At 47.5% G+C, this 1,153,433-nt stretch overlaps 7 protein-coding genes and 1 long non-coding RNA gene across 28 annotated transcripts in view; 5 read left to right on the forward strand and 3 right to left on the reverse strand.

The window, feature by feature from the left end:
- AZIN2 (antizyme inhibitor 2) overlaps positions 1 to 10,230 on the forward strand; it is a 25,533-nt gene extending 15,303 nt beyond the window's left edge. The window contains exons 9-11 of the mRNA XM_075336181.1: positions 7,309 to 7,421; positions 8,864 to 9,078; positions 9,957 to 10,230. Coding sequence (XP_075192296.1) covers positions 7,309 to 7,421; positions 8,864 to 9,078; positions 9,957 to 10,095 — 467 coding nt within the window. The 3' untranslated portion in view covers positions 10,096 to 10,230. The remainder of the gene's footprint in view (positions 1 to 7,308; positions 7,422 to 8,863; positions 9,079 to 9,956) is intronic.
- Positions 10,231 to 34,880: 24,650 nt separating this feature from the next.
- NDUFS5 (NADH:ubiquinone oxidoreductase subunit S5) lies at positions 34,881 to 48,012 on the forward strand. The gene is made up of 3 exons (XM_075334150.1): positions 34,881 to 34,973; positions 40,050 to 40,267; positions 47,804 to 48,012. Exons 2-3 carry the CDS (start codon positions 40,052 to 40,054, stop codon positions 47,900 to 47,902), a joined length of 315 nt encoding a protein of 104 aa, XP_075190265.1. The 5' UTR covers positions 34,881 to 34,973; positions 40,050 to 40,051; the 3' UTR covers positions 47,903 to 48,012.
- A 54,529-nt stretch (positions 48,013 to 102,541) lies between these two features.
- On the forward strand, positions 102,542 to 621,614 carry MACF1 (microtubule actin crosslinking factor 1). 20 transcript variants are annotated; one of them, XM_075336189.1, is made up of 101 exons: positions 102,542 to 103,070; positions 143,546 to 143,771; positions 243,029 to 243,090; positions 246,216 to 246,305; positions 247,058 to 247,135; positions 247,235 to 247,327; positions 257,561 to 257,727; positions 257,814 to 257,926; positions 258,011 to 258,117; positions 258,201 to 258,320; positions 258,408 to 258,503; positions 261,075 to 261,202; positions 261,288 to 261,381; positions 261,896 to 262,050; positions 270,524 to 270,791; positions 289,163 to 289,291; positions 289,480 to 289,557; positions 289,701 to 289,862; positions 289,974 to 290,078; positions 290,188 to 290,283; positions 291,696 to 291,821; positions 291,908 to 292,060; positions 301,924 to 302,078; positions 302,159 to 302,285; positions 302,364 to 302,547; positions 302,631 to 302,794; positions 302,876 to 303,054; positions 315,130 to 315,268; positions 315,352 to 315,545; positions 315,629 to 315,791; positions 324,037 to 324,120; positions 324,209 to 324,316; positions 324,397 to 324,495; positions 324,823 to 324,960; positions 334,374 to 334,462; positions 339,326 to 339,461; positions 342,279 to 346,535; positions 357,846 to 358,004; positions 375,390 to 375,605; positions 375,731 to 375,880; positions 389,694 to 389,903; positions 391,618 to 391,767; positions 392,200 to 392,433; positions 395,553 to 395,756; positions 397,685 to 398,215; positions 398,322 to 398,498; positions 398,590 to 398,713; positions 398,993 to 399,201; positions 400,517 to 400,834; positions 401,064 to 401,230; positions 401,310 to 401,466; positions 402,834 to 402,951; positions 416,760 to 416,822; positions 416,917 to 417,152; positions 425,384 to 425,513; positions 425,750 to 425,949; positions 427,022 to 427,517; positions 427,608 to 429,079; positions 462,472 to 462,633; positions 464,812 to 464,982; positions 466,813 to 466,979; positions 468,188 to 468,347; positions 468,625 to 468,951; positions 472,420 to 472,504; positions 472,585 to 472,826; positions 480,082 to 480,288; positions 489,984 to 490,103; positions 490,402 to 490,509; positions 490,602 to 490,820; positions 491,099 to 491,302; positions 493,106 to 493,337; positions 494,623 to 494,849; positions 494,938 to 495,060; positions 508,591 to 508,692; positions 508,881 to 508,982; positions 509,090 to 509,263; positions 510,551 to 510,706; positions 523,064 to 523,261; positions 524,527 to 524,655; positions 524,924 to 525,094; positions 525,207 to 525,362; positions 525,463 to 525,669; positions 525,877 to 525,996; positions 526,162 to 526,331; positions 565,563 to 565,722; positions 565,807 to 566,001; positions 566,110 to 566,238; positions 566,325 to 566,468; positions 566,667 to 566,855; positions 592,381 to 592,492; positions 592,717 to 592,880; positions 592,978 to 593,140; positions 594,059 to 594,213; positions 594,303 to 594,377; positions 601,852 to 601,869; positions 603,739 to 603,856; positions 606,787 to 606,843; positions 609,150 to 609,361; positions 611,521 to 611,631; positions 618,073 to 618,187; positions 620,358 to 621,614. In XM_075336189.1, exons 2-101 carry the CDS (start codon positions 143,570 to 143,572, stop codon positions 620,591 to 620,593), a joined length of 21,351 nt encoding a protein of 7,116 aa, XP_075192304.1. In that variant the 5' UTR covers positions 102,542 to 103,070; positions 143,546 to 143,569; the 3' UTR covers positions 620,594 to 621,614. The 20 variants fall into 20 exon arrangements, with proteins under 20 accessions (XP_075192304.1, XP_075192316.1, XP_075192318.1 ...); XM_075336201.1 differs by lacking the exon at positions 606,787 to 606,843; XM_075336203.1 differs by lacking the exon at positions 468,625 to 468,951.
- Positions 155,433 to 242,348, reverse strand: LOC142291569 (uncharacterized). Of its 2 annotated transcripts, none has more exons than XR_012750510.1 (3): positions 242,265 to 242,348; positions 213,232 to 213,374; positions 155,433 to 155,490 (listed from the first exon to the last, which is right to left on the reverse strand). It is a non-coding gene; the product is annotated as an uncharacterized LOC142291569 (long non-coding RNA). The 2 variants fall into 2 exon arrangements; XR_012750509.1 differs by lacking the exon at positions 155,433 to 155,490 and adding an exon at positions 185,116 to 185,488.
- A 360-nt stretch (positions 621,615 to 621,974) lies between the features above and the next one.
- Positions 621,975 to 775,659, forward strand: VAV1 (vav guanine nucleotide exchange factor 1). Its single transcript, XM_075334151.1, has 27 exons — positions 621,975 to 622,326; positions 664,746 to 664,862; positions 688,952 to 689,010; positions 689,124 to 689,189; positions 694,731 to 694,851; positions 696,557 to 696,649; positions 696,776 to 696,844; positions 719,657 to 719,760; positions 721,837 to 721,936; positions 725,972 to 726,067; positions 726,148 to 726,216; positions 733,374 to 733,460; positions 742,460 to 742,545; positions 746,882 to 747,014; positions 747,950 to 748,059; positions 748,590 to 748,691; positions 748,781 to 748,872; positions 753,428 to 753,453; positions 754,479 to 754,518; positions 757,285 to 757,421; positions 760,096 to 760,161; positions 762,484 to 762,515; positions 763,667 to 763,783; positions 763,890 to 763,977; positions 765,815 to 765,926; positions 775,037 to 775,188; positions 775,302 to 775,659. Exons 1-27 carry the CDS (start codon positions 622,123 to 622,125, stop codon positions 775,353 to 775,355), a joined length of 2,532 nt encoding a protein of 843 aa, XP_075190266.1. The 5' UTR covers positions 621,975 to 622,122; the 3' UTR covers positions 775,356 to 775,659.
- A 31,423-nt stretch (positions 775,660 to 807,082) lies between these two features.
- FUCA1 (alpha-L-fucosidase 1) lies at positions 807,083 to 883,325 on the reverse strand. Its single transcript, XM_075336204.1, has 8 exons — positions 882,853 to 883,325; positions 879,657 to 879,791; positions 879,418 to 879,555; positions 871,081 to 871,186; positions 847,617 to 847,817; positions 825,384 to 825,574; positions 825,209 to 825,308; positions 807,083 to 808,954 (listed from the first exon to the last, which is right to left on the reverse strand). Exons 1-8 carry the CDS (start codon positions 883,200 to 883,202, stop codon positions 808,814 to 808,816), a joined length of 1,362 nt encoding a protein of 453 aa, XP_075192319.1. The 5' UTR covers positions 883,203 to 883,325; the 3' UTR covers positions 807,083 to 808,813.
- Positions 883,326 to 980,880: 97,555 nt separating this feature from the next.
- LOC142289814 (general transcription factor II-I repeat domain-containing protein 2-like) lies at positions 980,881 to 982,716 on the reverse strand. The gene has a single exon (XM_075333742.1). It carries the CDS (start codon positions 982,714 to 982,716, stop codon positions 980,881 to 980,883), a length of 1,836 nt encoding a protein of 611 aa, XP_075189857.1.
- Positions 982,717 to 1,089,371: 106,655 nt separating this feature from the next.
- GALE (UDP-galactose-4-epimerase) lies at positions 1,089,372 to 1,134,567 on the forward strand. The gene is made up of 11 exons (XM_075334152.1): positions 1,089,372 to 1,089,479; positions 1,093,139 to 1,093,271; positions 1,103,591 to 1,103,706; positions 1,108,814 to 1,108,927; positions 1,110,751 to 1,110,927; positions 1,111,888 to 1,112,001; positions 1,112,405 to 1,112,471; positions 1,129,812 to 1,129,897; positions 1,129,989 to 1,130,066; positions 1,130,241 to 1,130,355; positions 1,133,260 to 1,134,567. Exons 2-11 carry the CDS (start codon positions 1,093,151 to 1,093,153, stop codon positions 1,133,316 to 1,133,318), a joined length of 1,047 nt encoding a protein of 348 aa, XP_075190267.1. The 5' UTR covers positions 1,089,372 to 1,089,479; positions 1,093,139 to 1,093,150; the 3' UTR covers positions 1,133,319 to 1,134,567.
- Positions 1,134,568 to 1,153,433: the final 18,866 nt, after the last annotated feature.

Consider the following 1,153,433-nt stretch of genomic DNA (forward strand, 5'->3'; position numbering starts at 1 on the left):
GGATCCTTCCGGCCACAAAGCCCTGAGGCCGGGCTCCATCCACAGACCCAGAACGAACCTGATGGATGTCGAGCATTGGTACAGTCAGGGACATGGCCCTGCATCTGTCAGGTACTCGGTGTCCCCGGCAGGCACAGAACGCTCCAGACTTGCTGGGCGTTATAGTGCGCCGGGGACATAAGCAATGGGGTTGTGTCACCTTAGTTATGGCTGGGTGACGGGTTATGTGTTTGGGAACTAGCGCCGACCGCTCCTGCGGCGGGGCGCAACTGCGACATGCAGGGCGCCGGGGACAGAGCGCCGACCGCGCTTTTACGGCGGCGGCGCTCCTAACTTTACTTCCCGGCTTTTGCGGCCTAGCGCCGCTTCGTTCCCGCCTCCGCCCTGTCAATCAGGGCGGAGGAGAGACGCTGTGCAATGGCCAGCGCCGGGGGCTGGAGCTTGATTTACATGCTCCAGCCCCCTCACGAGGCACAGTGAGAGCACGCTTTCCCGCTCTTCGTTTAGGAACGCCCAGAGCCGCCCCTCTTCCTCACAGGACGCCGGTAGCCATTATTCATGCGGTCCGGCTGGGGACAGGCAGGCAGGCTCTGGGAGACTCAGACAGGGCGTCTGGCGGCCACACACCCGCTCTGAGGCGGGCGGTAAGCAGGCTGAAAGCCCCTCTTGTGCCACAGTGATTCTATTTGTGTACTTTCTTCTGGTGCCATATAGATATTGTATATATATTTGCACTGTAGGGCGCTTCTTGGCTATAGACCCCATATTGCGCTGAGGAGACAGCAACATGTCCTCCACAAAACGCAAGGGTCCCAAGGCGCGGGCTGTGTACACTGTCTGTACTGTTTGTGGGACTGATCTACCGGCAGGCTCCACTGACCACCATTGTGTGCAATGTTCCGTGCCTGTAACGCTTCGTCAGCCGGAGGTGGCAGTAGTAACCCAGGCAGAGACGCCTGTAAGTCCTGCCCCAGTAACAGGGACAGATTTTGCAGTTTTGGCTGGTCAGATGGCTGTCACTATGACAAAAATCCTTGAGGCCTTGCAAACCAGGCCAATTACTCAGGCTCCGGACACGGCTGTGTCCTTGCCCCCTGGTCCCCCTCAATTGGAGCGAGTCTGTACTTCAAGGGGCTCTCATGTATCACAGGCTGATGGCTCTGACTCAGATGACGGCCCCAGCCAGCCCAAGCAAGCTCGCTTAGACAGACCCTCCACATCATCACATTGTTCAGGGTCTCACAGGGATGAGTCTCTCTATGATGAGACTGAAGAAAGTGGTCAGGTTTCGGACCATGAGACCACTCTCAATTTGGATACCCCTGATGGTGACGCTATGGTCAATGACCTTATTTCGGCCATCAATAGTGCGTTGGATATTTCTCCCCCAGCTCCCTCAGCAGAGGAAGCTGCTGCACAGCAGGAGAAATTCCATTTCTTGTATCCCAAGCGTAAATTGAGTGCCTTTTTAGACCACTCTGACTTCAGAGAATCTATCCAGAAACACCACGCTCAGCCATACAAGCGTTTTTCCAGACGCGCTAGGGATACACGTTATCCGTTTTCCCCTGACGTGATCAAACGCTGGACCCAGTGTCCAAAAGTGGATCCCCCTATTGCCAAGCTTGCGGCAAAATCTATAGTCGCGGTAGAGGATGGCGCTTCACTTAAAGACGCCAACGACAGACAGATGGACCTTTGGTTGAAGTCTATCTATGAAACTATCGGCGCGTCGTTTGCCCCTGCATTCGCGGCCGTGTGGGCACTCCAAGCTATTTCAGCTGGGTTGGCACAGGTAGAGGCTGTCATGCAGCCAGCAGTGCCAAAGGTGTCGACCCTAACCTCACAAATGTCTGCGTTTGCGACCTACGCTATCAACGCGGTTCTGGAATCTACGAGCCGTACGTCGTTGGCGTCCGCCAACTCCGTAGTGTTGCGCAGAGCATTGTGGTTAAAGGACTGGAAAGCAGATGCTAGTTCCAAAAAATGTTTAACCAACTTGCCATTATCTGGAGATAGACTGTTTGGCGAGCAGCTCGCTGAAATCATCAAACAGTCCAAGGGTAAAGACTCGTCCTTACCCCAGCCCAGATCAAACAAACCTCAGCAGAAAAAGTGGCAGCCGAGGTCTCGGCCCTTTCGAGGCTCAGGCAAGGCCCAATTTTCCTCATTCAAAGGGACGCAGAAAGAACAAAGGAGCTCTGATTCATGGCGGGCTCACTCACGACCCAAGAAAGCAAACGGAGGAACCGTTTCCAAAGCGGCTTCCTCATGACTTTCAGCCGCCTCCCTCCGCATCCTCGGTCGGTGGCAGGCTTTCCCGTTTTTGCGGCATTTGGCTGTCACTGGTCAAAGACCGGTGGGTGACAGACATTTTGTCGCGCGGGTACAGAATCGAGTTCAGTTCCCGTCCTCCACCTCGGTTCTTCAGAACCTCCCCACATCCCGACCGAGCGGATGCCCTTCTGCAGGCGGTGAGCTCACTAAGAGCAGAAGGAGTGGTAATCCCTGTCCCCCCTCAGGAACGAGGGCGAGGGTTTTACTCCAATCTCTTTGTGGTTCCAAAAAAGGACGGCTCCTTCCGTCCTGTTCTGGACCTAAAAAGGCTCAACAAGCATGTGAACGCCAGGAGGTTCCGGATGGAATCCCTCCGGTCTGTCATTGCGTCAATGTCTCAAGGAGATTTTCTGGCATCAATAGACATCAAGGATGCGTATCTCCACGTACCAATTGCTACAGAGCACCAACGTTTTCTACGTTTGGTAATAGGAGACGAACATCTTCAGTTCGTAGCTCTGCCATTCGGTCTGGCGACAGCCCCACGGGTTTTCACCAAAGTCATGGCGGCAGTGGTAGCAGTCTTGCACTCCCAGGGACACTCCGTGATCCCTTATCTGGACGATCTACTTGTCAAGGCACCCTCTCAGGAGGCATGCCAACTCAGCCTGAATGTTACGCTGGAGACTCTCCAGTCTTTCGGGTGGATCATCAACTTTGCAAAGTCAAATCTGTCACCAACTCAGTCTCTAACGTTTCTTGGCATGGAGTTCCATACTCTATCAGCGATAGTGAAGCTTCCGCTGACCAAGCAGAGGTCACTACAGATAGGGGTGCGGTCGCTTCTTCAGGGCCAGTCGCACTCCTTGAGGCGCCTCATGCACTTCCTAGGGAAGATGGTGGCAGCCATGGAAGCAGTTCCCTTTGCGCAGTTTCATCTGCGTCCTCTTCAATGGGACATTCTTCGCCAATGGGACGGGAAGTCGACATCCCTGGACAGAGAAGTCTCCCTTTCTCAGGCGGCCAAGGACTCTCTGCAATGGTGGCTTCTGCCCAACTCATTGTCACAGGGAAGATCCTTCCTACCTCCATCCTGGGCAGTGGTCACGACAGACGCGAGTCTGTCAGGGTGGGGAGCAGTCTTTCTCCACCACAGGGCTCAGGGGACGTGGACTCAGCAAGAGTCCACCCTGCAGATCAATGTTCTGGAGATCAGAGCAGTGTATCTGGCACTTCTAGCCTTCCAGCAGTGGCTGGAAGGAAGGCAGATCCGAATCCAGTCGGACAACTCCACAGCGGTGGCATACATCAACCACCAAGGAGGGACGCGCAGTCGGCAAGCCTTCCAGGAAGTCAGGCGGATTCTGACGTGGGTGGAGGACACAGCATCCACCATATCCGCGGTACACATCCCGGGCGTAGAAAACTGGGAAGCAGACTTCCTCAGTCGCCAAGGGATAGACGCAGGGGAATGGTCCCTTCACCCGGACGTGTTTCAGGAAATCTGTCGCCGGTGGGGGGTGCCGGACGTCGACCTCATGGCGTCTCGGCACAACCACAAGGTCCCGGCATTCATGGCGCGGTCGCGCGATCAAAGGGCTCTGGCGGCAGACGCCTTGGTCCAAGATTGGTCGCAGTTCCGACTCCCATATGTATTCCCGCCTCTGGCACTCTTGCCCAGAGTGTTGCGCAAGATCAGATCCGATTGCACCCGCGTCATACTCGTCGCCCCAGACTGGCCGAGGAGATCGTGGTACCCGGATCTGTGGCATCTCACGGTCGGCCGACCGTGGTCACTTCCAGACCGGCCAGACTTACTGTCCCAAGGGCCGTTTTTCCATCAGAATTCTGCTGCCCTGAACCTGACTGTGTGGCCATTGAATCCTGGATCCTAGCGTGTGCAGGATTGTCTCAAGGAGTTGTTGCTACCATGAGGCAGGCTAGGAAGCCCACGTCTGCCAAGATCTACCACAGGACGTGGAAGATTTTCTTATCATGGTGCTCTGCTCAGGGAGTGTCTCCCTGGCCATTTGCATTGCCTACTCTTCTTTCCTTCCTACAATCGGGGTTAGAAAAAGGCTTGTCGCTTGGCTCACTTAAAGGGCAAGTCTCGGCACTATCAGTGTTTTTTCAGAAGCGTCTGGCACGTCTGTCTAAGGTGCGCACGTTTCTACAGGGGGTTTGTCATATTGTACCCCCGTACAGGCGGCCGTTAGATCCATGGGATCTGAATAGGGTACTAGTTGCTCTACAGAAGCCGCCTTTCGAGCCTTTGAAAGAGGTTTCCTTTTCTCGCCTGTCACAGAAAGTGGTGTTTCTAGTGGCGATCACGTCTCTTCGGAGAGTGTCTGAGCTGGCAGCACTGTCATCCAAGGCTCCTTTCCTGGTGGTCCACCAGGACAAGGTGGTTTTGCGCCCCACTCCAGAATTTCTTCCTAAAGTAGTATCTGATTTCCATCTAAATCAGGACATTTGCTTACCTTCTTTCTGTCCTCATCCGGTTCACCGGTATGAAAAGGATTTGCATTTGTTAGATCTGGTCAGAGCAATCAGAATCTACATCTCCCGCACGGCGCCCTTGCGCCGCTCCGAGGCACTTTTTGTCCTTGTCGCTGGTCCGCGCAAGGGATTGCAGGCTTCTAAAGCCACCCTGGCTCGATGGATCAAAGAACCAATTCTGGAAGCCTACCGTTCGGCTGGACTTCCGGTTCCATCAGGGCTGAAGGCCCATTCAACCAGAGCCGTGGGTGCGTCCTGGGCATTACGCCACCAGGCTACGGCTCAACAGGTGTGCCAGGCAGCTACCTGGTCCAGTCTGCACACTTTCACCAAACATTATCAGGTGCATACCTATGCTTCGGCGGATGCCAGCCTAGGTAGAAGAGTCCTGCAGGCGGCGGTGGCTTCCCAGTAGGGGGGCGCTGTCTTGCAGCTCTGACAAGAGGTATTTCTTTACCCACCCAGGGACAGCTTTTGAACGTCCCAATTGTCTGGGTCTCCCAATAGAGCGCTGAAGAAGAAGGGAATTTTGTTACTTACCGTAAATTCCTTTTCTTCTAGCTCTTATTGGGAGACCCAGCACCCGCCCTGTTGTCCTTCGGGATTTTTGGTTTTGTTTGCGGGTACACATGTTGTTCATGTTGAACGGTTTGTCAGTTCTCCGATGTTATTCGGAGTTAATTTGTTTAAACCAGTTATTGGCTTTCCTCCTTCTTGCTTTGGCACTAAAACTGGAGAACCCGTGATTCCACGGGGGGTGTATAGCCAGAAGGGGAGGGGCCTTACACTTTTTAGTGTAATACTTTGTGTGGCCTCCGGAGGCAGTAGCTATACACCCAATTGTCTGGGTCTCCCAATAAGAGCTAGAAGAAAAGGAATTTACGGTAAGTAACAAAATTCCCTTCTTTGTCTTGCAGATTTTAATAAAACTGCAAGGGAAAACACATCCCAGCATAGTGTGAGAATTCTGAAGTGTTGTGCACACGTTGCAGGATTTTGTTTGTTTGTTTTTTTTTTTCCATGCAGAAAAAAAACTGCACCAAGCAATTGACATGTCAATTGTTTCTGCATTGTTCTTCCTATCACAGTGAAAAAAAACAAAACAGGTTTTCTCCGTAGCTTTTTTTTTTTTTTTTTTTTTTTTTTTTTTTTTTTTTTTTTTTGCTAAGATGCAGTTTGGGATGCACTGCCAGCATTGTTGCCGTTCTCTGGTGGCTTCTCCCTGATAGAGTTATGGATATATCTAATATATATTACACTTAAATATGGATGCAGTAAGGCAACAGGTATCTGCTTCATGATGCCAATGATTCTAGGCAGCATGAGCCCAATGTCAGGTTCTCTTTAATTTACGCAGCGTTTAGCACTGCAGAATAAGCGCATGTGTCCTGCATCCCCAGCACAATTTATGAATGAATGTACATAATCTGTGCGCACGATTTTTTTCCTTGAACGCAGCGATTTGAGTGTTAAAAATTTGACAATCACTGTGTTAAAAAAGCAGCATGTCACTTATTTCGTGCGCTTTGGATGCAGCTCCCATTCTGTCTATGGGAGAGGCAGCATCTATAGCGTATGAAATCGGCTTTTAGGGCTAATGCGCACGTAACTGCTGAATATTCTGCAGCGATTTGACAGCACATGTGTGCGTCAAATCGCTGCAGAAATACTGCATAATGGATGCAGGGTTTATTTGTAGAAAAAAGCCGATTTTTTTTTTTTTTTTTTTTTTTAACGCGCTATGGCTGCTGCCTCTCCACCATAGACAGTGGGAGCTGCATCCATAGCGTACGGAATAATTGACATGCTGCTTTTAGGAACGCACGGATTTGGGTCAAAATTTTAGCACCCAAATCGCTGCGTTCATGAAAGCTTCATGCGCATGTATCATGCACAATCTTCATTGTGCAGAGGACGCATGCATTTCCGCAACATGCGCATAAGCCCTTATTCTACAGATACACTACATCCATTATGCAGTGTTTCTGCAGCGATTTGAATCACACATGAGCTGTCAAATCGCTACAGAATTTTCTGCAGTGACACAACGCAACAAGCGCACGAGCCCTAATTGGGTTCTTGGCTTTAATATTATTCTATCCTTGAGATGGGTCAGTCAGAGCTGGTACTGCATGTCTCTGCTGCTCAGCCCTATTAAAGGGAGTTGGACTGAGCCTTGTTACCCGGTTCGATGTGAATGTGCTTGGTATGTAAACTGAACCCCCATTCACTTGATCAGTTGATTGGTGAAGGCTTGACACCTTCATCAATCTGATCTTCATATTGTATCATACTTTTACGAAATCTCCCACCAGTGCTATATTTTTAATGTAATATTTTGTGGCCTAAAAAAGGCACAATTAAATGTGATTATCTATTTGTATATAGTAGCAGACATTAGCTTAATAGAATGATTGTTCTATATTTTAGTTATTCTTGTGGCACAGTTGGTAATGGGATATTTAGATCAGATTTCCTTATGATCTTATTTCCTGTCCTTTAATTGACCATAACTTTTTGTTTTGTTTTTAGATGAAGAATTTTGTCCTAACAAGAATATCATGTATTATGTTAATGATGGTGTTTACGGGTCGTTCAACTGTATCTTTTTTGACCATGCTCATCCTAAACCTATTCTTCACAAGGTATGTTGAGATACATTTCTCTGCCTATTTTGCATGGGTGATGCCTATATTTAAAGCTGGTGAACAAATGTTTGTTTTTTTGTTTTTTAACATGGGAGTACACAAGACTTAAGGGGGCTTTACACGCTACGATATCGTTAATGGTTTATCGTCGGGGTCACGTCATTAGTGACGCACATCCGGCATCATTAACGATATCGCAGCGTGTGACACTTATGTGCGATGTAAAACGATCTCAAAAGCGGCCAAAATCGTTTGCCGCGGAGAGGTCGTCCTAAAACAAAAAAATCGTTCACCTCTCATTAGCGATGTTCGTCGTTCCTGCGGCAGCACACATCACTGTGTGACACCGCAGGAGCGAGTAACATCTCCTTACCTGCCTCCATCGGCAATGCGGGAGGAGGTGAGCGGGATGTTTATGTCCCGCTCATCTCCGCCCCTCCACTTCAATTGGCCGCCTGCTGTGTGACGCCGCACGACCCGCCCCCTTAGAAAGGAGGCGGATCGCTGGCCAGAGCGACGTTGCTGGGCAGGTAAGCCGTGTGACGGGGGGCAGCGTGATTTTTTTGTGCGCGCGGGCAGCTATATGCCCGTGTAGCACAAACGATGGGGGCGGGTACGCACGCTAGCGATATCGGTACCGATATCGCTACCGTGTAAAGCCCCTTACTGATGTGCACTGCTAACATTTATATCAAGATTACATTCCACTGACACATGCTGTATGTTTCATGACATGTGGCGCTCTTATTTGATAAGGAGGCTCCCTATTGAATGGAGTGGGAAGAACAACATTCTTGGCCTTCTCTCCATTCTTTGAGACTGCCACAGAAAGCCACCAAGTACAGTGCTCTGCTTTTACTGGCAGTCTCATTATCAATTAAATACATGTGTGGTCGATATAAATGACTGGCACATGACTTATTTCTTCCAAAGACAATACTAAGGACCAGGGGACATACACTGAGTGGAAGAAAAGCGATTCCGACAGCTAAATAGGAAAGGGTTCTTTACAGTTAGAGCAGTCAGACTGTGGAATGCCCTACCACAAGAGGTAGTAATGATACTATAACAGCTTTTAAAAAAAAAAAAAAAAGCAGGATCATTTCTTCAGTGCACACAACATTGTTGGTTATAAGTGACTTGGGGACAAAATGTATAATTAGTGGAGGAAGGTTGAACTAGATGGACCTAGGTCTTTTTTTTCAACCTATGTAATTAATGGAATTAAAGTCTGAGCTCTACAGAGGCCCATTTTTGGTATTGCTGGGGTCTAAGTGGCCAAATCCCCACCAATCAGCAAGTTATTCCATGTCGTATGATTAGGAGATAACTGATCATTTGTAATTTTGGGAATAACCATTTACATTTTTGCAAGCTTGCTTTAGAAACATTGATACTCTAATCTCTTTTGCTAATTAAGTCCTTTATTTTCTCATCAGAAACCCTCTCCAGATCAGCCATTCTACAATAGTAGCTTGTGGGGACCAACATGTGATGGCTTAGATCGCATAGCCGAGCATCTTCAGCTACCGGAGCTCCAAGTTGGTGACTGGCTCCTGTTTGATAACATGGGAGCTTACACAGTGGCAGCCTCCTCTACATTCAACGGCTTCCAGCAATCCCGCATTCACTATGCAATGCCACGGGCAGCCTGGTAAGATTAGTACATTCCCCCAAGCAATTGCATTTGTGCATCTTTCATTTGCGCCTTATTCTGTTAATTTGTGCCTTTTTTTTAAAGTCTACTTTTATATTTTTGCTCGTGGGTTGGTGTGGGGTTTTTTTTTTTTTCTACAAACTTATTTTACTCAGTGGCGTAAAAAGCACAGATGACTAGCGTATTGTTTTTTTGGATGTGGATCAGTCCAGAGTGGTGCAAATTTAGCACTGCTGTCTATTATGCACATGGAATAACAGTCGTGAGGTGCATGTCATAAATGAAGATGGGGCATTTTGCCATTTGCTGAAATCATGTCATCTTTTGTAGACACAACAGAACATAATGTAGATATGGAGACCTGAATTCCAGTGATATATCAATTACTGGGCTGCTTTCTTTAGTTTTGATTATCCCCTGCTGATAAAACAGTGATTTATCATTAGATGACTAATGAACCAGGTAGTCCTCCATATTTGTGAACTCCATATAGCCCCCCCCCGAACCGCACCAATGACTGGCAGCTTTCTACCTATGCACAGTGTACACGGAAAGCTGCCAATCAGTGGTATGGGCGGGGTTATACAGAGCTCAGCAGTCAGAGTATTGGTAGATCTGCAGTAGATAAAACAGGGATTTTTAAATGGGCTGCTTGCTCGGCTTTGAAAGCGATCCATCACTGGCATCAGAACTTTTGTCTCTACATTAGGCTGCTTTCAGATGGGGTAGAAAATAAGCAAACCTGGTGACAGTCCCTTTAAGCCAGCAATATGTTAACCATATTCTAAAATGTACTCCTGAAACAATGTGGTTAAGGTTTAGTTGAAATGAAACCTCACAAAAACCTAAACTCTATTGTGATCTGTCTTTTCCAGGGAAGCTGTTCAGCTGCTGGAGAAAGGATTATATCAAGTTGAAGAGAAGGAAACCATTTGTGCACCAATGTCCTGTGGCTGGGAAATCTCCGATACTCTTTGCTTACCTCCCGCATTTGCACCAACCAGAATCATCTGAGCTTCTCCATTCTCCGTGTGTCCTGTAGTAATACGTAGATGCAGTACATGTTTTTTGTTTTCTGAATAGCATGTGGGACCAATCTTGGCCTTGTTGTTTTTAAGTATGCAACATAAACTCTCTTAAATATCAAAATACATTGCCCTGACTTTTGTGTTACTGAAGTAGAAATGTAAGGTTGAAATTGTATTTAATTTTAAATAAATATTTATGTTTTTATTTGCATTTTTTTTTTTTTTTCAATGTACTTTCTAAGTGTATTCTATTCAAGAAGTACTTTGGCTGTATGACACATTGATTCAAGGTTACTGTTAGATTTGAGACCCAGCGCAGAAAGGTTTTTCATGTGATACATTGAGACGTACATCTATGGCAGTACAAGTGCATCTCAATAAATTAGAATATCATCAAAAAGTTAATTAATTTCAGTAATTCAATACAAAAAGGGGAAACTCATATTATATAGTCATTACAGTGATCTATTTCAAGTGTTTATTTCTGCTAGGCTATGTGCGCACTTTGCTTTTTTTTTTTTTTTTTCTGCGTTTTGGCTGCGTTTACAACTGCACTGTATCATTGACAAAATGCATGCGTTGTGATTCCCCAGCAAAGTCTATGAGAATAATGCAAAATCTGCGCGCACTATGCTTTTTGAAACGCAGCATTTTGATTGTCAAAAATTTGTCAAAAGCCCATGCGTTTGAAGAAGCAGCATGTCAATTGTTTTTGCCATTTTGGCAGCGTTCTACACCCATTAAAATCAATGAGTTGTAGAAAATCGCTGCCAAAATGTGAAGCAGTGTGCTTGCATTGCATTATTGTTGCGATCCGCATTTTTTTTTTTTTTTTTTTTTTTTTTTTTATTTAACATAACAAAGGAGGTCTCTCATCTTTCTCTCTGGGTCGGTCTCTATCTCTCTGTCCATGTCAGTCTCTCACTCTCACCCCCTCTCATGCTCATCGATCACCGGCGCGACGCTGCACGGCGTTCACACTGGCTGCTTTTCTTTTGAAAATGCCGGCCGCTCATTAATCCATTACGTATTCCCTGCTTCCCCCGGCGCCTATGATTGGTTTCAGTCACACACGCCCCCATGCTGAGTGACAGCTGTCTCACTGCAACCAATCACAGCCGCCGGTGGGCGTGTCTATATCGAACAGTTAAAAAAATAAATAAATTGGAAAAAAAAAAAATGCGGTCCCCCCCCCAATTTGGATACCAGCCAGGGTATTTGGATACCAGCCAGGGTAAAGCCACACGGCTGAAGGCTGGTATTCTCAGGATGGGGAGCTCCACGTTATGGAGAGCCCCCCAGCTTAACATCAGCCAGCAGCCGCCTGGAAATGCCGCATCCATTAGATGCGACTGTCCCGGGACTTTATCCGGCTCATCCCGAATTGCCCTTGTGAGGTGGTAATAAGGAGTTAATGGCAGCAGCCCATAGCTGCCATGAAGTCCTAGGTTAATCATGGCAGGCATCTCTCCGAGTTACCTTCCATGATTAACCTGTAAGTTAAAGGATTTTTTGGATGTGCGCTTATTTTCTTTATTTGGAATGAAATACGAAAAAAACACCCTCTTTCACCACTTTAATAACCCCTCAAAAACACCTCCAGGTCCGACGTAATCCACGCAAGATCCCACGATTCTTTCAGCTCTGCTACATCGGAAGCTGACAGGAGCGGCAGTAGAACACCGCCACTCCTTGCAGCAACTGAAGTGAGTAGCTCGATCAGCTGTGCTATCAGTATGGTTACTCGCGGCCACCGTTCTCAGGTGGAGGACTGCAGCTGTGGCCGTGAGTAACCTGAGTGAAAGCACAGCTGATCGCCCGGCTCACTGCAGTCCCTCGGGATTTGCAATCACAGGTGAGTCCTTCACATGTGACCGTAAATCAAGCCGAAGGTCTGACATGTGCTCACAAATTCCCCTGAGTGACTGCAGTGAGCCGGGCGATCAGCTGTGCTTTCACTCAGGTTACTTGCAGCCACAGCTGCAGTCATCCACCTGAGAGCGGTGGCTGCGAGTAACATCAGTGACAGCACAGCTGATCGCGCTACTCACTTCAGTTGCTGCATGGAGCTGACAGGAGCGGCGGTGTTCTACTGCTGCTCCTGTCAGCTTCCGATGTAGCCGCGCAATGACAATGAAGTCGGGTGAAGTTCATGCTGATTGCGCGGCACTGTGTCGCAGCCAGCCATGCTCTTTTTGACAGTCCAGTCCCACTCGGCTCTGCTGCAAGTCTATGGGGATTCTGCAGAGCCGAGTGGGACCGCACTGAGAAAAATGTGTGTTCTGGATGCTTTTACCACTCTGTCTATGGCAGAGCAAGCATCCAGAACGCATGAATTCTCCAGAAATGTGTGCACGTTGCGTTCTGCCGAATGAGTCCCAGAACGCAGCTTTTTCGGCTGTGTTCAGAGACGCACAGGCAGTGACTTACACGCTGCGGAATTGACCGCAAAGTGCGCACATGCCCTTAATGTTGATGATTATGGCTTACAGCCAATGAGATGCACCTGTATAACCATGGTTCTGTGTCACAAGTATATTGCTGCTGATTCTGGCATGAGTTATTGGGCATGGGGAAAATTATAAATACCTTTTAGATGTGGTTACTGCAAACTAATGAACATCTGGAACCCAAATTTTCCTCATCTAATGCAATTCTACGGGAAAAAAATTTCAAATAACTCATATTTACCCCAGCAGAAATTGACATAGTGGCTTTCAAAAACACAACACAATAAAAGTCTGTTTATGCTGTGTTAAAAATAGTAGGCAATAAGAGTTCCATGACTCCTATCCCCTTTGATGGACCTGTAAGAAGCTGCAATTTTTTGCACAATGAAAATACACAGCGTCAAACACACCGAATACTCGTTGTGGGAACTACAGTAAATCTTCAAGGGGCTTGTCACAAGTGGATGTGTTTAACACTAGAACTACTGGACTCGTGACACCTATATAGAAATACATGGTGCAAAGTAGTCAAAATGACTACCTCAGTAGTTCTAGTGTTAAAATAAAAATGTCCCTGTGCTGAAATCATGTGATAAATGTGCACCTACTGTGTAATGACAGTGTTTGGCCATGCAGGGCTGCTATAGTTCATTTGTCTGCATAACCACACTTATGATAAGAGTATATAGATACAGCAGTGGCTTGAGGCTGGTGCTTTCTGACGTAAAACCTTTCTCTTTGTATTTTAGTACAGGAGTGAGTGTGCGCTTATAAGGCTAGGTTCACATTTCCGTTGTTTATTATCAGTCACAATCCGCTACTCTGATAAACAACGCAATCCATTTGGCAGATTCCGTCGTTTCCCATAGACTTGTATGAGCGGCGGATTGTGACTGATGCCCTTGCGTTTCATCCGCCACCCGACTGAACAGTCGTGTAACGACTCAACGTCAGGCGGCAGGAACGCAGCTTGTAACGTTTTTTGAGCAGCGGAATCCTTTTGATTTCGCTGCGCATGCTCTCTCTCGGCGGCCGAACAATCAGCTGATCGCCCGGCAGCCACCTTCTGTGAGCGATCAGCTGATCTCCCGGCCGCTGGCTTTTGAGAGCGATCAGTCACTCTCAAAAGCCGGCAGCCGGGAGATCAGCTGATCGCTCTCAAAAGCCTGCGGCCGGCTATTGTGAACGGTCACTCATTTTACAACGGAATCCGCTTTCTCGTGACAATGAATTCCAATTCTTGTCACCCGTTGTACACACAAGCATCAAGCAATGCATGTGACTGATGCAAAGCAACGGAAATGTGAACCTAGCTTGTCAGTGACATAAGCTCAGTTTCTGCTGGAGCCCTTAAGGCCCCGTTACACGCAACGATGTACTGTATCTAACGATATATCGCCAGGGTGATGGATTCCATGATGCACATTTGGCGTCGTTAGTGACGTCGTTGTGTGTAACAGCTTCGAGCGAGTGTTAGCGATCAAACATACTCACCTGATCGTTGACCACTCGTTCATTTTCATAAAATCGTTGCTGTTGCAGGACGCAGGTTCGTCGTTCCTACAGATCCGGGAGCACTGGGGCACCAGCGATCATAATATGGTAAGCTTTAACGTAATATTCAATAGAACATTTCAAAGGGGAAATTCTAAAACCTGGAATTTTAGGAAAGCTGATTTCAACAAATTAAGGGAAGAGCTTAAAGGTGTAGATTGGGACAAAGTCATGGTAACTGGGGATACTGAACATAAATTGGGAAAGTTTAAGGATATACTACTAGAGTACTGTGAAAAACTTATACCCTCTGGTAATAAAATGTCCAGGAATAAAAAGAAACCACTATGGATAAATAAGACTGTTCAAAGTATAATAAAACAAAAACAAAGGGCGTTTAAAATCTTAAAGGGTGAGAATACAGAAATAGCATTTCAGAAGTATAAAGATATCAATAGGAAATGTAAAAAAGAAATCAAACAAGCAAAACTAGCTACTCAAACAAAAATCGCCAATGACATTAATATAAATCCCAAAATCTTTTATAAATACATTAATGCCAAAAGGAAAACAAAGGATAGTATCGGCCCCTTAAAATATAATAACATGTTAGATATAGAGGACAAACAAAAGACTGAGATATTAAATAGGCATTTCTCATCTGTGTTCACCAAGGAACTGACTGTACCAGGGATCATTCAACAAGTGAAAAATCAAAGTTCCCCACCAGATATAATTAATTTAACACAAGATGAAGTGCGCCTACGTCTGAGTAAATTAAACATTGACAGGGCCAGATGGCATTCATCCACGAATATTGAGGGAATTGAGCTCCGTAATCGACAGACCGCTGTATCTCATCTTTTTAGACTCGCTTGTAACAGGGTTGGTGCCTCAGGATTGCTGATGTGGTACCTATATTTAAGAAAGGTAAGAGGGTAGATCCAGGCAACTACCGTCCAGTAAACCTGACATCAGTAGTATGCAAAGTTATTGAGGGCATTTTAAGGGATGACATGCAAAAATATATTGCAGAAAATAATATAATAACTGACAAACAGCATGGATTCATGAAAGATAAGTCATGTCTAACCAACCTGTTGGGGTTCTATGAGGGGGTAAGTGCAAACCTGGATATTGGTAATGCAGCTGATGTGATTTATTTGGACTTTGCAAAGGCATTTGATACTGTATCACATAATAGCCTTATACTAAAGCTCCAGAAGCAAGGACTAGGGGAAACTATATGCAACTGGGTAAGGAATTAGCTAAAAGATAGGAAACAAAGAGTAGTCATGAATGGTACATTCTCTAAATGAGCTATAGTCAGCAGTGGGGACCGCAGGTATCTGTGCTAGGACCGATTCCTTTTAATCTCTTTATTAATGACCTTGTGGATAGGATTGATAGTAAAGTGTCAGTCTTTGCTGATGACACCAAACTATGTAGGATATTAAAAACTGACCTTGATAGTACAATATTACAAAAAGATCTGGATAAGATGTCAGAATGGGCAGATACTTGGCAAATGATATTTAATGTTGATAAATGTAAAGTAATGCACCTTTGGGTTGGGTGTTCTTATTACAAATAAGCTGAGCAACAGCACTCAATGTCAAGCAGCAGCTGCTAAAGCAAACAAGATTTCTTTGTCGCTCCATTGGGAGACCCAGACAATTGGGTGTATAGCTTCTGCCTCCGGAGGCCACACAAAGTATTACACTTTAAAAGTGTAACCCCTCCCCTCTGCCTATACACCCTCCCGTGCATCACGGGCTCCTCAGTTTTATGCTTTGTGTGGAAGGAGGCACACATCCACTCATGCATTCTCAGATTAGTTATATCGGTTGGAAGAAAAGAGGACCCCCACGGGGTCCCCGGCATGTTCCCTTCTCACCCCACTATGTCGGCGGTGCTGTTAAGGTTGAGGTACCCATTACGGGTGCAAAGGCCGGAGCCTCATGCCGTTTTCCTTCACCATCCCTTAGTGGCTCTGGGAAAAGTGGGATCCTGACCGGTCATCCATTCACTGGGACCGTGCTCCCTCAGCAGCCCCTGTGGGAATCTGCTGGACAGGAGTCTATTCATCCTCAGGGATCGGGCCCTGCATCTATAAGGTACTCTGTGTCCCCATGGGGACTGTGCATGGAGCGCCTTCTTCCCGGACGCTGCAGCAGCTGCTGATTTGTGAAGACCGGCGGACTTCCGCGCCGACCGCACCTGCTTGTCGGCCGCGGTCTTAAATTTAGTCCCCGGCTTCATCGCGGCCTAGTAGCAAAAATCCCGCCCCCGGGCCTGCCTGTCAGGGGTAAGGGCGGAACGGCCGGCCTGACGTCGGCTGTGAGGGCCGGAGCATCCTGTATGTTTCCTCCCCCCTCACTGATCACTGTGGGGACCCCAGATTCCCGCACTTTTCTAGCACCGCCCACGGCTCCACTCCTCCCCTGAGAGCTCCGGCAGCCATGTTTTTGGCATTCTGCCGGTGGAGGATTATCAGAGAAGAGCTCTGCAGCTCTGGGAGACCTAAGGCAGGGAATCTGGAGGACACACACTCCGCTTTTTAGCGGTCGGTAAGCCACACCGGTCACCCGGTGCTGGTCCCCCCCAGGGTGCTGGAATAGATACGTATTTATATACATATTTCTGTTCGGTCGGGCTGCATACTCCTTCCCATATACCCTCAGTGATCACTCTCCTAGGAGACAACAGCATGTCGTCCACAAGGAGCAAAGGTGCTAAGGCACAGGGTTTTTTTGCGACCTGTACCTCTTGTGCGGCTATGTTACCTGCGGGTTCCACCTACCCTCACTGTGAGCAATGCTCGACCCCTGTTTCGCTTGCTCAGCCGGAGCCTCGGTCACTAGTGGGCCCCTCGGCTCATGTAGACCCCCCTGCTCCCCCTGTCCAGGTGGCAGGGACAGAGTTTGCTGCGTTTGCTGAGAAACTCTCTGAGTCACTTTCACAATCCATGGCTCAGTCTATGGACAAATGGTCTGCCAAGCTGCTAGAAGCTTTGCAGTCCAGACCGGTCCTTACTCAGGCCCCGGTCCCCGTTAGCTCGTCGCCTCCAGGCCCCTCTCGGTCCGCGCCGCAGCGCGCTCCCAGGTTGGGCCCTAGGTCCCACGCGGAGGACTCCTGCCCGGACCTCAGTCCCAGACCGACTAAGCGGGCCCGCTGGGAATCTTCCCCGACTTCTTCACGCTGCTCGGGTTCCCAGCTCGAGGACTCTCTGGAGGACGAGGCGGACGTCGCAGCTCAGGGCTCTGAACCTGACGTTGCCCTCAATCTTGATACACCTGAAGGGGACGCCTTAGTAAATGATCTTATCTCGTCCATCAACCAGGTGTTAGATCTGTCTCCCCCGCCTCCACCTGTAGAGGAGTCGGCTTCTCAGCAGGAGAAACACCAGTTTCGGTTCCCCAAACGTACACGGAGTGCGTTTTTCGATCACTCTAACTTCAGAGATGCTGTCCAGAAGCCCAGAGCGGTTCCGGACAAGCGCTTTACTAAGCGCCTTACTGACACACGTTACCCCTTCCCCTCTGACGTAGTTAAGGGTTGGGCTCAGTGTCCCAAGGTGGATCCTCCAGTCTCTAGATTGGCGGCTAGATCTGTGGTATCGGTGGCAGATGGCTCATCGCTAAAGGATGCCACTGACAGGCAGATAGAGCTCCTGGTGAAATCCATCTATGAAGCCACGGGCGCGTCTTTTGCCCCGGCCTTTGCAGCCGTGTGGGCACTACAAGCTATCTCAGCTTGTCTGGCTGAGATTAATGCAGTCACACGTAATTCTGCTCCGCAGGTTGCGTCTCTGACTTCTCAAGCGTCAGCTTTTTCTTCCTACGCCATGAACGCAGTCCTAGATTCTGCTAGCCGTACAGCGGTGGCATCCGCTAATTCTGTGGCAGTCCGCAGGGCCATGTGGCTGCGCGAATGGAAGGCAGACTCGGCCTCCAAGAGGTTCTTAACCGGTTTGCCGTTTTCTGGCGACCGATTGTTTGGCGAGTGATTGGATGAGATTATTAAGGAATCCAAGGGAAAGGACTCCTCCTTACCCCAGTCCAAACCTAAGAGACCTCAGCAACGGAAAATTCAATCGAGGTTTCGGTCCTTTCGTCCCTCCGCCAAGTCCCAATCCGCTTCATCCAGCAGGCCGGAGAAAGGCCAGAGGAACTCCTATGCGTGGCGGTCTAAGTCACGCCCCCAAAAGGCCGCCGGAGGCGCTGCCTCCAAGGCGGCCTCCTCATGACTCTCGGCATCCCCGAACCGCATCCTCGGTCGGTGGCAGGCTCTCCCGCTTTTGCGACGCCTGGTGGCCACATGTTCAAGACCGATGGGTGAGAGACATTCTGTCTCACGGTTACAGGATAGAGTTCAGCTCTCGTCCTCAGACTCGTTTCTTCAGAACCTCTCCGCCCCCCGCTCGGGCCGACGCACTTTTTCAGGCAGTGGTCACTCTGAAGACAGAGGGAGTTGTGATCCCTGTTCCCCCTCAGGAACATGGTCGCGGCTTTTACTCCAACTTGTTCGTGGTGCCAAAGAAGGACGGATCATTCCGTCCCGTTCTGGACCTCAAACTGCTCAACAGACATGTGAGCACCAGACGGTTTCGGATGGAATCTCTCCGCTCGGTCATCGCCTCGATGTCACAAGGAGACTTCCTAGCATCGATCGACATCAAGGATGCTTATCTCCATGTGCCGATCGCACCCGAACATCAACGCTTCTTGCGTTTCGCCATCGGGGACAAACACCTTCAGTTCGTGGCACTGCCTTTCGGCTTGGCGACAGCCCCACGGGTGTTCACCAAAGTCATGGCATCCGTTGTGGCGGTCCTACACTCTCAGGGCCACTCGGTGATTCCCTACTTAGACGATCTCCTAGTCAGGGCACCTTCTCGGGTGGCGTGTCAACACAGCCTTACAGTCGCTCTGGCGACTCTCCAGCAGTTTGGGTGGATAATCAACTTCCCAAAATCCCAGTTGACACCGACCCAATCACTGACTTACCTCGGGATGGAGTTTCATACACAGTCAGCGGTAGTCAAGCTACCGCTGGACAAACAGCTTTCCCTGCAGGCAGGGGTGCAATCTCTTCTTCGGGGTCAGTCATACCCCTTGAGGCGCCTCATGCACTTCCTGGGGAAGATGGTGGCAGCGATGGAGGCAGTGCCGTTCGCGCAATTCCATCTGCGGCCACTCCAATGGGACATTCTCCGCAAATGGGACAGGAGATCGACTTCCCTCGACAGGAACGTCTCTCTGTCCCTTGCAGCCAAGACGTCTCTTCAGTGGTGGCTCCTTCCCAATTCTCTATCGCAAGGAAGATCCTTCCTACCCCCAACCTGGGCTGTGGTCACCACGGACGCGAGCCTGTCAGGGTGGGGAGCGGTTTTCCTCCACCACAGGGCTCAGGGAACCTGGACTCCGGTAGAGTCCTCCCTTCAGATCAATGTTCTGGAGATAAGGGCAGTGTATCTAGCCTTATTGGCCTTCCATCGGTGGCTGGAGGGCAGACAGATCCGTATACAGTCGGACAACGCCACTGCCGTCGCATACATCAACCATCAGGGCGGCACGCGCAGTCGTCAGGCCTTCCAGGAAGTCAGGCGGATTCTGCAGTGGGTGGAGGCCACAGCCTCCACGATCTCCGCAGTTTACATCCCGGGCGTAGAAAACTGGGAAGCAGATTTCCTCAGTCGTCAGGGCATGGACGCGGGGAATGGTCTCTTCACCCAGACGTGTTTCGAGAGATCTGTCGCCGCTGGGGAACGCCGGACGTCGATCTCATGGCGTCACGACACAACAACAAGGTCCTGGCCTTCATGGCACGGTCTCAGGATCACAGAGCTCTGGCGGCGGACGCATTAGTTCAGGATTGGTGGCAGTTTCGACTGCCTTATGTATTTCCTCCTCTGGCGATGCTGCCCAGAGTGTTACGCAAGATCAGGTCCGACTGTCGTCGCGCCATTCTCGTCGCTCCAGATTGGCCGAGGCGATCTTGGTACCCGGATCTGTGGCATCTCACGGTGGGTCAACCGTGGGCGCTTCCAGACCGCCCAGACTTGCTGTCACAAGGGCCGTTTTTCCATCTGAATTCTGTGGCCCTCAACCTGACTGTGTGGCCATTGAGTCCTGGCTCCTAGCGTCTTCAGGGTTATCTCAGGATGTAATTGCCACTATGAGACAGGCCAGGAAACCAACGTCCGCCAAGATCTTTTACATATCTTGGCGGATCTTCTTATCCTGGTGCTCTGATAATGGTTTTTCTCCCTGGCCGTTTGCCTTACCCACTTTTCTTTCATTCCTTCAATCCGGAATGGACAAAGGTTTGTCACTCGGCTCTCTCAAGGGACAAGTATCGGCGCTCTCCGTATTTTTTCAAAAGCACCTGGCCAGGCTTCCGCAGGTCCGCATGTTCCTGCAGGGAGTTTGCCACATAGTCCCACCTTACAAGCGTCCGCTGGAACCCTGGGACCTTAACAGGGTGCTAACGGCTCTTCAGAAACCACCTTTCGAGCCACTGCGGGATGTCTCTTTATCACGTCTTTCGCAGAAGGTGGCATTTCTAGTGGCAGTTACATCACTCCGAAGAGTGTCGGAGCTTGCAGCGCTGTCATGCAAAGCCCCCTTCCTCGTTTTTCACCAGGATAAGGTGGTTCTGCGTCCTGTCCCGGAATTTCTCACTAAGGTGGTATCCCCTTTTCATTTCAATCAGGATATCTCCTTGCCTTCATTTTGCCCTAATCCAGTTCACCAATGTGAAAAGGATTTGCACTCTTTGGATCTGGTGAGAGCACTCCGGTTCTACGTGTCTCGCACGGCGCCCCTGCGTCGTTCAGATGCACTCTTTGTCCTTGTCGCTGGCCAGCGTAAGGGTTCGCAGGCTTCCAAGTCAACCTTGGCTCGGTGGATCAAGGAACCGATTCTTGAAGCCTACCGTTCTTCTGGGCTTCCGCTTCCTTCAGGGCTGAAAGCCCATTCTGCCAGAGCCGTGGGTGCGTCCTGGGCATTGCGGCATCGGGCTACGGCTCAGCAGGTGTGTCAGGCAGCTACCTGGTCTAGTCTGCACACTTTCACGAAACACTATCAGGTGCATACCTATGCTTCGGCAGACGCCAGTCTAGGTAGGCGAGTCCTTCAGGCGGCGGTTGCCCACCTGTAAGAGGAGGCCGTTTCGGCTCTTTTTATCGAGGTATTCTTTTACCCACCCAGGGACTGCTTTTGGACGTCCCAATTGTCTGGGTCTCCCAATGGAGCGACAAAGAAGAAGGGAATTTTGTTTACTTACCGTAAATTCCTTTTCTTCTATTTCTCCTATTGGGAGACCCAGCACCCGCCCCTGTGCCCTTCGGGCTGGTTGTTCTTTTGTGTACACATGTTGTTCATGTTGAATTGTTCTTTTGGTTCATGGTTCAGTTCTCCGAACATCCTTCGGATTGAATTTACCTTAGACCAATTTATAAGTTTTTCCTCCTTCCTGCTTTTGCACCAAAACTGAGGAGCCCGTGATGCACGGGAGGGTGTATAGGCAGAGGGGAGGGGTTACACTTTTAAAGTGTAATACTTTGTGTGGCCTCCGGAGGCAGAAGCTATACACCCAATTGTCTGGGTCTCCCAATAGGAGCTAGAAGAAAAGGAATTTACGGTAAGTAAACAAAATTCCCTTCTTTAGGGTGTATAAAAATAGCGATAAGATCCCGTGATCCCGACGTATTGTTACCCCTCTATAAATCACTTGTAAGGCCACATCTGGAATATGGGATCCAGTTTTGGGCTCCACATTTTGAAAAGGACATTCAGAAGTTAGAGTTAGTTCAAAGGTGGGCAACTAGACTACTACAAGGAATGGAAGGTCTCCCATATGATGACAGGTTGAAAAAGGTAGATATGTTTAGCTTAGAAAAAAGACGTCTCAGAGGAGATCTCATTTATATGTATAAATACATGTGTGGTCAATATAAAGGACTGGCACATGACTTATTTCTTCCAAAGACAATACTAAGGACCAGGGGGCACTCACTGCGAGTGGAAGAAAAGCGATTCCAACAGCTAAATAGGAAAGGGTTCTTTACAGTTAGAGCAGTCAGACTGTGGAATGCCCTACCACAAGAGGTAGTAATGGCAGATACTATAACCGCTTTTAAAAAAGGGCTGGATGATTTCCTCAGTACACAAAACATTGTTGGTTATAAATGACTTAGTGACCAAATGTAGAACTGGTGGAGGAAGGTTGAACTAGATGGACCCAGGTCTTTTTTCAACCTAAGTAACTATGTAACTATGTAACATCGCTATGTGTGACACCGCAGGAACGAGGAACAACCTCGTACCTGCGGCCGCCCACAATGAGGAAGGAAGGAGGTGGGCGGGATGTTATCTATTGGGCGGCCGTTTAGTGATGCCGCTGTGACGGCACACGAACCACCCCCTTAGAAAGGAGGCGGTTCGCCGGCCACAGCGACATCGCTAGGCAGGTAAGTCCCGTGTGATGGGTCCTAACTATGTTGTGCACCACGGGCAGCGATTTGCCCGTGACACACAACCGACGGGGGGCGGGTGCTTTCACCAGCGACATCACTAGCGATGTCGGTGTATGTAAAGTCCCCTTTAGGCTATGTGCGCTAAGGGTTTTAGCGCGGATTTTCTGCAGAAAATGTCTTAACATTTCTGCAGTCAATCCCCCAGCAAAAACAAAACAAAATGCTATTTTATTATTGTTTATAATTTATACTAAACATACGGTACTCATTTGGTTGATAATTGTCTAACCTGTGTGGACCGTATCCAATAAAGTAACCCCCATGTGTGAAATAACGTATGTGAGCTGATTCAGGTCCTATAAGTTTTTGTCAGTGGGTTTGCACTATATTCCAACCTGACTCATCCCACGTTACTCCACACATAGACCATACGTTCTTGACAGTCTGTACGGTGACTACTTTTGCCACCCATTTGTATGTTGTGATTACTTTGGGGGGTTACCACAGTTTACTCACTGTTATTGCATTTTTCTCGCCCTAATTTTCTTATCCTTTCTCTTCTGTACATGTAAATAATTTTTTAATCAATAATAAAAATTATTGTTTTTATAACATGAGCTTCAGTACCTTTTTGTAGCTCTTAAAAAGCAATACATAACTAAAGGTTCAAATGGCAAGTGCTAATTGTCCATGGGTTATGGGTAACTGACTAGCCACACTACACCAGTGTTGGTTCATTGGTTGTCCTTCATTAGACATCTATTAGTAGATAATAAAGGTTGTGTACTAGGAACGTCACAAGACATGCCTTTTTAGATATCCTCTGACACAAACTTCTAGCCATCACAGTCTGGGTTGTCCACGTTCTACTCTGCAGTGACATTCTAAAACGGCATTGTATATTAGAGTAGCTGCACGCAATTGTCCAGCTGCAGGAGCAGGGATCTGGATGTCAGACTCCCCATAGACAAGGCAGCAGGGGCATATCTAGGGGACGGTATTTGGGCCATTTTCCCGTGCACAGCCACCAGGAAGGCACAGTCAAGCCACCTGATGCAGCGGTCCAAGGTGTCACTAAAGCAGCTGCATTTTGCCACCCCCCGCAGTTTAATTCGATCATTCTCCGAGCTGACTCTCAAGCTAGACAGCTAGATTAGAGAACACACCAGCTTCCAGCTTTCAATTGTGCTCGCTTTTTTCAGATTTGAGCACATTTGAAACCCTGACTGCTGGCACTCCCAAGTTATCTGATCACACTGTTGACATCAGTCTCTTGAGCCTCATCGGTGTGGTAAATGTCAATATGGTAAACCCTCAAATGGAGCTGAAGAATCAGAACACATTGTAATGTAATTTATTGTGAGGAGACAGTATAGGGTGCAGAGGATAAGTTTGTTGTTTGCAAGACAGTATGGGGAGTGGGGAATGTGTGAGAAAACAGTATGAGAAGTAGGAGGGAAGTAGGAGGGAAATGTGTGAGGAGACAATATGGGTATGAAAGGGGAAATGTGTAAGAAGACGATATGGGGAGCAAAACGTATGGCGAGAGAATAGTGTGAGGAGACAGTATGTGGGGAGAAAAGTATGATGGGGCACAGGATAGATACTGGGTAGGGGCCAGTATAGCAGGGCACAACAAGGAGGAGACAGTATGCCAAGGAAGAGGAATGTGAGACAGAGCACAGTATAGATACTGGGAGGTATAGGGTAACACAATGTGAGAGGACAGTGTAAAGAGGGGGCCCAGTATGGTTAGAGAAGACAGTAAAGAGAGTAAGTACACTGACTAGCAAACGGGTAACAATGTTTTGAACTTTTGACTTTCAGACTCCATGTCTCACCATCCACTACAGCTTAAAGCATGATTAGAGGTGCTGGATTGGCCCCCACAGTCCCAGAGCACAACTAAATCAAACCCTTCAGGAAAAACCACAATGGATGGCATGAGCATATTTTTCCCAAATTCCTGTTCTGTTACCTGCCCTGACACAGCCCGTGGCCACCACATTCTCCATCATCCACAGGAAGCAGACATCACCCTGTATCTTCCATTTGTCTTCCCGGCCACCACAGTCCCTATCATCCGGGTGCAGCTGGCATTGCCTGGCAACTTCCGTTCTATGTACATTGTCCAAATGTTTCCCCACCCCGGCCAAAGTAACTGTGAGGTTAGTTCCCCTCGAGTCCCCATTCTGGAAAAAAGAGAAAGAGATTTATTTTCCAAAACGGGTTCTCTAGCGGAACTAACCGCACAGTTACTGAATAGTGCACAAGGAACAGAAGTTGCCTGGCTATGCCAGTGGCACCCCAAAGGATAGGGACTGTGGTCGGGAAGATTAAACGGAGTGATGTCTGCTGCCTGCAGATGAAGGGGATTGTGGAGGCCGGTGTCATGTCTCCACCGGAGTCCGCTCCTGCGACTTCTGCTCCAATCGCTAGGTGACGCCGTGTTCCCGCCATGGATAGTGCTGGTGATGGGAGAGGAGTCAGTGCCCGTGGCTCTGCTGAGCAGGTTCCGCTCATCCACTAGGCTGGGTTTCCCTGGAACCTGCAGTACCACTGGCTGACTGTAGGTGGCATGTGTCTTCCAGCTGAAGTTGCCATCATTCACCTGCAGCCAATGGGAAGACACCACACCCTTTTTATTCCCCCTCCTGTCATCTGACCACTGCCAGAGATAGTCTGTATTCCTGTTTGTATTTTGATTCCTGTGCGCTGACCTTGCTTGTGTTCTGACTACCCTTCTGCCTGTCGTTTATGTACCTCACTGCCCGATCCGGATTTGACCTCTGCTTCGTTTTCTGATTACGTCTTTGTCTACAAATTCTGTCCCTGTTCTGCTATTCCTGGTTTGACCCTGCCTGACGATTACTCTCATCAGACTGCAGCCTTCCACAGGTAGTGATCTCCAGGGCCCTGTGTAGTACCAAATCCCTGTATAGGGATTAAAGGGTTTCAGGGTTCTGGGGGTCCTGCTTGGTGAGTGGCTTCCCTCTAGCTTGTCCATTACAGCCCGTCTGAGTCTGTGGATCCAGGCAGGCGTTACAGCCGGGAGCTGTGTTAGGCAGGTAACAGAACAGGGAGTTCAGCATTTAGCTTGAACACCCGCGGTACTTAATTAAGCACCAACCATTCCGTGCACCCCGATGCTTGATCGAGTGCCGAGCATGCTGCGTCATCACTGGGTACTACATTTATATTTATGTTAGCATTAAAGGGGTTGCCCAGGTTTGTGATGAAAGTCCGCAGTCACTGTATGTGACTACAGACCTCTGAATTCTCATAAGGTGCACTTTGTCAAGATTCTTCGGTGAGCAGGAGGCCATGTAACTGCAAAGATGCAATGTGCATATATGCGGCAACGTGCTAACTAGATGTGTGTTGACTAGCTCAATTCACTTGCATTCAACAAGGCTGCACATGTTGTAGCCGGAAGTATGAAAATCGCAAACTGTGAGGAATCAGAAATCTGCAGAACTTCATCACAAGTGAATCTAGAAAAAACTTTGTACACTACAAGCCAAATCATAAAGAGATCTCTCTTAATGAATGCATATACAGTTAGGTCCAGAAATATTTGGACAGTGACACAATTTTCGCGAGTTGGGCTCTGCATGCCACCACATTGGATTTGAAATTAAACCTCTACAACAGAATTCAAGTGCAGATTGTAACGTTTAATTTGAAGGTTTGAACAAAAATATCTGATAGAAATTGTAGGAATTGTACACATTTCTTTACAAACACTCCACATTTTAGGAGGTCAAAAGTAATTGGATAAATAAACCAAACCCAAACAAAATATTTTTATTTTCAATATTTTGTTGCGAATCCTTTGGAGGCAATCACTGCCTTAAGTCTGGAACCCATGGACATCACCAAACGCTGGGTTTCCTCCTTCTTAATGCTTTGCCAGGCCTTTACAGCCGCAGCCTTCAGGTCTTGCTTGTTTGTGGGTCTTTCCGTCTTAAGTCTGGATTTGAGCAAGTGAAATGCATGCTCAATTGGGTTAAGATCTGGTGATTGACTTGGCCATTGCAGAATGTTTCACTTTTTTGCACTCATGAACTTCTGGGTAGCTTTGGCTGTATGCTTGGGGTCATTATCCATCTGTACTATGAAGCGCCGTCTGATCAACTTTGCGGCATTTGGCTGAATTTGGGCTGAAAGTATATCCCGGTACACTTCAGAATTCATCCGGCTACTCTTGTCTGCTGTTATGTCATCAATAAACACAAGTGACCCAGTGCTATTGAAAGCCATGCATGCCCATGCCATCACGTTGCCTCCACCATGTTTTACAGAGGATGTGGTGTGCCTTGGATCATGTGCTGTTCCCTTTCTTCTCCAAACTTTTTTCTTCCCATCATTCTGGTGCAGGTTGATCTTTGTCTCATCTGTCCATAGAATACTTTTCCAGAACTGAGCTGGCTTCATGAGGTGTTTTTCAGCAAATTTAACTCTGGCCTGTCTATTTTTGGAATTGATGAATGGTTTGCATCTAGATGTGAATCCTTTGTATTTACTTTCATGGAGTCTTCTCTTTACTGTTGACTTAGAGACAGATACACCTACTTCACTGAGAGTGTTCTGGACTTCAGTTGATGTTGTGAACGGGTTCTTCTTCACCAAAGAAAGTATGCGGCGATCATCCACCACTGTTGTCATCCGTGGACGCCCAGGCCTTTTTGAGTTCCCAAGCTCACCAGTCAATTCCTTTTTTCTCAGAATGTACCCGACTGTTGATTTTGCTACTCCAAGCATGTCTGCTATCTCTCTGATGGATTTTTTCTTTTTTTTCAGCCTCAGGATGTTCTGCTTCACCTCAATTGAGAGTTCCTTAGACCGCATGTTGTCTGGTCACAGCAACAGCTTCCAAATGCAAAACCATACACCTGTAATCAACCCCAGACCTTTTAACTACTTCATTGATTACAGGTTAACGAGGGAGACGCCTTCAGAGTTAATTGCAGCCCTTAGAGTCCCTTGTCCAATTACTTTTGTCCCTTGAAAAAGAGGAGGCTATGCATTACAGAGCAATGATTCCTAAACCCTTTCTCCGATTTGGATGTGAAAACTCTCATATTGCAGCTGGGAGTGTGCACTTTCAGCCCATATTATATATATAATTGTATTTCTGAACATGTTTTTGTAAACAGCTAAAATAACAAAACTTGTGTCACTGTCCAAATATTTCTGGACCTAACTGTATACAGTTAAAAAACTGTTTAAAATGGGGAACCACTAGATGGCACCATAGCAAGGAGATAGGCAAGCTGTCATACACAGAAAGTTAATGGTTAGATATCACACAAACTGACTAAAAAGGGGGGGTAGTTGGGATCTATTAATAAATTATACCTCATCGACAAATAAGTGTTAATGCTGACAATTACTATGCTACGTAAAGATACAAAAAAACCATGCAAAAGTCACGGATATGAGTAATCACATATCCACCATGTGATGTGAAGTATCATATAATAACCATAATCGTAAGCACTAAATTGAATGTCAAAAGGAAATAGATCTGATTCAGATTCAATACATGACCAGACATTCGCATATGGGTAGAAAACTGTCTCAGTAATGATCGTCTGCATAGAAAAAACACAATGAGAATGATAGTCACATATTAAACAGAAAACAATACCCATGGGGTAACGTATGTGTATGAGATAGATACCACATGTATAATGTGCAAAGGAGCTAACCTGCTACAGAGAGTGGTGTCAGCACACCGATGTGTTTTGGTGTTCAGCCTCCTTCTGTTTTTTTTTTACAGTTTGTATTTATGTTTATACATTGATTAATAAAGAGATCTGTTTATGATACAACTCAGTGGCGTAACTAGACTTTGATGGGCCCCGATGCAAAGTTCAGACCTGGGTCCCCCCCCCCTCTCTCCACGTACTCTGATACTTGGGGTACAGGATAATGACGCTGACACTTGGCTCTTACCCTCTGCACCCAGGTTTCCCAAGAGCTGAAATCCCTCTATCAGCACCCAGCTTTCCTATGTTCTGATATTTATCTTGTCCTCGGCACCCAGCTTCCCCATGCTCTGCTATACATCTGTCCCTCAGCACCCAGCTTTCCCATATCAGAGCATGGGAAAGCTGGGTGCTGAGAGAAGATGTATAGCAGAGCATGGGAAAGCTGGGTGCTGAGAGAAGATGTACAGCAGAGCATGGGAAAGCTGGGTGCTGAGGGAAAGAGCCTTTTTCCATCAGCACAAAACGTTCCCATCTCCTGCTTTGTCCCTCTTTGTATATAGTTCTCCAATTAATATAATGGCCCCCACATAGATTTCTATATAGTATAAAGGGTCCCACAAACCCTTCATATATATATATATATATATATATATATATATATATATACAGTGCCTACAAGTAGTATTCAACCCCCTGCAGATTTAGCAGGTTTACACATTCGGAATTAACTTGGCATTGTGACATTTGGACTGTAGATCAGCCTGGAAGTGTGAAATGCACTGCAGCAAAAAAGAATGTTATTTCTTTTTTTATTTTTTTTTTGAAATTGTGAAAAGTTTATTCAGAGGGTCATTTATTATTCAACCCCTCAAACCACAAGAATTCTGTTTGGTTCCCCTAAAGTATTAAGAAGTATTTCAGGCACAAAGAACAATGAGCTTCACATGTTTGGATTAGGCTGGTTTCACACTACGTCTTTTTAACATCCGTTGAAAACGTTATTTTAGCGGAAGTACGGATCCAGTGCAAATGCGTTTTCATTTCAATGCATTTGCAATGGACTCGCGTCCACCTGCGTTCACGTGCGTTTGCGTGCGTTATAGTGCGGATCCGGTGACTTGCAGTTTTTTAACATGTTTCAAAAACGCTACTTGTAGCGTTTTTGAGCTGCGTCAAAATACTGCAAGTCACCGGATCCGCACTATAACGCACGCAAACGCAGGTGAACGCTGGCGTGCTGATAGACAGGATCCTGCTTTTGTACTGAGCATGCCCAGAAAGTACTGAGCATGCCCAGAACCAGTCTCGCGTGATCTGTCTATCTCTCCTCCTCCCTCCCTCACCCTCTCTCTCTCTATCTGTCTTTCCCCCTTCCTCCCTCCCTCCCTCTCCCCCACCTGAGAGCTGCGGACACTCGTAACCAAGGTAAATATCGCGTAACCACTTCTGTTAGTTACCCGATGTTTACGTTGGTTACGCGTGCAGGCAGCCCTGCTCCTAGCAGCTGCAGACACTCGTAACCAAGATAAATATCGGGTATCCAAGGCCGATGTTTACCTTGGTTACCAGCGTCTGCAGCTGTCAGAAGCCGGCTCCCAGTCTAGCTCCCCTCACTCCCGATCACATGACTCCAATGCCCGCCCCTAAACATCCAGTGCAGGATCCTGCAAAATAACATATGCGTTTGCATACGTTATTTGCTGTAAAAGCAGGATCCGTACTTCCGCTAAAAAAACGTTTTCAACGGATGTTAAAAAGACGTAGTGTGAAACCAGCCTTAATTATCTCTTTTTCCAGCCTTTTCTGACTAATTAAGACCCTCCCCAAACTTGTGAACAGCACTCATACTTGGTCAACATGGGAAAGACAAAGGAGCATTCCAAGGCCATCAGAGACAAGATCGTGGAGGGTCACAAGGCTGGCAAGGGGTACAAAACCCTTTCCAAGGAGTTGGGCCTACCTGTCTCCACTGTTGGGAGCATCATCCGGAAGTGGAAGGCTTATGGAACTACTGTTAGCCTTCCACGGCCTGGACAGCCTTTGAAAGTTTCCACCCGTGCCGAGGCCAGGCTTGTCCGAAGAGTCATGGCTAACCCAAGGACAACAAGGAAGGAGCTCCGGGAAGATCTCATGGCAGTGGGGACATTGGTTTCAGTCAATACCATAAGTAACGTACTCCACCGCAATGGTCTCCGTTCCAGACGAGCCCGTAAGGTACCTTTACTTTCAAAGCGTCATGTCAAGGCTCGTCTACAGTTTGCTCATGATCACTTGGAGGACTCTGAGACAGACTGGTTCAAGGTTCTCGGGTCTGATGAGACCAAGATCGAGATCTTTGGTGCCAACCACACACGTGACGTTTGGAGACTGGATGGCACTGCATACGACCCCAAGAATACCATCCCTACAGTCAAGCATGGTGGTGGCAGCATCATGCTGTGAAGCTGTTTCTCAGCCAAGGGGCCTGGCCATCTGGTCCGGATCCATGGGAAGATGGATAGCACGGCCTACCTGGAGATTTTGGCCAAGAACCTCCGCTCCTCCATCAAGGATCTTAAGATGGGTCGTCATTTCATCTTCCAACAAGACAACGACCCAAAGCACACAGCCAAGAAAACCAAGGCCTGGTTCAAGAGGGAAAAAATCAAGGTGTTGCAGTAGCCTAGTCAGTCTCCTGACCTTAACCCAATTGAAAACTTGTGGTAGGAGCTCAAGATTAAAGTCCACATGAGACACCCAAAGAACCTAGATAACTTGGAGAAGATCTGCATGGAGGAGTGGGCTAAGATAACTCCAGAGACCTATGCCGGCCTGATCAGGTCTTATAAAAGACGATTATTAGCTGTAATTGAAAACAAAGGTTATTCCACAAAATATTAAACCTAGGGGTTGAATAATAATTGACCCACACTTTTATGTTGAAAATTTATTAAAATTTAACTGAGCAACATAACTTGTTGGTTTGTAAGATTTATGCATCTGTTCATAAATCCTGCTCTTGTTTGAAGTTTGCAGGCTCTAACTTATTTGTATCTTATCAAACCTGCTAAATCTGCAGGGGGTTGAATACTACTTGTAGGCACTGTATATATATATATATATAAAATGCACCTCCATTGTCCTCCATGTATTATAATGCATTTCCCATAGTTCTCCATGTATTATAATTCACCCCATAGTCCTCCGTATATTATACTGCAGCACATAGTCCTCCATGTATAAAGTAGTCCTCATAACCCTGCAATTATTATAATGAATTTCTCATAGTTCATGTATTATAATTCACCCCATAGTTCTCCATATATTATAATTCACCCCATAGTTCTACATATATTATAATGGACCCCATAGTACTCCATATATTATACTGCACCACATAGTCCTCCATGTTTTATAATACACCTCCATAGTCCATGTATAAGGTAGGTTCCATGGTCCTCCATATATTATAATGTAGCTCCCATAGTCCTGAATGTATTATAACACAATCCCACAAAACTTTATATTGTATTATGCAGCCCCATACTTCTCCATATATAATGCACCCCTATATTCCATGTAAAAGGTGTCCTTCATTTTGTATTATGCAACCCATACTCTCCATGTATAATGAAGCCCCCTAGACCTACATGTATAAGGTGTCCTTCATGTTGAATAATGCACCCCATAGACCTCCATGTATAATGCACCCCTAGTCCAACCATGTATAAGGTGTCCCTCATGTTGTATAATGCATCCCCATAGACCTTCATGTATAATGCAGCCCCATAGACCTCGATGTATAATGCAGCCCCCTAGACCTCCATGTATAATACACCCCTATAGTCCATGTATAAGGTGTCCTTCATGTTTATTATGCAGCCAGCCTCCCCAGGCCTCCATGTATAATAATGCAGCCAGCCTTCCCAGGCCTCCATGTATAATAATGCAGCCAGCCTCCCCAGGCCTCCATGTATAATAATGCAGCCAGCTTCCCCAGGCCTGCATGTATAATAATGCAGCCAGCCTCCCCAGGCCTCCATGTATAATAATGCAGCCAGCTTTCCCAGGCCTCCATGTATAATAATGCAGCCATCCTCTCCAGGCCTCCATGTATAATAATGCAGCCATCCTCTCCAGGCCTCCATGTATAATAATGCAACCAGCCACCCAAAGCCACCATATACAATAATACAGCCAGCCTTCCCAGGCCTCCATGTATAATAATGCATGCAGCCTCCCCAGGCCTCCATGTATAATAATGCATGCAGCCTCTCCAGGCCTCCATGTATAATAATGCAGCCAGCCTCTCCAGGCCTCCATTTATAATAATGCAGCCAGCCTCCCCAGGCCTCCATGTATAATAATGCAGCCAGCCTCTCCAGGCCTCCATGTATAATAATGCAGCCAGCCTCTCCAGGCCTCCATGTATAATAATGCAGCCAGCCTCCCCAGGCTTCCATGTATAATAATGCAGCCAGCCTCTCCAGGCCTCCATGTATAATAATGCAGCCAGCCTCTCCAGGCCTCCATGTTAAATAATGCAGCCAGTCTCCCCAGGCCTCCATGTATAATAATGCAGCCAGCCTCCCCAGGCCTCCATGTATAATAATGCAGCCAGCTTCTCCAGGCCGCCATGTATAATAATGCAGCCAGCCTCTCCAGGCCTCCATGTATAATAATGCAGCCAGTCTCCCCAGGCCTCCATGTATAATAATGCAGCCAGCCTCCCCAGGCCTCCATGTATAATGCAGCCCCCCCAGTCATTTGGCCACCGTGTACTCACTAATTTATATAAAAAAAAACAACAAGTACTCACCTCTCTCCTTGTTCCCCCTCTGCTCTGTCCTCACCACTCTCCTTGTTCCACCGCTGCTGTCCTCCGTTCCCCCCGCTGCTCCAGTCAGCGTCCTGCCACCCTGCATGCCTCAGCACAGCAGTCGCCCAGGATGAGACTGATGATGCATGCAGCAGCGCAGGCCGCTCTATGCTTTATCATTGCTGTGCGCGATGACGGGCGAGGGGGCAGCAAGTCATTTAGTGGCCGCGTGGTCTGTGAAAGAACAGCACAGCTCCTCTCTCACAGAAAGGAGCTGGCTGCTGATCTGCAGGGCGGCCACAGGCCCCTAACTTGCCGGGCCCGGTCACAATGGCGACCTCTGGGACCACAGTAGTTACGCCTCTGATATGACTCGTAGTGAACAAAGTTTTTTGTAGGCTTCGGGTGTTTTATTGTACTGAGTCACATTGATTGCCATATCTGTATATCTCAGCACAATGTTGGTACACATTTACACTGTGTCAGTACTGTGACTGTATATTTTTCAGACCTTCATCATAACCCTTGTTAATCCATTTAATTAAAATATTAAGCACTGTAGCATTCCCAATCCTAACAGTGTGTAATATGTTCACTGTCAAGATTTGGCTCTGCTTACCAGGTTCTGGTGGTCATCACATAATCACTTTAATATGATTTTCATATTTACGATCATATACTGACTAGGTTCTCTTTCTTTCAATGAAGCAGGGACTGTAGTATTGCACTGAACATTGAGAGAACCATGAAGAGCAGCTTGTCGGCAAGCGACCAAGTGTGCAGATCCCATAAAAGCGGTCACATGACCTCCTATAAGCTTTGTATAGCAGGGGGCATCAAACTGAATTGTTGCCCCGGGTACCGGAAAACCAAGATCCGCTTTTACCTTCTCTATCTAAAGCTTTGATCAAGAGTTGTGTGTGTGCACTATTGGTGCTGCCCCCATCCCCCGCCAAAGGTCTTCGCTAAAAAATAAATTATTTGAAAAAGCAGAGGCAAATCCGAAATGAATGTTACAGGCCCCACACCCGCTTGGGAAAGAAACAAGCTATCCAATATATACAAATAATTGTTATGGAAGGGGGAACAAAAATTAAAAGCTATTTTAGTGGTCGTTTGTGATTATGAAAAAAACTGTGAAAAACAGACACGTATTTGCTTTATATTTTTACCAATGTTGTCAAGAATTAGGCCCAATGTATCACTAAAAAGATGCAGAATTCCGTGAATATCCTAGTGAGAATGTTTTTACAGTTCTTTATACCGCATGAATGAAAAAGATAACACTAAGGGGGTCTGGTCACGAATGGGGGCAAAATGCCCGGTCTTGAACTGGTTAAAGCCCCTTAGGCCCTGGTCATCTTTCCTAACAACTCACTTCCTGCCATTTTATATCCCATCTACTTGATAATTGCCAGGAAATAAGCAAAGTTATTCAAGGCTTCTCAGTGGTTTTAATGTTATGGCTGACTGGTATTGTGTGAGAACCGCAATACCGCGATCCCACCACTAGGGGGCAGTGAGATTGCTCAGGCCTGCGCGGGTATCAGTATACTGGCATACAACACTGCGCTGACCGCGGTGCACTGCTGCTCCTAGCCGCCTGTACGTCTATTACGTCATGCCAGCGCCTCAGTCCTCCACTCGGCAGGTGGCGCTGTAGCAAAACAACTAATGCGCAGCTCCAGCAGTAGCGCTTTAGTGTCTGGGCTATCTGCAGTATCATTTTATACATGCACGATATTTAGAAAACGACTCTATACATAGTTCTAGTGATTTCACATTAAATAAATGAGAAATAAGTGTGTATATGTGTGTGCCCAAAACAAACATGGCAGCTGCTTTATTCGTCACGTGACAGGCGCTGTACGGCTGCCAGTGTCGTGAAGCTGCAGGAGTAGAGGACGTCCGGGATCCCTACAGGTGACAATTGTACCCGGACTGATAATGCAGTATAATATTAGCGCCTGTATTTCTGAGTCATTCTCTGGGCTAGCCTGCGGTGTGGTCTGTGCTGTGTCACTGACAGCAGCATGCAAGTGTCGCCATGGTGGACGTGACCCTCTGCTGAGCAGGGCACATGAGGGGTCTGTGGGACAAGGGTAGATAGCTTAGGATGCCGTAAATCAGGGTGGCCCACCCCCAGGAGCCAGGGCACCGTGTAATGTAGCTGGTGCCTTCTTTTTTTTTTACCAGACAACTGTAAAATATACTGTCTATATGCATTCATCCATCCAGGCACTCTAGGCTGTGTTCATTTTCACACCTAAGGCCATTTTCAGGTGAATTCTGCTTGAAATCCACCAAAAAGCCCTTAGGCCTCCTTCACATGTCCCTGTCTCCGGTATGGGTGGCATCCATTTCCACACTTACCAGAGACACATTCACATGCATAGTAACTAAAGTCATTGGGGATCTTCACACCTCCATGTTTTCACACAGAATGACGTGTGTCCTTGTGAACCACTCGCGTGTACTTTTTTTCCCCGGCAGCACATATAAAATATGGATATCCGCATGACACGTACCGGAAAAACGGATGATCTTGATAATATTTATTCACTTATATAGCGCCATTAATTCCACGTGCTATACATACATTGGCAACACTGTCCCCATTAGGGCTCACAATCTAAATTCCCTATAAGGGCTCATGTGCACGTACCCGCTGAATATTCAGCAGTGATTTGACAGCACATGTGCGCGTCAAATCGCTGCAGAAACACTGCATAATGGATGCAGTTTTTTTGTACAAAAAAACCCATTTGATGCTCTATGGCTGCTGCCCCGGCCATAGACAGAGGGGAGCTGCATCCATAGCGCACGGAATAATTGACATGCTCATTTTATGAACGCACGGATTTGGGTCAAAATTTTAGCACCCAAATCGCTGCGTTCATAAAAGCATCGTGTGCACGTCTCATGCACAATCTACATAGATTGTGCAGGGGATGCAGGACGCATGCATTTACACTGCAGTGCTATACGCAGCGTAAATGCATGCAATTACGCATGAGCCCTTAATATGTTTTTGGAGTGTAGGAGGAAACCGGAGGACCTGGAGGAAACCCACGCAAACATGGGGAGAACATAGTGTCTCCTTGCAGATGTTGTCCTTGGTGGGATTTGAACCCAGGACCCCAGCACTGCAAGACTGCAGTGCTAACCACTGAGCCAAATGGTTTATTACGTGCAAAGATAAATAGTCTGTACAGTTATTTAGCCGAATTATTAAATAACAGTAAGGTGATGTGGGGTCCCCCTCTTTTTCATAATTAGCACAGGTACAGCAACTGCAAGTTGCAACCCTCAGCTGTACCTTGGCTGGGTATGAAAAACAGAGGGGATCCCACACAGTTGTTTTTTTTTGTTTTTCTTTTTTATTATGTAAATAAATAATTTTAAAAAAACTGCTGTGTGGTCCCTCCCATTTTTCATTACCAGGTACAGCAGACAGGTGGGGACTGGTGATATTTGGCTTTTCCCAGCCTAAAATAGCAGCCTGTAGCCTCCCCACCCATTTGATGTGCCATATCTAACTTTGAACCTGGCTCTTCCCAATTGCCCTGGTGCGGTAGCAATCGAGGAAATGATTTGTGGGGTTGATGCCAGTTGTGAATTGACAGCTGGCATCAAGCCCTGATATTAGTAATGGGTGAGTGTATATCAGACACAACAATTATTAACCCAGTAGATGTAAATAGACAAAAACACAAAAAAACTATTTTATTTTAAAAAACAAACAAAAACACCCCAGAGACTCTAGCCCTCATTCACAAATTTATTACGAAAATGTAAAAAAACATTGTGCCAACGAATCCAAACTAGTCCAGAATAGCGAACCTAAAAGACATAAAAGAAGAGAATTAAAAAAATAAAGACAGGACACAGTCCCTCATTCACTAATTATTCCCAAAAGAAGCACAAGCAGCTATGACGAAGTCCGCATGGAGGTCCAACAATGTTCCCCGATTTGGTGGCCCAGCCTATGAAGAACATTCAGAGAATGAACAACCTCTGCTAAAACAACAACCACTGCCTGCTCTCGCACTGTGGGCCATGAGAACCGCTGGCGGCAGTGAACTGCGGTGACCACATGGAGCCGGGTCACACAGAACATAGCCTGAGATCCGCCAGCAGCTCTGACAAGCGGTGACATCATAAGGTCACCGCAGTTCACAGCAGCTGACTCTTGAGCTATTTTCCGTGTGACCCAGCTGCTGTGAATTGTGTTGACCTCATGATATCACCGCAGTTCATTGCTGTCGACGGTTCACACTTTATGTATGACCCAGCTGCTGTAAACTGTGGTGACCTCATGACTTCACCGAAGTTCACTGCCGATGCCGGCTCACTCTACATTATGTGTGCCCAGCTGCAGTGAACTGTGGTGACCTCATGACGTTATCACTCATTGCTGCCGCCGGCAGTACTCACAGATCACAGCATGAGAGCCGGCAGTGTCCGCTATTCCAGCCTATGGGGTTCATTCTCTGAACATTTTTCATAGGCTGGGACACTGAGTTGTGGGACCTCAGTGTGTATTACGTAGGAACTTAAAGGCTTTTTAAAATATTTTAATAAATGGGTAAATGAGGGCTAATGTCGGGGGGTGTTTTTTTAAATAAAATATTTTTAGGTGATATTTTTTTCTATTTACATCTACTGGATTAGTAATGGGGATGTCTGATTGATGCCCACCCATTACTAACACCAGGGCTTGATGCCACCTGAATTCACAGTTGGCATCAACCCCATAAACCATTACCCCCAATTCCCACCGCTCCAGGGCAATAAGGAGGAGTCAGATTCAGCTCCAGAATTGGCGCGTCTAATGGATACCACTTCGGGGGCGGCTGCGGGCTGCTATTTTTAGACTGAGAAGGGCCAAATAACCATGAGTCTTTCCACCCTAATAATACCAGCCCCCAGCTGTATGCTGTACCTTGGCTGGTTATGAAAAATGGGATCCCCTCTATTTTTCATACCCAGCCTAGGTACAGCTGACAGCTGAGGATTGCAGCCCGCAGCTGCTGCTTTACCTGTGCTGGGTATGAAAAATAGGGGGAAGGACCCCACGTCATTTTTTTTTCCTTTAACTATTTATTTATTTGGCTAAATAGCTGTACAAGCGATTTATCTATACAGATATACGGTATCTAGTATTACACATCCTTTACACATAAAAAAACCCATTCATTTCAGTATCGTGTATTTTTTCGGTAATTGTTACACAGATGTCACAGGGATGTGTCACCTATGGCACACGGATGACACACACAGACAAAATGGACCGTGCAATACTTGCATTTTTTTCCATATACTGTGAAGGGGGCCTTAAAGGGGAAACCTAGTATTTTATTATTTTTTTTTTACACTGAGCCTAAGAATTAACATGTAGGTAGTTGATAAGCACCTGCCTGTTGTGCCCCTTGCTGGTTCTCCTCTGGCACAAAGCTGTTACAGACCACACCTGCCAATGATTCAGCTGCTTCTGCTGACGTCACTCTGACGGAGCGGAGGCTTTTTTTCCTGCTCTGCTCTGTTAACAGGTTGGGTCCGTTGACGTCATGCAGATTGACATCCGGGTCCCAGCAGCCTAACTGAGGGAAGTCAGCTGTCAATTAGCATGATGCCAGCAATCAATCACACCCCACTAACAGAGCAGCTCAGAAGAACTGATCTGTTGATGTGGCGCAGCTAAATCACCGGCAGGAGCGGTATGTAAGCGCTCTCTGCCAGCGCCGGTTACAACAGGCAGGTAGTTAGTTGCCTCTGTTATGTACTCCAAGCTTGTTAGTTTTTTTTTGGTGCATAGTAAAAAAAAAAAAAAAAAAAAAAAAGGTCGCAGGCCACGCCTTTAAAAATGCTATAAATGAGTGGACAGCTACACTGCAATGTAAAAATGACTTGCTGTATACATGTTCAGTCTGTTTTAGCTTCTTGTAACTGCTTTAGGCTTTGAAAGCCTTGAAGCAGCTAAAAGAAGGGAACTGACCACTGTTCAAGCGGTCTCCATTTGGAAGCCGCTTACAAGTTTGTATATACACTAAAAAATTAAGATGCTTAAGTTTTGACTTAACGCGAGACTGCTCTAAAACGTTTCAACTTTTAACGTTCTCCAGCCATTTTTGCCTGGGTCTGACAGAGTAGGACTGGGCCAAGATCTGTGCACAGCACTCGTTGCTCCTGATTCATTAGAAGGCATACACCGCTTCATGTATCAGGAGTGTCTGACTGCAGCACATCTCCTCATGATCGGCGTGAACAACACCGCTCTCGCTGAATCGGGGCCTATTTATACAAGCTTTATCTATACTCTACAAATGTCCAAAGTGATTTCATTAGTGACATGACATGTCTAGGCTGTAGTTAGGTCTGTGTGTGCCAGTGTATTCTCGATATGGACTTCACTGTTGCAGTGATTCATTATATCAGTATGTTCAGATCCTGTGGCTGGGGGACAAAAACACTGAGTCCTTGATGTAGCCCCACAACAAAGTCACAAGGTGTTAGATCTATTGATCCTGGAGGCTAGTGCAGCATTGAGACAGCAAATCACTGAAGCAGTGGAGTCCATATCTGCGGATACACTGGCATGCATCTGCACAGACCTGGATTACCACCTTGACATCCACCATGTCACCAGTGGAAACCACTTTGGACATTTGCAGTGTGTAGATTACACTTGGATAGTGTGTTTTTCATGTTAATACATTGGTATTACTAATACCGTGGCTATAGTTTTTCACCATCATAATTTATTCTCCTGGTTATACAGGAAGGACTTATACTTCTCCTTCAGCTTTGGCTCAGAAACTGCATGTGTGATTCCAGCTGTCAAGAGGTCTTTCACATGTAGGACACAGTCTTCCTAATTGCCCCGACCACTGACAGTGGGGTGTTAGGCTGTATTTTTGATCACATCTTGGGTTGTGCATGTGCCTTGTATACTATGCTACCGTATTAATTCTTATCCTTGGTGCTCTCACTACACAGCTATGCCTTTTATCGATCTTCAGCGCAGGTTGGGAATTGATATTGACAAATGGATGCTGCTGCAAAGTTCTGAGCAACCTTTCCGGCACAGCAGTCGTTGCCATTCTTTTGAGAAAGACTGGGTAGAGTGTGTACATGGCATTGGACTCATCCGAGCAAAGAAGGAGTGTAAGATAGAGTATGAAGACTTCCTTGAGTGCATGCACAGAACCAAATTGGTAAGTGAGCTACATGTTTAGAGGACATGAGATTGTGGCCAGTAGGATCCAATATTTTACCATGGTAAACGTCCTTTATAGGACTTCAAGGGATGTAATGTCTTAATCTACTACACTATTTCTTGCCTTTTTTTTTTTTTTTTGATGATGCGAACAGGCAAAACTGGTATAACCATAATGCTTCACACAATTTCAGTATATTTATTTTAGCATATAGGTTTATATGTTTGTTTTCTCTCTTTAATAAAATTATCTTCTGAATCTGCTTTAATCATGTAAAGGAAATAACTTAGGGAAGACATACATTTCAACATTATTTTCCTACTATTTCCCAACCTGTTGTGCTTTTCATGTCTCCCATACGATGGTAGCTTGAGATGCAGGCATGCGCCCTTACTGGAGTAAGCTGTATACACACGGATTTCTAAAAGGGAAAGCTAACACCTAGTTCTCAAGTTATTCAGAGGTGGATCTAGGTTTTCCAGCCCCCGGGGTAAGAATTCAGTTTGGCGTCCCTCTCCAATACACAGCTTAAGCAGTTAAGCAGCACAATTAGTCATTTTCTGACAAGCTACTCTTCCTGATTCTCTCAATGTTCAGTGAAATACTTCAGCCTCTGCTTCATCGAGAGAAGCCTGAAGAGAACCTAGTGACCATAAGTATGAAAATTGCATATGAGTGGTCATGTGATAACTGCTTGGAATTGGCAAGCAGAGTTGAATCCTGACAGTGAGCATATTACAAGCTGTTAGGATTGGGCATGCTACTGTGCTTAATTTTATAATTAAAGGGGTTGTCCAGATTTGTGACAACAGACTGCTGAATGCTCACATCTTGTGCACTGTATGCTGTCAGGATTCTCACGTGTCGGTAGGAGGCGGTCACGTGACTGAAAGTATGCAATTTGCAAATAGAAATACATCACCAAAGCTACCATCAGTAAATGAATACATCACTGGAACCACCATCAGTACAGGAATACATCACCATAAGTAAAAGGAATCATCACCAAATCCATTGTTAGTACATGAATACATCATCAGAACCACTATCAGTACATGAATACAGTACCAAGCTTACTACAGTGAGCAATTGTAATGTCAGGTCAGCCTCATCTACAATTCTATCATACAAACCACCTGTACAATTTCCATTGTGTCCTTGGCAATGGTTAGGAGATACTGAGAGTTGTTATCAGACTACAGACCATACAGGAACCATAGTACTGATGAGTCGCAGTCAGTATCACAAATAAACATTTACATCCAGGTAACTTATTAACTTATTAGTGACATCTTCTATGTTTGGAGTCGTTCTTCTTTTTTTATTCTCCATTTGGTCCAGACTCCATGATGACTTTTTCTTCTGGTCTTCTACAGCATATCCCAACATAATGCTCTTAAAAACAGCAGCTTGATTATACTGCCCCTGAATAAAAATATATGCGGTACACTGTGACCTTGAATTAATTGCTTCTGGCAGAAAATATTCCCACACTGCTCCTCTTTTGGTACATGTCCTCCACACTGTCTTCTCTTTTCCGTACTGGGCTTCTTCACACTGTCTTCCCACACTGTGTCCCCTCTATACTTCCCAGTCTATAATGTGCATCCTTTTCACTCTCCCTTCTCAGCATGCTGTCCCTTTCTTGCTGCACCCTCTCATGTTGCCCATTCTCTATCCTTAACCACACTACCTAGTCTCTATACTGTGCTACTTTTATCCCACCATACATTTTTTCCCCATAATGTCTCCTCACATATTTTCCTCCCCATCCTGTCTCTCCACATATTTTGCCTATTCCCCATACACTTTCTTCTTACTTCTTTTACTGTCCCCTCACATATTTCCCTCCCCATCCTGTCCCTAAAAAATAAGTTTCTTTACAATTCTGTGGTTTCTTCAGCTCTCTTGGAAAGCTCACTAGACTGACTTTCACTGCGTCTATGTGACAGCAGCAGCGTGATCAGATGAGCTGATCACGCTGCTGACGTCGTCCTGATCCTGAAGTGACAGTGGTTAGGGTTTCGATTTTACACGTTTCTGAAAGAATTCCGGTAGCTGGCATGTGGTATCTTGTCTCACAGATGGTTCAAAGAAAAGCCAAATCCTAATCAGGGGTGGCAAAATGCAGCCGATGGGGAGACACCTTGGACCACTGCATGAGGCGGCTTGATGGTGTCCCCCCATGTTGGCTGCACCTGGGAAAAATAACCAGCGTGCACTTATCCCCCCCCCTTAGATACCCCCTTTATCATTCCTAAATATTCAAGAGGCGTAATAGAGGAACTGAAGGATTTAATAGGATTGTGTCCAAGCCAAAAACAATGGCACTACCCAGACATTCTCTTAGGTCATATTTCCAGGTTTTGCCGCTAGGGTCAAATTTTCTGCACCATGCTTTTCAGTATTGGTATGCAGAACTGGATGGAAATAATACTTCTAAATGAGAGCACATTCTTAACAGGAATCTGTCAGTAAACTCAACCCTCTTAAGAAAGTTTAATAAAATGATACCTTGATATCTGCGGTCCGATATCTTATTCCAGAGAAATACAAGTTTTTCTGAAAGGCAATCTGTCAAAACGTTTTTGCTAACCCATCTGAGAGCAGCATAATGTAGAGACAAGAGACCCAGATTCCAGCGATGTGTCACTTACTGAGCCGTTTGCTGTCATTTTGATAAAATCAATGTTTTCTGCTGCAGATCTACCAATTATAGAGAGCTTATGAATATACTGGACTACCACCTGGTAGCACGCCAAGTAGTCCTCTAATGATACAATCACTGTTTAATCAGCAGGAGATTATCAAAACTACACTAAGCAGCCCAGTAAGCGACACCACTGGAATCAGGATCTCTGTCCCTTTATTCTGCTGCTCTCAGATTAGGTGGCAAAAACCAGGTGACAGATTCCTTTTAATATGCTGTTAACATCTATAGCCTGGACCAAAACATTTTGGTGGAGATGTACAAACAATTTCAGAGATTACATGGCAATGTTCTTCAATAATTCACAAGAGGAGTGTGGGCCCGGCTTGCAAGCTTACAATTTATGAGAATAGGTTGTCAATATCACATAGGTGAGAGTGCCAGATCCTCACCTATCAGCTGTTGACCGCTCCGGCAGCGGCTGGATGTGAATATTGAACAAAGTTGCTTTGTACAGTTCTGCGTAATCTGTAGTAGCCTCTGCCGCATATCACAGATCAGCTCCTATGCAAAAAAATAGAGAATGATGTGCATCATCTAGTACATATTCAATGGAGCAATACAGTTCAGCTCCATTTAGTGATTACGTCCGGCCACCCCCACGAGCTATTCCCAGCGGATTGGTTGGGGGGGCCGGATTTGAGTCAACATTCTTATATTCATGACCTATCTAAGGATAGGTATAAATAACATGATAGACAACTCCTTTAACAAATTGGAGAGGAAAAGTAACATTAATAGTCTTGTGAGCTGTGATGAAATGTAATTAATAATGAGATTTCGAAGTATATACAGATGAGGCATTTCTTCCGTTGACTCAGCAACTCAAATAAAACCAATCCCTTAGGTTTATTTACATATATTATTAATCCCGATAAAGAAAGGAGCGGCATCTCTATTTGCTATAAAGCTCTACCTATTGCCATTACCATTACAATCCCTAGACGAATTGAAGGATGAAAGAAGGAGCTGGGAAATATTAAACATTGAGATAATCAGGAAAGTGTTTTATCGATTATATTTAATACTACAGATAATGGCTTAGTTCAGGGAGGTGGATTGGTCATGCAGTGCCCCTAGAGGGGAATTATAGCCCATAAATTTAAATGTTACCATTAGAGATGAGCAGACCCGAACTTTAAAGCTAGGTGTTTGTGCAAAACACAGACTTTACAAAAAAAAATAAGTGTTTGGGTTCTTTACGTATGAAGACCACTCAGTGCTCAGGTACGCTCGGTGCTCGGCCCAGTGCGAGCCACTTGCAGTGTTTGAATGGCTCGCACCGAGGGTAACAACAGCGTTTTCGGATGTAGCGTGTACAAGAAAAAAAAAAATCTCCACCCTCCCCACCCTGGAAGTGATCTGATTCTGGTTGGCTGTATGTGGCTGGAGAGCTGAACTGCCCAATCACTAACTTCCAATGAGGTGCAGGTCCAGAACAGAACTTTACATAAAGTCTGGTTGATCCAACAGAACCTGAACTTCCACGGGTCCGCTCATCGCAAGTTACTTTTGAGAAGTTCATCTTTGCCCAAGCTTAGCTGGTAACTAGTTGCATAATCCAACAAGAATGACCAGCACATCCACTTTAAATAAAAACCTTCTTTATTAAAAATCTAATCTAGTCTATTGTACTTTTTATACCAATGTAGTAGATTTTCAATAAATAAGTACGTTTTTCTTTAAAGGGAACCAAACATCAGGATTTTCGTGTATAAGCTGCAGCCAGTGCAGTACTGGCACTATCATGCACAGTGTGTACATACCATCATGGGGCAGCTCGGGTGTTTAGGCAGTGAAATACAGCTTTATAAAGTTTGAAATTTCGTGCACTTTTTGATTGACGTGTGCACCTCTGCAGATAATGTCCAGTCGGGTTATGCAGGAGTTCCCCGCCCCCCCACCAGCCTGTTCCTCCCTCTCTCCTGATGTCCGGGCGGGTTATGCACGTGTTCCCCGCCCCCCCCGCGCCGCCTGTTCCTCCCTCCCTCCCTCTGGCTGTATGTAAATATCTAATCTTCAGAAACATGGCGCCGGAGTGGGCCTCTGCGCATAGCGCTTATCTCCGGCGCCATGTTTCTGAAGCCCCCGCATTACACAACTTGGTGTCTGAGAGGGCGGTGCATGCGCCCTCGTTTCTTCACAGCCCGTTGTGACCGCGGGATCGCGCGCGATTAGAACAGGACAGAACAGCTGACCGGAGGACGCGATTACCTGCTGCTCCTGTATCGTGCCGCCCCAGGACACCGGGCCAACACACCAGCCGGTGTGACATCGCTGTGGCGCCGCCCTCTCAGACACCAAGTTGTGTAATGCGGGGGCTTCAGAAACATGGCGCCGGAGATAAGCGCTATGCACAGAGGCCCACTCCGGCGCCATGTTTCTGAAGATTAGATATTTACATACAGCCAGAGGGAGGGAGGGAGGAACAGGCGGCGCGGGGGGGCGGGGAACACGTGCATAACCCGCCCGGACATCAGGAGAGAGGGAGGAACAGGCTGGTGGGGGGCGGGGAACTCCTGCATAACCCGCCCGGACATTATCTGCAGAGGTGCACACGTCAATCAAAAAGTGCACGAAATTTCAAACTTTATAAAGTTGTATTTCACTGCCTAAACACCCGAGCTGCACCCTAATGGTATGTAAACACTGTGCATGATAGTGCCAGTACTGCACTGGCTGCAGCTTATACACGAAAATCCTGATGTTTGGTTCCCTTTTAAAGTGGATGTGCTGTTCACTCTTTGGATCATGGACTAGCGCCCATAACAAGACTAACGCCCATAACAGGACTAGTGCCCATAACCATAACAGGACTAGTGCCCATAACCATAACAAGACTAGCGCCCATAACAGGACTAGCGCCCTTAACCATAACAGGACTAGCGCCCTTAACCATAACAGGACTAGCGCCCATAACCATAACAGGACTAGCACCCTTAACCATAACAGGAGTAGCGCCCTTAACCATAACAGGAGTAGCGCCCATAACAGGACTAGCGCCGATAACCATAACAGGACTAGCGCCGATAACCATAACAGGACTAGCGCCGATAACCATAACAGGACTAGCGCCCTTAACCATAACAGGAGTAGCGCCCTTAACCATAACAGGAGTAGCGCCCTTAACCATAACAGGAGTAGCGCCCATAACAGGAGTAGCGCCCATAACCATAACAGGACTAGCGCCCATAACCATAACAGGACTAGCGCCCATAACCATAACAGGACTAGCGCCCATAACCATGACAGGACTAGCGCCCTTAACCATGACAGGACTAGCGCCCTTAACCATAACAGGACTAGCGCCCTTAACCGGACTATCACCCATAACCTTAACAGGACTAGCGCCCATAACCATAACAGGACTAGCGCCCTTAACCATAACAGGACTAGCGCCCTTAACCATAACAGGACTAGCGCCCTTAACCATAACAGGACTAGCGCCCTTAACCATAACAGGACTAGCGCCCTTAACCATGACAGGACTAGCGCCCTTAACCATGACAGGAATAGCGCCCTTAACCATAACAGGACTAGCGCCCTTAACCATGACAGGACTAGCGCCCTTAACCATGACAGGACTAGCGCCCTTAACCATAACAGGACTAGCGCCCTTAACCATAACAGGACTAGCGCCCTTAACCATAACAGGACTAGCGCCCTTAACCATAACAGGACTAGCGCCCTTAACCATAACAGGACTAGCACCCTTAACCATAACAGGACTAGCGCCCTTAACCATAACAGGACTAGCGCCCTTAACCATAACAGGACTAGCGCCCATAACCATAACAGGACTAGCGCCCTTAACCATAACAGGACTAGCGCCCTTAACCATAACAGGACTAGCGCCCATAACCATAACAGGACTAGCGCCCATAACCATAACAGGACTAGCGCCCTTAACCATAACAGGACTAGCGCCCTTAACCATGACAGGACTAACGCCCTTAACCATGACAGGACTAGCGCCCTTAACCATGACAGGACTAGCGCCCTTAACCATGACAGGACTAGCGCCCTTAACCATGACAGGACTAGCGCCCTTAACCATGACAGGACTAGCGCCCTTAACCATGACAGGACTAGCGCCCTTAACCATAACAGGACTATCGCCCTTAACCATAACAGGACTATCGCCCATAACAGGACTATCGCCCATAACAGGACTATCGCCCATAACAGGACTATCGCCCATAACAGGACTATCGCCCATAACAGGACTATCGCCCATAACAGGACTATCGCCCATAACAGGACTATCGCCCATAACCATAACAGGACTAGCGCCCATAACCATAACAGGACTAGCGCCCATAACTATAAGGGATTGTTCATATCTCTTGAATGCTACGGCTGATTAAAAAAAAATAAAAAAATTCAGGGGAGCAACGGAAGTAAAATAAGAGCAAAATTGGCCAGTTTTGACATTGTGATTGGTCCTCTAAATTGTAAGACTGTTTTCCTCTTGTGGCAGAATGAAGGAGGCCCCATACAGCAGCCATTAATACTCTGCTGTACGTATCTTCCTACATCGGCCTCTGCTGACAGGAGTGGTGTGTGATCTGCAGGGAGTGATGGTTGAGGTTGATGACTGTACTCAGGTTTATTTAGTCATCACTGGGTGGAAGCATCGGTGGATTGTGAGGGCTAATTTTCATATTGACTTGGTGACGACATTTTGTTTGTCCCTGAATGATTTGTACGGGTTTGCAGAGGATTATGTCACTTATGTAAAGATTCTGGGTGCGGGTGATGTAGAGTATAGCTTCATGTTCGCCTACTGAGCAGTGCTATTAATAAAAGTGTCTTCCTTCCAGCTGCAACGCTTGAACGTCATTAGAGAGCAAAAGGAAAAGTTGGAGAAAGAAGGAAAATACAAAGCTCCGGATTTCAGTCAAGATGCAAATACCCCATAATCATCAAAGAAGTCATTATTGCGTCCTTTTTCATTTGTTTCCTAGAAAATCTTTATTCAGAGGCAACCAAAGGGCCTCTATATATTAATAAACTGTACACACAAGTCTCACTTCTGTCCATGTTGTATTATTTGATATATTTGGATAATATCTAAAAGCTAATAATAAATGTAGTAAATCAAGCCTTCATAAATTTAAGCCAGGTCTAATCCCAGCTCCAGAGACACTGTAGTCACTCCTTCCATTTTAGTGGTAAAAATTCTGACCTTCCCCTGTCTTTCTCACGGTCATGAAAAGCAGACCCTTCACTTTCCTAGTATTCAGTCTTGTGCTGTCACTCTGTCCTTTATGCTTTCCCACTCATTAGAGAAGACACTTCGCTTGTCTAGTGGTCACAGTCTTCTGCTGTTCTTTAGTTATTCCTCCTGGAAATGGAAAAAGAAATTGACAACCGGAAGGATATACCGTAGTTGTCAAAGTGTTTGTCACTATTCACTTTGACACGGTCTGCTGATTGTCCTATCTACAATGAGAATGGTAAGTGCTAGTTGTCAATTTACACATTTCCATGAGAAATGATTTACAGGGTTCTAAAAAAGGTTACAGAAATGACAGGCTGCCATTTCTTATTTATCTCTTGGATATTTACTACCAATCCAACCTCATACCATTAGATTGGAGGAGCATTAATACAGCAATGCCCAAAGACGACTGCAGGATAGTGACCTGCATCGCCTACCGTGAAAAGTACATATCAGTAATTGGGTAAGTACATATTGTGTTACTATACATACATGTAAGTACTGTATAAATTTTGAAGTGCACCCTCTGCTGGTCATTCATCTGGTAGTCCATATGCCTGCCTAAGGCTATGTGCCCACGCTGCGGAAAATGCGCGGATTTTGCCGCGGATTTCTCGCTGAAAAGCCGCGGATTTCCCGAAAATCTGCAGCTCAGGCACTTCCCAGCCATTTCTATGGCATTTTGGAAATGCTGTGCCCACGCTGCGGATTTTTCCGCAGCGGATTTCGTGTGGATTTTGATCCGGAAAAATCTGCAACATGTCAATTATTGTTGCGGATTTTCATCCGGATTTTGGCTTTAAAATTGGGGGAAAAAAAAAAATCCGCATCAATTCCGCGGTAAATCCGCGGCAAATCCGCACCTTTGAAAAGGTGCGGATTTTGCGGGAAAGCTGCGGATTTTGATGCAGAAAAATCCGCAGCTACATTCTCCCATGGACACATAGCCTAAGTGGTCAGACGCTTTAATAGGAGTCAAAAAAATAAACAGAAGAGCCAATGCAAATTAACTTCTCTAGAGAAAATAAATGTTAAAATGCAATAAAAATAATACAATCTAATATATATTAAAATATAATATATAAAAAATAAACTACATCATAATGATAACGTAAAAGATAGGAAACTTTGTTACAGAAAAAATTCCAGTGGTTTCTTAATCAAATTAATGTGCCTCCCAGTTATGTAGAAAACCACCAAAAAGTTACCTCTAATGTATATATTTCATTAATCTCATTAAAATAGACACTATTAGGGTGCTTTCACACATCCGTTTTTGCCGTCAGGCACAATCCGGCAAAAAAACTGATGCAACGGATCCGGCGAAGAAAAAACTGATCCGTTGCATCAGTTTTTTCCATGCATTCCTTCCGTTTTTTGACGGATCCCTTGTACTACTGAGCATGCGCAGTTAAAAAAAACGGATCCGACGTTGGATTCCATCATATGCCGGATGATGAAGGATCCGGCGCCCATAGGCTTCCATTAGACAACATGCCGGACAGCGCCAGAGACAAAAAACACTTCATGCTGCGTCCTTTCCGGCCACCGGACTAAGACATTTCGCTGGATCCGGCGGACGCCGCATGCAACGCAAGGCCATCCGGCGCTGATACAAGTCAATGGGGAATAAAACGAATCCGGCGCCAGATCTGTTTTATCCGTTTTGTGCCGGATGTCCAGAATTCTATTTATTAAGGCGGAATTTGATCCAGAAAAAAAAAAATTCTTACAGGATTGTTTTGTGAGGCACTCTGTGAAACGTGGATATATAGACATTGTTATTCCTTGCCGTATATATTGACAATAAGAGCGTATTATCTGGATTTGCCCCAGAAGCGCTACCACGCTAGGAAGAATTTTTGTACAAGATAAATTGGATATTAATCCCTTGGTCATAGTCCCCTGGCCAGACGAGCTATTTTTGTCTTTGTATTGGCAATATCTACCTATGTGTCGTCTTTACAAATCCCCTGATGGTCCCCCTTTTATTGCGTTAGGAAGGGGGGGGGGCGCGTCAGGAGATTTGAGGGTGCCTATTTGGTTAAGTAGGCCCGTTGACTCCTTTACTTAAATTAATCTATTAATTTCTCTGGCTAGACAGTGAGTACTAGTTAGAAACCATAGTATATTTAACGCAATTTTTGTATTTTGTGCATGTGGTTTGTCTTTCACTTACTTGTACGCCTGGTTCTAGTGGTGGATACACTGCTAGCTAGTGACAGGGATAGTGAGGGTCAGCTACCTGGAAGGGGGATGTCCAAAAATTTATGCCACCCTCCCTCGGTAGGAAGGGCAACTTAGGGTGTAATTTAGCATATCCGATTCTATCCTAATAATTCATTATTAATTGACTATTCTATCCCCTCACTATATTCATCTGATACTGGCATAGCATTCACTGGCACTTATTTATGTTATGTGAGAAGATACTTATAGTGTCTATTTTAATGAGATTAATAAAATATATATTTCAGAGGTAACTTTTTGGTGGTTTTCTAGTAATATACCTCATTCTAATAATTGTTGTGGTTTGGCCTCCCAGTTATGTGCAAAAATTCACCTGGAAAAAGGATATACAAACAACTTGGTAGGGAAGTGGGATAAAATCTTTTCCTTGAGATTGCAAGAAATTAATCAGAACAGAATCCATTGTAATCACAAGCAGGACCGGCGTCAGCACCCGGCAAACCCGGTCAAATGTCGGGGCCCTGGGCTGCCAGGGGGGCCCACTCACGGTGGCAGGAGTTGCGCACTGCTACACAGGGGGGCCCGATGGCCGTCCTGTCACCGGCCTCCTCCCCCCGCCGAGGATCGCACTTTCAATTGTATTGGTTATCTAGCTCTGCACTGTGTTATATAGGGGCTGTGTACTACATGAAGTTGCCTAATGCTAGCTGTCTCTGCACTGTACTATATAGGGGCTGTGCACTACATGAGAGTTCCTAATGCTCTCTGGGTCTGTACTGTGCTATATGTAGCTGTATACTATATCAGGGTGCCTAATGCTATATGGCTCTGCATTGTGCTATATGGGGACTGCTTAATGTTATGGGGGTTGAATAGTGCCATATGGGGGCTGCATAGTGCCATATGGGGGCTGCATAGTGCAATATGGGGGCTGCATAATGCTACATGGGTCTACATAATACTATATGGAGGACTATGGGGCTTCATAACACTATATGGAGGAATATGGGGGCTGTATACTACTATACCCCAGGAGTTGTATGTCCCCTCCACCTCTGTGCTGTATACCCCCTCAGAGCTGTATGCCCCCCCACCCCAGAGCTCTATACCCCCAGAGCTGCATGTAATCCCCCAACTCAGAGCTGTTTGTCCCTCCACCCCAGAGCCATTGCCCCCCTCTAGAGCTGTATGCCCCCCATTGATATATACCCCTTTCCTCAGTAATATGTATGCCCCCCAGTAATGTGTATGTCCCCAGCCTCTCTTGTGCTGTATATACAGCAGTGTCAGTGTGCTCTCTGTGCGGCCATGTCTATTAGTGATGGCCACCAATCAGCATGGCACAGACACGTGCCCAAGAGGAGCTGGATGGACACAAGCGGGGAGGTGAATGAGGCTGTTGCCAGCTTCCCAATATTAGAAATATCTCTAATGTGTCTGTGTGTGCATGTATGATGTGTATCTATGTATGTCAGTGTATATGACTGTGTCTAGATTTATGTCTGTTTATATGTGTTTTTGTGAATTTGTCTTTAAATATGTATGTGTACGTATGCCTGTATGTGTATGTATCTGTGCATGTCTATTTGTGGATAGGGCCCACTGTGACTCTTTCGCCCAGGGCCCACAAAACCTGGAGCCGGTCCTGATCACAAGGAACCAACAAGTTACAGTAACATTTACACCATGTAGTCAGCAGCTCACGTGCTTGCTCAAGAACAAGCTGTGTTCTCCAGCAGGGTGGATTTGATTTAAATCTAACTGATTTAAATCACGATTTAAATCACTAGTCAGTAAGGCTTGATTTAAATCAGTGATTTAAATCAAAGTTTCTACCTAAACTAGTTCTTGCTACTTTAACATGCAAGTAGATGAAGATTTTTAGAATCACTTTGCACGCATGCCTGCCTTACCGATAGGCGAAGGAGGTTCATTAAAATATTCCCAAACTGGGTCTCTTTTACGGCCTGCTGCCATTATAAGGAAAGAATGTAATAAACCTCAGATCGTACACACAAACAGATCCAGACTTGTCTGTCTGTGGCTATGCTGTAGTATTGTGCTCAAAGTTTCACTTTCATTTTCTTGTCTGCTTGCCCTTCCTCCTCCTCACACTTAGATTCACATTCTTCTTGTGTTGTGCAGATCTATTCCACTCCAAACAATCAAACATATTGTCTAACTTCTTGGACTTGGCACTGAAGGGGTTGATTCTGTATTCATAGGTTTGTAGAACAATAGGATTAAGGTCTTTTTCTCAACTCTGTTCATGTTGTAATATTTTTGCCGTGAAGAAGAGGCTGGGACCTCTGCGGAGTCAAATTCAGTTTTGAGAACTACGTAAGTAAAGCGAGCATCTGTGATAATATAGGAGAGAAACTGCCCACTAATCCTACAGAAACCTCTGGAAGGGCATGGCATTGTGAATGTTACACATATACAGCCTTTATTCTACTGAGTTAAACAACTCGGCTTTATCTCATGATGCAAAAACCTTTGGATGGTAAAATATTTTCTTCAAAAAGCAGTTTATTGAAAAAAATCCGATTTAAATAAAAAAAATACGATTTAAATCAAAAAAATACGATTTAAATCAAAAAAATCCGATTTTTTTGATTTTTTTAAAAAAAACATTGATTTTTATCCACCCTGTTCTCCAGTATTGTATGGTAACTTACTAAATATATCATTACTAATATCTTATACCATGTGTATTCTACTCCAATAATAAACTTATTTAAAGGTTTTATACCACCTAATCTGAGAGCAGCTTAATGTAGGGGCAGAGATCCTGATTCCAGCGATGTGTCACTTACTGAGCTGCTTAGTGTAGTTTTGATAATCTACTGCTGATTAATTAGTGATTTCTTTGTCGCTCCATTGGGAGACCCAGACACTCGGGTGTATAGCTTATGCCTCCGGAGGCCACACAAAGTATTACACTAAAAGTGTAAAGCCCCTCCCCTTCTGCCTATACACCCCCCGTGCATCACGGGCTCCTCAGTTTTTATGCTTTGTGCGAAGGAGGCTGACATCCACGCATAGCTCCACAGCTTAGTCAGCAGCAGCTGCTGACTAGGTCGGATGGAAGAAAAGAGGGCCCATAACAGGGCCCCCAGCATGCTCCCTTCTCACCCCACTTTGTCGGCGGTGTTGTTAAGGTTGAGGTACCCATTGCGGGTACACGGCAGGAGCCACATGCTGTTTTCCTTCCCCATCCCTTAATGGGCTCTGGGTGAAGTGGGATCCTAATCGGTCTTCAGGCACTGGGACCGTGCTCCCTCCGCAGCCCCTGGGGAATCTGCTGGACAGGAGCTGGGTATCGTCAGGGACAAGGCCCTGCTACTGTGAGGTACTCTGTGTCCCCGTGGGGACCGCGCATGGAGCGCTTGTGCCAATACACATTGCAGCACTGCTGGGTGTGTTAGTGCGCCGGGGACTACCGCGCGGCCGCGCTTATTGCCGGCCGCGCTTATAACTTTAGTCCCCGGCTTCTGCGGCCTAGTATCGCATATTCCCGCCCACAGGCCTGCCAGTCAGGGGAAGGGCGGGACGCTGCACAGATCGTCAGCGCTGAGGGCTGGAGCATACATTAGTATCCTCCTCCCTCCTCACTCAGTATACTGGGGCACTAGATTCCCGCACTTTCTTGGGCACGCCCACGGTCCCCTCCTCCCCACAGAACGCCGGCAGCCATTCCTGTCAGCGATTCAGACGCTGGAGAGGAGAGACAACACAGGGAGACCCAGGCAGGGAATCTGGTGATCACACAACCGCTCTGAGCGGTCGGTAAGCAGCACCTGTGGTGCTGGCCCCACTGAGTACCGAAGTGTATATATATATATAGGCTTATAGGCTATACATTTGCACTGTACGGTCGCTCTGTTGATTTTTGGCTATATACCCTCCTGGATTGTTCTCAGAGGAGACAACAGCATGTGCAGAGTGTCTGAGCTAGCAGCGTTGTCGTGCAAAGCCCCTTTCCTGGTGTTTCACCAGGACAAGGTGGTTCTGCGTCCGGTTCCGGAATTTCTCCCTAAGGTGGTATCCCCCTTTCATCTCAATCAGGATATCTCCTTACCCTCTTTTTGTCCTCATCCAGTTCACCAATGTGAAAGGGATTTGCACTTGTTAGATCTGGTGAGAGCACTCAGACTCTACATTTCTCGTACGGCGCCCCTGCGCCGCTCGGATGCACTCTTTGTCCTTGTCGCTGGCCAGCGTAAAGGGTCACAGGCTTCCAAATCAACCCTGGCTCGGTGGATCAAGGAACCAATTCTCGAAGCTTACCGATCTTCTGGGCTTCCGGTTCCCTCAGGGCTGAAGGCCCATTCTACCAGGGCCGTGGGGGCGTCCTGGGCCTTGCGGCACCAGGCTACGGCTCAGCAGGTGTGTCAGGCGGCTACCTGGTCGAGCCTGCACACTTTCACGAAACACTATCAGGTGCACACCTATGCTTCGGCAGATGCCAGCCTAGGTAGGCGAGTCCTTCAGGCGGCGGTTGCCCACCTGTAGGACGGAGCCGTTTACGGCTCTATTATGAGGTATTATTACCCACCCAGGGACTGCTTTTGGACGTCCCAAGTGTCTGGGTCTCCCAATGGAGCGACAAAGAAGAAGGGAATTTTGTTTACTTACCGTAAATTCCTTTTCTTCTAGCTCCAATTGGGAGACCCAGCACCCGCCCCTGTTCCCTTCGGGCTGTTGTTCTTTGTGTACACATGTTGTTCATGTTGAATGGTTTCAGTTCTCCGATATTCCTTCGGATTGAATTTACTTTAAACCAATTTATAATTTTTTCCTCCTTCTTGCTTTTGCACCAAAACTGAGGAGCCCGTGATGCACGGGGGGTGTATAGGCAGAAGGGGAGGGGCTTTACACTTTTAGTGTAATACTTTGTGTGGCCTCCGGAGGCATAAGCTATACACCCGAGTGTCTGGGTCTCCCAATTGGAGCTAGAAGAAAAGGAATTTACGGTAAGTAAACAAAATTCCGTTCTTTATCATTAGAGGACTACTTGGCGTGCTGATTTTATCAAAATGACAGCAAACAGCTCAGTAAGTAACGCATAGATGGAATGGGGGTCTCTCTACATTATGCTGCTGTCAGATGGGGGAGCAAAAACCTGTTGACAGATTTCTTTTAAAAGGTAAAAAAAAGATAGAACTTAGACTTTAGAACTTTTTTTTGTTATTTTGGTGTCAGACTTTTTTCTTATGAAGCTATGCACATAGCTAGACGGATACCCTTAGAGTATAAAGGATGGTATATACAGGCACATCTAAGCAACGACTATGGGGCCGTGAAATAGGGGAGATGACATGGGAAAATGGAAGTTAAAAAGGCAGTATCGCGTTTCACAAGTAAATACTTGGTTTTGGCTCCTAGGCCCACAACATGGCTACATGACGGTTGTTTTGGTAATTCAATCATGAGGCCTTTGTCTTCTTAAACGCTTCCTTAGTACATGGAATGTAAACCAGGCTACATATTGTACATAATCCACCTTATCGACTCACTAAACTGGATACATGGAGCTGGCTTTATCTGCTGCCGCATGATGATTACTTGACTTGAAAAGTCTAAAAACCTCTAGAAGGGTAAGTAAGGGCTAATTTACAGGCTGCAGTGTTTTTGGTTCAGTAAATCACACATGGTGCTGCTAGCTACCTGAAGGGGAGGTGGAGGACACTGCATAGCCAGTCTCCAAACTTTCACTCTCATAGTTGATTCAATGTAACAAGAGTAATATAATTGCCTTACTCTGTCTGTCTCGCTCCAAAATGACGTCATTACAGTGACAACCGTCGCCACAGCGCGTGCGCTAAAGAGCCTGCAACCAACGGCTCAGCTAAGGCTCCCTGAACACGTAACCAGGGTACACATCGGGTTACTAAGCAAGGCGCTTTGCTTAGTTACCCGATATTTATCCTGGCTACGTTTGCAAGGAGCCAGCGCTAAGCGATGTACGCTGGTAACCAAGGTAAATATCGGGTAACCAAGCAAAGCGCTTTGCTTAGTTACCCGATATTTACCCTGGTTACGTGTGCAGGGAGCCTAACTGAACAGCCCGAACTACGGGCCGACGCCCGACACTTCCCCGCTCGGCTCCGCCCTCCGCACTCCGCATGTATACACTGAACACACACTCACACACACACACACACCTGCATAGTCACCAGTCCCCAGCCATGCAGTCCCCGGCACTGAAGTCCTCAGCGCTATGGGCCCGCTCGGCTCCACCCACCCCGCACTCCGCCCCCCGCACACATTAGGCTGCTTTCACACTTGCGTTGTGAGGCATCCGTAACAGTGCGTTGTGTGACACATGTGACGGATGCGTTGCAAATAGTGTGCTAATAAAGTAATGGATTCCTGTAAAAGACGTTTTGCGGGTTTTTTTTGTTTGTTTTTTTTAATGTTTCGCCAGGAAAAGGAGATTTGCGGTCGGGAGGAGAGAGAGAGAGAGCTAACCGCAAATCCCCTGACTGACCGCAGTGAGCCGCGCAATCAGCAGTGCCGTCACTTAGTGACTCGCGGCCACATCTACAGTCCTCCACCCGAGAGCTGTGTCCGCGAGTTACCTGAATGAGGGCACAGCTAATCGCGCGGCTCACTTCAGTTGCAGCGTGGAGCTGATAGAGAGCGGTCGTGTTCTACTGCCGCTCCTGTCAGCTTCATGTAGCAGAGATGAAAGCGTTGTGGGACCTGTGTGGATTACGTCGGACCTGGAGGGGTATTTAGGGGTTTAATAAAGTGGTGAAAGAGGGTTTTTTTTGTCTTTTATTCCAAATAAAGGATTTTTTCGGTTGTATGTGTTTATTTTCTTTAACTTGCAGGTTAATCATGGAAGGTATCTCGGGGAGACGCCTACCATGATTAACCTAGGACTTAGTGGCAGCTATGGGCTGCTGCCATTAACTCCTTATTACCTCGATTGCCACCGCACCAGGGCAATTCGGGATGAGCCGGGTAGAGTCCCGGGACTGTCGCATCTAATGGATGGGGCAATTCCGGGCAGCTGCCAGCTGATATTGTTAGGCTGGGGGGCTCGCCATAATGTGGGGCTCCCCTTCCTGAGAATACCAGCCTTCAGCCGTGTGGCTTTATCTTGGCTGGTATCAAAATTGGGAGGGACCGCACGTCGTTTTTTTTTAATTATTTATTTTACTGCACGATATAGAGCCGCCCACCGGCGGATGTGATTGGTTGCCGTGAGACAGCTGTCACTCAGCGTGGGGGGCGGGTCTGACTGCACCCAATTAAAGGAGCTGGTGGGCGGGGGAAGCAGGGAATAAGAGATTGAATAATGAGCGGCCGGCATTTTCAAAAGAGGAGAGGCCGCCGGAGCTTTGTGACAGCCATCCAGCGCCATGCCCGTGATCGGTGAGTATGAAAGAGGAGGGGGGAGAGGAGGGAGAGAAACCAGGAGTGATTTTAAACGATTTAGATCGTTCTGCTGGACTTGCTGAGCATGCTCAGTAGAACGTGACGGATTTTGTCAGCATATTCCGCTGCTTAGCGCATAGCGGCGGAATCCGCCACCATAGACTATCATTAGACACCTTGGCGGATACCAACGGAATCTGTCAATGTGCGTTCTTTTAACGACCCAAAAAACGCTACATGTAGCGTTCCCTCCGCCCGATGCTGCGTCAAAATAATGGCTCAGTGTCGTCCAATGGATGCAACGCAGACACTTGCGTTACAGTACGTCGTCAATACAAGTCTGCGGAGAATAGTGCAGTGCGTTAACGGACTGCACTATTCTCCATAGTGGCGGATTGAGCTGCACGCAAGTGTGAAAGCGCCTGAACACACACACACACACACTTGGATAGTTACCTGTCCCCAGCCATGCAATCCCCGGCACTGACGTCCTCAGCGCCGTGGCCCCGCTCGGCTCCACCCACTCCGCACTCCGCCCCCCGCACACATTACTCCGCAGGGCCACATTCACAGCATCAGCATATTTTTACTTATCTTTACACTGTTCATGGCCTTCTTTCGTTACAAGCCATGGACATCATTAAACATTAGATTCATCTATTAAAACTGTTTGTTTTTTCTGTTGTTTGTCATTTTAAAACCAATAAACAATTATAAGAATACTAAATTAAACCTAACCCATCCAGTCCATTCATTATCTTATTATTCAATCTGCTAACCTTCATACACATTCTAGACTACCTGATACGTTAGAATCGGGCCACCTTCTAGTATTTTATATTCGTCTTGAAGAGTCTGATTTTTTTTTATTTTATTAGAAATGTTGATTTTGCTATGATCACAAATGTATCTCCCGATATGATCATTTTAATAAATACTTGCATTTGCTGTGAAATATTAATTATAAAACAGCTTTTGATATAATGATGAACTATGCCGTCCCTCTGTTATTTCTCCTAGAAATGTATAAACTATTTGACAACTGCGTAGCTGGGTTTGCCCTGGTCAATGGGCATGTACGTACACAATGTGACACTGTCTTCCATTCATTCCTGAGACCACAATATTATGCTGTGTAAGTGTACACTTTTACTATGGGAATGGTAGCACAGTTTTCAATCTATACATTTTCAGAAGAATAACAAAGGTAAAGATAAAATACTTTAGAATCTTTATTTTAATGTAAATGCACGTATTCACTGAAATAGTCAGCAGCAGGGCTGTGGAGTCTGTCAGCCAAAGCTCCGACTCCTCAATTTCCCTGATTCTGACTCCACGACTCCGACTCCCTCATACATGACTCATGTTTGTGATAAATTTACTGTAGAAAAATGGTAAGATCAGGCTTTTAATCATTATTATGATGTAATAATCAAGCTGTTTAGATAGAAGTTAAAGATTTATTGGAATCCAAGTTTAGAACATAAAAACTTAAATTAATTGTAAATATGTAATACACGATGCAGTAAGTGGGGAAAAAAAGTTTTCAACAAAAATAACAGAATAACATTTGTGCAGTCTATGAATTTGTTATAAGAAGTAGAATTGCCCCTTCAGAGCCTCCTTCACAGATGACCTCAAATCTGACCTAATAATTTTAAGGCTAGAGAACAACCTCTCTAAAGTACCTTGGGTTGGAGGCAAAGCCGTAACCACATGGGCAACATCTCTAACAATTTCCGGGTATAAAGGATTGTCTCAAGCACAGTCAGTATTAATGAACAGTTGAACTCCTCTACTTCTTGGAGAGCAAGAGAAAATTTTTGCTGAAATATGGTCAATCTGTTTGCTATTGGAGTGGGATCTTTTTCCCTGCGGCAACCAGGGCTGTGGAGTTGGTAAGCCAAACCTGCGACTCCGACTCCTCAATTTCCCTTGCACCAACTCCAACTCCGACTCCACAACTCCGACTCCCACATATATTGCTTATATTTAAGTGAAAAATTTATTGTACAATGTGAACCATCAGACAATTAATCATTTTTATGATAAAATAATCAAGATATTTAGATAGAACATAAAATATATTTATTGGAATACAACTTTAGAACACAAAAAACGAATACATTGTAAATATGTAATACACTATGTAATATAGATTACATATAGTATATACTGTATACAGGGCTGTATTTTGCCTTCGTGCTGCCCTAGGCACTTTAAGTGGTCGCGCCCCTTAGTGACAACGTAAAACTGAGTTTTCGCACACGACATCTGTTTAAGGCAGATCTACTCTGTAGCACACTTTAAAAAGTATCAATAAGAAACTAACCCCCCCCCAATGGGAATCACCACAGGCACATCAAAACATAGCATGAGTATAAAATATTCCCACCATCCCCAGTTATATACTGTGACTGTCACACTGCCCCTAATAAACTAAAACACCACTCTGCCCTCCCTTATAAACTACTGTATATCCACCACACCTTCCTCGATTATGAAATATGATCTGTACATTGTGAGGAGGGAGCAGCATGATGTGAGGACAATGTCCCATGCATGCTGCCCCCTCCTCACAATGTCCCATGCATGCTGCCCCCTCCTCACAATGTCCCATGCATGCTGCCCCCTCCTCACAATGTCCCATGCATGCTGCCCCCTCCTCACAATGTCCCATGCATGCTGCCCCCTCCTCACAAAGTCCCATGCATGCTGCCCCCTCCTCACAATGTCCCATGCATGCTGCCCCCTCCTCACAATGTCCCATGCATGCTGCCCCCTCCTCACAATGTCCCATGCATGCTGCCCCCTCCTCACAATGTCCCATGCATGCTGCCCCCTCCTCACAATGTCCCATGCATGCTGCCCCCTCCTCACAGTGTCCCATGCATGCTTCCCCCTCCTCACAATGTCCCATGCATGCTGCCCCCTCTTCACAATGTTCCATGCATGCTGCCCCCTCTTCACAATGTCCCATGCATGCTGCTCCCTCCTCACAATGTCCCATGCATGCTGCCCCCTCCTCACAATGTCCCATGCATGCTGCTCCCTCGTCACAATGTCCCATGCATGCTGCTCCCTCCTCACAATGTCTCATGCATGCTGCTCCCGCCTCACAATGTCCCATGCATGCTGCCCCCTCCTCACAATGTCCCTTGCATGCTGCCCCCTCCTCACAATGTCCCATGCATGCTGCTCTCTCCTCACAATGTCCCATGCATGCTGCCCCCTCCTCACAATGTCCCATGCATGCTGCCCCCTCCTCACAATGTCCCATGCATGCTGCTCTCTCCTCACAATGTCCCATGCATGCTGCCCCCTCTTCACAATGTCCCATGCATGCTGCCCCCTCTTCACAATGTCCCATGCATGCTGCTCCCTCCTCACAATGTCCCATGCATGCTGCCCCCTCCTCACAATGTCCCATGCATGCTGCTCCCTCCTCACAATGTCTCATGCATGCTGCTCCCTCCTCACAATGTCTCATGCATGCTGCTCCCTCCTCACAATGTCTCATGTATGCTGCTCCCGCCTCACAATGTCCCATGCATGCTGCTCCCTCCTCACAATGTCCCATGCATGCTGCCCCCTCCTCACAATGTCCCATGCATGCTGCTCCCTCCTCACAATGTCCCATGCATGCTGCTCCCTCCTCACAATGTCTCATGCTTGATGCTCCCTCCTCACAATGTCCCATGCATGCTGCTCCCTCCTCACAATGTCTCATGCTTGATGCTCCCTCCTCACAATGTCTCATGCATGCTGCTCCCTCCTCACAATGTCTCATGCATGCTGCTCCCTCCTCACAATGTCTCATGCATGCCGCTCCCTCCTCACAATGTCTCATGCATGCTGTTCCCGCCTCACAATGTCCCATGCATGCTGCTCCCTCCTCACAATGTCCCATGCATGCTGCTCCCTCCTCACAATGTCTCATGCATGCTGCTCCCTCCTCACAATGTCCCATGCATGCTGCCCCCTCCTCAGTGTCCCATGCATGCTGCCCCCTCCTCACAGTGTCCCATGCATGCTGCCCCCTCCTCACAGTGTCCCATGCTTGCTGTCCCCTCCTCAGTGTCCCATGCATGCTGCTCCCTTCTCACAATGTCCCATGCATGCTGCCCCCTCCTCAGTGTCCCATGCATGCTGCCCCCTTCTCACAATGTCCCATGCATGCTGCCCCCTCCTCAGTGTCCCATGCATGCTGCCCCCTTCTCACAATGTCCCATGCATGCTGTCCCTCTCCATGAGCTCCTAATGCTGCCTTCCTCTTTTCCATAATGAGACCTTCATGTTGCCCCACTCATGCTAAGACCACCACACTAACGCTTATGCTGAGACCCCCCACACACACACTACCCCACTCTTGATATTGACTCCCTACACTATCCCTCATCCCTTGTCCTCTGTCTCTAGCATTAGCCCCTCTCTCCCACTCCCCCAGCATCAGCCTCTCTCCCCCAGCATCAGCCTCTATCTTCCCTCAGCATCAGCTTCTCTCCCCCAGTCTCAGCCTTTGCCTCCCCCCAGCCTCAACCTCCCTCCAGCCTCCCTCCAGTCTCAGCCTCAGCCTCCCTCAAGTCTCAGCCTCAGCCTCCCTCCAGTCTCAGCCTCAGCCTCCCTACAGCCTCCCCCCAGTCTCGGCCTCAGTCTCCCTCCAGCCTCCCCCCAGTCTCAGCCTCCCTCCAGTCTCAGCTTCTGCCTCCCTCCAGCCTCCCCCCCCCCCAGTCTCAGCCTCCCTCCAGCCTCCCTCCAGTCTCAGCCTCCCTCCAGCCTCACCCCAGTCTCAGCCTCCCTCCAGCCTCACCCCAGTCTCAGCCTCCCTCCAGCCTCACCCCAGTCCCAGCCTCTGCCTCCCTCCAGACTCCCCCAAGTCTCAGCCTCTGCCTCCCTCCAGACTCCCCCCAGTCTCTGCCTCTGCCTCCCTCCAGCCTCCCCCCAGTCTCTGCCTCTGCCTCCCTCCAGCCTCCCCCAGTCTCTGCTTCTGCCTCCCTCCAGCCTCCCCCCAGTCTCTGCCTCCCTCCAGCCTCCCGCCAGTCTCTGCCTCTGCCTCCCTCCAGCCTCCCCCCAGTCTCTGCCTCTGCCTCCCTCCAGCCTCCCCCCAGTCTCAGCCTCTGCCTCACTCCAGTCTCAGCCTCTGCCTCCCTCCAGCCTCCCCCCAGTCTCAGCCTCTGCCTCCCTCCAGTCTCAGCCTCTGCCTCCCTCTAGCCTCCCCCGTCTCAGCCTCTGCCTCCCTCCAGCCTCCCCCCAGTCTCAGCCTCCCTCCAGTCTCAGCTTCTGCCTCCCTCCAGCCTCCCCCCAGTCTCAGCCTCCCTCCAGCCTCCCCCCAGCCTCAGCCTCCCTCCAGCCTCCCTCCAGTCTCAGCCTCCCTCCAGCCTCCCCTCAGTCCCAGCCTCTGCCTCCCTCCAGCCTCCCCCAAGTCTCAGCCTCTGCCTCCCTCCAGACTCCCCCCAGTCTCTGCCTCTGCCTCCCTCCAGCCTCCCCCAGTCTCTGCCTCTGCCTCCCTCCAGCCTCCCCCCAGTCTCTGCCTCCCTCCAGCCTCCCCCCAGTCTCTGCCTCTGCCTCACTCCAGCCGCCCCCCAGTCTCTGCCTCTGCCTCCCTCCAGCCTCCCCACAATCTCAGCCTCTGCCTCCCTCCAGCCTCCCCCCAGTCTCAGCCTCTGCCTCCCTCCAGCCTCCCCCCAGTCTCAGCCTCTGCCTCCCTCCAGCCTCCCCCCAGTCTCTGCCTCTGCCTCCCTCCAGCCTCCCCCAGTCTCAGCCTCTGCCTCCCTCCAGCCTCCCCACAGTCTCAGCCTCTGCCTCCCTCCAGTCTCAGCCTCTGCCTCCCTCCAGCTTCCCCCCAGTCACAGCCTCTGCCTCTCTCCAGTCTCAGCCTCTGCCTCCCTCCAGCCTCCCCCCAGTCTCAGCCTCTGCCTCCCTCCAGTCTCAGCCTCTGCCTCCCTCCAGCCTCCCCCCAGTCTCAGCCTCTGCCTCCCTCCAGCCTCCCCCCAGTCTCAGCCTCTACCTCCCTCCAGCCTCCCCCCAGTCTCAGCCTCTGCCTCTCTCCAGTCTCAGCCTCTGCCTCCCTCCAGCCTCCCTCCAGTCTCAGCCTCTGCCTCCCTCTAGTCTCAGCCTCTGCCTCCCTCCAGCCTCCCCCGAGTCTCAGCCTCTGCCTCACTCCAGCCTCCCCCCAGTCTCAGCCTCTGCCTCCCTCCAGCCTCCCTCCAGTCTCAGCCTCTGCCTCCCTCCAGCCTCTCCCCAGTCTCAGCCTCTGCCTCCCTCCAGCCTCCCCCCAGTCTCAGCCTCTGCCTACCTCCAGTATCAGCCTTTGCTGCCTCCCCCCCCGCATGCGCAGATCTCCGGTCTGCATTAGAGACACTCCCACGCTCCTTATGAATCCACTTATCTGCTCCAGTGCCCGCCGCCATCTTCCTGGCTCACGTGAGTATCCTCTTCTGACACCAGCTTCCATCACGGCGTCATCCGCGGCGTCCTGCTGTGAGCTCTGCATGTGACGTCCACACAGCAGTGGACGCAGCACAGAGGAAGGAGCTAATTGACGCGCGCCTGTGACCCCGGAAGTGCAGGCGCCGGCAGTTCCGGGGTCAATCAGCTCCCTGTGCTCGGTAGCCACAAAAAAAAAAAAAAAATTTTTTTTTTTTTTTTTTTTTTGCTGCCAGAAGGTGCCGCCCCTCACAATCTGCCGCCCTAGGCACCGGACCACGGGTGCCTAATGGTAAATACGGCCCTGACTGTATATATAACACTATGTAATAAACTATGTACAGTTTGGTCCAAAAATATTTAGACAGTGACACAAGTTTTGTTATTTTAGCTGTTTACAAAAACATGTTCAGAAATACAATTATATATAATATGGGCTGAAAGTGCACACTCCCAGCTGCAATATGAGAGTTTTCACATCCAAATCGGAGAAAGGGTTTAGGAATCATAGCTCTGTAATGCATAGCCTCCTCTTTTTAAAGGGACCAAAAGTAATTGGACAAGGGACTCTAAGGGCTGCAATTAACTCTGAAGGCATCTCCCTCGTTAACCTGTAATCAATGAAGTAGTTAAAAGGTCTGGGGTTGATTACAGGTATGTGGTTTTGCATTTGGAAGCTGTTGCTGTGACCAGACAACATGCGGTCTAAAGAACTCTCAATTGAGGTGAAGCAGAACATCCTGAGGCTGAAAAAAAAGAAAAAATCCATCAGAGAGATAGCAGACATGCTTGGAGTAGCAAAATCAACAGTCGGGTACATTCTGAGAAAAAAGCAATTGACTGGTGAGCTTGGGAACTCAAAAAGGCCTGGGCGTCCACGGATGACAACAGTGGTGGATGATCGCCGCATACTTTCTTTGGTGAAGAAGAACCCGTTCACAACATCAACTGAAGTCCAGAACACTCTCAGTGAAGTAGGTGTATCTGTCTCTAAGTCAACAGTAAAGAGAAGACTCCATGAAAGTAAATACAAAGGGTTCACATCTAGATGCAAACCATTCATCAATTCCAAAAATAGACAGGCCAGAGTTAAATTTGATGAAAAACACCTCATGAAGCCTGCTCAGTTCTGGAAAAGTATTCTATGGACAGATGAGACAAAGATCAACCTGTACCAGAATGATGGGAAGAAAAAAGTTTGGAGAAGAAAGGTAACGGCACATGATCCAAGGCACACCACATCCTCTGTAAAACATGGTGGAGGCAACGTGATGGCATGGGCATGCATGGCTTTCAATGGCACTGGGTCACTTGTGTTTATTGATGACATAACAGCAGACAAGAGTAGCCGGATGAATTCTGAAGTGTACCGGGATATACTTTCAGCCCAGATTCAGCCAAATGCCGCAAAGTTGATCGGACGGCGCTTCATAGTACAGATGGACAATGACCCCAAGCATACAGCCAAAGCTACCCAGGAGTTCATGAGTGCAAAAAAGTGGAACATTCTGCAATGGCCAAGTCAATCACCAGATCTTAACCCAATTGAGCATGCATTTCACTTGCTCAAATCCAGACTTAAGATTGAAAGACCCACAAACAAGCAAGACCTGAAGGCTGCGGCTGTAAAGGCCTGGCAAAGCATTAAGAAGGAGGAAACCCAGCGTTTGGTGATGTCCATGGGTTCCAGACTGAAGGCAGTGATTGCCTCCAAAGGATTCGCAACAAAATATTGAAAATAAAAATATTTTGTTTGGGTTTGGTTTATTTGTCCAATTACTTTTGACCTCCTAAAATGTGGAGTGTTTGTAAAGAAACGTGTACAATTCCTACAATTTCTATCAGATATTTTTGTTCAAACCTTCAAATTAAACGTTACAATCTGCACTTGAATTCTGTTGTAGAGGTTTCATTTCAAATCCAATGTGGTTGCATGCAGAGCCCAACTCGCGAAAATTGTGTCACTGTCCAAATATTTCTGGACCTAATTGTAAGTGGCAAAAAAACAGTTTTCAACAAAAACATACTAAATTACATTTCTGCAGTCTATGAATTTGTTCTAAGAAATAGAATTGCCTCCATCAGATCCTCCTTAATTGATGACCTCAAATCTGACCTAATAATTTTAAGGCTAGAGAATAACCTCTCTACACTAACTTGGGTTGGAGGCAAAGCAGTCACCACATGGGCAACATCTCTAACAATTTCCGGGTATAAAGGAATTGCCTCATACACAGTCAGTTTTGATGAACTATTGAATTTTTCTATTTCTTTGAGAGCAAGTGAAAAATTTTGCTGAAATACGGTCAATCTGCTTGCTATAGGAGACGGAGTGAAACCTTTTTCCTTGCGGCAACGCTTTGCCTGCTCCATGTTATCCAAATACTTGTCAAAGTTAAACTCCTCATCTGATGAGGATGAAGATATACAAGACAAAACAATCACTGATCTCGGGGAGACCAGCCAGAGAAAACACTGCCGGCAGCCAACGAGGGCACTCAGTACAGTGAAATCCTAGGTGCATTGCCCCCTGGGAAATATGCAAATCAAAAAGTCTGTGGAGCCTCTGTTAGGAGTCTCAACACAGAAACTAGCCAGATATCCCTCCGGGAAGGACCTAGCCAAGGAGTGGCTCTTTTTAGGAAACCACCATAACCACCATATGAAGTGGCCCTTTTAGTCACTATCTAACTCTTTGACAAGTTTAAAGATATGACAAGGGAAAAACCAAGGCCAGGTATCCATCCGCAGACAGCTGTTTCGGGGTATTGCCCCTCATCAGTGTAGAGTAGGATTCTGGCAAGGTGGGAGCAATGCCTAGTAGACCGACAAGACAAAACAATCACTGATCTCGGGGAGACCAGCCAGAGAAAACACTGCCGGCAGCCAACGAGGGCGCTCAATACAGTGAAATCCTAGGTGCATTGCTTCCTGGGAAATATGCAAATCAAAAAAGCCTGTGGAGCCTCTGTTAGGAGTCTCAACACAGAAACTAGCCAGATATCCCTCCGGGAAGGACCTAGCCAAGGAGTGGCTCTTTTTAGGAAACCACCATAACCACCATATGAAGTGGCCCTTTTTAGTCAATATCTAACTCTTTGACAAGTTTAAAGATATGACAAGGGAAAAACCAATGCCAGGTATCCATCCGCAGACAGCTGTTTCGGGGTATTGCCCCTCATCAGTGTGGAGTAGGATTCTGGCCAGGTGGGAGCAATGCCTAGTAGATCAATAAGACAAAACAATCACTGATCTCGGGGAGACCAGCCAGAGAAAACACTGCCGGCAGCCAAAGAGGGCGCTCAATACAGTGAAATCCTAGGTGCGTTGCCCCCTGGGAAATATGCAAATCAAAAAAGCCCGTGGAGCCTCTGTTAGGAGTCTCAACACAGAAACTAGCCAGATATCCCACCGGGAAGGACCTAGCCAAGGAGTGGCTCTTTTTAGGAAACCACCATAACCACCATATGAAGTGGCCCTTTTAGTCAATATCTAACTCTTTGACAAGTTTAAAGATATGACAAGGGAAAAACCAAGGCCAGGTATCCATCCGCAGACAGCTCTTTCGGGGTATTGCCCCTCATCAGTGTGGAGTAGGATTCTGGCCAGGTGGGAGCAATGCCTAGTAGACCAACAAGACAAAACAATCACTGATCTCGGGGAGACCAGCCAGAGAAAACACTGCCGGCAGCCAAAGAGGGCGCTCAATACAGTGAAATCCTAGGTGCATTGCCCCCTGGGAAATATGCAAATCAAAAAAGCCCGTGGAGCCTCTGTTAGGTGTCTCAACACAGAAACTAGCCAGATATCCCACCGGGAAGGACCTAGCCAAGGAGTGGCTCTTTTTAGGAAACCACCATAACCACCATATGAAGTGGCCCTTTTAGTCAATATCTAACTCTTTGACAAGTTTAAAGATATGACAAGGGAAAAACCAAGGCCAGGTATCCATCCGCAGACAGCTGTTTCGGGGTATTGCCCCTCATCAGTGTGGAGTAGGATTCTGGCCAGGTGGGAGCAATGCCTAGTAGACCAACAAGACAAAACAATCACTGATCTCGGGGAGACCAGCCAAAGAAAACACTGCCGGCAGCCAACGACGGCACTCAATACAGTGAAATCCTAGGTGCATTGCTTCCTGGGAAATATGCAAATCAAAAAAGCCTGTGGAGCCTCTGTTAGGAGTCTCAACACAGAAACTAGCCAGATATCTCTCCGGGAAGGACCTAGCCAAGGAGTGGCTCTTTTTAGGAAACCACCATAACCACCATATGAAGTGGCCCTTTTTAGTCAATATCTAACTCTTTGACAAGTTTAAAGATATGACAAGGGAAAAACCAATGCCAGGTATCCATCCGCAGACAGCTATTTCGGGGTATTGCCCCTCATCAGTGTGGAGTAGGATTCTGGCCAGGTGGGAGCAATGCCTAGTAGACCAACAAGACAAAACAATCACTGATCTCGGCGAGACCAGCCAGAGAAAACACTGCCGGCAGCCAACGAGGGCGCTGAATACAGTGAAATCCTAGGTGCATTGCTTCCTGGGAAATATTCAAATCAAAAAAAGTCTGTGGAGCCTCTGTTAGGAGTCTCAACACAGAAACTAGCCAGATATCCCTCCGGGAAGGACCTAGCCAAGGAGTGACTCTTTTTAGGAAACCACCATAACCACCATATGAAGTGGCCCTTTTAGTCAATATCTAACTCTTTGACAAGTTTAAAGATATGACAAGGGAAAAACCAAGGCCAGGTATCCATCCGCAGACAGCTGTTTCGGGGTATTGCCCCTCATCAGTGTGGAGTAGGATTCTGGCCAGGTGGGAGCAATGCCTAGTAGACCAACAAGACAAAACAATCACTGATCTCGGGGAGACCAGCCAGAGAAAACACTGCCGGCAGCCAAAGAGGGCGCTCAATACAGTGAAATCCTAGGTGCATTGCCCCCTGGGAAATATGCAAATCAAAAAAGCCCGTGGAGCCTCTGTTAGGTGTCTCAACACAGAAACTAGCCAGATATCCCACCGGGAAGGACCTAGCCAAGGAGTGGCTCTTTTTAGGAAACCACCATAACCACCATATGAAGTGGCCCTTTTAGTCAATATCTAACTCTTTTACAAGTTTAAAGATATGACAAGGGAAAAACCAAGGCCAGGTATCCATCCGCAGACAGCTGTTTCGGGGTATTGCCCCTCATCAGTGTGGAGTAGGATTCTGGCCAGGTGGGAGCAATGCCTAGTAGACCAACAAGACAAAACAATCACTGATCTCGGGGAGACCAGCCAAAGAATACACTGCCGGCAGCCAACGACGGCACTCAATACAGTGAAATCCTAGGTGCATTGCCCCCTGGGAAATATGCAAATCAAAAATGTCCGTGGAGCCTCTGTTAGGAGTCTCAACACAGAAACTAGCCAGATATCCCTCCGGGAAGGACCTAGCCAAGGAGTGGCTTTTTTTAGGAAACCACCATAACCACCATATGAAGTAGCCCTTTTAGTCAATATCTAACTCTTTGACAAGTTTAAAGATATGACAAGGGAAAAACCAAGGCCAGTTATCCATCCGAAGACAGCTGTTTCGGGGTATTGCCCCTCATCAGTGTGGAGTAGGATTCTGGCCAGGTAATGAGCGCCCTCGTTAGCTGCCGGCAGTGTTTTCTCTGGCTGGTCTCCCCGAGATCAGTGATTCTTTTGTTTTGTTGGTCTACTAGGCATTGTTCCCACCTGGCCAGAATCCTACTCCACACTAATGAGGGGCAATACCCCGAAACAGCTGTCTGCGGATGGATACCTGGCCTTGGTTTTTCCCTTGTCATATCTTTAAACTTGTCAAAGAGTTAGATATTGACTAAAAGGGCCACTTCATATGGTGGTTATGGTGGTTTCCTAAAAAGAGCCACTCCTTGGCTAGGTCCTTCCCGGAGGGATATCTGGCTAGTTTCTGTGTTGAGACTCCTAACAGAGGCTCCACGGACTTTTTTGATTTGCATATTTCCCAGGGGGCAATGCACCTAGGATTTCACTGTATTGAGCGCCCTCGTTGGCTGCCGGCAGTGTTTTCTCTGGCTGGTCTCCCCGAGATCAGTGATTGTTTTGTCTTGCTGGTCTACTAGGCATTGCTCCCACCTGGCCAGAATCCTACTCCACACTGATGAGGGGCAATACCCCGAAACAGCTGTCTGCGGATGGATACCTGGCCTTGGTTTTTCCCTTGTCATATCTTTAAACTTGTCAAAGAGTTAGATATTGACTAAAAGGGCCACTTCATATGGTGGTTATGGTGGTTTCCTAAAAAGAGCCACTCCTTGGCTAGGTCCTTCCCGGAGGGATATCTGGCTAGTTTATGTGTTGAGACTCCTAACAGAGGCTTCCCGGACTTTTTTGAGGATGAAGATATGGCAGCAGTAGCACTGTCAGGACCTAAGTCCTCTTGCACCTGGCAGTCCTGTAGGCCACTCATCCTAACTTCTACCTCAGTCAGAGCTTCTTTTCTTTTAGTAAGCTGTTGATTATCAAGCAGTATATGATGAATTGAGTCCACATAAACAGCTGCCAGAAAAATTTTATTTTCCAATAGCTGTGTCTCTCTACGTTTCATTGAAGCAGAAATGCCATCTGCGATTAAACCTCCTCTTTGGGACAGGCAAAATAGCAAGTTCTTCCACTCCCTTATAAAAATGCCAGGAGTTAAATCCTCAGCTTGTAATTTTTTATTCACGATAAATGGGTGATTAAGCAATTTCTTCAATTCAGCCACCTTTGTCCATTGACCTTCATTTAGGGTTACCTGAGGGTTCACCATATATATATATATATAAGAAATTGTTTTAGTTCAAGCAATTGCTTAATCATTAAATAAGTGCTGCCCCACCGAGTGGTTTGATCGACAATTGCCCCTTTCCCCAGCATGTCTCTTCAAGATGGAATTAATTTTAGGGGTTCTGGCGGCAATAACCAATTTCCTCAATTTTCCAATTGAGCTGAGCTGTCACTGAGGTTACTCGCGGCCAACGCTGCATACAGCTGATCGCGCTATTCCCTTCATTAGCTGCGTGGAGCTGACAGGAGCGGCGGTGTCTTCTGCAGCTCCGGTCACCTTCACTTAGCAGAGCTGGAAGCGACGCTGGACCATCCTGGAGTACGCCGGACATGGAGGGCTTTTTTGGGCTTATTAAATTGGTGAACAAGAAATTTGTTAGTGGTTTTTTTTCTAATAAAGGATTGTTCGGGTGTGTGTGTTTATTTACTGTAATTTACAGATTAATCATGGAAGGTATCTCGGGGAGACGCCTGACATGATTAATCTAGGACTTATTGGCAGCTATGGGCTTCCAATAACTCCTTATTACCCCGATTTGCCAACGCACAAGGGCAAATTGGGAAGAGCCGGGTACAGTCCCAGAACTGTCGCATATAATGTATGCGGCAATTCTGGGCGGCTGCTGACTGATATTGTTAGGCTGGGGGGCTCCCCATAACGTGGGGCTCCCCATCCTGAGAATACCAGCCTTCAGCCGTATGGCTTTATCTGGCTGGTATTAAAATTGGGGGGACCGCACGCCGTTTTTTTTAATTATTTATTTATTTTACTGCACAGTAAAGACACGTCCACCAGCTGCTGTGATTGGGTGCAGTGAGACAGCTGTCACTCAGCGTGGGGGGCGTGTCTGACTGCAACCAATCACAGGCGTCTGTGGGTGGGGAAAGCAGGGAATACGAGATTGATTAATGAGCGGCCGGCATATTCAAAGTAATTGTTGCCGCGTACTCTCTGCACAGCTGTTCCTCGCCGCGCTGGTGATCGGGGAGCGGTAAGTATGAGAGAGGGCTGCTCACTTCAGTCACTCGGGGGATTAGCGGTCACTGGTGAATCCTTCACAGGTGACCGCTAATCAGTACGCGGCACACAGACAGAGCCGCGGCATGACAATGAAGTCAGTTGAAGTTCACCCGAGTTCATTCTCATCGCGCAACTCTGTCTGCTGTCAGCCGACATGTATCAACGACATTGTGCAACACACAAACGGACATTCCACACAGACATTCCAAGTACACATACACGGGCATTTTACACACAAACACGGACATTTTACACGTACACACGGCTCGCATACGCCATCACACCGATGCCATACGTACCGTAGAAACGCCCCCAAAAAAATGGAACACGGACCTGAAAAACGGACCGTGTCACACGGACGTTTTTTTGCGGAAGTGTGTTTTAGGCCTGAAGCATTGTCCATTACAATAGCAAGAATCTGTTCTTTTTTGAGTTCGTAATCTTGCAGAACATTTTCCACTAAGGCCTGGAGAAACTGGCTGGTGTGATGAGCGTTAGTATCTTTTACTGCCAGTGTCTTGGTAACAATGTCTTTGTTGTCACAAACATATCAAATATTAATGGCAAAATAGTTCACTCTGTGTTGTGTGCAGGCATCACTTTTAAAAAAAAACATGAAGGGGGGCGTGGCCTGGCAATGGAGGAGTGAGGACGCTGACTTCCCTTGCTCTCGTGCTCGGACAGGCCCTGGACCCCGTTTAGGAGACACATACCCGGCTCTACCTCAGCCAATGCCGGCTAAGAGAAGCAGCAATAGCGGCAGGCCCAAAATAGAACATCGGATACCGGCTCCTGCGCGCATAACAAGATATTTAAGGAGCTCCACCGGACCAGGCCGAGTGTCTTCCTCACCTAAAATGGCGGCCGCAGCACTCCGGGAGACATCCGCGCCGCCCGGCAGCATGGAGGAGGGCGGCATTATCACACAGCCTCAGCTGCCCAGGGCCCTTTCGACAGCGGCGGTGGTTGGAAAGCAGAGCAGCGGCGGTAATGGGCCCGAACGCGGCGAGGAGGCGCAGCACAGGGGAATCCCCTCCACTCACATAATGGCGGCAGCTGCAGCGCCGGAGACCCACCGCCCGAGGGACCGGGAGAAAACAGAGCAGCGTACAGAGCGGGACGCCGAAGGCCAGGATGGGGGTAAGGCTCTGGGGAAGCCCCTGATAATGATGCAGCCAGCCCAACAGACTAACAGGGGGAATCAGCAGCAGGACTATAACGACATCCCCCATGGGGTACCCTATGAGCGGGAAACACTAGAGGAATACAGGGAGGCATCGCTCAGTACAGAGCAGTTAAGGCTCAGGAGCCTTGGTGATGAGCCACTTGTTACTGCTGTACACAGTACATTAGAGGCCCCTCTAATCCCTGCTCCCTGTAGTGCCCGGCCTAAACGGATGGAAAGGGGACCTCCGGTAAACGCCCTAGACACGGTGGGGGACTCCTATATAAGTGAAACCTCATCATCCCCTGAAAGAGGACGGATACCAGCTGCCCTCAGGTCTCCTCCACACAGTCCGGAAGATGGAGACATTGGAGAGAGGGGATCAGAGATATGTGTCTGGGATGATCTTAAGGCCCGTATCCGAGCTATCCCAACTAGAGAAGAAATGGAGGATTACATCAGCAGAATGGAGGCTTCATACAAAGCAGAGTCTAAGTCCATGAGAGGAGAAATGCAGCAGTTAAACGTACGCATGACAGCTTCCGAGACGTGCTCAGCCTCTATGTCTGCACAGCTTTCCCAACAGGCACAGACTCTTGCGGCACAAGCTATCCAAATAGAGAACTTGACGAACCTGTTAGACGATTTAGAGAACAGGGGCAGACGTAATAACATCAGGATACGGGGTATCCCCGAGTCCGTAGCCCCCCAGGACTTGGATGCATCATTAGGACGTCTGTTCAACTCCATTTTGGACCTACCAAGGGATTCCCACCTGGAATTGGACAGAGCACATAGATCTCTGGGCCCCAGACCATTGGACAATGCTAATCCTCGGGATGTAATATGTAGAGTCCATAAGTATAAAAAAAAAGAAGAAATCCTGGCCAAAGCTAGGCAAAGGGACTCTGTCTTGTTTAAGAATACACCGATCCAATTACTCCCGGATTTGTCTAGGCACACTCTACAGAAGCGCAGGGCCCTGAGACCTCTACTGGACGTTCTACGACAGAGAAATATTCTGTATTCTTGGGGTTTCCCCTTTAAACTACAGGTTCGACATGCTGGAGGTTCTCATGTGCTCCATTCTCTAATGGATATTCCATCCTTTTGTGCAGCCCTCGGATTACCGGTCGTTCATATCTCAGACAAGGAGTGGCCACGAGTGCACAGCCTCCCTGGAGAGTCAACCACCAACCCTCTACCGCGACGAGAAATTACTCGTAGGAAAAATCGGGGCTCACAGCGAAAGAAAGGGGTGGAAATGACACCAGCTGACTGTGAGGGGGAGTGAGATCATCCCACCCTTTCCAGTCTTGGACATGTTGTTGAATCCAGATCTTGCAGGCCGGTTTAGAGTTGATTCAGAATTTATTTCGGCTAAGTTCTGACCTGAGCCATCAGTCTCAGGAACGTAATAATAGCTAAATATTTTTGATGTCTTACTAGTTAATTACTAACAGTTATTTGAAGTTCAATGATAAGTGGGGTGAAGGTGTGTCGTCCTCAAATATTGTTCTAGTTTAAAATACTTCAGTTTAAGGGGTCTGGGGCCTGTTCGGGGGAGACGGGCCTCTTTTGAAAGACTACTCCCCACCGGGGTTCTACACGCTGCGGGCAGGTGTAGGTTATACTGACCCCAAGACCACGGCCTAATACTATTGTTGAGGGCCTATCTTCTTTTTCTTAGTCTTTTTCTTCCCTTTTCTTCTTATTTCCTCTTTTACATTCTTTTTTTCTTCCTCTTCTCTTTTTCCTTCTTTCCTCTCTTCCTTGCTCCCATCTATAACTAGTCCTATCGCTAACTCTCCTTAGTAGTTGTACTACCTCTTCTCCTCTCTTCCCTTCTGCACATCACCTCCCCCCCCCCCCCTTACCCCCCCCCCTCTTCCTCGCCCCTTTCTGACAATAATAATTTCCTGTTCCTTGGGGGACCTATAGACGGGGAGATGGAGGCCCTTAGATTATGTTCACTCAATGTAAGGGGATTCAATATCCCACAGAAGCGCTCGCAGGTCCTTTACTCCATGCACAAACAGAGGACACAAATTCTCCTGTTGCAGGAGACGCATTTCAAAACCGGCAATATACCAGCATTTAAAGATAGATTCTACCCCGTATGGTACCACAGCACTAACCCGGAGGCTAAGTCTAAGGGAGTCTCTATAGCAATACATAAACAGCTTGCGCATACGATCATTGATACATGCATAGATAGCCAAGGTAGATACGTGTTCCTCAAATTGAGGGTATTCAATATGGTGTTTAGCATTGCTAATTGGTATCTTCCAAACAATAACCAGGTCTCTATGTGCAGATCTCTCCTGAAGACACTGGCGGACTTCGCAGAGGGGACGCTGCTTATCGGCGGGGACTTTAATTTTACCCTAAATCCAGCAGTAGACTCCTCCTCTGGAAGAGGCCCAGGTCGGCGTCGCGAGATGGGTTCTTTGAGGCGGGACCTCCATGCCCTCCAGCTGATAGACATTTGGCGCATTCTGAATCCACAGGGTAAGGACTATACTTTCTTCTCCCCCCCACATAATACATACTCTAGAATTGACTTCTTTTTGGTGGGACAGCGAGCCCTTTCTTGGCAACCGATAGCTAAAATTGGAGATATATTCTGGTCAGACCATGCCCCAATTTACTTGTCCCTACAGATCCCCCCTGTCACTCAGCGCCCATGGACATGGAGGCTAAATAGCAATCTTCTCAAAGATAGCATATGCCAGAAAGAGTTGCAGGACACAATAGAGTCCTTCGTCCAGGTACATAAAGGAGATCCAACATCACCTCCGGTCCAGTGGGAAACATTGAAATGCGTCCTGAGGGGAGTGCTGATTAAGCACGGCTCCAGACTTAAAAAAGAAAGGACAGAGGAGGTGAACGGTTTATTGCAGCAGATTCACCGATTGGAGCTTCGGCATAAGCAGATGCTCGCCCCAACGGATATGGCTGACCTTATTCAAAAGCGAGCTGCGCTTAAGGACCTTCTGGACCGGAGGTATTTGTATCAGAAAGAACGTATGAAGCGATTCTTTTATGAGGCGGCAGATAAATGCGGACGTCCTCTGGCACGCATGCTACATCCCAGGGCTGCCATTTCATACATCCCATTTATCAAGACACAGAGAGATGGGAACACACACGATCCAGGGGAGATCCTTGAAGTCTTCAAATCATACTATGACAAGTTATATAACATTAAGGGTCAGTTCGCGGACCTCGCCCCAACGGAATTAGGGGAAAAAATAAGAAAATATGTAGGAGATACTGCCCTCCCCCCTCTGGATGTCTTGCTTTCTGGGGCTTTGGAGGAGGACATTTCAGAAATAGAGATAGGTGCCGCTATTCGACACACTCCCTCTGGTAAATGCCCGGGACCGGATGGATTCACCCCGGCTTTTTATAAACTGTTCGGAGCACAGTTGGCCCCAATTATGGCCAGAACGTTTAACTCCTTGGATGGAGAGGTTGGATTCGTTCCTCAGTCCCTAGAGGCACACATTAGTGTAATCCCCAAGCCCGGGAAGGACCTAGCACATGCTGCAAATTATCGACCCATATCTTTGTTGAACATTGACATTAAACTTTTCTCTAAGATACTGGCGGACAGATTGGCGCCCTTGCTGCCCCCGAGTATACATACAGACCAGGTGGGCTTTGTCAAAGGCCGTGAAGCCAGGGATAATACCATCAAGACTGGACTTCTGGTAGCGAAGGCCAAGCTTGAATCAATCCCCATGGGCTTATTGTCCATCGATGCAGAAAAGGCCTTTGACCGGGTCCACTGGGGATTCATGAGAGCAGCCCTAGATCAACTGGGATTGGGTCCCAAGTTCCTACAAAAAATCTTTGCGCTATACTCTGGTCCGACTGCCCGGGTCCGGATCAATGGTATGTTGTCCTCCTCTTTTGCCATACAGAACGGGACCAGACAGGGGTGCCCTTTGTCCCCTCTGTTATATGTAATTGTTATGGAACATTTGGCGAATGCCATTAGGAAAAATGAGGATATCCAGGGGATTAGATGTGGTTCAGTCCATCATAAAGCGGCATTGTACGCAGACGATTTATTATTATATGTCAGTCAACCCCACACCTCCCTACCATCATTGATGAAGGAACTTGAACGATTTGGCCACTTAAGTAATTTTAGGGTCAATTTTTCTAAATCGGAGGCCTTGAATATCTCGTTACCCCAATCAGAGGTTAGTCGGATCGCCTCCAATTTCCCGTTCAAGTGGAAACCTGAGGCAGTGAAGTATTTGGGGGTGTACATTCCGGCAGATTTATCTAAATTATACACGCTTAATTACCTAACCCTGCTAAACCGAACAATTAAAAATCTAACATCCTACAATGGATTGAGACTATCGTGGTTTGGTAGGATGAACGTGATTAAGATGGACATTTTACCCCGTTTTTTATACATTTACCAAACTGTCCCTATAATACCCCCAAGTGGGTTTTTTCAGAGCCTACGTTCAGCTTTGGTGCGCTTTGTGTGGGGGGGGAGGAGGCCTCGGATTGGGTTGCGCTCCTTGACTCGCCTAAAGGAAAAGGGGGGAGCTGGACTCCCTGACTTTAAAACATACTTCCAGGCCTCAGCTCTGGTCCGTGTGCTGGATTGGACTTTCCAAAACAAACATAAACAATGGGTACAGATAGAACAGACAGATATTCCAGTCCCTCTGGGCCATCTCCCCTGGATACCACTACCAGACAATTCCATGATGGGTTCGGCACCGAAATACACAAGGGACACCCTCAAAGTTTGGCACACAGTATCAGGCAAATTTGCTCCATCAAACACTCTAGGCCCCCTGTCTCCTCTCTTTTCTTGCCCTTCTTTCTGTCCTGGTTATCGGAAGAGCGCTTTTCTCGGATGGAGGGCAGTGGAGGACACCCGCGTTGGAGACATTCTCGTGGATGGTAAGCTGCCTGACTTTCAGGATATCAGATTGCGGCCCATGGGGAGAGGAGTGCAGTGGTTTGAATACGTACAGCTGCGGTCGTTTCTCGCTGCACGGGAGGCAGAGGGCCTGATCCGCAGAACTCTTACTCCACTGGAGGAACTGTTCAAAAGGGGGGACTCCCCGGATCATGCAATCTCCCTCATATATAAGGTCCTCATCGGACATGGGGGAGCTGATAAGACAAACTACCAGCTGGCTTGGGAACGGGATCTGGGGGAGACCATCTCACAGGAGGAGTGGGCGAAAAGTTTCTTATTCAGCCACAAGATGTCAATTGCATGCTCTGCCCAGGAGAAAAATTATAAAATATTAACACGATGGTATCAATATCCGTCAAAGCTTCACGCGATCTTCCCACAGGTCTCCCAAGTGTGTTGGAGGTGTAACAAGGAGAAGGGCACCATGATTCATATCTGGTGGGAGTGCCAGCTGATAAAACCCTTTTGGACTAAGGTATTTGACAACTACCGACTCATAACTGGGAGACAGGTGGTGAGTTCTCCTAAAATTGCCCTACTTTCCATTTTGCCACAGTCAATCTCTTACCACAAGAAAGACATCCTGAGATTCTGCATAACAGCCGCCCACTCGGTAATTCCAAGACATTGGAAAACGACCACAATTCCTCCAATCACAGAATGGTATTCGGAAATGACCGATATCTACAGAATGGAGGAAATGTCGGCTGACCTCTCTGGATATGGAGCTAAGTTTTATACAACCTGGAGTGAGTGGATGAGTTTCCATGACTCCACGGATTTCCATAAGCTTTTTTAAGAAACCTGAAATGGGTGGACAGGGACACCTGCTTGCGCGGAGAGATATGGAAGGAGGAACAGGGGCTTCGGCTTGACCCTTGGTCACGGGTCCCCCAGGTGACCTCTTTCCCTTCCCCTCCCCCCCTCCCGCCCCCTCTTCGCCCCCTCCCTGCTTTCTCTTTTCTCTTATATGTATCTTTTATAATGCTCTTTACTCATTCATATCCATAATCTTGTTGGAGTCTTTAATCTCTCTGGAAGTGACGAACAATATAATATTTCTTAAGATATACTGTCCTAGTGACCCAGGAAGTCCAAATGTAGTCGTTTGTGGCTACATTCCTTGTATTGCATGAACTCAGCTACAGAAGGTCATGGGGATACGGGGGCACTGTTTGGAATGGACAGAGGGAGTTGTGTCTTAGGACACATAAGGACATAACTAAACAGTTCAGTACATTTTTGTGTTGGAAATTTGTAAATGTTTTCAATATATGCTCATGATGTTTATTGTAATTATGAAAAAATACTTAATAAAAAAGATTGAACATAAAAAAAAACATGAAGCGTTTTTTAAGATCTTCCTTTTGTTTAAGGACTTCTTCAATCACTAATTTTCTAATGCTTTCTCTTTCCAGAGAAACACAAAGTTTACAGGCTATTTCTCCATTAAGAGCTCTAAAAGCTGGTTGTACAAATAATAATAATGGCACACCGTCCTTCACAACAAGCTGTATGAGCTGTCTTTTAAACATATCTGCTGTCATTGTTAAAGTAACTTTGTCACTTATGAAATATCTTGTTAATGATATTTGAGATGCTCTTTCCTCTACCTTTGTCTGGCAGGAAGTGCTGGGCACTGGTTTCTTGGTGCTGCTGTTATCTTTCTCAGTCACAGCTTTGAAAACGTCTGGGTGGAAGCGTTGTAAATGTCTTTTTAGATTGGGAGCTCTTGTAGGAGCATTTTTATCACTGCCTGAGTATGCACTGATTTTATCATCACAGCATTTGTTTTCATCTGGGTCACTTGTCATACACTTGTCATACATTGACACACAAAATATTTTTCATCTTGAGTCACTGTGAAATGCTCAAATACAGCTGACTTCATAGGCTATGTACTCACGGGAGATTAAGCCTGCGGATTTATCTGCGGAAAATCCTCGGATTTTCTGGATTTTCCACATAAATCCACAGGTTTCAGCATGTACAGACACTCCCCATGTTATCCTATGGGACATGAGGAGTGCTGTGTCCATGCTGCGGATACGTGCGGCTGCGGATGTCCCGCTGCAGATACAAGCGGCTGCGGATGTCCCTCAGCCGCACATAATTGCATGTCAATTATTTATGTGGAATTACCTGCAGAAATCCTGGCCCTCCACTATGGAGATAGGGCCAGGACTTTCGCAGGTAATCCACATGAATGTCCGCAGGTTTTCTGCAGCTATTTTGCTGTACTACCGCAGCTAAAAATAGCTGTGGATTCCGGCGAAAAGCTGCGGGAAACCTGCGGCCGTACCTGCGGATATATCCGTAGGTACAAACTTCCGTGGGCACATAGCCATAGGGAGCTTCTTAGGCATTTTGTAATCATATAAATTCACTCTCAAAATAATTTTGTCCTATAAAAAAAAATAATGTATATTATAATTCCAGCAAGAACAGGGAACCATGTACAGTGGGGAAAATAAGTATTTGATACACTGACAATTTTGCAAGTTTTCCTACCTACAAAGAATGGAGAGGTCTGAAATTGTACATTTCACCTGTGAGAGACAGAATTTAAAAAAATCCAGACAATCACATTGTATGATTTAAATAATTTGCATTTTATTGCGTGAAAAAATACGTATTTGATGCAATAGAAAAACAGAACTTAATATTTGGTACAGAAACCTTTGTTTGCAATTGCAGAGGTCAGACGTTTCCTATAGATTCTGTTCCTATCAGTTGAAGTGTACCTGTGACGCCCTGGAGTCCGAGGTAGTCACACATAGAATAGGCCCCCGCATAACACCATCCCTCACAGGGTTACACCAGCCAACAAAAGCCCAGTCACCACCCCCCCCCCGGGGTAGGACAGGCACACCAGTGGGCGGGACCAGGCGGATGGAGAACGCCCACTAGGGGTCTAGAGAACCCGGGGGCGGGAAAAGAGAGAAATTGATTAAGTTTGGAGTTCAAGGTGGAGGTTCCAAGTTGGAGTAGAGAGTGTGAGAAAAGTCTGAGAGCAAAGGCATCGGGGTTGGAGCCCCGGCATTCTGGCTAGGTGGCAGACAGTGGTCAGTGTCTGACAGGAGATGGGAAGATGGCTGCCGGAGATCCGAGGTGGACCGGGACAGGGTCGGAGCCCGCCGGTACCGACACCGGAGAACCGACCTGGAAACCGTGCACAGCGGGGGTACTTGGATCCTGAAGCCAGGACCGGAACCAACGGCCTAGCTAATTAACCAATTGAGGGCAGGATTATAGGTCCTGTCCCAACCAAAGTCCCAAAAGCAGACAACAGCCCACCGCGGGGGATAGGGCATCCGCCAGGGCCCGGTATATCCCATGGGCCAGCGTCAGTAGGCAAGGCTCCCAGCAAAAGTACCCGGAGCAGACTCCTGTGTTCCACACCGGGAAGTTCACCACACCACAAACACAGTGCAGAGGAAAGTGACACAGACCATCACCCCAGGTGAGGGACCAGAATACACCCGGCCGCGGAGCTCCGGCCACTGGCACCTTGGTTACCATGGACTTGTGTGATTTCTTCAATAGTGAGTACACCAACATTCCCCGGTCCGTCCGGGCACGCGGCCCCTGCAATCACTATCCTCAGCACAGAGACACTGGGCCCCGGGGCATCCATCTCTATCCACAGAGGGTTAACAACAGCTAGCTGCCATCCCAACGCCCCGGGTGCTCCCTAATAGCAGCGGTGGTACCCCAATTTGCCACGCACCGTGGGTGGTGTCACGGACTGTATACAATATCCCAACATACCAACAAATCCCTTTTTATTTCGAAGTGTCCGCGAGACCCCCGGGTTTCGTTGACCCCTCGAGCCACACCGCAGATCCGGATCCGAACAGCCCGGCTCCTGACGTCGGGGCGGTACATACCTATGATAAAAATTTCAGACCTCTCCATTCTTTGTCGGTGGGAATCGACAGTGTATCAAATACTTATTTTCCCCACTGTATAATTTTAGATAGAAATAAAACAAACTTTGCATAAATCAATAGTACAGATGACAAATCTAAAGTTTGTAAAATGTCATTAGATAACTTTACTTTGAATTTCCAATCTCAGGCTTTTATTGGGTACAGCTCACTAAATGTTTCACATCAGATTGCTTCAGTCTATGAAGAGGGGAGGAGGGAGGGAGCAAAGAAACTGATAACAGAGCTAATAACTTCTGTACCTCTGTACCTATACTGTGTTCCAAATTATTATGCAAAAAGAGTTTAGGAGTGATAAGGTTAGAAATGTTTTGTTTGTCATTTAAACTCATTGATGGTGATGTGCAGGGCCGGATTATAGGCGGGGCTGAAGCCCAGGGGCCCCCACCAAAAGAGCTTCTAAGGGGGCCCCCACCATACTTGGCACTAGGCACCTGTCAGCATTTTTTTTTTCACACCCTCTCCCCTCTGCTATGTGCTGCGGCCGTACCCAGCGAGGGGCGGGGGGGGCAGCTGCCCCCCCTAGAAGCAGGGGCACGGTGTGGTGGGCCGCTGTCTGCTGTCCCCGCTGCGCTCCTCTACACTGTGTACATGCCAGGCACACTAGCAGGAGCAGGAGGCAGCGCGCTGTGCCGGCGCTGCTGTGTGCTGTGTGCCGGCATGTACACTGCAGAGGAGCGCAGCAGAGCCGATCACCGCAGCTTCCTCTTTCCGTTCCTATTCAAATGTATTTGCGTCTTTCAGATGTAAATACATTTGAACAGCGCGCTGGGACTGGGCCCCGCCCCCGACGTGCAGCAACGTGATGAGATCAGCACCTTGCTGACGTCATCACAGTGCTGCCGGCGCCACACTGGGGACATGAGGAAGTGAGCGCTCCATGAAGGAGCTGAAGAGACAGGTTTAATTAATGGGGATGAGTGAGGAGGGGCATAGGACACATAACGGGGAACATTTGTGAAGGAGACACAGCTCTGTGACAGGCAGAGGAGGAGCACTGTATTCCGAGGGAGGCAGGAGTGTGTAGTGATGGGGCAGTGTAATTTGTGTGTGTAGGGGGTGAAGAGGGTTGTATTGTGTGTGGGGGGAGGGGTAATGGAGGGTGCATTGTATTGTGTGTGGGGGAGGAGTAATGGAGGGTGCATTGTATTGTGTGTGTGGGGGGAGGGGTCATGAGGGGTGCATTGTGTGTGTGTGTGGGGGGGGGAGGGGTAATGGAGGGTGCATTGTATTGTGTGTGGGGGGGGGAGGGGTAATGGAGGGTGCATTGTATTGTGTGTGTGTGGGGGGAGGGGTAATGGAGGGTGCATTGTATTGTGTGTGTGTGGGGGGAGGGGTAATGGAGGGTGCATTGTATTGTGTGTGTGTGTGTGTGGGGAGGGGTAATGGAGGGTGCATTGTATTGTGTGTGTGTGTGGGGGGAGGGGTAATGGAGGGTGCATTGTATTGTGTGTGTGTGGGGGAGGGGTAATGGAGGGTGCATTGTAGTGTGTGTGTGGGGGGAGGGGTAATGGAGGGTGCATTGTAGTGTGTGTGTGGGGGGAGGGGTAATGGAGGGTGCATTGTATTGTGTGTGTGTGTGTAGGGGTGATGGGGGGTGCATTGTATTGTGTGTGTGTGTGTAGGGGGTGATAGGGGGTGCATTGCAGTGTGTGTGTGTGTGTGTGTGTCAGAGCTGTGTGTGTAAGAAGCAGTACTGTGTGTGTGTGTGTGTGTATATATGAATTAGAGCAGTCTGTGCGCCCCCCCCCAGAACTATATGGGTTCCCCAGAGCGCTATGTCACCCATCCCAGTAATGAGTACACCACCAGAGCTGTTTGCCACTCCAGTAACGTCTATGCCCGCTGCCCCTCCTGTAATGTATATATTGTAGCGCCCAGCCCCTCCTGTGATATGTATACAGCAGTGCAGTCATGTGTGTTAGTGACAGCCATCGTGAAACAGCCACATGTCCTGAAGGAGCTGGACAGAAACAAGCGGGAGAGGTGAGTGAGGCTGCTGGCGACTTCCCCATATTAATACCTGTAAGGGCTCAAGCGCAAGTAACTGCTGAATATTCTGCAGCGATTTGACAGCACATGTGCGCGTCAAATCGCTGCAGAAACACTGCATAATGGATGCAGCTTTTCTGTACAAAAAAAGCCGATTTCATGCGCTATGGCTGCTGTCCCCGCCATAGAGAGAGTGGGAGCTGCATCCATAGCGCACGGAATAATTGACATGCTCATTTTATGAATGCACAGATTTGGGTCCACATTTTAGCACCCAAATCGCTGCGTTCATAAAAGCAACGTGCGCATGTATCATGCACAATCTACACAGATCGTGCTGGGGACGCAGGACGCATGCATTTACACTGAAGTACTATACGCAGCGTAAATGCATGGAATTACGCAACGTGCACACGAGCCCTAATGCGTCTGTGTCTGCATGTATGTCAGTGTATATGACTGTGCATATATTTGTCTGTTTATATGTATTTTTCTGAATTTGTCTTCAAATATGTATATACGTATGCCTGTATGTGTGTGTGCGTGTCTGTGTGTGGATGGGGCCCACTGAGACTCTTTCACCCGGAGGCCACAAAAACATGGAGCCGACCCTCGCTGCCTTAACATTGGGATCAATAAAAAATATGTGAGTAAAGCGGACTTTACACGCTACAATATATCTAACGATGTGTCGGCAGGGTCACGTCGTAAGTGACGCACATCCGGCATCGTTAGTGATATTGTAGTGTGTGACAGCTACGTGCCACCATGATTGTGCGTTAAAACGTTGATCGCATACACGTCGTTCATTTTCTAAAAATTGAACGTCCGGTTGTTCATCGTTCTTGAGGCAGCACACGTCGCTGTGTGTGACACCCCGGGAACAATGAACACAGCTTAACTGCGTCCTGCGGCACCCGCCGGCAATGCGGAAGGCAGGAGGTGGGCGGGATATTTACGTCCCGCTCATCTCCACCCCTCCGCTTCTATTGGCCGGCCGCTGTGTGACGTCGCGGTGACGCCGAACGTCCCACCCCCTTCAGGAAGTGGATGTTCGCTGCCCACAGCGAGGTCATTTGGAAGGTAAGTACGTGTGACGGGGGTTAATCGTTTGTGCGACACGGGCAACAAATTGCCTGTTACGCACATACGATGGGGGCGGGTGCGATCGCATACGAGATCGCATGTGTAATTGAAACGTGTAAAGCAGGCTTAACTCTACTTTCTGTGTATTAGTGACGGCTGTGAGTGATCCTGGACTGTGTGTGTAGTGTAGTGCTGTAAAACTGAATGTGGCAGAACAGGATAAGATAAATCTTCATTGGATTTATATCTAAATGCTACAGCTATCGCGCTCTACTGTTATGGCTAAAAATGTTAACGTTATGGGGCCCCCACCAGATTTTCTGCCCAGGGGCCCCCACCAACCTTAATCTGGCCCTGGTGATGTGTGTCAGGGCTCTTTATATCACTGAAAGCAATTGCAGATACCTGTGCACATTAGTCTGGCAGGTGTGTCCAAATAAAGGCAAGACTACTTAAGAAGGCTGTTCCACATTATTAAGCAGCCTACATTTTTTGCCAAAATGGGAAAGAAAAAGGATGTGTCGGCTGCTGAGAAGCAACCATGTAACAAATTGTGGAGTATTTAGGTCAAGGCATGACTACAATCAACACTGCCAAGACACTTCATCACACAATCAAGAAGTATGTAGCTGCTTCACAGCACACGCGTGTGCGTGCTGATAAGGAGAAATTGAGGACTCTTTCCAACAGTCAATTGCATCAGGTTAAAAGAGCAGCTGCTAAAATGCCTTGTCATAGCAGCAGACAAGTTTTTAAAGCTGCTGGAGCCTCCAACGTCCCCCGAACAACAAGATGTAGAGTCCTTCAGAGGTTTGCAGCTGTGTGTAAGCCATCCTGTCGACCACCTCTATCCACTGCACACAAGCAGAAACGGCTCCAGTGGGCTAAACGATACGTGAAGACTGACTTCCAAACTGTTTTGTTCACCGATGAGTGCCGTGCAACGCTCGATGGTCCAGATGGATGGAGTAGAGGATAGCTGGTTGATGGACACCCCATGAAAACACGACTAAGGCGCCAACAAGGAGGAGGTGGAGTAATGTTTTGGGCTGGAATCATGGGTAGAGAGATTGTCGGCCCCTTTAGGATCCCTGAAGGGGTAAAGATGAACTCCATAATCTATGTGGAGTTTCTAAAACAGCACTTCCTGCCATGGTTCAGGAGGAAGAACCGTGCATTCCGCAGCAAGATCATTTTCATGCATGATAATGCACCGTCTCATGCTGCAAATAACACATCTGCATCTCTGGCTGCTATGGGCATAAAAGAGGACAAACTTATGGTGTGGCCACCATCTTCCCCTGACCTCAACCCCATTGAGAACCTCTGGAGCATCATCAAAAGGATTGTCTATGATGGCGGGAGGCAGTTCACATCTAAGCAACAGCTCTGGGAGGGTATTCTGTCCACATGCAAAACAATTGGAGCACAAACCATCCAAAAACTGACAAATTCAATGGATGAGAGTTCAGAAGCTTCTTTCAAACAAGGGGTCCTATGTGCAAATGTAACATCACCTAGAATTAAGTTTTGACTTGAAAACTGTTTGATTTAATCTTGTAATAAGCTGATAATGCTTATAATTTCACAATTGACCATTTTGTTTTTCAAAATAAAAATAAAAAGGTTGAAAACTCTATTGTGCATAATAATTTGGAACATGCATTTTGAGTGCATTTTGATTTTTTATTATTTTTAAAAATATACTGTTTTCATAGGCAGTTTGATCAAAAACATTTCAATTATATTCAAATAGTAGATGACTGGAAAATAACAATGACTGCAATTCATAAATTTAATTTAGGAAAATATGAAAAAATATTTTTTGCATAATAATTTGGAACACAGTGTATACAAGTTCTCATCAATCCTGTTGCTGTATTTTCCCTGTATATTGTATGTATATTGTATAGAAGCGATCCTCCCAAAAGTACATGAGCTCAAAGAAAAAACAAACAAGCATCCAGCATACAGAGAGAACATACAGTATACTGGACTACTGATTTATGCACAGTTTATTGAATGTTTATGCTTTAAGAAGTAATGACCTTAATTTTGTCTCCTGTTCACTCTAGCAATTCTCAGATGAGTGCAGCCTTCCTTCTTTCTGAGTGTGGTTACTTTTTACCTTTGCCTGTAGAGGAGGAGCTTCACTGGTGCTCAAGTGCAGCACAGACTTATCTCAGCTAAGACAAAGCCTAGATCCTCAGGCTACATACATTCACACAGCATTTTTGCGGATCCGTTTTTTGCAGTGAAATGCAGTGACTCTGGGCATCCCAGCAAAGTCAATGGGTTTCACGATAAGACATTCAGACATATCGTTTTGTGAGGATCCATTTTTCACAGAGATTCTCATAGAGAATGAACATGTCAGTTTCTGTGTCGTTTTTCTAATCTGCTTTTTCTATTGAAAATATTATCTATGAGCTCAAAAACCTTTCAGGTGATGTGGTTTTTTAAAAAGCTGATCTGCTTTTGCAGCTGAAAAACGTATCCTCAAAAAACGCAGCAAAAACTCTGTGTGTGAATGTAGCCTTAGATCAGGAATAAAACAGAGATTTATAGGACATTTCATAACTTTCCCACATTCCTATGAAAAAATATTCAGCACATTCTGCATTGAACTACTGTACCCAATTTATTATATATTTTAGGAGTCGGAGTCGGTACATTTTATACCGACTCCGACTCTGACTTCACCAAAATGAAAACCGACTCCGACTCCACAGCCCTGGCGGCAACACTGCTTTCTCCATGTTATCCAACTACTTTTCAAAATTAAACTCCTCATCTAATGAGGCTGAAGATACGGCAGCAGTAGCACTGGCAGGATCCAAGTCCTCTTGCTCTTGGCTGTCATGTAGCCCACTCATCCTAACTGCTACCTCTGTCAGAGCTTCTTTTCTTTTAGTAAGCTGTTGATCATCCAGCAATATATGATAACTTGGCTTCACATACACAGCTGCCAGAAAAATTTTATTTTCTAATAGCAGTGTCTCAATCTGCAATTAAGCCTCCTCTGTGGGACAGGAAAAATAGCAAGTTCTTCCACTCCTTTATAAAAATTCCAGGAGTTAAATCATTGGCTTCTAATTTTTAGTCACTGTAAATGGGTGATGAAGCAATTCCTTCAATTCAGCCACCTTCATTTAGTGTTACCTGAGGGTTGGCCATGTCTACAAGAAAGGGTTTCAGCTCAAGCAATCACTCAATTATTAAATAAGTGCTGCAACCGAGTGGCTTAATCGACAATTGCCCTTTTTCCAGCAGTCTCTTGAAGATGGAATCAATTTTATGGGTTCTTGCAGCAATAACCAATTTCTTCACTTTGCCAATCACAGTTGCAGCATGTCCTTCTTGCAGACTATCTCTTATTGCCGGCTGCAGCATGTGCACAACACAGCGAATGTGATAGGAGAGAGATGTGAAGCAACTTCAACAAGATCAATTAACTCTTAAGGATCATTTTGCTGTTTATTGAAAGTTTAGACTTGCTTTAAGAAGTTCTTACCTTAATCCTACTTTCCTGTCCACTCTAGAGTCTCTAGCAGTTCTGAGAAGATTACAGTTAAGCTGGGTTTACACACTGCAACATCGCAAAGGACATCGCTGTAACGTCACCGGTTTTGTGACGCAATAGCGACCTCCCTAAGTCTCTGTTAAGTCTCTGGTGAGCGTTCAAACAGGCAAACCTGGCCAACAACGCAACAGCGATCCGGACCTGCAGAGCGACCTAGCTGGTTGTTGGGGACGTTGATAAGCAGCCTTTTGAAAGGGAAGTTGCTAACAAAGTCGCTGCAAAGTCTTCACACACTGAAACTTCATGCTGCACAGCGGGAAACAAAGGACCTAGGAATGGTCCTGAACGATTTGTAACAATTACAACTTCACAGCAGGGGCCGGGTCACTGATAGGTTTCACACACTGCAACATCGCAAACAACATCGCTATTGCGTCACAAAACCGGTGACGTTAGAGCGATGTCGTTTGAGATGTTGCAGTGTGTAAACCCAGCTTAACTCTTTGTATTTTTTTTTACTATTATCTGTAGAGGAGGAGTGTCATTACTTATATCATGTAGCTGAAGTGCAGCTGTGACGCCCCGGACTAGTCGGGTCATCCCAGGTAGTCACACACAACACCACATCCCTTCCCGACTAGGTGACAGCAGCCAACCTAGAAACCCTTGTCACCACCCTCCAGGTTTGATGTCCACACCAGGGGGGGGTAGAGCCAGGTGGTTGGCTCCGCCCACCAAGGAGTTCACGGGCCTGGAGGCGGGAAAACAGACACACTAGTTCAAGTGCAAGTCGAGAGCAGTCAAGTTTCCGGGCAGTCCTGTGTCCAGGCTGCCAACAGACTACCAGGTGGCTGGGTCGGAGCCTAGTCGCCATTGGCAAGGAGGCAGACGGTGATGGCTGCCTGCAGGAGACCGGGAATGCGACCGGTGGAACAGTAAGGGACCGGGACAGGGTAGTGGCCCGCCGGGACCGAACCGGGGAGCCAACTGGATACCGGAGCACCAGGCAGGGTACTCAGACCCAGTACAAAGCCCTGAACCGACAAGGCCGAGTCGAATCAACTGATTGCGGACTGGACTTAAGGACCTATCCCACACAAGTCCCTTTAGAAGACAACAGCCCAACCATACAGGGTAAAGCCACCGCCAAGGCATAGAGACACAAAGGGCCAGCGTCTGCGGGCAAACGGGCTCCTCCGGCATATGCAAGTCGGGGAGCGGACTACCGGTGTCTAGGCATAGGAGTCAAACATTTACACACAGAGGTGCAGGAGAATGGCGGAAACCACCAACCTATTCAGGGAGAAGCTGCAGCCGGTTGCAGACCCAGTTCATCACTCCATTTGGTTTACCAGAGACTCCAGTGTCTTGTGTCAGAGTGAGTACACCAGTGCCATCAGGCACCGCACCGCACTGCACCGCAACACTTCACCCTGCACCCTGGCCCTCGCTTACCGGGCCCCGGGACCAACACCCCCTACCCACGGAGGGGTCAACACCTAGCTGCGCCATTACACCGCTCCCGGGAGCCACCATACCTTCACCGCAGCGGTGGTGTCTACAATCACCACAACTCGTGGGAGGCGTCATGAACTATCATCCCAAACTAAACCACCGCGGCCCGGCCGTGAGACTACTCACCCAAATCCCCGCGTGTAGCGCCAACTCCCTTGCAGAGCGACGTGACCCCCGAGTCCGTGAGAGGCTCGAGCCACCACCCGCAGTACGAGCACGGATCCGAGAGGCTCGGCGGTCGCAGCTGAGCCCGCGGGGCGGTACACAGCACAGATTCATCTCAACTAAAAACCTAGATCCTTTGATCAGGAATAGAACAGAGATTTATACGATAGTTAATAACTTTCACAAATTCTTATGAAAAAATATTCATTACATACTGTACTGTACAGCTGTACCCAATTTATTATATATTTTAGGAGTTGGAATTGGTCAATTTTATTTCGACTCCACCTCCATGACTTCGACTCCACAGCGCTGGTCAGCAGGCCCCGCTTGAGGGCAGCATAACATTCTGCACAACTCCCCTGAGCTTCTCCCTGGGTGGCATATGGGTGCAGTGAGTGACTGGCAGGTAAGATGATAACACTCACTATAATGAAGCCAGCTTTGTCATCTCAGTAGCTGCTAATGCAGAGCACAGCAGCTGGCGACAAACACATTGCTCCTGCTGTTCTCTGCATTCAAAAATATTGAATCGTGTGATAGAATATATATGGGGAAGATTGAATGATTGGTATAGGTTTAAGGATCTGAACCCCTACTGATCTGCTTGTAATTATAAGTGCACAAAGATGTGACAAAACTATATAAAATTAATTTTATAGTTATATTATTAAAAAATTCAAATACCCTCCCACACACCGAAGACAAATAGAGTAAGAAACATAGACCAGACTATAGGATATCCTGGGTATGGAACCCTAAACAAGAGTCACCAATAGGGGTTATTATCCATGACAGTGTTAGTGGGCAATCTAATTATTCCTCAGAGGAGGCTGTCCACCACCTGTCAATGGAGATATAACAATAAGGTTACATGCACCTTAGGGTTTGAGTGGTGCCCCCATTCCACGACGACCGTCCCTCCAATCTGTTCCTAATCTCCCTGTAATGATATTGTGTGACCTTACTCGACTAATACATATATATTGCACTCAAATCCATATATTATTTAAGCTGTCAATCACTTATCTGATAGGAGCATTCAGGGCAGCATTCTTGTGGTATTAACTCTTCTTAGGTGCCTAATAACACCCATTTTTGTTAATAATATAACAATAAAATTCATTTCAACTATAGAATTAGGAAGATTCTATCATAAAGTTAATTCACTGCCTTGTAATTAATGCTTTTGAGGTCTTTATGCTAATTAAAAAACCTTATAAAAGCCTAGCTACTCTTTAAAAGGAATCTGTCACCACACCAGGTTTTTACTCCACCATCTGAGAGCAGCATAATGTAGAGACAGAGACCCTGATTCCAGCGATGTGTCACTTACTGAGCTGTTTGCTGGCATTTTGAAAACATCAATGTTTTCTCTGCTGCAGATCTAGAAGTTATGCAGGAGCTCATGAATATGCTGGACTACCAGCAGCACAACAACAAGTCCTCTAATGATAATTTCCTACTGATTAAACAGTGATTTTATCAAAACTACACTAAAGCAGCCCAGTAAGTGACACATCGCTGGAATCAGAATCTCTGCCCCTACGTTATGCTGCTTTCAGATTGGGTGAAAAAAGCCTGGTGACAGGTTCCCTTTCAATACATATACTTGGGGAATAAGAAGTTCAATACTGGACTGGTGGAAGGCACTCGGTGAGGGCTACCGGGCCACTGGTTAAGAGGAGCAAGATACTTGCCCAGTGTGATGGTGTCGCGGGCGGAGGAGGGGACGCTGCGCTCACCCACTGCTCGGGTCCGGCTACTGCTGCTGCTGCTCGGTGGTGGCTCGAGCGGTGGGCCAGACCCCGGGGACTCGAACGGCGTTCCTCGCCCGTGAGTGAAAGGGGGTGGTTTGGTTTAGGGATATTGTCCGTGATGCCACCCACGGTTGTGGTGAGATTGGTGACACCACCGCTGCTCTGGACGGGGATCCCGGGAGTGATGACAGGGAGCAGCTTGGATGTTGGTTCTCCCCTCCATGGGTAGGGGGTTGGTTTTCCCGGGGCCCGGTGAGGGGTAGGGATGGATGGCAGGCGGGTTACGGGGCCTGGTGAGGTGCAGGGTCGCAGGGGCAGCGCTGTGCCGCACGGCACGGTGGTACTCACTCAGCCAATGACGAATGCAAAGTCTCCGGTAAAACAAACGGCTGGATGGACGGGTCCCACAGACGGCTGCGGTGTTTCTCCTCCCGGCAGGTTGATGGTGACTGCCTTTCCCTGCACCTGTGTAGTGTGTACGGTTCCAATGGATTCCCACCGGTAACCTGCTCCCCAGCTTGGATGGGTGCTGAAGGAGCCCCTTTTGCCCGCAGGCTCTGGCCCTGGGAACGTTAGCCTTGGCAGTGACTGTGTTTCCCTCTACGGTTTGAGCGGTTGCCTTCAATCGGGTCTTGACTGCTGGGAAACCCCGGAGGTTCCCTTCGCTAACGGATTTGACAAATTCAACGGCGACTCCTAGCCTTGTCGGGATCCGTAAGCCCTGCCGGATGGTGCTGGCTTCTCTTTGTTCATCGGCCCGGTACCGCCGGGCCAACGCCCGTCCACGGTCCTTACGGCTCACTCTAATCGGCCTCTCCTGCAGACAGTCACCACCGTCTGCCAACCTTGCTGTACTATCCGGGCCACACACCCGGACCGCCTTCAGTCTGCTCCTCTACCACTTTACTTCCTCTCACTTCAAACTCTAAACTCTATCTGTTTCTCTTCCTTTTCCCACCTCCAAGACTGTGAACTCCTCGGTGGGCGGGACCAACCGCCTGGCCCACCCCCTGGTGTGGACATCAGCCCCTGGAGGAAGGCAACAAGGATTTTGTGTTTGGCTTCGGTGTGCCTAACCGGGGTGTGGGGTGTGTTGGTGTTGTTCTGTGACGACCTGGCTTGTCCAGGGCGCCACATTCCCCCTTAGTAAAATGCAGACCGTCCGCGGGCTGCCCGTCCATCACCGGTTTTATTTTAACTGTAAAGATAAAACGGTAAAACATGTAAAACAAACATTTTGCATTCTTCCCACATCGGGAGGCACATTTCTTAAACATTTCTAACGGTTGTCTTTATTAACGGTACGGCTTCCGCTCTCTCCCACCCAAGCAACCTGGCCCTGATGCTGCCCCTAAGCAAATGGGCAGCACCCCTTGTCCCCAGTCCAGCACCAAGTTGCCCGAGCGGCTTCTGTCCCTTTCAGGGGACCCGCGTCCATGGGGACCCCTGAACCCCCCGGAGGATCGCCACCGGTTACGGTAGTGGCGGGTCTGGGCCATCCCTTTCCTCCAGGCCCCTCCTCCCAAAACTGCCTCTCCGGAGGCGGTCACAGTTTCAAGCCAACATTTTTATTTACATACCACAAGTTCGTGGTTGCCCTGCTAGTTTTTGGGCTTGTCCGTAGCAGTTTCTACGCATTGGTTTACATACAGTTCCCACGGGGACAACAGTTGCCGGCAACGACCGGTTCAATCAGGTTAGTTAATCAGGTGAACTTTCGGTTAATTATTCTTATCATTCACAAAATTTCAAACTGGTGGTCCCAACGGGGACAACTTGCAGCGGGGCTCCACTGCCATCACTCTGACTCCTCGGTGTCGGCCAAGGGAGGGGGCTAGGTAGATGCTCGGGCCTCTTGACTGCCCCTCAGCTTCGCATCCAACGCGAACCACCCCCTCTCCCCGCAGTGCCTGGAGTACTGCACCAAGTCTCCCGGCATCAGGTTGCGGCCCGGGTGATCCTCTGGCAAATGAGCATTGACGTCCCGTCGGGCCACAAAAACTTCGGCCTCCAGGCCCGGTTCATAGATAAAACCATAGCCCCGACGGACGTCAAACCTCCTCACTTGTCCTTCATAGAGTGGGCCCCGGACACGGAAGGTTGCTTGGCGAAGGGTTTCTTTCTCCCGAATCGTGCGGGCCACCAGCTCCGCCTTCATTCTCTCCCTCTCGGCAATCTCCAGGCCCAGCGATGTCGGTTCCCTGTCCCAATACGGGGCCGCTGCGAGCCCCTGCGCATGGGTCGGGCCCCGCGAGACCTTCTGGACACTGCCCACCACTGGCAATCTGGGTGGAAGGTCCCGCGGTGACTTGGCCTGGGGTGCTGCCTTGCAGCGGCAACCCGGCGCAACCTCAGCTGAGGTGTGGGGAATGGGCACAGGGGTCCTCTCCCGCCAGATCTCCGCCTCCTCCTGCATGAGACGGGCTACCGGGGCGGATGCGGGGTCAGGCACGATCAGCGGTGCCTCCGGTACAGTTTCAACGACGGGCTCGGCCTTCGGCGTCTTCCAAGGAAGCGGTGCTGCATGGTCACGGGCCTCGGCTACAGATCGGTCCGCCTGGGCGGATGGGCGGGGTTCCGCTACCGGTGGTGAAGGTCACCTAGTGGCGCGGCAGCATCAGCCAACACTGGTAGCGTGGAAGGTAGCAGGGCGAGCGGGTGTAGACCGGGCCCCTCGGCCGCGATGACCGACCCACTAGGGGTACAGGGGCGTGGGTCACTTACCCTCTCCTCCAAGACTGCCTCCACCTCGTGTCTCCGTATGGCCACCACCACCTCCGCCATGTCGGCCTCCCACTCCTCCAAGAGGAGTTGCATCCGAATCTGCAGCCGCTGTTGGAGCTGGGCGGTCCGGACCTCCACCCACACCGCGGTTCCAGGCGCAGGAGCTACGGTGCTACGGGACGGCTGATACATCGCTGCGGCGGCCTCTTCCAGGAACAAAAAGATGGCCGCAGAGTCCTGGCGTCCCTGCTTTTATAGCCGCGGGCTACATGCCCGTCCACGGTCCTTACGGCTCACTCTAATCGGCCTCTCCTGCAGACGGTCACCACCGTCTGCCAACCTTGCTGTACTGTCTGGGCCACACACCCGGACCGCCTTCAGTCTGCTCCTCTACCACTTTACTTCCTCTCACTTCAAACTCTAAACTCTATCTGTTTCTCTTCCTTTTCCCGCCTCCAGGCCTGTGAACTCCTCGGTGGGCGGGACCAACCGCCTGGCCCACCCCCTGGTGTGGACATCAGCCCCTGGAGGAAGGCAACAAGGATTTTGTGTTTGGCTTCGGTGGGCCTAACCGGGGTGTGGGGTGTGTTGGTGTTGTTCTGTGACAACCTGGCTTGTCCAGGGCGCCACAATGGCAAACCCATGCTACACCACAGTCTGGGAGCCGTATTACAGCTGCATACATATGGGAGTCATAATACAGCAGTGTGAACGGGCTTGTATGTTGATACCTGATAAGAAAAGCAGCCGCCAACTCCTTTTGGGAAATTAAACTACAGGAAGGAGTGAACCTCATGTTTCTCCATGTACATCTGTTTTCTTCACGTCATAATGCACAGTGATGGAGGCAGGGGCGGACACAGACTGTAGGGGGCCCCTGTGCAAGAAATCTTTTCGGGCCCCCCCTTCATATCACAACAAAATGATGTAAACATATAGATTCTACTGTTTATTCCTAGTTTAGGACACAACTGCTAAATCTAAACAATAAATAAGTTCCATATTTGCCAGCTGAATGTAACACAGAACAGTCCTGCCGCCTTCTATGTTAGGCTATGTGCCCACAGGAGAAAATATCTGGATTTTCCAGATAAATCCGCAGGTTCATGCAGGTAGAGACACTCCCCATGCTATCCTATGGGATTTGGGCAGTGCTGTATCAATGCTGTGGATATTGCGGCTGCGGAAAATGTTGCGGATTTCCCGCAGCCGCGCCTAACTGCATGTCCATTATTCATGCGGATTCTCCTGCGGATTACCTGCCTTTCCACTATAGAGATACAGGGTGGAAAATCCGTTGGAATTCCGCACGATTTCCGCACTTTTTGCGCATGTTTACCGCAACAATTCCGCAGATATACCGCAGCGATGGATAGCTGCGGATTCCGGTGAGTTGCTGTGTGAACCTGCAGAAAAGTCCGCAGGTACGTTCTCCCGTGGGCACATGGCATTGCTGGAACTTCAGCGCTGTCTCCAATGCTTCTATTTACATTGCAGATGGCACAGCTTGAATGCTCTGTGTATTTTGCAGCTTGTGGGAAATGGTTCCACTTGCGTATGACTCGTGCAGTTTCACATCGGTATACCCAGCACGGCGCACAGTCTCCTGATAGGAGCGGGTCAGCTGCATGTATTTCCATGTAGCTGAGGTGTTCATGTCAGGAGAGTGTGCGCTGTGTCGGGTGATACCGATGTGAGACTGCACGAGTCATATGCAAGTGGAACCATACCCTGTCAGTGGTATACGGCTCAAGAGTCTGAAACCAGTGATTGTCTGCAGCGGTCACATGGGGCACCTGGGCTGTGATGTCTGCAGCCATTGTAAATAGAAACATCAGGGAATGGAACACTAGAGCTGTCAGGTGCAAGAATGATGAGATTTATAGTTTATTAAGGGATTGTCCAGACAAAAGGTCATTACCTGGAGGCCAGATTCTGTAAAAATAACAAAATAAATTGCATTCACCTGCTATCACCCCCCTGGATCCAGCGCCGGCCGTCATGTGCTCTGTGCAGCATTAATTATGTCACTGTTCTATGGGACACAAGACCGCTGCAGCTTGTGATGCCTGCAGTTCAAGTCACCTGAGCACTGCAGCCGATAATAAGTTGCAGTGGTTGTGTGACTGGTAGAACAGTGACATAACTAACGCTACTCAGATCACAGGACGGCCTGCGCTGGTGTGGCGCCCTGGACTAGCCAGGTCGTCACAGGTACTACAACACACACCCCCACCCTGAGACAGGCACATCAGCCAGACACAAAATCCTTGTTGCCTCCCTCCAGGGGCTGATGTCCACACCAGGTGGGGTGGAGCCAGGCGGTTGGCCCCACCTACTGAGGAATTCACAGTCCTGGAGGCGGGAAAGGAAGAGAGTTCAGTTAGGGAAGTGCAAGTGAAAGGAGTGAAGTAGTAGTGGAGGAGTAAACTGACCGTGTCCGGGTGTGTGGCCCGGGCACCAAGAGCAAGGTTGGCAGACGGTGGTGGCCGTCTGCAGGAGAGGCCGATCGACGCGGAACCGTAGGACCGGGGACGGGCGGTGGCCCGCCGGTACCGAACCGGGGAGCAAAGTGAAGCCAGCACACACAGGCAGGGCCTACGGACCCCGACCAGGCTTGGAGTCGCCATTAGAGGTCAAATCCGTCAGTGACCGGAACCCCAGGGGTTTCCTAACAGCCAAGACCCGATTGAAGGCAACCGTCTGACCAGCAAAAGGAAATACACCTACCGCCACAGCTAGAGTTCCAAGGGCCAGAGCCTGCGGGCAAAAGGGCTCCTCCGGCACATATACACGCTGGGGAGCGGGTTACCGGTGGGAATCCATCGGGATCAAACATACACAAAGGTGCAGGGAAAGGCAGCCACCACCAACCGTCCGGGAGAAGTCACAGCAGCCGGCTGCGGGACCCGTCCATCCAGCCGTTTGGTTTACCAGAGACTTTGTGTACGTTTGTGGCTGAGTGAGTACAACCGTGCCGTCCAGCACCACGCTGCGCAGTCCAGGCGACCCTGCACCTTGCCAACCCTGCCTCCCCGTCACCTCACCGGGCCCCGGGACCACCAACCCCTACCCATGGAGGGGGGAACAACATCCCAGCTGCTCCCTGCCATCGCTCCCGGGATCCCCGTTACCAGCAGCGGTGGTGTCCAACCTCACCACAACCCGTGGGTGGCGTCACGGACCAAATCCCCAAACCAAACTACCCCCATTCACTCACGGGCGAGGAGTGCCGCTCGAGCCCCCGGATCCGGCCCACCACTCAAGCCACCGAGCAGCCATCGCAGCAGCGCCGGACCCGCCCGCGACACTGGATCCAGGAGGGTGACAGAAAAGGTGAATAATTTATTGTTAATTTTACAAAATGTAACCCCCATTAGATCCTTTTGCCAGACAATTTCTTTACAGTATATGTATTGTATTTCACACAACTCCTTTAAAAGAAACCTGACAGCGGATACCCATGAGCCGTGGGCAGCGTGTACCAGGCAGTAGCTGTCTGATCACAGCCAGGTATGTGAGACCCTGACAGCTGATACCCATGAGCCATGGACAGCGTGTGCCAGGCAGTGGCTGTATGATCACAGCTAGGTATGTGTGACCCTGACAGCGGATACCCATGAGCCGTGGGCAGCGTGTGCCAGGCAGCGGCTGTATGATCACAGCCAGGTATGTGTGACCCTGACAGCTGATACCCATGAGCCGTGGGCAGCTTGTACCAGGCAGTGGCTGTATGATCACAGCTAGGTATGTGTGACCCTGACAGCGGATACCCATGAGCCGTGGGCAGCGTGTGCCAGGCAGCGGCTGTATGATCACAGCCAGGTATGTGTGACCCTGACAGCGGATACCCATGAGCCGTGGGCAGCCTGTACCAGGCAGTGGCTGTATGATCACAGCCAGGTATGTGTGACCCTGACAGCTGATACCCATGAGCCATGGGCAGCGTGTGCCAGGCAGTGGCTGTATGATCACAGCCAGGTATGTGTGACCCTGACAGCGGATACCCATTAGCCATGAGCAGCGTGTGCCAGGGAGTGGCTGTATGATCATAGCCAGGTATGTGTGACCCTGACAGCGGATACCCATGAGCCGTGGGCAGCGTGTAACAGGCAGTGACTGTATGATCACAGCCAGGTATGTGGGACCCTGACAGCTGATACCCATGAGTCATGGGCAGCGTGTGCCAGGCAGTGGCTGTATGATCACAGCTAGGTATGTGTGACCCTGACAGCTGATACCCATGAGCCGTGGGCAGCGTGTGCCAGGAAGTGGCTGTATGATCACAGCCAGGTATGTGTGACCCTGACAGCTGATACCCATAAGTCGTGGGCAGCCTGTACCAGGCAGTGGCTGTATGATCACAGCCAGGCATTTGTGACCCTAAAACGCTACGGAGATTCAGAGAAAAACATTAATAGATGTCGGGGACTGAGCCGCATCAAATACTAATAGGACAGATGTGATGTCTGATACAGGCAGCTCGATCCACGGATGACATGCATCTGCGGTCAGGATCCTTGTAAGCAGCTCTCTATACCACAGGAGGGTACAGAAGAGAAACAGAGGAAATACAACAAAAAAACAGCTGCACCATAGACATCATTAAAGAAGGTCTTACTAATTTGTTTACTGATGGAATATGTGTATATGCATGTAGTGTCATAATATACTCACCTACCGCTGCTGTCTCTGGTGACCAACGCTGTTATGCTCCTCTTCTCAGTGATGTCACTGCTCTCCAGTATCTAGCGCTGTTCTGCTCCTCTTCTCAGTGGCGTCCCCGCTGTCAAGCATCTTCAGGTCACACTGCTCTGCAAGACCTGAAAGTGACTCACAATGTAAGTCTATGGAGCGTCAGAAAGATGCACTATAGGCTTTAATTGTAAAAGACTTCTGGCTCAGAGTGTAGTGTGACCTGAGATACTGGAGAGCGGTGACTACACTCAGGAAAGCAGAAGAGCAGCGGTAGGTGAGTATATAAATACACACACTACGTTACTTCCACAGACACACACTACATCAGTAAAAAAGTGAGTAGGAGGCTTCTGTATATGACTGTATTCACGTATATGCTCACATGCGACTTCACCACATCGGCCTTTCTCACACTTGTAATGTAGGTAATATAATATGAGCATATAGGTGAATACAAGGATGTATACAGATAAATACACGGGCATCACATACACTTATGTGCAGAAATACATAGACATGACACATATGCAAACATATTAGACATATACAGTAGATGAATGAATGGATAGATAGATAGATAGATAGATAGATTAGATAAACAGATAATAGATAGATAAATGGATAGATAGATAAGTTAGATACAAATATAATAGATAATACATAAACTAGATACACAGATAATATATAGACAGATAGATAGATATGTGATAAATGGATAGAGGGATCTTGTCTGTGGTGCAGCCTCCTCTCCTCCTCCTGGGGCCCGACTGCTATATTTTCTTGAAATTTTTCCAGTGCAGGAGGGAGAGCAGCTCAGGGATGAGGGAGGCAGGGAGCCATGTCTGCTATACAGCACAGGCCTGCACTGCTGGAGACGGAACTGTGGGCGGAGCCTCCCCTGTCTATGAGAAATGACGTCATCCGCTGCGCCCCGGCCGGCAGCTTCTGCAGACATGAATCCCTTCCCTCCTGCAGGCCCCTAACAGGTGAGGAAGGGGCCCTGTGTCAGCTCAGCATAATGATATGCATTCAGCTGATCGGGCCCCTGCCCTGTTAGTGTTCAAGCTGCCGCTGGCAAAGGAAATCCCCATATGTTTTCAGGCCCTGGGGGCCCCCTCCCGCTTGGGGCCCCTGTGTGAGTGCACATGCTGCACATGCGGTATGTCCGCCAGTGGATGGACGTAAGGAAGCAAAAGAGCCTAGGCTTCTGTCTTTTTACATTGACATTCTGTCCTCACAGATTGATACACATCAAAGAAGCCACATCTTCCATAGGCTTTAGGTCATGCCACTAGATGGTTTGTCATTCACTGGGGATAAGATCAGCAAATGGCAAAAATAAACTTTTAGCACGAGGAAATTACTTCAAGATTATTTCGGAAGATCTCTTGGGAGTAGATCAGTGCTGATTTATAACCGTGAAGAATTTTACAATAGCAATGTGCTCTATGATGGCAAAACCAACCAAGGACTAAAGGGGGTGTTATATGCAGCGATATCGCTAGCGATATCGCTGGTGAAAGCACCCACCCCCGTCGTTTGTGCGTCACGGGCAAATTGCTGCCCGTGGCACACAAAGTTGTTTGGAGCCGTCACACGTACTTACCTGCTTAGCGATGTCACTGTTGCCGGCGAACCACCTCCTTTCTAAGGGGGTGGTTTGTGTGGCGTCACAGCGACGTCACTAAGCGGTCGCCCAATAGAAGCTTAGGGGCGGAGATGAGCGGCCATAACATGCCGCCCACTTCCTTCCGCATTGCCGGCGTCCGCAGGTAAGCTGCAGTTCGTTGTTCCCAAGGTGTCACACATAGCGATGTGTGCTGCCTCGGGAACGACGAGCAACCTGCATGCTCAACAATCATCGATTTTTTAAAAAGGAACGACATGTCTACGATGGACAATAAGGTGAGTATTTTCCATCGATAACGGTCGTTCCTTGCTGTCACACGCAATGACATCGTTACCGATGCCGGATGTGCGTCACAGAATCCATGACCCTGGTTAGATAAGTCATTGCGTGTAACGGGGCCTTTAGGCCGGAGTATAAGATGGTATGCATACACTGCTTAGAAACTCTATGAAGGATCTTGTGTGGGAACTCATTTTGGCCCTGTTTGCACCTTTCACACTAGTCCTCACTTCATTCAATGTGGTTCTCATGAATATTTGTTCCATCTTATTTATTTATTAATTTATTTATTTAATTTTCTTATGTACTGCTATTAATTACACAGCACTTTGCTTCTACCTCCAAACCAGGTTGAATTGTACATTCTGATGTTATTGGACTGAAAGGGGTCTATATAATTTTCTTGCACAGGGCTCCTCTTCTGTCTTTGTCCTCCAGTGGAATAGTAGATCTAGATATGTGCACTCCTACTTACTATCACGGCACCTTCATACTACAGCTAGCCATTTCAGAAATTCCTAATTTACAGGTAAGACCTTGAGTGGGCATTATCTGACAAATTGGGTCCACAGTAGAGTAGTAGTCATAAAAAACCAACACCCTTGGGCACACTGACTAGGCTGGGCATTAGACATTAATGTACAGATTTATTAGTATTTGGGATGGTAAGAGATGCCATATCTGTATGTGTCCTGATGACAGCTGCCAGTCATACTGGGCACACAGCACTAAATATTTACATGCCATCATTTATCTATTACAATGGTTACAAATCCTCATGGCTATGATTCTGCAGAGCAGCAGTACAGCAGGAAGCCATGGATTATTCCAGTACATGGCAGCCTCAATAGTCAGTGAGAAGGTATGTGCAGGCTACAATGGACTGGGCCATCCTTTCCATGTGAGAGCCCTCCGGGTGAGTGTGCCCTCCGGGTGAGTGTGCCCCTCACCAGCCCTGGCAGCTGCAGAAGATCTGGGTGAGGCTCTTTGTACAGCAGCTCCTCCCCATCGGGTGCACAGCCCGGCACAGTGGGGTGGTCTCTGTGTCTCCAGTCCTGGATATCCTTTCCTTCAGGGATTGTGTTTTATGTGTGCCTACATTCTGGATGTATGTGCCCTCTAGCCCTGATCTGAGGATGCCGCTGTGGTGCTGATGATGATGAGGATGATGTCTTCATAGGCTTCTCTCAGTGTGGATGGGAGCTGCAGGTTTCCAGTCTCTCTCCCTGGATCTGTCTTTTCTTCTTTCTGGGCTGGGGGCAGGGTCACTTTCATTCTGCTGCACATAGGCTTCTCCTCCCTGCATCCTCTGGACACTGGCTCTGGCTGTGGATGTCATCACTGTCATCAGGCTATGGATGGGAACCTCTCTCCACCTGTCATTTGCTTTTAAGGTTTTCCCTGGATGCCATATTTTTCTCTGTCTCCCTGGATGTGACACTGTTCCTGGCGGTCTCACTGGATGAGACTCTGGATGAGATAGTCCCTTCACGCTTGGATGTCCCTTTTCTTTGGCGATTGCTGCACAGATCCACAAATTCCCCATAGTTTCTGTTTCCCTCCTTTTACAAGGGGGTAAGTGGGTAGTCCTCATATAATTGTAAAATCACGCTGCCATTTGGGGGGGGCACAAGCTTCATTCTACCATCACTTACCAGGTGTAACCATATGTAACTATGCCATATATACAGCATCATACTAGCAACATGTCTCCGTCAGGTGCCACATAACCCATAAAGCATGAGAAATTAACATTACCACATAACAACCTTGTTCGCACATATATACATGTGTGTATATATGTAAAGTAATATACATATATATATATATATATATATAAAATATACATACGTTTGTGTATATAGATATATAAGGTAGGTGTGTTTGTGCATGTGTGTGTTTATATATATATATATATATATATATATATAAAAAATAAAAATAAGAACAGCATATATATATATATATATATATATATATATATATATATGTATATAAAACCAGCCTATTTTCCATTTAGCATCATTTTATATATATATATATATATATATATATATATATGTGTATATATATATATATATATATATATCATCATAATAATAATATGTAGCATGATAATTCCCTCCACATTATTATCATATTATTACTAATACTGCAATATTTTGGAACAGGTTGTATGTTGCAATCTTCATACAGTGTGTTTTTGGCATGTATGCCACGTCATGGCGTCATGCGGTGCTTTTTATCAGCATACCATTCATTGATAGTGTCAGTATGTGATAAATCTGCCCTGCTGCCTTTATTCTCACCTTTGCGTATGGATTGTATCACCATTCACAATCACTAACATAGATAATGATTGGCTATGAATGGATTTAATAAAGAAGATGTGAAATACAGATGCTTGTACTCCAGGTCACCCGTCAGAGTATCCATACTATAGTCCACAGCTAAGTCCCTGGAGAGGGTTTCAGGCAGGATCTAGTGCAGAGCAGCATAATCATTGTATATGATAATGGTTACAGCGACACAGGGAAAATGCATATCCAGTCTTCATTATAATACATTAGACTATGATTGTGTGCAATACTATTCAAAATATGTCATCAGGGAACCCACACAGTGTATTCCCAGAGGTAGAAGCCTCCTCTGAGATTGGTTGGTTACTGAGCTGATCCAGCTATAAGCAATGTCTCCTCACATCCTATACTTGCTGCTTCCAAATCATGGGTAGCATTTAATGTATTTTCATCACAGGTGCAATCATTGATTTAAACCCCTTTTAAAAAGGAACTTCCGCTAAAGCCCTATAGTGGTGTGTAATTTCACTATGCTGCCTCCAAACCTCCCAATAATGAACACCATTGAGGCCATCTCTGTTGAGTACAAAGAATAGGTGGGTGTCACAGCGGTTTGACCGCAGCACACCTATAGCATATCTGAATGTAAATCAGCGTGGACAAGTTTTAATGAAAAATGATTATTTCTTCCACATGATTAAAGTACATTAGAACCTAACTGTTCTTTTCTGTAAGCTACCTGTTGCTCCAACTGAAAAAGAACATTCCTTACCTAAAGCCTTTATGTTAGAGGCTTGTACACAATTCCTCAGTCTGTCGCTGAACTTTATTCAGATGATTATTACTGGTAAGGAAATCATTTTTAATTTCTTCAAACTGGACTTGTTGAGAGGAACTTGACGGAAGTCAAGCTTTCTTATTGAGGGTTACAGAAGCAGAGATCTAGGGTTTATATAATTGGGTCTGCACACTGAAAAGCTGACATGGAGTGAACATGGTAGTCATAAGGTAAAATACTGCCATGTCTAACAAAACTCATTATGCCAAAAATATATATATATATATATATATATATATTTTTTGTCCTGTTGAGGCGCTGTGCAAAATGTTTTCCACAATTTGTAAAGCTATCCCTAAAACTATTCGCCAATGCTGTGGCTTCACAGGAGATAAGGTTCTTGGAAGCTTATAGGTGATCTGTTCAAAGTAACCAAAAATCCACACCGGTCCCAAAAATTGCTACTCTACATGTTGACCATCAGTGAAAATGGGGCCAGTCATGCAGTCAGTCTCTATTGAAATGAATTGGAGTTAGACCATTTAGTGGTGGCAGTTTTTTTTTGTTCCAGCAATGGACATCCTATAGTTCCACTAAACTGAACAAGAGATCCTACAGAGCACTGACTCCAGAACTACTTTCTGTTCTACATAGGGCCATAATTGGTTCTCAATATTCCCCCAATTTCATTAAGACTGTTTATTGCTAATTTCACTATGAATCTGATAAAAACACAAATGACGGCTGCTCCTGTACATGACGTATGTATGGGGCTGTTGTTTAGGGGAGAATACGTCTATACAAACAGCACCCAATTAAGTATCCGGTAGCTTTTTCACGTGCATGAGGCCTTAAAAGCCCATGGACTGACTTGTTCCCTGTATTGCAGGGAGTCCCAACTACCCGATCCTAATGATTAGAATGCCACTGACTATGTAATGACTTATTGACACTGTATTAGCTTTACCTGGAGTTTAGGAACCTTCCTCTACCCCATTGCAATACCGATCTGTACAGCACTGATCCTACTTAATACTTAGAAGCCTGCATGCTTTGCTCTTTTCCAAGAGATGATTGTCATACACTGTCTGGCAATCTACTAACCCATTACAGCATTTTCAGAAAATTGTACAACACAAATGCAGTGTGAACGCTGGCCTTATACAGATTCCAAGAGGTTATAAAGAGAGAACGAGATCAATTCGAGAGTCAGTAGAGGCTTACAAAGTGTTAATTTGAGAATCAGCATTAAGAGGGTAATTAAAAATGTAGAAAAGGCTAAGGTGCCTGAACTTAGGGGAAAGACCTGATTGTTCAGCATTTATATGGAGTTCCCTTTTAATTACAGCTCAAATTTAGGTCTTAAGCTGGCCATACGTTAGATAATTGTCAGCCAACTATTGTTCAGCTGATAGTATGCTCTTCTTGGTTTACCTACACAGTGTCCTCTATGACAGCCACTACTAATATAATCTGACAGCGACTTGTCTTTACACTGAACAAAATGATTGAGCTCTTGAATTCCAACCACCTGATCCTAAGGTCCCATGCACATGTTGAGTATTTGGTGAGTTTTTACCTCAGCATTTGTGAGGCCACCTGCACACATTGAGTATTTGGTGAGTTTTTACCTCAGTATTTGTAAGGCCAAGTGCACAAGTTCAGTATTTGGTGAGTTTTTACCTCAGTATTTGTAGCCAAACCAGTAGTGCGTAAAAAATACAGAAGTGGTGCCCAAGTTTCTATTACAGTTTTCCTCTCATTGTTCCACTCCTAGTTAGCTTACAAATACTGAGGTAAAAACTCACCAAATATTCAGCGTGAGCACGTGGCCTGATAGGTGTGGATATGAAATACATTTCTGAGATGGTAAAACTCAAAAACTCATGAGGCCTTATGTCCCTTTATGTCATTTGGCAGAAAGGGGATAGTCGGGAGGACCTCATACTGAAAGTTCAGCCAACTTTTATCTAATGTGTATGGTGGCATTTAAGGAAACCATTCACAGGAGGTAACTGGCAGTAAAACACCAACAGCTATCTCTCCCGACTCACAATACATGAAGGCTTGGCTCATCCAAGTCTTCAACTAAGGCTGGACTCACACAAACGTATGAAAAAATGGTCCCATTCTCATCCAGGAGAGTAGGACAATTTTTTTCTCACGTGTCATCCGTGTGCTGTCAGTATGCTGTCACTGTGCTCTCAGTGTGCAATCTGTTTTTTTCTAAGCAGCTATTAGTCATTTGCAGTCATTTATTGGACCATTTACAGTGTTCTCTGCTACATGATAGAATTGTATCCATAAAAATGGACGTCACTAGGATTTTTTCTCGCACCCATTGACTTGTATTGGTGAGTCTTGGATGATTTCGGCAGCAAATCGCAGCATGTTGCGACTTTTCTCTCATCCAGAATTTGGATAAGAAAAAAGCTGACCAACTGCTCTAACTCATTGACTAACATTGTTCCGACTGCAGTACGAGATTTTGTCGCATTACACTCGTCCGAATCATACGCTCGTGTGAGCGTACCCTAACTTTAATCTAATACAAGGCCTTTAGCTTCATATATAAATGTAGGAAATTGTCACCAACCAGGAATGTACAAAAAATTTCCAGTTGCATTGTGTGAATAAGAAATAGAATTTCCCTATTTACTTTCAAGAAATCCCTAGCTCTTGTTCCCCCACAAACCTTTTTTTTAAAAGCACATATGAACTATAAGAGCCTGAACAAGCAGTATATGAATAGAGCCTTAGGGCCTCATACACGCATAAGAACACAAGGGTGCTGAGAAGGCATAACTATTTCTATGACTGTTAGGCCGGAGTCACTCTTGCAAATGACTTGCACGAGTCTCGTATCGGCATCACCCGACACGGCTGCATACTCTTCTGACTGAAGCAGGTCGCCTGCCTGTATTTTTATGCAGCTGAGACGCTCCTGTCCAGAGAGCGACAGGCCGTGTCGGGTGATGCCAATACGAGACTCGTGCAAGTCATTTGCAAGTGTGACTCCCGCCTTATTCTAAATGTGCGACAAATTTGTTACACAGCTGTATGAATGAGGTATAAATCGGTAATGCTTTGAAGCATATGTGTGGCCCCAAACCATCTGAATACATACAGTGGGTACGGAAAGTATTCAGAACCCTTTAATTTTTCACTCTTTATTTCATTGCAGCCATTTGGTAAATTTAAAAAAGTTAATTTTTTTCTAATTAATGTACACTCTACACCTTATCTTGACAGAAAAAAAAGCAGAAATCTAGAAATTTTTCCAAATGCATTAAACAATAAAAACTGTATTCAGACCCTTTGCTCAGACACTCATATTTAAGCCACATGCTGTCCATTTCCTTGTGATCCTCCTTGAGATGGTTCTACGCCTTCATTTGAGCCCAGCTGTGTTCAATTAAACTGATAAGACTTGATTTGGAAAGGCACACATCTCTCTATATAAGACCTCACATCTCACAGTGCATGTCAGACCAAATAAGAATCATAAGGTCAAAGGAACTGCCCAAGGAGCTCAGAGACAGAATTGTGGCAAGGCACATATCTGGCCAAGGTTACAAAAGAATTTCTGCAGTACTCAAGGTTCCTAAGAGCACAGTGGCCTCCATTTTCCTTAAATGGAAGAAGTTTGGGACTACCAGATCTCTTCCTAGATCTCGTTGTCCAGCCAAACTGAGCAATCGTGGGAGATGAGCCTTGGTGAGAGAGGTAAAGAAGAACCAAAAGATCACTGTGGCTGAGCTCCAGAGCTCCAGAGATGCAGTAGGGAGATGGGAGAACGTTCCACAAAGTCAACTATCACTGCAGCCCTCCACCAGTCGCGCCTTTATGCCAGAGTGGCCAGACAGAAGCCTCTCCCCAGTGCAAGACATATGAAAGCCTGCAAAAAAACACATGAAGGACTCCCAGACTATGAGAAATAAGATTATCTGGTCTGATGTGATGAAGATAGAACTTTTTGGTGATAATTCTAAGTGGTATGTGTGTAGAAAACCAGGCACTGCTCATCATCTGCCCAATACAATCCCAACAGTGAAACATGGTGGTGGCAGCATTATGCTGTGGGGGTGTTTTTCAGCTGCAGGGACATGACGACTGGTTGCAATTGAAGGAAAGATGAATGTGGCCAAGTACAGAGATATCCTGGAAGAAAACCTCTTCCAGAGTTCTCTGGACCTCAGACTTGGCTGAAGGTTCACCTTCCAACAAGACAATGACCCTAAGCACACAGCTAAAATAACAAACGAGTGGCTTCAGAAAAACTCTGTGACCATTCTTGACTGGCCCAGCCAGAGTGACGCACCCACATGGTTCCTGGGTTCACCACTCATCACTGGGCTGGTGATGTTCGGGCTTGTCACGGCGGCCTGGCCCGGTTCCGTGACCCCGTCGTTGTCACTAAAGAGGATGGTGGGGTTGGGGGATGAAGGGAGTAGTTGTCTCGTGACGCCACCTGTGGTATGTGGATATGAGGGAAGCCACCGCTGCGGAAGGTCTCTCTCTTCTGGGGTGGATGGTAACGCAGCTCGGATGTTGCAGCTCTCCGCAGGTAGAGCTAGGCTCCAGGGAGGATGATGGTGGTAGTAGTAGCTGATGGCGCTGGAGTGCGGGGCGCCGGCAAGGATGGGGACGACACCAAGAATTGCGGTTCAAGTTCTTTACTCACTGTAGTATCATCAACCTTGGAGTGCTGGTTTCCTTCATGATGGGCTTCAGTCGATCCCGGATAATTCGGGGGTCACCGCCGGTGTAATGAAGGATGAGCCTTTCTCCCAGAGTTTCCTCCACCCCACGTTTAGAGGGCTTGGGCTGAGCTTCCAGCTCCAAGCCGCGGGTGCCCCCGTTTGCTTCCTTCCTCAGTGGTGTGCTGTTGCCTGGACCGAGATCCCGAATTTACTCCTTGCCTGTCCTGAGCGGACTGACTATGTGTGAATGTTGCTCCTTCTTCCCCCCGTGTAGCTCCACCTCGCAGGTGCTAACTAGTGAGTGCAATATCCCGTTCCCATGACATCCGCCTCCAACATCTACTCTAGCCAACCCCAGTGGTTGGCTACTAAGCTGTGTGTATGGATGAAATGTGATCACACCGGCAATGAACCTAGTCCTTACCCGGAATGAATACCTCACCTCAAGTGAGGCGCAGTACCCTGTGGCGACTGAAGCCTCAGGGGCGCCACAAGAGCCACGACCTAAACCCAATTGAGCATCTCTGGAGAGACCTTAAAATGGCTGTCCACCTACGTTCACCATCCAATCTGACGAAACTGGTGAGGATCTGCAAGGAAGAATAGCAGAGGATCCCCAAAACCAGTTTTGAAAAACTTGTTGCATTATTCCCAAGAACACTTTTGGCTGTACTAGGACAAAAGGGTGCTTCTACTCAATACTGAGCAAAGGGTCTGAATACTTATGACCATGTGATATTTCAGTTTTTAATAAATTTGGAAAAATTTCTACATTTCTGTTTTTTTTCTGTCAAGATGGGGTGCAGAGTGTACATTAACGAGAAAAAAATGAACTTTTTTGAATTTACCAAATGGCTGCAATGAAACAAAGAGTGAAAAATGTAAAGGGGTCTGAATACTTTCTGTACCCACTGTATATGCCTGTCTGTGTCCGGTGACTATATTTTCCATGATTGATAGATGATGAGTGGTGTGTAATGCGTAAACAGAATGATTAAAGAGGTCGGCCACTTTCTCTTAATGGTCCAGCTTTCCTCACACACTGACCAGCACTTCTGTCCACAAAATGGCTGCTGGTAGAAGAGTATGTGACCAGACCAGTCCATCAGCCTCCTTCAATTGAAAAACATCTCACATGGGAAAACTGCTTCTCTTTTGGAGGACGCTGGTGGACAGGTGTGATCACATGCTCTTCCATCAGTAGTCATTTTATAGACAGAAGGGCTGGTCACTTTCTAAAGAAAACTGCACTAAGAGAAAGTGCCCAACTCCTTTAAGATCTTATAATGCGCTGTGTGGCCATCTCTAGACCACCCTTTATATTGGCAGAAGTGGGGTCATCAGACCCTGGCAGTGCAGAAACAAAGAGGGAAAGTGACTTTACATGAAGATCGCTATTTGCTTACTAGTTTATGGGTGTAGTGAAAAACATGACTATTTGAACAACTCACATTAACTAAAATGGAGAGACCTGCATGCACGGCTCTTGCTTTTTGGAGTGCACACACAGGAGAAGGTGACACCCATCCTTCCATTCAGTCGGATTTTTGGATGTAGAACCATTATCTTTGATTGGCCTGAAATGTATTAGATGGTAATGACCCTTAAAGTTGCGTTTCGAACAGAGGGATCCAGCGTCTCAAGGAGAATTTGAAAGCGTTAAAAAGTGAAAAACTTTATTGTATCCATTAAAACATCCAAGAGTGGACACACAAGAGGCACATAGGAGCAGGATAGAGGATATTTCCTACGCGTTTCAACCTATTAAGGTCTTAATCATGGAAGGCATTCTATGATTAAGACCTTAATAGGTTGAAACGCGTAGGAAATATCCTCTGTCCTGCTCTTATGTGCCTCTTGTGTGTCCACTCTTGGATGTTTTAATGGATACAATAAAGTTTTTTACTTTTTAACGCTTCCAAATTCTCCTTGAGACGTTGGATCCCTCTGTTCGATTTGCTATTTCAGCCCGGGTCAGATTCTGGAGTGAAGAAGGGTGAGCTGGAGTATTTCCTCACATTTTCCTTTAAGTTTCGTTCAATTTGACACGGTGACCCTCGACCAGAATAGTTTGTGTAACTCTAACTCAAACAACAAGAAGTTTTTAAGTCCAGCAATACCTTTGGCCTGTCCAATTCTGCTACTGAGAAATCAGCTTTTAAATTGGTATGCAAACGAGTCTGTAAATTTTGTTTAAAAGGTTTATTTCTATTTTCTTAATGGAGTAAAATCAAGCAACTTTGCAATTTAGTTTTATCAAAGTTTGCCCCTTCTCCAGATATCTTTAGTTTTTTCTTTTTTTTTCTTTAGTGCTGGTTATCAATGGACTGGCCACCACTGCCGTGTAGAAGCGGTGGATGTACATGCACAGTGTTTACTAGTTCTTTGGTGTGGAGCTTGTAAGCACTGCATTCCCATCCAGCTCCAGTCCACTATGATTCACGGCACATGTGGGTTATCCATGTGCAATCCGTGATACATGATCCGTGATTGCACATGGGGATAAACTCACCTGTCCCCGCTCCTGCTGTCCATGGTGCTGAACTCTTCGGCTCTGCTGTGTTTCTGGCTGCAGCTGCAGCTTCTTCCGGATCGCGGTGTCGTGCATAAATGCATATGCATGACCATAACGAGCCGGCGCGGAAGCAGCAGCCAACTTAGGCCGAAGACAGCTTCGCTGGAGATGGTGAGTACAAAAAGCTTTTTATTTTCAACGTCTTGTTTTTCTGGTACGGGTTTCTCAGATCCCGCCATAGTGTGGTCCGTGGGACAGCAGTGATGCCAGAAAAAACGGACATGTCTCCATGCGGAGCACACAGGCACGCGTGTACACCACACGGAGACACAGTCAGGAAAAAATCAATGATGTGTGCGCAGACGCATTGATTGTAATGAGTCTGCGTATGTCCGTGATTCTGGTACGTATAAAAACTATCACATACGTACCAGAATCACTGACGTGTGAAAGAGGCCTTATGGTGAGTGACCACGATCAGGGTTCACAGCGTTTTGGACGCAGTGTGTTTCGCTGCGTCCAAAATGCTGTGTTGTACAGTAGAATCACAGTGTAAGGATTTTATAGAAATCCCATGCCCACTGTGTTTTGCTTTCTCCTCAGCGTAAAATGACATGAGGCGCAGGTTTTCCGAGCCACATCATGTCAATTTATGTTGCAGAAATGTCAACTATTAAAATACATTCCATATATCAAAGTATTACTTTTTTTATTATATGATACTTAAAGGGATTTTTCCATTCACAAAGTTAATTTTAATGTTGATTTTAATCAATAGATATAATAATACTAATAATAATTTCCACAATTTGTTGTGTTTAAAAAAAAAGTTCCTGTGCTGAGATAATCTTATATATGTGTCCCTGCTATATACTGTGTAATAGATGTGTCTTACTGTGCAGATCAAACCACATCTCCTGGGCAGGTGAGAAAGCAAAAAATTATAAAGACAGGAGAGAATGGGATCATAAAGAATACTTTTTCTGAGGTAAAACATTTACCTGCATGTTTTTGTTCAAATGAAAGTTTATTAGAATAGCAGAAGAGAATCAAACAATTGCACAGCACGCAGGCTGAGGGTACATATTGTTCTGTCCCCACTTAAAGGCGATGGAAGGTGCGTAGTTGTGAGAGGTTGTGAGAATCTTACCTTCGTTTTTCCTATAGGTGGGGAAGACAGGACCAGAGCGCTCCAGAGTGAAACATGCACATGCTGAGATGAAACAATGGTGGTTTATTTTCTCCAAAGGTTAGGACATGCAGAGTGCAGTAATCCAAGTACTTGGCATTGTAATTCTCCAGTGATGCTTGCCTCTGTAGCTACTACGTGGTCAGAAGACTTTGCTCCTAGTAGCTCCAATCCAATAAGGGATGTTGTTCTCACAAACTCTGGTTTGGAATGAACCTACCAGGATGTGATGCAAGAGGGTCATCAGACACTCCCATGGGCTGGACAAAAGAAACAGAGGAGCCGAAAGGTCTGACCAGTAGATGGCAGCAGAGACAAGCATGAAAAACATTAAATAACAGTTTTAACTAAGACAAATAGAAACAGCACACTCCCCGTCTGAAATTCACTTTGGGGATTTCACTATTGAGTCCATAATACAACCTGAAAGGAAAGGCATGTTAAATGCAAAAACAAGCTCAATTGAGTCCAAAACAAGAAGGATGGCTCAAAGTTCAGGTCCGGTAGCGTTCATCCTGTAGGGACGCTCTCTATGGGCAAAAGCAGAACAAGTTCGTGGATTGGCCTTGCAAAGGTCTTCGTCTTACCTTTCCTGATGACCTTTAGCTCCACCTTCCGAACATTGCCGTCCTGACTAGGCAGTATCCTAGTAATTAGTCCCATAGGCCAGTCAGTCCTTTCTGTGGTCTGATCTTTCATAAGGACTAGGTCTCCTTCCTTGAGGTTCGGCTTGGGATGTCGCCACTTCTTTCTTCCTTGAAGAATGGTGAGGTATTCCTTCCTCCATCGGTTCCAGAAGTAGTCAGCCAAGTATTGAACCCGTTTCCAGTGTTTTTGTTAAGTGTTCGCGTGGGTGAACTCTCCGCTGGGCATTACCGAGTTGTCAGTTTTTTTGGGTAATAAGAATAGTAGGAGTCAATATGGTTGGTGTTTCTGGATCCATGGTCACCAGCACAAGGGGTCTTGAATTGATAATGGCTGAGACTTCAGCTAAAAGAGTGACTAGAGTCTCATGTGTGAGTCTTGAGGAATTAACGTCCATTAGCATGGAGTTCAAGATGTTGCGTGAAATCCCGATCATCCTCTCCCAGGAGCCTCCCATGTGAGAACTGTGAGGGGGATTGAAGATCCAGGTGCAACCTTTCTCTGCCAGCTAATCTTGGATAGGTTTGGTGTCGATGTTCAGTTCTCTACATGCACCGACGAAGTTGCTTCCACGGTCAGACCTCAGCTGTTTCACTGGTCCTCTGATGGCAAGGAACCTTCTCAAGGCGTTGATTAGGCTGGAGGTATCCATGGACTCTAACACCTCAATGTGAACGGCTCGAACACTCATGCAGATGAATAACACAGCCCACCGCTTGCTGTTTGCTTGGCCTCCGCGAGTTCTGCGTGTGGACACCATCCATGGTCCGAAAATGTCTAGGCCCACGTAGGTGAAAGGTGGCTCTGTAGAAAGTCTGTCTGTAGGCAAGTCAGCCATTTGCTGGTACAGTTGTTTTCCTCTCGCTTTACGACAGTGCACACAATCATGTAGTATTTGTGCTACACGTCTCTTCATTCCAATAATCCAGAGGCCTGCAGACCGTAAAGCACCTTCTGTAATTTGCCTGCCTTGGTGTTCAGTCTTTTCATGGTGGTGTCGGATCAGCAAGACTGTAACATGGTGTTTGTTGGGAATGATGAGAGGATTTTGTTCTGCAACTCCAAGATGATCCAAACAAGGAGCCTCATGGTCATAGCTTAGAGTCTCATTGTGGGCAGCACTCCAAGATGAGCCTGATTTAAATGACCACCAACTCTCAGTAAGCCGAAGCTGTCGATGACTGGGTTTAAATTGGCGAGATGACTTCTTAATGGAATCTGCTGTTTGTTGTATAAACACTTCCATTCTATGGCGAATTCACTTTGTTGGAGGTGGCGTATTATGAGGGACTCGCTATAGGAGATGTCCTCAGCAGAAAGGGGTTTGTGGCAGACATGCCAGCGATAACAGTCTTTGTTTTTAAGGTCCGTATGATAGCATCTGGCGATGTGCACTAACCTAGCGACAGTCCTGACGAGCCTCATCCAGCTGGAGAAACGTTCAAAACGTTGGCAATCGAAGATGGACGTTTTTTTCTGCACTGGTGGCCAGGGTATTGACTTCAGCTCGGACATCTGGATCGTTGTCTGGATCTAGGATGCTGAAGGGTTCCTGGACACCCTCTTCTGACTGTCTCAGCAGGAACTCTGGACCTGTAAGCCAAGAAGAGTTAGCAAAAGAACTTTTAAACATAGGTCTAGTTGCGTGATCTGCTGGATTCAGTTCAGATGGTACAGGTTCTGCTAGGTTGTTGGAGACTTCCTTGTCCATAAAGGCGACGCTGTGTTCTCTCATTGCAAGCTTGCTGTTCATAGAATGCTGAAGAGAGTTAAATCTGGTCTGAGCTTGAGCTCGGTTGTTTGGGAGTCTTACCCTGGTAGATTGGAAGGGTAATGGAGAGACCCAGTGGTTGGTTTTGTCTTTAGAAAACTCACAGTCCATTATTCCGATGAATTCTCTGTCCTCTACTGACAAGGCTACTTTATCGTCGTCCTTGGTTGTGTGAAAGACTGATCTTCCCAAGTTGTCGATATGCAGAGAAAAAGTGATGTCAGGTAGCTGTGTTGTGTCTGGAGACTTCTCTTTCACTCCATAGTGATGAGGACATGGCTTTAAGCAGGTTGTGCGCCCATCTCCATGCACATAAGTCTTGAAGGAATCAATTTCTGATCGATCAACACGCACATTTCCTATGACTACTCATCCCAAGTCCAGTCTCTGGGCGTATGGTGCATACTCAGGCACATTACACTGCTGTCGCACCTTGTGTACCCTTAGATTGTCTCTGCCGAGCAGGAGTAGAATCTCTGCGTTATTGTCCAGAGGTGGGATAACACTAGCGAGGTGTCTTAGGTGTGGTTGATGAAATGCAGCTTCTGGGGTAGGAATTTCATTCCTGTGGCTGGGTATTTGGTCACATTCAACGAGCGTTGGTAGAGGTATTTCAGTCTTCCCATTGATAGGAGAAGCAATGAATCCCTGGGCTCTTCTGCCGCTAGTCTCTATGCGACCCGAGCAGGTGTTCAAGGTGTAGGGTTCTGATGGTCCATTAATTCCGAAGGCTTCAAAGAATTTGGTTCCTGCTAGGGACCGGTTGCTTTGGTCGTCTATGATGGCATACACCTTCATTGCCTTTTCTGGATGTCCCTCGGGATAAACCTTGATGAAGCATATTCGGGCACAACATTTCTGTGTTTGGCCCTCTCCACATACCTCTGAGCATGAGCAGGAGACGGCTGTGGTGGTGTCAGTCTGATTCTTGGGCTCCCCGCCATGACTTGGAGTGGGAGTGGTGGTGACTGCAGCCGGTGTGTCTCTAGCTAGCTGGGTTGGGTGCATGGCTGAAACGTGTTTTTCACTATGACACTCCTCACACTTGACGATGGATTTACAGTCCTTGGCCATGTGCTCAAGTGATGCGCAGCATTTGAAACAAATCCCAAGCTCTGTGAGGACTTTCTTGCGCTCTTGTAGGGTTTTGGATCTAAACCCTCTGCACTTGTTCAGTGAATGCGGTTTTTTATGGATGGGACATTTTTGATTGAAAGACTTATCTCGTGATGAGATGGTGTACTGTTTATCTGTGCATGCTGCAGGTGATGGTAGCTCAGTCTTCCTAACACTCACAGTGTTCTTAATGTCTCTGCGTTTGTGTATGGCACCTTCATACCTTGATGATGATGTTGCAGCTGCCGAAGTGTTGAACTCTAGGAAGTTGAGGCTGGGGTCGTTCCTCATCTGGGCCTGCTCGTCGATGAACTTGCAGAACTGAATAAATGGGGGAAAGGTGACGTCATGCACTCTTTTGTACCTTGAGACTGACGTTGCCCATTTCTCCTGCAGACTGTATGGCAGCTTCACCACGATTGGGTTCACTCCATGGGCTGTATCCAGGTAGCACAGCCCAGACAGACGAGGATCTCTTTTGCTGAGCTCCAGCTCCATGAGCAGATCACTTAGGTCTTGAAGCTTGTGGACTTCTTTAAGGTTGATCTTTGGGATGTCCTGCAGTCTCTTGAATAGGGCTTTCTCTATTGCTTCTGCGCTGCCAAAGGTGCGTTCCAGTCTCTGCCATGCAGCAGTGAGACCTGCTTCTGCTTGTCCCACATAGACGGTTCTGAGGCTCTTGATACGGTTTGTAGAGCCTGGGCCCAACCACTTGATCAGGAGGTTGAGCTCCTGTTCTGCAATGAAGTTGAGATTGGCGATGGCTGCCTTGAAAGTTGCTTTCCAGGCCCTGTAGCTCTCTGCACGATCATCAAATTTCGTGAGACTAGTGTTGATTAGCTCTCTGCTCACCATGAACCTGGCAAAATCAGACATATCTGATTTCTCACCACTTGTTGCCACGACGACTCGTGATGCCCCTGGGGCGTATGGGCTACCTGGCGTGAATGGATGAGATGTTCCCGGGTAAAATGACGTTGCTGCAGGGTTGAGCTGTGGTTTAGCCTCTGTAGATTCTGATGACCGCTGCTTGAGCTGTGGAAGTGGGTCAGGAAACACTTGGATGCCATCTTGCCATGGTGACTGTGTTTGAGAGGGCACCTCTTGGTGACTGTTATTAATTTGCTTGGGTGCTTTAGGTGGCACTGGCACTGGTAGAGGTAAGTTGGAGGTTTCGGTGTTGTCGGCTTGGACGGTACTGCAAACTGGGGTTGCTACAGGTAACTGATTCAGTACATAGTCTCTTGTGCGATCAACTGGATTGTCTGCTTCCAGTGGTGGCGAGTCAGCTGGATCAGGACCTTGGATCAATGCTTGCTCAAGTAGTGTCACTTTAGCTAGCGCAACTTCCTCTTCCATCTGTGACCGAAGAATCTTTATCCGAGCCTCCGCTTCTGCCCTTGTGGCTTCTGCTTTAGCGGCTTCTGCTTTTGCAAGGGCTTCTGCTTCTGCCCTTTTGGCTTCCGCTTTAGCAGCTTCTGCTTTTGCAAGGGCTTCTGCTTCTGCCCTTTTGTCTTCTGCTTCTACCCTTTTGGCTTCTGCTTCTGTCCTTTTGGCTTCTTCCTCTACTTCTCTTTCTGTGAAGGAACGTCTCACCTTGGATTCCTCTGCTCTTATGCAGGCCTCTAGTATCCTGTCGCTCAGGGCTGAGCTTCTTGAGGATGATGACCCGGATGACCGAGAGGAACGTCTAGATGACGTTGATCGGTGTGATCTGGTTTCTTGCTGGTGAGAGATACGGTGTTCGGCCTTGTCTATGGCATCTTACACCTTGGCATCTCTTTCCTTGTCTACCTCTTCTGCCTTGCTCAGGTCTGAAAGAGCTTCATCAATTTTAGAGTCTTTTAGAAAGGTAATGTACCTTGTTGACAGTCTCTTGTATCTTTCATGAGCTGTGTTCAGCCGTTCCAGAGCGGCTTGTAAGCATGCGGCATCACCTGATGAGGATTCAAGTCTTGACATGTAATAGGTGACTCGTTCCCACTGTTCTTCCAGGTGTTCACATGACTCATCTTTCATAGTGTGATAGTTTTCAGTGACTTTTATCGTGGGTTTGGAAGAGCGCTTCGGTCGGACAACGTGGTCTGCTGAAAGCGTAGGCTCTGCCTCCTGGGCTTCATAATGGAGAGTATCAGGTTGTATTTGCTCTGTTTCAGCAGTGGGGGACTGTCCAAGGTCTTTTTCGGCCATTTTGATTTAAGGTGTACTGTCTCTTTAAGAAACTTGACTTTTGAATAGGGGTCCAAAAATTGTTGTGCAGCTCTGCAAGGACTCCCTGATGAGATTCCCAAGGTGTCTTTAGCAAAACTTGGGGTTCGCAGTGCAATGATGTGCAGTAATGAGGTATAATGTACTGCAAGTCTATAGAAGTGGTATGGCTAGAGGGAAACAGCAGGTGCATAAACTGTCCCTTTACAATGCAAGCAGAGGTGACACAGGACGTGGCAGATGGGAGAGCTTCCCCTTAGGCTTGTCCAGGCATGCACTGTGCAGGCAGACTAGTGCACAAGGCTTGTTGCTAGGCAGATTACATGGGAAGTTACAGGGTTCTTAGGGATCTGTAGCCGGGATATTGAGCTCTTAAGCAGTCTTCTGACTGTTCTGTCCCCACTTAAAGGCGATGGAAGGTGCGTAGTTGTGAGAGGTTGTGAGAATCTTACCTTCGTTTTTCCTATAGGTGAGGCAGACAGGACCAGAGCGCTCCAGAGTGAAACATGCACATGCTGAGATGAAACAATGGTGGTTTATTTTCTCCAAAGGTTAGGACATGCAGAGTGCAGTAATCCAAGTACTTGGCATTGTGATTCTCCAGTGATGCTTGCCTCTGTAGCTACTACGTGGTCAGAAGACTTTGCTCCTAGTAGCTCCAATCCAATAAGGGATGTTGTTCTCACAAACTCTGGTTTGGAATGAACCTACCAGGATGTGATGCAAGAGGGTCATCAGACACTCCCATGGGCTGGGCAAAAGAAACAGAGGAGCCGAAAGGTCTGACCAGTAGATGGCAGCAGAGACAAGCATGAAAAACATTAAATAACAGTTTTAACTAAGACAAATAGAAACAGCACACATATCATAAGCTAGCTGCTAAAGAATCACAGTTCCGTGTCTACACCTGCGCCACTGGCGACCAAAAATAACAAGTACAATTTGTATTTATATGGGATAGGAAGAACAAATTGAAAAATAAAAATAAATAAAGAAGATGAGGTGGGAGAAGGATTAGAGACAGTAAAGACAATAGGAACGTGGGAGAGTAAGGTGAAAGGGGGAGGGTACAAAGGGTTCCCACTCGACTGGACGTCCCCTCCTACAACAAAACCACATTTTCAAGGTTAGCCTTCCAGGTACAGAGCTAAGAGAAGTAATGGACGATTACGTGCCTCTCGTGAATTCATAGACCCATACTGGCAAGTCCCTGAACATAATCCACGGGGCCCACGTGGCATCAACTTTGTCCTTGTTGCCGAGTGTCAGAGCTATCAAGGACTCCATCCTGAGAATCTCGTTACACTCCACTATGAATTTATCCCGTGATGGGATTCTAGGTTGCTTCCAATATCTTGGAATTAGGTTTCTGGCAGCTGTTAAAAAATGTCTCAATAAACCTTTCCTAAACTCTGGAGCAGAGACATTCCCAAGGGACAGGAGAGCTAACTCTTTTGTGGGCTTGATTTGCCTCAAGGATAGTTTATTCCCTGCTTGTTTTTAAAAAATGTTTTATCTCAAAGAAAGAATAATTTACAATCCCATGCTGTAATGTTTGTATACTTTTTACTTCCTCCCCTGCCCAGGAGCTGTGATGTGATCAGACCATGTCCCTGTACGGTCAGACACGGCCATTACACAGTACATAGCAGGAGCACATATATAAGATTCTCTCAGCAAAGGAACATTTTTTAACACATCCAATTGTGAAAGTTATTATTATTCCAAGATCTATTGATTAAAATGAGCTTTGTTCGTTGGAAAGCCCCTTTAAGCTCTATTCACATTACATTGGAAACCCCTTTTTGGTCAGTTTCACGCTTTTGAGCCAAAGTCATAAGCAGATCACATGTAATGTGAAATATAGAGGAAAGACTTTTGTTTCCTACTGAATCCACTTCAGATTTTGACTTCAGAAGCTGTATCAAAAGTGCAGTGGTAACTTATAAAAAAAAATGCTTTCTATGGAACCAACCTAACTGGATCTGGTTGTGACACAAATTTTCTTCCTAGTGTCCTGTCTTGGAGGAATATTTTTAGACATTCATGTAAATACTATATCTATGAACTATGGGCAGCATTAATCAGAATCCAGCTCTTGCATTCCAGATAGTTATGTTTTGTTTTTTTCGTTTGTTTTTTTTATAGACAAACATGGTATAAAAAGGGTCAGTCACTCAGAAAGATGAAATTCAACTGTTTAGACATTCATATAGGGGACTTAGCCCTTATGTTATAGAAAAAAGTTTTATTACATGTATGTGCGCACTAGGCGTTTTTTTCACGCTGCGTTTTTATGTGCGTTTTTGTTGAAAAAAAACGCACCCGCGGCTAAAAACCGCGTCAAAAAACGCATGCGTTTTTGCCGCGATTTGGTGCGTTTTCTGCTGCGTTTTTGCTCACTGCGTTTTTAATCAGTGCACAATGCCATTAAAGATTGTTGATGGAAAAAAAAAAAAAAAAAGGTCTGATGTCATTTCCTTCTTCAAAATGTTCATTGTATGCAGGAGAGCAGACAGCTGCAGAACTAGTGTATGGAGGAGAGCAGACAGCAGCTGCAGAACTACAAGGCTCAGCATCCTCCATCCAAGACTGTATGCAGTTTTTTGCCCAAAAAGAAAAAAAAAATGACATGGGCTTCGCCATATTTTTGTATGCTAGCCGGGTACAGCAGGCAGGTACGGGCTGCCCCCAACCCCCAGCTACCTATTTGTACCCGGCTGGGAACCAAAAATATAGAGAAGCCCTTTTTTTTTAATTATTTCATGAATTTCATGAAATAATTAAAAAAAAAAAATGACGTGGGCTTCGCCTAATTTTTGAGTCCAGCCGGGTACAACTAGGCAGCTGGGGATTGGAATCCACAGTGCAGGGTGCCCAAGATTTCTGGGCACCCCCACTGCGAATTGCAGTCCGCAGCCACCCCAGAAAATGGCGCTTTCATAGAAGCGCCATCTTCTGGTGCTGTATCCAACTCTTCTAGCTGCCCTGATGCCGGGTGGCTAGCTAGGTAATAATGGAGTTAGGGCTAGCTGTATATTATCAGCTGGCCCTAAGCCCGAAATTCATGGTGTCACGCCAATATTAGACATGGCCACCATGAATTTCTAGTAATGATAAAAAAAAAACAACAACACACAGAAAAATATTTTTATTAGAAATAAAACACAACACAATTAGTGACTCCATCTTTATTGAAATAAACCCCCCTCCGCAGTAATCCTGGGTCAGGGTCCCGCGCCGTCCAATCTGGATCCAATATCATCTGATCGGTTTGCTGGAAGGCAAAGCGATCAGATGATGTGTCAGGATCAAGTGCCTGAATCCCATCACACATCAGCTGATTGTATAAAAGCCGGTTATACAATCAGCTGAAGCATCAGTGCAAAAAAAAAAAAATAATACTCACTTATGTGCTGTGCTGATTACCGGCAGCTCCTGGAGCGATCGATTGGACAGGAGTCTGATCCCGTCCGATCGCTACAGGAGCTGCCGGTAATCAGCTGATGAAGTCCCCTGACGGCAGGATCAGCTGATAGCCGGCCGGGCGCGAAAAAGCCGGCGAGACTACGATCAGCTGATGCGTCAGGTGACTGCATCAGGTGATCCACCGCCAGGTCCTGCAAGCAAGGTCCTGCCCCGGGGAGACTGCACACAGCCAGAGCGGCGGTACCGGGAGGAGCTGGGAGCGGGCATGGCACCGGGACCCTGCAGACAGGTGAGTATATATGACGTTTTTTTTCTACTGTTCACTTTGGTTTTCGCCGCTGCCTCCACCTCCCGCCCAGACATGGCGCCGCACGGAGCTGACATGGCACCGGGCGGGTTGTGGACGCAGCGGTGACGGTACCGGGAGGATTCATGCTTCTGTGTTTACCAACAGAAGGAATCCTCTTCCTGTACACGTCACTGTAGTACCCACCCCTTGCGTTTATAGCTGCGTTTTTAGTCATAGAAACGCGGCTATATGCGTTTTTCATTGCGTTGTTGAACATTCATTGAACTCAATGGGTGAAAAACGCAGTGAAAAACGCAGAAATAATTGACATGCTGCATTTTTGTGGTCACCACAAAAACGCAGCTAAAAAAAAACGCTGTGTGCGGACAGCACTTATGAAAACCCATTGACATTGCTGGGGAAGCAATGTCACTGCGTTTTCAGCACAAAAACGCGGTAAAAAACGCCGCTAAAAACGCGGCAAAAACGCCTAGTGCGCACAAGGCCTAAAGGATATGGTTTTGGTGCACCTTTGACGTAGCTAAGGACTATGTTTAAAGAGAACCTGTCACCAGTTTTGGGGCCTATAAGCTGCGACCACAACCAATGAGCTCTTATATACAGCATGTTAGAATGCTGTATATAAGAGCCCAGGCCGCTGTGTAGGACATAAAAATCACTTTACAATACTTACCTAAACCAGTCGCTGCGGTGGAGTTGAATCAGAGAAGCGTCTCTGTTCTCCGGTGCTGGCACCTCCTCTTTCGGCCATCTTTGTCCTCCTTCTGAAGCCTGTGTGCATGACGCATCCTATGTCATACACACTCGCCTGCGCAGGACCTCAGTGCCGACGAGTGTGTATGACGTAGGACACGTCATGCACGCCAGCTTCAGAAGAAGGAGAACAAAGATGGCTGAAAGAGGAGCCGCCGGTCCCGGAGAACAGTGCCACCCAGTTGACCAGTCTGCACCGGAGCGACCTCCTAGGTGAGTATTATAAAGTGTTTTTTATGTTCTACACAGTGGCCTGGACTCTTATATACAGCATTCTAACATGCTGTATATAAGAGCTCACTGTTGGTGACCGCAGCTTATAGGCCCCAAAACTGGTGACAGGTTCCCTTTAAGTTTCTACCCCTTCAATTACAATACATGGAGATTTACAGTACTCGATTTGGAGTGCTACCTGATCTAACTCCCCAACCTTGCACTTACTGATACTGGAGAGGCAGAGCACCTGCATACACAGTGTCCACGTTCTCATCTTCCTCTCCTGTGTATACCTGCAGCTGGCTGCACACAGGACCACACAGCAGAATTTGGCTGCTATATACAGGAGAGGGGAATGAGAACGCGCACATACTGACATTTGTCTCATTCTCACTTCCGTCACCTGTGAACATGATACGCCGCTGCTTTGTGATTCTGTAGCCAGTTAGCGGCTGGGGAGTTAGATCACTAAGCGCTCCAAAGCAAGCACTGCCATCACCATAAGCAGAGGAACAAAGTATTGTAATTGAAGAGGCAGAAAGGTGCACCGAGCCCTTGGCCAAACGAAGGGTGCACCGAATTCCTCTCATTTACGTATGTAATACAATTGTTTTTCAATAAAAAATAAATTACAAAAATCTACTCTACAGTACCAGTATCATTTTTATAGGGGCTTTGTGAAGCCCCGCAAGTATTGTGTCGGTGCATTACCTTCAGGGACTCCACTCGGCTGGATCTTGTCACAGGTAGGAAATCTTCTATTTGTCGTGACGCCACTCTCAGAATTGCGGTCAGTGGGGACCGCCACTGCAGATTAAGGGATGCCTGGGGCTGATGGTGGGTGCAGTCAGTTGTAATAGCCTCCTGAGAGTGAGGCAAGCCCCAGGGCCCTGTGTGGGTGTGTAGAACCACAAGGCGCAGAATAACTCCACACAAGCAGGATGTCTTTCAGGGGTTTTACTCACAGTTGATGGCAGGGTGAGTAACCCGGGCGTAGCTGGGATGAACCAGGCTGGAACCAGGTATCCTTCAGGCTGACTTCTGATGGTGACTACCGACTCGCCTTCCTTAGCCCTTAGTGGTTTGGGGTAACCCCGACTTTTAGTCCCTATGGGGGTCACCCAGGGAAGTTGCTGAAGCCTCTCTCCCCTTCGTTTGCCGTTTGCTTGTTGCCTGGGCCAGATCACTCCAGCTGCTTGCCTCCTGTGAACTATGGGCCCTAACTGTGGCTACGTGGCTGCGGCTTTTGGGTGTTGTGGTGTGGGCTTTGAGGGCCCCACACCGGCAGGTTTAGCAAGGAAAGGTAGATCTATCCCCGCTCCGGGATCTGCCGCCCGTTTGGGCCTGGTACTCCCTAGCAGTCTCCTTACTTCCCACTCCGTGCTCTCTCTTTAGCTGAGATGGATTTCGGGTAGCACTCCTAGGTGACCGTTCTCCCCCGTCGGTAGCCACTGCGCGGGCGCTGTCAGACTGCAACAGCCCCAGGGGTAGGGGTCAGCTCCTCTCGGAGCTCCCTGGACTCTGCACTGCACTGAACCGGCTCACTGCTCCTCCTCTCCTGTTCTTGCCTACGCCACCTAGCAACCAGGCTCTCTTACCACACCCCTTGAGAGGAGATGGAGGCTTTTGGCCCCCTCCACTATTCCAGTGAAGGTGAAGGCTTTTCCCCCTCCTGGGATCCCCAGGGGTCCTCTCATAGGTACATGTGTGAGACCTGATCACTATGCGCCTGTGTAGTCACACCTCGGTCAGCCTTCTGGATTACCTGTATTGTACTGTCCCCAGCATGGGTGCAGTACTCAGTGGTGCCTGACCAGGTCAGGGGCGCCACATTCCCCCTTAGTTATCACCAGCACGTCCTCGGGCTGCAAGACAACATTTTAAAATGCATAAAACATTAAAACATGTAAAACATTTTTAAAAGCACCAGGTACCATACATCACCACCCTCCACCCACAAGTCCGTTAACCCACCCAAAACCCTCTCACGTTGGCCGCGCCTTCAGCCACTTCTGGCAGGATGTAGAGGCGGCTTTCATGGGCTGGTGGTCTTCAGGGTATACCTGGCCTGGTGGATCCGCGCCTTCAGCCTCTTCTGGCAGGATGTAGAGGCGGCCTCCACAGTTGGTGCTGACCAGGTACCCTCTTTGTGGTGGAGAGCCAGGCCCCATAAACAGGCATGCTCTCTGGTTGCAGGTAAGCCAAGGCCCTATATACGGACGTGCCCCCTGGTTGCAGACGAGCCAAGCCCCTAAACAGGCTGACTCTGGTGGTGGTGGTGCCCTCTGGTGTAACTATTTACACTGCGAGAGTTTGTGGCTATAGCCAGTTCATAGCCTTAAGGTTCATTTCTCACATGAGTTTATGTGGGCACATTCTTAAACTTGTAAAACGTTGCAAAACAAACTTTTTCCAAACTGGTAACTTGCTTTACTTTACATGAACTTTATGCAGACTCCTCCTCACCAGGGCTTGGGCCTGTAGGGCTGCGGCACCTGTTGTTTCCTTGACCTTTTTCTTCATCTGTGGTAGTCTCGTCAGTAGGTCCTTTGTCTTTTCTTTCTTTATCGCTGTCTTTCCTTTCTTCTTTAGGACATGGTGCTACATCTAGCGCATACCAGCCTCTTTCGCCTTGATGCATGGTAAACTGCACTGTGTCTCCCATTCTCAGGTTTCTTCCAGGATGTCCTCTGGGCAATTGGGCTCTGACGTCTCGTCTATTGACAAAAATGCCCTCTTTCATACCTGGTGCCACTATAAAGCCATATCCGCTCTTCAAGTTAAAGTCTTCCACAACTCCTCTACAAAGGGGTCCTCTGACCTGTGCTTTGGCTCTTCTCAGGAACCGTTTTTCTTCTAGGTCTCGGGCCGTGACTTCTCTCTGCTCTGGGGATGGCGGTGCAGGGAAAGACTGGGTTCTGCTACGGCGCCGTGTCTTGCAGGCTGGATTCTGCGAGGTACAGCTTACAAGCTCCCAGGTGAGGCTTTGGGGCAGATCTTCGTCAGCAGACGGTGCTAGGTCTTCCTCGTCCCAGCGGGAATACGGCAGCATCTCTGGCTCGGGGTATGGATCCACTGCTGGTGGCTCCTGAGTCAGCTCCTCAGCTTCCTGGCCTCCCCTCCCCCTTAGTTCTTCTGAGCACTCCTTTGGTGGCAGTGCTGGGGATGGACTTTCATCAGCAGGCCCAGGCGGGGGACTCTTTGGCGTGGTTGCTGCAGGGGTTGCCGGAATCCTCTTGGGGGTGTGCGGAGGGAGCATGTACTGATCCACCATCTCCGGTGGGAACTTGGCCTCCATATCAGCCTTCAGCTGCCAGTATGCAGGGTCCTCCCCCAGCGTGGGCTTCCTAGCAGGGACCTCCTTGGACTGGGGAGCGGTGTCTGCTCTGGCCTTGCAGGCCGGGGAAAATGGTGATGCAATCTTATCTTGGCGGGCCGCGCCTGACATGGCGGCGGCCTGGATCGGCGTCGCTGTCGCGATGGGATCGGTGCAGGCTGGGCTGGGCGTCGCTGCAGCGATCGGAGCTTGGCGGGCCGCACCTGGCGGGGCTGCGGCCTGGTTCAGCACCTCACTTGCGGTGCGGACGAGCGTTGCTGCTGCGGTGGGGTCTCGGCGGGCCGGGCCTAGCAAGGCGGCGGCCTGGGTCAGCGTCACACCTGCGGCGTGGATGAGGGTCGCGGTGGCAGCCGGTTCTTTGCGGGCCGGACTGGGCGTCGCTGCAGGGACCGGGTCTTGGTGGGCCGAGCAGGGCATCGCTGCGGCGGCCTGAGCTTGGCGGGCTGCACCTGGCGTGGCTGCGGCCTGCTCCAGCGTCGCCGCGCCGGACGCCTCTTCAGGGACCGCGGACGTGGCAGCAGGGGTCGGGGCACTCGCGCTGGCAGGGGCATCACTGGACTCACCCATCGGTGGCAGCATCGGGGTCTGAGTCGTCACCGCCCGGTCTGGCACTCGGCGCGCGGCTCTCCCTTCATAGGCCTGAACCGCCGCGGTCATCCACAGAAACTCCGTCCGTCCCTCTCTGATCAGCCTTCCGACCCTGGCCTCCAGTTGATCGCAGAACTCGGCGAGCTCCCGGCACCACCAGGCAGCGGAGCCCGGCTCTGGGTCTCTGCATTCAGACGCCATTTTCTCTAGCAACAAGCTGCTGGCTTCTTTTCCGTTCCGCCGTCTCTGGACGCTTCCGCTCTCTTCACAAGCGAGGTCAGAACTCTGCAGGGGATCTCTGGGTAGCCACACCTCTTCGTGGGCGGTAACTTCTCCCAGCGCGGGCTGCTGTTGTTTTTCAGCGCGCTTTTCATGGTGGCAATATGGCGGCGCTTCCAATTTTTCAAGCGGACCGCCCAGGCACATGGTCACCTGTCTAGACAGGTCTAGTCCTTATCCTGTTCGTGACGCCAGATGTGAAGCCCCGCATGTGCAGTGTCGGTGCATTACCTTCAGGGACTCCACTCGGCTGGATCTTGTCACAGGTAGGAAATCTTCTATTTGTCGTGACGCCACTCTCAGAATTGCGGTCAGTGGGGACCGCCACTGCAGATTAAGGGATGCCTGGGGCTGATGGTGGGTGCAGTCAGTTGTAATAGCCTCCTGAGAGTGAGGCAAGCCCCAGGGCCCTGTGTGGGTGTGTAGAACCACAAGGCGCAGAATAACTCCACACAAGCAGGATGTCTTTCAGGGGTTTTACTCACAGTTGATGGCAGGGTGAGTAACCCGGGCGTAGCTGGGATGAACCAGGCTGGAACCAGGTATCCTTCAGGCTGACTTCTGATGGTGACTACCGACTCGCCTTCCTTAGCCCTTAGTGGTTTGGGGTAACCCCGACTTTTAGTCCCTATGGGGGTCACCCAGGGAAGTTGCTGAAGCCTCTCTCCCCTTCGTTTGCCGTTTGCTTGTTGCCTGGGCCAGATCACTCCAGCTGCTTGCCTCCTGTGAACTATGGGCCCTAACTGTGGCTACGTGGCTGCGGCTTTTGGGTGTTGTGGTGTGGGCTTTGAGGGCCCCACACCGGCAGGTTTAGCAAGGAAAGGTAGATCTATCCCCGCTCCGGGATCTGCCGCCCGTTTGGGCCTGGTACTCCCTAGCAGTCTCCTTACTTCCCACTCCGTGCTCTCTCTTTAGCTGAGATGGATTTCGGGTAGCACTCCTAGGTGACCGTTCTCCCCCGTCGGTAGCCACTGCGCGGGCGCTGTCAGACTGCAACAGCCCCAGGGGTAGGGGTCAGCTCCTCTCGGAGCTCCCTGGACTCTGCACTGCACTGAACCGGCTCACTGCTCCTCCTCTCCTGTTCTTGCCTACGCCACCTAGCAACCAGGCTCTCTTACCACACCCCTTGAGAGGAGATGGAGGCTTTTGGCCCCCTCCACTATTCCAGTGAAGGTGAAGGCTTTTCCCCCTCCTGGGATCCCCAGGGGTCCTCTCATAGGTACATGTGTGAGACCTGATCACTATGCGCCTGTGTAGTCACACCTCGGTCAGCCTTCTGGATTACCTGTATTGTACTGTCCCCAGCATGGGTGCAGTACTCAGTGGTGCCTGACCAGGTCAGGGGCGCCACAGCTTCAATTTCAACTTTGTGGGTGACAGACTTGTTTTAAAGCACATCAAGGGACAATGTGCCTAGCTCCAAAGGTATGTCGCTGAGCCTATCGCCACCTATTCATCTAGGCTGACAGTTCTCTTACTATGTGTCAATCTAGCTGAATAGGCAATGAGACACCGCCTGTGACATACCTTTGTGATTAAACAGCTCATCCCCGGCCATGCTTTCAACTGGCCAATAGAGGGATTATTGCTTAAACCTCAAGTTATCAGCTGTTATCACTATATAGAAGCTGCAGGCCTTTTAATACATAGTTGTATTGTGTCCTACACAGGAGAAGCTGAGTCTAATAAAGATAAGTTGACTTAAATAGTTGATATCCAAAAGAAATATTGTTTTAACCAATGTTGGGTTTAATAGAAATATAATAGAGAAATATACATGTATATTGATTTCAGAGGCAAGGACCTTTCTCCAGCAGCCACTTTAGTCCATATTTGTAGGTCCAGATCCCTATGAACCTCCTCCTACCTGCTGGCATCCTCAGGGCGTCTTCTGATAAGTTGTGGTGTGATGCACTCATGACATTGCACAGTAGTCTGATTTTTTTTCAGAAGACCTCATAAAAAATGAATGGAGCATTGCTCCAGATGCCCAGCCACTGCTCCATTCAGACCGGTCCCTGTACAACCCCATTCTCCAGATCAGTAGATGTCCTAGCCGTCGGACCCACACCAATTAGCATGTTACCACATAACCTACAGTCAGGTGAAAACTGCTAAAGAGTGGAATAACCATTCAACTAACTGGGTGCTTGATGCCATTGTAGCATTAATAGCCAGGCAACTTATGTGCCCAGCAGAAGTGCTAATGGTATATATAGATGTGGATAAAATTGTACGTACCCTTCTGTGAAAGTCAGAAAAATCCACAATGGTCATTGTAAGAATTTGAAATGACAAAAGTAATTTTCAATTTAAATGTATTGAATGTCAGCTAATAAAAGTAAGAGCACAGCGAAAAAGAATGTCCAGCACTACTGACTACAGAGAGTAATACCAACAGCATAAAATCACCACCTGGAATGAAGAGCTGGTGTGCCGCCCCTGCAGCGGTCGAATCGCTCTTATCCGGGGGTTGCTGCTGTGGCTCGATGGTCTCCGGACCCGGGGGCTCACAGCCACTTCAAATGAAAAGGGGGTATTTCCAGGGAATAAGAGTTTGTGACACCACCCGTGGTTCGCAATAAGGGAAGTACCGCCGCTTTCGATAGGCGTACCCGGGGGAGATGGAGTGTGGCAGCCAGATGACGTTCCCTCCGCGGGTAGGGGAGGCCCCGGGACTCTAGATGATGGAGGTGGAGGGGAGCGTGGTGCAGATTGGAAGCAGGGGAGGACAGCATACTCACTCAGGCAGTGTTGGTAGTGCTGCGACTGCAAAGCAGACTCTGACACAAAGTTAAACCAAGTCTATGGGTGCCGCTGCCCTCTTGGGGGAGCTCGTCCGGGTGTCTGTCTCCTTTGGTACTCCCGGATGGTCCGGAGCGTGCCTCCGTGCACAAATTTTGGAATGTTGTGGTGGCCCGTTGGCTTAAAGCTGTCCAGGTCTCGCTCCCTACGTGTTGGTAGTGAAGCTGTGCTCTCAGGGGCTCACGCTTGGGATTTTTGCAGGCTGCATGGATTAGAAAGCCCTATCCCCCTAGTTGCGCTAGTGCCCCCAATCTCTGAGCTTCCTGGGGACAGTACGTGAAGACACTATCCTCCACAGGCTAATTGCCGAGTTGCCTGAAGCTACTCCCCGACCTAGGGTCCTGTACCCCACCGTGATTTTGGTCCCGGACTGGTTATTAGGCTTGAGATGCTCCTCCAAGACCGGGTCTAGCACCCAGCCTCAATACCTGCGACCCAACCAACTACATACAGGGGGCCACTACACTCTCAGCCCCTCACTCCTTGAGGGCTAACACTCTTCTACCCACTTCCCTTCCACCAGCCTACCTGACCCCTAGGTGGGAGGTCCTATTCCAGTTAGGCAGCCCACTGGTGTGTCTGACAGGGTGTGGTGTGAGGTGTGGTTGGGATTTGGATGCGGATGGAGGCAGTACCATATGTTGTGAACCCAGAACCAAGAGGGGTTGAATCCTGCACCACAGAATAAAAAGGGTGCAGTACCCTGTGACACCTTGACTAGTTCAGGGGCGTCACACTGGGACATGAAAAAAGTAGGGGGTGCCAGTCACAAGACCCATAAAGGTACAATCCACTAAATCCTAGAAGGAAGAGAGGCAATCACCCAAAAAAAATGGCAATGTCCTTTATTTCATGTAGACGTACAAGGGTAGGGAGAGGATGCGGGAAGTGAGGATGACGGCTGCCGTTTCACGCTTAGAATAGAGCTTCTGTGGTGAATCCGTAGAAGCACTATTCTAAGCTCATTGGCCTCGCTTCCCGCATCCTTTCCCTACCCTCGTAGGTCTACATGAAATAAAGGACATTGCAATTTTTTTGGGCGAGTGCCTCTCTTCCTTCTAGGATTTGGTGGATAATAAAAATAAGACATTGCTTTAGGGCGGCTTTGCACGTTGCAACATCGCACGTGCGATGTCTGTGGGGTCAAATCGAAAGTGACGCACATCCGGCGTCACTTTCGACATCATAGTGTGTAAATCCTAGATGATACGATTAACGAGCGCAAAAGCGTTGTTATCGTATCATCGGTGTAGGCTCCGACTTTTTCAAAATTACGCTGCCGCGACAGGTACGATGTTGTTCCTTGTTCCTGCGGCAGCACACATCGCTGTGTGTGAAGCCGCAGGAGCGAGGAACATCTCCTTACCTGCCGCCGGCGGCTAAATGGAAGGAAGAAGGTGGGCGGAATGTTTACATCCTGCTCATCTCCGCCCCTCCGCTTTGATTAGTCGCCTGCCGTGTGACGTCGCTCTGACGTTGTACGACCCGCCCCCTTAGGAAGGAGGCGGGACGCCGGCCAGAGCGACGTCGCATGACAGGTGAGTTGCATGTGAAGCTGGCGTAGCGATAATGTTCGCTACGCCAGGAATCACAGGATATCGCTGCTGCGACGGGGGTGGGGACTATCGCGTGTGACATCGTAGCATCGGCTTGCGATGTCGCAACGTGCAAAGCCCGCCTTAGAAGGGTACCAACAATTTTGTCCACATCTGTGTCGCGGGCGGGGAGGACGCCGCCGCTGCGCTCGCTCGCTAACGTTCGGGTCCGGCGCTGCTGCGGCTGCTGCTGCTCGGTGGCTCGAGTGGTGGGCCGGATCCGGGGACTCGAGCGGCGCTCCTCGCCCGTGAGTGAAAGGGGTGGTTGGTTTGGGGGTTTTAGTCCGTGACGCCACCCACGGGTTGTGGTGAAGATGGGCACCACCGCTGCTGGTGACGGGGATCCCGGGAGCGATGGTGGGGAGCAGCTGGGATGTTGTTTTCCCCCTCCGTGGGTAGGGGTCGGTGGTCCCGGGGCCCGGTGGTGTGACGGTGAGGCAGGGTTGGTGAGGTGCAGGGTTGCAGGGACAGCGCGGCGCGGTGCTGGATGGCACGGGTGTACTCACTCAGTAAGAGATGCACAAAGTCCTCGGTAAACCAAACGGCTGGATGGACGGGTCCCGCAGCCGGCTGCAGTGTCTCTCCCCGGACAGGTGATGGCGCCTGTCTTTCCCTGCACCTTTGTGTACTTGTTTGACTACGGTGGATCCCCAACGGTAGTCCACTCCCGGGGGAATGGATGCCGGAGGAGCCCGTTTGCCCGCAGGCGCTGGCCCTTGGGTCTCTAGCCTTAGGCGGTAGCTGTATACCCTCACAGTGTGGGCAGTTGCCTTCTATCGGGTCTTTGGCTGTTAGGAAACCCCTGGGGTTCCGGTCACACTCGGATTTGACTATTGTCGGCGGCTCCAAGCCTGGTCGGGGTCCGATGGTCCTGCCTGTGTGTTCTGGCTTCACTTCGCTCCCCGGTCGGTAGCGGCGGGCCAACACCCAACCCCGGTCCTACGGTTCTGCATTGCTTCACCACTCCTGCAGACGGCCACCATCGTCTGCCAACCTTGCTGTCAGTGCTTGGGCCACAAACCCAGACTCCCAAGTGTCTACTCCTCACACTTGAAACTCCAAACTCGTTCTGTCACTTTTCCCGCCTCCAGGCCTGTGAACTCCTCGGTGGGTGGGGCCAACCGCTTGGCTCCGCCCCACCTGGTGTGGACATCAGACCCTGGAGGGAGGCAACAAGGATTTTATGTTTGGCTGATGTTACTGTCTAGTGGGGGTGGGGGTGTTTGAGTGTTACCTGTGACGACCTGGCTAGTCCAGGGCGCCACATTCCCCCTTGGTGAAATGCAGACCGTCCGCGGGCTGCCCGTCCATCACCGGTTTTATTTATTTTTTTTTTTCAAAACTGTAAAAACATAAATAACATGTAAACATTTCAAACATAAGCATTTTTGTTAGGTCACTTAAACGTTGCACATATAAAAACACTTTTAATAATGACGGACGGATGGATGTCTTCCGCTCTCCCACCCAAGCAACCCAGCCCTGATGCTGCCCCTAAGAAGTGGGCAGCACCCCTTGACCCCAGTCCAGGTTCAGGCTGCCCGAGCGGGAACGGGTAGGGTTACTCGCCCCCGGCTGTCACTTCAGGGGACCCCACGTCCAGGGGGACCCCTGACCCCCGGAGGATGGCCACCGGTCCTGGTGGTGGCCGGGCCCCAGCCTGCTCTGCTGCGGGCCCTTCCTCCAATCTGCCTCTCCAGAGGCGGTAACGGTTTCCATCCCACAAAACTATTTACAAGCCCACCAGTTCGTGGGTGGTCTGCCAGTTCTCGGCCATGTTCATGAGCAGTTCCTCATGTGTGTGGGGAAAACACACAGAGTCCCTTTGGAGATAACTTGCCGGCAACGGCCGGAATAATCACTGTAGCTAATCAGATGATCTTCTCGGTTGATTTTTGTCATTCATTCTGTTGAGGGTCCCAACAGGGGACAACTTTATGCAACGGCGGACCGCTGCCACTACTTGAGGTCGTACTCGTCTAGGGCCTCTTCCAGCTCAACATCCGGACGGCTTGGTGGAGGAGGAGGAGGCTGGGGCCGCATCTGCTCACCGCAGCTCTTCCTTTGCTTAACGTCCAGGGTGAACCAGCCCCTCTCCCCGCAGTGGCGGGTGTAAGTTACCAGGTCGCCCGGCAATAGATCGCGACCTGGGTGGCCCGTGGGAAGGTGTGAGTTGACATCGCGGCGGGCCACAAACACTTCGGCCTCCAGGCCCGGCTCGTATATGAAACCGAACCCCCTCCGCGTGTCAAACTGCCGGACTTGGCCTTCATACACCGGGCCCCGCACCCGAAAGGTGGCATGACGGAGTGCATATTTTTCTTTAATCACTCGCGCCATTACTTCGGCCCTCTGCTGCTCTCTGGCGGCAATCTCCCGACCCAACTGGTTTGGTTCCCTGTCCCAATAAGGGGTGTTGGCAGACCCCTGCGCCCGGGTCGGGCCCCGCTGGACCGCACCCACACCGGGGCCACTACCGGTACTCTCTCGTGGGGGTCCTGTGGTGATGTGGCCTGGACTGCTGCTTTGCAGTGGCGGCCCGGCGCAGCCTCAGCCGAGGCGGGGGATTCAGGGACAGTTGGCCTCACCGGTTGGGCCTTCGGGCCGGCAGCGGCCGGTTCTTCCACGGCCGGGCGGACTGTGGAGCCGGGACGGTCTCAGGTGCGGCCACTTCCGGGGTCGACGGCTTCTCGTCGCGGACGGCTACTTCCCGCGGGGCCTTCCATGGCAGTGGGAGGGCACAGGCCGTTCCCGAACAATGCCCCCAGGCCGGTCCTTTAGGGCGGACGGGTTGGATTCCGCTACCGGTGTTGGGGGTAGCGGACCGAGCGGAGGGGCAACAGCAACCGGTACGGATGGCGGGGGAGGCAGGAGGGTGAGCAGGTGCAGGCCGGGCCCCTCAGCCGCAGTGGCCGGTCCTTCTCGGACACAGGGGCGTGGGTCGCTCACCCGCTCCTCCAACTCTGCCTCCACCTCGCGCCTCCGCACGGCCGCCGCCACTTCCTCCATCTCTTGTTGATAAAATGAAGACAAAAAGTTTTTTTCTTTGCAAAAAAGTGATTATTTATTTGATGGCGACAAAAGATGGTGGACGTTTCGGCCCAACGGCCTTTATCATGTATAGTCGCTCCACAAGAGGGCTGTTTTAGAAGAGAAGAAAATAATGGAGCAGGATGGAAGGAGTACCACCAAGAATAGTTTATGATACAAGATTTTCCAGAGGATGAAGTCTAGAAGCAGGTTAGATTTCCTTTGGCTGGAAGGAATTCGTGTACATGTATTCCAATGAAAGAGATTTCCAGCTTTTATCTTTATATATTCATGTGAATCACATAGAAGTTTAGGTGGTTGTAAGAGGACATGTAGATAAACACCATCTGATAGAGACTCCTGCAGACTTCTCTCATATGGAGGAGGAGGTTTTAGACATTGGTGGGGTGGATATTTTCCTTCTGCACGCCACCTTCCCAGGATATGGCCGTCAGACTTACGCTCCCCGGTCGGTACTGGCAGGCCAACGCCCGACCCCGGTCCTACGGTTCCACGTTGCTTCACCACTCCTGCAGACGGCCACCACCGTCTGCCAACCTTGTTGTCAGTGCCTGGGCCACAAACCCAGACACCCAAGTGTCTACTCCTCACACTTCAAACTCCAAACTCGTTCTGTCACTTTTCCCGCCTCCAGGCCTGTGAACTCCTCGGTGTGTGGGGCCAACTGCTTGGCTCCGCCCCACCTGGTGTGGACATCAGACCCTGGAGGGAGGCAACAAGGATTTTATGTTTGGCTAATGTTACTGTCTAGTGGGGGTGGGGGTGTTTGAGTGTTACCTGTGACGACCTGGCTAGTCCAGGGCGCCACATTTGTATATACGTCACTAACGTTTTTATATAAGTATAATATGAGAAACACATCTCACTCTCACCAACAAGCACAAGTACAATTATTTTTACTTATGATTCATTACAGTGGTTTGACCACGCTCTGGTAACCAAAGATATGATTTCAGGTGAAATACTCTATAATATGGCATCCAGTATTTTTTTTTTTCTATGATGCTCCATAATAAAAAAAAAAAAAAAGCTCCATGTGCCTTGTTATAAAATCAGAGTACATGGAAGCACAGCATTAGCAATAGTGTGTTCTAGACATGTACTCTGAATCTTGTATACGGTTATGTGCTTCAGCACTAAAACTGCTGTGTTCAATGGCCTCCCTGCACTGGAACAATACTATAATGGTATACTTTTAAAGTGCTATAGATTTTCATTCCCTCAGAACAGAAAAATGTATAACTATACTAGTAGGTTAGCCACGATCAGATTTAGTCTGTGCTCACACGTGCGTAGATTTTCTCTTCTGAGACAATTGGATCAATTATGTAAGTTGGATAAAATTCTGGATTAGTTGGATAAAACTCTAATCAGAGTGTCATCCTAGTGCGATCGGACTCCCACGGAGGGAGAATCGGGGAGCAGGTGATGAGAAAATAGAGAACACAATATCCCAATTTTCTCCATTCTGTGACTTCGTGGACATTGGACAGCACTTGGATGTCATCCGAACGCAGTTCAAGGTTTTGCAGGCACCCATAGACTTGAATGAGTGCACGCTGTCCGGTGTACGCTGCCATTCGCATCATGCTGTAATTTTTTTCCTCATGAGAAAAATTATGCTGACTGGCACTGCTCCGTAGACTAATATTGATCCAAGTGTTATCCAATGACACAATTGGAAAGTGCTTGCCCAAGTTATACCCTCGCGTGAGCGAAGCCTTAAGCGTGCTTTACACGAGACAATAAATTGTGCGATAGCACAATCGATCGTACCCGCCCCCATCGTTTTTGCGTCACGGGCAATTAGTTGCCCATGGCGCACAAACTCGTTGAACCCCCGTCACACATACTTACCTTCCGGACGACCTCGCTGTGGGCGACGAACGTCCACTTCCTGGAGTGGGTGGGACGTTCGGCGTCACAGCGACGTCACACGGCAGGCGGCCAATAGAAGCGGAGGGGCGGAGATGAGCGGGATGTAAACATCCCGCCCACCTTCTTACTTCCATTAAGCCGTCAGGTGCCGCGGGAGGCAGGTAAAGCTGCTGTTCATCGTTCCCGTGGTGTCACACGACGTGTGATGCCACGTCAACGATGAACAACCTCCGCCATTTTAATTAAACAATTTTATGAAACCTAGCGATGAGTACACGACTCACGATTTGTGAGCGTTACTGCGTCGCTAGGAGGTGTCACACGAGACGACGTCGTGCCGGATGTGCGTCACGAAAATTGTGACCCCGACGACATATCGCACAATCTATCGCCTCGTGTAAAGCCCACTTTACTGTCTCTCGGTGCCCTCTTTTCATCTAAGCACTGGGGCTTTAATTGCAGTAAATTAAACCAAGTCACCAAATTCAAAAAAATGTAATGCAGGTACTTTATAAATTTGGCCGATGCACGTGCCCTGTTTGCAGCACCAGATTTATTCCACAAAGCTGTGACAGTTACCTACTTGTACAAGATAGAAGCTGCGCTAATAGTGATGGCTGCTGTACAAGGTGACTTTGTAAAATGTTATTATTAGTGGAGGCGGCAGCACAAGTCTAAGCTTAGAGTTTCTCGCTTTTTAAATATATGAATATTGCACAATGTTATAGCAGCTAAGGTAATTAGCACCCACACTTACAGTATACAGTCAGGTATGGAACCACAATGGTCCTTTATGTATATAAGCGTTCCTACATGATTATACACGCACATGGCACATTATCTGCTAACACCTGCACACAAATAATCTATATTCTTAGTAAAGTCACAAAAATGGGAATCTGAATGCCACATTCACATGTTGAATATTTGGTGTTTTTTTTTCCTTCTGAATTTGTAAGGCCACATGTGTACCGTCCCGCGGGCTCGGCTGCGACCGCCGAGCCGCTCGGATCCGTGCTCGCACTGCGGGTGGTGGCTCGAGCCTCTCACGGACCCGGGTTTCAAGTCGCTCTGTAAGGGAGTTGGCGCTACACGCGGGGATGTGGGGTGTTTGGATTTGAGGAGATAGTTTGTGATGCCACCCACGGGTTGTGGTGATCGTGGACACCACCGCTGCGGTGAAGGTGTGGGGGCCCCCGGGAGCGATGTAGTAGCGCAGCTAGGTGTCGACTCCTCCGTGGGTAGGGGATGTTGGTCCCGGGGTTCGGTGGTCCGAGGCCCGGGTGCAGGGTGTAAGGTTGCGGTGCAGCGCGGTGCTTGATGGCACTGGTGTACTAACTCTGACACAAGACACTGGAGGCACTGGTAAACCAAACGGAGTGATGAACGGGGCCCGCAGCTGGCTGCAGCTTTTCCCAGGTTAGGTTGGTAATGTCCGCCTTTCTCCTGCACCTTTGTATGTGAATCTTGACTCCCGTACCTAAGCAACGGTAGTCCTCTCCCCGGCGTGTATCTGTCGTAGGAGCCCGTTTGCCCGCAGACGCTGGCCTTTTGATCTCTGGCCCTTGGCGGTGGCACTTATCCGGAATGGTTGGGCTGTTGCCTTCAATCGAGACTTAGGTGGGAATGAACCCCTGAGGTCCAGACCGCAATCAATTAATTTGACTATGGTGGTGGCTTCTAGCCTAGTTCGGGGTCTGAGTACCCTGCCTGGTGCTCCGGTATCCAGTTGGCTCCCTGGTTCGGTTCCGGCAGGCCACTACCCTGTCCCGGTCCCTTACGGTTCCACCGGTCGTCTTCCCGGTCTCCTGCAGGCGTCCACTACCGTCTGCCTCCCTGCCAATAGTGACTGGGCTCCAACTCAGCCACCGGAGTAGTCTTTGGCAGGCCTGAGCACAGGTCTGCTTCTGGACACAACCTCCCTCCTTCACGGTCAAAACCACTCTCTCAACTCACTTGAACTTGACTACTAGGTTCCCGCCTCCAGGCCTGTGAACTTCTCGGTGGGTGGAGCCAACCGCCTGGCTCCACCCCCCTGGTGTGGACATCAAACCTGGAGGGTGGTGAGTGACAAGGCTTTTAGTTTGACTGCTGTTACCTAACTGGGAAGGGGGGTGTGTATTGTTGGTGGGTCTACCTGGGACGACCTGGATAGTCCAGGGCGTCACACATGCACACGGTCAGTATTTGGTGAGTTTTTTACCTCAGTATTTGTAACACCACATGCACACGCTGAGTAGTTGGTGAGGTTTTTTTACCTCAGTATTTGTAATGCTACGTTCACATGTAAAGTATTTGGTGAGTATTTTACTTCAGTATTTGTAAGCCAAAACCAGGAGTGGTTAAGAACTACAGAAGTGGTGCGCGTGTCTCTGTTAGTTATACTTTTCTTCTGATTGTTCCACTCCTGGTTTTAGCTCACAAATACTGAGGTAAAATACTCAAGTACTCAATGTGTGCACGTGGCATTACAAATATGGAGGTAAAAAAACCTCACCAAATACTCAATGTGTGGATGTGGCATTACAAAAACTGAGGGAAAAATTCACCAAATACTCAACGTGTGCACGTGGCCTGAAGGGGTTGTCTTTGAGTTTAACCCCTTCATGACCTTGGATGTACCAGAACGTCCAAGGTTGTCTCTGTCCTTTTAATGCGTGGCGAACCCGCATCTTTCCCTGTACGTTTCAGCTGATCTCCGATCCACACGCGCCTGTTGATCAGTTAAATACCGCTGTTAATCTCCGACAGTGGGACTTAAAGAGCGCTGGTGGTGAGCGTGTCATTGCAGCAGCCATCAACGGCCCCTTGACATGATCACGGGGTGCTGATGGTTTGTCATGACAGATGGGGGTGACTTGATTACCCCTGTCACTGTCATGACAGACTTCCTGTTCCCTCGGCGTTCACAGGAAGTCAGTATTTTTGTTGTTCAGATCGATGCTGGAATATCACTCTGATCAGCATAAGCGATTAGAATGTATGAGCTTCAAATCCCCTAAGGGGACTATAAAAAACAAGAAAAAGTGTAAAAAACCCCCCAAAAAAACGAGTTAAAATCCCCCCTTTTGAACCGTTGAAAATAAAACAATACTAATAATAAGAAAATACACATATATGGTATTGATGCGTTCAGAAACGCCCGATATATCAAAATATAAACTAAATTAATCCGATTGGTAAAGGGCATAACAAGAAAATTAATCAAAGGGCCAGAAAGTGCAATAGGAAGCAATCAAAACATCATATTTACCTCAAAATTATATAATTAAAAACTTCAGCTCATGATGCAAAAAAATAAGCCATCACTGAGCCGTAGATCCTGAAAACCGAGAACGCCATGGGTGTCGTAAAATGGTGACAAAAGCGCACATTTTTTTTTTTTTACAAGTTTCTGAAATCTTTTCAAATCACTTAAATAAAAATAAAACTATACATGTTTGGTATCTATGAACTCGTACTGATCTGGGGAATCATAACGACAGGACAGTTTTATTAGATAGTGAACACGGTAAATTAAAAAAAAAACCACAATCGTGAAATTGCACTTTTTTTGCAATTTAGCCGCACTTGGAATTTTTTTTTCCTGTTTTCCAGTATAATGGTATGTGCCCACGATCAGTGTTTGCAGCGTTTTGGATGTAGTGTGTTTTCGCTCTGCCAAAACGCAGCATTGTACAGTACAAGAATAGTGGATGGGATTTCTAGAAATCCCGTGCCCACTGTGCTTGTTTTTTTCAGCAGCAACCACTGACCTGCGGTGCAGCTTTACAGACCGCAGCATATCAATTGTTTGCTGCGGATTCGCATGCATCCTCCATATGGAGAACACAGCGAGGAGCCCGCAGCGCACTGAACTCTGATCGTGGGCACAGTCAGCTGCGGTCTCCTGCGGAGGAGACTCACAGGCCCTTAGGTCAGGACCCGCTGCGTCCAGGACGCTGCGAGTCCTGATCGTGGCACATACCCTAATATGTGGAAACTCAGAAACAACGGAGTCATATTCCAGATTTTTTAATATAAAATATAATTTTTATTGAACATTCATAAAATCACAAAATGTGCAGACAACAGTATATTAGAGGGGAAGATAAAGTGCAGGAAAAAGGGAAAGCAAATACCCCGGAAAATAAATATAATCTGGGAGCACGGATCCAGTATATATATTGCACATGCCCAAAAAGGTGGTTAATAGACTCAATGTAAATAAATATGTTTGAAAAAAATATATATATTGCGCTATGCTACGGATGTTGGGGGAGGCCTTGTATAGATGTCTAGCACATGCAGAGTATATAATTTTATATAGGCTCTCACTCCCACAAAACGGGCATAAGCACAATAGAGGATCATGTATTAAATCAACCACTAGGGACAGTTTACATGCAGTAACACAAGGATCAATCATGCTCACCCATAGTGACTATTCTGGCTGGTAGATGCTGTCCAGGGGCACCAACGCATGTTTCGAGTTGGGCTTCCTCAGGGGCCATCAATATGTGGCAGAATGAATGGTGTAATTTAAAAATACAACTCGTCCTGCAAAATAGGACCTCATATGGCTATATTGACGGAAAAATAAAAAAGATGGCTTTTGGAAGAAGAGCAAGAACAAATGATAAAAGAAACACAGAAAATCACTGGGTGTTAAAGATGGAGGCAGCAGCAAAGCTTTAAAAAATAATTAACAAAAATGCACACATTACTTACTAATCAGATTTCCCGCTGCTCTGCACCAATACGTTCCAGGGATGATGGCTGACCTCAGCGATCACCAGCCATGCTTGCACATTCTATGGGACAATGAAAGCTGCCCATATTTCCTTTTAAAACCTTACCCAATGGTGAACAGTTGACTAATATCTTTCAGAACAGTATTCAGATACTGTATTGTGTTTTCAGCTGGTGGATATAATAATCGGACAATTGTTATTGCTTGCCACAATCCATAATACACCGTTTTTCAAAACTTTTTTTTTTTTTACCTAATCCTTTAATCTGCTAATTTACTCACTATAAACTGCACATCATTATCACATATCTTCAATATAACACATATTTGTCATATGCTGTAATGAAAAAACTGAAGTGAAAGAGCACTTGGAGCATGTTCTCCGTTTCCATTTATAATGACGTACTGTGACTACTAATGACGGACGTCTCTGACTAATGTCTGAGGATTAAAATAGTGAAATGTGGCACAGCATGTCAAATGTTGCGCAGCATGTTTTCCTCTCATTTACAGCCTTATTGACACTGACATTTGCCAATATTTTGTACTGGAAAAAAAATATATTTTGTTTTTATTTAACAAATATGGTGAAACATGTTTTGCTTCAGAAAGCCAGAACTAGGCAGATATTTCTGTAGTATGTAGTATTGCATGGCAGCTATTCAGAGGATTCCCCCAAAAAAATGAGGTTCGAAGTCAGGACCCATCTTTCTAACGACCATATGACCTTAAAGGGGTTGTCTCTATGATGCAACTTCTTTAATAAAGCCCCTTATTGTTACGATGGAAAAGTAGAGCATATGTGCACCTGGTCAGTCATGCAAGATGTTAAAAAGTCTCAAACCACAGACGTTTTTGTGGAATTGTCAAATTATCACCTAATTTTGGGCTGTGGTCAATTGCTGGTGTATCAAGGTGTGCTCCACACAACTAACCTGGTCCCATAAGCTTGAAAAGTAATGCAATGGGTTCAACCTAGGACTTCTCTTTATATGTACGATCTCCTTCACACCTTCACTCAAGTGTAGGTAGAAAAAAAGATGTCCAGTTCTTCATTATTCCACGTCCACGATCTAGTTTCCTGCCTCACGTATTTCTTATTTTCTGACACATCGGTCGCAAATAACCCATTACTATTGGATTGTACTATTCAAGTTGGAATTGTGTAGTAGAGGAAACGGCCTTGTCAAAAGCTGTAATGATGAAACTCTGAACCAGGTATCTGACCTCACCACCATTTTTGTATGTACAGTACATTGTAACAAGTTTTTATCCCGTGAGGGTATTAAAAGCTTTTTTTTGCGGTAAACTAATCTCTGCGTAACTTCACCACCGGGATGATGTGTGCTTTTATATCTTATATTGCTATAAGTGAGAGTAGAGGTGCGTGAAACTTACATGATGGATCCAACATGGATTAATGGAGAAGTGGACAGCCGATTAATACCTAAGTCTAGGTGTGAATGGGATCATCAAGTCCCATCAATTTACAAATAGAGGACTTTGAGGATAAGTCCTAAATTGTGAACACTGCATTCTTTTCAATTGACTTTTATGTTTAACCAACTTAGATGTAATTTCCAGTGGGACTTTTAATCAAACGTTTTATCATGGTTGCAAATATCAACTGCTCACCATTGATTGTAGTTTTAATGCTTCCATATCTTGACTCTTAAGTCTATAATACTTTATCTTAATTGAAGAGGGACTTGAGGCTCTTTCTTCAGGTTGCTAGATCATATCATTCTTCAGCGAGCTATAGAATATTCTCCAATAACTAATAGGCAATGTTTTACTTTATAAACAATGGAGAAAGGATTATGTTTTATAGAACATTTCATTTATTTCACAGTGATATCCATACTTGCAAAGAGACATGTCATCTTCAGATGAAGAAACCCTCAGTGAGAGGTCATATCGTAGTGAGAGGTCATGTCGGAGCGAGAGATCTGGAAGTTTGTCCCCTTGTCCTCCAGGTGATACTCTTCCTTGGAATTTGCCACGTCATGAACAGAAGAAAAGGCAAAGCAAGGACTCAGTTTTGGATCCTGCGGAGAGAGCTGTGGTTAGAGTAGCAGGTGAGTACATAATCGTACATAGTGCTGGAGTACCATCTGCTTGTCTCATAGCTTGCCCTTTCTACATGGAACCAGACTCCAGATCTGTTCCTTATAGATGGGACAATTGGACACTAATGTCATGCATGATGCCATAGTCTACAATGATTGTCTACATTTTGAGATTTCATGACAGAGCTCCCCACACACCTTAGATGGCTGTCAGGTAAATATTCATCTGGCAGTTATCTCATCCATCTCTCCCATACACAGGAGCACACACTTGGCTGACTGTTCCTGTGTTCTCTATGAAAGAGCTGCTACCTGACATCTCTGGTGGTGGCTTATCTCAATCTCTTATTTCTGAAACTGGACATGTCAGTGCCTTAAGGCCCCATCACACACAACGAGATCAGTTTCTGTGATGCAGCAACGATTTCGCCAGCGATCTCGTTATGTGTGACACCTACCAGCGATCAGGCCCCTGTTGTGAGATCACTAGTCGTTGCCGAGTGGTCAAGACCATTTTATTCAAAGGCGATGTCCTGCTGGGCAGGACGCATTGCTGTGTTTGACACCTAGCAACGACCTCCTAACACGGTCCCAACGCCTGCCGAGATCGTTATACAGGTCGCTGATTGTTACTGCGTCGTTGATAAGGTCTGACTGTGTGACATCTCACCAGCGACCTCCCAGCGACTTACCAGCGATCCTTATCAGGTTGCATCGTTTTCGGGATTGCTGGTAAGTCGTTAAATGTGACGGGGGCTTTACCTTCCCCAACAATCACCTGTCCGCTGCCCCCGTACAGATTACACCTTTGTCCGAAGACGTCAGTATTTGTTGGTTTGGACAACGTTAGTCTAATGTGTATACGGGGGAATTTACAGTGGGCCTCCTGCCTACCCAGACCTTACCCTGAAAAACACAGCATGTTGGCCAAGATTGTTATCAGCCATTTACGCCCAGTGAATGCCGGAAGGATGGACCCATCTTGCTTTAGTGATTCTGATTTATATGTACATTATCATGGTGAAACTGCATATGTGAAAACAATTCAGTATTGGCAGGTGGATCCATAAAGGGGCATACAAGGGGCCTCTCTAAGAAAACACCTTATAACACTGATCTATTGAAGTTTTAATTTGACCTTTAGGTCTTTTATTTTGTTATCATAGGAACAATTGCTACAGTACAGTCACGTTACTGCTTTGGGTGAAGCACAAATCCTCCCATTTAATGGATAGGGTGTTTACAATTGTCCTTGTCAGAGAACTTGGCAGTGAAAAAGTTATTGCAATTTTTTTTTTGTTTCCTTGCCAAAAGATCACATCACACTATAAAGAACAAAAGGATTACGCAAAGTATTGGCTGGTGATGATGTGCAGAATGTCCTGTTTATGGCTATGTCATTCATAACTTACCTGTGGTGGCATGTATGCATATACACAGACATATCCTTTAATACCTGACATGAGGCAGTGTTGTAGAGTTGTAATAAACCATCTTTCATACATAAAATATATTCTTCACATTCCTGTACCCTTGTGTAATGGAGCACCCCACCCTGTTATGGAAGGTACGTTTCTATGGACTAGGACTGAGGAACAGGGTAATCTAAATAGTATGTATGGTAAGAGGTGCCGGCAACTGTTTTATAGAAGCGGTAGGATATTTAAGTAGATGCAGGCTGATTTTGCATGATCTGTTTCCATGGCAACACAAAAGCCTGAGCAGCCATTCTTCTAGTTGCCATGGTAACCGAGCTTCCCTCTCCTGTTTCTGAGGAGGGGGAGGAGATCCTCGGCCTTCCCTTCTAGCCTTTGTTCTTAGTTGGCCAATTCGAGATTCTCTCCTCAACTGATTTACACAGATCCCTGCGCAAAACGTGATTAAGCAAAGTTGCCCTCCATTGAAGCACTTAAGGAGGGAGTATTATACAACATTGCACCGCTTAACTATTTTTCTCTTCATACTCTGCTTTTTGCATTAAGGGCATGGCCTCTATATTAATATAACTGTCCTTACCCGTCTAGGATGTCTCTCATGAGCCTTAGAAAGGCGTGAATAAAAGGGAATCTGTCAACAGGTTTTTTACCAGCTAATCTGAGAGGAACATGATGTAGGGTCAGAGACCCTTATTCCAACAATGTGCCACTGGACTGCTTCCTGTAATTTTCATAAAAAATAAATATCTAATAATATACAGTTAGGTCCAGAAATATTTGGACAGTGACACAAGTTTTGTTATTTTAGCTGTTTACAAAAACATGTTCAGAAATACAATTATATATATAATATGGGCTGAAAGTGCACACTCCCAGCTGCAATATGAGAGTTTACACATCCAAATCAGAGAAAGGGTTTAGGAATCATAGCTCTGTAATGCATAGCCTCCTCTTTTTCAAGGGACCAAAAGTAATTGGACAAGGGACTCTAAGGGCTGCAATTAACTCTGAAGGCGTCTCCCTCGTTAACCTGTAATCAATGAAGTAGTTAAAAGGTCTGGGGTTGATTACAGGTGTGTGGTTTTGCATTTGGAAGCTGTTGCTGTGACCAGACAACATGCGGTCTAAGGAACTCTCAATTGAGGTGAAGCAGAACATCCTGAGGCTGAAAAAAAAGAAAAAAATCCATCAGAGAGATAGCAGACATGCTTGGAGTAGCAAAATCAACAGTCGGGTACATTCTGAGAAAAAAGGAATTGACTGGTGAGCTTGGGAACTCAAAAAGGCCTGGGCGTCCACGGATGACAACAGTGGTGGATGATCGCCGCATACTTTCTTTGGTGAAGAAGAACCCGTTCACAACATCAACTGAAGTCCAGAACACTCTCAGTGAAGTAGGTGTATCTGTCTCTAAGTCAACAGTAAAGAGAAGACTCCATGAAAGTAAATACAAAGGGTTCACATCTAGATGCAAACCATTCATCAATTCCAAAAATAGACAGGCCAGAGTTAAATTTGCTGAAAAACACCTCATGAAGCCAGCTCAGTTCTGGAAAAGTATTCTATGGACAGATGAGACAAAGATCAACCTGTACCAGAATGATGGGAAGAAAAAAGTTTGGAGAAGAAAGGGAATGGCACATGATCCAAGGCACACCACATCCTTTGTAAAACATGGTGGAGGCAACGTGATGGCATGGGCATGCATGGCTTTCAATGGCACTGGGTCACTTGTGTTTATTGATGACATAACAGCAGACAAGAGTAGCCGGATGAATTCTGAAGTGTACCGGGATATACTTTCAGCCCAGATTCAGCCAAATGCCGCAAAGTTGATCGGACGGCGCTTCATAGTACAGATGGACAATGACCCCAAGCATACAGCCAAAGCTACCCAGGAGTTCATGAGTGCAAAAAGTGGAACATTCTGCAATGGCCAAGTCAATCACCAGATCTTAACCCAATTGAGCATGCATTTCACTTGCTCAAATCCAGACTTAAGACGGAAAGACCCCCCAAACAAGCAAGACCTGAAGGCTGCGGCTGTAAAGGCCTGGAAAAGCATTAAGAAGGAGGAAACCCAGCGTTTGGTGATGTCCATGGGTTCCAGACTTAAGGCAGTGATTGCCTCCAAAGGATTTGCAACAAAATATTGAAAATAAAAATATTTTGTTTGGGTTTGGTTTATTTGTCCAATTACTTTTGACCTCCTAAAATGTGGAGTGTTTGTAAAGAAATGTGTACAATTCCTACAATTTCTATCAGATATTTTTGTTCAAACCTTCAAATTAAACGTTACAATCTGCACTTGAATTCTGTTGTAGAGGTTACATTTCAAATCCAATGTGGTGGCATGCAGAGCCCAACTCGCGAAAATTGTGTCACTGTCCAAATATTTCTGGACCTAACTGTATTTATTCACTTATATAGCGCCATTAACTCCACAGCGCTATACATACATTGGCGACACTGTCCTCATTGGGGCTCACAATCTAAATTCCCTAACAGTATGTCTTTTAAGTGTGGGAGGAAACCGGAGAACCCGGAGGCAACCCACGCAAACCCCTTGCAGATGCTGTCCTTGGTGGGATTAGAACCTAGGCCCCCAGTGCTAACCACTGAGCCACCGTGGCGATATATATATATGATTGGCAACATTGTTAAGCTGTCAATCAGTGGTGTGGGTGGAGTTATACATAGCTCAGTAATCAAAGGGCTGGTAGTTTTGCAGCAGATAAAACAGTCATTTTATAAAAGCTGCAGCAAGCTTAGTAAATGATACATCACTGGAATCAGGGTCTCTGCTACATCATGCGGCTATTAAATGGGATAAATAATACTGTGTCGCCCAGGGAATGGGGTACTCGGTTCCGGGCAGTGTATAACTGGGGAATGTCCCTTTGGTGGTGGCTGTTACCCTGTCCCGTGCCCTGGGTGTTTTTTAATGGGGCGTATTTACAGGGGAGATTAAAGTCATTTGTGTGACGGCACCTGCGGGTTGCGGTTAATATTGTGGAACCGCCGCTGCTTAAGTGGTTACTCCCAGTGCTGGTGGTAATGGCAGCTGTGGTGGTAAGCCCTCTGCAGGTAGGGCTGAGCCTGTGAGATGTATGATTAAGTAATAAGAGAGACCACACCGTAGATTGTAAACAACAGTCTCTTCTCACTCGTGGGTCCTTGGACAGCTGGTTCAGGTCTCTGTACTTCCAGTGCCAGTTGAGGACTCGGTTGCTCTGTCCCCGGCACTCTCAGTGTTGTTGGGTTCCCGTAGCGTGGAGCGTTTGGGCCCCGACTGTCCCTTTGTGGTGCAGTCTCCTTCTCCATACAGTGGGCAGTGTGGACCCTGTAGAGCAGGTCTATGTCCGAACCCTGATCCTTGCTTTACTGCTGGTGCCCCCGGATCTGTGGGTCAGTGAGGTCCGTGAAGGTCCCCTCACTGTGCAAGTATTTGCCAGGCCGTCTGAAACTGTTGCCTGACCTAGGGCTCTGTGCCCCATGCGTGCTCTGGTCTTAGCGGTACTCGGGTGTACCTGCCCTGGCGACCACTCTCCTATGCCCCCGGGTCACCATTACACGACCCAGCTCTCAGGCACGTCCGTGCACTTCACTGTGCACCACTGTTCTCTGACTCTAGACTGACTACTGTTCCCTCCCACCAGGCTGTCTAGTTCTTTGGTCAGGCTCTGCCCTTTAGGTGGCCCTTCCCCTTGTTTGACTAGTCATTGCCCCCTGGTGTGGAGTGGTAACTAGGAATTTTGTGTGTGTGGATGATTCTGGCACTGGTGTTCCAGGTCTCAGGGGGTAGGTCCTGCATCCCCGTGAGGATGCAGTTCCCTGTAGTTCCCTGAGTGGTTCAGGGGCGCTACAAAACCTGGTGATAAATTTTCATCGATGTGATTTTGTTTTCCTTGTAAGAGCAATGAGAACATGGCACAAAAAGTTTGGAACACTACTCCAGCGTATTTTTCTTTTTCAGATCTGGAGTGGTGCTTCTCATCTGAATCCTCTGCCCCCAGTATTATTTTTACCCTCCGACATCTTCATCTATTATCAGCAATGCTCTGGTCCATCTCAAACCAGTTTGTGACCTAACAACTGCTTCAGTGATTCATGGAACACTCCGGAGGACATAACTAAATGCAACTCTATGAGAGCCTCATTCTGGCTTTGTTCTGGCTCTCATAGAGCTTGTGATGTAATTTCTCACTACCAGATAGTCAGAAGTTGCGTTCCCAAGATTGCGCTGCATGACCAGAGTGATGCCAAAACAAGGTGCAAACAACAGAAGGTGAGTACAAGAGGCTGATGATAAGTCTTTGGCTTTACCCAGAAAGAAACGACATCGGATGATGAAACTTTACATTTATTCCACATACTCTCCACTGATGTCAACACACTTCTTACATCAGTATTCCAAGTTCTGTAAGCCTAGCAAAAAGAAGGATTTCGGTTGTGCCTAAAATCAGGCATCCAAAGAAGCCATGGCATCAGAAAAGGTGGGAAATTTGGTACCCTTAAGGTGTTTCTTCATTTTTGGAAACAGATGATAGTTGGAGTGAGCTAGATCTGGTGAATACAGTGGGTGGTCAACCAGCTGGAAGCCCAGCTCTGCTAGTTTTGCCGTGGTCACTTGTACAGTGTAAGCGTAGGCATTGTCTTGCAGGAACAAGATTCCTTTGGACAGCTTGCCGTGCCTTTTGGCCTTCAGAGCTGCCTTCAATTGGTCATAAACTTCAATGTAATACCTTGCATTGATGGTGGAACCCTTTTGAAGGTAGTCAACTAGCAGCACACCCTCCTTATCCCACAACACAGGCGCCATCACCTTAGTGGCTGATTTTTGCACCCTGAACGTCTTTGGACGAGGAGAACCACTGTGCCTCCACTCTTGACTGCTCCTTGTTTTCAGGGTCATACAAATAAATGCAAGTCTCATCCATAGTGACCAGTCAATCCAGGAAGTTCTTATCTGTCTGGAAACGCCGACAAATGGACTGGGAAGTTTTCACTCGCATGCTTCTCTAATCAGTTGTCAAACATTTGGGGACCCACTTTGCAGATAGCTTCCTCATGTCCAAATGTTCATGGATAATGACACAAACATGTTCACAGGAAATCCCCATGATGTCTGCTATTGCTTTAGCTGAAATTCATCGATTCTCCAGTATGAGGTTGTGCACAGCATCGACGATCTCCGGAACAAGAACCACTCTCTGTCGTCCAGGACGTTCCTCATCATTGGTGCTGACGTGGCCCATTTTACATTTGGTAACCCGGTTCTTAACTGTGGAATATGAAGGGCATTGATCCCCCAATATCTGCGACATATCACCATGAATATCCTTCGTAGACTTTCCTTGCAGAAACAAGAATTTTATCACTTCTCTGCTCTCAGTTGCTGTGAATATCCAATTAGACTCCACCATTTGTTTTTCTCGCATGCGTAGAAAACTGTTGCCATAAGCAACAAACACAAAATTTTGAAAACATATATTAAACGCATAAGGCTCTCATGTGATGTAACATTCGTTACCATTAAAACAAAAAAGATCACAAAGCCAAAGACTTATCAGCAGCCCCTCTTATAATACTAGGAGAAGGGACCTTAAATTAAAAGTATCACTCCAGTGTTGAACAAAAAAAATATGCTTGAGTGCTGCTTTAAATGAATATAAAGCATGTTTTGTTTAACATATATTATGCACTAAATTTGCTTGGATGGCGTGTTAACCTTGGGAATTGTTAAGCTGGTGAGATTTTGTCCCATCATTTGAGAATAGTTGTCAGTGACCTCATAAGAGCTATTTTGACTTTGTATATCCACTTTAGTTTGGATTTTATGCAGCCTTGCTATGTTATCTCACATAGGTCTGACATATGCAGGATTCTTTTTTTTTCTGTAGCAATGTATCTTTTCCCATTTCATTATGTGTTTGCAACCTATCCCTGACGGCCTGCTTTCATCAGGATTATACATTATTATTACCATGTTCTCCTTAATATGTTAGAAACATCTGTATGTCACCTATCATTTATTTTTGGAGTACAAAGTAGACAGATTTATTATATAAATGTATGACATGCTGACAAAGTGGGCAATTGTTGGTGTATACTATAAGGCAAAAATTCTCAAACCATGGCCCACGGGACCCTGGGGTGTGCCTCGCAGTTGTCTGCTCAAGCAAGTGTCATTCTCAACTGTTCATCAGGGGAAATGATTACTTATAGGGATGATCGAATATCACAAATATTCGGCAATATTCGGCTTCGCGAATATCTGACGAATAGGTCGCCGCTATGTGAATATTCGATGCGCAAAAGTAAGTCTATGAGAAGCCCGAATAGTTGCTATTCGGCAACTATTTTGGTTTCCCATAGACTTACATTGCGCATCGAATATTCGCAAATAGTCGAATCTAGTGGCGACCTATCCTTCGAATATGGGCGTTGCCGAATATTTGAGGTATTCAATCATCCCTAATTACTTATTATAGTGACTCAGCAAAATAGTAATTGATAAGGGGAACTCAATGCAAAATTACTTTTAAAGGGGGCATTATTGCTTTGTTAGCAACACTCAACCCATTATTACTTTAAAAGAGCACTTGAGGCTTTCCTACTTTATAAGGGGGTTATTGGTACATAAGTACTTTATAAGGGGGACAGGAGTGGACACAGGCTAAAGGAGGTTCCTGTGCAAGAACACTATATGGGCTCTTAGAGTCCATCAGCTCATCAAAAAGCACAATTCCATCTGCTTTGAAGGTGGACGTGGGCCCCCCAGGGACGGACATATCATGGTGTAACTAGGGCAGCCGCTCAAGAGCTCAAGAGGTTAGTGAGCCCATTTCAAACTCCAAAGCAGGTGGAATTGTGCATTTTCATGAGCGCATGGGCTGCAGGCGGCCTATATATTGCACAGGGGCCCTTTTCGGCCCGTATTCACCAGTGAGGCCTCCTTACATTCTTAGCCCATGTGCAGCTGCACAGGTTGCACCGATGATGATATATACACCCCTGATGTGGGAACTTGTTAGATGAGTACTTTATAAGGTGAAAGAAATACTTTAAAGGTAATCTGTCAGGTCCCTTTCACCCTCCAACCCAGCAGCATTCACATGTGTATACCAAAATTCCCTGCCTAGCCAGTCCTGTATAATGCTATTTACTTAATCAATGTTTTGGGTTTGTGTTTTTTTTTAAAAAGCATTTATAAAGTGTGCTGTTCCTATGCTAATTGGGGCCTTGACTAGTCAAAGGGGCATTACCTCCCCTGGCAAATCGGCCCTTTTTCCATGTTATCACAGCTTCTGAACGTCATGGACAGTGCACTTCTCTGAAGATGGGATACATACACCTGGCTTCTGAGGCGCACTGACACTGCACAAATGAAACACACACATATATTAAAAATTTACAGGAGCTATGAATGACGCCGGTTCATGGAAATCATGATATCATGCCCACAGGGGCGTGAGAACATGGAAAGATGGCCAACTAGTCTGGGGAAATAACATCCCTCAACTAGTCAAGGCCCTAATAAACATAGTAACAGCACACTTTATAAATGCTTTTTTCAAACATTCATTTTAGTAAATGGCATTATACAGCGATGGTTAGGCAGGGAATTTGGCATAGAGATAGGGAGTGCAGGGTTCAGCGTCAGGCGAGTGCTAGGAGGTAACAGCTCCTAACATCCCTAGATAGGTCCTTCCCTCTGTGCGCCGATCACATGCCAAGGCTGTGCTTCCCTCTGTGCGCCAATCACGTGCCGAGGCCCTTGCTGACTCTAAACACACCCTGGATAATGAGGGTCAGTGAGACTCTAGTCTCACTAGTACAATAAAACAACACAAGGTAGGCAAGACGAATGGGTGGGGAATTACACAACAAAAAGCACTCCAAGGTTTTGCAGCAATGAACTGCGCAGCTGCAATAGAAACAACACTACAGGTAAGCAGCGACAAGCTTCTTCAACATGGTCAGCATACGTTTGACCTGGCATAGGGAGAAGTAAGGAGAGGATATTTATAGTAGTATGGAGTGGCTGCAGCTGAGCTTACAACTACCTGTTAGATCACTGCAAGATAGAAATTAACTTTTAACCCCTTATGTATCAGATGGATTTAAATATGCTCCAACTAAAGGGTAAATTGCTAGCGGGCACTAAAGTGGATCTGTGATCCACAATGCACTGTAACCTTCTGATCCCAGATTGCCCCAACATCACATCAAGCCATGCCACACTTGTGACAGTTGCGAAGATCTTGAGACAACTCACTGGTTTTACCCATCATGAGATGTTTCTTCTGTGTCACCTTGGTAATGAGACACCTTTTTATAGGCCATCAGCTGAACCAGCTGATATTATTTTTCCCTAAGTGGCAGGATTTCTAATTACTGATAGATTTCAGTTGGTGTCATGACTTTCTATGGCTTTTCGTGCCTCTCTTTCTTCATGTGTTCAATACTTTTCCCCTATGTCATTTCTCTTTATTACACATACTGTAACTTAATTTATTGACATCTATGGTTTAATTTCTTTCCCTGTGTGGATTGGATGGGTTGTTACAGACATTTGGTGAGAAAGTCATGTCATTAGCACCTTTAGAATTATATTTACTTAGAAAATTGATGACATGTTCTATACTTATTTCACCCACTGTGTATAGGTGTAATTATATATATATATATATATATATATACATATATACAATATGTATATATTTATACACACACACACACACACACACACACTCGAATATAAAAGGAAGCAACAGCGGAACCTTGTATTACGAGCATAATTGGTTCCGGGAGTGTGCTCTTAAACCAAGTTACTCTTATATCAAAGCGAATTGTCCCATAGGAGATAATTGAAACACAGACAATTCGTTCCACAGCCCAAATGTATTTGCTGTAATTATACAAACTTATTACAGTGATACAAAATGTACTGTATTCATATAAAATTACAGTGCACTATTACTAAATACTGTACAGTACAGGAAAAAAAACAAAGCAAATTAAACTGCACATTAGCTTACAATAGAATTGTTGTCTGCGAGAGGTACAGTATAAGCAATGTGCTGTACAGGTTAGCCGAAAGAAAGTACAATACTGTATCCATAAATGCAAATTGATTGAAATGCTATATAGTATATACTGTACATTGGTATACAGTACATATGTACAGAAAGTTACCTCCAGATCGGGTCAGAGCGCGGTAAAGGGACAGAACCGGAAGTGTGCACGGTGAGTATTTACTCTTCTTGCAAAGCATTGCTCTTAAACCAAGTTACAAATTTGTAAAAAGCTTTGCTTGTCTTACAAAACACTCTCAAACCAAGTTACTCTTAAACCAAGGTTCCACTGTATCTGCTTTTCTGCTGATGTCAGTCATATTACACGCATGGAGATTGTTTACTGATAATGACAAAGGTCTCATGGGTGGGAGCGTAAAATCTATCAGATGAAGGAAATGTTTGTATTTGTTCACAGTGGTACCACGGCTTCCATTTCAACAGCAGATGAGAGATCTCATATGATCCATTATAAAGTGCATTTTTCAGAAATTCCTGCAGATCTCATTATTATGACTGGTCCAACAAGTTTCCATTTTTTTACTGGATTGAATAATGTAGCTTTCTATACTGTACCGGTATCAGAATAACCATTAATGGACCATTCTTAGGGTTGGCACCAATATGTTATTAGGTGAGAACCATCTGTAGCTTCCCCCTCCATCCAACAGATTAGAAGGTGCACCCTTTAATGTTTATTCATCCATAGCTAAAAATAAATAGGGCTGATCTGCAGTAAGAGCCATATGAATGGATGACCTGCACTACCTGGTTAAATATTGAAAGGGACATCATGCTCCAAGTACTACTGCGGCCCCTTTGTTACTGATGAAATTCTATGTGGATAGAAGAGGGGCGGAGCTCTTCCTCTAACTCCACTCTCTGCCTTTAGCTCCTCCCTCCATCATAGAATCTCATCAGTAACACTCCCATCTCCTATCTCAGTAATGGGAATGTCCTCTCTGAATACAGATTTTACCCCAGAATAGAGAATTTTGATAATTAATGACTGATCAATCTGGCAGAGAAAAGCAGAGTCCTCTGATAAAATATATTACAGAGTTGATTATTTTCCTGTGTACTATTGATTTATGAAGTAAAAATTAAAACGATGATTACTCTTTAAAAATGGGCTTAGTACATGACTACACTTACTGTAAAGGGTGCGTATACAGGCATCAGACGCAGTGATCATTCCTATGATCATTATAACTGAAAATCAAAAAGGGCATAGAGATGAGAGCTTAATGTAAACGGCATATAGCATAAATTACATGATATTCCTGCATTTGTGATACTAAATTAATGATTTTATACTCTGTTATCTATACATAATAGTCTAATGTGTATTATCTAAGAAAAAAAGCTGCATTACGTTAGCATAGTGGATACATTTTGTGGCAGGAAACAGATTAAAAAATATCATTTACTCTTAAAGAGCAAACTGCAAGACTCAACATGTTATTACTTTTTGCGTTAGGTCTCTCATGTTGTGGAGTTGTAAGGGGATCGGTATAGAAGCTTCCTTTATTATGTCTTTGATCCCTTGTACTTAATATTAAGTCCCCCTATTAATGTGTTTTCTTCCAGAAGTCATTACACAGATCCTGGAAACACCTATATAATAGACAGTAAACAGAGATTACAGACAGGTGTGGCTCTATATTGTTTGTACTAGTATTTTGCTTCATTCTATGCAGCTACTTGTGGAATGGATCCTGTATATTATAGAGTGAATTAATATGCAGATGGCAACCAATAAAGAATAATTGCATATAGTGTGTTGTGGAATAAAATGCTGCCTGATGTTCAAGAATAGTTGGTGATTTCTTGAAACGTATTATTTAGTGTTGATTTTTCTTTTGCAACCATCAAAAACATTTTATAGTTCATTTGTCCACTTTTTCTGTCCGTGTGGCATCTATTTCTCGGCATGAGCCAACCCTTGTGTATTCACAATGTAACACCCCTGAGACACTGAGGGCACTACAAGGAACTGCATCCTTTTGGGGATGCAGGACCTACCCCTTGGGACCTGGAGTACCAGTGCCGATACCACCAAAGCACAACCAAAATCCTAGTTCTCCACTCCACACCGGGCATAGAGGGTTAACCATGTAAGGGGATGGTCGCCATGGAAAGGAACGAGTCCCTGGGATTAGCCAGCCTAGTGGGAGGAATTATCCAAGAGGTAGAGGAGGAAGCAGGTTTAAAATACGGCTCCAAACCACAGAAAATCCAGATGCTGTTAGTAAATCCCTTTTTCTTTTATTTTTTAACACAGGTCTACGCGTTTCGAGGACATATCCGTCCCCGTCCTCAGGACAATGTACAGAGAAAAACTATAAGTATCGTATAGTTTTTCTCTGTACATTGTCCTGAGGACGGGAAGGATATGTCCTCGAAACGCGTAGACCTGTGTTAAAAAATAAAGAAAAAGGGATTTACTAACAGCATCTGGATTTTCTGTGGTTTGGGGCGGCATTTTAAACCTGCTTCCTCCTCTACCTCTTGGATTATCTCTACACTGCGGAACCGCTGCCTTCCACGTTCACTACTTGCCTTCATAGGGGTTGTGACTTGCACAACTCCCCCAGGTGAGTGTTCTAACCCACACTTACCCCCACGTGTCATACTGGGTAAGACCCTATTTGCGCCTTATTTTCTCCACAGCTCTTCTCACCATTTATAGTGGGAGGGATTAGCAGTCAGTAGAGAGTCTAGAGAAGTGTGGCACACAGGAGAAATGACCGGACTTGCCTGAGCTGGGTCTGTGCAACGGTGACCTGGGGGGCACAGGAGAGAGTTTGCCAGGTCGGGTACAGGAGATATCGCTGGGACCGGAGCTCGCGCGGGGCACAGGGCCCTAGATCAGTCGCCAGTCCTACACGACTTGATAAATACCTGCCCGGTGAGGACACCTTCACTGAACCAAATAATCCGGGGGCAGCAGAAGTAAACTAGGATCGGGGCTCAGACACTTACCTCCTCACAGGGTCTGCACTGCCCGCCGTACGGAGGAGACTGTACCCCAAAAGTGACAGTCAGGCCCCAAACGCTCCACGCTATGGGGACCCAACCAACTGAGAGTGCTGAGGACAGAGCAACCTGGGTCACTACATTGGCACTGATACTCCAAGGGACTTGAACCAGCAAATCCTGGGTCCAAGTGAGTAGAGACTGTTAAAGACAACCCGGTGTGGTCTCCGTTATTGTCCCTCATCATCTCCCAGGCACAGCCCTACCTGCGGAGGGCCTAACACCATTGCTGCAATCACCACCAGCTCTGGGAGTAACCCACATTTAGCAGCGGTGGTTTTCTATCCTTAACCGCAACCCGCAGGTGGCGTCACATGACATTAACTCTATTCACCCCTGTAAATACCCACTTTTACAAAAGAAGCCCCAGGGCATGGGATCGGGCAACGGCCACCAGAGTTCCTATTTGTTACCGCCTGGGACCGAGTACCCCCTTCCCTGGGCGCGACAACAACACTGTCTGTTATTAGCCATTTCTGATGCGATGGCCTATTACATTTTAGACACCCCAGACGATGTAGACATTTTAACATCATATTGTCTGTTATCACCACCCATATGATGTCATCACAAGCACTGATACTTTTATGGAACCCATCAGCCTTTCTCAGATAACCTGTTCCAGTGATCTCACTAAAGCTGGCCATACACATTAGACGGCTGTCAGACAAATGATGCTCAGGCTAATCATTCAGTCAGGGCTGCCACTAGGAATTTTAGGGCCCCTGACTGGCATAATTTTGGGGCCCCCTTGAGACTCCACCCCAGCTCCGCCTCCATCCCTGCTCCGCCTCCACACCTCACACACAAGCCAATAAATGAAGCGTGAAGGGGTCCCCCTTCTGTTGGGGCCCCAGACTAGAGTCCTGTTTGTCCCCCCCTGGTGGCGGCCCTGATTCAGTGGACAACCTTCTCAGCTGACTCTCTCATACACAAAGGCCCTGGTCTGGTTAAACATTCCTGTGTTCTCTAGGAGAAAACTGTGGGCTGCCGTCGACCTCTGAGAGAACAATGTGATCAGCAGTACGAAATCGGACATACGCAATTGACATCTCTCCTGATCATTGGTCAGTTATTAGACTGTCGATTTTGGCAAGTTTGGCCAACATTATGTAGTTTGTGTATTGGGGCCTTAAGGAAGTGAGGCCAAGGCAGTGATGGGAGCATCATCTGCTATAAAACCTGAAAGAAGACGAATCATGCCTGTTCATGGGCGACCCCAACTTTCAGGTGCAAAAGATGTAACTTGTGATATCACACATTTATGTCATCAGTGGTGACATCACTAAAACAGCGACGTTTTTGCCATGGTGTTATTAGACATCACAGCCCCCATTATATATTATACATTTAGCAATTTATAACTTTTAGTTTAAATACTTTCCACAGCCTTGGGTGGTCGATTTCACAAATTGTCAATGAACAGGTCTAAAGAAAAACAATTGTAATGTGTTAACATAATTTTAATTTTTCCTATATGCTGTGGTTGATGGTGTTGTCAAAATATAAATTATAAATCAAAAGGTAGTTTATTGTATATTGGCATGCTACAGCGCCCATTTTGTATGCAAATCAGTGAAAAACATTCAGATCAGCATGTATTTTTGCTGTAAAATTAAAAAGGAACCTGTCAGCGTGTTTTTGGACCATAAACCAAACACGTTTATGTTAGGTCACGGTAATGCAAATTAAATCTATACCTATTCAGCTCCTGGCCAGAGAGAAGTCATAAATTGTTTGTGATAAGTGAGTATATAGACAAAGCAATTGGGAATCACAGTTGCTACTTTATGAGGAAACACATTTCTCTACTTAAGATAACACATTTCCCTGCCTGAGGAAACACAGAAGTATTCTGTAGCATCTCCAGTCCTTTGAGCTTATATTAAATCAAGTTAGTGAGATAAGAGCTCCAACGGCCGGAGCTTATATGTCTCTGACTTTGATTTATGATGAGCTCACAGGATTGGTGATGGGGTAGAAACACTCACTCCTGTGATAAACAGTCAGGGAAATGTGTTACCTCAGAAAGTAGCAACTGCTGCTGTCACCCCAGAAAACAGTCTCTGCTGTTTTGTCTGTATACTCACTTATCATAAGTCACTTATTTATCTCCCTGTCCAGGAACTGTGGTATGTGCAGATTCTGAACTGGATCAGCTCTGCATGGTCTTACACAGCATATAGCAGTATATTATATTAGAAACACACCTTTAAGTACTGATGACAGTCATGATGTGACTGTAGGATAGAAAGGGACAGGGGGCCCCTATACTGTCCCTAAAGCTGGGGGACCCTAAGCTTTCCTTGTCCTCAAGGTTATCAATAATGGTGGACATGCAAGAGAAGTAAGGCAACAACAAAAGGACAACAAGGATTACCACCACAACCGCTCAAAGCAATGACACACAACAACCACCAGTAAGTCTGGATCAAACTATCTTTCCAGTCCAGTATAGACAAGCTATAGATGGCACTAATTGAAGTGTCCAGCCAGCATATACAGTATGGGAAGGGAGTGAATAGGACTTGATCTCCCATACCATGTGAATAAAGGAGATTAACAGGCAGACCAGCAGATATTAACTCTTTCTAGCCTGCCTAAGAACTTCAAGTCTGTGGGTCGACATCCAAGTCTCCCTACACTGATCACAGACATCAGAGAAGGCAGAGTGCAAGAATCTGGAGTTTCCACAGATTCTGACACCACCATGACAGTCGGTGATGCTTGCAAAAGCCTCCTTGTGACAATGACCCAGCGAGATCAGGACTATGCAGCGGCTCTGAGAAGACAACAGGTGCGAGGAGTGACTGCACCTGCACATTGGTAGAAGCTGGTCACTCAGATAGGAGTGACTAAAGGCCACTTGACACGCAACGACATTGCTAACGAGATGTCGTTGGGGTCACGGAATTCGTGATGCACATCCGACCTCGTTAGCGACGTCGTTGCGTGTGAAACGTACAAACGACCGCTAACGATCAAAAATACTCACCATATCGTTGACACGTCGTTCTAATCTCAAATATCGTTGCTGCTGCAGGACGCAGGTTGTTCATCATTCCTGCGGCAGCACACATCGCTGTGTGTGTCACCGCAGGAACGAAGAACAACATCGTACCTGCGGCCGCTGGCAATGAGGAAGGAAGGTGGTGGGCGGGATATTCCAGCTGCTCATCTCCGCTTCTATTGGTCAGCTACTTAGTGACACTGCTGTAACGCCGAATGAACCTCCCCCTTAGAAAGGAGGCGGTTCGCCGGCCACAGTGACGTCGCTAACCAGGTAAGTACGTGTGACGGGTCCTAGCGATGTTGTGCGCTACAGGCAGCGATTTGCCCGTGACGCACAACCGACGGGGGTGGGTGCTTTCACCAGCAACATAACTAGCGATGTCGCTGTGTGTAAAGTGGCCTTTAGAGTGACCTGTCAGCCAGGGAACTTTACACTATTGCAGGTAGGGAAAGATGGAAAGACGACTGAAAGCTGTGGGTAATAATAATAATTTAATAATTTTATTCATTTATATAGCGCTATTAATTCCATAGCACTTTACATACATTGGCAACACTGTCCCCATTGGGGCTCACAATCTAGAGTCCCTATCTGTATGTCTTTGGAATGTGGGAGGAAACCGGAGTACCCGGAGGAAACCCACGCAAACACGGGGAGAACATACAAACTCCTTGCAGATGGTGTCCTTGGTGGGATTTGAACCCAGGACCCCAGCGCTGCAAGACTGCAGTGCTAGCCACTGAGCCACCGTGCCAAGCCCCTTACACTTGCGCCTTTAGTGCTTAAAATTTGGACATGGGATAACTTTGGAATGGAAGCAAGGATTACAGAAAAAGAGGGTATAGATTTAATCTGCATTACAGTGACTTAACATCAATGTGTTTGATTTATGGTGCAAAAACCTGCTGGCAGGTTCCTTTGAAAAAGCACTGTATGAATAAAGACCAAATGATGTATAAATTTAAAGTATAGATCGTTCCCTGATTTTTTTTTTTTTTTTTAGAGATTTGGTCCTGTGCTCCCACACGTGTATGTATCTTCTGCACCATGGACGGATCTGAGTAAATCCATGTCATGTACAGTATACACTGATATGTCGTAACATGGTATTCGAGATCCTGTGATGTGGATCCCAAATACGCCTGAGTGCATTAGGACTAAGAAACATTTCCTTCTGTAGTGCCTGTGCATGCAGGAACGGCATAGCATTAGTTCAGCCTGATGGCACCTAGCTGTAAGGAAGTCGAGCACAGCTGAATCATTCATTGACTCATCCTTTTTCTGATCATCTCAGTAGGTGAACCATTAGCATACAGCATGATTCAGATTTCTGAGGAAATCTTTTTTTATAACTACAAAATACTTTAGTCTTTATGTGCAGAAGAATAAAACAAACGCAAGACAGTAAGTCTATGTGAAGAATCTGTACCTCCTCCACACACTAATAGACAAACAGAAGGGAATCATGTGATAGAAGGGGTTATGATATGACAAGGAGGGATTAGAGCGGTGACTTTACAATATTAAAGGATGCTCCCATGCAAGTTGATGCCTTGATTGTCATTAAGTAGATATCAGCCTACCCTGTGATCACCTTGTGAAAATTGCAGATTTTTAGACTTGGAATTTTTTCATCCAGTACTTTACAATATTTAGGAATGGAAGTTTGAATTTTTTTTTCCAGGTACTTTAATTTCCACCAATTTTTTCCAGAATGATGCCCAAAAAGTTGTTGGCAACCTTTTTGCTGCAGTAACAATAGTGGCCATTTGCATGCGTTCTTGAGATTGTAAGATGTTGAATTCTTGAAATTTCAAAGAAACATGGACTTTATATGTTGTTTTGAGCAAAAGGGACATTTCTTGCAGTTTTAATATACTAGACATAAGGCCCTTGGTAATCTTACCCTGCCTTACTTCCAAAACAATTCATGTAGGTGAATGGGACTAATTGTTTGTCACTCCATTGATAAAAGTATTGTGTTGGACTGGAATATTCCTAATATCTTGCATTCCATACTGCATTTAAAGTGAATCTATCAGCAGGATATTGCATTGTAATCTGATAGCAGCATGAGGTAGGAGCAGAGATCCTGATTCCAGTGATGTTTCAAATAAAAATCTGTGTCAAGGGTGGTATGGAGATAACAGGGGACTGGGGCTCCTAGACAGGCACTCAGGCTAGGGGGGCCCTAACTATGCCTGTTCCCAGAGATACCTCTGAAGGTGAGGACATCTGGGACACCTTCCTAGCCCTGCTCCTGGCCAGCTCTGATCTATTACTTCCTCTCCCTCCCCAGGAGAGGGCTGGGACAGGAGTGGTTAAACCCAGGGGTGGGATTCAAATTTTTAAACAACAGGTTCTCTGTAAACCCTGCCCATTCTGTAACCACACCCATTCTGTAACCACACCTATTTTCTTAGCCACACCTATTTTCTTAGCCACACCTATTTTGAAACACTTGACCCGGCCATTTTTTGCAATTTTGACCAGTGTCACGTTATGAGGTCATAACTCTGGAACGCTTCAAGGGATCCCAGTGATTCGGAGATTGGTTTTTTTGTGACATATTGGGCTTCATGTTAGTGGTAAATTTAGGACAATATTTTTTGCGTTAATTTGTGAAAAAAAAATTCAAGAATGTTATTAACCGTTCAGGTGCTTTACAGGAACTTAAGGGGGCTTTACACGCAACGACATCGCTAACGAGATGTCGTTGGGGTCACGGAATTCGTGACGCACATCCGGCCTAGTTAGCGACGTTGTTACATGTAAAACGCACGAACAACCGCTAACGATCAAAATTACTCACCATATCATTGACACGTCATTCTATTCTCAAATATCATTGCTGTTGCAGGACGCAGGTTGTTCGTCGTTCCTGCAGCAGCACACATCGCTATGTGTGACACCGCAAAAACGAGGAACAACATCGTACCTGCAGCCGCCGGCAATGAGGAAGGAAGGAGGTGGGCGGGATGTCCCGGCCGCTCATCTCCGCCCCTCCGCTTCTATTGGGCGGCCGCTTAGTGTTGCCGAACAAACCTCCCCCTTAGAAAGGAGGTGGTTTGCCGGCCACAGCGACATCGCTAGGCAGGTAAGTATGTGTGACGGGACCTAGCGATGTTGTGCGCCACGGGCAGTGATTTGCCCGTGACGCATAACCGACGGGGGCGGGTGCTTTCACCAGTGACATCGCTAGCGATGTTGCTGTGTGTAAAGTGGCCTTAAAGTAATGTGGGAGGAAAAAAAAAAAATGAACATTTTACTTTTTGCAACAACAATGTTAATTTAGCCTCAAATATTGAATTTTCACAAGGATAGCAGGATTATATGGACCCCAAAATTTGTTAAGCAATTTGTTCTGAGTACGCTGATATGTAGCAAAAAACCACTGTTTGGGCGCACGGCAGGACTTGGAAGGGAAGGAGCGTCATTTGACGTTTTGATTGGAAAATTAGCTGAAATCGTTACCACCATGTTGCGCTTGGAAAGCCCCTAATGTGCAGAAACAGTGGAGCTCCCCCACACGTGACCCCATTTTGGAAACTAGATCCCCCATGGCATAAAAAAAAAAAATCAGGCCCACGCACGGATGTCCTGCAAAAAAAAGGGCGGGGGGACTAGGTGGGATGGAAAAAAAAGAAGTACTGTCCAAAGTAGAGTACGGACGCAGGACGCTTCCTGATCAGGTAACTAATTGTTCAAGTTTTGTCTTTGTGTTTTTCTTTTTTCGTTTTTTTTTTTTTGTGCACCCTAAATAAAAAAAAACAAACAAACTCAAGCCATTATGTACCTGATCAGCCAATCATGTAGCTGATCAGCACTTGGCAGCAAGCAGGTGGGGTGGAGAGGGAGTGGGAGGTTGGATTGGGGATAGTTAGAAAAGAGCCCTGAAAAATACTTACCGGATGGATCAGAACAGCAGGAGGATCACAGGAGAGATGGAAGCAGATTGATGAGGCAGCAGATGGGGGGGGGCAACAGATGAAGGTGAGCAGCAGATGGGTGGAGCAGCGGTGGATGTGAGAGGGCGCAATGGCTGCAGGAGCAGCGGTGGATGTGAGAGGGCGCAACGACTGCAGGAGCAGTGGTGGATGTGAGAGGGCGCAATGGCTGCAGGAGCGGCAGAGGATGGGAGAGGGCGCAACGGCTGCAGGAGCGGCAGAGGATGGGAGAGGGCGCAACGGCTGCAGGAGCGGCAGAGGATGGGAGAGGGTGCAACGGCTGCAGGAGCGGCAGAGGATGGGAGAGGGCGCAACGGCTGCAGGAGCGGCAGAGGATGGGGGGAGTGGGGAGGGTGGAAGGGGATTGGTGATAACTACCTTAGGCAGCAGGATCACAGCAGATGAAGGAGGCAGCAGATGAAGAAGGCAACAGATGAAGAGGATGGGAGAGAGCGAGCAGCAGATCGGGGGAGGGGGGCAGCGGATGGAGGGGGGGCAGCAGATGGAGGAGGGCAGCTGTGGATCGGAAGCAGTGACTGCGGTGGCTGAAAGGCGGCAATGGTGGCTGAAAGGGTGCAGCTGAAAGGCGGAAGTTGCGGCGACTGAAAGGGGGCAGTGGTGGCTGAAAGGGGGTGGCTGAAAGGCGGCAGTGGCTATAATTTACCTCACCAGCGCCATGCTCATACCCGCCCATAATCTCACGCCTGCGCATTTAGCTCACCGGCGCGAGCGAGGGAAGCTAGGTTTTCTGCTCTGCCTGCGACCTAAGAAAATCTCGCATTGCACTCGGACCAATGTTAATCAATGAGGCAGCTCCCATCTGCTATTTTTTTATCACTCCAAATCGGACTGGAAAAAAAAAATAATAAAATCGCAGCATGCTCCGTTTTTGTGAGTTTCTCGCGCAAGTCTCTTCAATGTAAGTCTATGGGTACATGGGAAAAAACAGATATCACACGGACGGCACATACACCATCCTAGTGACATCCGTTTTTCTCAATAGATTTCTAGCAAGTAGCAGAGAACACTGTAAATGTTCCTGTACATAACAGTACATGAATAGCAGCTGCTGAGGGTAAAAACTGATTGCACACTGACAGCACACTGACAACACACTGATGAAATGTGAGAAGAAATCGTACGACTTTCTAGCATGAGAATCGGACCGATTTTACATTTGCAAGTGTGATTCCAGCCTAAAATAGACGTTTTTTCCCCCCCATGTTTTTGGTGAATTTTTGCGGGGGTTTGATGTGGTTTTGGTACAGATTTTCCCCCACTCATTAGTACGAGTGAAATCTGCAACAAAAACACTGAAAGAATTGACATGGTGCAGATTTAAATCTTTTCCAAATCTACAAGTTAAAAATGAATGAGAATCTTGAAGTATTTTTATGGCATTGGAAAACCCTTTAAGATTTTGTGATAAATCTGTGCAGGAAGAGAAAAAAATTGCAACAAATTTGCACAGGCCCTTATAAGCCCTATCAACTTCTTCTCAGCAAGGTGTGTGTGTGTGTGTGTGTGTGTGTGTGTGTGTGTGTGTGTGTGTGTGTGACTTTTTTCTGAGCTTTTCTTTTCCTCACTTCCCCATAAGCTGGAGATTCATACAGCACTGCAGCATGGTGTTTGAGGGAGGGGGGGGGGGGAGCGAAGGATGCAAAATAAGGCAATGGAGTATATTACAAAAATTCATAACCTTGCAATTAAATTAAAAAAAAAGAGTTTAGTTACTCTGAAAAGTCAAGTTTTATCGTATAACCTTCTTACATAAGTTCAGTGAAAAAGTTAATGGGGTTTTCTGGTTTTGGAAAAAACCCTGCCACTCGAATGTAGTTTTTTTTTTTTTAAACAAACTTTGCTTTATGCACTCTCCCCGAGTCCAGTCTGAGTGTCCACAAGTGTTCTTGGTGTCACTACACTGCACCGACAGACCTGCAGCCAATCAGTGAGCTAATTGTCTCTGAGCAGGTTGTGCCATTTCAAGAACAGTTGAGTCATGCGGTGTTCAGGTTCATATTCGTGGGGTGCCGCGGTGGTGTCGGACTCTGTTCCCATTGCAGAGTCTGACAGGCAACCTGATCTCTCCTAGTTGGTCAGCCGGGTGTCGGCTCAGTCTTTTCCACTGCTTTCCAGTCCTGCAGGAGTTAATTCCTGTCGAGTGGTGTGCGGCTTCTTGAGACTCGGGTTGCTAATTTCTATTCAGCTGTCTGCTCCCTATTTAAGGCTGGAGAGTTTGTTAGTTGGTGCCGATAATAGCTTCAGCGATTCTGGTCTTTGTGGCGAACTTATTCTTGGTGACCTGTAGTTTGCTGTCTAAGTAGTGTGGAGTTTCCCCGTTGTGTGTTTACTTCCTTTTGTATACCTTATTCCCTCCCGTACACGTGTAGTTTCTCCTTTGTGTGCAGTGTGTACGAGGTTTGGTTCTTCCCCTTGTTAAAAGGGGCGTTCGGGTGCCATGGTAGTCACAGCAGAAGTCTGCTGTTTGGCCGCAGCGCAGCCCTGGGTGTTGACTCTGCACCATTTACGCCTCTTTAGTGCTAGGGAAGGTTTGCTGGGACTTATGGTGCGGGACACTTACTTTCAGGCCAGAGCCCAGGGCTAGTTCTCTCTTCAGGACCGCTTCCCAGCTGCTGGTTACAGCAGTACCCTCAAACACCACATAATGACAATTCTTTCTAACCGGCAACTGTTCTTTACTGTACAAAACAGAATCACATCTTCCATCACGCCTTCGGTGGGCACATCCTTCCTTAGTTATAGAGATCATGCAAGTCATTTGCCATAACGTCTTTATTTTATACTCTGGTCCCCCAACAGGGTTACGGATAGCAACCAGTGGTACTCTTAATTTGTTGGCCAGTCACTTCCCTGGTACTCGGGCGTCTGAGCCCCTTATCCCCTCTCTCAACTTCACTCTGTCAGGCTGGTTTCAGACGTCCGTGTTTTAGGTACATGTGACATCCGTTTTTAACACGGATGTCACAGGTACCCATGTTACCCTATTGTGTACTCACACGGCCGTGTTTTCACACGGACCATGTGGCCCCGCTATTTCACACGGAGACGTGCCCGTTTTTCCTCCGGCAGCATGGGTGTCACACGGACCGCACACTGATGTGATCCGTGTGACATCAGTGTGGCACGGACCGGAGAAAACATGGGTTTTTAAATAAAAAGATTTTCTATATTTACCTCTCCCCAGCGATGCTGTCTCTGGCTCTGCTGCCTCCCGCTCCTGACCCCCGCTCATTATATTCATTGATTATTCACTCCACTGAAGAGCTGGGAGCAGGGGCATCACGGTGATCGCGCAGGAGACAGCACCGCCGAGGACAGCATCGCTGGGGACATCGCTAGTGACAGGTGAGTATGGTGACAGGTGTGCCAGCAGTGTGTGTGCAGGAACGTCCAGGAGGTCATCGGATTTTTTGAACTCTGATGACCTCCTGATGACACCCCTGCGACAACTGCAGTACAGCAAGTGTCACGATGGTGATTTCCAGGGGTTCATCTCATCAGAGTTCATTGGGAACTCCGATGACCTCCTAGATGTCACTGCACAAACTGCTGTATACTCACCTGTCACCAGTGATGTCCCTGGTAGTGCTGTCCTCGGCTGTGCTGTCCAGCACTTTCCCTGCGATACTCCGTTCAGCTTCCAGATCTTCGGGCAGTGAATAATCAATGAAAATAATGAGCGAGGGTTAGGAGCGGGACACAGCAGAGCAGAAGACAGCATTGCTGGAACAGGTAAACATAGAACATCTTTTCATTGCAGAGACACGTGTATTACCCGGTACGTGTCACACGTATGCAAACATGGATGTCACACACGTGTGACCATAACCATGCATGTGACTGTTACCTGATTAAACACAGACGTCTGAAACCGGCCTTAGGCAGACTCAAATAGTGATCTGAATATCCCATCACACCCACAGGGATTTTCGGCAATAAGCTAGGACCGGTCTCTTCAAGGACAGCACTCCTCTGTATCCAGTTAGTCAGTAACTACTCCCGCCATGGGCGCCCACTGACCTTCCGCTGATTAAGGGGGTTCATGGGTATCTGCCAGGGAGGTGACCACCATTCAGGTTGTCCGGACTTCACCCGCTTGGGACGTGATTAACACAGCCCACTCTCACTAGGGCCCCAGGGGTCCGGCACTAGGATTCGACCCAGTAGGTCAGACTAATCAATTCAGTTGGGGGTAGTTACATTCACTCTCCTCAGAGACTCTCCTGCCTCTTCCTGTGTCCCTCTCCTTTTTGTTATCTGGACTCCTCCCTTCCATTAACCCTCTCTAGCCCCGAGTACTAGGAGGAGTTGCCAGCCCAACGTGGCCACCTAGTTGCTGCACACATATTTCACCAATATATAACATCACAGTACACCTTATGCATGAAAGATTTGCAGGTTTGCGGTAGGCAGAGCCCTACACTCCCATACTGTCTGTGTAATTTTGTGGGGTTTGTTATGGTGTGTCTAGCCCGCTCCAAGGGTGGGGTTTGGGGGGTAACAATAGGGCTCAGACAGGAGTGAGGGTCACGCTGGGGGCTCAGACCTCACTACCATCAGGCGTACCTCTGAGTTAAGGACAGCGCAGGGACCCCAGTCTGAGGGCCAGTATAGCTGTCCCTATTTAGTAATTTCATACACTGTGATAAGCTGCTGACTTCATTTATTGGCTGCAGTGCTGTTGACATGAAGTCAAATTCCCAAATATCATAAGATTCACTGTGGAGTACTGTTTAAAGGGATTGTGCCTTCTGAACAACCCTTTCCCATATGCTTAAAATATGGGCATCATATCAGGGATCCAGGGAAGGAAACCACAAAAAGTGGCTCCTGCTTTGATGGACTCCATCCATGCATTATAGTTACTTACTGATTCCCTATCCTGTACTAATTGCTGATCACCACAGTCAAGGATGATGGAAGCAAAGTAATAATTTTTTATTAGTTAGTACACCTAAAAAAGTTTTCGTTACCCATCCCAAAATGCTTGCCTTAGTGGGTCCTTTAGATTAAACATGGCTTTATGTTTTTTTTATTATTGTATGTATCTGCAGGGACATGAATAATATCTGACATACAAATGCATAAACTGTTCCCGGCAGTGTTTTATATAACATGAATTATTTCTTAATAATAATTTTGCTATTCTGCCCAAACCTATTACTTTTTATGTCTGAGTCTACACAGCGGCATATATCATGCCACAGCAATTCTCATACAAGTATCATGCCCAATTTCTTTTCTACTATTGTAGACTATTGTAGAGCTGCAATCTTGTTGCAAGACAAAAACAAATAAAACAAACAAAAACAGACAAATCTCAGACAAGTTGCATTACATTTGAGGCCCAGCCTCGCAGTTGGGGAAAACCGCAGGTTGTAGTGCAAAACCATAGGAAATCATTGGAGGGGGGGGGGTGTCAGGAGCCAACTCAACAATCTAGAGGGGTTCTCCAGCAGGAGAGGAAGGGAGCAGTCGCATCTCAGGGGTGCTCCGGTGGGAAGGAGGAGAAAGTTCATACGGTTGCCATGAGGAGAGTGAATCTGCTCCCCTCAGAACAGACGCCACGCAGGGCGGCAGGACCCTAGGGAAGCTCATACTCCACATTGGTTTTCCAGAATCTGCCTGGATGGGGAAAGTTTCAAGCTTCCCTGACCACACAGTGCCCGACAGCGCAGTGCCAGAGAGGATCTGGGGTCTTGCATCAAGCCGGACCCCAAATCTGAACCACGGCACCTGCAGATAGGGACAAGAGTACATCTCGTGAAACCCAGGGTCCCCTCATAGCTTCAAGCCAGGGGATCCACAGACAAACGTTACAAGGAGAGGACCCACTGAACACCAAACCGGACTGATCTCTAAAGGGATTCGGGTTCGATGGAGCCCATCATAGCAAGTGACCGGTATTACCTGGGTGAGCGGCACTGTACAAAAGTGAGTAAACAACCTGGAACCGCAGCCATAGACTCTGACTCTTTATTACAGATACTGCCGCTCCGAGCCACCATTACTACTCCCCTCATCTTCCTGTGGCAGCGATACCACCCATCGCTGCTATTACCAACTGCCTCAGAGGACAGCGACAGCAGTGGCGGCCCATTTGCCGCATACAACAGGTGGTGTCACGACAAACACCTCACAACTACCCCCAACACCTCTCCCCTGCCATCTTCTGTACGCCTCGGGGCAACGGATCCGGGTTAGGTCGCCCGTGACCATGACAATCGACGGCCCTGTGATGAGTAGGTTAAATGCACCTGCCCCCTGGGGCGCTACAAATACACAGTATTATGGCCCCATAGCTCCTGAATACAGTACAATGTCACCTACAGCTAATATATATACAGTCATATGAAAAAGTTTGGGCACCCCTATTAATGTTAACCTTTTTTCTTTATAACAATTTGGGTTTTTGCAACAGCTATTTCAGTTTCATATATCTAATAACTGATGGACTCAGTAATATTTCTGGATTGAAATGAGGTTTATTATACTAACAGAAAATGTGCAATCCACATTTAAACAAAATTTGACCAATGCAAAAGTATGGGCACCCTTATCAATTTCTTGATTTGAATACTCCTAACTACTTTTTACTGACTTACTAAAGCACTAAATTGGTTTTGTAACCTCATTGAGCTTTGAACTTCATAGGCAGGTGTATCCAATCATGAGAAAAGGTATTTAAGGTGGCCACTTGCAAGTTGTTCTCCTATTTGAATTTCCTATGAAGCGTGGCATCATGGGCTCCTCAAAACAACTCTCAAATGATCTGAAAACAAAGATTATTCAACATAGTTGTTCAGGGGAAGGATACAAAAAGTTGTCTCAGAGATTTAAACTGTCAGTTTCCACTGTGAGGAACATAGTAAGGAAATGGAAGAACACAGGTACAGTTCTTGTTAAGCCCAGAAGTGGCAGGCCAAGATAAATATCAGAAAGGCAGAGAAGAAGAATGGTGAGAACAGTCAAGGACAATCCACAGACCACCTCCAAAGACCTGCAGCATCATCTTGCTGCAGATGGTGTCAATGTGCATCGGTCAACAATACAGCGCACTTTGCACAAGGAGAAGCTGTATGGGAGAGTGATGCGAAAGAAGCCGTTTCTGCAAGCACGCCACAAACACAGTCGCCTGAGGTATGCAAAAGCACTTTTGGACAAGCCAGTTACATTTTGGAAGAAGGTCATGTGGACTGATGAAACAAACATTGAGTTGTTTGGTCATACATAAAGGCGTTATGCATGGAGGCAAAAAAACACGGCATTCCAAGAAAAGCACTTGCTACCCACAGTAAAATTTGGTGGAGGTTCCATCATGCTTTGGGGCTGTGTGGCCAATGCCGGCACTGGGAATCTTGTTAAAGTTGAGGGTCGTATGGATTCAACTCGGTATCAGCAGATTCTTGACAATAATGTACAAGAATCAGTGACGAAGTTGAAGTTACGCAGGGGATGGATATATTTCAGCAAGACAATGATCCAAAATACCGCTCCAAATCTACTCAGGCATTCATGCAGAGGAACAATTACAATGTTCTGGAATGGCCATCCCAGTCCCCAGACCTGAATATCATTGAAAATCTGTGGGATGATTTGAAGCGTGCTGTCCATGCTTGGCGACCATCAAACGTAACTGAACTGGAATTGTTTTGTAAACAGGAATGGTCAAATATACCTTCATCCAGGATCCAGGAACTCATTAAAAGCTACAGGAAGCGACTAGTAGGCTGTTATTTTTGCAAAAGGAGGATCTACAAAATATTAATGTCACTTTTATGTTGAGGTGCCCATACTTTTGCACCTGTCAAATTTTGTTTAAATGTGGATTGCACATTTTCTGTTAGTACAATAAACCTCATTTCAATCCAGAAATATTACTGAGTCCATCAGTTATTAGATATATGAAACTGAAATAGCTGTTGCAAAACCCCAAATTGTTATAAAGAAAAACGGTTAACATTAAGAGGGGTGCCCAAACTTTTTAATATGACTGTATATATATTAGATACACACAGTATTATGTCCTGACAGCCCTCTTGTACACAGTAGGATTGCCCCCACAATCCCCCATATACACCATATGATATCCCCCCACAGTGCCCTATATACAGTATTATGACCCCCCACATAGTAGGATGGCCCCACATCTCTAAGTATACAATATGATGGCCCACACAGCTCTGTATACACAGTATAATGGCCCCACAGCTACGTATATACAGTATAATATTGCCCACAACTCCTTATATACACTCTGATGTCTTTCACATCTTCCTATATACAGTATTATGTCCCGACAGCCATTTTATGCACAGTATGATTGCCCACACATTTTCCTATATACAGAATGATGTCCCCCACAGCTCCCTATATACAGTATCATGACCTCCCATATAGTAGGATGGCCTACACATCTGCCAATATACAATATGATGGCCTCCACATTTCTGCATACACAGTGTAATGGCTCACAGCTTCCTATACACAGTATAATGGCCTATATGCAGTATGATGCCCCCCACAAGTAATGAATAACAATAATAATAATAAAAAAAACCCTACACCTAGCCATGTTCCCCAGTGTGTGGCCTAGGGCTTGGCGTAGCAGGTATGATTTAGTAGACTCCTGTCTCAGATTCATAGCCAATGGCTTTCTCCTCCACCATTGTACTCAACAGTACTATCTGCATGCTGAGTATTCAGATACTGTTGACATAAAGACTTCGGACAAGTTCCCACAGACTCAGGGGCCCCATAGTGGTCTGCTGCTATGGACAGCTCTGAAGTAGAGGCTGAGGCCTACTGGAGGATTCTTCAGTCTGAGGCTGGTTGGGCCCTTAATGTTTACTGGCACTAATATGTGCTGTGCAAGTGATTACTCTTCTGGTGCAGAATGATGTCCTTCTGTCTCTTTCTGAAGCTGTGTGACCCCCCAGCGTGAGCTTCAGTAGATTAATCTTATTCAAAGACTATAATGCGACTGAAGATTAATCACTGATCCCTGGAGAGATTAAATCAGTCAGTGTACATAATTGTCATTCATGGTAGCATATCTTGGAACAATATATTTTTTGTAACTAACATAATAAAATCCTCTTTGCATCAGATCTAGTGATCAGTGGGTACCTCTGGAACTGATGTGTTTATTAGTCCCCACTAGGGAGTGGATGTTAGTGGATTCCTCAGTATGCAGCACAGCATCATATTATACACTGTATATAACTAATGGGAAAGAAATGCAGAATTCAGTGCTGCTGATAGGACATATTGTCAGGACACATTTTTAATATTTTGTGGCGACTAGAATAGCTGACCCTAATACTTACCCCCTTCTGCTGTTCAGATGGTAATCTGGGATTAGGGTTAATATGACTCCTAATATTTTAATAAAATAGGTATGCAGGTTCTGCATATGTAATCATACTGCTTGTGTTGTTTTGGTGATTTGCTCATATTTTATCTTGTCGGGTTGATCAAACTCTGTGGAAGTGTTTGTTGCTGTCATATGTCATATTTCACTATAACGTTTATGCCTGTCATGTTAGTGATTAGGGAGATTTTTAATCTATTTAAATTATTTTAATATGAGCCTGTAGATAGACCAACAATTTGTTGTTTGTTTTTTTTTTTTGCTTTTTTACTTCGTATGACCATATGAATCTTTGCTAAAAAAAAAACAACAAAAAAAACCCCCACATGATTGACTTCTAAGAGAAAATATGCTTGCAGTGCATGTGAGGCGCCCGTGCCAGCAGCCACCGCTGCTCGGGTCCGGAGGATCCCTCGAGCCACAGACACACACAGCGGGTCCGGACCCGAGCAGCGGCGACATGCCGAATAAAAAGGGGGGACGTAGATGTACGGGCTAGGTCGTATTAAGTTCGTGACGCCACCCACGGTGTGTGGTGAGGTGGGACACCACCGCTGCTGTTGTGGGACACCCGGGGGAGATGTAGTGGCAGCTGGATGTTAACCGCTCCGTGGGTAGGGATGGTTGCCTCGGGACCCAGTGTCTTTGTGCAGTGTATAGCGATGGCAAGGACCAGTGCGCCTGGACGTGCGAGGGTATGTTTGGTTATTCATAGCAAATGAATCACATGAGTCTTTTGGTATACCAAGGTGCTGGTGGCCGGCCGCCGCAGCCGGTTACATTCAGGTCCCCCGCCCGGGCTGGTGGTCGCTGTCTTTTTCCCTCTGCACCTGTTTTGTGTATCGTGGACTGCCTGGTGTGGAACTCAGGAGTCCGCTCCTGGCTGGCTGTGGCCTAAGGAGCCGTGCCCTCAGACGCTGGCCCGTGGGATCTATGGGCCCTGGCGGTGGCCTTATCCCTATCAGTGGGCTGTTGTCTGCTTTAGGGTCTTTGGGTGGGACAAGACCTATAATCCTGTCCTCAATCGGTTAATTAGCTAGGCCGCTGGTTTCGGTCCTGGCTTCAGGGTCCGAGTACCCCCTCTGTGCTACGGTTTCCGGGTCAGTTCTCCGTGTCGGTACCAGCGGGCTACAACCCTGTCCCGGTCCACCTCAGATCTGCCGAGCAGTCTTCCCATCTCCTGCTGACGGAAACCACCGTTTGCCACCTAGCCAAAGGCACCAGGGCTCCAACCCTGGCATCGTTCAACTTGAGCTTTTCCTCCTGCTGGGACTACACCTAGCCTCCAATCCTCTCCACTTGAACTCTAGATTAGACTGTTCGCTTAGCCCGGGGCGGGAAGAACAGGGGCTGTCTAGACCCCTAGGTGGGTGTTCCCAACCGCCTGGTCGCGCCCACTGGTGTGTCCATCTTTCCCTAAGGCGGGGTGACTAGGGTTTCAGGTCGGCTGTGTGTTACCTAGGTGAGGGAAGGTGTTATGTGGGGGCCTATCTGTGACTACCTGGTTTTGCGCTGTTTTTTCCCCAGATGAAAAAAGAAGCAAGATGTCGATTCTAAGGCTGGACTCACACGAACGCATGAAAAAACGATCCTATTCTCGTTTGCGAGAGTAGGACGATTTTTTTCTCACTGGTCATCCATGTGCTCTCATTGTGCTCTCTGTTTTTTCCTCAGCAGCTGTTACTCATTTACATTTACAGTGTTCTGTGATACATGATAGGATTGTATTTAGAAAAACGCATGTCACTAGGATGGTCCGTGTGACATCCGTTTTTTCCTTGCACCCATTGACTTGCATTGGCGATTCTCGGCTGTTTTACGGATGAAAACGCAGCATGCTGCTACTTTTCTTGCATCCAGAATTTGGATGCGAGAAAAGCTGACCAACTGCTTTCCCTCATTGATTAACATTGGTCAGAGTGCAATGCGAGATTTTCTGGCATTGCACTCGTCCAATTTTCACGCTCGTGCGAGCGCACCCTAAGGCTGAGTTCACATTTCCAGTAATCATTGCTTAGAACGGATCCAGCAGCAATCCGTTGGTAAAAAAGTTGCGCAAACACAACTTTGTCTGTTTTGAAATTGTCTTTTTACAGAATCCATTTTGTAATTTGGGAGTTTATGGAAAATGGATCCGTTAACAGATTGCTATTTATCTTCCATTTTAAACTGATCCAGTAAGCAAAAAACGGATCCATTAATGGATACGTTTCCCATAGACTTCAATGTTAATAAACGAATCCAACAAAAATAAAAACATTTTTTTTTCATAAAGTACAAAAAAGTTGTGTTTGCAGAGCTTTGTTGCCAATGGATCTCTGCAGGATCCGTTCAAATGGATGATTACTGGACATGGGAACTTAGCCTTAGGCGGGCTTTGCACACGACAATATCGCAGGTGCGGTTAAATCGAAAGTGACACACATCCGGTGTCGCTCTCAACATCGTAGTGTGTAAAGCCTTTTACATACGATTAACGAGCGCAAAAGCATCGTTATCGTATGATCGGTGTAGGGTCCGACATTTCCATAATGCCGCTGCTGCGACGGTACGAAGTTGTTCCTCGTTCCTGCGGCAGCACACATCGCTGTGTGTGAAGCCGTTGGAGCGAAGAACATCTCCTACCTGCGTCCCGGCCGGCTATGCGGAAGGATGGAGGTGGGCGGGATGTTTACGTCCCGCTCATCTCCGCCCCTCCGCTTCTATTGGCTGCCTGCCGCGTGACATCGCTATGACGCCGCACGACCCGCCCCCTTAGTAAGGAGGCGGGTCGCAGGGCAGGTGAGTGCATGTGAAGCTGCCGTAGCGATAATGTTCGCTACGGCAGCAATCACAAGATATTGCAGCTGCGACGGGGGCGGGGACTATCGCTGCAGCGCCGGTAACACATTGTTACCGATGTCGCAGCGTGCAAAGCCCGCCTTAGAGTATGCTCACACAATGATTTTTTTAACATGATGGTCCTAGCTGAAAACTAAGTTTTTAGTGCACTTTTGGTTTTTATTTTACTTGCTGGGGCATTTTTCTGTTTCAACTGATTCAGAAGTTGGAACATTTTTTTTTTCAAGCAGAATTACCTAAAAGAACGACAGTTCTTTCTTTTCTACTTGCGAAAAAAACAGCACAAAGTATAATATAGGTGAGTTTTTCCATCAACATCAATTGGAAGCTTATTTGACATTCATATCAAAGTTCAGGTAAAAAACCCTCTCTGTGAACATACCTTTAGGGTATAAGACACTTATGGAAAATGCTGGCAGTGGTGTTTTTCTACCTCTTCCTTGACGTCTTTTGCAGTAGCTATACCGTCAATGTTTTTTTTCTAAACTGTGTGTTGCAATAGTGAACGGCTTCCAAGAGAAAGCCGCCAGAAAAATGGTCAATTCAATTCTGTTAACCGCGTGTGGCTTTGGAAGTCTGAAGTGGATAAAAGAAGTATAAAAAGCCTGAACATTGCTCTACCTATGTGCACGATTTTTGCTGGGCTTTTAGCACTTTTTCAAGCCTGCGACACACATCCGTGCCGCCGGTACGTGTTTGCCATTTATTGCACGTACCGGCGGCACGGAGACACGTTCAGCAATGCTACCCTATTGTAGCAGGCACACACACTTAAAACAACACGGAACGTGTGTCCGTGTGCGTTTGTACGTGTGTGCGTTTTTCTACACACTGACATGTCAGTGTTTTCTCCGGCAGCACGGGTGTCACACGGCCCGCACCCGTACCACACGGATGTAGTGTGGATGCGGTCCCGTGTGACACGCGCCGGAGAAAACACACGTGTCAGAGAAAAAAAAACCTTAACTCACCTTCTCCAGCCCTCCTGTCTCTGCCGCTGCTGCCTCTTGCTGCCGACCGCCGCTCATTATTCTCATTTAATATTCACTTCACTGCGGCCGGAAGCAGCAGCAGCGGGGAGACGGCAGGGCTGGAGACCGAAGATCAGCACCACGGACAGCAGCAAGGACCACGTGAGTATGTAAATAACCTGTTTGTATGTTATCACGGATAGCATGCGGAGAACACACGTGGCCCGCACGTACCAGACATGTACTTACCTGCACGCAACACACAGGGGAAATACGTGTCTCGCGGCACGTGCGTGATTGTCACGTGAGTGTGGCAGAGGCCTCAAGCTGAGTCTCCCTGAAACCGATATATACCCTTAGGTGGTTCAAAAACCACAGCATTTTCAAGCAGAAACTTCTTGAGAAAATTGTTTTTTCTGAAGCGGATCCAAAAATCAGTTTTGGCAGAGATTATTTTATGAATCTTTTTGGAGCCTTCTGATTTAGCAGTGCCTTGTTTGGAACGGATGCCATAAAGAAGTGACAAGAACATTTTCTTTTCTTGTTTCAACAAGCATTTTTCAAGGAAAGAAAAAAAAAATGCTAAAAAAATTTAACAAAGTGGATTTTTCATAGAAAAGAACAGGAAGAGTTCCAAGAGTTTTTGAGGAATATATTTTGTAGTGAATTCACTTTTAAAAAATAAAAAAAAAGAGTGAAAAGCATTGACTCCTCGCCCTAAGCCTTATTAGAGTATGTGGACCCAATGTGTTTTTCAGGTGGATTTAGCTTGAAATCTGCAATAAAAAAGGTCAGAAAATTCTGAAAAAAAGTGAACATACAGTGCCTACAAGTAGTATTCAACCCCCTGCAGATTTAGCAGGTTTGATAAGATGCAAATAAGTTAGAGCCTGCAAACTTCAAACAAGAGCAGGATTTATTAACAGATGCATAAATCTTACAAACCAACAAGTTATGTTGCTCAGTTAAATTTTAATAAATTTTCAACATAAAAGTGTGGGTCAATTATTATTCAACCCCTAGGTTTAATATTTTGTGGAATAACCCTTGTTTGCAATTACAGCTAATAATCGTCTTTTATAAGACCTGATCAGGCCGGCACAGGTCTCTGGAGTTATCTTGGCCCACTCCTCCATGCAGATCTTCTCCAAGTTATCTAGGTTCTTTGGGTGTCTCATGTGGATTTTAATCTTGAGCTCCTTCCACAAGTTTTCAATTGGGTTAAGGTCAGGAGACTGACTAGGCCACTGCAACACCTTGATTTTTTCCCTCTTGAACCAGGCCTTGGTTTTCTTGCTCTGTGCTTTGGGTCATTGTCTTGTTGGAAGATGAAATAATGACCCATCTTAAGATCCTTGATGGAGGAGCGGAGGTTCTTGGCCAAAATCTCCAGGTAGGCCGTGCTATCCATCTTACCATGGATGCGGACCAGATGGCCAGGCCCCTTGGCTGAGAAACAGCCCCACAGCATGATGCTGCCACCACCATGCTTGACTGTAGGGATGGTATTCTTGGGGTCGTATGCAGTGCCATCCAGTCTCCAAACGTCACGTGTGTGGTTGGCACCAAAGATCTCGATCTTGGTCTCATCAGACCAGAGAACCTTGAACCAGTCTGTCTCAGAGTCCTCCAAGTGATCATGAGCAAACTGTAGATGAGCCTTGACATGAAGCTTTGAAAGTAAAGGTACCTTACAAGCTCGTCTGGAACGGAGACCATTGCGGTGGCGTACGTTACTTATGGTATTGACTGAAACCAATGTCCCCACTGCCATGAGATCTTCCCAGAGCTCCTTCCTTGTTGTCCTTGGGTTAGCCTTGACTCTTCGGACAAGCCTGGCTTCGGCACGGGTGGAAACTTTCAAAGGCTGTCCAGGCCATGGAAGGCTAACAGTAGTTCCATAAGCCTTCCACTTCCGGATGATGCTCCCAACAGTGGAGACAGGTAGGCCCAACTCCTTGGAAAGGGTTTTGTACCCCTTGCCAGCCTTGTGACCCTCCACGATCTTGTCTCTGATGGCCTTGGAATGCTCCTTTGTCTTTCCCATGTTGACCAAGTATGAGTGCTGTTCACAAGTTTGGGGAGGCTCTTAATTAGTCAGAAAAGGCTGGAAAAAGAGATAATTAATCCAAACATGTGAAGCTCATTGTTCTTTGTGCCTGAAATACTTCTTAATACTTTAGGGGAACCAAACAGAATTCTGGTGGTTTGAGGGGTTGAATAATAAATGACCCTCTGAATAAACTTTTCACAATTTAAAAAAAAAAAAGAAAAAAAGAAATAACATTCTTTTTTGCTGCAGTGCATTTCACACTTCCAGGCTGATCTACAGTCCAAATGTCACAATGCCAAGTTAATTCCGAATGTGTAAACCTGCTAAATCTGCAGGGGGTTGAATACTACTTGTAGGCACTGTATGTCTATGTAAAAATGACTAGTGCATATATTGAGGCTTTTAAGAATTTTTTTAACCACAACTTGTTTCCAAAAATGTCAAGCAAAAGAAATAAGTGACTAGGCCATTTGTCAGGCTTGTCCTGCTCGAAGAATACGCTTTGTTTTACAAGTCAGCACAAAAGACACCCGGAAAACACTTGGGTGGCTTTGAGAGTTTAGCTAGTGGTTTCTTTGTTGATGAATGGAGAGAAAAAAAAAAAAAAAAGTCTGGAAATGCTAATAAAAAGATGACTAAAAAATGATGGAAAACCTTATCAGTGCACTGGCTGGTACCATTGTCGTGGCAGCCATACTACACTTGAAGAACATTGTGTATTTGCCTCTAGATCTGTAGCTGCTAAGACATAATGTGTGGCCTCATTTGGGGGCATAATAAGGCAGGAGAGTGAATTTCCACAACTTTTGTGGCACCATAAGGCAGGATATTGAGTTTCTACAGCATTTGGGGGTGCCATCAAGTGGGACATTTAGTTTCTGCAGGTTATGGGACACATAACTCAGGACATTGAGTTTCCACAGCTTTTGGGGGCAGCATAAGGCTATGTGCCCATGGGACAACGTATCCGCGGATTTTGCCCTAGGTTTGTCCGCAGGTTTCCCGCAGCTGCTCCCCGGAATCTGCAGCTATCCATTGTTGCGGGATTCGAGCATTTTTGTTGCGGTAAACCTGCAGAACAAGTGCAGAAATACCTCCGGATGTCCTGCCCTCTATCTCCATAGTGGAAAGGCGGGACAGCTGCAGATATTTCCGCATGAATAATTGACATGCAGTTACGTGCGGCTGTGGGACATCTGTGCCGCCTCTACAGCAGTTGGACTGCTTGGATCCGGGGGTTGCTGTGGCTCGAGGGTCTCCGGACCCGGGGGCTCGCAGCCACTCGAAAATAAAAGGGGACTATTTACAGGGGATGTGTTCGTGACGCCACCCATGGTTTGCGGTAAGGGGAGTACCGCCACTGATGATGGGAGTACCCGGGGGAGATGGAGTGGTGCAGCCAGATGTCATTCCCTCCACGGGTAGGGGAAGACCCCGGGATTCTGGATGGTGGAGGCGCAGGGAAGCGTGGTGCAGACTGTGCAGCAGGCAGGACGCAGGGAAGGGGGGTGGGGGGGAAAGCAGCGTACTCAGGCCGTGTGGATGTTGGTGCAACCATTAAGTAGACTCTCACACAGGAGTAAACCAAGTCTCTGGGTGCCGCTGCCTTGCTGGGGAGCTCGTCCGGGAATCTGTTCCTGTTGTTATTGCTGATGGTCCTGACCTTCCTCCATGCACTGATGTTTAGACGTTTCTGAGTGACCCCTCGGCCTGAAGCTTTCGGGGTCCGTGCCAAAATCCTCGGGTACGTTGTCCCGTGGGCACATAGCCTAAGGCTGGATATTGAGTTTCTACAGCTTTTGGAGCCACCATAAGGCCATGTGCGCATTTTGCATCCAGTACCTTGCAGAAATGAACAGAATTTGTCAATGTCAAATTCGGTTTGGACCACAAACGCAGGAAATACACGTGTTTTTATAGCGTTTTTGCTGCGTTTTACATGCATTTTCTGTGCTTAAAGCAGATGCATTTTCAATACAAATACACAACTAAATAAAGTTTAAACATTCAAACACTATGAAAAAAATGGTAATAAATATCATGCTTTAAATCATACACAAAATAGCTAATTTTAATAAAAAGATGAATGTGATCTAATATGTATAAAATTACATTAAATTATTGTTTCTCTTTTTTTTATAATGTCAAAAACACAAGCTTTGATTTTGTCACAAAAGTATGCATTTTGCATCAGAAACGCATGTAAAACGCCAGGATTTTGATTGCGTTTTGATCATGATCATTTACTTTAATGTTAATAAAACGCTGCCAAAATGGCAGAAACAATTGACATGCTGCTTCTTCAAACGCAGGGATTTTGACAAATTTTAAGCAACTAAAGCGCAGCGTTTTTAAAAGCATCGTGCGCACAAGAAATCACAATTTCCCATAGACTTTGCCTGGAAATTAAAACACGTGCAATTTTGCATTAAAACGCTGCAGTTCAAAACGCTGCGGAAACGCATGAAAAAAACCGCAACGTGCGCACACAGCCTAAGGCCCTTTGCTATTCATATGAGGTTTCTTTAGTTTTCCCTTTTCCTGGAGAGGTTTTGAAAAACAAGGAAGAAACGTCACTTGTTTGCAGCGGATCTTGAAGGAAACCTCTCCAGAGTAGAACGTGGCCGGACAAAACAGAAAAACCTTGAGAAAAAACTCTGCAAAACACTTTAGGAAAAGGAACATTCCCCTAAAACAAGAGCGTTTCCGCTTGGAAAAACGCATGAACATAAGGCCCGGAAAAGGAAGGCGTTTTCTCCAGTTTTCTGGTGTAATATACCTTCAGATGCTGCACAGAATAGCAAAATGTGCACCCCCCATGGTGGTAATGAACTCCAGGCCCCAACCAGAGAGACACTGGTGCTGGGGGGCTCTGCAGGTGTGAGGCCCCTCATTCATCACCTGCTCTTCCATAGCCTGGCATGCACACCGGCTCTAATGACCGTGTGTAAGCTCTCAGTGTGCCCAGACCCGGCTGGTGCGGCGGGTGAGCGCCTCCGGTGATCCTGGAACGACAGGTAGAGGTCAAAAGAGTTCCCTGAGTGAGTGACCTGCGCGCTGCAGTGCCGCGGACGGCCGCTAGATGGCGGCGCTCTCCCGGCACTCCGTGCGCCCAGGCGCCACACTCCCGGTGTAGTACCCGAGAGCTCGGCTGGGTGGCCCCTTCCCTCGATGCTGCCTGGGCGGAGACAGGAGCCGGAAGTCGGATCCACAGGCACCGGACTGACCGGCGGGCACCGGGACACTGCGGGAGAGTAGTTCGCCATGTCCGGGTATATCCCGGGACAGCTCCCGGTGGATCGGAACCAGGAGCATGAGTTTGTTCGGGCATATGAAGGAGTGCTGGAGAGATATAAAGGTACACGGTGTGGGAGGGAGGAGGCACAGCGCTGGGCACTACTGGGCTGCCCGCAGATGGTGACAGCTCCGCATGACAGGCTGCTGATGTGACAGCAGAGCATGTCCGGGCTCTGCACAGCTCACACACTGGGGGACAGATGTAGCAGAGCTGATGTGTCATTTAACCCTTTGCCTCCACTTTCTGCATAGTCTTACCATGGAGGCCCAGTGCTTAGCACATTGGGGTCCTGGGATCAAATCCCACCAACATCTGCAGGAGTTTATATGTTCTCCCCTTGTTTGTGTGAATTTCCCCCCCACACCCCAAGGACATACTGATAGGGAATGTAGATTGTGTGCCCCGATGGGGACAGTGATCACATCTATAAAGCGCTGTGGAATTAATAGCGCTATATAAGTGAGATAAATACATAGAATCACGTGACAAGCTCGCCTCTGCTACATCAGTATGTGGCTGTATGTGCGCACCGTGTCATGGGGTGGCTCGCTCCCCACCTCTATCCTTAGGCTGTTGTCTAGGTCAGGATGCCCCTTTACAGGAGCCGGTAAGCTCATGTTACCCATGGAAGCAGTGCTGTGGCTATGTATGCACTGGCCCTCCTATATAAGTGTGTATGTGTGTGTGTATATATAATATATAAATAAATAATTTATGTGTGTTTATATATTTGTGTGTATATATACTGCATATGTGTGTGTCATATATATATATATATATATATATATATATATATATATATATATATATATAAAAGACACACACATATGCAGTATATATACACACAAATATATAAACACACACATAAATTGTATATATATATATATATATATGTATATATGTGTGTTTATATATATATGACACCTTTTATATCTGCAGTGTGTGGAACACGTATGCAGATGAGGCATGAAGTGCAGTGTGGGCGTGTCTGTGCCCGGGTAGAAGCTAAGTGCACTGACACGCCCACACTGCACTTCATGCCTCATCTGCATATATCTTCCACACTAGATCTCTCACAATCCGCATAGCGGATCTCTACAGGGAGGGTATCGTTTTTATAGGGGGCATTTGCCTATACAGACATACTTCCATGACAGGTTCTCGTATTACACCAATGTTATGTTTCTGTGTGACGGCCGGTGTGTTAGGGTGTAACAGTGAAGTGTTCAGTCAGCCATGGGTGTAACAGTGATATGGGAAGGAAAACATACGGTAGCGTAGCATGGGTGTAACAGCTGAGACTAAGGGGCAGTTGTAGGGTGTGCCGGCATGGAGCGGAGTTCTTCCAGCCGGTAAGGGTTAAGTATTTGTGCCCGTCCTGACACCACCTGATGTAGGGCTGTGATGTACAGGCCCGGTCTGAGGCTTGCTAACAATAGGGTGGCTCATTGCCAGTAACCTCTTAATCATAAGTCTGGTGACGCGTTATAGGAATAAGGGAACACCGCACAATCTGCAGGGGGGGAATATGGGGGACGGGGCGTAAGGTAACTGCAGCCTCCTTATCTGTGGTCGCCGGTATTTCAGGGGTTAAGCTGCTCTCAGGTTTCCGTCACCTTGGATTTCTTTGGCCTGTATACCTGTAAAATACACCACTCGATCTCCAGCACTCACTTTTCTATATTCTTGTGACTTACAGCAGGTTATTTATTACCCAGCGTAAAAACCTCCAAGAAGCTAACAGAATCCAGGTACGGGCTCATAGGATGTATTCTACCACAGCAGCCGGTATTGGGCATCTGTTCATGCCATTTTGGCCACCAGTCTTTTGTTGTATACTGGGTACCGGCTGATATCTGATTGGTTACTGCGATGGATATTGCTTACCTTTTTTGCATGATGCTGTGTTGGTGCCTTGTAAGTTTAGTGGTAACTTAAGGAGCACTTGTCACCAGACTTAGCTCCTTATTTTAGGACGTGAGTCTGAGGAGGCCTCACTTTACATGGCCACTAACAAGTTGTAAAAGGGCTGACATGCCCACAACGGCATACAGCAGGGGGACTCTTTTAGTTTTGTGCACCCAATTTCTGTTTAGTTTTTTTTCATCTTGTAGGTTAATGTAATAAAATAAGTGGTCTTTAATGTGAATCTGTCACCTGGAGAAACACCCTTTAGTATGTACAGTACAGACCAAAAGTTTGGACACACCCCCTCATTCAAAGAGTTTTCTTTATTTTCATGACTCTAAAAATTGTAGATTCACATTGAAGGCATCAAAACTATGAATTAACACATGTGGAATGAAAGACTTAACAAAAAAGTGTGAAACAACTGAAAATATGTCTTATATTCTAGGTTCTTCAAAGTATCCACCTTTTGCTTTCATTACTTCTTTGCACACTCTTGGCATTCTCTTGATGAGCTTGAAGAGGCAGTCACCGGAAATGGTTTTCCAACAGTCTTGAAGGAGTTCCCAGAGATACTTAGCACTTGTTGGCCCTTTTGCCTTCACTCTGCGGTCCAGTTCACCCCAAACCATCTTTATTGGGTTCAGGTCTGGTGACTGTGGAGGCCAGGTCATCTGGCGTAGCACCCCATCACTCTCCTTCTTAGTCAGATAGCCCTTACACAGTGGAGGTTTGGGGTCATTGTCCTGTTGAAAAATAAATGATGGTCCAACTAAATGTTCAGTATGCCTTCAATTTTGAATAAATCCCCAACAGTTTCACCAGCAAAGCACCCCCACACCATCACACCTCCTCCTCCATGCTTCATGGTGGGAACCAGCCATGTAGAGGCCATCCGTTCACCTTTTCTACAAAGACACGGTGGTTGGATCCAAAGAACTCAAATTTGGACTCATCAGACCAAAGCACAGATTTCCACTGGTCTAATGTCCATTCCTTGTGTTCTTTAGCCCAGACAAATCTCTTCTGCTTGTTGCCTGTCCTTAGCAGTGGTTTCCTAGCAGCTATTTTACCATGAAGGCCTGCTGCACAAAGTCTCCTCTTAACAGTTGTTCTAGAGATGAGGTGTGTCCAAACTTTTGGTCTGTACTGTAGGTGCACAACATGTGGTCCAGGTGCCACATGAGGTCGGCCATGCCACTCTATGTGCCCCCCAATTAACTGGAAACAGGAACACTTCACTGTATGTTACTACTAACTTGTAAGTGAAGAATGGTGCCTGGACAGAAGCAGAGATGGGCAATATTTCCCATATATCAGGAGAATAGGGTCCCTTGATCCGTGTTTGGCACTGACGGAATAACTGAGTTAGCCGTGGCCATTTATGCATGGAGATATCTCGACTGTAGTTCATAGGAGTGGTAAAATGACAAACCGTTAACGTAACACCCATCATCTTTAATGGAGAAAGTCACATGTATGCAGGGTCTTCTCCTCTAATGCTAATTCTTGGTATTGCAGATTGTACAGGGACGTGAATGAATTGCTATACAATGGTTTCTGTCTAAGTTGGCAGGTTTGCCTAAAAGGTACCTGACACCTCTAAAAAGCTATGTACCTGCAAATCTAGGGATAATCTGCAGGTAAATGGTGTTTAAATACAGTTTAGCTGCCTTACTGAAGCAGCGGCTACAGGGAGAAAATGAAGATTTATTCTCCCTGCAGCCACTTGCTTTCAGTCTTTGGGGCTGTGCAGGGAGCAGTTACCTCTCACTACACTGTGAGCATGCTGTTATTGCACACCAGTACATTGATTGACAGCCCATGCTGTATATGCTATAGAACAGGCAATCAATTTGCTGATGGGAGTTCCCTGCACCATCACTATCACTACAAGTGAGCGGGTGCAGGGCGTATAGAATTTAATTTTCTCTCTGTAACCATGCTTCCAATGAACCTGGCAGGAATGATTTAAACTCCATTTACCTGCATGTCACCGCTATATTTGCAGGTAAATAGTGTTTATCTAGGTGACAGGTTTTCTTTAACCCCTTAACAACCTGTGCAGTGCGCATCGGTGTCATATGTTCAAAGCAAACTCAGGAGACGAGCTTGCACCATCCCCAGCAGATGATGGCTGTGATATTCAGACATCTGCCACTAACTGCCATAGGTGGAGTCAAGCTCTGTCCCTATTAACCTGTTAAATGCCAGTGTCTGACAGTGGCATTTATCACGCGCAGATAGGAGGCATGCCATTCCACATTCCATTCACAATGGGTTTTTTGTTGAAGACCCCCGTTCCTGTCTTGATGGTGTTCTTATGAAGACCATCCTGTAACTGGCCTTCATAATGGACTATGATTTTTTTTATCGTTTTACCGGCGGCAGACTATTGTGAACGATCAGTTGATCGCTCACAGCAGCCGGTCGCCGGGCGCTCAGCTGATTGCTCACAGCAGCCGGTCGCCGGGCGCTCAGCTGATTGCTCACAGCAGCCGGTCGCCGGGCGCTCAGCTGATTGCTCACAGCAGCCGGTCGCCGGGCGCTCAGCTGATCGCTCACAGCAGCCGGTCGCCGGGCGCTCAGCTGATCGCTCACAGCAGCCGGTCGCCGGGCGCTCAGCTGATCGCTCACAGCAGCCGGTCGCCGGGCGCTCAGCTGATTGCTCACAGCAGCCGGTCGCCGGGCGCTCAGCTGATCGCTCACAGCAGCCGGTCGCCGGGCGCTCAGCTGATCGCTCACAGCAGCCGGTCGCCGGGCGCTCAGCTGATCGCTCACAGCAGCCGGTCGCCGGGCGCTCAGCTGATCGCTCACAGCAGCCGGTCGCCGGGCGCTCAGCTGATCGCTCACAGCAGCCGGTCGCCGGGCGCTCAGCTGATCGCTCACAGCAGCCGGTCGCCGGGCGCTCAGCTGATCGCTCACAGCAGCCGGTCGCCGGGCGCTCAGCTGATCGCTCACAGCAGCCGGTCGCCGGGCGCTCAGCTGATCGCTCACAGCAGCCGGTCGCCGGGCGCTCAGCTGATCGCTCACAGCAGCCGGTCGCTGGGCGCTCAGCTGATCGCTCACAGCAGCCGGTCGCCGGGCGCTCAGCTGATCGCTCACAGCAGCCGGTCGCCGGGCGCTCAGCTGATCGCTCACAGCAGCCGGTCGCCGGGCGCTCAGCTGATCGCTCACAGCAGCCGGTCGCCGGGCGCTCAGCTGATTGCTCACAGCAGCCGGTCGCCGGGCGCTCAGCTGATCGCTCACAGCAGCCGGTCGCCGGGCGCTCAGCTGATCGCTCACAGCAGCCGGTCGCCGGGCGCTCAGCTGATCGCTCACAGCAGCCGGTCGCCGGGCGCTCAGCTGATCGCTCACAGCAGCCGGTCGCCGGGCGCTCAGCTGATCGCTCACAGCAGCCGGTCGCCGGGCGCTCAGCTGATCGCTCACAGCAGCCGGTCGCCGGGCGCTCAGCTGATCGCTCACAGCAGCCGGTCGCCGGGCGCTCAGCTGATCGCTCACAGCAGCCGGTCGCCGGGCGCTCAGCTGATCGCTCACAGCAGCCGGTCGCCGGGCGCTCAGCTGATCGCTCACAGCAGCCGGTCGCCGGGCGCTCAGCTGATCGCTCACAGCAGCCGGTCGCCGGGCGCTCAGCTGATCGCTCACAGCAGCCGGTCGCCGGGCGCTCAGCTGATCGCTCACAGCAGCCGGTCGCCGGGCGCTCAGCTGATCGCTCACAGCAGCCGGTCGCCGGGCGCTCAGCTGATCGCTCACAGCAGCCGGTCGCCGGGCGATCAGCTGATCGCTCACAGCAGCCGGTCGCCTGGCGCTCAGCTGATCGCTCACAGCAGCCGGTCGCCGGGCGATCAGCTGATCATTCGGCCGCCGAGAATGTGTGAGGGGTGCGGAGTGCAGGGTGGGTGGAGCCGAGCGGGACCATGGCGCTGAGGACGTCAGTGCAGCGAGGAATGCAAGGCTGGAGACAGGTGAGTGTGTGTGTGTGCGTGTGTACATGTGGAGTGCGGGAGGGGGCGCAGCCGAGCGGGAAAGTGTCGGGCTCCCTGTACACGTAGCCAGGGTAAATATCGGGTAACTAGGTAAAGCACTTTGCTTGGTTACCCGATATTTACCTTGGTTACCAGCGTACATCGCTTAGCGCTGGCTCCTTGCACCCGTAGCCAGGGTAAATATCAGGTTACTAGGCAAAGCGCATTGCTTAGTAACCCGATGTTTACCCTGGTTACGTGTGCAGGGAGGCGGAGAGAGCATGCACAGCAAAATCCTAATGATTGCGCTGCTCAAAAAACGGTACATGCAGCATTCCCTCCGCCCGACACAGCGTCAAAATAACGACGCTGCGTCGTGCAGCAGATGCAACGCAATACCATCCGTTGCTATCCGTAGCTAATAAAAGTCTATGAAGAATATAATGCTTTCCTGCAACGGTTACCGTAATTCCTCAAGGCTGCGGATAGCAACGGAAGCCGTCCAACGCAAGGGTGAAAGTAGCCTTACAAATATTGGAAAAGGGTCACAAGCACATATTTTTATTTTTTTTTTTTCAAATTTCCATTTTTTTTTTTTCAATTGCTTAAACCCCCACCCCCCCATGTAAGTTTTGGTCTTGCTGTAATCCTACTTACTTGGAGAATCCTATTTTCCAGGTAATTTTTACTGCACTATGAACAGCATAGACACAAAACCCCCTAAAACAATTGCAAAATTGCAATTTCACCGCAATTTTTTTTTTCTCAGTTTCTAGAACATTAAATGGTAAAATGGATGATGTGTTTCAAAATTCCTAATTCTAAGCCTCATAAATTTTTGTTGGTGAAAATATTAGTTATGGCTCTTGGAAAAAGGTGAAAAAAAAACCAAAAGCAGAAAATAAAATTGCCAGATCCTTCGGGGCTCAGAGTTAAGTTGCCAATTAGTAGGTATGTTGGCTCATTGGAGATTGGGTTGGCTGTTGAGCGCACAACGTTGGTCAGAGCAATATTTGCTAGAAATGTTCCGTTCCTTACCTTTTACCTGTATATTGTGCATTTAGCGTTGTGGCGGTCAGGGAGTGTTACATCGAGCGGCTCGCAGCTCTTTCCCGCTGTGACAGCTGTAGTTTGGCAGGCATGTGACTGCGCTGTGTAAGTTACTGGGCCGGGCCGGGCCGGGCCGGGCTGAAGCTGCGGCAGAATGTCTTTTCTATGTGATATGTTAGTCTAGGGCGAGTTGGAATTCGACATTTGCATGGAATCTGCTTGCAGTTTACTATGTGGGACCCGGCGAGCATGGCAGGTGTGTGCCTCCTCACACCGTACATAATGATATAGTAATATACAAAAGGAATTTGTCAGACCTGCTTCTTAAAGCTTCGAGGTGTCTGACATTGAAGGAGTGGCAGGACGGCTAAGGTGTGTGTGCCCCCAGGGTAGACGCGGAGAGGGTAAATCAGGCGTGCCCCAGACACTTGCTTCCTTCCTGCGTCTATCTAATCTGTCAAGGCATACGGGGCCGAGGTGCCATCCGATGGTCTCTTCCAATTGCAGATAGTCATATTATTTACTGATCGGCGTCCCTTTTAGGATGTATTATTACTATTCGGATGCATCACCAAAGTTAATGGCCTGCAGAATAATATGCACAGGTCATCAGATCATTTGCCATAATGATGTAGCTGGGAATCCCTGAGTCAGAAGCAAAAAGGCAGAAACACTAAAGAAAAGCAGAGCGAGGATTATACAGTGACCATCCGGTAAATACCGGGGCTGGCACTGCTGCTGGGGGCCGCATCACTTCACAAGACCATCTGCTCTCAAGATGAATTTTAATACAAATGTGTCATTGCGAATAATTTTGTCTAGTTTGCTTCCTGTTGAAAAGCACAAAAAAAGGATGCCACATCTGCCTGGAGGTTTGCCTTTATATTGTTGGAGTTCGCTCTTATAAACACTGCACGTATTGCCTTCAAAAATTCATTGTGAGCCAGTCATTTGTGAGAGGCTGTGCAAAGACATTTTATGGCAGCCATGAGGAAAAAAATGCTATAGAGCTGGAAGGACGTGTTCATTTTATATTTCTGTTACTGTTCTGGTAGTATAGCCACAATTCTGACCCAACTGTCTACAAATAATACTGTGCTTCTGGGCCATTAGACCCACAATCAGGCTGGGACTAAAGGCTCTGTTACACGCAACAACATCGCTAATGAGATATCGCTGGGGTCACGGAATTCGTGACACTCATCCGGCCTCGTTAGCGACGTCGTTGCGTGTGACACAAGCGACCGCTAACTATCAAGAATACTCACCAAATCGTTGATTGTTGACATGTCGTTCATTTTCAAAATATCGTTACTGCGTCCTCCGGCAACGAGGTGGGAGTGACGTTAATGCGGCTGCTCTCCGCCCCTCCGCTTCTATTGGTGGCCCGCTGTGTGATGTTGCTGTGACACCGCACGAACCGCCTCCTTAAAAAAGAGGTTGTTCGCCGCCCACAGTGACGTCGTTAGGAAGGTAAGTTGGTGTGACGCGTACCGGCGATATTGTTCGCCACGGGCAGGGATCTGCCTGTGACGCACGAACGATGGGGGCAGGTGCTATGTCGCTGCGTGTAAAGCAGCCTTAAGGGGACGTCCCAATGATCAGTGTTAGGCTATGTGCGCACGTGTGCGCTCTGCACGGCACCTAAAAGGTGCGCTTCAGAGCGCAGCTGAAAAGCTCCGTTCTGAAGCGCATGGTGCCGGCGAGAACGTGCGCTCTGCCTGCAGCTCCTTCCATAGACAGAGCAGGGGCTGCCGGCAAAGCGCACGGAAGATGTGACATGTCACTTCCTAGAACGCAGCGATTCGGGCAGCAGCCGAATCGCTGCATTCTAATATGCCACGTGCGCACGGCCCCTGCACAATCTCCATAGACTGTGCAGGGAACGCAGGACGCATACAGTTACGCTGCGCTACAAAGCGCAGCGTAACTGCACGTGCGCTACACGTGCGCACATAGCCTTAGGCTGCGCTCACATCAGCGGTATTCCTATGGAATTGCGGCTAGATGCAGTCACGTGCAACGCATATGACCGCATCTTGCCACGATTCCATTGCAAATGAATGCAACTGAAACGCATTTGTGCCGGATCCAGCATTCCGGCAGAATACCGCTGATGTGAGCGGCGCCTTACTCGCATTACAAGCAAAGTGGATGGGATTTATTAAAATCTCATGTCCACTGTGCTTCTTTGTTAAGGTGCGGAAACTGACCGGCGGTGCGTGTTTGCATTCTGCAGCATCTCCCTTTCTGTTCTCGGAACACTCAGTTTTCTGTCCGGATTTACCCTATAGACTTGCATTAGATATGGATAATCCAGTAATTAGGTGAATAACTTACGTGCGTTTTTGGTGCATTTGCGCAGTGGAAACGCACTAAAAGCGCATGTAATCTGCATTAATAATGTCAATACCAGGAAGTTTCAAAAGCAAAACCGCGATACCAAATAAAGACCAAAAACACATCAAAAACGCAATAAAAGTGCAGTGTCAAAAGCGCAATGAAAAAAAAAACACATGTAAATTAAAATGTGGAGATGGTGCCAAAATTTTGTAGCTTCAAGGAAATGACGACTTTAAAAATAGAAAAAAAAATCCAGCATGTCCTGGTTAGAAATACCCTGTTAATCATTGTCATCATCTCTATTTTTAAAGTTATGAGCCTTCTACTGCAGCATATGTATATACATAGATACATAATATTTAGCACTAAGCCTGTGTACTAAATGTCATGTATACTTCTCTATATGTATATACATAATATTTAGCACTAAGCCTGAGTACTAAATGTTGTGTATACTTCTCTATATGTATATACATAGATACATAATATTTAGCACTAAGCCTGTGTACTAAATGTCATGTATACTTCTCTATATGTATATACATAATATTTAGCACTAAGCCTGAGTACTAAATGTCGTGTATACTTCTCTATATGTATATACATAGATACATAATATTTAGCACTAAGCCTGAGTACTAAATGTCGTGTATACTTCTCTATATGTATATACATAGATACATAATATTTAGCACTAAGCCTGAGTACTAAATGTCGTGTATACTTCTCTATATGTATATACATAGATACATAATATTTAGCACTAAGCCTGAGTACTAAATGTCGTGTATACTTCTCTATATGTATATACATAGATACATAATATTTAGCACTAAGCCTGAGTACTAAATGTCGTGTATACTTCTCTATATGTATATACATAGATACATAATATTTAGCACTAAGCCTGAGTACTAAATGTCGTGTATACTTCTCTATATGTATATACATAGATACATAATATTTAGCACTAAGCCTGTGTACTAAATGTCGTGTATACTTCTCTATATGTATATACATAGATACATAATATTTAGCACTAAGCCTGAGTACTAAATGTCGTGTATACTTCTCTATATTTATATACATAGATACATAATATTTAGCACTAAGCCTGTGTACTAAATGTCATGTATACTTCTCTATATGTATATACATAATATTTAGCACTAAGCCTGAGTACTAAATGTCGTGTATACTTCTCTATATTTATATACATAGATACATAATATTTAGCACTAAGCCTGAGTACTAAATGTCATGTATACTTCTCTATATGTATATACATAGATACATAATATTTAGCACTAAGCCTGTGTACTAAATGTCATGTTTACTTCTCTATATGTATATACATAATATTTAATACTAAGCCTGTGTACTAAATGTCATGTATACTTCTCTATATGTATATACATAATATTTAATACTAAGCCTGAGTACTAAATGTCGTGTATACTTCTCTATATGTACAGTTAGGTCCAGAAATATTTGGACAGTGACACAAGTTTTGTTATTTTAGCTGTTTACAAAAACATGTTCAGAAATACAATTATATATATAATATGGGCTGAAAGTGCACACTCCCAGCTGCAATATGAGAGTTTTCACATCCAAATCGGAGAAAGGGTTTAGGAATCATAGCTCTGTAATGCATAGCCTCCTCTTTTTAAAGGGACCAAAAGTAATTGGACAAGGGACTCTAAGGGCTGCAATTAACTCTGAAGGCGTCTCCCTCGTTAACCTGTAATCAATGAAGTAGTTAAAAGGTCTGGGGTTGATTACAGGTGTGTGGTTTTGCATTTGGAAGCTGTTGCTGTGACCAGACAACATGCGGTCTAAGGAACTCTCAATTGAGGTGAAGCAGAACATCCTGAGGCTGAAAAAAAAGAAAAAATCCTTCAGAGAGATAGCAGACATGCTTGGAGTAGCAAAATCAACAGTCGGGTACATTCTGAGAAAAAAGGAATTGACTGGTGAGCTTGGGAACTCAAAAAGGCCTGGGCGTCCACGGATGACAACAGTGGTGGATGATCGCCGCATACTTTCTTTGGTGAAGAAGAACCCATTCACAACATCAACTGAAGTCCAGAACACTCTCAGTGAAGTAGGTGTATCTGTCTCTAAGTCAACAGTAAAGAGAAGACTCCATGAAAGTAAATACAAAGGGTTCACATCTAGATGCAAACCATTCATCAATTCCAAAAATAGACAGGCCAGAGTTAAATTTGCTGAAAAACACCTCATGAAGCCAGCTCAGTTCTGGAAAAGTATTCTATGGACAGATGAGACAAAGATCAACCTGTACCAGAATGATGGGAAGAAAAAAGTTTGGAGAAGAAAGGGAACGGCACATGATCCAAGGCACACCACATCCTCTGTAAAACATGGTGGAGGCAACGTGATGGCATGGGCATGCATGGCTTTCAATGGCACTGGGTCACTTGTGTTTATTGATGACATAACAGCAGACAAGAGTAGCCGGATGAATTCTGAAGTGCACCGGGATATACTTTCAGCCCAGATTCAGCCAAATGCCGCAAAGTTGATCGGACGGCGCTTCATAGTACAGATGGACAATGACCCCAAGCATACAGCCAAAGCTACCCAGGAGTTCATGAGTGCAAAAAAGTGGAACATTCTGCAATGGCCAAGTCAATCACCAGATCTTAACCCAATTGAGCATGCATTTCACTTGCTCAAATCCAGACTTAAGACGGAAAGACCCACAAACAAAGCAAGACCTGAAGGCTGCGGCTGTAAAGGCCTGGCAAAGCATTAAGAAGGAGGAAACCCAGCGTTTGGTGATGTCCATGGGTTCCAGACTTAAGGCAGTGATTGCCTCCAAAAGATTCGCAACAAAATATTGAAAATAAAAATATTTTGTTTGGGTTTGGTTTATTTGTCCAATTACTTTTGACCTCCTAAAATGTGGAGTGTTTGTAAAGAAATGTGTACAATTCCTACAATTTCTGTCAGATATTTTTGTTCAAACCTTCAAATTAAATGTTACAATCTGCACTTGAATTCTGTTGTAGAAGTTTCATTTCAAATCCAATGTGGTGGCATGCAGAGCCCAACTCGCGAAAATTGTGTCACTGTCCAAATATTTCTGGACCTAACTGTATATACATAATATTTAGCACTAAGCCTGAGTACTAAATGTCGTGTATACTTCTCTATATGTATATACATAGATACATAATATTTAGCACTAAGCCTGTGTACTAAATTTCATGTATACTTCTCTATATGTATATACATAATATTTAGCACTAAGCCTGAGTGCTAAATGTCGTGTATACTTCTCTATATGTATATACATAGGTACATAATATTTAGTACTAAATGTCGTGTATACTTCTCTATGTCTATATAGACCAATCTGCACCAAATTTGCTGGATGGTTAAGTCCTAAACCTCAGAAGGTTTGTAGACCAGGTTTTAGCGTTCGTGGACGATGGACCAACCGTTCTCAACTTATTTGCCAAAATAAAACTGAATATAAAAGGAAATATTAATTTACAACCCAAGGACTGGACCAATCTGACCCAAATTTGCCACACACAGTGAGTGAAACAAGTATTGAACATGTCACCAATTTTGTAAATGAATATATTTCTAAAGATGCTATTGAAATGTATTTCTCACCAGATGTTGGTAACAACTAGAGCTGATGGAACGCCCAAAAATCTGGGATCGGCGGATCACTGCCAGATTTTAAAGAGTCCGATCCGCTCCGGAATCCGGTGCCCATATAAGTCAATGGGGACCGGAATCCGGAGATTAGAAACGTTTGTGGAAGGGCTAGGGGGCTTGGAGTGAGCGCGGTATATTCACCGAGGCGCTGTCATGGCGGCACATTCCTTCCGGGTCACGCTTTTCCATTCCAGACCAGAGCTGACAATTCCATATTCATTGTTTTGCACGCCCGCCGGCGCGTGTAATTGGTTGCAGCTAGATGCGCCCCCACCCTGATTGGTTGCAGTCAGCTGACATGCTGCCAATCAAAGGCGCCAGGATGGCCGGTGGGCGGGGAAAGCAGTGCAAGTGTCTGCGGGTCAGTATCGTGGTAAGAAAAAAAAACATTTGGCAGCACAGATATAGCCCACGGCTGCAGCCCCAGCTGCCGGGCAGTATCTGTGCTGTGTAGCCAGTCACACGTGCGAGGCTTTGCCGGGTGATTCCATGGAAGACTCGAGTCCCTCGCATGTGTGATTCCGGTCTAAGAGAAATCGCATGCGGCTTTTTTTTTAATTAATTAAAAAAAATTACGACGTGCGGTTCCCCCTAATTTTCATCCCCAGCCAAGATGACGCCGACTAGGGGCTGGTATATTCTCAGCCCGCAGCTGCTCGGTATTGCCGCATCTATTAATGTGAAAGTCCCGGTGCATTAGTGGCTCTTCCCGGTGGCCTGATGCGGTGCCAATCAGGGTAATAGCAGGGGTTAATAGCAGCACACAGCTGCTACTAAACCCTAGGTTTGTGATGGCTCAGGCGTCTATCAGATACCTGCATCACAAACCTGTAAGTGAATGTAAATAAACACAGACACAGAAAAAAATCCTTTATTTGAAATAAAGTTCAAAACGCGCCCTCCTTCACCCCTTTATTATCCCCAACACCCTGCAGCTCCGGTGTAATCCACAAGACGTCCCACGCCAACACATCCAGCTCTGCTTCATGTCATAGCCAGCAGTGTAGAGAAGACTGCCAGCTCTGAGTGTAGTCTATTACTGAGCCGCGATAAGCGATGACTGCAGCAGAGACTGTAACAGGCTGGGGGCCGCATCAGGCTGCAACCAATCATAGACAAGAGGACGGCCGGTGGGCGGGGAAAACACGGAAAGCCGTGTGTATGCGATACAGTACAGGAAGTGAATGCTTGACCCGGAAGCAGTGTGACGCCATGACACAAAGTCTCGGTAAATATGAAACTCTCATTTATTACTTGTTTTGTTTATTTTTATTAATTGCCGAATCCGGATCATGCACCCAGAATCCCGCGCCCGGGTCCGACACACAGATAGCGCTGAAACCGCGCGGATAAGGACTTTTTACAGTCCGGATCCACTCAACCCTAGTAACAACCCATCCAATCCACAGAGGCAAAGAAATTGAACCATAGATGTCCATAAATTTAGTGAGGTGTGATAATGAGAAATGACACAGGGAAAAAGTATTGAACACGTTTACTGAAATAGATTTCATACTATGTACACAAGCCTTTGTTGGTGGTGTCAGCTTCAAGATGCTTCCTGTATGGAGAAATTAGTCGCATGCATTGCTCAGGTGTAATTTTGGTCCATTCTTCCACACAAACGCTCTTCAAATCCTGGAGGTTATGCGGGCTCCTTCTATGAACTCTGAGCTTTAGTTCCTTCCATAAATCTTCTACTCAGGTCTGGTGATTGGCTGGGCCATTCTAGCAGCTTTATTTTCTTTCTCTGAAACCAATTGAGAGTTCCCTTGGTTGTGTGTTTGGGAGTATTGTGTTGCTGAAATGTCCACACTCGTTTCATCTTCATTGTGGTAGATGGCGGCAGGTTTTTATCAAGAATGTCTAGTTACATTTGTCCTTCCTTCAATTTGAAGTTTGCCAGTGCCATATGCTGAAAAACAGCCCCACACCAGGATGTTCTCACCTCCACTCTTCACCGTTGGTATGGTGTTTTTGTGGTGATTTTGTAGTACCTTTTGGCCTTCAAACATGGTGTGTATTATGACATCCAAAGAGTTCAATTTTGGTCTCTTCTGGGCAGACTATACTCTCCCAGTATTTCACATGATAGCCTTAAAGTTTGCTCAACAACATTTAGACAATGCGCACACTTTATAGATCCAAATCTGCATGTGCTAGCAGGAAAAAGCGCTGCAGATAAAGTGTGTTTTTGCCACAATTTGATGTTTTTTTTTTCATTGCTTCCAATGGTGAAAACGCAAAAAAAAAATGCCGATAGAATTAACATGCTGCAGATTTTTTTCAGCAAAAAAATCTGCACGGAAAAAATCCTGGAGGTGTGCACAGCACTTCAGAATTCTCAGACTGCTGGCATCAGGATTTCCTTGCAGATATTTGAAAATCTGCAAGAAAAAATGCTGCAAAAACGCACCGTGCGTACACAGCCTTAATGTGCTTGAACATGCTTTCTGGTCTGCAGTAGTCTTCTGCGGTGAGCGTGCATATAGGTCAGGGAGCGTGAACGCATTACTTGTTGGCTCTGAAACAATTGTTGATTCAAGGGCTTTCTGTAGCTCTCCATAGGTGGTTCTTTTGGCTCTTGGACAAGACTTTTGATAATTCTTTTCACTCTGCTGTCTGAAATCTTGCGGAGGGCAGCTTTTCGTGGCCAGTTTATGGTAAAATGGTATTCTTTCCACTTCCAGATTATGGCCCCAACAGTGCCCAGTGGAAGGTTCAGTGGTTTAGAAATGTAACAATGAGATTGTGAAGGTCTTGAGACAGCTCACTGGTTTTACCTATCGTGAGATGTTTCTTGTGTGGTGCCTAATGAGACACCTTTTTGTGAGCCATCAGTTAAAGCAGCTATTATATTTTTGCCATGTCATTACTCTTTATTACATATCTCTAAGGACATCTATGGTTTGATGTATTTGCTTGTGTGGATTGGATGGGTTGTTACTGACATTTGGTGAGAAATTCATGTCAACAGCACCTTTAGAAAATTGGCGACTTGTTCAATGCTTATTTCACCCGCTGTAAGTAAATTTGGGAAATTTGGAAGGTTTTCAACTAGGTTTCAGCTCTCTGGGACCTGCTGTTCTCAACATAATCACCCCAAAAAATGGACTACAAAAGTGTTCTTGAATTAGTTGCCAAAAAAATCAGAACACAACAATTTCTAATTTACAACCAAACAATTGGACAAATCTGCATCATATTTGGCATATAGGCAAATCAGGCATTTCCAAGAGTTTGACTGGGTTCTAGCACACATATACAGTGGCATGGAAAGGTTTGGGCACTCTGGTCAAAATTGTTGTTATTGTGAACAGTTAAGCAAGTTGTAGATGAAATGATCTCTAAAAGGCACAAAGTTAAAGATAATATATTTCTTTTGTATTTTAGGCAAAAAAAAAATATATTCTCATCTTTTGCATTTTAAAAATTACAACAAGGAAAATGGGCCAAGGGACACCCTTGGAAATTTGGGTGCTCAGAGAACATTGACCAAGGTTTCAGATCTTAATTTGTCTGTTAGGGTTATGTCTTGTTCACTATCCTCGTTAGGAAAGGCCAGGTGATGCAAATTTCACAGCTTTATAAAAAAGCCAGCATCCTCTAACCTTTAAAACAGTAGCCATGGGTTCTTCTAAACAGCTGCCTAGCACTCTGAAAATGGTGGAGGCCTACAAAGCATTTGAAGGCTATAAGAGAAAGGCAAAGCGTTTCCAAGTTGCCCTTTCCTCAGTTTGAAAGGTAATTAAGAAATGGCAGTTAACAGGAACAGTGGAAATCAAGATAAGGTCTGGAAGACCAAGCAAAATTTCTGTGAGAATTGTTCGTAAAATTGCCAGAGAGACAAATCAGAATACCACTTTACTGGAAAAGACCTTCACGAAGATTTAGCAGACTTTGTAGTTGTGGTATATTGGTCTACTGTTTAGAGACACCTGCACAAATATGGGCGCATAGAAAAGTCATCAGAAGAAAACCTCTCGAGTCCTCACCATAAACCTCAGCATCAGAAGTAATCAAAAATATATGTAAACAAGACTGATGCATTTTGGAAACAAGTCTTGTAACTGATGAGGTTAAAATAGAACTCTTTGGCCTCAATCATCAAATGTGTATGTGGAGAAAAAAAGGGCACACAATTTCAGGAAAATAATATGTCGCAAACCATTAAGCATGGGAGTGGCTCAATCATGCTTTGGGATTGTGTTGCAGCCAATGATGGCACATGGAACATTTCATGGCTAGAGGTAAGAATGGATTCAATGAAACGTTAAAAAATTTGTGATGCAAACATAACACCATCTGTCAAAAAAACAAAAAACAAAAACAAAACAAATAAAAAGCTGATGTTGAAAAGAGGATGGCTTCTGCAAATGGATAATTGTAAAAACAGGTCAAAATCCCCAATAGACTACCTCAAAAGGCACAAGCTGAAGATTTTGCAATGGTCCTCACAGTCCCCTGAACTGATCTGAACATCATTGAAAATCTGTGGCTAGACCTCAAAAGAGCAGTGCATGCAAGGTGTGCCAGGAATCTCACAGAACTGGAAGAGTTTTTCCAATGAAGAATGGATGAAAATCCCTCAAACAAGGTTTGGAAGACTCTTGGCTGGCTACAAAAAGGATTTACAAGCTGTGATACTTGCCAAAGGTGGTGCTACTAGGTACTAACCATGCAGGGTGCCCAAACTCTTGCGTCTGTCGATTTTTATAATTTTTTGTTAATTTTAAAAGATGAAAGAAATATATATAATTTTCAGTTTTTATTTATTTTTTTTTGTTGCCTGAAATAAAATTGTCATATTTAACTTTATACTCTTTAGATACTGTCATCTTCAACTTGCTTAACTATTCACAATAATAGTAATTTTGACCAGGGGTTCTCAAACTTTTGCGTGCTACTGTATGTACATAACATCTAGTATTCAGGCTTATGTACATAAGAGTGGCATGGTTTACCAGGAGGTGCAATTGTATTATGTGTCGTACATACAGATAGTTTTGTGTGTGTACATACTGTATATACACCGTGTGCAGAATTATTAGGCAAGTTGTATTTTAGAGGATTTTTTTTTTATTGATCAACAACTATGTTCTCAATCGACCCAAAAGACTCATAAATATCAAAGCTTAATATTTTTGGAAGTTGGAGTGGGTTTGTTTTTTTTTAGATTTGGCTATCTTAGGAGGATATCTGTTTGTGCAGGTAACTACTACTGTGCAGAATTATTAGGCAACTTAATAAAAACCAAATATATTCCCATCTCACTTGTTTATTTTCAACAGGTAAACCAATATAACTGCACAAAATTTAGAAAGTTGGATGCATGTGATGGAGCATTGTCCTGCATGAAAATCATGTTTTTCTTGAACGATACCGACTTCTTCCTGTACCACTGCTTGAAGAAGTTGTCTTCCAGAAACTGGCAGTAGGTCTGGGAGTTGAGCTTCACTCCATCCTCAACTCGAAAAGGTCCCACAAGTTCATCTTTGATACCAACCCATACCAGTACCCCACCTCCACCTTGCTGGTGTCTGAGTCGGAGTGGAGCTCTCTGCCCTTTACTGATCCAGCCTCTGGCCCATCCATCTGGCCCGTCAAGAGTCACTCTCATTTCATCAGTCCATAAAACCTTTGAAAAATCAGTCTTGAGATATTTCTTGGCCCAGTCTTGACGTTTTATCTTATGTTTCTTGTTCAAAGGTGATCGTTTTTCAGCCTTCCTTACCTTGGCCATGTCCCTGAGTATGGCACACCTTGTGCTTTTTGATACTCCAGTAATGTTGCAGCTCTGAAATATGGCCAAACTGGTGGCAAATGGCATCTTGGCAGCTTCACGCTTGATTTTCCTCAATTCATGGGCAGTTATTTTGCGCCTTTTTTTTTCCAACACGCTTCTTGCGATCCTGTTGGCTATTTGCCATGAAACGCTTGATTGTTCAGTGATCACGCTTCAAAAGTTTGGCAATTTCAAAACTGCCGCATCCCTCTGCAAGACATCTCACAATTTTGGACTTTTCAGAGCCCGTCAAATCTCTCTTCTTCTGACCCATTTTGCCAAAGGAAAGGAAGTTGCCTAATAATTAAGCACACCTTTATATAGGGTGTTGATGTCATTACACCACACCCCTCCTCATTACAGAGATGCACATCACCTGATTTACTTAATAGTTGGCTCTCAAGCCTATACAGCTTGGAGTAGGACAACATGTATAAAAATTATCATGTGATCAAAATACTCATTTGCCTAATAATTTTGCACACAGTGTATACACCCACACAGTCATGGTCAAAAGTGTTTGCACCCTTGAAATTTGTTCCAGAAACTAAAGCATCTCTCCCAGAAAATTATTGCAGTTACACATGTTGTGTGATACACATTTATTTCCTCTGTGTGTATAGTTACAACACAAGAAAGCAGAGAAAAAAAAGACAAATTGGACGTAATTTCACATAAAAGTTCAAAAATGGACATACAAAATTATTAGCACCCTCAAGTTAATATTTGGTTGCACAGCCTTTGGAATAAATAACTGCAATCGATCGCTTTCTATAACCATCAACAAGTTTCTTGCAACTGGAATTTTGGACTTTTCTTTTGCAAACTGTTCCACTTCTCTCATATTTGAAGGCGCCTCCTCCCAAGAGCAATTTTAGGATCTCTAAAGGAGATCTCTAAAATGAGATCTCTAAATGTGATTTAAATCCATACTCATTGCAGTCCACCTCAGAATTCTTTAGCACTTTGTTAACATCCATTTCTGGGGGCTTCTTTGAAGTATGTTTGGAGTCATTGATCTGTTTAAAGACCTATGACCTAGAAGGCAAATCCAGCTTTCTGACACTGTGGCTACTGTGTTCTATTTTTTTTTTATTTTTTTTTTTATAGGCCCCATTTCGTTTTCGCTAAACAGTAGAATGATGTGTTTTACCAAAAAGCTTTTTCTTGGTTTCCTCTCTCAACAAGACTATTTCCCAGAAGAATTTTGGCGTGCGCACGTCCATTTTGCAAACTGCACTCTAGCTTTTTTATGTCTCTGTCAGAAGAGGGGTCCTCCTGGGTCTCCTGCCATTGTGTTTCATTGCATTCAAATGTGAACGGATAGTTCACATTGACACTGTTGGAACCTGAGCCTGGAGGACAGCTTGAATTTCTCTGGACCTTGATTGGGGCTACTTATCCACCATCCGGACTATGCTGCGTTGCAACCTTTCATAAATTTTTATCTGCCGTCCACATCCAGGGAGATTAGTTACAGTGCCATGGGTTGTAAACTTCCTGATTATGTGCGTACTGTGGAAAAAGGAACATCAAGATTTTTGGTGATGGACTTGAACCTTGAGATTTGTTGATATTTTTCAACAATTTTGGTTCTCAAACCCTCAGACAGGTTTCTTCTTTTTCTGTTCTCCATGCTTAGTGTGACACAGACAGATGTCAACTTCTTCCCTTTTTTAGTTGGTTTCATATGTGATTTTTATATTGCCCACACCTTTTACTTGCCACAGGTAAGTTTGACCGAGCATCACATGCATGAAACAGTTATGTACCCACAATTTTGCAAAGGTGCTAACAGTTTTGTCTGGCCCAATGTCTGTGTGTTCCACTTTAAATATGGAAAGCAGAAAGAAGAAAAGAGAACTGCCTAAGTACTTGAGAACCAAAATTGTTGACAAATATCATCAATGTCAAGGTTACATGTTCATCTACAGAAAACTTGATGTTCCTTTGTCCACAGTGCACAACATAATCAAGAAATTTACAACCTATGGCACTGTGTATTATCTCCTTGCACGTGGACAGCAGAAAAAAAAGTTGATGAAAGGTTGCAACACAGGATAGTCCAAATGGTGTCTTAGCAGTCCCAATCAAGTTACAAAGAAATTCAAGCTGTCCTGCAGGCTCATGGTGCATCAGTGTCAGTGCAAATTATCTGTCAACATTTGAAAAAAATGAAACACTATGGCAGGAGCCTAGGCGGATGCCACTGCTGACACCGACATAAAAAGCTATCTGCAGTTTGCCAATATGTACATGAGTAAGCCAAAATCCTTGTGGGAGAGCGTCTTGTGGACAAAGTAGACCAAGATAAAGCTTTCTGGTAAAGCACATCATTCTCCTCTTTACCATAAATGGAATGAGCCCTACAAAGAAATGAACACTGTACATACAGTCAATTATCAAAAACGAAGAAACTTCAGCTCTCCCCTCTTCACTCCCAAATCTTACCTCCGGTGCACGGAAACACCCTGACCTGGGTGAGAACACATGAAGAAAGGAGAAATTCCAGCAACTTCAGGAGAAAATAGAATTTTCTTAAAAAACAGATTCTTTATTGATCATAAAAATATTAATATTCCATCCAAGCAAGACACAAAATAGAGAGGCAAGACAGAGGAGCTGTTTCCTACGCGTTTCAACCTGAATAGGTCTTAATCATGGAATGCGCAGAGGAAATCTCTAAGACAGTATTTAAAGTCTGTGCACAACAAGAACAGGTTGAATTGATTGGATGTGTTACCACCCAGCCCATTTAATGTGGAGAGCACAGAGAAGAGAAAAAAAAAAAGAAACAGAGAATAGAAACTGAGACACTGCACTAAAAAGTCAGCACAACAACAGAAAATAAAGGAAAAAACACCAATATATATATATATATATATATATATATATATATATAAACTGATTAAAAGCAGAAGTAACCAGAGAGATCACATGATAAGAAATATATATATGTCCGGTATAATCTGTAGAGAAGGGGCTCTTTAAAGACAAGAAAGATTTTTTTTCCTCCTGACATCTAATGGATGCGACAATTCCGGGCGGCTGCTGGCTGATATTGTTAGGCTGGGGGGCTCCACATAATGTGGGGCTCCCCTTCCTGAGAATACCAGCCTTCAGCCATGTGGCTTTATCTTGGCTGGTATCAAAATTGGGGGGAACCGCACGTCGTGTTGTTTTTTTTTTTAAATTTATTTATTTATTCATTTTACTGCATGATATAGACTTGCCCACCGGCGGCTGTGATTGGTTGCAGTGAGACAGCTGTCACTCAGCATGGGGGCGTGTCTGACTGCAACCAATCATAGGCGCCGGTGGGGGGGAGCAGGGAATACGAGATTGAATAATGAGCGGCCGGCATTTTCAAAAGAGGAAAAGCCACCGGAGCTTTGTGACAGCCGTGCAGTGCCGCGCCCGTGATCGGTGAGTGTGAGAGAGGGGGGAGAGAGAGAGACCAGGAGTGATTTTAAACGATTCAGATAGTTATGCTGGACATGCTGAGCATGCTCAGTAGAACATGATGGAATTTGTCAGCGGATTTTGCCACTTGGCGCATAGTGGCGGAATCCGCCAACATAGACAATCATTAGACACCTTGGCGGATTCCAACGGAATCTGTCAATGTGCGTTATTTTAACGACCCAAAAAACGCTACATGTAGCGTTCCCTCCGCCCGACGCTGCATCAAAATAACGACTCTGCGTCGTCCAGCGGATGCAACGCAGACACTTGCATTACAGTATGTCATCAATACAAGTCTATGGAGAATAGCGCAGTGCGTTAATGGACTGTGCTATTCTCCATAGCGGCGGATTGCGCTGAACGCAAGTGTCAAAGCGCCCTTATCCCGCAGGTTGGGGTCACATGTCAGGATGATGGCTGCACCATGATGGGGGCACATCACAGCATTGGGCCACATCACAGCATCAGCATATTTTTACTTAACTTTGCTCTATTCATGGCCTTCTTTCATTAGAAGCCATGGACATCATTAAACATTAGACTCATCTATTAAAACTGTTTCTTATGTTGTTTGTCATTTTAAAACCATTAAACAATTATAAGAATACTACATTTTTAGCTATATATGTGTGTGTGTGTGTGTGTATGTATGTGTATATATATGTGTGTGTGTGTGTGTATAGCGAATGGTCCAGTCTACTATGTTAAGGAATACTAAAGAATGTTTTCGTGGTTTGTCTGATCTTCTATAGCGTCATGTATTTGCAGCCGTGCGTATTGTTTGCCGTCATGTTCTATATCCTCATGTCGGCACTTCCTGCAGTTACTGCTGCCTATGTGCTGGATCATGGAAGCAATTCAGTTTCCTGGAGGCAAATATTTTCAGTCTTACTGTATGTTTGCATTTTCCAGGTTTTAATTCTTGCGTTAAAGGAATTGTTTAACCTGTTATATTCCTGTAGCCAGCTATTCGAGAAGAAATACCCTTTTAACTGGCATGCGGTGCAGGGGTAACTGTCCCAAATTCTATTTACGTAAAACGGGTTATTTCCAATCAGGAATACGGACGTTACACTAAGGACTGGTAGGGAAGGAGTCTGTAGTTCTTTTTCAGGTAGGTGCCTTTTTGATGGGGACTTTTCCAGTTCCCGGATGTTGCTGGCGCTCACATGGACAGCTGCCAGAGCAGTTGTCTGCGGGACAGCATAATCTCAGGCATGTTGCAGGGACTTGTCATATCCTGTATATCAGAAAATAGAACCGGTGTAAGGAAACCATTGTACACAGGAAGGGAAGCTGCCTGTACACAGCTATGGGATTACAAGGCTGTATGCACACAACCAAGCTTTTCAAGAGAATGACCCTTCAGGAAACACCAGAGGTTTTTTCCTGAGGCGTCTCTTGTCGTAGTTTTTTTTTTTGTTTTTGTTTTTTTTGGGAGGGGAGGGGGGGCATTGCCATTATTCTTTCCAGTGTTTTTAGCCGTCTTTTTTCCAGACGTGTTTCGAACTTTTTTTTTCAACTTCACTCTCAGCGAAGAAATCTCTAGCCGTTTTTGAAGCAAAGTGCTGGCAAAATGCTCATGAAGACAAACAGGCGTCTTTCAGAGGGACCTTTTGATCCTTCCCATTGACTGCAGAGCGTCTTCAGAACAGAAGCTGCCTTGTCAGGTCACTTCTTTTGGCCTCTTAAAGGGCACCTGTCAGGTGCAATATGCACTCAGAACCATGAGCAGTTCTGGGTGCATATTGCTAATCCCTGCCTAACTGTCCCTGTATACTCTAACATAGATAAAGAGATCTTTTGAAAATGTAGTTCTAAAGATCTTTTATCTTATGCTAATGAGCAAAGGGACTAGTCCCAAGAGTGTTGTATCCCCCAACTAGTCCGTCCTGTTAGCATGTTACCACGCCCACAGAGGTGTACTAACATGCTAATCAATCCAGCGGTGACGCGCGTACCTGTGTTCGCTATGACCGCGCTTCTGAATGCCAAGCACTTCCGGTCATGCGCAGTATGAAGCCGGGTGTACGTCTTCCGGCTTCAAAGAGGTCTCCTGGGCATGACCGGAAGTGCCCGGCATTCAGAAGCGCAGTCACAGCGAACACAGGTGCGCGCGTCACCACTGGTGATACTGAATTGATCAGCATGTTAGTACACCCCTGTGGGTGGCTAGTTGGGGGATAATACCACTCTTGTGACTAGTCCTTCGCTCATTAGCATAAGAAAAAGGATCTTTAGAAATCCTTTTTCTAAACCTCCCTTTATCTATTCTAGTGTATACAGGGACGGTTAGGCAGGAATTGGCAATATACACCCAGAACGGCTATTTGTTCTGGGTGCATATTGGACCTGACAGGTTCACTTTTACATCTTTGGAAATGTGAAGTGGTTAAAAGATGCTCAAAAAACTGAACATATTATCATCTAGTCATTTTTACATAGAAATGTAAAAAATGTTTCTTTTGAGCATTTTTTTTAAGTTGGTTTCTGAGCAGAACTTGCCTAACATAGACATTGTGTTCACATACCCAAAGATGTTTCGCTCATTGCGAGATCTGATAAAACCTTCTTTTATGTAATATTTTATCCAGTTCTCTGAAACTAACCAGGAGGGTGAAAAATTGTTATGCTGTAACCATAGTGGCACATGTACTGTATAACCCCTTCTATTGCTTCACTGTGTTATACTAGGCCTTGTATTGTCACCACATTGTATTAAGAGATACATGCGCGCTGACTTACAAGTAATGTATCAGTGTGCTGGTAAATTTGGGTTTCATGTATCAAATGTGTCTTGTCAATAAAAACCTGCGATTAGTTTGAAAACTGAAATTTATTTTTTTTTTTCCTTTTTATGTTTTTTGTCAAGAATACGATATGTTATTTTTTTTTCCTTCTTCTAAAAGCATGTTGATACATGAGGCCCAGTACGTTGCCTTATGAGGGACAAATAAAGACCGATATGAGGCCGTGTTGCCACATAGCATGAATGCTGCGGGTTTCTTTGCGTGCAGAAAATCTGCGTTTTACAATTCTAGCAAAGTGGATGTAGTTCATGAAAGCTCATGCCACTGTGCTGTTTTTTCGCTATAAGCTTCTATGGGAAACCTGAAACTATGCAGTTGCATTCTTAAAGGAGTTGTCTACTACTTCGACTACCCTTTCTCATTCCTCATGTTTCCCCCCCCCCATTAAAATAAAAACACATACTCAACTCTCGTACTAGCACAATGTCCGCTCTCGTGTTCCCAAGGCTCACGTCAACTTGTGACATCATGCGCCCCCCCCGAGCCCAATCACCGCCGGATTCTCTCTCCCACCTTCAGATGCATGAGTAATCAACACGGGGTGAGATATGCGGCTGGCCGCTCACTTCCTGGTAATTACTTTTACTCGTAATTGGCGTTTTGTTGCCACATCGAGGTTGTTCCACCATCAGACAGTGAGATTGGGATAAGAAAATTATCAAGAAACTACCGTATTTTTCAGACCATAAGGCACATCTAGGTTTTAGATGTAGAAAATGTTGAAAACAAAATTTGAAGCAAAAAAATGTTATGATGTACTGTTATGGAGGGGATCTGCTGCTGACACTGTTATGAGGGTATGTCCACTATCCTGGACCCCTTCCAGGTATATATGTCTCTAATCCTGGTATGTATGATCCTCATAACGGGGCCATCTTGGTAAATATGTCTCCCATCCTGATATATATGATCTCCATCATGATCCAGTCTTGGTATACATGTACCCCAGCGTGGTGTATATATGGTCCCCACCATGTTCCCTATCCGGGTATATATATATCCCCCCATCCTGGTATATATGCCTACCATTATGCCACATGAATAAAAAACAAGCGATTCTACCTCAACTTTAATCCGCTCCCCCGGATGCACGGCATCCTCTTATGATGCTAGCAGCTGACTTCGGCATGTAAGCAGGGCAGTGCATGACAACACTGCCATGCGCCCCTTGTTACACGCCGTCATCAGCTACTGGCTAATCCTAAATGAATATTCACTGCTCCTCACAACCGGGATTATGGGCATGGGGAGCAGTGAATATTCATCTTCTTTAATAGATGTTCTCCCCAATCACTGCAGTAAGCTGGCGTCTGGATTAATCAGTTGGTTTGCTATTAAAGAAATGTAATATTCACTGCTCTCCATGGTCATAATCCCTCCCATGTCTCGCCATCGGCTTAGTGCCGAAAGGTGGGTGGGATTATGGGCGTGTGGAGCACTTACGGTAAATATTCGTTTTCTTTAATAGTGGGCACACATGTTTGCTCCCATCGCCGGCTTCCTGCAGCAGTGACCCTGCTCCTCTGATCTGATCCACCACTGCTACTCCCCTCTCACCGAGCCAGGCACCTCTGGACTATAAGACGCACCCCCAACTTTGAACCCAAATTGTGTGTGTGGGGGGAGTGCATCTTAAAGTCCCCCAAAACATTTTGGTGAATTTTTTTGATGAAATCACATAGTCCAAAAGGGCTTAATGAACAATTTAATTCTGCTAGCTTCATCCAATTCTGCTTTTTCTAACATTTTCCCAATATTTTAAATCAGCCTTTTTTCTATGGACCCAAGTGGCCATTGTATGTATACATAACTAGTCCGTCCTCTTAGCATGTTAGCTACACAATCCAGCGGTGATGCGCGCACCTGATGAAGAGACCTGCATAGTCTCGAAAGCTTGCTATTATTACCATGTTTTCAGTTAGCCATTAAAAGGTATCAACCACTGAGGACTTCAGTTGTTTTAATCAATTTTTTATGTATTATTACACCTTCAATATTGACCTACTACTCTCTAGGCCTCTGGCCCTGTTAAACCAATTATTAATGTGTGCATCTCTCTTTTTATCCATTTGAGTGTATTTTGTCTAGTTTTTGTTTTTTTCTTTTTTAATAGAGAATTAGAAGTTATTGCTTAGGGATATTATTTTGTGGTCTTCACTCTCTTAGATCCCAAAAGTAATACACCGTATTTTTCGCTTTATAAGACGCACCCCCAAATTTGGTGAAGGAAAAGGTAATATTTTTTTTTTAATGTTAAATGGGGTCCATCTTATAATGCCAGTGTCCCTCTAACAAATCATATAGGGTATATGTCCGTCATAGCCCCCCCATCCTAAAATTAGCTTCCCTTAATCTGGATATGGCCCCCTTATATTGAATATAGCCCCCTTGTGATGGCACACATTCCCCTGTGCTGCCCATGGCCCCTATAGATCGCACAAGTCCCCCTGTGTTAGATATCGCCCTCATAGTGCTGCCCATGGCCCCTATAGCTCGCACAAGTTCCCCTGTGTTAGATATCGCCCCCATGGTGCTGCCCATGGCCCCTATATAGATCGCACAAGTCCCCTTGTGTTAGATATCGCCCCCATAGTGCTGCCCATGGCCCCTATATAGATCACACAAGTCCCCCTGTGTTAGATATCGCCCCCATAGTGCTGCCCATGGCCCCTATAGATCGCACAAGTCCCCCTGTGTTAGATATCGCCCCCATAGTGCTGCCCATGGCCCCTATATAGATTGCACAAGTCCCCCTGTGTTAGATATCGCCCCCAGGCTGCTGCCCATAGTAAAATAAAACACTCTTTCCTTACCTCCTCCAGCGTTTATCTCCCTCCTGTCTCCCTCGTGCTTCTCTTCCTCTACTTCCTGGTTCTCAGTGCGGTCATGTGATCGGCACAGCACACTGAGATCTGTGCGTGCCTGATCACAGTGGAAGCAGGGACACCGGGGAGAAACGCTGGAGGGGGCAAGTAAAGCTTTTTTATTTTAGAATGAGTAGCAGCATGGGGGGCATGTGCGATCACAGGGGGGCACAGGCTTATATAGTATGCACCGCTTCCCCAGCCCGTCACTGCGGTGCGATTTCAGCACCACCAGAGATGGACAGCGGCTGTGCACATTATATGAGCGGGAGCAGGAGATCAAACGCTGCCGCCACAGCGTTCACCTGCCCCCAGCAGCGCCCCCACCTCCCCTGGACCCTGCAGTGTGTGTGTATGTATGTATGTATGTATGTATGTATGTATGTATGTGTATATATATGTATATATGTATATATATATATATATATATAATATTATATATATATATTATATATATATATATATATAATATATATATATAATATGTGTACGTATATATATGTATGTATGTATGTATGTGTGTGTATATATATATATATATATATATATATATATATATATATATATATATATATATATATATATATATATAATGTATATGTATGTATGTATGTATGTATGTATATATATATGTGTGTATATATATATATATATATATATATATATATATATATATATATATATATATATATATATATATATATATATATATATATATAATATATAATTACACACACACACACCCTGTATATTCGGCTTATAAGACGCACCCCCTACTTTCCCCCAAAATTTGGGGGCACAAAAGTGCGTCTTATAAAGTGAAAAATATGGTACTTTTTTCTGGTTTATTGATCTAACTAGCTCATAAACTCATGCAAGTCTGAATATGTTATCATACTATAAATATATACTCAGTGGGTACAGAAAGTATTCAGACCCCTTTACATTTTTCACTTTGTTTCATTCAAGCCATTTGGTAAATTAAAAAAAATTCATTTTTTTTTTTTCTCATTAATGTACACTCTGCACCCCATCTTGACAGTAAAAAACCCCAGAAATGTAAACATTTTTGGAAATTTACCAAACAAGAAAAACTGAAATCACATGGTCATAAGTATTCAGACCCTTTGCTCAGACCCTCACATTTAAGTCACATGCTTTCCATTTCCTTCTGATCCTCCTTGAGATGGTTCTACTCCTTCATTGAAGTTCAGCTGTGTTTTAATTATACTGATAGGACTTGATTTGGAAAAGCACACACCTGTCTATATAAGACCTCACAGCTCACAGTGCATGTCAGACCAAATGAGAATCATGAGGTCAAAGGAACTGCCCAAGGAGCTCAGAGACAGAATTGTGGCAAGGCACAGATCTGGCCATGGTTACAAAAGAATTTCTGCAGTACTCAAGGTTCTTAAGAGCACAGTGGACTCCATAATCCTTAAATGGAAGACGTTTGGGAACACCAGAACTCTTCCTAGATCTGGCCATCCAGCCAAACAGCAATTTTGGGAGAAGAGCCTTGGTAAGAGAGGTAAAGAAGAACCAAAAGATCACTGTGGCTGAGCTCCAGAGATGCAGTAGGGAGATTGGAGAAAGTTCTACAAAGTCAACTATCACTGCAGCCCTCCACCAGTCAGGCCTTTATGGCAGAGTGGCCCGATGGAAGCCTCTCTTCAGTGCAAGACATATGAAAGCCCGCGTAGTGTTTGCAAAAAAACACATGAAGGACTCCCAGACTATGAGAAATAAGATTCTCTGGTCAGATGAGACGGAGATAGAACTTTTTGGTGATAATTTTATGTGGTATGTGTATTGAAAACCAGGCACTGCTCCTCACCTTCCCAATACAATCCCAACAGTGAAACATGGTGGTGGCAGCATCATGCTATGGGGGTGTTTCTCAGCTGCAGGGACAGAGCAACTGATTGCAATTGAAGGAAAGATGAATGTGGCCAAGTACAGAGATATCGTGGAAGAAAACCGCTTCCAGAGTGCTTTGGACCTCAGATTTGGCCGAAGGTTCACCTTCCAACAAGACAATGACCTTAAGCACACAGCTAGAATAACAAAGGAGTGGCTTCAGAACAACTCTGTGACTATTGTTGACTAGCCCAGCCAGAGCCCTGACCTAAACCCTATTGAGCATCTCTGGAGAGACCTGAAAATGACTGTCCACCAACGTTTACCATCTAACCTGACGGAACTGGAGAGGATCTGCAAGGAAGAATGGCAGAGGATGCCCAAATCCTTGAAAACCTTGTTGCATCTTTCCCAAGAAAACTTGCTTGACTATATGGAGACACCAACTCATTAAACCTATAGGTGGTATTATGACATTCCATCCTAAATCCACAGGCATTAATGTGAAGGTGGTCCAAACTTCAGAGCCAAAAAAGCTTGATTCTGTCTATTATCACAAAGTATGTATAGATCTGAAAATAAGGAGCGCTGATAGTGTAACACCAAAGAGGTCAGTGGGGTATACCTGGAGAATTATACACTCACCTGGATTAGTTGTGACAGTCACAACCACTAGTGCGCATGAGATAATGGCGTCTGCTGCAGCCCCACGTGGATGAGCATATAAGATAGTCTTGTTGTTGATATATTGGTCCTGAGGAAGAGGTTTTACCTCGAAACGCGTAGACCTATGGAATAAAAGAATACTTAATCAACATTATACGTCTTCATTTGGCTGATGCGCGGCATTAACCCCCTTCTCTGTCCTATCTTATATTATCACAAAGTAGCATATTTCTGTAAATTAAGGGGGTTGTCCACTCTTGAGGACAATTTATTTACTTATGGTGCACAGTCTTCTGTCCATGGCCTTTACAAGGCCCGCAGTACCCTTCTGTGCGGCCCCCAACCATCTGCATAATGTCTGGCAGTATGTTGCTGTCATGTAGTAGACCAGCAGTGCTGTGTAGCACTGTAAGGCCAGGTAATTATTAATAATGTATTAATTTTTAGGCCCTCCACATTTTGTCAGAATGGATCCTGACTTCTATAAATCAGAAGGGTGTAGATGAGAAGAGGTCCCCATGCACGAGTGCTTTTATTCATTGGGGAGCCCTTCTGCCATTTGCTATAGTGCCACGTCATCCTGGAATTGGTACTGAAGGTCTGTCACCTCTGACATCCAGGGACTGAAGTTGGATTTTGGGGTTTCTTTAGGAATGAATGAAGAGACTAAACAATAGGACCTGGTCAGGAGTCCTGGTGAAATGATTGGGCTGGTAGTGGTCTTAACATATTCCTAATGAAGGGGCCAGTGCAGCTTTGATGGACTGGTTTCCTTGGTATGGCTTTTTGGGGGACTGGTTTTACTGGCTCGGCAACTGGTTGTGGGACACCCAGCAACTGGTTTATAGATTCCCAGCTGTTCAGTCTCTCCCTCAACTGGAATTTCTGGTGTCTGCTCAATTTGTTTTAACTCTTTGTAATTTTCAAATACTTGAAACAACTGCATGCCATAAAATCCAAGACACCATTCATGTATTGCTGCATTTTTGCCTGATATTTGAGCAGAATTTATATAGCAGTATAATACACATGCACTTCTCAAAAGCGAAACTGTAACACCAAAGGAAAAGCATGAAATTATGGAAATCCCAGGATTGATAGACAAGTTATATGCAAATAATATATGGAAATAACATATTCAGAATATTTCAATGTATTCAGTATTGAGAATGAGCCCCACAGACAGAAATACATGCACTTAACTTTAACACCTTGGCATGCTGTCATTGAGAGTATTAAAGGGAATCTGTCACTTGATTTTTGACACCTAATCTGAGAGCAGCATAACGTAGGGGTAGAGATCCTGATTTCAGTGATATGTCACTTAGGCCCCTTTCACACATCAGTTTTTTGCCATCAGTCGCAATCCGTCGATTTTTGAAAAAAACAGGATCCAGCGCTGGATCCATTTTTTTTCTCATTGACTTGTATTAGCGACAGATGGTCTCACGTTTCATCCGTCGTGCGACGGATCCGTCGTAAAATGTTTGTCCGAGCGATGGAGCCGTCGTCCACATGAACATTTTTTGTCTGCGTCGAAAAAACCAGACCGTGATGGATCTGTTGTTTGTTATAATAGAAGCCTATGGGCGCAGGATCCGTCACATGACAGATTCTGGTGACGGATCGTTTTTTTTTAACCGAGGATGCTCAGATGAGGTGTAAAATCATTTCTGGTCAGAAAAAAAACCTCTCCTCTCTCTTATGTTTTCAATAACAACCTTTCCCATGAACAAAAAATGCTATGACTGATCCGTTTTTTTTTTTTTACTGGATTCGTCGCATCAGTTTTTCCACAATCTGTGATGGATCCGTCGCATGAGTCACAAAATGGATTGTGAATGATGGCAAAAAACTGATGTGTGAAAGAGGCCTTACTGCGCTGCTTAATGTAGTTTTGATAAAATCCCTGTTTAATCAGCAGTAGATTATCATTACAGGACTACTTGGCCCTCTGCCAGGTAGTCCAGCATATTCATGAACTCTGTATAAGTGCTAGATCTGCAGCAGAGAAAGCATTGAACAGTAATGTTCTGCTCTGCTGAATTCACTAATTCACTTGGAGAAACAAATTCTCAAGATCTGCTGATAACTTCGTTTACAACTTACTGACTGATGACTTTCCAGATGAGACCAATGAGGGACAAGTCTGGGGACGCTGCAGGCCATGGTAGCATGTTTAGGCCACACAGATTGCTTACAGTAGCACGAGCAACATGTGACAACGCGTTGTTTTATTTAAAAATGGCTCCTGAGACACTTTGGAGAAATGACTGTAGTTCTGGTTACTCATTAATTTAACACAGAGTTGTTAGTGTAACTAGTGGTGTCCGGCTACCGTACATTATGCCACCCCACATCAAAATCCTGGGGCTAGCACCGGTATGACTTCATGGCGTGGCCAACCTGACACTGGAATGAATGTCTGTCCTCCTCAGCGATGAGTCCAGCTTTTGTCTCGAATGCAGTGATTGCTGCAGAATATTCTGTAGACCATGTGGGCAACGCCATGAAGATGTCGTATTGAGAGGAATATTGTGCTGGTGCTTTTTCCGGGACTATTATGTGGGGTGACAGTAGCCGGACCCCTCTAGTCTTCATTCCAGGTACACTAACAGCTCGGCGTTAGAGTGATCTGGTGTCAATACCAGTGACACGGCCATTTATCAGTGATAGCAGCCAAGAGGTGTAAGAGGTACTTTGCACGATGCGACATCGCTAGCGATGCCGAGCGCGATAGTCCTCGCCCCCGTCGCTGCTGTGATATCTTGTGATAGCTGCCGTAGTGAACATTATCGCTACAGCAGCTTCACACGCCCTTACCTGCCCTGCGACGTCGCTCTGGCCGGCGACCTGCCTCCTTCCTAAGGGGGCGGGTTGTGCGGCGTGTCAGCGACGTCACACGGCAGGCGTCCAATAGAAGCGGAGGGGCGGAGATGAGCAGGACCTAAACATCCCGCCCACCTTCTCCCTTCCGCATAGCCGGTGGAGGCAGGTAGATGTTCCTCGCTCCTGTGGCTTCACACACAGTGATGTGTGCTGCCGCAGGAACGAGGAACAACATCGTATCTCCTATTGGTGCGACATTATGGAAATGGCCGACGCTACACAGATCACCGATTTATGATGCTTTTGCGATCGTTTATCGGCGCATCTAGGCTTTACACGTTGCGACGTCGTTACCGGATGTGCGTCACTTTCGATTTGACCCCAACGATATCGCAGTAGCAATGTCGCAACGTGCAAAGTACCCCTAAGTGTGTGGTACTCATACTGAATACTCAATAAATCAAGATGTTTTGAACATTTAGCTTCCATTTTTCCTTATTTACATATCATTAACATGTCTATCCAGCCTGTGATTTCCATAATCCCAAGACTTTTCCTTCTTCGTGCTGGTATTACAATGTTGAGGAGTGAATTAGATGGCTAGATATAGCTATACAATAATGCAGTGGTCTTACAGGGCTAGAAGGAACATGGCTCCACTTCTCCTTCGGCCTCGTCCCTTCTGTGTACTGGGAATTTACAGGAAACTATGCTGTTTGTGGAATCCTAGTTTATCATTCGACATGTCTGGTTATGTTTTACGTTATTAACCCATTACTTGCCAAATTAGAAATTTTCATTTTTTTTTTATTAAATGACAGATTTTTAATGAAAAAAAATAAAAATGAAATTTAAGCAAAATTAATGAATGTAATGTATAAATTAATTTTAATTTAATGAATTTTAAGCAAAAGATTAGACATCCCAAAAAAAGGACATTGGTAGATGATAGGTTAATGCTCACCCTAGGCCCCATCTACATGCAGCCATCAAGGATGAGTGTTTAAAACAGGGGTCGGGAACCTATGGCTCGCGAGCCAGATATGGCTCTTTTGATGGCCGTATCTGGCTCGCAGACAGGGCTCCTACCTGTCTATGGGAAGGATCAGGGCCGGCGCCAGCACCCGGCTACTCAGGGGGGCCCGGTGGCCGCGCTGTCACCGCCCCCCGCCGAGGATCGAGCTTTCAATTGCATCGGCATCGCAGGTGCCGATACAATTGAGAGCAATGATGAGAGAGTGAGCGGCGCGCTCCCTCTCTTATCATTCTCCCCGCTGTGACTGTCGGCGTTCTTCTGACAGCTCTGCAGCGAGCGCGGTGATGTCATCACTGCGCGCCTGCTGAGAGGTCAGCGAGCGACAGCAATGGACGATGCGCCGAGGAGACCAGATCAGCGGGGGAACGAGAAGTGAGCCGCCCCTCTACTGACACTGGGCTCCCCTGACTCACAGGCCGGCCACTACACAGCGGCACTAGTACACATAGGGGCCCGGCAGCCGCTCTGCGTCTATGTGTAGTGCTGCTGTGTAGTGGCCGAACTGTGAGTCAGGGGAGCCCAGTGTCAGTAGAGGGGCCCCTGACCTGGAGAGGCCACCAGCCGTGTCTGTCGCTGCAGGAGTGCTAGTCCTGACCTGCACAGCAGACGGAATCTCCATCCTGCAGGACCTGCGATGATGTCACGCCCATGTGACTATGTGGGAGGAGACACAGGAGGCCGGGCAGAAAGCAAGATACTGAATCCTGAAGGAGATAATGGACACATGATGACTGGTAATAAGAAAAGAGGGGACATGAGGGGGGGCTGCAGGGTGAGGGGCATATGAGGGCTGCAGACTGTGACAGAAGCATGTGAAGGGGTGCAGAGTGTTTGAGAGGGGTAAGTTGGGGTACAGGCAGGGTGAGATATGTGAGCAGGGTGTGTGAGATATGGGGGTGTATTGTGTGTGATATGGGGGGTGCAGGCTGTATGGGAAGCAGGGTATGTGACATATGGGGGTGTAGTGTGTGAGATCTGGGGGGTGCAGGCTGTATGGGAAGCAGTGTGTGTGTGTGTGGGATATGGGGGGTGCAGGCCGTATGGGGAGCAGTGTGTGTGTGTGTGTGTGATATGGGGGGTGCAGGCTGTATGGGAAGCAGGGTGTGAGAGATATGGGGGTGTAGGCTGTATGGGAAGCAGGGTGTGTGAGATATGGGGGTGTAGTGTGTGTGATATGGGGGTGCAGGCTGTATGGGGAGCAGGGTATGCGACATATGGGGGTGTAGTGTGTGGGATATGGGGGGTGCAGGCTGTATGGGGAGCAGTGTGTGTGTGTGTGATATGGGGGGGTGCAGGCTGTATGGGAAGCAGGGTATGTGACATATGGGGGTGTAGTGTGTGAGATCTGGGGGGTGCAGGCTGTATGGGAAGCAGTGTGTGTGTGTGGGATATGGGGGGTGCAGGCTGTATGGGGAGCAGTGTGTGTGTGTGATATGGGGGGTGCAGGCTGTATGGGGAGCAGTGTGTGTGTGGGATATGGGGGGTGCAGGCTGTATGGGGAGCAGTGTGTGTGTGTGATATGGGGGGTGCAGGCTGTATGGGGAGCAGTGTGTGTGTGGGATATGGGGGGTGCAGGCTGTATGGGGAGCAGTGTGTGTGTGTGATATGGGGGGTGCAGGCTGTATGGGGAGCAGTGTGTGTGTGTGATATGGGGGGTGCAGGCTGTATGGGGAGCAGTGTGTGTGTGGGATATGGGGGGTGCAGGCTGTATGGGGAGCAGTGTGTGTGTGTGATATGGGGGGTGCAGGCTGTATGGGAAGCAGGGTGTCTGGGCCACTGACAGATACAATTGCTCCAGCGGTCACTTAGTACACAAAGGAGTGTTCCTATCTGCTGCACTAAGCCACCGCTGGACCTAAACAATAATTCGCTGTAAAATAATAAAATAGATAATTGACATAACTGACAATGCGTTGTGTGACATGTCCAATATTCCAGCTTCTTTCTTCTGCGAATGCCTCAAAGCTGGCATTCTCTCAACATCAGGTGGGAAGAATGCCAGCTTCCAGTCATGCGCAGGAAAAAGAAGAAGCCAGACTGCTGGACTGATGTCATGCATCGCAAGTTCACAATGTAAGTTATTTATTTGATTTTTTTACTGCTAATTACCATTGTTTCAGTCCAGTTGTGGCTTTATACAGCAGGGAGGAGCATTCCTTGCTGTACTAAGTGAACATTGGAGCGAATGATCTGTCAATGGCCCTTTAAACATATTGTACGGCTCTCGCGGAATTATATTTCAAAATATGTGGCGTTTACGGCTCTCTTAGCCAAAAAGGTTCCTGACCCCTGGTTTAAAACTACACCATTAGCACCATTTTAGTGGTTTTCTTGGGGAAACTAAACCAAGTTTATGAGGTGTTAGGAAAAGTAGATATTTTGCAGCTACTCTGAATAGTGGATTATTATGGAATATTGCAATGCTGTCCCGAACTTTTCATTTAGGCTAGGGTCACCCTGAAATCACAGCGACACATTGCAGCAGTGGATGTAATCATTCCTTATGGTGTTGCGTTGCGTGTGACACACTATGACTCTGTTATTCTTATATTTCCAAGTGTAAATTTTTTTTTGCTGGTGGCAAGTTGCACACAACACACTTGCCATAGACTTCAAAGCAAGTCGTCCGCGACTTGTTTGAGAACGGTCATGCGACATGTCACAGTGTAGCCGCAGCCTAGGAAACTTTATTCTATCATTATTCGCTTCTCATATTAATAAATGTAATGAAAGTAGTGGTTTTGCATTTTTCTTGAAACTACACCATTCCCACCCTTCACATTATAGCCATTATACCCTTAATACAGAAACCTACATTTGTATTTATAGAATTTTTGGACACACGAGAGCAAGATTATTAGATGCCACTAAAGCTTGAGCCACATTATTTAGTCCACAGTCAGACGTGATACATTTGTTACCGGTTTTTCGCATTGGAAACAAAGTAGAGAATAATACATGCGAATGGCTTTTTAAAAACGTCTCTCCTACATAACTGGATATTTGGGAAAATTTCTGGCCTATTTTTGGATAGGTGATCAATATCAGACCACTGGGGACATCACTTGGGGATGGACGGCTTTTGCACAACCATGGCCAGTCAGGCAGAATTTTCCATAAGTGTTGTGCTTGGCTGACCAAGAGAAGAGCTGCTGACCAGCTGTAGAGTTATAGCTGCTGCATACTCTCTCCTCTCCTTCACTCATCCCCACCATCAGTGAACGGAACAAATAGGAATCTGAAGGTCCGTTATTGGCTTTCTTCTTTAGCCTGGAGAGGTGGTTAATTATTGGAATTAATTAGAAAATATTACTTTCTTTACTGACTCCTGACAGGCTTCTTAAATGTACCTTTTTATGGTCATAGACCACCTCAATGTCCTAGACCTCCAAGGATCCTGGCATTAACCCCCAGGGGTTCTGACAGTCCCTCTCTACTGCCCCAGACACCAAAGATTAAAACATTAACCACTGTTTCTGGATGTCCTTGAATGTAATAGCATACACTCTGGGTTACTGATGGCAACTACAGCATGAGACCGAGTTTCTCCCAGTACGTCTTATAGGGAACCTGTCAGGTCTAATATGCAGCCAGAACCACGAGCAGTTCTGGGTGTATACTGCTAATCCCTGCCTAACCGTCCCTGTATACAGTAGCATAGATAAAGGGATCTTTAGAAAATGTATTTCTAAAGATCGTTTACCATATGCTAATGAGCGCAGGGACTAGTCCCCTGGGCGTTGCTTCCCTTAATAGTCAGCTCCATTAGCATGTTAGTATACCCATGTGGGCGTGCTAACTTGCTAATGAATGTGCAGCGTCACAGTATGATCTCACTCACCTCTACGCCGCCATCGCGTCCAACACTGGATTTCGGCTCCGTGCGCATGAACCCGGAGGTTCGGTCATGCGCACTACTTCAGTTTGAAGCCAGGATGCGTACACCCAGTTTCATAGTGCGCATGACAGAAACTCCAGGATCATACGCACTGAGCCAAAATTCACCGTCAGACGCGATGGTGCCAGAGAGGTGAGTGATATCATCCTGTGACGCTGAGTATTTATTACCATGTTAGCACACCCACAGGGGCGCACTAACATGCTAATGGGGGCGACTAGTAAGAGAACCAACGCCCAGGGGACTAGTCCACTCGCTCAGAAATATACCATAAAATATCTTTGGAAATACTTTTTTCGAAATATCTCTTTATCTATGCTAGTGTATACAGGGACGGTTAGGCAGGGATTAGTAATCTACACCCAGAACTGCTTGTGGTTCTGGGTGGATATTGGACCTGACAGGTTCCCTTTACAGAGTTAGGCTATGTGCGCATGGTGTGTTTTTCGTGGCGTTTTTGCGCGTTTTTCGCGTTTTTTCTTAAAACTGCATGACTTTCCTTCCCCAGCAAAGTCTATGAGTTTTCATTTTTGCTGTGTGCAGAGTGCAGTTTTTTGTTTTAGGTGCGTTTTTGTGGTTACCACAAAGATACAAAATGTCAATTCTTTCTGCGTTTTGCCAGTGTTTTTCACCCATGGAATGCATTGGAAAAAACACGGCAAAAAACGCGCAAAAATGCATGCGGTTTTTATGTTTTTTACCGCTAGTGCGGTTTTTTTTTTTTTTTTTTTTAGCGGCCAAAAATGCACAAAAACGCTGCACCTTTGTGGTCACAAAAAAAAGGCAACGTGTCCCATCTAAGCTATTCATGACTGCTACAGAAATATCTATCTGTATCCCGTGCACAGAAGCGTTCAGAAACAGCCGAGTGGCTCGCACTATGCGGTAACTCCCATTCATGTAAGTAGAAGGAAACATATTGCAGCCCGCTCGGCTCCATTAGGCACTGTATTCTTGCTAGAAGCAATGGTATATCAAATTGTGGAAAATTCCTTTATATTTTCCGACCTACTACTGTATTTACCAGCCCGATAGAGCACTAAAGGCTTTTCTTTTGTCCTGTTGGGTGAATGGCGCCCAATGTATATGTTTTACCAATACACATGAACGCAGGGCTTGGACACAGTGTGCACAAAGTCCCAGCCATTTGTAAGGGATTGTACTGGTGGTTCTATAGTGGAGAAAGCTGATTTTCTACTGTGTAATGCTAATGGCGTTAGAGGCAGGTATGTTGGAGATTAGGCCTAGTCTATGGTATATTTAACTGTACTGATCTATGTAGTTTGGGGCACATTAATGGGTGATTTATCCTGTTTTGATGGTGGAGATATTTAGGAATCCCCCCCCCCAATATTAATTCTTATACAAATCAATTCATGTTTTTTTGTTTTATTTTATAAAGGCCATCTCCACTTTAGGATTCATTCTCAGGTGTTCTTTGATATTCTCTTTGCTTGTTTTATTAGGAACAGGCAAACGTAGTTAATATAAAAAAACAATCCATTGTATAAATGACGTAAGCAGAAGCAGAGGGTCTCTATTAATTGTGGGGTCTGTCTGCGTTCTGCTGTGTGTCCATCTTCTACATGATGCTCCTTTCTAAGGAGACACCTTCACTGAAATTGGATTTCTAACCAAACCTTTGTGATGGATTATTTATTATTGAATGTTCTCAGTGAGAGGAACACAATTATAATCTTGTGATACCTTTTAATGGCTAACTAAAATAAAATAAAGTGATGTTACAAAGCAAGCTTTCGAGACATCTCCGGTCCCTTCATCAGGCATGGTATGGATGTAACGTTCTCAGACCTGTATCTGAAGCCTAATTTCATTCTTTGTATCACTTCATGAGGCTTATTTCTATAGACTTCTAGTATTTGAGCTCTTGTAGCATTTGGGAGGGCGGCTCTTTGGGGATCATATACATACCCGTCTATAGTATAATCCTCGTCTTTCACTGTTAGCATCTCTCCTGAATCTGCCAGCTGTCCGGGAGCAGGTGAGGAAACCCAATCTCCCAGCCGCACTTGTGTTCTGCTATGACATGTGTGGACCGTTTCCTCCCGATATTTCACTTGGTCCTCTCGTTCTTAATGCTGGGATGCTCCCTGGATATCGGACGTGCTTAGTTATGTAGACTAGGGCTAGGTATAGTTATATACCTTGTTAGTGTAAAGTTCAAGCTGTAAAAGTTTGACTTTGATCTCGATCTGTCGTAGAGTTACTTGGAGCATATTTTTGCCCCCATCATCGCTGAAGTCTTTGTGTGACCTGCGGTGCACAGTGGCCGTGTGTTTGCATAGTGTGGGGGTTGGAGCACACCGCTGACTGTACAGGGATCATTTACCTCTGGGTGACATAGGTGCAGGTTCTCTCCGAATGTCCAGTGCATTCTTCTACTGGTGATGACCATGAGTATCTCGAACTACAGGAAGTTTCTACAGGACCTAAACAAGCTGAAAGGTATGTACATATAACAGCACCCTATAGGTATTCTCCATAGAGGGCTGTATGTTTCTGGAAGGAATTATTCTCCAAAGATTTCTGCATGTTCTGCTTATTACAAGCTTCTCTGTTTTATTCCATGTTTTTTAGGGCTCATTTGTACAGGTCATGTATATACACTATATGATTCCCAATACAGGGGTCAGCAGCCTGCAGCATTCCAGCTGTTCTGAAGCTACGTCTCCCAGCATAGCCTGACAGCCAGCTGGAATGCTGCAGGTTGCTGACCCCTGCCCTGTTATATAGGCGTACAGCCTCCGTGCACCGCTGTGCAGAACACACAGAGCAGTTCTCCTCTGGAAACAGTGCTTCCATGGGAGAATACGTCCACACATAAGTCACCCGATGGCGCATGGAGCACCTAAACCTGGGGTACATGCGGGGATACACTAGGTTCTGCATCTACAACACAAATATGGCTGCATGCATCAAAGCTAGGTGTAATCGTCATAATTTAACAAAAAGTGGATTGTTTCAGCTAGTTTTGCTTTAGTTTATTGATTGATAACTGAATTATCAGTGTTGTCTTCTCCTCCCAAGTAATGGTATAGCATAACGAGCGCGTCAGTCAGCGTGACCTCAGGTGACGTCTACCTTACCTATAGATATAGCAAGGTCCTGCCTGCAGAACAATATATCCGGCTGTACTACTATGCAGCTTTCATGCCGTCTGTCAGTTCTCCGGGGTCTCGTGTGTCATCTGTGGCTGTATCATCTAACTTTCCTGAGCTGGCCGATGTCTGCTATTTTCCCTTTTGTTAAATCTCTGCTTGTTCTTATAAAAGGCATCCTGAGAGCTGAGGTAATGGCTGCTGTGTGTTACAGGGTCAACCCAAAGTAACACCACTAAGAAATTAAAGATGTGTCTAATACAACAAACTGTGGCTATAATTTACAGAATATTATTACCGTGACTGCATGCTCCATTCTGTGCAGCTTCTGTGGCCCCATAGCAGTGTGCATTCTCGTTATTGCATGTCGTGTCATGTATACATACACTTTGTTTATACCTCATATTTGATTCTTCATTGATTGTGGAAGGTTTTTAATTACTACCTACTAATGTACAATATTCTTGTGTATGAATAATCTTCTTTCACAACCAGCTACCATTATTCAATGTTTCCTATCTTTTGTTAGTACTATTGCTTCTATTTGCTCCCACTATCTGTCTCTATGTAGCTCTTCCTGTTTAATCCTGCGGTGGTTCCATATTTTGCAGCCATCTGACCCTCCGGTGCCTTTATGTGCTCCCACTATCTGTCCCTCTGGTGCCTTTATGTGCTCCCACTATCTGTCCCTCTGGTGGCTCTGTGTGCTCCCACTATCTGACCCTCTGGTGGCTCTGTGTGCTCCCACTATCTGACCCTCTGGTGGCTCTGTGTGCTCCCACTATCTGACCCTCTGGTGGCTCTGTGTGCTCCCACTATCTGACCCTCTGGTGGCTCTGTGTGCTCCCACTATCTGACCCTCTGGTGCCTTTATGTGCTCCCACTATCTGACCCTCTGGTGCCTTTATGTGCTCCCACTATCTGACCCTCTGGTGGCTCTGTGTGCTCCCACTATCTGACCCTCTGGTGCCTTTATGTGCTCCCACTATCTGACCCTCTGGTGGCTCTGTGTGCTCACACTATCTGACCCTCTGGTGCCTTTATGTGCTCACACTATCTGACCCACTGGTGGCTCTGTGTGCTCCCACTATCTGACCTTCTGGTGGCTCTGTGTGCTCACACTATCTGACCCTCTGGTGCCTTTATGTGCTCACACTATCTGACCCACTGGTGGCTCTGTGTGCTCCCACTATCTGACCCTCTGGTGGCTCTGTGTGCTCCCACTATCTGACCCTCTGGTGGCTCTGTGTGCTCCCACTATCTGACCCTCTGGTGCCTTTATGTGCTCCCACTATCTGACCCTCTGGTGGCTCTGTGTGCTCCCACTATCTGACCCTCTGGTGGCTCTGTGTGCTCCCACTATCTGACCCTCTGGTGGCTCTGTGTGCTCCCACTATCTGACCCTCTGGTGGCTCTGTGTGCTCCCACTATCTGACCCTCTGGTGGCTCTGTGTGCTCCCACTATCTGACCCTCTGGTGCCTTTATGTGCTCCCACTATCTGACCCTCTGGTGCCTTTATGTGCTCCCACTATCTGACCCTCTGGTGCCTTTATGTGCTCCCACTATCTGACCCTCTGGTGGCTCTGTGTGCTCCCACTATCTGACCCTCTGGTGCCTTTATGTGCTCCCACTATCTGACCCTCTGGTGGCTCTGTGTGCTCACACTATCTGACCCTCTGGTGCCTTTATGTGCTCACACTATCTGACCCACTGGTGGCTCTGTGTGCTCCCACTATCTGACCTTCTGGTGGCTCTGTGTGCTCACACTATCTGACCCTCTGGTGCCTTTATGTGCTCACACTATCTGACCCACTGGTGGCTCTGTGTGCTCCCACTATCTGACCCTCTGGTGGCTCTGTGTGCTCCCACTATCTGACCCTCTGGTGGCTCTGTGTGCTCCCACTATCTGACCCTCTGGTGCCTTTATGTGCTCCCACTATCTGACCCTCTGGTGGCTCTGTGTGCTCCCACTATCTGACCCTCTGGTGGCTCTGTGTGCTCCCACTATCTGACCCTCTGGTGGCTCTGTGTGCTCCCACTATCTGACCCTCTGGTGGCTCTGTGTGCTCCCACTATCTGACCCTCTGGTGGCTCTGTGTGCTCCCACTATCTGACCCTCTGGTGCCTTTATGTGCTCCCACTATCTGACCCTCTGGTGGCTCTGTGTGCTCCCACTATCTGACCCTCTGGTGGCTCTGTGTGCTCCCACTATCTGACCCTCTGGTGGCTCTGTGTGCTCCCACTATCTGACCCTCTGGTGGCTCTGTGTGCTCCCACTATCTGACCCTCTGGTGCCTTTATGTGCTCCCACTATCTGACCCTCTGGTGGCTCTGTGTGCTCCCACTATCTGACCCTCTGGTGGCTCTGTGTGCTCCCACTATCTGACCCTCTGGTGGCTCTGTGTGCTCACACTATCTGACCCTCTGGTGCCTTTATGTGCTCCCACTATCTGACCCTCTGGTGGCTCTGTGTGCTCACACTATCTGACCCTCTGGTGGCTCTGTGTGCTCACACTATCTGACCCTCTGGTGGCTCTGTGTGCTCCCACTATCTGACCCTCTGGCTCTGTGTGCTCACACTATCTGACCCTCTGGTGGCTCTGTGTGCTCACACTATCTGACCCTCTGGTGGCTCTGTGTGCTCACACTATCTGACCCTCTGGTGGCTCTGTGCTCCCACTATCTGACCCTCTGGTGCCTTTATGTGCTCCCACTATCTGACCCTCTGGTGGCTGTGTGCTCCCACTATCTGACCCTCTGGTGCCTTTATGTGCTCCCACTATCTGACCCTCTGGTGGCTCTGTGTGCTCCCACTATCTGACCCTCTGGTGGCTGTGTGCTCCCACTATCTGACCCTCTGGTGGCTGTGTGCTCCCACTATCTGACCCTCTGGTGCCTTTATGTGCTCACACTATCTGACCCTCTGGTGGCTCTGTGTGCTCCCACTATCTGACCCTCTGGTGCCTTTATGTGCTCCCACTATCTGACCCTCTGGTGGCTGTGTGCTCCCACTATCTGACCCTCTGGTGGCTGTGTGCTCCCACTATCTGACCCTCTGGTGCCTTTATGTGCTCACACTATCTGACCCTCTGGTGGCTCTGTGTGCTCCCACTATCTGACCCTCTGGTGCCTTTATGTGCTCCCACTATCTGACCCTCTGGTGGCTGTGTGCTCCCACTATCTGACCCTCTGGTGCCTTTATGTGCTCCCACTATCTGACCCTCTGGTGGCTCTGTGTGCTCCCACTATCTGACCCTCTGGTGGCTGTGTGCTCCCACTATCTGACCCTCTGGTGGCTGTGTGCTCCCACTATCTGACCCTCTGGTGGCTGTGTGCTCCCACTATCTGACCCTCTGGTGCCTTTATGTGCTCCCACTATCTGACCCTCTGGTGGCTCTGTGTGCTCACACTATCTGACCCTCTGGTGGCTCTGTGTGCTCCACTATCTGACCCTCTGGTGGCTCTGTGTGCTCACACTATCTGACCCTCTGGTGGCTCTGTGTGCTCCCACTATCTGACCCTCTGGTGGCTCTGTGTGCTCCCACTATCTGACCCTCTGGTGGCTCTGTGTGCTCCCACTATCTGACCCTCTGGTGGCTCTGTGTGCTCCCACTATCTGACCCTCTGGTGGCTCTGTGTGCTCCCACTATCTGACCCTCTGGTGGCTCTGTGTGCTCCCACTATCTGACCCTCTGGTGGCTCTGTGTGCTCCCACTATCTGACCCTCTGGTGGCTCTGTGTGCTCCCACTATCTGACCCTCTGGTGGCTCTGTGTGCTCACACTATCTGACCCTCTGGTGCCTTTATGTGCTCACACTATCTGACCCTCTGGTGGCTCTGTGTGCTCCCACTATCTGACCCTCTGGTGGCTCTGTGTGCTCCCACTATCTGACCCTCTGGTGGCTCTGTGTGCTCACACTATCTGACCCTCTGGTGGCTCTGTGTGCTCCCACTATCTGACCCTCTGGTGGCTCTGTGTGCTCCCACTATCTGACCCTCTGGTGGCTCTGTGTGCTCACCCTTCTGCCCCTAGGAAGGTTCTATTTGCGCCTTCTGTTTGAATCTTTGGTGACTTTGTGTGCTTCAACTCTCTTACCCTATAGTGGCAGCCTGACTGTGATGGCTGTATGTACTCCCACTTGCTGACCTTTTCTGTCTGTTCTTCTACCATCTGACCCTGTGATAACTGTTTGTCTCTCATTTACTTCCACTTTCTCACCCTTGGGTGCCTCTGTGTGCTCCTACTGTGTGATCTTTTGGTGGCTTTATGGGCTACCACTTTAATTCCCTTCCCCATGGCTTCATATTCTCATACTATCTGACCCTCTGGTTGCTTTATGAGGTAGCACTTACTCTCATTCCCATACCCCCACCTTCTAGCAGCTCTGTCTGCCTCTTTTTCTGACCCTCTTGGCTTTATGTGCTCCTACTGTCTAGCTCTCTGGTGGCTTCACATGTTCCTACTGTCTGACCACTTGGTGGCTCTATGTTTTTCAACTGCTTGACACTCTGGTGGCTTCATGTGCTTCTACTATCTGACCCTCTTGTGGGTTTATGAGCTATCACTGTATGGCTCCCTGGTGGCTCTGTGTGTTCCTATTGTCTGACCCTCTGGTGGCTTCATGTGATCTTAATGATTGACCTTCAGGTGCATTCGGTGTATTCCGACTGTACTATCTGACGCTCTGGTGGCCTTATGTGTTCCTACTGTCTGACTCTCTAGTGGCGTCATGTGCTTTTACTCTGACTGCTTCATGTGTTCCTACTGTTTTGACTGGTGTATTCAATGTACTCCTATTGTCTGACCCTCTGGTGGCCTCATGTGTTCCTACGATTTGACCCTCTGGTGGCTTCATGTGCTCCTATTTTCTGACGGCTTCATGTGTTCCTATTGTTTGACTTTCTGGTGGTCTCATTTGTTCCTACTGTCTGACCCTCTGGTGGCCTCATGTGTTCCTATTGTCTGACCCTCTGGTGGTCTCATTTGTTCCTACTGTCTGACCCTCTGGTAGCCTCATGTGTTCCTATTGTCTGACCCTCTGGTGTTCCTACTGTCTGACCCTCTGGTGGCTTCACGTGTTCCTATTGTCTGACCCTCTGGTGTTCCTATTGTCTGACCCTCTGGTGTTCCTATTGTCTGACCCTCTGGTGTTCCTATTGTCTGACCCTCTGGTGTTCCTATTGTCTGACCCTCTGGTGTTCCTATTGTCTGACCCTCTGGTGTTCGTATTGTCTGACCCTCTGGTGTTCGTATTGTCTGACCCTCTGGTGTTCCTATTGTCTGACCCTCTGGTGTTCCTACTGTCTGACCCTCAGGTGGCTTCACGTGTTCCTATTGTCTGACTCTCTGGTGTTCCTACTGTCTGACCCTCTTGGCTTCATGTGCTCCTACTGCCTGACCCTCTGGTGGCTTCATGTGCTCCTACTGCCTGACCCTCTGGTGGCTTCATGTGCTCCTACTGCCTGACCCTCTGGTGGCTTCATGTGCTCCTACTGCCTGACCCTCTGGTGGCTTCATGTGCTCCTACTGCCTGACCCTCTGGTGGCTTCATGTGCTCCTACTGCCTGACTTTCTGGTGGCTTCATGTGCTCCTACTGTCTGACCCTCAGGTGGCTTCACGTGTTCCTATTGTCTGATCCTCTGGTGTTTCTTTTGTCTGACTCTCTGGTGTTCCTACTGCCTGACCCTCTGGTGGCTTCATTTGCTCCTACTGCCTGACCCTCTGGTGGCTTCATTTGCTCCTACTGCCTGACCCTCTGGTGGCCTCATGTGTTCCTACTTTCTGACCCTCTGGTGGCTTCATGTGCTCCTACTGCCTGACCCTCTGGTGGCTTCATGTGCTCCTACTGCCTGACCCTCTGGTGGCTTCATGTGCTCCTACTGCCTGACCCTCTGGTGGCTTCATGTGCTCCTACTGCCTGACCCTCTGGTGGCTTTATGTGTTGCTGTCTGACATGTTGGTCTTTTGCTTTTCTTTGCATTAAATACTGATAGCTTTAGTCAGCTGTCATATTTTCAATTACAAGTCTATTTTCCCTTTCTCCCTCCCCTTCTTGTAGATATATCCTGTGTGCAGGCCTTCTTTTTATCTGTGGCCATTTTTGTGTGCATGGTTGATAGGGGAGCTAGTACTTATCCTCTACTAATTTATATTGTGCCTATCTGAAGGCTTAATATTTGGGAGCTCTGTGGACTTTCTGGTGTCTGTCACTTATTTGTGCACTGGTGTGAGCAGTGTCCTCTATTTTTGTCTGCGTCATGTTCACATGTTGCTTCTTCTTTCTATGTGGCTGGTACTGTGGGCGTCTTACTTTCTCTCCTGTTTGTGGTATGGCCTCTCTGGTGTCCTCTGTCACGTGCTGTGACATACACGGCAACACAAGGTGTCCCTGTGCGATAAGGACGAAGGCGCTCCTCAGCAGTAACAGGCTTCAGTTATGTCAGTGCTAGAAAGTACTGTTTTATAATGGAAACATGTAGGCTGTTTTCCCCTTACATTATAGTAATGTGCTGTAGAAAGAAAACTACTAATCAGACTGATGGACATATTGACTATTTCTTCCCCCTAATAATCTGAACCCTTATATTACACCATGATACAATATTTTAGCAGTTGTGGAGCGCCCCTAACCCTCTCATTACATCCAAGTACAGATGTTTACTTCACTCGCTTATCACTAGGGTATAAAAAAATAAATTTAATTTAAACCAACTTTTCACGACCGTCCCCGTACACGTTTACCTAATAAATAAGCATTATTTCCTCTGTTTTAGGATGTTCTGTGAATCAGTATGGGTTATTTTGCTCTGTCCTAGGGGCACAGCAGCTAAAATAATGGCTGTGCCTTTACTGTAGTGGGATTTTTGATGTCCACCATTCTACAGGACAAAATAACTATACTTTGGGCAGAATGGGTGACCAGACCCTAAGTTAGGCTAAGTTCACACACTGCGTTTTTTTGATGCTGCGTTTTTGTGCGTTTTTTTTGCCGCAAAAAACACACAAACGCACCCGCGGCAAAAAACCACGGCAAAAACGCATGCGTTTTTACTGTGTTTTGGTGCGTTTTTTTGCTGCGTTTTGCTGCGTTTTTGCTCACTGCGTTTTTATGCGTTTTTTTATCAGTGAATTGCCATTAAAGATTGTTGAAAAAAGGTCTGATGTCATTTCCTTCTTCAATATGTTCTTCATTCTCCACTAGTGTATGTAGGAGAGCAGACAGCTGCAGAACTACAAGGCTCAGCATGCTGCATCCAGGACTGTATGCTGGAGGGAGAGTCAGGGGGAGCAGACCTACAAGGCTCAGCAGACTCCATCCACTAGTGGATGCAGGAGAGCAGACAGCAGCTGCCAAACTACAAGGCTCAGCATCCTACTTCCAGAACTGTATGCAGGATTTCTTTGCCCCCCCCAAAAAAATGACGTGGGCTTCGCCATATTTTCGTATGCTAGCCGGGTACAGCAGGCAGGTACGGGCTGCCCCCAACCCTCAGCTGCCTATTTGTACCCGGCTGGGAACCAAAAATATAGGGAAGCCCTTTTTTTTTTTTTTTTTTTTTTTATTTCATGAATTTCATGAAATAATTTAAAAAAAAAATGACGTGGGCTTCGCCCAATTTTTGTGTCCAGCCAGGTACAACTAGGCAGCTGGGGATTGGAATCCTCAATGCAGGGTGCCCAAGCTTTCTGGGCACCCCCGCTGCAAATTGCAGTCCACAGCCACCCCAGAAAACGGCGCTTTCATAGAAGCGCCATCTTCTGGCGCTGTATCCAACTCTTCCAGCTGCTCTGATGCCGGGTGGCTCGCTGGGTAATAATGGGCTTAGGGCTAGCAGTGTATTATCAGCAAAAACGTAGCAAAAAACGCACCAAAACGCGGAAAAAACGCATGCGTTTTTGTGCGTTTTTGAGACAAAAAACGCAGCGTAAAAGAAACGCAGTGTGTGAACCTAGCCAAACGCAGCTATATTTGCATTTTGCGATTTTCATTGCCTTTTTGAACATCTCATTGAACTCAATGGGTGGAAAACGCAGTGAAAAACGCAAAAATAATTGACATGCTGTGTTTTTGTGGTGCCCTAAAAAAAAAAACCCGCTGTGTGCAGACGGCAAAAATGAAAACTCATAGACTTTGCTGGGGAAGCAAAGTCATGCAGTTTTCTGAGCAAAGACGCACCCGAAAAACGTGCAAAAACGCAGCGAAAAACGCACTGTGTGAACTTGCCCTTACACTGGCTGTAATGTCAGACTCAGATTAAGGTGAAAGTAACGCCTTTTCTGGGATAAGCAGAAGGTTTTCCCTGCTCAGAAATCCCTTTTATTGTGTCTCTTCTGACCCTACCTCCCCCCTTGGCTTTATGACTAATCTTGAAGTTGAGACTTGCCGGTGATGACGCCATTATTCCAGATGGATACAAATGCCTGATACGGCCTGTACATTGTGCATTTCCCTAATATATGCTGTGTAATCCCCTGATCTCACTGTGCCTGTTCTTGGTGACGGAGAGATGATTTTCCTGGTAGAGAGCTCAGAGAATGCGTATCTTGGTGACTACACAGCACTTGTATTTCCACTTGTCACCAGCAGAGAGCCCTGTTGTACTAACGAGCGTTATTATAAAGTGTCACAGTATTTACAAATACAGAAAGCTGACTTCTTTCCCGTAATCTACCTTCTCAAAAGGGATCTCCAGGACAAAAGGCATATCTGTCAATTGATGGATTAGTGCTGTGGTAGGTATCAAAACGCCTAGACCTGTGCTGGACCACGGGGGACCCCCATTAGCTTCTCATAAGCCAGATCAGTTACCCATATTTTGCACTGACTAGGGGCAATCACCCTGAAACACTGTGTCTGCAAATTGGGATTCTGATCTGGCATATATCCTAAGGCTGCTTTCACACATCCGGTTTTAGCAGTGCGGCTAAATCCGGCTCTAAAACCTATGCAACGGATGCGGCGAAAAAAACCTGCATCCTTTGCATAGGTTTTTACATGCAGCCCGTCCGGGTTTTTTTTGCCGGTTGCGGTACGCTACTGAGCATGCGCAGTGCAAAAAAAAAGCATGTGGCTGCTGGATGCGGTTTTTGCCTCATCGCGCCGCATCCGGCGTCCATAGGCATGCATTGGAAAAAGCGCTGCATTGGCTAAATATGCCGCATCCGGCAAAAACCGGACCGAACGCAAGGCCATGCGGCACAATCCGGCACTAATGAAAGTCTATGCGGAAAAAACGCAACCGGCGGCAAAAAAAAACCGGTTGCGTTTTTTCTGCAAAGACCCGGATTGTGCCGCACAGCAAAAAACTGATGTGTGAAAGCAGCCTAAGTTATATGAAAAGGCTTGTCAGAAGGCCACTTTTGACTTTTAGGATTGCTACTTCCAATAGGTGGCGCTAGAGTTTCTCCTTTCCTGGAGAGACAATTTGAATAGACCTATGCTGTCATTAAAACAAAAGGTCCACACGTGCAGCTCATCGGGGGTCAGGCACAGGGCCCCAGCTGTTGGAAGTCTAGATGTCTATAGACGTATAGTGCAGGACATGTGGATCAGGGTAAAGATCTGAACTGTTGCGACAGATGTCTGCCTGAGCCGCAGTCTTGGCCTTAATCTTTGGCAGAAAATTGTAAATGAATGCGTGCAGATTGAAAATAAAGTGCATTAAGTGACATTTATTGCAGTTTACCCAGACAGTCATCTGGCAGTTTCATGATTGGACTTAAAGGGATTGATTCATGTTCATTAATGGTTAAAATTGCAAAGTGCCTGTGAAAACAAGCAACTTTACAAATTACTTCATATTAACAATTTTCTTTGTACTCAAGAACAGAGGGAATTTTAATTCTATTTGGTTTTCAGCTCATGCCTAAAGGCCACTTTACACACAGTGATATCGCTAGCGATGTCGCTGATGAAAGCACCCGCCCCCATCGGTTGTGCGTCACGGACAAATCGCTGCCCGTGGGACACAACATCGTTAGTCCCGTCACACGGACTTACCTGCTTAGCGACGTCGCTGTGGCAGGCGAACAAACTCCTTTCTAAGGGGGCAGTTCGTGTGGGGTCACAGCGGCGTCACTAAGCGGCCGCCCAATAGAAGCGGAGGGGCGGAGATGAGCGGTCGAAAAATCCTACCCACCTCCTTCCTTCCTCATTGCCGGCGTCCGCAGGTACGGTGATGATCCTCGTTCCTGCGGTGTCACACATAGCGATGTGTGCTGCCTGAGGAACATCACCGTACCTGCAGCTGCAACGATATTTGAGATTAGAACGACGTGTCAACGATTAACGATATGGTGACTTATTTTGATCGTTAGCGGCTGTTCGTGCGTTTCACACGCAACGAAGTCGCTAACGAGGCCGGATGTACGTCACGAATTCCGTGTCCCCAACAACATCTCGTTAGCGATGTTGTTGCGTGTAAAGCCCCCTTAAGTCTCCAAGATCAGGAGCCTGCTCCAGCCAGCTTCAGTGCCCAACTCTGCTGTCATGCTTATAGCATTTGGGGACCATGTTGGTGGTCTGAAGTTTCAACCTTAAGGAACGCACTGCTCCCAGTGCATCCGCTGGTACCCATATCAGTGAGAAGTTGTCAGTCATTCAATAAGATATAAAAATAACTAAGATGTAGAAATGAGAATTTTGGAAAACTCTGATGCATGTTCTAGAATTTGATGGATATGTTTTATATCCAACAGTGTAGCCATCTGATATGTCTAGTTGACATGTCTGAGATGATGCTGTAAGAAGACCCCTCTATGCGCAGACGTGTTGTATTAAAGGGAACCTGTCACCACTGTTTTGGCGTATAATCTGCGGCCTCCACCACCGGGCTCTTATATACAGCATGTTAGAATGCTGTATATAAGAGACCAGGCCTCTGTGACAACATAAAAATCACTTTATAATACTTACCTAACGGTGACGCGGTTGGCCATATGGGCGTCTCTTTTGTTCGGTGCCGGGGCCTCCTCTTTCAGCCAGCTTCGTCCTCTTTCTGAAGCCTGTGTGCATGACGTGTCCTACGTCATATACAGTCGCCGTTCCTGCGCAGGCGCACTACAATACTTTGATCTGCCCTGCTCAGGACCGGAATGCTGGTGAGTGTGTATTACGTCAGACGCGTCATGCACCGCGGCTAGAGAAGAATGAGGACTAAGATGGCCGAAAGAGGAGGCACCCGCACCGGACAATGGAGACACCCATATGGGCCACTGCGCGACCGTTAGGTGAGTATTATAAAGTGTTTTTATGTTGTCACAGCGGCCCGGGCTCTTATATGCAGCATGTTAGAATCCTGTATATAAGAGCCTGGTGGTGGTGGAGACCGCGGCTTATTAAAAAGATTATGTGACTTTTTTCCCTTCTTCTGCATTGCATAAGCTAATGTAATAATGTACTATTTATTCCCATCTCCAATATTCTATCCTTATATGTAGTAGGTGTAGTAGTAGTAGTAGTAGTAGTAATAATAATAATAATAATAATAATAATATTAGCAAATACCTCCAATTAGAAATGTAATATAGTTCTTCTGATTCACTATGTCACTTACCTCATGTGCAGGGCATTGCAGGACCTTTAAGGCGGGCTTTACACGCTGCGACATCGCTACCGATATATCGTCGGGTTCACGTCGTTAGTGACGCACATCCGACGCCTGTAGAGACATCGCAATGTGTAAATCCTAGGTGCGACGATGAACGAGCGCAAAAGCGTAAAAATCGCTGATCTGTGTCACGTCGTTCATTTCCATAATGTCATTGCTGCTGCAGGTACGATATTGTTTGTTGTTCCTGCAGCTCCACACATCGCTGTGTGTGACACCGCAGGAACGACAAACATCTCCTTACCTGCGTCCACCGGCAATGCGGAAGGGAGGAGGTGGGTGGGATGTTATGTCCTGCTCATCTCCGCCCCTCCGCTTCTATTGGCCGGCCGCTTAGTGACGTCGCTGTGACGCCGAACGCACCTCCCCCTTGAAGTAGGGATTGTTCGGCAGTCACAGCGACGTCGCCGACCAGGTATGTGTGTGTGAAGCTGCCGTAGCGATAATGTTCGCTACGACAGCAAGCACCAGATATCGCATGTGCGACGGGGGCGGGAGCTATCACGCTCGACATCGCTAGCAATTGCAGCATGTAAAGCCCGCCTAAGTATCCATGGTTATGACTACGCATATAGTCAGTTAGTTGCTAGTGGTCATAACCATGGATACCTAAGGTCATGCAATGCCCTGCACATGAGGTTAGAGACATGGATATTAGGAGAACTATACTACATTTCTAATTGGAGGGGTTTGCTAATATTATTATTATTACACCTACTACATATTGGGGTAGGATTTTTGAGATTGGAATACCCCTTTAGTCATAGGACAACCTAAAATCTAGCCAAAGTTGATATTCTAGCCATGTGACAGCACCCCCTGAAGTTCTTCTGATGTTTTTCTCGGAATGTTGACCTCACATCCAGCGCTGGTGAAAGAAGCCTCTTCTAGGTGATTGATACTGACTGGCCTCCACAGTAGCAGGTTTGGCCTACAATCAGGTTATTGGACCGAGCGACTGAGCACGTATGATCACGAGCACTGTACATATTGGGTGAACGTTCTAAGTGCTTAAAGGGACAGTAGGGGAACCCTAGCAAGTGGATAGCAATGATAACTAGGCACAAGGGCATATTGTAATTATTTTGTGTGATACAATAGAGAGCTGTAATATTGCGTCTTGAGACAACTCCTCAAAGTTCTGGAAGTTTTTTTTCCTGTTGCTATTCAGTGACTCCTGCACCTGTCATTCTATATAGATAAGACAACCTGAAAATCATTGTGCAAATATTATCTACGATACTGTTCCTAGGGCTAAGACACTGTTAGGAAATGGTTTTAGATACGTTCCTGGCGTGTATGACAAGCAAAAGTGTCTGACCTACACACTGAGCATATCCATATGGCCCCATTCACTCAAAGTCTGTATTCAGAATAGTTCATTGGACTTCGCTATTCCATGGAACGGTACACATTAATTAAATGTATACAGTGTTGCGTACATTTTTTTTTAACAATGGGAGCCCATGAACAGAATATCTCTCTGTATTCTTATGCAATGGGATATGTTGCAGCCGACCAGTATATAGCGAAAAGGAAGCTGAAAATATGATATGAACATTGCCTAATACTATAACTGCTTTTGGGACGTTGTATCCAATGTACAAGTGCATCTCAATAAATTAGAATATCATCAAAAAGTCAATTTATTTCAGTAATTCAATACAAAAAGGGAAACACATACATTATAGAGTCATTACACACACAGTGATCTATTTCACGTGTTTATTTCTGTTAATTTTGATGATTATGGCTTACAGCCAATGAGAAGCCAAAAGTCACTATCTCAGAAAATTAGAATACGGTATTATATAAGACCAACTGAAAAAAAAAAGGATTTTAAACTCAGAAATGGTCTACTGAAAAGTCTGTACAGTAAATGCACTCAATACTTGGTTGGGGCTCCATGTGCATGAATTACTGCATCAATGCGGCGTGGCATGGAGGCGATCAGCCTGTGGCACTGATGAGGTGTTATGGAAGCCCAGGTTGCTTTGATAGCAGTCTTTAGCTCGTCTGCATTGTTGGGTCTGGTGTCTCTCCTCTTCCTCTTGACAATAACCCATAGATTCTCTATGGGGTTTAGATCTGGCGAGTTTGCTAGCCAATCAAGCACAGTGATACTGTGGTTATTAAACCACGTATTGGTACTTTTGGCAGTGTGGAAAGGTGCAAAGTCCTACTGGAAAATTACATTTCCATCTCTAAAAAGCTTGTCAGCAGAGGGAAGCATGGAGTGCTCTAAAATTTCCTGGTAGACGACTGCTCTGACTTTGGTCTTAAGAAAACACCGTGGACCTGCACCAGCAGATGACATGGCTCGCCAAACCATCACTGATTGTGGAAACTTCACACTAAACCTCAAGCAGCTTGGATTGTGGCCTCTCCACTCTTCCTCCAGACTCTGGGACCTTGATTTCCAAACGAAATGCAAATTTACTTTCATCTGAAAACAACACCTTGGACCAATGAGCAACAATCCAGTTCTTTTTCTTCTTGGTCCAGGTAAGATGCTTCTGGCGTTGTCTATTTGTCATGAGTGGCTTGACACAATGAATGTGACAGTTGTAGCCTATGTCCTGGATAGGTCTGTGTGTGGTGACTCTTGAAGCACTGACTCCAGCAGCAGTATGTGGCGCCCTGGCTTAGCCAGGTCGTCACAGATAACACACTAAAACACCCCACCCCCACTAGACAGGGACAACAGCCAAACAAAAACCCTTGTTGCCTCCCTCCAGTGTCTGATGCCCACACCAGGTGGGCCGGAGTCAAGCGGTTGGCTCCACCCACCGAGGAGTTCACAGGCCTGGAGGCTGGAAAAGTGTCAGTTAGGAGTTGGAGAACAGTTGAGGAGGTGGAAGTGAGAGCAGTGAGCACTTGGGTGTCTGGGTAGTGGCCCAGGCACTGACAGCAAGGTTGTCAAACGGTGGTGGCCCTCTGCAGGAGTGGTGGAACAACACAGAACCGTAGGACCGGGGACGAGCGATGGCCAGCCGGTACCGACCGGGGAGCGAAGTGAAGCCAGCACACACAGGCAGGGCCATCGGACCCCGACCAGGCTTGGAGCCGCCAACAATAGTCAGATACGAATGTGACTGAAACCCCAGGGGTTTCACAACAGCAAAAGTCCCGATTGAAGGCAACCGCCCACACCGTGAGGGTATACAGCTACCGCCTAAGGCTAGAGACCCAAGGGCCAGCGTCTATGGGCAAACTGGCTCCTCCGGTACCCATACACCGGGGAGCAGACTACCGTTGGGGATCCACAGTAGTCAAAGGAGAACATCAAGGTGCAGGGAAAGACAGCCGCCTTCACCTGTCCGGGGAGAGACACTGCAGCCGTCTGCGGGACCCGTCCATCCAGCCGTTTGGTTCACCGAGGACTTTGTACCTTTCCTGCTGAGTGAGTACACCCGTGCCATCCGGCACCGCACCGCGCTGTCCCTGCAACCCTGCACCTCACCAACCCTGCCTCCCCGTCACATCATCGGGCCCCGGGACCACCGACCCCTACCCACGGAGGGGGAAAACAACATTCCAGCTGCTCCCTACCATCGCTCCCGGGATCCCCGTCACCAGCAGCGGTGGTGCCCATCTTCACCACGAACCGTGGGTGGCGTCACGGACTAAATCCCCCAAACCAACCACCCCTTTCACTCATGGGCGAGGAGCGCCGCTTGAGTCCCCGGATCCGGCCCACTGCTCGAGCCACTGAGCAGCCATCGCAGCAGCGCCGGACCCGAGCGTTAGCGAGCGCAGCGCAGTGGCGTCCTCCCCGCCCGCGACAAGTACACTCGTGAATCTGCCCCAAATTTTTTAATAGCCTTTCTTAACAATCCTATCAAGGCTGAGATTCTGCCCCTTGCTTGTGCACCTTTTTCTACCACACTTTTTCCTTCCACTCAACTCTCCATTAATATGCTTGGATACAGCACTCTGTGAACAGCCAGCTTCTTTAGCATTGACCTTTTGTGGCTTACCCTCCTTGTGGAGTGTGTCAATGACTGCCTTCTGGACATCTGTCAAGTCAGCAGTCTTCCCCATGATTGTATAGCCTACTAAACCAGACTAAAGGACCATGTTAGATGCTTAGGAAGCCTTTGCAGGTGTGTTGTGGCAATTCTAATTTTCTGAGATAGTGACTTTTGGGTTATCATTGTCTGTAAGCCATAATCATCAACATTTACGGGAATAAACACTTGAAATAGATCACTGTGTGTAATGACTCTATATAATATATGTTTCCCTTTTGTATTGAATTACTGAAATAAATTAACTTTTTGATGATATTCTAATTTATTGAGATGCACTTGTATTGTACGTAAATGGTGGGCTCTACTTATTGTACAGATAGTGTCCTGACACATACACCTTTTATACTTTCTGCATTGATAGCTTCCCTTTGGGACAGCTCTATCATCAGAAAATCAGGTTGCCATTAGCAACCAATCAGATTACACTTTTCATTCTTCACAGACTCTTTGGAAAATGAAAGGTGGAATCTGGTTGCTAAGGGCAACTGAGTCAGTTTCACTTTACACCATGTCTGTTAACGCTAGTGCACATACTACCCACCTACTTTTGGACCATATATACCGTATATATATATATATACACACAACTTTTGTGACTAGTTTTTTCATATAAGGGTTTTTCTATAAATTTATTATTGTATTTTTTTTTTTTTGCAATTTTCACACTGGCCACCGGGGCTTATTTTGGGCTCATACATCCAGTTCTCGAAGGCTATGTTAACATGTTCAGTGATATTCGGTTTGAATGGATCCAGCAGCAATCCGTTGGCAAAAAAGTTGTGCAGTTTAACTTTTTTGTCTGTTTTGAAAAAATTGATTTTTGCAGGATGTTTTTTTTTTTTTTTTAACATGGAGTATATAGAAAACAGATTTGTTAATTGATTGCTATTTAGCTATCTGTTTTTCACAATATCACAACTGACCCTGCAAACGCTCCCTTGACAATGATCTTAGCGCAAGCGCATTAGACACTTAAGTTCAAAACATAGTCGAGGTCCGACCATTGTAGCTATGTACATATGTAGTTTCCTGAAACAAAATGAAGTATGAGTATGAATATAAAAAAAAAAAAAGATGGTTGGGGTGAAAATTTCAAGATTTTTATTTTTATGTTCTAATACAAATTATGATATGTAAAAGAAAAATTGCCAAAAATATATATAAAAAAAAAAAAATTCAAACAAAAAAACATAATTTAAGGGGAATCTGTCAGGTGATTTTCTAGTTCAATACTAATTTATCTTTAAGTTGGGCTGAAGGAGACCTTTCAGGATCAGTAGGTTTTATTGCTCTACGTTCTCTTGTTACCTTGTTGTAAGCTCCATAGAATTCAATGGGACATAGTAACTAGTCAAGCATAGATACGTAAATACAAACTGCATATGCCCTGCTCCCTCCTCCCACCTCTCAGTGCTGGCATCAGTGAAAGTAAATCAGAACTGAGTATGTACTGCTGCCCCCATCCATACTCCCTCCCAGCAGTGATAGTGAATACACTTTGAGGTGGGAGGAGGGAACAGTGAATATGGAAATTGTATTTCCTTACACTTGACTAGGGTGCAGTAGAGACTAAATTCTATGGAGCTTACAACAAGCTAACAGGATAAGCTAGAACAATAAAACTTACTGATCCTGAAAGGTCTCATTAAGCCCTATTTAAAGATACCATTAGTATTGTACTACAAAATCACCTGACAGATTCCCTTTAAAAATGTCGTTTTCTGATGATAGCATCCCTTTAAGGTTCCCATACAGCTTAGATGATTGATGGACAGCTGTCTTTCTTAACTCCCCCATGCACATGACTGTCTGAGCATGCATGTGTTATCGATGGGGAGAGTGGAGTAAGCATCTGCCATACATTTTTCAGCTGAATGGCAAGATTGGAGGCCACCATACACTTTAGACGGCTGACTGCTTTTATCTCATGTGTATGGCACCCTCCATGAAACATCACGGAGGCTACTACCAAACACTTCTGTTACCTTCTGTATAACTTTGGATGTTTCCGTTATTGGCGTGTACAGGAAGTGATAAGGGGCTTATAAAGGATATGTGTGTGAATGCATATCAGCAGTGGTGTCCCTAGCAGTGTATGGGAGATTACCATGCTGGCTTCTAGTTATTTATATGCTTCACTGTCTGGGTGAATCCGATTATTACTTGGTTCTGGCTAGAAGGGCACAGAGGGCATTAAGGTATAGTGTTTCTGCTTGGTAGAAGACTTGTATAACCTCTCCTATACAACTCTATGATGACAGATGGATATGTGGCACTTTGCGGTGTCCTTGTGTGGAATTTCAGCTTTTGATAAGCTGGACAGAGGAGGACGATCTTGCCTTTTCCCTCCCTCCCATAGTGCTCATTCTTGTCTCCTTACATGACATGGGTCTGTTGCTGAGTTTGGACTGATGTAGGAGGTAAGGGGAGGAATAAGGTGGGCTTACACGCTATGTCCCAGCTGGGGAAGAGGCGGGTGCATACCTGAAGATGATGTGGAGTTCAGGTGGCCGCAGGCTGGAACAGCTTCCTGACATGGAAAAGACACCTCACAGAAGGAGAACACCTATCTCCGGCATGCCTAGGATTGGCCTTTCTGCGCCCTAATTTCAGATCTCACGTGGGGGCTCCGGGCAGGATGTGGGAGGAGCACTGCATAGAAGAGTAGCTACTGCCGGATCCTGCGGTGACAGCCCCCCTAAATGAAGGCAAGGTGCAGCAAAAGACTGCCATGTGGTCAGTTTGGCGGCCAAGACCATCCAGTCCTGACCTGGTGTCCCTGATGTGCTGCATGGGTCAGTATACCGTCTGCACAGTTGGGTTGGGTGTATTCAATGTGCTCGGCTTGTTTCACTTCCCCTACACCACAGTATATTTAGCAATAATCCGTTTGCTGAGTTCACATCCTCAGTACTGCATGCGTGGTGATGCCGGGGCAGAGAACTGACAAGGCGAGCCTATCCTGTGTCTGTGTGGTGTTGTGCCATACCTGCTTCAATCATTTCTCGCTTGTCAAATGCTTCCTCCATACCCCACACCCAATACACAATCTCTTATCTGTGCCCTACCTCCAAACTGTTTTTGGATTATTATCAGCTAATCCTGGCAGGGAATGGGCTGCACTAGGAGTTTGCTGGATTAGGATAATCTCTTGCCGGCGGAGGGTGGGAAAGTGTCCCCCCGGGGTTAGAGGTCACAAGCACCTGTCATTTTGACTTTTTACTTAATTATTTTTTTTTTCCTTGCAGATGAAAGAGACAGAGTGCAGAAGAAAACATTCACCAAATGGATCAACAAGCATCTCATCAAGGTAGCCGGCTTCTCGTCTGTTGTTTGGTCATTTAGCTAAAGTTTGGTATTGTTTTTGTCATATATTTTGAGGTTTTCCACTGTTTTTGGGGTCATTCTTTTTACACTCTTTATGTTTGATATATTAACATCTCACAACCTCAAGTCCAAAGTAGCAAGGATAATCAGCGTAAAAGGTAATGCAAATCTACATGTCTATAGGTAACGATAAGCTTGTGGCTTCAATGGCAGGCGATGGATCTCTCCACCAAATAAATGAACAATCAAGTAGTATGGCAATACTAGTACTGAAAGCCAGATAACGTATGCTTAGAAGGCATGAAACAAAGGTGCATGTCACAGTAGCCAACAAAGCTCCTTAGCCCAACCTTTGTCTAATTGGCTTTTTTCCTATTCCAGTTTTTCTGCTTCTTGCTGTCATTCAATAGATCCGTCATCACTTCTATCAATTGGCTTAAAATCTCAAATAGAATTTGTGCATATGGTAAAGGGAATCTGTCAGCAGGGTTTTACCACCTAATCTGAGAGAGAGGGGCAGAGATCCTGATTCCACTGGTGTGTCACTTACTTTAGAAAAAATTCCTGATTAATCAGCAGTAGATTATCATTAGAGGACTACTTGACCTGCTGCCAGGTAGTCCAGCACATTTATGAGCTCTGTATAACTGCTAGATCTGCAGCAGAAAAAACATTGATTTTATCAAAATGACAGCAATCGGCTCAGTAAGTGACACATCGGTGGAATCAGGGTCTCTGTCTCTACATTATGCTGCTCTCAGATGAGGGAGCAAAAATCTGGTGACAGATTCCCTTTAAGTATTTGCAGGAGATATTTATGCACCAAAATGCAGAGTTTTATAGTACAAGCAAAATAGATGAGATTTCTGAAATCTCGTGCACATGCAGCTTATTTTTTCCTTGCAGTTTTATTGTTGCAGCATGAAAAATAAATTCATTTTTTTTAATCATTTTTCACCGATTCAATTGAATTGGAAACACATGCATGAAAAACGTATTTTGCGCCATTGAACTTCTACACATTATCAGTGCAGTTTCTGGTTTGTAATGGTCTTTTAGCTTTTAGGAATTAAGGCATTGGGCAATTGCCTAGTTTGCCCCCTTTAACACACCCCTACATCAACACAGAAAAGTAATGGAAATCACATGGATGATCGACACATTAACTAGTTCATGGCTGGGCCATTTCCCTCCATTCTTTAACAGTCACATTTTCGTATTTTGACATACATACAGTTATGCACCTTTAACTGCTCTAAACAAATAGTAATAAAAAATATTCGACCCCAGATACCTGTGGGGGCGGGTTAGGGGGGAAAGAAGGGGAAATAAAATAGGAAATATGGGTCTACTTTGCACATGATTTATTTTTTATAACCTCAAAGAATCGAAAAAAAAAACCCCATTTTAAATTGCATTGCCCTTTTCATCAAAATTAATACTTTGTTATATATACACATATATGTGTGTGTGTGTGTGTGTGTGTGTGTGCATGTATATATGTGTGTGTGTGTGTGTGTGTGTGTGTATATATATATATATCTATAATATATATATATATATATATATATATATATTATATATATATACACATACATATACACACATATATGTATGTGTGTATATTATATTTTATATATATATATATATATATATATATATATAAATATGTATATATTTTATATGATATATATATATATATATATATATATACTTTAGATGATGTATATGATATATACAGGGTAGTCCAAAAGTAGGTGGACAGTGTGTAATAGGGTTATATATGTGTGTGTGTTCTAAAAAAAATAACCCTTGAGCAGCATTTTAATATATGAATACTGTATTTTTATTTCCGATTTCCCTTGTAATTGTGGCTGATATATTATCCCCAGTTACAGGGGAAATTCCGCCTCCTACCTGCACAACAGAGCTGACGGGGTCTCGTAGTACCCAGCTGCTCTTACTCCCTCCCTACATGATCACTGGGTATGGAGGAGGAATCATCATATTAGTGCTTCTTAATCTGGTTCAGCATTGTTTATTCAGTGATTGAAAAGACAGACATGGTAATAAGCCATGTGAGGAGTCTGCCTGCATCTGACATTAAGCTCTCTGCCCCCACAACTGCACAATCTGACGCAAGTTGTCTACTCTGCATTGACGTTTTAGAACCTCCATGCAAGTTCGAACTGCCCTGACGTTTATAGTCCATGAGCTGTCCAGAAGTAGTAAATCATATGCAACTAATGAGAAACTGGAAAGAAAATTTTCAAATCCTCTCGATTTATTCAGTATCAACTATGACCATCACTTGCAGAAATTCAATCACTTATACACCTTGACATGCTATCTATGAGGTTATGAATGATTGTCTGAGATATGTTCTGCCACGCTTAATCCACTTGGGCACATTGTCCAATATGTGCTTAATGGTAGACAAGTCTGAAGATGCTGCAGGCCATGTTACCAAATTTTGACCATGCAGGCTGCTCACAGTAGCACAAGGAACATGCGGCCTGGCACTATGGTGTTGAAAAATGGCTCCTGAGACACTTTGGAAAAATGTTTATACCACTGATACCACGACCAAGTCAATGTAACACCAAGCTGTTAGTGTACCTAGTGTGCACCTCTTGTGATTATTCCAGTTCGCTATTGTTCTAACCACTGGGACACCCAACGTGGAACAGTACGGACCTCTCAGCCTAGGTGTGTAACGATCTGCCAGAGTAATAAACCAAGGCCTTTTAGTTCAAGGATTCTGTTACTCTCAATTTGCAACTGGTGGCAAAAACTGGCATGTCAGCAAATGGATGACGTTACACAATTATCCCTCAAGACTTAATCCGATTTTTGAGGTTTCAGGTGACTAAAATAATTTGTTTTCAAACTTGCTTTTTTTGCCCCTCCGATACGCCACAGATTGGAGGTAGGTGTTGGAAAATTTGAGGGGTCTGCTCATTTCAGAGCCTAAACCAGACCATGAAAATATTTTTTTTTCAAGTTATCTTTGATACTACTACTGTACTCCTGCCATTTCTAGCAAAATAAAATGAATACTCCTTTATCTTACATTCTCTTTGTTCTCGTTGTTTTCCTTCTAAACAGGTTCGCAAACACATCAACGATCTTTATGAGGACCTGCGGGATGGACACAACCTTATCTCCCTTCTGGAAGTCCTGTCTGGTGTCAGACTTGTAAGTATCTGTTATTTGCTACCTTTGTATTCTCTACCATCAAATGCTCCGTTGTTTCCTCACAATTTCATTGCCGTGTCCATCAGAACAAGGACCCTGAGGCTCCTCGGAGCCTGCGACGTATTCCATCCCACCGCCTGTTGATGAGGGAAGAGTCTGAAGACAACCCTGATGATGCTGTATGTCACTAGGGCGGTCACAGTGCCAGATAACCCAGTGAGGAAGAAATCCAGCACTGGGTGATCTGGTCACTAGCACTACACGGGATGATGGGAGGTGGATGTGTGCTGTGTGGTTTTCTTACAGCATGAGCATGAGGGATCCCCAATAACTACGACTAGAATGACAATAGTTCACAGTGCCTCCATCAATCACTCACTACAAGGGTTTAGTGCATTGGCTTCCAGCCTTGTATCTGAGGAGGGACAAGGCGTGTGGTTTTCTATAACTCACCATTTTTCTTTTCCTATCACAATTTACTACTGAACTCCCAGCTTCTCTCATCTCTAACCTGAGAAATCCATTGCAGCATCTTCATTTGCTTCCCATCCATTCAGTCTCACGATTCATCACCTTCCTTTCTTTTCTAAGTCCTTCTATCTCCTCTGTTCAGATGATACCATTTCTTTTACATTTGTACATACTAACGATTCCTTCTAACAACGTCTACAGTATTTTTCTGCTTTCCATGAACTCAGTTACTTCCACCTTCTAGTTTAGCTTTTACTAAATATTCCTCTTTACCTTCGCAGCCTAGGGAGAAGGGCCGAATGCGTTTCCACCGGCTCCAAAATGTGCAGATTGCTCTGGACTTCCTCAAGCAACGTCAGGTAAAGAAGATAACAAAATGAAATGCTCACCTTTTGTTTATAAAGTTTTTGTCCTATGGAGAAGTACTACATTACTAAGCATTTATGATTTCTGTTTAGGTGAAATTGGTTAATATCCGGAATGATGACATCACTGATGGCAACCCAAAATTGACCCTTGGTTTGATATGGACAATAATCCTGCATTTTCAGGTAAGTTCAAGTCTTGGATATTCTGTATGATCTCTCAATAAACCAGCATCAGAGAGAGCGAGAGAGACTGTAATCCCACTAATCTGGAGATCTGGTGATTCCCTTTGTGCTACAGGCTGTGCCAAACTTGGCCATATTTTCTATTGGGAAAGCAGAGTAAGAACATGGACCCTTTAAAATTTAACACTTAAATGACCCTCCTTCCATCCAGGGAAGTGGTACCTGGACACCACCTTACTGTATATGTTAGTAGGGGCTAGGCCGGTCAGCTGGACACTATGTATATTGAGAGGCACTATATGCAAAACAATGAATGTGGAAATCGAGATTAGTCTTTTGTGAATTTCATACATCATGTGTAGTGATGAACGAACTGTTCGGTGCTCATAACAAGCATTTTGCTGCTCAGATGCTTGGGACTCACTTACCGAGTATAATGGAAGTCAATCGGAAAATCTTCCGGGAAAAATGCTCGAGTTACCCCTTAACTTCCATTCCATTGCAGTATAGTTATACTCTGTAAACCAGTACTGACCACCCGGGCATCAAAATGCTCATTACAAGCACTGAACAATTCGCTCATCACTAATCGTATGGTTTATGTTGTTACTGTTACTTTTTGGTATGAAATAAAGATGATGTACTAATGTTTTTATCGTGCATAAATTGGGCTTTATTCACATTTCTGTTTGGACATTCCAAAATCCATACATTGCACTAGCATTAGCTATGAGAATTTTGTAAAAAATCTTTGTTTTTTCATATAACTCCACTGATGGGAACATTTTTGTTGGGGGTAGGGGTGGGATATAGAAGTGGGGGCGGGAGGGGTGGTTGTTGTAAAACCTTTTGATATTTACAGTATATTTTCTTTAAATTCTCTGGTACATAATGAGATCTGTGCCCTATATAGGAGTTTGTTTTTTATATACCTTCAATCATTTACCGTAGCTTTGCTATGGCCATACAATGGTGTCAGGCATAGTGATGTACAAACGTAATGCTACTCATTGCTCAGTCTCTACAATAATACCAACAGTGCTTACACTGTTGCAGACATAATGCCTTCCTTACAATAGTGCCAGTGATAGTGGCTTTCACAGAATAGTGACGGTTGAATTAGTACTCATAGCCGAATACCATGCAATATGATAACCGTAGCAGTATGGACGTGACGATACATATATACTATATATATATATATATATATATATATATATATATATATATACATATATATATACAATGTGTATCACATGAATGGCCAACGCATGTTTTGCAGATGGCAGGGGCAAAAAGGATGGATCATGTTGAGATTCCAAAGACAGATTTCATGCCTAAAACCTACCAGAAATGGCTGACGTTCCGTAATTAACACAAGTGTGAAATGGGATATTTTAGACCCTATTTACATGTAGTGGGGACAAACTTGGTGTGGAATAATGTTTAAGTTCCACACAAAAAAACCACAGATTTCCCCATTGAATAACATCAGGGCTAATCTGTGAGTGTTTCTAGTGACAAAAATCTGATTTTCAGTCTTGATTTTTGCAAAAAATTGTTCCATTTGACATAGTCCAATTCGATACATGTAATCACACCCCTCTGGATTGTAAAGTGCTGTGGAGTATGTTGGCACTATAGAATTAATATTATTATTATTGGAAGTGCCAACCAAATCAATAACCATATATTGGTACAAATAATAAAAAATTGTTTTCTTTGTCGCTCCATTGGGAGACCCAGACAATTGACAATTGGGTGTATAGCTTCTGCCTCCGGAGGCCACACAAAGTATTACACTTAAAAGTGTAAACCCCTCCCCTCTGCCTATACACCCCCCCGTGCATCACGGGCTCCTCAGTTTTTATGCTTTGTGCGAAGGAGGCACACATGCACGCAAGCTCCACAATTTAGTCAGCAGCAGCTGCTGACTATATCGGATGGAAGAAAAGAGGGCCCATAACAGGGCCCCCGGCATGCTCCCTTCTCACCCCACTCTGGTCGGCGGTGCTGTTAAGGTTGAGGTACCCATTGCGGGTACATAGGCAGGAGCCACATGCTGTTTTCCTTCCCCATCCCTTAGGGGCTCTGGGTGAAGTGGGATCCTAACCGGTCACCAGGCACTGGGACCGTGCTCCCTCCGCAGCCCCTGGGGGAATCTGCTGGACAGGAGACCGGGTATCGTCAGGGACAAGGCCCTGCTCCTCTGAGGTACTCTGTGTCCCCTTGGGGACGGCGCATAGAGCGCCTGTGTTATGGACGCTGCAGCAGCTGCTGGGTGTGTTGGTGCGCCGGGACTACCGCGCTGACCGCGCTTGTTTGCCGGCCGCGCTTATAACTTTACTCCCCGGCTTTTGCGGCCTAGTACCGCATACTCCCGCCCCCGGGCCTGCCAGTCAGGGGTAAGGGCGGGACGCTGCACTGGACGTCAGCGCTGAGGGCTGGAGCATACTTCGTATCCTCCTCCCCCCTCACTGAGCACCGTGGGGCACCAGATTCCTGCACTTTCTGAGGCACGCCCACGGCTCCCTCCTCCTCTCAGAACGCTGGCAGCCATTTCTATCAGCACTTCTGACGCTGGAGAACTTCAGAGGGGAGACAACACCGAGCTCCACAGCTCTGGGAGGCCCAGGCAGGGAATCTGGTGGTCACACAACCGCTGCAGGCGGTCGGTAAGCCGCACCTGTCACTAGGTTCTGGCCCCCCTGGGTGCCGAAGTGTATATTTATATGATTATATTGTATACATTTACTCTGTACGGCCGCACTATTGCTTTTGGCTATATACCCTCTCTGATTGCTCTAAGAGGAGACAACAGCTTGTCGTCCGCAAAAAGCAAGGGTGCCAAGGCACAGGCTTACTTTGCAACCTGTACCTCATGTGCGGCTATGCTACCTGCAGGTTCCACCTACCCTCATTGTGTGCAATGTTCGGCCCCTGTGACACTCACTCAGCCGGAGCCTCTGCCACTGGTGGGACCCCCGGCCCAGGTGGAACCACCTGCTGCCACTGTCCAGGTGACAGGGACAGAGTTTGCAGTATTCGCTGACAAACTGTCTGAGTCTATGGATAAATGGTCTGCTAAGATACTAGAAGCTTTGCAGTCCAGACCGGTAACACAGGCCCCGGGCACAGTTGAATCATTGACCCCAGGCCCCCCTCGGTTGGAGCAGCAAAGTGCTCCTGGGGCGACTCATAGGTCCCACGGTGAGGACTCCGACACGGACCGCAGTCCCAGACCGGCTAAGCGGGCTCGCTGGGAGCTTCCCTCGACTTCATCACACTGTTCAGGGTCTCAGCATGAGGACTCTCTGGAGGATGAAGCGGATGGGGCAGATCAGGGCTCTGATCCTGACACCGCTCTCAACCTTGATACACCTGAAGGGGACGCCATAGTAAACGACCTTATAGCGTCCATCAATCAGGTGTTGGATCTTTCTCCTCCAGCTCCTCCGATTGAGGAGTCAGCTTCTCAGCAGGAGAAATTCCATTTTAGGTTTCCCAAACGTACACGGAGTGGGTTTCTTGATCACTCAGACTTCAGCGATACAGTCCAGAAACACCGAGCTTTTCCAGATAAGCGCTTTACTAAGCGCCTTAATGACACACGTTATCCCTTCCCCCCTGACGTAGTCAAGGGTTGGGCTCAGTGTCCCAAGGTGGATCCTCCAGTCTCTAGACTGGCGGCTAGATCCATAGTTGCAGTGGCAGATGGTGCATCACTCAAGGATGCCACTGACAGGCAGATAGAGCTCCTGATGAAATTCATCTATGAAGCTATTGGCGCGTCCTTTGCTCCGGCATTCGCAGCCGTATGGGCACTACAAGCTATCTCAGCTTGTCAGTCTGAGATTAATGCAGTCACACGTGCCTCTACTCCGCAGGTTGTGTCCTTAACCTCTCAGGCGTCGGCGTTTGCGTCCTACGCCATGAATGCTGTCCTGGACTCTGCGAGCCGTACGGCGGTAGCATCCGCCAATTCAGTGGCAGTCCGCAGGGCCATGTGGCTACGTGAATGGAAGGCAGACTCTGCTTCCAAAAAGTTCTTAACCGGGTTGCCATTTTCTGGCGACCGCCTGTTTGGCGAGCGATTGGATGAAATCATTAAACAATCCAAGGGAAAGGACTCGTCCTTACCCCAGTCCAAACCAAACAGACCTCCACAACGGAAGGTACAATCGAGGTTTCGGTCCTTTCGGCCCTCAGCCAGATCTCAATTCTCCTCGTCCAACAGGCCACAGAAGGGTCAGAGGAACTCCGATTCATGGCGGTCTAAGTCACGTCCTAAGAAGACCGCCGGAGGAACCGCTCCCAAAGCGGCCTCCTCATGACTCTCGGCCTCCCCAAACCGCATCCTCGGTCGGTGGCAGGCTCTCCCGCTTTTGCGACGCCTGGTTGCCACATGTCCAAGACCGATGGGTGAGAGACATTCTGTCTCACGGTTACAGGATAGAGTTCAGCTCTCGTCCTCCGACTCGTTTCTTCAGAACATCTCCACCCCCCGAGCGAGCCGATGCTCTTCTTCAGGCGGTGAGCACTCTGAAGGCAGAAGGAGTGGTGATCCCTGTTCCCCTTCAGCAATGGGGCCACGGTTTTTACTCCAACTTGTTTGTGGTGCCAAAAAAGGACGGATCTTTTCCGTCCCGTTCTGGACCTAAAACTGCTCAACAGACACGTTAAAACCAGGCGGTTCCGGATGGAATCTCTCCGCTCCGTCATCGCCTCAATGTCCCAAGGAGACTTCCTAGCATCAATCGACATCAGGGATGCTTATCTCCACGTGCCGATTGCACCAGAGCATCAGCGCTTCCTGCGTTTCGCCATCGGGGACGAACACCTTCAGTTCGTGGCACTGCCTTTCGGCCTGGCGACAGCCCCACGGGTCTTCACCTTCAAGGTCATGGCAACAGTGGTAGCAGTCCTACACTCTCAGGGACACTCGGTGATCCCTTACTTAGACGATCTGCTTGTCAAGGCCCCCTCTCGGGTGGCATGCCAACACAGCCTGAACATTGCTCTGGAGACTCTCCAGAGATTCGGGTGGATCATCAATTTCCCAAAGTCAAAATTGACACCGGCCCAATCACTGACCTATCTCGGCATGGAGTTTCATACTCTCTCAGCGATAGTGAAGCTTCCGCTGGACAAACAGCGTTCACTACAAACAGGGGTGCAATCTCTCCTTCGAGCCCAGTCGCATCCCTTCAGGCGCCTCATGCACTTCCTAGGGAAGATGGTGGCAGCAATGGAGGCAGTTCCTTTTGCGCAGTTTCATCTGCGTTCACTTCAATGGGACATTCTCCGCAAATGGGACAGGAAGTCGACGTCCCTCGACAGGAACGTCTCCCTTTCTCGGGCAGCCAAGGCCTCCCTTCAGTGGTGGCTTCTTCCCACTTCTCTGTCGAAGGGGAAATCCTTCCTGCCCCCATCCTGGGCTGTGGTCACGACGGACGCGAGTCTGTCAGGGTGGGGAGCGGTCTTTCTCCACCACAGGGCTCAGGGTACCTGGACTCAGCCAGAGTCCTCCCTTCAGATCAATGTTCTAGCGTCTTCAGCGTTATCTCAAGAGGTCATTGCCACTATGAGACAGGCCAGGAAACCAACCTCCGCCAAGATCTACCACAGGGCGTGGAGGATCTTCTTATCCTGGTGCTCTGATCAGGGTTTTACTCCCTGGCCATTTGCCTTGCCCACTTTTCTGTCCTTCCTTCAATCCGGAATGGAAAAGGGTTTGTCTCTCGGCTCCCTTAAGGGACAAGTCTCGGCGCTCTCTGTGTTTTTTCAAAAGCGTCTAGCCAGGCTTCCACAGGTACGCACGTTCCTGCAGGGGGTTTGCCACATAGTCCCTCCTTACAAGCGTCCGCTAGAACCCTGGAATCTGAACAGGGTGCTAACGGCTCTTCAGAAACCACCCTTCGAGCCAATGAGGGATATTTCTCTTTCACGCCTTTCGCAGAAGGTGGTCTTCCTAGTGGCAGTCACTTCACTTCGGAGAGTGTCTGAGCTAGCAGCGCTGTCATGCAAAGCCCCCTTCCTGGTGTTTCACCAGGACAAGGTGGTTCTGCGTCCGGTTCCGGAATTTCTCCCGAAGGTGGTATCCCCTTTTCATCTCAATCAGGATATCTCCTTATCTTCTTTTTGTCCTCATCCAGTTCACCAATGTGAAAAGGATTTGCATTTGTTAGATCTTGTGAGAGCACTCAGACTCTACATTTCTCGTACGGCGCCCCTGCGCCGCTCGGATGCGCTCTTTGTCCTTGTCGCTGGCCAGCGTAAAGGGTCGCAGGCTTCTAAGTCAACCTTGACTCGGTGGATCAAAGAACCAATTCTGGAAGCCTACCGCTCTTCTGGGCTTCCGGTTCCTTCAGGGCTGAAGGCCCATTCTACCAGAGCCGTGGGTGCATCCTGGGCTTTGCGGCACCAGGCTACGGCTCAGCAGGTGTGTCAGGCGGCTACCTGGTCGAGTCTGCACACTTTCACGAAACACTATCAGGTGCATACCTACGCTTCGGCAGATGCCAGCCTAGGTAGGCGAGTCCTTCAGGCGGCGGTTGCCCACCTGTAGGAAGGGGCCGTCTTACGGCTCTTTTACCGAGGTATTCTTTTACCCACCCAGGGACTGCTTTTGGACGTCCCAATTGTCTGGGTCTCCCAATGGAGCGACAAAGAAGAAGGGAATTTTGTTTACTTACCGTAAATTCCTTTTCTTCTAGCTCCAATTGGGAGACCCAGCACCCGCCCCTGTTCCCTTCGGGCTGTTGTTTTTTTGTGTACACATGTTGTTCATGTTGAATTGTTCTTTTGGTTCATGGTTTCAGTTCTCCGAACATCCTTCGGATTGAATTTACCTTAGATCAATTTATAAGTTTCCTCCTTCCTGCTTTTGCACCAAAACTGAGGAGCCCCTGATGCACGGGGGGGTGTATAGGCAGAGGGGAGGGGTTTACACTTTTAAGTGTAATACTTTGTGTGGCCTCCGGAGGCAGAAGCTATACACCCAATTGTCAATTGTCTGGGTCTCCCAATTGGAGCTAGAAGAAAAGGAATTTACGGTAAGTAAACAAAATTCCCTTCTTTATAAAGTGATGAATGGCTCCACACACTACAAGTACATGCAGTGGGTCTATAATAATTAATAAATCTTCTGCAATGTTTAGTTGGGCCATGAATTTATTTTCCGGATTAGATTTGTGTCTCTTCGCAAATTGACAATATAGTGTTTTGAGTTATCGCATATTTCTGATTTGCCAATTACATGATTGATGTTTCCCCTGAATAGCGTCCCTCCCGACCCATCCCTTTATGGCTACTACAACACAGCCCAATTCACTGGTCTCCAACACAATGACCGATCATACATGGTCATAAATCTTTGTAGCTAGAATACCCGCTAAAAGAAGACCCCAGATCAAAAGGGGCCAGTTGTTATTATTTTGTTCTTGCTGCTCCCTTGTGTATTTTTTTATTATTTCTGCCATATGGTAACTTTTCTATTTCATGCAAAATGTAATGTTTTTTTACCAAGGGGCATTGCTCATAGGATGGTAATGCAGAACAGCCTAAAGACACGCCCCAGAGGATCATGTGAGCTATGCCCCCTTGGCAAAAAACATAAAGGTTAGCAACAAAATAAAAAGGCCATGTCTAATAAAAATAATAATAGTAATATTAATAATAATAAAAAATACTCTGAGGAACAGCATAAATAGATGAAGAGCAAAAACTGGTTACTTTTGATGCAAGGATGGGTACAGTTCATATTTTTGCTTCACTGCACAATTAAATGTGATGTATTGATTATAGGGAACCTGTTAGGTCCCTTATGTGGTCTAACCTATAAGCAGGGTGATGTGTGGCCTAAAAACCCCTTTCTACCCATCCATGTGGTGTAATATTGTGTAAAATTTAATTTATAAAAAAAAGTTTTATAACTTACATGTGCCGTATGTAAATGATCAGAGGGACTAGTCCCTTGGGCGCCACTTCGCCCCGTCTAGTTTGCTCTCTTTCATTGGTTGCACGCCCCTGTGGGCGTCATACCATGAATTTACATGAGCAACTTCACCGTTAGCTCCTGGAATCCCGCATGTGCATATTTTTCATTCGCGCAGCCTTCTTAGCTGGGTGTACGCTTGTTGATTTCAGAAGCACACTGTGCATGACCTGAACACTCCTGCGTCGGGTGTTTGCTTAGCGGCTTTAGACACGCTCTGCACATGGTCAGAAGAGCAGGAGTCTTTAGGTCATGCACAGTGTGCTTGTGAAGCCAACAAGCGTACACCCGGCTAAGAAGGCTGCGCGAATGAGAAGTGCACACACGCGGGATTCCAGGAGCGTTCGGTGACGTCGCTCATGTAAATCAATGGTATGACACCCACCACGGAAAGAGGGCAAACTAGACTGGCCGAAACGACGCCCAAGGGACTAGTCCCTTTGCTCATTCACATAGGGAACATGTAAGTTCTAAAACAATTTTTAGAAATTCATTTTACACAGTATTACAACACAGGGATGGGTAGGAAGGGGTTTTTAGGCCACACATCACCCTGCTTCTAGGTTAAACGCATACGGGACCTGACAGGTTCCCTTTAACACCAGCATGACATATAAGATTTGATGAATGCATACCATGCAGACACTGTTTTCTACATTGAGCTGTACCTATAGAGACCGCTTTGCCGCCTTCTACACACCACAATGGTCATGTATAATTAGTGCAGAAGATAGTAGATCTGGTTCTTGCTTCTGGTCAGAATATATACGTTGGTAGAACGCAAGGACAACCATCTATTTGTGTTTGATGAATAACTCTTGTAATGATGTGGTTTAAAGGCAGTAACGCCCTGCAGATATACCCATTATAAATTACTATTGGTCCTTCTGAAGTTAATTTATAGATAGAGCATTGTGGATCCTTTGTATAGGCATCACTCTGCTTCTCTGGCTTTTTATTGCATGGCTCTTGCTCCCCCTCCCTTCCGAGCACTCATCCCCCTCCTCTCCTCGTATGGGGTGGGGATAAGCCACCTCACTAATACAGAGATGGGTCCATCCAATCAGCGGTAGGCTTGGTGTAAGGTGCCTGTGATCTGAACACTGCAGAGAGATGCAGGGAGATGTCTCAGTCTGTAAGATGTCTGTCTGAAGCAGGCATCAATTGCGGGATGAGAGGGAGGATGTGTGCTCCTTCTCTAGTGACATGTCTAAATTGCAAGCAGAAGGTGGTGCTTCGAGGAGTGGATCCTTTTTTTATCTGAATGCACGTATTGTATGTACTGTATAAATGCACTGGAGACATGGGGAATTCTGTCAGCTGTGTGCGGAAGCCCAAGGAGAAGAGACCGGGGAAGGAGAAGGAGCCTCAGTCTGGAAAGAAAAAGAGACGGTTCAGGAGAAAGAAAAAAGATGAGGGAGCTAAGCAGGAAGCAGAACAAATGGATCAAAAGAACGAAGACAGAGAAGAAGCAAAGGATGTATCAAATAATACGTGTGCCTCTACTGAAGATCCTGAAAGCACCGGTAGCATTCCTAAAGAAGATGGGAGAGTGCTCCAGGTCAGAGAGACGTTTCATGGCATGGTGCATAGAGCTCAGCTGCTGAATCCGATATCGACTCCACAATCCCCACCATTAGGGACCACTGTCATAGCTCGTATAGTGGACAACCCAGCAGAAATGAAGCAGCGATCCTCCAGCACTATGGTGGCTTTTGACTGGGGTGGGAATAGCCGAGCTATTCTTCTGCCTATCAAGGATGATGACCTGGACAAGTCTGTTAGCTATAGGACTAGCACTGGTGAAGAAACTAACCTTGGATTGTCCTCTCTGGCAAAGGATAAAACAGAAAGGGGTGTACCTGTCACCCTGTCATGGGGTCCGGAGCTCTCATCCTCAGGGTATGGCAGCGAGCCCTTATCTCAGCTGGAGCAGGTGGGATTTCACATTTCGGACTCCTTGCTGTTGTGTTGCTTATGTCTTGTATAGCATATCTTGCCATTTCTTTCTAGTAAGTGTCCCATAGAGTGAGTAGCACAAGGTTTTATATTGCTTTATCTGGATAAATTGCTGATTTGCTGGTTATAAATGTAATTGTCAAGGCTTGGGAATGATCAGTAAACCGTGCGCGTTGTTAAGTGCAGATATTCAGAGCGTACAGCTAGTGCGAAAAGTCACACTTCTCTGATTAATGCAGCGTGAGGCAAAGAGGTTTATGATCTATTTCTTTCTACAGATCTCCGATATTTATGTCAGCGGAGAATCAGGAGATATGTCTGCCAAGGAGAAGCTGCTCCTATGGACGCAGAAGGTGACAGCAGGATACGTTGGGGTGAAGTGCACCAACTTTACTTCTTGCTGGAGTGATGGCAAGATGTTTAATGCCATTATTCACCGCTACAGGTTAGTGATCTGCGTGGACCAAGCAATACTACAAAGCGCTGTGTAAGAAGATATTATATTGTACCCATTGCCTGTTTTTCTTCCAGACCTGACCTGGTAGACATGCAGAAAGTGGAAATCCAGAGTAACCGGGAAAATCTGGAGCAGGCATTTGAGATAGCGGAGAATCTGGGGGTAACCAGATTATTAGATGCTGAAGGTTTGTACAATCATCTAATATTGTCAATACTTGAATATTAATTGACATGGCCTCTGCTTCACATACTTATATATTTAACCTCAGATGTGGATGTGGATTCTCCTGATGAAAAGTCTGTGATCACATATGTGTCTTCTATATATGATGCCTTCCCCAAAGTCCCAGAAGGAGGAGAAGGGATCAGTGCCACTGTAAGTGTTGCGCATTTTGGTCCCTCCGCTGTTTGCGGGTTTTACATCCTACGGCTCACATCTCGTCTGGGTCCTTCTTACAGGAAGTGGACTCCTGTTGGCTGGAGTACCAAGAAAGAGTGATGTCACTTACGCAATGGATCCGTCAACACGTACTTCTGATGTCTGACAAATCATTTCCTCAGAACCCTGTGGAGTTAAAGGTACGGTTAATTTCTGCTGAGAATTGGAGCATACTTTTTATAGTGCATAGTGTACTTGCTCATTATTTTATATGTTTTTACTTCTAGGCACTTTATAATCAGTATGTACATGTGAAAGAAACTGAAATTCCAGCAAAAGAACAGGAAAAGGCCCAGATCCAAAAATTATATCAGATGTTACAGGTATGAATTGGTTAATTTTTATGCGTCTACAAGTATAGAAGGGTTTAGTTTTTTCTCTTGTGTTTTTTTTTATTGCTTCTGAGGATGTTAGATCAATAATTTTTGTCTTTTTGTGTTATTTTGCCATAACCAGCCTTTTGGGGGTGGGGTATTAGGGGAGGGGGTGGGTATGGGAAGTATTAGATTATATCTCTGCCATACTCGCTTAAAATGGCCATATATTGAAATATGTCTAGATTGTTTATCCTTAGGACCTTCCATGTGTTGCTTAATTTTAGAAAATTGAAGAAATTGGTTATCATACATATATTACATAACGATGTATTTGTTTTTTTAATACTTGGTGGGGGGGGGATGAAATCTTTTTAAAGGGGTTGTCTTACTGTGCAACCGTCTTTTTAATGTTTATTTTATAAATCAATAGTACATATGATAAGAAGCGAATTTGTAATATATGTTATCAGAGGAATCTGCTTCTTTCTCTCCTAGAATTGATCAGTCATTATCAATATTCTCTATTCTGGGGTAAAATCTGTATTCAGCATGAACTTTCCCATTACTGAGATAGATGTCTGGTGTTACTGAGGGGATTCTATGTAGAGACAAGGAGGGGCGGAGCTCTGCCACTAGCTCCTCCCTTTGTCTTTAGCTCTTCCCATCATAGCAGCAGTTATCAATGAAATTCTATCTCCTATCGACATTTGATGTAAGTTTACGTCATGGTTGGGAAGGAGTTCACGCAAAATAGCATCAATTTCTGTCATTGAGATCCTGGCGGCATAATCGTCGCCGGGAACTTGCCATAACTTATAGCACTTCCCCTGGCTGTTTAACCCCCTAAATGCCACTAGTGTTTGCAAATTTTATGGGGCAGGGAGAGGGAATGCCCTCCCTCTCCATCCTGATTGGGATCCCCACGACGTGATCACAGGGGCCATATTGTTGCCATGGCAACCTAAGGATGACATGACTATTACTGGGTCAGCCAGCTACGGCAGGGCTATTAGATCATGTGAGAAGTATGGTCTAAGAGGCCTCTGCTAGTGCAGAACGGACAGGTCTAATGTATTACAGGGAAGCTGTCACCAGATTTTTCATTTATAATCCAAAACTACCATCTTCAGTTGTGTCGGTGCTGTACTATATAAAGGTGCATAGCATTCCCTTACTCTCCCTGTATACCCCCCAAATACCTTTTGAAAATCTCCCTTGCGGTTTGTAAATCTTTCACTCTAGTTCGATGGGCGTGCTTGCGGTCTGTCCCTCCTTTCTGCGCTAATAGCCATCCTCTCTTTATGATTGCCGCGTGGATGACTCCTCCTGCATCATCCATATAGCCAGGTGAAATCTTGCTCCTGTAAAGAGCCATCGCTGGCTCACGCAGGCCTCAATTATGTATTAGGCTCTGCCTGCAGTAGGGCTGAGCAATGTGCGCCTGTGTCAGCCAGTGACGGCTCTGCGCAGGAGTGAAATTTCTCCCAGGAGGCGTCATCCACGTAAATAGTAACAAGAGGAACCGCTATCAGCGCGGAGAGGAGGGACAGGAGCAGCACCAAGGACGCCCATCGAACCGGACCGAAAGATTTAGGTATAGTGCTGGAGAATACAAAAAGGTATTTGGGGGTATACAGGTAGAGTAAGGGGATAATATGCACCTTTATGGAGTGCAGCACAAGTGCTGCTGAAGGTGATAGTTTTGGTTTATACATGAAAAATTTGGTGACCGGCTCCCTTTAATGAAAACAATATACCAATAAATAAGTATATTTATGTAAAAACTAAAACAAAAAAAAATACCTATTTGTTATTGCCGATCTATGAAACTTTAACATCAGTTAACCCCTTCAGCGAGCACCATAAAAAAATAAAAAAAACCTCTTTTCATCATAGAGTAAAAGCTACGCTCACAAATCCAAATACCCCCCCTCCGTTCTGGACCCCACATTTGATGTCCCCATGTTTTGGGATTGTTGTAGTGAGGAGAGCCTGCTTAATTTTACGGAATGTGTGTCTCCAGAAGGACGAACTGGACACTATAATGTACGGGCACTACAATGTACTGGGCATGACAAGGGCTTATTTGTAATTTTTTATCATGCCACATTCACTGCATTTGACTCCATGGGTATTCTCCAGAGACAAAATCGTCCTTACAAACATAGATGGATTCCCAGAGGGCTGTAATTTCCAAAATGTGATCACTTGAGGGATTTTCTACTTTTCTGGCACTTAGGGGCTTTGCAAATGAAGTCCCCAAATGTTTGGAAAATATATGCTCCAAAAATCAAGTGGCGCTCCTTCCTTCCTTCCCAAGCTCTGCAGTGTGGCCAAACAGTGCTGTACAGTCACATGTGGGGTAGAGGCAAAGCTGCTTATTCTAGCGTCATGAGAGCGCGCTTAGTTCAGGACATTGGTGTGATCATGCCACTGGTCAATCTGCAGGAGCACACCGCTCCTGGCAACCAGAAGGCAGGGGAGCAATATGCTCCTGAAGATACAACATGAAAAATTCCTTTAATTATTTTACATTATTTGACGATATTCCTTTTTTCTGCCTTTTTTTTGTAAAAGACCTGGATTGAGTTTGGTCGAATCAAACTTCCCACATCCTTTCATCCTAATGATGTGGAGGAACAGTGGGGGAAGCTTATACTATCCATGATAGAGCGAGAGAAGGTTCTCCGGCCAGCTGTGGAGAGGTATGTGCTTCTATGGACTGTCTTGGCTTTTTCTTTTTCTTTTCTACTCATTACGATACAATACCTTCTTCTTCTTGCTTAATAGGCTTGAACTGCTGTTACAAATTGCAAATAGGATTCAGAATGGCTGTCTAAGCTGTGAAGAGAAGCTGACACTGGCAAGGAATACACTACAGTCTGTAAGTGCGGGTAGAAGCTGCAGCAACTCTACACCGTAGCAGTGTGTGTGTGTACATGTGTGTGTGTGTGTGTGTGCGCGCGTGCATATATATATATATATATATATATATGTATATGTATGTATGTATGTATGTATGTATGTGTGTGTGCATATATATATATATATATATATATATATATATATATATATATATATATATAATGTATATATGTGTGTGTGTGTATATATATTACATACACACATTAGTGTGTGTGTGCGCTACTAGTATTTACAGGATACGCTCTTGTAAAATGTTAATAATTAGTCAGGTGACATCATGCTGTCAGTTATCAGCCTTTTATGTCTGCTTTATGTGCAATGCACAGTGATGCGTACCACGTAAATGGGTGGGTATAGTTTTATGAATAACACCGATTTCATCTCCGTGTATAAAAGTAATTGAAAACAAGTTGTTTTTTCTCCACAACAATCATTGACTTATTTTCTTTTGACTTTTTGTGTGTGTCCATTAGGATGCCGCTAATGTGGAATGTGGGCAAAGCACTCAACAGGAGATCGAAGTGTTGCAATTCCTTCAGGAAAGTGAAAGCGTTCTCCGTCAACTTCAGGCAGACGTTCAGATTCTGCGAGATGAAAAGTATTTCCAAGTGGATGAGCTTGCCTTCAGGTAAAGTCGAGCTTTACAAATGAATTGCACTATGTTGATTTTATATATGTATGTATGTGCATATGTATATATAATATGTCTATATATTTACAGCGGGTGAAATAAGTATTGAACACCACCAATTTTCAAGTTAAATATGTTTCTGATGGTGATATTGACATAAATTTGTCACTAGATGTCAGTGACAAGCCATCCAGTCCTCACAGGCAAAGAAATCAAACCATAGATGTCCATACATTTAGTGATGTGTAATAATGAAAAATGACACAGGTAAAAAGTATTAAAGGGAACCTGTCATCAGAAATTTGGCTTTCAACCTTAATGTTTCCCCCTCTGCAGCTCCTGGGCTGCATTCTAGCAAGGTTTCTGTACTTTTTGTGCCCCCTTTTAAACCAAAATAAATACTTTATAAGACTGTACTTTTCGGTTTGAAAATCTTGTAAATCGTCCATAGGGGCGGGCCGTGTGGCGTCCATTGCTGTATCTTACGCCGTCCCCCATGCTCCAAATCATCCCTCAGAACGCCGCCCACTGCGCCCGAAGTCCCGTGCATGCCAGGACACCTGGTGACGTGGTCGCACGCACGAGAGTATGGGCGGCGCTGTGATTGCATCGCAAGTGCCCGCCCATACTCTCGTGGGCACGCTCTCCCCTCTGTACGTCGCTCAGATCCTCTCCGCTTCTCCTGTAGTGGCCTGCTCCGCTCCTCCCATCTATTTCCTGCTGCAAGGTACAATGGGAAGGAGGTGACGTCGGGCCGGCGCAGAACGCTGGAGGCAGTGGGGAAAGGGCGGGCACGAGAGTATGGGCGGCACTTGCGATGCAATCACAGCGCCGCCCATACTCTCATGCCTGCGACCACGTCACCAGGTGTCCCGCCGTGCACGGGACCTCGGGCGCAGTGGGCGGCGTTCTGAGGGATGATTTGGAGCATGGGGGACGGCGTAAGATACAGCAACAGACGCCACACGGCCCGCCCCCATGGATGATTTACAAGATTTTCAAACCGAAAGGTACAGTTTTATAAAGTATTTATTTTGGTTTAAAAAAGGGCACAAAAAGTATAGAAACCTTACTAGAATGCAGCCCACGAGCTGCAGAGGGGGAAACTTTTAGGTTGAAAGCCAAATTTCTGATGACAGATTCCCTTTAAGCACACTTATTGAAATGTATTTAATATTTCATACAAAAGTCTTTGTTGGTGATGACAACTTCAAGTTGCTTCCTGTATGGAGAAATTATTCGCATGCATTGCTCAGGTGTGATTTTGGTCATTCTTCCACACAAACAGACTTCAAATCCTGAAGGTTCTGTGGTCTTCTTCTATGAACGCTGCCATAAAATTTATGTCCTGGTCCGGTTATTGGCTGGGCCATTCTAGCATCTTTATTTTCCATCTCTGAAACCAATTGAGAGTTCCCTTGGCTGTGTGTTTGAGATCATTGTCTTGTTGAAATGTCCACACTCGTTTCATCATCCTGGTAGATGCCAGCAGATTTTTATCAAGAATGTCTCGGTACATTTGTCCATTCATCCTTCCTTCAATCATATGACGTTTGCCAGTGCCGTATGCTGGAAAATAGCCCCACATCATGATGATCCCACCTCCAAACTTCACTGTTGGTATGGTGTTTTTTGGGGTCATGTGTAGTGCCTTTTTGTACCTGCTGATTTGAAGTCTTTCTGTAGCTCTCCACAGGTGGTTCTTGACTTTTGGACTACTCTTCTGATTATTTTCACCTTCCTCTCTGAAATTTTCAAGGGAGCACATGATCATGGCCAGTTCATGGTGCAATGATGTTTTTCCCATTTCTTTGTCGCTCTATTGGGAGACCCAGACAATTGGGTGTATAGGCTATGCCTCCGGAGGCCGCACAAAGTATTACACTCAAAAGTGTTAAGCCCCTCCCCTTCTGCCTATACACCCCCCGTGCTCCCACGGGCTCCTCAGTTTTTTGCTTTGTGCGAAGGAGGTCAGACACGCACAGCACAGCTCCACAGATTAGTCAGCAGCAGCTGCTGACTATGTCGGTTGGAAGAAAAGTGGGCCCATATAGGGCCCCCAGCATGCTCCCTTCTCACCCCACTCTTGTCGGCGGTGTTGTTAAGGTTGAGGTATCCATTGCGGGTACAGAGGCTGGAGCCCACATGCTGCTTTCCTTCCCCATCCCCCTCAGGGCTCTGGGTGAAGTGGGATCCTATCGGTCTCCAGGCACTGAGACCGTGCTTCATCCACAACTCCTGTGGAGCCTGCTGGATAGGAGCCGGGTACAGTTCAGGGACATGGCCCTGCTACGTGAAGGTACTCTGTATCCCTGTGGGGACCGCGCACGGCAACACCTCAGCTTTGCTGGGTGTGCTAGTGCACCGGGGACCGCGGCGCTGACCGGGTTAAACTGTGCCATTACACACTCAGCGTCGCTGAGTGTGTTTATACGTAGGGGCTACCGCGCTAACCGCCGCTGCCATGGGAAACTGCGGCGCGGCTGGGACTTGTAGTTCGCCGGGGACTTCGGCGTCGGCCGCGCTTTTACGGCGGCCACGCGTATACTCGAGTCCCCGGCTTGCTTGCGGCCTAGTTTCCCTTTCTCCCGCCCTCAGCCCTGACAGGCAGGGGAAGGGCGGGACGCTGCACGGAACGAGCAGCACTGAGGGCTAGAGTATGATTTCCATACTCCACCCCCCTCACTGTGCACAGTGTGAGCACCTCGGCCACGCCCACGGCTCCCTCCTCTCGTCAGGACGCCGCAGCCATTCCTGTCAGCTCCTCCGACGCTGCAGAGAGGGATTAACCCTGGGAGACCCAGACACGGTCTCTGGTGGCCTCATAACCGCTTTAGGCGGATGGTAAGCAGCACCTGTGGTGCTAGCCCCATGGTGCTGTAGTGTATTGATACATTATTTGTTTATAGTATATATTTTACACTGTATGAGCACAGTTCATTCTGGCTATATACCCTAGTGTGTTACTCAGGGAAAACAATAGCATGGCGCCCACAAAAGGCAGGGGTGCCAAAGCACAGGCTTATTATGCTGACTGCGTCGCTTGTACGACCCAGCTGCCGGCAGGTTCCATTGACCCTCATTGTGTACAATGTTCGGCCCTGTGACACTTCTTCAGCCAGGGCCTCTGCTAAGAGGGGCCCAGGGGGAGCCACCTGTTGACACTGTCCTAGTGATGGGGACGGAGTTTGCAAAACTCTCTGAGACTATGACTAAGATACTAGAAGCCTTGCAGTCCAGGCCGGTATCTCAGCAAAGGGACTCTGTTGAATCATTGTTCCCTGGCCCCCCTCAGTTGGACCAACAATGTCCTCCCGGGGTATCTCATACATCCCAGACTGAGGGTTCTGACTTAGACCCCAGCCCCAGACCGACTAAGCGGGCTCGCTTAGAATTTCCCTCGACATCATATTGTTCAGGGTCTCAGCGGGGGGAATCTCTGGTTGATGATGCGGAGACAGCTGATCAGGATTCTGATCCTGAGGGCGCTCTCAATCTTAATACTCCAGACGGGGACGCCATAGTGAACGTTCTTATTGCGTCCATCGATCAAATGCTGGATAGTTCTCCCTCAGCTCCTCCGGCGGAGGAGTCAGCTTCTCTTACACCGAGTATGTTTCTGGACCACTCTGATTTCAGAGAGGCAGTCCAGATTCATCATGCTTGTCCAGATAAGCGGTTTTCTAAGCGCCTTAAGGATACACGTTATCCTTTTCCCCCTGACGTGGTTAAAGGTTGGACTCAGTGTCCCAAAGTGGATCCTCCAATCTCCAGACTGGCGGACTTGCAGTGGAAGAGGGGGCCTCGCTCAAGGATGCCACTGACAGGCAGATGGAGCTCTGGTTGAAATCCATCTATGAAGCTATCGGAGCTTCTTTTGCCCCAGCGTTCGCAGCCGTATGGGCGCTACAAGCTATCTCAGCAGGTCAAGCGCAAATTGAAGCAGCCACATGCACGGCCGCGCCACAAGTGGCATCCATTACCACCCAGACCTCGGCAATTGCGTCTTACGCTATTATTGCTGTCCTGGACTCTGCGAGCCGTACGGCGGTCGCGGCCGCCAATTCGGTGGTACTCCACAGGACCTTGTGGCTACGGGAATGGAAGGCAGATTTTGCTTCCAAAAAAGCGCTTAACCAGTTTGCCAATTTCTGGCGACAGGCTGTTTGGCGAGCGTCTGGATGAAATCATCACACAATCCAAGGGAAAGGATACATCCTTACCCCAGTCCAAACAGGACATACCCCAACAGAGGAGAGGGCAGTCGAGGTTTCGGTCCTTTCAGGGCGGGGCAGGTCCCAATTCTCCTCGTCCAAAAGGTCTCAGAAAGAACAAAGGAACTCTGATGCATGGCGGTCTAAGTCACGTCCTTAAAAGGCCACCGGAGGCGCCGCTAACAAAGCGGCTTCCTCATGACTTCGACCTCCTCTAGTAGCATCCTCGGTCGGTGGCAGGCTCTCCTGCTTTTGCGACACCTGGCTGCCACAAATAAAAGACCGCTGGGTGAGAGACATTCTGTCTCACGGTTACAAGATTGAGTTCACCTCTCGTCCCCCGACTCGATTCTTCAGGTCATTCCCGCCTCCCTAGCGAGCCGAGGCTCTTCTGCAGGCGCTGTGCACTCTGAAGGCAGAAGGAGTGGTGATCCCGGTTCCTCTTCAGCAACTGAGCCACGGTTTTTACTCCATCTTGTTTGTGGTCCCAAAGGAGGACGGGTCTTTCCGCCCGGTCCTGGACCTGAAACTGCTCAACAAACATGTAAAACCAGACGGTTCAGGATGGAATCCCTCCGCTCTGTCATCGCCTCAATGTACCAAGGCGATTTCCTTGCATCAATCGATATCAAAGATGCTTATCTCCACGTACCGATTGCTCCAGAGCCCAGCGCTTCTTGCGCTTCGACATAGGAAACTAACACCTGCAATTCGTGGCACTGCCGTTCGGCCTGGCAACAGCCCCACGGGTTTTTACCAAGGTTATGGCTACTGTAGTAGCGCTCCTACACTCGCAGGGTCACTCGGTGATCCCGTACTTGGATGCTGATCAAGGCACCCTCTCAAGAGGCATGCCAACGCATCCTCGACGCTTCCCTGGAGACTCTCCAGGGTGTCGGGTGGATCATCAATTTTCCAAAGTCAAATCTGACACCGGCCCAATCGCTGACATATCTTGGCATGGAGTTTCATACCCTCTCAGCGATAGTGAAGCTTCCGCTGTTCAAGCAGTAGGCACTACAGAAAGGGGTACAATCTCTCCTTCAAGGCCAGTCACACCCCTTGAGGCGCCTCATGCACTTCCTGGGGAAGATGGTGGCAGCAATGGAGGCAGTCCCTTTCGCGCAGTTTCACCTGCGTCCCCTTCAATGGGACATCCTACGCAAATGGGACAGGAAGCCGACGTCCCTCGACAGGACCGTCTCCCTCTCTCAGGCGACCAAAGCTTCCCTTCGGTGGTGGCTTCTTCCCACTTCGTTATCGAAGGGGAAATCCTTCCTACCCCCATCCTGGGAAGTAGTCACGACGGACGCGAGTCTGTCAGGGTGGGGAGCGTTTTTTTCCCCACCACAGGGCTCAGGGTACGTGGACCCAGCAAGAGTCCTCGCTTCAGATCAACGTTCTGGAAATACGGGCAGTGTATCTTGCCCAGAAAGCGTTCCAGCAGTGGCTGGAGGGCAAGCAGATCCGAATTCAGTCGGACAATTCCACAACGGTGGCATACATCAACCACCAAGGCGGCACACGCAGCCGGCAAGCCTTCCAGGAAGTCCGGCGGATTTGGATGTGGGTGGAAGCCACGGCATCCACCATATCCGCAGTTCACATCCCAGGCGTGGAAAACTGGGAAGCAGACTTCCTCAGTTGCCAGGGCATGGACGCAGGGGAATGGTCCCTTCACACGGACGTGTTTCAGGAGATCCGTTGCTGCTGGGGGGTGCCGGACGTCGACCTCATGGCGTCCCGGCACAACAACAAGGTACCAATGTTCATGGCACGGTCTCAAGATCCCAGAGCTCTGGCGGCAGACGCCTTAGTTCAGGATGGTCGCAGTTTCAGCTCCCTTATGTGTTTCCTCCGCTGGCACTGTTGCCCAGAGTGTTACGCAAGATCAGGACCGACTGCCGCCGCGCCATCCTCGTCGCTCCAGGCTGGCCAAGGAGGTCGTGGTACCCGGATCTGTGGCATCTCACGGTCGGCCAACCGTGGACACTACCAGACCGAACAGACTTGCTATCTCGAGGGCCGTTTTTTCCATCTGAATTCTGCGGCCCTCAACCTGACTGTGTGGCTATTGAGTCCTGGACCCTAGCGTCTTCAGGGTTATCTCAAGACGTCATTGCCACTATGAGACAGGCTAGGAAACCAACGTCCGCCAAGATCTACCACAGGACGTGGAAAATTTTCCTGTCGTGGTGCTCTGCTCAGGGTTTTTCTCCCTGGCCTTTTGACTTGACCACTTTTCTGTCCTTCCTTCAATCTGGACTGGAAAAGGGTTTGTCGCTCGGCTCCCTTAAGGGACAAGTCTCAGCGCTCTCTGTGTTTTTCCAGAAGCACCTAGCCAGGCTTCCACAGGTACGCACGTTCCTGCAGGGGGTTTGTCACATCGTTCCTCCTTACAAGCGGCCGTTAGAACCCTGGGATCTAAACAGGGTTCTGATGGTTCTTCAGAAACCACCATTCGAGCCAATGAGAGATATTTCCCTCTCACGACTTTCGCAGAAAGTGGTTTTTCTAGTAGCAGTCACTTCTCTTCGGAGAGTGTCTGAGCTAGCAGCATTGTCGTGCAAAGCCCCTTTCCTGGTGTTTCACCAGGACAAGGTGGTTCTACGTCCGGTTCCGGATTTTCTCCCTAAGGTGGTATCCTCCTTTCATCTTAATCAGAATATCTCCTTACCTTCTTTTTATCCTCATCCAGTTCACCAATGTGAAAAGGATTGGCACTTGTTAGATTGGGTGAGAGCACTCAGACTCTACATTTCTCGTACGGCGCCCCTGCGCCGCTCGGATGCACTCTTTGTCCTTGTCGCTGGCCAGCGTAAAGGGTCACAGGCTTCCAAATCAACCCTGGCTCGGTGGATCAAGGAGCCAATTATCAAAGCCTACCGTTCTGCTGGGCTTCCGGTTCACTCAGGGCTGAAGGCCCATTCTACCAGAGCCGTGGGCGCGTCCTGGGCTTTGAGGCACCAGGCTACGGCTCAGCAGGTGTGTCAGGCGGCTACCTGGTCGAGCCTGCACACTTTCACGAAGCACTATCAGGTGCATACCTATGCTTCGGCGGATGCCAGCCTAGGTAGACGAGTCCTTCAGGCGGCGGTTGCCCACCTGTAGGAAGAGGCCGTTTTACGGCTCTATTATGAGGTATTATTTTACCCACCCAGGGACTGCTTTTGGACGTCCCAATTGTCTGGGTCTCCCAATAGAGCGACAAAGAAGAAGGGAATTTTGTTTACTTACCGTAAATTCCTTTTCTTCTAGCTCTAATTGGGAGACCCAGCGCCCGCCCCTGTTTTTTTGTGTACACATGTTGTTCATGTTGAATGGTTTCAGTTCTCCGATATTCCTTCGGATTGAAGTTACTTTTAACCAGTTTATAATTCTTTTTCCTCCTTCTTGCTTTTGCACCAAAACTGAGGAGCCCGTGGGAGCACGGGGGGTGTATAGGCAGAAGGGGAGGGGCTTAACACTTTTGAGTGTAATACTTTGTGCGGCCTCCGGAGGCATAGCCTATACACCCAATTGTCTGGGTCTCCCAATTAGAGCTAGAAGAAAAGGAATTTACGGTAAGTAAACAAAATTCCCTTCTTCTGGGTTATGGCCCCAACAGTACTCACTGGAACGTTCAGTTTTGTTAGAAATTCTTCTGTAACCAATGCCATCAGTATGTTTAGCATCAATAAGGTTGCAAAGATCTTGAGACAGCTCACTGGTTTTACCATCATGAGATGTTTCTTGTGTGGCACCATCGTAATGAAGCACCTTTTTATAGGCCATCAGTTGAACCAGCTGATATTATTTTTCATTAAGGGGCAGGATTCTTTTTTAATTACTGATAGATTGCAGCTGGTGTCATGACTTTCCATAGCTTTTTGTACCTATTTTTCTTCACGTGTTTTATACTTTTCCCCTGTGTCATTTCTCTTTATTACGTATCACTAAATTTGTGGACATCTATAGTTTGAATTATTTGTCTGTGTGGACTGGATAACGTGTTACTGACATTTGGTGAGAAATTCATGTCACTAGCACCTTTAGAGATACTTTAACTTAGAAAATTGGTGATCAATACTTATTTCACCAATTTTATATACCCATCTATTTACATAAAGCTGTAGCATAGTAATATTGTATCTGACATGATCTGTCAGTTTAATATATGTCTGCAGCTGCTTTTATGCTGTATAATAATTTCTAATTGTATACTACTTGTATAATTAATACATGCTGTAAGCTCATTTTCTTATTTAATTTTTTAGAGTTCTACGGATTCAGGACGAGCTTCTGACACTGAGACTGGAATATTCCAACCTGTACAGAAAAGGGAATTTCATCGGTGCAAACTTGCAAACCTCTGTGTCCCTTAACACTTTTTCCCAACAAGGTGTTCACACATCAGCCACTTCTTCCACATCTTGGTTTCGGAAACCAATGAGTCGGGCAGAGCTTCTTGCTTTATCCTCATCAGAAGATGAAGGCAGCCTCAGATTTGTTTATGAGCTCCTTGCCTGGGTGGAAGAAATGCAGGTACTGAACATACAAACACTAATTCAAGTAAATGACGCTATACTATACGGGTATATAATGAATGTTAATTTAGCATTCTTTTATTAAAGGGGTTGCCAACTACTGTTGGATCCACAATGGTGTGTCTTCACTGCTCCTTACTATTCTTCTTTGACTATACTTGCATTGGCTGCTCTGCCAGTATGCATGCATCGCAGTTCGGTAACATGACCCTTTGTATTCTTTTCTTCCTTCTGTATTCTTTTCTTCCATCCTTTTCTATTCTGTCCAATATGCCCTTCTTCTGCGCTCTGGATTCAGTTTGGATGTAAGAGAAAGTTCAGTTGTCACAGAAGGCGGTGGGAGAAATCCTGCATGCTGCAGAACCCCCTCCCGAAACGGTGGACTTCCCTGTTACATTGTGTCCCATTCCAGAGCCTGGAAGATTGGCATATGGGATGGAACAGAAGAAGAATACAAACAGATGTTCTCTTGACCCTGGCTTAAAAGCTGAAGCACATAATATATTTAGAGGTACATGGAGGCAATCTGAGGTGGAATCCTGTTATGTCATCACCCCACCAACCCCCCATACTTACTTTTACACCTCTGGTATCTTTAAACATTGTGGACCAATTCAAAACTAAAAAGTCCTAGATGCAACTGTTGAATAGTTAAATTGAGCTATGTAAAGCTAAAGAAGTTTTCCAGTATGGTATACGTGAACTTTTCTTCATGTTATCACCCCTTTCCAATCTTTTTCTGATTGACACATTTGTGGATTTTTTTTCTTCTAATGGGATAAGATGGTAAGCAGTTGCATACCCGGTTGTCTTAAGGCCCAGTCACACACCATGACTTATCAGCGATCCCGACAACGATACGACCTGATAAGGATCGCTGGTAAGCCGCTGGTGAGATGTCAGACCTTACCAACGACGCATTAACGATGAGCGACCTGTATAACGATCTCGGTGAGCGTTGGGACTGTGTTAGGAGGTCTTTGGAAGGTGTTAAATACAGCGATGCGTCCTGCCCAGTAGGACATCGCCTTTGAAGAAAATGATCCGGACCGTTCGGCAACGACTAGAGATCTCACAGCAGGGGCCTGATTGCTGGTAGGTGTCACACATAACGAGATCGCTAACGGGATCGCTACTGCGTCACAGAAACCGTAACTCAGCAACGATCTCGTTAGAGATCTCGTGTGTGACTGGGTCTTTACTCCTAATCATTTGTTAACTTTAGTTAGTGAAGTTTACTGCTAGTTGGATGGCAGAATTCACCTTCAGATTTGATGATTTTGTGGAGATCTAAAATATAAACAAAATGAATGTGTACTCTCGAGTAAGTAAATAGCCATAGAACATATAAGTAACATGGTAAACAAGAGAATGGGTGGACTGCAGTACCAAGATGGGTTACTAAACTTGGGGTTATTCAGTTTGGAAAAGCACAGGCTTAGGGGTGATCATATTACAATGTACAAATATGAGAGGACAGTACAGAGATCTTTTTAATGATCTTTTTACATCTAGACCTGCGACCATTGCAAAGGAGCATCCACTACATCTACACGAAAGAAGGTTTAATCATAATCATAGAAGCAGATTCTTTACTGTAAGAGCAGTGAGACTATGGAACTCTCTGCCACATAATGTTGTAATGGTTGATTCACTACTAACATTCAAGAGAAGGGCTTGGATGCCTTTTTGGAAAAATATAATATTACTGGTTATGTGCACTAGATTCTGTGATTGGGCGTTGATCCAGGGAATTGGTCTGATTGCTGTACGTGTAGTCGAGAAGGAATTCTTCCCCTAATATGGAGCTTACTGTCTGCTCCATGGGGTTTTCAATCAACATGTTAGGCTATGGGTTGAACTCTATGGACTTAAAGGGAACCTGTCAGGTGCAATATGCACCCAGAACCACGAGCAGTTCTGGGTGTATATTGCTAATGCCTGCCTAACAGTCCCTGTATCTAGTAGCATACATAAAGAGTTCTTTAGAAAAAGTATTTCTAAAGATCTTTTATCTTATGCTAATGAGCAAGGGCACTAGTTACAAGGGCTTTTATGCCCTGACTAGCCGCCCTCTTAGCATGTTAGTACACCTACAGGGGTGTACTAGCATGCTATTCAATGCAGCATTACCAGCAGTGCCGCGTGTACCTGCGTTCGTTGTGACCGCGCTTCTGAATGCCCGACACTTTCAGTCATGTGCAGTATGAAGCCGGGTGTACATGTTCCAGCTTCAGAGAGGTCTACTGCACATGACCGGAAGTGTCCGGCATTCAGAAGCGCGGTCACAGTGAACACAGGTACGTGCGGCACCACTGGTTATGATGAATTGAATAGCATGTTAGTACACCCCTGTGGACATACTAACGTGCAAACAGGACGGACTAGTCGGGGGATATAAACACCCTTGGGACTAGTCGCTGCGCTCATTAGCATAAGATAAAAGATCTTTAGAGATACTTTTTCTAAAGATCTCTTTATCTATGCTAGTGTATACAGGGATGGTTAGGCAGGGATTTGCAATATACACTCAGAACTGCTCGTGGTTCTGGTTGCATATTGCACCTGACAGGTTTCCTTTAAGTCTACCTTCAATCTTAAAAACTATGAAACTCTTGACACCGTTTTTAATCAAAAAAGCATAGAAGCCATCCCACCACAATAAGGTTTACTAAGTACCGTGTTATTTACATTTGCAATTTCTATTTACATGCTTACTGCAGGGTATACGCGTATTTTGTTTATCTTAAGTTTTGTCAGTTATATGGTCACAGTGTGAACATGCTCCTACACTCTGCATAGCTATCAACTTATGCTCTTGCTTATTTTGGTTTTGATTTCGTGAAGATATGTGCTTGTTATCAAAGGTATGAACTAATTTTTTGGGGATATTGTGCATATCATACACTGCTCGACTTAGGCCCCTTTCACATTGCGCTTTTACTTACGTTCAGTGGTCCCGTAGGGCCTTTCCCCCACACCGCAAAGCGTGTTTTGGACGCATGCGCCGACAGGGCCATTGACTATAATGGAGCAGAATCCGGTAGTGTGTGCTCTGTCTTGCTCCATTTTTGGGCATATACGTTTTCTGCAGGCGGACACCAAAACCTAGTTGACTACGTTTGGGTGTCCGTCTGCAGAAAACGTACATGCCCGAAAATTGAGTAAGACAGAGCACACGCTACCGGATTCTGCTCCATTATAGTCAATGGCCCTGTTGGTGCCTGCGTCCGAAACACGCTTTGCGGGATGGGGGAGGGGCAGTTCGGACAGATACCCCGAGGGGACCAATGAACGTAAGTAAAAGCGAAATGTGAAAGGGGCCTTAGACTTTAGTTCATAACCGGTAATTGAAATGCCAGTTTTGCAAACATTAACTGTTTGACGTTCAGTTGTATTAATGGGCACAACTGTGAAGGGCTGGGTGGCATTTCAACAATATTCTCAGTATCTACATTCAGAAAATGAATGGCCATTGTATTATTATTATTATTATTATTATTATTATTATTATTTCTTCTTCTTTTTCATATCTATTCTATATCTTGTAAAAATGGCAAAAAACTGATCTTGTAGGAATCCAACTTTTGTTTCCTAAAGTAATAGAAGAGGCCAAATGTATATGGTATTAGTAAGTTGCAGCATAACATGCAATAGCGCTCTGCTGATATGCAGTGACGTACAATTCCACTTTCAACAGGCTTATAAAAACATTAAAGGGCCACTAAATCGAAGCAGGAAGCTTACGTAATAAAACACCTCTGGCATTTATTATGGCGAGAGATGTGTGTAGATGTTTTTTTGAGCTTTCCTTGTATAGCTGATTATATTGGCTACTTACATGACATCATTGATTGCCGAGTTAGGTGTAGTGTTTCTCTTAGGGCCTCCGTATACAATAGTTAGCTGCCAGCTGAATAATCATTTGGCCAGTGGCTTGCTCTCCCAACTCCTACATACACAGTGCCTTCTTTGCTGCCTTTCTTGAAACAATGCCAGGCTCCAAAAGCTTTTGCCTCACTGTGTGTGCAAATTCACCAACATCTGCCTGTTGTCATTCAAGAGCAAGCTCTGTACTTTTGTTGAACAGATCCAATAGCTGATCCATCTTTGGATCGTTTCACACATCTGCCATTTCTTTATCGTTCCTATGGGAGACCCAGACATTGGGTGTATAGCTTCTGCCTCCGGAGGACACACAAAGTACTACACTAAAAAGTGTAGCTCCTCCCTCTGAGCATATACACCCCCTGGATAACCAGATCTAGCCAGTTCATTGCTTTGTGTTCAGGAGGCATACATCCACACATGCATTCTCATCTGATTTTTCATTTTTGGAAAGTTTTTGAAGAAAAGCGGGTCCAAGCCTGGACTCCCGGCATGTCCCTTCTCACCCCACTGTGTCGGTGGTGTTGTTAAGGTTGATTCCAAGGCTGGAGCCTTACATGCTGCGCTCCTTCACCATCCCTCGGGCTCTGGCTTGAAGTGGGAGCCAGCACGGTTCTCCTTGCTTTGCAGGAGACCGGTCTCCATCCGCAGCCCTTCAGGATCCTGCTGGACGGAGCACTCATCCCCAGGGACTTGGAACCCTGCGTCTCAGCAAGCTAAGTACCTGAGACGTTTATATTCGGGGGGTCCCGGTACTTTATTATGGTGGGAGAGTGTGCTGTGTAACTTTTCTGACATTTCCGGCCGGTTCTCTGGTTGTCGCCTGAGAACCGCGCCGATGGTGCCTGCGCGCCGGCCGCATCGCTCAAATTTACTTTCGATTTCACTGCCCTCGCATGTCAATCATGCAGAGGGACAGTGCGGCTCCGCCCAGCGGCCGTTCGGCACAGGGGAGGGACACTCCTCTCTGAGTACATGTCCCCTCCCCTGTAAGTCTCCTTGGCCCTCCAGATCCCGCTCTCAGAGCAGGTCCCGCCCCCTCTCCTCGCTCCGGCGCCATTTTATCAGCGTTTTTCTCTGGATCAGCGCTGGCTGCAGCATCCCTGCTAAGCTGCTTGGGGGTCCGGGCTGTGGGATCTGGAGGGCACACAAACGGTCTGGTAAGCCACAACCTCCGGTTGTGGACCTTCTTATATACTCTCTGGGGGTCATTCTGGCTCAGAGCCCCCACTCCAGCAGCATGTCTCACACGAGGAGCAAGGCTGCAAGGCTGTACTCAGTATGCACTGCATGTAAGCTCGTGCTGCCTGAACCGAGCACATATCCACATTGTGATGCCTGCTCTAACCTGACAGTGCCTCAGCCTGGAATCGCACCCACAGTGGTCCCTCCGGCTGCTCCGGCTTCAGTGGCTGAACCTCCGGCTTGGGTAGAATCCTTCTCTAGGTCAATCTCCCAGTCTTTTGCCGACTCCATGGGACAGCTGTCCCGGACTTTGCTGAACATGCATCAGCCCCCTTCACAGGGTGCCTCTGCTGCTAGGGCTCTCTCAGCGGAGCTCACAGAGGATTCTTCATCTGGTCCCAGACCCCGTCCTCCTAAAAGGAGACGCAGGGTCCCCTCTCCTTCCTCGTCCTGCGGCTCTGATTCAAGAGCTGACTCGCAGGACGAGGAGGATGCCTTTACTGGGGGCTCGGAGGCTACCTCCATGTGCCCCATTGATCTGTCCAAAAGTGACTCAGATGTTAGTGACTTGATTGCGTCCATTAATTCTGTACTGGACCTCAATCCGCCAGTATCAGAGGAGCAACCCTCTCTGGCAGAAAAGCACCAGTTTACCTTGCCTAAGAGGACAAGGAGTGTGTTCTTTAACCACTCCAGTTTTCAGGCCACTGTGACCAAGCCTATGGCCTGTCCTGACAAACGCTTCCCAAAGCGTGGTTCTGATGACTGTTTTCCCTTTCCACCTGAGGTTGTCAAGGAGTGGGCTCATTCACCAAAGGTAGACCCTCCGGTGTCTAGACTCTCAGCCTGGACCGTTGTATCAGTGGCTGATGGCACCTCTCTTAAGGATTCCACTGACCGCCAGGTTGACCTTCTGGCCAATTCTGTATATGAGGCGGCAGGGGCCTCGTTCTCCCCATCTTTTGCAGCAGTGTGGGCTCTCAAAGCCATCTCTGCTTCTCTAGAGGAGATGCATTCCCTCACCAGGGAATCTATGCCCGAAATGGTTGCCTTAAAGGGAACCTGTCAGCAGAAATGTCCCCTAAAACCTAACAGATTCCCCCTCTGCAGCTCCTGGGCTGCATTCTAGAAAGGTCCCTGTTAGTATTGTGCCCCCTTTCTGACCAAAAAAAAGTGTTTATAAAGTTGTACCTTTTTGGCTTCTGATTCTGTAAATCCGTCACGGGGGCGGGCTGCCTGATGGCCGTTATTCTGCCCCCTGGTCCTGTATGCCGCCCCCATCGCTGATTTCAATACTTCTGGACGCCGCCCACTGCTCCAGCCATCCCCGCGCATGCCCAGTGCCCATCTCTCGGGGATGAGCACTGTGCCCAGCGTCACCGCTGGTGACGTGCACGCAGGGTTAAGATTATGGGCGGTGCTGTGATGTTTATTCCTAAGCAACCGCCCATAATCGCGGGACCGCGCTTTCCCCCTCGGCCTGCTTCTTTCTGCGCAAGCGCGCTGCTGCTGACCTCACTTCGCCTCCTTCCCATCTTGCCCCGAGGCAGGAAATAGATGGGAAGAGCGCGGAGCAGTGACTACACCGAAAGCGCGGTCCCGCGATTATGGGCGGTTGCTTAGGAATAAACATCACAGCACCGCCCATAATCTTAACCCTGCGTGCACGTCACCAGTGGTGACGCTGGGCACAGTGCTCATCCCCGAGAGATGGGCACTGGGCATGCGCGGGGATGGCTGGAGCAGTGGGCGGCGTCCAGAAGTATTGAAATCAGCGATGGGGGCGGCATACAGGACCAGGGGGCAGAATAACGGCCATCAGGCAGCCCGCCCCCGTGACGGATTTACAGAATCAGAAGCCAAAAAGGTACAACTTTATAAACACTTTTTTTCGGTCAGAAAGTGGGCACAATCATAACAGGGACCTTTCTAGAATGCAGCCCAGGAGCTGCAGAGGGGGAATCTGTTAGGTTTTAGGGGACATTTCTGCTGACAGGTTCCCTTTAACTTCCCAAGCTTCAGCTTTCTTCGGCGCTCCATTGGGAGACCCAGACGATTGGGTGTATAGCTACTGCCTCCGGAGGCCACACAAAGTATTACACTAAAAAGTGTAAGGCCCCTCCCCTTCTGCATATACACCCCCCGTGGATCACAGGCTGCTTCAGTTTTATGCTTTGTGCGAAGGAGGTCAGACATCCACGCATAGCTCCACTGTTTAGTCAGCAGCAGCTGCTGACTATGTCGGATGGAAGAAAAGAGGGCCCATACTAGGGCCCCCAGCATGCTCCCTTCTCACCCCACTTTTGTCGGGTGTTTGTTAAGGTTGAGGTACCCATTGCGGGTACGGAGGCTGGAGCCCACATGCTGTTTTCCTTCCCCATCCCCCCTCGGGGCTCTGGGTGAAGTGGGATCTTACCGGTCTCCAGGCACTGAGACCGGGCTCCATCCACAGACCCGGAGATCCTGCTGGATATGGAGCTGGGTATCGTCAGGGACAGGGCCCTGCTACATTAAGGTACTCTGTGTCCCCGTACACATCGCGCACACACACACCAGCATTGCTGGGAGTGCTAGTGCGCCGGGGACAACAGCGCGGAGCGCTTGTGCTATTATTCACTGCAGCTTAGCTGAGTGAATTTATGTGTTAAAAACTGCCGCGCCGGCCGCTGCGGGGTGTTTTACACTGTGGCGCGGCTGGGACTTGTGGTGCGCCGGGGACTTCCGCGCTGGCCGTGCACATGGACGGCCGCGCTTATTACTCGAGTCCCCGGCTTTGCTGCCTAGTTTTCGCTTCGTTCCCGCCCCCAGCCCTGCCAGTCAGGGGAGGGGCGGGACGCTGTACAGACAGTCAGCGCCGAGAGCTGGAGTCTGCTTTGCATTCTCCAGCCCCCTTCACTGGACACAGTGGGACGCCAGTTTCCCGCTCTTGTCTGGGGCACGCCCACGGCCCGCCCCTCTTCACAAGACGCCGGCAGCCATTCCTGCACGCAGTCTGGGCTGGAGAAGGGAGACAAGCTCTGGGCAACCAGTCACAGGATTCGGGCGACCACACACCCGCCTTTGTGCGGGCGGTAAGCAGCACCTGAAGGGCTGACCCCACTAATGCCATTTGTACTTTATGCCTAGATGGCTGGACAACAGCAGCAAAAAAGCAAGGGTGCTAAGGCACAGGCTTTCTATGCTGCTTGTACTGCATGTGCTGAAGTGTTCATTTGTACTTTCTGCTTGTATGCTATACACTGCACTGTACGGTCGCTATTCTTGGCTATATACTCCTAGATGGCTGGACAACAGCAGCAAGAAAGCAAGGGTGCTAAGGCACAGGCTTTCTATGCTGCTTGTACTGCATGTGCTGAAGTGTTCATTTGTACTTTCTGCTTGTATGCTATACATTGCACTGTACGGTCGCTATTCTTGGCTATATGCTTCTAGATGGCTAGACAACAGCAGCAAAATAGAAAGGGTGCCAAGGCACAGGCTTTCTATGCTGCTTGTACTGCACGTGATACTGTTCCACACGGCAGGTTCCACTGTCCCCATTGTGTGCAATGCTCCCCTGTAGCACTTGGTCAGCCGGGGTCTCTGCTAGAGGTGGCTAAAGGAACCACCTGTGAACCCTGTCCAGGGACAGGGACGGAGTTGCAGTTTCGGCTGATAGGTCTGTGACTGTGACTAACATCTTAGAGACTTTGCAGTCCAGACGGACCATGGGCAATGTTGATACGCCCTCATTTGGAACAAATCAGTGCTCCGGGGGGGTCCCATGCATCCCAGGGCGCAGGCTCTGACACGGACGACAGTCCCAGACAGTCTAAGCGAGCTCGCTGGGAGCGGCACTCGGCTTCATCACTGGTTAGGGTCCCAGCGGGACTCTCTGTATGATGAGGCAGACGTAGCTGATCAGGACTCTGATCCTGAGACCGCTCTCAATCCGGATACTCTGGATGGTGACGCCATAGTGAATGATCTTCTAGCGTCCATCAAGGGAATGTTGGATATTTCTCCCTCAGCTCCTCCGGGGGAGGAGTCAGCTTCACAGCAGGAGAAATCCCTTTTCAGTATCTCAAGCGTATATTGAGTACTTTTCTGGCCACTCTGACTTCAGAGAAGCAATCCGGAAACACCACACTTATCCAGATAAGCGTTCTCCAATCGTATTAAGGATACACGTTATCCTTTTTTCTCTCTGACGTGGTCAAGCGCTGGACCCAGTGTCCAAAGGTGGATTCCCCTATCTCCAGGCTTGCGGCTAGATCCATAGTTGCAGTGGAAGATGGGACTTCACTTAAAGATGCCATTGACAGACAGATGGTCCTCTGGTTGAATTCTGTCTATGAAGCTATCGGTGTGTCGGTTGCTCCGGCATTCGCAGCCGTATGGGCATTCCAAGCTTTTTCAGCTGGTCTTGCGCACGTGGACACTGTCACATGTACATCTGTGCCGCAGATGGCGTCCTTAACCTCGCAATGTCTGCATTGCGACTTACGCTATTAATGCTGTCCTGCACTCTACGAGCCGTACGTCGGTGGCGTCCGCCAACTCCGTGGTTTTACGCAGAGCCTTGTGGTTGAGGGAATGGAAAGCAGATTCTGTTTCCCTAAAAAGTGCTTAACCAGTTTGCCGTTATCTGGTGACAGACTGTTTGGTGAGCGATTGGATGAAATCATTAAACAGTCCAAGGGTAAGGACTCTTCCTTACACCGGCCCAGATCAAACAACACCCAACAGAGGAAGGGACAGTCGAGGTTTCGGTCCTTCCCAGGCTCGGGCAGGTCCCAATTGTCCTCGTCCAAAAGGACTCAAAAAGCTCAGAGAGGCGCAGATTCCTGGCAGGCTCAATCACGCCCAAGGAAGGCAGCCGGAGGAACCGCTACCAAGGCGGTTTCCTCATGACGTTCAGCTCTCTCTCTCCGCATCCGCGGTCGGTGGCAGACTCTCCCGCTTTGGCGACATTTAGCTGCCACAGGTCAAAGACCGGTGGGTGAGAGACATTTTGTCTCACGTGTACAGGATGGAGTTCTGTTCTCGTCCTCCGACTAGATTTTCAGAACTTCCTCACCTCCCGACCGAGCCGATGCTCTTCTGCAGGCAGAAGGAGTGGTAATCCCTGTTCCTCCTCAGGAACAAGATACGGTTTTTACTCCAATCTGGTTGTGGTACCAAAAAACGACGGCTCTTCCGTTCCATTTTGGACCTAAACCTGCTCAACAAGCACGTGAAAACCAGGCGGTTCCGGATGGAATCCCTCCGCTCCGTCATTGCCTCCATATCTCAAGGAGATTTCCTAACGTCAATAGACATCAGGATGCTTATCTCCACGTGCGGATTGCTCCAGAGCACCGGTGTTGGCTACGATTCGTTATTGAAGACGAGCATCTTCAGTTCGTAGCCCTGCCCTTCGGTCTGGCGACAGCCCCACGGCTTTTCACAAGTTCATGGCAGCAGTGGGAGTAGTCCTGCACTCTCAGGGTCACTCTGTGATCCCTTACTTGGCGATCTACTTGTCAAGGCACCCTCTCAAGAGGCATGCCAACACAGCCTGAACGTGGCGCTGGAGACTCTCCAGAGTTTCGGGTGGATCATAAACTTTTCAAAGTTAAATCTGACACCTACCCAATCGCTGACATATCTTGGCATGGAGCTTCACACTCTCTCAGCGATAGTGCAGCTCCCGCTGGACATACAGCGTTCACTACAGACGGGGGTGCAGTCTCTCCTTCAAGGCCAGTCACACCCCTTAAGACGCCTCATGCAGAGGCAGTCCTTTTCGCGCAGTTTCATCTGCGTCCACTTCTATAGGACATTCTTCGCCAATGGGATGGGAAGTCAACGTCCCTAGACAGGAACGTACCCCTTTCTCAGACGGGCAAGGACTCTCTTCAGAGGAGTCCACCCTTCAGATCAATGTTCTGGAAATCTGGGCAGGGTATCTTGCCCTGCAAGCCTTCCACCAGAGGCTGGAAGGCAAACAGATCCGAATTCAGTCGGACAACTTCGCAGCGGTGGCATACATCATCCACCAAGGCGGAACACGCAGTCGGCAAGCCTCCCAGGAAGTCCGGCGGCTTCTGATGTGGGTGGAAGACAGAGCATACACCATATCCGCAGTTCACATCCCGGGCGTAGAAAACTGGGAAGCAGACTTCCTCAGTCGCCAGGGCATGGACGCAGGGGAATGGTCTCTACACCCGGACGGGTCTCAAGAAATCTGTAGCCGCTGGGGGAGGCCGGACGTCGACCTAATGGCGTCTCGGCACAACAACAAGGGCCCGATTTTCATGGCGCGGTCTCACGATCAAAGAGCTCTGGCGGCAGGCGCCTTAGTTCAGGATTGGTCGCAGTTCCAGCTACCCTATGTGTTTCCCCCTCTGACACTGTTGCCCAGAGGGCTACGCAAGATCAGCTCCGATTGCCGCCGCGCCATCCTCGTCGCCCCAGACTGGCCGAGGAGGTCGTGGTACCTGCATCTGTGGCATCTCACGGTCGGCCAACCGTGGGCACTACCAGACCGGCCAGACTTACTGTCCCAAGGGCCGTTTTTTCCATCTGAATTCTACAGCCCTCAACCTGACTGTGTGGCCATTGAGTCCTGGATCCTAGCGTCTTCAGGATTATCTCAAGACGTCATTGTCACCATGAGACGGGCTAGGAAGCCGACGTCTGCCGAGGTCCACCACAAGACGTGGAAGATATTCTTATCTTAGTGCTCTGCTCAGGGAGTGTCTCCCTGGACATTTGCATTGCCTACTTTTCCTTCCTTCCTGCAATCTGGTTTGGGAAAAGGTTTGTCGCTCGGCTCCCTTAACGGACGAGTCCCAGCGCTGTCTGTATTCTTTCAGAAGCGCATAGGGCGACTTCCTCAGGTACGCACGTTCCTGCAGGGGGTTTGTCACATTGTCCCTCCGTACAAGAGGCCGTTAGACCCATGGGATCTGAACAGGGTACTAATTGCTCTCCAGGAGCCGCCCTTTGAGCCTCTGAGGGATGTTTCACTTCTCGACTTTCACAGAAAGTGGCCTTTTTGGTAGCGGTCACGTCTCTTCAGAGAGTGTCCGAGCTCGCAGCGCGATCATCCAAAGCTCCCTTCTTGGTGTTTCACCAAGACAAGGTAGTGCTGCGCCTGATTCCGGGGTTTCTCCCTAAGGTGGTATCCCCCTTTTCATCTCAGTCAGGATATCTCCTTACCTTCCTTTTGTCCTCATCCAGTTCATCGATATGAATTGGATTTGTATTTGTTGGATCTGATGAGAGCGCTCAGAATCTACATTTCCCGCACGGCGCCCCTGCGCCGCTCGGATGCACCCTTTGTACTTGTCGCTGGTCAGCGCAAAGGGTCGCAGGCTTCCAAATCCACCCTGGCTCGATGGATCAAGGAACCAATTCTTGAAGCCTACCGTTCTGCTGGGCTTCCGGTTCCATCAGGGCTGAAGGCCCATTCTACCAGAGCCGTGGATGCGTCCTGGACATTACGGCACCAGGCTACGGCTCAGCAGGTGTGCCAGGCGGCTACCTGGGCGAGTCTGCACACCTTCACCAAGCGTTCTCAGGTGCATGCCTACGCTTAGGCGGATGCCAGCCTAAGTAGAAGAGTCCTGCAGGCGGCGGTTGCCTCCATGTAGGGAAGGGCTGTTTTTACAGTCCAAACTTGAGGTATTAATTTACCCACCCAGGGACTGCTTTTGGACGTCCCAATCGTCTGGGTCTCCCAATGGAGCGCCGAAGAAGAAGGGAATTTTGTTACTTACCGTAAATTCCTTTTCTTCTAGCTCCAATTGGGAGACCCAGCACCCGCCCCTGTTCCTTCGGGATTTTTTGGTTGTTCGGGTACACATGTTGTTCATGTTGAATGGTTTCAGTTCTCCGATGTTCCTTCGGATTGAATTGTTTAACCAGTTATTGGCTTTCCTCCTTCTTGCTTTTGCACTAAAACTGAAGCAGCCCGTGATCCACGGGGGGTGTATATGCAGAAGGGGAGGGGCCTTACACTTTTTAGTGTAATACTTTGTGTGACCTCCGGAGGCAGTAGCTATACACCCAATCGTCTGGGTCTCCCAATTGGAGCTAGAAGAAAAGGAATTTACGGTAAGTAACAAAATTCCCTTCTTTTCATCCTATGCCATGTCTGCCATGCTGGAGGCTTCTCACCGCACTGCGGTGGCTTCGGCTAATTCCCTCGCTATCCGCAGGATCTTGTGGCTTCGAGAGTGGAAGGCAGATGCTTCTTCAAAGAAGTACCTTGCTGGGCTCCCTTTTGCTGGATCCAGGCTATTCGGTGAACAACTGGATGAAATTATTAAGGAAGCTACTGGCGGGAAGAGTACTTCCATGCCACAAACTAAAACCAGGAAACCTGCCCAGGGTAGGAACCAGTTGAGGTTTCGTTCCTCCAACTGGTCATCCTCTAAGCCCTCGGCCTCGTCCACTAACTCAGCCAAGGACCAAAAACCCAGCTGGCGCACAAAGGCGCGTCCACAGAAGACCGCAGGAGCTGCTGCCACTAAGGCAGCCTCCTCTTGACTATCTGGCCGCGCCAGCAACGTCCTTAGTCGGTGGCAGGCTCTCCCACTTTGGCGACGTGTGGTTTCAACACTTCTCCGATCAGTGGGTGAGGGATATCATCTCCCACGGCTACAGGATAGAATTCTCTTCCAGCCCGCCAAACAGATTTTTTCTGTCAACTCCCCCCTGCTCCAAGGCCGCCGCCTTCTCTCAGGCCGTGGCATCCTTGCAGGCCAACGGAGTAATTGTACCGGTTCCCGCCCGGGAACGGTTCAGAGGTTTCTACTCAAATCTCTTCCTAGTCCCCAAAAAGGACGGTTCCTTCCGGCCCATCCTGGATCTCAAGCTTCTCAACAAGCATGTTCAGGTGCGTCATTTTCGCATGGAGTCTCTGCGATCAGTCATTGCCTCAATGACCCAAGGAGATTTCCTGGCATCCATCGACATCAGAGATGCCTATCTGCATGTGCCAATTGCAGTTTCACACCAGCGTTGGCTACGTTTTGCAATCGGAGAGGAACATTTCCCATTCGTGGCTCTCCCCTTCGGGTTAGCCACGGCCCCTCGAGTATTCACCAAGGTCATGGCAGCAGTGGTTGCGGTTCTGCACCTCCAGGGGTTGGCAGTGATTCCTTACCTGGACGACCTTCTAGTCAAGGCTTCATCCAGCGCAGACTGTCAGCGGAGTGTCTCGCTCACTCTCGCCACTCTAGCCCAATTCGGGTGGCTTGTCAATTTGCCCAAATCCACTCTGACTCCAACCCAGAGGCTCACGTACCTAGGGATGCAGTTCGAGACTCTGCCGGCACTTGTGAAGCTGCCCTTAGTCAAACAGCAGTCCCTCCATCTGGCGGTGCGCTCTCTGCTGAGGCCCCGCCGTCATTCCATCAGGCACCTAATGCAGGTGCTGGGTCAGATTGTGGCGTCGATGGAGGCTGTTCCCTTGGCCCAGTTCCATCTGCGTCCTCTGCAGCTGGACATTCTCCGCTGTTGGGACAAGCGGACTTCCTGCTTGCACAGGCTAGTGGCTCTGTCGCCACAGACCAGGGGCTCCCTTCAGTGGTGGCTTCAGCCCCTCTCTCTCTGTCTCAGGGACGCTCCTTCCTGGCCCCGTCCTGGGTGATCCTCGCCACGGATGCCAGTCTATCCGGCTGGGGAGCGGTATGTCTCCACCACCGAGCACAGGGCACTTGGACTCCGTCCTAATCAGCCCTCTCGATCAATGTGCTGGAAACCAGAGCTGTGCTTCTAGCCCTCCTAGCCTTTCACCACCTTTTGACGGGCAAGCACATCCGAGTCCAGTCAGACAACGCGACAGCGGTTGCCTACATCAATAACCAAGGCGGGACACGCAGCCGCCTGGCAATGTTGGAGGTTCAACGCATCCTTCAATGGACGGAGGACTCCAAGTCCACCATATCCGCAGTCCACATCCCAGGCGTGGAAAACTGGGAAGCAGATTATCTCAGCCGTCAAACCGTGGACAGTGGCGAGTGGTCCCTGCATCCGGCAGTGTTTCAGTCAATCTGCCGCAAGTGGGGCACTCCGGAAGTGGATCTAATGGCATCCCGGCACAACAACAAGGTTCCGGTTTACGTGGCTCGCTCCCACGATCCTCAGGCCTTTGCAGCGGACGCTCTGGTTCAAGATTGGTCCCAGTTTCGTCTGTCCTACGTGTTTCCCCCTCTAGCTCTCTTGCCCAGAGTTCTGCGCAAGATCAGAATGGAGGGCCGTCGGGTCATCCTCATTGCTCCGGACTGGCCCAGGCGAGCTTGGTACCCAGACCTGCTCCATCTGTCCGTAGAGGTGCCGTGACATCTTCCGGACCGTCCAGACCTTCTCTCACAAGGTCCGTTTTTCCGCCAGAATTCTGCGGCTTTCAGATTGACGGCGTGGCTCTTGAGTCCTGGATCTTGACGGCTTCTGGTATTCCTCCTGAAGTCATCTCCACTATGACTCGGGTTCGGAAGTCTTCCTCGGCAAAAATCTATCACAGGACCTGGAGAATTTTCCTGTCCTGGTGTCGCTCTTCCGGCCATGCTCCTTGGCCTTTTTCCTTGCCGACCCTTCTGTCCTTTCTACAGTCTGGTCTGCAGCTAGGACTATCCCTCAATTCCCTCAAGGGACAAGTCTCGGCTCTGTCAGTGCTGTTCCAGCGGCGTATCGCCCGGCTGGCTCAGGTCCGCACCTTCATGCAGGGCGCGTCTCACATCATTCCGCCTTACCGGCGGCCCTTGGATCCCTGGGACCTCAATTTGGTCCTCACGGCCTTGCAGAAACCCCCCTTTGAGCCTCTTAGGGAGGTTTCTTTGTCTCGTCTTTCACAGAAAGTGGTCTTTCTAGTGGCCATAACTTCCCTCAGGAGAGTCTCTGATTTGGCTGCGCTCTCTTTGGAGTCACCTTTTTTGGTTTTTCATCAAGACAAGGTGGTTCTCCGTCCGACTCTGGACTTTCTCCCTAAGGTGGTTTCTCCTTTCCACCTTAACCAGGACATTTCCCTGCCTTCCTTTTGTCCGGCTCCTGTTCATCGCTTTGAAAAAGCGTTGCATACTCTGGATCTGGTGCGGGCGCTCCGGATCTATGTGTCTCGCACCGCTGTTCTTAGGCGGTGCACCTCTCTTTTTGTGGTAACCACAGGTCGGCGTAAGGGCCTCTCGGCTTCTAAGCCGACCTTAGCTCGTTCGATTAGGTCGGCCATTTCCGATGCCTACCAGTGTACTCAGGTGCCTCCCCCGCCGGGGATCAAGGCACACTCGACCAGAGCTGTCGGTGCCTCTTGGGCTTTCAGGCACCAGTCTACGGCTCAGCAGGTCTGTCAGGCTGCCACTTGGACTAGCCTGCATACCTTTTCAAAGCACTACCAAGTGCATGCTCATGCTTCGGCAGATGCGAGCTTGGGCAGACGCATCCTTCAGGCGGCTGTCGCCCATTTGTGAAGTTAGGCTCCGCCTACTTCTCAGTTTTTCTGTTTATTCCCACCCATGGACTGCTTTGAGACGTCCCAATGTCTGGGTCTCCCATAGGAACGATAAAGAAAAAGAGAATTTTGTTTACTTACCGTAAATTCTTTTTCTTATAGTTCCGTATTGGGAGACCCAGCACCCTCCCTGTTGCCTGTTGGCAGTTTCTTGTTCCGCGTGTTATCACCGGCTGTTGTCGTAGACAGAGGCTCCGGTTGTTCCGGTTCTTGCTCTGTCTTTACTTGTGGGTGGCTATTCTCCTTCAGCTTTTGCACTAAACTGGCTAGATCTGGTTATCCAGGGGGTGTATATGCTCAGAGGGAGGAGCTACACTTTTTAGTGTAGTACTTTGTGTGTCCTCCGGAGGCAGAAGCTATATACCCAATGTCTGGGTCTCCCAATACGGAACTATAAGAAAAAGAATTTACGGTAAGTAAAATTCTCTTTTTCACGGATTACCGGAGTGTAATACAGTACAATGGCATCGCGGCAAGCTCCGGTCACATGCTTTGGTCACATGACAGGATAGGTTACCGCAATGCCATTGTACTGTATTACACTATACTGGAGTGTGCCGAATGTGGTAATCCGGTGAAATGTCGGATGTGTGAAACAGCCCTTTAGGAGACAGTCTTGGCGATTGCTTGACTTTCTTGGGGTTCCTGAAGCATTGTTAACTTCAACTTAAGCTCTCTCTTCTACAGTAGATGATTTGTTATATTACAACATCTCGACAGAAAAAAAGTGGTACTTGACCCAAAATTAATAAAACTATTTTTTTATTGAAGTATTACAATCATATTAATAAAGCAAGAAGTCAATAAGGATAACTTCACCACACATAATTATAGTATAATAAGCATACAAATAATAATGCCAATTCACAGCAGCCGGTCGCCGGGCGCTCAGCTGATCGCTCACAGCAGCCGGTCGCCGGGCACTCAGCTGATCGCTCACAGCAGCCCGGCGCTCAGCTGATCGCTCACAGCAACCAGTCGCCGAGCGCTGGAGCTGATCGTTCGGCCGCCGAGAATGTGTGTGGGGAGCGGAGTGCGGGGTGGGTGGAGCCGAGCGGGGCCATGGCGCTGAGGACAGGTGTGTGTGTGTGTGTGTGTGTGTGTGTGTGTGTGTGCGTGTGTGTATGCCTGTGTGCATGCGGAGTGGAGTGCGGGAGGGGGCGGAGCCGAGCGGGGAAAGTGTCGGGCTCCCTGCACACTTGGCCAGGGTAAATATCGGGTAACTAAGCAAAGCACTTTGCTTGGTTTCGCGATATTTACCTTGGTTACCAGCGTACACCACTTAGCAGTGGCTCCTTGCACACGTAGCCAGGGTAAATATCGGGTAGCTAAGCAAAGCAGTTTGCTTGGTTACCCGTTGTGTACCCTGGTTACGGGTGCAGGGAGCCAGAGAGAGCATGCGCAGTGAAATCCTAAGGATTTCGCTGCTCAAAAAAACGTTACATGCTGCGTTCCTTCCGCCCGGTGGAAGCAACGCAGCGTCGGCCAGCGGAAGCAAAGCAGGTACTTTTGGCACAATCCGTTACCCATACAAGTCTATGTGAAACAGCGGAATCCGTTAACGGATTCCGCTGTTTTCCAAAAGGGCGGATTGTGAAGGAAGGAAAACAACGCAAGTGTGAAAGTACCCTTAAACGTTTTGGCCACAACGGTATGGGGCCTTTAGTCTTATTGAAAAATGAAAGAAAGTATTTCCTATGTGACTCACTTATTGTTATTTCCTATGTCATTCACTTATTGTAAAGGTATTAACTTTGGATTGCAGACAGAATATGTAAATCAAAGCGTTGTGTAAAACTCAGTCCTTTTTTCTCCTCCAGTTAAAACTGGAACGTGCAGAATGGGGCAGTGATCTTCCAAGTGTGGAGAGTCAGCTAGAAAACCAACGCCAAGTACACACCAGTGTGGAGGAGTTGTCCTCCAGTTTGCGAGAAGCGAGGAGTTATGAGGTGGGTGTGTAGAAATGTATTCCTAAGCCACACATCTATATAATAACTTGGAGTCAGGTCATTAGTAATGCTTTATGTATAGGGTCATCTTTTCTATTACTGGAGCTTCCACCTACATGTTCTTATAAGCAAAAATGCACAGACATGGCATATAAAGTAATGAGAATGTCACTCTTGTTTCATTATAGGTTAAAATGTCTCCTAATTTCCGCAGCAGTTACAGAGAGACGTTAAACAAGCTTGAAATCCAATATTGCAAACTAAGGGTAAGGAGATATATGGCATACAACCATGAAAGTTTATTTTTCCAGCTTCTAAAGTGACCTCATAAACTTGGATATGTCTTCTTGTAAAACAATAAAGAAATATTGAATATAAAGTGACATCATTGTACTGCTGTTCTGTATAGGAAACATCAAGCTCCCGTTTACGCCACTTAGAGAGCCTCCATAGTTTTGTGTCCCGAGCTACAGCACAGATCATCTGGTTGAATGAGAAGGAAGAGGATGAGCTGGCTTACGACTGGAGTGATGGAAATTCCAACATGGAGATGAAGAAGGATTACTTTTCTGTAAGTATCGTGTGCCTAATGTGAATGCAGGTGATGCTTTGGGATTGGATGTAGTACATCCTGTGCACATTATTACTGATCAGTTGTGTGTTTCCTGTCGCTCTTCTCCAGGAGCTTACACTGGAGCTGGAGCAGAAGCACGAGGTCATTCAGGCTTTGCAAGAAACTGCTGAATTATTGTCACTGGAAAATCATCCCGCAAAACAAACTGTGGAGGTATGTAGGGAGTCAGATTGACATTACACGGATAATGTACTCTATATAGCCTATGAGAAAGCCAATTTGTCAATTTTACCAACGGTCTCTCTCCATGTGTGTATTTCAGGCATACAGTGCTGCGGTTGTCTCCCAGTGGCAATGGGTACAGCAGTTATGTTTTTGTGTAGAGCAGCATTTAAAGGAAAATTCTGCGTATTTCCAGGTAAGTTATTTGCCGTTTGTATAAAAAGGGTCGATATTTTATTTTTTTCTTAAAGGGAATCTGTCACCAGGATTTTGCTCCCCCATCTGAGAGCAGCATAATGTAGAGACAGAGATCCTCATTCCAACAATGTGTCACTGAGCTGCTTGCTGTAGTTATTATAAAATACCAGTTTTATCAGCAGAAGATGCACTAGAAGACTAGTGAAAATTCTATCCTGTAGTCCTCCATATTCATGAACTCCGTGTAACCCCACCCCCACCACTGATTGGCAGCTTTCTGTATACACGATACAGAGGTGCGGTTACACAGAGCTCAGCATTCAGAGAACAGCTATATCTGCAGCAGATTAAAACAGTGATTTTTATAAAAATTTTAGCAATCAGCCCAGTAATTGACTCATTGCTTGAATCATGGCCTCTGCCCCTATGCCCCTACATCATGCTACTCTCAGAAAGGACAGCAAAAACCTGGTGACAGATTGTCATTACTGCTTGAAACGAAAAAAATATATATTGTGTGTGTGTGTGTGTGTATATATATATAATATGTGTGTGTGTATGTGTGTGTATATATGTATATATATATATATGTATATATATATGTATATATATATATATATATATATATATATATATATATATATATATATATATATATATATATATATATAATGTCACACACATCCACACCCACCCACGTATCTCTCAATACTACTGATGCTGTCTGCTCTTTTTTACAGACACTTCTCTTAAAGGCAATCTGTCCCCAGGCATTGATCATAATTCCAGCAATGTCACCTACTTTGCTGGTAGCTGCAGTTTTGATTAAAAGCTGTTTTATCTGCTGCAGATTTATCTGTTCTCTGAATGCTGAGCTCTGTATACCCCAACCACACTACTGAATGGCAGTTTATGATGTACACTGTGCATAAACAGAATGCTCAGAGGTGGAGGCGTGGTTGGACTACCTTACTATAGGCCAAGTAGTCCTCTATATGTACTCTCCTGCTAATAAAAAAAAGTAATATTTTACAAACTACACTAGGCAGCCCAATAAGTGATACATTGCTGGAATTAGGGTCTTTGTCTCTACATTATGCTGCTCTCAAATTGTGTGGCAAAAAATTGGTGACATATTCCCTTTAAAATAGGAGTCATTGGGGGTAACAGCGCACTCCAGTGCTTATGAATTCAGTGGAAAAGAACTTGTATGCCCTACGCCTGTTCTTCTGTTTAGCAGCAGTCGTCGGTCTCCAAGGCAATGAGCTGTAAACAAAAGAAAAGTGTTAACATATTCAGCCATTCTTGAAATATTAAGTTATAATTTGCAAATGCCATCTGTCAAAACCCATTCCTGATGTCGGGATGGGGAACAGACCTTAATGCTAATCTTTCATTGTTATCCCACAGTTCTTCAGTGATGTGCGCGAATCAGAGGTTTATCTGAAAAATCTCCAGGAGTCAATAAAAAGGAAATATTCCTCTGACCGCAATACAAGTATGAACCGATTGGAAGACATGTTGCAAGACTCTATGGTTAGTCAGGATTTTTACCTGTTCGCCTTTTAATATACCCCTTATGATGTTGTGTTAATACCTTGGCCTTTCTGATCTTTTCTTAGGAAGAGAAAGAACAACTCATCCAATCCAGAAGTACTGTGGCCAGTTTGGTAGGGAGATCCAGGAACATTGTACAACTTAGGCCTAGAAATCCTGACCATAACCTGAGTGGAACCCTGCCCATCAGAGCTGTGTGTGATTATCGGCAAATTGAGGTAGGAAACATGAGCGTTCCAAGAAAAGTTTCTCCTCTGCTGGAGCTTAATGGGGTGGTTCACCCTTACTCATTATTGGCCACAGCGATATTATGTTGAGACACAAGGCTTCTCTCAAATACCTTGTGTTGCCAATACTGCCTGTGAGAGGCGCTATTGCAGACTGCTGTTCCCCATCGCCTCACCCCGAGCTCCGTGACCTCGGGGATCCGATGATGTCACGTCAACGTCTTCCTCACCTCACATCACCGCGGTCAGCGCCAGTCTCAGTGAGTAACTCGTCACAGCGCAGCACCTCCCTGCTCACTCCTCCTTTGCTTGCAAAGTGCACAAGCAGGAGGGTTGCTGGGCTGTGATGAGCGGTGAAACTCCGCCTACAGCCCAGTGATTCACAGGGACTTGGGCTGCCGCGGTGATGTGAGGTAAGCTGGAAGTTGACGTGATGTCACCGGATCTCCGAGGTCATGAAGCCCGGGAGTCAGTCAATGGCGAAGAGCTGACTGCAATAGCACCACTCACAGGCAGTATTGGCAACACAAGGTATTTGAGAGAAGCCTTGTGTCTCAACATAATGTCGTTGTGGTCAATAATAAATGTGGGTGAACCACTTCTTTAAGGTTCCCACAAACGTTAGACTAAAGTCGGCCGAATCCTTGATCGGCCGAATCCTTGATCGGCTGTCCATCTATTGTGTACGCCGCTCTGTCACCTCTCTGGTGCCTTGGGTTGGGCAAGTTTGAAGCCACCCATACATGTTAGACTAAAGGGTGCTTTACACGCTGCGACATCGCTAACGATATATCGTCTGGGTCACGTCGTTAGTGACGTAGATCTGGTGCCGTTAGCGACATCGCAGCGTGTGACACCAAGGAGCGACGATCAACTATCACAAAAACGTCAAAAATCGTTGATTGTTGATCGTTGACACGTTGCTCCTTTCCATAATATCGTTGGTGGTCCATGCCGCTGGTTGTTCGTCGCTTCTGCGGCGTCACACATCGGTACGTGTGACACCGCAGAAACGACGAACATCTCCTTACCTGCGTCCACCGGCAATGAGGAAGGAAGAAGGTGGGCGGCATGTTCCGGCCGCTCATCTCCGCCCCTTCCCTGCTATTGGGCGGCCGCTTAGTGACGCCGCAGAGACGTTGCTATGACGCTGAACGCACCTCCCCCTTGAAGGAGGGATTGTTCGGCAGTCACAGCGACTTCGCTGATAAGGTACCGTATTTTTCGGACTATAAGACGCACCGGACTATAAGACGCACCCTGGTTTTAGAGGAGGAAAATAGGAAAATAAAATTTTAAGCAAAAAATGTGGTCATCATACACTGTTATGGGGCGAGGATCTGCTGCCTACACTGTTATGGGGGTAATGTCCCCAAATTCTCTACCAAGGTGCCGCATCCTGGTAATGATCCTCCTGCCTTGTATATACAGTATTTCTTTGTCGCTCCATTGGGAGACCCAGACAATTGGGTGTATAGCTACTGCCTCCGGAGGCCACACAAAGCATTACACTTTAAAAAGTGTAACCCCTCCCCTCTGCCTATACACCCTCCCGTGCATCACGGGCCCATCAGTTTTTTAACTTTGTGTTGAAGGAGGCACACATGCACACAATGCTCCACATTTTAGTCAGCAGCAGCTGCTGACTATTTCGGATGGAAGAAAAGAGGGCCCTTTACAGGGCCCCCAGCATGCTCCCTTCTCACCCCACTGAGTCGGCGGTGTTGTTAAGGTTGAGGTACCCATTGCGGGTACAGAGGCTGGAGCCCACATGCCGCTTTCCTTCCCCATCCCTTAGGGGCTCTGGGTGAAACGGGATCCTATCCGGTCATCCAGGCACTGGGACCGGGCTCCCTCCGCAGCCCCTGGTGGTATCTGCCGGACAGGAGACTGAGTATCGTCAGGGACAAGGCCCTGCAACTACAGGTACTCTGTGTCCCCTTTGGGACGGTGCATGGAGCACCTGGGCCTCGGACGCTGCAGCGCATGCAGTGTTGGTTTTTTGTACGGGACTACCGCGCCGACCATGCCTGCTGGCCGGCCGCGGTTTCTACTTTAGTCCCCAGCTTTTGTGGCCTAGTACATTGAACGCCTGCCCACGGGCCTGCCAGTCAGGGGCAAGGGCGGGACGGTCGGGCTGACGCCGACAGTGAGGGCTGGAGCACACATAGCTGTCCTCCTCCCCCCTCACTAATCCCTATGGGCCACCAGATTCCCGCACTTTTGTAAGTCCGCCCACGGCTCCCTCCTCCCCTGTGAACGCCGACAGCCATGTTTTAACACATCCTGCCGGTGGAGGACGTCTGCTGCAGCTCTGGGAGACCCGAGGCAGGGAATCTGGTGGCCACACACCGCTGGAGCGGTTGGTAAGCCACACCGGTTACCGGTGCTGGTCCCCCTAGGGTGCTGAACTGTATATAGATACATTATATTTGTATACTTTTCCGGTTCAGCTGTATTGTTAACTTGTGGCTATATACCCTCAGTGATCACGCTCCTGGGAGACAACAGCATGTCGTTCACAAGGAGCAAGGGGGCCAAGGCACAGGGTTATTTTGCTACCTGTACCTCTTGTGCGGCTATGTTACCTGCAGGTTCCACCTACCCTCACTGTGAGCAATGCTCGGCCCCTGTGGCACTCGCTCAGCCGGAGCCTGAGGCACTAGGGGGTCCCTCGGCCCAGGTAGAACCACCGGCCCCCCCTGTCCAGATGGCAGGGACAGAGTTTGCTGTTTTAGCTGACACACTCTCTGAGTCGCTTTCTCATTCCATGACTCAGTCTATGGATAAATGGTCTGCTAAGTTTCTAGAGGTTTTGCAGTCCAGACCGGCCCTTACACAGGCCCCGGGCACTGCGGGATCACCCCCAGGCCCCTCTCGGTCTGCGACTAAGCGTGTTCCTGGTGTGGCCTCTAGTTATTACGTGCAGGACTCCGGCACGGACCGTAGTCCCAGACCAGCTAAGCGGGCTCGCTTAGAATCTTCCCCGACTTCTTCACGCAGTTCGGGGTCTCAGCTTGAGGATTCTCTAGAGGAGGAGGCGGAGGTCGCAGCTCAGGACTCTGACCCTGATGTTGCTCTCAATCTGGATACACCTGAAGGGGACGCCATAGTAAATGATCTTATAGCATCCATCAACCAGGTGCTAGATCTGTCTCCCCCAACTCCGCCTACAGAGGATTCGGCTTCACAACAGGAGAAACACCAGTTTAGGTTTCCTAAACGTACACGGACTGCTTTCTTCGATCACTCTAACTTTAGAGATGCTGTCCAGAAGCACAGGGCTTTCCCGGACAAGCGCTTTACTAAACGCCTTAATGACACACGTTACCCCTTCCCCGCTGACGTGGTTAAGGGTTGGGCTCAGTGTCCCAAGGTGGATCCTCCAGTCTCTAGACTGGCGGCTAGATCCGTAGTAGCAGTGGCTGACGGTGCATCGCTCAAGGATGCCACGGACAGGCAGATAGAGCTACTACTGAAATCCATCTATGAAGCCATAGGCGCATCTTTTGCCCCAGCCTTTGCAGCAGTGTGGGCACTCCAGGCTATCTCAGCTTGTCTGTCTGAGATTAATGCGGTCACCCGTACCGCTGCGCCACAAGTAACATCTTTGACTTCTCAGGCGTCAGTATTTGCATCCTACGCCATGAATGCTGTCCTGGACTCGGCTAGCCGTACAGGGGTTGCATCAGCCAATTCTGTGGCAGTCCGCAGGGCCATGTGGCTACGCGAATGGAAGGCAGACTCTGCTTCCAAAAAGTTCTTGACCGGTTTGCCTTTTTCTGGCGACCGACTGTTTGGCGAGCGATTGGATGAAATTATTAAGCAATCCAAGGGAAAGGACTCGTCCTTACCCCAACCCAAACCAAACCGACCTCAGCAACGGAAAGTTCAAGCGAGGTTTCGGTCCTTTCGGCCCTCAGCCAGATCCCAACCCTTCTCGTCCAACAGACCACAGAAGAGCCAGAGGAACTCTTCTGCATGGCGGTCTAAGTCACGTCCTCCAAAGACAGCTGGAGGCACCGTCTCCAAGGCGGCCTCCTCATGACTTTCGGCCGCCCCAAACCGCATCCTCGGTCGGTGGCAGGCTCTCCCGCTTTTGCGACGCCTGGTGGCCACATGTCCAAGACCGATGGGTGAGGGACATTCTGTCTCACGGTTACAGGATAGAGTTCGGCTCTCGTCCTCTGACTCGTTTTTTCAGAACATCTCCGCCCCCCGAGCGGACCGTTGCGCTTTTTCAGACGGTGGACACTCTGAAAACAGAAGGAGTGGTGATCCCCGTTCCCCTTCAGGAACGCGGTCGCGGTTTTTACTCCAATCTGTTCGTGGTGCCAAAAAAGGACGGCTCATTCCGTCCCGTTTTGGACCTAAAATTACTCAACAGACATGTGACAACCAGGAGGTTTCGCATGGAATCCCTCCGATCTGTCATCGCTTCGATGTCCCAAGGAGACTTCCTAGCATCAATCGACATCAAAGATGCCTATCTCCATGTGCCGATCGCTCAAGAGCATCAACGCTTCCTGCGTTTCGCCATCGGGGACGAACACCTTCAGTTTGTGGCACTGCCTTTCGGCCTGGCGACAGCCCCACGGGTCTTCACCAAGGTCATGGCATCCGTCGTAGCGATCCTTCACTCTCAGGGCCACTCGGTGATCCCTTACCTAGACGATCTCCTAGTCAAGGCACCCTCACGGGTGGCTTGTCAACACAGTCTGACCGTTGCTCTGGAGACTCTCCAGAGGTTCGGGTGGATCATCAATTTTCCAAAGTCAAAATTGTCTCCGACCCAGTCACTGACGTACCTCGGAATGGAGTTTCATACTCTCTCAGCGATGGTCAAGCTGCCGCTGGCCAAACAGCGGTCGCTGCAGACAGGGGTGCGATCCCTTCTTCAGGCACAGTCGCACCCCTTGAGGCGCCTCATGCACTTCCTGGGGAAGATGGTGGCAGCAATGGAGGCAGTTCCATTTGCGCAATTTCATCTGCGTCCACTCCAATGGGACATTCTCCGCAAATGGGACAAGAGGCCGACGTCCTTGGACAGGAACGTCTCTCTGTCTCTGGAAGCCAAGACCTCTCTTCAGTGGTGGCTTCTCCCCACTTCTCTGTCGAAAGGAAAATCCTTTCTGCCCCCATCCTGGGCTGTGGTCACGACGGACGCGAGCCTGTCAGGATGGGGAGCGGTTTTTCTCCACCACAAGGCTCAGGGAACCTGGACTCCGACAGAGTCTTCCCTTCAGATCAATGTTCTGGAGATAAGGGCAGTGTATCTAGCCCTCAAGGCGTTCCATCGGTGGCTGGAGGGCAGGCAGATCCGCATACAGTCGGACAACGCCACGGCGGTTGCGTACATCAACCACCAGGGCGGCACTCGCAGTCGTCAAGCCTTCCAAGAAGTCCGGCGGATTCTGCTGTGGGCGGAGGCTACAGCCTCCACCATCTCCGCGGTTCACATTCCGGGCGTAGAAAACTGGGAAGCAGACTTCCTCAGTCGCCAGGGCATGGACGCGGGGGAATGGTCTCTCCACCCGGACGTGTTTCAAGAGATCTGTTGCCGCTGGGGAACGCTGGACGTCGATCTCATGGCGTCTCGGCACAACAACAAGGTCCCGGCATTCATGGCACGTTCTCAGGACCACAGAGCTCTGGCGGCGGACGCCTTAGTTCAGGATTGGTCGCAGTTTCAACTGCCTTATGTATTCCCTCCTCTAGCAATGCTGCCCAGAGTGTTGCGCAAGATCAGGTCCGACTGCCGCCGCGCCATCCTCGTCGCTCCAGATTGGCCGAGGCGGTCGTGGTACCCGGATCTGTGGCATCTCACGGTGGGGCAACCGTGGGCGCTCCCAGACCGACCAGACTTGCTATCTCAAGGGCCATTTTTCCATGTGAATTCTGCGGCCCTCAACCTGACTGTGTGGCCATTGAGTCCTGGCTCTTAGCGTCCTCAGGGTTATCTCATGATGTCATTGCCACTATGAGACAGGCCAGGAAGCCAACGTCAGCCAAGATCTATCACAGAACTTGGAGGATCTTCTTAGCCTGGTGCTCTGAGAGGGGGTTTATCCCCTGGCCGTTTGCCTTACCCAGGTTTCTTTCCTTCCTTCAATCGGGATTGGACAAGGGTTTGTCTCTCGGCTCTCTCAAAGGTCAAGTCTCGGCACTTTCCGTGTTTTTTCAAAAGCGTCTAGCCAGGCTTCCGCAGGTCCGCATGTTCCTGCAGGGAGTTTGCCACATAGTCCCACCTTACAAGCGTCCGCTGGAACCCTGGGATCTCAACATGGTTCTACGGGCTCTTCAAAAACCACCTTTTGAGCCGCTGCGGGATGTCTCTCTATCACGTCTTTCGCAGAAGGTGGCATTTCTAGTGGCGGTTACTTCACTCCGTAGAGTGTCAGAGCTTGCAGCGCTGTCATGCAAAGGCCCTTTCCTGGTTTTTCACCAGGATAAGGTGGTTCTGCGTCCGGTCCCGGACTTTCTCCCTAAGGTGGTGTCCACTTTTCATCTCAATCAGGATATTTCCTTGCCTTCATTTTGCCCTCATCCAGTTCACCAATGTGAAAAGGATTTGCATTTGTTAGATCTAGTGAGAGCACTCCGGATCTACGTGTCTCGCACGGCGCCCCTGCGCCGCTCTGATGCGCTCTTTGTCCTTGTCGCTGGCCAGCGTAAGGGGTCGCAGGCTTCCAAGTCTACCTTGGCTCGGTGGATTAAGGAACCGATTTTTGAAGCCTATCATTCTTCTGGGCTTCCGATTCCTTCAGGGCTGAAAGCCCATTCTACCAGAGCCGTAGGTGCGTCCTGGGCATTGCGGCACCAGGCTACGGCTCAGCAGGTGTGTCAGGCGGCTACCTGGTCGAGTCTGCACACCTTCACGAAACACGATCAGGTGCATGCCTATGCTTCGGCAGATGCCAGCCTAGGTAGGCGAGTCCTTCAGGCGGCGGTTGCCCACCTGTAAGAGGGGGCCGTTTTACGGCTCTTTTTATCGAGGTATTATTTTACCCACCCAGGGACTGCTTTTGGACGTCCCAATTGTTTGGGTCTCCCAATGGAGCGACAAAGAAGAAGGGAATTTTGTTTACTTACCGTAAATTCCTTTTCTTCTAGCTCCTATTGGGAGACCCAGCACCCGCCCCTGTTCCCTTCGGGCTGTTTGTTCTTTTGTGTACACATGTTGTTCATGTTGAATTGTTCTTTTGGTTCATGGTTTCAGTTATCCGAACATCCTTCGGATTGAATTTACCTTAGACCAATTTATAAGTTTTCCTCCTTCCTGCTTTGGCACCAAAACTGATGGGCCCGTGATGCACGGGGGGTGTATAGGCAGAGGGGAGGGGTTACACTTTTTAAAGTGTAATGCTTTGTGTGGCCTCCGGAGGCAGTAGCTATACACCCAATTGTCTGGGTCTCCCAATAGGAGCTAGAAGAAAATGAATTTACGATAAGTAAACAAAATTCCCTTCTTGTCTCTCATCCTGCTATATACCGTCATCCTGCCATATGGCCGCATCCTGCTATATACTGGCATATGGCCGCATCCTGCTATATAACCCATCATTGCATATGCGCCCATCCTGCTGATATGACCCCATCCTCCTCAGATGACCCCATCCTCCTCAGATGACCCCATCCTGCTCGCATGACCCCATCCTCCTCAGATGACCCCATCCTGCTCGTATGACCCCATCCTGCTCGTATGACCCCATCCTGCTCATATGACCCCCATCCTGCTCGTATGACCCCCATCCTGCTCGTATGACCCCCATCCTGCTCGTATGACCCCCATCCTGCTCGTATGACCCCATCCTGCTCGTATGACCCCCATCCTGCTCGTATGACCCCCATCCTGCTCGTATGACCCCCATCCTGCTCGTATGACCCCCATCCTGCTCGTATGACCCCCATCCTGCTCGTATGACCCCCATCCTGCTCGTATGACCCCCATCCTGCTCGTATGACCCCCATCCTGCTCGTATGACCCCCATCCTGCTCGTATGACCCCCATCCTGCTCGTATGACCCCCATCCTGCTCGTATGACCCCCATCCTGCTCGTATGACCCCCATCCTGCTCGTATGACCCCCATCCTGCTCGTATGACCCCCATCCTGCTCGTATGACCCCCATCCTGCTCGTATGACCCCCATCCTGCTCGTATGACCCCCATCCTGCTCGTATGACCCCCATCCTGCTCGTATGACCCCCATCCTGCTCGTATGACCCCCATCCTGCTCGTATGACCCCCATCCTGCTCGTATGACCCCCATCCTGCTCGTATGACCCCCATCCTGCTCGTATGACCCCCATCCTGCTCGTATGACCCCCATCCTGCTCGTATGACCCCCATCCTGCTCGTATGACCCCCATCCTGCTCGTATGACCCCCATCCTGCTCGTATGACCCCCATCCTGCTCGTATGACCCCCATCCTGCTCGTATGACCCCCATCCTGCTCGTATGACCCCCATCCTGCTCGTATGACCCCCATCCTGCTCAGATGACCCCATCCTGCTCAGATGACCCCATCCTGCTCATATTATACCCCCATCCTGGTGTATGTCCGCATCCTGTGGCACATAAAAAGAAATAAACGTTCATACTCACCTCAGCTCACCTCACTCCCTGCAGCATCACTCGTCCTCCGGTCCGTGTCAGCGGCAGCGCCACTGAGTGGTGCCGTCCCCATTCTCCTGCAGCATCACTTGTCCTCCCGTCTGTGTCAGCGGCAGCGCCGCTGAGAGGAGCCGTCCCCGTTACCCTGCTGCATCACGATCATCTCCTGTGTCTGTGCCGGCTGCGTGTGGACACGTGCGCACAGCGATGACGTCATCGCTGTGCGCGCAGCTAGTCTCCACCCAGCCGACGGCACAGGAGATGATCGCAAGGTAACGGGGATGGCTCCACTCAGCGGCGCTGCCGCTGACACAGACGGGAGAACGAGCGATGCTGCAGGGGAACGGTGAGTACTGTACACTGATTCACTGCTCCCCGCGCTGATGATGATGCGCGGGGGGCAGTGAATACAGCTGCACATTATCACTCCAGGCCGTAGTTGCCAGGGGTGATCATGCGGGCCGGCTGATTATCCCCCGCCCATCATCCCGCCCACCTGTCAGTGCCTGCTTCAGCGCTGAGGGATGATGGGCGGGGGATGGGCGTGCATATTAAATGAGCGGGTCCACGTGGTCACGGCAGGCTGCTACAGCCTGCTCGTGTCCCCGATGACCCGCTGTACCGCAACACCCTCATTCCCTGCAGCCACATTCAGACCATAAGACGCACCCCCCACTTTCCCCCAACATTTGGGGGGAAAAAAGTGCGTCTTATGGTCCGAAAAATACGGTATGTGCGTGTGACGCTGCCATAGCGATAATGTTCGCTACGGCAGCACTCACCAAATGTCGCATGAACAACGGGGGCGGGTGCTATCGCTCGCGACATCGCTAGCAAACGCATGTAAAGCACCCTTAAGGTCGGTCGAACTCGCCAATATCGTGAAGTTCAGGCAGCAGTCTAACATCTACAGGGGCTTGGGGAAGTCAGATTTCAGCCTGTGAATCCTTTTGTTCTGCCTGCGATAAGCCGCTGTCAGAGTATGGGAGACACTGCCGAGATTGCTGCCGGCTGAGCCATTGTTTGGCCGACAGCCATCTAAGGGTTTCCGTTGGGGTTCATATAAATGCCATACACCTTTGTTCTCAGGAAGACAAACCGCAGTCTCTTCCCATTGAAAATGGGTGAATGCTCAGCTGAGCTGAACATTTCTGTGAATGCTGGAGTTGGGAGAGATGGTTGCCAGCTTTGATGGAGATTTAGTTTTTATGACACTGATAACTCTTTCTGCTCAACAGATTACAATATGTAGGAATGAAGAATGTGTACTTGAAGATAACTCTCAAAGAACAAAGTGGAAAGTGATTAGCACAACTGGAAATGAAGCCATGGTGCCATCTGTGTGCTTTCTCATCCCTCCACCCAATAAGGAAGCAATAGATATGGCTGTCAGGTGAATACATTGTCTAGGTATGCTTATGTCACTGCTGAATATTTGGTTACTGTCATTTGACGATACTTGAATGTTTGCAGGGTGGAACAGCTATACCAGAAAGTAATGGCGCTTTGGCATCAGTTACATGTAAATACGAAGAGTTTGATATCCTGGCATTATCTACGCAAAGATGTAGACTTAGTGCAAGGATGGAACATGGACAAGGTGAGATGTCAGTCTTAGATCACAATGTGATAACATGGTATCTACTGAAATAGTTTCTAATTCCATCTTCGTCTTTAGCTCAGGGTCTTGCCTTTAGCAGAACGTCTTCAGACGCTATCCAGTCTCCAGTCACATCTGGATGATTTCCTGGAAGACAGCAAAGACTCTCAAATATTCTCATCTACGGATCGCCTCAACATGGAGCAAGACGTAGACACCTGTAAAGAACAATGTAGGAAGATGGTGGACCTAATAGAAGCTGGTGAGGAATAGAGCCGGCATGGAGAAGCATGGTAACATAATCTGACGCAATGTAACACCTCTTTGGTATTTTCCTCCTTTCAGAAGACAAAGATGAGTCTTTAGCACAAACCTATTTATCAGAACTCCACAATATTCGCCTGCACTTAGAAGACTGTGAGCAGCGGCTGGTGAGGAGGTTACAGAATCCCTCTGGATGCGATGGGGATGCTATTCATGAAAATGCTGTTAAAATATCGGAGCAAGAGGTTTGCACATGTCCAACAAATACATGGCTAAAATGTCCTGATATTTTTACTTAAGTTGTTTTATTCTTGACTGTATTTTAGAGAATGCAAGAGGAGCTAAAAAGGTTAAAATCTGAACTCTCACTGGTTTCTGAGCGTTGTGACCATTTCTTGCATATGTCTCCATCTGGCTCCAGTACCCCCAATGTCCGCTCACAGCTGGACCTTCTAGTAGGGAGGATGGATAAAGTCTATGGCTTGTCGACTGTATTTTTGGAAAAGTAAGTGGTTGTCGCCAAGTAATCTAAATATTGCTTTCATTAATATGGTCTATAATATTTTATGTACCATTTAGTATGTGAGTTTCCTGGGTCTACAGACTGTTTTCCATGCTCATATACTCTTCTAACCTCACCTGCTTTTCAAGTGTGTGCTAGAGAATAATACCAGAAGACGTGTTTTCTTGTCTTCAAATTAACTAGCCAACATTGCCTCCTCCATGATTCGTTCGTTTTCACACCTCTGCTATCTAAATTTTACAAAGCATGTTTCAGAAGGATCAAACATCTCACTTAAAGAATACTTAAAGGGAATCTGTCAGGTGCAATATGCACCCAGAATCACGAGCTATGCTGGGTGTATATTGCTGATCCCTGACTAACCGTCCATGTATCTGGTAGCATAGATACTTTTTCTAAAGATCTTTATTTCTAAAGTTCTTTTATCTTATGCTAATGAGCGAGAGGACTAGTCGCAAGGGCGTTAGTTCCCCTTGCCAGTCGGCTCCATTAGCATGTTAGTATACCCCTGTGGGTGTGCTAACATGCTAATGAATGTGCAGCATCACAGGATGATCTCTCACCTCTCTGCCGCCATCGCCGCCCGACCCTGGATTTCAGCTTAGTGTGCATGACCCCGAAGTTTGGGTCATGCGCACTATGAAGCTGGGTGTACGCGTCACGACTTCAAACTCATGTAGTGCGCATAACCGAAAGTCTGGGATCATGCGCACTGAGCTGAAGTCCAGGAGTCAGACGCGATGGCGGTGGAGAGGTGAGTGAGATCATCCTGTGACGCTGCATTCATAAGCATGTTAGCACACCAACAGGGGCATACTAACCTGCTAATAGAGCCGACTAGAAGGGGAACTAACGCCCAGATGACTAGCCCTTGCGCTCATTAGCATAAGATAAAAGATGTTTAGAAATACTTTTTCTAAAGATCTCTTTATCTATGCTAGTGTATACAGGGATGGTTAGGCAGGGATTTGCAATATACACCCAGAACTGCTCGTGATTCTGAGTGCATATTAGACCTGACAGGTTCTCTTTATCACCAGTCTGTGGTTTGTCTTTTTTTTTTCTTTTTTTTGATTGTTTTATATTTAAAAGGTTACTGACAGCCTAGATGGAAAACCAGCAGGTGGGGAAGGCGTGTATATAAATGCTAGGCCCCGCCATGATGCACGAGCATCTGTACTTGGTTTGAACAGTCATTCTGTGCTGACAGTCCCTATAAATGTCTGGGCATTCTGGTTGCTACTCCGTCACTGTATTGTCGCCGAGATACACTATCGTGTATTTGTGGGAGAGAGGATATGGCTTTCGGAGACAGGTGTAATCCCCATAGAAAAGGTTTATTAGTCTTTATCGTCCTGATCATTGTATAAACAGCGCTAAGCAAGTGCTGAGTATGCTGATGGCACTTTCTTCATCGTTCCTTTGGGAGACCCAGACCATGGGTGTATAGCTTCTGCCTCCGGAGGACACACAAAGTACTACACTCAAACGTGTAGCTCCTCCCTCCTAGCATATACACCCCCTGGTAGCCAGTCCTAGCCAGTTTCAATGCTTTGTGTTCAGGAGGTCACACACACATGCATTCTCTGATTTTTGATTTTTTGGATTTCAAAGATTTGGAAGAAAAGCGGGTCCAGTCTGGACTCCCGGCATGTCCCTTCTCACCCCACTGTGTCGGCGGTGCTGTTAAGGTTGATTTTCCAAGGCTGGAGCCTTCACATGCCGCGCTCCTTCATCATCCCCTGGGGCTCTGGCTTGAAGTGGGAGCCATCACGGTTCTCACTGCTTTGCAGGAGACCGGTCTCCATCCGCAGCCCTTTCAGGATCCTGCCGGACGGAGCGCTCACCTCCCAGGGACCTGGCACCTGCGTCTCACAAGCTAAGTACTGAGACGTTTTTACCACAGAAAGTGGTCTTTCCAGGGGTCCCTTGTACTTTATTATTGGGGAGAGTGTGTTTTTATGACTGTGTTAACATTTCCGGCCGGTTCTCCAGTTTTCACTGGAGAACCGCGCCGATGGTGCCTGCACGCTGGCCGCATGTTTAAATCTAGGCCCCGGCTTCGCCTGAGGCCTAGTTTCGGTTTTCACTGCCCCTGCATGTCAGTCATGCAGAGGGACAGTGCGGCTCCGCCCAGCGGCTGTTCAGCACAGGGAACGGACACTCCTCACTGAGGAAAGATTCCCTCCCCTGTCTACCTCATTTGCCCGCTCTCAGAGTAGGCCCCGCCCCCTCTCCTCGCTCCGGTCGCCATTTTCTCAGCGATCTCAATGTCTGCATAGGCACAGAGATACCACATTGTGACAAATGGGGGCCTAGGCTGGGGGACTGGAGGGCACAGAAATGTATGTTAAACGGTCTGGCAAGCCACAACCTCCGGTTGTGCAGCTGCTTATATTCTCTGTTTATATACTCTGCTAGGGGTCATTCTGGACAGAGCCCCCACTTCTGCAGCATGTCTCACATCAGAGCAAGGCTGTTCTTAATATGCACTGCATGTAGACTCGTACGGCCTGTACCGAGCACATAAACACAGTGGTCCCTCAGCCTGGAGGCTCATCAGTGGTCCCTCCAGCTGCTCTGGCTCCGGTGGCTGAACCCCCGGTTTGGGTAGAATCCGCTCTTTCCAGGGGACAGCTGTCCCGGACTCTGCTGAGCATGCATTAGCCCCCTTCTCAGGGCGCTTCTGCTGCTACGGCTCGCTCAGCAAAGCTCACAGAGGACTCTTCTTCTGGTCTCAGACCCCGTCCTCCTAAAATGGAGACGCAGGGTCCCCTGTCCTTCCCCGTCCCGCAGCTCTGATTCACGAGCTGACTCACTGGACGAGGAGGAGATCTTTACTAGGGGCTCGGACGCTACTTCATGTACCATTGATCTGTCCGAAGGTGATGCAGATGCTAATGATTTGATTGCGTCCATTATATTTGTACTGGACCTCCATCCGCCTGTATCAGGGGAGCATCCCCCTCTGGCAGAAAGGCATCAGTATACCTTAAAGAGAACAAGGAGTGTGTTCCTTAACCACTCCAGTTTTCAGCCCACTGTGACCAAGCCCAGAGCCTGTCCTGTCAGACGCTCCCAAAGCGTGGTTCTTATGACTGTTTCCCCCTTCCACCAGAGGTGGTCAAGGAGTGAGCTCATTCACCAAGGGTGGTCCCTCCGGTGTATAGACTTTCAGCCCGGATAGTTGTATCAGTGGCTGACGGCATCTCTCTAAGGATCCCACTGTACATTAATTCTGTACTGGACCTCAATCCGCCAGAGTTTACCTTGCCTAAGAGAACAAGGAGTGTGTTCCTTAACCACTCCAGTTTTCAGGCCACTGTGACCAAGCCCAGGGTCTGCTCTGACAAACGCTTCCCAAAGCGTGGTTCTGATGACAGTTTTCCCTTTCCACCAGTGGTGGTCAAGGAGTGGGCTCATTCACCAAAGGTGGCTCAGCCCGGACCGTTGTATCAGTGGCTGATGGCTCCTCACTTAAGGTTTTGCTGTCCGCCAGGTTGTCCTTCTGGCCAAATCTGTATGGAGGCGGCAGGGGCCTCGTTCTCCTCAGCTTTTGCAGCAGTGCGGGCTTTCAAAGCCATCTCTGCTTCTCTAGAGGAGATGCATTCCCTCACAGGGACTCTATGCCCGAAATGGTTGCCTTAACTTCCAGACTTCAGTCTTTTCATCCTATGCCATGTCTGCCATGCTGGAGACTCTCACCGCACTGCGGTGGCCTCGGCTAATTTCCTCGCTATCCGCAGGCTCCTGTGGCTTCGGAAGTGGAAGGCAGATGCTTCTAAAGAAGTTCCTTGCTTGGCTCCCTTTTGTTGGGACCAGACTATTCGGGAACAACTGGATGAAATTATTAAGGAAGCTCTTGGCGGGAAGAGTTCTTCCATGCCACAAACCTAAACCAGGAAACCTGTCCAGGGCAGGAATCAGTCGAGGTTTCGTCCTTTTCGTTCCTCCATCTGATCGTTCTCTAAGCCCTCGGCCTCGTCCACTAGCTCAGCCAAGGATCGTAAACCTAAATGGCGCACGAAGCCGCGTCTTCAGAAGACCGCAGGAGATGCTGCCACTAAGTCAGCCTCCTCCTGGCTATCTGGCCACGCCAGCAACGTCCTTGGTCGGTGGCAGGCTCTCCCACTTTGGCGACGTATGGTTTTAACACGTCTCCGATCAGTGGGTGCGGGATACCATCTCCCACGGCTACAGGATAAAATTCTATCCAGCCCGCCAAACAGATTTTTTCTGTCAACTCCCCCCTGCTCCAAGGCCGCCGCCTTCTCACAGGCCGTGGCATTCTTGCAGGCCAATGGAGTAATTGTACCGGTTCCCGACTGGGAACGGTTCTGAGATTTCTGCTTAAATCTATTCCTAGTCCCTGAAGAGGGCGGTGCCTTCCGACCTGGATTTCAAGCATGTTCAGGTGTGGCATTTTCGCATGGAGTCTCGGCGATCAATCAATGACCCAAGGAGATTCCCTAGCATCCATCGACATCAGAGATGCCTGTCTGCATGTGCCAATCGCAGTTTCACACCAGCGTTGGCTACGTTTTGCAATCGGAGTGGTCCAATTCGTGGCTCTTCCCTTGGGGTTAGCCACGGCCCCTCGAGTATTCTCAAGGTCGGGGCAGCTGTGATTGCGGTCCTGCACCTCTAGGGGTTGGCAGTGATCCTTTTTGCCCTGGACGGCCTTCTAGTCTGGGCTTCATCCAGTGCAGACTGTTAGCGGAGTGCCTCGCTCACTCTCGCCACTCTAACCAATTCGGGTGGCTTGTCATTCTGTTTAAGTCCACTCTGACTTCGACTTAGAAGTTCACGTATCCAGGGACGCAATTCGAGACTCTGTCGGCACTTGTGAAGCTGCCCTTAGTCAAACAGCAGTCCCTCCGCTGGCGGTCGATGTCGTTCCATCAGGCACCTAATACAGGTGCTGGATTAGATGGTGGCGTCAATGGAAGCGATTCCCTTGCCCAGTTCCACCTGCGTCCTCTGCGGCTGGATATTTTCCGCTGTTGGAACAAGCGGACTTCCTCCTTCCACGGGGTGGTGGCTTCGCCACAGACCAGGGGCTCGTTTCAGTGGTGGCTTCGGCCCCTCTATCTCAGGGACGCTCCTTCCTGGCCCCGTCCCCACCAGGATGCTAGTCTATCCGGCTGGGGAGCAGTATATCTCCACCATGGAGCGCAGGGCACTTGGACTCTGTCCGAATCAGCCCTCTGGATCAATGTGCTGGAAATCAGAGCTGTGTTTCTAGCTCTCTAAGCCTTTTACCATCTGTTGGCGGCCAGGCACATTCGAGTCCAGTCAGACAACGCGACAGCGTTTGCCTACATCAACTTCCAGGGCGGGACACTCAGCCGCCTGGCAATGTTGGAGGCTCAACGCATTCTTCAGTGGACGAAGGACTCCTAGTCCACCATATTCGCAGCCCACATCCCAGACGTGGAAAACTGTGAGGCAGATTATCTCAGCCGTCAAACCGTGGCTCCACGATCCTCAGGTTTTTGCGGCAGACGCACTGGTTCAAGTTTGGTCCCAGCTTCGTCTGTCTTACGTGTTTCACCCTCTAGCTCTTGCCCAGAGTCCTGCGCAAGATCAGAAAGGAGGGCCGTCGGGTCATTCTCATACTCCAGACTGACCCAGGCAAGCTTGGTACCCTGACCTGCTCCATCTGTCCGTAGAGGTGCCATGGCATCTCCCGGACTGTCCAGACCTTCTCTCACGAGGTCCGTCTTTCCGCCAGAATCCTGCGGCTCTCAGATTGACGGTGTGGCTTTTGAGTCCTGGATCTTGACGACTTCTGGTATCCCTCCTGAAGTCATCTCCACTATGACTCGAGCTCCGAAGCATCCTTTGGCCTTTTTGGCCTTGCCGACCCTCCTGTCCCTTCTACAGTCCGGTCTGCAGCTAGGACTATCCCTCAATTCCCTTAAGGGACAGGTCTCGGCTCTCAGTGTTGTGCCAGCGGCGTATCGCCCGGCTGGCTCAGGTGCGCTCCTTCATGCAGGGCGCATCTCACATCATTCCGCCTTACCGGCGGCCTTTGGAGCCCTGGGACCTTAATCCGGTCCTCACGGCTTCCGGAAACCCCCCTTTGAGCCTCTTAGGGAGGTTTCTTTGTTTCGTCTTTCACAGAAAGTGGTCTTTCTAGTGGCCATAATTTCCCTCAAGAGAGTCTCTGTTTTGGCTGCACTCTCTTCGGAGTCACCCCCTTTTTTGGTTTTTCATCAAGACAAGGTGGTTCTCCGTCCGACTCCGGACTTTCTCCCTAAGGTGGTTGCTGCTTCCACCTTAACCGGGGCATTTTCCCTGCCTTCCTTTTGTCCGGCTCCTGTTCAACGCTTTGAAAAGGCGTTGCATACTCTGGATCTGGTGCGGGCGCTCCGGATCTATGTGTCTCGCACTGCTGTTCTTAGGCGGTGCACCTCTCTTTTGTGCTGACCACTGGTCAGCGTAAGGGCCTCTCGGCATCTAAGCCGACCCTGGCTCGTTGGATTAGGTCGGCCATTTCCGATACCTACCAGTGTACTCAAGTGCCTCCCCCGCCGGGGATCAAGGCACACTTGACCAGAGCTGTCGGTGCCTCTTAGGCTTTCAGGCCCAGGCTACGGCTCAGCAGGTCTGTCAGACTGCCACTTGGATTAGTCTGCATACCTTTTCGAAGCACTACCAAGTGCATGCTCATGCTTCGGCAGATGCGAGCTTGGGCAGACGCATCCTTCAGGCGGCTGTCGCCCATTTGTGAAGTTAGGTTTTGCCTACTTCTCAGTTTTTCTGTTTATTCCCATCCATGGACTGCTTTGGAACGTCCCATGGTCTGGGTCTCCCATAAGGAACGATGAAGAAAAAGAGAATTTTGTTACCGTAAATTATTTTTCTTATAGTTCCGACATGGGAGACCCAGCACCCTCCCTATTGCCTGTTGGCAGGTTTCTTGTTCCGTGTGTTTTCACCGGCTGTTGTTGTTGTAGACAGAGGTTCCGGTTGTTCCGGGTTTTGCTCTGTCTCTACTTGTGGGTGGATGTCCTCCTTCAGCTTTTGCACTAAACTGGCTAGGACTGGCTACCAGGGGGTGTATATGCTAGGAGGGAGGAGCTACACGTTTGAGTGTAGTACTTTGTGTGTCCTCCGGAGGCAGAAGCTATACACCCATGGTCTGGGTCTCCCATGTCGGAACTATAAGAAAAAGAATTTACGGTAAGTAACAAAATTCTCTTTTTCTCCTCCATACACAGTGGTCATGTAATCGCTGTGGGCAGTTGCAGGTCATATAACATACTGACCGCTCTGCTATGCAGACTCCTAGCTGCGTTTTCTCTGTCACTTTGACTAATATACCAGTCCTAGTTACAAGGAAAATAAGATGAAAATTAAAAAAAAATAAATTAATGATAAATAAATGAAAATGCCCCTGTCAATCCATATCATTGTTTCTATTCCTGCTTCCATAAAGAAACAAGAAAAGAAAACCCATCTGATATAAAAATAATTGTTACAGATTGGGTAACAAAGTCCTAAAGCTATTTTTAGTGATCTGTGTGGTCATTAAAAAGTTAAAAACAGACACTTATTTCCCTTATTTTTGTCACCAATATTGCACAATGTCTTCCAAGAAAAAAAAGCAAACCGTATAGTGACCTAAAAATTCTGCCTCGTTTATCATGACAAAGGACACAAAAATGCCTTATCTGAATGAGAAATAAATGGCCCAGTCTTAAGGCCCCTTTACACACTGCAACATCGCTAGTGATATCGCTGTATCGTCACTGGTTTTGTGACATAATAGCGACCTCCCCAGCGACCTTGTAGTGTCTGACCCGTATCAGAGACCTGGCCCCTGCTGTGAGGTCGCTGCTCGCTACAAGTCATTCAGGACCATTCTTTGTTCCTTTGTTTCCCGCTGCGCAGCATGCATCAGTGTGTTTGACACAGTTACAACGACATTGTTAGCGACCCAGCCCATAGGCGTGCTAGCGTTCCATTTCCAGCTAGGTCGTTCTGCAGGTTCAGGATCGCTGCTGCGTCGTTGGCCAGGTTTGCCTGTTTGACAGCTCACCAGCGACTGTTAGAGACTTTCCAGCGATCCCAGCCAGGTCGAGATCACTGGTGGGATCGCTAGAAAGTCTCAGTGTGTAAAGGGGCCTTTAAAGAAAGTAAGAAAGCATTGACGAGCCTAATGATTCTGCACATCTTGATAAAGGGAGTTGTTATCCTTAGGCATCAACCTCCCTTATCACATGATATGCCATGGTCAATAAGCATTCCAGTTTATACAGCTTGGAGATGGAAAATACTTATTTGCCTAATAATTCTGCGCACAGTGTTTGCCAAAAGTGTCCTTTTGGCATACCCTGGAATGATGTGTATGCGGTGGCATACAGTTAGGTCCAGAAATATTTGGACAGTGACACAAGTTTCGCGAGTTGGGCTCTGCATGCCACCACATTGGATTTGAAATGAAACCTCTACAACAGAATTCAAGTGCAGATTGTAACGTTTAATTTGAAGGTTTGAACAAAAATATCTGATAGAAATTGTAGGAATTGTACACATTTCTTTACAAACACTCCACATTTTAGGAGGTCAAAAGTAATTGGACAAATAAACCAAACCCAAACAAAATATTTTTATTTTCAATATTTTGTTGCGAATCCTTTGGAGGCAATCACTGCCTTAAGTCTGGAACCCATGGACATCACCAAACGCTGGGTTTCCTCCTTCTTAATGCTTTGCCAGGCCTTTACAGCCGCAGCCTTCAGGTCTTGCTTGTTTGTGGGTCTTTCCGTCTTAAGTCTGGATTTGAGCAAATGAAATGCATGCTCAATTGGGTTAAGATCTGGTGATTGACTTGGCCATTGCAGAATGTTCCACTTTTTTGCACTCATGAACTCCTGGGTAGCTTTGGTTGTATGCTTGGGGTCATTGTCCATCTGTACTATGAAGCGCCGTCCGATCAACTTTGCGGCATTTGGCTGAATCTGGGCTGAAAGTATATCCCTGTACACTTCAGAATTCAGCCGGCTACTCTTGTCTGCTGTTATGTCATCAATAAACACAAGTGACCCAGTGCCATTGAAAGCCATGCATGCCCATGCCATCACGTTGCCTCCACCATGTTTTACAGAGGATGTGGTGTGCTTTGGATCATGTGCCGTTCCCTTTCTTCTCCAAACTTTTTTTCTTCCCATCATTCTGGTACAGGTTGATCTTGGTCTCATCTGTCCATCGAATACTTTTCCAGAACTGAGCTGGCTTCATGAGGTGTTTTTCAGCAAATTTAACTCTGGCCTGTCTATTTTTGGAATTGATGAATGGTTTGCATCTAGATGTGAACCCTTTGTATTTACTTTCATGGAGTCTTCTCTTTACTGTTGACTTAGAGACAGATACACCTACTTTACTGAGAGTGTTCTGGACTTCAGTTGATGTTGTGAACGGGTTCTTCTTCACCAAAGAAAGTATGCGGGGATCATCCACCACTGTTGTCATCCGTGGACGCCCAGGCCTTTTTGAGTTCCCAAGCTCACCAGTCAATTCCTTTTTTCTCAGAATGTACCCGACTGTTGATTTTGCTACTCCAAGCATGTCTGCTATCTCTCTGATGGATTTTTTCTTTTTTTTTCAGCCTCAGGATGTTCTGCTTCACCTTAATTGAGAGTTCCTTAGACCGCATGTTGTCTGGTCACAGCAACAGCTTCCAAATGCAAAACCACACACCTGTAATCAACCCCAGACCTTTTAACTACTTCATTGATTACAGGTTAACGAGAGAGACGCTTTCAGAGTTAATTGCAGCCCTTAGAGTCCCTTGTCCAATTACTTTTGATCCCTTGAAAAAGAGGAGGCTATGCATTACAGAGCTATGATTCCTAAACCCTTTCTCCGATTTGGATGTGAAAACTCTCATATTGCAGCTGGGAGTGTGCACTTTCAGCCCATATTATATATATAATTGTATTTCTGAACATGCTTTTGTAAACAGCTAAAATAACAAAACTTGTGTCACTGTCCAAATATTTCTGGACCTAACTATCTTTTTTTTATGTTTTAGGTTTCAATACCTACTATGATACTCAATTAAAGAAATATATGTCATGTATGCGAATCTGTAAATGAAGTTTAAAGCACCACTCCAGCATATTTTTTTTATTTACATTTTTTTACCACCAAAGTGATATCACTAATGCATGTTCCCTGCCCTTTATCATAAAATATCTTATGCTGTTGCTAAAGGCCCCGTCACACTAAGCAACATCGCTAGCAACATCGCTGCTAACGAACAACTTTTGTGACGTTGCTAGCGATGTTGCTGTGTGTGACATCCAGCAACAACCTGGCCCCTGCTGTGAGGTCGTTGGTTGTTGCTGAATGTCCTGGGCCATTTTTTAGTTGTTGCTGTCCTGCTGTGAAGCACAGATCGCTGTGTGTGACAGCGAGACAGCAACAACTAAATGTGCAGGCAGCAGGAGCCGGCTTCTGCGAAGGCTGGTAACCAATGTAAACATCGGGTAACCAAGAAGCCCTGTCCTTGGTTACCCGATATTTACCTTTGTTACCAGCCTCCGCCGCTCTCACTGTCAGTGCCAGCTCCTGCTCTGTGCACATGTAGCTGCAGGACACATCGGGTTAATTAACCCGATGTGTGCTGTAACTAGGAGAGCAGGGAGCCAGCGCTAAGCATTGTGCGCTGCTCCCTGCTCTGTGCACATTTAGCTGCAGCACACATCGGGTAATTAACCCCATGTGTGCTGTAGCTAGGAGAGCAGGGAGCCAGCGCTAAGCGGTGTGCGCCGCTCCCTGCTCTCTGCACATGTAGCTGCAGCACGCATCGGGTAATTAACCCGATGTGTGCTGTACTAGGAGAGCAGGGAGCCAGCGCTCAGTGTGCGCTGCTCCCTGCTCTCTGCACGTGTAGCTGCGTGAGCTGGTAACCAAGGTAAATATCGGGTTGGTTACCCGATATTTACCTTAGTTACCAAGCGCATCATCTTCCACGCGGCGCTGGGGGCTGGTCACTGGTTGCTGGTGAGCTCACCAGCAACTTGTGTAGCCACGCTCCAGCGATCCCTGCCAGGTCAGGTTGCTGGTGGAATCGCTGGAGCGTCGCAGTGTGACATCTCACCAGCAACCTCCTAGCAACTTACCAGCGATCCCTATCGTTGTTGGGATCGCTGGAAAGTTGTTTAGTGTGACTGGACCTTAAGGCTGCTCCGGACCTGGTCCGCCATCTTGTGACTGTCCAGAAGTCAAAGCTAACTATCACAAGCTCTCTATGTAAGTCTATGAGAGCCTCGTTCTGTCTCACATTGACTTACATTGTGGCGTGACTACCAGTCCACCCAGCAAACACTGTAGTAATCCGGCAGATCATAACCAGCAGAAGACAACCGGGGTAGCAGAGAGACCTGAAGAAGATGACGACTGGTAGGTACTTTACTACAGGCAGAAAACTGACTTTAGAGATCTCACTCCGGGCGGCATGGTGTTAGCACTGCAGTCTTGTAGCGCTGGAGTCCTGGGTTCAAATCCCACCGAGGACACCATCTGCAAGGAGTTTGTATCTACTCCCTGTGTTTGCGTGGGTTTTCTCCGGGTACTCCGGTTTCCTCCCACACTCCAAAGACATACAGATGGGGAATGTAGATTGTGAGCCCCAATGGGGATAGTGTTCCTGATGTATGTAAAGCGCTGCGGAATATGTTAGCGCCATATAAAAATAAAGATTTATTTATTTTTTTATTTATAAACAAAACGCAGGAGTGGTGCTTTCCAGACAAGCTTGCACTCCATTCACTTGTACTTCTTCCAAGAAGCTTTTAAGCATGTTTGTAAAGTACTTGAAGACTTTTTTTTCTGTAAACTCATGAGTCCAGTACATATTTTAGTTTGAAACACTGGCACGAGCTAGACGTGGTGGTGTAGGACTTATAGGATCTGACACAAAGGCACTGTTGATGATGTACTTTGTAGTGTTTTGTGTAGGCTTTTATTATGTTGGTAGTAATGGCTTGAACTCTGCCCCCTATTATTGTATAGTCCTGTGACTCTATTATTCTAACCTCTTAGACTGAAGACTGTAGACATGGTTATCCGGAGCCTGCAGGGTGCAGAAGGTCTTGTTAAAGGCTTTGAGACCCGGCTAAGTCAGGAAGATACCATTGCTGCAGATCCGGTTGCTATTCATTGTCAACAAGACCTATTACAGGTAGGTGCAGTATACATTTATTTTGGGTAAAACTTGTAAAGATTTGAAAGAGGATTGATAGGGATCCGCCTGATGTTTTACAGCAATGGCTGAATGAAGCCATAGACAAAGGGAGTGTCATTTCCGCCCTGGAGGAGGATGTCGCCAAATCAAAGGAAGTAAGAGATCGCCTAAATCAGCGGACTCAAGAACGCAGTCTTGATGTAGATCAATATCAAGAAAAGACAGTGAAGCTTCGCGAGCGGTGGAGTGGCGTGCACACTCAACTGGAAACACGGTATTTGCTTTCTATTTTATTTTCGAGAGAATTAAATTTCCACTCATTTACTTACTTACCTCGTCTCCTTTTAATGAAACCAGACAATCAGAACTGGTCGCAATACGAGAAGTATTGAAAAGTTACAGGGGGCACCATGACAGTTTAATCCAGTGGATAGAGGCCACAAAATCACAGCAGGAAATGATGAAGCCTGGACAGTCAGAAGACAGGCGAGTCTTGTCGGAGCAACTAAATGAACAAACGGTAAGTTTCGGCAGACTGGAGTCAGTTTTGTAGTATAAGGATTGACACCACTCGTTATGAATTTGATAAACTGGAGTCTCCTCGCCCCCACTCCGCCACTATGGCCAGAGCTCTGAAAAAATGCATTGAAAGCGCCACTGGACGCAACATTTTTGCACAGCTTTCTGTTTCACTAAGTTTTTGCAACTTTTCATAGCGAAGTAGTTTATCTAGCCTTTTTTCAGTAATGATCTTGTGTATTTAAAGAGGTTTTCAAAATACTAATGTCTGATAGGACCAAAAAACAATTTTATTAAATCAAAATGGTTAAAATAGAAAATCCCATGACATGCAAACACATAAACAGATAGCCGATATTGATTGAGGCTGAAGGAGGGGCCAACTTGCCATTCAATTGACCCTACCTTGCCGCAGAGGTTGGCACACTAAAATGACGTAATGGCGCCCCCTGCTCAACAACGACTATCCGTCAATGACGCTGCACTAGACTAGAGTGCAGCTAGTCTAAGGATATGGGGAATGCAGGGAAAGCCTCAGTCAATAAATAGTAGGTGACTATTTAATAATGAAAAAGCCTCCTAAGGTGTGCCGATGAGCAAATAATTATGAATCAAACATGTGTTCAGTGTACCATACTGAAATCAGCGAAATGAACATGTACATGTATTATGTAGAGGTGAAACAAATATATTCCACCAACAAGTACCTGCTATGTTAAATAAATAAATGAGAACCTGAACATCCAGGAGTACCCTGGCCCAAAAAGCAATCCAGTGTATCAGAGCACACTAAAGAAAACCAGGAGGCATAAACAATTAGTCATCCCTACATCAATATACCCTCAAATGAGGAACCATAATATGTGCAACAAATGACCTATCACATTACTGGCCCCATTAACCATGGTACTTAGCTAGTTGCTGGTATTCATGTTTTGGGCATGGTTATGTAAGACATGAATATGATGGGTCATTTCTGTCCAGCCGTCCGAGTGTGTCTATCAAGGACTCATAAAATGTGGTAGTGCTAAGGCTGACAACTCTGTGCTTGGCTGGGTAGATTGAGTATTGTAGGCCCACCATTCTCATCCTCTCTCTTTTTTTTTTTTTTTTTTTGTTATCCAGAAATGGATCTTTTCCACTGGACCTCTAGACTGGGGTGGAACAGAAAATCTCCTTCTTCCCATATTTCTCAGTAGTGTCGTGTATTTCTTTGGCTTTTCTCAAAATTGTGTCCTGGTGTTTGCAGTTTAAATTTATTTTTTTTTTTATCAGGGTAGGCCTGTCCACCAGTCCTGGTCTCGAAGGGACCCTGTGAGGTCTCTCCACAACAAACAAAGGAGTAAGGACATCCGTGCCGAAAATATTCAGTAGCTGCTTTGCAAAGGAGCCGTCCGGGTCATTCCCCTCAGCCTTTTTTGGGGACCCCGACCAACCTAATATTATTGCGCCTCTGACGATTTTGCAGATCATCAGTTTTAGCACTTAGTTCTGCAAGCGCTTGCTTGTGTTTCTGTATATCTCTGTGGACTGGTAGGAAAGCATTTTCCAACTCACTCTGCCTTCTATTGTAGGGTACCCCACCGCACCCTTTTCATGTCATGGCAAATTATACAGATACAGTAGACTCCTGTTTATGGCTGACTTGTCCCAGCTGTGTGTTGATATTAAAATGGCACTTATTATGGCTGTTCCCTTTGGGAGCTGCAACAGAACCATCATGACTCTGAGGGAATGCGTCTGTTAATGGGTGATCTGCCTCCTCCTCCAAGGATAGTGCCATAAAACCTGACCCCTCATCGGTCGTTCCCCTCACACGGTGCTGCAAGCACTGACATTTTGAGTAAAGTGTTGGTGGAGGTAGACTGCGGAGTGAAGTGTTCCAGCCGCACAGTCACATCCCTGGTAGTCACATCTGTTTGCATCTGCCCGCCTGCAGAGCGGACGCCATCTTAGATTTTGGCTAGCATCGCGGTTTTCTTTCTCCACCGTTTTTTTGAGCATGTCATGACGCTACCACAGCCCAGAGAACAATTCTCTGGAATTCAGGCACTTCAGGGTAGCTGGTGAGTCCTTTGTTGATCTTTTCCTTTATCTCAAAATGGTCCGTTCTGGATGAGTGCAGAGGGAGCTCAAGGAAGGCACGTCTCACCACATACAATGTTTGGCCAAACCCCATTTACCAGCCTTCTTAGCAATCTAGTACATAACCACCAATTCTCTTGAATTCTTTAATGACTTTTATTGGCATGTCTAAAGGAACCACTAGGGGTAAAATTTAGGCTATATGGTTCAGATTTAGAATATAAAGTGCGCTGGGCACACATTGCAGTCTTTTTCTTTATCGTTCCTATGGGAGACCCAGACATTGGGTGTATAGCTTCTGCCTCCGGAGGACACACAAAGTACTACACTCAAAAGTGTAGCTCCTCCCTCTGAGCTTATACACCCCCTGGAGAACCAGATCTAGCCAGTTTATCGCTTTGTGTTCAGGAGGCATACATCCACACATGCATTCTCATCTGATTTTTCATTTTTGGAAAGAGTTTGAAGAAAAGCAGGTCCAAGCCTGCACCCCCGGCATGTTCCTTCTCACCCCACTGTGTCGGCGGTGCTGTTAAGGTTGATTCCAAGGCTGGAGCCTTACATGCCGTGCTCCTTCACCATCCCTCCTGTGCTCTGGCTTGAAGTGGGAGCCAGCACAGTTCTCCATGCTTGGCAGGTGACCGGTCTCCATCCGCAGCCCTTCAGGATCCTACTGGACCGGAGCACCCATCACCAGGGACTTGGAACCCCTGCGTCTCAGCAAGCTAAGTACCTGAGACGTTTATATATTGGGGGTCCCTGTACTTTATTGTGGTGGGAGAGTGTGCTGAGTGATTTTTATGACATTTCCGGCGGGTTCTCTGGCTGTCGCCTGAGAACCGCGCCGATGGTGCCTGCGCGCCGGCCACACCGCTCAAATTTAGGCCCTGGCTTCGCCGGAGGCCTACTTTCGGTTTCACTGCCCTCGCATGTCATTCATGCAGAGGGACAGCGCGGTTCCGCCCAGCGGCCGTTCTGCACAGGGGAGGGACACTCCTCACTGGGTACATGTCTCCTCCCCTGTAAGTCTCTATGGCCCTCCAGATCCCGCTCTCAGAGTAGGTCCCGCCCCCTCTCTTCGCTCCGGCGCCATTTTCTCAGCGTTTTCTCTGCGATCAGCCCTGGCTGCAGCATCCCTGCTGAGGTGCTTGGGGGTCCGGGCTTCGGGATCTGGAGGGCACACAACACCGCTCCAGCGGTCTGGTAAGCCACAACCTCTGGTTGTGGACCTCTGTATATACTCTCTGGGGGTCATTCTGGCAGAGCCCCCACTCCAGCAGCATGTCTCACACGAGGAGCAAGGCTCCAAAGCTGTATTCAGTGTGCACTGCATGTAAGCTCCTACTGCCTGAACCGAGCACCTATCCACATTGTGATGCCTGCTCTAACCTGACGATGCCTCAGCCTGTAATCGCACCCCCAGTGGTCTCTCCGGCTGCTCCGGCTCCTGTGGCTGAACCCCCGGCTTGGGTAGAATCCTTATCTAGGTCTATCTCCCAGTCTTTTGCCGACTCCATGGGACAGCTGTCCAGGACTTTGCTGAACATGCATCAGCCCCCTTCACAGGGTGCCTCTGCTGCTAGGGCTCTCTCAGCGGAGCTCACAGAGGATTCCTCATCTGGTCCCAGACCCCGTCCTCCTAAGAAGAGACGCAGGGCTCCCTCTCCTTCCTCGTCCCGCGGCTCTGTTTCAGAACCTGACTCGCAGGACGAGGAGGATGCCTTTACAGGGGGCTCGGAGGTTAACTCCATGTGCCCCATTGATCTGTCTGAAAGTGACTCAGATGTTAGTGATTTGATTTGCGTCCATTAATTCTGTACTGGATCTCAATCCGCCAGTATCAGAGGAGCAACCCTCTCTGGCAGAAAAGCACCAGTTTACCTCGCCTAAGAGGACAAAGAGTGTGTGTGCAAGAGTGTGCACTCTTTAACCACTCCAGTTTTCAGGCCGCTGTGACCAAACCTAGGGCCTGTCCTGACAAACGCTTCCCAAAGCGTAGTTCTGATGACCGTTTTCCCTTTCCACCTGAGGTGGTTAAGGAGTGGGCTCATTCACCAAAGGTAGACCCCCCGGTGTCTAGACTCTCAGCCTGGACCGTTGTATCAGTGGCTGATGGCACCTCTCTTAAGGATTCCACTGACCGCCAGGTTGACCTTCTGGCCAAATCTGTATATGAGGCGGCAGGGGCCTCGTTCTCCCCAACTTTTGCAGCAGTGTGGGCTCTCAAAGCCATCTCTGCTTCTCTAGAGGAGATGCATTCCCTCACCAGGGAATCTATGCCCGAACTGGTTACCTTAACTTCCCAAGCTTCAGCTTTTTCATCCTATGCCATGTCTGCCATGCTGGAGGCTTCTCACCGCACTGCGGTGGCTTCGGCTAATTCCCTCGCTATCCGCAGGATCTTGTGGCTTCGAGAGTGGAAGGCAGATGCTTCCTCAAAGAAGTTCCTTGCTGGACTCCCTTTTGCTGGGTCTAGGCTGTTCGGTGAACAGCTGGATGAAATTATTAAGGAGGCTACTGGCGGGAAGAGTACTTCCATGCCACAAACCAAAACCAGGAAACCTGTCCAGGGTAGGTATCAGTCGAGGTTTCGTTCCTTTCGTTCCTCCAACTAGTCGTCCTCTAAGCCCTCGGCCTCGTCCACTAACTCAGCCAAGGACCAAAAATCCAACTGGCGCACAAAAGCGCGTCCACCGAAGACCGCAGGAGCTGCTGCCACTAAGGCAGCCTCCTCTTGACTATCTGTCCGCGCCAGCAACGTCCTTAGTCGGTGGCAGGCTCTCCCACTTTGGCGACGTGTGGTTTCAACACGTCTCCGATCAGTGGGTGCGGGATATCATCTCCCACGGCTACAAGATAGAATTCTCTTCCAGCCCGCCAAACAGATTTTTTCTGTCAACTCCCCCCTGCTCCAAGGCCGCCGCCTTCTCTCAGGCCGTGGCATCCTTGCAGGCCAACGGGGTAATTGTACCGGTTCCCGCCCGGGAACGGTTCAGAGGTTTCTACTCAAATTTCTTCCTAGTCCCCAAAAAGGACGGTTCCTTCCGGCCCATCCTGGATCTCAAACTTCTCAACAAGCATGTTCAGGTGCGGCATTTTCGCATGGAGTCTCTGCGGTCAGTCATTGCCTCAATGACCCAAGGGGATTTCCTGGCATCCATCGACATCAGAGATGCCTATCTGCATGTGCCAATTGCAGTTTCACACCAGCGTTGGCTACGTTTTGCAATCGGAGAGGAACATTTCCAATTCGTGGCTCTCCCCTTCGGGTTAGCCACGGCCCCTCGGGTATTCACCAAGGTCATGGCAGCAGTGGTTGCGGTTCTGCACCTCCAGGGGTTGGCAGTGATTCCTTACCTGGACGACCTTCTAGTCAAGGCTTCATCCAGCGCAGACTGTCAGCGGAGTGTCTCGCTCACTCTCGCCACTCTAGCCCAATTCGGGTGGCTTGTCAATCTGCCCAAATCCACTCTGACTCCGACCCAGAGGCTCACGTACGTAGGGATGCAGTTCGAGACTCTGCCGGCACTTGTGAAGTTGCCCTTAATCAAACAGCAGTCCCTGATGCAGGTGCTTGGTCAGATGGTGGCGTCGATGGAGGCTGTTCCCTTTGCCCAGTTCCATCTGCGGCCACTGCAGCTGGACATTCTCCGCTGTTTGGACAAGCGGCCTTCCTCCTTGCACAGGTTAGTGGCTCTGTCGCCACAGACCAGGAGCTCTCTTCAGTGGTGGCTTCGGCCCCTCTCTCTGTCTCAGGGGCGCTCCTTCCTGGCCCCGTCCTGGGTTATCCTCACCACGGATGCCAGTCTATCCGGCTGGGGAGCGGTATGTCTCCACCACCGAGCACAGGGCACTTGGACTCCGTCCGAGTCAGCCCTCTCGATCATTGTGCTGGAAACCAGAGTCGTGCTTCTGGCTCTCCTAGCTTTTCACCACCTATTGGCGGGCAAGCACATCCGAGTCCAGTCAGACAACGCGACAGCGGTTGCCTACATCAGTCACCAAGGCGGGACACGCAGCCGCCTGGCAATGTTGGAGGTACAACGCATCCTTCAATGGACGGAGGACTCCAAGTCCACCATATCCGCAGTCCACATCCCAGGCGTGGAAAACTGGGAAGCAGATTATCTCAGCCGTCAAACCGTGGACAGTGGCGAGTGGTCCCTGCATCCGGCAGTGTTTCAGTCAATCTGCCGCAAGTGGGGCACTCCGGAAGTGGACCTAATGGCATCCTGTCACAACAACAAGGTTCCGGTTTACGTGGCTCGCTCCCACGATCCTCAGGCCTTCGCCGCGGACGCTCTGGTTCAAGACTGGTCCCAGTTTCGCCTGTCCTACGTGTTTCCCCCTCTAGCTCTCTTGCCCAGAGTTCTGCGCAAGATCAGAATGGAGGGCCGTCGAGTCATCCTCATTGCTCCGGACTGGCCCAGGCGAGCTTGGTACCCAGACCTGCTCCATCTGTCCGTAGAGGTGCCGTGGCATCTTCCGGACCGTCCAGACCTTCTCTCACAAGTTCCGTTTTTCCGCCAGAATTCTGCGGCTCTCAGGTTCAGGGCGTGGCTCTTGAGTCCTGGATCTTGACGGCTTCCGGTATCCCCCCTGAGGTCATCTCCACTATGACTCGGGCCCGTAAGTCTTCCTCTGTCAAGATCTATCACAGGACTTGGAAAATTTTCCTGTCCTGGTGTCGCTCTTCCGGCCATTCTCCTTGGCCTTTTTCCCTGCCGACCCTTCTGTCTTTTCTACAGTCCGGTCTGCAGCTGGGACTTTCCCTCAACTCTCTCAAGGGACAAGTCTCGGCTCTGTCAGGGCTGTTCCAGCGGCATATCGCCCGGCTGGCTCAGGTCCGCACCTTCATGCAAGGTGCGTCTCACATCATTCCGCCTTACCGGTGGCCCTTGGATCCCTGGGACCTCAATTTGGTTCTCACGGTTTTGCAGAAACCCCCCTTTGAGCCTCTTAGGGAGGTTTCTTTGTTTCGTCTTTCACAGAAAGTGGTCTTTCTAGTGGCCATAACTTCCCTCAGGAGAGTCTCTGATTTGGCTGCGCTCTCTTCGGAGTCACCTTTTTTGGTTTTTCATCAAGACAAGGTGGTTCTCCGTCCGACTCCGGACTTTCTCCCTAAGGTGGTTTCTCCTTTCCACCTTAACCAGGACATTACCCTACCTTCCTTTTGTCCGGCTCCTGTTCATCGCTTTGAGAAAGCGTTGCATACTCTGGATCTGGTGCGGGCGCTCCGGATCTATGTGTCTCACACCGCTGCTCTTAGGCGGTGCACCTCTCTTTTTGTGCTAACCACAGGTCGCCGTAAGGGCTTCTCTGCTTCTAAGCCGACCTTAGCACGTTGGATTAGGTCGACCATTTCGGATGCCTACCAGTGTTCTCAGGTGCCTCTCCCGCCGGGGATCAAGGCACACTCGACCAGAGCTGTCGGTGCCTCTTGGGCTTTCAGGCACCAGGCTACGGCTCAGCAAGTCTGTCAGGCTGCCACTTGGACTAGCCTGCATACCTTTTCAAAGCACTATCAAGTGCATGCTCATGCTTCGGCAGATGCGAGCTTGGGCAGACGCATCCTTCAGGCGGCTGTCGCCCATTTGTGAAGTTAGGCTCCGCCTACTTCTCAGTTTTTCTGTTTATTCCCACCCATGGACTGCTTTGAGACGTCCCAATGTCTGGGTCTCCCATAGGAACGATAAAGAAAAAGAGAATTTTGTTTACTTACCGTAAATTCTTTTTCTTATAGTTCCGTATTGGGAGACCCAGCACCCTCCCTGTTGCCTGTTGGCAGTTTCTTGTTCCGCGTGTTTTCACCGGCTGTTGTCGTGGACAGAGTCTCCGGTTGTTCCGGTTCTTGCTCTGTTTTTACTTGTGGGTGGCTATTTTCCTTCAGCTTTTGCACTAAACTGGCTAGATCTGGTTCTCCAGGGGGTGTATAAGCTCAGAGGGAGGAGCTACACTTTTGAGTGTAGTACTTTGTGTGTCCTCCGGAGGCAGAAGCTATACACCCAATGTCTGGGTCTCCCAATACGGAACTATAAGAAAAAGAATTTACGGTAAGTAAACAAAATTCTCTTTTTTATAGTCTTTTGATTTCATAAAGAATGTATGATCACTACTTTTTCCTGTCTATAATCTGACCTCAGACAATTTATTATTTTTAGGCACTGGTGGCGGAAATAGAGCGGAATCAGTCTCGTCTAGATGAATGTCAAGGCCTCTCCCAGCAGTACTCTGTGTCTGTGAAGGTGAGTGCTCCAAAGAGTCCATTTCTGTTGTTTCTTATATCAGTGACGGCTCGGTCTGATCAGTGTTTGACATATTTATCTTTTCCAGGATTATGAACTGCAGTTGATGACATACAAGGCCTTTGTGGAATCGCAGCAAAAGTCGCCGTTAAAGCGGAGGAGAATGCTGTCTACCTCAGATGTCATCACTCAAGAGGTAGGGTGATGTGTTTTCATATTAGTTTGTATATTTTCTCTCACAGTGCTACATACCCTTAACTTTTACCCATTTTTCAGTTTATGGATCTCCGCACTCGTTACACTGCTTTGGTGACTTTAACCACACAGCATGTCAAGTACATCAGTGACTCCCTGAGGAGACTTGAAGAAGAGGAGGTAATGTTACGTAGAGACGAGGCTACTCTTCCTTGCTTCTTTCTCTTTATTTGATGGTAAATGTATATGTTTCTATTCTCCATGTTCAATATGCTCTTTACCTAAGACTGGCTGATGTATATTGAGGGGTTGATAGGCATTCACATGTCATGTGAAAAGAAACACCACTAACAACATTGATTGAGGTGAGGGTAGAGGTACATATAGAAAGAAGTATTCAAGGCACCAGCCAATTACTCTATTGGGTAAAGCTTTTATCAAGCCATAGATTAGGACAATATCTTATACTTTAATCTACCAGGAATATATTCTTTTCCATCACTGTAGAAAGTTCTCGAAGAGGAGAAAGAAAAGCATACGGAGGGTCTGAAACAACTGTCTAGGTGGGTTTCCAGTCTCTCCCATGTGGTGTCAACAAGTGGAGGGAACAGTGCTGACCTGAAAAAGTCCATGTCAGAGAAAAAGGTACGCAACTACCATTAGATTGTCATTTCTAGTATTTCTGTTGTTTTTCTGAAGATACAAAAATGTTCTTCAATTTTGGTGTAAGTTTTTTTTTTATTTTTTGCTCTATTATTGGCATGTATGTCACATCATATTTGTAATGTGCATTCAGCATGTATTCTGGAAAAGCTTCTGCTATACATGGTAAAAAGAGTGGCCCCTACTTTACAAGCCCCTTTCATGTGAACTAAATGCCATAGATAAGCAGTTTACTAAATACCTTACCTTCTAAAATCCTTCTGTGCCCTGAGCTGCTCTCCTGGTCACATGACCTCTGGCAGGGAATCAAGCTGAATTATCATGAGGTTACCTCAAAATCTCTCTGGGTTCTGGAATCTGATGGGTGTGCAGAGCTCCATTTAGTAGAATGCACGCTGCTCCTGTGCATGCTGCTATAGACTCTGCCCTTGCTGCCTACCCTACCCTACCTGGTGACACTACCCTTCTTTGCATCTTTATGTATACAGCAAAGTGCCCTGTATTTAGCACCATCCAGCTTCCCATCAATTCTGACCACATTTCCTGTACCTGTTGAAAAAAAGCCTCCAAACAGCATGACACTGCTACCACCATGTTTGACGATGGGGATGGTGTTTTCGGATTGATGTGCAGTGTACGTTTTCCACCACACATACAGTTTTGCTTTTAGCCCAAAAAGTTCTACTTTGTCCATATTCCCATCAACCAGCTTCCTTGTCCCTGTTGAAGAAAAGCAGCCCCACGGTATTATGCTGCACCACTTTTAACTTCAGGTGCTCTGGTCAGATGAGACCAAATTAGAACTTCTTGGGCTAAATGCAAAGCGCTATGTATAGTAGAAAACTAGCACTAAACATTACCCTGAAAACACCATCGTCACAGCAGCATTGTGCTGTGGGGAGGCTTTTCTTCAGTAGAGACAGTTAGGCTGTGTGCACACGTGTGCATTTTTCCTGCATTTTGGCTGCGTTTAAAACTGCAACGTCTCAATGTCAATATGCATGTGTTGTGCTTCCCCAGCAAAGTGTATGAGAAGTCTGCAAATTCCATGCGCACGTCGCTTTTTTTTTTTTTTTTTCTTTTAGGCAGCGTTTTAGATTCCAAATATTTGACAAAATCGATGCGTTTAAATAAAAAAAAAAAAAAAAAAAGCAGCATGTCACTTCTTTTGCTTTTTCCACCCACACACTCTCTCTCTCTCTCTCTCTCTCTCTCTCTCTCTCTCTGTGTCGGTTGGTCTCTCTCTCCCTCTGTCGGTCTCTGTCAGTCTCCCTCTATCGATGTTGGTTTCTCTCTATCTGTCGGTCGGTCTCCCTCTCTCTGTCACGCTCTCTCTCTCATACTCACCAATCACCGGCATGGCAGTGCATAGCTGTCACACTGCGGCGGCTTCTACTGCTTCTTATGTTCACTGCTTCCCCCGCCCACCTATGCCTATGATTGGTTGCATTCAGACGAGCCCCCACACTGACAGCTGTCTCACTGCAACTAATCACAGCCGACGTTCGGCGGGTCTATATCGTGCAGAAATATAAATAAATATTTTAAAACAAAAGACGTGCAGTCCCCCCAATTTTGAAACCAGCCAAGGTAAAGCCACACGACTGAGGGTTGGTATTCACAGGATGGGGAGCCCCCAGCCTACAAATATCAGCCAGAAGCCTCCCGGAATTGCCGCAGCCATTAGGTGCGACAGTCCCGGGACTCCACCCGGCTCATCCCGATTGCCCCGGTGCGGTGGCAATTGGGGTAATAATGAGTTAATGATAGCCCATGGCTGCCACTAAGTCCTAGGTTAATCATGGCAGGCATCTATGAGACATCCCCATGATTAATCTGTAAGTTAGAGCAGGGGTCCCCAACTCCAGTCCTCAAGGCCCACCAACAGTGCATGTTTTCAGGGTTTCCTTAGTATTGCACAGGTGATAATTTAATCACCTGCACAGGTGATCATTCCAACACCCATGCAATGCTGAGGAAATCCTAAAAACATGCACTGTTGGTGGGCCTTGAGGACTGGAGTTGGGGAATTCTGAGTTAGAGTAAATAAACACATACACCCAAAAAATCCTTTATTTGGAATAAAAGACAAAAAAACCCACTCTTTCACCATTTTATTACCCACCAAACATCCCTCCAGGTCCGACGTAATCCACACGAGGTCAGACGACGCTTTCAGCTCTGCTACATCGGAAGCTGACAGTGAGCGGTTACAGAGCATGAAGTGCAAGTGAAGTAAGCGCTGTCAGCGATGACGTCATTCAGGTTACCCACGGGCGGCCACAGCTGGAGTCCTCCACCTGTGACAACAAGTCGCTCAAGTGACTGAAGTGAGCCGCACGATCAGCGGTGCCCTCACTCTGGTGATTTGCGGTCTCCGGTGGAGGACTCCGGCTGTGGCTGCCGGCAGATAACCTGAGTGACGGCACCGCTGATTTCAGTCACTCAGGGGATTTGCGGTCACTGGTGAGTCCTTCACCGGTGACTGCAAATCAGGCCGCGGCACAGAGACCGACCTGTGCGATGATAATGAAGTCAGGTGAAGTTCATCAGAGTTAATTCTCATCGCGCGGCTCTGTCTCGCAGGCAGCCATGCTGTATGGTGATGTAGGGAGTTAGCAGAGCCGAGGGGGACCGCACTGTCAAAATGCATCCAAAATACATGCTTTTCTTTGTCGCTCCATTGGGAGACCCAGACAATTGGGTGTATAGCTACTGCCTCCGGAGGCCACACAAAGTATTACACTTTAAAAAGTGTAACCCCTCCCCTCTGCCTATACACCCTCCCGTGCATCACGGGCACATCAGTTTTTTGCTTTGTGTTGAAGGAGGCACACATGCACACAATGCTCCACATTTTAGTCAGCAGCAGCTGCTGACTATTTCGGATGGAAGAAAAGAGGGCCTCTAAGGGCCCCCGGCATGCTCCCTTCTCACCCCACTGAGTCGGCGGTGTTGTTAAGGTTGAGGTACCCATTGCGGGTACAAAGGCAGGAGCCACATGCCGTTTTCCTTCCCCATCCCTTAGGGGCTCTGGGTGAAGTGGGATCCTAACCGGTCATCCAGGCACTGGGACCGGGCTCCCTCCGCAGCCCCTGGTGTTATCTGCCGGACAGGAGACTGAGTATCGTCAGGGACAAGGCCCTGCAACTACAGGTACTCTGTGTCCCCTTTGGGACGGTGCATGGAGCACCTGGGCCTCAGACGCTGCAGCGCCTGCAGTATTTTTTTTTGTCCGGGACTACCGCGCCGACCGTGCCTGATGGCCGGCCGCGGTTTTTACTTTAGTCCCCGGCTTTTGCGGCCTAGTACATTAAACGCCCGCCCCCGGGCCTGCCAGTCAGGGGCAAGGGCGGGACGGTCGGTCTGACGCCGACAGTGAGGGCTGGAGCACACATTGCTGTCCTCCTCCCCCCTCACTAATCCCTATGGGGCACCAGTTCCCGCACTTTTGTAAGTTACGCCCACGGCTCCCTCCTCCCCTGTGAACGCCGACAGCCATGTTTTAACACATTCTGCCGGTGGAGGACTTCTGGCTGCAGCTCTGGGAGACCCGAGGCAGGGAATCTGGTGGCCACATACCGCTGGAGCGGTTGGTAAGCCACACCGGTTACCGGTGCTGGTACCCCTAGGGTTCTGAACTGTATATAGATACATTATATTTGTATACTTTTTCCGGTTCAGCTATACTGTTCACTTGTGGCTATATACCCTCAGTGATCACGCTCCTGGGAGACAACAGCATGTCGTTCACAAGGAGCAAGGGGGCCAAGGCACAGGGTTATTTTGCTACCTGTACCTCTTGTGCGGCTATGTTACCTGCAGGTTCCACCTACCCTCACTGTGAGCAATGCTCGGCCCCTGTGGCACTCACTCAGCCGGAGCCTGAGGCACTAGGGGGTCCCTCGGCCCAGGTAGAACCGCCGCCCCCCCCTGTCCAGATGGCAGGGACAGAGTTTGCTGTTTTAGCCGACAAACTCTCTGAGTCGCTTTCTCATTCCATGACTCAGTCTATGGATAAATGGTCTGCTAAGTTTCTAGAGGTTTTGCAGTCCAGACCGGCCCTTACACAGGCCCCGGGCACTGCGGGATCACCCCCAGGCACCTCTCGGTCTGCGACTAAGCGTGTTCCTGGTGTGGCCTCTAGTTATTACGTGCAGGACTCCGGCACGGACCGCAGTCCCAGACCAGCTAAGCGGGCTCGCTTAGAATCTTCCCCGACTTCATCACGCAGTTCGGGGTCTCAGCTTGAGGATTCTCTAGAGGAGGAGGCGGAGGTCGCAGCTCAGGACTCTGACCCTGATGTTGCTCTCAATCTGGATACACCTGAAGGGGACGCCATAGTAAATGACCTTATAGCGTCCATCAACCAGGTGCTAGATCTGTCTCCCCCAACTCCGCCTACAGAGGATTCGGCTTCACAACAGGAGAAACACCAGTTTAGGTTTCCTAAACGTACCCGGAGTGCTTTCTTCGATCACTCTAACTTCAGAGATGCTGTCCAGAAGCACAGGGCTTTCCCGGACAAGCGATTTACTAAACGCCTTAATGACACACGTTACCCCTTCCCCGCTGACGTGGTTAAGGGTTGGGCTCAGTGTCCCAAGGTGGATCCTCCAGTCTCTAGACTGGCGGCTAGATCCGTAGTAGCAGTGGCTGACGGTGCATCGCTCAAGGATGCCACGGACAGGCAGATAGAGCTCCTGCTGAAATCCATCTATGAAGCCATAGGCGCGTCTTTTGCCCCAGCCTTTGCAGCTATGTGGGCACTCCAGGCTATCTCAGCTTGTCTGTCTGAGATTAATTCGGTCACCCGTACCGCTGCGCCACAAGTAACATCTTTGACTTCTCAGGCGTCAGTATTTGCATCCTACGCCATGAATGCTGTCCTGGACTCGGCTAGCCGTACAGGGGTAGCATCCGCCAATTCTGTGGCAGTCCGCAGAGCCATGTGGCTACGCGAATGGAAGGCAGACTCTGCTTCCAAAAAGTTCTTGACCGGTTTGCCTTTTTCTGGCGACCGACTGTTTGGCGAGCGATTGGATGAAATTATTAAGCAATCCAAGGGAAAGGACTCGTCCTTACCCCAACCCAAACCAAACAGACCTCAGCAACGGAAAGTTCAAGCGAGGTTTCGGTCCTTTCGGCCCTCAGCCAGATCCCAACCCTCCTCGTCCAACAGGCCACAGAAGAGCCAGAGGAACTCTTCTGCATGGCGGCTAAGTCACGTCCTCCAAAGACCACCGGAGGCACCGTCTCCAAGGCGGCCTCCTCATGACTTTCGGCCGCCCCAAACCGCATCCTCGGTCGGTGGCAGGCTCTCCCGCTTTTGCGACGCCTGGTGGCCACATGTCCAAGACCGATGGGTGAGGGACATTCTGTCTCACGGTTACAGGATAGAGTTCAGCTCTCGTCCTCCGACTCGTTTTTTCAGAACATCTCCGCCCCCCGAGCGGACCGTTGCGCTTTTTCAGGCGGTGGACACTCTGAAAACAGAAGGAGTGGTGATCCCCGTTCCCCTTCAGGAACGCGGTCGCGGTTTTTACTCCAATCTGTTCGTGGTGCCAAAAAAGGACGGCTCATTCCGTCCCGTTTTGGACCTCAAATTGCTCAACAGACATGTGACAACCAGGCGGTTTCGCATGGAATCCCTCCGATCTGTCATCGCTTCGATGTCCCAAGGAGACTTCCTAGCATCAATCGACATCAAAGATGCCTATCTCCATGTGCCGATCGTTCAAGAGCATCAACGCTTCCTGCGTTTCGCCATCGGGGACGAACACCTTCAGTTTGTGGCACTGCCTTTCGGCCTGGCGACAGCCCCACGGGTCTTCACCAAGGTCATGGCATCCGTCGTAGCGATCCTACACTCTCAGGGCCACTCGGTGATCCCTTACCTAGACGATCTCCTAGTCAAGGCACCCTCACGGGTGGCTTGTCAACACAGTCTGACCGTTGCTCTGGAGACTCTCCAGAGGTTCGGGTGGATCATCAATTTTCCAAAGTCAAAATTGTCTCCGACCCAGTCACTGACGTACCTCGGGATGGAGTTTCATACTCTCTCAGCGATGGTCAAGCTGCCGCTGGACAAACAGCGGTCGCTGCAGACAGGGGTGCAATCCCTTCTTCGGGCCCAGTCGCACCCCTTGAGGCGCCTCATGCACTTCCTGGGGAAGATGGTGGCAGCAATGGAGGCAGTTCCATTTGCGCAATTTCATCTGCGTCCTCTCCAATGGGACATTCTCCGCAAATGGGACAAGAGGCCGACGTCCTTAGACAGGAACGTCTCTCTGTCTCTGGAAGCCAAGACCTCGCTTCAGTGGTGGCTTCTCCCCACTTCTCTGTCGAAAGGAAAATCCTTCCTGCCCCCATCCTGGGCTGTGGTCACGACGGACGCGAGCCTGTCAGGATGGGGAGCGTTTTTTCTCCACCACAAGGCTCAGGGAACCTGGACTCCGACAGAGTCTTCCCTTCAGATCAATGTTCTGGAGATAAGGGCAGTGTATCTAGCCCTCAAGGCGTTCCATCGGTGGCTCGAGGGCAGGCAGATCCGCATACAGTCGGACAACGCCACGGCGGTTGCGTACATCAACCACCAGGGCGGCACTCGTAGTCGTCAAGCCTTCCAAGAAGTCCGGCGGATTCTGCTGTGGGCGGAGGCCACAGCCTCCACCATCTCCGCGGTTCACATTCCGGGCGTAGAAAACTGGGAAGCAGACTTCCTCAGTCGCCAGGGCATGAACGCGGGGGAATGGTCTCTCCACCCGGACGTGTTTCAAGAGATCTGTTGCCGCTGGGGAACGCCGGACGTCGATCTCATGGCGTCTCGGCACAACAACAAGGTCCCGGCATTCATGGCACGGTCTCAGGACCACAGAGCTCTGGCGGCGGACGCCTTAGTTCAGGATTGGTCGCAGTTTCAACTGCCTTATGTATTCCCTCCTCTGGCAATGCTGCCCAGAGTGTTACGCAAGATCAGGTCCGACTGCCGCCGCGCCATCCTCGTCGCTCCAGATTGGCCGAGGCGGTCGTGGTACCCGGATCTGTGGCATCTCACGGTGGGGCAACCGTGGGCGCTCCCAGACCGACCAGACTTGCTATCTCAAGGGCCATTTTTCCATCTGAATTCTGCGGCCCTCAACCTGACTGTGTGGCCATTGAGTCCTGGCTCTTAGCGTCCTCAGGGTTTTCTCAAGATGTCATTGCCACTATGAGACAGGCCAGGAAACCAACGTCAGCCAAGATCTATCACAGAACTTGGAGGATCTTCTTAGCCTGGTGCTCTGAGAGGGGGTTCATCCCCTGGCCGTTTGCCTTACCCAGGTTTCTTTCCTTCCTTCAATCGGGATTGGACAAGGGTTTGTCTCTCGGCTCTCTCAAGGGTCAAGTCTCGGCGCTTTCCGTGTTTTTTCAAAAGCGTCTAGCCAGGCTTCCGCAGGTCCGCACGTTCCTGCAGGGAGTTTGCCACATAGTCCCACCTTACAAGCGTCCGCTGGAACCCTGGGATCTCAACATGGTTCTACGGGCTCTTCAAAAACCACCTTTTGAGCCGCTGCGGGATGTCTCTCTATCGCGTCTTTCGCAGAAGGTGGCATTTCTAGTGGCGGTCACTTCACTCCGTAGAGTGTCAGAGCTTGCAGCGCTGTCTTGCAAAGGCCCTTTCCTGGTATTTCACCAGGATAAGGTGGTTCTGCGTCCGGTTCCGGACTTTCTCCCTAAGGTGGTGTCCACTTTTCATCTCAATCAGGATATCTCCTTACCTTCATTTTGCCCTCATCCAATTCACCAATGTGAAAAGGATTTGCATTTGTTAGATCTAGTGAGAGCACTCCGGATCTACGTGTCTCGCACGGCGCTACTGCGCCGCTCTGATGCGCTCTTTGTCCTTGTCGCTGGCCAGCGTAAGGGGTCGCAGGCTTCCAAGTCAACCTTGGCTCGGTGGATCAAGGAACCGATTTTTGAAGCCTACCGTTCTTCTGGGCTTCCGATTCCTTCAGGGCTGAAAGCCCATTCTACCAGAGCCGTGGGTGCGTCCTGGGCATTGCGGCACCAGGCTACGGCTCAGCAGGTGTGTCAGGCGGCTACCTGGTCGAGTCTGCACACTTTCACGAAACACTATCAGGTGCATGCCTATGCTTCGGCAGATGCCAGCCTAGGTAGGCGAGTCCTTCAGGCGGCGGTTGCCCACCTGTAAGAGGGGGCCGTTGTTTCGGCTCTTTTTATCGAGGTATTCTTTTACCCACCCAGGGACTGCTTTTGGACGTCCCAATTGTCTGGGTCTCCCAATGGAGCGACAAAGAAGGGAATTTTGTTTACTTACCGTAAATTCCTTTTCTTCTAGCTCCTATTGGGAGACCCAGCACCCGCCCCTGTGCCCTTCGGGCTGTTTGTTCTTTTGTGTTCACATGTTGTTCATGTTGAATTGTTCTTTTGGTTCATGTTTTCAGTTCTCCGAACATCCTTCGGATTGAATTTACCTTAGACCAATTTATAAGTTTCCTCCTTCCTGCTTTGGCACCAAAACTGATGTGCCCGTGATGCACGGGAGGGTGTATAGGCAGAGGGGAGGGGTTACACTTTTTAAAGTGTAATACTTTGTGTGGCCTCCGGAGGCAGTAGCTATACACCCAATTGTCTGGGTCTCCCAATAGGAGCTAGAAGAAAAGGAATTTACGGTAAGTAAACAAAATTCCCTTCTTTGGGTGCATTTTTTTTTTGTCAAACGCTGGTACAGGCTACGAAAGACTTGATAATGAAGAGGAGGTTCAGCTTCCAGTAGGACAACGACCCGAAACACGTTGGCAGAGCTACAATGGATGGTTTAGATCAAAACATATTCATGTGTCTCAATGGCTCAAAGTGCAGACCTAGATTCAATTGAGAATCTATGGGAAGAAATGAAAATTACTGTGCATAGACGCTCTCCATCCAATATGACAGATCTAGAGCTAGTTTGCACAAAAGAATGTGCAAAGATTTCAGCCTCTGGATGCGCAGAACTGGTAGAGACATACAACAAAAGACTTGCAGCAGTAAATTCAGTGAAAGATGTTCTTAGAAAGTATTGACCGGGGGGGGGGGGCCTGAATACAAATGCACGTCACAATTTTCACACTTGTATTTTTTAAATATTTAGAAATCCATGTATCATTTCCCTTACATTTCACAAATACTTAGTACTTTGTGGTGTTATATCACATAAAATTTCAATAAAATATATTTAAGGTTATGGGTGTAACATAAAAAAAAGTGTAAAATTACTTGGGGTATGAATATTTTTTCAAGGCCCTGTATATGTGACATGTTTTGGGGGTCATTTCATGCTTTTGAGAACCCTTGCGAATGCTATGCTTAATCTATGAGGCCTTTATTATACTTGTTTTTTTTTTGTATAGGCATTAAGTGAAGAGCTTCTCTCAAAAAAAGCTGAAGTTTATGAAGCTATTAAATCTATGCAGATCTTTTTAGCCAAGAACAACGATAAGTGAGTACCACAAGTTCTGTGTTTAAAATTTTGTGCTTTTTTTTTTTTTTTTAAACACACAATTTCATTAGATTTTCTTAAACTAGGGTACAGAAACAAGGACAGGGCAAAAGGGGTAAAAAATAAATTAAAACATCATCATATCAAGAGGGAAGGCCTCTCGTGGGTAACCCTTTTTCTCACTATCAACAAACCCTATTACCCGCATACTGAATCTGTTACCCTTCCCACCCTCCATCCCCTGAAAGATCCCCTGAACAAAAGCCCACCCCAACCCTTTTCTAGTTCAACACCGCCAAACCTCCCACTGCTCTTCCATCAAGAACCCTTAAGCTAACTCCCTCCGACTAGCCTGTATCTTTAATTTGCCCAAGGAACCCTTCAAATCTTCAGTAAGGTACCATTCTGTGTATGTAAATAGGGAAACCACTTGCTTAGTCTCCTCTTCTGAACAAATCCATGTTATGAATGCCCTCCATTTTCCAAAGAATTTCTTCGTCTGTTTGTCCTTATCCCTCTCCACTCCCAGCTTTTCCAGGTTGAGCAAATTTTTTAGTCACTTTACCAACTCCTCCTGTGACTTTACTTCTTTCACTAACCATTTTTGTAATATTGCCCTCTTGCTCAACATCGTTATGCAACCTCTCCTTTCCCCCCCCTCCCCCTCATCTTGCTGTCCATAATGAAAAACCCACAAATGAGGCTCAAGCCCCACCCTCATTTTCCAAATATCCCAAATTAGTGACTGGACCTGCTTCCAAAACTTTTGGATTTTATCACATTGCCACACCCCATGATACAAATCAGCCTTGTCTGCAATGCGGGCAGTGTAATATTTTGTATGGGTGTTTTCTATTAGGGATATTGAACCCATATATAGCTTTATGTATTAAATGAAATTGAGTATCCCTACAATTTCATTAATTACATGCCTTAGCACCATCCACGCCTTTTACTATCTTTTCCTCCCCCTCCGGATCTGCTTGATGTCGGGCCCAGGCGTTGTACCCGGGAGGTTAGGAATTAGTATCTCCCTCATATCTCTATAAAGGGTAGAAATATTTATCCAATTAATGTCTCTCATTATCATCTCATCCATTTGGTTGGTCCCATATTCCTTTGTAATATTCTGTAATTTGAGCATTAACCCCTGCTTAATCTGCCCGAATTGAATGGTTTGAAACAACCACAATCCAAATCTGTCTTTCAACTCATCACCTGTCAACCATCGTACTTCAGTTTCATGCATTAGATCTTTAATTGTCCTTACCCCCTTCTCTCTCCACTCTTGGAAAAGCTAGTTTTCAAGTCCTTGTGGAAAATCTGGATGAGCCCAAATATTCAGAAATTTAGAAATTCGCCATGCCAGACCCAACTTTTTCCTCACCACCTTCCACACCATCACTGTGTCTCTGCACACCAATGATTGCTTTGCTTTGGTCAGCAGTTTTGGGATAGATGTGTGTGTGCTGCCCCCACACCAGAAGCCGGTGCTGCTCTGATCCGGATCCGCTGTATGGCTCGTGGGATTCTACCAGACCTGGGGGTCGCGCGTACACTTCAAATAAAAGGGGACGTATTTGTACGGGATTTGCCGTAAACTGTCTGTGACTCCACCCACGGTGTGTGGTGAGGTGTAGCACCACCACTGCTGTCGTGGGACTCCCGGGGGCGTTGGGCAGGCAGCTGGATGTTAACCCCTCCGTGGGTAGGGATGGATGCCCCGGGGCCCAATGTCTCTATGCTGGGGACGGTGACGGCAGAGGCCGGCGCACCCGGTCAGACCGGGGATGTTACTCACGGTAGAATAAATCACACAAGTGCTGTGGTAAACCAAGGTGATGGTGGCCGGCCGCCGCAGACGGGTGTATCTGGTCCCACACCCGGGCTGATGGTCAATCCCTTCCCTCTGCACTCTGTGTTTGCTGTGTTGGACTTCCCAGTGTGTAACACGGGAGTCCGCTCCCGGTCCTTTGGTTGGGAGCAGTGCCCGTCTGACGATGACCCTTGGGATCTACGGGCCCTGGCGGATGCCCTATCCCTCTCGGTGGGTGGTTGTCTATTTTTCGGGACTTAGGTTGGGACAGGTCCTAAAATCCTTCCCTCAATTGGGTAATTAGCTAGGCCGTTGGTGCCGGTCCTGGCTTCAGGGTCCAAGTACCCCCTCTGTGCACGGTTTCCGGGTCGGTTCTCCGGTATCTGTACCGGCGGGCTACAACACTGCCCCGGTCCACCTCGGATCTCCGGCAGCCGTCTTCCCGTCTCCTGCTGACACGGACCACCGTCTGCCACCTAGCCAGCACGCCAGGGCTCCAACCCCGACGCCTGTCAACTTGAACTTCAGCCTGTCACTGACTGAGCTTATCTCCAAACTGACTGTTTTCCCGCCCTGGGTTCTCAAGATCCCTAGGTGGGCGTTCTTCATCCGCCTGGTCCCGCCCACTGGTGTGTCTGTCCTACCCTGAGGGGGGTGACCAGAGTTTCAGGTAGGCTGGTTTAACCCTGTGTGGGAAAGGTGTTATGCGGGGGGCCTATGTGTGACTACCTGGTTTTGCCAGGGCGTCACATATGCATAATGGATCCTAAATCCCATGGCTTACAGAATTCCGACTCCAATTGCCAATCAGAATAACGACTTGTCCTCCTCAACCAACCTATTACGTGTTGCATTATGCATGCTAGATTATAACCCCTGACATTGGGTAATTTGATCCCTCCTTTCTCCAAAGATTTGAGCTTTATAGAATTAAGGATTTATTCACACAAGCATGAGAACCCTTTGGGTAAAAATTGCTTTAATCTACCAACAATATTATATCCCGTTTAGGGCTAAATATAGAACCCACACATGGTGCTATGTTGTGAATAAAGCATCAAGTATGCAAAAGCCTCTTCAGAAAATGAGAACTCTAGTGCCATCTATTGGAAGTAGTATTCCTAAAAGTCACATGAGTTAGGATAAAAGCCTAACCAGGCACTCCATTGACAAACCCATGTTTCAGGTTGTTTGCTCTTCATCTGTGCAAAGCAGGAAAACTGGTTTGATTAGGTGAGATGCCTTTGACAGGGCATCTAAGTAGTATAGTTTCTCCTTTTTGACAAGGCCTACTTTTGCATGACTACCAACAGAGAAAGAGTTTAAAGAATGTTTTATGTGCAGATATTTAATGGTCATTGCCAATTATTTTAGTGACATGTACTTCTGTAGTTCAGCTTTTATTTTGATGCCTTAAGGTGTAAGTGGTAAGGATGCTTTACACGCTGCGACATCGCTAGCGATGGCTAGCTATGTCGTGTGCGATAGCACCCGCCCACGTTGCTGTTTCGTCATGGGGGTGATCGCTGCCGTAGCGAACAATATCGCTACGGCAGCATCACACGCACATACCTGCGTAGTGACGTCGCTGGAGACACCGAACAATCTCTCCTTTAAGGGGGAGGTTCGTTCGGCGTCACAGCGATGTCACTAAGCGGCCGCCCAATAGCAGAGGAGGGGCATAGATGAGCGGCCGGAACATGCCGCCCACCTACTTCCTTCCTCATTGCCGGTGGACGCAGGTAAGGAGATGTTCGTCGTTCCTGTGGTGTCACACATGCGATGTGTAATGCCGCAGGAAGGACGAACAACTAGCGGCATGCACCACCAACGATATTATGAAAAGGAGCGACGTGTCAACGATCAACGATTTTTGACGTTTTTGCGATCGCTGATCGTCGCTCCTTTTAGTCACACACAACGATATCGCTAACGGCGCTGGATGTGCATCACAAACACCGTGACCCCGACGATATTTCGTTAGCGATATCGTTGTGTGTAAAGTACCCTGTACAGTCTCCCCTTGTGGAGAGCGCCAAGTTGGCATAAAGAAACTTTCAGACCATGCAATACTCGAATGGGAATTTAAGAAGGAAGATGATGGTAACTCTAGCTCACCCAGTAAAACCAACCTTCATGTTTTACACAGATGAGAGGCAAACCGCCCAAAACACTTGTCTGCAAATGGAGTTTCTGGTTTGATTTCTTAGCCTTAGTGATGTGGCAAGGGACTTTAAAGGGTCGATATTGGCATTTAGGAGTTGTACTTTCAATCGAAGTGAAGAGGTTATTTGCATATTTAAATTTCCAATTTTACACCATATTGGCTCTCTCAACAAGGAGAAACCTCTTCAACCCTGAAGCATCAAGTAGACAGTTGAACTACAGTGATAGATGACACTAAAATTATTTAGCACTGGACAATAAATATTTGTTGATTAGCACAGCCTAAAGTCATGGATGTAATCATTAAAATGCCCATACACATTAGTTTGGGGTGGAAAAACAGGTTCCCTTTAAACTATTCCATTGTTAGCAGTTATTAAAGGGTTATTCCAACCTGAAATTCACACTAATCATTCACTCGCTAGGTGGTAAACGATGAAGTAGTGGAAGTCTTACTGTTGGGGCTTCCATGGACATCAAAACTGCGGTCTCTGGTTCTGTAACCTCCATTTGCGACCATAATTTCCATTTGTTTGAGAGTAGCAGTGGTTGGATTCCCCGGAGATCCTGCATTTAGGACCTGTCTGGTGGACATCTGATTAATACTTTAGGTTGGAATACCCCTTTAACACTACTATGGATGCATTTAGACAACTTGTGAAGTAAAAGATTGTGTGCCAGTACATGGATATCATATTTGGAACTACGTATAATATTGTCAGCAATGGAAAATGTTTTCTTGAGATCTTATGGCATCTCTGCCCTTTTCTTCCAGCTATCCTGATAATGTAATTATCATTAATGGTTATTTCATTACTGTAAAATCTTAACGTCTGTGTCCAAATTTACTTGATTAGTTTCCAATCTATTTGTTCCAATAGGTTGTCACCAGAGGAGAAAGCCGAGATCTCCTCTCAGATCCAGGAGCTGAAGGAAGCCTATAACAGGCTGTGCGAAGAGTCCGACAACCAAATACAAGTGCTTCATACCGAGCTTGCTCGGAAGGCTGAGCAAAAGGTATGGAATATCACCACCAGTTTACTTCTAGAAATCTGTGTGTTGTGATAATAATAGTATGTAGAGTCATTAATGACCATCCTTATATGCTTCTCATAAATAGGTATATTATTAGCTGATAACGTTATCATTATTGGGAGGAGAGAGGGCTATATTATGTGACTTGTGCCAAGGATACTCCTTTGTTACAAAAAATAGCATTTTGTTACCCATCCAACTTCTGTACCATCTTTGTAGGACACGTTGAGCTTCTCCTTATACCTCACTGTAGTATAAGGCTTGTTTAGAGCCTTTATTCCCCTTCCTGAAGATACCCCATATTACTATTAGATTATTATATGCCTCTCTCTTCTCAATTGCTGCCATTTATTTTGGAAAGGTTGTGCAGCTCTGATTTTTTCTAAAAGGCTATAAAACGCTATAATAATACTAAATAATCACCTTATCACTCACCAGCCACCAGTGTGACATTGTCTGTACTTCTCTCTACCTTTACTCAATCCAATTGTCATCACTGTGGCCTGTGATTGGCAGCAGCGGTCACTTAAAGACTGGTTGTGGTGGGGAGAAAACTTTTTGGTTTTATTCATTTTAAAATCATGGCTGCACGACCCCTTTGGAGGTTCCCGTTGACCGTATGTCATTTGTGTTGCGCTTCTTTGTGAATATTGTCAGTCACACACCCTAACCATATGTGTCTGTGCCGTTTCTGTGGCGTTAATACACACACGTGAATGTCTCAGTAGAGCGTGAAACTACCACGTACACCTGAAAGTGTTTGTTCTTCAGTAACCGATTTCCCTTTTTTGCTTTTAACAATCTTGATGAAAGGGTGGAGCACAATTAACGATGTGGAAGTGTATTATGTACTGAGCACGATGTGTCCTGTTTATGTCCTAAAAACAATTAACTAGCAACCCTGCTTATGAGTATAACTAACCATCCAGAGGCTATATACCAACCACTATTTGTAAAAAATAAAATATGGAGAGGAAGATCTCTGTACATGGGGTTTCGTGTTGCAAACAATGCTGGCATGCTGGAAGCTAACACCAAAGCTTTTCCTGTGTGTTATACATCGTCGCGTAAGGTTCTCTTGTCTGTTGCATTTCCATGGCACTTGTGACTCTGGTAAGTAAAAACTTTGTATGTCCTCTTTCTGTAACCTTATTGTCCTTTAACCTCGGTTTTCCTTATTTTATGTGCATGTAGATAGGATTGTAAACAGCCAAGTAGGTACGTGGGCCTAGCCAAAGGTAGAAGTACATGTTCTAATCTGTCTTTCATCTGATTAGTCTGTACCTATGGATAAGATGCATGGTCTATGTTGGTGGCAAAATGAATAAATTATTGCATTAAATAATTGTTGGTGGTGGGCATCTTAAAATCATAGAAGTTTGATTTTTTTTTTTCTTCTTTATTTTTTATGTTCAGTACCGGTTCCTTTTTTTTTTTTTTTTTTTTTCCTTTTCCCAGTAGTCTTAGGGTATGTGCACACGGCGGCTAATATAGATGTCGGCGTACCTGCTGTTTTTTTTTTGTTTTTTTGTTTTGTTTTTTTTAAGCAAGTGATGGTTTAGGCTGGAGGTGTCTTTCCTATAGTATCTTGTTTGATATATTTAAAAAAAAATAAAAAAAATAAAATATATTATTTAGAAACAAACGAGAAGAGAAAATATATATAAATAAATATATATAGAGAGAGATAGAGAGCGAGATATAAAGATATGTACTGTATATATAGAGAGAGATTGATTAGATATACAGAGATTAGATATATAGAGATAGATATTGATATTATACAGAGATAGATATTATACAGAGATGGATATTATACAGAGATAGATATTATACAGAGATATTATACAGACATAGATATTATACAGACATAGATATTATACAGACATAGATATTGTACAGAGATAGATATTATACAGAGATAGATAGCTATACATAGATATTATACAGAGATAGATAGGTATACAGAGATATAGATATACAGAGATAGATAGATAGATATAGCGATAGATGTAGAGATATAGATATTGAGCAGTTTCCCAGCAGCCTAAAGAATTAAAGGAGTAGTTCCATATCCAAGATCCTATCCCAATATGTAGTAGCTATAATAATATTAATAATAATAATAATAATATAATATTAACAAATGCCTGAAATTAGAAATGCAGTGTAGTTCTCATGATTAGCTATGTCTCGTGCCTCATGTGCAGGGCATTGCAGGAGCTTAGTGTGGTTAAGACCACTCCTATAGTAACACTTAGCTGAAGGTGGTCGTAACCTAAGTTGCAATGCCCTGCACATGAGGTAAGTGACATGGCTATATCAGGAGAACTATACGACATTTCTAAATGGAGGTATTTGGTAATATTATTATTATTATTATTATTATTATTATTATTATTATTACACATACTACATATTGGGATAGGATCCTGGAAAGAGGAATACCCCTTTAAGTCAACCCCCTTCCTCCTTTTAGCCACTTTGAAGCCTAAAGCAGTTAAAAGCTCAAAATATGTGAACTATGCACAGCAAGTTGTTTTGACATTGTAGCGTTTATGTTAATCCTTATTTAGCAGTGTTTTTAAGTACTTTTCAGTACTTTTTGACGTGTGTACATACCCTAAACGTTTTGTGCTGCATATTTGCTGGTCTCTGTCTATAGTGCTTGCTAATCTCTCTGTTACCTTATGTTTGTAGGTTTAGAAATGCATGGTGATTTCTTTTTCTAATTGCTGCAGCCTTCTTTCCCCGCTTGGTAATTACATGGCTCCTTATATTGTCTTTCTCTCATTCTAGGAGAGCTATGCAATTGCTGGAGTTATAGATCTGGGATCTATGGAGATATTTCCTATATTCTGGGCAATGCAGAGAGGTCTTATTGACCAAGATACTGGCTTCATGCTTTTGGAAACCCAGATTGTTCTGAATGGCCTGATTTTTCCTGAAACAAATGAGGACGTAACTTTAGAAGAAGCTCTTGAGAAGAATATCATCGATGAAAGAATATTCCAGCGTCTTCAGTATTTAAATACAGCCAAGGCATTGCTAGACAAACACAAAAGTAAAAAGCACAAAATCCAAGGCCTCATTATGGCAATTAAAGAAAGGGAAATCCCGGAAAGTGTTGGCCTGAAAATCTTGAATATTTATCTGTTCTCTGGCATACTTCAATCATCCACGGATGTAGAAAAGTCTGTCCATGACATGTTACTTAATGGCAACTTAATGGAAAAGATTGAGACTTCTTGTAAAAAGTTTATTGATCCAAACACTGCAAAACGAGTGACTTTGTCAGAACTCTGGAAAAGCTGCATCATTCATGAGTCTACTGGACTGAGGCTCATTCCAGTCAAACAGTTAGCTGGTGGAATGGTGTGTCTCAAATCGGGCAAAAAAGTTAGTATCTTTAAGGCACTGGAGGAAGGACTTATTGACCGGCAGATAGCGGTGAGGCTTTTAGAGGCCCAGTTGTTTGCAGGTGGAATAGCAGATCCAAAAACTGGTCATAGACTCAGTGTTGATGAAGCCGTGAGACACCATTTAATGGATAAGGATATGGCTTGTGCTCTGCTTACACATCAGCTTATTGATGGTGGCATTTTTGATTTTGCAACTGGGAAAAGAATATCTTTGGAGGAAGCAGTTCAGTGCCATCTTATAGCGCCAAAACTCGCTCTTCTTGTATTGGAGTCCTTGACCTCATTGAAAGGTTTTCTGTGGCCAGAATCTGGTGATGTCCTTCCTGTGTCAGACGCCATTCAGGAAGGCAACGTGTCTTCTGATCTGGCAATGAAAACTCTTGGCAACAGGCACAAAATTCAAGGCGTATATGTGTTAGAAAACAAAGAAGTTATGTCCTGGAACAGAGCCATTAAGTGTGGTATCTTAGAGGAAAACAGTGCCAAAACATTGAAGTCTATCGTAATTCCGGATATAGTCTCTGGTCTGTCAGCAGAAAGCAACCAGCAGCCTGGAGTCCAGCCATTTTCTGCTTCTGGAATTAGCAGCTCACAGCCTGTTGACAATAGCATCTGGAAAATTTTAAGGAATTCACAATCTGAAGACAAAGAGAAGCTGGTGTCTTCTGTAAGACACTTGAGCTACACAAACATTCATAATGGCCAGAGACTGTTGATTATTAAAAAGAGTGACAATGAAGAGAAAGATTCATTCTTGGGAAAGAGTCCTGATATCAAACACTTTGCAAAAACAGATTGTCAGGATCTAAAACAGACTAGAGACCCTGATCTTATGGCACCTATTCCTGACATAAATACAGACAAAGGGAAGGAACCGGATCAATGCCAGTTATCAAGAGAGAGAAGTTTGTCCTCAAGTGTGGGTCATCCTCAAGAACAGAAGACATCTTTGCAACGTAATAGTTCATTTCAAACCCTAGGGCAAAGTGCTTCCAAACACATTGCTGCTGCTGATGAACAGCCCCTGGCCCATACACATATGTCTGACACAGAGCCAACCAAAACCAAACACATCCATGCTGTTCTCCCTAGTAGCAGAATAAGTGATTCTGGGACTGGATCAATGACCCCTGATAAAAGGAGTCCCACTGAAAGCCATCCATGCCTCATATCTGAGGATGAAAGATTGCGCAATGAAACAGAATTTCAAGGACATACAGATTTTTCTATATTAAATATATCTTCTGGTAGGAAAAATGAAGATGTTAGTCAAGGTTCAGAACATCTAGACGTACAATCCAAGCAAAGTGTGGTAGATATTTCCAAAATGGACAGCAAGAATGTGGCAGAGATGGATGCATCACCAAATGTGATTAGAGATATGGTTTCTATTGAAAGTGTTTGCTTTGACATGGAAGAGGAGGATACTCTAGATATGCTGTCAGAGCAGATAATAAATGGGGGCATTATAGACACAAATTCCAATCAGAAGCTGCTCCTAAATGATGCAGTTGCAGTGGGTGCAATTTCAAGCCACACTGCTTTACGGCTCATGGAGAGACTTGGACTGTTCTCTGGATTTTTTGATTCCCAGACGTGTGAAGCCTTAACAATTCCAGATGTGATAGATGAGGGGCTACTAGATGAGAGTTTCCTGCAAAAAGTTTTCAACTCTGACAAGTCAGTTGCAGGGGTTGTAGACATGCAAAGCAACCAGATCTATTCCGTTCAAGAAGCAATGAAAGCAAAACTCATCCCTGAAGAAGTAGCCAAAAGTATTTTAGACATTCAGGTTATCACTGGAGGTGTACATGATGTCAAGCGAGGCAAGAGGATATCTGTCACATTGGCTTCCAGTTTGAACTTGGTAAATCCTTCTGATAAGGAAGAACTAATCAAGTTAGAAAAAGCTTCTAAGGGGAAAATTTCAGACCAAAGCATCAAACAGAAACTCCTAAGTCTACAGTTAGAGTCAAGTGGCATCACCGATCCAAAATCTAAGAAACCTCTGCCTCTAGTTGAGGCTCTCAATAAAGGTTTTATTAACAGACATGATGCCATCTTACTTTTATCAAAGCAAATTCAAGATGGCGGTATAATCCATCACTTATCAGGAATACGTTTTTCTGTCATCGAGTCTTTTAAACATGGGTTGATTGATGAAGATTTGTTTGAAGAACTTTCTGAGTTTGAGTGTCTTTATCAATTAGAGCTTTCCCAATCTTCAGAAGGGAATCCAAGATGGTCGGCTTCAAATACTGGTAGCCTTATCCCAAGTCAAAAAGATATTAAGCAAGAAAATGGTGATGTTCCATATACTGAAGTGTTAAAGAAATGTAAAATTGATGTTCAGACTGGACACCGATATGTTGAACCTGAATTACTGGCACAGCATGGGTGTGAGTTGCCGAAAATGACCGTAGATACTAAGGTAGACTTACCCCACTCAGTATCTACTGCATGTCAGAAGGAAAGACATAAGCACACACACAGTTCAGAAGATAACTGCAGTCCGCAAGGTCCCCCAGAAGATCCTGTTGACAATAAGCAAAGAAGTCATGCTATTCCCTTATTTCCAAATCGGGAACAAATTGAGAATTCTTCATCCACCTTTAAGGGGACTGTTACAGTTATGGGTCATAGTGAAGTGACATCCAAAAATGATCTCAGGAAGTTAAACACTATAGAAGATGATATGGTGGTAGATGTTAATGCCAGTGAGATACTTGATAAAAAAGCCTCAAGCATTGTCGACCTGTCTAAACCAAGGGCAGAGTTAAATATATCACCAGCCCTATGTAAAGAGACCACTCCAACATCTTTTAACAACAAATTAGACTGTGAATTGAACCAAACAGTTGGATCAGAGTCCTCAAGTGTTAAAAGATCATCCATAACGGACACTATAGTTGTAAACAAATTACCATATACAGGACATCTGGAACAGTCAGTGATTCCAGAAGCTGCATCAAGAAAGGACAGGTCTTCAAGTGTACCTGGTTTCTCATCTGGAAACCTGATAATTGATCCCAAACCTAGAGAAAGTAACACATTAGTACACTCCATGTTTCCACAAAGTGTTAAAGAGCAGGCTACAGGCAGTTATGATAGAAAGGCAAAGAAATCCTTACCTCATCTCGATGATCCACAGCTGATTAAGAAACACCACACTGGTGGTGGTGGTGATGCGCTAGATAAGCTACATATAGATCGATCCTCAACTAAACTAGAACCTCCTTCAGTAGACCATAAATGTGTACAGCATACAAGCGACAGTAAAGATCCTCTGGATACGATTTTTGTTTCTCAAGATGAAAACATGTCCATTGGGAAAGTATTCTTACATCCAATGCACAGTGATTCTACTGAACATACTTCCCAGCTATTAGACAGCAGTGCTTCAAAAAAAACAAAGGGCAAGGATTTACAACTTGTTGGTCTGGAAGGAGAAAAGACATCAAAAGATGTATCCAATATCGAGTATGCTCCAGATCCCGTGAAGAAAACCAGACTGAATGGAGAGAAATCTGGTGTTAGTCAAGAAATTAATATCTGCATGCAAGATGAAAAAAGTGATTTATTTGTCAGCGAAACAGACCTTACATCCAAAACTTCAGCCAAAGAACCACCCAAGGTAAGCTGACTTATATACTCTGTGTCTGAACAAAATAGAATAATCATTAAGTAACGTTATTCAGCAATTATTATTATTATTATTATTGCACCATTTATTCCATGACGCTTTATATGTGAAAGGGGTATACATAATAGAGACAAGTACAATAATCATAAACAATACAAGGCACAGACAGGTAGAGGAGGATAGAGGTCCCTGCCCGCAAAGGCTCACAGTCTACAAGGGATGGGTGAGGACACAGTAGGAGATGGTAGAGATGGTTGTGCAACGGCATAGTGGACTGAGGATTACTGTAGGTTGTAGGCTTGTCGAAAGAGGTGGGTTTTCAGGTTCCTTCTGAAGGTTTCCATGGTTGGTGATAGTCTGATGTGTTGAGGCAGAGCGTGGGAGATGCAGGACAGAAATCTTGTATATGGTTGTGGGAAGAGGGGAGTAGAGAAGGAGATCTTGTGAGGATCGAAGGTTGTGTGTAGGTAAATACCGAGAGAGTAGGTCACAGATGTATGGAGGAATTAGAGATGAGCACTCTGGTCCAGCAGCAAAACCTCCTTTATGCTGGCATCCATGGCACCTCCTCGGCTTACTAGGCCCGGCTTAACATCATACATGTGTTGGTCCACAACGATGACGTTACACTGGGCTTACTAATTAGAAGAGGCCACAGGAATGCCAGGAGGAGGTTTGCAAAGCCCTGGTACGGTGGCTATGGAATATCCACATTGCTGCTGAAATCAGGGGTTCTGCTAATCTTTCTGCTCAACACTATTATCAGTAGTATTTGTGCCACCACTATGAGGCTACTTTCACACATCCGGTTTGAGCAGTGCGGCTCAATCCGGCTGTGAAACCTATGCAACGGATGCGGCGAAAACACCGCATCCTTTGCATAAGTTTTTACATGCGGCCCGTCCGTTTTTTTCCGGTTGCGGCACGCTACTGAGCATGCACAGTGGAAGAAACCGCATGCGGCAGCCGTATGCGTTTTTCTTCGGCGCTCCATTGGGAGACCCAGACGATTGGGTGTATAGCTACTGCCTCCGGAGGCCACACAAAGTATTACACTAAAAAGTGTAAGGCCCCTCCCCTTCTGCGTATACACCCCCCGTGGGATCACGGGCTGCTTCAGTTTTATGCTTTGTGCGAAGGAGGTCAGACATCCACGCATAGCTCCACTGTTTTAGTCAGCAGCAGCTGCTGACTATGTCGGATGGAAGAAAAGAGGGCCCATACTAGGGCCCCCAGCATGCTCCCTTCTCACCCCACTTTTGTCGGGTGCTTGTTAAGGTTGAGGTACCCATTGCGGGTACGGAGGCTGGAGCCCACATGCTGTTTTCCTTCCCCATCCCCCTGAAGGGCTCTGGTGAAGTGGGATCTTACCGGCCTCCAGGCTCTGAGGCCGGGCTCCATCCACAGACCCGGAGATCCTGCTGGAATGGAGCGGAGTATCGTCAGGGACAGGCCCTGCAACGTTAAGGTACTCTGGGTCCCCGTACAGTCTATGCACAGACACACTCCAGCGTTGCTGGGTGTGTTAGTGCGCCGGGGACAGTAGCGCTGCGCGCTTGGGCTTTACTCACTGCAGCTTAGCTGAGTGAGTTTATGTGTCGGGGACTACCGCGCCAGCCGCTGCTGGAGCTGCGGCGCGGCTGAGACTTGTGGTGCGCCGGGGACTTTCGCGCTGCCGCGCTTTTACGGCGGCAGCGCTTATAAATCTAGTCCCCGGCTTCTGCGGCCTAGTTACGTTCGTTCCCGCCCCCAGCCCTGTCAGTCAGGGAAGGGGCGAGACGCTGTACAATGATCAGCGCCGAGGGCTGGAGTCTTATTTACATACTCCAGCCCTCTCACTGGGCACAGGGGGACGCCAGTTTCCCGCTCTTGTCTGGGGCACGCCTCACGGCCCGCCCCTCTTCACAGGACGCCGGCAGCCATTCCTGCAGGCAATCTAAGCTGGAGAATGGACACAGGCTCTGGGAGACCCAGCAAAGGGATTCTGGCGACCACTTACCCGCTTATGCGGGCGGTAAGCAGCACCTTGGTGCTGACCCCACTATTGCCACAGTGTTTTTTTGTGTACTTTATTCTTGTGCTTATATTTGCAAGACCATACACAGACACACGCCAGCATTGCTGGGCGTGTTAGTGCGCCGAGGACAACAGCGCTGCGCGCTTGGACTATACTCACTGCAGCTTAGCTGAGTGAGTTTATCTGTGGGAAACTGCCGCACTGGAGGCTGCGGCGCGGCTGAGACTTGTGGCTGTACGGTCACTTCTTGGCGATATACCCCTAGATAGCTCTGAGGAGACAACAGCATGTCGTCAGCATAGAGCAAGGGGGCCAAGGCACAGGCTTCTATGCTGTCTGTACCGCACGTGAGGCTGTTTTACGGCAGGTTCCACAAACCCCTAATGGGTAGAGTCTCTGCTAGTGGTGGCCCAGAGAGGGCCACCTGTGAAACTGTCCAGAGGACAGAGTTTGCAGTTTTTTTGCTGATAAAATGTCTTGGACTATGAACAAAATGCTAGCAACTTTGCAGTCCAAGGCGGTGACTCAGACCAAGGGCATTGTTGAATCAAGGCTCCCCGGTCTCCCTCAGTTGGAACTAATCCGTGCTCCAAGGGGGTCCCATACATCCCAGACTGAAGGCTCTGACACGGACGACAGTCCCAGACAGCCTAAGCGAGCTCGCTGGGAGAGACCCTCGACTTCACACACTGGTCAGGGTCTCAGCGAGAGATTCTCTGTATGATGAGGTAGCTGGTCAGGTTTCTGATCCTGAGACCGCTTTCATTCTGGATGCCCCTAATGGGACGCCATGGTGAATGGTCTCATAGCACCCATTAATACACTGGTGGCTATTTCTCCCTCAGCCCCTCCAGTGGAGGAGGCAGCTTCAGCAGGAGAAATTCCATTTCAGGTATCCCAAGCGTAAATTCAGTACTCTTTGGGCCTCTCTGACTCAGAGGAGCAGTCCAGAAACGCTACGCTTATCCAGACAAGTTTTTTCTCCGCCACGCCATCCTCCATAGTTGCATTGGAAGATGGGACTTCACTTAAAGATGCCATTGTCAGACAGATGGACCTCTGGTTGAAATCTGTCTATGAAGCTATCGGCGTGTCGTTTGCTCCGGCATTCGCAGCCGTATGGGCGCTCCAAGCTATTTCAGCTGGTCTTGCACAGTTGGACACCGTCACACGTACATCTGTGCCGCAGATGGCGTCCTTAACCTCGCATATGTTTACATTGCGACTTACGCTATTAATGCTGTCCTGGACTCTACGAGCCGTACGTCAGTGGCGTCCGCCAACTCCGTGGTTTTTACGCAGAGCCTTGTGGTTAAGGGAATGGAAGGCAGATTCTGCTTCCAAAAAGTGTTTAACCAGTTTGCCATTATCTGGTGTCAGACCGTTTGGTGAGCGATTGGATGAAATCATTAAACAGTCCAAGGGTAAGGATTCTTCCTTACACCAGCCCAGATCAAACAAAACCCAACAGAGGAAAGGACAGTCGAGGTTTCGGTCCTTTCCAGGCTCGGGCAGGTCCCAGTTTTCCTCGTCCATAAGGACTCAAAAGGCTCAGAGGGGCTCAGATTCCTGGCGGGCTCAATCACGCCCAAAGAAGGCAGCCGGAGGAACCGCTACCAAGGCGGTTTCCTCATGACTTTCAGCCCTCTCTCTCCGCATCCGCGGTCGGTGGCAGACTCTCCCGCTTGGCGGCACTTAGCTGCCACAGGTCAAAGACCGGTGGGTGAGACACATTTTGTCTCACATGTACAGGATAGAGTTTTGTTCTCGTCCTCCGGCTCGATTCTTCAGAACTTTCCCCACCTCCCGACCGAGCCGATGCTCTTCTGCAGGCAGAAGTAGTGTTAATCCCTGTTCCTATTCAGGAACAAGATCACGGTTTTTACTCCAATCTGGTTGTGGTGCCAAAAAAGGCCGGCTCTTCCGTTCCGTTCTAGACCTAAAACTGCTAAAAAAGCAGTGTAAACCAGGCGGTTCCGGATGGAATCCCTCCGCTCCGTCATTGCCTCAAGGTCTCAAGGAGATTTCCTAGCATCAAGAGACATCAGAATGCTTATCTCCACGTGCCGATTGCTCCAGAGCACCAGCGTTTGCTGCGATTCGTTATAGAAAACGAGCATCTTCAGTTCGTAGACCTGCCCTTAGGTCTGGCGACACCCCCACGGGTTTTCACCAAGGTCATGGCTGCAGTGGTAGCAGTCCTGCACTCTCAGGGTTACTCTGTGATCCCTTACTTGGACGATCTACTTGTCAACGCACCCTCTCAGAGGCATGCCAACGCAGCCTGAACGTTGCGCTGGAGACTCTCCAGAGTTTCGGGTGGATCATCAACTTTTCAAAGTTAAATCTGACACCGACCCAATCACTGACATATCTTGGCATAGAGTTCTATACTCTCTCAGCGATAGTGAAGCTTCCGCTGGACAAACAGCGTTCACTACATACGGGGGTGCAGTCTCTCCTTCAAGGCCACTCACACCCCTTAAGACGCCTCATGCACTTCCTAGCGAAGATGGTAGCAGCAATGGAGGGAGTCCCTTTCGCGCAGTTTCATCTGCGTCCACTTCAATGGGACATTCTCCGCCAATGCGATGGGAAGTCGACGTCCCTAGACAGTAACGTCTCCCTGTCTCAGACGGTCAAGGACTCTCTTCAGTGGTGACTTCTTCCCACCTCATTGTCAAAAGGAAGGTCCTTCCTACCCCCATCTTGGACGGTGGTCACGACAGACGTGAGTCTGTCAGGGTGGAGAATAGTCTTTCTCCACCACAGGGCTCAGGGTACGTGGACTCAGCAGGAGTCCACCCTTCAGATCAACGTTCTCTTGCCCTGCAAGCCTTCCAGCAGCGGCTGCAATGCAAACAAATCCGAGTTCAGTCGGACAACTCCACAGCGGTAGAATACGCAGTTGACAAGCCTCCCAAGAAGTCCGGCGGACTCTGATGTGGGTGGAAGACAGAGCATCCACCATATCCGCAGTTCACATCCCGGGCGTAGAAAACTGGGAAGCAGACTTCCTCAGTCGCCAGGGTATGGACGCAGGGGAATGGTCTCTGCACCCGGACGGGTTTCAGGAAATCTGGGGCCTTCGGGGGAGGCCGGACGTCGACCTATTGGCGTCTAGGCACAACACCAAGGTCACGAGTTTCATGGTGTGGTCTTACGATCAACGAGCTCTGGCGGCAGGCGCCTTAGTTCAGGATGGGTCGCAGTTCCAGCGACTCTATGTGTTCCCCCTCTGGCACTGTTGCCCAGAGTGCTACGCAAGATCAGCTCCGATTGCCGCCGCGCCATCCTCGTCGCCCCAGACTGGCAGAGGAGGTCGTGGTACCCGGATCTGTGGCATCTCACAGTCGGCCAGCCGTGGGCACTACCAGACCGGCAAACTTACTGTCCCAAGGGCCGTTTTCTATCTGAATCCTACGGCCCTGAACCTGACTGGGTGGCCATTGAATCCTGGATCCTAGCATCTTCAGGATTATCTCATGACGTCATTGCCACCATGTGACGGGCTGGGAAGCCGACGTCTGCCAAGATCTACCACTGTACGTGGAAGATATTCTTACCTTAGGGCTCTGCTCAGGGAGTGTCTCCCTGGCCATTTGCATTGCCTACTTTTCTTCTTTCCTGCAATCGGGTTGGGAAACAGGTTTGTTGCTCGGCTCCCTTAAAGGACAAGTTCCAGCGCTGTCTGTATTCTTTCAGAAGCGCCTAGCACGACTTCCTCAGGTACGCACGTCCCTGCAGGGGGTTTGTCACATTGTCCCTCCGTACTGAGGCCGTTAGACCCATGGGATCTGAACGGGGTACTAATTGCTCTCCAGAGCCGCCCTGCGGGCCTCTGAGGGATGTTTCTCTTTCCCCACTTTCACAGAAAGTGGCCTTTCGGGTAGCGGTCACGTCTCTTCGGAGAGTGTCCGAGCTAACAGCGCGGTCATCTAAAGCTCCCTTCCTGGTGTTTCACCAAGACAAGGTAGTGCTGCGCCCGATTCCGGAGTTTCTCCCTAAGGTGGTATCCCCTTTTCATTACAATCAGGATATCTCCTTACCTTCCTTTTGTTCTTATCCATTTCATCGATATAAAATGGATTTGCATTGTTGGATCTGGTGAAGAGCACTTAGAATCTACATTTCCCGCACGGCGCCCCTGCGCCGCTCGGATGCGCCTTTTGTCCTTGTCGCTGGTAAGCGCAAAGGATCGCAGGCTTCCAAATCCACCCTGGCTCGATGGATCAAGGAACCAATTCTTGAAGCCTTCCGCTCTGCTGGGCTTCCGGTTCCATCACGGCTGAAGGGCCATTCTACCAGAGCCGTGGGTGCGTCCTGGGCATTACGGCACTAGGCTACGGCTCAGCAGGTGTGCCAGGCGGCTACCTGGGCGAGTCTGCACGCCTTCACCAAGTGTTATCAGGTGCATGCCTACGCTTAGGCGGATGCCAGCCTAAGTAGAAGTGTCCTGCAGGCGGCGGTTGCCTCCATGTAGGGAAGGGCTGTTTTTTACAGTCCAAACTTGAGGTATTAATTTACCCACCCAGGGACTGCTTTTGGACGTCCCAATCGTCTGGGTCTCCCAATGGAGCGCCGAAGAAGAAGGGAATTTTGTTACTTACCGTAAATTCCTTTTCTTCTAGCTCCAATTGGGAGACCCAGCACCCGCCCCTGTTCCTTCGGGATTTTTGGTTGTTCGGGTACACATGTTGTTCATGTTGACTGGTTTCAGTTCTCCGATGTTCCTTCGGATTGAATTTGTTTAACCAGTTATTGGCTTTCCTCCTTCTTGCTTTTGCACTAAAACTGAAGCAGCCCGTGATCCCACGGGGGGTGTATACGCAGAAGGGGAGGGGCCTTACACTTTTTAGTGTAATACTTTGTGTGGCCTCCGGAGGCAGTAGCTATACACCCAATCGTCTGGGTCTCCCAATTGGAGCTAGAAGAAAAGGAATTTACGGTAAGTAACAAAATTCCCTTCTTTTCCGCATCGCGCCGCATCCGGCGTCCATAGGCATGCATTGAAAAATGCGCCGCAGCGGCCGGATGCGGCGCAATGCGTTTTTTTTGCTGGAGCAAAAAACGTTGCAGGCAACGTTCCATCCGTCCGCGGCATCGGCTAAATCTGCCGCATGCGGCAAAAAACGGACCGAACGCAAGCCCATGCGGCACAATACGGCACTAATGTAAGTCTATGCAAAAAAAAAACGCAACTGGCAGCGAAAAAACGGTTGCGGTTTTTCTGCAGAGCGCCGTATTGTGCCGCAGAGCAAAAACCGGATGTGTGAAAGTAGCCTAAGGCCCTGTGCGCACACTGCTTTTTTTTGCTGCTTTTTTAGTGCAGTTTTGGGTACAGTTTTATGGTGTTAAACTGCATGTATGACCTTCCCCCAGCAAAATCTATGAGAAATCCAAAAGGCTGTGCGCCCGTTGCTTCTTTTTTGCCTGCAGTTTTGGTTGCAGAAAAAAGAAGCAGCATGTGACTTCTTTTCTGAGTTTTTCCATGTGTTTTGCCATTGACAATGTTAAAAAAAAAACCCCAAAAAACAAAAAAAACAACAAAAAAAACGCAGGGGCAAAGACGCATGCATTTTGATGCGAGTTTTCGACCAGAGGTGCATTTTCTGCCAGAGGGTGCGTTTTTCGCTGAGAAACAAAACTGCAGTGTGCGTACATAGCCGAAAAGAAGATTTTTACAAAAAAAATGTAAAGAGGACCATATTTTATTAAACTAGAGGCTAGAGCGATGTCCAGCATACATTATTAAGAAAAGCGCTGGCGAAGTTGCTTAAATCTGCTTTTAAACAGGACTTCATCAGGTCAAAAGTGGCTAGTTTTTGCGCTACTACTTTTATTTTATTCCCCCAGTTCCAGAGATATAGGCATTTATATTTAGTTTTACTTTTTATGGTCATAAACCTCTTCACAACACATGACATACTGGGTACGTCATGGATCGAGTGAGGTTAATCCCTGCGGGCTGCAGTGGGCAGTCCGCGGCGATCCACGCACATATCAGCTGATTTCAACAGCTGACGTGTGTCTGCCATGCGCGAGTGGAATCGCATTTTACCCGCGCCCATTAACCCCTTACATCCCACTGCTAAAATCTGACAGTAAGATGTATCAGCGCGCAGCTATAAGCATAACTTTCCAAGCCCCATCGGAAATCACGGGACGTGATTACGTGACTTCCGGTGGGTGTCATGGTAGCACAGGCTCATGTGATGACTCCTGTAGCTATTATGAGTCACTTTCTCTCACTGCCACAGACTGCCGTGTGTGAGAGGAGAACTGCTTTTCTCCAGATCTCAGCTGTATGGCTGTGATCTGGAGAAATGAACAAGCGATCAGACTGATGATCGTTATAGTACCCTAAGGGGCCTAGTAAAATATATATATAAAAAAAAGTTATAAAAAATTAGAAAAAAGAAAACCCCTATAAGTTCACATCACCCCCCCATTCAGCCCATTGAAAATTAAAGGGTTAAAAAAAATTAAAAATATACACACATTTGGTATCGCCACGTTCAGAAACGCCTGAGCTATCAAAATATAAAATTAATTAATCTGATTAATAAATGGCGTAGCGTCAAAATTTTTTTCCAAATGCTTATTCTGAATTATGTCAAGCCTTTACAAAGGAATGCTAGCTTAACTCATATCTATACAGCTGTTTATTCACAATTTTTAGTGTAGACCAATGTTATCACCACGTTGGTTTTAAATGACAATACTTATTGTACTTCTTTCATTAAGATTGATGATATTTCTTCTATGATTACTCTGATACTCTTATAAGCTACTTGAACAATGATTTATGTATTATCATATGTGATGGGTTATTTCATGCGCATGGAAAAAAAAATCTAAATGCCAAAATAACGTTTTTTTGGTCGCTACAAATTTTGCGCAAAATGCAATAACAGGCGATCAAAACATAGCATCTGCGCAAAAATGGTACTGTTTAAAACGTCAGCTCGAGACGCAAAAGATAAGCCATCACTGAGCCATAGATACCGAAAAATGAGAACACTATGGGTTTCGGAAAATGACGCAAAAAGTGCAACACTTTTTTTAATCAAACTTGTGATTTTTTTTTTTTAACCCCTTAGATAAAATTTAAACCTGTACAGGTTTATTGTCTACAAACTTGTACCGATCTGAGCCATCACACCAACACCTCAGTTTTACCATATAGTGAACATGGGGAATAACATATCCCAAAAACCGGCAGGCGGCGGCGATACGCGCACATATCAGCTGTTATCAACAGTTGACATGTGTGCCTGCTAGCCCAAAATCTGGCAGCGATATGTATATGGGCGCCGCCATGACAGTCACTTACCCCGCCCCACCGGAAGTCACGTGACACGATCACGTGACTTTCGGTGGTTGCCATGGTAGCACAGGGTCATGTGATGACGCCTGTAGCTAACATGACTCACTTCCTCTCAATGCCGGAATACAGCCGGCATTGAAAGTAAAGCAGCAAATCTGCAGTTCTCAGCTCTGTAGCTGAGATCTGCAGATAGTGCAGAGCGATCGGATTGCTGATCGCTATAGCCCCCTAGGGGGACTAGTAAAATAAAAAAAAAAAAAAAAAGTTTTAAAAAATAAAGAAACCTAAAAGTTCAAATCACCCCCCTTTCACCCCATTGAAAAGTAAAGGGTTAAAAAAATAAAAAATATACACATATTTGGTATCGCCGCGTTCAGAAATGCCCGATCTATTAAAATGTAAAATCAATGAATCTGATCAGTAAATAGCGTAGCGGCAAAAAAATTCCAAACACCAAAATTACGTTTTTTGGTCGCCGCAAATTTTGTGCAAAATGCAATAACAGGCGATCAAAACGTAGCATCTGCGCAAAAATGGTACAGTTAAAAATGTCAGGTCGAGACGCAAAAAATAAGCCATCACTGAGCCTCAGATCCCGAAAAATGAGAACGCTACGGGTTTTGGAAAATGGCGCAAAACGTGCGCCACTTTTTTTGGACAAGCTTGTGAATTTTTTTTAACCCCTTTTTTTAACCCCTTAGATACAAGTAAACCTATACATGGGTTTGGTGTCTACAAACTCGCACTGACCTGAGGCATCACATAGATACCTCAGTTTTACCATATAGTGAACACAGTGAATAAAATATCCCAAAAACTATTGTATGATCACACTTTTTTTGCAATTTTTCCGCACTTGGAATTTTTTTGCCGTTTTCCAGTACACTATATGGTAAAACTTATGGTTTCATTTAAAAGTACAACTCGTCCCGCAAAAAACAAGCCCTCATATGGCAAGATTGATGGAAAAATAAAAAAGTTACCCCTCTCGTGCCCGGGGGCTGAAGGGGTTAAAAGTACAACTCGTCCCGCAAAAAACAAGCCCTTATATGGCAAGATTGACAGAATAATAAAAAGTTAAGGCTCTCTGAACAAAGAGAGGAAAAAAAAACAAAAATGGAACGCCCGGGGGTGAAGGGGTACTAATACAGAGCAGCCTAAACACACCAGAAAATCCTATGAGCAACGTCCTCTTGTAAAGTCCATCAAAATTAACCGTAAATATAAAGGTCCACATCTCTGGAACCCTAAGGTGGACAATAGAAGATGACCACTAATGACCTGGTGACAGGTCCTCTTTAAGCGGCAGTAGAAAAATGATGGAACATCTTTGATTATAGGGTGCTATAATACATTTACATATAAAACACTACGTCACAATGTTAACAATTGCATTTTTAAATGGAATTTGTCAGCAGTTTTTTGTTATGTAATCTGAGGACAGCATGAGTTAGGGGCTGAGACACTGATTTCAGCAATGTGTAACTAACACTGTGCTGTTGTTTCAATGCAATGAGTGCTTTATCAGCAGTAGATTATTATTGCCAAATTAAGTGCAGCCCGAGTCCTGGTCAAACAATGCTCAAGCAATGTTAAGCTCCTTATTGTCACTATTCAATGCATACAGCTGTGGTTTGGGTGGTGTTAACATTCTGAGCACTGCTTGATTGTGTCCCAACTGCTGTGCCCAGCAAACTAAGTGACACATCGCTGGAATCAGTGTCTCTTTTCCTACATTATGCTGCTTTCAGATAAGGTAGAAAAAAACCTGGTGACAGATTTCCTCTAGTTGTGGATTCACTACATTTTGGTAATGAATCCTTCTTTATTGAAAAAATTTGTGACAATATTAAATTAAAGCTGAAATTGTTTATACCTTGGATGTTCTATTCTATAAATCTTGCATGTCTTTACTATTCATTCTTTTTTTATTTCAATACATATTCTTGTTTAGAAGTCTCAGGATGCCCGGAATAAGCAGGCTTGTCTCCAGCATGAGGAGAACCTTATGTGCTTCCTCTCAATGCTTCGAGATATAGAAGTGAAGCTGGGATCCCTGCAGCCTGTTCTACCAGGCCTACAAGATGTCCAGGAAAAGCTGAGACAAGCACAGGTAAATCACTTGCTAGTTGTATGTTGGTATTATTTTTGGTAGTGCTCAGTTTTCTCAGAACTGTTGCTGTGGGTTGAACGCTTCCTTTCCTGGCAGTGGGACTAGAAGTGCTGGTGGTGCATGTGAATGTGCACTTTATAATGCTTCTATTCAGGGGGAGTGACACTAATTAATGCCCCGTACTATGGGCATATCAAGTCCTTTGTTCATAAATTGGGATTTATTTGTCTTTATTGTTAAATCATTTCAGTCCCTGGGGTTTATTGGAAAACTATTAACAGTACTATTGTTATTATTATTATAACGCCATTTATTCCATGGCGCTTTACATGTGAAAAGGGTATACGTAATAGGGACAAGTACAATAATCATAAACAATACAAGACACAGACAGGTACAGGAGGATAGAGGTCCCTGCCTGCGAGGGCTCACAGTCTACTATAACATTATACGCTCCTTAACCCCTAACAATTAACATACTGGTACATCACATGCCGACTTCTTGACTTTCAGGTGGGCTCACAAACCGAGCCCACAACTTTCCCGGTAGATGATAGCTGACGTTTCTGCCAGGAGACTGTTGAAGGCACCCGTGCCTGTCATGATGGTACTCTTGTGAAAGCCAGCCCTGGGCTGGTGTTCATGGGAGACCATCATTTTTTCCTATACAATGCAATACTGTGGTATTGTTGAATATAGCAAAAGTGATCTGATGAGGTTCAAGTCCTCTAAGGAGACTAACAAATACTATAGAAGAAGAAAAACAAAACATTTTTTAAAAAAAAAATATAAAAAAATACTAAAAATCATCTTTTTCCTGATTAAGAAATATACATCTGATATCACAGCGTTCTTAACCTTTTCTCGACATTGGACTTACTGGTACGTCTTATTTTGCAGTGTTCCTGCAAATGGATGTACCGCTACGTTCTGCCAATTGTTCGGGCTTAGTAGCTTTCCATGCGCAATTGCTACCAGAAGCTCTACTTAGCTGCACTAGGGTCAGTACCTGCCTGATTGGGACCCCGCAACGTGATCATGGGTTCCCGAGCTTTGCCATGGCAAACCAAGGTCTAATAATGACCTCGGAGATTGTGGGCTATGGTGGCTTGTTAGACTATGCCAAGAGCATGGTCTATCAAGCGTTCTGTCAGCATCACACTGATAGGTGTAAATGCATTGCCAGCGGTGATGAGACTAATAAAAGTTAATGTCCCATGGGAGGACGTAGTAAAAAAAAAAAAAAAGTTTATTAACAATATCTTCACAATTATTTTTAATTCCCCAAATAACAAAAAGAAATAAAAATCTATATTTATGAAAAAACAGACAAAGAAGTACACATGTGGTATCCCTTCATCTGGAACAACCTGCTCTTGAAATCTGTCACACTAGTTAACCTGCAGATTAACCCCTTATCTTCAGATTAATAGAGTTTTTACACGTGACAGGTTCCCTTTTAAGATTCAGGATGTGCAGCGCTCATACATGACACTTACAGTATATCACAAAAGTTGGTACACCCCTCACTTCTATGTAAATATTTTATCTTTTCATAGGACAACACTGAAGAAATGACACTTTGATACAATTCAAAGTAGTCAGTGTACAGCTTGTATAAGCGTAAATTTCCTGTGCTCTCTAAATAACTCATTACACAGCCATTAATATTTAAACCGCTGGCAAAAAAGTAAGTACACCCCTAAGTGAAAATGACCAAATTGACCAATGACCAAATTGTGTCCAACTAGCCATTTTCCCTCCCCGGTGTCCTGTGACTCATTAGTGTTACAAGGTCTCTAGTGTGAATGGGGAGCAGGTGTGTTACATTTGGTGTTATCGCTCACACACTCTCTCATACTGGTCAATGGAAGTTCAACATGGCACCTGATGGCAAATAACTGAGGATCTAGAAAAAAGAATTGTTTCTCTATGTAACAATGGCCTAAGCTATATGAAGATTGCCAACACCCTGAAACTGAACTGCAGTAGGGTGGCCAAGACCATACAAGACAGGTTCCATTCAGAATAAGTTCACTATGGTCGACCAAAGAAGTTGAGTGTATGTGCTCAGCGTCATATTCAGAGGTAGTATTTTCAAAATGGACGTATGACTGTGGCCAGCATTGCTGCAGAGGTTACAGGGGTTGGGGGGAGTCAGCCTGTCAGTGCTCAGATCATACCATGCACACTGCATGAAATTGGTCTACATAGTAGTTGTCCTCCCAGAAGGAAGCCTCTTCTAAAGATAATTCACAAGAAAGCCCGTAAACCGTTTGCTGAAGATAAGGAGACTAAAGACTAGAGATGAGCGAACCGGTCGCGGTTCGGCTCGAGGTTGGTTCGCCGAACGGACCTCCCGTTCGAGTTCGGTTCGTCGAACGTTCGACGAACCGAACTCGAACTGCATAGGAAACAATGGCAGGCAATCACAAACACAGAAAAACACCTAGAAAACACCCTCAAAGGTGTCCAAAAGGTCACAAACAACTCACAACACATGGGAAAGTGACAAGGACATATACTCATGCGAAAACAAAAGAGCTGGACAAGGAAAAAGAGTAGGACACACAGATATATGAGTATATGCAAGGAAACATCGATTCCATTATTGTGCAACTTGAGCCCTGCTCATTTTAGGCTTCCAATGTTGATAAATTGCCTGAGCTCGCCACGTACGTCTTGGGGATCTTGTCGTGTCCTGCAGCCAGCGTTCTCTCGGAACCTGTCTTCAGTGCTGCTGTGGGTCTGCTGGCAGATAAGCACACGTGTCTGTCCACTGACAATGTGGACATGGCTCTCAGAGGACTTTTCTTCCCCTGGGTCAGCCAGGGGACGGGAAAGGCACGCGTATTTTTGAGAGTGCTTCATGCAAAGCATCTTTTTCTTTTTCAAAAGGGGGCTCAACCGATGCCAGTCAAGTGGGGTGTGTGTGGCCCAGTTAGTGGCAACGAGGGAGACTGTGGTTGGAGTCCCCTCGCTGTGTTTCTAAAAGAACCAAGATGAACAAGTCATGGCTCTCAGAGGACTTTTCTTACCCTGGGTCAGCCAGGGGACGGGAAAGGCACGCGTATTTTTGAGAGTGCTTCATGCAAAGCATCTTTTTCTTTTTCAAAAGGGGGCTCAACCGATGCCAGTCAAGTGGGGTGTGTGTGGCCCAGTTAGTGGCAACGAGGGAGACTGTGGTTGGAGTCCCCTCGCTGTGTTTCTAAAAGAACCAAGATGAACAAGTCATGGCTCTCAGAGGACTTTTCTTACCCTGGGTCAGCCAGGGGACGGGAAAGGCACGCGTATTTTTGAGAGTGCTTCATGCAAAGCATCTTTTTCTTTTTCAAAAGGGGGCTCAACCGATGCCAGTCAAGTGGGGTGTGTGTGGCCCAGTTAGTGGCAACGAGGGAGACTGTGGTTGGAGTCCCCTCGCTGTGTTTCTAAAAGAACCAAGATGAACAAGTCATGGCTCTCAGAGGACTTTTCTTACCCTGGGTCAGCCAGGGGACGGGAAAGGCACGCGTATTTTTGAGAGTGCTTCATGCAAAGCATCTTTTTCTTTTTCAAAAGGGGGCTCAACCGATGCCAGTCAAGTGGGGTGTGTGTGGCCCAGTTAGTGGCAACGAGGGAGACTGTGGTTGGAGTCCCCTCGCTGTGTTTCTAAACGAACCAAGATGAACAAGTCATGGCTCTCAGAGGACTTTTCTTCCCCTGGGTCAGCCAGGGGACGGGAAAGGCACGCGTATTTTTGAGAGTGCTTCATGCAAAGCATCTTTTTCTTTTTCAAAAGGGGGCTCAACCGATGCCAGTCAAGTGGGGTGTGTGTGGCCCAGTTAGTGGCAACGAGGGAGACTGTGGTTGGAGTCCCCTCGCTGTGTTTCTAAAAGAACCAAGATGAACAAGTCATGGCTCTCAGAGGACTTTTCTTCCCCTGGGTCAGCCAGGGGACGGGAAAGGCACGCGTATTTTTGAGAGTGCTTCATGCAAAGCATCTTTTTCTTTTTCAAAAGGGGGCTCAACCGATGCCAGTCAAGTGGGGTGTGTGTGGCCCAGTTAGTGGCAACGAGGGAGACTGTGGTTGGAGTCCCCTCGCTGTGTTTCTAAAAGAACCAAGATGAACAAGTCATGGCTCTCAGAGGACTTTTCTTACCCTGGGTCAGCCAGGGGACGGGAAAGGCACGCGTATTTTTGAGAGTGCTTCATGCAAAGCATCTTTTTCTTTTTCAAAAGGGGGCTCAACCGATGCCAGTCAAGTGGGGTGTGTGTGGCCCAGTTAGTGGCAACGAGGGAGACTGTGGTTGGAGTCCCCTCGCTGTGTTTCTAAAAGAACCAAGATGAACAAGTCATGGCTCTCAGAGGACTTTTCTTACCCTGGGTCAGCCAGGGGACGGGAAAGGCACGCGTATTTTTGAGAGTGCTTCATGCAAAGCATCTTTTTCTTTTTCAAAAGGGGGCTCAACCGATGCCAGTCAAGTGGGGTGTGTGTGGCCCAGTTAGTGGCAACGAGGGAGACTGTGGTTGGAGTCCCCTCGCTGTGTTTCTAAAAGAACCAAGATGAACAAGTCATGGCTCTCAGAGGACTTTTCTTACCCTGGGTCAGCCAGGGGACGGGAAAGGCACGCGTATTTTTGAGAGTGCTTCATGCAAAGCATCTTTTTCTTTTTCAAAAGGGGGCTCAACCGATGCCAGTCAAGTGGGGTGTGTGTGGCCCAGTTAGTGGCAACGAGGGAGACTGTGGTTGGAGTCCCCTCGCTGTGTTTCTAAAAGAACCAAGATGAACAAGTCATGGCTCTCAGAGGACTTTTCTTCCCCTGGGTCAGCCAGGGGACGGGAAAGGCACGCGTATTTTTGAGAGTGCTTCATGCAAAGCATCTTTTTCTTTTTCAAAAGGGGGCTCAACCGATGCCAGTCAAGTGGGGTGTGTGTGGCCCAGTTAGTGGCAACGAGGGAGACTGTGGTTGGAGTCCCCTCGCTGTGTTTCTAAAAGAACCAAGATGAACAAGTCATGGCTCTCAGAGGACTTTTCTTCCCCTGGGTCAGCCAGGGGACGGGAAAGGCACGCGTATTTTTGAGAGTGCTTCATGCAAAGCATCTTTTTCTTTTTCAAAAGGGGGCTCAACCGATGCCAGTCAAGTGGGGTGTGTGTGGCCCAGTTAGTGGCAACGAGGGAGACTATGGTTGGAGTCCCCTCGCTGTGTTTTACATGCTTTTAGAAGGGCATGACATGGCTTGGAGGTTGACTTTCATCATATGCAAACTGTTGGCTACCAAAATGCTGCCTTTCCAACAACTGTGGTTATAGGCAATGAGGAACATACTGATGAAGATGAGACGCAGATACCCGATTGGGATGACAACTTAAATATTCGGTCAGGGCAAGAAGAAACTCGGTCTGAGGGGGAGGGGAGTGCAAACACAACAATTGATGATGAAGTTCTAGATCCCACCTACTGTCAACCCACAGTCAGACACTCGAGGAGGTCAATAGAGGCGGTGGAGGAGGATGCAACCGACGTCGAAGTAACCTGGCGCCTTCCTGGACACAGTCGGAGCACTGGTAGCACGTCTACAACTGCATCCTCAGCCACCACTCTGCCTCTGAGCATTATTCGGGGTGGATCAACAGGTCGCATGGCCTCTAAGCCTTGCCTAGCCTGGTCCTTTTTTGACATAAAAAAAGATCGGCCAAATTATGTGATCTGTAACATTTGGCATGGTTATCTTAGTAGAGGTCAAAACCTCAGCAGTTTGACAACTTCTTCCATGAATCGTCACATGAATAAATATCATATGGCCTGGTGGGAAGCTCACCGTGCTGCAATGCGGCCTAGTGGAGCCAACCATCCACCGCCTGCCCCTTCCAGGGCATCCGCGCGCTCGTCATCTTCTAGGACTGTGGGGACAGCTGTCACACCTGTTTTTCCACCCACAACTTCCACCACTGTAACCGCAACAGGCAGTTTGCTTGGTAGGTCGTCAGTTGGTTTGGAAGGGGAAACAAGTGAGTGTGTACAGCTCTCTCAGACATCGATAGCACCAACTTTGGATGAAGGCAACATCATGTCTCCGCCTGCACTTTCCTCACAAAGCTGCATTTTTCCAGGGACACCCTACTCAACACCGTCTACACACAGCAGCCAGATCTCTGTCCCTCAGATGTGGTCAAATAAAAGGCCACTTCCTGCGACCCATGACAAAGCGAAGAGGTTGACTCTATCCCTCTGTAAGCTGTTGGCTACAGAAATGCTGCCTTTCCGCCTAGTGGACACACAGGATTTTAGAGACCTTATATCTGTCGCTGTGCCCCAGTACCAGATGCCTAGTCGCCACTACTTCTCTAAGAAAGGTGTGCCCGCGCTACACCAGCATGTCGCACACAACATCACCGCTTCCTTGAGAAACTCTGTGTGTGAACGGGTGCATTTCACCACCGATACTTGGACCAGTAAGCATGGACAGGGACGTTACATGTCGCTGACTGGGCACTGGGTAACTATGGTGATAGATGGTGAAGGGTCTGCTGCACAAGTCTTGCCGTCCCCACGACTTGTGTGTCAATTCTATGTCTGTCCAAGTTCCGCCACAGCTTCTGCATCCTCCACCTCATCTGTGTCCTCCACCTCCGCCCCAAGCCTGCCTGGTCAGGCCACCAGCGTTCTCACTGCGCAGAAGGAATCACGCACCCCTCATTACTATGCTGGCAGCAGAGCGCAACGGCATCAGGCAGTCTTTAGCTTGACATGTCTTGGGAATAAGAGTCACACAGCTGAGGAGTTGTGGTCAGCTCTGCGGTCCGAGTTTAATAAATGGTTGTCTCCACTCAACCTGCAGCCTGGTAAGGCCGTGTGCGACAATGCTGCAAACCTGGGTGCGGCCCTTCGCCTGGGCAAGGTGACACACGTACCTTGTATGGCTCACGTGTTGAACCTTGTCGTCCAGCAATTTTTAACACACTATCCCGGCCTAGATGGCCTTCTGAACAGGGCACGAAAACTGTCAGCTCACTTCCGCCGTTCAAGCGCCGCAGCAGAGCGACTTGCATCGCTCCAGAAGTCTTTCGGCCTGCCGGTTCATCGCCTGAAATGCGATGTGGCGACACGCTGGAATTCAACTCTCCACATGTTACAGCGACTGTGGCAGCACCGGCGAGCCCTGGTGCAATACGTCATGATGTATAGCCTGGGCCAACGAGATGCAGAAGTGGGGCAGATCACCCTGATGGAGTGATCTCAGATCAAGGACCTATGCACCCTTCTGCACAGTTTCGACATGGCGACGAATATGTTTAGCGCTGACAATGCCATTATCAGCATGACGATTACAGTCATTTACATGCTGGAGCACACGCTTAACACTATTCGTAGTCAGGGGGTGGGACAACAGGAAGGGGAGGAACTACAGGAGGATTCATATGCGCAAGACACAACAACATCACCAAGGTCCAGACGTTCATCATCACCAACGCGGCAGGCATGGGACCATGGGGGACAGGGATCAACAAGGGCGCATGGTAGCAGGCGACATGTTGAGGAAGGTGCAGGAGGACATGAAGATATGGAGGACGAACTGTCCATGGACATGGAAGACTCAGCAGATGAGGGGGACCTTGGTCAAATTTCAGTTGAAAGAGGTTGGGGGGAGATGACAGAGGAAGAAAGAACGGTTAGCACCTCTATGCCACAAACACAGCGTGGACTTGGTCCGCATGGCTGCGCAAGACACATGAGTGCCTTCTTGTTGCACTACCTCCAACATGACCCTCGTATTGTCAAAATTAGAAGTGATGATGACTACTGGCTTGCCACACTATTAGATCCCCGGGACAAGTCCAAATTTTGTGACATAATTCCACCCATAGAAAGGGACGCACGTATGCAGGAGTATCAGCATAAGCTGTTACTCGATCTTAGCTCGGCTTTTCCACCAAACAACCGTGCAGGTGAAGGGAGTGATTCTCCCAGTTGTAACTTGACAAACATGGGACGGCCTCGTCATCTTCAACAGTCTACCCGTACCAGTAGGACCGTATCTGGTGCTGGTAACAGCAATTTTATGGAATCTTTTCATAATTTTTTTAGACCCTCCTTTGCAAGGCCACCAGAGACAACAAGTCTGACACATAGTCAACGGATGGAGAGGATGATACAGGAGTATCTCCAAATGAACATCGATGCAATGACTTTGCAAATGGAGCCTTGCTCCTTTTGGGCTTCAAATCTAGAAAAATTGACAGAGCTCTCCAGTTACGCCTTGGAGATTTTGTCGTGTCCAGCTGCCAGCGTTGTCTCTGAACGTGTCTTCAGTGCTGCTGGGTGTGTGCTGACAGATAAGCGCACGCGTCTGTCCAGTGACAATGTGGACAGACTGACGTTCATCAAAATGAACAAGTCATGGATCCAGAAGGAATTTACTACCCCTGTGTCATCCTGGGGAGAGTAAATGCTTGTGGATTTGGAATGTGCTTGATGCAAATCAAAACATCCTGTTTGCAACTAGGGCACAAGTGCTGCCACTGATGGGGTGTCTGTGTGCCCAATTTTGGGAAAAAAGGTAGACTCCGCTTGGAGTAACCCTTGCTTGCTGTGTTTTTTAAAAATGATACAAGATGAACAGATCTGAAGGCAAGATGAAGGCAACATCATGTCTCCGCCTCCACTTTTCTCACAAACCTGCATTTTTCCAGGGACACCCTACTCAACACCGTCTACAGACAGCAGCCAGATCTCTGTCCCTCAGATGTGGTCAAATAAAAGGCCACTTACTGCGACCCATGACAAAGCTAAGTGGTTGACTCTATCCCTCTGTAAGCTGTTGGCTACCGAAATGCTGCCTTTACGCGTAGTGGACACACAGGATTTTACAGACCTTATGTCTGTCGCTGTGCCCCAGTACCAGATGCCCAATCACCACTGCTTCTCCAAGAAAAGCATGCCCGCGCTACACCAGCATGTCGCACACAACATCATCACCACTTCCTTGAGAAAATCTGTGTGCGACAGGGTGCATTTCAACACAGATACTTGGACCAGTAAGCATAGACAGGGTCATTACATGTCACTGACTGGGCACTGGCAAACTATGGTGAGAGATGGAGAAGGGTCTGCTGTACAAGTCTTGCCGTCCCCACGAGTTGTTTCAATCCTTGTTCTGTATGTAGAAGTTAATACACTGCTTCTGCCTCTTCAACCTCGTGTGGGTCCTCTACCTTGGCGCAAACCCTGTGTGGTCAGGCCACCCTTCCTTGCAACTGCGCACAAGGACTACCACACACCTCCTTACTATGCTGGCAGCAGAGCTCAATGCCATCAGGCAGTCAAAGTTTTACTTTGAAATGTATGGGAAATGTGAGTCACACCGCTATTCCAGAGAATAGTAGTCAGGCAGGGTCAAAACATTAATTGAGGAACAGGAACAGAATGGGACGGCCAGGAAAGAATCAGAAAACAAGCAGAGGTGAAATGCGTATCGGCCAACAAGGTACATAAACAGCAAGCAGGAAAAGTAGTCAGGTAACAAGCACACAAAATCATAAAACTGAACTGGGGGTAAAATTAACCAGAGGTTCATAGCTATGTCTGGCAGTGGTCTGCAGACAGGATGGGCATAAAAAAGGGTGTGGTGTCTTCCCATTGGTTGTAGCTGAATGATGGTATTTCATCTGTGAGATACCCACCAGCTACATTCAGCCAGAGATTCTGCATCTGTCAAGGTAATGCAGCCCAGTGGGTGAGCATAACCTGCGTCCACCTGCGCCGCTGGCATCGACTACTCTCCCATCATCAGCACTATTCATGAAAGGAACACGTTGTCACCTGGCAACCGGAGTACAAATTGACGGAGCGGAGTACGTTGGTGACTTAACAGCCGTGTGCGGCAATGATGCAAACCTGGCTGTGGGCCATCGTCAGGGCAATGTGACACACGTGCCTTGTATGGCTCACGTGTTGAACCGAATTCTCCAGCAATTTTTAAAACACCATCACGGCCTACATGGACTTGTGCAGCGGGCACGCTCACTATGTGCTCACTTCCATCGTGCGCACACAGCAGCTCAACAACTTTCATCACTCCGGAAGTCTTAGGGTCTGGCAGTTAAACGCCGGAAATGCGATGTTCCGACACGCAGGAATTGGAATCTGCACATGTTGCAGCGTGTGTGGCAGCACCGCAGAGCCCTGCTGAAATACGGTAAGACATATAGCCTGGGATAACTTGATCCAGAGGTGGTGCAGATCACGCTGCTGGAGTGGTGTCAGATCAAGGACCTATGCACCCTGCTACACAGTTTTGAAATGTCGACGAAGATGTTTAGCACTGGCAATGTCATTCTCAGGGTGACAATTCTGGTCATCTACATGATGGAGCACACTGTAATTATTATTCAGAGTCAGGTGTTGGGACAAGAGGAAGGGGAGGAAGTACAGGAGGAGTCATATGCGGAAGGGATAACAAGATCTACGAGGTCCAGATGGTCAGCGGCACCTATGCGGCAGTCATGGTGAGGGAGAGGGATTAACAAGGGCGCATAGTATCAGCAAAAAGTGTTGATGAAAGTGCAGGAGCCCATGAAGAAATGGAGGACGAACTGGCGATCGGCATGGAAGACTCAGCAGATGAGTGAGAGCTTGCTCACATTTCGGTTGTGCGAGGTTGTGGGTAGAGGACAGAGGAAGTATGCACGATTCTCACCTCTCTGCCACCAACACACCAAGGACTTGGTCCTCCTGGATGCACAAGACACATGAGCGGATTCTTGCTGCACTACCTACAACATGACCCTCGGATTGTACGAATTCAAAGTAATCCAGAATACTGGGTTGCCACACTGTTAGATCCCCGGTACAAGACAAAATTTGCCGAACTAATTCCTGCCATAGAAATAGACGCACGTATACAGGAGTATCTGCAGAATGTGGTACGCAATCTTAGATCTACTTTTCCACTAAACACCAGTGCTGCACAGAGTGAATCTCAACGCTTTGTCATGGATAGTAGGAAATGGTCTTTTACTTGTCCACATCGGAGGGACCGAGGGATGGCTGCTGTGCTGAGATGCCGTTGAGTACGGTGTCCCTGCACAGTTGCACTTTTGGTCATATCCCAAAATGAGTTGGAAAAGGACAGATGCTGTTGGAAAGGGGAACAGGTGTGTTGGAAAGGGGAAAAAAATTTTGGTCCGTGGATTTGGTGGTTAAGCAACTGTAACATTTGCTGAAGAAACAACATCTGTTACAGTGGGACTGGCAGATTTGGATAAAGTGGTATATAATCTGTGACCGCTATATAACGAAAATTAATAAGAAAAGAAAGAGAAAGGTATATATCCCCATCAGCAGTCAGTGTCCACCGTGCTCCCAGTTGGAAAAGGAGAGGTTGGCAACTGGAAGGTTTGGTGGAGGATACAGAGCTGTGTGGCTATGAAACTAATAGTAGCCTGAACCGAGTTAGACGCCATTCGGATCTGGAGACTGTGAGCCCTGTTAGCGTCACAGGGTCCACATGCCCACCCAGCCCAGGAACTCCCTGTTAACAACACAGGGGCCATTGAGTACGCTGACCGTGTGCGTAGGGGCCACACCTGTGGACAGCAGGCGCATCAGCAGCAGCAGGCCTGTTAATGCCACTGGGCTGCACAAGCAGGACTGTTAGGACAGGAGCTGGTCTTAACCGTTCTGCGTTACCAACTGTGGTGGTGGCCTGCATCCACCACCCTATCCCTGCCTACCTCTGGCCTAAAGCCGCAATGGGTTCAACACATGGAGGTGTGCTCTTTCGGAGCATAATAGAAGACTGTGCACCTCCTTGTTGGCTCCAGCCCCTTTGATAACCTGGGTCCGCCCCAAACCATGGTGAACCACAATGCACCTCCTATAGACAAAAGTAGAGTGACACGTCATGAGTGGCATAACTAGCGTCCTATTTGGAAACGCAACTTCAATGATGACCTCATGGCTGCCATGACCCAAACACCTCACCAGTCATCGTCTGACCATCAATAATGCGATGACAAGTCATAGGTGTGGGCCTCTGCAAGCCATTTGGGAGGACACCTGATGCCCTGTGGTCTATATGGGACCCCCACATCAGGGCCAGGGCCAAAGAGTTCATTACCGGACCTAGTCTCTGATGCAGGAAGTGCCTGAGCATGCTCAGTAGCATGAAATACAGTCTCTGAAAAAAGACTATCAGCTTTAGCATGGTGTCTAGGCACAAAACAGGACTTAGACCCGGCACGGAATGCAAGCACCTGTGCAAAGAGGCTTTTCACACTTAGTGTGGGAGCATGCGCTGGATCCCGAAATGAAGACTTAGCGTCAGGAATGGCACAGTCAGGCTGAGCATACTCACTAGGCGAAACACTGTAATTATGCTGCAGCTGGGGTACATCGGCACACGCATGCGCACTTGCTGCCTCTCCACACTTAGACGTGGAGGGGAAATTTGTCTTGGAGATGCTGTCTATGAACAGAAGAAAAAGCTAAAGGAAGCCTGACTTTCTATCCCTCCGAATTATGAAATGCAGCAATGAATTCCATGAGTTTGCTATAACATTAGCGTAGCAAAATGTGCATGAGGGTGTGATGTAGAGGTGCTAGAAATAGCTTGTCACCAGTGGGGCACTAATGGAATACAACAGCCAGTTCTATGATGCCACAAAATGGCAGTATTTTGTGCTATCATTATAGCTTATTAAAAACAGAGCACGAGGTTGTCATGCAGAGGTGCTGCACATAGATTTGCAGTAGTGTGAATAGACAAAAGTACAATAGCCACGTTTAGGATACAAGTAGGTACAGTGAGTGTTTGCTAGTATAATGGCTGAGTTTAAAAAAGTTAGAGTGTGCAATGCAGGCAGACGTGCTGCAAATAACGTTCCAATACTGTGAATAGACAAAAGTACAAAAGCCACGTTTACGATACAACTAGGTACACTGTGTGTTTGCTAGTATAATGGCTGAGTTTAAAAAAGTTAGAGTGTGCAATGCAGGCAGATGTCCTGCAAATAACGTTCCAATACTGTGAATTGACAAAAGTACAATAGCCACGTATAGGATGCCACTAGGTACACTGAGTGTTTGCTAGTATAATGGCTTAGTAACAATGAGTTGTAGTGTGCAATGCAGGCAGACGTGCTCTGCAAATGTCTTTGCACTAGTGGGACTATAGCAAAGTCCAATAGCCACGTTTAGGATGCCACTAGGTACACTGAGTGTTTGCTAGTATAATGGCTTAGTAACAATGAGTTGTAGTGTGCAATGCAGGCAGACGTGCTCTGCAAATGTCTTTGCACTAGTGGGACTATAGCAAAGTCCAATAGCCACCTTTAGGATGCCACTAGGTACACTGAGTGTTTGCTAGTAAAATTGCTTAGTTTAAAAAAGTTGTAGTGTGCAATGCAGGCAGACGTGCTCTGCAAATGTCTTTGCACTAGTGGGACTATAGCAAAGTCCAATAGCCACGTATAGGATGCCACTAGGTACACTGAGTGTTTGCTAGTAAAATTGCTTAGTTTAAAAAAGTTGGAGTGTGCAATGCAGGCAGATTTGCTCTGCTAATGTCTTTGCACTAGTGGGACTATAGCAAAGTCCAATAGCCACGTTTAGGATGCCACTAGGTACACTGAGTGTTTGCTAGTATAATGGCTTAGTAACAATGAGTTGTAGTGTGCAATGCAGGCAGACGTGCTCTGCAAATGTCTTTGCACTAGTGGGACTATAGCAAAGTCCAATAGCCACGTTTAGGATGCCACTAGGTACACTGAGTGTTTGCTAGTAAAATTGCTTAGTTTAAAAAAGTTGGAGTGTGCAATGCAGGCAGACGTGCTGCAAATAACGTTCCAATACTGTGAATTGACAAAAGTACAATAGCCACGTATAGGATGCCACTAGGTACACTGAGTGTTTGCTAGTATAATGGCTTAGTAACAATGAGTTGTAGTGTGCAATGCAGGCAGACGTGCTCTGCAAATGTCTTTGCACTAGTGGGACTATAGCAAAGTCCAATAGCCACCTTTAGGATGCCACTAGGTACACTGAGTGTTTGCTAGTAAAATTGCTTAGTTTAAAAAAGTTGGAGTGTGCAATGCAGGCAGATGTGCTCTGCAAATGTCTTTGCACTAGTGGGACTATAGCAAAGTCCAATAGCCACGTATAGGATGCCACTAGGTACACTGAGTGTTTGCTAGTAAAATTGCTTAGTTTAAAAAAGTTGTAGTGTGCAATGCAGGCAGACGTGCTCTGCAAATGTCTTTGCACTAGTGGGACTATAGCAAAGTCCAATAGCCACAGATAGGATGCCACTAGGTACACTGAGTGTTTGCTAGTATAATGGCTTAGTTAGAATGAGTTGGAGTGTGCAGAGGACAAGAGGGTACAGTGGCAGGATTGTGGTGCTCTGGGTAGAGGAATGGAAGCCTGCCTTTCTATTCCCTCCTAATGGTGAAATGCAGGGAGGAAATCCCTGACCTGGGCTACACAGACGCTGTTGCTGTTTGCAGGACCTGTCACCTATGGCTCTCTGACCCTGCCGCTTTGAGCCCTTAAAAGGACTGCTAGAAAGTGCTCTCCCTAAGCTGTCTAACGCTGTGTATGCAGCGCATACAGCTGTATCGGCTATAGGACTCAGGAGGACGGAGCTGCGACACTGATGTCTGACACCAAAGACGCAGAAGGCAGATAATGGCGTTCGTGAAGAAAATGTCCGGTTTTATAATGCAGGGACATGTGACATGCAGATCCTATCACACATGCCGTTGCTTCTCTGGCTCAAAGTCCACTTAGCTGTGTGTGTGTCTGTGATTGGCTGACATGCTGGCCCGCCCCGAAAGACGCGCGCGCTTAGGGAAGGAAGACAAGAAAAAAAAAAAAAAAAATGGCGATCGCCATTATAGAAACAGCAGTGATCTGAAGGCGCTGTTCACGCACACTATACACTGAAATGTGATAATAGTTTGATTCACAGAGTGACTTACACTATTACAGCAGAAACCAAGCTATGATTTAGCTGTTTTTTGGCTGCTAGAACCGTTCTCGAACGTTTCTAGAACTATCGAGCTTTTGCAAAAAGCTCGAGTTCTAGTTCGATCTAGAACATGCCCCAAAATCACTCGAGCCTAGAACTGGAGAACCACGAACCACGAACCGCGCTCAACTCTACTAAAGACATAGATTCCTGGAACCATGTTCTGTGGTCTGATGAGAAGAAGATATATTTATTTGATTCAGATGGTGTCAAGTGTGTGTGTGCTGGCAACCAGATGAGGAGTACAAAAACAAGTGTGTCTTGCTGCCTACAGTCACGCATGGTGGTGGGAGTGTCATTGTTTGGGGCTCCATAAGTGCTGCCAGCTGTGGGGAGCTACAGTTCATTGAGGGAACCATGAATGCCAACGTGTACTGTGACATACTGAAGCAGAGCATGATTTCTTCCTTTTCGAAACTGGGCTGCAGTGCAGTATTCCAATATGATAATGACCTCAAACTGACCTCCAAAATTACCACTGCCTTGCTAAAGAAACGGGTAAAGGTACTGGACCGGCCAAGCATTTCTCCAGACCTAAACCCTGTGGTGCATCATCAAACAGAAGGTGGAAGAGCACAAGGTCTCTAACATCCACCAACTCTGTGATGTGATCATGGATGTTGGAAAATGATTCCAGTGGCTCCTGCGAAGCTCCAGTGAACTCCATTCCCAAGAGAGTTAAGGCAGTGCTTGAAAATAATGGTGACTACGAAAAAAATATTTGGGCACAATTTGACCATTTTCACTTAGGTGTCCTCACCCTCACCACCACCCCCATGGTTTAGACATTAATGGCTGTGTTGAGTTATATAGAGAACACACCAAATTGACACTGTTATGCAAACTGTACTGACTACTTTACATTGTATGCAAGTGTCATATCTTCAGTGTTGTCCCATGAAAAGATGCAATGAAATATTTACAAAATTGTGAATGGTGTACTGACTTTCATGATATACTGTATGTATGCACATATCTCAAATCTTTTACCAATTTGCAAACTGAAAAGACCAAATACCGCCACAATCCAGCTACCAGTAAACATTAAAGGAGAGAAATTGCCTGATTATGTGCAGGGGATGATTAGATTAGCCCTTTAGTAAAAAAAATAAAATAAAAAAGGGCCCCTCAATGCAAAATAATGAAGGAAGTGTTGCAACTGGTAGTCTGGGCAAATTAAAACTTTGCCCATAGGACTGGATATGTAAGCAATAGTGAATTTGGATTTCACCACATTCCAGCATCCACCGGTATCTCAGCATCACCACTTCCTGTCTCAGAGAAGATCACAGTGGCCTATGCTGGATGTAGGTGGGTACGTAGGTTATGACAATGTTTGTGAAAATATATATATATATATATATATATATATATATATATATATATATATATATATATATATATATATATATATATATATATATATATATATACACACACATACATATTGGAGAGGAGCTGTGCCAATGACATTGAACCCACATGACTGACTGATCGTAACTTGTAGTAGGCTAAGGCACAGCCACAAAGGGAAAAGGAGGTACACTTGTCGGCTTCCAATCCATCCGTATACAAGTAAATACAAGGCACTCTTCAAAGTACAGTTTGTGTGTAGTTTATTTTCAAGAAAAAAAAGTGACGTTTCGGCCACATAATGGCCTTTATCAGACAACTCCTGCAAAGGATCAATATGGGCACCGGGGCAATGTTATAAGTAGCAGTGTATACTGCTAGAACAGGTTAAAGCAGCGCCGTATCTAAATGACCAGTATCAGCATGGAAACAATGAGTAGCTGAGAACGCTAAACCAGGTGTAAATAGCACCTTTAATAAAGGACCAGAGTCAGCATGGCAGTAGCAAGGAAAAGCAGCAGTGCCCACGCTGCATAAAACGGTGGACACTGCTGCTTTTCCTTGCTACTGCCATGCTGACTCTGTTCCTTTATTAAAGGTGCTATTTACACCTGGTTTATTGTTCTCAGCTACTCATTGTTTCCATGCGGTGCTGCTTTATCCTGTTCTAGCAGTATACACTGCTACTGATACCATTGTCCCAGTGCCCATATTGATCATTTTGCAGGAGTTGTCTGATGTGGCCGGAACGTCACTTTTTTTTCTTGAAAATAAACTACAAACAAACTGTACTTTGAAGAGTGCCTTGTATTTACTTGTATGCTTGATCATAACATCTCCGGCACCACTCCTCTCCAATGCCAAGTGAGACTTGCGCTAGATAACAATTTTTATCCACCATACTGTCATGGTTGGTGAAGTCTCCTTTGTCCTAAATATTAGTATTCTTGCTGATGGTTTATTAAGTACAATGAATTATAGTTTAGCTGATTATAAAGGTTATAATATCTCTTCTTTGTCAAGGTGCTCAACCAAGAACTGAAGAATTTGGAGTCTCCAGTTGCCAAGGAGCTTGACTTTGTGAAGTTGATTGTTTCTGATCAGCCACCTCATGTGCCAGCTCAGCTCCTGCGAGCTTTAGAGAAAGATGCCAAGAACTTGGAAAAGTCTCTTAATTCTATCAGGGATATTTCTGAGTCTCGTATTACACAGCTCCTCTCCGTGTTTGAGCTTGAAAAGGTCAGTTTTTAGTATGGACCAGGCCCTTGATACCACTTCTGTGTTTTATGTTTTTTTTAAAACAAAATCGGTGAAGTTTTATGTGTGTTTTTCTAAGTAGTTTATGTAATGTTCTTTACTTAAAGGGGAAGGTGTGTGCTGAGCATCAGAAGCTGGAAAGCAAACTGCAGACTCTTTTGCAAGGGGTAAAGAAGATTTCTCAGACTCTTGACTCTCAGAAGAGTAGTGATTATGGATCAGAATCTACTGTAGGCCAAGAGACGATGATTATAGAGGTAACTAGAAGGTGGCCCGATTCTACGCATCGGGTATTCTAGAATTTATGTATTGTGTAGTTCATGTATGATTTTTGTTATATATATATATATATATATATATAATATATATATATATATAGATGTTGTGTGTAGTTACCAAGTGTTTGTGTAGGGCGCTGTACATGTTCTGGGTGTGGCGGGGGGTGAGAGCGGTGTTGTATGTGTGTTGCGTGTGTTGCGTTGTTTGTGGAGCGCTGTGTGTCTGTAGCGTTGTGTGTGTGTTGCGCGGTTTGTGTGTGTATGGTGTGTTTTGGGGGGAGGTATGTTTTGAGCAATGTGTGTGTTGTGCGGTATGTGCGTATATTTGTGTGTGCTGCGGTGTTTGTGTGTTGGGTGTTGTGTGTGTGCAGCATTGTCTGTGTGTGTGGGTGTCTGTGTAGGGCGTTGTTTGTGGTTCCCAGTGTGTTGTGCAGTGCGCGTGTGTGTGTGTGTGTTGGGGGGAGGTGTGCACCTCCCATCGTGCTCCATCCCCCATGCTGCGCACCCCCCATCGTGCTCCATCCCCCATGCAGCGCACTCCCCATCGTGCTGCATCCCCCATGCTGCGCACTCCCAAACGTGCTCCATCCGCCATGCTGCGCACTCCCAAACGTGGTCCATCCGCCATGCTGCACACTCCCAAACGTGCTCCATCCGCCATACTGCGCACTCCCCATCGTGCTGCATCCCCCATGCTGCGCACTCCCAAACGTGCTCCATCCGCCATGCTGCGCACTCCCCATCGTGCTCTATCCGCCATGCTGCGTACTCCCAAACGTGCTCCATCCCCCATGCTGCGCACCCCCCATCGTGCTCCATCCCCCATGCAGCGCACTCCCCATCGTGCTGCATCCCCCATGCTGCGCATTCCCAAACGTGCTCCATCCGCCATGCTGCGCACTCCCAAACGTGGTCCATCCGCCATGCTGCGCACTCCCAAACGTGCTCCATCCGCCATACTGCGCACTCCCCATCATGCTCCATCCGCCATGCTGCGCACTCCCAAACGTGCTCCACCCGCCATGCTGCGCACTCCCAAACGTGCTCCATCCGCCATGCTGCGCACTCCCAAACGTGCTCCATCCGCCATGCTGCGCACTCCCAAACGTGCTCCATCCGCCATGCTGCGCACTCCCAAACGTGCTCCATCCGCCATGCTGCGCACTCCCCAACGTGCTCCATCTGCCATACTGCGCACTCCCAAACGTGCTCCATCCGCCATACTGCGCACTCCCCATCGTGCACCATCCGGCATGCTGCGCACTCCCAAACGTGCTCCATCCGCCATGCTGCGCACTCCCAAACGTGCTCCATCCGTCATGCTGCGCACTCCCAAACGTGCTCCATCCGCCATGCTGCGCACTCCCAAACGTGCTCCATCCGCCATGCTGCGCACTCCCAAACGTGGTCCATCCGCAATGCTGCGCACTCCCAAACGTGGTCCATCCGCCATACTGCACACTCCCAAATGTGCTCCATCCGTCATGCTGCGCACTCCCAAATGTGCTCCATCCACCATGCTGCGCACTCCCAAACGTGCTCCATCCGCCATGCTGCGCACTCCCAAACGTGGTCCATCCGCCATGCTGCGCACTCCCAAACGTGGTCCATCCGCAATGCTGCGCACTCCCAAACGTGGTCCATCCGCCATGCTGCGCACTCCCAAACGTGCTCCATCCACCATGCTGCGCACTCCCAAACGTGCTCCATCCGCCATGCTGCGCACTCCCAAACGTGCTCCATCCTCCATGCTGCGCACTCCCAAACGTGTTCCATCCTCCATGCTGCGGACTCCCAAACGTGTTCCATCCTCCATGCTGCGCACTCTCAAACGTGGTCCATCCGCCATGCTGCGCACTCCCAAACGTGCTCCATCCTCCATGCTGCGCACTCCCAAACGTGGTCCATCCGCCATGCTGCGCACTCCCAAACGTGCTCCATCCCCCATGCTGCGCACTCCCCATCATGCTCCATCCCCCATGCTGCGCACCCCCCATCGTGCTCCATCCCCCATGCTGCACCAGCATCAGCCTCTCTGCCCGCAGCATCAGCCTCTCTGCCCGCAGCATCAGCCTCTCTGCCCGCAGCATCAGCCTCTCTGCCCGCAGCATCAGCCTCTCTGCCCGCAGCATCAGCCTCTCTGCCCGCAGCATTAGCCTCTCTGCCAGCAGCATCAGCCTCTCTGCACACAGCATCAGCCTCTCTCCTCCCAGCATCAGCCTCTCTCCTCCCAGCATCAGCCTCTCTCCTCCCAGCATCAGCCTCTCTCCTCCCAGCATCAGCCTCTCTCCTCCCAGCATCAGCCTCTCTCCTCCCAGCATCAGCCTCTCTCCTCACAGCATCAGCCTCTCTCCTCCCAGCATCAGCCTTTTCTGTCCCAGCATCAGCCTCTCTCCTCCCAGCCTACCCCAGCCTCAGCCTCCCTCAGCATCAGCCTCTCTTCTCTCAGCCTCCCCCTCCCAGCCTCTCTCATCCCAGCATCAGCCTCTCTCCTCCCAGCATCAGCCTCTCCTCTCTGTCCCCAGCATCAGCCTCTCTCCTCCCTGTCCCCAGCATCAGCCTCTCTCCTCCCAGCCTTCCCCAGCATCAGCCTCTCTCCTCTCAGCCTCTCTCTCTTCCCAGCCTCCCCCAGCATCAGCCTCCCCCAGCATCAGCCTCTCTCCTTCCAGCCTCCCCCAGCATCAGCCTCTCTCCTTCCAGCCTCCCCCAGCATCAGCCTCCCTCTCCCAGCCTTCCCCAGGATCAGCCTCTCTCCTCCCAGCCTCCGTCCTCCCAGCCTCCCCCAGCATCAGCCTCCCCCAGCATCAGCCTCTCTCCTTCCAGCCTCCCCCAGCATCACCCTCTCTCCTTCCAGCCTCCCCCAGCATCAGCCTCCCTCTCCCAGCCTTCCCCAGGATCAGCCTCTTTCCTCCCAGCCTCAGCCTCTCTCCTTCCAGCCTCCCCCAGCATCAGCCTCTCTCCTTCCAGCCTCCCTCAGCATCAGCCTCCCCTTCCCAGCCTTCCCCAAGATCACCCTCTCTGCTCCCAGCCTCCTCCAGCACGCCGTGCTCCTCTGCCGACACTCACACACAGCCGATCGCATACACTCACACACACAACCGATCGCATACACTCACACACACCCGATCGCATACACTCACACACACTCGATCGCATACACTCACACACACCCGATCGCATACACTCACACACACCCGATCGCATACACTCACACACACCCGATCGCATACACTCACACACACAGACACTGACGAAATCGCACATACACGCTGATACTCACAACATCCGGAGATACCACATGCTTCTGGCCATGTGATCCTCCGTCAGGTCCTGGAAGGTCACAGCACAGTATGGAGGCCGAGAAGCAAGCGATATCGACGGATGCTGTGAGTGTGTGGATGCGATGTGAGGTGTGTGTGAGGTGTGTGTGAGGTGTGTGTGAGGTGTGTGTGAGGTGTGTGTGAGGTGTGTGTGAGGTGTGTGTGAGGTGTGTGTGAGGTGTGTGTGAGGTGTGTGTGAGAGTGAGTGTGATCTGATGTGTGTGTATGTGTGTGTGTGTGCTGTTATGTGTGTGCGTGTGGATCTTCCGCCGCTGCAGGACCTTGATGTGCTGGTAACTATGCTAGCATGGTTACCAGCGCATCACGTCCCCCACTCGCACGGGAGCCCACACCAGCATACGGCGGCAAGGCCAGCAATGCGAGGGTAAGTGTCGGCTGGGTTGGCGGCGTACGCTGATGTGGGCTCCCGTTGGGGGGGGGGGTTGTACAGTACTCACCTGGGAGCCGTGACCGTGTCAGTTCGGGGAATGCGCGGGAGGGGGGGGGGCAGAGCTAGCGTCCATTGCGTGAGGGGGGCGGGGCGTGGCGTGGCCGAGTTGCCAATGCCTGCAGGGTGCCGGGGCGAGAGGCCAATCTGTGGGGGGGGCGGAGCCTGGGCGAGCGGCTGGCCAATCCGTGTGGGGGCGCAGCCTGGGCGAGCGGCCAATCCGTGTGGGGGGCGGGGCCATGGCGAGCCCAGCGGCCAATCAGCTTTGTGTCACCGGAAGGACACAATGTCACCGGAAGGACACAATTTTGAAGCATGACAGACAGACAGACAGAATAAGGCAATTATATATATAGATTCCTCACATTGACAGTGTCTCCCAAACAAATGTGCTTAGAAACTATTTTATAGTGGTTTTCTCATTGAAAGGATACTCCTGTATGGCCAACTTTTTGTTCAGGACCTGCTTCTACCGTGTTTGTCAAAAAATAATCCCTCCCCCAAAAAGAAGGCCTAGCAGGAATTTTAAGCATTTTCGTTGTAAGGCTTAAATATAAGCCCTATCCTGAAAATAAGCCCTAGTTGCAGTTCAATAATAAAGTGTCCATTCAGTTGAAAAAATTAAAGCATACTGCAGCCACTTCATTATACACAGCGGACACCCCAAGAAGAAAGAAAACCCCTCAATCGTACTCACCAGATGCAGAACCGGAGGGACCTGCGGTGGAATGCACAAACACACACATCAGATCCCACACACATCAGATTGAGCGCACACACACACTCACTCCAGCTCGCACATACATCAGATCTCACACACATCAGATCTCACACACACAATCACACATCAGATCACACACACACACACACACATCAGATCACACACACACACATCAGATCACACACACACACATCAGATCACACACATCAGATCACACACACACACATCAGATCACACACACACACATCAGATCACACACACACACATCAGATCACACACACACACACACACACATCAGATCTCACACACACACACACACACATCAGATCACACACACACACATCAGATCACACACACACACATCAGATCACACACACACACACACATCAGATCACACACACACACATCAGATCACACACACACATCAGATCACACACACACACACACATCAGATCACACACACACACATCAGATCACACACACATCAGATCTCACACACACACATCAGATCTCACACACACACACACACATCAGATCTCACACACACACATCAGATCTCACACACACACATCAGATCGCACACACAAACTCACCACATCCGGCAATACCAATTGCTTGTGGCCGGCAGAGAATTCTGGGACGCAGTGCGGTGGTATGCATAGAGAACCTGCGATGGAATGCATCGATGCGTTCTACCACCGAGTCCTCCATGCATTCCACCGCAGGTTCTCACACTCCACTGCACTGCATCCCATCTTCCTTTGCCTGAAGCAGTCCGTATCACGGATGTGGTGAGTGTGTATGTGATCGTGTGTATGTGATCGTGTGTATGTGATCGTGTGTATGTGATCGTGTGTGTGATCGTGTGTGTGTGTGTGTGCGTGCGTGCGTGCGTGCGTGCGTGCGTGAGATCTGATGTATGCGAGTATGTGGGCCAGAAGCAGGGGAGAACCGCGTGGAGCATACCTGCTGGGAGTGTGCACCGAAGATCACAGGAGGACATGGGAGTCACACAGACGTCCGGCGTCTGGTATGTATGATTCTCCTGGGAAGAGGAGGGGGGGTCTGCTTTTTTTGGGGGTGGGTGAGGGTAAATGTACCCTCAACCGTGTTTCCCCAAGAATATGATGTACCCGAAAATAAGACCTAACGCTTTTTTCGATGCAAAGTATAAGGCTCCTTTCACATTGCAGTTTGCCTTATGTCCACAGGTCCCGTCGGGGCATCCGTCTCTCCCTCACCCCGCAAAGCGTGTTCCGGACGCATGCGCCGGCAGGACCATTCACTGTAATGGAGCACATTGCATTAGTGTGTGCTCTGTTTTGTGCCATTTTTGCACATATACGTTTTCTACAGACGGACACCCGAACGTAGTCGACAACGGACGGGTGTCTGTCTGCAGAAAACGTATATGTGCAAAAATGGCACAAAACAGAGCACACGCTAACGCAATGTGCTCCATTACAGTGAATGGCCCTGCTGGCGCATGCGTCCGGAACACGCTTTGCGGGGTGGGGGAGGGGCGGTTCAGACGGATGCCCTGACTGGGCCTGTGGACGTAAGGCAAAATGCAATGTGAAAGGAGCCTAAGACAGTGACTTATTTTTGGAAAAACACGTTATCTGTTATAACTTGAATTGAGCTGTGCTGTAGTTTCCCTGCACAGCAGATGGATGGGCGAGACTATGGGGCAGTAAGTCCTCTATCAGCCCTGCAGCCCAATTTGAGTATTGGGGGTCGAAGAGGTCAGACCTCACCAATAAAGAGTGTCTAATACATGTATGATTATTACTATAAGTGTATTAAGGGTCCATGGTAGTCCTATTTGTTTTGTTAGGTCCACCGTGCAGCCCATTTTTACATTGACTAAATAAAAGTCTTACCTTTTAAAATGACGGCATGACGTAGCTTTAAATTATTGTACCCTGTTCCCCCGAAAATAAAACACGGTCATATTTTTTTTTTTGCCTCCAAAAAAGAACTAGGTCGTATTTTCAGGGGGGTGTCTTATTCTCGAGGAGACATGGTTGGGGGTAAGTTTACCCCCCACAAAAAGCAGGACCCCCCCCCCCTTTCCAGGATCGTCAATCGTCATGCTTACCAGCCCTGGGCGTCTATATGGCTCTCAGATCTCCCTGTGATCTCCCAGCAGGTGTGCTGCACTCCTCCCCTGCTTTTGGCCGACTTACAAACTTTAGATCACGCGTGCACACACACACACACACACACACACACACACACACACACACACACACACACACACACACCAGGTTCCATATCATTCCTCCCTGTGATTTCTGTGCAGCACGCTGTCCTCCCCTGACTGACACACATACATCAGAACACACACTCGCACATCAGATAGCATACAACACACACACACACACACACTTTTCACATCATTCCTCCCTTTGATCTATGTGAGGCTGTGCTCCCCTGCATCTGACTGACACACATACATCAGAACACAGTCACACATCAAATAGCATACACACACATACACACAGCTTTCCCATCATTCCTCCCTGTGACCTCCAGTGATCGCTCCCAGCAGCTATGTTGCACGCTGTCCTCTGCTTCTTGCCGACACTCACACATCAGACAGCATACACTCACACATCAGACAGCATACACTCACGATATCGCACAGCATACACTCACACACACTCACGATATCGCACATACCGGTACAATCGCGCTGACACACACAACATCCGGAGTTGCCACGTGCTTCCGGCCATGTGATCATCCTGCAGGTCCTGGAAGCTCACTGCAGTGCACAGTGTCGCAGGTCCTTACGCGCGCCGAGAAGCAAGCGATATCGCTGCATGTGGTGAGTGTGTGTATGCAATCTGTAGTGTGTGTGTCTTTGTTCATGTGATCTGGTGAGTGTGTGTGTGTGTGTGTGTATATGTTCCGCCGCAGGACCTTGATATGCTCACCTGCTCCGGCGTCTGGTGAGTATGATCGGGGTCTTCTCTCTAATTTCTTTATGAGGTGACCGCTGTCTATAATGAAGTGTCCTGCAGTATCTTTTAACTTTTTTACCGCTGCATGACACTTCATTATTGACTGCAGCTCGGTCTTATTTTCAGAGGATGTCTTATATTTAAGCCTCCCTGAAAACTCCTGCTAGGTCTTATTTTCTGGGGATGTCTTATTTTCGGGGAAATACGATATGAGGTGGGCTTACTCCTTTTCATAACATTTTGTTGTATTTGAGTTTTCTTTGTCGCTCCATTGGGAGACCCAGACAATTGGGTGTATAGCTTCTGCCTCCGGAGGCCACACAAAGTATTACACTTTTTAAAAAAGTGTAACCCCTCCCCTCTGCCTATACACCCTCCCGTGGATCACGGGCTCCTCAGTTTTATGCTTTGTCTGGAAGGAGGCACACATCCACTCATAAAAAAAAAAAAAAAGATTTCTCATACATAGTATGACGGATGGAAGAAAAGAGGTCCCCTATGGGGTCCCCGGCATGCTCCCTTCTCACCCCACTATGTCGGCGGTGTTGTTAAGGTTGAGGTACCCATTGCGGGTACAAAGGCTGGAGCCACATGCCGTCTCCTTCACCATCCCTTATGCGGCTCTGGGAGAAGTTGGAGCCTCACCGGTCATTCACCTGCTGAGACCGTGCTCCATCCGCAGCCCCTGGTGGAACCTGCTGGACCGGAGCGTTTTCATCCCCAGGGACCGGGCCCTGCACCTTCAAGGTACTCTGTGTCCCCATGGGGGGACGGTACGGGGAGAGAGGTCGCCTTTCTCCCCAGTAGCGCCGTCCGTTGTTTTTTCATCGGACTTCCGCGCCGGCCGTGCCTGCTTGTCGGGCACGGCCTTAAATTTAGTCCCCGGCTTCATCACGGCCTAGTCGCGAAAAATCCCGCCCCTGGGCCTGCTTGTCAGGGGTAAGGGCGGGATCATCTTTGCATGTCTCCCCTCCCCTCTCATTGACCACTATGGGGCCTCCAGATTCCCGCCTTTTGCCGGCGCCGCCCATGGCTCCACTCCCCCCTTGAGAGCTCCGGCGGCCATGTTTGGCATTCTGCCGGTGTATGCTGCAGCTGCACAGCTCTACAGCTCCGGGGGACCCACGACAGGGAATCTGGAGGACACCAGCAGTTGGTTCCCCTAGGGTGCCGTGATTGAGATTATATATATATATATACCCTCAGTGGTCGCTCTCCTAAGGGACACTTATTGCTTACAGCATGTCGTCCACAAGGAGCAAAGCCCCTAAGGCACAGGTTTTTTTTCGCAGCCTGTACCTCTTGTGGGGCTATGTTGCCTGCGGGATCCACCTACCCTCACTGTGATCAATGCTCGACTCCTGTCACGCTTGCTCAGCCGGAGCCTAGGGCACTTGTGGGCCCCTCGGCTCATGTAGATCCCCCTGCTCCTCCTGAGCAGGCTGCAGGGACAGAGTCACCGTCATTGGACTCTTTCGCGGAGAAACTCTCTGTCACTTTCTCAATCCATTGCACAGTCTATGGACAAATGGTCATCTAAGCTCCTTGAGGCATTGCAGTCCAGACCGGGCTCTTCACAGGCCCCGGCCCCTGTTAGTTTGTCTCCTCCAGGGCCTTCTCGGTCCACGCCACAGCGCGCTCCCAGGATAGCCCCTAGGTCCCAGGCGGAGGACTCCTGCCCGGATCGCAGTCCCAGACCGGCTAAGCGGCCTCGCTGGGACTCTTCCCCGGCCTCCTCACGCTGCTCTGGATCTCAGCTTGAGGACTCTCAGGATGACGAGGCGGATGTGGGAGCTCAGGGCTCTGACCCTGACTTCGCCCTCAACCTTGATACCCCTGAGGGGGACGCCTTAGTAAATGATCTTATTTCGTCCATCAACCAGGTGTTGGATCTCTCTCCCCCGCCTCCACCTGTAGAGGAGTCGGCTTCTCAGCAGGAGAAACACCAATTTCGATTCCCCAAACGTACGCGCAATACGTTCTTTGATCACTCTAACTTCAGGGACGCTGTCCAGAAGCCCAGAGCGGTCCCGGACAAGCGTTTTGCTAAAAGGCGCTCTGACACGCGTTATCCCTTTCCACCTGAAGTCGTTAAGGGCTGGGCACACTCACCCAAGGTGGATCCGCCAGTCTCTAGATTGGCTGCTAGGTCCGTTGTGTCTGTTGCCGATGGCTCATCCCTGAAGGATGCCACTGACAGACAGATAGAGCTCTTGGTGAAGTCTATTTATGAGGCCACGGGCGCGTCTTTTGCCCCGGCCTTTGCGGCTGTGTGGGCTCTCCAAGCAATCTCGGCATGTCTGACTGAGATTAATGCTGTCACGCGGAATTCTGCTCCGCATGTGTCTTCCTTGACCTCTCAGGCATCAGCATTTTCGTCCTACGCCATGAACGCCGTCCTGGACTCTGCTAGCCGTACGGCTGTGGCATCCACTAACTCCGTGGCAGTCCGCAGGGCAATGTGGCTGCGCCAATGGAAAGCAGACTCTGCTTCCAAAAGGTTCTTAACTGGTTTGCCTTTTTCTGGCGAACGTTTGTTTGGCGAACGGTTGGATGAGATTATTAAGGAATCCTCGGGACAGGACTCCTCCTTACCCCAGTCCAAACCTAAGAGACCTCAGCAGAGAAAAATCCAATCGAGGTTTCGGTCCTTTCGTCCCTCCGCCAAGCCCCAATCCTCTTCGTCCAACCGGCCGGAGAAAGGCCAGAGGAACTCCTATGTATGGCGGTCCAAGTCACGCCCCCAAAAGGCCGCAGGAGGCACTGCCTCCAAGACGGCCTCCTCATGACTCTCGGCCTCATCTAGCCACATCCTCGGTCTGTGGCAGGCTCTCCCGCTTTGGCGACGCCTGGTGGCCACACGTTCAAGACCGATGGGTGAGAGACATTCTGTCTCATGGTTACAGGATAGAGTTCAGCTCTCGACCTAAGGCTCGTTTTTTCAGAACCTCCCCACCCCCCGCACAGGCCGACGCACTTTTTCAGGCGGTGGACGCTCTAAAGATGGAAGGAGTTGTGATTCCCGTTCCCCTTCAGGAACGTGGTCGCGGATTTTACTCCAACTTGTTCGTGGTGCCAAAAAAGGACGGGTCTTTCCGTCCCGTTCTGGACCTCAAGCTGCTCAACAGACATGTGAGAACCAGACGGTTTCGGATGGAATCTCTCCGCTCGGTCATCGCCTCGATGTCACAAGGAGACTTCCTAGCATCGATCGACATCAAGGATGCTTATCTCCATGTGCCGATCGCACCCGAACATCAACGTTTCCTGCGTTTCGCCATCGGGGATGAACACCTCCAGTTCGTCGCATTGCCCTTCGGCCTGGCGACAGCCCCACGGGTCTTCACCAAAGTCATGGCATCCGTCATGGCGGTCCTGCACTCTCAGGGCCACTCTGTAATCCCATACTTGGACGATCTCCTAGTCAGGGCCCCTTCTCGGGTGGCGTGTTAACGAAGTCTTACCATCACTCTGGCGACTCTCCAGCAGTTCGGGTGGATCATCAATTTCCCGAAATCCAAGTTGACGCCGACTCAATCACTGACTTACCTCGGGATGGAGTTTCATACCCTTCCAGCGTTAGTCAAGCTACCGCGGGACAAACAGCTTTCTCTGCAGGCGGGGGTGCAGTCACTTCTTCGGAGTCAGTCACACCCCTTAAGGCGCCTCATGCACTTCCTGGGGAAGATGGTTGCAGCTATGGAGGCAGTGCCATTCGCGCAATTCCATCTACGGCCACTCCAATGGGACATTCTTCGCAAATGGGACAAGAGTTCGGCTTCCCTCGACAAGAACATCTCTCTTTCACTTGCAACCAAAACATCACTTCAGTGGTGGCTCCTACCCACATCTCTGTCCCGGGGAAAATCCTTCCTTCCCCCAACCTGGGCCGTGGTCACCACGGACGCGAGCCTGTCAGGTTGGGGAGCGGTTTTTCTCCACCACAGGGCTCAAGGAACCTGGACTCCAATAGAATCGTCCCTTCAGATCAATATTCTGGAGATAAGGGCAGTATATCTAGCCCTATTGGCTTTCCATCGGTGGCTGGAGGGCAGGCAGATCCGAATCCAGTCGGACAACGCCACTGCCGTCGCCTACATCAACCACCAAGGCGGCACTCGCAGTCGTCAAGCCTTCCAGGAAGTCGGGCGGATTCTGCAGTGGGTGGAAGTCACAGGCTCCACCATCTCCGCAGTTCACATCCCGGGCGTGGAAAACTGGGAAGCAGATTTTCTCAGTCGTCAGGGCATGGACGCGGGGGAATGGTCTCTTCACCCAGACGTGTTTCGAGAGATCTGTCGCCGCTGGGGAACGCCGGACGTCGATCTCATGGCGTCACGACACAACAACAAGGTCCCGGCCTTCATGGCACGGTCTCAGGATCACAGAGTTCTGGCAGCGGACGCTCTGGTCCAGGATTGGTCGCAGTTTCGACTGCCATATGTGTTTCCCCCTCTGGCGATGCTGCCCAGAGTAATACGCAAGATCCGGTCCGACTGCCGTCGCGCCATTCTCGTCGCTCCAGACTGGCCGAGGCGGTCGTGGTATCCGGATCTGTGGCATCTCACGGTGGGTCAACCGTGGGCGCTTCCAGACCGCCCAGACTTGCTGTCACAAGGGCCGTTTTTCCATCTGAATTCTGTGGCCCTCAACCTGACTGTGTGGCCATTGGGTCCTGGCTCCTAGCGTCTTCAGGGTTATCTCAGGATGTCATTGCCACCATGAGACAAGCCAGGAAGCCTACGTCCGCCAAAATCTATTACAGGTCTTGGCAAATCTTCTTATCCTGGTGCTCTGATAACGGTTTTCCTCCATGGCCGTTTGCTTTACCCACATTTCTTTCATTCCTACAATCTGGAATGGACAAGGGTTTGTCCCTCGGCTCTCTCAAGGGCCAAGTGTCGGCGCTCTCCGTGTTTTTTCAAAAGCGTCTAGCCAGGCTTCCGCAGGTCCGCACGTTCCTGCAGGGGGTTTGCCACATGGTCCCACCTTACAAACGTCCGTTGGAACCTTGGGATCTTAACAGGGTTCTGACAGCTCTTCAAAAGCCGCCTTTTGAGCCGCTGCGGGATGTCTCTCTCTGCCGTCTTTCTCAGAAGGTGGCCTTCCTGGTGGCGGTCAAATCACTTCGGAGAGTGTCTGAGCTTGCAGCGCTGTCATGCAAAGCCCCCTTCCTGGTTTTTCACCAGGATAAGGTGGTTCTGCGTCCTGTCCCGGAATTTCTCCCTAAGGTGGTATCCCCTTTTCATCTAAATCAGGATATCTCCTTGCCTTCCTTTTGCCCTAATCCAATTCACCAGTGTGAAAAGGATTTGCACTCTTTGGATCTAGTGAGAGCACTCCGGTTCTACGTGTCTCGCACGGCGCCCCTGCGCCGTTCAGACGCGCTTTTGTCCTTGTCGCTGGCCAGCGTAAGGGCTCTCAGGCCTCCAAGTCAACCTTGGCTCGGTGGATCAAGGAACCGATTCTCGAGGCCTACCGTTCTTCTGGGCTTCCACTTCCTTCAGGGTTGAAAGCCCATTCTACCAGAGCCGTAGGTGCGTCCTGGGCTTTGCGGCACCGGGCGACGGCTCAGCAGGTGTGTCAGGCAGCTACGTGGTCTAGTCTGCACACTTTCACGAAGCACTATCAAGTGCATGCCTATGCTTCGGCAGACGCCAGTCTAGGTAGGCGAGTCCTCCAGGCGGCGTTTGCCCACCTGTAAGAGGGGGCCGTTTTCGGCTCCTTTTATTGAGGTATTCTTTTACCCACCCAGGGACTGCTCTTGGACGTCCCAATTGTCTGGGTCTCCCAATGGAGCGACAAAAAAAAAGGGAATTTTGTTTACTTACCGTAAATTCCTTTTCTTCTAGCTCCTATTGGGAGACCCAGCACCCGCCCCTGTTCCCTTCGGGCTGGTTGTTCTTTTGTGTACACATGTTGTTCATGTTGAATTGTTCTTTTGGTTCATGGTTTTCAGTTCTCCGAACATCCTTCGGATTGAATTTACCCTAGACCAATTTATAAGTTTTCTCCTTCCTGCTTTTGCACCAAAACTGAGGAGCCCGTGATCCACGGGAGGGTGTATAGGCAGAGGGGAGGGGTTACACTTTTTAAAGTGTAATACTTTGTGTGGCCTCCAGAGGCAGAAGTTATACACCCAATTGTCTGGGTCTCCCAATAGGAGCTAGAAGAAAAGGAATTTACGGTAAGTAAACAAAATTCCCTTTTTTATCACCTATAGATATTATGTGCTTTCATTCAGCTTTTTTTTTTTACCATTAGTTGATTATTAATACGTGCACTTTGTGAGATGATAAATGGCCCTCAATGACCCCCCTTTCTTTTATTCTAGAATTTGAAGAAACCGGTGGCAGACATCAGGGTTGATCTAGAGAACATTGCCTATGACGTCCAGCTCTTTATTTCTGAGCAAGCTCAAGATTTGTCACCACAACAAAGTCGCACATTGCTTCGTCTTCTGAACGAGCTGCAGAAATCTTTTCGGGAGACTTCGGAAAGATTGTTAGCTCAGAAAGAAGTTCTGCAGTTCCGTGAACGACAGGTGAAATCCAGCATGAGTCCTAAGCTTGTAGAGCATGTTTGCTTACCTGTCATACACCGCTTACCAGCTAAACATAGGCCTCAATAGGATGATCCCAGGGTGGAAACAAGTGCTTTAGATTCTAATATTTTGTCAAATCTCTTGAAATATTTTATTGAAATTTTGTCTAATGTTGATTGTGATTTGTTACCCCATAATTAACTTTAAAATTCCACACAGTAGGGTCTGCTGTGCCTGCTATGTTGCATAGCCAGTCTTGTCTAACAGCAGCAGCCAGAGCTGAGCTCCAATCACTGCTGTTAACCATGTATATGCCACTGTCAGTCTCTGAAAGCAGTGTCTACATTTAGCATGTGACAATGCTTGTACGCACTGGCTGCCTTGGGCTTAGGAGACCAAGATTTTACTGTGGTACTGCAGTATATAGTATAGTCGATCAGATGTTTGTAGGTTCAAGTGCCTTAAGTGCAGTAAACAATAAAGTGGAAAAAGTTAACAAGCTAAACATTTATTTTTTTTATTTTATTTTTTTTATAACATATACAAATTTGAATCAGTTTCTCCTTTTTCCTTGATTAAAAAAATCCAGTCAAATTTATCAAACTATAAAATTATTTAAACCGATTGGTAAGCACCGTAACAAGAAAAAAAAATATCAAAATAGCGGAATTGCACTGCTACTAAAAGTGATCGAAACGTCTTTTGTACCCCAAATGGCTACCGATGCAACAGTTAGTTTGCTACGTAAAACACAAGTCCTCACACAGCTCAATCAACGGAAAAATAAAAATGATACAGGTCTTGTAAAATGGAAACAAGCCAGTTATTATTATTATTATTTATTTATTTATTTTATCTATTTATTTTTTCTATTTATTTTTTAAAAAATTTATTTCTTTACCTCTTAAATTGTACCAAACTGTAGTCTCATGATTCAGAGACAATTTTACCCCAGAATGGACGCTGTAAAAGCAAAACTCAAATTTTGAAATGGCTTCTTGTTTTTTTCTCTTACTACACTGGGAATTATTTCCAGTTTTCCTGTACATTGAATGTTAAACTGAATAATGTCCTTCAAACTAAATTTTGTCCCACAAAAAAGAAGCCCCCATTCAGCTATGTCAATGGAAAAAAAAATGTGTCCAGTCCTACAGTGGCTAGAGTTCAGTTCCGATCCATGTCATTTATGCATCATTCTTCACAAGATTAGATTTCTAGACCATAATTTTGTATTAAATTGTAATTTTTCAGTATATCCTCTTAGCTGTAGTCGGTTCTAACGCCACTATGACATACCAAGTATTTTTTTTTCTGTAGCAAGTAAAGGTGCAGGCCGTCACTAGTTGCTGTTTTATCCATGTTCGTTTGCCGTATTAACCTCGTCCATACGTTGCCTGATTTGTGCGTGTTTAACCTCTTGTTTGCTTTGCTTTTCCAGGTCTCTCCTCTAACAATGAAGGATTTCCTGCTCAGTCTGATACTGTTGTTAACACCAATATCCTCTGTATGGTTACTTGTTTGGCTAGGGTAGTTGGCCTCTTATTAAAGGGACACATCGTGCTCATGTAGTAGACAGGGACATGTAGATGAGAGACAAACGCTCCATACAGATTCTAGCAGACACGGACTGTAATGCTGGGATCTGCATGCCTCAGTCTCTGTTATCAGTCATTTCGGATATGTTGGTACAATCATCATCTTTATTTCCGTGCAGACTCTTCAGGAGCAGCAGGTGGTGTGTGCCCAGGAACTCGAAGGCTTGAGCTCATGGGCTAAACAAATAGAAAAAGCTGTGAACGATCACCAGACTAATGCCAGCTCCCAGGACCTCTCTAATCTTCAGGATCAATACCAGAGCATGCAGGTAATGTATCAATCGAGCTCATTTTAAAATTTCCCTTGATTTTGTTAGTATGATGTGTTGAGCACGAGCACATTAATTGGAGAGCAGCATTATGGAGAGGGAGAGACCCCAGTGTTGTCACTTACTGGACTGATAAGGGTAGGTTTGATAAAACCATAGTTTTATCAGCAGGACATTATCATCTAGAGGACTAGTAAACCTACTACCATGTAGTCCATCTTAATGAGCTCTAATTAGCAGCTTTGTGCATGGAAAGCTGGCAATCAGTGGAGTGAGTGGGGTTATACAGACTTTAACATTCAGAGAACTGGTAGATTTAGAATCCGGGTCTCTGCCCACACATCATACTGATCTCAGATGGGGTAGAAGAAACCTGGTGACAGATCCCCCTACAAGAATTCTTTAATTTTTGTATTCCTTTTTCTCAAAAAGAAACTCCATAAGGATGTCCAGGCTGGGGCGAACCAATTTTTAAGCGCTATCAAAGCAGCAGAGAACTTCCTTGAACAGAACAGAAACAAAATGAATCCTGAAGAGCTAGAGGCCTTCCAAAGGAAGTTGCAGAAGGCGAAGGAACAGTATCAGTCTGTGGTTGAAAAAACAGGGGAGACCGAAAAGCAGCTGGAATCTGCCGTGAGCACCGCAGTCTTAGAGGAAACCAAAAAGGTATCACATTGAGTCATTTATTTGTGATGACTTGTTTAGGGTATGGGGCAAATATATAAGCTGAGCATACTCGTGGTCAGGCTTTGTTCACATCAGTGTTCATGGTTCCAAAAATAGCGGACACAGTGGTGCAGCCTGCTGCTCTATGTTGGCCTGTAAAGTGTTGGACATGACAGAAACCAGACAATCCCTATTATAGTCAGCTGGGTCCGGCTAGCGCTGCTGATCTATATATATAATTGCATTATTCTGTCTGTCTGTCTGTCTGTCTGTCTGTCTGTCTGTCTGTCTGTCTGTCTGTCTGTCTGTCTGTCTGTCTGTCTGTCTTGCTTTAAAATTGTGTCCTTACGGTGACAACCAGCGGATTGGCCGCCGGGCTCGGCATGGCCACGCCCCCCCCCCCGCGCACGGATTGGCCGCTCGGCTCGCCCTGGCCCCGCTCCCCCCATGAATTGGCCGCTCGTCCCAGCCCCCTGCACGCATTGGACGCTTGGCCAGGCCCCGCCCCCTCACGCATTGGATGCTCGCCCTGGCCCCGTCCCCCCGCACGCATTCCCCGAACCCACACGGAGACGCCCGACACCCAGGTGACTGCTGGAGCACCTGAAGCCCATACCGCAAGACAAAGTGGAGAAAAGCCACTAGCTTACCCCGCCTCCTGACACACGTGTGCCGGAGCCGGCGTAGGCTGGTATCCATAGTACACATTGGGTAACTATAGAAACCGCTTTCCTTAGTTACCGATGTGTAAGATGGTTACTAGCTTACCCCGGCTCCCGGGACACGTCAGCACTGTCGCTTACCTTTTCTCCACTTTGTTGCATTCGGCGCGCTCCCTTGCACTGTGTACACTACAGTTGCCGCGCGACAACCTCCGATCACGTGTTGTCATGTGACCAGGAAGTTGCGGCGCAGCCACTGTCCTGTACAATGTACGGCTGCCTTCAGACGTCCGTGTCACACATACCACACATGCATGTATATATATACACACACACACACACATAGCAGACACACATGGATACACCGACGCATACACACATAGCACACATGCATGTATACACACACACTGAGCACATATACACACATAGCAGACACACATGGATACACTGGGCGCATACACACAGCGCACATGCATGTATACACACACACACACAGCAGACACACATGGATACACCGGGCGTATACACACAGCGCATATGCATGTATATACACACACACACAGCAGACACACATGGATACACCGAGCGCATACACACAGCGCACATGCATGTATACACACACACACTGAGCACATATACACACATAGCAGACACACATAGATACACCGAGCGGATACACACATAGCGCACATGCATGTATACACACACAGCAGACACACATGGATACACCGAGCGCATACACACAGCGCACATGCGTGTATACACACACACACACTGAGCACATATACACACATAGCAGACACACGTAGATACACCGAGCGCATACACACATAGCGCACATGCATGTATATACACACACACACAGCAGACACACATGGATACACCGAGCGTATACACACATAGCGCACATGTACACACACACACACACACACACACACACACACACACACACACATAGCGCACATACTCTGCTGTACACTCACCCAGCGATGCGGTCCCCGGCACTGAAGTCCCCAGCGCTGTTCCTGCTTCCAGCTCCTCAGGGCACTGAATATTCAGTGAGTATAATGAGCGTCAATAAGGAGCGGGAGGCAGCAGAGCCGGAGACAGCATCGCTGAAGAGAAGTAAATGGAGAATATTTTTATTAAAAAGACCCATATTTTCTCTGGTATGTTTTACACTGATGTCGCACGGATCACATCAGTATGCCATCCGTGTGACATCCGTGCTGCCGAAGATACCTGCGTGTGTGCGTGCGGGGTCATGAAAAGTCACACGGTCCGTGTGCAAACATGGACATGTGAAGCACATCATAGAATAACATGGGTACGTGTGACATCCGTGTTACAAAACGCATGTCACACGTACCTAAAACACGGACGTCTGAAACCAGCCTACAGGAGCGCGCAGCATCCGACAAAGTCAAGAAAAGCCGGATGTGTGAAACCACTAGCTTACCCCGGCTCCCGGCACACGTGTGCCTGAGCCGGCGTACGCTGGTAACCATGGTACACATCGGGTAACTATAGAAACCGCTTTGCTTAGTTACCCAATGTGTAACATGGTTACTAGCTTACCCCGACTCTCGGCACACGTGTGCCGGAGCCGGCGTACGCTGTTAACCAGTGTACACATTGGGTAACTATGGAAACCACTTTGCATAGTTACCCGATGTGTACCATGGTTACTAGCTTAACCCGGCTCCCTGCCCATTCAGATCATTGGTCTCCCACTGTCAAACATACCGATGCGTGCTGCACAGCAGGAGACCAACAAGCAAAAAATAAACCAGCACTGTCGCTTTGCATAGTTACCCAATGTGTACCATGGTTATCAGCTTACCGACGTACGCTGGTAACAAATGGTACACAATCCTGTAACTATGGAAAGCGCTTTCGTTAGTTACCCAATGTGTACCATGGTTACCACTTTACCCCTGGCTCCCGACACATGTGTGCTTGAGCCGGCGTACGCTGGTAACCATGGTACACATCGGGTAACTAAGCAAAGCGCTTTGCATAGTTACCCAAGGTTACCAGTGTACGCCGGCTCCCTGCCCATTCAGATCGTTGGTCTCTCACTGTCAAATACGCCGATGCGTGCTTCACAGCGGGAGACCAACGAGCAAGAAATGAACCATCATTATTCAAGACTTGCTGATTATATTATTATTCAATCTGATACCCTACATACACATTCTAGACTACCCGATACGTTAGAATCGGGCAACCTTCTAGTATAACATAAACATGTTACTTCCGAGTTTCTGTTCACTTATGGGAATCAAAAAATGCAGATGTGATTAGCGCCTTAGATTATTGTTGGCTCACAGCCATGGTTTATACACGCTTTCTGGCCACCGGTTTTCTACCTTTTATGTTGAAATGTTGTATTTTTTTTCTAGATGTTAGAGTTATATGTGTGATTTTTACCTTTGAATTCTCCCTTTTTGTTAGTCTAAAACCGCTGAAGAACTGAAGGAAAATCTGGGAAAGATTGAGTCTCTCCTGTGTCAGGTACTTCCTTCTATCCCAAATAAAAGCACCCAGCAGAAAGTCAGCGTTACCGATGGCAAAGATCCCGGGAAGAAAGCCTTGTCCGCTGTATCTCCTCCTGAAGACGCTGCTGACATTATTAACGACTTGTATGAAAGAAAAAAGGTGAGTGCCTGAATAGATATGAATCCTGTAAAAAGTAACTAAACTTCTGTAATTATTTGTCATATGTCCGTAAGATGGATGGGGGTCTGGTCCAGGGACTGCCACCGGTCACTCAAAACAAAAAACCCCACACTCGATAGGTGAGCAGCCCAGGAGGCAGGAGCGCACAGCTGCTGGAGGGGCATGCACACAGCCCGGGACACAGATTTAATGGAAAGCTTAGGTTGTCTACGCTTTCTATTGAATCCATACTCCAGGTAGGAGCAGTGTTCTTCAGTCGCATATTTCGAAGGCTAAATTGAGTGATAAGTGGAGGTCTCAAAGTCCGGCCCCTACTATTCTGCTTGTGATTTATATGTGTAAGTAAATATGAAAAAAAGCTTTAAAGGGAACCTGTCAGGTCTCCTATGCCCTACAACCCAGCAGCATATGTACCTGTATCCCTAAATTCCCTGTATTCCCCTTTTATAATGCTATTCACTAGTATGAATGTTTGTGGGGGTTTTTTGTTTTGTTTTTTAAAAAAAAACAAAAAACAACTTCTAAACCTTGCTTTCCCTATGCTAATTAGGGCCTTTAACTAGTCGTAGGGGCATTCGTTTCCCTAGACTAGTTGGCCCGCTTTCCATGTTATCACACCATTTAATAGGAACAGAGGAACTAAGCTGCTGTCAGATGCTTTTGGGAACAGCTTATCTCAGTTGAGAACAAAAGGATTGGGTGTTGAAATTCATCATGCAAGTTGATAGGTCTCCATCCGTACACATTAGTCAGTAAGGCCCCTTTCACACATCAGTTTTTTGCCATCAGTCACAATCCGTTTTTTTCTCATTGACTTGTATTTGCAACACGTTTCGTACGACGGATCCATCTAAAAGCATCTTTCTCTCTTTCTTTCTCTCTTTCTTTCTCTCTTTCTTTCTCTCTTTCTTTCTCTCTTTCTTTCTCTCTTTCTTTCTCTCTTTCTTTCTCTTTCTTTCTCTCTTTCTTTCTCTTTCTTTCTCTCTTTCTTTCTCTTTCTTTCTCTCTTTCTCTCTCTCTCTCTCTCTCTCCCTCTTTCTTTCTCTCTCTCTCTCTCCCTCTCTCCCTCTCTTTCTTCCTCTTTCTCTTTCTCTCTTTCACTCTCTCTCTCTTTCTCTCTCTCTTTTTCTCTCTTTATCCCTCTCTTTCTCCCTCTTTCTCTCTCTCCCTCTCTCTGTCCCTCTTTCTCGCTCTTTCTCTCTCTCTCTCTCTCTCTTTGTCCCTCTTTCTCCCTCTCTCTCTCACTCCCCCTCTCTTTTTCTCTCTCTCTCTTTCTCTCTCTTTCTCCCTCTTTCTTTCTCTCTTTCTCAGTCTCGCAGGTATCCTTCACAAAACGGATTATGACTAATAGCAAAAAACTGATGTGTGAAAGAGGCCTACGTCTCATTAACATTGACAACTTTTCTCTAAATCCCCCCTATACACATTCAACGAACATCGGCCAATTACACCAATATCAAAAAGTTATCAAAAAGTTCAACTGACTTTTTAATGTGATTGAGGGGCCCTGACAGATGATTGTCGTGTGAGATAAGGATCGGGATGTCCGATGTTGGACTTGTGATCCTTTTGTTCTCTAGAGACCTTTTGAGAGCAAGTACTCCGATGTATGGAGAGCTTAATGCGAATGGGCAACTTTAGCTAACCGTTATTACAGTGTGATCTCTCTTAGTGTGAGGGACCCCTTACCGCCACTGCCAAATAGACCCAGGTAAGTGTCAGACTGCTGAAAGATACCAACCTTTGCTCCAGAATAGAGGCCGGGTGTAAAGAATCGCAGGGACAATACTTTCAGGTCGATTTTAATTTTTGTTATTATCGGTTACTCGAAGCTAGGTGGGGTTAATGTTTTGACAGTAAGTCATTATTACATTTCTTCTCTATTTCCTATGTTTCTTCAATTGTAGACTCAGCACCAAGAAATGTTAGCCAAACAACAAAACTTCATCTTGACCATACAATCAGCCCAAGATTTCTTAGATAAACATGGTAGTACGTTATCCCCTGAGGAGAGAGAGCGGTTGCAGAACCAGCTGGCACGTCTGAAGGAGGAGTACGCTACCTCATTATCTCAAGCCCAGTTACAACTGAAACATTCCCAAAGCCTTCGTGATGACCTGCAAAACTTCATTCATGACTATGGGGAGTTTGAGAACTGGCTTCATCAGAGTGAGAAAGAATTGGACAACATGCAGAACGGGGAAGCGGACTTTACAGCATTGCATGACTTACTACAGCGGCAAGGAGATTTTTCTGAAGATGTGATTTCACATAAAGGAGATCTGCGATACATTACCATTGCAGGCCATAAAGTCATTGATGCAGAAAAGGCAGCTGCGGAACAGTGCACTGAAGATATGGAGGTGCAAGTGGCCGGAGCTTTGGTGAAAAATAAACTTGAAGATGCTTCAAAAAGATACAGTGCCTTGCATTCAAAGGTAATCAGCAATGATGCGAAGAGTGCTCTGTGTTCTGTAATATACTCATTCTTTTCCCACAGAAATAATAGCTATGTCCTTACATCCCATATTTGGTTGATTGCAGTGCTCCAAGCTGGGAACTCATTTAAATTCCTTATTGAGCCGGTACCAGCAGTTCCAAGAAGGCTCAGATGCAGCAGTAATCTGGCTGCAGAACGCGGAGTCAGCGGCGGCAAAGTTACTTTCAGAACCAGTAGCATCGGATCCAGCAGCTCTGCAGTCACAATTGGAGAAAGCAAAAGTAAATATGTTATCTGGTGCAGTTATCAATGCAAATAAATGAGGTCTGATGCGGTATCTGAGACTGAATCTCTAAAAATTGGGGTTTTTAGAGCATGCAGGGTGAAATCGCAGAGCATCAAGTACAAGTGGAGAAAGTCCATAAGGCTGTACGTGGCCTTCAGGAAATCCAGGGAGATCCTTTGCCAGACTGCAAGAAGATCCAGGCAAAAGCTGGTGAGTGGAAATGTCACAGTGTAAGTAGACTCTGTTACACAGGTACAAACCCGTGTAAGAATGAAGCTTATATCTCTGTAAATCCAGATGGATCATCCACTCCTGTGCCCTGAGTTCCAAACACATTGGTGTGTGAGGGTACCATAGTAAAGGAGCTGACGTTGTACGCTCAGTGAAAACATCTCTATCAGAGCAGCTTGTATCTCCACGACAGATTCTATTGTACTCCTCGGTAACTGTGATCCGTATGTTAATATGTATTCATGTGTATCCTCATAGATTCTATTGAAAGCAGATTCCAGGATCTCTCCAGCAAGATGTCTGCTCACTCCGATTTGCTGCAGAAGTCGGTAGCCCAGTCTCAGAGTGTTCAGGAAGGCCTGGATCACCTCTTGCACTGGTTGGAGGGAATTGAGAAGAATCAAGAGAGACAAAAACAGTCATCTATGTCCTCCACATCAATTCAGGAAGCTCTGGCTCAAAACATGGTAAGGCCAATTCTTGATCTGTGACCGTTTCTAATCTGTTCTTACAACGGGCAACAGTGATGTAGTCCTCATGAATTATAGAAGTCTCTTCTTTCCAATACTAAAGCTTATAGTCAAACACAATGCTGTTGTCCACTATATTGTTTTAAGGTGTGACCACAGGTCACACATCTATTCATAACCAGATAACAATCACTAGTTTATCATATCATTGGGGCAGTGGTAAAGAAAACACAGCAGCCAGAACAAAAATCAGCGCAGTCATACGTCATAATCTGTAACCGCTCTTACAGCTATGGCACAATTCCCCTGACGTTACCCTTATTTCCCTGAGGAACGTAGTAAACTAGTCTGAAAAGTTGCTTCTTTTATCTCATTAGGAATAGTTGACTTTGAATATCTGGAGTTTGTCATATGTACATACAAATGGGTAAATAAATAGGCATATATCTGTATATCTGTATATAGTACAATTCATATATATATATATATATAATGTGTTGATAACCTCACAGAATTCCTTTTGCCAATATTGTAGCCTTCAGAAAAAAAAAACCAACTTTATAGTCTGACACTTAAGTTACTTTCACACATCAGTTTTTTGGCATCAGGCACAATCCAGTGTGTGCCTGATGTAACGGATCCGGCGCAGAATATGCAAAAACTGATGCACCGGATCCTTTTTTTTTTATGGATCCGGTATACTGGATCCGTCAAAAAACGGATCTGGTGCATCCGTTTTTGCATCCGTATCGTCCGTTTTTTTACAATAAATTGGAGAATGCACAGTTTAAAAAAAAACTGATCCGGCGGCCGCATCCGGTTTTTGCCGCATTACGCCGGATCCGGCGTCTATCGGCTTCAATTGTAAATCACGCCGGATCCAACGCAATGCAGTTTCTTGTCAGAGACAAAAAATGTTACAAGAGACGTTCCATCCGGCCACCGCATTAACCAATTACGCCAGATCTGGCAAAAGCCGGATGCAACGCAAGGCCATCCAGCACAATCTGGGGCTAATACAAATCAATGGGGATAAAACAGATCCGGCGCCGGATCCGTTTTATCCGTTTTTTTCCGAATTGTGCCTGATGGAAAAAAACTGATGTGTGAAAGTAGCCTTAGCAGATCTTTTTACAATGTGGGCTTTTAAACCTCACTCCCCATTCCCCTAATGCCCATCACTAAAGTCTATGTATAAGTCGTCTCCATCTCACAGCATTTTTATGTCCAGCAGCATTCCAAAGATCATTGTAAAAATATTTTGGTACAAAGTTGTCGAAAACCATTGTGAATATTATTTTTTTTTTTTCAGAAATTAAGACAGGACATTGGCGGTAGAAGGGGAAGCCTAGATGCCACCGGTGAAATGGTAGTGAAGTTCATGGAGACAGCAGACAAGGCAGCAGCAGCAACCCTTCAGACCAAGCTGTCTGACGTCACCGCACGGTTTGATAAAGTGTGTCAGCAGCAGATCCTACAAGAGACTGCCCTGAAAGAGGTCCTGCCAAAAGTGGAAAGATATGAGCACATCTCTGAGGCTCTACTAGAATTTAAAGATACAAAGTCACAGCTGCTTGCATCAGGAAACCAGCCGGATAGAGACATTGCTCAGTTTTCAGAGCAAATCCAGGTTTGTATTAGGTTGTTTTTTGTTTTTTTGTTTTTTTTTTTTATTATTTTGTGCGTTTTAATCCCAATGTAAGACGTAACTCACACAGCAGTACTTTGGGTAGTATTTAATCAGCGTTTGTTAGACAAAGCAGCAGTGTCTCATACCGAAAAAAAGGTACAACTGAAAGATTTTGTTTTTGTTGTTTAAATATTCCCATTATTATTTCTTCTATCACTTTTCATGGTAGGATTTGAATGTAGAAATAAAGCAACAGGAACAGCAACTGGATACTCTTGAACATCTGGTGAAGGATCTGAGCTCCTGCCCTTTGCTTATCGATACATCTGAGCACTTACAGAAGGTTCAGACCCTGAAGAAGGCTTTTCAGGATCTCCAGGAGGCAGCAAGAGAAAGGTACTTATTTTACATGTAGTTCAGTGTTTATGGTTTTCTTCATATTGACTGTGTTTAAGCAACTTTTATTCTGCATCAGACAACGGGATGCGACATCTTGCCAGGAAGAGCTGGAAGAGTTCAAGAGACTGGTTGGTAGTATGAGGAAGTGGCTAAAAGATGGTGAAGACAGTGTGCCATCCTGCGAAGGTTCTCATGGATCGCTTGAATTACAGATCTTACTACAGCAAGTCCAGGTAATCCATGTGAAATAATATAATTTATAGTTAAAGCAGTACTCCAAGTGTATTCTGTTGGTTTTTTAATTTTACCGATGGAGTGGTGCTTCTAATCGAAGTTCCTTGACCTACTCTATCCTCACCTGCTGCTATCTGCACCTTCTATCTGCACCACTACAGTTGGTCATCTGTAGTTTGTGACCTGCCGGTTTGCTGCAGTGTTTCATGGAGCACACTTGAGGTCACTCCTTCAGTTGAACTCTATGAGAGCCTCGTTCTGTTCTCATTTGGCACTCATAGACTTGCAGAGATTGTGACATAACTTCTCACTTCTAGCCAGCGAGAAGTTGTAGTCACAAGATGGCTTTCGGGACTGTTGCAGCATCGCTAAAACGTGAAGTTGCCGGAGGGTAAGAGTATAAGAGTATGGGCAGGAACCTAGATTAATAGCACCACTTCAACGCTGAGAAAAAAAAACCCAAAAACACTGGAGTGATGCTTTACATTAATAAGTCCTGCCATGAACTTTTACCATTTTAATAGTCTTATGTGCAACAATTTCTCTCTTGTAATATGTTATAAACAAACTAGAACATCAAGAATTGGTCAGATTACATTCAGATTCTCAGAGAGTTCTGGTTATATATTTTCTATTATTACTGTGTGTTCAGAACCACTACCAATCGACAAGTAATGCCTTATCTTAGTGGGTGATATGCTATCCCTTGATACAGGAATATCCACTTTTGGAAAAATGTCTGAGCAATAATATAAGGGTTCATGGTGAACCTATTTAGATACTGACTGTATCTGCTGCTAGGAAATTTGTGTATATGGTATGATTAGCATTAATTAGCCATCATATGGCTCATTTTGAAGACTACAAGTAAATAAATGATCAAATTACTAAGGTTATCCCATGGATGTGTTTATATTCTAAAGGCCACGTCTCACTAAGCGACATCGCTAGCGAGATCGCTGCTGAGTCACATTTTTTGTGACGCAACAGCGATGTTGCTAGCGATATCGCTGTGTGAGACATCCAACAACGACCTGGCCCCTGCTGTGAGGTCGCCGGTTGTTGCTGAATGTCCTGGACCATTTTCTTCAAAGGCGATGTCCTGCTGGGCAGGACTCATCGCTATGTTTGACACTGTGTGACAGGGTCCCAATGACAGCAGAGATCATTATACAGGTTGCTACTGCGTCGTTGGTAAGGTCTGACTGTGTGACCTCTCACCAGCGACTTACCAGCGATCCTTATCAGGAAGTATTGTTGTCGGGATCGCTGGTAAGTCGTTGTTTGTGACTGGGCCTTAACTCCATACACTTGTAAACTGCTAGATGAGGTTGATATCACCATAATTTTGGGTTTATCTTTACAGGATATCTTAAAAGAATGGAAAATAAAGGGTCCTCAAGTGGAAATCATTACACAAAAGGGATCTGAATTGGAGAGCAGGATTATGGAGATAACGGCATCAGAAAGCCAACTTCAGAGAGGTAAGCTGAGATATTGTCTTTTTGGTCTTCACACTTTTATTGAACTTCCTCGTTTCTTTCACTCCTCCATACCCATGGGTTTCTTTTGCCAGAATTTAACCTTCAACTTTCCTTTTGCCAATGTTTGTGCTCCAGCCTTTCTACCTGTGCCTTTATGTAATGCAGGTATAGGACATCAGAATTGATTCTAATTCTAAGATATGGCAAGTTTTTGGAATGTCTTGTAACATATTCCACTATTCTTAAAGGGTTTATTCCCAAAATCACAGTATGGTTTTATAATAATGTACACATTTATTAATCAGTATAACTCCTTTTTAAATCTGCACCGTTTGCACATATTATCCTATAAAGGATGCCCTTACAGGCTCTATTTACCCCTCATTTTCCTAGGAATTGTCCTGTAATTTCAGGGGCCCTGGTTAAACCTGCACAGTGCAGACCGCAAAACTGAGCTCCTACTGTGAGGGATGATGTTATGGAATGGAGCGGAGCCTGATTAATTTCAGTGCAGAGCTCATACTAGGAATCATCGGTATGCCTGTGTGCTTGTAAAGTAAAAGATATTCTGAAGGATGGGGCTTTTATATATAGGAACTGAGTGAAGTAATACTGTACAGGATGAGGCTGTGTATAGAGGTAATGAAAAGAGTGATGGGGCTCTGTATAAGGCTGGCTGAAAGGAGTGACATACTGCATAATGGGGCTGTATGCAGAGGTTTGAGGAGTGATATACTTTAGGATGGGAATGCATACAGAGGTGACAAACATGAGAGAGATAATGCAGCATGGGCAGTGTATAAAGGGGACAGATAGATACCGGGTGATGTGCTTTATTCAGTGGGCTGAATACTGCAGGATGGGGCTCTGCGTTCAGGTGCAGAGATTATTTGAGAGACCAATGATTTGAAACTGCAAATGCCACTCAGTTGATGCATATGACAGAGTATTTCTTTGTCGCTCCATTGGGAGACCCAGACAATTGGGTGTATAGCTTCTGCCTCCGGAGGCCACACAAAGTATTACACTTTAAAAAGTGTAACCCCTCCCCTCTGCCTATACACCCTCCCGTGCATCACGGGCTCATCAGTTTTATGCTTTGTGTTGAAGGAGGCACACATTCACTCAAGCTCCCATTTTAGTCAGCAGCAGCTGCTGATTGTATCGGATGGAAGAAAAGAGGGCCCCAACAGGGCCCCCGGCATGCTCCCTTCTCACCCCACTAAGTCGGCGGTGCTGTTAAGGTTGAGGTACCCATTGCGGGTACAAAGGCTGGAGCCACATGCCGTTTTTCCTTCCCCATCCCTTAGAGGCTCTGGGAGAAGTGGGATCCTAACCGGTCACCATTCACTGGGACCGGGCTCCCTCCGCAGCCCCTGGGGGAATCTGACGGACAGGAGACTGGGTATCATCACGGACAGGCCCTGCATCTAAAAGGTACTCTGTGTCCCCTTGGGGACGGTGCATGGAGCGCCTGTGTTACAGACGCTGCAGCGGCTGCTGTTTTTTTGTGACGACCGGGACTACCGCGCCGGCCGCGTTATTAAATTTAGTCCCCGGCTTCTGCGGCCTAGTACCATAACTCCCGCCCCCGGGCCTGCCAGTCAGGGGTAAGGGCGGGACGGTCGACTGGACGTCGGCAGTGAGGGCTGGAGCATACTTAGGTGTTCTCCTCCCCCCTCACTGAGCACTGTGGGGCACCAGATTCCCGCACTTTATTAGTCACGCCCACGGCTCCCTCCTCACTTCTGCCGGTGGAGGATTTCAGAACGAGCTCTGCAGCTCTGGGAGGCCCAGGCAGGGAATCTGGTGGACACACAACCGCTTTGGGCGGTCGGTAAGCCACACCGGTTACCCGGTGCTGGCCCCCCTTGGGTGCCGAAGTGTATATATATATATATATATATATTTATTTATAACACCAAAAAATATGTGCAAGCCAAGTAGTAAAAGCGTATAATTTTTATTACATTAAATAACCAAAAATATAAACAAACAATGGATCAGCCCAGAAGGACGGATGATATAATGGGAGACATAGGGCACTTGTTATTGAATACCGGATTATCAAAGAATAGGCAATGCATATTAAAGTAAGAGCAATCTAACTGGCTACAGCCCCTTTGAGTAGTTATAGTAGTTATAAATATATATGTATATATACTACGGGACTGCAAACAGAAGCAGCATTAACATCAGAACGTATGAAGGGCATTTACCAACGAGTCCGGAGAAGTAATAGTGCCGCAGCCTCCCACCAACACACTGACGCGCGTTTCGCACCCCCAAGGTGCTTCGTCCAGGACTCCTGGACTCCTGGACGAAGCACCTTGGGGGTGCGAAACGCGCGTCAGTGTGTTGGTGTGAGGCTGCGGCACTATTACTTCTCCGGACTCGTTGGTAAATGCCCTTCATACGTTATGATGTTAATGCTGCTTCTGTTTGCAGTCCCGTAGTATATATACATATATATTTATAACTACTATAACTACTCAAAGGGGCTGTAGCCAGTTAGATTGCTCTTACTTTAATATGCATTGCCTATTCTTTGATAATCCGGTATTCAATAACAAGTGCCCTATGTCTCCCATTATATCATCCGTCCTTCTGGGCTGATCCATTGTTTGTTTATATTTTTGGTTATTTAATGTAATAAAAATTATACGCTTTTACTACTTGGCTTGCACATATTTTTTGGTGTTATATTCATTGTTGGTGCAATTGAGCCTCCATATACATATATATATTGTGGTCTGGTTGGTGTTATATATATATATATATTTGTATACATTTTCTCTGTTCGGCCGCATTGTTTTGCTTTTGGCTATATACCCTCAGTGATCACTCTCAGAGGAGACTACAGCATGTCGTCCGCAAAGAGCAAGGGTGCCAAGGCACAGGCTTATTTTGCAACCTGTACCTCTTGTGCGGCTATGTTACCTGCAGGTTCCACCTACCCTCACTGTGTGCAATGCTCGGCCCCTGTGGCACTCACTCAGCCGGAGCCTCGGGCACTGGTGGGACCCTCGGCTCAGGTAGAACCGCCGGCTTCCACTGTCCAGGTGGCAGGGACAGAGTTTGCAGTTCTAGCTGAGAAACTCTGAGTCGCTTTCACAATCTATGGACAGATGGTCTGCTAAGATACTAGAAGCCTTGCAGTCCAGATCGGTAACACAGGCCCCGGGTACTGTGAGTTCATCGCCCCCAGGCCCCTCTCGGTCGGCGCAGCAGAGTGCTCCTGGGGTGACACCTAGGTCCCACGGGGAGGACTCCGACACGGACCACAGTCCCAGACCGGCTAAGCGGGCTCGCTGGGAACCTTCCCCGACTTCATCACGCTGTTCGGGGTCTCTGCATGAGGACTCTCTGGAGGATGAAGCGGAGGTCGCAGCTCAGGGCTCTGATCCTGACGTTGCTCTCAATCTTGATACACCTGAAGGGGACGCCATAGTAAATGACCTTATAGCGTCCATCAACCAGGTGCTAGATCTTTCTCCCCCAACTCCACCTATAGAGGAGTCGGCTTCGCAGCAGGAGAAACACCAGTTTAGGTTTCCCAAACGTACACGGAGTGCGTTTTTCGATCACTCTAACTTCAGAGATGCTGTCCAGAAGCACAGAGCATTTCCGGACAAGCGCTTTACTAAGCGCCTTAATGACACACGTTACCCCTTCCCCCCTGACGTAGTTAAGGGTTGGGCTCAGTGTACCAAGGTGGATCCTCCAGTCTCTAGACTGGCGGCTAGATCCGTAGTATCAGTGGCAGATGGTTCATCGCTCAAGGATGCCACTGACAGGCAAATAGAGCTCCTGATGAAATCCATCTATGAAGCCATAGGCGCGTCTTTTGCTCCGGCCTTTGCAGCCGTGTGGGCACTCCAAGCTATCTCAGCTTGTCTGTCTGAGATTAATGCAGTCACACGTACCTCTGCTCCGCAAGTTGTGTCTTTGACTTCTCAGGCGTCGGCCTTTTCGTCCTACGCCATGAACGCCGTCCTGGACTCAGCGAGCCGTACAGCGGTAGCGTCCGCCAATTCGGTGGCAGTCCGCAGGGCCATGTGGCTACGCGAATGGAAGGCAGACTCTGCTTCCAAGAAGTTCTTAACCGGTTTGCCATTTTCTGGCGACCGTTTGTTTGGCGAGCAATTGGATGAAATTATTAAACAATCCAAGGGAAAGGACTCGTCCTTACCCCAGTCCAAACCAAACAGACCTCAGCAACGAAAAATTCAATCGAGGTTTCGGTCCTTTCGGCCCTCAGCCAGGTCCCAATCCTCCACGTCCAACAGGTCAGAGAAGGGCCAGAGGAACTCTTCTGCATGGCGGTCTAAGTCACGTCCTCCAAAGACCGCCGGAGGAACCGCCTCCAAGGCGGCCTCCTCATGACTTTCGGCCTCCCCAAACCGCATCCTCGGTCGGTGGCAGGCTCTCCCGCTTTTGCGACGCCTGGTGGCCACATGTCCAAGACCGATGGGTGAGAGACATTCTGTCTCACGGTTACAGGATAGAGCTCAGCTTTCGTCCTCCGACTCGTTTCTTCAGAACATCTCCGCCCCCCGAGCGAGCCGATGCACTTTTTCAGGCGGTGAACACTCTGAAGGCAGAAGGAGTTGTGATCCCCGTTCCCATTCAAGAACGTGGTCGCGGTTTTTACTCCAACTTGTTCGTGGTGCCAAAAAAGGACGGATCATTCCGCCCCGTTCTGGACCTCAAACTGCTCAACAGACACGTGAGAACCAGACGGTTCCGGATGGAATCTCTCCGCTCTGTCATCGCCTCGATGTCCCAAGGAGACTTCCTAGCATCAATCGACATCAGGGATGCTTATCTCCATGTGCCGATTGCACCAGAGCATCAACGCTTCCTGCGCTTCGCCATCGGGGACGAACACCTTCAGTTTGTGGCACTGCCTTTCGGCCTGGCGACAGCCCCACGGGTCTTCACCAAGGTCATGGCATCCGTGGTGGCGGTCCTACACTCTCAGGGCCACTCGGTGATCCCTTACTTAGACGATCTCCTAGTCAAGGCACCCTCCCGGGTGGCATGTCAACACAGCCTGACCATTGCTCTGGAGACTCTCCAGAGGTTCGGGTGGATCATCAATTTCCCAAAGTCAAAATTGACACCGACCCAATCACTGACTTACCTCGGGATGGAGTTTCATACTCTCTCAGCGATAGTGAAGCTTCCGCTGGACAAACAGCGTTCGCTGCAGACAGGGGTGCACTCTCTCCTTCGGGCCCAGTCACACCCCTTGAGGCGCCTCATGCACTTCCTAGGGAAGATGGTGGCAGCGATGGAGGCAGTTCCCTTTGCGCAGTTTCATCTGCGTCCACTTCAATGGGACATTCTCCGCAAATGGGACAGGAGGTCGACGTCCCTAGACAGGAACGTCTCTCTTTCACTGGCAGCCAAAACCTCTCTTCAGTGGTGGCTTCTTCCCACTTCTTTGTCGAAGGGAAAATCCTTCCTGCCCCCATCCTGGGCTGTGGTCACGACGGACGCGAGTCTGTCGGGGTGGGGAGCGGTCTTCCTCCACCACAGGGCTCAGGGAACCTGGACTCCGACAGAGTCCTCCCTTCAGATCAATGTTCTGGAGATAAGGGCAGTGTATCTAGCCCTAAAGGCGTTCCATCGGTGGCTGGAGGGCAGGTAGATCCGCATACAGTCGGACAACGCCACGGCGGTCGCGTACATCAACCACCAGGGCGGCACACGCAGTCGTCAAGCCTTCCAAGAAGTTCGGCGGATTCTGCTGTGGGCGGAAGCCACAGCCTCCACCATCTCCGCAATTCACATCCCGGGCGTAGAAAACTGGGAAGCAGACTTTCTCAGTCGCCAGGGCATGGACGCAGGGGAATGGTCTCTTCACCCGGACGTGTTTCAAGAGATCTGTTGCCGCTGGGGAACGCCGGACGTCGACCTCATGGCGTCTCGGCACAACAACAAAGTCCCGGCATTCATGGCACGGTCTCAAGATCACAGAGCTCTGGCGGCGGACGCATTAGTTCAGGATTGGTCGCAGTTTCGACTGCCTTATGTATTTCCTCCTCTGGCACTGCTGCCCAGAGTGTTACGCAAGATCAGGTCCGACTGCCGCCGCGCCATCCTCGTCGCTCCAGACTGGCCGAGGAGGTCGTGGTACCCGGATCTGTGGCACCTCACGGTGGGTCAACCGTGGGCACTCCCAGACCGACCAGACTTGCTGTCTCAAGGGCCATTTTTCCATCTGAATTCTGCGGCCCTCAACCTGACTGTGTGGCCATTGAGTCCTGGCTCCTAGCGTCCTCAGGGTTATCTCAAGATGTCATTGCCACTATGAGACAAGCCAGGAAACCAACGTCCGCCAAGATCTATCACAGGGCTTGGAGGATCTTCTTATCCTGGTGCTCTGATCGGGGTTTTACCCCCTGGCCGTTTGCCTTACCCACTTTTCTTTCTTTCCTTCAATCCGGAATGGACAAGGGTTTGTCTCTCGGCTCTCTCAAGGGACAAGTATCGGCGCTTTCCGTGTTTTTTCAAAAGCGTCTAGCCAGGCTTCCGCAGGTCCGCACGTTCCTGCAGGGAGTTTGCCACATAGTCCCACCTTACAAGCGTCCGCTGGCACCCTGGGATCTTAACAGGGTGCTAACGGCTCTTCAGAAACCACCTTTCGAGCCGATGCGGGATGTCTCTCTATCACGCCTTTCGCAGAAGGTGGCCTTCCTAGTGGCAGTCACATCACTTCGGAGAGTGTCTGAGCTAGCAGCGCTGTCATGCAAAGCCCCCTTCCTGGTGTTTCACCAGGATAAGGTGGTTCTGCGTCCGGTCCCGGAATTTCTCCCTAAGGTGGTATCCCCTTTTCATCTCAATCAGGATATCTCCTTATCTTCTTTTTGCCCTCATCCAGTTCACCAATGTGAAAAGGATTTGCACTTGTTAGATCTCCTGAGAGCACTCCGGCTCTACATTTCTCGCACGGCGCCCCTGCGCCATTCTGATGCGCTTTTTGTCCTTGTCGCTGGCCAGCGTAAGGGGTCGCAGGCTTCCAAGTCAACCTTGGCTCGGTGGATCAAGGAACCGATTATTGAAGCCTACCGTTCTTCTGGGCTTCCGATTCCTTCAGGGCTGAAAGCCCATTCTACCAGAGCCGTGGGTGCATCCTGGGCATTGCGGCACCAGGCTACGGCTCAGCAGGTGTGTCAGGCGGCTACCTGGTCGAGTCTGCACACTTTCACGAAACACTATCAGGTGCATGCCTATGTTTCGGCAGATGCCAGCCTAGGTAGGCGAGTCCTTAGGCGGCGGTCGCCCACCTGTAAGAGGGGGCCGTTTTTCGGCTCTTTTTATCGAGGTATTCTTTTACCCACCCAGGGACTGCTTTTGGACGTCCCAATTGTCTGGGTCTCCCAATGGAGCGACAAAGAAGAAGGGAATTTTGTTTACTTACCGTAAATTCCTTTTCTTCTAGCTCCTATTGGGAGACCCAGCACCCGCCCCTGTTCCCTTCGGGCTGTTGTTCTTTTGTGTACACATGTTGTTCATGTTGAATTGTTCTTTTGGTTCATGGTTTCAGTTCTCCGAACATCCTTCGGATTGAATTTACCTTAGACCAATTTATAAGTTTCCTCCTTCCTGCTTTTGCACCAAAACTGATGAGCCCGTGATGCACGGGAGGGTGTTTAGGCAGAGGGGAGGGGTTACACTTTTTAAAGTGTAATACTTTGTGTGGCCTCCGGAGGCAGAAGCTATACACCCAATTGTCTGGGTCTCCCAATAGGAGCTAGAAGAAAAGGAATTTACGGTAAGTAAACAAAATTCCCTTCTTTCTTCTGCCATATATATCAACAGGCACAACTCTTCTTTGCCATTGTGAAGGATGGCAGGACAGTTGAACTTTGCGATTACCAACTTAGGATGTAAAACCACACTGCAGCTGTACTGATGTTGATGGCAGAAGATAAAAATCAGTCAGGCAGGGTACTGTACAGGAGCACAGAGGCATAAGGTGAATTCTTGACTTTATAGGCTTGTGTAAACGAATCTTATCTACTAGCAAACCATATCAGACAGGTGTTTATACAGAACGAGAATCATGAATGAAATGATAATGAGATTCCCTGCCGGAGGTGGCGCATTTCCCTGCCGGAGGTGGCGCGTTTCCCTGCCTGAGGTGGCGCATTTCCCTGCCGGAGGTGGCACGTTTCCCTGCCGGAGGTGGCACGTTTCCCTGCCAGAGTTTATATGTTACTGACTTGATGTATGATGCGCTCATAGGACTGGTGACTGTCAGACACACTCACTCCTCTAATAAAAAAGCAGCAGCTGTGAGCCCCAATTGTTTCATCTATATGGTCATACAGTGGAACCTTGCTTAATGAGAACAATCCGTTCTGGGACTGTGCTTGTTAATCAAGTTACTCGTTCAGCAAAGCAAGATTTCCCATAGGAAATCATTGCAATGCAGACAATTCGTTCCACAATGTGTTAAATGTCCCATCCTGGTCCCCTATTCTATCACTTTTCTCACATGCACAAACACACACAAACATGTACAAACACACACAAACACACAAGCACACATGCACATAGCTCACCTTACCTTCTGTTCCATCGCTGGTCTCCTGGGACTTGCTGTTCTCCGGTGCGGGCCGTGTATCAGGTAACCATAACGACGAGGGCGGTTCTTCCTGCCAGAGCGCTGACGTCAAAGGCAGAGCCGCTTGCCTCTGATTGGCCAGCGCGCTGCCTTTGAGTAGCGGTGACAGGAACCAGGAAGTTCTTGCTTCGTCGCTATGGATGCTGATGCCTGGAGTAGAGTGGAGTGGAGTGGAGCGAAGCGGCGCACTACAGGACCCAGGAGACCGGCGATGAAACGGAAGGTACACATATTATATGCTCACCTTCCCTTCCGTTCCACCGCCGGCCTCATTGTACTTGTAGTTCGCCACGATATACCCGGGAACTACAAGAACCATGAGCCCGGCGGTGGAACGGAAGGTAAGGTGAGTATAATACTGTATGTGTGTGCGTGCGTGCGTGTGTGTTTGTGTGTACATGTGTGTGTTTGTGTTTACATGTGTGTGTTTGTGTGGACTGCAAGAGCGGGTTAGAGCACGGTGGATGTACGGAACCGGAAGTGTGTGCAGTGAGGATTTCGCTCGTACAGCAAAGCTTTCTCGTAAAGCGGGTTACAAATTTACAGAAAGCTTTGCTTGTTAAGCGAAATTCTCGTTATGTGGGTTACTCGTTAAGCGAGGTACCACTGTATATCATAAGTGACTTGTGCTTCTCCCCGAAGCTGTGGTATGTGCCAAACATGACACTGGGGCAGCTTTGCATTGTCGGTTACTGCCATTACACAAGACATACCAGGGGCACATTTATAAGATTGCATTTCTACAGTTCGCAATTAGACATTTTAATAGCTGCACAGTTAGGATATCACTTCTAAACAAAGTGGTCAGTTTAGGGCTAACCTTTTATTATTTAAAGCAGATATTCTAGGCTGCCCCCCTACGGGTCTGTGCCGTTATATACTAATTGTGTCCTTTGAGCAAACATGAAATGTGTGATTTGAATGTGGATTTCTATTTCTATCTCGGACTTCTGGTAGCGACTTCATTTAGTTAAGAATAGATCTTCATTATTGTGCTGTAGTAATTATTGGTTAGAAGCGCAGGATGCCGAGTCTAATCGGCGGGAAATTTTGACACGTATCCATTTATCATGTGCATGACTAATCTACAACTAGGGGTCCAAATACCTCTTGGTTTTAAATGGTAAAGCGGATCTGTCACTACAACAACCATGCCCATTTAATGCCCCTATTGTGTCACAATCTTTAAACAATGCTTGTTGAATTGTTGCCCTCCTTTCTTTAAAAAACGCTTATTTTGTTAAGGAGGTAATTCAGCAGTCACCGATATTCAGTCTCCTCCATCCTGCCCCAGCACTGTGATTGACATACAGTAGGCTGGGAAGTTGTTTCTTGTAGCAGACGGTAGAGCACATGCTCTACCTGACGGTCCGATCATGCCCTATGTGGCTGCCGAGTCCTGCGCTTGCCTTTTTCCGGCAGTCATATAGAGAATGAATGGAGTGGGGTCAGGCATCCTACTTTGTAATGGGGTTAGAAATTTCCCATTCTCCCGACAGGCGAGAGTTCCAGCGCTCAGACCTCCACCAATCATTAAATTATTGTTAGTGATGATTGAGCATGCTCGCCTCTGTTAGTTACTCAATCGAGAAATGCTTCAGTTTCCCATTGACTTCCATTATACTCAGTATCTGACTTGCACCCGAGAACCCCGATGCTAGATTGAGTAGCAAGCAATGGCGAGCATGCTCGCTCATCATTAATTCTTACCAAGGCCTAGGACACACTGCGAGAAAAACGGAACGAGTGGAATTCGATAAAAAAAATCGCATTCCACTTGGACCAATATTACTTTGTGCCAGCACCCATGAGCGATTATTTTCTCAGCTCTAATCAGACTGAGAAAACAGTCGCAGCATGCTGCGGGTGCAATGTGATCCTTGTTTCTCTCGCATCCATTCAAGTCTATGGTGCAAGAGAAACATTGCGCTGCACTCGCATTACACTGTTGTACCGTGAGTGCAGGACAAGAATGGCAATAGCCGGCTATGGAGGAGAGATATAGATAAATCCCTCCCCTCCTCAGCGCCGACCCGCCCCTCCGCAGCGCCGGACCTCCCCCCGCAGCTGTGGTTTTGATTGCACGATCGGACTTCAGTCGCAGTGACACTCACATGACACTTGGCTCCCTCTATGGTGCCAGCGTGAGCCGAGTGTCATGCAAGGGTCGTAGTAATCCCCGTGTGGCCCCGGCCTAACTGGAGAACACATACATTCCTATTCAGAGGCTAAAAACCTTATCTTGACCTGGTTTTAGTAGCTGCTTTTTGTTAAAAGGTATCAGTGTAGACAAGAGCTACAAGTCAGTAGCTCAGGCTAGGAGAGATTGCAAAAACAAAAAACTGCATCTCCAAATATAGCAAGTGTGAACAGGTGCTAACTGCTAAAACTACACAAACCTAAAGAAAAGGATACAGCGGCATTCTGTAAGTGCCATGACATATGCAAATATAGAATATGTAAACTGCATTAATGCTATATAGAATATACTTAGAAAAATGAAGGTTGTTTACACAGAAATTGGCCAATTTTTGTATGCCCATCAAGGTGACCTTTCTCTGATGGGACGCTATACTAGTGTCTTGCCTCTCATGGACTACAAGTCTACAATATATGGGCAGATAGGATCTAGCACTAATTAAAGACCCCCCTTTGGCTGATGGGAGGAGAGCACGTTCAGAAAAAGGAGGCTGTCTACACCTCCAATATATACTTCAGAAGCTAAAACGGCATCTCCAAATATAGGACGTTTGTAAGAGAATCTGTATTATGCTTATTATGCAGTGCTTTAGCTTTATGTGACTAGAAACCCTCAATTATGGCATAATTAGGACAGAATATAGCAGTGGTAATACATAAGAAATAAACTTAGCTTAGTAGTAAAACCCTGTTCTGTTTATGGAAAGGTGAATGTGTATACTCCACGGCAGGTGCCGCAGTCTAAGCAGATTACTAGGAGCTACTCCTATAGCACTGCCATGTGTTGTAGACTTGTACATTGTAAGACGTTCATAGATGGGTTACTTATACCAAGCAGGCGTAATGTTATCGGACAAACACTATTCATGACGTGATCTTTTGGTTCTAGGATGCATTTGTATCTGATTTATCGATTTTTACAATACTGTATTTTGTCGGAAGCACAAAAAGTTAGTATTTAAAGCTTTGTACCAAGATTATAAATTATTCCCTACTCATAGTTTGTTAGATTATTTACTGATCCCTGGGGGGGTCTCACTTCTGGAACCCTTTCCAAATCCCGAGAACTGATTTCTCTGCCACTTGAGCACGTGTACCTCTGCACCATTCATTCTCCAAGGAACGTCCCCATACACATGCATGCTCGGGTAAGCAGAACATGCATGTTTATTTTAAGAGGAAGAGAAGCCGTTTCCAGACACCTAGCAGTTATTTCCTCCAAAGGGAAAATGTTAAAATCTTGGGTTGCTGTCCCCATTACATATTATATCACTTGGCCTAACTGGCCATTTCAGTCCATCGTGGTGGATTTGGCCCGCATGCCCTTACTCATTCTTCACCATGCAGGCAGCAATACAAGAGCAGTTATCTACAGTACTGCAGATTGTATTAACTCTTCTGCTCCAATCATTTTCTTATGCAAACTTGTTCAGAGATATACCGTAGCTGTTGGCCATAGTCCTGGTTCTTAAGTGCTGGGCACATGTGTAAATGTTGTATAGTTATAATATAGATCCTCTGATAGTGGATTATCATTTATTGGATAAATGGACATCATTAATGTGTTGCTTATAAGGTGACCACGCACACTTTAGCAGGATCATTACACTATCGTATATATGGGGGTGTAAAGATATTGGGTAAATTAAGTATCACACATTTTGAATTTCAATGGAACCTGTCAGTCGATTCATTCTGCCCAAAGCCCATGGAAGAGACCCGTCAATCAACTAAAGTGGTGTGGGGAGAAGATGACCGGGGGCGATCTTCCTATGGTCCGCTGACAGATCTTCAAACTAACTATACTATAAAAACATACCTGGCTGCAATCGTGCCACCAGGCTCTGATTCATGCTGCAAGTAGATTGGACAGTATGAATCGATAGGTTCCCTTTTAGTATGCCTAGTTGTGTGTGTGTGTGTGTGTGTGTATATATATATAATATATATATATATATATATATATATATATATATATATATTATATATATATATGCTTCTCATGGAGATAAGCTCCTACAAGAGATATCTGGCAGGGCTTGTTCAGCTCTCCCCACTTAGAGCCGTGCATGTATATGGGGTCCAGATGAGAGCCATTGCTGTTTGCTGACCGCTATTGTAGGTATATGGGTGGCTCAGTGGTTAGCACTGCAGTCTTGTGGTAGCTCAGTGGTTAGCACTGCAGTTTTGTGGTGGCTCAGTGGTTAGCACTGCAGTTTTGTGGTGGCTCAGTGGTTAGCACTGCAGTCTTGCAACACTGGGTTCCTGGGTTCAAATCCCACTAAGGATGACATCTGCAAGGAGTTTGTATGTTCTCCCCGTGTTTGTGTGGGTTTCCTCCCACACTGCAAAGACATACAGATAGGGACTCTACATTGTGAGCCCCAATGGGGACAGTGTTACCAATGTATGTAAAGTGCTGTGGAACTAACAGTGCTATAGAAATGAATAAATATTAATATTATATTATATTATATGTCCACCTTTACTGAAAGTGTGGTCTTCTCAGAACATAACCCCACGTCAAACTCCATGGCACCCAAGTGCATCTCAAGGTTCTGACCAACTGGTCCAGCAAGCCATTATCTATCCCCCATTTCCTTGAGATGGCTAAATTGTCATTGTAAATAAGCACTTTCTCATTGTAGATTGTAAGCTCTCACGAGCAGGGTTGTCTTTTTTCCCCTCTAATTAATGTATTTTCTATAACTGTTACTTGTTTGTATATGATCCTCCTGAATTGTAAAGCGCTGCAGAATATGTTGGTGCTATAGAAATAAAGATTATTATTATTGATGATTAGATTTTATGATACGTGAAGAAGCCGTGCCGAATACCAGTTAGTGTTATGGTTTCCATTATCTATGGGGCTCATTCTATTTTGTGAAGTGTATTGTCCGGTGTGCTGTGCCTTTGTCTGTGCTTGTATCACATTTGTGATGTCCTTGCTTTGTCTTCTTGTCCTGTCCAGGTTCTGTTCTGGCGACCTCAGTGAGCACAGTAGGCAATGTTAATGGATATCATACTTGCCAAGGTGAGCCTGCCGTCCTTTTGCTGTTCTTTCTTACCCATTCATTGTGCCTTTGTAATGTGTTTTTTTACTCTATACACCATATTCTGTTTTCTAGATTTGACTGGGATTCAGTGCGATGTTTCTGAGATTACTCAGAAGTATGAAGATCTTGGAGTGGTACTAAATAACAGAGAGGAACAGTTGTCCACCATGTTGGAAAAGATGAAGAAGGTTCAACAAGAAGCTAATCAGATGCTGAAGTGGTTGGAGTCTAAAGAAAAAGTGATAACAGCAGTCAATGTGTCTCCCACAAAGAGTGAGGTTGTTAGAGCACAAGCAGAACAGAACAAGGCAAGTCTCCAATACTGGTAGTGAAAATACAAGGGTTGTCTACCAAGGACACCGCCTCCAATTTTCAAGTTTTGATACATCTCCTTTATGCTGCCTTAAAGGAAATCTGTCAGTAAGATTTACCCCTCTTCCCTCTCCAAACGTCTTATATAGGCATACAGGTCTCTGAATTTAAATCATTTGACACCTTTATATCACCTATCTGTTGCTGCATTCCCTAGAACTTCGCTTTTTATCAATATGCAAGGGAGGCATTAGGTGCTCTCACACCCACACCACTTAGGGTGGGTGCACACAATCCGGATTAGCAGCATTTTGGAACCAGCGTGTTGGCACTGCATCCAAAACGCTGCACAGTTGTACAGTATAAGCACAGTGGATAGGGTTTATAAAAATCCCATGCCCATTGTGCTTCTTTTCTGCACAATATAAACTAACATGCGCAGAGGCTTTCTGAGCTGCAGCATATCAATTTATGTTTGCAGAGAAGTGTGTGTTCTCAGAGGGGTGAACACAGCGAAAGTCTGCAGCGCCTCAAACCCTGATCATGGACACGGATGCTGCGTTCTCCTGCAGAAAATACTCACATCTCTGCAGGAAGGAAGACACGTCTAGGATGCAGGGTCTACAGGTCGTGTGCACCCACCCTTAAAGGGAACCTGTCACCAGATTTGGGGCCTATAAGCTGCGGCCACCACCTGTATGCTCTTATATACAGCATTCTAACATGCTGTATATACGTCCCCAAGCTAATTTGCATAATGTAAAAAAGACCTTTAATTAGTTCATTACTGGGAGATCCAGTCAGATGGGTGTTGCTGGTCTTGATCCAGTGTCGTCTCTCTTCTTATGACCACTGTCCTCCTTCTTACTTAGTGTTGATGTGTGTCCTATATCTTGCACACAGTCTCCCCCACTGTGCTTCTGCGTAGGCGTACTGCGGAGGGCAGCACAAAGTACTGTAATGCGCATGCACAGGGAAAGGCCAGAGAGTGCCTGCACATGGACACTACAGTACTTTGCTCTGCCCTCGGAAGTTGTTTCTTATAATGAAAATTTTAAAGAAATGAGCTTGTTTAGCTTACAAAAAGACCCCTGTTTTCAATACAAAGGACTGGCATATGACGTATTTCTTTCTAGGACCTTACAAACAACCAGGAGCCATTTATTACATGTAGAGGAAAGTTGATTCTGGCCGCTAAATAGGAAAGGGTTCTTTACAGTTAGAGCAGTCAGACTGTGGAATGCCCTACCACAAGAGGTAGTAATGGCAGATACTATAACAGCTTTTTAAAAAAGACTGAATTCTTTTTTCACAACAAAAGGCATTGTGGGTTATAGATAATCAAGCAATACAGAATGTATAAATGGTGGAAAAAGGTTAAACTTGTCCTTAAAGGGGTGTTACCATCTCTAATATCCTATCCCAATATGTGGTAGGTGTAATAAGAATAGTAATATTAGCAAATACCTCCAAAGAGAAATGTAGTATAGTTCTTCTGATATAGCCATGTCTCCTACCTTATGTGCAGGGCATTGCAGCTTAGGTATCCATAGTTACAAGCAAGAGCAACTAACTAACTGCCACGATATGAATGGTGGTAACCATGGATACCCAAGCTGCAATGCCCTGCACATGAGGTAAGAGACATGGATAATCAGAAGAACTATACTACATTTCTACTTGGAGGTATTTGCTATTATTATGCCTACTACATTTTGGGATAGGATCTTGGAGATGGGAAGAACCCTTAAGTCTTTTTTAACCTATGTAAGTGGATACATTTTTTGAGAACTACAGCTCACATTGGTGTTCACCTCTACTTTGGCTGAAATCAAAGGCAATGGAAAATTTAATAAACATGAACTATTTCCGCACACAAATGAAAATTACCATCGCTGTAGGAAAAAAACCTGCGGCGGGGGTGTCAATAGTAATGGGTTCTCAGTTGTTGCCTTATCTAGAAGAATAGAAAATGTTCACGAATGCACAACTATACATGTGTGGGAGGGGGCTCCTGTTTTAGTGACTGGTGGGGGGGACCCAGTGATACAAAGGAAACGTATCGCATATTTCTTCGGCGCTCCATTGGGAGACCCAGACGATTGGGTGTATAGCTACTGCCTCCGGAGGCCACACAAAGCATTACACTAAAAAGTGTAAGGCCCCTCCCCTTCTGGCTATACACCCCCCGTGGGATCACGGGCTTGCTCAGTTTTCAAGCTTTGTGCGAAGGAGGTCAGACATCCACGCATAGCTCCACTGTTTTTAGTCAGCAGCAGCTGCTGACTATGTCGGATGGAAGAAAAGTGGGCCCATATGGGGCCCCCAGCATGCTCCCTTCTCACCCCACTTTTGTCGGGTGTTTGTTAAGGTTGAGGTACCCATTGCGGGTACGGAGGCTGGAGCCCACATGCTGTTTTCCTTCCCCATCCCCCCTCAGGGCTCTGGGTGAAGTGGGATCTTACAGGTCTCCAGGCACTGAGACCGGGCTCCATCCACAGACCCAGAGAACCTGCTGGATATGGAGCTGAGTATCGTCAGGGACAGGGCCCTGCTACATTAAGGTACTCTGTGTCCCCGTACACATCGCGCACACACACACCAGCATTGCTAGGAGTGCTAGTGCGCCGGGGACAACAGCGCGGAGCGCTCGTGCTATTATTCACGGCAGCTTTGCTGTGTGAATTTATGTATTGGGAACTGCCGCGCCGGGCCGCTGCTGGGTGTTTTTACACTGTGGCGCGGCTGGGACTTGTGGTGCGCCGGGGACTCCGCGCTGGCCGTGCACATAGGACGGCCGCGCTTATTACTCGAGTCCCCGGCTTTGCGGCCTAGTTTTCGTTTCGTTCCCGCCCCCAGCCCTGCCAGTCAGGGGAGAGGCGGGACGCTGTACAGAAAGTCAGCGCCGAGGGCTGGAGTCTGCTTTGCATTCTCCAGCCCCCTTCACTGGACACAGTGGGACGCCGGTTTCCCGCTCTTGCCTGGGGCACGCCCACGGCCCGCCCCTCGTCACACGAGCTGGAGAAGGACGCCGGCAGCCATTCCTGCAGTCCGAGCTGGAGAACGGAGACAAGCTCTGGGCAATCAGTCACAGGACTCTGGCGACCACACACCCGCCTATAGGCGGGCGGTAAGCAGCACCTGAAGTGCTGAACCCACTAAATACCGTTGTGTCCATTTGTATTTTATGCTTACACTGCACTGTAGGTCGCTATTTTTGGCTATATGCCCTCTTAGATGGCGAGACAACAGCAGCAAAAAAGCAAGGGTGCTAAGGCACAGGCTTTCTATGCTGCTTGTATTGCATGTGCTGAAGTGTTCATTTGTACTTATGCTTGTATGCTATACATTGCACTGTACGGTCGCTATTCTTGGCTATATTCTCCTAGAATGGCTAGACTACAGCAGCAAAAAAGCAAAGGTGCTAAGGCACAGTTTTTCTAGGCTGCTTGTATTGCATGTGCTGAAGTGTTCATTTGTACTTATGCTTGTATGCTTTACATTGCACTGTACGGTCGCTATTCTTGGCGATATTCTCCTAGATGGCTAGTCTACAGCAGCAAAAAAGCAAGGGTGCCAAGGCACAGGCTTTCTAAGCTGCTCATATTGCATGTGCTGAAGTGCTCATTTGTACTTTATGCTTGTATGCTATACATTGCACTGTACGGTCGCTATTCTTGGCTATATGCTCCTAGATGGCTAGACTACAGCAGCAAAAAAGCAACACAGGCTTTCTATGCTGCTTTTACTGCATGTGATACTGTTCCACCGGCAGGTTCCACTGACCCCCGTTGTGTGCAATGCTCCCCTGTAGCACTTGGTCAGCCGGGGTCTCTACTAGAGGTGGCCAAAGGAACCACCTGTGAACCCTGTCCATGGACAGGGACGGTGTTGCAGTTTCGGCTGATAGATTGTCATGGGATAGTGACTTGCAGTCCAGACAGGCCATGGGCAATCTTGATCATTGCTCCCTGGCCACCCTCATTTGGAACAAAATCAGTGCTCCGGGGGGGTCCCAGGCATTCCAGGGTGAAGGCTCTGACACGGACGACAGTCCCAGACAGCCTAAGCGAGCTCGCTGGGAGCGGCACTCGGCCTCATCACTAGTCAGGGTCACAGCAGAGGACTCTCTGTATGATGAGGCAGACGTAGCTGATCAGGACTTTGATCCTGACACCGCTCTCAATCCGGATACACCGGATGGTGACGCCATGGTGAATGATCTTATAGCGTCCAGCAATGGCATGTTGGATATCTCTCCCCCAGCTCCTTCAGTGGAGGAGTCAGCTTCCCAGCAGGAGAAATCCCATTTCAGTATCTCAAGCGTACATTGAGTACTTTTCTGGCCACGCTGACTTCAGAGAAGCAGTTCAGAATCACCACGCTTACCAGATAAGCGTTTCTCCAAATGTATTAAGGATACATGTTATCCCTTTCCCCCTGACGTGGTCAGGCGCTGGACCCAGGGTCCAAAGGTGGATCCCCCAATCTCCAGGCTTGCGGCTAGATCCATAGTTGCAGTGGAGATGGGACTTCACTTAAAGATGCCATTGACAGACAGATGGACCTCTGGTTGAAATCTGTCTATGAAGCTATCGGCGTGTCGGTTGCTCCGGCATTCGCAGCCGTATGGGCACTCTAAGCTATGTCAGCTGGTCTTGCGCAGCTGGTCTTGAGCACAGGTACATCTGTGCCGCAGGTAGCGTCCTTATCCTCGCAATGTCTGCATTGCGACTTACCCTATTAATGCTGTCCGAGAGAGACAGTCGAGGTTTCGGTCCTTCCCAGGCTCGGGCAGGTCCAAATTGTCCTAGTCCAAAAGGGCTCAAAAGGCTCAGAGGGGCTCAGATTCCAGGCGGGCTCAATCACGCCCAAGGAAGGCAGCCAGAGGAACCGCTTCCAAGGCGGTCTCCTCATGACTTTAAGCTCTCTCTCTCCGCATCCGCGGTTGGTGGCAGACTCTCTCGCCTTGGCGACATTTAGCTGCCACAGGTCACAGACCGGTGGGTGAGAGACATTGTGTCTCACGTGTACAGGATAGAGTTCTGTTCTCGGCCTCCGGCTCGATTCTTCAGAACTTCCCCACCTACCCACCGAGCCGATGCTCTTCTGCAGGCAGAAGGAGTGGTAATTCCTGTTCCTCTTCAGGAACAAGACACGGTTTTTCCTCCAATCTGATTGTGGGGGACCTAAAACTGCTCAACAAGCACGTGAAGGCCAGGCGGTCCCGGATGGCATCCCTCCGCTCCGTCATTGCCTCAATGTCTCAAGGAGATTTCCTAGCATCAATAGACATCAGGATGCTTATCTCCACGTGCCGATTGCTCCAGAGCACCAACGTTTGCTACGTTTCGTTATTGAAGACGAGCATCTTCAGTTCGTAACCCTGCCCTTCGGTCTGGCGACAGCCCTACGGGTTTTCACCAAGTTCAGGGCAGCAGTGGGAGCAGTCCTGCACTCTCAGGGTCACTCGGTGATCCTTCCTTGGACGGTCGACTTGTCAAGGCACCCTCTCAAGAGGCATGCCAACACAGCCTGAGCGTAGCGCTGGAGACTCTCCAGAGTTTCGGGTGGATCATCAACTTCTCAAGGTTAAATCTGACACCGACCCAATCGCTGACATATCTGGGCATGGAGTGTCACGCTCCCTCAGCGATAGTGAAGCTTCCGCTGGACAAACAGCGTTCACTACAGACGGGGGTGCAGTCTCTCCTTCACGGCCAGTCACACCCCTTAACACGCCTCATGCAGAGGCAGTCACTTTCGCGCAGTTTCATCTGCGTCCACTCCAATGTGGCATTCTTTGCCAATGGGATGGGAAGTCGACGTCCCTAGAAGGAACGTCCCCCTTCTCAGACGGTCAAGGACTCTCTTCAGAGGAGTCCATCCTTCAAATCAATGTGCTGGAAATCTGGGCAGTGTATCTTGCCCTGCAAGCCTTCCAGCCGTGGCTGGAAAGCACACACATCCGAATTCAGTCGGACAACTCCACAGCGGTGGCATACATCTACCACCAAGGCGGAACACGCAGTCGGCAAGCCTCCCAGGAAGTCCGGCGGAGTCTGATGGGGGTGGAAGACAGAGCATCCACCATATCCGCAGTTCACATCCCGGGCGCAGAAAACTGGGAAGCAGACTTCCTCAGTTGCCAGGGTATGGACGCAGGGGAAGGGTATCTTCACCCGGACGGTTTTCAGGAAATCTGTCAACGCTGGGGGATGCTGAACGTCGACCTAATAGCGTCTCGGCACAACAACAAGGTTCCGATTTTCATGGCGCGGTCTCACGATCAAAGAGCTCTGGCGGCAGACGCCTTAGTTCAGGTTTGGTCGCAGTTCCAGCTACCTATGTGTTTCCCCCTCTGACACTGCTGCCCAGAGGGCTACGCAACATCAGGTCCGTTTGCCGCCGCGCCATCCTCATCGCCACAGACTGGCCGAGGAGGTCGTAGTCCCCGGATCTGTGGCATCTCACGGTCTGCCAACCGTGGGCACTACCAGCCCGGCCAGACTTACTGTCCCAAGGGCCGTTTTTTCCATCTGAATTCTACGGCCCTGTACCTGACGGTATGGCCTTTGAGTCCTGAATCCTAGCGTCTTCAGGTTTATCTCAGGACGTCATTGCCACCATGAGACAGACTAGAAAACCGACGTCTGCCAAGATCTACCACAGGATGTGGAGGATATTCTTCTCTTAATGCTCTGCTCAGGGAGTGTCTCCCTGCCCATTTGCATTCCCTACTTTTCCTTCCTTCCTGCAATCTGGTTTGGAAAAAGGTTGTCACTCGGCTCCCTTAAAGGACAAGTCTCAGCGCTATCTGTATTCTTCAGAAGCGCCTAGCACCACTTCCTCAGGTACACACGTTCCTGCAGGAGGTTTGTCACATTGTCCCTCTGTACAAACGGCCGTTGGACCCATGGGATCTGAACAGGGTACTAATTGCTCTCCAGAAGCCGCCCTTCGAGCCTCTGAGAGATGTTTCACTCTCTCGACTTTCCCAGAAAGAGGCCTTTCTGGTAGCGGTCACGTCTCTTAGGAGAGTGTCCGAGCTAGCAGCGCTGTCATCCAAAAGCTTCCTTCCTGGTGTTTCACCAAGGCAAGGCAGTGCTGCGCCCGATTCCGGAGTTCTCCCTAAGGTGGTATCCCCCTTTCATCTCAATCAGGATATCTCCTTACCTTCCTTTTGCCTCATCCATTTCATCGATATGAAATGGATTTGCATTTGTTGGATCTGGTGAGAGCACTCAGAATCTACATTTCCCGCACGGCGCCTCTGCGCCGCTCGGATGCACTCTCTGTGCTTGTCGCTAATCAGCGTAAAGAGTCGCAGGCTTCCAAATCCACCCTGGCTCGATGGATCAAGGAACCAATTCTTGAAGCCTACTGTTCTGCTGGGCTTCCGGTTCCATCAGGGCTGAAAGCCCATTCTACCAGAGCCGTGGGTGCGCCCTAGGCATTACGGCACCAGGCTACGGCTCAGCAGGTGTGCCAGGAAGCTACCTGGTCGAGTCTGCACACTTTCACCAAGCATTGTCAGGTGCATACCTACGCTTAGGCGGATGCCAGCTTAGGTAGAAGAGTCCTGCAGGCGGCGGTTGCCTCCTTGTAGGGAAGGGCTGTTTTACAGCTCTAACATGAGGTATTAATTTACCCACCCAGGGACTGCTTTTGGACGTCCCAATCGTCTGGGTCTCCCAATGGAGCGCCGAAGAAGAAGGGAATTTTGTTACTTACCGTAAATTCCTTTTCTTCTAGCTCCAATTGGGAGACCCAGCACCCGCCCTGTTTCCTTCGGGATTTTTGGTTGTTCGGGTACACATGTTGTTCATGTTGAACGGTTTTCAGTTCTCCGATGTTACTTCGGATTGAATTTGTTTAAACCAGTTATTGGCTTTCCTCCTTCTTGCTTTAGCACTAAAACTGAGCAAGCCCGTGATCCCACGGGGGGTGTATAGCCAGAAGGGGAGGGGCCTTACACTTTTTAGTGTAATGCTTTGTGTGGCCTCCGGAGGCAGTAGCTATACACCCAATCGTCTGGGTCTCCCAATTGGAGCTAGAAGAAAAGGAATTTACGGTAAGTAACAAAATTCCCTTCTTTCTAGATATGTGGTAAATGTTTTAGAAGACCACAGAGCCGTGTGGTTGAACTCCACATTGAAAACAGTGGCAGCTACATCTCTTGGCTCTGTCAGTCGGCTGATAAACATATTTTGTTTTTTATCGTCAGGAATTCATATCGGAACTTGAGCAGAGCTCTGACAAAGTGGAGAAGTTGAAGGCTGAATTGAAAGATTTACTGGAGAAGTATCCCAACTCCTCTGAGGCCGAGACCTGGAGGCAGATGCTGGAAAAGCTTAGTAAGAATGAGTTATAACATCAATATATAGAAATCACATTTTTGGGGAACAATTCCTGTAAATTGTCTTCTGGCAGTAGAGGCATGGACCCTCAGATCAGTCATACAACGTTTGTGGTAAAATGTATTGAAATTGAACTTTTCCATCACGTATATGATCACCAGGTATAGATGTAACAACCTTTATTTTATGAACTCTATAAACAGTGATTTATGTGTTTCTCCATTGCGTTTTAGATGAACGGTGGGATCGAACTAATCAAGTAACCTCTGAACGACAGCAAAAACTGGAAGAGTCTGCCAACCAGTTGGCTACCTTCCAGGCTGCTGGCTCCCAGCTACGGCCATGGTTGACTGAGAAGGAGTTGATGATGAGTGTTCTGGGGCCTCTTTCCATTGATCCCAACATGTTGAGTGCACAGAAGCAGCAGGTTCAGGTAGGGGGAGGATTTTTAAATATATTTTCAAAAGAATGCCCTTTTGTTCTTCTGCCTTTTGCTAGGAATTAATTTTTCTGTCTCCATGCTTGGCTTAATTAGGAAATGTTTCTTTCCATTATTACATACAGTGGAACCTCGGTTTACGAGTAACTTGGTGTGCATGTATTTCGCTATACGAGCAAAGCTTTCTGTAAATTTATAACTTGATTTACGAGCAAGCTTTGCTGTACGAGCAAAATACCGCACACACTTCCGGTTCCGTACACACAAACACACACACATTATGCTCACATATCCTCCGTTCCCTCGCCGACCTCTTACCTGGTTCTTGCAGTCCGCCAGTATGTGGATCCGGTAACCAGCGCGATCGATACAGGAGCTGCCACTGTGCTTCCCAACGGCAGAGTGCTGACCAATCAGAGCCACTGACGTTAGCATGCTGGCCAATCACAGAGGCAAGCGTCTCATGGCAATGACAGCCGCTGAAGGCCTGACAGCGGCAGCTCTTTCATCGGCCGCCATGGTTACTGGCGGACTGCATAATGTGCGTCTGTGTGCACACGCTTGTACATGTGTGTGCGCGTTTGTGCATGTGTTTGCGAATCTTTGTGCGTGTGTGGAATGGCACAATAGGGGACCAGGATGGGACATGCTACAAGTTGTGGAATGAATTGTCTGAGCTTGCATTATTTCCTATGGGAAATCTTTCTTTGCTAGACGAGTAACTTGGTTTACGAGCACAGTCCCAGAACAGATTGTTGTCGTAAACCAAGGTTGCACTGTACCTGTTTTTAGTGTACAGTTACCAATGTTGGATATTAATGTTAAGTTCTTAAATACAAATGATGCGGAGTTAATTTGCTCTTGTGTTTGTTCTATGATATACACATATAAAGGTTTGGCTGGCACTGTAACATTTTTGGCGTGTGTTATAGGCAGTCTTGTAAGGACATTAAAGTGTCTTGTGAGTACTGGCTTGTAATTTATGTATTCTGCTCTGTTGTGCCTTAACTCTGTGTATTCTGATCTGTCACATTATGCAAACACTTCTGTGTTATTTTTGTTCCAGTTTATGTTAAAGGAATTTGAAGCTCGCAAAGCCCAGTATGAAGAGCTGAAACATGCCGCCTATGGTATCCTAACAGGACCTGGAGATGAATCTGAATCCACCAGCCAAGTTGAAGATGATTTCCATGAAATCAGTCAAAAATGGACAGAATTAACCAACCGACTGAATTCCAGAGCAGACCATATTGACCAGGCCGCTGTGAAGAGTACACAGTATCAAGAAGTTTTACAAGGACTTACAGAGAAGATAAAGCAGACTGGTAAGAAGCTAGGTGCACAGCCAGCGGTTAGCACCCAACCTGATGCTGTAAAGCAGCAGCTGCAAGAAACTAGCGGGATTCGCTCAGAACTGGAGACCCTCTCTCAGGAAGTTACTGAAGCTCAGGTCCTATGCACCGAATTGTCTGAGCTTGTGGCGGAACCATACCTTAAAGATGAACTTCAAAAGCGGCTTTACACTGTGGCCCTTCCTCTTAAAGGAATGGAAGATTTGGCAGGTAATTCCCTTTTAACATTTACCTAGTCTGATTGTCCCATTTTATTTATTTATTTTTTTTAATGTACTAACACAATATTTTATTTTGCAGCTGATCGTGTAAATCGGTTGCAGACAGCTCTTGCCAGTTCTCAGCAGTTCCAGCAGATGTTTGATGAGTTGAGAAACTGGCTGGAGGAAAAACAGATTCAGCAGTCCAAGTGTCAACCAGTGTCATCCAAACTGGAGAAGTTACAATCCCTTCTTCAGGAGCAGGAGGAATTCCAGAAAACATTGAACCAGAATAGTGGGTCTTATGAAATGATTGTTGCCGAGGGTGAGTCTTTGCTTCTTTCCTCCCAACCTGGTGAAGAAAAAACTGCACTTCAAAATCAACTAGGGAGTCTGAAATCAAACTGGGAGGAGCTCGGGAAGAAGACATCGGAGAGACTCGGCAAAGTGAAAGATTGTTTGCATAAAGCCCAGAAGTACAAAAGACATGTTGAAGATCTTGTGCCTTGCCTAGAAGATTGTGAGAACCAACTGAAAGAAATGCGAGTCACCCTTGACCCTATGCAACTTGATGCCCAGCTTCTCAGGGCAAAGGTTCTCCAAAGTGAAATGGACAAGAAACGTTCTCTGTTGGAGATGATGAACAGCACAGCAGATCTCCTAACTGAAGCTGCTGAAGTCGATGACCAAGAAATTTTAGAGGAGAAAGCCCAATTAAATCAGAGGATGGACAGTGTCACAGAACAGTTGCATGTCAAAGCTGGGTCTATTGAGGAGATGTCGCTAAGGCTTAAAGAGCTTAATGATAGTTTTAAGAATATTGATAAGAAGCTGGAGGGAGCAAAACATCACTTGGAGATTTACGCAGCACTTGGTTCTCAAGCATGTAGTAGTAAGAACTTAGAAAACATGAAGTCCCAGCAGGAAATGCTCCAGAACTTGGACACACAAGTTCAGTACATGAAAAACCTTATTCAAGGTTTGACTGAAGATGCCCCAAAAGGCTCTGATGTCTCCAGTCTCTTACATCAGGCAGAAGATGTACAACGTGAACTTGAGACTGTAAAACAAGAGGTGAATGAGTGTTGTTCTAATATGGAACAAAAACTTCATGGAATTGGTCAATTTCATGCTCATGTTCGAGAAATATTCTCCAATTTGACCGATCTAGATGATGAACTTGATAACATGGGTCCAGTGGGGAGAGATGTGGACAGTCTAAAGTCACAAACTGAAGTCATCCAGAAGTTTTTGGAGACTCTGCAATGCTTAAAATCCGATGTGGAGTTCTCCGAAAAGAAATGCAGAGTTATGTTAGAGAATGAAGGAGGACCCGATCTTATCGCATTAATGCGAGAACTTGGCACGTTGAATAAGCAGTGTGTGAAACTAACTGAAAGGGGCAAAAATCGACAGGAGCAATTGGGAGCCACCCTGGGAAGAATTGAGGACTTCAACACTAAACTAAAAGAGTTGAAGCACCAGATTCTGACCGCAGAGGGCAGCAGTGCATTGCAGGAGCTGGTGGGGACCGAGGTGGAAGCCATCAAGCAGCAATTACAAGACTTCAAGGTAAAAACAAATGAGTTACTTTTCAGATTTCTCATAATGTTTACTGCGTTCCTCTGCCTTCAGGCTCTGCACAGTGTGCTTGCCTCTACTTGTATCAGAATAATCTATGTTGTGATCATCGCCATTGTGAGCTCGTGTGAGATTTTCTTTTGCTTCTTTCATTATACTGGCTTTTAAAATTCATAAACTCATAAGGACATTATAATATTAGATAAAGCATAGGAGTTATACATGTAATCTATTTACTTATGTGTAAAATGCCTTCAAGGTTGAGTCTAGCTCCGGTAGATGTCTGTCTGCTAATGAATAGCACTTGCCTAAAGGAAATCTATTATACATACATATATATATATATAAGCAGTGCTGATTTCTAGGCTGCAATGCCTGAAGGAGTTTGCTGAAATTATAGAATAACATTTCATAGAGGTGAAAGTGCAGCGTAAGGTAGAGTTGTTGATACCACTTTGGTTAGCAAGTAATACGTGCACAGCCATGTTTTTAGAAGTTAAAGGGGTTGTCCACTACTCTGACAATCTCTTCCCAATCAGCATGTTTGCCCCCATTAAAATAACACAACTTATACCCACCTCCTGTGCCGGCGCCGTTCCAGCAGTGTCGGCACTCGCTCTCCCGGGGCTCACATGACTTTATGCCACACGTGCACTGAACTTAGTCAGAACTGGCTTCACCATCCCCTTTGGATGTATTAATGATCAACAGGAAGGGAGCGGCCAGCATTTATGCTCACCTCCGGTGGCGGCATTGTTCCATTGGTGTTGACATTCGCTCTCCCAAGGCTCACATGACAGTGCTATGTCACGCAAGTCCTGTGTCCAATCACTACTGGGTTCACTTTCCCCACTTTCGGATGAAAATCAAGAGCAAGTCATAGTTGTGGCTGGCCACTCACTTCATGTTGATCTTTAATACATCCAAAAGGGACGGTGAAGCCAATGCTGACTGAGCTTAGTGCACGCGTTACATGACATAAAGACATGTGAGCCTTGGGATAACTGCGCCGGCACAGGAGGTGGGTATAAATGGGTGTTATTTTAACAAGTGCAAACATGTTGATTGAGAAGAGGTTGTCAGAGTAGTGGACAACCCTATGAAGGCCACTGTGGCTATCAATTTTTAGTCCTTTATCTGCATACTAGATTGTTTTATACAAGGTAACCCACTATAACATTTGATCATACTTTCGGGGTAATATAATTCAATAGGCGGTAATTGGCTTAACAGGAATCTGTCACCAGGTTTATGCTTCCCAATCTGTGGGAGGCTTATAATAGGGACAGAGATCCTGATTCCAGAGGTGGATCATATACTGGGCTCTTTACTGTAGTTTTGATCATATCTCTATATAATCTGCAACTTCTGTCCAATGATGAGCCGTGTCTAAAGGTACCGTCACACATAACGAGATCACTAGCGAGATCGCAGCTGAGGCACGGTTTCTGTGACGCAGTAGTGATCCCGTTAGCGATCTCGTTATGTGTGACACCTATCAGCGATCAGGCCCCTGCTGTGAGATCTCTAGTCGTTGCAGAATGGTCCAGGTCATTTTCTTCAAAGGCGATGTCCTGCTGAGCAGGACCTATCGCTGTGTTTGACACTGTGTGACAGGTTCACAGTGACTGCTGAGATCGTTATACAGGTCGCTACTGCGACCTGTATCACTCCTGCATCGTTGGTAAGATCTGTGTGACATCTCACCAGCGACTTACCTGCGATCCCTATCAGGTCTCATCGTTTTCGGGATCGCTGGTAAGTCGTTGGGTGTGATTGGGCCTTTAGCCTGCCCACAACATTGCTTAACAGCTTTCTGCCTACACTGTGCATAGGCAGAAAGCTGCCAATCAGTGCTGAAGGGCAGGGTTCACCAGACCTTGCCAATATGTTGGACAACATGGCAATTGCTCATTATTGAGAGGACTGGAAGAGATAAAACAATGTTTTATTATTTAACACTAAAGCGAGAAGCCATGTAAGGGACACAGCACTGGCTTCAGGGTCTCTGCCCTTATTTCATGCTGTCGTCATATGGGGCAGCAAACACCTGGTTTCATTACAGTAGCTATACACAAATCGGCAGATTCTGTTAGAACTGGTTGATTATCTGCTATATGTTAGGGCAGGAGTCACCAACCTGTGTCTCGTGGGCCCATTATGTGTGGCTTTGGCTGTCTTCAGGCTTGGTGCATTATAACCAGATCTAGCAAACCACTATGAGCAGGTCTCCGCACAGAAGAGCAGATCTGGATGGGGGTGAGGTTGGAACCCCTGGACCTTGGAATGATTTCTGTGGAAAGGCTTTTGTATTTGGGCACCCCAACTCTCCTAAATGGGGGCGTAAGGTTGGAACCCCTGGACCTTGGAATGATTTCTGTGGAAAGGCTTTTGTATTCGGGCACCCCAGCTCTCCTAAATGGGGGGGTAAGGTTGGAACCTCTGGACCTTGGTATGATTTCTGTGGAAAGGCTTTTGTATTTGGGCACCCCGACTCTCCTAAATGGGGGGGTAAGGTTGGAACCCCTGGACCTTGGTATGATTTCTGTGGAAAGGCTTTTGTATTTGGGCACCCCAACTCTCCTAAATGGGGGGGGGTAAGGTTGGAACCCCTGGACCTTGGTATGATTTCTGTGGAAAGGCTTTTGTATTCGGGCACCCCGACTCTCATAAATGGGGGGGTAAGGTTGGAACCCCTGGACCTTGGTATGATTTCTGTGGAAAGGCTTTTGTATTCGGGCACCCCGACTCTCATAAATGGGGGGGTAAGGTTGGATCCCCTGGACCTTGGTATGATTTCTGTGGAAAGGCTTTTGTATTTGGGCACCCCAACTCTCCTAAATGGGCGGGTAAGGTTGGAACCCCTGGACCTTGGAATGATTTCTGTGGAAAGGCTTTTGTATTTGGGCACCCCGACTCTCATAAATGGGGGGGGTAAGGTTGGAACCCCTGGACCTTGGTATGATTTCTGTGGAAAGGCTTTTATATTCGGGCACCCCGACTCTCCTAAATGGGGGGGTAAGGTTGGATCCCCTGGACCTTGGTATGATTTCTGTGGAAAGGCTTTTGTATTTGGGCACCCCGACTCTCATAAATGGGGGGGGTAAGGTTGGAACCCCTGGACCTTGGTATGATTTCTGTGGAAAGGCTTTTATATTCGGGCACCCCGACTCTCCTAAATGGGGGGGTAAGGTTGGATCCCCTGGACCTTGGTATGATTTCTGTGGAAAGGCTTTTGTATTCGGGCACCCCGACTCTCCTAAATGGGGGGGTAAGGTTGGTCCCCTGGACCTTGGAATGATTTCTGTGGAGAGGCTTTTATATTCGGGCACCCCGACTCTCCTAAATGGCAGATGTTAGGAGACGTGGATGGTCATTTATGATGGAGTTTGATATGCCCGATCCTTTTTTTTTTTTTTTTGCCAAAAAAAATAAGCCACTCTGCCAGTTAATAAAATTAGACCGTATTTAAAAAATGTGCTTGAAAGCGTGAAACCATCCTAAATGTAGAAGCAAGAGGGAAAAGGGAAAGCCTGAGCCCTGTATCACTACTGAGAATTGGAAAAGCATAGTCATCTGTTACTGGAAAAGGTTCTCGGCAATGGAGCGGGTAACGTTTGTAGTTCTAACCCAGCGTTCATGTACATTTAGTATACTGGACGGCCTCCATTACAATAGTGATTCTGACCTAGATGGAAAAGACGGATACACTTCCAGTAAAGTGGAATAGAACACTGCTATGCAATTAACCCTTTGGAGCCCGAGTTTGGATATTAGAAGGAAAATGTCTGAGCTCATGGGAAGTGGAGACAATAGCAGGAAGAGAATGTGATTTTACATGAACAGGCCACAAGTCAAGTTGTGCCATAGAGGAGGCCTGGAGACCGGTAGATGTTTGCTCAATCTCTATGGATGCATGTTTACATGGTGCAGGAAACCGTGACCTCTCACTTGGAGGAAGTTATAGTGCTGTCTGACAGGCTCTTAAATACGTCATATGTCTCACTTATATTCCCAAACAACTTTCTGGAAAGTAGCCACCAATATAACGGCGCTAAGGTCTGTAAAGTGAGGGAGCAGCAACTGAATATATTCTATGTATGAAGAACATGACCATGGTTGTGTAGCACCCTTGTTATCTAGAGCTATAAGGCCAGGTACACATATCCGGCTTTTCGCCGGTTTGACGGATGCGGTGCACGCCAGTATAGTGTATACAGTACACTGGCAGCGCAACAAGCTCCGGTCACATGCTGTCATGTGACCGGAGCATGTGACCCGGAAGTTGCGGCACTGCCACTGTAGTGTATCATACTGTACTGGCGTGCGCCACATCCGTCAAACCGGCGAAAAGCCGGATATGTGTTCCCGGTCTTAGGAGTGCCTCTAGGTCAGTGCTTCGCAAACTCCAGTCCTCACGGATTTCCTTAGTATTGCACAGGTGATGCCTTGATAAGGATTCCATCATATATTCAATGCTAAGGAAATCCTGAAAGCCTGACCTGTTGAGGGTGAGTTCTGGAGTTTGGGTACGACTAAATGGACACCTATAGGTCGTAGCTAGCAAAGGTAAAATGTTCTCACTAGAACAGATGAGGTGTACCAATTTTTTATTAGGAAATGTATGAATAAGTTGGTAATTGGATTTTGCCATGCCCCTTGTCTGTCACCAACTGGACAGTTCTGGAGTGAGTAGAGATGTACACCATTGTTAACGGGGATGATAATACCAGTTCAGGACCAGGAATGCCATTTTTATTTTTATTTTTTTATACATGGGGGTAAAAAATGTTCTTGTTTTTCGAGGTACATATAGGGTTTAATACTTATTTTGTTTGTTAATATTATGTTAAATTTTGTCCCACTTTCCGTAGCACTTATTTTTATGTATCAGACACATTTGTTTGCTTTTTTTGACAAGTGCAGGGATAGTTACAGCGATTTGGATTGGCGTTGGCCTTATTTTTTGCTGCTTTTTTATTTTTGCTGCATACCAGAGCAAACTGGGTCTTCTAAGATCCAGCAGCTCCTACTCCCTCGCTACACCCAGTGTTTACATGATCACTGGGTCCAGAGGAGGAAGTGCTGTTAGTGCGTCCTATAGTGTATACACAGTGCTAATTCACCTCTATATTCAAAGATATGGAAGGCAGAGATGGTAATAAATAGTCTCTGCCTTCTCTATGGGGAGTCTGTGTTTAACAGCCGGCTTCCCACTACCACAGCTGCACGATGTTCGACTATACAAAGACATTTTAGTGCATTACTGCAAAGTATAATGCTGACTGCCTGGATGTTTATAGTCTTTATGCGGTCTGAAAGTAGTTAAATAGTAACTAAACGTCCATTATTATTATCTTTTTTTATTTATTTTTTTTTAAATATATCCTGACTGATATTAATGGAACTGAAGGCACGTAAATGGAATGGGGGACAAACAAGGATTTAGAAGTCACTGACTTGCAATTTGTTTACAGAAATGAAGAGAAATTCCCTAAGGAAGTGATATGCAAAGTTTCATAATTTTCCATGTTGGACAAATGTATGTGTATATTTATGTATGCATGTGTGTATATACAGTGCATTGTGAAAGTATTCAGCTCCCTTGAATTTTTCAACCTTTTCCCACATTTCAGTCTTCAAACATACAGATACAAATATTAATGTTATGGTGAAGAATCAACAACAAGTGGGACACAATTGTGAAGTTGTACGAAATTTATTTCTTATTTTAAACTTTTGTTAAAATTAAATAACTGAAAAGTGGGTCGTGCAATATTATTTGGCCCCTTTTAAGTTAAAGGGGTGGTTCACCCATATTTTTTATTGTCTAGATCGATATTATATTGAGAAACAATGTTTCTCTCAAATACCTTGTGTTGGCAATAGTGCCTATGAGAGGCGCTATTGCAGACCGCTGCTCCCCGTCCAGTGACGTACCCGTCCAATGCTGCCTCGTCACATCCGTGCCGCCGGCTACATTCTGAGCCCATCTGCTCCCTCCTCCCTCACAGCACGTCTCTTGCTTGCAGCGTTCTGCGAGGAGGGAGCAGGAGACGTGCTGTGAGGGAGGAGGAGGGGGGAGCAAATGGGCTGTGACAGCAGTGAAACACCGCTCACAGCTCAGAATCTGGAAGACTGTAGCCGGCTGCACGGATGTGACGTGGCAGCATTGGACGGGTACGTCACTGGACGGGGAGCAGTGGTCTGCAATAGCGCCTCTCACAGGCACTATTGCCAACACAAGGTATTTGAGAGAAACATTGTTTCTCAATATAATATCGATCTAGACAATAAAAAATATGGGTGAACCACCCCTTTAATACTTTGTAGCGACACCTTTTGCTGCGATTACAGCTGCAAGCCGCTTGGGGTATGTGTCTATCAGTTTTGCACATCCAGAGGCTGAAATTCTTGCCCATTCTTCCTTTGCAAACAGCTCAAGCTCAGTGAGGTTGGATGGGAGAGTGTTTGTGAACAGCAGTTTTCAGCTCTTTCCACAGATTCTCGATTGGATTTAGGTCTGGCTTTATCCATTTTCCCATCAATTTTAACCATCTTTCCTGTCCTTGCTGAAGAATAGCAGGCCCAAACCATGATGCTGCCGCCACCACCATGTTTGACAGTGGAGATGGTGTGTTCAGGGTGATGAGCTATGTTGCTTTTACGCCAAACATATCGTTTGGCATTGTGCACACAAAGTTCGATTTTGGTTTCATCTGACCAGAGCACCTTCTTCCACATGTTTGGTGTGTCTCCCAGGTGGCTTGTGGAAAACGTTAGGCACCACGTTTTATGGATATCATTGAGAAATGGCTTTCTTCTTCCCAGATTTGTGTAGTGTGCGATTGATTGTTGTCCTATGGACAGACTCTCCCACCTCAGCTGTAGATCTCTGCAGTTCATCCAGAGTGATCATGGGCCTCTTGGCTGCATCTCTGATCAGTCTTCCCCTTGTTTGAGATTACATTTTTGAGGGATGGCCGGGTCTTGGTAGATATAAGTGCATATATATATGTGTTTGTTTGTATGTATATATATGTGTGTGTGTGTATGTATGTTTGTATGTGTGTGTGTGTGTGTATATATATATATATATATATATATATATATATTCAAATGTGTTACTCTTTAAGTGTGCATGGTCCAATCAATAAATTGTTGTAGCCCTCCATATCCTGTTCTTATTACTAACACCTGTGGCCAGACAGAAGCGGCATTGGGCCATAATTAATACCGTCACCTCCACCAGAGTCAGTCAGAACAATAAGGTTCTTTGTGGAATGACATATTGAGAAATCTAGCATACACAGCCCCCGCTTTCACAGAGTATATTTTCCTTTTAAAGATGCTGATTTTAACCCTGGGCTAGACAAATAAATCCCAGAAACATGTTTTCAGGAAAGAAAGCCTTTCCTTCTGCTGCCTTATGGCAGGGGCTGGCATACCTGTGAGGCGGGTCATATGATGTGCATCCAGATGCACTAGTGTTGGGCGCTCGATTTGTTGCATAGTAATAGTTGGATCCACAAATGTATTATTTTTTCTTTAAATCCAGATGGTTTCCTTTGTACAAACCCAAGTTGGTTCTATATTTCACTTACCGTACAAGCGGTTCTTCCCCAAGGTCATGAGTGTCCATTTTCTGGCTGTGTGGGTGTGCGCCAAGCTCTTTATTTAGGGCAAACAGTGGCTGCTGATTCATCCCATGCCAGCGGGTCTCCTAGATACACGGCTGCTCACTGATGACCAGGTCTTCTGCGGCTTCAGTTTCTCAGACACAGAGGACGCTGTTCGCGTTGTGAATGGGATTGCATTCTACCCAGGCTCTCCCTGCCTGCACGTGGTCATTAAATCTAGGTTGGATGATCTAACTGAATTGTGCGTGTCCCTGAGGATTCCTATAATGAGATGCTTCTAAGACATGGCAGCAGTTTCTCTTCTGCAGTCGGTCCCAGCCCCGCACTTGTATCACTTGTGCTCTGATCTTGGAGTTACACATGTTACTATACTACATCTTTTCAGCTGTTTAGTGATGGACACAGTGTTGCAGCATTTCCCCATAAACTCATGTCTGGTTGCTGCTGTTTAATAGAAATGTATTGGCAGCACTGTCTGTTCTTGTGACTACCGATCACGTTACCATTTTCTCCTTTATCTTACTCCGAAAACAAGCGTCTTTGAGGAAGCGGTAAGGATAGAATTCCATTAAACTTCACAGGTACTATATTTCTTCCCACGTTTCTTTTCTGCTTCTTCTGGCCCCTGCCAGCCATGTCTCAGGAGGCGTAAGACTGGGGCTACAAGGCGACCAAAGGTCACTGCGACATAACAGCCCAATATAAGTGATGAGACCGCATTGCGACCCTGGAGGAACTGCGACAAAAATCTGATGCACTTGGTCTTCTTGCAACTTGCTCCTAATGGTTTCATTTGACCCAATTCCATTGTATTGCGCTGTGTTGTAGCAGCCACACTTGGAGAACTTTAGTCGTCCCCAAAGGTGCCATGAAGCCCCAGCCTAAATCAGTATGCTATCTCCGCTTAACATAAAGGAAAGCGCCTGGTCATGTTGAGGTTTGTAAGGCTGTGTTCACATGTGCTTTTAAAGACTTCATTTGGAGCTTCTATGCCTTTTTGCCTTTTAAAAAAAAAAAAAAAAGTGACATGCAAAAATATAGCAAAACATAACCCAATAGACCCAATTATAAGTCTTTTGACTTCACTGATATCCATCATTTAACAGATCAGCTACTGCTAATTCGCAAACAATGAATTCCCAATGCAGGTGTTACTTTTACACTCGCGTTGTGTGGCATCCGTTGCAATCCGCCGCCTTGAGAAATTACGGTAACCGTTCCAGGAATGTTTATTCCTCATAGGCTTCTATTAAGGGCAGATTGCAATGGATGGTCTTGCGTTGCATCCGCCCCGCGGCGCATAAGTTGTTTTGTCGGTGACCATCAGTGACCGTTGGGCGGAAGGAACGCTGAATGTAGCGGTTTTTGTTGCTGTAAAAAACCGCATTCTGTAGGATTCAGTCGGGATCCGTTAAGAGGCATAATGAATGTCTATGGTGCTGGATTCTGTCGCCATGTGTTTGGCAACGGATTCCAGTGCAGGATTCCGTCAAGTTCTACTGAGCATGCTCAGCACGTCCAGCAGAACATTCTAAATAGTTTAAAAGCACTCCTGATCTCTCTGTTGGTCGGTCTCTCTCTGTTGGTCGGTCTCTCTCTCTGTCGGTCGGTCTCTCTCTCTGTCAGTCTCTCTCGGTCTCTATCTCTCTCTGTCGGTCGTTTTCTCCCTCTCACCCCCTCTCTCATACTCAGCGATCACCGGCGCGGTGCAGCACAGCTGTCACATTGCTCTGGCGGCTTCTCCTGCTTTTGAAAAAGACGGCCGCTCATTATTCCATCTCGTATTCCCTGCTTCCCCCGCCCACCGGCGCCTATGATTGGTTGCAGTCAGACGCGCCCCCCACGCTGAGTGACAGCTGTATCACTGCAACCAATCACAGCCGCCGGTGGGCGGGTCTATATCGTGCAGTACAATAGATCATTTAATGAAAAAAAGGCGTGCTGTCCCCCCCCCAATTTTGATACCAACCAGGATAAAGCCACACGGCTGAAGGCTGGTATTCTCAGGATGGGGAGCCCCATGTTATGGGGAGCCCCCCAGCCTAAAAATATCAGACAGCAGCCGCCCTGAATTGCCGCATCCATTAGATGCGACAGTCCCGGGACTCTACCCGGCTCATCCCGATTGCCCTGGTGCGGTGGCAGTCGGGCTAATAAGGAGTTAATGGCAGCTGATAGCTGCCACTAAGTCCTAGGTTAATCATGGCAGGCGTCTATGAGACACCCCCAATGATTAACTTGTAAGTGAAAGTAAATAAACACACACCCGAAAAAATACTTTATTTGGAATAAAAGCCAAAAAAACAACCTCTTTCACCACGTTATTAATCCCCAAATACCCCTCCAGGTCCGACGCAATCCACACGAGGTCCCACAACGCTTTCAGCTCTGCTACATGAAGCTGACAGGAGCGGTCGTAAAACACCGGCACTCCTGTGAGCTTCACGCAGCAACTGAAGTGAATCGCGCTGTCAGCGGGGACATCACTGAGGTAGTGCCGGGGTGTTGCGGTGATGATGGGTGCGGTATTGCTGGGGTGTGTGCGGTGATGATGGGTGCGGTAGTGCCAGCGTGTGTGTGGTGATGATGGGGGCGGTAGTGTCGGTGTATGCGGTGATGATGGGGGCGGTAGTGCCGGTGTGTGCGGTGATGATGGGGGTGGTAGTGCCGCCTTGTGCGGTGATGATGGGGGCAATAGTGCCAGGGTGTGCGGTGATGATGGGGGCGGTAGTGCCGGGGTGTGTGCGGTGATGGGTGTAGTAGTGCCGGGGTTTGCGGTGATGATGGGGGGCGGTAGTGCCAGGGTGTGTGGTGATGATGGGGGCGGTAGTGCTGGGGTGTGTGCGGTGATGATGGGGGGCGGTAGTGGCGGTGTGTGCGGTGATGATGGGGGGCGGTAGTGCTGGTGTGTGCGGTGATGATGGGGGGGCGGTAGTGGCGGTGCGTGCGGTGATGATGGGGCGGTAGTGCCAGTGTGTGCAGTGATGATAGGGCGGTAGTGCCGGGGTGTGTGCAGTGATGATGGGGGCGATAGCGCCGGTGCGTGCGGTGATGATGATGGGCGGTAGTGCCGGTGTGTGCGGTGATGATGGGGGCGGTAGTGCCGGGGTGTGCGGTGATGATGGGGGCGGTAGTGCCAGGGTGTATGGTGATGATGGGGGCGGTAGTGCCAGGGTGTATGGTGATGATGGGGGCGGTAGTGCTGGGGTGTGTGCGGTGATGATGGGGGGCGGTAGTGGCGGTGTGTGCGGTGATGATGGGGGCGGTAGTGCCGATGTGTGTGGTGATGATGGGGGTGGTAGTGCCGGTGTGTGTGGTGATGATGGGGGAGGTAGTGCCGGGGTGTGCGGTGATGATGGGGGCGGTAGTGCCAGGGTGTGTGGTGATGATGGGGGCGGTAGTGCTGGGGTGTGTGCGGTGATGATGGGGGGGGCGGTAGTGGCGGTGTGTGCGGTGATGATGGGGGCGGTAGTGCCGGTGTGTGCGGTGATGATGGGGGGTGGTAGTGGCGGTGCGTGCGGTGATGATGGGGACGGTAGTGCCAGTGTGTGCAGTGATGATAGGGCGGTAGTGCCAGGGTGTATGCGGTGATGATGGGGGCGATAGCGCCGGTGCGTGCGGTGATGATGGGGGGCTGTAGTGTCGGTGTGTGCGGTGATGATGGGGGCGGTAGTGCCAGGGTGTGCGGTGATGTTGGGGGCGGTAGTGCCGGGGTGTGTGCGGTGATGGGTGTAGTAGTGCCGGGGTTTGCGGTGATGATGGGGGTGGTAGTGCCAGGGTGTGTGGTGATGATGGGGGCGGTAGTGCTGGGGTGTGTGCGATGATGATGGGGGGCGGTAGTGGCGGTGTGTGCGGTGATGATGGGGGCGGTAGTGCCGGTGTGTGCGGTGATGATGGGGGTGGTAGTGCCGGTGTGTGTGGTGATGATGGGGGAGGTAGTGCCGGGGTGTGCGGTGATGATGGGGGCGGTAGTGCCGGGGTGTGTGCGGTGATGGGTGTAGTAGTGCCGGGGTTTGCGGTGATGATGGGGGTGGTAGTGCCAGGGTGTGTGGTGATGATGGGGGCGGTAGTGCTGGGGTGTGTGCGGTGATGATGGGGGGCGGTAGTGGCGGTGTGTGCGGTGATGATGGGGGCGGTAGTGCCGGTGTGTGCGGTGATGATGGGGGTGGTAGTGCCGGTGTGTGTGGTGATGATGGGGGAGGTAGTGCCGGGGTGTGCGGTGATGATGGGGGCGGTAGTGCCAGGGTGTGTGGTGATGATGGGGGCGGTAGTGCCGGGGTGTGTGCGGTGATGATGGGGGGCGGTAGTGGTGGTGTGTGCGGTGATGATGGGGGCGGTAGTGCCGGTGTGTGTGGTGATGATGGGGGTGGTAGTGCCGGTGTGTGCGGTGATGATGGGGGTGGTAGTGCCGGTGTGTGTGGTGATGATGGGGGAGGTAGTGCCGGGGTGTGCGGTGATGATGGGGGCGGTAGTGCCAGGGTGTGTGGTGATGATGGGGGCGGTAGTGCTGGGGTGTGTGCGGTGATGATGGGGGGCGGTAGTGGCGGTGTGTGCGGTGATGATGGGGGCGGTAGTGCCGGTGTGTGTGGTGATGATGGGGGTTCTCGCTCAGCTAAAAAAAACTAATGTAACATGTTATTTCACATGAATCCTTTGCCTTTATTATCACACTATGTACAACGCATTGTGACGTGTGAAAGTAGCCTTAATTTGGCATGTGGACAGTTTCAGACCAGTCTTTTACAAGCTGCCTTGTGCCCCTGTATTATTGATGTCATTTTGGGTCCAACGTGGTATCTAATGATCTGAGCTGGCAGTGTCGGGCCACTATGAAGATACTGGTTCATTAGTTGACGTGTTGTCTTGCAAAGACCTGTCTCCATTTAGCACTTGTCTGAAAGTGGCCTTCAATATAGACCTGAAAAGGATGGAGAATGAAAAGGATGACCAAGTTGGCAGCAGAGCCCCAATAGCCAGGTCCATGTACATATACACTTGGGTTGTTTATCAACTGCCAATGTATGTAAAGCGCTGTGGAATTAATAGCGCTATATAAATGAATAAAATTATTACTGATGGCTATGAACAATCTGACAATGGCACATACATATGTAGAGGAGTCCATTCTGCATGTATTGTATGGAGGTTAGTATATATAGCTTGCTGTGGCAGTGTGTACAGGAAGCTGCTGTGTATGTGGGTGTGCACTCATGTATCCTAGTGTGGATTCCTGACACACCCTGCCCCTCACAGCTGTCAGTGTGGGGTCCGGCAGCTGAACTGAAGCCGTTTATAACCCGCCATGTGCTGCTGGGGTATAGTTGGCGCTGTACAAGTCGCAGGACGGTTGATGTCAGTTATCCCAGGAATGTCAGGAGGGGGAAAGCACGCACTGACAGAATATGAATCAATGGGCCGTTCATGGCACAATCTCTCCCCCAGTGCAGGATATAGCTGTCCGCAATTGTTTATATCTTCTATGGATGTCGATTAAAGCCACCAGTACTACGCATACCCAGAGGGTATCCTGTACACATTACTGCCAATATACATGAAAGGCTATTCCTACCCAGATCTAACATTTGCCTTTTATTCAAATCAGAGGTTGCTTGCCCTGCTTATAGGGATACTAGCATTTTTGCAAAAGTGACATCATCTACAGCCATGTTGGTTGTCAGCTGTGGATTATCCAAAAATAGTCTGGTGATTAGGACCTTTGCAGGCCTTAAAGGGAATCTGTTACCAGGTTTTTGCTGTCCCATCTGAGCCGCTTGTTGTGGAGACAAAGACCCTTATTCCATATTACTGGGCTACTTGCTGTTATTTTGTTAATAGTTCTATCTGGTGAGTTCTATGACTCTGTATTACCCCACACACACCACTGATTGGCAGCATTCTCCCTATGTACAGCATACAGAAAGCTGCCAATCCGCGGTGGGGGTGGAGTTATACAGAGCTCATTAATATGGTGGACTACCTGGCAGTAGGTTTACTAGTCCTGTAGTGATGTCCCACTGATAAAAGTGATTTTATCAAAACTGCATCATGCAGCTAGTAATGACACATCGGTGGAATCAGGGTCTCTGTCTCTACATTATGCTGCTGTCAGATTAGGTAGCAATAACTTGGTGACATATTCCCTTTTATAGAGGTTGTCCAGCTCTGGCCAAGCATGTGCAAAGATGATAAAGTACTTGTCCAGTTTTTATTTCATCTTCCCCTCCCTCGACAATCAGTCGCTGTCACTCTGCCAGTGGCTATCAAGTGACCATTGTAGCAGGGTATAAAACTGGCAATGTGGCACAGTGCCTTATACACACCATGGGTAACAGAGGTGATGCCACTTTTTTTTCTGTAGGGCAGTTTTCAAAACTTCGGCAAAAAAACTTGCACGCTTTGACTAATTTATGTTAATTCCCAGGGTGTTATTGGAAATTTGTCTTTGGGGGCGTGTACTTCTTCCCCTGTATGACTTTGACCAATTATAAGCAGGCATCAACATACAAAGGAAATAGAACATTCCCTTTACAATAGCTTAGAACTGGTTTTCTCCCGTTTGAGACATGTAATGACAGACTGTCTGCTCGCACTGCAGAGCGATTAGATGCCTTAAGTAGAGCAGAGATTATTAACTCCATTTATCTCATGGCAATCAGTGTGGGGAGGGTCATAGCTGACAACCATGTGAGCGGAGAGCTGCGGAGGTATTGTCTGTGGCTCCAGGGAGGAATAAAGTGTCTCCCAGTAGATGTAGTGACTGCTTTGATTAATGTGGCTGGACAGCATTGTAATGTTATTAAAATTAATCTATCACCAGGTTTTTGCTCCCCCATCTGAGAGCAGCATAATATAGGGGCAGAGACCCTGATTCCAGCAATGTGTCACTTACTGAGCTCTTTGCTGTCATTTTGATAACATCAATGTTTTCTCTGCTGCAGATCTAGCAGTTATACAGACCTCATAAATATGCTGGACTACCCGCAGCACATCAAGTAGTCCTGTAATGATAATCTACTGCTGATTAATTGATAATTTTATGAAAACTACACTAAACAGCCCAGTAAGTGACACATCACTGGAATCAGGATCTCTGCCCCCACTTTATTCTGCTCTCAAATTAAGTGTTAAAACCTGGTGCAGGATTCCCTATAACTTGCAGATGAAACCTATATAAACCTGTTATGTTTAGGTAATAATTTGTTAAGTCCAAGGGCGTTGTTACTCTACCGTATTATTTGTCTCTGGGGGAGTGTACTTCTTCCCCTTTATGACGCTGACCAATCATAAGCAGGCATCAGCATACAAAGGCAGATTAATAGCATTTGAGGACTTGACAGCTTCCCTTTATTAATCTCTGCTCTGCTCCCAGCACTTGTAATCACTCTTTTAGGTTTTTGCACCCAGTTCGGACTTAAGCTGGGTTCACACTAAACGACAGCGACAACGACGTCGCTGTTACGTCACCATTTTCGGTGACGTAACAGCGACCTTGTAAGTCGCTGTTATGATCGCTGCTTAGCTGTCAAACACAGCAGAAGCAGCGATCATAACGTCGCTGTGCTACATGTGCAGAGAGCAGGGAGCCGCGCTTAGCGTTGGCTCCTTGCTCTCCTACAGTACACATCGGGTTAATTAACCCGATGTGTGCTGCAGCTACATGTCACAGTTCAGAGAGCAGGGAGCCGCGCGCACTGCTTAGTGCTGGCTCCTTGCTCTCCTTGCTACAGTATACATCGGGTTAATTACCCGATGCATACTGCAGCCACATGTCACAGTGCAGGAGCCGGCGCTGGCAGCAAGAGCGGAGGCTGGTAACCAGCGTAAACATCGGGTAACCAGGGAAAGGTCTTCCCTTGGTTACCCGATGTTTACGCTGGTTACAGCTTACCGCAGCTGCCAGTGCCGGCTCCTGATCGCTTCATTTCGTCGCTCTCTCGCTGTCACACACAGTGATGTGTGTGTCACAGCGGGAGAGTGACGACCAAAAAATGAAGCTGGACATTCAGCAACGACCGGCGACCTCACAGCAGGGGCCAGCTCATTGCTGGATGTCACACACAGCGACAGCGACGGGACGTCGCTGCAACATCACAGAAAATGGTGACGTAGCAGCGACGTCGTTGTCGTTGTGTGTGACACCAGCTTTAGAATGATGTTCCAAACGTTATTCCTATTCCTAATCACTCTGACTTGATGAGATCAAACTGTCTGTCATATGTCTTACAGAGAAACCTATTCTGTGCTATTGCGGGGCATGCAATTTCCCCCACCCCCAGTAGTTTATGACTGGGCAATGTCATGCAGGGGAAAAAGTGCACACCCTATGTTATAATTCTCTGGTAATGCCACCTTGGACTTGAAGGAAATCTGTTAGCAGGTTTTTGCTATGTAATCTGAGAACACCATAATGTGAGGGCAGAGACCCTGATTACAGTGATATGTCACTTACAAGACAGTGTATTGCTGTTTTAATACAATCAGTGTTGTATCAGTAGGAAATTATCACTAGAGGACAACTGACCTAGTGCCTGCTAGTCCAACCTTATCCTAGCACTGATTAGCAGCTCTCGATCAGTATACAATGCACACAGAAAGCTGTGGTGTGGGCAGAGGTATTACACAGCTCAACAATTGAGATCTGCTAGATCTGCAGCAGAGAAAACTGTGATTCTATCACAACTGCTGCACCCAGTAAACTAAGTGGAATCAGGGTCTCCGTCTCATGGTGCTGTCAGATTACATAGCTGACAGATTGCCCTTAAGAGAAATGTTGCCCTAAACTTAAAAAAAAAAAAAAAATACTTCTTCTATGTCATCTGTGTGTCTATTTTTTTTTATTACATACATATGCAATCTTGTTTAACAATTTAACGTTAAAAAAAAAAATTACAATAGCAAATAGTTTCCTAGTAAATGTATATTATGTAAAAAATCGCATTCAGGGTTGGATGATCCGTGTGGGATCCAATTTTTTTTGAGGGGGGCACCTATAGACATGAATGTGTGAGTCTCCTCCGATATACAGGAGAGGGGGCATGCTGTGATTTTTTCACATGAACACTCGGTCCACGTGAATAAACTCATCTGGACAGCCCTATTGGATAACATTAGGCCTTGTGCTGTCCGCTTTTCACACTTACAGCAAACCCTTCCCCCCCATAATCTGTCTGAACAAGCCCCTGCTGTAAATGCTATAGTATTTGCATTTAGAGTGGGTGGGAATGTGATAACTAGTGATGAGCGGGCACTACCATGCTCTGTACTCGTAATGAGCAGTTGGATGCTCAGATGGGCACGAATCGAGTACCTGAGTATAGTGGAAGTCAATGGGGGACTCAAGCATTTTTCTGGAAAAGTACCCTTAAAAATGCTAGAGTTCCCCACTGACTTCCATTATACTCGGGTACTCGAGTTGCGTCCATCCGAGCATCCAACTACTCATTACGAGCACCTAGCATGGGAGAGCTCACTCATCACTATTGAAATGCTCAAGCATCCACTGACTTCCATTATACTCGGGTACTCGAGTTGCGTCCATCCGAGCATCCAACTACTCATTACGAGCACCTAGCATGGGAGAGCTCACTCATCACTATTGAAATGCTCAAGCATCCACTGACTTCCATTATACTCGGGTACTTGAGTCGCGCCCATGCAAGCATCTGAATGCTCATTACGAGTACTGAGCTCTCAGGCATGGTAGTGCCCACTCATCACTAATGAAATACTTGAGTTTCTCATTTACTTCCATTATACGCAGTACATGAGTTGTGGCCATCCAAGCATTAAGAGTACCAAGCACGCAAGCATGGTAGAGCTCACTCATCACTACTGAAAAGCTTGAGCTCCCCACTGGCTTCCATTACACTCGGGTACACGACTCGTGCCCAACTAAGTATCCAACTGCTGGTTACGAGTACTGAGTATGGTAGAGCTTGGTCATTACTATTGACATGCTCGAGTCCCCCACAGACTTCCATTATACTCACTACATGAGTCGTGCCTGTCCGAGCGTCCATCTGCCGGTTACGTGTACCAAGCACCCGAGCATGGCAGTGCCTAAACATCACTACTTACGAGTACCAAGCATGATAGAGCTCACTCATCACTAGTTACGAGTACCGAGTATGGTAGTGCCCACTCTTTATTAGTTACAAGTACTGAGCATGGTAGTGCCCGCTGATCACTAGTTACGAGTACTGAGCATGGTAGTGCCCACTCTTTACTAGTTACGAGTACTGAGCATGGTAGTGCCCGCTGATCACTAGTTACGAGTACTGAGCATGGTAGTGCCCACTCATCCACTAGTTACGAGTACTGAGCATGCTATAGCCCACTCATCACTAGTTACGAGTACTGAGCATGCTATAGCCCACTCATCACTAGTTACGAGTACTGAGCATGCTATAGCCCACTCATCACTAGTTACGAGTACCGAGCATGGTAGTGCTCACTCATCACTAGTTACGAGTACTGAGCATGGTAGTGCCCCCTCTTTACTAGTTACGAGTACTGAGCATGGTAGTTCTCACTCATCACTAGTTACGAGTACTGAGCATGGTAGTGCCCCCTCTTTACTAGTTACGAGTACTGAGCATGGTAGTTCTCACTCATCACTAGTTACGAGTACTGAGCATGGTAGTGCCCCCTCTTTACTAGTTACGAGTACTGAGCATGGTAGTGCCCGCTCATCACTAGTTACGAGTACTGAGCATGGTAGTGCCCCCTCTTTACTAGTTACGAGTACTGAGCATGGTAGTGCCCGCTCATCACTAGTTACGAGTACTGAGCATGGTAGTGCCCCCTCTTTACTAGTTACGAGTACTGAGCATGGTAGTGCCCGCTCATCACTAGTGGCAATACATCTTTTTGCATAAACTCTAGCGCCACCTATTGGAAGTAGCAATCCTAAAAGTCAAAAGTAGCTTTTTAACAAGCCTTTTCAAATCACTAAGGATTTATGCCAGATCAGAACCCCAATTTGCAGACACTGTGTTTTGGGGTGATTGCCCCTCGTCAGTACAAAGTATGGGTGCCTAATCTGGCTTATGAGAAGCTATAGTGGGGACCACGGCAAGACTATTCTTACGGAGACCTGACAAACCAGTCTGGCTGTCAGTGAGGGGGGCATTGCAGCCATAAGTCCCCTCACTGCCCCCTCACTGACAGCCAGACTGGTTTGTCAGGTCTTTGTAATAGTCTTCCCTGTGGTCCCCATCTTTTTGCATGTAACCTATGATGTTGAGGGGGTCTGTAATACAGGATTGGGGTCCATGTGTAGACCCGGGCATTATAGTAGGGATTATGTGCCTAGCTGCTGTGGTGCCATGCCCCTGTGTACAGATGGCATCCCTGGGCTCGGAATGTGGCATGCTTCCCACAATGGGGCAGTGTTTGTGAGATGCCCTGTATGCCCGCCGCGCATGGATGGCACGTCTGTGGCAGCCTGTGCTGGCGGCTCCATTTCTGGCCGAATGGCGAGCACAAAGGAGCTGTGAGTGGCCACCTGCTGCTCCCGGGGCCCGGAATGTGGAGGCGCCGTTATGTGAGGCGGTCCCGGAGGCGGTCCCGGTGTGGAGGCGGCGCCCTGCTCGGGAGGCGCTTCTTCTCCACTCCGTTTCCCGCAGACTTTCTTCTCACGGCTCGGTGTATGGATCCGGGGAGGGAGCACGGCTGAGCTGTGAGCGGCGGCAGCACATCCAGCAGCAGGAGTGCCGCTCTGGAGGCACACGACCAGCAGCTCTTTGTTCGCCGAAGTTTTTTTTTTCTCTTCTTCTCCACTGACTGTAGAGAGGCGGGAGCCGGGCATCCTGATACACAGCACCGGGGAGGCAGCGCAGACAAAGCCCCGAGCGCCTGTGCCTGGCAGCGGGCACACAATGCCATGATGTGCCCCTCACAGGAAGCCGCACACTGTGCCCCTATGAAAGAACTTCCTGTGTGTGAACTTCCAGGAATATCCGCTCACAGGCTGAATTCAAACCATAACAGCCCAGCTGTGATGAGCCGGGAGGCAGCAGGGCAGGATGCAGCCCCTCCATGCAGGGCCTGCTCCTAGGCTGCAGCAGCTCCCTGGAGTCTGGACTTGGGCTCCTCAGGATGTCCTATGGACCTGGGCAGCAGCAAGTCCTCACTGATGGATTACAAAAGGCTTCCTTCATGGATACAATTTTAGGACCATAAAGACTGGCTGCACGAGATGGGGAAGCCACTTAGTCGTCCAGACTGTTTACGCCAAAACCCGGCATGTCTGGGAAAGGGCGAAGAGGAGGACGGGTACATCGAGGATTGCTATGTTCCTCAGAGGTCCATCTATGATACCATGAGGATCAATGAACAGATTGACCAAGGCTGCAAACTTAGCCAGCCCTCAAAGAGTACCATAGACCGAGTGGATATAGCTACCTTATCAAGCAATGGTACCCTGGGGACATCTAATGCCAGTGATGCCAAAGCTCAGGAAGCGAAAAAGCTGGATGAACGTGTGATATTTGATGCCCTCAAGTTAAGTAATGATACTCTTAAATCTGCCCCTGTGCCACCTCGTCGCAGGCCAAATCCTGAGCGCAAGGAAAATGTCAACCGGAGATCATGGAAAGCATTTATTCCTCCAAATTTCCCGGACTTTGCAGAACGTATGGAAGCCTCCTTGAGCGAGGTATCGGAATCTGGCACCTCCAGTCATTCCCTCCATGATAAGACCGAGTTCAGCCAGCTCCTGCCTGATAGTGCCAGGCACTCCTCTTGTGAGCAGACGGAGTCCATATCATCCACACCGAGTCAGATCCGAACTCCTGCTCCTCCTCCTCCTGAAGTTTCTGGGAAACCGAGTGTGGAGCCCAGGGTGGACCCCCGATGCCAACATGTCCAGAGCTTCGATTACTATAATGACAGTGAGTATGAGCAGGATCCGCTAATAGCACAAGAAAATACAACTGTCCTGTCTACACGGTGTAAACCTGGGCACAACTTCCCTAGTGCCACCTGGCCCAGGGCATTAAAGAGCTTCATCAAGGGAAGTCTAAGTGATGGTCACCATAAAGCTATTGAAATGGCTTATGAGGAATGCATGATTGAGACTTTGCCCTTATCACCATGTTTAAGTGATGAGGTTCTAGATGAGTCTTCAAATGTACTTATTGTGCCAAATCTGCGAGAGAAGACCGAGTCTGAGCTGAAGTTTGAGGAGGATGAGCTGAAAATATTAATGGAAGCAGAAGAAGAGTGGGAAGACATTGACTCCGGAGGGGCCTGTCATTCTGTGACACTGTGTGACGAAAACATGGTGCATACTAAAGCGGAGGAGGAGGTTGCGTCTAATCATGGGTTTCCAGATGAAACTGACTCTATTAGTAATCTACATGCTATTACTTCCTTTCTGGATGCTATTGTCATGCCAGAGACTAGCCACTGGCCAGACACAAGTGAGGACTACAACTGCTGCTCAGCTGTCGGCGCAGGAAGAGTCACAAGGAGATACCAGAAATTGGGCAGCTACAGTGATTCCGAGTCGGACGCAGAGTCTGACCAGTTGTTCCTGGAGCTGGAGCAGCAGTGCCTGACAGGATCAGCCGATGAGCCTCATGAGTCAGTCTTCGAGCTGGATGAGAAGGACATGAAGGATAGTCCTGCTGATAGTAACAAAACTGAACAGGTCAGTGAAGATCCACAGCTAGACACTGTTGAAGACCACACTTACTCTAAACCATACACCATAGACTCACTCTCTACTGAAATCTCAACCCCTGACCATACAGCTGACAAATCCTCCCCCGTACCTGGTGAAGGCACACAACAGACCCCTACACTCTGCAGGCCAGGTGATACAAATACCTGCTCCAATCTAGAAACTGAGACTTTCCATCTAGACAATTCAGAGGAACTGGTTATCATTTCTAATAAACATATCAATGAGACAAAGACCTCTGCTGATTTACCACAACTTCCTTCACTACAAGAGGATGAATGGTCCGAGTGCTTAACACCCAGAAGTAAAGAAGTGCTAGCATCGGAAAAATCGTCAGATGAAACGGAAATAAACCTTGCACCTGTCACTCTTGAATGTGATGTGGACGAGGTGGTTGAGGGTCCTGTATCCATTCATGGCCCCCATACCGAGTCCTACTCTCCTGAGGGTGATATGGAGAGAGATTCTTGTTTGGGAAGTTCAGAGCAACCAGATGAGTCTTGGACTTGTGAGGCTTCATTTCAGAGCACAGATATTATTCCCGTAGACTCTTATGACGAGGTTTCTGATGGGGGGGAGGTGACCGTCTCCACAACAACACATGGTTGTAGTAGCCTGCCAGATGACAGCCTGCAGAGTTCCACATCTGCAAGTGAATTGCAGGAATTACCAGAAGACAGTGGTGGGATAATTGAGGACATGGCTATAAAGAACATCTTATTTGAGTTGGTGCTGGACACTGGTGATACCGATTCATTGAGTAAGTCCACCGACCAAAATATGACCCCTTCACAGACTATAGAGGTGGGAAGTTCAGGGGTGGACCAGCTCTGTGACGTTACAAAGGAACCCAGTGGTGGAGTCACCATCATTACGTGTTCAGAAGAAATAAATGGATTTATAGATGGAGAAGCTGCCACAGTAGATCCTGTATTGAAGGACATCAGTATGGAGCTTTTATTGGCTGCAAACACATGGGACACATGTGACAGGTCATGTATATCTCCTAACACAAGTACGCCTAAAACTGAGGCCTCTGCCTCCTCCTTGCCATCTGAGTATCTAGCAAACGAGCAGGACTCCAGCATCTTCAGTGGCCTTAACAGTTTAAGCTTAGAAACCAGTACCTCACATAAATCAAGGTTAGCGGATGACTTTACTGGCTCTTTAAGTGTTCAGGATTTAGATTTCTTCACTCCACGTGAAATTGCTGAAGAATATTGCGGTCTGGCATCTAGTGAAGGAAATTTCATTGCAGTTCTGCAGGAGGTCACTTTGTCCTGCAGTGAGATTGACACTTCTCCCGACGCCAACGATGAATCTAGCAAATCATCAGAAACTGAACCAGACTCTTCATCCGTGGAGCTTCATTTAAGGGCAAGAAGTACAGTACAATCCTCTGAAAACTACTGCAAGGACATAGTGTCTTCAAGGCAATCTAGTGAGGAACAGTGGGAGTCTCCTGAGTCTTCCCCTACCGAGGACGACTCTGAATTTGAGCTGGCATCTGAAGGGTTCCTTGCACGTGTTCATTTGTCAGTTCTGAGTGACAGCTGTTCTGTGTCTGTAAACACAAGGGACAATAGTCTGGCACCAGGGGAAGAAGGCGGCGCTTGTGTGCTTCTACAGTCTGCTGGTGACACATCAGGACTATTTGACCATGATCCCACTGTTTTGTCTTCTGCCACAGAGGTAACATATACAGTATTGTAAGTCTTAAATTACACACTTTCTAGAGGTGTAACTATTCTCCTGACTAACCGTGTAACAGTCATTTCTATACCACTGTACACCTGTTTTACTCACATTAGCTTCCATGAGTCTGGCCTTTATATTTATTACTAATTTATAATGTACGTCAGTATGCCCGTCCGTATAAAGAAAAGATGAGACCTGATGATTATATAACGTGAGTGATGACTCCGCTGCTGATTAGCATACAGTTTGTGCATCCAATGGTTAATTATAGATTACTAGTGCACAGTGCTTTTCATAGCATGCTGTAGGCGGAGAACTCCAGCACATCAAGTACAGGAAAATCTCTAGGAGCAGAACGGTGCCGATAACTCTGTAGATGGGGATATTCGTTAATAAATGCAAAAACCCGTCTGACCTCTTTATCTGTCGTATGTATTCCTTGCTTTGTCCCACACTTACTGTGATGTGCACGTGGCTGAGACATGAGCGAGTGGCAGATCAAACTTTGGAATTCGCTAAAGCATCTTTCCGTTAGGAGAGCAGGGCGTGCGTAACGGTAATGTATGGAGGCGCTGTATGGGATCAGTCCAGTGCACACTCCCGGCTACAAGCCACATCATTTAGTTGATGAGATACTGGTACGCCACAGGTAAAAATACTGTTGTGTTTAAAGGTGCATTTACACTGGAATGTTTCAGAAGCTTGCATTGTAAACAGGCTGCCAATCACCCGATGAATGAGCAAAACACCCGTTCATTGGGTGAAATGATCTTTTGTGCGGCACATCATTGGTGTCGGCAGCACATTGTTCTGTGTAAGGCTAGGTTCACATTTCCGTTGTTTTGCATCAGTCACAATCGGCCGCTCTGATAACGCAATCCGTTTGGCGGATTCCATTGTTTCCCGTAGACTTATATGAGCAGCGGTTTGTGACTGATGCCCTTGCATTGGATCCTCCACCCGACTGATCAGTGGTGGAACGATTGACCGTCGGGCGGCAGGAACGCAGAGTGTTAACGTTTTTTGAGCAGTGGAATCCTTATGATTTCGCTGCGCATGCTCTCTCTCGGTGGGCGAATTATCAGCTGATCACCCAGTGGCCGGCTTCTGTGAGCGATCAATTGATCACCCGGCGGTCAGCTTCTGTGAGCGATCAGCTGATCACCCAGCGGCTGGCTTCTGTAAGCGATCAGCTGATCACCCGGCGGCCGGCTTCTGTGAGCGATCAGCTGATCACCCAGCGGCCGGCTTCTGTGAGCGATCAGCTGATCACCCGGCGGCCGGCTTCTGTGAGCGATCAGCTGATCACCCGGCGGCCGGCTTCTGTGAGCGATCAGCTGATCACGCGGCACCCGGCTTCTGTGAGCGATCAGCTGATCACCCGGCAGCCGGCTTCTGTCAGCGATCAGCTGATCACCCGGTGGCCGGCTGCAGGGTGCGATCAGCTGATCGTTCACAATAGTCTGCCGCCGGTAAAACTGTAAAAAAAAAACCAAATCAAAACGGATTCCGTTGTTTTGCAGCATCCGTTGCATCCGTTGTGCCACTATATGCAACACATCCGTTGCATCCGTTACACAACGCAATGCAACGGATACCGTTCAACGCAAGTGTGAAACTAGCCTTAGTTACCATCCTCCTGCTGCTTGGAATGGTCACAACAAACACAAATTATGTACATCATACATTTAAAAGGGTAATGTTCAGATATTCAGAATTTACCGTACCGCCCAGATTCTGTCGTTTTGATAAAATAAGGCCCTAGATTTGCCGCCATCTACAGTAATATGAAGTTTGACAATTCCATCTGTAGCTGTAATATTCCTTGCTGAAAGGTAAGCGTTTTGCAGACGTCTATATCTTATACAAAATGGCTAGCTATGTTGTATACAGGTTAGTCAGTCCTCTTTGCATCTACTTCAGCGATGTTAACAGGTGTATTGAGAAAGGTGTGTAGATTTATTCAAAATGTGTTCCATTTTTGTGGCGCTAATTATTGTATGTGTCTACTCTAGTCTTGACGCAACGTAAGGAAAAGTGTCTAACCCAGCTAGCAAGTTTTGTCACATATATACTATATGTGCCATTTTGATATATATGGCACATTAAAAGGACCCCTTCCAGGTGGTTTTACTAATAAAACTAGTGATATTGCTGTTCAGGTCTGAGCACACTAAGGCTATGTCCCCACGGGAGTTTGTACCTGCGGATATATCCGCAGGTACATCCACAGGTTTACCGCAGCTGCTCCCCGGAATCTGCAGCTATTTATAGCTGCGGTAGTACAGCAAAATAGCTGCGGTAAACCTGCGGACATTAATGCGGATTACGGTACCTGCGGAAGTCCCGGCCTCTATCTCCATAGTGGAGAGCCGGGATTATGCCGCAAAAAGAATTGACCTGCAATTACGTGCAGCTGCGGGACATCCGCAGCATGGACACAGCACTCCCCATGTCCCATAGGATAATATGGGGAGTGTCTGTGCATGCTGAAACCTGCGGATTTATCTGGAAAATCCAGAGAATCCGCAGATAAATCCGCAGATTTAATCTCCCGAGGGCACATAGCCTAATAAGTGATGCCTGTTTTGTAGTGATCCGATGTGCCATTGTTGGGAAATTGGGCTTTGAAAGCACATGCAAATTAGCCCAAGAGAGCATTGGAGTGTGTTGATGGGTAGGCTACATTGACATGCCCTCAATGCACTTTCATTGGCTTCAAAGCTTGATTTCTTTAGCGCTGACACATTAGGTTAAGGCTACTTTCACACATCCGGTTTGAACACTGCGGCTCAATCCGGCTGTGAAACCTATGCAACGGATGTGGCGAAAACACCGCATCCTTTGCATAAGTTTTTACATGCGACCCGTCCGTTTTTTTCCGGTTGCGGCACGCTACTGAGCATGCGCAGTGGAAGAAACCGCATGCGGCGGCCGGATGCGTTTTTTGCCGCATCCGGCGTCCGGATGCGTTTTTTGCCGCATCCGGCGTCCATAGGCATGCATTGAAAAATGCGCTGCAGCGGCTGGATGCAGCGCGATGCGTTTTTTTTTTTGCTGGAGCAAAAAACGTGCCAGGGAACGTTCCATCCGGCCGCCGCATCGGCTAAATCTGCCGCATGCGGCAAAAACCGGACGAAACGCAAGCCCATGCGGCACAATGCAGCACCAATGCAAGTCAATGCTGGAAAAAACGAAACCGGCGGCAAATAAAAACTGTTTCGTTTTTTCAGCAGAGCGCCGGATTGTGCCGCACTGCTACAACCGGATGTGTGAAAGTAGCCTAAGGGGAACCAACCGGCAGGATTTTCATATATAAAGTAAAGCCAGTGCTATACTGGAGCTAGGATGCTGAATGTAAGAATACCTATTGTTCTGAGATTAGATGTTTTATTTAATAAATATATGCAAGTAAAGTTCCAGCAATGCACTATTTGATTGACAGGTGCAACAGGAAGGGAATATGTGAGTCAGTCTTCCTTTAGGGTAAATCATTATTTCCTTTGAGACATGATGACCTTTAGGCGATCCCAGCGTGGTCTTTGGCAGGTGTGACCATGGTTTACCACATTCTCCCCATTGAGGGTATGAAACCATTCTCTGGTTAGCAGGAACACTATGCTCTAACCTAGCTCGAGATTTTCCAATATCTCCAGCTAAAGATCTTTGCCTACAAACTCCTCACATTAACATAATTTGATCAAGGATGTAGATCCTCTCCTGATTCCTCAGGCTATATCTCCATGCTCCATTCTAACTTGACACAAGCCCCCTGTCGTATACATCACACTTATGCATCTAAATGGGATTCAGGCTTGGGGTCCACCCTAAGTGAAAAGCAATAGTCAAAGACTTGGACCTCCAGCAGAAAAGGTATGCTCACTACTTTAATGATTCAAAGCAATCTGAAGGTCTTAATTAAGTGATACCTTGATATTTATTTTATTTTACTCGCTTATATAGCTTCATTTACTCAACAGCGTTTTACAGACATCACTGTCCCCATTGGAGCTCAGCATTGTACAATCCGTATCAGAATATGTCTTTGGATCGAATAGTTTCAAATGGATCTCCATATAGCTAATGTTTTCTTAGGCCATAACAGCCAATGTAAAAGGGGTAACCCTCTCCTCCCCCACGCACGCACAATGGCACCGGGGGCATCGGTAAACGTTAAAGCCGCCAGAAGGCGAGTATATGACGGGCGGCTTAGATTTAAAGCGCAACACTAGAGCTGAAAAACACAACAGTGGAGTGGTGCTTTAAAGGCCTATTCCTATTGTACGGTACTTTGAATTGACCATATAGATATTTTGACTACAATTGAATGGTAATTCTTCTGCCCTTTCTGTGCTATAACTGTCTATACAAAGTACAAAAATGGACTATTATTTAAATAAAAACAAGAAATGAGATTGATCAAAACTGGCTATAACGTGTCAAACGACACTGTAATCACGGTGTTGCACTTTGACATTGCGTCTATTGCTGTCCTGTGCTGTTATAACAGTCGCAAATGTTTCCAAATACAGTGGAACCTCGGTTTATGAGTAACCCAGTTAGCGAGTATTTTGCCTAACGAGCAAAGCTTGCTGTAAATGTGTAACTCAGTTTACGAGAAAGCCTTGCTGTAGGAGCAAAATCCTCACCGCACACACTTCCGGGTCCGTACATCCACCGCGCTCTAACCCGCTCTTGCAGTCCGCACAAACACACACATATATATATGCTCACCTTACCTTCCGTTCCCTAGCCGGCCTCCTGGATCTTGTAGTCCGCCGCTACAGGATGTGTATCGGGTAACCATCGCGATGATGGAGGAACTTTCGCAGTCAACCGCTACTCAAAGGCAGCGTGCTGGCCAATCTGAGGCAAGCCGCTTCTGCCTTTGACGTCAGCGCTCTGACAGCAGAAGCTCCGGCATCGGTCGTGATGGTTACCCAATACACATCCTGTACCGGCGAACTACAAAAACCGGGAGGCCGGCGATGGAACGTAAGGTGAGCATAATATCTGTGTGTGTGTGTGCGTGTTAGTACGTGTGTGGAATGGCACAATAGGGGACCAGGATGGGACATTGAACAAGTTGTGGAATGAATTGTCTGCATTGCAATGACTTCCTATGGGAAATCTTGCTCTGCTGAACGAGTAACTTGGTTAACAAGCACAGTCCCAGAACGGATTGTTCTCGTAAACCAAGGTTCCACTGTATGTAGGATTTTCTGTCGCTGGTCACCAGTCACATACAACTAACTTGCCATGGATAGCAATGTAAGTCATATTCGCCGGTGACTTATGTGTGACTTCTTGACAATTTGTCCATTTTTCCCCTAGCAAAATCACATTTCTGAAATAGTCGCGTAGTAGCAAGTCACAGATGTATTGCACAGTTGTTTTTGCTCTCATAACTTGTTTGAGAATTGATGACACAACATGACACATGTCGCTCTGTAGCCCATGCTTTAAAGGGAATATGTCACAATGTTTTTGCTATATAATCTGAGAGCAGCATTGTATGGGGGCTGAAACCATGGTTCTAGCAATGTGTCACTTGCTGCTCTGCATGCTGTCATATTGTGTGACAATCCCAGTTTTCTCTTGCAGATCTAGCAGTGATCAGAATGCTGAGCTCTGTATACCCTGCCTACAATATTGGAAGCTTTGTGTTTCCACTCTACAGTGACAGAAAGCTGCTAATCAGTGGTGAGGGAGGGGTTATACAGAACAGTTGACTAAGTGGCTCAAGACACCTAGTCCTGTATTGATAATCTCCTGCTGATAAAACACTGACAACAACACTCAGCCTAGTAAGTGACACAGCCCCTATTTAATGCTGCTCTCAGATTACATAGCAAAAAACAGCTGACAGATTCCCCTTTACCAGAGCTAGTCTTGGTGCCCATAGTAACTAATCGGAGTGCAGCTATCATCCTTTAAATTTTCTAGGAAAATGAAATCTGCACTCTCTGGTCGCTGTTGACAGATCTTCTCTTAAAACTAACTTTATTAGATATGTACTGTAGACAAATGACAAACCAAAAATGCAGCAAAAATAGCTTTTTTTCGGCCAAGAGAGCAGGTTTTGGCGGAAAGTGTGAACATAACCTTACAGTTTTGATAACTGAGCCCTTCCTTTCATTCCCTTCATGGGTCTAGCCGCCTCGGTGTGGAGCATTACCGCTAGATCTCGCCTTGCTGCTTCAGGCTATAGAATTCTTAGTGAAAATCTTACTTAATATGCAGCACTTTTCTTAATTACCATTAATGGAAATGAGCCACAGTTTTTCGTTTAATGAATATTGCAGGCTGTATCTGTCCATAACGTGTTTTATCTTCTGTGAAAACACATCCCTGTCGAATAAGACTCCTTAATAATTGCCATAAAAGCATTCACTGAAGGGTTAAAGAGCAATACTTTCCAGCTGGGCTCGATTTTCTTCCAGCTCTACTTCTAGTATGCAGATGAGGCGTACTACAAGTAAAATAATAGCTCGGCTGGCGCCTGTGACGGTGCTCTCCACCTACATGCTGGATATGAATCAGCCATGATACGGGCGTGCTACCAGCTCCACTTCAGCTCGTCTGCTCTTTCTCAACAGTATAATCACATTACTTCATAGACTTTTGCCCTTTGCAGACAGGGAGCTAAATCTCATTCAGACAATATGCTGGCAAGGCATTGTGGACGGTAGACACCACGCCTCGTTCTCCCAAAGCATTCATTTTCAGAAATATTTCTTAATGGATAATAAATTCTAATATTGAAATAAGAAAATTAGTCTTGACCTTGCTTTCTTCTATTGTTGGATACTTGTATTATGTTCTGATTTAGTCCTAATAGATAAATTGCTCTTTTTTAGGCTACTTTCACACATCAGCTTTTTTCCATTAGGCACAATCCGAAAAAAAACGAATCCGGCGCCAGATCCGTTTTATTGCCATTGATTTGTATTGGCGCCGGATTGTGCCTGATGGCCTTGCGTTGCATCCGGCTTTTGCCGGATCCGTCATAATTGGTTAATGCGGCGGCCGGATGGAACGTCTGGTGTAACTTTTTTGTCTCTGACAAAAAAATGTGATTTACAATGCAAACTTATGGACGCCAAATCCAGCGTAAGGCGGCAAAAAACAGATGCGGCCGCCGGATTCATTTAAACTGAGCATGCTCCAATGTATTGCAAAAAAACAGATGAAACAGATGCAAAAACGGATGCGCCGGATCCGTTTTTTGACGGATCAGGTATACCGTATCCGTTAAAAAAAAGGATCAGGCGCATCAGTTTTTTCATATTCTGCGCTGGATCCGTTGCATCAGGCACACGCCGGATTGTGCCTGATGCCAACAAAACTGAGGTGTGAAAGTAGCCTTAGTGGTGTTCACGATTCCTAAGGCTATGTGCGCACGTTGCGTAATTACATGCAGCTTTGCTGCGTTCTGCACCGCAGCGTAACTGCATGCGTCCTGCATCCCCAGAATAATCTATGAAGATTGTGCAGGGGCCGTGCGCACGTGGCGTATTAGAGCGCAGCGCTTCGGCTGCTGCCCGAAGCGTGCGTTCTAAGAAGTGACATGTCACTTCTTTCCTGCGCTCTGCATGCAGCCCCCGCTCTGTCTATGGCAGGAGCTGCAGTCAGAGCGCATGAAATCGGCTTTTTTTTTCTTTTTTTTTCTTCATTACGGACTCTTTCTGCAGCGATTTGAAGCGCACGTGTGCTGTTCAAATCGCTGCAGAAATTTCTGCAGGGACAGAACGCTACGTGCGCACATAGCCTAATAATGGCTGGATTCTGAATTAAGCCATTGATATTAAAAGGGTTGAATAACATGTATCACCTATGCAAAGGATTGGAGTTAAATGTATGATAAGTGGGACCCCATCGATTATGGGAACAGGAATCTGATTTCCACCATTTGAATGGAGAATTGATCATGCAAGTTTACTAGACCCATCCATTCATAGAGATTGCCAAAACCTGGCCATCAGTCCTAAAGGCAATGAATGTTGGTGGTGTGCATGTGTGGTTACGGCCTTCTTCAGAAGTGGCCATGTGACATATTATATGACATTGTAATACACCTAGGGATCAATTTAAAACAAAACACTAGCGCTCATGGAAAAAGATGAAAGGGGACAGTATCAACTCTAAAGCAAATGGGGTTTATTGAGAAGATGGCTAGTCTCACAATTTTGAAAGCAGTGGACAGGGTCCGCGTGAACCTGTCGGGAAAAAAAAAACGGGATTATGTATATGACTGCTGCGCAGAAGTCCTATACATAAATCTAGGGATCATGCAAATGTCACTTATCCTCTTGATAGGTGGTAAATGTTTTGTTAGTTAACCCCTTTAAAGGGAACCTGTCAGGTGTAATATGCTCCCAGAACCACGAGCAGTCCTGGGTGTATATTGCTAATCCCTGCCTAACCGTCCCTGTATCTAGTAGCATATATAAAGAGATCTTTAGAAAAAGGATTTCAAAAGATATTTTACCGTATGCTAATGAGCGCAGGGACTAATCCCCTGGGCGTTGCTTCCCTTGCCAGTAGGCTCCATTAGTATGTTAGTACATCCCTGTGGGCGTGCTAACATGCTAATGAATGTGCAGCGTCAGAGGATGATCTCACTTATCTCTCTGCTGACATCGCATCCAATGCTGGATTTCGACTCAATACGCACTACTTCAGTTTGAATCCAGGACGCGTACACCCGGCTTCATAGTGCGAATAACCGAAACTCTGGGGTCATGCGCACTGAACCGAAATCCAGCGTCGAACAGCGATGGCAGCAGAGAGGTGAGTGATATCATCCTGTGACGCTGCACATTCATTAGCATGTTAGCATGCCCACAGGGGAGTACGAACATGCTAATGGGGCCGACTAGCCAAGGGAACTAACACCCAGAGGACTAGTCCCCTCGCTCATTAGCATACGATATAAGATCTTTACAAATACTTTTTCTAAAGATCTCTTTATCTATGCTACTAGATACAGGGACGGTTAGGCAGAGAATAGCAATATACACCCAGCACTGCTCGTGGTCCTGGCTGCATATTGCACCTGACAGGCTCACTTTAATGGGCACTCATATACCCACTACTATGTTCTTCTCCAGAACACTGCTCATTGTTCAGGATCTAAGCACAGAAACCTTTTTAAGGGTATGTGCGCACGTTGCTTTTTACCTGCTTTTTTGCTGCTTTTTCTTCTGCGCTGTTTAATGCCAAAATGGATGTGTTCTGCTATTCAAGCAAAGTCTATGGGAATTTGGGTTTCTTGTTCACACTATGTTGTTCAAAATGCTGCCTTTTTGTGGCAGAACTTTGGTCAAAAACTCAGCTTTGCAGTGCAAAACCCAAATGGCAAAAACAATTGACATGTTGCTTCTTTGAAAAGCTGAGTTTTTGACCAAAGTTCTGCCACAAAAAGGCAGCATTTTGAACAACATAGTGTGAACAACAAACCCAAATTCCCATAGACTTTGCTTGAATAGAAGAACACATCCATTTTGGCATTAAACAGCGCAGAAGAAAAAGCAGCAAAAAAGCAGGTAAAAAGCAACGTGCGCACATACCCTAATAAAAAAAAGAAAAAGCTGACATCCGTTTTTAAAATATATTTTTATGGTTCCAGAATATAGTCACTTTGGGGAGGGGGGGTGGGTTTACACTCAAAAACTGAAGAGCATCCCAAAGACTGTTTCTCTAATTCTTGAGGATTGAACGGTGTAGCAGGGTTGGAAACAAAGCCCGCATATTTCAGCATGACTTCTTTGTGTCTTTGTAAAGTGACGGGTAATGCAGCCTAACTCATCACCATCTCCTTTGGGACTCCAAAGCCATAATTTCTGTTTCCTGGACGCTCCTGGTATGATGTCAGGTTGGCTGACGGCGGTGACCTGACCCTATGTTTCTATTACTCAGTCCACAGGAATGACACTATTCTTCCCGCTGATAAGGACTAAAGTTGATGCAATTGATTACGTTAATGAAGCTTTGTTTTTACTGTTTTATTATGGTTATGTTTTTCTTTTAGAATTGCATCTATTCTTATAAACCTGTCCATGTTTGTCAATATTTGATTTAAAAAATAAAGCTGATTTAATTATATGCCGCCTCTGAAATCTCGTCAGTAATCTTTGTAAGCTCATTTCCTCCGAGATGCCGCCCTTCCTTTGTAATTGCCAGTATTCTTGTTATGGTCCCAGCTATTATTATGGTTTGCAGACGTACTTTGTATCAGTGCTTATTGTAATAAAAGACCATACACCCGTATTTATCTGGTCTTCACTGTACACCTACACCTGTGCTCATCCAACGTTTGCAGTATTCCTTTGTAATTTTTTTGTCTTTTTCTTAAGGTTTTTCAAAAGGAGCAGGTGGACTCTTTACAGGTGAAGCTGCAGCAAGTGAATGGCCTCGGTCAGGGTCTTATTCAGAGTGCGGACAAGAACTGTGATGTGCACGGACTGGAACATGACACGGAGGAGCTGAACGCCAAATGGAACACGCTAAACAAAAAGGTGCGACACTTAGGCCGAGATTACCCCTCAAGGATTCTGCTCCTCAAAGCTACAGCAACTAAGGCTACTTTCACACATCAGTTTTTTTCCATCAGGCACAATCCGGAAAAAAACGGATAAAACGGATCCGGCGCCGGATCTGTTTTATCCTCATTGATTTGTATTGGCGCCGGATTGTGCCTGATGGCCTTGCGTTGCATCCGGCTTTTGCCGGATCCATTGTAATTGGCTAATGCGGCGGCCGGATGGAACGTCTCTTCCGGCGCGATACGGCGTGATTTACAATAAAAGCCTATGGATGCCAGATCCGGCGTAATGCGGCAAAAAACGAATGCGGTCACCGTTTCCGTTTTTTTAAACTGAGCATGCTCCAATGTATTGTAAAAAACTGGATCCAGCAAAAACCGGACGAAACGAATGCAAAAGCAAGTGCACCGGATCCGTTTTTTTGATGGAGCAGGTATACCTGATCCGTCAAAATAAAGTATCCGGCGCATCCTTCTTTGCATATTCTGCGCCAGATCCGTTGCATCAGGCACCACGCCGGATTGTGTCTGGTGCCAAAAAACTGTTGTGTGAACGTAGCCTTTCAGAGCCAAACCAGCAAATGGAGTTCTAAAAATTCAAGTCACGTTGTGGTAAAAAAATCATGAAAATTAAAGCATGATGCGGGTTTCAATTCTGATGCATGCTCATTATTGTGCGGAATTTCATTGCGGATTTGTAATGGTAAGAGAAAATCCGTGTGAGTTTCTGCACTGTATCCCAAACACTAGTCCTCACGGCCCCCAATAGGCACGATTTCAGGATTTCCTTAGTATTATACAGGTGATGCCTTGATAAGGATTCCATCATATATTCAATGCTAAGGAAATCCTGAAAATGTGACCTGTTGGGGCCGTGACGACTGGCGTTTGGGAAACACTAGACCAGTGTGTCATTAGAGTTTGGTCAGATTTTCATCAGTTTTTCTCCACCTTCTATCAGTCTGTGAAAAATGGGCAGCACTTGGTTGGCATCTAAGTGCTGATAGATTTTCTTTTTTTTTTTTTTTTTTTCTTCACATACTTGTGGGCTTTCATTGCTTAGTTTTATCTGACCCTCAGATCCACACCGGACATATCTGCATCATTTTGCAAGGACAACTTGGTCTGCAAATAAATATACTAATTATGCGTTCTATCCATGAAAACCATGGATTGCACTCCTACGTAAAAAACGACGTCTGAATCACCCTAAGGGCTTGCTCACATGAGCATATAACTTGGATGAGTGCCATCCGATGTTTTATCAGATGGCACTCGCTCCACTGTTTTACTATGGAACAGTATCAACCACCACTTTTTTTCTTATGCCGATTCAGCATGAGAAAAAAAATTGCTGTATGCTGCAAATGGCAGCGCATCTTGGCTTATATGCACCCATCCAAGTCTATGGGTGTGTGCAAAATATCGGACTGCACTCGGATGACATCAGAGTGCAGTCTGATTTTACATTGACACACAATGGATAAGATGGAGAGATTAATCTCTCCATCTTCTCAGATTGTCAACTGCGAGAGAATCTTAGTGACTGGCACCCGTCTTATGCTCGTAGCAGAGTTTGAGCCAAATGTCATTTGCATAATGCATCTGATTCCCTCGCATTGAGTGTGAGCACTGCCTAAGGGTGCATTGAAACATCCATATAAATCGGTCATAGAAAGTTATATGAAGCTGTCACGCTCATGTTGGGAGACCCACCAGCCTGTCCATTCATTGAGGTCCAGTCTTGGACCGATTTATACACGTCTGAATGCACCCAAATGTCTGGATTTGTGACCAAATCCGCAGCAAAATTTTTCTTTACATGTAAACATGGCCTCCTGTAGATGAATATCCCTTGAAGGCCGACTTAACATGGAAGCAGGTTTTCTGATTTCTGACAGCATGTCTTAGAAGCGACACATTCTATTGCACAGAGATGTGGTGGGAGGATTTAGATTTAATTTCCAGAGAGATAGACTGCGTGTGGGTGGTAGAGATGAGACCATCTGACTTGTACAGCTTGGAACGGTTTCTCCGAGCCTGCTGTTAAATCCCATTTTTGTTTGACTGATGCCAGACCCTCCTCCCCCAGCGCCTTGTCACCTAAGATTGCTATCTTGCAGTGAGTGATGAGAGATTGTTCTCTGCGCAGGTTGCAGAGCGGGTGACGCAGCTCCAAGAGGCTCTGCTGCACTGTGGGAAGTTCCAGGACGCTCTGGAGCCGCTGCTCAGCTGGCTTACCGACACCGAGGACCTGATCGCAAACCAAAAGCCGCCCTCTGCCGAGTACAAGGTGGTGAAGGCCCAAATCCAGGAGCAAAAGGTACAAGGCCGAATAAGTCAATGCAAGCATGTAAAATAAAGGGAATAACAGTAACTCGCTAAACAAACATGTCAGTGTATGTATTATGGGCGCTAGACCCGGATCATCCGCTGTTCAGGTGAATAGGACTTTGATCATCCTCAGTTTCTATAGGGATTTATATAAAGAATCTGTCACATTCATTATGCTGCCCTGTTTGAGGTCTGACACTTATGTGTTCATGTTCTGCAGATTTTGGGTATTAATAGGCCCGTTTCTTTGCTTTTTCTTTTTTTGTCACTTTTCCTTGTATTTATTGAGATTTCTTTTTTTTTTCTATCAAACTCTTCAAAATGGTTTAGGTGGCAGATGAATTTTGTTTTTGTTTTTTATTGTTGTTTTTTTTTAATGGTTTTTTTATTTTTGCAACTTTTTAGCTCAAGAAATAGCATTTTCTGCTAACATGTCGCAAAAGTTCCGGACATTCATAAAACCCCTCCAGTGGGATTACAATACCTTTGCGCTAAAATTTAGCAAGGTTTTTTTTAAAAAATCGCAATTGATGAAACAATCAAAAACATCTGGAAACCTCAAACACTGCCAATAATAATAAAAATAAAATGGAACAGGTGATCACTTATATAAAATAGAGTTTTAAAAAAAGGCATGAAATAAAAGAAAAAGGCACAAATGATAAGACTAGGGGAAAAAAAGCAGAAATGCAGTAATGAATTGGGCCACTGGCTCCTGCACTAATTGGCATAATGGGGAATTTCATCCCTATGGGGCACGTCAGATGCCCAATTACTGATTCATTCATTCATGCATTCATTCATGCATTCTAGGACTGCCAGAAAAAAGGAACGTTAATAGACCCATAGAAAATAAATGGGGCTCAAATAGGAGCATGCACCCTTCAGCTCCATTCTAATGGGGCCGATTCGTCCAGGCCCGAGCGGTCGGACAACCGCCAGTTAACTGTAGATAGGTGATACCTTTTTATCTACGGACAGCCCCTTTAATTTTTCCTTCAGACAGGCTAAGTTTCCTTTAAATGATTTTTCCCATTTCTGCCTATCATGGTCAAGTTGGGAATACAGTGGAACCTTGGTTAACGAGAACAATCCGTTCTGGGACTGTGCTTGTTAACCAAGTTACTCGTTCAGCAAAGCAACATTTCCCATAGGAAATCATTGCAATGCCGACAATTCGTTCCACAACTTGTTAAATGTCCCATCCTGGTCTCCTATAGCGAAATACTCGCTAACTGGGTTACTCGTCAAGCGAGGTTCCACTGTAACTGTTTTTAGGTCCCGGCCACCAGAAATTTACTTCATGTACTTTATAAGACCAGAGTTACGAAAACGTCCAAGCACAGCAGATTTACACTGTTTGTGTAACTTCCATAGGGATTAATGGCAGATTTGGAAACTGTAGAAATACGAGCTACGCTGCTGGCATTAGCCCTAGGTTGTGGAAACAGTGTAGCGCACTTGGCTTCCCTTTTTCGGTAACTTTCATTTCCATGTGTCTTACACTAACCGCATAGTGCAGCTGTTCTCCGCTGTGTTTGTAGCCCTGCCTCTGGAAGCTGGAACCTAGAATCCATGAATGAGTGAAATGGGAATAACCCCTTAAATTTGTCAATTAAGCCTTATGGATCTTGGGTCGGTTGCATTACAACTGTTTGTATCAGACCTCCATTAGGACCACACATCTTTTGGATAGATTAATTTCTATTAAACATTTCCGTACATGGGTAATTCAGCAGAGTGCAGTAACTAGCTTTGTCTATTGACAGTCGGCCTGTCTCTGATTGCATTATCTCTCTCCATACATTGCCACCTGTAGCTCCTACAGCGTCTCTTGGATGATCGTAGATCAACTGTAGACCTGATTGAAGCTGAAGGTACAAGGATTGCTGAGGGTGCCGATCCTGCCGATGAGGAGAAAATAAACCGGCAATTGGAGACCCTCAAGGAGAGGTGGTCATGCCTGCTGCAGAAGGCACAGTCAAGGTGGGTTTTACTATCTTCAGTAGCGACTTATGTATCAAGATTGAAAGAAAAAAACAAAACAGTGGTCGGCCCATTGTATGTGGAAAATGTTAGACTCATGCTAGATACAGCATTTATATTTTCCAACCCGTATTATCAGCAGGGGATGTAGGACGTAAAACCTAATGTGAAAACATGGGCTCAGCATTCAGATATCTTATCAGGTACTAAACAGTATACAGAATCACCCCAGCACATCCGATAGAGTAATGGTAGCAAAGCAATAAGAAATGTACCGTAGTATAAGGACATCCATTTACACCTTGTGGAAGTGGGACACCCCGACACACGTTTTGCCTGACTTGATGTCGGGGGAAGTTGCCACTTGTTTACAGAGCATTAGGCCAGTAATTTGTAAGCCTTACCCATGAGTCTTCATAGTCTCCTACCCTACTGCTGATGCATGCACATATGTTACCTGGTAATCAGTATTCACTTATAATATATTATTTTTATATTTAGTTACATTATTTTTGAGATATTATGTTATTTCTGTATAGTACAATGTATAATTGTAATAGTAATATTAATAATTATTGTAATAGTACAATAGTTGTTGTAAGAAAAGCATAAATTTAGTGAGTGCTTACTGTGTAAGTACTAACATGGATTAAAGTGAATCTGTGAGCAGGTTTTGCTATCTCCTCTAAGAGCAGCATACTGTAGGCGGCAGAGAGACCATGATTCCAGCGATGTATCACTTACTGGATGCAGTGGTTCTGACTCAATCAGAGCTTTTATGCAGCAGAGCTCAGAAAGCTAATCCCGCCCACAGTAGGCTCTCTATGTACAATGTCTATAGACAGTGAGTTTCTTATCACAGAAAGGGGTGTGGATTAGGCACAAGGCAGTGGTAGCATGAGCAATGATAATCTCCTGGTGCTAAAACAATCATTGCACGTAAACAGCACTAAGCTTGATAAGAGACACATCGCTGAAATCTTTGATTTAACTCCTACAGCATGCTGTCTTCATATTACACAGTGATAACCTACTGACAGATTTCCTTTAAATTTGCCTGGTTAGAACATGAGTGTCTAACTAGCTACATAGAATGAGTATGTCCCACGTATAGCTATATATTCTATTTTATAAGCTTCTACTATGTAAATGGGCCATCTTTTTCTTTTTTCTTATGCTATTACTATTATGTGCTGTTCTTTATACAGGCAGAAACAACTTGATGACATACTAGTTCTTGCCAAGCAGTTTCATGAAACAACTGAACCTATATTTGACTGGCTTTCTGCCACTGAAAAGAAGTTGGCAAATTCTGAACCAATCGGCACTCAGACAGGAAAAATCCAGCAACAAATCCTGCGTCACAAGGTATCCTAGAGATGAAGGGGTTAAATCACGGGAACTGGACGCTCAATACACGTCTATATATTTGATTATAAGGAAACCCTATCTTCTGTGTTACTGCATTATAAGTTTTGTTTTCTTAATTTTATATCATTTATCATTCATTTTCTATATGTTTTTTATTATTTTGTCTCATTTGTTCTGTTTATTCTATTATTTGTTCCCTTGTATTAATTTTGTTCATTTTTGTTTTTGCATGTTCATTCCTTTTTGTGGTGGGTTCCTTCTGGGCACTCTCCAGAGTCTAGAGGACGATGTTGCAGTCCATGAGACTGACGTATGTGAAGCCAGCAGGCTAGTGGACAGTCTCTCTGGCCTGTGCTGTGCTCCTGAGCGGCATAGGCTGGCACAGAAACTAGACTTCTTGCATGCGCGGTACACAGAGGTTCAGGATCTCTGCGGCAGAAAACATGCCTTGCTGGGGCAGGCTCTGAGCAATGCCAGGCTGTTTGGGGAGGACGAAGTGGAAGTCCTGAACTGGCTGGCAGAAGTAGAGGATAAGTTAAGCTCCGTCTCTGTTAAGGACTACAAGCTGGAGGTCCTGCAGAATCAACACAAAAGCCAAATGGTACATTTATTTCACATTCATTGTTTTTTCTTTTATTTTTATATCTCATGCATGTATACATTTTGGCTCATTTTAATGTACCAGCTGCTTCACTGCGCAAAGCTCCTAATTATATTAATTGTAAAGGCCGTGGATCACCTTTTCCCAGTGTCTTCTGCTCTCTGGAGCAATCCCATCTGACCTGAGGTCTCCAGCAATGTGGTTACATCATTATTGTAAGCTTCTTTGCTTTTGACAAATTGTTAAATCATCTATAAAAAATCCTTTGGCGCCGGTGAAGACCTCTTTATTAGGAGACTGTCATATTGCTTTTGTCCTATAACCCCGCACCATCTACCAAGCAGTAATTAGCAGGATCCATTAACCAAGCTGACAGGCACTGTTATACTAGTGAACAGGGGCTGACTGGGCACCTACAAATGTGTGAGGGTCTGTTTGCACTGGCCATCCTCCGGCATTAAATGCTGATTGTTTGCCCATCGGCAGTCCATTTTAATAGCATATTTATGCAGACTGACTCAGCAGAAGTGTACTGAGCTATCTGTAATAAAGCATTCAGTAAGCATAGGCTGCCATTGTTCTCAGCAGCGCGAAGTCTGTTTACGCATGACAATGTGCTGCCGAGAACAATGATCTTTTTTGTAGCACAAGTGATCATTTCACCCGATGAACAGGAGTTTTGCTTATTTCATAATAATCTTGTAAATGGACCTTACAAGGTATTTCCATCTCCAAAATTCTATCCCAATACGTAGAAATACTACAAATCTGCTGCCTGGCCACCGTGCAGAGCTGCCGCCTGGCCACCGTGCGCAGCTGCCGCCTGGCCACCGTGCGCAGCTGCCGCCTGGCCACCATGCGCAGCTGCCGCCTGGCCACCGTGCGCAGCTGCCGCCTGGCCACCGTGCGGAACTGCCGCCTGGCCACCGTGCGGACATGCTGCTCAACCTGTCTCATCCCCAAAATCCTATAGAATGTAAACCCGCAAGGGAAGGGCCCTCTTCCCTCTAGACTGTCCATTGTAACTTGTATATGTATTCTGTATGTAACCCCTTTCTCATGTACAGCACCACGGAATCAATGGCGCTCTATAAATAATAATAGTATAATTCTCTATATTAGCCATGTCTCATACCTCATGTGCAGGGCATTGCAGTAGCATAGGTATCCATGGTTACTTGAACTATATGAGAGGTCATAACCATGGATACATAATTTGCTGTAATGTACTGCACATGAGGTAAGTGACTTAGCGAATCAGGACAATACTACTATTACAACTAATTCTAATTGGAGATATTTGCAAATATAATTACACCTACTACATAATGGGATAGGATCTTGGAGATGAGAATACCCTTTAAGTCATTATAAATCAAGGAATAGATGGCTAAACACGAAGACCCAGATTCATCAAGAGCGGCAATTTTCTCGCTGGTCCTGATGAGAGGGGCGTGGTGGTGCCATAGAAGTACAGTATATTGCATTAAGAGCAGATGCCCCCTAACTTTTTTTTTTTGTTATGAGCCATGGAGAAATGCCAGTACTATTGTTTTGATTTTTGCGCCATATTTCAAAGGATTCTATGACATTCTTGTTGCCACTAGGACAGCAGGACTACTACCATTTGGGGCATATGAGCCATTGGTTTTGGAAACGTTGCACGGTAAAGGAGAGATTAGTCCCAAGAGCAATCTTTGTACATATAGTGTGCCCTATTATGGCATGTACATGGGATTGAGGGTCCCCCTTGTCAGACACCCCTTTATGAGCCTGACCATAGAGCCTAGACTGCACACAATAATGCTTAAAGACACTGGCATCACAGAAGTTATATTAGGGCCCCTTACAGAAGACCTAGTTGCCATCACTAGACACTATAATGCACTGATCACACGTCCATCTTCTCATGTAAAGTGTGACGGGCTCACAGCTTCGTATTCTTTGTCTTCATTAGATGCTTGCTGTTAGGCTCTGTCTAGCTTCACGCTGTAGGCTTCTTCCCACTGCCGCCATGCATTATCAGTGTTCCCACAACTCTGGAGTAATTAGCATAGTGTGAAGATACCAACTCCGCGAGTCCACATCCTAATATAGCTACAACAGGTCCATATACTGATAACTTGGGTATTTTTAGTTACAATCATTTGTGAAGACATACAGATGATTTATTCTCTTCAATACAATTCTGACTAGAGGCCATCATTTGTTTGTCTTCACTTTTTCACCCATTTTCTTTTCATCATTATATGTGATGCTGCTGTTGCAGAGTCCGTGTACATGGTAATGTTTCTGCATTCTATGTTACTATAGTGTGCTATATGTCCCAGACTTAAAGGGGCAGTCCAAAAATTATATTTTACTTCTATATCGTTAGCTAATGTCATAATCTAATCTTTTTTCCAATATACTTTAATTAAAAATTCCCTTTCCTTTCCTCACTACACTATCCAACTGCTTTATTTATTTATTTATTTTTTTCTATTACTTCCTTTTTGATGACGCTTTGTTTGAGAATCCCAGTGCATGAATCCCGAAGTATCATCAGTGACATCCATTCAGGTGATGGGCTAATCCCTGCTCCCTTGAGCATATGCCAGTTGTCAATTCCGACGTATAATTTTTGGCACTGTGCGGACAGAGCAGTCCATCGCCGTCTGATCAAACGTGATGAGCTGGTGACAGAGTGTACTGTCATTGCACATTGTAAGTAAAGAACAAGTGACCATAGACAAGCACCGTCCCTGAAAGAGCAAGTGGCATGACTTGCTGGTCTGCGTTGGTCTCTGCTCACTCCTTCTTGACTTACAATATGCAATTACAGTGCACTGGGTTGCCGGCTCATCACTTCTGATCATAGCCAGTGATGGAGTGCACTGTCACTGTGCACTAAGAAAAACAGTGCACAGTGACAAGAGTCTACTGAGCATCCATCAGAATTGACAACAGGTGTATGCGCAGTAGAGCATTGACTAGCCCAGCTTCTAAAACGAGAGTCTCTGATGATGCTCCATTTTAGGGTGGAGCCAGAGGCTGGGGCAGTGACCGCGGCTTCTCCTCTTGACGACGACTCATTTGAGTATCCCACCATGCAGTGGTCTTATCAATGGAAGAGTCATCAAAGTGGAAATGGTCGTATAAAAACAATAAAGCAGTTAAAGTAGTGAGGGAAGCATAGAATATTTTTGATTAAAGTATAAGAAAGATTAAATTGCGATGTTAGAGATTTAAGAATAAAATGTTTTCGTTTCGACCGTCCCTTTAACGCATCAGAATACAATGGTTCGACAATACTCTTTAAATCATCGAGGCATTAACGCAAAATTCAATGATTTGCCAGAAACCCATCTGTAGCTCTGTTTTGATGGGGGGTTTTTTTTTGGGGGGGGGGGTTAACATTGTTTATAATATAGTAAGGATTTTTTTTTTTTGTTTTCTTGGTCTGATTGTCTTTCTGCTTTCACTAAGGCCCTAAGTGAAGAAATAATAAATAGAAAGAGAAACGTGGATCAAGCTGTTAAAAATGGCCAGGCTCTGCTGAAGCAGACGACAGGTAATGATTTCAGAGGGTGATTTGTAGACACGGGCTGATTTTATTCTATTGATTTATTATTGGTGATTGTGATTGAATAGGAGAGGAGGTCCTTCTTATCCAGGAGAAGTTGGATGGCATCAAGACACGGTACTCCGAGATCACAGCTTCCAGCGGGAAGGCTCTCCGCACATTGGAGCAGGCCTTACAGCTAGCCAGCAAATTCCAGACCACCCACGAGGAGCTCACCAGCTGGCTAGGAAGCGTTGAAGAGGAGCTTGCCCGCACAAGTGGCCAGTCACCTGCTGGAGATCAGATTCCACAGTTCCAACAAAGACAAAAGGTAGGAATCAGTGCAATGTGCCACATATGTAAGGCTACTTTCACACATCCGGCTTGAGCCCTGCGGCTCAATCCGGCTGTGCAAGCTATGCAACGGATGCGGTGAAAACACCGCATCCTTTGCATAAGTTTTTCCCATGCGGCCCGCCCGGTTTTTGCCGCTTGCGGCATGCTACTGAGCATGCGCAGTGGCAAAAACCGCATGCGGCGGCCGAATGCGGTATTTGCCGCATCGCGCCGCATCCGGCCGCCATAGGCATGCATTGAGAGATGCGCCGCATCGGCCGAATGCGGCGCGATGCGTTTTTTTTTTGCCGCACGAAAAAACGTGCCAGGCAACGTTCCATCCGGCCGCCGCATCGGCTAAATCTGCCGCATGCGGCAAAAACCGGATGGAACGCAAGGCCATGCGGCACAATGCGGCACTAATTAAAGTCTATGCAGGAAAATCGCAACCGGCAGCAAAAAAAACCGGTTGCGATTTTCCTGCAAAGTGCCGGATTGTGCCGCAGAAGAAAAACCGGAGGTGTGAAAGTACCCTAAGGATGTCAGTTGGTACTACCATTTAGGCTACTTTCACACATCCGTTTTTTGGCATCAGGCACAATCCGGCGTGTGCCTGATGCAACGGATCCGGTGCAGAATATGGAAAAAATGGATGCGCCGGATCCTTTTTTTTTTTTTTTCTTTACGGATCCGGTATACCTGATCTGTCAAAAAACTGATCCGGTGCATCCGTTTCCTCTATTTTTTTGCTGGATCCGTATTTTTACAATGCATTGGAGCATGCTCAGTTTAAAAAAAACTGATCCGGCGGTCGCATCCGTTTTTCTTTGTCGCTCCATTGGGAGACCCAGACAATTGGGTGTATAGCTTCTGCCTCCGGAGGCCACACAAAGTATTACACTTTAAAAGTGTAACCCCTCCCCTCTGCCTATACACCCTCCCGTGCATCACGGGCTCCTCAGTTTTATGCTTTGTGTGGAAGGAGGCACACATCCACTCATGCATTCTCAGATTAGTTATATCGGTTGGAAGAAAAGAGGACCCCCACGGGGTCCCCGGCATGTTCCCTTCTCACCCCACTAAGTCGGCGGTGCTGTTAAGGTTGAGGTACCCATTGCGGGTACAAAGGCCGGAGCCTCATGCCGTTTTTCCTTCACCATCCCTTAGTGGCTCTGGGAGAAGTGGGATCCTGACCGGTCATCCATTCACTGGGACCGGGCTCCCTCCGCAGCCCCTGTGGGAATCTGCTGGACAGGAGTCTATTCATCCTCAGGGATCGGGCCCTGCATCTATAAGGTACTCTGTGTCCCCATGGGGACTGTGCAATGGAGCGCCTTATTCCCGGACGCTGCAGCAGCTGCTGATTTCTGAAGACCGGCGGACTTCCGCGCCGACCGCGCCTGCTTGTCGGCCGCGGTCTTAAATTTAGTCCCCGGCTTCATCGCGGCCTAGTAGCAAAAATCCCGCCCCCGGGCCTGCCTGTCAGGGGTAAGGGCGGGACGGCCGGCCTGACGTCGGCTGTGAGGGCCGGATCATCCTGTATGTTTCCTCCCCCCTCACTGATCACTGTGGGGACCCCAGATTCCCGCACTTTTATAGCACCGCCCACGGCTCCACTCCTCCCCTGAGAGCTCCGGCAGCCATGTTTTTGGCATTCTGCCGGTGGAGGATTATCAGAGAAGAGCTCTGCAGCTCTGGGAGACCTAAGGCAGGGAATCTGGAGGACACACACTCGCTTTTTAGCGGTCGGTAAGCCACACCGGTCACCCGGTGCTGGTCCCCCCCCAGGGTGCCGGAATAGATACGTATTTATATACATATTTCTGTCCGGTCGGGCTGTATACCCCTTCCCATATACCCTCAGTGATCACTCTCCTAGGAGACAACAGCATGTCGTCCACAAGGAGCAAAGGTGCTAAGGCACAGGGTTTTTTTTGCGACCTGTACCTCTTGTGCGGCTATGTTGCCTGCGGGTTCCACCTACCCTCACTGTGAGCAATGCTCAACCCCTGTTTCGCTTGCTCAGCCGGAGCCTCGGTCACTAGTGGGCCCCTCGGCTCATGTAGACCCCCCTGCTCCCCCTGTCCAGGCGGCAGGGACAGAGTTTGCTGCGTTTGCTGAGAAACTCTCTGAGTCACTTTCACAATCCATGGCTCAGTCTATGGACAAATGGTCTGCCAAGCTGCTAGAAGCTTTGCAGTCCAGACCGGTCCTTACACAGGCCCCGGTCCCCGTTAGCTCGTCGCCTCCAGGCCCCTCTCGGTCCGCGCCGCAGCGCGCTCCCAGGTTGGGCCCTAGGTCCCACGCGGAGGACTCCTGCCCGGATCTCAGTCCCAGACCGACTAAGCGGGCTCGCTGGGAATCTTCCCCGACTTCTTCACGCTGTTCGGGTTCCCAGCCCGAGGACTCTCTGGAGGACGAGGCGGACGTCGCAGCTCAGGGCTCTGAACCTGACGTTGCTCTCAATCTTGATACACCTGAAGGGGACGCCTTAGTTAATGATCTTATCTCGTCCATTAACCAGGTGTTAGATCTGTCTCCCCCGCCTCCACCTGTAGAGGAGTCGGCTTCTCAGCAGGAGAAACACCAGTTTCGGTTCCCCAAACGTACACGGAGTGCTTTTTTCGATCACTCTAACTTCAGAGATGCTGTCCAGAAGCCCAGAGCGGTTCCGGACAAGCGCTTTACTAAGCGCCTTACTGACACACGTTACCCCTTTCCCTCTGACGTAGTTAAGGGTTGGGCTCAGTGTCCCAAGGTGGATCCTCCAGTCTCTAGATTGGCGGCTAGATCTGTAGTATCGGTGGCAGATGGCTCATCGCTGAAGGATGCCACTGACAGGCAGATAGAACTCCTGGTGAAATCCATCTTTGAAGCCACGGGCGCGTCTTTTGCCCCCGGCCTTTGCAGCCGTGTGGGCACTACAAGCTATCTCAGCTTGTCTGGCTGAGATTAATGCAGTCACACGTAATTCTGCTCCGCAGGTTGCGTCTCTGACTTCTCAAGCGACAGCTTTTTCTTCCTACGCCATGAACGCAGTCCTAGACTCTGCTAGCCGTACAGCGGTGGCATCCGCTAATTCTGTGGCAGTCCGCAGGGCCATGTGGCTGCGCGAATGGAAGGCAGACTCTGCCTCCAAGAGGTTCTTAACCGGTTTGCCGTTTTCTGGCGACCGATTGTTTGGCGAACAATTGGATGAGATTATTAAGGAATCCAAAGGAAAGGACTCCTCCTTACCCCAGTCCAAACCTAAGAGACCTCCGCAACGGAAAATTCAATCGAGGTTTCGGTCCTTTCGTCCCTCCGCCAAGCCACAGTCCTCTTCGTCCAACAGGCCGGAGAAAGGACAGAGGAACTCCTATGCATGGCGGTCTAAGTCACGCCCCCAAAAGGCCGCCGGAGGCACTGCCTCCAAGGCGGCCTCCTCATGACTCTCGGCATCCCCGAACCGCATCCTCGGTCGATGGCAGGCTCTCCTGCTTTTGCGACGCCTGGTGGCCACATGTTCAAGACCGATGGGTGAGAGACATTCTGTCTCACGGTTACAGGATAGAGTTCAGCTCTCGTCCTCAGACTCGTTTCTTCAGAACCTTTCCGCCCCCCGCTCGGGCCGACGCACTTTTTCAGGCAGTGGCCACTCTGAAAACAGAGGGAGTTGTGATCCCGGTTCCCCCTCAGGAACATGGTCGCGGCTTTTACTCCAACTTGTTCGTGGTGCCAAAGAAGGACGGATCATTTGCCCCGTTCTGGACCTCAAATTGCTCAACAGACATGTGAGCACCAGACGGTTTCGGATGGAATCTCTCCGCTCGGTCATCGCCTCGATGTCACAAGGAGACTTCCTAGCATCGATCGACATCAAGGATGCTTATCTCCATGTGCCGATCGCACCCGAACATCAACGCTTCTTGCGTTTCGCCATCGGGAACGAGCACCTTCAGTTCGTGGCATTGCCTTTCGGCCTGGCAACAGCCCCACTGGTGTTCACCAAAGTCATGGCATCCGTAGTGGCAGTCCTACACTCTCAGGGCCACTCGGTGATTCCCTACTTAGACGATCTCTTAGTCAGGGCACCTTCTCGGGCGGCGTGTCAACACAGCCTTACAGTCGCTCTGGCGACTCTCCAGCAGTTCGGGTGGATAATCAACTTCCCAAAATCCCAGTTGACACCGACCCAATCCCTGACTTACCTCGGGATGGAGTTTCATACACAGTCAGCGGTAGTCAAGCTACCGCTGGACAAACAGCTGTCCCTGCAGGCAGGGATACAATCTCTTCTTCGGGGTCAGTCATACCCCTTGAGGCGCCTCATGCACTTCCTGGGGAAGATGGTGGCAGCGATGGAGGCAGTGCCGTTCGCGCAATTCCATCTGCGGCCACTCCAATGGGACATTCTCCACAAATGGGACAGGAGGTCGACTTCCCTCGACAGGAACGTCTCTCTGTCCCTTGCAACCAAGACGTCTCTTCAGTGGTGGCTCCGTCCCAATTCTCTATCGCAAGGAAGATCCTTCCTACCCCCAACCTGGGCTGTGGTCACCACGGACGCGAGCCTGTCAGGGTGGGGAGCGGTTTTCCGCCACCACAGGGCTCAGGGAACCTGGACTCCGGTAGAGTCCTCCCTTCAGATCAATGTTCTAGAGATAAGGGCGGTGTATCTAGCCTTATTGGCCTTCCATCGGTGGCTGGAGGGCAGACAGATCCGTATACAGTCGGACAACGCCACGGCCGTCGCATAAATCAACCATCAGGGAGGCACGCGCAGTCGTCAGGCCTTCCAGGAAGTCAGGCGGATTCTGCAGTGGGTGGAAGCCACAGCCTCCACGATCTCCGCAGTGTACATCCCGGGCGTAGAAAACTGGGAAGCAGATTTTCTCAGTCGTCAGGGCATGGACGCGGGGGAATGGTCTCTTCACCCAGACGTGTTTCGAGAGATCTGTCGCCGCTGGGGAACGCCGGACGTCGATCTCATGGCGTCACGACACAACAACAAGGTCCCGGCCTTCATGGCACGGTCTCAGGATCACAGAGCTCTGGCGGCGGACGCATTAGTTCAGGATTGGTCGCAGGATTGGTTTCGACTGCCTTATGTATTTCCTCCTCTGGCGATGCTGCCCAGAGTGTTACGCAAGATCAGGTCCGACTGTCGTCGCGCCGTTCTCGTCGCTCCAGATTGGCCGAGGCGATCGTGGTACCCGGATCTGTGGCATCTCGCGGTGGGTCAACCGTGGGCGCTTCCAGACCGCCCAGACTTGCTGTCACAAGGGCCGTTTTTCCATCTGAATTCTGTGGCCCTCAACCTGACTGTGTGGCCATTGAGTCCTGGCTCCTAGCGTCTTCAGGATTATCTCAGGATGTCATTGCCACTATGAGACAGGCCAGGAAACCAACGTCCGCCAAGATCTATTACAGATCTTGGCGGATCTTCTTATCCTGGTGCTCTGATAATGGGTTTACTCCCTGGCCGTTTGCCTTACCCACTTTTCTTTCATTCCTTCAATCCGGAATGGACAAGGGTTTGTCACTCGGCTCTCTCAAGGGACAAGTATCGGCGCTCTCCGTATTTTTTCAAAAGAGCCTGGCCAGGCTTCCGCAGGTCCGCACGTTCCTGCATGGAGTTTGCCACATAGTCCCACCATACAAGCGTCCGCTGGAACCCTGGGACCTTAACAGGGTGCTAACGGCTCTTCAGAAACCACCTTTCGAGCTGCTGCGGGATGTCTCTTTATCACGTCTTTCGCAGAAGGTGGCATTTCTAGTGGCAGTTACATCACTCCGAAGAGTGTCGGAGCTTGCAGCGCTGTCATGCAAAGCCCCCTTCCTGGTTTTTCACCAGGATAAGGTGGTTCTGCGTCCTGTCCCGGAATTTCTCCCTAAGGTGGTATCCCCTTTTCATCTTAATCAGGATATCTCCTTACCTTCATTTTGCCCTAATCCAATTCACAAATGTGAAAAGGATTTGCACTCATTAGATCTAGTGAGGGCACTCCGGTTCTACGTGTCTCGCACGGCACCCCTGCGCCGTTCAGATGCGCTCTTTGTCCTTGTCGCTGGCCAGCGTAAGGGTTCGCAGGCTTCCAAGTCAACCTTGGCTCGGTGGATCAAGGAACCGATTCTTGAAGCCTACCGTTCTTCTGGGCTTCCGATTCCTTCAGGGCTGAAAGCCCATTCTACCAGAGCCGTGGGTGCGTCCTGGGCATTGCAGCACCAGGCTACGGCTCAGCAGGTGTGTCAGGCAGCTACCTGGTCTAGTCTGCACACTTTCACGAAACACTATCAGGTGCATACCTATGCTTCGGCAGACGCCAGTCTAGGTAGGCGAGTCCTTCAGGCGGCGGTTGCCCACCTGTAAGAGGGGGCCGTTTTCGGCTCTTTTTATCGAGGTATTCTTTTACCCACCCAGGGACTGCTTTTGGACGTCCCAATTGTCTGGGTCTCCCAATGGAGCGACAAAGAAGAAGGGAATTTTGTTTACTTACCGTAAATTCCTTTTCTTCTAGCTCCTATTGGGAGACCCAGCACCCGCCCCTGTTCCCTTCGGGCTGGTTGTTCTTTTGTGTACACATGTTGTTCATGTTGAATTGTTCTTTTGGTTCATGGTTTTCAGTTCTCCGAACGTCCTTCGGATTGAATTTACCTTAGACCAATTTATAAGTTTCCTCCTTCCTGCTTTTGCACCAAAACTGAGGAGCCCGTGATGCACGGGAGGGTGTATAGGCAGAGGGGAGGGGTTACACTTTTAAAGTGTAATACTTTGTGTGGCCTCCGGAGGCAGAAGCTATACACCCAATTGTCTGGGTCTCCCAATAGGAGCTAGAAGAAAAGGAATTTACGGTAAGTAAACAAAATTCCCTTCTTTGCCAGATCCGGCGTCCACAGGTTTCCATTGTAAATCAAGCCGGATCTGGCGCGATGCGGTTTTTTGTCAGAGACAAAAAAACGTTACAAGAGACGTTCCATCTGGCCGCCACATTAGCCAATTACACCGGATACAGCAAAAGCCGGATGCAACGCAATGCCATCAGGCACAATCCGCTGCTAATACAAATCAATGGTGATAAAACGGATCCGGCGCTGGATCCGTTTTATCCGTTTTTTTTCCGGATTGTGCCTGATGGGAAAAAAACTGATGTGTGAAAGTAGCCCTATTTCTTCATTTTCTCTTATATAGCAATAAACCATGTGCTGATATATTGGATTGTGATCAGAATTACTTGCAGGCACAAACATATACTTATTTGCTTATGCAGGAATTAAAGAAGGAAGCCATGGAGTACCGTATAGTCCTTGATACCATTAACGAGGTGGGCAGTGCCCTGCTGGAACTTGTGCCTTGGAGAGCCCGTGAAGGTCTAGACAAACTTGTCTCAGATGCCAATGAGCAGTATAGATCAGTCAGTGCCACCATTGGACACAGGGTTGATCAGATAGATGCTGCCGTTCAAAGATCGCAGCAGGTAAGGACGTTGACTGCGAAATGTGAGGATGTGTTCTTAGTGTTTCTGACACTGAAAAGCAAAAGCCCCTGGACCAACAGTTATAGGGGATCGTTCTCGCAGATATGATGCTACTGTTCATGATAATTCCTAATTCATCTATTCTGCACCTGATCTTTTAAGGGACTAAGTTTTACCTGACTCTCTTTTAAGACACAGGGGGATCCTGTATAACATATTTCCATGGTGTCCTTCAAAGGCTGAGCTGCAGCTCCTCAATTGTGGTCTGATAAGACTCCTCCATGAACCATCTTTCTGGCCTTTTACTTCATATGGATACAAGTTGTGCTATTGGGAGAATCCAACTTTTATTGGTTTCACCAATTTTTTCTAGTTTTACACAACCTTCTAATGTGGTTTTCCACAATTTCTCACTATTGTTGAAATCTCGGTTTTCTGTGAGTGGATTGAGGCACTCTTATTTAAAAACGTACCTAATCTTGAGATCCTGCCTGTAGTAGCTGAAGAATGTTTACATCTAGCACATCCACAGACTAGGTATGTGCGCATAATGTCTATGTATCCATTCTTCTATAGATGTCTGTATACAATATCTGTGGTTACAGAAGCCCTGCTTTCTGTAATTGGTATAGACATGATTGAGAGAGCTACACATATGTGGGTGAATGTGGCTGGAGCATTTGTTGGGAAGAGGGTCTTGGGACCCCAATATGGTAACAGTAGGGTTCAGAAGGGAGGGATTAGTGAATTCTAATTATATGCCAACACAAGAACGTGACCTCCATTCATAAATTAAAAAGGGCTTCTTTATAAAAAGTTGTGCTGCCAAATAATCATGATTCTGTAATAGCGGGTCCAGTTATAAAGTGCCAGGTGGTTCTGGTTCTTTACACTACCTGGACCCAGAGGGGGCACGGCTTGTTTGTGACTTTTTGCTTCTTGTGTAATTGCTTTTTGTTTTGCGGCTACAGCAGGCTTCTTTAATTTTCAGTGTCTGTAAATGTGATGTTTGTAGGACATGTGCTTTGTAGATGTGATGTGTTTGTAGGACATGTGCTTTATCCACGGCTTGTTTGGTGGTTTTTGTTGCTTCATTTTTGTACTTGTAATTTGTAAGGAATGAATTCGATTAGCTGGGCCAAACGAATGTCAGCATATAGGATACTTGTTAAAGGGGCTTTTTATTTAACATTAATGTGCTGCCTTGCATGTTACAATATATTAAAGGGATTGTCCACTACTTTAACAAACCTTTCTCAGTCCCCATGTGGCCCCCATAAAAATAAAAACATATACTCGCCTCCGGTTCAGGTGTCGTTCCCAGGTCCCGACTGCCTATAGCACTCACTTCCTGTTAATTACTTAACTGTCCAAAGGTGGAGAGAAGGAAGCCGGCGTTGATTTGTCAGGGGGTTCTCGTGTTATAACAATGTCACATGGGACCCGGGAATGCAAGTTCCGACATTGCCGCTGGAACTGCTCCGGCACTGGAGATGAGAAGGTGGTTTATTTTTATGGGGGTGCACATGAGGAATGAGTAGGGGTTCACCAAGTAGGTGACCAAGCCTTTAACACAAGTTAAAGGGAACCTGTCACCAGATTTGGCGACTATAAGCTGCGGCCACCACCAGTGGACTCTTATATACAGCATTCTAACATCCTGTATATAAGAGCCCAGGGCGCGCTGTAGAACATAAAGAACACTTTATAATACTCACCTAAAGTGCGGTGCAGACTGTTTGGACGGTTGTCTCCGCTCTCCGGGTCTGGCGCCTCCTGTTTTGGCCATCTTTGTCCTCCTTCTTTTGAAGCCTGGGTGCATGACGCGTCTTAGGTCATCCACACTATCTGGCATTGAGGTACCGTGCAGGCGCACTACAATACTTTGGTCTGCCCTGAGTAGGGCAGATCAAAGTGCGCCTGCGCAGGACCTCAGTGCCGGCGAGTGTGGATGACGTATGACACGTCATGCACCCAGGCTTCAGAACAAGGAGGACAAAGATGGCTGAAAGAGGAGGCACCAGCACCAGAGAACGGAGACACCCATCCAACCAGTCTACACCGCACCGCACCTTAGGTGAGTATTATAAAGTGTTTTTTATGTTCTACACAGCGGCCTAGGCTCTTATATACAGCATGCTAGAATGCTGTATATAAGAGCCTGGTGGTGGTGGCCGCAGCTTATAGGCCCCAAATCTGGTGACCGGTTCCCTTTAAGAGTACCGAGCATGCTAGAGCTCACTCACCACTACTGACTTCCATTATACTCGGTACATGAGTCGTGCCCGTCCGAGCATCCAACTGCAGGTTACAAGTACTAAGCTCTTATAACAGCTGATGAAAGGACAACCACGTGCTACGACACCAAGTCTGCAGAGTAACTAGTAAAAGTGGTGGGAATTTACCAAGACCGGCATATGGAACCCAAAGCCCATTAGAGTAAGGTGCGCTGAATGCATTACATTCGGTGCATTTATGGAATCTCTGTACCCCTGAAAATGCAATGCATGTTAGCTATGAGCTGGCATAGACTTCATCTACAATGTATGCCATTTCTCTTGACGGCAGTTTATTGCTCTGGAATTGACCATACCCCCTTTTTCTTAAGCTCCTCCCACTTTTTGTCAGGCAACAAAGCTTGCTAAAAAAACCAAAAAGTCAGTGTTTTGGCAAAAATACCACTTGGGCCAAATTTTGCAACTTTTTATCACCACTTGTAGAGGAGATGGTAAAGTCCATCCAATGTTCTTAGGCTATTTTCACACATCGTGTTTTTCTTGCATTTTAATATGTAAATTACCAGCAGCTTTTTACAGTACCAGCAAAAGCCATGACAATTTGAATACTGCAGTGTTTTGGGGTTTTATTTTTTTTTTTAGCTGCAGTATGTCAATTCTTTCAGCATTTGTTTTGCAGTTTTTAAGCCATTTTTCTTTATCGTTCCTTCCATGGGTGTATAGCTAGCGACCTCCGGAGGACACACAAAGTACTACACTCAAACGTGTAGCTCCTCCCTCCGGGCTATATACACTCCCTGGATGACAATCTACCCAGTTCAAAGCTTTGTGTTTCAGGAGGATACACACACTTGCATTCTCTGATATTTTTTTCTCATTTTTATTTTATTTTAAAGATTTGGAAGAAAAGCGGGTCCAGTCTGGACTCCCGGCATGTCCCTTCACACCCCACTCTGTCGGCGGTGCTGTTAAGGTTGACTTTATAAGGCTGGAGCCTTCACATGCCGCGCTCCTTCACATCCTCTAAGAGGCTCTGGGTTGAAGTGGGAGCCTCCACGGTCCTCTCTGCTCGCAGAAGACCGGTCTCCATCCGCAGCCCTGTCTGGTCCCTGCTGGAAGGAGCATTTACCCCCTTCTCCAGGGACATGGCCCTGCGTCTCAAAGCTAAGTATAGAGACGTTTTTCAGGGGTCCCGGGTACTTTTATTAGGGGGACAGTATGTGTTTTAGTGTTACTGTAAATTCCGGCCGATTCTGGGGATTTCCCCTGAGAACCGCGCCGAAGGTGCCTGCTCGTCGGCCGCATTGTTAAATCTAGGCCCCGGCTTCTGTTTGGGCCTAGTTTCGGTTTTGGCTTCTCTGCATGTTTTGCATACAGCGCCGCCCACCGCCCGACCAGCAGAGGGGAGGGCACTCCTCTCTGGGGAGATGTTCCCTCCCCTGTATATCTCCCTGTATCTCTCTGCCCTCCGTTTTTCCCGCTCTTGGGCTTATACACGCCCCCCCTCTTTCTCCCAGCGCCATTTTCTCAGCGTTCTTACGCTGGAGGGCGCTGGATGCTGCAGCTGCATACTATCAGGAAGGCTAACGCTTCACAGGGGAGCGGTGGAATCCGGAGGGCACACAGAGAGCACGGGCTGGTAAGCCACAACCTCTGGTTGTGGACTTTTATTACACTCCTGTAGAATGCCTGAGAGTGTATTCTGGCTGCAGACCCTCCATCTCAGCAGCATGTCTGTCACTAGGAGCAAGGCTGCAAACATGTACGCTATATGCACTGCTTGTAAGCTCATTCTGCCAGAGCCAAGCACATACCCACATTGTGATGCCTGTGCTAACATGGTTGTGTCTCAGCCTGGAGCCTCCGCAGGGGTCCCTCCGGCTGCTTTGGCCCCGGTGGCTGAACCCCCGGCTTGGGTAGCATCCTTTTCACAAGCTATTTCCAAGTCTTTTGCCGACTCCATGGGGCAGCTGTCCCGGACACTGCTGACCATGCATCAGCCCCCTTCTCAGGGTGCTTCGGCTGCTCCTAGCTCTGCAGAGCTCCCAGAGCATGTCCCAGGACCCCGTCCCCCTAAACGGAGACGCAGGGACCCTTCTCCTTCCTCTTCCCACGGCTCTGATTCACGTGCCGAGGTGCAGGGCGAGGAGGACTCGTTTACTGTGGGCTCAGACGCTACCTCTATGTACCCCATTGACTTGTCTGAGGGTGATGCGGATGTTAGTGACTTGATTGCGTCCATTAACTCCGTACAGAACCTCAACCCACCAGAGTCTGAGGAACAAGCCTCTCTGGTAGAGATACACCAGTTTACCTCACCTAAGAAAGCTAAAAGTATGTTTTTTAACCACTCCAGCTTTCAGACCACTGTTACCAAACCCAGGGCCTGTCCTGACAAACGTTTTCCGAAGCGTAGTTCAGATGACCGTTTTCCTTTTCCACCAGAGGTGGTTAAGGCATGGGCTCAGTCCCCAAAGGTAGACCCTCCGGTGTCCAGAATCTCAGCCCGCACAGTCGTGGCTGTGGCTGATGGCACTTCTCTTAAGGATCCCACTGACCGCCAGGTTGACCTTTTGGCCAAGTCTGTATATGAGGCGGCTGGAGCCTCGTTCTCCCCGTCTTTTGCGGCAGTGTGGGCTCTCAAGGCAGTCTCTGCCTCTCTGGAGGAGATGCATTCCCTCACCAGAGACTCTATGCCTGAGCTGGAGGCCTTCACTTCTCAAGCTTCAGCTTTTGCATCCTACGCCATGTCTGCCATCCTGGAGGCTTCTCACCGCACGGCGGTGGCCTCCGCTAACTCCCTCGCGATCCGCAGGATCTTGTGGCTTCGAGAGTGGAAAGCAGACGCTTCCTCAAAAAAGTACCTTGCGAGTCTCCCTTTTGCTGGGTCCCGGCTGTTTGGGGAACAGCTGGATGACATAATCAAGGAGGCTACTGGCGGGAAGAGTACTTCCTTGCCTCAATCTAAGGCCAGGAAACCTGTCCAGGGCAGGATCCAATCGAGGTTTCGTTCCTTTCGTTCCTCTAACTGGTCATCCTCGAAGCCCTCGACCGCGTCCACTACCGGCAGCCTCCTCTTGACTATCTGGCCGAGCCAGCAACGTCCTTGGTCGGTGGCAGGCTCTCCCACTTTGGAGACGTGTGGTTCCAACACGTCACCGATCAGTGGGTGCGGGATATTATCTCCCACGGCTACAGGATAGAATTTTCTTCCAGGCCGCCAAACAGATTTTTCCTGTCCACACCCCCTTGCTCCAAGGCCGCCGCCTTCTCTCAGGCCGTGGCATCCCTGCAGGCCAACGGGGTAATTGTTCCGGTTCCCGCCCGGGAACGGTTCAGCGGTTTCTACTCAAACCTCTTTCTAGTCCCCAAGAAGGACGGTTCCTCCCGGCCCATCCTGGATCTCAAGCTTCTCAACAAGCATGTTCAGGTGCGGCACTTTCGCATGGAATCTCTGAGATCGGTCATTGCCTCAATGACCCAAGGAGATTTTCTGGCATCCATCGACATCAGAGATGCCTATCTGCATGTGCCTATTGCGGTCTCACACCAGCGTTGGCTACGCTTTGCAATCGGAGAGGAACATTTCCAGTTCGTGGCTCTTCCCTTTGGCTTAGCCACGGCCCCTCGAGTGTTCACCAAGGTCATGGCAGCAGTGGTTGCGTTCCTGCACCTCCAGGGATTGGCAGTGATTCCTTACCTGGACGACCTTCTAGTCAAGGCCTCATCCAGTGTAGACTGCCAGCGGAGTGTCTCTCTCACTGTCGCCACGCTAGTTCAGTTCGGGTGGCTTGTCAACCTGCCCAAGTCCACTCTGACCCCGACCCAGGTACTTATGTACCTAGGGATGCAATTCGAGACTCTGCCGGCACTTGTCAAGTTGCCCTTAGTCAAACAGCAGTCCCTTCGTCTGGCGGTGCGCTCTCTGCTGAGGCACCGCCGTCATTTCATCAGACACCTCATGCAGGTGCTGGGTCAGATGGTGGCGTCAATGGAAGCGGTTCCCTTTGCCCAGTTCCATCTGCGTCCCTTGCAGCTGGACATTCTCCGCTGTTGGGACAAGCGGATCTCTTCCTTGGACAGGCTGGTGGCTCTGTCATCACAGGCCAGGAACTCCCTTTAGTGGTGGCTTCAGCCTCTCTCCCTGTCACAGGGACGCTCCTTCCTGACTCCATCCTGGGTGATCCTCACCACGGATGCCAGCCTCTCCGGTTGGGGAGTGGTATTTCTCCATCACCGAGCACAGGGCACTTGGACTCCGTCCGAATCAGCCCTCCCGATCAATGTGCTGGAGATCAGAGCTGTGTTTCTAGCTCTCCTAGACTTTCACCACCTGTTGGCGGGCAAGCACATTCGGGTTCAGTCGGACAACGCGTCAGCGGTTGCCTACATCAATCACCAGGGCGGGACTCACAGCCGTCTGGCGATGTTGGAGGTTCAACGAATCCTCCAGTGGACGGAGGACTCCAAGTCCACCATATCTGCAGTCCACATCCCAGGCGTGGAAAACTGGGAGGCCGATTATCTCAGCCGTCAAACCGTGGACGGCGGCGAGTGGACCCTGCATCCGTCAGTGTTCAGATCGATCTGCCGCAAGTGGGGCACTCCGGAAGTGGATCTCATGGCATCCCGGCACAACAACAAGGTTCCGGTTTACGTGGCTCGCTCCCACGATCCTCAAGCCTTCGCAGCAGACGCACTGGTTCAAGATTGGTCTCAGTTCCGTCTGGCCTATGTGTTTCCCCCTCTAGCGCTCTTGCCCAGGGTTCTGCGCAAGATCGGAACGGAGGGCTGTCGAGTCATACTCATTGCTCCGGACTGGCCCAGGCGAGCTTGGTACCCAGACCTGCTCCGCCTGTCCGTAGAGGTGCCGTGGCATCTCCCGGACCGCCCAGACCTTCTCTCTCAAGGTCCGTTCTTCCGCCAGAATTCTGCGGCTCTCAGATTGACGGCGTGGCTCTTGAGTCCTGGATCCTGACGGCTTTAGGCATTCCCTCTGAGGTCATCTCCACCATGACTCAGGCTCGGAAGTCTTCCTCGGCCAAGATTTACCACAGGACTTGGAGAATTTTCCTGTCCTGGTGTCGCTCTTCCGGCCATGCTCCTTGGCCGTTCTCCTTGCCGACCATCCTGTCTTTTCTACAGTCAGGTCTACAGTTAGGTCTGTCCCTCAATTCCCTCAAGGGACAGGTGTCGGCTTTGTCGGTATTGTTCCAGCGGCGTATCGCCCGACTGGCTCAGGTGCGCACCTTCATGCAGGGCGCATCTCACATCATCCCTCCTTACCGGCGGCCCTTGGATCCCTGGGACCTTAATCTGGTCCTCACGGCCTTACAGAAACCCCCTTTTGAGCCTCTCAGGGAGGTTCCTTTGTCTAGACTTTCACAGAAAGTTGTCTTTCTAGTAGCCATAACTTCTCTCAGGAGAGTTTCTGATTTGGCTGCGCTTTCTTCGGAATCCCCCTTTTTGGTGTTTCACCAAGACAAGGTGGTTCTTCGTCCGACTCCGGACTTTCTCCCTAAGGTGGTGTCTTCCTTCCACCTTAACCAGGACATTTCATTGCCCTCTCTTTGTCCGGCCCCTGTGCATCGCTTTGAGAAGGCGTTGCACACCTTGGATTTGGTGCGGGCGCTCCGAATCTATGTGTCACGCACCGCCGTTTTTCGGCGGTGCACCTCACTTTTTGTGCTAACCACGGGTCAGCGCAAGGGTCTCTCTGCTTCTAAACCGACATCAAGCTCGTTGGATTAGGTCGGCTATCGCCGATGCCTACCAGTGCTCTCAAGTGCCTCCCCCGCCGGGGATTAAGGCGCACTCGACCAGAGCGGTCGGTGCCTCCTGGGCTTTCAGGCACCAGGCTACGGCTCAGCAGGTTTGTCAGGCTGCCACTTGGTCCAGTCTGCACACTTTTTCGAAGCACTACCAAGTGCATGCTCATGCTTCGGCAGATGCGAGCTTGGGCAGACGCATCCTTCAGGCGGCGGTCGCCCATTTGTGAAGTTAGGTTTTGCCTACTTCTCAGTTTGGTTTATTTCCCACCCATGGACTGCTTTGGAACGTCCCATGGTTTGGGTCTCCCATGGAAGGAACGATAAAGAAAAAGAGAATTTTGTTTACTTACCGTAAATTCTTTTTCTTGTAGTTCCGACATGGGAGACCCAGCACCCTCCCTGTTGCCTGTTGGCAGTTTTTTGTTCCGTGTGTTTCACCGGCTGTTGTTAGTAGACAGAGTTCTGGTCTTGCCGAGTTTTACTCTATCTCTACTTATGGGTGGATGTCCTCCTTCAGCTTTTGCACTGAACTGGGTAGATTGTCATCCAGGGAGTGTATATAGCCCGGAGGGAGGAGCTACACGTTTGAGTGTAGTACTTTGTGTGTCCTCCGGAGGTCGCTAGCTATACACCCATGGTTTGGGTCTCCCATGTCGGAACTACAAGAAAAAGAATTTACGGTAAGTAAACAAAATTCTCTTTATTCCAAGCATAGAAAGCAGTGAGAAAAAATGCTGCAAAAAACATGGTGAATGAAATACCGTAACTTTCTTAAATATGTAGTGTAAGCAAAGCACACATGTAATCCATGCAATCCCCAGCTAAAGCACTGAGTTTAAGTGCGAAACGGCCGTTGTCTGACTCTTTTGGTCCCCCCCCCGCAAACCACTCCTTGTAACCTCTACCGAAAAATAAAGTATTTCCTGCACAGCATACACCGGTGAGTGCCTTAAATTCTTCTATTTTCATATTGGATCCCCAAATACTGCTGCTAAAAAAAAACAATAAAAATGCTGCAGAACAGGCATCTCACCGCATTCTTACTGCCAAAGGGCCAGGTGCTGCTGGGAAAAAAAATGCAGCAAAACTCTGCGTGTGAACATAGCCTTTAAGTTGCATAAAGGCCTATACAAGCCAGTGGATTAAAGGGCAAGGACACCTTCAGGGCTAGTTGTTTTGTTAATGCATGTAGTTTGGGCTAAAATTATTTTTGCAATTGGGTTTCATTAACGGGTTCTGAATCAAGTGCCTTCTGTAGTATCTGCACGGTCTATTGTTGGCTGCAGAGGTCACTGAGAATCTGTCAGTAAGCTCCTTATGTTTGGATAGGTGGTAACTGTTATCTTCTGATCTTCTCTCATCTGATTTATAATGAAGTGAAAGGTGGTCAAAAATGAGCTGAGAGGAGCTTAGAAGGAGACAAGTATTCTTAAAAACCTCAAATCGCTCGCTGACGGATCCTCCGTTAACTCATTCCCCGCCATAGAGCGGTGCAAAATTTTGAATGAAACCCAATTGCAAAAATTATTTGAATGCATTTAAGGCAAACTAAACTCCTCTAAAGTTTTCCACATCCTTTAAAGATGACAAACCTCTCTGTGTAATGACTGTGGAGATGTCACTTTGTGTCCAGTGTGTCTGCAATGTGCTTCATAGTCCTCCTTCGTCTTTGCTCCTTTCCTGCCAGTACGAGCAAGCTGCTGACGCAGAGTTAGCCTGGGTGGCTGAGACCAGGAGGAAGCTGTTGGCGCTGGGTCCAGTCTGTTTGGAGCAGGATCAGACTACAGCTCAGCTGCAGGTGCAAAAGGTAGGACTTGTTCGCTTACTGCTGGACATGCGTATCCGTGCAGGAATGTCGCTCCCTACTTGTTCTAATCCTGCTTCCAGTATTTCCATGGAATAACGCCGCCATTTGTCATATTGCAGAGTTTACTTCGCTGGCAGATCTATATTGAAGAACTGTTACCAAAGTCTTTTCTTAGAAATGTAAATTGACTTCTTGGAAAAAGGATTTGATAAAATAGTTTTTCTAGAAACGGCGGGGGTTGAGTGAATTTCCTTACACTGATTAGCCGCGAGATTAATGAAGTTTTGTTACTTTGCAGGCGTTCTCCGTAGACATTATCCGCCACAAAGACTCCATTGACGAGCTGATTGGCACACAGGAAGAGATTCTGGGTACATGCGGTGATGAACAAAAGGCCACTTTACAAGTAAGTGCAAAAGTACAATTTCACCTGCTGCCTAGCGGCAAAGAATACCCGTCATTGGGCTCGGATCAGCGCTTATATCTGTGTTTTTACAGGAGAAAACCAAATTGTTGCTGCAGCAGTATGAGGATGTGAGCCACATAAACTCGGAGCGGTCTGCCCGTCTGGAACGTGCGCAGGTCCTCGTGGGGCAGTTCTGGGAGACTTATGAGGAATTAAACCCTTGGATTGAAGAAATGAAGACCACAATTTCCCAGCTCCCGCCTCCCGCTGTCGACCATGACATGCTTAAACAGCAGCAAGAAGAAATAAGGGTAGGGCATCGCTCAGGGTATTCTTTCCTCTTTCCAAGTCTTCACATTGTCACGCAGGCTATTTATACTGCAGTCTAAAGCTCGCTTTGATTTCCCAAGACGCAATGCAGAAATTAAGCTAGTAATATCTCACATTTAGCCTACAATCGCTGACGGTCTCAGGTGACGTCCTCTGTTGACCCAGTATAACTTTCCACACCATCAGCTTCATCCGTTTCATTAAAATGTCCTGTGCCAGGCTCAAAAGTTTTAGGTTTCATGCTTTCTTGAAATTGCAGCAATTACGAGAATCTGTTGCCGAACACAAACCTCACATTGACAAGCTGCTGAAGATTGGTCCACACTTGTGTGATCTGAATCCGGAGGAAGGGGCAGCTGTGCAGGAGAAGTACACGGCAGCCGAACAGCTCTACCTGGGGATCAAGGAAGATGTTCGTAGGATGGCGATGGAGTTGGATGACGCCCTGGCACAAGCCGCTCAGGTATACCTGCTTGCTGACAGTTTGCTTACTACAGCAGGACCTATTGCTTGGCATACTATACAGCTATATAGCATAGCATTCAACTTTATCACTAATGAAAGATGTCATAGAATGAAGCCTTAGATGTGAGCACCATATTAAAGGGAACCTGTCACCAGACTTGTCCCTTATAAACTGCGGCCACTACCAGTGAGCCCCTATATAAAGCATTCTAAACTACTGTATATAAGAGCCAGGGCCGATCTGTAGCACATAAAAAAACAGCTTTCATTATACTCACCTGCGGGGCGGTCCGGTCTGATGGCGTCACTGGACTCAGTCTGACACCTCCATCTTCTTGTGATCGCCATACTCTTTCGCTGCTTCATGTGGATGATGTGTTTTACGTCATCTACACAATATATCCGCCATTACTCTCCTGTGCACACTCACTTCTTTCTGCCCTGCTGAGGGCAGAGCAAACAACTGTAAAGCTAGTTTCACACTTGCGTTGGGCGACATCCGCTGGGTCCGTTGCTGCGTCGTTTTGACCCATCCGCTATTTTTGTGGTGTCAACGGATGCAACGGATCCATTATTTCACAGGAATCAGTTAGCTAGTAAATAACGGACCTGTTGCATCCGTTTGGCGCCCGTTAGGCATCCGTCTAACAGAATGCGTCGGGTCTGGGGTTTTTTTTTTTTTTCATTTTTATCATTCTGGACATGCTCAGTAGAAATTAGCGGAATCCAGCAGCAGATTCCGTTGTAAAGCACTTTGTAACGGAATCCGCTACCATAGGGAGCCATTATAAATTTTAACGAAAGCAACGGAATCCACTGGTCGGCGTCAGAGCAAATAACGTTATATTCAGAATTCAGCGTTGCTTCTGCTCGGCGGAAGCAACGGAGCGTCGGCCAACGGAAGTACTTTTGGCACAATCCGTCATCAATGCAAGTCTATGGGAAACAGCGAATCCGTTAACGGATTCCGCTGATTCCCAAGACAGCGGATTGCGCCAAAAAAAAATAAACGGAAGTGTGAAAGTAGCTTAATCCGCATGCATGGGGAAAGGTCAAAATACGCATGCGCACTACAGTGCAGGGCAGAGAAGTGCACGTGTGCAGGAGCTCAATGTCAAACTCTGTGTGGATGACGTAGGACGCGTCATCCACACAGAGCGGTGAAGGAGGACTGTGATCGCAAGAGGAGAGGAGGTGCTGGACCAAGACCAGCAACACCTATCGGACCCAACCATCCCACAGATGAGTATAATAAAAGCTGTTTACGTTATACAGAGCGGCCTTGGCACTTATACACAGTATTCTGGAATGCTGTCTATAAGGGCTCACTGGTGGTGGCCGTAATTTATATGCAAAAAACCTGGTGACCCGGTACCCTTTAAGCACTAAATTATGTAAGAAGTCTGTGTACCCAAGCCATTTGTGTCCCGCACCCCGTGTAGTCGCCATACCATCCTGCTCCATAGTCCATACATCAGTGTGTTTTATGATTTGCCCCTGCGTTATTGTGTTTGCATTGTTGAGTTGCTGTGGTTCATACTTCACTAACCCCCCATCTCTCCTCTCATCTCACGTCACCTCCCTTTCCTTGTGGAATGTGTTAACTTTCTGTTGTGCTGCCATGGTAACATGTCCCTGTCGGCCTGACTATTCTGCATTACAGATCGGGGAGGTAAGTGTCATCCTGCTTGATTAGTTTCTAACCTTAACCTTTGCTTCCGTTTATGTCCTGCTTCCTTCATGTTTTTGGTGGCTGTCATTCCTTAATGTAAACATGTTCTTCTATCCTTTGCGCTTCCAGTTCCACGACAAGGTGGGACCCATGTTGGAGACTCTGGAGTGCATGGCTTCTCGTCTACATATGCCTCCTCCGATACCTGCAGAGGTAGAAAAGATCCGGGATTGTATCAGTGACAACAAGAACACAATTGTGGAGCTTGAAAAATTACAGCCATCCTTTGAGGCCTTAAAACATCGCGGGGAAGAACTTCTCAGTCGTTCACAAGGAGCAGATATGGACCCTGCAGCAAAGGGTACGCTAGTTAGTCTAAAGGGAGTCTGCATGAACCAAAGCCTGGCTGCACAATTGTGGCCAGATATTCCCCCCATGAAATGCTGCAGCGTTTCAGAGAAACTATAGTTTGGGGATCGTTCAGGGACTATAGCAAGAGACCAGACTAATCTGACAATACACCCTTCCAACTATTACCTGTGTCGCTTCAGGTGACTGACAGATTTCTGTCTACGTCCACACTCAGGAGAGACCTGTCAATCACCTAGAGAGGTGCGGGATGAAGCCTCATCGGACTGGTCTGCTCTCCAACTATTATCGATGTGATTAACAGGTTTCTGTCTACGCACACACTCAGGAAAGACCTGTCAATCACCTAGATAGGTGCAGGAAGAAGTAGCATTGGACTGGTCTGCTCTCCAACTATTATCGATGTGATTAACAGGTTTCTGTCTACGCACACACTCAGGAAAGACCTGTCAATCACCTAGATAGGTGCAGGAAGAAGTAGCATTGGACTGGTCTGCTCTCCAGCTACTATCTATGTGATTGACAGGTTTCTCTCTATGCACACACTCAGGAGAAACCTGTCAATCATCTATAGAGGTGTGGATGAAGCAGCACCGGACTGGTCTGCTCTCCAGCTATTTTCTATGTGATTGACCGGTTTCTCTCTATGCACACACTCAGGAGAGACATGTCAATCACCTAGAGAGGTGTGGGATGAAGCATCACCGGACTAGTCTGCTCTCCAGCTATGGTTCCTGGGCCGATCTTTAAGCTAGATTGTCTCTCTGAATTGCTGGAGCATTTCAGAGAAATATATACCTGACTGCTATGGTGTAGCCAGGCTCTGTTTCTTGTTGCCCATGGGTTTGAGCAGCATGAATCAGCTGACAGATTCCTTTTAATCCGCATTTTATCAGGAGCCTTTGCTATAGACTACCATCCTGTTTGATGACATGAATAGTCCAGCATACGATGGACTGGACTATAAGTTAGTGGAGTGTATTGAGTACCGTGGATGCTGTGTGATTTATCCCACATTGTGCCGTGGTTTTTAGTTAGGATGGAAGCCATGACACGGATCTGAACGGATCCCAATCTTGTTTAGTTATGTCTTTGTGTCTTTACCATTGATCAAATCCAAAAGCTGGGTATCCATGGTAACAGCAGGCCCTCAGCCCGCCATTTAGATTGCCATTGTTACAACATATTGCGCTATAAGCCATTTGGTAGCGGCTGTGTGCATTTTGACAAGAATGCTATTTTACATGACATGGCTTCGTGCTTGTGTCTCTCGTCAGCCGTTCAGGATAAACTGGATCGGCTTACATTCTTCTGGGAAGACATCAAAACCAAAGCAGACGAGCGTGAAATGAAATTGTTGGATGTTCTCGAGCTGGCGGAGAAATTTTGGTTGGACATGAATGCACTACTAACAACTATCAAAGACACGCACGAGATTGTCTACGATCTGGAGAGCCCTGGAATTGACCCATCAATGATCAAACAGCAGATTGAGGCTGCCGATGTAAGAAACCTATGCAATTAGCCCGTGGCCTCCAGTATCTGAGCAGGTTGCCTGCAGTGTTGAGAATATATTTCTTTATTTTCTTTAGTCTATCAAAGAGGAGACCGATGGACTTCACGAAGAACTGGAGTTTATTAGGATCCTTGGAGCTGATCTCATATTTGCTTGTGGGGAGACTGAAAAACCTGAAGTAAAGAAAAGCATTGATGAGGTACTTGAAAGGGAAAATCGTCAGCCACGTGCAGCTTTTCTCGCTGAGCTTAAATTATCCGCAAAGGGTTTAATACCTTCACCCCTGACCAATTTTCTAGTTGTGTTTTCTTCAGCGCTCTATTGGGAGACCCAGACGATTGGGGTATAGCTACTGCCCTCTGGAGGCCACACAAAGCACTACATTAAAAGTGCAAGGCCCCTCCCCCTCTGGCTATACCCCCCCGTGGTATCACGGGTTCTCCAGTTTTAGCTTTGTGTGCGAAGGAGGTCAGACATTCCATGCATAGCTCCACAGATTTTAGTCAGCAGTAGCTGCTGACTATTTCGGATGGAAGAAAAGAGGACACATATAGTGTCCCCAGCATGCTCCCTTCTCACCCCTGGATGGTGTTGTAAGGTTGAGGTACCTATTGCTGGTACAGGGCTGGAGCCTGACATGCTGTTTTCCTTCCACATCCCCTGGTAGGGCTCTGTGGAAGTGGGATCCTGCCGGCTTCTCAGCTCTGATGCCGGGCTCCATCCACAGACCCATTAGAACCTGATGGAGACGGAGCAGGAGTACGATCAGGGACAGGCCCTGCATCATACAGGTACTCTGTGTCCCCGGCAGGCACAGACACACTCCGGGCTGGCTGGGTGTTGTAGTGCGCCGGGGACCGCAACGTGGAGTTGGTGTCCCTACAGATTACTGGGGGATTGTTTGTGTTTGGGAACGCAGCGCCGACCCCCTCTGGACCGGGCGGCGCTGCTGTGACTTGTGGTGCGCCGGGGATCCGCCGTCCGCGCTTTTACGGCGGCGGCGGTTATAAATTTAGTCCCCGGCTTTTTGGGCCTAGGACGCCGGCAGCTCCGTTTCGTTCCCGCCCCCACCCTGTCATTCAGGGTAGGGGAGAGACGCTGTTCGCTAGCAGCGACGAGGGCTGGAGCCTGATTTACATGCTCCAGCCCTCTCACTTGGCACAGAGGGAAGCAGGCTTCCCGCTCTTGGCCAGGAACGCCCAGGGCCCGCCCCCCTTCCTCTCTCGAGACGCCGGCAGCCATTACATGCATGCCTGGCTGGAGGAAGGACGCAAGGCTCTGGGAGACCTGGACTAGGGGCTATCTGGCGACCACACACCCGCTTTTTAAGCGGGCGGTAAGCGATTTTCTGTGCTGGTCCCTCTAGTGCCTCACTGTGTATCAGTGTACTGGGTACAGATATATAGTTATTGTATTACTTGCACTGTGAGGTGCGCTTCTGGCTGCATATCCCAGATCGCTCTGTGGAAGCAGCAACATGTCATCCTCAAAACGCAAGGCGGCCAAGGCAAAAAGGGCTGTGTATACTGCGTGTGCTGCATGTGGGGCTAATCTACCAGCAGGCTCCGATGACCCCCATTGTGTGCAATGCTCCGACCCGGTGCTGCTTCGCCAGCCGGAGTCAGGAGAGGTAGCGACCCAGGCTGAGACGCTTGTAAGTTCTGCCCCGGTGACAGGGACAGACTTTGCAGTTTTTGCAGATAATATGTCTGTATCTATGGCAAAAATCCTTGAGACCTTGCAATCTATGCATGGGGCTCAGTCTCTGGGCACGGCGAGGCCTCTGTCCTCAGGTCCCCCTTACTTGGAATGTATCCAGCCCACAGGGGGGTCCCCGGCTTCACAGGCCGAGGATTATGACTCAGATGATGGCCCCAGCCACCCTAAGCGAGCTCGCTGGGAAAGACCCTCGACGTCTTCACACTGCTCAGGGTCTCAGCGCAATCAGTCTCCCTGTGATGTGTCTGATGAGAGTGATCAGGAATCCACTCCTGGAACCCCTCTCAACCTGGATACCCCGGATGGGGATGCCATGGTAAACGACCTTATCTCAGCCATCAATAGGCTGTTGGATATTTCTCCCCCAGCCCCTTCAGCAGAAGAGGCGGCTGCGGAGCAGGAAAAGTTTCGTTTCCTTTATCCCAAGCGTAAATTGAGTGCCTTGTTAGATCACTCTGACTTCAGAGAATCAATCCAGAAGCACGACGCTCACCCAGAAAGGCGTTTCTCTAAACGATCTAAAGATACGCGTTTCCCTTTCCCCCCTGAGGTGGTCAAGCGCTGGACACAGTGTCCAAAGGTAGACCCCCCGATTTCCAAACTTGCAGCTAGATCCATAGTTGCAGTGGAGGATGGCGCTTCACTTAAAGATGCCAATGACAGACAGATGGACCTTTGGTTAAAATCTGTCTATGAAGCTATAGGCGCGTCGTTTGCTCCGGCATTCGCAGCCGTATGGGCACTCCAGGCTATTTCAGCTGGCTTAGCAAAAGTGGATGCTATCATGCATCCAGCAGTGCCGCAAGTGGCGCACCTTACCACGCAGATGTCGGCGTTTGCGTCTTACGCTATCAATGCGGTCCTAGAATCTACCAGTCGCACCTCAATGGCGTCCGCCAATTCGGTAGTTTTGCGCAGAGCCTTGTGGTTAAAGGACTGGAAAGCAGATGCTGGTTCCAAAAAATGTTTAACCAGTTTGCCTTTGTCTAGAGATAGACTGTTTGGCGAGCCATTGGCTGACATCATTAAGCAGTCCAAGGGTAAAGACTCCTCTTTACCACAACCCAGAACATCCAAACCTCAGCAGAAAAAGTGGCAGCAGAGGTTTCAGTCCTTTCGAGGTTCGGGCAAGACACCATTTACCTCGTCCAAAGGGACTCAGAGGACGCAAAGAAACTCAGATTCGTGGCGGACTCACACACGCCCCAAGAAAGCAAATGGAGGTACCGCTTCCAAAGCGGCTACCTCATGACTTCCAGCCCCCCCCCTCCGCATCGCCGGTCGGGGGCAGGCTCTCCCGCTTTTCCGGCATTTGGATGTCACAGGTCAAAGACCGGTGGGTGACGGACATTTTGTCTCGCGGGTACAGAATCGAGTTCAATTCTCGTCCTCCAGCTCGGTTCTTCAGAACCTCCCCACATCCAGACCGAGCAGATGCTCTGCTGCAGGCGGTGGATTCCCTAAAAGCGGAAGGAGTGGTTATCCCAGTCCCTCCTCAGGAACAAGGGCAAGGGTTTTACTCCAATCTCTTTGTGGTTCCAAAAAAGGACGGCTCGTTCCGTCCTGTTCTGGACCTAAAACGGCTCAACAAACATGTGCACGCCAGGAGGTTCCGGATGGAAACCCTCCGCTCTGTCATTGCCTCAATGTCCAGAGGAGACTTCCTTGCCTCAATAGACATCAAAGATGCTTATCTCCACGTGCCAATTGCTACAGAACATCAACGTTTTCTACGTTTTGTGATAGGAGACGACCATTTTCAGTTCGTAGCTCTTCCATTTGGTCTGGCGACAGCCCCACGGGTCTTCACCAAGGTCATGGCGGCGGTGGTAGCAGTCTTGCACTCTCAGGGACACTCGGTGATCCCTTACCTAGACGACTTATTGGTCAAAGCTCCCTCTCAGGAGGCATGTCAGCACAGCCTGAATGCTACGCTGGAGACTCTACAGTCTTTCGGATGGATCATCAACTTTCCAAAGTCGATCCTATCACCGACTCAGTCACTAACGTATCTTGGCATGGAGTTTCATACTCTAGCAGCGATAGTGAAGCTTCCGCTGGACAAGCAGCGGTCACTACAGACAGGGGTGCAATCTCTTCTGCAGGGCCAGTTGCATCCCTTGCGGCGCCTCATGCATTTCCTAGGGAAGATGGTGGCAGCCATGGAAGCAGTTCCCTTTGCGCAGTTTCATCTGCGCCCACTTCAATGGGACATTCTCCGCCAATGGGACGGGAAGTCAACGTCCCTGGACAGGAAAGTCTCGCTTTCCCAGACGGCCAAGGACTCTCTACAATGGTGGCTCCTTCCCACCTCATTATCTCAGGGAAGATCCTTCCTGCCCCCATCCTGGGCAGTAGTTACGACAGATGCGAGTCTGTCGGGGTGGGGAGCAGTGTTTCTCCACCACAGGGCTCAGGGGACGTGGACTCCGAAGGAGTCCACCCTTCAGATCAATGTTCTGGAAATCAGAGCAGTGTATCTTGCCCTACTGGCCTTCCAGCAGTGGCTGGAAGGAAAGCAGATCCGAATCCAATCGGACAACTCCACAGCGGTGGCATACATCAACCACCAAGGAGGGACGCGCAGTCGGCAAGCCTTCCAAGAAGTCCGGCGCATTCTAATGTGGGTGGAGGACAGAGCATCCACCATATCCGCGGTTCACATCCCAGGCGTAGAAAACTGGGAAGCAGACTTCCTCAGTCGCCAGGGCATGGACGCAGGGGAATGGTCCCTTCACCCGGACGTGTTTCAGGAAATCTGTCGCCGCTGGGGAGTGCCGGACGTCGACCTAATGGCATCCCGGCACAACAACAAGGTCCCGGCATTCATGGCGAGGTCGCGCGATCAAAGAGCTCTGGCGGCAGACGCCTTGGTTCAAGATTGGTCGCAGTTTCAGCTCCCTTACGTGTTTCCGCCTCTGGCGCTCTTGCCCAGAGTGCTACGCAAGATCAGATCCGAGTGCAGCCGCATCATACTCGTCGCTCCAAACTGGCCGAGGAGGTCGTGGTATCCGGATCTGTGGCATCTCACGATCGGTCGACCGTGGTCACTGCCAGACCGACCAGACTTACTGTCCCAAGGGCCGTTTTTCCATCAGAATTCTGCGGCCCTGAACCTGACTGTGTGGCCATTGAGTCCTGGATCCTAGCATCTGCAGGATTATCTCAAGGAGTGATTGCCACAATGAGACAAGCTAGAAAGTCGAATTCTGCTAAGATCTACCACAGAACGTGGAAGATTTTCTTATCCTGGTGCTCGGCCCAGGGAGTGTCTCCCTGGCCATTTGCATTACCCAAGTTTCTTTCTTTCCTGCAATCGGGGTTAGAAAAGGGCTTGTCGCTCAGCTCCCTTAAAGGGCAAGTTTCGGCACTATCCGTGTTTTTTCAGAAGCGTCTAGCACGTCTTCCTAAGGTGCGCACGTTCCTGCAGGGGGTCTGTCATATTGTGCCCCCGTACAAGCGACCGTTAGATCCATGGGATCTGAACAGGGTACTAGTTGCTCTCCAGAAGCCGCCCTTCGAGCCTCTGAAGGAAGTTTCCTTTTCTCGGCTGTCGCAGAAAGTGGCGTTTCTTGTTGCCATCACATCGCTTCGGCGAGTGTCTGAGCTGGCAGCTCTGTCATCCAAGGCTCCCTTCCTGGTGTTCCACCAGGACAAGGTTGTGCTGCGCCCCATTCCGGAGTTTCTTCCTAAGGTCGTATCCTCTTTTCATCTTAATCAGGATATTTCCTTGCCTTCTTTTTGCCCTCATCCGGTTCACCGGTATGAAAAGGACTTACGTTTGCTAGATCTGGTGAGAGTACTCAGAATCTACATTTCCCGCACGGCGCCCATACGCCGTTCCGATGCACTTTTTGTCCTTGTCGCTGGTCCGCGCAAGGGGTTGCAGGCTTCTAAAGCCACCCTGGCTCGATGGATCAAAGAACCAATTCTTGAAGCCTACCGTTCTGCGGGGCTTCCGGTTCCTTCAGGGCTAAAAGCCCACTCAACCAGAGCCGTGGGTGCGTCCTGGGCATTACGTCACCAGGCTTCGGCTCAACAGGTGTGCCAGGCAGCTACCTGGTCCAGTCTGCACACTTTCACCAAGCATTATCAGGTGCATACCTATGCTTCGGCGGATGCCAGCTTAGGTAGAAGAGTCCTGCAGGCGGCAGTGACACCCCCATAGGGGAGGGCTGTTTTGCAGCTCTAACATGAGGTATTTATTTACCCACCCAGGGACAGCTTTTGGACGTCCCAATCGTCTGGGTCTCCCAATAGAGCGCTGAAGAAGAAGGGAATTTTGTTACTTACCGTAAATTCCTTTTCTTCTAGCTCTTATTGGGAGACCCAGCACCCGCCCTGTTGTCCTTCGGGATGTTTTTTTTTGTTGTTTGCGGGTACACATGTTGTTCATGTTGAACGGTTTTTCAGTTCTCCGATGTTATTCGGAGTTAATTTGTTTAAACCAGTTATTGGCTTCCTCCTTCTTGCTTTGGCACTAAAACTGGAGAACCCGTGATACCACGGGGGGGTATAGCCAGAGGGGGAGGGGCCTTGCACTTTTAATGTAGTGCTTTGTGTGGCCTCCAGAGGGCAGTAGCTATACCCCAATCGTCTGGGTCTCCCAATAAGAGCTAGAAGAAAAGGAATTTACGGTAAGTAACAAAATTCCCTTCTTTGGTGGGGAAGGGGGGGTTGGTCCCCTTCTTCCGAGAGCCGTAATTTTTTTATTTTTCTGTCAATCTTGACATATGTAGGCTTGCTTTTTGCGGAACGAGCTGTACTTTTAAATGAAACCACTAATTTTACCATATAGTGTACTGGAATACTGCATAAAAAATTCCAAGTGCGGAACAATTGTAAAAAAAAAAAAAAAAGGTTCAATTGCATGATTGTTTTCTGGACATTTTATTCACGGTGTTCACTATATGGTAAAACTGATATATGTTGATGTGATGCCTCAGGTAGGTACGAGTTTGTAGATGCCAAACATGTATAGGTTTACTGTTATCTAAGGGGTTAAAAAAAAAAAAAAAAGGTTTGTCCAAAAAAAGTGCTGCACTTTTTGCACCATATTCCGCAACCCATAGCGTTTTCATTTTTCGGGATATGGGGCTCAGTGATGGCTTATTTTTTGCGTCTCGAGCTGATGTTTTTAATGGTACCTTGTTTTCCCGCTAATGCTACATTTTGATCACCTGTTATTGCATTTTGTGCAAAATTTGCGGTGACCAAAAAACATAATTTTGGCATTTGGAATTATTTTTCCGCCGTGCCATTTACCGATCAGATTAATTGATTTTTATGTTTTGATCGATCAGGCATTTCTGAACGCCGCGATACCAAATGTGTGTGTATTTTTTTATTTTTTAATAACCCTTTAATTTTCAGTGGGGCGAAAGGGGGGGGTGATTTGAACTTTTAGGGGCTTTTCTTTGTCGCTCCATTGGGAGACCCAGACAATTGGGTGTATAGCTTCTGCCTCCGGAGGCCACACAAAGTATTACACTTTAAAAAGTGTAACCCCTCCCCTCTGCCTATACACCCTCCCGTGCATCACGGGCTCCTCAGTTTTATGCTTTGTGTAGAAGGAGGCACACATCCACTCATGCTCCCATTTTAGTCAGCAGCAGCTGCTGATTTTATCGGTTGGAAGAAAAGAGGGCCCCCACAGGGCTCCCGGCATGCTCCCTTCTCACCCCACTAAGTCGGCGGTGCTGTTAAGGTTGAGGTACCCATTGCGGGTACAGAGGCTGGAGCCACATGCCGTTTTCCTTCACCATCCCTTAGAGGCTCTGGGAGAATTGGGATCCTAACCGGTCATCCATTCACTGGGACCGGGCTCCCTCCGCAGCCCCTGTGGGAATCTGCCGGACAGGAGACTTTGTATCATCAGGGACAGGGCCCTGCATCTAAAGGTACTCTGTGTCCCCATGGGGACGGTGCATGGAGCGCTTGTCTCACAGACGCAGCTGCTGCTGGTTTTGTGACGACCGGGACTTCCGCGCCGACCGCGCCTGTTTGTCGGCCGCGGTATTAAATTTAGTCCCCGGCTTCATGCGGCCTAGTACCATAACTCCCGGGCCTGCCAGTCAGGGGTAAGGGCGGGACGGCCGACCTGACGTCGGCAGTGAGGGCTGGAGCATACTTTAGGTTTCCTTCCCCCCCTCACTGATCACTGTGGGGCACCAGATTCCCGCACTTTACTAGTCGCCGCCCACGGCTCCCTCCTCCCCTGAGAGCTCCGGCAGCCATTTTTACAACACATTCTGCCGGTGGAGGATTTCAGGAACGAGCCCTGCAGATCTGGGAGACCCAAGGCAGGGAATCTGGTGGACACACACCGCTTTGGGCGGTCGGTAAGCCACACCGGTCACCCGGTGCTGGTCCCCCTAGGGTGCCGAAGTGTGTGTGTGTATGTGTATATATATATATATATATATATATATATATATATATATATATATATATATATATATATATATATATATATATTTGTATATATTTTTCTCTGTTCGGCCGAGTTGTTTTTGCTTTTGGCTATATACCCTCAGTGATCACTCTCCTAGGAGACAACAGCATGTCGTCCACAAGGAGCAAGGGCGCTAAGGCAAAGGGTTATTTTGCAACCTGTACCTCTTGTGCGGCTATGTTACCTGTGGGTTCCACCTACCCTCACTGTGAGCAATGCTCGGCCCCTGTTGCACTTGCTCAGCCGGAGCCTCGGGCACTAGTGGGACCCTCGGCTCAGGCAGACCCGCCTGCTTCCCCTGTCCAGGTGGCAGGGACAGAGTTTGCAGTTTTTGCTGAGAAACTCCCTGAGTCGCTTTCACAATCCATGACTCAGTCTATGGACAAATGGTCTGCTAAGCTACTAGAAGCCTTGCAGTCCAGATCGGTCCTTACACAGGCCCCGGGCACTGTTGGATCATCACCTCCAGGCCCCTCTCGGTCTGCGCCGCAACGTGCTCCCGGGGTGGCCCCTAGGTCTCACGTGGAGGACTCCGGCACGGACCACAGTCCCAGACCGGCTAAGCGGGCTCGCTGGGAATCTTCCCCGACTTCCTCACACTGCTCGGGGTCTCAGCTTGAGGACTCTCTGGAGGATGAGGCGGACGTTGCAGCTCAGGGCTCTGACCCTGACGTTGCTCTCAATCTTGATACACCTGAAGGGGACGCCATAGTAAATGACCTTATAGCGTCCATCAACCAGGTGCTAGATCTTTCTCCCCCAACTCCACCTATAGAGGAGTCGGCTTCGCAGCAGGAGAAACACCAGTTTAGGTTTCCCAAACGTACACGGAGTGCGTTTTTCGATCACTCTAACTTCAGAGATGCTGTCCAGAAGCACAGAGCATTTCCGGACAAGCGCTTTACTAAGCGCCTTAATGACACACGTTACCCCTTCCCCTCTGACGTGGTTAAGGGTTGGGCTTAATGTCCCAAGGTGGATCCTCCAGTCTCTAGACTGGCGGCTAGATCTGTAGTATCAGTTGTAGATGGCTCATCGCTCAAGGATGCCACTGACAGGCAGATAGAGCTCCTGGTGAAATCCATCTATGAAGCCACAGGCGCGTCTTTTCCCCCGGCCTTTGCAGCCGTGTGGGCACTCCAAGCTATCTCAGCTTGTCTGTCTGAGATTAATGCGGTCACACGTACCTCTGCTCCGCAAGTTGCGTCTTTGACTTCTCAGGCGTCGGCTTTTTCGTCCTACGCCATGAACGCCGTCCTGGACTCTGCTAGCCGTACAGCGGTAGCATCCGCTAATTCGGTGGCAGTCCGCAGGGCCATGTGGCTACGCGAATGGAAGGCAGACTCTGCTTCCAAGAACTTCTTATCCGGTTTGCCGTTTTCTGGCGACCGATTGTTTGGCGAGCGATTGGATGAAATTATTAAGGAATCCAAGGGAAAGGACTCGTCCTTACCCCAGTCCAAGCCGCAGAGACCTCAGCAACGGAAAATACAATCGAGGTTTCGGTCCTTTCGGCCCTCAGCCAAGTCCCAATCCTCCTCGTCCAACAGGCCAGAAAAGGGCCAGAGGAACTCTTATGCGTGGCGGTCTAAGTCACGTCCCCAAAAAAACCGCCGGAGGCACTGCCTCCAAGGCGGCCTCCTCATGACTTTCGGCCTCCCCAAACCGCATCCTCGGTCGGTGGCAGGCTCTCCCGCTTTTGCGACGCCTGGTGGCCACATGTCCAAGACCGATGGGTGAGAGACATTCTGTCTCACGGTTACAGGATAGAGTTCAGCTCTCGTCCTCCGACTCGTTTCTTCAGAACATCTCCGCCCCCATCTCGGGCCGGCGCACTTTTTCAGGCTGTGGGCGTCCTGAAGTCAGAGGGAGTGGTGATTCCCGTTCCCCCTCAGGAACATGGTCACGGTTTCTACTCCAGCTTGTTCGTGGTGCCAAAGAAGGACGGATCATTCCGTCCCGTTCTGGACCTCAAACTGCTCAACAGGCATGTGAGCACCAGAAGGTTTCGGATGGAATCTCTCCGCTCGGTCATCGCTTCGATGTCACAAGGAGACTTCCTAGCATCAATCGACATCAAGGATGCTTATCTCCATGTGCCGATCGCATCCGAGCATCAACGCTTCCTGCGTTTCGCCATCGGGGACGAACACCTTCAGTTCGTGGCACTGCCTTTCGGCCTGGCGACAGCCCCACGGGTCTTCACCAAGGTCATGGCATCCGTTGTGGCAGTCCTACACTCTCAGGGCCACTCGGTGATCCCTTACTTAGACGATCTCCTAGTCAGGGCACCCTCCCGGGTGGCGTGTCAACACAGCCTGACCGTCGCTCTGGAGACTCTCCAGCGGTTCGGGTGGATCATCAATTTCCCAAAGTCCAAGTTGACACCGACCCAATCACTGACTTGCCTCGGGATGGAGTTTCATACTCTCTCAGCGATAGTCAAGCTACCGCTGGACAAACAGCTTTCGCTGCAGACAGGGGTGCAATCTCTTCTTCGGGGCCAATCACACCCCTTGAGGCGCCTCATGCACTTCCTGGGGAAGATGGTGGCAGCAATGGAGGCAGTCCCCTTCGCGCAGTTTCATCTGCGCCCACTCCAATGGGACATTCTCCGCAAATGGGACAGGAGGTCGACGTCCCTCGACAGGAACGTCTCTTTCCCTTGCAGCCAAGACCTCTCTTCAGTGGTGGCTTCTTCCCACTTCTCTGTCGCAGGGAAAGTCCTTCCTGCCCCCATCCTGGGCTGTGGTCACGACGGACGCGAGTCTGTCAGGGTGGGGAGCGGTTTTTCTCCACCACAGGGCTCAGGGAGCCTGGACTCCGACAGAGTCCTCCCTTCAGATCAATGTTCTGGAGATAAGGGCAGTGTATCTAGCCCTAAAGGCGTTCCATCGGTGGCTGGAGTGCAGGCAGATCCGCATACAGTCGGACAACGCCACGGCGGTCGCGTACATCAACCACCAGGGCGGCACGCGCAGCCGTCAAGCCTTCCAGGAAGTCCTGCGGATTCTGCTGTGGGCGGAGGCCACAGCCTCCACCATCTCCGCAGTTCACATCCCGGACGTAGAAAACTGGGAAGCAGACTTTCTCAGTCGTCAGGGCATGGATGCGGGGGAATGGTCTCTTCACCCAGACGTGTTTCGAGAGATCTGTTGCCGCTGGGGAACGCCGGACGTCGATCTCATGGCGTCACGGCACAACAACAAAGTCCCGGAATTCATGGCACGGTCTCAAGATCACAGAGCTCTGGCGGCGGACGCATTAGTTCAGGATTGGTCGCAGTTTCGACTGCCTTATGTATTTCCCCCTCTGGCGATGCTGCCCAGAGTGCTGCGCAAAATCAGGTCCGACTGTCGTCGCGCCATTCTCGTCGCTCCAGATTGGCCGAGGCGGTCGTGGTACCCGGATCTGTGGCATCTCACGGTGGGTCAACCGTGGGCGCTCCCAGACCGCCCAGACTTGCTGTCACAAGGGCCGTTTTTCCATCTGAATTCTGTGGCCCTCAACCTGACTGTGTGGCCATTGAGTCCTGGCTCCTAGCGTCCTCAGGGTTATCTCAAGATGTCATTGCCACCATGAGACAGGCCAGGAAACCAACGTCCGCCAAGATCTATCACAGGTCTTGGAGGATCTTCTTATCCTGGTGCTCTGATAATGGTTTTGCTCCCTGGCCTTTTGCCTTACCCACTTTTCTTTCATTCCTTCAATCCGGAATGGATAAGGGTTTGTCTCTCGGCTCTCTCAAGGGACAAGTATCGGCGCTATCCGTATATCCTGGATGTCTCTTTATCACGTCTTTCGCAGAAGGTGGCATTTCTAGTGGCAGTTACATCGCTCCGTAGAGTGTCGGAGCTGGCAGCGCTGTCATGCAAAGCCCCCTTCCTGGTTTTTCACCAGGATAAGGTGGTTCTGCGTCCCGTTCCGGAATTTCTCCCTAAGGTGGTATCTCCTTTTCATCTCAATCAGGATATCTCCTTACCTTCATTTTGCCCTAATCCAGTTCACCAATGTGAAAAGGATTTGCACTCATTAGATCTGGTGAGAGCACTCCGGTTCTACGTGTCTCGCACGGCGCCCCTGCGCCGTTCTGATGCGCTCTTTGTCCTTGTCGCTGGCCAGCGTAAGGGTTCGCAGGCTTCCAAGTCAACCTTGGCTCGGTGGATCAAGGAACCGATTCTTGAAGCCTACCGTTCTTCTGGGCTTCCGCTTCCTTTGGGGCTGAAAGCCCATTCTACCAGAGCCGTGGGTGCGTCCTGGGCATTGCGGCACCGGGCTACGGCTCAGCAGGTGTGTCAGGCAGCTACCTGGTCTAGTCTGCACACTTTCACGAAACACTATCAGGTGCATACCTATGCTTCGGCAGACGCCAGTCTAGGTAGGCGAGTCCTTTAGGCGGCGGTTGCCCACCTGTAAGAGGGGGCCGTTTCGGCTCTTTTTATTGAGGTATTCTTTTACCCACCCAGGGACTGCTTTTGGACGTCCCAATTGTCAAGGTCTCCCAATGGAGCGACAAAGAAGAAGGGAATTTTGTTTACTTACCGTAAATTCCTTTTCTTCTAGCTCCTATTGGGAGACCCAGCACCCGCCCCTGTTCCCTTCGGGCTGGTTGTTCTTTTGTGTACACATGTTGTTCATGTTGAATCGTTTCTTTTGGTTCATGGTTTTCAGTTCTCCGAACATCCTTCGGATTGAATTTACCTTAGACCAATTTATAAGTTTCCTCCTTCCTGCTTTTGCACCAAAACTGAGGAGCCCGTGATGCACGGGAGGGTGTATAGGCAGAGGGGAGGGGTTACACTTTTTAAAGTGTAATACTTTGTGTGGCCTCCGGAGGCAGAAGCTATACACCCAATTGTCTGGGTCTCCCAATAGGAGCTAGAAGAAAAGGAATTTACGGTAAGTAATCAAAATTCCCTTCTTTTTATTTAAATATTTTAATTTTTTTTTATTTTACTTTACTAGTTCCCCTAGGGAACTATAAGGATCATCAGTCTGATTGCTGGTTTGTTTCTCTTGATCAGAGCTGCACAGCTCAGAACAGGAGAAATGCTTGTCTTCTGTAACAGAGGCTGCTCTGCCGAGTGTTTCAGGAAGTTAGTCGTGTGAGCTACAGGAGTCATCACATGACCCTGTGCTACCATGGCAACCATTGGCTCACAGTGATCACATCACAGCACCACCGATGGAGCTGGGTGCATGAAGATTTTCCGTGGCAGGCATTTACATCGCACTGTCACATTTTGACAGTGCATTTTAAGTGGTTAACAGGCGCGGATAGATCACAGATCCACCCGTGCCTGCGAGGCACATGTGTCAGCTGTTCAAATCAGCTGACGTGCAGGAATCACCGCCGGCTACCCGCAACAGCCGCAGGTGATTAGACCTATATGGCTTCGGATGTACTAGTACGGCCCGTGGTCGTTAACGGGTTAACGCTGAATATAAATTAGCAGTTTCATCCTTCCTTTCTGGTTTAGGTTGCGAAGAGCCAATGTTCAGAATTGGTCATGTGTTACTACTATTCCCACCTCTTTAACATTTATATTTTGTTAGATGAATTCAAGCTGGGAAAATCTGAAGAAGACGTGGACAGAACGTCTGGAGAAACTGAGAGATGCGATGTCTTATTCTGTGCAATATCAAGACACCTTGCAGGTAGATACAATCTTCAGAGCTGGACACTTCGAACTAAACTACAGCTTCCGTTACTTTTGTGTTTTATGTGCACAATTTGATAATAGAAAATTCTGTAAACCCTGAAAAAAAAAATCTCTGTATATATGCCTGTATTATATTGGGTTGCCACCATCGAGTGAGCCTAAGTCATGCCTCTTTTATTTTAGGCCATGTTTGACTGGCTAGATAATGCCGTTATTAAACTGTGTGACATGTCTCCCGTCGGGACAGACACCAATACAGTAAAGGAGCAGCTCAATGAAATGAAGGTAAATGTAACCCCTTTAAAATATACTAATCGTGTCAAAACCACCTGTACAATGTGGTGGAGAGTATTTTGGACATATTCACTAGCTTTCATTTGCTTTCTTACCAGGAGTTCAAGGTGGAGGTTTACCAGCAGCAAATCGAGATGGAGAAATTGAATCATCAAGGGGAGCTGATGTTGAAGAAGGCCATTGATGACACAGATCGAGACATCATTCAGGGACCAATCACTGAACTGAAACATCTGTGGGAGAATCTTGGAGAGAAAATAACACACCGACAGGTATGGAGCATGAAGACAGATTGTCATTGTCTTACTAGATGAAGCCTGGAAATTGGGTTATACGCAGAAATCATACAGTAGGATCACATAGCAAGCCCACCAAGAGTTCTGCCAAGTGTTCTGTGCCTTTATTAAAGGGAATTTGTCACCAGATTTTTCCCTATTAAACTAAAAGAATCCCCTTCTGCAGCTCCTGGGCTGCATACTATGAAGGTGCACCTTGGCCCTGACTCACCCTCCAAACCCCAAAAATAACTTTATAAAACTTGGCCGTTAGGTATGCTAATTACCTTGGTTGGCCAGATGGGCGGGCGCATTTTCTGCTCCCTTCCCCCCTCCTGCCGCTGATCACCGTCCTCCTTCCTTGATTGACGGGATGACGCCCTCTGTCATCCTCATCTTATTTTCAAATCTCGCGCCTATGCAGTTAGGTCGGCTCGCGCTGGCGCTGTTCGTTCTGCCATATTGCGGGTAGAGCAGAAAACATAGCTGCCCTAGCTTGCGCCGATGAGCTAAATGCGCAGGCGCGAGATTATGGGCGGGTACGAGCATGGTGCTGGTGAGGTCGGCGCTGTGCATGAACTCACCAGTGCCATGCTCGTACCCACCCATAATCGTGCGCCTGCGCATTTAGCTCACCGTCGCGAGCTAGGGCAGCTATGTTTTCTGCTGTGGCCGCAATATGGCAGAGCAAACTGCGCCAGCGCGAGCCGACCTAACTGCACAGGCGTGAGATTTGAAAATGCGATGAAAAGGATGACAGAGGGCGTCATCCCGTTAATCAAGGAAGGAGGACGGCGATCAGCGGCAGGAGGGGAATAAAGGAGCAGAGAATGGGCCCGCCCATCTGGCCAACCAAGGTAATTGGCATACCTAAGGGCCAAGTTTTATAAAGTTATTTTTGGGGTTTGGAGGGTGAGTCAGGGCCAAGGTGCACCTTCATAGAATGCAGCCCAGGAGCTGCAGAAGGGGATTCTTTTAGTTTAATAGGTAAAAATCTGGTGATCGGTTCCCTTTAAAGGGGTTTTCCAACTAAATGTATTTATTACCTGCAAATATAGGATAGATGATAAAGGTATGATTGCTGGGGTCCAACTCCTCCACGGAAAAATGTCCTAAGGTCCTTTCTTTTACCATTCGCTTCACCTTATTGATGCCTACAAGTGGCCACTATTACATTGCTATGACAAGCAGTAGACGCTGTTCAATATGGGCCACCCTCCCAACATATGGACGTCATATTATTGCATGGCCTACCACTATGTATTCTGTGTCTCTTTTCTGCAGCACAAATTGGAAGCTGCCCTTTTGGCCCTTGGACAATTCCAACATGCATTAGCAGAAGTGATGTCATGGCTGACGCACACAGAAGAATTGCTGGATGCGCAGAAGCCCATCAGCGGAGATCCTAAGGTTATTGAGGTGGAGCTTGCAAAACATCATGTAAGTGTAGAGGTTGTGAGCAGTGTTGCGTGACTTTGTGGCTGGTGCCATGTAGTGTGTTCACCGTAATTGGGCTTTGTAGATGCCTGCTATTATCACAATTTGATTACTTGTTGCCATCATCTGCAAAAATGTGTTTGCCTGAGTTTTCTCGGGGTATTCCATATAAGTAAATATAAATAATAAATAAATGTTTATTTACATTGTTCATGTGTATGTTTCTTCGGCGCTCCATTGGGAGACCCAGACGATTGGGTGTATAGCTACTGCCTCCGGAGGCCACACAAAGCATTACACTAAAAAGTGTAAGGCCCCTCCCCTTCTGGCTATACACCCCCAGTGGGATCACTGGCTCACCAGTTTTCTGCTTTGTGCGAAGGAGGTCAGACATCCACGCATAGCTCCACTGTTTAGTCAGCAGCAGCTGCTGACTATATCGGATGGAAGAAAAGAGGGCCCATATAGGGCCCCCAGCATGCTCCCTTCTCACCCCGCTGGTGGTTTGTAAGGTTGAGGTACCTATTGCTGGTACGGCGGCTGGAGCCCACATGCTGTTTTCCTTCCACATCCCCCTGAGGGGCTCTGAGGAAGTGGGATCTTACCGGCCCCAAAGCCCTGAGGCCGGGCTCCATCCACAGACCCATTGAACCTGCTGGATACGGAGCTGGGTACCGTTCAGGGACATGGCCCTGCACCATTCAGGTACTCTGTGTCCCCGTACACACAGGCACAGCACACTCCAGACTTGCTGGGTGTGCTAGTGCGCCGGGGACAGTAAAGGGTTACAGTCACTGCAGCCTAGCTGAGTGACTTTATGTATTGGGAACTACCGCGCCGGACGCTCCGGGAGCGGCGGCGCGGCTGGGACTTGTAGTGCGCCGGGGACTTAGCGCCGACCGCGCTTTTACGGCGGCGGCGCTTATAAATCCAGTCCCCGGCTTTTGCGGCCTAGCTCCGCTTCGTTCCCGCCCCCACCCTGTCAATCAGGGTAGGGGAGAGACGCTGTACACTCAGCAGCGCCGAGGGCTGGAGCCTTATTTACATGCTCCAGCCCTCTCACTGGACACTGTGGGACGCCGGTTTCCCGCTCTGACTTGGGGGCACGCCCACGGCCCGCCCCTACCCACACGAGCTGGAGAAGGACGCCGGCAGCCATTCCTGCAGTCCGAGCTGAGAGATCGGACTCTGGGCAACCAGGCACAGGACTAGGGCGACCACACACCCGCTTATAGGCGGGCGGTAAGCGGCACCTGAAGTGCTGACCCCACTAAATACCGCAGTTGTCCATTTGTATTTTATGCTTACACTGCATAGGTCGCTATTTTTGGCTATATGCCCTCTTAGATGGCGACACATCAGCAGCAGGAAAGCAGGGGTGCTAAGGCACAGGCTTTCCATGCTGCTTGTATTGCATGTACTGAAGTGTTCATGTGTATTTATGCTTGTATGCTATACACTGCACTGTACGGTCGCTAGTCTGGGCTATTTTCGCCTAGAATGACTAGACTACAGCAGCAGAAAAGCAAGGGTGCTGAGGCACAGGTTTTTTCTATGCTGCTTGTATTGCAGGGGTTGCAGTGTTCATTTGTACTTATGCTTGTATGCTATACATTGCACTGTATGGTCGCTATTCTGGGCTATATTCCCCTAGATGGCTAGTCTACAGCAGCAGAAAAGCAGGGGTGCCAAGGCACAGGCTTTCTATGCTGCTTGTATTGCATGTGCTGCAGTGTTCATTTGTACTTTATGCTTGTATGCTATACATTGCACTGTACGGTCGCCATTCTTGGCTCTATATCCTAGATGGCTAGCCGGCAGCAGCATATAAGCAACACAGGCTTTCGATGCTGTTTTTGCTGCATGTGATACTGTTCCACGGCACTGAACCCCATTGTGTGCAATGCTCCCCTGTAGCACTTGGTCAGCCGGGGTCTCTACTAGACGTGGCCAAAGGAACCACCTGTCAACCCTGTCCAAGGACAGGGATGGAGTTGCAATGGGATAGAGACTTGCAGTCCGGACAGGCCATGGGCAATCTGGATCATTGCTCCCTGGCCACCCTCATTTGGAATAGAATCGGTGCTCCGGGGGGGGGTCCCAGGAGGCTCTCTGTATGATGAGGCAGACGTAGCTCATCAGGACTTTGATCCTGACACCGCTCTCAATCCGGATACACCGGATGGTGACGCCAAAGGAATGATCCTATAGCGTCCATCAATGGAATGTTGGATCTTTCTCCCTCAGCTCCCCCAGCGGAGGAGTCAGCTTCAGCAGGAGAAGTCCCATTTCAGTAGCTCAAAAGTATATTGAGTATTTTTCTGGCCACGCTGACTTCAGAGAAGCAGTCCAGGAACACCACGCTTACCAGATAAGCGTTTTCTCCAAACGTATTAAGGATACACGTTATCCTTTTCCCCCTGACGTGGTCAAGCGCGGGACCCAGGGTCCAAAGGTGGATTCTCCAATCTCCAGGCTTGCGGCTAGAGCATAGTTGCAGTGGAGATGGGACTTCACTTAAAGCTGCTAGACAGATGGACTCTGGTTGAAATCTGTCTATGAGGCTATCGGCGTGTCGGTTGCTCCGGCATTTACAGCCGTATGGGCACCCTAAGCTTTTCAGCTGTTCTTGCACAGCTGGTCTTGAGCATATGTACATTTGTGCCGCAGGGGCGTCCGTAACCTCGCAATGTCTGCATTGCGACTTACCCTATTAATGCTGTCCTGGAAGGACAGTCGAGGTTTCGGTCCTTCCCAAGCTCGGGCAGGTCCCAATTGTCCTCGTCCAAAAGAGCTGAAAAGCCTCAGAGGGGCTCAGCTTCCGGGGGCTCAATCACGCCCAAGGAAGGCAGCCGGAGGAACCGCTACCAAGGCGGTCTCCTCATGACTCTCAGCTCTCTCATCTCTCCGCATCCGCGGTTGATCGCAGACTCGCTCGCCTTTGGCGACATTTAGCTGCCACAGGTCACAGACCGGTGGGTGAGGGACATTGTGCCCACGTGCACAGGACAGAGTTCTGTTCTCGTCCTCCGACTCGATTCTTCAGAACGTCCCCACCTCCCCACCGAGCCGATGCTCTTCTGCAGGCAGAAGGAGTGGTAATCCCTGTTCCTCTTCAGGAACAAGACACGGTTTTCCTCCAATCTGGTTGTGGTGCCAAAAAAGGACGGCTCTTTCCGTTCCGTTCTGGACCCAAAACTGCTCAACAAGCACGTGGAGGCCAGGCGGTTCCGGATGAAACCCTCCGCTCTGTCATTGCCTCAATGTCTCAAGGAAATTTCCTAGCATCAATAGACATCAAAGATGCTTATCTCCACGTGCCGATTGCTACAGAGCACCAACGTTTTCTACGTTTTGTGATAGGAGACGAACATCTCCAGTTCGTAGCTCTGCCATTTGGTCTGGCGACAGCCCCACGGGTGTTCACCAAGGTCATGGCGGCAGTGGTAGCAGTCTTGCACTCACAGGGACACTCTGTGATCCCTTACTTGGACGATCTACTTGTCAAGGCACCCTCTCAGGAGGCATGCCAACTCAGCCTGAATGTTGCGCTGGAGACTCTCCAGACGTTCGGGTGGATCATCAACTTCTCAAAGTCAAACCTGTCACCGACCCAATCACTAACGTATCTTGGCATGGAGTTTCATACCCTCTCAGCGCTAGTGAAGCTTCCGCTGGACAAGCAGCGGTCACTACAGACCGGGGTGCAGACTCTCCGTCACGGTCAGTCGCACTCCTTAAGACGCCTCATGCACTTCCTCGGGAAGATGGTGGCGGCAATGGAGGCGGTTCCGTTTGCGCAGTTTCATCTGCGTCCTCTTTATTGGGACATTCTCCGCCAATGGGACGGGAATTCAACATCCCTGAACAGGAAAGGTATCCCTTTCACAGACGGCCAAGGACTCTCTGCAATGGTGGCCTCTTCCCACCTCATTATCACAGGGAAGATCCTTCCTACCACCGTCTTGGGCGGTAGTCACGACAGACGCGAGTCTGTCAGGGTGGGGAGCAGTGTTTCTCCACCACAGGGCTCAGGGTACGTGGACTCAGCAGGAGTCCACCCTTCAGATCAATGTTCTGGAAATCAGAGCAGTGTATCTTGCCCTACTAGCCTTCCAACAGTGGCTGGAAGGGAAGCAGATCCGAATTCAATCGGACAACTCCACAGCGGTGGCATACATCAATCACCAAGGTCGGCAAGCCTTCCAGGAAGTCCGGCGGATTATGATGTGGGTGGAAGCCACGGCCTCCACCGTATCCGCAGTTCACATCCCCGGCGTAGAAAACTGGGCAGCAGACTTCCTCAGCCGCCAGGGCATGGACGCAGGGGAATGGTCCCTTCACCCGGACGTGTTTCAGGAAATCTGTAGCCGCTGGGGAAGGCTGGACGTCGACCTAATGGCGTCCAGGCACAACAACAAGGTCCCAACCTTCATAGCACGGTCCCGCGATCACAGAGCTCTGGCGGCAGACGCCTTAGTGCAAGATTGGTCGCAGTTCCGGCTCCCTTATGTGTTTCCACCTCTGGCACTCTTGCCCAGAGTGCTACGCAAGATCAGATCCGACTGCAGCCGCGTTATACTCGTCGCCCCAGACTGGCCAAGGAGGGCGTGGTATCCGGATCTGTGGCATCTCACGGTCGGCCAACCGTGGGCACTACCAGACCGACCAGACTTACTGTCCCAAGGGCCGTTTTTCCATCGGAATTCTGCGGCCCTGAACCTGACTGTGTGGCCATTGAGTCCTGGATCCTAGGGTCTTCAGGATTATCCCAAGGGGTCGTTGCCACCATGAGACAGGCTAGGAAGCCCACGTCCGCTAAGATCTACCACAGAACGTGGAGGATATTCTTATCCTGGTGCTCTGCTCAGGGAGTGTCTCCCTGGCCATTTGCATTGCCTACCTTTCTTTCTTTCCTGCAATCTGGGTTAGAAAAAGGTTTGTCGCTCGGCTCCCTTAAAGGGCAAGTCTCGGCGCTATCCGTTTTTTTTTTTCAGAAGCGTCTAGCACACCTTCCTAAGGTGCGCACGTTCCTGCAGGGGGTTTGTCATATTGTACCCCCGTTCAAGCGGCCGTTAGATCCATGGGATCTGAACAGGGTACTAGTTGCCCTCCAGAAGCCGCCCTTCGAGCCTCTGAGGGAGGTTTCCCTTTCTAGACTATCACAGAAAGTGGCTTTTCTTCAGCGCTCTATTGGGAGACCCAGACGATTGGGGTATAGCTACTGCCCTCTGGAGGCCACACAAAGCACTACATTAAAAGTGCAAGGCCCCTCCCCCTCTGGCTATACCCCCCCGTGGTATCACGGGTTCTCCAGTTTTTAGCTTTGTGTGCGAAGGAGGTCAGACATTCCATGCATAGCTCCACAGATTTTAGTCAGCAGTAGCTGCTGACTATTTCGGATGGAAGAAAAGAGGACACATATAGTGTCCCCAGCATGCTCCCTTCTCACCCCTGGATGGTGTTGTAAGGTTGAGGTACCTATTGCTGGTACAGGGCTGGAGCCTGACATGCTGTTTTCCTTCCACATCCCCTGGTAGGGCTCTGTGGAAGTGGGATCCTGCCGGCCTCTCAGCTCTGATGCCGGGCTCCATCCACAGACCCATTAGAACCTGATGGAGACGGAGCAGGAGTACGATCAGGGACAGGCCCTGCATCATACAGGTACTCTGTGTCCCCGGCAGGCACAGACACACTCCGGGCTGGCTGGGTGTTGTAGTGCGCCGGGGACCGCAACGTTGGAGCCAGTGTCCCTACAGATTACTGGGGGATGTTTTGTGTATGGGAACGCAGCGCCGACCCCCTCTGGACCGGGCGGCGCTGCTGTGACTTGTGGTGCGCCGGGGATCCGCCGTCCGCGCTTTTACGGCGGCGGTGGTTATAAATTTAGTCCCCGGCTTTTTTGGGCCTAGGACGCCGGCAGCTCCGATTCGTTCCCGCCCCCACCCTGTCATTCAGGGTAGGGGAGAGACGCTGTTCGCTAGCAGCGACGAGGGCTGGAGCCTGATTTACATGCTCCAGCCCTCTCACTTGGCACAGAGGGAAGCAGGCTTCCCGCTCTTGGCCAGGAACGCCCAGGGCCCGCCCCCCTTCCTCTCTCGAGACGCCGGCAGCCATTACATGCATGCCTGGCTGGAGGAAGGACGCAAGGCTCTGGGAGACCTGGACTAGGGGCTATCTTGCGACCACACACCCGCTTTTTAAGCGGGCGGTAAGCGATTTTTCTGTGCTGGTCCCTCTAGTGCCTCACTGTGTATCAGTGTACTGGGTACAGATATATAGATATTATATTTCTTGCACTGTGAGGTGCGCTTCTGGCTGCATATCCCAGATCGCTCTGTGGAAGCAGCAACATGTCATCCTCAAAACGCAAGGCGGCCAAGGCAAAAAGGGCTGTGTATACTGCGTGTGCTGCATGTGGGGCTAATCTACCAGCAGGCTCCGATGACCCCCATTGTGTGCAATGCTCCGACCCGGTGCTGCTTCGCCAGCCGGAGTCAGGAGAGGTAGCGACCCAGGCTGAGACGCTTGTAAGTTCTGCCCCGGTGACAGGGACAGACTTTGCAGTTTTTGCTGATAATATGTCTGTGTCTATGGCAAAAATCCTTGAAACCTTGCAATCTATGCATGGGGCTCAGTCTCTGGGCACGGCGAGGCCTCTGTCCTCAGGTCCCCCTTACTTGGAATGTATCCAGCCCACAGGGGGGTCCCCGGCTTCACAGGCCGAGGATTATGACTCAGATGATGGCCCCAGCCACCCTAAGCGAGCTCGCTGGGAAAGACCCTCGACGTCTTCACACTGCTCAGGGTCTCAGCGCAATCAGTCTCCCTGTGATGTGTCTGATGACAGTGATCAGGAATCCACTCCTGGAACCCCTCTCAACCTGGATACCCCGGATGGGGATGCCATGGTAAACGACCTTATCTCAGCCATCAATAGGCTGTTGGATATTTCTCCCCCAGCCCCTTCAGCAGAAGAGGCGGCTGCGGAGCAGGAGAAGTTCCGTTTCCTTTATCCCAAGCGTAAATTGAGTGCCTTGTTAGATCACTCTGATTTCAGAGAATCAATCCAGAAGCACGACGCTCACCCAGAAAGGCGTTTCTCTAAACGATCTAAAGATACGCGTTTCCCTTTCCCCCCTGAGGTGGTCAAGCGCTGGACACAGTGTCCAAAGGTAGACCCCCCGATTTCCAAACTTGCAGCTAGATCCATAGTTGCAGTGGAGGATGGCGCTTCACTTAAAGATGCCAATGACAGACAGATGGACCTTTGGTTAAAATCTGTCTATGAAGCTATCGGCGCGTCGTTTGCTCCGGCATTCGCAGCCGTATGGGCACTCCAGGCTATTTCAGCTGGCTTAGCAAAAGTGGATGCTATCATGCATCCAGCAGTGCCGCAAGTGGCGCACCTTACCACGCAGATGTCGGCGTTTGCGTCTTACGCTATCAATGCGGTCCTAGAATCTACCAGTCGCACCTCAATGGCGTCCGCCAATTCGGTGGTTTTGCGCAGAGCCTTGTGGTTAAAGGACTGGAAAGCAGATGCTGGTTCCAAAAAATGTTTAACCAGTTTGCCTTTGTCTAGAGATAGACTGTTTGGCGAGCCATTGGCTGACATCATTAAGCAGTCCAAGGGTAAAGACTCCTCTTTACCACAACCCAGAACATCCAAACCTCAGCAGAAAAAGTGGCAGCAGAGGTTTCAGTCCTTTCGAGGTTCGGGCAAGACACCATTTACCTCGTCCAAAGGGACTCAGAGGACGCAAAGAAACTCAGATTCGTGGCGGACTCACACACGCCCCAAGAAAGCAAATGGAGGTACCGCTTCCAAAGCGGCTACCTCATGACTTCCAGCCCCCCCCCTCCGCATCGCCGGTCGGGGGCAGGCTCTCCCGCTTTTCCGGCATTTGGATGTCACAGGTCAAAGACCGGTGGGTGACGGACATTTTGTCTCGCGGGTACAGAATCGAGTTCAATTCTCGTCCTCCAGCTCGGTTCTTCAGAACCTCCCCACATCCAGACCGAGCAGATGCTCTGCTGCAGGCGGTGGATTCCCTAAAAGCGGAAGGAGTGGTGATCCCAGTCCCTCCGCAGGAACAAGGGCAAGGGTTTTACTCCAATCTCTTTGTGGTTCCAAAAAAGGACGGCTCGTTCCGTCCTGTTCTGGACCTAAAACGGCTCAACAAACATGTGCACGCCAGGAGGTTCCGGATGGAAACCCTCCGCTCTGTCATTGCCTCAATGTCCAGAGGAGACTTCCTTGCCTCAATAGACATCAAAGATGCTTATCTCCACGTGCCAATTGCTACAGAACATCAACGTTTTCTACGTTTTGTGATAGGAGACGACCATTTTCAGTTCGTAGCTCTTCCATTTGGTCTGGCGACAGCCCCACGGGTCTTCACCAAGGTCATGGCGGCGGTGGTAGCAGTCTTGCACTCTCAGGGACACTCGGTGATCCCTTACCTAGACGACTTATTGGTCAAAGCTCCCTCTCAGGAGGCATGTCAGCACAGCCTGAATGCTACGCTGGAGACTCTACAGTCTTTCGGATGGATCATCAACTTTCCAAAGTCGATCCTATCACCGACTCAGTCACTAACGTATCTTGGCATGGAGTTTCATACTCTAGCAGCGATAGTGAAGCTGCCGCTGAACAAGCAGCGGTCACTACAGACAGGGGTGCAATCTCTCCTGCAGGGCCAGTTGCATCCCTTGCGGCGTCTCATGCATTTCCTAGGGAAGATGGTGGCAGCCATGGAAGCAGTTCCCTTTGCGCAGTTTCATCTGCGCCCACTTCAATGGGACATTCTCCGCCAATGGGACGGGAAGTCAACGTCCCTGGACAGGAAAGTCTCGCTTTCCCAGACGGCCAAGGACTCTCTACAATGGTGGCTCCTTCCCACCTCATTATCTCAGGGAAGATCCTTTCTGCCCCCATCCTGGGCAGTAGTTACGACAGATGCGAGTCTGTCGGGGTGGGGAGCAGTGTTTCTCCACCACAGGGCTCAGGGGACGTGGACTCCGCAGGAGTCCACCCTTCAGATCAATGTTCTGGAAATCAGAGCAGTGTATCTTGCCCTACAAGCCTTCCAGCAGTGGCTGGAAGGAAAGCAGATCCGAATCCAATCGGACGACTCCACAGCGGTGGCATACATCAACCACCAAGGAGGGACGCGCAGTCGGCAAGCCTTCCAAGAAGTCCGGCGCATTCTAATGTGGGTGGAGGACAGAGCATCCACCATATCCGCGGTTCACATCCCAGGCGTAGAAAACTGGGAAGCAGACTTCCTCAGTCGCCAGGGCATGGACGCAGGGGAATGGTCCCTTCACCCGGACGTGTTTCAGGAAATCTGTCGCCGCTGGGGAGTGCCGGACGTCGACCTAATGGCATCCCGGCACAACAACAAGGTCCCGGCATTCATGGCGAGGTCGCGCGATCAAAGAGCTCTGGCGGCAGACGCCTTGGTTCAAGATTGGTCGCAGTTTCAGCTCCCTTACGTGTTTCCGCCTCTGGCGCTCTTGCCCAGAGTGCTACGCAAGATCAGATCCGAGTGCAGCCGCATCATACTCGTCGCTCCAAACTGGCCGAGGAGGTCGTGGTATCCGGATCTGTGGCATCTCACGATCGGTCGACCGTGGTCACTGCCAGACCGACCAGACTTACTGTCCCAAGGGCCGTTTTTCCATCAGAATTCTGCGGCCCTGAACCTGACTGTGTGGCCATTGAGTCATGGATCCTAGCATCTGCAGGATTATCTCAAGGAGTGGTTGCCACAATGAGACAAGCTAGAAAGTCGAATTCTGCTAAGATCTACCACAGGACGTGGAAGATTTTCTTATCCTGGTGCTCTACTCAGGGAGTGTCTCCCTGGCCATTTGCATTACCCAAGTTTCTTTCCTTCCTGCAATCGGGGTTAGAAAAGGGCTTGTCGCTCAGCTCCCTTAAAGGGCAAGTTTCGGCACTATCCGTGTTTTTTCAGAAGCGTCTAGCACGTCTTCCTAAGGTGCGCACGTTCCTGCAGGGGGTCTGTCATATTGTGCCCCCGTACAAGCGACCGTTAGATCCATGGGATCTGAACAGGGTACTAGTTGCTCTCCAGAAGCCGCCCTTCGAGCCTCTGAAGGAAGTTTCCTTTTCTCGGCTGTCGCAGAAAGTGGCGTTTCTTGTTGCGATCACATCGCTTCGGCGAGTGTCTGAGCTGGCAGCTCTGTCATCCAAGGCTCCCTTCCTGGTGTTCCACCAGGACAAGGTTGTGCTGCGCCCTATTCCGGAGTTTCTTCCTAAGGTCGTATCCTCTTTTCATCTTAATCAGGATATCTCCTTGCCTTCGTTTTGTCCTCATCCGGTTCACCGGTATGAAAAGGACTTACGTTTGCTAGATCTGGTGAGGGCACTCAGAATCTACATTTCCCGCACGGCGCCCATACGCCGTGCCGATGCACTTTTTGTCCTTGTCGCTGGTCCGCGCAAGGGGTTGCAGGCTTCTAAAGCCACCCTGGCTCGATGGATCAAAGAACCAATTCTAGAGGCCTACCGTTCTGCGGGGCTTCCGGTTCCTTCAGGGCTAAAAGCCCACTCAACCAGAGCCGTGGGTGCGTCCTGGGCATTACGTCACCAGGCTTCGGCTCAACAGGTGTGCCAGGCAGCTACCTGGTCCAGTCTGCACACTTTCACCAAGCATTATCAGGTGCATACCTATGCTTCGGCGGATGCCAGCTTAGGTAGAAGAGTCCTGCAGGCGGCAGTGACTTCCCCGTAGGGGAGGGCTGTTTTGCAGCTCTAACATGAGGTATTTATTTACCCACCCAGGGACAGCTTTTGGACGTCCCAATCGTCTGGGTCTCCCAATAGAGCGCTGAAGAAGAAGGGAATTTTGTTACTTACCGTAAATTCCTTTTCTTCTAGCTCTTATTGGGAGACCCAGCACCCGCCCTGTTGTCCTTCGGGATGTTTTTTTGTTGTTTGCGGGTACACATGTTGTTCATGTTGAACGGTTTTTCAGTTCTCCGATGTTATTCGGAGTTAATTTGTTTAAACCAGTTAATGGCTTCCTCCTTCTTGCTTTGGCACTAAAACTGGAGAACCCGTGATACCACGGGGGGGTATAGCCAGAGGGGGAGGGGCCTTGCACTTTTAATGTAGTGCTTTGTGTGGCCTCCAGAGGGCAGTAGCTATACCCCAATCGTCTGGGTCTCCCAATAAGAGCTAGAAGAAAAGGAATTTACGGTAAGTAACAAAATTCCCTTCTTCTGGTAGCGATCACATCTCTTCGGAGAGTGTCTGAGCTAGCAGCGCTGTCTTCCAAGGCTCCCTTCCTGGTCTTCCACCAGGACAAGGTAGTGCTGCGCCCCATTCAGGAGTTTCTCCCGAAGGTGGTATCCTCTTTTCATCTTAATCAGGATATCTCTTTGCCTTCGTTTTGTCCTCATGCAGTTCATCGGTATGAGAAGGATTTACATTTGTTAGATCTGGTGAGAGCACTCAGAATCTACATTTCCCTCACGGCGCCCCTGCGCCGTTCGGATGCACTCTTTGTCCTTGTCGCTGGTAAGCGCAAAGGGTCGCAGGCTTCTATGGCCACCCTGGCTCGATGGATCAAAGAACCAATTCTTGAAGCCTACCGTTCTGCTGGGCTTCCGGTTCCATCAGGGCTGAAGGCCCATTCTACCAGAGCCGTGGGTGCGTCCTGGGCATTGCGACACCAGGCTACGGCTCAACAGGTGTGCCAGACAGCTACCTGGTCGAGTCTGCACACTTTCACCAAACATTATCAGGTGCATACCTATGCTTCGGCGGACGCCAGCCTAGGTAGAAGAGTCCTGCAGGCGGCAGTTGCCTCCCCGTAGGGGAGGGCTGTCTTCGCAGCTCTAACATGAGGTATTTCTTTACCCACCCAGGGACAGCTTTTGGACGTCCCAATCGTCTGGGTCTCCCAATGGAGCGCCGAAGAAGAAGGGAATTTTGTTACTTACCGTAAATTCCTTTTCTTCTAGCTCCTATTGGGAGACCCAGCACCCGCCCTGTTGTCCTTCGGGATTTTTGGGTTTTTTCGGGTACACATGTTGTTCATGTTGAACGGTTTTTCAGTTCTCCGATGTTACTCGGAGTGAATTTGTTTAACCAAGTTATTGGCTTTCCTCCTTCTTGCTTTTGCACTAAAACTGGTGAGCCAGTGATCCCACTGGGGGTGTATAGCCAGAAGGGGAGGGGCCTTACACTTTTTAGTGTAATGCTTTGTGTGGCCTCCGGAGGCAGTAGCTATACACCCAATCGTCTGGGTCTCCCAATAGGAGCTAGAAGAAAAGGAATTTACGGTAAGTAACAAAATTCCCTTCTTTCCACCAATTTATATGCAGGTACTTAAAAATGATGTGCTCGCTCATGAGAGCACAGTGAAAACTGTCATCAAGGCTGGGAACGAGCTGCTGGAGTCCAGTGCCGGAGACGATGTCAACAGCCTAAGAAGTCGTCTGCAAATGCTGAACCAGCTGTGGGAGTCCGTGCTCCAGAAAACGGAGGAGAGGGAGCTGCAGCTGGACATGGCTCTTCAGCAGGTTAGTAGAATAGGACTTCTAGGTCTGTCCTTCTCATAAACAAGGTTGCTTCTGAGCAGGATCTCGGCACTTTGTACAAGGCATTTGAGGAGGTCATCGTTTTGATATACTATATAGTGTCAAAATTAGGCCACTCTGTCCTCACGCTGATTAACTGGAGCAGCGTCCATGCCTCTCCTCTTAAAGGGAATCCGTCACCAGGTTTTTGCCACCTAATCTGAGTGCAGAAACATGTAGGGGCAGAGACCCTGATTCCAGTGTCACTTACTGGGCTGTTTTCCTGTAGTATTGATAAATTCAGTGTTTTATCAGCTGGAGATGATCACTAGAGGACTAGTAAATCTATTGCCATGTAGTCCTCCATATTCATGAGCTCTGTATAACTATACCTCTACCACTGATTGACAGCTTTCTGCCTATACACAATGTACACAAAAAGCTGGAAATTAGTGATGTGGGTGGGGTTATGCAGAGCTCAGCATTGAGAGATCTGGTAGATCTGCAACAGATAAGCAGTGATTTTATCAAAGAGACTGCTAGCAGTCCAGTAAGTGACACACAGCTGGATCAGGGTCTCTGCCCCTACGTTATGTTGTTCTCAGATTGGAGAAGCAGAAACCTGATGACAAATTCCCTTAACGTTTCAGGTCTGAGTCATTTTAAGCTGCCTAATTTTGCTACAATATGTTTTAGAAATAGTGAGCACATTAAGGGATTCTTAGTGAACTGGCATATATGTGGGAGAATCTTGCAGGCTGTTTTTTATTACATCTATTTATTATTAAAGATGTTTCCAGGACTGTAACATTCTTGACCTATTTTTGGGACCGGTGGGGTTGCAACACCTGCCACTGCTGCCGATCAGTTGCTCACACTGCCGCCGACAGAACTACTCAGATGCGGAGCTGCACAGCCCAGTTCTGTGAATGGAATAGTGGCCACTGCCAGATACTGCACATCTGCCCCCTACTGATCTGAATAGGAGATAGATATACAGTACCCAGCCATGGCCACTATAAAAGTAGCTGTGCAGCCGCAACTAAGCAGTTCTGACTGGCAACTGGCTCGAGAAAAGCTGATCGGCGGCAATGCCGGGGTGTCCCATCAGACATTGATCACCTATCCTATGGATAAGCCGTTGATGTTACAGTCCCAGACAACTCTTAAGCTTTTGTTGAACAGGTTTTCTACTACTACCCACTTATTCATGTTGCTTTGCCTGTAATGTATTATTTAAGCGTTACTCATTTTGGTTTACCTTGTAGGCTCAAGGGTTCACTGGGGAGATTGAGGATTTCATCCAATGGCAGAGCAGAATAGAAGGCCAGCTGTCAGCCGCCAAGCCCACTGGTGGGCTCCCAGAGACCGCCCGGGAGCAGCTGCAGGCTCACATGGTAAGATGGTTATCTAGGCAGCGGTATGGCTGGAGAAACTCCTGCCCAGATTACACTGGTACATTATACGGTCTTGTAGTACAGATGTTATCTGTTTCTGCACAGATGAGTGAAATGCATAACCTCCTGCCGGACAGGTCTACCCTGGGGAAGGGGAGTGGGGGGATTAATAATGCGGCTATTAGAAATCCACACATATTCAGTGTCAGTTTTGTCTTGCTGAATTATATATATCAGTGTGGCTCACACCACTACCTTATCATTGAAGGAATTGTATGCTGAAGTGAAAGCAAATGAAGAGCTGTATAAGCAGCTTCTGGACAAGGGGCAGCTGATGCTTCTGAGCCGAGACGATTCTGCCGGCTCCGTCACTGAGCAGAACGTTGGCCTTCTGAAGAGAAAATGGCAGAACATCAACAACAAAGTGGACGAGAGGAAGGTAGGTTTTCATCGGACAGGCTGGACACTGATTTTAGCATTCTCATCTCATCTTTTTCAAATGGTGTTAATGGCTGCGATTACACACAATTGGGATTTGTTTATACCAATAGGCGAAATTGGAAGAAGCGCTCAACCTAGCCACCGACTTCCAGAATTCACTGCAAGACTTCATCAACTGGCTGACCCAAGCGGAGCAGAGCCTGAACATCGCGCCCCCTCCCAGCCTCATCCTGGACACTGTTCTGTTTCAGATTGACGAGCATAAGGTAATTTCATGGGGAAAAACCCATTCCGTTATGGTTTTTCTTTATCCTATGGCTAACATCACTTTGACATGAATACGATATTTTTTTTATTTCATCCTAGGTTTTTGTAAATGAGGTTAATGTTCATCGGGAGCAAATTATTGATTTGGACAAAACCGGTAACCAGCTAAAGTTTCTGAGCCAGAAGCAGGATGTGGTCCTGATAAAGAATCTCCTGCTAAGTGTCCAGTCTAGATGGGAAAAAGTGGTGCAGAGATCTGTGGAGCGAGGACGCTCTCTGGATGACGCGCGAAAGAGAGCCAAGCAGGTTTGTACAAGGCGCTAGGAAATTGGGGAGCAAATAGGTAATTCCTGCACAGCCTTCATTTATAGAAGCACTCCTGTTATTTGTTTATGCCCTAAACCTGTGTAACAGTGTACTGTATGGTGGTGATTAATGTCATTGCTTTCCTTTGGAAATTGTTTACAGCATGTGTCGAAGGGTAGAAATAGAAAACTTTTGTCTCTACTTTAGTTCCATGAAGCCTGGAAGAAATTGGTTGACTGGTTGGAAGAAGCTGAGAATCATTTGGATTCTGAACTAGAAATCTCCAATGATCCAGACAAGATTAAACTGCAGCTTTCTAAGCACAAGGTTAGATTGTGTATGAGCCTTTATGTGTTGTCCACAAGAGTGTTATAGCCTGATTACATTTTACCTTGGTGTTCTATGGAATTGCTCGTCTTTTTGCTTCTGCTATGTTGGAAGGTCTGGATCTTTCTTTGCACTAAAACTCCAAACCTCTTTTTCCTACAACAGGAATTCCAGAAAACTTTAGGCAGTAAACAGCCTGTTTATGACACGACGGTCAGGACTGGACGTGCATTAAAGGAAAAGGCTGCACTAAGTGATGATGTGCAGAAATTAGACCATCTTCTTGGAGAAGTGAGGGATAAATGGGACACAGTATGCGGAAAATCAGTTGAAAGGTAATGGTTTTAGATTTAAGACTAGTTGGTTAGCTGCTATTCTATATACAGTGGAACCTTGGTTAACGAGAACAATCCGTTCTGGGACTGTGCTTGTAAACCAAGTTACTCTTCTAGCAAAGCAACATTTCCCATTGGAAATCATTGCAATGCAGACAATTCGTTCCACAACTTGTGCAATGTCCCATCCTGGTCCCCTATTGTGCCATTTCACACATGTACAAACACACGCACACTCACAGACATATTATGCTCACCTCACATTCCGTTCCATCGCCAGACTCCTGGTTCTTGTAGTTTGCCGGTACAGGATGTGTATCGGGTAACCATCACGAGCAATGCCAGAACATCCACTGCCAGAGCGCTGACGTCAAAGGCATGATCCGCTTGCCTCTGATTGGTCAGTGCGCTGCCTTTGAGTAGCTGCTCACAGTGGAACTTCCTTCCTCGTCGCGATGGTTACCAGATACACATCCTGTACCGGCGAATTACAAGAACCGGGAGGCCGGCGATGGAACGGAAGGTAAGGTGAGCATAATATGTATGCAAGTATGTGTGTGTTTGTGCGGGTTAGAGCGTGGTGGATGTACGGAACCGGAATTGTGTGCGGCGAGAATTTGCTCATACGGCAAAGCTTGCTCGTAAACTGAGTTACAAATTTACAACAAGCTTTGCTCGTTAAGCGAAATGCTCGCAAACTGGGTTACTCGTTAACTGAGGTTCCACTGTATAGTATATTACTGCTTTGGATGTGTATCTGGTGTAAATGCATTCAAAAATATAATGTTCAACTGAATTGCTATATTTATGCAGCCCCTGCGGCACTTAAGGCTGCTTTACACACTGCGATATCGTTACCGATATCGCTAGCGTGCATTCCCACCCCCGTCGGTTGTGTTTCATGGGCAAATTGCTGCCCGTGGCGCACAACATCATTCGGACCCGTCACACTACTTACCTGCCTAGCGACGTCGCTGTGACCGGCGAACCGCCTCCTTTCTAAGGGGGCGGTTCGTTCGGCGTCACAGCGACGTCACTAAGCGGCCGCCCAATAGAAGTGAAGGGAGCGGAGATGAGCGGGATGAACATCCCGCCCACCTCCTTCATTCCTCATTGCGGGAGGCCGCAGGTACGATGTGGTTCCTCATTCCTGCGGTGTCACACGTAGCGATGTGTGCTGCCGCAGGAACGACGAACAACCTGCGTCCTGCAACAGCAACGATATTCGGGAACTGGGCAGCGTATCAACGATAAGGTGAGTATTTTTGATCGTTAGCGGTCGCTCGTACATGTCACACGCAATGACATCGCTAACTAGAACGGATGTGCGTCACGAATTCCGTGACCCCACCGACATCGCGTTAACGATGTCGTTGCGTGTAAAGCGGCCTTTAGCATCACATATGAAGTGTGATAGACTTCAGCGATTCAATTATTAACTTTTACACTTACTCTCGAGGAATATTGGTGTATCTGGAATGCCTTTTAATCACTTTGGCACCGATCATTTGCCTGTTTTGTTTTTTTGTTATATACTATTTTTCCTGTGGCGGCACAGTGGCTCAGTGGTTAGCACTGCAGTCTTGCAGCGCTGGGGTCCTAGGTTCGAATCCTACCAAGGACAACATCTGCAAGGAGTTGGAGTATGTTCTCCACGGGTTTGTGTGGGTTTCCTCCAGGTACTCCGGTTTCTTCCCACACTGTAAATATGTTGGTGCTATATAAAAATATGGATGAAGGAATATGGAGAAATATGGATGACTATAAGAATGAAGATATTAAAAAAAAAAAGATTATTTTTTTTACTTTGTGCCAAATTTATAAATCGTGTATGACATTTTGAAGTTGTTTGGTATCATAAACATCAACTAATACCGGAAGACAAAACAGGAATAATAATAATCATCTTTACTATTATTATTATTCCTGTTTTGTCTTCCGGTATTTATGTTTGTGATACCAAACAACTTCAAAAGGTCATACACGATTTATAAATTTGGCACAAAGTAAAAAAAAAAATCTTATTTTTATTTTTCTTTATTTTTATATATCTTCATCCTTTCTTTGTCGCTCCATTGGGAGACCCAGACAATTGGGTGTATAGCTTCTGCCTCCGGAGGCCACACAAAGTATTACACTTGAAAAAAGTGTAACCCCTCCCCTCTGCCTATACACCCTCCCGTGCATCACGGGCTCCTCAGTTTTAAGCTTTGTGTTGAAGGAGGCACACATCCACTCATGCTCCCATTTTAGTCAGCAGCAGCTGCTGATTTTATCGGTTGGAAGAAAAGAGGGCCCCCACAGGGCCCCGGCATGCTCCCTTCTCACCCCACTAAGTCGGCGGTGCTGTTAAGGTTGAGGTACCCATTGCGGGTACAGAGGCTGGAGCCACATGCCGTTTTCCTTCACCATCCCTTAGAGGCTCTGGGAGAAGAGGGATCCTAACCGGTCATCCATTCACTGGGACCGGGCTCCCTCCGCAGCCCCTGTGGGAATCTGCCGGACAGGAGTCTTTGTATCCTCAGGGACAGGGCCCTGCATCCAAAGGTACTCTGTGTCCCCATGGGGACGGTGCATGGAGCGCTTGTTTCACAGACGCTGCAGCTGCTTCTGGTTTTGTGACGACCGGGACTTCCGCGCCGACCGCGCCTGTTTGTCGGCCGCGGTATTAAATTTAGTCCCCGGCTTCATTGCGGCCTAGTACCATAACTCCCGCCCCCGGGCCTGCCAGTCAGGGGTAAGGGCGGGACGGTCGACCTGACGTCGGCAGTGAGGGCTGGAGCATACTTTAGGTTTTCTCCCCCCCCCTCACTGATCACTGTGGGGCACCAGATTCCCGCACTTTACTAGTCGCCGCCCACGGCTCCCTCCTCCCCTGAGAGCTCCGGCAGCCATTTTTACACATTCTGCCGGTGGAGGATTTCAGGAACGAGCTCTGCAGCTCTGGGAGACCTAAGGCAGGGAATCTGGTGGACACACACCGCTTTGGGCGGTCGGTAAGCCACACCGGTCACCCAGTGCTGGTCCCCCTAGGGTGCCGGAGTGTATATATATATATATATATATATATATATATATATATATATATATATATATATGTATATGTATATGTATATTTATATTTCTTCAGCGCTCTATTGGGAGACCCAGACGATTGGGGTATAGCTACTGCCTCCGGAGGCCACACAAAGCACTACACTAAAAAGTGCTAGGCCCCTCCCCTTCTGGCTATACCCCCCCGTGGTATCACGGGTTCTCCAGTTTTCAAGCTTTGTGCGAAGGAGGTCAGACATCCATGCATAGCTCCACAGATTTTAGTCAGCAGTAGCTGCTGACTATTTCGGATGGAAGAAAAGAGGGCCCATATAGGGCCCCCAGCATGCTCCCTTCTCACCCGTTGATGGTGCTGTAAGGTTGAGGTACCTATTGCTGGTACGGCGGCTGGAGCCCACATGCTGCTTTCCTTCCACATCCCCCTGAGGGGCTCTGAGGAAGTGGGATCCTGCCGGCCTCAAAGCTCTGACGCCGGGCTCCATCCACAGACCCATTTGAACCTGCTGGATACGGAGCTGGGTACCGTTCAGGGACATTATGCTCCTCTCTACCCACCATACCTACTGACAGGGCACACCAAGTGCCCACCGCACCCCCCTTTAGGCCCTGCACCATTACAGGTACTCTGTGTCCCCGGACACACAGACACAGCACACTCCAGACTTGCTGGGTGTGCTAGTGCGCCGGGGACAGTAAAGGGTTACAGTCACTGCAGCTTTGCTGAGTGACTTTGTGTATTGGGAACTACCGCGCCGGACGCTCCGGGAGCGGCGGCGCGGCTGGGACTTGTAGTTCGCCGGGGACTGGGCGCCGACCGCGCTTTTACGGCGGCGGCGCTTATAAATCCAGTCCCCGGCTTCTGCGGCCTAGTGCCGCTTCGTTCCCGCCCCCTCCCTGTCACTCAGGGAAGGGGACAGACGCTGAGCAATCAGCAGCGCCGAGGGCTGGAGCCTTTTTACATGCTCCAGCCCTCTCACTGCACACTGTCGGACGCCGGATTCCCGCTCTGACTTGGGGCACGCCCACGGCCCGCCCCTCCTCACACGAGCTGGGGAAGACGCCGACAGCCATTACTGCAGTCCGAGCTCGGACTTTCGGCAACCAGGCAGGACGGTGGCGACCATACACCCGCTTATAGGCGGGCGGTAAGCGGCACACATAGTGCTGACCCCAATATATACTGCAGTGTGTACATGTGTATTTTAACTGCATAGGTCGCTATATGCCCGCTTGGAGAGCGACACATCAGCAGCAGGAAAGCAGGTGTGCTAAGGCACAGGCTTTCTATGCTGCTTGTATTGAACGTATTGAAGTGTTCATTTGTATTTATGCTTGTATGCTATACATTGCACTGTACAGTCGCTAGTTTTAGCTATATTCTCCTGGAATGGCTAGACTACAGCAGCAGAAAACCAAAGGTGCTGGGGCACAGGTTTTTTTCTATGCTGCTTGTATTGCATGGGCTGCAGTGTGCATTTGTACTTGTGCTTGTATGCTATGCATCGCACTGTATGGTCACTCTTCTGGGCTATATTCCCCTAGATGACTAGTCTACAGCAGCAGAAGAGCAGGGGTGCCAGGGCATAGGCTTCTATGCTGCTTGTATTGCTTGTGCTGCAGTGTTCATTTGTACTTTATGCTTGTATGCTATACATTGCACTGTACGGTCACCATTCTTGGCTATATACTTCTAGATGGCTAGTCGGCAGCGGCAAAAAAGCAACACAGATTTTCAGTGCTGTTTTTACTACATGGGATGCTATTCATGACACCGTCCCATTGTGTGCATGCTCCCCTGTAGCACTTCGTCTGCCGGGGTCTCTAGCACTTCGTCTGCCGGGGTCTCTACTAGTCGTGGCCAAAGAAACCACCTGTCAACCCTGTCCAAGGACAGGGACGGAGTTGCAGTTTCGACAGATATATTGTCATAAGATAGAGACTTGCAGTCCAGACAGGCCATGGGCAATCTTCCTGACCAACCTCATTTGGAACGGGGGGGTCCCAGGAGGACTCTCTGTATGATAAGGCAGCTCTCCAGGACTTTGATCCTGACATCGCTCTCAATCCGGATACACCGGATGGTAACGCCATACGGAATGATCCTATAGCATCCATCAATGGAAGGTTGGATCTTTCTCCCTCAGCTCCCCCAGTGGAGGAGTCAGCTTCACAGCAGGAGAAGTCCCTTTTCAGTATCTCAAACGGATATGGAGTATTTTTCTGGCCACGCTGACTTCAGAGAAGCAGTCCAGAAACACCACGCTTACCAGATAAGCGTTTTCTCCAAACGTTTTTTAAAGATACACGTTATCCCTTTTCCCCTGACGTGGTCAAGCGCTGGACCCAGGGTCCAAAGGTGGATTCTCCAATCTCCAGGCTTGCGTCTAGAGACATAGTTGCACTGGAGATGGGGCTTCACTTAAAGTTGCCATTCACAGACAGATGGACTCTGGTTGAAATCTGTCTAGGAGGCTATCGGCGTGTCGGTTGCCACGGCATTCACAGCCGTATAGGCAACCTAACCTGTTCAGCTGTTCTTGCGCAGCTGGCCTTGAGCACATGTACATCTGTACCGCAGAGGCGTCCGTAACCCCGCAATGTCTGCACTGCGACTTACCCTATTAAAACTGTCCTAAAAGTACAGTCGAGGTTTCGGTCCTTCCCAAGCTCGGGCAGGTCCCAATTGTCCTCGTGCAAAAGGGCTACAAAACCTCAGACGGGCTCAGATTCCGGCCGGGCTCAATCACGCCCAAGGAAGGCAGCCGGAGAAACCGCTACCAAGGCGGTCTCCTCATGACTCTCAGCTCTCTCTCTCTCTCTCCGCATCCGCGGTTGATGGCAGACTCCCCCGCCTTTGGCGACATTTAGCTGCCACAGGTCACAGACCGGTGGGTGACGGACATTGTGCTCACGTGCACAGGACAGTGTTCTGTTCTCGTCCTCCGACTCCATTATTCAGAACGGCCCCACCTCCCCACCGAGCAGATGCCCAGCAGCAGGCGGTGGACGCTCTAAGAGCAGAAGGAGTGGTGATCCCTGTCCCCCCTCAGGAACGAGGGCGAGGGTTTGTACTCCAATCTCTTTGTGGCTCCAAAACAGGACGGCTCCTTCCGTCCTGTTCTGGACCTAAAACTGCTCAACAATCATGTGCACGCCAGGCGGTTCCGGATGGAATCCCTCCGATCCGTCATTACCTCAATGTCTCGAGGAGACTTCCTTGCCTCAACAGACATCAAAGATGCCTATCTCCACGTGCCAATTGCTACGGAGCACCAACGTTTTCTACGTTTTGTGATAGGAGACGACCATCTTCAGTTCGTAGCTCTGCCATTCGGTCTGGCGACAGCCCCACGGGTGTTCACCAAGATCATGGCAGCAGTGGTAGCAGTCTTGCACTCTCAGGGACACTCGGTGATCCCTTACTTGGACGATCTACTCGTCAAAGCACCATCCCTCGAGGCATGCCAACGCAGCCTGAATGTTACACTGGAGACTCTCCAGACTTTCGGGTGGATCATCAATTTGGCAAGGTCAAATCTGTCACCGACTCAATCACTAACGTATCTCGGCATGGAGTTTCACACTCTATCAGCGATAGTGAAGCTTCCGCTGAACAAGCAGCGTTCACTGCAGACAGAGGTGCAGTCTCTCCTTCAAGGCCAGTCGCACCCCTTAAGGCGCCTCATGCACTTCCTAGGGAAGATGGTGGCAGCCATGGAGGCAGTTCCCTTTGCGCAGTTTCATCTGCGCCAACTTCAATGGGACATTCTCCGCCAATGGGACGGGCAGTCAACCTCCCTGGACAGGAAAGTCTCCTTTTCCCAGACGGCCAAGGACTCTCTGCAATGGTGGCGTATTTCCACCTCATTGTCACAGTGAAGATCCTTCCTACCCCCATCCTGGGCAGTAGTCACGACAGATACGAGTCTGTCAGGGTGGGGAGCAGTTTGTCTCCGCCACAGGGCTCAGGGGACGTGGACTCAGCAGGAGTCCACCCTTCAGATCAATGTTCTGGAAATCAGGGCAGGGTATCTTGCCCTACTAGCTTTCCAGCAGTGGAGAAAGAGCGCAGATCCGACTCCAGTCGGACAACTCCACAGTGGTGGCATACATCAACCACCAAGGAGAGACGCACAGTCGGCAAGCCTTCCAGGAAGTCCGGCGAATCCTCATGTGGGTGGAGGACACAGCATCCACCATATCCGCAGTTCACATCCCGGGCGTAGAAAACTGGGAAGCAGACTTCCTCAGTCGCCAGGGTATGGACGCAGGGGAATGGTCCCTTCACCCGGACGTGTTTCAGGAAATCTGTCGCCGCTGGGGGGTGCCGGACGTCGACCTAATGGCGTCTCGGCACAACAACAAGGTCCCGGCATTTATGGCACGATCGCGCGATCACAGGGCTCTGGCGGCAGACGCCTTAGTGCAAGATTGGTCGCAGTTCCGGCTCCCATATGTGTTTCCACCTCTGGCAATCTTGCCCAGAGTACTGCGCAAAAATCAGATCCGATTGCAGCCGCGTCATACTCGTCGCCACAGACTGGCCGAGGAGATCGTGGTACCCGGATCTGTGGCGTCTCACGGTCGGCCGACCGTGGTCACTACCAGGCCGGCCAGACTTACTGTCCCAAGGGCCGTTTTTCCATCGGAATTCTGCGGCCCTGAACCTGACTGTGTGGCCATTGAGTCCTGGATCCTAGCGTCTTCAGAATTATCCCAAGGGGTCGTTGCCACCATGAAACAGGCTAGGAAGTCCACTTCTGCTAAGATCTACCACAGAACGTGGAAGATTTTCTTAACCTGGTGCTCGGCTCAGGGAGGGTCTCCCTGACCATTTGCATTGCCTACTTTTCTTTCCTTCCTGCAATCGGGGTTAGAAAAGGGCTTGTCGCTCGGCTCCCTTAAGGGGCAAGTCTCGGCACTATCCGTGTTTTTTTCGGAAGCGTCTAGCACGTCTTTCTAAGGTGCGCACGTTCCTACAGGGGGTCTGTCATATCGTACCCCCGTACAAGCGGCCGTTAGATCCATGGGATCTCAACAGGGTACTAGTTGCTCTCCAGAAGCCGCCTTTCGAGCCTCTGAAGGAAGTTTCATTTTCTCGCCTGTCACAGAAGGTGGCGTTTCTCGTTGCGATCACATCGCTTCGGCGAGTGTCTGAGCTGGCAGCTCTGTCATCCAAGGCTCCCTTCCTGGTGTTCCACCAGGACAAGGTAGTGCTGCGCACCATTCCGGAGTTTCTCCCTAAGGTCGTATCTTCATTTCATCTTAATCAGGATATATCCTTGCCTTCCTTTTGTCCTCATCCGGTTCACCGGTATGGAAAGGACTTACGTTTGTTAGATCTGGTGAGAGCACTCAGAATCTACTTTTCCCGCACGGCGCCCATGCGCCGTTCCGATGCATTTTTCTTCAGCGCTCTATTGGGAGACCCAGACGATTGGGGTATAGCTACTGCCCTCCGGAGGCCACACAAAGCACTACACTAAAAAGTGCAAGGCCCCTCCCCTTCTGGCTATACCCCCCCGTGGTATCACGGGTACTCCAGTTTTCAAGCTTTGTGCGAAGGAGGTCAGACATTCCATGCATAGCTCCACAGATTTTAGTCAGCAGTAGCTGCTGACTATTTCGGATGGAAGAAAAGAGGGCCCATATAGGGCCCCCAGCATGCTCCCTTCTCACCCGTGGATGGTGTTGTAAGGTTGAGGTACCTATTGCTGGTACAGGGGCTGGAGCCCCACATGCTGTTTTCCTTCCACATCCCCTTGTAGGGCTCTGTGGAAGTGGGATCCTGCCGGCCTCAAAGCTCTGACGCCGGGCTCCATCCACAGACCCATAGCACCTGATGGATACGGAGCAGGAGTACAATCAGGGACAAGGCCCTGCATCATACAGGTACTCTGTGTCCCCGGCAGGCACAGACACACTCCGGGCTGGCTGGGTGTTGTAGTGCGCCGGGGACCGTAACGCTAGAGCTAGTGTTCCTACAGTTTAACTGGGGGATTTTTTTCTGTGTTGTGGGAACGCAGCGCCGACCCCCGCTGGACCGGCGGCGCTGCTGTGACTTTTAGTTCGCCGGGGACACGCCGACCGCGCTTTTACGGCGGTGGCGTTTATAAATCTAGTCCCCGGCTTTTGCGGCCTAGGACGCCGGCAGCTCCGATTCGTTCCCGCCCCCACCCTGTCAATCAGGGTAGGGGAGAGACGCTGTTTCACCGCAGCGACGAGGGCTGGAGCCTGATTTACATGCTCCAGCCCTCTCACTAGGCACAGAGGGAAGCAGGCTTCCCGCTCTTAGCCAGGAACGCCCAGGGCCCGCCCCCCCTCCTCTCTCAGGACGCCGGCAGCCATTACATGCATGTCTGGCTGGAGGAAGGACGCAAGGCTCTGGGAGACCTGGACTAGGGGGCTTTGGAGATCACACACCCGCTCTTAAGCGGGCGGTAAGCGGCTTTTCAGCTGGCCCCTCTAGTGCCTCAGTGTGTATTAGTGTACTGTGTCACTGGACATATATATATTTCCTTATTGCTTGCACTGTGAGGTCGCTTCCTGGCTGTATACCCAGATCGCTCTGAGGAGGCAGCAACATGTCATCCACAAAACGCAAGGCTGCCAAGGCTAGGGCTGTGTACACTGCGTGTGCTGCATGTGGGGCTGCTCTACCAGCAGGCTCCAAGGACCCCTATTGTGTGCAATGCTCAGATCCGGTGCTGCTTCGCCAGCCGGAGTCAGGAGAGATAGTGACCCAGGCTGAGACGCCTGTAAGTCCTGCCCCGGTGTCAGGGACAGACTTTGCAGTTTTTGCTGATAATATGTCTGTGACTATGGCAAAAATCCTTGAAACTTTGCAATCCATGCCTGGGGCTCAGTCTATGGACACGGCGAGGTCTCTGTCCTCTAATCCCCCTCAGTTGGATTTAATCCAGACTGCAAGGGGGTCCCCGGCTTCACAGGCTGAGTATTATGACTCAGATGATAGCCCCAACCACCCTAAGCGGGCTCGCTGGGAAAGACCCTCAACGTCATCACACTGCTCAGGGTCTCAGCGCAATCAGTCGCTCTGTGATGCGTCTGATGAGAGTGATCAGGAGTCTTATCCTGGAACCCCTCTCAATCTGGATACCCCGGATGGGGACGCCATGGTAAACGAGCTTATCTCAGCCATCAATAGACTGTTGGATATTTCTCCCCCAGCCCCTTCTGCAGAGGAGGCAGCTGCAGAGCAGGAGAAGTTTCGTTTTCTCTATCCCAAGCGTAAATTAAGTGCTTTCTTGGATCACTCTGACTTCAGAGAGTCAATCCAGAAACACGACGCTCATCCAGAAAGGCGTTTCTCTAAACGTTCTAAGGATACACGTTTTCCTTTCCCCCCTGATGTGGTCAAGCGCTGGACCCAGTGTCCAAAAGTAGACCCCCCGATTTCCAAACTTGCAGCTAGATCCATAGTTGCAGTGGAGGATGGCGCTTCACTTAAGGATGCCAATGACAGACAGATGGACCTCTGGTTAAAGTCTGTCTATGAAGCTATCGGCGCGTCGTTTGCTCCAGCATTCGCAGCCGTATGGGCACTTCAAGCTATTTCAGCAGGGTTAGCAAAAGTGGATGCTATCTTACATCCAGCGGTGCCGCAAGTGGCGTCCCTTACCTCGCAGATGTCCGCGTTTGCGTCTTACGCTATCAATGCGGTCCTAGAATCTACCAGCCGCACCTCAATGGCGTCCGCCAATTCGGTAGTTTTGCGCAGAGCCTTGTGGTTAAAGGACTGGAAAGCAGATGCTGGTTCCAAAAAATGTTTAACCAGCCTGCCTTTATCTAGAGATAGACTGTTTGGCGAGCCATTGGCTGACATCATTAAACAGTCCAAGGGTAAAGACTCTTCTTTGCCCCAGCCCAGATCAAGCAAACCTCAGCAGAAAAAATGGCAGCAGAGGTTTCAGTCCTTTCGAGGTTCGGGCAAGACACAATTCTCCTCGTCCAAAGGGACTCAGAGGACGCAAAGAAGCTCAGAGTCCTGGCGGGCTCACGCGCGCCCCAAGAAAGCAAATGGAGGAACCGCTTCCAAAGCGGCTACCTCATGACTTCCAGCTCCCCCCCTCCGCATCTCCGGTCGGGGGCAGGCTCTCCCGCTTTTCCGTTATTTGGATGTCACAGGTCAAAGACCGGTGGGTGACAGACATTTTGTCTCGCGGGTACAGAATCGAGTTCAGTTCTCGTCCTCCAGCTCGGTTCTTCAGAACCTCCCCACATCCAGACCGAGCAGATGCCCTGCTGCAGGCGGTGGACTCCCTAAGAGCGGAAGGAGTAGTGGTTCCTGTACCGCCTCAGGAACAAGGGAGAGGGTTTTACTCCAATCTCTTTGTGGTTCCAAAAAAGGACGGCTCGTTCCGTCCTGTTCTGGATCTAAAGCTGCTCAACAAACATGTGCACGCCAGGCGGTTCCGGATGGAAACCCTCCGCTCTGTCGTTGCCTCAATGTCTCAAGGAGACTTCCTTGCCTCAATAGACATCAAAGATGCTTATCTCCACGTGCCAATTGCTACAGAACATCAACGTTTTCTACGTTTTGTGATAGGATACGAACATCTTCAGTTCGTAGCTCTGCCATTCGGTCTGGCGACAGCCCCACGGGTTTTCACCAAGGTCATGGCGGCAGTGGTAGCGGTCTTGCACTCTCAGGGACACTCGGTGATCCCTTACCTAGACGATCTACTTGTCAAGGCACCCTCTCAAGAGGCATGCCAACTCAGTCTACATGCTACACTGGAGACTCTACAGACGTTCGGATGGATCATCAACTTTCCAAAGTCGAATCTGTCTCCGACACAGTCACTAACGTATCTTGGCATGGAGTTCCATACTCGAGCAGCGAGAGTGAAGCTTCCGCTGAACAAGCAGCGGTCACTACAGACAGGGGTGCAATCCCTCCTTCAGGGCCAGTCGCACCCCTTACGGCGCCTCATGCACTTCCTCGGGAAGATGGTGGCAGCCATGGAAGCAGTTCCCTTTGCGCAGTTTCATCTGCGTCCACTTCAATGGGACATTCTCCGCCAATGGGACGGGAAGTCAACGTCCCTGGACAGGAAAGTCTCTCTTTCCCAGACGGCCAAGGACTCTCTACAATGGTGGCTCCTTCCCACCTCATTGTCTCAGGGAAGATCCTTCCTGCCCCCATCCTGGGCAGTGGTCACGACAGATGCGAGTCTGTCAGGGTGGGGAGCAGTGTTTCTCCACCACAGGGCTCAGGGGACGTGGACTCCGCAGGAGTCCACCCTTCAGATCAAGGTTCTGGAAATCAGAGCAGTGTATCTTGCCCTACTAGCCTTCCAGCAGTGGCTGGAAGGAAGGCAGATCCGAATTCAGTCGGACAACTCCACAGCGGTGGCATACATCAACCACCAAGGGGGGACACGCAGTCGGCAAGCCTTCCAGGAAGTCCGGCGGATTCTGATGTGGGTGGAAGCCACGGCCTCCACCATATCCGCAGTTCACATCCCCGGCGTAGAAAACTGGGAAGCAGACTTCCTCAGTCGCCAGGGCATGGACGCAGGGGAATGGTCCCTTCACCCGGACGTGTTTCAGGAAATCTGTCGCCGATGGGGAGTGCCGGACGTCGACCTAATGGCGTCCCGGCACAACAACAAGGTCCCGGCATTCATGGCGAGGTCGCGCGATCAAAGAGCTCTGGCGGCAGACGCATTGGTTCAAGATTGGTCGCAGTTCCGGCTCCCATACGTCTTTCCACCTCTGGCACTCTTGCCCAGAGTGTTACGCAAGATCAGATCCGATTGCAGCCGCGTCATACTCGTCGCCCCAGACTGGCCGAGGAGATCGTGGTATCCGGATCTGTGGCATCTCACGGTCGGTCGACCGTGGTCACTGCCAGACCGACCAGACTTACTGTCCCAAGGGCCGTTTTTCCATCAGAATTCTGCGGCCCTGAACCTGACTGTGTGGCCATTGAGTCCTGGATCCTAGCGTCTGCAGGATTATCTCAAGGAGTCGTAGCCACAATGAGACAAGCTAGGAAGTCAACGTCTGCTAAGATCTACCACAGAACGTGGAAGATTTTCTTATCTTGGTGCTCTGCACAGAGAGTATCCCCTTGGCCATTTGCATTGCCCACCTTTCTTTCCTTCCTGCAATCGGGGTTGGAAAAGGGCTTGTCGCTCAGCTCCCTTAAAGGGCAAGTCTCGGCACTGTCGGTGTTTTTTCAGAAGCGTCTAGCACGTCTTCCTAAGGTGCGCACGTTCCTACAGGGGGTCTGTCATATTGTGCCCCCGTACAAGCGGCCGTTAGATCCTTGGGATCTGAACAGAGTACTTGTTGCTCTGCAAAAGCCGCCCTTCGAGCCTCTAAAGGACGTTTCCTTTTCTCGCCTGTCACAGAAAGTGGCGTTTCTTGTCGCGATCACATCGCTTCGGCGAGTGTCTGAGCTGGCAGCTCTGTCATCCAAGGCTCCCTTCCTGGTGTTCCACCAGGACAAGGTAGTGCTGCGCCCCATTCCGGAGTTTCTCCCTAAGGTCGTATCCTCGTTTCATCTTAATCAGGATATATCCTTGCCTTCCTTTTACCCTCATCCGGTTCACCGGTATGAAAAGGACTTACGTTTGCTAGATCTGGTGAGAGCACTCAGAATCTACATTTCCCGAACGGCGCCCATGCGCCGTTCCGATGCTCTTTTTGTCCTTGTCGCTGGTCCGCGCAAGGGATTGCAGGCTTCTAAAGCCACCCTGGCTCGATGGATCAAAGAACCAATTCTAGAGGCCTACCGCTCTGCGGGGCTTCCGGTTCCTTCAGGGCTAAAAGCCCACTCAACCAGAGCCGTGGGTGCGTCCTGGGCATTACGACACCAGGCTTCGGCTCAACAGGTGTGCCAGGCAGCAACCTGGTCCAGTCTGCACACTTTCACCAAGCATTATCAGGTGCATACCTATGCTTCGGCGGATGCCAGCTTAGGTAGAAGAGTCCTGCAGGCGGCAGTGACATCCCCGTAGGGGAGGGCTGTTTTTTTGCAGCTCTAACATGAGGTATTTCTTTACCCACCCAGGGACAGCTTTTGGACGTCCCAATCGTCTGGGTCTCCCAATAGAGCGCTGAAGAAGAAGGGAATTTTGTTACTTACCGTAAATTCCTTTTCTTCTAGCTCTTATTGGGAGACCCAGCACCCGCCCTGTTGTCCTTCGGGATTTTTTTGTTGTTTGCGGGTACACATGTTGTTCATGTTGAACGGTTTTTTCGGTTCTCCGATGTTTCTCGGAGTTAATTTGTTTAAACCAGTTATTGGCTTCCTCCTTCTTGCTTTGGCACTAAAACTGGAGTACCCGTGATACCACGGGGGGGTATAGCCAGAAGGGGAGGGGCCTTGCACTTTTTAGTGTAGTGCTTTGTGTGGCCTCCGGAGGGCAGTAGCTATACCCCAATCGTCTGGGTCTCCCAATAAGAGCTAGAAGAAAAGGAATTTACGGTAAGTAACAAAATTCCCTTCTTTGTCCTTGTCGCTGGTCCGCGCAAGGGGTTGCAGGCTTCTAAAGCCACCCTGGCTCGATGGATCAAAGAACCAATTGTAGAGGCCTACCGTTCTGCGGGGCTTCCGGTTCCTTCAGGGCTAAAAGCCCACTCACCCAGAGCCGTGGGTGCGTCCTGGGCATTACGACACCAGGCTTCGGCTCAACAAGTGTGCCAGGCAGCTACCTGGTCCAGTCTGCACACTTTCACCAAGCATTATCAGGTGCATACCTATGCTTCGGCGGACGCCAGCTTAGGTGGAAGAGTCCTGCAGGCGGCAGTGACACCCCCGTAGGGGAGGGCTGTTTTGCAGCTCTAACATGCGGTATTTCTTTACCCACCCAGGGACAGCTTTTGGACGTCCCAATCGTCTGGGTCTCCCAATAGAGCGCTGAAGAAGAAGGGAATTTTGTTACTTACCGTAAATTCCTTTTCTTCTAGCTCTTATTGGGAGACCCAGCACCCGCCCTGTTGTCCTTCGGGATTTTTTTGTTGTTTGCGGGTACACATGTTGTTCATGTTGAACGGTTTTTCAGTTCTCCGATGTTACTCGGAGTTAATTTGTTTAAACCAGTTATTGGCTTTCCTCCTTCTTGCTTTGGCACTAAAACTGGAGAACCCGTGATACCACGGGGGTGTAGCCAGAAGGGGAGGGGCCTAGCACTTTTTAGTGTAGTGCTTTGTGTGGCCTCCGGAGGCAGTAGCTATACCCCAATCGTCTGGGTCTCCCAATAAGAGCTAGAAGAAAAGGAATTTACGGTAAGTAACAAAATTCCCTTCATTTTCTCTGTTCGGCCGGGTTGTTTTGCTTTTGGCTATATACCCTCAGTGATCACTCTCCTAGGAGACAACAGCATGTCGTCCACAAGGAGCAAGGGCGCTAAGGAGTACAGGTTTTTTTGCAACCTGTACCTCTTGTGCGGCCATGTTACCTGCAGGTTCCACCTACCCTCACTGTGAGCAATGCTCGACCCCTGTTGCACTTGCTCAGCCGGAGCCTCGGTCACTAGTGGGCCCCTCGGCTCAGGCAGACCCTCCTGCTTCCCCTGTCCAGGCGGCAGGGACAGAGTTTGCAGTTTTTGCTGAGAAACTCTGAGTCGCTTTCACAATCCATGGCTCAGTCTATGGACAAATGGTCTGCCAAGCTACTAGAAGCCTTGCAGTCCAGACCGGTCCTTACACAGGCCCCGGGCACTGTCAGATCATCGCCTCCAGGCCCCTCTCGGTCTGCGCCGCAGCGTGCTCCCGGGGTGGCCCCTAGGTCTCACGTGGAGGACTCCGGCACGGACCACAGTCCCAGACCGGCTAAGCGGGCTCACTGGGAATCTTCCCCGACTTCCTCACGCTGCTCGGGGTCTCAGCTTGAGGACTCTCTGGAGGATGAGGCGGACGTCGCAGCTCCGGGCTTTGACCCTGACGTTGCTCTCAATCTTGATACACCTGAAGGGGACGCCATAGTAAATGACCTTATAGCGTCCATCAACCAGGTGCTAGATCTTTCTCCTGCTGCGAAGCAGACTCCTCTATAGGTGGAGTTGGGGGAGAAACACCAGTTTAGGTTTCCCAAACGTACACGGAGTGCGTTTTTCGATCACTCTAACTTCAGAGATGCTGACCAGAAGCACAGAGCATTTCCGGACAAGCGCTTTACTAAGCGCCTTAATGACACACCCCTTCCCCTCTGACGTAGTTAAGGGTTGGGCTCAATGTCCCAAGGTGGATCCTCCAGTCTCTAGACTGGCGGCTAGATCTGTAGTATCAGTTGCAGATGGCTCATCGCTCAAGGATGCCACTGACAGGTAGATAGAGCTCCTGGTGAAATCCATCTATGAAGCCACAGGCGCGTCTTTTGCCCCGGCCTTTGCAGCCGTGTGGGCACTCCAAGCTATCTCAGCTTGTCTGTCTGAGATTAATGCGGTCACACGTACCTCTGCTCCGCAAGTTGCGTCTTTGACTTCTCAGGCGTCGGCTTTTTCGTCCTACGCCATGAACGCCGTCCTGGACTCTGCTAGCCGTACAGCGGTAGCATCCGCTAATTCGGTGGCAGTCCGCAGGGCCATGTGGCTACGCGAATGGAAGGCAGACTCTGCTTCCAAGAAGTTCTTAACCGGTTTACCGTTTTCTGGCGACCGATTGGCGAACGATTGGATGAAATTATTAGGGAATCCAAGGGAAAGGACTCGTCCTTACCCCAGTCCAAACAGAAGAGACCTCAGCAACGGAAAATACAACCGAGGTTTCGGTCCTTTCGGCCCTCAGCCAAGTCCCAATCTTCCTCGTCCAACAGGCCAGAGAAGGGCCAGAGGAACTCTTATGCGTGGCGGTCTAAGTCACGCCCCCAAAAAACCGCCGGAGGCACTGCCTCCAAGGCGGTCTCCTCATGACTTTCGGCCTCCCCGAACCGCATCCTCGGTCGGTGGCAGGCTCTCCCACTTTTGCGACGCCTGGTGGCCACATGTCCAAGACCGATGGGTGAGAGACATTCTGTCTCACGGTTACAGGATAGAGTTCAGCTCTCGTCCTCCGACTCGTTTCTTCAGAACATCTCCGCCTCCATCTCGGGCCGGCGCACTTTTTCAGGCTGTGGGCGTTCTGAAGTCAGAAGGAGTGGTGATTCCCGTTCCCCCTCAGGAACATGGTCACGGCTTCTACTCCAACTTGTTCGTGGTGCCAAAGAAGGACGGATCATTCCGTCCCGTTCTGGACCTCAAACTGCTCAACAGGCATGTGAGCACCAGAAGGTTTCGGATGGAATCTCTCCGCTCGGTCATCGCTTCGATGTCACAAGGAGACTTCCTAGCATCAATCGACATCAAGGATGCTTATCTCCATGTGCCGATCGCACCCGAGCATCAACGCTTCCTGCGTTTCGCCATCGGGGACGAACACCTTCAGTTCGTGGCACTGCCTTTCGGCCTGGCGACAGCCCCACGGGTCTTCACCAAGGTCATGGCATCCGTTGTGGCGGTCCTACACTCTCAGGGCCACTCGGTGATCCCTTACTTAGACGATCTCCTAGTCAGGGCACCCTCCCGGGTGGCGTGTCAACACAGCCTGACCGACGCTCTGGAGACTCTCCAGCGGTTCGGGTGGATCATCAACTTCCCAAAGTCCAAGTTGACACCGACCCAATCACTGACTTACCTCGGGATGGAGTTTCATACTCACTCAGCGGTAGTCAAGCTACCACTGGACAAACAGCTTTCGCTGCAGACAGGGGTGCAATCTCTTCTTCGGGGTCAGTCACACCCCTTGAGGCGCCTCATGCACTTCCTGGGGAAGATGGTGGCAGCAATGGAGGCAGTGCCCTTCGCGCAGTTCCATCTGCGCCCACTCCAATGGGACATTCTCCGCAAATGGGACAGGAGGTCGACGTCCCTCGACAGGAACGTCTCTCTTTCCCTTGCAGCCAAAACCTCTCTTCAGTGGTGGCTTCTTCCCACTTCTCTATCGCAGGGAAAATCCTTCCTGCCCCCATCCTGGGCTGTGGTCACGACGGACGCGAGCCTGTCAGGGTGGGGAGCGGTTTTTCTCCACCACAGGGCTCAGGGAACCTGGACTCCGATAGAGTCTTCCCTTCAGATCAATGTTCTGGAGATAAGGGCAGTGTATCTAGCCCTAAAGGCGTTCCATCGGTGGCTGGAGGGCAGGCAGATCCGCATACAGTCGGACAACGCCACGGCGGTCGCGTACATCAACCACCAGGGCGGCACGCGCAGCCGTCAAGCCTTCCAGGAAGTCCGGCGGATTCTGCTGTGGGCGGAGGCCACAGCCTCCACCATCTCCGCAGTTCACATCCCGGGCGTAGAAAACTGGGAAGCAGACTTTCTCAGTCGTCAGGGCATGGATGCGGGGGAATGGTCTCTTCACCCAGACGTGTTTCGAGAGATCTGTCGCCGCTGGGGAACGCCGGATGTCGATCTCATGGCGTCACGGCACAACAACAAGGTCCCGGCCTTCATGGCACGTTCTCAAGATCACAGAGCTCTGGCGGCGGACGCGTTAGTTCAGGATTGGTCGCAGTTTCGACTCCCTTATGTGTTTCCTCCTCCGGCGATGTTGCCCAGAGTGTTACGCAAGATCAGATCCGACTGTCGTCGCGCCATTCTCGTCGCTCCAGATTGGCCGAGGCGGTCGTGGTATCCGGATCTGTGGCATCTCACGGTGGGTCAGCCGTGGGCGCTTCCAGACCGCACAGACCTGCTGTCACAAGGGCCGTTTTTCCATCTGAATTCTGCGGCCCTCAACCTGACTGTGTGGCCATTGAGTCCTGGCTCCTAGCGTCGTCGGGTTTATCGCAGGATGTCATGGCCACTATGAGACAGGCCAGGAAACCAACGTCCGCCAAGATCTATTACAGGTCGTGGCGGATCTTCTTGACCTGGTGCTCTGATAAGGGTTTTACTCCCTGGCCTTTTGCCTTACCCATTTTTCTTTCATTCCTTCAATCCGGAATGGACAAGGGTTTGTCACTCGGCTTTCTCAAGGGACAAGTATCGGCGCTCTCAGTATTTTTTCAAAAGCGCCTGGCAAGGCTTTCGCAGGTCCGCACGTTCCTGCAGGGAGTTTGCCACATAGTTCCACCCTACAAGCGTCCGCTGGAACCCTGGGACCTTAACAGGGTGTTAATGGCTCTTCAAAAACCACCTTTCGAGCCGCTGAGGGATGTCTCTTTATCACGTCTTTCGCAGAAGGTGGCTTTTCTTGTGGCAATTACCTCACTCCGAAGAGTGTCGGAGCTTGCAGCGCTGTCATGCAAATCCCCTTTCCTGGTTTTTCACCAGGATAAGGTGGTTCTGCGTCCTATCCCGGAGTTTCTCCCTAAGGTGGTATCTCCTTTTCATCTCAATCAGGATATCTCCTTACCGTCTTTTTGCCCTCATCCAGTTCACCAGTGTGAAAAGGATTTGCATTCATTAGATCTAGTGAGAGCACTCCGGCTCTACGTGTCTCGCACGGCGCCCCTGCGCCGTTCAGATGCGCTCTTTGTCCTGGTCGCTGGCCAGCGTAAGGGTTCGCAGGCTTCCAAGTCAACTTTGGCTCGGTGGATCAAGGAACCGATTCTTGAAGCCTACCGTTCTTCGGGGCTTCCTCTTCCTTCGGGGCTGAAAGCCCATTCTACCAGAGCCGTGGGTGCGTCCTGGGCATTGCGACACCGGGCTACGGCTCAGCAGGTGTGTCAGGCAGCTACCTGGTCTAGTCTGCACACCTTCACAAAACACTATCAAGTGCATACCTATGCTTCGGCAGATGCCAGTCTAGGTAGGCGAGTCCTTCAGGCGGCGGTTGCCCACCTGTAGGAAGGGGTCGTTTTTCGGCTCTCTGTTATTGAGGTATTCTTTTACCCACCCAGGGACTGCTTTTGGACGTCCCAATTGTCTGGGTCTCCCAATGGAGCGACAAAGAAGAAGGGAATTTTGTTTACTTACCGTAAATTCCTTTTCTTCTAGCTCCTATTGGGAGACCCAGCACCCGCCCCTGTTTCCTTCGGGCTGTTTGTTCTTTTGTGTACACATGTTGTTCATGTTGAATTGTTCCTTTCTTCGGCGCTCCATTGGGAGACCCAGACGATTGGGTGTATAGCACTGCCTCCGGAGGCCACACAAAGCATTACACTAAAAAGTGTAAGGCCCCTCCCCTTCTGGCTATACACCCCCAGTGGGATCACTGGCTCACCAGTTTTCTGCTTTGTGCGAAGGAGGTCAGACATCCACGCATAGCTCCACTGTTTAGTCAGCAGCAGCTGCTGACTATGTCGGATGGAAGAAAAGAGGGCCCATACTAGGGCCCCCAGCATGCTCCCTTCTCACCCCACTTTATGTCGGCGGTGTTTGTTAAGGTTGAGGTACCCATTGCGGGTACGGAGGCTGGAGCCCACATGCTGTTTTCCTTCCCCATCCCCCTGAGGGGCTCTGAGGAAGTGGGATCTTACCGGCCCCCAAGCCCGGAGGCCGGGCTCCATCCACAGACCCATGGAACCTGCTGGATACGGAGCTGGGTACCGTTCAGGGACAAGGCCCTGCGACATTAAGGTACTCTGTGTCCCCGTATGTACAGGCCGCGCACACTCCAGACTTGCTGGGTGTGCTAGTGCGCCGGGGACAGTAGCGCTGCGCGCTGGGGTTACAAGTCACTGCAGTTTATCTGAGGGACTTTGTGTGTTGGGGACTGCTGCGCCGGCCGCCCCTAGAGCGGCGGCGCAGCTGCGACTTGTAGTGCGCCGGGGACTTAGCGACGACCGTGCTTTTACGACGGCGTCGCTTATAAATTTAGTCCCCGGCTTCTGCGGCCTAGCTCCGCTTCGTTCCCGCCCCCACCCTGTCAATCAGGGCAAGGGAGAGACGCTGTACGATTCATCAGCGCCGAGGGCTGGAGTCGTATTTACATGCTCCAGCCCTCTCACTGAGCACAGTGGGACGCAGGTTTCCCGCTCTTTGTCTGCACACGCCCAGGGCCCGCCCCTCTCCACAGGACGCCGGCAGCCATTCCTACATGCAGTCTGGCTGGAAAACGGACACAGGCTCTGGGAGACCCAGACAAGGGATTTCTGGCGACCACACACCCGCGTTAAGTGGGCGGTAAGCAGCACTTAAGTGCTGGCCCCACTAGTGCCACAGTGTTATATTTGTGTACTTTTTTCTCTGTACCATATATATCTATATTTGCACTGTAAGGTCGCTTCTTGGCTGTATACCCCAATTGCTCTGAGGAGACGACAACATGTCATCTGCAAAACGCAAGGGTGCCAAGACACAGGCTGTGAGCGCTGCTTGTGCCGCTTGTGGGGCTGATCTACCGGCAGGTTACAATGACCCCCATTGTGTGCAATGTTCGGTCCCTGTGCCACTTCGTCAGCCGGAGTCTATGGTGGTAGTGGCCCAGGCAGAGTCGCCGGTGAACCCTGTCCCGGTCACGGGGACAGAGTTTGCAGTTTTTGCTGACAGGATGTCTGTCACTATGACAAAAATCCTAGAGACCTTGCAGGCCAGGCCAGTTACTCAGTCCATGGACACTGCTGCGGCAATGTTCCCCGGTCCCCCTCAGTTGGAGTTAATCCGTGCTTCGAGGGGGTCCCAGGCATCTCAGCCTGACGGCTCTGATTCAGATGACAGTCCCAGGCAGCCTAAGCGTGCTCGCTGGGAGAGACCCTCCACGTCATCACGCGGATCAGGGTCTCAGCGAGAAGAGTCTCTACATGATGAGGCAGAGGAGGGGGATCAGGAGTCTAATCCTGAAACCGCTCTCAATCTGGATACTCCTGATGGTGACGCCATGGTAAATGACCTTATAGGGGCCATCAATAGCCTATTGGAAATTTCTCCCCCTGCCCCTTTTGCAGAAGAGGCAGCGGCACAGCAGGAGAAGTTCCATTTCAGGTATCCCAAGCCTAAACTGAGTACTTTTCTGGACCACGCTGACTTCAGAGAATCAGTCCAGAAACACCATGCTTACCCAGATAAGCGTTTCTCCAAACGTCTTAAGGATACACGTTATCCCTTTCCCCCTGACGTGGTCAAACGCTGGACCCAGTGTCCAAAGGTGGACCCCCCAATCTCCAGACTTGCGGCTAGATCCATAGTTGCAGTGGAAGATGGGGCTTCACTTAAAGATGCCAATGACAGACAGATGGACCTTTGGTTAAAGTCTGTCTATGAAGCTATCGGCGCGTCGTTTGCTCCAGCATTCGCGGCCGTGTGGGCACTCCAAGCTATTTCAGCTGGCCTGGCACAGGTGGACTCTATCATATGTCCAGCAGTGCCGCGAGTAGCGTCCCTAACCTCGCAAATGTCTGCGTTTGCGACTTACGCTATCAACGCTGTCCTAGACTCTACAAGCCGTACCTCAATTGCGTCTGCCAACTCTGTTGTCTTGCGCAGAGCCTTGTGGTTAAAGGAATGGAAAGCGGATTCTGCTTCCAAAAAATGTTTAACCAGCTTGCCACTATCTGTAGATAGACTGTTTGGTGAACAATTGGCTGAAATCATTAAGCAATCCAAGGGTAAGGACTCCTCCTTACCCCAGCCCAGATCAAGCAAACCTCAACAGAGGAAGTGGCAGTCGAGGTTTCGGTCCTTTCGGGGCTCCGGCAAGACCCAATTCTCCTCGTCCAAAGGGACTCAGAAGGAGCAAAGGAGCTCAGATTCCTGGCGGGCTCATTCACGCCCCAAGAAAGCAACCGGAGGAACCGCTTCCAAGGCGGCTGCCTCATGACTTTCGGCCTCATCCCTCCGCATCCTCGGTCGGTGGCAGGCTCTCCCGCTTTTGCGACATTTGGCTGCCACAGGTCAAAGACCGGTGGGTAACAGACATTTTGTCTCACGGGTACAGGATAGAATTCAGTTCTCGTCCTCCGCCTCGGTTCTTCAGAACCTCCCCACATCCCGACCGAGCAGATGCCCTTCTGCAGGCGGTGTGCTCACTAAAAGCAGAAGGAGTGGTGATCCCTGTTCCTCTGCAGGAACAAGGGCAAGGTTTTTACTCCAATCTCTTTGTGGTTCCAAAAAAGGACGGCTCGTTTCGTCCTGTTCTGGACCTAAAGCTTCTCAACAAGCATGTGAACGCCAGGCGGTTCCGGATGGAATCCCTCCGCTCCGTCATTGCCTCAATGTCTCAAGGAGATTTCTTTGTCGCTCCATTGGGAGACCCAGACAATTGGGTGTATAGCTATTGCCTCTGGAGGCCACACAAAGTATTACACTTAAAAGTGTAAGGCCCCTCCCCTTCTGGCTATACACCCCCAGTGGGATCACTGGCTCACCAGTTTTGTGCTTTGTGCGAAGGAGGCAACACATCCACGCATAGCTCCACTTTTTAGTCAGCAGCAGCTGCTGACTATGTCGGATGGAAGAAAAGAGGACACATATAGTGTCCCCAGCATGCTCCCTTCTCACCCCACTGTATGTCGGAGGTGTTTGTAAGGTTGAGGTACCCATTGCGGGTACGGCGGCAGGAGCCCACATGCTGATTCCTTCCCCATCCCTTTTTACAGGGCTCTGGGTGAAGTGGGATTTACCGGTCTCCAGGCACTGAGACCGTGCTCCATCTACAGCCCCTGGAGAAGATGCTGGATGGAGCGGAGTACATCAGGGACATGGCCCTGCTTCCTCAAGGTACTCTGTGTCCCCGTGCATTTGGCGCTCACACCGCAGCATGCTGGGTGTTGTAGTGCGCCGGGGGACATCAGCGCTGCGGCGCCTGTGCCATGGCCTCATTCAGCTTTGCTGAAGCAGGCTCACTTATGGGAATTGGTCGCGCCGGCCGCTGGGACTGCGGCGCGGCTGGCACTTGTAGTGCGCCGGGGACTTCAGCGCGGCCTGCGCTTTTACGGCGGCCGCGCTGATAACTAGAGTCCCCGGCTTTTGCGGCCTGCTTCCGTTCGTTCCCGCCCCCAGACCTGCCAGTCAGGAGAGGGGCGGGACGCTGGCCACTTCCAGGAATCGGTCGCGCCGGCCGCTGGCAGCGGCGCGGCTGGCACTTGTGGTGCGCCGGGGACTTCAGCGCGGCCCGCGCTTTTACGGCGGCCGCGCTGATAACTAGAGTCCCCGGCTTTTGCGGCCTGCTTCCGTTCGTTCCCGCCCCCAGACCTGCCAGTCAGGAGAGGGGCGGGACGCTGGCCACTTCTATGAATCGGTCGCGCCGGCCGCTGGAACTGCGGCGCGGCTGGCACTTGTGGTGCGCCGGGGACTTCAGCGCGGCCCGCGCTTTTACGGCGGCCGCGCTGTTAACTCGAGTCCCCGGCTTCTGGGCCTAGTCTCCCTTCGTTACCGCCCACAGCCCTGACAGTCAGGGTAGGGGCGTGACGCTGCATAGAGCAGAGCTGAGAGCTGGAGTATGTTTTGCATACTCCACCCCTCTCACTGTGTGCACTGTGAATCCGGATTCCCGCACTTTCTCAGGCACGCCCACGGCTTCCTTCTCTACAAGGACACCGGCAGCCATTAGTGTCAGTTTCTGTACGATACAGAGACAAGTGTGGAAGACCCTGGCATTCTGATAGTCACACAATCGCTGTAACAGGCGTTAAGCAGCACCTGTGGTGCTAACCCCACTAGTGCAGAAGTGCACTTATAGATATGCTTGTACTATATACATTGCACTGTTTGGTCGCACGTTGTATATACCCTCCTGGATTATGCGGAGGAGTTATCAGCATATTCTCTGTGTAAAACAAAGGTGCAGAACCACATGTTTTTCTATACAGCTGGTACAGCATGTACGGCTATACGGCCGGCAGTTACATAGACTCCCATTGTATGCACTAATGGCCAGGGGATGAGGACGGTGTCTGCAGTATTTACTGACAGTTTTTCTGAGACTATGGCTATGATACTAGAAGCCTAGCAGTCCGGACATGTCTCTCACAATATGGGCACTGTTGAATCATTGATCCATGGCCCCCCTCAGTGTGAATAACTAACAGCTCCGGGAATGTCACACGCATCCCAGAGTCACGGCTCTGCACGGACGTCAGTCCCAGACAGCCTAAGTGGGCTCGCTATGAGCGGCCTCGGTTTCATCAGGGTCCTAACAGAAGGACTCGCTGTGTAATGAGGCGGAAGTAGCGGCTCAGGATTCTGATCCTGAGACCGCTCTCAATCTGGATACACCTGATTGTGACGCCATAGTAAATAATCTTATAGCGTCCATCTATAGAATGTGGGTTATTTCTCACAGCTCCTCCAGTGGAGGAGTCAGCTTCACGTATTTTTCTGGACCACTCTGCCTTCAGAGAGGCAGTCCAGGAACACCACGCTTATCCAGATATGCGCTTCTCCAAACGGCTTAGGATACACGTTATCCCTGTCCCCTGACTTGGTCAAGGACTGGACCCAATGTCCCGAGCGGCATCCTCCAATCTCCAGGCTTGTAGCTAGATCCATAGTTGCAGTGGGAGATGGAACTGCAAACTCAAAGATGCCACTGACAGACAGATGGATCTCTGGTCGAAAGCCATCTATGAGGCTGTCGGCGCACCGTTGGCTCCGGCATTCTCTCCCTTGGGGCACTCCAAGCTATTTCAGCTTGTCTTACACAGATTGACACGGTTACACGTACATCTGTGCCGCAGGTGGCATCCTTAACCTCTCAAATGTCTGCATTTGTTTCTTACGCGATTCAGGTTGTCCTGGACTCTGCGAACCGTGCGGCGGTAGCCTCCGCTACTCCGTGTTTTTAAGCAGAGCCTGGTCTGCTCGTTAAGTGAATGGAAGGCAGATTCTGCTTCCAAAAAAGGTTGCCTAACCAGTTGCCTTTTTCTGCTGACCGACTGTTTGGTGAGCGTTGGATGTAACCATCAAACAGTCCAGGGGTAAGGATTCATCCTTTCCTCAGCCCGGACACAACAAACCCCAACAGAGCAAGAGGCAGTCGGGGTTTTCGGCCTTTTCGAGGCTCGGGCAGGTCCCATTTTTCCTCGTCCAATGTGGACTCAAAAGGATCAGAGGAGCTAAGATTCTTAGCGGGCTCAGTCTCGCCCAAAAAAGCGACAGTCTGAAAACCCGCTTCCAAGGCGGCTTCCTCATGACTTGCGGCCTCGGTCGGTAGCAGGCTCTCCCGCCTTGGCGATATTTAGCTGCCATAGGTCAATGACCATTGAGTGTGAGACATTCTGTCTCACGGGTACAGGATAGAGCTCACTTCTCGTCCTCCAACTCGATTCTTCAGAATTTCTCCACCTCCCGGCCGGGCCGCTGCTCTTCTGCAAACAGGGTGCACTCTATAGGCAGAAAGAGTGATGACCCCCGTTCCTCTTCAGGAACAAGGTCACGGTTTACCCCAAATTCTTTGCGGTACCTATAACAACGGGCCGTTCCGTCCCGTTCTGGATCTAAAAATGCTCAGCAAGCTCGTGGACACCAGGCGGTTCAGGATGGAATCCCTCCGCCATGTCATCGCCTCAAGGTCCCAAGGATATTTCCTAGCATCATTAGGCATCAAGGATGCTTATCCACACGTGCCGATTGATCCAGAGCACTAGCGTTTCTACGCTTCGTTATAGGAGACGAACACCCTCTGTTCGTAGCTCTACCTTCCGGCTAGCGACAGTCCAACTGGTCTTCGCCAAGGTCAGGGCAGCAGTAGTCACAGTCCTGCACTCTCAGGGTCACTCTGTGGTCCCGTATTTAGACGATCTACTTGTCAAGGCACTCTCTTAGGAAACATGCCAACACTGCCCGAACGTTGCGCTGGAGACTCTCTAGAGTTTTGGGTGGATCATCAACTTTTTAAAGTCAGATCCGACCCCGACCCTATCGATAACATATCTAGGCATAGAGTTTCTTACTCTCTCAGCGATAGTGAAGCTGCCGCTAGACAAACAGCATTCACTACGGGCTGCAAGCTCTTCTTTAAGAACCAGTCGCACACATTGAGACGCCTCATGCACTTCCTACGTAAGATGGTAGCAATGGAGGCAGTTCCTTTCGCGCAGTTTTACTGCGTCCACTACAATGGGACATTCTCCGCCAATGGGACGAGGAGTCGACGTCCCTCAACAGAGTCGTCGTTCTTTCTCAGGCGGCCAAGGAATCTCTACGGTGGTGGCTTCTTCTCACCTCTTGGTCAAAAAGAAGGTCCTTCCTATCCCCGTCCTGGGCGATAGTTACGACAGACGCGAGTCTATCAGGGTGGGGAGCAGTTTTTCTCCACTACAGCGCTCAGGGTACGTGGACTCAGCAAGAGTCCACTCTTCAGATCAATGTTCTTGAACACAGAGCAGTGTATCTTGCCCTACAATCCTTCCAACAGCGGCTGGAAAGCAAGCATATCCGACTTCAGTCGGACAGCTCCACAGCGGTGGCATACATCAACCACCAAGGAAGAACGCGCAACCGGCAAGCCTTCCAGGAAGTCCGGCAGGTTCTGATGTGGGTGGAAGACACGGCATCCACCATATCCACAATTCACATCCCAAGTGTGGAAACTAGGAAGCTGACTTCCTAAGTCGCTGAGGTGTGGCCGAAAGAGTATGGTCTCCTCACCCGGACGGGTTTCAGGAGATCTGGCGCCGCTGACAGAGGCCGGACGTCGATCTAATGGCGTCACGGCACAACAACAATGTGCCAGCTTCATGGCACGGTTTCACAATCATCGAGCTCTGGCGGCAAACGCCTTAGTTCAGCATTGGTCGCAGTTCCAGCTACCTTAGGTGCCACCTCTGGCATTGTTGCCCAGAGTACTGCGCTAGATCAAGACCGACTGCGGCCGCGCCATCCTCGTCGCTACAAATTGGCCGAGGATGTTGTGGTACTCGGTTCTGTGGTGCCTCACGGTAGGCTAACCGGGGGCACTACCAGACCAATCAGACTGGCTGTCTCAAGGGCCATTCTTCCATTTGAATTCTACGGCCCTCAACCTGATGGTGTGGCATTGAGTCCTGGAACCTAGTGTCGTCAGGATTACCTCAGGACGTGGTTGCCACCATGAGACAGGCTAGCATACCAACGTCCGCCAAGATTGACCACAGGACGTGGAAGATGTTCTTATCTCGGTGCTCGGCGCAGGGTGTTTCTCCCTGGCCGGTTGCATCGTCTATGTTTCCTTCCTTCCTGCAATCTAGGTAGGAAAATGGGTTGTCGCTCAGTTCCCTTTAGGGACAAGTCTCAGCGCTATCTGTATTTTTTCAGAAACGACGACTTCCTCAGGTACGCACGTTCCTACGGGGAGTTTGTCTTCTCAGCACTCCGTACAAGCGGCCGTTAGAGCCCTGAGATCTGAACAAGGTTCTAATTGCTCTCCAGATGCCGCCTTTCGAGCCTTTGAAGGATGTCTCCCTTCCCGTTTTTCACGGGAAGTGGCCTTCTAGTAACGGTCTCGTCTCTTAGGAGAGTTTCCGAGCTAGCAACGCTCTCATACAAACTCCCTTCCTGGTCCTTCACCAGGACAGGGTAGTTCTGCGTCCGGTTCCGGAATTTCTCCCTAAGGTGGTATCCCATTTTCATATCAATCAGGATATCACCTCACCTTCTTTGTGTCCTCGTCCAGTCCATCAATTTCAGAAAGATTTGCATCTGTTGGTTCTGGTGAGAGCACTCAGGTTCTACTTCCCGCATGGCGCTCCTGCGCCACCCGGATGCACTCTTTGTCCTTGTCGCTGGTCGGCGTAAACAGTCGCAAGCTTCCAGATCCACCCTTGCTCGGGGGCTCGAGGAACCAATTCTTGAAACCTACAGTTCTACTGGGCTTCTGGTTCTCTCAAGGCCGAAGGCCCATTCTACCAGAGCCGTGGGTGCATCCTGGGCATTACGGCACCAGGCTACGGCTCAGCAGGTGTGTCAGGCACCCACCTGGTCGAGTCTACTTACTTTTACCAAGCATTATCAGATGCATACCTACGCTTCGGCAGACGCCAGCCTAGGTAGATAAGTCATTCAGGCGGCGGTTGGCCACCTGTAGGAGAGGGCCGTTTGACGGCCCTATCATGAGGTATTCTTTTACCCACCCAGGGATTGCTTTTGGACATCCCAATTGTCTGGGTCTCCCAATGGAGCGACAAAGAAGAAGGGAATTTTGTTTACTTACCGTAAATTCCTTTTCTTCTAGCTCCAATTGGGAGACCCAGCACCCGCCCTGTTTTCTCGGGGTTTTTCTGTTTTTTCGGGTACACATGTTGTTCATGTGGTATGGTTCAGTTCTCCGATGTTTCCTCGGATTGAATTGGTCTTTAAACCAGTTATTGGCTTTCCTCCTTCTTGCTTTGGCACTAAAACTGGTGAGCCAGTGATCCCACTGGGGGTGTATAGCCAGAAGGGGAGGGGCCTTACACTTTTAAGTGTAATACTTTGTGTGGCCTCCAGAGGCAATAGCTATACACCCAATTGTCTGGGTCTCCCAATTGGAGCTAGAAGAAAAGGAATTTACGGTAAGTAAACAAAATTCCCTTCTTCCTTGCATCAATAGACATCAAGGATGCTTATCTCCACGTGCCGATTGCTACAGAGCACCAACGTTTTCTACGTTTCGTGATAGGAGACGACCATCTCCAGTTCGTAGCTCTGCCATTTGGTCTGGCGACAGCCCCACGGGTTTTCACCAAGGTCATGGCGGCAGTGGTAGCAGTCTTGCATTCTCAGGGACATTCGGTGATCCCTTACTTGGACGATCTACTTGTCAAAGCACCCTCTCAAGAGGCATGCCAACACAGCCTGAATGTTGCGCTGGAGACTCTCCAGACTTTCGGGTGGATCATCAACTTTTCAAAGTCCAACCTGGCACCGACTCAATCACTAACGTATCTTGGCATGGAGTTTCATACTCTCTCAGCGATAGTGAAGCTTCCGCTGGACAAGCAGCGGTCACTACAGACAGGGGTGCAGTCTCTCCTTCAGGGTCAGTCGCACCCCTTAAGGCGCCTCATGCACTTCCTAGGGAAGATGGTGGCAGCAATGGAGGCAGTCCCGTTCGCGCAGTTTCATCTGCGCCCACTTCAATGGGACATTCTCCGCCAATGGGACGGGAAGACAACTTCCCTAGACAGGAAAGTCTCCCTTTCTCAGACGGCCAAGGACTCTCTGCAATGGTGGCTTCTTCCCACCTCATTATCACAGGGAAGATCATTCCTGCCCCCATCCTGGGCAGTGGTCACGACAGACGCGAGTCTGTCAGGGTGGGGAGCAGTTTTTCTCCACCACAGGGCTCAAGGGACGTGGACTCAGCAGGAGTCCACGCTTCAGATCAATGTTCTGGTAATCAGGGCAGTGTATCTTGCCCTATTAGCCTTCCAGCAGTGGCTGGAAGGAAAGCAGATCCGAATTCAGTCGGACAACTCCACAGCGGTGGCATACATCAACCACCAAGGAGGGACACGCAGTCCGCAAGCCTTCCAGGAAGTCAGGAGGATTCTGATGTGGGTGGAGGAAAGAGCATCCACCATATCAGCGGTTCACATCCCGGGCGTAGAAAACTGGGAAGCAGACTTCCTCAGTCGCCAGGGCATGGACGCAGGGGAATGGTCCCTTCACCCGGACGTGTTTCAGGAAATCTGCCGCCGCTGGGGGGTGCCGGACGTCGACCTAATGGCGTCTCGGCACAACAACAAGGTCCCAACCTTCATAGCGCGGTCTCGCGATCAAAAAGCTCTGGCGGCAGACGCCTTAGTGCAAGATTGGTCGCAGTTCCGGCTCCCTTATGTGTTTCCACCTCTGGCACTCTTGCCCAGAGTGTTACGCAAGATCAGATCCGATTGCGGCCGCGTCATACTCGTCGCCCCAGACTGGCCGAGGAGGTCGTGGTACCCGGATCTGTGGCATCTCACGGTCGGCCAACCGTGGGCACTACCAGACCGTCCAGACTTACTGTCCCAAGGGCCGTTTTTCCATCGGAATTCTGCGGCCCTGAACCTGACTGTGTGGCCATTGAGTCCTGGATCCTAGCGTCTTCAGGATTACCCCAAGGGGTCGTGGCCACCATGAGACAGGCTAGGAAGTCCACTTCTGCTAAGATCTACCACAGAACGTGGAAGATTTTCTTATCCTGGTGCTCTGCACAAGGAGTATCCCCCTGGCCATTCGCGTTACCTGTCTTTCTTTCCTTCCTGCAATCTGGGTTGGAAAAGGGCTTGTCGCTCGGCTCCCTTAAAGGGCAAGTCTCGGCACTATCCGTGTTTTTTCAGAAGCGTCTAGCACGACTTTCTCAGGTGCGCACGTTCCTGCAGGGGGTGTGTCATATCGTACCTCCGTACAGGCGGCCGTTAGATCCGTGGGATCTAAACAAGGTCCTTGTTGCTCTCCAGAAGCCGCCTTTCGAGCCTCTGAGGGATGTGTCACTTTCTCGACTCTCACAGAAAGTGGCCTTTCTGGTAGCGGTCACGTCTCTTCGGAGAGTGTCTGAACTAGCAGCGCTGTCATGCAAAGCTCCTTTCCTGGTGTTCCACCAGGACAAGGTAGTGCTGCGCCCCATTCAGGAGTTTCTCCCTAAGGTGGTATCCTCTTTTCATCTTAATCAGGATATCTCCTTGCCTTCCTTTTATCCGCATGCAGTTCATCGGTATGAAAAGGATCTGCATTTGTTGGATCTGGTGAGAGCACTCAGAATCTACATTTCCCGCACGGCGCCCCTGCGCCGCTCGGATGCACTCTTTGTCCTTGTCGCTGGTAAGCGCAAAGGGTCGCAGGCTTCCAAGGCCACCCTGGCTCGATGGATCAAAGAACCAATTCTTGAAGCCTACCGTTCTGCTGGGCTTCCGGTTCCATCAGGGCTGAAGGCCCATTCTACCAGAGCCGTGGGTGCGTCCTGGGCATTACGACACCAGGCTACGGCTCAACAGGTGTGCCAGGCAGCTACCTGGTCGAGTCTGCACACTTTCACCAAACATTATCAGGTGCATACCTATGCTTCGGCGGACGCCAGCCTAGGTAGAAGAGTCCTGCAGGCGGCAGTTGCCTCCCCGTAGGGGAGGGCTGTCTTTGCAGCTCTAACATGAGGTATTTCTTTACCCACCCAGGGACAGCTTTTGGACGTCCCAATCGTCTGGGTCTCCCAATGGAGCGCCGAAGAAGAAGGGAATTTTGTTACTTACCGTAAATTCCTTTTCTTCTAGCTCCTATTGGGAGACCCAGCACCCGCCCTGTTGTCCTTCGGGATTTTTGGTTGTTTTTCGGGTACACATGTTGTTCATGTTGAACGGTTTTCAGTTCTCCGACGTTACTTCGGAGTGAATTTGTTTAAACCAGTTATTGGCTTTCCTCCTTCTTGCTTTTGCACTAAAACTGGTGAGCCAGTGATCCCACTGGGGGTGTATAGCCAGAAGGGGAGGGGCCTTACACTTTTTAGTGTAATGCTTTGTGTGGCCTCCGGAGGCAGTGCTATACACCCAATCGTCTGGGTCTCCCAATAGGAGCTAGAAGAAAAGGAATTTACGGTAAGTAACAAAATTCCCTTCTTGGTTCATGGTTTTCAGTTCTCCGAACATCCTTCGGATTGAATTTACCTTAGACCAATTTATAAGTTTCCTCCTTCCTGCTTTTGCACCAAACTGAGGAGCCCGTGATGCACGGGAGGGTGTATAGGCAGAGGGGAGGGGTTACACTTTTTTCAAGTGTAATACTTTGTGTGGCCTCCGGAGGCAGAAGCTATACACCCAATTGTCTGGGTCTCCCAAAAGGAGCTAGAAGAAAAGGAATTTACGGTAAGTAAACAAAAAGTAGATTTTGGGTACTCACCGTAAAATCTCTTTCTTGGAGCCTTCATTGGGGGACACAGGAAACCATGGGTGTATGCTGCTGGGACTAGGAGGTGACACTATGCAAATAAAAAGTTAACTCCTCCCACGTAGTATACACCCACTGACTGGAGCTGAGGAGATCAGTTTGTGTAAAAGCAGTACGAGGAGAAACTTGAATACCAGAAAATTCCGGATCTATTGAAGTCTTAGAAAAAGGGCGGTTGCTGTGTCCCCCAATGAAGGCTCCAAGAAAGAGATTTTACGGTGAGTACCCAAAATCTACTTTTCTTTATCGCTTCATTGGGGGACACAGGAAACCATGGGACGTCCTAAAGCAGTCCCCAAGGGTGGGAAGAGAAAAAACCCGAAAACAGGGTTAGCAGAGACAAAATTCCTTGACCAGAACCTGGTCCTAGACCCCGTAAGGAAAACGCTACCCGGCCAGAGGCCGAAGTATAGGAGAAGCGTTAGAGTACTAGAGAGTACTAAGAACTAGTGTAAAATACGTGAGCTAGGGATAGGACGATTAAGGAGACACTGCATCCTCTGAGGTCTGTACCTAAGAAGGGTAAGGGTCTAAGGCGACCGATAGCATTAGGTCGGGCTCGACAGACCCTGGTACTACTTTTGAGACTGTAAGAGAGCGAAAAACTAGGGCACCTGGTGGAGGTAGGAGCCAGAAGATGGAGGCCAAAGGAGCCTTGGCCCCTTATAGCCGCAGAATGACTAAAAAGGGAAACCGACTACCTAAAAGGTTGCAAGGGAGTCGGGATACTCGAGAAGCGTGTAGGGGAATTCCGCCATAGGGGCACTTGACCCGTTGGTTTCACAGCACCCGAGGAAGTGATGTGACCCTAGTGGAATAAACAGCCTGCGGGCGGGAAAAAAAAAATACGGGAGATAATTTTCCTGTGTATGGAAGGGGCTCCAAGAACCTGTGAGGTCCGGATAAAAATGACAAGGTTAAGGAGCCAAAGGAATTCCCAGGACCGACTTCCGCTGTGACGTGGCCGACAGGAGAAGGGAATCCGAGCATCTACAGTAACGTGACTGGGAGAGACCCGAACTCTGTAGTCGGGTACCGGGTTATCATTGCAGTGAATCATGGGTAGGAGAACCCCCATGGGGGACGGCTCCTGAGGAAGACAAAGAGGCACAAGACCTGGGATGTATGACCTGGAGTGGGAGAAGGAAGGCCCCTTTTGAGGGGGACCTCAAGAAAGGCTCGGACTAAGTCGTTGGCTTAAACGCTAGCCGGCCAGGGGAGGGACGCCTATTCCTGGAAGTTGGAGTCTAAATGGTCTGGTAGGAGCCCTGCTTGAAAAGTGCAGGGGTGCACAAACGGCTACGACCAAGCGGTGGAAAGCGGACGTGGAATCTGGTATGGCGGAGACTACAGAGAGATCTAGCATGTCTCCACGAGCCATCTAGAAGGCTACGAGGGAAGTGAGGCAGACCCGGGACCAGAGGAAAAGAAGACCCCTCTTGGCCTGAAACTGAATCAGGTCATGTCTAGGTGTTGGTGAAGACGACTCGCTGTAGTGCCGAGTGTTTGGGTGGAGACACCCAGTGGTCTGAGTAATCAGGGCTCCCTGGAGGATTCTGTTACGGAAAAAGGACAGAAGACAAACATTGGAACCTACAACCTGTCCAGAAGAGTGAGCCCAGTGACTGGGCCATCAGGATACTAGAAGTCCCTTGGGGAGACTGGTCCTCCGTGGAATCGATGATTGGACGCTCCTGTGTCTGGTTCTCAACTTAATCTGTTGACTGAGAAGGGACTGTGGAATCTGATCTCTATCTGAAAGAGAGAGAACGTAAGTAACGACCTATGGATTTGGATATGTACAGTACCTGGCCGGCACCCTAGTGGAGGGCGCAGCCAAGGCTGGTCTAAGCCAGAAAATAGGCGGATACCAAAAAATACTATGAACCACCCGAGGAGGGTGGCAGGAAGTAAAAACGGACAACATAGTGGTTAGCCGACAGAGTTGTACCCTGCTTACATCTTTTGGAAACCAAAATGACTGCTGTTTCAAGAAACGATGGAGCCAACGTATGGTCAAGGGAGAAGAAATCTTACCTTGTGGCTACCTTATATGCATGTGCGAGGTCGGAGAAAGTCTCGAGTCGCTGGGAAGTGACCAGAAGAGAGCTGCTGCGGAGCCGCGTCATGGGGTCCGTGCTTGCTGCCGGGAGTGAAGCACACGACCCTCCGGGTAAATGGTCGCGTGTAGCCTTACCTCAAGGTTACTCTATACGTATGGATGCAGATCACTGGGAAGTGAGTAAATAGCTGTTGCAGGAAGGAAGGACAATGAACTGGTCCAAAGGACCCTGGCGTACCTCCTGGTCACCTGACTGGATGGTTTGAAGTAGGAGAGAGTCCTGGGTCACTGGGGAGCAACCTATTGACAGTTGCAACCGTGGCGCATCATGGGGTCCCTGCAGACCCAGTCCTCGCTTCAGTCGGAGATGAGGGAGAAAGCTGACCCACTAGGTGACTCAGACTGTTCGACTCCCTGGGTCGAGAGTAGAGAAAACGCATACCTGTTACGGTAACCAGCCTCTGGTGTGGAGGAACGCTAGCCCCTTGGGTAGCGGGCAGGATCATCGATCAGGAGTACTGGCACTGAATGTGACAGCTGTTCCCGTGCCGCCTCATGGGACAGAGATGGATGGAGTTCTCGCCTCGGTCAGAAATGAGCGGAAAAGCTGAATAAAGCACTTAAGCCAGTTGCTGTATCTGGCCTCTGGTTCGGAGAAGTGCTGGTCCAAACGCTAATGGACAGGCTCATCAAAACATTGTCACGCTGTAGTATACAGGTGCATATAGAAATGCTGACACACAAGATAGAGATCACATGCAAGAAAACTGTAGCACACCGCATGGTGGGTAGGTGCGTAGAGATACACTGGAGAGTAAATGCTGACGCGGCTCATCAAATACTTGTCACGCTGTAGTATACAGGTGCATATAGCCAACAGGTACACGAGATAGGGGGCTCATTCAAGAAACACTAGCACACCGGATGGTGGGTAGGTACATAGAGACACTCTGGATAGAGGGTACTGGCACCCTGGAAGGTGTACCGACATATAGAGACCTTGGCACACAAGCAAGTGAACAGACTTGTGGAACTGTCAATCTGGATGCTGCATGAAATGGTCTATATACACAAAATTCCTTTTTTCTGCAGAAACAGACAGGTGCGATTAGAGACCTGACCCCCCAAACCGTGGGTGGGTTCACACAACACTGGTACGGTGGTGTAAACAGGTGCGTAAAGAAACACTGGCGCACTAGATAGAGAGCCGGCTCGAGAGGACACTGGTACACCAGAGTAAACAAATGCGCGTAATAACGCCGGCCAACTGAATAGCGGGCAGGGTCCCGAAGGCATCTGTGTATTGCGGCAGACAGGCATGGCACAGAGACTGACACCTGGTTATTGGGGTAACAGACACTGGCACACTGGATAGTGGACAGGGACAGGAAAACGCTGGCGCGAAGATGTAGGCCAGTGCATAGAGACGCTGACACACTGGATAGTGGACAAGCGGGAGAAAAGACGCTGGCACACAGAAGACACTGGCACACAGGTGAAGGCCACGGGCACACAGGTGTAGACCATTGTAAGCGAAACACTGGCACACTGGGTAGTGGACAGACACCTGGTACTACTGGCACACTGTATAGTAGACAGTTAAATGGAGACACTGGCACACTAGCTAGTGAACAGGCTGAGGTTGAAAACAGCGGACGGGTCAGTGACCCTGTGATAGGCGGGTATATGACCGCAGATGGGACATGAGGAACATTAACCCACGAATAGGGACCCTACGTGAGGAACGCTGACACACTAGGTAGTGGGACAGGAAAATAGGCAGGAGTTTTAAAATTTTAAGAGTAGGTCACCGGAGGGGACGCCGGGCCGCAGAGGAACCGGGGGTTAAATTTCTAAGGGCAGACCGCCGGAGGGGGCGCCGGGCCGCAGTGGAGCTGGGGGCTAAGTTGCTAAGGGCAGGCCGCCGGAGGGGACGCCGGGCCGCAATGGAGCCGGGGGCTAATTTCTAAGGCCAGGCCGCCGGAGGGAACGCCGGGCCGCAAGGAACCGGGGCTAAATTTCTGAGGGCAGGCCGCCGGAGACTAAGGTGAGGGGATCTAGGGGGATAAGGGAGCCCCTGACCCAGGTGGAAGACTGTGGGCTTCTATACCCGGGATACCTCCCCATAACCCGGGACGGGGAAGAAGGAGGGAGATTGGATTACTTATCTGAGTTCCTGGCTTGTCTTGAGGTGATCCTGGATCCATCCTGGAAGGCGAGCGAAGACATCTCGACGGTCGTCCCGGGCAGGGGAGACCGGAAGGGTACCTCTCCATCCTGGGTACGGTCTTCGTCCTCCTACCCCACAATCAGGCTCGGGAGCGAGAGAGTCTTTGGGGAGGGGGGCAAGGACCATCCGCCTGTCCCTCTGTGCGGATGCCCCCAAACAGTCTTGAGAGTGTTAGGGGGGTAGGGTCCTGCCAGACAGACACGGAAGACAACGGAAGTGGCGGACGGACCCCACTTCTGTGCGACCGGTCTCTATGTGGGAGAGCAGGGTGAGCAGGGTGAGCGATTACAGGGAAAAACATTAATAAAACACAACAATACAAACCTGAGGGGCTGAGGGTAGCCCCTGCGTGTCCAACCTCCTCGGACACTAAGCAAAAACTGATCTCCTCAGCTCCAGTCAGTGGGTGTATACTACGTGGGAGGAGTTAACTTTTTATTTGCATAGTGTCACCTCCTAGTCCCAGCAGCATACACCCATGGTTTCCTGTGTCCCCCAATGAAGCGATAAAGAAATTCCCTTCTTTTGCGACCTTAAGATGCCAAAAGTTGCACATTTCAAAAAATTCACAATACTGTAAGGAAAAATACACCTGGGGAGGGATTGGAGTGAATTGGCTCCAAATTTTGTGACTTTTAAAAAAGTCGCAATTGATTGCTTATTCAGGTAAAACACATGAAATCCCTAAAGGCTATGTGCGCACACTGAGTTTTCTTGTGACCACAAAGATGCAGATTTTTTTGTGTGTTTTTTGACCGCTAAAAAGCGCACAAAAAACGCCCCCGCGGTAAAAACGCATGCGTTTTTTCGCGTTTTTCCAATGCATTGCATAAATGAAAAACGCTGGCAAAAACACAGAAAGAATTGACATGTTGCATCTTTGTGGTCACCACAAAAACGTACCTAAAACAAAACTGCACTGTGCGGACAGCAAAAATGAAAACTCATAGACTTTGTTGGGGAAGCAGTCATGCAGTTTTAAGACCAAAAACGAAACGCACCCAAAACAAGCAGCGTGCACACATAGCCTAAAGGCCCTGTCACACACAGAGATAAATCTGCGGCAGATCTGTGGTTGCAGTGAAATTATGGACAATCAGTGCCAGGTTTGTGGCTGTGTACAAATGGAACAATATGTCCACGATTTCACTGCAACCACAGATCTGCCAAAGATTTATCTCTGTGTGTGACAGGGCTCACAAAACAGAAAACTAAGGCTATGTGCCCACGGGGACAGTGTCCTGTGGATATATCCGCAGGACATTCCGCAGGATCTCCCAGGAAACCGCAGCACAATTTTTGTCTGTTTCCAAGCTGCGGAATGTTCTGCAGATATGCTGTGGTTATTCTGCATTGAGGATACAGTACCATGGCTTCGGCACTGCATCCTCAATGCAGAACAAGTGCTGCAGTGATCAGGAGTTCATACTCACCTCCATCACGCAGCACTTCGCTTTCCGGCGGCCGGGTCACTCTGTCAGCGTCTGCAGGAGAAGGTGGGCGGGTCTGAACTAGCTCCGGCAGTCACATGACCGGCGCTCGTGCAGGCCCCGCCCACCTCTTCCTTCCTATACCTGGATGGCTGGATCCACCGCGCTCCTGTACACCGGACAGAGAAAGTGACTCCGGTGAGACAGGTAAGTATATGGGACCCTGCGGAGAAATCCACAGGAATAATTGACATGCTGCTGATTTTTCCGCAGGGAAATCCGCATTATTTCCGCTGCGGAAAAATCCGCAGCGTGGGCACAGCAGTTCCCAAATGCCATAGAAATGGCTGGGGAGTAGCTGTGCTGCAGATTTTTGAAAAATCAGCGGAATTTCCGTGAAAAATCTGCGGCAAATTCCGCAGCGTGGGCACATAGCCTTAAAGCCCTGTCCAACAGATATGAAGTCAATGTAAAAAAAAGGCGCAAATAGAATAATGAATTTGGTGCAACCAAAAAAGCACACAGAACTAGACAAAAAAAACAAGCACTAAGGCCCTGATTCATCATTACCTATGAAGGTCATTCACTTTGGTTGCATTTCTATGATGCACCAGGACTAAGTGAATTGCCCTTTTTTCAGAGACGTCGCCTTCTGTCTGAGGGATGTGACTGGTCACTGGAAGTTCACTTGCAATGCCAAACACAGTCCATAGACAGACTAACCGTTTTTAATCACGTATTTTTCAGACAACATAAACTGGAGGAAGCTTTGCTGTTCTCTGGCCAGTTCATGGACGCGTTACAGGCGTTGGTTGATTGGTTATACAAGGTAGAACCCCAATTGGCAGAAGATCAGCCCGTGCATGGCGATTTGGACCTCGTAATGAACTTGATGGATGCCCATAAAGTACGGATTTAAGTATCTTTAAGACATTACTTCCGGTTACACCTTGTATCTTCTGTGTGATTAATTCATTTATTTTTAATTCAGGTTTTCCAGAAAGAGCTGGGAAAGAGAACTAGCAGCGTTCAAGCCCTAAAGCGTTCTGCCAGGGAGCTGCTGGACAGTAGCAGAGAAGACACTACCTGGGTAAAGGTTCAACTCCAGGAGCTTAGCACCCGTTGGGATACTGTCTGCAAGCTGTCTGTGTCTAAGCAGACCCGTCTGGAGCAAGCTCTGAAACAGGTGAATTACACATATTAAGGACATGACATTTTTGCCAGAATTAACATTGAAGCAGAACACTTTGACTTTTCGCAGTAAAATGCAGTAAACAGTATTTTGTGCTATTAGGCTGAAGAGTTCCGCAGTACCGTCCACATGCTCCTGGAGTGGCTGTCGGAGGCAGAACAGACTTTGCGGTTTCGGGGGGCTCTTCCTGATGATGCAGAGGCTTTGCAGTCACTCATTGATGTTCACAAGGTGAGATGGATCTAATATTCTTGTCCCTTTTATTGCATCCTGCATTTGGCCACTTATATAACAACTGTTCTCCTTTACTTCTCTAGGACTTCATGAATAAAGTAGAAGAGAAGCAGGTGGATGTGAACACCGCAGTCAGCATGGGTGAACGGATTCTAACTGTATGCCATCCAGACTGTATCACCACAGTCAAGCACTGGATCACTATCATCCGTGCACGATTCGAAGAGGTATAACCAGAAAGTCATGGTCCATAGTGTAAACGTTCCCAAACGTGCTGCACAGACAGCAAATATTCCCCTCTCTGTGTGCAGATATGCACAGCTATGGACTGAGCAGTTTTCAGATTTTGAAAATTCAATGAATTTGTTTAGTTTTTATATAATAATTAAAATCCTAAGACAATGAAATAATTTTAATCTTCACAGGTCTTGACTTGGGGAAATCAACACCAGCAAAGGTTACAAGCCGCTCTCGCTGACCTCATTGCCAATTCCGACCTACTGGATGAGTTGCTAAACTGGATCCAATGGGCAGAAACCACACTCATCCAAAGGGATCAGGACCCAATGCCTCAAAACATCGATCAAGTCAAGGCTCTTATCTCTGAGCATCAGGTGAGATATGCAATGGCTCTATAGCTAGCATTGGGTTACTTGCAGTGTATAAAGAAGTATTTTATCACTCTGATTAAACTAATGGCCTGATATCAAGAGCAGGCTGAATACTCTTGATGTTCTACTATTATCAAGGCTTCTTTTAAAAAAATAAAATAACATTTCTTTGTCGCTCCATTGGGAGACCCAGACAATCGGGTGTATAGCTTCTGCCTCCGGAGGCCACACAAAGTATTACACTTTAAAAAGTGTAACCCCTCCCCTCTGCCTATACACCCTCCCGTGGACCACGGGCTCCTCAGTTTTATGCTTTGTGTGGAAGGAGACACACATCCACTCATGCATTCTCATAACTTAGTTGTCGGTTGGAAGAAAAGAGGACCCCCACGGGGTCCCCGGCATGCTCCCTTCTCACCCCACTATGTCGGCGGTGTTGTTAAGGTTGAGGTACCCATTGCGGGTACAAAGGCTGGAGCCACATGCCGTCTCCTTCACCATCCCTTATGCGGCTCTGGGAGAAGTGGGATCCTGAGCGGTCATCCATTTACTGGGACCGTGCTCCATCCGCAGCCCCTGGTGGAACCTGCCGGACCGGAGCCTTTTCAACCCCAGGGACCGGGCCCTGCTACTTAAAGGTACTCTGTGTCCCCATTGGGGACTGTACAGGGAGCGCACCTTCTTCCCGGAAGCCGCGGTAGTCGTAACACTGAGGAGGCAGGTGGACTTCCGCGCCGACCGGGCCTGCTAGTCGGGCGCGACCTCAAATTTAGTCCCCGGCTTCACCGCGGCCTAGTCGCGAAAATCCCGCCCCCGGGCCTGCCTGTCGGGGGTAAGGGCGGGATTACCGACATGATGTCGGATGTAACGGCTGGAGCATCCTGCATGTCTTCCTCCCCCCTCACTGGCCACTGTGGGGACCCCAGACGGTACCCATTGCGGGTACGGAGGCTGGAGCCACAGGCCGTCTCCTTCACCATCCCTTATGCGGCTGGGAGAAGTGGGACCTGAGCGGTCATCCATTTGCTGGGACCGTGCTCCATCCGCAGCCCCTGGTGGAACCTGCCGGACCGGAGCCTCTTCAACCCCAGGGACCGGGCCCTGCTACTTAAAGGTACTCTGTGTCCCCATTGGGGACTGTACAGGGAGCGCACCTTCTTCCCGGAAGCCGCGGTAGTTGTAAAACTGAGGAGGCAGGTGGACTTCCGCACCGACCGGGCCTGCTGGTCGGGCGCGGCCTCAAATTTAGTCCCCGGCTTCACCGCGGCCTAGTCGCGAAAATCCCGCCCCCGGCCTGCCTGTCAGGGGTAAGGGCGGGATTACCGACATGATGTCGGATGTGAGGGCTGGAACATCCTGCATGTCTTCCTCCCCCCTCACTGACCACTGTGGGGAACCCAGACTCCCGCTCTTTGCTGGCGCCGCCCTCGGCCCCACTCCTCCCCTGAGAGCTCCGGCGGCCATTTTCTGGCATTCTGCCGGTGGGTGCTTCTCAGGGGAGCTCAGGGTGAACACAGCACCCGGTGCTGGTCCCCCTAGGGTGCCGGATACATATGTATATATTATATATATATTTCTGTTCTGTTCCTACCCTTTGTTCACATTTACCTTCAGTGGTCACTCTCCTAGGAGACAACAGGCACAGGTTTTTCTCGCGGTCTGTACCTCTTGTGGGGTTATGTTACCTGCGGGATCCACCTACCCTCACTGTGAGCAATGCTCGACTCCTGCCTCGCTTGCTCAGCCGGAGCCTCGGGCACTGGTGGGCCCCTCGGCTCATGTAGACTCCCCCTGAGCAGGCTGCAGGGACAGAGTCACCGGTGTTGGCCCTCAGTCATTTTCATATGATCAAATGGTCTTCTAAGCTCCTTGATGCATTGCAGTCCAGACCGGACCTTTCACAGGCCCTGGCCCTGTTAGCTTGTTTCATCCAGGCCCCGCTTGGTTAGCGCCGCTGCGCGCTCCCAGGTTGAGCCCTAGGTCTCAGGCGGAGGACTCCTGCCCGGACCGCAGTCCAAGACCGGCTAAGCGGTCTCGCTGGGACTCTTCCCCGACTTCCTCACACTGCTAGGGATCCCAGCTTGAGGACTCTCAGGAAGACGAGGCGGACGGGGAGCTCAGGGCTCTGGCCCTGACTTCACCCTTAACCTTGATGCTCCTGAGGGGGACGCCTTAGTAAATGATCTTATCTCGTCCATCATCCAGGTGCTGGTTCGCTCTCCTCCGCCTCCTCCTGTAGAGGAGTCGGCTTCTCAGCAGGAGAAACACCAGTTTCGGTTCCCCAAACGTACAAGCAATACGTTTTTTGATCACTCTAACTTCAGGGATGCTGTCCAGAAACCCGGAAAGGTCCCGGACAAGCGTTGGGTTAAACGTCACACTGACACGCGTTACCCCTTTCCATCTGAAGTCGTTAAGAGTTGGGCTCATTCTCCCAAGATGGATCCTCCAGTCTCCAAATTGGCTGCTAGGTCCGTTGTGTCTGTTGCAAATGGCTCATCCCTGAAGGATGCCACTGACAGACAGATAGAGCTCTTGGTGAAGTCCATCTATGAGGCCACGGGCACGTCTTTCGCCCCGGCCTTTGCAGCCGTGTGGGCTCTTTAAGCAATCTAGGCTTGTCTGAAGGAGTTTAATGCTGTCACATGGAATTTTGCTCCGCATGTTCCGTCTTTGACTCTCGGGCATCAGCCTTTTCGTCCTGCGCCATGAACGCCGTCCTGGACTCCACTAGCCGCACGTCTGTAGCATATGCTAACTCCGTGGCAGTTCGCAGGGCCATGTGGCTGCGCGAATGGGAACCAGACTCGGCTTCAAAAAGGTTCTTAACTGGTTTGCCTTTTTCTGGCGACCGTTTATTTGGCGAACGATTGGATGATATTATTAAGGAATCCAAGGGAAAGGTCTCCTCCTTACCCCAGTCCAAACCTAAGAGACCTCAGCAAAGAAAAATCCAATCGAGGTTTCGGTCCTTTCGTCCCTCCGCCAAGCCACATTCTTCTTCATCCAACAGGCCAGAGGAACTCATATGCGTGGCGGCCCACGTCACGACCCCAATAGGCCGCAGGGGGCACTGCCTCCAAAACGGCCTCCTCATGGCTCTCGGCCTACCCTAGCCGCATGCCCGGTCGGTGGCAGGCTCTCCCGCTTTGGCGGCGCCTGGTGGCCACAAGTTCAAGACCGATGGGTGAGAGACATTCTGTCTCATGGTTACAGGATAGAGTTCAGTTCTCGTCCTGCGGCTCGTTTCTTCAGAACCTCTGGGCCCCTTCTCAGGTGGCGTGTCAACACGTTGCTCTGGTGACTCTCCAGGGACAAACAGCTTTCTCTGCAGGCGGGGGTGCAATCACTTCTTCGGAGTCAGTCACACCCCTTAAGGCGCCTCATGCACTTACTGGGGAAGATGGTTGCAGCTATGGAAGCAGTGCCGTTCGCGAACCAAGGCGGCACTCGCAGTCGTCAAGCCTTCCAGGAAGTCCGGCGGATTCTGCAGTGGGTGGAAACCACAGGCTCCACCATCTCCGCAGTTCACATCCCGGGCGTAGAAAACTGGGAAGCAGATTTTTTCAGTCATCAGGGCATGGACGCGGGGGAATGGTCTCTGCACCCAGAAGTGCTTCGAGAGATCCATCGCCCCTGAGGAACGCAGGACGTCGATCTCTCAAGGTCCCGGCCTTCATGGCACGGTCTCAGGATCACAGACCTCTGGCAGCGGACGCTTTAGTCCAGGATTGGTCGCAGTTTCGACTGCCTTATGTGTTTCCCCCTCTGGCGATGCTGCCCAGGGTACTACGCAGGATCAGGTCCGACTGCCGTCGCGCCATTCTCGTCGCTCCAGACTGGCCGAGACGGTCGTGGTATCCGGATCTGTGGCATCTCACGGTGGGTCAACCGTGGGCACTTCCAGACCGCCCAGACTTGCTGTCACAAGGCCCGTTTTTTCCATCTGAATTCTGTGGCCCTCAACTTGACTAGGTGGCCATTGGTCCCTGACTCCTAGAGTCTTCAGGGTTATCTCAGGATGTCATTGCCACCACGAGACAAGCCAGGAAGCCAACGTCCGCCAAGATCTATTACAGGTCTTGGCAAGTCTTTCTATGCTGGTGCGCTGATAACTGCTTTCCTCCATGGCCGTTTGCCTTACCCACATTCCTTTCATTCCTACAATTTGGAATGGACAAGGGTTTGTCCCTCGGCTCTCTCTCTAGGGCCAAGTATCCACGCTCTCCGTGTTTTTCTTTCAAAAGCGTCTAGCCAGGCTTCCGCAGGTCCGCACGTTCCTGCAGAGGGTCTGCCACATGGTCCCACCTTACAAACGTCCGTTGGAACCCTGGGATCTTAGCAGAGTCCTGACGGCTCTTCAAAAGCCGCCTTTTGAGCTGCTGCGGGATGTCTCTCTCTCCCGTCTTTCGCAGAAAGTGGCCTTCCTGGTGACAGTCACATCTCTTCAGAGAGTGTCTGAGCTTGCAGCGCTGTCATGCAAAGCTCCCTTCCTGGTTTTCCACCAGGATAAGGTGGTTCTTCGTCCTGTCCCGGAATTTCTCTCTAAGGTGGTATCTCCTTTTCATCTAAATCAGGATATCTCCTTGCCTTCCTGTTGCCCTAATCCAATTCACCAGTGTGAAAAGGTTTTGCACTCTTTGGATCTAGTGAGAGCACTCCGGTTCTACGTGTCTCGCACGGCACCCCCTGCACCGTTCAGATGCGCTTTTTGTCCTTGTCGCTGGCCAGCGTATGGACTCTCAGGCCTTCAAGTCGACCTTGGCTCGGTGGATCAAGGAACCGATTCTCGAGGCCTACCGTTCTTCGGGCCTTCCGCTCCCTTCAGGGCTGAAAGGCCATTCTACCAGAGCTGTAGGTGCGTCCTGGGCATTGCGGCACCGGGCAACGGTTCAGCAGGTGTGTCAGGCAGCTACGTGGTCTAGTCTGCACACTTTCACGAAGCACTATCAAGTGCATACCTATGCTTCGGCAGACGCCAGTCTAGGTAGGCGAGTCCTTCAGACGTCGGTTGTCCACCTGTAAGAGGGGGCCGTTTTCGGCTCTTCTTATTGAGGTATTCTTTTACCCACCCAGGGACTGCTCTTGGACGTCCCAATTGTCTGGGTCTCCCAATGGAGCGACAAAGAAGAAGGGAATTTTGTTTACTTACCGTAAATTCCTTTTCTTCTAGCTCCTATTGGGAGACCCAGCACCCACCCCTGTGCCCTTTGGGCTGGTTGTTCTTTTGGGTTATGGTCTTCAGTTCTCCGAACATCCTTCGGATTGAATTTACCCTAGACCAATTTATAAGTTTCCTCCTTCCTGCTTTTGCACCAAAACTGAGGAGCCCGTGGTCCACGGGAGGGTGTATAGGCAGAGGGGAGGGGTTACACTTTTTAAAGTGTAATACTTTGTGTGGCCTCCGGAGGCAGAAGCTATACACCCGATGGTCTTGGTCTCCCAATAGGAGCTAGAAGAAAAGGAATTTACGGTAAGTAAACAAAATTCCCTTCGTTCCCATCATCCCAGTTTAAAAAAACAAAAACCTGCTGTACCCTATAATGGAGTTTTTTATATATATATATATATATATATATATATATATATATATCGTTCCTATGGGAGACCCAGACATTGGGTGTATAGCTTCTGCCTCCGGAGAACACACAAAGTACTACACTAAAAAGTGTAGCTCCTCCCTATGAGCATATACACCCCCTGGATAACCAGATCTAGCCAGTTAATTGCTTTGTGTTCAGGAGGCATACATCCACACATGCATTCTCATCTGATTTTTCATTTTTGGAAAGTTTTTGAAGAAAAGCGGGTCCAAGCCTGGACTCCCGGCATGTCCCTTCTCACCCCACTGTGTCGGCGGTGCTGTTAAGGTTGATTCCAAGGCTGGAGCCTCACATGCCGCGCTCCTTCACCATCCCTCGGGCTCTGGCTTGAAGTGGGAGCCAGCGCGGTTCTCCCTGCTTTGCAGGAGGCCGTCTCCATCCACAGCCCTTCAGGATCCTGCTGGACGGAGCACTCATCCCCAGGGACTTGAAACCCTGCGTCTCACAAGCTAAGTATCTGAGATGTTTATGTTCGGGGGGTCCCTTGTACTTTATTGTTGGGGAGAGTGTGCTGTGTAACTGTTCTGACATTTCCGGCCGGTTCTCTGGTTGTCACCTGAGAACCGCGCCGATGGAGCCTGCGCGCCGGCCGCATCGCTTAAATTTAGGCCCCGACTTCGCCTGAGGCCTAGTTTCGATTTCACTGCCCTTGCATGTCAATCATGCAGAGGGACAGTGCGGCTCCGCCCAGCGGCCGTTCAGCACAGGGGAGGGACACTCCTCTCTGAGTAAATGTCCCCTCCCCTGTAAATCTCCTTGGCCCTCCAGATCCCGCTCTCAGAGTAGGTCCCGCCCCCTCCTCGCTCCGGCGCCATTTTATCAGCGTTCTCTCAGCGACCGGCGCTGGCTGCAGCATCCCTGCTAATCTGTCTGGGGGTCCGGGCTGTGGGATCTGGAGGGCACACAAACTGTCTGGTAAGCCACAACCTCCGGTTGTGGTCCTGTTTATATACTCTCTGGGGGTCATTCTGGCTCAGAGCCCCCACTTCAGCAGCATGTCTCACACAAGGAGCAAGGCTGTACGCAATATGCACTGCATGTAAGCTCGTGCTGCCTGAACCGAGCACATATCCACATTGTGATGCCTGCTCTAACCTGACAATGCCTCAGCCTGGAATCGCACCCACAGTGGTCCTTCCGGCTGCTCCAGCTCCGGTGGCTGAACCCCCGGCTAGGGTAGAATCCTTCTCTAGGTCAATCTCCCAGTCTTTTGCCGACTCCATGGGACAGCTGTCCCAGACTTTGCTGAACATGCATCAGCCCCCTTCACAGGGCGCCTCTGCTGCTAGGGCTCTCTCAGCGGAGCTCACAGAGGATTCTTCATCTGGTCCCAGACCCCGTCCTCCTAAGAGGAGACGCAGGGCTCCCTCTCCTTCCTCGTCCCGCGGCTCTGATTCAAGAGCTGACTCGCAGGACGAGGAGGATGCCGTTACTGGGGGCTCGGAGGCGGCCTCCATGTGCCCCATTGATCTGTCCGAAAGTGACTCAGATGTTAGTGATTTGATTGCGTCCATTAATTCTGTACTGGACCTCAATCCGCCAGTATCAGAGGAGCAACCCTCTCTGGCAGAAAAGCACCAGTTTACTTTGCCTAAAAGGACAAGGAGTGTGTTCTTTAACCACTCCAGTTTTCAGGCTACTGTGACCAAGCCTAGGGCCTGTCCTGACAAACGCTTTCCAAAGCGTGGTTCTGATGAACGTTTTCCCTTTCCACCAGAGGTGGTCAAGGAGTGGGCCCATTCACCAAAGGTAGACCCTCCGGTGTCTAGACTCTCAGCCCGGACAGTTGTGTCAGTGGCTGATGGCACCTCTCTTAAAGATTCCACTGACCGCCAGGTTGACCTTCTGGCCAAATCTGTATATGAGGCGGCAGGGGCCTCGTTCTCCCCATCTTTTGCAGCAGTGTGGGCTCTCAAAGCCATCTCTGCTTCTCTAGAGGAGATGCATTCCCTCACCAGGGAATCTATGCCCGAAATGGTTGCCTTAACTTCTCAAGCTTCAGCTTTTTCATCCTATGCCATGTCTGCCATGCTGGAAGCTTCTCACCGCACTGCGGTGGCTTCGGCTAATTCCCTCGCTATCCGCAGGATCTTGTGGCTTCGAGAGTGGAAGGCAGACGCTTCTTCAAAGAAGTACCTTGCTGGGCTCCCTTTTGCTGGGTCCAGGCTGTTCGGTGAACAACTGGATGAAATTATTAAGGAAGCTACTGGCGGGAAGAGTACTTCCATGCCACAAACTAAAACCAGGAAACCTGTCCAGGGCAGGAACCAGTCGAGGTTTCGTTCCTTTCGTTCCTCCAACTGGTCGTCCTTTAAGCCCTCGGCCTCGTCCACTAACTCAGCCAAGGACCAAAAACCCAACTGGCGCACGAAGCCGCGTCCTCAAAAGACCGCAGGAGCTGCTGCCACTAAGGCAGCCTCCTCTTGACTATCTGGCCGCGCCAGCAACGTCCTCGGTCGGTGGCAGGCTCTTCCACTTTGGCGACGTATGGTTTCAACACGTCTCCGATCAGTGGGTGCGGGATATCATCTCCCACGGCTACAGGATAGAGTTCTCTTCCAGCCCGCCAAACAGATTTTTTCTGTCAACTCCCCCCTGCTCCAAGGCCGCCGCCTTCTCTCAGGCCGTGGCATCCTTGCAGGCCAACGGAGTAATTGTACCGGTTCCCGCCCGGGAACGGTTCAGAGGTTTCTACTCAAATCTCTTCCTAGTCCCCAAAAAGGACGGTTCCTTCCGGCCCATCCTGGATCTCAAGCTTCTCAACAAGCATGTTCAGGTGCGGCATTTTCGCATGGAGTCTCTGCGTTCAGTCATTGCCTCAATGACCCAAGGAGATTTCCTGGCATCCATCGACATCAAAGATGCCTATCTGCATGTGCCAATTGCAGTTTCACACCAGCGTTGGCTACGTTTTGCAATCGGAGAGGAACATTTCCAATTCGTGGCTCTCCCCTTCGGGTTAGCCACGGCCCCTCGAGTATTCACCAAGGTCATGGCAGCAGTGGTTGCGGTTCTGCACCTCCAGGGGTTGGCAGTGATTCCTTACCTGGACGACCTTCTAGTCAAGGCTTCATCCAGTGCAGACTGTCAGCGGAGTGTCTCGCTCACTCTCGCCACTCTAGTCCAATTCGGGTGGCTTGTCAATCTGCCCAAATCCACTCTGACTCCGACCCAGAAGCTCACGTACCTAGGGATGCAATTCGAGACTCTGCCGGCATTTGTGAAGCTGCCCTTAGTCAAACAGCAGTCCCTCCATCTGGCGGTGCGCTCTCTGCTGAGGCCCCGCCGTCATTCCATCAGGCACCTAATGCAGGTGCTGGGTCAGATGGTGGCGTCAATGGAGGCTGTTCCCTTTGCCCAGTTCCATCTGCGTCCTCTGCAGCTGGACATTCTCCGCTGTTGGGACAAGCGGACTTCCTCCTTGCACAGGCTAGTGGCTCTGTCGCCACAGACCAGGGGCTCCCTTCATTGGTGGCTTCGGCCCCTCTCTGTCTCAGGGACGCTCCTTCCTGGCCCCGTCCTGGGTGATTCTCACCACGGATGCCAGTCTATCCGGCTGGGGAGCAGTATTTCTCCACCACCGAGCACAGGGCACTTGGACTCCGTCCGAATCAGCCCTCTCGATCAATGTGCTGGAGATCAGAGCTGTGCTTCTAGCTCTCGTAGCCTTTCACCACCTGTTGGCGGGCAAGCACATTCGAGTCCAGTCAGACAACGCGACAGCAGTTGCCTACATCAATCACCAGGGCGGGACTCGCAGCCGCCTGGCAATGTTGGAGGTTCAACGCATCCTTCAGTGGACGGAGGACTCCAGGTCCACCATATCCGCAATCCACATCCCAGGCGTAGAAAACTGGGAGGCAGATTATCTCAGCCGTCAAGCAGTGGACAGCGGCGAGTGGGCGCTGCATCCGGCAGTGTTCCGGTCGATCTGCCGCAAGTGGGGCACTCCGGAAGTGGATCTAATGGCATCCCGGCACAACAACAAGGTCCCGGTTTACGTGGCTCGCTCCCACGATCCTCAGGCCTTTGCAGCGGACGCGCTGGTTCAGGATTGGTCCCAGTTCCGTCTTCCTTACGTGTTTCCCCCTCTAGCTCTCTTGCCCAGAGTCCTGCGCAAGATCAGAATGGAGGGCCGTCGGGTCATCCTCATTGCTCCAGACTGGCCCAGGCGAGCTTGGTACCCAGACCTGCTCCGTCTGTCCGTAGAGGTGCCGTGGCATCTCCCGGACCGCCCAGACCTTCTCTCACAAGGTCCGTTTTTCCGCCAGAATTCTGCGGCTCTCAGATTGACGGCGTGGCTCTTGAGTCCTGGATCCTGACGGCTTCCGGCATTCCTCCCGAAGTCATCTCCACTATGACTCAGGCTCGGAAGTCTTCCTCGGCTAAGATTTACCACAGGACTTGGAGAATTTTCCTGTCCTGGTGTCGTTCTTCCGGCCATGCCCCTTGGCCTTTCTCCTTGCCGACCGTCCTGTCCTTTCTACAGTCCGGTCTGCAGCTAGGACTATCTCTCAATTCTCTTAAGGGACAGGTCTCGGCGCTGTCAGTGTTGTTCCAGAGGCGTATCGCCCGACTGGCCCAGGTGCGCACCTTCATGCAGGGCGCATCTCACATCATTCCACCTTACCGTCGGCCTTTGGATCCCTGGGACCTTAATCTGGTCCTCACGGCCTTACAGAAACCCCCCTTTGAGCCTCTTAGGGAGGTTTCTTTGTTTCGACTTTCACAGAAGGTCGTTTTTCTGGTGGCCATAACTTCTCTCAGGAGAGTCTCTGATTTGGCTGCGCTCTCTTCGGAGTCACCTTTTTTGGTTTTTCACCAAGACAAGGTGGTTCTCCGTCCGACTCCGGACTTTCTCCCTAAGGTGGTATCTCCTTTCCACCTTAACCAGGACATTTCATTGCCCTCCTTTTGTCCGGCTCCTGTGCATCGCTTTGAGAAAGCTTTGCATACTTTAGATCTGGTGCGGGCGTTCCGGATCTATGTGTCACGCACCGCTGTTCTTAGGCGGTGCACCTGTCTTTTTGTGCTGACCACAGGTCAGCGCAAGGGTCTCTCGGCCTCTAAACCGACCCTAGCTCGTTGGATTAGGTCGGCCATATCCGATGCCTACCAGTGCACTCAGGTGCCTCCCCCGCCGGGGATCAAGGCTCATTCGACCAGAGCTGTCGGTGCCTCTTGGGCTTTCAGGCACCAGGCTACGGCTCAGCAGGTCTGTCAGGCGGCCACTTGGTCTAGTCTGCACACCTTTTCAAAGCACTGTGCATGCTCATGCTTCGGCAGATGCAAGCTTGGGCAGACGCATCCTTCAGGCGGCTGTCGCCCATTTGTGAAGTTAGGTTTTGCCTACTTCTCAGTTTCTATTTATTTCCCACCCATGGACTGCTTTGAGACGTCCCATGGTCTGGGTCTCCCATAAGGAACGATGAAGAAAAAGAGAATTTTGTTTACTTACCGTAAATTCTTTTTCTTATAGTTCCGACATGGGAGACCCAGCACCCTCCCTGTTGCCTGTTGGCAGTTTTCTTGTTCCGTGTGTTTTCACCGGCTGTTGTTGTAGACAGAGGTTCCGGTTGTTCCGGGTTTTGCTCTCTCTACTTGTGGGTGGATGTCCTCCTTCAGCTTTTGCACTAAACTGGCTAGATTTGGTTATCCAGGGGGTGTATATGCTCGGAGGGAGGAGCTACACTTTTTAGTGTAGTACTTTGTGTGTCCTCCGGAGGCAGAAGCTATACACCCATGGTCTGGGTCTCCCATGTCGGAACTATAAGAAAAAGAATTTACGGTAAGTAAACAAAATTCTCTTTTCTTCAGCGCTCTATTGGGAGACCCAGACGATTGGGGTATAGCTACTGCCTCCGGAGGCCACACAAAGCACTACACCAAAAAGTGCAAGGCCCCTCCCCTTCTGGCTATACCCCCCCGTGGTATCACGGGTTTTCCAGTTTTCAAGCTTTGTGCGAAGGAGGTCAGACATCCATACATAGCTCCACAGATTTTAGTCAGCAGTAGCTGCTGACTATTTCGGATGGAAGAAAAGAGGGCCCATATAGGGCCCCCAGCATGCTCCCGTCTCACCCGTGGATGGTGTTGTACGGTTGAGGTACCTATTGCTGGTACAGAGGCTGGAGCCCCACATGCTGCTTTCCTTCCACATCCCCTTGTAGGGCTCTGTGGAAGTGGGATCCTGCCGGCTTCTAAGCTCTGACGCCGGGCTCCATCCACAGACCCAGTTGAACCTGATGGATATGGAGCAGGAGTACAATCAGGGACAAGGCCCTGCATCATACAGGTACTCTGTGTCCCCGGCAGGCACAGACACACTCCGGGCTGGCTGGGTGTTGTAGTGCGCCGGGGACCGTAACGTTGGAGTTAGTGTTCCTACAGTTTACTGGGGGACTTTGTGTTGTGGGAACGCAGCGCCGACCCCCACTGGATCGGGCGGCGCTGCTGTGACTTGTGGTGCGCCGGGGACACGCCGACCGTGCTTTTACGGCGGCGGCGTTTATAACTTTAGTCCCCGGCTTTTTGCGGCCTAGCTCCGCTTCGTTCCCGCCCCCACCCTGTCAATCAGGGTAGGGGAGAGACGCTGTTTCGCAGCAGCGACGAGGGCTGGAGCCTGATTTACATGCTCCAGCCCTCTCACTAGGCACAGAGGGAAGCAGGCTTCCCGCTCTTAGCCAGGAACGCCCAGGGCCCGCCCCCCCTCCTCTCCCAGGACGCCGGCAGCCATTACATGCAGTCTGGCTGGAGGAAGGACGCAAGGCTCTGGGAGACCTGGACTAGGGGGCTTTTGGCGACCACACACCCGCTCTTAAGCGGGCGGTAAGCGGCATTTCAGCTGGCCCCTCTAGTGCCTCAGTGTGTATTGGTGTACTGTGTCACCAGATATATATATTTATTTATTTCTTGCACTGTGAGGTCGCTTCCTGGCTGGATACCCAGATCGCTCTGAGGAAGCAGCAACATGTCATCCACAAAACGCAAGGCTGCCAAGGCTAGGGCTGTGTACACTGCGTGTGCTGCATGTGGGGCTGCTCTACCAGCAGGCTCCGATGACCCCCATTGTGTGCAATGCTCCGATCCGGTGCTGCTTCGCCAGCCGGAGTCCGGAGAGGTAGTGACCCAGGCTGAGACGCTTGTAAGTTCTGCCCCGGCGCCAGGGACAGACTTTGCAGTTTTTGCTGATAGAATGTCTGTGACTATGACAAAAATCCTTGAAACTTTGCAATCCATGTCTGGGGCTCAGTCTTTGGACTCGGCGAGGTCTCTGTCCTCTGGCCCCCCTCAGCTGGATCCAATCCAGACTACAAGGGGGTCCCCGGCTTCACAAGCTGAGGATTATGACTCAGATGATAGCCCCAGCCACCCTAAGCGAGCTCGCTGGGAAAGACCCTCAACGTCATCACACTGCTCAGGGTCTCAGCGCAATCAGTCTCCCTGTGAGGTGTCTGAAGAGAGTGATCAGGAATCCACTCCTGGAACCCCTCTCAACCTGGATACCCCTGATGGGGACGCCATGGTAAACGACCTCATCTCAGCCATCAATAGGCTGTTAGATATTTCTCCCCCAGCCCCTTCAGCAGAAGAGGCAGCTGCAGAGCAGGAGAAGTTTCGTTTCCTCTATCCCAAGCGTAAATTGAGTGCTTTGTTGGATCACTCTGACTTCAGAGAATCAATCCAGAAACACGACGCTCACCCAGAAAGACGTTTCTCTAAACGTTCTAGGGATACACGTTATCCTTTCCCCCCTGATGTGGTCAAGCGCTGGACCCAGTGTCCAAAGGTAGACCCCCCGATTTCCAAACTTGCAGCTAGATCCATAGTTGCAGTGGAGGATGGCGCTTCACTTAAAGATGCCAATGACAGACAGATGGACCTTTGGTTAAAATCTGTCTATGAAGCTATCGGCGCGTCGTTTGCTCCGGCATTCGCAGCCGTATGGGCTCTCCAGGCTATTTCAGCTGGTTTAGCAAAAGTGGATGCTATCATACATCCAGCAGTGCCACAAGTGGCGTCCCTTACCTCGCAGATGTCTGCGTTTGCGTCTTACGCTATCAATGCGGTCCTAGAATCTACCAGCCGCACCTCAATGGCGTCCGCCAATTCGGTAGTTTTGCGCAGAGCCTTGTGGTTAAGGGACTGGAAGGCAGATGCTGGTTCCAAAAAATGTTTAACCAGCTTGCCTTTATCTAGAGATAGACTGTTTGGCGAGCCATTGGCTGACATCATTAAGCAGTCCAAGGGTAAAGACTCTTCTTTACCCCAGCCCAGAACAAGCAAACCTCAGCAGAAAAAGTGGCAGCAGAGGTTTCAGTCCTTTCGAGGTTCGGGCAAGACACCATTTACCTCGTCCAAAGGGTCTCAGAGGACGCAAAGAAACTCAGATTCCTGGCGGGCTCACGCACGCCCCAAGAAAGCAAATGGAGGAACCGCTTCCAAAGCGGCTACCTCATGACTTCCAGCCCCCTCCCGCCGAATCTCCGGTCGGGGGCAGGCTCTCCCGCTTTTGCGACATTTGGCTGTCACAGGTCAAGGACCGGTGGGTGACAGACATTTTGTCTCGCGGGTACAGAATCGAGTTCAGTTCTCGTCCTCCAGCCCGATTCTTCAGAACCTCCCCACATCCAGACCGAGCAGATGCTCTGCGGCAGGCGGTGGACTCCCTAAGAGCGGAAGGAGTAGTGATCCCTGTCCCTCCTCAGGAACAGGGTCGAGGGTTTTACTCCAATCTCTTTGTGGTTCCAAAAAAGGACGGCTCATTCCGTCCTGTTCTGGACCTAAAACTGCTCAACAAACATGTGCACGCCAGGCGGTTCCGGATGGAAACCCTACGATCTGTCATTGCCTCAATGTCTCGAGGAGACTTCCTTGCCTCAATAGACATCAAAGATGCTTATCTCCACGTGCCAATTGCTACAGAACATCAACGTTTTCTACGTTTTGTGATAGGAGACGACCATCTTCAGTTCGTAGCTCTGCCATTCGGTCTGGCGACAGCCCCACGGGTCTTCACCAAGGTCATGGCGGCAGTGGTAGCAGTCTTGCACTCTCAGGGACACTCGGTGATCCCTTACCTAGACGATCTACTGGTCAAGGCACCCTCTCAAGAGACATGCCAACTCAGCCTGAATGCTACGCTGGAGACTCTACAGTCTTTCGGATGGATCATCAACTTTCCAAAGTCGATCCTGTCACCGACCCAATCACTCACGTATCTTGGCATGGAGTTCCATACTCTAGCAGCGATAGTGAAGCTTCCGCTGAACAAACAGCGATCACTACAAACAGGGGTGCAATCTCTCCTTCAGGGTCAGTCGCACCCCTTGCGGCGCCTCATGCACTTCCTAGGGAAGATGGTGGCAGCCATGGAAGCAGTTCCATTTGCGCAGTTTCATCTGCGCCCACTTCAATGGGACATTCTCCGCCAATGGGACGGAAAGTCAACGTCACTAGACAGGAAAGTCTCCCTTTCCCAGACGGCCAAGGACTCTCTACAATGGTGGCTCCTTCCCACCTCATTGTCTCAGGGAAGATCCTTCCTGCCCCCATCCTGGGCAGTGGTCACGACAGATGCGAGTCTGTCAGGGTGGGGAGCAGTTTTTTCTCCACCACAGGACTCAGGGAACGTGGACTCCGCAGGAGTCCACCCTTCAGATCAATGTTCTGGAAATCAGGGCAGTGTATCTTGCCCTACTAGCCTTCCAACAGTGGCTGGAAGGAAAGCAGATCCGAATCCAGTCGGACAACTCCACAGCGGTGGCATACATCAACCACCAAGGAGGGACGCGCAGTCGGCAAGCCTTCCAAGAAGTCCGGCGCATTCTAATGTGGGTGGAAGACACAGCATCCACCATATCCGCGGTTCACATCCCAGGCGTCGAAAACTGGGAAGCAGACTTCCTCAGTCGCCAGGGCATGGACGCAGGGGAATGGTCCCTTCACCCGGACGCGTTTCAGGAAATCTGTCGCCGCTGGGGAGTGCCGGACGTCAACCTAATGGCGTCCCGGCACAACAACAAGGTCCCGGCATTTATGGCGAGGTCGCGCGATCAAAGAGCTCTGGCGGCAGACGCCTTAGTACAAGATTGGTCGCAGTTCCGGCTCCCATACGTATTCCCGCCTCTGGCACTCTTGCCCAGAGTCTTACGCAAGATCAGATCCGATTGCAGCCGCGTCATACTCGTCGCCCCAGACTGGCCGAGGAGATCGTGGTATCTGGATCTGTGGCATCTCACGGTCGGCCGACCGTGGTCACTTCCAGACAGACCAGACTTACTGTCCCAAGGGCCGTTTTTCCATCAGAATTCTGCGGCCCTGAACCTGACTGTGTGGCCATTGAGTCATGGATCCTAGCGTCTGCAGGATTATCTCAAGGAGTTGTAGCCACAATGAGACAGGCTAGAAAGTCGACTTCTGCTAAGATCTACCACAGAACGTGGAAGATTTTCTTATCCTGGTGTTCCGCTCAGGGAGTGTCTCCCTGGCCATTTGCATTGCCCACTTTTCTTTCTTTCCTGCAATCGGGGTTAGAAAAGGGCTTGTCGCTCAGCTCCCTTAAAGGGCAAGTATCGGCAATATCCGTGTTTTTTCAGAAGCGTCTAGCACGTCTTCCTAAGGTGCGCACGTTCCTGCAGGGGGTCTGTCATATTGTGCCCCCGTACAGGCAGCCGTTAGATCCATGGGATCTGAACAGGGTACTAGTTGCTCTCCAGAAGCCGCCTTTCGAGCCTCTGAAGGAAGTTTCCTTTTCTCGCCTGTCACAGAAAGTGGCGTTTCTTGTTGCGATCACATCGCTTCGGCGAGTGTCGGAGCTGGCAGCTCTGTCATCCAAGGCTCCCTTCCTGGTGTTCCACCAGGACAAGGTAGTGCTGCGCCCCATTCCGGAGTTTCTCCCTAAGGTCGTCTCCTCGTTTCATCTTAATCAGGATATATCCTTGCCTTCCTTTTGTCCTCATCCGGTTCACCGGTATGAAAAGGACTTACGTTTGCTGGATCTGGTGAGAGCACTCAGAATCTACATTTCCCGCACGGCGCCCATGCGCCGTTCCGATGCACTTTTTGTCCTTGTCGCTGGTCCGCGCAAGGGGTTGCAGGCTTCTAAAGCCACCCTGGCTCGATGGATCAAAGAACCAATTCTAGAGGCCTACCGTTCTGCGGGGCTTCCGGTTCCTTCAGGGCTAAAAGCCCACTCAACCAGAGCCGTGGGTGCGTCCTGGGCATTACGACACCAGGCTTCGGCTCAACAAGTGTGCCAGGCAGCTACCTGGTCGAGTCTGCACACTTTCACCAAGCATTATCAGGTGCATACCTATGCTTCGGCGGATGCCAGCTTAGGTAGAAGAGTCCTGCAGGCGGCAGTGACACCCCCGTAGGGGAGGGCTGTTTTGCAGCTCTAACATGAGGTATTTCTTTACCCACCCAGGGACAGCTTTTGGACGTCCCAATCGTCTGGGTCTCCCAATAGAGCGCTGAAGAAGAAGGGAATTTTGTTACTTACCGTAAATTCCTTTTCTTCTAGCTCTTATTGGGAGACCCAGCACCCGCCCTGTTGTCCTTCGGGATTTTTTTGTGGTTTGCGGGTACACATGTTGTTCATGTTGAACGGTTTTTCAGTTCTCCGATGTTACTCGGAGTTAATTTGTTTAAACCAGTTATTGGCTTTCCTCCTTCTTGCTTTGGCACTAAAACTGGAGAACCCGTGATACCACGGGGGGGTATAGCCAGAAGGGGAGGGGCCTTGCACTTTTTGGTGTAGTGCTTTGTGTGGCCTCCGGAGGCAGTAGCTATACCCCAATCGTCTGGGTCTCCCAATAAGAGCTAGAAGAAAAGGAATTTACGGTAAGTAACAAAATTCCCTTCTTTTTACGGCTCAACGCTATAAACTTCTGTAAAGCCCCCAGGTGTTCAAAGTGCTCACCAAACATCTAGAAAAATTATTTGAGGGCTCTAGTTTCCAAAATGGGGTCACTTTTGGGGGAGCTCCACTGTTTGGAGACCCCCTATGGTACCTAAACGTGACATGGCGTCCGCTAATGATTCCAACCAATTTTGCTGTCAAATGGCGCTCCTTCTCTTCTGAGCCCCGCCATGCGCCCAAACAATTACTTTCCACCACATATGAGGTATCTGCGTACTCAGGAGAAAATGCACAATACATTTTATGGTGCATTTTTTCCTGATAGCCTTGTGAAAAAATAAGCTACCTAGTTGAAGCAACCGTTTTGTGGTAAAAAAACAATTTTTTCTTTTCACGGCTCAACGCTATAAACTTCTGTGAAGCCCCCAGGTGTTCAAAGTGCTCACCAAACATCTAGAAAAATTATTTGAGGGCTCTAGTTTCCAAAATGGGGTCACTTGTGGGGGAGCTCCATTGTTTAGGCACCTCAGGGGGTCTTCAAACCCGACATGGCGTCCGCTAATGAGTGCAGCTAATTTTGCGTTCAAAAATTCAAATGGCGCTCCTTCCCTTCCGAGCTCTGCCGTGCGCCCAAACAATTGATTTTTACCACATATGGGGTATCAGCGTCCTCAGGAGAACATGCACAATAAATTGTATTGTGCACTTTCTCTTTTCTCCCTTGTAAAAATGAAAATTTTATGGCTAAAGTAACATTTTTGTGTTAAAAAGTAAAATTTTCATTTTTTCCTTCCACATTGCTTTGGTTCCTGTGAAGCACCTAAAGGGTTAATAAACTTATTGGATGTGGTTTTGAGCAGTGTGAGGGGTACAGTTTTTAGAATGGGGTCACTTTTGGGTATTTTCTGTCACCTCGGCCTCTCAAAGTCACTTCAAATGTGATGTGGTCCCTAAAAAAAATTATTTCTTCGGCGCTCCATTGGGAGACCCAGACGATTGGGTGTATAGCTACTGCCTCCGGAGGCCACACAAAGTATTACACTAAAAAGTGTAAGGCCCCTCCCCTTCTGCGTATACACCCCCCGTGGGATCACGGGCTGCTTCATTTTTATGCTTTGTGCGAAGGAGGTCAGACATCCACGCATAGCTCCACTGTTTTAGTCAGCAGCAGCTGCTGACTATGTCGGATGGAAGAAAAGAGGGCCCATACTAGGGCCCCCAGCATGCTCCCTTCTCACCCCACTTTTGTCGGGTGTTTGTTAAGGTTGAGGTACCCATTGCGGGTACGGAGGCTGGAGCCCACATGCTGTTTTCCTTCCCCATCCCCCTGAAGGGCTCTGGTGAAGTGGGATCTTACCGGCCTCCAGGCTCTGAGGCCGGGCTCCATCCACAGACCCGGAGATCCTGCTGGAATGGAGCGGAGTATCGTCAGGGACAGGCCCTGCAACGTTAAGGTACTCTGTGTCCCCGTACAGTCTATGCACAAACACACTCCAGCGTTGCTGGGTGTGTTAGTGCGCCGGGGACAGTAGCGCTGCGCGCTTGGGCTTTACTCACTGCAGCTTAGCTGAGTGAGTTTATGTGTCGGGAACTACCGCGCCAGCCGCTGCTGGAGCTGCGGCGCGGCTGAGACTTGTGGTGCGCCGGGGACTTTCGCGCTGCCGCGCTTTTACGACGGCAGCGCTTATAAATCTAGTCCCCGGCTTCTGCGGCCTAGTTACGTTTCGTTCCCGCCCCCAGCCCTGTCAGTCAGGGAAGGGGCGAGACGCTGTACAATGATCAGCGCCGAGGGCTGGAGTCTTATTTACATACTCCAGCCCTCTCACTGGGCACAGGGGGACGCCAGTTTCCCGCTCTTGTCTGGGGCACGCCCACGGCCCGCCCCTCTTCACAGGACGCCGGCAGCCATTCCTGCAGGCAATCTAAGCTGGAGAACGGACACAGGCTCTGGGAGACCCAGCAAAGGGATTCTGGCGACCACTTACCCGCTTATGCGGGCGGTAAGCAGCACCTTGGTGCTGACCCCACTATTGCCACAGTGTTTTTTTGTGTACTTTATTCTTGTGCTTATATTTGCAAGACCATACACAGACACACGCCAGCATTGCTGGGCGTGTTAGTGCGCCGAGGACAACAGCGCGGCGCGCTTGGACTATACTCACTGCAGCTTAGCTGAGTGAGTTTATCTGTGGGAAACTGCCGCGCTGGAGGCTGCGGCGCGGCTGAGACTTGTGGCTGTACGGTCGCTTCTTGGCGATATACCCCTAGATAGCTCTGAGGAGACAACAGCATGTCGTCAGCATAGAGCAAGGGGGCCAAGGCACAGGCTTTCTATGCTGTCTGTACCGCACGTGAGGCTGTTTTACCGGCAGGTTCCACTAACCCCTAATGGGTAGAGTCTCTGCTAGTGGTGGCCCAGAGAGGGCCACCTGTGAAACTGTCCAGAGGACAGAGTTTGCAGTTTTTTTGCTGATAAAATGTCTTGGACTATGAACAAAATGCTAGCAACTTTGCAGTCCAAGGCGGTGACTCAGACCAAGGGCATTGTTGAATCAAGGCTCCCCGGTCTCCCTCAGTTGGAACTAATCCGTGCTCCAAGGGGGTCCCATACATCCCAGACTGAAGGCTCTGACACGGACGACAGTCCCAGACAGCCTAAGCGAACTCGCTGGGAGAGACCCTCGACTTCACACACTGGTCAGGGTCTCAGCGAGAGGTTCTCTGTATGATGAGGTAGCTGGTCAGGTTTCTGATCCTGAGACCGCTTTCATTCTGGATGCTCCTAATGGGACGCCATGGTGAATGATCTCATAGCACCCATTAATACACTGGTGGATATTTCTCCCTCAGCCCCTCCAGTGGAGGAGGCAGCTGCAGCAGGAGAAATTCCATTTCAGGTATCCCAAGCGTAAATTCAGTACTCTTTGGGCCTCTCTGACTCAGAGGAGCAGTCCAGAAACGCTACGCTTACCCAGACAAGTTTTTCTCCGCCGCGCCATCCTCCATAGTTGCATTGGAAGATGGGACTTCACTTAAAGATGCCATTGACAGACAGATGGACCTCTGGTTGAAATCTGTCTGTGAAGCTATCGGCGTGTCGTTTGCTCCGGCATTCGCAGCCGTATGGGCACTCCAAGCTATTTCAGCTGGTCTTGCGCAGATAGACACTGTCACACGTACATCTGTGCCGCAGGTGGCGTTCTTAACCTCGCATGCATTGCGACTTACGCTATTCATGCTGTCCTGGACTCTACGAGCCGTACGCCGGTGGCATACGCCAACTCCGTGGTTTTGCGCAGACCCTTGGGGTTAAGGGAATGGAAGGCAGCTCCTGCTTCCAAAAAGGGCTTAACCAGTTTGCCATTATCTGGTGACAGACTGTTGGCTGAGCGATTGGATGAAATCATTAAACAGGCCAAGGGTAAGGATTCTTCCTTACACCAGCCCAGATCAAACAAAACCCAAGGAAGGACAGTCGACGTTTCGGTCCTTTCCAGGCTCGGGCTGGTCCCATTTTTCCTAGTCCAAAAGGACTCAAAAGGCTCAGAGGGGCTCAGACTCCTGGCGGGCTCAATCACGACCAATGAAGGCAGCCGGAGGAACCGCTACCAAGGCGGTTTCCTCATGACTTTCAGCTCTCTCTCTCTTTCTCGCTCTCCGCATCCGCGGTCGGTGGCAGACTCTCCCGCTTGGCGGCATTTAGCTGCCACAGGTCAAAGACCGGTGGGTGAGACACATTTTGTCTCACGTGTACAGGATAGAGTTTTGTTCTCGTCCTCCGGCTCGATTCTTCAGAACTTCCCCACCTCTCGACCGAGCCGATGCTCTTCTGCAGGCAGAAGGAGTGATAATCCCTGTTCCTATTCAGGAACAAGATCACGGTTTTTACTCCAATCTGGTTGTGGTGCCAAAAAAAAAAAAAAAAAATGCCGGCTCTTCCGTTCCGTTCTAGACCTAAAACTGCTCAAAAAGCAGTGTAAACCAGGCGGTTCCGGATGGAATCCCTCCGCTCCGTCATTGCCTCAAGGTCTCAAGGAGATTTGCTAGCATCAAGAGACATCAGAATGCTTATCTCCACGTGCCGATTGCTCCAGAGCACCAGCGTTTGCTGCGATTCGTTATAGAAAACGAGCATCTTCAGTTCGTAGACCTGCCCTTAGGTCTGGCGACAGCCCCACGGGTTTTCACCAAGGTCATGGCTGCAGTGGTAGCAGTCCTGCACTCTCAGGGTCACTCTGTGATCCCTTACTTGGACGATCTACTTGTCAACGCACCCTCTCAAGAGGCATGCCAACGCAGCCTGAACGTTGCGCTGGAGACTCTCCAGAGTTTCGGGTGGATCATCAACTTTTCAAAGTTAAATCTGACACCGACCCAATCACTGACATATCTTGGCATAGAGTTCTATACTCTCTCAGCGATAGTGAAGCTTCCGCGGGACAAACAGCGTTCACTACAGACGGGGGTGCAGTCTCTCCTTCAAGGCCACTCACACCCCTTAAGACGCTTCATGCACTTCCTAGCGAAGATGGTAGCAGCAATGGAGGCAGTCCCTTTCGCGCAGTTTCATCTGCGTCCACTTCAATGGGACATTCTCCGCCAAAGCGATGGGAAGTCGACGTCCCTAGACAGTAACGTCTCCCTTTCTCAGACGGTCAAGGACTCTCTTCAGTGGTGGCTTCTTCCCACCTCATTGTCAAAAGGAAGGTCCTTCCTACCCCCATCCTGGACGGTGGTCACGACAGACGTGAGTCTGTCAGGGTGGAGAATAGTCTTTCTCCACCACAGGGCTCAGGGTACGTGGACTCAGCAGGAGTCCACCCTTCAGATCAACGTTCTCTTGCCCTGCAAGCCTTACAGCAGCGGCTGGAATGCAAACAGATCCGAGTTCAGTCGGACAACTCCACAGCGGTAGCATACATCAACCACCAAGGCAGAATACGCAGTTGGCAAGCCTCCCAAGAAGTCCGGCGGACTCTGATGTGGGTGGAAGACAGAGCATCCACCATATCCGCAGTTCACATCCCGGGCGTAGAAAACTGGGAAGCAGACTTCCTCAGTCGCCAGGGTATGGACGCAGGGGAATGGTCTCTGCACCCGGACGGGTTTCAGGAAATCTGGGGCCTTCGGGGGAGGCCGGACGTCGACCTAATGGCGTCTAGGCACAACACCAAGGTCACGAGTTTCATGGTGTGGTCTTACGATCAACGAGTTCTGGCGGCAGGCGCCTTAGTTCAGGATGGGTCGCAGTTCCAGCGACCCTATGTGTTCCCCCTCTGGCACTGTTGCCCAGAGTGCTACGCAAGATCAGCTCCGATTGCCGCCGCGCCATCCTCGTCGCCCCAGACTGGCAGAGGAGGTCGTGGTACCCGGATCTGTGGCATCTCACAGTCGGCCAGCCGTGGGCACTACCAGACCGGCCAAACTTACTGTCCCAAGGGCCGTTTTCTATCTGAATCCTACGGCCCTGAACCTGACTGGGTGGCCATTGAGTCCTGGATCCTAGCGTCTTCAGGATTATCTCATGACGTCATTGCCACCATGTGACGGGCTAGGAAGCCGACGTCTGCCAAGATCTACCACTGTACGTGGAAGATATTCTTACCTTAGGGCTCTGCTCAGGGAGTGTCTCCCTGGCCATTTGCATTGCCTACTTTTCTTCCTTCCTGCAATCGGGTTGGGAAACAGGTTTGTTGCTCGGCTCCCTTAAAGGACAAGTTCCAGCGCTGTCTGTATTCTTTCAGAAGCGCCTAGCACGACTTCCTCAGGTACGCACGTCCCTGCAGGGGGTTTGTCACATTGTCCCTCCGTACTGAGGCCGTTAGACCCATGGGATCTGAACGGGGTACTAATTGCTCTCCAGAAGCCGCCCTGCGGGCCTCTGAGGGATGTTTCACTTTCTCCACTTTCACAGAAAGTGGCCTTTCTGGTAGCGGTCACGTCTCTTCGGAGAGTGTACGAGCTAGCAGCGCGGTCATCCAAAGCTCCCTTCCTGGTGCTTCACCAAGACAAGGTAGTGCTGCGCCCGATTCCGGAGTTTCTCCCTAAGGTGGTGGTATCCCCTTTTCATTACAATCAGGATATCTCCTTACCTTCCTTTTGTTCTTATCCATTTCATCGATATGAAATGGATTTGCATTGTTGGATCTGGTGAAGAGCACTCAGAATCTACATTTCCCGCACGGCGCCCCTGCGCCGCTCGGATGCGCTCTTTGTCCTTGTCGCTGGTAAGCGCAAAGGATCGCAGGCTTCCAAATCCACCCTGGCTCGATGGATCAAGGAACCAATTCTTGAAGCCTACCGCTCTGCTGGGCTTCCGGTTCCATCAGGGCTGAAGGGCCATTCTACCAGAGCCGTGGGTGCGTCCTGGGCATTACGGCACTAGGCTACGGCTCAGCAGGTGTGCCAGGCGGCTACCTGGGCGAGTCTGCACGCCTTCACCAAGCGTTATCAGGTGCATGCCTACGCTTAGGCGGATGCCAGCCTAAGTAGAAGTGTCCTGCAGGCGGCGGTTGCCTCCATGTAGGGAAGGGCTGTTTTTTACAGTCCAAACTTGAGGTATTAATTTACCCACCCAGGGACTGCTTTTGGACGTCCCAATCGTCTGGGTCTCCCAATGGAGCGCCGAAGAAGAAGGGAATTTTGTTACTTACCGTAAATTCCTTTTCTTCTAGCTCCAATTGGGAGACCCAGCACCCGCCCCTGTTCCTTCGGGATTTTTGGTTGTTCGGGTACACATGTTGTTCATGTTGAATGGTTTCAGTTCTCCGATGTTCCTTCGGATTGAATTTGTTTAACCAGTTATTGGCTTTCCTCCTTCTTGCTTTTGCACTAAAACTGGAGAACCCGTGATACCACGGGGGGGTATAGCCAGAAGGGGAGGGGCCTTACACTTTTTAGTGTAATACTTTGTGTGGCCTCCGGAGGCAGTAGCTATACACCCAATCGTCTGGGTCTCCCAATTGGAGCTAGAAGAAAAGGAATTTACGGTAAGTAACAAAATTCCCTTCTTTGTAAATTTTGTAGGAAAAATGAGAAATTGCTGATGACCTTTGACCCGTTCTAACTTCCTAACGAAAAAAAAAATTGTTTCGAAAATTGCGCTGATGTAAAGTAGACAAGTGGGAAATATCATTTAGTAACTATTTTGTGTGACATATCTCTCAGATTTATGGGCATAAATTTTCAAAGTTTGAAAATTGCGAAATTTTCAAAATTTTCGCAAAATTTCCTAAATTTTCACAAATAAACGCAAAAAATATCGGCCTAAATTTACCACTGACATGAAGTACAATATGTCACGAAAAAACAATCTCAGAATCGCCAGGATCCGTTGAAGCGTTCCAGAGTTATAACCTGTCAAAGTGACACTGGTCAGAATTACAAAAAATGGCCCGGTCATTAGGGTGTTTTAGTGGCCGGGGGTGAAGGGGTTAAACAGAACACTGAGACTATCACAGAGCAGGTGCATTTATACTGAGACTTCATTACACATAGGTGGCTTATATGTATCATCAGCAGTCATTTAGGACAATATTGGATCATTCAGAGATCCTCAATGAACTTCTGGAGTGAGTTTGCTGCACTGAAAGTAAAGGGGATGAATAATATTGCACGCCCCAATTTTCAGTTATTTATTTTTAAAAAAGTTTAAAATAAGCAATAAATTTCGTTCAACTTTACAATTGTGTCCCACTTGTTGTTGGTTCTTCACCATAACATTAACATTTTTATCTTTATGTTTGAAGCCTGAAATGTGGGAAAAGGTTGAAAAATTCAAGGGAGCTGAATACTTTCACAAGGCACTGTAGATATGTGTGTATATTTCTAAATATAACATACACACATCTATATATATATATATATATGCATGTGTGTATATATAATTTTATATATATTTATTTTTGTAAATATATAGTAACATTACAAAATGTGACCATGAAGGTGCCGGTTTCCACAGAGACTGTGCAGAAATCCTACTATTCTTAAAATCATACAGAAGAATGGTGTTCATAGGGGAGCGAATGACATTTGACAAGCCTTGTCTTTATTCTTTATGAAGGTGTTTATGGAGGAAATGACTCAGAAGCAACCAGATGTAGATAGAGTTACAAAGACCTACAAAAGGAAAACCGACCCTAACCACACTTCTTTCAATGACAAGACTCGAAACAGTGAGTGGCCATTGCTGATTCTTCTAATCATGTTATTATGGCGTCATATGGTGTTGTATTTTATTTATTTTAATACAGATGCCAGATATTACATATTTCTCCATCATAGCTATATAGTTGATTCTTAGTATTTACCACTTCTAGGATTATGAGCATTATGTCTATGAGAGAAGGTTATAATTAATATTTGTATAATACATTAAATCTCTTGATTTCCCCCCCAGGAAAGCCTGCAGTACAGTCCACCCCACCTATCTTTCAGGTGCCCTCCCAATCAGAGACCAAGAACCCAAGGATCAATCAGCTGTCTGCCCGTTGGCAGCAGGTGTGGTTGTTAGCATTGGAGAGACAGCGGAAGCTTAATGACGCTCTAGACAGGCTGGAAGAGGTAGGGCGACATAATCTAGTGAACGTTGCGCTTCCCTGCAGATTTGTCACTGATTCGTGAAGGTTTTGGTTGTTAATTTATTATGCTTGTTTTTCAGTTGAAAGAATTTGCCAACTTTGACTTTGATATATGGAGGAAGAAATACATGCGGTGGATGAATCACAAAAAATCTCGGGTCATGGATTTCTTCCGCAGGATAGACAAAGACCAGGATGGCAAAATAACCAGACAAGAATTTATTGATGGAATATTGGCGTCGAGTAAGTATACTGGATCGGGGATGTCTACTTGATGGTGCGGGATATTAAAAAGGGTTGTCCACTACTAGGCCAGCCGCTTCTGATTCCACATGTTTCCTACTACTAGGCCAACCTTTTCTGATTCCACATGTTTCCTACTACTAGGCCAACCCCTTCTGATTCCACATGTTTCCTACTACTAGGCCAACCCCTTCTGATTCCACATGTTTCCCACTACTAGGCCAACCCCTTCTGATTCCACATGTTTCCCACTACTAGGCCACCCCCTTCTGATTCCACATGTTTCCTACTACTAGGCCAACCCCTTCTGATTCCACATGTTTCCCACTACTAGGCCAACCCCTTCTGATTCCACATGTTTCCCACTACTAGGCCAACCGCTTCTGATTCCACATGTTTCCCACTACTAGGCCACCCCCTTCTGATTCCACATGTTTCCTACTACTAGGCCAACCGCTTCTGATTCCACATGTTTCCCACTACTAGGCCAACCCCTTCTGATTCCACGTTTCCCCCAGGTAAAATAAAAAAAGTCTATAAAGTTCTGTACCGGTGTGGTTCCAGCTGTGTCGGGGCTCACGTAACACTAGCCTTGTGTCCAATCGATGCCGACTTCTGTCTCCCCATCTTCGTACACAGGAGCAATCAACAGGAAGTGAGCGGCAACCACAGCTCTCACTTCCAGGTGATTAACTAGTTTGGTATGAAGGGAGGGACACAGAAGCCGGTGCTGATTTGTATGCAGAGCTCCACGAGCCCCGACACCACTGGAATGGCGCCTGCACAAGAGGTGAGTCTAGGCTTTTTTATTTTACCTGGGGGGAAATGAGGAATGAGAAGGGGTGGTCCTAGTAGAGGACATCCCTTTTAAGGTTCATGCCCCCTTACTCAGTTACCAACAATTGATGTTTTCTGCAGAATTTCCAACCACAAAACTTGAAATGACAGCTGTAGCCGATATCTTTGACCGGGACGGTGATGGATACATCGATTATTACGAGTTCGTAGCTGCCCTTCATCCCAATAAAGACGCTTACCGGCCAACTACGGATGCAGATAAGATTGAGGATGAAGTAAGTAAATATCCTCTATTAACAGAGATGGTGTCTTTTTCTAGTAGCTTTTGTATGCCAGTGCTTATGTCTGACTTCTTGCTTTAAAGGTCACCAGGCAGGTGGCACAATGCAAATGTGCAAAGAGATTCCAAGTGGAACAGATTGGGGAGAATAAATACAGGGTGAGTGATGCATTTTGTGTTTTTTTTGTGAAAATAATGACATTTTGGTAGATTTCATCCTTATGAGAGCGGTTATAGTGAGGATCAATCTGATGCGCGCTGACTGTCATTACCCTGTGCCTTGCAGCCTAAGTGTAATTAAAATTTATGAGAGCATCGCTATTTGATAATGTCACCTACAAATTTCAAGGCTTGTCCTATGGTTGAAATTACATTTCTCATTAAATCATACTTTTTTTCAATTGAATTAATTTTAATGATCCTGTGTCTGTGTATGGCTATTATGTACCTGTAACGGTGCCCCCTGGTGTTCATTATATATATTTGATATTTTTTACAGTGTACAAATATTGTGTTGACTACTGGCAAGAAGAAGCCGTTAGTTGTATGATAGTTCTTATTGGTTTTTAGTACAATAATAGGATCTAAGGAGTGACATGCCTCCTTGTGGAGAAAGACAAGCCTGGCATGCCAATGAAAGGAGGCTTATAAGCCATGCTATGCTTCTTTGGGGAAATTAAATATGCAGATTACCTCTTCAGAGAGGAAGAGGACATGAAGTCTAGTGCAATCTATTGAAAGGAGCAGTCCTAAATGTCAATCCACCCTTTAACGAACCTTACCATATGACTTGGGATAAAAGCCAAACTAGAATTTCAATGTGCAGACACGGTGTTTTGGGATGTTGCCCCTCATCAGTGCAAAGCAATGAGATCTGATTTGGCTGTATAAGAGGCACAGTAATAGAAATCGATAGGACTGCACTGCTGAGCATGTGTCTCTACTGGCAGTGGACAGATTAGTTGGACATTTTTAATGTGAATGAATTAATGGGTTATTCCCATCTCCAAGATCCTATCCCAATATGTAGTAGATGTAGTAATAATTTCTTTGTCGCTCCATTGGGAGACCCAGACAATTGGGTGTATAGCTTCTGCCTCCGGAGGCCACACAAAGTATTACACTTTAAAAAGTGTAACCCCTCCCCTCTGCCTATACACCCTCCCGTGCATCACGGGCCCATCAGTTTTTTGCTTTGTGTTGAAGGAGGCACACATTCACGCAAGCTCCACATTTTAGTCAGCAGCAGCTGCTGACTTTATCGGATGGAAGAAAAGAGGGCCCCTAACAGGGCTCCCGGCATGCTCCCTTCTCACCCCACTCTGGTCGGCGGTGCTGTTAAGGTTGAGGTACCCATTGCGGGTACAAAGGCTGGAGCCACATGCCGTTATCCTTCCCCATCCCTGAGGGGCTCTGGGTGAAGTGGGATCCTAACCGGTCACCATGCACTGGGACCGGGCTCCCTCCGCAGCCCCTGGGGGAATCTGACGGACAGGAGACCGGGTATCATCAGGGACAGGCCCTGCTTCTCTGAGGTACTCTGTGTCCCCTTGGGGACGGCGCATAGAGCGCCTGTGTAACAGACGCTGCAGCGGCTGCTGTGTGTTTTGTGTCGCCGGGACTACCGCGCCGACCGCGCCTGTTTGCCGGCCGCGTTACTAACTTTAGTCCCCGGCTTCTGCGGCCTAGTACCGCATACTCCCGCCCCCGGGCCTGCCAGTCAGGGGTAAGGGCGGGACGCTAGACTGGACGTCAGCGGTGAGGGCTGGAGCATACTTAGGTATCCTCCTCCCCCCTCACTGAGCACTGTGGGGCACCAGATTCCCGCACTTTCTGAGGCACGCCCACGGCTCCCTCCTCCTCTGAGAACGCTGGCAGCCATTGTTATCATCACTTCTGCCGGTGGAGAACTTCAGACCGAGCTCCACAGCTCTGGGAGGCCCAGGCAGGGAATCTGGTGGACACACAACCGCTGAGGGCGGTCGGTAAGCCGCACCGGTTACCAGGTGCTGGCCCCCCCCGGGTGCCGAAGTGTATATATATATCCATATATTGTATACATTTGCTCTGTTCGGCCGCATTATTTGCTTTTGGCTATATACCCTCACTGATTGCTCTAAGAGGAGACAACAGCATGTCTTCCGCAAAAAGCAAGGGTGCCAAGGCACAGGCTTATTTTTCAACCTGTACCTCTTGTGCGGCTATGTTACCTGCAGGTTCCACCTACCCTCATTGTGTGCAATGCTCGGCCCCTGTGACACTCACTCAGCCGGAGCCTCAGCCACTGGTGGGACCCTCGGCCCAGGTAGAACCACCGGCTACCACTGTCCAGGTGACAGGGACAGAGTTTGCAGTGTTGGCTGAGAAACTTTCTGAGTCACTTTCACAATCCATGGCTCAGTCTATGGATAGATGGTCTGCTAAGATACTAGAAGCTTTGCAGTCCAGACCGGTAACACAGGCCCCGGGCACTGTTGAATCATTGCCACCAGGCCCCCCTCGGTCGGCGCAGCAAAGTGCTCCTGGGGTGACTCCTAGGTCCCACGGTGAGGACTCCGACACGGACCGCAGTCCCAGACCGGCTAAGCGGGCTCGCTGGGAGCTTCCCTCGACTTCATCACACGGCTCAGGGTCTCAGCATGAGGACTCTCTGGAGGATGAAGCGGAGGTGGCAGATCAGGGCTCTGATCCTGACGCTGCTCTCAATCTTGATACACCTGAAGGGGACGCCATAGTAAATGACCTTATAGCGTCCATCAACCAGGTGCTAGAACTTTCTCCTCCAACTCCACAGATTGAGGAGTCAGCTTCTCAGCAGGAGAAATTCCAATTTAGGTTTCCCAAACGTACTCGCAGTGCGTTTTTCGATCACTCCAACTTCAGAGATACAGTCCAGAAACACCGAGCATTTCCGGACAAGCGCTTTACTAAGCGCCTTAATGACACACGTTACCCCTTCCCCACTGACGTAGTTAAGGGTTGGGCTCAGTGTCCCAAGGTGGATCCTCCAGTCTCTAGACTGGCGGCTAGATCCATAGTAGCAGTGGCAGATGGTTCATCGCTCAAAGATGCCACTGACAGGCAAATAGAGCTCCTGATGAAATCCATCTATGAAGCCATAGGCGCGTCTTTTGCTCCGGCATTCGCAGCCGTATGGGCACTCCAAGCTATCTCAGCTTGTCTGTCTGAGATTAATGCAGTCACACGTGCCTCTACTCCGCAGGTTGTGTCTTTAACCTCTCAGGCGTCGGCTTTTTCGTCCTACGCCATGAACGCCGTCCTGGACTCTGCGAGCCGTACAGCGGTAGCATCCGCCAATTCAGTGGCAGTTCGCAGGGCCATGTGGCTACGCGAATGGAAGGCAGACTCTGCTTCCAAGAAGTTCTTAACCGGTTTGCCATTTTCTGGCGACCGTCTGTTTGGCGAGCAATTGGATGAAATTATTAAACAATCCAAGGGAAAGGACTCGTCCTTACCCCAGTCCAAACCAAACAGACCTCAGCAACGGAAGATACAACCGAGGTTTCGGTCCTTTCGGCCCTCAGCCAGGTCTCAATTCTCCACGTCCAACAGGCCACAGAAGGGCCAGAGGAACTCTGCTTCATGGAGGTCTAAGTCACGTCCTAAAAAGACCGCCGGAGGAACCGCCCCCAAGGCGGCCTCATCATGACTTTCGGCCTCCCCAAACCGCATCCTCGGTCGGTGGCAGGCTCTCCCGCTTTTGCGACGCCTGGTTGCCACATGTCCAAGACCGATGGGTGAGAGACATTCTGTCTCACGGTTACAGGATAGAGCTCAGCTCTCGTCCTCCGACTCGTTTCTTCAGAACATCTCCGCCCCCAGAGCGAGCCGATGCTCTTTTTCAGGCGGTGAACACTCTGAAGGCAGAAGGAGTGGTGATCCCTGTTCCCCTTCAAGAATGTGGTCGCGGTTTTTACTCCAACTTGTTTGTGGTGCCAAAAAAGGACGGATCATTCCGTCACGTTCTGGACCTCAAATTGCTCAACAGACACGTGAAAACCAGACGGTTCCGGATGGAATCTCTCCGCTCCGTCATCGCCTCGATGTCCCAAGGAGACTTCCTAGCATCAATCGACATCAGGGATGCTTATCTCCACGTGCCGATTGCACCAGAGCATCAACGCTTCCTGCGTTTCGCCATCGGAGACGAACACCTTCAGTTCGTGGCACTGCCTTTCGGCCTGGCGACAGCCCCACGGGTCTTCACCAAGGTCATGGCAGCAGTGGTGGCAGTCCTACACTCTCAGGGACACTCGGTGATCCCTTACTTAGACGATCTTCTAGTCAAGGCACCCTCCCGGGTGGCATGCCAACACAGCCTGAACACTGCTCTGGAGACTCTCCAGAGGTTCGGGTGGATCATCAATTTCCCAAAGTCAAAATTGACACCGACCCAATCGCTAACTTACCTCAGGATGGAGTTTCATACTCTCTCAGCGATAGTGAAGCTCCCGCTGGACAAACAGCGTTCACTACAGACAGGGGTGCAATCTCTCCTTCGAGCCCAGTCACACCCCTTGATGCGGCTCATGCACTTCCTAGGGAAGATGGTGGCAGCAATGGAGGCAGTTCCATTTGCGCAGTTTCATCTGCGTCCACTCCAATGGAACATTCTCCGCAAATGGGACAGGAGGTCGACGTCCCTCGACAGGAACGTCTCCCTTTCTCGGGCAGCCAAAGCCTCTCTTCAGTGGTGGCTTCTTCCCACTTCTCTGTCGAAAGGAAAATCCTTCCTGCCCCCATCCTGGGCTGTGGTCACGACGGACGCGAGTCTGTCAGGGTGGGGAGCGGTCTTCCTCCACCACAGGGCTTAGGGAACCTGGACTCAGACAGAGTCCTCCCTTCAGATCAATGTTCTGGAGATAAGGGCAGTGTATCTAGCCTTAAAGGCGTTCCAGCTGTGGCTGGAAGGCAGGCAGATCCGAATTCAGTCGGACAACGCCACGGCGGTGGCGTACATCAACCACCAGGGCGGCACACGCAGTCGTCAAGCCTTCCAGGAAGTTCGGCGGATTCTGCTGTGGGTGGAAGCCACAGCCTCCACCATCTCCGCAGTTCACATCCCGGGCGTAGAAAACTGGGAAGCAGACTTTCTCAGTCGCCAGGGCATGGACGCAGGGGAATGGTCTCTTCACCCGGATGTGTTTCAAGAGATCTGTTGCCGCTGGGGAACGCCGGACGTCGACCTAATGGCGTCCCGGCACAACAACAAGGTCCCGGCATTCATGGCACGGTCTCAAGATCACAGAGCTCTGGCGGCAGACGCATTAGTTCAGGATTGGTCGCAGTTTCGACTGCCTTATGTATTTCCCCCTCTGGCACTGCTGCCCAGAGTGTTACGCAAGATCAGGTCCGACTGCCGCCGCGCCATCCTCATCGCCCCAGACTGGCCGAGGAGGTCGTGGTACCCGGATCTGTGGCATCTCACGGTGGGTCAACCATGGGCACTACCAGACCGACCAGACTTGCTGTCTCAAGGGCCTTTTTTCCATCTGAATTCTGCGGCCCTCAACCTGACTGTGTGGCCATTGAGTCCTGGATCCTAGCGTCTTCAGGGTTATCTCAAGAGGTCATTGCCACTATGAGACAGGCCAGGAAACCAACGTCCGCCAAGATCTACCACAGGACGTGGAGGATCTTCTTATCCTGGTGCTCTGATCAGGGTTTTACTCCCTGGCCGTTTGCCTTGCCCACTTTTCTGTCTTTCCTTCAATCCGTAATGGACAAGGGTTTGTATCTCTGCTCTCTCAAGGGACAGGTATCGGCGCTTTCCGTGTTTTTTCAAAAGCGTCTAGCCAGGCTTCCGCAGGTACGCACGTTCCTGCAGGGGGTTTGCCACATAGTCCCACCTTACAAGCGTCCGCTAGAACCCTGGGATCTTAACAGGGTGCTAACGGCTCTTCAGAAACCACCTTTCGAGCCGATGAGGGATGTTTCTCTTTCACGCCTTTCGCAGAAGGTGGTCTTCCTAGTGGCAGTCACATCACTTCGGAGAGTGTCTGAGTTAGCAGCGCTGTCATGCAAAGCCCCCTTCCTGGTGTTTCACCAGGATAAGGTGGTTCTGCGTCCGGTCCCGGAGTTTCTCCCGAAGGTGGTATCCCCTTTTCATCTCAATCAGGATATCTCCTTACCTTCTTTTTGTCCCAATCCAGTTCACCAATGTGAAAAGGATTTGCACTTGTTAGATCTCGTGAGAGCACTCCGACTCTACATTTCTCGTACGGCGCCCCTGCGCCGTTCTGATGCGCTCTTTGTCCTTGTCGCTGGCCAGCGTAAGGGGTCGCAGGCTTCCAAGTCAACCTTGGCTCGGTGGATCAAGGAACCGATTCTTGAAGCCTACCGTTCTTCTGGGCTTCCGGTTCCTTCAGGGCTGAAAGCCCATTCTACCAGAGCCGTGGGTGCGTCCTGGGCATTGCGGCACCAGGCTACGGCTCAGCAGGTGTGTCAGGCGGCTACCTGGTCGAGTCTGCACACTTTCACGAAACACTATCAGGTGCATGCCTATGCTTCGGCAGATGCCAGCCTAGGTAGGCGAGTCCTTCAGGCGGCGGTTGCCCACCTGTAGGAGGGGGCCGTTTTACGGCTCTTTTTATCGAGGTATTCTTTTACCCACCCAGGGACTGCTTTTGGACGTCCCAATTGTCTGGGTCTCCCAATGGAGCGACAAAGAAGAAGGGAATTTTGTTTACTTACCGTAAATTCCTTTTCTTCTAGCTCCTATTGGGAGACCCAGCACCCGCCCCTGTTCCCTTCGGGCTGTTGTTCTTTTGTGTACACATGTTGTTCATGTTGAATTGTTCTTTGGTTCATGGTTTAGTTCTCCGAACATCCTTCGGATTGAGTTTACCTTAGACCAATTTATAAGTTTCCTCCTTCCTGCTTTGGCACCAAAACTGATGGGCCCGTGATGCACGGGAGGGTGTATAGGCAGAGGGGAGGGGTTACACTTTTTAAAGTGTAATACTTTGTGTGGCCTCCAGAGGCAGAAGCTATACACCCAATTGTCTGGGTCTCCCAATAGGAGCTAGAAGAAAAGGAATTTACGGTAAGTAAACAAAATTCCCTTCTTTTAGCAAAAATCTCTAATTAGAAATGTAGTATAGTTCTGATTAGCTATGTCGCTTACCTCATGTGCAGGGCATTGCAGCTTAGGTATCCATGGTTACAACTACTCATATAGTGACAGTTGCGCATGGTTGTAACCATGGATACCGAAGCTACTGCAATGCTCTGCCCATGAGGTAAGTGACTTAGCTGATCAGGAGAATTATACTACATTTAGAGTTATAGGTATTTTTTAATATTATTATTACACCTACTACATATTTGGATATGATCTTGAAGATGAGAATTCCCCTTTAAAGCAGGGCGCCATAACAAGTATTTGCAATATCTAGACACAGTAGCGTTTTACTTATTCCAGTTAACAAGATGTGCTTAATTTGAGTTGTAATATTTCATTTGGACCAACGCTTTTAAGGTATAATGTAAATAAAAGTTAATTTGCTTTACCTAGTCCAGTGCTATACATGTCACTAATAGACAGCTATGTGTTTCTGCTGTTTATATGTAACTAAAGAATTTTTCTCTTTCTTCCTGTGCTTTCATGTAGTTCTTCCTAGGGAACCAGGTACAGTGCATTCTGACGCTGCCTCTCTTCTGCCCCAATAATCAACATGCTTACTTACTAAATTGATTATTTTTCTGTTGTCGTGATAACTTTCAATCTGACAATCACCATAGATATTTTAGAGCTGTTTAGAATGTGTATTCAGACCTAGCTGTCACGCAAATAAACCCACAATGCTTAATGTAGGTGGTCTTTATTGTGTGGATGTGTCTGCATGTCAGACTGAACAGCTGCATTCATTCTTCAGGCGTTTGCATAGCTACCGTGTTTGCTCGAAAATAAGCCCTAGCATGATTTTACAGGATTTTTGGCGTATGCTTGTCATATAAGCCCTACTCCAAAAATAAGCCCTAGTTACAATCTGGGGTGGGGGGCAGGAGGCATATTATACAACTGCCCAGGCCCCCACTCTCTAAGGGGCCCCTAATGTTTCCTTTCTAAGGTTAAGATTGCTTAAGGACCTTTGGTGACATTTTGTTTCACAAAGATGTTTTAATTATGGGAGTCTAGAGGAAAGGCTGGTATGTAGGGATGATATTAGAGGGAAGGGATGGGAAAGTGGGCAGTATCTCAGGGCTCCTACTCTCTTAGGGGTCCCCACCATTTCTGCTCCGAGGTTAAGACTGTTTAGGGACCTTTGAGAACATCACGGTCATGTGATCCTGAAGTAATCAAAGGTCCTTTATCTGCTTGAGTCTAGAGGAACTGAAGAGGAGACAGACTAGTATGCAGGGGTGATATTAGAGGGAGGGATGAGAAAGTGGCAGTATGTCAGGGTTCCCACTCTCTTAGGAGCCCCCAGCGTTTCTACTTTGAGGTTAAAGGCCCTGTCACACATGGAGATAAATCTGCGGCAGATCTGTGGTTGCAGTGAAATTGTGGCCAATCAGTGCCAGGTTTGTGGCTGTGCACAAATGGAACAATATGTCCATGATTTCACTGCAACCACAGATCTGCCAAAGATTTATCTCTGTGTGCGACACGGCCTTAAGACTACTTAGGGACCTTTGAGGACATCATAGTCATGTGACTTTGAAGTAATGAAAGGTCCTTTACCTGCTTGACTCTGGAGGAACTGAAGAGGAGACAGACTGGTATGTATGGTATGTGCAGTGTGTGGGGACATGATTATATTTGATTAAACGTTGATTTTTCAATCAAGAATTAATGTGGATTGTTCATGGGGAAAAAAAGACATCCCCTGAAAATAAGCCCTAGCGCATTTTTCGGAGCAAAAATATAATCTAAGAAAGTGTCTTATTTTTGGGGAAACACGGTACATGCCATTCATGATATCAATCGCAGCTAAAGGTGACTGGGAACTTCATGTGAGAATTACAATATAGATCTCAGTATGGGAAATTTGTAATAAAAATTCCCGTCCCAAGAAATAATTGAGACGTAGCTCTTGCATGAGCCCATTATCCAGATAGCTGTAAAAGCATGCAATCAGATCTGTCATAATTTAGTCATGGGAATTCCTTTGTAGGACCATGTCACTTTGGGACCACTAACTTCATTTCCATAACTAATCTAACAAATCAATGGTTGTGGGGACTGTGGATGCCTCATTCACACCCCAGTAGATCATGGGGAAGATGACAAGCTTCTTTTAACCTATAGCCAGATAATTGCTGGCTCAAATCCCAAATTGCTGAATGTGCTATGACTGAGGCATGTTCTCCAGATCTACAGCAAGATTCGTTCTCTGTTAATATGTGTCTGTACACACACAGCTTCATTGTATGCAATGAATCTATGAACATACACATATTGGCATATATATTTACCTATATATGTCTGGACTGGTATATGGGTGTTTTAATGCAAAAGATTTGCTATAAATAACCATTGATATGGTTTTTACAGTTTGGAGACTCTCAACAGTTGCGCTTGGTACGTATACTGCGCAGCACAGTGATGGTCCGGGTCGGAGGAGGCTGGATGGCTCTAGATGAATTTTTGGTGAAAAACGATCCTTGCCGAGGTAAGAATATTTGCAGCTCAAAATGTAACACTGTATTCATACGTGTGAGACTTTTGTCGTTTTTCTTCACTTGAGGCTGCTTTCCCACTACGTTTTTTTAACTTTCGTCATGAACGTTTTTTTAACGCAAAAACGGATCCAGTGCAAATGCGTTTTCATTTCAATGCATTTGCAATGGACTTGCGTCAGCATGCGTTCACTTGCGTTTGCGTGCGTTATAGTGAGGATCCAGCGACTTGCAGTTTTTTTAACTTTTTTCAAAAACGCTACTTGTAGCGGTTTTGAGCTGCGTCCAAATACTGTTTTTCACTCGATCGTGACTATACTGCACGCAAACGCATGTGAACGCTGGCATGCTGATAGACAGGATCCTGCTTGCTCTACTGAGCATGCCCAGAAACCACCCTGGCGTGATCAGTCTCTCTCTCCCCCTCCCTCTCTCCCCCTATCTCCCTCCCTCCCCTATCTCTCTCCCCCGCCTGAGAGCGGCGGACGCTCATAACCAAGGTAAATATCGGGTATCCAAGCAAAGCACTTCGCTTAGTTACCCGATGTTTACCTTGGTTACCAGCGTCTGCAGCTGTCAGATGCCGGCTCCCAGTCTATCACGTTCAGTTCCCCTCACTCCCGATCACATGACTTCAATGCCCGCCCCTAAACTTCAAGTAGCAGGATCCTGCAAAATAACACATGCGTTTGCATGCGTTTTTCTTTGTAAAAACAGGATCCACTTTTACAGCAAAAAACCGTTCATGACGCATGTTAAAAAAACGTAGTGTGAAAGCAGCCTTAGTAAAAAGTTAAAGCATTAAAAGTTAAAAAAAAAAAAATAAAATTCAAAAAGAAAAACTACACAAACCCACTGAATTGTAAAGTGCTGCAGTGTGTGTTTGGTGCTATATAAATAAAAAATCTTACCATCAATAATAGTATAAATAGACCTCAATACTTGAATTGCCATTTTATCTCACCATGCTTACACCAAAGAATAGAATAAAATGCAATCACAGTCATATTTACCGCAAAATAATATCTTTGGCATCACTATAATAATATTGCACCTTATGTCACTATTACTGCACATTGGGTACGAGGGGCTGCTGATAAGTCTTTGGCTTTACGCAGAAAGAAACGAGATAGGATGATGAAACTTTACATTTATTCCCCATAATCTCCACTTAGGTCAACACACTTCTTACTTCGGTATTCCAAGTTCTGTAAGCCTAGCAAAAAGAAGGATTTCGTTTGTGCCTCAAATCAGGCATCCATAGCAGCCATGGCATCAGAAATGGTTTGAAATTTGGTACCCTTGAAGTGTTTCTTCAGGTTTGGAAACAGATGATAGTCAACCAGCTGGAAGCCCCAGCTCTGCTAGTTTTGCCGTGGTCGCTTGTGCAGTGTGAGCGGAGGCGTTGTCTTGCAGGAACAAGATTCCTTTGGACGGCTTGCTGCGCCTTTTGGCCTTCAGAGTTGTCTTCAGTTGGTCTAAAAGTTCACTGTAATACCTTGCATTGATGGTGGAACCCTTTTGAAGGTAGTCCACTAGCAGCACACCCTCCCTATCCCAGAACAGAGATACCATTACCTTTGTGGCTGATTTTTGCACCCTGAACTTCTTTGGACGAGGAGAACCACTGTGTCTCTACTCTTGACTGCTCCTTGTTTTCAGGGTCATACAAATAAATCCAGGTCTCATCCATAGTGACCAGATATTCCAGGAAGTTCTTATCTGTCCGGAAACGCTGACAAATGGACCGGCAAGTGTTTACTCGCATGCTTCTCTGATCTGTGGTCAAACATTTGGGGACCACTTTGCAGATGGCTTCCTCATGTCCAAATGTTCATGGATAATGACACAAACACATCCATGGGAAATCCCCATGATGTCTGCTATGACTTTAGCTGAAATTCGTCGATTCTCCAGTATGAGGTTGTACACAGCATCGATCTCAGGAACAACCACTCTCGGTCGTCCAGGACATTCCTCATCATTGGTGCTGAAGTGGCCCATTTTAAATTTGGAACCCAGTTCTTAACTGTGGAATATGAAGGATATTGATCCCCCAATGTCTGTGACATATCACCATGAATATCCTTCGCGGACTTTCCTTGCAGAAACAAGAATTTTATCACTGCTCTGCTTTCAGTTGCTGTGAATATCGCATTTGACTCCGCCATTTTGTTTTCCCGCGTGCGTAGAACACTGTTGCCATAAGCAACAAGCACATTTTAAAAACATATATTAGACACACAAGGCTTTCATGTGATGTAACATTCGTTACCATAGAAACAAAAAAAGATGCCAAAGACTTATCAGCAGCCCCTCGTACTGCTAAAGCAAAGCCCCCCCCCCAATAATGTGTAATTGTAGTTAAGTTTGTATAAAAAAAAAATGTTTGCAATACATATACATGCGTATATATATCTATCCCGTTCCTCACAGCTGCGTTCACAGAAAATACAATAGACTGGCTTCCAGCACCTTGCCATTAGGTGATCTTTACGTATATCGATCACTACTCATCAGGAGAGGCACGGTGACTTTGAATGTCTGCTAGCCCTGACCGCACCTCCGATTCCAGTTCTGATGTTGGTGCAATTATGTCTAATATTTACATCTGGCCTCTAGAGGGCAGTATGGCTTCATTTGGACAAAGCCGGAGTAGAATCGGTTTATTTGCTGGTTTGCCTGCTGCATGGAGCATATCTGAAGAGTTAACTCTGTTCTGTGCTTTGTATCTGTGGTAGTGCATGTAGTCCCTGACCTAGGAACTTGTAATCCCATCCTCTTCTTTCCTTCATAACATATTTCTGTTCCTTTAAGATCTGATTGGTGTGGGGCTGTGGTTACATTAATGTCTTTGGCTGTACATATTGCATGCCTTACATCATATCCATTTCTCCCCTCTGCACCTCTTTATCCTTCTTAGTTCACCATCCAGGAACTAGATTAAAGAGAACTGATTCCGTCTCATCCATAGGTTTCGGTAACTGCTCTTGCTTTGTAGATGTGCTTTTTGGTATTCCAAGCTATATGTTTTATCGTATACACAAACAGAACTGTATACTGTTTTTTACCTCTTGTGGAAAAGTGGCAATGTCCACTTCAAATTGAAGATCTCCATCTCAATTTTTTTTTTTAATAACAACATGGTAGAAAGATAGCTAGAAAAAAAAAAAAAATATATATATATAATATATATATATATATATATATATATAATATATATATATATATATATATATATATATATATATATATATATATATATATATATCTTCTACTAGATACAAAAACCTCTGTGCAGAGATTAAAGCTATGAGCAATTCGGCACCATTTGTAAAGGTGGCAGCATATTTGCTCCTGTTTTGTTATAGAGGCTTTTGTTCTTAGCCCAAGCAAAAACTCCTTAAAGAGGTTCTCCAGGAATTGAAAAATAATATATTATTGCTAACAAATTCCTAAATACCAATACACATATTGTTAAGGGTTGTAATCACTTTAGCACATCAAAATGGCTTTGGTCTTATTACACTTGTTAGACACCTATTCTAGAGTGTGAATAGGCTTGTTGCCTTTGAGCATGTGCAGTAGGAAACACCATTTCTGTGACCTGACTTTATGCATTACGTTGTATAGGTAGGTATTCATAAGGTGACAACACCCACTCAGTATTGAGAAAGACATTTAATAGCAGTGTGACTTATCTCTTCTTACTTCTGTATCCCATATTATCTCCAGTATTAGTTTACAAAGACCAACTGGACAACAGTGTGAGCTGCCTCTTCTTACCTCAGCACTCCTGGTATCTCCAGTATTAGATTCAATATAGACGTGGGGAACAGCTTATTCTTACCGCAGCATCTTTGGAATTTCTAGTATTGGATCAGATAAGCAGGGTGAACAGTAGTGTGGGCAGTCTGTTTTTACCGCTCTACTCCTGGTATCTCCAGTATTAGATCCAAATGATACAGTGGACAGCAGTGAGAATAGAATCTTCTCACATCCGCATTCCTGATATTTCTAGTATAAGATCAAAAAGACAGGGTGGACAGAAGTGTGAGCAGCTTCTTCTTACCTCAGCACTCCTGGTATCTCTATTATTAGATCAGATATACAGACTGGACAGCAGTGGAAGTAGCTTATTCTTATATCAACATGTCTGGAATTTTCAGTATTAGATCAGATAAGCAGGAAGAACAGCAGTGTGTGCAGCCTCTTCTTACATTCTACTCCTGGTTTCTCCAGTATTAGATCCAAAAGATACGGTGGACAGCAGTGTGAGTAGAATCTTCGCACCTCAACAATCTTGAGATTTATTAGTATTGGCTCACATATGGTAAACAGCAGTGTGAGCAGCCTCTTCTTACCTCAGCACTCCTGGTATCCTAGTATTAGATCAGAAAAATAGTGGACAGTAGTGTGAGCAGCCTCTTCTTACCTCAGTACCCCTTCTATCTCCAGCATTAGATGAGAAAGACATGATTTACAGTAGTGTTAGTGACTTCTTTCCTTAGCACCTCTGGCATCTCCAGTGTTAGATCAGAATATCCACTGTGTGCACATCGTCCTACGCATAAAGGAAGGGGGTTGAGCTTCTATTTCACATGCTCATAGACACCTGTCCCTTTAACATTCTAGGACAAGTTTCTGTTAGTGTAACAAGACGGCAGTGATTTTAAAGAACATAACACTTTTGGATCTCCCTTAATTTGTTTTCTGTTCCTGGAGAGTCCCTGTAATCAGTGAGGTACACACTGCATAGGTACGGCAGCTTTTTGACCGCTTTGGCATTTTCTCTTGCTCTACCATGTCTTCTTGCTCCCCAAGTTCAGTGATTATTCCGAAGGCTTCATTAATCTGAGAATTGCTTATTTCTTCACGCTTACATAGTATATTTTATAAGGCCGGGTATCCCTATCAACCATTCTCTTGCATTATCTGCTTTTCATCATAGCTGAGCTGGCGTTGTGTTGTCAGCCCCGGTGAAAGCAACATTGCGCCAGTGTTAACAGCCTATTGTTTATAGGATAACATGACATATAGGGGGATGTATAGATTCTATAGGAGGCGTAAGGTACAGATTGCGTTTCATTTGCAGGTATTACAGAACAAAGCGTGTGGCTTCTAAAACTCTTAACAGCTCGCATTAACCCGTGTTTGCTGGCTATATGTTAACGTGTTTTGCTGACCTAAATATTTGTGTGGTGCTTGCTATAACCTTTGCTCATGTTTCTCGCGAGTACCGACACAAGAGATGTAATCTCACCTGTGCATACTTCTTTTATTCAGCAAGGGGAAGGACGAATCTCGAGCTGCGAGAGAAGTTTATATTACCCGAAGGGGTTTCCCAGGGAATGACCCCTTTCAGGTCACGAGGGCGAAGGTCAAAACCGTCTTCCAGGACTGCCTCTCCTACTAGGTCCAGCTCTAGTGCCAGCCAGAGTAACCACAGCTGTACATCCGTCCCATCCTCACCCGCTACTCCTGCAAGTGGTTCAAAGGTAAGTTCTGCAGATGACTGATATTCTGACACTAAAGGCCCAGGCACACACAACGACTTACCAGCGATCCCGAAAACGATGCGACCTGATAGGGATAGCTGGTAGGTCGCAGGTGAGATGTCACAGTCAGATCTTACCAGCGATGCAGGAACAGTACAGGTCGCAGTAGCGACCTGTATAACGATCTCAGCAGTCACTGTGACCCTGTCACACAGTGTCAAACACAGCGATGTGTCCAGCCCAGCAGGACATCGCCTTTGAAGAAAATGGCCTGGACCATTCTGCAACGACTAGAGATCTCACAGCAGGGGCCTGATCGCTGGTAAGTGTCACACATAACGAGATCGCTAACAGGATCGCTACTGCGTCACAGAAACCGTGACTCAGCTGCGATCTCGCTAGCGATCTCGTTATGTGTGACGTTACCTTAACATATATATGGCATAGTCAGGCAGATCCTTAATTCCATGCCTCTCTCAATATTTTTGAGGCTTGAATACATTGATAAACGTAGACTATTTTGGTTTATTAGTGAGAGCTTTCATTTCTGAACAGTTGCACCCCTTTTGAGTATTTGTGGTCCTTATGTACAATGAGGTCTGCTATGAGATGAGACGGGGCTGGATGAATAAACTAAAAAGTAATCCTAAAGTCTGTTTTATGCAAGAAACCAAGGTGCACTACACAGACCTAATGATATGAGAACATAAACAACTATGATTGTTTCCATTCTATAATTGATAAAAAAACAAAAGTAATGAAAACATTCTCAATTATTACTGCTACTACTATTTTATGTGCCTCTCCATGGTTACAGACTACAAATAAACCCTGTGTGTAGTCTGACCCTAGAGTTGTCACCTCAGTCCATCCGCTCTTTTTCTTGCCATTCTACATACATATAGGAAGCAAATGGAAGGGACTAACACAAGTTATTGAAAATAGAAAGTGTTTGGCTAGTTTCACACTTGCGGTTTTTTCCTTCAGTCGCAATCCGCCGTTTTGGAAAATAGCGGAATCCGTTAACTGATTCCACTGCTTCCCATAGACTTGTATGGACGACGCATTGCGACTGATGGTCCTGAGTTGCATCCGCCGGCCGACGCTGCGTTTCATCCACCGGGCGGAAAGAACGCAGCATGTAGCGTTTTTCTGCGCTTCCCTGAGCGCCCAAAAAACGCAATGGCTGGATTTCGTCGGCGTCCTTCATTTTTATAATGGAAATCTATGGTGGCGGAATCTGGCAGAATACGTCATTTGACGGATTCCTGTGACGCATCCGTTTTTACACAACTGCGCATGCTCAGTTGAGAAATTGTTGAAAAATAAAGCTACAACGGATTCCGTTGTTTTGCAGCATCCGTCGCATCAGTTGTGCCACTATATGCAACGCATCCGTTACATCCGTCACACAACGCAATGCGACGGATGCCGCACAACGCAAGTGTGAAACTAGCCTTTCAAAGATAAAAAGAGAAGGGTCACAACTCTACACCAATGCCTTGTCCCCCTCAGTCTCCGGATTAATGGGGGTCTTAGATTTTGGACACTCATTGCATAATGAAAAATGGCATATTTTGCCATCAGAGTATGATATGGGAAAACCTATTTAAGGGTATGTGCACATGATCTGGATGCTGCAGGTCCTGGCCTGCGGGGCTGCCAGTCTCCTCCGCAGGAGACCGCATCTGCTTCTACCCACGATCGGGGCTCAGGAAGTTGCGGTCTCTCGCTGTGTTCTCCCTGCCAAGAACACTCGCGACTCTGCAGCACAAAATGGACATGCTGTGACTCGAGAAGTTGCACTGCAGGTCAGTTTTCCTGCGGGAAAAACAAGCTCTGGGCATGGGATTTCTACAAATCTCATCCACTGTGCTTGTACTGTTCATCGCAGTGTTTTGGACACAGTGAAAACACTGCGTCCAATACGCTGTGAACCCTGATCGTGGGCATGCAGTCTAATGGGATGAGCTTCTCCAGATGTTTTCTTTTATCTAGACGTTAAATGTTGCCTTGTCTATGTGATCTGCTTTAGTATTTTGTTCAGATTTTGTTTGTTTCTATGTATTTTTTGTTTGCATTTCTGTGACAACTCATCACCCTTCTTCATCTCCGCTCACTTCCCTCATCCATCCTGTGTGCTATTGCCCCTCCCGCAGACCCCACAACAGCCATCTCGCTGTTACGAGAAGCCCTGGCTTGTAAACAGCAAGGCTGGCACGCCCTCTAGGGGCTCCGAATACTCAGACTACCAGATCCCATCATGTGAGGTACAGTATGGTCCTCCAACATTAGAGCCTCCACCCTTTCCAAGAGCCACCTTCCTGCTAACAATCTGCCTCGTCATGTTTCCTAGAATTAACTAACAATTGTCTTTTGGAATGGATGAGAAATACTTGTCATTCTACAAACAAAATTATCTTTCCCATTTTTTTGATCAATTTCCTTCTAATATGTGAGGATTAAGGCATGTTGACATAGACACTGGTTGAAAAACTAAAAAAAATGGTCTTTCTTTACTAAAATGATCATGGATTTTTTTGTCCTCCAATATTAATGCATGATTTTGTAATTACACTAAGATTTCTGCAAATTCTAAATCTTAATTCTTTCACATTGGTGTTCACTCAAAATACAATAAAAAATAAATATGATTGCATGCATGCTCCGCCACTTGTATGCCTTCATTTAACCGCACAGTATCATGTTGAACATTGAGCATGGTCGATCAATTGTACGCACTCTAGAAATGCTAAAAAATGTTCTTTCTATGTTGGTATTCTGAAATGTTGTTATAAACACCACTACAGAATTAAGATTTATTGTACTACTTAGGATAAATGCTTTGCTTTGGGGTACTTCTAGCTCGTTTCCAGTACAACCGGCTAGAAATGCCTTTATTGACATAGATTAGAGATATATTAACGTAAGTAATACCACTACCTGGGTGCAGTCTGATAACATTTGATTTGACCTAAGCAGCGACTGGATCTACACTAGCCTGAATACGGGGATAGTAATGCTATTGACAGACATATGCAGTGGCTTATTTCTTGACAGGCCACATAGTGCTGCTGTCACAAGCCGTCCGTAGACATATCTACTATTCATACTGGGAATCTGTTTTTTTTAAACGCTGTGTTAGTGATCTGCGTAATACACAGCAAAAGGAGCTGAGCAAATTTACATATAGTTCTCTGGGTAAAGATCCAGTATAAATGGTATCTTCATTGAAATCTCTGATGTTTCTATACTTAGGAGTCCAGTGGATGGTCCTGATGTTTCTGTGCTTAGTAGTCCAGTGGGCGGTCCTGATGTTTCTGTGCTTAGTAGTCCAGTGGGCGGTCCTGATGTTTCTATGCTTAGGAGTCCAGTGGGCGGTTCGGATGTTTCTATGCTTAGGAGTCCAGTGGGCGGTCCTGATGTTTCTATGCTTAGTAGTCCAGTGGGCGGTCCTGATGTTTCTGTGCTTAGTAGTCCAGTGGGCGGTCCTGATGTTTCTATGCTTAGGAGTCCAGTGGGCGGTTCGGATGTTTCTATGCTTAGGAGTCCAGTGGGAGGTCCTGATGTTTCTATGCTTAGTAGTCCAGTGGGTGTTCCTGATGTTTCTATGCTTAGGAGTCCAGTTGGCAGTCCTGATGTTTCTAGGATTGAGTCCAGTGGGTGGTCCTGATGTTTCTATGCTTAGGAGTTCAGTGGGCGGTGCTGATGTGTCTCTGCTTAGGAGTCCAGTGGGTGGTCCTGATGTTTTAATGCTTAGGAGTCCAGTGGGTGGTCCTGATGTTTCTGTGCTTAGTAGTCCAGTGGGCGGTCCTGATGTTTCTGTGCTTAGTAGTCCAGTGGGCGGTCCTGATGTTTCTGTGCTTAGTAGTCCAGTGGGCGGTCCTGATGTTTCTATGCTTAGGAGTCCAGTGGGCGGTTCGGATGTTTCTATGCTTAGGAGTCCAGTGGGCGGTTCGGATGTTTCTATGCTTAGGAGTCCAGTTGGCAGTCCTGATGTTTCTAGGATTGAGTCCAGTGGATGGTCCTGATGTTTCTGTGCTTAGTAGTCCAGTGGGCGGTCCTGATGTTTCTGTGCTTAGTAGTCCAGTGGGCGGTCCTGATGTTTCTGTGCTTAGTAGTCCAGTGGGCGGTCCTGATGTTTCTGTGCTTAGTAGTCCAGTGGGCGGTCCTGATGTTTCTATGCTTAGGAGTCCAGTGGGCGGTTCGGATGTTTCTATGCTTAGGAGTCCAGTGGGCGGTTCGGATGTTTCTATGCTTAGGAGTCCAGTTGGCAGTCCTGATGTTTCTAGGATTGAGTCCAGTGGATGGTCCTGATGTTTCTGTGCTTAGTAGTCCAGTGGGCGGTCCTGATGTTTCTGTGCTTAGTAGTCCAGTGGGCGGTCCTGATGTTTCTATGCTTAGGAGTCCAGTGGGCGGTTCGGATGTTTCTATGCTTAGGAGTCCAGTTGGCAGTCCTGATGTTTCTAGGATTGAGTCCAGTGGATGGTCCTGATGTTTCTGTGCTTAGTAGTCCAGTGGGCGGTCCTGATGTTTCTGTGCTTAGTAGTCCAGTGGGCGGTCCTGATGTTTCTATGCTTAGGAGTCCAGTGGGCGGTTCGGATGTTTCTATGCTTAGGAGTCCAGTGGGCGGTCCTGATGTTTCTATGCTTAGTAGTCCAGTGGGCGGTCCTGATGTTTCTGTGCTTAGTAGTCCAGTGGGCGGTCCTGATGTTTCTATGCTTAGGAGTCCAGTGGGCGGTTCGGATGTTTCTATGCTTAGGAGTCCAGTGGGCGGTCCTGATGTTTCTATGCTTAGTAGTCCAGTGGGCGGTCCTGATGTTTCTGTGCTTAGTAGTCCAGTGGGCGGTCCTGATGTTTCTATGCTTAGGAGTCCAGTGGGCGGTTCGGATGTTTCTATGCTTAGGAGTCCAGTGGGCGGTCCTGATGTTTCTATGCTTAGTAGTCCAGTGGGCGGTCCTGATGTTTCTGTGCTTAGTAGTCCAGTGGGCGGTCCTGATGTTTCTATGCTTAGGAGTCCAGTGGGCGGTTCGGATGTTTCTATGCTTAGGAGTCCAGTAGGCGGTCCTGATGTTTCTATGCTTAGGAGTCCAGTTGGCAGTCCTGATGTTTCTAGGATTGAGTCCAGTGGGCAGTCCTGATGTTTCTATGCTTAGGAGTCCAGTGGGCGGTCCTGATGTTTCTATGCTTAGGAGTCCAGTGGGCGGTCTTGATGTTTCTATGCTTAGGAGTCCAGTGGGAGGTCCTGATGTTTCTATGCTTAGTAGTCCATTGGGCGGTCCTGATGTTTCTAGGATTGAGTCCAGTCAGTGGTCCTGATGTTTCTATGCTTAGGAGTCCAGTGGGAGGTCCTGATGTTTCTATGCTTAGTAGTCCAGTGGGTGTTCCTGATGTTTCTATGCTTAGGAGTCCAGTTGGCAGTCCTGATGTTTCTAGGATTGAGTCCAGTGGGTGGTCCTGATGTTTCTATGCTTAGGAGTTCAGTGGGCGGTGCTGATGTGTCTCTGCTTAGGAGTCCAGTGGGTGGTCCTGATGTTTTAATGCTTAGGAGTCCAGTGGGTGGTCCTGATGTTTCTATGCTTAGGAGTCCAGTGGGCGGTCCTGATGTTTCTATGCTTAGGAGTCCAGTTGGCAGTCCTGATGTTTCTAGGATTGAGTCCAGTGGGGAGTCCTGATGTTTCTATGCTTAGGAGTCCAGTGGGCGGTCTTGATGTTTCTATGCTTAAGAGTCCAGTGGGAGGTCCTGATGTTTCTATGCTTAGTAGTCCAGTGGGCGGTCCTGATGTTTCTAGGATTAAGAGTCCAGTGGGTGTTCCTGATGTTTCTATGCTTAGGAGTCCAGTTGGCAGTCCTGATGTTTCTAGGATTGAGTCCAGTGGGTGGTCCTGATGTTTCTATGCTTAGGAGTCCAGTGGGTGGTCCTGATGTTTTAATGCTTAGGAGTCCAGTGGGCGGTGCTGATGTGTCTTTGCTTAGGAGTCCAGTGGGTGGTCCTGATGTTTCTAGGCTTGAGTCCAGTGGGCGCTCCAATCAGTGATTGGCAGGTTTCCCCTGTATGACTGCATGCAGTGAAAGCGGTCAGTCACTCAGTAGGACCATTAACTTGAAAAAGGTGGAATTTTAATGTCCAATATTCAAGCTATTCTGCATCTTTTACCTTTGTTACCTGCAGATCAGAACCCATGTTGAAAAGGGACAGGTTTGCTCTTATTGTTTTTTATCTGGCTTCATATAGGTGGGTAGATATGTTCCTACATTGCAGATTTTCTATTAAAATGCAGAAACTTGTGAAAGAATAGCAATAATGATATATTTAGGGCCCCAGATTAGTGCTGGTTGTATCAGTCTTTTTGAAGCGGTAATACAGTACCAGACCATTATAGTGTGATCATGCATAGAAAGTTACTTAGACTGTGTTGTTTTATTGCTATAATTAGTAGTAAGACCGCATTTTCTTTCCTTTTCAAGCAAACCATAGAAAAGTATAACTCTATGCTTAGTAGTCCATTGGGCGGTCCTGATGTTTCTAGGATTGAGTCCAGTCAGTGGTCCTGATGTTTCTATGCTTAGGAGTCCAGTGGGCAGTCCTGATGTTTCTATGCTTAGGAGTCCAGTGGGCAGTCCTGATGTTTCTATGCTTAGGAGTCCAGTGGGCGGTCTTGATGTTTCTATGCTTAGGAGTCCAGTGGGAGGTCCTGATGTTTCTATGCTTAGTAGTCCAGTGGGCGGTCCTGATGTTTCTGTGCTTAGTAGTCCAGTGGGCGGTCCTGATGTTTCTATGCTTAGGAGTCCAGTGGGCGGTTCGGATGTTTCTATGCTTAGGAGTCCAGTAGGCGGTCCTGATGTTTCTATGCTTAGGAGTCCAGTTGGCAGTCCTGATGTTTCTAGGATTGAGTCCAGTGGGCAGTCCTGATGTTTCTATGCTTAGGAGTCCAGTGGGCGGTCTTGATGTTTCTATGCTTAGGAGTCCAGTGGGAGGTCCTGATGTTTCTATGCTTAGTAGTCCATTGGGCGGTCCTGATGTTTCTAGGATTGAGTCCAGTCAGTGGTCCTGATGTTTCTATGCTTAGGAGTCCAGTGGGCAGTCCTGATGTTTCTATGCTTAGGAGTCCAGTGGGCAGTCCTGATGTTTCTATGCTTAGGAGTCCAGTGGGCGGTCTTGATGTTTCTATGCTTAGTAGTCCAGTGGGTGTTCCTGATGTTTCTATGCTTAGGAGTCCAGTTGGCAGTCCTGATGTTTCTAGGATTGAGTCCAGTGGGTGGTCCTGATGTTTCTATGCTTAGTAGTCCAGTGGGCGGTCCTGATGTTTCTGTACTTAGGAGTCCAGTGGGCGGTCCTGATGTTTCTATGCTTAGGAGTCCAGTGGGCGGTTCGGATGTTTCTATGCTTAGGAGTCCAGTGGGCGGTCCTGATGTTTCTATGCTTAGGAGTCCAGTTGGCAGTCCTGATGTTTCTAGGATTGAGTCCAGTGGGTGGTCCTGATGTTTCTATGCTTAGGAGTCCAGTGGGCGGTCCTGATGTTTCTATGCTTAGGAGTCCAGTGGGAGGTCCTGATGTTTCTATGCTTAGTAGTCCAGTGGGTGTTCCTGATGTTTCTATGCTTAGGAGTCCAGTTGGCAGTCCTGATGTTTCTAGGATTGAGTCCAGTGGGTGGTCCTGATGTTTCTATGCTTAGGAGTCCAGTGGGTGGTCCTGATGTTTTAATGCTTAGGAGTCCAGTGGGCGGTCTTGATGTTTCTATGCTTAGGAGTCCATTGGGCGGACTTGATGTTTCTAGGATTGAGTCCAGTCGGTGGTCCTGATGTTTCTATGCTTAGGAGTTCAGTGGGCAGTCCTGATGTTTCTATGCTTAGGAGTCCAGTGGGCGGTCTTGATGTTTCTATGCTTAGGAGTCCAGTGGGCGGTTCGGATGTTTCTATGCTTAGGAGTCCAGTGGGCGGTCCTGATGTTTCTATGCTTAGGAGTCCAGTTGGCAGTCCTGATGTTTCTAGGATTGAGTCCAGTGGGTGGTCCTGATGTTTCTATGCTTAGGAGTCCAGTGGGCGGTGCTGATGTGTCTCTGCTTAGGAGTCCAGTGGGTGGTCCTGATGTTTTAATGCTTAGGAGTCCAGTGGGCGGTGCTGATGTGTCTCTGCTTAGGAGTCCAGTGGGTGGTCCTGATGTTTCTAGGCTTGAGTCCAGTGGGCGCTCCAATCAGTGATTGGCAGGTTTTCCCTGTATGACTGCATGCAGTGAAAGCGGTCAGTCACTCAGTAGGACCATTAACTTGAAAAAGCTGGAATTTTAATGTCCAATATTCAAGCTATTCTGCATCTTTTACCTTTGTTACCTGCAGATCAGAACCCATGTTGAAAAGGGACAGGTTTGCTCTTATTGTTTTTTATCTGGCTTCATATAGGTGGGTAGATATGTTCCTACATTGCAGATTTTCTATTAAAATGCAGAAACTTGTGAAAGAATAGGAATAATGATATATTTAGGGCGCCAGATTAGTGCTGGTTGTATCAGTCTTTTTGAAGAGGTAATACAGTACCAGACCATTATAGTGTGATCATGCATAGAAAGTTTCTTAGACTGTGTTGTTTTATTGCTATAATTAGTAGTAAGACCGCATTTTCTTTCCTTTTCAAGCAAACCATAGAAAAGTATAACTGTTAGCGGTCTATTATATGGAATACTTTGTAATTTAGTATTTTGTGGGCATTTTAAGGTAACGCCAGCACAAAGCAGCAAAATGAAGAAAGCTGCCATCCATACAAGCCGCTCTTCCCTCACAGGAGACATGTCTGGGACCACCCCTTCTGGTGCCAAATCAAGTCGCCCTGGTAAGTAATACCCTAAATACTATTACTGGTGTCTATGCCTTCATTGTTACATGCACCTCATTGGCGACTTGGCGATGTTCACGTGCAGCAGAGTGCCATAAATGTAATGATGATTGTATAATGGAAAAGTATAGTGACCGTAAACTGTTAATCAGTGCTGGGGTGTGGTTGGCCCAGGTCCCATGAAGGACCTAGACCAGCAGTGATAATCTCTTGCTGATAAAACACTCATTGTAATGAAGCAACAGCACACAGCCTAATAAGTGACACATTACTGAAATCAGTGTCTCAAACCCTACCTACTGCTGTCCTCAGATTACATAGTAAAAAAAAAAAACCTGGTGACAGATTCCCTTCAAATATTATGTTAAAAAAATGTAGGTCTAAAGGAAATTCTTTTGACATGTACAGTCACTACAGATCTATGAAGTAGCTTCCAGTGTATATGCCTTGGAAAATATTACATTTGGATTTAGAGTAGAATGTGTAATGGATCAATATTTTAACCCAGCAGCTACACACTTTGCAAAGAAATAATATATGATAGTCAATTAAAGTGTTAACCTGGAGGTTAAAACTCAATATGCTTTGTAATATACATCCTGTGTGAAAGGGAGCTGTGATGATGATGATGTGGGGTTTTTTTGTATATACAAATTGTCATAATTTTAGTTCTTTTATGGGCACTGGTTGCAGACCACATATAATGCTTAGTTGCGTAAAAAGGGGGAAAGGTATACATATGTCCAATCCTGTATTAGCTCAAGTGTCTATGGTATTTACCAGAGATGCACTCTCATCAACGGAAAATAAAAGTATGTGTTTAGTGTATATTGGTTTTAGTATATAGTCATGGCCGAAAGTGTTGTCACCCTTAAAATTGTTCCAGAAAATGAAGTATTTGTCCCAGAAAATAATTGCAATTACACGTTTTGATATACACATGTTTATTTCCTTTGTGAGTATTGGGACAACATTAAAAAAAAAACAGAGGATAAAAAGGTAAATTGGACATAATTTCATGTAAAACCCCCAAATTTTGCCAGACAAAATTGTTGGCACATTTACAAAATTGTGTGTAAAAAACTTTGTTGCAAACATGCGATGCTCGTTCAAACTCACCTGTGGCAAGTAACAGATGTGGGCAATATGAAAATCACACCTGAAACTAGATAAAAAGGAGAGAAGTTAACTCAATTTTTTACATTGTGTTTCTGTGTGCCACACTAAACATGGAGAACAGAAAGAGGAGAAAAGAACTGTCTGAGGGTTTGAGAACCAAAAGTGTTTAAAAATATCTACAATCTCAAGATTACACCCTTCCAATAAGGGAGTCCTGGACTAGTTTGCAAAAGAAGAGTGGTCCAAAATTCCAGTTGAGAGGTGTTAGAAGCTTATTGGAGGCGATTTATTGCAGTTATTTATTCAAAAGGGTGTGCAATTAAATATTAAGTTGAGGGTGTTAATAAATTTGGCCATGACTGTATGTTTTTAGTGTGGAAAACCATAAACCCCATTAAAAAGTTACTTTTAATAATACCATTAAAAGGTTAAAAACCACAATAACAAAAATAACAAAAACACAATAAATGCAAGGTGTATAATAACAATTGCTAGGCGGGAGAAGGGGATAAAGTAACCCTATAATGCCCTTATCAAACTCTTCCTACCTAGCAATGGAGGGTATGACGCCTTAGGGTTGTGGCGCCCCCATTCACCGACGGGAGACCCTGATTGACCCTATAAAGCCCTACATAGGCCAAACAAACACCAAACAATTAGATAAACAGCCCCATCAGGATGTGATGGACACATCAAAAACAATTATCTGAGAATGTCTGAAGACTGAGTCCCGACGCGTTTCCTCCCAAACATGCCACTATCGTTTTGGTACCCCAGGGAGGCTCCTGTATTAACGATTTACCTCCTGGGTCTGTCCCCTGATGAACCCCTGGCATCTTTGGGAGGAAACGCGTCGGGACTCTGTCTTCGGACAAGTGAGATGGGAATAGGGCAAAAGGCAGCTGTACTCACATTTGTAAAGAAGATAGCTCCTTGTTCCACTCATGGGTGCCTTATTATGAGGTATATACATCCTACAGATAAATCTGATGTCATGCTTGCATTCTTGAGTATATAGTTCTCTAACCCTCTCACTTTCTTATTGTAGATCCGAAGAAAAGTGGCAGCCGTGCCGGGAGCCGCGCAGGAAGCCGAGCCAGCAGCCGCCGGGGAAGCGATGCCTCTGACTTCGACCTTTTAGAGACACAGTCCGCTTGTTCAGACACCTCAGAGAGTAGTGCTGCCGGGGGACCATCCCGCAGAGGACTGTCTAAACCTTCTAAAATCCCCACCATGTCCAAGAAAACTGCCAGCACTCCTAAATCTTCAGGAACCAAGAGATAGTCCTCACTGAAGCAGATCTCTGGCACAAGAGCAAGTCGCCTAGAAGCGGGGCAGACCGTGACATTTTCTATCATGCACTGTACATCTGGATGTACGCCGATTCTCTGCAGAGAAATTTCTATCGTCTATACATGTATACGAGACAAATGTTTATAACTGCCTTATCTGTTTCTTTTCTTTTTGTATGTTACTACTTCCATGTGAATATTTTCTGTAGATACAAAGCCTTGTGCGAATTCCTGCTAAGATTCAGGGACTCTAGCAGAACGAAGAGTGTAAAACAGGAGAGTAGGCGGCTATTGATGAGATTTTGTGGGATATGAGATCCTTTTTGTTAGGGTTAATATCCTGAGGCAACACTACTAAACTTTAATATGGAAATCCTCTGTTTTGTAAACTATTCTTTATTAAATTGCAGAGGGATCGGAGACTGACATGAGATTTTAATAAGATTTAGTCTTTCTGAATTTGACAGCACTTGCACATCCTGCTTTTGACCATATAATAAAGATATCAAGTCTCTTGCAGCAGCTGCCGCTGACCAGCACCACGTGGGAGCGTCCACGTGTGTCCGTGAACTCCCGCTGCAGCGTAGATTAGCGCATCTCCACAGCCATTTTGCACTCATGCCAGATTCAGCTGATTTTCTAATTGTAAACTACATTTGTTTTATTTATCTGCTTAGGATTTTTCTTATTTATTATTTAATGGTCATTCCACTTAGAATTTGTGTGACATGTTCATTTTTGTAAGAAACACTCAGTCGTGCGTCCAATAAATGGGGCTCACCAGCACAATTCCTTCCTCACGTTTGTACGCTGGCTTCCTCTGACAAGACCGACCCTGTAGGTTGGAAGTGTTAGAGCGCGGATGGATCCCTCCCGTTATCGGTCATTACGTCCGGTTCTAACCAGGCTGCTGTGTGATTTTCTCAATACTTTGCGACAGATATTGATGCTGTACCAATGAACTGTTAAACAACAACACTTTTGTATTAAAATTGCTTGCAGTAACAACATAACCCCCATGGCATTGTCATTTGTCCCAGCTTTGTTTTCTATACAGACATAATTAATCATTTCCCACTTGCCCCTTCTCTGACCGCAGTCTTTTATCATGCAGCTTCACGGTCTATCTGCCCTTCATTGTCACACTAGGTAGACGAGTTGTTTCTGCATTTATATACTGATTTCCTCCTGCTACTTTACTCCAGGGTATACATGAGCTGGCCACATCTAGTCACGCCTGCACACACCATACATAGCTACGGTGTCGTTTACAGAAGAGGAAGTTAACCAGTTCTTCCCCATTACACGGCGGAAGTGTCCTCTCTGACATATATCAGGCTGGCTGTGCCTGAGGTCTCAGCTGTCGTGTCTTATCCTACCGATCTCCACCACGCTGAAGCTTGTGCTGCCTTTTAGTTCCTTTTAAGAATCTGGTGTCCTTCTACTTGCTTCGTTATCGCTGGGTTTCTTTTTTCTTATCTTTCATTTACCCATCCCACCTGTTTGGGCACCAAGGTGGAGATGGAGCTGTGGAGGCACTGTGCTCGATGGCTTATTGACTGCCGCGTGCTTCCTCCCAATCATCGAGTCATTCTGGAAACTGCCCAAGTATGTGACCTAGCTCAAGCACTACGAGATGGAGTCCTTCTGTGCCAGCTGCTCAACAATCTGATGCCTCATAGTGTGAACTTGAGTGAAATCAACGTCCGGCCGCAGATGTCACAGGTATGGGTCAGTGTTATAATCTGTCATCTTCGTATACCTAGATGTGCTATGAAATGCGTTAAGAATACTGTACATCTGCAACTTGCAGCCATGACTTTTTCCTTATGATATACAACTATTGTTACTTATTACACCATCATCAGTGCTTCCTACGCCTTTGCAATCTGTATATTATCAGCAGCCATCTATAAGCCACAGTGAGGGTATATGCTGTCAATCTTCTCCTGTTACTTGTTTTAATAGAAAACTAGTCTGTCCAGTTAAAAAGAAGGCGCCATGTATAAGGATCTTAAAATGGGAAGTGCATTTAGTTTCTTACTTTGACTAATAATTGAGTGGTTGAGATGACAGTTCCCGCTTGTGGGTGAGTGGGAGCTTTCACTTCAGTAAGCAAAGAAAGAGCATTGTGCACTCGCGTGACACAGATGGGTCACGGCGTCTTTCCAAAATCCTAGCTAGATTCCCAAAACAAGCTTTATGACCAGTGATTTGTTAATACTTATGATCCAGCTACCCCTTTTAAGAATATAACCTAGACCAAACCCTTAAAATTGCAGGAAGTAGCACAAACTTCCAAATTGGAGCATGGAATAGAAATCCTAGGTTAGTTTGGTCCTGCATAATTAGAATATATCAAATTATTTCTGAATGGACTTGACATGCATATTTGTAGCAGCCACTCCTTTCGTTAACTATGGGACTGCTGGAAATAGCAATCCCATGGACAATAAATTGAGTGGAGGCCACATATGTGCCCCCCTCTCCTTTCAAGATGGGGCTGCAGAGTCCATTCTCGGGATTATAAAGAATAGATCTGGGGATTGCTGGGAGTCACAGTGGTCAGACCCCAGTTATCAGCAAGTAATTCCCTATCTTATTAATAGGGCATGACTTGTTTGGTTTTTGTGACTAACCCTTTAAGAAATTCATGGTTAATATATACAGCTTGTTATTCACCAAGGAGAGGATGGAGGAGTATTTTTCTTACAACAGACTTCCTGGTTCTGTTCGGCACATAAAACCAAGTCAATGGGGGGAACACAACATACAATGGAACTATGAAAGTTGTCTCTTAATAAATACATTTGTACTTGTTGGTGATGTATACCATTTTATGTGCTATTTAGTACAGCACAGTTTTTTTGTTTGTTTTTTTAATTGTTCATACGACCCCAAATGTATGTATATATTCACATCACACATTTAAAGGGAGTCTGTCACATTATAAAATAACCACACAGCCTTGTATGGAATATAGCCCCTAGAAGTATTGCACCTTTAGGGTATGTGCGCACGTTGCGTACTAGCCCAGCACCGTAAAAGGTGCGCTTCAGAGCGCAGCTGAAAAGCTCCGTTCTGAAGCGCATGGTGCCGGCGAGAACGTGCGCTCTGCCTGCAGCTCCTGCCATAGACAGAGCAGGAGCTGCCGGCAAAGCGCACGGAAGAAGTGACATGTCACATCTTTTTGCGCAGCGCTTCGGCAGTAGCCGAAGCGCTGCGCTCTGAGAGACCACGTGCGCACGGCCCCTGCACAATCTCCATAGACTGTGCAGGGGACGCAGGACGCATGCAGTTACGCTGCGCTGCAAAGCGCAGCGTAACTGCATGAATTTACGCAACGTGCGCACATAGCCTTAGACTGTATTTACACATATGTTGTGCCATGTTTTCTTCTTCAGGAGTTGAGCTTCCACCATACCCAGCAGATGCCAGCTGTGTGACACTGCTGGCAACTGCCTTGGAGTCGCTCCAATCACTGCTGCTTACCTGTTTATATGTCCTCAATAACCACAGGGGCATTTAAAGTATGCAATTATCGCATAAAAATTTGTATATAAAAAAAAAATATAAAGTCAAATCACCTTCTTCTCATTCATTAAAAGGAAATAAAAAATTTGAATATTTAATATTGAACAATGGAAAATGGTGGCATTTGCGTGCCTTTTTGGAGTTTTTTTTCATCATTTGGAATTTTGTTTCTTGTTTTTCAGTAATTTTTTTCAACAGCGAGTTATTCAAAACTACAACTCATCCATCAAAAAATCAAGCCCTCATAAAAAAAATTAAAAAAAAAAATATGGCTATGGAAAGAAGGAGAAAACGAAAGAGCAAAAATAAAAATTTGCTAGGGAGGAAAGGAATTAACCCCTTCACGACCAAGGATGTATACAGTGCCTTGCGAAAGTCTTCGGCCCCCTTGAATTTTTTCCACATTTTAGGCTTCAAACATAAAGATAAAAATTTAAAATTTTATGGTGAAGAATCAACAAGTGGGACACAATTGTGAAGGTGAACGAAATGTATTGCTTATTTTAAATTTTTATAAATAACTGAAAAGTGGGGTGTGCAATATTATTCGGCCCCTTTAACCCCTTAGTGACGGAGCTAATTTTCACCTTAATGACCAGACCAAATTTTGCAATTCTGACCAGTGTCACTTTATGAGGTTATAACTCTAGAACGCTTCAACGGATCCCGGTGATTCTGAGATTGTTTTTTCGTCACATATTGGACTTCATGTTAGTACCAAATTTAGGACAATATTTTTTGCGTTTATTTATGAAATAAATTGAATATTGGCAAACATTTTGAAACTTTTGCAATTTTCAACTTTTGAATTTTTATACCGTTAAACCAGAGATTTCTGTGACACAAAATAGTTAATAAATAACATTTCCCACTTATCTACTTTACATCAGACCAATTTTGGAAACAAAATTTTTTTTTGTTAGGAAGTTAGAGGGGTTCAAAGTTTATCAGCGATTTCTCATTTTTACATCAAAATTTACAAAACCATTTTTTTAGGGACCACATCACATTTGAAGTGACTTTGAGAGGCCTAGATGATAGAAAATACCCAAAAGTGACACCATTCTAAAAACTGCACCCCCCAAAGTACTCAAAACCACATTCAAGAAGTTTATTAACCCTTCAGGTGCTTCACATGAACAAAAGCAATGTGGAATGAAAAAAAGCAAAAATTAAATTTTACCTAAAAATGTTGCTCTAACCCAAATTTATTCACTTTTAGAAGAAATAACACAACAAAATGGACCCCAAAACTTGTTCCCCACTTTCTTATGAGCACGCCGATACCCCACATGTGATCAGAAACCTCTGTTTGGACAAATGGGAGGGCTCGGAACAGAAGGAGCAATATTTGAATTTTGGAAAGCAAATTTGGCTGAAATAGATTGCGGGCACCATGTTGCATTTACAGGTCCGCTAAGGTACCTAAACAGAAGAAATCCCTCACAAGTGACACCATTTTGGAAACTAGACCCCTCAAGGATTCTATCTAGGGGTATAGTGAGCATTTTAGATCCACAGGTACTTCACAGATTTTGTTAACGTTACGTTGTCATATTGAAAATTTTAATAATTTTCTCAAAAATGTTGCTTTAGCATCAATTTTCTCACTTTTTCAAGAGGTAATTCCAAAAATTTGACCTCAAGGTTTGTTAACCACTTTTTTATGAGCGCGGTGATACCTCACATGTGGTCTGAAACCTTTGTTTGGACAAATGGGAGGGCTTGGAACGAAAGGGGCAATATTTGAATTTTGGAAAGGAAATTTGGCTGAAAAAGATTGCGGGCACCATGTCACATTTGGAGGACCCCTAAGGTACCTAAACAGCAGAAACCCCGCACAAGTGACCCCATTTTGGAAACTAGGCCCCTCAAGGAATTTATCTAGATGTTTGGTGAGTACCCTGAACCCCCAGGTGCTTCACAGAATTTTATAACGTTGAGCCATGAAAAAAAAAATAAAATTTTACCACAAAATTGTTATTTCAACCAGGTAGCTTTTTTTTTTTACAAGAGTAAAAGGAAAATATTCAGCATAACATTTATTGTGCAATTTCTCCTGAGTTTGGCGATACCTTATATGTGGTGGAAATCAACTGTTTGGGTGCACAGCAGGGCTCGGAAGGGAAGGAGTGCCATTTGACTGCAAAATTGGCTGGAATCAATAGCGGACGCCAGGTTGCATTTGGAGAGCCCCTGAGGTGCCTAAACAGTGGCTGTCCCCCACAAGTGACTCCATTCTGGAAACAAGACACCTCAAGGCTTTTATCTAGGTGTATAGTGAGCAGTTTGAATCCACGAATACTTCACAGATTTTGATAAGCTTAGGTTGCCTTGCCATATTGAAAATTTTCATTTTTTTCACAAAAATGTTGCTTCAGCATCAAATTTCTCACTTTTTCAAGAGACAACAACAAACCGTGGACCCAACAGGTTGTTATCCAATGTCTTATGAGCACAGGGATACCCCACATGTGGCCAAAAACCTCTGTTTGGATAAATGGGAGGGCTTGGAATGGAAGGAGCACCATTTGAATTCTGGAAAAGTTGAGATAAATTGCAGGGCCCCTTGGGTACCTATACATTAGAAACCCCCCCACAAGTGACTCCATTTTGGAAACTGGATTTTATTCAGGAGTATAGTAGCATTTTGAATCCACAGGTACTTCACAAAAATGTTGCTGTAGCAACAAATGTCTCACTTTTAGTCTATGTGGCCATGATCCAGCGACACGGCGTCTAGTACACAGTGTCAGCCTCCTGCAGAGATGTGAGTGTTGTCCACGGGAGAACGCAGCTGCCCATGCCCACGATTTGGGTTCAGGCCGCTGTGGAGCTCTATGCTACCTGCAGAGAACACTCATCTCCGCAGCATAAATTGACATGCTGAGGCTCGGGAAGCTGCCGCCACAGGTCGGTTTATGCTGCGGAGAAGAGAAGTACATTGGGCAAGCACATTGGGCATGGGATTTCTAAAAATCCTTCCACTGTGCTTCTACTGCACAATGCAGCGTTATGGACGCAGGGAAAACACTCTGCGCCCAAAACGCTGCAAATCCCGATTGTGGGCGCACAGCCTAAAATGCTACAATGGATGAATGGATAGATGTCAAACAAATATAACGTCCCACCCCCTGCATATTCTAAGCTGGCGCCCTTTAGTGCCTTTCATGTGGCACTAAAGGGTGCCTAGCCTTGTATTTAGCCCCCCAAAAAATTAATAATTAAAATAAACGACGTGGGGTCCCCCCTATTTTTGATAGCCAGCTAGGGTAAAGCAGACAGCTGTAGCCTGCAAACCACAGCTGACAGCTTCACCTTGGCTGGTGATCAATTTGGAGGGCTCCCCAGGCGTTTTTTAAAAAAAAAAAAAACGTGGGGTCCCCCCAAATTAGATCACCAGCCAAGGTGAAGCAGACAGCTGGGGTCTGGTATTCTCAGGGTGGGAAGAGCCATGGTTATTGGACTCTTCCCAGCCTAAAAATAGCAGGCCGCAGCCGCCCCAGAAGTGGCGCATCCATTAGATGCGCCAATCCTGGCGCTTCGCTCCAGCTCATCCCGCGCCCTGGTGCGGTGGCAGACGGGGTAATATATGGGGTTGATACCAGCTGTAATGTTACCTGGCATCAAGCCCTGGGGTTAGTGATGTCACGGCATCTGAACAGATACCCGACATCACTAACCCAGTCAAGAAATAGAAAAAAATAAAGACAAAAAAAAAATTTATTTGAAAAAAAACTCCCCGAAACATTCCTCTTTTACCAATTTATTGTAAATAAATAAATTTCGGTCGCTGTAATCCATTTTTGAGGTCCCACGCCGTCTCTGGATCTTCTAGAATATGGGGGGCACGTTCAGGGAACGTATCCCCCATTTTCTGGAAGAGCAAGCTCTCCATGAGCAGTGTGGGTGCAGTAATCTGAGAATACTGCACTCACACTGCCCCGGTCCAACCTAGGGCAGAGTGACCTGCAGTAACCTCATTCTAGAATATGAGGGGCACGCTCACAGAACGTACCCCCCATTTTCTAGAACAGCAGGCTCTCCATGTGAGGAGTGTGTCTGCAGATTACTGCACTCACCCTCCCCCGGTCCACAGTGGAGCAGCCTACTGCAGCAGCGACGTCAGCGTCCCTGCTTGCAGGGATCCAGCTGACAGCCGCTGTCTGCGCATGCGCCGCCAGCATTCAAGAGAAGGATTCGGCGTGATCGCGGGGCCGGAGCACCAGCAGCCAGGTAACGTATGACCGGGGGCTGGGGGGGGTGACGGGGGGGTGACGGGGGGACCTGGGGACAACTTTCTGCCGCATGTGACGTGTCACATGCGGCAGAAAGAGTAGGATGAATGCGGCCGCCATTTTCCACGCTCCGGAGGGGAGAGGGGGGAGGCGGCTCTGGAGAACCGGAGGGGGCTCCGGGGACCAGAGATCTCCGGTGTACCGGAGGAGGGGTCAGGGGGAGGACATTTCCCTCCGATCTGAAATGTTTGATCATTTCAGATCGGAGGGAAATGAATGCAGAGCCGACGGCGGCGGCAGTTTTCAGCGCGCGTCGGCGCCATCTTGGATTTTCCGGAGGGGGGGTAGGGGTGGTGGGGGGACTCTCCGGTACCGGGGGCTTTGGGGGCACTAGAGGATTATATTTATTTCTCATCTGACATGTTTGATCACGTCAGATGAGAAATAAATCAATTTTACCGGCCATTTTTTTTTTTTTTAATGTTGTCGCCGGTATACGGTGTATACCGGCGATCGCATTAACGGGGTCCAAAAAAAACACCCCGATTCATAATCTTGGGGGTCTCAGCTACCTCCGGTAGCTGAAACCCCCGAGATTTTTCGTCACTGGGGGGCGCTACAAGCTTTTTCCGGCCTGACGTCTCAAGACGTCGGAACAGAATAAGTACCCTGTTTTTCCGACGTCTTGAGACGTTAGGCCGTCGCTATGGGGTTAAGTTAATACTTTGTAGCACCACCTTTTGCTGCGATTACAGCTGCAAGTCGCTTGGGGTATGCCTCTATCAGTTTTGCACATCGAGAGACTGAAATTCTTGCCCATTCTTCCTTTGCAAACAGCTCAAGCTCAGTGAGGTTTGATGGAGAACGTTTGTTAAGAGCAGTTTTCAGCTTTTTCTACAGATTCTCGATTGGATTCAGGTCTGGACTTTGACTTGGTCATTCTAACACCTGGATACGTTTATTTCTGAACCATTCCATTGTAGATTTTGCTTTATGTTTGGGATCATAGTCTTGTTGGAAGACAAATCTCTGTCCCAGTCTCAGGTCTTTTGCAGACTCCAACTGGTTTTCTTCAAGAATGGTCCTGTATTTGGCTCCATCCATCTTACCATCAATTTTAACCATCTTCCCTGTCCCTGCTGAAGTAACGCAGGCTCAAACCATGATGCTGCCACCACCATGTTTGACAGCGGGGATGGTGTGTTCAGAGAGATGAGCTTTGTTGCTTTTACGCCAAATATATCCTTTGGCATTGTGCCCAAAAAGTTCGATTTCTTTATCGTTCCTTTGGGAGACCCATACCATGGGTGTTTAGCTTCTGCCTCCGGAGGACACACAAAGTACTACACTTAAAAGTGTAGCTCCTCCCTCTGAGCTTATACACCCCCTGGTAGCCAGTCCTAGCCAGTTTATTGCTTTGTGTCAGGAGGCATACATCCACACATGCATTCTCATCTGATTTGTTTGACTTTTGGAAAGAGTTTGAAGAAAAGCGGGTCCATGTCTGGACTCCCGGCATGTCCCTTCTCACCCCACTGTGTCGGCGGTGTTAAGGTTGATTTACAAGGCTGCAGCCTTACATGCCGCGCTCCTTCACCTTCCCTTCTGGGTTCTGGCTTGAAGTGGGAGCCAGCACGGTCTCCATGCCTGGCAGGAGTCCAGTCTCCATCCACAGCCCCTTGAGGATTCTGTTGGACCGGAGTACTCATCCCCAGGTACATGGCCCTGCGTCTCAGCAGCTAAGTACCTGAGACGTTTATGTTGGGGGTCCCGGTTCTTTATTGTAAGGGGAGAGTATGCTGTATGTGATTGTTTTAACTTTTCCGGCGGATTCTCTAGCTTTTGCCTGAGAACCGCGCCGATGGTGCCTGCTTGTCGGCCTCGCCGCTTAAATTTAGGCCCCGGCTTCGCCGGAGGCCTAGTTTCATTTTCCTGCCCTCGCATGTCACTCATGCAGAGGGACAGGTTCGGCTCCTCCCGGCGGCCGTTCTACACAGAGGAGGGACACTCCCCACTGCTGGGGCGTCCCTCCTTCCCTGCAGGTCTCTATAGCCCTCCAGTTCCCGCTCTTTTATAGGAACGCCCCCTAGTCATTTCTCAGGCAGAGTTCACTCTGCTTTGGGACATCCTGCATTCTGCATCTCTGCTGAGGTGCTGCGACTGGGGGACCGGGCTTCGGTTTCTGGAGGGCACACAACACCGTGCTCAGCGGTCTGGTAAGCCACAGCCGGTCTCCGGTTGTGGACCTCTGTATACCAGCAGCATGTCTCACACAAGGAGCAAGGCCCAGTGGTCTCTCAGGCTGCTTCCTCACCTGTGATTGAACCCCCGGCCTGGGTAGAGTCCTTTTCTAGGTCCATATCCCAGTCATTTGCTGAGTCCATAGGACTTTGATGAATATGCATCAGCCTCCCTCACAGGGTGCCTCTAATACTCTTGACAGAGGACTCCTATCCTCTGACCTCCGTCCATCAGAGCTCACAGAGGATTCATCATCTGATCCCAGACCCCGTCCTTCTAAGAGAAGGCGCAGGGTTTCCTCCCCCTCCCCATCCCACGGCTCTGTCTCAAGAGCTGACTCTCAAGATGAGGAGGATGCCCTCACTGGGGGCTCGGAGGCTATGTATCCCATCGATTTCTCTGAGGGTGACTCAGATCTTAGTGATTTGATTGCTTCTATTAATTCTGTGCTGGATCTCAATCCACCAGTGTCAGAGGAGCAACTCTCTTTGGCAGAAAAACATCAGTTTACCTCGCCTAAGAGAGTGAAGAGTGTGTTCTTTAACCACTCCAGTTTTCAGACCGCTGTGACCAAACCCAGGGCCTGCCCTGACAAACGCTTTCCAAAGCGTGGTTCTGATGACCGGTTTCCATTTCCACCAGAGGTGGTCAAGGAGTGGTCTCACTCCCCAAAGGTAGACCCTCCGGTGTCTAGGCTATCAGCCCGGACCGTTGTGCGGTGGCTGACGGCACCTCACTTAAGGATTCCACTGACCGTCAGATTGACCTTCTGGCCAAATCTGTGTATGAAGCTGCGGGGGCCGCGGTTTCCCCGTCTTTTGCAGCAGTGTGGGCTCTCAAAGCCATCTCTGCTTCTCTAGAGGAGATGCATTCCCTCACCAAGGAATCTATGCCTGAGATGGTTACCTTAACTGCTCAGGCTTCAGCCTTTTCATCTTATGCCATGTCTGCCATGCTAGAGGCTGCTCACCGCACTGCGGTGGCTTCAGCTAATTCTCTTGTTATCCGCAGGATTTTGTGGCTTCGAGAGTGGAAGGCAGATGCTTCTTCCAAGAAGTTTCTTGCTGGGCTCCCTTTTGCTGGTTCACGGCTGTTTGGTGAACAGCTGGATGAAATCATTAAAGAAGCTACTGGCGGGAAGAGTACTTCCATGCCACAAACCAAGACCAGGAAACCCGCCCAGGGTAGGAATCAATCGAGGTTTCGTTCCTTTCGTTCCTCCAACTGGTCATCCTCTAAGCCTTCCGCCTCGTCCGCTAACTCAGCCAAGGATCAGAAATCCAACTGGCGCCAAAAAGCGCGTCCGCAGAAGACCGCAGGAGGTTCTGCCACTAAGGCAGCTTCCTTATGACTCTCGGCCCGCTCCAGCCACGTCCTTAGTCGGTGGCAGGCTCTCCCACTTTGGTGACGCTTGGTTAAAGCAAGTCTCCAATCAGTGGGTGAGAGACATCATATCTCACGGCTACAGGATAGAATTCTCTTCCAGCCCGCCAAACAGATTTTTTTCTCTCAACTCCCCCCTGCTCCAAGGCCGCCGCCTTCTCGCAGGCCGTGGCGTCCTTGCAGGCAAACGGAGTGATTGTCCCAGTTCCCGCTCAGGAACGGTTCAGAGGTTTTTACTCAAATCTTTTCCTAGTTCCAAAAAAGGACGGTACCTTCCGGCCCATCCTGGATCTCAAGCTTCTCAACAAGCATGTCCGGGTGCGGCATTTTCGCATGGAGTCTCTGCGATCAGTCATTGCCTCTATGACCCAAGGGGAGTTCCTGGCGTCCATCGACATCAGAGATGCCTATCTACATGTGCCAATCGCAGTGTCACATCAGCGTTGGTTACGTTTTGCGATAGGAGAGGATCATTTCCAATTCGTGGCTCTCCCCTTCGGGTTAGCCACGGCCCCTCGGGTATTCACCAAGGTCATGGCGGCAGTGATTGCGGTCCTGCACCTCCAGGGGTTAGCAGTGCTTCCTTATCTGGACGACCTTCTGGTCAAGGGTACATCCAGCGCAGACTGTCAGCGGAGTGTTTCGCTCACTCTCTCCACCCTAGCCCAATTCGGGTGGATTGTCAATCTTCCCAAATCCACTCTGACTCCGACCCAGAGTCTCACGTACCTAGGGATGCAGTTCGAGACTTTGCCGGCACTTGTGAAGTTGCCCTTAATCAAACAGCAGTCTCTCCGGCTAGCGGTGCGCTCTCTCCTGAGGCCCCGCCGTTATTCCCTCAGGCGCCTGATGCAGGTGCTGGGTCAAATGGTGGCCTCCATGGAGGCGGTTCCCTTTGCCCAGTTCCATCTGCGTCCTCTGCAGCTGGACATTCTCCGCTGTTGGGACAAGCGGCCTTCCTCCTTACAGAGGTTAGTGGCTCTGTCGCCACGGACCAGGAGCTCTCTTCAGTGGTGGCTTCGACCCCTCTCCCTGTCCCAATGGCGCTCCTTCCTGACTCCGTCCTGGGTGATTCTCACCACGGATGCCAGCCTTTCCGGCTGGGGAGCGGTACATCTCCACCACAGAGCACAGGGCACTTGGACTCCGTCCGAGTCAGCCCTTTCAATCAATGTGCTGGAAACCAGAGCTGTGCTTCTAGCTCTCCTAGCCTTTCACCACCTGTTGGCGGGCAGGCACATTCGAGTCCAGTCAGACAACGCGACAGCGGTTGCCTACATCAATCACCAAGGCGGGACACGCAGCCGCCTGGCAATGTTGGAGGTCCAACGCATTCTTCAATGGGCGGAGGACTCCAAGTCCACCATCTCCGCAGTCCACATCCCTGGCGTAGAAAACTGGGAGGCAGATTATCTCAGCCGTCAATCCGTGGACGGTGGCGAGTGGTCCCTGCACCTGGCAGTGTTTCAGTCAATCTGCCGCAAGTGGGGCACTCCGGACGTGGACCTAATGGCATCCCGTCACAACAACAAGGTTCCGGCTTACGTGGCTCGCTCCCACGATCCTCAGGCCTTCGCCGCGGACGCTCTGGTTCAAGACTGGTCCCAATTTCGTCTGTCCTACGTGTTTCCCCCTCTAGCTCTCTTGCCCAGAGTCCTGCGCAAGATCAGAATGGAGGGCCGTCGAGTCATCCTCATTGCACCGGACTGGCCCAGGCGAGCTTGGTATCCGGACCTGCTCCAACTGTCCGTGGAGATGCCGTGGCATCTTCCGGACCGTCCAGACCTGCTCTCGCAAGGTCCGTTTTTCCGCCCGAATTCTGCGGCACTCAAATTGACGGCGTGGCTCTTGAGTCCTGGATTTTGACGGCTTCTGGTATTCCTCCTGAAGTCATCTCCACTATGACTCTGGCCCGTAAGTCTTCCTCCGTCAAGATCTATCACAGCACTTGGAAAATTTTCCTCTCCTGGTGTCGCTCTTCCGGCCATTCTCCTTGGCCATTCTCGTTGCCGACCCTTCTGTCTTTTTTACAGTCCGGTCTGCAGCTAGGACTGTCCCTCAACTCTCTCAAGGGACAAGTCTCAGCTCTATCAGTGCTGTTCCAGCGGCGTCTCGGCCAGCTGGCTCAGGTCCGCACCTTCATGCAAGGTGCGTCTCACATCATTCCGCCTTATCGGCGGCCCTTGGATCCCTGGGACCTTAACTTGGTCCTTACGGTATTGCAGAAACCCCCTTTCGAGCCCCTTAGGGAGGTTTCTTTGTATCGTCTTTCTCAAAAGGTGGCCTTTCTAGTTGCCATAACTTCTCTCAGGAGAGTGTCTGATTTGGCTGCGCTCTCCTCGGAGTCACCTTTTTTGGTTTTTCACCAAGACAAGGTAGTTCTCCGTCCGACCCCGGACTTTCTTCCTAAGGTGGTCTCTCCCTTCCACCTTAACCAGGATATTTCCTTGCCTTCCTTCTGTCCGGCCCCTGTTCATCGCTTTGAGAAAGCGCTGCATACTCTAGATCTGGTGCGTGCTCTCCGGATTTATGTGTCTCGCACCGCTGCGCTTAGGCGGTGCACCTCTCTTTTTGTGCTAACCACAGGGCGGCGCAAGGGTCTCTCTGCTTCTAAGCCGACCGTGGCCCATTGGATTAGATCGACCATTTCGGACGCCTACCAGAGTACTCAGGTGCCTCCCCCGCCGGGGATCAAAGCACACTCGACCAGAGCTGTGGGTGCCTCTTGGGCTTTTAGGCACCAGGCTACGGCTCAACAAGTCTGTCAGGCTGCCACTTGGACTAGCCTGCATACCTTTTCGAAGCACTACCAAGTGCATGCTCATGCTTCGGCAGATGCGAGCTTGGGCAGACCCATCCTTCAGGCGGCTGTCGCCCACTTGTGAAGTTAGGCTCCGCCTACTTCTTAGTTTTTCTGTTTATTCCCACCCAGGGACAGCTTTGGAACGTCCCATGGTATGGGTCTCCCAATGGAACGATAAAGAAAAAGAGAATTTTGTTACTTACCGTAAATTCTTTTTCTTATAGTTCCGTATTGGCAGACCCAGCTCCCTCCCTGTTGCCTGATGGCAATTTTCTTGTTCCGTGTGTTATCACCGGCTGTTGTCGTGGACAGAGTCTCCGGTTGTTCCGGTTCTTACTCGGTTCTACTTGTGGGTGGCTATTCTCCTTCAGCTTTTGCACTAAACTGGCTAGGACTGGCTACCAGGGGGTGTATAAGCTCAGAGGAAGGAGCTACACTTTTAAGTGTAGTACGTTGTGTGTCCTCCGGAGGCAGAAGCTAAACACCCATGGTATGGGTCTCCCAATACGGAACTATAAGAAAAAGAATTTACGGTAAGTAACAAAATTCTCTTTTTTGGTTTCATCTGACCAGAGCAACTTTTTCCACATTTGGTCTGTCTCCCAAGTGGCTTGTGGCAAACTTGAAACAAAACTTTTTATGGATATCTTTGATAAATGGCTTTCTTCTTGCCACTCTTCCATAAAGGCCAGATTTGTGCAGTGTACGATTGATTGTTGTCCTATGGACAGAGTCTCCCACCTCAGCTGTAGGTCTCTGCAGTTCATCCAGAGTGATCATGGGCCTCTTGGTTGCATCTCTGATCAGTCTTCTCCTTGTTTGACATGACATTTTTGAGGGACGGCCGGGTCTTGGTAGATTTGCAGTGGTATGATACTCCTTCCATTTCAATATGATCGCTTGCACAGTGCTACTTGGGATGTTTAAAGTTTTGGAAATCTTATTGCAACCAAATCCGACTTCAAACTTCTCCCCACAGTATCACGGACCTGCCTGTTGTGTTCCTTGGTCTTCATGATGCTCTCTGCGCTTTAAAGAGAACACTGAGACTATCACAGAGCAGGTGCATTTATACAGAGACTTGATTACACACAGGTGAATTACCGTATTTTTCGCTTTATAAGACGCACCTGATTATAAGACGCACCCCCAAGTTTGGTGAAGGAATAGAGAATTTTTTAATAAATGGGGTCCGTCTTATAATGCCAGTGTCCGTCTAACAAATCATATAGGGTATATGTCCCTCATAGCCCCCCCCATCCTAAAAATTAGCCCCCTTAATCTGGATATGGCCACCTTATATTGAATATAGCCCCCTTGTGCTGGCACATGTCCCCCAGTGATGCCACATGTCCCCTATGGCTGGCACACGTCCTCTATGGTTGGCACACGGCCCCTATGACTGGCACACAGCCCACTGTGGCTGGCACACGGCCCATTGTGGATGCACACGGCCCATTGTGGATGCACATGGCCCCCTGTGGTTGGCACATGGCCCACTGTGGCTGGCACACGGCCCCCTGTGGTTGCACACGGCCCCCTGTGGATGCACACGGCCCCCTTGTGGATGCACACGGCCCCCTGTGGCTGCACATGGCCCCCTGTGGCTGGCACACTGCCCACTGTGGCTGGCACACGGCCCACTATTGCTGCACACGGCCCCCTGTGGCTGGCACTCGGTACCCTGTCTTAGATATCGCCCCCATGCTGCTGCTTTTAGTAAAATAAACTCTTTCCTTACCTTCTCCAGCACTGTCCTGTCTCGTGACTCCCTCCTTGGGGTTGAGCTCCGGCCTCCTGCCTGCTTTTCCTGGTTCTCGGCCGTTCATGTGATCGGCACAACAGAGTGATATCATCTCTGCGTGCATGATCACAGCAGCAGGAGGGAGACCGGGAGATCAGCGCTGGAGGGGGTAAGTAAAGTGTTTTATTTTACTATGGGCAGCAGCATGGGGGCCATAGCTAACACAGGGGGAACATGTGCGATCAAAGGAGGGCGCAGGCAGATCTAATATCTGCGCTGCGGTTTCAGCTCCACGGTGATGGACAGCGGCTGTGCATATTATAATGAGCAGGAGCAGGAGATCAAACGCTGCCGCCTGCAGCTTTCACCTGCCCCCAGCAGAGCTCCAGAGCTGCCCCCACCTCCCCTGGACTCTGTAGTGTGTGTGTGTGTGTATGTGTGTGTGTGTGTGTGTGTGTGTGTGTGTGTATGTGTGTATGTATATAATATATATATATATATATATATATATATATATATATATACATACAGTTACACCCTTCCCATATATTCGGATTATAAGACGCAACCCCTACTTTCCCCCAAAATTTGGGGGAACAAAAGTGCGTCTTATAAAGCGAAAAATACGGTATATATTATCATCAGTCATTTAGGACAACATTGGATCATTCAGAGATCCTCAATGAACTTCTGGAGTGAGTTTGCTGCACTGAAACTAAAGGGGATGAATAATATTGCACGCCCCACTTTTCAGTTTTTAATTTTTTCGAACAATTTAAAATAAGCAATAAATATCGTTCAACTTCACAATTGTGTCCCACTTGTTGATTCTTCACCATAATATTAACATTTTTATCTTTATGTTTGAAGCCTGAAATGTGGGAAAAGGTTGAAAAATTCAAGAGGTCCGAATACTTTTCCAAGGCATTGAATATACGTCTTTGGCTGTGTTTGTCCCTTTAATGTGGGCTCATTAACCCTGTAGATCATGCTGTCAAACTCTGACAGCACAATCTAACACACTTCGGCGAGGATCGCCCTGTTCACCATTGCCATCAGCGGCCCTGTTATGCAATCACAGGGTGCCAATGGGTTACCATGACAGCGTGGGGTCTGATGATGACCCCTGTTGCGGACATGACTCACTTTCTGCTGAATGCTGAAACATCGCTCTGATCAGCAGATGCGATCAGATAGTGGAGGCATAAAGTTCCCTAAGGTGACTAGTGAAATCAATAAAACCTAAAAAAAAAAAAATAAATAAAATTTTGAAAAACAAAAAAAATCATCCCTAAGGCTATGTGCCCATGGGGAAAGTGTCCTGCGGATATATCCGCACGACATTCCGCAGGTGCTCCCAGGAAACAGCACCACAACTTCTGTCTGTTTCCATGCTGCGGAATGTCGTGCGGATATGCTGCGGGCATTCTGCATTGAGGATACAGTGCCATGGCTTCGGCACTGCATCCTCAATGCAGAACAAGTGCTGCCGTGATCCGGGAAGTTTATACTTACCTCCATCATGCAGCACCTCGCTTTCCGGCGGCCGGGTCACTGTCAGGCAGCGTCTGGTTTCACTGTGCTGGAGGGGGGCGGGCCTGAACTAGCTCCGGCTGTCACATGACCGGAGGTCGTGCAAGCTCCGCCCACCTCTTCCTTCCTGTACCTGGCTGGATCCACCGCGCTGCTGCCGCTACACCGGACGGAGAAGTGACTCGGGTCTCTATCAAGGCAGGTAAGTATATGGGACCCTGCGGAGAAATCCGCTACAATAATTGACATGCTGCAGATTTTTCCGCACGGAAATCCGCACGATTTCCGCTGCGGAAAAATCTGCAGCGTGGGCACAGCATTTCCCAAATGCCATAGAAATGGCTGGGGAGTAGCTGTGCTGCAGATTTTCGGAAAATCCGCGGCTTTTCCGCAAGAAATCCGCGGCAAAATCCGCGCATTTTCCGCAGCGTGGGCACATAGCCTAAAAGTTCAAATCACACACACCCACCCCCCCCCCGTGCCTCATTGAAAATAAAGCTATAATAAAAAAGTACTAATTTTTGGTATCTCCGTGATCAGAAATAACCAATCTATCGAAATATACAATTAATTAATTGACCAGTACACTGCGTAGCGAGAAAAAAAAGTAAAATACCAGAATTGTGTCTTTTTGGTCACTGTAACATTGCATTAAAATGCAATAACAGGCGATCAAAACATCGCACTATCCAAATATTATATAATTAAAAACGTCAGCTCAAAGATGCAAAAAATAAGCCATCACTGAGCCCCAGATCCCGAAAAATGAGAACGCTACGGGTCTTGGAAAATGGCGAGAAAAGTGCAAATTATTTTTTTTTCCAGAATTTGTGTTGACCTTTTCGATAAAAGTAAAACTACATGTTTAGTATCTGTGAACTCGTAGTGCCTGGGGAATCATAATGCTAGGTCAGTTTTACCATATATTGAACATGATACATAAAAAAAAAATTAAATTGTGGAATTGTTTTGGGTTTTTTTTGTTTGTTTTTTTCTTTATTTCACCGCAGCAGAATGAATTGTGTAGTTTAAAAGTACAACTCGTCCCGCAAAAAACAAGCCCTTATATGGCCATGTTGACAGAAAATATAAAAAAAAAAGTTATGGTTCTTTGAAGAAGGGGGAGAAAAAAAATGAAAAACTGAAAATCGCCCTGGGTGAAGCGTTTTTAGCTCTATTTAAAGTCTAAGAATAACTTCACCAAAATTCAAAAAGGCACAGCCACACAAAACACAATTGTGTATTACATCTCAAACCCAGTCTAAAGGAGACACAGGCCCCCAACTAATATTCGGGGCAGAGGTTCACCCCAAATGTGTTGGATCATGACCTGCCTACACTAAAGCTCGGTGTCTACCAAGAGCCAAACAACCTTGCACTGGTTTCCTCTGAAAGAAGAATCATGTCCAAAGAGCTGAAGAACCTGACAGCCCACATTCCCCAGAGATCCAGAATGAACATCATATAAGGCGAGGGGGGACCTTTATTCTGCCGGAGGCCATTTAGAAATATTTACCACACTTCGGGGGCCACAAAAATTTATCAATTTGAAAATTACCCGAATATATTTGGTCAAACAACTCACTGTGGTGACTGGAGCTTCGACTCTTTGGTGTAGCTGTTATGTTAAGTGATATTGATCTTGTTGCTTCTCACAACTGCTTTCCAGGTTTCCGTTGACCGTGACTGCTGTATATACATCACAGGAGGGGATGGGGGCATATACATCTTAGGGGAGGGTTGGGAGAAATATAGATCACTGGGGATGCTGGGGGGCATAGACATGACTAGGGAAAAAGGGGGCATAGACATCAAATCAGATGCTGAAGGCAAATACATCACTGGGGAGGGCTGGGAGGAATATACCGTCCATTATTAGCAAAGTTGCAAAGCATAAACGTGGCTGTTTGCATAGACATCATTGGGGGGTACATACATGGTTGGTAGCTAGATAATATTAAAATACAACCTTTAATATAATGATTAAAAGCAAGGGATGTGAGACATGTAAAACCCTTAAAAAAGGGTCAGAAACCCAATGTCATTGTGGATAGTGAAATCCACTAACAATGACAGAATGGATGCTTCTGTATGAAATTGGGTCAATGTAATAAACCCCACCTATAATAAGGTATGTAAAGATAGAAATGGAACAATCTCACCGGTATGAAGTCCTGGTCCGGTGTAGATATTCACGAGGGGATGCTGGATCTCAAAGGGGGAGCTAATATATATAGCTACACCATACCCCTTAATTTCTGACCCGCAAGTTGCATGCTCGAGAGACTCCCTACGCGTTTCATCAGGGGAGCTTCATTTAGAACTGATGTCTACCTCTGTTCAGGAGGCATTTTTCTATTGTGCTCTGTTCTAAATGAAGGTCCCCTGATGAGTCTGTAGACGAAACAGACAGACCTTGAGGAGGCAGACAGACAGACCTGGAGGAGGCTGGAGGCAGACAGACAGACAGACCTGGAGGAGGCTGGACGCAAACAGACCTGGAGGTGGCTGAAGGTAGACAGACAGACCTGGAAGCTGGAGGTAGACAGACAGACCTGGAGGTGGCTGGAGGCAGACAGGCAGGCCTGGGGGGAGGCTGGAGGCAGAAAGACAGACCTGGAGGAGGCTGGAGGCAGGCAGACAGACCTGGAGGAGGCTAGAGACAGACAGACAGAACTGGAGGAGGCTCGAAGCAGACAAACAGACCTGGATAAGGCTTGGAGGCAGACAGACAGACCGATAGACCTGGGGGAGGCTGGAAGCAGACAGGCAGGCCTGGGGGAGGCTGGAGGCAGACACACAGACCTGGAGGAGGCTGGAGGCAGACAGACAGACCTGGATGAGGCTTGGAGGCAGACAGACAGACCTGGGGGACGCTGGAGACAGACAGACAGACCTGGAGGAGGCTGGAGGCAGGCAGACAGGCCTAGGGGAGGCTGGAGGCAGGCAGACAGGCCTGGGTGAGGCTGGAGGCAGGTAGAGAGGCCTGGGGGAGGCTGGAGGCAGACAGACCTGGGGTAGTCTGCGGGCACAGAGAGCGCTGCTGCCACCGGGCACCGCTGCAGGCATAGTAGGACCTGGGAGATGATGTCAATCCCTCTTCTTCTGGTGGAGTGGAGCGCCCCTCGCGCTTATCCCGCCTACAGAGTACATCCTCACTCTAGCCAGTGCCAGCATGGGGGCGTAGTCCTTCGGTATAGGAATTGCAGCATTCACTATTGAACGCGCTGTGCGGGATTTTAAAGAGCCAACAAAATGCGGCTTCGGTTCCTGGGAATCTGCTTGGGGTCGCAGAAAAAGTCACTGCGTGCCACATACGGCCGCGGGCCGGAGGTTCCCCACCCCTGATATAAGGGCACTGTTGGCTGAAAAGATCCATGTAATAAACGCATGCGTAGGGGAATTATTAATATTCTTGACTTTGATTACCCAGAAGAGCCAGACAAGTCTGATTGAGATATTCTCAAATTTATAAGTTATTCCCATCCAGTCTCTGGGAACCAGACAGATCCTGAAAATCAGGTCTCTGAAGAGCCCCTTGTGAATGAGGTGGTGATACATCATGCACACTGCTACTCCAGTTATACTTAATAGCACTACCAGACATAGGCTTAGCGCTGCACTAGGCTGGTTTTCATCACTCCTATAAGAATGAATGGAGCAGCAGTGTGCATGATTGACCACTACTCCATTCACATGGGGCTCTGAATAAGTTAACAGGATCGGTGGGGGTCCCAATGATTGGACTCCCAGTAATCGGATACTTACCCTCCTACCCAAGGGATAGGGGATAGTTTACAAACTTGAGAATACCGCTTTAAGTGTGTAAAGTGAAATCACATTTAGTGAGTTCTGGCACCACAGGGTCATTATTCTTGGAGCACTTGGCCTTGGTTGATAGGGTCTCACTCAAACTATAATAAAACATATTGGTCAAGTAGCAGTTAAAGGGTTATCCCCATCTCAAGATCATTTTCCATTATGTGGAAGGTGTAATATTAATAATAACAAATACCTACAATTAGAAATGTAGTGTAGTTCTCCTGATTTAGCTATGTCTCTTATCTCATGTTGAGGGCATTGTAGCTTAGCCATGGTTATGACCACTATCTGTCACTATATGAGTGGATGGATACATAAGCTGCAATGCCCTGCACATGAGGTAAGAGACATAGCCATTTCAGGAGAACTTTACTACATTCCTAATTGGAGGTATTTATTAATATTATTATTACACCTACTACATATTGGGATCGGATCTTAGAGATGAGAATACCCCTTTAAGGCTAGGGTCACACACATACATTACTCTCCCACTGAGCACTACGTTGAAGTTTCTGTCAAAATGTCCGAAAAACAGGATTCCAACACAGCAATTCACTATTATGAAGCCAGCAGAGACATTTTGGACAATGGCTGGCATCCAGCCAGGTAGCATTTGTCTTTTTCAGGTATGCTCAAAACGTGGAAAATCATGTTTTAGTGTGTGTCTGAAAAATGTGTACACTACCAGGAAGGAGGCCAAACAGCATCCAAAGTGACTCTGTTGGCTTCATAGTAGTGAATGGCTCTGTTTGAATCCTATATTTTGGGGATTCAGATACAAAACCTTCAACTTAGCGTTGAGTGGGGAGCGCAGAATGTGTGTGACCCTAACCTAGCTTTAGAAAAACATGGCGGTTTCTTCCAGATAGAGTGCCACACTCCATCTAAGAAATTCCTGTCTGGATTGTTTTCAGCGTGGTCTAGAATCAGTACCAATAATGGTCTCTATCAGCGATAGCGGACTAGTCACATCCATGTAAGTGGTCACTTTTTGCAGCCTCTATAGACCCCTAGCCATTATTTTAATGAGGGGAAAACCAACCCCGGAGACATCACATCAACTTGCATGTGTACAGTGCGAATCTGAAAACTAGATCTACCAACTCTCTAAACCTGTGAGTGAAAAATGAGGAAACGAGCAACAGGGAAGTGAAGCACGAATTGATTATACATGCAGTTTACAAGAAACTGGCTCATTTTACATGTATTTTGAGATTCTTCAGTCACATGATACCTTGTGGAAACGTTCCATGAGAAAGTATCCATTATTTGTGCAGAGACTGAGCTGAGATGTGCATGTAGATGCAAAATTGCATACAGGTACAGAACACATATTTCTAGATTTTTTTGCCTCCACTCTTCACCTCTCAGCTCAGTCTCGTTCCACAAATATATAGCTTGCGTGTGTGTGTGTGTGTATACGTAGATATATTATATATATATATATATATATATATATATATATATATATATAATTTAGCTAGTGATGCCAATATATTAATTTCCTATGTTTCCTCGTTTTGTAGACTTAGGACACTCTGGACTTTCTAATGCTGTATTGAAAAGTAGCTGACAAAAACCATAGCAGCCCTGCGCCACTTCTGTCTTTTAATTACTCTTTAAGTAATACCGGAATTTTGGATATTTTGCTGACGAAACCACATAACTGTTCCAATTGGTCTTGTGAACATAGACTAAAATGTAATACAAAGGACTAATTTAGTTAGTATGAACAAACCCACCGGTTCCCCAGATGCCGAAGCCCATATACTGTAAGTCTAAGGGACCCGAACGTAAGTGCTATAATATAGTGTTAGTAAGGGGTAGGGGGCTGTAAACGGTAGCAAAATTGTTAAAACAGGACAATTATATTTACCGTGTTTCTGCGTGGCTGTTGTACTGCTTCTAGGTCCATTCATTAAAGGTTATGCATATTCTATGCTTCCCCCGCCCACCCTCTGTTACAGCGTCTGTGATTGGTTGCCTTCACAATAGCTGTCTGGGTGCCCGAACTGCAGTGATTAACTGTGTAATGGATAGTAGATTTGTAGTTTCAGGGAAAATTCACTGATTAAACATTCATGACAAAACCTTTCACACTAACCAAACTGATGAAACTCTGATCCAAAACACTGGTAAAAAATTATTCCCTGCTTTTATGTGTGATAAAACTTGCAGATGTCCAACTGGAGGCATAAGGGTAAGTTCACACAGTGCGTTTTTCGCGGCGTTTTTGCGCAGTTTTCGGGTGCGTTTTTGCTCAGAAAACTGCATGACTTTGCTTCCCCAGCAAAGTCTGAGTTTTCATTTTTGCTGTCTGCACACAGCGTTTTTTTTCAGCTGCGTTTTTGTGGTGCCACAAAAACGCAGCATGTCAATTATTCTCGCGTTTTTCACTGCGCTTTTCATCCATTGAGTGCAATGGGATGTTGAAAGACGCAATGAGAAACGCAAATAGGTGCGTTTTAGTGCATTTTAGTACGTTTCTAAGACAAAAAACGCAGCTATAAACGCAGGAGGTGGGTAGTAAAGTGACATGTACAGGAAGAGGATTCCTTCTGTCAGTATATACAGAAGCGTGAAGCCTCCCGGTACCGTCACCGCCGCTTCCACCTCCAGTCCTGTGCATGTATGCTGCCGTGCGGCGCCATGTACGGGCAGGAGGTGGAAGCGGCTGCGAAATCAAAAGTGAACAGTAGAAAAAAAAAATGTCATACTCACCTGTCTGCAGCCTCCCGGTGCCATGCCCGCTCCCATCTCCTCCCGGTACCGCCGCTCCGGGTGTGTGCAGTCTCCCCGGGTACGTATGCCTGCAGGATGCAGGACCTGGCGATGGATCACCTGACGCGTCAGCTGATAGTAAGTCTCGGGCTGACTCCAGCACCCGGCCGGTTTAACCTATAATGTTCGCTACGGCAGCGATCACCACATATCGGCCATACGATGGGGGCGGGTGCTATCACGCTCGACATCGCTTGCATCGGCTAGCGATGTCGCAGCGTGTAAAGCGGCCTTTAGTCCTAGGGTTTTTAAGGGATACTATTATGGAATATTTCAATTTTAATAAATGTTTAACTTCATATCAACATGGATTTATGAAGGATCACTCCTGTGAAACTAACCCGATCAGCTTCTACGAGGATGTAAGCTCTCAGGTGGACAAATGAGAATCATTGGATGTCATTTATCTCGACTTCTGTAAAGTATTTGACACTGTCCCACATAAAAGATTGATAAGTAAAATGAGAAAGCTTGGGCTCAGGGAAAAAGTGTTTGTAGATGGGTAGGTAGCTGGCTTAGTGATAGAAAACAATCTATTTACTCTATAAAAGAGAAGACTTAGGGGAGACCTAATAAACATGTACAAATATATCAGAGGGCCATATAGAGATCTCTCCCATGACCTGTTTGTACCAAGGACTATGACAAGAACAAGGGGGCATTCTCTTCGATTGGAGGAATGAAAATTCCTACATCAGCATAGAAGAGGGTTCTTCACGGTAAGAGCAGTGAGGATCTGGGACTCTCTTCCTGGGGAAGTGGTGATGGCCAACTCACTGAATGAATTTAAGAGGAATGGATGCTTTTCTTGTTAGTAACAGTATAAAACGTTATGAATAACATAATATTACAGGTAGATAGTTGACCCAGCTTAGGAGTCTGGAAGGAAATTTTTTCCCTCTGGAGAAAATTGGCTTCTACTCTGTGGGTTTTTGCCTTCCCCTGGTTTAACACTGCAGAATAGCGGCACTAAAAATAGGCTGACTAGATGGACATAATGTCTTCCTTCAGCCTTAGAAACTATGTTACTATGTTAGGATGGAAGTTTACACATTCACTCACCCATCCACGTGTCTCCGGTGTGCCGTCCATTGGCCGGAAGTACATGCCGCAGCTGGAAGGACGGAAGTGAGCTCGCTTAGGACTATTTGCGTTCCAAATTAATGTGCATAACACAGATATATTAATAGTGCATGCATGGTTTGTAGCTCTATCAATAGAATGTTTACCTAAAGCCAAACCCTAAGTATTAGGGTCAATGGATATTGAATGCCTTTTTATTGGGACAAGTATATGGCTACTATAAAGGGTACCCTACAATATTCTGGATATACATAGAGAGATGATCGGCTTGCTCAATTCATTTGCATCAATGAATAGCAGAATTTATTCCAAATGTACATATAAAAAGCCCAAACTGAAGATACTAATATAAGGATACAGTGACCTAGACATTACTAGGTAGGATAGACTTTAAACTAGTCCTTTCAGGGACAATGAATATTATTAGCATAGCAGGTTTCTACAGAAATCAATGAACGATAATACACAGAAGTGTATATAAGGGGCTGTTGGAGACATAGTTTTGAAAACATTTTATTCTACAGAAAGTAACTATAGGTGAGTTGTTCATGAAGGCCTACTGGAGATGGGGAGTTAAACCTGTTCTATTTTATTACCGCCACCGTTATAAAATCAATTTTTGACATATACAATAATCAACACGACAATGAAATGGTCTGGTTAGGAACGGTTCAATGGTACCAATAAATACATGATGGCAGTTTGGAGGGGCCTGTGGACTGTCAGGTTTTCTTTAAGGCTAAATTCACATTTGGCGCATTTTCAATATTGCAGATTCTCTGCAGCATTTTTGCACCTATTAGCTAAATGAGGTTACTTGCATTTGTTAATGCCTTTTTTACATGCATCTTTATTGCGGTATTTTCCACTGCAGTTTTTTTTACTTTTTTGGGGGGGCGGGATGTTATTTTAATTAAAACCGCTTTGTTTTGGAGACTTCCTTACTCAGGTTTGATAAAACTTTAATGATAATGTAATTTATGGAGTACATACTTTTTATCTGCAGATTTTCATCTCATTTAAGTCAATGGGGAAAATAAAATAAAATGCACAAGTGGACACGAAATTTCTATAAATCCCATTCACTTTGCTACAGTTGTAAGACGCTGCGTTTTTTTGTGCACCTCATGATCTATTTATTTTTAAAGCACAATTAATTCCATGGTGCTGTACATATGAGAAGAGGTTTACATATAAAATTCGTAAGTTACACTGAACAGACTTAAACAGAGGGGGGAGAAGACCCTGCCGTTGCGGGCTTACGGTCTACAAAATATTGGGGAAGGAGACAGTAGGTTGTGAGGTTGCAGCAGCTCTGGTGGTGGTGAGGTGGCAGCAGCTCTGGTGGTGGTGAGGTGGCAGCAGCTCTGGTGGTGGTGAGGTGGCAGCAGGGTTATTGCAGACTAAGTTTTCTTGAAGAGATGGGTTTTCAAGTTCTGTTTGAAAGTTCCAAATGTGTTGGATAATTGAATGTGTTGGGGCATAGAATTCCAGAGGATGGGGTGTCTTGGGAAACATCTTGTAGGCAATCTAGTATGAAACATACTTGTGTGGAAGAAAGAAGAAAGTTTTTAGAACACCGTACATTACATGCGGGAAGGTATCAGGAGATTAGTTTGTTTGAGTATATATGGAGGGAATAGATTATGGACGACTTTGTAGGTCAGTGTTAGTAGTTTGAACTGGATGCATTGGGGAATTGGGAGCCAATGAAGGGATTTGCAGAGGAGTAACGAGGAGAAAAGTGGATTAGTTAGGCAGCAGAGTTAAGGACACACTGGAAAGGTGTGACAGTGTTAGCAGGAAGGCCACAGAGGAAGACATTGCATTAATTGAGGCAGGAGAAGATGAAGGCATGCACTAATATTTTAGTAGATTCAGGGTTGAGGAAAGGAAGAATTCGGAATATATTTTTGAGTTGGAGGTGGTAAGAGCTTGGATGTATGGTTTAAAGGACTGGGGGCAGGTTAATGTTTACTCCAAGGCAGCAGACTTCCTTTACTGGGGAAAGTGTGATGTCATTAATTGTGATAGATAGGCCTGGTAGGGGACCTAAATGGGATGGAGGAAAAATTATTTGTTTGGTTTTGTCCACATTGCGCTTTAGGGAACGGGAGGAGAAGGAAGAGGAAATGGTTGATCGACACAGCAGAGAGGTGATATCATGGCCAAAGAGGTAGATCTGAGTGTCATCATTGTATAGGTGGTACTATAAGCCATGGAACTGTAGCACCCCAGGGTTCATATGCCACAGAAACAACACAAAGGGTTAACTCCCCACACAACACTAGCACCTCCTGGCCAGAAGGGGGAGACCAAGCTGCTTCCCTAGATATTCTGGTGTGGGGAGGAAGTGGTCAGTTCAGTCAGTTCAGTGCAGGAGTGCAGTTCAGTTCCAGGGAGGACTGAGGAAGAAGGATCTGTAGGTTGGAGCTGGCTCAAGCTCACCACAGGATCCGCTGACCAATTCCAGGCCTAAGCGAGGGTCTGAGGAAAGGAGACAGATTAAACAAAGGAACATACCTGGGAGACAGAATATTGCTGAACTCACCCCAGTGGAGCACAAAGAACAGATGCCGTATCCGAGGCTGTGCAGGTTACACACTGCACAGTTAACACCGGAGAAGTGAAGATTCCAGATTCTTCACCTGTACCATATACACAGCAACACAGGAGAGTTCAGGAACATACAAGTAAGGACTCGAGTTGCTTGTCAGGTCGGTACCTGGGAGGAGAACAGGGCCGTCTGCCTAATTTACACAGCAGCAGGGCCACACAAGCACAGTGCAGAAAAGGGAACCAAAATGGCCCGGCTGGGTGGGAGAAACCCTGAACCCTGCACAGACTCCGTGGACAGTACTCTGCTGAATGCTATCTTCAGTAAAGGCTATGGAACTGCAAAACCGTGAGTCTGCTTGTTTATTGTGCTCGTGTCTTGCACTCCCCTATAGACTATCACACTGCTTCGGGGGGAGCCATCCCATCTCAAGCTGCCATCCATCACCCCCGGAGATTCTGCAGCAGCGGTGGTCATCTCTGATCACATTCCACGGGTGGCGTCACGTACATAACCCCCCTTTTTATTGTGGAACCAGGGATCACAGACCGGGTCACGACACCTTGATCCCCTTTCCAGAAGCGACCCCTTGGCCCTGTTCTGAGTATCCCCTTAACCCCTGGCGACACAACTTTGGTGTCACGAACAGGATGCGGACTGGACCCGGCTGCAACCCGGATGACATGCGCCTGTAAAGACTTATTGCATCGCATAAAGACTTGCCCTGTGAATTGTTGCAACAAAGAAGTACTTTAAACTTTGCAAAGATACCTGGAAAATCCAAAAACATCATTGGTAAAATTTTCCAGGCGCCATCTTGCATTGCGCCATTAGCTGCTACGCGCGGGAGAACAGCGCGCCAAAACCAGGGCTCCACCCACCGCTAATAGTGTGCTGCGACCCAAACGGAGACGCAGAGGAGGTGCGCTTCGTGCTGCGACCCAAACCACGATGCAGAAAAGTGCCCCAGGCTTGCCGTGAAGAAGACTGGTGAAATTAACTAAGGGGGCGCAAAGATGTCACAGCAGGGAGACGCTGTTGTACCCGGCGGTGCAGCGTCACCTATCATGCTGTTCCTGATGCCGTACACGCCGAGATCGGTGTGGCTGCCGCAGTACTCAGGTGAGCCCAACACACTTAATGACTTTATCGGAAAGCTAAAAATCCACTACAGCATGTACCCCCTGACAGAAGCCCAGCGTGTTGGTATGCTTATGGAACAGTTAACCGGCAATGCCCAGCGAGAGGTTACGTTCTGGTTCGGACGATGCAAAAGACACTGTAGCGCACATAATAGCTGGACTAAAAGCAGCTTTTGAATCCACTGCCGGCAGCCGGGCTAAAATGAGGTTCTTTGGATGCAAGCAAAAACCTAGAGAGAGCGCAAGAGACTTTGCCTTAAACTTGCAGGAGGCGCTCAGAGCACTTAAGTTAGCAGAACCTGCCTTAGCCCCCGGAGCAGATAAGCTGATGATAGACCAATTCTTGGATGGACTCTCCTCCCCTTCCCACCGGGACAAGTGAGCATGATGGTGATCCAGGATCCGGGAATAACATTTGCCCAGCTAAAGGATAGAGCCATCCATCTCCAGCAGGTAGAGGAGCCCCAAGATATAGACTCTGTTCAACACCCTACAGCAGCACCCCAGCAGCCAGTAGTGCCAGTGACATCGGCCATGTCAGCGGCTGCTGCTAACCACCTGGAGACCATCACTAATGAGGCTCTCCATCAAAAGCTTGATGCTCTGACAGACACTGTTGCTTCCATGGCTAGATCGTCCAAGAGCTGCGTGGATCCAAGTCTGCACCCAAGATTGACTTGGCGACCAGCAAGGAGGATGTCCCCTGGATGAGGCCTAGGAGATGCCAAGCAACGAGAGGACGAACCAGCGACCGCTACCAGCCGGATGGACAGCCCATTTGCCACCGTTGCAAGGAGCCAGGTCACTTGGCCCGGGAATGTGCTTTAAATGGGGATCCCCTGGGAAAGTGGGCCACTCCTCAGGAATGAACTCTCAAGGCCTCTCACCCTGGCACGACAAGTATTTGGGAGGACGTCCAGTCATCCCCATCGTGCTGGATGGCATTCCGCTCAACGCCTTGCTGGACACTGGTTCCCAAATTACATCAATTCCATATGTCCTTTATAAGAGGTACTGGGCTGATTCAGACAATAGCAGTGGTCCATCTAACATTGCATTGAATATATGGGCTAGCAATGGATGAATTCGTACCACAGGTTGGTTTCAGAGAAATGACCATTAAGATTGGGAGAATAGAATTGCAGAATCATGGTATTGTCATTGTTGAGGTTGACCGGCGAGTACGTGAGCCAACTATGCTGCTAGGAATGAATGTAATTGAAAATTGTTTTGCAGAGGTAATTACTGTCTTGCAGCAGATCGCCGAGACTGACAAACCTGGGCAACAGAGACTCCTGCAGAAGGAAATTAAAGCCTTGATGCTGAAACAGCAGGTAGAAATGTCAGGAGGTGAAATTGGCAGTGCAAGGGTAAGTGACCCAATACCCATTGTAATACCTCCCAAAACAGAAATGCTGGTCTGGTGTAGAGCCGCAATAGGCATCAGAGGGTGAGACTATCAGGCCCTGGTAGAACCCGTGTACTCAGACAGTAGGCCCACTGTACTGACGGCCAGAGGAATAGTTGAGGTACATCGGGGAAGAGTGCCAATACGCCTTCTAAATTGTGGGGAAGATGAGGTCTCCCTGCCAAAGTATGCTACCATGGCTAAGCTATATACGGTTGATAACAACGCCATCATCACCCTTGAGCCCGTCAAGTCAGGCGGAGGACAATGGCTCAGAGGGAAAGCTGGAGGATTGGTGCCAAAAGCTACATGTAGGTACCGATTCTACACCCTCCCATCAAAAGCATGGAGTATACAGGGTAGTGAAAGAATATGAACAAATATTCAGCAAACACCCATTAGACTTTGGGCAGATCAAAGGGTTGGAGCACACTATACCCACAGGTAACCATCCACCCATAAAGGAGAGGTATAGACCAGTACCACCGGCTTACTACCAATGGGCCAAAGACATGCTCAAAGAAATGAAAGAAGCAGGGGTAATAAGAGACAGTTGTAGCCCCTGGGCAGCCCCACTAGTGCTAGTTAGAAAAAAAGATGGGACCATGAGGATGTGCGTAGACTACCAAGGGATCAACCGCATTACACACAAGGATGCATACCCATTACCTAGGATAGAAGAGTCATTGGCTGCATTAAAATCTGCTACTTACTTTTCCACCCTAGATCTGAGTAGTGGGTATTGGCAAGTTCCTGTGGCAGAGGCTGACAAGGAGAAGACAGCGTTCACCATGCCGATGGGCCTCTATGAGTTCAATTGTATGCCGTTTGGACTCTGCAACGCGCCTGGTACCTTCCAGCGACTGATGGGGTGCTGCCTAGGACATAACTTCGAAACTGTCCTCCTGTACATGGATGACGTCATAGTCTACTCCAAGACCTATGAACAGCATCTAAAAGACATGGCAGAAGTGTTTGAAGCCTTATCCGGATATGGCATGAAGATCAAGCCATCCAAGTGTCACCTTCTAAAGCCAAGGGTACAGTACCTGGGACATGTCGTGAGCTCAGAAGGGGTAGCACCGGATCCTGAAAAAGTTACCGTGATAATAGATTGGCTGAGACCCACCAGCGTGAAAGAAGTGAAGCAATTCCTGGGACTGGTGGGCTACTATAGAATATTCATGAAAGGGTTCACGAAGTTAGCAGCACCCCTACAAGACATCCTAGTAAGACATTCAAAGAAGTCTGCAGCCCGGAATCCTCCCTTCCAGTGGAGTGATGAGAAAGAAGATTCCTTTAAGAAGTTAAAGTGGGCGCTGACCAGGAGAAGAGATCCTGGCATATCCAGATTACCATCAACCCTTCATTTTGTATACGGATGCCAGCAACGTAGGACTGGGACCAATATTGTCTCAAAAGCTGGAAGGCAAAGAGAGAGTTATTGCCTTTGCAAGCAGGAAGCTCCGGCCTACAGAAAGAAACCCTGAGAATTACAGCTCCTTCAAGTTAGAACTACTGTCAGTAGTTTCGGCTGTAACAGAGCGTTCCAAACACTACCTGGCAGCTGCAGAATTTACCATCTTTACTGACAACAATCTGTTGACCCATCTGGACTCGGCAAAATTAGGTGCACTGGAACAGCGATGGATAGCATGACTGTCAAACTACAACTTTGTCATCAAATACAGGGCAGGCCGCATGAATGGGAATGCAGATGCCTTATCCTGGATGCCACACTCAGGGGACGTGGAAGAGGAACCGGAGGTACTGGAAGAAATTGAGCTGCCGGCCTTTCACGGTTCTAAGATGGGACAGTATCAACCGAGCGTCTACCACAAACAACAGCAGGCAAATCTCAACCCGTTAGCACACCACGGATGGGCTGACACACAAGACAGCGATCCAGCTGTGAAGCTAGTAAAAGAACTGCTTACACAACAAGGTGCGTACCCTAATCAGAATGCCACAGCTGAGACACAACATTTCTGGAAGGAGAGAGGTAAATTGTTCCTGTACCAAGGGAAGCTCTGTAGAAGGCACACCAATCCAAAAACACATGAGTTGTTCTGGCAGATCATCGTGTCCAAGAGAGACGTCAAGATGGTTCTGGAAGCTTACCACAACGGTGCTGGTCATTTTGGTTGGAAAAAGGTGGAAGTGCTCTTAAGAGAAAGATTCTACTGGGTTGGCATGAGGAAATCAATTGAAGATTGGTGTAGAAAATGCGGCCCGTGCAACCTCAGGAGAAAGGATCAACAGAACCAGAGAGCTCCACTCCAGTCCATAGTAACCAAGCAACCACTCGAGCTAGTCGCATTAGACTACGTCAAGTTGTCACCAAGCCGGTCCGGCTATGTCAATGCCTTAACCATCGTGGACCATTACTCACGCTTCTTAGTGGTGGTACCCGTGAAAGACCTTACAGCTAAAACAGCCGCTAAAGCATTCCAGACGTACTTTTGCAGACCCCATGATTACCCAGAACAAGTGCTTGCAGATCAAGGTCCAGCTTTTGAACCACAGATCTTCCAAGAATTCTGCAACATGTATGGCTGTAAAAAGATCCGTACAACAGCATACCATCCCCAAACAAATGGCTTATGCGAGAAGATGAACCATATTGTGATTGACCTGTTGAAGACCTTACCAGAGTCAGAAAGAAATCAATGGCCAGAGAAATTGCCCGACTTGGTGGACTTGTACAATCATGTCCTGGTGAGTTCTACAAACTGCACCCCCACCTACCTCATGCGTGCAAGACCCGGTAAACTGACAAATGATTTAGATATGGGAATTCTGAAGCCAGATGCAGAAGTTCAAGAATCCGATTGGGATACCCTACGTCGGCAACAGTATCGCCAAGTACAAGAGTGTGTAGAGAAAAGTCTCCAACAAGCTAGGGGAAGACAGGAGAGAACCTTCAACCAGCATGCTCTAGCAACCCCATTGCAACCTGGTGACCAAGTTCTCAAGAGGAAATGACGCACAAACAAATTGGATAATCAGTGGGAAGCCACCCCATATACAGCCTTACCATCAAGTATGGATAATCCCAAAGTGTGTCTCATCAGTAAGGATGAAGGAAGGACATCAGCTGTCGTGTCAAGAGATCAACTCAAACCGTGTCCTGAAACCCTGAAGACACCAGAAGTCACCTTACCCATACAGGTACAACCTGTCAAGAAAGAAGAAGACGTGTTCCATACAGTCTTAGGAGATTTCCCAAAAACTTGGCCAAATTACTACGGGGCAGTAGTAGTCCCAATGATCGCCTTCCCTCAAGTGGTGGAACCAGCATCAGAATCTGTACCACAAGAAGTCCCAAGACAAGAGGAACTGGAAGTTGAACCCATAGAGGAAGGATAGATTCCTGGTCCCAGTGGGCTTGCCAGTCCTACAGTCAGTCCCCCATCCTCACAATTACCAAAAACACCAAATAGGTACACTTCCACTCACACCATTATGCTAAGTACACCCAGTACACCAGCAGTATGCAGGTCACAGCGTAGTACTCGGGGTCAGATACCAGCAAGATATAAAGACTAATGTGAAATTGCATATAAAATGTACATGTTATAATGTTTATATGAAAAACCGTAACAGTTTAGTGTACAGAAAGAGTGAGAGAAGAGTGGTGTAAGGTGGCAGCACGGAGAGTTACATCTTGATCACATGAGTGGTGGCCCGAGGGCCGTGAGGCCTACTGCACTTAGGACCAGAGTAGAGACACTTGTAAGAAGTGTTTGGTTATTGAAATGTTTATATAATTGCAACGTTAAGACCCATAAGCCCAGTACCTACAGAGACTATCCTGTATGAACACTTACATATTCTTGAACAATTTCCTTTTTTATTAAATATGGACCATACCTACCACAGGACTGGTTGTGGTAAAGACTGACTGCATACCTTCATCAGCCCCGGAGACAATAGACTAAGCCTGCTTTTTGAACTTTTTGGGTTTTTGTATTTTTCCTTTTGAGACTCTATATATATAATTGTTGTTGATAAGTTGTTTGTTTCTTTCACAGTCACGGAGTACTGTTCTTCACTAAGGGGGAATGTAGCACCCCAGGATTCATATGCCACAGAAACAGCACAAAGGGTTAACTCCCCACACAACACTAGCACCTCCTGGCCAGAAGGGGGAGACCAAGCTGCTTCCCTAGATATTCTGGTGTGGAGAGGAAGTGGTCAGTTCAGTCAGTTCAGTGCAGAAAGTGCAGTTCAGTTCCAGGGAGGACTGAGGAAGAAGGATCTGTAGGTTGGAGCTGGCTCAAGCTCACCACAGGATCCACTGACCAATTCCAGGCCTAAGCAGAGGGTCTGAGGAAAGAGACAGATTAAACAGAGGAACATACCTGGGAGACAGAGTATTGCTGAACTCACCCCAGTAGAGCACACAGAACGGATGCCGGATCCGAGGCTGTGCAGATTACACACCGCACAGTTAACACCGGAGAAGTGAAGATTCCAGATTCTTCACCTGTACCATATACACAGCAACACAGGAGAGTTCAGGAACATACAAGTAAGGACTCGAGTTGCCTGTCAGGTCGGTAACCGGGAGGAGAACAGGGCCGTCTGCCTATTTTACACAGTAGCAGTGCCACACAAACACAGTGCAGAAAAGGGAGCCAAAACGGCCTGGCTGGGTGGGAGAAACCCTGAACCCTGCACAGACTCCGTGGACAGTACTCTGCTGAATGCTATCTTCAGTAAAGGCTAAGGAACTGCAAAGCCGTGAGTCTGCTTGTTTATTGTGCTCGTGTCTTGCACTCTCCTATAGACTATCACACTGCTCCGGGGAGAAGGCTCTACCCATGGGGAGCTGTCCCATCTCAAGCTGCCATCCATCACCCCCGGAGGTTCTGCAGCAGCAGTGGTCATCTCTGATCACATTCCACGGGTGGCGTCATGTACATAACCCCCCTTTTTTTGTGGAACCAGGGATCACAGACTGGGTCACGACACCGTGATCCCCTTTCCAGAAGCGACCCCTTGGCCCTGTTCTGAGTATCCCCTTAACCCCTGGCGACACAGAACTTTGAGCTATCTCAAGCCAAAGGTATAGATGGAGAAAACTAGGGGTCCCAAGACAGAGCCTTGAGGGAGTGGTGATGAGAGGTGAGAGGAAAGTTAAATGTAAACATGCTGTTCAAGTAGTTTGGAGGCAAACAAGAGCAGCAATATGAGACAATAGCTTAATGTAGAGGTTGAGCTAAGGCTATGTGCACACGCTGCGTTTTTTTTGACGCTGCATTTTTGTGCGTTTTTGGCCGCTAAAAACGCACAAAAACGCACTTGCGGCAAAAAACGCATGCGTTTTTACCGTGATTTGGTGCATTTTGCTGTGTTTTTGATCTCTGCGTTTTTCCAATGCATTGCATGGGGGGAAAACGCAGAAAAACGCAGGAAAGAATTGACATGTCCATTTTTTTTTAAGCTCAAAAACGCAGCTTAAAAAAAAAGTTGTGTGCAGACAGCAAAAATGAAAACTCATAGACTTTGCTGGGGAAGCAAAGTCATGCAGTTTTGAGGCCAAAAACGCACCCGAAAAACGCACTGTGTGAACTTACCCTAAGGGATGGCTTCTTCTGGAAAGGTGTGATTGTTTTTGATTGCATGTTTGAAAACAGAAGGGAAGGTACCCAAAGCTAATGGTAGGTTGAAGAAATATGTGAAGGCTGGGTAAGCATGGTGGTGAGATTGGGAAGTATGTGGGATGGGGTCAAGAAAACAACTGGTGAGGTATGATACCAAGATAAGATAAGTAAGCTTTCTTTCAGTAATGTTGGGGAAGAAAGTTATGGAGAGAGGGTTATGGCTTGTTATATGGAGGGGTTGTGTGGTGGCTGAGCAGTAAAGTCTTGCCTGATTTGGTTTATTTTGTTTCTTATATGCGGCAAAGCCTTCTGTAGAAATGGTCTTGTTATGACAGGATCCTGCTGAGGCATTATCTATAGCGCGGAAAGCTATCGCATATGCTGGGTTGGAGAAACCATAGATTTTGATGTATTGTCCCTTGAAAGTATTATATAAAAAATAGAGTTTTCCCTCAAAAATTTACTAGGGTATGCTAGGAGGAGTATAATTCACCCTTAGTCCTCGGGGGCAGCCCCAACTGCAGCTCTGTCCAATTAGTCTTCTAGTCAGTAACAAATAGCAAGTTTTTTTCCATAGTCACAGTTATAAATATAATTTAGGCATATATTGTGTAACTGTCGATGATGTGTTTCTTGTAATACTTTCTTTATTGGGATTCAGACACCGACATATTGTACAATGTATGACAAGTCATGTGAGCAATAACTGTAATACTGTAATTTTTAGAGTTACTTCATTCTTTAATAAACTAAATTAAAAAAATATACATATAATTAACATATATTAGAACACTGCATAGTTCCCTATTTTATAATTTTAGGCTACATTTACATCTTTGCGCTGCTTTTTGTCATACACAGAAACCAAAATGCAGGGTAAAATCCAGCTCACAGTGGGCACCATTGGTGGCTAATGACTTATAATAAGCTCTGCAATTCTGCAAAGACTGTTTTGTGTGTGTGTGTTTTCCAATCCAAAAAGATGGAACATGTGATAAAAGCCTAAAAAAAAAAATAAACTGCCAACTGCCTGCCGCAAACTAAAATTACTATTAGGGAAGGTGCACACGGGTTCTTTAAGACACTCATGCACTCGCCAAGTTTTCCCAGGTGCAACCACATTTTTGAAGCAGCTTCATTGTCGGCTTTAAACTTTTTCACACCACAACCTTTTACTCTGTATTTTTAAATATAGGGCACAGACGGTTTCCTAGTAGAAATTGCCTGAAGAATGGACAGGTCACTTCTTTTAACCACTTCAGGATTTCTGAACACTGAAGTGGTTAATAAAAGTGATATAAAATGGATTAAGTGCTCAGTAGTGTCATTTTGATATTGTTGTGTACTCGGTTCACTTTTTTAGTTTGTGGTGCTTTTTTTGCTGGATTCCGGGTGGAATGTAGCTGAAAAAGATGGCGTGTGCACATACCCTATGGGTATGTTTACAGAGTTTTTGGAAGAGTTTTTGGTGCAGAAACTGAGCTGTTTCACACCCTTAGGGCTAAATCATTGCAATAGTTTTTAGTTTGTATTATAGATGCAAGTTCCAGCCCAATCACAGACGCTGTGACCAAAACTTAACACCACTGGGTGAGACTTGCATCTGTAATGTGATGTAGAAATCAATATCACTATTAAGTTCTGAGAATTTGCATTTAAATTAATTTGGTGCTCAGAAAAATCCAAAAATTCCTCTTTACACCAACTGAGGCCTTCTGGCGGGTTTAGGTCAACTTTAGTCATAATAATAGTAATAATCTATATAATTCAAACTTGAAATATGTAGATTTTGTGACTGGCATCCTCACATTTTTGGAAGGCTATTATGGTCAAGTAAATTAATGTATATTGTGCGGAATTGATTGCAGGATCACTCGAGAAACTCCGCCGTACCAAAAGCCGCCAACCTCTATGCTGATAATTGTCAGGAATAGAGTTGTTTTCCAAAAACTCCGCGTGTGTACATTTGTGACAACAGCAAGGATAAAAGCTGTGAAAAATGTATCGTGCCAAATGTTTGGCAAAGAACATTATCTCTCTATCTCCTCTACACTGACTTCCTTCTTCTTTCTTTGATAATACATCTTCATCTTGATATGACACCTACCTTAAAAGCTACCTTCTTGACAGTTCTAACCTTGCTTACAATTGGGAGTAAATCTCTTCATTTAGTACAGAATTTTCTTATAGTTATATCTTCTTTGGGCAATTGTGTCACATTGCAACTGAGATATGTCGCATATTATCTAGTAATGTTAGTGAAAAGAGGAAGACTGAGCAATGCTATACACTTCTATGACGATCAAACCATTCATTCTTCAGCTGATCAGATTGTTGATGCCGGCATAAAAATTATCGTTATCGGCAGCAACCTAGCCCCATGTAAAATGGGTATGTGATGCCAACCACAGGATGGCTGTAAACAGGCCAGTAAACAAATTCGGATCAATTTCTGTACGGCATAGTCTATTGAGCTTGTTAACAGGCCAAAATCAACATGTCTAATGGGCCTTAACCCCTTCACCACCCAGTGATTTTCCATTTTAGCTTTTTCTTCCCCTTCTTCCAAGAGCCATAACTTTTTTCCAATATAGCCATATGAGGGCAAGACGAATTGTACTTTTTCATTACGCCATTCATTCTGCTCCATATTGTACTGGAAAATGAGAAAACATTCCAAGTGCAGCGAAATTGCAAAAAAAAAAAAAAAGTGCAAATATTTTTTGTTTTTTTTTATTTACCATGTTAACTATATGGTAAAAGTCACCTAGCAGTAAAAAAAAAAAAAAAAAAAATCTTTATTTGTATATAGCGCTAACATATTCCACAGCGCTTTACAAACATCAGGAACACTGTCCCCATTGGGGCTCACAATCTAAATTCCGTATCTGTATGTCTTTGGAGTGTGGGAGGAAACCGGAGTACCCGGAGGAAACCCACGCAAACACGGGGAGAACATACAAACTCCTTACAGATAGTGTCCTTGGTGGGATTTGAACCCAGGACCCCAGCGCTGCAAGACTGCAGTGCTAACCACTGAGCCACCGTGCTGATGATTCTCCAGGTCAGATACCAAGCATGTGTAGTTGTTTTTTATTTGAGTGGTGAAAAAAAAAAAGAATTGCGCCTTTGTCTCCATTTTCCGAGACCAGTAGCGTTCTCATTTTTCAGAATCTGGGGCTGTGTGAAGGCTTATTTTTTTTTAGTCCTGAGCTGATATTTTTAATTATACAATTTTTGGATAGATCCAATATTTTGATCGCCTTTTATTGTAAAATTGTGCTGACTAAAAAAATTGAATTTCTAACGTTTTTGTTTTTGTTTTTTTTTCCTCATTTCTCCCTTTACAGATTAATTTATTGTATATTTTGATCAGGCATTTCTGAACGCAGTGATACCAAACGTGTTGTTATTTTTTTGTTTGTTTTTTTTAAATTGTTTTAGATTCAATGGGGCAAAAAGGAGGTGATTTGAACTTTTATGTTTTATTTTAATTTTTTCATATTTTTAAAACCCTTTTTTTACACTTTTTATTGATTTTGCTAGTCACCTACTCTAAAACAGAAATGCTGATCTCCTGTGAATGCCGGTCCTCTGCTGGCGTTCACAGGAACTACATCATGACAGGGGTCATTAGCCTACCCGTGGTTGTCCTGACAACCCATCGGCACCCTGTGAGCACATCACGGGGGCCACCATTGGCAATGGGGAATGGCGTGCTGCCCGCTCAAGCGCATGAAATCTCGCTGTCAAACTTTAAAGAGAACCAACCACCAGGATTTTCCTATATAAACTAAAGCCAGTGCTATTCTGACACTATCATGCTGATTCTATACATACCTTAGTTGTGAGATCTGATGTACAGTGTCTGAAATACAGGCAAGTAAAGTTTGTGAAATGCACTGTTATTTGATTGATAGTAGCTACAGAATATCTAATTCTAGATGGGTGGGGTTTTGCTAGTTATTCCCGCCCCTGTCTGCCTGTCCTTCCTCCCCCCTGTCCTTCCTCGCTCCTCCTCCCCCTGTAATAACAATGACAGGGAGACGAAGGACAGGCAGGCAGACATGGGTGGAAATAACTAGCAAAACCCGACCCATCTATTAGATATTCTGTAGCTGCTGTCAATAAAAGAACAGTGTATTTCACAAACTTTTCTTGCCTATATTTTAGAAATTATACATCTGATCTCACAACTAAAGGTATGTTTAGAATCAGCATGTTAGCACCAGTATAGCACTAACTTTAGGTTATATAGGAAAATCCGGGTGGTTGGTCATCTTTAAACCACCTGCTTCTGTTAACTGCACGTTTGCTGATCAGATTAGTTGACTTGTGCTGGAAAACATGCGTGCTTGCCATGCAAGCTCACATTAAAGAGACTCACACGACCTACGACGTACCAGTATGTCATAGGTCGTGAAGGGGTTAAAGGGAACCTGACAGGGTCAACCTTTCTAAGTTGTATACATTGGCATATAGATCATAAGAAGCTGGATAAAATTATACCTATATATCTGAAATCCCATGCCTTATACCAAAGATGTCTACAGTTTTCTTGTATGTATATGAACAGTTAAGTTTTATGGGTAGGACATAGCTCTCCCGGAGCGTTTATTTTACCACTGTGAGACATGTAATGATTTAATGATTGACTTAGTTCTAATAATCACACACAGCTCTGTAGCTAGATCAGCGCTAAACAGTGCAGAAGAAGTGAACTTTGTCTCGTGAAAACATTTGCAGCTGCTTCTGTCCTATTGTACATCAGCTTTCATCTCACAAGCATCCAGTGTGGGGGTACGGCAGTACCGCAGAGCTGACAGCACTGTGAGAAGACAACTGCAAATGTGCATTTTGTGTTTGTAATGAGACAAGGTTTAGCTCTGCTGTACCGTGTTTGTTATAATCAGGAAAGCTCGGCAGCAAAGCTGCCAGCACTAGGAGAGGAGTGTTGCTGCAAATGTGTGTAATGGGACAAAGTTAATTTTTGCTGTGTTAGTTCTGACCTCAGTGCAGAGCTGTATGTGATTATGAAAGCAAAGTGTCAGTCATTACATGTCTCACATTGGTAGCACCCTCTTTCATTTAAAATAAGCTCTGAAGGCCAATTCTCAGGGAGATCTATGTCCGGCTCATAGATCTTAACAGCTCATTAACATATAGAAAAAGTGTGGATTTCTCTGGAATAAGACAACAGATTGCAGAGACAAAGGTATCATTTTATTCAACTTTCTAGGACATGCAACAACATAGGAGGGTTGATCCTACTGACAGACTCCCCTTAAAAAATTTGCTGAGATATTGGCAGACAGGAAGCCTTTCCGCCAGATCATAATTCTTTAAAATCCCTATTCGATGCCTACAGCTCCCTAAAAGGCCTATGTATCTCTATTGTAACAGTCAAAAAATGATCTTTTTTCAGTATAATTTCCTTCCACCTTCTACTTCTTGCAAACCTACCACTGTAAGTTAGCAATATGTACACTTAATTAAGTTTTACTTTCATGGATCCCAATGAAATTAAAATTTCTGGTCATATAAAATCTGGTCGGTTCATCATTTTTTCTACTATTATTACTGGAATGCAGCACTTTGATTGACAGCCAAATCTACAGCACAGGTGAAAGGTTCCCTTTACGTCTTGGGCTCAATGGTGATTTTTGAGAGAATTTCCACGACAATGACAAGATTTCTACAAGTCCGGCTGGTATTGAAATGTAATTGTTGATCATATGAATGGACTATAAAACTGTAAATTCACTTCACGTGACAAGCATAAAGTAAGACTAGTAATAGGCAAATTATGTAAATAAAGGATATCTATACAGTTTTGTGAGGATCATGTAAATATGTTCTTCCAAAAAAAAGGAAGCTTCAAATGACATATCTGGCATTGTTATAACTGAAGTAGTATGCAAACATGGACACTGCTTTCAGTGTTTGCTGAACCGAAGTTCATGCTGTAGAATTAATACTCGGTATAGATTATCTGCCATTGGATAAGGAACCAGTGCAATGAATGCAGGTGTCATAAAAATGTACAAGGCCACCCGGTACTGTCTCATACAATAACGTTGCAAGGTGCAACATTGTGGCTTTTGTACAGAATTATAGGATTGTTTTGTATTGCACTCTCCACGACGCCTCTCAACTATGGCACATAGTGCCATTTTATTATGAGACCATCTTTAGAAAGAGGCAATTGCCCCTTGTTCCTCAGCACTCTCATAAACTGTCCTGAACAGCCAGTTCTGTTCTCTGCTTCTCATTCCTGATCTGTGACTGGAGATTATTACAACTAATGTGTAACGCCGTCATCCCTTCATTGCTCTGCCTCTGCCCAGCAGGTTCGAAAACTCACCTACTATCCTTCACGCGGGTCATTAGTGCCTCCAGCTCGCGGGGCCTCTGCACACCGCACAGGTGCCCCGGGAGCGCACTTAGGACATGCGCGGCATCCGTAAAACCGGTGAAAAGACGGATATGTGTACCTGGCCTAAGACACACTGAAGAGCAAAAGGGTAACAATGTTTTGAACTTTTGACTTTCAAGCTGTATAGTTCACCATTCACTAAATCTTTCAGCATGAGACTATCTTCATTTTATAGGCAATCATCTTGGCTATCTCGTACATAAATTTGACTTGCAACTGTTTAGCATATGATTAGTTATGCAGATTCTTGTCATGTCACTGCATTGTTACTGTTTTGCTCCTGGTATTGGAAAAAATGTTTTTCTCCCTGTATACTACAAATTACAACCTGCTCTCACATTCCCTAAAAGCTCAGTGTCTTATTAATTTAATTCCCAAGGGAAAAGTCACTTGTTCAAATCAAGTAGCAGCCATGAAGAAGATTTTGCAAGAAAAGAGAAACAGCATCATCCAGCTCACCGATAACGGTCTCACGGCCAACAAAAATGCCAAACTGCAACATGTGAGTGCCATGACATTTGGAAGAAAATGAAATTAATTCCATCCATCCATTTAAAAGCCAAGAGATGGACGTCCAGGCAAAATAATGGCGTCAACAAGTCAGCTCATCTCAAAGTCTATCAGTTCTGGTGCAACAAAGACCATGTAACACACATTACACAAGTCTGGAATTGTTGCCTGAAACAAGGTGAAGAAGCTTTGAGTTAAATATCATCATAAAAAGTACAAAGAATGGACAGTAAAAGATTGAAAACGGGTGATTTGGAGTGATGAGATGAAAGTCAATAGACTAAGCTTTGCTGGGTGCAAATAGGTCTGGAGGAAACAAGGGGAAAAGGGGCTAACGGATCGAGAAATTGAAGGAACTGTCAAGTTCAGTGGATGAAGCCTAGTAATATGAAATTGTGTCATAGCCAAAAGCATTGATACTTGACCAGAATCGATTGTGGTCTCCCTGCTGAGCTATATGTGAGTATCCCACAAGATGAGTTACTTCGTACACTAGAGTACTATGGGTATGAAAAAGACCACAGAATGTTCCAGCAGGACAATGACCCGAAGCATACGTTGATATTGGCAAATAAATTGTTCAATGACAATGAAGAAGAGGTGCTGGATTGGCCCGAATAGTTCTCAGAACTCAACCCAATCGAACACTTGTGGGTAGAGTTGATGAAAAAGCTGTGTACACACCCAAGTGAGTGGACCAGTATGCACAAACATTGGGAATGTGTAGTAGAGACTGGGATCAGATCTGGGTCTAGACATTCTTGAATCTGATCAAGAGCATGCCCAGAAGGATTCAGGCAGTGTTGAAAGCCAAAGGTTGGATTTACAAAATACTAACAAAATAATAAAACATTTTTTTTTTTTTTTTTTTTAGCAAAACAGTAAGAATGCAGTGACATAACAAGAATGTGCATAACTAATCATATGCTAAATACATAGCTGCAAGTCAAATTTATGTGATAGCCAAGATGATGGTCTATAAAATGAAGGTAGTCTTAAGTTCGAAGCTGTAGTGGATGGCAAGATATGGAACCTGAAAGTCAAACGTTCTAAACATTGCTACCATTTTGCTTGTCAGTGTAAGCCACCGCCAGAAGAGTCAAGCAGTAACTCTCGTATAGCGTAAACAGGAATGCTCTGCAGAGCGAACATTCCATCCTTTGTATAGAAGAGCTGGGCAAGAGATCTGGCCAGCTGAACAATCAGCCAGAGCACCATTCAGCTGACTTCTATCTATTATAGTGTGTATGGAGCCCTTAACTCCATAATGAAAGTGATGAGGAATGAGTGATGTAATCATGATTTTATTTCTTCCAGTTTCTTTGCTTGAAGAATATTCGGACCTTCCTTGCAAACTGCATTGAAAAATTTGGGATGCGCCGAGCTGACCTCTTTGAAGCATTTGACCTGTTTGATGTCAGAGATTTTGGAAAGGTATACACTTTGACTTTGTATTTATAACTTGTAAGTATTAGATCAGCATGTTAGCACATATTGTTCTCTATGGATGTCATTATTGATCCATATTTCAAAACCATCATAAACAGGGAAATCTGCATACGCTGAATGCAAGGTTTGTAAATCTATATAAATGGAACCTGTCAGATCCCTAAACGACCATCATAAATTATTAATTGCAAAAAAATGGCCATAATATGTAACACCTAAGGGAGCAACTCAGTGGTGTCCCCCAGGGTGGAAGCCAACTCCAAAGAGCATATACCATGGGAGGAGAGAAGGAGACAAGGCAAAAATAATATTTGGAAAAATACATTTTATTGATTAAAACCACATAGCAATTAAATATCACAAAAATATATATCAAAAAATATATTATTCAGAATAGGTCTAACAGTTATGTGAGAAAGGGGAGTGGTTTATATTGGAGCACTGCAGGCGGTGGTCGGGAGCGAGCCCGTCTGGTGCGCGCGCGGGTACCATGGTGACGCGTCCTGTGCGTGCGCCATACACAGCGGTGCTTTTTGTTCCCTTCTGCCTCCCGTACTCAGGCGCTGGCGCACGCGCGCACGAGTCACTGCAATCAGAACTGATTGCTTACATCATGTATGTCCTCAATAAAGTTGTCCAGAATCACATATACCAACACTTCCTTTTGAAAAAGCACGCTGCGAAACAGCTGTCAGGAAGCTACCCTTGCCACCAGAACCAGCCTTGTCCACACATTACCAGGTACTGTTGTTCACTTTGCCCCTCCACTTGTTGGCTCCCCTTGTCTGCATGGCCTCTTTAGGTCTGGGCTCTTAGAATGCATATTTATGCTGCAATATGAAATGCCCAGTATTTTATTAACCGATGCAGCGGCTGAGTTAACCCATTGCTGTGGAGTGGATTCCAGAGGGGACACTATATTAGTCTAGAAACCTGATTTCGGGTAGATATTTGCAATTCCATTTGGATGTGCCCCCTTTGGATTACCATCTGTGATAATACATCTCTTGTCTTTTGACATAGCGGCAAATTGAATTTCAACCTTTACATGTACTATACTGGGTTGGTTCTGTGTGGCAAGTCCTTCGCTCCAATATAAACCACTCCCCTTTCTCACATAACTGTTAGGGGTACTTTGCACGCTGCGACATCGCAAGCCGATGCTGCGATGCCGAGCGCGATAGTCCCCGTCCCCGTCGCAGCTGCGATATCCTTGTGATAGCTGCCGTAGCGAACATTATCGCTACGGCAGCTTCACATGGACTCACCTGTCCTGGGACGTCGCTCTGGCCGGCGTCCCGCCTCCTTATTAAGAGGGCGGGTCGTACGGCGTCACTGCGACGTCACACGGCAGGCGGCCAATAGGAGCGGAGGGGTGGAGATGAGCGGGATGTAAACATCCCGCCCACCTCCTTCCTTCCGCATATCCTACGGAAGCCGCGGTGATGCCGGTAGGAGATGTTCCTCGCTCCTGCGACTTCACACACAGCGATGTGTGCTGCCGCAGTAGCGAGGAACAACATCGGACCGTTCGTCAGCGTAATTATGGATTACACCGACGCTGCACCGATGATACGATTACAACGCTTTTGCGCTCGTTAATCGTATCAACGAACCTTTACACACTACGATGTCGCATGCGATGCCGGAAGTACGTCATTTTCAATTTGACCCCACCGACATCGCACCTGCGATGTCGTAGTGTGCAAAGCCGGCCTTAGACCTATTCTGAATAATATATTTTTTGATATATATTTTTGTGATATTTAATTGCTATGTGGTTTTAACCAATAAAATGTATTTTTCAAATATTATTATTACCTTGTCTCCTTCTCTCCTCCCATGGTACATCATAAATTATTCCATGACCTGACAATTTTTCCAAACACACATGTGGTATACTTATAAGTTATGACCTGTAAGAATCAATTGGGTATTGATAATGTGCAGAAAAGTGTCCACCCTTCCATGACTGACATCCCTATGTCTACTGTAGTCACTGATAGCTTCTTTCATATCTTCTATATGCATAGTATTTGTTGGTGATGTGCCCAGTACCCATCGATGCACTCCATGTTTTTCCATATCATGCTGAAAATTTCCACTATGTATTTGGTTATGTCTATTTATGTATAAGGTGAAATCCACAAACAAAATGCACAAACGAGTAAGCACCATGTGCTCATTTTCATGTAGATTTTTCTGCAATGTGTGAATTTGGGTTTGAAAACTCCAATTATTTGTATTATACTGTATTGCTGTGGATTTATGGTTGGTCCGTGAGGTCATCAGTGGGTTGGTCCATGTGGTCATCAGTCGGGTGGTCCTCTAGGTTGGCCAGTGAGTCTTTTTCCTTATATGGTGATTCTACTTACATCTGGACATTCCTTGCATTCCAGCAGGGCAGGTTGTGGAGAACAGGGAATGGCAGCCATCTTAAATGTGTGTCACACAATGATATAGCTGAACTGACTTATGTACTTATGTAAGGAGAAACTATTTCATTGGAAATTTTCCAACAATCCCCTATGTCTCAAGGTTAATTAAGTATTTTATTCAATGGCCCTCCTCAACAGTACAAGCAGAGGCACAAGATCTGAAGGAGCTTAGTTATGATTACAGCAGCAGGGAGATGTGTCAACCAAGACTGGAGGAGTGAGATTTTCACACCAGTGTGCCTGTCTCTTCTATATATCAGTGCCAAGTTGATTCTTTAGTCTTCATTCCCAGAATGAGCTTTTGGTGAGTTATTGATGTTGCAGATTTCTGCAACATTTCTTCAGATACAGTGGTGTGAAAAAGTGTTTGCCCCCTTTCCGATTTCTTATTCTTTTGCATGTTTGTCACACTTAAATGTTTCAGATCACCAAACAAGATAACACAAGTAATCACAAAATGTAGTTTATAAAAGAAGGTCTTTATTATTAAGGGAAAAAAAAATCCAAACCTACAGGCCCTTCCTTGTATATATGTCCTCCTTCTTGTATATATGTCTCCTTCCAGGGTGCCTACTGGTGTATATATCACCCTCCTGGGCAAATTCTGGTATATTGTCCCCATCCTAGTTTTTGTCCCCTTCCTGGTATATATGACCTTCTTCTTGTATATATGTCCCCTTCCAGGGCCCCTCCTGGTGTATATATATATATATATCCCACTCCTGGGCACATTCTGGTATAACGTCCCCATCCTGATTTTTGTCCCCTTCCTGGTATATATGTCCGCCTTCTTGTACATATCCCCTTCCAGGGCCTCTTCTTGTATGTTTGTCTGCCGCAAAAAGAAACAAATATTTTACTTTGCGATGCATTGTAGCTGGATGGGTTCCCTCAGCGCCCCCCCGGGGATCTTCAGCTCAAGGAGCGCCTACCTTTTCCTGCCGGATGCTGTGTCCTCGCTACCTCCGAGTTGCCCGCAGCACTGTGATGAGGTCGTAGAGTGTGCAGTGGCTGACTGACACTGCGAGGCCCCTTTGCTGCAGAGGTGTCTGGGACCCGGTGAAGAGGCTGGCCTAGCAAAAGCTTAATAAAGCTAAGTAATTACCCTGGGTCCCCCCACTTCACCGGACCCTGTACACTAGTCATGGTTGTAATGCCCTGATGGCGGCCCTGGTGTCAGACCATGGTTGGTCAGACATTGGTGACCTATCCTAAGGCGGGCTTTGCACATTACGACATCGCAAGCCGATGCTGCAATGTCGAGTGTGATAGTCCCCACCACCGTCGCAGGTACGATATCTCGTGATAGCTGGCGTAGCGAACATTATCGCTACGCCAGCTTCACATGCGCTTACCTGCCCTGCGACCGTCGCTCTGGCCAGCGACCCGCCTCCTTCCTAAGGGGCGGGTCATTCGGCGTCATAGCGACGTCACGCGGCAGGCGGCCAATCAAAGCGGAGGGGCGGAGATTAGCAGGATGTAAACATCCCGCCCACCTCCTTCCTTCACATTGCAGCCGGGAGGCAGGTAGGAGATGTTCCTCGCTCTTGCGGCTTTACACACAGCGATGTGTGCTGCCGCAGGAACGAGGAACTGCATCATACCTGTCTCTGCAGCGGCATTATGGAAATGTCGGAGAATGCACCGATGATACGATAACGACGCTTTTGCGCTCGTTAATCGTATCATCTAGGATTTACACACTACGACATCGCATGTGACGCCGGATGTGCGTCACTTTCAATTTGACCCCACCGACATCGCACCTGCGATGTCGTAGTGTGCAAAGCCGCCCTAAGGTTAGGCCATCAATGTAAACAACCTTTCTAAAGGGGGCTTTACACGCAACGATATCTCTAAAGATATCTCGACGGGGTCACTTTATTCGTGACGCACATCCGGCGTCGTTAGCGACGTCGTTGCATGTGACACCTATGAGCGAGTATTAACGATCAAAAATACTCACCCAATCGTTGATCGTTGTCGCGTCATTCATTTTCAAAAAATCATTGCTGGTGCTGGACGCAGGTTGTTCGTCGTTCCTGAGGCAGCACACATTGCTACGTGTGACACCCCGGGAACGACGAACAGCAGCGTTCCTGCGTCCTCCGGCAACGAGGTGGGCGTGTTGTTAATGTGGCTGGTCTCCGCCCCTCCGCTTCTATTGGCGGGTCGCTATGTGCCGTCACTGTGACGGCGCACGAAACTCACCCTTAAAAAAGAGGTTGTTCGCCGCCCACAGCGACGTCGCTAGGAAGGTAAGTACGTGTTACGCGTCCTAGCGTTATTGTGCGCCACGAGCAGCAATTTGCCTGTGACTCACAAACGGCGGGGGCGGGTGCTTTCACGAGCGACATCGCTAGCGATGTCGCTGCGTGTAAAGCAGCCTTAAGTTTATCTGCTAAAGTGTATTCTGTGTTATCTGTATTATCATCCATAAATGCTCCTAATATTCCAACAATCTATTGTATTCCACCAATCAACTAGAGAAGACAGACAGTAGGGACATAAAAATCACAGAAGCTAGGTTTTTACCTAATTAGTACCCCTTCAATCTAGAGATAAGCAGTGCCAGGTAAATCTGGTGATCACTTTTCTCTCTTATGTACAGTATGTGGTAAATTCATTCATCTTATTTCTTCAGTGCAAGAAGCGACCTTGACATTCCTCACATGAATATAGTATATGGGTTGTGTGAACACATAGCGAGACACCGGCTGCTGTTTCAGTTCCTGTGTGGGTTTCGCTCACTTCCTGTTACCGCTGTACTATTTCAGCAACTGCTGGGAAACTCCGGCTTACAGCATAATGGCACACAAGAGAAGAAGGGCCTGATGTCATTTATCTATGATGCATGAGCTATTACTTCATACTATTATAACCATAAGCTCATACTTTTTAGTGTTGACCTACTATGTTATAGAGAAGTTGCAGCTTGTATGCTGGGCTGTCTGCCATCTGCTCAAGTGCAATCAGTAGGATATATATTAACACACTACTTTGTATACAGATCAACTGAGAGGAATTCCTTCCAAATGCCAAATAAACCAATAATATTAAGGGTAAGTTTAGACAGACCGATTTCGACCCATTAACAAGTACCAAGTCAATCAAGAGTTATTTACTGGTCTGTTTACATTGGTCAATGAGAACTGATGGACACAAAACGATTGATTATACCATCTTTTTGTCTCCATACCGCATTATTTTATCAGCAGCACATGCCCTTTACACATGGGATGATGTGCTGAAGATACAGATGATATTTTTACCAGCATAAAAGATCCAAACACCAACAAAAAAGGTTTTACTCATTTGTTAGGTGATCGCCAGCATGTTAACACAGGCCAATAGTCTAAAACAAGTGTTCTAACCATTATCAACATTGTCAGATTAAAGCAATCCTAAGAGCCATTATAAAATATACTATCATATGAGACATGAGATGACTAGAGTTAGTGCAAATAGTTTTGTAGACCTAGTTCATCGGCCATGAGAGTGGTCTGTGGACATTGGATGGGCAAGGGAGTACCGCCACTTGCCTGACAGCATACACAACTCTTCTGATTAGCTGGTTTGATGCAAAGTCACATGTGTGTCACTCTGCAACAATACTGACGTACCAAACAGGCTAATCAAAAGAATGGCTAGGGATTGTCATGGGGTAGCGGGGATAACAGGGGGATCTTGGCTCCTAAAGTGGCCCTTAGGATAGGGGGGCCCTAGCTATCCCTGATTTCAGAGATACGTCTGATAGTGACGATGTTTGTGTCACCTTCCTACCCCTGCTCCTGACCAGCCCTGATTTAAGGCTATGTGCCCACGTTGCGTGTTTTCATGCAGTTACACTGCGATCTGCACCACAGCGTAACTGCATGCGTCCTGCGTTCCCTGCACAGTCTATGGAGATTGTGCAGGAGCCGTGCGCACGTGCCATATTAGAACGCAGCGATTCGGCTGCTGCCCGAATCGCTGCGTTCTAAGAAGTGACATGTCACTTCTTCCGTGCAGTTTGCATGCTATCTATAGGGAGAGGCAGCACCATGCGCTTCAGAATGCAGCTTTTCAGCTGCGCTCTGAAGCGCACCTTTTAGCTGCGGTGCAGAGCGCACACGTGGGCACATAGCCTAATACTCCCTGGGTGTGGGTAGGTCAGGAGTGTGTAAACACCAACCGTGATAGACAAACAAGGCAAACCAAAACTCTACCACACAGCACAAAACAAATAAGGAGAATGATCTTGCACTACCAGGGCTTATCTTTATGATCCAGTGGCAATTTTATTGTAGCTCCAACACTTTTGTCTTGCTGCAAGGATATAAGGAGGTGCATGTGTCACGGGCGGAGGAGGGGACACTGCGCTCTCCCACTGCACGGGTCCGGCCGCCGCTGCTCCTGCGGCCTCTGCTGCTCGGTGGCTCGAGCGATGGGCCGGATCCCGGGGACTCGAGCGGCGCTCCTCGCCCGTGAGTGAAAAGGGGTTTTGGTTTTGGGGATTTATTGTCCGTGACGCCACCCACGGTTGTGGTGATTGTGTGGAAACCACCGCTGCTCTGTATGGGGATCCCGGGAGCGGTGACAGGGAGCAGCTTTGTTGTTATTTCTCCCCTCCGTGGGTAGGGGGTTGGTTGTCCCGGGGCCCGGTGATGGGGTAGGGGTGGATGGCAGGCCGGGTGCGGGGCCTGGTGAGGTGCAGGGTCGCGGAGTCAGCGCTGTGCCTCACGGCACGGTGGTACTCACTCAGCCTGAGACGATGACACAGTTCTCGGTAAAACACACGGCTGGAAAGACGGTTCCCACGGACAGCTGCTGTTGCTTTTCCCCGGTAGTTAACGGTGACTGTCTCTTTCCCTGCACCTATGTTCAATGTTGGTAGCGATGGATTCCCACCGGTAACCCGCTCCCCGACTTGGATATGGGCCGGAGGAGCCCCTCTTTGCCCGTTGCCTTCAATCGGGACTTAGTTGTTTGGAGACCCGGAGGTCCCTTTCACTGACGGATTTGGAAAATTCACGGCGACTCCTAGCCTTGCCGGGATCCGAAAGGCTCCTGCCAATGGTGCTGGCTTCTCCTTGTGTACCGGACCGGTACAACCGGGCCACCACCCATCCACGGTCCTCACGGCAACTCCGATAGGCCACTCCTGCAGACGGTCACCGCCGTCTGCTAACCTTGCTGTCTCGGTCCGGGGCACACACCCGGACCAACTTCAGGCTTTCAAACTGTCACTTTTCCTCTTTCTACTTTCACTGACCAAACTAGACTCCTTACTCCTTCACTTCCCTAGCTTAACTCTGACTCCTCTCTCTTCCTCTTCCAAAACTTATCTGCCAGTTTTCCCTCCTCCAGGACTGTGAACTCCTTGGTGGGTGGAGACCAACTGCCTGGCTCCACCCCCTGGTGTGGACATCAGCCCCTGGGGAAGGCAACAAGGATTTCTGGTTTAGCTTAGGTGTACCTAACCGGGGTGTAGGGTGTGGTGATGTCATTACCTGTGACCCCTGGCTGGTCCAGGGCGTCACACACGCTCCAAAGAATTTCCAAATCCAAGAAAGTCCACAACAGAGATAGAAAGAGCGTCTCAACTCCAATATCCATAAAACGGCCATTTCGCGCTAAGCATGCACTTCAACGTGTCCAAGTAGCGAAAAACGGCTGTAGTCCTGAGGGAGCCCACACCCGGCCTCGCTATTGCTTTTTTAAGCACACTTTATAAAATTAAAGTTTTATGGCTTTTGGAGTTGAGCCACTCTTTCTATCACACAGCACACTCACACAGAGTTATCAGACAACAAGTCATAAGGAGGAAAACTAAAGCAGGCAGGAAATAACCAGATGAAAGGAGGAATTCCACACCACACCAAGCAACACGTAGTAAATAACCAAACTGGAAAACAACAGCACACGGGCCAGTGTAGCTAAAATCTATAGTCAGCATAGAAGACAAATTCCTCCATCTTAAAAAGGTGGGGAATACCTGTGATAGGTCTCCTGCAACATGTAATCCAAAAAGTAACAAGCAGGCTAGTAGAAATTAACTCCTGCTAGTCCAATCAGTAATGCGCACACAGCTGGTCGAGCCTAGCTGTGCAACTGAGAAGCCCCAGAGAAAGTATAGTGAGGAGTTCCAAAATCTGTGGTCTGAATAGCGTCTGATGCCGTCATGACAGAGAGTTTAGAGGAAGACACCAGTGACAGGGATGCTGCCAGGTAAGAGATGGTCCTCCAGCTCCTGTCCAGCAGCCACAGACCAATGTTGTGCTTGATGGACTAGATCATACAATTCAATTTACACCAACTCCCTTTAAGATCTATTACAAGTATACAGTATATCATAAATATCTATTAAGTGCCTGTTCCGCTTCTAGAAATCCCACCTATCTGGGATTACTTTATCATCTCTTCACACTTCAGAAAGGAAGAGAGCGTGCATACAGTTCTATCTGTTACAGTAAATGTAAGTTGTTAAAACAGTCAAATGTTTCACTTCTCCCATAAACTCTAATGAAGGTAATCACACTCATCTATGGCTTCCTCTCCACCACATCTACTTTTTTTTGGAATGCAACATACTGGTTAGAAAGCCCCAATGTACCGTTAGTACTCACCCATTACTGCTCCTGCAATATGTGCCACTCATCTTCTTGGCATGGAAAATAAAATGTAAGCAGCATATGTATACAGGCATGTTGATCAACAGATAGTCAGGAGCCACACAGAATTGACTGTTTACTCAGTTGTTTTTTAATAATACTAATTTTGATAATATTTCTATAGTCTGCAGTCCATTACTTTCATTTATTACTCTGGCTTGCTGTGACGCTCACTTACACACAGGCAAGTCTGAAGGCAGGGTAGTCAGATAATCCGAGACAGTTACTAGGAGAGCTTTTGGTGCATACAGGGAGTAAACTGAGATGTAGTCAGGTAACTGTCCAGGATCATGATTCCAGGAAGACACGTTGTGGATGTAGGAAGTAAACTGAGACCTAGTAAGGCCAAAGTCCAGGTTCAGAATACCAGGTGATCACATCGAATATAGTGATGGGCAGATGCGCATAAACCCGAGATTAGCAGGTCAATAAGGGTTTTTTAAAAAAAAGAAAACCCGGGTCCAGCCCGGAATTGACCCCGGATATCTGACCCAACGCCGGTTGCCATATAAGTCTATGGTGACCCGAATCTGGGGTTTTAAAATGGTGGTAGAAGGAATAGGGGGATTAGAGCCAGCACGTAATACTTACCAGTGTCCTGCGCAGCTGTAGCACTACTTCTTGGGCCACTTATTAACCTCATGCATATGCACTGCTTTCCCTGCCCACTGGCAGTCCCGGCTTCTCTAATTAGTTGTAGTCAGACTGGGCTCCCACCCTGTGTAACAGCATGTCTGACTGCAACCAATCACAGACGCTGTGTGTGTCCCGCCCCGGTGTTAGTTTGGCTGCTCGGATCCAGGATCGTAGTGGCTCGAGGGGTCCGGATCCGGCTTGGCGGACACTCTGATCCGTAAAAGGGGTTATTTACAGGGGAAAAGTTTGTGACGCCACCTGTGGGTTGCAGTAATGGGAGTACCGCCGCTGCTGGAGGGAGGACCGGGGCAGATGGTGTGAAGCAGCAAGGTGTCAGTCCCTCCGCAGGTAGGGAAGGCCCCGGGCTCAGGGGGTTGGTAGATTTGGGAGGACAGGGTTCAGGGGCCTTGGTACTCATTGCGGGTAGTCGTGGTGTTGGATGAGGTGGAGAAAGAAGACACACACACTGTAGGTAAACCAAAGTCTCTGAGTACAGCTACCTCTGCCGGGAGCCCATCTAAGTACTCGGTCCCACTGGTATCACTTAAGGGGGCTTTACACGCTACCATATCGTTAATGTTTGGTCGTCGGGGTCAAGTTGTTAGTGACGCACATCCGGCGTCATTAACGATATCGCAGCGTGTGACACTGACTAGCGACCTCAAAAATGGTGAAAATCGTTCACCATGGAGAGGTCGTCCCAAACTCAAAAATCGGTAAGGGTTGTTTATCCAGGTGGTTCATCGCTCATGCGGCAGCACACATCGCTATGTGTGACACAGCAGGAGCGAGGAACGTCTCCTTACCTGCCGCCGGCCCCAATGCGGAAGGAAGGAGGTGGGCGGGATGTTACGTCCTGCTCATCTCCGCCCCTCCGCTTTGATTGGCCGGCCGCTTAGTGACATTGCGGTGACGTCGCTGTGACGCCGAACGTCCCTCCCCCTTGAAGGAGGGATTGTTCAGCAGTCACAGCGACGACGACGACCAGATAAGTATGTGTGACGCTGCCGTAGCGATAATGTTCGCTACAGCAGCGATCACAAACAATCGCATGCACGACGGGGGCGGGTACTTACACGCTCGCTATCGCTACAAATTGCTAGCGATATCGCTACCGTGTAAAGCCCCCTTTAGTGTTTCTGAGCCTGCCTCCGTGCACAATTTGTTGTCCGTTGATGGTCCCTGTGGCTTGAAGCTGTTGGGGCCCTGCTCACTATGTGTAGTATAGCCGTGCTCTTAAGGGCTGGCACTTGGGACCTCAGTGGGTTGCTGTGTCTGGAAAAAACCTTGTCCCCCTCATTGTGCTAATGCCCTCAATCTCTGAGCATTTAGGGAAGTCCTTGAAGATCCTCTCCCTCTCAGGTGAATTGTCAGGAAGTTGAATCAGCTAGTGACCTAGGGTCCTGTACCCTGTCGTGCTCGGTACAGGTCGGTTCTGCTGGGCCCTTCTGGTGCCGACAGTCCCTCCAAGACTACATCCGTCACACCCCTGTCCCACGTCCCTGCAATCGGTCCCCGACGTCTCGGGACCCGGATGACTGCTTGCGACCCAATCAGTTTATTTGGCCCCCCAGGAGCTAACTCTCCCAGCTCCTCACTCTCTGGAGCGCACTTCTTCACTCCTCCTTTCAGTCTGTCCAGTTTCGAAGTGGCTGGCCCATTTTCCAGCTAGTCCAACCCCTCTGGTGTGTCTGGCAGTGACTGATGTGAGGTGATTGGGTTTTGTGGTGCAGATGGGAGTGACACCGGTTTCCTGGGTACCTGGAGCCATGGGAGGTAGGCCCTGCACCCTGGGTAAAGGATGCAGTTCCCTGTAGCACCCTGATGTATTCAGGGGCGCTACATGTGTGTCCGTATCATGGTGTAAATATAAAAGAAATAAAAGGGCATAGGGTCCCCCCATATTATGATACCCAGCACAGCTAAAGCATATGGCTACAGACTGTAGCCCCCAACTGTGTACTTATTTTGGCTGTGTATAGAAATAAGAGGGATCACATGCGGTTTTTTAAAAATATTTAACTAAATAGTTTTAAAAAATGGCGTTCGGTCTCCCCCAATTTTGATACCCAGCCATGATAAAGCCGACAGCTTAAGGCTAGTATTCTCATACTGGGGAGACCCATGGTTATTGGGCTCCCCAGCTTAAAAATATAGCCTGCAGCTGCTCAGAATTGTCGCATACATTAGATGCCACAATCTCGGAACTTTACTCAGCTCATCCTGAATGCCCTGGTGCGGTGGCAATCGTCGTAATATCAAGGGTTAAGGACAGGTCACAGCTGCCACTAACCCTAGATTAGTAATGGGCAAAGTTTATGACACCTCCCATTACTAATCTGTAAGTCAAAAGAAATAAAACACAAACACCAAAAAAACCTTTATTTGAAAAAAAAATACAAAAAACCCCACTCTTTTTCCAATTTATTAAACCCAAAAATACTCAGTTCCGACTTTATCCGCATGAGGCCTCACGACGATTCGAGCTCTGCTACATATCTACTGAAGGGACAGCGCGCGGGCACAGAATATGTCCGCACACTGTGGGCTTCAGGCAGAAAATGACTGAGCCACAGAGATGAGTGGTGACGTCACTCAGTTTATTTGCAGTTACAGCTGGAGGTTCCCATGGTACCCGAGCTTTGACCGCAGGTAAACTGACTTCAAGTGACCTCATTGAACTCAGTGACTTCATCTCAGGTGAGGTCATTGAGTTAACAGACCTGTATCTCCTGGCAGAAAACTGCAGGGACGGTTTGTCAAGAGATGCAGATTTGGTGCAAACCATATTCCTGCACCTAATCTGCATCTTCTGGCAAAAAATGCATCAAAACATGATGCAGTTTTGATGCGGTAGTGATGCGATTTTTTGCTACGACATGCAGATTTGGTGCAGTAATATGGTGTCATAATTTCAGCATCAAATCTGCATCTCTTGGCCAAAAATGGACAAAAACGGTTTTGACGCCGTTTATGTGCGGTTTTCTGTCAGGAGGTGTAAATTTGGTGCTGAAATGTCTGCACCAGATTTTAGCACCAAATTTGCACCTCCTGGCAGAAAACCACATTGAAAAGGCTTCAAAACCATTTTTATGCATTTTTTTGGCCAAAAGATGCAGATTTGGTGTTGAAATTTATACACCATATTCCTGCACCAAATCTGCATCTCCTGTAAAAAAAAAAAAAAAAAAAAATCACATTAAATCCGCATGCACTATGATGCGGTTTTGATGCTTTTTTTTGCCAAGAGATGCAGACTTGGTGCAGGAATATAGTGTATAAATTTCAGGATGAAAATTGTATCTCTTGGCAAAAAAAATGCGGTTCAATTAAGTCACCTGAGGTCAGGTTACCTGCGGTCACAGGTGGAGGACCGTGGGAACCTCCAGTTCTGACTGCAAATAAACTGAGTGACAGCACCGCTCATCGCTACAGCTCAGTCATTCTCTGCCTGAAGCCTACAGTGTGTGGTCATGTTCTGTGCTTGTGAGTTCTGACGTTCAGTATGTAGCAGAACTGGAATAGTCGTACGACGTAATGTGGATTACATCGGAACTGGGTGTTTTGCGGGTTAATAAAGGGGAGAAAGATTGTGGGTTTTTTGTATTTTATTTCAAATAAAGGATTTTGGTTTTGTTTTGTGTTTTATTTCTTTTCACTTACAGATTAGTAATGAGGGATCTCATAGACTCTTGCCATTACTAATCTAGGGCTTAGTGGCAGCTGTGAGCTATCATTAACTCCTTATTACCCCAATTGCCATCGCACAAGAGCAATCGGGATGAGTCGGGTAAAGTGCTGGGATTGTCGCATCTAATGGATTTGACAATCCTGGGCGGCTGCAGGCTGCTTTTTTGAGGCTGGGGATGGGGGGGAGGCAATGACCATGTGCCTACCCAGCTAGAGAATACCAGCCACCAGCTGTTGGCTTTTTCATGACTGGGTATAAAAAAATTGGGGACGACGGCACATCATTTTTTAAAATTATTTATTTAAATAATTAAAAAAACAAAAAAGCCGTATGCGGTCCCTCTTATTTTCATACATTGCCAAGATAAGCCCCTGGCTGGGAGTTGCAGCCTGTAGCAGAGGGCTTTATCTGCCCTGGGTATCATAATATTTACTTTTTGCTTCAGAAATATTGCTTTAGCCATATATTTTTCATTTTCAAAAGTGTAACAGGAGAAAATGCACCTTGCAATTTGTTTTGTAATTTCTCTTGAGCATGCTGGTACCCCATGTATGGTGGAAAACTACTGTCATGTTTGCAAAGTCCTTATTGTGTCTAAACAGTGGAAACCTCCCAAAAGTGACCCCAGGTAGGAAAGTACACCCCTCACGGAATTTATCTAGAGGGTGCGGATAGCACTTTGAACCCACAGGTGTATAACAGAATTTCATAATGTTGAGTCGTGAAAATAATAAATCACATTTTTCCCACAAAAATGTTTGTTTACCCCCAAATTTATCATTTTCACAAGGGTAACGGGAGAAAATGGACCTGACAATTTGTTGTGCAATTTATCCTGAGTACGCCGATACCCCCACGGCAAGGCTTGACGGGAAAGGCGTACCAATTGACCTTTGGAGAGCAAAATTAGCTGGAGTAAATAGCGTACGTCATATTGCATTTGCAGAGCCCTTGTTGTGACTAAACATACGTAACCCCATTTTGGAAACTACACCCCTCAAGGAATTTATCTAGAGGTGTGATGAGTACCTTGAACCTCCAGGTGCTTTACAGAATTTTATAAAGAGCCATGAAAACGAAAATGAAAATAGAAATTTTGTTATAGCCCCAGATATTACATCTTCACATGGGGAAATAGATAAAAATGACACCAAAATTTGTCACGCAATTTCTGCTGAACATGGCAGTACCCCCTATGTGGCTGTATAGTATGGCTTACGGTAGCCACACGGCAAATACTTGGGAGGGAAGGAGCGCTATTAGACTCTTGGAACACAGATTTTCCAAAAATAGTTTGCAGATTCCATATACGGAGTCTCTAAGTGCCAGAAGAGCAGAATCCATTCAAGTGACTCCATCTGAGGATTTATTCCCAGGTGTAGTGACAATTTTAACTCCAGGGGTGTTTTCCAGAAACAAGCAGCAATGGCTGTTTCTGATTGAAAATTGGAAATCTACCATTGAGGTGCCCAGTATATAGTAGTGCTCATCTTGTGCTTCTGACCTTTTAAATTAAGCAGGCTCTCCCCCCTACTGTACTTTCCAAACATGTGGATGCTAAACATGATTTCGGCACATTGTGGGACTCCAAAGAGAGGAGCATTTGGATTTGAGAGAGGAGACTTCACTGAATTTCTTTTGCTGTTGAGCCATAGTGCTTTTTCAGAGTCTTCGTGTTACCAGTAATGTGAAAACCTTTATATTTCCATTGACAGATGACAGAACTGAGTGGGGACTTGGTTTTTTTTTGTGGATTGATTTGAAGCTTTTATTGGGAACATCTTACATAAAATTTTTGATGTAATTTATGCTGTACTCTACACGTATCCCTTATATCAACGTTTCCATCTGAATTTCCAAATGGCGTGATTCAAACGACACCCCTGAGGGATCCATTCATTATAATGAGACAGTATAAATCAATGATGGTGAAACTTTCACAGGCCGAGTGCCCAAACTGCAGCCCAAAACCACATTTTTTTTGCGAAGTGCCAACATGGCAATTTAACCAATTCTATTATGCAATGCTTTATTTGTAAAAAAATATTTGCTGGTACGCATCTCTAAGGTGAGGAGCCGGGGGGGTGCGGCCAGCCGCGCTGCTGGCCGACATTGAGTAGCGGGGCTGCGGCGGGGTGTGCCGGTGCCAGTGGAGAGAGTGGACGATTATGTGAGCACAAGTATGAGATTTGTACACTTCTGGCCACGTTCTGATTTGATGTGTCCAGCCTCAGTCAATTCATTTTCATTGAGCATGTCTGTTCAGCATGTGACCACATCTATGTAAATCGCATACTTGCAGCTTCATAACCTCCCACTTTCACCGCCGGCACCAGAAAATCCTGACAGCGTGCACAGTGCACACTGTGAGAATTCAGAAGGCTGCAGTCACAGAGTGACACAAGGAGTGACTGCAGACTCAGCACAGATTTGGACAACCCCTTTAATGTTCCTAACAACATAAATAAAAACATAGTAACCCTTAACTTGTCAGACGGCACAAGACTTTATTAAAGAGATTGTCCACTACTTTAACATTAATGACCTTTCCTTAGGATAGGTCACCAATGTCTGACTGGTCAGGGTCCGGCACCTGGCAACCCCGCCAATTCCCTACACTAGGTGTCGGTGGTGGCAGGTGGCCGGAAGTGCTCAGCTCTGGATCTGCTCCGTCTTCTGATAGTAGCAGCAGTCTCCTATTAAAATCAATGAGGCTGATGTGCAGTAGCTGGCCGCAGACACCATCAGAGGACGGAGCAGATCCAGAGATAAGCATTTCCGGACACCTGCACCATAAATCAGCTGATCAGTGGGGGTCCCATTGCGCTCACATCAGAAGCAATGCGCAAGTGGGACCAAGGCCTAATGATAAGACATAGTCAGTATCACAAATAAACATTTACATTCAGGTACCTTATAGATGATGTTGTCTCTGAGTCATTTCTTTCTATTCATCTTGTCCTGACGCAATGATGACTTTTCACATTCACATCTCGTCTCTGCAGATTTCCATCTTCTCCGGTCTTCTGCAGCACATCCCATCACGATGCCCCTAAAAATAGCAGATTATAATACTTCTACTTAAAAATATCTGCCCTACGCACAAAATATGACCCACACTGTCCCTCTTATGGTACATGCCCTCCATATTCCTTCTTTCCAAACAGCCTACTGTTTACAGTGTCCATTACACTGTGTCCCCTTATACTGCCCCGTCTTTATACTGTCCCTCATCACACTCCCCCTCCTTGCTATAACCTCACACTGTCCTCCTATTCTGCTCCCTCTCCATACCGCCCCCTCCACTACCCAGTCTTTATTCTGTGCCCCTCACATTCTTCTCATCCCTTCCTGTCTTCTCACTACCTCCTGTGTGTCCATATACTTTTCCACCTCACTCCCCATCCTGCCCACTTGCGCCTCATACCATGTCACTCTTTATTCTGTGTCCTCAAAATTTCTTTCCAGTTCGCCCCACATCCTCTCTGTCCCCATGCATGAAACCTCATCCTCTCTGTCCCCATGCATCACCCCTTATCCTCTCTGTCCCCATGCATGAAACCTCATCCTCTCTCTCCCCATACATCACCCCTCATCATTTCTCTTCCCATGCATGAAACCTCATCCTCTCTCTCCCCATGCATGAAAACTCATCCTCTCTCTCCCAATACATGAAACCTCATCCTCTCTCTCCCCATACATCACCCCTCATCATTTCTCTCCCCATGCATGAAACCTCATCCTCTCTCTCCCCCCATGCATCGACCCTCATCCTCTGTCCCCATGCATGAAACCTCATCCTCTCTCTCCCCATGCATCACCCCTCATCCTCTGCCCCCATGCATGAAACCTCATCCTCTCTCCCCATACATCACCCCTCATCCTCTCTCCCCATGCATGAAACCTCATCCTCTCTCTCCCCATACATCACCCCTCATCCTCTGTCCCCATGCATGAAACCTCATCCTCTCTCTCCCCATGCATCACCCCTCATCCTCTCTCCCTATGAATGAAACCTCATCCTCTCTCCCCATACATCACCCCGCATCATTTCTCTCCCCATGCATGAAACCTCTTCCTCTCTCCCCCCATACTCTGTCCACAGATAGTTCCCTCCCCCATCCATACTGTGTATATACATATTGCCCCTCCACACCCTCTGTCCCCCCCATAGTGTGTGCACAGATGGTTCCCTCCCCCACCCTCTGTCCCCCCCATAGTGTGTCCACAAATAGTTCCCTCCCCCCCGCTCTCCCCCATACTGTTTCATAAATACTCCCCTCTTACCCCATAATGTTGCTCCGTCTGTGTCTTCTTCAGCTCCACAGTGGAGCACTTCTCAGCATTTCTTTGCCACCTCTGCGCTGCGGCGCTGGCTTCCGGGTCAGCAGTCTGATCAGCTGACCTGATCACATGACAGCCGTCGTGCTGACCCGGAAGTCAGCGCCGGCGTTACCGCTTCAATTGTCCTTGCGTCTGACAGATACTAGGACAATTGAGCAGTGGGAGCCGCGCACTGCACTTTCTATGAGTGCGGCTGTCAGCATGACAGCTGCGCTCAGAGAATAGCGGCTCCCACCCTGGCAGACTTCCACACCGCCACATCAGGCAGCCTGACAGCGCCCCCTGGAGACGCCTCTGGCTTGTGCCTTCGCTCCACATGGCTAATTTGTATAGTTTACAAATTAGCCATGTGGACAGAGCCAGAGGCGCTCTTCAGATTTTCCAGTACGCCGTACCGGCGCATACCGCCGCAAAAAAAGCACTGCTATTATGTAAATAATTAATTGTTTTTAAACTTACATTTGCAGTCTTCTCTTCTCTTCAGCAGGGGGCATCAAGCTTATGGGTCATTCCATGTCAAGTGGACCAGTTTTAAAAATCGTCCCCACTCGATCTTCTCTGATTTTGTTGAAAATTTATAAGGATGTACATGTATGTTTGAAAAGAGGTTCTGTAAATTTTTAGGGCTAGATCTCAAATACATTGGGCACTGTTGACCTTTCACTGGAGGTCCCACCAAGCCTGCGGCTTCAGCTAAGAGGATTTTGCAAACTTTGGCACATAGCCATTAGAGTTCTATACTGGCTATGATGCTGAAATTTGGCATACTAGCTCAACTTTTGCTGCTAAACGCGATAAAATTATTACCGGCTATGACAAAACAATATTTCGGCCACAATTTTGTGTCAAAGTAGCTTGTAAAACGCCTCGCATAAAATTTGTGCCTAACTTTGCCCATATATAACTCAAGACTAAAAACCAATAGTAACTGGTGCTTTGCCCTGTACACCAAACATCTACATGACTTTGCATTGCTGCAATATCACAGTCAAAGCATATGTATTTGTGGAAATATTCACACCCACATATGATGACAAACTTAAAAAAAAAACGAATTTTACCTATTTTTAGGTCAAATTTCTCAAAAAGGGTACCCCTAAAATATATTAATTCTGGTATCATTAGAAAGAGCACATTTTTCTCTACAAGGATCATTGGGGGTTTTTTTTAGAGTCTCTCAGTTTAAGAAAAGAAAAATGCCACTGAACTTGGTGTTATTTATTAATACGCAATGAATGCTAACTGCACTATTCAAACCCTTGCGTCATGGTCGTCGACTGAAATTTCAGAAATATTTCCAATCCACCAGTTCCTATTGTAAATGCAGGCAATGTATTGCCCTGGCTGGAGGTTTGCAATTGGCACAAACGGCATTTCTGATCTGACAGATCCATCTACATGGGCAATGAAAGATGAAGGGTCATTTGACACCCTTGAAATGCAAATCTTTTTGTCATCAATTGGCACAAACGTGATTTTCTCTTGTTCCAGCAATTGTATGTCCATCTTTGAACCTTTCCTCTTGAACTACCCGTGTTTCGTCAATTTTTTCTTTTGGAACAAAAAAAAATAACAACTTGATTCCATGCAGTTGCTCTTTGCAAAAGTTGAATAAATCCACCGGGGTCAGTATTTGGTTTTCAGTTGGGCGTTGAAGACTGGCACGAGCTGCCAACCTCTTTGCTGTTCCTCCAATCCCATCACAGGGCGACTTTCCATGACTGGTACCAAAAAAATTCCATTCAGCGCTGATATTGAAATCAGCATTGTGGTGGCACAGGTTGAGAAAAATTTTGAAATTTTTGTACTGGGCTGCAGATCCATCGCTGAAGTAGTGGATATGACGAATCCCATAGATGAGTCTTGAGATACTCCACAATTACTGTTAAGAAAGTGTGGACTGCAACTGTGTCATGTCGTGAGCAATCACTGATTAGTTATTATTAGTTATTATTATTAGTCAATAACTTTTCAAAAATAATAAAGGTTTATAGGTTTTTGATTATAATAGACATTGCTAACAACAATACAACTCTGTAACGTGATAAGAATCTGAAAATCAAACAGAAAATCAATGCATTACGCGCATAAATAACACCATGTTCAGTGGCATTTTTCTTTTCTTAAACTGAGAGACTCCAAAAAAAAACAAACAATGATCCTTGTAGAGAAAAATGTGCTCTTTCTAATGATATCAGAATTAATATATTTTAGGGGTACCCTTTTTGAGAAATTTGACCTAAAAATAGGTTAAATTCATTTTTTTTAAGTTTTTCATCACATGTGGGTGTGAATATTTCCAAAAATACATATGCTTTGACCGTGATATTGCAGCAATGCAAAGTCATGTAGATGTTTGGTGTACAGGGCAAAGCACCAGTTACTATTGGTTTTTGGTCTTGAGTTATATATGGGCAAAGTTAGGCATACATTTTATGCGAGGCGTTTTACAAGCTACTTTGACATAAAATTGCTGCCAAAATATTGTTTTGTCATAGCCGGTAATAATTTTATCGTGTTTAGCAGAAAAAGTTGAGCTAGTATGCCAAATTTCAGCATTATAGCCAGTATAGAACTCTAATGGCTATGTTCCATAGTTTGCAAAATCCTCTTAGCTGAAGCCGTAGGCTTGGTGGAACCTCCAGTGAAAGGTCAACAGTGCCCAATGTATTTGAGATCTGGCCCTAAAAATGTACAGAACCTCTTTTCAAACATACATGTACATCCTTATAAATTTTCAGCAAAATCGGAGAAGGTCGAGTGGGGACCACTGGTCCACTTGACATGGAATGACCCTTATGCGTGCTTACTACACTTTGATGCTGAGCCACTCCCACTGCCCTCTCCAGACACAACAGTTGGATTGATCTTTTTGGGAAAAAAAATGCAGAAAATTAGACAGACAGATTTTAGCATGGAATGCAATCAGATTCCACACTGAAATCTACATTTCAAAGTCTGAACATCTCTAAAGACAGATGAGTTCCCTCCCCCTTCATTATGAACTAACGCCCCCCTTCCTGGTAAATATGTCCCCCATCCTGATATATGTTTCCTACATTCTGGTATATTAGCCACTATTATGGCCCCATGCTGGTAAATGTCCTCCATCCTGGTAAATGTTCTCCATCCTGGCATGTCCCCCATCCTGGTAAATGCTCCCCATCCTGGTAAATGCACCACATCCTGGTAAATGCACCACATCCTGGTAAATGTACCCCATCCTGGTAAATGTTCCCCATCCTGTCATGTCCTCCATCCTGGTAAATGTACCTTATCCTGCTGCATGTTTCCCCATCCTGACATGTGCCCCCTCATCCTGACATGTGCCCCCATCACGGCATGTCCTCAATCCTGGTACAGCCGCACACACTTACAAAAAAAAAAAAAAAAAGGACATAACTTACCATCCAACAACATCGCTGCACGCCGCTGGGCCCTCAGTTCCCTCGGTGCCACAAGACATCATTACACCGGCGCCAATTAATGACACTCCTGGTGTCTCCTAGGCAACAGGCCTGTGGCCTAGGAGTGTAGTGTTAAAGCGAGGAGAAATGTCTCCTTCGCTCCAACACAACTTTGAACCACTAGCGTGTTTGCGCCAGTAGTTCAAAGCGGCTAGATGAGGTGACAGTGCGCGTGCTGACAGAGAGGGCTCTGCATGCCCTGTCTGGCAAGCGTACCATAGGTTCACCATCATTGGTATAGATACTCTGGTCTCTATTTGGCCTCTGATCAGACTTGTCATTTTCAGACGTATACAAAACTGTGGTTGACCACGCATTTATGCACACTGAACAACATGGATATTGCTGATCATAGGCTAGACAGAGTCCAAAATGACTCATTCTGCCTCATTATAGGGAATCTTCCATCGGAGGCGTTGTCTGAACCACATATTTCAAAGATTTACATGTAAACCCAGTTGTAAGCGCTCAGCATAGAGTGCAGGATAAATGTGAGCCAAGCCTTACTGCGATCTTTGGGAGGCAGAATAAACACGTCAACAACAGGGGAAGAATTGGCTGTATTTATTTTTTATGCCATTACCTGTGTGGTATAAGTGATAATACGGCTTTATTCTCTGGCTATGAAGTCCATGAAACACATGTAATTAAAGTATATACTTTATCTTAGTTCAAGATTGGGATAAAATGGATACACATGAAATAGCGATGCACATCCAAGCAAAATGGTTATAAAAACAGCATATGCTAAGAGGGAGGTATAAAAACTATGGATTATGCAGCACTATGGTTGGCCAATACAAATGTGTATATATTGCATGAACAAAGTAAATAGCCTATAATACAAGCATATATAGAATATCCAAGACAATCACACGAAATGTGCGTTGGGGTGGACACCAACCATGCCTGGCAGCCCTCCTTCATACAGTATGTAATTTAGCAGTACCATTATATATATTTGGTCTCACACTTGTCTTTACATCTGTGTTATTACAGCCCTGCATATATTTATGCAATCTCTCATCTGAATCTTTTTATACCTCCCTCTCTGCACATGCTGGTTTTATCACCATTTTGCTTTAATGTGCATCCCTTTTTTCATTTGTGTATCCATTTTTTTCCAATCTTGATCTACAATAAAGTCCACCTTTTTTTTATAAAGGTTTCATGAACGTCATAGTCATATTTTTTTATTTACTTCAGGGTTGTGTGGTTATCAATTAATTCATCAATTAGTCCTTTTGGCACCACTGTCCTATAACATGCACATGTAATACAATTAACAAATAAAGCTTACATATTGACATATGGATTTACCTGTGGTTTATTTTTCCTTTTTGTCTTCTAATCATAATTGCAGACATGTACAGTATATTATTCTCTGAAACACTCCAGCATGTCAGAGAAATTATATTTTAAGATCAGCCCCTGCTGGCTTTTCCCAGCTTTGGTAGAGGTGATTGACAGGTATCTCCTCTTGTACATGCGAGAGAGAGACGTGTTAATCACCTGCAGGGATGCTGGGAAGAGAAATGTAAAGTATATATTCAGATAATAACATACCTGGCTGCAATGGTGCAGCCAGTATGCAATTCATGCAATTTTCAGCTTGGTCAGCACAAATCGCCTTTAAGGATTCTGAGGATTCTGCATACTGAAAAAAACATGGATCAGTTTTGTTGTTTAGAGAAAAAAAAAGATGATTGACACTGGCCTCAAACAGGGAGTGACCTATGGAAGGCTGTTCTCAGATCTAGGCTTCATAGGATGCGATGAATGTCTTGTGACATTACACCATTGGGTTACGTCAGAACTTTGAGGATTCTTTTTTAATTAATAAATTGGTGACCGAAGAAGTGTGGGATAGTTTTTATTCCCCATTGAATTATGTATTTTTAAAATTAATAAATTGGTGAATGAGGGAGTGTGGGAGAGTGTTTAAAGTCTTTATCCGAATAAACTATTTTTTTTTGTATATGTGTGTGTGTGTGTGTGTGTGTGTGTGTGTGTGTGTATGTATGTGTGTGTGTGTGTGTGCGCGCGCGCACGTTTTCGAACTGTAAACTTACCAAGTTAGTAACAGTGATGTCTGACAGACGCCTCTCCATTACTAAGCCATGGGCTTTATGCCAGCTATCAATACACAGCTGACATCAACCCCAAAAGTATTACCCCAATTGCCACCACACCAGGGCAATCGGGAAGAGCTGTACCAGAATTTGTGCATCTGTTGGATGCGCTACTTCTGGGGTGTCTGCGGGATGCTATTTTGAGACTGGGAAGAACCAAATAACCATGGGCCTACCCAGCTTGATAATACAAGGCCCCAGCTGTCTGGGTGACCTTGGCTGGTTACTACAAATAGGGGTGACCCCACACCATTTTGTTAAAATAATTTAAATAAAGAATGATAAAAAATATGACGTGGGATCCCCTCTACTTTTAATAACAAGCCAAGGTAAAGCAGACAGCTGAGGCATGCAGCCCACAGCTGTCTGTTTTACCTGCACTTGTTATCTAAAATTGGGGGGACCCCACATCATTTTTTTAAAATTTATTCCCTATCCATATTTGTTTGCAGGGCAATTGTCCTGCTCTTACCTCCATTTTGCTTCCTTTTGCAGCCCCTTAGCCCTTACTACGACAATTTAACATCCATTTTACATCACCAAAGTTCGGGTCCCCATTGACTTATATGAGGTCTGGTGTCAAGTTCGGGTCAAGTTCAGTTCCTGAACCACATTTTTAACTAAAGTCCGGCCAAAACCAAAGGTCCACGGGTCCATTCATCCCCATTAGATTATAAAAATATTAACATTTCTATCTTTTTACTTTATTTTAGGTTATCAACACACTGTCTATGTTATCCTGGACACAAGTTGCACAAAGTAAAGGTCTTTCGTAAGTACTGCATGTTAGCTTATTGCTGTGGGTTTTTTTTTTTTTTAGTCACACTTAAAAGAGTAACAATGATGCATTATATACTTATTAAATGACATGCTGTTTGTTCTCAGGCCGTTCCCTATTGAGGATTATGAAGCAGATGATGACATCTATAGTGGTCTCTCTGATCAAATTGAGTAAGTTACAGAAAGCTAGATCTGAAGTTATGATATGAAAGAAACCAAAGTAATTTTTACGTATTCATTTTTTTAATAAGAAATGTGTCTTCATTTTTTTTCTTCTTGTCTTGAAATTTTACCAAAATAAATCACGTGAATATGCCTGCAAAATTACAGCAGTCGGATTATTTCCCCATGAATGTCAGTTTAGTTCAGTTATTTGTGAATAAATATAACTTCTTTCTATAAATCTGTCCTAATTGAAATGATGTGACACTTACTGGGCTGCTTGCTGCTGTTTGGGTAAAATCACTTTATCTGCTGCAGATGTATCAGTTCTCTGAATGTTGAGCTCCCTATAACCCCCCCCACACACACACACACCACTGATTGACAGTTTTCTGTGTACACTGTTCATAGGCAGAAAGCTGCTAATCAGAAGTGAGCACAGGGTCACACAAGTAGAGGGATAACATAGCATAAAACAACAAAACAACTAGACCTCTTGTAATAATCTCCTGCTGATAAAACACTGATTTTATTGAAACTACAACAAGCAGCCCAGTAAGAGACACATGACTGGAGTCAGGGAATCAGGCTCCTCTACATCAAGGTGCTCTCAAATTAAATAGAAAAACCTGTTGACAGATTTCCATTAAAGGGAACCTGTCCGGTGCAATATGCACCCAGAACCACAAGCAGTTCTGGGTGCATATTGCTAATCCTTACCTAACTGTCACAGCATCTAGTAGCATAGATAAAGGGATCTATAGAAAAAGTATTTCTAAAGATCTTTTAGCTTATGCTTCTGAATGCCAGGCACTTCCAGTTGTGCCGCCCCAGCAGCAGTCGAACTGCTCAGATCCGGGGTTGCTGTGGCTCGAGGGTCTCCAGACCCGGGGACTTGCGGCCACTTCAAATGTAAGGGAATATTTACAATGTTCGTGACACCACCTGCGGGTTGCGGTAAAGGGGAGTACCGCCGCTGCCGATTGGCGTACCGGGGCAGATGGTGTGGGGCAGCCAGGTGTCAGTCCCTCCGCAGGTAGGTAAGGCCCCGGAGAGTGGGGATTTGGTGAACGGGTAGCTTGCTTGGCCTTGGGAAGCAGGGTGCAGGGGTCAGATTACTCACTGCGGTAGTCGTGGTGCTGAATCAGGTGGATTAAGCAGACACTCACCCAGATGGTAAACCAAAGTCTCTAGGCAACGCAGTCTCTACGGGGGGAGCCCATCTAGGTCCCGCTCCCACCAGTGTCACTTGGTAAGTCCGGAGCCCTGCCTCCGTGCACAAATTGATTTACAGTTGTGGCCCCTTGGCTTGAAGCTTCTGGAGCCCCGCTACCCGTGTGTATGGCAGCTGTGCTCTTGGTGGCTGGCACGTGGGATTTCAGTGGGTTGTGTATTTTGGAGAACCCTGTCCCTCGCATTGTGCTGCTGCCTCCAATCTCTGAGCTGTTGGGGAAAGTTCATAAAGAGACTATCCTCTACAGGTTAATTATCAGCTTGCTTGAAGCTACTCCCTGATCTAGGGTCCAGTACCCTGCCGTGCTTGCTATTGGTAAGTTGGCTGGGCTTTCTGGTGCCAACAGTTCTCCTAGACTGCGTCTGTTACACCACTGTCCAGTGTTCCTAATACCGGTCCCCGACTCCTGTGGTCCCGGACCGCCATCTGCGACCCAACCTGTCGGCTCCCTGGGAGCTCCAACTCCCCTGCTCCTCACTCTTTGAGGGCTAACTCCGTTGTCTCCTTGTCTCCCCTCCCACTAGTCTGCCTGACGCCTAGGTGGGCGGCCGTGCTCCAACTTGACCAACCCACTGGTGTGTCTGTTCAGCCCTGGTGTGAGGTGTGGTTGGGATTTGTACTGCGGATGTCAGTGACACTGTTGATGGGAACCTGGAACCATTGGGGTAAGCCCTGCACCCTGGAGTACAGGATGCAGTTCCCTGTAGCACCCTGATGCAGTTAGGGTCGCTACACAGTCATGCGCAGTATGAAGCTGGGTGTACGCATCCTGGTTTCAGAGAGGTCTACTGCGCATGACTGGAAGTGCTCGGCATTCAGAAGAGCGGTCACAGCGAACACAGGTATGCGCATCACCGCTGGTGATGCTACATTTAATAGCATGTTAGTATGTATCGCCCCTGCAGCAGTCGGACTGCTGACTATAATCCCTCCTACCAGCCTGCCTGACCCCTAGGCGGGTGGCCCTATTCCAGCTAGACCACCCACTGGTGTGCCTAACAGGGTGTGGTGTGAGGTGACTAGGATTTGAATGCTGATAGAAGCAATACCAATAGTTAGGATCCCAGAACCATGGAGGGTGGGTACTGCACTATAAAAAAAAGGAGTGCAGTTCCCTGTGACACCCTGACTAGTTAAGGGCGAACTAGTTGGGGGAAATAACGCCCCTGGGACTAGTCTCTGTGCTCATTAGCAAATGATAAAAGATCTTTAGATATACTTTTTCTAAAGATCCCTTTATCTTTGCTACTAGATACAGGAACGGTTAGGCAGGGATTAGCAATATACACCCAGAACTGCTCGTGGGTCTGGGGGCATATTGCACCTGACAGGTTCCCTTTAAGAAGACGAGTTGTAATAGTTCTCAATGGGCATGAAAGTAAACTATGAAGTCAGTTTGAACTAGTGGCTTCTGTTGTGGTAACGTACCCTTTAACCTTTCTCAGACCACCAAACACACACTGCTGTGCACCCAAAACTGTGTCCACTTGGGCACATCCAATGAACGGTCACCCTCTCCTCAGGATTTTGATCTCCAGCCACTTTGCAGTGAGGCTACGTTCTCCACTTGTGTGGCCCCGGACTGCAAACAGTTATTCCTGAAGCTCAATAATCTCTCGTGCTTTGAAAGCTTGCCACTGCATGACGTTACCATCATACCTGACAGGGATTCGTACAGCTGCAGTGTGCCTAATCTCCCCCCCCAAATAAATAAGCACACGTCTGCACCTAAAACCCCATAGTGCTTATTTCATGTTGCTGTGTATCATAGTGCAGGAGGCCTCCCAAAATTGGGTGTAGTGACGGCATCAATCAAATGGTCCAGGATACATTTTCCCAGATGTCATTCTACTTAGCTAACAGGAGTCTACTAACTACTTGGGAGAACACCACATACATCTCACATCTCTACCTTGATCTTTTTAGCTTTTACAGTTTCCAGGTGCTGCTGGATTTACTGTGAATGGCGCTGGTGATGGAGGAGACATTATAGCCTAGGGTTCCCTAACTCCAGTCCCCAAGAGCTGACAACAGGTCATGATTTCAGGATCTCCTTAGCATTGCAGAGTTGTTGAAATCATCACCTGTGCACGTAATTAAATTATCATCCGTGCAACACTAAGTAAATGCACTGTTGGTGACTCTGGAGGACTAGAGTTGGGGAACACTATTCTAGTTGGCATCTTTGGACAACAAAAACGCTTTCCAAGTCAGGATTAGTTTGGCTGAGACCTATTCTGCTCAGCCATACTGATGGGTGTGTTCTGTAATAGCCCAACAGGTGTATTTAGATACCTGCTATGTCCAATGGAGCAGTACCACACCCTACTTAAACTCCCAGCATATTGCTTAAGTTGCCAGTTTTTGTACTAGGAAACTCACTGGTCTCTGGTGGTTTAAATGTACTGTGAATACTGCAAAGGTAAAATGCATCAGTGCACCCAGCATGAAATAGAGGCATAACTGATTTCCGAGCAAGAGTTGAACTGAACAGGAAGTAAGGCCAGCATCAATAAGATTATAAAACCATTCAAGCTTAATCTCTTCAAATTAAAACTACAAAATGGATTAGTCCCACAACCAGTAGCAGTATTACCAATGCGTTTCAGGCCATTAATCATAGTAGCATGTGTGGCGCCCCAGGACCTGGTCGCCACAACAGCATTGCCCCTCCAAAGGGTTAATGCTGAGCCTGGAGGTAATTGGGGTAATCTTTGGCCAGTAAGTTCAACATCCAACGTAGTTTCTCCCTCAGGCCAGCAGGGGGAGCTCTGAACCTGGAGTTCCAGGGAACATTCCTTAAGTCTGACCTGAGGGAGGAGATAGAGTTCAGTCTGTAGAGAGAGAGCAGAGAGTCCAGACGCAGAGTGTGCTGTCTTGTGGAACTGGGCCTGGAGCTGGAATAGCTTGGCCCAGTGAAGCAAGATTTGAAGAGAGGCACAGAAGAGACTCAGACATCGGAGTCTGTGGTTGCCAGGGTATAAAATCCTTCCCTGGTGGCCGAATCCGGAGGGCAGGAGAGCTGCAAGCCCCCTGGTCCATCAGCAATCTGGAGGTACAGCTGCAGTCCAAGGGCCCGGTGTGGACTCCAGCAGAGAAGCACCCGAGAGCGTCTGCGCAGCCTACCACACAGAAAAGGGACGAACCACCGGTCCCAGCAGCAAGAGGGCCATTGCTAAATTTAGAGTGCAGGGTCCTGTAGAAGAAAAGAAAGAACAGGGAGTAGGCCTCATACTCAACTGGCCAAGGAGATCACCCCCAGGCACTTCCAGGCCGGCCGGATCATCTTTACCACCTGTGACGGTCTCCCTGGACTACACTGTTGCCAAGTAAAAGAGGAGAAGGTAAAGAGACTACTGTTTGTGCCTGTTTCTTTCACTGCCTGTCGGCCCTGCACCATATTGTTCACACAACATCACACCATAGACTCTCACGAGCACCAACTGTTGCCCCGGGGTACCGCTCCACCTGTGGGGAGCAGGACCATCCAAGCTGCCATTCCATCAGCCCCGGAGGCCCCCTACAGCAGCGGCGGCTTAATAGCCGCAAACCACAGGTGGCGTCACGACATCCATAAACTTTATTCACCAGCCCTATTTAATTGACACCCACCAGGGCCACGGAGTCGGGCCCCGCCACCACTGACGACCCCCGGACTAGTCCGGCCTGGCATCGGGTGTCCCATAGCCCTGGGGTGGGCGAGTCAAATGCTATTATGGTAGTATTGAGAATTGGGTTATAGATTTGTTTTGTTCTCTGGTCGTCTGATTCTGTTATCACCCTATCCTGTCCTAAATCTGTTTAACTAAATTCTAATGACCTTGGCCATTCCTCTGATTTCCACTTTTGATTCCTGATTATGTCCTTCGTTATATCACTCCTGTTACTAAACGGACTAACAAGAGTACTTTTACATCAGGCTCACTCACCCGGCCAGCAGCCACTCTATGGAAGCAAGCCAGGGAACTCAGTTGTAAATCCAGATCCCTGTAAAGGGAATACAATGGGAAGGTTGGGGTTTCTTCTGAGATTTGCCGATGTCAATGGAGAGAGCCGCGAATGTACAAACACCCTTGACAGCAAATAGCAACAGGTCCCTATTCTCAAAATGGAAGGGGATGCAGTGGCCCTATAGATATGCAGTAAATGTACCAGAAGTGAATACTCCTTTTATTGGCTGCTATGGCTAAAAAAGCCAATTTTCGGTTAAGCTATATAATGTTGTATACATAGGTTGTTTAATTAATCTACATTAGGTATCAGTCTGATTTAATATCCAAAACGCGTGGTTCTTTTTGCACATTGTATAATTATAGCGATACTGGAGAGGAAGATGAAGACCTTTATGACTGTGTTGACTTGGATGAAGAGGAAGGCAATGAAATATATGAAGTACTCATGAAGGGTGATGAGCAACCGGCACCACCAAAAGATGGGGTAAAGCATACAGCATCTGTGTCTGGATGTGCCATAATAAATGATAACAATGGCTAATGTTAGGCGATTAGAATTCTGTCGGGATTAACATGTAACCATACAGCAAGGTAGTATTAAGTTATGTTCACACACAGCATTTTTGATGTACTTTTATTCACCATAAAAAATGTAGTCTATGGCCAGAAAATCTCAGAGCGTGTTTTTTTGTGTATTTTTCAATGCATTTTTTTTAGTGATAAGCCTTTTTGATCTCAATAGGAAAACACTTTACGTCATTTTGGTGTTAAGGCCCCGTTACATGCAACAACGTATTAACGATATATCGCCGGGGTCACGGATTCCGTGACACACATCCGGCATCGTTAGCGACGTCGTTGTGTGTAACAGCTCCGAGCGAATGTTAACGATCAAAAATACTCACCTTATCGTTGATCGTTGACACATACATAGTAACATAGTAACATAGTTTGTAAGGTGGAACGAAGACATTATGTCCATCTAGTTCAGCCTATTTTTAGTGCAGCTGTTCTGCAGTGTTGAACCAAGGGAAGGTAAAAACCCACAGAGTAGGAGCCAATTTTCTTCATAGGGAAAAATATTCTTTCCCGGCTCCTAATCTGGGTCAACTATCTACCTGTAATATTATGTTATTCATAACCTTTTATACTGTTGCTTTCAAGAAAAGCATCCATTCCTCTCTTAAATTCATTCAGTGAGTTGGCCATCACCACTTCCACTTGACACGTCGTTCATTTTCATAAAATTGTTGCTGTTGCAGGACGCAGGTTCTTCGTCGTTCCTGCGGCAGCACACATCGCTACGTGTGACACCGCAGGAACGAGGAACATCACCGTACCTGCGGCCACCCACAATGAGGAAGGAAGGAGGTGGGCGGGATGTTCCGGCCGCTCATCTTCGCCCCTTCGCTTCTATTGGGCGGCCGCTTAGTGACGCCGCTGTGACGCCGAATGAACCGCCCCCTTATAAAGGAGGCGGTTCACCGGCCACAGCGACGTCGCTAGGCAGGCAAGTCCAGTGTGACGGTCCTAACGATGTTGTGCGCCACGGGCAGCAATTTGCCTGTGACGCACAACCGACGGGGGCGAGTGCTTTCACCAGCGACATAGCTAGCGATGTCGCTGCGTGTAAAGCCCCCTTTACAGTAAAGTGCAGCATTTTCTGCACAAAAAGCGCAATGTGTGAACACTTAGGTGACCTGAATTTTGTTGGGTTGGATAACTAAAGTAACAATATAAAGTAGTGTTATCCTCAGCAACCAGGTATGACTGGTATGACATTAGTCTTCTTAAGGCCGTGCACTGCTTTTTTTATGCGTTTTTTGGTGCAGTTTGTTGCCCAAATCTGCATGCCTATCCTTATTCTAGCAAAGTCAATGAGAATTGTGAAGTGCTGTGCACACGTTGCTTATTTTTTTCCCTGCAGTTTTGGGTGCAGAAAAAAAAGGAACAGAATGTCAATTGTTGGTGTTTTCTTACGTTTTTTTAGCCCTTCCAGCTAATGATTTTACTAAAAAAAACACATGCCACAAAAACGTGCCAAAAAGCATGTGGGTTTTTTTGTTCATTTTTCTGCCACAAGGCGCAATTTTGGTACAGAAAATTTCTGCAACAAAAACTCATTGTCGCTTTACTATATTCCATTCTACAAATATATCTACTGTATTTTCCTTTTAAATAACCCACAGAAAATGACTTCAGATGACATGAAAAGGTGCTGCCTCCAGGAGTTGTACCAGACAGAGGAAAAATACACAGACACACTTGGATCCATCTGCCAGGTAATGATACACATAGCAGCAGTGGATATTATGATACAGATTAGCTGGGTAAAAGCTGAAATTTTATCTCTCATGTTCTATTCAAGAAATGTTGGTGAAGCTCATTGGACCGTTTCTATTTTTCAGTATTTTATGAAGCCCCTTCAGAATTTTCTTCGCAGAGATAAAATGAGTGACATATTCATCAATATAGAGGTGACTATATATAGTATTTTTGAGTATATAATTATTGGGTGCTTTTATATCAGCTCTGTGACACTAGTCACTACTCATGGGCTAGCTGTGAGGCTGTGTAGTCAAGATGTATGGGGTCTCGGATACCAAGAGGGCTCGTTATAACCAAAAAGGATAAGATAAAGGTGTACTCAGGTCATGGTCTAAGGGTACCTTCACACTTAGCGATGGAGCAGCGATCCGACCAGCGATCTGACCTGGTCAGGATCGCTGCTGCATCGCTACATGGTCGCTGGTGAGCTGTCAAACAGGCAGATCTCACCAGCGACCAGTGAACAGCCCCCAGCCAGCAGCGACGTGCAAGCGACGTTGCGCTTGCACGGAGCCGCCGTCTGGAAGCTGCGGAGACTGGTAACTAAGGTAAACATCGGGTATGGTTACCCGATGTTTACATTAGTTACCAGCGCACAGCTGTGTGTGCAGGGAGCAGGGAGCCGCGCACACTGAGCGCTGGCTCCTTGCTCTCCTACCATAGCTACAGTACACATCGGGTTAATTAACCCGATGTGTAATGCAGCTACATGTGCAGAGAGCAGGGAGCCGCGCACACTGCTTAGCGCTGGCTCCTTGCTCTCCTAGCTGCTGTACACATCGGGTTAATTAACCCGATGTGTACAGCAGCTACATGTGCAGAGAGCCGGAGCCGGCAGCACAGGCAGCGTGAGAGCTGCAGATGCTGGTAACTAAGGTAAATATCGGGTAACCACCTTGGTTACCCGATGTTTATCTTGGATACAGCTTACCTCAGCTGTCAGACGCCGGCTCCTGCTCCCTGCTCGCTTCATTTGTCGCTCTCTTGCTGTCACACACAGCGATCTGTGTGTCACAGCAGGAGAGCGGCTTTGAAGAAAACGAACCAGGGCTGTGTGTAACGAGCAGCGATCTCGCAGCAGGGGCCAGATCGCTGCTCAGTGTCACACACAGCGAGATCGCTAATGAGGTCACTGCTGCGTCACAAAAACCGTGACTCAGCAGCGATCTCGGCAGCGAGCTCGCTGTGTGTGAAGCACCCCTAAAGTAAAAATTTGAGAAAAGTAGAAGATAAAGACCAAGGGGGTAGCGGATCAAGACAAGGGACAAGGTCAAACATCAGGTAGCATTAGATACGAGACTAAACGCAGGAGCACAAGGCACGCAGACACCACTGAGCTTAAAGCTACAACTGGCAGAATTATAGACAGGGAGCCAGCTAAATAGCCAGGTAGTGGGACGTCTGTCCGGGACCACAGACTCAGGATGGCTGTCACAGACAGACTAGAGGCTAGCCGCCCACTCAGCAAGATTCCGAGAACTCCGAAACCTTTTAACCCTTGTACAAGGATCTGGAATTACTACAGGGTCCAGGAGGTCGCTGTCTATGGAAGGCTGCAATCCAGAGAAGAGTAGTCATCTGGTAGGGTCAAAACCAGGAGGTACAAAAAGGGATAAAATCAGCTGGCAAGAGAGTGGTCAGGTAATCAGGCTAAAGTCAAACTGGAGATGGCAGCAAAGTACAAAAATGGCAGACAGGAAAGTCCTCAGTGAACAGGTGACTCGCCCACCCCAGGGCTATGGGACACCTGGTGCTGGGCCGGACTAGTCCGGGGTGTAGTCAGTGGTGGTGGGGCCCGACTCCGTGACCCTGGCGGGAGTCAATTAATATGGCTGGTGACTTGGGGGGGTTTAAAGTTTGTATTCGTGACGCCACCTGTGGTTTGCGGCTATTAAGCCGCCGCTGCTGTATGCCTCCGGGGCTGGTGGAATGGCAGCTCAGATGGTCCTGCTCCCCACAGGTGGAGCGGTGCCCCGGGGCAACAGTTGGTGCTCATAAGAGTCTATGCAGTGATGGAATAGGGCAGGCGGAATAACGGAGACAACACCAGGGGGTGCAATTTCAAGATGTTTACTTTCAGTTCCTGGGCTGCAGCACACTGGTGCCTTTGGACTGCTGGAACCCACTGTAGGGGACCTCCGCCGACCCTGGGTAGATCCTGGAATAAAAGCCGGTGCACCCCTCTATGTGTTCCTTTCTTCAGCTGACTCCTTAAGCCTTGCTCTTGTTGGCTGAACCTGGCTCGGCCTCCACTACAGCCTCCGGGCCAGGGGCTTGCCTGTCGGTAGTTTTACCCCCTTTCCAGAGGTTCTGCTGTGGGCTGTGGCCCGGGGAGTTTGCAACTTCCCTGGGCCTCGGTTTTTACTTTTGGAGTTGACTTCTCCTCCAGTTTCTAGGGACCGTCCCCTGTATGCAGCTTGATCCCTCCACCGATGTTTCTGTGGAACAGGCCACGAGCCTGAAAGCTGTGGCCCTGGAATCCTTTCTGTTCTACTTGGTGTCACCTGCACCTACTGGGTCCCAGGGTCTTCACCAGGAAGCGTCGCTTTCTTCTCCTTGCTCCTGACTGACTAGAGCACTTCTCCTTTAAGCTCTCTCTGCAGACTCACACTTCTCACTTCTCTGCCTCCCGCAGACTTCCTCACTCCCCTCCTCCCTGAGGTAAACTCAACTCTCTCTCTTGACCTTCCTTACTACTCTGCTCTCGGGTGACTCCTCCCACCCCCCAGTTGCTAAGCTACCACCCTATGGGAGCAGGGATGGGTCTTACGGCCCCTCCCAGCATGCAGCATGGGAAGGTTATGAGAAAAACAGAAGACCTCATAACCAGTATATATATGAAACCATCAGAGACCTCCTCCAGTGAGGGGCCCTGTGGTGAACACCTACTCCATGGAATACATGAAAAAGAAGGGAGGAACGGAGTATAATGGTGCAAAATAGTAACAACGTTTATTTAGAAATGCATGATTAAAATGATACACACAAAATCAGGGCCATGATTAAAAGGGTTAAAACCACATGGAAGGGTGGTGGCACTATATGACTCAGAGTGCCTTATTTTAACACTGGATATAAAGTATGGGAAGGTTGCTGCCACTGTCCCTGGTCCCTGTGTGTACCTAACAATGGGTGTAGTGCAGATTTGCCTGTGGACCGGCGTTCACTCCTTTCCTTACCCAGGATGGGACATCACACCGCTGGATGGGGTGCAATGGGGTTCCTGTGGCGACTGAAGCCTCAGGGGCGCCACACAGGCAGAGGTCAAAACACAGAGATCAATAGTACAGAGCAGGGGGTGAACTAGAGACACAGCAATAATACCACAAGACTATATCTGGCAGCGACCAAGAGACTGGAGGAGGAATAAGAAGGGTGTGGTGCCTTCCCATTGTCCATGGCTAAAAGGTGGTAACTTCAGCTGGAAGGCACACGCCACCACAGTCAGCAAGTGGTACTGCAGGTCCTACTGAAACCCAGCTTATTAAATGGGCAGAGCTGCGCCCACCAGAGCCACTGGCACTGACTCCTCCCTTATCACCAGCACTGCCTACAGTGAGAATACGGCGGGGCTTGGTGATCAAAGCAGAAGTCGCAGGAGCGGACTCTGGTGGAGACGTGACAGGTAGTCACTTAGGAAAGCAGACACATGTATTAAACCCAGCACCCCCAGTGTCAAATTGGATAGCTGAGCTGTTTATCACTATCCTGACAGCTCAGCACGCCCTTGTCCAAGATTGGACAACTGAACTTTCACTCACTGCATCCAGGCACATGTCTAGGAGAAATCATGACAAGTTTTACATAATATCCATTTTAATTCAATAACGAGTACCTATTACAAGGAATCTTGAGATGAATGAATCTTTTGAAATAGGTAAGCAGATGCTAACTGTTTTCACTGCTGTCCAGTCGCACACACTGTTATGTTTATTCAGTGCCTTAAATCTCTCTTTATCGCTATTACTGAGCGGTGTCCATTCACTATCCAGATTCACTACAAAGTAGCTGTTGCATTCTCTGCCTCTGCTTTTCTAAAGTCTATGATAGTCCTTCCTGATTGGCTGTGCTCTACTATGTGATGTAATAGCTGTAAGACATTATAGGGATGCTTGCAAGGTCACACCTGAGGTCATGGGAGTCTTCCACAGTCCATGCAATCTTACAATTTGTCTAAAGTTGGTAATATGCATTACACTGGGGAAAAAGAAAATTGGTGCCTGAGTGATGTAACCTGTATTCAGGTCAATTTTTGTCGCAGATTCTAAATCTTCCCTTACTTTTCTTCCATCAGCTCTAGTTAGTGAGATGTGATATACGCTATGTATACGACTAGAGTTGGGCAAATCCGCAGATATTCGGATTCACCTAACTTGACCCGAACTTGATCCAGACCCAGAACCCCATATAACTCTATGGGGACTCAAACTTATGTGCTATAAAATGGTGGTAGTACGGTAATAGGTAGGTGGCTTCAAAAGGCAGCAATATTGGGGATTAAAGCAGGCCAATTAAACTTACCGAATTTCGACGTGGCTGTCACACTGTTTCCGGATCCGCTCATTAAACCTTATAAATATTTCCTGTTTCCCGCACCCACCCTCTGTGACAGCATCCATGATTGGTTGCAGTCAGACTGCGCCCCCATCCTCTGTGCCAGTGTCTGATTGGTTGCCCACACGCTAGCTGTCTGAGCCACCGAAGTGGAGTGTAAAAATAAATAATTGGAAAAAATTACATTCGGTCTCCTGTATTTTGATACCCAGCACAGATAAAGAAAACAGCTGGAGGCTGCAGTCCCCAGCTGTGTGCTTTATCTTGGCTGTAAGAGACAAACAAGTCAGCTCACCTTAACACCCCCTGTGATAGTTTTTCTTATTTCAGCATGGAATAAGCTCCTGTCTGGAACATAGATTCAAAAGCAAAGACAAAGAGCAATCCAGTGATGCGAGGAGAAACTTTGTAAGATGTATAAAAACTGTCTTTATTGGACAACAAGGTATATAGTGGGGCACACCAGGAAAAAAAAATTACATGGCTTATCTTGGCTGTGTATCAAAATACAAGTGACCCCAAGAGTTACTTTTTAAATATTTATTTAAAGAAATTATTTTAAAAAAAACACAATGTAACACAGTAAAAATTGACACGCTGCCCAAACTATTATACTATTTTTAAACCATACCACTTAGGTTGCCGGCCTCCTTTTCCCGACTAACAACGATGATAGTGCAATTTGTGTGGCCTCGTTTATCATACAACATTTTAAGTAGATCCCAAGATGCAGGCGGGACGGGTCTTCCAGACTTTCGCCTTTATAGTTTTGCTTCTCTGGGAGCTTGCGCCTTGGACCTTTTTCACTCAGGGGATCAGAAGAGATGGGTAGAGGTGGAGCGGGGCTTGTCTCCCTTGGACCTTATAGCCATGATTTGGGGGAGAGGGGCGGTGGGTCTTTGTCTTTGACAATCCGGACTTCACAGCAGGACTTAAGACACACATATTTCTCCACACGGTCAGGAGGGAGTATCAGTCGTTCATGATTTCGTGACCAAAAATGAGATCAGGCCACTGAGTTGTCTTTATTTAGACAAGGAGGTCCCAGAGGGTTCCTGTTTTTTTTATGCACATTTAAAAAGTTTTATGAATTCCTTAAACAGGAAAACTAACATATATAGAATGCTGACATCTTTTGAAACGCTATGTTTAAAGAGGAAGACAATAGCGCACTCAGTCTCAGTTTTGTATAACCTGTTTGGAATCTACAAATGTGGGGTTGCGGGCCGGCCGGGATATGTTAGGAGATGGGAGTGGGAGTGGGGCTGTTCCTTTTCACTGGAAGAACTTGGGAAGATTTTCCTTCTGATACGTAAGTACGCAGTATCCCAGGAGAGGAGCTATAAGGTGATGACTCGTGGTATAAGTGCCCAGCCGCGATCCATTTGGTGTTTCCCTCTGTTCTGGACACGTGCTGGAGGTGCGGTTTGGAGAGTGGTACGTTCACACACATTTGGTGGTCATGCGCAGGAGTGCGACGCTTCTGGGATGATGTGTTCCATCTACACAATAAGCTGTCGATTAGACAGGTGGAAACCTCTAAGGAGTTGGCATTGCTCTCTCTGGGAGACGTTTCGTTGGCGGGCTTTAAGAGAGGCCTGCTGAGACATCTGCTTACAGCGGCTAGAAATTTGATCCCTAGACGCTGGAGACAAGCAGAGGCCCCATCTAAAGTGGATCTGATAGGAGAACGTAACGATATATGCAGGATGGAAACCCTGATAGCTCAGGTGGTGGGAAACACAGAAAAGACCAATGAGGTGTGGTCGCCGTGGATGGTCTTTTGAGAGTCACCGGAGGTGGGCTTATGGTTGCCGTCAGTAGTGGAGCCGTGTGGTGGGTGTGTATGTGAGAGTAAGATGAGATGTCGGACCAAGTGAGCATGACCCCTCCTTCCCCTTCCTCTCCTTGTGATCCTATTCTTGCCCATGTAATACCTTTTCTTTTCTGCTTCTTATTTCTTCCTCTGTATATTTTCTGGAATAATATCCTTTTTCTTTTTAGGTTTCTCTTCTATGGTTATTTAAAACTAAGTCTTTAATAATAAAATTGAATTATGGTCGAGGATAGTTGAAATATTCACTTACTGAAAAGTTTATTAGAAATGCAACTTGTAATACCAACTGTGATTTGACAAAGAATGTTTGTGATTTGACTGTACTTTATTTCAATAAAAACTGATTTTCCAAAAAAAAAAACAACAAAACGGCATGGGGTCCCGACAATTTTGCTACCCAGCTAAGATAAAGCAGACAACTGGAGGCTTGTATTCTCAGCCTGGTTAAGTCCATGATTATTGGGTCCTGATTAGCCTAAAAATAGCAGCCTGCAGATGTCCCGTAAGATGCGCCAATACTGTCGCTTACCCAGCTAATCCTAAGTGCCCTGGTGCGATGGCAATTGGGGTAATATAAGAAGTTAATGACAGCTGTGATTTTTTAAAAACAAATCACAGCAGTCATCAAGCTCGAGATTAGTAATGCGGAGTGGGGGGAGGTCTATGCGAACCCCGTTACTAATTGTGTAAGTAAAAAGAAAGAAACACAAAACACTGAAAATTCCTTTATGTAAAAACAAAACAAACAAACAAAAAAAAACATCAATAAAAACACACCCTTTCTTCAGTCTGTTAACCTCCAAAACACGCTGCAGGTCAGATGTAACCCACAGACCCGACATGCCATTATGATCCTGGCTGTGCTACATCCTAAAATCAAAGTGCTTGGTCACATTAGAAAACGTGACAGATCACTGCGGCCTGCGGAACACGCTGCAGCTGTGAGAGTGGTGATGTCAGTGAGTTCACCTGATGTCAGAGCTGCTGGTTCTTACGGTATCTCAGCTGTGATCTCAGGTGAACTCATCTCAGGTGAACTCTGAACTCAGTTGCTGAGGGTACTGTGAGAACTAACAGCTGTGATTTCGTGTGAACTCACTGATGTCACCGCTCTCACAGCTGCGGCTCCATCAGTCTGTTCCACAGACAGCAGTGATTGGCCACGTTTTCTAATGTGACTGCACGCTGCGACCTCAGAATGTAGCATAGCCAGCTGAGCCGGCATTATCATGGGACGTTGTGTCTGAGGATTATATTGAAGTTGTTTTGTAGGTTAAAAAATTGGAGAAAGAGGGTGTTTTTTTGTTTTTTTAAAGGCTTTTTTTCTGCGTTTTGTTGTTAATTCTTTTCAATTACATGATTAGCAATGGGTGGTGGGTCTCATAGAACCCTGTCCATTCCTAATCCAGGGCTTTGTGGCAGCTATGGTGGTTTTTGTTTTTTTTTTTACAAATCATAGCTGTCATCAACGCCTTACATTACCCCAATTGCCAGGATCTTATGGATGCACCAATTCTGGGGTGGCTGCGTGCTGCTATTTTTAGGCTGTGAAGGGCCCAATAACCATGGGCCTACCAAGCCTGAGAATACCAGTTCCCAGATGCTTGCTTTATCTTGGCTGAGTAACAAATTTGGGGGGGACCCCACACCTTTTTTTTAAATTAGTTAAATATTTTTTAAAAAACCTGCGTGGGGTCCTTTGCATTCTGATACACAGCCAAGATAAAGCACACAGGTAGGGGCAGCAGCCTCCAGCTGTTTGCTTTATCTGCACTGGGTATTAAAATATTGGGGACTGGACTTCATTTTTTTCAAATTATTTATTTATTTTTTACACTCCACTTTGGGGACCCAGACAGCTAGCGTGAGGGCAACAAATCACAGACGTCAGCACAGAAGGTGGGGACGTAGTTTGACTGCAACCAATCACAGATGCGGTCACAGAGGGTGGGTGGGGAGAGTAGGGAATACTCCTAAGGTTTAATGAGCGGAACCGGAAACAGTGTGACAGCCACGCAGACACTGTAAGACTTCTTTTTTTTTTTTTCTTCACAGTGCGCCGACCATTCACAGCCATGCCAATACTCAGTTATGGAGATGCCTTTGATAGTGGCTGCGGCCGGGTACTGCACATCTGCCTCCTATTGATCTGAATAGGAGGCGGATGTGCGGTACCTGGCCGGGGCTGCTATCAGAAAATGGAGCAGCTCTGGAACTGAGCATTTCCGGCCACAAGCTACCGCTGCCAGCACTGAATGGTTGATAAGCAGGGTGCCGGTGTCGGACGCCGGCCGATCAGACATTAATTACCTATCCTAAGAATAGGCCATCAATGTTTAAGTAGTGGACAACCTCTTTAAGGCTGACACTACACTGCAGCTCTAATCACAGGACAAATTCCTTCTGTTTCACTACTATTTTACAGATGCTATTTGGCAATAGAATAAAACACATCGAAAACACAAACAACATGGTGAATGTGAGCAAAAATCTCAACCACAATACTGTTACTGTAACATGCTGTAGATTTTGCACAAACAGTTCTGTGAAAAATATGCAGCGTATTTGCTATGTGGTAACAAGCATTTATATTATTATACTTTCTGTTAACCAGATGTTACATTGAAGTCCGCAAAAATGTAATTTAAAAAACATACTATATACCAGTCATGGCGAACCTTTTACAGGCCGAGTGCCCAAGCTGTAGCCCTAAATCCATTTTTTTTCCCGAAGTGCCAACCAATCCTATTATGTAAATAATTGATTGTAATCTTACCTTTGCAGTCTTCTCCTCAGCAGGGGGCATCACACTCATGCATGCTTACCACACATTGAAGCTGAGCCCCTGCCCTTTCCAGACACAGCAGTTGGATTGATCTTTCTGGAAAAAATTGCAGCAGATTAGACAGAGATTTTAGCCTGGAATGCAATCAGATGTCACCCTGTAATCCACATCTACATTTCAAAGTCTGAACATCTTGAAATCCCATAAAGACGTACGAGTTTCTCCCCTCCCCTTTCATTGTGTAGTTCTGTCCACCTTCCTGGCCACTTCCTGGTAAACATGTCCCCCATCCTGATATATATTTCCTGCATTCTGGTATATTTGTCCACATCATGGCCCCATTTCTGGTAAATGTACCCCATTCCTGGTAAATGTACCACATCCTGGTAAATGTACCCCATCCTGGTAAATGTACCCCATCATTGTAAATGTACCCCATCATTGTAAATGCATCCCATCCTGGCATGTTCCCCCATGCTGTCAAATGACCCCATCCTGGTAAATGTACCTCATCCAGGCATGTTCCCTTGTACTGGTAAATGTCCCCTTTCCTGGTAAATGTACCCCATCCTGATAAATGTCACCCTTCCTGCTAAATGTTCCTCATCCTGGCATGTTCATGTTCCCCCTATCCTGGCATGTTTTCCCCCATCCTTTCATGTTTCCTCCCATTCTGGTAAATGTATCCCCCATACTGGTAAATGTACCCCTTCCTGGCATGTTCCCCTTCCTGCTAAATGTACCCCATCCTTGCATGTTTCCCCCCATCCTTGCATGTTTCCCCCATCCTTGCATGTTTCCCCCATCCTTGCAGTCATGTTTCCACCCATCCTTGCAGTCATGTTTCCCCCATCCTTGCAGTCTTGTTTCCCCCCATCCTTGCAGTCTTGTTTCCCCCCATCCTTGCAGTCTTGTTTCCCCCCATCCTTGCAGTCTTGTTTCCCCCCATCCTTGCAGTCTTGTTTCCCCCCATCCTTGTGTGGCGCCCTAGGACCTGGTCGCCACAACAGCATTGCCCTCTCAAAGGGTTAATGCTGAGCCTGGAGGTAATTGGGAGATCCATTGGCCAGCAGGTTTAACACCCAACACAGTTCTCCCTCCGGCCAGCAGGGGGAGCTCTGAACCTGGAATTCCAGGGAGCCTTCCTCTACCTGACCAGAGGGAGGAAGTGGAGTCAGTCTGAAGGGAGTAGTGAAAGTGAACAGACGCAGAGTGAGCTGTCCTGTGAATCTGGGGCCTAGAGCTGGAGCAGCTTGGCCCAGAGAAGCAGGAATAGCTGAGAGGCAGCAGAGAGACTCAGACATCGGAGTCTGTGGTTGCCAGGGTATAAAATCCGTCCCTGGTAGCCGAGTCCGAAGGGCAGGAGAGCTGCAAGCCCCTGGCCCAGAAACATCCAAGGTACAGCTGCAGCATCAGGGCCCGGTGTGGACTCCAGCGGAGAAGCACCAGAGAGAGGGTCTGCGCAGCCACCTACAGAAAGAAGGGACGTGCCATCGGTCCCAGCAGCAAAGAGGGCCATTGCTGGATTCAGAGAAGCAGGGTCCTATCATCACAAAGCAAAGTACAGGAGTAGGCCTCATACTCAGCTGGCCAGAAAGATCATCCCAAGTACTTCCAGGCCGACCGGATCCCCATCACCACCTGTAACGGTCTCCCAGGACTGGACTGTTCCCAGAGTAAAAGAGGAGAAGGTAAAGAGACTGTTGTTTGTGCCTGGTTCTTTCCTCGCCTGTCGGCCCTGCACCGTGTTAGCCACACAACACCATAGACTTTCACGGGCACCAACTGTATCCCGGGGCATCGCTCCACCTGTGGGGAGCAGTAACATCATAGCTGCCATAACATCACCCCGGAGTTCTCCCATAGCAGCGGCGGCTTAATAGCCGCATACCACAGGTGGCGTCACGAACATTAACTTCAACTCATCAGCCACATATTCAACTGACACCCACCAGGGCCACGGAGCCGGGCCCAGCCACCACTGACTACCACCGGACTAGTCCGGCCCGGCACCGAGTGTCCCATAGCCCTGGGGTGGGCGAGTCAACTTTTGGCGTCACGAACAGGATTTCGTGCCCGGTTCCACCGGGTACTGTGCGCCTGAATAATTGCGCTTTAAAGACTGTATTACTGCGTGTTTCACTGTTTGAAAACTGCCGCCGCCATTATCCTCACTGAGCGCAGGAAGAAGGGGGGCGTGCCTGACAAAGAGCGCGAAGGGAGCGCGCCATCAGAGCAGAGCGCTGTTAACCCCGCGCGACCCGGAAGGAAATTTGAAAAGTGAACGGAGCCTGGTAAGGTTCACTAAGGGGGAGGAAGATGTCCGACGCAGAGGGAGGGCAGGTGGCTGCCATAGCCCGAGACGCCGCAGCGCCCGCCGAAGCGATCCCTGTCGCCGTCGCCCCATCCCCCGCTGTAGCGCCGGTAATGCCGATCACCATGCCGTACATACCGGGCGCAGAATGGCTGCCGCAGTATTCCGGGGAGTCCCATACCTTGAGCGACTTCAGAGAAAGCCTGCACAGCTTATTCCGGGTGTATCCGCTGACTGAGAGCCAGAAGGTGGGCATATTAATGGGACAGCTAGCCGGCGCAGCCCAGCGTGAAGTGAAGTCCTGGCCTGATACAGATAAAGGGACAGTAACCCAGATACTGGCCAAGCTAAAGAGTACTTTTGACACCCGCACCGCAGCAGAGATAAAGATGAGATTCTTTGGGTGCAAGCAGCGGCCCACAGACAGCATAAGGGACTATGCCCTAAACCTGCAGGAGGCCCTGAAAGCGGTTAAACAAGTGGACCCAGAGAGTGTACGTGAAGAACACAAACTCCTAACTGAGCAGTTCATAGAGGGGCTCCTGTCAGATGCCCACAGGACCCAGCTGCGTATCATGGTCCTGCAGAACCCTGCTCTGGACTTTGCAAAGTTTAAGGACCAGGCCATCCGGGTACTGAGAGAATCTACACCGAATGACCCAGTGCCCCTCCGGCCTCTTGCTATCACGTACCCCGGGGTGGTGCCTGCAACACGAGCCACTGCAGGGGCTGAGGCGCAGTCCCTGGATAAGGATCCCACTGCAGAGCTCAGACAGCAGTTCCAGGAGCTGACCAAGACTGTAGCTGCCCTTGCCAAGATCGTGCAGTCCCTACAAGTGACCCCATCGCCTGCAAAAATCGAGTTGGCCTCCAGCCCAGATGACGTCCCATGGATGCGACAGAGGAGGGTTCCGCCGACCCGAGGCAGAGACACAGACCGGTATGATTCAACGGGACAACCGATCTGCCGCCGCTGCAGCCAGGCGGGCCACATTGCACGATACTGTCCTTTAAATGGGCCGAGCCTGGGGCCAGGAGCCGACCCCCAGGTGTAAGGAAGCCCGGCTCAACCCCCAGCCGCAGCAAGTATGTGGGAGGACGACCGGTCCTTCCTATTGTGCTGGATGGGATCCCTTTGAATGCCCTCCTGGATACTGGGTCCCAGGTAACGACCATCCCCTATAAACTGTACAAAAGATATTGGGCTGATTCAGACATTGACCATGGCCCAGATGATGATTTAACAATTGTGGCCAGTAATGGTCAGCCCTTACCTCAAATTGGGTATAAAGAAGTAACCATTAAAGTGGGGCGGGTGGAATTGCCATGTCAGGGGATGATAATTGTAGATATTGATCGCAAAGAATCTGACCCGCTGGTAACCATTGGTACAAATGTGATAGAAAATTGTATTGCCGAAGTGATAATTTTGTTGCAGCAGGCGTCTGAAACTGCCAGCTCCGGGCAGCAGCGTGCCCTACAGAGGGAGATCAGAGCCCTGATGAGGAGGCAGCAGGTGGAGCTGGCCGGAGGAGAAATTGGCAGTGTGAGGGTAAGTGACCCCCTACCCATTGCAATACCCCCAAGAAGTGAAATGTTGATATGGTGTCGGGCAGCAATAGGCCTCAAGGGTCAGGATTACCATGCCTTGGTAGAACCGGTGTATTCAGACAGTAGGCCTGGAGTCCTGATAGCCAGAGGGGTAGCAGACGTCCGCAAGGGGAGAGTGCCCATCCGTGTCCTGAATTGTGGGGAGGAGGAAGCCAAATTGCCCCGGTACGCCACTGTAGCAAAACTGTACACTGTCAGCAACAACACCATCAAAGCAGTGGAACCCTTGATCCCGTCCGACCAGGCGGAAGACAAGGGCTCCAAGGGGCAGCTGGAAGACTGGTGCCAAAACTTACATGTGGGCACCGACTCCACCCCCTCACACCAAAAGAATGGGGTTTACCGGGTGGTACAGGAGTACGAGCGGGTCTTCAGCAAACACCCCCTAGATTTTGGGCAGGTGAAAGGGGTTAAACATCAAATCCCCACGGGTGATCATCCCCCCGTTAAAGAGAGATACCGCCCTGTACCCCCCGCACAGTATCAGCGTGCCAAAGAAATGTTACGGGAAATGAAGGAGGCTGGGGTTATCAGAGATAGTTGTAGCCCCTGGGCAGCTCCACTAGTGCTCGTAAAGAAAAAGGATGGTACAATGAGAATGTGTGTAGATTACAGGCAAATTAACCGCATTACACATAAAGATGCTTATCCCCTACCCAGAATAGAGGAGTCACTAACAGCTTTAAAGTCAGCTAACTATTTCTCCACCTTGGATCTCACCAGTGGGTATTGGCAGGTTCCCGTGGCAGAGGCGGACAAGGAGAAGACTGCATTCACGACGCCGATGGGCCTCTGTGAGTTCAACTGCATGCCATTCGGGCTCTGCAACGCCCCAGGGACATTCCAACGGTTGATGGAGTGCTGCTTGGGCCACCACAACTTCGAAACCGTGCTGTTGTACCTGGATGACGTCATAGTCTACTCCAAGACTTATGAAGACCACCTGAAGCACTTAGCAGAAGTGTTCGAGTCTTTGTCAAAATATGGCCTGAAGATCAAGCCGTCCAAATGTCACCTCTTGAAGCCAAAGGTACAGTACCTGGGACATGTGGTCAGCGCAGAAGGTGTGGCACCTGATCCGGAGAAAGTCACCGTAATCAAGGACTGACCAAGACCCACCACGGTAAAGGAGGTGCGGCAGTTCCTTGGGCTGGTGGGCTACTACCGAAGGTTCATTGATGGTTTCACCAAGATAGCAGCGCCCCTTCAAGATCTCCTGGTGGGCCAACCAAAGCAGGCTAAGAAGCAGAGCCCTCCATTTGAATGGAGCAGCCAACTAGAAACCTCCTTTGTCCAGCTGAAAGGGGCTCTCACGGGAGAAGAAATTCTGGCCTACCCTGACTACAGCCAGCCGTTTGTACTGTATACAGACGCCAGCAACGTGGGCCTGGGAGCCGTTTTGTCCCAGGTGCAGGGAGGCAGGGAGAAGGTGATAGCGTACGCCAGTAGGAAGCTTCGGCCCACAGAAAGGAATCCAGAAAATTACAGTTCCTTCAAGCTGGAGTTCCTCGCTATTGTTTGGGCAGTGACTGAACGCTTCAAACACTATCTGGCGTCGGCCAAGTTCACCATCTTCACGGACAACAATCCGTTGACACACCTGGCAACAGCCAAGTTAGGGGCGTTGGAACAGCGATGGATGGCCCGGCTGTCTAACTTTGACTTTACCATCAAGTACCGGGCTGGCAAGAAGAAGAACAATGCTGATGCGCTGTCCAGAATGCCTCACTTACCCGAATCTGGAGAAGACCTGGATGAACTCGAAGAGATAGAGTTACCGGCTTTCCATCATCAGGGCGTTTCCCAGTGTGAGCATGCTGTGGGAGTGAAGCGCTCGAGCCAACACGAGGTCCCGGTTAACCCATTACTCCACCATAATTGGGAAGAGACACAGAACGGTGACCCGGCGGTGCGATTGGTCAAAGAAAAGCTAGCACAAGCTGAGACTCATCTTGGTCCAGATGCTCCAGAAGAAGCCCAGCAGTTGTGGAAAGAGAGGGGACGACTGTTCACCTACCAAGGCAAGCTCTGCAAGAGACACGTCAACTGGCGAACAAATGAACTTGTCTGGCAGATCGTGGTTCCGCAGAGGGATGCTCCAATGGTCCTAGCAGCTTATCATGATAACGCAGGCCACTTTGGGTGGAAGAAGTTGGAGGCCCTACTCCGTGATCGGTTCTATTGGGTGCACATGAGAAAGGTGATCGAGAAGTGGTGCCGAGACTGTGGCCCGTGTAACCTGAGGCGGAAGGATGATGCCAGCCAAAGGTCTCCCCTACAGCCAATTGTTACGAAGCAGCCCCTGGAGTTGGTGGCCCTGGACCACGTGAAGTTAACACCAAGCCGGTCAGGCTATGTGTACGCCCTCACAATTGTGGACCATTACTCTCGTTTCCTGGTAGTAGTGCCTGTGAAGGACCAGACAGCCAGAACAGCAGCTAAAGCGTTCCAGGCATCCTTTTGCCGGCCTCACGGTTATCCGGAAAGGGTACTGACCGATCAAGGCCCTGCGTTCGAGGCGGAGGTGTTCCAAGAGTTTTGTAACATGTACGGTTGTAAGAAAATCAGAACAACACCGTACCACCCCCAAACCAATGGACTGTGCGAGAAAATGAACCATGTGGTTATTGATATGCTGAAGACTCTACCTCTGGAAGAAAGGAACCAATGGCCAGAGAAGCTGCCAGATCTGGTCGACCTGTACAACCATATCCCAGTAAATTCGACCAACTGCAGCCCCGCTTACCTGATGCGAGCCAGACCTGGCAGGTTGCCTGTAGACTTTGAGATGGGGACTGTGTCGCCTGAGGCGGTTCAAGAAATAGAGGATTGGGATACAGAACGGCAGCAGCAGTACCGTAAGGTCCAGGAATGCGTAGAGAGGAGCCTGTCTCAAGCCAGAACAAGACAAGAGCAGCAGTACAATCAAACGGCCCCAGCAACTCCCTTAGCACCTGGAGAACAAGTCCTCAAGAAGAAGCGGAGGACGCATAAATTGGATGATCAGTGGGAGAACGAGCCCTACACCATTATCCCCTCCAACTTTGACAACAGTAAGGTGTGCCTCATAAGCAAGGACGAAGGCAAGACTTGTCAAGCAATATCCAGAGACCGCCTGAAGACGTGCCCTGAGCGGTGCAAAGTTCAAAGGGAAGTGGAGGAAGTTCGAGAAGAAGGGGAAGAGATGATACAAACGATCCTCGGCAAATTCCCCAAGACTTGGACCCGCATAAATGGTGCCGTAGTGGTACCGGTCCTGACGTTCCCACAGTTGGTCGAGCCAGAAACAGAACAGGTTCCGGATCCGCCCAAAGAACCGTCCGCCCCGACACGCGGTGACACGCCAGCAGTGGAACAGGAGGATCAACCCCCTGTCAGTGGTGAACCTGTCATACCCTTGGCGACTCCTAGACCACATAGGCAATCATCATGCATACCTATTGGGGTTAGGCCTACCGGTAGTGCTGAGATAGGAGACACACTAAGTAGTCAGGGACAAACACCAGAGCTACGCAGGTCTCAACGCAGCACTCGGGGACAACCCCCTCTAAGGTATAGGGAATCAACTATATAAAGAAAGAGTATTTATTAGAATGTAAATAGTTATGTGAAAAGTCTGTAATGTCGTGTACAAAATGTTTTTTTTTGTGATTGCGAAATTGGACAATTGGGCCACTGGACTATGGGTGGCCAACACCTAAATTGTTTATAGTTAGCACCAGTGTGCTCAACACCCCTGAAGAAAAACCCGTCCGGCGTGCATAGAGTGGGGTCATCAATGCTCTGACGCACGCCCAGAGCCTACGTTGGGGGTTTTATCGCGGCGGGTCCCCCATGGAGCAGTGTAATGGACACCCGGCAGGGAGCCACACTGGACTCTTATAGTACTGTTTGAATTTGTAACGTTAAAGAGAATGTGCCTCCCATATTGGGATGAAATGTATGACATGTTATGTTTTGTTTCCACAGTCCGGGAGTACTGAATTTAACTAAGGGGGAGTGTGGCGCCCTAGGACCTGGTCGCCACAACAGCATTGCCCTCTCAAAGGGTTAATGCTGAGCCTGGAGGTAATTGGGAGATCCATTGGCCAGCAGGTTTAACACCCAACACAGTTCTCCCTCCGGCCAGCAGGGGGAGCTCTGAACCTGGAATTCCAGGGAGCCTTCCTCTACCTGACCAGAGGGAGGAAGTGGAGTCAGTCTGAAGGGAGTAGTGAAAGTGAACAGACGCAGAGTGAGCTGTCCTGTGAATCTGGGGCCTAGAGCTGGAGCAGCTTGGCCCAGAGAAGCAGGAATAGCTGAGAGGCAGCAGAGAGACTCAGACATCGGAGTCTGTGGTTGCCAGGGTATAAAATCCGTCCCTGGTAGCCGAGTCCGAAGGGCAGGAGAGCTGCAAGCCCCTGGCCCAGAAACATCCAAGGTACAGCTGCAGCATCAGGGCCCGGTGTGGACTCCAGCGGAGAAGCACCAGAGAGAGGGTCTGCGCAGCCACCTACAGAAAGAAGGGACGTGCCATCGGTCCCAGCAGCAAAGAGGGCCATTGCTGGATTCAGAGAAGCAGGGTCCTATCATCACAAAGCAAAGTACAGGAGTAGGCCTCATACTCAGCTGGCCAGAAAGATCATCCCAAGTACTTCCAGGCCGACCGGATCCCCATCACCACCTGTAACGGTCTCCCAGGACTGGACTGTTCCCAGAGTAAAAGAGGAGAAGGTAAAGAGACTGTTGTTTGTGCCTGGTTCTTTCCTCGCCTGTCGGCCCTGCACCGTGTTAGCCACACAACACCATAGACTTTCACGGGCACCAACTGTATCCCGGGGCATCGCTCCACCTGTGGGGAGCAGTAACATCATAGCTGCCATAACATCACCCCGGAGTTCTCCCATAGCAGCGGCGGCTTAATAGCCGCATACCACAGGTGGCGTCACGAACATTAACTTCAACTCATCAGCCACATATTCAACTGACACCCACCAGGGCCACGGAGCCGGGCCCAGCCACCACTGACTACCACCGGACTAGTCCGGCCCGGCACCGAGTGTCCCATAGCCCTGGGGTGGGCGAGTCACTTGCAGTCTTGTTTCCCCCCATCCTTGCAGTCTTGTTTCCCCCCATCCTTGCAGTCTTGTTTCCCCCCCATCCTTGCAGTCTTGTTTCCCCCCATCCTTGCAGTCTTGTTTCCCCCCATCCCTGCAGTCATGTTTCCCCCATCCTTGCAGCCATGTTTCCCCCATCTTTGCACGTTTCTCTCCATCTTTGCACGTTTCTCTGTTTGCCCTGTGCTCTGTCTGTTTGCCCCGTGCTCTGTCTGTTTGCCCCGTGCTCTGTCTGTTTGCCCCGTGCTCTGTCTGTTTGCCCCGTGCTCTGTCTGTTTGCCCCGTGCTCTGTCTGTTTGCCCCGTGCTCTGTCTGTTTGCCCCGTGCTCTGTCTGTTTGCCCCGTGCTCTGTATGTTTGCCCCGTGCTCTGTCTGTTTGCCCCGTGCTCTGTCTGTTTGCCCCGTGCTCTGTCTGTTTGCCCCGTGCTCTGTCTGTTTGCCCCGTGCTCTGTCTGTTTGCCCCGTGCTCTGTCTGTTTGCCCCGTGCTCTGTCTGTTTGCCCTGTGCTCTGTCTGTTTGCCCCGTGCTCTGTTTGCCCCGTGCTCTGTATGCCCCGTGCTCTGTATGCCCCGTGCTCTGTATGTCCCGTGCTCTGTATGCCCCGTGCACTGTATGCCCCGTGCTCTGTATGCCCCGTGCTCTCCATGTTTGCCCTGTGCTCTGCATGCCCCGTGCTCTGTCTGTATGCCCCGTGCTCTGTCTGTATGCCCCGTGCTCTGTCTGTATGCCCCGTGCTCTGTCTGTATGCCCCGTGCTCTGTCTGTATGCCCCGTGCTCTGTCTGTATGCCCCGTGCTCCCATGTTTCCCCTGTGCTCTCCATGCCCCGTGCTCTCCATGCCCATGCTCTCCATGCCCCGTCCTCTCCATGCCCCGTGCTCTCCATGCCCCGTGCTCTCCATGCCCCGTGCTCTCCATGCACCGTGCTCTGTTTATATACCCCGTGCTCTCCATGCCCCGTGCTCTGTTTATATACCCCGTGCTCTCCACGCCCTGTGCTCTGTTTATATGCCCCGTGCTCTCCATGCCCCGTGCTCTCCATGCCCCGTGCTCTGTTTATATACCCAGTGCTCTCCATGCCCCATGCTCTGTTTATATACCCCATGCTCTCCATGCCCCGTGCTCTGTTTATATACCCCGTGCTCTCCATGCCCCGTGCTCTCCATATATACCCCGTGCTCTCCATGCCCCGTGCTCTCCATATATACCCCATGCTCTGTTTATATACCCCGTGCTCTCCATGCCCCGTGCTCTCCATATATACCCCGTGCTCTCCATACCCCATGCTCTGTTTATATACCCTGTGCTCTCCATGCCCCGTGCTCTCCATATATACCCCGTGCTCTCCATATATACCCCGTGCTCTCCATATATACCCCGTGCTCTGTTTATATACTCCGTGCTCTCCATGCCCCGTGCTCTCCATGCCCCGTGCTCTCCATGCCCCGTGCTCTCCATGCCCGTGCTCTGTTTATATACCCCGTGCTCTGTTTATATACTCCGTGCTCTCCATGCCCCATGCTCTGTTTATATACCCCGTGCTCTGTTTATATACCCCGTGCTCTCCATGCCCCGTGCTCTGTTTATATACCCCGTGCTCTCCATGCCGCGTGCTCTCTATGCCCCGTGCTCTGTTTATATGCCCCGTGCTCTCCATGCCCCGTGCTCTCCATGCCCCGTGCTCTCCATGCCCAGTGCTCTCCATCTATACCCCGTGCTTTCCATGCCCCGTGCTCTCCATCTATACCCCGTGCTCTCCATGCCCCGTGCTCTCCATGCCCCGTGCTCTCCATCTATGCCCCGTGCTCTCCATGCCCAGTGCTCTCCATGCCCAGTGCTCTCCATGCCCAGTGCTCTCCATGCCCCGTGCTCGCCATCTATGCCCCGTGCTCTCCATGCCCCGTGCTCTCCATGCCCCGTGCTCTCCATCTATACCCCGTGCTCTCCATCTATGCCCCGTGCTCTCCATGCCCCGTGCTCTCCATGCCCCGTGCTCTCCATCTATGCCCCGTGCTCTCCATGCCCCGTGCTCTCCATGCCCCGTGGTCTCCATCTATGCCCCGTGCTCTCCATGCCCCGTGCTCTCCATGCCCCATGCTCTCCATCTATGCCCCGTGCTCTCCATGCCCCGTGCTCCCCACACCTTGGCACAGCCGCACACAGCTTAAAAATAAAAAAAAAACTCACCTTCTAGCAGCGGCTCCACCGCACGGCCACAAGACACCGGCACCGCCTACTGAGTGACGCTCCTCCGTCTCCTAGGCAACAAGCCTGCGGCCCAGGAGAGGAGGAGTGTCAGAGGCAGGAAAGATGTCTCCTCTGTTTAACACCACGTTGAGCTGCCGGCGCGATCATATCGGCAGTTCAACGTGGCTCAGTGTGGCAACAGCGCGCGTGCCAACACAAAGGGCTCTGCGTGCCCAGTGTGGCACGCGTGCCATAGGTTCGCCATCACTGCTATATACAATGCATTTTGTTTTGTAGCATTTATGTGAGGATTTTAGGGCCAAAGTCTGTTTAGAAAAAATACAGCATGCTTTAGTAAGGTGTTTTTATCCTGCAATTTTCTAATTTGAGATATCATAAACACTCAAATAAAGGCTTCTTAAAATGTAACTAAAAACACCACCAAAAATTCTTGTAAAAATGTTCAAGAAAACACTTAAAGGGGTATTACCATCTCCAAAATCCCATCCCATCCCAATATGTAGTAGGTATATATCACAGTGGTGTACGGTTGGAATAGGGGTTCCTAAGCTCTGACCCTAAGACTGGGGTCCCTGTGCTGTCCCTTATCTCAAAGGTGTTTCTATATGAAGAGGGTCATACCTTCTGACTGTGCACCCTTCCCCCAGTTGCCACAGGTAATCTTATCCTATATGGCGGGTTCCTACTTGCCCATGCACAGGAGGTTTTTAACCTGGAGAGAGGCTTCAGCGTGGCGTTGGGGACCCGGTTGCGAGATATGCCGTGAAGGGGCAACTGGGCAGATATACAAATGGCCATTTATATATGCTAAATTTCTCATCTTTCTCAGATTTTCCTTATCAGTAATGCAGGTCCATGTTCACATATTCATGGTTTCCATACTTTAGCATTATCAGAGTGCAAACTGTCTTTTTGTATTTTATTTCAAAGGTAGTCTTGATGGTAGCCAAATTCAGGCCTCCAATTTAGCCCTATCTCCTATCCAAGCCTTGATACTATGTCCCCCCCCTCCCAGGGAGCGGGCCAGAAACCCAGTTACCAAAACCCTACAAATAATCACAGACAAAAGTAAACAAAAACTCATGCACACTGCACTCAAACACGAAGGACAGTATGTGCACAGGGGAGTAATGCAAAAGGGGTAGGAAATAAATACACAACTAGAGGACTCACACACCACACACCACACACCACACACCACACTGAACCACAACTTGAAGCTCTCCATACACCAGGAAGCGAAGCACTATATCCAGCAAACAGCCCCAGAATCCAGAAGCTTATAAAGGCTGGAGATGGTGATAAGCAGCCTGACCTTCCCGCCTTCTTGATCACAGGCCAGTAGAAATTAACTCCCGCTGTACTGGAGAGCAGTGAAGCCAGAATCAGCCGACGCCGATGACAGGTTGTGCAACTAAAGAATCCAAAGCAGTTTGTCAGACTCTGCAGTGTGAACAGAGTCCAGCACCGCTATGGCACCCAGCGAGTGCAAAGCAGAACACCGCACGACAGTATAATAATATTAACAAATACCTCTCATGTGCAGTGCATTGCAGTGCCTTAGATATCCATGGTTATGACCACAAACAACTAACTGACTGTCACTATATGAGTGGATGGATACATAAGCTGCAATGCCCTGCACATGAGGTAAGAGACATAGCTATCAGGAGAACTATACAGTGGAACCTTTAAGAGTAACTTGGTTTGAGAGTGTTTTGCAAGACAAGCAAAGCTTTTTACAAATTTCTAACTTGGTTTAAGAGCAATGCTTTGCAAGAAGAGTAAATACTCACCGTGCACACTTCCGGTTGTGTCCTTTCACCACGTTCTGACACACTCTGGAGGTAACTTACTGTACATATGTACTGTATACAGTATACCATTGTACAGTACAGTATATACTATATAGCATATCTATCAATTTGCATTTGTGGATACAGTATTGTACTTTCTTATTGATAACCAGAACGGCACATTGCTTATACTGTACCTCTCGCACACCAACAATTTTATTGTAAGTTAGAGTGCAGTTTAATTTGTTTTTATGTTTCTTTACTGGACAGTACAGTATTTTGTATTAGTGTACTGTAATAATTTTATATGAATACAGTACATTATTTTGTATTACTGTAATAAGTTTGAATAAATACAGCAAATATTTTTGGGTTGTGAAACAAATTGTCTGTGTTTCAATTATTTCCTATGGGAAAATTCACTTTGATATAAGAGTAACTTGGTTTAAGAGCGCACACCCGGAACCAATTATGCTCGTAATCCAAGGTTCCACTGTACTACATATCTAATTGGAGGTATTTGATAATATTATTATTAAACCTACTATATATTGGGATAGGATTTTTGAGATAGGAATACCCCTTTAATCAACATGGTGAATTTATTTTTTTTTAAAGTAAAAAAGGGCATGTGATGGTTTTAGAACGGCTCAAAACTAGAACTGTATGCAGTCCAACCATGATTTCTTACATGTTAATGTCATGATATGTATCCTGACAGGCCTCAATATTTTACTTATCTCCATGTTCCCTTTATTGCAGGACCTGAGGAAACTCCATCAAAACTTTTTGTTAGATACAAAAAACTTCACCTCCTTGAAGACGAGTCAGAACTTGCATCAAGTGTTTATTCAGTACAAGGAGAAGTATGATAAAAACTAATATAGAGAGCGTGTATTCTGGTTAGGGGGATAACTCATCCATACACTAATAAGCAAATACCGATAACATAACATGAGACCTTGATCTCTTCTTTTTGTATAGATCATATAGCCTATGGGCCCAATTCATCACTTGCAATTTATTGAAGTCATTTTTCAGTCTTGGGGTATTCACTGATGTTTTATTTGCCAAATTATTCAATTATTCAAACTGGCACACGTTGTCTATGAATTTGCCGCAAAATCAACATTGTCTCTTTTTTTGCCTTAAGCACCAAAATTTGCAAAACCTATAAAAATTTGCTAAATTGAAAACTGCTCCAGAAACCCTAATCTAAGGGGAAACTGGCATGAGATGCGCCCAAAAATGTGACATTTAGTAAAAGTAAAAGCAAAGGCATTGAGAAAAAATATAAACCTTAAAAAAAGAAAGACAACCTAAAAAGCGATGGAAAATATATAGAGGAGCAAATACTAAAGCCACTAAAAAGAGAAAATTACTCCAGAAAACTAGAGCAACAGCAATGATGAATCAGGGCCATAGTTTGTTACTGCGGAGCAGTGCAGGAGCACTGATGATGGCTGGGATTGGGAGTTAACAGCGTGCTCCAGTGATACTGGATAGCTTCATTGTAGTGTGTACACACTTTATAGAAAAGAGCATTGCGCTAGACTGCAGCCATGGCTGGTATCTTAGGCAATGAGTTCTAAATATACAATTTTAATGATTTGGAGGAAAATTTTAGAAAACAATGAACGAAAATTCAAAAATGTTTTGTCTTCTTCTTTTTACAATTTTCAAATCCCAATTACTATGTATAACATTATATAGTCCGGCCTGTTCTATACTTGAAGGAGTAATCTGGTCTACATAAAGTATCACTTATGCATTGCACTAGAAATATGTTCTCCTCTGGCACCCCACCCTGCAGGTCCATCAAACTGTAAAGCAGTGACAAAAATCATGGAGTGCAATGCTATGCTTTCCTACTTTGTACCGTAGCCATAAATTTGGAACAGAGTGCAAGTCTTACGTCCAAGAGACATCCAACGAGCATGGGAGACACAAATCACCTGTTCTGGCGATCAGTGGGGATCTCAGTGATGTCGCACCCACACCAATCTAACAATTATCGTCTATCCAATGGATAGATGTGAACTTATGTAGCCAGAAAACCATGTTAAAGTGGGGGGGGGTTTGTTTTGTTTTTTTTTTTAATTCGGAAGCAATAGTTCTCTGGTCCAAGAAGTTTATTAGGGATTGTCACCAAGTCAAAAATAGACAGTTTTTGCTTCTTTTAATTTATTCCCACTGCTACCTTGTTTGCTTTTTTGTTTTTGTTGTTTATTTTGTTTGTTTGTTTGTTTCTTCCAATATACCATACAGTTCCAGAGACTTGGATCTTTTTATGCTCTTTACCAAGAAACATGGCTCACAGGGTAATAATGCAAAGCAGCCTAAAGAAACAACTGCTTGGTAAAGACCATAAAAAATAGCACTAATAGCTCATATCTCTGGAACCATATCTCCGAATAAAAACAAACAAAATACGGCTGGATTCACACGATGGTATGACATCCGATATGAGAGCATCGAATGCGACATGCTAAGGACCCTCAGCTCCCACTATGCTGCCAGCGTGAGCCGAGTGACATGCAACTGTGATCCGATCTTGCGATCAGATCACAGCTGCGGAAGAGAGGGAGGGATTAATCCCCCCATATCCTCCGTTGTCAGATGATTGTATTATCGCACTGCACTCGGATATCATCTGTGTGCAGTCCGATGTTTCACTCGCACCCATAGACTTGTATGATCATACCCTAATACTCAGGAGAGCAGCAAGAATAAAATAAGAGCAACAACTGGCCACCTCTGACCTGGGTCCTCTTTAAGTAAATGGGATTGAGCTGCCTGCAATACCAGATAAATCCATGCGTAAAATCCCTTTAAAACACCGGAGAAGAAATACAACAACCCTACAAATATCTATTTATTTCTCACAAATTCTCTCCAAACTGACTACTGCCCAGTTATCATGATTCTCTCCTTTCTACCAGGTTTCTTATTTATGGAACATACTGCAGTCATGTGGAATCTGCAAGTAAAAGATTGGAACAGATTTCTCAGGAACATGAGGGATTCAGGATGAAATTAGAGGTAGGAGAGCTGTTGCTTATTAATATAAAATGTTATTCTAGGCAAGTTATTACTTTTAGCAGCTAATTTACTTCTCTATGCCTTGGGCTTATCCTCAACATAGCAGTTATAATGTAACAAATCTATGCAAAGTGACTAGTTACATGTTGTCCAATATGTAAATACAATCTTTCTAGATATCAATGCTGTTTTTATCATTCCTATGAACAATTTAATTCCTCACTGCACTAAATAGCAGAACCATTGTAATAAAACTAAAAGAATGCGATATACTGATCTACCGTCAATAATGTACTTCCTCACACTGTATCTGTATTTTTCCATGTCAAAGCCTATAACAACATACACAGACTGTGGTTTGTTACAATCCAAATATTTTTCCTGTCTTTCCTATGTATAGATATGTTCTCGACTTTCTTTTCACCTTCTACTGGTAATTCTAATATAGTCATGCATTCTCCCGGATGGTAGGTGTAGAATAGTTATGAAGTAGAAAGACTGTCGTGCTCCAGTGATATAGCAAGATTGTAGATTTTTTCTTCCATACTTTTTTGAAGAAGCACCAAGAACTAGGCAATATTGAGGACCATATAAGCAATGCTCCACCAAGGAAACTCAGTGTAGCATATGAAAGACTGAAAGATATAGCATGCTTACTTGCCTTCATAATCCGGAGATGTCTAGGAGTGCGATCAACCAAAAACTGACCAACACAAGTGGAACTTACACTTCAATACTAGTAAAATAGGTGTGCAAAAACAGACATGCACAGTTAAATGTCTACACATTTTTTTTGTTTTCAATAAAATTCAACCCCCTTTCACAAAATCATGTAACAAGACTGCTAGGTAGTTACAACTCCGAAAAGCCAGCATCTTCAAGTGGGATCTGTATTAATGAGGCATGTAAGAATATAAAAATTGGCTGGTAAAATAGATGTGCGGAAAAAAAAAGTGGATGCGACATCCACACTTTGTGAGATAGAGAAGTTACCTTTAAATATCTGGATTTTTGGGGAGTTTTCTTTAGGATTAAAAAAACAAAAACAATTATTGCTACATTCATATGAACAGTTATACAAGAAATGAGAAAACTCAGTACAATCGCATGTGACAAGCAGTTAAAAACTATGGTAATGCTTTGCTTCTGCTTTGTAGTGCACTAAAAATGAAGAAAATATGTGTATTTGTAATTCAAATGCAACAGAACAGACACCAGCTTCACTATATCACTGGACAATCACACGGAATCTGGCAATGCTGTTGGCACTTCCCGTAGCTCTCTCTCACCTTATCAATTGAATCTTTGTGTTATTCCCAGATTACTACACTCTGCTTCTTCAGGGCTGCAATTATTCAACACATTAATGTCTGGAGTATTTGTCTAATGTTTTAGGGCTTTTTCTCCTGGGCTCTCTGACAAACTGTCACTATCCTAAAATCGGATTTGTCTAAACAAACCTGCCTAAACTTTTGCACAGTACCAGTTGTCATGAATTACATGACCCCACACCATAATCCCAGGATTGGGAAAGGTGAGATGTTCTCTCTTCAAGGTCTCTTCATAGAAGTGCCCATGTGGTCTCCAGACCAATTTCTGGCTATCATCTCTTCCAAGACAAAAGCAGGACTCATCACTGAAAAGTATAGACCTCCATTCCAGCCTCTACTGCTTCATTACAGTTTCTGGTCTCCATTTGGAGACCATGTGTGCAAAGCCATGAAATTGCTATCAAGAGGGAATATTACCCGGTTCCTATTGCCAGAAATATAGTGTAGGGTGGCATAATGTATGGTGGCCAAAACTCTCTAGCCTTTATTTCAGGTACACTAACAACTCAGCATTATATTGACTTGGTCATGGAATCTGTGGTGCCGCTATTTTTCTGCAGTGTCTTAGAAGACATTTTTCATTACAACAATGCCAGGCCGCATGTTGCTCATATTGCTGTGGACAGCATGTGTGGCCTTAATGTGCTACCATATTCTGCAGCATCTCCAGACTTGTCTCCCATGGAGCACATCTGGGACATCGTTGGTTGGAAATTACAAAGGGAGCTGCCAGTAGCGGATCTTAGTAGTAAGTTTGCCCAAATCCATTCAGCATGGCAGACCATTTCACAGACAACCATTAGGAACCTAATTAATAGAATTTCAAGGCATATAAGTTTGTGTATTTCTGCTCAATACTGAATAAATGGAGATGTTTTAAAGAAAAAATGTTTTGTATTTGTCATCATTTACAAATCATTAACTTGTCTATTGATCCTGTGATTTCAATAACCCCATGACTTTTTCTTCTTGGTGTGCAATTTTGATGTTGAGGATTGTATATGAAGTTTGATTACGGTAACTTAATTTTTCTTCTGTTTAACAAAATTTAATTGGTGTATTAAAAGTGTTATTGTTAGTAAATAAAAAAAAATAAAAAAAACGCATTAGGAAATAATTTCCTGGAATGGTTCCAAGATTTTGATAGCCTAGGGACCTCCGTCACTGATACTGCCCCATGCCTTTTTCATCCTTTCGTCCTCTAGTGTTGTCACGGGGTATGTTATGACGGGACAGTTGACCCAAGGCTGGCCCTCAGACTGGAGTCCCTGCACTGTCCCTTATCTCGGAGGTAGGTTTGATGGTAACCAGGTCCGAGCTCCCAGCTTGACCCTAACTCCTTTCCAAGCCCTGATCTAAGGGTATGTGCGCACGTTGCTTTTTACCTGCTTTTTACCTGCTTTTTTGCTGCTTTTTCTTCTGCGCTGTTTAATGCCAAAATGGATGTGTTCTTCTATTCAAGCAAAGTCTATGGGAATTTGGGTTTCTTGTTCACACTATGTTGTTCAAAATGCTGCCTTTTTGTGGCAGAACTTTGGTCAAAAACTCAGCTTTTCAAAGAAGCAACATGTCAATTGTTTTTGCCATTTGGGTTTTGCACTGCAAAGCTGAGTTTTTGACCAAAGTTCTGCCACAAAAAGGCAGCATTTTGAACAACATAGTGTGAACAAGAAACCCAAATTCCCATAGACTTTGCTTGAATAGAAGAACACATCCATTTTGGCATTAAACAGCGCAGAAGAAAAAGCAGCAAAAAAGCAGGTAAAAAGCAGGTAAAAAGCAACGTGCGCACATACCCTTACTCCCCCTCTCCCACACCCTTGAAGCGGACTGGGAAACACAAAGACAAAACCCCACAAAACTACACGGACAAGGGGGAGCAGAAACTCATACACAGAGCACTCAGAACACACAGGAGAAACAGTATGTGTACTGGGAAATAATGAAAAAAAGGGGGGAAGTAACACACAACAGGGGAACGCTCACTACACTCAGAAGTGCTGAACAGATCACCATTAACAGGAAAATCACCATTAACAGGAAAATCACCAAGATCCGGATCGCTGAAGCTATCATCATCATATACACGTAGGAAGCCAAGCTTTAAATAGGGAGGCAATTAGCACCCTGAGCTCTTAGGTCCTGCTCACCAGTCTGCAGGAATTAACTACTGCAGAGCTGAAGACCAGTGAACCTGAACCAGCCGATGCCCATCTCTGGCTGAATGATCCAGAAACCTCAGGTTGCTTGTCAGACTCTGTGGTGTGAACAGAGTCCAACAATGCCGTACCAGCAGGTGTGTGCAGAGCCGAACATCGCATGACAAGTGTCTTCATTCTTGAATCCTCTTTTCCATAAAATAAAGTAACATACTTTTATAAAGGAAGGAGTCTTTCATCATGTTGCCATCTTGTTGGCAGAAATAGGTTATTTACTTTCTTGTTAGACATTAACAATATATGAAAGGAACACATGTGAGTTAACAGATGCGGCCCTCAGATTTGTCTGCTGTGAAAACAAGTTCTCTATGTTCCCGAGAAATTACAGAACACAAAAACAATTTCAGTATTTTTTTTTCATTTGTGCACAAACCAGAAAGTGAAAAATGTTGATCTCCTTGGCACTTTGACTAGCACATGATGATGAATATAATTAGTGTATTTAATAGAACCCAATAATTGATGATAATGACTCTGGTTTGCAGGAATGTTCCCAGAGAGCAAATAATGGTCGCTTCTCCCTGCGTGATCTATTGATGGTGCCGATGCAAAGAGTTTTGAAATATCATCTTTTGTTACAGGTAATTTTATCTGACAAAGATGCTTAATTATTCACATTATTCATATCTGACTCTTCATATCCTCTTTTATGTCTGTCAAGGAGCTTGTAAAACACACCATAGAACCAACAGAAAAAGAGAATCTGAAGCTAGCTCTGGATGCCATGAGGGTGAGTGCGTGATTGTGAGATCGATGATAGTAATGGATATTCTTCTGTAATGATAGAGGCACTTACAATATATCACATAAGTGGGTACACCCCTCACAATTTTGAAAATATTTTATTATATCTTTTCATGGGAGAACACTGAAGATATGACAGTTTGATACAATGTAAAGTAGTCAGTGTACAGCTTATATAACAGTGTAAATTTGGTGAGATATAATAAAATATTTACAAAAATGTGAGGGAGTGCAGTAAGATTAAATGCCGACAGATAATGTATTACATGCTACATGGATGGTCATTAATTTCTTAATAAGGCTCCTACAGGAAGAGAAGATGTGTGGGTGGCTGCATTCAACCCCCCCGCCCACCATAGTGTGTTTTTAGGCTGCATTAACACGTTGCAGTAGTAGTACATTTTGTACCTTTTCACCATGACTTCCCAAAATTTTTGGCAAAAAAAATAGTGGTTCTAAAAGAAGCAAAAAGATGCATGTGAAACAGCCTTAGGCGAGGTTTAAACTAGTGTATTTTAAGTACATGTATTGTCCATGCCAAAATCATAGAGCACATGGACTTTGAGTAGGGCTGTTCATAGGAGAGTTTTTTCACATGGACCAAGAATTTATGTGAAAAAAAAACTTGCAGCATGCTAGCCATGTGAAAAAAGTGCTGCTTTCACTAGTCTGTTCCATAGGAAACGGGTCCAGCTGGACTTAAAAAAAAAAAAAAAAAATCCGATTTGGGACCGGACTTGATCCAAACTTGAGCCCGGACACCAAACCACATATAAGTCTATGGGGACCTGAGCTTAAGTGCTACAAAATAGTGGTAGTAAGTGTTAGGGGGCTGAAAAAGGAAGCAAAATGGGGATTAAAGCAGGACAATTATATTTTCTGAGGTTCCACGCAGCTGTCACACTGCTTTTAGGTCAGCTCATTAAATCTTATGAATATTCACTGCTTCTCCAGCCCACCCTCTGTGACAGCATCTGTGATTGTTTGCAGTTAGACTGTGCCCCCACCCTCTGTGCCAGTATGTGTGATTGGTTACCCTCACAATTGCTGTCTGGGAAGTGGAGTGTAAATATAAATAAATAATTAGAAGAAATGGCATAGGGTGCCCCATATTTTGATACCCAGTGCAGATAAAGCAGACAGCACAGATAAACCAGAAAGGCTGGGGAGGCCCATGGTTTTTGTGCCCTCCCCAGACTAAAAATACCAGACTGCAGCTGCCCCAGGCACATCCATTAGATGCACATCCATTAGATGCACCACCAGGCGCATCCATTAGATGCACATCCATTAGATGCACCAGCAGGCGCATCCATTAGATGCACCCCTCCTGGCGCTTACCCATCTCATCCTGATTGCCCTGACGTAGTGGCAATTGAGGAAATATAAGAGGTCAATGACATCTGTGATTTGTCAAAAAATCACAGCTACGATGAAGCCCTGGTTTAGTAATATGTAGACCCCACCCCACTACTAATCGTATAAGTAAAAAGAAATAATCACAAAACATCCTGAAGTTGCAGTGCGTGGTCACATTAAAAAATGTGACCGATCACTGTGGCCTCTGTGACACATTAACAGAGCCGCAGCTATGAGAGCGGTAACATCAGCGAGTTCACCTGAGGTCACAGCTGTCAGTTCCCACGGTACCCCAGCTGTGACCTCAGGTAAACTCACCTAAGTTGAACTCCGTGAAGTCACCTCAGGTGAACTCATTGACCTCAATGCCGGATTACTGTATTAGGCTATGTGCGCATGTTGAGTATTTGGTTGCAGAAATTTCTGCACCAAATCTACATCTCCTGGCAGAAAAATGCACCAAAAATGAGACACGTTTTTGACAATGTTCTATGCATTTTTCTGCCACCAAATGGTCAACCTGCGCAAATAGCCTAATCCTGTAAGCCGGCATTGATTTCAATGAGTTCATAGAATCATAAAATCGTAGAGTTAGAAGGGATCTCAAGGGCCATCAGGTCCAACCAACTGCGAGTGCAGGTTTTCCTAAATTATGCCAGCTATATGTTTATCCAGCTTCCGCTTGAAGATTTCCAATGATGGAGAGCTCAATACCTCCCGTGGTAGCCTGTTCCACTCTCTGACTGCTCTCACTGTCAGAAAGTTTTTCCTAATGTTTAATCTGAATCTCCTTCCTTTTAGTTCAATAAGCCCATTACTAATCCTGAGCTTCGTGGCAGCTCTGATTTTTTTGACAAATCTCAGCTGTCATTAACCTCTAATATTACCCTTATCGCTACCGCTCCAGGTCAATTGGGATGAGCCAGGTCATCCATTAGCTGCGCCAATTCTGGGGCGGCTGCAGGATGATATGTTTAGGCTGGGGAGTGGCCCAATAATAGAAATGGGTAAACCCGCAGATGTTTAGGTTCAATGGGCCCAGCCTGACTTGACAAAAAAAAAAAAAGTCTGGTTTGGAATCAGACTTTACCCAAACTTGACCCTGGACTCTGAACCCCATATAACTCTAATGAATCCAAAGTTAAGTGTTATAACATGGTGTTAGTAAGGGCTAGGGGGCTGTAAAAGGAAGCAAAATGGGGACTAAAGCAGGACAATTATACTTACAGAGGTTCTGCGTAGCTGTCATACTGCTTCTGGGTCCACTCATTAAAACTCATGACTATTCACTGCCTCTCCCGCCCACCCACATCATCTGTGATTGGTTGCTTAGACTGCCGCAGTCTGTGATCAGTTGCTCTCACACTAGCTCTCTGGGTTACAAAGTGGAGTGTTAAAATAAATAAATAATTGGTAAGAATAAGAATGGCGTAGGGTCACCCATATTTTGATATCCAGCGCAGATAAAGCAGATGGCTGGAGGCTGTGTACCAAAACACAGAGGGTTTTGCAAGCAATTCTTATTACTGCATAAATATTGCTGCCATACCACGCATACTGTATTCTGGCTAGAATCTCCTCTAAGAAGTAAATACACCCCTAGTGTGTTACTAGTTACTAGTACACACAGATCAGAGCTTCTTTTCTAGCTGCATGGCCGAGTGCCTGTTCAGCTTGTAAACTCCATTCTGGCAAAGAGATGGTCAGATTGGTCAGTGGAGTGAAGATGAGTGGAGAAGGACCTGGGATGATGTCACAATCACGTGACCTGAGCGGACATAGCTCGTGTGTAAAGACTGGGAAAGAAGTGTCCCACTAGGTACAGGAAAGTACCCAGCATACAGCGAAGGGAAGGGAAACCCTGTGTCTAGGGAAGGGGGAGATAGTGAACCCTGACCAAACCTACTGCTGGCCCTGGATTCCCTCACCACTTGCGCCGAGCAGGAAACCGTCTCTCCCCGAAAATAAGACACTGTCTTACAGTAATGTTCAAAATAATAGCAGTCCAATATGACTAACCAGATTATTCAATGTTTGTTTGTTTTTTTATAAATTACAGTATATTACCACATGTCAAACAATTTACCAGTTGGTACAGTAAATTCTTAGAAAACCACCAGACTCCGCATTCATAATCTGCAGGTTTTTGAGTCTGAGTAATTTGAATAAATAATTGAAAGTGGGGGGGTATTCAGAATAATAGCAGTGTGGCATTACATTAGTGAGGTCAATCATTCTGTGAAAAACAGGTGTGTATCAGGTGACCCTTATTTAAGGGTGAAGGCAGCCCATGTTGTATATGCATTTCTCCTTGAAAGCCTGAGAAATATGGGTCATTCGAGACCGTGTTCAGAAGAACAACGTACTTTGATTAAAAAGTTGGTTATAGAGGGCAAAACTGATAAATAAGTGCAGACAATGATCGGCTGTTCAGCTAAAATGATCTCCAACGCTTTAAAATAGAAAGAAAAACAGAGAGACATGGAAGAAAATGTAAGACGACCATTCAAATGGATAGAAGAATAGCCAGAATGGCAAATGCACAGCCAATGATCAGCTCCAGGATGATCAAAGACAGTCTCAACAAGACAATGGCCCTAAACAGACCAATAAACAAGCAAAATCTTGGTTCCAGTCAAAAAAAATTGAGGTTATGGAGTGGCCAGCCCAATCCTCGGACATTAATCCAATAAAACACTTGTGGGGTAACATAAAAAATGCCGTTTCTGAGACAAAGCCAACAAATGCAAATACATTGTGGGATGTAGTCACAGCATCCTGGGATGGAATAAGAGTTGACAGGAGCCAGAAGTTGGCTGACTCTATGCAACATAAATTTGAAGCAGTTCTAAAAAAACTGTGGTTATACAACTAAATATTAGGTTAGTGATTCACAGGAAAGCTAAATCCTAAATAAAAAGAGGACTGAGTATGAGTATGTGAAGACAAATGCAAACACTGTTATTTTTTAGAACAGCCCAATGTTCATTTTTTTATATTTTCTGTAAAGTCGTTAAAAATTATAATACTTTCTCTGCATTTTTTTGATTTAGGAAACAGTGTGTAATGTTCCCAATGCATGGAAATAAAATCTTTTAGAAAGATTTTGGGCTTTAAGGCTACTTTACACACTGCGATATCGGTCCCGATATCGCTAGTGTGGGTACCCGCCCCCATCTGTTGCGCGACACGGGCATATCGCTGCCCGTGCCGCACAACATCGCCCACAGCCGTCACACATACTTACCTGTCCGGCGACGTCGCTGTGACCGGCGAACCGCCTCCTTTCTAAGGGGGCGGTCCGTGCGGCGTCACAGCGACGTCACTGAAACGTCACTGAACCGCCGCCCAATAGCAGCGGAGGGGCGGAGATGAGCGGGACGTAACATCCCGCCCACCTCCTTCCTTCCGCATAGCAGCCGGGAGGCAGGTAAGGGGAGCTTCCTCGTTCCTGCGGTGTCACACGGAGCGATGTGTGCTGCCGCAGGAACGAGGAACAACCTCGTTACTGCTGCAGTAACGAGATTTGAGAATGGACCCCCATGTCGCCGATTAGCGATTTTGCACGTTTTTGCAACGATGCAAAATCGCTTATCGGTGTCACACGCAACGGCATCGCTAATGCGGCCGGATGTGCGTCACGAATTCCGTGACCCCAACGACTCCGCATTAGCGATGTCGTAGCGTGTAAAGCCCGCTTTACTCATGTTTTTGTACACACTGCTATTATTTTGAACACAACTGTATATTTTTTTTGGCCCCAAAAAATGCTAGGGCTATTTTTGGGGTAGAGCTTATTCTCAGGGAAACATGGTTGGGGGAGAGTTTATGCCCCCAAAAAAATGCAGATTCCACCCCAGAGAATCATACAAACACATATATTACATAGAGTCATTACACACAGAGTGAGCTATTCCAAGTGTTTATTTCTGTAAATGTTAATGATTATGGCTTACAGCCAATGAAAACCCTGAAGTCTTTATCTCAGAAAATTAGAATAATTGCTGCAAACACCTACAAAGGCTTCAATCATGGGGAAGACTGCTGACTTGACAGATATCCAGAAGGGTCATTGTCTTATTGAAACGCCCATTTCAAGGGCATTTCCTCTTCAGCGTAAAGGCCACGTCTCACTAAGCGACATCGCTAGCAACATCGCTGCTGAGTCACAGTTTTTGTGACGCATCAGCGATCTTGCTAGCAATGTCACTGTATGTGACATCCAGCAATGGCCTGGCCCCTGCTGTGGTTGTTGCTCTCCCGCTGTGAAGCACACAGCGCTGTGTGTGACAGCGAGAGAGCAACGATCTGAATGTGCAGGGAGCCGGCTTCTGCGGACGCTGGTAACCAAGGTAAATATCGGGTAACCAAGCAAAGATCTCTGCTTGGTTACCCGATATTTACCTTGGTTACCTGCATCCGCAGCTTTTAGAAGCCGGCTCCCTGCTCCCTGCACACGTAGCCAAGGTACACATCGGGTAACTATAAGCAAAGCGCTTTGCTTAGTAACCCGATGTGTACCATGGTTACGAAGGACAGCGTCGTTACACAGGTCGCTGGTGGTTTGAGGCTGATCTCTGATCGCTGTGGAGATCTGCCTGTTTGACAGCTCACCAGCGACCATGTAGCGACGCTCCAGTGATCCTTGCCAGGTTAGATCGCTGGTGGGCTTGCTGGAGCGTCGCGTAGTGTGACGGTACCTTAAGGCAACATGACCTCTTCAAGTATTTTGACATATGCAAACTGGTCCATGATCTCTGGTATGGGGTAAATAGGCCCAGCACCATAGTAAGAGAAACATGCCCATATCATGCTTGCACCACCATGCTTCACGTTCTTCAGGGTGTACTGTGGCTTGAATTCAGAGTTTGGGGGTCGACTGACGAATTGTCTATGGCCCTTGAACCTAAAAAGAACAATTTTAGTTTCATCAGTCCAAAAAATGTTTCTCTTTAGGCCAGTTGATTTGTTCTTTGTACTTCTTCAGTACGTCTTTTTTTGGGGGGACTTTGTGGGGACTTCTTGCTAATAGATTATGTTCACATAGGCGTCTTCTAACTTTCATAGTACTCACAGGTAACTTGAGATCTTTGATTGATTGATTCCTCGACGCTTGCGGTTCAATTCATGTCAGCTGCAGACAGGCCGGGCTGATCTCCGGTGCTCTCACCTGACCTCTGGAGATCAGCCCGGCCTGTCTGCAGCTGTCATGAACTGAACCGCAATCACCGGGGAATCAATCACCCGGCGCTCCCGGTACAGTCTAGGCTGCACTCTGGAGTTCAGGTGAGAGCTCCAGCGTGCAATGCAGGTACCTGAATCCAGGCCTGGCATTACTGGAGATTCCTCCGGTAGCCAGTCTGACACTGCTTACGGTAATGAGTTAATGGGTGCACCATCTGTACCAGTCATCTTCCTGCTGCTGTCTGACGTCTAGAACTGCTTTTGCCTTCTCCATTTTTGTCTACACACCACTCACCGAGCTCAGTGTATGCAACAGAGGCAGCCAAAGTACCACATCCTATATGACTCAAAATGAAAGTGTATAGCATTTTACACAAAAAAGTTTATTCATTAGACAACTCAAAGTAATATTGTCCCTTAATTGTAACCTAAATTGGATTATGTTAATTGGAACTTTTATTAATATGTTTGAGGTCAACAGTTATTACAACATGAGAAAAATCTAAGCAAAATTTCATTTCAGCATAAAGAGCTGCGGTAGTGACACAAATACAAAACATATTGGTTGTTGTTATGAAATGCCTTTTCATCTCTCCATAGGATTTGGCACAATGTGTGAATGAGGTAAAGAGAGATAATGAGACAATCAAGCAAATCACCAACTTCCAGTGTTGTATTGAAAATCTGGTATGTGTTTATGTACTTACAGTGTATCAGTAAAACTGGCATTGTGGGGTTAAAAAATAAGGACATAATAATAGAAGATGACTAATGTCAACTGCAACTGCTGAAATTGAGGTGTTCAGTCTACACATTAATGTATATGAGGACCCCGGCCAACTGATTGTTCGGAACAAGCCGATTGGATATATCTGATTTCTGACTGCCAATCATTTTGTTCTCCCAGTGATAAGCCGGCACATTTCTGGCAACGGCTTTCTCATAGGGAACACGACACTCGGCCAAACAAGCGATCCTGTGTATGTGAAAGACGGCTAGAAGACTTGTTGGCTGAATGAGCAATTCAAGCATTCTTTGGCTGATATCCATCTAATGTGGATGGGGCCTTTAGAACGTTTTGCCGTATAATTATGGTACTGCACATATCACAGTGGTTTATGCAGGATTATAAGTCTATGCACTTAACGACTTTTGTCTAACTTTACTTCAATTCTAGGTTGGATTATTTTTAGATCATTTTTCCATCAATACCTGGTGCACAGCAATAATAAATTTGGTATAATTTACAAGTACAGTCAGCCACACAACCTTTCATAGATAGTTTATAAAAGTGTCTAGCAAGGCGCAAAAGTGTCTTAAACTGTGAATAAATGTGGGACTTGGCATGTGCATCCCAATTCTGCCCCAATTTTGGACAGAATTCTGGTGCATTTTAGTTAGTACATCTCTCCCATAATGATTACTTTGTCCTAAATTAACTTTATTTATGGCAAAAACACGTTAAAAATACTATGGCCTTGATTCGTCAAGTAGTTTTCATCAGTTTTCTGGTGTAAAACTATTTCAAATTGGTCGGTAATTCTGCAAAATTTGCATTTTTACCATTCCTGGCAAGTTTTTTAAAAAAATGGCATAGTTTTAGAATCAGGGTACATGGCCATGTTGAAATTAAAATATACTGTATTTTTCGCATCATAAGATGCACTTTTCCTCCCGAAAATTTGAGAGGAAAATGAGGGGTGTTTCTTAAAATCTGAATGTAGCTTAATGGGAGGTGGTGAAGTGGGGTCAAAGGAGGCAGGGGCAGAGCTATGGGGTGTGCTTCCAGCGCTGCTCTGTGCGGTGGGGCTCAGCTTTGTGTGCTGCAGCTCTGCTTTGTGCAGGGCTGCTCTGCTCTGTGTTGCAAGCAGTGAGGCACCGGCCATTCTAAATATGTTGGCGGTGAGGACTTCAAATAATGGGTCCTAGTGTCGGTGGGTGCGCAGATGGACCTCTGAGCTCAAGCTCTCATCTGCGCACGTGCCGACTATGGCCGCCATTATTTGAAGCCCTCACCCCCGACATCTTCAGAATGGCTGGTGCCTCTCAGCCCCCCGCACAGAGTAGAGCCGCATCTACAGCCCCGCAGAGACCAGAGCCATGACACACAGAGCAGCCCCACACAGAGCAGAGCCGCATCAACAGCCCCGCCCGCACAGAGCAGAGCCGCGTCTACAGCCCAGCACTGAGCAGAGCCATGGCATACAGAGCAAAGCCGCATCCGCAGCCCTGGCAAAGAGCAGTGCCCGCAGTGAGTATCTGGGCCCCCGTCTGCACCACTCGCAGCATTGCCACACTCCAGTACCGCCCCTGCCTCCTGTGACCCCCGCTCTGCTGCTGCCCCACTCCCTGGTAAGATACAAGATTATTTATTTCTTTTTTTACCTTTTTTTTATCCAAATTTAGGGTGCGTCTTATAATGCAGTGCATCTTCAGCGTAGCGTCTCTTCCCTGAGAAGTTTATTTATTTGCAAGTGTTCTGCCTTCTTTCACGTAATGCTGTGAATCTCCGGCATACAGCTAAACCCTCATTCACATTTCAAATAAACAGACTGTGGAGTTCAATAGCCTTGATTTATTAGCTGGTAACGTGAACTTGATTGCAGTATACGTGGAATATACAGTGAATATAGGAATATCCAAGATGCAGTTGAATACGGTATACGGAATACCGTATATCCAAGATACTGTTTTATACGGGTAAAAACTATAACAAGAAAATGATTACAGTCAGTACAGTGTTAATACAGAGTTAACATAGCATAACAGTGCATGAGATACAGTTCTTATGAGAATGTAGGTGAAAGGTCACTGCATCTGCAATACATAGAAAATCTTATCTATACAAACAAGACAGGGATGACACTAAAGGTGTAGAATTACAATGTACAATGCATTTACTACACTCTTCCATCTAAGATTCTATCACTAACACATGTAATTTTCTTTGCTCACCGGATTACACTAGGCAGGGGTGAATGTACAGAGAGGTAAGTCGGCATGTCCTTTCCTGACAAATCCAAAGAGAAAATGGCTGCAGGCTTCTTCTCAGCTCAGGGAGGCATTCCTTACCCAGAATACATTTAGCTTAAAGGGAAACTCAGCAATTCAAAAGAATAACAACGACCTCTAGGGGTTGTAACAGAAATTGCAATGAATGACTATTAGCAGGCTGCCATGAGGCAGAACAGCAAGGCTCCCGACAGCTGATACATGGCACATGGGCTGCATGTATCAGACACTGGTTGTATGATTTGAGCCAGGTATGTTTGAGTGAAACGCTGTGGCATCTAATAAATACATACTTTAAAAAGTGGCTGGGGACAGAGCCAGCACAGGAGACTAGTATAAAAAGATAATCTCTAGTGGCATCTCCCACCTACACCCCTATGAGCGATGGGTCTCTCCCTGCGTATGTGTGTAGGGTGACCTGTCAGGCATTGGCAACAGTCGGGGAGGAGACGCTGGGCACCAGACTATCCAACTAGTCACCCATGTGGCTCAGTCCCTGGTCATCTTTTAAAGTATGTTTTTCCATGAAATGCTGTAGTGTTTCAGAATCAAACATACATGGCTGATATCGTGGAGCAAGGGTCTGATAAATGCTGCCCGTGCATCAGACAGCATGTGTCAGTTGTCATTAGTGATGAGCCACCCCTTTTGGGCGGCTTTGCACGGTGCAACATCGCACGTGCGATGTCGGTGGGGTCAAATCGAAAGTGACGCACATCCGGCGTCACTTTCGACATCGTTGTGTGTAAATCCTAGATGATACGATTAACGAGCGGAAAAGCGTCGTTATCGTATCATCGGTGCAGGCTCCGACTTTTTCATAATTAAGATGCTGTTCCTCGTTCCTGCGGCAGCATACATCGCTGTGTGTAAAGCCGCAGGAGCGAGGAACATCTCCTTACCTGCCGGCGGCGGCTATACGGACGGAAGGAGGTGGGCGGGAAGTTTACATCCTACTCATCTCCGCCCCTCCGCCGCTATTGGTCGCCTGCCGTGTGACGTCGCTATGACGCCGCACGACCCGCCCCCTTAGGAAGGAGGTGGGTCGCCGGCCAGAGCGACGGTCGCAGGGCAGGCGAGTGCATGTGAAGCTGGCGTAGCGATAATTTTTCCTACGCCAGCTATCACAAGATATCGTACCTGCGACGGGGGCGGGGACTGTCGCGTGTGACATTGCAGCATCGGTTTGCGATGTCGCAACGTGCAAAGCCCGCCTTAGTGTTCGAGTTCGGTTCGTCCGGCCCTGACCGAATAGTTAAGTTGTCATTCCAATCAGGTATCTGAGTCTCATCGTCATCAGCATATTTCTCATTGTCTCCACCAAGAGGAGTTACAGTTTGGGAATAAGGGTCTACATTATGCTCAGAACCTACTTCATCTGGGCCTGAATCTGACTCACAAAGCTTCTGGGCATCACTGCAGATCATTTCCTTGTCTGGACTCACTGTAGCTTTGGAGCAGACCTCTGATTCCCAAGCTATAGTGTGACTGAACATCTCTGCAGACTCAACCATCTCTGTTACCCCATACTCTGCAGGGCGGGTGGAGACTTGAGAGCTGGTAGAAAGCAAGTGCAATTGGGGTGACAACTCAGAGGACTGGAGTCTTTGGGATGTTGAAGTAGACGAGGAAGAGAGGACACTTGATGGAGCACTTGAGATCCATTCAAGCATCTGCTGTTTTTGTGCCTCATCTACCTTTTGTAGCAATGGTCGTTTCCGTAAAAAAGGGATCATATCAGATTGTCCACGGAAAGTAGTAGACATCTTACTTTTGCTGGAAGATGGCTTTTATTCAGCAGATGTTACTGTTGCTTTACCACCTACCCCACGGGCACAATTTTTTTTTCCCTTTCCAACACACCTGTTCCCCCTTTCCACCAGCATCTGTCCTTTTGCCACTCATTTTGTTTGTGAACAAATTGGACACTGTTTGTTGGACTTAAAATTGCGTAGCAGAAATGGAGAGGTGGTGTAGAATGCAGAGGTGGTATAGCTTTCTTGCCAGCAGAGGAACGTTACTGACTATCCCAGACAATAATACTATGCCCCAAAGAATTGCCTGCACTTTTTGCACTTAAAATTGCATAGCAGAAATGGAGAGGTGGTGTAGAATTCAGAGGTGGTATAGCTTTGTTGTCAGCAGAGGAACGTCACTGACTATCCCAGAGAATGATACTATGCCCCAAGGAATTGCCTGCACTTTTTGCACTTAAAATTATGTAGCAGAAATGGAGAGGTGGTGTAGAATGCAGAGGTGGTATAGCTTTGTTGTCAGCAGAGGAACGTCACTGACTATTCCAGACAATGATACTATTCCCCAAGGAATTGCCTGGACTTTTTGCACTTAAAATTGTGTAGCAGAAATGGAGAGGTGGTGTAGAATGCAGAGGTGGTATAGCTTTCTTGTCAGCAGAGGAACATCACTGACTATCCCAGACAATGAAACTATGCCCCAAGGAATTGCCTGAGCTGATTTAGACAGACGCTGTGATAAACCCTTGTAGAGCGCTGGCACAGACCTGCCTAATAAAAATGGCTATGAACTGCTCTAATCTAGCCCTGAAAAGGGCTGAAATTACAAGTAGTCCCTAATCCCTAAACCGATGAGTAGATTGCACTTTTTAAGTGTACAGCGCCCACAGCAGCAGCAGCAACGGGAGCGGTGACTGTCACACACCCACAGCAGTAGTGAGATAATGGCGGCGATGGGGAAAATGTCCGGGTCTTATAGGGCAAGGACATGTGACATGCACAGCCAATGACACATGCCCTTGCTTGTCTGGCAAAAATCCACTTTGCTGTGGGTAACAGCCTGGCCCGCCCCACTGTATGCGCGGTTAGGGGGAAAAAAAATGGCGATCGCCATTCTTTCAGCACTCAGCAGCACTGATCTAAACCCCGTCCCCCCCGCACACTATACGCTTACTTTTGATAATATCATTAGTAACAGTGACTGACAGTATTACAGTGAAAAGCCAGCTAGTAACTAGCTATGCTTTTGGTGATCGAACCGTTATCAAACGGTCGAACATGAAGCAAATCGTTCGAGTTCATCGAACGACTCGAACATCGCCCAAAACAGCTTGAATTTGAAATTGGCAAACTGTTCGATTCGAACACCGCTCATCTCTAGTCATGATATCTTTAAAATTGCAACAATTTGTTTGCAGATAACCAGATAACCAAGTCCTATAATTCCCGTTACACAAGTTGTCATTCTAATAGGTGTTTAAATGAGTTATTTGATAGTGACATGTTCCTATATAATCCCACATCTTTCTTTGTATTGAATATCACTATAAGAGCTTGTGCATACAACTGTATTTTTGATGGAAAAACAGACAGCACTTAGACTTGTTATTCAATAAGGCAGTGCAATGATCGATTTTTTTTCATAAAATGAATCTGTCTGTGAAAAAAAAACACCACATGCATGATTTTCATTTGGAAATCGGATGAGATTCACCCATTCAACTCGATGGGTGAAAAACAACATTTTTAATGGATACATTGCAGTTCTGTAACCTAGGAATCTATAAATGGTCTTGTAAATTATTAATTGCTGCTGCTGTAAAAAAAAAGCAAAAAATGGATTGTATTCTGACTGCACAAAAATCGCACATGGATGATAAAGTGATAAAAAAAAATCAGCCCACTTTTCTGGATGAAAATTGGACCAATTTCTTATACGATCATGTGAAACTACCCTGAAGATGGATTTACACTCATGATAATCTTGAAACAGTGTTAATAGAAATGCTTGTTTCCCAATAATCAATCAGTGTAAACAGGCGGTCAATAACAACAAAAAAAAAACACTTGTTTGCAGGGTAAAATTATTTTCTAAATTATCCCAAGAGTTTTTTTTATTCTTTAAACTTCTTTAAATGTATATGTAATGTAGTGTAAGTGTGATAAAATACTTACTGATCAGTGATGGGTGAATCCCCCGATGTTTGCGTTCGGGAGACTCGCCCGAACTTTTTGTAAACTTCGAGTTTGGGTTCTGAGATAACACGAACTTGCATCTGAACACCGATCTTGGACTTTACTGTTATGGGATGGGGCGGAGGGGTCTGTAAAATAAAAAATATAAGTAATAATAAACATTGTCATTATACTTACTGTTCCCGCAGACTCTGTCTCCTGGCCGCTTCTGCTTCCGGGTCCGATTATTAACTTCCAGTGGTAGTCACTGTACCGCTCATTACTCGGCAGTCTACGGTTGTTTTTGGCCGTGTTCACAGTGACGTCAGGGTTCACCCGAATCCATGGCTATAAGCCATGGACTCAATTGATCTTTGGCATTAATGCGACACAATCGCGTAACACTTGGCTACCGCTCTGTTGGAGCGTGAGCTGAGTGTTACGCAATTGTCACACCACTGTGCTACGATCCTGCAATCACAGCACAGTGGCAGGGGGAGTTCAGGTGCTGTGGAAGAGAGGGAGGGAGTTATCTCCCCCATTGTCAGCTGATGCGATTCCACTGTCACTGTCAGCCTGCTTCTCGCTCTGTAGAGACACATGTCTATACAGAGCGATGAAGCAGAGCTGACATTGTTCTCCCTGTGGATTACGTCGGACTAAGGATTTTTTTTATAATAAAGATGGAATCTCTAAATGGTTTTTTTTTATTTCTAATAAAAAAAATGTTTCTATGTGTTATGTTTTTCTTTTTACTGTTCACTAGAAATTCATGGTGGCCATGTCTAATTTGGCATGACACCATGAATTTCAGGCTTAGTACCAGCTGAGCATATAAAGCTGGTATTAACCCCTTTATTACCAGGCGTGCCACCACCATCAGGACCGCTAGATGAGCCGGGTAAAGTGCCTGGAAATGGTGCTAAAAAACAATGCGCCATTTCCAGGGGCGGCTGCGGGCTGCGGAGAATCCCAGCCTCCAGCTGCCTAGTTTTACCTGACTGGCGATCAAAATACGGTGGGAGCCCACGCATTTTTTTGTTAATTATTTTTTTAAATAATTAAAAAAAAAATGAATGGGCTTCTCTGTATTTTGATTGCCATCCAAGGTAAAGCCAGGCAGATGGGAGTGGCAGCCCGTTGCTGTCCCCTTTATCTGTGCTGAGAATCAAAAATACAGCAGAGCGCTACGTCATTTTTTTAAATTATTTATTTTTACACTACTATATGTGTGAGGGACCCAACAGCCAATCTGAGCATCTTCAGCTCTGCTACATCTGTGCGAGAAGATAAACACAGGTCTGCTCACACAGACTCAGCTGAGGGCTGTCAGACACTTCAACTGTGCACAGCTGAGGCCGGTCAGCCATGCCCTGGGGTAACCTCGACTGACATCACTGCTACACTGTCGTAAAGTGAGCGCTTGTCGGCAGTGATAGCGGTGACGTCAGAGTCGGGGTTAGACGAGGGCACAGCTGACGTCACAGCTTTCACCGCCAACAATCGCTCACTTTCGGCAGTGTTGTAGTGACTTGACACCAGACTGGTCACATGGCTATGACGTCATGGAAGGTCCTGTAACCCACGAGGTAACAACATTCACACCAGATTGGTCACATGGCTATGACGTCATGGAAGGTCCTGTAGTCAGTGCAGGTTACCCGGGGGCACTGCTGACTGTGCCTGCTCTCTGTGTGAGCAGACCTGTGTTTATCTCCTCACGCAGATGTAGCAGAGCTGAAGAGATGCTCACCTTTGGACTACATCGGAGGTTTTTTTTTTATACAGCCCCTGGATCCGAACTGGATCCAAATAGTAACACAAAGCTTGTGTTCGGGACCTTGTGCATGAATTCTATGTGTTCAGTATGAACCCCAAACCTTACTGTTCGGGTTCGCCCATCCCTATTACTGATCACCATCAGCATCTTCCCTAGTTTCCAGCACCACTCTGTTTTTTTCACTAGTTTGATTGAAAAGTCTATGGTGCCTCATAGTGACCCTCCATAGACTTACTTTGTTTGTAAGGCTGGATTCACATGATGGTATGGTGAGTGCATCAGATGCAATATGCTAATGACCCTCAGTTACCGCTGTGGTGCCAGCGTGAGCCAAGTGTCATGCAACTGTGACCCGATTCTGCGATTGGATCACAGTTGCGGGAGAGAGGAAGGGATTAATCTCCCCATCTCCTCCATTGTCAACTGATGCAATTAATGCACTGTATTTGGATATCATCCGAGTGCAGTCCGATGTTTTTCTCGCACCCGTAGACTTGTATGGGTGCGAGTGACACGGCTCTCGCAGACAATCGGAGCATGCTGCAACTTTTTGCTTATCCAGAATCTGGATAAGAAAAAAAGCTGACCATCTGCTCTCCCTCATTCATCAGAATTTCAGTCATGTAAGTGGGAAGAGAACCGAGCAGTGCTGGAAAGTGGGATAAATTGTGATTGGTAAGCAGTATTTTATTGCACTTACACTACATTACATATACATGTAGAGAAAACAATGGCAGCATATGCTCATAGAACGATCTGTTACTGATAGGAATCAGAAATACGGTCAGCCTGTTTGTGATTAAACAACTGACAATCGGCAAACACTGAGCTGATTATCTGTTTTTAACGCTGAAAGTCAAGTGGTGTAAACCTGCGCTCAGTGCTATGGTATTTGTTGTCACCATTCTTGTTATCATATACTGACTGTTCCATTATCTAACCTCATTCATGTCTTCTACCTTTAGAATGAGTCTCTTGCTCAGTATGGAAGACCAAAAACTGATGGTGAGCTGAAAATCACTACTGCAGAAAAGAAGTCAAAACTAGACAGGTATACAATCATCTCAACACGCCATGCAGGTCATTAATAGTAATGTGTTATTATAAGCTGTATATGGATTATATTGTAAAACATTATTTGAAATGATCAACATTCTCTTTGTTTTCCGTATTTTTGTTAATGCAGGGCATATACAGGCATGAGGGGAGTAAGCCGCTGCTAGAAATTCTGACGGCGGCTTATCTTCCTGTAGACACATGGATAAGGCAGTTAAAATTTATCTGCTCAATCATTATCTTCCACAACATCTGCCATTTGTGGAAAGCGAGGACACCCTGTCACCTCATCAGGTGCACCGGCTTTGAATGGCAAGAGTAAAAGGATTTATTTAGACAAACTAAATATAAAGGGATTGTCCCATACATTACATACATTACCCATCCACAGTATAGGTAATAAATGTATGATCGCTGGTGATCCAACTGCTCCGATATCACTGTTCATGAAAACAGGAGCAAAAGTAAGCATCACTCTCCATATGAGACTTTGGGCCTGGGATTTCATAGTATCATAGTATCATAGTTTTTAAGGTTGAAGGGAGACTCTAAGGGCGGCTTTGCACACTACGACATCGCAGGTGCGATGTCGGTGGGGTCAAATCGAAAGTGACGCACATCCGGCGTCACTTGCGATGTCGTAGTGTGTAAATCCTAGATGATACGATGAACGAGCGCAAAAGCGTCGTTATCGTATCATCGCTGCAGCCTCTGACATTTCCATAATGCCGGTGCAGCGACAGGTGCGATGTTGTTCCTCGCTCCTGCGGCAGCACACATCGCTGTGTGTGAAGCCGCAGGAGCGAGGAACTTCACCTTACCTGCCGCCGGCTGCAATGAGAAGGACGGAGGTGGGTGGGATGTTTACATCCTGCTCATCTCCGCCCCTTCACTTCAATTGGCCGCCTGCCATGTGACGTCGCTGTGACGCCACACGGCCCGCCCCCTTAGGAAGGAGGCGGGTCGCCGGCCAGAGGGACGTCGCACGGCAGGTATGTGCGTGTGAAACTGCCGTAGCGATAATAATCGCTACGGCAGCTTTCACTAGATATCGCACGTGCGACGGGGGCGGGACTATCGCTGCAGCATCTGTAACACATTGTTACCGATGTCGCAGCGTGCAAAGCCCGCCTAAGTCCATCTAGTTCAACCTGTAGCCTAACATGTTGATCCAGAGGAAGGCAAAAAAAAACCAATGTGGCAAACAGGTTCCAATGGGGAAAAAATTTCCTTCCTGACTCCACATCCGGCAATCAGACTGGTTCCCTGGATCAATACCCTGTCATAAAATCTAATATACATAACTGGTAATATTAAATTTTTCAAGAAAGGCGTCCAGGCTCTGCTTAAATGTTAGTAGTGAATCACTCATTACAACATCATGCGGCAGAGAGTTCCACAGTCTCACTGCTCGCACAGTAAAGAATCCTCGTCTGTGATTATGATTAAACCTTCTTTCCTCAAGACGTAGCGGATGCCCCCGTGTTCCAGTCGCAGGCCTAGGTGTAAAAAGATCTTTGGAAAGGTCTCTGTACTGTCCCCTCATATATTTATACATTGTGATTAGATCCCCCCTAAGCCTTCGTTTTTCCAAACTAAATAACCCCAAGTTTAATAACCTGTCTTGGTATTGCAGCCCACCCATTCCTCTAATAATCTTGGTGGCTCTTCTCTGCACCCTCTCCAGTTCAGCTATGTCCTTCTTATATATCGGTGACCAGAATTGTACACAGTATTCTAAGTGCGGTCGCACTAGTGACTTGTACAGAGGTAGAACTATATTTTTTTCATGAACACTTATACCTCTTTTAATACATCCCATTATTTTATTAGCCCTGGCAGGAGTTGCCTGACACTGTCCACTAAAGTGAAGTTTACCATCCACCCATACACCCAAGTCTTCTTCTGTGTCTGTTTTACCCAGTGTTCTACAATTAAGTACATAATCATAAATGTTATTTCCTCTACCCAAGTGCATGACCTTACATTTATCTACATTAAACTTCAATTGCCACTTCTCAGCCCAATCCTCCAATTTACATAAATCTCCCTGTAATATAAAATTATCCTCCTCTGTATTGATTACCCTGCAGAGTTTAGTATCATCTGGAAATATTGAAATTCTACTCCGCATGCCCCCAACAAGGTCATTTATAAATATGTTGAAAAGAAGCGGGCCCAATACTGACCCCTGTGGGATTTGTGGGAGTTTCAGCAACAGGACCCTCAGCAATCACCAATTCATTATCATCTATAGTGTGGATTTGTGATATATTTTGTATATGTGACAACCCCTTTAAAGAAGACTTGTCACCAGTTCAAAAGAGGCCAGATTTCACTTTTATTTTCTTTTTGCTCCCTTGAAAACTTGTCGTTTTTCTCCTTTTTAAATCTGCTATTTGGTTCCAGGAATATGGCCTTTTTATTTAGTGCTAAAATTTTATAACTCCTTTGCCTGAAGTCACACACCATAGAGGCTGTCAGTCAAGCAGGAGGAGATGAAACTGGGTGAGGAATAGAGCTGGAGTGCCAGAGGCTGCAGATCTACAGTCTCATTTGCATATCAGTTAAAATGCTGAATTCTCCGGAATAGAGGAGCAGAATGAACTGGCCATGTAAAAGTATTGCTGGACTAGTCTTTGAAAGTGCTACAAACAAATATTATTATTATTTATTATTATAGCGCCATCAATTCCGTGGCGCTTTACATGTGAAAGGGGTATACATAATAGGGACAAGTACAATATTCATAAACAATACAAGGCACAGACTGGTACAGGAGGATAGAGGTCCCTGCCCGTGAGGGCTCACATTCTACAAGGGATAGGTGAGGATACAGTAGGTTAGGGTAGAGCTGGTTGTGCGGCGCTATATCAGACTGAGGGTTACGGCAGGATGTAGGCTTGTCGGAAGAGGTGGGTCTTCAGGTTCCTTTTGAAGCTTGTTAAGGTAGGCGAGAGTCTGATGTGTTGTGGCAGAGCATTCCAGAGTATGGGGGAGGCACGGGAGAAATCTTGGATGCGATGGTGGGAAGAGGAGGTGAGAGGGGAGTAGAGAAGGAGATCTTGTGAGGATCGAAGGTTACGTGCAGGTAAGTACCAGGAAACTAGGTCACAGATGTAGGGAGGAGACAGGTTGTGGATGGCTTTGTATGCCATGGTTAGGGATTTGAACTGGAGTCGTTGGGCAATGGGAAGCCAGTGACGGGATTGGCAGAGTGGAGAGGTCGGGGAGTAGCGGGGGGACGGGTGGATTAGCCGGACAGCATAGTTTAGAATAGATTGTAGGAGTGCGAGACTGTTAGAAGGAGGCCACAGAGCAGGAGGTTGCAATAATCCAGGCGGGAGATAATAAGGGCATGTACTAGGGTTTTTGCAGCTTCTTGGGAAAGGAATGTACTGATCCGGGAAATATTTTTGAGTTGGAGGCGGCAGGAGGTGAAAAGGGCTTGGATGTGTGGCTTGAAAGAGAGATCAGAGTCTAGGATTACTCCCAGGCAGCGAGCACGTGGCACTGGGAAAGTGAGCAGCCATTGACATTGATGGATATGTCAGGTGGGGGGGTTGAGTGAGGAGGAGGAGGAGGAAAGACAATGAATTCTGTTTTGTCCATGTTCAGTTTTAAGAATCGAGCAGAGAAAAAGGATGAAATAGCAGACAAACCTTGTGGGATTCTGGTTAGTAGGGAGGTGATGTCAGGTCCAGAGAGTTAGATCTGCATATCATCAGTGTAGAGATGATACTGAAAGCCGTGGGACTCTATGATAATAAATAGTTATTATATGCATGCTGCTCCCCTAAGTATTCCAGTTTTTTGGGGGGCTTTATTTGATCCTAATTTGAATGTCTTTTATAAGGGGGTGGTGCTTACATGATTTTCTGGGGGCATGTCTACAAGCGGCTCTGCATTTCTACCCTGTGAGCAATGCCGCATTAATTGAAGAAAAAAATAAAAAAAAACCACCGAAAATTATCACTAAATAAAGAGGCCGATGTCTCTGGAATCATGTGGCAAATTTAGAAAAAACAACAAATCACTCCATGGATTAGCAGGAATAAAATAAGAGCACTAATTGGACTCTTTTGGCCTGGTGACAGATCCTCTTTAATTGCAACAAAATCCTGTATGTAAACGATGATGACTTGTTAAGATATTACAGCTGTATTATGCACAGTTTCAATGTATAAGAAAGTATAGAGACATCTGAAGGCTCAATTGATAAAAGAAAACAATTTCTCTTGGATAACCCTATAACATAAGTCATATAGGTCATATAAGTAATGTGGGTGACTTATCCTTGCATCTTACCATGCATTCTATGTACTTTTCAGATATGCTTTTCTTCTGGACCAGGCGTTGCTTATCTGTAAAAGAAAGGGAGATACATATGACCTCAAAGAATTCATTAAGCTTCACAATTATCAAATTCGCGATGATTCATGTGGAGAAAAGGATAATAAAAAGGTAAAAAATAGTCAATAATGTTCACCAGCAAATTCAGGTTTACTGACCTACAAGAGGAAACAGACCAAAGAGACTGTATGTATAATGTATGAAAGTGAATGGACAGCTTGTCCATGACAAGGATCCAGGGAGAGCCTGTGCTTGGTTTGAACGGTCATTTTGTGCTGACAGATTCCATTCAATGCATTTGAGGATCCGTCATTCCATGAGACAAGCCTTGTTTTGAGCTCTCACTAAGGCCCCTTTCACACGTCAGTGATTCTGGGACGTTTGTGCTTTTTTTTAAACGTACCAGAATCACTGACATACGCAGACCCATTATAATGAATGGGTCTGCTCACACATCAGTGATTTTTCACTGCACGTGTCTCCGTGCGGCGTACCCGCGTGTGCGTGTTTGCCGCACGGAGATATGTCCATTTTTTTCTGGCATCACTGATGTTCCACGGACGACGCAGTGGTGTGATCCGTGAGACACGTGCCAGAAAAAAACGTGCTTTTAAAATAAAAATCATTTTAACTCACCCGGCGTCCATTGATGTCCTCTGCAGCCTGTTCTCCCTGCTGCTTCTGAGCTGGCTCATTATTGTCGCGTATATTCATTATGCGCGACACAGCCGACCCGGAAGCAGCTGCTGCAGGGGTCAGCGCCGGCCGGATGCTGCACCGCGGGAGCGATCAGCACCAAGGACAGCGGGAGCGCGCACAGGTGAGTAGTTTTCTAAGTGCAATCACGGGCCACGGAGAACGGAGCCCGGATTGCACTTAGACAACCCACGTGTGCCGTGATTCACGGCACACGCAGGGACATGTGCGTGTTTTACACACCAGTGAAAAACGTCACTGTTTTTCACTGACGTGTGAAACGGGCCTAAGCAGTAGCCTTTACCATTCATACCATGCAGTCATTCATGCTTTCTTATCTTATCTTTCAGTGGTCACACATGTTCTTTCTGATTGATGCTCGTGGATCTCACGGATATGAGCTTTACTTCAAGACTTGTGAACTGAAGAAGAAGTGGATGGAACAGTTTGAAATGGCTCTGTGAGTGATTGAAATATCCATTGTTAAAGGGAACCTGTCAGGTCCAATATAGAACCACGAGCAGTTCTCGGTGCATATTGCTAATTCCTGCCTAACCGTCCCTGTATAGACTAGCATAGATAAAGAGATCTGTAGAAAAAGTATTTCTAAAGATATTTTATCGTATGCTAATGAGGCCAGGGACTAGTCCCAAGGGCGTTAGTTCCCCAGGCTAGTCGGCCCCATTAGCATGTTAGTACACCCCTTGTGGGCATACTAACATGCTAATGAATGTGCAGCATCAGAGGATGGTCGCGCTCACCTCTCCACTGTCATCGCCGCACAACGCTGGATTTCGGCTCAGTGCGCATGACCCTGGAGTTTCGGGGTTTCTTCATTCTCATATAAAATAAAATTTTCACTTCAACAATAATTCTTAGAAATGTTCTCCAATGTAGTTTGCATGCACTGCACACTATAAACAACTTATAGATTTCCTGATTTACCAAACTGATACCTTGAATTTGAAAATTTGCAATACTGCATCACAGATCCAATATTTACCCCGAAGACGCTCATGCAAATGGACATGATTTCCAAATGTATTCCTTTGAGAACACAGCTACGTGCAGATCCTGTCAAATGCTGCTAAGGTAAGAATATTGTGAAAAGTGGAAATTGCTTGGTATATTGGCACATCGATAACTTGTCTAACCTTGTATATGCATTCTTGGCACTATAGGGGCATGTTCTTTCAGGGATACAGATGTGTTAACTGCCGAGCTCCAGCTCATAAGGAATGCTTGGGAAGAGTGCCATGCTGTGGGAGACAAGGTGAGAGCTAATGATGGCGTATGGAGGCTCCTAAGCCAACTGAGGTTTTAGATGTTTGGCAAAGGATTGTAAAGAGACAATAGAAGTTTTGTTATTGATATAATCAATGCACCTTTATTATACTATTGGTAGGCCCCTTTACACATGTCAGATTTTACACAGATTTTAGAGGGAATTCCACATCATATTCTAGAACAATCAAAATTCCATGCAAGGGAATGGGGTTCCCCCAACTATCTTAACATGCACCAGAAGAAATATTGCCAAACAAATCTCTAGAAATAAGTAGCATGCTAAATAGAGTTGGATTGGTGGAAAGCATCAAGGGTTTGTGCAAGCCCCATTCAAATTAACAGGATAGTCACAAAATATGCTCTACTAAAATCTGAAGTATGAAAAATTATTCTTAGAGAACCAGGATAATCTACTTCTACATGACTTGAGGCCAATAGATATGTCCATATTAAGAAGATTCAATGTGTAATGCAATATTTGTAAAAATATTAGTCTAAAATATTTTACTTTTGCCTGTTCATTACTAAGTGAGTATTCTTAGATGTTACTGCAAAGAATACCCAGTAATCTGTATAAAACTGGCCATCCATGAAGCAATGTTGTGTCTAATTAAGAGGCTACTCAATTAGTTCAATCTTGGGTTATCATCAGTCAATCAAATAATTATCAATAGGTTGTCAATCAAGCAAAGCATTTTCAAATTCCTGCTTACTTATCAGAAATGGATAAAAAAAAAAGTCAACTTTATTCACTAACGAGCAAAAGGGTAACAATGTTTAGAACTTTTGAATTTGAGGCTCCTTATCTCACCATCCATTACAGTTCAATTGTGAGGCTACCTTGATTTTATAGACAATCATCTTGGCTATCTCATATATACATTTGACTTGCAAATACTTACCATATGATTAGTTATGCAGATTCTTGTCATATTACTCCACTGTTATTGTTTTGTTCCTGGTGGAAAAATCTTTTTCTTCTTGTATACTACAAATTACAACCTGTTCTCACATTACTTAATAGCTTATTAGGTTGAATCCCAAGCGAAAGGTGACTGATTACAATAGAGGAGCAACCATGAAGAAGATTTCCCAAGAAAAGAGAAACTGCATCATCCAGCTCATCAATAGCAGTCTCTCAGCAAAGAAAATTGCCAAACTGCCTCATGTGAGTGCCATGACTGTTGGAAAAATATGAAATATAGTCCATCCATCCAATCAAAAGCCAAGAGGTGGACGTCCAGGCAAAATATCAGAGTCAAGAAGTCGGCTCATCACAAGGTCTATCAGTTCTGGCACGACAGACACAGCAGTGGAGGTGGCTAGTTTAGTTTGTAATATTGATATCACAGACGTTTACGCAAGCACCATGCAATGCACGTTACACAAGTGTGGAATGGTGGCCCGAAAAAAGGTGAAGAAGCCTCGACTTCAATAGCGTCATAAAAAGTGTTGGTTCTAGTTTGCAAAAAAGTACAAAATGTGGACAGTAGAAGATTTCAAACAGGTGATTTGGAACAATGGGACAAAAGTCAATAGATGGGGCTCTGATGGATGCAAATGGGTCTGGAAGAAACAAGGGAAAAAGGGGCTAAAATATTGAGAAATTGAAGGAACTGTCAAGTTCAGTGGAGGAAGCCTGATAATATGGGGTTGTTTCTAAGCCAAAGGCATTGGATACTTGACCAGGATCTATGGTGGTTTAAATGCTATATGTGAGTGTCCTACAAGATGAGTTGCGTTGCACACACGAGTACTATGGGTATGAAAAAGACATCGTACTCCAACAGGACAACGACCCGAATCATACGTCGAGATAGGTAAAGAAATGGATAAATGACAGTAAAGTAGAGGTGCTAGATTAGCCTCCACAGTCCCCAGACCTCAACCCAATCAAACACTTGTGGGTAGAGTTGAAGAAAAAGCTTTATACATAACCAAGTGACTCGACCAACATTCACCAACATTGAGAACGTGTAGAAGAGACCTGGGATTAGATTTAAGTTGAGACATTCTTGAATCTGATCGAGAGCATGCACAGATGGATTCAGGTAGTGTTGAAAGCCAAAGGTGGATTTACAAAATACTAACAGAATAATCAAAATTAAAATTTTTATTTTTAGGAGCAAAACAGTAATAATGCAGTGACATTAAAATAATCTGTATAACTAATCATATGCTAAATAGTTGCAAGTCATATTTATGTATGAGATAGCCAAGATGATTGTCTATAAAATGAAGGTTGTCTCACGCTCATAGCTATAGTGGATAATGAGATATGGAGCTTGAAAGTAAAAAGTTCCAAACATTGTTACTCTTTTGCTGGTCAGTGTATATTGAGACTGAGAACTCAGCCTAACTTGTTTCTATGCACACAAGTTTAGTATTTACCTGTGTACATGTGTCTGCTGAGTATAACTAGAAGATGTTTTCAGCCTGTTTGTATTTACTAAATGGAGGTATAGAATAGTGAGGAGCTGAAACATAATGGCCATGATTCACAGTGTTTCCTATGGATTTCTGGGGTAAAACACTTTGAAAGGTCACAAAATATTTAAGCAACTCAAGGTTGCATAAAAATGTTGAGACTTGTACCATTTTCACACCAGTCCCGTCCAGGTCTGCTAAGGTAGGCAAAGCATGGACGGGGCATGGTGAAGCCCACCTAACAAATTTTCAAACGTTACGCAACTTATGCCGGAAAAGTAAAGTTCTTGAGAGGCGTATGCCAATGATAAGATAAATCTAATTCAACAAGCACTGTGCGACTCCCAATGAAGTAGGCAGATCTTACTGTTGCTCGTCCATCATTAATACTGGGACATGATTCAAGCTCAAAGTATATTGGAAAGGTTTTCCTTATACAAAGTTTTCTTGATATGATTATTTTTTATGTAAAAATGGAAAATCTCTTTTACCTAAATATTACTTTGTCCATTTTTATCTAATTGGAAGTATTACAATAAAATAGGAAATATGTGAAACAGAGCTGTTTAATAAAGGATACGGTGGGAGTCTGGAGAGCACTGAGAAAACTGTATAGACTCCCTTATTGTCTTTCAAAATTTACCCCGTTGTGGCAGGATCCAAATTTTATTCAAGGGTCTCAAAACAAATTATTTCAAGGATGGAAGCAGAGGGGGATATGGAGGTTGGGTGATTTACTGAAAACGGAGGAGGGGAGAGTTCTGAGCTGGGGGGAGGTATCGGAAAAATTTCACATGGAAAATCACCATTACCTACAATATTTACAAATAACAACACATTACACATCAGTGGTAAAAGAGGTCGGGAAGGCTGAGAAGAAGGGGAGTTTTGATGTATTGATTGGTCAGGGAGCGGGACATGAATCCCTTTCGATCATATACCAACAATTGAGAGATCAAGTACAGGGCCCCTGGAAAGAGCAAATATTTAAAACCTGGGAGACTGCTCTGGGCGATCCGGACATCTACGATAAAATTCTAAGGGGGTTGGAATCTGTTAAGAAAGTAATGATAAACGAACAATGGAGGGAGATGCAATTTAAGCTAGTACACAATGCAACATACGCCTTTAATATACCACATAGCAGCTCACCAGTACATTTCTTGGACCATTGCCCTAAATGTGGACTCCATAAAGCAAAACTGTTTCACTGCATATGGGAATGCCCACGAGTGAGGGGGGTATGGGAGGAAGCGGTGGCGTACATATTGAGGATTTGGAAAGTAGTTATACCCGTCACCCCTCAGGCCTGTTTGTTTCACTGTATAGAAGCCCCTACAGAAACTGACAGAGCAAGTGCTCATATTCCAGGTGTAATACACATAGTATTGCTTGTAGTTAAGAAATGCCTACTTAGGAATTGGCTGATAAGACAGACACCGAGAAATACAGAAATAGTTGATACCCTAAAAACAATAATGATGTACGACAAACTGGATTCGGAGAAACATAAGGAGAAGTCCACTAAAAGATTCTTCAAAAAGTGGAGAACATTTATTGAGCAAAGCTTCACACAAACGGAAATCACCCAGTTAATTAAAGCATTTGAAAACACGTCTTGGTATTGTGTGGAAGACATTACAGGGACACTAGGGACACTGAAGATGGGAAGCATCCAAAGGACCAACTGAAGGGAACAAATAGGTTAGGTTGTTAAGTTAAAGTAAATTATTGTTAAGATAATTCTATGGAGATGAAATTGTTGTGACAATGAAAAAGAAAATGATGTAACAGAAGCATTGTACGATTCGGAGACATTTTATGGAATGTAACAACATGTTCTCTTGTTGATGATATGTGCTTGCTGACATCAAATAAAATATGTTTAAAAAAAAAAATAGGAAATAGGAAATATTATCAGATGGTGCGGAATGTTAAGTCAAGAGATGATACAGATGAGAGAAATGGGGAGATATAAAGTTATAGTTCATGAGAAATGTGTAAAATGCATATTTCTCAAATATTTGCTGAAAACTGATTTGATTGTATAATTGTAATAAATTCATTGCTGATGATCTTTTTATAACAATAACATATGCTGTGTTTCTTTCCAGATGGTGCTGGCTCTGCTCTAAAAAAGGTAAAATATATACAATAGGATATAACAAGCACTCCGTTTCATGCCGCAGGTGTTGATTGTTCCTAAATACTGGGCTAGTTTTATGGAAAACAAGTAAGAATCCAAGTGGAGCCGCCTCAAATCATCATTTGTTAGAAAATAGTTTGAGCATATTAAAAACAATCCTTACAGTAATTCAAGGATTAATTTACATTCCCTTAGTGGTTTAAGGCAGTGAAAGAGTCAATGGTAAATTCGGGTTCCGCAACTGCCCAAATTTATAAATGACCATTACGTACATGTAGTCGTGTATTCTCAACATATTTCTAAATGCAGGGAAAATTAGTGCCACTTGTAAAATCAGTTTATATTTGATTGTTGCTTATTATTAAATTTTAGGAAAAGAAGTGGAATGAGGCAAAATAGTGAAATTTGTAGTATGGAGAATCAAATATAAGGCTATGTGCACACAGTGCGTTTTTCACGGCGTTTTTGCGCGTTTTCGAGTGCGTTTTTGGCCTCAAAACTGCATGACTTTGCTTCCCCAGCAAAGTCTGAGTTTTCATTTTTGCTGTCCACGCACAACTTTTTTTTTAAGCTGCGTTTTTGAGCTTAAAAAAAAATGGACCTGTCAATTCTTTCCTGCGTTTTTCTGTGTTTTCCCCCCATGCAATGCATTGGAAAAACGCAGAGATCAAAACACAGCAAAAATGCACCAAAACACGGTAAAAATGCATGCATTTTTTGCTGCGTTTTTTTGCCGTGGGTGCGTTTTTGTGCGTTTTTAGCGGCCAAAAACGCAGCATCAAAAAAACGCAGCGTGTGCACATAGCCTTAGAGCAAGAGACCAACAATAGAAGTTGATCAGGTGAAGATGACTGCATTGGAAATGGTTCTAGGGTAGCGTGAGTGTGGTACAAAAAGTACATTGTGAGGAAAGAGTAAGAAGAAGTGTGCTAAACCAAATGTGCTATAATTGTGGTATAGTATATACAAAGAATAGTGAGACATGCCATTCTTTAAACTTGTAATGTCATTTTTACCAGAAAGCGGGACGTGGTCCACCAAATAAAAGAGCAGAAGCAGGTATGTGCATTCTTCAGACAAGCAGAATTTATGCAAAGGTTTTTCCCAAGGAAAAACTACCTTGGGAAGTGGATTAATTATCCTGGGATAAAAGAACCCTGTTGTGATGAGCAGGTGAAGAAACCTAAATTCCACACCTAAATCTGAGTGATGACCAGATATTTCTATACATATACAGTGCCTACAAGTAGTATTCAACCCCCTGCAGATTTAGCAGGTTTACACATTCGGAATTAACTTGGCATTGTGACATTTGGACTGTAGATCAGCCTGGAAGTGTGAAATGCACTGCAGCAAAAAAGAATGTTATTTCTTTTTTTATTTTTTTTTTTTTAAATTGTGAAAAGTTTATTCAGAGGGTCATTTATTATTCAACCCCTCAAACCACCAGAATTCTGTTTGGTTCCCCTAAAGTATTAAGAAGTATTTCAGGCACAAAGAACAATGAGCTTCACATGTTTGGATTAATTATCTCTTTTTCCAGCCTTTTTTGACTAATTAAGACCCTCCACAAACTTGTGAACAGCACTCATACTTGGTCAACATGGGAAAGACAAAGGAGCATTCCAAGGCCATTAGAGACAAGATCGTGGAGGGTCACAAGGCTGGCAAAGGGTACAAAACCCTTTCCAAGGAGTTGGGCCTACCTGTCTCCACTGTTGGGAGCATCATCCGGAAGTGCAAGGCTTATGGAACTACTGTTAGCCTTCCACGGCCTGGACAGCCTTTGAAAGTTTCCACCCGTGCCGAGGCCAGGCTTGTCCGAAGAGTCAAGGCTAACCCAAGGACAACAAGGAAGGAGCTCCGGGAAGATCTCATGGCAGTGGGGACATTGGTTTCAGTCAATACCATAAGTAACGTACTCCACCGCAATGGTCTCCGTTCCAGACGAGCCCGTAAGGTACCTTTACTTTCAAAGCGTCATGTCAAGGCTCATCTACAGTTTGCTCATGATCACTTGGAGGACTCTGAGACAGACTGGTTCAAGGTTCTCTGGTCTGATGAGACCAAGATCGAGATCTTTGGTGCCAACCACACACATGACGTTTGGAGACTGGATGGCACTGCATACGACCTTAAGAATACCATCCCTACAGTCAAGCATGGTGGTGGCAGCATCATGCTGTGGGGCTGTTTCTCAGTCAAGGGGCCTGGCCATCTGGTCCGCATCCGTGGGAAGATGGATAGCACGGCCTACCTGGAGATTTAGGCCAAGAACCTCCGCTCCTCCTTCAAGGATCTTAAGATGGGTCGTTATTTCATCTTCCAACAAGACAACGACCCAAAGCACACAGCCAAGAAAACCAAGGCCTGGTTCAAGAGGGAAAAAATCAAGGTGTTGCAGTGGCCTAGTCAGTCTCTTGACCTTAACCCAATTGAAAACTTGTGGAAGGAGCTCAAGATTAAAGTCCACATGAGACACCCAAAGAACCTAGATAACTTGGAGAAGATCTGCATGGAGGAGTGGGCCAAGATAACTCCAGAGACCTGTGCCGGCCTGATCAGGTCTTATAAAAGACGATTATTAGCTGTAATTGCAAACAAGGGTTATTCCACAAAATATAAAACCTAGGGGTTGAATAATAATTCACCCACACTTTTATGTTGAAAATTTTTTAAAATTTAACTGAGCAACATAACTTGTTGGTTTGTAAGATTTATGCATCTGTTAATAAATCCTGCTCTTGTTTGAAGTTTGCAGGCTCTAACTTATTTGCATCTTATCAAACCTGCTAAATCTGCAGGGGGTTGATTATTACTTGTAGGCACTGTATGTCTATTTTACCCATTTACTATCACATATTGCCCCCAGGATTAGCCTTGCCACCAATTATTGGATATTTCCCCATGACTTGGGCTTAACTGCAACGTAGCCCTGTACAGCTGTGGTTTTCTATACCAATACCCATTTAATATCACATATTGTGCCTGGGGTAAACCCTCGCTTTTCTGTTGCGGTTTATTACACCAATACCCTTTTACTATCACATATTGCTCTTTGGGTTATCCCTGCTACCAAGTATTGGATATTTCCCCATGATTTGGGTTTAACTGCAACTTAGCCCTGTACAACTGTGGTTTGTTATACCAATACCTAATTATATCACATATTATACTCGGGGCAATCCTTGTTTTTTCTTTATTGCGGTGTATTACATCAATACCCTTTTACCATCACATATTGCTATCTGGGTTATCCTAGCTACCAAATTACTGGATATTTTCCCATGATTTTTTCTGAGGTGGTATGCCCTGATTCAGCCCCTGACCATTCGTTGATCATCCAACCTGGAACATCTCCACATTAGGGGTCTTTTTGCTCTCACTTGGGATATTTGCATATACCTTTTACCCCAGGATGTTTTTTGATTGACAGCTTTACACCTGGTCAGCAATTAGGACCTTTCCAGGGTCTTCTCTCTCTTTAGCAGACTAAGTCCTCACAGGTTCATGCCTTTTATGCTCTAACCATTTAGGGGATTACCCATCTGTTTGACCCCATTTTTCCTAGCACACAGGTTATCTTTCATCTATGTCAGGTGACTAGGGGATTAATAATGTAGAACATGTTCACCCGTCAGTCCTTACCCGGCAAATGTTTTTTTGATTATACCATCTGTTCCCCATCCTCTTTTTCCCATGTATAAATACTAATGTCTTATCGTATGGCACTTTGCACTTTGAACGTATTGTATTAATAAAAAATCTTTTGATATTGATTCAGCATTTTGCTCTAGTTCTCTTTTTTCTCATATTTCTATATAGGTCTTACGAAGATGGAGGCTTGTCACAACTATGTGGGAATTCCACCACCACCTATTGCTTTTGGTCCACCGCTACACATGCAAAAGGGTGACGTCATAGAGCTGACAAAAGCAGAAGCGGAGCAGAACTGGTGGGAGGTAAATGGTCTCACATTATGTTTATGTCTGGAGCGCCTGCTTCATGACGTGTATTGTACTACATAAGCATACATGTCTAAGCTGTCCAGTGTGAGGCCAATATGCGTCATTCTACATTTACCATTCTACAGAAAATGCTCCCAATGATATAGTATTATTGCTGTGTGCGCTACATCTGACGCTGTGGTCTTCTGTTTAATCCCACTAATTATCACAATTCTGTCTCCATAACATCTCTGCTTATAAAGCTAGGTTTACTTGTACAGATTAATATCTCGATTTTAACAATAGTCACGAAATTTAAAGAAGCGCTTCCGCTAAGTTTTTTTTTTGCTAATTAAATGTATGTATATACTGTATGTATGTTATGTAGTGTGATTGTAATATACTCATCTACTGCTGTTCGCTCCAGGGTCCAGCACAATTCTATTTCTCTTCTGAGAGATGTCACCACAATTTCAAATAGCCATCTCACCCTATGTGTGAGCCAGAAGTGTCCTTTACAAAGTAAGTCTATGGAGCCTTGTTCTGACCCTCCATAGACTTACATTGTAAAAGACAATTTCAAGTCATACAAACTGTAGAGTAATGTCACTCAGAAGAACAGCGCTGGACACCGGAGAGAGCGGCAGTAGGTGAGTATATTAATACACTCACACTACATTATATACACATACATACACATTTAATTAATACAAAACGTAGTGGTAGTGTTTGGTCTGGAGTGAAACATTCGGAGAAAACCAAAAATGTTAAATTAGGCCTCATTCAGATGTTCGTGATTGTTCTCCTGTGTAAAAACATGGACCCTTCATCCGTATTTTGGATCAGAGTTTCATCCATGTTTGGTCAGTGTCAGTTTTTACCATCAGTGTTTCATCAGTGATTTTGTATTGACAGACAAAAAAAAATCATAGACTTTTATAGGTAAATTTGATTCATGACTCAGATCAAAAGCAAAAATTTTCCTATGATTCAGATGTCTGAATGACGCTCTAGGCTATATTCACATCTGTACCCTCGACTCAGTTGTGTTGCAGATACCATCAAATTTGATGGGAAACATAATACTGAATGCAGTAAAAATAACGCAAGTGCGCTATACTTACCGAGTCTCTGGCGAGGCTGTAACTGCTTCCGAGGCCACTCACTCTTCTTCTGGAACCGCTCATTAGCTTCATACATATTTACTGCTTCTCCTGCCCACCGGAATTCTGCCATCTGTGATTGGTTACAGTGAGACACGCCCTCGACCTCTGTGACAGCGTCTGACTGTTTGCAATCACAGAACCTGTCTGTGGGTCTATATCGTGGTATAAAAATAAATTAAAAAAAAAAATGGCGCAGGGTCCCTCCATAATATGATACCCACCACAGATAAAGCATACGGCTACAGGCTGCAGCACCCCCAGCCGTGTGCTTATCTTGGCTGTGTATCAAAATAAGAGGAACCGCATGCAGGTTTTTGTCTTTTTTTTAATTATTTAAATAATTAATTTTTAAAAAATGGTGTGCGGTCCCTCCCAATTTTGATACCCAGCCATGGTAATATCAGGCTAGGGAGATCCATGCTTATTGGGCCCCCCAACATAACAGCATGCAGCCATCCAGGATTGTCGCATCCATTAGATATGACAATCCCAGAACTTTACTTAGCACTTCCCGATTGCCCTGGTAATTGGGGTAATAAGGATAAGGACTCCCCCATTATTAATCTGTAAATGAAAAGAAATAAGCACAAACACCAAAAAATCCTTTATTTGAAATAAAATACAAAAAACTACCCTCTTTTACCAATTTATTAACTTTCAAAATACCCATGTCTGATGTAATTCACACGTGTCTCACGACGACTCCAGCTCTGCTACATCTGATTTCAAAGATGACAACCCGCTGTGAGCTTCAGGCAAAGACTGAGTTACAGCGATGAGCGGGGACATCACTCAGGTTATTTGCAGTCACAGCTGGAGGCTCCTACAGTCCTCCATCTGTGATCGCAGGTAACCTCACCTCAGGTGACCTCAGTAAAGTGCGGAAACGCACTAGAAAGGCTAATGTGTTATTTACCTGCGGATTTTCTATATCTAGTACACTTCAATGGGGAAACAGCACGTAAAATTCAGCGTACTGGTAGGAGGATTTGATATATTTCAGATCTCAATAACGAACCAAAAGTCAATTTACACAGTTGAAAATAATAAGCACATGAGATTTCTCTAAATTCCATCCACAATGCTGCTCATTTTGTTCAGTACAAGTATGCAAAGTCAAAAACGCATCAAAAACTAAGTGTGGGAACTTAACCTTATATACAATAAAAAAACAGAAGCACTAGAAAACTAATTGTTAAAAAAAAACAAACAGATAATATGAGCATGTCTATCTAATACATTCCAATCCACACTGTCCTATGTAGCACTCTGCACTACAGTTTTCACATTTTTATTGTACGCTGAAGCACTTTTTCCTTTCTCTCCTGCCTCGGGTAGATTGCCTTTAATGATTGGTTTCATATCCATTATCATTATCTCACATGATAACGTTTTCCTATGTGTTACAGCTACAATAGTCGAGTGTAAATGGTGGTTGACAGGACAGTGTGAGAAATAGAATCCAGTTTTGTTAGGACGCGCACTTGTAGTTGGCATCCGTGACATGTTATTCTCTTTATTAGGGGCGAAATACATCCTCAAATGAAATTGGCTTCTTCCCTTGCAATCTGGTGAAGCCTTATATATACGTAAGTGGAACATTTATCTATAATGTGCTTCTTTATACTGGATATGTGCAGCGTGCAATTGCCTATAACTGTTTATATATCTTCAACGGCAGCCTCCGCTGTAATCATACATCTGTGTGTATTTCTGTATCTGTCTTCCAACGTAACACTAGTTAGACCTTACTTTCCATAGCAAGCAGAGAAATCTATGGAAATAGAAATGTAAGTGACTTATTGTCCTTCTTGAAGATTGGATAATGTGGGTAACCTTATAGTGTATTTCTTCAGTTCTATTTTTCACACATATTACTTACTTCCTACTTATAGCTATATTACTCACCACAAAGAAACATGAGTTCTATATTTCCATTGTCATATATAGAAAGATATGGTCCTTAATTCTAGAAAAAAAAATGTTAAAAATAATTTACATATTTTAGCTTAAAGGTCCTTGCCCATGGTGTATGTATGTACTGTGGATTTACTGCACTTTTTTGTTCCAGCTGCACATCCACAGCATAAACAATACACCAATGCTGGTGCACACAACGTCTTTTTCAGTTTGTGGAAAGTGCCAGAAAACACTCAAAAGAATGAATATTTTCCATGTAAAAATGACTTGCTATGCGTATATTCAGGCTTTTGACCGTCTGTTAACTGTCTCGGGTTTCTAAAAACGGCAAGTGGGTAAAAGAAGTGACCTGACGATTCCTCTGGTGTTTTATCGTTCAGAAGACGCTCTGTATTTTAAAATACAATTCAATGGGAAAGCTCAAAAGACGTCTGGAAGATGATCGGATATTTATATGAGCATTTTGCTTAAAAGATGCTCGTGGGTTCTTCCGTAATCAATGGAGTGAAGAATAAAACTAAATCTGGACTATGACTAATAAAGATGTGATCTATACCATAGTAAAAACCTCCAAAACAAACCCTGGAATCCAAAACTGTCAGATAAATGCTCAGGAAAATACCATAAAAACGCCACAAATGATATTTCAGGAGAGGATAAAACAACAGAGTTTCCTGAAGTGTCTTGTGCTTCAAAAACTCTTTGGATCCTTCAGAGTTTAAAAGACATAATGTGCACATACTCTAGTAGTTAAAGGGGTTGTCCACTACTAGGGCAGCCCCTTCTAAATCCATATGTTTCCCCTTTTTAAAATAATAAAACTTAGGGGTACTTTGCACGCTGCGACATCGCAAGCCAATGCTGCGATGTCGAGCGCGATAGTCCCCGCCCCCGTCGCAGCAGCGATATCTTGTGATTGCTGGCGTAGCGAACATTATCGCTACACCAGCTTCACATGCACTCACCTGTCCTGCGACGTCGCTCTGGCAGGAGACCCGCCTCCTTCCTAAGGGGGCGGGTCGTGCGGCGTCACAGCGACGTCACATGGCAGGCGGCCAATAGCAGCGGAGGGGCGGAGATGAGCAGGATGTAAACATCCCGCCCACCTACGTCCTTCCGCATTGCAGCCGGGACGCAGGTAGGAGATGTTCCTCGCTCCTGCGGCTTCATACACAGCGATGTGTGGTGCCGCAGGGACGAGGATCTACATCGTACCTGTCGCTGCACCGGCATTATGGAAATGTCGGACCCTACACCGATGATACGATAATGACGCTTTTGCGCTCGTTAATCGTATAAAAAAGGATTTGCACACTACGATATCGACTGCGACGCCGCATGTGCGTCACTTTCGATTTGACCCCACCGACATCGCACCTGCGATGTCGTAGTGTACAAAGCCTGCCTTATATTCAGCTCTGAAGCCGGCACCGTTCCGCTAGAGTTGGCACTGTCTTTTCCAGGATTGCGTACCAGTGTGACATCACACGACCCCAGTGGCCAATCACCAGCAGCTTCACGCTCCCCTTCTTCAGAGATATCACATACATCCGTAGGAAGAGAGAGTGATTTATGCAAAGGTGGGGAGAGTGAAGCAGCCTCTAATTGGCCGCAGGGATCTCGTGATGTCACACTAGTATGGGATCCCAGGAAAGACAGTGCCGACTCTGCTGGAACGGTGCCGGTTCCCGAGGTGAATATAAGTTTTACTATATTACAAAGGGGAAAACATACGAATTGAGAAGGGGTTGTCCGAGTAGTGGACAACCCCTTTAAATAGGTACACAAATCTCATCTAGTTTTGGAGTTTGCACATAAATTGACATACAATACAGATTTTGTAAATTGTCAGCTTTGAACTTCTCCCTTACACAAAATCTGTGACTTTGTGAAGATTTTGTTGGAAAAAAAGTTGAGCAGGTAGGTGACTAACCTTCTATTTTTGTGTTGAATAATTTTGCTTTTTAATATGTAATTTCAATTACTTACAGAACGCAGAAGCAGACCTGTCATTTTTTATCTGGTAAGTGCATGGTGTTTTTTTTAAATTTTTTACATTTAACCCTCTAGTAACCAATTAAAAATATAGAAACACAGCCACAGCTCTGCAGCAGAAGACACTATAATATTCATGTTCTAATCCTTACTTTTAGGCCTCATTCACAAATAAGTATTTGATCAGCATTTTTCATCAGTGTTTGTATTCCAAAGCCAGGAGTGGAATTTACAGAGAAAAACTATAATTGAAAGATTCACCTGTTCTGTGTTTTGGAGACACTCCTGGATTTGTGCTTCAATTCTTTTTATTGATTTTGCATGTTAAATGGTGAGGTCTGAGTTTGGATAGCATGGGATAATACAAGGGAAAAAAAAGGGTCATGGTTATATAGGGTTAACCGGGGGGTAATAAAGCAATTTACATACAAATTTGTTACACAAATTCTGATCAAAAATATTGATGTGTGAATGAGGCCTTAGCTATGTACGCATGGTGCGTTTTTCGCAGCGTTTTTGCGCGTTTTTCGGGTGCGGTTTTGGTCTTAAAACTGTATGAATTTCCTTCCCCAGCAAAGTCTTTGAGTTTTCATTTTTGCTGTCCGCACAGTGCAGTTTTGTTTTAGGTACGTTTTTGTGGTGACCACAAAGATGCAACATGTCAATTATTTTTGCGTTTTTGACGGCCTTTTACACCCATGCAATGCATTGGAAAAAACGCAGCAACAAAAACGCGGTAAAATGCACAAAAACGCATGTGTTTTTTACCGCGGGTGCGTTTTTTAAAAAAAAAGTCAACGTGCGCACATAGTCAAATTGGTTCTGAGTGCACCATGGAAGCTCCAAATGCTGTCGACTAATTTTATTAGATAGTATGCTAGGAAAATGGCCGTGGCCCATAACTCAAATGAAAAAACATAGGTTTTCAAAGGTTTCTGCTAGGACTAACCTGTAGTAGATTGGTAGTTCTAAATAAAAGTTAGTACACTAATACCAAAGCAAATATCATTAGCGTAAAGACATACATATAACTTTTTCAATGCCAGGATCTCCCTGTTCAAGGAGTATAAATATTTCTAGTTTAATTTCTTTTCTTCCCCTCTCTCATGAAATATTCCAAAATATTCTGATTTATTGAATGATTATGAAGTTTTTAGATTGACCCATTTCTGTTTTCAGGTATGCAGGTCCAATGGAAAGGAAGGAAGCTGAGCATGTACTGGCCACTCGATCTGATGGCACTTTCTTGGTCAGACAGAGAGTAAAAGACTCTGGAGAATTTGCAATCAGTCTAAAGTAATATGTCTGTTCTATTCTACTGTGTATAATGCAAGTAATGTTTTTTGTTGCTTGCTTTTTTGTGGTTGACTTGCTCTAACTCTTAGCTGCACTTCTATATTAGATTTAATCAGGAAATCAAACATATGAAGGTGACCGTTCTTGAGGGACTCTGGAGGCTCACAGAGAAAAAAGGCTTCAAGGGACTTCCTGTAAGTGATCATTTTCCCACGCTGTTACATATATTTAGCTACATCAAGATATCTGATGTCTTATAACACAGAAGAAATATGAGATCCATGAGAAATCCCATCTATCATTGAGGAATAATGTCTATATGGGTTGTCCGATGAACCAAGTATATTTTATTCCATACACTGTGTGCACAATTACACAGGTCTGCAAGGGTGAAATTGTTTGAAAAGTAAGAGGTGATTTCTATATATTTTTGATTGTTGAACCTAGTAAAAATATCAAATTCCATCACATACAGTTTTTCTCTCAAACACTGACTCCATACACTTATGCCTCAGTGCCTAAAGGGCATTCTGTGTACTTTAAACAAATCTTAACTCTGAAATTTAAATTATGTATAGAGATTATTATGTATGTATTTATTATGTATGTAGATTTAAATCTTAAGGTTAGGGTAATAAATTATGTCCTTGCCTGTTGTCCTGAAGAAGTAGACTGCGATCTCTGAAACGCGTTGACCTGTGCATAAAGAATAAAGACATGGAATAATTAAGTTACATCTTGGTGTGGTGATAGTGCGGCAAGACACCCGGTTCTTTCTTCTGAATTTACTACATGCCTGAAGTAACATCTTTCCGAAAGCAGCAGTTATGAGCCCTGTTGTTAAGTTTGTATAGCCACTTATCACAAGTGACCTATGCAACCCCCCTTCAGTAAACAAGAGGATAGTTGAGTCTAGTATGGCTAAATCTGCCTCAACAAAAACCATGGGTGGAAGAATGAAAATATCAAGGTATGTTCTCTGCACAGCAGGTTTTGGGTTCAAATCACAGCAATAGCAACCTCTGAAAGTTGTTTGTACAGCATGTACTCCCTCTGTTTGTCTGGTGGGTTTCTTCTGAGTAGTCCAGATTCTTCTTACACTCGAAAAACAGGGAATTTATATTCTGAGCCCCAATGAAGATAATGGTATCTGTTGAGATCTATGGACTTTCAATAGCACTATATAAAATAAAGGGGATAAAGTAAGGCCGGGACCACACGGGGAATACTGCGATCCCCTCGCATGACACTCGGCTCACGCTGGCAGTATGGCTGGGGCCACACGGGGATTACTGTGATCCACTCGCATGACACTCGGCCTATGCTGGCAGTACAGCAGAGCCGAGTGTCATATGAGTGTCCCTGCGACTGAGGTCTGATCGTGCAAGCAAACCTCAGCTGCGGGGGGGCGGGCCGGAACTGAGGAGGGGCGGGCCGGTGCTGCGGAGGTGAGGGCCTGCGCTGAGGAGGGGAGGGAGGGATTTTATCTCCCTCTCTCCTCCGTTGCCGGCTATTGCCATTCTCGCATTGCACTCGCACTCATACTCGTGTACCGCGAGTGCAGTGCGATTTTTCTCTCGCCCCATAGACGTGAATGGGTACGAGAACAAAACAGGATCGCATTAGAGTCGCAGCATGCTGCAATTGTTTTCTTGGTCCAATTAGGGCTGAGTAAATAATTGCTCATGGGTGCTGACACATAGGCTAATATTGGTCCGAATGGAATGCGATTTTTTTATCGCACTCCACTCGCACCAATTTTCATGCCATGCGGCTTAGGCCTCAAAGGGAAACATGACTTGCTGCCTTGTTTTTTGTTTTTGTTTCACAAAAAATCTGATATGTGGTAACATCTCTCTTTTTTAACATTTTAAATGCATTGAAAAATTAAATAAAAATTGGTTGGGACGGTATACCTTCCTTTAAGAGTGCCACACATATTACATGTTAAATTACAGTACAGTAGGAGACCTGGTCTTTTTACTTTGTATAGGCTGTATTTGTCCTCACATATATTTTTATTTCTACCAGGAATTAGTTAGTTTTTACCAACAGAACTCTTTAAAAGATTGCTTCAAGCTTTTGGATACAACGCTACAGTTTCCTTACAAGGAGCCAGAGACTAAAGAAAACGTCAAATTGGGTAAAAATTAATACAAGATGTTCTGATATCATTGACACACATGAAAACATTTTAAGTGAAGAATTGTTAGCTGTCAGTATGCTGGAATATAGTTACCAAAATGGCTTAGTTGCTGAAATCCACCAAACATGTGGACCAGCTGACCATCAATGGAGAAGTGTTCATAAGCCCTCTCCGACTATGGCAACACTGTAACCAACCTAAAGGCATCCCTCCACAGATCTGTGATTTTTTTTCACATTCCTGGGCCAGTAGCCAGTTAAAAAACATAAATACATCAGAAATGTAACAAAAGAACTAGCATTCGTTGAAAAATGTATGATTTTTTTTTTTTCTCAGGGACATACAGTCATGGCCAAAAGCATTGGTGTCCTTAAAACTGTTCCAGAAAATTAAGTAATTCTCTCAGAAAATAATTGCAATTACATTTATTTTGTCGTAAACATTTGTTTGCTTTTTTTGTATTGGAACAAAACAAAAAAAGACACAGAGAAAAAGGCAAATTGATGCAAATTGGACATAATTTCACACAAACCCCCAAAAATGGGCAGGACAAAATTGTTGGCACCTTTACAAAATTGTGGGTAAATAAATTTGTTTCAAGCATGAAATGAGTAGCGTGTGGCTTCTCTGCGCTGGCGTTGAAACCGGATAAGAAAAGTCCGATTTTTCAGGGGTATATTCTGTATGGTTTATTATCTACGCATTTCAAGGCTATCCAGTCTCTTCATCAGGATACAACCATAAAAAAAAAATAACATATAATACAAGCAGCTTAATAAGGAATTGACATCAGTGGAAAGGCTCCAATAAAACACATGGGGTGTCAAAGTTCTACATACATTAGTAATAATCAAATTATTCATCTGACTGAAAAGAAAGAAGAATATCAAACAATTGTGCAATTGTGTTATTATACTTAACAAGACATATTATATAAATGGAATTAATCAATAACAGAAATAAAAATATACAATTGAAATCATCAAAAGTGTAATGTTAGGGCCGAACCAATGTTCTCCATATCATAGTTCTTAAACTAGTACCACTATCAGTGTAGTAAGCCACATTGGAACATTGCTTGACTTTTAAAATAAAGATCCATAGGTTGTGATATAACGTGTAACGTGTACATGTGCGCTAGGGCTTATTTTCAGGGGATGTCTGATATTCTGTATTGGTGTTAGTGATTGGGTTGCCCGTTAATGGAAAATTAATATTCACCGCTTCCCTCACCCACACCTCTCTAAGAGTGTCAGTGATTGGAGCATGTGTTAATTGTAAATGAATGTTCACCCTCTTCCCCTGCCCATATTACTGCCCACCCCTCTGTGGCGGCGTCAGTGATTTAGTCAGACTGCCATATTACTGCCCGAGTTGCATAGTAATTGTTGGAGTAGCATTAGGCAATTATGACCTGAGCTTGTCAGCGTGTATTTCTATGCAGCTGTCACGCTTAGGTGAGGATAACCGCCGGCCTGTTCGAGAATTGTGATGTGATCCTCTGGCAGTAATACAGCAGTCTGACTGAATCATTGAAAAAAAGAGAGATAAGACCTAGCGTCACCTAGGGTAGGTGCTCTGGAGTAATAGAGACAGTACAAATGAAAGAGAGAACTCCGGCACACTTCTAACTTCCCAAAAAAAGTTTCACACTGATTCATGTAATTCTTTATCTGCTTTTCTTTATTAAATGGTGAAGGTGATGCTTTACAAATAGAAAGTCCGCCACGACGTTTCGGCCTTAGGCCTTCATCAGGTCGGACGATCTGACCATATCAAGCATAAATCCAAACGTTAGAGAGAGTGTAAGCAGTCATCTATTGTCTGTATAATAGCGGATACAGACACACGTGTCCATCTATATAAGATCCAATACGTGGGTAACTCCTGTGTGGGAACAAGGTATTGAGGTAGTGTCAGAGAGGGACTATGCAGACTAATGTAATTAGCCTAGATTGGTGCAGATGGACTTATTCTTGTCGGACAAAGTCCCTATGGTATAGTATAAATAGGGAGAGTCGATACGTTAAGCAGCACTGTTGTTACTGGTACTGGTTTATGTCAATGGATTATCACCACAATCCACATGTTCTCCTTGTATACAGGAAGCATATGTATGCGGTAACAGCAGGAGGTTAGAACAGGTCCTGCTAGAGGAATTTCTAATGTGTCTGGCAAATTAAGGAAGAACCAGTGGAATTGGCCAAAGCAGCAGCACGCACAGCCACCACCGCACATGGAGGCCAGCCCATACTAGAGGTTCCTTAATTCCTGGACACATTAGCCTACCTCAGGTCTTCATCCAGCCTCCTGCCCCTATGGACATATTGCTGTCACCAGCATTAGTCTGCGCTTATCTTTATATCTAATTGGACTGGAAGCCCTCCTTTGGCCAATTCCACTGGTTCTTCCTTAATTTGCCAGACACATTAGAAATTCCTCTAGCAGGACCTGTTCTAACCTCCTGCTGTTACCGCATACATATGCTTCCTGTATACAAGGAGAACATGTGGATTGTGGTGATAATCCATTGACATAAACCAGTACCAGTAACAACAGTGCTGCTTAACGTATCGACTCTCCCTATTTATACTATACCATAGGGACTTTTTCCGACAAGAATAAGTCCATCTGCACCAATCTAGGCTAATTACATTAGTCTGCATAGTCCCTCTCTGACACTACCTCAATACCTTGTTCCCACACAGGAGTTACCCACGTATTGGATCTTATATAGATGGACACGTGTGTCTGTATCCGCTATTATACAGACAATAGATGACTGCTTACACTCTCTCTAACGTTTGGATTTATGCTTGATATGGTCAGATCGTCCGAACTGATGAAGGCCTAAGGCCGAAACGTCGTGGCGGACTTTCTATTTGTAAAGCATCACCTTCACCATTTAATAAAGAAAAGCAGATAAAGAATTACATGAATCAGTGTGAAACTTTTTTTGGGAAGTTAGAAGTGTGCCGGAGTTCTCTCTTTCATTTGACTGAATCATTGATGCTGGCACAGAAGCGTGTGCGGGAATATGGACAGGGGAAGGGGGTGAATATTAATTTGCGATTAACACACGTTCCAATCACTGATGCTGACACAGAAGGGTGGGTGGGGTTATGGCAGGGGAAGGGGGTGAATATTAATTTGCAATTAACACGTGCTTCAATCACTGATGCTGGCGCAGTGGGGTGGGCAGGTGAAGGGGTGAATATTAATTTTCCATTAACTAGCTGGCATGACACTATAAACTTCCGGGGCTAATAGCAACACAAGGTGGCAACACACAGCAATAAAAGCTACATATACTGAAAGGGCTGATGAAGCCCTATTTCAATATACTACTATAGTATGGTACGCAACTAGTGCTTATTTTTGGAGAAGGGCTTATATTATAACCATACTCCAAAAAGGCCGAAAAATACTGCTGGGACTTATTTTCAGGGTAGGTCTTAGAGCGTGATGTGAATACTGTGTGCATAAATAAGTGTGATGTAGGGAAAAAAATTATGATTATATGTGTGTTGGTATTTAAAAATGAAAATCAGGTTGCCATACTGGGAGATAAGGAGAAACCTGTGCATCTTGTGGTGTGCAGAGGGATGAAAGAAGGACGTAAGCTTTTAGGTCACCAAAGACATATGATGTATAGGGTGTAAAGATAACGTGAGAGAGAGTGTGAAAGATTAAGACTACGTAAAATGCTGAACCTTGATGACACCAAGTGATTGTATAATCTCAATTTTTCAACGCCTACTATGCTTAGGATCTCATCATCTGCTATCTCTCCACCGTATACATCATAATGATTTTGGTGACCTAAAAGGTTACATCCTCCTTTCATCCCTCTGCACACCACAAGATGTATTGTACAGGTCACTCCAAAAAGCAGATGACCTATTTTCACCTTTATCTCCCTGCACGACAACCTGATTTTCATTTTCAAATACCAAAACACATATAATCATTGTTTCTTGTCTAACATCACACTTATTAATTCACACATTATTCACATCACAAAATATATCACAACCTATGGATCTTTATTTGAAAAGTGAAGCAATATTCCAATGTGGCTTTCTCCACTTAGTGTTACTAGTTTGAGAACTGTGATATGTAGAACATTGGTTCATCCCTAACATTATACTTTTGATGTTCTCAATTGTATATTTTAATTTCTGTAATTGATTAATTTAATTTATATAATACACCTTGTGCGGAATTATTAGGCAAGTTGTATTTTAGAGGATTTTTTTATTATTGATCAACAACTATGTTCTCAATCAACCCAAAAGACTCATAAGTATCAAAGCTTATTATTTTTGGAAGTTGGAGTGGTTTTTTTTTTAGATTTGGCTATCTTAGGAGTATATCTGTTTGTGCAGGTAACTATTACTCCGTATAATTATTAGGCAACTCAATAAAAAACAAATATATTTCCATCTCACTTGTTTATTTTCACCAGGTAAACCAATATAACTGCACAAAATTTAGAAATAAACATTTCTGACATGCAAAAACAAAACCCCAAAAAATTAGTGATCAATATAGCCACCTTTCTTTATGATGACACTCAACAGCCTACCATCCATTAATTCTGTCAGTTGCTTGATTTGTTTACGATCAACATTGCGTGCAGCAGCCACCACAGCCTCCCAGACACTGTTCCGAGAGGTGTACTGTTTTCCCTCCCTGTAGATCTTACATTTTATGAGGGACCACAGGTTCTCTATGGGGTTCATATCAGGTGAACAAGGGGGCCATGTCATTACTTTTTCATCTTTTGCACCTTTACTGGCCAGCCACGCTGTGGAGTAGTTGGATGCATGTGATGGAGCATTGTCCTGCATGAAAATCATGTTTTTCTTGAATGATACCGACTTCTACCTGTACCACTGCTTAAAGAAGTTGTCTTCCAGAAACTGGCCGTAGGTCTGGGAGTTGAGCTTTACTCCATCCTCAACCGAAAAGGTCCCACAAGTTCATCTTTGATGATACCAGCCCATACCAGTACCCCACCTCCACCTTGCTGGCGTCTGAGTCGGAGTGGAGCTCTCTGCCCTTTACTGATCCAGCCTCTGGCCCATCCATCTGGCCCATCAAGAGTCACTCTCCTTTCATCAGTCCATAAAACCTTTGAAAAATCAGTCTTAAGATATTTTTGGCCCAGTCTTGACGTTTTATCTTATGTTTCTTGTTCAAAGGTGGTCGTTTTTCAGCCTTCCTTACCTTGGCCATGTGCCTGAGTATGGCACACCCTGTGCTTTTTGATACTCCAGTAACGTTGCAGCACTGAAATATGGCCAAACTGGTGGCAAATGGCTTCTTGGCAACTTCATGTTTGATTTTCCTCAATTCCTGGGCAGTTATTTTGCGCCTTTTTTTCCCAACACGCTTCTTGCGACCCTGTAGGCCATTTACCATGAAATGCTTGATTGTTTGGTGATCATGCTTCAAAAGTTTGGCAATTTCAAGACTGCTGCATCCCTCTGCAAGACATCTCACAATTTTGGACTTTTCAGAGCCCGTCAAATCTCCCTTCTGACCCATTTGGCCAAAGGAAAGGAAGTTGCCTAATAATTAAGCACACCTTATATATTGTGTTGATGTCATTACACCACACCCCTCCTCATTACAGAGATGCACATCACCTGATTTACTTAATTGGTAGTTGGCTCTCAAGCCTATACAGCTTGGAGTAGGACAACATGTATAAAAAGTATCATGTGATCAAAATACTCATTTGCCTAATCATTCTGCACACAGTGTATACACCCACAGAGTCATGGTCAAAAGTGTTTGCACCCTTGAAATTTGTTCCAGAAACTAAAGCATCTCTCCCAGAAAATTATTGCAATTGCACATGTTGTGTGATACACATTTATTTCCTCTGTATATATTGTTACAACACAAAAAAAGCAGAGAAAAAATAGACAAATTGGACGTAATACCCATTTGCCTAATAATTCTGCACACAGTGTATGTTTGTTTTTTAAGTATAACACAATTGCACAATTGAAGGATATTCTTCCTTCTATTCAATCAGATGAATTAATTGATTACTACTAATGTATGTTGATATTGCCACCCCATGAACTTTATTGACAGCTTTTCTCTGACGCCAATTCTTTATAAAGCTGCTTGCATTATGTTTTTTTTTCTTATGGTTGTATCCTGATGAAGAGGCTGGATAGCCGTGAAGCATGTAAATAATAAACCATACAGAATATGCGTCGGAATATTGGACTTTTCTTATCCAGTTTCATCGGAAGCATAGAAAAATCACACACTACTCCATTTCAGCTTTTCTTTGAGGTGCTATCGCCAGTGGGTCTGCAGCAACTGGTATTTATTCTTATATTGTTATGCAGCACACAACTGAAGCAGGTGAGGAGGTATCCATTATTATCCATTATCATTATTCATCTTTGTATAAAAAAAAAAACTATTGCACTGCTTTTTGCCCTAGAATACTATTTGTTTAAAGTATATGATACACGTTCAAACACACTTGTGACAAGTAATAGGTGTGGGCAATATGAAAATCACATCTGAAACCTGATTAAAAGGGGAGAAGTTGACTCACTGTTTGCATTGTGTGTGTATGCCACGCTAAGCATGGAGAACAGAAGAGACCTGTCTGAGGAATTGAGAACCAAAATTGTTGAAAAATATCAACGAATCTCAAGGTTACAAGTCCATCTCCAGAGATTTTGATTTTGCATTGTCCATAGTGCGCAACATAATCAAGAAGTTTACAACCCATGGCACTGTAGCTAATGTCCCTGGACATGGAAAACAGGAAAATTTGCTGACAGGTTACAAAGCAGGATAGTCCAGACAGTGGATAAGCAACCCCAATCAAGTTCCAAAGAAATTCAAGCTGTCCTGCATAGGGATGGGCGAACCCCCGATGTTCGTGTTCGGGAGACTCGCACGAATGTTTTATAAAGTTCGGGTTTTGATATAACGCAAACTTGCGTCCGAACACCGAACTTGGACTATACAGTTATGGGATGAGACAGGGGGGCTGTAAAATAAAGAATATAGTTAGTAATAAACATTCTTATTATACTTACAGCCCTGCAGACTCTGTCTCCCACCGCTTCTGCTTCCGATCATCGCTGTGCCCTCCCGGTAACCATCGCTGACGATAGGACCTTCCGTGACGTCATAGCCATGTGATCAGTCACGTGTGAATGTTGTATTACCTCGTTGGTTACAGACTGGTCAAATGGCTATAATGTCTTGCAAGGTCCTGTAGTGTTAGTGCATCTCGCCGGTACAAGATGCTTGCCTGAGCATCTCAGTACTCAGTATACTCGGTAAGCGCCGTGTACCGGAGATATGATCAGGCACATGCTCGGCTCCCCCTCCCTGCATTTTGGTGCTCTTTATAGAGTCAGCCCACATACAAGGGTTGGCTGCCACACACTGTAATGCCACAGCCGGTGATGAATAGCGGCGCCGGGAATCAGGTGATTAGAGATCACCATTGCTATAGTAACCCGCTAGTTAGGTTACTATTGCAATGGTGGCAGCGGTGACGTCACCGCTTACCGACCCGCAGCCTCTGCTCGCAGCCTGCAGCTAGCCCTGGAAATGGCACATTGTTTCTTAGCGCCATTTGCAGGCACGTTACCCGACTCCTCCAGCGGCCCTGTGTTCGAAGCAGACCCCGAACTTTATCATTCGGATTCACCCATACCTAGTCCTGCAGGCTCAGGGTGCATCAGTGTAAGTGCGAACTATCTGTCATAATTTGAATAACATAAAATGATATTGCAGGAGACCCAGGAGGAACACACTGCTGACTCAAAGACATAAAAGGATAGACTGCTGTCTGCTAAAATGTACGTAAGCCAAAATCCTTCTGGGAAAGCATCTTGTGAACAGCATCTGTCATCATTTGAATAACATAAAATGATATTGAAGGAGACCCAGGAGGAACCCACTGCTGACTCAAAGACATAAAAGGATAGACTGCTGTCTGCTAAAATGTACGTAAGCCAAAATCCTTCTGGGAAAGCATCTTGTGAACAGATGAGACCAAGATAGAGCTTTTTGGTAAAGCACATCATTCTACTGTTTACCGAAAATGAAATCAGGCCAACAAAGAACAGAACACAATACCAACAGTCACATATGGTGGAGGATCAAAGATGTTTTAGGCTTGTTTTGCTGCCTCTGGCACTGGGTGCCTTGACTGTGTGCAAATCTGAAGATTACCAAAGGATTTTCGTTTGCAATGTGGCGCCAAATGTTAGAAAGCTGAGCCTAGGTCATAGGTCTTCCAGCAGAACAATGACCCCAAACATACTTCAAGAAACCCCCAGAAATAGATGGAAACAAAGCGCTGGAAAGTTCTGACGTGGCAGCAATGAGTCAAGATTTGAATTCCATTGACCACCTGTGGAGAGAACTAATAATTGCTGTTGGGAGAAGGTGCCCTTCAAATATGAGAGACCTGGAGCAGTTTGTAACAGAAAAAAGAAAAGAAAATTCCAGTTGAGAGGTGTAAGAAGCTTGTTTATGGTTATAGGAAGTGATTGATTGCAGTTATTTATTCCAAAGGGTGCGCAACCAAATATTAAGTTGATGGTGGCAACAATTTTTTCCAACCCAGTTTTGGAGTTTTCTGTGAAATTATGTCCAATTTGACTTTTTTTTGTGTTTTTCCAGTACACACAAAAACAATAAACATGTGTATTACAAAACGTGTAATTGCAATAATTTTCTGTGAGAAATACTTCATTTTATGGAACAATTCTGAAGGGTGCAAACACTTTTGGCCGTTATTTGCAACATTTTGAGGTGCCCCCACTCCTCCATAATTAAGACCTTCATTTGTACAAATTGGACACTTTACATTAGATGCTGTTCTAATTAATTACATTAAAAATATATATATTTTGTAGTGTAAATCAAAAAGGAGAGTCTGTAAAAGAAATGGAATAAGTAATTTACCAATGATGTAGCTGTCATAAGTTGGGAATAATGGAGAATTAAACGTCTATCTTCTTAAAATTAAACTGCCTGCAGTCGTGAACCATGTACATCCCTCATACAGTAACAAGGTCTCCCATTACCATTTTCTTAAATAGAACAAAGGATGAAGTATTTGGGATCGGCTCGAGCACGCTATGACTTCTGTGCCAGAGACAGAACAGAACTGACTCTAAAAGAAGGAGACATTATCAGGATCTTAAATAAGAAAGGACATCAAGGATGGTGGAAAGGAGAAGTTTATGGAAAGGTAAGGATGAAAGGAAAGAATTAAAGTACAATACAAAAGGCTATTTCATTAAACTTTGGACTAAACCAATCATTTTTACATGAAGAGTGTAACATATTGTCTTTTCTTTACAGATTGGTTGGTTTCCCTCAAATTATGTTGAAGACGACTTTTCGGAGTATTGTTGAGTGACCAAATATCTTAAGAAGCAAAGGCTCTGAAGATTGTTCAGTTCAGACACTGAGAATTCATAATTTTTAAGTTTAGTAAATTATAGTAAAGACTTGTACCACTACTTCTCTTAAGCTTTTGCACAGGGTGGTTTTGAAAGCACTTTTCATTGGTTGTCAATCAGCTTTCTCAATGTTGTCCCACGACTAAGGTCTTACAGAGACTTCCAAGGACATTTTCAAAAGAACAGGTTACAAACAAAGGTGTTGTATATGTCTATACTGTCACAGCTCTGAAATAAACTGACCTGTGTTTTGGTGAGCATGATTACATATGGCTTTGATAGAATAGTTATGCTATGTCTGTTAGGACCCCATTTTAACATTTGCATTTTATGCTATCCATATGTTCCCCCTCTTAAATCAAAAATTCTATAATATGTGCTCCATTTATCAATGACAACATTACATTAACAGAGAGTGAACAGCAGACATTCAGAATTACTATTGAGAAATTCTGATATCTTACTTTATATACTGTAGCATCATGGTCTTTGTACTCCTTCAGCCACCTTTTACTTGGTTCGAATGTATGATTGAACATTGAAAGACAGATTATTGCTCCATTTAGGCTAAGTGCACATTGCCTCTGTGACGTTAGCCTACAGTATATGTCTGGTATAGAGATGAGTGGACCGAGCAACAAAGGATCTACTTTGAGTCTTATTTCCTGAAATTTGCAGTTTTCTGCAAATTTGAACACTGCGATTCCATTTATGGCATCAGGCATGTTCGTCTCCTTAATGCTCTGGGTGCACTAGACTATTTGAAGTAGTAGCTGCAATCAGGGGTGGCTGTCATATGCAGTATAAAAGATGGTGGCTGTCCAAGGAGCTCCATTTTATGCTTGTACAATGTAGGGACAGAAGGTCAGAGCACACTGCTCATTCCACAAAGGATGTACTATTTTCAGTGCTGATGTTCCAGATTGAAAATGGGAGTGATTGGATTAGTCTGTGAATACTAATCCAAAGATTCAAGTGGTATACACTGATGAGAAAAAGGGTAACAATGTTTTGAACTGTTGACTTTCAGGCTCCATATCTCACCATCCACTACAGCAGGGGTGGGGAACCTCCGGCTTGTGGCCTGTATGCGGCCCGTGGTTAAGTTTTCTGCAGTCCCCAGGCAGATTCCTGGGGCTGCAGTGCTTGGGCCGGCCACGCGTCTTGCGATGACGCGCATTCCAGAGTCACACTTGCAAGTGACTTGCGTGTGTCTCGCATCGGCATCACCCGGCATAGCCGCACACTCTCTGGACAGGAACAGGTCAGCAGCATGTATTTCTAAGCAGCTGAGATGCTCTTATCCAGAGAGTGTTCACCCATGCCGGGTGTTGCGATGTGAGACGCGCGAGTCACTTGCAAGTGTGACTCCCGCTGAAGCGTTCACTACCTCACACTGGCTAGTGCCAGTGTGTTCAGGACTTACTTTGTGGGCGAGGTTAGCGCTCTGCGGTCCTGTCCCAGAGAAGACGAGCAGCAGCTTCATGGCTTCCAGCGCTGTGTACCCACTGGTGCTGTGTGCTCTCTATGCTGTGTGCCCTTGTGCTGTGTGGCACCCATAGTGCTGTGTGCCCTCTTCCCCAGTGCTGTGTGCACCCTCCCCCAATGCTGTGTGCAACCCGCAGTGCTGTTTGCAACCCACAGTGCTGTGTGCCCCTCACCCAGTGCTGTGTGCTACGCTCCCCCAGTGCTGTGTACGACCCACAGTACTGTCCATGTTGCTCTGTCCTGTCTGTGCCCCCCAATGATGTCTGTGCTCCGGAAGTGATGCCCGTGCTCCCTTAGTGATGTCTGTGCTCCGCAAGTGTTATCTGTTTCCCCAGTGCTGTCCATGCTCCCCTAAGGATATCCGTGCTACCCAGTGCTGTCTATGCCCCCCAGTGATGTCCGTAATCCACAGTGATGTCTGTGCCCCCATAGTGTTTGTGCTCCTCCAGTGCTGTCTGTGCTCCCCCAGTGCTGTCTGTGCTCCTCTAGTAATGCCTGCTCCCCAGTGATGTTTGTGCCCCAACAGTGCTGTCCGTGCCCCCCAAGTGCTTTCTGTGCCCCTCAGCCATATATATGCCTCCCAGTGATGTCTGTGCCCCAGTGTTTCATGTGATATGTATTCCCCAGCGTCTCCATGATGCCCCCAGCGTTTCCTGTGATGTGTATACTCCCAGCGTCTTCTGTGATGTGTACACCCCAGCATCTCCTGTCATGTGTATGCCCCCAGCGTCTTCTGTTATGTGTATGCCCCAACATCTCCTGTGATGTGTATGTCCCCAGCATCTCCTGTAATGTATATATACATCACAGGAGATGCTGGTGTCATATACATCACAGGAGGGACTGGGAGCATATACATCGCAGAAGGGTCTTGTTCATATCCATCACAGGAGACAATGGGGTATATGCATCACAGGGGGGGGCTGGGGGCATATACTTCACTGGTTTGACTGGGGGCATACACATCACTGGAAGGGCTGGGACATATACATCACAGGAGAGGATGGAGCAAATACATCACAGGAGGAGCTGGGACATATATATAACAAGAGGGGTTGGGGCATATACATCACAGGAGGGCCTGGGAGCATATACATCACATTGGAGACGCTGAGGAATATACATCACAGTGGACAAGCTGGGGGCATGCACATCATAGGAGGAGCCGGGGGAATATACATCCCAGGAGGAACTGGGGCATATACATCACAGGAGAGGCTGGGGCATATACATGTCCCCAGCCCCTTGTGTGATGCATGTGCCCCCAATGTCGCATATGTGATGTATATACAGCAGTCCCAGCATGTGTTATAAATATATGATTTACCAATCTTATTATCACAAAGAGTTGACTGCGCTCCAGGCCGAGACAAACCTGGAAAAGTAGCTATAAGAAGCAACGTTACGTGATTTATATCACCAAAAATTAACCGCCGCACCAAAGAGAAGCAGCTGTGGCCACCACAGTAGGGGTGAGTTAATTAATTGTTACTGTTTTGCTCTTGGTGGTGGAAAAATCTTTTTCTTTCTGTATACTACAAATTACAATTTGTCCTCACATTGCCTAATAGCTCAGCATGTTATTAGGTTGATTCCCAAGATAAAGGTGAGTGGTTTGAAATGAGAAGCAGCCATGAAGAAGATTTCCCAGGAAAAGAAAAATAGCATCATGCAGCTCATTAATCGTGGTCTCTCAGCAAAGAAAATTACTAAACTGCATCACGTAAGTGCCATGTCAGTTGGAAGAATACAAACTGAAGTCCATCCATCCATTAATTAATACTTAAGCAAGCATTGTTGACCTTAGGGAGATCAACATATCCACTGCGGAGACACCATCACGTGTTTCTCAACGCAGTGATTCTAGAGCATTGCCCCCTGGTAAGTATGCAAATAAGAAAGCCGCGGAGACACCATCACGTGTTTCTCAACGCTGGCAGGAAACTAGCCAGGTCTTTCACCGGGAAGGAACAACCATGGGAAGGGCAGTCTCCAGTCAAGGAGACCACCTATACCAAACATGGTATCCATCCACAGACAGCCGTTTCGGGGTATTTGCCCCTCATCAGTGTGGAGTAGGAATTTGGCTAGTGGGGGCAATGCCTAGTATAAGACTACTTAAGCAAGCATTGTTCACCTTAGGGAGATCAACATATCCACTGCGGAGACACCATCACGTGTTTCTCAACGCAGTGATTCTAGAGCATTGCCCCCTGGGAAGTATGCAAATAAGAAAGCCGCGGAGACACCATCACGTGTTTCTCAACGCTGGCAGGAAACTAGCCAGGTCTTTCACTGGGAAGGAACAACCATGGGAAGGGCAGTCTCCAGTCAAGGAGACCACCTATACCAAACATGGTATCCATCCACAGACAGCCGTTTCGGGGTATTTGCCCCTCATCAGTGTGGAGTAGGAATCTGGCTAGTGGGGGCAATGCCTAGTATAAGACTACTTAAGCAAGCATTGTTGACCTTAGGGAGATCAACATATCCACTGCGGAGACACCATCACGTGTTTCTCAACGCAGTGATTCTAGAGCATTGCCCCCTGGTAAGTATGCAAATAAGAAAGCCGCGGAGACACCATCACGTGTTTCTCAACGCTGGCAGGAAACTAGCCAGGTCTTTCACCGGGAAGGAACAACCATGGGAAGGGCAGTCTCCAGTCAAGGAGACCACCTATACCAAACATGGTATCCATCCACAGACAGCCGTTTCGGGGTATTTGCCCCTCATCAGTGTGGAGTAGGAATCTGGCTAGTGGGGGCAATGCCTAGTATAAGACTACTTAAGCAAGCATTGTTGACCTTAGGGAGATCAACATATCCACTGCGGAGACACCATCACGTGTTTCTCAACGCAGTGATTCTAGAGCATTGCCCCCTGGGAAGTATGCAAATAAGAAAGCCGCGGAGACACCATCACGTGTTTCTCAACGCTGGCAGGAAACTAGCCAGGTCTTTCACCGGGAAGGAACAACCATGGGAAGGGCAGTCTCCAGTCAAGGAGACCACCTATACCAAACATGGTATCCATCCACAGACAGCCGTTTCGGGGTATTTGCCCATTTCCCGGTGAAAGACCTGGCTAGTTTCCTGCCAGCGTTGAGAAACACGTGATGGTGTCTCCGCGGCTTTCTTATTTGCTTATTTCCATTAATTAATAGTGAGATCACAGATGTCCAATGCAAGCACCATGCGACGCACGCTACACAAGTCTGGAATGGTGACCCAAAAAAGGTGAAGAAGCCTCAACTTCAATATTGTCACAAGAAGCGAGGGCTCCAGTTTTTTGCAACAATGTACAAAAAGTGAACAGTAGAAGATTGGAAATGGGGAATTTGGAGCATTGAGACAAAAGTCAATAGACTGGCTTTGTTGGGTGCAAATGGGTCTGGAAGAAACAAGGCAAAAAGGGGCTAACGGCCTGATGAAATGGGGTTGTTTCACAGTCAAAGGCATTGGATACTTGACCAGGACTGATGGTGGTCTCAATGCTGAGCAATATGTGAGTATCCTACAAGACAAGTTACTTTGCACCCTGGAGTACTATGGGTATGAAAAGGACAACCATGTTCCAGCAAAACAACAACCCAAAACATACATTGAGATTTGTAAAGAAATAGTTCAAAGACAATGAAGTAGAGGTGCTGGAGATGTGATGTGATTTCGGGTCGCCGATGAGTTGCAATGACAGCAGGGGGTCTGTAGAAGACTTTGAAACCCTGCCTGTGACCGGGCTACAAAGGAGACTGTGCTTTTCACTATATGCAGCAATGTTCTGGTATTGCTGTATATAGCACAATCAGACGATCATAGGTTAGAGTCCCCGAAAGAAACTATTAAGAACAATGAAAAGTTAAAAAAAAATGTTTAAAAAAAATATGAAAAAAAAAAGTTCAAATCATCTGTTTTGCCCCAGTAAAAATAAGGATAATACAAAATAAACGTATCACAGAGTTAAAAAAAAAAGTCCAATCTATCAAAATATAAAAATAATTAACATAATCGGTATACACTGTAAACAAAAAAAATGAAAATCACCAAAATTACATTTTTTTATAAATACCTCAAAAATGCTGTAACAAGTGATAAAAACATAATATTTATCCCAATATGCTATCATTAGAAAAGTAGTCTCGCCCCACAAAAAAATAAGCCATCACACAACTCCATCAATCGAAAAAAGAAGATTTACAGGTGTTGGAAAATGGTGACACAACTGCTACATTTTTTTTCTGCAAACGTCTGATTTGTTTTCACCAAAAGAATGAAAAAAATGAACATGTTTGGTATCAGTATAATCATGTTGATGAGGAGTATCACATTGCAAGGCAATTTATGTACAGAGTTAAAATAATTCCCAGATAACCATGCCACACTTGGGCGTTTTTTTTTTATTATTTTTTTTTTTTACAATTCATCCCTCACTTGGAATTTTTCCCCCTTTGTACATTACACTATGTGGTAAAATTAATGGTGTGATTCAAAAGTACAACTAGTCCAGCAAAAAAAAAAAGCTCTCAGATTATATTAGTTTTATATATGTATTATATATCAGTTTATATATGTGGCTCTGGGATGAAGGGGAGGATAAAATGAAAATGAAAAAATGAAAATTGGCGAATGGGTTAAACCTCTTAGTCCTTTTTTTGCAAAGGTAACAAAATATTTAATCCAAAGCTGTATCACAGAAAGTGTTCTCCCTGCGTTATAAAATGGGCAAGCCATTTTTTTTTTCTAAATTCCAAAGAAAGATTTCCGTAATCTAGAAATTTAAAGGGAACCAATCACCAGGATTTTCGTATACAGTATAAGCTAAAGCCCGTGCTATTCTGGCACTATCAGGCTGAGTCTATACATACCTTTAGTGGTCAGCTCGGATGTTTAGGTTTTCAAATCCAAGAATATAAACTTTAAAAAATTGTCAGCTTCTTGAGTGACAGTTGCAACTGACCAGATAATCTCTGGGTGGGTATTCATATGGATTCCTGCCCCCCTACCTGTTGTTACTCACTCTCTCTGTTCTCTATGGTATTATAGAAACAATTCACTTTCTTGAAGGACCTGTGTGAGGTCATATCCATGTGACCAGAAGAGCTGGGGCCTCAGCCAACAAAGCTGGATACCAGGTCACATGGGTATGACCTCACACAGGTCCTTCAACAGAGTGAATAGTTTGTATAATACTTACCATAGAAAACTGAAAGAGGGACGAACAACAGGCAGGGGGGCGGGAATCCATATGAATACCCACCCAGAGATTATCTGCTCAGTTGCAACTGTCACTCAAGAAGCTGACGATTTTTTAAAGTTTACTTTCTTGGATTTGAAAGCCTAAACATCTGAGCTGACCACTAAAGGTATGTAGATAATCAGCCTGATAGTGCCAGAATAGCACTGGCTTTATCTTATATACGAAAATCCTGATGATTCATTCCCTTTAAACAACTGTCTACCTTACATAGTGTGCATTGTAATTTTTTATTTTGGAGCACTCGAAATAGTCCAATATTAGACCCGACCACACGCCACCTGAATACAGTGGCCTATTGCAGGTGCTTGCTTTTGGGAATTGTTCCAGCTTTTCTTGTCCCATACTATTTGGTAAAGGCACATGGCGATATATACATATATATGTATATATATATACATACATACAGTATATATACAGTGTGTCCACCCATATCCTGTCCACCGCCATTAACTTGAGAACGGCGGCAGCTATAGGCATAGAAGTGGTGTCTAGGTATAGTAAAGTAGCCATGCGCTACGCAATGAAACCACCTATAGCGTCACCTGGTGGAAAACAACGGAGTTAGCATTTTTATCTCAAAAACGGAACGAGATAGAGAAAAAAAGTGAAATACAGAGTTTCAGGACATCATCAATTCAATACGATTCGACACCTTGCGTACAGAAATGCTATGATATGAACCCATGACCCCCCCCAAAACATTGAATGCTGGTCACGCATATGGCGCTCATGTAACTTTGATGCTCAAAGTGGCCACCGTCAGCTGCAGTGCATATCTGGACTCTGGACAGCATACTGTATCTTGCTGCATGTTTTGCAATATGGTAGGTGACACGTTTGCACAAGCATTTGTGATACGTCGTCGTAATTCCTGCAATGTTGGTGGAGGAGTCGCATACACCTGCTGTTTGATGTGACCTCACAGAAAGAAGTCCAATGGGGTCAGGTCAGGTGAGCGTGGAGACCACTCCATGCAGCCACCATACCCAATGACTTGTAGGAAGGTCTCCATGAGGTATCGCTTCACGTCCGCAGCCTTGTGAGTGTTACATGTTCTAATCATAGCATTTCTGTATGCAAGGTGTCGATTAATGGCGGTGGACAGGATATAGGTTGACACACTGTAATATATATACAGTACAGACCAAAAGTTTGGAAACACCTTCTCATCTCTAGAACAACTGTTAAGAGGAGACTTTGTGCAGCAGGCCTCCATGGTAAAATAGATGCTAGGAAACCACTGCTAATGACAGGCAACAAGCAGAGGAGACTGGTTTGGGCTAAAGAACACAAGAAATGATTATTAGACCAGTGGAAATCTGTGCTTTGGTCTGAGGAGTCCAAATTTGAGATCTTTGGATCCAACCACCGTGTCTTTGTAGAAAAGGTAAACGGATGGACTCTACATGCCTGGTTCCCACCATGAAGCATGGAGGAGGAGGTGTGATGGTGGGGGTGCTTTGCTGGGGACACTGTTGGGGATTTATTCAAAATTGAAGGTATACTGAACCAGCATGCCTATCACAGCATATTGCAGCGGCGTTCTATTCCATCCGGTTTGCGTTTAGTTGGGCCATCATTTATTTTTCAACAGGACAGTGACCCCAAACACACCTCCAGGCTGTGTAAGGGCTATTTGAAGGAGAGTGATGGGGTGCTACGCCAGATGACCTGCCCTCCACGGTCACCAGACCTGAACCCAATTGAGATGGTTTGGGGTGAGCTGGACCGCAGAGTGAAGGCAAAAGGGCCAACAAGTGCTAAGCATCTCTTGGAACTCCTTCAAGACTGTTGGAAAACCATTTCCGGTGACTATCTCTTGATGCTCATCAAGAGAATGCTAAGAGTGTACAAAGCAGTAATGAAAGCAAAAGGTGGCTACTTTGAAGAACCTAGAATATAAGACATATTTTCAGTTGTTTCACACTTTTTTAAGTATTTCATTCCACATGTTTTAATTCATAGTTTTGATGCCTTCAATGTGAATCTACAATTTTCAGAGTCCTGAAAATAAAGAAAACTCTTTGAATGAGATGGTGTGTCCAAACCTTTGGTCTGTACTGTGTATGTGTGTGTGTGTATGTATATATATATGTATATATATATATATACTTTTTATTTTTTTAAACTATGTGTAGCTGCTTTACATACTAGCATTTTAGGGATATGTAACATGTTGCCTTTTTGTTAAAAGGGAAAATAGCCTTATGTGGAAAGACATGCTCTCCTGGCTCTCCAAATACTTCTGCCAGAGCACCACCTGCTTTGCGATGCCACAACTGCTGGACTTTGACACTGTAAATCATGCTGTTTGCGCAACATTAATTAGTGACCAGCTACGGTATGTCATGCAGAAGGGAAACTGGAGCATAGGTTACTTTGAGATACAATATTTGCATCTGTTGAGAGACATATGTTGACAACAGAAGCCTTTCAAACATGTAAAAAAATTGGTTAGTAAGGATACGTGTTGAATCAAAGATGTCATCCCCCTCATATTTACATTGGGAAAAAACACACACACTAGAATACAAAAGGGTGTGGAGGAATAACAGCAACTTGCACCTATTCATTGCCACCTGTTATCTGTTGGGGACCCTCATGATCTTTGTATTATGCTGCAAGATTTGGAGCAGGAACTACAGCAGATGGATGTTGAAGGATACAAAGATTTGGCACAGTCAGGGAATGAGGCTGACAGAATGAAAATGATGATAACGATAACACTGGCCATGACAACTAAATGTCGGAGCTGGGTGATGAAAATGAAAGAACGGGTCCCTTGGTTATCCTGGCTAGCATGGCACACTGCATGCTGGATTGCTTATGGGATGACAGGTGTATTGTTAACAATAAGCAAAGGTATTAGGTTGCCACATTTTTAGACCCTTACTATAAAAGCAAAATAGGGATCTTTTTCCAGCTTTTGAAAGGAAGTTCAAATTGCCTTATTACCAGGATATGTTGTGTTAGCTATTCTGCAAAGCTTTTGCTAAGCATACGACTGTTGTGTGCACGAATGCTAAGCAGACCTCTCCATAATCCCCGCAGATACGACTTTCCTCTGCATGTGCCAGCGTTAGGATTACAATAATAAGCTGAGGTCAAAGCAGCAACAGCTACAGTATATTTGACATGATGGACCCGACGTATTATCTTCCATTATAACAACCGGATGCACTTCAGGAATCAGCCACAACAACCGAACAGTCTGGTTCAGTTGTGCCTAGAATGTGTCCTTTTTCAGCTGGATACCATAAATGCTGATCCCATGGAATTCTTAGTCAATAAATTGGACCAGTGGCAAGAAGTGGCCCAGTTTGGTACAGGAATATTGTCATGTCTACCTTCTAGTGTAATTTCAGACAGGGTATTCAGCACTGCTAGTGGTTTTGTTACACTCAAGAGGGACAGGTTTCTCACTACAAGAGAGGAAATCCTAACATTTGTCAAAATGAATTGGGCGGAGATCAGTGCCAACTTTCGTCATCAAGACAAGACAATCACTGATCTCGGGGAGACCAGCCAGAGAAAACACTGCCGGCAGCCAACGAGGGCGCTCAGAACAGTGAAATCCTAGGTGCATTGCCCCCTGGGAAATATGCAAATCAAAAAAGTCAGTGGAGCCTCTGTGAGGAGTCTCAACACAAAAACTAGCCAGATATCCCTCCGGGAAGGACCTAGCCAAGGTGTGGCTCTTTTTAGGAGACCATCATAACCACCATATTAAGTGGCCTTTTTAGTCAATATCCAACTTTTTGACAAGTTTAAAGATATGACAAGGGAAATACCAAGGCCAGGTATCCATCCACAGACAGCTGTTTTGGGGTTTTGTGGATGGATACCTGGCCTTGGTATTTCCCTTGTCATATCTTTAAACTTGTCAAAAAGTTGGATATTGACTAAAAGGGCCACTTAATATGGTGGTTATGGTGGTCTCCTAAAAAGAGAGCCACTGCTTGGCTAGGTCCTTCCCGGAGGGATATCTGGCTAGTTTCTGTGTTGAGACTCTTCACAGAGGCTCCACGGACTTTTTTGACTTGCAACTTTCGTCATCGACATTTGATGCCAATTATTAAATTGGTCATACCATTTGCCGGTCTGTCTGTCTTCTACATTGTTCTGCTGCCAGCACCCTGCTCTGCTCAACCAAGCGTCTTCTCCTTGTCCATCATGTCATCTATACTGTAGCACTGGGGATAGTATTGCTGGCACTAAACAGCCACACATCTCCTTCCCTGCTCCATCTTAACTCTCTACTTTGCGGCTTCTGCTGCTGCCACTGTAGAGCCAAACATTTCCTGCTGCTCACTGTTTTAAAGTGGTATACTGTACTGCTGCTTCCAAGGCTGCCTTTGCTAGCCCTATACTGCCACACATGTCCTTACCTGCCCTATTTCTCTAATATGCAGACTAGTCCAGCCACCCATCTCCTGGCTGCCTACTGTGTTTTATAGTACTAGCCCATACCATTGCTGCTAGGGCTGCCATTGCTGGCCCTACACTGGCACCCATCCCCTTGCCTGCCTTGTCCTAATTCTCTACTGTGCGCCTTCTGCCACTGTACAGTCGACATCTTCTGGCTGCCCACATTTATAAAAAACAAAACTCTAGACTGTACTGATTAAGGGAAACAAACCCTGTTAAGGGTACACATTCACAAAACATCTCCCAAAGTAGGGCTAATTTTTGGAAGAGGGTTGACAACCAGCCATTGCTTTTTCACTTTAAAATAGCTAGCCTGTTCCTGTAACCTAAAAAAAGGGATAATTTTTGGACGGCTTCATAAAATGCCTTTTTTAATTGCTTTATCATTATGTGAATAGCAAACATGTTGTTAATCCCAAAGAAGGATAATATTTCCACTTGTAGTTGAGAAGCCATTACTTCTTCACATTCAAAAGACAATACCTATTTTGTAAAAATAATTTATACTTTCCAAACAGGTAATCTGTCCCCTAAAAAGGGATACATTTTTGGACTGTTTATACAATGTAAGAAGCCTACAAAGTCTGATACTGTAGTGTGTTTAAATAGGCTGCTGTTTTTTACTATTTAAACATCATTTTATCTTAGGGCTAGCTCACCAGGGCTGTGGAGTTGGAGTCGGAGTCGGAGCTCATTTTGGTGGAGTCGGAGTCGGTATAAAATGCACCGACTCCGACTCCTAAAATATATAATAAATTGGGGACAGTAGTGCAATGCAGAATGTGCTGAATATTTTTTCATAGGAATTTGTGAAAGTTATGAAATGTCCTATAAATGTCTGTTCTATTCCTGATCTAAGGCTACATTCACACAGCGTTTTTGTTGCATTTTTTGAGGATACGTTTGTCAGCTGCAAAAGCAGATCAGCTTTTTAAAAAAACGCATCACCTGAAAGATTTTTGAGCTCATAAATAATGCTTTGAATAGCAAAAGCAAATTAGAAAAAGGCCACAAACTGACATGCTCATTCTCTGTGAGGATCCTCACAAAACGCTGTGTCTGAATGTCCTATCTTGAAACCCATTGTCTTTTTGTTGGGATGCCAGAGTCACTGAATTCCACTGAATTATTTTGCCATCAATGTTCGATATGTTTGTGACAAGAAAGAAATTGTTAGCAAGACACTGGCAGTAAAAGATACTAATGCTCATCACAGCAGCCAGTTTCTCCAGGCCTTAGTGGAAAAAGTTCTGCAAGATTACAAACGCAAAAAAGAACAGGTTCTTGCTATTGTAACGGACAATGCTTCAAGCTTGATAAGTACAATTAAATTGATGAATGAGAGTAATGAACAACAGCTAGAAGAAAATTTCGGATTTAGTATGTGTTAGATGGAATACCACAGTGTTGTTCATGTAACTGAGGAACAAACAGATATTACAACAGAAGAACAGCAAAATGATACTTTAGGATTAGATGATCTTGTTGAAGCTGCTTCAAAACACTTTCATATTCATCACATGCGCTGTGTTGTGCACACGCTGCAGCTGGCAATAAGAGAGAGTCTGCAAGAGGGACCCCGGTTTCACACATCCGGCTTTTCGCCGGTTTGGCGGATGCGGCGCACTCCAGTACAGTGTATACCCTACAGTGGCAGCGCGACTAACGCCGGTCGCATGTTGTCATGTGACCGGAGCATGTGACCCGGAAGTTGTGGCGCTGCCACTGTACTGTATCGTACTGTACTGGCGTGCGCCGCATCCACCAAACTGGCGAGAAACCGGATGTGTGAAACTGGGCGGATATGCTGGAAATCTAATTGGAAAAGTGAGGAAGTTAGTTATTGCCACCAGAACCCCTAAAATTGATTCCATCTTGAAGAGACGTGCTGGGAAAGGGGCAATTGTTGATCAAGCTACTCGGTGAGGCATCACTTATTTAATGCCTGAGCTTGAACTAAAATAATTTCTTATAGATATGGTGAACCCTCAAGTAACATTAAATGAAGGTCAATAGACACAGGTGGCTGAATTGAAGGAATTGCTTAATCACCCATTTACCGTGACTAAAAAATTACAAGCTGAGGATTTAACTCTTGGCATTTTCATATGGGAGTGGAAGAACTTGCTATTTTGCCTGTCCCAAATAAGAGGTTTAATCGCAGATGGCATTTCTGCTTCAATGAAATGGAGAGAGACACAGCTATTGGAAAATAAAATTCTTTTGGCAGCTATTTATGTGGACCCAAGTCATTGTATACTGCTTGATGAGCAAGAGCTTACTAAAGGAAAAGAAGCTTTGAGTGAGGTAGCAGTTAGGATGAGCGGCTACAGGACTGCCAGGCGCAAGAGGACTTGGGGCATGACAGTGCTACTACTGCCATATCTTCATCCTCATCAGATGAGGAGTTTAACTTTGACAAGTATTTGGATGACATGGAGCAGGCAAAGCGTTGCCGCAAGGAAACAGATTTCACTCAGTCTCCTATAGCAAGCAGATTGACCATATTCAGTAAAATTTTTCACTTGCTCTCAAAGAAATAGAAAAATTCAACTGTTCATCAAAACTGACTGTGTATGAGGCAATTCCTTTATACCCGGAAATTGTTAGAGATGTTGCCCATGTGGTTACGGCTTTGCCTCCAACCCAAGTTAGTGTAGAGAGGTTGTTCTCTAGCCTTAAAATTATTAGGTCAGATTTGAGGTCATCTATGAAGGATGATCTGATGGAAGAAATTCTCTTTCTTAGAACAAATTCATAGACTGCACAAATGTCATTTAGTATGTTTTTGTTGAAAACTGTTTTTTGCCACTTACATAGTGTATTACATAGTTTATTTTATAGTGTTATATATAACACTATGTAAGTGGCAAAAAACTGTTTTCATCAAAAAAATAACATTTAGTATAATGCTTATATTTAAGTGAAAAATTTATTGTTGCACAATGTGAACATCAGACATTTAATCATTTTTATGATACAATAATCAAGATATTTAGATAGAACATAAAATATATTTATTGGAATACAACTTTAGAACACGAAAAACTGTAATAAATTGTAAATATGTAATACACTATGTAATATACAGTAGATTACATATAGATCTTGTGTGTGTATATATATATATATATATATATATATATAAATATATACATATACACACAAGATCTATATGTAATCTACTGTATATTACATAGTGTATTACATTTTTACAATTTATTACAGTTTTTTCTGTTCTAAAGTTGTATTCCAATAAATATATTTTATGTTCTATCCAAATATCTTGATTATTGTATCATAAAAATTATTAAATGTCTGATGCTCACATACACATGTTCATGTACTACAATAAATTTTTCACTTAACTATAAGCAATATATGTAGGAGTCGTGGAGTCGGTGCAAGAGAAATTGAGTAGGAGTCGAAGGTTTGGCTTACCGATTTCACACAGCCCTGTAGCTCACACCACTGTATTTTCAGTCACAGTGAGATCCAATAAAACATCTAATCACACTCAGATCAATGTTAGTCTACGGGGCTGCGGACATGTCTGATTTGTTTGCACGGATAGGTCCAAATTTTTTCCATGGACATGTAAGATTTTCTCCACGGACAGAATCTATTTAACCCCTTCACGACCGCGGGCAGTAAAATTACGTCCTATTTTAACGTGACTTAACGACCAGGGACATAACTTTACTGCCTAAAGTTCATTTGATTGCCGTGGCCATAGGAAGGCTTTCAAATGATGTCCCCTGCTGTTTCTTACAGCAGGGGACCTTTGCTTGACCCCAGGGGGGGTAGCATCGCCACCCCCCATGGACGATCGATGTGATTGGCTGTTCAAATCTGAACCGCCAACCACATCGTTCGCACTAATTTCGGCAAAAATAATGCCTGAATTAGTGCGATACTGTGAGATCCGGCTATGAGGTGCTGTAGCAGCTGCAGCATATCATAGGTGGACCTCAAACATGTCGCCCCCCAGCCCCTGCAGCACTGATTGGAGCGATCGTGCTATGACGCGCAATCACTCCAAATCAGTGTGCAGTGGGGCGGTCTGATCAGCAGGTGGCCGCCCTCCCCAGGCCTGTGCTAGCCTGGGGAGCCTCCCCCAACATGTCTGCAGCGTGCACTGGCTGGTACTTGTGGTACCATGCCACCGCTGCTGCTGCCGCCGCCGCTGATGTGACTACTCCTGCTTCACGTGAGTACTGTGCTTACCTTGCAGCCCGTGCGCGCTGCCGTGATGCCCCCTGCGCGCTCCTGTGGTTCCCCCTGCGCGCTCCCGTGATAGCCCGTGCCCCCCTGCAATCTGCCCCCCCACGTCCCGATCTGCTCCCCCTGCGATCTGCCTGCCTCCCCCATGATCTCTATTCTGCAGCTCCGTCTCCGGTATCTCCCTCCCCCTCTGCTGTCCTCCTCCCCCTCTGCTGTCCCCCCGATGTCCTCTTAACTGTCTTCACTGGGTCGTCCAAGGTCTTTACTGGCCCGATCACATCTGCCTCCATCGCTGGGTCCTTCCTGGGTATTCTGCAGAGCTGTCCAACGTCCTGCCTGCTGCTCCTGTAAAGCTGTCCATCTCGCTTGCCTTCTGTTCCTCCTGCAGTTCTTCTGGTCAGTGATCCTCCTGCTAATCCTCTGGGTACTGCGAGTATAACTTTTTTTTTTTTTTTCCTTCTGTATCTCATGTCCATTTTTACACCTCATCCGCCCGAGCGCTAATCAGGGATGCAGATAACGTATCTGCATCCGTGGTCCGTTTTCGGCGGGACTTTTTTTTCTCGTATCCCCGACGCTTTTTGTATCGCATCCGTCCGTGCGTCCTGCAGTGGCCGATCAGTGCACCGCGTCTGTGCGTTTGAAAAGTCAAATGGCGCTCCTTCTCTTCTGAACCCCGCCATGCGCTCAAACAATTTATTTCCACCACATATGAGGTATCGTCGTACTCAGGAAAAATTGCACGATACGTTTTATGGTGCAGTTTTTCCTGGTACCGTTGTAAAAAAAAAAATGCAAAATGCAAAAATTTTGTTTAAAAAAAGAAAATAATAATTTTCACGGTTCAACGTTATCAACTTCTGTGAAGCCCCTGGGGGTACAAGGGGCTCACGAAACATCTAGATAAAATCCTTGAGGGGTTTAGTTCCAAAATGGGGTTATTTGTGGGGGAGCTCCACTGTTTAGGCACCATAGGGGGTCTCCAAACGTGACATGGTGTCCGCTAATGATTCCAACCACTTTTGCTGTCAAATGGTGCTCCTTCTCTTCAGAGCCCCGCCATGCGCCCAAACAATTACTTTCCACCACATATGAGGTATCGTCGTACTCAGGGAAAACATGCACTATAAATTTCATGGTGCATTTTTTCCTGATACCCTTGTGAAAAAACAGCTACCTGGTTCAAGTAACAGTTTTGTGGTGAAAAAAATAAAATTGTATTCATGGCTCAACATTATGAACTTCTGTGGAGCCCCTTGGGGCTCTCTAAACATCTAGATAAACTCCTTGAGGAGTCTAGTTTCCAAAATGGGGTCACTTGTGGGGGAGCTCCATTGTTTAGGCACCTCTGGGGTCTCCAAATGCAACATTACGTCAGCTAATGATTCCAACCAATTTTGCTGTCAAATGGTGCTCCTTCTCTTCTGAGCCCCGCCATGCGCCCAAGCAATTACTTTCCACCACATATGAGGTATCGTCGTACTCAGGAAAAAATGCACTATAAATTTCATGGTGCATTTTTTCCTGATACCCTTGTGAAAAAAAGCTACCTAGTTGAAGCAACAGTTTTGTGGTAACATTTTTTTTTTTTCTTTTCACGGCTCAAAATTATAAATTTCTGTGAAGCCCCCAGGTTTTCAAAGTGCTCACCAAACATCTAGAAAAATTATTTGAGAGCTCTAGTTTCCAAAATGAGGTCACTTGTGGGAGAGCTCCATTGTTTAGGTACCTCAGGGGGGTCTTCAAACCCAACATGGCGTCCGCTAATGAGTGCAGCTAATTTTGCCCTCAAAAATTCAAATGGCGCTCCTTGCCTTCCGAGCCCTGCCGTATGCCCAAACATTTGATTTCCACCACATATGAGGTATCTGCGTACTCAAGAGAAAATGCACGATACATTTTATGGTGCATTTTTTCCAGATACCCTTGTGAAAAAAAAGCTACCTAGTTGAAGCAACAGTTTTGTGGTAAAAGAATTTTTTTTTCTTTTCACGGCTCAACGTTATAAACTTCTGTGAAGCCCCCAGGGGTTCAAAGTGCTCACCAATCATCTAGAAAAATTATTTGAGGGCTCTAGTTCCCAAAATGGGGTCACTTGTGGGGGAGCTCCATTGTTTAGGCACCTCAGGGGGTCTTCAAACCCGACATGGCGTCCGCTAATGAGTCCAGCTAATTTTGCGTTCAAAAATTCAAATGGCGCTCCTTCCCTTCCGAGCTCTGCCGTGCACTCAAACAATTGATTTTTACCACATATGGGGTATCAGCGTACTCAGGAGAAAATGCACAATACATTGTATGGTGCACTTTCCTTTTCTCCCTTGTGAAAATGAAAAATTTATGGCTAAAGCAACATTTTTGTGTTAAAAAGTAAAATTTTAATTTTTTCCTCCCACATTGCTTTGGTTCCTGTGAAGCACCTAAAGCAGGGGTGGGGAACCTCCGGCCCGCGGGCCGTATACGGCCCGTGACGATATTTTATGCGGCCCCCGGGCACATTCCCGGGGACCATTGTGCTTTGGTGGCAGCCGCGCTTTTCCCGTCTGCCGGCCCTTTAAATCCCACTGCCTGATGCCCTGTGGGTAGATGCTAGAATGTACGGGCTCTCTCCAGATCCTGACTTCCAGGACCTGACTGCAGCCCATACATTCTAGGCTTATCCCCGGCCTGTGTGCTCTGGTGGGCGGGTAAGCAGCACGCTGCGATAAAGTCACACAGAAGAGCTGCAGCAGGTTTACCAGCCTCCCGAAACTGTGCTGTGTGTGTGTGTGACTCTCCCTCCCCCTCACTGCGAGTACTCAACCCATCGCTGCCCCCCCCCGCTCAGTGCTGTGTACCCCCTCGTACTGTGTGTACCCCCCAATGCTGTGTGTACCCCCCAATGCTGTATGTACCCCCCAATGCTGTATGTACCCCCCAATGCTGTGTGTACCCCCTCGTGCTGTATGTACCCCCTCGTGCTGTATGTACCCCCTCGTGCTGTATGTACCCCCTAGTGCAGTGTGTACCCCCTAATGCTGTGTGTACCCCTTAATGCTGTGTGTACCCCTTAATGCTGTGTGTCCCCCCTCGTGCTGTGTACCCCCTCGTGCTGTGTGTACCCCCTCGTGCTGTGTATACCCCCTCGTGCTGTGTGTACCCCCTCATGCTGTGTACCTCCTAGTACAGTGTGTACCCCCCAGTGCTGTATGTACCCCCTCGTGCTGTGTGTACCCCCTCGTGCTGTGTGTACCCCCTCGTGCTGTGTGTACCCCCTAGTGCAGTGTGTACCCCCTAGTACAGTGAGTACCCCCTAATGCTGTGTGTACCCCTTAATGCTGTGTGTACTCCCTCGTGCTGTGTACCCCTTAATGCTGTGTGTACCCCCTCGTGCTGTGTACCCCCTCGTGCTGTGTACCCCCTCGTGCTGTGTGTACCCCCTCGTGCTGTGTGTACCCCCTCGTGCTGTGTGTACCCCCTCATGCTGTGTACCTCCTAGTACAGTGTGTACCCCCAGGTGCTGTGTGTACCCCCTAGTGCTGTGTGTACCCCCTAATGCTGTGTACACCACAGTGCTGTGTACCCCCTCAGCGCGGTGTAACCCCTCTCTGCTGTCCGTGCCCCCCCTAGTGCTGTCTGTACCCCCTGGGTGATGTCTATGCCCCCCCACCAGTGCTGTCCGCACCACCTAATGCTGTCCATGCTGCCACCAGTGCTGTCCATGCCACGGTGAGTGCTGTCTGTGCCCCCCTTATGCTGTCCATGCTCCCCAGTGCTGTGTGCTACCCCTCAGTGCTCTTAACTCGCTACTGCTGTCTGTACCCTCCCACTGCTTTCTATGCTCCCCAGTCCGTGCTCTCCTGTTGATGTCTATGTTCCCCCAGACCTGTCTGTCTCCCTAGTGCTGCCACCCAGTGCAGTCCGTGCTGCCACCCAGTGCAGTGCGTGCTGCCACCCAGTGCTGTGTGTGTCCCCAGTCATGTCTGTGCCACCGCCAGGGCTGTCCATGCCCCCTACTGATGTATATGCCCCAGCCCCTCCTGTAATGTATATGCCCCAGCCCCTCCTGTGATGTATATGCCCCAGCCCCTCCTGTGATGTATATGCCCCAGCCCCTCCTGTGATGTATATGCCCCAGCCCCTCCTGTGATGTGTACTCCCAGTGTCTCCTGTAATTTATGCGCCCCGGCCCCTCCTGTGATGTGTATGCCCCCAGCATCTCCAGACAGAGACAAACCTGGAAAAGCAGCTGTGAGAAACAAGATGATCAATATCACCGAACATCACAATCGCACCAAAGAGAAGCAGCTCCGGCCACCACAATAGGGGTGAGTTAATTAATCGTTTGACCAAATATAGCAGGGTTATTTTTCAGGTTGATAATGTTGTGCGGCCCCCAAAGGTTAGTAGGAAATTCCAAATGGCCCCCGGCAGTAAAAAGGTTCCCCACCCCTGACCTAAAGGGTTAATAAACTTCTTGGATGTGGTTTTGAGCAGTGTGAGGGGTGCAGATTTTAGAATGGGGTCACTTTTGGGTATTTTCTGTCACCTAGGCCTCTCAAAGTCACCTCAAATGTGATGTGGTCTCTAAAAAAAATTATTTTGTAAATTTTGTTGGAAAAATGAGAAATTGCTGATGAACTTTGACCCCTTCTAACGAAAAAAAAATTTGTTTTGAAAATTGCGCTGATGTAAAGTAGACAAGTGGGAAATGTTATTTAGTAACTATTTTGTGTGACATATCTTTCAGATTTATGGGCATAAATTTTCAAAGTTTGAAAATTGCGAAATTTTCTAAATTTTCGCAAAATTTCCTAAATTTTTACAAATAAACACAAAAAATATCGGCCTAAATTTACCACTGACATGACGTACAACATGTCACGAAAAAACAATCTCAGAATCACCAGGATCCGTTTAAGCGTTCCAGAGTTATAACCTGTCAAAGTGACACTGGTCAGAATTGCAAAAAATGGCCCGGTCATTAGGGTGTTTTAGTGGCCGGGGGTGAAGGGGTTAAGGAAAAAAATCATTGTATGCCCAAGTTTGATCCGATATTCATATGGCACTCGTCCGTGCAAGTCAATGCACTCTGAGTGCAATCCTATTTCTGCGGACTGAAACACACGAGATTTTTTTTCTCCATCTTTTTCTCATTTAAGAGAGTTGAAGCACACTCTGATCACACTTCGTCAGAATGACAATTTTATAATCAACCCAATTCACTTGGATGAGAGAGTCTACGGTCGTTTGCACCAGTCAGATAAGTTGAGGTCACTTGGACATTAATAAGGCTCTGTTTGTTTGCTTTACAAAGTTCAAAACATCTATGTGTATAACATCAGAGTGTTATACACATATTTTCCAGGCAGTTAGAGGTTTTTCAGTATTCCTACGGAGTGTCAAGATGAAAAGATGTAACATGGGACTCCAACTCAATACAAAAAAGACAAAGATATTGACTACTGCCAGGTATGACCGTGACACATTTGAGATGGACGGCGATGAACTGAGAGTTGTACGTGTAAAGGACTTAACACTAGAAGTCCCAGAAATTTCGAGCTCCCCCCTGAAGTCCCGAAAGAAGGTCAAATGACATACAATAAACTGAATAGAACTAACTAGAAACTAAATGGCTAAACTCAATGGAAAACAACAACCTCCTGTGGTGCGACAGTAATGGCCTTAATTACAGAACATAAGACGGTGATTATAGGATGTTAGCTAAAATCATTCAGGTCATTCGACCCGTCTTTGGGTTCCAAAGGTAGAAATGTTAAATGACCCCTCTCTGGGACTTCTAGTGTTAAACCTACTTGGATCAATGTTCACTCAAGATGCACCGAGGACACCGAAAGTCCATGGAGAATAGATATGATCAAATAAACAATGAAGTCGCTTGACAAGGTCCTCAAATCGAGTAACATTTCAATGGTGATGAAGACACAGCTGGTTGCGAAACATGGACAATAAAGAAACAAAACAGAATAAATGGGGTGTTGGAGAAATATGTTATCAATATCATGAATGGCAAGAAAAACAAACAAATCAATTTTGGAACAAATCAATGCAGACATGTCACTGGAAGCAAGGATCTCCAAGCTACAACTTGCCTACTTTGGACACATCATACAAAGAGAGCAATTACTGGGAAGGACATCATTGTCTGAAAATTAGAAGGAACAAGACGAAGAGGACGATCAGGAACATGATGGCTTGATACTATCAAGATAATGGTGGAGAAGACCGTGGTGGACCTATCTAGGATTGCACAAGATCGATCTTTTTACAGAGCATTCATCCATCAAGTCTCCATGGCTCGAGATTCACCTGAAAGCCGTTAAAAGAAAGAATACTCCTTGGGGAAAATTTGGTGACACTGGTGAATTTGAACCTCAGACACTGTGCTTTCACTACTCTAGGGTTTTTGCAACATAAAATGTAATGTTTCCTTGTTCCTGTTCACCCATCGGAGACCAAAAGTGGGTTCTTTCAGTCTCCTTCCGACAGGTGTGCATTTCTATGCTGTTTTAGACCCGCAACACACATCCATTTAATTTGTACGTGTGCGGTACGTATTTGCACGTACCGGAGACACGTACACACGGAGACCCATGTTATTCTATGGTAGATGGCACACACACGTAAAATCACACGGAACGTGTGTCCGTGTGGTAAGTACGTGTGTGCGCTTTTCTACACGGACATGTCCGTTTTTGGCCAGCAGCACGTACTGCACACGGAGTATGTCCGCGTTCAGCACGTTTCGTGCGTGTGCGTTTTTACACTAGCGATCTTATTTTTTGTTTTTTTTAAATTAAATTCAGTATACTTACCTTTTCTTCTGCTGTTCTCAGTCATACTTACATTGGCGCTCGTTTTTTTTCTTCCCCTGGCTCATACCGCTCCCTGATCACCAGCGCGGCGAGGAACAGCTGTGCAGAGAATACGCGGCAACAATTACTTTGAATATGCCGGCCGCTCATTAATCAATCTCGTATTCCCTGCTTTCCCCACCCACAGGCGCCTGTGATTGGTTGCAGTCAGACACGCCCCCCACGCTGAGTGACAGCTGTCTCACTGCACCCAATCACAGCAGCCGGTGGACGTGTCTATAATGTGCAGTAAAATAAATAAATAAATAATTAAAAAAACCGCGATCAGCTGTATTCAGCGTTGGCCGCGAGTAACCTCAGTGACAGCTCAGCTGATCGCGCTATTCCCTTCTTTAGCTGCGTGGAGCTGTCAGGAGCGGCGGTGTCTTCTGCAGCTCCGGTCACCTTCATGCAGCAGAGCTGGATGCGACGCTGGACCATCCTGGAGTACGCCGGACATGGAGGGCTTTTTCGGGCTTATTAAATTGGTGATGATGAGGGAATTTGTTAGTGTTTTTTATTTCTAATAAATGATTTTTTCAGGTGTGTGTGTGTTTATTTACTGTAATTTACAGATTAATCATGGAAGGCATCTCGGGAAGCCGCCTGACATGATTAATCTAGGACTTATTGGCAGCTATGGGCTGCCAATAACTCCTTATTACCCCGATTTGCCAACGCACCAGGGCAAATCGGGAAGAGCCGGGTACAATCCCAGAACTGTCGCATATAATGTATGCGGCAATTCTGGGCGGCTGCTGACTGATATTGTTAGGCTGGGGGGCTCCCCATAACGTGGGGCTCCCCATCCGGAGAATACCAGCCTTCAGCCGTATGGCTTTATCTGGCTGGTATTAAAATTTGGGGGGACCGCACGCCGGTTTTTTTAATTACTTATTTATTCATTTTACTGCACATTATAGACACGCCCACCGGCTGCTGTGATTGGTTGCAGTGAGACAGCTGTCACTCAGCGTGGGGGGGGCGTGTCTGACTGCAACCAATCACAGGCGCCTGTGGGTGGGGAAAGCAGGGAATACGAGATTGATTAATGAGCTGCCGGCATATTCAAAGTAATTGTTGCCGCGTATTCCCTGCACAGCTGTTCCTCGCCGCGCTGGTGATCGGGGAGCGGTGAGTATGAGAGAGGGCTGCTCACTTCAGTCACTTGGGGGATTAGCGGTCACTGGTGAATCCTTCACAGGTGACCGCTAATCAGTACGCGGCACACAGACAGAGCCGCGGCATGACAATGAAGTCGGGTGAAGTTCACTCGAGTTCATTCTCATCGCGCAACTCTGTCTGCTGTCAGCCGACATGTATCAACGACATTGTGCAACACACAAACAAACATTCCACGTACACATACACGGACATTTTACACGTACACACGGCTCGCATACGCCATCACACGGATGTCATACGTACCGGAGAAACGACCCAAAAAAACGGAACACTGACCTGAAAAACGGACCGTGTCACACGGACGGCTTTTTTGCGGAAGTGTGTTTTAGGCCTTACTGTATAGGAAACTACTACAGACTGCACTTCAAGAAAGAGGGTAATTGCAGAAAAATGTACACCGTGTAATATGTTTTCTTACAGTGGATCCCTATGTTGAATCAATGTCGAGCCTTGATATTGCGTTTATGCACCTGACAGTGAGAAAAGAGGCAGCGTGTACTTATCCCTAGAAAGTTTTACCTAAACTCATCCTTGGTTCTAAATAAATGCACACAGTTATTAGAAAATCTGAATTCAACTGACATTGATATTCTATGTAGTAACTGTACATCGTGGCAACGACTATTCACCTTTTCATAATCCTTCCTTTCCTACACCAAAACTCATTCATGTAAGGCTACAAGATAGAAGTGGTCCCGCACCCCCGCATATCACTCTGCAGTAACGCACATGTGCTCGTGGAGGGCTGTAAATTACCGTGTCCTGAGTAGGCATGCTCGTCCAAAGAAAAAGTCCAAGTGCAGATGAACTGGGGAGAAGAATGAAGGACCGCACTCCGTCCACGGTGGAGGAATACGATTTATTTAGCGGTGCAGGGTAAAAAGCCGGAGACGCACTGTGAGCTGGCTCCCAGGTAAAGGACGACGGCCGTTTTGCCTAATCAGGCTTCCACGGGTCCATGTGTGGAGCTACACCACCGCCGCTTATAAAGGAGAGCTCACAGGTGCGTCGCTAGCCACATAAAAACAACATGGAGAATGTTATACAAATTCAATACATGGAATATGCCATGCAACAGTGTAACATGATAAAACATCAATAATAGAAAACATTTGTATCCAAAAGAAAAAAATACATATGTACAAATAGAAGACACAGAAGTGTAAGTAAAAAGAAAATCTACAAAAACACTGACAGATCAATGCGATCATTTAACCCCAAAGCCCCTTGCACTCCATAATCAATAATCAACCTGGCCTCTACCTGTAACAAAAGTTGCTGAAGGTTGCCCCACTTAGGAGGGAGAACAACCCTTTTCAGGCCGGCGAAACGCAAGACATCAGGATTACCATTATGGTGTTCGCGGATATGGGTGATCAACCTGGGAGAACCTTTTCCTGACGTGACAGAGTTATAATGCTCTCTAACCCTGATGTAAAGACACCTAATCGTTTTGCCTATGTAAAACCTGCCACACGGGCAGAAAATCACATAGACAACAAATTTGGTCTTGCAGGAGATAAACTGGTCTCCTCCACAAAATTGCAATAACAGGCATCCTTCCCACTCTGTGCCACCATATCTTTAATGGCCTGAACACCCAAACCCTGGGGAATGCGGGTATACAGGCTCTCCACATCAATTGATGTCAATTGGAAGCCCTGCTGCCACGTTATACCTTTCAACAGTGCAAGAAAATCCTCACTATCACGAACATAAGAGGGAATGTGGCTGAGCAAAGGTCTCAGCAGCCAATCCAGATAGTGCGATAAAGGCTCCGTTAAAGAGCCGATATCAGCCACTATCGGGCGGCCTGGAGGATTACTCCTGCACTTGTGGATTTTAGGTATACAATACCAGCACGGCCTCGTGGGGTAAGGGGGTATCAACTTCTCAACCTGTGCCTGTGAGAGGAAACCTAGGCTTACATACTTGCCCAAAGCCGCACCAAAGATTTTTTTAATTCATAGATGGGATTACTAGATAAAGGGGTATAGGTAGCTCTATCAGACAACTGCCTTAGGCATTCTTGTACGTACTGCTGCCGGGTTAGGAGGACCACGTTGCCCCCCTTATCAGCCTCACGGAACACCGTGTCCCCCCAACCCCGCATGCGAGGCCAGGTTGATTATTGATTATGGAGCGCAAGGGGCTTTGGGGTTAAATGATCACGTTGATCTGTGAGTGTTTTTGTAGATTTTATTTTTACTTACACCTCTGTGTCTTCTATTTGTACATATGTATTTTTTTCTTTTGGATACAAATGTTTTGTATTATTGATGTTTTATCATGTTACACTGTTGCATGGCATAATCCATGTATTGAATTTGTATAACATTCTCCATGTTGTTTTTATGTGGCTAGCGACGGCACCTGTGAGCTCTCCTTTATAAGGGGCGGTGGTGTAGCTCCACACATGGACCCGTGGAAGCCTGATTAGGCGAAACGGCCGTCGTCCTTTACCTGGGATCCAGCTCACAGTGCGTCTCCGGCTTTTTACCCTGCACCGCTAAATAAATCGTATTCCTGCACAGTGGACGGAGTGCGGTCCTTCATTCTTCTCCCCAGTTCATTCATGTAAGGCTACTTTCACACTTACGTTGAACGGCATCCGTTGCTATCCGCCGCCTTGAGGAATTATGGTAACCGTTGCAGGAAACCATTTTATTCTTCATAGACTTCTATAAGCTATGGATAGCAACGGATAGCCTTGCGTTGCATTCGTTAGCCGACGCTGCGTTGCATCTGCCTGGCAGATGGAACGCTGCATATAGCGTTTTTCTGCGCTTGGCGGAGTGTGGAAAAAACGCAACCTGCAGGATTCCATTGGCATCCGTTGTTTTTATAATGGACGTCTAGGGTGGCAGGTTCCGTTAGAATCTGTCATTTGACGGATTCCGTTAACGCAACCATCTTTACATAACTGTGTATGCCCAGATGTGTAAAGTCAAGAAAAAGAAACTAACAGATTGCGTTATTTTGTACGATCCGTTGCGCCACTAAATGCAACGCATCTGTTGCATCCGTCACACAACACAATGCAACAGATGCCATTCAACGCAAGTGTGATAGTGGCCTAATGCCGGTGTCACACGGTACGATATAATCAGGCGATATGTTGTCGAGGTCACGTCGTTAGTGACGCACATTTGGCATCGTTAGACATATCGTACCGTGTGACACCTAGGAACGACTGTGAACGACCAAGAATACTCACCTTATTGTTGCTCGTTGACACGTCGTTCATTTTCAAAAAGTCGGTCCTCCTTCTGTGCTCCGGTTGTTGATCGTTCCCGTGGCAGCACAGGTCACTCCGTGTGACACCCCGGGAACGATGAACTGCAGCTTACCTGCATCCTGCCCGCAATGCGGAAGAAGGTGGGCGGGATGTTACGTCCTGCTCATCTCTGCCCCTCCGTTTTATTGGCCGGCTGCCGTGTGACGTCGCTGTGACGCCGAACGTCCCTCCCCCTTCAGGAAGAGGATGTTCGCCGCCCACAGTGGTGTCGCCCGGGAGGTAAGTGCGTGTGACAGGGGTTAACGACTTTGTGCGCCACGGGCAACTAATTGCCAGTGACGCACAAACGACGGGGGCGGGTACGATCGCACGATAGATCGTCCCGTGTGACGCTGGCATTACTCTTGCTTTATCCACACTGGTGTAGACATTTCTTGAATGTGACCATACATCTACTCTACTGCTGGTGCATTAACATGATATAATGTCCTACAGTGTGAGATGGTACCTAATGACAAATGCTTCAGGGTAATGCATGTTGATGCAAGTGGCATGTGCAACTATAGCATAGAAAATAGCACTATCAGGAGCTGAAGCAATGGAGGTATTGTCTATGTTTTCTGGATTCAGCTTTTTTTAGGCTTTTTAATTTTAGTTTTTATTTGTAAAGGAGAATGGACAATAAATGTAATTTTAAGGTTAAACACATCGTCCAGTATTGCAGGCCAACTGAATATGTCAGCATCAGTAAAGTTATGATGCTTCACCAGCAGAGTTTCCTACCTATCACTTCAGTAATGTAGGACATTTTCTGGGCAAATTCCTGTTATTAGACCATTAATAACATTACTGATTTCCACAATGAAAATGCTCTACAACCACTGTAGTGATGCTGAAAGATTTTGATTACTGTATCAGATACTTTCAGCTGTGTTGAGGTGCTCTAAATCAGTGCTTCTAAAACTATAAGGCGCCCCCTACTGATTGAAACATTTTTGACCAGTGTACTCATATGCTGCATAATCCTTTCTCCGACTGAACCAATGTGCATCAGAAACATAATTTAGACATTTTAGAGTTAACCTAGACTCAAGAGACAAAAGGAAAGGTATGTTCTGCAAAAGGTTAAACCCAGAAAGCCTTTTATTCTGGAAACCAGGCTATCAGAGATATTTGCAAAAAAACTTTTTTTCTACAGAGCTGTAAAACATTTTTGTTGGGGGCCATCTCTAATCTGTAGTGCTGAGTTTTTTCTTATTCCTTTTTAGTATCAGTAGAAAAAAAACAAAGGATCTTTGGTGCTCACAATAAAATTCCTTTCTCCCCCTACATTGCGGGACACAGGAAACCATGGGGTGTATGCTGCTGGTACTAGGAGGCCTATGGGGAGATAAGGTATGCACACCAGTGACTATGTAAGGGGAATACATGGAATAGCAGAAACTGCTGTGTGAATACTGACTTGAAAAATCCAATAGCTATATGTAAGAGTGAAAATGTGAAAAATGGAATCTGCATTACTGCCATGAACATATGAATCAAGAGAAATGTAGCTACTGAATTGATCAATGCAATAGAGCCCCAACACTACGCCAAAGTATTTCTCTACGTTGGGGTCCCTAGCTTGTGTGTGTCGTCTCATGCAGTTAAAAAAACTACCGTGTATGGGAAGCTGAGACCCAGGCTATTTATGCGTATGATATGGATTGGCAATAGGTGTGGTTGGGGAGGGTTCACAAACGAAAAAATACTAACAAATAGGAATAACGTTTGGAACACCATTCTAAGTCCGAACTGGGTGCAAAAACCTAAAAAAACACGGTAAGGTTTTTAACTGCATGAGAGGACACACACAAGCTAGGGACCCCAACGTAGAGAAATACTTTGGCGTAGTGTTGGGGCTCTATTGCATTGATCAATTCAGTAGCTAAATTTCTCTTGATTCATATGTTCATGGCAGTAATGCAGATTCCATTTTTCACATTTTCACTCTTACATATAGCTATTGGATTTTTCAAGTCAGTATTCACACAGCAATTTCTGCTATTCCATGTATTCCCCTTACATAGTCACTGGTGTGCATACCTTATCTCCCCATAGTGATGTTTTTTTAGGTTTTTGCACCCAGTTCAGACTTAGAATGGTGTTCCAAACGTTATTCCTTATTGGTACTAGGAGGCCGACACTAGGCAATAAAAGAAAGTTAGCTCCTCTTCTGCAGGGTACACCCATTGACTGACACATAGCTAATCTGTTAGAGAGAAAGCAGTAGAAGTGACTGTTACATGAAACTGAGAACAACATAGATGAAAACAACGAAAAACTTTACACAAGGGCATGAGCTGTGTCCTCCAATGAAGGCTCTGAGAAAGGGACTTTACGTTGAGTACCAATAATCCTCTTTTCTCATTTGCTTCTTTGAGAGACAAAGGAAACTGTCAGATGTACAAAAGCAGTAAAGGAACAAGAATAAAATAAAGCCATGATCAGGACTAGACCTGACCTACTGTTGCCTTCCTTCTGAAGCTCGAATCAGCCGAGGCGTAGGTGTGTACATGGTAGAATTTTGAGAAGGTATGAACAGACGACCAGGTAGCAGCTTTACAATACTGCGACATGAAAGCTTCATGCTGCACAGATGGAGTGAACCAGGTGATCCAGCTCTACTGGGGCAAAGTCCGGCATGCACGGATACACTCTGACAGTGCAAGGGTCCAATGAAGGCCAGACATTGGACAGATGGAGTGAGCCTTCACTCCTTGTAGGGCTACCTGTTCATTGCCCAATATGCTTCCAAAATTTTAGAGAAGATTTGAGTGGGCAATACTGGCCTTGGAAACCGGGAGACCTCTACAACGACATTCCAGAATCACAAACAAGGAGTCTGAAAGTCTGACCGGAGCGGCGCTGGATACCGAAGATGGTGACAGTAGGTGAGTTAATTAGGAAACTGACTGTACACTACATAGAATATCATAGGTCCGAGTGATATCCATGAAAACCACGGGTAGCACTCGGATGATACAGTCAGCTGGGTCCATGAGCCCATAGGCCATGTTCACAAGTTGAGTATTTGGTCAGTATTTTATATCAGTATTTGTAGCCAAAATCAAAAGTGGAACAATCAGAAGAAAAGTATAATAGAAACACGAGCACCACTTCTGTATTTCTTACCCACTCCTGGTTTTGGATTACAAATACTGAGGTAAAATACTGACCTAACTGAAACTGTGAGCATAGCCTAAAAGTTTGATTTTTTTTTAATGGGGCTATTTCCCCTACAAGGCCATGTGCTTCATTTATAATGTTAATTTGGGCTGACAGACAATTTAACCCTTTAGTGTCACCAGCTAGTTTTGGCCTGACAGAACATATATATTTTTTTTTACCTTTCTATCGTCACATTCCATTAGCCACGATGTCTATTTTTGGGGGGTGAAATAGTCATGGGGGCTTTTTTTTTTTTGGAGGGGGGCGGCAGGGTGGAGTAGGAGTTGGGTTTGTCAGTTGCATTATTTTGGGGAACATATGTGAAGAAAATATAAACACAACAGTTTAGCTACTGTTTAATTGTGGAGCACAGCGAATAGTGCAAGATTTAAAACGTAATAAAAAATTAACTTTAGTCTTTGGATCAGTACTAATGTTGAGCTCAATTCATTTGTTTTTATCTTGAGAGCCATAAGTTTTCCAACTTTCCATTAGTGGAGCTGTACGAGGGCTTAATTATTGCATACCAACCTGTACTTTTCATTGGTGCCATTTTGTGGTCCATGTGATTTGAATCACACAAAACAAAAAAAAAACCAAACAATTCTATTTTTTTTTGGGCCTCTTTATAAACACCATTCAATAGAATTGTTAAGTTATATTTATTTTAGGAGTTGATATGATTATGATAATACAAAATTTATACAAAAGAACATGAATAAAAACTTAACCAGTTTTATTTTTCTGTAAATGGAGCTGTATGAGGGCTTATATTTTGCAGGACAAGCTGCTGGTTTTACTGGTCCCAATTTCTGGTATATATAAAACTCTATGATCACGTTTTTGCAATTTTTTACCTCATAGAGTTAACCATGCAGTATAATGTACCTTATGTTATGGATGAATTGAGGTGATACCCATTTAAAAATGTTCAACAATAAAAATTACTTAAGAAAAAAAATAAAAATACTTTTTTGGTTGTCATATTGTAGGGGCCCTAATTTTTAAATGTATCCATTTATAGAACTGTGTGATGGCTTGATTTTTGTGTAACAAACCACAGTTATTACTACTTTGATTTGGTTTATTATTATTTTTTTTCTTTTTGCAATACTTTTTGGCTCTACAAGGGGATTTCAAGATGTGATTGTTTGATCACATCAACAATATACTTTGCAAAATCTAAATTGTGTTTGATCAGGCCTCATCTTAGACAGGATGTAGGATATAGCAGACACAGAAGCCTTTTGTCGGGCCCCTGGTTGCCATAGCAACCCATCAACAAAGTGGCATTTGAGGAGTTAAAGTGCCGACATTGGCGCTTTGTCTGGTTTCAGTATTTGCAGTAGAAGCCTGGCTAATGGTTTTCTAACAACTGATATTTATCACCTAACCCCACAGGGCAGCTATTAAATGTCTTACCACGAAACTGGGGGGAAAAACTACTGGGACCTCAGCAATCATCAGAACAGGACCCCCTATTTTTCCTTACTCAAAACCACTGTGAAAATCATTGTTTTTAGTAATGTGGTAGTTTTATCACATACTGTCGCTCCATTTGATGCTTATAGGGTTTGTTGGAAGACAGTTTCCTATGATATATCTGGCAGCAGCTAAGGTGCGATGTCCGAATCCATATACAGAGAATAAAATCTATAATTTGACCGTTTCATCATTTGGTTCTGATTAATAAAATTATTAAAAAAGAAATCTAGCTAACACATTCCCTTCAAGATGGCTGGTGATGATCTGTTCTTGAGTGGAACCATTCAGTGTGACAAATATACAAGACAAAACAAGTACAAAAGTGAGAATCATTTATTTAGAATTGAAAATAAACAAAAAAAAAAGCATAATTGAAGATCACAAATTATAAAAGAGGTCTATAAATGTGATTACAAAAAATCATCTGTAAATCAATTTAAAAAAAAAAAAAAGCAATAGTCCCCTATTCTTCCCCGCTCTTAGGCCACGTGAACGCGTTGAATATTTGGTGAGTTTTTACCTCAGCATCTGCAAGTCTATGTGCACACGAGTATTTAATGAGATTATTACCGCAGTATGTGTAAGTCAAAATCAGGAGTGGAACAATCAGAGAAATATAATAGAAACACGAGCACCACTTCTGTATTTCTGACCCACTCCTGGATTTGGCTTATAAAAACAGGGTCAATGCAAAGTTAGTCCAGGAGATATAGAGTAGATCCCCTTAAAACCAAGCTTCAATTAATTATACAAAATTTTGCAGGGAGAAATGTACGTCGGGTTGGAAGGAAGTGGTGCCATCAATATTATCAGTAGCCGTCTTCATAGTCTTAGGTATTATGATGTATACCATAATGGTTTTGAAGTATATAGTCTGCACCTCTTGTGTATTTAAATCCACCTGTGGTACGCAACATATCTAGGGCTATGTATAATACTATTTTATATATCCACGGAGCAAGTAGCTACATTAACGTGTCCTAGCAAAAAAGCTTACAAAATATTATGATATTAATTTACCTGCTACAAGATTTTTGCATTAACTTACCTACACAGTTGTACGGCTTTTTTTTTTTTTTTTTTTACACATCCCCAGTCTTGTAGCCACCACCGTGGATATTTTAGATTTGTTTGCATTTTAATGTATATCAAATAAAACAACTTTTTTAAATCATCCATATCTAGGCTTCATTACTCTGAGCTTATTATCAATCTCCGATCAGTTTTATAGATAGAGATAAAAAAAAATTCACCAAATACTCAAGGTGTGCACATGGCCTTAGTGTCCAAAAGATAAAGCGTGTCAGTCTGTCACAATAAGACTGCATCCACACAAACCGCAGTTTGCATCAGAAACACAACACAAGAAATGGTTTCCTTTTCTGCTAATTAAATCTTGTCCGGTTTTACAAGACATATCAAAAAGGACCAACTGCTATCTAAGTAACCGCAGCCTCATTGGGTGAGCAAGCTGATTACCTAACACACGGAGGATAAATACTACACCATCTAAAAGTGATCAGGCATGAAAGCTGGGTACTGGATTCCTAACTATGGAGGATAGCCTAAATGCAGTCACTGCACAAAGATTTGCTCAAAATTCTACATTTATTATTATAAGGCACCGTAATGTTATGTTGACAAATATGTAAAATATATGTGCAATTATCAATTAAAGGTAGCAAATCTAAACTGGTTGTATAGTGCAATTCACATTTGGTCTGAAATTCTGTACAAAACCTAAACCAGATTAGATAGCTATGCAAGAAGAACGAATATGTGACCCAAAGACCAGATCCAGCTTAGAAGGCAAGGACTTAAATCACCTGACAAAAAGAGACCCCCTAGATCTGAAACATACACAGAACTGCAAAGTAGTGCCAACCCTGGCCTAGTCAGCATTTTCTCAGATCAGCACATACAGTAGAATCTTCACCCAACTGGAACATTTCATCAAATTTCTCTTTGTAACTTTAACGCGAGTTGTATAAAATGAGTTCCAAACAGATTTCTTTTCTTGACCCTATCTTCATCTTTTTACCAACTTTAGTTTACACCTTCTAGTTTCAGACTCCAGCCGTTTTCCACTGGGAAGACGCCAGGAGGGATGGTTGGTAGTTTCACAAGTAGACCAAATTTTGGATCCTGTTTCCAGGGCAATGTCCCAGTAAGACCCAACATGGACACCTGCGGGCAGAGAAATCCACAGAATACATTAAAAAATAAAGCAAAAATATATGCCTGCACATTGATAGTATTGAATTAAATGTACAGGTGCACAAATGCGCTATGTGACCAATATACAGACATACATACTCGATGTGTGAGCGCACTCAGATTAATGGGTACACAAATTCTAATATTGTTATACACATTAAATACGTAACATTTTTTGAAGAAAAAAAAAAAAAGTGCAAATGGCATCCAACCACGACAAGGTGTACATTGTGGTGGAGGTGGCTCCCCTCTAGGGCCCAGCATCCGTAGAAGCCATGTTTTCTAAGCAACGTTTTAGTTACAAGCTATGTGTGGTTTGCTTTCACTTTCCCAGTTCAGATGGGACCTTAAATTTTTAACGTGTATAGCAATAGTGTACTTCATGTATTCATTAGTCACAGTATGCTAATGGAACTAAGTTTTTGATGACTGTTGGCAACCATGGCACAGAGCCCCCCCAGATTCCCAGATTAAGGGCCCCGAAGCTGCGAGTACGCCCCTGATCGCCACCGTCAAACATGGTGGTGACAGCATCAAGCTATGGGGATGCTCTTCTTTAGCAGGGTCAGGGAAGATGGTCAGAGTTGATGTGAAGATTCATAGAGCTAAATACAGGGCAATCCTGGAGCAAAAGAACTTCCTGCAGGACAACGACCCTAAACACATTGCCAATGCTACAATGGAGTGGTTCAGATCAAAGCATATTTTTTGTGTGTGAATGGCCCGGTCACAGTCCGGACTGAAATAGAATCTGTGGCATGACTTGGAGATTGCTGTGCACAGACACTCCACATCCAATCTCACTGAGCTAGAGCGAGACTGTAAGGCTGGAGTCACACTTGCGATTAACTCGCACGAGTGCAATGCGAGAAAATCTCGCATTGCACTCGGACCAATGTTAATCAATGAGGCAGCTCAGATCTGCTATTTTTTTCTCAGTCCAAATCGGACAGAAACAAATCGCAGCATGCTGCGTTTTGGTGAGTTTCTTGCACGAGTCTCTTCAATTGTCAAATATATAGAAATAGGAAAACGGGTTTTAGCCGCGCTGAAAAACCACTGGTGCAGGATTAATGAAGAGGTTTCTTTTTTATTTCAGCATTTCCAACGCGTTTCAGAGACAAGGACCGTCTCCTTCCTCAGGGAAAAAAGAAATCATGCAGCTGTCTAACAGTCAAGTGTTAGAGTCTCTTCAATGAAAGTCTATGGGTGCGTGAAAAAAAAAAAAACCGATGTGACACGGATGGCACATACACCATCCTAGTGACATCCGTTTTTCTCAATACATTTCACGCATGTAGCAGAGAACACTGTAAATGCTCCTGTACATAACAGTACATGAGCATTTACACGCCCCCTGATGAATAAACCGAAACACGTGTTGTGTGTCCCACACTACCAACGGTAACCATTTCTTTCGATAGATATATATATATATATATATATATATATATATATATATCTATCTCTATCTATATATATCTATGCTGTAATAAGACTGTAGGCAATGATCAGACCGGTAATTATTGCCAGCGGTCTTTGCTAGACTTTGTTGTTTTTTTTTACTTGCTCCCTATAAAAAGGGAATAATTTGTACTTTTGGTGCAGTAATAGCAACCCCTAGTGACCTCTAATGGTAATTGACATATATTATTCTGCCCAGCGGACCTTGATTCCATAATATAGGAGACACTGGAGTTGTAACACACTTTGATATAAAAAAGTAAAGATCTATGTATGAATTTTCTAGCTATTTTTTTTAGTATATGTCTCAATATATATTGTATACTATGGTTCCGTTACATGTATATTTCTGAGGCATATGATTGTCCAAACAAACACTTGTGTAACAATAATATTTACTATCAATAAAAACCAGTTTGATATACTTGATTTTCAATTGTCTAATTGGGCTTTTTGATCGCTTCTTCCTCCCCACCTTCTCTGTAACAATACATGAGTAGCAGCTGCTGAGGAAAAAAACTGACAGCACACTGATGAAATGTGAGACGAAATCATGCTACTTCTAGCATGAGAATCGGACCGATTTTACACTCGCAAGTGTGATTCCAGCCTAAGGAAGAATTGGCAAAAATTTCAGCCTCTAGATGTGCAAAGCTGGTAGTAATTGCAGCAAAGAAGGGAATTTTGTTTACTTACCGTAAATTCCTTTTCTTCTAGCTCCAATTGGGAGACCCAGACAATTGGGGTGTATAGCTACTGCCTCTGGAGGCCGCACAAAGAACTACACTTAAAAGTGTAAGGCCCCTCCCCTTCTGGCTATACACCCTCCCGTAGGAGTACGGATTCCTCAGTTTTAGTACCAAAGCAAGAAGGAGGAAAGCCAATAACAGTTTCAAAAACAAATTCAATCCGATAACAAGATCGGAGAACTTAAGAAACAACATGAACAACATGTGCACCCGAAAAACGAAACCCTAAGAACAAATAGGGCGGGTGCTGGGTCTCCCAATTGGAGCTAGAAGAAAAGGAATTTACGGTAAGTAAACAAAATTCCCTTCTTCTTTTTCGCTCCTAATTGGGAGACCCAGACAGTGGGACGTCCAAAAGCAGTCCCTGGGTGGGTAAAAAGATACCACATGAACGGGCTGTCAGACAGCCTCTTCCTACAGGTGGGCCACCGCCGCCTGAAGGACCTGTCTACCTAGGCTGGCATCTGCCGAAGCGTAGGTATGCACTTGATAGTGTTTGGTAAACGTGTGCAGACTCGACCAGGTAGCCGCCTGGCACACTTGCTGAGCCGTAGCCTGATGCCGCAATGCCCAGGACGCACCCACGGCTCTGGTAGAATGGGCCTTCAGTCCAGATGGAATCGGAAGCCCAGCAGAACGGTATGTGTGAAGAATTGGTTCCTTGATCCACCGCGCCAGGGTGGATTTGGAAGCTTGCGATCCCTTATGCTGACCAGCGACTAGGACAAAGAGCGCATCAGAACGGCGTAGAGACGCCGTGCGAGAAATGTAAATCCTGAGTGCTCTCACCAGGTCCAACAGATGTAAACCCTTTTCAAATTGGTGAACTGGATGCGGACACAAAGATGGCAAAGTGATATCCTGATTGAGATGAAAGGAAGAAACCACCTTGGGAGAAAACTCTGGAATTGGACGCAGTACTACCTTGTCTTGGTGAAACACCAGGAAGGGAGATTTGCAAGATAACGCCGCTAGCTCGGACACTCTTCGAAGAGACGTGACCGCCACAAGAAAAACTACCTTTTGTGAAAGCCGAGAAAGGGAAACCTCTTTCAAAGGCTCGAAAGGCGGCTTCTGGAGAGCAATGAGAACCTTGTTCAGATCCCAGGGTTCCAATGGCCGTCTGTAAGGAGGAACGATATGAGAAACTCCTTGGAGAAACGTGCGTACTTTAGAAAGCCGTGCCAAGCGCTTCTGAAAGAATACGGATAGCGCGGAGACTTGACCCTTAAGAGAGCTAAGCGACAAACCTTTTTCCAACCCAGACTGCAGGAAGGAAAGAAAAATTGGCAATGCAAATGGCCAGGGAGAAAACCCTTGAGCCAAGCACCACGCTAAGAATATCTTCCACGTCCTGTGATAGATCTTAGCTGAGGATGGTTTTCTAGCCTGTCTCATTGTGGCAACAACTTCATGAGATAAACCTGAGGCCGCTAGGATCCAGGACTCAATGGCCACACAGTCAGGTTCAGGGCCGCAGAATTCAGATGGAAAAACGGCCCTTGAGACAGCAAATCTGGACGGTCTGGTAGTGTCCACAGTTGGCCTACCGTGAGATGCCACAGATCCGGGTACCACGACCTTCTTGGCCAATCTGGAGCGACGAGTATGGCTCGATGGCAGTCGGACCTGATTTTCCGGAGAACTCTGGGTAACAATGCTAGAGGTGGGAACACATAGGGGAGTCGGAATTGCGACCAATCCTGAACCAAGGCGTCTGCCGCCAGTGCTCGGTGATCGTGAGACCGTGCCATGAAAACTGGGACCTTGTTGTTGTGCCGTGACGCCATCAGATCGACGTCCGGCGTCCCCCAGCGGCAACAGATCTGCTGAAACACGTCCGGGTGAAGGGACCATTCTCCTGCGTCCATGCCCTGGCGACTGAGAAAGTCTGCTTCCCAGTTTTCCACGCCTGGGATGTGAACTGCGGATATGGTGGACGCTCTGCTTTCCACCCACGTCAAAATCCGCTGGACTTCTTGAAAAGCTTGGCGACTGCGTGTTCCCCCTTGGTGGTTGATGTACGCCACCGCCGTGGAATTGTCCGACTGGATCCGAATCTGCTTGCCTTCCAGTCATTGTTGGAAGGCTCGCAGGGCAAGATAGATTGCTCTGATTTCCAGAACATTGATCTGCAGGGTGGACTCTTCCTGAGTCCACGTCCCCTGAGCCCTGTGGTGGAGAAACACCGCTCCCCACCCTGATAGGCTCGCATCCGTCGTGACCACTGCCCAGGACGGGGGAAGGAACGACTTTCCCTGTGACAATGAGGTGGGGAGAAGCCACCAACGCAGAGAGTCCTTGGCAGTCTGAGAGAGGGAGACAGTCCTGTCGAGGGACGTCGATTTCCCATCCCATTGGCGTAGAATGTCCCATTGTAGAGGGCGCAGATGAAACTGCGCGAACGGGACTGCCTCCATTGCTGCTACCATCTTTCCTAGGAAATGCATGAGGCGCCTCAGTGAGTGCGACTGGCTCTGAAGGAGAGATTGCACTCCAGTCCGTAGCGAGCACTGCTTGTCCAGTGGAAGCTTCACTATCGCTGAGAGAGTATGAAACTCCATGCCAAGATAAGTCAGAGATTGGGTCGGGGTTAGATGAGACTTTGGAAAGTTGATAATCCACCCGAAACTCTGGAGAGTGTCTAGTGCCACCTTCAGACTGTGCTGGCATGCCTCTTGAGAGGGTGCCTTTATAAGCAGGTCGTCTAGATACGGGATGACCGAGTGACCCTGCGAGTGCAGAACAGCTACTACTGCTGCCATGACTTTGGTGAAGACCCGGGGGGCTGTTGCCAGACCGAAAGGTAACGCTACGAACTGCAGGTGTTCGTCGTGTATGACGAAGCGTAGGAAACGCTGATGCTCTGGTGCAATCGGCACGTGGAGATACGCATCTTTGATATCTATTGATGCTAGAAAATCTCCTTGAGACATTGAGGCTATGACGGAGCGTAGGGATTCCATCCGGAACCTCCTGACTTTTACGTGTCTGTTGAGCAACTTTAGATCCAGGACGGGTCGATACGATCCGTCCTTTTTTGGGACCACAAACAGATTGGAGTAAAAACCGTGACCCTGTTCCTGAAGAGGGACGGAGGTCACCACTCCTTCCGCCTTTAGAGCGGCCACCGCCTGCAACAGAGCATCGGCTCGGTCTGGTGGTGGAGAAGTTCTGAAGAAACGAGTTGGCGGACGAGAACTGAACTCTATCCTGTACCCGTGAGACAGAATATCCCTCACCCAACGGTCTTTGACGCGTGACAGCCAAATGTCGCCAAAGTGGGAAAGCCTCCCACCGACCGCGGGTGTGGGAATCGGAGACTGCAAGTCAGGAGGACGCCGTCTTGGCAACGGTTCCTCCGGCTGTCCTTTTTGGGCGTGACTGAGACCTCCAAGAATCTGAGCGTCTCTGGTCTTTTTTGACGAGGCGAATTGGGACCTGCCCGGTCCTCGAAAGGACCGATAACCAGACTGACCCTTCCTCTGTTGGGGTTTGTTTTGTCTGTGTTGCGGTAAGGATGAGTCCTTACCCTTGGAGTGTTTGATGATTTCATCCAAACGCTCTCCAAACAATCGGTCACGAGAAAAAGGCAAATTGGTTAAGCACTTCTTGGAATGAGAATCTGCTTTCCAATGTCTTAACCACAGGGCCCTACGCAAAACAACGGAGTTGGCTGACGCCACTGCCGTGCGGCTTGTAGCGTCAAGAACAGCATTAATCGCGTACGACGCGAATGCCGCCATTTGCGAGGTCAATGGTGCTACCTGCGGGGCAAATGCACGTGTGACTGAGTCGACTTGCGCAAGCCCGGCTGAGATAGCTTGGAGTGCCCATACGGCCGCAAAAGATGGCGCTAACGACGCTCCAATCGCTTCATAGATGGATTTCAGCCAGAGCTCCATCTGCCTGTCAGTGGCATCTTTAAGTGCCGCTCCATCTTCAACTGCAACCAAGGATCTAGCTGCAAGCCTGGAAATTGGAGGATCCACTTTTGGACACTGGGTCCAACCCTTGACCACCTCAGGGGGAAAAGGATAGCGTGTATCTTTAAGCCGTTTAGAAAAACGCCTTTCAGGATAAGCGTGGGGTTTCTGGATTGCGTCTCTAAAGTCAGCGTGGTCCAGAAAAGTGCTTAATGTACGCTTAGGGTATCTGAAATGGATTCTCTCGTGCTGCGAAGCTGACTCCTCTACAAGAGGAGCTGGTGGGGAAATATTTAACATCTTATTGATGTTAAATATAAAATCATTAACTATGGCGTCACCATCTGGTGTATCTAGATTGAGAGCGGTCCCAGGATCAGAATCCTGATCAGTTACGTCCGCCTCATCACCCATAGATTCATCTCGCTGGGATCCTGACCATTGAGATGAATGTGAAGGCCCGTCATAGCGAGCCCGCTTAGGCTGCCCGGGGCCATCGTCCGAGTCAGAGTCTTCACCCTGAGGTGTATGTGCCCGTCCCGGAGCTTGGAGGTAATTCAGCTGAGGTGGACCAGGGGGCAATGATTGCACAGTGTCCGTGGCCTGAAGTACAGGCCTAGCTCGCAATGTGTCAAGAATTTGTGACATAGTGAGAGACATTCTGTCAGCAAAAGCTGCAAACTCAGTTCCTGTCACCTGGACAGCATTCACAGGTGGTACACCCTGGGTCACGTCCAGCAGAGGTCCCGACTGTGCAAGCGCCGCAGGGGCCGAGCACTGCACACAATGGGGGTCCGTGGAGCCTGCCGGTAGAAAAGTCCCACATGCGGTGCAGGAAGCATATAATGTCTGTGCCTTGGCACCCTTGCGTTTTACGGACGACATGCTGCTGGCTCTCTGCAATGTGAGAGAGTCTATAGCCAAAGGGCGACCAGCGCTATGCAATACAAAGTATTTGTAGAAACAAAATACTAAGAATACTACTGGCACAAGAGGGGGTGAGCCCTGAGGGCTGCTTACCGCCCGCTGAATAGCGGGTAAGAGGCGCAGAATTCCTTGTCTGGGTCTCCCCGGCTCCCCTCTGCAGCTCAGCGTGTCAGCAGGAATGGCTGCCGGCGTCTGTGGAGAGGGGCGGTCCGTGGGAGTTCCTAAACAAAAGTGCGGGAAACAGTGTCCCCTCTGTGCCGATTGTGAGGGCTGGAGTATGTAAAAACGACTCCAGCCCTCGGCGCTGATGCACTGACCAGCGTCCCGCCCCTCTCCTGACTGGCAGGTCTGGGGGCGGGAACGAACGGAAGCAGGCCGCAAAAGCCGGGGACTCGAGTTATCAGCGCGGCCGCCGTAAAAGCGCGGCCCGCGCTGAAGTCCCCGGCGCACCACAAGTGCCAGCCGCGCCGCAGTCCCAGCGGCCGGCGCGACCGATTCCCAGAAGTGTGCCTGCTTCAGCGAAGCTGAATGAGGCCATGGCACAAGCGCCGCAGCGCTGATGTCCCCGGCGCACTACAACACCCAGCATGCTGCGGTGTGAGCGCCAAATGCACGGGGACACAGAGTACCTTGAGGAAGCAGGGCCATGTCCCTGATGTACTCCGCTGCATCCAGCATCTTCTCCAGGGGCTGTAGATGGAGCACGGTCTCAGTGCCTGGAGACCAGTAAATCCCACTTCACCCAGAGCCCTGTAAAAAGGGATGGGGAAGGAATCAGCATGTGGGCTCCTGCCGCCGTACCCGCAATGGGTACCTCAACCTTACAAACACCTCCGACATACAGTGGGGTGAGAAGGGAGCATGCTGGGAGCCCTGTATGGGCCCTCTTTTCTTCCATCCGACATAGTCAGCAGCTGCTGCTGACTAAAAACAATGGAGCTATGCGTGCGTGTCTGACCTCCTGCGCACAAAGCTAAAACTGAGGAATCCGTACTCCTACGGGAGGGTGTATAGCCAGAAGGGGAGGGGCCTTACACTTTTAAGTGTAGTTCTTTGTGCGGCCTCCAGAGGCAGTAGCTATACACCCACTGTCTGGGTCTCCCAATTAGGAGCGAAAAAGAAAGGTAATTCTAAAAAAGTATTGACTCAGGGGGGGCTGAATACAAACAAATGCACTTCATAATATTCAGATCTAGACCTTTCAAATGTTTAGAAAACCATTTATCAATTCCTCTATACTTCACAAATACTTCCTACTTCGTGTTGGCAAAAAAAAAAAAACACTTAAGTTTGGGGGTGTAACAGGAAAAAAAAAAATGTGGAAAAGTTCATAGGGTATGAATGCTGCTTTAAAGGCTGGGTGTGTGTGTGTGTGACTAATTATATATATATATATATATATATATATATATATATATATATATATATATATATATATATATATATATATATATATATATATATATATATATACCGTATTTTTCGGACCATAAGACGCACTTTTTTCCCTCAAATGTTGGGGGAAAGTTGGGGGTGCGTCTTATGGTCTGACTATAGGGCTGCGGCTGGGAATGAGGGTGCTGCAGGTCATCGGGGGCACGAGCAGGCAGCAGCAGCGCCTGCCGTGACCACGTGGGCCCGCTCATTACATATGCACGCCCATCCTCCCGCCCATCTCTCAGCGCTGAAGCCGGCACTGACAGGTGGGCGGGAGGACGAGCGGGGACGCGCGCATAGCAAAGAGCCGGCCGCATGATCACCCCTGGCAATTACAGCCTGGAGTGATCATGTGCGGCTGTATTCACTGCCCCCCGCGCGTCATTACCAGCGCGGGGTGCAGTGAATCAGTACACTCACCCATCCCAGTGTGTGGAGCCGTCCCCCTGCTGCACGCTATGTCTTCCTGTCTGTGCCGGTCAGCTGATCTGTGCTGAGCCGGTCAGCTGATCTGTGCTGAGCTGGTCAGCTGATCGGCACAGACAGGAAGACATCGCGATGCAGCAGGGGAACGGCTCCACACACACAGATCAGCGTGCCAGAGAGGAAGATGTGATCGGTGCTGGAGGGAGTGAGGAAAAGGTGAGTATAAACGTTTATTTTTCTTCTCTGTGCTATAGGATACAGGCCATATACCAGGATGGTATATGAGCACGATGGGGGCATATAGCAGGATGGGAGTATATGAGCAGGAGGGATGGGGGGGTATGTGAACAGGCTGGATGGGGGGGGGGGTATGTGAACAGGCTGGATGGGGGGGGTATGTGAACAGGCTGGATGGGAGGGGGTATGTGAACAGGCTGGATGGGGGGGGGATGTGAACAGGCTGGATGGGGGGGGGGGTATGTGAACAGGCTGGATGGGGGGGGGGGTATGTGAACAGGCTGGATGGGGGGGGTATGTGAACAGGCTGGATGGGGGGGGGGTATGTGAACAGGCTGGATGGGGGGGGGTATGTGAACAGGCTGGATGGGGGGGGTATGTGAACAGGCTGGATGGGGGGGGTATGTGGACAGGCTGGATGGGGGGGTATGTGGACAGGCTGGATGGGGGGGGGGGTATGTGAACAGTGAACAGGCTGGATGGGGGGGGTATGTGAACAGGCTGGATGGGGGGGGGTATGTGAACAGGCTGGATGGGGGGGGGGTATGTGAACAGGCTGGATGGGGGGGTATGTGAACAGGCTGGATGGGGGGGGTATGTGAACAGGCTGGATGGGGGGTATGTGAACAGGCTGGATGGGGGGGGGTATGTGAACAGGCTGGATGGGGGGGTATGTGAACAGGCTGGATGGGGGGGGTATGTGAACAGGCTGGATGGGGGGGTATGTGAACAGGCTGGATGGGGGGGGTATGTGAACAGGCTGGATGGGGGGGGTATGTGAACAGGCTGGATGGGGGGGGTATGTGAACAGGCTGGATGGGGGGGGTATGTGAACAGGCTGGATGGGGGGGGTATGTGAACAGGCTGGATGGGGGGGTATGTGAACAGGCTGGATGGGGGGGGTATGTGAACAGGCTGGATGGGGGGGGGTATGTGAACAGGCTGGATGGGGGTTTATAGCAGGATCATATACAAGGCAGGAGGATCATTACCAGGATGGGGTACCTTAGTAGAGAATTTGGGGACATTACCCCCATAACAGTGTCAGCAGCAGATCCTCGCCCCATAACAGTGTGTCATGACCACATTTTTTGCTTAAAGTTTTATTTTCCCATTTTCCTCCTCTAAAACCAGGGTGCGTCTTATAGTCCGAAAAATACGGTATATATATATATATATATAATTAGTGCTGGCCAAAAGTATTGGCACCCCTGCAATTCTGTCTGATAATTCTCAGTGTCTTCTTGAAAATTATTGCAATCACAAATTCTTTGGTATTATTATCTTCATTTATTTTGCTTGCAATGAAAAAACACAAATGAGAATGAAACAAAAATCAAATCATTGATCATTTCACACAAAACTCCAAAAATGGGCCAGACAAAAGTATTGGCACCCTTAGCCTAATACTTGGTTGCACAACCTTTAGCCAAAATAACTGCGAACAACCGCTTCCGGTAACCATCAATGAGTTTCTTACAATACTCTCCTGGAATTTTAGACCATTCTTCTTTGGCAAACTGCTCCAGGTCCATGAGATTTGAAGGGTGCCTTCTCCAAACTGCCATTTTGAGATCTCTCCACAGGTGTTCTATATGATTCAGGTCTGGACTCATTGCTGGCCACTTTAGTCTCCAGTGCTTTCTATCAAACCATTTTCTAGTGCTTTTTTAAGTGTGTTTTGGGTCATTCTCCTGCTGGAAGACCCATGACCTCTGAGGGAGACCCAGCTTTCTCACACTGGGCCCTACATTATGCTGCAAAATTTGTTGGTAGTCTTCAGACTTCATAATGCCATGCACACGGTCAAGCAGTCCAGTGCCAGAGGCAGCAAAGCAACCCCAAAACATCAGGGAACCTCCGCCATGTTTGACTGTAGGGACCGTGTTCTTTTCTTTGAATGCCTCTTTTTTTTCCTGTAAACTCTATGTTGATGGCTTTTCCCAAAAAGCTCTACTTTTGTCTCATCTGACCAGAGAACATTCTTCCAAAACGTTTTAGGCTCTCAGGTAAGTTTTGGCAAACTCCAGCCTGGCTTTTTTTTATCTCGGGGTAAGAAGTGGGGTCTTCCTGGGTATCCTACCATACAGTCCCTTTTCATTCAGACACCGACGGATAGTACGGGTTGACACTCTTGTACCCTCAGACTGCAGGGCAGCTTGAACTTGTTTGGATGTTAGTCGAGGTTCTTTATCCACCATCCATACAATCTTGTGTTGAAATCGCTCGTCAATTTTTCTTTTCCTTCCACATCTAGGGAGGTTAGCCAGTGCCATGGGCTTTAAACTTCTTGATGACACTGCGCACCGTAGACACAGGAACTTTCAGGTCTTTGGAGACGGACTTGTAGCCTTGAGATTGCTCATGCGTCCTCACAATTTGGATTCTCAAGTCCTCAGACAGTTCTTTGGTCTTCTTTCTTTTCTCCATGCTCAATGTGGCACACACAAGGACACAGGTTGAGTCAACTTTAATCCATGTCAACTGGCTGCAAGTGTGATTTAGTTATTGCCAACACCTGTTTGGTGCCACAGGTAAGTTACAGGTGCTGTTAATTACACAAATTAGAAAAGCATCACATGATTTTCCATCAGTGCCAATACTTTTGTCCACACCTTTTTTATGTTTGGTGTGGAATTATATCCAATTTGGCTTTATGACAATTTTTTTTTATTTTTTTCATTGAAGACAAATTAAATGAAGATAATAATACCAAAGAATTTGTGATTCAATCATTTTCAGGAAGAAACAGTATTATCTGACAGAATTGCAGGGGTGCCAATACGTTTGGCCAGCACTGTATATATTACACACACACACACACACACACACACACACTCTAAGATATACATATTTTCTATGTATATGAATAGAAGAATTATATAAAGGGAAAAACAGTATTTGTTTTGTTTACTACAAACTGATATTCCATAGTCAGTTTTCCCATACCCTCATTAAGGAAAACAGGACATCATTGCTGTTGTCTGCTGCCACCAAGAGGCGGACACAGGCAACTATATTTTTTAATAAATAATTTCCTCTTCCCCAGGAAAATACATCTGACCTACTAGCAGCATGCTACTCTGTTTAGCCACATGTCACATATGAGGCAAAAACAAACCTGGGATCCAGACCTGTTTCTACCTCTGGTTTTTCCTGTATCATTCTAAATTCTCTTCATTTAGGTTTAGGTTAAGAGATCATGAATTAGAATGGGTCACTGACCACTGCTGACTGTTTTCTCTGTTATTCACTTTCTGTATGCTCTCTCGAAAGGTTGGCAGAACCATAATACATGACACAGACAACAATCAGGTGCCCGGTCTGACGGTCCGCAGAGTCTTACATCTAGGTGCAGCCATCCTGCTTTCTCATTTCGTGGCTGAACTAACCTAAGTGTCCCAGATCTTGGCTCCTGTCATGGAGCATCAGCCTATGTCCTCTGGCGACTGACCAGAATGAGTCAGATCAAACAGCTACTCCGCACCAGCATGGCAGATCACATAAGTGGATAAGGCAGACTTGACAGAGTTAATAATCCAAATCTCTTCCAGAATGCATTCTTTACCCGCCGGGTTCTAGTAGCTTAAAAATTAGAGCTCAATGTTGATGAACGGTAATGTCTTGTGATTCTTCCAACAGCCTTGGACAGTAAAATGTCAGAAAACCACCACCCAGCTAATGAGGTTAGCATCAATTGGCAGAATATGACAAGGAATACGAAGAAAGGATCGGACCTGGCAAATACTATATTAGAGATTGGCATGAAAGACTGAGCAATCCAAGGAAAAGACAGACTTGTCCCAAAGAAACATAAGCAGGGGCCTGGAGAGGATCTGAGCAAAAGAAATCGCCTTTATGTCAACCAACATTTTGCCCCAGATGTTCATGCAGACATGTAGGGGGTACAGCAACTGCCATCTCTATGGATGAATGTTGGTCTAGAGAACAGTCTTTCTTTATGGGTTAAAAACCTTTTGCACAGGCAGTGTTAATTTCTATATTGTAACTGGAGACTAGTAGTGATAAGCGAGCACTAAGATGCTCGATTACTCGGTACTCGACACGAGCAGGTTGGACGCTTGGACGGGCTCGACTCGATTACCGAATATAAAGGAAGTAAATGGGAAACCAAGCATTTTTCCGGATGATTCTTCTGGACAATTTATCACTCTTCCCATTGACTTCCATTACACTCAGTAATCGAATCGAGCCCGTCCAAGCGTCCAACCTGTTTGTTTCAAGTACCCAGTGTCAAGGGAGGAATTTTTCTCACATCACTCCTGCCCTCCCGTACATTCCTTTTGTGTGAACATTACTGATAAGAGTTTATAACTTCACATTCTGGCTTCATCATCTTTAGTTAACTCCTTCATGATTATACAACTTTGAATTATACTATAGGTCTGTGCAATTGCTACACAGACAGACAGATAATTTTGCATCTACATTTTGATTTTGATTTAGTTATATACACAGATATTCTTATTACGTTTAAACAAACAAACTATAGCTCAGTGCCACCTTCACACCAGCACTTGAGCATTTTAGTGCTTGCTCATCACTAGATACTACCTTTCTGACCGAATTGTTGTCAACAGCGGAGAGCCACACGTCCGGGGGGGAGGGGGAACTATCACCCTACAAAAAAGTTCCAGGTTGGGGGCAACCTATCATGACAAGAAAACTTGTTGCTTCGAGAAATAGAGGACTTGTCGGACTGACCTGTTGAATACCAGGAGAGGCCAGCTTGAAGGATGGCTTCCTTTTTTCTAGAGTACCAGAGGTCCATTTTGGCGGTTAGAGACACTACAAAGCCTGGCCCCCCAAAAAAATGCAACCCTTTAGGAGATTTCATGGACATGTGCATGGACTGGAATTGGAAGCCGGATTACCATGACAGCGATCTCGTGTATTCTTGGTTGGGCTGAATGAAAATGTCTGATGATCTCATTGGCTCGACAAACCCAGAGTGAACAACTGGGCAGCAGACTTTCTAAGCTGTGAGAGGCAATCTGTGGCAGGGGGTCATTTTATACAGGAGTCTACAACCATGTCCATCTTTGGGTGGGGCACTCTGGACAATGATCTAATGGCATCAAGGCTGAAACAAAAAGGTTCAATAGTTCTTGCCCAGCTCCCACAACCCTCGGACTTGCTAGGGCTTCAGAGGCAATCCACCCTCCTTTACCAATTTCCTACTGTGCCCCTGCTACCTGGACTGCTCAAGAGGATCAAGTTGGAAGGGGTCCTTATTACTTCAGAGTGGCACAGAAGATCCTGATACACAGAAGTGATCAACCTCATTGCAGACACCCCATGGGGTCTACCAGACAACCCACATCCACTTTTCCAAGGTCATCATTCCACTCGAATTCACAGTCGCTCAATATATTAACATGGCTATTGAGGCCACACTCCTGATGTCATGCATCTACCACCACACTTGGAAGCACTTTTATTTGATGCGAATCCAACATCACTCCTATGTCGTTCTTTCTTCCAGCTCTTTGCTCCTATTTCCAATTCGGTCTTGAATTCAGCTTGGCTCTAAATTCCCTCAAGGGCCAAGTCTCATCCCATGGTTTCCTGTGTCCCCCACAGATGTGCTCAGGAGTATTTTCCTACTCATCACAAAAATTTCTCTGCGCTGTGTTTCTTCTCATTTTCTTCCTGTTTCTCCTACTGCTTTTTCCCTAACTGAGTAAATTCGTGCCAATAGGCATAAGTAACCTAAAGAGGAGTAGCCATTTTTCTTTTATTTTTAAGTTCTTTTCTTAAGAAGAAAAAAACAAGGACTTGCACTGCTGAGAACCATGGCAGCCTCTGTGCGCTGAGCAATCTAAGGCTATGTGCGCACGTTGCGTACAGTAACTGCAGCATTTTCTGCAGCGATCTGAAGAGCACACGTGCGCTTCAAATCGCTGCAGAAAATGTCCGTAGTGAAAAAAAAAAAAAGCCGATTCCATGCGCTCTGCATGCAGCTCCTGCCATAGACCATGCAGGGGCTGCTGGCAAAGCGCACGGAAGAAGTGACATGTCACTTCTTAGAACGCGCGCTTCTGACAGCAGCCGAAGCGCTGCGCTTTAAAACGCCACGTGCGCACGGCCCCTGCACAATCTCCATAGACTATGTAGGGGACGCAGGACGCATGCAGTTACGCTGCGCTACAAAGCGCAGCGTAACTGCATGTATTTACGCAACGTGCGCACATAGCCTAAGGCCTTGTGCGCACACTACGTTTTTACCCGCGGTTTTGCTGCAGAAATTTCCTGAGAAATGTTTGCAACCTTTCTGCAGACATTTCCCAGCAAAAACCTATGGGAAAAAAAAAATAGCTGTGCGCACACTGCGTTTTTTTCTCAAGAACATTCTTTCAGCAGAATTTCTTGAGAAAATTTCTTGAGAATATGTGCATGTCACTTCTTTTCCGCAGGTACCTGCGGAATTTGCCATAAATAATGGTAAAAACCGCGGGGACCAGCTTGCGGAAAATCCGCGGTAAATCCGCGGGTGCGGGATTCTTTCAGAGGGTCTGTTTTTTTCTTAAGAAAATGGCACTTTCTAGTGCGCACATAGCCTAAAACAGATCGCTCAGTGCCCATCATTCTGTCTACCTATTAAATGACCATCGATCTGTAAAGGTTTACAGATTGGCAGTGCTGCTAGTCAAGCTGTGTAAACAGAGCTTTAGGTACTATTTATATCACATTTATGCAAAAAAAAAGTTCAAAAAGTATAACATGTCTATTAGGGCTTTATTGCCACACGGGCCAATGTACAATTATACTGCACAGAATATATATATTAAAAAAAATAATTTATGAAATAGCAAGGGCTGACTAGCTTTTTTGTTATCTAATGTGGAAATTCATATGGGCCCCTCTATATTTATCCATGTGTCTGATTAACTCTAACATCTAATGCAATTCAAATTTTGTCTACAAATTTCATATTTTAACTGCAAAACTAGATCGGGATTCAACATTTGCAAAGTGGGAAAGATTGGTGCTGTAGGCTTCTATCAATATTTCCAAGTTCCTGTTAGAATACTCACATTCATACTCGGGGTGGGTTTGGGGGACTGTAGTTTTAGAATATTATCCTCAGGCCATTTTAAGAAAGTGGCATATACAACTGAATCTTTAGCAGTGAACCTGAAAAAGAGGAATAGGTGTTACATAGGTCATGTTTGATCCTTTACGTCTACTTTTAGCAAAGTCAGTACTTACCAGATATTGACCGTAGTGTTTTCTTTCTGCACTCTCCAGGGTTTAGTAGCATAAATTGCCTCTCCATTAATGCTCAGCCATTTCCCAACATTTCGAAGTCTCTCTTGGAAAATTGGCATGATCAAGCCCTCTTTACTGGGTCCCACGTTTAAAAGGTAATTTCCTCCAAAGCTTACAGTCTCCACTAATTCCTGAAGGGTATTGGAAAAAAACAAAAAAACACAATATCAATGGAAGCACAGGAAACAGAGATAAAAGGCGAAAATTCATCAAATCAATGTCAGTAAATGAAAATTAATGCTGTCAGTTGTTACTACATTTAGGGGCAGATTTCATTTATGGTCAATTGACCTCAAAGCCACATTTCCTAAAATGCCAAAAGCAAACAAATCCAAAAACACCAGACTGGAGTTTTACTTTTATAACTGATATGGTACTTGGATTTCTTTTCTCCAAGGCAATTTAGAACAGTAACCTAATTTTTTGGACTATAAAGACGCACTCCCCTCCCATTGCAATTTGGAAAGAAAGTGGGTGTGCGTCTTGTAGTCCAAAATATACCTGGCTTGTGGCAGTGGGGGTGGAGAGGGGTCACAAGAGACAGGAGCAGGGTTGCTGCGACAATAAGCCAGAGGCAGGTGTGGGGTGACCACATAAGTCTGCCGTTAAAGAGAATGAATATTCACTGCTTCCCATGCCCATAACTCCACCCACCTTTCGGTAAAGAGGTCAGTGAAAGTAAATGACAGTGAAAATTTTTACTATAACTGATTATGGGCATGGGGTGCAGTGATTATTCACTTTGGATTACCTGGCAGCAGAAGCTGGCGTGTAACTGGGGATGCATGGCAGTGACGTTGTGCGCTGCCTATCGCTTACACACCAAAATCAGTTGCTGGTATCACAAGAGAATGCCGCGAGCCAGGGGAGCAGAGGGAAGCTGAGTAAAAAAATTGTTTATTTTTTGTGTTACAAAAAAGCAGCATTAAAAAGAAGCATATATACCAGCATGGACCCATGATAGTGGTGGAGAACATGTACACATAAAAAGTTAGGGATATTTGGCTTTCAGCTGATATTACAGGATGAATCTAAAATGCACTCTAAAGGCCCAGTCACACTAAACAACTTACCAGCGATCCCAACAACGATACAACCTGATAGGGATCGCTGGTAAGTTGCTAGGAGGTCGCTGGTGAGATGTCACACTAAGCGACGCTCCAGCGATCCCACCAGCAACCTGACCTGGCAGGGATCGCTGGAGCGTCGCTACACGGGTTGCTGGTGAGCTGTCACACAGGCAGATCTCACCAGCAACCAGTGACCAGCCCCCAGCCTGCAGCGACGCGTGGATGCATGCTGCGCTTGGTAACTAAGGTAAATATCGGGTAACCAACCTGATATTTACCTTGGTTACCAGCGCACACCGCTTAGCGCTGGCTCCCTGCACACCTAGCCACAGTACACATCGGGTTACCGCTTCTGCGGACGGCACTGGCAGTGTGAGAGCGGCAGACGCCGGTAACGAAGGTAAATATCGGGTAACCAAGGTAAGGGCTTCTTGGTTACCCGATGTTTACCGTGGTTACCAGCGTCCGCAGAAGCCGGCTCCCTGCTGCCTGCACATTCAGTTGTTGCTCTCTCGCTGTCACACACAGCGATCTGTGCTTCACAGCGGGAGAGCAACAACTAAAAAAATGGTCCAGGACATTCAGCAACAACCAGCGACCTCACAGCAGGGGCCAGGTTGTTGCTGGATGTCACACACAGCAACATCGCTGTTGCGTCACAAAAGTCGTTCCTTAGCAGTGATGTTGCTAGCGATGTTGCTTAGTGTGACGTGGCCTTAACATGTTGAACTGTTCAATGTTGCAGGACTTTTTGAACAACTTGCTGTTCTCTAACAAGGACCTTACTGGCAAAATTCACAACAGTTATTGGATCCATGAATCGCTCAATAAATCTGGGGATTCAATTAGAATTGGTATTTAAACAGTTCTCCTCATCATGTTGCCCACATTTTGACATTATCAAGACAACAATTAACAATTGATCAACAGTACCTCGTCATTGTGAGGCTTCAAGGAGGATATTCTCAGACAAAAGTGGAAATTGAGTTTAGAGTATCACAGAGTGTCATCAGCAGGTTGCAACAGAGATAGAGATTGGAAGAGTCACAGAAAGGTCTCATTCACACATCAGTATTTGTATGCCAAAATCAGTAGTGTCTTGAAAAACACAGAACAGGTGTCAATCTCTCAATTACAGTTTTACTCTTTAAGTTCCACTTCTGGCTTTGGGATACAAACATTGATGCAAAAATACTGACGTGTGCATGAGGCCAAAGACAAAGAAATGGACATCCAATTAGCCACATTTCACACTGATGACAGCTTCATTGTAAATAATGCCATTAAGAACCGGATGATATATGCCCCAACTCCAAGCACGTTTAAAGGGAGGTGAGAGGCACGCAAATGTCACATCAGACCAACTGAAACCTTTTACATCAGTGTAGTCTGAGTGCTATATGTCCACACCACCAGGCACAGGCGCCATTGTCTTGCTGGACGAGGAACCAATGGGCCTCAGTGATGTTCACTCATGAAAGTCGATTTAGGTGGAGCAGAAATGATGGCCGCGAACAATGTTAGAAACATCAAGAACACTATGCATCAGACACTGCTGTCATCAGACAACCCTTTGGTGGTGGTGTTACAGTGTGGACAAGTGTGTCTAGTCAATACAGAACTGCCCTAAACTTTGCGAATGGTACAGTGACAAGCCCCTACTACTGGAATAACATAATTAATCCAGTCATTATGCTCCTACTTGAACAAAACGGCCTAATTTCATCTTCATGGACGACAAGGTTCCATCTTATCAAGGTCGCATCCTATAGGAACGGCTGCTGGAGACGATGGTAGCTCAAATGGAGTTAAATGCACTTTCTCCACACCTGAATCCATTAGAAAACCTATTGCATCAGCTGAGTCGCTGAGTAGAGGCTCGTAACTCTGTACCCGAGAACCTCAATGACTTGAGATGCCCTTGAAAAAGAGCAGGATGCTATGCCTCAGCATATTATTGAGAGTGACTTTTTGGTGGAATGTACCAACGCCTTCTGTTGGCTTTTGTTTCAATAAATTGTTTGAGATGAGAAGATCACCATTGCATGCTTAAATGCCCTACTGTCATGATAAAATATTACTGTAGCGTAAACTTTTTATGTTTTACACAAGTTTTGCCCGAAAGCCAAATATCCCTACCTTTTTGTGAGTAGTGTAGGAAGGGGCCCAGGATCAGAGATATGTATACCGAAGAAGGGGCTCAGGATGGGGGACATTAGAACAGAGTTGGGGGACATTACCCCCATATTTTTTGCTTCAAATTTCTTTCACCTATTTTCCTCCTCTAAAACCTATGTGCATGGTATGGTGCGGTGCATCTTAAAGTCCAAAAAATACATTAGATCTAATGGCTACTACAATTCCACAAGGTATATTACCCTTTGGGATACTTTATGGCTTCCTAAACTACCCCACTTTTGAGTGCTTTGATTAGTGAAAAAAAGATAGAAGTAAGGAGAATGTCACATAGCCTGACCGGCGGCGTAATTTAGTCCTTCTCTCAGCTATGGGAGGAATTTGAAATACTGCACTGACGTCTAAGTTTTTATAGCGGAGTCAGTTTTATCAGGTGGGGTCACTAGAGGTTAGGTGCAGATTGCCCCAGAATAGTATGATGCACTACATTTCCAGCATGGTCAATTCAGCTAGGGTTTAATCCCTGCAATAATGGTCACAGTTACATGTAGTGCTAATCAAACTATCCAGTATGAAGTAAAAAAAAAAAAAAAAAGGGAAGGGGATTTAGGGTCCATTGAAGGATAATAGAGAAATTTTGGAGTGTTCCCTGCCCGTCACTGAGTGAAAAGGATAAACTGTAACATCTGTTATAACTTCATTAAAGTAAATCGAACGCCTCAATTCTATTATGATATAGGGCTGAGGGGTGACTCCATATATCTTAGATGCAAATCACAATCTGCGAATTGGGACCACATGTGGACTTGTGCAGACCGAGAAAGGTTTTGGTAAGGAGACCAGACATATTGGCGTTCTATTGGCGTATGGTCTGGGGTATGTGGAGGACCTAGACAGAAGAATCGGGAACCTGCAGAGGGTAAGATACATTTATGTGGCAAGAAAGCTGTGGGGTGATTAAAATAGAACCTTTAATATGATATCTAAAATATCGCTCTCCTGGCTACAGACAACAAAAAAAACAAAAATAATACAATTGAAGCTCTAGCATCATTATACCATCAGGGTACTCATTAATGCTTAACCTGCTTGTGTCAGAAAAAAGATCAAGTGAAAGAGAAAATCTAAAATCAAAAACAAAATTGATGAGATGAATAAAGGAACAGGCTCACCAAAATCCATCAAGGATATCCAGGGGTAGCCCACCCCATCCATGTCAGAAGGATCCTAGACCAGATCATCTCGATTCATCAGAGGAGTCCTGCTCATATTCTTATAGCCAACTGTGTAGATACATCTTCACTATGCTAGGTCATGTTCCTCTCTGTTATTTTACATAGAGCAATGCAGTTGTGCCACATTATTTACAGATGGCAAAGTGGCACACCTTGCCATATCTGGGATCTGGGATATCGGACCAAGTGACATGCACTCGTCACTTCCAGCACTCATCCCATCAGGCTGGTATTGTAATATATAAAAGACCACCATTGGTGCAAAGGAACTAAGCACATCATCGATGATTAGAGGAGGGCGCGAGTAGCCTATCCTGTCATCATGGCAGCAGCCAGGACAAGCACCACTCCAACTATAAACCAATATGAACTGGGAAGGGTGGGAGGCGGTGGTTGAGAAAATATGGTAACCAAGCAGCCTTAGCTCCATATATCAGAGTTCTTGGCAGGGTACTCTTATTTGTGATTTAAGAAACAAAAACATGGCTCAAAAAGGGAGGGAAAAACAGATTATGTATGAAGATCTAGAAAGGAAGTGAAAAAAAGCAGGATAATGGGATGAAAGTGATGTGAGGCTACAAATGTGCCTAGTTACACCCCGACTTAGCTGAAAACTGCCTTACAGCATTTAATCTGGATTAAAGGGAATCTATCATCAGGTTTTTGCTATGCAATAGCATGACAGAGGGTTAATAGGAATCCGTCACCAGGTTTTTACTCCCCCATCTGAGAGCAGCCAAGCTGAGGGACACCCAGAGATCATGTGACCGCCTAGTCTGAGGAAACAGCATTGTTGCTCCCTTAACCCCTTCACGACCGCGGGCAGTAAAATTACGTCCTATTTTAACGTGACTTAACGACCAGGGACGTAATTTTACTGCCTAAACTTCATTTGATTGCCGTGGCCATAGCAACGGCTTTCAAATGATGCTTTGCTTGACCCCAGGGGGGGCGGCATCGCCACCCCCTATCGACGATCGATGTGATTGGCTGTTCAAATCTGAACCGCCAACCACATCGATCGCACTAATTTCGGCAAAAATAATGCCCGAATTAGTGCGATCCTGTGAGATCCAGCTATGAGATGCCGCAGCTGCAGCAGCATATCATAGGTGGACCTCAAACATGCCGCCCCCAGCCCCTGCAGCACTGATTGGAGCGATCGTGCTATGACGCGCAATCGCTCCAATCAGTGTGCAGTGGGGCGGTCTGATCTGCCGGTGGCCGCCCTCCCCAGGCCTGTGCTGGCCTGTGAGCCCTCCCCCAACATGTCTGCAGCGTGCAGTGGCTGGTACTTTTGGTACCACGCCACCGCTGCTGCTGCCGCCGCCGCCTCTGATGTCTCCGCCGCTCCTGCTCCAATGGTAAGTATTTCGCTCCCTGCGCGCTCCCGTGAAGGCCCCTGCGCGCTCCCGTGAAGGCCCCTGCCCGTGCCCCCCCCCGATCTGCCCCCCTACGCCCCGATCTGCCCCCCGGCATCCCGATCTGCTACCACCGCTGCTGCTGAGGTCACCGCTGCTGCTGCAAAGTGAGTACTGTGCTCACTTTGCAGCCCGTGCGCGCTCCCGTGGTGCCCCTGCGCGCTGCCGTGAAGGCCCCTACCGTGCCCCCCCCGCGATCTGCTCCCCCCAACCACCCCCCCCCCCCCCGACATCCCGATCCGCTCCCCCCGCGATCTGACTGCCTCCCCCATTATTTCTATTCTGCTTCTGCAGCTCCCTCTCCGGTCTCCCCCTCTGCTCTCCCCCCTCCCCCTCTGCTCTCACCCCCCCCCCTCTGCTCTCACCCCCCCCCCCTCTGCTCTCACCCACCCCCTCTCCCCCTCTGCTCTCCCCCGACGTCCTCTTACCTGTCTTCACCGGCCTGATCACATCTGCGGGTCGCTGGGTCCTTCCTGGGCATTCTGCTGATCTGCCTGCTGCTCCTGTAAAGCTGTCCATCTCTCTGCCATCTGTTCCTCTGCAGCTCTTCTGGTCAGTGATCCTCCTGCTAGTCCTCTGGGTACTGTGAGTATAACTTTTTTTTTTTTTTTCCGTATCCCCTGTCCATTTTTACACCTCATCCGTCCGTGCGTCCCGCCAAGCGCTGATCAGGAATGCAGATAACGGATCGGCATCCCTGCTCAATTTTTGGCGTGACTTTTTTCCGTATCCCCGACGCTTTTTGTATCGCATCCGTCCGTGCGTCCCGCCAAGCGCTGATCAGGGATGCAGATAACGGATCGGCATCCCTGCTCAATTTTTGGCGTGACTTTTTTTCCGTATCCCCGACGCTTTTTGTATCGCATCCATCCGTGCGTCCCGCCAAGCGCTGATCAGGAATGCAGATAACGGATCGGCATCCCTGCTCAATTTTTGGCGTGTCTTTTTTCTGTATCCCCGACGCTTTTTGTATCGCATCCATCCGTGCGTCCCGCCAAGCGCTGATCAGGAATGCAGATAACGGATCGGCATCCCTGCTCAATTTTTGGCGTGACTTTTTTCCGTATCCCCGACGCTTTTTGTATCGCATCCGTCCGTGCGTCCCGCCAAGCGCTGATCAGGGATGCAGATAACGGATCGGCATCCCCTGCTCAATTTTTGGCGTGACTTTTTTTTCCGTATCCCCGACGCTTTTTGTATCGCATCCATCCGTGCGTCCCGCCAAGCGCTGATCAGGAATGCAGATGACGGATCGGCATCCCTGCTCAATTTTTGGCGTGACTTTTTTCCGTATCCCCGACGCTTTTTGTATCGCATCCGTCCGTGCGTCCCGCCAAGCGCTGATCAGGGATGCAGATAACGGATCGGCATCCCTGCTCAATTTTTGGCGTGACTTTTTTTTCCGTATCCCCGACGCTTTTTGTATCGCATCCGTCCGTGCGTCCCGCCAAGCGCTGATCAGGGATGCACATAACGGATCGGCATCCATGGTCAATTTTTGGCGTGACTTTTTTCCGTATTCACGACGCTTTTTGTATCGCATCCGTCCGTGCGTCCCGCCAAGCGCTGATCAGGGATGCAGATAACGGATCGGCATCCCTGCTCAATTTTTGGCGTGACTTTTTTCCGTATCCCCGACGCTTTTTTTTATCGCATCCGACCGTGCGTCCTGCAGCGGCCGATCAGTGCACTGCGTCTGTGCGTTTGAAAAGTCAAATGGCGCTCCTTCTCTTCTGAGCCCCGCCATGCGCTCAAACAATTACTTTCCACCACATATGAGATATCTGCATACTCAGGAGAAATTGCACAATACGTTTTATGGTGCATTTTTTCCTGTTACCCTTGTGAAAAAAAAAGCTACCTAGTTGAAGCAACCGTTTTGTGGTAAAAAATTTTTTTTTTCTTTTCACGGCTCAACGCTATAAACTTCTGTGAAGCCCCCAGGTGTTCAAAGTGCTCACCAAACATCTAGAACAATTATTTGAGGGCTCTAGTTTCCAAAATGGGGTCACTTGTGGGGGAGCTCCACTGTTTAGGCACCATAGGGGGTCTCCAAACGTGACATGGCGTCCGCTAATGATTCCAACCAATTTTGCTGTCAAATGGCGCTCCTTCTCTTCTGAGCCCCGCCATGCGCCCAAACAATTACTTTCCACCACATATGAGGTATCTGCGTACTCAGGAGAAAATGCACAATACATTTTATGGTGCATTTTTTCCTGATAGCCTTGTGAAAAAAAAAGCTACCTAGTTGAAGCAACCGTTTTGTGGTAAAAAAAATGTTTTCCTTTTCACGGCTCAACGCTATAAACTTCTGTGAAGCCCCCAGGTGTTCAAAGTGCTCACCAAACATCTAGAACAATTATTTGAGGGCTCTAGTTTCCAAAATGGGGTCACTTGTGGGGGAGCTCCATTGTTTAGGCACCTCAGGGGGTCTTCAAACCCGACATGGCGTCCGCTAACAGGTGCAGCTAATTTTGCACTCAAAAATTCAAATGGCGCTCCTTGCCTTCCGAGCACTGCTGTGTGTCCAAACATTTGATTTCCACCACATATGAGGTATCTGCGTACTCAGGAGAAAATGCACAATACATTTTATGCTGCATTTTTTCCTGTTACCCTTGTGAAAAAAAAAGCTACCTAGTTGAAGCAACCGTTTTGTGGTAAAAAAAATTTATTTTCTTTTCACGGCTCAACGCTATAAACTTTTGTGAAGCCCCCAGGGGTTCAAAGTGCTCACCAAACATCTAGAACAATTATTTGAGGGCTCTAGTTTCCAAAATGGGGTCACTTGTGGGGGAGCTCCATTGTTTAGGCACCTCAGGGGGTCTTCAAACCCGACATGGCGTCCGCTAACAGGTGCAGCTAATTTTGCACTCAAAAATTCAAATGGCGCTCCTTGCCTTCCGAGCACTGCTGTGTGTCCAAACATTTGATTTCCACCACATATGAGGTATCTGCGTACTCAGGAGAACATGCACAATAAATTGTATTGTGTACTTTCTCTTTTCTCCCTTGTAAAAATGAAAATTTTATGGCTAAAGTAACATTTTTGTGTTAAAAAGTAAAATTTTCATTTTTTCCTTCCACATTGCTTTGGTTCCTGTGAAGCACCTAAAGGGTTAATAAACTTATTGGATGTGGTTTTGAGCAGTGTGAGGGGTGTAGTTTTTAGAATGGGGTCACTTTTGGGTATTTTCTGTCACCTAGGCCTCTCAAAGTCACCTCAAATGTAATGTGGTCCCTAAAAAAATTATTTTGTACATTTTGTTGGAAAAATGAGAATTTGCTGATGACCTTTGACCCCTTCTAACTTCCTAACGGAAAAAAAATTTGTTTCGAAAATTGCGCTGATGTAAAGTAGACAAGTGGGAAATGTTATTTAGTAACTATTTTGTGTGACATATCTCTCAGATTTATGGGCATAAATTTTCAAAGTTTGAAATTTGCGAAATTTTCGCCAAATTTCCTAAATTTTCACAAATAAACGCAAAACATATCAGCTTAAATTTACCACTGACATGAAGTACAATACGTCACGAAAAAACAATCTCAGAATCGCCAGGATCCGTTGAAGCGTTCCAGAGTTATAACCTGTCAAAGTGACACTGGTCAGAATTGCAAAAAATGGCCCGGTCATTAGGGTGTTTTAGTGGCCGGGGGTGAAGGGGTTAAAAGTAATCTGTCACCAGGTTTTTTCTCCCCCATCTGAGAGCAGCATAATGTAGAGACAGAGACCCTGATTCCAGCGATGTGTCACTTACTTAGCTTCTTGCTTTCATTTTAATAAAATCAATGTTTTCTCTGCTGCAGATCTAGCAGTTATACAGAGCTCATAAATATGCTGGACTACCTGGAAGCAGGCCAAGTAGTCCAGTAATGATAATCTACTGCTGATTAATCAGGGATTTTATTAAAACTACACTAAGCAGCCCAGTAAGTGACATCACTGGAATCAGGATCTCTGCCCCTACATTATGCTGCTCTCAGATTAGGTGGCAAAACTCTGATGACAGATTCCCTTTAGGCCTCCTTCAAACACCCGTATCTCCGGTACGTGATGTTCGTTTTCACACTTACCGAAGACACTCACACACGTAGACCCATTAAAATCAATGGGTTTGCACACGTCTTTGTTTTGACATGGACCGTGTGTCTGTGTAGAGCGCATGCGTGCCCGTGTGCCCCACATGGCAACATGTTTGTTTTTCTGCAGCACGGATGTCACGCGAACCGCACACTGATGTGATCTGTGTGACATGTACTGGAAAAAAAAACCCAAAAACACAAGTCACATAAAATAAAGAATTTTTATACTTACCTGTCTCCGGCGCTGAGGTCTCTGCTGTTACTTCCGGGCCCAATCATTAAGCTCATTGCATATTCTCTGCACTCACCGCGGACCCGTAAATAACAGCAGCGTTGGCGACAATAGCGTCGGGGACAGATAAGTATACCATCTCATGCTGTGTGCTACCCGGATGACACAGGAACAGCACATGGATCACGCATACACTTACGCACCTTCATCACGACTTGTGCAAAACATTAGTGTTTTGGACGGACGTGCGAAGGAGGCCTTAAAACCACTGGATTTAGCAACGTGTCCTTTATTAGGCCATGTGCTGTTTACTTACAATAAAGGTTTCATGACCAGGTGATTATCACTACCTGAACTTCTCAAGTGAGCCCTGGTACGACCACGCACCTTATAAGCAGCTCACTTTAAAAATACAATGTACATATAGAGCTGTGGTGTCAGCGGGGTTAGCTTTCTGAGCTCTGCTACATCTAAAAATTTGATTGTGTCACAACTGCTGCACCTAGTAAACAAAGTGATATATCATTGAAATCAAGGTCTCTCTTCATACATTATGGTGAGGTAGCAAAGACTTGATGACAGATTCCATTTTACCCCTTCACGACCTTGAACGTACTGGTTAGTCCAAGGTCGTCTCTGTCCCTTCAATGTCTCGTCGCACATATGTTGGCTGATGCAGCTAACAGGATCCACCTGCGCCTGTTAACCATTTAAATCCCGCTGTCAATCTCTGATCATTCCCAGCACTCATCAGCGGCCCCGTGATGTGATCACGAGGTGCCGATGGGTTGTCATGACAGTTGGGGGTCACAGCTGATTGCTCCTGTCACTGTCATGATGTAGTTCCTGTAAACTCTGGCCGTTCAGCATTTCTGCTGTACAGGAGCAGGTGCAGAAGTGATCGGAGTATATGAGCTTCAAGTCCCCTAAGGGGAATAGTAAAGACAATAAAAAGTGAAAAAAGTTCAATGCACATATTTGGTATCGCCGTGTACAAAAATGTCAGATCTATCAAAATATTAAATAAATTAATCTAATTGGTAAAAGGCATAACAAAAAATAAAAATAAATCAAAACTCCAGAATTGCTTTTTATTTGATCTCTGCAACATTGCAATAAAATGACTGCAATAAGAGGCGATCAAAACTCAAAACATCGCATCTACCCAAAAATGGTATAATTAAAAACGTCAGCTCAGAATGCAAAAAAATAAGCCATCAGTAAGCCCCAGAAACCAAAAAATGAGAACACTCAGAAAATGAAGAATTTTTTTAATTTTTTTTTAAAAAAAAAAAAAAAAAAAAAAGGACAAAAATTTAAAAAATTTTTCTTTCAAAACTTAAAATTAAAAAGGAACAAAAAAACAACCACTATACATGCTTGGTATCTACAAACTCGTACTGACCTAGGGAATCATATTACCAGGTCAGTTTACCATATAGTGAACATGGTACGTAAAAAAAAAAAAAAATCTAAAAAACAAAATCACGGAATTGCACTTTTCTCTTGCAATTACACCACACTTGCACAATGAAAGATATCATCCAAAGTACAAATCATCCCGCAAAAGACAAGCCTGTCTCAGCACCTCATTATATAATTATATATATATATATATATATATATATATATATATATATATATATATATATATCACACACACACATATATACATACATATTATATACACCGTATATACACACACCCACATACAACGGGCTGCTGATAAGTCTTTGGCTTTGTGATTTTTTTATTTCTATGGTAGCGAATGTTACATTACGTGGCAGCCTTATGTGTCTAATATATGTTTTCAAAATTTTTATGTTTGTTGCTTATGGCAACAGTGTTCTACGCACACGGGAAAACAAAATGGCGGAGTCTAATGCAATATTCACAGCAACAGAGCAGAGGAGTGATAAAGAAGGGAATTTTGTTTACTTACCGTAAATTCCTTTTCTTCTAGCTCCAATTGGGAGACCCAGACAATTGGGTGTATAGCTTCTGCCTCCGGAGGCCACACAAAGCATTACACTTAAAAGTGTAAACCCCTCCCCTCTGCCTATACACCCCCCCCGTGCATCACGGGCTCCTCAGTTTTGGTGCAAAAGCAGGAAGGAGGAAACTTATAAATTGGTCTAAGGTAAATTCAATCCGAAGGATGTTCGGAGAACTTAAACCATGAACCAAAGAACAATTCAACATGAACAACATGTGTACACAAAAGAACAACAGCCCTAAGGGAACAGGGGCGGGTGCTGGGTCTCCCAATTGGAGCTAGAAGAAAAGGAATTTACGGTAAGTAAACAAAATTCCCTTCTTTGTCGCTCCATTGGGAGACCCAGACAATTGGGACGTCCAAAAGCAGTCCCTGGGTGGGTAAAAGAATACCCCGGTAATAGAGCCGAAAGACGGCCCCTTCCTACAGGTGGGCAACCGCCGCCTGAAGGACTCGCCTACCTAGGCTGGCATCTGCCGAAGCATAGGTATGCACCTGATAGTGTTTCGTGAAAGTGTGCAGACTCGACCAGGTAGCCGCCTGACACACCTGCTGAGCCGTAGCCTGGTGCCGCAATGCCCAGGACGCACCCACGGCTCTGGTAGAATGGGCTTTCAGTCCTGAAGGAACCGGAAGCCCAGAAGAACGGTAGGCTTCAAGAATTGGTTCCTTGATCCACCGAGCCAAGGTTGACTTGGAAGCCTGCGACCCTTTACGCTGGCCAGCGACAAGGACAAAGAGCGCGTCCGAGCGGCGCAGGGGCGCCGTACGAGAAATGTAGAGCCGGAGTGCTCTCACAAGATCTAACAAGTGCAAATCCTTTTCACATTGGTGAACTGGATGAGGACAAAAAGAAGGTAAGGAGATATCCTGATTGAGATGAAAAGGGGATACCACCTTAGGGAGAAATTCCGGAACCGGACGCAGAACCACCTTGTCCTGGTGAAACACCAGGAAGGGGGCTTTGCATGACAGTGCAGCTAGCTCAGACACTCTGCGAAGAGATGTGACTGCCACTAGGAAGACCACCTTCTGCGAGAGGCGAGAAAGAGAAATATCTCTCATTGGCTCGAAAGGTGGTTTCTGAAGAGCCATTAGCACCCTGTTCAGATCCCAGGGTTCTAGCGGGCGCTTGTAAGGGGGGACTATGTGGCAAACCCCCTGCAGGAACGTGCGTACCTGCGGAAGCCTTGCTAGACGCTTTTGAAAAAACACAGAGAGCGCCGAGACTTGTCCCTTAAGAGAGCCGAGAGACAACCCCTTTTCCATTCCGGATTGAAGGAAGGACAGAAAAGTGGGCAAGGCAAATGGCCAGGGAATAAAACCCTGATCAGAGCACCAGGATAAGAAGATCCTCCACGTCCTGTGGTAGATCTTGGCTGACGTTGGTTTCCTGGCCTGTCTCATAGTGGCAATGACCTCTTGAGATAACCCTGAAGACGCTAGGATCCAGGACTCAATGGCCACACAGTCAGGTTGAGGGCCGCAGAATTCAGATGGAAAAATGGCCCTTGAGACAGTAAGTCTGGTCGGTCTGGTAGTGCCCACGGTTGACCCACCGTGAGATGCCACAGATCCGGGTACCACGACCTCCTCGGCCAGTCTGGGGCGATGAGGATGGCGCGGCGGCAGTCGGACCTGATCTTGCGTAACACTCTGGGCAGCAGTGCTAGAGGAGGAAATACATAAGGCAGTCGAAACTGCGACCAATCCTGAACTAATGCATCTGCCGCCAGCGCTCTGTGATCTTGAGACCATGCCATGAATGCCGGGACTTTGTTGTTGTGCCGGGACGCCATTAGGTCGACATCCGGCTTCCCCCAGCGGCAACAAATCTCTTGAAACACGTCCGGGTGAAGAGACCATTCCCCTGCGTCCATGCCCTGGCGACTGAGAAAGTCTGCTTCCCAGTTTTCTACGCCCGGGATGTGAACTGCGGAGATGGTGGATGCTGTGGTTTCCACCCACAGCAGAATCCGCCGAACTTCCTGGAAGGCTTGGCGACTGTGTGTGCCGCCTTGGTGGTTGATGTATGCCACCGCCGTGGCGTTGTCCGACTGAATTCGGATCTGCCTGCCCTCCAGCCACGGATGGAACGCCTTTAGGGCTAGATACACTGCCCTTATCTCCAGAACATTGATCTGAAGGGAGGACTCTGTCGGAGTCCAGGTCCCCTGAGCCCTGTGGTGGAGGAAGACCGCTCCCCACCCTGACAGACTCGCGTCCGTCGTGACCACAGCCCAGGATGGGGGCAGAAACGATTTCCCCTTCGACAAGGAAGTGGGACGAAGCCACCACTGAAGGGAGGCCCTGGCTGCCCGAGAAAGGGAGACGTTCCTGTCGAGGGACGTCGATTTCCTGTCCCATTTGCGGAGAATGTCCCATTGAAGTGGACGCAGATGAAACTGCGCAAATGGAACTGCCTCCATTGCTGCCACCATCTTCCCTAGGAAGTGCATGAGGCGTCTCAAGGGGTGCGACTGGGCTCGGAGGAGAGATTGCACCCCTGTCTGTAGTGATCGCTGTTTGTCCAGCGGAAGTTTCACTATCGCTGGGAGAGTATGAAACTCCATCCCGAGATATGTCAGCGATTGTGTCGGTGTCAGTTTTGACTTTGGGAAATTGATGATCCACCCGAACCTCTGGAGTGTCTCCAGAGCAATGTTCAGGCTGTGTTGGCATGCCACCCGAGAGGGGGCCTTGACAAGGAGATCGTCCAAGTAAGGGATCATTGAGTGTCCCTGAGAGTGTAGGACTGCTACCACTGTTGCCATGACCTTGGTGAAGACCCGTGGGGCTGTTGCCAGGCCGAAAGGCAGTGCCACGAACTGAAGGTGTTCGTCCCCGATGGCGAAACGCAGGAAGCGCTGATGCTCTGGTGCAATCGGCACGTGGAGATAAGCATCCCTGATGTCGATTGAGGCCAGGAAGTCTCCTTGGGACATCGAGGCGATGACGGAGCGGAGAGATTCCATCCGGAACCGCCTGGTTTTCACGTGTCTGTTGAGCAGTTTGAGGTCCAGAACGGGACGGAAAGATCCGTCCTTTTTTGGTACCACAAACAAGTTGGAGTAAAAACCGTGACCCCATTGCAGAGGGGGAACAGGGATAACCACTCCTTCTGCCTTCAGAGTGTTTACCGCCTGAAGAAGAGCATCGGCTCGCTCGGGGGGCGGAGATGTTCTGAAGAAACGAATCGGAGGACGAGAACTGAACTCTATCCTGTAACCGTGAGACAGAATGTCTCTCACCCATCGGTCTTGGACATGTGGGAACCAGGCGTCGCAAAAGCGGGAGAGCCTGCCACCGACCGAGGATGCGGTTTGGGGAGTCCGCAAGTCATGAGGAGGCCGCTTTGGGAGCGGTTCCTCCGGCGGTCTTTTTAGGACGTGCCTTAGACCGCCACGAATCAGAGTTCCTCTGACCCTTTTGAGGCCTGTTGGACGAGGAGAATTGAGACCTGCCTGAGGGCCGAAAGGACCGAAACCTCGATTGTACCTTCCGTTGTTGAGGTCTGTTAGGTTTGGACTGGGGTAAGGACGAGTCCTTACCCTTGGATTGTTTAATGATTTCATCCAATTGCTCGCCAAACAGGCGGTCGCCAGAAAACGGCAAACCGGTTAAAAACTTTTTGGAAGCAGTGTCTGCCTTCCATTCACGTAGCCACATGGCCCTGCGGACTGCCACTGAATTGGCGGATGCTACCGCCGTACGGCTCGCAGAGTCCAGTACAGCATTCATGGCGTAGGACGCAAACGCCGACGCCTGAGAAGTCAATGACACCACCTGCGGAGTAGCGGCCCGTGTGACTGCATTAATCTCAGACTGACAAGCTGAGATAGCTTGGAGTGCCCATACGGCTGCAAATGCCGGAGCAAAGGACGCGCCGATAGCCTCATAGATGGATTTCATCAGGAGCTCTATCTGCCTGTCAGTGGCATCCTTGAGTGATGCACCATCTGCCACTGCAACTATGGATCTGGCCGCCAGTCTAGAGACCGGAGGATCCACCTTGGGACACTGAGCCCAACTCTTGACTACGTCAGGGGGGAAGGGATAACGTGTGTCATTAAGGCGCTTAGTAAAACGCTTATCCGGAAAAGCTCTGCGTTTCTGGACTGCATCTTTGAAGTCGGAGTGATCAAGAAACGCACTCCGTGTACGTTTGGGAAACCTAAAATGAAATTTCTCCTTAGAAGCTGACTCCTCACTCGGAAGGGCTGGAGGAGAAAGTTCTAACACCTGATTGATGGACGCTATAAGGTCGTTTACTATGGCGTCCCCTTCAGGCGTATCAAGGTTGAGCGCGGCGTCAGGATCAGAGCCCTGATCTGCCACCTCCGCTTCATCCTCCAGAGAGTCCTCATGCTGAGACCCTGAACAGTGAGATGAAGTCGAGGGAAGCTCCCAGCGAGCCCGCTTAGTCGGTCTGGGACTGCGGTCCGTGTCGGAGTCCTCCCCGTGGGACCTATGAGTCGACCCAGGAGCACTTTGCTGCTCCGACCGAGGTGGGCCTGGGGGCAATGAATCAACAGTGCCCGGGGCCTGTGTTACAGGTCTGGACTGCAAAGCTTCTAGTATCTTAGCAGACCATCTATCCATAGACTCAGAAAGTTTGTCAGCGAATACTGCAAACTCTGTCCCTGTCACCTGGACAGTGGTGGCCGGTGGTTCCACCTGGGCCGGGGGTCCCACCAGTGGCTGAGACTCCGGCTGAGTGAGTGTCACAGGGGCCGAGCATTGCACACAATGAGGGTAGGTGGAACCTGCAGGTAGCATTGCCGCACATGAGGTACAGGTTGCAAAGTAAACCTGTGCCTTGGCACCCTTGCTTTTTGCGGACGACATGCTGTTGTCTCCTCTTAGAGCAATCAGTGAGGGTATATAGCCAAAGGCTAATAGTGCGGCCGTACAGAGTAAATGTATACAATATCAGCATATAAATATACACTTCGGCACCCAGGGGGGCCAGCACCTAGTAACAGGTGCTGCTTACCGACCGCTCTCAGCGGTTGTGTGACCACCAGATTCCCTGCCTGGGCCTCCCAGAGCTGTGGAGCTCGGAGCTGTCTCCCCTCTGAAGTTCTCCAGCGTCTGAAGTGCTGATAGCAATGGCTGCCGGCGTTCTGAGGGGAGGAGGGAGCCGTGGGCGTGCCCGTAAAAGTGCGGGAATCTGGTGCCCCACGGTGCTCAGTGAGGGGGGAGGAGGATACAAAGTATGCTCCAGCCCTCAGCGCTGACGTCCAGTGCAGCGTCCCGCCCTTACCCCTGACTGGCAGGCCCGGGGGGCGGGAATATGCGGTACTAGGCCGCAAAAGCCGGGGACTAAAGTTATAAGCGCGGCCGGCAAACAAGCGCGGTCAGCGCGGTAGTCCCGGCGCACAAACACACCCAGCAGCTGCTGCAGTGTCCATTACACAGGCGCTCTATGCGCCGTCCCCAAGGGGACACAGAGTACCTCAGAGTAGCAGGGCCTTGTCCCTGATGATACCCGGTCTCCTGTCCAGCAGATTCCCCCAGGGGCTGCGGAGGGAGCACGGTCCCAGTGCCTGGTGACCGGTTAGGATCCCACTTCACCCAGAGCCCCTAAGGGATGGGGAAGGAAAACAGCATGTGGCTCCTGCCTATGTACCCGCAATGGGTACCTCAACCTTAACAGCACCGCCGACCAGAGTGGGGTGAGAAGGGAGCATGCTGGGGGCCCTGTATGGGCCCACTTTTCTTCCATCCGATATAGTCAGCAGCTGCTGCTGACTAAAATGTGGAGCTTGCGTGCATGTGTGCCTCCTTCACACAAAGCAATAAAACTGAGGAGCCCGTGATGCACGGGGGGGGTGTATAGGCAGAGGGGAGGGGTTTACACTTTTAAGTGTAATGCTTTGTGTGGCCTCCGGAGGCAGAAGCTATACACCCAATTGTCTGGGTCTCCCAATGGAGCGACAAAGAAATTCTTGTTTCTGCAAGGAAAGTCTGAGAAGGATTTTCATGGTGATATGTCGCAGACATTGGGGGATCAATGCCCTTCATATTCCACAGTTAAGAACTGGGTTGCCAAATTTAAAAAGGGCCACTTCAGCACCAATGATGAGGAATGTCCTGGACGACCGAGAGTGGTTGTTGTTCCGGAGATCATCAATGCTGTGCACAACCTCATAGTGGAGAATCGATGAATTTCAGCTAAAGCAATAGCAGACATCATGGGGATTTCCCATGAATGTGTTTGAGTCATTATACATGAACATTTGGACATGAGGAAGCTACAGTGCCTTGTGAAAGTATTCAGCCCCCTTGAATTTTTCAACCTTTCCCCACATTTCAGGCTTTAAACAAAGATAATGTTAATGTTACGGTGAATAAGCAACAACAAGTAGGACACAATTGTGAAGTTGAACGAAATTTATTGCTTATTTTAAACTTTTTTTTAAAAAAATAAATAACTGAAAATTGGGGCGTGCAATATTATTCAGCCCCTTTAAGTTAATACTTTGTAGCGCCACCTTTTGCTGCGATTACAGCACAAGTCACTTGGGGTATGTCTCTATCAGTTTTGCACATCGAGAGACTGAAATTCTTGCCTATTCTTCCTTTGTAAACAGCTCGAGCTGAGTGAGGTTGGATGGAGAGTGTTTGTGAACAGCAGTTTTCAGCTCTTTCCACAGATTCTCGATTGGATTCAGGTCTAGACTTTGACTTGGCTATTCTAACACCTGGATACGTTTATTTCTGAACCATTCAATTGTAGATTTTGCTTTGTGTTTGGGATAATTGTCTTGTTGGAAGACAAATTTCTGTCCCAGTCTCAGGTCTTTTGCAGACTCCAACAGGTTTTCATCAAGAATGGTCCTGTATTTGGCTCCATCCATCTTCCCATCAATTTTAACCATCTTCCCTGTCCCTGTTGAAGAAAAGCAGGCCCAATTCATCATGCTGCCACCACCATGTTTGACAGTGGGGATGGTGTTTTCAGGGGGATGAGCGGTGTTAATTTTATGCCAAACATATCGTTTGGCATTGTGCCAAAATAGTTCGATTTTGGTTTTATCTGACCAGAGCACCTTCTTCCACATGTTTGGTGTGTCTCCCAGGTGGCTTGAGGCAAACTTTAAACAACACTTTTTATGGATATCTTTGAGAAATGGCTTTCTTCTTGCCACTCTTACATAAAGGCCAGATTTGTGCAGTGTACGACTGATTGTTGTCCTATGGATAGACTCTCCCACCTCAGCTGTAGATCTCTGCAGTTCATCCAAAGTGATCATGGGCCTCTTGGCTGCATCTCTGATCAGTCTTCTTGTTTGAGATGAAAGTTTGGTTGGATGGCCGGGTCTTGGTAAATTTGCAGTGGTATGATAATCCTTCCACTTCAATATGATCGCTTGCACAGTGCTCCTTGGGATGTTTAAAGTTTTGGAAATCTTTTTGTAACCAAATCTGGCTTTAAACTTCTCCACAACAGTATCACGGACCTGCCTGTTGTGTTCCTTGGTCTTCATGATGCTATCTGCGCTTTAAACAGTACATTGAGACTATCACAGAGCAGGTGTATTTATACGGAGACTTTATTACACAGGTGGATTATATTTATCATCCTCAGTCATTTAGGACAACAATGGATCATTCAGAGATCCTCAATGAACTTCTGGAGTGAGTTTGCTGCACTGAAAGTAAAGGGGGCGAAAAATATTGCACGCCCCACTTTTCAGTTATTTAATTTTTAAAAAGTATAAAATAAGCAATAAATTTCGTTCAACTTCACAATTGTGTCCCACTTGTTGATTCTTCACCATATCATTAAAATTATTATCTTTATGTTTGAAGCTTGAAATGTGGAAATAGGTTGAAAAATTCAAGGGGGCTAATACTTTCGCAAGGCACTGTATCTGCAAAGTGGATCCCCAAATGTTTGACACCAGATCAGAAAAGCATGTGAGTGAAAACTTCCCTGTCCATTTGTCAGCGTTTCTAGACTGATAAGAAATTCCTGGATCGATCACTATGGATGAGACCTGGATTTATTTGTATGACCCTGAAAACAAGGAGCAGTCAAAAGAGTGGAGGCACATTGGTTCTCCTCGTCTAAAGTAGTTCAGGGTGCAAAATTCAGCCACTAAGGTGATGGTGTCTGTGTTCTGGGATAAGGAGGGCGTGCTGCTAGTGGACTACCTTCAAAAGGTTTCCACTATCAATGCAAGGTATTACATTGAACTTTTGGACCAATTGAAGGCAGCTCTGAAGGCCAAAAGGCGCGGCAAGCTGTCCAAAGGAATCTTGTTCTTGCAAGACGCCTCCGCTCCCACTGCACAAGTGACCACAGCAAAACTGGCAGAGCTGAGCTTCCGTCTGGTTGACCACCCACCTTATTCACCACATCTAGCTATCTCCAACTATCATCTGTGCCCAAACCTGAAGAAACACGTCAAGGGTACCAAATTTCACACAATTTCTGATGCCATGGCTGCTACGGATGCCTGGTTTAAGGCACAACCGAAATCCTTCTTTTAGCTAGGCTTACAGAACTTGGAATACCGATGTAAGAAGTGTGTTGACATCAGTGGAGAGTATGTGGAATAAATGTAAAGTTTCATCATTCTATTTAGTTTCTTTTTCGGTACAGCCAAAGATTTATCAGCAGCCCCATCAATACACAGACAAGTAACCCTATTTTGGAAACTGTACCCCTCAAGAAATTCATCTAGGGCTAAATTGACCATTTTGGAGTCAAAGGTGCTTCACAAACGTTTATAACTTTGGAATGCAAACCATTATTTTAATTTTTTTTTTCCCACAAGAATATTGCTTTAGGCCCCCATATATTTTTCATTTCCAAAAGGAGTACAATTGGCTGGAGTAGTTTGTAGCACCACAAAAAGTGCTAGAACAGTACAAAACCCCCAAAGTGATCTCATTCAGAAACTAGAACCCTCAGGGAATTCATCTATGAGTGCAATGAGAATTTTACACTTATTCAATAAGTAGATTTTAGCTCAAAATGTTTCATCTTTACCATGACGAATAAGAAAAAAAAAGGACCCTGTAAAATATTATGCTATTTCTCCTAATTATAGACATACAATATTTATGGTCATACACTACTGTTTGTGCACACAACAGGGATCAGAAGAGAATGAGAGCCATTTGTCAAATTTTCCAGAGGTCACATTCTCCACAGGTTTCTGGAGCAATTTATGGCCATCATGTGGAGAGCCCAGAGGTGCTAGAACAGCAGAAATCCCAAAAAGTGACCCTATTTGTAAATTACACTCAGGGATTACATGTATAGGTGTAGTGAATATTTTGAACTTACCAGTGTTTTCCAGAACTTAGCGCACAGTGTGATAATAGCAAATATGTCATCTTAGTGCCCATACACAGTGCCCAGGTTGTGTTTCTGGCCACACAAACCTTTTAAATTGTTAAAAGGGTTTTCCAGGACTTAACAATTAAGGACCTAGGTAAATATGAGATTGGCAGAACTCCAATACCCAACCAATCAGCTGAAAACTGATGTATGAGCCTACTGATCGCTGCTATTGTAGTAGAGTGTCTACTATAATATACAGCTGACACCCTCTGCTGATCGTGCCTACTCTTCTTCCAAGAGGACTCATGTACACCGCTTTCTGAGAACTCCTTGCCCACTGCGTTCCTAATATACAGTATGGTGGATATCAGGAAGGAGTTAATTAATACTTTAGCATTCTCAGTAAAGTAATTGTCATTTATTGCTCAAGCAAGCCACCGAGTAAAGGGAGTGTTAAGCATTAAGTGTTGTGATGTTGTGAATTGTTGACCCCCACCCTCTCTATGCCGCTGGGTACAAATCCTTCTCTTTTATGCAAGGTAAAGTAAGTATCATTTACATGGCATTCTGTAAATCTGCCTTTTGGAATGGCTCACGATTACCGACAAAGCCACCGCACAGCCCGGGTGTCCGATTAGTAAGAAACATTGGGTCCGATATGGCCAGCTTTGCTCATGAACACTTGTTACTCACCGAAATTATACATCCTTCATCCATCAGTTCATCCACTTGCATATTGCGTCTATAGCCCCAAGACCTGTGGTCTATAGAAGTACATTTCTCCCACTTATGGTCTGGCGGCGTAGGTGGAGTGTATTTGTCAGCACAATTATAGTAGCCACCATGACGGCAAGAACAGTCACTTCCCCAACGGTCGTTGACCACAATTTTGTCCTAAAATGAATTTAAAATAATGTATCAATAAAATTGTACTCACTCTGTTGTCTCCCATGAGCAAATAAGGACACGAAATCAAGCAGATATTACATTTGGCTTATAAGACAAACCTTTGTTTTTGTGTTAGTGAACCCTAAAAAGTTATTCCCATCGTCATTGAGGAGTATAATTGAAAACAAGCAACTTTTCAATTTACCGGTTAATAAAATTTGCCTCCCTAAACATTAAATTTTTTGTGTTCACTGCTAGTGATGGGTGAACCCCCGATGTTCGTGTTCGGGAGATTCGCCCGAACGCTTTGTAAAGTTCAGGTTCTGAGATAACGCAAACTTGTGTCCGAACACCGAACTTGGACTTTACAGTTGTGTGATTTGGGGGGGGTTGGTTTTGTAAGATAAAGAATATCGTTAATGGTAAACATTGTCATTATACTTACAGGTCCCGCGACGCGTCCTGAAGACTGTCTCCCGGCCGCTGCTTTCTAGTCTGATCATCGCTGTGCCCTCCCGGTAACCACCGCTGACGATAGGACCTTCCATGACGTCATAGCCATGTGACCAGTCACGTGTGAATTTTGTATTATTTCATTGGCTACAGACTGCTCACATGACTGTGAAGTCATGCAAGGTCCTGTACCTTCAGTGGATAGGGATGAACAAGCATGCTCGCCGGTACTCTGTGCTCGCCCGAGCATCTCAGTACTCGGTATACTCGAGAGTGCCAAGTACCGGCGAGATGCTCGGGCACATGCTCGGCTCCCTCTCCCTGCATGTTGGTGCTCTTTACAGAGTCAGCCCACATGCAGGGATTGGCTGCCACACACTGTAATGCCACAGCCAGTGAATAGCGGCGCCGGGAATTAAGTGATTGGAGATCACCGTTGCTATAGTAACCCGCTCGTTAGGTTACTATGGCAACAGTGGCAGCAGTGACGTCACCGCTTACCAACCCGCAGCCTCAGCTCACTCATTGAGTGATAACACAGCATGGGGAGCAGCAGCGTTCTTCCTCCTCCTCGTGCTTTCTAATATAGTAGAGCTAGATCGGTGACAGAAGACCAGGATTGTGGAGGGGTGAGCGGGAGTGATAAATATGGAGTCCCTAAGTGTGTCAGTGTATTTATTTCTAATAAAAGTATTTTTTTCTCTGTCTGATGTCTTTTTTAACCCTTTATTGAAGCTTAACGGCCGGGTCAAACTTGGCCTGACATTAAGAATCTCGGGCTTAATACCAGCTGGTAAAACAAAGCTGATATTAGCCCCTCATTACCCAGAGGGTCACCCGGCAACAGGGCCGCTGAAAACGTTGGATACAGTGCCAGAAGATGGCGCTTCTACAAAAGCACCATTTTCTAGGGCGGCTGCGAACTGCAATTCGCAGCAGGGGGTTGGGAAGGGGGGGGGGGAGAGGGGGGCAGATAGTTTGGACGACTCTGTGCTGTGTAATCCCCAGCTGCCTAGTTGTAGCTGGCTGGACACAAAAATTGGGTGAAGCCCACCTCATTTTTTTAAATTATTTCATGAAATGTCAGAAATAATTAAAAAAGGGCTTTCCTATATTTTTGGTTCAAAGCCAAGAACAAATAGGCAGATGGGAGTTATGGGCAGGTAGTAACATGCCTGCTGTGCCTGGCTAGCATACATAAATATGGCGAAGCCCACGCAATTATTTTTTTTTATTACCAGGTGCACGCTGGGTTATAAAGGGTTTAATACCAGCTTTGTATTCTCAGACGGTACTAAGCCCAAAATTCATGGTGTGACGCCAAATTAGACATGGTCACCATGAATTTCTAGGAAACAGTACGAAAAGAAAGAAAAAAAAAAAAAAGAAAAAAAGGAAAAAGAAAAGAAGGGAATTTTGTTTACTTACCGTAAATTCCTTTTCTTCTAGCTCCAATTGGGAGACCCAGACAATTGGGTGTATAGCTTCTGCCTCCGGAGGCCACACAAAGTATTACACTTAAAAGTGTAAAGCCCCTCCCCTTCTGCCTATACACCCCCCGTGCATCACGGGCTCCTCAGTTTTAGTGCAAAAGCAAGAAGGAGGAAAGCTAAAAATTGGTTTAAAGTAACTTCAATCCGAAGAAATTTCGGAGAACTGAAACCATTCAACATGAACAACATGTGTACACGAAAAAACAACAGGGCGGGTGCTGGGTCTCCCAATTGGAGCTAGAAGAAAAGGAATTTACGGTAAGTAAACAAAATTCCCTTCTTCTTTGTCGCTCCATTGGGAGACCCAGACAATTGGGACGTCCAAAAGCTGTCCCTGGGTGGGTAAAATAATACCTCGTAATAGAGCCGTAAAACGGCCCTTTCCTACAGGTGGGCAACCGCCGCCTGAAGGACTCGTCTACCTAGGCTGGCATCCGCCGAAGCATAGGTATGCACCTGATAGTGTTTGGTGAAAGTGTGCAGGCTCGACCAGGTAGCCGCCTGGCACACCTGCTGAGCCGTAGCCTGGTGCCGCAAAGCCCAGGACGCACCTACGGCTCTGGTAGAATGGGCCTTCAGCCCTGAGGGAACCGGAAGTCCAGAAGAACGGTAGGCTTCGAGAATTGGTTCCTTGATCCACCGAGCCAGGGTGGATTTGGAAGCCTGTGACCCCTTACGCTGACCAGCGACAAGGACAAAGAGTGCATCCGAGCGGCGCAGGGGCGCCGTACGGGAAATGTAGATTCTGACGCTCTCACCATATCTAACAAATGCAAATCCCTTTCACATTGATGAACTGGATGAGGACAAAAAGAAGGTAAGGAGATATCCTGATTGAGATGAAAGGTGGATACCACCTTAGGAAGAAATTCCGGAACCGGGCGCAGCACCACCTTGTCCTGGTGAAACACCAGGAAAGGAGCCTTGCATGACAGCGCTGCTAGCTCAGACACTCTCCGAAGTGATGTGACTGCTACTAGGAAGACCACCTTCTTCGAAAGGCGAGAAAGAGAAATATCCTTCAAAGGCTCGAAAGGTGACTTCTGAAGGGCCATCAGAACCCTGTTCAGATCCCAGGGTTCTAACGGCCGCCTGTAAGGAGGGACTATGTGACAAACCCCCTGCAGGAACGTGCGTACCTGAGAAAGCCTGGCAAGACGCTTCTGAAAGAACACAGAGAGCGCTGAGACTTGTCCCTTAAGGGAGCCGAGCGACAAACCTTTTTCCAATCCTGATTGAAGAAAGGAAAGAAAAGTGGGCAAGGCAAATGGCCAGGGAGAAAACCCCTGATCAGAGCACCAAGATAAGAATATCTTCCACGTCCTGTGGTAGATCTTGGCAGACGTTGGTTTCCTGGCCTGTCTCATAGTGGCAATGACCTCTTGAGATAACCCTGAAGACGCTAGGATCCAGGACTCAATGGCCACACAGTCAGGTTGAGGGCCGCAGAATTCAGATGGAAAAACGGCCCTTGAGACAGTAGGTCTGGTCGGTCTGGTAGTGCCCACGGTTGGCCCACCGTGAGATGCCACAGATCCGGGTACCACGACCTCCTCGGCCAGTCTGGAGCGACGAGAATGGCGCGGCGGCAGTCAGACCTGATCTTGCGTAACACTCTGGGCAACAGTGCCAGAGGTGGAAACACATAAGGGAGTTGAAACTGCGACCAATCCTGAACTAAGGCGTCTGACGCCAGAGCTCTGTGATCGTGAGACCGTGCCATGAATGCCGGGACCTTGTTGTTGTGCCGGGACGCCATTAGGTCGACGTCCGGCATCCCCCAGCGGCAACAGATCTCCTGAAACACGTCCGGGTGAAGGGACCATTCCCCTGCGTCCATGCCCTGGCGACTGAGAAAGTCTGCTTCCCAGTTTTCTACGCCCGGGATGTGAACTGCGGATATGGTGGAGGCCGTGGCTTCCACCCACATCAAAATCCGCCGGACTTCCTGGAAGGCTTGCCGACTGCGTGTTCCGCCTTGGTGGTTGATGTAAGCCACCGCTGTGGAGTTGTCCGACTGAATTCGGATCTGCTTGCCTTCCAGCCACTGCTGGAACGCTTTTAGGGCAAGATACACTGCCCTGATCTCCAGAACATTTACCTGAAGGGAGGACTCTTGTTGAGTCCACGTACCCTGAGCCCTGTGGTGGAGAAAGACTGCTCCCCACCCTGACAGACTCGCGTCCGTCGTGACCACCGCCCAGGATGGGGGTAGGAAGGATTTCCCCTTCGACAATGAAGTGGGAAGAAGCCACCACCGAAGGGAAGCTTTGGCTGCCTGAGAGGGAGACGTTCCTGTCGAGGGACGTCGACTTCCTGTCCCATTTGCGTAGGATGTCCCATTGAAGAGGACGCAGGTGAAACTGCGCGAAAGGGACTGCCTCCATTGCTGCCACCATCTTCCCTAGGAAGTGCATGAGGCGCCTCAATGGGTGTGACTGACCTTGAAGGAGAGATTGCAACCCTGTCTGCAGTGACCGCTGTTTGTTCAGCGGAAGCATCACCATCGCTGAGAGGGTATGAAACTCCATGCCAAGATATGTCAGCGATTGGGCCGGTGTCAGATTTGACTTTGGAAAATTGATGATCCACCCGAAACTCTGGAGAGTCTCCAGAGTAGCGTTGAGGCTGTGTTGGCATGCCTCTTGAGAGGGTGCCTTGACAAGCAGATCGTCTAAGTAAGGGATCACCGAGTGTCCCTGAGAGTGGAGGACAGCTACTACTGTAGCCATGACCTTGGTGAAAACCCGTGGGGCTGTCGCCAGGCCGAAAGGCAGTGCCACGAACTGAAGGTGTTCGTCTCCTATGGCGAAGCGCAGGAAGCGCTGATGCTCTGGAGCAATCGGTACGTGGAGATAAGCATCTTTGATATCGATCGATGCAAGGAAATCTCCTTGGGACATTGAGGCGATGACGGAGCGGAGGGATTCCATCCGGAACCGCCTGATTTTTACGTGTTTGTTGAGCAGTTTTAGGTCCAGGACAGGACGGAAAGACCCGTCCTTCTTTGGAACCACAAACAAGTTGGAGTAAAAACCGTGACCCTGTTGCTGAAAAGGAACCGGGACCACCACTACTTCTGCCTTCAGAGTGCCCACCGCCTGCAGAAGAGCATCGGCTCGCTCGGGGGGCGGAGATGTTCTGAAGAATCGAGTCGGAGGACGAGAGCTGAACTCTATCCTGTAACCGTGAGACAGAATGTCTCTCACCCAACAGTCTTTTACCTGTGGCAGCCAGGTGTCGCAAAAGCGGGAGAGCCTGCCACCGACCGAGGATGCGGTGTGAGGAGGCCGAAAGTCATGAGGAAGCCGCCTTGGTAGCGGTACCTCCGGCGGTCTTTTTAGGACGTGACTTAGACCGCCATGAATCGGAGTTCCTCTGATCCTTCTGAGGCCTTTTGGACGAGGAGAATTGGGACCTGCCCGCGCCCCGAAAGGACCGAAACCTCGACTGTCCCCTCCTCTGTTGGGGTATGTTTGGTTTGGCCTCGGGTAAGGATGTGTCCTTTCCCTTGGATTGTTTGATGATTTCATCCAATCGCTCACCAAACAAGCGGTCGCCAGAAAATGGCAAACTGGTTAAGCACTTTTTGGAAGCAGAATCTGCCTTCCATTCCCGTAGCCACAAGGCCCTGCGTATTGCCACCGAATTGGCGGATGCAACCGCCGTACGGCTCGCAGAGTCCAGGACAGCATTAATGGCGTAGGACGCAAATGCCGACGTCTGAGAGGTTAAGGACGCCACTTGCGGAGCAGACGTACGTGTGACTGCGTCAATTTGCGCTTGACCCGCTGAGATAGCTTGGAGCGCCCATACGGCTGCGAATGCTGGAGCAAAAGACGCGCCGATAGCTTCATAGATGGATTTCAACCAGAGCTCCATCTGTCTGTCAGTGGCATCTTTGAGTGAAGCCCCATCTTCCACTGCAACTATGGATCTAGCCGCCAGTCTGGAGATTGGAGGATCCACCTTGGGACACTGAGCCCAGCCCTTGACAACGTCAGGGGGGAAGGGATAACGTGTATCCTTAAGGCGCTTGGAAAAACGCTTATCTGGACAAGCTCGGTGTTTCTGGACTGCCTCTCTGAAGTCAGAGTGGTCCAGAAACATACTCGTTGTACGCTTGGGAAACCTGAAACGGAATTTCTCCTGCTGAGAAGGTGACTCCTCCACTGGAGGAGCTGAGGGAGAAATATCCAACATTTGATTGATGGACGCGATAAGATCATTCACTATGGCGTCCCCATCAGGAGTATCTAGGTTGAGAGCGGCCTCAGGATCAGAATCCTGATCAGCTACCTCCGCTTCATCATACAGAGACCCCTCCCGCTGAGACCCTGAACAATGTGATGATGTCGAGGGAATTTCCCAGCGAGCTCGCTTAGGCGGCCTGGGACTGCGGTCCGTGTCAGAGACCTCACCCTGGGATCTATGAGACACCCCGGGAGCACATTGTTGTTCCAACTGAGGGAGACCAGGGTGCAATGATTCAACAGTGCCCATGGTCTGAGATACCGGTCTGGACTGCAAGGCTTCTAGTATCCTAGCCATAGTCTCAGAAAGTCTATCAGTAAAAACTGCAAACTCCGTCCCCGTCACCTGGACAGTGTTAACAGGTGGTTCCCCCTGGGTCACCCTTAGCAGAGGCTCCGGCTGAGAAAGTGCCACAGGGGCCGAGCATTGCACACAATGAGGGTCGGTGGAACCTGCCGGTAGTATAGCCGTACATGCGGTACAGGCAGCATAGTAAGCCTGTGCTTTGGCACCCTTGCTTTTTCCGGACGACATGCTGTTGTCTCCTCTGAGCAATCCAGGAGGGTATATAGCCAAAAATCAACAGTGCGACCATACAGTGTAAAGTATAGCCTATAAGCATATAAATCTATATGTACACTTCTGCACTAGTGGGGCCAGCACCTCAGGTGCTGCTTACCGCCCGCTCAAAGCGGTTGTGTGATCACCAGAATCCCTGCCTGGGTCTCCCAGAGCTTGTCTCCCCTCTCCAGCGTCAGAAGAGCTGACAGGAATGGCTGCCGGCGTCCTGTGGAGAGGAGGGGGCCGTGGGCGTGCCCTAGAAAGTGCGGGAATCTGGTGTCCCACTGTGCTCAGTGAGGGGGGTGGAGGATGCAAAGTATGCTCCAGCCCTCAGCGCTGACGTCCTGTGCAGCGTCCCGCCCTTCCCCTGACTGGCAGGCCTGGGGGCGGGAAAAAAGTGGGACTAGGCCGCAAAAGCCGGGGACTAAAGTTATAAGCGCGGCCGGCGTATAAGCGCAGTCGGCGCGGTAGTCCCCGGCGCACTAACACTCCCAGCCGCGCTGCAGTGTGAAATGGCAGCGCGCGGTCAGCGCGGTAGTCCCCAGTAAACTAACACACCCAGCCACGCTGCAGTGTGTGATGGCACAAGCGCGGTCAGCGCTGCGGTCCCCGGCGCACTAACACACCCAGCAATGCTGCAGTGTTTCTGTGCGCGGTCCCCACGGGGACACAGAGTACCTCAAAGTAGCAGGGCCTTGTCCCTCACGATACTCGGCTCCATGTCCAACAGAGTCCCCAGGGGCTGTGGATGGAGCACGGTCTCAGTGCCTGGAGACCGATTAGGATCCCACTTCACCCAGAGCCCTGAAAGGGATGGGGAAGGAAAACAGCATGTGGGCTCCAGCCTCCGTACCCGCAATGGATACCTCAACCTTAACAACACCGCCGACAAGAGTGGGGTGAGAAGGGAGCATGCTGGGGGCCCTTATGGGCCCTCTTTTCTTCCATCCGACATAGTCAGCAGCTGCTGCTGACTAAGATGTGGAGCTATGCGTGGATGTCAGCCTCCTTCGCACAAAGTATGAAAACTGAGGAGCCCGTGATGCACGGGGGGTGTATAGGCAGAAGGGGAGGGGCTTTACACTTTTAAGTGTAATACTTTGTGTGGCCTCCGGAGGCAGAAGCTATACACCCAATTGTCTGGGTCTCCCAATGGAGCGACAAAGAAAAAATCTTGATTAGAAATAAAACAAAAAAAAACCATTTAGAGATTCCATCTTTATTATAAAAAAGAAACTCCTTAGTCCGACGTAATCCACAGGGACAGCAATGTCAACTCTGCTTCATCACTGTGCACAGACAGTGTTTATATAGAGTGAGGATGGTTTCAGACGTCCGTGTTTCAGGTACGTGTGACATGTGTTTTTAACACGGATGCCCCACGTACCCATGTTATTCTATACTGATACTCACACGGCCGTGTTTTCACACGGACCATGTGACCCCTCCTGGCCCCACACACACGGAGACATGTCTGTTTTTTCTCCGGCAGCACGGGTGTCACACGGATCGCACACTCATGTGATTTGTGTGACATCAATGTGACAAGTACCGGAGAAAACACGGGTCTTTTAAATAAAAAGATTTTCTATATTCACCTGTATCCAGCGCTGCTATCTTCGGCTCTGCTGCCTCCTGCTTCTGACCCCGCTCATTATATTCATTGATTATTCACTCCACTGAGGAGCTGGAAGCCGAAGCATCGCTGGGGACTTCAGTGCCGGGGACAGGTGAGTATCCAGCAGAGTGTGTGTGTGTGTGTGTGTGTGTGTGTGTGTGCGCGCGCGCGCTCGGTGTATCCATGTGTGTCTGTTACGTGTGTATATGTGCTCAGTGTGTGTGTGTGGTGTGTTTGTGGAGGGAGGACCTGCTGGAAGCCGGCGCATCGCAGGGACAGCATCGGGGACTCATCAGATTTCCCAATGAACTGTAATGAACACGTGAAGTCACCGTCCTAACACCGCTGTAGCCCGGGTGTCGCGGGGGTGTCATCAGGATGTCATTAGAGTTCATTGGGAATTCCAACGAATTCCTGGACGTCACTGCACACACACTGCTTGCTGAATATTCATCTGTCCCCGCAATGCTGTCCTCGGCGCTATCCCCGCAACGCTCCGGCTTCCAGGTCCTGAGTGCGGTGAATAATCAATGAATGTAATGAGCGGCGGTCAAGAGCGGGAGGCAGCAGAACCGAAGAAAACAGCGCTGGATACAGGTAAATATAGAATATCTTTTTATTTCACAGACATGTGTTTACTCCAGTACCTGTCACACGTATGCAAACACAGATGTCCCACATGTGACAAACGCATGACACACGTATGACCATAACTATGCGTGTGACTTGTACCTTATTAAACACGGACGTCTGAAACCGGCCTGAGAAGCAGAGACCCATGTCTGCTCTACTACATCGTTCTGCACAGAGCGATGCAGGAGGCTGACAGTGGGGGGGGATGATTTCACTTGCGTCTCACATTGCATCACCCCACTCTCAGGACAGGAAGTGTGGAAATAAACGCAGCTGACCAGCTCCTGTCAGGAGATTGTGCTCCGTGATGCGATGACACTCGCATCACGGCACACCAGGACCTTTGATGACGTCATAGTCACGTGACCAGTCTGTAGCCAATGAGATAATACAACATGCACACCTGACTGATCACATGGCCATGACGTCACAGAAGGTTCTTTAGTCATTGTGGTTACAGGGAGGATACAGCAATGATCGTGACATGGAAGCGGCCGGGAGACAGAGTCTGCAGGACGTGTTGTGGGACCTGTAAGTATGATCATAATGTTTTTTAATAATGTGCTTTTTTTCTTTTTTAACAGCCCCTGGACCTCGAACTGTAACACGAGCTTCCCAGGAAAGCTCGTGATCGGGATCGTTTGCACGAACACCATATGTTCGGTACGGACACCGAACTTCACAGTTCAGGTTCGACCATCCCTATTCACTGCAAGTTGAAAAAAAGACAGACGGGGAAAGAGAGACAGACGGGGAAAGAGACAGCCAAAGAAAGAGACAGCCAAGGAAAGAGACAGCCAAGGAAAGAGACAGCCAAGGAAAGAAAGAGACAGCCAAGGAAAGAAAGAGACAGCCAAGGAAAGAAAGAGACAGCCAAGGAAAGAGACAGCCAAGGAAAGAGACAGAAAGAGAGACAGACAGACAGACAGACAGCGACACACATACTGAGACTGGGAGAGAGACAGTTACTATCCCGGGCAACGCCCAGGTACTACAGCTAGTATGTAATAAATGTCGATTGCTGTAAATTTTAGCTTCTGTAACCCCCATCATTCCTGAGAACCCAAGGGCCCAGTAGATAAACACCATCTAGAGCAGGGCCGTATTTGCCATTAGGCACTTGAGGGCACGTGCCTAGGGCGGCGCCTTCCAGGGGGGCGGCGCCCAAACCAAAATTTAAAAAAAAAAAAAAAAAAAAAAAAAAATAATTTTTTTTTTTTTAAATCTTCCTCCCTCCCTCCTCCAAACTCTTTATTAAATCCGGCGCCTTTTTGGAGGAGGGAGCGCACAGTCATTTATAGTCGCGTCTATAACACGCGACTATAAATGACACTGTGAGCGTGCCGGCACTTACTTCCGGGGTCAGAGGAGCTGTAATCAGCTCCCCGCCCCGACGTGCTGCCGTGCGCTCACTGTGCAGAGGTCACAGCAGCGTGAGGCCGCGCAGAGGAGGACGGGAGCCGCCGCCGCCGGAGATGGAGCCGCCGCCGGAGATGGAGCCGCCGCCGAGCAAGATGTCAGATGCCGCCGCCGCCGCCACCGCCACCGTGGAGAACGGGAGATGCAGCCTGGAGCAGGTAAGCGCTTTACAGCCGAAGACAGCGCCGAACAAGCAACCCGGGGGGGGGCGCAACATGGAGGATGGGGGGATGGAACATGATATGGGGGCGCAACATGGAGGATGGAACATGATATGGGGGCGCAACATGGAGGATGGGGGGGATGGAACATGATATGGGGGCGCAACATGGAGGATAGGGGGGATGGAACATGATATGGGGGCGCAACATGGAGGATGGGGGGGATGGAACATGATATGGGGGCGCAACATGGAGGATGGGGGGATGGAACATGATATGGGGCGCAACATGGAGGATGGGGGGATGGAACATGATATGGGGGCGCAACATGGAGGATGGGGGGGATGGAACATGATATGGAGGCGCAACATGGAGGATGAGGGGGATGGAACATGATATGAGGGCGCAACATGGAGGATGGGATGCAGCATGATGTGGGGGCGCAACATGGAGGATGTGGGGATGGAACATGATGTGGGGGCGCAACATGGAGGATGGGGGGGGATGCAGCATGATGTGGGGGTGCAACATGGAGGCTGGGGGGGGATGCCGCATGATATGGGGGCGCAACATGGAGGATGGGGGATGGAACATGATATGGGGGCGCAACATGGAGGATGGGGTGATGGAACATGATATGGGGGCGCAACATGGAGGATGGGGGGATGGAACATGATATGGGGGCGCAACATGAAGGATGGGGGGATGGAACATGATATGGGGGCGCAACATGGAGGATGGGGGGATGGAACATGATATGGGGATGGAACATATGGGGGCGCAACATGGAGGATGGGGGGATGGAACATGATATGGGGGCGCAACATGGAGGATGGGGGGATGGAACATGATATGGGGGCGCAACATGGAGGATGGGGGGGGATGCAGCATGATGTGGGGGCGCAACATGGAGGATGGGGGGGATGCAGCATGATGTGGGGGCGCAACATGGAGGATGGGGGGATGCAGCATGATGTGGGGGTGCAACATGGAGGATGGGGGGGGATGCCGCATGATATGGGGGCGCAACATGGAGGATGGGGGGGATGCAGCATGATGTGGGGGTGCAACATGGAGGCTGGGGGGGGATGCCGCATGATATGGGGGCGCAACATGGGGGATGGAACATGATGTGGGGGCGCAACATGGAGGATGTGGGGGCGCAACATGGAGGATGGGGGGGATGAAGCATGATGTGGGGGCGCAACATGGAGGATGTGGGGGCGCAACATGGGGGATGAAGCATGATGTGGGGCGCAACATGGAGGATGGGGGGGATGAAGCATGATGTGGGGGCGCAGCATGGAGGATGGGGGCGATGAAGCATGATGTGGGGGCGCAGCATGGAGGATGGGGGCGATGAAGCATGATGTGGGGGCGCAGCATGGAGGATGGGGGGGATGAAGCATGATGTGGGGGCGCAACATGGAGGATGGGGGGGATGAAGCATGATGTGGGGGCGCAGCATGGAGGATGGGGGGGTGAAGCATGATGTGGGGGCGCAGCATGGAGGATGGGGGCGATGAAGCATGATGTGGGGGCGCAGCATGGAGGATGGGGGGGATGAAGCATGATGTGGGGGCGCAGCATGGAGGATGGGGGGGATGGAGCATGATGTGGGGGTGCAGCATGGGGGATGGAGCAGAATGGGAAAATGAGGGAGGGTGGTGGACAGTATAGCAAATGGGAGTTACAGTATGGAGAATGAGAGGCATGGTATGGAGAATAAGGTAGCATGGGGGGGGCATGGTATGGAGAATGGGGTAGCATGGGGGGGGCATGGTATGGAGAATGGGGTAGCATGGGGGGGGCATGGTATGGAGAATGAGAGGCATGGTATGGAGAATGGGGTAGCACGGAGGGAGGCATGGTATGGAGAATGGGAAAGCATGGGGGGTGCTCGGTATGGAAGGGGAACCATGGTGGGCTTGGTATGGGGGGTCTTGATATGGAGAAGGGGCAGCATGGGGAGCGCTCAGTTAGGAGCCTGGAAGGGCTGGGTATACAGAATGCGAAGCATAAGGCTCATTATAGAGTGGGGACATCATGAGGGGGACAGTGAAGTGGGGGCTGCATGGAGAGGTGGGGACAATGGAGGTCATAGTTCATAAGTGAGGAAGGTCTGGAGGATATAATTCAGTGGGGAGGACAGTGGGGTTTTCATGTGAGGGGGCAGTGTAGTGGAAATGTAATAGGAGAGAATGTGGAGGCTGTATACTGTAAGTGACACGGTGTGGGGTCATTCTTTGTGCTGTGAGCTCAGTGATGGGCAGTTATTCATTCTTGGGCACAGCCGTGGGCTTACTTAGGGTGGTTACTCTTTAGTGAGAATTATGAGTCTGTCACCAGGTTTTTGCCACCTAATTTGAGATCAGCATAATGTAGGGGCAGAGATCCTGATTCCAGTGTTGTCACTTACTGGGCTGCTTAATGTAGTTTTGATAACATCACTGTTTAATCAGCAGTAGTTATCATTACAGGACTACTTGGTGTGCTGCAGGTAGTCCAGCATATTCATGAGCTCTGTATAACTGCGAGATCTGCAGCAGAGAAAACGACAGCAAACAGCTCAGTAAGTGACACATCGCTGGAATCAGGGGCTCTGTCTCTACATTATGCTGCTCTCAGATGGGGGAGCAAAACCTGGTGACAGATTCCCTATACGGGCACCATTGCAGTATGTGCTGCAGCAGACCAGACAAGAGGGTAGTCTTGGGAGACGCAGGACAATGTGTTGCTAAGAGCGATGACATTTTACTTTTACTCCCAAAATGGCAATTAATCTGCAGACACAATTATATAGGGGACGTCGCTCTGGCATGTACAGTTTTACCTTAATATTATATATATGCAAACTGTTCTGTCCCCCCTGGTGCGGCCGATGTCTTGGTGCAGAGGTGCACCCTCCTATTTGCATATTAAAGACAGTCCCTCATCCTTAGGTGAGTCAGTGCTGTCTAAAATCACTTAGCATTTCTGCACGTGTCCTGACACTGGAGGAGCACAGTAGCACTCCAAGTGTCAGTGTGGGTGCGCCTGCAATGTGACTGCAGTGTCCGCGTGGGTGCGCCTGCAATGTGACTGCAGTGTCCGCGTGGGTGCGCCTGCAATATGACTGCAGTGTCCGCGTGGGTGCGCCTGCAATGTGACTGCAGTGTCCGCGTGGGTGCGCCTGCAATGTGACTGCAGTGTCCGCGTGGGTGCGCCTGCAATGTGACTGCAGTGTCCGCGTGGGTGCGCCTGCAATGTGACTGCAGTGTCAGCGTGGGTGCGCCTGCAATGTGACTGCAGTGTCCGCGTGGGTGCGCCTGCAATGTGACTGCAGTGTCCGCGTGGGTGCGCCTGCAATGTGACTGCAGTGTCCGCGTGGGTGCGCCTGCAATGTGACTGCAGTGTCCGCGTGGGTGCGCCTGCAATGTGACTGCAGTGTCCGCGTGGGTGCGCCTGCAATGTGACTTCAGTGTCTGCGTGGGTGCGCCTGCAATGTGACTGCAGTGTCTGCGTGGGTGCGCCTGCAATGTGACTGCAGTGGGTGCGCCTGCAATGTGACTGCAGTGTCCGCGTGGGTGCGCCTGCAATGTGACTGCAGTGGGTGCGCCTGCAATGTGACTGCAGTGTCCGCGTGGGTGCGCCTGCAATGTGACTGCAGTGTCCGCTTGGGTGTGCATGCAATGTGATGCAGGTACGTTCTGACACCTGGTTGCTGCCTGTATTTGACTGCCGATTCAATGAGGAAGGTTGTTGAAGTGAGCAGACAGCACATCACAGCGCCGTGTGCCCCTCCTCACTGTGCTCCTCCTGTGTTGTATGCACACATGCACTGACGCTTGGAGTGTGCCGCTGTGCTCCTCCTGTGTTGTGTGCACACCCGCACTGACGCTTGGAGTGTGCCGCAGTGTTGGGTGCGGTGCAGTCAGGAGATCTGGTGTTACGGTGCTCACTCTCACCAATGGATCACTATTAATAAAGACAAAGGCCTGGCTAGTATTTTCCTATATTCGGTGGTATCGGTGCACCCAGGCTTAGGCCGCGCAGAAATGTCCTCATTTTCATATCAAATGTGGCTTTTTCAGTGAACATTAAAGGGAACCTGTTACACCCTTTTTCAATTCTAAACTGCCCCCAATGTCTTGTTAGTGACACAATGTAAGTGATGCACATTTTCTGACTAACAAGACAATGGAACAGTTTAATATTAAAGGTCGTGACCAGTTCCTTTTAAGCTGAATTATATGGGTGGGATTATTTCTCCACAGATCATGTCCCCCATATAAATATTTCCGCAGTCTAGGTGTCATTTTGGGGTGACAGATTCCCTTTAAGTCAGCTTAAAAATCATCTCACCTGACGAATGAAAGTTTTGCTCGTGCATCGGGTGATGGACACTGTTTAGATAAATCAGTTTCCCATCTTTGGCTGCAGTGTGAATGCTGCTTTTAAAGGGGTTTTCTCACATTGGGATCTTACCCCCTATCCTTGGGATGGGGAATAACTTTCCAATCGCTGGGGGTCCGACTACCGTGGCCCCGAGTGTTTCCCAGAACCAGAACATGCAGACAGAATGGATTCCGGGAGTAAAATTTCATAGTCCTGTCTCCTGAGCTGTGCACTTAAAAGGTCTTTTGAGCAATTGGTGGGGGTCTCAAGTCCCACCCCATGATGCCCCTTCTCCCTACTGAGCCCACCTCTGCCCTACTAATCTCCTCAGAATTAATGGACCTAAACCTATAAGATCTCGTCCAAAAGTTAAGTCTACTGCCTGGGACTAATCAGTATTGTGGTTCTTATATGGTCCACAGTCTAATGATGGCTGGTAACAACTACCAGCATCTCCTTACCATTGTTAAGGACATACTGAGAGTTGTACGTTAATGCAATACATAGATGTATATGGGTCTAACCTGACACTGCACTTGATTGCTGTGTGAAGTTGGCATTGTATTCATGTACTGATGGTGGTTTTGGCGATGTATTGTCTTCAGGGTGGGTTTGGTGATGTTATTGTGTTTAGGGTGGTTTTGGTGATATTACTGTATTGACAGTAGTTCTGTTGATGTATTACTGTACTAACTGTGGTTTTGGTTACGTATTATAGTATGTAGTGTGGTTTTAGTTATGTATTACTGTACTGATGGTGGTTCTGGTGATAGTCATGTGGCTGTTGTAATCTTTACCTTATCAGTCTTGATCCTAAAACATAGGGTCAGCGTGCTGGACTAAAAATACAGCTATCTGCATGTCTGTCAGCCGAATAAGTAATAGACTAAAGCCCCCATACACTATAGTCTGATTTTTAGGCCGGCAGCTATCTTGCTCGGCTCTCCCATATACAGGAGCACTCATTCTGCCAAGTGTTTCTGTGTTCTTTATTAGAGCCGCTGCTGGACATCTCCGGCAGCAGCTTATCATTTAGAGGATAATAGGATCTACACTCCGTAATTGGACATTCTGGATCCTTATTCCCCTGACAATCAGAATTGAGAGCCCCTGTTCACATTGGGCTATCAGCAGAACCTGTCGATATTGGCGGGTTTAGACAACTTTAGGTTAATGTGTATGGAGGTCTTAACTACTATCTGAAGGCTCTGGGCTCTATCAGGGAATGTGCACACGTCTTGTAGTGGTCTGTGAACCCCCGGAATTATTCAGACAGAAAACACTTTAGGACAGTCATCATTTTATCCTGAAGCAAATATTTATTTTTTTTTGCTGTGGCTTCTTGGTTGTTTTTTCCAACATCTTTTAGCTACTGGATTTTACTTATTTTTTTAAATGAAGTAGTAAGCGGCATCCAAGCAGCAGGCGCCATATAATGGCCGGTCACAACTAGTAAGCGGCATCCAAGCAGCAGGCGCCATATAATGGCCGGTCACAACTAGTAAGCGGCGTCCAAGCAGCAGGCGCCATATAATGGCCGGTCACAACTAGTAAGCGGCATCCAAGCAGCAGGCGCCATATAATGGCCGGTCACAACTAGTAAGCGGCGTCCAAGCAGCAGGCGCCATATAATGGCCGGTCACAACTAGTAACCAGCATCCAAGCAGCAGCCGCCATATAATGGACCGGTCACAACTAGTAACCAGCATCCAAGCAGCAGGCGCCATATAATGGCCGGTCACAACTAGTAACCAGCATCCAAGCAGCAGGCGCCATATAATGGCCGGTCACAACTAGTAAGCGGCATCCAAGCAGCAGGCGCCATATAATGGACCGGTCACTGTCAGCCGCTTCATGTCTGAGGAAACCTGACGCGCTTAAAAAAACTCCAAAGACTGAACATATGGACAGCAAGTCGTTTTACACTGCAGTGTATGAGTTCATTTCTTTAATATTTAGAGTTTGGGTTTTTTGGGCGGGTTATAGGGCGGATCTGTCTGGAAAAAAAAAAAAGCTGTGTGCATATAACCGTAATCTGACTGATCAGAAGGGGGCGCCACCACTGACAGTGCCTAGGGCAGCAAAAACCCCAAATACGGCCCTGATCTAGAGATCTTTGTTTCTGGAGGCTCATCGTATGGAGAAGTGTGAATTTATTTCAGCAAATGATCTCTTAGAAGACCCCAGAATGATCTAGTGCACAGGCCATAATTGTTAGTATCAATTAAGAAATGAAGGGAATTTTGTTTACTTACCGTAAATTCCTTTTCTTCTAGCTCCAATTGGGAGACCCAGACAATTGGGTGTATAGCTATGCCTCCGGAGGCCACACAAAGCATTACACTAAAGTGTAAAGCCCCTCCCCTTCTGCCTATACACCCCCCGTGCATCACGGGCTCCTCAGTTTTGGTGCAAAAGCAAGAAGGAGGAAAATATTATAAATTGGTTTAAAGTAAATTCAATCCGAAGGAATATCGGAGAACTGAAACCATTCAACATGAACAACATGTGTACACAAAGAACAACAGCCCGAAGGGAACAGGGGCGGGTGCTGGGTCTCCCAATTGGAGCTAGAAGAAAAGGAATTTACGGTAAGTAAACAAAATTCCCTTCTTCTTTGTCGCTCCATTGGGAGACCCAGACAATTGGGACGTCCAAAAGCAGTCCCTGGGTGGGTAAATAATACCTCATAATAGAGCCGTAAACGGCTCCGTCCTACAGGTGGGCAACCGCCGCCTGAAGGACTCGCCTACCTAGGCTGGCATCTGCCGAAGCATAGGTATGCACCTGATAGTGTTTCGTGAAAGTGTGCAGGCTCGACCAGGTAGCCGCCTGACACACCTGCTGAGCCGTAGCCTGGTGCCGCAAGGCCCAGGACGCCCCCACGGCCCTGGTAGAATGGGCCTTCAGCCCTGAGGGAACCGGAAGCCCCGAGGAACGATAAGCTTCGAGAATTGGTTCCTTGATCCACCGAGCCAGGGTCGATTTGGAAGCTTGTGACCCTTTACGCTGGCCAGCGACAATGACAAAGAGTGCATCCGAGCGGCGCAGGGGCGCCGTACGAGAAATGTAGAATCTGAGTGCTCTCACCAGATCTAACAAGTGCAAATCCTTTTCACATTGGTGAACTGGATGAGGACAAAAAGAGGGTAAGGAGATATCCTGATTGAGATGAAAGGGGGATACCACCTTAGGGAGAAATTCCGGAACCGGACGCAGAACCACCTTGTCCTGGTGAAACACCAGGAAAGGGGCTTTGCACGACAACGCTGCTAGCTCAGACACTCTCCGAAGTGAAGTGACTGCTACTAGAAAGACCACTTTCTGCGAAAGGCGTGAGAGAGAAATATCCCTCATTGGCTCGAACGGTGGTTTCTGAAGAGCCATCAGCACCCTGTTCAGATCCCAGGGTTCTAACGGACGCTTGTAAGGAGGGACGATGTGACAAACCCCCTGCAGGAACGTGCGTACCTGTGGAAGTCTGGCTAGGCGCTTCTGAAAAAACACAGAGAGCGCAGAGACTTGTCCCTTAAGGGAGCCGAGCGACAAACACTTTTCCAATCCGGATTGAAGGAAGGACAGAAAAGTGGGCAAGGCAAATGGCCAGGGAGTAAAACCCTGATCAGAGCACCAGGATAAGAATATCCTCCACGTCCTGTGGTAGATCTTGGCGGACGTTGGTTTCCTAGCCTGTCTCATAGTGGCAATGACCTCTTGAGATAACCCTGAAGACGCTAGGATCCAGGACTCAATGGCCACACAGTCAGGTTGAGGGCCGCAGAATTCAGATGGAAAAACGGCCCTTGAGATAGCAAGTCTGGTCGGTCTGGTAGTGCCCACGGTTGGCCGACCGTGAGATGCCACAGATCCGGGTACCACGACCTCCTCGGCCAGTCTGGAGCGACGAGGATGGCGCGGCGGCAGTCGGCCCTGATCTTGCGTAACACTCTGGGCAACAGTGCCAGAGGAGGAAACACATAAGGGAGTTGAAACTGCGACCAATCCTGAACTAAGGCCTCTGCCGCCAGAGCTCTGTGATCTTGAGACCGTGCCATGAATGTCGGGACCTTGTTGTTGTGCCGAGACGCCATTAGGTCGACGTCCGGCATCCCCCAGCGGCAACAGATCTCCTTAAACACGTCCGGGTGAAGGGACCATTCCCCTGCGTCCATTCCCTGGCGACTGAGAAAGTCTGCTTCCCAGTTTTCTACGCCCGGGATGTGAACTGCGGATATGGTGGAGGCTGTGGCTTCCACCCACAGTAGAATCCGCCGGACTTCCTGGAAGGCTTGCCGACTGCGTGTCCCGCCTTGGTGGTTGATGTATGCCACCGCTGTGGAGTTGTCCGACTGAATTCGGATCTGTTTGCCTTCCAGCCACGGCTGGAACGCCTTTAGGGCAAGATACACTGCCCTTATCTCCAGAACATTGATCTGAAGGGAGGACTCTGTCTGAGTCCAAGTACCCTGAGCCTTGTGGTGGAGAAAGACCGCTCCCCACCCTGACAGGCTCGCGTCCGTCGTGACCACCGCCCAGGATGGGGGCAGGAAGGATTTCCCCTTCGATAGAGAAGTGGGGAGAAGCCACCACTGAAGGGAAGCCTTGGCTGCCCGCGAAAGGGAGACGTTCCTGTCGAGGGACGTCGACCTCCTGTCCCATTTGCGGAGAATGTCCCATTGAAGTGGGCGCAGATGAAACTGCGCAAAAGGAACTGCCTCCATTGCTGCTACCATTTTCCCTAGGAAGTGCATGAGGCGCCTCAGGGGGTGTGACTGGCCTTGAAGGAGAGATTGCACCCCTGTCTGTAGAGAACGCTGTTTGATCAGCGGAAGCTTCACTATCGCTGAGAGAGTATGAAACTCCATGCCAAGATATGTCAGTGATTGGGCCGGTGTCAGATTTGACTTTGGAAAATTGATGATCCACCCGAAACTCTGGAGAGTCTCCAGAGCAATGTTCAGGCTGTGTTGGCATGCCCCTTGAGAGGGTGCCTTGACAAGCAGATCGTCTAAGGGATCACCGAGTGTCCCTGAGAGTGCAGAACTGCTACTACTGTTGCCATGACCTTGGTGAAGACCCGTGGGGCTGTCGCCAGGCCGAAAGGCAGTGCCACAAACTGAAGGTGTTCGTCCCCTATGGCGAAACGCAGGAAGCGCTGATGCTCTGGTGCAATCGGTACGTGGAGATAAGCATCTTTGATGTCGATTGATGCCAGGAAATCTCCTTGGGACATTGAGGCGATGACGGAGCGGAGCGATTCCATCCTGAACCGCCTGGTTTTCACATGCTTGTTGAGCAGTTTTAGGTCCAGAACAGGACGGAAGGATCCGTCCTTTTTTGGCACCACGAACAAGTTGGAGTAAAAACCGTGACCCCGTTGCTGAAGAGGAACAGGGATTACCACTCCTTCCGCCTTCAGAGTGCACACCGCCTGCAGAAGAGCATCGGCTCTCTCGGGGGGCGGAGATGTTCTGAAGAAACGAGTCGGAGGACGAGAGCTGAACTCTATCCTGTAACCGTGAGATAGAATGTCTCTCACCCATCGGTCTTTTACCTGTGGCAGCCAAGCGTCGCAAAAGCGGGAGAGCCTGCCACCGACCGAGGATGCGGTTTGAGGAGGCCGAAAGTCATGAGGAGGCCGCTTTGGGAGCGGTTCCTCCGGCGGTCTTTTTAGGACGTGACTTAGACCGCCATGAATCGGAGTTCCTCTGATCTTTCTGAGGCCTTTTGGACGAGGAGAATTGAGACCTGCCCGCGGTCCGAAAGGACCGAAACCTCGATTGTACCTTCCGTGGTTGAGGTCTGTTTGGTTTGGACTGGGGTAAGGATGAGTCCTTTCCCTTGGATTGTTTAATGATTTCATCCAATCGCTCACCAAACAAGCGGTCGCCAGACAATGGCAAACCGGTTAAGAACTTTTTGGAAGCAGAGTCTGCCTTCCATTCACGTAGCCACATGGCCCTGCGTACTACCACCGAATTGGCGGATGCTACCGCCGTACGGCTCGCAGAGTCCAGGATAGCATTAATGGCGTAGGACGCAAACGCCGACGCCTGAGAGGTTAATGACACCACTTGCGGGGCAGATGTACGTGTGACCGTATTAATCTGCGCCTGACAAGCTGAGATAGCTTGGAGTGCCCATACGGCTGCGAATGCTGGAGCAAAAGACGCGCCGATAGCTTCATAGATGGATTTCAACCATAGTTCCATCTGTCTGTCAGTGGCATCTTTGAGCGAAGCCCCATCTTCCACTGCAACTATGGATCTAGCCGCCAGTCTGGAGATTGGAGGGTCCACCTTAGGACACTGAGTCCAGCCCTTGACAACATCAGGGGGGAAAGGATAACGTGTATCCTTAAGGCGCTTGGAAAAACGCTTGTCTGGACAATCTCGGTGTTTCTGGACTGCCTCTCTGAAGTCAGAGTGATCCAGAAACGTATTCAATGTACGCTTGGGAAACCTGAAACGGAATTTCTCTTGAGAAGCTGACTCCTCAATTGGAGGAGCTGGGGGAGAAAGATCCAACACCTGATTGATGGTCGCTATAAGGTCATTCACTATGGCGTCACCTTCAGGTGTATCTAGGTTGAGAGCGGCTTCAGGATCAGAATCCTGATCTGTTATCTCCGCTTCATCCTCCAGAGAGTCCTCCTGCTGAGACCCTGAACAGTGTGATGAGGTGGAGGGAATTTCCCAGCGAGCCCGCTTAGGCGGCCTGGGACTGCGGTCCGTGTCAGAGACCTCACCCTGGGACCTATGGGTCACCCCAGGGGCACTTTGCTGTTCCAATTGAGGGGGACCTGGGGTCAAAGATTGAACAGTGCCCGGGGCCTGAATCACCGGTCTGGACTGTAAGGCTTCTAGTATTTTAGCAGACCATTTATCCATACTCTCAGACAGTTTGTCAGCAAAAGCTGCAAACTCCGTCCCTGTCACCTGGACAGTGGGAGCAGGTGGTTCCACCTGGGCCACCAGTAGCAGAGGCTCCGGCTGAGTAAGTGCCACAGGGGCCGAGCATTGCACACAATGAGGGTCAGTGGAACCTGCCGGCAGTATAGCTGCACATGAGGTACAGGTTGCAAAGTACGCCTGTGCTTTGGCACCCTTGCTTTTTGCGGACGACATGCTGTTGTCTCCTCTGAGAACAATCCAGGAGGGTATATAGCCAAAAATCAACAGAGCGACCGTACAGTGCAAATGTATAGCCTATAAGCCTATATATATATATACACTTCGGCACTCAGTGGGGCCAGCACCACAGGTGCTGCTTACCGACCGCTCAGAGCGGTTGTGTGATCACCAGATTCCCTGCCTGGGTCTCCCTGTGTTGTCTCTCCTCTCCAGCGTCTGAATCGCTGACAGGAATGGCTGCCGGCGTTCTGTGGGGAGGAGGAGACCGTGGGCGTGCCCAAGAAAGTGCGGGAATCTAGTGCCCCAGTGTACTGAGTGAGGGGGGAGGAGGATACTAATGTATGCTCCAGCCCTCAGCGCTGACGATCTGTGCAGCGTCCCGCCCTTCCCCTGACTGGCAGGCCTGTGGGCGGGAATATGCGATACTAGGCCGCAGAAGCCGGGGACTAAAGTTATAAGCGCGGCCGGCAATAAGCGCGGCCGCGCGGTAGTCCCCGGCGCACTAAAACACCCAGCAGTGCTGGAATGAGTATGGCACAAGCGCTCCATGCGCGGTCCCCACGGGGACACAGAGTACCTTTAGTAGCAGGGCCTTGCCCTGACGATACCCGGCTCCTGTCCAGCAGATTCCCCAGGGGCTGCGGAGGGAGCACGGTCCCAGTGCCTGGAGACCGATTAGGATCCCACTTCACCCAGAGCCCATAAGGGATGGGGAAGGAAAACAGCATGTGGCTCCTGCCTGTGTACCCGCAATGGGTACCTCAACCTTAACAACACCGCCGACAAAGTGGGGTGAGAAGGGAGCATGCTGGGGGCCCTGTTATGGGCCCTCTTTTCTTCCATCCGACATAGTCAGCAGCTGCTGCTGACTAAGCTGTGGAGCTATGCGTGGATGTCAGCCTCCTTCGCACAAAGCATAAAAACTGAGGAGCCCGTGATGCACGGGGGGTGTATAGGCAGAAGGGGAGGGGCTTTACACTTTAGTGTAATGCTTTGTGTGGCCTCCGGAGGCATAGCTATACACCCAATTGTCTGGGTCTCCCAATGGAGCGACAAAGAAATACCTAATTACTACGTGTAAATTTTACCAACACCATAGCTGGAATGAGTTTTGCACAGAATATGGCCGAGATGTCTCTAAAACTTTAAGCAACATGACAAGTATACCTTAACAGGGCTGTCATTGTACAACCAAGCCAAAAAATCTGTGGAGTTCCAGTAAGTAGATGGTGATTCCCAGTCCCCGTCTGACCAAACCAAATCGGGCTCATACCTGAAGAAGAACAGACAAAATAATTAAGTTAATGGAATACAGATCTGGCAGGCAAAAACTGCTGAGATGCACAAGTGAGCAAAGTCCAAGCACACAGAACACGAGGAGGTTACGTTTAGCTACATTGCTTAAAGATTTTCCTTACCCCTTCAGGAACGGCTGTTAACAAAAATCAACCTAACCTCTAGTATTTATTGTTGGAATTCAGTATTTTATTTTTTTATTACATAGCCATATGAGAGCTTTCTTTTAGGAAATATGTTTTATGTACCCTAACGTCTACTAAAGGCCGCTTTACACGATGCAATCTCGCTAGAGAGATCGCTATCGTGCGTACCCGCCCCCATCGTTTGTGCATCACGGGCAAATCGCTGCCCGTGGCGCAAAAAAAAAAAAAAAAAAAAAAAAACAAAACGCGCGGACCTGCCACATTACTTACCTGCCTAGTGACATCGCTGTGACCGGCGAACCGCCTCCTTTCTAAGAGGGCGGTTCATTCGGCGTCACAGCGACGTCACTAAGCGGCTGCCCAATAGAAGCGGAGGGGTGGAGATGAGCGGGACGTAACATCTTGCCCACCTCCTTCCTTCCTCATTGCCGGCGGCCGCAGGTAAGGTGAGGTTCCTCGTTCCTGCGGTGTCACACATCGCGATGTGTGCTGCCGCAGAAACGACGAACAACATCGTACCTGCACAGCAACGATAATTGTGAAGAGGGGGTCATGTCACCGATTTTGAACGTTTTTGCGACGATTCAAAATCGCTCATAGGTGTCACACGCAACGACATCGCTAACGCGGCCGGATGTGCGTCACAAATTCCGTGACACCCAACAACATCGCTTTAGCGATGTCGTAAGGTGTAAATCGGCCTTAACTCTTTTGGGAGGTAATAAAAATAGAGAAAACAGCAATACTGCCATGGTGTTTCAGGAACCCTGTAATGTCAGGACTCCCCTATTTAGTAAAGGCACAAAAGTCTAAGGCTATGTGCGCACGTGTGCGTATTACATGCAGTTACGCTGCGATCTGCAGCGCAGCGTAACTGCATGCGTCCTGCGTCCCCTGCACAGTCTATGGAGATTGTGCAGGAGCCGTGCGCATGTGGCATATTAGAACGCAGCGATTCGGCTGCTGCCCGAATCGCTGCGTTCTAAGAAGTGACATGTCACTTCTTCCGCCGTGCGGTTTGCATGCTGTCTATAGGGAGAGGCAGCATGCAGAGCGCACGTTCTCTGCTGGCACCATGCGCTTCAGAACGGAGCTTTTCAGCTGCGCTCTGAAGCGCACCTTTTAGGTGTGGTGCAGAGCGCACACGTGCGCACATAGCCTGAGGGTTAGAATGGTTATAAAGATCATGCCCGTGCCATAGATTAATGGATAAAAAAAAAACAAACCAGCATTACAAATCGCACTGTGCCAAAGTGTAACATCCATTACGCAGGTCATTACAACCAAGGAGATATCCAAACTATCTTTCTTTATAATTTATACAATGAATACAGATTCATATAATATACACACACACACACACACACACACACACACACATAGTGTGTGTGTTATATACATACACACATATATAAATTCACAAACATACACACAGATTTTATATATATATATATATATATATATATATATATATATATATATATATATATATATATATATATATAAAAATAATCACACATACATACACGTGTACATATTACACACACATACACGTGTGTGTAATATGTAATATATATATATATATATATATATATATATATATATATATATATATATATATATATATATATACATACATACATACATACACACACATATACACACACATATATATATATATATATATATACACATATACACACACACACACACACAGAGTGTGTATATATTATACACACACACACACATATATATATATATATATATATATATATATATATATATATAATATATATATATATATATATATACACGTATGTGTATATGTGTATTTTATATATAATATATAAAATACACATATACACACACACATATATACGTATGTGTATAATATATATATTATATAAAAAAAACAAACACATGTATACAGACATTATAAACACATATATATATATATATATATATATATATATATATATCATACATACATAAATTTGTATATATTATACACACACACGTATGTATACATTATACATACACACACGTATGTATACAATATAAACACACACACACACACTCTCTCTTGTCCATGTGTCGTGACGTTCCAAGAGCCATAATTGTACATTTTTCTGTTAAAGGATCTGCTCAGGGTCTTATTTTTTTGCATGACAAGCTGTAGTTTCATTGGACCCTGAGAGTAATGCAGGTAGCTTGTAAATAATTTTTATTGCAGTTTTTGGAAGTTGGAACAAAAGAAATCAGCAATTCTCTTTTTATAAACAGCGTTCAACTATTTGATATAAATCGACACCCTTTACAAAAATAAAAATACTTTTTGCACCAAAATAAAATAAGTTTTAGAATAAAAAAAAAAAGTGGGGTAGTGAGCATGAAAATAATAATAATAAAAAAAATTTAATCGGAGTGATACATCTCAGCAAGCAGAACTCTAGAAAATATAGAAATTATATTTTGTATGTCATTCACTATACACTATAATTAGCAGGTGATTTTTATTCTGTGAGTCAATACAAACATAGTATAATGCACACCCCATATAGTATAATGCATCCCCCTAGTCCTCCATATAGTATAATGCACCTCCCATAGTCATCCATATACTGTACAGTGGGGTAAAAAGTATTTAGTCAGCCAGCAATTGTCCAACTTCTGCCACTTAAAAAGATGAGAGAGGCCTGTAATTGACATCATAGATAGACCACAACTATGAGACAAAATGAGAAAACAAATCCAGAAAAAAGAGAATTTTGTTTACTTACCGTAAATTCTTTTTCTTATAGTTCCGACATGGGAGACCCAGACCATGGGGTGTATAGCTACTGCCTCCGGAGGACACACAAAGTACTACACTTAAAACGTGTAGCTCCTCCCTCCGGCTATATACACCCCCTGGATGACAATCTAACCAGTTCAGTGCAAAAGCTGAAGGAGGACATCCACCCATAAGTAGAGATAGAGTAAAACTCGGAAAAACCGGAACTCTGTCTACAACAACAGCCAGTGAAAACACACGGAACAAAAACTGCCAACAGGCAACAGGGAGGGTGCTGGGTCTCCCATGTCGGAACTATAAGAAAAAGAATTTACGGTAAGTAAACAAAATTCTCTTTTTCTTCATTGTTCCTTCCATGGGAGACCCAGACCATGGGACGTTCCAAAGCAGTCCATGGGTGGGAAATAAACCAAACTTAGAAGTAGGCAAAACCTAACTTCACAAATGGGTTTACGATCCTTAGCTGCGGTAGTGGACGAGGCTGAGGGCTTAGAGGCTGACCAGTTAGAGGAACGAAAGGAACGAAACCTCGATTGGTTCCTGCCCTGGACAGGTCTCTTGGCTTTAGCTTGTGGCAAGGAAGTACTCTTCCCTCCAGTAGCTTCCTTAATTATTTCATCCAGTTGTTCACCAAACAGCCGGGACCCAGCAAAGGGGAGGCCCGCAAGGTACTTCTTAGAAGAAGCGTCTGCCTTCCACTCTCGAAGCCACAAAATCCTGCGGATCGCGAGAGAGTTGGCGGAGGCCACCGCCGTGCGGTGAGAAGCCTCTAGAATGGCAGACATGGCGTAGGATGAAAAAGACGAAGCCTGAGAAGTTAAGGCCTCCATCTCAGGCATAGAGTCCCTGGTGAGGGAATGTATCTCTGCCAGAGAGGCAGAGACTGCCTTAAGAGCCCACACTGCCGCAAAAGACGGGGAGAAGGAGGCTCCTGCCGCCTCATATACAGACTTGGCCAGAAGGTCAACCTGGCGGTCAGTGGGATCCTTAAGAGAGGTGCCATCAGCCACCGCTACGATTGTGCGGGCTGAGATTCTAGACACCGGAGGGTCTACCTTTGGGGACTGAGCCCACTCCTTCACCACATCTGGTGGAAAGGGAAAACGGTCATCAGAACTACGCTTTGGAAAGCGTTTGTCAGGACAGGCCCTGGGTTTGGTGACAGTGGCCTGAAAACTGGAGTGGTTAAAAAACGTACTCCGAGCCTTCTTAGGTGAGGCAAACTGATGTATCTCCACCAGAGAGGCTGGTTCCTCTGACACTGGTGGCGTGAGGTTCAGGACGGAGTTAATGGACGCAATCAAGTCACTAACATCCGCATCATCCTCAGACAAGGCAATGGGGTACCTAGAGCTAGCGTCTGAACCCACAGTAAAAGTATCCTCCTCGCCCTGCACCTCGGCCCGTGAATCAGAGCCGTGGGACGAGGAAGGAGAAGGGTCCCTGCGTCTCCGTTTAGGAGGACGGGGTCCTAAAACATGCTCTGAGGGCTCTGCAGAGCTCGGAGCAACAGAGGCGGCCTGAGAAGGAGGCTGATGCATGGTCAGCAGTGTCCGGGACAGTTGTCCCATAGAGTCGGCAAAAGACTGGGAAATAGCACTGGAAAAAGATGCTACCCAGGCCGGGGGATCAGTCACCGGGGCTGGAGCGGCCGGAGGAACCCCTGAGGAGGCTCCAGGCTGAGGGACCACCATGTTAGAGCAGGCATCACAATGTGGGTATGTGCTTGGCTCTGGCAGAATGAGCTTACATGCAGTGCATATAGCGTACAGCTTTGCAGCCTTGCTCCTAGTGACAGACATGCTGCTGAGGTGGAGGCTCTGCAGCTAGAATACACTCCTGTAGAATGTCCTGAGAGTGTATAATAAAAAGCCCACAACCAGAGGTTGTGGCTTACCAGACCGCTCTCTGTGTGCCCTCCGGATTCCACAGCTCAGACCCCCAGTGAAGCGTCAGCCTTCCCCAAAAGCAGCAGCTGCAGCATCCAGCGTCGATCAGTGTAAGAACGCTGAGAAAATGGCGCTGGAAGGAGGAGGGGGGCGGGGGGAAGCCCAAGAGCGGGAAAACGGAGGGCCAAGGAGAGATACAGGGGAGGGAACATCTCCACAGAAAGGAGTGTCCACCCCTCTGCTGGCCGGCCGGTGGGCGGCGCCACGCTATGCATCTGCATGAATGACATGCAGGGAAGCCGAAACCGAAACTAGGCCCAAACTGAAGCCGGGGCCTAGATTTGTAGCGTGCGGCCGACGAGCAGGCACCCCCGGCGCGGTTCTCCGGAAAAACACCGAGAACCGGCCGGAATTACAGTAAAAGACAAACAACATACTCTCCCCTCAATAAAAGTACCCGGGACCCCTGAAAAAACGTCTCAATACTTAGCTTTTGAGACGCAGGGCCATGTCCCTGAGGGAAGGTCAAATGCTCCGTCCAGCAGGAACCTGACAGGGCTGCGGATGGAGACCGGTCTCCTGCACAGCAGAGAGGACCGTGATGGCTTCCACTTCAAACCAGAGCCTGAAAAGGATGTTGAAGGAGCGCGGCATGTGAAGGCTCCAGCCTTGCAAAGTCAACCTTAACAGCACCGCCGACACAGTGGGGTGTGAATGGACATGCCGGGAGTCCAGATTGGACCCGCTTTTCTTCCATATCTTTAAAAATAAAATCTTAAAAATGAAAAATCAGAGAATGCATGTCTGTGTGTGACCTCCTGAAACACAAAGCATTGAACTGGTTAGATTGTCATCCAGGGGGTGTATATAGCCGGAGGGAGGAGCTACACGTTTTAAGTGTAGTACTTTGTGTGTCCTCCGGAGGCAGTAGCTATACACCCCATGGTCTGGGTCTCCCATGGAAGGAACGATGAAGAAATCACCTTGTTTGTTTTGGAAAGATTATTTTTTGCAAATCATGGTGGAAAATAAGTATTTAGTCAATAACAAAAGTTTATCTCAATATTTTGGTTTACTTCCTTTGTTGGCAATGACATTTTCTGTAAGTTTTCACAAGGTTGGCACACACTGTTGGTGGTATGTTGGCCCATTCCTCCATGCAGATCTCCTCTAGAGCAGTGATGTTTTGGGCCTGTTGCTGGGCAGCACGGACTTTCAACTCCCTCCAAGGTTTTCCATGGGGTTGAGATCTGGAGACTGGCTAGGCCACTCCAGAACTTTCATATACTTCTTACAAAGCCACTCCTTCGTTGCCCTGGTGGTGTGCTTGGGATTATTATCATGCTGAAAGACCCAGCCACCTTTCATCTTCAATGCCCTTGCCGATGGAAGGAGATTTGCACTCAAAATCTTACGATACATGGCCCCATTCATTCTTTCATGTACACGGATCAGGCGTTCTGGTCTTTTTTGCATAGTAACAGCCCCAAAGCATGATGTTGCCACCCCCATGCTTTACAGTAGGTATGGTGTTCTTTGGATGCAACTCAGCATTCTGTCTCCTCCAAACACGGCGAGTTGTGTTTCTAACAAACAGATCTACTTTGGTTTCATCAGACCATATGACAATACTCTTCTGAATAATTCAAATGCTCTCTAGAAAACTTCAGGCGGGCCTGGACATGTACTGGCTTAAGCAGGGGAACACTTCTGGCACTGCAGAATCTGAGTCCCTGGTGGCATAGTGTGTTACTGATGGTAGCCTTTTTTACATTGGTCCCAGCTCTATGCAAGTCATTCACTAGGTCCTCCTGTGTGGTTCTGGGATTTTTGCTCACCATTCTTGTGATCATTTTGACTCCACGGGGTGAGATCTTATTTTCCATTTTCTTATTATTGCTCCCACAGTTGATTTCATCACATCAAGCTACTTGTCTATTGCAGATTCAGTCTTCCCAGCCTGGTGCAGGGCTACACTTTTGTTTCTGGTGTCCTACGACAGCTCTTTGGTCTTCACCATAGTTGAGTTCGGAGTGTGACTGTTTGAGGTTGTGGACAGGTGTCTTTCACACTGATAATAAGTTCAAGCAAGTGCCATTACTACAGGTAATGAGTGGAGGACAGAGGAGCCTCTTAAAGAAGTTACAGATCTGTGAGAGCCAGAAATCTTGCATGTTTTAAGGTGACTAAATACTTATTTTCCACCATAATTTGCAAAAATAAATCTTGCCAAATCAGACAAGGTGATTTTCTGGATTTGTTTTCTCATTTTGTCTCATAGTTGTGGTCTACCTATGATGTCAATTACAGGCCTCACTCATCTTTTAAGTGGCAGAACTTGCACAATTAGTGGCTGACTAAAAACTTTTCTCCTCACTGTAGTATAATGCACCCCCATATAATATAATGCACCCCCCATAGTCATCCATATAGTATAATGCACCCCGCATAGTCCTTCCTATAATATAATGCACACCCCCATAGTCCTCCATATAATATAATGCACCGCCATATACTATAATGCACCCCCCATAGTTCTCTATATAGCATAATGCACTCCCCATAATCCTCTATATAATAAAATTCACCCCCCATAGTCCTCTATATAGTATAATGCACCCCCATGGGTCTCCATATAATATAATGCACCCCCCCATAAATGCAACACTTCTTTTTGCTCCCATTTTTCATGAGCTGAACTCAAAGATCTAAGACTTTTTCTCACAAATACTGTTCACAAATTTGTCTAAATCTGTGTTGGCATACGTGCCCACGATACAGACATGCTGAGTCCTGGACGTGGCGAGTCCTGACCTGTGGAGTCGCGAGTCTCCTATCGCCTATGAAGGAGACCGCAGATACTCGTGCCCACGATCCGGGCTCGGGTAGTTACGGTCTCTGTGCTCTCTCTGTGGAGAATGCCTGCGTCTCTGCAGCAAAGAACTTATATGCTTTGCGGCTGAAAGAGCTGCACCGCTGGTCAATTTACACTACGGGCAATACACGCACAGTGGGAATGAGATTTCAATAAATCCCATACACTGTGTTTGTACTGTACAACGCAGCGTTTTGGACGCAGCTGAAACATGCTGCTTCCAAAACGCGGTGAACCCTGAATGTGGGCACATACCCTTAGTAAGCATTTCTCCTTTGCCAACGTAATCCATCCCCCTCACAGGCGTGGCGTTTAAAGATGCTGATTACACAGCATCATTATTGCACAAGTGCCCCTTAGGCTGGCCACAATAAAAGGCCACTGTAAAATGTGCAGTTTTATCACACAGCACAAAGCCACAAGAATTGAGGGAGCGTGTAATTGTCGTGCTGACTGCAGGAATGTAGTAATACAGCAAACAGTAAGACAAAGGGTTAGACTTACCTCATTACCAGATCATACAGTTCTGGCATTGTCTTTCCTAGCACAAAATACTGTGTTTTGAAGCCATTTTTCTTGTCAGCTAAATAAAGCGGATGAAACCACTCCAGTAATGAATGATATAGTCCATAACGCAGCTTTCTGGAAAACAAAGACACCAGCATTACCGGGCGTTCTAGGGTTACTGGTGAGTCATTGGCGGCAGCACAATAGTGATATGATTGCATGATGGACGTACAAACCTTTTTTTCAGTGCATTTCCAAGATCGCCTACAAGGTCTCGATGGGGTCCAGTGTCCATAGCATTCCAGTTCCAGGATACCGGAGACCCCCAGTTAGTAAAGCCTTCGTGGTGTTTAGTTGTGAGAACCACATACCTAATGAGGAGATATGTAGACGCCAGTTCATATTAGAGAAACACAATAAGAGGTATGGAAACACAATAGCTGCTACAGTACTTACCTAATGAATCCCGTGCTCCCTGGAGTGATGTCACGTGCATCCACATGACAGTGGCAGCCAATTACAGCACATGACCCCTGAGGGATGATTGGCTATTGTAGTCACATGGATGTACGACACATCATTGCTGCAGGGAAGTAACAAGGATCGGCAGAGAACGCAGGAATGACCTGGTTTACATTTATTTTCCTGTTCCCAGATAACCCTTTAAGACAGGGGTGGGTAACCTCAGGCCCTAGGGTGACCTTTTCTGTAGCCTCCGGGCAGATTCACAAAGACAGTAGTGCTTAAGCTGGCAGACATTTTTCAGTCTGATAGCCCTTTAACCCCTGAGTTGCACAGTGAGCACGAGCATGCAGTGTTCACTACTGAACGCTGCGTGCACATGCATTGAAAGAGTACGTCCTCATGCTGGCCAGTGCGAGGACAAATTGTGGGCGGAGATAGCACATGATGCGCTCCTATCCCACAGAAGAGAGCAGTGTAAGCACCACCCTCCCCAGTGCTGTATATCCCCCATTGTCCTCAGTGTTGTATATGACCTCAACTGTCAATAGTGCTGTATATGCCCCCACTGCTGTATATGACATCAACTGTCCCCATTGCTGTATGTGCCCCTACTGTCCCCAGTGTTGTATATGACCCCAGCCCTCCTCAGTGATGTATACGCCCCCACTGCCAATGTAGACTGTGCTCATGTTTCAATTTACATAAGATATGTATCTGTAATGAAAAGAAGGCAAATTTAATAAGACTGCATTACGTGTTTTTGCCAATAGGGGAATAATAGCCATTTAGATTTTTTTTTATTATGTAAGAAAATATCAATCGCTTGCCAGCCCTATCCAGTGATTCATACTGTATGTCCCCAGTGTCTACTGTGATGTATAAACCCTAAAAAAAAAACCCTTCACAATTATTAATTGGTTTGTAGTCTTTCGTTTGTGAACCCGACCCCACCCATACCTTGTCAGTCCACATTATACATATATAGCCTGGGTCTCAGCTTCCAATACATGGTAAGTTTTTTAACTGCATGAGAGGACACACATTAGCTAGGGACCCCAACGTAAGAGAATACCGTGACGAGGTGTTGGGGCTCTGCTGTATTGATCAATTCAATAGCAAAATTTCTCCTTTTTCCTATAGTTCAAGGCAGTAATGCAGATTCCATTGTCATATTTTCATTCTTAAATATAGCTATTGTATTTTTCATGCCAGTATTCACACAGCAGTTTCTGCTTTACATTTATTCCCCTTGCACTGTCACTGGTGTGCAGCCCTTCTCCTTATATCCTGTGATGTATAAGCACCCAGCTTTGGCTGTGATGTACCGGTATATGCCTCAGTATCTTCTGTGATGTATATACAGCAGATCCAATATCTCCAGTGATGTATACACAGCAGACCCAGCATCTCGAGACTATGTCATGTATATGATTTACAAAACTTATTATCACAAAGAGTTCACTGCACTCTATACTGATACAATTGAATTGAATTGGTCGGTGGCTGACCCCCACCTTGCCCAATTTGGGTTATATTCCACCTGTCTAGATTTTGGCGGTTGGTGGCTGTTGACATTCAATCAAGCCCTATCCACAGGCTATTTACTTCATGCAGCATTTGCTTGGACCTGTCCCGCCCACAGCCATGATTTAGTCATGGGTACGGTAATGAAAAACACCATGTAAGTGCTGCTAAGAACAGTTCTACTTTTTTCACATGTGAGGCCGTATGGCACATTTTATCTAAAAATATTTTAGCGTAGGACTGCCCCAAAAAGATTTGCTGTGACGTGGCGGGGTAGCTCAAGAAATTGCAATTTTTTGCCAAAAATCTCAAGTTTTAATAAGAAGTACAGTTTGGAATTTCCAGGGCTGTAGTGCACATTTAGTGCTGGCTCTCTTGTTTTTTCTTCAAACCTGAAAAAGCAGTTGTGAGAAGATACTTGATTAGTATCTCCGAACATCACAGCAGCACCACAGAGAAGCAGCTACGGCCACCATTGTAGGAGCATAGCGGTGAGTTACTTGTTTGACTAATTATAGCAGGATCATTCATGTTGATAATTTTGTGCAGCCCCCGAATGATGGTAGAAAATTCCAGATGGCCCCCGGCAGAAAGAAGGTTCCCCACCTGTAGAATAAGATAAAGTCTGCGCACTTGTTTTTAGTCTTATTCTCTGCGCTTTCATGAAGACCATAGCTCGTCAGCACTTGGGGGGGAGGGACGACTTGCAGCTCACCTGCGGCCGCCGGCAATACGAAAGGAAGGAGGTGGGCGGGATGTTTACATCCCGCTCATCTCCGCCCCTCCGCTTCTATTGGGCGGCTACTGTGTGACGTCGCTGTGATGCTGCACGTCACTCCCCTTTCAGGAAGTGGATGTTCGCCGCCCACAGCGAGGTCGTTCAGGAGATAAGTACGTGTGACAGGGGGTTAACGACTTTGTGCCCCACGGGCAACTAATTGCCTGTGACGTACAAAGGACGGGGGCGGGTGCGATCGCCCCGTGCGACGAGGCTTTTATGGCTTTGTTCTCGGGTTATGAACAATCCTTCTTCCTGATCCTTCCAATGAAGCAGCACTCCTCCTTTTATTGCAGGTTTTTGGCACAGGACGCTTGGTGACACTCACATTATTGCCCTGGAGTGTAACTGATGGCCCCAGCCCCCTATACTCTGGAATGGTGACCCCAGACTCTGATTTCTTGTGCAGTAATGAGGCTTGGCCACTTATTTTGGTGGTGTGGCTACAAGAATAGTGCAGTGGATCTAATCTAGGGGTGCAGGAGGCCCCCATTATAGAAGTGGTGCACACAGATTCTTAGCTATCGTCCCAGCTGTTATATAAGGCAGTGAAGGTGAAGACGAGCCTGATCACGTGACTGTCAGTGCCGCAGTCATATGACCTGGGATTCCCCTGCTATTCCCACAGGCACGTCCCGTGCTGGGAGTTGTAGTGCCGCACTTACCGAGCCCCGGCCGCCTCGAACAGCTCAGCCCACGCATCCGGATCAAAGAACTCGGCGGTGAACTGCGGCGCGAAGTCTGCATAGGAGAAGCCGGGCGGGTAGTTCTTGGTCATGAACTGCACATAGGCGGCGCTCTGCTCGTGCTGCCAGTTCCACCAGAACCACTCACTGCCGAACGAGGGCACCGAGAACACCCCCCAGTGCAGGAAGATGCCGAACTTGGCCTCGTCAAACCAGCACGGCAGGGGGCGCTTATCCAGCGAGTCCCAGGTGGGGGCGTACCGGGTGGTCGCCACTGAGTGGGCGGAGACTAGGCACAGGAGCGCAGCGGAGAACCGGGCAGCCGCCATGGCACGGGCACTAGTGCTTCTGTCTAGTGATGGGTAGCTCCTGAACGAGCCGGCTCTTCATAGTGAATCATATGAGTCGGCTCCTGGCAGGGAGCCAATTGAAATGTAAACGGCTCTTTGCCAGTTCCCTTCCACAGTCAGTCCCCTCTTGCCCCGCCCCTCCCGGCCCCTCCCTCCCGGCAGTAGTCACTCTGATCTTATCCAGGAGACTGAGAATGCTCCTCCTGCTGCCGCACATAGCACTGACTCACAGCCCCGCCCCCCTCCAATCTGTGACAAGCAAGCAGCAGTCAGGCAGTCAGGCACTTTATTAAAGGAACACTGACATCTGGATTTAGCCTGATTCTAGTTATTTACCGCCAGTTTGTAAATCCTCGCTGAGCGAGGGAGAAACAGCGGATGGAAATGTGCGTCCCTTGTTCTCTCCCATTCACTTGAATGGAAGAGAACAAATGATCCGCGATGCTGGATTGAGCATCACTGGATCGCAGGCTCGGGTGCTGCAGCGACTGTGTAAATGCACCATTAGCTAGTGCAGCTTGGAATGGTTCTGTTGTTTCTGGTGAATAACCTCCCAGCAGCCCCTGTTACATGATAGCAGTGCCAATCTGAGGGACCAACTTCATGCACAGAACTAGTCCTATACAAGGCAGTGCAGCCTCTCACATCACATCCGATTTTGCATACAATTGCCAGTAGTGTTGAGCTAATTGAATTGCACTTGTTTGATTTCTGCATTTTTTTTTTATCAAACATTGTGTTTGTTAAAGTTTTTACAGCAAATAATATAAAATCTGGTTATTCTGGAAACTATTCTGTTTTATGTCATAAATTGGCACATGTGTAGATTTTTACTAAAAGGTATACAATCATGGGTTAAAACATACCAGAATTGGGCTTCAAATTTAAAGCCAAAGGTAATAGGAAATGAAGAGCCGTTTTCGGAGCCAAAAGAGCCGACTCTTTTTGGTGAGCCGATCCAAAAGAGCCGGCTCACCAAAAAATCGCATTTTACCCATCACTACTTCTGTCATGAGAGCGGAAGTGGCCTCCCCGTACAGCCCACTGCTCCTGTCAGCCCCGCCCTGTTTTGTTTTAGCACCCAATAAGATTCGCTTGTTTGTATAGGGGCGGGCTTACAGATGTGGACACGCCTCTTAGGAATGCACATGCCCCGCCCATCCACTCTTACCACGCCCCGAAGGCTCCGCTCATTGTGAAGAGTGTGGGGCTGTGTTCACACTGGGGTCACATTTAGGTTTGTTTTTAATTGTTTTTATTTTGTTTTAAAAGGAAAGGGCTGTAAAACTATTACACTAAGCAATACAGGTGACCCAGAGAACAGCAGCACATAAATCCTGCTGAAACCAGGGCGCGGACCACCAGTCACTGCGCAATCCAGTGGGGTTCATGAATTAGTCCTGGCCCAGGATTCCGGGGAATCCTCACCTGCCAGACCGGTCTTCACAGATTTCCAAAGCACAAGCTCGGATTCATACTTGATAGTATAATGATATGCTTGTTATAATGTAGAATTAGGGTGCAGGAGAGACATTGAGGCGGTATAGCGGGTCGGGAGTCAGACAGGCTCTGGAGTTGTAGGCAGGATGATTTCTTAGCATTTGCCAGAAGACTGTGTCACATTATACGATATCATAGGCAATGGTCTGCCAACATGGACAATACGCCTGCACCTAAGGCGGCAAACAGTCTACACAATCCATAAGAAGGCATTTACATGCCATTGGGCTCCGATCCTCACCCACCACCTCAACGGCTGGACTAGAGGTCTATCTTCTTTAGTGATGATGTAGATAAACACAGCACTTCTGTGTGGTAGGTGCTCAAGTATGATCCAGTCCCGTATGTAGCAAAGCGCAAATACCTGGCACTCAAATAGTTGAAGAAACTGGTATTTGATTGAGTAAGCTTGACCAAATACAGCACAGACGTTTCGGTCTAACATAGACCTTCATCAGTGTGCAGTGTAGATGGTCTGCTCAGCTTGTGAGTGAAAGTAGCGCTGGTTTAGATAACGGTGTCCACTGCACTTTTGCCACACAGCAGTGGACACCGTGATCTACACCAGCTCTCACTCCTCCCGGAAGAAGCGGTAGTATACCGCGAAACGGCCGTCGGAGGTCCCCTCTGCTTTGGCTCCCCTGCACCACCATTGTTTTTAGGTAAGCGCTCGCTTATAGCTGTAATCCATTTTTGGATATGGGCCACCTTATTGCTTGTCAGCACGTTACTTCCATTATTATTAGCCCATACCCACTCTAATGGTCTTGCTATTTATGAACTTTTTCTTGCGCCTTACCTTGTATTGTTGCTGTACTGGGCTTCCCCAGTGTGACCCCATTATATTTACAACCTGTACAATTGTGGTCCATGGGACCCAGGTATCTATTCCCTAAAACTTGTGCTTGTAACGTCCTACACTATTTCCTTACTATTTATTGCTATACTAAATAAATTTTCTATTTTTGCACTATAAACTCCTTTTGCTCTTGTTTGTTTACATATTTGAGTGCCAAGTATTTGCTCTTCTCTTCAGTGATGAGTCCGGCTTTTGTCTTGGATTCAGTGATGGCTGGAGATTAGTCTGGAGACCACTTGGGCATCGCCATGACTTCACGAGGGAATGTGACACCAGACCTACTCTTGGATTATGGGGTGGGGCGGTGTAATATACATAGCCGGGCCCCTATAGTCATCATTCTAGGTACACTAACAGCTTTGAATGGTAGAACTTGTGGTACAGCCATTTCTTTAACGTATCCCTGGAGCCATTTTTCTATATGACAATCCCAGGCTACATATTTCTCTTGCTGTTTGCTATCTGTGTGGCCTAAACACACCACCATGGCCTGCAATTTCTCAAGTCTTGTCTCTAGAGTTGAGCGAGTACCTAACTATTTGTACTCGCTATACTCATAATGAGCACTGTTTAATACTCGCGTATTCATTCCAAATAGTGTGTGCAATGCAAGTCAGTGGGGAAAAACTCGCAAAGTAACGAGTAACCTGAATGCTGTACTTTTTGTGCAAGTAGCGAATAGTGCGGAATTCAGGTTACTCATTACTTTGCGAGTTTTCCCCATTGACTTGCATTGCACACACTAATCAGACTGAATACGTGAGCATTAGACAGTACTCATTACGAGTATAGTGAAAACAAATAGTTAGGTACTCGTTTAACTCTACTTGTCTCCCATCGAACACATCTGGGACATCATTGGCAGAAATTGGAAAGCGCTGCCAGCAGTGGATCTTGATGATTTGTGTGCCCAAGTGCCTTGAGTGTTGCAGAGCATTCCTCAGACAACCAATCAATCCTGTGATTCCCATCAATCCATGACTTTTCCTTCTCATTGTTGCAATTTCAGTGTTGAGGAACGTAGTTTATGGGAGATGTAGAAAGGGAGCTGGAGTTGTTCTCATTCTCCACTTTTATTAAAGGTGCTCCAGGCATAACACCAGGCAGTGAATGAGTTAAGAGGCGTTTCTTGAAAACAAACATGTTCTTGTATCACTTCCTATTCTGAACAATGGAAATAAACAGGTTGCAGTGACCTGCCTGCAGTCATATGATGCTGGAAAACACCTGTCACTGTCACCAACTGCCTGTGGTGAAGGACACAATACATAGTGGAGTCTGCACTCCTATTCATAACAGCTGTCAGGACCTGCTGGACATTTTAGTGGATGCTGACAGTGCACATGCAATGAGGAGAGCCTGAATCCACCATCCTGCACTTACTGCCACAGCTGCCACTAACAGGCAGCTGGGGCACGGTCCACAGCTCAGTCCATGCATCCAGGAAAAAGGACTTGGTGGTGCATTCTGGGGAAAAGTTGGAAACGAAGTAAGGTAGATAGTTCTTGATCGTTAACTGCACACAGAACAATTTCTTCTCTATACTATTGTACAGCCCCATTCGTGGCTCGAGGGTCTCCAGACCAGGGGTCTAGAGGCCACACTCGAATGAAGCAAGGGGCTATTTACAGGGGAGATATAGTTCGTGACGCCACCCGTAGTGTACGGTAATAGGGAGTACCGCCGCTGCCGTTGGGAGTACCCGGGGTGATGGAGTGGGGCAGCTAGATGTCGTCACCCTCCATGGGTAGGGTAAGGCTCCGGGGCTCTGGATAGTGGGGATGCAGGGTCACTCAGGTACTCACTCAGCCAATAAGCAGACGCTGACAACCGGGTAAACCAAATCTCGGGGTATCGCTGCCGCTTGAGGGGAACTCGTCCAGGTCCCATCCCTTATAGTGTTGCCTGGTGATCCGTGACCCGCCTCCTGGCACTAAGTTTAACTTCAACGTGGTGGCCAAGTAGTCTGAAACTTGCTGGGCCCCGCTCCCCACTATGGCTAAGTGTGGGAGCTTGCTCTCAGGGCTCACGCTTGAGATTTTCTGGACGGTTTGTTTGGAAGGCCCTATCCCCCTCGTTGCGCTAGTGCCTCAATTCTAGAGCGGGTGGGAACAGATCATAAAGTCTCCGTTCTCCTCAGGTAAATTGTCGGGTTGCCTGAAGCTTCTCCCCGACCTAGGGTCCGTGTACCCCGTCGAGTCTTCGTTCCCGGACCAGTGACAGTGCCAGGCTGCTGACCGTCCTCCTCCACAGATTCAGGCACCTAGCCGCAATCCCCTGCGGAGGGGGGTCCGACTCCTCTAGGTCCAGACCACCGTCTGCAACCTAGACAGCTTCACTTGGGAGCCACCACTCCCAACCTCCTCTGAGCTCCTCATAGATCGAGGATTCCTCACTAACTGACTACAGACTACACTACTCACCTCCCCTCCCTGACCCCCCCAGGTGGGCAACTCTATTCCACTCAAGCTGTCCACTGGTGTGCCTGGTGGGTGTGGTTCAGTGTGTATCTAGGATTTGATTTGCTGTTCGAGGCAACACTATTAGATAGGGACTTAGAACCATGAGGGACATGGAATACTGCACGGGAGGGCAGTTTGTGCAGTACCCTGTGACGACCTGATAGTCCAGGGACGTCACACTATTGTATGGTCAGCCAAGACAAAACATTTCTGTGCTTCTGTACCTTACCAGCACTGTATAGTTAAAGGATTATTCCTAAAATATTACACTGTGTGTAGAATTATTAGGCAAATGAGTATTTTGGTCACATGATACTTTTTATACATGTTGTCCTACTCCAAGCTGTATAGGCTTGAGAGCCAACTACCAATTAAGTAAATCAGATGATGTGCATCTCAGTAATGAGGAGGGGTGTGGTGTATTGACATCAACACCCTATAAAAGGTGTGCTTACGTATTAGGCAACTTCCTTTCCTTTGGCAACATGGGTCAGAAGGGAGATTTGATGGGCTCTGAAAAGTCCAAAATTGTGAGATGTCTTGCAGAGGAATGCAGCAGACTTGAAATTGCCAAACGTTTGAAGCGTGATCACCGAACATTCAAGCGTTTCATGGCAAATAGCCAACAGGGTCGCAAGGAGCGTGTTGGGTAAAAAGGTGCAAAATAACTGCCCATGAATTGAGGAAAATCAAGTGTGAAGCTGCCAAGATGCCATTTGCCACCACTTTGGCCATATTTCAGAGCTACAATGTTACTGGCGTATCAAAAAGCACAAGGTGTGCCATACTCGGGGACATGGTCAAGGTAAGGAAGGCTGAAAAACGACCACCTTTGAACATGAAACATAAGATAAAACGTCAAGACTGGGCCAAGAAATATCTTAAGACTGATTCTTCAAAGGTTTTATGGACTGATGAAATGAGAGTGACTCTTGATGGGCCAGTTGTATGGCCCAGAGGCTGGATCAGTAAAGGGCAGAGAGGTCCACTCCGACTCAGACGCCAGCAAGGTGGAGGTGGGGTACTGGTATGGGCTGGTATCACCAAAGATGAACTTGTGGGACCTTTTCGGGTTGAGGATGGAGTGAAGCTCAACTCTGAGACCTACTGCCAGTTTTTGGAAGACAACTTCTTCAAGCAGTGGTACAGGATGAAGTCGGTATCGTTCAAGAAAAACATGATTTTTATGCAGGACAATGCTCCATCACATGCATCCAACTACTCCACAGCGTGGCTGGCCAGTAAAGGTCTAAAAGATGAAAAAATAATGACATGGCCCCCTTGTTCATCTGATCTGAACCCCATAGAAAACTGTGGGAAAACGTTACACCTCTTGGAACAGTGTATGGGAGGCTGTGGTGGCTGCTGCATGCAATGTTGATCATAAACAGATCAAGCAACTGACAGAATCTATGGATGGTAGGCTGTTGAGTTTCATCATAAAGAAAGGTGGCTATATTGGTCACTAATTTTTGGGGGGCTTGTTTTTTGCATGTCAGAAATGTTTATTTCTAAATTTTGTGCAGTTATATTGGTTTACCTGGTGAAAATAAACAAGTGAGATGGCAATATATTTGGTTCTTATTAAGTTGCCTAATAATTCTGCACAGTAATAGTTACCTGCACAAACAGATATCCTCCTAAGATAGCCAAATCTAAAAAAAACCACTCCAACTTCCAAAAATATTAAGCTTTGATATTTGAGTCTTTTGGGTTGATTGAGAACATAGTTGTTCAATAATAAAAAAAAATCCTTTAAAATACAACTTGCCTAATAATTCTGCACGCGGTGTATATCTTATCCATAACATAGGGGATAACTGTGCTCACTGAGGTTCTGACCACTGTGTCCTCCAGCTGAGCTCTGGAACCCAAGGACCAGGCTTTCCAGAACCTCATCTTCAAGGGAGTGGATGACACATGCTCACTCACTGCTCCATTCATTGTCTAAGAAACTGCTGGAGAAATCCAAAAACAGCGCTCATCTATAATGTATTCACCGATTTATCCAATATGGAGGTCAACCATACAAAATAACATTTTTATGGAAAAAAATATATAAAAATAAATGGAGAATTCCATTCATAAAATGTCAAAAGTTTATTACAATCGAAAGTTTAATTAAAATATATTAAATATATTAAAAATAGGCAAAAGGTTGTAGGAATGGTAGGAATGATACAGTGCTCACATCTTGAGTATCCTGATACTCCATAAGTGGCTAGACACTACTATTTGGGCACAGATCAAGGTTTAGAAGGAAAAGGGCGTTTTTTGACTTCTAAAGTGCAATTTTTGTTGGAATAGAATACGAATTCCATGTCACATTTGCAGAGCTTCAGAGCTGTCAAAACAACATAAACCCCCCACAAGTGACCCAATTTTGGAAACTACATCCCTAGAATAATTAATTTAGAAGAGTCGTAACCATTTTTTAATAGTAGGTGCTTAAAAAAAATGGATAAAATTGGGAAACAAAAATAAATAAAAAATGTTGATTTCTCCCTAAATTTTTCATTTTCAAAAGGGTACAGGAGAAAACGGACCCCACAATTTGCTATGTAATGTCTACTGATTGTAGTAATACCCAATATGTGGTTGTAAACAACTGTTTGGAACACATGGCATGGCTCGGAAGGAACGGTGTGTTATTTAGCGATTGTCCCACAATTTTGGCTAGACTAAATTACAGACGTCATGTCAAATTTAAAGAGTCCTTGATGTGCCAAAACAGCAAAAAAAAACAGACACAAAACAAGTGACCCCATTATGAAAACTACACACCTCAAGGAACTGAAATAGGAGTGCAGTAAGTATTGGGAATGCACAGGTGATTCACAGAATCTTAAAATTTGGCTGTGAAAATGAAATTGTCTCCATTAAAATATTGCTTTAACCCCACATTTCCCATTTTCACAAGAGAGTCAAGGAAAATATTTCCCTGAATATGCAATACCCCAAATGTGATCAGAAACTACTGTTTGAGCATGTTATTACCACTGGTGTGTAACAACATTTTTTAACACTGAGCTATGAAGATAAAATGAAAATTTATTTTTTTTGGCGCTAAAATGCCGTTTTAGCCCTATTTGATTTTAGAGTCCAGATTTTTCCCTGAAATAGTTTGCGGGTGACATTTCCATTTCCAAAGTCACAAAGGTGACAGAACCTTAGGCACCCTGTGGAGCATAGAAGGGAGATGATAATTGCATGTTGTAAGTTCAATTTTTATTTTTTTTGGGGGGGGGGGGGCTTGGGGGTGATGAATATCACTTTTCCAGAGACTTTCTGCTACCAGTAAATTCAGAAACCTCCTGTACTTCCTTTGAAAAATGATGTAACTTCTGGGTTGAGTTGAAGCTTTTTTAGATATACATAATTTTTATTGCTTTTAAGGCTCTGTTCATATTTAACATGTTCTCTACACTGAGCATGTGTGTCAGGAGTTTACATCACATTGAACCCCCTGAAATAAATCTTCACTGTAATGAGTCAGATGTGGTCACTTTAGATTCTCTATAGCAGTCATGGCGAACCTTTTACAGGCCGAGTGCCCAAACTGTAGCCCTAAACCCAATTTTTACACTGAGCATGTGTGTCGGGAGTTTACATCACATTGAACCCCCTGAAAATCTTAATTACTCACCGGTAATGGGATTTTCAATAGCCCATGATAGCACCACCTGAGAGATAGGTTCCGCCCACATCAGGACAGGAAACCCACTTATAAAAAGGCGGAACCTCTCCTCCACATCAGTAGGTTTTCAGAGCCAGAGAGGACCAACAAAACACAAACAACAGATTAATCATACCACCACCCAAGGAAAAACACACCAATAACTCTAACACTCCCCGAAGGGTGCCCACAACCAGTGAATAGGGGGGAAACTAAGGGTGCTATCATGGGCTATTGAAAATCCCATTACCGGTGAGTAATTAAGATTTTTCCCTGCTGCCCATGACAGCACCACCTGAGAGATTCATATAGACCACCACCTTAGGGAGGGACCACCGCCTGTAAGACCCGTCTCCCAAAGGAAAGGTCAGTTGTGGAGGATAAGTCCAGCCTATAGTGTCGAAAGAAAGTACCAGGAGACGACCAAGTAGCCGCCCGACAGATCTGGTCAATAGAGGCATCAGCCCTCTCTGCCCAAGACATAGACACTGCTCTAGTGGAGTCCGCCCTTATGCCCTGAGGAGGAGTGGTGTCCTTAGCCGAGTATGCCAAGCCGATGGCATCCCTGACCCATCTGGCCAAGGTAGCCTTAGAAGCCCCATGCCCCCTGGATTGCCCCTGAAATGTGACAAACAGGGCCCGAGACTTCCTCCATTCCCTAGTCCTATCTAGGTACGTGAGTAAGGCCCTCCGGACACCCAACGTGTGCAACCTAGCCTCCTCGTTATGAGGGGGGTCACAGAGGGAAGGGAGCACGATTTCTTTGGACCTATGAAAGGGTTTAGAAACCTTGGGCAGGTAGAAGGGATCAGTCCGCAACACTACGCTATCATCCAGAATCTGGGTATAAGGGTGAACTACGGACAAGGCTTGGAGATACCCCACCCGCCTGGCCGAGGTGAGCGCGACGAGGAGAAAAACCTTAAGTGACAGCAGTTTGAGAGGGACCTCTCCTAAGGGCTCAAACGGCGGCCCTGTGAGGGCATCCAACACTAAATTGAGGTCCCATGGGGGAACCCTGGGAGCCTGAACAGGTACAGACCTGGACTTAGAATTAATAAACCTGCTAATCCACTCATTCTGTGCCAGACCACAATTAAACAGTGCCCCTAAGGCCGACACCTGCACCTTGAGAGTACTGGTGGAGAGCCCCAATTCCAACCCCCTCTGGAGGAATTCTAGTATAGCCGAGACAGGAGGGGGGTCCTCCGCCCGAGCCCCAGACTGAAGGAGAAAACGCTTCCAGACCCTCCCGTAAATGGCCGTGGTGACCGCTTTTCTACTGCGAAGAAGAGTGTCTATTAAGCCAGAAGAAAAACCCCGTAGAGCTAGCAGCCGCCACTCAAACGCCAGGCCGTCAAATGGAGAGCCGGGTCGGGTGGGTGACGAACTGGACCCTGGGAAAGGAGATGAGGGGCGTCCAGGAGAACCCAAGGATCCACCAGAGACAGAGTCCGCAGCCATTAAAACCATGCCCGCTTCGGCCAGAAGGGGGCGATGAGAATAACCTCCGCTCTGTCGTCCCGGATTTTCCGGAGAACCAAAGGCAACAGGATCAGAGGAGGAAACGCGTACAGGAGGCCGTGAGACCAAGACATCTGAAACGCATCGAGGGCCACAGGATCGTCTCGGGGGTTGAGAGAGCAGAACCTGTCCACTTTCCGATTCGCCTTGGTAGCGAACAGGTCTAGAACAGGGACACCCCATAGACGCGTGATCTTGCGAAAGACCTCCGGGTCCAAGGACCACTCCCCCTGACTGAGACAGTGCCGGCTGAGGAAGTCCGCCTCCTCGTTGTCCGTCCCCTTGATATGTAGAGCTGTTAAGGAGGAGAGATGTTGTTCGGCCAGCTGGAAGATGCGCAGAGTCAGTAGAGAAGGGGATATGGTGCCTCCCTGATGGTTGACGTACGCCACCGTCACCCTGTTGTCCGAAAGGATCCGAACATGGCGACCTCTCAAGAAGGGGAGGAACCCCTCTAGTGCCTTGAGAACTGCCATGAGCTCCCTGTAGTTGGAGGACTGTCTGACCAACTGAGCGTCCCAGGGACCCTGAAGCACCTGTTGGCGCAGATGGGCACCTCACCCCCAACGGCTGGCATCCGTGACTATCGTGTCCGTGACCGGGGAAAGCCAAGGAACCCCCGTCCGGAGGTGAGAGGGGTCCTGCCACCAACCCAGGGAGTGCAAGGCGTCTGCATACAGGGACCACATTTTGTCCAAACAGCCTCCAAACAGTCTCTGAAACCGAAGGACCTCCATCTGGAGGACTCTGGAACGCAGTTGGGCCCACCATACCCCAGGGATGCAAGAGGTAAGAGTCCCGACCAGCCACATAGCCTGCCGTAAGGACATGCCTGGGCAACTCCTTACGGAAGAGAGCAAGGACAAGATCCTGGTGACCTTGTCCTCTGGCAGGTGGCACAACTGGCGTGTGGAGTCCAAGACTAGACCCAGGAAGACTTGACACTGGAAAGGCTGGAGTCTGGACTTCTGCAGATTCACCCCACCCCAGGCCTTCCAGGATGGTGATGACCCTGGACACGTGAGCTGCACAGAGAGACTCCAACCGACCCACAATCAGGAGGTCGTCCAGATACGGAACGATCAATATGTCCTGTTCCCTGACATGTGCCATGACGTCCGCGAGGACTTTGGTAAAGATCCGTGGGGCCATGGAAAGCCCGAATGGCAGCGCTGCGAATTGGAAGTGCCTCAGCCTCCCGGAGACATGTAGTGCGAACCTGAGAAACCGCCGGTGAGACAGAAAAATAGGGATGTGATAATAGGCGTCCTTTAAGTCGAGGACCGCCATAAAACACTCTGGATACAATAGCCTGACAGTCGACTTCATGGTCTCCATTTTGAAGGCTCGCTGCACCAGATGCAAATTCAAGTTCCTCTGGTTGAAGATGGTGCGGAAGGCTTCCGGCTTCCGAACTAGAAACAGAGTGGAGTAAAAGCCGTCCCCCTCTTGACCCATGGGGACCTTCTGAATGACGTTCCTCGAGAGGAGAGTCAGCACTTCTACTTCCAAGGCCTGCTGCCGCTCTGGGGACCGCAAGGATGTTATTATCAGAGACCCCCGAGGGGGTGAACTGAAGTCAAATTTTAACCCTTCCGCCACAATCTGAAGGAGCCATTTGTTGGAGGAGATCGCCTTCCAGGCATGGAGGAAGAGGGACGGCCGGCCCCCTACCTGATGACTGGCGTCATTGGGAGGGTTTCGTCTTATTATCGGAGTGCTTGCCAAAGAGAAAGCCTGAGGTATTTTTTTAAGGTCCTTCCACTGACCTTGCGGCTTTTGGGACTTCTTTGTGAAAAACTGAAGTCTCCGAAAGGGCCGGCTGCGAGAGGATGACACCGGGAAAACTGGAAATACCTGTTTCTTATCGGACGCCTTAGTGAGGAGGTCATCCAGGCCTGAGCCGAAAAGATAGGTACCTTCACAAGGCATGCCGCACAGCCGTCCCTTGGAATGGACATCACCCTTCCAAGTTTTCAGCCAGAGGGCCCGACGTGCGGAATTGGAAAGCGCTGCCGATCTGGCGAAAAGTCTTAAAGAATCAACTGGGATCAGCCATAAAGGCTGCAGCACCCTGAATTAAGGGCAAGGACGAGATAATATCCTTCCTCGGAGTGTCATTCCGCAACTGGTCTTCCAATTGCTGAAGCCACACCATCAAAGACCAGGCAACGCAGGTGCTGGTCACGGCAGGGCGCAAGCCACCTGCTGTGGATTCCCAAGTTCCTCTCAGAAACCCATCAGCCTTCCTATCCAGCTGATCTTTAAGGGACCCTAAGTCCTCAAACGGCAAGGTAGTGGAGCGGGAAGCCTTGGTAGCGGGAAGCGGGAAGCCTTTTTTTGGAATCTAGGCCCCCAAACATGACATCCTGGGTGGATTCGGGTCCCCTGGGGTCCATCATTCCTATGGTCGAACGCACTGCCTTCACCAAGGGTCCCACGTCCGCAGTAGGGAAACAAGGGCGACCACCTTCATCGGAAGAGGAGGAGGAGTCAGAATCGAAGGGGGAGGATCCCGAGGAGCCTGACGACCGAGAGTCATGAGCCGAACCCGCCGAGGTATCAGGAGTAGACAGCTTATGATGACGAGATTTCTTGCGTCACTTGCCCCCCTTAAGGGATTTAAGGGACTCCTGCACTTCCGCCCTGATAATGGAACACAATTCAGAGGAGAACCCCGGCCATTCTTTGAGGAGGGTCTGTTGGATACAGCCTGCACATAGGGCCTTGTTGTAATCAGAAGACAGGGAGGATTGGCATATCGCACATTCCTTGTGACGCTGCTTGGAGGTACACTTTTTCTGTACCTAACAAGAGAGGGGACATGGAAACGGGGTCTTAGTAACACGGCTGACCACGCAGATCACTCACCCCCACGACTCCTGGCAATACCGGATCAGGAGGCGGAATCTTTTCTCCCTTGGTCCGCTTTGGACCCACTGACCGAACGCTGCCCGGACTGGACACAGCATTCCTGGAACGATCCGCAGAGCCGCGTTCTGAGCCACGCTGCGGCGACTCCTTACGCTGCTCCTTGCTGCGGGGTGAATCTCCTGCCATAATACAGAAGAATGGAGGAGAAAAACTCACCAGTCCCAGGCGCCGGCCACATTTTAAACGGAGATCCCTGTTACATGGGCGCCGCCATCTTGGATCCTAGTGCGCATGCGTACACCAGTCACTTCCTGGTCGCACTGCGCACGTCACCAGGGTACACGCGTCACTTCCGGCCGGAGCGTCCTGCTTCACTCCAGCGTGCAGCACAGCAGGGACAAGCCTTCCAGCGGCCGCCGTGAGTGCGCACATCCCTGGGGCGACGCCGGACCGAGCTCCCGCTCCAGGCCCGCGCTTCACCGCCGCAGAGGTCTGAGACCGAGGGGGGGTGCATCCAGGCCCGAACACCGGCTTCTGGTAAGTACCAGGCTTCCACATCGGGTCGGACCTGGGACAGCAATGGGTTGTCCATACCAGGACAGGAAACCAAACTGATGTGGAGGAGAGGTACCGCCTTTTTATCAGTGGGTTTCCTGTCCTGATGTGAGCGGAACCTACATCCTATTATATAAAGAATTGATTTTAATTTTACCTTTTGCCGTCTTCTCTTCTCTTCAGCAGGGGCATCACGCTCATGCATGCTTACCACACATTGAAGCTGAGCCCCTGCCCTTTCCAGACACAGCAGTTGGATTGATCTTTCTGGAAAAAAATTGCAGCATATTAGATAGAGATTTTAGCATGGAATGCAATCAGATGTCACCTTGTAATCCACATCTACATTTCAAAGTCTGAACATCTTGAAATCCCATAAAGACGTACGAGTTGCTCCCCTCCCCATCATTGTGTAGTTCTGTCCCCTTCCTCGGCCACTTCTGGTAAACATGTCCCCCATCCTGATATATATTTCCTACATTCTGGTATATTTGTCCCCATCACGGCCCCATCCTGGTAAATGTCCTCCATCCTGGTAAATGTTACCCATTCTAGCATGTTCCCCCATGCTGGTAAATGTACCCCATCCTGACATATTGCCCATCCTTGTAAATGTTCCCCCATCCCGGCATGTACCCCATTCCTGGTAAATGTCCTCCATCCTGGTAAATGTTCCCAATCCTAGTTAATTTATCCCCATCCAGGTAAATGTACCCCTTCCTGATAAATGTACCCTATCGTGGCATGTTTCCTCCATCCTGGCATGCATGTTTCCCCATCATGGCATGCATGTTTTCCCCATCCTGGCATGCATGTTTTCCCCATCCTGGCATGCATGTTTTCCCCATCCTGACATGCATGTTTCCTCCATCCTGGCATGCATGTTTCCTCCATCCTGGCATGCATGTTTCCTCCATCCTGGCATGCATGTTTCCCCATCCTGGCATGCATGTTTCCCCATCATGGCATGCATATTTTCCACATCATGGCATGCATGTTTCCTCCATCCTGGCATGCATGTTTCCCCATCATGGCATGCATGTTTTCCCCATCCTGGCATGCATGTTTTCCCCATCCTGGCATGCATGTTTTCCCCATCCTGGCATGCATGTTTCCTCCATCCTGGCATGCATGTTTCCTCCATCCTGGCATGCATGTTTCCTCCATCCTGGCATGCATGTTTCCCCATCCTGGCATGCATGTTTCCCCATCATGGCATGCATATTTTCCACATCATGGCATGCATGTTTCCTCCATCCTGGCATGCATGTTTCCCCATCATGGCATGCATGTTTTCTCCATCCTGGCATGCATGTTTCCCCATCATGGCATGCATGTTTTCCCCATCATGGCATGCATGTTTCCCCATCATGGCATGCATGTTTTCCCCATCATGGCATGCATGTTTTCCCCATCATGGCATGCATGTTTTCCCCATCATGGCATGCATGTTTCCTCCATCCTGGCATGCATGTTTCCCCATCATGGCATGCATGTTTTCCCCATCCCGCCATGCATGTTTTCCCCATCCCGCCATGCATGTTTTCCCCATCCTGCCATGCATGTTTCCTCCATCCTGGCATGTATGTTTCCTCCATCCTGGCATGTATGTTTCCTCCATCCTGGCATGCATGTTTCCTCCATCCTGGCATGCATGTTTCCTCCATCCTGGCATGCATGTTTCCTCCATCCTGGCATGCATGTTTCCTCCATCCTGGCATGTATTTTTCCCCATCCTGCCATGCATGTTTCCACATCATGGCATGCATGTTTCCCCATCCTGGCATGCATTGTTCCCCATCCTGGCATGCATGTCCCCCCCCCATGCTGGCAAGCATGTTTCCCCCCCATCCTGGCATGCATGTCATCCCCCCCATGCTGGCATGCATGTTCCCCCCCCCCATGCTGGCATGCGTGTTCTCCCACCCCATGCTGTCATGTGCGTTCCCCCTCCCCCACCCTATGCTGGCTTGTGCGTTCCCCCACCCCATGCTGGCATGTGCGTTCCCCCACCCCATGCTGGCATGTGCGTTCCCCCACCCCACGCTGGCATGTGCGTTCCCCCACCCCACGCTGGCATGTGCGTTCCCCCACCCCACGCTGGCACGTGCGTTCCCCCACCCCCACCCCACGCTGGCATGTGCGTACCCCCACCCCACGCTGGCATGTGCGTACCCCCACCCCATGCTGGCGCTGCCCCCCCATCCCCACCTTGGCACAGCCGCACACGAGTTAAAAAAAAAAAAAAAAGCAACACACAACTTACCTTCCTGCACCCGCTCCACCGCTGCGCGCTGCTGGGTCCTCAGTTCCCACGCGGCCAGCAGACGACGCCGGCGCCGCTCTCTGACGCTCCTCCATCTCCTAGGCAACACACCTGCAGCCTGGGGGAGGAGGAGTGTCAGAGCGGGGAGAAATGTCTCCTCCGCTCCAACACAGATTTGATCTGCCGGCGCGACTGCACTAGCAGACCAAAGCTGCAGGATCGGGCGACAGCACGCGTGCCAGCAGAATGGGCTCAGCGTGCCCCTGGTGGCACGCGTGCCATAGGTTCACCATCACTGCTCTATAGCATCTGTCCCAGTGAGGTATGAGGTGCACAAAAGCGGAGTCAACTGCTGTTTTGTTTGTAAGGAGGTGGACTGGTTAGTGTCTTATTCTTCTCTCTGAAGACACCAATCGCATTATGTACAGTATTGTGTCTTACATCATTGAAAATAAGGTGTTCTGTGACGTGGTTGTGCCGCCCCCGTACCAGCAGTGGAGCTGCTCAGATCCGGGTTCTCAGTGGTTCGAGGGTCTCCGGACCCGGGTGTCGTGCGGCCACTCAAATGAAGGGGGTATTTACAAGGGATTTTATAGAGTTTGTGACACCACCTGTGGTATGTGGTAATTAGAAGTACCACCGCTGCAGTTGGGTGTACCCGGGGGTGATGGAATGGGGCAGCCAGGTGTTAGAACCCTCCACTGGTAGGGGGAATACCCCGGGACTCAGTGCTTGGAGGGTAATGCCGTTGGGCGTAGGGAGTCACTTTAGTACTCACTCAGTCCATTAAGCAGACACCGATAACTGGTAAAACAAGTCTCTGGACACCGCTGCCGCTGAGGGGAGCTATAGGAGCTGTTTTGTCGTTTCCCTGTCTGTCACTTTCCCTGTCAGTCTGTATCTTTGTCTGTGTCTATCTCTTTGTCTCTGTCTCTTACCTTGTCTATGTTTGTTTCTTACCCTGTCTGTGTCTGCCTCTTCCCCTGGCTGCGTCTGTCTCTTTCCCTGGCTGCATTGTGACACGCCAAGATTCCATATAAGGGCATAGCTGTGCATTCTTCTGAAGTTCTGGCTGCACTGTGGCTCCGAACTCCATTCGCTTTAATGGAGGCAGTTTTTTTGGCGAATAACTGTAAAGAGCGGGGTTAAAAGTTCCCCTCAAAACATAGCCTATGACGCTCTCGGGGTCCAGAAGTGTGAGTGTGCAAAATGTTGTGGCTGTAGCTGCGACGGTGCGGATGCCAATCCAGGACATACACACACACACACACATACACACACACACACATACACACACACACATACACACACACATTCAGCTTTATATATTAGAGATATGTATATATATATATATATATATATATATATATATATATATACATACAGTGTATATGTATATTATATATAATATATAAAAAGGAAAATATTAAGCCAGCTCACAATACTTCAGGCCCATAGAGTAATCTCTGGCCATGCAGGAAGAGGTTAGGCTGCTTTCACACATCAGTTTTTTTTGCATCAGGCACAATCTGGCTCAAAAACCTATGCAATGGATGCGGCGAAAAATACGGATCCGTTGCATAAGTTTTTCCATGCGGCCCGTCCGTTTTTTGACTGATCCGGTATGATACTGAGCATGCTCAGTTCAAAAAACCGCATCCGGATGCTGGATGCGGTTTTTGCCACAAGACGCCGCATGCGGCGTCCATAGGCTAGGATTGTAAATCGCGCCGCAGACAAAAAACGCTGCAAGCAACGTTCCATGCGGCCACCGCATCGGCTAAATATGCCACATCCGGCAAAAAACGGATGCAACGCAAGGCCGTGTGCAGCACAATCCGGCGTTAATGCAAGTCTATGAGGAAAAAACGCATTCAGTGGCAAAAAAAAAATCGAATGCGTTTTTTCTGCAAAGTGCCGGATTATGCCTGATTGCAAAAAAACTGATGTGTGAAAGCAGCCTTACCACCAGTATTGGAAAAAGGAAAAAATTATCCAGCACGGTCACAGGTCCACAGCCGTCTTTAAAATCCAAATCTTTATTCAAATGGTTAAAAGTCCATGAGACATGCACTTGTCCAAATATAGTAGTGAGTTCACATAGGGACTACATGTTTCGTCACAAAACTGCCTTCATCCAGAATGAAAAAAGGATCCAGAAAATCACATTGTATGATTTATAAATAACTAGCTGTAGTACCCGGCGTTGCCCGGGATAGTAACTGTCTCTCTGTCTCTCTCCCAGTCTCTGTCTGTTTGTCGCTGTCTGTCTGTCTCTCTGTCTGTCTCTTTCCTTGTCTGTCTGTCTCTCTCTATCTCTGTCTCTCTGTGTGTCTGTCTGTTTCTCTCTTTCAAACACCAAAAGTCAGCCTTGGTAAAGTATGAATATTATGGAAGTAAATATAGTAAGGTGGTCTCCCAACATGAGAAAACATACCACCGCCCACTTGTTCATACATTTAATGGATATGCTGATCCATGAAAACATGCAAAAAAACAATTCACAAAGGGATCAGAAGACAAAATTGGTATAGAAAAAGTCTTTATTAAGAAGTAAAAGGTATACAGAAAAGGGGTGTAATAGCAGGGAGGATACACAAGGTGGCGTACCAAAGCAGCTGAAAGTAATGAAGTGTGCAGCGTTATAAAGAAAGCCACAAAAGAAGCCTTGTAAAGATGAAAAGGGATAACAACATGTGTTTCTGAATCATATCCAAGTGAAATCCCATATCAAACAATAAGAAAAAGGCATCATATTGTGGCAAACACATATTAAAAGTGACCGCACATACTTACAGCTGGAATGGCGCCAAGTCCCATCCGACGCGCGTTTCAGCGATAGCCTTCGTCGGGGGGGCGTGGCGACATACCGGCAGGGTAGGTGTATTTATATCTGATCCCAGCCAATAAAAAGGATAAGTGGATCATTATACAGCGCATGCGCTGTGCAGATCGGCACAGAGCCCAAACAGAAAGGGCGCGTCATCGTCACATAGCAACCGGAGTTATCCCACTATGAGTCACAGCAACACGTGACAAATAGTCACGTGACACGATGACATCAGGGGGATGCGTTCGGAGCCCGGACAATAGAGATACGCCCACTGTATGCGCGCTGTCCGGAGGCAGCGCATGCGCACAAGATCCAGGTAAGTCAAGACATGAAAAGTTTAGTCAATTGGTGCTCAGAAATGCACACAAACTGGTCACAGAACAAAACCAGGAAGTATAAAATAGTAGATAGCCATGCAATATAATCCATCAATTCAGAATGAACAATACTCATATACAAAGGAATCGCATGAATATAAAACAATAAATATATATATGTATATAATTATACAAACTTATTAAAAAACTGTGAAAAGACACATTATGAAAAGTGAATATAAAAAGGAAATATACAAAAGTGTTAATGTGTGAAAGTGCATAAAAAGAGGCACTCGCTAGTTGATATATAAAAAAGTGTGTGAATATAAATATGAATAAAAATTCATTGAACATATATAAATGCATAAAAAGAGGCCCTCTCTAATTGATGCGTGAAGAATGTGAAAATATGTGTAAATATAGATAAAAATTCATTAAATATGAATATATATATAAACGTGACTTAATGGGGAAGTGAAGATGAGTGAACGGTGTGAGTGTACGTGAAAGGAAAAAATGAATAACGCGGTAATACATATCAATATATAAAAAGTATATTAGGACATCATGAATCTTGATAGAAAAAAGGAAAAAAACATGGCCAATTCCAAAACAGATCCTAGGTCTTATATAACTTCCGGGATATGTTCTGGATCCACCAAGGAGATATAGAATTCTGTCTTGAGGGTAATCAGAGGCTGGATGGAGGTAGATAGTAAACATCATAACATAGGAGAACTATGAAAAGAGAAAAGCAATGTAAGAAACGAAATAAAATTATGATGACAAATATGAGCAAAACGTTAAAAAACACAGAGAAAAAAGGAATCCCTGCCAAATATGTAATAATGAACAGAAGGATAAAAGAGAAGACAGAGATATAAAAATATATACAAATGTATATATAAATATATTGGCTATAAATACAGAAACATACATTAAATATGTCAAAAAAAACAAAGGGGGATTTCACAAGAATGATACAAAGCTTAAATTCTCATTTAATCCTTTCGGGTATATGGTATCCAGAGTCCAAATCCAGCGACTTTCGCATTGGGCCAAATTTTTGGCCACATTCCCTCCACGGGTATTCATGGAAACATGGTCAATGCCGCGGACTTTCAATTGCGTCGAGTCACATTGGTGGAATTTTTTAAAATGTTTTGGAATCGTCTTAAGCGACTCGACATCATCCTCCTTATCTGCCGCAATGATATCTTGAACATGTTCTCTTACTCGTACTTTTAGGGCACGAGTAGTCAGACCCACATACATTTTCCCACATGGGCAGGTGTCATAATAAATCACCGCTGTTGTAGTGCACGTGATATGATGTGTGATGGTATATGTCACCTGCCCACTTGAATTTGGAAAAAACGCGGCACGTTCTATATTAGGGCAGGCCACGCATCTCCCACAGGGGAAGCAACCCCAATTAGGTTGTGTCTTGAGGTCAAAAATTGGCTTTTTTGTAGGTTGATAATGGCTGAAGACCAACATGTCCTTCAGGTTTCTGCTTCTCCTAGCTGTAACACTAACATCTGGTGAGAGATATTGTCTGAGAGATAAATCTGAACATAGAATTGGCCAAAAATTTTTATACTTTTTTTCATTTCATTCCATTGTGAGTGGAACGTTGTAATAAACCTGACCTGCTCTTTCTTTTGTTTATCCTGTTTGGTATACAGCAGTGTTTGTCTGTTATTATTGCCTGCTCTAGTGCAGGCTAAATTGATATTTTTCCTGCTGTAACCCGTTCAAGAAATCTCTTTTTCATGGAATCCGCCTGTCTCCAATAGTCTGAGTCAGTGGAGCAGACTCTCCTTAGGCAAAGAAATTGCCCTACGGGAATCCCTCTGAACATCTGTGGGGGATGTGAAGAGGTCGCATGTAATAGAGAGTTTACCGCCGTACTCTTTCTAAACATATCTGTTTGAATTTGATTTTTCTGATCTCTTTTTACTACGACATCCAAAAAGTCAATTTCCTTCATATCATATTTATATGTAAAATGGAGGTTATATCAGTTCACATTTAAAGCCTCAAAAAATGTTTTCAGTTCCTCAGCGTTGCCCCTCCAGATGATGAAGATGTCGTCAATGTACCGGGCCCAAAAAATGACCCGGTCCATTGACGTATCACCATCTGAGAGGAACAGCTCCCTCTCCCACAGCCCCACTAACAAATTGGCATACGATGGGGCACAAGCCGCCCCCATCGCTGTTCCCTGGAGCTGTAGGTAGAAAGCATTATTGAAAGTAAAAAAATTATGCGTCAAAGTGAAGTTCAGTAACTCCACCAGAAACTTTGTGAAGCTGGTCTCCATATTACTCATTTCCAGATAGAAAGAAGTGGCTCTGATGCCATCTTGGTGATGGATGGAGGTATAAAGAGCCTCCACATCACAAGTCACCAAGAGCATGTCGTCTTCAATGTAAACTTGATCTATTTTTTTTAGGAGATCTGAGGTATCTTGAAGATATGATGGTAAACTTTCAACAGATTTTTTTAAATGATAATCAATGAATTGACATACATTTTCCATGAGACCACCCACACCAGATACAATGGGCCTACCTGGAGGATTTTCCTGGTTTTTATGTATGTTTGGTAGAAAATACAGGGTAGGTACAATTGGATTGGAGACGTTTAAGGCTTCTGACAATTTCTTGGTGATCTGTCCTGATGATACGCCTTTCTCCAAAATATTTGTCAAACTATCCCTGTAGGAATTCAAAGGGTTAAAGGTCAGTCTCTTATAACATTGCCCATCTCTTAGTTGTCTATATGCTTCTGTCTCGTACATCTTTTGTGGCCAGAGGACTACATTGCCCCCTTTATCTGAAGGTTTAAACAGGATTCCTGGAACCTTTTTTAGGCGATTCAGGCTCCACCTCTCCTCCAGGGACATATTGTCTCTATAGATGTTTCTAGGTATTTTACTAAGATCTTCCGAGACCAAATTCACAAAAAGGTCTTCTGCTGGACAAGAAGCCAGTGGGGGGAATTTTTGAGACTTCTGCCTGATCGTTTCAGGTATCTTACCCTTATCACCCAGTGTGTGTTCCTGTGCCAATTCCTCGAGGATACGAATGGATTCTTGTTCCACTTCTGAGGGAAAGAGACTTTTTTCATCTTCATTATGAAACCATTTCTTGAAGATCAGGTTCCGACCGAATAAATGCAGATCTTTTATGGCTGTAAAGATGTCGAAACGTCCAGATGGTGCAAATGTTAGCCCTTTAGAAAGAACTGAGATGTAAGTTGGTGTTAATTCAAAATTAGACAGGTTTATTACCTTAAGCGGATCATCACTGAAATCTTTTCTCCCTTGTTTATTCTTGTTCAGCTGTTTATTCTCAAATTTCCTCTTCAGGTTCCGAGTGGTAATGCCCAAATTTTGTGAAGTGTCTGAGGCATTCTCTGATGATGAGATGGAAGTCAAGGATGGTGTTCGACTTCTTTGACCTGTTTTTCTTACATTTTTCCTCCTCCAGCGATATGCCTGATTGGACTGAAAGTCATTTAGATCTCTGGATAATTTCTTAGATTGATTATCTTGAATTGTTTTTTCCCATTCATCAAAACATTTTTCCATTTGGGAATTGAAATTGGACATATCATTACTATCAGTAATGCTTTTTAGCTTTGTAAAATCCTCATCAATCTCCTTCTCTAGGGTTATGATGGTCTTACCATTAAGGTCTATAAGTAAATCAATAAATTTCTTGATAAAGGGTCTCTTTTTATGCATTTATATATGTTCAATGAATTTTTATTCATATTTATATTCACACACTTTTTTATATATCAACTAGCGAGTGCCTCTTTTTATGCACTTTCACACATTAACACTTTTGTATATTTCCTTTTTATATTCACTTTTCATAATGTGTCTTTTCACAGTTTTTTAATAAGTTTGTATAATTATATACATATATTCATATATATATTTATTGTTTTATATTCACGCGATTCCTTCGTATATGAGTATTGTTCATTCTGAATTGATGGATTATATTGCATGGCTATCTACTATTTTATACTTCCTGGTTTTGTTCTGTGACCAGTTTGTGTGCATTTCTGAGCACCAATTGACTAAACTTTTCATGTCTTGACTTACCTGGATCTTGTGTGCATGCGCTGCCTCCGGACAGCGTGCATACAGTGGGCGTATCTCTATTGTCCGGGCTCCGTACGCATCCCCCTGATGTCATCGTGTCACATGACTATTTGTCACGTGTTGCTGTGACTCATAGTGGGATGACTCCGGTTGCTATGTGACGATGACGCGCCCTTTCTGTTTGGGCTCTGTGCCGATCTGCACAGCGCATGCGCTGTATAATGATCCACTTATCCTTTTTATTGGCTGGGATCAGATATAAATACACCTACCCTGCCGGTATGTCGCCACGCCCCCCCCTGACGAAGGCTATCGCTGAAACGCGCGTCGGATGGGACTTGGCGCCATTCCAGCTGTAAGTATGTGCAGTCACTTTTAATATGTGTTTGCCACAATATGATGCCTTTTTCTTATTGTTTGATATGGGATTTCACTTGGATATGATTCAGAAACACATGTTGTTATCCCTTTTCATCTTTACAAGGCTTCTTTTGTGGCTTTCTTTATAACGCTGCACACTTCATTACTTTCAGCTGCTTTGGTACGCCACCTTGTGTATCCTCCCTGCTATTACACCCCTTTTCTGTATACCTTTTACTTCTTAATAAAGACTTTTTCTATACCAATTTTGTCTTCTGTTTCTCTCTTTGCCCATCTGTCTCTTTGCCCGTCTGTCTCTTTGCCCGGGCTGTCTCTTTGCCCAGGCTGTCTCTTTCTAGGTCTGTCTGTTTGCCTGGCTGTCTGTTTGCCTGGCTGTCTCTTTCCCAGTCTGTCTCTTTGCCCTGTCTGTCTCTTTCCAGGGCTGTCTCTTTGCCCGGCTGTCTTTGCCCGGCTGTCTCTTTCCAGGTCTCTCTTTGGCCGTCTTTCTGTCTCTTTCCATGGCTGTCTCTGTCTGTGTCTGTCTGTCTCTTTCTGTCTCTCTCTATCCGTCTCACCACCGACATCTTATTACCTCACACATAAGCTTTTTATACTAACAGTTTATTTTGTTCCTATAGCAACCACTGACAGTTGCTATTTATTGCCTGTAGCTCCTACCTCCATTCAGTTTAATAGAGGCACAATTTTTGGAACGTAAGTGTAAAGCGCGGGGTTAAATTTTCCCGCCCAAACATAGTCTGTGACGTTCCCTGAGTCACATGGGGTGTCTGTGAAAAATTTCGTGATTGTAAATGCGACGGTGCGGATTCCTTTAGCAGATATACATACACACACACACATATACACTCAGCTTTATATATTAGATTAATTTGCATTTTATTGCATGAAATAAGTATTTGATACAATAGAAAAACAGAATGTAATATTTGGTGCAGAAACCTTTGTTTGCAATTACAGAGGTCAGACGTTTCCTGTAGATCTTGATCAAGTTTGCACACACTGCAGCAGGGATTTTTGTCTCACTCCTCCATACAGATCTTCAGAAGGCTGACGAATAATGATATGGTTAGAATTATCACTAATAGATCTTTCTGTCCCCATACAGATCATGTTATCGGCAGAACATCTCCTGTTTGCACTGGGTGATGTGCTGCCGAGAACAATGGTCCCGATTCATTAAGACTGTGCATGCCAGGCACAATAAATGAATAATATGCTGTGTGTGTGTGTATACACTGTAATGTTCTATATGATGTGTATGTTCTGTGTGTGTATACAGTGTGTGCATATCCTGTCCACCGTCATTAACTTGAGAGGTTAAGCTATAAGCATAGAAGTGGTGTCTAGGTATAGTAAAGTAGCCATGCACTACGCAATGAAACCACCTATAGAGCCACCTGGTGGAAAACAACGGAGTTAGCATTTTTATTTCGATAGCGGAACGAGATAGAGAAAAAAAGTGAATTACAAAGTTGTAGGGCATCATCAATTCAATACGAATCAACACCTTGTATACAGAAATGCTATGATTTGAACGTGTAAAACTCACAAGGCTGCGAACATGAAGTGATAGCTCATGGAGACCTTCCTACAAGTCATTGGGTATGGTGGCTGCGTGGAGTGGCCTCCACGCTCACCTGACCTGACCCCATTGGACTTCTTTCTTACAGCAGGTGTATGTGATCCCTCCACCAACATTGCAAGACCTACGACGACGTATCATAGATGCTTGTGCAAACGTGTCACCTACCATATTGCACAACGTGCAGCAAGATACAGTATGCTGTCCAGAGTCCAGATGTGCACTGCAGCTGACGGTGGCCACTTTGAGCATCAAAGTTAAATGAGCGCCATATGCGTGACCAGCATTCAATATTTTGAAGGGGTCATGGGTTTCATATCATAGCATTTCTGTATGCAAGGTGTCGATTCGTATTGAATTGAATGCATGCACTTTGGATGTGTGTGCATGCATTCCACAACATGTCCTCGATGTGTTCCACTGCAGATCCTTGCATTCCACAGTGTGCCGGTAGGGTTCTGGTGAGTATGATTGTGAGGTCTGTCTTCTCTCTTTTGGTGGTTGCTTTCTTGAATGAAGTGTCCTGCAGTATTCTTTACGTTTTTTAGCTGCATGAACACTTCTTTATTGAACCACAACTAGGGCTTATTTTAAGAGTAGGGCTTATATTTAAGCCTTAAGGTCGCTTTACACGCAACGACGTATCTAACGATATGCCGTCGGGGGTCACGGAATTCGTGATGCACATCCGGCATAGTTAGCGACGTTGTTGCGTGTGACACCTACGTGCGACCGCTAGCGATCAGAAATACTCACCAAATCGTTGATCGTTGACACGTCGTTCATTTTCAAAATATCGTTGCTCGTGCTGGACGCAGGTTGTTCGTCGTTCCTGAGGCAGCACACATCACTACGTGTGACATCCCGGGAATGACGAACAAAAGCGTTCCTGCGTCTCCGGCAACGAGGTGGGAGTGACGTGAATGCGGCTGCTCTCCGCCCCTCCGCTTCCATTGGTGGCCTGCTGATTGACGTCGCTGTGACGCAGCACAAACCGCCCCCTTAGAAAAGAGGTTGTTCGCCGGCCACAGCGACGTCGCTAGGAAGGTAAGTATGTGTGACGCGTACTACCGATATTATTTGCCACGGGCAGCGATTTGCCTGTGACGCAAAACGACGGGGGCGGGTGCGATGTCGCAGCGTGTAAAGCAGCCTTAACTCTGAAAAGGCCGAAAATTCCTGTTAGGGCTTATTTTCGAGGAAACACGGTACGTCTCTGCATAAAGATTTTCCCCCCGCCCGTCGGTCCTCATTATGCCATGCGTCGATTTTTCACAATCCTCCTCCCTAATGGCCTCATAATGTACCCATTTCCCCATAATGTTCCCCATTACCCCATAATTGCCCAAGTTTCCCCATAAAGTCCCCCATTGCCCTATAATGTCCCAATTTGCTCCATAATGTCCCTTGTAAAGTCACACCAATCCTTCCCCAGCGTGGCCTCCTCATCTAAAATTATTCCACATCCCATTTTCAGCTCCTACTGGAGCGCTCACTAGTCCCTGCCACAACCATTTCCACCTCTGCAGCCCTGACACTGGCGGCTGTGTGGTGATGGCTGCTGAATGTTGGTGCAGGGCTGAGGAGCTCTCCTGCCTCAGTCCTGGTTCCTAACTGTTCCTGTGTATTCACATCTGAAAGATGCAAATACATTTGACTTTGAGAGGCGGGGTTTCCAGGTCCTGTGTATCTCCTGGACTCCCGCAGCACAGTGTTAAGGACCTTTTGTGAGTCATATGACTGTGATGTCACCAAAAGGTCTTTCTTCAACTGTGGAAACTGCAGTGATAATACAGAAATGGTACTATCACTGCAGTTAGTGATTAAAACGCTGGGGTCCTCTCAGGGGGTGGAGGCCCTGGGCAGCTGCCAAGTCTTCCCTCCCCTAACACCGGCCCTGCTCATCCTTCTTCCTCCAAACACAATGAGTGGAGTTGATGCCAAAAATTTATATTTTGTCTCATCTGACCAAATAACCTTCTAATATACCGCCTCTGGATCATCCAGATGATCATTGGTGAACTTCAAACGAGCCTGGACATGTGATGGCGTGAGAACGGATACCTTGCGTGCCCTGCAGGATTTTAATCCATGACAACTGTGGTCCCAGCTCTCTTCAGGTTAAAGACCAGGTCCTCACGTGTAGTTCTGGGCTGATTCCTGACCTTTCTTAGAATCATCTTTACCCCGCAAGGCGAGATCTTGAATGGACCTTCAGACTGAGTAAGATTGACAGTCATCTTGTGTTCTTTCCATTTTCTAATAATTGCGACAACAGTTGTTACCTTCTCACCACCTTCTCACCAAGGTGCTTGCCTACTGTTCTGTAGCCCAGGTCTACAATTTTATCCTTGGTGTCCTTAGACAGCTCTTTGTTCTTGCCCATGGTGGAGAGGTTGGAGTGTGAGTGAATGGACAGGTGTAATTTATACAGGCAATGAGTTCAAATAGGCGCAAATAATACAGGTAATGATTGGAGAGTAGGAGGGCTTCTTAAAGAAAAAAATAACAGGTTTGTGAGCGCCATAATTCTTGCTAGTTGGTAGGTGATCAAATATTTATTTCATACAATAAAATGCAAATTAATTATTTAAAAATCATGCAGTTTTTTTAAAACAAATAAGGACAAATACCAAAAATGGAGTAAAATTTCTGTTATTTCTATATACAGACCATGATCACTGTTTAGTTATTTCATCAATTTCACAAAGATATTCAATGTATAAAATGTTTAATTAATCATGGAGATTAATTGTATCAATTTATACATGTTCTTTTTTATTATGAAATAAGTAACAATAAATATTTAGTATTCGGAAAAAATGAAAAACAAAGTGGGGATTTTCTTCCATCAGGGGGATGGGAGTAAATAATTCTCCACCCATTCTCTTCATCCCAACCTGAACATAAAAAGGAGGAGCCACAATTTTGAGAACTGACATCCTTTAATTTTATATGCACTGCGGAGCATACAAATTTTTTAATTCCTTTTTTAACTGGAGAAGATTCTTTTAATAAATTGAAACGTGTTGTAATCTATTTACATGCACATGACTACTTGTGCCCACTAATTACATTCTATTAATATATATTTACAAGGATATTTGGCCATTTTGCTGAATTTCTTGGGAGCGCTGATCATGGTCTTCTATTTTGTTCAAAAAATCATACAATATGATTTTCTGGATTTTTTTTGGATTCTGTCTATCACAGTTGAAGTGTACCTACAATAAAAATGACAGAACTCGCCATTCTTTGTAGGTGGGAAAACTTGCAAAATCGGCAGTGTATCAAATACTTATTTTTCCCACTGTACCTAATACCAAGTATCTTCACATGGTGTTTTTTTACGCTGATTCTTCTGACTGAAAATTTCACATCTAAAAACTGCTTAGAAACAGTGTGTTTTTTTTGCATGGATTTGTAAAAGCACAAGGTTTTTTGTGCCTTTTGGGGGGTTTTTTATGCATATCTTTCATCATGCTTTTGATGCATTTTTTATTATAATACGAGGTGCTCCTTGAAAATGCATATTATGCATGAAACAGTTATAGGCAACCTGCTGACCATTATTGCTGTATATCTCCAACTATTTTATCTAAGTAATAAATAAATATCTTTATGGATTTTACTTCTACATGGTGAGTGATGCTTATTTATTCTATATTCTATAATATGGGGTTTCTCAATATGAAGTGATGTTTAGCGAGTTTCTTGCCCAAAAATACACTACAAATCTCAAAGAAAACCACTTTTTGCAACAATTTAGGTGCCAAATTATTGACATGACAGTCTATTTAACAAGCATTACGAAAACAGGGAAAAAACACGGCATGTGCACTACCCTGTTTCCCCGAAAATAAGACACTGTCTTATATTATTTATTACCACAATAAAAGCGCTAGGTCTTATTTTCAGGGGAGGGCTAATTCTCGGGGAGACATGGTTGCTGGTAAGTTTACCCCCCAAAAAAATGTAGATCCCCTTTCCCAGGAGAATCATACCACCAGACCCTGGGCGTCTGCGTGGCTCCCAGGTCCTCCTGTGATCTCCGGCGGGCGCTCCCAGCAGGTATGCTGCACGCCGTCCTCACCTCCTTCTGGCCGACACATCAGATCACACACACACTCACACATCAGATCGCATGTATACACACTCACACATCAGATCGCATGCACACACATCAGATCACATGCATATACATATACACACATCAGATCGCATACACACACACATCAGATCGCAAACACACACACATCAGATAGCGTACACACACTCACACATCAGATCACATATACACACATACACACTCGAAATCGCACAAATAATTGTGTGCGCACACACTCACCACATCTGGTGATACCTCTTGCTTATTATACCACAAACAGTAGAAAAAGGATTCCAATAGTATATCAAACCTAAGAAAAAAATCCCTATTTAAAATACCAAGTCTTTATTTAGTCAACTTACTAAAAAACTGTCAATGCAGTCACATATAATAGCCACAAAACACAGGTGGATGAAAGGTGAGAGGGAACAGTGCGCCAACCGTATCAATATCAAATGATGTTATTAGAGATAATATTTAGGCAGGGGTAGGAGTAACCTAATGCTGACCCTATGATTTTCCCCTACCTACCAGCGGAGTGTTAAACACCCTAACTTTCTCGGTGCCCCCGCTCCTCGGCGGCTGTCCCTTACTGACCCTCCACTCCACATATACTACCACCATCACCATACACCGTGTATGTGTATATTGTGCAGGTCATATACTAGTCTGGTGGCTGCTCTCTACAGTCAGTAAGAATTCTTTAAATATACCAACTACAGAAGTGTAAGAGAAAAATATCTCAAAATTGTGCCAATGCACATATATTCAAAATTGCAGCACCACAATGACTGTACATTCTGTTATAAAATATAAATTGTACTTATCCCATCACAAACAGGTCCCATCTCATCTCAAACAGGTCCCATCTCATCTCAACGCGTTTCTCCCTCAGGGTGTCTGGGGGTTCATCAGGAGATGTTCAAATATTCAGGAGATGTTCAAATGTTAAATCCTCATGCCGGTCACACAGTGGAGATCCGCATAATATCGTGACTAGTAGTGTCACTTTGGACCGCACAATCAGGGTCCTATCTCATTGGTGGTGTCAAGGATAATGCCACACCATTCCATAGTCCACCTGTTCTTAAATAAACTCCATAACGCCCACATCACCCCACCTCCAGGAAGCTTACCGTCCCGTTGTTTTCTAATCTCGCGCCAATTCGCGTATGGGTACTTCCGGTGATGATCTCTGACGTCACACAGGAAGTAAGCATGGCCCACAATGCCCTGGGTCCCCAGCGTAATCTCGCGCCAAATCGCGTGCAGGGGACTCCCGGCAAACTCCGACGTCACACAGGAAGTAAACAAGGCCCACAATGCCCTGTGTCCCCAGCGTGATCTCGCGCCAAATCGCGTGCGGGGGACTCCCGGCCATAGTATCGTCTGACGTCACACCGGAAGTTAGTGTGGCCCACAATACACTGGGTCCCAAACGTCACACCGGAAGTAGGCGTCACATGGAGCGCTATTGCGTTCCACTCACGGAGCCTCCCCCAGAAATCGGAGAATACTTCCGGAGGCAGAATCATCTGGTGTCACAGGGTGAACCCAAACAGGGCCATGCCCACCATCCTGGATCTCGGACGTCAGCCAGGAAGTCTCACATTATGGAGCGCAAACTGCGCTCCACCTGAGAAACCCCCCCCCATAGGACACCCAGAGAGGGGTCATTACATAAGGGCCTGAGGAGCCTAATCGGGCTATTTAAAGTAATAGTTTTTATTTGCCACATAGTGACATATGCTCGTCCTATCAGGACAATCAGCATAAGGACATTCCTGCCCATCCCAAAGATAAACCATCCTATATTTATGCATGTGAAAAAGGGGTATCCCAAAGACCACCAAATTTTTGGGGGAACTACCCACCGATCATATAAAACTCGTGAAATTGAGCTGTTCATTGATCCCATCAGGGCTCATACTCCGCAGCAGATAGATCCATCTGGTTTCCCTCTGGAGGATTAGCCTGTTCCAGTCCCCCAGTCTTTCATGTTTCTGAACTGTCTCTATTGCCTTGAAGAGAACACTTTTTGTGTCTCCATTATGATATTGGACCACATGGCGGGCTAGCGCGGTGTCCCTCTTGTGTAAAATGTCCCCCAGATGTTCCCCTATCCTTACTCTAAACTCTCTCTTGGTTTTACCTATGTAGTTCTTGGGACATTGACAAGTGCACATATAAACCACGCCCATGGTCTTACAGTTCGCAAAGTCTCTATTGGTAAATGTTCTCCCTGTCACAGCACTTGTGAACGTTTTTGAGGGATCAAGGAACCTACAAAAACTGCAGGAGCCACACCTAAAGGTTCCAATAGGTCTCCTGTCTAGCCATGTCCCCGCAGGCTTAGGTAGTTCATACCGGCATCCCCGCACTGTCCTGCCCCTCTCCCTAGGCGAGGACGTTTGTTTCCTCACCTGTCCGGGCATCCTGCCGCAGTGGTCCCGTCTACGCCCTGTGCTGCTGTCTCCCTTGCAGGCTTCTGGCCTCTGCCTGTAGGCTGCGCCCACAGCCACACCCCTTATCTTAAAAGGCCAGCATCCTACTAATCTGGAAGTGCCTCCCAGTTCATCTGGGAGGCTGCAGATAGTTAAGGCACCTCTGCCCTATGGGAGGTGCCTGGACAACCCCTTACTTTAGTTGCTAGTTCTCAGGTCTCCAGTGCTCTTGCTGCTGTTACTGTATAAGTATATTACTGTTGCTGACTGTATCTCTGTTACAGTGTCCTCCTATCTGCTGCCTCTCCTGCTACCATCTACGCCAGCTGTCTCCTACTATACAAGTATCCACACCGGTTGCTGCTGCCACATCCATCCATCCATTCCGGACGGATCCACTCCTCTGCATACTGCTGCTGCTGTTTCCACCAGAGACTGTACTTTGTCCGTGGCACCAGCTGCCAGGGTACCGAGATACCCTTGGGATACCCTCTGCCAGCTGCTTACCAGCGTGTGTACCTGCTGCCACCTTCAGAGGCAGTAGTGAAGACTCGCCGGCCAGTCCAGTTCGCTCCCCCAGGCAAATGAATGGTACTTTTAGTTCAAGTTCAGTGGACCCACTTAACAGTGCTCGCCCTGCGTGCATAACAGTTTGCCCAGGCCATGGCTCCACTCGATTCACCGGTGTGCAACAAGAGGTGATCCGGCACCGTAAACAACAAGATCGGATGCTGAAACACCTTCAGTCTCTGGATGCTCGCTTCCAAGCCATGTCTCTGTCTAATATGGTAATGACCATGGCTCCCACCACGGCAGCTAATCCAGCTCCAAGTGACGGAGTCCACTTGTCGTCTCCTCCACGCTTTGATGGCAATCACCAGTTATGCAGAGGCTTCATAAACCAGTGTTCCCTGAAAGTTGAGCTACTGTCACACCTGTTCCCCTCAGATCGGACCAAGGTGGCCTTTATGATGTCACACCTGACCAGTGAAGGCCTGGTGTAGATTAACCCTTTATGGGAAAGAGATGACCCGAAGTCTACCGGCATTCTTAAATACTTTCCGCAAGGTGTATGCGTAGCGCCCCTGAGCTACTCAGGGCACTACTAGGTACTGCATACCAACAAGGATGCAGGGTCTACCCTCTGGGATCTGGAACACTAGTGCCGGTAACACCTACACACACCTAAAATCCTAGTTCCCACACCACACTTGGGGGCACTGCTAGTCAAATAAGGGGAGGGCCACCTAGTGGGCAGAGCCTGACCAGGGAACTAGACAGCCTGGTGGGTGTGGATTGGGAGCAGTCTGTGAGAATGTAGTGAGGAGAGCAGACGTGCCTCTAGCTGGGTCTGTGTAACGGTGACCCGGGGGCACGGGAGTCAGATTGCCAGCATCAGGGCACCTAAGGACCTCTGGGCCGGAGTCAAGACTCCAGGGACAGTACAAGGGAGCATCACTGGAACCTGGGCACGCACGTGGCACAGGGCCCTAGGTCAGGCTAAAGTTTCAGATGGCCTGGCAAATCCTACACAGTGAGGGTCATCCACGGGCCTCACTGACCTACAGATACGGGGGCATCAGCAGTAAAGTGAGGATCGGAGTTTGGGCACATACCTCCCCACAGGGTCCACACTTCCAGCCGAACGGACAGACCGCTGTATCACTGCTGGGGGACCCCCAAAGTTTCAAGCTTCAGGGTCTCAATTACACTGAGAGAGCTGGGGACAGAGCAACAGAGTCATTAAACTGGCACTGGAAATACAGGGACCTGAACCAGCCGTCCACAGGTTAAAGCGAGTAGAGACTGTTCATTACAACCCCGGTGTGGTCATTATAAAGTTCAAAGCTCCCATCTCACAAATTCCCTGGCTCAGCCCTGCCTGCGAAGGGCCTACTACTATAGCTGCCATCACCATCAGCCCAGGGGTAATTCCACTAAGAAGCGGCGGTTCCATCCTATTTACCGCCACCCGCAGGTGGCGTCACATGAACATTATCTCTTATCTCCCATGTAAATACTCCCTCTATAAAAAGCACCCAGGGCACGGGACCGGGCAGCGGCCACCAAAGTGACATTCCCCAATTGTATATACTGCCCGGGTCGGAGTACCCCATTCCCTGGGCGACACATATGATGAGCTGGGTCGAGCTTCTTTGGCCGCATCCTTGCTGCACATACTCCGCTAAGGTAGCCTTACCGTAGGCCAATTCGCCATCCAGTTCTGCATCATGTGCTCTGGATTAGGCTGACCAATGAAGCTCAGGTGGCTGTACTCTGGGAGGGGGTGTCTGGAAGACTAAAGGACGAACTGGTGGACCGAGATGTGCCGTCTTCTCTGGACGACCTAATATCGCTGGATAACCGCATCGACCTCCAGTTCCAAGAATGGTCCACAGAGTCGAGCCATGAGAAGAGGTTGTGGTGCCTGGCTCCATTATTCCACGGACCCTTCGTGCTGCTACCAATAACTCCTACTTTATCCTCTGAGCCCATGGAGGTAGATAAATTGTATCCAGCCTGCTGTTTCCAGGAGACCTGTCGCACCAGTGAAGGGTGCTTCTACTGCGGACGTTTTATGCATCTAATCCCCTTTTGCACTATGAAACTTCCTAGCCTAGGATCAGTAGGAGAGGTTACCCTAGGTGATTGCAAGTCCTCTTCCCCTTTATACATGACTGTTTCTGTAACCAGTGGCGACCCCCAGTTCACCGAAGTGGCCCTTCTGGATTCTGGCGCTGACGGGAATTTCATACAACAGGCCATAGTGTATTGGTAGCAGGTTCCTGTGCGTCAGCTGTAAACTCCCATTATGGTGCTGTTGGTGGATAGAAAGCCTCTTCCCGAGGCCATCCAATTCGCCACCGAGGAAGTTGTCCTACGAGTGTATGTGGCGCCCTTGAGGCTTCCGTCGCCACAGGAACATTGCACCCCAGCCAGAGGTGTAATGTCCCATCCTGGGTAAGAAAGGGGGTAAACGCCGGTCCACAGGAAAATTTGCACTACACCCATTGTTAGGCACACACAGGGACCAGGGACAGTGGCAGCAACTCCCCCAGGCTGCATGCTGGGGGGCCGTAAGACCCATCCCTGCTCCCATAGGGTAGGGCTTAGCAACTGGGAGGGTGGGAGGAGCCAGCAGAGTGTAGAGTAGAGACAGGAAGGTCAAGTTTAGTCAGATTGAGTTTGGAGTTGAAGAGAGTAAGAGGTCTGCGGGAGGCAGAGGAGGCAGATAGTCTGAGAGAGGAGTGAAACAGCAAGAGAAAGTGACACTTCCTGGTGGAGACCCTGGGGCCCGGCTAGGCCCAGGTGACACCACAGCAGAAAACCACAGAGAGGATTCCAGGGCCACTGCAAAGCTTTCAAGCTTGTGGCCTGTTCCACCAAGTCATCGGGTGGAGGGATCAAGCTACATGCGGGGAATGGTCCCTAAAAACTGGAGGAAGAGAAGTAATTTCCAAAGGTGAACACCAAGGCCCAGGGTGGTTGCAAGCGCCCAGGGCCACATCCCACTGTAGAACCCCTGGGAAGAGAGCACAGTACCAGCTAGGCAAGTCCTCTTGTCCAGAACCTATAGTGGAGGCCAAGACAGGTTCATCCAGAAAAGTTGAGGCTTTGAAGACAGCTGAGGGAAGAGACACAATAGAGGGGTGCACCGGCTTTTATTCCCAGATCTACCCGGGATCGGCGGAGGTTCCTGACAGTGGGTCCCAGCAGTCCAAAGGCACCAGTGTGCTACAACCCAGGAACTGTGAGTAAACATCTTGAAACTGCACCCCCTGGTGTTGCCTCTGTTATTTCGCCTGCACTGCACCATCTACAACACCCTCATAGACTCTTACAAGCACCAACCGTTGCCCCGGGGTACCGCTCCACCTGTGGTGAGCAGGACCATCCAAGCTGCCATTCCAATAGCCCCAGAGGCCCCATACAGCAGCGGCAGCTTAATAGCCACAAACCACAGGTGGTGTCACGAATAACCTAAAAACTTTATTATTAATCACCACCCCCACTGAAGCCATATTAATTGACTCCCGCCAGGGTCATGGAGTCGGGCCCCGCCACCACTGACTACCCCGGACTAGTCCGGCCTGACACTGGGTGTCCCATAGCCCTGGGGTGGGGAATCATGTAGATGCTGCATAAGGAGAGAATCTCCTTCCATGTTCTTCCGGGAATGTCACATTCATTGTTGCTGGGTCGACCGTGGCTTCGGAAGCATGAACCAGTTTTGGACTGGCGATCTTGGGACGCGCTCAGGTGGGGCCACACCTGCCACGAAAGCTGGTTTGTCTCTGTGCAACCCCCTCGACCACCAGTGAGACCCTCTAACCTCCCGGATCTACCATCTGCCTACCAGTCCTATGCGAATGTCTTTGACAAGAAAGAGGTCGAGTCTATGCCGCAACACACACAATATGACTGCCCTATTGACCTACTCCCTGGGTCTACTCCTCCCCAGTGTCGTATTTATTCTCTGCCTCAGCCTGAGACCCAAGCAATGTCTGAATACATAAAGGAGAATCTGGATAGAGGTTTCATTCAAACATCTTCCTCACCAGTCGGACCAGTTAATTCTTCATTAAGGTAAAACACGGGTCTCTTCGGCCATGCATTGACTATAGAGGGCTCAACCAAATCACTGCTATGATGCTATGAACAAATATCCACTGCCGCTTACCAGAATTGTTCGACCGACTCTCAGGATTCAGGATCTTCTCCAAGCTGGACTTCCGTGATGTGTACAATGTGATTTGGATACGATCGGGCGACAAATGGAAGACTGCCTTCAATATCTGTGATGGCCACTAGGAGTATCGTGTAATGCCATTCGGACTCAACAATGCCCAGGCAGTCTTTCAAGAATTCATCAACGATATTTTCCAGGATCTCCTCTACACGTGAGTGGTGGTATAACTGGATGACATTCTCGTATTCTCACCAGACCTGCCTACACAGAGAAGGAATGTTCGCCAATTGCTGCAGAAGTTAAGGGAGAACCGTCTATACGCCAAATACGAGAAGTGCCTCTTTGAGCAGTCCTCTCTGCCTTTCTTGGGCTACATCATCTCGAATACTGGCCTGAGGACGGACAAGCTGTCAGCAGTATTTAAGTGGCCTTGTCCCAGCGGTCTGAAAGCGATCCAGCGGTAAGGATGTTTTAATGTGTTTGGGCTGGCACCTTGTAAAATGTAGGAGGCTTTTATTATCAATAGGTTTCGTGTATAGATCCATCCAAATTGTCACCTCATCAGTAATGTGGACCATGGTATCCAAGAAGTTAATACAGTTAGGTCCAGAAATATTTGGACAGTGACACAATTTTCGCGAGTTGGGCTCTGCATGCCACCACATTGGATTTGAAATGAAACCTCTACAACAGAATTCAAGTGCAGATTGTAACGTTTAATTTGAAGGTTTGAACAAAAATATCTGATAGAAATTGTAGGAATTGTACACATTTCTTTACAAACACTCCACATTTTAGGAGGTCAAAAGTAATTGGACAAATAAACCAAACCCAAACAAAATATTTTTATTTTCAATATTTTGTTGCGAATCCTTTGGAGGCAATCACTGCCTTAAGTCTGGAACCCATGGACATCACCAAACGCTGGGTTTCCTCCTTCTTAATGCTTTGCCAGGCCTTTACAGCCGCAGCCTTCAGGTCTTGCTTGTTTGTGGGTCTTTCCGTCTTAAGTCTGGATTTGAGCAAGTGAAATGCATGCTCAATTTGGTTAAGATCTGGTGATTGACTTGGCCATTGCAGAATGTTCCACTTTTTTGCACTCATGAACTCCTGGGTAGCTTTGGCTGTATGCTTGGGGTCATTGTCCATCTGTACTATGAAGCGCCGTCCGACCAACTTTGCGGCATTTGGCTGAATCTGGGCTGAAAGTATATCCCGGTACACTTCAGAATTCATCCGGCTACTCTTGTCTGCTGTTATGTCATCAATAAACACAAGTGACCCAGTGCCATTGAAAGCCATGCATGCCCATGCCATCACGTTGCCTCCACCATGTTTTACAGAGGATGTGGTGTGCCTTGGATCATGTGCCGTTCCCTTTCTTCTCCAAACGTTTTTCTTCCCATCATTCTGGTACAGGTTGATCTTTGTCTCATCTGTCCATAGAATACTTTACCAGAACTGAGCTGGCTTCATGAGGTGTTTTTCAGCAAATTTAACTCTGGCCTGTCTATTTTTGGAATTGATGAATGGTTTGCATCTAGATGTGAACCCTTTGTATTTACTTTCATGGAGTCTTCTCTTTACTGTTGACTTAGAGACAGATACACCTACTTCACTGAGAGTGTTCTGGACTTCAGTTGATGTTGTGAACGGGTTCTTCTTCACCAAAGAAAGTATGCGGCGATCATCCACCACTGTTGTCATCCGTGGACGCCCAGGCCTTTTTGAGTTCCCAAGCTCACCAGTCAATTCCTTTTTTCTCAGAATGTTCCCGACTGTTGATTTTGCTACTCCAAGCATGTCTGCTATCTCTCTGATGGATTTTTTCTTTTTTTTCAGCCTCAGGATGTTCTGCTTCACCTCAATTGAGAGTTCCTTAGACCGCATGTTGTCTGGTCACAGCAACAGCTTCCAAATGCAAAACCACACACCTGTAATCAACCCCAGACCTTTTAACTACTTCATTGATTACAGGTTAACGAGGGAGACACCTTCAGAGTTAATTGCAGCCCTTAGAGTCCCTTGTCCAATTACTTTTGGTCCCTTGAAAAAGAGGAGGCTATGCATTACAGAGCTATGATTCCTAAACCCTTTCTCCGATTTGGATGTGAAAACTCTCATATTGCAGCTGGGAGTGTGCACTTTCAGCCCATATTATATATATAATTGTATTTCTGAACATGTTTTTGTAAACAGCTAAAATAACAAAACTTGTGTCACTGTCCAAATATTTCTGGACCTAACTGTATGTTCGTGGCGGAAGTTTAATGTGAATGTCAGGCCCAGAATGGATGTGTTGATGTCTCGTACAAAAGAGTTCAATGTGTCACCGCCGCCATGCCAAATGATGAAAATATCATCGATATATCTTTTTCAAATCGTAAAATGTCTGCTGGCATTTTGGATAAAATTATACTTGAACTTAGCCATGAATACATTAGCATATGGCGGTGCCACATTGGAGCCCATTGATGTGTCTTTCTGCTGGATATAAAAATTGTCCTCAAAGAGAAAAAAGTTATGTTCTAGTACTATTCTTAATATGTCACAATGAATGGGTACAGTAATATCAACAATATGACACAGCACTTATCATTTCTGTATAAAGAGCACCGGGTCAGTCCGCCCTGAGGATACAATAGGATTATTATAGCAGTACCAGGACTTTTTTGATGTATCTCAGGTATGGGCAAATAATACATCCACCGATATTAAATACACAGAGCAGATGTTCTTTTATGTCACTAAAAATTACCTTTTTATACAGACATTGCACTCTTCACGGCCGGGGATAGAAGCTATACCAGCCGCATAGGACAACACACAGGAAGGGGAAAGGAATGATCTATTGCTAGGGAAAGTGGAAGTGGTGACCCCAGACTACAACCTGTTGCTCACCCTCACTACTCTCACAGACCCTTTACAGGTTCTGCACCTGTCGCCGATTTGGAATACCTGGGGCCCTATTTCTCCCTGGCAAATGGGCCTTAAATAAGGGGTACCATTCAGAGACATTGGTCCCTACTGGGGACAGCTTACCCAAGTATCCATGAACTCCAAAGCTCCACATTATTCTGCCATTAAAGATCGCAGAACCTGCGAGATCACCTGGTTCGAGCCAACAAAGGCTCAACCAAAGGTGGCTCCAGACAAGTAACTTTATGCCCAGCCCGAAACGTCAATTTTCCCTGTCTTCACTGCACTCAGTGTTCAAACATTACCAAGGGGAAATCATTCACCAATCCATGAACAGGCAGGGCTTTCTCTATTAAGGGTTTCTATACCTGTGACTCCTTCTTTTAGGATCACCAAGGATTTTCCAGGACATATTATCCGAGACACCACAATGTATAACTTACCACAAATTATATACTATAATGTGTTTTATGATCATGGTTTTATACTGTTATCATTTCACTTGGAACTTCCACGTGCCTTGAAAATTCACAACGTATTTCATAGGTCATTGTTAAAGAAATATGTTGAACCACTGAAACGCTCTTGTGCCGTCCCCGTGCCAGCAGCCGACGCTGCTCGGATCCGGACCTTCAGGGGTCGTGGCTCGAGGGTCTCCGGACCCGGGGGTGTCGCGGACACGCCGAATAAAATGGGGGACATAGATGTACGGGCTAGGCCGTAATAGGTTCGTGATGCCACCCAGAGTGTGTGGTGAGGTGGGACACCACCGCTGCTGTTACGGGGCACCCGGGGGAGATGTTGTGCAGCAAGATGTTAACCCCTCCGTGGGCATGGATGGTGGCCTCGGGACCCGATGGCTCTGGTGCAGGGGGAATCACGACCGCAGAGGGTGCTGGTGTACTCACTGTTAGTAAAACACACAAGTCTCTGGTAAACCAATGTGGTGGTGGCCGGTGCCGCGGCCGGTTACGTTCGGGATCTCCCACCCGACTGGTGGTCTCTATCCTTTTCCTGCACTGCTTTAAGTAGAAATCACTTCCCAGTTTGAAACGTAGGAGTCCGCTCCCGGCTGGATGTAGCCTAAGGAGCCGTGCCCGCAGACGCTGGCCCGTGGGATCTATGGGCCCTGGCGGTGACCTCTTATCCCTAATCCGTGGGCTGTTGTCTTCTATGAGGGACTTTGGGTGGGACAGGACCTCTAGTCCTGGTCTCAATCGGTTAATTAACCAGCTCCAGTAGCTTCTGGTTCTGGCTTCAGGGTCCTCGTACCCCCCTTTGTGCTACAGTTCCACCGAGCCGTCTTCCCGTCTCCTGTCGACAGAGACCACCGTCTGCCTCCTAGCCAAGGCACCAGGGCTCCTACCCTGGCACCGCTCAACTTGGACTTGACTGCTAGAGCTACCCCTAGCTCCAGCCCACACTCCTCTCCAAACTGAACTTTAAGACCAACTGACTGTTTTCCCGCCCTCAGGCTGTCTGGAACCCTGGGTGGGCGTGTCCCAATCGCCTGGTCACGCCCACTGGTGTGTCTATCTTTCCCTAAGGGGGTTGACTAGGGTTTACTGGTTGGCTGTGTGTTTCCTAATGAGGGAAGGTGTTATGCGGGGACCTATTTGTGACTACCTGGTTTTGCCAGGGCGTCACACTCCCCCTTGGTTAAACACAGACCATCCATGGGCTGTCCGTCCACCACCGTTTGTTTTTTTTTTTTACTGCAAAGAGATAAAACGGTAAAACATTTTACAAATATAATAACATATTTACATTTCAAGAATATTTTGTTTTTCTTCCCTTACGGGAGGCAGGTTACTTAAACGTTGCACATACATGACCGGGACGGGACGGACCGGGTCCTTTCCACTTCACGCACCCAAAACAACCTAGTCCTGGTGCCACCACTAAAACACAGGTTGGCACCCCTTGCCCAAGTCCTTTTCAAGGGTCTCACGTCCAGGGGACCCCTGACCCGGAGGGTAGTCACCGGTTTCATTGGTGACAGGGCCTCGGCCGACTCTACCGCAGGCTCGTCCTCCAATCAGCTGTAACGCCTGCCTGGATCAACAGACTCAGGTGGGATGTAATGGACAGACTAGAGGGAAGCCACTCACCAAGCAGGACCCCCAGAACCCTGAAACCCTTTAACCCCTATACAGGGATTTGGAATTACACAGGGCCCTGGAGATCACTACTTGTGGAAGGCTGCAGTACGATGAGAGTAGTCGTCAGGCAGGGTCAAACCAGGAATAGCAGAACAGGGACAGAATCGGCAGACAAGGACGTAATCAGAAAACGGAGCAGAGGTCAAATCCGGATCGGGCAGCGAGGTACAAAAGCAGCAGGCAGAAGGGTAGTCAGAAAACACGCAGTAGTCAGCAGACAGGAATCACAAAACAGAATAGGGCGGACCAGGAGCCAGGAAATCAGAAATATCTCTGGCAGTGGTCATGTGACAGGAGGGGGAATAAGAAGGGTGTGGTGTCTTCCCATTGGCTGTAGCTGAACTCTGGTAACTTCAGCTGGAAGACACACGCCAACCACAGTCAGCCAGCGGTACTGCAGATCCCAAGATAACCCAGCCCAGTGGATGATCGGAGCCTGCGCCCACCGGTGCCGCTGGCATCGACTCCTCTCCCATCACCAGCACCATCCACGGCAGGAACACGGCGTTGCCTGGCGATTGGAGCAGAAGTCGCTGGAGCAGACTCCGGCAGTGACGTAACATCAGCCTCTCCAGAGACTGCGGTTTGGTGAAAAGGTCGGTCTGAGGCTATTTACAAGGCCCAAAAGTTTATGGGTTGGCCTGCAAGTTCTCATCCATTGTCCTTGATTTAACTTATTAACTGCAGAAACGGGACATTAGACGGTCCCAACGGGGAACTGAACCCCTAAGGGGGGTGGCTAGGGTTTACTGGTTGGCTGTGTATTTCCTAATGAGGGAAGGTGTTATGTGGGGGCCTATTTGTGACTACCTGGTTTTGCCAGGGCGTCACACTCTCCTTGACCACCCGCCCCGGTTTTGGTGGATGGCAATCTTGAGTTTCAGATTGCCAAGATTGTTGACTCTCGCTTGTACATTGCTAACTTCAGTATATGGTCCACTGGAGGGGTTACGGACTGTAGGAGGGGACATGAGTTCTGGCTTATGATGTTAATGCCATTAGGTTTCACTCCTCTCACCCTGATAGGCCAAGTCTAGAGTGCCCAATTGTAACTCGTAGAAGGGGGGGTACTGTCACAGATGTATCACAGCCAGCTGACAATCCCATGGCAGTAATGCCGGCATCACATGGGATGAGCTACCATGCGATCACACGAGCGATCGTACCCGCCCCCGTCGTTTGTGCGTCACGGGCAATTAGTTGCCCGTGGCGCACAAAGTCGTTAACCCCCATCACACGCACTTACCTGCTGAGTGACACACAGCGGCCGGCCAATAGAAGTGGAGGGACGGAGATGAGCGGGAAGTAAACATCCCGCCCACCTCCTTCTTTCCGCATTGCCGGAGAACGCAGGTAAGCTGTGTTCGGCGTTCCCGGGGTGTCACACGAAGCGACGTGTGCTGCCTTGGGAACGATGAACAACCGGAGCACAGAAGGACGACCGACATTTTGAAAATGAACGACGTGTCAATGAGCAATGATAAGGTGAGTATTTTTGCTCGTTAACAGTCGTTCAGTGGTGTCACATGGTACGATATGTCTAACGATGCCGGATGTGCGTCACTAACAACGTGACCCAGACGACATATCGCCCGATATATCGTACCATGTGACGCCGGGATAAGTGTTAGAAAATCCCAGAGATTGGCAGCATGTGTTATCTGATAGCTCCCAGTTTCATCCTCCCCCCACCTCACCCACTCCCCCATTTCCCTATATTTCCCTTTGTCTCCCCTGTTGTTTGAATGCTTCAATGTCTAAGACTTGTCTTGAAAGTGTTCATATTTAGTTGCCCTCCTAGCTTTACTTTTATATATTTCAGTAGCAACTGTTACCAGTGTATTGTATGCTTAGTTTGGCATTTTACTCTTGTCATTGTCTCTCTTTTCATATGACACCATCTGAGTTGTATTGTTGTTTGATACTGGAAAACTTAATAAATAAAACATTGAAAAGAAAGACAGTTCCCAGTTTCTGCAGCAGTGGATTCTAGGACCCTGAGAAACTGTCAGTTTTTCCTCTTATTTGCTAGCCTCTGACTTCCTTTATAAACATCATCCTTGGGGTATTTGCGTGCGGTTTATAGTTTTTTCCTGACTGAACTGTGGGGAAGTCATCTTCTGTTGTTCCAGACTCCTGTGGTTGCTGCAGCTCAGATAAGTGTTTGTCTTTGCTATCCACCAGGGCTCTGGTGATTGCAGTTGTGTTTCCCCTGTTTTATTCATTTGTGTCTTCCTTTAGTGATGGTGGTGTTGATGAAGAGCTCATACCCTCCATCCTAACATAACACCCTCACCTTTAGGGTCCTGTTACACATAGAGACATTCCAGCAATCCCGACAATGATATGACCTGGTCAGGATCGCTGGTACGTCGCAACATGGTCGCTGTTGAGCTGTCAATCAGGCAGATCTCCACAGCGACCAGCAACCAGCCATCAGCCACCAGCGACCCGTGTAACGATGGCTCCCTCCACACTCAGAACTGGCGCTCGTTGGTCTCCTACCGTCAAACACGCCGATGCGTGCTGCACAGCGGGACACCAATGAGCAAAAAATGGTCCTGATCGTTTTGTCACGATCAGCGACCTCGCAGCAGGGGCCCGCTCACTGCTGCTTGTCACAGACAGCGATATCGCTGGCGAGGTCACTGATACGTCACAAAACCTGTGACGTTTCAGCGATCTCGCTAGCGATCTCGCTATGTGTGACGGGGGCTTTAGGGTCTCTGGAGAAGACCAGGCTCAGGTCCGTAGTCAAGCCCTTCAGGGTTTTCTATGGGCTACAGCCCAGTGGGTTCATTAACATCTGTGCTCGCATGGCGAGCATAACAGTTTGACCAGACCATGAACCCCGCTGTCCCTGCGTTCTCGGTTTAGCGAGAACTAACTCATGTGCTGAAGGAACAATGTCAACTCATGACTGTTCTTCAGGCTATGGATACCCGACTGAGCTCTCTACAGCTGGGAGATCCTGCAACCATCAACGATCAGCTTTCCAGTCTTCAACAAGAGATCTCTCGTCAGGAAAGTACGCAAGGTCGGGTGTTGAAGCAGCTCGCCTCCGTGGATGAATGGTTGAGGTTTCTACAGAATGCTACTGTAGCGCCCTGGAAAACCAGGTAGTGGCACATATAGGCCCATATGCAGAACACCAATCCCACAAAGGGTTACAGCAGCCGACCTGAAACCCTAGTCACCCCCCCTCAGGGAAGGACAGACACACTAGTGGGCGGAACCAGGCGGATAGGGAATGGCCACCTAGGGGTCTGGAGAGCCCGGGGCGGGAAAACAGTCAGTGAAGTGATAGTTGAAGTTTGGAGTGGAGGTGCCAAACTGACAGGTGCCAGGGTCGAAGCCATGACACCTTGGCTAGGTGGAAGACGGTAGCCAGGGTCTGCAGAAGACGGGAAGACGGCTGCGGGGATCCAAGGTGGACCGGGACAGGGTTGTAGCCCGCCGGTACCAACACCGGAGAACTGACCCAGAGGGGGTACTTGGACCCTGAAGCCAGGACCGGCACCGCCAGCCTAGCTAATTAACCAATGGAGGGCAGGATTATAGGTCCTGTCCCAACCTAAGTCCCGAAAAGTAGACAACCACCCACTGTGAGGGATAGGGCAACCGCCAGGGCCCGTAGATCCCAAGGGTCAGCGTCAGACGGGCACAGCTCCCAATCAGAGGACCAGGAGCGGACTCCTGCGTTTCACACCGGGAAGTCCTATCTACAAAACAGTGCAGAGGAGAGAGACTACCAAACCCGTTGTGGGATCAGATACACCCGTCTGCGGCAGCCGGCCACCATCACCTTGGTTTACCACAGGACTCATGTGCTTTATTCCACTGTGAGTAACATCCCCGGCCTGACCAGGTACGCCGTCCCCCGCAATCACAATCATCAGCATAGAGACACTGGGCCCCGGGGCATCCATCCCTACCCACGGAGGGGTTAACATCCAGCTGCCATCACATCTCCCCGGGTCTCCCATAACCGCAGCGGTGGTGCCATACCTCACCACACACCGTGGGTGGCGTCACAGACAACTTACAACCAATCCCGTACAAATACGTCCCCATTTTATTCAGAGTGTCCGCGCGACCGTAGATCCGGATCCGAGCAGCGGCGGCTGCTGGAGTGGGTGCGGCACACTACCAGCCTAGCAGCTACATCCCCAGTCTTGGCGCCTTTTGGCTCCAGCTCATCTCCCAGCCGGCAGTCCGCCTACTTGTCTCAGCAAACCTCCACAGTACTGAAGGGATACGAAGCTTAGTTGGGGGTTTCTCAACCAGTGCCAGCTGCACTTCCGTCTCCTGTCACAGCAGTGCCCCCTAGATGCCGCCAAAGTGGCTTTCCTTGCTTCTCACCTAGATGGCAAAGCCCTGGACTGGATTAATCCATTTCTGGGAAGAATGGACCCAACTCTCACAATTTACTAGTTACTAGAAGCAACATATGAAAGTGTCCCAGACTTTAAAGACTTCAAATTTTTTAAATTACATTTAATACAAAAAGTGACATATAATACAAAACACTTTATTATTAAAAATGTGACTAAGGGGGGCGGAGCTAGCCGATGGAGTGTTAAGACACAGAAAGAAGGAGCTCCCACAGACCCACGGCAGAACTCCAATAACACAGGCACTAACCGGGCTCCAGGACGGTAATGGCGCGCAGGAGAGGACGGGCAACGAGCACACAGATCCAGGAGGGAGAAGGTGCTGATATCGGCCGCTTTTTTGGGGCTGCAGCCTCTCAGCCTGACACTGCTGCTCTCTCCAAGATGGCGCCGGCAGATACTGAGACAGGAGATAACACTCAGCAAACATGCAGAGGAGCGACCTCACTGCCCCCACACGTGCTGGCAGCCAGCACAGCTCTAAATGCAGACACATTAAAGCTGGGCACCACAGAGGGGAATACTGATAACCTCTTGCCCCAGACACAACAACGATCTCCAGGGGAGTTACAGGCAGAGCAAGGCTCCAGCCCAATATTACAACAAACTCCAGCAGCTATGGGAAGCAGACCTGCAGCACCCGGAGAGGAGCCTGTAATAAAACCACCACAACAACATACATCACCTAAAGAACAAAGACCCTCCAATTCAAATACCTCCACCAGCAGAAACAAAGGAGACATGAATAAACCAGACCAGTCACAGGTACAAGAGGAAGATTGGGATTGGAAAGCACATATCAGATCAATTCCAACCAGGCAGGAAATGGACTCTTTGCTGGGGAAACTAAGGGAATCCCACAAGCAGGACATGGCTGCTATACAATCAGAGATCATGCAAATTGGCCAGCGTGTAGCAGCTACAGAAGAGGTGCAGGAACAGATATTTTCCCATATAGAATCACATCAACAAGTCCTATCAGAGCACACAGCCCAGATACAGGACATTTTGACCCATTTAGATGATATCGAGAACCGGCATCGCCGTAATAACTTAAGGATTAGAGGCCTCACAGAGGCAGTGGAACCATCACAGCTGGACGAATGGGCACAAAAATTCTTCACCCGTCTCCTCCAACGTGATCCAGAACAACACACAGAACTGGACCGCATCCACAGATCCCTGGGTCCCAAATCCCCTGACCCGGCCAGACCAAGAGATGTGATATGTCGGGTCCACTTCTATAAAAAAAAGGAGGCCATACTACAAAGATACAGAGAGAAAGGAGCGGGTACATATAAAGGGACACCCTTGATTGTCCTGCCAGACCTATCACGGAGAACACTACAACTACGTAAGGCCTTAAGACCACTACTCCAGTCCCTTAAAGATAAAGATATTCCATATCGCTGGGGATATCCTTTCCAACTCCTAGCCAAGAAGAATGGGAAGTCGGCAGTCCTCCGGTCCTTGGGAGATCTTCCTAATTTCTTAGGGACTTTTGAACTGCCTATGATCAGCCTGCCAGATTGGCCAACTCCGGGAGGTCCCACACCCTTACCACCAAGGGAGCAATGGCGACAAGTACAGAACAGACGAGCTGGAGGATCCCCCCGAGATGTACATCGCTGATAATCGCTGACCATCCAGAGAAAGGAAGGAAACACACTGGAGGAGCCAGGAGGCGAGATACATGTTGATTATATTTGACTGTTTATCTACCTACATATCTATAGAGCATAACTATATCAATGCTTTTTCCCACCTCTCCCATCATACCATCTCCTCCCGCCCCCTTTTTTTTTTTTTTTTCCTATTCTCTCTCCCCGCTTCCCACCTTCCCACATTCTCCACACTCTCATCACTCTCTAGCACACACCATATTCAACTCCTACCCCCTCCCCCCCTTTTTTTTTTTTTCCTATTCTCTCTTCCCGCTTCCCACCTTCCCACATTCTCCACACTCTCATCACTCTCTAGCACACACCATATTCAACTCTTACCCCCTCCCCTACCTTTTTTTTTTTTTTTTTACCTATTCTCTCTCCCCGCTTCCCACCTTCCCACTTTCTCCACACTCTCATCACTCTCTAGCACACACCATATTCAACTCTCTTACCCCCTCCCCCACCTTTTTTTTTCCTATTCTCTCTCCCCGCTTCCCACCTTCCCACATTCTCCACACTCTCATCACTCTCTAGCACACACCATATTCAACTCTCTTACCCCCTCCCCCCACCTTTTTTTTTTTTTTTCTCCTATTCTCTCTCCCTGTTTCCCACCTTCCCACATTCTCCACACTCTCATCACTCTCTAGCACACACCATATTCAACTCTCTTACCCCCTCCCCTACTTTTTTTTTTTTCCTGCCCCCCAAATTTTTCCTGCTTCTCCCCACTGGTTCTTTATCTTCGCATCATACCCTGCGTTACATAATCCTTCTTTCCCCAGTTGTCTTTCCCCTTCTCCCCTTTTCCCCTTCCACTTCATCTAGATCTGATATTGAGCTCTGGTTTAATTACATTTTTCTAAGTTGGTTGTACCGTGTTCTCCCGGTGCCATATGTTTTATATTTGAAATATATCAAACATTCGGGGGTTGGGAGGAGGGAGGGAAGGAAAAGTTATTGATCATTATTAAATTGCATATGTGGATTGTTATTCATATTTCATGTGGAGGTCTGTCGTGGGGACAGGGGAGCTCTTGAAGTGCCGTAGGCTTCCCCGTATCTCTATTAGGGACGTGGCAGAGTGCCACATTAGACAATAGTCTATTAGTAGATACTCAGGAGCAGTAGGCCATCTAGTCCTACTTAGCTTACTTACCTCTTTTCTTTCTCAACTATCTTATTTCTATTCCTCTCTTCTTCTTTTTCCTTTTCTTTTCTCTCTTTCTATCCCCTTCCCACTCTTTTCTGTGATGTCGCACCTAACCTTTTGCACCTACAATACTAAAGGTTTAAATAAACCTGAAAAGAGGAGTCAAATCTTATATCGTCTACATCGGAAGGGAGTTAAAATAGCTCTATTCCAAGAGGCACACTTCATAGCTTCCAATACACCTAAATGTAAAACCAAAAATTACCCGACGTGGTTTCATGGCCCACACCCTAGTCGGAAGGCATGCGGGGTTTCCATTGCCTTCCACAAAACGTTCCAGAAAACAATCCTTGACACACTCATTGACCAGGAGGGACGCTGGTTATTTCTTAAAATATCTTTTTTGAATAACATCTATACCATTGCTAACATCTATTTTCCAAATCAAGACCAGGTATCCTTTGGACTGGAGACTTTGAGGGGGCTGGCGGAGTTTGCGGGTGGCACCTGTATCATCGTGGGAGGAGACTTCAACCTCGTTCTAGACCCGGTCCTGGACTCGTCCTCTGGTAGGTCCGCAATCCCCTCCTCGGCACTACGTAGATTGAAAAGGGAACTGACATCCCTTAAATTAGTTGATCTTTGGAGGGTCCTACATCCCGGAGTCAGAGACTACAGTTTTCATTCCATAGTACACAACAGCTACACCAGATTAGATCACATCTTCATATCCCATGACTTGCTGGACAAATCCCCGGGATGGATGTCTTCCTTTGGTCGGACCACGCACCAGTGTATGGGGAAATTGGGGTAAGGGACAGAGGGGACACGGGACACACCTGGAGATTTAATGATAATCTACTTAAAAATGAGCAGTGTCTGGAAGATATCCATAAGACCATTGCAAATTTCAAAATAGATCATGCGTCAGATCCTACACCAGACCCGGTCAAATGGGAAGCGTTAAAATGTATGATTCGGGGGGTTTGCATATCGCATGGATCCAGAATTAAAAAAGAAAGTGCAAGAGAGCTAAAAGAACTACTGCTGCAGCTAGGCCACAAAGAAACGATAAATAAATCCAGAGCCAGTGATATACTCAAAATAGAAATATCTAACATTCATCACCAAATATTATCCATACTAGATCGAAAATCGTTGTGTGCCAGGGATAAATTCCGCAGGAATATCTTTGAGTTTGGAGATAAAAGTGGACGATTACTGGCCAGAACCCTACATCCCAGATATGCACAAACTCCAATACTCTCGCTAAACTCACAGACAGGAACTCAGATCCACTCCACCCCTGACATACTAGAAGAATTTAGAACCTACTATGCAAAACTTTACAACATCCCAACTCCACATGCCCCATTATCTGACATGAGACACCATAACATCTTAGAATACCTCAATAAATATGCACCAGACCCTCTTGAGGATACAGAGGCTGAGAGCCTAGAAGAGGATTTCTCAGACACTGAACTGGGCGATGCTATTAAAGCCCTTAAAGTTGGCAAAAGTCCTGGCCCCGACGGGTTTACCCCCCGGTTCTACAAAATATGTGGAGAAGCCTGTAGCTCTATAATGTTGAAAGCCTTTAACTCCATAACAAAAACATGCCAGTTCCCTAAACAGACACTTCAAGCCCGAATAACAGTAATCCCAAAACCTGGCAGAGATCCACTAACTTGCACCAATTACAGACCTATCTCATTAATAAACGTGGATATTAAACTATACTCTAAAATGATAGCTTTGAGATTAGGCCCCTACATTCCCAAGCTGATACACAAAGACCAGGTAGGATTTGTTCCAGGGAGGGAGGCGCGTGATAATACAATCAGAACCCTGTCTTTGGTAGCCCAAGCCCGACAACGCCAAACCCCAATGTGCCTCTTGACAGTCGATGCCGAAAAAGCATTTGACAGAGTCCATTGGGGCTTTTTAGAAGCCACGCTGCAGGCAATTGGCGTCCGTTCGCGCTTACTACAATGGGTAAAGGCCCTATACTGTGAACCAACGGCACAAGTGGGTGTGAACGGACGCCTGTCAACCCCATTCAATATTGGAAATGGCACCAGACAGGGATGCCCTCTATCACCATACCTATACATTTTGGTAATGGAATCCCTGGCAAACGCGCTTAGGAAAAACCCCTCGATAAAGGGGTTACAGATAGGACCAACGTCTCATAAACTGGCACTGTTTGCAGATGACCTCCTGATATATGTGACACAACCAAGGATTAGCTTACCCGCCATACTACAGGAGTTTGAGACTTTTGGTGGACTCTCCAACTTTAAAGTAAACCTACAAAAAACAGAGATCCTAAACGTATCGCTACCGTCGGTGGAAGAGGATGCCCTCAAACCCGTTTTTCCCTTTAAGTGGAACAGCAATTGCATAAAATATTTGGGGATCAGGATACCTTCTAAACACCAAGACCTATATGAACATAATTTTCCAGACCTTTTAAAAAACATACAAAAAGACCTCACGGCTTGGCATAACCTCCCCATCTCGTGGTTTGGCAGAGTCAATACAATTAAAATGGATGTCCTACCCAAAATACTATATATGTTCCAAACAATCCCATTGAATCTAGGAGAAAACTTCTTCCTCAAGTTAAAAAAGATGATCAGCAATTTTGTATGGCGAGGTACCAGACCCCGACTGAAATACTCCATGTTGAACAGGTCTCGCTGGGGTGGAGGGGTGGGGCTACCGGATTTTAAAGCGTACCATGCGGCGTCGGTGGGCAATTGCATACTGGATCTCCTCCATAACAGGGACAGAAAATTGTGGGTAGAGATTGAATGTGATCTACACGCAACCATGACGCAGGGAATCTTCTGGTTATCATTCATCTAGAATCAACTTGGAGACCCTGGGAATTTCCCCGATTCTCTTGTCTCTGGCTACTGCATGGAGGAGGGCCAATAGGCGATATAGGCTGACAGGGGAACCGGGCCCTATGACACCACTGGTGGGCAACCCTGCATTCCAATGCTGGCTTCACGAAATCCGTCCCAGCTTGATTTCAATGCCAACGGGAGGGATCCCACGTGTTAAAGATGTCATTACTCAACAGGGTTGCAGACCACTGTTGTCCTTGCTAGATGACCGGCCAAGAGAGCCAAGTCATTGGTTTCAATACTTACAACTACGTAGCTTTGTAGACTCTCTGTCTCCGAGATCTGAGATGCATAAGGACTTGACTCCATTTGACAGACTATGTTTCCTTCGAGAAACACCTCCCCACACAGTCTCGATAATCTACAACATAACAGTGTCTGGAGGGACGGGGGGGGGACCTGCCCGAGTATGTAGGGCAATGGCAGTCAGAACTGAGAAAGACTTTTTCCAAAGAACAGTGGTATAAGTCATTTAACCTAACACACAAATCCACCATCTCATGTAGAATGCAGGAACTCAACTATAAAATCCTCGCACGGTGGTACAGGACACCCGCCAGGCTCCACAGAATGTTTCCAGAGGTCTCAGACACTTGCTGGAGGTGTCAGACCTCGGTGGGCACAATGCTGCATGTTTGGTGGTCTTGTCCAGAGATCCAGGGATTATGGGAAGACGTCTTTGCTCTCTATAATCATTTACATCAAGTGGGAGTGACACCCTCGCCGGAAGTGGCACTCTTCTCAATGTACGGGGGGGCAATCTCTAAGGCGAAGAGAGGTCTGCTCTCATACTTCATGATCTCAATGAGACAGATCATACCGAAACATTGGAGGTCCACCTATACATTGAGAAGAGCAGACTGGGTGGGGGCTATGGATGCCCTGAGACGTTTGGAAGAGATAAGAGCATTTGATGAAGGGAGAGACTCACTATGCTTTTCCACCTGGTATCCGTGGCTTCAATTCAGAGAAACACAACAATTCCAATCCTGGTTACACACGGGCACGCTGCCACACTGATGTTTGGCGGGGCGAAGTGGCCCTCCTGATGGGAGGATGGCATGGTGCCACGTTACAGAACCCTACAGAATCTCCCCTTCTCTCTTTCTTGTGTTTTCCTTCTTTCTCTTCTCTTTCTCCCTCTTCTTCTCCTTTCATCCCTTGCTTTTCTTTCTTTCCCCTCTTTTCCTTCTCTTGCTTATCTAATTAGTGTACATAGGTTTACTTGTTGAAATATATGGCAAGATTATACAGAATGATATTGGCATCTACATATTAAATAGAACAAAAGATAAACGATTGATATATACTTGGGATAAGATGTCATTAAGGATGTTATGAAGAATTTTTCTTGTAAGACCTACGATAAAGTTCACTGTAGTATATGCTGTATAAGATTTAAATGCCCAGACCAAACTGCAACTTTTCCATATTCTGTAAAACCGGGCACTACAAAATTATATATATTCATGCTTTGTTATATAATTTTTCTTGAAAACAATAAAGAAATATTAAACGAAAAATGTGAATAAAATTCAAACCTTCCAATACATACGCCAAAAAATACATACACATAGAGGGTACCCCACTGCAATTTACCTGGCACCTAATCAAACATCTGCATTATATTATTTCACAATTCTGTTTGAAGTATAGGGAGCCTCACACATTTAATTGAAATCTGACTCCTATCCGTCCATAGTCAAAAGTCACAGGTTCAGGTCTTAGCAACATAGGAGATGTATCCCTGTGTCTCAGGATCCAATTAGGGTACCCTAGTGAGGATTCAAAAAAGTACACCATGTACGCAGGTTGCAATACTGCTAACCTAATGCCCCTACTCGATCCGACGTGTTTCTTCTCCCAAAAGGAGGTTCATCGGGGGTCGTTTAAACATACAAAATACAGTAGAATATGGTGTACTGGTTCACATATCCTCTAGCTCTGTCAATTTTTGGCAGAGTAGTTACAAATGGTATGATGATGAACACACAGTTCCACATGAGGTGACTGAGACCTGTAGCGATCTCCACATTTATCACCCTTTGAAGAGTCAAAACGTTGGTTCCATATGAGGTGACTGAGAGCTGTAACAATCTCCACATTACCGTTTGATGAGTCAAAAAATTCGGGGTTTAATGTATTTCCACCATTATCTTGATTTCTAATATGTCCTTGGACAGCCTGATGTTTCAAGATATTTTATGAATGTAGACAAAACACACCAGGGTCCTAATGTATATTCCTTGAGGGAAAGTGGTCATAAGGTCTAATGCTTCAGAGTTCACTTTAGTAATAAAGAGAGGTCTGGTTGAGGTCCCAAATAACTGTCCTTTAAAAGATAAGCGATCCTAGTGGCACATTCACATAGCTGCTTTATAGTGTAAGCTAGTTGTTGTGCGTGCAGACTCTTCACTGTGGTTAGCTCCCTATATTTCAAACACAATTGTGAAATAATATAATGCAGATGTTTGATTAGGTGCTAGGTAAATTGCAAGAGGGTACCCTCTATGTGTATGTGTCGCGGGCGGAGGAGGGGACGCTGCGCTCTCCCACTGCTCGGGTCCGACTGCCGCTGCTGCTGCGGCCTCTGCTGCTCGGTGGCTTGAGCGATGGGCCGGATCCCAGGGACTGGAGCGGCGCTCCTCGCCCGTGAGTGAAATGGGGTTTGGTTTTGGGGATTTATTGTCCGTGACGCCACCCACGGTCGTGGTGATATTTGTTGGTAACACCACCGCTGCTCTGTATGGGGATCCCGGGACAGGGAGCAGCAGAGTTGTTAGTTCCCCCCTCCGTGGGTAGGGGTTGGTTGTTCCGGGCCCAGTGATGAGGTGGAGGATGAGGGATGGCAGGCCAGGTGCGGGGCCTGGTGAGGTGCAGGGTTGCGGGGGCAGCGCTGTGCCTCACGGCAAGGTGGTACTCACTCAGCCTGAGATGGTGACACAGTTCTCGGTAAAACACACGGCTGGAAAGACGGTTCCCATGGACGGCTGCAGTTGCTTTTCCCCGGTAGTTAACGGTGACTGTCACTTTTCCTGCACCTAAGTTTACTGTTGGTAGCGATGGATTCCTACCGGTTACCCGCTCCCCAACTTGGATATGGGCCGGAGGAGCCCCTCTTTGCCCGCAGGCGCTGGCCCTGAGAAACTGGTGCCCTGGCGGTGGCGGTGTTTCTCTCATACGGTTGGACTGTTGCCTTCAATCGGGACTTAGTTGTTGGGAGACCCGGAGGTCTCCTTCACTGACGGATTTGGCAAATTCACGGCGACTCCTAGCCGTGCCGGGATCCGAAAGGCCCCTGCCAATGGTGCTGGCTTCTCCTTGTGTACCGGTCCGGTACCGCCGGGCCACCACCCGTCCGCGGTCCTTACGGCAACTCCGATCAGCCTCCACTGCAGACGGTCACCGCCGTCTGCTAAGTTTGCTGTCTCAGCCCGGGGCACACACCCGGACTAACTTCAGGCTTTCAAACTGTCACTTTCCTCTTTCACTACTCTCACTGCACTACTGCTCAGCTCCTCTCACTTTCTCCTCCAACACTAATCTGTCCCACTCACTGCCTGTGTTTCCCTCCTCCAGGACTGTGAACTCACTGCCTGTGTTTCCCTCCTCCAGGACTGTGAACTCCTTGGTGGGTGGAGACCAACCGCCTGGCTCCACCCCCTGGTGTGGACATCAGCTCCTGGGGAAGGCAACAAGGATTTTAGGTTTAGCTTAGATGTACCTAACCGGGGTGTAGGGTGTGGTGATGTCATTACCTGTGACCCCTGGCTTGCCCAGGGCGTCACATATGTGTTTTTGGTGTATCTATTGGAAGGTTTGAATTTTATTCACATTTTTAATAATAAAATGTTTTGTATTGTATGTCACTTTTTGTATTAAATGTAATTTGAAGAATGGACCCACTAATCTTTAACTTGCCTCTCTTTCTGGAGACTTTCTGGAAGGTTTTTGATGAACCCCGTTGCATTGCATCTGCTACAAAGGTGCTGTTTGACCTTCAACAAGGGGATCTCATTGTGGGTCAGCATGCCATTAAATTCCGCACCCTATCCTCTGAGTTACACTGGACCAATGAGCCATTGGTTGGAGCATTCTGACGAGGCCTATCCAGTAAAATCAAGGACGAATTAGCTGGTCGTGCTTAAGGGGTGCTTCACACACAGCGAGATCGCTGCTGAGATCGCTGCTGAGTCACGGTTTTTGTGACGCAGCAGTGACCTCATTAGCGATCTCGCTGTGTGTGACACTGAGCAGCGATCTGGCCCCTGCTGTGAGATCGCTGCTCGTTACACACAGCCCTGGTTAGTTTTTTTATTGTTACTCTCCCGCTGTGATGCACAGATCGCTGTGTGTGACAGCGAGAGAGCGACGAAATGAAGCGAGCAGGGAGCAGGAGCCGGCATCTGGCAGCTGCAGTAAGCTGTAACCAGGGTAAACATCGGGTAACCAAGGTGGTTACCGGATATTTACCTTCGTTACCAGCCTCCGCCGCTCTCACGCTGCCAGTGCCGGCTCCCTGCTCTCTGCACATGTAGCTGCAGTACACATCGGGTTAATTAACCCGATGTGTACTGTAGCTAGGAGTGCAGAGAGCCAGCGCTAAGCAGTGTGCGCGGCTCCCTGCTCTCTGCACATGTAGCTGCAGTACACATCGGGTAATTAACCCGATGTGTACTGTAGCTAGGAGAGCAGGGAGCCAGCGCTAAGCGGTGTGCTCGGCTCCCTGCTCTCTGCACATGTAGCTGCAGTACACATCGGGTAATTAACCCGATGTGTACTGTAGCTAGGAGAGCAGGGAGCCAGCGCTAAGCAGTGTGCGCGGTTCCCTGCTCTCTGCACATGTAGCGACGTTATGATCGCTGCTACGTCGCTGTATTTGACAGCTAAGCAGATATCATAACAACGACTTACAAGGTCGCTGTTGCGTCACAGAAAATGGTGACGTAACAGCGACGTCGTTGTCGCTGTTGCTATGTGTGAACCCAGCTTTACTCTCCTCTCTGGACGACCTGATTAGCTTGGCCGTTCAGACTGACTTGCGCTTTCAGGAAGAAGCCCGTGAGAGGAAGCCATTTCACCCAGTACCCACTGTCCTGAGGTCCTCGGTACCTCAGGACAGTGTGTCTTCCGTACCTGCAGTTACAGAACCTATGGAGATTGATCATATGCATCCAGCCAGCAACCGCCGGTAGATTCCTCGTAACAATCAGTGGTGCTACTCCTGTGGAAGTTCTGTGCATCTAATCAGCTTCTATCCCAAGAAGCCAGGAAACTTCTCTGCCTAGGGTCTGTTTGAGAGGCTACCCTAGGTGAATGCAAGTCCTCTTCACCTCTATATATGACTGTGTCCGTTACCAGTGGCGACTCCCAGTTTCTCTGAAGTAGCTTTTCTGGACTCTGTTGCTGACAGGAATTTCATACAGCAAGCTTTAGTGGATCGGTACTGAATTCCTATGCATCCGATGCCAGCTCCCATTTCTGTGATATCTGTGGACAAAAAGCCTCTGCCTGAGGCCATCCAGTTCATCACCGAGGAGGTAGTCCTACGAGTGGGAATGCTACATACAGAGAGAATCACCTTCCATGTCCTACTGGGAATGTTGCACCTGCTGGTCCTGGGCCTTCCATGTCTGCGGAAACACAAACCAATTCTAGACTGGAGATCTGGAGATGTGCTCAGGTGGGGCCACACCTGCCATGAAAGCTGTCTTGTTTCCCTGCCATCTTCTCGACCATGAGACCCTCTAACCTACTGGGTCTGCAATCTGCCTACTGGGCCTATGCGGACGTCTTTGACAAGAAGGTGGTCGTATCTATCCCCTGTCTCAGGCGGAGACCCAAGTTATGTCTGAATTCATAAAGGAGAATCTGGCAAGGGATTTCATTCAGAAGTCTTCCTCTCCGTCCGGAGCCGATTTCTTCTTTGTTAAGAAAAAGGACGGGGTCTCCTCGGCCATGAATCGACTACAGAGGACTTAATAAAATCATAGTCAAAAATAAATACGCACTGCCGCTCATACCAGAACTGTTCGATCGACTCCAAGGATCCATGATCTTCTCCAAGTTGGACCTCTGAGGTGCATACAATCTGGTTTGCATACGATCGGGTGATGAATGAAAGACTGCCTTCAACACCCGAGACACCCACTATGAGTATCAGGTAATGCCATTCGGGCTCAGCAATGCCCCGGCGGTCTTACAGGAATTTGTCAATAACATTTTCTGATATTTGCTGTACACATGTGTAGTAGTGTATTTGGACAATATTCTCGTATTGCTATGGGACCTACCTACACAAAGGAGAAATGTTCGTCAGCTGCTGCAGAGGTTAAAGGAGAACCGTCTCTACGCCAAATACGAGAAGTGTCTGTTCGAGCATTCGGCCTTGCCTTTCCTAGGCTACATCATCTTGCATACCGGCCTGAGGATGGATTCAGACAACTTGTTAGCAGTACTGAAGTGGCCATGTCCTGACAGTCTGAAAGTGATCCAGCGGTTCCTTGGGTTCGCCAACTTCTACAAGCAGTTCATCCCGTGGTTCTCATCCCTGCCTCTTCCCATCTCAGTGTTGACCTGCAAGGGGGTGAATCCGGAAGCTTGGACTCCTGAGGCTGAAGACGCCTTTATGTCTCTCAAAACAGGCCTTCGCTTCAGCTTTGGTGCTACATAAGCTGACTCTAATAAGCAGTTTACCCTTGAAGTGGATGCTTCGTGTTCTGGTGCCGATGCACTTATTACACAGAAGTCTGCTATGGGTAAGACTATAACCTGCAGTTTCTTTTAAAGGGGCTATCTCTCCTGTAGAGCGCAATTACTCGATTGGCGATCGGAAGGTGTTAGCCATCAAGATGTCTCTGGAGGAGTGGTGTTATCTGCGGGAGGGAATGACGCACCCTGTCATCATTTACACTGACCACAAGATCTTGGCTTACCTACAGACGGCTCAGAGGTTGAATCCCCGCCAAGCCTGGCGGTCGCTTTTCTTTGCTCACTGTGACTTTGAGCTGCACTTTCGCCCTGCTGAAAAGAATGCCAAAGCTGATGCACTGTCACAGTCATTTCTGTCAGCCGATCAGGAGGAGGAGCCTCAACACATAACTGAGCCTTCCAGGCTGTGACCGTGGCCCCTATAGACGTCCCAAGTCCTAAGTTCCTCCACGTAAGATATTTATAGAACCACATATTCCACATCTTGGAATATATATATATTGCTGAAGCAGACAGGAAGCGAGTTCTTCAGTGGGGCCATTCCTCTCAGCTGGCTGGTCACGCTGGACAGAAGAAGTCATTGCCGCTGACGTCGCGGTACTATTGGTGGCCTACATTGTGACAAGATGTCCTGGAATTTGTGTCAGCGTGTCCCTTGTGGGACCGTAACAAGACATCGACGAAGCTGCATGCTGTCCAACTGCTCCCTTTGCCGGTGCCATCTGCCCCCTGGCAGTACATCGGCATGGACTTTATCACAGATCTTCCGAAGTACTCCTGTTACACCATCATCTGGATGATAGTGGACAGATTCTCTAAGATGGCCCATCTTACGCCGCTGACTGGTTTACCCTTTGCGCCCATGCTCGCTGAGCACTTCATCTAGCACATCTTCCGGCTGCATTGTGGAGACACGGGGGTCAGTGGGTGCTCTTGCCAGCTGGCCCGGCCGCCTTTAGAAAGACAGCATGGCCCAGGGCTCATCCCAACTGAACACCGACCTCCTTAACCGTGGGCGGAACACTACTCAGACAACACAGGGTGAGGGGATCACAATATTAAGACTTTATTGGATCCCCAAACAATTAACGACACATAGCACATAACCAGCAAACACACAAATGTAACAGGCAACAGAGTCTCACCCTTCCGCTGGCTCACCAGGGATTTAGAATGTCCGTGCCTCAGAGCTTCCAGGGCTACTTACTCCAAACCAGCAGCACCCCGCTTTTGGCAGGCACCCACCGAGAATGGAATGACACCAGATTTAGGAAGCTGGCTGAGGTCTGCAAAGTGTGTAGCCAGGTGACCAATTTGTCCCAACCTGGGTTTGTTCCTTAAGTAGTCTCTGGTTCATGCAACATCAATCAACCACCTGGTGACTCCAAGACGTCACCTTTTATAGCCATAACTTTCCCTTAGGATATCCTGTGCCCTTATCGGATTGGTTGTACAAGGTTGCTTCTCTTATTGGATGAATTTCAAGCTATAATCAAATATCCAGAGACAAGGGTGAGACAGGTAAATTACATCACATCTAGCAATTCACCTAGAAATACAATGGGAAGTTCGCATAATTGAGTTATCTGGGTGTCTGGCCTTCAGTGGCCAAAACAATTACAAGAGTCAACAAAACTTCAATACTAAACTCCCAAGAGTCTTGTAGAACAATGAGGGATTATCCCCCATCTATAAACAAACTTTCTTCATGTCTGGCTGAATGTTAAGAAATTTAATCTGTGCTAAGCACTGACAGAGTCCAGGTCGTCACATGCATGATCTACCATTCCACATTGTGTCTGACAGAGATGTCCAGTACACGTCTCGATTCTGGAGGGCCACCTGCAAGCTGCTGGATGTTACCCTTTAATTCTCATCAGCCTACCATCCGCAGTCAAATGGCCAAGTGGAACGGGTGAACCAGATTCTAACGAATTTTCTGCGACACTTTGTCAATGAGCATCATAGTGACTGGGTCAAACTCCTCCCTTAGGCGGATGTTATGATCTGGTAACCGTGGATGATCACAAAAAATCCCATTAATTAGGAAAAAAGAAAACCACAAGAGTAGTTGGAAACTGAGCTGACCACAATCCTCTATCTATCAGACAACACTAGAAGTAGTAGTGGGATGTTCCTAACACACCTAGACACCTAGTCACTGCCTGAGAAACTTGCTACACCTCAAAGATAAAAATGAGGAATCCTAACTTGCCTTGGAGCAGTCCCCAAAGAAATAGCAAGCCCCCAACATGCAACAACGGTGATATAAGAAAACACAATACACAGAAAATATAGATCAGCAAAGGTGAGGCCCGACTTACTAGATAGAACAGGACAGGACAGATAACTGATTGCGGCCAGCAAAAAACCCTGCAAAGAATACCAATCTCCTGATAATAAAAAATACTGTGACCTCACGGATTCTCCCCCACTATATCAGGTACTCTTGTGCTAGACACTTTAAACAAAACTGCAGATATAATGGGAAGAAACAAAATCACAGAACAAATAATATTCTAAAGTGCAAATAATCCAAACATGAACAGAAAGCAAGCTCCCTTTTTTGCTGGAGAGACTGCACTGCTCACAAAAGCAGAAAGACAGATCCTCACATATAAGAAACCAAACACAGAACCAAATGAAATATGCAGAAACAGTCTTAAGTGCAAATCCAGCAATTAAGCACAGAAACAGTAAACTTATCTGGAGCAGATTCAGGCACCAAGTAAATGGGACAAACCGAACACAAAACTCCCAGCCATCTTCAGAAGCAGGTAGGAACATTTATCACCAGCGACCGCCAGGCACAAAATTCTCTCCTAAATAATCTAGGCTGATCTGCAATAGGATTTCCTGGATTCCTAATTAATTCCGTCACCTGTCTGAATCACAGATTCAAACTCAGCTTCATTACCATTCCTGGCCACCAGAGGGAGCTCCTCACCAGCACCCACTCGGATGACATTCACAACAGGCGGAGTTCTCATATAACAAACATGTAAGTGAGTCCTCCGCCAGGTCCCCTTTTCAGATCGTGTACGGAGAGCAACCCAGAATCCCGTTCCCAGTGGCGCTCACCTCAGGCAATCCTGTGGCTGATTCTCTGACATCTGGGCGGAGACCAAGTCCTCCCAAGAGCAGTCCTCCATTCGTATGAAGAGGCATGCAGACAAGAGACACCTAGATTCTCCTTCGTTCCGGCCCGGTGACAAGGTATGGCTCTCTTCAAGATACGTCCGCCTTAAGTTGCCGTCCTAAAAATTGCATCCCCACTTTATCGGTACATTTATTGTTCTCCAGTGGACTAACGAGGTGTCCTACAAACTGAAGCTCCCTGCACATGCCCAACTCTTACTGTGCCGCCTCTGCAGCAGTGGAACTGCTCAGATCCAGGGTTGCTGTGGCTCGAGGGTCTCCGGACCCGGGGGGCTTGCGGCCACTCAAATGTAAAATGGGGTCTTTACAGGGGATAAATGTTCGAGATGCCACCTGCGGGTTGCGGTAAGGGGAGTACCGCTGCTGCCGATGGGAGTACCGGGGTTGATGGTGTGGGGCAGCAAGATGTCAGTCCCTCCGCAGGTAGGGATGGCCCCGGGTAGTGGGGGGAAAGGTATGGTGATTGAGTGGCTTGGCCTTGGGAAAGCATGGTGCAGGGGTCAAGTTACTCACTGCGGTACTCTTTGTGCTGGATTAGGTGGAATACGCAGACACTCACACAACTGGTAAACCAAAGTCTCTAGGCATCGCAGTTTCTGCGGGGGGAGCCCGTCCAGGTCCCGCTCTCACTGGTGTCACTTAGTAAGTCCGGAGCCCTGCCTCCATGCACAAGTTGATTGACCTTTGTGGCCCCTCGGCTTCAAGCTGTCGGGGCCCCGCTACCCGTGTGTATGGCAGCTGTGCTCTTGATGGCTGGCACTTGGGATTTTAGTGGGTTGTGTGCTTTGGAGAACCCTATCCCCTGCGTTGTGCTGATGCCTTCAATCTCTGAGCTCTTGGGGAGAGTTCATAAAGAGACTATCCTCCACAGGTTAATTATCAAGGCGCCTGAAGCTCTTCCCTGATCTAGGGTCCTGTACCCCGCCATGCTCGGTACCGGTAAGGTAATTGGGCTTTCTGGTGCCTACAGTCCTCCTAGACTGCGTCCGTTACACTCCTGTCCAGTGTTCCTGATACCGGTCCCCGATTCCTGTGATCCTGGACCACCGTCTGCGACCCAACCTGTTGCCTCTCTGGGAGCTCCAACTCGCCAGCTCCTCACTCTTTGAGGGCTACTACTGAACTGACTCTTCACTTCCTTGTCTTCCCTCCTACCAGTCTGCCTGACCCCTAGGTGGGCGGCCGTGCTCCAACTTGACCAACCCACTGGTGTGTCTGTACAGGTCATGGTGTGAGGTGTGGTTGGGATTTGTAGTGCGGATGTTAGTGACTCCGTTGTTGGGAACCTGGAACCATGGGGGTAGGCCCTGCATCCTGGTTGAGGATTGCAGTACCCTGTGGCACCCTGATATATTCAGGGGCGCCATATTACCATGTGTCCTTCTTCAAACCGGTCGTCCTGAGCTGTTATCACAGGGATCCAGGTACCTCTCCACCTCTGGTCAGTGATGAAGACATCTATGAGGTAAAAGCCATCCTTGTGGTAAAAAAGATCAGAGGTAAAACCTACTACCTGGTAGACTGGAAGGGGTTGGGTCTTGAGAAGAGGTCATGGGAGCCAAGGAGAATATTAATGTCCCTCTTCTCTTAAAGAGATTCCTGAAAAAGGGGGACATAAGGTGGGTACTGTAACACCCATGCCGGTGTCCTTGCACTTTCCTGCTCCTCTCCCCCAGTGAGGACGTCGGTTTCCTCACCTGTCCAGGCGTCCTTCGGCAGTGGTCCCATCCCCGCCTCATGCTGCTACCCTCTGGAGCGTCTGTACTCCTAGCAGGCTCCTGACCTATGCCCGTAGGGCACGCCCATGGCAACGCCTCCTGTCTTAAAGGGACAACGTCCTCTTAACCCGGAAGTACCTCCCAGATCACCTGAGAGTCCACAGGTACTTAAGGCACCTCTGCCCAATCAGTGGTGCATAGGCAATGAGTTTTACACGTTGCTTGTTGTCAGGTCCCCTAGCACAGTGCTGCTGTTGCTACTGCTACTGCTACTGTTACTCTTTACTAGTTCTGCTGCTGACTTCTATTTGTATTCCAGTGTTCAGCTGTTGTATTACCAAACCTGCCACTGCTGTTTAAGCTGCCATGTCAGCCACGATACGCGCTGCTGCAAAGTATCTTCACCAGCTGCTGCTGCCACCTCCATCCATTCATCCATCTCGGACAGAATCTCGACTCCCACTGCTGCCGCAACCTATTACCAGAGACTGTCGCTCCCATACCCCAAGGGCCAGCCGACACAGCACTAGTCTTCCTGAGTAGCACCCAGACTCATACCTGCAGTGTAACACCCTCACCTTTAGGGGCTCTGTAGAAGACCAGGCTCAGGTCCGTAGTCAAGCCCCTCAGGGTTTCCTGTGTACTGTGACCCAGTAGGTGCACTAACATCTCTGCTCACCCAGCGAGCATAACAGTAAGGATGTTTTAATGTGGCTGCGGTGGTTACTTGTAAAATGTAGGAGGTTGTTTTTATCGGTACGTTTCGTGTATAGATCCATTCAAATTATCCCCTCATCAGTAATATGGACCATGGTATCCAAGAAATGAATATGTTTGTGGTGGAAATTTAATGTGAATGTCAGGCCCAGTATTGATGTGTTGATGTCTCGTACAAAAGAGTCCAATGTGTCACCGCCACCATGCCAAATGATGAAAATGTCATCGATATATCTTTTCCAAATCGTAACATATCTGATGGCCAGCTAGGTGTAGATAAAATTGTACTTGAACTTAGCCATGAATATATTAGCATACGGTGGTGCCACATTGGAGCCCTTTGTCTTTCTGCTCGATATAAAAATGGTCTTCAAAGAGAAAAAAAGTTATGTTCTAGTACTATTCATAATATATCACAATGAATGGGTACAGTAATATCAACAGTATGACACAACACTTATCATTTCTGTATAAAGAGCACTGGGTCAGTTTACCCTGAGGATACAATAGGATTATTATAACAGCAACCAGGGCTTTTTTGATATATCTCAAGGTATGGGCAAATCATACATCCACCGATATTAAATACACAGAGCAGATGTTCTTTTATGTCATTAAAAATGACCTTTTTTTACAAACATTGGACTCTTCAAGGCCGGGGATAGAAGCTATACCAGCCGCATAGGACAACACACAGGAAGGGGAAAGAAATGCTCTATCGCTAGGGAAACTGGAAGTGGTGACCCCAGAGTGCAACCTGCAGCTCACCCTTACTGCCCTCAAAGACCCTATACAGGTTCTGTACCAGTCGCCGAGCTGGAATACCTGGGGCCCTATATCTCCCTGGAAAATGGGCCCTAAATAAGGATGGATGGTATGAGCTCTTCGTCAACACCATTATCACTGAAGGAAAACACAAGAGAACAAAACAGGGGAAATGCAACTGCAATCACCAGAGCCCTGGTAGACAGCAAAGACAAACACTTATCTGTGCTGCAGCCAAAACAGGAGACTGGAGCAACAGAAGATGACTTCTCCATGGCTCAGTCAGGAACAAACTATAAACCTCACCCAAATACCCCCAGGATGAGGTTTATAAAGTCGAAGGCTGGCAATTGAGAGGAAAAACTAACAGTTTCCCAGGGTCCTAGAGTCCGCTGCTGAGAAACCGGAAACTGTCAGATAACAACACGTGCTGCTAATCTCTGGGATTATCTAACACTCACTGCCACAGGATTGTCAGCCGACCGTGATACATCCGTGACAGTATCCCCCTTCTACAAGTTACCACCGGGCACTCAGGACTTGGCCTATCAGGGTGAGAGCAGTGAAATGCACACAACAACCTAGTGGCATTAACATCAGATGCTGGAGCCCATGTCTTCTCCTCCGGTCCGTAACCCATCAAGAGGACCATTCAGTGAAGAAAATAATTATTTGATCCCTTGCTGATTTTGCAAGTTTGCCCACTAACAAAAACATGAACAGTCTATCATTTTAAGGGTAGGTTAATTTTAACAATGAGAGCTAGAATATCCAAAATAAATTCCAGAGTAATTCCAAATAAATTTATGATAATAGTTTGTAAACCCCAAAAACCGCTGCAATGCCTTTAAGTTATCTGGACGCTTGCAGTCCAACACCGCACAGATTTTCTCAGGAGCCATCCTAAATCAAGAGAATAATAACATGTAACCGATAAATTGTACCTCTTCTACAGCAAAAACGCATTTCTCACATTTGGCATACAATTTATTCTCCCTCAAGATCTGCAAGATTTGCCTAACATGTTGTTGGCGAAAGAGAGAGAGTTCTGATTCCTATTTTTTGGCGAGGTCTGGCTGTCTACATTAAAGACGCTCTTGCCACTAGAGAAGTTCCTCCAACATTGGAGGAGCTTATCACTGTGGCAATGAGGATAGACGTACGCAAGCTCGAGTTAGGTACCTCTCATCCTAAAGTCAGTCCAGTACCTGACCTACTGGTCTCGCCAACTTTGCGGTCGACCTCGGAGAATTCCCCAGTCCCTATGGAATTAGGCAGTACATCTCCTACACCCCACAAAGCTACTCCTCCAGTTTGCTTTGTATGCCACCGGGTAGGACACTATGCCAATAAGTGTTCCTCACGTAAGGGATCCTCTCAGGGAAACTCCCAGGTCTAGTGATTATTAGAGGGGAGTTGCTAGATAAGTCACATTCACCCTCTAAATGCTTTTTTAAGGGCCATTTGTGTTTTGCTGCTTCCCAACCATTGCCCATTCAGGCATTTGTGGATTCTGGAGCAGATGGCAACTTTGTCTCCTCTGCCTTTGTTTCCAGACATAACATCCCATCCACTATCTTACCTAGTGCTATTCCGGTACGAGTGGTCAATGGTAGTATACTCTCAGAAGCAATAACACTAAGGACTGTACCCTTACAACTTACCTTACCGCATGGTCACTCTGAGGAGATCTCATTTCTCGTGTTACCTGAGAGTACTGACGATGTGCTTTTAGGCTTACCCTGGTTGCGTCTGCACTCGCCTTTGATAGATTGGCGGTCTGATGGTATTATCAGATGGGATGCAGGGTGTCAGTTTCATTGTCTATCCAAAACCTCCAAGACAGTGTCTACCATCAAGAACCCTGACGTCTCCTCTCTACCTACTCCTTACCTTGAGTATGCAGACGTTTTCTCCAAGCAGGGTGCCGATAAACTTCCTCCTCACAGACCCTACGATTGTGCCATAGACCTCATTCCGGGTGCCATTCCACCTAAGGGCAGAGTTTACCCCCTTTCTATACCCGAGTCTGAGGATATGGCTGCTTATATCAAAGAGAGCCTAGAGAAGGGGTTTATTCGCAAATCCGTTTCCCCCGCAGGAGCAGGGTTCTTTTTTGTGCACAAAAAAAGAGGGTGATTTGCGACCATGTATAGATTACAGGGGGCTCAATACCATTACTGTGAAAAATAAGTATTCCCTACCTTATTGCAGAGCTCTTTGCTGGACTCCGAGGTGCTCACATCTTTACCAACTTAGATCTGCGTGGGGCTTATAACCTGGTATGCATCTGTGAGGGCGGTGAATGGAAGACCGCATTTAATTCCAGAGACGGTCACTATGAGTACCTGGTTATGCCTTTTGGTTTATGCAATGCCCCAGCAGTCTTCCAAGACTTCGTAAATGATGTGTTTCGAGACCTTGTACTTTCATCTGTCGTCGTTTATCTGGATGACATATTAATTTTTTCTCCCGATCTTGATACGCACCGGCAGGATGTGATTCAAGTGCTTTCTCGGCTAAGGGAGCATTCGTTATTCGTAAAGCTCGAGAAGTGCGTCTTTGAGCAAAGGTCGGTCTCCTTCTTGGGATATATTATCTCCCATGAGTGCTTGGCGATGGATCCCGTTAAGGTGTCTGCAGTGCAGGAATGGTCTGAACCTAGGTCTCTCAAGGCGGTACAGAGATTCCTAGGCTTCATTAACTTTTACCGGCAATTTATTCCCCACTTCTCCACCCAAGTCACTCCTTTGGTGGCCCTGACAAAAAAGGGAGCAAACCCCAAGGTTTGGTTGGCTTTGACTACACAGGCATTTGTCTCTGTCAAGTCTTATTTCTGTAGTGCGCCTGTTCTCCAGCGACCTGATGAGAACAAACATTTTATCATGGAGGTGGACGCATCCTTTGTGGGAGTCGGGGCTGTGCTGTTTCAAAAAGATACCAATGGGAGGAAAAGACCCTGTTTCTTTTTCGCCAAGACTTTCTCTCCAGCAGAGAGAAATTATGCCATCGGGGACCGAGAACGTATTGCCATGAAATTGGCTTTGGAAGAGTGGCGTCATCTGCTTGAGGGTGCTAGACACGCTGTCCAGGTTTTTACTGACCAAAAAACCTTACTTACCTCCAGACGGCACAACATCTAAACCCTCGACAGGCACGTTGGGCCTTGTTCTTTTCCCGGTTTCATTTCACAGTACATTTTCTCTCCGGAGACAAGAACAATAAGGCAGATGCACTCTCGCGGTCCATGGAGTCTACTCATCAGGAGGATGATGTCCCTCACCTTATCTTACCATCTCAGGCGTTTCACACTCTTTCTCCTGTGACTCATGACCAAATAGCACCTGGGAGGACCTTTGTACCTCCACCAAGACAATGATATTCTGTCTTGGGCTCATACTTCTAAGCTTGGTGGGCATTTCGGTGTCAGGCGGATGCAAGAGCTAATCAAGAGATGGTACTGGTGGCCTAGTCTGGCTAACCAAGTCAGGAGGTACATTCGTTCTTGCTATTCCTGTGCACGAAACTGTCTACGGACCTGAGTGTGGTCTTCTCCAGAGCCCCTAAAGGTGAGGTTGTTATGTTTGGATTGAGGGTATGAGCTCTTCCTCAATACCACCATCACTAATGGAAGATACAAGGTACAAGGTAACAAAACAGGGGAATCACAACTGCAATCACCAGAGCCCTGGAAGATAGCAAAGACAAACATTTATCTGAGCTACAGCAACCACAGGAGACTGGAGTAACAGATGACAACTTCTCCACAGCTCTGTCAGGAACAAACTATAAACCGCACCCAAATACCCCCAGGATGAGGTTTATAAAGGAAGTAAGAGGCTAGCAATTGAGAGGAAAAACTGACAGTTTCCCAAGGTCCTAGAGTCCACTGCTGCAGATACAGGGAACTGTCAGATAACATGTGCTGCCAATCCCTGGGATTTTCTACCACTTGCTGCCACAGGATTGTCAGCTGGCTGTGACTCATCCGTGACACGACTGTTTAGTAGTAGCAATTGCACCACTGTTTTAAGGTGGCCCTACCACATTATTCAAAAGTATGCACTTCACATTTCACCACATTTTGAAGATGTCCATCTTAAATAACTAATGTGTTGCACCTTATACCTGTAGGCATTCCTCTCACAGCTATAAAAAATTCTTTGAAAAAATCCTCTTTGAGTGAATTACTCTTTTTCTTTTTTATGTGCTATGTAACTCATTCTCTATACCAATGTGTACATATTTTCACAATCTGACTACTCTCATAACTTACCATGTTATATTCGGTAATGTAGGCTATAATGCTATACAGACCTTTTTAGCATACCAGTTTACAGACTGGTCCTTTCTGACTATTTAAATATTATTTGTAGTCACTGTATATTATCTGGTACTCGCTGTCTGTTCTGTGTGTAAGATGGTGGTCGAGTTCCTACCCCTGAAGACACCAAATGTGTTCTTAAATATATACATATGTGATAAGATATAAAGTAATGTAATATAGAAATGTGTAGTGTAAACTATTGTAATGTATAAGATGTAGCAGAGTAGAGAATGTTACTATGTAGAGGTGTAGCAGTATTGATGATGTAATGCATGTGTATACATATAAGGTGTAATATTTGTAGTATGTAATGTAGGATTCTTAATAAGGTATTATTAGTGTTATAGGTGCAAGTGAAAAGTTAAATCTGTCCGGTGACAGACAGGTGACAGTTGAGATTCTAGGGTTAGCCAATAGGGAAAGATACTGCTGAGGGAGAGAAATGGTTGCTGTGCAAACGTCAGTTAGGGCCCAGCCTGTGAGAGAGACTGACGTCAGGTCTGAGAAGAATCAGAGCCGCATGCTATGGGTGACCTGTAACAGGAGAGGAGACCAAGAGCCACGAAAGTGAGATTCTGAGCAGAGAAAAGAGCCATCTACAATCCAGAGTGACTGGAGTCGAGTCTGAATCCACTGAGTAAGTGAGTGACTGAGAGACTGATCCCTAAGGCTAGGTTCACATTTCCGTTAAAATGTATCAGTCACAATCCGCGGCTATGGTAAACAATGGCATCCGTTTAGCGGATTCCGTTGTGTTCCATAGACTTGTATTAGTGGCAGATTGCGACTGATGACCTTGCGTTGCATCCGCTGCGCCGCGGTCAGTCGTTTTTTGACCGACTGCCGGGAGCAACGCAGAATGAAACATTTTTCTGGCCGTCAAAAGTAACGCGCCGTGCAGGAATCCGTCGCCATCCGTCAAGCTTGTAATGGATGTCTATGGTGCTAGATTCCGTCGTAATCTGTCTTACAACGGAATCCAGTGCTGGATTCCGTCATGCTCTACTGAGCATGCCCAGCATGTTTGGCACACCCACTGGGCTGTACCAAACACAAACGGATCATAACCGATCCGTCAAAAAACGGACACACAGCGGATGTAACGGACGCAACGGATCAGTTTTTTCACAGGATTCCTGTGAAAAACACATCCGTTGCGTCAGTTGACATCTAAAAAACAACTGATCCATTGCTGATGGACCTGACGGATTTAAAACAACGGAAATGTGAACCTAGCGTAAGGGAGACGCTCAGCAATACGGCCCTTAATGGCTTATAGTTTAAGAAGGGACGGGCCTAGAAGAAACAGTGCATGAGTCGAATAGATATTCCTAGGTGGCAGATCCAGAAGCGTCAGGAGGCGATTAGCCTGGTCCGGCCATATTGGCACAATCTCTACAGGAGAGGAATATGACGCAAAGCCGCAGAGAGGACGGAGCGACTCTAGAGGACTGTGATGTCAGGTGGAGCTGGGTGGTGGTGAATTGCTCAGGCTTATGTGGAAGTGTAAGGACATATGAGAATGAACACGCTGCAGGAATATGCCTGGAGTTCTTTAATGCATATGAAACGTCCAAGAAGCAATGTGCCCACTTTTGTGTGTATAGTGTTATCATCAGTCGTCTGTTCAGTAAAGACTTTGTGTTTATAAAGAAGTTGTGGTTTTCTCTCTGGAACTGTGTACCATCTGGTCCTGGCCTGCCAAAGCCATCAGCAACATGCGGCCTGCAAAGGTGTATCGCTACTGTAGTTCACCACACACCCAGCCAGGACCCCCATTTTCATGTAGCGTGCCGGGGTGCGGCAGACAATTACCTCACCCACGACTACCACTCTGCGCCACATTACATGTGCAGCACACACAAATAAAAAATTCCCCTGAAAAAGATCGGAACAAGGATTGAAACATTAACGTTGGATTTTCTGTGAATTTTTGCATTTGTCTGTGAATTTTTGTCACTTCATTAAAAGCATTATCAAAAAATTCCTACTATGACAACTTCAATTTTTCCCAAAGGTGCCATAGTCTATATTTGTTAATTATATGGTTTTTGACTAAAGAGCACCAATCTCCACGGTTGAGGGAGACCTATATGTATGGAGACCTTGTGAGACCTGCTGGAATGTGTTGTATTCACAGTCACCGCTGTGAGTGCAAGACAAAATAAAAGAGTGTGAACTTGGTCAATCTATTTGACCACGTATTTTGTTTAAATAAACCTGTTAGGGCTTTTATTTTTGAAGAGATCTGTAGGTCTGGCAGTGGGACGGCACTCTCCCTTCGGTCCAAGCCTTGCAACAGGCTCATGTTCAGGGAATTAAATTTAATCTGGCAGTGCACTGGAAGGAGTGCCTCAGATGGGATCCAGGCCACTGTAAGTGAACCATAGATTCCTACAGCGGTGTAGGAGTCAAACAAACACTTGGAGCACAACCCTGCACCCGAGATTCCTACAGCGGGGCAGGTGTCAACCACGACATTGGTGAGTCTGTACTTAAGAACCAACTTTGTTCCGGAAAGACATTCCAGAACTGTGGAAAAGTGTTTTATTTGTATTTGTTCAATAAAAAACTGTTTGGTTTGAACAAGCTCCTCGGTCAGTGCCTCACTTTCCTGGCTATAGAAAGCCACTGCTCCACATATGGTGAAGAATACGGGCATAAATAAGGCATGCCCTTTAACTACATGTCCGTGATCAAGCCGGCAAAACTACAGGTTAAGCCACCTGACAATGATGTGCCCACGGGGTCTGAGGCTACCCGTTACTGGGCCGCGGTTTAGCTTCTGAGATGCCGCAGTGGCCAGGCCCAGTTCCGTGACCGCGGCAGTGTCAATAAAGATGGAGATGGGCATGATGGGAGTAGGTGTTTATGACGTCACCTGTGGTGCATGGACAGTTATCGGCCACTGCTGCGGGAAGTTTCTCTCTTCTGGGACAGATGGTGACGCAGCTCGGGCGTTGCACCTCTCCACAGGTAGAACTAGGCCCCAGGGAGGATGTTGGGAGTAGTAGTCGCCTATGGTGCCGGGGCGCGATGATGGGAGCGCCGGCAATGATGGGACAACACAGAGGATGCAATTCAAGTTCTTTACTCACTGAAGTCACACTGCCCTTGGAGTGCCAAATCACGCTGTGATGGGCTCCAGCCGATCCTGGATAGTTCAGAGGTCAAGGCCGGTGTTTCCTTCTGTGTGTCCTTTCTGGTGGTCTTCCCTTTGTACCGTCCTGAGAGGGACCGGCCGCTCTCCGCAGCTCGGGCCGAGCCGCTTGAGGTCCGGGCTCAGGTTGTCGGTGGCACGAGCGCCTCCGGACCGGGGGCCACGTCGCTCTGTTAAGGGGAGGCAGTGGGTGGTGGTGTGGGACGAAGTTCGCAGCGGACGGGTCGTGACGCCACCCACGGGTCATGGTGACGGGATGCACCACCGCGTCTGGAGTGATGGGGGGGGGCTCGTCCGGGATCGGTGTTGTGGCCGCAGCCTAGATGTTAGCCCCTCCGTGGGTAGGGGCGGTGTGTCCCGGGGCCCGATGGGGACGTGCTGGCGACGGTGTTGTTGTCGGGGTGCAGGGTGCCGTGCTGCGGTGCAGTGTCGTGCCTGGATGGCACTGGTGTACTCATGATTAATTCACACTCAGAGTCACTGGTAAACCAAAGTTCGGGTATGGTCGGGTCCCGCAGCCGGCTGCTTGTGTCCCTTGTGAGGCTGATGGTGGCCCCTTTCCCTTGCACCTCTTGTTGTGGTTTCTGGCTCCCCTGCCTGGACAGTGGTAGTCCGCTCCTTGGCGTTGAGCTGCCGGAGGAGCCCTCGGTTGCCCGCAGGCGCTGGCTCGTCGGATGTTTGGCCCTTGGCGGTGGCTCTCACCCGGTATCGGTGGGCTTTTGCCTTCTTTCGGGACTTTGGGTGAGAATGAACCCGTGAGGTCCAGACTGCAATCAGTTAATTTGCCTATACTCAGTGGCTTCTAAGCTAGGACGGGGTCTGAGTACCCGGTTTCTGGTGCTCCGGTAAACGGTTGACTCCCCGGTTCAGGGCCGGCGGGCTCCAACCCTGGCCTGGTCTCTCTTTGGTGGGAATGCCTTTCCGCCTGACTCCGCCCACCTGGTGTGCCCTACTAGCCCTGAGGGAGGCATCAGGTCTCCCTTTTGGGTGACGGGTGTGTCCTCACAAAGGATGGGGGTGTGTGTAATGTGGTAGGTGTTGTTACCTGTGACCCCTGGGGCCCAGGGTGTCACACCTCCACCCCAGCTCCTGGGCTGTGGAACGGATCACGGGTTCCTACTGCACTCCCCGTGAACCCTGGGATTCCCCCTTCTTCCTAAGAACCCGGGTTGAGCCTCCAGCTCCGGACCACGGGCCCCTGTCTAATCTCTCTCTGCTTCCTGACGTCTCTTCCTGAGTCTGACCTTAGAAAACTGTGGAAAGAGAAGCGCAATAGGGTCTTACCCCGATGGATTGGGGGGGTGTCAAGAGGGGTAGTGGTACTCACCTATAGGGGTTGTGACAGTCACAACGCCTATAATCGCATGTATGTAACTCCACAGTCACGGCAGCGGTCCCCGGGTATGGCAGATAAAGGAGAGTAGTAGAATCGGGTATCCAAGCCGCGCCAATGACTAGCCGATCATAGACGTAGGAGATACTTGTTGCTTTAATTATGCATAGGTCAACGCGTTTCGGAAGACACAGCTTCCTTCCTCAGGACAAAAATGGCAAAAGTACAACAAATCTGCTGCAGAGAAGATCCTTACAGCTTTATATACACAGTAGTGACGTCATGATCCACCCCTTTTTTGAAAAAATCGGCGGGAATCTTGTACATTTATAAAAAAACAGGTAGCGAGGTCTGTTACCTTCACCAATTTTCATAGTAAATTTCTCAAATTCGTTTAAAGCTGTCCCAAGGAATAAAGGAGTGTAAAAACATTAACTAATGAATAAAAATAAAAAAACAAAAATGTGTGTTGAAGTCCTTAGTGCACCATGAAAAAACATTTTTCTTATGTTAGTGTGTGGATGTCAGTGAAAAATCCCCCAAACTGCCCAGAACACCCTATGAGCAGTCAGATGTCACACATTCCAGGAAGCAATAGAGAAGGGTGTTCAATTGCCGCGCCAACAGATCACTCGTTCAGATGATGAAGACCAACAAGATCCACGGCTGCTAGGAGGAAAACATGAAAATAGGAAAAGAGGAATAAAAAAAATGAATGAAGGAATATTGAAGAATAAAAGTGTATTATAAATTGAAAAAAAGGGGACTGTAAGCGGTAGGTGAGAATATATGACAGTACGAGTAACCAGAAACATCATCCTGATGGAATAAAGGACTGATCTCTAGGTGTAAAAATAGCGCTATCAAATATAACAAACTTGCCCGAGGTAACGCGCATGTGATGAGTGTTCAAAGTAAAAAAGTGAATGTTTAAAAAAGGGAAAAATTAAAAACGAAGGAAGGAGTGACTAAAAACGTAGCTATATAGCGATAATATGAAGAGATGGTAAGCTCAGGTTAAATAAGGTAAAGAGCGTGGGAATAAAATACAACGCGCATGCTCAGTAAGGAATAAGGAGCTAGTGCAGGAATGAAGTAAGCTGAGGTGAAAAGAGTTCACTAGCGTGGGAAAAAAGCCCGTACGCATGCTCAGGAGTGTATTACAAGTGGAGGGCAGAAAAAGGAGGAGAGAATTGTAGTATAATAAAGGGCTGGGAAGAAATGAATGAGGATAAGCGCTGAAAATAGTAAGAATACTTAAAAATTAAAATAAGATAAAAAACGCGTTAAGAATAGATAAAATTTGTATAAAAATATGTATCTCCTAGAATAAAAATATTTATTGTATGATTAAAATTAATGTTATGATATTTAGATGATCAAAAAAAGTGTGATTAAATCTATAAAAAATAGTGAGAATATGAGGTAAAAACATATGTGTGTATGGTAAAAAAAAAATAAATATATATATATATATCTATATATATAATTGCCTTATTCTGTCTGTCTGTCTGTCTGTCTGTCTATCTGTCTGTCTATCTGTCTGTCTGTCTGTCTGTCATGCTCCGAAATTGTGTCCTTACGGTGACACAAAGCTGATTGGCCGCTGGGCTCGCCATGGCCCCGCCCCCCCACACGGATTGGCCTCTCGCCCCGGCTCTCTGCAGTCCCCGCCCCCCTCACGCAATGCACGCTCGCTCTGGCCCAACTGACACGGAGCTCCGATTCCCAGGTGAGTACACACACACATCAGATCACACTCACTCTCACACTCACTCTCACACACACCTCACACATCACAACATGCTGGGATATCGCTTGCTTCTACACCGGCTCCGTCAGGATCCCGGCAGCGCCAGACATAACCTTGCGATGCTGGGATCTTGACGGAGGCCGTGAAAGCTGGTAACCATTATAAACATCGGGTAACTAAGGGACCTTAGTTACCCGATGTGTATCATAGTTACCAGTGTACACCGGCTCACACTCACTCTCACACACACCTCACACACACATCACATCGCATCCACACATCAAGGTCCTGCAGCTGCGGAACATACACACACATAACAGCACACACACACACACATACACACACACATCAGATCACACTCACACACACCTCACACATCACATCGCATCCAAATACTCACAACATCCTGGGATATCGCTTGCTTCTCGGCGGCGATACTGTGCTGTTGTGAGCTTCCAGGACCTGCCGGGGGATCACATGGCCAGAAGCATGTTATATCCCCGGATGTTGTGAGTATCAGCGCGTATGTGCAATATCGTCAGTGTGTGTGTCTTTGTGTGTGAGTGTATGCGATCGGGTGTGTGTGAGTGTATGTGATCGGGTGGGTGTGAGTGTATGCGATCGGGTGGGGGTGTCTGGGTGTGTGTGAGTGTATGCGATCGGGTGTGTGTGAGTGTATGCGATCGGGTGTGTGTGAGTGTATGCGATCGGGTGTGTGTGAGTGTATGCGATCGGGTGTGTGTGAGTGTATGCGATCGGGTGTGTGTGAGTGTATGCGATCGGGTGGGTGTGTGTGGGTGTGTGTGAGTGTATGCGATCGGATCTGTGAGTGTCGGCAGAGGAGCACGGCGTGCTGGAGGAGGCTGAGAGGACAGAGGCTGATCCTGAGGAAGGCTGGGATGGGGAGGCTGATGCTGGACACGGAGAGGCTGATGCTGGGGACAGAGAAGCTGATGCTGAGGACAGAGAGGCTGATGCTGGGGACAGAGAAGCTGATGCTGGGGACAGAGAGGCTGATGCTGCGGGAGGCTGATGCTGGGGACAGAGAGGCTGATGCTGGAGACAGAGAGGCTGATGCTGGGGACAGAGAAGCTGATGCTGGGGACAGAGAGGCTGATGCTGGGGACAGAGAGGCTGATGCTGGGGACAGAGAGGCTGATGCTGGAGACAGAGAGGCTGATGCTGGGGACAGAGAGGCTGATGCTGGGGACAGAGAGGCTGATGCTGGGGACAGAGGCTGATGCTGAGGACAGAGAGGCTGATGCTGGGGACAGAGAGGCTAATGCTGGGGACAGAGAGGCTGATGCTGGGGACAGAGGCTGATGCTAGGGACAGAGAGGCTGATGCTGGGGACAGAGAGGCTGATGCTGGGGACAGAGAGGCTGATGCTGGGGACAGAGAGGCTGATGCTGGGGACAGAGAGGCTGATGCTGGGGACAGAGAGGCTGATGCTGGAGACAGAGAGGCTGATGCTGGAGACAGAGAGGCTGATGCTGGGGACAGAGAGGCTGATGCTGGGAGGAGAGAGGCTGATGCTGCAGGTAGAGAGGCTGATGCTGGCGCAGCATGGCGGATGGAGCACCTTTGGGAGTGCGCAGCATGGCGGATGGAGCACGTTTGGGAGTGCGCAGCATGGCGGATGGAGCACGTTTGGGAGTGCGCAGCATGGCGGATGGAGCACGTTTGGGAGTGCGCAGCATGACGGATGGAGCACGTTTGGGAGTGCGCAGCATGGCGGATGGAGCACGTTTGGAAATGCGCAGCATGGCGGATGTAGCACGTTTGGGAGTGCGCAGCATGGGGGATGCAGCACGATGGGGAGTGCGGAGTATGGCGGATGGAGCACGTTTGGGAGTGCACAGCATGGAGGATGCAGCACGATGGGGAGTGCGGAGTATGGCGGATGGAGCACGTTTGGGAGTGCGCAGCATGGCGGATGGACCACGTTTGGGAGTGCGCAGCATGGCGGATGGAGCACGTTTGGGAGTGCACAGCATGGGAGATGGAGCACGATGGGGAGTGCGCAGCATGGCGGATGGAGCACGTTTGGGAGTGCGCAGCATGGGGGATGGAGCACGATGGGGAGTGCGCAGCATGGCGGATGGAGCACGTTTGGGAGTGCGCAGCATGGCGGATGGAGCATGTTTGGGAGTGCGCAGGATGGGAGATGGAGCACGATGGGGGGTGCGCAGCATACGGGATGGAGCACGATGGGGAGTGCGCTGCATGGGGGATGGAGCACGATGGGAAGTGCACACCTCCCCCCAACACACACACACACACACGCGCGCACTGCACAACACACCACACCACACACACACACTGGGAACCACAAACAACTGCCCTACACAGACACCCACACACACAGACAACGCTGCACACACAAATATACGCACATACCGCACAACACGCACATTGCACAAAACATACCTCCCCCCAAAACACACCACACACACACAAACTGCGCAACACACACACAACGCTACAGACACACAGCGCTCCACAAACAACGCAACACACAAACAACACCGCTCTCACCCCCCATCACACCCAGACAACACCCAGAACATGTACAGCGCCCTACACAAACACTTGGTAACTACACACAACAACATCTATATATATATATATATATATATATATATATATAACAAAAATCATACATGAACTACACAATACGTAAATTCTAGAATACCCGATGCGTAGAATCGGGCCACCTTCTAGTATATATATATATATATATATATATATATATACAGTCAGGGCCAGAAATATTTGGACAGTGACACAAGTTTTGTTATTTTAGCTGTTTACAAAAACATGTTCAGAAATACAATTATATATATAATATGGGCTGAAAGTGCACACTCACAGCTGCAATATGAGAGTTTTCACATCCAAATCGGAGAAAGGGTTTAGGAATCATAGCTCTGTAATGCATAGCCTCCTCTTTTTCAAGGGACCAAAAGTAATTGGACAAGGGACTCTAAGGGCTGCAATTAACTCTTAAGGCGTCTCCCTCGTTAACCTGTAATCAATGAAGTAGTTAAAAGGTCTGGGGTTGATTACAGGTGTGTGGTTTTGCATTTGGAAGCTGTTGCTGTGACCAGACAACATGCGGTCTAAGAAACTCTCAATTGAGGTGAAGTAGAACATCCTGAGGCTGAAAAAAAAAGAAAAAATCCATCAGAGAGATAGCAGACATGCTTGGAGTAGCAAAATCAACAGTCGGGTACATTCTGAGAAAAAAGGAATTGACTGGTGAGCTTGGGAACTCAAAAAGGCCTGGGCGTCCACGGATGACAACAGTGGTGGATGATCGCCGCATACTTTCTTTGGTGAAGAAGAACCCGTTCACAACATCAACTGAAGTCCAGAACACTCTCAGTGAAGTAGGTGTATCTGTCTCTAAGTCAACAGTAAAGAGAAGACTCCATGAAAGTAAATACAAAGGGTTCACATCTAGATGCAAACCATTCATCAATTCCAAAAATAGACAGGCCAGAGTTAAATTTGCTGAAAAACACCTCATGAAGCCAGCTCAGTTCTGGTAAAGTATTCTATGGACAGATGAGACAAAGATCAACCTGTACCAGAATGATGGGAAGAAAAAAGTTTGGAGAAGAAAGGGAACGGCACATGATCCAAGGCACACCACATCCTCTGTAAAACATGGTGGAGGCAACGTGATGGCATGGGTATGCATGGCTTTCAATGGCACTGGGTCACTTGTGTTTATTGATGACATAACAGCAGACAAGAGTAGCCGGATGAATTCTGAAGTGTACCGGGATATACTTTCAGCCCAGATTCAGCCAAATGCCGCAAAGTTGATCGGACGGCGCTTCATAGTACAGATGGACAATGACCCCAAGCATACAGCCAAAGCTACCCAGGAGTTCATGAGTGCAAAAAAGTGGAATATTCTGCAATGGCCAAGTCAATCACCAGATCTTAACCCAATTGAGCATGCATTTCACTTGCTCAAATCCAGACTTAAGACGGAAAGACCCACAAACAAGCAAGACCTGAAGGCTGCGGCTGTAAAGGCCTGGCAAAGCATTAAGAAGGAGGAAACCCAGCGTTTGGTGATGTCCATGGGTTCCAGACTTAAGGCAGTGATTGCCTCCAAAGGATTCGCAACAAAATATTGAAAATAAAAATATTTTGTTTGGGTTTGGTTTATTTGTCCAATTACTTTTGACCTCCTAAAATGTGGAGTGTTTGTAAAGAAATGTGTACAATTCCTACAATTTCTATCAGATATTTTTGTTCAAACCTTCAAATTAAACGTTACAATCTGCACTTGAATTCTGTTGTAGAGGTTTCATTTCAAATCCAATGTGGTGGCATGCAGAGCCCAACTCGCGAAAATTGTGTCACTGTCCAAATATTTCTGGACCTAACTGTATATATATATATATATATATATATATATATATAGCAAAAAAAGATTATTTTTTAGATTAAAGGGTCAGCCCATCACAATTATACAATGGCACCAATAAAAGCAAAAATACATCCACAGGAAAAATATGGGATAACATAGTTGGTTACATCAAACAGTAGAAATCATAGGAACATTATGTTCATATTCATAGTCTAATAGAATAAATCTGTCACCTCATTTAGACCCAAAGGTTTGAGTGTGTTCAATTTATAAATCCAGTAGGTTTCTTTTCTCTTTAAAGCCTCAATTCAATTATGGGAATATGCGGATATTTGTTCTATAGGAGTGATTCTGAGTTTGGACTTCTCTCTATGGTTTATAGTAATATGTCTTGATAAGCCATGTGACATGAAACCTATTTTTATGTTGTGCCTATGGGAGTTAACCCTATTATGAAGGGCCTGGGTCGTTCTCCCCACATATTGTTTCTTGCATTCACATTCAATTAGATAAATGACGAATTTAGATTGGCAAGTTAGATGTGTTTTTATAGAAAAAACATCCCCCCCTAATGCCGAACTAAAATGGAGCCTTTTATGTTCGATGGATCTACAACAAAGACAATTTTTTGTGAAGCACTTAAAAGCTTCACTCCTATTATTGATGGGCTCAGTGTTTTTCCCATCTCTCAGACGGCTAGGGGCCAACTGATTTTTTTAGAGTTGAAGCTCGGCGATATGTGATACCAGGTTTCGCCGGAATAGTATCTTTCAAAAAGGGGTCATTCAAAAGAATTCCCCAATGTTTACTGATAATACCTTTAATTATATTACTGTCATTACTATACGTCGTCAGTAGATTGGAAGAATAATTATACTTGGCCTCCTTAGCTGTATGATTTTTGTGTTGTATCAATTCTATTTGGGTCAAATTCTTATTATCTTGATAGGCCTTTTTAATTAGTGAAAGTGGATAATCTTTTTCTAAAAATCTTTCTTTTAAAATGTTGGCTTGTAGGTTAAAATCTCTATCTAGACTGCAATTCTTCCGTATCCTCTGAAATTGATTTTTTGGGACATTTTTCAGCCATTTATTATAATGATTACTGGAAAAATGGATGTAGCCATTACTATCAACTTTTTTGAAGAACGTTTTAGTATACAATATTCCATCACTGTGTGTGATTGTCAGGTCCAGTAAGTCAATCATGTCATTCTTAATAGTAGGGGAGAAGGTAAGACCCCAATTATTGTTTTTTATCTGTCCTAGAAATATATCCAAATTGTTCCCCGTGTTGTCCCAAATTATAAACAGGTCGTCGATGAACCTTCTATAGACAACCACATGTTCAAATAGTTCGGAGTTATAAATATACTGTAACTCAAACATGCCCATAAAGAGATTAGCGAACGTCGGTGCAACTTTAGACCCCATAGCAGTGCCACAGCACTGATGATACAGTGTATCTTGAAAAGTGAAGAAATTATTTGACAGTATGAACAGTATGACAGTATGAACCTCATAAAAATCAATTTCAGAGGATACGGAAGAATTGCAGTCTAGATAGAGATTTTAACCTACAAGCCAACATTTTAAAAGAGAGATTTTTAGAAAAAGATTATCCACTTTCACTAATTAAAAAGGCCTATCAAGATAATAAGAATTTGACCCAAATAGAATTGATACAACACAAAAATCATACAGCTAAGGAGGCCAAGTATAATTATTCTTCTAATCTACTGACGACGTATAGTAATGACAGTAATATAATTAAAGGTATTATCAGTAAACATTGGGGAATTCTTTTGAATGACCCCTTTTGAAAGATACTATTCCGGAGAAACCTGGTATCACATATCGCCGAGCTTCAACTCTAAAAAATCAGTTGGCCCCTAGCCGTCTGAGAGATGTGAAAAACACTGAGCCCATCAATAATAGGAGTGGAGCTTTTAAGTGCTTCTCAAAAAATTGTGTTTGTTGTAGATCCATCGAACATAAAAGGCTCCATTTTAGTTCGGCATTAGGGGGGGGATGTTTTTTCTATAAAAACACATCTAACTTGCCAATCTGAATTCGTCATTTATCTAATTGAATGTGAATGCAAGAAACAATATGTGGGGAGAACGACCCAGGCCCTTCATAATAGGGTTAACTCCCATAGGCACAACATAAAAATAGGTTTCATGTCACATGGCTTATCAAGACATGATAAGTTTGGACTTCTCTCTATAAACCATAGAGAGAAGTCCAAACTCAGAATCACTCCTATAGAACAAATATCCGCATATTCCCATAATCGAATTGAGGCTTTAAAGAGAAAAGAAACCTACTGGATTTATAAATTGAACACACTCAAACCTTTGGGTCTAAATGAGGTGACAGATTTATTCTATTAGACTATGAATATGAACATAATGTTCCTATGATTTCTACTGTTTGATGTAACCAACTATGTTATCCCATATTTTTCCTGTGGATGTATTTTTGCTTTTATTGGTGCCATTGTATAATTGTGATGGGCTGACCCTTTAATCTAAAAAAATAATCTTTTTTTGCTATATATATATATATATATATATATATATTTTTTTTTTTACCAAACTCACATATGTTTTTACCTCATATTCTCACTATTTTTTATAGATTTAATCACACATTTTTTTGATCATTTAAATATCATAACATTAATTTTAATCATACAATAAATATTTTTATACTAGGAGATACATATTTTTATACAGATTTTATCTATTCTTAACGCGTTTTTTATCTTATTTTAATTTTTAAGTATTCTTACTATTTTCAGCGCTTATCCTCATTCATTTCTTCCCAGCCCTTTATTATACTACAATCCCTCTCCTCCTTTTTCTGCCCTCCACTTGTAATACACTCCTGGGCATGCGTACGGGCTTTTTTCCCACGCTAGTGAACTCCTTTCCCCTCAGCTTACTTCATTCCTGCACTAGCTCCTTATTCCTTACTGAGCATGCGCGTTGTATTTTATTCCCACGCTCTTTACCTTATTTAACCTGAGCTTACTATCTCTTCATATTATCGCTATATAGCTACGTTTTTAGTCACTCCTTCCTTCGTTTTTTTTTTTCCCTTTTTTAAACATTCACTTTTTTACTTTGAACACTCCTCACATGCCCGTTACCTCGGGCAAGTTTGTTATATTTGATAGCGCTATTTTTACACCTAGAGATCAGTCCTTTATTCCATCGGGATGATGTTTCTGGTTACTCGTACTGTCATATATTCTCACCTACCGCTTACGGTCCCCTTTTTTTCAATTTATAATACACTTTTATTCTTCAATATTCCTTCATTCCTCTTTTTTTATTCCTCTTTTCCTATTTTCATGTTTTCCTCCTAACCCCTTTTAATTTATTTCATTTTATTTTTTCCTTGTATACTTACCTCTCACATATATACTTATACACATATATAGATTTTTTCAAAACCTCGGTTATTTTCCACACATCCTCACAACAGTTTCACAGTGGCACCACCTGTTACACGTCCAGCGGCAGATAGTACGCTGTCTCCTGAAATGTGTGACATCCGACTGCTCATAGGGTGTTCTGGGCAGTTCGGGGGATTTTTCACTGACATCCACACACTAACATAAGAAAAATGTTTTTTCAAGGTGCACTAAGGACTTCAACACACATTTTTGTTTTTTTATTTTTATTCATTAGTTAATGTTTTTACACTCCTTTATTCCTTGGGACAGCTTTAAACGAATTTGAGAAATTTACTATGAAAATTGGTGAAGGTAACAGACCTCGCTACCTGTTTTTTTATAAATGTACAAGATTCCCGCCGATTTTTTCAAAAAAGGGGTGGATCATGACGTCACTACTGTGTATATAAAGCTGTAAGGATCTTCTCTGCAGCAGATTTGTTGTACTTTTGCCATTTTTGTCCTGAGGAAGGAAGCTGTGTCTTCCAAAACGCGTTGACCTATGCATAATTAAAGCAACAAGTATCTCCTACTTCTATGATCGGCTAGTCATTGGCGCAGCTTGGATACCCGATTCTACTACTCTTCTTTACCTGAGTCTGACCTGGCGCTTGCTGTGCCTGGAGCTAACTGAATAATGTGTGAGATAGCTCCTAACTTGCCCTGCAGTTGCCCCGCCTCCCGGGTTGCTGAACTAGTGGGCAAGAGGTTCAATACCTAATGATGGCCACCCCTGGCTCCTACACTGGCCCAGTCCCAGTGGCAGAGCTCCCGTGTTATGTGTTGGATGTATTGTGGTGGTATTGCGCCCAGGGATATGGGGTACTCGGTCCCGGGCGATTGCAAATGGGAAAGTCACTTTGGTGGCCGTTGCCCGGTGTTACGGTTCGTGGGTCTGCTGGTCTGCGTCCTTCTTCTTCTGGCTCTGTGCCACGGCGTTCTACCCGTCTGCTCACTCCTTAGCTGCGGAGGCTAAGTCCAGAACTCTGGCTTCTGCGCATGTGTGAGTAGACAAGCTGATTTTGTTCTAAGTCAGCTTGGACCCGATCTGCGCATACATACCACGTGGCAGCCGCTGATTGGTCGCGAGTGATGTCACCGCTGACGAGGGATCACATGACTCTGACGCGCTTGATGCTGATTGGTCGCGGGTGATATCACCACTGACGTGGGATCACATGACTCTGACGCGCTTGATGCTGATTGGTTGTGGGTGACGTCACCGCTGATGTTTACGACCAATATTGGTTGAGATACGAATGTGCCATGGGCGCCTCCATCTTGTGGGTGGTGCTTTGTCTATAAAAGACCCCGCAGCACACTGCTCGGCACTCAGTCGTTCTTGGTGCATGCATGGGGTAGCTGCCTCATGTGTGACATCTCCTTCTAACTAGCCTTATACCTACAGTCACAAGCCCGTGTGCACCCGCTGGTTAAGCGCTCCTTACCTATTAGTGTATCGCTAGTGCACACCCTCTACCTTCCTCAGTGGAACCGGGCTTAGGCAGGGATTCTCACACTCAGTGTGCTGTCAGGTGATTCTCTGGTTCTCTACTGTGCGGCAAGCATAAAGGGCTTAGGCAGGGATTCATACACTCACTGGGCCACCAGGTGACTCTGGTTCTCTACTGTGCGGCAAGCATAGAGAGATCCCTGGTTTATGTACGGGGCTCCGTACATTTGAGACTTAGCAGTATGGTTAGTACTGGTCTCACCCATACCTTAGCTACATGCTTCACCCTCTATGAGGTAATAGAGGTTAGCGTCCAGGGATCTCCGTGACCTGTAATGGATTCCCTATCTTCCACTATATGTTGTGTGAGCATTAACACACGTGTTACTATATCTTACTTTACCTCTGTGAGGCAACAGGAGTGCTAGTTAGTGGACTATGGTTGGGGTAACCATCCGCACTCACTTAGTAGTTTCTGTGAAGTAACAGGAACTGCAAGTCTATCTCTATTATTATTTAGGCACTCGCCATAAGCCTTTTAGCATTACCCTCATTTACACATATGCTAATTCGGTAGTCTCTGTGAGTTAACAGAGAGGACCGCAGTTGGTCTTAGTGCCGCTGTGAGGCAAGAGCGACAAGTACCGCTTTTGTGGTACAGATACCTTCTACCTTCTGTTATCACCAGCAGCAGGTTTTCTCAGCACAGTGGACCCTGACTGCCTGATAGCCTGCTTCCACCTTTTATTAGGCAGTTCCGTATCACCTGGTCCCGTGCCCTGGGCCCCTTTTGTAATGGGGAATATTTACAGGGGAGTTAAGAGTTATTGTCATGTGATGCCACCTGCAGGTTGCGTTTAAAGATGGAGAACCGTCGCTGCTAAATGTGGGTACTCCCAGGGCTGGTGGTGATTGCGGCAATGGTGTTAGGCCCTCCGCAGGTAGGGCAGTGCCTGGGAGATGTTGCAGGGTAAATAACGGAGATCACACCGGGTTGTCTTTAACAGTCTCTACTCACATGTACCCAGGGATAGCTGGTTCGGGTCCCAGGAGTATCAATGCCAAAGTAGTGACCCAGGTTGCTCTGTCTCCAGCACTCTCTGTAGATTGAGTCCCCGCAGCGTGGAGTGTTTGGGGGCCCCGACTGTCCCTTTTGGGGTACAGTCTCCTTCTCCGTACGGTGGACAGTGCGGACCCTGCAGGGAGGTAAGTGTCCGAACCCCGTTCCTAGTTTACTGCTGATGCTCCCGGATTATTTGGTTCGGTGAAGTCCGTGAAGGTGTCCTCACCGGGCAGGTATTTATCAAACCGTTTGAAACTGATGCTTGACCTAGGGCCCTGTGCCCCATTCGTGCTCCGGTCCCAGCGGTATCTCCGGTACCCGTCATGGCGACCTCTCTCTTGTGCCCCCAGGTCACCGTTACACAGACCCAACTCAGGCACGTCCGCACACCTCTTCTGCATGCTACTGCTACACTCTCTAGACTAACTACTGACTGACTGCTGACCCCTCCCACCAGGCTGGCTATACCCAGGGATTCATTCCAATGGCGACCATCCCCTTACATGGTTAACCCTCTATGCCAGGGGTGGGGAACCTTTTTACTGCCGGGGGCCATTTGGAATTTTCTACCAACCTTCAGGGGCCGCACCAAATTATCAACTTGAAAACGACCAGGCTATATTTGGTCAAACAATTAATTAACTCACCCCTAATGTGGTGGCTGGAGCGGCTGTGATGTTCGGTGATATTGATCATTTTGTTTCTCACAACTGCTTTTCCAGGTTTGTCTTGGTCTGGAGAGGCTGGGGGCATACACATCACAGAAGAAGCTGGGGCATATACATCACAGAAGACACTGGGGCGCATATACATCACAGGAGACACTGAGGCATATACATCACAGGAAACATTGAGGCATATACATCCCAGGACAGGCTGGGGCGTATACATCACAGGAGGAGCGTATAGATCACAGGAGGGGTGTATACATCACAGGAGATGCTAAGCATGGACAGCACTAGTGGCGGGCACAGACAGCACTAGGCGGCGGCACAACGGACAGCACTAGGCGGCACAACGGACAGCGCTAGGCAGCACAACGGACAGCGCTAGGCGGCACAACGGACAGCGCTAGGCGGCACAACGGACAGCGCTAGGCGGCACAACGGACAGCGCTAGGCGGCACAACGGACAGCGCTAGGCGGCAGCACAGAGATTGCTAGGCGGCAGCACAGAGAGCGCTAGGCGGCAGCACAGAGAGCGCTAGGCGGAAGCACAGGGAGCGCTAGGCGGCAGCACAGGGAGCACTAGACGGCAGCACAGGGAGCACTAAGCGGCAGCACAGGGAGCACTAGGTGGCAGCACAAAGAGCACTAGGTGGCAGCACAAAGAGCACTGACAGTGACAGCACAGAGAGCACTAGGTGGCAGCACAGAGAGCACTAGGTGGCAGCACAGAGAGCACTAGGTGGCAGCACAGGGAGCACTAGGTGGCAGCACAGGGAGCACTAGGTGGCAGCACAGAGAGCACTAGGTGGCAGCACAGGGAGCACTAGGTGGCAGCACAGGGAGCACTAGGTGGCAGCACAAAGAGCACTAGGTGGCAGCACAAAGAGCACTAGGTGGCAGAACAAAGAGCACTGACAGTGACAGCACAGAGAGCACTAGGTGGCAGCACAGAGAGTACTAGGTGGCAGCACAAAGAGCACTAGGTGGCAGCACAAAGAGCACTGACAGTGACAGCACTAAAAGGCAGCATGGAGAGCATTAGGTGACAGCACTAGGAGGCAGCAGGGAGAGCACGATGTGGCAGCACAAAGAGCACTAGGTGGCAGCACAAAGAGCACTGACAGTGGCAGCACAGAGAGCACTAGGTGGCAGCACAGAGAGCACTAGGTGGCAGCACAGGGAGCACTAGGTGGCAGCACAGGGAGCACTAGGTGGCAGCACAGGGAGCACTAGGTGGCAGCACAGAGAGCACTAGGTGGCAGCACAGGGAGCACTAGGTGGCAGCACAGGGAGCACTAGGTGGCAGCACAGGGAGCACTGACAGTGACAGCACAGAGAGCACTAGGTGGCAGCACAGAGAGTACTAGGTGGCAGCACAAAGAGCACTAGGTGGCAGCACAAAGAGCACTAGGTGGCAGCACAAAGAACACTAGGTGGCAGCACAAAGAACACTGACAGTGACAGCACTAAAAGGCAGCATGGAGAGCATTAGGTGACAGCACTAGGAGGCAGCAGGGAGAGCACGATGTGGCAGCACTGACACCACTAGGAGGCTGCACAGATTACACAGCACTGAGGGGTTACACACAGTACTGGGGGGTACACAGCACTTGGGGCTACACACAGTACTAGGGGGTACACAGCACTGGATGGGGGGGCAGCGATGGGTTGCATACTCACAGTACAAGGGGAGGAGGAGGAGTCACATAGCACAGGTCCAGGAGGCATGTACAGCAGGAAGGCATCTGCTGCACCTCTTCTGCTGTGACTGGAGCACAGCGCGCTGTTTACCCCGCCCTCAAGGTAAACCCTCAGCATGCGAGCACAGTCCCGGGTTCAGTCTAGAATGTATGGGCTGTAGTCAGGTCCCGAAAAGAGCCCGTACATTCTAGTACGGGCTGCAATCAGGATCTGTAAATAGCCCGTACATTCTAGCATCTACCCATAACACACTGGGATTTTAAAGGGCCGGCGGCTGGCAAAAGCGCAAGTGCCGCTCGAGCACTGGGGTAGCCTGGAATGTGCCCGGGGGCCGCATTAAATGTCATCGCGGGCCGCATACGGCCCGCGGGCCGGAGGTTCCCCACCCCTGCTCTATGCCCAGTGTGGAGTGGAGAACTAGGATTTTGGTCGTGTTTTGGTGGAATCGGCACTAATACTCCAGGTCCCAGGGGGTAGGTCCTGCATCCCCAAGAGGATGCTGTTTCCTGTAGTGCCCTGAGGGACTCAGGGGCGCTACAGTGGTAGTTTACCGGAGATTACCTCACCCGTACCTGAGATGGAGTACCCTGTGGAACCTAAAGCCGCAGGGGCGCCAGAACTACATGGAGGAACTTGTAAAGCAGTTGGTCCAAGCTAATGCACAGCAGCAGCAGACAAACGCTCATCAGCAGTATGCTAATGCAGCAGCAGCAAGCTAATGCACAGCAACAGTGGGCCTATGAACAACAGCTGCAAGCCAACATTCACCTGCAGCAGGCTAATGCGCAGCAGAAGCAGGTCAATGATCAGCAACAGCAGACCAATAACTTGCTGATTCAACAAATTACAGCCCTGCAAGAAGTGCTACTAGCAGTGGCTGCAACCACTGCCATCCGCCTCGAGGCTCGTGATAAAGTCAGGGCGGCGCTGAGAAAAATAGGTACAGAAAATGACCTGGAGGTCTTCCTCACCGTGTTCGAGAGAACAGCGGAGCAAGAGAATCTACCTCACGCACAGTGGACTGAAGTGGTTGTTCCGTTCCTGATGGGTGATACCCAAAAAGCGTTTTTTTTTGTACCTTAGCCCTGAAGACATCTGGGACTATGGGAAGTTAAAAGGTGAAATCCTTGCCCCGATGGGGATCGATATATATGTGCAGCCTCAGCGGGTATACCAGTGGACTTTTGAGCAGAGCAAACCTGTGCGAGCCCAGCCCAGATAACAGTGATTGGTGGTTGATTGGTTTGTGCGAACATTGCTGGTCGCCATTCAACGTTGGGTAGGGAAAGGGGATGCAGGTACTCTGGACCAGTTGGTGAGTTTAGTGGCACAACATGCGGATACACAGGACTTGATCCGAGGCACTACGTCACTCCATGCAGCCCGTTGGCCCACAACAACCCCTGAGACCGTGAAAAGGCACCCGACCCTCTGTTGGGCTGGTTCTGTACCATGCTCCTGCTGATAGTGTAGCCAGGTTTAAGGATATCCGGAACCTTGTTTCCCCTAAACGTGACGCACGAAGCAGGGTTACCTCCATTATTAGGTGCTGGAAGTGCCAAGAGCTAGGGCATATGGGTGCTCAGTGCTCACTAACGTTTGAACCTATGGCATGCGGGTACACTCGCCAGGTGTCGTTGTATGCCCATACTGTATGCACTGCAGACACCATTGCTACTGTTGTGGAGACCCCTCTGTGTCAGGTACATGTAAATGGTATCTCCGGATAATTTTGGGTCAGCCCAGTTCCAGGATCCCGCCCTGGTCCCAGCATGGGGAAGGGTGGTAGTGATTAATGTTTCAGCAGCCAGGCGTAGACACAAGTTTTCCCCACATTGCATTCAAGCAGGAGTTGCTCTAACAAGTTGATAAAATCCAGGATGAAGTAGTGGAGCAGATGTTTGTACCACAGCCTTACTGCCAAAAGGCGCTTCAATTAGCTCAGAAAGATATAATGAGTGGCCACCTAGGGAAAAAAAAAGACACTAGAGAGTATCCGGCAGCATTTTTTTTTGGCCTGGGGTCGTTGCCGAGGTTATGAGGTATTGTGATGAATTATGCCCGGAGGATCAGCTGATTGAACCCACAGAAAGTTTCCGAAATCCTTTAGTACTGTTGCCTATAATAGAGGTTCCTTTTGACCAGATTGCCATGGATTTGGTAGGACCAATTGTGAAATCAGTCCTGGGCCACCAACATATATTGATGGTAATGGATTACGCCATCCGTTACTCTGAGGAGGTACCACTAACAAAAAACTTCAGCAAAGCTTATTGCTTAAGAGTTGTTTGCCATATAAACTGAATTCCCCCCCCCCCCACACTATTAGAACTATTTGTGAGGATAAACAAAAAACAAAGATATAAGTAAGGATCTTTTAGGTCCAAAACGCGTCATCTGTTTCCCTTTTAATGGAGTCCTAACCATGGAATTTTAAAATGTAAAATAAAGTTTTGGAATTTTTTATTGTTTGGGATTGCTGCATTTTTCTTGGATTTTTTATTTATTTATTCATGAGGATTGCATGAGGTGGGCTAAAGACTTATTTACATGGTTTGGGAGATGTGATATTCTCAGGATGAATGTTCTCATCCTGTATCTTTTCCAGGCTCTCCCAATAAAGATTCCTAACTCCTTTTTCAAGGACTTGGCATCTCCCTAGACTAAATTTATTTGGGATAATAAGCCAGCTCGGCTCTCCCGCTCCTTACTAAGCAGATCCAAGGGAAGGGGGGCTTGGGAATTCCTGATTTAAATTTCTATTATTGGGCCTCACATATTGTTAGAGTTATTGATTGCTGTCGCCATTCCTTTGTGAAAGCATGGGTACTCTAGGAGCAAAGCTTTTATGAGGTCCATCTCCCCACAGCCCTGTGGATATTGAAACCCCCCCTTCCTACTCTGAGACATCATCCTACTATTGGTGCCACACTGGATTGCTGTTCTCAGCACTTGGTCCGTCGGCTGCTGGTTCCTGTGCCCTCTCCACTTTTGCCTATGATCAGCTCCCTGGACTTCTGCCCTGACTTTTCGGATCCTCGTTCTTGCAGCTGGATTACAGGAGGAGATTTTGGGTTTGCCACTTGGGAACAGGAGGCAACTTGCCTTTTCGGAATGCCATTGAAGAGTGCTTCATGCCGGGCCTCTTGGGAGAATGGAGATCCATGCAACTCAGACATTTCTTTAGCTCCCTTCCCGACTTTGCTCAATACGCTGGTCAACCTACGGAGTTCGTGAATTTATGCCTTGGGGACGGGGTGCTGCAGCACAACCTCTCCCTGGTGTATGTAACACTAGCTTATCTGGAAAATGCCCCTACCCCTGTGTACCTGCTGCAGTGGGAACGTGACCTGAGACTTACCCTGTCAAATGTACAAAGGGGGAAAATCCTGTTGTTGGCACACAAAACTTCGATAAGCCCAAGGCTTCAGGAATTTAACTTCACACTTTTGGCGAGGTAGTACAGGCTCCCAACTAGAATACACAAGATGTTTCCCAGAGTGGATCCCTGTTGTGGGAGGTGTGGTGCAGAGGAGGGGGACTTTGTACGTATCTTCTGGTCCTGTCCGGCTTTCCAGTGGTTCTGGTCTGGAGTGGGAGAGATGATCAGACGAGTGACAGGAAAGTGACAGGTGTTGTGTCCGGAGTTGTTCCTGATACATCTGTCGGAGTCCTCAACCTCCACCTATAAACACTCATTGTTGCATTTCCTAGTGATGGCGACTAGGTTGTGCATCCCTTTGAAATGGAAGTCTGATGCGCCTCCCACCCTGGCACTTTGGGCCTTTAGGGTCAATAATCTCCTACATATGGAAGTTTTGACTTCCTCACTCTATGACAGATATGAGCTCTTCTATAGAACTTGGTTCCCATTGCTGAAATTTAAGTTCTCTTCCTTAATTTTTTTTTCTCCATGGGAGGTCCCTTCCCTTCATTGTTAGTGGACACTGTTACTTTGCTACGTTATTTCCCTCTTTGAAAACTTTTAAAAAAAATTAAAAATGTATGGACTTGAATCATTGATTGGGATGGACAGTTTAAAGTGTCCCTGTGAGTGCACTGAGTTTGTTCTCAACGCTATGCACATTTGGCTTATGTTTGTTGGCCTTTGTATGGTATGGGTCTGTCTATCAATAAATAATTATTAAAAAAAAAGAGTTGTTTGCCATGTTCTTTTGTGTTGGGTTGCCTAGGAAGAGCCTTACAGATCCAACCAAATTTATGTCTAAGGTCACCAGGGAACTGTGCAATCTTCTGCAGATTAAGCAGCTATGCACGTCGGTGAACCATCCTGACTAGTCCAGACTGATGGACTAGTACAGTTGTTCAATAAAATGCTGAAACCTGTGTTAAAAAGGGTGGATTCCAAGGACGGGAAGGATTAGGACATGTTATTACCGTATTTAAAGTTTGTCATCCGAGAAGTGCTACAGTCTTCCACAGGATTTTAACCATTTGAATTATTATACGGCAGGTATCCCCGGGGTCTGTTGGACATTGTTAAAGAAGCATGGGAGCAGGACTAAAGCTGGGTTTACACACTGCAACATCTCAAACGACATCGCTGTAACGTCACCGGTTTTGTGACGCAATAGCGATGTTGTTTGCGATGTTGCAGTGTGTGAAACCTATCAGCGACCCGGCCCCTGCTGTGAAGTTGTAATCGTTACAAATCGTTCAGGACCATTCCTAGGTCCTTTGTTTCTCGCTGTGCAGCATGCATCGCTGGAAAGTTTCAGTGTGTGAAAGACTTTGCAGAGACTTTGTTAGCAACTTCCCTTTCAAAAGGCTGCTTATCAACGTCCCCAACAACCAGCTAGGTCGCTCTGCAGGTCCGGATCGCTGTTGAGTTGTTGGCCAGGTTTGCCTGTTTGACAGCTCACCAGCGACTTAGCAGAGACTTAGGGAGGTCGCTGTTACGTCACAAAACCGGTGACGTTACAGCGATGTCCTTTGCGATGTTGCAGTGTGTAAACCCAGCTTTACACCACATAAAAGTGTAGTGGAAGACCTCATGGGTATGCAGGACTGGATTACAGCGGTAATACCTATTGTTAAGGAACATCTGTTGGATGCTGAGGCGGAATAAAGCTCTAGGTATAATAGAAAGGCTGTTGTCAGGTCCTTTAAAAAGGGGATCATGTGTTTGTGTTGGTACCCACTGCTGAAAGTAAATTGTTAGCCAAATGTCAAGGGCCCTATGAGATCCACAAGAAAATTGGCAAAGTAAGTTACAAAGTGTATCAACCTAGTAGGCGAAAAAAAAAACACCATTTGAATCTCCTGAAGGCCTGGAAAGATAGATTATGTATGGTGACTGACGTAACCCCTGTTATATCTCCTTCGGACTCTCTAACACCAGCCAATGTGGAAACCGGTGATGAGGAATCCGGAGTAAAGATAGGAGACACTCTCAAAAGAGCAGAAACGGGAGTCTCGGAAATTAGTACAGCAGAATGCGGACGTATTCTCAGACCTGCCCGGCCGAATATCCGTAATCCGGCATGACATTGTGACCGAACCTGATGTAAAGGTATGAATGAAGACATATCATGTGCCAGAGGCTTGTAGGCAAGCCATTGCAGGCAAGGTGATAAAAATGCCAAAACTGGGCATTATTGAAAAGTCCAGGAGTGACTGGGCTAGCCCTATTGTGTTGACCCCAAAGCCAGATGGTTCATTAATATTTTTTAATGTAGTTCCCCACGGGGCAGGTGGTTAACCTACTCATTGCCGGGCAGTCGTGGGTCAGGTCAAGCGATGTCACGGGTGGTCTTGCCCAGTTCCGTTGCCTTCAGGCGTACAGCAAATGAAGGGAAAGTGGAATGGTTGGGAGAGTTTGTCGTGACACCACCTGTGGTATGAGGCCAGGGATTAGACACAGCTGCAGAATTCCTCACCGGGGCAGGTGTTATGGCAGCTGGGAATGTATCGCTCCCCACAGGTGGACCGGACCCCGGGTGGATGACAAGGGCAGTAGTCCATGGGAGTGCCGATGCGCGAGACGACGGCGCCGGCAAAGACAGGGACAACACAGGGGCTGCAGTTCAAAGTTCTCTTTACTCACAGTTCTTAAGATGTCTCGGAGGTGCCACTCTCCTCCGCGATGGGCCTCAGCCGGTCCCGGGTAAATCAGAGGCAATCACAGGTGTCTGTGGAGTGTGAGACCTCCCTTCCTTGCGCTTGGTTGTGGATTCCCGTGGCTTGAAGCGGCTTGGGGACCCCAGTGTCTCTGTTAACGTTAAGTGTCCCGTCCCACACGCAGGTGACGCGGATCCTCGCCGTAGGGCCTGGCAGCAATCCCGATCCTATGTGTCACTGTGCTCTAGGAAAATGGGTGGTGGGCAATGGGACTTGAAATCCCCATCCCCTACAGATTCTAGCAGACAACATAGAGTATACTCTGCCTAGGGCTTATGCTCCCTGTTAGCGCTGGCACTGTGGGAACGGTTAGACTCAACCTCCAGCTACCATGTTCTCCTCTGTCTCACCATCTCCACCGATTGCTGTTATGATTCAGGGACCGAGGAGGATCAAAAAATGCAGAATCCCAAAAGGTAACAGAGGGCTGGAACCTTAACGGTCTGCAGACCTAATCCTGACACATAACTAGAAGTAGCCGTGGAGCGTGCCAACGATGACCTGGACACCTCAACAAAGTCGGAGAACTAAATAATCTCACAGATAGAGATATAAGAAAGCTAATCTGCCTCAAAGAAGACCCCAAAGATAGATAGATAGCCCTCCCACATGTAAAGGCTACGGTGATAGAGAAAAATACAATACAAAGCTAGAAAAGGTCCAAACTATCTTTATAGGAAAGGATAGGAAGGAGCAACTGTCTGCAGCTGTAAAAAACCCTAATATATACCAGCACTTCTGATATGAAAAAATCGTGAGGTCACACAACCTCTCCCCCACTGTATCAGCACTCTGATGTTACTGAGATCCAAAAAAACTAATACAGATGAGGGACTGAATTAATACCAAGCATGACAAACACAATACCTTGCAGAATCATGGAGCTAAGTATACAGACACTCCCAGCAGGGAATGATGCCATTCCACCAAGAACTCCACACAGACAAAATAGGAATCAAGCATTAGTATCAAAGCAGAAAAAACAACAAGAAAGTGGAAAACAAAACAGCAGAGGTACAAAGACCACTTATCTAAGAGGAGTTCTGGTAGTGAGTGATCAGAGCTGGTTACAGAATGTCCTTAACACACAGGAGACCATTGAGCACCGGCAAGTAACAAGAGAAAACTACTCAGTTAAATAGCGCAATCTGACCCTGATTGCCAGTCCTCCACAGGTGTGTGGCTTTCATTACACACATCAACTGCACCGCCAGCACTGACCACAAGAGGGAGCCCCAAACTTGAAAACGTATTCACAACAGTAACCCCCCTTGAGGAGGGGTCACCGAACCCTCCCCAGAACTCCCATGTTTATCAGGATGGGCTCGATGAAAAGCAGGGATCAAGCGATCAGCATGTATGTTGAAAGCAACCACCCAAGAATTATCCTTCTGACCATAACCTTTCCACTTGACAAGATACTGGAGCTTCTGTCTAGCAATACGTGAATCCAAATTTTTTTCCACTACATATTCCAGATCCCCTTCGACCAACACAGGATCAGGAAGTGCAGCCATGGTCACTACCGGTTCAACATATTTTTTCAACAAATACTAATGAAAGACATTGTGAATCTTGAAAGTCTCTGGAGGACAGAAACGGAAAGAAACAGGATTAATTATCCTCGAAATTCTTTAAGGTCCAATAAACCTTGGCTTAAATTTCAGAGAAGAAGCTTTCATAGGAATAAGTCTGGAAGACAACCAGACCAAGTCCTCTACCTTAAACCAGGGACCCACAGTCCTACGTTGGTTGGCAAACCGTTGGGCATTTTCCTGGGTGTTGGACAATTTATCCACCACTTGATCCCAAATATGCTGCATTTTCTCCACTGCCGAATCAACACCCGGGCAGGCGGAAGCCTCCATCTGCCCCGAAATTACAAAAAAAAAGGAGACATCAAAGTGGCCGAACTAGCTCTATTATTAAGAGCAAACTCAGCCAAGGACAAAAAAGAAACCCAGTCGTCCTGATCAGCCGACTCAAAACATCGCAAATAGGTTTCCAAAGTCTGATTTGTCTTTTCAGTCTGTCCAGTGATCTGAGGATGAAACGCAGAGGAAAAGGACAACTCAACTCCCAGCCTAGAACAAAAAGCTCTCCAAAATCTAGACACAAACTGGACTCCCCTATCAGACACAACATTCTCAGGAATACCATGCAAATGAAACACCTGACAAAGAAACAAAGGTACCAACTCCGAAGTTGATGGCAACTTAGGCAGTAGCACCAAATTAATCATTTTGGAAAATCTATCACAGATTACCCAAATAACCGTCATCCCTTGAGAAACAAGGAGATCAGAAATAAAATCCATAGACATGTGAGTCCATGGTCTGCTCACACCTGAGTCATTCTGTAAGCCTTCAGAGATGTATAAATTTGATGGTGCAGGTCTGCTATGACCCTGGTCTGCTGTGATTTTATAAGTGGCATTTATTAAGTGGGGTTTCAGAAATATACCAGAAATGTCCCAGAAGTGACCAGAAGGTAATATTTAACTCTTTCTAACTGTGTTTGCCACTGTCACAATTTATTTGTTTTTTCACCATACTTAATACCCTACTCCCAACATGTTCACCTATGCCCTCAGTCCTTGCCCCTCTCCTCCTTACTCTCCTTCGCTATCCCCACAGCCCAGCACTCTCCAAACAAATATTCATCTCCCCTTCCCTCCTGCCTTCTCATCTGTCCTCATCTGTTAACCTGCTCCTAAACCTCAGATCGCTCCAAATATCACGCAGAACATGCCGTCCACTCTCCTCTTCCCACCTGCTCTCCCTTTCTTTACGTCTTCTCACTGCTGGTGACATATCCCCCAATCCTGGCCCCCCACAGATGGTATACCCCTCTTTATGACCCACTTATCACTCCCCACATACTAGTAACTACCGCAATCTCTCCAATATAAAATCCCTTCCCCTGTCACCCACTCCACCGCTCCCTTTCTCTGGAGCACTCTGGAATGCCAGCTCTGTCTGTAATAAACTGCACATCATTCACAACCTCTTTACCTCTAGTAATCTATCCTTTCTGGGCCTCACCAAAACATGGCTGACACCCTCTGACACTGCCTCCCCTGCTGCGCTGTGCTATGGTGGCCTGCACTTTAGACACACTCCTCGCCCTGGCAATTGACAGGGTAGAGGAGTGGGTCTCCTTCTTTCTAACAACTGTGGCTTTAACCCAATCCCACCCGTACCCTCCATTGTCCTGTCTTCCTTTGAAGTGCACTCTGTCCGAATCTATTCTCCCTCTAACCTCCAAGTGGCCGTCATATACAAACCCCCGGGCCCTACCACTGCTTTCCTCGACCACTTCTCTGCCTGGCTTCTACACTTTCTCTCTGCTGACATTCCCACTATCATCATGGGTGACTTCAACATCCCCACTGACAACCGCAAGTCGGCAGCCTCCAAACTCCTGTCGCTTGCTTCGTCTTTTGGTCTAACTCAGTGCTCCACCTCTGCCACCCATAAAGATGGACACACACTAGACCAGGGGTCTCAAACTCGTCAGAGTAAGTGGGCCGCATATAAAAAAAATTTAAGGCAGAGGGCCGCATTCCTTTCAAATTTAATACAATACAATATAATTGTTAATCAATTATTTCAACTATTATAACAATGCTACATTAGTATAACAACACTGCTAAGTTTGAACGTAATGGAAATTTTCAGGTGTTTTCCACCTGCTCATTTATTTTAACAATACAGTTTTCAAGTTCAAGGGTGACAAACTCCAGTCTGGCTGCTCAATTGACTGCGTTTGCCAGATACAAGCATGTCAACTTGGGGTTTGAAATCATGTGCAGTAGCCAATCGCAATGTTGCACGAAGATGCTCATCTGTAAGTCTTGACCGTAATGCTGATTTGTTATGCTTCATTGAGGAGAAAAACTGTTCGCATACATATGTACTGCCAAACATGGCCATGATCCTGGCAGCAGCTTTAACAAGTTTTGGAAACTTTTCTTGTGAAACAAACTTATAGAAATCTGGAACACCAATGTCCATATACTTCTGTTTCAGAACAGTGTCACACTGCAAGTCAACAAGCTCCATCTGCAGATCTTCTGAAACACAAGAAACATCCACTGCAAATGGTGTGGCAAAGAGTGCAAATTCAGTTTCAAGATCCTGGAAATCATGAAAACGTCGATTGAACTCTTGTAGTAGTTGTAAAATTATATCGGAGTACATTTTCAAACGATCCGGTGTAGTTTGTACCAGTGACTGCATAGCTGAGAAATGAGCCAAATTGCCAGACTGCAACTGTTTGGCCCACAAAGACAACTTACATTTGAATGCTTTGACACTGTCAAACATTATTGTAATTATGTGCTTTTGGCCTTGGAGCTTCAAGTTGAGTTCATTGAGATGTTCTGTGACATCAGTTAGAAACGCTAAATCAGATAGAAAAGCTGGGTCAGAAAGTTGGAAGACATCATTATCTTTCAGTGCCATAAAAAGCGCTATCTCCTCTCTTAAGGAAAAAAATCTTTTCAACACTCTTCCGCGGCTCAGCCATCTGACTTCAGTATGATACAGCAAGTCTCCATATTCGGTGTCCATATCAGACAAGAATGAAGTAAACTGCCTATGATTAAGACCTCTTGCCCGTATAAAATTCACTGTCTTAACCACAAAGTCCATCACTTCTTTCAGTTGTACACTTTTTCCACACAGCGCTTCTTGATGCAGAATGCAGTGTATTGCGCTGAAAGGACCCGACAAAGAAAGCTGGTTTTGTTTTGCTTTCAATAATCCCACAACACCGATGTTTTCAGAACACATTGCTGGTGCACCGTCGGTTACCACAGACACAAGTTTATCCCATGGCAGTTCTGCTGTATTGATACAATCTTCAAATGCTTTAAAAATGTCACGACCAGTTGTTGTGCCTTTCATAGGTAATAAGTCTAAAAATTCCTCGATTATGTTTAAGTTTTCATCAACCCCACGAATGAACACAGCACAGTATGCTGTATCCGTTACACCAGTACTCTCGTCAAGTGCTATGGAAAATGCTTCAAAACTTTGTGCTGCTGTAATGAGTTGCTGATGAATGTTACTAGCAGATTCAGTGATTCTACTAGCAACAGTATTCGCGGACAAGCTTATGCCTTCGAATAGTTTTGTTTTGTCTGGACACAAAATTTCACTTGCCTTTACAAAACAGTCTTTAATGAACTGACCCTCAGTAAATGGTCGTGAATATTTTGCTATCATGTTACTGAGGACAAAACTTGCTTTCACCGAAGATTCGCTTGCCTTGTTAATACTTGAGAAAAGGTTTCGCTGTTTTTTAAGTGATGCTTTCAGCTGCTGAACCTTTTCATCTCGTAGTTTGCCAGACAGTGCTTCATACTGTTCTCCGTGGTGCGTCATGTAATGTCGTCGCACATTGTAGTCCTTAAGCACTGCGATAAATTGAAAACAAATCAAACACTGGACTTTCGCTCCAACCTCTGTGACAAAATATAGCTGTTCCCACTTGTCCTGAAATATTCGTTTTTCATCAGCAATCTTGCGCTTTTTTGATGACATTGCAGATGCCATTTATGATTTGAAGGGGTTCTCTGTGAATTGAAAAATGTCTGTTAGCATCTCGGTCCTTCCCCCTTAGAAATGCATAGTCTACTGCCCATATAGAAATATTGAGACTCTGTCCTTATATATAGTCTGGTGCCCCAGCTTCAGTGCTCCAGCAGCTGCCAGGACTAAGCACTGTATGGGCAGACCACAGCAGCCTAGTACATTTGTTAGTGGCTGCACATTACGGCAGCACATTCACTTCAATGGGAAAAAAACGTAGTACACGTATGTGATCACTAATACATGAGGGTGCTGTTTTGCTCATTTGTCGCTTTGTTCTGTCCACTGCCAGAGCAGTTCTCAGCTGATCTTGGCCATTAGGCTGTGGTATCCAAGCAGTTAATTAGCAGCAATATACTGCAGCATTTCTTTCAATCACCCGATGAGGGCTCGCAGGGTCCCCTAACCACGGGCTGATGGCTCAGCAATGAACTCGATTGACTTCTGACTTTCATTGTTAGTCTGAGCCTGTGTTACGGTTGCTGCGAGCACTGGAGACTATGTCCAGATTTCTTGCTACTGCACATGTGCGAGCGCTGGAGACTAAGTCCAGATTTCTTGCTACTGCACATGTGCGAGCGCTGGAGACTAAGTCCAGATTTCTTGCTACTGCACATGTGCGAGCGCTGGAGACTAAGTCCAGATTTCTTGCTACTGCACATGTGCGAGCGCCGGAGACTAAGTCCAATCTTGGAGCCATTGCACATGTGCGGGTGACATCATCGCTGACACGAGGTCACATGTCTCTGACACCTTCTATGCCGATTGGTCGCTGGTCATGTGCTTGTGACGTCTTGCTCGGTGATAGGCCAGCATGACGTCACTCCTGTCGTTCTGGCAGCGGATTGGCTCTGGTGTCCTCCATCTTGGATGAGGCACAGAGTCTATATAAGACCCTGATACACGCCGCATGGTGCTCAGTCCTCTTGGTTCATGCATATGAGTAGACGCTCTGTGCGCGTTCCTCTAGGCATACCTCTGTCTATGCTAGGTGAGCGCTACCGGCAGGGTAGCGTTCTTATACCTTACAGCTTCGGCTGCTGTCCGTATCCTTACCTCTTAGGGGAGCGGACATAGGCAGGTGCCTGAGGCACATGGTCTGGCTGGGCCTTGTGATTCTACTCGTAGGTGGACGTTGCCGCTAGGGTAACGTTCCTTATACTGCGTCTGGCAGTTGTTCGTATCCTCGCACACTAGGGGAGCGAACAGAGGTAGGAGCTTTGTGCGGCTTACGCTGCTGTTCGTCTCTTTTGCACCACTAGAAGAGCGGACCTAGGCAGGTGCCATATCTAGTGGTTCGTGTCCTCGCACACTAGTGGAGCGAACGCAGGTAGGAGCTTTGTGCGGCTTACGCTGCTGTTCGTCTCTTTTGCACCACTAGAAGAGCGGACCTAGGTAGGTGCCATTTCGCACACATTGCCTTTGTCTCTGTGATTATTAACAGAGATCATTCCACACACCCTCCAAGTAAGGGAGGAATTGCTTTACTTACTTATTAGATTCTTCTGTGAGTTAACAGAGGTATTGCACTCTGCCATAGTCTGCAGCAAAGTCTTTGCACGGTGGACCCTGACTGTCTGATACTCCTTTCAGTTATTATCAGACAGCCCCCCGTAACATTAGGACTGAGCCTAGGGTCTGGCAGTTATGGCAGAATATCAGCAGTTACACCGTTACATACAAGTACTTGAGTCACGGCTCAAGAGTATAGAGGATAAACCTCAGACCATGGTGACATCTGCACATGATCCTCGACTTGCTCTGCCAAACAGATATTCTGGCGATGCCAGATCATGTCGTGGTTTCATTAGTCAGTGTCAGATACACCTAGAGGTCAACCCTTCTCGCTTCTCTACGGAGAGGTCCAGAGTAGGCTTTATCATCTCCTTACTTCAGGACAAAGCCTTAGAATGGGCGACTCCCCTATGGGAGCGCTCTGATGTGGTTACTCTGAGACATCAAGACTTTCTTGATGCTCTTAAGGCGGTATTCATGGGTCCGCAGGTTACCCATGATGCGGCCCTGAGACTGTTAGATCTATCTCAGGGTTCGTTATCCACTAGTTCTTATGCCATTGCTTTTAGAACTCTGGTGGCAGAACTAGATTGGCCAGAGAAGGTGTTGATTCCTATCTTCTGGAGAGGGTTGGCAGGCTATGTCAAGGATGCCCTTGCTACTCGTGAGGTCCCTGCTTCTCTGGAGGACTTGATCACAGTAGCAACGAGGATCGATGTACGCCATAAGGAACGTAGACTCGAGGTCTCTTCCTCACGCCCTAAGCATCCGGCTATTCCAGTTGTTGAGGGTCCACTACCATCTTCCTCAGCATCTGAAACATCTCCCACTCCTATGGAGTTAGGTCATACGTCCTCCAGACTACGCAAGTCTTGTCCTCCTATATGTTACGTATGTCGTCAGGCTGGGCACTATGCCAACAAGTGTCCTAGTCGTCAGGGAAACTTCCTGGCCTAGTAACCATTAGAGGGGGGTTACTAGAGACGTCTTCTGCACCCTCTAAGTGTTGTATCCCAGGTCAACTCTCGTTATCTGAGAATACATGGCCTATTATGGCTTTTGTGGATTCCGGAGCTGACGGGATTTTTGTGTCCTCAGGATTTGTAAAGGGACACAATATTCCCTCTATCATGTTAGAGGCGCCTATTCCTGTCCGTGTTGTTAATGGAACTATGTTGTCTGACTCCATTACATTGAGGACAGTTCCCTTGCGCCTTTCCCTGTCTCAGGGTCACATAGAGGAGATTTCTTTTCTTGTTTTGCCTGAGGGTATAGACGACGTCCTTCTGGGTCTTCCATGGCTTCGGACTCATGCTCCTCACATTGACTGGGAGTCTGACAGCATTATTAGTTGGGGTTCGAAATGTCAGTCCCGATGTCTTCCCTTACCACCTAAGGTCGTTGCGGTTGCATCAACTGATCTCTCTCCCATACCTACACCCTATTTGGATTTCGCTGACGTGTTCTCCAAACAGGGTGCTGAGGTTCTTCCACCCCATAGGCCGTATGACTGTGCCATAGACCTTATCCCAGGTTCGGTTCCACCTAAAGGCAGGGTTTACCCCCTGTCGATACCTGCGTCGCCGGGAGGGGGGCCCTTGAGGGGGAGGTACTGTTACGGTTGCTGCGAGCACTGGAGACTATGTCCAGATTTCTTGCTACTGCACATGTGCGAGCGCCGGAGACTAAGTCCAATCTTGGAGCCATTGCACATGTGCGGGTGACATCATCGCTGACACGAGGTCACATGTCTCTGACACCTTCTATGCCGATTGGTCGCTGGTCATGTGCTTGTGACGTCTTGCTCGGTGATAGGCCAGCATGACGTCACTCCTGTCGTTCTGGCAGCGGATTGGCTCTGGTGTCCTCCATCTTGGATGAGGCACAGAGTCTATATAAGACCCTGATACACGCCGCATGGTGCTCAGTCCTCTTGGTTCATGCATATGAGTAGACGCTCTGTGCGCGTTCCTCTAGGCATTCCTCTGTCTATGCTAGGTGAGCGCTACCGGCAGGGTAGCGTTCTTATACCTTACAGCTTCGGCTGCTGTCCGTATCCTTACCTCTTAGGGGAGCGGACATAGGCAGGTGCCTGAGGCACATGGTCTGGCTGGGCCTTGTGATTCTACTCGTAGGTGGACGTTGCCGCTAGGGTAACGTTCCTTATACTGCGTCTGGCAGTTGTTCGTATCCTCGCACACTAGGGGAGCGAACAGAGGTAGGAGCTTTGTGCGGCTTACGCTGCTGTTCGTCTCTTTTGCACCACTAGAAGAGCGGACCTAGGCAGGTGCCATATCTAGTGGTTCGTGTCCTCGCACACTAGTGGAGCGAACGCAGGTAGGAGCTTTGTGCGGCTTACGCTGCTGTTCGTCTCTTTTGCACCACTAGAAGAGCGGACCTAGGTAGGTGCCATTTCGCACACATTGCCTTTGTCTCTGTGATTATTAACAGAGATCATTCCACACACCCTCCAAGTAAGGGAGGAATTGCTTTACTTACTTATTAGATTCTTCTGTGAGTTAACAGAGGTATTGCACTCTGCCATAGTCTGCAGCAAAGTCTTTGTACGGTGGACCCTGACTGTCTGATACTCCTTTCAGTTATTATCAGACAGCCCCCCGTAACAGCCTGCTTGTCGCTCTGGACAGATGCTTGCTGAGTGTCGCAGAGCTGACATTGCTCTGCCTGTGAACTAACTCGGACTGAAGATGGAGTCATTAAATGTGTTTTTTGTTTAATTTGTAATAAAAAAAAAATCTGTTGTTTTTTTTTAATGTTTTCTAGAACGTCATGGTGGCCAGGTCTAATTTGGCTTGACGCCATGAATTTCAGGCTTAGTACCAGCTGAGAATACAAAGCTGGCATTACCCCATTTTTACCCAGTGTGCCACCTCCCCTCCCCCACCAGGGCTGCTGAAGAGCCGGGTAAAGCGCCTGGAAATGGCGCTACGATGAATGCGTTTTGAAGGGCGGCTGCAGACTGTGGTTTTCAGCGTGGGGAGCCCAGAACACTTCGGCCTTACCACACTGAGAATCTCAGCTCCTAGCTGTCTGGTTTTACCTGGCTGGTGATCAAAATATGACAAGAGCCCACGCATTTTTTTAAATTATTTAAATAAAAAATATATATTGGGCTTCCCTGTATTTTGATTGCCAGCCAAGGTAAAGCCAGGCAGCTGGGGGTGGCAGCTCGTTGCTGTCCGCTTTATCTGTGCTGAGAATCAAAAATACCGTGAAGCGAAACGTCATTTTTTTTGTATTATTTGTCAAAGAGAATGGGCATCTGTGATTGGCATCAGCATCAAAATGTATAAGCAGATTCCAGGTTATTCCAACAGCCAAGCACAGACACTCATTCTGTCACAGCATCCGTGATTGGCTGTTGGGTCTGTCACACACAGTGTAAAAATAAATACATTAAAAAAATGACATAGCGCTCCGCAGTATTTTTGATTCTCAGCGCAGATAAAGCGGACAGCTACGGGCTGCCACCCCCAGCTGCCTGGCCTTACCTTAGCTGCCAATCAAAATACAAGGAAGCCCAATTGTTTTTTAATTAAATAATAGGAAAAAAAAATGTGTGGGCTCCCGCCATATTTTCATCACCAGCCAGGTAAAACCAGAGAGCTGAGGGCTGGGATTCTCAGCGTGGTAAGGCCTAAGCATTTTGGGCCCCCCACGCTGAAAATCGCAGCCCACAACCGCCCCTGGAAATGGCGCATTCATCACAGCGCCATTTCCAGGTGCTTTACCTGGCTCTTCCAGCGTCCCTGGTGGCAGTGGCACACTGGGTAATAATGGGGTTAATACCAGCTTTGTATTCTCAGCTGGTAGTAAACCCGAAATTCATGGCGTCATGTCAAATTAGATGTGACCACCATGAATTTCTAGTAAACAGTAAAAAAAACACAACAGAGAGAAAAATATTTTTATTAGAAATTAAACAAAAAACACATTTAGGGACTCCATCTTTTTTAGAAAAAAAAAAAGCTTCCCTCTGACGTAGTCCACAGTCAATGTCAGCTCAGCTTCATCGCGCTGAACAGATGAGCGTCTGTCCAGACCGACAAGAAAGCTGAGACCGAAAGTAACATTTTCCGGTCTTCCAGTCACCATCATCATCAAAATCATTTTTATCATCATCATACACACACACACACACACACACACACACACACAACCATCATCATACACACACACACACACAGCCATCATCATACACACAGCCATCATCATATACACACACACAGCCATCATCATCCACACACACACACATCCATCATCATAAACACAAACACACACATACTCACAGTCATCATCATCATCCACACACACAGCCATCATCATACACACACACATACACACAGCCATCATCATACACACGCACACAAAGCCATCATCATACACACACACAGCCATCATCATACACACACACACAGCCATCATCATACACACACACACACACACACACACAGCCATCATCATACACACACACACACAGCCATCATCATACACACACAGCCATCATCATACACACACACACCCATCATCATACACACACAGCCATCATCATACACACACACACACACACAGCCATCATCATACACACACACACAGCCATCATCATACACACACACACACACAGCCATCATCATACACACACACACACACACACAGCCATCATCATACACACACACAGCCATCATCATACACACACACACACATACACACACAGACAGACACACACACACACACACACAGTCATCATCATCCACACACACAGCCATCATCATACACACATATACATACACACACACAGTCATCATCATCCACACACACACACACACACACACATCCATCATCATAAACACAAACATACTCACAGTCATCATCATCATCCACACACACAGCCATCATCATACACACACACACACACAGCCATCATCATACACACACACACACACACACACACACAGCCATCATCATACACACACACAGCCATCATCATACACACACACACAGCCATCATCATACACACACACAGACACACACATACACACACAGACAGACACACACACACAGTCATCATCATCCACACACACACACACAGCCATCATCATACACACATATATACACACACACACACACACACACACATCATCATCATCATCCACACACACACAGCCATCATACACACATATATACACACACACACATCATCATCATCATCCACACACACACAGCCATCATACACACACACACAGCCATCATCATACACACAGCCATCATCATACACACAGCCATCATCATACACATACACACACACAGCCATCATCATACACACACACAGGCATCATACACACACACACAGCCATCATCATACACACACACATACACACACAGACAGACACACACACACACACACACACAGTCATCATCCACACACACACACATCCATCATCATAAACACAAACACACACATACTCACAGTCATCATCATCATCCACACACACAGCCATCATCATACACACACACACACACACAGCCATCATCATACACACACACACACAGCCATCATCATACACACACACAGCCATCATCATACACACACACAGCCATCATCATACACACACACACAGACACACACATACACACACAGACAGACACACACACACAGTCATCATCATCCACACACACACACAGCCATCATCATACACACATATATACACACACACACACACATCATCCACACACACAGCCATCATACACACATATATACACACACACACATCATCATCATCCACACACACACAGCCATCATACACACACACACACAGCCATCATCATACACACAGCCATCATCATACACATACACACACACACACACACACACACAGCCATCATCATACACACACACAGCCATCATCATACACACACACAGCCATCATCATACACACACACAGACACACACATACACACACAGACAGACACACACACACACACAGTCATCATCATCCACACACACAGCCATCATCATACACACACACACACAGCCATCATCATACACACACACACAAACACACACAGCCATCATACACACACAGCCATCATCATACACACACACATACACACACACAGCCATCATACACACACACAGCCATCATCATACACACACACAGCCATCATCATACACACACACAGACACACACATACACACACAGACAGACACACACACACACACACACACAGTCATCATGATCCACACACACACACAGCCATCATCATACACACATATATACACACACATCATCATCCACACACACACAGCCATCATCATACACACACACACAGCCATCATCATACACACACAGCCATCATCATACACACACACACACAGCCATCATCATACACACACACACACACACACACACACACACACAGCCATCATCATACACACACACACACACACACACACACAGCCATCATCATACACACACACACAGCCATCATCATACACACACACACATACACACACAAACAGACACACACACACACACAGTCATCATCATCCACACACACAGCCATCATCATACACACATATACATACACACACACAGTCATCATCATCCACACACACACACACACACACACATCCATCATCATAAACACAAACACACACATACTCACAGTCATCATCATCATACACACACACAGCCATCATCATACACACACACACACACAGCCATCATCATACACACACACACACACACACACAGCCATCATCATACACACACACAGCCATCATCATACACACACACACAGCCATCATCATACACACACACACAGACACACACATACACACACAGACAGACACACACACACACAGTCATCATCATCCACACACACACACAGCCATCATCATACACACACGCACACACACACATCATCATCATCCACACACACACAGCCATCATACACACATATATACACACACACACACACATCATCCACACACACACAGCCATCATACACACACACACACACACACACAGCCATCATCATACACACAGCCATCATCATACACATACACACACACACACACACAGCCATCATCATACACACACACAGCCATCATCATACACACACACACAGCCATCATCATACATACACACATACACACACAGACAGACACACACACAGTCATCATCATCCACACACACAGCCATCATCATACACACATATACATACACACACACAGTCATCATCATCCACACACACACACATCCATCATCATAAACACAAACACACACATACTCACAGTCATCATCATCATCCACACACACAGCCATCATCATACACACACACACACACAGCCATCATCATACACACACACACACACACAGCCATCATCATACACACACACAGCCATCATCATACACACACACACAGCCATCATCATACACACACACACACACACACACACACACATACACACACACACAGTCATCATCATCCACACACAAACACAGCCATCATCATACACACATATATACACACACACACACACACACACACATCATCATCATCATCATCCACACACACACAGCCATCATACACACATATATACACACACACACACACATCATCATCATCATCCACACACACACACACACAGCCATCATACACACACACACAGCCATCATCATACACACAGCCATCATCATACACACACACACACACAGCCATCATCATACACACACACAGCCATCATCATACACACACACACACACACACAGACATCATCATACACACACACAGACACACACAGACAGACACACACACACACACACAGTCATCATCATCCACACACACAGCCATCATCATACACAGACACACACACAGCCATCATCATACACACACAAACACACACAGCCATCATACACACACACACACACACACACACACAGCCATCATCATACACACACACACAGACACACACATACACACACAGACAGACACACACACACACACAGCCATTATCATACACACATATATACACACACACACACACACACACATCATCATCATCATCATCCACACACACACAGCCATCATACACACATATATATATACACACACACACATCATCATCATCCACACACACACAGCCATCATACACACACACACACAGCCATCATCATACACACAGCCATCATCATACACATACACACACACACATACACACACAGCCATCATCATACACACACACAGCCATCATCATACACACACACATACACACACAGACAGACACACACACACACACACACAGTCATCATCATCCACACACGCACACACACATCCATCATCATAAACACAAACACACACATACTCACAGTCATCATCATCATCCACACACACAGCCATCATCATACACACACACAGCCATCATCATACACACACACACACACAGCCATCATCATACACACACACAGCCATCATCATACACACACACACAGCCATCATCATACACACACACAGACACACACATACACACACAGACAGACACACACACACAGTCATCATCATCCACACACACACACAGCCATCATCATACCCACATATATACACACACACACACACACACATCATCATCCACACACACACAGCCATCATACACACATATATACACACACACACACATCATCATCATCATCCACACACACACAGCCATCATACACATACACACACACAGCCATCATCATACACACACACACACACACAGCCATCATCATACACACACACAGCCATCATCATACACACACACACAGCCATCATCATACACACCACACAGACACACACATACACACACAGACAGACACACACACACACAGTCATCATCATCCACACACACAGCCATCATCATACACACACACACACAGCCATCATCATACACACACAAACACACACAGCCATCATACACACACACACAGCCATCATCATACACACACACACACAGCCATCATCATACACACACACACACACAGCCATCATCATACACACACACACAGCCATCATCATACACACACACAGACACACACATACACACACAGACAGACACACACACACACAGTCATCATGATCCACACACACACAGCCATCATCATACACACATATATACACACACACACACACACACACATCATCATCCACACACAGCCATCATCATACACACACACACAGCCATCATCATACACACACAGCCATCATCATACACACACACACACAGCCATCATCATACACACACACACAGCCATCATCATACACACACACACACACACACACACACACACAGCCATCATCATACACACACACACACAGCCATCATCATACACACACACAGCCATCATCACACACACACAGACACACACATACACACACAGACAGACACACACACACACAGTCATCATCATCCACACACACACAGCCATCATCATACACACATATATACACACACACACACATCATCATCATCATACACACACACATATACACACCACACACACACACACACACACACGTGCGCACGCAAACACAGACACCACAAACGTTCTAACGTGCCCTATGTTCTTGTTCCTTCTGCTGCACCCGCCGGCAAAGCAGCTGACGTCAGCGCTGCTCGAGTCGCACTACTGAGCTCGAGTTGTGAACGCCGCCGTCGATTGGTTCGCCCTGACATTTGATTGAGCACCGCATTTGATTGCTTCTCCCTGGCGGCGTCTCCAATGCGGAAGTGCGGCCGGCCGCGGCTGCAGTGTGAAAATGCGGCTGGCGACCGCTAAATGACTGGAGGGAAAATATCAGGTGTTCTATCTGCACTGTGTCTGCGGGCCGCATAAATTAGACAGGCGGGCCGCATGCGGCCCGGGGGCCGCGTGTTTGAGACCCCTGCACTAGACCTTATCCTCACCCGTCTCTGTTCCCTTTCTAACCTCACAACTTCCCCCCTCCCCCTATCTGACCACCATCTACTGACCTTTTCAGCCCTGTCCTACTCACCTGTCCAACACCTAGCACACCCACGCAGAAACCTTGCATACCTCAACATGCACACCCTCTCTGACTCTATCCTTCCGCTGTCCTCCATATCGTCACTCCACAACACAAACAGTGCCACCACTTTCTACAACACCACTCTCACATCAGCTATTGATTCAGTCGCTCCCCTTGTGCATGGCAGAGTGAAACGAATCAATAGACAGCCCTGGCACAACAGCCTCACTAAAAAACTGCGGCAAGTGTCTAGGGCTGCAGAGCGGCAGTGGAAGAAAACACACTCCCAGAAAGACTTCACCACATTCAAAAATGCAATTCACACATTTCGTTCAGCCCTCACCTCCGCTAAACAGGAATACTTCAGAAACCTCATATCCTCTTTAAACACACAATCCCAAACAGTTATTTAATACTTTCAACTCCCTCCTTCGCCCACCACTGCCCCCTCCAACTTCCCTCATTTCTGCAGAAGACTTTGCCACTTATTAAAAAAAAATACAAATAAATAAAAATTGACCAAATAAGGCAAGTCTTCTCTGCTCAGTCACCACAACCCCTTCATATAACTGACCACTACCCCTCCCCCATAAACTTCCTCCCCACCATCACCGAAGGAGAGCTTGCACGTCTTCTCTCAAAAGCGCACCAGGTAGTGACACTTGACCCCATCCCATCCCACCTCCTCCCAAACATCACCACTATCCTTATACCAGCTTTAACCCATCTTTTCCATCTATCTTTAATGACTGGTAGCTTTCCCTCTGCCTTTAAACATGCAACAGTCACACCTATCCTAAAGAAACCTTCCTTCGACCCAACCTCTACTACCAGCTATCGCCCCATATCATTACTTCCGTTCACCTCAAAACTCCTGGAACAGCATATCCACGCTGAACTTTCCTCCCACCTCTCATCTAACCCTCTCTTTGACAACCTACAGTCTGGCTTCCATCCACATCATTCTACCGAAACTGCCCTGACTAAAATCCCAAATTACTTACTTTCTGCCAAAGCTAACAAGCACTTCTCCATACTCCTACTTCTAAACCTGTCCTCAGCCTTTGATACTGTCAACCACTCCCTCCTATAACAGATCCTCTCTTCCCTCTGTGTCAGAGATCTTGCCCTCTCTTGGATCTCTTCATACCTTTCCAAGCGCACTTTTAGTGTCTCCCACTCCCACACAACCTCTTCATCCCAGCCTCTCTGTTGGCGTCCCTAAAGGCTCTGTCCTAGGAACCCTACTTTTTTCTATCTATACATTTGGCCTGGGACAACTCATAAAGCCCCATGGCTTCCAGTATCACCTATATGCCGATGACACTCAGATCTACCTCTCTGGCCTAGATGTCACATCTCTACTGTCCAAAATTCCGGAGTGTCTATCTGCTATATCCTCCTTTTTCTCCTCTCACTTCCTAAAGCTCAATGTGGCCAAAACTGAACTAGTCATCTTTCCTCCATCTCACCTACACTCTCCACCTCATCTATCGATTACAATAAATAACACCATGCTCTCGCCAGTACCCAAAGTTCGGTGCCTCGGAGTGACCTTTGACTCTGCCTTGTCCTTTATACCACACATCCAATCCATCACCACCTCCTGGCATCTTCAACTCAAAAATCTCTCGAGAATACGTCCTTTCCTCAATTCGCAATCTACAAAAATGCTAGTGCATGCCCTCATAATCTCCCGCCTCGATTACTGTAACATCCTCCTCTTTGGCCTCCCTGCTAACACGCTCGCCTCTCTCCAGTCCATCCTTAATTCTGCTACCCGACTGAATCACCTCTCGCCTCAATACCACCCCGCTTCTCCTCTCTGCAAGACCCTCCACTGGCTCCCAATCTTTCACCGTATCCAATTCAAACTACTAACACAGACCGACAAAGCTGTCCATAATCTGTCTCCTCCGTATATCTCTGAACTATTCTCCCACTACACTCCAACACGTCACCTCCGGTCCTCACAAGATCTCCTTCTCTCCTCCTCTCTCATTCACTCCTCACGCAACCAACTCTAAGACTTCTCCCGAGCATCCCCAGTCTTCTGGAACTCACTGCCTCAACACGTTAGACTATCTTCTACACTTGCAAGCTTCAAACAGAGCCTGAAAACTCATCTGTTCAGAAATGCCTATAATCTACAATGACCTCACTGCTTCACCACTGTACAGAGCTGCCGTCCGACCACCGTGCAGAGCTGCCGCCCGAACACCGTGCGGAGCTGCCACCCGATCTACACCCCACCTACTGTCTCTTCCCCAAAATCCTATAGAATGTAAGTCCGCAAGGGCAGGGCCCCCTTCCCTCTGTACTAATCTGTCTACTGTAACTTGTATATGTATTCTGTATGTAACCCCTTTCTCATGTACAGCACTATGGAACTAAAGGTGCTCTATAAATAAATAAATAAATAAATAAAAAAAATAATAATGGTCTCTTAGGTACTGGCAATGGCAATAATAGTCCACTAGAACGAGAAAAAGAAGACTTTGATCTAGAACAAATCTCACAGGACTGCACAAAACGCCTCACATCACGAGAAAGAGAAGGCCACCAAAAGGACCTACTCACCAAATCCCTGGTACCAAAAATCCCAGGATGACCAGCCAACACTGAACAATGAACTTCAGACATCACTCTACTCCTCCAGTGGTCAGGAACATACAATTTCCCCCCAGGACATCTTTCAGGTTTGTGCTCCTGAAATTCCTCAAGAGCAAGTCTCAAATCGGGTGAAATCGCAGAGAGAATCACTCCCTCATGCAGGATGGTAGCAAGCTCAGTCACATCCAGAGAATCAGCAAAGAAACTCCTAGAAAGGGCATCCACCTTAATTTTCTTAGTACCCGGAATATAAGAGACCACAAAATTAAAGCGCATGAAAAACAAAGGCTCATCTAGCCTGCCTAGGATTCAACCTCCTGGCAGATTCAAGATAGATCAAATTCTTATGATCAGTAAGTACTACAATTTGATGTCTCGCCCCCTCCAGCCAAAGTCGCCATTCTTCAAAAGCCCACTTCATAGCCAATAATTCCCGATTCCCCTCATCATAATTTCGCTCCGGTGGTGAAAATTTCCAGGAAAAAAAGCACAGGGTCTAATTTTAGAAGTCAAAGGGTCTCTTTGAGACAAGACAGCCCCAGCTCCGATCTCCGAGGCATCGATCTCCACCTGAAAAGGAATAGACACATCAGGCTGCCGCAAGACCGGAGCAGAAGTAAACCTCCTTTTCAGCTCCTGAAAAGCCAAGACTGCCTCTGAAGACCAATTCACAACATCAGCTGCCTTCTTGGTCAAATCAGTCAATGGCTTGACAATACTGGAAAAATTGCCTATGAATTTCCAATAGAAATTAGCAAAACCCAAAAACTTCTGAAGGCTTTTCAAAGAAGTAGGCTGTACTCAATCATGAATGGCCTGGACCTTGACCGAATCAATCTCAAAAGAAGATGGGGACAAAATAACCCCCCCCAAAAAAAAGAGACCTTTTGTATGCCAAACAGACATTTTGATCCCTGGACATATAACGCATTGTCCCTGAGAACCTCAAATACTGTCCGAACCTGTTCAATATGAGAATCCCAGTCATGACAAAAAAAAATCAAAATGTCATCCAAATAGACAATCAAAAACTTGTCCACAAAGTCCCGGAAAATATCATGCATGAAAGATTGAAAGACGGAAAGGGCATTAGTGAGCCCAAAGGGCATCACTAGGTACTCAAAATGCCCCTCAGGGGTATTAAACACCGTCTTCCATTCATCACGCTGCTTAATGCGAATGAGATTATATGCGCCCCGAAGATCGAGTTTAGTAAACCAACTAGCACCCTTCACAATAGAAAACAGGTCGGAAATCAGAGGCAATGGATACTGATATTTAACCGTGATTTTATTAAGGAGACGATAATCAATACAGGGCCGCAATGAACCATCCTTCTTGGCCACAAAAAAAAAAAAGGCGCCCAAAGGGGAAGATGATGGTCTAATGTGACCCTTCTCCAAAGACTTCTTAATGTAAGTTTGCATAGCAACATGTTCAGGCACAGATAAATTGAAAAGCCATCCCTTAGGAAATTTAAAACCAGGCACCAATTCTATAGCGCAATCAAAGTCCCTATGCAGAGGCAAAGACGCAGCCTCGGTCTCATTAAACACATCCATGAAATCCGCCAAATAGTCAGGGACCTCTCGTGTCTGAGATGAAATAGACAAAACAGAAGTATCACTATGCACACATTGACAGCCGCAACTAGTCACAGATAAAGAAATACGATCAAGAACTGGATTATGGGCTTGCAACCAAGGAAATCCCACTACCAAAATGTCATGCAAATTATGCAAGACCAAAAACTTACAAATCTCCTGATGGTCAGGCGCGACCCGCATCTTCACCTGGGTCCAAAACTGGGGCTTATTTTCAGCTAAAGGAGTAGCATCAATACCCCTCAAAGGGATAGGAGCATACAAAGGAACCATAGCAAAACCACAATGCTCAGCAAACCCAAAATCCATCAAGTTCACGGCAGCTCCTGAATCAATATAAGCCATAGCCGAAAATGATGATAGGGAACAGATCAAAGAAACTGACAAAAGAAACTTGGACTGTAAACTGCCCAAAGTAAATGAACGGGCAAATCGTTTCTCGCGCTTAGGGCAGACAGAAATAGCATGAGAGGCATCTCTAGAGAAGAAACATAGCTTATTACGCCGTCTAAAATCCTGCCGTTCTACCCTACAAAGGACCCTATCACACTGCATAAACTCCGAAGACCGCTCTGAGAGCGACACCTCTGCACACATTGTTTTATGTTCATGTAAACATCTATCAATCTGAATAGCCAATGACATCGAGGCATCGAGACCAGAGGGGACAGGTAAGCCCACCATAACATCCTTTACCGGTTCCTTCTTTTGAGTACCCTGGAATCTAGGTGAGGCCGGTGCTCCTGTTATGATTCAGGGACCGAGGAGGATCAAAAAATGCGGTATCCCAAAAGGTAACAGAGTGGCTGGAACCTTAACGGTCTGCAGACCTAATCCTGACACACAACTAGAAGTAGCCGTGGGGCGTGCCTACGATGACCTGGACGCCTCGACAAAGCCGGAGAACTAAATAATCTCACAGATAGAGATATAAGAAAGCTAATCTGCCTCGAAGTAGTCCCCAAAAATAGATAGCCCCCCACATGTAAAGGCTACGGTGATTTGGAAAAACACAATACAAAGCTAGAAAAGACAGATTCAGCAAAGGTGAGGCCCAAACTATCTTTATAGGAAAGGATAGGAAGGAGCAACTGTCTGCAGCTGTAAAAAAAACCAGCACTTCTGATATGAAAAAATCGTGAGGTCACACAACCTCTCCCCCACTGTATCAGCACTCTGATGTTACTGGGATCCAAAAACACCAATACAGATGAGGGACTGAATTAATACCAAGCATGACAAACACAATACCTTGCAGAATCATGGAGCTAAGTATACAGACAATCCCAGCAGGGAATGATCCCATTCCACCAAGAACTCCACACAGACAAAATAGGAATCAAGTATTAGTATCAAAGCAGAAAAAAACAACAAGAAAGTGGAAAACAAACAGCAGAGGTAAAAAGACCACTTATCTAAGAGGAGTTCTGGTAGTGAGCAGAGCTGGTTACAGAATGTCCTTAACACACAGGAGACCATTGAGCACCGGCAAGTAACAAGAGAAAACTACTCAGTTAAATAGCACAATCTGACCCTGATTGCCAGTCCTCCACAGGTGTGTGGCTTTCATTCCACACATCAACTGCACCGCCAGCACTGACCACAAGAGGGAGCCCCAAAGTGGAAAACATATTCACAATAGGTTGCCTCTCACCCTCTTCCAGTCTGCCTTGTTCTAGCTACAGAAGCTCTTAAGAACTCTCTATAGCAGCCATGGTACTACAAGTCCCATGATGTTCTGGCACTTTCTCTTTTCCCGAGATAGCTCTGAAGCACGTATCCTGGGAGGTCTCCCTAAGGGGAGCTGGGTCTCACACACCCCAGGGACCTGTTGTTGCTTCTCTGCCCCAGACTGATCTGACTAGAAACTGTTTGTGTTTGCTCACTTCCTCAGGCAGCCCCCACCTTTGGGATGACTCTTAGTGGCTGTTGTCCTTGTAACCGGGAAATTCCCAGGCTGTCTGGCTTCCTGTGTTGTATAACTAGCTGACTCATGGGCTGGGGATTGTGTAAGTGAAACAAATACCAGTGATTAACCCCCTCTTACCCGGAATGAATACTACATCTTAAAAGAGATGCAGTACCATGTGGCGACTGAGCCTAAGGGGCGCCACAGTAACGATTTTCAAAAGTTGAATCATTTGTCAAAATTTGACCTTTATCCAATGCCCAGGGTAGATGAACTAATTGAGAGACTGGGACAGGCGCAGTATATCCTAACGCTCAATCTGACTAAGGGTTACTAGCAAGTGCCGCTGATAGAGTCAGCAAAAGAAAAAAATGCTTATGTCACGCCGGAGGGTCTTTATCACTATGACGTCTTGCCTTTTGGCCTACATGGGGCTCCGACCACATTTCAGAGGCTGGTGGACATAGTGTTAGAACCCCATAAGAAGTATGCATCTGCATATCTGGATGATATCATCATCTATAGCAGTGACTGGCGTTATCACTTATCTCGGGTGCAAGCGGTAGTGGACTCGCTTAGAGCCACAGCCTTGATGGCAAACCCCAAAAAATGTGTAACAGGTCTCAATGCTCGCTACTTGGGTTATGTGATAGGCCCAGGGGTTGTCAAACCACAAATTAATAAAGCCGAAGCCATTCAAAACTGGCCTCGCTTCCTAACCACGAAGCAAGTAAGAGCTTTCCTTGACATAATGGGGTATTACAGGCGTTTCGTACCCAAATTTGCTAGGAGATCATCACCTTTTACCAATCTCTAAAAAGGGAAGAAGTCGATCATGGTGCGCTGGAACCCTCAGGATGAAGCGTTCCAGTCACTAAAGGTGGTCTTGTGCAAATGGTTAATTCTCATCAATCCCAATTTTAAAAGGGGTGTTGTAGTGCAGACAGATGCCTTGGAGGTGGCTCTGGGAGTGGTCCTGTCACAAGAGATAAATGGAAAGGAACACCTGGTCACCTGTTTGAGTAGGAAGCTCACCCCAGCAGAGAAAAATTATAGCGTGGTAGAAAAAAAGTGCCTGGCTATAAAATGATAAAATGGGCCTTGAATTCCCTGCATTACCTACTGTGACGACAGCTTTGCCTGGTGACAGACCATTCACCCGGTGGTTTCTCTTCTTGCAAAACTTTAACTTTTCTGTGGGGCGGTTGCAGGGAAATGCGGATGCATTGTCTAGTGGCCCCTGAATGATGGTAAGTGTTCAACCCCACAAGTTTGAACAGAGGGGGTCGATATGTGAGGCAGTGACAGGTGTCATATATGAAGGTCGCTATGTTTCCCCCAGAATGTGCTTGGAGACCTTGTGATTAACAGATATAGACTATGTTACCTTTAGGAAAAATTGAAGTAGTCACAATAGGAATTTTTTGCTTTTAATATTCAAATTGTCTCTCCAGCAAAGGAGACAAACTCTAGCGCAGCGCCACCTATTGGAAGTAGCGATCCTAAAAGTCAAATGTGGATATTTAACAATCCTTTGCATATGACCTAGGATATATAAGCCAGATCAGAATCCCAATTTGCAGACACGCTGTTTCGGGGTGCTTGCCCCTCGTCAATGCAAAGTATGGGGTGTCTGATCTGGCTCATGAGAAGCTTTGTGGGGACCACAGGGGAACACTATTCGCCTTAAGGAGAATAATAAATAAAGTGGCAAAAATTCACAGAAAGTCAGACGTTAATGTTTCGATCTTGGAACGGATCTTTTTCAAGGGAATTTTTTATTTGTGTGTGCACAGAACAGACAGTGAGTACCAGATAATATGTAGTGAATACAAGTAATATTTACCAATAATCTTTACATAGTCAGAAAGGACCAGTGTGCAAACTGGTATGCTAAAAAGGTATGTATAGCATTATGTCCTATATTACCGAATATAACATGGTAAGTTACAAGAGTAGTTAAATTGTGAAAATATGTACACATTGGTATAGAGCAGGTGTCTCAAACTCGACTGGGTATAAGGCTATGTGCCCACGCTGCGGAAAATGCGCGGATTTTGCTGCGGATTTCTCGCGGAAAAGCCGCGGATTTCCTGAAAATCTGCAGCAGCGGCACTACCCAGCCATTTCTATGGCTTTTTGGAAATGCTGTGCCCATGCTGCGGATTTTTCCACGGCGGATTTGGTGCGGATTTTGATCCGGAAAAATCTGCAACATGTCAATTATTGTTGCGGATTTTGATCTGGATTTTGGCTTCAAAATTAGGTAAAAAAAAAAAAATCCGCACCAAAATCCTTGGCAATTCCGCGGTAAATCCGCTGCAAATCCGCGGCAAATCCGCACCTTTGAAAAGGTGCAGATTTTGCGGGAAAGCCGCGGATTTTCATGCAGAAAAATCCGCAGCAACATTCTACCGTGGACACATAGCCTTAGGGTGCACATAGAAAAAGTATATTTGGGGGGCCGCATTGATTGCAAGACAAAATGACTTTTATAGGCACCATTTTTTTTCTATACATAATAATGTATATGTATGCATGTATAGAAAAAGATATATTTGTTTATTAGAACAGATGTGCACTTCTTTGTGTGTGTAATATATATATATATATATATATATATATATATATATACAGTCAGGGCCAGAAATATTTGGACAGTGACACAAGTTTTGTTATTTTAGCTGTTTACAAAAACATGTTCATAAATACAATTATATATATAATATGGGCTGAAAGTGCACACTCCCAGCTGCAATATGAGAGTTTTCACATCCAAATCGGAGAGAGGGTTTAGGGATCATCGCTCTGTAATGCATAGCCTCCTCTTTTTAAAGGGACCAAAAGTAATTGGACAAGGGACTCTAAGGGCTACAATTAACTCTGAAGGCGTCTCCCTCGTTAACCTGTAATCAATGAAGTAGTTAAAAGGTCTGGGGTTGATTACAGGTGTGTGGTTTTGCATTTGGAAGCTGTTGCTGTGACCAGACAACATGCGGTCTAAGGAACTCTCAATTGAGGTGAAGCAGAACATCCTGAGGCTGAAAAAAAGAAAAAATCCATCAGAGAGATAGCAGACATGCTTGGAGTAGCAAAATCAACAGTCGGGTACATTCTGAGAAAAAAGGAATTGACTGGTGAGCTTGGGAACTCAAAAAGGCCTGGGCGTCCACGGATGACAACAGTGGTGGATGATCGCCGCATACTTTCTTTGGTGAAGAAGAACCCGTTCACAACATCAACTGAAGTCCAGAACACTCTCAGTGAAGTAGGTGTATCTGTCTCTAAGTCAACAGTAAAGAGAAGACTCCATGAAAGTAAATACAAAGGGTTCACATCTAGATGCAAACCATTCATCAATTCCAAAAATAGACAGGCCAGAGTTAAATTTGCTGAAAAACACCTCATGAAGCCAGCTCAGTTCTGGAAAAGTATTCTATGGACAGATGAGACAAAGATCAACCTGTACCAGAATGATGGGAAGAAAAAAGTTTGGAGAAGAAAGGGAACGGCACATGATCCAAGGCACACCACATCCTCTGTAAAACATGGTGGAGGCAACGTGATGGCATGGGCATGCATGGCTTTCAATGGCACTGGGTCACTTGTGTTTATTGATGACATAACAGCAGACAAGAGTAGCCGGATGAATTCTGAAGTGTACCGGGATATAGTTTCAGCCCAGATTCAGCCAAATGCCGCAAAGTTGATCGGACGGCGCTTCATAGTACAGATGGACAATGACCCCAAGCATACAGCCAAAGCTACCCAGGAGTTCATGAGTGCAAAAAAGTGGAATATTCTGCAATGGCCAAGTCAATCACCAGATCTTACAGGCTTAAGGAAGGGTTAAAAAGGAAACAGGAACAAGGGCAGGTGTGCCGGGTGGGAGGGAGTGAACACAACTCCCTGAGTTCTCTGCCGGAGAGGCACATGTGTACTGTTGTGGACTTTTGTTTTTGGATATTAAACCGTGTGCTGTGACCCTTGGTGCCTGGATCCCGTGTCTTCTGCTGCGCAGCCGACCACGCTACCTCACATATGGTGGAGAATCGGCGGGCATGCCAGCCCGGTGAGGTGTAGCTTCCATTTCTGGTGATCCGGTAGCACATGTCCTGGATTCGAGCGGCTATACTACAGCCCAAACCCGGTGACGCCATGGAGAACATACTAAAGCAGCTGGCTCAGGCTAATGCACAGCAACAACAGGCTAATGCACAGCAACAGCAGGCTAATGCACAGCAACAACAGGCTAATGAACACCTGCTCCGGTCGTTGGAACGTCAGCAGCAATCCTTGCAATTGCAGGAAAAAAGGCACCAAGAACAGATGGTTCTCCTGGCCAAATCGATCCGTGCCGGACCGGCAGCAACAACCCCGGGACCGGGTGACGACGGCAGCGTCCGGAAAGCGGTGAGACAAGCGTTGCAAAAGATGACCCCGGGGGATGATGTGGAAGCGTTCCTGGCGGTGTTTGAGCGGGTGGCCGAGCGGGAAAAGCTGCCGACCCCCCAGTGGGCTGAGGTATTGTCGCCCTATCTGACGGGGGAGCCCCAAAAAGCGTACCTGGACCTCTGTACCGAGGACGCCTTAGAATATGCGACCCTGAAAGCCGAAACGGATGGGGGTGAATACCTATGTGCGGGCTCAGCGGGTAAATCAGTGGTTCTATGAGGAAGCTAAACCCGTACGCTCCCAGGCCTATGACTTGTTGCATCTCGTAAAGAAGTGGTTGCAGCCTGACACTCTGAGCCCGGCGCAAATGGTGGAAAGGGTAGTAGTTGATCGTTTTGTGCGCACTTTACCCGTCACCATTCAACGGTGGGTAGGACAGGGCGACCCAAGTACCCTGGACCAATTAGTGGGCCTGGTAGAGCGGCATGTGGCTACGCAGTACTTGATACGGGACACTGAGACTTTGCGTACCGCTCGTCGGTCCGGCCCCTCCAAGCCTAGGGCCAAGGACCCACCGCTGACACCGGGGCAGGAGTCCGCTACCGTCCCGTCTGAGGCCGCGCCCTCCGTCCCTGAGGTCCGGAAGGCTATATACCCTAAACGACAACTCGTCAAGGGGGTTTCCTTCCCTATTAGATGTTGGCGGTGCCAGCGGGTGGGACATATGGAAGCCCAGTGTCCACTCACCACGGAGCCCATGGATTGTGGGGTAACCCGGCGGGGTTCAATGTATGCTCAGGTGGTGTGTACCGCTGACCTGGTCTCCCCAGAGACTGAGCCCCACTTGTGCCAAATACAGGTGAATGGATGTCCGGTTACAGGCTTGTTGGATTCCGGAAGCTTAGTGACTCTTGTGCGATCAACCTTGAGGGCTAAAGTAAAGGCCACAGGACGTACCGTGGGGGTGGTTTGCATACATCGGGACCGCCGAGACTATCCCACGGGGATTGTCACCATCACAGCACCTTGCGGTCAGGTGCAACATGAGGTGGCACTTATTAACGCTCTTCCCTATGACGTGATCCTAGGAAGGGATCTGCCCTATTTTTGGACTTTATGGAAGGGACCTCCTAAGTCCCCTCAGATATTGGTCAGTCCGGGACCTGAGCCCTACAATCCTGAATCCGGGACGCCTGCCGTAGGGGCCCCCATGATAGGGACAGGGTGTGAACCCGATAGGTCGCCCGTAGAGGTATTGGCAGGAGAGGCTGAGACGGTCGAGCCCATCCCGGAGTTGGAGGCGTCCCCGGATACGTTTGGGACAGCCCAACTCCAGGACCCTTCATTAATACATGCCCGGAGTCGGGTGACAGTAGTTGACGGGGTGGCACAGCTGCCCAGTGCCCAGGTAAGGTACCCCCATTTCGCTCTTAAGCAGGATTTACTCTACCGGGTAGATGAAATACGGGGCGTGGGGGTAGAGCAGTTGGTGGTGCCCCAGCCGTATCGCCGGCGGGTCCTCGACTTGGCTCATAAACACCTGATGAGTGGCCACCTAGGGGTCAAGAAAACGCAGGAGCGAATATTACAAAGGTTCTATTGGCCCGGGGTCTTTGGGGAGGTAAAACGGTTCTGCGAAACCTGCCCGGAGTGTCAGCTTACCGCACCCCTGACCCACTTTCGCAGTCCGTTGGTACCGTTACCCATTATAGAAGTCCCTTTTGAACGGATAGGGATGGATCTGGTGGGGCCCCTCGTAAAGTCCGCTCGAGGGCACCAACACATCCTAGTGATCGTTGACTATGCCACCCGGTATCCAGAGGCGATACCCCTCAGACATACTGCGGCGAAGCTTATAGCTCGGGAGTTGTTTGCTGTGTTCTGCCGGGTGGGGTTGCCCAAGGAGATCCTTACGGATCAGGGGACCCAGTTCATGTCTAAAGTAACCAAAGAGCTATGCCGGCTACTCCAGATCAAGCAGTTGCGTACGTCTGTGTATCATCCTCAGACGGATGGGTTAGTAGAACGATTCAATAAAACCCTGAAAACCATGCTCAAAAGGGTGATCTCCAAAGACGGGAAAGACTGGGATATGATGCTTCCCTATTTGATGTTTGCCATACGAGAGGTGCCACAGGCATCCACGGGGTTTTCGCTTTTTGAATTGTTATACGGGCGACATCCCCGGGGATTGTTGGACCTGGCAAAGGAAACCTGGGAGCAAGAGCCCACCCCCCATAAAAGTGTGATTGAACACATTTTAGGAATGCAGAACCGCATAAGCGCGGTCATGCCAATTGTAAAGGAGCATTTACAGGAGGCTCAGGCCGCGCAAAGCGGCCGCTACAATAGACACGCCACCGTGCGGACCTTTAAACCCGGGGATCGGGTGTTGGTTTTAATCCCCACGGCGGAGAGTAAATTCCTGGCTCAGTGGCAAGGCCCCTACGAGATAAAGGAAAGAGTCGGGGTGGTCAACTATAAAGTATTGCAGCCCGGTAGGCGGAAACCCGAACAAATATACCATATCAACCTATTAAAACCTTGGCAGGAACGGGAAAGCCTGATGGTTGTTTTCTCCCCGTCTCCCTCCTCTTCGGGTCGTTCCCATCCGGCTCCCACGACCTCCGGAGAGGACGAACCGGAAGTAAGGATTGGAGAAACCCTTACCAAGACTCAGAGGCGAGAGGCCAGACGGCTGGTTCAGCAGAACCCCGATGTCTTCTCCGAGCTGCCTGGTAGGACCAGTCTGATACGACATGACATTGTCACCGAGCCTCACCTGAAGGTACGCCTGAAGTCATACCGGGTGCCGGAGGCTCGAAGACAAGCCATATCAGAGGAAGTGAAGACAATGCTACGCCTGGGGGTCATCGAAAAATCCCGGAGTGAATGGGCTAGTCCCATTGTCCTAATACCAAAACCCGATGGCTCCTTAAGGTTCTGCAATGACTTTAGGAGATTGAACGAAATATCCAAGTTCGATCTCTACCCCATGCCCCGGGTGGATGAGCTGATTGATAGGCTGGGACAGGCGCGATATTTCACCACGCTCGACCTGACCAAGGGGTACTGGCAGGTGCCACTGACGGAGTCCGCCAAGGAGAAAACCGCTTTTGTTACGCCGGAGGGTCTCTTCCACCATGTTGTCTTGCCTTTTGGGTTACATGGCGCTCCGGCCACTTTCCAGAGGTTGATGGACTTGGTGCTGGAACCCCACCAGGCATATGCATCAGCGTACCTTGATGACATCATTAATTACAGCTCTGAGTGGCAGACCCACTTGGAACAGGTACAAGCGGTGGTGAACGCGCTCCGAACAGCCGGATTGACAGCCAATCCCAAGAAATGTGCGTTGGGACTCACGGAAGCCCGCTACTTGGGCTACGTAATAGGCCAAGGAGTGATTAAGCCTCAAATTAACAAAGTTGAGGCGATCCAGAAGTGGCCTAGACCCCTGACCACGAAGCAGGTTAGGGCCTTCCTGGGTATCGTAGGGTATTACAGGAGGTTTGTAAAAGATTTTGCAGGACTATCAGCCCCCTTGACGGACCTTCTCAAAGGCAAGAAGTCCGTCATGGTGCGCTGGACTCCGCAGGCCGAGGACTCCTTCCGGGCCCTGAAGGGGGTCCTGTGCGGACAACCCGTTCTTGTCAATCCTGATTTCCGGAAGGAGTTCATAGTACAGACTGATGCCTCTGAGGTCGGCCTGGGGGCAGTGCTGTCTCAGGTGGTTAAGGGGGAGGAACACCCCGTCACCTTCTTGAGTAGGAAGCTCACCCCTCCTGAGCGGAATTATAGCGTAGTGGAGAAGGAGTGCCTGGCGATCAAGTGGGCCTTGGAGTCCCTACGCTATTACCTGCTGGGACGACAGTTTCGCTTGGTGACGGATCACTCTCCACTGGTCTGGATGAGGTCCGCCAAGGAACGGAATGCCCGGGTTACCCGGTGGTTCCTTTCTCTGCAGAACGTCCGGTTTACGGTTGAACACCGGGCCGGTGGGTTGCAGGGCAACGCCGATGCCTTGTCCCGCGGCCCGTGTTTGATGGCAGGAGTTCAACCCCGCTCGCTTGAACTGAGGGGGGGGGGTATGTGAGACTGTGACCGGGGTTATCTATGACGGCCGGTATGTCTCGCCCCGGTTGTGCTCACTCCATGATAGAAAGTAACTCCACTCCAGGGTTAATGCTGTTTCCCTACAGGCTTAAGGAAGGGTTAAAAAGGAAACAGGAACAAGGGCAGGTGTGCCGGGTGGGAGGGAGTGAACACAACTCCCTGAGTTCTCTGCCGGAGAGGCACATGTGTACTGTTGTGGACTTTTGTTTTTGGATATTAAACCGTGTGCTGTGACCCTTGGTGCCTGGATCCCGTGTCTTCTGCTGCGCAGCCGACCACGCTACCTCACAATATATATACACATACACACATATATATATAATTTTTGCTGTTAAAAAAAAATTGTGCCACCTCTTGTGGCAATATGCACCATCCTGCTCCCCATTTTGTTGCAATGTTTCTATCCTTGTCCCCTTGTAGTAATGTACTCATCCTCATTTCCATCTTCTAGTAATGTGCCCATCATTGTCCCGTTCTTGTAGTAATGTGCCCCATCCTTGTCCCAGTCCTGTAGTTATTTCCCCATCCTGGTTTTTAGCCTGTAGTAATGCCCCCATTCTTGTCCCCTTCCTATAGTAATGTGCCCATCCTTGTCCCCTACTTATAGTAATGTGCCTATCCTGTAGTAATGTGCCCCATTCTGGTCCTCATCCTGTAGTAATGTGTCCATACTTGTCCCCACCTTGTAGTAATGTGTCTCAGCCTTGTCCCCATCCTGGTCCTCACCCTGTAGTAATGTCCCCATCCTACAGTAATGTGCCTATTCTTGGCTCCTTTTTGTAGTAATGTGCCCATCCTTGTCCCCATCCTGTAGCAATGTGCCCCATCCTTGTCCCCATCCTGAAGTAATAAGCACATCCTTGTCCCCATTTTGAAGTTATTTGCCCCATCCTTTTGCCCATCCTTTAGCAATGTGCCCATCCTGTGGTAATGTTTCCATCCTTCTGTCCATTGTATAGTATTGTGCCCATACAGGTCCTCTTCTTGTAGTAATGTCAACTTACTGGACCTCTTCTTGTAACAATGTCCTATCCTGGTCCCCTATTGTGCCATTCTTCTCGCGCACACACTCACACACTGACACCCTGCCTTGTGCAGCCTCAGGGGGTAGAGATGAGCAGATCTGTCAAGACTTGGTTCATTGGCAACAAATGAGCCTAGCTCCACAGGCTTGAGCATGACTCGAGCCTTGGATTCAGTCACTGATTGGCAATATGAGTCTCCGCTGCCCACATACAGCCAGCCATAAGCAGATCACTTCCAGGGGAAAGTGGACGGGCTTTTTAAAACTTTTTTTTTTTTAACACTACATCCGAGCACTCTGTTTTTACCCCCAATATATGCTGTTCAAACACTGCAAGTGGCTTACACAGTGCTGAGCACCAAGCGTACCTGAGCACAGCATTGCTCGCATGAGATTTGTTTGCACATAAAGCATCCGAACCTGAACCTTGATTTTTAAATTTGGTGTCCGGTTCGAAAACCGCTCATCTCTATCAGCGGCCATCACGCGTGCGCGCACACACATGCACACGCGTACTCGCATACACACACACGCACGCACACACATACACACACACACACACCACTCTTTTCACCTGTCCTCCGTTCCGTTGGCATCCTCTTTTTTGCTTTAGGTGTCCCACAGGTATGTGGACCCGGTAATAATCACAACCTCTGTCAGCACTTCATCTGAAATTCAAATGAACATTTTGCTGGCGCTGCGCAGAGTTAAGTTCTCTCTGCACAACTATTCCAATAGTAGCTGCTGGCCAATCAGAGGAAAGCAGCTGAGGTCATACGCGTCAGATGCTTGCTTCTGATTGGCCGGCGGCTGCCATTGAGTTGCACAGAGAGAGCTTGACTGTGCAGTGCCGTCAAAACGTTAATCAGAAATAAAGCACTGACAGCTGCGGCTTCTACGCTGGCTGCGATCGTTACCAGGTCCACTGGCCTGCAGGCCGCTTACTTGATACCCCTGGTATAGAGAATGAGTTAGATAGCACATATCTAGAAAAAAGTGTAATTCACTCAAAGAGGGTTTTTTCTAAGAAGGTATTTTTTAAAGCTGTGAGAAGGATGCCTACAGGTATAAGGTACAACACATCTATTATTTAAGATGGACATCTTCCAAATGTGGTGAAATGTGAAGTACATACTGTGAGACTCATGTGGGATTAGTGGATGAGGGCAGGTATATCTCACCCCGGTATCGGTCCTATGTGACTTAGCCTGGCCAGGATCACCTGGCTACTAATGGATTAATGGGAGGTGAAGGATGGAGGTAAAAGGAATCTGGGAAGTTGGGGGAGGGTCTCCATCTGGGAACACAGTAAGCCTGGCTGTGTAGGAGACACTTGTGAGGAGCAGTGCCTGATGTTTGTATGGTTTAGCTGGAAGGGAGAAGCCCTCCAGTTGGTAGTTAGGATAACACCGTGTATAGTTAGTGCCGGACAGGCAAGGATTTATTTTGTTGGTGTTTTTTTTTCTTTTTGTTTATGCTTCACTGCAATAAACCTGACCAAGCGTCAGTTACACCTTGAATTCGGCTGTCTGCCTGAGGTGAATACGTGCCCTTTGAACCCAGCAAAGGCGATCCCGGAGCGTGTTATCACATTGTGGTGGAGAACGCGGGCAGCACGTTACAGCGCATCATAATGGATGACGTGGTGAAAGCGCTGGTACAATCCGCAGCTGTGCAGCAAGAGGCTAATCGCTTGATGTCGGCACAGTTGAAGGAACTGGTGGAATCGACGGTTAAAGACCGCCAACTTTTGCAGCTGGTGGCGCAGCGTCTGGCGACCGTACCGGAGAGTAATGCGGAGGCTGACCAGAGGGTGATTCATGTGAGTCGGTGCTGGCAGAAATTAACCACAGAGGACGATGTGGAAGCTTACCTGACCACGTTTGAACGGACGGCGGAGCGGGAAAAGTGGCCAAAGGAGCGATGGGCCGACTTGCTTGCACCGTTTCTGGCAGGTGAGGCACAAAAAGCCTACTTTGATCTTGAGCCTGAAGCAGCGCATGACTTTGATAAACTAAAAGCCGAGATCCTTGCCCGGCTGGGAGTGACGACGGCCGTGCGAGCACAGAGAGTTCATCAATGGACTTATCAGCCCGATAAACCACCGCGGTCACAGATGTTTGACCTCATTCACTTGACCAAGAAATGGCTACAGCCCGAGGTTCTGACGGCGCCAGAGATGGTACAAAGAATCGTTCTTGATAAATACCTAAGAGCTCTACCGCCATCTCTGAAGAGGTGGGTAAGCCATGGAAACCCCACGACAGCGGATCAGCTAGTGGATCTAGTGGAGCGTTATTCCTTGGCAGAAGGACTTATGGACGATGCTACACATCCTCGCTCTTCCCCTTCTCGACGAGGATCTGGTAAGACTGTTCCAGGGTCATGGGGAGGAGGAAAATATCCTAAGGCAGTGGAGGAGGAAAACAGGACTGCTGGCCCTGTGAGGGCTAAGGTGCCAAACTATGGTCTTAGCAAGGGGCCCGTGAGGTGTTTCCGCTGCCAGGAGGCGGGCCACATTGCTGCAAACTGTCCAGTAACTGCAGAACCGATGCAGTGTGATGTCACGGACTTTGAAAAACGCAGGGCTATGGTTGCACGGGTAGTGTGTGTTGCTGCATGTCAAGGCGATATGAAAAAACACCTGTGTGAAGTGTCCATTGATGGCAATACTGTTGTTGCACTATTAGACTCGGGAAGTGTGGTGACTCTGGTAAAGGCCAGTCTGGTGGCAGTCCCGATGGGACCGTCAGATAAATTTTCTGTGACATGTGTGCATGGAGACACCTGCTCGTACCTCACAACGGTCTCCTGCATTACTACGCCCTATGGGTCTGTGCATCATAAGGTGGGACTAGTACCAGCACTATTGCATGATATCATTTTGGGCAGGGATTTTCCCCACTTCTGGCAGTTGTGGGAGAACCAATTAGTACCCCAGGGTAGCCGCACGGATGATCCTTCTTCCACACCTTGTGTGGGCCCGGAGCCACTAGAGGATGCCCCACAAGAGGGTTCAGAGGAGGAATCCGCTGAAAACAACCCCCAGTTCCCCTTTTCAGTTCTGGCGGGTGATTCCGATGAACCCGGGGCAGAGGCGGACACGGGTGGCTGTCCCCCTTCCTCTTGGCTGAATTTGGAAGTCCAGAAAGATGACTTCCAAAGTGAGCAAATGAGAGATCCTACCCTTTCTCAGGCTATAAAAAATGTTAAAATGATAAACGGGGTGCAGGTGGATGCAGGTACTAGGCTGTCTTACCCCTACATGGCACTGGAGAATGACTTTCTCTATCAGATAGAGAAGAAGGGGGATGACACAGTACAACGATTGGTTGTGCCGAGAGCCTACAGGCGGAGAGTGCTGGACCTGGCACACGGACACATGATGGGGGGACACCTGGGGGTCCAGAAAACTACCGAAAGGATATTACACTGTTTTGTTTGGCCCGGCATGCATCACGATATTCGCACCTATTGCGAGTCTTGTCCTGACTGCCAAATCTCTGCGCCTAGGCCCCGTTTCTGTAGCCCCTTAGTACCTCTGCCTATCATCGAGATCCCATTTGAGAGAATTGGGATGGATTTAGTTGGACCCCTCCCCAAGTCTGCACGAGGACACCAGCACATCCTTGTCATCTTGGATTATGCCACTCGTTACCCCGAGGCCATCCCTTTGCGTAACACGGCCACCAAGACCATTGCCAAGGAGCTGGTCCATGTGTTTAGTCGGGTTGGTGTCCCAAAACAAATACTCACAGACCAAGGAACCCCCTTTATGTCTAAAGTAATGAAAGAACTCTGCAGGCTGTTACAAATAGCACAGTTACGCACCTCCGTGTATCACCCTCAAACGGACGGACTGGTTGAACGGTTTAACAAAACTTTGAAACAGATGCTCCGTAAGGCGATAGACAAGGACGGGAAGAACTGGGACTACTTACTCCCGTATTTGCTTTTTGCCATCCGGGAGGTGCCCCAGTCTTCCACAGGGTTCTCTCCTTTCGAGCTTCTGTACGCCCGACGTCCCCGTGGACTGTTAGATGTCGCTAAAGAAACCTGGGAGGGACAGGTCACCCCGTTCAAAAGCGTAATAGACCATGTAACCCAAATGCAGGACCGTATTGCGGCGGTGATGCCCATCGTTAAAGAGCATATGATACAGGCTCAAGGAGCACAGAAAAGGATTTATGATAGGGGGGCCAAGATCCGTACTTTTGCACCCGGAGATAGGGTGTTGATCCTGGTCCCCACGGCAGAAAGCAAATTTCTGGCAAAGTGGCAAGGCCCCTTTGAAATTAAGGAACGGGTGGGTGAGGTAAACTACAAAGTGTACCAGGCTGGTAAAAGGAAGCCTGAACAGATTTATCACGTGAATCTGATAAAACCCTGGAAGGACCGTCCAGCTCTGTCAGCAGGTCTGGCCCTTCCGGTCTGCAAGCAGACCATACCGGATGTCGGGACGGCGGAGACTCTGTCGGAGCGGCAAAAGACCGACGTCAAGCAGTTTGTAATCAACAATCACGAGTTTTTCTCGGAAAAGCCCGGGCAGACCACTCTCATTAAACATGACATCATAACAGAGCCTGGGGTAACAGTTCAGGTAAAGCCCTACCGAATACCGGAGGCTCGGCGGGAAGCTGTCTCCCGAGAAGTGAAGACCATGTTGGAGTTAGGTGTAATCGAGGAATCGCATAGCGCCTGGTCGAGTCCGATTGTGTTAATACCGAAACCAGACGGCTCCATTAGATTCTGCAATGACTTCAGGAGATTAAATGCGGTCTCCAAATTTGATGCATACCCTATGCCACGGGTCGATGAATTAATAGATCGGCTTGGAAAAGCCCGGTATATCACGACCCTAGACTTAACGAAGGGCTATTGGCAGATCCCGCTAACAGAGGCCGCTAAAGAGAAAACCGCGTTTTCTACACCGGAAGGTTTATACCAGTATGTGTATATGCCGTTTGGACTACACGGGGCACCGGCAACCTTTCAAAGGTTGATGGACCGAGTCCTGAGGCCCCATAGGCAGTATGCTTCTGCGTATTTGGATGACATAGTCATTTACAGCCTGGACTGGGAGACGCACCTCCAGAAACTAGAGGCTGTGATTGAGGACCTGCGGGAGGCGGGTCTAACAGCAAACCCCAAGAAATGTCATATCGGGCTGGAAGAAGCCCGGTATTTGGGATACGTAATTGGGAGGGGAATTGTTAAACCCCAGATTGACAAGATACAAGCCATTCAGAAATGGCCGCAACCAGTCAACAAGAAGCAGGTGAGAGCGTTTTTGGGAATAGCCGGCTACTACCGACGGTTCATTCCCAATTTTGCGGCTACCGCTGTTCCCCTGACGGACCTTACCAAAGGGAAAGACTCTGTCATGATCAAATGGACCACGGCAGCCGAAGAAGCCTTCCATAACTTAAAACTAGCTCTTTGCTCTCAACCTGTGCTAATGACTCCTGACTTCCGCAGCGAGTTCGTGGTCCAAACGGACGCTTCTGATGCCGGTATAGGGGCTGTATTGTCACAACTGAAGGACGGAGAGGAACATCCGGTCCTTTATCTTAGTCGGAAACTTAATAAGCATGAACGCAACTATGCCATAGTGGAAAAAGAATGCTTAGCCATTAAGTGGGCTCTAGAGTCCCTTAAATATTACTTGATTGGAAGGAAGTTCCGGCTGATCACTGACCATGCCCCTCTCAAGTGGATGCACTTGAATAGGGAACGGAATGGCCGAGTGACCCGGTGGTTCCTTGCACTTCAGGCCTACCGTTTTACAGTGGAGCACCGCCCGGGGGTGCGGATGGGGAATGCTGATGCCCTGTCTCGTGTGCACTGTTTTGTGGGTGCTGTTGCTCAGCTGCAGTGGTCTGAGCAGAGGGGGGGGATATGTGAGACTCATGTGGGATTAGTGGATGAGGGCAGGTATATCTCACCCCGGTATCGGTCCTATGTGACTTAGCCTGGCCAGGATCACCTGGCTACTAATGGATTAATGGGAGGTGAAGGACGGAGGTAAAAGGAATCTGGGAAGTTGGGGGAGGGTCTCCATCTGGGAACACAGTAAGCCTGGCTGTGTAGGAGACACTTGTGAGGAGCAGTGCCTGATGTTTGTATGGTTTAGCTGGAAGGGAGAAGCCCTCCAGTTGGTAGTTAGGATAACACCGTGTATAGTTAGTGCCGGACAGGCAAGGATTTATTTTGTTGGTGTTTTTTTTTCTTTTTGTTTATGCTTCACTGCAATAAACCTGACCAAGCGTCAGTTACACCTTGAATTCGGCTGTCTGCCTGAGGTGAATACGTGCCCTTTGAACCCAGCAAAGGCGATCCCGGAGCGTGTTATCACAATACCTAAAAATAAAATGTGGTAGGGCCACCTTAAAACAGTGGTACAATGTCCACTGCCAAACAGTCAAGAGTCCAATGTCTGTAAAATAAGGTAACTTTGAGAGACATAAAAGAAAATCTGCTCCTTGTATTAACATCAGTGGATGTATTATTTGCCCATACCTTGAGAAATATGAAAAAAGTCCTGGCTGCTGCTATAATAGTCCTATTGTATCCTCAGGGCAGACTGACCAGTGCTCTGTATACAGAAATGATAAATGTTGTGTCATACTATTGATATTACTGTACCCATTCATTATGAAAGATTTGGTCCCATACACACCTCATATGTATTAAATCCTGTAATGAGGTTTTAGATGTTTTCCCATTAGTGGTTTCAGTAGACACTGAATTTATCAGACAAAAAGACTGTGCAAAGGAGACTAATGGTGTCTCATATGATTAAACTCCTAATGTAAGGGAGCTGCTTGGTCAGCGTTCCTATTGGTAGGTAGTAAATGTGTCAATAAGTAACGGGCACATATAGCATAGTGGATCAGAGACAAGAAGGTACAAGGGACAGTATAGATGTAAAGGTCCCCGATAACTGCGGGGACCCGAACCCATTTCAATACAGTCGTGCCACTGAGAGGAAAGGCCTCCAAGCTGGTGGTACAATAACAATATTTATTAAGACAAACTCTCCCCTGCTTTTATGGGGAGGAAAAAAATAGAATTATTCTTACCAATGTTAGGGTGAACTCTTAAACAGAGATCACTAGTTGCCTACGCTCTGGCCGAATTGATATGGGCCAAGTGCATGTATAAAAGAATTCATTCCAGACACAGTCGGATATGAAATCTCTTCTTGGTCACAGTAGAAATGGCACCAAACAGACAGAGAAGGAACATGCGTCCTCTTGATATAGGCTAGGGGCGTACACAAGTTCAGATATGCCCATTTAGTGGGACAGTTCATGAGCTAGCCAATGGGGAGATCCGTGTTGCTGTTGATGGGTGCGTCTGACTTCAGTGGATGAAACCATGATGATGGGAGAGACGTCATCTGGTGCATCCATGCTGATGGTTTGGTCTGTGATGTCATCTGATCTTTGGGTTGGTCTTCTAGCTTGACCAGGGGTCTTCCCTTATATGGTGGTCTTCTTTCATCTGGACATTCCTTGCATTCCAAGCAAGGTGTGGATAACAGGAAATGGCGGCCATCTTTATATCTGTGTCATGTATATGATCTGAAACCTGAATTATGTAAGGCAAATCGACATATTTCCCACAATCCCTTGTCAAGAGGTTAATTAAGTATTTAATCTTATGGCTCTCCTCAACACCGTTAATTCGGTTTCTTAAGCCCACTTTACACGCTTCAATATATCTCACAATCCGTCGTTGGGGTCAAGTTGTAAGTGACGCACATCCGGCATCGTTTGTGAGGTATCTGCGTGTGACATCTACGTGCGATCAGGATTGAACGCAAAACCGTTGATCGCAAACACATCGTATCATTCTCTAGAATTGAGCGTTTTGTTGCACGAAACTAGTGAATTGTAACGTGTGACATCCCCCATACGATTTTGGTGTCTGATGCTATGTGCGCAGGTGTGCGCTCTGCACCGCAGCTTAAAAAAGGTCCGCTTCAGAGCGCAGCTGAAAAGCTGCGTTCTGAAACGCCTCACAATGTCTGTCATTCACTAATCTCTGTCAGTCTGTCACTATCTCTGTCCCTCACTCTCTGTCCATGTCAGTCTATCCCCCTCTCTCATATACTCACCGATCCCCGATCCCCGGCGCTGCACGGCATTCACACTGCTCCGGCGGCTTTTACTGTTTTGAAAAAGCCGGCCGCCCATTAAACAATTTCGTATTCCCTGCTTTCCCCGCCCACCGGCGCCTATGATTGGTTACAGTGAGACACGCCCCCACTCTGAGTGACAGGTGTCACACTGCACCCAATCACAGCAGCCGGTGGGCGTGTCTATACTGTGTAGTGAAATAAATAATTAAATAATTAAAAAAAAACGGCGTGCGGTTCCCCCCATTTTTAAAACCAGCCAGATAAAGCCATACGGCTGAAGGCTGGTATTCTCAGGATGGGGAGCTCCACGTTATGGGGAGCCCCCCACCCTAACAATATCAGCCAACAGCCGCCCAGAATTGCCGCATACATTATATGCGACAGTTCTGGGACTGTACCCGGCTCTTCCCGATTTGCCCTGGTGCGTTGGCAAATCGGGGTAATAAGGAGTTATTGGCAGCCCATAGCTGCCACTAAATCCTAGATTAATCATGTCAGGCGTCTATGAGACACCCTCCATGATTAATCTGTAAATTACAGTAAATAAACACACGCCCGAAAAAATCCTTTATTAGAAATAAAAACACACACACATTCCCTGGTTCACCATTTTAATCAGCCCCAAAAAGCCCTCCATGTCCGGCGTTATCCAGGATAGTCCAGCGTCGCTTCCAGCGCTGCTGCATGGAGGTGACCGGAGCCGCAGCAGACACAGCCGCTCCTGTCACCTCCACACAGCTAATGAAGACAGCCGGCGATCAGCTGATCTGTCACTGAGGTTACCCGCTGTCACTGGATCCAGCGGTGGATCCAGTGACAGCGGGTAACCTCAGTGACAGCTCAGCTGATCGCGCTTCTCACCTCAGTTGCCGCGTGGAGGTGACCGGAGCGGCTGTGTCTGCTGCGGCTCCGGTCACCTCCATGCAGCAGCGCTGGAAGCGACGCTGGACTATCCTGGATAACGCCGGACATGGAGGGCTTTTTGGGGCTGATTAAAGTGGTTAACCAGGGAATGTGTGTGTGTTTTTATTTCTAATAAAGGATTTTTCGGGTGTGTGTTTATTTACTGTAATTTACAGATTAATCATGGAGGGTGTCTCATAGACGCCTGACATGATTAATCTAGGATTTAGTGGCAGCTATGGGCTGCCAATAACTCCTTATTACCCCGATTTGCCAACGCACCAGGGCAAATCGGGAAGAGCCGGGTACAGCCCCAGAACTGTCGCATATAATGTATGCGGCAATTCTGGGCGGCTGTTGGCTGATATTGTTAGGGTGGGGGGCTCCCCATAACGTGGAGCTCCCCATCCTGAGAATACCAGCCTTCAGCCGTATGGCTTTATCTGGCTGGTTTTAAAAATGGGGGGAACCGCACGCCGTTTTTTTTAATTATTTAATTATTTATTTCACTACACAGTATAGACACGCCCACCGGCTGCTGTGATTGGGTGCAGTGTGACACCTGTCACTCAGAGTGGGGGCGTGTCTCACTGTAACCAATCATAGGCGCCGGTGGGCGGGGAAAGCAGGGAATACGAAATTGTTTAATGGGCAGCCGGCTTTTTCAAAACAGTAAAAGCCGCCGCTGCAGTGTGAATGCCGTGCAGTGCCACACCGGGGATCGGTGAGTATCAGAGAGGGGGGGACACTTCAGTCACTCGGGGGATTAGTGGTCACCGGTGAGTCCTTCACTGGTGACCGCTAATCGGGACGCGACACAGACAGAGCCGCAGCATGACAATGAAGTCGGGTGAGGTTCACCCGAGTTCATTCTGACAGTGCGGCTCTGTCTGTGTCTGCTGTCATCTGCCATTCAGCTCTGCTACATGGCTGTCTGTGTCTGCTGTCAGCGGCCATGTAGCAGAGCTGAACGGCAGATGACATAGTAAAAACGCATCCCTACACATTACACACGCTTGGCAAGTCAATAAATAAAAAAAAAAAAGGTGCCCAATGCATACGTCACAGAACACGTGATCTAAAGGATCGCACACAAAATTGACCAATTTAACATAGATTACTAACGCACGTGTGACAGCAAATGAACGACCAACGTGCAATCTCATAAGATCCCGTATGCAACCTGGGCGTGTCACATCGCAAATGCGATTGTACAACTAATTGCAACGTGTAAAGTGGGCTTTAGAACCCTCCACGGCAGCAGAACAGGAGGACGACTCCCCGCCCTAATAGGGACAGGAAACACAAAGAGGTTAAAAGGCCCCTCCCCGCCCTCCTCTCCAGTGTTGTTTACAAGTACCACACCGGTATGATTGCTTAAATGTTGTTCATTTACATTTGTTCAACAACAAGCATAAGTACGTGAAGTAGGGAGGGAATCCATGCAGTCATGGAGGGTTCTTAGAAATCGAATTAACGGTAAGAATAATTCTATTTTCTCCAATCAACCACCACGACAGCACAACAGGGGGAATACCAACGAAATCCTCGGGGGGGGGGGGTTGGGGTTGGGACACACAATAGCTTGCAGTACTTTCCGACCGAAAGCTAAGTCTTTATCAGTCAGATCAAGTATATAATATTTAATGAACATATGAACAGATGACCAGATGGCAGCCCTGCAGATCTGCTCGATGGAAGCATCTGCCCTTTCAGCCCAGGAGACCAAGATGGATCGGGTGGAGTGGGCCTTCAGATTCTAAGGTGGTACCCTGTCTTGGTTGTTGTAAGTTGCACAGATAGCTTTCTTGATCCAAGTGGCGATGGTACTTTTTGAAGTTTTCTTCCCCTTATTTCTTCCGGAGATTTGTACAAAAAGATTGTGATCTTTCCGAAAGGACTCGGTATGTCATATGTAATGTTGTACAGTCCGGCATACATCCAGGGAATGGAACTCAGCTTCCTTGGAATTAGATGGATGCTGGCAGAAAGAAGGTAGAATGATGTCCTGAGAAACATGGAAGTCGGAAACCACCTTAGGCAGAAAGGTAGGGTCAAGGCGAAGAACCATTTTGTCATCTAGGATCTTCATGTATGGTTCCCTAATGGAGAGAGCCTGGATTTCACCAACCCGTCTCGCAATAGTAATGGCTACTAGGAAGGTAGTTTTCCATGCCAGGTGTTCTGGACTGGTAGAAGCGAGAGGTTCAAATGGAGGCAAGGTAAGACCTTTGAGGACGACATTCAAGTCCCAGGGGCGAATCAGTATGGATCTCCGGGGTCGTAGTCTGGTGGCTGCTGTCATGAAGCGTTTGACCCAGCGATGACCTGCAAGATCGAAGTCAAAGAATGATGCTAGAGCAGAGATCTAGACCTTGGGGGTGTTAGGTTTCAGGCACTTTTCGAGGCCACTCTGAAGGAAATAAAAAATCTGGGCCACATTGGGGTGGAAGGGATCCGGCGGTTGAAACCCACACCAAGTAGAGAAGACGCTCCAGATTTTGTGGTAGATGGCATTGGTGACCGGCTTCCTGCTTTTCTGAAGCATAGTAATCACTGCGTCCGAGAGACCTCTTTCCTTCAGAATCATGGTTTCAGCAGCCAGGCAGCCAGACTCAGCTTCTGCAGGTTGGGATGAGGAATAGGTCCCTGATGTAGAAGGTTGTGAATTTGAGGCAACAAGAGGGGACCGTCGTGGAGTAGGCTCGTTCGAGCACCGTACCAGCTCCTCTTGGGCCATAGGGGAGCAACCATGATGGTGGTGACTCAGTCCACTCTGATCTTCTGCAGAGTTCTGGCCAGTAGTGGAAGTGGTGGGAATGCATAGACGAGATTGAAGTCCCAAGGATGAGCAAGGGCGTCCACTGCCAGGCATTGGTCTGTTGGATTCAAGGAAAAATATAGAGGCACCTTCGCATTGGCTCGACTTGCAAACAGATCCACATCTGGGAGGCCTCATCGGGCGACTAAGCCCTGGAAGATGTCCTCGTTCAGGCTCCACTCGCCTGGCTGTATGGTTGTCCGACTCAGGAAGTCCACCTGGATATTGTCCGATTCTTGCAAATGGAATGCCGAAATGGAGAGAAGATGCTGTTCTGCCCAGGAGAATATTCTGGATGACACCAACTGCAGGGATGTATATCTCGTACCTCCTTGGTGGCACAGGAAGGCAATGGTTGTCATATTGTCTGAGTAGACCCTGACATGTTTGTTGAGGATGAGAGACAAAGCAGCTTTCAGAGCTTCCTCCACTGCACTCAGTTCTCTGTAATTGGAGGACCTGATGTTGAATTGCCGTGTCCAGGTGCCTTGGAAAGACATCTGACCCACCACTGCTCCCCAACTTCTTGCTGGCATCTGTGGTGACCATGACCAGAGGAGAATGGTTCCAGGGCACCCCCGTCTTCAGGTGGTACTGGATCAACCACCATGCAAGAGAAGCCTTCACATGACTGGGTATCAAAATTCTTTTGTTCAACGTACTTGGAGACCCATTCGAGGAAGAGAGGATGTGGGATTGCAACACCCGTGTGTGATATTGTGCCCATGCTATCGACTGAATGCAGGACGTCATCAGGCCGAATACAGACATTGCAGACCTGAGGGAAGTCGTTCTCAGATCCCGCAAGGCTTTGACCTTGGACTTTACTTCCAACTGTCTGTCCTCTGGTAAGAAGGATGTTTGTCTCCCAGAGTCCAAGAGAACCCCTAAGAATTTATTTGTTGTGGAAGGCAGAAGGTTCGATTTCTGGAAGTTTACAATTCAGCCCAAGAAGTCCAGTACTTAGAGAGTTATATCAGGACAACCCTCCAAGAGTGGCGTGGATGGAGAGATGATCAAGAGGTCGTCCAAATATTGGACAATGCTGATGTTCAAGTTCCGCAGGTGAGCAATCGGTTCTGCCATGATTTTGGTGAAGATTCTCAGAGCAGAGGATATGCCGAAGGGCAGGACATTGAACTGGTAGTGCAAGACCACGGCGTTGTGTCGGACTGAAAATCGTAGAAACTGACGGTGAGACGGATGCATGGGCACGTGATAGTACACATCCTGAAGGTCCACTGTGGCCATCACGCAGTCTTGACCGACCAAGGGAATCATGGACTTGATTGAATCCATCTTGAATCGCCGGTATACCATATAGTTGTTCAGTGGTTTCAGATTGAGAATCATTCTGGACGAACCATTGTTTTTTTTACCATAAACAGGGAGGAGTAATGACCCTGGCCTTGGTCATCTGTGGGGACAGGGGATATTACTCTTAATGCCTAAAGAGTCTGAAGGTCTGACAGGAGTTGACCCTGTAGCTGCGGAGAAAGGAGGGATGTGATTCTCAGCCGCCGAGGAGGGCAGGAGGAAAATTCTATATTTAACCCTTCCTTGATGATGTTGAGAACCCAAGTGTTGGATGAAACTGCTAGCCATCGGGAGTGGAACTGAGATATCCGTCCCCCAACAGGTATGGCGTCACTTTTTGTGGTGGGGTTGGTCACGGGAGAAAAAAATATTCCTGCCTCTGCCACCTTTGGGGTAACTCCAGCGTCCAGTTTTCCCCTTCCCTTTGTATTGGGGGGTAGGGTTGTGAAAGGGACGAAAGGGTTTCTTCCTTTGGTCCTTTTGTTCAGGAAGGGACGTTTTCTGCCTGCTGCCTTCTCAACCAATTTGTCCACCACTGGGCCGAACACACGTTCACCTTGGAAGGGGATGGAGCAGAGCTTGGTCTTTGAGACGATATCTCCGCTCCATATTTTGAGCCATAATGCACGCCTGGCTGAGTTGGACAAAACGGAATTTTTAGCCGCTACTCTCATGGATTCCGCCAGGAAGCCAGTAGCTTTTTGGAGAAGAGGGATGGAAGCAAGGATATCCTCACTTGGAGTGCCCCCCTCCAGATGTTCCGTAAGTTTTTCCAACCAGAGAGCCATGGACCTGGCAACACAGGTGGAGGCCATGTTAGCATTGAGAAGGAAGGAGGATGCCGATTTGGGAATCAGGGTGGAAGCTGGGGCGGGACCTTGGGTGGGCAGGGATGGAGAGAGGGATGCAATGGAAGTCTGGACCTCCTGACGTATGAGCCCTTTAATCTCCTCCAGAAATGAAGGTCGTTCATCCTTGAGAATTTTATCCGTGCAATATTGGCAAAGCTTTTTTGTACGTGAAGGGGGAAGCTTTACTGCACATATAGGACACTTTCGGATCTTGGGGTTCTCCATCTTCGGTGCGGGCAATTTGTCCCCCTAAGGGGGAGAAAAAACACAAAGTATTCAGATACCTGCCCCAAAGAAGGAGAACCACATACTGCTCAGACATACTGGATAGGAAATGTGGAGCAGACACACCGAAACTCCCCCCACTCATTACAGGACTCACTGTACTGGGAATGACGCTGGGCTCTGCAGATGCAGGTGGGGAAGACTGTTCACTCTCCATTCGCAGGGAAGGTTTGGCTCTTACCTGGAGAAGTCTTCTGGCCGGGAACTCATATAGAAGTGCCGGGCCCTCAGCCTCACTTGCCTGATGCAGGCTGCTCCGCCCCCGGGGGTGGGTGTCTGTCATGGGTAGGCCCGAGGCGCACCCAGAGTAGCCGTGACCTCCGGGCGTGCATTTCACAGTGGAACGCACATGGGATTCCTGTGGTCTGGCCTGAATGCGTCACCGCACACAGGCACGGACCCGAACCGGAAGTGACGATTGCGACACTTCCGGTTCACGCTAATGCCCGGAGACGCCGACTGAGAGGGTGGAGGAAGAACCAGGGAGCTCAGAGAGGCCCGCGGTTTATACACCACTCTGCCTAACCCGAAGGCGCAGGAGAGTGGGGACGGTCCTGTCGCGGGCGGCGGGGCGCTGCGCTCGCCAACGCTCGGGTTCGGCGCTGCTGCTGCTGCTCGGTGGCTTGAGGGGTGGGCCGGATCCGGGGACTCGAGCGGCGCTCCTCGCCCGTGAGTGAAAAGGGGGGTGGTTGGTTTGGGGATTTAGTCCGTGACGCCACCCACGGATTTTGATGAAGGTGGGTACCACCGCTGCTGGTGACAGAGATCCCAGGAGCGATGGTAGGGAGCAGCTGGGATGTTGTTTTCCCCCTCCGTGGGTAGAAGTTGCTGGTCCCGGGGTCTGGTGGTGTGACGGGGAGGCAGGGTCGATGAGGTGCAGGGTTGCAGGGGCAGCGTGGCGCGGTGCCGGATGGCACGGGTGTACTCACTCAGACAGAAAGTCACAAAGTCTCCGGTAAACCAAATGGCTGGATGGACGGGTCACGCAGCCGGCTGCTGTGTCTCTCCCCGGACAGGTGATGGCGGCTGTCTTTCCCTGCACCTTTGTGTACTGTCTTGACTACGATGGATTCCCAACGGTAGTCCGCTCCTTGGTGTATGGATACCGGAGGAGCCCGTTTGCCTGCAGGCGCAGGCCCTTGGGTCTCTAGCCTTTGGCGGTGGCTGTATACCCTCACGGTGCGGACGGTTGCCTTCACTCGGCACTTTGGTTGTTAAGAAACCCCTGGGGTTCCTGTCACACTCGGATTTGACTGTTGACGGCGACTCCAAGCCTAGTCGGGGTCCGATGGCCCTGCCTGTGTGTGCTAGCTTTACGTCGCTCCCCGGTTCGGTACCGGCAGGCCAGCGCCCGACCCCGGTCCTACGGTTTCGCGTCGATCCACCACTCCTGCAGATGGCCACCATCGTCTGCCAACCTTGCTGTCAGTGCCTGGGCCACAAACCGAGACACTCTCCACTTTACTCCTCTCACTTCAACCTCCAAGACTAAACTCCTCTCTCCTCCACTCTTCAACTCAACTGCCTGCTTTTCCTGCCTCCAGGCCTGTGAACTCATCGGTGGGCGGGGTTAACCGCCTAGCTCCACCCCACCTGGTGTGGACATCAGACCCTGGAGGAAGGCAACAAGGATTTTGTGTTTGGCTAATGTAACTGCCTAGGATGGTGGGGGTGTGTGCGTGTTACCTGTGATGACCTGGCTGGTCCAGGGCGCCACATTCCCCCTTGGTGAAATGCAGACCATCCGCGGGCTGCCCGTCCATCACCGGTTTTATTTTTTTTTCCAAAAACTGTAAAATATAAATAACATGGTAACGGTAAACATTTCAAACATAAGCATTCTTTTGGTCACTTGAAAGTTGCACATAAAAACATTTTTAATACAGACGGACGGATGTCTTCCGCTCTCCCACCCAAGCAACCTAGCCCTGATGATGCCCCTAAGAAGTGGGCAGCACCCCTTGACCCCAGTCCACGTTCAGGCTGCCCGAGCGGGAACAGGTACGGTAACTCGCACCCGACTGTCACTTCAGGGGACCCCACGTCCAAGGGCGACCCCTGACCCCCGGAGGATCGCCACCGGTTACGGTAGTGGTAGGCCTGGGCCATCTCTTTCCTCCAGGCCCATCCTCCAAATCAGCCTCTCCGGAGGCGGCAACGGTATCCATCCCACAACACTATTTACAAACCCACTAGTTTGTGGGTGGCCTGCAAGTTTTCGGCCATGTTCATGAGCAGTTTCTCATGTGGGTATGGGGGGTGTTAACTGACAACAGGGACAACTCCAGTCCCAACGGGGACGGTTCTTCTTTTCGGGCGGCAATCAAGTAGACAATCAGGTTAAACTTCGGTGTGATTATTTTTCATTCACTCACATATTTACACAATTAACATACGACACCCCTAGATGGTAGTTTCCCTGTACCTAAGTGGGGGGTCGACCTAGGTTGGGGCGTGTGGACCTTCTGGGCCCAATGCTATCAGTGGAGGGCAAGGGGACAGAGGAGACAGTCAGTTCCTCTTCCCGTATGTCGTATGGGGCAGGCGGAGACTCAGGGGGACTAGGTACAGGTGCAGCCCTCGGCACTGGTTCACTGGCGGTTACTTCCGTCTCCTTTTCCTCCACGGGTTGTGGGAACATTATTACCGGAATAATCACCACCCAGTCCGCTGGGAAATCACCCATCACTGTGTGGATCACCTCTTTTTCTTTCTTCCAGGTTAGTCTGGGGGCCGGGACTTCGGCTGCCACCCTCAATGGAGGTGGACACCTCTTCAGGTGGTCCCTGGAAACCGTGGCCGAAGTCTTCCCCTGGTCACGACTAATCTGGTAGGCCTTCTCATTCTCCCATTCAGTGGGTTGTATGACATGCGGGGTCTTTTCCCACTGGTCATCAAGCTTATGGGTTCTTCTTTTCCGTTTTAACACTAGATCCCCAGGCTTAAAGGGACCAGCTGGAGCCCGCTTATTGAAGTCCTGTTCTTGCTGCTGTCGGCTCCGACACAGGTTCTTTTCCACGTACTCCTGGACCTGTCGGTACTGCGCTTTCCGCCAGGTGTCCCAGTCAGCAGTCGAAGGGAGGGCCTCTGGAGCTTCCAAGTCCATTTCCAGGTCCACCGGCAATTGGCCCAGTCGGGCTCTCATCAGATACGCTGGTGTGCATTTGGTAGAGCTACAGGGAATGTTATTGTACATGTCTATCAGATCAGGCAGCTTTTCGGGCCACAGGTTCCGCTCTTCCATCGGTATCACTTTGAGGAGGTCCAGGACCAGGTGGTTCATCTTCTCACACATCCCATTAGTCTGGGCATGGTATGGTGTGGTCCTGATCTTCTTACAACCATACAATTGGCAGAATTCTTGAAACACCTCTGCTTCAAAGGCTGAACCCTGGTCTGTAAGTACCCTCTCTGGGTATCCGTGCGGTCGGCAAAAGTAGGCCTGGAATGCTCTAGCTGCGGTACGGCCGGTAAGGTCTTTGACTGGGACAACCGCCATGAATCTTGAATAATGATCTACGATGGTCAGGGCGTAGGTGAACCCACTTCGGCTAGGGGTGAGCTTGACGTGGTCCAAAGCGACCAACTCCAGCGGTTGATGGGTAATGATTGGTCGTAGAGGGGCCTTCTGGCTGGCTTCGTCCCTTCTTCTCAGTGCACAGGGACCACACTCTCGGCACCAAGCCTCTACAGACTCCCTCATCCCACTCCAATAGAACCGCTCTCTCAGCAGCATCTCCAGCTTCTTCCACCCAAAGTGCCCGGCACCGTCATGGTAAGCTTGTAGAACTGCGGGCACGTTAGCCTGAGGAACCACCAGCTGGCGAACCTTCTCATGAGTCTTCGGGTTGATCAGTTCCCGATACAGCTTCCCCTTGGAAAAGTGCAGCCGGGTTCATTCTTTCCAGAGCCGTTGGGCCTCGGGAGGAGTGACAGGGTCCATTCCAGCAGAGCCTTGTTCAATCATGGACTGGACTGGACATGGACATGGACTGGACTGCAGGCGCTTGGTCTTGGTCTTGGTCTTGGGCTTCTCGTCATCCCTGACTGGGTAGTGGGTCCAAGCTCACCTGTTCCTGCGTGACATGCAATTTCTTGACTGGTGGCTGGTGGAACGCGGGCAACTCGATTTCTTCGAGGTCATCGTCTTCTGTCCCCTCATCCAGCAAGTGGGGCATCCGGGATAGCGCGTCCGCATTGGTGTTCTTGCGGCCGGCTCGGTACTTGATAGTAAAGTCATAGTTAGACAGCCTGGCCACCCACCGCTGCTCCAACACGCCCAGCTTGGCCGTGTCCAGATGAGTTAACGGATTGTTGTCAGTATAGGCGGTGAACTTTGCTGCTGCAAGGTAATGGCGGAACCGCTCGGTAATGGCCCACACCAGGGCTAGGAACTCAAGCTTGAAAGAGCTGTAATTCTCGGGGTTCCTTTCCGTGGGCCGGAGTTTTCTGCTGGCATAGGCGATCACCTTCTCTCGCTCGTCCTGGACCTGGGACAGGACTGCTCCCAAGCCCACATTGCTGGCGTCGGTGTAGAGGACGAACGGGAGGCTGTAGTCGGGGTACGCCAGGATCTCCTCTCCCGTCAAGGACATCTTCAGCTGGTGAAAGGACTCCTCATGCTTCTTCTCCCACACAAACAGAGTTCCAGGGGACCTGCCACCCTTGGTCTGTCCCACGAGGAGGTCTTGCATGGGGGCAGCCATTTTCGTGTATCCCTTAATGAAGCGGTGATAGTAGCCCACCAGGCCCAGGAACTGTCTCACCTCTCTCACCGTGGTCGGCCTCGGCCAGTCCTGTATGGCAGTGATCTTTTCGGGATCTGGGGCGACGCCTTCCATGCCCACCACATGTCCGAGGTACTGCACCCTGGGTTTCAGTAGGTGGCACTTAGAGGGCTTCAGTTTCATCCCATATTTGGCTAGGGACGCGAACACTTCAGCCAGATGTTCCAGGTGGGCCTCGTACGTCTGGGAATACACGATCACATCGTCCAGGTACAGTAGGACTGTTTCGAAATTGAGATGTCCCAGGCAACACTCCATGAGCCGTTGGAAGGTTCCAGGGGCATTGCACAGCCCGAACTATTAAACTCGCAGAGTCCCATGGGAGTGGCGAATGCAGTCTTCTCACGGTCCTCAGGTGCAACCGCTACCTGCCAGTACCCGCTAGTAAGGTCAAGGGTAGAGAAGAAGTTAGTAGTTCTCAGCGCAGCTAGCGACTCTTCGATACGGGGGAGAGGGAGAGGGTAGGCGTCTTTATACGTGATCTGGTTGATCTTCCGGTAATCCACACACATTCTCATGGTGCCGTCCTTCTTCTTTACCAGCACTAGTGGGGCTGCCCAGGGACTACAACTATCCCGAATGACCCCTGCCTCCTTCATGTTCTTCAACATGTCTTTGGCGCATTGATAGTGCGCTTGCGGAATGGGCCTATACCTTTCTTTGATGGGTGGATGTAGGCCTGTAGGGATATAGTGTTGAACTCCCTTAATCCTCCCAAAATCTAACGGGTGTTTGCTGAAAACCTGTTCATACTCCTGCACCACCCTGTATACCCCCTCTTTGTGATGTGTGGGTGTGGCGTCAGTGCCTACGTGTAGTTCCTGGCACCACTCCTCTATCTGTTCAGGGGGTGTATGGCTACTGGCAGGAGATGCTGAGGTAGGAGGGACGGCTTTGTGAATGGTGTGAGGGTCTAGGGTGAGCAACTTGGCAAGGGTAGCGTAACGGGGGAGCCTGACTTCCTCCTCTCCACAATTCAGCACTCTTACAAGCACTCTCCCCTTTTTAACGTCAACCACCCCTCTGGCTGCCATCACCGTGGGCCAGTGCTCAGAAGGCATAGGTTCCACCATCGCCGGGTAATCGTGCCCCTGGGGGCCTACTGCTGCCCTGCATCAAATCATCATCATCTCACTACGGGGTGGCACTACCAAGGGGGCCACATCCATTACCCTTACTCCACCAATCTCTCCACCAGTTGAGCTCACTTGCTGCCGATACAGAAGGGCCCGGATCTCACGCTGCACAGCCCTCTGTTGGCCTCCTCCTGCTGTGGTAGCCAGCTGCTGCAAAAGACTCAGCACCTCACTCATACAATGCTCCGTCACATTGGTCCCTAGGATTACTTTTGGTTTATGATCACTGGGTTCATTCATCACCACAATCATCCCTTGGTTCTTTAACTCCGTACGTCCCACGGTCAGGGTCACTTGTTTGTATCCCACCTGGGTTAGAGGGTGTCCATTGGTTGCGACAAGGGTCAGGCTATCATCAGAAGGGGCAAGTTCGTCAGTACCCCAATACTGCCGGTACAGTGTATATGGTATAGTGGTTACCTGTGACCCTGTGTCCAAAAGGGCCATGAGCGGGATGCCATCCACTGCCAGAGGGCTGATGGGGCGAGCTCCGATGTACCGGTCTCGCCAATCAGGGGGGCCGTTTGTGTCTACTCCTGAGGATTGGCCCTTGGCCCCAGGGGTTGCTCGTTTAACGGGCACCGCCTCGAGTAGTGGCCAGGCTTGCTGCACCTGTAACAGAGAGGAGGCCCATACCGTGAGTCATTGGTCCTTCTCAGCTGCATCCAGGGCACGTCCTCTGGGCTGTCGGCGAGCTGGATTCCCCCTGGGGGCTTGACTCTCGTCAGAAGCTGGAGTGCGGCGAGGATCTTGGCTAGGTCTCCATCCATGCGGCGGACCTGGGCAGCTAGCTCATCCATTATCCTGACGGGCGCTGCAGGGGCCGGTAGAGCCGGGAGAGGAGGTGCCACCGTGATAGGAGTGGTCTCAGCCGGCCATGAAGCCTCAGGAGCGTCTGGCATTGGGGCCTGCAGGGCCTTGATGGCCCGCTCTTTCAATACTGCAAAGTCCAGATTGGGGTGTTCTAGGGCCCACAGCCGTAGCTGCTTGCGGTCTTCCGCAGACCCCAGCCCTTGCATGAATTGTTCCAATAGCATCTTATTGCTATCCGCATCATTAATAGTGTCCACCCACTTCAGCGTATGGAGAGCTGTTTGCAGACGCAAGGCATAGTCTCTTATATTGTCCGCAGGCCGCTGTCGACACTGCTAAAAAACTGCATCCGCAGCTCCGCCTCCGTGCGGGTCTCAAAAGCGATTTGTAGCTTCTCGAAAATGGTAGCCAGGTCTCCCTTTCCTGCTCAGCCGCGCCGGTTAGCTGCCCTGGCACTACCGCTGCCCGTTGCCTATCAGTCAAGGGATATAAATTGAGGACCGGGCTAATCTTTTTCCGGAACACCTGCAAAGCATCAGGCTTCCCATCGTACTGCGGTAGCCAGGTAGCACCGGGCACATAGGGCAGGGAGAACGACATCACCTGGGCGACCACTGGGCCAGCGGCCTCCCCCGCTCCTGCGGCCGGAGCATGGGCTATCCAGTTTTCATCTACGGGCGCTGCTGCGGCTGCGACCGCCACTCCTCCGACGGCTCCGTCGGGCGCAGACATCTTTTTCCCATCCCCCCTTGGTTCTCTCCAGCATCTCCGCTTGTTGGGGGCGGGGCTTCGCTTTCGCGCCTTCCCTGCTCAGGGAAGACGCTCGAGCGGGATATTTTCGCGCCAAAGATGGCGGCGCTTCAAAATTTTCGGCCGGACGCCTCCGGCGGGGACCACAAGGCGCACTTCTACTGGTAAGTATATGGGTTTAATCCTGTTCGTGACGCCAAGTTGTCGCGGGCGGCGGGGCGCTGCGCTCGCAAACGTTCGGGTCCGGCGCTGCTGCTGCTGCTCGGTGGCTTGAGCGGTGGGCCGGATCCGGGGACTCGAGCGGCGCTCCTCGCCCGTGAGTGAAAAGGGGGGTGGTTGGTTTGGGGATTTAGTCCGTGACGCCACCCACGGGTTGTGGTGAAGGTGGGCACCACCGCTGCTGGTGACTGGGATCCCGGGAGCGATGGTAGGGAGCAGCTGGGATGTTGTTTTCCCCCTCCGTGGGTAGGGGGTTGGTAGTCCCGGGGCCCGGAGGTGTGATGGGGAGGCAGGGTCGATAAGGTGCAGGGTTGCAGGGGGCAGCGCGGCGCGGTGCCGGATGGCACGGGTGTACTCACTCACTGACAGAAAGTCACAAAGTCTCCGGTAAACCAAACGGCTGGATGGACGGGTCCCGCAGCCGGCTGCTGTGTCTCTCCCCGGACAGGTGATGGCGGCTGTCTTTCCCTGCACCTTTGTGTACTGTCTTGACTACGATGGATTCCCAATGGTAGTCCGCTCCCCGGTGTATGGCTACTGTAGGAGCCCGTTTGCCCGCAGGCGCTGGCCCTTGGGTCTCTAGCCTTTGGCGGCGGCTGTATACCCTCACGGTGCAGACGGTTGCCTTCACTCGGGACTTTGGTTGTTAGGAAACCCCTGGGGTTCCAGTCACACTCGGATTTTACTGTTGACGGCGACTCCAAGCCTAGTCGGGGGTCCGATGGCCCTGCCTGTGTATGCTAGCTTCACTTCGCTCCCTGGTTCGGTACCGGCGGGCCAGCGCCCGACCCCGGTCCTACGGTTCCGCGTCGATCCACCACTCCTGCAGACGGCCACCACCGTCTGCCAACCTTGCTGTCAGTGCCTGAGCCACAAACCCAGACACTCTCCACTTTAGTCTTGGAGGTTGAAGTGAGAGGAGTAAACTCCTCTCTCCTCCACTCCTCAACTCAACTGCCTGCTTTTCCCGCCTCCAGGCCTGTGAACTCCTCGGTGGGCGGGGTCAAGCACCTGGCTCCGCCCCACCTGGTGTGGACATCAGACCCTGGAGGAAGGCAACAAGGATTTTGTGTTTGGCTAATGTAACTGCCTAGGGTGGTGGGGGTGTGTGTGTCGCGGGCGGGGAGGAGGGTGTCAGCACACCGCGCTCACCCCTTCTGCTCGGGTCCGGTAGCTGCTCAGTGGTGGCTCGAGCTGTGGGCTGGATCCCGGGGTTTCTCGAGCGACGCTCCTCGCCCGTGAGTGAAAAGGGGTTTGTGGTTGGGTGTGGGGATTGTAATAGTTCGTGACGCCACCCACGGTTGTGGTGATTTCACCACCGCTGCTCAATATGGGGATCCCGGGGATGGTGATGCGGAGCAGCCAGTTGTTGTGTTGCCCCTCCGTGGGTAGGGGTTGGTGATCCCGGGGCCCAGTGGGGTGCAGGGGCGCAGGGGCAGCGCTGTGCCTTGCGGCACTGAGGTACTCACTCAGCCAGTAAACACGACACAGTTCTCGGTAAACAAACGGCTGGTTGGACGGGTCCCTCGGACGGTTCACGGTGCTGCGGTTCCCTGCAGTTAGCGGTGACGGTCTCTTCCCTGCACCTTTGAAATGTCTGTTTGGTAGCGGTGGATTCCCACCGGTTACCCGCTCCCCGACTGCAATCTGTGCCGGAGGAGCTCCACACTTTGCCCGCAGGCGCCGGCCCTGGGAAACTGGTGCCTTGGCGGTGGCGGTGTTTCCCCGTTGTGGTTGGACCTTTGCCGTCAATCAGGACTTGCTTGTTGGGAGATCTGCGTCCCCTTCACTAACGGATTTAGCAATGTATAGCGACTCCAAGCCTTGCTGGGATCCGAAAAGCCCCTGCCTTGGTGCTGACTGCCCTTCGTATACTGCTCCAGACCCCCGGATACACACAGCCTCCGTGGTCCTTCCAGCAACCTCCAGACAGTCCCACTGCAGACCTTCACCACTGTCTGCTGACCTTGCTGACTCCATCTGGGCACACAGCCACAGACCAACTTCAGGCTTTCTGTCACTTTCACTGCTGTTTCACTTCACTCTAGCTCCCTCCTGAGCTACACTCTGTTCACCTCCTACTCCTTAACTCTCCTTCACTCGAGCCCTGCCTGGGCTAATCTGCCTGGTACTTCCTGCCTCCAGAGCTGTGAACTCCTTGGTGGGCGGACACCAACCGCCTGGCTCCACCCCCTGGTGTGCATCATCAGCCTCTGGAGGAAGGCAACAAGGATTTGTGGGTTAGCTGGTGTACCTGCAGGGAATGTGGGGTGCGTGTGTGTTGTTACCTGTGTCCCCTGGCTTACCCAGGGCGACACATTCCCCCTTAGCAAAACGCAGACCGTCCTCGGGCTGCCCGTCCAACACCGGTTTTATTTTCCTTTTTGTTTTCTGTAATGTAAAAAGGGTATAACATCATAAACGGTAAATTATGTACATTTTTAATCATAACTCTTCCCAAGACGGGAGGCACATTCTTAAACATTGCAACGGTTTACGGTTACGGTTTCCGCTCTCTCCCACCCAAGCAACCTGGCCCTGATGCTGACCCTAAAACCCAGGCAGCACCCCTTGACCCACAGTCCAGCACAAGTCACCCGAGCGGGATCTGTCCTTCCCTCCAGAGGGTAGCCACCGGTTCCTTTGGTGGCTGGGCCCTAGCCTGCTCTGCTGAGGGCCCTCCCTCCAACCTGCCTCTCCGGAGGCGACATGGCGGAAACGGTAACGGTAACCAACATATTTACAAGCCACTTAATGTTTGTGGTGCCCTGCAAGTTCACGGGCTTGTCCATGGATAGTTCCCGTGCAAAACTTAAACGGTCCCCACGGGGACAACGGTGCCGGCTCCTGCCGGTTCAATCACAAAAGCAAATCAGGTTAAACTTCGGTATCATTTTTCTTATCATCTTCAACTTTTCAAACAACAACAACTTCAGTGGTGGTCCCAACGGGGACTGCTGCGGCGGGCATCCGCTGCCCTACTCCAGTCCTCCAGGCTCCAGTGCTCCTTCCAAGGGAGGGGGCGCGGCGCTTGCGAGGGCCTCTGGGCTGCCCTTCAATCTAGCGTCCAGCGCAAACCACCCTCGCTCCCCAAAGAACCGAGTGTACTGGACAATATCACCCGGCATCAGATTACGGCCAGGATGCTCCTCGGGCAGGTGGGCATTCACATCCCGCCGGGCTACAAAAACTTCGGCCTCCAGGCCCGGCTCGTAGATGAACCCGTAGCCCCGGCGGACATCAAACCGCCTCACCTGCCCCACGTACAACGGTCCTCGGGCACGGGAGGTTGCCCGCCGGAGGTGCTCCTTCTCTCGGATCGCTCTGGCCACCAGTTCGGCCTTTTTCTGCTCCCTCTCGGCGATCTCCAGGCCCAGCGGTACCGGCTCCCTATCCCAGTATGGCGCTGCCGCCAGCGCCGGCGCACGGGTCGGGCCCCGCGGGACATCCAGAACGTTACCCACTGTCAGGAAGGTGGGCGGCGTATCCCGCGGTGTCATGGCCTTGGGCGCTGCCTTGCAGCAACAACCCGGCGCCACCTCAGCCGAGGTGTGGGGGATGGGCATAGGGGCTTTCCGCTGCCGGGCCTTGGGCTCGGAACGGGTCATCGGCTCCGGCTCGGGGAGTTTTTCAAGGGATGCCTCCGGTTCTACTTTCGGCGTCTTCCACGGTAACACCTCCGGTGTGCCGCGGGCTCCGGTTACAGGTCGGCCCGCCTGGGCGGGGACGCTGGGTACTGCTACCGGTTGCGGTGGTAGCAGGCCTAGTGGCGGGGTCACGGCCTCCGGGATGGGTGGCGAGGGAGGCAACGGGGGGAGAGGGCTTGGACCGGGCCCCACAGCCGCGATGACCGGCCCTTCAAGGGCATCGGGACGTGGGTCACTCACCCTCCCTTTCTCCGCCTCCTCCTCGCGTCTCCGCACGGTGGCTACAACGTCCGCCATGTCGGGCTCCCACTCCTCCATGAGGAGCTGCATCCTGACCTGCAGCCTTTGATAGAGCTGCGCGGTTCGGATCTCCACCCACGCCGCGGTTCCAGGCGCGGGGGCTACGGTGTCGCGGGACGGCATCCACATGATGGCTTCTCTGTTTGCTTCCAGGAACGGTATGCTTGCAAGGTCCTGGCGTCCCTGCTTTTATATTCGCGACTACATGCCGCCAGCCGCCATCGCGTCCCCCTTAGCTCTTTCCGTTCCCTCCTCTCTCGGGGCGGAGTTTTGGCCTTCGCGCCTCTACTGCTCAAGAAGACGCTCGAGCGGGAACTTTTCGCGCCAAAGATGGCGGCTTCTGAAATTTTCCTGCCGGATGCCTCCGGCGGTAACAAGGCGCACCTCTACCTGACGGCAGAGCGGTAAGATCCTGTTCGTGACGCCAAGTTGTCGCGGGCGGGGAGGAGGGTGTCAGCACACCGCGCTCACCCCTTCTGCTCGGGTCCGGCAGCTGCTCAGTGGTGGCTCGAGCTGTGGGCCGGATCCCGGGGTTTCTCGAGCGACGCTCCTCGCCCGTGAGTGAAAAGGGGTTTGTGGTTGGGTGTGGGGATTGTTATAGTTCGTGACGCCACCCACGGTTGTGGTGATTTCACCACCGCTGCTCAATATGGGGATCCCGGGGATGGTGATGCGGAGCAGCCAGTTGTTGTGTTGCCCCTCCGTGGGTAGGGGTTGGTGATCCCGGGGCCCAGTGGGGTGCAGCGGCCTTGCGGCACTGAGGTACTCACTCAGCCAGTAAACACGACACAGTTCTCGGTAAACAAATGGCTGGTTGGACGGGTCCCTCGGACGGTTCACGGTGCTGCGGTTCCCTGCAGTTAGCGGTGACGGTCTCTTCCCTGCACCTTTGAAATGTCTGTTTGGTAGCGGTGGATTCCCACCGGTTACCCGCTCCCCGACTGCAATCTGTGCCGGAGGAGCTCCACACTTTGCCCGCAGGCGCCGGCCCTGGGAAACTGGTGCCTTGGCGGTGGCGGTGTTTCCCCGTTGTGGTTGGACCTTTGCCGTCAATCAGGACTTGCTTGTTGGGAGATCTGCGTCCCCTTCACTAACGGATTTAGCAATGTATAGCGACTCCAAGCCTTGCTGGGATCCGAAAAGCCCCTGCCTTGGTGCTGACTGCCCTTCGTATACTGCTCCAGACCCCCGGATACACACAGCCTCCGTGGTCCTTCCAGCAACCTCCAGACAGTCCCACTGCAGACCTTCACCACTGTCTGCTGACCTTGCTGACTCCGTCTGGGCACACAGCCACAGACCAACTTCAGGCTTTCTGTCACTTTCACTGCTGTTTTACTTCACTCTAGCTCCCTCCTGAGCTACACTCTGTTCACCTCCTACTCCTTAACTCTCCTTCACTCGAACCCTGCCTGGGCTAATCTGCCTGGTACTTCCTGCCTCCAGAGCTGTGAACTCCTTGGTGGGCGGACACCAACCGCCTGGCTCCACCCCCTGGTGTGCATCATCAGCCTCTGGAGGAAGGCAACAAGGATTTGTGGGTTAGCTGGTGTACCTGCAGGGAATGTGGGGTGCGTGTGTGTTGTTACCTGTGTCCCCTGGCTTACCCAGGGCGACACATGTGCGTGTTACCTGTGACGACCTGGCTGGTCCAGGGCGCCACAGTCCCGAATCTAGAAAAGACGGGAGCAGCCATCGAGGAGGAGGAGGCAGAGCCTGGTTAGCAGCAACAGGTAAGGCTACTTTCACACATCAGTTTTTTGCCATCAGGTACAATCCGGAAAAAAAAGGATAAAACGGATCCGGTATCGCATCCGGTTTATCCCCATTGACTTGCATTGTAACCGGATTGTACCTGATTGCTTTGCGGTGCATCCGTTTTTTTCCGGATGCGGCAAAATAATTAAATGCGGCGGCCGGATAGAACGTATCATGTAACGTTTTTTTGCCCCTTAAAAAAACCGCATTCTGCCGGATCCGGTACAATGCGGCATTGTATACAATGGTTGTCTATGCATGCCGGATCCGGCGCAATGCGGTTTAAACCGGATGCGGTGACCGCATCCGGTTTGGTAAACAGAGCATGCGCAAATTTTTTTTTTTCATCATCACAAAACTTATAAAAGGATCCAGCACATTCTACACACCTCCTGCCGTTCGTTCCTGACTTCAAGTTCTGCTGTCCTCCAGTCCAGTGCTCCAGGGAAGAGGTAATGTCCACAGTACTGTCCACAGATAACTGTTGTGAGCTGCGTACATGTACTTAGACATTGTTTTTTTCTTTTTTTACAGGTGCAGTGTTGCGGTCAGAGTTTGGTCCAGCCAGTTGCTGTGCGAGTTCGGTTCTGTGCCAGTGTGCAATTCTTGTGGAGGAGAGTGTTCCTGAGGTAATGTCCACAGTACTGTCCACAGATCACTGTTGTGAGCTGCGTACATGTACTTAGACATTGTTTTTTCTTTTTTTACAGGTGCAGTGTTGCGGTCAGAGTTTGGTCCAGCCAGTTGCTGTGTTCGTTCGGTTCTGTGCCAGTGTGCAATTCTTGTGGAGGAGAGTGTTCCTGAGGTAATGTCCACAGTACTGTCCACAGATCACTGTTGTGAGCTGCGTACATGTACTTAGACATTGTTTTTTCTTTTTTTACAGGTGCAGTGTTGCGGTCAGAGTTTGGTCCAGCCAGTTGCTGTGCGAGTTCGGTTCTGTGCCAGTGTGCAATTCTTGTGGAGGAGAGTGTTCCTGAGGTAATGTCCACAGTACTGTCCACAGATCACTGTTGTGAGCTGCGTACATGTACTTAGACATTGTTTTTTCTTTTTTTACAGGTGCAGTGTTGCGGTCAGAGTTTGGTCCGGCCAGTTGCTGTGTTCGTTCGGTTCTGTGCCAGTGTGCAATTCTTGTGGAGGAGAGTGTTCCTGAGGTAATGTCCACAGTACTGTCCACAGATCACTGTTGTGAGCTGCGTACATGTACTTAGACATTGTTTTTTCTTTTTTTACAGGTGCAGTGTTGCGGTCAGAGTTTGGTCCAGCCAGTTGCTGTGCGAGTTCGGTTCTGTGCCAGTGTGCAATTCTTGTGGAGGAGAGTGTTCCTGAGGTAATGTCCACAGTACTGTCCACAGATCACTGTTGTGAGCTGCGTACATGTACTTAGACATTGTTTTTTCTTTTTTTACAGGTGCAGTGTTGCGGTCAGAGTTTGGTCCAGCCAGTTGCTGTGCGAGTTCGGTTCTGTGCCAGTGTGCAATTCTTGTGGAGGAGAGTGTTCCTGAGGTAATGTCCACAGTACTGTCCACAGATCACTGTTGTGAGCTGCGTACATGTACTTAGACATTGTTTTTTCTTTTTTTACAGGTGCAGTGTTGCGGTCAGAGTTTGGTCCAGCCAGTTGCTGTGTTCGTTCGGTTCTGTGCCAGTGTGCAATTCTTGTGGAGGAGAATGTTCCTGAGGTAATGTCCACAGTACTGTCCACAGATCACTGTTGTGAGCTGCGTACATGTACTTAGACATTGTTTTTTCTTTTTTTACAGGTGCAGTGTTGCGGTCAGAGTTTGGTCCAGCCAGTTGCTGTGCGAGTTCGGTTCTGTGCCAGTGTGCAATTCTTGTGGAGGAGAGTGTTCCTGAGGTAATGTCCACAGTACTGTCCACAGATCACTGTTGTGAGCTGCGTATATGTACTTAGACATTGTTTTTTCTTTTTTTACAGGTGCAGTGTTGCGGTCATAGTTTGGTCCAGCCAGTTGCTGTGCGAGTTCGGTTCTGTGCCAGTGTGCAATTCTTGTGGAGGAGAGTGTTCCTGAGGTAATGTCCACAGTACTGTCCACAGATCACTGTTGTGAGCTGCGTACATGTACTTAGACATTGTTTTTTCTTTTTTTACAGGTGCAGTGTTGCGGTCAGAGTTTGGTCCGGCCAGTTGCTGTGCGAGGCCTGTAATAAAAAAAGATATGTCGTCTTCTGGTAGCCCGCCCTCCGGTTCACAAACTGAGGTATATATTTTTTTTTTTTGGTGTTTTTTTAAAAAAAAAAAAAAACGTTTTTAAATAAACGACATTTACACAGGTGGCCGAAACATCACAGGAGATGCTGCCAGAAGAGGACGGAAGGGGTGGAGAAATACACGGAGCGGGCGGTCATAGTGTAAGTTTCATACAGGAATTGTTTACCACAGCACAACAAACACATAAGTAAATAATTGTTTTTTTTTTCTTCACTAAAGGCTTCAACTTCTAGGGCTCACGATAGAGCTCCCCCAAGACCGTCCCAGGGTCGTCGTCGAGGTGGCGGTGGTCATAGTGTAAGATTTTTTTTTTATTTTTTTTATTTTTTTCATGTCTGTGTGAATTTCTGTCTAATTTTTTTTTTTTTTTTAATTTCTTTTTTCTTTCTTTGAACAGGCATCACAGCGTGCTCCCGATTCTGACGGTGAGGAGGCCGGATTTATCAACATCGACCTCCTCATCGATGAAGTTAGAGAGAGGGAGCCGCTGTGGAACATGGCTGACCGCCGCCACGCTGATTCTATCGTAACCCGTCGACTCTGGGACGAGGTATGCCACGCAGCGATAGAAGGTTGGGGGGAGCTCAATTCTCGTGGCCAGAAGAAAGCGCGTAAGTATTCACAGTTCAGTAGGTTATGCTGCAGGATGTAATGTGTTGTATACTAACCACTTTGTGCTTTCCACTTTCAGGTGACAAACTTCTGAAGCGGTGGCGGTCTATCAGGGATCGCTTCAAAAAGGAGTTGAATCAAGAGATGCAGGCCCCGAGTGGATCCGGAGGACGCAGATCGAAGTACCGTTACTTTAGAGCCTTGTCGTTCCTCCGGACAACTATGGTGTGCAGAAGGTAAATATTCCCCACAATATGTACAAAGTATAATATTTTATGTCTGATTTTTTTTGCCTTTTTTTTTAGTCAGTGCCAATGTATAGCAATTAAATTAATTATTGTTTTGTTTTTCCTCTTTTTAACAGCACCGTCTGCAGCACTCAGGAGCCTGCATCGAACCCGACAGGAGCGATCCCTGAACAGTCCGCCACTGGGGAACACAGGCACAGACCCCACCCATCTGAACCTTCCCTTCCATCTACATCTGTCCCATCCACCTGCGCTGGAGCTTCCCGTGAGACTTCATTACCTGAAGCTGCTGGTGACGAGATAGCTTTTCCCCTACCCCACCCCTCTGACACTGCTGCCCTCAGTAGAACACCTTTGGGTTCTGGGCGTCAGCGTCATAGGGGTCAGGAAAAGAACTATGCGCCCGAGTTCTTGCATCTAAATGCAGCCTTCCAGAACGCCATTAAATTATTAGCAGAACAAAATAGTTCTGGTTTTAGCTTCATAAAGGCCAATATGGATAAAAATACACATGAATTGTGCACGCGTCTGGACAGGCTGCATTTAGATGCAAGTAAATCACCCAATCATTGTTTTTTTCAAGCCGTACTAGAGCGCATGGAAAAGCTATCTCCTGACCAGCAGATGCATGTAATGCAAGCCACACGGCAGGCTCTGGCGCAGGTTTCCTCCCAACCACCTCCACCCACCCCTCCTCCAGCACCTGCCCCCCCTCCAGCCATTGTCCCTACTCCCCCTGCTGCCCAGTACCAGCCTGCTGCCCAGTACCAGCCTGCTGCCCAGTACCAGCCTGCTGACCAGTACCAGCCTGCTGACCAGTACCAGCTCCCAACCACATCTGCCCCTACACTTCCTACCCACTACCACATCTCGCCTTCCACACCCATCATGACCCCAACTCAAGCCACTAATTCACCCGCCACCTCTTCTGTCTCCCAATCCCTCCACTCCACCCCTCAATCCTTAACAAATCCCATCCCATCTCCTGGTTTCCCTCTTGGTTTCTCAACCACACCTTCACCTTCTGTTACTTCCCCACCAACACCACTTTCCACCCTCAATACTCCAACTGTGCGTGTGTTCCCATCCGTCAGCCCCTCCAGTACTATCTCCACCCCAAGCCCAAGATATACAAATTTATAATTTATTTATCTATGTATGTAATAAAAAATAAAAGTTTTTTGTTGAAAAGTATTTATTTGTTCTTGTTTTTTTTTGGGGGGGAATATTATTTTGCAAGTTAAGTTAATAATAAGGTAATACAAAAACATAACATGTTGTAATTTGACGGTGTAAAAATTACAAATTTTTAAAGAGATTCAAAGATTAAAATTAACAAGGTTAACAAGATATTTTTTAATTTATTTTTAACTATTTTTATTTGTTATAAAACTAAAGAAAAATCTTATACCATTTGATCTTGCCAATCTACTCTACCTTCTGGGGACACAAAATAGTCAGCATATTTGTCACGTATTGTTGAACAGGCAACACTACTCCTAAATCCAGGACTGGTGTAGTCAGTCAAAGAGGTGGATTCCAAACTCTGGTCATCCAAGGACAAAGGTTCCTTTGTTAAAACAAAATTGTGCAGTACCACACATGCTTTCACTATTTCATCAACAGTTTCAATGTTTAAATTAATCGCTGTTAACAACACTCGCCATTTGCTGCTTAGTATCCCAAAGGAGCATTCCACCATTCTTCTGGCTCTGGATAATCGGTAATTATATATTTTTTGTGTTTGCGTCAATCCACGGCTTGCATATGGCTTTAATAGATGTTGGGAGAGTTGAAAGGCTTCGTCGGCCACAAAAACAAAGGGCATTGGGGGCTCACATGTGCCAGGAAGAGGTCTTGCAGGAGGTAAATCAAAAGTATTCCCATAGATTCGCCGCCCCATTGGGGACATTTTAAAGACCTGAGAGTCATTGGATCTCCCATATGCGCCAATGTCCACTGAGATAAATTTGTAGTCCGCATCCGTTATTGCCATTAGGACAATTGAGAAATACTTTTTATAATTGTAGTATTCTGACCCCGAAGCAGCAGGTTTCACAATTCTTATATGTTTGCCGTCCACTGCGCCAAGGCAATTTGGAAACTGACAAATGTTGTAGTATTGTTCGGCAATTGCAAGCCATCTGTCCCTGGTGGGCTGGGGGATGAAATCCTCATGGAGGCAATCCCACAAGGCTTGGCAAGTGTCTCTAATGATTCCCGAGATGGTGGAAATTCCTAGTCGAAACTGGTAGTGAAGGGACGAAAGCGACTCTCCAGTTGCAAGGAATCTGTAAAGGAAAGACAATAATTATAAAAAAATAATAGCAAACACATTACAGTTAAAAGTCAATTTAACAGGAGGATACAATTAAAAAAAAAAACTTACCTAAGCGTAACCAGCAAACGCTCCTCGGGTGTTATAGAGAACCGGCTGTAGGTGTCCGTTTTACGTATGTTGTCCGCAACAAGGCCAAGGAGGACGTCAAAATTATTCACTGCCATCCGGACATAGCTTGTGAATTTTTCATCGTTTCCACGGAGCTCCAGGTATAGGGTTGAAAACACCCCACGTGTCAGTCTCTGGGCAGTCAGGGGATGGATCCAAAAGCGTCGATGTCGCTGACGCCTCAGTCGCTGTCGCTCCTTTTCTCTGACGATGATAGCCAAGCGATTTGCCTCAAATATAAAATCAGCAGTGATCTTTGTGATATTTGCAAGAATAACATCCATGGTTTCTGCTTGTCTCTGTCTTCATTCTGTAATATATGCTTCAAAATACTGTATATATACTATATTTTCCCAATAGCCAATCAGAATACGGAACGCGTTAATTGTTTGTTTAGTGTTTAAAAAACGGATCCGTAAAAAAACGGACACAACGGATGCAAAACGGATGCAAACCGGACCCACCGGATCCGTTTTATTCCGGATCCGTCCCCAACGGATCCGCTTAAAACCGGATCCGGTGGGTCCGGTTTGCACAACAAAACCGGAAACGTTGGATACGGAAAAAAAAAGGACTGTACCTGAATACAGAAAACTGATGTGTGAAAGTAGCCTAACTCCGATCACTGGCCACGGAGCACCGCAGGAGAACCTCTTCATGCCCTGATAGGGACAGGAAAAAACACTGGAGAGGAGGGCGGGGAGGGGCCTTTTAACCTCTTTGTGTTTCCTGTCCTTATTAGGGCGGGGAGTCATCCTCCTGTTGTGCTGTCGTGGAGGGAGATTGGAGAAAAATAAATTAACCAAACAGGAAATGGACTAAACAAAATGTACCCCAACAACACTTCTACATCAAGAAATCTATGTCTTTACATATTTCTGGTCCCAGCTAGAGGTGTCATCCTTGGGCCCACAATGTTGCTCCCTTCTCTAAATGTGACCAGATCTAAACAGGGCTAGTTCCTACAGAGAAGCCATGATGTGTGTCCTATCTCCTAATTCACAATGTTAATTCTATGCTACTCCAACCAATTAACCCTCTGGGATCCCGGTGTAACCTATCTCAGCTGCACAGTTAGGCCAATTAAGCATAAACTTCACATAACAACTAGAACATCTAAAACAAGCGTATTTCATTCCCAATCACAGGAGTCTGTTTGTTAGCACTTTTAGTTACTGTCTCTGCAGATGAGCCAATCTGGATAGTTGGGTGCCTTGAGAGGCTCACCACGGGCTGTGGCCTTTTGGATCTTCCCACAGTACAATCTGCAGTTGTCAATAGTGTAAACAGAGTTCAGGTTTTGCTGACACAGATCCGAAAAGTCATTCATATTAGTCCAATTTCCTGCTTTCCCCTAACTAGCTCGTTGGACCGGTCAAATAGCCTTCATTACAGGTGGCTGAAAACAAGGTGCCTTAGGCTATGTGCCCACAGGACAATGTACCCACGGAATTTGCCACGTAAAACCTGCGGATTTATCTGGATTTTCTAGATAAATCCTCAGGTTTTAGCATGTACAGACACTCCATGTTATCCTATGGGACATGGGGAGTGCTTTGCCCATGCTTCGGTATGTGCGGCTGCGGAATATGGTGCAGATGTCCAGCAGCCGCATATAACTGCATGTCAATTATTCCTGCGGAAATCCCGCCTCTCCACTATGGAGATAGAGGCCGGGACTTACGCAGGTAAGTTGCATGAACGTCCGCAGGTATTTCACTGGAATCCCATAGCTATGGATAGCTGTGGATTCCGGGGAGCTGCTGCAGGAAACCTGCTGACATACCTGCAGATATACTGTATCCGCAGGTGCGAGCTCCCGTGGGCACATAGCCTTATTCTGTCTGGGTTGTAACACAGGGTGCTTCACGCTCTATAGGCGCTGCATCATTCCTCACAAGATGGCTCCCATAATTTTCCCATCACTCCTCACACGTGCATGCTGCGAGAAAAAGGTCGGCACATGCTCAGCATACCTCCCAACCGTCCCGGATATAGCGGGACAGCCCCGATTTTATACTCCAGTCCCGTTCTCATGCCCGGGAGCTATGTAATCCCGCAGTGTAGTGAGAGGCAGCTGCCACACCCCCCGCACTCTGCCGACCACACCCCCTCCGGATGCAGGCCACAATCTCTGGATGCCTTCCATGGCATCTATCCTGCTGGCCACGCCCCTTTGCTGTCGTCCACGCCCCCTCTGAATGCTGGACACATACACTCCTCGGGATGCCTTCCTTGTCCCCTCCTGCTGCTCGCTCTATGCTGGCCACGCCCCCTTTGCCTGCCTCTTCTGCCCAGGATCCTCACATGTGACCGGCTCTCCACAGTGGCTGCTTCGTTTGTTCTGCAACTGAGGTAAGAGCAGCAGCAGGAAGGGAGCAGTGTGAGTGAAGGAGGACAGTGCAGAGTGAGTGCAGGAGGGGGAGCAGTGTGCCTACAGGAGGGGGGAGCAGTACAGAGTGAGTGCAGGAGGGGGTGTAGTGTGCCTACAGGAGGGGGGAGCAGTGTGCCTGCAGGAGGAGAGTGCAGGAGGGGGGAGCAGTGTGCCTGCAGGAGGAGAGTGCAGAGTGAGTGCAGGAGGGGGGAGCAGTGTGCCTGCAGGAGGAGAGTGCAGAGTGAGTGCAGGAGGGGGGAGCAGTGTGCCTGCAGGAGGGGGGTGCAGTGTGCCTGCAGGAGGAGGGAGCAGAGTGAGTGCAGGAGGAGGGAGCAGAGTGAGTGCAGGAGGGGGGAGCAGAGTGAGTGCAGGAGGGGGGAGCAGAGTGAGTGCAGGAGGGGGGGCAGTGTGCCTTCAGAAGGAGAGTGCAGAGTGAGTGCAGGAGGGGGGGAGAAGTGTGCCTGCAGGAGGAGGGAGCAGAGTGAGTGCAGGAGGAGGGAGCAGAGTGAGTGCAGGAGGAGGGAAAAGTGTGAGTGCAGGAGGAGAGTGCAGAGTGAGTGCAGGAGGAGAGTGCAGAGTGAGTGCAGGAGGGGGGAGCAGAGTGAGTGCAGGAGGAGGGAGCAGAGTGAGTGCAGGAGGAGGGAGCAGAGTGAGTGCAGGAGGAGGGAGCAGAGTGAGTGCAGAGTGAGTGCAGGAGGGGGGAGCAGTGTGCCTGCAGGAGGAGAGTGCAGAGTGAGTGCAGGAGGGGGGAGCAGTGTGCCTGCAGGAGGAGAGTGCAGAGTGAGTGCAGGAGAGGGGAGCAGAGTGAGTGCAGGAGGGGGGAGCAGAGTGAGTGCAGGAGGGGGGAGCAGAGTGAGTGCAGGAGGGGGAGCAGAGTGAGTGCAGGAGGGGGGAGCAGAGTGCCTGCAGGAGGAGAGTGCAGAGTGCCTGCAGGAGGAGAGTGCAGAGTGCCTGCAGGAGGAGAGTGCAGAGTGCCTGCAGGAGGAGAGTGCAGGAGGGGGGATCAGTGTGCCTGCAGGAGGAGAGTGCAGAGTGAGTGCAGGAGGAGGGAGCAGTGTGCCTGCAGGAGGACAGTGCAGAGTGCCTGCAGAAGGGGGGAGCAGAGTGAGTGCAGGAGGGGGGAGCAGAGTGCGTGCAGGAGGACAGTGCAGAGTGAGTGCAGGAGGGGGGAGCAGGGGAGAGTCCAGCACTTGTGTCTTCTCTGGTCCCCTGTACCTGCAATAGAAAAAGCAGAAACAGAGGGGACTCAGAGAAAGCAGCCAGAGGAGCCCTCAGTGCCCCCAGTGCTGCCATCCTCTGCCCTCAGTGCCCCCCAGTGCTGCCATACTGTGCCCTCAGCGCCCCCCCCCAGTGCTGCCAGCCAGTGCGCTCAGCACCCTCCCCTTCAGTACTGCCAGCCTGTGGCCTGTGCCTTCAGCTCCCCTCTGCAGTGCTGCCAGCCTGTGCCCTCAGCGCACCCCCGCAGTGCTGCCAGCCTATGCCCTCAGCGCACCCCCGCAGTGCTGCCAGCCTGTGTCCTCAGCACCCCCTCCCCGCAGTGCTGCCAGCCTGTGCCCTCAGCACCCCCTCCCCACAGTGCTGCCAGCTTATGCCCTCAGCACCCTCCAGTGCGGCCAGCTTGGGCCCTCAGTGTCTTCCAGCGCTGCCAGCCTGTGCGCTAAGCATCCCTAGGGCCATCCCACAGGCCACCACTGTCAGTATGTAGGCGCCACAGGCCCTAGTAATGTGTGTGTGCCCCCACTGACCCCAGTAATGTATATGCCCCCCACTGACCCCAGTAATGTTTATGCCCCCCACTGACTCCAGTAATGTTTATGCCCCCCACTGACCCCAGTAATGTTTATGCCCCCCACTGACCCCAGTAATGTTTATGCCCCTAGTAATGTGTATGACCCCAGTAAAGAAGGGCAGTGAGCCCCATAGGGGTGAATGGACCCCATGACCATCGTGAGGGTGCAAGGTTAGGAAGGGGTTAATTGGTTGAACTGGGATAGGGGATAGTTAGGGCTATTGGATTGGTGGAAGGAAGATGTAGGGGGATTGGAGGGGAGCAGGGAAGGGGTGGGGGGTTGTGGGAGGTATAAGAGAGGGGGGTGGACTGATTACCTCCCCTTTCGTCGCTGGAAAGTTGTGTCCCACCCGCCCGCCCTGATGTTATGTATATAAAAACAAAAAAAAAAAAAAAAAAAAAGAAAAAAGGAAAAAGAGGAAAACATTGTGTAAAAAATAAAAAAAAAAAAAAAGGAAAGACTGGAGAATATAAGATTGATTTGCCAAGTTGTTTTGTCACAGCGGGGGGATAGGTCCGTCTGAGAGGTTGGGAGTACCGACAGTTGGTTGGTTGGTACGAAGTCGCTCAAGGGGAGTGGCTTCGGATTGGATGGGAACTTGTGGGCGGAGGTCCCGCAGGTTCTGGGAAGGGGTAATTAACGATGGAACGTTGTTACCCCTCACCTTTGGGCCGGGTGGTTACGGCCGAGGTGGTCCTCTGGGCCGGTTTGGAGGTTACGGCCGGGGGGTTATGAAGGATGGTTGGCCTCTCGGACGGATCTATCGGTGTGTATGGTTATACGGGTATATATGTATAAGGTTTAAGTAACAATTGAGTGGCATGTTGAGCCACGAGTTTTGGTATACATATATACGGTAAATAAAACTGTGGCCATTCCTGCAATAAAGTCGTGGTTCGAGTCTTTATTTTAGGTAGATATGGTTGGGTGCTTTGTATGGTAACCTGCTTATCCCTTATAGATGCGTCATGTGTATGCCACCCGAGTAACATGGATGCCCCCAGTGACGTCTATGCACCCCCAGTAATGTGTATACCCCCTTGTGACCCCAGTAACATATATACCCCACCCAGTGCTGTCTATGCCCCTGTGCTGTATTTGCCTACAGCCATAACGCAGTGCGGCCTGCACAGCCACATACCCTAGAGGAGCTGGACGAAGACGAGCGGGGGAGGTGAGTAAGGCTGCTGCCGGCTTCCCCATATTAATACCTCTAATGTGTCTGTGTGTATGATGTGTGTATGACTGTGTGTAGATTTACGTCTGTTTATGTGAATTTTATGAATTTTTCTTCAAATATATGTGTGTACTAGCTGTACTATCGTCGGTCGGTCTCTCTCTCTCTCTATCTCTGTCTGTCGGTCTCCCCCCTCTCTCATACTCACAGCTCACGGGCATCTTGCTGCACGGCGTTTACACTGCTCCGGCGGCTTTTCCTCTTTTGAAAATGCCGGCCGCTCATTATTCCATCTCATATTCCCTGCTTTCCCCGCCCACCAGCACCTATGATTGGTTACAGTAAGACACACCCCCACGCTGAGTGACAACTGTCTCACTGCAACCAATTACAGCCGCCGGTGGGCAGGTCTATATTGTGGAGTAAAATAAATAAATTTAAAAAACAAAAAACGACGTGCGGTCCTCGTGAGCAGCGCGATCAGCGATGACATCACAGGTGAGTTGCGGTCTCAGATGGAGGACTCCAGCTGGCCGCGGGTAACCTGAGTGACGGCACCGCTGACCGCGCTGCTCACTTCAGTCACTCAGGGGATTTGCGGTCACCAGTGAATCCTTCACGGGTGACCGCTAACCAGGACGCGACACACAGACAGAGCCGCGGGGTGACAATGAAGTCAGGTGAAGTTCATCCGAGTTCATTCTCATCGCGCAACTCTGTCTGTGTCTGCTGTCAGCGGCATGTAGCAGAGCTGAATTGACGGAGGAACGCACTGTCAAAAATGCATGAAAAACACATGGAAAATGCATGCGTTTTAGATGCATTTTTTTGACCATCACAGTGTTTACATTTGTCCAGTCTGCCAGAGGGTTTGTTCTTTTCTGCACATACCAAGCTGAGGTCACACTGGCATATCACATGTGATGCGATATGCTAATGACCCTCGGCTCCTGTGAGCGTGAGCCATTACACTGTGATCTGATCCTGCAATCGGATCACAGCTAAGGAGGAGAGGGAGGGATTAAGGATGTCAGGCGTTCAGTTGGGATGAGCCCTGGGCCACGCTATCTTTTTAAAGGTGACTGGATCAGCGGACGAGAGCACCCACTGACCCCGGTGTCTCCACAATTGGAACAATCAAAACAGTAAGTCGCCCGTATTCACTAATTTCTCCCATTAACCAAAAGCACAGTATTACAGATATTTTATCTAAAAGAGCGGATCTGTCATGAAGTCTGAAGTTTTGTACATGGGGCAGATTTAGGGGAAAGATCTGCTTTAAAACAGAATTTTGTGGTCTAAAATATTCTAGTTTAAAAGTAACACGGCCAAGTTTGCATTTATATTTTAATTTACTACTTAGAAATAAATCTATGTATATTTTTTTAATTATTGTTTCTAAAACAATAATTGTCACTGCTGACTGGGCGTGGTTAGAGGCGTGGTCATGGGTGTGGCCTACAAATTTGCCGCTTCGCGCGACGCAAACTTTGTCCCTCTTTCCATTCTTTCAAAGTTGGGAGGTATGGCTCAGTAGCATCGCTGCGCTGTGGCAAAAGTGTATGTCTTGATTACTGGAGTTGCACATGCGCAGTGTGCGTCTCGTGATATGAACGCACTGTATGGCTTTACAAGTGACGGGAGAGGTTTACCAGTGTAGAGGAGACTCGGGCTGTGAGACATATAGGGCTACCTGCGAAGGTGCGTTGAAGGGAACCTGTCAGGTGCAATATGCACCCAGAAACGGGAGCAGTTCTGGGTGCATATTGCTAATTCCTGTCTAGCAGTCCCAGCATGTATTAGCATACAGAAAGAGATCTTTAGAAAAAGTATTTCTAAAGATCCTTCATTATATACTAATAAGGCCAGTGGCTAGTCGCAATGACATTGGTTTTCTTGGCTAATTGGCCCCTTTATCATGTAAGCACACCCCTGTGAGTGTGCTAACATGCTGATGAATGCGCAGTTTCAGTGGCATTGTCGCACTCACCTCTGCTGCCACCGCGCCTCACGCTGGATTTCAGCTCAGTGTGCATGAGCACCGGACTTCCGGTCATGCACACTTTGAAGCTGATCTGGCACCCCTGACCCGGTCAGGCACCACTGAGTACTGCACCCATGCTGGGATTGTACTTCCAGGTAATCCTAAGGGCCAGAACGAGGTGTGTACGCACAGACACATAGCAACCAGGTCTCCCACACCATTAGATGGGACCCTTGGGCAGTCCATAGAGGGGTCTGGCCTTCAATTCTTGTCAAGGGGTGTAGTGGAGAGGCTGGGAGTTAAAGTGCAGAGGCTGTCAGGAAAGGAGTGGAGCGAGCCAGTCTGGTAGTGGTGAGCGGCGGTTGCTAGGAGACGCAGACACGCGCTCATACTAATCAGACCCTGCACATGGAGTAGCCGTTAGCGGGGGAGAACAGTTATCAGTCAATCAGAACGAAAGAGAGAGTCAGTCGAGTACGGGGACTGCCGGTGACTAGGCACGTACGGGGAACAGGTCCCTAGAGTAGACTCAAGTTTAACTATCTGCTAAACCTGCCGGTGAGGGGAACTACAAGTACCTCACCAACCACACAGAGTCCGAGCCTCAGCAGCAACGCAGGGACCCATAAGGAGATTGAGCCAGAAGCCATCTCACCTGGTCCATGCTGCCGGCAAACGGTCCAAAAAGGGAGAAAAGGCAGAAGCGACTCCCTGGATAGACCCCACGGTACTTCAAGTCAGGGGTTATCCGAACATAGAAGTGCTAGGAAGGCAAGTTAATGGTTACCCTCGGACTGGCTTGAAGGATACCTGGTTTCACCTGGTTTATTTCAGCATCGCCCGGGTCAGCTTACTATAACAACAAAAGTGAGTAAAAACGAGTTGAAAGACTTTCTAGACTGAGCCTGAGTTATTCCTGACCCACTATCCCTACACACCCATGCCCCTGGGGCCAGCCTCACTCACGGGAGGCCACACCATCCGACTGCAGACCCCATCAGCCCCAGACGCTCGTTAAATTTGCAGTGGCGGTTACCCATATCCCTGACCGCAAACCTTGAGTGGCGTCACGACACATATATACAAAACCGACATACCTGTTGCCATATACAGAAGAAGACCCTGTGGCGTCCCTGAAGCTGGATCGGTATCCCTTGGGCGATGCCCTGAGTGTACGCGCCCCGGCTTCAAACTGGTGTAGTGCGCATAACCGGAAGTGCAGGAGAATTCTGATCATTCACACTGACCCTATTCCCGGCGTTCTCAGGTGGTGCAATTATTATTATTATTTATTATGCAATGGACAAAGGTATGCGTGTCACTGCTGATGATGACGCTGGAACATCAACTTCGGAACTGGAGGAAAACAGGTTCAGCGCCGCGCTTGAAGACCACGGACATCAGTGTTGAACACACAATTCTTTTATTTAATTTCATTCCTACGCGTTTCGGAGACCACAACTGCCTCCTTCTTTTCGGGAAAAGAACTTTGTAAGCGCGGCGCTAAACCTGTTTTCCTCCAGTTCCGAAGTTGATGTTCCACTTGTACAACAGGGCTGCTGCTGGACCGCTTAGGCACTCGCTTATGCCACTAAAGGAGTTGTGACTGGCACAACCCGATCAGGTGAGTGCACCACTTCTTTATACTTTTTACCCAGTAAATCGGGTAAGACCCTATTGCGCCTTTTCTCTCCCAATTTAGTTTGATGATGACACTGGGCAGTGGGCATTGAATAGCATGTTAGCACACCTTCATAATCTGAGGTGTCCTTGAGGTATGATGGTGTGGCGCCCCTGACCTGGTCAGGCACCACTGAGTACTGCACCTATGCTGGGTGAGTGCAAACAGGTAATCTAAAGGCTGGAATAGGGTGTGTACGCACAGACACATTGTGACCAGGTCTCACACACACTTGAGGGGACCCGTGGGCAGACCCAGGAGGGGGTGTGCCTCCACATCCAATCAAGGGGTGCGGTAGAGAGGCTGGAAGCTAGGTTGCAGTGGCAGTCAGTGAGAGGAGCTGGAGGTAGCCAGCCTGAAGTGGAAACGCAGGAGAGTGAACACATTAGTCAGACCCTGCACATGTAGTAGCCGTTGGCGGAGGAGAACGGTCACCAGAAGTTGGACAGAAAGACGCTGAGGAAGCCAGCTGGTCGTGTACGGAGACTTCTGGTGGCTAGGCACGCACGGGGAACAGGTCCCTAGAGCCAGACATCCATTTAGTGGTCTGCTAAACCTGACGGTAGGGTGGACCACAAGTCCCACACCAACCAAAACAGAGTCAGAGCATCAGCAGCAATGAGGGGGTCCATAAGGAGGATCGAGCCTGGAGCTATCTTCCTTGGTCCACGCTGCCAGCAAACGGGCCAGAAAGGGGAGAACAGGCAGTTGCGACTTCCTTGGATGAATCCCACGGTACTTTAAGTCAGGGGTTGTCCGAAACAAGAAATGCTAGGAAGGCGAGTTACCCTTAGATCAGCCTGAAGGATACCTGGTTCCACCTGGTGTGTTGCGGGCGGAGGAGGGGACGCTGTGCTCTCCCTACTGCTCGGGTCCGGCTGCCGCTGCTGCTGCGGCCTCTGCTGCTCGGTGGCTCGAGCGATGGGCCGGATCCCGGGGACTCGAGCGGCGTTCCTCGCCCGTGAGTGAAAGGGGATTGGTTTTTGGGATAGTTTATTGTCCGTGACGCCACCCACGGTTGTGGTGATTGAATGTACACCACCGCTGCTCTGGCTGGGGATCCCGGGAGTGATGGTGTGGAGCAGCCAGTTGTTGTGTTGCCCCTCTGTGGGTAGGGGTTGGTGATCCCGGGGCCCAGTGATGGGGTTGGGATGGTGGACAGGCGGGTATGGGGCCTGTGGAGGTGCAGGGGCGCGGGGACAGCGCTGTGCTGCACGGCACGGTGGTACTCACTCAGCCCAATGAAGCACACAGAGTCTTTGCTGAAACAATCGGCTAGATGGACGGGTCCCACAGGCGGCTGCGGTGTTTTTCCCCTGACCCCAGGTTGTTAGTGTAAGTCCTTTCCTTCGCCTCCGTGCACACTCTTCCTGCTCTCCGGTTTCCAGCTGGCTCCCCGATTCAGTACCGGGGGGCCACCGCCCAGCCCCGGCTACCTGCGGTTCCACCAACTGGCTCCCCGGCTCCCTGCAGACGGCCACTACCGTCTGCCTGACTTTCTGCACAGGGGCCCTAGGCTCCAACCTAGTCCCCAGTCTGCGTCTGCCTCTCTGCAGACTTCCTCTCTCCTTCACTCCTGAACTTCTCTCTGGGCTTGTTTCCTGCCTCAGGCCAGCTCACTCCAGGGTGAGCGTCTCCATCTCCTGACTCCGCCCACCTGGTGTGTCAGTCTGAGCCCGAGGCAGAAAGCAGGTCACTTTGGGGATGTCTGCTGTGAACTGCTGGGGGTGGGTGTGTGTGTGTGTGTTGTTACCTGTGTCCCCTGGCTTGTCCAGGGCGACACAGGTGCATCTCACACCACCAGCAGAACGTGAGTAAACGAGTTGAAAGACACTTTGGACTGAGACTGAGTTCTTCTGCGACCTGTTCTACACACATACACCCGAGCCCCTGGGGCCAGCCTCACTCTTGAGAGGCCACACGATCCGACTGCAGATTCCATCAGCCCCAGACGCTCGTTAAACTGCAGTGGCGGTCACCCATAACCCTGACCGCAAACTGAGAGTGGCGTCACGACTCAGAAGTAAATAACCTGACATACCTGTCGCCAGAGAAGATCTCAAAGAGAAGTCCCTGCGGCATCCCTGGAGGTAGAGCGGTGTCCCTGGGGCCACCGCCGCAGCGGTGGGCGACTCAATGATATCTGTGGAATGAGAGGGTAAGTATTTTCTCTGATCACACCGGTCTTCTATACCATACCGAAAATCCACAAGAACCTACAAAACCCACCGGGTAATAGTTATTTTATATAGCACCAAAAATTAATAATTTTTGGTGCTGTATAAAATAAAAAAATATTACCTGGTGGGTTTTGTAGGTTCTTGTGGATTTTCGGTAGAGTATAGAAAACCGGTGTGATCGGAGAAACTATATGTGCCCGTTACTTAGATACATTTACTACCTACCAATAGGAACTCTGACCAAGCAGCTCCCTTACATTAGGAGTTTAATCATAGGGGACACCATCAGTCTCCATTGCAATCTTTTTGTCTGATAAATTCAACAGCTACTGAAACCACTAATGGGAAAACATCTAAAAACTCATTACAGGCACGGTGGCTCAGTGGTTAGCACTGCAGTCTTGCAGCACTGGAGTCCTGGGTTCAATTCCCACCAAGGACACCATCTGCAAGGAGTTTGTATGTTCTCCCCGTGTTTGCGTGGGTTTCTTCCGGGTACTCTGGTTTCCTCCCACACTCCTCCAAAAAAAACATACTGATAGGGAAATTAGATTGTGAGCCCCAATGGGGACAGTATTGTCAATGTATGTAAAGTGCTATGGAATTAATAGCGCTATATGAATAATTATTATTACAGAATTTAATACATTATATGAGGTGTGTATGGGACCAAATCTTTCATAATGAATGGGTACAGTAATATCAATAGTATGACACAACATTAATCATTTCTGTATACCAAACACCGGTCAGTCTGCCCTGAGGATACAATAGGATTACTATAGCAGCAGCAGCCAGGACTTTTTCCATATAGCTCAAGGTATGGGCAAATAATACATCCGCAGGTCACGCGTATGTGTACCGCCCCGGGGCTCGGCCGGCTGACGAGCCACTCGGATCCGTGCTCGTCGGTGGGTGGCTTGAGCTCTCCACGGACCCGGGGGTCACGTCACTCTGAAAGGGGTTGGTGCTACACGTAGGGACTTCGGTGGGGAGGTCCACAGGCGGAGCTGCGATCGTTTGCAGGGGATTTAAGTTTGTGACGCCACCCATGGGTTGTGGTGAATGGATGGACACCACCGCTGCCGTTTACTCCCGGGGACGGTGTTGCGCAGCTTGGTGTTGACCCCCTCCGTGGGTAGGGGGATGATGGTCCCGGGGGCCCGAGGGAGGTGCTGAGGCGAGGGGATGGATGCGTGCTGGGGTGTCGGTGTGGTGTGGCCCGAAGGCACTGGTGTACTCACTATGATAAACAAGCTGGAGTCTCTGGTAAACCAAACAAGATGGTGAACGGTGCCCGCAGCCGGCTGCAGTTTCCCCTTAACAGGTTGGTGGTTTCCGCCTTTCTCCTGCACCTCTCGTGTAAAAGTTAAGACTTATGCCTAAGCAACGGTAGTCCGCTCCCCGGCTTGCTGTGTGTCGGGAGAGCCCTATTTGCCCGCAGACGCTGGCCCCTCAGGTCTCTATGCCTGGGCGGTGGCTTTACCCCAATGGTTGGGCTGTTGTCTTCACTTGGGTCTTATGTAGGAAAGGTCCTAAAGATTAGTTCTCAATCAGTTGATTTCACTCAGTCCAGTTGTTTCTGGGCTTCGTACTGGGTCTGAGTACCCCTCCTGGTGCTCCGCTTTCCAATCGGTTCCCCGGTTTGGTACCGGCGGGCCACCGCCCGTCCCCAGTCCCTACGGCTCCACCGGCTGTAATCCCAGCTCCTGCAGGCGGCCACCACCGTCCGCCTCTTTGCCAGAGGTGACTGGGCTCCAACCCAGACACCTAGTGTCGACTTTGGCAGGCCTGAGCACAGGTCTGCCCTTGAACTTGACTCCACTATCAAAGCTCAACTCTGTTTTCCCGCCTCCGGGCCTGTGAACTCCTTGGTGGGTGGAGCCAACCGCCTGGCTCTGCCCCCCTGGTGTGAAGATCAAACCGGGAGGGAGGTGACAAAGGTTTTTAGTTTGGCTGCTGTCACCTTACTAAGGGGGGGGTGCATGGGACTACCTGGAACGACCTGGCTTGGCCAGGGCGTCACATATGCACCACTACCCAGGGACAGGGGCTTCTCTGACCATGTAAGCTAAAGAACCCTGACTTGCCCTCAAGCCACAGGTACGCTTGAAGGTAGCGAGACGTGACCCTCCAACCTGTCCTCGTCTCCTACACGGACCCTGGTCTAGAGACCCCCTACCTGTTCAAGAGGTCAACTCCAGGGAACAGCACAAAAATAACAAAGAAAAACAACAAACTAACATTGCTTCTGCAAACTAAACCTTGTCTGCAGAAGGCTACAGGAACTAGCATAAAGCACACCCAAACACAACCACCGTCTCAATCAACTGTGAAGAGAAAATAACCAGCCCTATGTGAAGGATGCTGGGACCTTTTAAAGGCCCAACCTAATTAGTAAATTAGAGCACCTGAGGGAATGCCTCCAAGCAAACTTGCAAAAGAAGCATTAACCCCTCAGATGCTAAAAATAAAATGTCCCTTTAAGGCCTCTGTCACACGTTCGTGCCTCCGGACCTGGACCTATGTATTCCTAATGGTTTGGACACACGTAAGTATTTTGGAATGGAACGTGTGTCCGTTCCGTACTTACGTGTGTCCGTTTTTCTCCGGCATCACGGGTGTCACACGGTCCGCACCTGTACCACACGGATGTAGTGTGGATGCGGTCCCGCGTGACATGCGCCGGAGAAAACTCACGTGTCAGAGAAAAAAATAACAAACCTTTACTCACCTTCTGAAGCCCTCCTGTCTCTGCCGCTGCTGTCACTTGCTTCCGACCGCCGCTCATTATGCTCATTTAACCCCTTCACGACCTTTGACGGATATATCCGTCACGGAGCGTGTGACATTAAGCCCCGCCCCCTGCCGCGGGCAGGATGCGGCGATCTGCGCACATATCTGCTGTTTTCAACAGCTGACGTGTGTGCCTGCATGTTACGAGTGGAATCGCATTCCACCCGTAACATTAACCCCTTACATCTCGCTGCCAAAGCCTGGCAGCGAGATGTATATACGCGCGGTCATGATTTTCACTTACCGCCGCCCCCACCGGAAGTCACGTGAGTGATCACGTGACTTTCGATGGTTGCCATGGTAGCACAGGGTCATGTGATGACGCCTGCAGCTATGACGAATCACTTTCGTTTTCACTCGGCCTGGAGCCAATGAATCAGGAAGTGACCGTATCTGCGGCTTACAGCTGTATAGCTGTGATCAGCAGATAGTGCAGAGCGATCGGATTGCTGACCGCTATAGCCCCCTAGGGTGACTAAAATAAAAAAAAAAGTAAAAAAACTTTTAAAAAATAAAAAAAACAAAAAACCTAAAAGTTCAAATCACCCCCCTTTCACCCCATTGAAAATTAAAGGGTAAAAAAAAATAAAAATAAATATACACATATTTGGTATCGCCGCGTTCAGAAATGCCCGATCTATCAAAATATAAAATCAATTAATCTGATTGGTAAACGGCGTAGTGGCAAAAAAATTCCAAACACCAAAATTACTTTTTTTGGTCGCCGCAAGTTTTACGCAAAATGCAATAACAGGCGATCAAAATGTAGTATCTGCACAAAAATGGTACCATTAGAAATGTCAGCTCGTGACGCAAAAAATAAGCCGTCACTGAGCCATAGATCCCAAAAAATGAGAACGCTACGGGTTTCGGAAAATGGCGCAAAACGTACACCACTTTTATTGGACAAGCTTGTGAATTTTTTTTTAACCCCTTAGATACAAGTAAACCTATTCATGTTTGGTGTCTACAAACTCGCACCGACCTCAGGCATCATACCACACATCAGTTTTACCATATAGTGAACACGGTGAATAAAACATCCCAAAACCTATTGTGCCATCACACTTTTTTGCAGTTTTTCCACACTTGGAATTTTTTTGCTGTTATCCAGTACACCATATCATAAAACTTATGGTTTCATTTAAAAGTAAAACTTGTCCTGCAAAAAAACAAGCCCTCATATGGCAAGATTGACTGAAAAATAAAACTGTTACGGCTCTCAGAAGAAGGGGAGCAAAAAACAAAAACGGAAAGTGCCCGGGGCCTGAAGGGGTTAATATTCACTTCACTGCGGCCGGAAGCAGCAGCAGCGGGGAGCCGGCGGGGCTGGAGACCGAAGATCAGCACCACGGACAGCAGGAAGGACTATGTGAGTATGCAAATTACCTGTTCTCTGTGTGTTATCGCGGATAGCACATGTAGAACACACGTGGTCCGCACGTACCGGAGACACGTACTTACCAAACGCAACACGCAGGGAGAATACATGTCTCGCGGCACATGCGTGATTTTCACGTATGTGTGGCAGAGGCCTAAATGAAGACAAATCTCACTGGAAAAAGACCAGCGTCACACCGCCGATGTTAAATACGAGTAGCAGATTTTCTTTTATGTCTCTCAAAATTACATTGGACTTTTGCAAAAAAAACTGGGACAGGCGTTTCCTTGCTCTCTTTTACAAAGGGAAAGCAGTGTAACTTGAAGGAATCCGTACATTCTAGCATCTACCTGAGCCTAGAATGTTTTGGCTTATTCCAGGTTAGTGGGAGTGGTGATTCTTCCTGTCCACTATAATCATGCAAGGGGGGGGCTTGTCCCTCCCTGCACTTCCCTTATCTGGAGGTCTCACCCCAGACCCCTGCTTCTATTATAAACAGCACCATGCCCACGTGGAGTTAGAAAAAGAATGTTTATTCTGCCTGGAAACGTCAGACGGCGTTTTGAACACGCCCCTATCATGTGATAGGGGGCGTGTTGAAATGATGTCTTCCTGGAAGTGTAGCACCCCACGGGACCTGTAGGCCATAACTCGGGCCAGTGGTTTTGTGGGGTTGCTGTAAATGGCCTGACCTGGCTCCATGGCCCCATCGGCTACAGGCAAAAGAGAGAGTGAAAAAGGGGGGAATGGGGGCTTGCTTTGCAGCACCACCCATGGTGCGCGGCCAGGGATTAGCTGCGAGATGTCGCTCTCCTCCGGGGCTAATGTTACCGCAGCTCAGATAGTCCAGCTCCTCACAGGTGGAGCGAACCCCGAGGAGGACGATGGTGATGGGGGAAGGGCCGTTGGCACCGAACCGCGGCACCAGCAAATTAGAGTCTCACACAGGGGCTGTGGTTCCAGGTGTTTTTAGTCACAGTTCGTGTGCTGCGCCCGAAGAGTACCAGTCATTACCGTGATGGGCCCCAGCCGATCCCGGATGAAGCAGAGGCCACCACCGGTGTTGTGAAGCGTGTGAGACCTTCCTCCTTATGCCTTGTAGTGTGGATCCCCATGGCGTGAAGCTACTTGGGAACCCCAGTGTCTTTGGCTTTAGTTGCCATCCCGTACACAAGCAGCGTTAAACTTGTTATGGACCCGACCGTGGCCATGGCTCCTGATTCTATGTGCTGCTGTGCCCCGGGACTTTTGGTGGTGGGCAATGGGACGTGAAATCCCCCTTCCCTGCAGATTTATTAGAGTCCATGAAGGTTTCCCTAACCGAGGGCTCTGCACCCTTACTGGCGCCGGTCCCGAAGAGGCTGTTGGGGGGGCTCACCTTCCAGCTACCAAGTTGCTCCTCTGTCTCACAGCTCCACTTGGTCGTCTCCTGCTTCTCCCAATCCGTCCTGTGCAAAATCAGTGCGGTGTCATGGACCTTGGTCCTGGGACTAATTCCACCAGTCTCCAGTCCCCAGAACCAGTCTGTTAAAACACTGCTCTCCTAAGTCTGCTCTCTTCTGCTCCCAAAACTGTTCTGAGGTAAAAACCTTTCTAAAGTGAAATTAAGTGTGTTCGCTCACTTCCCAGGCAGCCCCCACCCTTGGGATGACTAATTGGTGGTTGCCCTGGTAACCGGCAATTCCCCAGCCTGGCTTCCTGAGTAATGTAAGTGCTGGCTTGCTAACTAGGTGTTTATGTAAGTGTATTGTGTAAGCGAAAACCAGTGGTTAACCTCTTCCTACCTGGGATAAGCATTACACCTTAAGACAGATGCAATACTCTGTGGCGACTGAAGCCTCAGGGGCGCCACAGAAGGAGCCTATAAACTCTAACATCTAAAAATGAATAAATAAAACAATTGGTGCAGGGTCACTTCCCTCCCTCCCCCCAGTATTCTCATACCCAGCACAGATAAGCAGGCTGCACCCCCAGCCGTGCGCTTATCTTGGCTGTGTATCAAAAGAAGAGGAAGCGCATGTGTGGCGCCCCTGAAGCTCCAGTCGCCACAGAGGTACTGCACCTCAGCCAGAGGTGTGGTATCTCATTCCCAGGTAAGGAGGAGGTCACAGGTCGTTGCACACATACACAGACACTCTTAATTTAGCGACACTCCATTAGGCTGTAGTTAGGGCAAGTTGCACCTTAGCTGTCGCCTTTGGAAAGCACAGCCTGAAGCTAGTCCGGAGGTGGAGTCTAGTTAGTGGGAGCAGACTGTAGAACGTGAGTCATTCAGGAAGTGGACGCAGAGGATAGCGGTCCTGGTGTCTTGAGCTGGAGCAGCTCGTCCCGGGATCAGGACGGAAGGGGTCCGAGATCCACGGGAAGTGCGCCATACACCCGTGGACTCTTTTCCACAGGCGGTATACCGGTGTGGAGGGACTTAGCTGCATAGGAGACCGGCCCCTCAACTAATGGATAACTACAAGGCTCAGCTAGCAAACCGGACGCAGAGGTTACTGCAAGTAACAAAGCCACATCCGCACATAAACCGCTGAAAAGGTGACCACATAGGACCAAGGGACAAGGCAGACAAGCCACCCATCACAGGATCCGCGGACACTGGCTCAGGGCACTGTGTGTGAGGCGCGGGGCAGGCGGAAGAGGCCACAGCAGGAAGACAACCAGGGAAGGAACACAGAAGGGGGAATCGGGTTGTGCCTCCGAACTATCCGGGATCTGCTGGGGCCCATCACAGCAGGACTTAGCACTCCCAGGGCAGTACTTGATCGGCCGTGATAACTTGGAACTCTTAAGTGTGAGTAAAGACCTTGTGACTGCATTCCTGTGTTGCCCAATTTTTATCCGCGCCTCCGGCACCCTGCCATTACTCCACAACACCATCTTCAGCCCTGGGGCTCAGCTCTACCTGTGGAGAGCTTAACCAACTCAGCTGCATCACCATCGATCCCAGAGGATACTGAATAGCAGCGGCGGCCCCTATGTTGCCGCATACCACAGGTGGCATCACAAACTATGTCCCCTTGTAAAATTCTCCCACCTCATTTAAACGACACTGCCAGGGTCACAGAGCCAGGCCTTGCCACCGTGATTCTCCCTAAGAACATACCCGGCCCGGTAACGAGTAGCCCCACAGCCCTGGTGGGCGTGTCACATGCGGATTTTTTTTTAAATTTAAATAAATATTTTTAAAAAAACGATATGCGGTCCTGTAGCGCCCGATGGGGGAGGTGGTTAACCTACTTGTCGCCGAGCCGTTTTGGGTTTGGTCAGGCGTTGTCACGGGGTGACCTTGCCCAGTTCCGTTGCCCCGAGGCATACAGTAAATGGTGGGGGAAGTGGGCTATTGGGAAAAGTTTGTCGTGTCGCCACCTGTGGTGTGCGGCCAGGGAATAGCAACCGCTGCTGGGTTCCTCGCCGGGGCAGGTGTTATGGCAGATGGAATGGTGTCACTACCCACAGGCGGAGCGGGCCCCAGGTGGATGATGAGGGTTTTAATGGCCGTTGGCGCCTAAGCGCTGGGCAGCGGCGCCGGTAAGGGCGAGCCAACACAATCTCTGCGGGTTCAGGCTGTAGTTTACTCACAACTTCAGCTGCAAGCCCGGTCATACTGGTCACTGCCGTGATGGGCTCAGGTCGATCCTGAATCTGGGAAAGGTCAGAACCGGTCCGGTAGTCGGTGGGCCCTTCCTCACTGCACTTTTTAGTGCGGGTCCCTGTGGCTTGAAGCACTTAAGAGTCCCTTCCGTAATAGGTAGAGTACTGTTCCCTATGCCAGTACCGGGGATCCCCTTAAATCTGACCGTGATCGAGGCCCGGGAGTCCTATATGCCACTTGGCTCTGGAAACTTGGGTGCTCAAAGAAGCATGAAACCTCTCCATATGGCAGAATCTGGTGATGCAATGTGGAATTACGCCACACTAGGGTGCTGCACCTTAAACAGCGCTGGGCCCGGTATCACGGTATCCTCCTCAGCGACTGCTAAACTCCTATGTCCCACAGGAGCTACCGGGAAATACATCTGCTCACTGTCCCTCCTGCTGGAGAACACTTTGATTCTGTAAACTGTGTGTGTCTCCTAACTCTCCCTGGTGGCTGCTCCTCCCCCTACCCAGGTCTTAAGCTAGTGGATTGGAGCCCTTGTTGTGATGGCATCCTGTAAATGCCACACTGTTGTAAACCCCTTTTTATACCCGACCCTAGCCCAGTCCCCTGTGGGGAAGGGGCAACCCATGTGTGTATGTGGATGATGAAACCGGTACCGACCTCCTTTTGGATACATGATCAGCACCACACCCTAAGTGGGGTGCAGTACCCTGTGGCGACCTGAGCCTCAGGGGCGCCACAGTCCCACCCCCACAATTTTCGTACCCAGCCATGATAAAGCCAGCTGGGGTCTGGTATTCTCAGGCTGGAGAAACGCAGCCTAAAAATATAATCCTCCAGTCGGCCAGAATTTTCGCATCCATTAGATGCGACAAGCCTGTGCATTATCGGCTTTTCCTGACTGCCCTGATGCAGTGGTATTCAGGGTAATAAGGGATTAATAGCAGCGCACAGCTGCTACTAAGCCATAGAATAATGATGGCACAGGCGTCTATGAGACACCCCCTCATCACTAATCTTTAAATAAAAGTAAATAAACACCAAAAATATCCTTTATTTGGAATAAAATACAAAAACTCACCCTCTTTCACCACCCCCCAAAACAACCCTCCAGGTCTGACATAATCCACACGAGGTCCCATGGAGATTCAGCTCTGCTACATCCAGATCACAGTGAGCGGCCATAGAAGATGACCGCCCACTGTGAGTGCAGAGTATGAAAGAGCTGCGCAATGAGCGGTGACGTCACTCAGGTCATTTGCGGTCACAGCTGGAGGTTCCCATGGTCCTTCACCTGTGATCGCACGTAACCTCACCTCAGGTGAGTTCAGTTTTTTTGCCAAGAGATGTAGATTTGGTGATGAATGTTTTCCACCATATTCCTGCACTCAATCTACACCTCCTGGCAAAAAACGTGTTTTTTTTACGTATTTTTTGCTGCGTTTTTTTGCCTCAGCTTTCTGACAGGAGGTGTAAATTTAGTGCTGAAATAGTCTGCACCAGATTTCAGCACCAAATTTACACTTCCTGGAAGAAAGAAACCCCTTTTTTGCATTTTTGAGCAAAGGGATGCAAATTTGGTGATGACATTTTTACACCATATTCCTGCACTCAACCTACACCTCCTGGCAAAAAAAGGAGTTTTTTTAAAACCTTTTTTGCCATGTTTTTTCCCACTTTTTTTGCCGTGATTTTTTTGCCAAAAGATGCACATTTGGTGCTGAAATCGTCGGCACCAAATTCGCACCTCCTGGCGAAAAAAAACAAACAATGGTTTATTTTGCATTTTGGGCCGCCAATGGATGCAAATTTGGCGATGAAATTTTTACACCATACACCTGAACCCAATCTACACCTCCTGGGAAAAAAAGCACGTTTTTTTTAACGCATTTTTTTGCCATGGTTTTTCCCCCCTGCAGCTTTTTTCCGCGATTTTGGTGCTGAAATCGTCTGCACCAGATTTCAACACCAAATTTGCACCTCCTGGCAGAAAAAAACCCTATGTTTTTGAATTTTTGGGCCAAGGGATTCAAATTTGGTGCTGAAATTTTTACACCATATTCTTGCACCCAATCTACACCTCCTGGCAAAAAAATGCGGTTCATTTAAGCATTTTTTTGGCTGTGGTTTTCTGAACTGTTTTTAAAAGTTTTCTAAATTACATTTAATCTGGCAATGCACTGCAAAGAGTGTCTCACTTGGGATCCAGGCTGCTGAAGCAGCAGGTGCTGTGTGGAGTAACACAGGACAGTATTGAGAGACCTAGACACTTTAAGGCTGCTTTCACACATCCAGTAGGTGCAGAGCCGGCCAGTCCGGCTCTAAAACCTATGCAACGGATGCGGCGAAAAAGCCGCATCCTTTGCATAAGTTTTTTAAATGCGGCCCGTCCGGTTTTTGCTGCTTGCGGCATGCTACTGAGCATGCGCAGTGGCAAAAACCACATGCGGTGGCCGGATGCGGTTTTTGCCGCATCGCGCCGCATCCGGCGTTCATAGGCATGTATTGAAAAATGCGCCGCATCAGCTGGATGCGGCACGATGCGGGGTTTTTTTTGCCGCACAAAAAAACGTGCCAGGCAACGTTCCATCCGGCCACCGCATTGGCTAAATCTGCCGCATGCGGAAAAAAACGGACGGAACGCAAGCCCATGCGGCACTAATTAAAGTCTATGCAGGAAAAACGCAACCGGCAGCAAAAAGAAAACGGTTGCGTTTTTCCTGCACAGGAAAAACCGGAGGTGTGAAAGCAGCCTTAAGCAGACCTCTGCACCCCAGATTCTTATAGTGGAGCAGGTATCAACCAGGACATTGGTGAGTCTGTACTTAAGAACCAGCTGTGTTCTGGAAAGACATTCCGGAACTGTGGAAAAGTGTTTTATTTGTATTTGGTTAATAAAACACTGTTTGGTGTGAACAAAATCCTGGGTCACTGCCTCACTTTCCTGGCTATAGAAAGCCGCTGCCTCACACTAGTGTACATGCAATAAAATACCGATCACCATCTTCACCCGTTTCCAGCACCGCTCGGGTCCATTTGTTATGATTCGTTGAATCATAGTGGGGTTTATGCGTGAACCGGAAGTCACATTTAGGGCATACTCACACCACCATATAAATTAGACAAATGCTTTAACCGTAAGTCACTTTTAGGGCACACTCACACCACCATATAAATCGGACGAATGCATGAACGGGAAGTCACTTTTAGAGCACACTGATACCACCATATAAATCAGATGAATACTTGAACCGGTAGTCACCTTTAGGGCTCACTCACACAACCATATAAATCGGACAAGTGATTGAACCGGAAGTCACCTTTAGGGCTCCCTCACTCACACCACCATATAAATCAGACGAGTGCTTGAACCGTAAGTCACTTTTAGGGCACACTCACACCACCATATAAATCGGATGAATGCATGAGCGGAAGTCACTTTTAGAGCACACTGATACCACCATAAAAATCAGATGAACACTTAAACCGGAAGTCACCTTTTAGGGCTCACTCTCACAACCATATAAATTTGTCAAATGCTTGAACTGGAAGTCACTTTTAAGGCACACTCACACCACCATATAAACCGGATGAATGCATGAACGGGAAGTCACCTTTAGGGCTCACTCACACCACTATATAAATCGGATAAGTGCTTGAACCGGAAGTCACTTTTAAGGCACACTCACATCCCCATATAAATCGGACAAGTGCTTGAACCAGAAATCACTTTTAGGGCACACTCACACCACTACATAAATCGGACGAGTGCTATCCTATTTGTTATCCGATAGCACTCGAACCAATGTTATTCAATAGGGCAGTGATGATAACTGATTTATTTTACAGACAGGATCTGTCTGTAAAAAAACACAGAATGCTGTGATTTCACTCCGAAATCCGATGGGTGTGAAAAAAAAAATTGATTGCCATACTATTTTTATGGATAAATTACAATCCTGTAGCTGTCACGCTCTCCGGTCCCCGTGGCCCGCTCCCCGGTTCCCGTGCCCCGCTCCTCGGTTCCCGTGCCCCGCTCTCCAGTCCCCGACGGTGCCCCCTGCTCACCGCTCCGGTTCCTGCTTCCTCTCCCTCGCCTGCGCCCTCCATGTGTCCTACTCCCTACTCCCGGCGCCCCTCTGCGACGCAGGACACACTGCCGGGTACTCCTGCTTCTTCTGCACCGCTTCCTGCTCTGGCTCCTGGCACACGGGCCTCGCGCATGTGCATTAAGGCGCGCGGTCATTGACCCTCTCTTAAAGGGCCAGCGTCCAGAAACAGGATATTGCATAGACAGGTACAGGGTATAAGAGAATTCTCCTCCCTGGTGGGCAGGGCCTGTTCTACGTGTTTAGTAAGCTAGGAGTTCAGGTCCCCCTATTGCTTTGTCCAGTATTAACCCCTGTCTGTCTCGCAGAGCCTGTCCTGCCATGCCAGCCGGTCCTGACCACATCTGCTCCAGTACTCCTGTCGGTGACTGTCAGCTGATGTTCCACCACCTCTTCAGTTCCGCCAGTCTCAAGTCCCTGGCTCCGTTTGGTGACCTGCCATCTCGCTCAGCTTGTTCCGGATTCCACCTAACCTTACAACCCAGCCTCGGATCCTGAGCCTCGTCACCCGGACTCCCGTCTAGAACTCTGTGTTCCCAGGGACATCTACTTCCCAGCTCTCTATACGGACTGTCCTGCTACCAGAAGTGCTTTGGCTGCCGTGCATCAGGGCCCTCTGGCGGGGTGACTGCCTGGCTGTCTCACCAGGGGAATACGGTGTACGGTCCAGTGTTTCCACCATCCGGACCTAAGGGCTGCTTCTCACTTGCGAGTTTCTCGCAGTAGAGCAATGCGAGAAAAACTCGCATTGGAATCGGACACATGTTAGTGAATGATTCAGCTCTCATCTGCGATTTTTTTCTCAGTCCAAATCGGACCAAGAAAAAAATCGCAGCATGCTGCTTTTTTGCGAGTTTCTACTGCGAGTTTCTCCAATGCAAGTCTATGGGAGCGTGTAAAAAATCGGATGTCACGGGACGGCATTCACACCATCTTAGTGACATCCAATTTTCTAAATACATTTCTCGCATGTTTCCTAAAACACTGGAAACGAGCGATGTCTCCCAATGTCTGTCAATCACTATTCCCTGTCAGTCGGTCTCTCCCTCTCGGTCTCTATTCTCTCTCTGTCGGTCCGTCACTATCTCTGTCCCTCTCTCACAGTCTGTCGGTCAGTTTCCACCCCTCTCTCATACTCACCGTTCCCCGATCCCCCGGTGCGGCGCTGCACGGCTTTCTCACTGCTCCGGCGGCTTTTACTATTTTGAAAAAGCCGGCCGCTCATTAAAGAATCTCGTATTCCCTGCTTTCCCCGCCCACAGGCGCCTATGATTGGTTGCAGTGAGACACGCCCCCACGCTGAGTGACAGGTGTCTCACTGCACCCAATCACAGCAGCCGGTGGGCGGGTCTATACTGTGCAGTGAAATAAATAAATAAATAATTAAAAAAAATGGCGTGCGGTCCCCCCCAATTTTAATACCAGCCAGATAAAGCCATACGGCTGAAGGCTGGTATTCTCAGGATGGGGAGCTCCACGTTATGGGGAGCCCCCCACCCTAACAATATCAGCCAACAGCCGCCCAGAATTGCCGCATACATTATATGCGACAGTTCTGGGACTGTACCCGGCTCTTCCCGATTTACCCTGGTGCGTTGGCAAATCGGGGTAATAAGGAGTTATTGGCAGCCCATAGCTGCCAATAAGTCCTAGATTAATCATGTCAGGCGTCTATGAGACACCCTCCATGATTAATCTGTAAGTTACAGTAAATAAACACACACACATGAAAAAATCCTTTATTGGAAATAAAAAACACAAACACATTCCCTCATTACCAATTTATTAACCCCGACAAACCCTCCATGTCCGGCGTACTCCACGGACCTCCAGCGTCGCTTCCAGCATGAAGGTGACAGGAGCTGCAGAAGACACCGCCGCTCCGGTCACCTCCAAGCAGCAACTGAGGTGAGTAGCGCGATCTGCTGAGGTGTCACTGAGGTTACCCGCTGTCACTGGATCCAGCGGTGACAGCGGGTAACCTCAGTGACACCTCAGCTGATCGCGCTACTCACCTCAGTTGCTGCTTGGAGGTGACCGGAGCGGCGGTGTCTTCTGCAGCTCCTGTCACCTTCATGCTGGAAGCGACGCTGGAGGTCCGTGGAGTACGCCGGACATGGAGGGTTTGTCGGGGTTAATAAATTGGTAATGAGGGAATGTGTTTGTGTTTTTTATTTCCAATAAAGGATTTTTTCATGTGTGTGTGTTTATTTACTGTAACTTACAGATTAATCATGGAGGGTGTCTCATAGACGCCTGACATGATTAATCTAGGACTTATTGGCAGCTATGGGCTGCCAATAACTCCTTATTACCCCGATTTGCCAACGCACCAGGGTAAATCGGGAAGAGCCGGGTACAGTCCCAGAACTGTCGCATATAATGTATGCGGCAATTCTGGGCGGCTGTTGGCTGATATTGTTAGGGTGGGGGGCTCCCCATAACGTGGAGCTCCCCATCCTGAGAATACCAGCCTTCAGCCGTATGGCTTTATCTGGCTGGTATTAAAATTGGGGGGGACCGCACGCCATTTTTTTAAATTATTTATTTATTTATTTCACTGCACAGTATAGACACGCCTACCGGCTGCTGTGATTGGGTGCAGTGTGACACCTGTCACTCAGCGTGGGGGCGTGTCTCACTGCAACCAATCATAGGCGCCTGTGGGCGGGGAAAGCAGGGAATACGAGATTCTTTAATGAGCGGCCGGCTTTTTCAAAATAGTAAAAGCCGCCGGAGCAGTGAGAAAGCCGTGCAGCGCCGCGCCGGGGATCGGTGAGTATGAGAGAGGGCTGCTAACTTCAGTCACTCGGGGGATTAGTGGTCACCGGTGAGCCCTTCACTGGTGACCGCTAATCAGGACGCGGCACAGACAGAGCCGCAGCATGACAATGAAGTCGGGTGAAGTTCACCCGAGTTCATTCTGACAGTGCGGCTCTGTCTGTGTCTGCTGTCATCTGCCATTCAGCTCTGCTACATGGCTGTCTGTGTCTGCTGTCATCTGCCATTCAGCTCTGCTACATGGCTGTCTGTGTCTGCTGTCAGCGGCCATGTAGCAGCGCTGAATGGCAGATGACATAGTAAAAAATACGCATTACACACGCATTACACACGCTAGTAAAATCTCAGAAATAGCATCGCACTTGCGTTGCACTCGCACCTAACGTGAACTAAAATCAGCCGAGTTTTTTTCAGCCCAGTCGGACCGATTTTACTCGCATAGATGTGTTTCCACCCTAACAGTAGCATTGGAACTGAAATAATTTACACCTGGACAGCCAGGGTCGGAGTGGGACTGACAATTTAAAAAAAGACAGACCCACCTGCTTTGAAGCGAATATAAAATATACCGTAGTCGCTGATTTGTGGATTCCTTGCGGTGTATTGCACATTTATAGAATCCAAACTGCTGTAAAGCCAGTATTACACTATGTGGAATTTAAATTGCCCCACAATAAATTCAGATTGTTCTCCGTAGACCGCAGGACCATATTTATAATAAAAAACCTCCATGATCTTTATTACATGCAGTCAGAGAACAATTGTGCATATGCTACCCCCACACATATACTGCACATAAATACACACACACACACACACACACTTACCTAGATTGGAGTCTCAATTACAATTATGGCCCTACCTGACATTAGGGGAAATCAAGATTTATTTTAAACAGATTATAAATCCATAATTCATGATAGGCCTCACTTCTCCTGATTAATAGGCAATATTGGGGTGCCCTCTTGCAAAGACAAAAATTACTGGCATAACGCTCAAGAGATAATGATTTTGTACGCTGTGCCTCTTGAAATAAATTATAAAATTGACTTTGCTATCAAAAAATTGAAAATACAATACACTGTGCTTTGGGGGGATGGGAAAGGGGACTCCATTTAGCCTATGCCAAAATGAGCAGAGGATGGATTAGGTGGTCCGTGCGGTGCTGGTGTACTGTGCCCACCAGCTACTGACTGCTACTTAAAGGAGTGGCATGAAACTAACATTCATTTAATACTAACTCTCTATTTAATATAATAATCTAACTGCTTTTCTAATATACTTTAATTAAAAAGTCCCTATCATTCCCACTCTACTCTAACTGCTTTATTTTTTCCCACAACTGTTTATCAGATGACGCTTTGTTTGAGGGCCCCCGATGTAGCCTCTGTCCCCACCTTGATGTCTCTGCTCTCCCTGCTCGCCAGGTTATCTCTTTAAAATGTGATTTAAAATTGAGTTCTCTTTTTGGCCCATCCCTGTTCATCAGAGCTAGTGAGGGAGCGCACTGTCATCCTGCACTAAAAAGAATGTCACAGTGACAAGATCTTGCTGAGCACACGCCAGAATTGATAACCGATGCATGCGCTCAGTAAAGAAGGGACTAGTCCAGGCCCTGAAATGGATGTCATGATGCTTTGTTTCAGGGTGGTGACAGCTGAAGCACTGACCGCAACTTTTGCCTCTGATGGCGTCCTGTTTGGTTGTCCCAGCATTCACGGGGGAGTCTGAAAACAAAGTCACCAAAGAGTAAGAGGAAGTTAGTAAAAAAATAAAGTAGTTAGAGAGATTAGAGAGGGAACAATAGGGCCTTTTTAATTAAATTATATTAGAAAAGAGTTCAAAAGAGTTCACAGCAAAGAACATAAATTCAGAAGAAAAAAAAAACCTCACCAGAGAAAACAATTAGCGAACAAGGGTCAAATATACACTCGCAGGATGCAGCCGGCCCCCTATGATAAAGATGGGGGTAACACAGGTGCAGAATACCGATGAGACAACCACTCACAGGCTACCAAATCATGGAGGGGGTGGTTGCTGGTATTAAACACGCACACAGATGGGGTTTACATAGGGCGCTAGTCACACAGGTAAGTGCATTGCACAGCGTCTGGCTTATCATAGAGGTCTGCTGCATCCTGAGAGTGCATTTGCTATTTCACCCTTGTTGGCAAATGTTTTTTTCTGGTGAGTTTTGGTTTTTTTTTCTGAATTTATGTCCTTTCCTGTGAATTATTTTGGAATACAGTGTATGGACTCGTAAGCGTGGGGACCTTTGACACTGGGTTACGAGCTTGCGTATTTTGGCCAAAATATGGACCAATACCTAACTTTATTATCATTTTCTATTGCATAATTTTCTGCAGGATGCAGTCAGGCCCTTTGGGGTGTCTGTCCTGTGTGTCAATGCTCTAAAGGGTGCTTTACACGCTGCGATATCGCTAACTATTTATCGTCTGGGTCACGGTGTTTGTGACGCACATCCGGCGTCTTTAGCGACATCGCGTGTGTGACACGTACGAGCGACCTTCGACGATCGCAAAAGTGGTAAAAATCGTTGGTGATGGAGAGGTCGTCCAAACACCAAATATCGTTGTCTGGTGAGTAGCGATGTTGTTCCTCGTTCCTGCGGCATCACACATTGCTATGTGTGACACCGCAGGAGTGACGAACATCTCCTTACCTCCATCTACCGGCAATGAGGAAGGAAGGAGGTGGGCGGCATGTTCCAGCTGCTCATCTCTGCCCCACCTCTGCTATTGCACGGCTGCCGTGTGACGTCGCTGTGACGCCGCACAAACCGCCCCCCTGCCAGAGCGACGTCGCAGGGAAGGTAAGTCCATGTGACGGGTGTTGGCGATGTTGTGCGCCATAGGCAGCTATTTGAACGTGAGGCACAACCGACGGGGGCGGGCACGCTCGCTAGCGATATCGGTACCGATATCGCAGCATGTAAAGTACCCTTTATATACTGTTGGGCAGCCCACCTGATCTAGCAGAAGGGCGTCATCAATAAGCTGTAAGCCAGACACTGTGTATCGCACATACCAATGTGACTGGTGCCTATGCAAACCTCTCTTTTTATTTTTTTTTAATATATTAGAAAAAAGATTAGATTATTACAATAAATAGAGATTTGGGATTCAGTCAAGGTTAGACCAGCCCTTTAATTCCTGATTATAGTGTTCTGCTGCCACTTCATCCCGATGTATGTGGACAGAGGGAAGCAGCTGCCGATTGGTGCAGGGATCACGTGAGATTACAATGTCTCATGATCTGGTGGAGCCAGTATTGACACCGCTGGAATGGCGCAGGCACTGGAGGTATAGCGTATGGGTGTTATTTTGCAAAGAGGAAACATGGCGCTTGAGAAGTCATTATCCGAGTGGTGGACAACCCTTTTAAAGAGTATCTGACAACTTCCCTAGCCCCCTGAATCGTCACCATGTCTGTATAACAACCTTTTTCTACATTCTAATTAGCCCCTTTTTGTTGCTTAACTGTTGCTGAATAAAACTTGTACTCGAGTGATGTAAATAAGTGACTAGTCAGGGGCATTGATTTCCCCTTACTAATCCTCCCTCTCATCATATAAGTGAGCACTGTGCCCCTCTGGGTGTAAATGACATGATTTGCAAGAGCAACGTTACCTCCTGCTCTTTGCAGATCTTGGGCCGGCTGAGTCCAGTGTCATTGCTCCCTTCCTGGGCACAAGTGCCGCCCCCGTGTCAGCAGCCGGGCTGCTTAGATCTGGATCTGCGGTGGCTCGTGGTTTGTCCGGACCCGGGGGTCGTGCGGCCACTCAAATGAAGGGGTTATTTACAGGGGATTGTGTTAGAGTTCGTGACACCACCCGTGGTATGTGGTAATTTGGAGTACCACCGCTGCAGTTGGGAGTACCTGGGGACGATGGAATGGGGCAGCCAGGTGTTAGAACCCTCCACGGGTAAGGGGATTGCCCCGAGACTCGGTGATGGTGTTCGGGGAGTGCCGTGGGGAGTTAAGGGGGTCACTTGCGTACTCACTCAGTCCATTAAGCTGACACCGACAACTGGATAAACCAAAGTTCTGGATACCGTTGCCGCTGAGGGGAGCTAGTTTGGATCCCGTTCCCAATGGTGCTGCCTGGTCATCCGTGACCTGCCTCCTGGCACTAAGTTCTCTTCTCTGTTGGTCCTGGTAGTATGGAACTTGCCGGGTCCCGCTCCCCACTATGGCTAAGTATGGGAGCTTGCTCTCAGGGTTCACGCTTGGGATTTTCTGAACCGTTTTGGTGGAAAGTCCTATCCCCCTCGTTGCGCTACTACCCCGAGTTTGGAGCGGGTGGAGAGCGGATCTTGAAGGCTCCGTTCTCGTCGGGTCAATTGTCAGGTTGCCTGAAGCTACTCCCTGACCTAGAGTCCACGTGCCCCATCGTTCCCTTGTCCCAGCCCGGTGATGATGCAAGGCCGCCGGCTGTCTTCCTCGACAGTTCCGTGCCCCTTGCCACGATCCCCTGCGACTGGGGGTCCAGCTCCTCTAGGCCCAGACCACCGTCTGCCACCTAGACAGTTCCTAAGAGCCCTGCTCCTGACCTCCTCTCTCCTTCCCTTCCAACACACTTCTGACACTCCTGACCTCCCCAAACCAACCCCCCAAGTGGGCGACCCTATTCCACTCAGGCCGTCCACTGGTGTGTCTGGTGGGTGTGGTGCAGAGTGTACCTAGGATTTAATTGGCTGATGTAGGCAACACTATATAGTTGGGGATCATAACCAAAAAGGAGGCGGATATTGCACGGGTGGGCAGGTTGTGCAATACCCTGTGACCATCTGATAGTCCAGGAGCATCACATTCCCCCTTGGTTAAACGTAGCTCGTCCTCGAGCTACAGGACATCAGATGTTTTATTTATTTATTTTTTTTTAACTGCAAAAGTAGAAAATAAGAACTTTTTTATTTACAACATTCATCCCACTTTAGGAAGGCTGGATACTTGAACGTTACATGACTTTTGAGTTCATCTCCAACTATGGAACGCTTATGTTAGTAGCGGAGGCTCAACCTACTCCGTTGCAGCCTCTTGCTGCGACAGTCCAGTCCCAATGTCCTGGATCCCGTTAACCCGCCACCCAAACAACCTGACCTGCTGCATACCTATTCATGGGTCCGTGACCAGGTTAGGGTCCCGGGTGTTGCAAAAGACGACTCTGGTGGTTACAGGAGGTACAACTATTTACAATACAGAAGTCTGTGTTGGTCATAACCAGTCCTATGACCATGGTCCATATTTACTATAAACATTGGTGCATAATTGTAACGGAGTCCATGCACCGGGGTACACACTATAAAAGATATTCTTCACAATCAGGTAATTTTCTCTGTTCATTCAAACCTTGTTGAGTAAAACACTTATTTCCTAACATTTTCTCTATATGAAAAATAACAAACTTTGTAAAATAATAAAAGAAAACAGATACCTAACAACTTGCATTGACATATTACACTACCGGGTCCCGTAGCCATGCTTCCTTGTGGCTACGCACTACAGACGCCGGCACAAACTCTTCTTCCACCATTACGTGCTTGGTCACTTCTAGGGCATACCAGCCCCCTCTCCACAATGCCGGGTGTAAGTGACCATATCTTCTGGCTGCAGATTTCGATTTCGCTTGGGGTGTCCCCTGGGGAGGTGCTGTGCAACATCCTGTCAGGACACAAACACCCCGGCTGTGAGGCCTGCCTCCCGGATGAACCCCCAGCCCTGCACGGGGTCAAAACGATCCACCAGACCACGGCACCGTGGCCCTCGGACTCGGGTAGCAGCGCTCCTCGCCTGCTCTTTCTCTTCTCAGTTGCGGGCGGCAAGTTCCCGTCGTCACCGGTCTCGTGTTGTCATCTCCATCTGCAGCTGTTGTTAATGTCGTTCCCAGTAGGGAGCGTCAGCGTCTTGTCTCAGCTCACTAACTGGCATAGGCTTTATGTGCAGTCTTGTGACCCCAACAGCCGTCGGGATGCCACACGATGGTGGAACCGGCAACTCCACAGGCTCCACCTCCGCCATTGTGAACGAAGGATCCGACTGCTGCGCAACCGGGGTTGCAGAGTCCGGGTGCTCCGCCTCTAAGAACGGGCCCGGTGATGCGGCCGGGTCTGGTCGGGCCGGTGTCCGGGTGACCACTGTCGAGACCGGGTCGAGGGATGGAACGGGGGGGTTCTGCAGCTGCATCTTCATATACGAGGGCTGAAGGTTCCGCTGCCATGGAGGGAGCAGGCAGCTAGGCGTCCGCCGAGGACGGGGTTGGTGGCGGCGAAGTGCTTGCCAGTAGTGGGGGGGTCTGGATCCCTCGGCCGGATTAGGGTAATCATCAGGTACTGGATAACCACTTACCCTCTCTTCATGTGGGATTTCAATCTCACGGGCTCGCACCGCCAGGCTCCTCATCTCTTCCCTCCAGTGGTCCAGTATAATCAGGAACTGCATCCGCATTCTCTTGCAAAGCTGCTCCGTCTCTTCCTCAATCCAGGTCGCGGTCCCGGGAACAGCACGTTCCTGTGACCAGTCTCGCGCAGCCACCATCTTTCCTCTGCGGGGTCCAGGAAAGTTATGGCAGAGTCCTGGCGTCCCTGCTTCTCTTACGCTGCTACATGCCGTCACACCCCCTCGGTTTTCACTCAGCACTCTCTTCGATGCTGTGGCCCTCTGGGAACCTCCGGTTCCAGGCTCACTCTCAGGACAAAGGGTGGGGCTTCTGCTTCACGCGCTTTTGTGGAGAAGACAGCGTTTTGACACCAAAAGATGGCGGAAGATGGCGGAAATGGCGGGAAACGGGGATTTTGTCTCGCGGTTTCGACTTCTAAGGCGCACGTCACCCAGGTAAGTGGGTCTTGTTCGTATCCTGTTCGTGACGCCATGAATTTGAGGTGTGCCGCCCTCGTGTCAGCAGCCGGGCTGCTCGGATCCGGATCCGCGGTGGCTCGTGGGGTGTCCGGACCCGAGGTCACTCAAATGAAGGGGGTATTTACAGGGGATTGTGTTAGAGTTTGTGACGCCACCCGTAGTATGAGGTAATTTGGAGTACAACCACTGCAGTTGGGAGTACCCGGGGATGATGGAATAGGGCAGCCAGGTGTTAAAACCCTCCACGGGTAGGGGGATTTCCCCGGGACTCGGTGATGGTGTTCGGGGAGTGCCCTGGGGAGGGAAGGGGGTCACTTGCATACTCACTCAGTCCATTAAGCTGACACCGACAACTGGATAAACCAAAGTTCTGGATACCGCTGCCGCTGAGGGGAGCTAGTTTGGGTCCCGTCCCCAATGGTGCTGCCTGGTGATCCATGACCTGCCTCCTGGCACTAAGTTCTCTTCTCTGTTGGTCCCGGTAGTATGGAACTTGCCGGGTTCCGCTCCCCACTATGGCTAAGTGTGGGACCTTGCTCTCAGGGTTCACACTTGGGATTTTCTGAACCGTTTTGGTGGAAAGTCCTATCCCCCTTGTTGCGCTAGTACCACCCCGAGTTTGAAGCGGGTGGAGAGTGGATCTTGAAGGCTCCGTTCTCGTCGGGTCAATTGTCAGGTTGCCTGAAGCTACTTCCTGACCTAGAGTCCACGTACCCCGTCGTGCCCTGGTCCCAGCACGGTGATGATGCAAGGCCGCCGGCTGTCCTCCTCGACAGTTCCGTGCCCCTTGTCACGATCCCCTGCGACCGGGAGTCCAGCTTCTCTAGGCCCAGACCACCGTCTGCCACCTAGACCGTTCCTAGGAGCCCTGCTCCTGACCTCCTCTCTCCTTCCCTTACTACACACTTCTCCTCACTTCTGACACTCCTGACCTCCCCTAACCAACCCCCCAAGTGGGCGACCCTATTCCACTCAGATCGTCCACTGGTGTGTCTGGTGGGTGTGGTGCAGAGTGTACCTAGGATTTAATTGGCTGATGTAGTTGGGGACCCATAACCAAGAAGGAGGCGGATATTGCATGGGAGGGCAGGTTGTGCAATACCCTGTGACGACGTGATAGTCCAGGGGCGGCACACACGCACAGTGAAGCTGGTGAACATACACCTGACTCTGACTTCATTGCCCACTCTGAAGGCAACAGAACATGGTCATGCTTAACATTTGCAAAGGGCCGGCAGGGTTTTCACTTTAGCGAATCATGTCACTCATGCCACGGGACGTGCGTAAACAATGAGACAAAGTATTAGTCCAGGGTAATCAACACCCCCTGACTAGTCACTGACTCATTTAGGCTGCTTTCACACATCCGGTTTTTGCTAAGCGGCACAATATGGCGCTTTGCAGAAAAAACGCAATCGGTTTTTTTTTGCCACCGGTTGCGTTTTTCTGCATAGACTTGCATTAGCGCCGTATTGTGCCGCATTGCCTTGCATTGCGTTAGTTTTTTGCCGGATGCGGCATATTTAGCCCATGCGGCGGCCGGATGGAACGTTGCTGTTAGGACCAGGAGGACGGGTAGGCCCAGGAGGTGGATCCACTGGACTGAGCACCCTACCGAGGGCAAGGTGCCCGGTAGCCGGAGCACTACGGGTAGCAGGACAGTCCGTTCAGAGGAGTGGAGTGAAGAAGTCCCTGGGACCACGGAGTCTCTGAAGGTAGTCCGGGTGACGGAGCTCAGGTTCGGAGGCCGAGATGATGTCAGGCAGAGTCCGGAACCAGCTGAGCAAGGAGGTCGGTCACCACACGGATCCAGGGATCGGAGATGGTAGGGACTGACGAGATGGTGGACAGTCACCGTTCGGGGTTCTGGAAGCGTCAGGACCGGTTGGCGAGACAGGAGCGACTCTACAAGAGAGATAGGTAAGTACGGGACAAAGCACAGGGAGACCTGACTCCTAGCTTAGCAAACACGAAGAACAGGCCCCACCCACTTGGAAAGGATCCCCCTATATACCCTGTACCTGAATCTTCAATATCCTGTTGGAGGACGCTGGCCCTTTAAGAGAGGGTCAATGACCGCGCGTGCGCCCTAATGCGCATGCGCGAGGCCCGGGTGCCAGAAGCCAGAGCAGGAAGCGGTGCACATGTGACGCCCTGGGCAAGCCAGGGGTCACAGGTCACAACATCTCATGCACCCCACATTCCCGGCAGGTACACCAAGGCTAACCTAAAATCCTTGTTGCCTTCCTCCAGGGGCTGATGTCCACACCAGGGGGTGGGCCAGGCGGTTGGCTCCGCCCACCGAGGAGTTCACAGCCATGGAGGCGGGAAGAACCAGGCAGAACAGCTAGGGAAGTGAAGGAGTAAACAGTGAAGTGGTAGAGGAGGACAGTGACAGGAAAAGTGAGAGTTAAGAAAGCCTGAAGCTGGTCCAGGTGTGTGCCCCGGACTGAGACAGCAAGGTCAGCAGACGGCGGTGATAGTCTGCAGGAGGACTGCTTGGAGGTTGCCGGAAGGACCACGGACGGGTGGTGACCCGGCGGTACCGGAGCGGTATACGAAGAACAGTCAGCACCAGGGCAGGGGCCTTTCGGATCCCGGCAAGGCTAGGAGTCGCCATAATTTGCCAAATCCGTCAGTGAAGGGGACCTCTGTCTCCTAACAACCAAGTCCCGATTGAAGGCAACAGTCCGACCGTTGAGGGGAGACACCGCCACCGCCAAGGCACCAGTTTCCCAGGGCCAGCGCCTGCGGGCAAGAGAGGGGCTCCTCCGGCTCATGTCCAGGTCGGGGAGCGGGTAACCGGTGGGAACCCATCGCTACCAAAAAGACTTTACATAGGTGCAGGGAAGAGACCGTCACCGCTAACTGCAGGGAACATCAGCACCGTAACCGTCCGAGGGACCCGTCCAACCAGCCGTTTGTTTACCGAGAACTGTGTCGTGTTTACTGGCTGAGTGAGTACCTCCGTGCCGTGCGGCACAGCGCTGCCCCTGCACCTCCACAGGCCCCATACCCTCCTGTCCACCATACCAACCCCATCACTGGGCCCCGGGACCACCAAACCCCCTACCCACGGAGGGGCAAACCAACAACTGCCTGCTCCATACCATTACTCCCGGGCTCCCCAGACAGAGCAGCGGTGGTGTCCATTTAATCACCACAACCGTGGGTGGCGTCACGGACAATAAACTATCCCAACAACCAATCCCCTTTCACTCACGGGCGAGGAGCGCCGCTCGAGTCCCCGGGATGCGGCCCATCGCTCGAGCCACCGAGCAGCAGCAGGCCGCAGCAGCCGCGGCAGCCGGACCCGAGCAGTGGGAGAGCGCGGCGTCCCCTCCTCCACCCGCGACACACAGGACGCAGGAGTGCCGGGCTGGCTCAGCATCGCAGACGGGTACCGGGAGCGGGGACCGGGTTGCCTGGAGGACACAGGTGAGGGAGCATGGAGGCTGTGGAGCGGGGGACCGGGGAGCGTGGCACGGGAGCTGGGAAGCATGGCAGGAGAGCCGGGAACCATGGCAGGGGAGCCGGGAAGCGTGGCAGGGGAGCCGGGGAGCATGGCACGGGAGCTGGGGAGCGTGACAGTTGCCTGGCACATTTTTTTGTGCGTCGAAAAAAACGCATCTGGCCGCCGGATGCGGTTTTTTTGCACTGCGCATGCTCAGTATCAAGCCACATCCATCAAAAAACGGACGGGCCGCATGGAAAAACGTATGCAACGGATACGTTTTTTTCGCCGCATCCGTTGCATAGGTTTTTGAGCCGGATTGAGCCGCACTGCAAAAACCGGATGTGTGAAAGCAGCCTTAGATAGCGTGACCACAAGGTTTAAAATTAGTTTTGCATAAATTTTATAATTGCTACACAATAAAAGAGGGCTTATTAGAATGTAAGAAAAGAGTTTAATACAGTCACAATTGTGGTTTAGGGGGCTAGGGCATCTGACAGTGTCCCTTTAGGTGCCCTTCACACATCCATATAAAACACATATGTGTAAAACCAGTACCGATGTCATCAGTGTTTTGGATCAGTGTGTCATCCATATGTTCGTTTTTACCATGTGTGTAAAATGGTGACCAGCTACATTGTGAATGGCCGGTATGTCCCACAGAAGTGGTGTAAACCTGGAGGTCTGTTTGGGTACTTGTAATGCCATGTGTTTTGTTAAAGTATATACAGGGCCAGGTTTACAGATAGCTGTAGAGATGGGTGGGCCTGGCTAAGAGTTGCAGATTTGGTGCAGAAATTTCAGTAAACAATGTCCTTCGAAAATGGATGATGAATGCCATACAAATCCAGGCACATTTAAAGGATCTGAGAGGCACCCCAAGTGTCATGTCAGACTATGCAAGGTACCTGACCTCACCACCAGGGACAAGCATCGTTGTCTTGCTAGATGAGTGACCAGTGGTCCTCAGTGCTGTTCGCTGATGAAAGACGATTCACGCTGAGCAGAAATGATGGCAGCAAACGATGTTGGAGACGTCAAGGTGAGTGCTATGCATCAGCCACTGTCACACTGTCACCAGACGAGCTTTGGTGGTATGTGTTGGCATGTGTGTCTAGTCAAATCAGAACTGCTCTACACTTTATGAATTGTACAGTGATAAGCCCCTACTACTTGAATAACATCATTAATCCAGTCATTGTGCCTCTGCCTTCATAGACGATAACGCTCCAGCTCATCAAGGTCACATAACTAGGGAACGGCTGCTGGAGACTGGGATTCCTCAAATGGAGTAGTCTACACTTTCTCCATACCTGAATCCCATAGAAAACCTAGCAGATCAGCTGAGTCACTGTATAGAGGCTCGTAACGCTGTACCCCAGAACCTCAATGACCTGAGGGTCACCTTTCAAGAAGAGTGGGATGCCATGCCTCAGCAGACAATAACTGGACTTGTGAACAGTATGAGACGTTGTTGTCAAGTTGTAATTGAGGATCAATGCCACATAAGTTATTGAGACATTGACATTTTTGGGGGGAGTGTACCTACCACTGTTGTTGGCTTTTGTTTCAATAAATTGTTTGAGATGAGGAAATCACCATTGCATGCTTCTACTTAAATACCCTACTGTCATAATAAAATATCACTGTAGCGTGAACCTTTTATGTTTGACATAAGTGTCACTCTAAAGCCAAATATCCCTAATAACAGGGCACCAGCCACAAGACGCCAGAGCCGTCATTTTGATTTGCTGCTCCCTCAGTGTGTTTACTCTCTGCAGCACCTCCCTAACTGTATACACTTGTAATGGAAGGTGGAGAGAGGGGCATTTTATTGCAAGTTGCAAGCGATGAACATTTTATTCCTGGAGTTGGGGGGTTTCATTTTACTCCAAGGGGTGATGTGTGTATGAATCACCTACATAGGAGCCACCCTCCCTCCCCCGAGGAGTATAATCATAGCATACTATCCCCCACCCCTGGAGTATAATTATAAAATAATGCCCTCAGCCCTGTAGTATAACCATAGAATAATGTCCCCCACCCCTGGAGAATAATCATAGAATAATGTCCACCACTCCTGGAGTATAATAATAGAATAATGTCCCTCAGCCCTGGAGTATAATCATAGAATAATGTCCCCCACTCCTGGAGTATAATCATATAATAATGTCCCCCACTCCTGGAGTATAATCATAGCATAATGTCCCCCACTCCTGGAGTATAATCATAGAATAATGTCCCCCACCCCTGGAGTATAATCATGGAATACTGTCCCCCACCACTGGAGTATAGTCATAGAATAATGTCCCCCACCCCTGGAGAATAATCATAGAATAATGTCCCCCACCCCTGGAGTATAATCATATAATAATGTCCCCCAGCCCTGGAGTATAATCATAGAATAATGTCCCCCACTCCTGGAGTATAATAATAGAATAATGTCCCTCAGCCCTGGAGTATAATCATAGAATAATGTCCCCCAGCCTGGAGTATAATCATAGAATAATGTCCCCCACTCCTGGAGTATAATCATATAATAATGTCCCCCAATCCTGGAGTATAATCATAGCATAATGTCCCCCACTCCTGGAGTATAATCATAGAATAATGTCCCCCACCCCTGGAGTATAATCATGGAATACTGTCCCCCACCACTGGAGTATAGTCATAGAATAATGTCCCCCACCCCTGGAGAATAATCATATAATAATGTCCCCCACCCCTGGAGTATAATCATAGAATAATGTCCCCCAGCCCTGGAGTATAACCATAGCATAATGTCCCCCACTCATGGAGTATAATAATAGAATAATGTCCTTCAGCCCTGGAGTATAATCATAGAATAATGTCCCCCACCCCTGATGAATAATCATAGAATAATGTCCCCCACTCCTGGAGTATAATCATAGAATAATGTCCCCCAGCCCTGGAGTATAATCATAGAATAATGTCCCCCACTCCTGGAGTATAATCATAGAATAATGTCCCCCACCCCTGATGAATAATCATAGAATAATGTCCCCCACCCCTGGAGTATAATCATAGAATAATGTCCCCCAGCCCTGGAGTATAATCATAGAATAATGTCCCCCACTCCTGGAGTATAATCATAGAATATTGTCCCCCAGCCCTGGAGTATAATCATAGAATAATGTCCCCCACCCCTGGAGTATAATCATAGAATAATGTCCCCCACCCCTGGAGTATAATCATAGAATAATGTCCCCCACCCCTGGAGTATAATCATAGAATACTGTCCCCCACCCCTGGAGTATAGTCATAGAATAATGTCCCCCAGCCCTGGAGTATAACCATAGCATAATGTCCCCCACTCCTGGAGTATAATAATAGAATAATGTCCTTCAGCCCTGGAGTATAATCATAGAATAATGTCCCCCACCCCTGGAGTATAATCATAGAATAATGTCCCCCAGCCCTGGAGTATAATCATAGAATAATGTCCCCCAGCCCTGGAGTATAATCATAGAATAATGTCCCCCACTCCTGGAGTATAATCATAGAATAAAGTCCCCCACCCCTGGAGTATAATCATAGAATAATGTCCCCCACTCCTGGAGTATAATAATAGAATAATGTCCTCCAGCCCTGGAGTATAATCATAGAATAATGTCCCCCAGCCCTGGAGTATAACCATAGAATAATGTCCCCCAACCCTGGAGTATAATCATTGAATAATGTCCCCCACTCCTGGAGTATAATCATAGAATAATGTCCCCCACCCCTGGAGTATAATCATAGAATAATGTCCCCCAGCCCTGGAGTATAATCATAGAATAATGTCCCCCACTCCTGGAGTATAATCATAGAATAATGTCCCCCAGCCCTGGAGAATAATCATAGCATCATGTCCCCCACCCCTGGAGTATAATCATAGCATCATGTCCCCCACCCCTGGAGTACAATCATAGAATAATGTCCCCCACTCCTGGAGTATAATCATAGAATAATGTCCCCCAGCCCTGGAGTATAATCATAGAATAATGTCCCCCACCCCTGGAATATAATCATAGAATAATGTCCCCCACCCCTGGAATATAATCATAGCATAATGTCCCCCACTCCTGGAGTATAATCATAGCATAATGTCCCCCACCCCTGGAGTATAATCATAGAATAATGTCCCCCACCCCTGGAATATAATCATAGAATAATGTCCCCCACTCCTGGAGTATAATCATAGAATAATGTCCCCCAGCCCTGGAGTATAATCATAGAATAATGTCCCCCACCCCTGGAGTATAATCATAGAATAATGTCCCGCACCCCTGGAGTATAATCATAGCATAATGTCCCCCACCCCTGGAGTATAATCATAGAATAATGTCCCCCAGCCCTGGAGTATAATCATAGAATAATGTCCCCCACCCCTGGAATATAATCATAGAATAATGTCCCCACCCCTGGAATATAATCATAGCATAATGTCCCCCACTCCTGGAGTATAATCATAGCATAATGTCCCCCACTCCTGGAGTATAATCATAGCATAATGTCCCCCACCCCTGGAGTATAATCATAGAATAATGTCCCCCAACCCTGGAATATAATCATAAAATAATGTTCCCCAATCCTGGAATATAATCATAGAATAATGTCCCCCACTCCTGGAGTATAATCATAGAATAATGTCCCCCACCCCTGGAGTATAATCATAGAATAATGTCCCCCACCCCTGGAGTATAATCATAGAATAATGTCCCCCACTCCTGGAGTATAATCATAGAATAATGTCCCCCAGCCCTGGAGTATAATCATAGAATAATGTCCCCCAGCCCTGGAGTATAATCATAGAATAATGTCCCCACCCCTGGAATATAATCATAGCATAATGTCCCCCACTCCTGGAGTATAATCATAGAATAATGTCCCCCAGCCCTGGAGTATAATCATAGAATAATGTCCCCCAGCCCTGGAGTATAATCATAGAATAATGTCCCCACCCCTGGAATATAATCATAGCATAATGTCCCCCACTCCTGGAGTATAATCATAGAATAATGTCCCCCAGCCCTGGAGTATAATCATAGAATAATGTCCCCCACCCCTGGAGTATAATCATAGAATAATGTCCCCCAGCCCTGGAGTATAATCATAGAATAATGTCCCCCACCCCTGGAGTATAATTATTAAGTACTGTCAGCCACCCCCTTGAATAAAATCATTAACCGCTTTTTCACATTCTCTGTTCTTATGATTTTCTGTTTGTTTTTGTTTGTTTTCTTTTGCACTTCCACTTTTTTCCACCCCTCCTTCCAAGAGCTAAACTTTTTTTTTTTTTCGGGAGGCATAGACTTGTAAGGGTTTTGTTTTTTTGTTTTTACAGAAAAAGTTGTACTTTTCAATGTCACCGGCTATTGTATGTAATCATGTGATGTACTAGAAAGTCAAACAATTCCAAGTGCGTCGAAATTTTGGAAAAAAAAAAATCTAAAGCCCACAGTAGTGTTTTGGGGGTTTTGTATTTAGTGTTTATTTTACAGTAAATGTGGCAAAACTGATTGGTCTTGCTATAACTGTATAGACATGGACAAACATGCAGTTTATTATTTACAGTGAAGGAAATAACTATTTGATCCCTTGCTAATTTTGTAAGGTTTCCCACTAAGGCTGGTTTCACACTACGTCTTTTTAACATCCGTCGAAAACGTTTTTTTAACGGAAGTACGGATCCTGTGCAAATCCGTTTTTATGTCAATGCATTTTCAATGGACTCGCGTCCACCTGCGTTTGCGTGCGTTTGTTAGACGCAGGATCCGTCCTTTCGCGTTATTTTAACATGTTTCAAAAACGCAACATGTAGCGTTTGTGAGCTCCGTCCAAATACTGCAAATTGCTGGATCCTGACTATAACGCACGCAAACGCAGGTGAACGCTGGCGTGCTGATAGACAGGATCCTGCTTTTGGACTGAGCATGCCCAGAACCAGAGTGTGTCTGTCTCTCTCTCTCTCTCTCTCTCTCTCTCTCTCTCTCTCAAGAAACCCAAATTCCCATAGACTTTGCTTGAATAGAAGAACACATCCATTTTGGCATTAAACAGCGCAGAAGAAAAAGCAGCAAAAAAGCAGGTAAAAAGCAGGTAAAAAGCAACGTGCGCACATACCCTAAGGGTAGGTGAATTTTAACAGTGACAGATAGAATATTTCAAAATAAAATCCAGAAAATCACATTGAATGAATTATATAAATTTATTCGCATTTTGCAGAGATAAATTAGTATTTGATCCCTCTGGCAAACAAACCCTTGTTGGCAAGTACAGCAGTCAGATGTTTTTTGTAGTTGATAATGAGGTTTGCGCATATGTCAGGAGGAATTTTGGTCCACTCCTCTTTGCAAATCATCTCTAAAACAAACATTTTGAGGCTGTCGCTTGGTAACTCGGAGCTTCAGCTCCCTCCATACGTTTTCTATGGGATTAAGGTCTGGAGACTGGTTAGGCCAATCCATAACCTTAATGTACTTCTTTTTGAGCTACTCCTTTGTTGCCTTGGGTTTAAGTTTTGGATCATTGTCGTGCGAGAAGACCCAGCCACGACCCATTTTTAATGTCCTGGAGGAGGGAAGGGAGGTTGTCCCTCAGGATTTTACGGTACATGGCTCCATCCATTGTCCCACTGATGCGGTGAAGTAGTCCTGTGCCATTAGCAGAGAAACATGTTTCCACCTCCATGCTTAACAGTGGGAATGGAGTTCTTGGGGTCATAGGCAGCATTTCTCTTCCTCCAAACATGGCAAGTTGAATTAAGGGCAAAGAGCTCAATTTTTGTCTCATCTGACCACAGCACCTTCTCCCAATCACTCTCAGAATTATCCAGGTGTTCATTGGCAATCTTCAGACGGGCCTGCACATGTGCCTTCTTGAGCAGTGTGACTTTGCGGGCACTGCAGGATTTCAATTCATTACGGCATAATGTGTTACCAATGGTCTTGTTGGTGATGGTGGTCCCAGCTGCCTTGAGGTCATTAATAAGTTCTCCACGTGTAGTTTTAGGCTGATCTCTCACCTTCCTCATGATCCTGGATACCCAACGAGGTGAGATTTTGCATGGAGCCCCTGATCGATGTCGATTGACACTCATTTTGTATTTCTTCCATTTTCTTACTATTGCACCAACAGTTGTCTCCTCACCCAGCATCTTACTTATGGTTTTGCAGCCTTTGTTTCTATGATCTTGTCCCTGACATTCTTAGAAAGCTCTTTGGTCTTGCCCATGTTGTAGAGGTTAGAGCCTGACTGATTAATTGAGTCTGTGGACAGGAGTCTTTTATACAGGTGACAATTGAAGACAGCAGTCTTTAATGCAGGTAACGGGTTGATTAGGAGCGTAAGTGGTCTGTAGGAGCCAGAACTCTGAATGGTTGGTAGGGGATCAAATACTTATTTCTCTCTGCAAAATGCAAATAAATTTATATAATTTACACAATGTGATATTCTCTCACTGTTAAAATTAACCTACCCTTAAAATTATAGACTGTTCATGTCTGTGGTCAGTGGGCAAACTTGCAAAGTCAGCATGGGATCAAACACTTATTATTCCTTCAATGTAATTGGTGAAAAAAAAGTTGGAAATTCGTTAAAAAAAAATAAATAATGTTTTAAAAAGTTCAACTCACCCCCCTTTTGCCCCATTAAAAATTAGTAAATAAAAAAATTCATGTTTGATATTGCTGCATTTTGTAGAAGTCCGATCTATTAAAATACCGTATAAAATAAATAAATCCGATCGGTAAATGTTCTGACAATAAAAAAATCAAAATGTCAGAATTGCAGTTTTTCAGCCGCTGCAACAATAGAAATATATATAGTAAGAGGCGATCAAAACATCATATATACCCCAAAATGATATGAATAAACACATTGGTTTGGGGCACAAAAAGCAAGCTCCAGATCCCGAAAACTGAAAATAAGGTGGCTATACAAGCAAATTTTTTTGTTTTTTTTTTAATTTTTTTTTAACAAATTTCTGAAAAATGTTGTCACCACTTAAATAAAACAAAAAAATATTAAACATATATGTTGTGTGTAATCGTGCTGACCTGCAGAATCACAGTCAGGTAATTTTTATCGGAAAATCAACACAATGAAATAAAAACAAAAAACACAAAAACATTATTGCAGAATTGCCCTTTTATTTTCCATATCGCCACACTTTGATTTTTTTTTTCCTACTCTCCTGTGCATTACATGATAAAATGGATGGCGTCATTCAAAAGTACAACTCGTCCTCCAAAAAAAAAAAAGCTCTGATATAGCTATATAGACAGAGAAATAACAAAAAGGTTTTCTGGCTGTTGGAATAAGGGGAGGAAAAAACAAAAGCGCAAAAAAAATAAAATTGGCTGTTGGGTTAGCATTTGAAGTGTTGGTGCTTTAGGTGCTAAGGCCGGTTCTGTGAGTATGATCTCCAGCTTCTGCCCCGTCCCCTCAAGCTGCCTCTGGCGTCTCTATTTTCCTCCTGTTCGAATGTTTGCAACAGCGCATTCCTCACAGCGGGCTGCGCATGCACAGATTGATCTCCTGGCGGTCTGCAACAGAATGGTGCTGGTGGCAGCACATGCACAGATGGGTTTCCCACTGGTCTTCAGTAATATGGTGGCAGCGGTTGCGCAGATGGATCTCAGTGGTTTTCAGTAAAATGATGCCAGTAGCAGCGCATGCGCAAATAGACCTCTGAGTGGTTTTCAGTAAAATGGCGCTGGTAGTAGTGCATGTCCAGATGGACTTCCCAGTGGTTTTCAGTTAAATGGCGCCGGTGGCAGCGCATGCACGGAATAGGTTCCACAGTGTTTTTTAGTAAAATGGCGCCAATGGCAGCGCATGCACAGATGGGTTTCCCACTGGTCTTCAGTAAAATGGTACCTATGGAAGCACATGCACTGATGGATTCCCCACTGGTCTTCAGTAAAATGGCGCCAGTAGCAGCGCATGCGCAAATGGACCACCTAGTGGTCTTCAGTTAAATGGCACCAGTGGCAGCATTTCACAGACTGGGTTTCACAGTGGTGTTTAGTAAAATGACGGCGGTGGCAGCGTATGAGATGGGTTTCCCACTGGTCTTTAGTAATATGGTACCAATGGCGGCACATATGCAGATGGACTCCCCAGTGGTCTTCAGTACAATGGTGCCGGTGGCGGCATATCACAGACTAGATTTCATAGTGGTTTTTAGTAAAATGACGGCAGTGGCAGCGTATGAGTAGATGGGTTTCCCACTGGTCTTCAGTAATATGGTACCAATGGCAGATGGACTCCCCAGTGGTCTTCAGTACAATGGTGCTGGTGGCGGCACATTCACAGATTAAGATCGCAGGACGCAGTGTCACCCACTAATGAGCATATCACCACTGAAGTCCTAAAAACTATTTTCGGGACTAGACAAACCACTCACCCACCAAGAGGGGCTTGTTGGGATAAAGACACAGGTGCAGGTTCGGACACATGGGGGAGCCGACCCCTCACACCTGCCTGTGCCTTACCCCCACTGGTTCTGTTCACACCTGTGCCGCGGTTTCCTCTTATCATGAAGCCCACAGCACCCCGGAGGTCTGTCACATGGCTGATGCCTTGCACCTATACATCGGTCGCTCCTTTTTTTACTCCTTGGCTATGATGGAGTCTGTAGCACATATAACACAAGCCATGTCTCGTAATACACCATAACGAATTACTCCAAGCCTGTAGAATAAGCCCCTCTGCACTAGCGCCAGTAAAGCCCCCCGCATAGTATTTCACACCCCACGACGGACGCGTGGAGATGACGATCCCTGAGAACGTGTAAGTTCCACGTCGTCAGGATGGATGAATGGGAGGCGGGGCTGACCGGCAGTGGGCGGAGCTCTGAAGCCGGAACTGAGTTTATGTGCTTTAGAATACCTACGTAGCCACGCCCACCCGTGTATAACCAACCAATGGCCTCGCTCCCGTCTCTACTACACACAGCTCCGGGAAATAAAGTCACAGGAACAGCGGAGGAACCGGCACTCGGGGCTGTGAGCAGAGAGCACAGGTACGTACACAGCTGACAGGCACAGCAGCCAATGGTGGCATGCAGGAGTGTAGGGGACACTGAGGGGGAAAGGTGGTCCTGGAATCCTTGACTTTCCTTTAAAGGGTATGTCCAGATATGACCTGTAGGTGTTCATTGTCATTTATAAGGGGATTGTTGTCTTCTTCATCCATGTTTATTTTATTGTTAACAATTCATCAAAAATTATTTTAAATGAGGAAAAACCTTAAAGGGAACCTGTCACCAGGTGTTTACAGTACTTTGTGCTGTTCTCTGCCGGACAGATGAAAGTGCGCATGCGCAGTAGCGTACTGGTGACTTCTGTGTGGATGACGCAGGACGTGTCGTGCACACAGAGCTGGACAGGAGGACTGCAACTACACAAGAGGGAGGAGGCGCTGGACCGGAGACCAGCGACAGCCATCGGACCAGACCACCCCGTAGGTGAGTATTATAAAGGTATTTTTACATCATAGAGCGCGGCCTGGGCTCCTATATACAGTATTCTGGAATTCTGTATATAAGGGCTTACTGGTGGTGGCCGCAGCTCATAAGGGACAAATCTGGTGACTGATGACCAGTGAGGTCCAGAGGAACCTTCTTGCGTACACCCACAAGGGGGCACCATTGCACCCATCTCAGCTTTCCGAGAGTTCAGAACATCAAGGTTTAGTTCTGTAGAAAGGTGGTAGATGGCTCATCAGGCAGATCTGCTGTTTGGGAGCATTGTCCAACGCCCCCCCTCCCCCTAATCGTCACACAGCCCTCCAACACTCTAGGTGCCATCGAGACGATGATGGGCAAGTGACCGATGCCGGCCAAGGTTTTACATCATACACGTATACGATATGGACTTGTTGACTACTGATATTGATGGTTTAATATTTTTATGTACATGATTGAATCTTTTTTTTCTGCCTATTCTGACAGCTTGAGAAAAGAGGGCAAGAGTTTTTATGGTGCAAAAGTATAAATCTTTATTTGGACACAGTGGGGGTGGACATCCAAACGTCCATTAAAAACACATTAAAACATCAGTGGCGGAAAAGTCCCATATATGATCATAACGTTGGCAATGGTGTACAAATACAAAACATGTTGATAACATATTAACAGTTATACAGGGAAAGTATGTGGGCATTACATATCAATGAGCAGTCTCTCTAGGTAACAGCATAACCTATAAGTATCACAGCATAGTGCTAGAAACGGCCCATGTTTAGATGATTAGCCCTAATGGATTCCCTGCACAAACCGATACATATGATATCTATGGTGACGATAGGCACCAATAGTCAGCCAAGAAGGGTAGAAAGAAAGGGACCCCGTCGGGGAAAAACCTCAGGAAGACCCTATTCTGACAGCTATATAGCATTGGGAGTGAGTAACTGAATGATTTATGAATGGGGTCAATGGAGAGGGCAATGGAGTCCAGATTTAGTTTTAATCCTCTATTGACTCCTATTTGCGTATTTATTAGTGATGAGTGGGCACTACCATTCTCCATTGTTTTGTACTCTTAACATAACAAGTAGTTAAGACGCTCGGACTGGCTTGACTCAAGTACCGAGTATAATGGAAATCAATGGTGGACTCAAGCATTTCAATAGTGATGAGTGAGCACTACGATGCTCAGACGGGTACAGCTCCGTTACACGAGTATAGTGGAAGTTAGTGGGGGACTCAATTATTTTTTCCGGGAAACCTTCCGGAAAATGCTTGAGTCCTAATTGACTTCCATTATACTCGTGTAACCGAGTGGTGCCCGTCCGAGCATCATATTGAAAGGCTCGAGTCCACCATTGACTTCCAATTATACTCGGTACTTGAGTCGAGCCTGTCCTAGCATCTTAACTGCTGGTTATGAGTCCTGAGCACCCAAGCATGGTAGTGCTCACTCATCACTAGTATTTATCCCTGGAAAGAGGTGTTTGAGAAGTTGATTCAAATATCCCCATTGACAGTGAAGAACAAAAACTGACCACTTGCATATTAAAAAAAATAACCAATGGTCTCCTCCATCACTGATATAACGTCCCTGTCTATTATCACTTTGGGAGATGCCGTGATGGCAGCTGATGTTGTGTTGTGATAACTTCAGCTTTGTTCAGGATTTAAGGGATTAAAAGAAAATAGTAGTTGTTCCTGATAATCAGAAAAGAAGGCAGGGCAGAGGTGTGGACAGTGACGTAAGCTTCGCACCTGTATAACCCCACCCTGTAACTGAAGCTGACAGGGAGATCTGAGTACAGTATGTGGTTAATAACCTGCTAAAGATCTGAGATCGTGTTATATGTATAGCCAGATAATGCACATATTAAAATCTAATCCGCACAGGACAACCTCACTCCACCCCCTCATATCCCCAAAAAATTCCAAGCTTCTCCAAACTGTTCACTGACTACAAACATATGATGGATACATTCACTTGAATGGGTGATTCTATGAAAAAACCATAGATATAATGTGTACGAGCCAGTAGGTCCTAAATCATGTGTTACACTTAAAATTAGAAAAAGCCCTCCACTAGTCCCGCGGACCGACCATGCCGTGTCAGATCTATCAGTGACTTCATTCTGCCGTGCACTGGCGGGAGAAAGCGTTCTTGTAAGCGGGGTGCGCTCACCTTCCCACTATGGCGAGGTTCACACTAGTGGTCTGAGTTTTTAATTCTGTTATAGGTAACTTAAACTAGAACCCCACATTTCTATGTCTCATTTCCAATGGTATGAGAGCAAAAAACGTGGAACTCCAATGTTCATGCGAGATAAAAAAATGTATATAATTTCAAAACTGTAAAATTTTAAAATACATCATCTGATGTTTCGGCCTACATGGCCCTCATCAGAACCAATTGCAGTGGTGTAGATAGGAGAACATAAAAACGGTAGAGAAGAAGGTGTTGTGAAGAGAATGCTCTTCTGCTCTACAACCAGCGCTGACGTTTCTATATCCTCCAATATACACAATTGCAAATGGTTCTGATGAAGGCCACGTAGGCCGAAACGTCAAATGGGGTATTATCCAATTTTGCAGTTTTGAAATTATATTCTCTTTTTATCTGACGTCAACATTGATGTGATAAGTTTTTGCTTTCATACTTACTGGAGTGGTTTCCTACTTGAGCACCCATTATCGAGACAGAAGTGATTAATATTTTTGCCTTCACTTGATTTCAAATGGGGCAGACAGACCCCATTCACTATACATGGGGGTCTGTTTAGTTTCCTTTTGGAGGGCTGTCATTTTAACGGGAAAAGATGGCGCTCTGACTCCAGTCCACTTGGCCTTGCCCGCACAGCAGCTACTTTGTGGTTTTGGGCTTAATAAACCCATATAAAGTAATTTTCATAATACTTTTTCTACCTGGGCAAAGATGGTACCATGGGTATATGGTTTATATGTTTGCACTATAAATATATTTCTGTCGTATGAAGTCGGCTGTGTGAGCGCGGTCGCAGCATGTACGTGCAGTATTCCTTCTGCTGCTGTTTCCAGGAACACTACCTCCTTTGTGCTGCGTACTGCTCCATCCTGAAGCTGAGGAGGTAGTCATGTTTCTAATTAACGATAAAGCATAAACTTCTTGAGATGGTTCCTAAGTTCTGAAGTTTTCTCATTGACTAAAAGTAGAATAATTCTCTCCCCTTTATTTCCAGAGGTGAATAACGATGGCTGAGAAGATTCTAGTAACGGGAGGTGCTGGCTACATAGGAAGCCATTCTGTCTTGGAGTTGATTGAAGCTGGTTATGAACCCGTAGTCATAGACAATTTCCACAATGCCATTCGAGGTAAGCCTGCAAAAGGAAACATTATTGACGTTTTCAATTGTGCCACTTCTAGTTATCGGATCGGTAAAGTTGTCATCTGGGCCATGCATACTGATAATCTATCAGTGGGGTAGGACATTAATATCAGATCAGTGAGGACCTGTCACGCACGGGAGTAGGAGATGTCCGTATGTAACGTGTGACACGGGATCTAGTGAGCAGGCCAACGAGTACACAAGACTCGCCACTACACTAATAAACACGGAGTGAAAGCAAAGGCAGACGGGGGGAATAAGCAGAAGCATAAAAAAACACCAAACATCACCGAAGCAGACAGACTCAATAGTATCAGGTGGATGGGCACAGGACAAAACCTCAGCAGCTCCTTCCACCAGGCTGGCCAAAGTAGAAATGATTCTAACAGCAGCAGGGTCTGTTTGGAAGGCTCTAGCATTTAACATAAATGGGTGTAGGCTCAAAGCTACAGATGACTAGCACAGCACAGAGCTGCTGGCAACAAAACTGAAATTAACTCATGAGATGCCAAAGGAAAGGAAACTTCATATAAATGAGGAGTCTAGATGGAGATGGGAGGCTCCAGTCCTAAGGCTGTCACTAGTCTCAAAACAGCAGGGCGATTACCAGAACAGGACCCCTGGCACCCACATACTCCGCTGTTATCTGCTATGGCAGTTGCCAGATTTAAGAAATGGCAGAAATACAGCAACCCCGTGTGTTTATTTTTCTATATACAGTTGCTGCTGGGCACAGATATAGCATAGGACTCTACAGCGGCCACTAAACATTGTACGTGTCAACCTTCTATTTGGCAACTACCATAAATGATCGGTGATGGTCCCTGGTATTGGATATAATCATCTCATACTGAGCATACAGTGGTTTGAAAAAGTATTCATAACCCATAAACTTTTCCACATTTTTTTTCACGTTACTACCAAACCTCTTAAGGTCTTGTGCCCACGTTGCTTTTTTTTATGCTTTTTTTTTTTTCCTTGCTTCTTTTAATCAATAAAAGCAAGGAAAAAGCATCCCAGCAAAGTAAAGTCTATGAGAATCCTGACTTGCTGTGTGCACATTGTCTTTTTACCTTGCAGTTTTTGTTGCTGAAAAAAGAAGCAGCATATCAATTGTTTCTGTGATTTTTTTTTTTTTTTTTTTTTCCTGTTTTATTTTTTTTTTTTTTCACCAATTTACTTCAATGGAGCCAGTGAAAAACGCAGGAAAAAACGCATGTGTACTGCACACGTTGCTTTTTATGTGGTGTTTTTTTTTTTTTTTTGTCACTGGGGTTCCCTGTAGCCATTTCCTCATCCTGCGGTCGTTACCGAAGGACCTTGCTGCAGGGAAGTCCAGTGATGTCACAAGGTGAATCGCGTTCATGATGGCAGATCACCACCAGGGTTTCTTGAAGATCCACTGGCATTAACTCGATTTTACCTTGTGACGTCACCGGGGTTCCTTGCACCTAGGCCTCACTGTCTTTACCACGGGACCTTGCTGCAGGGAACTCTGGTGACGTAAGTGCAGTAGTCTGTGAGGCGATCCGTGCCTCAGTAACTCGGGGTCGTCATGGCGACGACCCAGGGTTACCATGGCAGCAATCAGGGTCCCTGTGATTGCATTCCAGGGACCCAAATCGCCAGGGAGAGCTAAGCGATTCCTCTCGCCACCTCTTGAATGCTGTGATCGCACTGATTGCAGCATTTAGGGGGTTAAACTGTTGGGAGCAGCATGGGCATCGTCTAATCTGTAAGATCAGCCGGTGACCCAGCGGTGACTGCGGGGTTACAGCGCCTGAACCATTGCAGTCACCATGACTAAAAAAAAAACGCATGTGCAAAATGCGCAAACAATAAAAATGTGCATTGTTTTCAGCTGTTTTTTTTTTCCTGCCAAACCGTGTTTAAAGTGTGCACATTTTTTGCACGTAAAAATGCAATGTGGGCACATAACCTAAAATGAACTTATTGGGATTTTATGTGATATACAAATAAAAAGTCGCAAGTATTTGTGAAGTGTAAAGGAAATGATACATGGTTTTTAAATATTTAAAAATAATAAATCTGAAATTTGTAACTTGCATTTGTATTCAACCCCCCCCCCCCTCCCGAGTCATTACTTTAGTAGGACCCCCCTTCGCTTCACTTAAGGGCACTTTACACACAACAATATCGCTAACGATATATCGTCGGGGTCACGGTGTTCGTGACGCACATCCGGCGCCGTTAGCAATATCGTTGTATGTGACTAAAAGGAGCGACGATCAACGATCGCAAAAACGTCAAAGATCGTTGACACGTCGCTCCTTTTCATAATATCGTTGGTGGTGCATGCCGCTGGTTGTTCGTCGTTCCTGCGGCATCGCTATATGTGACACCGCAGGAACGACGAACATCTCCTTACCTGCGTCCACCGGCAATGCGGAAGGAAGGAGGTGAGCGGGAAGTTCTGGCCACTCATCTCCACCCCTCCTCTGCTATTGGGCGGCTGCTTAGTGACGCCGCTGTGACGCCAAACAAATCGCCCCCTTAAAGGAGAGATTGTTCGGTGTCTCCAGCGACGTCGCTAAGCAGGTATGTGCGTGTGACGCTGCTGTAGCGATATTGTTCGCTACGGCAGCGATCACCCCCATGACGAAACAGCGACGTGGGCGGGTGCTATCGCGCACGACATCGCTAGCGATGTCTCATCGTGTAAAGCACCCTTTACTGTTGCACATCTTTTGGGCTATGTCTCTTTTGCACATCTAGTGGCTGAAATTTTTGCCAATTGGATGGGGAGCGTCTGTGATAAGTAATTTTCAAGTCTTGCCGCAGAGTTTCAATGGGAATTAGGTCTGGAATTTGAGTGAGACATTCAAATACACAAATTCCATTGTAGCTCTGGCTGTATATTTAGGGTCATTGTCCTGCTGGAAGGTGAATCTACACCCCAGTCTGAACACACCAAAAATACATGCAAGCTGCACATGACTGTATCAATAAAGCTTTGTCAAAGCCAAATACTAGGAAGTATAAAAAAACCTCACAGATTTCTTTAAAACATGACATAACATAAAACTGATTGTCCAAAAACTTAATTAAAAATGCATATAAAAACGCACTCAAACACAATGAAAAAAACATGAGTAACTTATTTTACATAATGGGTGAAGAAATTTTGCAACATCAATAACTCACCATAGGAACACACCCTAACAGGTTTTCATCTAGGATCGCTTTATATTTAGCTCCATGTAGCTTTCCATAAACTCTGATCAGCTTCCCTGTCTCTGCTGAAGAAAACCATCCCCACAAAATGATGCTCCCACCACCATGTTTAACGGTGGGGATGATGTTTTCAGGATGATGTGCATCTGCCCAGAACAGCTTCAACATGATGTGTCCACTCCATTTGCAAACTAGACTTCTTATGGTTTGCTTTCAAAAATGGCTTTCTTCTTTCCACTCTTCCATACAGGCCAGATTTGTAAAGTATACAACTAAGGGTTTGCTCACATCTGTGTATATAAAATCGCTCCGATTCCTATCCAGAAAAGTGGGGCTAGCGAAATCTATTTAGTACTGCATATGTCATGCAAGTGCTATACGACTGTGTGATTTATTATTTTTTTTTCTACCCACATTGCACTGGTGTATTTATATTCAGATGTGAGCGAATCCTAATAGTTGTCCCGTGGACAGATTTCTCCCACCTGAGCTGTGGATCTCCGCAGCTCCTCCAGAGTGATCATGGACCTTTTTGGCTGCTTCTCTAAATAGTGCTTTCCTTGCTCAGAATGTCAGTTTAAGTCGATTGCCATATGTATCGTGGTATGTTTCCTTCCATTTTTGAATGATGGGTTTAACACTGCTTCGTGAGATGTTTATAGCTTGTGCTCGTTTTTTGTTATTGTTTATTTTTTATTTTTTTACTACCTAACCCTACTTTACTCTTCTCTACAACTTTATCCCTGACCCATCTGGTGTGTTCCTTGTTTTTCATGATGCTATTTGATCCCTACTGTTCTCAAAGACACATCTAAGGTCTTCACAGAACAGCTGTAGTTATACTGAGGATAAATTACACACAGGTGGGCTTGATTTACTAATTGGGTGACTTCTGAAGGCAACTGGTTGCTCTGGATTTTATTTAGGGGTATCCGACTACAGGGGGCTGAATTCAAATGTATATCACAATTTTCAGATTTATATTTTTAAAATATTTAGAACTATGTATCATTTCCTTAGTGTTGACGTATCACAAAATCCCCCAAATATACGTTTACTTCTATGGGTGTGACGTGGACAAGTTCACAAGGTATGAACACTTTTTCATGCCACTGTGTATTTCTACCAGGCAAGGCCAGGGGTGTTTGTTTGTAAGTCTTATGGAGAATCTTCATGACTCAAGAGGTTCTATTATATTTTCATTTGGTGGCTAGGAAGCTTTGTACAAGCCTGAGTTCAGTATGCACTCTACAAGGTATCAGGCAGGTGTGGCACACCTCTGTTTGACTATGAAGCAATCAAAAAACCTTGATTAAGCTGCACAAGCTAGTGGACTGACGGAAAACTCTGTCAAATGCCAGGATAGAGTACCTTATTCAGAGAATGTATATGTAGTGGTTACTTTTAAAGGTACAATCTCGCTCATTAGTAATTGCTATTAATGTGCAGTTGTTGAGATCCAACCAATGTTATTAGCATGAATTCTAATTGGTAAGACAACTCATTTTAGTTTGAAGTAGAAACATGCCAATCCACGCTCAACAACTTTCCAGTAAATAAGCATACCGCTATCCATCTCAATATCCATATATACATGCAAGCTTGGGTATGTCTATATGGATACATGCGAAGTATTTATCCCATGGGTATAAAGAATCGGGCCTGTTGAAATAAAATATTCTCAATGTATTCTTCCCATGGACAACTGCCATCGAGTGAAAGTCCATCTACCCCAGTAAACACTCGTTAGAAAAAATGTTGGTTTCTTGCTAAGCATAGTGTATGGTTACGGTAAACCTACATTTAAAAAAAAAAAAAAAAGCAGTCTCATCAAAGTTTTTATCCTTTTAATATATTGCAATCATCATCTTATATAGCATTGTAAACTTACAATTCCTCACTTTGCCCTTCTACCCAGTTAATTCTTCTCTTTTCCATTAGGTCTATGACATCACTTGATTAAAAACAGACTGGCTGAATCCTTCTAAGCTTCATGTAGAAACAGGAAGTCTTTTCCCTGCATGAGTTATTCCTATTTTCAACTCCTGACCCAGCTTCTCCACTCCTTCACCTGCCAGTGACTTAGCAGTTGTCACTCATGGAGGGAAAAGAGACTTGCTTTTTCGACATAGATCTTAGAAGGAGCTAGTTTGTATTTAATCAGGTGATGTCATAGACCTAATGGAAAATAGAAGAATTATCTGGGTAGAAGGGGAAAAATGAGCAATTGTAAGTACACAGTGCCATATAATCTGTTGACTGCAATATATTAAGAAGATAAACATTTTGATGAGGCTGCTTGTTTAATGACATTCAACATCCTCAGTCTAGCCTCCTAATACTGTCAGTTCTCAAGGATGTGGGATTTCTGACTGAACATGGATATCCCATAATGTAAGATATGTATTACATAAGAAAAACCCTGATTTACTCTGACCCTATGGAACATTCTTTACTCTACTATCACTCTGGCATGTATTTACCCATTAAAAATTTTTCAAAATCTCAAACAGAACATACTTACTGTCTTAAATCTAGGGTATAAGAAATGATGACTTGCTATTTTCTGCCCAGAACACGCATCATTTATCAGCTTGTCTGCAGTTCCAGATTAAAAGGAAGGATATATTTTTGCAACAGTGTATTTTCTTTGCATTGCACTCCATAAAAAAGTCTGTGCTCTGCTTCCTGTTGTACTAACCTCAGACAATAATTGTGCCAATATTTCCATACGTCATCTTACATACACATGCACTCTAGATTTGGCTGAGTGCGCATATGCTTACAATAGGAAGAGACTAATTAGCTGGAGCAGTAGCCCACATGCCTGAGGTACTTATGTCTGCATAATTGCTGAATACGCCAACTGATAGATACAAGTTAGGTTCAAAAATATTTGGACAGTGACACAAGTTTTGGCATTTTAGCTGTTTAAGCCCATATTGATTAACTGTATCAAGTATATCTTTTGGTAAAGTGCACTCTCCGCTTTAATTTGAGAGTATTTTACATCCTAACTGCCAGGGCTGACTCCAAGTTTTTGTGGGTCTCGGGCGAAAGAGTCTCAGTGGGCCCCATCCACACAGACATACACAGATATGTACATATACATATTTAAAGGAGTTGTCCGACAAACTCAAATGTTTGGTAAGCTAATCTGTGCTGTATTGTCATATAAATCACCCCTACATTGTTATTTTTTGTTTTCTAACTTTTGTTCCTCTTGAATTATCCCTTTATTCTCTGCAGCTCCTTGTTTACATTCAGCTCCAGCAAACTGACTTCTTCCTGTGCCACACCTCCCAGTCAGAGCTGGCACCGCCCGGCCTCAGTGTCCAGGCTCGCCCCCTGCACACACATTCCCTGTCAGTATTCTGCCCCAGCACCAGACCTGTTATCACTCTAGCATTGGAAATAACAGCCCCACATCGGGCTCTGCGCCCCCCACACACATCGGGCTCTGACACACACACATACACAGCGCTCTGTACCGACTCCAGACCCCCACCATCATTCTGTACCGACCCCTACCCCCATAGGGAACACATGTAGGCTACATTCACATGACCGTTCCGTTTTTGCGGTCCGCAAAAAAAGGTCAGTTTTTTTTTTTTCACGGATGCATCCGTGTCATCCGTGTGCCTTCCGTTTTTTTGCAGACTGCAAAAAATGGAAGCAGCAAGAAAGATAAATAGATGAGTAGATATAGAGATGGATAGATAGATATAGAGACCGAGAGATAGACGGATGAATGAATGGGATAGATGAGAAAGACCTATATAATGTTCCACCCCCTGCATATTCTAAGCTGGCACCCTTTAGTGACTTTCATGTGGCACTAAAGGGTGCTTAGCCTTGTATTTAGCCAAAAAAATTAATTAAAAAACAACGATCTTTGTAGCCAGCTAGGGTAAAAAACACGGCTGCAGCCTACAAACTACAGCTGGCAGCTTCACCTTGGCTGGTAATTCAAAACAGAGGGCACCTCACGCTGTTATTTTAAATTATATAAATAATTTAAAACAAACGTGGGGTCCCCCCCAAATTGGATCACCAGCCAAGGTAAAGTGGACAGCTGTGGTCTGGTATTCTCAGACTAGGGAGGTCCAATGTTATTGGACACTTCCCAGCCTAAAAATAGCAGGCTACAGCCGCCCCAGAAGTGGCGCATCCATTAGATGTGCCAATCCTGGCGCTTCGCCCCAACTCAACCCGTTGCCCTGGTGCGGTGGCAAATGGGGTAATATACGGGGTTGATGCCAGATGTGTAATGTCACCTAGCATCAAGCCCAGCAGTTGGTGATGTCACGCGTCTATCAGATACCAGACATTACCAACCCAGTCAGTAATAAAAAAAAAAGACAAGTTTTATTTGAAAAAACACTCTCCAAAACATTCCCTCTTTCACCAATTTATTGAAAAGAACAATAAAATCAGGGTCCGGCATTATCCAATAAGGGGGTCCCACGACAATCCATACCATAGTCAATGTCCCAGTCAATGAAGAACAGAATGTTTCCCATTGTCTGGGAGACCAGTGCAGTGACCTGAGCTAACATCAATAGCCCAGGTCACTGCAGGGGATGACGAGCGGTGCTGTCAGGAGGTTAGATGAGATCATTACCTGCAGTGACTATCTCCTGCTCTACTGACGTCAGCGCCGTCACTGGCTTCTATGCCCACCGCGTTCTCAGCAAAATCGCGAGAGCCTGTGACGTCACCGCTAGTGACAGTCTCGGGCCACCCGCGAGACGTGACGTGAGAATGCGGCGGGCATAGAAGGCAGTGACAGCGGTGACATCGGCAGAGGAGGAGATCGTCACAGGAGGTAATGATCTCATCTAACCTCCTGCCAGCAGCGCTAGTCATCCCCGCGGCTGCACGCACTGTGAGAAGCTGCTGATACACTGCAGTGCGAGCAGCCGCGGTGCTGGAGCGGGACACAGACTGCACGGGCACTCCTGCTATCCTAAGCACTGTAAGCAGGGGGCCCGGTGCTGGCGGGGACACCGTGGGCGGGGAGAGTACGGGGTGCGGGGGAAGGTATGGGAGGGTGCAGGGAAGGGGGCGGGGACTCCATGCACTGTACCCGCCCAGCAGGGCGGCACCAAGCTGTTCCCAGATTTGCATGTAAACATGGTCCTGCCCATGTTGACATGAAATGACAGGAAGCAGCAAAATCGCGGCAGGAGCGGTCACATGACTACTCTGTGCCAGGGGAGAGGGGCTGACAGCAGGGCAGGTAAGTGGTCACTATCTACTTACCTGCCCCAATGTAGCCCAATAGGGTAATAATAAAAAAAAAAAAAAGTCAAAATAAGCCGGATAACCCCTTTTTAAAGACCAATTCAGAAAAACACATTATAAATAGACGATATAAATCTAAACCTAGCCATATACACTGACATACATAGATACAGATCATACATGCACACACAGACAGACACATTAGAGTTATTTTTATCATAGGGAAGCCGGCAGCAGCCTCATTCACCTCCCTACTTGCCTCCCATCCAGCTCCTCCCGGGCATATGGCTGTGCTGTGCTGCGCTGATTGGTGCCTGTTACTAATAGACAGGGCCGTGCACACTAACGCTGCTGTATGTACATCATAGGAGAGGCTGTTGACTTACTCATTACTGGGGAGCATACACATTACTGGGGAGGGGGGCATACAGCTCCAGGATGGGGGAACATACAGCTAGGTGGAGGTATACAGCACTGGGGTTGGGCAACATGCAGCATTGGGGTGGGGGGACATACAGCTCTGGGGGGTATACAGCACTGGGGTTGGGGGACGTACAGCTCTGGGGGTTATACAACACTGGGGCTGAGGGATGTAAAGCTCTGGGGGGGGTATACAGCACTGGGATTGGGGGACGTACAGTTCTGGAGGGTATACAGCACGAGGCTGGGGGGGTGACACGCAGCTGTGGGGTTATACAGCACTGGGGTGGGGGAACATACAGCTCTGGGGGTATACAGCATGTCCCATACAGCTTGGTGGGACGCTGGCAGTGCTGCTGGTTCTCTTTATCTGTGGAATGGGAGCACATGGTGCACTAGCTCCACCCACAGATGAACTTTATGCCCCTGCACACAGTGGTCAACAATTAACGCTGCATCCAAGCACTGATTTAAAAGGCTGACAGCCAGGAAAGTGCGGCCCCTTGAAATTGGCACCGGAGGCTGCAGAGTACATCACTGTCCCTACCGACTGATTGGGCCTCCCTGGCGGTCTAGGGCCCCAGCACTTGCCCGGGTGCGCTGGGTGCTGACGCCGGCCCTGCTATTTGGAGTAAGGGCTTAGGAATTAAAGCTCTTTAATATGTAGCTGCCTCTTTTTCAAGGAATCAAAAGTAATTCACAATAATCTCAAAAGCTCTTTACTGGGCTATTTCCTCATTAATATATCAACAATTAAGCTGTTAAAAGGTCTGGAGATTATTCCAGGTGTGGCATTTGTATTTGGAAACTGTTGTTGTGTGTCCACAACATGCGGTGAAAGAAGCTCTCAATTTAAGAGAAACAGAATCATTAGTCTGAAATGTTAGAAAAATGGTTTCAATTACTAAATGTTTCACAGAATATTTTTGTTGAACCTTTTTAATTATACCTGAAAGTCTGCTCTTCAATTGCATCTCAGTTGTTTCTTTTTATACCAAAAATAGTGTCATGCAGAATCTAATTTACAAAGGTTTGTAAATATTTCTGGACCTGACTGTATACTTAAAAAATCTTTTGCTAAATTGTAACTGTTTTGTAAATTGTAACTGAGGATTAGAAATGTACGGAATGGTCCCTAATCTTCTCCTCTCTCCTATAATCTCCCCAAGGACCAGTGAGAGGGTGGAAAATTTCCCTAAGTACTGTATGATATTGTTTTTTTTCAGTCTCTTGTACAGTGCAGCTTTTATTGACATTTGTTACACATTAGACATAAGGTGACATATTAATGTAGTTGTGTTCATGTACAATAAAAGCATACCTCTAAATGACTCCTTACATGACAGGGATCAAACACTATTCTACACATTGCCAAATAATTGTAGACCCAAATGTAATCGCTTGTTTTTAAGTTATTTTAATAACTGGTATTTTGTCTTTTAGGGTCTAATGGTCTACCAGAAAGCCTGATTAGAGTACAGGAAATTGTTGGCAAGAAGATTGAATTTGTAGAACTGGATCTCTTGGACCGGGCTGGACTAAACAGTTTATTTCTTAAGGTATAAACTACTCAAGAACGGAGCTACTGTCTCTGAGAATGTGTTTGTAGTCTTGCTTTAACTCTGAGCAGCAGTCTTTTAGATCTTTTTCTGGATTCGCAAGACTGCTTTCATGAAAGGGATCGGATGGGTAATTCATTTTTCCAAGAGGCCACATGAAAACCAAACCAAAAGACGAATTAAATTCTGATTAATTTTTATTACCAAATATTCAATAAAATTTAAAGAGGTTGTCCACTAGTTAGGACAGGTCATCAATGTCTGATTGGCCGGGGTCCGAAAGCCGGCACCTCACCAATCAGTTGTCCTAGGTGCTGGCTGCGTAACAGGCGAATGGAAATGCTCAGTTCCGGAGCTCCCCTGTCCTCTGATAGCAGCCATGGCCGGGTACTGCACATCTTCCGCCTATTGATTTGAATGGGAGGCAGATGTGCAATACCCATCGACAGAGACTATCAGAAAACAGGGCAGCTCTGGATCTGAGCATTTCCGTCCGCCTGCTACCTCAGCCAGCACGTAGGATAGCTGATTGGCGGGGATGCTGGGTATCAGACCATAGCCAATCCGACATTGATGGCCTATCCTAAGGATAGGCCGTCAATATAAAATTAGTGGACAACCTCTTTATGTCTGACTAGCTGCTATTTTTAACACATGACGAAAAGACTTATTGTAATATGTATTCTTACCTGTAGCAATTAATCAAAACCATATCATTTACAGGTTGGGGTGTTTTTGTTTTTTGTTTGTTTTTTTTTTAACTTTGTTTTTGATGTATTTTCCAAATTTTATATAGAGCAGCAAATCATACTAATTATTTCATTCAACCATTTTGTATTTTGATCATCAGCTCCCAACACAAAATGATGCTCCCCACGCAGCACAATGTTTCCACATGTACTGGCAAAGTCGGCCTGCAGCAGTCGACCACTGCGCTCTCAGACGTATAGGTTCAATGGCGGAAGAGGGAGATAATGGTTTTATTATTGCATTCACCGCTATCTGCATCCCAAAGTTTAAGATACGGTGAAATTGAGGCAGAAGGTGGTTGCGGGGTGCAGAACTCCACCGTATCCAGCCTTTTAGCGGTTTCACATTGGAGCAGCCAAAGGATCTTATGCAGGTCGCGTTTTGCTTAAGTCTGAGATAAAGGGACTCCTTTGCTCTTAGTGAACACATGGTACGGATCCTTGTTAAAGAAAGAAGCAACATTTACCACTAGAATCCCCCACTGATCAGGCACTGGTGCTCCAACACTTTACATCTGCAGCGGAAATTATTATATCCCAACCATCAGTTACCCTCTCAAAATCCAGTTAAAGGGAACCTGTCACCTTAAATGCTATTTACCTGCAGACATAGTGGTGATCTACATAGTTCTGATTATTAGAAGACGCATTAAAAACCCTGCATAAATTCCCCCATTTTTCTTACCAGTGTAGGCTGAGTTCTAGGATCCTCACTATTGCTTGATAAGCTGTGAAAAACTCCCATAGAAGCATTAAACCTATAGAATTCACAAAGATGGCAAGATAAAAGAGAGATAGATAGATAGATATATATCTATCTAACTTTATTAAACATCAATACAGACAGACAGAATAAGTACATACAAAGTGAAAGTGCATGGTGCAGACTACGAGCTACTTAGGGTGCCAGATAATTGCCACAATCCTAAAGGGGGGAATTCATCTCCAATAGGCTGTGCATACAAACAGTGCTTCACCTTTTATATCAGAAAAAAATAATTAGTTATAGAAACATATTGCACAAAGGTATAACTCTGCACTCACCCATGGTATTCCCCGTTGGCAACAAGCACAATGTAATCCCCAATGCATGTTTCGCGTGGTGTTCCTCGGAGGGTCACACTAACCTCTGTTCTAGTGATCTTCTATAACTTCATAAATTGGTGTCCACAGTTTATTAGAAGAGTGGTTACAGAAAGAAAATTAAGTTTAATGCCCTCTGCAGCTGCCAATGACTGGACATGAGAGGAGTGCATTGGGCTGCAACTGCTCCCCAGCACATTGATCGACAGCTTGCTGTGCAGAGTGTGTGAAGAGCTAGCTGTCAATGTGCTGGGGAGTGATTACAGCTGCAGTGACTGTTAACAGCTCCCTACACAGTCCAATAACTGGAAGCCATCGGCTGCATGGAGAACTTAAATTTTCTCTGTTTAGCCGCTCTTCCAGCAAGGCAGCCAAACATGATTTAAATGCATGAATCCAAACACCTCTTATTTCGATTGTGTCACTATACACGATACATCAAAAAAATGTGACCACAAAGCAACATATAGTTAAATGAAATACTTTCTTTTATAACCAAGATATTAAAACAAAATTATTCTCTTAACAGGGGAATTAAAGGGGTTGTCCGACAAACTCAAAAATTTTTGTTAAGCTAATCTGTGCTGTATTGTCATATAAATCACCCCTACATTGTTATTTTTTGTTTTCTAACTTTTGTTCCTCTTGAATTCACCCTTTATTCTCTGCAGCTCCTTGTTTACATTCAGCTCTAGCAAACTGACCACTTCCTGTGCAAAACCTCAGTCAGAGCTGGCACCGCCTGGCCCCAGTGTCCAGCCCCACCCCAGTGTCCAGCCTCGCCCCCTGCCCGCCCCCTGCACACACATTCCCTGTCAGTATTCAGCCTCAGCACTCACCTGTTATCACTACAGCATTGCAAATAACAGCCCCACATCAGGCTCTGCACCACACACCGCATATGGCTCTGCACACCACACGCACGCATATGGCTCTGCACACCACACGCACGCATATGGCTCTGCACACCACACGCACGCATATGGCTCTGCACACCACACGCACGCATATGGCTCTGCACACCACACGCACGCATATGGCTCTGCACACCACACGCACGCATATGGCTCTGCACACCACACGCACGCATATGGCTCTGCACACCACACGCACGCATATGGCTCTGCACACCACACGCACGCATTTGGCTCTGCACACCACACGCACGCACATCGGGCTCTGCACCGCACACAGGGCTCTGCACCGCACAGGGCTCTGCACCGCACACGCACACAGGGCTCTGCACCGCACACGTGCACAGGGCTCTGCACCGCACACGCGCACAGGGCTCTGCACCGCACACGCGCACAGGGCTCTGCACCGCACACGCGCACAGGGCTCTGCACCGCACACGCACACATATGGCTCTGCACCGCACACGCACACATATGGCTCTGCACCGCACACATATGGCTCTGCACCGCACACGCACACATATGGCTCTGCACCGAACACGCACACATATGGCTCTGCACCGCACACACACACACACACACACATATGGCTCTGCACCGCACACATATGGCTCTGCACCGCACACGCACACATATGGCTCTGCACCGCACACATATGGCTCTGCACCGCACACGCACACATATGGCTCTGCACCGCACACATATGGCTCTGCACCGCACACACGCACACATATGGCTCTGCACCGAACACGCACACATATGGCTCTGCACCGCACACACACACACACACACACATATGGCTCTGCACCGCACACATATGGCTCTGCACCGCACACACACATATGTCTCTGCACCGCACACACACACACACACACACATATGGCTCTGCACCGCACGCACACACGGCGCTCTGCACCGACCCCTGCGCTGCTTCTCATCAGCACTTTCAAATGTACCGGCATCTGTGATCTGCGATGCCGGTACATTTGAATGTGCGATCCTGAGCAGGGGGCCCGGTGCCCCACAGCAGTGCAGGGGGAGGTTACTGGAGAGTAAAAGAGGTGCGGGGGAATGTGTGGGAGGGTGCAGGGAAGGGGGGCGGGGACTCACGCACTGTACAGCCCAGCAGGGCGGCGACATGCTGCTCCAGATTTGCATGTCATCATGGCCCTGCCCATGTTGACATGAAATGACCGGGAGCAGCAAAATCGAGGCAGGAGCGGTCACATAACCGCTCTGAGCCGGGGGAGAGGGGCTGACAGCAGGGCAGGTAAGTGCTCTCTATCTACTTACCTGCCCCAATGTAGCCCAATAGGGAAATAAAAAAAAAAAAAAAAAGTCAAAAGAAGACGGATAACCCCTTTAAGTAAACTGACCAGGATCAGGGAATAGCAATAGTACAAAACAGCCACATGAATTATTTTAGGATTCATACAGAATTTCCTATAATATGATACTTATGATTATCCACATTATATGTCTAAAAGAGATACATCAAAATTTATTTTACCAAACCACTAAGGCCTCTTTCACACGTCAGTGATTCTGGTATGTATGTGACAGTTTTTACATGTACCAGAATCACAGACCTACACAGACCCATTATAATCAATGGGTCTCCGCACACATCAGTTATTATTCACTGACCATGTCTCCGTGCGGCGTACACGCATGTCCGTGATTGCCGCATGGAGACATGTCCGGTGTTTTTTTTGTTTGTTTGTTTGTTTTTTTTTCTGGCATTACTGATGTACCACGGACCACACTATGGTGTGGTCCGTGAAATATGTACCAGTAAAACACGGACATTGAAAATCCAGCGATGCTGCGTTCAGCCTCTGCTAGCTGCTGATTCCTGTCTGGCCAATTACTGTCATGCATATTCATTATGCATGACACAGCTGACCCGGAAGCAGCTGCAGAGGTCAGACAGCGGCAGCCGGATGCTGCACCGCGGGACTCTTCAGCACCACGGACAGCAGGAGTGGGGACAGGTGAGTATACGTCAATGTGCAATCACTGAGCATGTCTCACGGATTACACATGGACAACCCACGTGTGCCATGAATCACGGCACACGGAGGGACATATGCGTTTTTAACACGACAGTGAAAAACATCTGTGTTTTTCACTGACATGTGAAACAGGTCTAAACCAGAGGCTCCTATCTGAAAGGCTGTAATGCAGATAACAAATATATCTTCAGATAAATTACATTTTTGGAGGTGACCGGTTCTTTTTAAGACAAGTTCAATAGGTGCAAGCAAATAAAGGAACCTGTTAGCAGTGTGATTTTAGTAGTTTGAGACCAGAAAGCCATGAACTACCTGCTTATTTAATCTGACATTTCTTCTTCCACAGCACAAGTTCTCTGCTGTTATACACTTTGCTGGCTTGAAGGCAGTTGGAGAGTCTGTGAAGAAACCCCTGTTGTATTATAAAGTTAACCTGATTGGCACTATCCAACTTCTGGAGGTAAAAAAAAAAAAGCTATGGACTGAATTATTTCACAAAATCTGTTTGACTTTCTTGTGTGACTGCAGAATTGTGCATGCAGCTCTGACTTATTAGCATAGAATATACATTAGGTAGTAACACAACTCGAGTTCAATTATTGACTGTACGTGTCGAACTCTTCACGATGCCCCACTTTATCTTAATAGTCTCTCTTAGATAGTATCGGCCCCTTAAAATATAATAAGTTAGTTATAGAGGACAAACAAAAGACTGAAATATTAAACAGGCACTTGTCATCAGTGTTCATCAAGGAGATCATTCAAAAAGTGAAAAATCAAAGTTCACCACCCGATATAATTAATTTAACACAAGAAGTATGCCTGCGTCTGACTAAATTAAACATTGACAATTCCCCTGGGCCAGATGGGATTCATCCACGAATATTGAAGGAATTGAGGTTCGTAATCGACAGACCGCTGTATCTCATCTTTTTAGACTTGCTTGTAACAAGATTGGTTCCTCAGGATTGGAGGATTGCTGATGTGGTACCGATATTTAAGAAAGGTAAGAGGGTGGATCCAGGCAACTACCATCCAGTAAGCCTGACATCACTAGTAGGCAAAGTTTTTGAGGGCATTTTAAGGGATGACATGCAAAAATATATTGCAGAAAATATAATAACTGACGTCTTTCATGAATCCATGATGTCTAAGTCTTGTCTAACCAAAGGAATTGGCTAAAAGATAGGAAACCAAGAGTAGTCATAAATGGTACATTCTCTAAATGGGCTATAGTCAGTGGGGTGCCACAGGGATCAGTGCTAGGACCGATTATTTTTAATCTCTTTATTAATGACCTTGTGGATGGGATTGATAGTATTGTGTCAGTCTTTGCTGATGACACCAAACAATGTAGGATATTAAAAACTGACCTTGATAGTATAATATTACAAAAAGATCTGGATAAAATGTCAGAATGGGCAGATACTTGGCAAATAAGATTTAATGTTGATAAATGTAAAGTAATGCACCTAGGACGGAGTAATCCTATAACTGCATATACATTAAATGGAAGTAAAGTCGGGACTACAGAACAGGAGAAGGACTTGGGTATTCTCATTACAAATAAGCTGAGCAGCAGTACTCAACGTCAAGCAGCAGCTGCTAAAGCAAACAAGATTTTAGGGTGTATAAAAAGAGAGCTTAGATCCCGGGATCCCAATGTATTGTTACCCCTCTATAAATCACTTGTAAGGCCACATCTGGAATATGGGATCCAGTTTTGGGCTCCACATTTTAAAAAGGACATTCAGAAGTTAGATTCAGTTCAAAGGCGGCTAACTAGACTACTACAAGGAATGGAAGGCCTCCCATATGATGACAGGTTGAAAAAGTTAGATATGCTTAGCTTCGAAAAAAGAAGTCTCAGAGGAGATCTCATTTATATGTATAAATACATGTGTGGTCAATATAAAAGGACTGGCACATGACTTATTTCTTCCAAGGACAGTACTAAGGACCAGGGGGCATACACTGCGAGTGGAAGAAAAGTGATTCTGGCAGCTAAATAGGAAAGGGTTCTTTACAGTTAGAGCAGTCAGACTGTGGAATGCCCTACCACAAGAGGTAGTAATGGCAGATACTATAACAGCTTTTAAAAAAGGGCTGGATGATTTCCTCAGTAAACACATCATTGTTGGTTATAAGTGACTTGGGACAAAATGTAGAACTGGTGGAGGAAGGTTGAACTAGATGGACCTAGGTCTTTTTTCAACCTATGTAATTGCGGTTATTGGAAAATTTCATATAGTTCCATATATAGTTTCATATTCTTCCTTTTAGGTCATGAACTCTCACGGAGTGAAAAAAATAGTATTCAGCAGTTCTGCGACAGTATATGGTGACCCCAAATATCTTCCTCTGGATGAAAAGCACCCAGTTGGAGAATGTACAAATCCCTATGGAAAAACAAAGTACTTCCTTGAACAAATAATTCAGGATCAGTGCAAAGCTGAGGGGGTGAGTAGAAAATGACTCCATTTCTCTTTTGGTTGTTGATTAGGAAGATAATCTCCCCCAAAACCACTGCTTCTTGGGTAGAATACTATCTTAAAGCAATGCCACAGCAGGAATTTAATATAGCTTTATACCAGTAAATTGGTAAAACTCCATGTGCTGCCATGCAGACTTGGCCACGGTTATGGAGGCATGTAATAGGCTAAGCTTATAGCCTTGAGTTTAGTTTAATTAAAGGGAACCTGTCACAAGTTTTGGAGACTTAAAGCTGCGGCCACCTCCAGTGAGCTCATATATACAGCACGTTAGAATTCCGTATAAGAGCCCAGGCCACTGTGTAGAACATAAAAAAACACTTTATAATACTCACCTAGGAGGTTGCTCCGGTGCAGACTGGTCAAATGGGTGGCGCTGTTCTCCGGGACCAGCACCTCCTCTTTTGGCCTTCTTTTGTTCTCCTTCTGAAGCCGGCGTGCATGACGCGTCCTACTTCATCCACACTCGCTGGCACTAAGGTCCTGTGCAGGCGCACTTTCATCTGCCCTTAGCAGTGCAGATCAAAGTATTGTAGAGCGCATGAGCGGGACTGGCGAGTGTATGACGTAGGACGCGCCATACACACAGGCTTCAGAAGGAGGACGAAGATGGCCGAAAGAGCAGGCGTCGGCACCGGAGAACAGAGACGCCTCTCTGACTCAACACCGCAGCGACCAGTTTAGGTAAGTATTATAAAGTTTGGGTGGTTTTTTTTTTTTTTTTTTTTTTTTTTTACATCCTACACAGCGGCCTGGGATCTTATATACAGCATGTTCGAATGCTGTATATAAGAGCCCACTGGTGGTGGCCGCAGCTTATAGGCCCCAAAACCGTTGACAGGTTCCCTTTTAAGTAGGCTTGGAGAGCAGTTTTAAGCATTTTATTTATATTTGGACGAGTGCTGTAATATGTTCTATCCTTTTTTAGGAATGGAAAGCCATTTTATTACGATATTTTAACCCTGTTGGAGCTCATGTGTCTGGTCGCTTTGGAGAAGATCCACAAGGAATTCCAAACAACTTGATGCCATATGTTTCTCAGGTTTGTTAGAGCGCCTCCATCCTCACAAGCAAGTTTATTGCTTTAATTTTATCTCCTGTATCTCTCCTAAAGCCGCACCCTAACACCCCCCCCACCCACGCACATATATCTATACACACACACACACACACACACACACACACACACACACATATATATGTACAAACACAATTTCATAAGCTACAAAATGTCCTCTACCAGGGCATAATAGCACAGGAACATAAAATATCGTTGTGTTCTGTTGGTAACAGATATAATCATAGAGTATAGACCACACAGTTTGCCTGTTGTATATTCCCTATGGTGGTTGACAGCTGACCGCTGTGCCTCTGCATGCATAAAGAAAAATGTTTATTCTGCTTTTGAGCATCTTGATTAAATGTATTGATATTATAACTTTTAGGTGGCTGTTGGAAGATTCAAACATCTGAATGTATTTGGAAATGATTATAATACACCTGATGGAACTGGTAAGTGTACATATGCTTCAGTGGTAAAGCCATTTACCACTGAAGATGGGAAACATATTGCTAGACTGAGATGTCCACTCAAACTAATTCTTAAATTTATAAAAACGCACCTTATGTTGGTATAAGTGCAATGTGTAGGTGCATGTTCACACCATGGACATTTAACAGACAAAAACTGAGATAAAAACAAAATGTGCAAATACCCTGTTGTAAGTAAATAAATAGTAATTGTAAACCCTTTTTATAAAAAAAAAAAAAAAAGTGTAAAGTTTTAGTTTAACCCCTTCAGCCCCGGGGCACTTTCCGTTTTTGCGTTTTTGTTTTTTGCTCCCCTTCTTCCGAGAGCCGTAACTTTTTTATTTTTCCGTCAATCTTACAATATGAAAGCTTGTTTTTTGCGGGACAAGTTGTACTTTTAAATGAAACCATAAGTTTTACCATATGGTGTACTGGAAAGCAGCAAAAAAATTCCAAGTGTGGAAAAATTGCAAAAAAAGTGTGATGGCACAATAGTTTTTGGGATGTTTTATTCACGGTGTTCACTATATGGTAAAACTGATGTGTGGGTATGATACCTGAGGTCGGTGCGAGTTTGTAGACACCAAACATGTATAGGTTTACTTGTATCTAAGGGGTTAAAAAAAATTCACAAGTTTGTCCAATAAAAGTGGCGCACGTTTTGCGCCATTTTTCGAAACACGTAGCGTTCTTATTTTTTGGGATCTATGGCTCAGTGACAGCTTATTTTTTGCGTCTCGAGCTGATGTTTCTAATGGTAGCATTTTTGCGCAGATGCTACGTTTTGATCGCCTGTTATTACATTTTGCGTAAAACTTGCGGCGACCAAAAAACGTAATTTTGGCGTTTGGAATTTTTTTGCCACTACGCCGTTTACCAATCAGATTAATTGATTTTATATTTTGATAGATCGGGCATTTCTGAACGCGGCGATACCAAATATGTGTGTATTTATTTATTTTTTAACCCTTTAATTTTCAATGGGGGGAAAGGGGGGTGATTTGAACTTTTAGGTTTTTTGTTTTTTTTTTAATTTTTTAAAACTTTTTTTTTACTTTTTTTATTTTATTTTACTAGTCCCCCTAGGGGGCTATAGCGATCAGCAATCCGATTGCTGATCGCTATCTGCTGATTACAGCTATACCGCTGTAAACAGCAGAAATAGTCACTTTCTTTCTTCCTCTGCTCCGTGCCGAGGAAGAATGAAAGTGAAACTTCGTAGCACCAGGCGTCATCACATGACCCTGTGCTACGATGGCAACCACCGAACGTCACGTGATCACTCACGTGACGTCCGGAGGGGGCGGCGGTAAGTAAAAAAGATGGCCGCGCGCATATAGATCTCGCTGCCAGACTTTGACAGCGAGATCTAAGGGGTTAATGTTCCGGGTGGAATGCGATTCCACTCGGAACATGTAGGCACACATGTCAGCTGTTGAAAACAGCTGATATGTGTGCCGATCCACGCCGCCTGCCCGCGGCAGGGGGCGGGGCTTACCGGGACACGATCCATGACGGATATATCCGTCCATGGTCGTGAAGGGGTTAATGTCTCGTACTTTGTACAAACTGGGGCGTCGCTCCCCTTTTATCAGCTGGCATTTAGTCCACACAGTTTTCCATGGACATGCATGTGAACAGTCAAGCTTGGGTCCTGCTCTGCCCCATCTATATTGAGGTTTGTTGACATAGAGAGGTATAATATAGAGTAGAAAGAAGAGTATGTCAGCTCACCTTCAAGGTGCAGTGTCCGGTTTCTAGTCTGCCGCTTGGATGCCTGGGCAAGGCAGAAAATCCAACATAGCAAAAGATTCCAGCGCCAGAAGGACCAAACTGACAAGATGTGCCATGTAAAATTTCTAATTTATTATTTACATTAAAATAGTTGCCAAATGGTCACAGCTAAAAAAAAACAAGACATCCATGAAAGGGGGAGGTGACTATGATTTAAGGCATAGGCCGAAACGTGTCGGTTGGTTCTCCCCCTTACTTTCATGGATGTCTGTTTTTCTAGCTATCTGACTTTTATTTTTGCATTAATGAGAAATTTTATGACGCGTCTTGTCAGTTCGGTCTTCCAGCACTGGTATCTTTTGCTTTGTTTAATATAGAGTAGCACCGTCCTGATGGGTACACCTTGTCGCAGTAGGATGGCTTTAACGCTTTTTTGATCAAAATCATGTTAACTATGTACCCTATGTCATTTACATTTACTATTTACTTATTTGCACATTTTATTTTTCTCTCAGGTTTTTATAGGCATTTAGGTATTTCTTTATCGTTCCTTTGGGAGACACAGACCATGGGTGTTTAGCTTCTGCCTCCGGAGGACACACAAAGTACTACACTTAAAAGTGTATCTCCTCCCTCTGAGCTTATACACCCCCTGGTAGCCAGTTTATTGCTTTGTGTCAGGAGGCATACTTCCACACATGCATTCTCATCTGATTTGTTTGACTTTTGGAAAGAGTTTGAAGAAAAGCGGGTCCATGTCTGGACTCCCGGCATGTCCCTTCTCACCCCACTGTGTCGGCGGTGTTGTTAAGGTTGATTTCCAAGGCTGCAGCCTTACATGCCGCGCTCCTTCACCATCCCTTCTGGGCTCTGGCTTGAAGTGGGAGCCAGCACGGTCTCCATGCCTGGCAGGAGTCCGGTCTCCATCCACAGCCCCTTGAGGATTCTGTTGGACCGGAGCACTCATCCCCAGGGACATGGCCCTGCGTCTCAGCAGCTAAGTACCTGAGACGTTTATGTTGGGGGTCCCGGTTCTTTATTGTAAGGGGAGAGTATGCTGTATGTGATTGTTTTAACTTTTCCGGCGGGTTCTCTAGCTTTTGCCTGAGAACCGCGCCGATGGTGCCCGCTTGTCGGCCTCGCCGCTTAAATTTAGGCCCTGGCTTCGCCGGAGGCCTAGTTTCATTTTCCTGCCCTCGCATGTCACTCATGCAGAGGGACAGGTTCGGCTCCTCCCGGCGGCCGTTCTACACAGGGGAGGGACACTCCGCACTGCTGGGGCGTCCCTCCTTCCCTGCAGGTCTCTATAGCCCTCCAGTTCCCGCTCTTTTATAGGAACGCCCTCTTCTCAGGCAGAGTTCACTCTGCTCTGGGACATCCTGCATTCTGCATCTCTGCTGAGGTGCTGCGACTGGGGGACCGGGCTTCGGGATCTGGAGGGCACACAACACCGCGCTCAGCGGTCTGGTAAGCCACAGCCGGTCTCCGGTTGTGGACCTCTGTATATTCTCCCTGGGGTTCATTCTCTGCAAAGCCCCCACTCCAGCAGCATGTCTCACACAAGAAGCAAGGCTCCAAAGCTTTATTCTGCATGCACTGCATGTAAGCTCCTGCTGCCTGACCCGAGCACCTATCCACATTGTGATGTCTGCTCTAACTTGGCGGTGCCACAGCCTGGAGTCTCACCCCCAGTGGTCTCTCAGGCTGCTGCTGCACCTGTGATTGAACCCCCGACCTGGGTAGAGTCCTTTTCTAGGTCCATATCCCAGTCATTTGCTGAGTCCATGGGGCTTTTGTCCAGGACTTTGATGAATATGCATCAGCCCCCCTCACAGGGTGCCTCTAATACTCTTGACAGAGGACTCCTATCCTCTGACCTCCGTCCATCGGAGCTCACGGAGGATTCATCATCTGATCCCAGACCCCGTCCTTCTAAGAGAAGGCGCAGGGTTTCCTCCCCCTCCCCATCCCACGGCTCTGTCTCAAGAGCTGACTCTCAAGATGAGGAGGATGCCCTCACTGGGGGCTCGGAGGCTATGTATCCCATCGATTTCTCTGAGGGTGACTCAGATCTTAATGATTTGATTGCTTCTATTAATTCTGTGCTGGATCTCAATCCGCCAGTGTCAGAGGAGCAACCCTCTCTGGCAGAAAAGCACCAGTTTACCTCGCCTAAGAGAGTGAAGAGTGTGTTCTTTAACCACTCCAGTTTTCAGACCGCTGTGACCAAACCCAGGGCCTGCCCTGACAAACGCTTTCCAAAGCGTGGTTCTGATGACCGGTTTCCATTTCCACCTGAGGTGGTCAAGGAGTGGTCTCACTCCCCAAAGGTAGACCCTCCGGTGTCTAGGCTCTCAGCCCGGTCCGTTGTGTCGGTGGCTGACGGCACCTCACTTAAGGATTCCACTGACCGTCAGATTGACCTTCTGGCCAAATCTGTGTATAAAGCTGCGGGGGCCGCGTTTTCCCCGACTTTTGCAGCAGTGTGGGCTCTCAAAGCCATCTCTGCTTCTCTAGAGGAGATGCATTCCCTCACCAAGGAATCTATGCCTGAGATGGTTACCTTAACTTCTCAGGCTTCAGCTTTTTCATCCTATGCCATGTCTGCCATGCTAGAGGCTGCTCACCGCACTGCGGTGGCTTCAGCTAATTCTCTTGTTATCCGCAGGATTTTGTGGCTTCGAGAGTGGAAGGCAGATGCTTCTTCCAAGAAGTTTCTTGCTGGGCTCCCTTTTGCTGGTTCACGGCTGTTTGGTGAACAGCTGGATGAAATCATTAAAGAAGCTACTGGCGGGAAGAGTACTTCCATGCCACAAACCAAGACCAGGAAACCCGCCCAGGGTAGGAATCAATCGAGGTTTCGTTCCTTTCGTTCCTCCAACTGGTCATCCTCTAAGCCTTCCGCCTCGTCCGCTAACTCAGCCAAGGATCAGAAATCCAACTGGCGCCTAAAAGCGCGTCCGCAGAAGACCGCAGGAGGTTCTGCCACTAAGGCAGCTTCCTCATGACTCTCGGCCCGCTCCAGCCACGTCCTTAGTCGGCGGCAGGCTCTCCCACTTTGGCGACGCTTGGTTAAAGCAAGTCTCCGATCAGTGGGTGAGAGACATCATATCTCACGGCTACAGGATAGAATTCTCTTCCAGCCCTCCAAACAGATTTTTTCTCTCAACTCCCCCCTGCTCCAAAGCCTCCGCCTTCTCGCAGGCCGTGGCGTCCTTGCAGGCAAACGGAGTGATTGTCCCAGTTCCCGCTCAGGAACGGTTCAGAGGTTTTTACTCAAATCTCTTCCTAGTTCCAAAAAAGGACGGTACCTTCCGGCCCATCCTGGATCTCAAGCTTCTCAACAAGCATGTCCAGGTGCGGCATTTTCTCATGGAGTCTCTGCGATCAGTCATTGCCTCTATGACCCAAGGGGAGTTCCTGGCGTCCATCGACATCAGAGATGCCTATCTACATGTGCCAATCGCAGTGTCACATCAGCGTTGGTTACGTTTTGCGATAGGAGAGGATCATTTCCAATTCGTGGCTCTCCCCTTCGGGTTAGCCACGGCCCCTCGGGTATTCACCAAGGTCATGGCGGCAGTGATTGCGGTCCTGCACCTCCAGGGGTTAGCAGTGCTTCCTTATCTGGACGACCTTCTGGTCAAGGGTACATCCAGCGCAGACTGTCAGCGGAGTGTTTCGCTCACTCTCGCCACCCTAGCCCAATTCGGGTGGATTGTCAATCTTCCCAAATCCACTCTGACTCCGACCCAGAGTCTCACGTACCTAGGGATGCAGTTCGAGACTTTGCCGGCACTTGTGAAGTTGCCCTTAGACAAACAGCTGTCTCTCCGGTTGGCGGTGCGCTCTCTCCTGAGGCCCCGCCGTTATACCCTCAGGCGTCTGATGCAGGTGCTGGGTCAAATGGTGGCCTCCATGGAGGCGGTTCCCTTTGCCCAGTTCCATCTGCGTCCTCTGCAGCTGGACATTCTCCGCTGTTGGGACAAGCGGACTTCCTCCTTACAGAGGTTAGTGGCTCTGTCGCCACGGACCAGGAGCTGTCTTCAGTGGTGGCTTCGACCCCTCTCCCTGTCCCAAGGGCGCTCCTTCCTGACTCCATCCTGGGTGATTCTCACCACGGATGCCAGCCTATCCGGCTGGGGAGCGGTATCTCCACCACAGAGCACAGGGCACTTGGACTCCGTCCGAGTCAGCCCTTTCAATCAATGTGCTGGAAACCAGAGCTGTGCTTCTAGCTCTCCTAGCCTTTCACCACCTGTTGGCGGGCAGACACATTCGAGTCCAGTCAGACAACGCGACAGCGGTTGCCTACATCAATCACCAAGGCGGGACACGCAGCCGCCTGGCAATGTTGGAGGTCCAACACATTCTTCAATGGGCGGAGGACTCCAAGTCCACCATATCCGCAGTCCACATCCCTGGCGTAGAAAACTGGGAGGCAGATTATCTCAGCCGTCAATCCGTGGACGGTGGCGAGTGGTCCCTGCACCCGGCAGTGTTTCAGTCAATCTGCCGCAAGTGGGGCACTCCGGACGTGGATCTAATGGCATCCCGTCACAACAAGGTTCCGGTTTACGTGGCTCGGTCCCACAATCCTCAGGTCTTCACCGCGGACGCTCTGGTTCAAGACTGGTCCCAGTTTCGTCTGTCCTACGTGTTTTCCCCTCTAGCTCTCTTGCCCAGAGTCCTGCGCAAGATCAGAATGGAGGGCCGTCGAGTCATCCTCATTGCACCGGACTGGCCCAGGCGAGCTTGGTATCCGGACCTGCTCCAACTGTCCGTGGAGATGCCGTGGCATCTTCCGGACCGTCCAGACCTGCTCTCGCAAGGTCCGTTTTTCCGCCCGAATTCTGCGGCACTCAAATTGACGGCGTGGCTCTTGAGTCCTGGATTTTGATGGCTTCTGGTATTCCTCCTGAAGTCATCTCCACTATGACTCGGGCCCGTAAGTCTTCCTCCGTCAAGATCTATCACAGGACTTGGAAAATTTTCCTGTCCTGGTGTCGCTCTTCCGGCCATTCTCCTTGGCCATTCTCGTTGCCGACCCTTCTGTCTTTTTTTACAGTCCGGTCTGCAGCTAGGACTGTCCCTCAACTCTCTCAAGGGACAAGTCTCAGCTCTATCGGTGCTGTTCCAGCGGCGTCTCGCCCGGCTGGCTCAGGTCCGCACCTTCATGCAAGGTGCGTCTCACATCATTCCGCCTTATCGGCGGCCCTTGGATCCCTGAGACCTTAACTTGGTCCTCACGGTATTGCAGAAACCCCCTTTCGAGCCCCTTAGGGAGGTTTCTTTGTATCGTCTTTCTCAAAAGGTGGCCTTTCTAGTTGCCATAACTTCTTTCAGGAGAGTCTCTGATTTGGCTGCGCTCTCCTCGGAGTCACCTTTTTTGGTTTTTCACCAAGACAAGGTAGTTCTCCGTCCGACCCCGGACTTTCTTCCTAAGGTGGTCTCTCCCTTCCACCTTAACCAGGATATTTCCTTGCCTTCCTTCTGTCCGGCCCCTGTTCATCGCTTTGAGAAAGCGCTGCATACTCTAGATCTGGTGCGTTCTCTCCGGATCTTTGTGTCTCGCACCGCTGCGCTTAGGCGGTGCACCTCTCTTTTTTGTGCTAACCACAGGGCGGCGCAAGGGTCTCTCTCTGCGTCTAAGCCAACCTTGGCCCGTTGGATTAGATCGACCATTTCGGACGCCTACCAGAGTACTCAGGTGCCTCCCCCGCCGGGGATCAAAGCACACTCGACCAGAGCTGTCGGTGCCTCTTGGGCTTTTAGGCACCAGGCTACGGCTCAACAAGTCTGTCAGGCTGCCACTTGGACTAGCCTGCATACCTTTTCGAAGCACTACCAAGTGCATGCTCATGCTTCGGCAGATGCGAGCTTGGGCAGACGCATCCTTCAGGCGGCTGTAGCCCACTTGTGAAGTTAGGCTCCGCCTACTTCTTAGGTTTTTTTCAGTTTATTCCCACCCAGGGACAGCTTTGGAACGTCCCATGGTCTGGGTCTCCCAAAGGAACGATAAAGAAAAAGAGAATTTTGTTACTTACCGTAAATTCTTTTTCTTATAGTTCCGTATTGGGAGACCCAGCTCCCTCCCTGTTGCCTGTTGGCAATTTTCTTGTTCCGTGTGTTATCACCGGCTGTTGTCGTGGACAGAGTCTCCGGTTGTTCCGGTTCTTTCTCGGTTCTACTTGTGGGTGGCTATTCTCTTTCAGCTTTTGCACTAAACTGGCTAGGACTGGCTACCAGGGGGGTGTATAAGCTCAGAGGGAGGAGCTACACTTTAAGTGTAGTACTTTGTGTGTCCTCCGGAGGCAGAAGCTAAACACCCATGGTCTGGGTCTCCCAATACGGAACTATAAGAAAAAGAATTTACGGTAAGTAACAAAATTCTCTTTTTCTTTGTCGCTCCATTGGGAGACCCAGACAATTGGGTGTATAGCTTCTGCCTCCGGAGGCCACAAAAAGTATTACACTTTAAAAAGTGTAACCCCTCCCCTCTGCCTATACACCCTCCCGTGCATCACGGGCTCCTCAGTTTTATGCTTTGTGTGGAAGGAGGCACACATCCACTCATGAATTCTCAGATTAGTTATATCGGTTGGAAGAAAAGTGGGCCCCCACGGGGCCCCCGGCATGTTCCCTTCTCACCCCACTAAGTCGGCGGTGCTGTTAAGGTTGAGGTACCCATTGCGGGTACAAAGGCCGGAGCCTCATGCCGTCTCCTTCACCATCCCTTAGCGGCTCTGGGAGAAGTGGGATCCTGAGCGGTCATCCATTCACTGGGACAGTGCTCCCTCCGCAGCCCCTGTGGGAATCTGTCGGACAGGAGTTTATTTATCCTCAGGGACCGGGCCCTGTATCACTAAGGTACTCTGTATCCCCATGGGGGATGTGCATGGAGCACCTTCATCCCGGACGCTGCAGCAGCTGCTTATTTGTGACGGCCGGCGGACTTCCGCGCCGACCGCGCCTGTTTATCGGCCGCGGTCTTAAATTTAGTCCCCGGCTTCAATTGCGGCCTAGTAGCAAAACTCCCGCCCCCGGGCCTGTCTATCAGGGGTAAGGGCGGGACGGCCGGCCTGACGTCGGCTGTGAGGGCCGGAGCATCCGGTATGTTTCCTCCCCCCTCACTGATCACTGTGGGGACTCCAGATTCCCGCACTTTTTCTAACGCCGCCCACGGCTCCACTCCTCCCCTGAGAGCTCCGGCAGCCATTTCTTTGGCATTCTGCCTGTGGAGGATTTCCTGGAAAGAGCTCTGCAACGCTGGGAGACCTAAGGCAGGGAATCTGGAGGACACGCACTCCGCTTTTTAGCGGTCGGTAAGCCACACCGGTCACCCGGTGCTGGTCCCCTTAGGGTGCCGGAATATATATATATATATATATATATATATATATATATATATATATATATATATATATATATATATATATATATATATATATATATATATATATATATATATATATATATATATATATATATATATATATATAAAAATATATATATATATATATATATAATATTATATATATATTATATTATATACTAGAAGGTGGCCCGATTCTACGCATCGGGTATTCTAGAATTTACGTATTGTGTAGTTCATGTATGATTTTTGTTATATATATATATATATATATATATATATAATATATATATATATATATATATATATATATATATAATATATATATATATATATATATATGAGATGTTGTTGTGTGTAGTTACCAAGTGTTTGTGTAGGCGCTGTACATGTTCTGGGTGTTGTCTGGGTGTGGCGGGGGGTGAGAGCGGTGTTGTATGTGTGTTGCGTTGTTTGTGGAGCGCTGTGTGTCTGTAGCGTTGTGTGTGTGTGTGTGTGTTGCGCGGTGTGTGTGTGTGAGGTGTGTTTTGGGGGGAGGTGTGTTTTGTGCAATGTGTGTGTTGTGCGGTATGTGCGTATATTTGTGTGTGCCGCGGTGTTTGTGTGTTGGGTGTTGTGTGTGTGCAGCGTTGTCTGTGTGTGTGGGTGTCTGTGTAGGGCAGTTGTTTGTGGTTCCCAGTGTGTGTGTGTGTGGTGTGTTGTGCAGTGCGTGTGTGTGTGTGTGTGTGTGTGTGTGTGTGTGTGCATCAGCCTCTTTTCTCTCAGCCTACCTCTCCCAGCCTCCCTCCTCCCAGCCTCCCTCAGCATCAGCCTCCCTCTCCCAGCCTCCCCAAGCATCAGCCTCCACCAGCATCAGCCTCTCTCCTTCCAGCCTCCCCCAGCATCAGCCTCCGCCAGCATCAGCCTCTCTCCTTCCAGCCTCCTCCAGCATCAGCCTCCCTCTCCCAGCCTTCCCCAGGATCAGCCTCTCTCCTCCCAGCCTCCGTCCTCCCAGCCTTCCCCAGCATCAGCTTTCCCCTCCCAGCCTCCCTCAGCATCAGCCTTCCCCAGCATCAGCCTCTCTCCTCCCAGCCTCAGCCTCTCTCCTTCCAGCCTCCCCCAGCATCAGCCTCTCTCCTTCCAGCTTCCCTCAGCATCAGCCTCCCCTTCCCATCCTTCCCCAGGATCAGCCTCTCTCCTCCCAGCCTCCTTCCTCCCAGCCTCCCCCTCCCAGCCTCCCTCAGCATCAGCCTTCCGCTCCCAGTCTCCCCCAGCATCAGCCTCCCCATGCATCAGCCTCCACCAGCATCAGCCTCTCTCCTTCCAGCCTCCCCCAGCATCAGCCTCCCCTTCCCAGCCTTCCCCAGGATCAGCCTCTCTCCTCCCAGCCTCCTTCCTCCCAGCCTCCCCCTCCCAGCCTCCCTCAGCATCAGCCTTCCGCTCCCAGTCTCCCCCAGCATCAGCCTCCCCAAGCATCAGCCTCCACCAGCATCAGCCTCTCTCCTTCCAGCCTCCCCCAGCATCAGCCTCTCTCCTTCCAGCCTCCCTCTGCATCAGCCTCCCGTTCCCAGCCTTCCCCAGGATCAGCCTCTCTCCTCCCAGCCTCCTTCCTCCCAGCCTCCCTCAGCATTAGCCTTCCCCTCCCAGCCTCCCCCAGCATCAGCCTCCCCCAGCATCAGCCTCCCCCAGCATCAGCCTCCCCCAGCATCAGCCTCCCCCAGCATCAGCCTCCCCCAGCATCAGCCTCCCCGAGCATTAGCCTCCACCAGCATTAGCCTCTCTCCTTCCAGCCTCCCCCAGCATCAGCCTCCCCAAGCATCAGCCTCCCCAAGCATCAGCCTCCACCAGCATCAGCCTCCCTCGTCCCAGCCTCCCCCAGCATCAGCCTCTCTCCTCCCAGCCTTCCCCATGATCAGCCTCTCTGCTCCCAGCCTCCTCCAGCACGCCGTGCTCCTCTGCCGACACTCACACACCCGATCGCATCCACTCACACACACCCGATCGCATCCACTCACACACACCCGATCGCATCCACTCACACACACCCGATCGCATCCACTCACACACACCCGATCGCATCCACTCACACACACCCGATCGCATCCACTCACACACACCCGATCGCATCCACTCACACACACCCGATCGCATCCACTCACACACACAGACACTGACGATATCGCACATACGCGCCTATACTCACAACATCCGGAGGTATCACATGCTTCTGGCCATGTGATCCTCCCGCAGGTCCTGGAAGCTAACAGCACAGTACCGCCGCCGAGAAGCAAGCGATATCCCAGGATGTTGTGAGTATGTGGATGCGATGTGATGTGTGTGTGAGAGTGAGTGTGATCTGATTTGTGTGTGTGTATGTGTGTGCTGTTATGTGTGTGTGCTGTTATGTGTCTGTATTTTCCGCCGCTGCAGGACCTTGATGTGTGGATGCGATGTGATGTGTGTGTGTGTGAGGTGTGTGTGAGAGTGAGTGTGAGCCGGTGTACACTGGTAACTATGATACACATCGGGTAACTAAGGGACCTTAGTTACCCGATGTGTATAATGGTTACCAGCTTTCACGGCCTCCGTCAAGATCCCAGCATCGCAAGGTTATGTCTGGCGCTGCCGGGATCCTGACGCAGCCGGTGTAGAAGCAAGCGATATCCCAGCATGTTGTGATGTGTGAGGTGTGTGTGAGAGTGAGTGTGAGAGTGAGTGTGATCTGATGTGTGTGTGTACTCACCTGGGAGTCGCGGCTCCGTGTCAGTTGGGCCAGAGCGAGCGTGCATTGCGTGAGGGGGGCGGGGCCTGCAGAGAGCCGGGGCGAGAGGCCAATCCGTGTGGGGGGGCGGGGCCATGGCGAGCCCAGCGGCCAATCAGCTTTGTGTCACTGTAAGGACACAATTTCGGAGCATGACAGACAGACAGACAGACAGATAGACAGACAGACAGAATAAGGCAATTATATATATAGATATATATATATTATATTATATATAATATATAATATATATATATAATATATATATATATATATATATATATATATATATATATATATTTATTTATTTATATATTTCTGTTCGGTCGGGCTGTATACCCTTACCATATACCCTCAGTGATCACTCTCCTAGGAGACAACAGCATGTCGTCCACAAGGAGCAAGGGTGCCAAGGCACAGGGTTATTTTGCGACCTGTACCTCTTGTGCGGCTAAGTTACCTGCGGGTTCCACCTACCCTCACTGTGAGCAATGCTCAACCCCTGTTTTGCTTCCTCAACCCGAGCCTCGGTCACTAGTGGGCCCCTCGGCTCAGGTAGAACCCCTTGCTCCCCCTGTCCAGGCGGCAGGGACAGAGTTGGCAGTTTTTGCTGAAAAACTCTGAGTCACTCTCACAATCCATGGCTCAGTCTATGGACAAATGGTCTGCCAAGCTGCTTGAAGCTTTGCAGTCCAGACCGGTCCTTACACAAGCCCCGGGCCCTGTTGTATCTTCACCTCCAGGCCCCTCTCTGTCCGCGCCGCAGCACGTTCCCAGGGGGGGCCCTAGGTCTCACGTGGAGGACTCCGGCCCGGACCACAGTCCCAGACTGGCTAAGCGGGCCCGCTGGGAATCTTCCCCGACTTCTTCACGCTGCTCGGGTTCCCAGCGTGAGAACTCTCTGGAGGACGAGGCGGACGTCGCAGCTCAGGGCTCTGACACTGACATTGCTCTCAATCTTGATACACCTGAAAGGGACGCCATAGTAAATGACCTTATCTCGTCCATCAACCAGGTGTTAGATATCTCTCCCCCGCCGCCACCGGTAGAGGAGTCGACTTCTCAGCAGGAGAAACACCAGTTTCGGTTCCCTAAACGTACACGGAGTGCGTTTTTCGATCACTCTAACTTCAGAGATGCTGTCCAGAAGCCCAGAGCGGTTCCGGACAAGCGCTTTACTAAGCGCCTTACTGACACACGTTACCCCTTCCCCTCTGACGTGGTTAAGGGTTGAGCTCAATGTCCCAAGGTGGATCCCCCAGTCTCTAGATTGGCGGCTAGATCTGTGGTATCGGTTGCAGATGGATCATCGCTAAAGGATGCCACTGACAGGCAGATAGAGCTCCTGGTAAAATCCATCTATGAAGCCACGGGCGCGTCTTTTGCCCCGGCCTTTGCAGCCGTATGGGCACTACAAGCTATCTCAGCTTGTCTGGCTGAGATTAATGCGGTCACACGTAATTCTGCTCCGCAGGTTGCGTCTTTGACTTCTCAGGCGTCAGCTTTTTCTTCCTATGCCATGAACGCAGTTTTAGACTGCTAGCCGTACAGCGGTGGCATCCGCTAACTCTGTGGCAGTCCGCAGGGCCATGTGGCTGCGCGAATGGAAGGCAGACTCGGCTTCCAAGAGGTTCTTAACCGGTTTGCCGTTTGCTGGCGACCGCTTGTTTGGTGAACGATTGGATGAGATTATTAAGGAATCCAAGGGAAAGGACTCCTCCTTACCCCAGTCCAAACCAAAGAGACCTCAGCAACGGAAAATACAATCGAGGTTTCGGTCCTTTCGTCCCTCCGCCAAGCCCCAATCCTCTTCGTCCAGCAGGCCGGAGAAAGGCCAGAGGAACTCCTATGCGTGGCGGTCCAAGTCACGCCCCCAAAAGGCCGCAGGAGGCACTGCTTCCAAGGCGGCCTCCTCATGACTCTCGGCATACCCGAACCGCATCCTCGGACGGTGGCAGGCTCTCCCGCTTTTGCGACGCCTGGTGGCCACATGTTCAAGACCGATGGGTGAGAGACATTCTGTCTCACGGTTACAGGATAGAGTTCAGCTCTCGTCCCCCGACTCGTTTCTTCTGAACATCTCCGCCCCCCGAGCGAGCCGATGCACTTTTTCAGGCGGTGAACGCTCTGAAGACAGAAGGAGTTGTGATCCCTGTTCCCCTCCAGGAACATGGTCGCGGCTTTTACTCCAACTTGTTTGTGGTGCCAAAGAAGGACGGCTCGTTCCGTCCCGTTCTGGACCTCAAACTGCTCAACAGACATGTGAGCACCAGACTGTTTCGGATGGAATCTCTCCGCTCTGTCATCGCTTCGATGTCACAAGGAGACTTCCTAGCATCGATCGACATCAAGGATGCTTATCTCCATGTGCCGATCGCACCCGAACATCAACGCTTTTTGCGTTTCGCCATCGGGGACGAACACCTTCAGTTCGTGGCATTGCCTTTCGGCCTGGCGACAGCCCCACGGGTGTTCACCAAGGTCATGGCATCTGTTGTGGCGGTCCTACACTCTCAGGGCCACTCGGTGATTCCCTACTTAGACGATCTTCTGGTCAGGGCACCCTCTCAGATGGCGTGTCAAAACAGCCTTTCCGTCGCTCTGGCGACTCTCCAGCAGTTCGGGTGGATCATCAACTTCCCAAAATCCAAGTTGACACCGACCCAATCACTGACGTACCTTGGGATGGAGTTTCATACTCAGTCAGCGGTAGTCATGCTACCGCTGGACAAGCAGCTTTCGCTGCAGGCAGGGGTGCAATCTCTTCTTCGGGGTCAGTCACACCCCTTGAGGCGCCTCATGCACTTCCTGGGGAAGATGGTGGCAGAGATGGAGGCAGTGCCCTTCGCGCAATTCCATCTGCGGCCACTCCAGTGGGACATTCTCCGCAAATGGGACAGGAGGTCGACTTCACTCGACAGGAACGTCTCTCTTTCCCTTGCAACCAAGACGTCACTTCAGTGGTGGCTCCTTCCCAACTCTCTATCGCAGGGAAAATCCTTCCTACCCCCCACCTGGGCTGTGGTCACGACGGACGCGAGCCTGCCAGGGTGGGGAGCGTTTTTTCTCCACCACAGGGCTCAGGGAACCTGGACTCCGATAGTCATCCCTTCAGATCAATATTCTGGAGATAAGGGCAGTGTATCTAGCCCTATTGGCCTTTCATCGGTGGCTGGAGGGCAGGCAGATCCGGATCCAGTCGGACAACGCCACTGCCGTCGCATAAATCAACCACCAAGGCGGCACTCGCAGTCGTCAAGCCTTCCAGGAAGTCCGACGAATTCTGCAGTGGGTGGAAGCCACAGCTTCCACCATCTCCGCAGTTCACATCCCGGGCGTAGAAAACTGGGAAGCAGATTTTCTCAGCCGACAGGGCATGGACGCGGGGGAATGGTCTCTTCACCCAGACGTGTTTCGAGAGATCTGTCGCCGCTGGGGAACGCTGGACGTCGATCTCATGGCGTCACGGCACAACAACAAAGTCCCGGCATTCATGGCCCGGTCTCAAGATCACAGAGCTCTGGCGGCGGACGCATTAGTTCAGGATTGGTCGCAGTTTCGACTGCCCTATGTATTTCCTCCTCTGGCGATGCTGCCCAGAGTGCTGCGCAAGATCAGGTCCGACTGTCGTCGCGCCATTCTCGTCGCCCCAGATTGGCCGAGGCGGTCGTGGTACCCGGATCTGTGGCATCTCACGGTGGGTCAACCGTGGGCGCTTCCAGACTGCCCAGATTTGCTGTCTCAAGGGCCGTTTTTCCATCTGAATTCTGCGGCCCTCAACCTGACTGTGTGGCCATTGAGTCCTAGCTCCTAGCGTCCTCAGGGTTATCTCAAGATGTCATTGCCACTATGAGACAGGCCAGGAAACCAACGTCCGCCAAGATCTATCACAGGTCTTGGAGGATCTTCTTATCCTGGTGCTCTGATAAGGGTTTTTCTCCCTGGCCCTTTGCCTTACCCACTTTTCTTTCATTCCTTCAATCCGGAATGGACAAGGGTTTGTCTCTCGGCTCTCTCAAGGGTCAAGTATCGGCGCTATCCGTATTTTTTCAAAAGCGTCTAGCCAGGCTTCCGCAGGTCCGCACGTTCCTGCAGGGAGTGTGCCACATAGTCCCACCTTACAAGTGTCCGCTGGAACCCTGGGATCTTAACAGGGTGCTAACGGCTCTTCAGAAACCACCTTTCGAGCCGCTGCGGGATGTCTCTTTATCACGTCTTTCGCAGAAGGTGGCATTTCTAGTGGCAGTTACATCGCTCCGTAGAGTGTCGGAGCTGGCAGCGCTGTCATGCAAAGCCCCCTTCCTGGTTTTTCACCAGGATAAGGTGGTTCTGCGTCCGGTCCCAGAATTTCTCCCTAAGGTGGTATCCCCTTTTCATCTCAATCAGGATATCTCCTTACCTTCATTTTGCCCTCATCCAGTTCACCAATGTGAAAAGGATTTGCACTCGTTAGATCTGGTGAGCTCTCCGGCTCTACGTGTCTCGCACGGCGCCCCTGCGCCGTTCAGATGCGCTCTTTGTCCTTGTCGCTGGCCAGCGTAAGGGTTCGCAGGCTTCCAAGTCAACCTTGGCTCGGTGGATCAAGGAACCGATTCTTGAAGCCTACCTTTTCTTCTGGGCTTCCGCTTCCTTTGGGGCTGAAAGCCCATTCTACCAGAGCAGTGGGTGCGTCCTGGGCATTGCGGCACCGGGCTACGGCTCAGCAGGTGTGTCAGGCAGCTACCTGGTCTAGTCTGCACACTTTCACGAAACACTATCAGGTGCATACCTATGCTTCGGCAGACGCCAGTCTAGGTAGGCGAGTCCTTCAGGCGGCGGTTGCCCACCTGTAAGAGGGGGTCGTTTTCAGCTCTTTTTATTGAGGTATTCTTTTACCCACCCAGGGACTGCTTTTGGACGTCCCAATTGTCTGGGTCTCCCAATGGAGCGACAAAGAAGGGAATTTTGTTTACTTACCGTAAATTCCTTTTCTTCTAGCTCCTATTGGGAGACCCAGCACCCGCCCCTGTTCCCTTCGGGCTGTTTGTTCTTTTGTGTACACATGTTGTTCATGTTGAATTGTCCTTTTGGTTCATGGTTTTCAGTTCTCCGAACATCCTTCGGATTGAATTTACCTTATAAATTGGTCTAAGTTTCCTCCTTCCTGCTTTTGCACCAAAACTGAGGAGCCCGTGATGCACGGGAGGGTGTATAGGCAGAGGGGAGGGGTTACACTTTTTAAAGTGTAATACTTTGTGTGGCCTCCGGAGGCAGAAGCTATACACCCAATTGTCTGGGTCTCCCAATAGGAGCTAGAAGAAAAGGAATTTACGGTAAGTAAACAAAATTCCCTTCTTTTCAGGTATTTATAAAAAAGACAAATTTCTCAGAAAATGACGAAATAGGATTTGGGTTGTTTTTTTTTTTATTTATATTTTTTTTTATTATTTATTATTATATTAACTTATCCCAAATACCCATGTTTGTATTACAGGTGTTAGAGATTATATTCACATTGTGGATCTGGCCAAAGGTCACATTGCTGCGCTCAAGAAACTGCATGCCAGTAACGGGTGTAAGGTGAATATAAAACCCGCCATTGTTGTATTTACCTAATGCCATCATGCAAACTCCTAACTTATGTGTGGTCTGTTACTGTCCTAAAATTCAGATATATAACCTGGGAACTGGAGTAGGATATTCGGTGCTTCAGATGGTGGTTGCAATGGAGAAGGCTTCAGGGAAAAAGGTTGGTTTAGCCATACTTTCCAAGAATAACTAATTTTGTGTGACTACAGTATGTCTTCTGTATTGTGCATCTAACGATGCTCTCTGGCAGATTTATATACTAATAATAATCTTATAGACTTATAATGACTATAGAGATTTTCACTGAATATTTTTTTTTTTCTCTCTAAATAAGGTTCCCTATAAGATGGCCCCAAGAAGAGAAGGTGATGTTGCAACCTGTTATGCAGATCCTACAGTGGCTGCAGCAGATCTGGGCTGGAAAGCGGAATATGGCCTGGACCGAATGTGTAAGAGTATACAAACATTTAAAACTATGTCGCCCAATATGATTATTAAATGGGTACATGTTGGGCTCTGTGGAAAACACAATGTCATGTTCTGATGATACATTTTTGAATCTGGTTTAAAAAAGGCAAATATTCCCCCACTCTTCACACAATTTTTTATTATTTTTTTTATTAAAAATTTAGAAATCTTGCAACTTTCACATCGACTATTGGGGTGTTTTTTTGTTTAAGACTGCAGTTTAAGGAGCTTCACATGCATCTAATGATCATGTGCAAAGGTCAATGGGAGGGGAGGGGGAGAAGGGACAACTTACATTGCCATTGATCAGTGGTTTATAAGCCTCTTATGATAAAGGAAACTGCTGTAAACCCTATAAAATTGGCAATTAAATATATTCATTAATTGTGAGATATTATACACTTTTTTTTTTTTTTTTTTTAAGAGCGTGATAAAGATTTTTTTTTTTTCTTTAGTAATGCATCTAGGACAAAAACCTATTTTAAACAATAGGTACATTTTTGAGAGCATGCAGTTTTAAAGGAGATGTATTAGTACACAGACACTCCGAGCATAATGCTTTGCAAGATAGAGATTATATATATATATATATATATATATATATATATATACTAGAAGGTGGCCCGATTCTACGCATCGGGTATTCTAGAATTTACGTATTGTGTAGTTAATGTATGATTTTTGTTATGTATGTATATATATATATATAGATGTTGTTGTGTGTAGTTACCAAGTGTTTGTGTAGGGGCTGTACATGTTCTGGGTGTTGTCTGGGTGTAGCGGGGGGTGAGAGCGGTGTTGTTTGTGTGTTGCGTTGTGTGTCGTTATTTGTGGAGCGCTGTGTGTCTGTATCGTTGTGTATGTGTGTTGCGCGGTTTGTGTGGGTGTGTGTGTGTGTTTTGGGGGGAGGTATGTTTTGTGCAATGTGTGTGTTGTGCGGTATGTGCGTATATTTGTGTGTGCCGCGGTGTTTGTGTGTTGGGTGTTGTGTGTCTGCTGCGTTGAGTGTGCGTGTGAGTCTGAGTGTGCGAGTGAGTCTGAGTCTGAGTCTGAGTGTGTGTGTGAGTGTGCGTTTGAGTCTGAGTGTGAGTGTGCGTTTGAGTCTGAGTGTGAGTGTTTGTGTGAGTCTGAGTGTGCGTCTGAGTGTGAGTGTGCGTCTGAGTGTGAGTGTGCGTGTGAGTGTGAGTGTGCGTGTGAGTGTGCGTGTGAGTGTGCGTGTAAGTCTGAGTCTGAGTGTGAGTGTGCGTCTGAGTGTGAGTGTGCGTGTGAGTCTGAGTGTGAGTGTCCGTGTGAGTCTGAGTGTGCATGTGAGTCTGAGTGTGCATGTGCGTGTGAGTCTGAGTGTGCGTGCAAGTGTGAGTGTGCGTGTGAGTGTGCATGCGAGTGTGAGTCTGAGTGTGAGTCTGAGTGTGAGTCTGAGTGTGAGTCTGAGTGTGAGTCTGAGTGTGAGTCTGAGTGTGAGTCTGAGTGTGAGTCTGAGTGTGAGTCTGAGTGTGCGTGTGAGTCTGAGTGTGCGTGTGAGTCTGAGTGTGCGTGTGAGTCTGAGTGTGCGTGTGAGTCTGAGTGTGCGTGTGAGTCTGAGTGTGCGTGCGAGTGTAAGTGTGAATGTGAGTCTGAGTCTGAGTCTGAGTCTGAGTCTGAGTCTGAGTCTGAGTCTGAGTCTGAGAGTCTGAGTGAGAGTCTGAGAGTCTGAGAGTCTGAGAGTCTGAGAGTCTGAGTGTGCGTCTGAGTGTGCGTCTGAGTGTGCGTCTGAGTGTGCGTCTGAGTGTGCGTCTGAGTGTGCGTCTGAGTGTGCGTCTGAGTGTGCGTCTGAGTGTGCGTCTGAGTGTGCGTCTGAGTGTGCGTCTGAGTGTGCGTCTGAGTGTGCGTCTGAGTGTGCGTCTGAGTGTGCGTCTGAGTCTGAGTGTGCGTCTGAGTCTGAGTGTGAGTCTGAGTGTGCGTCTGAGTCTGAGTGTGAGTCTGAGTGTGCGTCTGAGTCTGAGTGTGAGTCTGAGTGTGCGTCTGAGTCTGAGTGTGCGTCTGAGTGTGCGTCTGAGTCTGAGTGTGCGTCTGAGTGTGAGTCTGAGTGTGAGTGGCGGCCAATCCGTGCGGGGGGGTCGGATCCGAGGCGAGGTGAGCGGCCAATTCATGCGGGGGAGGAGCCGAGGCAAGGCGAGCGGCCAATCCGTGCGGGGGGGCGGGGCCATGGCGAGCCCAGCAGCCAATCAGCTTTGTGTCACCGTAAGGACACTTAGTGTCACCGTAAGGACACAATTTTGGAGCATGACAGACAGACAGACAGACAGACAGACAGACAGAATAAGGCAATTATATATATAGATATATATATATATATATATATATAATCTCTATCTCGTTTGTGGCATATTAGTACATGGGAGGGGCCAAACATTTGAGAACGGGTGACGCCCATGGCGGCCATCTGCAAAGCTGTCAGTTTGAATTCAACTTTACTTTTTTCAATGGGAAGGGGGTCATGTGACACATCAAACACAGAGAATTGCACAAGAAAACAACGGTGTGCTCATTATTAACGTAGCTTTATTCATTATCGAGTTATTGACACGTGTGTGACATGGAACGACAGTAACCCACTGAAGGATGTGCTCAAAGTGCTGCCCATTGTGTTGAATTGTCAACGCGATTCTCTTCTCCCACTCTTGACACACAGAGAGCAATACTGCAGAAGAAATGCTACCACGGCCCTCCTGTATCCGTTGTGTCAGGTGCCCCACATCCTGGATCCTGGATCTGCGGTATTGCTCTCGGATGTGAGCATCCAGCCTTTCAATGGAACAGTTTAAGACATAAATATATGAAAGGGGGGGACATGCCATTAGAGCCATTTCATTCTGATTTATTTATTTCCAAATTTCTGTTGACAGGTGAAGATTTGTGGCGATGGCAATCTTTAAACCCAAGAGGCTTCAGTAAGGACTCCTGAGAGATCTGGACAATTTTTTTATTTTTTTTTTTTTTTCCTTCTGTAACTAAATTATAATGTATCTCCTAGACAAATTACACAATTACACACTCTTATACTGTATAAAAGTGTCATGATCCAATGATACCAGGAAACAGTCACTCCTATCTCACATACAAATCTTTCATGTATAAAGATCCTGGGAGGAGCTCTGTCATTTCTACTTTTTAAATTGCTGACATTTCTTACAAAAAACGCATGTATGCTAATACCAGCTGAATGCAGAGGAAGGGGTTTTAAAGTCTGTAATTTATCATTTTCTTTAAAAATTATAATTTTTTTAATGCAATAAATTTTGAGCACGTACCTCTGTTTGTCTGATTGTCTCCAGGTCAATAGCACATTCTCATCTAACTTTCTTTAGCTGAGGAAGATGAAAGGTATGAGACATTACTGGAATGATCCTATAGAGCTGGGTTGGGTAAAGTACAACCCGAGGGCCACATCCAGCCATTTGCCTGTTCCAGTCTAGCAGCACCATGCCCTCCCCCGCCCGCTACTGCCTCCCAATATCCCCGCTATCTCCATCTTCTGGATGTAGATAGCAGTGAATTTGGAAGACAGTGCTTCTGGCTCAAATTTTCCACTAATCGCCCGGTGGGACTGCAGACATGTTAACGTCATTTAATATGTACAGCGCGGAGCGCTAGTGCAGCGAAAACAGGAGCAGAGTGCCATGAGAACAGGAGCGAGGTGTGTATGGGTGTGGTTTGTGTTTTTTCTATTTTCCATTTGTGTATGGGTGTTTTGCATGTATTTAGGAGGCTATGTGGGCGTTCACACTGTATGTAAGGAGCTGTGTGGGGGCTCGCATTGTATGTGGAATCATTTTCCCTGAGGCAATGCTTTACTGCTCCATGTCGTCCAAATACTTTTCAAAATTAAATTCATCTGATGAGGTTGAAGATATGGCAGCAATAGCACTGAATGACACAAGTCCTTATCTGAGGAGGCTGAAGATAACCCAGCTGTAGGGCCTGGATGTCACAAATCCACTTATTCTTGGCAGTCCTGTAGCCCACTCGTCTTAAGGCCTAAGACACACGGCGAGAAAAACGGTGCGAGTGGAGTGCGATAAAACATCGCATTCCACTCTTACCAATATTAGCCTATGTGCAGCGCACATGAACGATTATTTTCTCAGCCCTAATCAGACCGAGAAAACAATCGCAGCATGCTGCGATTGTAATGAGAGACTCTTTCTTTCGTACCCATTCAAGTGTATGGGGTGAGAGAAAAATCGCACTGCACTCGCGGTACACCGGTGTACTACAAGTGCAGTGCGAGATTGGCAATAGCCAGCTACGGAGGAGAGAGGGAGATAAAGCCCTCCCCTCTGCAGCGCAGGTCCGCACCTCCTGAGTCCGCTCACACAGTCGGACATCAGTCGCAGGGACACTAGCATGACACTCTGCTCTGCTGTACTGCCAGCATGAGCCAAGTGTCATGCGAGGGGATCGCAGTAATCCCAGTGTGGCCCCAGCCTAAATGCTACCTCTGTCCGAGCTTATCTTTCTTTAGTAAGCTGTTGGTCATCCAGCAATATACAATGACTTGGGTCCACTTAAACAGCTGCCAGAAGAATTTTATTTTCTAATTGCAGTGTCTGTGTCTCTCACAGTTTTATTGAAACAGCAATGCCATATGTGATTAAACCTCCTCTTTGGGACAGGCAAAACAGCAAGTTCTTCCACTCCTTTATGAAATTCCGGGAGTTAAATTCTCAGCTTGAAATTTTTTAGTCACTGTAAATAGGTGAAACAATTCCTTCAATTCAGCCACCTGTATCCATTGACCTTCATTTAGTGTTACCTGAGGGTTGGTCATGTCTACAAGAAAGGGTTTCAGCTCAAGCAATCACTCATTCAGTAAAGAAGTGCTGCCCCACCGAGTGGCTTGATGGGTTCTGATATAAAAATAGCAACAAGAAGAAGAATAAATATCCTCCAAAAATTAAGCATTACTTACAGCAAAGATGGGCTGCAGTGTGTACATCGCCCAGGCCAAAAACTAATACTCTACCAGGATACAGCTAAACCCCCACTAAATGTAGGCATCACAGGTGCAAGAGGAGAAAATCACACACACACCTCCATTGAATGGAGGGGGCGATTGTTAGGGCTCTTCTCCACTGGCGTTTTGTTGGGTTTTTTTTGCGATTCCCATCGCATGTAAAAACGGTTTGCAATCTGTCAAAGGATTTCCTATGATGCAGTCTCCTTTTCCCCATTTTTTTACGACTCTACACGGGCTCACCTTGAAATCGCAGCATGCTGCAATTTGATGCGAATCTCAGCTCTCACCCCATGCAATCCTATGGGATCGAAAAAAAAGTCAGAATCCGGGTGGCATGCGCATGTCATACAGATGGCATACACATGTCACACGGATCCTTGACACTTGCATACCGCGTCAGACTGGCTACCGGAGGAATCTCCAGTAATACCAGGCCTGGCCCCGGTTACATGCACTGAACTCAGGAGCTGTCACCTGAGCTCCAGAGGGCAGCCTGAACAGCGAGCGCCGAGTGATTGATTCCCTGACAATTGCAGTTCAGTTCAGCACAGCTGCGGACAGACCAGGCTGATCTCTGGAGCTCAGGTGACAGCTCCGGGGTTCAGTGCAGATAACCGCGGCCAGGCCTGGTATTACTGGAGATTCCTCCGGTAGCCAGTCTGATGCGGTATGCATAAACACTCACATAGCACTCGCATGTCATACGGATGCTATGTGAGGAAAAAAACACACACCGTACGCAGACCACACGCAGGACATACACCGGACACTCGACTCACATTTTGAGCCGGGTATCGCTGTGATTTATAAAACGCAAGTGGAGAAGAGCCCTAAGATGATAAAACTGCACACTGATGGCTTGCATAGAGCGCTGTTTAGACATGCAGATAACACAGCCACAAGCCCGCAGTCTATTAGGTGACGCCCATACTATTAGATCAGGCGGACTGCCAAGCCGTACCCCACCTGTGTATCATGCAAGGACAGAAACTGAAAGGGGCCTGGCTGTATCCTATACAAAAAAATGAGGTTTTTGTTGGTATTTATGGCCAATACTCAACCAGGATACAGCTAAATCCCCCACTAAATGGAGGCATCACAGGTGCAGGAGGAGCAAATCACGCACCTGTGATGCCTTCATTTAGTGGGGTCTTAGCTGTATCCTGGTACAGTACTAGTTTTTGGCCTGGGCGATGTACACACTGCAGCCCATCTTTGCTGTAAGTAATACTTAATTTTTGGAGGATATTTATTCCTCTTCTTGTTGCTATTTTTATAATTAGTGTAGGGACCTACAAGCATGAGGTCCCGTGACGAGGGTTGTAGGCTTCCATTTTTATGGCCATAAATACCAACAAAAACCACATTTATTTATTTTTTTTTGTACAGGATACAGCCAGGCCCCTTTCTGTTGGGCCTTGCATTTTAGTTTCTGTCCCTGCATGATACAGGTGGGGTACGGCTTGGCAGCCCGCCTGATCTAATAGTATGGGCGTCGCCTAATAGACTACGGGCTTGTGACTGTATTATCTGCATGTGTGAACAGCGCTCTATGCAAGCCATCCGTGTGCAGTTTTATCATCTAGCAATTTGCTCCTTCTGCACCTGTGATGCCTCCATTTCATGGGGGTTTAGCTATATCCTGGTAGAGTATTAGTTTTTGGCCTGGGCGATGTACACACTGCAGCCCATCTTTGCTTGATGGGTTCTGAAAGCAATAACAAATTTTCTCACTTTGTCAATGAGAGTCTGCAAGAGGGACATGCTGGAACTATCTCTCATTGCCAGCTGCAGTGTGTGCACAACACAGCACATGTGATAAATAGGAGAGAGTTTTGAAGCAGCTTCAACAAAATCATTTAATTCTAAGTATCATTTTGCTGTTCTTCTGTAGTAACATCTGTTTTTTCCTCAGTCACAGGAACAGGACTGTGGCAACATCTCAAACATTGTGAAGCTGAAATTTTCTTCTAGCTGCTGTTCACCTTCATTATTCTCATTAATCAGTTTAATTCTACTTATGTTTGAAGCATTGTCAGTTACAATACCAAGAACCTGTTCTAGCAGTTCTGAGATGAGTGCAGGTATTTGTTCCTTCCTAGTGGGTTTTTACCCCGATCTGTAGAGGAAGAGCTTTACTACTTAAATCATGTAGCTGAAGCGCAGCACAGATTCATCTCAACTAAATCCAGAGATCCTTTGATCAGGGATAGAACAGACATTTATAGGACATTTCATAACTTTCCCAAATTCTTATGAAAAAAAATATTCAGCACATTCTACATTGAACTGCTGTACTCAATTTATTATGTATTTTAGGAGTCAAACTTGGTCCATTTTCTACCGAATTTACCAAAATAAACATGGACTCCACAGCCCTTCTATTTAGCTGCCAAAATCGCTTTTCCTTCACAAGTAACAAATGCCCCCTGGTCATTTGTAAGGTACCTTTTTATAGCAGGGCAAGTTGTAGCCTGTGGCTCACATCTGACCCTTCTGTTGTCCTTGTGCAGCTTGCAGACAGGGACAGAAAAAAAGAGATGCAATCAAGTGCTATGGCGGTGGCAGCAGCGTGGGGGCGGCACTGGATTTTCTGCCGGTGGTGCTGGATGTTCTGTCCTATTAGTAGAACCATGTCAATGAGGATCACAAGGAGATGAATATCATGTGACTTAAATATGAGTGTCAGAGCATAGGGTCTGAATACTTATGTACATGTGATATTTAAGTTTTTCTTGATTAATAAATGTGCAAAAATTTCTACATTTCTGGTCTTTTTTTTTCTGTCAAGATGGAGTGTACATTAATGAGAAAAAAAAAGTTAGCTTTTTTTAATTTACCGTACCAAATAGTGCAACGAGAAAAAGTGAAATTTAAAAGGGTTCTGAATACCCACTCTATATCCACATATACAAGTGTCACACAAGGCTACATACGCTGTACAATTACTGCAATGATGCACTTCAGATAACCACCTACCATAAGAGATGTTTAATCTGGGTTCACACATAGCGGCAGCGACAACGACGTCGCTGTTGTGTCACCATTTTCTGTGATGTAACAGCGACCTTGTAAGTCGCTGTTATGATCGCTGCTTAGCTGTCAAACACAGCAGAAGCAGCAGCGATCATAACGATGCTGTTCTACATGTGCAGGGAGCCGCGCTTAGCGCTGGCTCCCTGCTCTCCTTGCTACAGTATACATCGGGTTAATTACCCGATGTGTACTGCAGCTACATGTGCAGAGAGCAGGAGCCGGCACTGGCAGCGAGGGCGGACGCTGGTAACGAAGGTAAATTATCGGGTAACCACCTTGGTTACCCGATGTTTACCTTAGTTACAGCTTACCTCAGGCTGTCAGACGCCGGCTCCTGCTCCCTGCACATTCAGGATTGTTGCTCTCTCGCTGTCACACATAGCGATGTGTGCTCATCAGCGGAAGAGCAACAATAAAAAAACGAACCAGCACTGTGTGTAACGAGCAGCGATCTCACAGCAGGGGCCAGATCGCTGCTCAGTGTCACACACAGCGAGATCACTAATGAGGTCACTGCTACATCACCAAAACCGTGACTCGGTAGCGATCTCGCTGTGTGTGAAGCACCCCTTAGCACTGGCTTTTATTGATGATCTTCTGTAAATATCTGTTTAGAATCAGATTAGGAGTCTACACAGCACAACAATGGCCACATCCAAGAATGTCAGTCTACTGCAGTGTTTCTCAACGCCAGTCCTCAAGACCCACCAACAGATCATGTTTTCAGGTTTTCCTTAATCAGGTTTTCAGGATTTCCTTAATGTTGCACAGGTGATGGAATTATTCCCTGTCTAACATTGAGGAAAACCTGAAAACATGATCTGTTGGTGGGTCTTGAGGACTGGAGTTGAGAAACACTGGTCTACTGTGTGCAGTACTTCATTAAGCCATTAGTGACCCTATCCTTTTACTGACCTTAGATAAGTAAATGGCATCAGCCCACGGGTGAAGATGCAGCAGCCATGCACTGTAGCTGACACCCTGCTCTATCAGTCACGTTCGGTGTTTGCACCAACCATGCCTGTTTGTTTAACCCCTTAAATGCTGCTGTCATTATTGACTACGGCATCTACATGGTTAACCGAGTATGGCGGCTTCCTCTTTAACCATAAGGCACCCTGAGATCATGAAAGCGTGGTCCTGATTTTTGCCATAACAATTCATGGCCAAATAATGGCCTTAGAATCTGCCAGCTACCTGTTCGGAAGTTTGCAACATTTTAGGTGTTAAACATAACATTTTTCTTTCTGGTCATGCCACTGCATTAATTCCTGAAAAGCACCTGAAGGGTTAATAAACTACCTGACAGCAGCTTTGCATATGTTGAGGGTTATGGTTATTTAAAATAGTATCACTTTGGGGGATTTTCCAATACATAGGTCCCCCAGAGTCGCTTCAATACTGAATAGCTCCTTTTTAAAAAAAATAAACACATTTCCTTGAAAAAATGAAAAACGACTGCTACAATTTTAAAGCATCTAACATCCTAACAAAAAACAAAAAAAACAAAAAACTATTTTACAGATGGTGCTGATGTAAAGTAGACCTCAGGCAAATGTTTGCGTGTTATGATTATTAAAGGGTATTCATTCAAAGTTTGAAAATTGCCAAATTTCTGATTTATTTTTTTTATGAATAAACGTAAACCATATTGACCTAAATTAACCATTATCATAAAATATAATTGTCACAAAAAAACTTAGAATCACTGGGCAATGTTGAAACATTGCAGACTTATTAGCATAAAGTGACATGTCATTTGAAAAATGTACGCTTTTTTTTTTTTATAGCTGAATATTTTATTGAATTTTTCAAAACAAAGAGAAAATACATGGATATGGCCCGCAAACATGTGAGCAGTAATTTTAAAGCATAAATCAGGACACACATCATATTATCCATTGATATATTAGAGACAAAGAATGTGACAAAACAGACAATACAATACTAGACAAGGAGACATAGGGAAGGAGGGGACTGAATAGGGAGGATGAGTATAGCAAACTTCCATCAGGACCATGCCGAGCTATCATTATTGGCCCAGTAAGAAGTACCCCAAAGGGACCAAACACTCAAAATTATCCACCATGTTATTTGACATGGCGGATAGATACTCCATCCTCCTCACATCTTGGATCCTAGAATGGAGATCATTAAGTGAGGGCGGATGGGCTAACCTCCAGTTACGGGCAATCAGACACATTGCTGCTGTGGTTATATGTAACAGTAACCGCTTCACTCTCCTCCCCAACTGGACAGGTGGAATATTCAATAGATAGAATTTAGGATCTAAGGGTATCTTAAGATTGGCTACTTTGTAAATAAGAGATTGTACCAACTTCCAGAAGCATTGGATATTTGGGCATACCCAGAATATGTGCGGTATATCTCCCCCTGTAGTACCACATCTCCAGCAGTTGTTGGGTATAGTTGGATTTAGTTTATGTAGTAGTGATGGGGTGTGATACCAATACATGAGTAATTTATACTGGTTTTCCTTATAGACATAGCACGAGGATGTTGTTGAGGCAGTATCCCAAATCCGTTTCCACATACATAAGGGAATGGTCTCACAAAGGAAATCCTCCCATTTACTCATATATGTATGATTTGGCTTCTCTTCTGGGTAGGGAGTAATTAAAAAGCGATATGTCCGAAATAAGGCCCTTGGTGGAGACCCTAGCTCTGCATAATCTTTCAAAGAGTGTAGGGGTAGAGACTTCTAGGGAGGAAAAAAGGGAGCGCATCAGGTGTCTAACTTGTAGGTACCTATATTGGGAGTTGCCAGGGAGATTAAAATTAGTTGATATGGTGGCGTAAGGGAGAAGGACCCTGGAGTGTGCGTCTACTATGTCAGCAAAACAAAAGAGCTTCCTGTCGAACCATGTCTAAGGCCTAAGCCACACGGCGAGAAAATCGGTGCGAGTGGAGTGCGATAAAACATCGCATTCCCCTCGGACCAATTCTAGCCTGTGTGACAGCACACATGAGCGATTATTTTCTCAGCCCTAATCGGACCGAGAAAACAATCGCAGCATGCTGCGATTGTAATCCGAGACTCTTTCTCTCGCACCCATTCAAGTGAATGGGGCGAGAGAAAAATCGCACTGCACTCGCGGTACACCGGTGTACTGCCAGTGCAATGCGAGAATGTCTATAGCCGGCTACACAGGCGAGAGGGAGATAAATCCCTCCCTCCCCTCCTGAGTGCCGGCCCGCCCCCCGCAGCTGAGGTCTGCTCGCACGAACGGACCTCAGTTGCAAGGACACAAGCATGAGACTCGGCTCTGCTGTACTGCCAGCACGAGCCGAGTCTCATGCAAGGGGATCGCAGTAGTCCCCGTGTGGCCCCGGCCTTAGTCACAGCACCTTGCATACCATCTGGCATCTTGGGGTTAAAAAGAAAGGAAGTCAAAGGAGAGCGTTCAGATTTAAGTGGAAATTTTTTAACACAGCAATCCCAGATCTTCTTAGTGAAGGCTATAGGGCTCAGGGTATGTGGGTCAGGCTTATACATGAGGTACCCCAGAGATAAGAGTTGGGATGCAATAGGGCTAGCCATAGCTTCTCTCTTTCCATCCATCTAGAGAAGGCACAGCGATTAGACCATGCAGGGATGTGACGTAAGTGTACTGCCAAGTAATATTTAGTTATATCAGGGACCCGCAGTCCTCCCCTCAGTTTACTGTCAAAGTCATTTTTTTAATTCTATGTCTCTTATGGGCCCAAACTAATTGAAGTATAATGGACTGTATATTGCGCAGCTCTTTGTATGGTACACACACCGGAAGGGTCTCAAATAAATAAAGAAGCTTTGGCACAACAGACATTTTGACAGCGGAGATTCCTCCAAATAAAGACAGTGGGAGCTTGTTCCAATTGAGTAGGAGTCCTTTTAGTTCAGTAAATAATCTAGGATAGTTATGTTGATATAAGAGCTTATACTTAGATGTTGGTTGTATCCCCAAGTAAAGCGGGCTTTACACGCTGCGATATCGCTAATGCTGAGTCGTTGGGGTCACGGAATTTGTGACGCACATCCGGCCGCATTAGCGATGCCGTTGCGTGTGACACCGATAAGCGATTTTGCATTGTTGCAAAAACGTGCAAAATCGCTAATCGGCGACATGGGGGTCCATTCTTAAAAATCGTTACTGCAGCAGTAACGAAGTTGTTCCTTGTTCCTGCGGCAGCACACATCGCTGCGTGTGACGCCGCAGGAACGAGGAAGCTCCCCTTTCCTGCCTCCCGGCCGCTATGAGGAAGGAAGGAGGTGGGCGGGATGTTACGTCCCGCTCATCTCCGCCCCTCCGCTGCTATTGGGCGGCGGTTCAGTGACGTTGCTGTGACGCCGCACGGACCGCCCCCTTAGAAAGGAGGCGGTTCGCCCGTCACAGCGACGTCGCCGGACAGGTAAGTATGTGTGACGGCTGTTGTGCGATACGGGCAGCGATCTGCCCGTGTCGCGCAACAGATGGGGGCGGGTACCCACACTAGCGATATCGGGACAGATATCGCAGTGTGTAAAGTAGCCTTAAGTCAAGGATGTATCTTTCCATTTATAGTTGTAATTTTCTCGCAAGGAGGACACCCGCACCTGCGGAATATTAAGGGGTAGAGCCTCCGTTTTGCTCTGATTGACCTTATACCATGACAGCCTTCCAAATTGTAATAATAGAGTATGCAAATTCGGAAGGGTGATATGTGGATGGGACAATATCAATAAAACATCGTCTGCAAATAAAGATAACAAACTCTTTGTTTCGCACCAATACCCCACGGATATTTGGGTACATGCGAATAGCAGCAGCCAATGGCTCAATGCACATAAAGAGGAGGGACAACGGGCATCCCTGACGAGTGCCGTTGTGTATCTGAAACGGTTGAGATGTGGCATAAGGAAGCTTGACCGAAGCTGAGGGGCATGAATATAGACTTTTCAGGGCAGTAATTAATGCACCCGAAATTCCAAAATGATGCAACGTCTCAAACATGAATGGCCACCCCAGACGGTCAAACGCCTTCTCCGCATCCAAACTGAGAAGGAGTGCCTCATTCTCCGTCTTATTGACAACCTCCCCTAAGTCAATAATCTTCCTGGTGTTGTCCCCTCCCTGTCTACATGGGACAAAACCCACCTGGTCTTTATGTATTAGGTGAGGGAGTACGACCGAAAGGCGAAGGGCCAATAATTTAGTAAAAAATTTTAAATCAGCATTAAGGAGTGCTATAGGTCTGTAATTGGCACATTCCATAGCATCCTTCCCTGGTTTGCGTATAAGTGTAATATATGAATGCAACATACTTGTGGGTATAGGGGAGCCCATGAGGAAACCATTAAATAGTTTAACTAAATAGGGGGTGAGTCGATCCACAAATGCCTTGTAATAGAACTACATCACACCGTCTGGACCCAGCGACCTCCCATTAGGAAGTCATTTAAGCACCTCTCCCACCTCTTCACCCATGATTTCTTTGTTCAGTGTATCTATAGCACTCCTAGTAAGAGTAGTAGGTAGCTTACACTGCTCGAGAAATGAGTGAATCAATTCCCTCTGTTTTCCTGGGTCTGTGGAAGGGAGCTAGGCAAGGAATACAGTTTAGACAGATAATCCTGGAAGATCTTTGCAACTTTAGTAGAGTCATAGAGGATATCCCCCCCCCCCACATCTCTTAAGGCATAAACGGATGAGTTCCCCCTATCCTCTCTAAGTTGGCTAGCTAAAAGGGAATGAGATTTCCTTTGTCATAGTATTTATGCTTACTGTAAAGTAGTAATTTTTCTGTTGTATTGACCACTAGGTCCTTCAGTTGGGCACGGGTCTTTACTATTTCTCTGAGGGTACGTATTGATGGGTTAAGGGTCATCCTATTTTCTAATTCTCTGAGACTTTGGAGGAGCTGGTCTCTCTGATAAAGTCTATCTTTTTTAATGCGGGAGCTTAATGTTATACATTGCCCTCTAAAGACGGCCTTATGGGCTTCCCAAACAGTAGAAAAATTAGGCACTGACCCCTTGTTATTCTCGAAGTATTCTATCAGCCCTGCTTCCAATTTGTCTCTGTAGGGTGCTCTCTTGAGGAGGGACTCATTGAGCCTCCAGTGGCAGACTCTTGTATGTGAGGTTGTCTGATCTAGGGTGAGAGTCATTGGTGCGTGGTGTGACCACGTTATTGCACCAATATCCACATTACTCGTCAGTCTAAGGGCTTGAATGTTGGCAAAGAAAAAAAATCGATCCTGGTGTGTGTACCATGAGGGGGAGAGTAGAAGGTAAAGGTTTTATCTGAGGGATGCTTAATATGCCACAAGTCAAATAAAGCAAACCTGCGGATCAGTCTTCGAAAGGCGGCAGTCAATTTACGCTGAGACGGACCCAACAGTTGATTGTTGACGGATAGCCTGTCTAAGGAGTTAGAAAATATAGTGTTAAAATCTCCTCCCACAATCCATGCTGAAGAAGAAAGACGTGTTAGTTTAAGGAATACCTGGTTTAAAAAGAGGATCTGGGAGTTATTAGGGGCATAGACGTTACACAGCGTGATCGGAACATCCTTATATGTCCCTTGTAAGATAAAGTACCTACCCTGTGAGTCAGCCAAGGAAGTAGTAATTTGAATGGGGCAAGTCCTTGATATCAAAATCGCCACCCCGGTTTTTTCCTTACTTGGGAAGCAAGGAAAATTGTAGGGTATAGGTGTTTAGCAAAGTTGCAATTTCCATTGAGATTAAGGTGAGTTTCCTGCAAGAAAACCACATCAGCTCGCTGGGTCCGCATCTCACCTGCATAAAAGAGGTGGTCAACTGCACTTTTAGGGCTCATGCGCACGTAACTGCTGAATATTCTGCAGCGATTTGACAGCACATGTGCACGTCAAATCGCTGCAGAAACACTGCATAATGGTTGCAGTTTTTTTGTACAAAAAAAGCCGATTTCATGCGCTATGGCTGCTGCCCCCACCATAGACAGAGTGGGAGTTGCATCCATAGCGCACAAATTAATTGACATGCTCCTTTTATGAACGCACGAATTTGGGTCAAAATTTTAGCACCCAAATTGCTGCGTTCATAAAAGCATCGTGCGAATGTGTCATGCACAATCTACATAGATTGTGCAGGGGACGCAGGATACATGCATTTACACTACAGTGCAATACGCAGCGTAAATGCATGCAATTACGCAACGTGCGCACGAGCCCTTAGGTGTGTGTATATACCGTGTGTACAGTGTGTATATACTATATACCATGCACTGTGTGTATATACTATATACCGTATGTATATACTATATACCGTGTGTACACTGTGTATATACTGAGTGTGTGACAGAGCAGCATGAGGGGAGGTGTAGCCAGCGTGTATATACTATATACCATGTACTGTGTGTATATACCGTGTGTACAGTGTGTATATACTATATACCATGCACTGTGTGTATATACTATATACCGAGTGTACAGTGTGTGTATATACTGTGTGAACGAGCAGCATGAGGGGAGGTGGAGCCAGCGTGTGTATATACTATATACCATGTACTGTGTGTATATACCGTGTGTATAGTGTGTATATACTATATACCATGCACTGTGTGTATATACTATATACCGTGTGTACACTGTGTATATACTGGGTGTGTGACCGAGGAGCATGAAGGAGGCAGAGCCAGCGTGTGTGTATATACTATATACCATGTACTGTGTGTATATACTATATACACCGAGTGTACAGTGTGTATATACTGTGTGAACGAGCAGCATGAGGGAGGCGGAGCCAGCATGTGTGTATATAATATATACCGTGTATTGAGTGTATATACTATATACTGTGTGTATATACTATATACCGTGTGTACACTGTGTATATACGGTGTGTGTGACCGAGCAGCATGAAGGAGGCAGAGCCAGCACGTGTATATACTATATACCATTAAACAAGCAAGAGAAATATCCATATGAGCAGGTAGATGAATACTATAAATTTAGTATGCAGTGAATACAAACACTGATCATACTTGTGGGTGTTCCTGTAGGGAAGCCCACATGTAAAGCAAACCACTTTATAGGAAATTGAAAACAGGAGGACAAAAAGTGGATAATATGCAAAAAATGAACAAAGTTTTTATTATATCAAAAATTCAAAAGTGCAATGATTAGTCATACAAAAAAGACAAAGGGGATATTGGCAATTACAGATATAATGGTAGCAGCCATGAGGAATCATGAAATACAATAATGATAAGAATGCTATGTTTAGCATACACAGTTAATATCGATTCACAGACAAAGCTACATACCGAAACCAGTAAGGGTGTAAAATACCACCCACTAATAAAGTGCCAATAGTGCCAAGATAAAGACCTGGAGTCCCCCCCCAGGGATAGGAGGTTACGCGCGTTTCACGTGTTACTAGTCTTCACGCTTCATCAGACCAGGGAGGGGTCAATACTATATACCATGTACTGTGTGCATATACTATATGCACTGTGCATATACTATATACCATGTGTACACTGTGTATATTCTGTGTGTGACCAAGCAGCATGAAGGAGGCAGAGCCAGCATGTGTATATACTATATACTGTGTGTATATACTACATACCGTGTGTACAGTGTGTATATACTGTGTTGTGTGACCGAGCAGCATGAGGGAAGTGGAGCCAGCGTGTGTATATACTATATACCATGTGCTGTGTGTATATACTATATACCGTGTTTGTGAGCGAGCAGCATGACGGTGCAATGCTCTGCATGCACGACCACCTGAAATGCTCTGCCGCACGCTCACCTACAATACTCTGCCATGCATGCACACACAATGCTCTGCCACACGCACACACAATGCTCTGCCACAAGCACGCACACACAATGCACTGCCACACGCACGCACAAAATGCTCTGCCACACACATACACACACACAAAATGCTCTGCCACATGCATGCAGAAAATGCTCTGCCACATGCACGCACAAAATGCTCTGCCACATGCATGCACGCATACACAATGCTCTGCCATGCACGCACACACAATGCTCTGCCACACACACGCACAATGCTCTGCCACACGCACACACACAATGCTCTTCCACACGCACGCACACACAATGCACTGCCACACGCACACACAAAATGCTCTGCCACATGCACACACACACACACAATGCTCTGCCATGCACGCTGACACAATGCTCTGCCACGCACGCACACACAAAATGCTCTGTCACACGCACGCACAAAATGCTCTGCCACATGCACACATGCACAATGCTATGCCATGCACGCTGACACAATGCTCTGCCATGCACGCAAGCACAATACACTGCCACACGCACGCACAAAATACACACACACACACACACACACACACACACACACACACTGCAGCCGGGAAGGGAGGGGGGCCGTACCCTACTCACACAGGCTGACAGGTGACAGGCCATGGGGGGAGAGCGTGGGGGTGTCATTGGAGATGGTAGCATCGTTGGCGGGGGGGAGGAGCGCCGCGGTACACTACTCCCACAGGCCTAACGGGTGACAGGGGGAAAAAGTTCAGCACACAGCATGACCGCTGTGAGCTGCAGAAAGATGGCGCTGATCTCCTCCCTCTGCTGTGACCTGGACAGCCCAGGGGGCGCGTCCAGATCACAGCAGGGAGCTCTCCTGTAATAAGCCTAGGGGTCGGAGTCCAACTATCAGAGTCTATGCCCAGGGGCTGCCATAAAGGAGGTGAGTAAGGGGTGCTTCACACACAGCGAGCTCGCTGCCGAGATCGCTGCTGAGTCACGCTTTTTGTGACGCAGCAGTGACCTCATTAGCGATCTCGCTGTGTGTGACACTGAGCAGCGATCTGGCCCCTGCTGCGAGATCGCTGCTCGTTACACACAGCCCTGGTTCGTTTTCTTCAAAGGCGCTCTCCCACTGTGACACACAGATCGCTGTGTGTGACAGCGAGAGAGCGACGAATGAAGCGAGCAGGGGAGCAGGAGCCGGCGTCTGGCAGCTGCGGTAAGCTGTATCCAAGATAAACATCGGGTAACCAAGTTGGTTACCCGATATTTACCTTAGTTACCAGCCTCCGCAGCTCTCACGCTGCCTGTGCTGCCGGCTCCGGCTCTCTGCACATGTAGCTGCATTACAAGTCGGGTTAATTAACCCGATGTGTACTGTAGCTAGGAGAGCAAGGAGCCAGCGCTAAACAGTGTGCGCGGCTCCCTGCTCTCTGCACATGTAGCTGCATTACACATCGGGTTAATTAACCCGATGTGTACTGTAGCTAGGAGAGCAAAGCTAAGCGGTGTGCGCTGGTAACTAATGTAAACATCGGGTAACCATACCCGATGTTTACCTTAGTTACCAGTGTCTGCAGCTTCCAGACGCCGGCTCCGTGCAGGCGCAGGGTCGCTTGCACGTCGCTGCTGGCTGGGGGCTGGTCACTGGTCGCTGGTGAGATCTGCCTGTTTGACAGCTCACCAGCGACCATATAGCGATGCAGCAGCGATCCTGACCAGGTCAGATCGCTGGTCGGATCGCTGCTGCATCGCTAAAGTGTGAAGGCACCCTAACTGTCGTTACACACAGCAAATCCATGGCAGCCCCCAGTGCCTCCAGTAAAATTAGAATTAAATAAAAACTAAATAAGCAGCGATTTAAATTTTGTATTAAAAATACTTGATATCATAATCACTATTATTAATACAAAAATAAAAAACCACAACACCTTCCCTTTAAGAGTATCAAATATTTTTTTTAAAAGATATTGGAGAACATGGTACAATAGGGCAACTCTGGAAAAATACTCCATTAAAAATTGATCCCAAGGGGACTTAATCTTGCCACCGCTATTTGAACATTGCATATGCACCTTAGTTGGTTACCTTGCAAAGTAATTTTGGATATATATGATGGGTGGTGTAATAGGTGTAACAACAATACATGATCAACTCCGTGTTATTTATACTTGATGTTTTGTTCTCCTGGACTCCATGTTATTTTATTATAATCGTGTTATGAACTAAATTTAACTTGTAATTTTATAATTTATTAATAAGCACTGACACTTTATTAACTATAAATTTTGTATAGCTTTATAAAGTAATGGTTTTGGATATAGTTGTATATGGGTTCATGGAGACCAATTAAATGACAGACACAAATGGAACTTTACTGTATAAATAATTTGTTAACTCTAGATTACTGATTTTTCAGGAGACCAACTAATTGTGGTTCTGGGTCAATTGATTTGGAGGTCATAAAGTGTCACTGGTCAGATTTAAAAACTGAGGCTCTGTCCTTAAAGTGGTTAAATTAACCTTTTCAATCCCCCAGCGCACTAGGCGGTTTTACCCGCGGATTTACCCGCGGTTTTGCTGCGGAAATTTCTTGAGAAATGTTTGAAATCTTTCTGCAGACATTTCCCAGCAAAACCTATGGGAAAAAAAATAGCTGTGCACACACTGCGTTTTTTTCTCAAGAAAATTCTTTGTGAAGATTTTCTTGAGAAAATTTCTTGAGAAAATGTGCATGTCCCTTCTTTTCCACAGGTACCTGCGGTATACCCCCGGTATTTCACTCCATTCACTGTAATGTAATCGCGAAATTCCGGGGGTATACCGCAGGTAGCAAATGATGTGCGGTATACCCCCGGTATAGCCGCGATTTACCTGCGGTAATGTTCATCGCTGCCTGCGGTTTTGCAGGAATTGATGTCATTATGACAGAAGAGGAAGCGGAGCAGAGTAAACACACACGTCACACTCCCTGGACGCCGCACAGAAGCACTTCCGTGGGACCTCCAGGTGCCCGTGCAGTCTGTGTCCCGCTCCGGCCCCGCGGCTGCCTGTCCTGCAGCGTGTCAGTGTCTGCCCGCAGTATCAGCAGCTTGTCACGCTGCAGCGCTGGCAGACACTGACACACAGCAGAGCGTGCAGCTGCGGGGATGACGGGCGCTGCTGTCAGGAGGTGAGATGAGATCATTACCTGCTGTGACGATCTCCTGCCTCCTGGCGTCACTGCGGTCACTGCTGTCTATGCCCGCGGCCCGAAACTGTCACTAGCGGTGACGTCACGGGCTCTCGCGATACTGCTGACAACGCGGCGGGCATAGAAGGCAGTGACAGTGCTGATGGCAGGACTGCAGGAGATCATCACAGCAGGTAATGATCTCATCTATCCTCCTGACAGCAGTGCTCGTCATCCCCTGCAGTGACCTGGGCTGACCTATTGATGTTAGCTCAGGTCACTGCATTACTCTCCCAGCCAATGGGGAACCTTCTGTTCTTCATTGACTGGGACAGTAACTATGGTATGGATCGTCGTGGGGACCCCCCCCCTTATTGGATTACGCCGGACCCGGATTTGATTGTTCTTGTCAATAAATTGGTGAAAGAAGGAATGTGTGGAGTGTTATTTCAAATAAATCTTTTTTTGTTGTCTATTTTTTATTTCTTACTGACTGGGTTGGTGATGTCGGGTATCTGATAGACGCGTGACATCACTAACCCCAGGGCTTGATGCCAGGTGACATTACACATCTGCCATCAACCCCATACATTACCCCGTTTGCCACCGCACCAGGGCAACGTGATGAGTTGGGGCGAAGCGCCAGGATTGGCACGTCTAATGGATGCGCCACTTCTGGGGCGGCTGCAGCCTGCTATTTTTAGGCTGGGGAGTGTCCAATAACAGTGGACCTCCCTAGTGAATATCAGACCCCAGCTGTCCGCTTTACCTTGGCTGGTGATCCAATTTGGGGGGGACCCCACGTTGTTTGTTTTAAATTATTTATTTAATGTAAAATAACAGCGTGGGGTGCCCTCTGTTTTGGATTACCAGCCAATGTGAAGTTGCCAGCTGTGGTTTGCAGGCTGCAGCCGTCTGCTTTACCCTAGCTGGCTACAAAAGATGGGGGACCTCACGTCTTTTTTTTTTTAATTATTTATTTATTTTTTGGCTAAATACAAGGCTAGGCACCCTTTAGTGCCACATGAAAGTCACTAAAGGGTGCCAGCTTAGAATATGCAGGGGGATGGGACATTATATAGGTCTTTCTCATCTATCTATTCATCTATCCATCTTTCCCTCTATCCATTATCTGTCTATCGATTATCTATTATCTATATTATTTATTGCAGTTCAGCATAAAAAAACCGCAGGGACCAACCTGCGGAAAAACCGTGGCAAAAACGCATGCGTTTTTCCCGCGGTTTTGGTGCGGTTTTTTACCGCAGGTGCGGTAATCTTCAACTCCCAAAAGTTTCTCAAGAAATTTTCTTGAGAAAAATCACTTTTCTAGTGCGCACATAGCCTTAAATGGGTTGGGGGGGCTGCCTAGGCTTGAAAACTGCAGGCAGTGGGAGACCTCATTTAACATGTCCAATTATAAAAGTTACATCCCCAAGAGCAGAGAAAAGGTAAACAAGGTTCTGGAATAAACCACTCCGCAAACAATGACAGCTCACCGACTGGGGAGACAAATCTCCAAGCAACATCTGTGCATAGCTGTGCTTAGCCCTACATTTTTTGATAAGCTGCCATTCCATCTTATCAAAAAAACAAGTCATTGTTTCCATTACCCTATAGGCAAACTTTAGCAATGTTTGTCCACTTTGATATACAATTACTGCCTCCTCTGCAGAAGAATGGACACAAGGTGTTATCCTAAAATCTAGTACAATGGGCTCCTAGATAAGAAACAGTAATGTCATCAGGCTCAAAAACAAATTTACTTCAACATGAAGCACAGAAAAAATAAAAAGAAGGTAAAGAAAAACCTGAAAAAAAGGAAACACCCATCCAAGGGCAGAAGTTATACACCTGGAGGGAACAAGGGGGTAAATATTTACATTCATACACTGACGATCAAAAGGGGTAACAATGTTTTGCACTTTTGACTATCAGGCTCCATATCTCAGCATATCTAAGCTTTGAGCACAAGTCTACCTTGATTTATAGACCAGGGGTGGGAACCTTTTTCCTGTCAGGGGCCATTTAGAAATTTCTACCATCATTCGAGGACCGCACAAAATTATCAACTTGAAAATTACCCTACTATATTTGGTCAATTAATTAACTCACTGTGGCAGCTGGAGTTTCTTGTTTTTAGTGCGACCGTGATATTATGTGATATTGATCTTGTTGCTTCTCAACTGCTTTTCCAGGTTTGTGTTTTTGTGTCTGCTGTATATACTTCACAAAAGGTGACGCTGAGGGCATATAAATCGCAGGAGGATATGGGGGCATATACATCACAGGAGGATATGGGGGCATATACATCACAGGAGGGGTTGGGGAGCATACATATCAAAGGAAGGGCTGGTGGCATATACCTCACAGGAGAGGGCTGGGAGGAATATACATCTGGTTGAGGCTGGGGAGCATACACATGACTGGAGTGGCTAGGGGACAGACATCACTGGGGGTACAGGCATAGTTGGGGGGAGGCACATACATCACTGGGGGTATATACATCTCAGGGGGCCACAGACAGCCAGGGGGGCATAGGCAGCCATGTGGAGGTTGGAGGGGCACAGGCAGCCCTGGGGAGGACGTAATCCTAGAAAGAGCCCCTACGTCCTAGGCTCAACCGTGTATGCATCACAGCATTTATTGAACACTCCGTGCAGGATTTAAAGGGCTAGCAGACAGCAAGATGCGGCTGCCGCCCAAGCATTGCAAGTCCCTGGGAATCTGTCCGGGGGCTGCAGCAAAGGTCATCGAGGCAGGAGGTTCCCCACCACTGTTATAGACCGTCATCTATCTTAGCACTGCAGTTTTGCAGCGCTGGGGTCCTAGGTTCAAATCCCACCAAGGACAACATCTGCAAGGAGTTTGTATGTTGTCCCTGTGTTTGCGTGGGTTTTCTCCGATTTCCTCACACACTCCAAAGACATACAGATAGGGAAATTAGATTGTGAGCTCCAATGGGAACAGTGTTGGAAAACACTATGGAATTACTAGCGCTATATAAGTGAATATATAATATCTCATACATAAATTTGATTTCCAACAATTTAGTATGTCACTGCATTG

Source organism: Anomaloglossus baeobatrachus, chromosome 2 (genome assembly GCF_048569485.1).
Source record: "Anomaloglossus baeobatrachus isolate aAnoBae1 chromosome 2, aAnoBae1.hap1, whole genome shotgun sequence".
Taxonomy (NCBI): Eukaryota; Metazoa; Chordata; class Amphibia; order Anura; family Aromobatidae; genus Anomaloglossus; species Anomaloglossus baeobatrachus.

What these genes read in the sequence shown, in the direction of transcription:
- NDUFS5 (XM_075334150.1), top strand. Translation starts at nt 40,052, where the DNA reads ATGCCTTTTATCGATCTTCAGCGCAGGTTGGGAATTGATATTGACAAA. An exon ending in GCATGCACAGAACCAAATTG is followed by an intron (nt 40,268 to 47,803) that starts GTAAGTGAGCTA and finishes TCTTCCTTCCAG; the next exon opens with CTGCAACGCTTGAACGTCAT.
- MACF1 (XM_075336182.1), top strand. Translation starts at nt 256,588, where the DNA reads ATGCACGTATTGTATGTACTGTATAAATGCACTGGAGACATGGGGAAT. An exon ending in CAATGACAAGACTCGAAACA is followed by an intron (nt 592,493 to 592,716) that starts GTGAGTGGCCAT and finishes TTTCCCCCCCAG; the next exon opens with GAAAGCCTGCAGTACAGTCC. An exon ending in ACCAGATCCCATCATGTGAG is followed by an intron (nt 611,632 to 618,072) that starts GTACAGTATGGT and finishes GGGCATTTTAAG; the next exon opens with GTAACGCCAGCACAAAGCAG.
- VAV1 (XM_075334151.1), top strand. Translation starts at nt 622,123, where the DNA reads ATGGAGCTGTGGAGGCACTGTGCTCGATGGCTTATTGACTGCCGCGTG. An exon ending in TTTATTCAGTACAAGGAGAA is followed by an intron (nt 719,761 to 721,836) that starts GTATGATAAAAA and finishes CCTTTCTACCAG; the next exon opens with GTTTCTTATTTATGGAACAT. An exon ending in GAATTTGCAATCAGTCTAAA is followed by an intron (nt 763,784 to 763,889) that starts GTAATATGTCTG and finishes CTTCTATATTAG; the next exon opens with ATTTAATCAGGAAATCAAAC.
- FUCA1 (XM_075336204.1), bottom strand. Translation starts at nt 883,202, where the DNA reads ATGGCGGCTGCCCGGTTCTCCGCTGCGCTCCTGTGCCTAGTCTCCGCC. An exon ending in GGAAATGCACTGAAAAAAAG is followed by an intron (nt 879,556 to 879,656) that starts GTTTGTACGTCC and finishes TTTGTTTTCCAG; the next exon opens with AAAGCTGCGTTATGGACTAT. An exon ending in ACAATGACAGCCCTGTTAAG is followed by an intron (nt 847,818 to 871,080) that starts GTATACTTGTCA and finishes AATTCATTTTAG; the next exon opens with GACAAAATTGTGGTCAACGA.
- LOC142289814 (XM_075333742.1), bottom strand. Translation starts at nt 982,716, where the DNA reads ATGGCATCTGCAATGTCATCAAAAAAGCGCAAGATTGCTGATGAAAAA.
- GALE (XM_075334152.1), top strand. Translation starts at nt 1,093,151, where the DNA reads ATGGCTGAGAAGATTCTAGTAACGGGAGGTGCTGGCTACATAGGAAGC. An exon ending in TTTCCACAATGCCATTCGAG is followed by an intron (nt 1,093,272 to 1,103,590) that starts GTAAGCCTGCAA and finishes TTTGTCTTTTAG; the next exon opens with GGTCTAATGGTCTACCAGAA. An exon ending in ATGCCAGTAACGGGTGTAAG is followed by an intron (nt 1,129,898 to 1,129,988) that starts GTGAATATAAAA and finishes CCTAAAATTCAG; the next exon opens with ATATATAACCTGGGAACTGG.